The 1,153,433-nt window shown below is 45.2% G+C and overlaps 2 protein-coding genes, 2 long non-coding RNA genes and 9 pseudogenes across 4 annotated transcripts; 6 read left to right on the top strand and 7 right to left on the bottom strand.

Annotated features, from left to right (window-relative positions):
* Positions 1–2,880: 2,880 nt before the first annotated feature.
* LOC134948905 (5S ribosomal RNA) lies at positions 2,881–2,998 on the bottom strand (annotated as a pseudogene).
* Positions 2,999–121,500: 118,502 nt separating this feature from the next.
* LOC134943627 (5S ribosomal RNA) lies at positions 121,501–121,620 on the bottom strand (annotated as a pseudogene).
* Positions 121,621–131,440: 9,820 nt separating this feature from the next.
* Positions 131,441–131,560, top strand: LOC134938925 (5S ribosomal RNA; annotated as a pseudogene).
* Positions 131,561–378,376: 246,816 nt separating this feature from the next.
* On the bottom strand, positions 378,377–378,495 carry LOC134941979 (5S ribosomal RNA; annotated as a pseudogene).
* A 6,651-nt stretch (positions 378,496–385,146) lies between these two features.
* LOC134949296 (5S ribosomal RNA) lies at positions 385,147–385,265 on the top strand (annotated as a pseudogene).
* Positions 385,266–456,946: 71,681 nt separating this feature from the next.
* On the bottom strand, positions 456,947–1,023,067 carry HSD17B4 (hydroxysteroid 17-beta dehydrogenase 4). Its single transcript, XM_063964187.1, has 24 exons — positions 1,022,840–1,023,067; positions 1,017,395–1,017,448; positions 874,293–874,400; positions 850,956–851,015; positions 846,743–846,764; positions 831,765–831,811; positions 808,911–808,995; positions 786,259–786,446; positions 773,222–773,313; positions 771,660–771,684; positions 763,280–763,408; positions 712,302–712,405; positions 692,224–692,460; positions 682,536–682,587; positions 669,288–669,359; positions 665,982–666,085; positions 638,518–638,583; positions 561,361–561,430; positions 552,016–552,122; positions 537,937–538,023; positions 534,208–534,297; positions 525,333–525,471; positions 460,682–460,809; positions 456,947–458,097 (listed from the first exon to the last, which is right to left on the bottom strand). Exons 1-24 carry the CDS (start codon positions 1,022,898–1,022,900, stop codon positions 458,008–458,010), a joined length of 2,217 nt encoding a protein of 738 aa, XP_063820257.1. The 5' UTR covers positions 1,022,901–1,023,067; the 3' UTR covers positions 456,947–458,007.
* Positions 1,023,068–1,043,573: 20,506 nt separating this feature from the next.
* Positions 1,043,574–1,043,691, bottom strand: LOC134944199 (5S ribosomal RNA; annotated as a pseudogene).
* Positions 1,043,692–1,043,832: 141 nt separating this feature from the next.
* On the bottom strand, positions 1,043,833–1,043,950 carry LOC134932981 (5S ribosomal RNA; annotated as a pseudogene).
* Positions 1,043,951–1,056,156: 12,206 nt separating this feature from the next.
* On the top strand, positions 1,056,157–1,056,274 carry LOC134934882 (5S ribosomal RNA; annotated as a pseudogene).
* A 141-nt stretch (positions 1,056,275–1,056,415) lies between these two features.
* LOC134944795 (5S ribosomal RNA) lies at positions 1,056,416–1,056,533 on the top strand (annotated as a pseudogene).
* A 42,311-nt stretch (positions 1,056,534–1,098,844) lies between these two features.
* Positions 1,098,845–1,103,494, top strand: LOC135055435 (uncharacterized). Its single transcript, XR_010243754.1, has 3 exons — positions 1,098,845–1,099,030; positions 1,103,064–1,103,242; positions 1,103,410–1,103,494. It is a non-coding gene; the product is annotated as an uncharacterized LOC135055435 (long non-coding RNA).
* Positions 1,103,495–1,103,565: 71 nt separating this feature from the next.
* LOC135063199 (mucin-2-like) lies at positions 1,103,566–1,106,752 on the top strand. Its single transcript, XM_063964186.1, has 5 exons — positions 1,103,566–1,103,929; positions 1,104,008–1,104,514; positions 1,104,619–1,104,744; positions 1,104,820–1,105,896; positions 1,106,642–1,106,752. The coding sequence occupies exons 1-4, from the start codon at positions 1,103,704–1,103,706 to the stop codon at positions 1,105,503–1,105,505; spliced, it is 1,545 nt and encodes a 514-aa protein (XP_063820256.1). The 5' UTR covers positions 1,103,566–1,103,703; the 3' UTR covers positions 1,105,506–1,105,896; positions 1,106,642–1,106,752.
* An 836-nt stretch (positions 1,106,753–1,107,588) lies between these two features.
* On the bottom strand, positions 1,107,589–1,108,548 carry LOC135063188 (uncharacterized). Its single transcript, XR_010249530.1, has 3 exons — positions 1,108,278–1,108,548; positions 1,107,809–1,108,180; positions 1,107,589–1,107,727 (listed from the first exon to the last, which is right to left on the bottom strand). It is a non-coding gene; the product is annotated as an uncharacterized LOC135063188 (long non-coding RNA).
* Positions 1,108,549–1,153,433: the final 44,885 nt, after the last annotated feature.

The raw sequence follows: 1,153,433 nt of genomic DNA, 5'->3' as shown, positions 1-1,153,433 counted from the left end.
TAGTAACCCCCCCCCCCCACCACCACCACCACCACAAGTGGCACATTTGACTCAGGTACCACCACCATTTGTACATAACACAGCACCAACCCTGACTATACCTTTAGCACCCTTACACTTACCAGTACCTAATGTAGTACTGAAGAAAAGATGGCAGGTGGTATACAGTTTCCTCAGAACCATACAAACCAATACATCCAGATCTGTAAAATGAAATAAGGCAGAGAAAGTGTCCACAATGTCGCCAATGTGTACCTGAAGGATATGAACATTCCCCCTTTTGCAACAATTGGGTACGCCCTGATGAACCACCCTGTGACAATAGCCAGAACACAGCCATAATGTCTAAGTACAACCCGTTTCTGGCAAATAGTCCCCAGACTATTGGTACAAGTATAATACATAGAAGAGAATAGTGTAAGAAAATGCAATCAGGGGAACTTAGTACACCATTTTCATGTAATACCTGTGTACCACATGTCCAGATGTTTTATCAGACACAGCCACCACTCATATAAGAGACCACCATAGCATACCCAGTATCTGTACATATCACTAGAGACCTTAATGCCACGGGACTAGCAGGAAATTTTGTTAGACAACAGGAACAACACAGGCCATGGGCTGCATCAGACATGAATGACATAATTTCCAAAGCTCCAGACCCACGCAAGCATCCAATTGCATATTTGAATTATATGAAGAGAATAAATCTTGTTTGGACAGGATATTAGATAGATCTTCGAGAACAAAATTCAGTGTTATTGGGTTCATCAGCTGAAGCTGAAGTATGAGGAAATCCAGTAGGAGCTGCTGCAAACATAGTAGCTCCACCAGCAGAAGATGAACAAAGGACAAAGATAAGCGGGGAACAGTACATGCACAGATTAGAACACTGGTATAACCAGCAAAGAGATAGAGTACCTGCATTTCTAGATGTTAAACAGAAGACTGTCAGACAGTACCATGATATGGTGCATCAAAGACATATAGATGGCGGATTTGATGTCGCCAAAACCCAACATGCAAGTCTCTTGAAAACACATATCTTAAATGGTCTCAATGAAGCCCTGAGATGAGAATTGTTCCAGGTTAGACCAGAAGCTTCTACCTTAAACATGGAATCACTCCTGCAAGTCTTAGAGGCCATAGAAGAAAGACAAGAAGAAAAGAAAACAGAAATAGAAACACAGGAAAGAAGTCCCAAAGAAAAGTTTCTTTAGAAGAAGCAAAGACGAAGGGTTTGTGTTTCTTCAGCAATGAACAAGGACACATGAAGAAGGACTGTTCCAAATACAAGACATAGGCTCAGAATAGGGCAGCCTCTGAGGCCAGCTCATAGGAAACAGGTGCTCCAGAACTGTACCTCTCAGTCCAAGTAATTGACTCTCCTGGACCCAATGTAGCAACCACCCTTACCCTACCGGGAGGGGAACTATTGACCTGTATTATAGATACCAGAGCAAGGCAAACTATATTAAGACAACAGGAGGTACCAACAAAACTGCAATCACAAGAAACTATACTGGGAACAGGACTGGCAGGCACAATAGTACCTCTGAAGAAAAGCAAGCCTGTCAAAATGAGTGTGAGACAAGAAGTTATTCCAGTACCTGTGCAGTTCCTTTTCTTTGAAGACTGTTCAGTCAGTTTACCTGGAGCCAATGAGTTATCAGCAATTCAAGCCACAGTACAGTATACAGGTGAAGGAATAACCTTATCCACAAGAACTAGCGACAAGCTTCAACAAGCTGTACTAGCTGCTATAATGTTGATGGAAGAACAGTAGTCACAAGGTGACCAACTTCCAGAATGGCTAGACCAGGTACCATCCAAACTCTGGTTGGATTATTGACAGTACAACCTGTCCACCTGAAACTTAAAGACATGGCTATTCCAGTCTACATCAAACAGTACCCACTTACAGTACAGCAACAGGAAGCTATTAATGTGCAGGTACAAGAATACCTGAGCACAGGAGTTTAAAGGGAATGTAAATCTCCATGGAACACTCAATTGTTTCCCATGAGGAAGAAGACAGATGCACAAGGAAAACCAGAATTCAGAATGGCTCATGACCTGAGAGAAGTAAACAATAGAATTGTGATAAACACACCAATAGTGCCTAATCCTCACACACTTCTCAATCAGATTCCACAGAATGCTACCTGCTTTACAGTCATTGACTTAGCAAATGCCTTCTTTGCAATCATTGCATTCACTTGGCAATTTTTCCTATTTAAAGTCTAGTATAAGGCTGGTAGCTGTCGGCTGGTAGTGCTTCCATAGAAGTCTTGACATAAAAGTGTTATTGGGTCAATAAAGAGAGAAAAAGAAGGCTCTTCTGTGGGCGCACTCTTGTTGATTGAAATTTATTTCAATACATTTTAATTAATCATGAAATATACTGTTAAGACATACTTTATTGAGATGTTAATTTAAAAATAATGTGGTAACCCATTGTGAGATACATGATCCAAGATGAATATGGTGAAAAAATGTGATGTGTATATCGAAAAAAAATTGAAAATGTCCTGGTCCTCTCTCACTGAATGTGATAAGAAAGGCTGTAGACACTTTAAAGTCTTACACCCATTTCAGCCTGACCAGTACAGACAATCTGTGTTAATGAAACCACTATGTGGTAGATTAAATGTTATGTCTGTATTGAAAAGGTCAAAGTGTTTAAATAAAGAGACAGTGCCAGGTTCATGCCGGTCACCCTGAAACGCACAAATTTACAATTCTAATGGAATCAAAGGATCTTGCAAATCAATTACTGGTAGTCTGACAGTAACAGGAAATAGTATTTGAAAGATAAAGATAAGTGGTGATACTGCTGTTGGTGTCATGTGACGCACATCATGTAAAATGATTCCTGCTCTACAACACTAGGTATTCCCTGTAAGTCTCCTCCTCAGGTACTGACCCAGCCCAACACTGTTTGCTTCCAAGATCGGACGAGATCGGGCACTGGCAGTGTGGTTTGATAGTAGAGAAGGTAGGTGGGTTAGACACCAATGAGAGTGCACCTAAATAAGAGAGTGTGACAGTGGTCACATAGGAAAAGTGTGGATCTGCTTTCTATGTTAGGCTGGATGCACCGGTGCCCACTCACGCAGGACCGTGCACCCTGGATCATAGATGAGAGTCCACGGAAAAAAGGAATGAATAAAAGAGGAATCACTGAAATTATGTAGATACAATATAATGTATTATGTAGATACAATATAATGTATATTGCGGTGATTCCCAAGTAAAGCAAGTTACTGAAAAACAGCATAAAAATATATGCCCGTCATAATACTTATAGGATCCTTATATTAGTTGTTCTATAGTAATTACCCCACATGCGAGGAAACAGATAAACTGTACACTGAAATAAAGACCATATGCCTGCTATTAAAGTGTCTGGAATTGACCTATTAGTAACTGTTTCTATTATTAGCCCCTATGAGAATGCCAATTGGAATAATAGCCTGGCTATGTTGTATGTGCAATCTGTATAAATAACAAAAGAGATAGAGGGGACACACATATGTATGGACTTAAGATAGGCCTGTCAGGGTCCTCTTTAAATAAACACTGTTATCTGTAATCCAATAAATAGATCATTAAATGCAGGTCATCTCCAGGAAAACCCAGATTAAAACTGACAAAAACAATTATAGCAGGCACACAGGGTGTGCATAACCTGTGAATGTTTCAGCAAAAGGGGTGTCAATCCATGTGCTAGGACTGGCGTCGGTGAACCCGCTATGTCCGCTATGTCCGGAAAAACGCGTTTCACCCCGCAGGGCTTGTTCACTTCCTGGATGTTATTATAAAATTAGCATTATACCTGCATTAAACCAAAAGAAAACAGAAGGAAAACATCAACACACCAACACTACTACAAATGGACTGCCATAATGCCTCAAAAGTATGTAATTCATCTCATGCATATTATCTGTCTTTTTAACCTATAAAAAGGCATCCCCAATTTGCTCACTACAGTTCTCTCTTATACAAACTCATGTATGTTTTTTGATGTAATGATTTGCTTGTAATTGTCATTGCATGTGTGGGGAAGTTGCTCAATGAAACAGTTTATTATTGCATGCTGACTGGTGTTTACCTCCTTTGATCATTTGGCCATTTGTGGTCAGGTGTACTATATATTTATATTTAGTGAGGTGTAGTCGTGGTGTAAAGGACAGAGTGTGATTACTGATTAGTAAAAGAAAACAAAGACCAAACACTGAGCAACATCACCAAACAGGTAATTTAAACTTGTGATTTATTTTGTACTTTCTTGACATGGCTACTAGTAACAGATGCACAGGCAAAATTCTTAAAGCTGTGTGTGCAAATTCTAGGAGCTTAGGAGACAAAATTCCAGAGCTAATTGCAAAAATGACAAAGGGATAACCTGGATATTGTGGCAATTACAGAGTCTGAGTCTGAATACTGTGTACAATTCTGGGCACCGTACTACAAAAAGGATATCCTGGAGCTTAAAAGGTACAGAGGAGGGCGACCAAACTAATTAAGGGCATGGAGACGATGGAATACAAGGAAAGGCTTGAAAGACTAGGCATGCTTACATTGGAAAAGCGGAGACTAAGAGGGGATATGATCAACATCTACAAATATATAAGGGGACAATACACAGAGCTTGCGTGGGACCTGTTTTTGGTTAGATCAACACAGAGGACTCGTGGACACTCGCTCAGGTTAGAGGAGAGGAGATTCCGCACAATACGGCGTAAAGGCTTTTTCACGGTAAGGACAATACGTGTTTGGAATTCCCTGCCCGAGGGAGTTGTAATGGCGGAATCTGTCAACACCTTTAAGAATGGGTTAGATAAATTCCTAATGGATAAGGATATCCAGGGGTATGGTGCATAGTCATGCATTATAGTTACTATAAATAGGGATAAAATGCAACGGCTGACAGCAGCATCAGTCAGAAATTTTAGTCAAATCATCATGCATAGGAGACAACAAATAGGTTGAACTCGATGGACAATTGTCTTTTTTCAACCTCAGATACTATGTTACTATGGTGCAATGAGAATCATGACTGGGACATAGCTATAATAATAATAATAATAATAATAATAATTTTATTTATATAGCGCTCTTTCTCCAACAGGACTCAAGGCGCTTTACAGACATCAAAAACAATGCACATGATACAGAGGATTTGAGTAATACAACAATTGACAAGCAACAGACATAAAAGAAAACCTTAAGCCCACAGAAAGCATAACGCAGGATTGGTGCAGGCATTTTGGGTAATAACTTCCAAGGGTTGTGTATTCCACCCTCACAAGGTACCAGGTGCAGCAGCCATATTAGGCGCTCGGCGTAGGATTACCCAGGGTGGGATAGTCCACCCCTAGAAGTGATGACACAAAATGGGGGTGATTTCAGAGTCCTACAGTTCAGAGTAGGGTTCCATCAAAACCATCAGGCCTATGTATTTTTCATCCCATCCACAAGTGTACCATATGGGGCAGCCATGTTGGGCGCACTTTGGAGGTTACACTGTGGGAGGTGAGCCATACAAGGGCCAAGGTCAAATGTGGGAAAACTGATGCTTATGTTGTAGTATGATGTACCCTGCATGTAGGGCACAATGGAAAGGTGTGCAATCAGTGGAGGTAAACATTACAGGAAAAACACATGGTGGAGTGGAAGCGAGCAATGGAGGAAAAAAAAAAAAAACAGGTAACTAGTGGCAGAGTAGGATTGGGCTAACATTTTGATTAGATCTTAGTACGGGTGGGTAGGATATACCAGGATACAATTTATTTAGGAAGGATAGAATGGGAAGAATAGGAGGAGGGGTAGCAATGTATGTAAAAAAAGCATAAATGCTACTTTAATGCAAAACATTGAAGACAAAACTGAGGCCCTTTGCGTCACCACAGAAACTGGGGAGAAGGATATTATTCGCATTGGGGTGATCTATAGACCACCAGGCCAGGGGCAGGATTTGGACAGGAACTTATTGCTGGATATCACTAAAATGGCTTTAAAGGGAGTAGTCATAATCATGGGAGACTTTAATTAACCTGATGTAAATTGGGAGGGGTCTTTTGCAAGTACAGCTACAAGTGGCAAATTTCTAAATTCCTTACAGGGAGCATCTCTCAAGCAATTGGTGAGGGAGCCCACTCGCAAAGACTCAATATTAGAGTTGATTCTCACAAATGGTGACAGGATATCAGACATATATGTGGGTGAGCATCTGGTATCCAGTGATCATCAAGCAGTATGGTTTAGTATAAAGACAGGATCTAACTCCTGTCACACAAAAACAAGGGTGTTGAATTTAGGAATACTGACTTTGCAAAAATGGGGAGATGTTTAAGTGATTCATTGGCGGACTGGAGGGACTTGGAAGGTGTGTAAGAGGTGAGAAAAACTGAAAAGTGCAATACTAAGGGCAATAGACATTTGTATCAAAAGGGTTAGGAAAAGCACCAGGAAAAGGAAGCCCATGTGGTTCACAAAAGAAGTATCAACTAGTGTGAAAGCAAAAAAGATGGCTTTTAGGAAATACAAACAGACTCAAAATAATAACGACAAAGAGGTGTATCTTGACAGACGGAAGGTTGGTAAGAAAGTGATCAAACGTGCAAAGGCAGAAGCTGAGGAGAAAATGGCCCAGTCAGTAGATAAAGGGGGCAAAACTATTAATGAAAGGAGAAAATCAAATGGAGGAATAATAAGACTTTTTATTATGTATTTATTACCAGTTATTTATATAGCGCACACATATTCTGCAGCGCTGTACAGAGAATATATGCCCATTCACATCAGTCCCTGCCCCAGTGGAGCTTACATTCTATATTCCCTACCACATGCACACAGACACATTCATACTATTGTTTATTTTGTTGGGAGCCAATTAACCTACCAGTATATTTTTGGATTGTGGGAGGAAACCGGAGTACCCGGAGGAAACCCACGCAAGTACGGGGAGAATATACAAACTCTGCACAGTTAGGGTCATGGTGGGAATCGAACCCATGACCTCAGTGCTGTGAGGCAGTAATGCTAACCATTACACCATCTGTACTGCCCCAAGGCTTATGACAGAGAGTGAGAATTTGGTGGAGGGAGACAAGGCAATAGCAGATCACCTAAATCATTATTTTTGCTCAGTATTTACTACAGAAGGAGAAGGGAAGGGGCCACAGTTAAGCTGTAAGGACATTCTTAAAAATAAGGTAGATGAAACTACATTTACAGAGGAGTAGGTCCTAACATAACTTTCAAAACTAAAAGTGGATAAATCAATGGGACTAGATGGGAAATACCCAAGGATTCTAAAAGACCTAAAAGATGTTCTGGTGGCACCATTAACAGAATTATTTAACCAGTTGCTAAATACAGGTGCCATTCCAGAGGACTGGAAAAGAGTGAATGTAGTTCCACAGTATAAAAGTGGATGCAAGGAAGTAGCAAAAAGCTACAGACCAGTAAGCCTTACATCAGTAGTAGGGAAAGTAATGGAAAACTACTGTATTAAAGGAAAGAGGAATATCTTAAATCAAACAACTTACAGGATCCAAAACAGCATGGATTTACTGGTGGGAGATCATGACAGACAAATCTTACTGACTGTTTTGACTCTGTGATGAAAATAATAGATCGAGGGGGAGCTGTTGATGTAGCATATCATATCTAGACTTTAGTAAGGCATTTGACACTGTCCCACATCGTAGACTGCTAAAAAAAAACTTGAAACCGTGGGGGTGGATTGTAAAACATTTAAATGGATAAGAACCTGGTTGCAGGATAGGAAACAGACAGCTGTAGTAAATGGAGTGCAATCTATGGAGGGAAATGTTACCAGTGGAGTACCCCAGGGATCTGTACTTGGACCATTTCTCTTTAATATATTTGTTGGTGACATTGCAAATGGTATTAAAGGGAAAGTATGCCTTTTTGCAGATGATACAAAGATTTTCAACAGGGTAGACACACCGGGAGAGATAAAACAAATGATTGATGACCTTGAGAAATGGTCAAGAACGTGGCAACTACAGTTTAATGCTAAAAAATGCAAAATCATGCACTTGGGTCTCAAAAACCTAAAGGCTAAATATAGTATCAAGGGTACTATAATGGAAACTACTGAGGAGGAATGGGATTTAGGAGTCACTATTTCAAGTGACTTAAAGGCAGGGAAGCAATGCAACAAAGCAATGAGAAAGGCAAGTCAGATGCTTGGTTGCATAGCGAGAGGAATCCGTAGCAGGAAAAAATAAGTAATAATGCTACTGTATAGGTAATTGGTACGGCCTGATCTTGAATACTGTGTCCAGTTCTGGAGACCATGGGCCAAATGTAATAGAGTGAGAGTTTCAAAAAGTGAGAGATTTGGTAAGGTTTTTACAGGGTTTTTTTTAAAGTGGCAATCATTTACACTGCAAAACCAGGTTGATCTTGCTGTTTAAATGAATGCCACTTTAAATAAAACTGCAAAACCTTACCAAATCTCTCAATTTTTGAAACTCTCACTCTATTACATTTGGCCCCATATCTCCAGAAGGATATAAATACATTAGAGAGTGTAAAAAGAAGGGCAACAAAAATGGTGCATGGCCTACATCACAAAACGTACCCGGAAAGGCTAAAAGATCTTAACTTGTATAGTTTGGAGGAGAGAAGGGAAAGGGGGGACATGACAGAAACTTTCAAATATACCAAGGGTTTTAACAAAGTTCAGGAGGGAAACTTTCTTCAAAGGAAGAGGAGTATTAGAACTGGAGGACATACACTGAAACTGGAGGGAGGCAGGTTCATGGGCAATTTAAGGAAAAATTACGTCACAGAAAGGGTAGTGGACAAGTGGAACAGCTTAAGGTGGTAGAGGCTAAACTGTAGATCAATTTAAATATGCTTGGGATAGGCATATGAATATCCTTACAAATAATTAAGGTTCAAAAAGGGTTGAGATTACCTAAAGGATAAAAAAGCATCCTAGATGGGCCAAGTGGTTCTTATCTGCCGTCAAATTCAATGTTTCTATGTTACAGTTAGTACAATCAAAGGTGGTCTTCTTAGGACATTGTATCTCACATGGAAAGAAACATCTTACAACAGACAGAATTTCAGCAGTTGTCAAAGCTAAAGTACCACAAACATTCAAGCAAATAAGGGCCTTCCTGGGTCTTATAGGATACTGCAGAGAATGGATTCCAGGAGCATCAGCCCTAATACAACCACTTTATGAAGCCACAAAAAAAAAGCTACCAATGATAAATTAGAAATTACAGATGAATTGGAAGAAACAGTTCAAAAGCTGAAAGACCGAATAAAATCAGCACCAGCATTAGGACTGCCCAATTATGACACACCATTCAGTCTGTTTTGTTATGAAATGGATGGACATGCACAAAGAGTCCTAACACAGAAACATGGAAACAGGCAAAGACTGCTGGCTTATTATTCAATCCAGTTGGATCCCATCATTAAAGGACCTCCTTCCTGCATCAGAGCAGTAGCAGCAGCAACAGCAGCACTACTCAAAGATAAGGCTTCAGACATTGTGATTGACCACACCATAACAATACAGGTACCACATGCAGTTACAGAGATACTGAATCAAGCAAGAACTAAACATCTCTCAGCAGCTAGATTAACCAAATATGAAGTAGCACTGTTAAGTCCTATGAATGTCACCATTTCACGTTGTACAGTATTGAATCCTGCTACATTGTTACCAGTAGAGGATTCAAAAGAGGGGAGAAAGTTCACATTATCTGATGAACTACATGATGAAGACATAGAAGATACAGCAAACTCTGGAAATACACAACACTCAAAAAAAAAATTTTTCATCATGATTATTTTGATCTCATGAACTCAGAGATGTCTCCTCTTGATAATGTTACCGAACTGGCATTGGACAATACAGAACTTACCCTGTTTGTGGATGTATCCAGGTATTATCATGAAGGGTCATCACATACAGGTTATGCAGTAACAATGTATGAAGTCCTGGTCCAAGAACAACTCATCCACACTGTTCTGCGCAAGAAGCTGAACTAAAAGCACTCACAACAGCATGTATAATAGTGGAAAACCAAACAGCTAAGAAACTAATGGAAGATGTGGTCTGCAGATATGGGGTTCCAGAAACAATTGAATCAGACAGAGGAACTCATTTTACAGGAGAAATAATGCAACACATAATGCAGGATTTTGGTATCAGTTAGGCATTTCACACACACCCTCCACAGGTCAGAGGCAAGTGGTAGGGTAGAACACCTGAACGGCACCCTTAAATTAAAAGATACAGGAAATAATGGCAGAAACAAAGAAAACATGGTTAGAGTGTTTACCTATAGCCCTATACTCAGCCAATATGAAACACGAACTAACATCATATGAAGTGTCATTCATGACAGCACCTGAAACAGGATGTTATTTTCCCCAGCAGTTCTAACATAATCATGGAGATATGACTACTTATGTTACCTCGTTAAGCAAACAAATGATTAATGAACACAATACAGTGTTTACATCTCTTCCAGATCTTATCTCCATTGTAGGAGGACAATCATTACAAACAGGAGATTGAGTATATACTAAGCGGCAATGTCAAGAAAGTACTAGAACCACGCTTATATGGTCCATTCCTACAGCAGTCAAACTGAGGGAAAAGAGACATGAATACACGCCTCCTACTATAAGAAGCTGGCTGTGAAGATTGAGTCACCATGAATCCTTTTTACGTGTTAATAACAATACTTAGTTTAGAGGTATTACAGAAACCAAAGGTGACACCAGGGGGGGCAAATGATGTTTTCAAAAGAGGTTCAGGGTAATATCAATGCCTTTAACAATACAAAAAAACTTGCACTACAGAAAGTAAAATATTCAGCTCATCACGCTCCGATGTAAACAATTTTATAAGCAGAAAAATTTGTAGAAATAGCAGCCGAATTAAAGGGAACCTTACAGCATCATTGGTGGGATATATTTCCAGGTAAATCTCCATCATACACTAAAGCATATAACATTCTGATACATCCAGTGATAGGGATAATAGTAGTATTGATTCTGCTTGTCCTTTGGAACTGTTATCTATCCTGTAGTTTCAGGAAAATGATTAATAGAAGTATGACTCCAGTAAAAGCGCTTTTCGTGAGCACAAAGGAAGAAACATGTAGTAAATGCAAAGGACCTAACATGGTAAACAGAAGTACATGTACTGTATGTATTGCTCAAATCCCCTAATGGTTGAAGAAGAAATAGTATTGGCATAGTTTAATCGGAGTATAGGTACTGAATGATCGGTTGTCATCCATCCATATGTGGTCCTTATGATAACATATGAGGTGATATAAAGTATCAGAAGTGTTCTGGTTATTACTATTACAACATGTGCAAGGCAGGATCAGAGTAAGATTTTAATCAAAAGAGGGGTTTGTAGGAGCAATATTGATTAAAATGCTTTTGCTTTATTAATGTTTCAGTATATTCTAAATACTGTATATATAAACCTTTACATATATTGAGAGGTCATCATTGCTTGTTTATGTGCTCGAGACAACATGCGTTTTCCTTAAATAATTTACAAGAAAGAACGCAAAGCCAGGGTACCGAGAATGACAGAAATAGAATATCCTCAGCAATTGCCTCATACTTTAACAAGACAGACTCCCAGAATAGTTTGGGAATGTGTCTTATGTACTGTATACTTCCTTATATGTCACTGAAACTTGTACTTTGTATGATTAGCTAATTTTATACTTCACTGTGATTGGAGGGCATGTAATGAGCCCCCTTTTTCTTTGGTATAATTAAAGGCTCTCTCTGTCACAGTAAGGACTGAGCAGTGTTATACTGACAACTGTGTCAAGTGTCATTTCTTGCTCCCCAGCCGGCTGTATCCAGTACTTTGAATTTCCAAGGCAGAAGGGCTACTAAGGTGTTGGTAATTGAGGTGTAAGCCTTATTACCCCAACAAATGTTACTTTTAATTTTATGTGCACATGCTCAATTTATATTGTAGTTCATGTGAATAACAGACATGGGTGAGTATTAGATCTTCTGACTACAGTGTTAGTAAAACTGTTATGATGGTTTACTCCCATGAAAGTATACTCTATAAAATAGTTTTTCCAGATGATCTGTTGTTTAATACTTAAAAATATTTTTTCAATATCTTAAATCTACAATATTATATAGAGTAGGTAAAGTCCAGGGGCTTCTCTAGGCATATACTTTTCCCTAGTTTCGTGGTTAGTCCCACACACCAACTGAAAATGTGCACCATGACTTTTAGAGGTGGATAACCATTAAAAAGCTGTGATCATGAACATCGTGGCTTCTCATTAGTTCTTCTGCTCAAACGTCTGTTCTCCTGCCATGTTAAAGTGGTGGATACATTTTAAACTACTTTTATTGGTACAGATGTGTCCACATACACCCAATGTTTTTCTGCCACATAGCACAATATGCACGTCTTATACCAGCACCATGATGCACCATGGCATGTCCTGGGGTATAATGTACAAAGTTGCAAAAGTGTGTAGCACCACTTTTCAAAACAGCAGATGGTGCTTTTCCAAAAATGTACTGCGCATATATAAAATCTGTAGGCAACTTCAAACAACTGATGTCTACAGTAGGCCCACCCACAAGAAAAAAACATAATGTCATGGCACAGTTTTGTGACCAGTTGACATCACATGCGAATCGGCAGAAATTGCAACCAAACAGGGACAGAGTGTAGTAAAAGGATAAATACAGTATAGAGGAACTGCAGTAATGTGTGTGTCCACATCACTGATTATGATTCGCAAAGTTGCTCAAAACCACCAGCACTGTTTCAGGAATTAGTCTTGGTGGATAAATAAACACCACATCAGTTAACACAGCAGCGTCCAGGGTTGGGAGAGCTGTAGCACAGAAACTATGGAGGTCATTCCGAGTTGTTCGCTCGCAAAGCGATTTTAGCAGAGTTGCTCACGCTAAGCCGCCGCCTACTGGGAGTGAATCTTAGCATCTTAAAATTGCGAACAAAGTAATCGCAATATTGCGATTACACACCTCGCAGCAGTTTCTGAGTAGCTTCAGACTTACTCGGCATCTGCGATCAGTTCAGTGCTTGTCGTTCCTGGTTTGACGTCACAAACACACCCAGCGTTCGCACAGACACTCCTCCGTTTCTCCGGCCACTCCTGCGTTTTTTCCGGAAACGGTAGCGTTTTTTCCCACACGCCCATAAAACGGCCTGTTTCCGCCCAGTAACACCCATTTCCTGTCAATCACATTACGATCGCCAGAACGATGAAAAAGCCGTGAGTAAAATTACTAAGTGCATAGCAAATTTACTTGGCGCAGTCGCAGTGTGGACATTGCGCATGCGCATTAAGCGGAAAATCGCTGCGATGCGAAGATTTTTACCGAGCGAACAACTCGGAATGAGGGCCTATGTATTAAGCCTGGAGAAGTGATAAGTGGAAGGTGATAATGCACCAGCCAGCCAGCTCCTAACTGTCGTTTTTCAAAACCAGCCTGTAACTTGACAGTTAGGAGCCAATTGGCTGCTGCGTTATCACCTTTAACTTCACCAGGCTTAATACATCTGCCCCATTATACCCTACAAAAGTCACAGAACAGCTATCAGGAGTGTCATCATGAAATGAAAATACAGCATAAAGAAAATTAAATGTCTTATCCCAAGACATTTTACCAATCTCTTTCCTACATAACTGATTATATTTAGATAGAACTGTGTTAACACTGCCTCATTGGGTTAAATAGTCTTTTGTGTTTTACATCAGAAACACTAGCTTGTAATCATTGTGAATCATTCACTATTGTTTTATGATTACTTTGTGTTTCTTCATTCTGTGTTAATAAAAAATCTCCTAGCATTTACACACGCCAAACAGAAAAATAGGCCCCGGTCTGATAAACCAGTTGCCACACCAGTTCATAGAGAACTGCATGGTTTTGGTCCAAACTACTTTCAGGTCTGTGAATCAGGACTGTCCACAAAAATCAGGACAATTGGGAGGTATGGGTAAATATGTGTCATTTACTACAGTCAGCGGGGAGATGACTTTACTAAGGGCCTCTGAAAAGCGCTAGCTTCTGGTATCCTTGCTGATGGGGATAGGTTGTAGGGCAGAAGTCTGAGCAGGGTTCGCAGCTCCCCAGGGATGTGGACCTATTGCAGTGAGGCTATTAGAGGAGGTGGAGCAGAGTAGGGCAGGGGACTTGGTGGATGGCACATGCTGTGCTCCAGCAGCTGTGGAACAGGACCCCAGGGATCAGTGTTGGGCGCAGTCTGTGGGGATGATGTCCAGTGGGTTCTGCTAAGGCCCTTGATCTTGAGACTGCTCAGAGGATTGACTGCAGAGCATGCTGCCTAAAGCTCCTGCTATAGATTTTGCACTCTGCTGATTTCTGCAGTTTCTGTCCAAGCTATCAGGGAGCTGCATCCACAGGTTGACCTCCCTCACAGGATGGGGACCCTAGTCAGACTCCACAGCATGGCCTCCTCCACAGGATGAGGACCCTGATCAATGTTCTGGCCAATAACATATCCTACCAGTCAACAGGGAGGCCAGAAACCAGATATTTTCAGTTGCTTGGGCCCTAATTGAAGCCATCTCCCTTCTGCCTGTAGTGACTGACACAGGCTGGCTGGTAAAATCCCTGAAAGTTCACAGCAGCCTTGCATGATTGGCAGGGCTGCTCTCTGTCTCAGTTTAGCCTTTAAAAATAATCAGAGGTACTCTGGATTTAATAATCGGAGTAACTAAGTTAGAGATTCCTTAATTTTACCGAGGTTTATTCCACACAAGACTTGGAAGATAAGAGAATGATGCTAAGACCAACTATTACAAGAGCTAACAGAGGAGATTTCCATACATGTAACTCAGGGTTGGTGTTGCTCCCCAGGAAATTTGGTTAATACTATATAAATCAAAACAAAACACCATACCAAGAAGAGGTTGGGAGAGATACCAGAAGAAAATACTCCTTTTTGGAGGCACATTTTGTACAATGTGTAAAGAAAATGTTAAAATATTGTTACCAGCAGCAGGGAACGTGTGTCCTGGCCATTGCCTGCGAGTCGGGATGCCGCGTCTCCTGCTGGTCCCTGCCTGGCACCTAGCAACAGGTGGATGCCGGATGCAGTGCCTCCTGGTCCCAGCCCGGCGCCTAGAAACAGGCTGACGCTGGGCACTGGGAGCCGCTGGACTCCTAGCAATGGGGACGCTGCAGCCAAATGGCATTCCCCGTTGCATAGGGTATAGTTATGTGCAGCAGGGCAGCTGCACTGATTTTGTAATTAGGTCCCTGATTGGATCTTGGGCATTTATAGTCACTTCCAGTTCACTCCCTAATCGCTGGTTATAGTGCCTGCTACATGTGAGTACCTGTCGGCCCTGTGAACTCTAGAGATTCAGATACCCTGTCTAGATCATTTTGCTGGTCGGATCCAGCTTGCCTAGAATTCAGGTTTTGTGCGGAACTTCCACACAGCCTCTTGCCTTTCACATTTATTTCTTTATTGTTACCACCTTGTGCATTGTTGCATTTATTTATGGTTTGGTTGCTTATATCACCCTGTGCATTGTTGCATTTGCATACAGTCTGTGTTTTAACCACCTCGTGCATTGTTGCATTTACATACCATTTGTGTTAATTATTATTCCAACCTGTGCATTGTTGCACTCACATGCATTCGTTTATTATCTCTGTCTGTGCATAGAACAACGTTATTAAGATTGTGTTCATTCAACGTCTCACCGTACTGCATTTACTCTTTCCCAGCCCCCAATAGGCACCTTGTCCTTACATAAGACCTGGGGCTATCTGAGTACGGGGTGGACCTAATTCACCCTAGAAAGGCGGCTGCTAAAGGTGAAGCCTAGCATCACAGGAGGCTAAAAGACTGCTGGGCAAGGGTAATTGTGTGAGCATCATCAAGAATCACCTGGTAGCTCTTAGAACACCATAGTACGCATAACAAATATAACTTTTATTCAAACTTAGGTAAAATATATAAGACTTTACCCACAATACAACAACAAGGAGAAATATTTTTAGGAATAATATTTTTTGCTGAGTGGGAATGTAATAAACATAATCTGTCAAAAGAAAAATAGTAATCGGTAAGGGTGATTCACCTTACCGCAAGTGAAATCTTGTGAATATTTTTACTCTTAATATTAGTCAACTGTTTAATGTAACACAGTATTGTGTCAATTGTGTGGATGACATACACAGAGATCAAAATCTTGTCTCCTCATAAATTGTGGAGGAGAAACAACTATTTATTATGGTGTCTGTATAAGCCAGAGACACTAATGTCTAGTGGTACCTTTTTTTAAAGTAGTTAAAAAGCAGTTCCCTGTTCTCACAAATGGTGCATTTCATAATATAAACACCTTACTCACACATTTAGTATTTATGTTCAGAGAAAAAAGCCATATTAATATATCAGTATACTGTATTCATAACATGGATCAGAACAGTATATGGGGGCTATGCAGTAAGCTCCGTTATTTTCGCATAGGTGAAAAAACTGAGTTTTTGCTATTTTTAGGGTGTACACCCAATGCAATATCAGGACCTGATTTTCGCCAAGGCAAAAAATGCGGCAGGGGTGGAAAACACGTGGAGTGGCAAATCCAGAGGTTTCCTGTTGAAAACGTGGCCCATTTTTGCTGATTTTAAGGCATTTTTCACCAAAGCCTTTTCACTTAAAAAAACAAGGGGAAAAGGCATTGGCTAATTGAATACTCAGTGGAGTGAATTCATTAGCTCTGAAATTATTGGAGCTAATTGCATACCCCCTTAATCTCTATATTATCACATTTGTCCACTTTTGTAAACAGCATACATGTGCCTCTTTAAATCAGCCTTTACAACAGGGCAGTTGGATTTCCATAATACAGGGATAGCAGAATGTGCTGCATTGCCTAGGTGTCTAAGAAGAGAGATGGGCTTTTAGAAAAACTTTCTGCCATTCCAAATCTGACAGAGATACCTAATTATTTTACCCAGATTCTAGCCCAGGGGGGGGGGGGGGACAGTAGAGTCCTGTTTAGGTAACAAGAGTTTGTAAAGGGTTAAAACTGTATGGGACTGGGGTGACGGAGAGACACACATTTTTTCAAAGAGAGTAAGATCCCTTTTAGCTGGAATCAATCTTTTTTCTGAAGTCAAGAAATGACGAACTTACAAGAACTTCCAGAAGTCAGACCAAGGCGCATCCCATTTTTCTCTGAGTTCAACGAACTGTATGGGTTCTACATTAGTCACCAGCTGGCCTACCCTGAAAAGTCCTTCATTAGCCCATGCAGAGAAGTGATAAAGATGTAAGCCTGACTGAACATGGGGGTTAGCGAGAAAGGAGGTTATGGGATCAAAGCCCGATAAGATACTAAGTAAATTCCAAAGGAATTTAACATAGTCAGGGTTGGGGTAATAGTCGGGTGAGGAGAAGAAAGTTTAGGCATAGCTTGAAGCCATGGATTTATCTCGGTAGGCAATTTCATCAATCAGCTCTCTAGGGCCACTCTGATCCATTCAAGAATCCTGCTTAAATGTATCGCTTGATAATACAATTTAAAGTCTGGCAGCTGAAGTCCTTCCATCTGTCTGGGACAAGTCGAAGAAGAGCGTTGGACTCTTGGATGCTTCCTGGACCAGATAAATTGTCGGACCAGGGAATCGAGAGAGCGAAACCATGTCAGAGGAATTTGTATTCTGAGGGTCTGGAGGAGATAAAGTATTCTAGGAAGCTTAGTCATTTTAACTCCATTAATTCTCACCAGCCATGAGAGCTGCCTCAAGTTCCACCGGAGATAATCTGATCGGATAGTGGAAAGAAGTGGAGAAAAGTTTGCAGAAAATAGATGGGTTAAATTACTAGTGATCTTGGCACCTAAATCGGTTATACTGTATATGAGGGATGCCAAACAAAAGAAAAAGCCATTTGTAGTCCCTCTACCATAGAGGAGGGAGAAGAAGTGTTCAAAGTTGAAGATTTAAAGAAATTAATTTTTAAATGAGAAGCAATCCAAATTTCTTAAATTCCAACATTAGGTGGGGAAGCAAGGTCACTGGATGGTAAATGGTAGTAAGTAGAACATCCACGAATAATGCAAGTTTATTTTCTACTCCTCCCATCTGAATACCCGAGATTTGAGAATTAGCCATATTGAGAGTGCCAAGGCTTCAGTACATTGTATAAATATCAAGGGAAAAAGAGGACATTCCTGACAAGTGCCATTGCTAATGGTAAAAGCATCAGATAGGGTGCCACTCACTTTCATCTTAGCTGTAGGAGTTGAGTATAAGGTCAAAATTCAATATAAAGCAAGATGACCCAACCTTAAATGAACAAGTACAGACCTCATATACGTAAACTTACTCTGTCAAAGGCATTTTCAGTGCCAGTGGACAGAAGTATACTGAGTATGTTCATCTGAGACATAAAATATATAAGATTAAGGATTTTAGTTGTGTTATCACGAGCCTCTCGACCCCCGGATAAACCTCACTTGGTAATTGTGAATCAAGTGTGGTAAGAGGGCTTGTATTCAATTTGCTATTATTTTGGTGTATAATTTAAGGTCTACATTAAATAAGGATATAGGTCTGTTGCTTGGACACAAGGAGGGGTCCTTTCCTTGCCTATAAATAACTGACATATGAGATTCTAACGACTGGGTAGAGAAATATGAATCGGTAGACACTTCATTAAAAGCACGGAAAAACATTGGAGCCAGATTATCTTTAAATGTCTTATAAACAGGCTATAGTGAAGCCGTCCGGGCCTGAGCTTTTACCTGATGGAGGTGATGAGATAGCCAGTTCAACCTCACATAGAGGGCAGAGTTATTCCAGGGCATCCCTATCATTCGGAGAAATAGTCGCTAAAGAAATAGAAGAAAGATAACCCTGTTTTGATTTATCTAATATGAGTAACTTTCAGGTTACTCAGGATTACCAGTAAATGCATGCTGCTAAAGCCCGTGAAGGTGCGCCCAAGGAAGCAGCTACTGGTTTCAGCTTGCCTAGAATTTGCCCACATTTTTTGCAAAGCTGCCTGTCGCCACCCAAAACCCAGACGTCACATCAATCATGCTGCAGCATTTGGGGTACTGCGAGTGACATTGCAGCCCAAATCTGTCCATGAGAAGTGCGGCTTCTATGCATGCACAGATATAAAAACACTGAAGATGTACAGTATATAAACTTGGGGTATACGTATGTATGTAAGTGTAACAGTCCATTGCTATTGAAACATAAGCAGGCAGTAAGCTATACCCCTTTTACACTGCCAATGCCAGATCCCTCCCGGGAAGTGGAAACAGGTCCTTCCCGGGTGGGATCCGGCATTGGACCCTAACAGGCGGCTTCATGAACCGGCAGTTTGCCGGGTGGGTTGCCATAGTGGCGTGGTGTGGAGCTGGCAGTGGGAGATCATCTCCGCGCTGCCTCTCCCTATCCCGGGTCGCGGGTCGCATCGACCAGGAAACCGGTTCATGCTGCCACTGACCCGGTATTCAACCCAGGAATAACACTGCTTTATTCCCGGGTTGAATTACCAGGTCAAGCGACCCGGGATTTCGACCATGGCCCTTTCACACTGCACACGGACCCGTGTCGACCTGGCAATATGCCGGGTTGATACCAGGTTATTTGTGATGTGTGAAAGGGGTATTATATAGCTATTTGCCCTAGACATTTAGTTGCCATACAAATAATAATGATACACAATTGATGAATAAACACAATCCTTTATTTTCTTTACAGTGTTTAAATTGGAGGTGGGTTCAGTAACAGAGGCTTCATCACAGCAATTCTGTAAGTGTAAACAAATCGTGCATAGAAAATATTGCACAGCTCAGGACCATGAATAAACCTGGATTAGCTGTTCAAACAATGATATACTGCAGAACTTATTTTTTCACTGTATCAAAACCCCATTGAGATCATGAAATCCACAGAGATATGTGTGTGAGAAAATGAATTGCTGACACTTCAGATAACTCATTATTTATAGGTATGCTGGATCAACCTTTCTGAAGTATCTTATTACTTTTTCCATTAAATTAAAGATGTCATGTTTTATCAATATCTTCATATTTTTTCAATAGGACTTTAATGTGACTTGTACAGTAGCAAAGATAAACAGTTTCTCAGCAAAGTTTCCTAACATTTGTATCAAGCTTTTTACACATTCAGTGTTGATTGTGAGCGGGGCACTGCTGCGACTGCATTTGTGGCTTTTACCGCAGTCACACCTGTGACTTCATGCTAATGTTATCATCAGCTATTATCTGTAGACTGTAGTATAAAGGAGACCAGCTGCTCTGGACAGGAGAAGAGCCCTGCAGGGAGGTAGCATGCTGCCATAAGGAGATGAGGAGGACCCAGCAAGTCAGAGTCAAGGTGCAGGGCTCTAAAGAGGGCAAACAGTATACAGTAGCTGTGCACAAACAGTGCAGCTGGGACCACCCTCACAGCCCTCTACCAAGGTGAGTACAATTCTGCTATATTCTAGTCAGGGCACTCTTTCTATCTCTATTTCTCCTCTCTCCCATTCCCACTTATTTGTTCTCCCTCTATCTATCTTCTCTCTCTTTCTCTCTTTTTTCTTTCATATCCTCCTGCTCCTTCTCTCTCATATCTCCCTACTTCTTCTCTCTCCCCCCTCTCTCTCTCTCTCTCTCTCTCTATCTCATATCCTCCTACTACTTCTCTCTCTGCCTCTCTCTATCATCTCCTATCACTATTCTCTCTCTCTCTCTCTCTCTCTCTCTCTCTCTCATCTCCTCCTACTCCTTCTCACCCCCCTCTCTCTCATCTCCTCCCCTCCTACTCCTTCTCTCTCTGTCTCTCTCCCATCTCCTCCTATTCTCTCTTTCTTTCTTTCTTTTTCTTTCTTTCTTTTTCTTTCTTTCTTTCTTTTTTCTTTCTTTCTCTTTCTTTTTTTCTTTCTTTCTTTTTCTTTCTTTCTTCCTTTCTCATCTTCCTACTCCTGCTCTCTCTCCTGTCTCTCTCCCTTCCCTATTCCTTCTTTCTGTCTCTCGCTCCCTCTCTTTCCCTATTCTTTCTCTCTCTCATATCATCCTAATCCTTCTCTCTCCTCTATCTCTCTCTCCCTCTTACTTCTCTCTCTCTCTCTCTCTCTCATATCCTCCTGCTCCTTCTGTCTTTTGTTCCCTCTCTCTCCCTATTCCTTATCTCTCTCATCTCTCTCATATCTGTTCCTATTCTTTCTTACTCACTCTTTCTCATATCTCCTACTATTCCTTCTCTGTTTCTCTCCCAGATCCTCCTACTCATCTCTCTCCCCTTCTCCCTATTCCTTCTCTCTATTCCTTCTCTCTTTCTCATCTCCTACTACTTTTCCTCTCTCTTTCTCGCTCTCACCTTATTGCTTCTCTCTTTTTCTCATCTCTCTATCTCATATCTCCTACTTTTCCTTCACTCTCTCATCTCCTACTCATTATCGCTCTCTCTCTCTCTCTCTCTCTCTCTTCTGTCTGTATTCCCTCTCTCTTTCCCTATTCCTTCTCTCTCTATCTCTCCCTATTCCTATTCCTTCTCTCTCACTCTCTCTCTCTGTTCCTTCTCTATAACACACATTTTCATCTATTCCTTATCTCTATTCTTTTTTATTTTCTTTTTTTTCTCTCTCTCTCTCTCTCTCTCATCTCCTCCAATTCCTCCTCTTTCTCTCACCTGCCTCCCTATATTCCTCCTCTCTCTCTCCTCTATCTATCCCTTCTCCTTTTTTCCTGTCTCTTCCTTCTGCTACTCTTTACCTTTTCCCTTTCTTTCTTTCTTTCTTTCTTCCTTCCTTCCTTCCTTCCTTCCTTCCTTCCTTCCTTCCTTCCTTCCTTCCTTCCTTCCTTCCTTCCTTCCTTCCTTCCTTCCTTCCTTCCTTCCTTCCTTCCTTCCTTCCTTCCTTCCTTCCTTCCTTCCTTCCTTCCTTCCTTCCTTCCTTCCTTCCTTCCTTCCTTCCTTCCTTCCTTCCTTCCTTCCTTCCTTCCTTCCTTCCTTCCTTCCTTCCTTCCTTCCTTCCTTCCTTCCTTCCTTCCTTCCTTCCTTCCTTCCTTCCTTCCTTCCTTCCTTCCTTCCTTCCTTCCTTCCTTCCTTCCTTCCTTCCTTCCTTCCTTCCTTCCTTCCTTCCTTCCTTCCTTCCTTCCTTCCTTCCTTCCTTCCTTCCTTCCTTCCTTCCTTCCTTCCTTCCTTCCTTCCTTCCTTCCTTCCTTCCTTCCTTCCTTCCTTCCTTCCTTCCTTCCTTCCTTCCTTCCTTCCTTCCTTCCTTCCTTCCTTCCTTCCTTCCTTCCTTCCTTCCTTCCTTCCTTCCTTCCTTCCTTCCTTCCTTCCTTCCTTCCTTCCTTCCTTCCTTCCTTTCCTTCCTCCTTTCCTTCCTCCTTTCCTTTCCTTTCCTTTCCTTTCCTTCCTTTCCTTCTTTCTTTTTCTCACCCTTGCTCTCGTTGCCCCCCCATCCCCCATGGGAATCATGACAGGGTGCAAGTGGAGGTGCAATGCCTGTTTTTTTTCAGTCCCAGGATCCACAATTTCTGATGGCAGCCCTGCTTGGAGATAGAGGCTCATTTTAATCATTATACTAGCATTTTAATCATGCATACTAGCATCATTATACTTGGGGGTGGGCTTATTAATGATAGACAAGCTGAGCAGTGTGTGCCTGTCTTCCATGTGTGTGGCGGCTGCTGGTAAGAAGCCAGCACATATGTTACATACAACTTCACATAAATGTTCATATGTGCCGGCCAGCTACCCCGTACACACTTTGGTTGATGCTGCAGCCCAGGGGCAGCAGCTTTTGCTGGTTATTACCATATGTTTAGCAATGAAATTAGTATGATGAACCATGATCCTGAATGAATTTGTGATGGGAAGACAGTCCACTCACAGATTTCATCTGATCAGTTTATTGAGTTCATGTAGTGAATGGCTGAGGAGGTAGATTGACTAAGGTTTCTAAAATGAAAAGTTGAGGTGTTTCCTATAGCATTAGATTCTAGCTATTATTTACTGACTGGTTGCTATGAACAACACCACCACTCACCTGTTTTAGAAGCTTAAGTAAATCGAGCGCCGGAACTCTAAAATTTGGCAGCTCACATGTAGGGATGTGATTGTGTTGCTCGATTCCCAGGATTGGCCAGTGTGCCGCAAAGGTAACAATATTTTAAGAATCACAATGTTTTACACCTAAAGGTTACATTCAAAAAGTACCATGTACCCTTTGTGCTTCTAGTAATTGAAAGTGATTACAACTTTCTATACATGGCCGGATTAACAATGGGGCTGATGGAGCTGCAGCTCCAGGCCCACACTACAAATAAGACCACAGCATCTCCACTACTCTATGCTGCTGTAGATAGGGAAAAAAAATCCTTCTACTGCAGCATTCTAACATCCCTGTTGCCCGCCTCCTCCTACCCTCTGCTTTAGAGTTGGTTCAAATGCCGCCACAGGCATAAAGATTTTGACTACAATGGTGGCGCAGTGGAAGGCTTTCCTGGCCCACATTCTTACAGAGAGACTCGGCACCTCCTCTGCACCGCAGACATCATGATGTGTGAGGTCACAAACACTCCGCACAGCCACTGCACCCAGTTTCCAGCTACAGAACAGACACATCTCTGGAAGCCCAGTGAAGGAAGCCCTGGCTGCCTGCTGTCTGACGCTCCTAAGTAGAGAGAGATGTCAGACGCTTCAAGGGCTGCCTGGCTGTAGTAGCAGCTATACACTATACATTTAATAATTATATAAATATATTGAACTATGTGTACAATTCCATTTTGCATGTTTGCTACTCTTAATGTATCTACACAGTACAGTATACTGTATATATTTATATAAATATGTATATATCCTATACAGTATATATATGTATATATATATATCTACATATATAAATATCTATGTATACATATATAAATATGTATATATAAGAGAGATAAAAAGTTCCGTCTGCGCAATGTCCAAATGTCTCCAATTAATATAGCTTGAAAAAAACGTTCTGCACTTGATAATGCCCCAATAAAGTGCTGTGCCCCTTGTATGCCCTGTCCAATGGGCTGTGTCTATAAAGCAAAAAAAAATAAGGAGGCACACAATAGTGAAGTATGTCTTCTATAAAATGGTGTATTTGGCAGCATATATACTCACAATGAATCATAATAAAGCAGGCATCTCATGATTACGGCAAACAGCGGGCTCTCCGTTCCATGTGGATGCTCTATTCCACTCGGCATCCCGGAAGTCCCAGGCGCCATCCCGGAAGTCAGTTGCAGTTCAAGCTTTGAGGAAGTTCAAGTTCAAGCATGCAGAGGAAGTCGATAGACGAAACCAGTCTGGGTAGTTTGGTGACTAAGCGGAGGTGATGTCTGCATGCCACTGAGATCAAGGCTTGGACCACGACTCACTTCTGGGATGGCGCCGGGGACTTCTGGGACACCGAGTGGAATAGAGCATCCACACGGAGCTGAGAGTCCGGTGTTAGCCGTAATTATGAGATGCCTGTTTTTATTATGATTCATTGTGAGTGTATATGCTGCCAAATACACCATTTTATATTAGCCATGCTTCACTATTGTGTACCTCCTTATTTTCTTTGCTTTATGTATTTAATTGATATATATATATATATATATACAGGTTGAGTATCCCATTTCCAAATATTCCAAAATACAGAATATTCCGAAATACGGAATTTTATGAGATAGTGAAACCTTTGTTTTCTGATGGCTCAATGTACACAAACTTTGTGCTTAATACACAAAGTTATTAAAATATTCTATTAAATGACATTCAGGCTGTGGGTATAAGGTGTATATGAAATATAAATGAATGGTGTGAATGTACACACACTTTGTTTAATGCACAAAGTTATTAAAAATATTGTCTAAAATGACCTTTAGGCTGTGTGTATAAGGTGTATATAAAACATGCATGCATTCTGTGCTTAGACTTGGGTCCCATCACCATGATATCTCATTATTGTATGCAATTATTCCAAAATACGGAAAAATCCGATATCCAAAATACTTCTGGTCCCAAGCATTTTGGATAAGGGGGACTCAACCTGTGTATATATATATATATATATATATATATATATATATGGGTCTCATCTTTAAGTGAAGTTGATGATACCAATGGCAACTCTGGTGCTACACGCCCTTTAGGGGTGACTACAAGGGCAATAGAGGGAAAAGGCAGAGGAAATGCACGAGGAGGGGAGGTCAAACAAAAAGGAAGGGGACGTGGAAAAAAACCACCAGTGGCCAAACGAACTTAGTAGTTAATTTATCATCTTATACCCTCAGCAAAGTCGAGAATGATGTGCTTGCACGAGGATTATCTTTTGTGCCATCTGTCCCGTTTGACCAATTCCAATGGCTTGTAGAACAGCAAGCCCTCCATCGACAATTAAAACTAAAAGAATTCTTTGCCAAAAATACTAATGCTGCAGATAAGATCCCCTCAGACATTCCACCTCAATTACGTAAGATATTACCACGTTCAACGTTCGATCTGCAATCATTTAATGCAAGTATCAAGACGTTTATGCGGCTAATGGAAGCTGATGTACAGTCGACGGTTAATACCTTACCTCCTATGAGACACAACTTAAATAAACAGGAGCATCTAGCGCTTAAGAGCTTATCCCAAAATCAACAACTGATTTTTCGACCTGCAGATAAGGGTGGTGCCCTGGTAATACAGGATTTACAAGATTACAAAGCCGAAATTCAAGCACAACTCGAAGATCATGATACATATCAATTATTACCTGGTGATCCAACGATGAAAATTAAAAAGGATCTACAGATGATTGTGAAAGTAGCTGTAGATAATGGACAGATCACACAAGATATTGCTACAGCCCTTATTCCGGAATTTCCTGTGGTACCGCTCTTGTACACAATTCCAAAAATCCATAAATCTATGTCTAAACCCCCGGGGCGCCCGATAATATCCGCAAGAGGATCATTATTGCAGAATACATCTATATATTTGGACTCTTTGTTCCAGCCGGCGATCAGGGCACACCCCCGATATCTATTGGATACCCCATCCCTTCTGTTAAAACTGAAGGAAATCCCTAAATTACAAGGAGAAATATGGCTATGCAGTATTGATGTAAAAAGCCTATATACTGTAATTCCGCATGAGATGGGGCTACAATTTACTTACAGGTTTTTGAGGGACAATGCAAATTACACAGGACCAGATTTAGGCCTTGTGATGGATCTACTCCGACTCATACTTATTTCTAATTTCTTTATTTATGACAACAAGTTTTACTTGCAGCGTATTGGCTGTGCGATGGGGTCTAGTGTGGCCCCATCGTACGCCAATATGTTTATGTTTAATGTCGAGCAGGATGTATTTTTTTCATGCCCACAGGTTGCTAGTCAGATTGTATTCTATACGCGCTTCATAGACGATTTGCTGATAATCTGGTAGGGGCAGAAGCAAGAGCTGATTGACCTATTGGACAATCATAACTCTTGTGATGGCCCAGTGAAGTTAACATACAACATCTCTGATGAGTGTGTGAATTTCCTGGATGTATCTATCAGGATCTGTGAGGGTATTATTCATACTAGTCTATTTACCAAGGACACAGATAGGAATAACTTGTTGCATTACAATAGTGCCCATCCCAGAGCACTTGTGAGAGGTTTACCCTATTCACAAATGTTGCGGATCAAACGCATTACAACAGACACTAAGCTAGCAGAACAACAGATTAATGCTCTGATCGATAAATTCCTTGGAAGGGGGTATCATCTTAATATATTATTGGAAGCAAAGCAAAAAGTATTGCAAAGCCCGGAGCAGGTTACAGTAAAAGACCAGAAGCCAGACAATATACTACCTTGGGTAAATAGATATAATCAAGCCAGCCCTATTATTACTAAAAAAGTAAAAAAACTATGGCCCATTATACAGTCTGACCCTGAATTGCCACTTGCGAACACTAGAATTATGACTTGTCACACCAGGGGTAGAAACCTTCGGGACATATTAGTTAGAACTGATGTCTCAAGGATACAGGGATCCGATGTACCTAGAGGTGCACGACAGAAAGTGGGATGCATTCGTTGCACGTGTACTACCTGCCAATTTATGTTGGCAGGCGAGACATTTAACCATCCGTTATCTGGTAAAAAATACCATATTCGTTACCAACTTACGTGTAACACTAAATTTACGGTGTACCAAATTATCTGCCCGTGTGGGAAATCCTATATCGGGAAAACAGAACGCAGTTTTAAGGAAAGGATGACTGCGCATAGATCCGCCATTAGGAAAGCACTTGCCACAGGTAATAGTGAACAACCTGTGGCAAGACACTTCGTAGTAGCTCGACATAATTTGACATCTATTCGATATAGAATGATCGACCACGTACCCCCTAATATACGGGGTGGTAACAGAGGTTTAAAACTGCTGCAAATGGAATCCCGATGGATCCATCGAATGGGTACATTAACCCCTAGGGGCCTTAATGAGCATCTGGGCCTTAATAATTTCTTGTAATAGTGGCTACAGGGTGAGTTCATGTAGTATTTGAAATTTAGGCTAGGGAGGCTTTATCTATTTATGTATGTATGTATACTGGTGAAGGGCAGTGTTACCTCTTACAGACCTTGTTTGAAACTTGGGTACTAGTATGTAAGAGTTAAAGTTCTCATGCTATGACCTATGTTACACGTATCTATGTATTATATAAATTCATCCAGGAGTATCTGTATTAATGTATCCCAATGGTACATTCAATGCTTGCATAGATGCGATGAGCAGCCACCATATTATGGCATCATCCGTGTGCCGAGCTATATATGGTGGTAATCTCTGCTGCTTTGAGTAGGTAACGGATCTTTAATCCTTGTGTATATGTTAGACTTGAACGTCTCAATTGGTGTTTTAGCTTTTTATAGATCACGTAATCACACTATGCTATCTAATTGTGTATGTTTTACAGTTGCTATGGTAACAGAGTGGTGAGTCAACGGGTGCGCCGTGTTGCGCGCATGACGTGATGACATCATCATTTGAAGCCGCCGGGCCGGGTGCGTGGTCCCGTTACCGGAGTGGCGCCTTTTCACTGATGGGTGGGGATATAAAGGTAAGAGTATGTGTTTTATGTGTGTAATAAGCCTGATGAAAATGCCGTAATAAAGGCATTGAAACGTTGCTAATTTATTCGCTTGTATGAGAAATGTTTTCCCGACTGGAGTGCCGCACTATTCGACTGCATCTATCTTATTCCGTGAGGGCAACCAGCAAAGTAACTTGCCAGCTATAATGAGGAGTGCCGGTAATATAAACCTATATGTATATATATATTGATAGATAGACATACTGTGTGTGTGTATATATATATATATATATATATATGCACACAGTATATATGTGTATTTATAGGTGTATAAATAAAGATATATAGCAGCAATGGATGGAGGCGGCACTCCGAGACTTAGTGTGACAGCATAAAGTGGTTTAATGTGCTCAACAGGGCATGTACAGTAATCCCATCATCCTGATAAAGGGATTACGTGCCCCAAAACGTTGAGTACATTAAAGCACTTCATGCTGTTAAACTAAGTCTCGTAGTGCCGCCTTCATCCATTGCTGCTATTACACAGGTCTGCGAAATTTAAGATGTTGAAAGTTTTTTAAATAATACTTTTATATTCTTTATTATACTCCTGTGTACATCAAGAAATAGTATATAAATAAAATACCACATTACATTTACCTATAATGGGGTTACATACATTTTTAAGAAAAAACAAGAAGTTTAATTGCTCTAGACATATTTATTGTGAAATACGAAATGTTGATGATATCACTGTGTTTTTGTCTCAATGACATAATAAAATAACAATAAAATCAAACATTAATAGTAACAAAACCGTAATTATTGTAAAAATTGTTTTTTTTCTTCAAACTTCGTTTTATCGCTTTTCGCTTATAAGTTTTTTCTGTGTTGTCTCTGTGTATCATCCAGCAGTAGTCAGCCATCCTAACGGCCCTGGTATTTTCTTTCTACATCTTTAAAGTCTTGGTGGAACTGTTCACCCTGTTCTTCACTGTAGTCTCCGAGATTATTCTTGAAATGGTGTGTGTGTGCGTGTGTGTGTGTGTGTGTGTGTAGTGTGTGTGTGTGTGTGTGTGTAGTGTGTGTGTGTGTGTGTGTGTGTGTGTGTAGTGTGTGATGATGTGTGTATATGTGGCTGTCACGCGGCGGGCGCTTACCGGCGCGGGTCCCGGGATCTGTCCTCTGACGGTGCGGCTGCCTGCGGCACTCTGTGGCCGCACGGGGATGTGGCTAGGTCGGCAGCGGGATTGGCGGCTTCCGGAGTCTTGAGGGAGGACCTAGTGGCTTGCAGCTTCCTGGCGTGTCTGGCAGTGCTGGGAGCGGCCATGTTGGAGACCGAGGGCAGCACCAATGAGCGTGAAGGGTGAGTGTCAGCCAATCCTGTTTTCCTGCTGCCTATAAATAGGCTGGGATTATTGCATTCTGTGCCAGTGCTTTGTTGTGGTTACTCTGTGCCTTAGCTCTGTGCTTCCGCAGTTTGTTCTGTGAGTCTCTTGTTAATTGGTCCCGTCAGGCTCTCCGAGTTCTCAGCCGACTCTCGCTGCACAACGCTCTCCAGCTCTCCAGTGTGTGGTCACGGTCTACCGCTCTCCCACCGGTGCCTTCAGATACCGAAGGATTCTCGCGGTGGTTCGCTAGCTTCAGCCTGTGCTCTTCATTCTTGTCTTTGCATCATCCTGCAACCAGTCTTCACAGTTCTTCATTCACATCTTTGCATCATCCTGCAAACAGTCTTCACAGTTCATCATTCACGTATTCGCATCATCCTGCAACAAGTCTTCACAGTTCTTCATTCACGTCTTCGTATCATCTAGCAACCAGTCTTCACTCTTCTTCATTCACATCTTCCCATCATCCAGCAACCAGTCCTCACTGTTCTTTATTCACGTCCTCGCATCATCCAGCAACCAGTCTTCACAGTTCCACATTCATGTTTTCACATCATCCAGCTAACAGTCTTCACAGTTCTTCAGCCTTGCTTTCGCATCACTCAACAACTCAACTTCACAGTTCTTCAGTCTCGTCTTTATATCAACCTAAGTATATTCCTCATAGTTCTTCATTCTCGGCCTCGTATCATTCAGTGACTTCATTCCCTGCAGTTTCCCAATCCTGAACTAATTAGTCTCAGTCTTCCTTAAGCCTCATTCTGATCTGTTATCATTAATAAATATATGAAAAGGAATTATCTTCGTCCTCCTTGTTTCCAGCACTCAGGGGCATCTGCTCCTTTGGTTGGTTAGAGTCCAACGGATCCACAAACACAGCCTATTCTGACAGTGGTGAGTGGATGTGTGTGGTGTGTGTGGTGTGTACTGTGTGTGTGTATATACGTTGTGTTGTGTGTATATGTGGTAGTGTGTGTGTGTGTGTGTGTGTGTGTGTGTGTGTGTGTGTGTGTGTGTGTGTACAGTATGTACTGTGTTTGTGTATATGTGGCAGTGGTGGATGTGTGTGTACTGTATGTGTGTGTATTGTGTGGGTGTGTGTATGTGTTATCAAGTATGTACTGTGTGTATGTGTACTGCTATATGTGGTGGTGGGTGTGTGTACTGTGTGTGTATATGTGGTGTATGTGTAGTGTGTGTATGTATGTGGTGGTAGGAAGGGGTTAAAATGAGCCTGTACAGGGCAAAACTGTGTTGCATCTGTTTTATTTGGTTCCATGATCGCCAGCTCATCTTGTAGTTGTAGTTGTTGTGTGTGTGCAATGTTCCTTTAGACAGTATAGGGTTTAGGTCCTTTGTAAAATTCAGCTCCAAGCAATACTTGCCTACCCTCCCGCATTCAGCGGGAGGCTCCTGTTTTTTAATTTAGCCTTCCGCTGCCCCATTAAATCTTGGTGGTCCTCCCGGTTTTTCACACGAGCGGTATGTGTTAACGTGGATTGCGCATGCGCCAGTCCAACTACAAAAGCGCCAGGTGCAAGAGCCTGCACGGGTGATAGTGGGATGAAGGGGCACTGCTTAGTACGTGAGGGGGCATGGCTTGCTGTATCTGTCTCTATGTGTGGGTGCCGGAGTGACAGAGAGAGGCGGTAGAAGGAGACTGCGGGGCGGGGAAAGCAGAGTGTGAAATGGCAGAGCGGCTCCCGGCTGCTAGAGAGGGACAGGTGACAGCAGTTAGAGACAGCCCCTGGGACTCAGGCAGTGGTGGGCTGGGCTGGATGGGGATGGCAGAGTGCCAAATGTACCCCGGGCTGGTTGCATTTTCAGTGCCCTGTGCCGGCGTATTGGTCTGGCTTTTCCTTGGATCCTCAACCTGGAGCTGGAGGTCCCTCGGCTGCCTAACTTGCCTGCATTAGGCTCAACCCAGGGGCTTCTGCACTACTCACCCACCTGATAGGAGCTGGATGTAGATAACCTTTCCCGCCTGACATTGTCCAGCACATTAGGGGTTAGTGGCTGAGCAATAGAGGTCAGAGGAGCCCGTGCTGAGCTGATTGGAGGTGCTCCTCTGACCCCTGCTTGTGTTTGGCATCACATGACAGCTCCAATTTCCAGTCACAAGTGTGTGCATGTGATTTCCTGCAGCGGGGCATGCTGCTGCTACTGAGCACATCTCTCCAGAGCACCGAGCAGAGAGAGACAACGGGACAGATACAGACAGCAACCCGAGGAGCCAAGGGATGAAGAGCACTGAGCTTTAGAGTAGGTGAAGGAAATGCCCCAGAGCTCTCACTTCTGCAGTATGGCAGACTGCACACCCACCTTCCATGAGGCTATGTGTTTATCCCCATACTGTATAGGGCCCATATATGATGTTATGTATTTCTATATTGTATAGAGCCCTTCTGGTGCTGCACTGTTCTGTATTATATAAAACCCATAATGAATCATCCTATAACATTCAGGGCACATGTAAAGTCACACTGTGTTTCCCTGTATCCTATAAAACACCTATTTCCAACTTGGATTTAGACATAACCATTGATCTGGGTTGCGTATGATTTTCCAGCAGTCGGATGCTGGCAGTCAGAAAACCGACCATAGCATCCCGATGGAAAGAATCCTGACAGGGCCTCGGGGTGTATGCATACCTTCCCCCAATCCTCCTTTCTAACCATAACCCTCCCTTTCCACAGCATAAACCTAACCCCCTTCTCTGCAGCCTAACCCTCCCCGGTGGTGGCTAAATCTAACCACCTCTTCCCTAAACTTAATCCTAACCCTCCACCCTCACAGCCTATACCTCCCCGGGCGTGCCTAAACCTAACCCCCCGCCCCGCAGCTTAACCCTCCCCAGGGGTGCTTAAAGCTAAACCCCCCTTCCCGCAGACTAAACCTACCTCTCCCCACAGCCTAACCCTAACTTTCCCCAGGGGTGCCTAAACCTAACCCCTCCTTCCCACAGCCTAAACTTAACCCTCTCTCCCCCACAATCTAGCCCTAACCCTCCCAGGGGGTGCCTTAACCTAACCCCCCCTGCAAGAAACACTAAAGTGGAGGGCATTTTGGCTGATGATGGAGTTCTGGCGTCAACATTGTAGCCACGTGTTGGGATTCCGACTGCTGGCATCCAGACCGCATCCCATTAATCCATCCTTTGTCTCCTGTACTGTATACTACTTCCCATACACTTTATTTCATGTTAAACCTCCTGTTCTCCGCACAACAATTTATAGGTTCTCCATTATATATTTTATACTGTATCATATTCCTGCAAATAAAATTCAGCAAAAGTTTATCAAAAATGTGAAAACTATATAAAGTTAAAAGATTAACTTTGCTTACATACTGCCATCAGGCTACCTCCCGCTTGCTTGCACCTCATGTCATCTGTTTGTTGACCCTTCCCACTAGATTGTTAGCTCTTCAGAGCAGGGCCCTCTTTCCTCTTGTTATCTAAGCCCTCTTCTCAACACACTTCACTCGCAGCTCTCCCCTACTCAGCGACCATCTTTACCCGCTTTTTCTCATGCTGGTAAAGGCTCCTCTCTATCTATGGCCGCCAGCCTCTAGTAGTAGTACAATGATTACTCCCTCGCTACTTACATCTAAGCTGTATAATGTTTTGAGAATTGTGGTGCTCTTTGTTACCTGTACTGCAAAACACTTGTGGCGCCTTATTAATAAAATGTAATAATAATAATAATAATAATAACTTTTAAATTGTCTATCCTTGCAAGTAGCAGGAATGGCACGGGACTGCATGGTTCCCAAATAACAATCAGGTTGGCTGGAGGGGATAGGGAAATAGTTCTATTAAATGCGAGTGCTATCCATTTAATGTTGGGATTGGTTTCAGGTAGGGATTCCTAATTATTTAATTGGGCATTACGAATTTAACATTAGGACTGGCTGGTGGAAAGGAGGCTTAGAGGGTAAATACATTCAGGTGCTCGAAAGGGAGGGGTATTTCTAAGCAAGAAAAAAAGCCATTTGTTTCCCCCAGCACCCTGAATGATAACCGTAACCAGATTTAAATTCCACATAATAATAGAATTCAGAGATCTTCGTTACACATATTTGCGCAAATGTGTGAATAAGCCCCAAAGCCGCATCAAGGCGTCTCTGTATATTTGGGGTCCCTAGCGCTATATCTAGGTGCAGGGTGTGGCACCCCAAAACACCAGCATAAGCCAGAAAGCCCAGCGTAGCATACCAGTGAAAAAACTATAGTGTTAATAAATTAGTATTTAGGAAGCCGAAGCTATAGAGAAAGTGATACAAAAATGAAATGCAATTAAAATAGAGAAGTAGTGTTAAAAAATTAATGAGTGAAAAGTGTTAATAGAATGTAAGGGTATGCCACACTAAGGCCATCCAGCTCAGCCAGTCCAGAGGCACCACACCTCACACCTCCATTACCCCAATCTGGGTCTAAGATTAACCAGCAAGGAGCCACATGATAATGGCTCCTTACTACAATATGTCTAAGCTAAGAGCTACCTACCTTGGAGCAACCCCATAATGCTCCATGTGGCATGTCAGGGCCTGCACCTCCTCCTAATGCAGGAACCTCTCTGCCTCTCCCAACAAACATATATATTGGTAGATGCTCAATTAGCTTAGTGATATCATTCAGGTGTTTGAAAGGGAGGGGTATTTCTAAGCAAGAAAAAAAGCCATTTGTTTCCCCAGCACACTGAATGGATAACAGTAACCAGATATAAATCCCACATGATAATAGAATTCAGAGATCTTCGTTACACATATTTGCGCAAATGTGTGAATAAGCCCCAAAGCCGCATCAAGGCGTCTCTGTATATTTGGGGTCCCTAGCGCTATATCTAGGTGCAGGGTGTGGCACCCCAAAACACCAGCATAAGCCAGAAAGCCCAGCATAGCATACCAGTGAAAAAACTATAGTGTTAATAAATTAGTATTTAGGAAGCCGAAGCTATAGAGAAAGTGATACAAAAATGAAATGCAATTAAAATAGAGAAGTAGTGTTAAAAAATTAATGAGTGAAAAGTGTTAATAGAATGTAAGGGTATGCCACACTAAGGCCATCCAGCTCAGCCAGTCCAGAGGCACCACACCTCACACCTCCATTACCCCAATCTGGGTCTAAGATTAACCAGCAAGGAGCCACATGATAATGGCTCCTTACTACAATATGTCTAAGCTAAGAGCTACCTACCTTGGAGCAACCCCATAATGCTCCATGTGGCATGTCAGGGCCTGCACCTCCTCCTAATGCAGGAACCTCTCTGCCTCTCCCAACAAACATATATATTGGTAGATGCTCAATTAGCTTAGTGATATCATTCAGGTGTTTGAAAGGGAGGGGTATTTCTAAGCAAGAAAAAAAGCCATTTGTTTCCCCCAGCACCCTGAATGATAACCGTAACCAGATTTAAATTCCACATAATAATAGAATTCAGAGATCTTCGTTACACATATTTGCGCAAATGTGTGAATAAGCCCCAAAGCCGCATCAAGGCGTCTCTGTATATTTGGGGTCCCTAGCGCTATATCTAGGTGCAGGGTGTTACACTAACATATCACATCCCACTGCTGGTGGGAATTAGAGGCAGCAGTCGGGATTCTGACTGCCGGCATTTCAGCGGCTGTCGTGATTCTGGCATCGGCATCCTGACTGCCGAGATCCTGACCACCGGGATAATGAGTACATCCCATGTATCCTTATACATCTTGCGTGAGATGCTTGGCGTGAGTGAGCCAGCAGTACCTGTGCAACTCTGCTAATGTCAAGCATCTTGTCCCCAATGAAATGTGTCTAATTCACATCGCTCTGCGTATAAGTCGCACAAGCAGACTCTGCTGATTAAAATAACTGGGTGCCCAGTTTAGTCGGGTTTAGCTGCTTTATGCAGATCTCTTGTCACTTTGGATGGGAGATCAGGTGCAATATAACAATTGAATTGCGCCCAATATGATTAAAGTAATATAATTTCTCTAACGTCCTAGTGGATGCTGGGGACTCCGTAAGGACCATGGGGAATAGACGGGCTCCGCAGGAGACTGGGCACTCTAAGAAAGATTTAGTACTACTGGTGTGCACTGGCTCCTCCCTCTATGCCCCTCCTCCAGACCCCAGTTAGAATCTGTGCCCGGACAGAGCTGGGTGCATTTTAGTGAGCTCTCCTGAGCTTGCTAATAAGAAAGTATTTTAGTTAGGTTTTTTTTTTATTTTCAGAGAGCTTCTGCTGGCAACAGACTCTCTGCTACGTGGGACTAAGGGGAGAGAAGCAAACCTACTAACTGTGGCTAGGTTGCGCTTCTTAGGCTACTGGACACCATTAGCTCCAGAGGGTTCGAACACAGGATCTTAACCTTGGTCGTCCGTTCCCGGAGCCGCGCCGCCGTCCCCCTCGCAGAGCCAGAAGACAGAAGCCGGCGGGTGAAGCAAGAAGACATCAAAATCGGCGGCAGAAGACTCCTGTCTTCATATGAGGTAGCGCACAGCACTGCAGCTGTGCGCCATTGCTCCCACACTACCCACACACTCCGGTCACTGTAGGGTGCAGGGCGCAGGGGGGGAGGGGGGGCGCCCTGGGCAGCAATTATGATACCTCTTGGCAAAAGTAACATATATACAGCTGGGCACTGTATATATGTGTGAGCTCCCGCCATTATTTTTACCCAAAAAGCGGGACAGAAGCCTGCCGCTGAGAGGGCGGGGCTTCTTCCTCAGCACTCACCAGCGCCATTTTCTCTCCACAGCTCCGCTGAGAGGAAGCTCCCCAGGCTCTCCCCTGCAGTCTCAAGGTAGAAAGAGGGTAAAAAGAGAGGGGGGGCACATAAATTTAGGCGCATTAATCATATATACAGCAGCTACTGGGTAAACACTAAGTTACTGTGTAATTCCTGGGTTATATAGTGCTGGGGTGTGTGCTGGCATACTCTCTCTCTGTCTCTCCAAAAGGCCTGGTGGGGGTCCTGTCTTCATATAGAGCATCCCCTGTGTGTGTGGTGTGTCGGTACGCGTGTGTCGACATGTTTGACGAGGAGGGCTATGTGGAGGCAGAGCAGGTGCAGATGGATGAGGTGTCTCCGCCGACGGCGCCGACACCTGATTGGATGGATATGTGGAAGGTGTTAAATGATAATGTGAACTCCTTGCATAAAAGGTTGGATAAAGCTGAAGCCTTAGGACAGTCGGGGTCTCAGCCCATGCCTGATCCTACAGCGCAGAGGCCGTCAGGGTCTCAGAAGCGCCCACTATCCCAAATTGTTGACACAGATATCGACACGGATTCTGACTCCAGTGTTGATGGTGATGATGCAAAATTGCAGCCTAAAATGGCTAAAGCCATCCGCTACATGATTATAGCAATGAAGGATGTATTGCACATATCAGAGGTAAACCCTGTCCCTGACACGAGGGTTTATATGTTTGGGGAGAAAAAGCAAGAGGTGACTTTTCCCCCTTCACATGAGTTAAATGAGTTATGTGAAAAAGCGTGGGATTCTCCTGATAAGAAAGTGCTGATTTCCAAAAGGTTACTTATGGTGTACCCTTTCCCGCCAATGGACAGGTTGCGCTGGGAATCCTCCCCTAGGGTAGACAAGGCTCTGACGCGCTTATCTAAGAAGGTGGTCCTACCGTCACAGGATACGGCCTCCCTAAAGGATCCTGCGGATAGGAAGCAGGAAGGTATTCTGAAGTCTGTTTATACACATTCCGGTACCATACTGAGGCCGGCAATTGCGTCGGCCTGGATGTGTAGTGCTGTAGCAGCTTGGACAGATACTCTGTCTGAGGAACTGGATACCTTGGACAAGGATACTATTTTACTGACCCTGGGGCATATAAAAGACGCTGTCCTATATATGAGGGATGCCCAGAGGGACATTTGCCTACTGGGCTCAAGAATAAATGCAATGTCGATTTCTGCCAGAAGGGTCCTGTGGACTCGGCAGTGGACAGGTGATGTCGATTCAAAAAAGCACATGGAGGTTTTACCTTATAAGGGTGAGGAATTGTTTGGGGGCGATCTCTCGGACCCAGTTTCCACAGCTACGGCTGGAAAGTCAATTTTTTTGCCATATATTCCCTCACAACCAAAGAAAGCATCGTATTACCAAATGCAGTCCTTTCGATCACAAAAAAGCAAGAAAGTCAGAAGTGCATCCTTTCTTGCCAGAGGCAGGGGTAGAGGAAAGAAGCAGCACCATACAGCTAGTTCCCACGAACAGAAGTCCTCCCCGGCTTCCACTAAATCCACCGCATGACGCTGGGGCTCCACAGGTGGAGCCGGGAGCGGTGGGGGCGCGTCTCCGAAATTTCAGCCACCAGTGGGTTCGCTCACAGGTGGATCCCTGGGCCTTACAGATTGTGTCTCAGGGATACAAGCTGGAATTCGAAGTGATGCCCCCTCACCGTTACCTAAAATCGGCCCTGCCAGCTTCCCCCATGGAAAGGGAGGTAGTGTTAGCGGCAATTCACAAGTTATATCTCCAGCAGGTGGTGGTAAAGGTTCCCCTCCTTCAACAGGGAAGGGGTTACTATTCCACAATGTTTGTGGTACCGAAACCGGACGGTTCGGTCAGACCCATTTTGAATTTAAAATCCCTGAACATTTATCTGAAGACATTCAAGTTCAAAATGGAATCGCTCAGAGCGGTCATTGCAAGCCTGGAAGAGGGGGATTTTATGGTGTCTCTGGACATCAAGGACGCTTACTTGCATGTCCCCATTTATCCACCTCATCAGGAGTACCTCAGGTTTGTGGTACAGGACTGTCATTACCAATTCCAGACGTTGCCGTTGGACTATCCACGGCACCGAGAATATTTACCAAGGTAATGGCGGAAATGATGGTGCTCCTTCAAAAGCAAGGAGTCACAATTAACCCATACTTGGACGATCTCCTCATAAAGGCGAGGTCCAGAGAGCAGTTGCTGATCAGCGTAGCACACTCTCAGGTAGTGTTGCAACAGCACGGCTGGATTCTGAATATCCCAAAGTCGCAGCTGATTCCTACGACGCGTCTGCCATTTCTGGGCATGATTCTGGACACAGATCAGAAAAGGGTGTTTCTCCCGGCGGAGAAGGCTCAGGAGCTTGTGACTCTCGTCAGAAACCTCTTAAAACCAAAACAGGTGTCGGTGAATCACTGCACGCGAGTCCTGGGAAAGATGGTGGCGTCATACGAGGCCATTCCCTTCGGCAGGTTCCATGCAAGGATCTTTCAGTGGGATCTGTTGGACAAGTGGTCCGAATCGCATCTTCAGATGCATCGGCTGATCACCCTATCCCCCAGGACCAGGGTGTCTCTTCTGTGGTGGCTGCAGAGTGCTCACCTTCTCGAGGGCCGCAGGTTCGGCATACAGGACTGGGACCTGGTGACCACGGATGCAAGCCTCCGAGGATGGGGGGCAGTCACTCAGGGAAGAAACTTCCAAGGGTTGTGGTCAAGTCAGGAGGCTTGTCTGCACATCAATATCCTGGAACTAAGGGCCATATACAACGCCCTGAGTCAAGCGAAGCCTCTGCTTCGCAACCAACCGGTGCTGATTCAGTCAGACAACATCACCGCAGTGGCTCATGTAAACCGCCAGGGCGGCACAAGAAGCAGGGTGGCGATGGCGGAAGCCACCAGGATTCTTCGTTGGGCGGAGAATCACGTGCAAGCACTTTCAGCAGTGTTCATTCCGGGAGTGGACAACTGGGAAGCAGACTTCCTCAGCAGACACGACCTCCACCCGGGAGAGTGGGGACTTCATCAAGAAGTCTTCACGCAGATTACAGATCGATGGGAACTGCCACAGGTGGACATGATGGCATCCCGCCTCAACAAAAAGCTAAAAAGGTATTGCGCCAGGTCAAGGGACCCTCAGGCGATAGCTGTGGACGCACTAGTGACACCGTGGGTGTTCCAGACGGTCTATGTATTTGCTCCTCTTCCTCTCATACCCAAGGTACTGAGAATCGTAAGAAAAAGAGGAGTGAGAACAATACTCATTGTTCCGGATTGGCCAAGAAGGACTTGGTACCCGGAACTGCAAGAAATGCTCACAGAGGACCCATGGCCTCTGCCTCTCAGACAGGACCTGTTGCAACAGGGGCCCTGTCTGTTCCAAGACTTACCGCAGCTGCGTTTGACGGCATGGCGGTTGAACGCCGGATCTTAGCGGAAAAAGGCATTCCGGATTAAGTTATTCCTACGCTGATAAAGGCTAGGAAGGACGTGACAGCAAAACATTATCACCGTATATGGCGAAAATATGTTGCTTGGTGTGAGGCCAGGAAGGCCCCGACAGAGGAATTCCAGCTGGGCCGGATCCTGCACTTCCTACAGTCAGGAGTGACTATGGGCTTGAAATTGGGGTCCATAAAGGTCCAGATTTCAGCCCTATCCATTTTCTTTCAGAAAGAACTGGCTTCTCTTCCTGAGGTTCAGACATTTGTTAAGGGAGTGCTGCATATTCAGCCCCCTTTTGTGCCACCAGTGGCACCTTGGGATCTCAACGTGGTGTTGGTTTCCTTAAATCCCACTGGTTTGAGCCACTTAATACCGTGGAGCTAAAGTATCTCACGTGGAAAGTGGTAATGCTATTGGCTTTGGCTTCGGCTAGGCGTGTGTCAGAATTGGCGGCTTTGTCATGTAAAAGCCCCTATCTGGTTTTTCATATGGACAGGGCAGAATTACCGACTCGTCCACAATTTCTGCCGAAGGTGGTGTCATCTTTTCATTTGAACCAACCTATTGTGGTGCCTGCGGCTACTTGTGACTTGGAGGATTCCAAGTTGCTTGATGTAGTCAGGGCTTTGAAGATTTATGTGACCAGAACGGCTGGAGTCAGGAAAACTGACTCGCTGTTTATCCTGTATGCATCCAACAAGCTGGGTGCTCCTGCTTCAAAGCAAACCATTGCTCGCTGGATCTGTAACACGATTCAGCAGGCTTATTCTGCGGCAGGATTGCCACATCCAAAATCAGTAAAAGCCCATTCCACAAGGAAAGTGGGCTCTTCTTGGGCGGCTGCCCGAGGGGTCTCGGCATTACAGCTTTGCCGAGCAGCTACTTGGTCAGGTTCAAACACCTTTGCAAAATTCTACAAGTTTGATACCCTGGCTGAGGAGGACCTTGTGTTTGCCCATTCGGTGCTGCAGAGTCATCCGCACTCTCCCGCCCATTTGGGAGCTTTGGTATAATCCCCATGGTCCTTACGGAGTCCCCAGCATCCACTAGGACATTAGAGAAAATAAGATTTTACTCACCAGTAAATCTATTTCTCGTAGTCCGTAGTGGATGCTGGGCGCCCGTCCCAAGTGCGGACTTTCTGCAATACGTGTATATAGTTATTGCTTAATAAAGGGTTATGTTATGTGGCATCCGTTGAGTGATGCTCGATTGTTGTTCATACTGTTAACTGGGTATGTTATCACAAGTTGTACGGTGTGATTGGTGTGGCTGGTATGAGTCTTACCCTGGATTCCAAAATCCTTTCCTTGTAATGTCATCTCTTCCGGGCACAGTTTCCTTAACTGAGGTCTGGAGGAGGGGCATAGAGGGAGGAGCCAGTGCACACCAGTAGTACTAAATCTTTCTTAGAGTGCCCAGTCTCCTGCGGAGCCTGTCTATTCCCCATGGTCCTTACGGAGTCCCCAGCATCCACTACGGACTACGAGAAATAGATTTACCGGTGAGTAAAATCTTATTATAAATTTGTATGGCAACGTTTTACTGACATCTAGCTGATTAATAGATGCTATACTGTAGTTTCACAAATTGTTTCAATTTATTTAGAAACTGTTGCTAGATTAAGTGTTCTTAATTTGTTAGAAACTTTTGCCAGAGAATCTGTATTTCTTTTTCCTAACTATAATAATATTGAGAAATGTAATTCAATCTTGGTGCTAATAGTATGATAAGAAGCTCTGCAGTATTATGATAGAATATATACATGTTGTCTTTTGGATTTGTGAGTCAAGCTAATAATAAAAGTTGAGTTTTACAAATATCTTGAGTGCTCCTGCCAATAGATTTCTCTTTTCTCTGATATAAACTATCACTGTGTTATTACTTTTGGGAGCACTGCAAGAGCATGGTGGTGCAAACGCAGGCAAGGCAGGGGCGTTTTCAAGGTGACTGCGTGACGTCTCACGCAGCCACTACTACAAAAAAATGGCGGCGGTGCACCTGCCTTTGCAGTTATGCTGCGCAGGCAGGGGACAACCCTTAAATTGCATGAACAGTGACGTGGTCGCAATTAATTGTGATTGCATCGCTGGCAGACATTTGCATGCTCGGCTGCCTTGCCTTGTGCTGGCGGCCCCCAGCATGCAATCGTCAGCAGTTGTAATTTTGTTTTTTTAGGAAAACTGCAACTCATGCTGAAGAAGGTCCTATATCACCTCTGTACCCTACTCACTGTGTCACTGTTTGCATATTATATTACCCTCTGTGGTGTGCTGCTCTTCGTACTATACTTTCCACCTGCCACTGCAGGATACACTCAAGAGTGGAATTGGATACGCATATGGGTGGAGTTAGACATGCCCCTTTAGGCAGAACATGACCACCCCCCCCCCCCTCATGGCTCTCCTTCAATCTCCCTGAAACTACTTTTCAAAAGTAGGCAAGTACAGATGGGTCAACGGTTATCTTGGCTAGTTTGCTGCGCCTAGGAACAACATGGTTTATTAACATAAACCCTTCATCTATTATTCTCAGCTGCAATACAATACAGAGAACAATACAGCAGGGGATTAAGTCATTACAGCAGGGGATTAAGTCCGACTGCCCAGTCTCAATTAATCCTGTTAAAGGTCAAGATAAACATGGACCCATCTGTTTGCTCCAGGCCCATATGGACCTTAATCTGGCACTGATTCCATACCAAGAGTGATTATACATTTTGGCCCTAGTTTAGCACTGTTGCTACAGTACAGATGGGTCCACGTTTATCTTGACCTTTAATAGGATTAACTGAGACTGGCCAATCGGACTTAATCCTCTGCTGTAATTACTTAATCCCCTGCTTTATTGTTCTCTGTATTGTATTTGTAGCTGAGAACAATAGATGAAGGGTTTATGCTAATAAGCCATGTTGTGCTAGGTGCAGAAAACTAGTCAAGATAACCATGGACCCATCTGTAGTTTGTAAAAATAATGTATTTATCAAATGTGTTACTATAGCTTAAAGAGGGTGATAAAGGATAAAGAATGAGGTAAGGATATTATATATCTGAACAAGCAAAATGGCAATAGATTCCTATAAGTAAGCCCTCTTATATTACACCTAAAATGAAGTATCGCGTGACCAAACTACAGCTGACATGGGTGTCCAGGTTTTTCATTTCACAATGATGGGAAACCTAGTAATAACTAGAGCTGGCATACGAATTCCAGTTGCACTAATATAGATACAGCAGACAATTCTATCTCTGTTATGCAGTAATAACCTCTCCCAGCTGAGCCTGGACGCCAGCAGGATATAACAGGTCAATATTGGCTTCCAAAATATTTCAATATTCATTTATACTTTATGTATCAGATTCTAACATGTAATTATGATATCAAGAGACAGCATTAATATATTTGTTGCTTTTGTGGTGTTGTGTTAGATGTAGAAGGGTAAGATACTAACACAGTGAAATTGTGCAGCAAACCATAAAAATCAACCTGCAATTAACTCTGTTCAAGGCAAGCAAATTAATAAATAAGACAGCAGCTTCCAGGAGAAGAGAACTGGCTTGTGTAAGTCTGATACTGTGGTTCAGGATTCCCTAGAAGAAACTGATGAGAGGGATCTGAGCAGACTGTCTTGGGAATCTGTTGCTGGGAAAGTTAAAGTTTGATAAGTTTCTGTTACGGTTTTGTCTATAGAGGTGAAATCATAGGAATAACAACCTAACCTACATTATCAGCAATAGTAGCAGAGGTACATGGTAAGGAAAAAAGTACAAAAAGCTAACTAGTAAACATACTGTATAGGGTTTAATTTAGAACCTGACATACACTATGTGTCTTTGTTTTACATAAAATATGCATTTCCATACTGCTCATGCATTCAGAAATAACATACATGCATATTCGGTCACATCTTGTATTTCAACTCCTTGAGTGGAATAGGTAGGGAGGGGATGTGCCAGCGCCTGGAAAATACAGTAAGTGCGTCTTTTCATAAATACTACTTAACATGTCCAGCACCTAGACGCATGTGTGCCTGTTTGTGGAGGCCTCTATCTTACAGATGCTTGTGCAAAACACACAGTGATGATCAATGGCATCCATAGAGCTGGTCCTAACCAATTCGATGCCCTAGGCAAGATTTTGGCTGGTGTCCCCTAGCAGCGCCACTAGTTCCGCCTCTGTTGCAGCACAGATCCCAGCAGTAGCCAGCAACACCCATCACTCATAGCAATCCTCATTACGGTACCCTATGCCAGCAAGAGCATTTGTGCCACCACCCACCATATTTGTAATAGGGACAGTGCACACCGAAGGCCCAAAAAGGGGCATGTTCTTGCTGAGAAGGGGCATTGACATACAATAGTATCCCCAAATTCAAATTATGCAACACATTAGTGCAACGTTATTCACATTATATCACACTTTAGTGTCCCCTATTTACGTTACATCACATGATAGTGTCCCTTATTCACATTATGCTTCTCAGTAGTGCCCCTTATTCACGTTACACAATGCCATATCACTCCTTGTTGATGTTACACCACACTGTATAGCTCCTTTTTCACATTACACCACTCAGTAGTGTCCTTTATACTGTAAATATTACGCCACACAGTAATAGCACCACTTATACACACAATGCCACACATTAATGTTCCTTACACATATGCCCCAGATTAGTAATGCCCTTATACACATAGAGGTGTATTCAATAAGAGTCGGATCCATTCCGACATGCATTTGTCGGAATGGATCCGACAACCCCTATTCAAAGAGTGGCCAAATCCGACTGTCGGATTTTGAGCCTAATCCGACTGTTGGATTTGGCCTGGCGTCCGTGCAGCTGCTGTGTGTCAGGGCTGTTATTGATTTTAGAAAAAAACATTCTTAAATAAGCCCTAACATATACCTCATGCCAACCGGCTTCCTTTGCCCCTGCCGCCCTGTGTGATACATCCTGTGCAGCAGCCGCCTTACTGAGAGCCGCCCGGCGCCAGTGATACAGATAGTGGGGATATCCCGTCCGCCTTGCTCTCACCACAGTGTCAGTGGCACCTGCCGGCTCTCAGCGAGGCGGATGCTGCTGCACAGGATGTATCACAGAGGATGGCAGGGGCAAAGAAAGTCGGTTGGCGTGAGGTATATGTTAGGGCTTATTTAAGAATGTCTCTTTCTAAAATCAATAAAAGTCCTGACACACAGCAGCTGCACGGACGCCGGGCCAAATCCGACAGGTTTGGCCCGGTCCTGACAGTGTCAATCTGACTTTTTTTAAAGTCGGATTGACATTGTCGGAAATGGAGCTAAAACCTGCCGGATTTGGTCCCCTTTCCGACAATAGCACGTGGATCGGCAGCTATTCCGCTGATCCACGTGCTTTCCGACAGCTTTCCAACAAGTCAAATTTCCCGACTTGTTGGAAAAAATTAGGCTTGATTGAATAGGTCGGAACCCCTTCCGACCTATTCTAGTCGGAAACTGCCATCTTTCCTACAAGACGACAGTTTCCGGCTGTAATTGAATATACCCCATAATGACACACAGTAATGCCCCTTACACATATGTCCCACATTCAGGGCCGGTTCTTGGGCGCTGGGCGCCCCGGGCGACAATAGGGGCGTGGCTACGTACAGGGGGCGTGGTCATTTACGCCCCCTGTACAGACTGAAATGACGCGTAGCGTCTAGTTCCCTTCGTGGAGAGGACCTTTGGTGTGCGGTGCGTGATGACGTCATCGCACACCGCACAGTAAAGGACCTCTCCACGAAGGGAAACTAGACGCGTACGCATCTATTTTCTCTTCACAGCGGCAGCGGGGGGGCAACGGGCAGCGGAAGGCAGCGCCCCGGGCAAAAGTCCTGCTTGCCCGTGGCAAGATCCGCTACTGCCCACATTAGTAATGCCCTCATATACATAATTCCACATAATTATGCCCCTTACACATATGTCCCACATTTGTAATGCGAGGAAATTTTTTTTTATTAAACTCACTTTTGCTTGCCGGCAGTTAGTGTGCACTGTGTCCACCCCTGCAGCTCCGTTAATCCTTGACTGCATTATCTGGAGTGGGGGTGGAAGGTTGGGTGGTGCTGTGGCTGCATGGAGACAGTGTACCTGCAAAGGACCATGGGAGGAGGAGCTGATGCTTTTGCTGGTCATGTGGCTCTTTAGCTCCTGCTGCTGTCGGCTCCTGGCTGAGCTACCTGATCGGAGCTGAAAGCTCAGATCACAGTATCCAGCCCAAATCAGGACCTTTGTCAGCCCTAGGCAGGCTTCAATACTGTATCCCTAAGCTTGCCTATGCCTAGGGCAGGCTCTGGGCATCCACTTCTGATTGGCTGATTGGGCCTTGATCCATCCCAGTGATGGCTATAAATTATTTATGCGACTGCTGCAGTTACATTTTTTTATATCACGCTCCATCATATTGTCTGAAGAATTTATGTGGGTTACATATATGTGCTCATCCTCATCTTTTGGCTATTCGCAGCAATGCGATCGCGATAAGTGTGCCAGAGAATGGGCATGTCCCTGCGTACATGCACCATAAGGAATGCATAATGATTTTGCACCCAGACTATTCGCGGCTGGCTGCAAATAGTCACTGCCACGATAGGTGTATCCATGCGAACACACCGCGACAAGGATAAGCTAGGACCCATCTGTATATATTTTTATTTCCTGATGAATCACATTTAAGCACAACACAACACCACTGGACTGGACTTATACAGCAGCACTGGACATATGGCAGCAGAGGACACAACCACTGTGACTGGACAGATGCAGCACAAGACACGGACACTGAGAACACTGAGGACGGAGACACGTCCTCTCAATACACTCTCCAATGACGGAGTGAAAATGGCGGGGACGTGCGGCTCTTTATATGGAATCCAAACCCCGCGAGAATCCGACAGCGGGATGATGAAGTTTTGCCTCGTTTTTGTTTATGAGTCAGGCGGGAAAACCCGAGCCTGACTCGGATCCGGGCTCGTGACGTGAAGTCTAGGGGGTTCGGTTCTCTGAGAACCGAACCCGCTCATCTCTAATAATAATAATAATAATAATAATAATAAAGCACTTTTCTCCAAATAGTACTCAGAATGTTTTACATTTGCATTCAAGGGCACAAGATCCAATGTACGCTTAACAGAAAAGAGAACAGCATATGGCTGGTGGTTATTTTTTTTTTTTTTTGTTTTGTATCGTGTGTAGAGGCAGTGGTGAATTTCCCATTAGATACATGAGGTACTTAGTAAATATGTATACATTATTTAAAAAAAAAATCATAATTAGTGGATTTTATTTATTAGTCTATTAAATTTGCTTTCATCAATTGATGGCTTATAACTAGAGATGTGCAGCGGGCATTTTTCGGGTTTTGTTTTTTGGTTTTGGATTCGGTTCCACGGTCGTGTTTTGGATTCGGATGCATTTTGGCAAATCCTCCCTTTCGAATTTTTGTCGGATTCGGGTGCATTTTGGATTTGGGTGTTTATTTTTCAAAAAACCCTCAAAAACAGCTTAAATCATAGAATTTGGGGGTAATTTTGATCCTATAGTATTATTAACCTCAATAACCATAATTTCCACTCATTTCCAGTCTATTCTGAACACCTCACACCTCACAACATTATTTTTAGTCCTAAAATTTGCACCAAGGTCGCTGGATGACTAAGCTAAGCGACCCAAGTGGGCGGCACAAACACCTGGCCCATCTAGGAGTGGCAGTACAGTGTCAGACAGGATGGCACTTAAAAAAATAGTCCCCAAACAGCACATGATGCAAAGATAAATAAATAAAAAAGAGGTGCAAGATGGAATTGTCCTTGGGCCCTCCCACCCACCTTTATGTTGTATAAACAGGACATGCACACTTTAACAAACCCATCATTTCAGCGACAGGGTCTGCCACACGACTGTGGCTGAAATGATTGGTTGGTTTGGGCCCCCACCAAAAAAGAAGCAATCAATTTCTCCTTGCACAAACTGGCTCTACAGTGGCAAGATGTCCACCTCCTCCTCATCGTCCGATTCCTCACCCCTTTCAATGTGTATATCCCCCTCCTCACAGAGTATTAATTCGTCCCATCTGGAATCCACCATCACAGGTCCCTGTGTACTTTCTGGAGGCAATTGCTGGTAAATGTCTCCATGGAGGAATTGATTATAATTCATTTTGATGAACATCATCTTCTCCACATTTTCTGGAAGTAACCTCCTATGCCGATCGCTGACAAGGTTACCAGCTGCACTAAACACTCTTTCGGAGTACACACTGGAGGGGGGGCAACTTAGGTAAAACAAAGCCAGTTTGTGCAAGGGCCTCCAAATTGCATCTTTTTCCTGCCAGTATACGTACGGACTGTCTGACATGCCTACAGTGATGCTGTCACTCATAATCCTCCACCATTCTTTCAATGGTGACAGAATCATATGCAGTGACAGTAGACGACATGTTAGTAATTGTTGGCAGGTCCTTCAGTCCTTCTGCCCTGCATCACTGCCAGCGGGTGGCTTGGAAATTTTAGCCTTTTCCTGGCAGCTCCAGTGGCGGTAGAAAATGAAGGAGGAGCTGTTGGTGGGTCACGTTCCGCTTGACTTGACAAGTGTCTCACCAGCAGATCTTTGAACATCTGCAGACTTGTGTCTGCCGGAAAGAGAGATACAACGTAGGCTTTAAACCTAGGATCGAGCACGGTGGCCAAAATGTAGTGCTCTGATTTCAACAGATTGACCACCCGTGAATCCTGGTTAAGCAAATGAAGGGCTCCATCCACAAGTCCCACATGCCTAGCGGAATCACTCCATTTTAGCTCCTCCTTCAATCTCTCCACCTGCTTCTGCAAAAGCCTGATGAGGGGAATGACCTGACTTAGGCTGGCAGTGTCTGAACTGACTTCACGTGTGGCAAGTTCAAAGGGTTGGAGAACCTTGCACAACATGGAAGTCATTCTCCACTGCGCTTGAGTCAGGTGCATTCCCCCTCCTTTGCCTATATCGTAGGCAGATGTATAGGCTTGAATGGCCTTTTGCTGCTCCTCCATCCTCTGAAGCATATAGAGGGTTGAATTCCACCTTGTTACCAACTCTTGCTTCAGCTGATGGCAGGGCATGTTCAGGAGTGTTTGCTGGTTCTCCAGTCTTCGGCACGCGGTGGCTGAATGCCGAAAGTGGCCCACAAATTCTTCGGGCCACCGACAGCATCTCCTGCACGCCCCTGTCATTTTTAAAAAAAATTCTGCACCACCAAATTCATTGTATGTGCAAAACATGGGACGTGCTGGAATTTGCCCACATGTAATGCACACACAATATTGGTGGCATTGTCCTATGTCACAAATCCCCAGGAGAGTCCAATTGGGGTAAGCCAATATGCGATGATGCTTCTCAGGTTCCGTAAGAGGTTGTCAGCCTAGGAACGAGTTGGCGTTTGTGAGATGCTGCTACTGGTGCCGCTGCTGCTGTTGTTGCTGCGGGAGGCAATACATCTACCCAGTGGGCTGTCACAGTCATATAGTCCTTAGTCTGCCCTGCTCCACTTGTACACATGTCCGTGGTTAAGTGGACAGTGGGTACAACTGCATTTTTTTAGGACACTGGTGACTCTTTTTCTGACGTCTGTGTACATTCTCGGTATCGCCTGCCTAGAGAAGTGGAACCTAGATGGTATTTGGTACCGGGGACACACTATCTCAAGCAATTCTCTAAGTCCCTGTGAACTAACGGCGGATACCGGATGCACGTCTAACACCAACATAGTTGTCAAGGCCTGAGTTATCCGCTTTGCAACAGGATGACTGCTGTGATATTTCATCTTCCTTACAAAGGACTGTTGGCAGTCAATTGCTTACTGGAAGTAGTACAAGTGGTCTTCCGACTTCCCCTCTGGGATGACAATCGACTCCCAGCAGCAACAACAGCAGCACCAGCAGCAACAGCAGCAGTAGGCGTCCCACTCAATGATCCATTGGAGGAATCCCAGTTAGGAGAAGACTCATCAGACTTGCCAGTGACATGGCCTGCAGGACTATTGGTGTTCCTGTCTAAGGAGGAAATTGACATTGAGGGATATGGTGGGGTGGTTTGCAGGAGCTTGGATACAAGAGGAAGAAGGGATTTAGTTGTCAGTGGACTGCTTCCACTGTCACCCAAAGTTTTTGAACTTATCAATGACTTCTGATGAATGCGCTGCAGGTGACGTATAAGGGCGGATGTTCCTAGGTGGTTAACGTCCTTACCCCTACTTAATACAGCTTGACAAAGGCAACACACTGCTTGACACCAGTTGTCCGCATTTCTGTTAAAATAATTCCACACGAAGAGGTGATTTTTTTTTTGTATTTTTACCAGGCATGTCAATGGCCTTATTCATCCCATGGACAACAGGTGTCTCCCCGGGTGCCTGACTTAAACAAACCACCTCACCATCAGAATCCTCCTGGTCAATGTCCTCCTCAGCGCCAGCAACACCCATATCCTCATCCTGGTGTACTTCAACAGTGACATCTTCAATTTGACTATCAGGAACTGGACTGTGGGTGCTCCTTCCAGCACTTGCAGGGGGCGTGCAAATGGTGGAAGGAGCCACCTCTTCCCATCCAGTGTTGGGAAGGTCAGGCATCGCAACCGACACAATTGGACTCTCCTTGTGGATTTGTGATTTAGAAGAATGCACAGTTCTTTGCTGTGCTTTTGCCAGCTTAACTCTTTTCATTTTTAAGTGCTTTCATCCTCATGTGAAGCTGAACCACTAGCCATGAACATAGGCCAGGGCCTCAGCCGTTCCTTGCCACTCCGTGTCGTAAATGGCATATTGGCAAGTTTACGTTTCTCCTCAGGCGATTTTAATTTATCATTTTGGATCATTTTACTGAACTTTTGTTTTTTGGATTTTACATGCTCTCCACTATGACATTGGGCATCGGCCTTGGCAGACGACGTTGATGTAATTTCATCGTCTCTGCCATGACTAGTGGCAGCAGCTTCAGCACTAGGTGGAAGTGGATCTTGATCTTTCCCTATTTTACCCTCCAATCTTTTGTTCTCCATTTTTTAATGTGTGGAATTATATGCCAGTAATATATCTGGAATTAGGCGGCAGTAATGTCTGGAATTAGATACCACTAGATAGATACCAGATACCATTGTGACTGGAATGATGATGACCTATGCACAGTGACAGGACACTACAACAGCACCCAACAGCAGCAAGATGCAGCACAAGACACTGGACTTTTAGTAATGTACTGTAGTATACTGGTCACCACAATGCAGCTCAAGACAATGAGCACTGATACTGAGCACTGATGAGGGTACTAGAACTGACACTGAGCAGCAAGATGCAGCACTGGACTATTGTACTGTAGTATACTGGTCACCACAATGCAGCACAAGACAGCCGGGAAGAACCTATACTGAGCACTGATGAGGATACTAGAACTGACACTGAGCAGCAATATGCAGCACTGGACTATTGTACTGTAGTATACTGGTAATGTTTTTTATTTGAATATTGCAACCTTCATACATCTTATTTACATATTTGCAACATATAAATAAAGTAAAAAAATTGAACAATAACAGAAAATTTCCATTTATTATTAACATTTTCCCCCATTTTACATATTCCCTTCACACTTTCCCTTAACTCTAACAATTTCCTTTATAAACTTTCTTTTACCACAATTAGCCTCCTCTTCTTCCTCCATGCTCCCCCTTCACCTGTTCTTGAGCCCATACATTCCTCTCTCGCTCCTCCTTTCATTCCCCACCACCACCATTCACTCCAATCTCATTCCACCCATCCTCTCACCTTTTATACCATTTACTCTACTTTCATCCCGAACAAACCAACATTTAAACGAGAAGTCAATAATAATCTGGGCAGCACTTCCAGTGTATGCAACCATTTATAAAAGAAAACCAGTCTCAAAATTCTATTTCAACTAAAAATTGAGATAGTTATAGAAAAGTTTTTCCCAGTACCTGGAGGCTAGAAATTTTCCGTCACCCACTAAGGGGGCTTCAGCTGGCGCCACAAGTGGGACCAACTGATGACATCCAATCTCTCTTCCTCCATTTTCCATCATCCGCTTCACCTCATGTAGTATTAAGCCCTCCACCACTTCGCAGGGAAGGATTTTATTTCTCAATGAAACCTGACACCGTGCATTCCATAAGTGATACCTGACAGCTAGACTTATCATAAAAATTGTGCATAAATCAAAATCCTCATACCCTTTGAATGCCCCATATGCCCATCCCTGGTAATCCAAACCAGAAAGACAAGGTATTCCTAGAGCTCTTGACACTCTTTTGTAAATGTTTATATTAAAAGGACACTGAAGCAAGAAATGGTCCATACTCTCCTCCTGACCCTGACACTCCTCCCGTGGACAATCACGATCATTGGATCTTCTAAACTTCAGGTTCCCCTTAACATAGAGCTTCCCTTTGAATGAGAACCAGGCGATGTCCCTAAATTTCAACGGGATCCTCTGAGAATTTATCAGAGAAATCCTTTCTGAACATACAGTTTCTGGGCAATCCTTCAGGGCCAATGGGACATGGAAGTGAGTTTGCAAGACCCTCTTCCCCAACTCCTTCCTACTGAGATCTCTTAACTCCCCCACTCCCAAGCCCCATCGCCCAATCACTTTCAAGCACTGGATCACATAGATCGGGAGGCGGCCTCTTCTACGCCAAGAGTTTCTCAAGTGACCTCCTTCTATCCATACTGTGAGGAAGGGAGATATCCATTCTCTAAAACCGTCTGCCCACCGAGGGGGGTTCTCTGAAAACAGCCCCCCAAAATTCATTTTTAAAAAAGCTGTTATAAAAAACATCACCGGGTTGACCATATCCAGTCCCCCCTTGGTCCTCGGTTTGCATGCAATGCCTCTCTTGACCATATTAATTTTGTTTCCCCACAACAGCAAGAAAAACAAAGAGCCAATATTAGACCACAGTGGCTCTGGCAAAAAACATGCATAACTGACATATAAAAACAATGGAATCAGATAGGTTTTACACAAATCAACCCTTTCCCTCAGGGAGAATTTCCATCCTCTCCAACTTTTTACCTTCCGGGTCGCCTCTTCCAGTATCCTTTCCCAATTTGCTGTGGCATAATCGCCCTGGTCGAATCTTATTCCTAGAATCTTAATTGGATGGCTGGCCATGGGGAGGCTGTCTGGAAGGTCGAATTCTCTACCTTCCTCCCCCATCCAGAAAGCTTCACACTTGTCCTGATTTATCATGGAGCCCGAGGCTCCTGAGTATTTGCCTATCAGTTGGTCCACATCACAGGCCTCTGTATTTGAAGACAAAACCACTGTGACATCATCAGCATAGGCAATTACCCTCAGTGGCTCTCCCTGGCCCAGCTGCACCCCTCCCACCATGCTGTCCTCAATCCTCCGAATAAAAGGATCGATCGCAAACACGTAAAGAAGAGGGCTCAGGGGGCAACCCTGACGGACACCAGAGTTCACCACAAAGGCAGGCCCTACCCAACCATTAACAAGCGGGAAGCTCTCGGCCTTGCTGTACAATATACGTAGCCAATTGACTAGTTTAACTGGAATGCCATACCTTTCCAGCAAAGTCCAGAGGTACTCATGGTTGACTCGGTCAAAAGCTTTGGACTGATCCAATGCCAGTAAGTATTTCCCCCACTTCTCAACCCTGCACCGCTCTATGGCCTCCCGGACACCAAGGACAGCACTAAATGTGCTTCGACCTTTCACAGTACAATGCTGAGAAGTCGTGAGCAACTGCCCGGAAAATTCCATCAGCCTATTAAATATGATTTTTGCCAACACCTTCCTATCCGTATTGAGAAGTGCTATGGGGCACCAATTCTCAATGCGAGCCGGGTCCTTTCCCTTAGAGAGTAAAATAAGCGCAGAAAGCCTCATGGAGGGAGGGAGTTCTCCCTCTGCCAGGCCACTGTTAAAAACCTCCACGAGACGAGGTGCCAGGACGTCTGAGAATTCTTTATAAAATTCAGCTGTCAAACCATCTGGCCCAGGTGTCTTTTTTGATGTTAAACCACCAATTGCTTCCCTGACCTCCTCCACAGATATCTCACTCTCTAAGCAATCAATTGAGGCATCCGGTTCCACAAGCCCTGGTATCCTCCCCAGAAATTCCTCCATCCTCTCTCTGCTAAGTGCCTTCTCGGACAGCAGATCAGTGTAATAGGTTCTAATGACTTCCAGGATGCCCTCTCTTCCCTCCTGCACGACACCCTTTCCATCAATCAGACCTCTGATTTCCTTTAACTCGATCTTTCGCCTACAATTCTGGTAGGGATCCGGGGAGTGGTACTTGCCATAATCCCTCTCCTGAATCAAAGACGAAAGTCGACTATACTGCAACTGCTGCATCCGAGATTTCACCCGGGAGATTTCCCCATCATCTCCTTTTTCAGAGATCAGGAAATCTAATTTCCTCCTCAGAGCATAGTAGGCAATTTTTTTTACCAAGTTTTTCCTTGCTACCAGCCACTTGAAAAACCTTCGGGTCCTCTCTTTGACCTTCTCCCACCACTCCGATCTACTCCATCCTGCCTCCAACAGTGTTTCCTGTGCTTGGAAGAATTCCCTAAAAGATTGTCTTACCTTCTCTTCCTTTAAGAGCTCTGAGTTCAGCCTCCATAGGCCCCTTCCTTTCGAGATCGACTGTGAGGCATTCAAAGAAAAAGTCAAGAACCCGTGATCCGAAAATTCTACCAACCTTACCTGTGAAGGCAAAGTCTTGGAAGTTTCTTTATCAAAAAATCTATCTATTCTAGTCCTACTCTGACCACTAAAATAAGTGTAACCCGTGAGGTCTGGATGGTGCCGAATATGGACATCAACCAAACCAGCCTGTCTAACCATTGATACTAAATAATTTGAATCATAGCCCATGGCTTTTTTGGCTCCTCCCCTGTCTTTTGGCCTAACTACGGCGTTAAAATCGCCACCAAAAACAACCTGCTGGGCCGTAAAAAAAATGGCTTGATCCTCTTGAAAAGGCATTTCCTATCCCAGGCTATCTGGGGCCCATAAATATTGATCATCCTCAGGTCATGCCCTCTCAAGGTGACATCTAAGATCATACACCTTCCAATTTGTAACTCAATAACCTTGTGCACAGTTACTATGCCGGCAAAAAGTACCACCACCCCACCATAAGGCTCAGCCGCAAGAGACCAATAGGAGGGCCTACCTCTCCACTAGCTTTTGGCTTTGTGGAGAGCCGCCAACCTGTTAACCCGGGTCTCCTGCAAAAACAAAATATCACAAGACAATGAGCAGTGATACTGAGCACTGATGAGGATACTAGAACTGACACTGAGCAGCAAGATGCAGCACTGGACTATTGTACTGTAGTATACTGGTCACCACAATGCAGCACAAGACAATGAGCAGTGATACTGAGCACTGATAAGGTTACTAGAACTGACACTGATCAGCAAGATGCAGCACTAGACTATGGTAATGTAGTATACTGGTCACCACAATGCAGCCCAAGACAATGAGCAGTGATACTGAGCACTGATGAGGATACTAGAACTGACACTGAGCAGCAAGATGCAGCACTGGATTATTGTACTACAGTATACTGGTAACCACAATGCAGCACAAGACAATGAGCAGTGATACTGAGCACTGATGAGGATACTAGAACTGACACTGAGCAGCAACATGCAGCACTGGACTATTGTACTACAGTATACTGGTAACCACAATGCAGCACAAGACAATGAGCAGTGATACTGAGCACTGATGTGGATACTAGAACTGACACTGAGCAGCAAGATGCAGCACTGGACTGTTGTGCTGTAGTATACTGGTCACCACAATGCAGCACAAGACAGGCGGGAAGAACCTATACTGAGCACTGATTAGGATACTAGAACTGACACTGAGCAGCAATATGCAGCACTGGACTATTGTACTGTAGTATACTGGTCACCACAATGCAGCACAAGACAATGAGCAGTGATACAGAGCACTGATGAGGATACTAGAACTGACACTGATCAGCAAGATGCAGCACTAGACTATGGTACTGTAGTATACTGGTCACCACAATGCAGCCCAAGACAATGAGCAGTGATACTGAGCACTGATGAGGATACTAGAACTGACACTGAGCAGCAAGATGCAGCACTGGACTATTGTACTACAGTATACTGGTAATGTTTTTTATTTGAATATTGCAACCTTCTTACATTTTATTTACATATTTACAAATTTACAACAAATAAATAAAGTAAAATTGAATAACAAACAAAAATTTCCCATTTATTCTTAACATTTCCTCCTTTTTACATTCCCTTCAAAATGTTACCTGAATTCTAACAATTTCCGTTAGAAACTTTCTTTTTCTGAAACTTGCCTCCTCATCCTCCTCCCTACTCCCCTTTCACCTGTTCTTGAGCCCATACATACCTCTCTCACCCCTCCTTTCATTCCCCTCCACCTCCATTCACTCCACTCTCTATCCACCCATCCTCTCACCTTTTATACCATTTACTCTCCTTTCATCCTGGACAATCCAACATTTAAATGAGAAGTCAATAACAAATCTAGGTAGCTCTTCCAGTGTACGCAACCATTTATAAAAAAAAAATCTCAAAATTCTATTTCAACTAAAAAGTGAGATAGTTATAGAAAGTTTTTCCAGTACCTGGAGGCTAGAAATCTTCCATCACCCACTAAGGGGGCTTCAGCTGGCGCCACAAGTGGGACCAACTGACGACATCCAATCTCTCCTCCTCCATTTCCATCATCCGCTTCACCTCGTGTAGTATTAAGTAGAGATGAGCGGGTTCGGTTTTACTCGGTTTTACTCGGTTCTCAAAACGGCATCTAATTGGCTCACGGATGTCACGTGTTTTGGATAGCCAATAAGGGTCGGTTTTGAGAACCGAGTAAAACCGAGTAAAACCGAATCCGCTCATCTCTAGTATTAAGCCCTCCACCACTTCGCAGGGAAGGATTTTATTTCTCAGTGAAACCTGACACCGTGCATTCCATAAGTGATACCTGACAGCTAGACTTATCATAAAAATTGTGCATAAATCAAATTCTTCATACCCTTTGAATGCCCCATATGCCCATCCCGGGTAATCCAGACCAGAAAGACAAGGTATTCCTAGAGCGCTTGACACTCTTTTGCAAATGTTTATATTAAAAGGACACTGAAGCAAGAAATGGTCCATACTCTCCTCCTGACCTTGACACTCCTCCCGTGGACAATCACGATCATTGGATCTTCTAAACTTCAGGTTCCCCCTAACATAGAGCTTCCCTTGGAATGAGAACCAGGCGATGTCCCTAAATTTCAACGGGATCCTCTGAGAATTTATCAGAGAAATCCCTTCTGAACATACAGTTTCTGGGCAATCCTTCAGGGCCAATGGGACATGGAAGTGAGTTTGCAAGACCCTCTACCCCAACTCCTTCCTACTGAGATCTCTTAACTCCCCCACTCCCAAGCCCCATCGCCCAATCACTTTCAAGCACTGGTTCACATAGATCGGGAGGTAGCCTCTTCTACGCCGAGAGCTTCTCAAGTGACCTCCTTCTATCCATACTGTGAGGAAGGGAGATATCCATTCCCCAAAACCGTCTGCCCACCGAGAAGGGGTCTCTGAAAACAGACCCCCAAAATTCATTTTAAAAAAAGCTGTTATAAAAAACACCACCGGGTTGACCATATCCAGTCCCCCCTTGGTCCTCGGTTTGCACGCAATGCCTCTCTTGACTATATTCATTTTGTTCCCCCACAACAGCAGGAAAAACAAAGAGCCAATTTTAGACCACAGTGGTTGTGGCAAAAAACATACATAACTGACATATAAAAATAATGGGATCAGGTAGGTTTTACACAAATCAACCCTTTCCCTCAGTGAGAATTTCCATCCTCTCCAACTTCTTACTTTCCGGGTCGCCTCTTCCAGTATCCTTTCCCAATTTGCTGTGGCATAATCGCCCTGGTCGAATCTTATTCCTAGAATCTTAATTGGATGGCTGGCCACGGGGAGGCTGTCCGGAAGGTCAAATTCCCTACCTTCCTCCCCCATCCAGAAAACTTCCCACTTGTCCTGATTTATCATGGAGCCCGAGGCTCCTGAGTATTCGCCTATCAGTTGGTCCACATCACAGGCCTCTGTGTTTGACGACAGAACCACTGTAACATCATCAGCATAGGCAATTACCCTTAGTGGTATTCCCTGGCCCAGCTGCACCCCTCCCACCATGCTGTCCTCAATCCTCCGAATAAAAGGATCGATCGCAAACACGTAAAGAAAAGGGCTCAGGGGGCAACCCTGACGGACACCAGAGTTCACCACAAAGGCAGGCCCTACCCAACCATTAACAAGCGGGAAGCTCTCGGCCTTGCTGTACAATATGCGTAGCCAATTGACTAGTTTAACTGGAATGCCATACCTTTCCAGCAAAGTCCAGAGGTACTCATGGTTGACTCGGTCAAAAGCTTTGGACTGATCCAATGCCAGTAAATACTTCCCTCTACCTTGCACCGTTCTATGGCCTCCCGGACACCAAGGACAGCACTAAATGTGCTTCGACCTTTCACAGTACAATGCTGAGAAGTTGAGAGCAACTGCCCGGAAAATTCCATCAGCCTATTAAATATGATTTTTGCCAACACCTTTCTATCCGTAGTGAGGAGTGCTATGGGGCACCAATTCTCAATGCGGGCTGGGTCCTTTCCTTTAGAGAGTAAGATAAGCTCAGAAAGCCTCATGGAGGGAGGGAGTTCACCCTCTGTCAGGCCACTGTTAAAAACCTCCACGAGATGAGGTGCCAGGACATCTGAGAATTCTTTATAGAATTCAGCTGTCAAACCATCTGGCCCAGGTGTCTTTTTTAATGTTAAACCGCCAATTGCTTCCCTGACCTCCTCCACAGATATCTCACTCTCTAAGCAATCAATTGAGGCATCCGGTTCTACAAGCCCTGGTATCCTCCCCAGAAAATCCTCCATCTTTTCTCTGCTAAGTGCCTTCTCGGACAGCAGATCAGTGTAATAGGTTCTAATGACTTCCAGGATGCCCTCTCTCCCCTCCTGCACGACACCCTTTCCATCAATCAGACCTCTGATTTCCTTTAACTCAATCTTTCGCCTACAATTCTGGTAGGGATCTGGGGAGTGGTACTTGCCATAATCCCTCTCCCGAATCAAAGACGAAAGTCGACTATACTGCAACTGCTGCATCCGAGATTTCACCCGGGAGATTTCCCCATCATCTCCTCTTTCAGAGATCAGGAAGTCTAATTTCCTCCTCAGAGCATAGTAGGCATTTTTCTTTACCAAGTTTTTCTTTGCTACCAGCCACTTGAAAAACCCTCGGGTCCTCTCTTTGACTTCCTCCCACCACTCCGATCTACTCCATCCTGCCTCCAACAGTGTTTCCTGTGCTTGGAAGAATTCCCTAAAAGATTGTCTTACCTTCTCTTCCTTTAAGAGCTCTGAGTTCAGCCTCCATAGGCCCCTTCCTTTCGAAATGGACTGTGAGGCATTCAAAGAAAAAGTCAAGAACCCGTGATCCGAAAATTCTACCAACCTTACCTGTGAAGGCAAAGTCTTAGAAGTTTCTTTAACAAAAAATCTATCTATTCTAGTCCTACTCTGACCACTAAAATAAGTGTAACCCGTGAGGTCTGGATGGTGCCGAATATGAACATCAACCAAACCCGCCTGCCTAACCATTGATACTAAATAATTTGAATCATAGCCCATGGTTTTTTTGGCTCCTCCCCTGTCTTTTGGCCTAACTACGGCGTTGAAATCGCCACCAAAAACAACCTGCTGGGCCGTAAAAAGAAATGGCTTGATCCTCTTGAAAAGGCATTTCCTATCCCAGGCTGTCTGGGGCCCATAGATGTTGATCAGCCTTAGGTCATGCCCTCTCAAGGTGACATCTAAGATCATACACCTTCCAATTTGTAACTCAATAACCTTGTGCACAGTTACTATGCCGGCAAAAAGTACCGCCACCCCACCATAAGGCTCAGCTGCAAGAGACCAATAGGAGGGCCCACCTCTCCACTCACTTTTGGCTTTGTGAAGAGCTGCCAACCTGTTAACCTGGGTCTCCTGCAAAAACAAAATATCAAAATCCTGGTTGTTAAAAAATTCAAAAGCCATAAACCGAGCCTTATCGGAAAGAACGGAAGCCACATTAATCGTGGCGCATCGTATAGGGTGGAGATCCATGTTTCTTTGGTGATTGAGCTTCACTACCCATTTTCCTTATTCACTTCTCCCCACCACCTCCATCACCATCACCACCACCAACACCACATTCCATTCTTACGACAGCCTCACCTTCTTTCATCCCGGCTCCCTCCACGCCTGAACCAGGATCTGGGGGTTTCCGGGCCGGATCCATTGAAGGCGAATCCTTCTCTATTGTGGATTCCTGCACTCCCTCCCTAATTTCCTCCATGTTTGATTCTACATGATCACCTTCCTCCTTGTCCTTCCCCACTAATGTAGATCCTACCGGGTCCCACTCCAACTCACTTTCTGATTCTTTCCCTGAAACCTCCGTTAAACTTCCTTTTCTCTCCTTCTTTTTTTTTCCACCTTCCCCACTCCCTTTCTCTCTCTTCCTTCTCTTCCTTACTTTCCTTTGCTTTAGCACTAGCTCTCCTTTTTCTCTCATTATTTCCCCCTCTTCTTCATCCGTAGGTGCCCCTTCAAACCTATTGAAAAGTAGTACATTTTCTTTAATTATCCCTGCCTGCCTTTTTCCTCCCTTTACTACTAGTTGGAACCCCTCATATTTCTCTTCCTTTCCTTCCTTTCCCTTCCCTCTTCCTCCTGCTAACTTCCATTCCACCTTCCCTTCCTGTACCTTCACTGATCCTACTTGCACATTTTTCTCTCTTTCTTCCATCTCCTTTGCCCTCCTCTGTGTTACTAACTCCTCTACACTTTCTCTTCTCCTCCTCCATTCTTTTGTTTTCACCGCTTCCGGGCACCTACTATATGGGTGACCTTCACCCCCACATAAATTGCAACAAATTATATTACATGTCTTTGAAATATGGCCCAGTCCGCCGCATAGATTGCACTTGACCGCGTCACACTCATGGTTCAAGTGCCCAGGGTCACCACACCTGAAACAAGTCTTTGGCTGACCCTGGTAGAACACCTGAATGCGATCGCGGCCAATGTATGCGGCGGACGGCAGATGTTTTACACCTTCTCCACTTCTCAACAAGTGCACATTTGCTGACCAAGTTCCCCCCCAAACCCCAAGTGTATAATCAGTTTTTTCCAAACTTAATACCTTTTCGCATTGCCTGCTGAGCCAGAATTTGATGTCATTTTCTGGTATTGTCTCATTTCTTACCAGTATAGAAACCTTAATGCTTTCAATCCTCCCCCTCATGAAAAAGGAAAATTGATTGAAATATCCACCTTCCTCTACGTCGGTTAATTTCAAGAAGCATTCCTGCATCACCCTGTTTGCCATAAAGGCCACGTCAAACTCTTTCGAGTTCACAGGGTGAATGCAGGAGTACAATTGTCTGGCCGAGAACCCTAGGGCAAAGAATTCCCTCAAAAAATCTACCTTAGAAGGAGTTTCCCCTTTCCCATTCCATTTAAAATGGATTATTTTTCTCCTTCCAAAGCCTCCCGCCTCCCCTCCATCTCCCCAAACATCATCACTCCGTCCTATTGTCACTGGTTCACTCAGTACCTTTGCATAAGATATGTCACCGTCCTTAGATGTACCACCTTTACCTGCAACAGGGACAGGGACAAACACAGGGGCAGGGGTTGGAAGAGGGACGGATGCAGACTTCATTTGCATACATTTTATAACAGGCACAACATTTTTACTTTTATCTTTATGTTTTAATGTTTCTGTACTTATCAATTTTGCTGCCGCTCGCATCCTCTCTGGCACTTGCAGTTCTCCATAAACAGTGTTCACCACCTCCGTCTCCTGTTTCGACAGTGAGCTTGTATCCAGTCTTGGCTGTCCTTGCACCATAGCAGGCTTCTCCATATTCCCTCCTTCTTTATTTGTTTTATCATTTTTACCTGTATTTCCTTTATTACCGCCTTGGTCCCCCTCCCCCCTGAAAAGCCCAAGTGGGCCCCCTCCACCCAAACAAATTTCTGGAGCCCCCCTTGCCTCCTTCACTCCTCCACCACCAGGGACACTCATTTCCTGCCTGCAGTTTCCAGCCGCTTTGCAGATTTCCCCGCTGACCGGGACTCCCGCTGACATCACCTTCCTTTCAGTCAGGATCCCCGCACGGGTCTTTTCTGTCTCCTTGCTCTCAGAGTTTACCACTCTGGCCACCGCTTCTTGGTCTTCCTGCTGCCTCTGTATCGCCACTGGCTCACCTTTGTCCACGGACCCCGGCTTTTCCTCCGTCTCCATGGCAACCGGGGTTCCCTTCACGTCAGTTGCCGTGTCACCGGGGTTCCCTCGGCTGCCGCATTGGTCTTCTGCTCTCGGGACCACCTCCTCACTGATGTCACAGGGAAATCCTTCCTGAAGCTGCGCCTCCTGCACCGCTGACTCCTGCTGCACTACAGGGGAATCCTTGGCAGATGGCAATGCTATTAACCCCTGTTGCGCTGGCAGATTTTCAATACTGCTTTTCTTACAGCTTTCTTCCTTGGAAATAATCATTTTCTACTTAATACGAGCATGGTACTGCGTCAAATCCTCTATTTGATTTCTATACCTCTGCCTCTCCCACACTTGACCTTTATTCCGTCTTTTCTTTGCTGTTATAATACGGGTATTAATTCTCTTTGACTCCATTATTAGCTCCTGTAATGACATCTTGGATAATATTTCTTCAGTGTCGGATGTGTCTTCCGAAGAAGAATTTTCCCCCAATTCTGACACTTCTTCCATGCTGCTTTCCTCTTGATTAACCCCTAACCCCCCGGTATCCGCAGATTTCCCCCCAGGGGCTGGCATGCCCCCAAAGGTACTCTCCGCTAACTCGAGGGGCTCGGGGGATGCATCATACCATGAAATTGATTCTTCAATTTTAATTGTAGCTTTTCCAACTAGCGGCACCTGCTGCTCCCCTCCGTCCCGCAGCTTTCCCCCAATCCCCTCACGGGAACCCCCGGCCATTGCAGCATTCTCCCCGGGAGCTGCACTACCCCCAGGGATACCTGCTGCTAGCACGGGAAGGGGGGCTGCCCTGGACAGGGACCCTTCTCGGGATTTGTTTCTTTGCTGTGCTGTTCTCCGCTCCCCTTCTCTGGACGGACCTGCAGACACCACTTTCCCTTCTACGGGTGGACCTTTCTCAGCTCTGGGATTCTCTGCTCCCACTGCCTCTTGCTTTGAGGTACCCCCCCCTTTGCACGGAGGGGGTGCTTTGCCTACCTCTTGTTTTCTCAGGTCCCTGGCATTCAGCTTTAGTCTCCTGCATCTTCTCTTTTGCTTCCTTCACAGCAGCAGCCGCTGCTGCAACACGGACAGATGTTCTGATGTTCTCTTTCTTTTTCACTTTAGCTGTGGAGGCCAACGGGCCTCCCCCCTTGTTCATCATGATGATAGGGCACCACCAGGCACCCCCTGATGTCTAGGAATACAAGACCCAGCCTGGGCCCTCCAGGCAGGGGATTTTCCTGCTGCAGCTGCCCACTCCCCAGCTCCCACAGCAGGGAGAGGGGGCGGAATCCCACAGGTAACCAGATGGAGCCCAGGAGCTCCTGCAGACACGTCCAGACACGTCCAGAACTGAGTAGTATACTGGTAACCACAATGCAGCACAAGACAATGAGCACTGATACTGAGCACTGATGAGGATACTAGAACTGACACTGAGCAGCAAGATGCAGCACTGGACTATTGTACTGTAGTATACTGGTCACCACAATGCAGCACAAGACAATGAACAGTGATACTGAGCACTGATGGGGATACTAGAACTGACACTGAGCAGCAAGATGCAGCACTGGACTATTATACTATAGTATACTGGTAACCACAATACAGCACAAGACAATGAGCAGTGATACTGAGCACTGATGTGGATACTAGAACTGACACTGAGCAGCAAGATGCAGCACTAGACTATTGTACTGCAGTATACTGGTCACCACAATGCAGCCCTGATACTGAGCACTGATGAGGATACTAGAACTGACACTAAGCAGCAAGGTGCAGCACTAGACTATTGTACTGTAGTATACTGGTTACCACAATGCAGCACTGATACTGAGCACTGATATTGAGCAGTGATGAGGATACTAGAACTGACACTGAGCAGCAAGATGCAGCACTGGACTATTGTACTACAGTATACTGGTAAACACAATGCAGCACAAGACAATGAGCAGTGATACTGAGCACTGATGTGGATACTAGAACTGACACTGAGCAGCAAGATGCAGCACTGGACTGTTGTACTGTAGTATACTGGTCACCACAATGCAGCACAAGACAGGCGGGAAGAACCTATACTGAGCACTGATGAGGATACTAGAACTGACACTGAGCAGCAATATGCAGCACTGGACTATTGTACTGTAGTATACTGGTCACCACAATGCAGCACAAGACAATGAGCAGTGATACTGAGCACTGATGAGGATACTAGAACTGACACTGATCAGCAAGATGCAGCACTAGACTATGGTACTGTAGTATACTGGTCACCACAATGCAGCCCAAGACAATGAGCAGTGATACTGAGCACTGATGAGGATACTAGAACTGACACTGAGCAGCAAGATGCAGCACTGGACTATTGTACTACAGTATACTGGTAACCACAATGCAGCACAAGACAATGAGCACTGATACTGAGCACTGATGAGGATACTAGAACTGACACTGAGCAGCAAGATGCAGCACTGGACTATTGTACTGTAGTATACTGGTCACCACAATGCAGCACAAGACAATGAACAGTGATACAGAGCACTGATGAGGATACTAGAACTGACACTGAGCAGCAAGATGCAGCACTAGACTATGGTACTGTAGTATACTGGTCACCACAATGCAGCCCAAGACAATGAGCAGTGATACTGAGCACTGATGAGGATACTAGAACTGACACTGAGCAGCAAGATGCAGCACTGGACTATTATACTATAGTATACTGGTAACCACAATACAGCACAAGACAATGAGCAGTGATACTGAGCACCGATGTGGATACTAGAACTGACACTGAGCAGCAAGATGCAGCACTAGACTATTGTACTGTAGTATACTGGTCACCACAATGCAGCCCTGATACTGAGCACTGATGAGGATACTAGAACTGACACTGAGCAGCAAGATGCAGCACTAGACTATTGTACTGTAGTATACTGGTTACCACAATACAGCACTGATACTGAGCACTGATATTGAGCAGTGATGAGGATACTAGAACTGACACTGAGCAGAAAGATGCAGCACTGGGCTATTGTACTACAGTATACTGGTCACCACAATGCAGCAACAGACAAAGAGCAGTGATATTGAGCACTGATGAGGATACTAGAACTGACACTGATCAGCAAGATGCAGTACTAGACTATGGGACTACAGTATACTGGTCACCACAATGCAGCCCAAGACAATGAGCAGTGATACTGAGCACTGATGAGGATACTAGAACTGACACTGAGCAGCAAGATGCAGCACTGGACTATTGTACTACAGTACACTGGTAACCACAATGCAGCACAAGACAATGAACAGTGATACTGAGCACTGATGAGGATACTAGAACTGACACTGAGCAGCAAGATGCAGCACTGGACTATTGTACTGTAGTATACTGGTCACCACAATGCAGCCCAACACAATGAGCAGTGATACTGAACACTAATGAGGATACTAGAACTGAAACTGAACAGCAAGATGCAGCACTGGACTATGGTACTGTAGTATACTGGTCACCACAATGCAGCCCAAGACAATGAGCAGTGATACTGAGCACTGATGATGATACTAGAACTGACACTGAGCAGCAAGATGCAGCACTGGACTATTGTACTATAGTATACTGTTAACCACAATGCAGCACAAGACAATGAGCAGTGATACTGAGCACTGATGTGGATACTAGAACTGACACTGATCAGCAAGATGCAGCACTGGACTATTGTACTGTAGTATACTGGTTACCACAATGCAGCACAAGACAATGAGCAGTGATACTGAGCACTGATGAAGATACTAGAACTGACACTGAGCAGCAAGATGCAGCACTGGACTATTGTACTGTAGTATACTGGTCACCACAATGCAGCACAAGACAATGAGCAGTGATACTGAGCACTGATGAGGATACTAGAACTGACACTGAGCAGCAAGATGCAGCACTAGACTATTGTACTGTAGTATACTGGTCACCACAATGCAGCACAAGACAATGAGCAGTGAAACTGAACACTAATGAGGATACGGGAACTGACACTGAACAGCAAGATGCAGCACTGGACTATTGTACTACAGTATACTGGTAACCACAATGCAGCACAAGACAATGAGCAGTGATACTGAGCACTGATGAGGATACTAGAATTGACACTGAGCAGCAAGATGCAGCACTGGACTATTGTACTGTAGTATACTGATCACCACAATGCAGCACAAGACAATGAGCAGTGATACTGAGCACTGATGTGGATACTAGAACTGACACTGATCAGCAAGATGCAGCACTGGACTATTGTACTGTAGTATACTGGTTACCACAATGCAGCACAAGACAATGAGCAGTGATACTGAGCACTGATGAAGATACTAGAACTGACACTGAGCAGCAAGATGCAGCACTGGACTATTGTACTGTAGTATACTGATCACCACAATGCAGCACAAGACAATGAGCAGTGATACTGAGCACTAATGAGGATACTAGAACTGACACTGAGCAGCAAGATGCAGCACTGGACTATTGTACTGTAGTATACTGGTAACCACAATGCAGCACAAGACAATGAGCAGTGATACTGAGCACTGATGAGGATACTAGAACTGACACTGAGCAGCAAGATGCAGCACTGGACTATTGTACTGTAGTATACTGGTCACCACAATGCAGCACAAGACAATGAGCAGTTATACTAAGCACTGATGAGGATACTAGAACTGACACTGAGCAGCAAGATGCAGCACTAGACTATGGTACTGTAGTATACTGGTCACCACAATGCAGCCCAAGACAATGAGCAGTGATACAAAGCACTGATGATGATACTAGAACTGACACTGAGCAGCAAGATGCAGCACTGGACTATTGTACTATAGTATACTGGTAACCACAATGCAGCACAAGACAATGAGCAGTGATACTGAGCACTGATGTGGATACTAGAACTGACACTGAGCAGCAAGATGCAGCACTAGACTATTGTACTGTAGTATACTGGTCACCACAATGCAGCCCTGATACTGAGCACTGATGAGGATACTAGAATTGACACTGAGCAGCAGGATGCAGCACTAGACGATTTTACTGTACTATACTGGTTACCACAATGCAGCACTGATACTGAGCACTGATATTGAGCACTGATGAGGATACTAGAACTGACACTGTGCAGCAAGATGCAGCACTGGACTATTGTACTGTAGTATACTGGTCACCACAATGCAGCCCAAGACAATGAGCAGTGATACTGAGCACTGATGAGGATACTAGAACTGACACTGAGCAGCAAGATGCAGCACCGGACTATTGTACTGTAGTATACTGGTAACCACAATGCAGCCCAAGACAATGAGCAGTGATACTGAGCACTGATGAATATACTAGAACTGACACTGAGCAGCAAGACGCAGCACTGGACTATTGTACTGTAGTATACTGGTCACCACAATGCAGCACAAGACAATGAGCAGTGATACTGAGCACTGATGAGGATACTAGAACTGACACTGAGCAGCAAGATGCAGCACTGGACTATTGTACTGTAGTATACTGGTCACCACAATGCAGCCCAACACAATGAGCAGTGATACTGAACACTAATGAGGATACTAGAACTGAAACTGAACAGCAAGATGCAGCACTGGACTATGGTACTGTAGTATACTGGTCACCACAATGCAGCCCAAGACAATGAGCAGTGATACTGAGCACTGATGATGATACTAGAACTGACACTGAGCAGCAAGATGCAGCACTGGACTATTGTACTATAGTATACTGTTAACCACAATGCAGCACAAGACAATGAGCAGTGATACTGAGCACTGATGTGGATACTAGAACTGACACTGATCAGCAAGATGCAGCACTGGACTATTGTACTGTAGTATACTGGTTACCACAATGCAGCACAAGACAATGAGCAGTGATACTGAGCACTGATGAAGATACTAGAACTGACACTGAGCAGCAAGATGCAGCACTGGACTATTGTACTGTAGTATACTGGTCACCACAATGCAGCACAAGACAATGAGCAGTGATACTGAGCACTGATGAGGATACTAGAACTGACACTGAGCAGCAAGATGCAGCACTAGACTATTGTACTGTAGTATACTGGTCACCACAATGCAGCACAAGACAATGAGCAGTGAAACTGAACACTAATGAGGATACGGGAACTGACACTGAACAGCAAGATGCAGCACTGGACTATTGTACTACAGTATACTGGTAACCACAATGCAGCACAAGACAATGAGCAGTGATACTGAGCACTGATGAGGATACTAGAATTGACACTGAGCAGCAAGATGCAGCACTGGACTATTGTACTGTAGTATACTGATCACCACAATGCAGCACAAGACAATGAGCAGTGATACTGAGCACTGATGAGGATACTAGAACTGACACTGAGCAGCAAGATGCAGCACTGGACTATTGTACTGTAGTATACTGGTCACCACAATGCAGCACAAGACAATGAGCAGTTATACTAAGCACTGATGAGGATACTAGAACTGACACTGAGCAGCAAGATGCAGCACTAGACTATGGTACTGTAGTATACTGGTCACCACAATGCAGCCCAAGACAATGAGCAGTGATACTAAGCACTGATGATGATACTAGAACTGACACTGAGCAGCAAGATGCAGCACTGGACTATTGTACTATAGTATACTGGTAACCACAATGCAGCACAAGACAATGAGCAGTGATACTGAGCGCTGATGTGGATACTAGAACTGACACTGAGCAGCAAGATGCAGCACTAGACTATTGTACTGTAGTATACTGGTCACCACAATGCAGCCCTGATACTGAGCACTGATGAGGATACTAGAATTGACACTGAGCAGCAGGATGCAGCACTAGACGATTTTACTGTACTATACTGGTTACCACAATGCAGCACTGATACTGAGCACTGATATTGAGCACTGATGAGGATACTAGAACTGACACTGTGCAGCAAGATGCAGCACTGGACTATTGTACTGTAGTATACTGGTCACCACAATGCAGCCCAAGACAATGAGCAGTGATACTGAGCACTGATGAGGATACTAGAACTGACACTGAGCAGCAAGATGCAGCACCGGACTATTGTACTGTAGTATACTGGTAACCACAATGCAGCCCAAGACAATGAGCAGTGATACTGAGCACTGATGAATATACTAGAACTGACACTGAGCAGCAAGACGCAGCACTGGACTATTGTACTGTAGTATACTGGTCACCACAATGCAGCACAAGACAATGAGCAGTGATACTGAGCACTGATGAGGATACTAGAACTGACACTGAGCAGCAAGATGCAGCACTGGACTATTGTACTGTAGTATACTGGTCACCACAATGCAGCCCAACACAATGAGCAGTGATACTGAACACTAATGAGGATACTAGAACTGAAACTGAACAGCAAGATGCAGCACTGGACTATGGTACTGTAGTATACTGGTCACCACAATGCAGCCCAAGACAATGAGCAGTGATACTGAGCACTGATGATGATACTAGAACTGACACTGAGCAGCAAGATGCAGCACTGGACTATTGTACTGTAGTATACTGTTAACCACAATGCAGCACAAGACAATGAGCAGTGATACTGAGCACTGATGTGGATACTAGCACTGACACTGATCAGCAAGATGCAGCACTGGACTATTGTACTGTAGTATACTGGTTACCACAATGCAGCACAAGACAATGAGCAGTGATACTGAGCACTGATGAAGATACTAGAACTGACACTGAGCAGCAAGATGCAGCACTGGACTATTGTACTGTAGTATACTGGTCACCACAATGCAGCACAAGACAATGAGCAGTGATACTGAGCACTGATGAGGATACTAGAACTGACACTGAGCAGCAAGATGCAGCACTAGACTATTGTACTGTAGTATACTGGTCACCACAATGCAGCACAAGACAATGAGCAGTGAAACTGAACACTAATGAGGATACGGGAACTGACACTGAACAGCAAGATGCAGCACTGGACTATTGTACTACAGTATACTGGTAACCACAATGCAGCACAAGACAATGAGCAGTGATACTGAGCACTGATGAGGATACTAGAATTGACACTGAGCAGCAAGATGCAGCACTGGACTATTGTACTGTAGTATACTGATCACCACAATGCAGCACAAGACAATGAGCAGTGATACTGAGCACTAATGAGGATACTAGAACTGACACTGAGCAGCAAGATGCAGCACTGGACTATTGTACTGTAGTATACTGGTAACCACAATGCAGCACAAGACAATGAGCAGTGATACTGAGCACTGATGAGGATACTAGAACTGACACTGAGCAGCAAGATGCAGCACTGGACTATTGTACTGTAGTATACTGGTCACCACAATGCAGCACAAGACAATGAGCAGTTATACTAAGCACTGATGAGGATACTAGAACTGACACTGAGCAGCAAGATGCAGCACTGGACTATTGTACTATAGTATACTGGTAACCACAATGCAGCACAAGACAATGAGCAGTGATACTGAGCACTGATGTGGATACTAGAACTGACACTGAGCAGCAAGATGCAGCACTAGACTATTGTACTGTAGTATACTGGTCACCACAATGCAGCCCTGATACTGAGCACTGATGAGGATACTAGAATTGACACTAAGCAGCAGGATGCAGCACTAGACGATTTTACTGTACTATACTGGTTACCACAATGCAGCACTGATACTGAGCACTGATATTGAGCACTGATGAGGATACTAGAACTGACACTGTGCAGCAAGATGCAGCACTGGACTATTGTACTGTAGTATACTGGTCACCACAATGCAGCCCAAGACAATGAGCAGTGATACTGAGCACTGATGAGGATACTAGAACTGACACTGAGCAGCAAGATGCAGCACCGGACTATTGTACTGTAGTATACTGGTAACCACAATGCAGCCCAAGACAATGAGCAGTGATACTGAGCACTGATGAATATACTAGAACTGACACTGAGCAGCAAGACGCAGCACTGGACTATTGTACTGTAGTATACTGGTCACCACAATGCAGCACAAGACAATGAGCAGTGATACTGAGCACTGATGAGGATACTAGAACTGACACTGAGCAGCAAGATGCAGCACTGGACTATTGTACTGTAGTATACTGGTCACCACAATGCAGCACAAGACAATGAGCAGTGATACTGAACACTAATGAGGATACTAGAACTGACACTGAGCAGCAAGATGCAGCACTGGACTATTGTACTACAGTATACTGGTAACCACAATGCAGCACAAGACAATGAGCAGTGATACTGAGCACTGATGAGGATACTAGAACTGATACTGAGCAGCAGGATGCAGCACTGGACTATTGTACTGTAGTATACTGATCACCATAATGCAGCACAAGACAATGAGCAGTGATACTGAGCACTAATGAGGATACCAGAACTGACACTGAGCAGCAAGATGCAGCACTGGACTATTGTACTGTAGTATACTGGTCACCACATTGCAGCCCAAGACAATGAGCAGTGATACTGAGCACTGATGAGGATACTAGAACTGACACTGAGCAGCAAGATGCAGCACTGGACTATTGTACTGTAGTATACTGGTCACCACAATGCAGCCCAAGACAATGAGCAGTGATACTGAGCACTGATGAAGATACTAGAACTGACACTGAGCAGCAAGATGCAGCACTGGACTATTGTACTGTAGTATATTGGTCACCACAATGCAGCACAAGACAATGAGCAGTGATACTGAACACTAATGAGGATACTAGAACTGACACTGAGCAGCAAGATGCAGCACTGGACTATTGTACTACAGTATACTGGTAACCACAATGCAGCACAAGACAATGAGCAGTGATACTGAGCACTGATGAGGATACTAGAACTGACACTGAGCAGCAAGATGCAGCACTGGACTATTGTACTGTAGTATACTGGTCACCACAATGCAGCACAAGACAATGAGCAGTGATGCTGAGCACTGATGAGGATACTTGAACTGACACTGAGCAGCAAGGTGCAGCACTAGACTATGGTACTGTAGTATACTGGTCACCACAATGCAGCCCAAGACAATGAGCAGTGATACTGAGCACTGATGAGGATACTAGAACTGACACTGAGCAGCAGGATGCAGCACTGGACTATTGTACTGTAGTATACGGGTCACCACAATGCAGCACAAGACAGGCGGGAAGAACCTATACTGAGCACTGATGAGGATACTAGAACTGACACTGAGCAGCAATATGCAGCACTGGACTATTGTACTGTAGTATACTGATCACCATAATGCAGCACAAGACAATGAGCAGTGATACTGAGCACTAATGAGGATACCAGAACTGACACTGAGCAGCAAGATGCAGCACTGGACTATTGTACTATAGTATACTGGTCACCACATTGCAGCCCAAGACAATGAGCAGTGATACTGAGCACTGATGAGGATACTAGAACTGACACTGAGCAGCAAGATGCAGCACTGGACTATTGTACTGTAGTATACTGGTCACCACAATGCAGCCCAAGACAATGAGCAGTGATACTGAGCACTGATGAAGATACTAGAACTGACACTGAGCAGCAAGATGCAGCACTGGACTATTGTACTGTAGTATATTGGTCACCACAATGCAGCACAAGACAATGAGCAGTGATACTGAACACTAATGAGGATACTAGAACTGACACTGAGCAGCAAGATGCAGCACTGGACTATTGTACTACAGTATACTGGTAACCACAATGCAGCACAAGACAATGAGCAGTGATACTGAGCACTGATGAGGATACTAGAACTGACACTGAGCAGCAAGATGCAGCACTGGACTATTGTACTGTAGTATACTAGTCACCACAATGCAGCACAAGACAATGAGCAGTGATGCTGAGCACTGATGAGGATACTAGAACTGACACTGAGCAGCAAGGTGCAGCACTAGACTATGGTACTGTAGTATACTGGTCACCACAATGCAGCCCAAGACAATGAGCAGTGATACTGAGCACTGATGAGGATACTAGAACTGACACTGAGCAGCAGGATGCAGCACTGGACTATTGTACTGTAGTATACGGGTCACCACAATGCAGCACAAGACAGGCAGGAAGAACCTATACAGAGCACTGATGAGGATACTAGAACTGACACTGAGCAGCAATATGCAGCACTGGACTATTGTACTGTAGTATACTGGTCACCACAATGCAGCACAAGACAATGATCAGTGATACTGAGCACTGATGAGGATACTAGAACTGATACTGAGCAGCAAGATGCAGCACTGGACTATTGTACTGTGGTATACTGGTCACCACAATCCAGCCCAAGACAATTAGCACTGATACTGAGCACTGATGAGGATACTAGAACTGACACTGAGCAGCAAGATGCAGCACTGGACTATTGTACTGTAGTATACTGGTCACCACAATCCAGCCCAAGACAATTAGCACTGATACTGAGCACTGATGAAGATACTAGAACTGACACTGAGCAGCAAGATGCAGCACTGGACTATTGTACTTGTTATGCACACCAGTGCCAGCAGGAATGTACTGGTGTCTTAACGGTGAGGGATGCAAAACAAATGAACTCACAGACAGACTGGGGAATATGACATTACATACACAGAAGGTGATAGGGTAACAAAATAAACACAAAATGAACAGAGAAGCCCAAAGGCTAATAAACTGGGTGTCTCCCTAGTATTAGGAATGCTCAGATGGAAAGAAGCGAGATGTAGTGATTTAATACGTAGAGAACCCGAAATGCTGTTGCTAAGGGCAACAGCAAAATCCTAAAGGGTTACCAACGGGTGTGGCAGTAAACTCCTTGGTCAGAGATGGAATAATAGACACAAGGAGAGTCTCCACAATCCTAGTCCTCACTTGCAGTGCACTGGTTCAGCTTACTGCCACTAAACTGACACCTGAACACCTTGCACAGTGAGAAAGGATTTTGGCAGGCAAGTCTGAGAATACAGCCGCAAACTTGCTAGGTTCACAGAGTAGCAAAAGAACCCCAGAAGGTTAAACGACTGACTCCAGTCTTACTGCTAGGTCTGGATTGGCAGAGTGTAATACCAAATCCCAAGGCCTATTTGCAGTAAGCAACAAACAAATACAAAGTTTACACAGTACTAGCTAGCTTTCAGGAACTGACTAACCAACAAAGAATCAGCAGCATCTGCCTAACCTGAGAAGAGGGTTTATATAGCAGGTGCTGTCCACGCCCCACTCAGACCTCACAGACTGTGAGCACAAAAACCAGCACCGGATCCCCTGCCGTGCACAGAGCCTGTAACCACTGCACAGCAAAAGACCCGAACCGGAGTATCACCTACGCTCAGGTTACTCCGCTAGCACTTGTCTCCCGGTTGCCATGACGACGTGGCAGCACAGAGCAGGAGACCTTAACAGTACCCCCCCTCTGACGAGGGGTCAAATAACTCCTACCACCGGGTTTATCGGGGAACTGCGAGAAGAAAGAGCGTAACAGTCTAGGGGCATGAAGATCACAACTGCGCACCCACGACCGCTCCTCCGGGCCATACCCCTTCCAGTGCACCAAAAATGACAGCCGACCCCGAACCATCTTGGAGTCAAGAATCCTTTCAACAACAAACTCCCTCTGGCCATGTATCAGAAGAGGGGAAGGTCTTCCAATGGAAGAAGGATTACTAATCGCCCGTTTTAAAAGGGAACAATGAAATGTTTTATTGATACCCAAAGAACGGGGTAGATCTAACTGAAATGCCACCGGATTGATAACCCTAGTGATCTTATAAGGACCGATGAACCGGGGGCCTAACTTATGAGATGGCTGTCTCAACTTCAAATTCTTGGTAGACAACCAGACGAAGTCTCCTAATTTGAAGCTGCAGGGTCTTTTCCGCTTATCAAAAACCCTTTTGGTCACTAATGACAGACACAAGGGCTTTCTTCACTTTCCTCCAAATACCTCTAAGGACCGAAACCACAGAGGAACCACCAGGCGTGGAGTCCAGGGGGTCAAAATAATTGGCTTTAGGATGATGCCCATACACACAAAGGAAGGGAGAGATCCTTGTAGCAGAGTGAGCAGCGTTGTTATAGGCAAACTCCGCCATGGACAGATGAGCCACCCAGTCAGTCTGACACTTGGAGACATAACACCTGAGGAACTGCTCCAAGGACTGGTTTACCCTTTCAGTCTGCCCATTAGACTGCGGATGGTAGCCTGACGACAAGCTGACAGAAATCTGGAGATCGGAACAAAATGCCCTCCAGAATTTGGCCACAAACTGGGATCCGCGGTCAGAGACCACATCAAGTGGCAACCCGTGGAGGCGCACAACATGCAGCATAAATAATTCAGACAGGCGTCTGGCCGATGGCAGCCCAACCAATGGAACGAAGTGCGCCATCTTCGAAAACCTGTCAACGACAACCCAGATGGCTGTCATCCCCGAGGATTTGGGCAAGTCCACCACAAAATCCATTGAAATGTGGGTCCATGGCTTAGATGGAATAGAGAGTGGATGTAATGGGCCAACAGGAACCCCTCTAGGAGTCTTATTTCGGGCACAGATGTCACATGCCCGAACCCACTGATCCACATACCTAGCCACCGAGGGCCACCACACCACCCTAGATAGCAACTCCCGAGTTCTGGCAATACCCGGGTGATCTGCCGACTTCTTGGCATGGAATTCCAGGAACACTCGCTGTCTTAACCTAGGAGGCACAAACAAGAGACCTACCGGAAGGTCTGGAGGAGCCTGCTCCTGTGCTCTAAGGACTAATGACAAGAGGTCGTGGGTAATGCCCACATTAATACATGATGGGGACACAATGGGCAATGGCTCCTCAATGGTCACCTGGATTGGAGCAAAACTCCGCGAGAGCGCATCAGCCTTGATGTTTTTTGACCCAGGGCGATATGTTATCAAAAAATTAAAGCGAGCAAAAAACAAAGCCCATCGTGCCTGCCTGGCATTGAGGCGCTTCGCTGACTCTAAATATGCCAAATTCTTATGGTCGGTGAGAATTGAGACCACAAACTTAGCCCCCTCAAGCCAGTGTCTCCACTCCTCGAGTGCATCCTTAATAGCCAACAATTCCCGGTTACCCACGTCATAATTCATCTCGGCAGGCGAAAATTTACGGGAAAAGTAAGCACAGGGATGAAGGCGATTATTAGACACCCCCATCTGAGAGAGCACTGCCCCAATACCCATCTCAGAGGCATCCACCTCCACCACAAAAGGACGCTCTGGATCTGGGTGTCGCAGCACCTTGGCCGAGACAAATGCCCTTTTGAGACGGGCAAAAGCCGCTTTGGCCTCACAAGACCAGTGAGCAACATCCGCCCCTTTCTTAGTGAGTGCCACCAAGGGCGCCACTATAGACGAAAATCCAGCGATAAATCGTCTATAAAAATTCGCAAAGCCAAGAAAACGCTGAAGCGCCTTCAAACTAGTGGGCTGCACCCAATCCAGGACTGCCTGTACCTTGGAACCCTCCATTTGGAAACCTTCTGGGGAGATAATATATCCTAGAAATGCGATTTGCTGAACTTCAAATTCGCACTTCTCCAGCTTCACCCCAAGCCGGTGGTCTTTGAGTTTCTGGAGGACTAAGCGTACATGCTTCCGATGTTCCTCCAGGGAATGGGAGAAGATTAGGATGTCATCTAAGTATACAACTAAGAATCTATCCAAATATTCCCTGAGTTTATCGTTCATGAAGTCCTGGAAGACTGCCGGGGCATTACAGAGCCCAAAAGGCATCACCAAATATTCATAATGCCCTGAGTGGGTATTAAAGGCAGTCTTCCATTCATCCCCCTCTCTTATTCGGATTAGATTGTACGCACCGCGTAGGTCAATCTTAGAAAAAATGGTGGCAGTACGAATCTGGTCAATCAAGACCGAAATGAGAGGCAGTGGGTATGAGTTTTTAATCGTGATACGGTTCAATTCCCTGAAGTCGATGCAGGGTCGCAACGAACTGTCCATTTTACCCACGAAGAAGAACCCCGACCCAACTGGAGACTGTGAAGGTCTGATAAATCCCTTAGCCAAGTTCTCCTGAATGTACTCTGCCATAGCCTGAGTCTCAGGACGTGACAGGGAGTACAACCTGCTCTTGGGAAGCTTAGCATTCGGCAACAAATCAATGGCACAGTCATAGGGGCGATGGGGAGGTAGTACCTCTGCAACTCTTTTGGAGAACACGTCCGCAAAATCTGCATAACATCCTGGCAATCCTGGCAAACTTAGCTGCGAAAGCCTGACTGGAAGGCTCAAGCAACTCCTGAAACAATCAGTACCCCAACTAAGAATCTCCCCAGAGACCCAGTCAAATTGAGGATTGTGGGCCCTTAACCAGGGTAACCCCAACACCAATAGGGCAAAAGTACAGACAGTCACATAAAAGGACAATTTTTCAGAGTGTGTGGCTCCAATAAACAAAGAAATCTGGCTAGTGCAAGAGGTAATTTTACCCTGGGATAATGGTTCCCCGTTTAACCCACAAATCTCAATTTCCGATGCCAAGGGTACTAAGGGAACAGAGTGTTTCAGGGCGAATTGGCGGTCCATAAAAACCCCGTCGGCCCCACTGTCCACAAAGGCCTCAGTCTTGACAGTTTGACCGAGGATCTTCAAGGTCACCGGAATGATAAAACTCTTCTTGGGAAATTCCGACTTCTGACCTGACAGGATATTTCCCATCACCCTCAGGCCCTGAAGTTTTCCGGCTTTTCTGGGCATGATACTACCACATGACCTTTATTCCCACAGTACAAACATAACCCCTGCTGTCTCCTCCGCGTCTTCTCACGCGAGGAGAGGCGGGTAGCCCCAATCTGCATAGGCTCCTCGGAAAATTCCTCAGAGTCTGAGGTTCCCTTGGGAAAGAAGGAAATCTCAGTCTCCCTTTCAAGCCTGCGCTCTCTCAGCCGTCTATCCACCTGAATGGATAACTGCATGAGCTGATCCAAGCTATCAGGCAAGGGATATTGTACCAGTTGGTCTTTTAACTGGTTAGAAAGACCTCTTCGGTACTGGTGTCTCAGGGCTGGGTCATTCCACTGGGTATCATGGGCCAACCTCCGAAACTCCGTACAATAAACCTCAACTGGCCTTCGCCCTTGCTTAAGGATCGAAATCTGAGCCTCGGCTGAGGCCGTCTTGTCAGGGTCATCATACAACATGCCCAGTGCCGTAAAAAAAGCATCAACACTTTTAAGCGACGGACAGTCAGGCTGCAACCCATATGCCCAGACCTGTGGGTCTCCTTGTAGCAAGGAAATCACTATGCCCACCCGCTGAATCTCCGACCCAGAAGACTGAGGACTAAGCTGGAAATATAGCTTGCAGCTCTCCTTGAAACAAAAGAACTGCGAGCGATCTCCAGAAAAGCGATCCGGGAGATTTACTTTCGGCTCCTTAACCCCTGAAGGTACTGCTGCTGCGGGAGCTCCGCCAGCGGCCTGCGAGGTGTGTATTTTAATGGACAAATCATTAAATTGTCGAGTCAGGACCTGCACCTGATCGACCACCTGTTGCAAAGTATTTTGAGGGGTATGCTCCATATTCCCACAAAATTTCAACAGGAGTATTTGGCTGCTGAATATGTTATGCACACCAGTGCCAGCAGGAATGTACTGGTGTCTGAATGGTGAGGGATGCAATACAAATGAACTCACAGACAGACTGGGGAATATGACATTACATACACAGAAGGTGATAGGGTAACAAAATAAACACAAAGTGAACAGAGAAGCCCAAAGGCTAAGAAACTGGGTGTCTCCCTAGTATTAGGAATGCTCATATGGAAAGAAGCGAGATGTAGTGATTTAATACGTAGAGAACCCGAAATGCTGTTGCTAAGGGCAACAGCAAAACCCTAAAGGGTTACCAACGGGTGTGGCAGTAAACTTCTTGGTCAGAGATGGAATAATAGACACAAGGAGAGTCTCCACAATCCTAGTCCTCACTTGCAGTGCACTGGTTCAGCTTACTGCCACTAAACTGACACCTGAACACCTTGCACAGTGAGAAAGGATTTTGGCAGGCAAGTCTGAGAATACAGCCGCAAACTTGCTAGGTTCACAGAGTAGCAAAAGAACCCCAGCAGGTTAAACGACTGACTCCAGTCTTACTGCTAGGTCTGGATTGGCAGAGTGTAATACCAAATCCCAAGGCCTATTTGCAGTAAGCAACAAACAAATACAAAGTTTACACAGTACTAGCTAGCTTTTAGGAACTGACTAACCAACAAAGAATCAGCAGCACCTGCCTAACCTGAGAAGAGGGTTTATATAGCAGGTGCTGTCCACGCCCCACTCAGACCTCACAGACTGTGAGCACAAAAACCAGCACCGGATCCCCTGCCGTGCACAGAGCCTGTAACCACTGCACAGCAAAAGACCCGAACCGGAGTATCAGCAACGCTCAGGTTACTCCGCTAGCACTTGTCTCCCGGTTGCCATGACGACGTGGCAGCACAGAGCAGGAGACCCTAACAGTACTGTAGTATACTGGTCACCACAATGCAGCACAAGACAATGAGCAGTGATACTGAACACTAATGAGGATACTAGAACTGACACTGAGCAGCAAGATGCAGCACTGGACTATTGTACTACAGTATACTGGTAACCACAATGAAGCACAAGACAATGAGCAGTGATACTGAGCACTGATGAGGATACTAGAACTGACACTGAGCAGCAAGATGCAGCACTGGACTATTGTACTGTATTATACTGATCATCACAATGCAGCACAAGACAATGAGCAGTGATACTGAGCACTAATGAGGATACTAGAACTGACACTGAGCAGCAAGATGCAGCACTGGACTATTGTACTGTAGTATACTGGTCACCACAATGCAGCACAAGACAATGAGCAGTGATACTGAGCACTGATGAAGATACTAGAACTGACACTGAGCAGCAAGATGCAGCACTGGACTATTGTACTGTAGTATACTGGTCACCACAATGCAGCACAAGACAATGAGCAGTGATACTGAGCACTGATGAGGATACTAGAACTGACATTGAGCAGCAAGATGCAGCACTGGACTATTGTACTGTAGTATACTGGTCACCACAATGCAGCCCAAGACAATGAGCAGTGATACTGAGCACTGATGAAGATACTAGAACTGACACTGAGCAGCAAGATGCAGCACTGGACTATTGTACTGTAGTATACTGGTCACCACAATGCAGCACAAGACAATGAGCAGTGATACTGAGCACTGATGAAGATACTAGAACTGACATTGAGCAGCAAGATGCAGCACTGGACTATTGTACTTTGTATACTGGTCACCACAATGCAGCACAAGACAAGGAGCAGTGATACTGAACACTAATGAGGATACTAGAACTGACACTGAGCAGCAAGATGCAGCACTGGAATATTGTACTACAGTATACTGGTAACCACAATGCAGCACAAGACAATGAGCAGTGATACTGAGCACTGATGAGGATACTAGAACTGACACTGAGCAGCAAGATGCAGCACTGGACTATTGTACTGTAGTATACTGGTCACCACAATGCAGCACAAGACAATGAGCAGTGATACTGAGCACTGATGAGGATACTAGAACTGACACTGAGCAGCAAGATGCAGCACTGGACTATGGTACAGTAGTATACTGGTCACCACAATGCAGCCCAAGACAATGAGCAGTGATACTGAGCACTGATGAGGATACTAGAACTGACACTGAGCAGCAAGATGCAGCACTGGACTATTGTACTATAGTATACTGGTAACTACAATGCAGCACAAGACAATGAGCAGTGATACTGAGCACTGATGAGGATACTAGAACTGACACTGAGCAGCAAGATGCAGCACTAGACTATTGTACTGTAGTATACTGGTTACCACAATGCAGCACTGATACTGAGCACTGATATTGAGCACTGATGAGGATACTAGAACTGACACTGGGCAGCAAGATGCAGCACTGGACTATTGTACTGTAGTATACTGGTCACCACAATGCAGCCCAAGACAATGAGCAGTGATACTGAGCACTGATGAGGATACTAGAACTGACATTGAGCAGCAAGATGCAGCACTGGACTATTGTACTTTGTATACTGGTCACCACAATGCAGCACAAGACAAGGAGCAGTGATACTGAACACTAATGAGGATACTAGAACTGACACTGAGCAGCAAGATGCAGCACTGGACTATTGTACTACAGTATACTGGTAACCACAATGCAGCACAAGACAATGAGCAGTGATACTGAGCACTGATGAGGATACTAGAACTGACACTGAGCAGCAAGATGCAGCACTGGACTATTGTACTGTAGTATACTGGTCACCACAATGCAGCACAAGACAATGAGCAGTGATACTGAGCACTGATGAGGATACTAGAACTGACACTGAGCAGCAAGATGCAGCACTAGACTATTGTACTGTAGAATACTGGTTACCACAATGCAGCACTGATACTGAGCACTGATATTGAGCACTGATGAGGATACTAGAACTGACACTGGGCAGCAAGATGCAGCACTGGACTATTGTACTGTAGTATACTGGTCACCACAATGCAGCCCAAGACAATGAGCAGTGATACTGAGCACTGATGAGGATACTAGAACTGACACTGAGCAGCAAGATGCAGCACCGGACTATTGTACTGTAGTATACTGGGCACCACAATGCAGCCCAAGACAATGAGCAGTGATACTGAGCACTGATGAGGATACTAGAACTGACACTGAGCAGCAAGATGCAGCACTGGACTATTGTACTGTAGTATACTGGTCACCACAATGCAGCACAAGACAATGAGCAGTGATACTGAGCACTGATGAGGATACTAGAACTGACACTGAGCAGTGATACTGAGCACTGATGAGGATACTAGAACTGACACTGAGCAGCAAGATGCAGCACTGGACTATGGTACAGTAGTATACTGGTCACCACAATGCAGCCCAAGACAATGAGCAGTGATACTGAGCACTGATGAGGATACTAGAACTGACACTGAGCAGCAAGATGCAGCACTGGACTATTGTACTATAGTATACTGGTAACCACAATGCAGCACAAGACAATGAGCAGTGATACTGAGCACTGATGTGGATACTAGAACTGACACTGAGCAGCAAGATGCAGCACTAGACTATTGTACTGTAGTATACTGGTTACCACAATGCAGCCCTGATACTGAGCACTGATGAGGATAATAGAACTGACACTGAGCAGCAAGATGCAGCACTAGACTATTGTACTGTAGTATACTGGTTACCACAATGCAGCACTGATACTGAGCACTGATATTGAGCACTGATGAGGATACTAGAACTGACACTGGGCAGCAAGATGCAGCACTGGACTATTGTACTGTAGTATACTGGTCACCACAATGCAGCCCAAGACAATGAGCAGTGATACTGAGCACTGATGAGGATACTAGAACTGACACTGTGCAGCAAGATGCAGCACTGGACTATTGTACTGTAGTATACTGGGCACCACAATGCAGCCCAAGACAATGAGCAGTGATACTGAGCACTGATGAGGATACTAGAACTGACACTGAGCAGCAAGATGCAGCACCGGACTATTGTACTGTAGTCACCACAATGCAGCACTGATACTGAGCACTGATATTGAACTGATATTGAGCTTTCCACTCAGAGAACATAGCCACGTCCTCTATGCTCTCTCTACAATGCACGAGTGAAAATGGCAGCGACGCACGGCTCTTTATATGGAATCCGAATCTCGCGAGAATTCGACAGCGGGATGATGATATTTTGGCTCGTTCTGGTTTTCCGAATCAGGCGGGAAGAACCTAGTCTGCCTCGGACCCCTGTAAACCACGTGGAGTTCGGGGGTGTTCGGTTCTCGGAGAACCGAACCCGCTCATCTCTACTTATAACCAATCAAAATAATAAAATTGTGGTGGGGGGCATTCTGTTTAATTGTGTACACCCAACTCATCTACCAATGACTTACAGTACAGATATATCAAATAAGCTACGCCAGGGCTGTTGAGAGGGGGGGCATGGTTACACTGGGAAGCATGTCCATGCCCACTCCCTCAAAAAATGCTTGGCTACATTATGTCTGCGGCAGCGCACCGCACAAAGGATATGGGATGCTGTTGGATGCTTAGAGAGGGCCATATATGGCGGAGGGAACAATCAGTGCAACCGTTATCCCCCACACATCATGCAGAGAGGGCTGGCTGCAGCATCTTTCACCATTCCTGTTCACTCTATACTGTACCTTGAGTGGGTCCTCCAACAGCTTCTGCAAAGATGTTGGCTGCCATGCTGTCTGCTCAGTGGTGGGGCTCCCTTGAGACTGCTCCAGTTGACACACAGCCCAGTAACAAGATCAGCTACCACCACTGCTCACTGGCTGCAGATGCGAGGTCAAAATGTCAGGGTTGTGGAGAGAGTGACTGCTGCTGGGGGGAGGGGGGGTTTGGACTCGGCCCAAGTAAAGAGTACCCCCCCTCCTTCCCCAGTGACTGAGCTGTGCTGCACGAAAGATGCGATATACTTATCTGAAAGAAATGTCATTGATGGTATATAGTGTGGACAGATGATCTGACAGTGCATACAAAGACACAATTAGCAGCACATGATCCACTGAAAAGACATAATGCTGGGTACACACTGGCAGATATATTGGATCGGCCAATATATCTTTTGCTGATTTGCAGGTGTGTACAAGACATCTTTCACAGATATATTGCATCTGCTGTAGAGCACAGCAGATGGCCACTATGGGGCCAATTCAGTAAGGATTGTAAAAATTAAAAATTTGCAAAAATTGCGACAATTCGCAAAATTGCGAAAGCACGCCCAAATGGAAAAAATGCAACACTAATTTTATGTTACAGAAACAAGGTGGGCTTGTGAAATGTGGAAATATTGCGAAGACCTTAAAAAATACGCATTATTTACATATAAATTTACAATTTTAAGCATTTTTTGCTTACATGTTTCTGATGTTGCAATTTTTGCAAACAACTGTGTTTTAACCTCAAATATTGCACTACCTACTTTCCTTACCCAAAAAAATGTAAAAAATGGTGTTGCTGTTCTTGAACATGTTTGTGTGTGTAGCTATATAAAAAAAAAATGTAACCAAATGTATGTGGGTATATTTTGTTAACAAAAAACGTGTTGGCTGCTTAAAAAGCATAAAAAAACTGTTAGGAAGCTAAAAGACATTAAGCAGATCCTACAAAACAAAATGCTTGGAAATGTTAATTAACATTTGCTTTTAAAAAATAGTGTGGTTGTCAAACCTCGATTGTTAGTAAGTGTAAAAACAATTAGGCTACTAACATATATTTTATAAAGAAACATGTGTTACATTGTTCAAAGCTCCCTTACATGCAGTAGCGGATCTTGCCACGGGCAAGCAGGACTTTTGCCCGGGGCGCTGGCACCGTCCAGAGGACGCCGCACCATGGCAAGATCTGCTACTGCTGTGCCCCCCGCTGGCCGCTGTGTCCCCCGCTACGCATCTAGTTTCCCTTCGTGGAGAGGACCTTTGCTGTGCAGTGCGCGATGAAATCATCGATGACATCATCGCGCACCGCACAGCATTTCAGCGGCGCTACTCTACTGTACAGGGGGTGTAACTGACCACGCCCCCTGTATGAAGCCACGCCCCTATTTCCCGCCCGGGACGCAAAAAGGGCTAGAACCGGCCCTGCTTACTTGTTTAGAAGTTTCAATACAGCTGAATGAAGTGATTTGTGGTCTCAGTTGTGCGCTTCTTCAGCTGGGTGTAATGAAGCAATGATTGCAGTATACATCGAACATTCTACAACTGAGGTCAGCTTGTGCAGAATTAAAGGTAGACCTGTAGTCACTCAGAAACTGCACAACAAAATGTGCGATCAGTTGTAAAAATTACGTATGCACCGCCTACCAAGCATCAGTATACGCCCCACAACACGCCCCTGCTCGTAGTTTTTGCGAGTCCAGCAGTATACGCCCCCTACATGCCTACTTTTCATAGTGCATACGCAGTTTTTGCTTCGTCTCAGAAGTTGCATTTTTTTCTCAGCTTTTGTGGTATATGGTGCAGATTTAGCTATTTTCCGCATTTTCTGCGATTTTTGCTGCTTTGCGATCCTTGCTGAATTAGGCCCTATGGGGGTCATTCCGAGTTGACCGCTTGCTAACAGTTTTTAGCAGCCGTGCAAACGCTATGCCGCCGCCCACTAGGACTGTATTTTAGCTTAGCAGAAGTGCGAATGGTTGTATCGCAGAGTGGGTACAAAAAATATTTGTGTAGTTTCAGAGTAGCTCAAAACCTACTCAGCGCTTGCAATCACTTCAGACTATTCAGTTCCGGATTTGACGTCACAGACCCGCCCAGCGTTCGCCCAGCCATGCCTGCGTTTTTCCTGGCACGCCTGCATTTTTCCGCACACTACCTGATAACGGTCAGTTGCCACCCAGAAACGCCTACTTCATGTCAATCACTCTGCAGCATGCCGTGCGACTGAAATGCATTGCTAGACCCTGTGCAAAACTACATCGTTTATTGTGCCCGTACGTCACGCGTGCGCATTGCGCCGTATACGTATGCGCAGAACTGCTGTTTTTTAGCCTGATCGCTGCACTGCGAACAAATGCAGCTAGCGATCAACTCTGCATCTTTCTGTGTGTATGTACAATCACCATCTGCATATATAGCTGCAGATACATTGAACAGCAGATATATCTTCAAGATATATTGGCGCGTCTTTCTGTGTGTATGAACAACCACCATCGGCAGATGGATTGAACTGCAGATATATCTTCCAGTGTGTACCCACCTTAACATTCATATAGGAATGATGCTTGTTTACTGTGTATGAACGATATCAATTGTGCTTGATTGTTAAGAGAATTGTCAGGTCGGTCAGTCGGCAGTTACATCGTTATAATCATTAGCTTCAAATGAATTCCCTAAACACACAGAGCAGCAGCTTTGTTCAGTAAAGCAATTTGAAATCTATTGCTGTCATGACCAGAAGAAGTGGCATTATTGCAGTACTGTATCTTGAGAGTGCTACTAGATGGGGAGAAGTGAAATGGTAGTTACTGTAAATACGATGCATACAAATCACCAAAGACAGCTCTAGCGATAAAAGCTGTTCTTCGCGATGTGTGGACTTCCAGGTTTATAATCCGGCGTCCTAACTGCGTATGCATCGTGCTCGGAGGATTCTAGTTGGATCCCTCTCAGAGTGGCTGTGCAATAGAACCAATAGGCTTCTATTGGGCAACACCATCTTAAGATGACATTGTCCATTGCATCCAAGCCCCGGAATCTATCACATTCCGGGGCTTGGTGCATATGCGGTATGCAGCCACACCTCCGGTAACGGCTTTTTCAGAGGTTTGACCACATTTTTATGCTTGCTGCATTCCACCCAGTATGAACATAGCAAGAAAAAAGTGATTTGTGGTACAGAACATTGCAGGGTGTGGACAAAGGTTATACACATTGCTGCATCAGCAGTCATAATACCCATATACACAGCAGGGCCGCAGAACTCAATTGTTTGGTGAAGTTATTGGCAGTGGGGGGGAGATGATGGTATAAGTGAGGGAAGGAAAATCATGAGAGCTTACAATCTAAAGATACCATGTTCATGTAGCTAACCACTTGAATAGTGGTTCCGGAATAGAGAGAAACCGTAAGGACGGAGTATATTAATGTTTCCAATAATGACTTCTTATAATAAAATCTCTGGACCCTTAAAAACATATTGTTTCTGAAAACAGTTCCTGTATTATAAATGATGGAAATATGTGTGTACAGGCTTGAGGATGTAGCAGAGTTTCTGTACACACCAGTGGATACCTTACAACTAGGAAAAGCCCAGTAACTTAACCAGCTAACTTGTTTTATTGAAGATAAATCAGGTACAGCCTCACTGTTATGGCGTGTACACACGGTGAGATTTTTACTTACGATTTTGACTATATAGTTAAAATCGTAAGACAAGTTAGTGCAGTTTGCAAGGGGAAAGTCACCTTGCGATCCCGATTCGATGCTGATGCGCAATCGGCATCGCAAGAATAGATAGACTGTGCAGGCAAGTCAATTTTGACTGTCTCTATAGAAGAGATAGTCAAAATTGACACTTAGCCAAAATCGCACATAGTCAGTATCGCAAGCACATACTGAGCGTGCTTCCGGTACTGACTATGTGCCGACCTAGCCCATGTCGCATAGTGAGAATCGGGTATAGCCCGAATCTCACTGTGTGTATGGGCCATTACACAGATACACACTGGTAAATTTAGCGGGACATGAGAGGAGCAGGTGTGATACAACTTTCCAGCCAGTGAGTGTATGTAGGTACCTGGATTTGGTGCAGGATGCTTTAACAGCGTCTAAAACAGCAGGAAATCACTGGAGCTAAGTAGAAGACTACTGTCTCACACAATTTCAAGATAGCGCCACGCATACTCAGTAGTAGCCTTAGTGGCCATCTTAGTACAGGGTATGAGGCTTTCCTTGAAGAGTTGTAACATAGAGTCTGTGCATGAGCACCCCACACTTTCAACAATAAACACATTTGGTTCTTATTCTCACTCATTCTTTTACTATAATGAGCAGCTGTAACCTGAAACAAACGCTCTGTACTAGAACGCTCTGTACTGGAGTACGTTCTCATAATAAACATCTCGCTTAACTTAAAATTGTGATTGTTCTGCTTCCTAGTATTATCGTTGTACAGTAATATTCTTAGACGTCTCATTTTACAAATGATTACACTGTATAGGTAACAACCACTTAGCAATATGTGAGCATGGATTGTTTTGTGTCAGAATATATCGCGTTTAAATAGTGATGAATTAAATAAGCACTTAGAGGACCACTTCATATATCAAAGTGGCAGCTATGCTTACTGTATATCAATGTTCCATCTAATTCACAGTAATTGGTTCTCTAGACCCTTAAAAGTATAGCCGTAGTTAAAGCCAATATTTGTTTAAACTTTAGGTAATATTATTTACATATATTCCTCCAAACATTCTATTATTTGTTACTCATTTTATACAACCTGAGATTTTCAAATCAATGTTCAATAATTAAATATTTTATTAGACATTCATTCTAAACATATTATTTTCAGGTTTGTGCAATTGTCAGATATTGTAACATATAGAAATTCCATAATCCGAGTTGTTTGCAGCAAACTGTGGGGGAGAATTATCAAAGTTTGATAATTCTATTCTATTTGAAGAGAAATAAAGAGAAAGTACCAACCAATCAGCTTCTTGCTGTCATTTTTTAAACACAGCTTGTAAAATAACCAGGACTTATTGGTATCTTACTCCAAGCTTGATAATCTCTCCCTATGATTCATATGATCTCATATTTTATGTAATGTCCTATGACCAGATCTGCAATTGAAAATAACTGTTTCCATATCAATACTGTATTTCACAAAATAACTAGATAAGGCCAAACAGTGAAATATTTGTTGTATCTAGAAGCAAGAAAGTAGCAAAATGTGTATTGGGCATGGAACAACACACGCTTTAAAGGTGATGACTTTCACAGGAAAGGTTCTATTTCAGGTGGCTGAAAGTGGTATGGCTTGCCAAAAAGGTAAGTGATTCGCCAGGACCAACAGTATGCAAAATTTGTTTTGGATTTTTGACAAGTTAGTAATATAAATTATGAAAATATAAACGTTCACTTCCTTATAAAAGGAGTAATTCTGAAGTCTCTGGGCTTGAATCACAGTCGCATCCAAGTACAGTTTTTTTTTTTATTTGATTCAGGGTAATATGCATCTAAGCCGCATCCCCATTTGCAGCTGTACGATTTAAGCTGTTTTTGAGGGGTTTTTGAAAAAAAACACCCGAATCCAAAACACACCCGAATCCGACAAAAATTCTTAAGGGAGGTTTTGACAAAACTCGTCCGAATCCAAAACACGACTGCGGAACTGAATCCAAAACCAAAACACAAAACCCGAAAAATGCCCGCTGCACATCCCTACTCTAAATGGCGCCCTGGGGCTGGGGGAGGGGCTACAGGTCAAGCCTTATCCCCTTGCTGGACTTTACCATCGGGAACTGCGGGCATTATAGTAAACGGTTTTTAGTAAAACCGACCTGTGCCCTTGCCCTGGTGGTCTAGTGGGGTCCCTGTACTACCACCGTGAAGGAGGCGGCGCTATATATTCTGGTAACAGTCAAAGCTTTTAGCCTATTGGTGCCTCAGATCAAGATCCTACTCTACACCCCAATGTCATTCCCTGTGGAGCCCAGTGTACCCCGCAGCAGAAATAATGGAGGCTCCACCTGTATATACATTTTTGCCATTGAGTGGTACGTAGGGATCCTTTCAAACTTTTTCCTTGTGGCATGCAATATATCTAGGTAAGCCTTTGGACCTGCTTATTGTATTGTAGTATGGTATAAAATTAACTGGAGGGCATTTTAATGATACAGCTCTAAAATGCAACATAGGGTGAACTTAAGCACTACTGCGATTCATAAAAGAAACTAGGGCTCTACTATAGGGCATAACATTAAATAAGGCTCTACTATGGTTCAAAAAATTAACTAGGGCACTATTATAGGGCATAAAATTAAATACTGCTGCAGAGAAGTGTCTCTCTTGAAGCATTGGGATAGTGGTCCCTTCAAAATGTTGCTATGGGGCCCACAAAGTTCTGGCTATGCCCCTGAGGTACAGTACTTCATGTGTTGATCTAGCTAAGCGGCTATGTAAAATAACCATTTCTTTTCAGAAATACTGTATCTGCTGTGCCTGTGTCCTCTCTCGCAGTAGGGCGGTTATGCTAGAAAAGACTTTTCTGGCCGGACCTCAATACAAATGGTCAGAGGACCTAATTCATGTTTGACACTGCATATGTGTCAAGGTGCCTTTGCGATTCCGCTCACAGTGAGGTTTTAATTGCAGAGTAATTGACAGGAAGGGACGGTTTGGAGGTGGTAACGGGGAGTGGCAGAAAAATGCAGGCATGTCCTGTCTGTTTTAAGTGCGTGTATCTGACATCAACTGCTATCATGTACGTATAAAAACATGATGCCTGCGTTGCTACTGCCATGTCCATACTGCGTAGTCATAAGGCTACCCTAGCAGTTGATGTCCTACCCTAGCAGTTGATGTTCCTTGCCATTAAGTATAGGCTGTGTACCCAGGTGTGAATGAGTTTGCGATGGCTCTGGTGAGCGAATGTCTTCTTTTCTTGGCAGCAGCTACACTTGCGATGACTAGCAGTTCCATAGCCTAAAAAATCACAGTGCAAATGCTTTTCCATACAAACATAAATTAGGGGGTAATTCAGGTTTGTTAGCAAACCAAAAAAGCACAATATTGGTAAAAACCATGTTGCACTGCAGCTGGGGCAGATGTAACGTGCAGAGAGATTTAGATTTGGGTGGGTTATATTGTTTCTGTGCAGGGTAAATACTGGCTGCTTTATTTTTACACTGCAATTTAGATGTCAGTTTGAACACACACACCCCCCAAATGAAACTCTCTCTGCACATGTTACATCTACCCCACCTGCAGTGCTACATGATTTTGCTCATTAGTGTGCTTTTTTTGTTTGCTAACAAACCTGAATAAGGTCCATAGGGCCTAATTCAACATCAGTTGTAGTTTTTAGAGAAATCTCAAAACTACAACTCATTTCTCTAGCATGTGGGGGGCCGCCCAGCACAGGGCAAGGCCGACCGGTATGCCAGGTTTCCCCATCCCTGCTGAAATACGAGCACACTCGCTAAACAGCTAAACAGTGATGCACTCTCATCTTAAGGGCAGCCCCTGCCGGGCTGCAAAGCCAGTTGCTGGGCTGACATGTTTTGGGTCATAGCAGCTGCGTCCTGCCCCACAAACAGTCCATTAATGCCGTGGCAAGCCCCCCCCCCCCCCCCCCCTCCACCGGGACTTAGATTTCGATTGTGTATGCGCGCAGCAGTGTGAAAGTGCAGAATTCGCCAAATACCGATCTCCGCACTTCAGCGTCGGAACCTGAGTTGGCTCCGTTGCCCTTAATACTGTATGTTCAGTAAGGAGATGGATTCATCAATGGAAATAATTTTATCCTTCTTATCAATGTTTGTTTACTGCACCAAGGCATATATACTGTGTCATATATATAGTATACCAAGGCATATACTGTGTCATATATATATACCTCACCTCCCACAATTTCATTATCCATTGATGGCACGACTATCTCCTCTAGCCCCCAAGTACGCTGTCTTGGTGTAATCCTTGACTCCTCCCTCTCCTTCAAACCACACATTCAGCACCTCTCACAAATCTGTCATTTTCATCTCAAAAACATTTCCAGGATCAGACCTTTTCTCACCCAGGATGCCACTAAGATCATTATTCACTCACTGATTATTTCCAGACTGGACTACTGTAATCTCCTCCTAACTGGCCTCCCTGACAATTACCTCTCTCCACTCCAATCTATCCTCAATGCTGCTGCCCGGCTTATCTTCCTCACCAAATGCACTACGTCCACCTCCCCTCTCCTACAAGCCCTTCACTGGCTTCCCTTCCCTTTCAGAATCCAATTCAAACTTCTCACTCTCACTTACAAAGCACTCACCCACTCCTCTCCCATTTACATCTCTGACCTTACTCTCCCACCCGTCCTCTTCGCTCTGCTAATGCACGCCGGCTCTCCTGTCTTCTGATTACTTCCTCCCACTCCTATCTCCAATATTTTTCACGTGCTGCTCCCTTCCTCTGGAATTCTTTACCTCTCCCCCTCAGACTCTCCACCTCTCTACAAAACTTCAAATGGGCTCTTAAGACCCATTTCTTTACCAAACCCAGCCAAATCTCATTCTAACCCTCTGTTCCACGCTCTCTATGTACCCCATCTGTGTCACCCCTGTCTGTCTACCACTCCCCTTAGAATGTAAGCTCTCACGAGTAGGGCTCTCTTCCCTCATGTGCTTACCCTTTTCTTACTTTAATAATCCTCAACTGCCCAATTCACGCAGTTTTTTGGCCACCTGGAACTTATCTCTGTCATTTACTGGTGTAGTTATGCTTAGTTATCCTGTACTTGTCCTAAATTGTCATCAACTGTTAGTCACTGTTTTCCTGTTTTGATTATGTGCATATGTACTCTGTAATTGGGCGCTGCGGAACCCTTGTGGCGCCATATAAATAAAGGATAATAATAATAATAATATATATACCAAGGCATATATACTGTGTCATATATATACCAAGGCATATATATACTGTGTCAAACATGAAACTAGGAAAAAATCTTTAATAAATGTATATTTTATGGTAACATTTTATTTCTACTGGTAGGTGAGTTCATACTCGGGTGGTGACATGTATTACTATGATTCTGAAAAACAAGTCTGGGGGCGAGCAAAAAGTCAGCTGGCCAATGAAAGCTGGCTGACACCTGAGACTAGGGGGCGGGCTTATCTGCTGCTGCACTGCATGATCCCCATTGGGCATGCTGCTGTTCCCATTGTCTCCCATCCAGGGATGTTGTGCTGCATTTGGGGATGTGGTGAGTGTGGCTCCCCTCTTTCATTTTGGACTGCGCTGCAGCCCCAGGTTCCCAACCACCACTGGTTGGCATCTGTTTCAGGCTTTCTCCCAGCTGTGTCTGGGGCACTTCTGTTTATGTTTATTTTGGATGAGATTCCTCTGGTGGCAACAGGGTAAAACTGCAGTTTTCTTTAGAATTGTGGTCTGTTAAAACTGTAATCCATTGATCACCGATGTCATTCAGCCTGTTACATTTTCATTACCTTCTGTTTAACCAGATTTAAATCGGTTCATTGCTCACTATGCTACCAATGTAGTAGGTCTCCTTTGCTCCACCTTTCCTGTACTTCATTATCTGCCTCTGCACCTGACATTTGTTTTGCCTCTCATTCCTGAATCATTGCTTGTGACCCTGGGGGTGGCCGACAGTCAGTGTCGGACTGGGGCTTGAAGGGCCCACCGGGGGAATGCAGTTATAGGGGCCCATACTTAAGGGTGTGGCCAGACTACAAAGGGGGTGTGGCCAGCATCCACGGAGGTTTTAAATACACAATAGTCTAGTGCAGTGTAATACAACATATCTACCACGTATAATACAAGTGCACAGTCTGGAACCTGATCCCTAGAGGAAGGAGTGGGCACTCAGGCAGTGGGGCCTACCGGTGGTTTCCCTGGTACCCCTATGGGCCAGTCCGACCCTGCCGACAGCATGTGATTGCAAGCAGTTGCAGTTGCTAAAAAACTGACGCTGAATAAGGTCTATAGTCTTGTGAATACAAGATCAAGGCAGTGGCCCTCTTGATGAGTAGAGGAGACAGTCCACTGGAAGAGGCTGATAGAGGAGATTAGAGAGAGTATCTTGGAGACATGAGTAGTAGATTTCAGACTCTCAATATCGATATTTAAATCACCCATGATGATGATGGTGGAGATGTCAGAGAATAGGAATCATGTGATAACTGGAGTTTCTGCGTGATTTAGCTAACAGGGCAATTTAACAAACGTATACCACAGTAGATATCAGATATATCTCCAGTATTAGTCTGACTATTGGACTTATCACAGTCCCCATTTATTCTTAGTATCAACTGCAGTATAGTCCTATTTATCAACCTTTGTCTCTATGAAGGTATTAATGCAATAGAGGGATCAGCCTCCATCCACTGAACATTTATTTAGCAAAATGTTCATACGCTTACATGATCTTAGGGCCACAAGTGCACAGTCTCAGAAATGAAAGTGAAGTGATAGCAGTAGGGATCACTTCAATATTAATATGATATATGTTGATAAGTAATGATAAACAACTAGCTGTTGTTAGGGATATTGGGTCTGATTTAGAAGTGGACATGATGGTGATGTTTGTGCAGCTGAGCATTTTTAAAAAAAACTATGCATGCATCAAAGTTGAACTGCACATGAGTGTCGATTGATTAGTGACAGCAGACACAGAGAGGATTTATTTGTAAAGTGAGTGACAAGTAGTGACCATATGTGGGAGGTAACAGGAGTGGCTGCAAAAATGAATGCATATTGCGACCATTTCAGTTGTTAAGACTTCGGCAGCTTGCTTGTGACGGGTTGCTCAGAGGTCCGATTGTGCGACCGATGGTGAGTCCGCAAGTGGCGGATCAGCTACACAACCGATGGCGAATCTGCAAGCATTAGATCAGATATGCGTCAGATGATGAGTCCACAAGCGGTGGATCAGATGTGCGGCTGGCCAACTGGTGCAAAGCAAAACAATCTAGAGCTAAACACACTAAAAACAGTTGATATGATTGTTGATTTTAGGAAGCACCCCCCTGCACTCTTACCACTCATAATTGCAGACAATGTTGTAACTGTGGTGGAACTCTAATATAGATGGCATTGTGGGGAAAGCTCAGCAGAGACTGAACTTCTTACCCCAACTTAGGAAGTTTAAACTGCCACAGGAACTTCTGATCCTTTTCTACTCTGCAATTATACAATCTGTTCTCTGTACCTCAATAATAGTGTGGTTTGGCTCTGTCTCAACCCATGACAGAAACAGGCTATAACGAGTTGTAAGGGCAGCGGAAAAAATCATAGGGAAGAATCTCCCGGCACTTGTGGATATTTATTGGGCAAGGGTCAAGAAGCGAGCGGGGAGGATCATGGGTGACAACACCCACCCTGCCCATGACCTGTTCCGGATGCTGCCATCAGGTCTCCTTCCTCTATGTTTCTTGTCGTATGTCATATTCTGTCTGAGAGCTGTGATTATTGGAAACAAATTCCTTGTGTATTATGTACTGATATACTTTGCAATAAACTGATTCTGATTCTGATGGTGAGTGCGCAAGCAGTGGATCAAAAACACCATCAGCGAGCATCTCTGCACAAATCCCCACAGTATTAGCATATTTTCACAGATCTGATGCTTGGACTGCATCCACCTCTGAAGCAGGCCAGCAGGCCCATTACTTTGTAATATTTGCTCATTAAAAGGTCTCTTAAGAACCCCTACACTATCTTCTCCAAACTGGATCTTAACATTAGTGGTGCTGATTAACCAGTTATAGACCTCTATCCCTAGTATTTTGTACCTCAATTATTAATCCTAGTATACTATTTTAGAGAAAACTAGGTCCACAACAAAACTATTACATACAGTACTACTTCACCAATGTGTTACGATTCCTGTACCCCAGACTGGGGAAGATCTTATGGCAGGGATCTGAGCACAGGAACCATATACAGGTTGTGGGAGCTGGAAAGCCTAGTAGCCCCTGGCACCCTAACTCCGTTGTCTCGCCCGTGTTATCAGAAATCCCCTGCGAGACTATGGTTGCTTGAGCCCATGGCAGCCGCGTTCGAAGGGCGGATTATGTCTGCCCAACCCCGATGCCCCCGCAGGTCTTAATGGGAGACAAGGGGAAGTCCGAGACAGGGTGATAACAAGGGGCCCTCTGACTAAGCAACCAAGCCAGGGGTTACAAGCTAACTTAACTAAATCAAAAGGTATGTGCGGACTAGCCGCCAGGGAAAAGGACAACCAAAGATCCACTGATCCGACACTCCTATCCGGCACCGCTGGACACCAGAGTGGATCTTGTGGAAGCGGAATCCTCCGCAAAGCTCCAGAACACAATATAAACAAAATAATAATAATAGCGGACAAGCCGCAACACACGGCTGCGCCGCGACTCACGAACACCACCAGATGTTAAAGGTGCTTGATCAGACTCCAGGAACAGATGGTAACTTCCGAGTACAGGATCACTGAGAACAGGAACAAACGGGTAAACCGGGACTGGGAACTTTCTCTGCAGCAGACACAGGCAAACAGGAAGCTATCACCGGCGTCTGTGAGGAGTCCTGGGAGTGCTTTTAACAGAGAGTCTTCCAATCAGCTGTTTGGAGGCTGATTGGATTTAAATGCTATGCAGCTGACAAGCTGCATGGTCAGGGAAACAGATGAGTGATAATTACAACATGCCATGCAGCTGCATGCTACACAGCCAGGAAACCAGTGAAGATATAAACTTAGACCCAGCAACGGGGAACACGATCCGACAGTGGCGTCCCCGTTGCTAGGCGCCGGCCGCACTGACGAGCGGACCCTCGGCGCCTAACAGTACCCCCCCCTTGAGGAGGGGTCAAGGAACCCCTAAATCCGGGTTTCTGAGGAAATTCTTGAAAAAATGCCCTTTTGAGTCTTGGGGCATGAAGATCCTCATCTAGGACCCACGACCTTTCCTCAGGACCATAACCTCTCCAATGGACCAAAAAATAGAGCCGACCCCGGGACAACTTGGAATCGAGAACCTTCTCAACCACGAACTCCTGCTGACCCTGTACATTAACTGGTGATCTCCCCTGAGGTTTTTTACGAGGAAATCTGCTAGATGAAACATATGGTTTGAGCAAAGAGCAATGGAAGGTATTTCCGATCCGTAAAGTTTTTGGTAGCTGTAACCGGAAAGCAACTGGATTGACTTTTTTGATAATGAGAAATGGTCCAATAAATCTAGGACCCAATCTGGCTGAGGTTTGTCGAAGTTTGATATTGCGAGTCGACAGCCACACCCTGTCTCCTACTTTAAAAGTGCACGGCCGCCGGAGCTTGTCAGAAATTTTTTTTTTCCCTGAAAGCTGCTTTTCTGAGAGCAATGTGCACTCTTTTCCAAATAAGTTTAAGATGAGAGGTCAGGGCCAGAGAGGAGACAGAGGAATGTTGAAAAAATGAATTAGCTCTGGGATGGAAACCAAAAACTGCAAAAAATGGAGATACATTGGTGGAGGCATGACAGGCATTATTATAAGCAAACTCTGCTAATGGAAGAAACTCAGACCAGTCATTTTGGAGTTTGGCCGAGTACAAACGTAAATATTGTTTCAGGGATTGATTCACTCGCTCAGTCTGTCCATTTGATTGTGGATGATAACCGGAGGTTAATGATAATTTCATCTTTAATGAAGCACAAAAAGATTTCCAAAATTGTGCAATGAATTGTGGACCCCTGTCAGAAACAATATCAGTGGGTAACCCATGGAGTCTGAAAACATGACGGAGGAACAAGACTGCCAATCCCTGGGCAGATGGCAATCGGGGAAGACCAACAAAATGAGCCATCTTACTAAAACGGTCCACTACCACCCATATGACTGTGCATCCAGCTGACAGAGGGAGATCCACCACAAAATCCATGGAGATATGCGACCATGGTCTAAGAGGAACATTCAATGGCATGAGTTGACCAATAGGCAAAGAGCGAGGAACTTTATGCTGTGCACAGACCAGACATGAAAAAACAAATTCTTTAATGTCTTTAGAAAGACCAGGCCACCACACTGAGCGGGATACCAATTCCAAAGTTTTAGCGACTCCCAGATGCCCTGCAACTTTGCTATCATGAAATTCCTCCAAAACAGTTGCTCTCAAAAACTCAGGAACAAAAAGACGACCAGCAGGAGTATTTCCCGGAGCTTGATGTTGAAGCAGCTTCAATTGAGAAAAAACATCCTGTGTGAGACCTGCCTGAATGACTGAAGGCGGAAGTATGGGAGTAACAGGACTGTTGTCTTGAACGGGAAGAAAACTGCGTGAGAGGGCATCTGCCTTGGTATTCTTGGAACCAGGTCTGAAGGTGATAATGAATTTGAAACGAGTAAAAAATAAAGCCCAACGAGCCTGTCGGGCATTCAGTCGCTTAGCTGATTCAATGTATTGAAGATTTTTGTGATCCGTCAAAACAGAAATGGTATGGCTCGCTCCTTCAAGCCAATGTCTCCACTCCTCAAAAGCCCATTTAATAGCCAGCAACTCCCGATTACCAACATCGTAGTTGGATTCAGCAGACGAGAACTTCCTGGACATAAAGGCACAAGGATGTAACTCAAGGGAATCTGGATCCTTCTGAGAAAGGATAGCCCCTACACCAACCTCCGAGGCATCTACCTCAACGATGAAAGGCAATTCTGGGTTGGGATGTCTAAGGACAGGGGCTGAGACAAAGGCTTGTTTCAAGGCCTGAAAAGATGCTTTAGCTTCACATGACCAATTGGTAGGATCTGCTCCCTTCTTAGTGAGTGCCACAATGGGAGCAACTAGGTCAGAGAAAGAGTGAATAAACCTTCTATAGTAGTTTGCAAACCCTAAAAAGCGCTGAATAGCTTTTAAGTTAGTGGGTTGCGCCCAACTCAGGATGGCTTGGAGCTTCTTAGGTTCCATTCGGAATCCCCGAGGGGAAATAATGTACCCTAAAAAGGATACCTCCGTGACGTGAAATTCACACTTCTCCGGTTTGGCATACAAGTGATTTTCACGTAATTTCTTAAGCACCTGACGCACCTGGGTAACATGTTGTTCTACAGAGTCAGAATATATCAAAATGTCGTCTAAATAGACCACGACGAATCTTCCCAGAAACTCACGGAGCACATCATTAATGAGATCCTGAAAGACTGCCGGAGCGTTAGATAGGCCGAATGGCATGACCAGATACTCATAGTGGCCTGATTGAGTACTGAATGCCGTTTTCCACTCATCCCCTGACCTGATTCTAATGAGATTATATGCTCCTCTCAGGTCAATCTTAGAAAAAATAACAGCCGAACGTAGCTGATCAAAGAGGACAGAGATCAGTGGCAGGGGGTAAGTATTCTTTACTGAGATCTTATTCAAGGCTCGAAAGTCAATGCAGGGTCTGAGGGAACCATCCTTCTTCTCTACGAAGAAGAAACCTGCACTTAAAGGGGATTTAGATGGCCTGATAAACCCTTTCTCAAGACTTTCTTTCACATACTCATTCATGGCCACCGTTTCAGGACCAGACAAAGCATATAACCTTCCTTTAGGCAACGTGGCACCAGGAATTAACTCAATGGTACAATCATAAGGCCTATGGGGAGGCAAAATATCAGCATTGCCCTTGGAAAACACATCCAAAAAATCCTGGTATTCTCCAGGAATATGTGCGGACCTGGCAGAAGCTACTCGGATAGGAAGTGTAATACATTCTTTATCACAGATGGTACCCCATTGTAGGATCTCCCCAGACTGCCAATCTATGATGGGATTATGGAAGGCCAGCCAAGGGTGACCCAGAACCACAGGAACTGCTGGACAATGGGTAAGAAAAAACTCAATCTTTTCTGAATGTAGAGCTCCCACCGAGAGCAAAACTGGAGGTGTACATAGAGAAATAACCCCATTGGATAAGGGACTCCCATCTAAACCATGCATGGTGACACACCTACCTAAGGTTAGCTGAGGAATACCTAAGGCCTTGGCCCATGTTAAGTCCATAAAGTTTCCTGCAGCTCCACTGTCCACAAAAGCAGAGACCGAGGAACAGAGGCTGTCATAAGAAACTTTAGCAGGAACCAACAGTGAATTATTCGAGGAGATGAGCTGTAGACCAAAGTGAACCCCCTCACTATTCACTTGGTCAGGAAGTTTCCCGACTTGTTTGGGCAACTACGGGCAAAATGTCCCTTACCTCCGCAGTACAAACACAGACCCGAATTTTGCCTCCTGGTTCTTTCTTCCGGAGACAATTTGGAGAGACCAATCTGCATAGGCTCTCCCATGTCTACAGGAACGGAAGGAACACAGGGAAAAGAAACTACAGATGCCCCTTTTTCAGTCCTCCGCTCTCTGAGCCGACGATCTATTTTAATAGAGAGCTCCATGAGTTTATCAAGGGTCTCAGGAGCGGGATACTGAAGGAGGCTGTCTTTTATAGATTCAGATAAGCCGAGGCGAAACTGACTGCGCAGGGCAGGGTCATTCCAGCCACAGTCGTTCGACCAACGGCGAAACTCCGTACAATAATTCTCTGCAGGATTCCTACCCTGTCTCAGAGCACGCAACTGACTTTCTGCGGACGCCTCTCTATCAGGGTCGTCATACAATAGCCCCAAAGATTTAAAAAAGGCGTCTACAGACGATAAGGCCGGATCGTCTGTCTTCAAACCAAAAGCCCAGGTCTGAGGATCCCCCTGAAGCAGAGAAACTACAATCCCAACCCGCTGAGCCTCCGTACCTGAGGAGACTGGTCTCAAACGAAAATACAGTTTACAAGACTCTTTAAAATTAAAAAACTGTTTTCTATCCCCAGAAAAACGGTCAGGCAGATGCATTTTTGGTTCAGGGACGACCCTCGGGGAAGTCCGTAACAGATCTTCCTGTGAGCTCACCCGGAGGGACAGATCCTGAACCATCTGGGTAAGTTCCTGAATCTGACTAACTAGGAACTGGCCAGGGTTTGGCCCAACACCGGTGGGATTCATGAGGCCGACAAAAATTCTCCCAACTGGATCAGTGAAAAAATTAACTCCTGTTGAAATTTTTTCTTTTGTTGGCCGGTGATAATGTTACGATTCCTGTACCCCAGACTGGGGAAGATCTTATGGCAGGGATCTGAGCACAGGAACCATATACAGGTTGTGGGAGCTGGAAAGCCTAGTAGCCCCTGGCACCCTAACTCCGTTGTCTCGCCCGTGTTATCAGAAATCCCCTGCGAGACTATGGTTGCTTGAGCCCATGGCAGCCGCGTTCGAAGGGCGGATTATGTCTGCCCAACCCCGATGCCCCCGCAGGTCTTAATGGGAGACAAGGGGAAGTCCGAGACAGGGTGATAACAAGGGGCCCTCTGACTAAGCAACCAAGCCAGGGGTTACAAGCTAACTTAACTAAATCAAAAGGTATGTGCGGACTAGCCGCCAGGGAAAAGGACAACCAAAGATCCACTGATCCGACACTCCTATCCGGCACCGCTGGACACCAGAGTGGATCTTGTGGAAGCGGAATCCTCCGCAAAGCTCCAGAACACAATATAAACAAAATAATAATAATAGCGGACAAGCCGCAACACACGGCTGCGCCGCGACTCACGAACACCACCAGATGTTAAAGGTGCTTGATCAGACTCCAGGAACAGATGGTAACTTCCGAGTACAGGATCACTGAGAACAGGAACAAACGGGTAAACCGGGACTGGGAACTTTCTCTGCAGCAGACACAGGCAAACAGGAAGCTATCACCGGCGTCTGTGAGGAGTCCTGGGAGTGCTTTTAACAGAGAGTCTTCCAATCAGCTGTTTGGAGGCTGATTGGATTTAAATGCTATGCAGCTGACAAGCTGCATGGTCAGGGAAACAGATGAGTGATAATTACAACATGCCATGCAGCTGCATGCTACACAGCCAGGAAACCAGTGAAGATATAAACTTAGACCCAGCAACGGGGAACACGATCCGACAGTGGCGTCCCCGTTGCTAGGCGCCGGCCGCACTGACGAGCGGACCCTCGGCGCCTAACACAATGTTCACATGAAGTGTCAAAAACAGAACTTTGATAAATTTTCTCTTTTTAGTCTCTCACTTTGTCAGCAACTGTCATTAGCTATCTCTTCTTTGCATATCTGTTCACAAAAACACTGTGCTTTGCTGTTGCTAGGCTACACTGACATATACATTTTCCTTCTCTATTATCTTGAAAAACAAATCAATTCACCTCTAGTGACGATGACAGCCCATCATTATTTGACCAGTGCTTCCTATAAGAGATTTCAGAGTGTCCTATAATTGGATATGATGAATACACTAAGATAGCATTTCATTTAGTGATGCTAAATATTGTTTACTTTAGAAGTTGCTCATTTCACTGCAAAACTATTAAATTGGGGATTCTGAACCATTAAACAAGGAAAGTGTAAAATCAAAATATGTTATCTGACAAATTGAATCAACATGGTCACTGCTGACCATGTGACTGGATCATTTCTGAGATATATCATGCAGCTGTTCATAAGCTATATAGAATGTTGGATTTCAAATGATCACTCAGCAGAGTAGCTTTTGCTGCTATCCAAATCTCCTGTCTGTCTCTCTACCGCCATGTCACTTCAGTGCAGTGCCGCTTTTGTGCTACCTTTCCTGCTTCTGCCATTCCCTAGTACAGACTCTTGGGGCAGTAAGCAGAAAGACATTTGGTTTATTGTTAAATCAAAAGATCAAAATGTACTATTGTGATTGGGTGCATCGGTGTCTGTTACTAGAGGCTAGCTACTGAGATCACATGTAGCTACATTTGCAGTGTTTTCATTTCTTCTGGCTACTGCATGCGCTATTAGTGCTATTTTTACTTACTAGTCCATAACTTGTCGGTACTTACTCATTAGAGATGAGTGGATTGATCTGTTCAAAATTGAAATTCATACAAAATATTTAAATTTCATCAAACTGAATACTTTTGCAAATGGATATTTTTTTTTTTATAAAAATCCGGCAAATATACTGTATAACAACTACATGTAGAATCTAATCAATCACAGTAAAGTTAATGGAAACAAGCCAATGACACCACAATAGTTACAGTACATGATTAAAGCCAGTGCCCAAAGTGAGCTGGTAAACAATAATAATACTTTCTCTAAGTCTAACTCTGACTTGGTGGTCAGTTGTGACAGTGACAGTTGCAGAGGAAGAGGGACTTCACTTGCTGGCACAAGGTAAGAATACTCTGGGTCTTACTTTTTTTTTTTTAGTTCGTCAGCAGTGTGGCCTGGACCACACTTCTGGAAGTGTTGTTTATTTAAAAATCTCACAGCTGACTCTGAGTTTCCATTTTCACTTGTTCAAAGATATTAAAGATGAACTACAACCAATTGCATCTATGTGTTACTTTTCTATGCATATTGTTGCTTTTATTATTCACTGTGTTCAGTCAGACTGTACTTTGGAGCTTTCTTGTTCCTTTGGAGTTCTGACCATTCACCTGTGTTCCATCAGCAAGATTAACATCTTTTTTACTTCTTTCATCTGACGATAAAAAATGTAAAATCATATATACGCATACAGTATGTTCTTCCCCATTAGGTGTTTTTGCTATAATTGTACAATTGTATGTTTTATGTATATATTTTTTATGCACTGTTATTAAATCAGATTAACTACAAGATTTGTACTCCCAGTATCACTCCCTTTATTCTTCCTAGTGCATAACTAGTTGGGGTTCAGCTCCCCTCCTGCTAGGTGTGCAGCGTTTAGACTCCCACACACTTGTTTATAAGACGTGTCTGGCTTTACATATATATATATGTATATACGCGTGTGTGTGTGTGTGTGTGTGTGTGTGTGTGTGTGTGTGTGTGTGTGTGTGTGTGTGTGTGTGTGTGTGTGTGTGTGCATACGTATGTATATATGTACATTTTAAACTAAGACTTTAATCAAATGCCTATCCAGTGTTGTGATACATCTGTATTCTGCCAGCGTGCTTTTTACTGTATACTGAGTTCTGTTTTTGTGCTTCAGCCCCTAAGTATCTGTATAACCTTGCATCCCACATGTGCTATGGAAAATAAATCTTTTATGCACCTGCATCTGATTCTCTATTAGTATATGACCTTTTGCACATTGTGGTTTATAACAGTTTGTCTGCTCGCTCAATGGGCCTTGTTCAGTCCGGATTGCTGCAGTGGCAGCGATCATAGCTTGATGCACTTTGCACTGCTGTGATTGCCTCTGCCTGATTGGCAGAAAGGGGCGTGCCAGCATTAGAACGCTTTTAGTGGGGTGTGGTCTGGACAAAGTAGACGTTTCCGGACCATTGTGGAGGCGGGCCGCAGCGGCAGCTGACGTCACACGCAGCCACTGTGATCCAGAACGTGGTGGTTAGCCTGATAGGCTGCACAGGTAGGGAGCCATGCAATGCTTTTGCACCCATGCACGGGTGGGGTGGGGGGTAGGGCCTGACACGCGGGTTGGACTAGCCCTGTGCTGGGCGTCCGCCTACATGTCAGAGAAACTGACCATAGATGTTCTAAATTTAGCACATCAACAATCAGGTCTGAATCACCCCCAATGTGTGTGCTTGTCCATTGATGCACACAGGGGGGGTTTCCAAGTACCTGGAAACCCCCCCCCCCCTCCCCCTGATGAGCTGAATCTTTTTTTTTTTTTTGAGACGGAGACACAGCTGTCTCCGTCTCAGCTAAAAGCCTTGATCGCGATCGCGACCGCGGAGCTGCTGCACTGATGCAGCATCAGAGAGCTTGTATAATGTCCGGAGGGGTGGAGGGGGGAACTGCTGGCTGCGCATGCTCCCTTCCGTCCTCACATTGCTGCCCATCTACTCCCAGCACCTGATGGAACCCTATGTATGTACTTATTTTTAGTTATGTATGTATATGTGTTTGTGTCTATCTGCTAGTGTATGTATGTATTGTATGTGTGTATGTATGTATGTATGTATCTGTATAAATATGTGTGAGTGCGCGCACGTGCAGCGGTCTTTGTGAGTAGATTAGTGTATTAAAGTACAAAAGGCATAGTGTACCGACGTTTCAACATTTTTTTCAGGGTGCTATGCTGTATGCTTGAAAAAAAATGCCTTGCTCGGTGTTGACATGGTACAATATGCTTTTTGTACTTTTATACATTAATTTACTCACAAACACTGCTGAGTGCCTCCTGGTTTCTACTGCACGAAGGTGGTGTGTGTGTGTGTGTGTGTGTGTGTGTGTGTGTGTGTGTGTGTGTGTGTGTGTGTGTGTATCATACTTGCCTACCTGACCCTCTCCATGAGGGAGAAAATGCTCTGTTCCTGGACTTTCCTGGTAATGTATGATTGCCATCACCTGTGGTGAAACACCTTTCTTATCAATTAACTAGCTCACCACAGGTGATGGCAATCATACATTACCAGGAAAGTCCAGGAACAGAGCATTTTCTCCCTCATGGAGAGGGTCAGGTAGGCAAGTATGATATATATATATATATATATATATACATACATACACACACACACCCAAGCACCCACCCTCCCACAGAAACCAGAGTGAGAGCGTTGAACACAGAATATACAGGGCACCGTTCTTCATTGTTTATTATACCGCTTCAGCCTGATACCCTTTCTACACACTTTTTTCACATATTTGGGTGACATAGGAGGTGAATATGTCACGTGGTGGTGAGATTGCAGATACAAGCGGATTCCGGCAGATAGATGTGGCAGCATGTGAGACATGGTCGTTTTCAGATGCAGACGCTGACATCATCAGATTTAAGGAGGATCTAGCCACGGCTGGTGGCACAGACAGTAATGATCTCCTATTTACAAAACTACTACGACTGCATAAGAAACAAGTGGATTTTTACATGCATGGGGTCACTTTATCGGACTATCATAGGAACCGACAAATCCCTTGAGGGTTTAGAGTCCGGAACACTCCGACCATAGGCAGACACAACGTAGAGTTCTGCCGTAAATGGGTCGGCATTCTAAACAAGTGTAGTTTAGATTTAATCTTATTGGTTATAGAAGAGGCAACCCGTGAGTTGAACCTCCTGAAAGATATGAAAACAGCATTTGAAGCAAAATATGTGTCCATCCTCACTGCAGATGCAGAGAATAAGTGGATGGAGAAACTGGCTACTCAGGTGGAAACTTACAAACAAGATCTGGTGAAGTTCAAACGACAGAAACTAACTACGGTGCAAAAGGATTACCAAGAAGGAAGAGTATACAACTGGGTGAACAACCCCTCAGGGGGTGCACAACCGAGACGATATAATAGGTACAGGGTCCGCAGGGGACAATTTTCGGAGACATCCAGTGGTGAAGGTACGTCACAGAGTGACAATGAGACAGTGAAAGGAGCCCGTGGGAAGAAACCCCCATTAGGGGTGAATACCCGCGCCATGTTGGGCCCAAAAAAAGACAGTACACCAGACGTGGCAAGCAGCACCAAAGGATCAACAAAAAAAGCAGCCAAACCCAAGAAGGCAACAACCTAGTATTTAACCTGTCAAAACGTCCGTTAACATCAGATGAACTATCACTTTTGAATAAGGGACTTTCGTTCATTCCAGTTGCTGCCTTTGATGAATTTCAATGGAAAGTTGATACCTATCAGGTTAATAGAAGATTAAGACTACAGGAACATTTCTCTGGTCGGCAGAATACCACAGGAGAGACGAATGTACCTACTAAATTAAGGCCAAAATCCAACTTTGACCCTCCAAGCAATAATGCCTCCCTGAAATGTTTTGCTAGAGTGCTGGATTCTAAGACTCTAGAGTCTGTGAAACAACACAAGCATTATAGTGATAATTTAACGAAGGGAGAAAGAGAAGCCCTTCATTCACTTAGTAAGGACCAACGCATAGTGATCCGTCCAGCGGATAAGGGTGGGGGTATTATTGTACAGGATGTTCAACAATATAGGGAAGAAGCATATAGACAACTGAATGATCCTGTGGTCTACAGCCGACTGCATAGAGATCCCACTAAAAAGTACAATGAGGAATTAAAGGGAATGCTCAAGCAGGCTGTAGAAAACAGCACCATTACCACTGCAGTTTCCGAGGCTCTGATACAGGACCACCCGGTGGCACCAGTATTTTATACCATTCCTAAGATACATAAGGACGTACAGGTGCCACCGGGTCGCCCTATTATATCAGCTAGAGATTCAGTATATTACAAGGTATCCCAGTATTTGGATCACTTCTTTCAGCCTGTAATACAGTCTCAGCCAACTTATTTAAGAGACACTACAGCACTTATTAATAAATTAGCACAGTTAGCTAAACTGCCGGCTAATTGTTTATTGTGCACTTTGGACGTGGTCAGCCTCTACACCAATATCCCTCACGATAGAGGTGTGGAGGCAGCCAGACGTCTATTGTCCACAAGTGTGTTGTACAATGGACCAGATCTGTCGCTTTTTCTTGATTTGTTGAAACTTACTTTGGTAAGAAACTACTTTTTATTTGATGGTAAGTGGTTCGAACAGAGGCAGGGGTGCGCAATGGGTAGTTGTGTCTCCCCTGCCTTTGCGAACTGCTTCATGTTTGAGGTAGAAAAAGATTTATTTTTTTCTAATCCTGATATTGCCAGTAAGATTTTATTTTTTGTTAGATATATAGATGATTTGTTTCTAATTTGGCAGGGTACACAGGAGGAGTTTGACGTAGCACTGTTAAAAATTAACTCTGGAGATGTGAATATTAAATTCACAGCAACAAGTAGCACAAACCAGGTTAACTATTTGGATGTGACTATCTCAGTGAGAGAGGGGTATATTCACACCAATTTGTACAAAAAAATTACAGATAGAAATACACTTTTGCATGCGGCAAGTTTTCATCCCCCTTCGAATAAATACAGTTTACCGTATTCGCAATTCCTCAGGGTTCATAGAATATCGGACGATATAGTAAATACTGAGTCCGAAATCTATGATATGGCCCTGAGATTCAAATCAAGGGGATATGATTGGGACGAATTAATGTACACTAAAACATTGGTCTTAAGCATGAATAGAAAATAAATATTAGAGAAGAGTAATAACACTAATAAATCACTACAGGATCAAATTCCATTTGTACAGAGATGGTCTACAGCTAGTAAACGGGTTAAAAAACATGTGAAAGATGCTTGGCCGGTGGTGACAACAGATAAAGATTTAACAGCCCTGAAAGGAAAATCTCTTTTGTCCAGTTACACCAGGAATAAAAATCTTAGGGATTTACTGGTGCATAACGACATCTCGGGCTTTAAACTAGCCCCAACAGTAACTTTTTTAACAAAGAAACCAGGGTGTTATAGATGCATAGGCTGCACTACCTGTAGCTATATGGAAGTGGGCCAAGGATTTTCACACCCACACACAGGCAGGTATATTAAAATTGATAAAGTTTTAACCTGTACACACACCCACGTCATATATTTCATCCGCTGTCCCTGCGGATTATATTACGTGGGGAAAACTGTGAGACAATTTCGGGAACGCATGGCCATGCATAGGTCAGCCATTAGAGCGGCCCTTGGAGGTGAAAGTCAAGCACAACCTGTGGCAAGGCACTTTGCCAAAATGAAACATAATCTTTCATGCCTTAAATATAAAATAATAGATCAGCAACCGGAAGATATCCGAGGAGGGAATAGAGATAAATTGCTATTACAACGGGAGGCTAGGTGGATTCACCGCCTCAACACATTGGCCCCAGGTAACATAGTAACATAGTAACATAGTATCTGAGGTTGAAAAAAGACAATTGTCCATCGAGTTCAACCTATTTGTGGTGTCCTATGCATGATGATTTGACTAAAATTTCTGACTGATGCTGCTGTCAGCAGCCATTGCATTTTATCCCTATTTATAGTAACTATAATGCATGACTATGCACCATACCCCTGGATATCCTTTTCCAATAGGAATTTATCCAACCCATTCTTAAAGGTGTTGACAGATTCCGCCATTACAACTCCCTCGGGCAGGGAATTCCAAACACGTATTGTCCTTACCGTGAAAAAGCCTTTACGCCGTATTGTGCGGAATCTCCTCTCCTCTAACCTGAGCGAGTGTCCACGAGTCCTCTGTGTTGATCTAACCAAAAACAGGTCCCGCGCAAGCTCTGTGTATTGTCCCCTTATATATTTGTAGATGTTGATCATATCCCCTCTTAGTCTCCGCTTTTCCAATGTAAACATGCCTAGTCTTTCAAGCCTTCCCTTGTATTCCATCGCCTCAATGCCCTTAATTAGTTTGGTCGCCCTCCTCTGTACCTTTTCAAGCTCCAGGATATCCTTTTTGTAGTACGGTGCCCAGAACTGTACACAGTATTCAAGGTGTGGCCTCACTAGTGATTTATATAATGGGAGTATAATACTCTTGTCCCTAGCATCAATACCCCGTTTTATGCATGCTAATATCTTATTAGCCTTCTTTGCTGCAGTCCTACTTTGGATACTACTTCTTAGCTTGCTATCTATGAGGACACCTAAGTCCTTTTCCAGTACAGAATCCCCTAATTTTACCCCATTTAGTAGGTAGGTGTAATTTTTGTTCTTGTTACCACAGTGCATTACCTTACACTTGTCTGTGTTGAAGCGCATTCTCCATTTGGCTGCCCATGCTTCTAATTTAACTAAGTCGTTCTGAAGAGACTCGGCATCCTCCTCTGTATTTATAGCCTTACACAATTTGGTATCATCTGCAAAAATTGACACCATGCTCTCTAGACCTTCTGTTAGGTCGTTAATGAAAATATTGAACAATAGCGGTCCTAATACCGAGCCTTGCGGCACACCACTTAGCACTTCAGTCCAAGTTGAAAAAGATCCATTAACCACAACGCGCTGCTTCCTATTATCTAACCAGTTTTTGACCCAAGTGCATATTGTGCTTCCTAGCCCTGATTCTTGTAGCTTGTATATAAGTCTCATGTGTGGTACAGTATCGAACGCTTTGGCAAAGTCTAAAAAGATTACATCCACGTCTTTACCCTGATCTAGGTTTGCGCTTACTGTTTCATAAAAGCCAAGTAAGTTGGTTTGACAGGATCTGTCCTTCATAAACCCATGTTGATTCCTTTTAATGACCTTATTGGTTTCAAGGAACTTCTGAATACTATCTCTTAGAATACCTTCCAATACTTTCCCCACTATAGATGTAAGACTAACTGGTCTATAATTACCTGGTTCAGCTTTACTTCCCTTTTTGAATATAGGCACTACTTCCGCTATACGCCAGTCTTTGGGAACCATACCTGATATAACTGAATCCTCAAAGATCAAAGATAGTGGTTTTGCCAGTTCAGAGTGAAGCTCCATTAGAACCCTTGGATGAATACCATCGGGCCCTGGTGATTTATTAATCTTTAAATGTTTTAATCGGTCACAGACTACTTCCTCGCTTAAATAAGTACCTATCAGTGTGATATTGTCATTATTGAGATTGTGTGTCAGTCCCAGAATTGGGTCCTCTCTAGTGAATACTGTTGAAAAAAACTCATTTAGTGTGTCCGCTATGTCATTATCATTTTTGCTTAAGACTCCCAACTTGTCTTTCAAAGGGCCTATACTCTCCTTTTTTAATCTCTTGCTATTAATGTATTTAAAGAATTTTTTGGGATTCGCTTTGCTTTCCTTTGCTACTAGTTTTTCAGTTTCTACTTTAGCCGCTCTTATTTCCTTTTTGCAATTTTTGTTACATTCCTTATATTGCTGAAATGACTCTGCATCCCCGTCAGATTTGTATTTTTTAAATGCTCGCCTTTTCTTGCCCATAAGTTCCTTAATCTTTTTGTTAAGCCACATCGGTTTATGATTTTTATTCCCTTTTTTGCTACTCATAGGAATATATTTGAGTGTATTTTTAGCTAGCAGGAATTTTAGTACCTCCCATTTCTCCGTAGTATTTTTTCCTAAAAACAAACCTTCCCATTCAATATCCCTGAAAAATACCCTCATCATTTCAAAGTTGGCTTTGCTAAAGTTTAAAGTCCTAGTTGAGCCAGTATAGGGCTGTTTGTAGAAACTGATGTTGAATGTGACCATATTGTGGTCGCTGTTTCCTATGGGTTCCCCTACTATAATACCCGATACCAAATCCTGATTGTTTGTTAATACCAGGTCTAAGATTGCATTGTACCTAGTTGGTTCCTCAATTAGTTGGACTAGGTAGTTATCATTTAGTGTGTTTAAAAACATACTGCCCCTAGCAGTATCACATGAATCGTTTTTCCAGTTTATCTCTGGATAGTTAAAATCTCCCATCACTACTATGTCTCCTACTCCTGCTGCTTTTTCAATTTGCTTTAGTAACAATTCATCATCAGATGCGTTGATACCAGGCGGCCTATAGCATACACCCAATACTAACTTTTTTGTTCCTTTTTCCCCGCATGCAATTTCTACCCATAATGTCTCAACAGTGTCTACAGTCCCCTCCTGACGATCTTCCCATATATTAGGTTTTAAAAACGGCTTTACGTACAGACACACCCCTCCACCCTTTTTATTTAGTCTGTCTCTCCTAAACAGTGTATAGCCCTCTAGATTGACTGTCCAATCATGAGATTCATCCCACCAAGTTTCAGTAATGCCTATAATATCATACTGTTTGCTTGCTGCAAGTATTTCTAGTTCACCCTTTTTAGCAGTAATGCTTCTGGCGTTTACATACATACAACTAAGATAAGTATTTTCCCTTGCGTTAGGGACATCTTTCACCTTATGTGGCAAGGATGACCTGTAATCGTCATTGGTTAGTGCTTTGGTAAAATCCCTTTTAGTACCCATGTTAGTAACCTTACCGCCTGCTCTTACCCTCCCCCCAACTTCTCCCCCATTTCGTTTACTACTACCGTCCCCACTATTCTCACTGCATGACCCGTAGTTTCTAGCTAAACCCTCCCCCCAGGCTCCTAGTTTAAAATCTCCTCCAACCTTCTAACCATCCTTCCCCCCAGCACCGCTGCCCCCTCCTCAGTCAGGTGCAATCCGTCACGACAAAAGAGATGGCGCCTGACTGAGAAGTCCGCCCAGTGTTCCAGGAACACAAACCCCTCTTTCCTGCACCAATCCCTAAGCCACACATTTACCTCCCTAATCTCCCTCTGCCTCCCTGGACTAGCGCGTGGCACTGGTAATAATTCCGAGAATATTACCTTAGATGTCCTTGCCTTCAGTTTCTTTCCTAAGTCCCTATAGTCTTTCTTAAGGACATCCCACCTTCCGCTAACTTTGTCATTGGTGCCAACGTGCACCAAGACCGCCGGGTCTTTGCCAGCCCCTCCCAACAATCTATCTACCCGGTCCGCGATGTGCCGTACCCGAGCACCCGGGAGACAACAGACTGTACGGCGATCACGGTCCCGGTAGCAGATTGCCCTATCTGCCTTCCTGATGATAGAATCCCCTAACACCACCATTTGACTAGGTACCTCTCTATCTTTTATCCCAACCGCGCCAGAGGGACCGCACCTCTGGATGCTAGAGGGAGCAGTCTCCTCCGGCACCGTCATTTCTTCACTATCATCCTCCGATTCCTCGTCCAATCGGGCAAATTTGTTCGGGTTTGATAGTTCGGAGATGTCGTGCCTCCCCCTCTTTTTCTTCCTTCTAACTGTGACCCAACTGGCTACCTGATCATCATCCTCTTCTACCAGTGACCCCTCCCGCAACTCCTCCACCGTTCTGTCTAAACTACGCTCGAGATTGTGAATCTCCCTCAGTCGCGTAACGGTTTGCTCTAGATCAGTTACCTGGGCTTCCAGGGCAACCGTTCGCACACACCTCGTGCAGATGTATTCACACTGGGCCGGTAGCTCCAGGTGTGCATACATCTTGCACGACATGCACTGAGTGAGGTCCTCAATCACAGCCCCTCCCATATTGTTTGCAAGGTCTAACTCCCTGTTACACTCAAAGAAAAAGCAGCAAAATTAAAAAAATAGAAGACAAGCAATATCACTTATACAATAATTAAGCTGGCTTATACTTATCTATCTTTGTGCGGTTCTTGGTCCTTCACTTTTATGCAGCCGTAGTACTCTCTCCTGTGGCACCTATACTCCACTTAGCAGTTGCAGTTGTTCCAGCTCACTGCTCCTCCTTTTCACTCAGCTTCCAGCTCCTGCTAAGAAAAAAAAAAAAAATGCCCCTCACACCCGCACAATCACAGCCCCTCTGCTACTCCAAGTAAGAGACCCTCTCACTCACTCACAATGTCAGCCCCTTGCAGCCTTACCATAAGTTTACTGGCACTGCAAATGAGTGTTCCTGATTGTGTATTATAAAACTCACCTTTTTCTGTATTCTAACTCACCTTTTTACTGTTTCCAGCTCTCACTTAGAAATCCCAGCAGCACTTGGAAGAGACCAGCCCCACAGAGCCTAATAGAATAGAGATAAATTGCTATTACAACGGGAGGCTAGGTGGATTCACCGCCTCAACACATTGGCCCCAGGTGGTCTTAATGAACAATTATTGTTAAATTGTTTCATCTAGACCGGTAAATACGAATATGTGTTAACATGTGTGTAGTCATGTTTCTTTAAATATTTCTACAGTTAGGCTGTCAGTTTTAATGAATTCTGTGTCTATATGTTAACAACTTCCGCTATTTGTATATGTATATTAGATGATATAATCAATTGCACTGTTTTTTGTATAGGTGCGTCTCCTAGGTAACTGGGACGCTGACAGGGGTGGGAGCGCGCCGCGCAGTGAGTGCGTGATGACGTCATCTTTCCCCGCCGGCGCACCGGGCCGGAGAAGACGCTGCATGTGGTGGAGGGTAAGGTATAAATGTTTGTATTTTACATGTATTTGTTTGGGTCTGACGAAAGTTGTAATACAACTGAAACGTTACCGCAGAAGAGGAGCATTGTTTCTGTGTTTTATTTCCAAAGAAAAGTCCTCCTGGAGTGCCATCTGATTACACGGTATATATATATACATACATACACACACACACACCCAAGCACCCACCCTCCCACAGAAACCACCCCTTACTAAATCCTGCGTTTGCCCCTGTTGTCGGTGTGTGCCCTGTGTGTTTGTGACATGGTAAAAGTGGAGGACGCAGAGCAATACTTTTAGATACATTTTAACACTGTTTAGTAAAATGCAAAAATATATTTAGTGCTATCACCTAATATGTCTGGTATAGTAGAATATTGAATAATGACAAAAAGCTTCTAAATTTAGTTCTAAAACGTAATTATTTTCAAAATCACAAAAGGTTTGTGGTCTAAGAAGCCCCGCCCATTCAGTTACATTTAACATGTTACTGTACTTCTAATTTATACATTGACTATTATATTAAAACTCTATAAAAGTAAACATTGTTTGTATTTATGCGAGGATAGAAAGGTTTGTCAGTGTCAACATATTGACTATCCAACACAACTACCATTACAATGAATGGTACAATGGTGTCATAGGAATACAACTACTGCTTAACCTCTCCAGTGTAAGGATCCAACAAAATATCCAGTAAGCAGCATTCACCAATACTTATTGGGAAATATTTCTCCTCAAAAAAGGTGTAGTAATATATATATATATATTTATATATATATATATATATATATATATAGAGAGAGAGAGAGAGAGAGAGAGTAGTATTGTACACTTACCATATTAGTGTACCTTGTTACAGTTTTTCAGTTGTATTTGGAATCAGCAGTTGTTTTTCTATGGACATTTACTGCATAAGAGAGAGCAGAATAGTTCATCATAAATATTTTCATTGTGAACAAATTGTCAGTAGGCCTGTTTAAGGTGCACCTTTTAAGGTGCACCTTTCTCAATGAAATAACATGGCCAGTGTCAAATACGGAGACTGGAAACCTGATTGTCATTCTGACAGCAAAAACAGAATTTTAGAAATCCCCTTAATTTTTATCAGGTAATTGTCACAATGGGGAGATGTGTCATTTTCCATTGCATGTGGGAGCAAAGTGGGTATTTTAGAAATTGTTGGTGGCAGAGTCTTAAGCTGAATTTATATACTGAAATTGTTCGACACAAAGCATGTGTGTTTCAAGTGCTGATGTGGATAAAAGGATACTATAATTCACAATAACAAGCAGCAGGTATAGCGGAATACATGTTTTACGGGATCCCGGCCACCAGTATGCCAGCAGCGGAGCAAGCACTAGAAAGCTCCTTGTGGGCTCACTGCACTCACCACGCTGCAGGCACAGTGGCTGGCTGTGCTTGCCACAGGTTATATTCTCTGTCTATGAGTGTCGTGGACACTCACAGATGGAGAATAGCCTAGAGCACCAGGAGGTATATTTACTAAATTGACCAATCAGATTCTACTTATCATTTATCTAGCACTGTCTAGGGCAGTGATTTTCAACCTTTTTTTACTCGCGGCACACCGAACAATATTTTAGAATTTGCCAAGGCACACCATCAGTTCCCCACAGAAAAATACGAAAAACACACATTGGCCATTACAGTAAAAAAAAATCCACACATACATTCGCCTACACAGAAAAAACAATTACAGTGCTACCCACTAAAACATGTTGCTCAATACATAAATCAATCACATTTCTCCCCACATAAATCCTATTGCTCCCCACATGAATTATTCACATTGTCGTCCCCTACCCCCCCCCCCCCCCCCCCCATAAATCCTTATTCTCCCCATATAAATCCTATTGTTCCCCACAGGAGAAATAAAATAAATATTAGCCCCTACCGGTCAGCTGTCCTCCTTCCTGTCCCTCAGTGGCTAGTAAACGGGTTAAAAAACATGTGAAAGATGCTTGGCCGATGGTGACAACAGATAAAGATTTAACAGCCCTGAAAGGAAAATCTCTTTTGTCCAGTTACACCAGGAATAAAAATCTTAGGGATTTACTGGTGCATAACGACATCTCGGGCTTTAAACTAGCCCCAACAGTAACTTTTTTAACAAAGAAACCAGGGTGTTATAGATGCATAGGCTGCACTACCTGTAGCTATATGGAAGTAGGCCAAGGATTTTCACACCCACACACAGGCAGGTATATTAAAATTGATAAAGTTTTAACTAGAGATGAGCGGATTCGGTTTTACTCGGTTTTACTCGGTTCTCAAAACCGAATCTTATTGGCTCACGGATGTCACGTGTTTTGGATAGCCAATAAGATTCGGTTTTGAGAACCGAGTAAAACCGAGTAAAACCGAATCCGCTCATCTCTAGTTTTAACCTGTACACACACCCACGTCATATATTTCATCTGCTGTCCCTGCGGATTATATTACGTGGGGAAAACTGTGAGACAATTTCGGGAACGCATGGCCATGCATAGGTCAGCCATTAGAGCGGCCCTTGGAGGTGAAAGTCAAGCACAACCTGTGGCAAGGCACTTTGCCAAAATGAAACATAATCTTTCATGCCTTAAATATAAAATAATAGATCAGCAACCGGAAGATATCCGAGGAGGGAATAGAGATAAATTGCTATTACAACGGGAGGCTAGGTGGATTCACCGCCTCAACACATTGGCCCCAGGTGGTCTTAATGAACAATTATTGTTAAATTGTTTCATCTAGACCGGTAAATACAAATATGTGTTAACATGTGTGTAGTCATGTTTCTTTAAATATTTCTACAGTTAGGCTGTCAGTTTTAATGAATTCTGTGTCTATATGTTAACAACTTCCGCTATTTGTATATGTATATTAGATGGTATAATCAGTTGCACTGTTTTTTGTATAGGTGCGTCTCCTAGGTAACTGGGACGCTGACAGGGGTGGGAGCGCGCCGCGCAGTGAGTGCGTGATGACGTCATCTTTCCCCGCCAGCGCACCGGGCCGGAGAAGACGCTGCATGTGGTGGAGGGTAAGGTATAAATGTTTGTATTTTACATGTATTTGTTTGGGTCTGACGAAAGTTGTAATACAACTGAAACGTTACCGCAGAAGAGGAGCATTGTCTCTGTGTTTTATTTCCAAAGAAAAGTCCTCCTGGAGTGCCATCTGATTACACGGTATATATATATACATACATACACACACACACACCCAAGCACCCACCCTCCCACAGAAACCACCCCTTACTAAATCCTGCGTTTGCCCCTGTTGTCGGTGTGTGCCCTGTGTGTTTGTGACATGGTAAAAGTGGAGGACGCAGAGCAATACTTTTAGATACATTTTAACACTGTTTAGTAAAATGCAAAAATATATTTAGTGCTATCACCTAATATGTCTGGTATAGTAGAATATTGAATAATGACAAAAAGCTTCTAAATTTAGTTCTAAAACGTATTTATTTTCAAAATCACAAAAGGTTTGTGGTCTAAGAAGCCCCGCCCATTCAGTTACATTTAACATGTTACTGTACTTCTAATTTATACATTGACTATTATATTAAAACTCTATAAAAGTAAACATTGTTTGTATTTATGCGAGGATAGAAAGGTTTGTCAGTGTCAACATATTGACTATCTAACACAACTACCATTACAATGAATGGTACAATGGTGTCATAGGAATACAACTACTGCTTAACCTCTCCAGTGTAAGGATCCAACAAAATATCCAGTAAGCAGCATTCACCAATACTTATTGGGAAATATTTCTCCTCAAAAAAGGTGTAGTAATATATATATATATATATTTTTATATATATATATATATATATATATATAGAGAGAGAGAGAGAGTAGTATTGTACACTTACCATATTAGTGTACCTTGTTACAGTTTTTCAGTTGTATTTGGAATCAGCAGTTGTTTTTCTATAGACATTTACTGCATAAGAGAGAGCAGAATAGTTCATCATAAATATTTTCATTGTGAACAAATTGTCAGTAGGCCTGTTTAAGGTGCACCTTTCTCAATGAAATAACATGGCCAGTGTCAAATACGGAGACTGGAAACCTGATTGTCATTCTGACAGCAAAAACAGAATTTTAGAAATCCCCTTAATTTTTATCAGGTAATTGTCACAATGGGGAGATCCCCTACCCCCCCCCCCCCCTATAAATCCTTATTCTCCCCATATAAATCCTATTGTTCCCCACAGGAGAAATAAAATAAATATTAGCCCCTACCGGTCAGCTGTCCTCCTTCCTGTCCCTCAGTGGCGGGGGTTGTTCATAGTGGAGTGCTGTGAATACTGAGTCGCGGGCGGTTGGGCAGGTGTGGATGTGGGTGGGCAAGGAAAGCTGTGTATGCAGGCGGAAACTGGAAGATGTGTATGCAGGCGGGTGGACTGGCTGGGTGGTCAGACACGGCGGCCGTGAACTATGATTTCACACCGCCGCATCTTCAAGGCATAGGTCACAGCCGGAGCAAGACTGAGCCTGGGCCAACAGTTCACTCTGAAGGTGCAGGAAGTTGCTCTGGCTCCGTGGCACACCTTGCAACTGGTCGCGGCACACTAGTCTAGAGGATAATAGCTAGAATCTGATTGGTTGCTATGGGCAACATCTCCACTTCTTTAAACCCGCACCTTAGTAAATACATTCCCTGGACTTGTTATGGGGGGGGGGGGGACACCAGTAAGGTGGCAGACGGGGAATAAAATGATTACCTAATTTATTTTATGTTAGCATGATTCACACAGCTTCATTATAAAAGCTTGTTTGTTATCTAGCTGTATTTGTCTTTAAGTCATTACTGATTGCCCTCTTATGGTTGGTTTTGATCACTAGTAGATTTTCATAAGATCCAGTGCAGAATCATCCACTTGCTCTTTTTGTAGTTATCCAGCTGTCCCAAGGCAGTGTTGAGGGTAGTTCTTAAAATGGCTATCAGACAACTAGATGCCTAAGGCATCTAGAAACCCTTAATCAGGCACTGAATATTGGAGACAGCAACTTAAACTGGTATGGATGCCAAATCTTCTAAATGTAGAAACATAGAAACATAGAATTTGACGGCAGATAAGAACCACTTGGCCCATCTAGTCTGCCCCTTTTTTATTTTATCCTTTAGGCAATCTCAACCCTTTTTTAACCTTAATTCTTTGTAAGGATATTCATATGCCTGTCCCAAGCATGTTTAAATTGCCCTACAGTCTTAGCCTCTACCACCTCTGATGGGAGGCTATTCCACTTATCCACTACCCTTTCTGTGAAGTAATTTTTCCTTAAATTTCCCCTGAACCTCCCCCCCTCCAGTCTCAATGTATGCCCTCGAGTTCTAATACTTCTTTTCCTTTGAAGAATGTTTCCCTCCTGAACTTTGTTAAGACCCTTGATATATTTGAAAGTTTCTATCATGTCCCCCCTTTCCCTTCTCTCCTCCAAACTATACATGTTAAGATCTTTTAGCCTTTCCGGGTAAGTTTTGTGATGTAGGCCATGCACCATTTTAGTTGCCCTTCTTTGTACACTCTCTAATGTATTTATATCCTTCTGGAGATAGGGTCTCCAGAACTGGACACAGTATTCCAGATGGGGCCGTACCAATGACCTATACAGTGGCATTATCACTTCTTTTTTCCTGCTACTGATTCCTCTCTCTATGCAACCAAGCATCTGACTTGCCTTTCTCATTGCTTTGTTGCATTGCTTTCCTGCCTTCAAGTCACTTGAAATAGTGACTCCTAAATCTCTTTCCTCCTCAGTAGTTTCCATTATAGTACCCTTGATACTATACTTAGCCTTTGGGTTTTTGAGACCCAAGTGCATGATTTTGCATTTTTTAGCATTAAACTGTAGTTGCCACGTTCTTGACCATTTCTCAAGCCTACCTAGGTCATTAATCATTTGTTTGACCCCTCCCGGTGTGTCTACCCTGTTGCATATCTTTGTATCATCTGCAAAAAGGCATATCTTCCCTTCAATACCATCTGCAATGTCACCAACAAAGATATTAAAGAGAACTGGACCAAGTACAGATCCCTGGGGTACTCCACTGGTAACATTTCTCTCCATAGATTGCACTCCATTAACTACGACTGTCTGTTTCCTATCCTGCAACCAGGTTCTTATCCATTTAACTGATTTATAATCCACCCCCAGGCTTTCAAGTTTATTTAGCAATCTGCGATGTGGGACAGTGTCAAATGCCTTACTAAAGTCTAGATATGCTACATCTACAGCTCCCCCTTGATCTATTATTTTCATCACAGAGTCAAAAATGTCAATAAGATTTGTTTGGCATGATCTCCCACCAGTAAATCCATGCTGTTTTGGATCCTGTAAATTGTTTGATTTAAGATATTCCACTACTCTTTCTTTTAATAGTTTTTCTATTACTTTCCCTACTACTGATGTAAGGCTTACTGGTCTGTAGTTACTTGCTTCTTCCTTGCTTCCACTTTTGTGCAGTGTAACTACGTTTGCTCTTTTCCAGTCCTCTGGAATAGCACCTGTATTTAGTGACTGGTTAAATAATTATGTTAAAGGTGTAACCAGCACATCTTTTAGCTCTTTGAGTATCCTTGGGTGTATCCCATCTGATCCCATTGATTTATCCACTTTTAGTTTTGAAAGTTCTGTTAGGACCTTTTCCTCTGTAAATGTATTTTCATCTACCTTATTTTTATGAATGTCCTTGCAACTTAACTGTGGCCACATCCCTTCTTCTGTAGTAAATACTGAGCAAAAATAATTATTTAGGTGATCTGCTATTGCCTTGTCTCCCTCCACCAAATGCTCACTCTCTGTCATAAGTCTTATTATTCCTCCATTTGATTTTCTCCTTTCACTTATATACTTAAAAAAAGTTTTGCCCCCTTTATCTACTGACTGGGCCATTTTCTCCTCTGCTTCTGCCTTTGCACGTCTGATCACTTTCTTAGCATCCTTCCGTCTGTCCAGATACACCTCTATGTCGTTATTATTTTGAGTCTGTTTGTATTTCCTAAAAGCCATCTTTTTTGCTTTCACACTAGTTGATACTTCTTTTGTGAACCACACTGGCTTCCTTTTCCTGGTGCTTTTCCTAACCATTTTGATACAAAGGTCTGTTGCACTTAGTATTGCAATTTTCAGTTTTTTCCACCTCTCCTGCACTCCTTCCAAGTTCCTCCAGTCTGCCAATGAATCACTTAAACATCTCCCCATTTTTGCAAAGTCAGCATTTCTAAAGTCCAACACCTTTGTTTTTGTGTGACAGGAGTTGGATCCTGTCTTTATACTAAACCATACTGCTTGATGATCACTGGATCCCAGGTGCTCACCCACATATATATCAGATATCCTATCACCATTTGTAAGAATTAGATCTAATATTGAGTCTTTGCACATTCCTCTCTCAGAATTGGTAAGTGATTTAGTGACAATAGAAGCATTGTTATCTTACTGGGTATTTCTTCAACAGCTCCACCTAATCTATCCACGTGATATCATGGGTATGGGACATAATTACTTAATTCATCTCACAAAACATGCCCTAAATGTACATCCTTTCAAAGAAACACCACAACACTTCCAAAACAAGTAAAGTAATTGAAGAGGAGAGCAACTGCAAATGAGAAAATTATCAGTTTGGAAAGGTTATCAGAAATTGTGTGGTTAATACGGTATGTCAGTATAACAAAGTGTGTCATGTGGCATAATGGTTAACCAAAGCAGTTTGTGAAAGAATCATAGAAGTATCAGCAGTGTACTAAAAGAAAATATAGTCAGTACTGATCAATGCATGCTGTAGAAATTCTAGGTATCAAATACAAGGAACCAAGAAGAAAAATATTGGAAAATAGACTCTTTTGTGGGAGCACTCTAATTCAGAGGATAAGGTATAATATATATAATACTGATAAGAACATTTTATTTAGGTAAATATTAAAATTAAGTTCTAGGAGTGACTATATGTGAGCAAAGTAGCTTCGCGAAAATATAGATAAGTTATATATTATTAGTGATCTCAAATATCTCAATCTGCAAGTTGCCAGAAGTTGAAATCTGTGGTGCTTTTGTCACCATACTCTTGCACATTATCTCTTATGTGATGTATCACCATCATTTATTCTGCTAATATCCATTTCAGATCATTATAGACGCAGAGAATTAAATCATTGGTCACATAAATCCAAGTGCCGAATAGCATAAAAATGAGTAACACTGTATCCGGTAGCCAATTTATTGCAGTACCAGGGTGTTCAGAGGTGGTCTGCCATCCTAGTACTAACCCGGCCTTTCACTGCTTAGCTTCCAAGGTCAGAAGAGATTGGGCATCTCCAGTGAGGTATGACCACAATTATTAGGCTCACCTCTTTGGTCACTCCAAATATATGCCGTGTGGCCACTATATGTTGAGGATAAAGAGCATGTATAACATAAATGTTACAGACATAAGAGATTGCATGCAGTCATCTGGCTACTCAGCATGTGACTCGGTGGCCACAGAAAAAGATGTATAAATACATCAATGGGTTAAGGACAATTTATGTGGAAAAATTCATATGAGCCACATACCATCTACAGATGGGCTTGCCTTATACCGATAGCATGTATAACACAAATGTTGCAAACATAAGAAATTACGTGCAATCACCTGATTAATCAGCATGTGACACGGCAGTCACAGAAAAAATACATCAATAGGTTAAGGACAATATGTGTGGAAAAATTCATATGAGCCACGTACCATCTACAGATGGACTTGCCTTATACCTAAACATAGAACTTAGGAGCACCAGTACGGCCGTGCTGGAGTATACTATGCCTTAATGCCAAATATAATTATTCTGTAGACAACAGTGTATAGTTATAGCACAATAACAGGCAAAGACATATATCAAAAAGCCACAAGCTCAGACTGACTAACCTCTCTGAACCACAGAAAAAAGGGGATTGTATTTCAGCATATTATATATAAAGCCTGCAAATGCTCATGACATTATTATAATTGGAGGAGAACCACTGCATGGAGCTCATCAGCAATTCACTATGAAAAATTAGCTTAACCAATTGGTTTTAGGGCTAAAGATGCACATCCAGTGATTTGATGGTATATCTATAAGCCACAATGATCAGAGTCCCAGCATTGAGCACATTTTAAATAACGATCCTTATTGTATAGCTGACTAAAGGTTAATTGCTATAGAAGGCACTTAATAATTACTAGGTAGCGGCAAGATAACTAAACCTAGGTGCAGTGTCTCTAATACTCCGAGTTCTGTGTACAGATAATTGGAAAAATAATGTCAGATGACTGTTGACCAGTAAATAAGCAGTCTTTCAGTCACACGAAAGTAATGCTGGATAAGTGTGGTGTAGGTTAGTTTCAAAGTGGTGCGGGGTGTATACAATACCAGTAACCGGTATTGGTGGTGCCAGTCCCACTTTCAGCCATGCAGAGGCTCCAGGGATTCCAGCGGCGTGTGTCCGTAGTCTCGCTCCAAGTGAGCGGTGGCTTGGGGCCGGTGCCTTGTGACCGTCTATGAGTTCCGGCTAGCGCGGTCACGTGTGTGCATCACGTGATCGTAGTGTCCTGACGTACGTTTCGCAGGGTAAGCTTGATCACAGGACGTAATGTGATCACTAAAGGTTTCAGTTTATATAGAGCAGGGCTCATGGTTGACTGGATGGTCTGTATGATAGACACTTTAATCCACCAATCTTGTTGTTAACACATAGGTCCAATGGGTCAATTGAATTAATTTCCGAGATTGTTAATTTGAACACTCTAATGGCAATTGTTATTAAATAAATGATTATAATGAACATAAGTATATTATAGATGTGGATATTCCTATCTCCTATATAATAGCCCAGATCTGTGACTTTGTGCTTCATTTGCTAACGCTGGGCGGAGTCAAAATAGTGGGCGGAGTTAGTCAAATGAGTCACAGATCTGGGCAAATCTATAGGAGACTTGGAGCAGGAGCAGATGGTATGGGCATGGCACAGGCAGGGGTGAATACCTCCCAACTTTCTTCAGGCTGGAGGGACACACGCACAGCAAAAAGGGGGCATGGCTAACGGGAATGGGGGCGTGGCTTCGCGGGTGGACCTGCGACCGCGAGCCACGCCCCTGTTTTCGTCAGTGAGGGGTCATGCCCAGCTCTCTGTGAGCTGCTGGCATACCCCCAGCGGCGGATTATGAGTCCGGGGGGCCAGGGCACTTGAGACAGGGGAGCCCTATCTCATTGCTGTGCCTGCTGTGGGTTTGGGGGCGTGGCCTAATTGCGCCCCTCGTGGTCACGCCCCCTTATGCAAATTCCGGGGGGGGGTTTAATGGGATTTTGGCCCCTCAGCTAGGGGTAAATCCAGATGGGGTGGTTGCTCCCCCCTACACACCCGCACAGGCAGAAGACAGCAGGGAGACTGCTGCTGCCTCCCTGCAACACCACAGACCTGCCAACACGCAGCAGCGTGTACTGACTGTAGCACAATGCTGCCGCTGTTACTGACAGGACGGGGGAGCTTCTGAGCTGGGACAGAGCTACTCCAGCCGTGGGCCCCCTAAAACTGTGAGGCCCGGGGTACGTACCCCCTGGGCCCACCCTTAATCCGTACCCCCTGATGCCCCCTCTCCCTCTGTCTCCACTAAATAGATGCTGTGTGCATGCTAAGCAGAACAGCGAGTACAGGAGCTTCCCAACTGCCCCCCCACCGCGGGACACTGCGGCCCGCGGGTGGGATAGTGGGACAGACCCCAAAAAATGGGACTGTCCCGCTAAAATCGGGACAGTTGGGAGGTATGGGGGTGTGTAAGGGGGTATGCCATACAGACAGACGGGCACCGGCTCACTGTGTACTTGACCCCCCTACATCAGCATAATCAGCAGGGGCTCTCTGGCGCAGAGGAGCGTCACTTTCTGGCACACTCCAGCAATTTTGTGGGGCACCTGCCGCTGTGCAGGTTCCGTACCGCCTCTGTTATCTCCAGCCCCGGCAACCCCAACGCTAGCTGCAGCGCTGCCGTCCGCAGTGAGGTGCGCCCAGCTCCTTCACACACTTTAGCCGGCGGGCAGCGCTGCAGAAGTCCGTGCTGCTTGTAGGCTCCGACCCCCTCCTCCCTCCAGCCGCAGCATCTCCTGGGGGCTAACCAGTCACTCCCAGTCTCCCCTTACCACAGTGCCCGGCAGCCGCGTGAGGTCTGCGGTGTGTGACTGAGGAGTGGGGGGGAGGGATGCGGACGGGCAGAGGAAGCAGGACTCCAGCCTGAGAGCGTCAGCCATGCCAAGTCTCCACCAGCAGCAGATCCCAACAGGTTAGAGTGGAACAGCAGCAGCCAGCAGCAGTGACTCCGGTAAGACACATCTGTCTGTCACCACTGTTCTGTCCCTAATACCAATCTCTCCCGTGCCCAGTGTTCTGTCATGTCCCTGTCACCCCTGGCCTTGCCCTGTCACCCCTGGCCTTGCCCTGTCACCCTTATCCTGGCCCTGTCACCCTTATCCTGGCCCTGTCACCCTTATCCTGGCCCTGTCACCCCTATCCTGGCCCTGTCATCCAAATCCTGGTCCTGCCGCCCCTACCCTGGCCCTGTCACCCCTATCCTGTCCCTGTCATTTCTGTCCTGGCCCTGTCACCCCCGTCCTTGCCCTGTCACCCCTGTCCTGGCCCCGTCACTAGAGATGAGCGGATTCGGTTTTACTCGGTTTTACTCGGTTCTCAAAACCGAATCTTATTGGCTATCCAAAACACGTGACATCTGTGAGCCAATAAGATGTCGTTTTGAGAACCGAGTAAAACCGAGTAAAACCGAATCCGCTCATCTCTACCCGTCACCCCTGTCCTGGCCCCATCACCCCTGTTCTGACCCTGTCACCCCTGTCCTGGCCCTGTTACTGCATACCCTCCAACTACCTTTTTGGCAGGTACAGTACCCGCAGTGCCTCCAGACCCCTCCCCAATGCACCACACCTCCGCACCTTCCCCTCCACCACATGCGACACTCCACCCCTCCCCCACACGCTGTGCCTCCAGACCCCCTACACCACCAGCGCCTCCCACTCCCCCACCACCCACAGCACCTCCAGACCCCCTCCACCATCCAACCCCCATATATGTCTCCCCCCACACCTACCCCCCTCCACCCACAGCATCTGCAAACACCCTCCTCCATTCGCGGTCCCCCCCTCACCCACCCACGGCTCCTCCGCACCTGCCCCTCCACCACCTGCAGCGCCTCCGGACCCCCTTCCCCGTCCACCGCACCACCCGCACCTGCCTCTCCCCCACCGCGGTGCCTTTGGACCCCCTACCCCACCCACGGCACCCGCGCCCCTTCCCATCCCACAGCACCTCCAGAACTCTTTACCCATCCGCAATATCCCTGCACCTTCCCCTCCCCAGTGGCACCCCTGCCCCTCCCCCACCTGCAGTGCCTCCGGACCCCTCCCCCATCTACAGTCACCACTCTTCTGTCTCTTCCCCACCTGCAGCACGTCCCAACCCTTCCCCATCCGCCCCCCCCCCCCGCATCTGCCCCCCATCCACCTGCAGCATCTACAGACACCCTTCCCCATCCGCAATCCCCCCCCGCACCCGCTCATTCTGTACATCGTGCCCTGCAGGTGCTGTTCACGCCGTCGCAAGGGGCTGCGCCTCGTTCACCATCGCACGCCCTTTCATTGTCAAATATTTAACCACTAACAAAGGAATGCAGGTTATACTCCATATAATACAAATATTGAACCCCATATAGGCATGCAAGGGTTAAAGGGGCGTAGCCCCTTGCGACGGTGTGAAGAGCGCCCGTAGGGCGCGATGAAGCACCTAGTATAGAATAGTTGGATATGGTGACAAGAGTGAATTAATTATAAAGTGCTGAAAACAGTGCATAGGTATTTAATTAATTAATTACAAATTATTAATTGTTATATGGTAATGATTACAAATATTTTATCTTCAAAATAGGGTATGGTCTGTTTAAGACTAGATCTGTGATGAGTGTCTAATTACATGGTAGCTAATATATCGTGTTATGCCAGTTGGTAATAAATAATAGAAAATTGAGATAGTGAGAGGGAGGGGTTATGAGATGAGGGTAAAAGAGTGGAAAGAAATTACAGAGGCATTATACTTTACATGTGATAATACTTAACTGAAATAGGAGGGCAAAAAATAATAAATGCAAGAAGAGCCCATGGTGAATAAATATTAATATTTATGTGGGAGTGATTAGGATAGTAATAGAGTAGATGATGATATATATAAAATAAAATAGGATATAAAATAAACTATGGTTATTTAGGAGAGGTTTATAGAGGATAATTTGTTTACAGATTGGTGGAAACATAGAATGAGAACTATTATATTGAAAAAAGATTTTGCATGGTAAAATTAATTCAAGTATGCCCCAGAATTTATGTTTTCATTCATGCCTGCTGGGTATAGGGATCCAATCTTAAAGATCCATTTACTCTCTCTTTTCAATAGGTTCTCAGTTAGATTGCCTCCCCGTATTCCAAGTCTAATTTTCTCCAAGCCGAAAACTTTGAGCTCCTCCCATCTGCTTTCATGATAAGTGTAGAAATGGCGAGCAACTGACGTTAACTGTTTCATCTTAGCCTTGTCCGAGATGGCATTACGTATGGATCCTATGTGTTCTAGGATGCACTGTTTAAAAGGACGAGTTGTCATGCCAATGTATCTATGGTTGCAGCTACATTTAAGGCAATATATGACACCTTCAGTTTGACAGTTCATATAGTCTGTGATTTGTATCATCTTCCCGTACTTGTCTTCTATTATCTTCGTTGAATCAATATATTTGCAGGCTTTGCATTTACCACAGGGATATGTTCCGGTGGTTATTGGTCTTTTAGTAGCAATTTTTTGAAAGTGACTCCATACAAGCCTGTCTTTAAGATTTTTAGATCTGTGCCAGCTCATGGCGACCTTAGAACCCAAGTTTTTGGATAAGGTGGAGTCTGCATGTAGGATATGCCAATGTTTCTGTATTGCTGCATTGACCTTTTTCCATTCTTGGCAAAAATTACCGATGAAACGAATGGTGTTATCGGTACTTGAACCTATTTGATCTCTTTTAAAGATTATATCCTCTCTCTTGATGGTTTTAACAGTTTTCATGGCTTTTTTTATAGAGGTTTTACTGTATCCTCTATCGCACAGTCTTTTGGTCAATTCAGCACTTTGTGTTGTAAATTCCTTATTATCTGAATAGTTCCTGCGAAGACGGAGGAATTCCCCTTTCGGTATATTTTCTATGGTTGGGGGGAAGTGGGAACTGGTTTGGTGTAATAATGTGTTTGTTGCTGTGCTCTTCCGGTATAGTTTTGTGGCAATCATTCCTTCAGAGTTCTTATAGATCATCAAGTCCAGAAATGGTAGTTCTGATTGACTTATACTGTGTGTAAGACGAATATTAAGATCATTTTTATTAAGGTGTCCAATGAATTGATGCAGCATTTGTAGGTCGCCTTCCCAGATCATAAAAATATTGTCTATGTACCTATTCCACATAATGACATTAGTTGTAAAAATGTCATTGTAATCTTTGAAAATAATTTATTTTTCCAACCATCCGAGGAATATATTGGCATATGTGGGCACACAGGCTGCCCCCATAGCCGTGCCTCTTATCTGGAGGTAAAATTGGTCATTGAACGTGAAGAAATTATAGTGCAACACAAAGTGGAGTAGCTTAATTAGAAAGATGAAAGTCCTTCCTTCATTATGTAGAAAATATTCTACTGCTCTTATCCCATCTTTATGACCTATCGAGGTATACAGTGCCTCGACATCTAGTGAGACCAGATATTGATTTTCCTCTAATCTTAAATCATGCACTTTCCTTAGTATATCAGTTGTGTTCTGGACATATGAGGGAAGATCCAGAACATACTGTATGAGATGTAAGTCAAGGAAGATGCTTGCCTTTTCTGTTAATCCCCCTATACCAGACACAATAGGTCTTCCTGGTGGAGTCTGGATGTTTTTATGTATTTTAGGCAGCATGTAATAAGTAGGGATCCTAGGATTCTGTGTCAATAGATAGTCATACTCCTGTTTAGTGATTGTACCTTGTGCTTGTGCTTGATTGATGATATTTTCATAAATTGTTTTGTAGTTTTGGAGTGGATTTAGTAGTATTCATTTGTAACAGTTAGTGGTATCAAGTTGTCGCTGTGCTTCCTTAATGTATTCAGTTTTGGGCCAGATGACAACATTGCCTCCTTTGTCTGAGGGCTTAATGACAACATCTTGCCATGTCCAGAACACAACTAATATACTAAGGAAAGTGCATGATTTAAGGATACAGTAAAACCTCTATAAAAAAAAAGCCATGAAAACTGTTAAAACCATCAAGAGAGAGGATATAATCTTTAAAAGAGATCAAATAGGTTCAAGTACCGATAACACCATTCGTTTAATCGGTAATTTTTGCCAAGAATGGAAAAAGGTCAATGCAGCAATACAGAAACATTGGCATATCCTACATGCAGACTCCACCTTATCCAAAAACTTGGGTTCTAAGGTCGCCATGAGCTGACGCAGATCTAAAAATCTTAAAGACAGGAGTCACTTTCAAATATTTCCTACTAAAAGACCAATAACCACCGGAACATATCCCTGTGGTAAATGCAAAGCCTTCAAATATATTGATCCAACGAAGGAAATAGAAGACAAGTACGGGAAGATGATACAAATCACAGACTATATGAACTGTCAAACTGAAGGTGTCATATATTGCCTTAAATGTAGCTGCAACCAAAGATACATTGGCATGACAACTCGTCCTTTTAAACAGTGCATCCTAGAACACATAGGATCCATACGCAATGCCATCTCGGACAAGGCTAAGATGAAACAGTTAACGTCAGTTGCTCGCCATTTCTACACTTATCATGAAAGCAGATGGGAGGAGCTCAAAGTCTTTGGTTTGGAGAAAATTAGACTTGGAATACGGGGAGGCAATCTAACTGAGAACCTATTGAAAAGAGAGAGTGAATGTATATATAAAATTTGATCCCTATACCCAGCAGGCATGAATGAAAACATAAATTCTGGGGTAAACTTGAATTAATTTTACCATGCAAAATCTTTTTTCAATATAATAGTTCTCATTCTATGTTTCCACCAATCTGTAAACAAATTATCCGTCTATAAACCTCTCCTAAATTATATTCTATTTTATTTTATATATATCATCATCTACTCTATTACTATCCTAATCACTCCCACATAAATATTAATATTTATTCACCATGGGCTCTTCTTGCATTTATTATTTTTTGCCCTCCTATTTCAGTTAAGTATTATCACATGTAAAGTATAATGCCTCTGTAATTTCTTTCCACTCTTTTACCCTCATCTCTTAACCCCTCCCTCTCACTATCTTCCCTTCACTTTCCCTCTATGTCTCTCAGTTTCCATATATCTAATTTTTCTATTATTTATTACCAACTGGCATCACATGATATATTAGATACCACGTAATTAGACACTCATCACAGATCTAGTCTTAAACAGACCATACCCTATTTCGAAGATAAAATATTTGTAATCATTACCATATAACAATTAATAATTTGTAATTAATTAATTAAATACCTATGCACTGTTTTCAGCACTTTATAATTAATTCACTCTTGTCACCATATCCAACTATTCTATATAGGAATATCCACATCTATAATATACTTATGTTCATTATAATCATTTATTTAATAACAATTGCCATTAGAGTGTTCAAATTAACAATCTGGGAAATTAATTCAATTGACCCATTGGACCTATGTGTTAACAACAAGATTGGTGGATTAAAGTGTCTATCATACAGACCATCCAATCAACCATGAGCCCTGCTCTATATAAACTGAAACCTTTAGTGATCACATTACGTCCTGTGATCAAGCTTACCCTGCGAAACGTACGTCAGGACACTGCGATCACGTGATGCGCACACGTGACCGCGCTAGCCGGAACTCATAGACGGTCACCAGGCAATGGCCCCAAGCCACCGCTCACTTGGAGCGAGACTACGGACACACGCCGCTGGAATCCCCGGAGCCTCTGCATGGCTGAAAGCGGGACTGGCACCACCAATACCGGTTACTGGTATTGTATACACCCCGCACCACTTTGAAACTAACCTACACCACACTTATCCAGCATTACTTTCATGTGACTGAAAGACTGCTTATTTACTGGTCAACAGTCATCTGACATTATTTTTCCAATTATCTGTACACAGAACTCGGAGCATAAGAGACACTGCACATAGGTTTAGTCATCTTGCCGCTACCTAGTAATTATTAAGTGCCTTCTATAGCAATTAACCTTTAGTCAGCTATACAATAAGGATCGTTATTTAAAATGTGCTCAATGCTGGGACTCTGATCATTGTGGCTTATAGATATACCATCAAATCACTGGATGTGCATCTTTAGCCCTAAAACCAATTGGTTAAGCTAATTTTTCATAGTGATTTGCTGATGAGCTCCATGCAGTGGTTCTCCTCCAATTATAATAATGTCATGAGCATTTGCAGGCTTTATATATAATATGCTGAGATACAATCCCCTTTTTTCTGTGGTTCAGAGAGGTTAGTCAGTCTGAGCTTGTGGCTTTTTGATATATGTTTTTGCCTGTTATTGTGCTATAACTATACACTGTTGTCTACAGAATAATTATATTTGGCATTAAGGCATAGTATACTCCAGCACGGCCGTACTGGTGCTCCTAAGTTCTATGTTTAGGTATAAGGCAAGTCCATCTGTAGATGGTACGTGGCTCATATGAATTTTTCCACACATATTGTCCTTAACCTATTGATGTATTTTTTCTGTGACTGCCGTGTCACATGCTGATTAATCAGGTGATTGCACGTAATTTCTTATGTTTGCAACATTTGTGTTATACATGCTATCGGTATAAGGCAAGCCCATCTGTAGATGGTATGTGGCTCATATGAATTTTTCCACATAAATTGTCCTTAACCCATTGATGTATTTATACATCTTTTTTTGTGGCCGCCGAGTCACATGCTGAGTAGCCAGATGACTGCATGCAATCTCTTATGTCTGTAACATTTATGTTATACATGCTCTTTATCCTCAACATATAGTGGCCACACGGCATATATTTGGAGTGACCTAATAATTGCGGTCATATCTCACTGGAGATGCCCAATCTCTTCTGACCTTGGAAGCTAAGCAGTGAAAGGCCGGGTTAGTACTAGGATGGGAGACCACCTCTGAACACCCTGGTACTGCAATAAATTGGCTACCGGATACAGTGTTACTCATTTTTATGCTATTCAGTACTTGGATTTATGTGACCAATTATTTAATTCTCTGCGTCTATAATGATCTGAAATGGATATTAGCAGAATAAATGATGGTGATACATCACATAAGAGATATTGTGCAAGAGTATGGTGACAAAAGCACCACAGATTTCAACTTCCGGCAACTTGCAGATTGTGATATTTGAGATCACTAATAATATATAACTTATCTATATTTTCGCGAAGCTACTTTGCTCACATATAGTCACTCCTAGAACTTAATTTTAATATTTACCTAAATAAAATGTTCTAATCAGTATTATATATATTATACATTATCCTCTGAATTAGAGTGCTCCCACAAAAGAGTCTATTTTCCAATATTTTTCTTCGTGGTTCCTTGTATTTGATACTTTTTGACTCTAGGGAGCACCACTGAAAGCAACGCATATTGATATCAGGATAGGTTATCTTCATATCTATAGTTGCCATATACAGATGCAATTCAGTGTAAATTCAGTTTTTCAGAGGCTATTAATTGTTTCATGTTTGGACTGGTGCGGTTCCCTCCCAAACCCCTTTTTTCCTGAAATTCTAGGTATGTCAGGGCATATTGCAAGTTATGTTCTTTTGATGTTCTGTTATAATTCTGCTGACACAAATAGTTTTAATCACTCTGGGTGAATGAAGAAGTCTTTTATACTTTCATTAGTATGTACATCCCTGGTGGTACCTGGTGAGCAGGAAAAGTAATTACCTGGACATGAGATGAGTAAACAGTAGCCCTTTCACCCTTGTCTGCATATAGATGATGTGAAGCTGGTTAGACTGTACTTGAAAGACATATTTGGGCATCAAAACAGCAGGGGTAGTCAAACAGCAGTCTGAGCATCAAAACAGCAGGGGTAGTCAAACAGCAGTCTGACCAAAAGGTGTACTTCAAGCAGGAATAAATACTAAAAGCATATGTTATTTGTGTTTACATAAAATTTATATTTCTACAACAGTGGGTAATACCAGAGATGTGTGTGCTGGTTAGATGTGATTTGGGGGCTTCTTAGACATTTAGAGAAATTAGTTATCTGACCAGTCACACATCACAGAGCAGTCTGGTTTACAATCATTTTATAACTTAAATAAAAGAGGTCAATGTGAACATACCATATTTCATGTGGCTACTACACAGGGGAAATAATTTACAATTATTTTTATTTAGGTTACAAGTTACATGGGCTGTCCTGGCATGGACCCTGGGATATTAACTTGCCAGCCAGTAAACTTGGTCATGACATCATACAGTATGAGGGTTAAAAAGTTGATAAAAGGCATTTTGCATTGTTTCTGACTTTGGGTGATCAATACCAAGTTGGAGTCTGCAACTGCATTTTCTTCCATTTCCTCTTGCTTAGAATAAACCATGTTTAGTTCTGTATCAGTTTTTTTTCTGTTTATTTTGAAATAGCAACACACAGTTGTCTATGTTTTCTGTAACCCTTTTTATTTATATTATTTTTGTAACAAAGCACTGCACTCCTTTTTGTAAATAAAGTGTTCTTTATAAGTCTATTTTCATATATGCTCCAGAACCCTGTCACTGAAGTAGCTATAAGATCACTAAGGTTATGCTATAACTATTCATTATTGCTAGAAGCAGAGGAAAACCAAATAACCGAATGCTAGTTTGTGTCACAGAGACTGTGCAATTGGAATAGAGTGATTGGGGACCTGTGTCACCTTTTTATGTCCACAGATGGTGGCAAGTAAGGGTAACAACAGGCAGAGTGGTGGAATAATAATTGTGAGTATTATATTAGGCTCTGCTCTCACTAAATCAGGACTTGGGGATCCGCGAGATATCAGTCATGGCGGTAGTGTGGTGCAAGTCAGTGGGATAAGGTTAATGGCTCTGGAAGAGTTTTAGTTAAACAGGGATACCTACAGGAGTCCCTAATAATTGCTCAGGGAACCCTAACAGTGAATGTTTTCTATACTCATGGAGCAAAGATGTGATTATTATTGTCCAACACATTTAAACTAACTATTTCTACCAAGTTCCAGTCAGACAAGAGTGGGGTGGAAGTAACTGTTGAAAGTTAACTGAACCAACTATCAACATTGACAACCACTTATATATAAAATTAATTGGTCTGAATGTTTGTTTTTTTGCCAGGTTATACATTTGGACACCCTGCACTGATTGTAAGGAAACCATTGCAAGGTGGTCCAGTTGGATCCTGGCCAGGTTTAAGGGGGTTAGGCTTCCGGTCAGACTTCACATTGGTATGTGCTGGGCAGAATTTTGACCTGGGGAGCCTGTTCTGAGTCTTTCTCTGGATGTATTTGTATGAAAACATCACAGAGTGGTAACATTGGACCAACCGTTGGTATTTGCTGGGCTGAACTTTGACCCAGGGAGCCTGATCTGTGCCTGCCACTGGATCTATTTGGATGAAAACATCACAGAGTGGTAATATTAGATCCAAGAAGACAAACTAGGGGGTTGGGGTCCTGGTTGGACTTCTTGTTCGTGCTCACCAGGAAGAACTTTGACCTGGTAAGCCTGTTCTGGATCTTCCATTGGATGGATTTGGATGAAAACTTCACATAGTGATAATGTTGGGTCCAAGAAGACATAAAAAAGAGTTGAGGTCCTGGTTGGATCTCCTGTTGGTGTTTGCCAGACAGAACTTTGACACAGGGATCCAGTTCTGTGCCTTACACTGAATGGATTTGGATGATAGCTTTAATGAACCATAACAACTGACTGAAATAACCATAAATCAATTAACATAACCATCCAGTGAAAGGGCCCTGACAGCTTTTCTCTTGCCTGTTACAAGATATTTAAAGATAACCAGGCTCCCCTACTGAGTCATGCCTCTAACTCCATATCAGATAAGGCACGTTTTCCTAAACAATCTCTAGAAGTTCAAATCACTGTTCTCCCTAAGAAGGGTATAGATACCACCTTATGCCCAAGTTACAGGCCAATCTCTTTATTGAATATCGACTTACCAAAATTGATCAATGGAGATCAGGCGGGCTTTGTCCTAGGCAGTGAGGCCAGAGAAAACATTACTAAAGTTATTAATCTGATCCACTTTGCCTCTCTGTCCTTCTCACACTCAAATCTATTATCTACTGATGCAGAGAAGACTTTCGGTAAGGTCATTTGGGAATTCATGATGGGTCTCTTGTGTCACCTGGAATGGGGGTCTGCCTGTCTCCATAGAATCCTGGCTTATATGATATGCTTTCTGCAAAAAACAGTGTAAATATATCTCTTTTTGAATAATTTGACATAACAAATTGCACGAGACAGGGCTGTCCTCTTTCTCCCCTTCTGTTTGGGCTTTGCATGGAGGCTGTAGCGAGGGCCATCCACCTTAATCCTCACATTTCAGGTATTTGTTTAGGTGGGCAAGATCACAAATTGGCTATATTTACCAATGATTTGCTGGCCCTGATCACAGACCTGGTGGTCTCACTTCCTAATCTGGTAGCAGAGGAGATTCAGTACCCTGTTGTATTTTAAAATGAACTAATCTAAGTCTGTTGCTGTGAACCTGACTGTGTCACGTTCATTACTCGATTGCGTAAAACAGGCTTTTTAATTCACCTGGCATCCTACCTGCCTTAAATACCCAGGAGTATAAATAACAAGTGACTTGTCTCAATTGTGTTCATCTAATTTCACCCCTTTATTACAGGCAATCTGCTCTAATTACAATAGGTGCCACACCAAAGATTTATCCTGGATTGGTAGGATGAACGTAGTGAAAATGAACTCCTGGCCAGAAATGTTATACTTACTGCAAACCCTTCCAATCCATATTCCCCTAGAGTTTCAGGTGGTGCAGCATCTCATCTGCCAGTTTCTTTGGGGTCATTTTCCTCCACATTTTAGACATGATTTTCTATTCTGCCGCAAATGTATGGGGGTTTAGAACTTTCTCACATAACCAGTTACTACCATGCAATATTAGTAAATTGCATACTTGAGTGGACCCGGATGAAAGATACCAAACAAGGGGTAATGCTAGAGGAATGCTGTTTTGCTCATCACATAGTTCCATGGTTACCGACACTTCCTAGCATTGACCACCCTAATGTCACTCTCACTTTGCACTGCTGGAAGAAGTTTAGAATAATTTCTTCTCCAATATCCCCTCTCACATCCTTTTTATTCAATCCTTATTTTACCCCTGGCCTTAAACTCTAGGCAGCACCAGCAATCTTCTGGTTGGGCCATTACATAGTTGTTGAGGTTGAAAAAAGACAAATGTCCATCGAGTTCAACCTGTATTATAAAATGTTATATTAATTAAATGCTATTTCCCTGGATATTTCTTTCTGGCAGAGAATTCCAAATCCATATTGCTCTTACTGTGAAAAACTCTTTAACCTCAGGGGGTGTCCTCATGTCCTATGTTGCATTTTTTATATAAAAAGATTGTTTGATAAATCCTTGTATTGTCCCTTTATGTATTTATAAATATACTGTAATGTCCCCTCTCAAACACCTCTTATCCAGTGTAAACAAATCTAACCTTTTAAGTCATTCCTCATAATTCAGTGCCTTATACAGTGATTTATACAGTGGCAGGATTACACTCTCATCCTTTGTCTCCATTCCTCGTTTTATGCATGCTAACACCTTATTTGCTTTGTTGCTGCATTTTGACATTGCGTACTACTACTAAGTCTATTATCGATGAGCACCTCCAAATCTTTTTCAACTACCATTATCCCTACATTTTCCCCATTTAGTTTATAGTCTGCCCGATTGTTCTTACCCCCAAGTGCATAACTTTACATTTGTCTATATTGAACCTCATTCTCCATTTGTCTGCCCATACCTCAAGTCTAGATAAATCATTCTGTAGAGACTCAACATCCTTGTCTGAATTAACTACTCTACATAGTTTAGTATCATCTGCAAAATTTGACACTGTGCTTTCTAAGACCACTCCTAGGTCATTAATGAATATGTTAAACAGCAATGGCTTGAGTACTGAACCCTGAGGTATTCCACTGAGCACTGAGGCCTGTTCATAGAACATCCCTTTAATCCCCAGTCGCTGTTTCCTGTTGTACAGCCAATTACTCACCCAAGTACAAATAGTGTTTCCTCCCCCAAGCTCTCTTAATTTGAAAATTAGTCTCTTATGTGGGACTTTGTCAAAGGCCTTAGCAAAGTCCAAAAAGATCACATCCACTGCTTTACCCTGATCAATATTATCGCTCACTTTCTCGTAGAAGCATATTAAGTTAGTTTGACATGACCTGTCCTTCACAAAACCATGCTGATTCCTAGTAATAACCTCGGAGGTATCCAAGTACTCTAGTATGCTATCCCTTAATATACCTTTCAGTATTTTTCCCACTATAGATGTCAAACTTACCGGTCTATAGTTACCGGGATGAGTTTTAATATCCTTTTTAAATATTGGGAATACATTTGCTATACGCCAGTCCTTCGGTATCATTCCTGATGTAATTGACTCACTGAAAATCAAATATAGGGGTCTCGAAAGTTCTGCGTTAAGTTCCATAAGAACCCTGGGATGAAGTCCGCTGGGCCAGGAGATTTATTTATTATAATTTTACTTAGTCTCTCCTGGACTACTTCCTCATTCAGCCAAGTACTTAGCAACGGGTCGTTATTATAGCTTATGTTGTGTTCTACTCTTGTCAACCTGTCCTCTCTCGTGAATACTGATGAAAAGAATTTATTCAATTAATCTGATTTTTCCCTATCATATTCTCCTTTTTTAACCTTTTATATACTTAAAGATCTTTTTGGGGTTTGTTTTACTCTCCTTTGTGATTTGTTTTTCGTTTTCTATTTTAGCTGCTCTGATTTCTTTTTTTTTTACATTCCTTGTAGAACTGGAATGATTCCGCCTTCCTGTCAGACTTAAATGCTTTGAAAGCATGCCTCTTTTTATCCATTTCTTCCTTGACCTTCTTATTAAGCCACATCGGTTTGAATTTACTACTCCTGTTTTTGTTGACCTTGGGAATAAACAAACAAGTGTACTTATTGAGCACAGTTTTAAAAACATCCCACATTTCAGCATTATTCTTACCATGAAATACAATTTCCTACATTGCTTGTTTCAGCAAGTTAAAATTAGCTTTTCTAAAGTTAAAAGTCTTAGTTAGACCCTTAAAGTGTTGTTTAAGCTTATATCGAATGTGATCATATTATGATCGCTATTTCCTATGGTCTCCCCTACTTTAGTATTTGATATTATCTCCTCATTATTAGTTAGTACTAGGTCCAGTGTAGTCCTATGCCTAGTTGGTTCCTCGATTACCTGGGACAAGTAATGATCTTTTAGCATGTTTAAGAACCTGTTACCCCTAGCTGTAGTTACTGTTTCGGTGTTCCAATTTATGTCCAGTTAATTAAAGTCCCCAATGATAATGATGTCCCCCATTCCTGCAGCTTTTTTGATTTGCTGCAAGAGTTGTAATTCATCAGACACACTAATGTCTGACGGTTTGTAGCATGTCCCTATTGAAAGCTTTTTTGTATCTTTACCCCCACTCGAAATCTCAACCCATAATGACTCCACATTATCTCCAGTCTCCTCATAAATTACCTCCTTTAAATACGGTTTTAATAATGGCTTAATATAAAGACAAACACCCCTCCCTTTTTATTAGTCCTATCTCCCCTGAAGAGGATGTACACTTCCATGTTTGCTGCCCAGTTGTGAGAATCATCCCACCATGTCTCTGAAATGCCTATTATATCATATTGGTCATTATGTGCAATCCCCCATTTTACTTGTTAGGCTTCTTGCATTTGCAATCATACACTTAAGTTTAATAATTCCCTGATCTACAAGTTTTGTTGTAGATAACATTTCCTTAGGAACTGAGTTTTCCTTGAATTACCATCGCTGACTATTTTTCTCCTTCCCCCCTCTCCACCTCTATTATAATTTATACATCCCTCTTTTCTTTGCTCTCTAGTTGTCCCACTAATTCTTTCTAATCCCTCCCCCAGGCACCTAGTTTAAAATCTCCTCCAACCTTCTAACCATCCTTTCCTCCAGCACTGCTGTCCCCTCCTCATTTAGGTGCAATCCATTGTGACAAAAAAGATGGCGTCTGACTGAGAAGTCTGCCCAGTGTTCCAAGAACACAAACCCCTCTTTCCTACACCAGTCTCTATGCCACACATTTACCTTCCTAATCTCCCTCTGCCTCCCTGGACCAGCCATCTGATATGTCCACCTGGGGTGCACTCGTTCACAGATATACAATCATCCTGGAACTTCCCTCAGTCTGAGATTTGGAAATATCTTCAACTCCTACTGTACATTTCATCAATACCTCCCTTAAATCTATTGCTCTCTTAAGGGACCTTACAATTTTTGAGTCATTATGTGATCCCCCTCAGCCACCCTCTTATACTATCTCTACGCTATACACAGTTATTATTGTGGAACTCAGTGGAAGGAGCCAGAGATCAGGGCAAAAGGCACAGTGGGAGCAGCTGGGGACTGTGTCAGCAGGCACAGTGGGAGGATCTGGGGACCAGGGAATCAGGCACAGTGGGAGCAGCTGGGGACAAGGACAGCAGGCACAGTGGGAGGAGTTGGGGAGCATTGAAAAAGGACAGGGGATAAATGTCCTCTTTCTATGGCTTCCAGGATGTAGTTTTGTGGTCATTTGCTGTGCTGCTATGTGCTGTGAGCAGACGGCAGTCACCAGCATATTGGTTTCTCAAAAGTGTTAGTGACAGGCTGAATCTGACTCTCGGCGCTCCCTCAAATCTAGTGTCTGGTTAGCTACACCCTTTTCCCCCCTAGTTGCACCCCTGCCTGAATAGCCAGTTTCATAAATGTACAATGTCACTCAAAACCTATGATGCTGCAATTACACCATTTTGTGTCATCTCTTCTAGGGGTGGACTATTCAACCCAGGGTAATCCTCTCCAGTAAACCCAAGATGGCTGCCTCACCTTGTACTTTGTGAGGGTGGAATACACAACCCATGGAAGTTATTACCCAAAATACCTACACTAATCCTGCATTATGCTTACTGTGCGCTCTAGGTTTTCTTTTTATGTCTTTATGTCTGTGGCTTGTCTAATGCTGTATTACTAAAATCTTCATTGTTTTTAATGTTTGTAAAGCACCGATTCCTGTTGGTGAAAGATCACTATATAAATAAAACTATTATTATTATTATTATTATTATTATTATTATTAAATACTGCAGAATATGAGGTTAAAATTTGTAAATAAACTGTATTATTATAATTGGAACACTGTATAAAACTATTTTCGGTAAAATAAAGGGCATAATCACTGTGGGTCCAATAATTTCAAATTACTGTTTGTTCCAGATTATTGTCTATTATATATTCCAAATAAAGAATAGTGCATAGTGTCCTAAAATGGGGGAGAGGGAATAAGATTTTCCACTGCTCCCTGGATCAGCTCAGCATTATATGCATAGTGACCACAAAATTATAAAACCAAAAATCCGAGGACCTGTACAAAATGAAGATTGCTCATCTATCCTGGCAGTCGAAATACTGACACCGGAATCCCGACACTGCTTGGTTCACAATCCCGGCACCGGATTCCCGAATGCCGAGATCCAAAACAAGTGTTTGCCGACCACTGTAAAGGTAAGCAGCAGTGGGAGGAGGTTAGGTTTAGACTTCAAGGAGGGGGGGTTAGATTTAGGCTCCCCCGGGGAGGTTTAGGGTTAGGCTGTGGGGGAGAGTTAGGTTTAGGCTGCGGGAAGGGGGGGGGGGTTAGGTTTAGGTTTAGGCACCAATGGAGAGGGTTAGGTTTCTGGAAGGGAGGGATAGGGGGGCACAAGAGAAAGGTACTGTAAGAATACACACCTTGCCCTTGTCTGGATTTTCACCATTGGGATGCCACGGACGGTAGTCTGACCGCTGGCATGTCAGACCCAACCCATTAAAACCACCCTTTACTTTTTTAAGGCCCCAAATAATGTCAAAATAGATAAGCCTAGTTACACTGAAATTTATTTCTTATGACAATATGGAAATAAAGTGACAGACAATGTCGGCCCTAGCTCTGGGGGATCCTATATGGGTTCCCTTCCCCCTTGGAAATAGTGCCCCACTTTAATGTTGCTCCCCCAATCACTCATGGGAGTCTTGCGCTTGGCTGTGACATCATAGATATGGATCAACTGGCAGCTTCACTGATAAATAACTGACAACTACCTTTCCTCCATGCCAGTAGCTGGCACTGAGTGTGGGCCATTAAAATCACAGGATGAGTATCAATCTGTCCCTCGTGATGTTGTAGATATACTCTATCTATTAGCACCCTAGGCAACTACCAGCTTTCACATAATGGTAGCACATGCGCTGGCAATAGGTGGAAAGAAGAGTTGTACTGTATGAGGGCATTTAGCATTTCACTAATGGATATTTAATGTAAGATAAAGTACAGTAACTATTCTGCTAGAGCATGTATCTAAGAATCTAAAGAAGATAGGCTGGGGCTTAGTGTTAAAAAGACAAATATATGAACTATCAAAAGTACTCTACAGATGGACTATATACAGTAGATAATGTATTAGAAATAGAATATAACCTACCCTAAACACGTTTTGCAGTGCTTTTCTTGACAAAGACAGCAAAAATAATTGCATAAGTATCTGTTTTGTTCAAATGGTGAGATATTTACCATGATAATTTATTAACTTTTTTGAAAGAAGCTTATGTATGCTGACCATATTATCCCTTTAACCTGCGACACTCATGACTTACACAGGTTCTGTGGCTGGCTGACTACAAGTCTGTATTTCACCTGGTTTTAAGCAGCCACAGAACCTGAATAATTCATGAGTGTCCCAGGTTAAAGGGATAATGTGGTTAGCCTAGCTTATGGCTAATAAAGAAGCAACTTGATACTGTATATCCCTATATGTTTCTATAAATGCAAAGATACAGGAAATTAAAAAAAAAATTGCCAAATAAACCATTAATACATTTAATTCTATAAAAAGAAATGGCCGATGACTACCAATTAAATTCCTCACGTTATTTATTATAAAATGTTTCCTTCTTAAAATATTTTATTATCTGCTAATAAAATCTATAGCATAGAAAAACTGTGCACATCGTCCTACAAAAAACAGCTTACTGTGACTCAGGTAATGGATCTTTGCCCACAGCGGATTTTTTCTACTCTGTCTTCTCAAAGATTTACTGTACATGAAAAGATTTACTTAGTTTTATAAGGGAATATAATCCATTCCTGTGAGAGACCATTAAAATATGCATTCAATGTCTGATTCTGAGCACATGCAATGCACACACAATGCTTAGTTCACGCAATTGTGCTATTATGTGCAACTGCGCATGCGCAGATATTTCTAAAGACTTGTATGACCATTGCTGACCATATGCACAAGGATGCTACTGCAAATGAAGTATCTGAACTATTGTGTAAAAGTGATGGTGGGCCCTTGGCGATGATTGGGAGGTGGCTACAAATTGTCACTAAAATAGTCTGTTCAGTGGGGGTATTATTGGAATGTAATTCGTGTGTTAATGCCAGTGACTGCGCTCATGGGCACACAGCTGCAGGCATAGGAGGCCATGGTCAGATGGAGAACTTGCACAAATGGTGGCCTATGAGGACATACAAAATAGTACTAGAGTGTGTATGGATGCTGAAAGTTGGTGACTCAGTCCTTGCACATTCAGCAGTGTGAATGTACTCGATTGAATGTACCCTTTCAGATATAAACCCTTGCTTTAAACTTTGGACCCTGTGCACAGCACATGGGTTGAAGTCAGGGTTTCAGTACTTACCCCCATTCACACCTGGGTGATGAACCCGGGTTACTCCCATTCACACCAGACCTGGATCTTCCAGTGACCCGGTTCATCCATCTAGCAGTGGATACTTGGAAGTTATGTCATCTACAAGCCCTCTGTGGCCACCAATGAACTCATTTTAGGCCATCAACACCTGGGTCATACCTTTCACACATAAGTTGGGGCACTGACCTGGGTTGCACATCCCGGGAATAACCCTGGTCAATTGCTGGGTCGCGGAACCATGACTGTCAACCCAGGTCTGACCCTTTGAGAAGTAAGCAGGAGCCAAGTCAACTTATGTCTGAAAGGGGTATTATTAGTTTTGTTTTTTTTCCTTTACTTCAAAATCCGAATCATGCCAATGTCTTGCTACAAGGAAAGTCATTACACAATTTATCAGTTAACTGATATTTTCTCTTAGGAGGTGGAATTCTTAAATACAGTAACTATAAATTAGAACTATGATATTGAACATAAAATAAGATTTATTATAAATGATGGGAGACAGTCTTTTGAGTCTTGAGACCCAAGTCCAATTTAAATGACAACTTATAGATTTGTTTCCCCTTATTGCAGGATAAGAATAGTCTACTTTATCTTTACTAGTATATGGAATTTTTTGCACAGCAGTTAATGAAAATATTATTTGCCAAAGTAGGTAAGCCAAGTACATATTGAAACATAAAATATATATTTTCCACCTTAATGCAGGGTAAGAATAGTCTAGTTTATATTTACTACTGTATGGATTGCTTTACTTAGGGACTAATTCAGAGATTTATGAACCTTTGAAGATCTTGCAAATCTCTGATTATGTGCAGATCTGATTGACATGCTTCCGGCGTGTGGGGGTGGTGACGGCGAGCATTCCAGAACAGGGGAAGGGGGGTGTCAGTTCCATTTTCTGGGACTGTAGAAGCTAGTGGCTGCGTCCCCAGCTGTGTGGTTTTGGCAGAAATCTGATCTTCACGCAGAGTATCCAATCTTTGGATGTAGCCATCTGATCACAGAAGCCTGCAACTGGCATCCTTTACATCCTCAAGACACCCCTTGGGGCTTATGCCTATTTTTACATAGCCACTGTGCCTTGATGGTCTATGATCTATGAATCAGGATGTTAGCATCAAAATCATTTGCCAGACTCAGAGTAAAAGTACATAAAGCCAAGTATAACTTGAAAATGTAAATACAAAAATAAAAATCTACATTATTGCAGGGTAAGAATAGTCTACTTTAAGTATATCACTATGGAGGCTTTTACATGGCAATTAGTAGTGTGAACATTATATGCCAGATTTAGAGTAAAAGTATGAAGAGCTAAGTACAACTTCAAATACAAAGAAAAAAAATATTTGTTATTGCAGTGTAAGAATAGTTGATATTTATTCATTTCCAGACTTTTTGTTAAGTAAATTGTTAGAATCAGAAAGTAACTCCATATACTGCAGATAACCCAGAGATGTGGAAAGATCAATTAAATGAGAGCAGCAGTGCTATAATTACGGATGCCAAGACGTCACTCACCAGGGACAATGGTTGATTGGGGCACCACTTGGCTCAGCCACCATGATTCTCTGCACCTTTAAACATCTTGGCATTAATGATGTCAAGACCTGGGAGGTGCTGCTGCCGAAAGGAACTGAAGAAGTCAGGAGGATAAATTAAGTGCAAGCCAGCAGTGTATCTTCCCAGGAGTGGCCAGCCAACCACAATTCTTCCAAGAGAGCATCAACGACTGATGCAGGAAGTCACAAAAGAACTAAGACAAACATTTAAGGAACTGTAGGCCTAGCTCATATCACCTAATGTCCGCATTCATGATTCTACCATAGAATCATAGAATCCATATTAAGAGGAACATAAAGACTTAGCTCACATTTCCCAAAATTGCATTGACAAACCCCTAGTCTTTCCATTATCGTTCTGTTTACTGATGAGTCAAAAAAACTGAACTTTATGGGAGACAAAGGTCCTGTTACATTTGGCATAAAGTTAACACAGCATTCCACCATTCCTATTATTTAGTTATAAGTATACCATGTTGAGTCACATAATACAGCCAAGATATCACTCCTCTCCCCCTCCATCCTGAAAAGGTTAGAAAGGATTGATTATTGTATAACAAAGGGTTAAATTTATATGTAAGTTTAAGACCATTATCATAAATGTACACATACTTTAATTATTTTTATTATGTCCAAGTACACACCAAGATACAAAGCTCTTTTGAGAACCAATGAAGATATGTCTTTAAAGCCTTGGTTTTCCTAGCAGGGACACCCCTATCTTCCAGTTTTTCTTGTGCTGTTTCTGTAACTCTGGTCACGAAGGCTACATTCTAGAATGTGCTGATCTCAGGTAAACCACGCCCTCTCACCCTATGCCCATAAACCATTTCATCTCCCTACAATCAAACTTGACTCTGTCTCTCCACACTCCTGCTGAACACTTACCTCAAACACCTTCTAATCCTCCGTTTCTAGTCCTTCTTTCATCCTCCTATATGCCTAACTTCCACCTTCATGTTATTTCTTTTATCAGCCATTCAAGGCCATCTTAATCTATAGGCACACTGGACAGCTGCCTAGGGCTCCACAAAATGAGGAGCCTTTGAGCAGGATTGGGATGGTGTCTTTGGAGCTTCTTTTGGGAAACAGGTAGAGAATTCTGTCTAGCCACCCTGATTACGAATTACAAACAATCAGTGTGGCCAGGCAGCATTCTCTACCTACCTCCCAGCCTGTAGCCAGACAGTTAATGGCTGTCAGCATGATGAGTGGTGGATGGCTGGAGCTATCATAGTGCTGTCAGCCATTCCCTGTATGGAAAATTGCAGGGAGAAGGCGCGGAACCGCAGGAGTAGTGAGTTATGATTTATTTTGTATGAATTGGTGGGAAGGGGCCCTACCCCCATCTTCATTCTATTAACACACAAAGAAAGCATAAATAGTGTTTTATTCATTTCTAAAATGTAAAACAAATTATTGTATTTACCTATCTAAATGTTCACTAGTCTTCCCTGCAATTTTCAGACTCATTTTAAAATTTCAGTTTGCTCTGTAGCATATCTTCTCCTGTCTGGAGCCTGGCTGTCCTTATCCACAGTCAGAAAATCATAGAAAAAAACGATTGCATGGTAAACAAAAAGTGATCCATATGTAGTTGTGTTGGCATGTAGGGTACAATCAAGTGTATCAAGTCTAAAAAACAAAAAAAAATTAGGCAACCAACACCCATATTTTCTGTCTCCAATTTTTAATTGCATTGTACTGAAGTAAAGACACTTTGGTATGGGTAGTTGCTATATACACTTTCCTAAACAAATGACAAACAACATAAGCACATATATTGAGGAAAATATTTGTCACTAAAATTATTGATCTGTTAGTTATACATCTTCCTTGGAGATAGCCAGCTTAGCTAAAGCACTTCACCAATATAGTTTCTGAATTTTAGCATGCTATTATAATATATATAAATCCATAATGCACACAAGTTTTTACTTACTCTTGTCACATTAAAAAAAAAAGGTCTGCATTCTAAAGCAATAACAAACAGGATCCAAATTAGTTTGTGCATCCATATTCAGACTGCTGGCAGGTACTGTATTGGTGCCAAGGCGTGAAGTCTTGAAATAGCTAATTAACTTTCCAGCTGCAGCGGCTTTGGATCATGGTAATATGTGAGCTTGTTGATAAAAATGTAACACAAGGTTCTAAAAAAAAGAATAACTAAACTAGTTAAGCACCTCCATTATCACCATCAAGAATTAAGTCTTAAAAAAATTATAATTGTACATCTCTTATATTTAATATTCTGCTCACAGTTTTAAGGGATCAAATTTACTAACCATATAATTAAATTTTCTGAAAATATTTAACTTGATATGGTTTCTGCCAGAGTTGTTTATAGGCAGAAACATTCAGATTTTTTATTTATTAAATACATGGCTCTGCTTATAAAAAAATATTCTATTTATATCCAGTTAGTTTGTACTTACAGAAAAGTAAACATTTTACATTTGTAACATTGTTTAGTTATATTAATACTTAGATTTTAAAATGACCTGGACAATCTATATTTTTACAACTGTGTCTGTAAGACATTATGGAGTATATTTACTAAAAGTTGATTTTGGTCAATGTTGGTCGATTTCAGTTCTATCTTAATAGATGTTGGACTTCCAGGTTTAAAAAACACATTTACTAACATTTAAACATTAAAATAAAAAATTATTGCTAGTAAATGTGTGTTTTAACCCTGGAAGCCTAACATCGATTAAGATCGATCTGAAATCTGGCAAAATCAACCAAAATCAACACTTAGTAAATATACTCCTACAGTATGTCTTCTAATTACAATATACACAATAGAAAAAAGAAGTTTAAAATGATTGGACAAATAAAAATTAAAGAGCTGTGATAAGTATCACCCACTGATAGGAATCACGTGCATTGGACTCTGCCATTTGAAGAACAAACAAAAGGTTTACTAATAAAGTATTTGTTTGGGTAGAAGGCTTTGCTAGCCCAGTGCCAGCCACGCCAAACTGCATCCATGACTGTTTGTGATTCTGTAATAATCTATACTACATGATGGTGGTCATTCTGAGTTGATCGCTAGCTGCATTAGTTTACTGCGCAGCGATCAGGCAAAAAAAGTAACTTCTGCGCATGCATATGCGGCGCAATGCGCATGCGCCTCATACTATTGCAACGAATGATGTAGTTTCACACAAGGTCTAGCGAAGCTTTTCAGTCGCACTGCTGGCTGCAGAGTGAGTGACAGGAAGAAGGCATTTCTGGGTGTCAACTGACCGTTTTCAGGGAGTGTTCAAAAAAATGCAGGCATGCCAGGAAAAATGCATGCGTGGCTGGGCGAACGCAGGGCGTGTTCATGACGTCAAAACAGGAACTGAATAGTCTGAAGTGATCGCAAGCGCTGAGTAGGTATTGAGCTACTCTAAAACTGCACAAAAAAAGTTTGCCGCCGCTCTGCGATCTTTTCGTTCGCACTTCTGCTATGCTAAAATACACTCCCAGTGGGAGGCGGCATAGCGTTTGCACGGCTGCTAAAAACTGCTAGCGAGCGATAAATTCAGAATGAGGGCCAATGTTAGAAGTCAATGATGAGTTCTGTGACCATATAAAGTTATATGGTCACAGAATGCAATCCATAACCAACTATAGGAAAACATCGAAGTCCACCACCATGCACCAAGACCTAGCAGACGAACTGAACCACTTTTATTGCAGGTTCGCAAAAGAAGTCCCCTGCAACCTAAACAATCACCTCTACGATGTCCCAAACATCGACGGCCAACCCCAGGCACTGCAAGTCGCCCAAGAAGAGGTGGAGGCATTGTTCAAAAGGGCCAACCCAGGAAAGCTCCGGATCCTGACGGAGTGTCACCATCTGCCCTAAGAGCATGTGCGGGTCAGCTCACCCCCATATTCACCAAGATCTTCAACAAATCGCTGGAGCTACAGAAAGTCCCTTCCTGCCTCAAAAGGTCTACTATCGTCCCGGTCCCCAAGAAACCCTCTATCACGAACCTGAACGACTACAGGCCAATAGCACTGATGTCTGTGGTCATGAAAATGTTCGAGCGTCTGGTTTTGAATCACCTGAAAACTGTGACTGGCCCCCAACTGGACCCCCTGCAGTTCGCCTATCGATCCCCAGCATCCTCCACCCCAAATTACTTTGCCTAGGGGTCCCAGAAGCTACCTGTTCCTGGATAGTAGACTTCCTGACAGATAGGACACAGATGGTGAAAGCGGGGGAATTCACCTCTCAAGCGCAGTCCATTAGTATAGGGGCCCCTCAAGGCTGTGTCCTCTCACCCCTGCTCTTCTCCCTGTACACAAATGACTATACCTCAGAGTCGCAATCAGTAAAGATCATCAAATTCGCAGATGACACCACCGTCATCGGCCTCATCAAGGATGGGGGCGAATCGGCCTATAGACGGGAAGTAGACCGGTTGGCCCAGTGGTGCATCCACAACAACCTTGAGCTCAACCCCATCAATACTGTCGAGATGATAGTGGACTTCAGGCAGAAGTCATCTAGTGCACCTCCGCTAATGATTGCTGACAGTGTGGTATCGCTAGTGGACTCCTTCAAGTTTCTAGGGACCAATGGGGGTCCAACGCTGATGCCACTGTTGGGAAAGCACAGTAGAGGTTGTTCTTCCTCAGGCAACTAAGGAAGTTCAACATCCCACAGAAGCTTCTGCTCCTCTTCTACTCCGCGATTGTGGAGCCGGTACTGTGCTCCTCGATACTCGTATGGTACAGCTCCGCCAGCGTGAGGGACAGATGCAGGCTCCAAAAGGTGGTCAGAACCGCAGAGAAGATCATCGGGGCCGACCTTCCCTCAGTCCAGGACCTAAAAAGCGGGCAATGAAGATAGTAAAAGACCAGCTACACCCCGGCCACAGCATGTTTAACTTGCTTCCTTCAGGCAGGCGTTACAGGGCCGTCCCCGCCAGGTCCACCAGAAGCCTCAACAGTTTCTTTCCCCAAGCTATCCGCCTGCTGAAGTCCTGAACATTGACTGACTAGACGTACATGTAACTCACTTGTGTCCCTACGGTATACCTATCTGTGTTGCTTTTCTTGACCCACCCCCCACCTGCTTATCTGTTACCAACTTGGCTGTTGTATAGCAAACCGAAGACAAAATCCTAGTATACCTGGCCAATAAAGCTGATTCTGATTCTGATAAAGCTGTAGGCAGAGTGCTTCTAGAAATAATAGAAATTCAAGGTGATTTCCATAATAATTTTCGGTAAAAAAAACAGTACCAGTACATTATTCATAAGACAATTATCACCATTTCTTATATGTACTGTAAGCAGCACATAATAAACAGAGCATTCACAGGTAGCACATTTACTCTTGCCAATCTTAATAAAAGGTGTTCTGAAATGTATATTGTATTATAATTTATAGGGCTGCATTAGTGAAGAGGATCTTAAATCTGCCCGATGTCATTAGACAAAATACAATTTTCTTCTGTGACCTTTGAACCAGTTGCATGCCAAATTCTGAATCTGGTTCCAATAGACCCATCAATCGACTGCTATAGTGTTAGTACAGCTACTGTAATGCTAATTGATTGCTACAAGATTGGATGAAATAATTGCAATACATAATATACTACTAGGGTTTGTTACATTTTATATTAACAATGACAATAACCCCTTAATATGTACAGCTGAATTCAATATAGATCTTAATGAAGTCCAGGCTTTATGAATATCCATGCAGGCCTGTGGGAAGGGGGGGGGGAACGGAACACTTGTACCAGGCCCTGTGATTCTGAGGAGTCCGGACCCTCAGGTATCTTGGAAGACCAGTTCCTGTGTTACCCTTGCCTGTACTGTGCTGTGATCAGTTACCCTTGTCTGTACTGCGCTGTGATCAGCCTGGCCCAGACAGACAGAGAGTGAGCCCCGGTCGGCCACTGGCAGGTGGTGCAATAAAGTTGATTTTGGGGTGACACAGCATGCATGACCTTATAACATCACAACGGACAGTATGGGAGCCTCGCTGCCTGGGAAAACAGAGCAGCAGAATCAGTATGTAGCAAGTACACACAACAACCCAGGTTTTTGTTCAGTGAAAAAAAAAATGTGTCCAGTTACCTGGGAAGCAAACCCGGTTAGTGAGCAATGGTAGCCATTTACCAGGACCTGGGATAAGGGGGCAGTGTAAACGGGTGACCCAGGTGATCTGTCCCGGGACCTGTTTACAGCATGCGGAGTGCCTATACAGTACATTCTGAACTTCAATGTCCTTCGGGCTGTCGGAAGGTTGGGGGACATCACGCACACTCTCTGCACTGCTGTCTGCCCAGCTATGCAGACAACAGCAATGCCAAGTGAAGGGGAATGGATGTCGCACAAATGTGTGCAGCATCCATTCAGTGGCCAGCCACAGATGCTGGACTCTTCCCTATCTTGACATGGGGTGATATCTATGAGTGAGTATGGGCTAACAGGACTGAGGCTACAGCAGATTTCCTGGCCTAGGGCCGGGAATATCCCCGGTTGGCGCTGCTGTGATAAAGCGGTAAGTCCCGGGTGTGACCAGGCTTGGACCCGTGTTCCGTATCCCAGGTTAGACCTGGGGCTTTCACGTAAAAGCAGTGTAACAGAGTAGAACCTATTGTGTTCATATCTGATATATGTCGAGGTGAATTATAAAAAGAAAAAAAAATCATATAAATCACAAATTATTACCTACAGTATATACCGGTGATTCCCATCCAGTGTGTCTAGTATCTTTTATAAGTCACAGTCTCAGTCTGGATGCACAACAAGAATTTACGATTGAAAGGGGAAGACTCTTAAAATAAATTGATTATATGTAGATTATTTGTGAATTTAAATTAAGAATATTCATTGTAATTTACTTTGATTTTCAAAAAGACTCTTTATTCAGTGTTCTGCTTGTTTCTGCATTGTAATACTGGCATGTGTCACAAATTTGAATACTGTTTAATCTCTGTCAGCAGGTGTATGCCAACACTAAAAAGGTTGGAAATCACTTGCCATAACCAACATATCCTACTTTTAGTGTTGCAATAACATTGTCTCAAAATTTCATTTTGAGTTGTGCTGTGATATAATAAACTGAATGAGTTCATCATGTTCTGTCAAATAGTGTTTGTGTAGACAAGATGCCAAATTGACTGACTGTGTCATCTACTGCTGGGAATAAAAGACTGATAGTAAAATAATACAGCTGCTCAATATAAAATGTAAGTGTGGACGGAATTTACTTTTGCAGTATACTGTACTTTGAGCTTGAATACCTAGGCATGTGTTTACATTACCTTGCTGGATGGGATCAGAATTATTTACCTACAATCAAAACCCAGAGAGTCAAAATACTGACATTTAAAATGTCAAAATGGTAAAAATGGTAAAAATTCAACACAGTTTTACGTTGACATAGGTCAACATGGACACCGTACAGGTGTACTGCGTCCCCTCCTGCGCTCGCCATGCTTTGGGGCACGGTGCCTCGCTGCGCTCGGCACACTATTATATTCCCCCTCCACGTCCACTGGGATGGTAAAGTATGAACAAGTCGGTTTCTTTTTGACCTTTCGACATTTTAAATGTCGGAATTTTAACCGTGTCAACATTTTTAATGTTGCTGTTTTGACCATGTTGGTATTTTGACCTTATCGGTATTCTGACCATCGGTCAATGGTTGTTGGTATTTTGACCGTCGGGATTCTGATTGTAGGTAAATTGACCGCATCCCTCCTGGATATACAACTATGTTCTCATTTATGCTAATTACATGTTTATGTGATACACACTAGGGATCTAATTGAGATTGCATCGCAGTCGCGATGTGACCGCATTTTCCTATCCCCAAAGACAGTGCGCATATACAGGTCCTCTTCTGCGTGTGTGCGGCCAGGCCAATGCGATTGCATCGCGTTGATGATGTTAATGCCTCTGCCTGATTGACAGACAGAGGCGCTCACAGGGGTAAGGTGGTGCCAGTTTCAGAGGGCTGACCTTTCATGCTGGGCAGCCTTGCCCTGCATTGGTCTTCCCCCAGTTAAGGTTGCATGGATGGGTCAGAATTAGGAGGGATTGCTGACTCCAGAGTGCCATAGGGGAAGCCAGGGGTATCTCCAGGTAAGCTGGCTCTCAGATGCTGTAGGAGCCATTACCATGTGGCCTTACACTGGGAATTTAACCCAGACATATTTGTAATTATTTATGGGGTGGGTGTGGGGTGTGGTGGCCCCTGTGTCGGTATGGCTGGGCTGCTTCAGGTCGGCACACCCTAACACTTTATTAACACTTATGATTTTCCCTATCACTTTGTATATATTTTTGTATTATTTTAATCACACCACTTACATAGCACTTCTGTGCTTCTTATTAACCCTTATTAATTCTCACCTGTGTGCTGACCTGGGGTGGCCGACCTGTGCCGACATCATGGGGTCCTGCACCCCGGACCCATACCTAGTATTAGGGACCCCCAGTGGCGGAGAAGCCTAGTCGATCGGCCTGGGGGCTTAACCCTATATCTGCAGATATACGCAACTAAGATCTCCGTATTATCTGACTATTATGTAGTAATATTTTTCACTCGATGTGCATTAGGGAACACATTGTTTTTTCCTACCCAGTTAAGGTTGCAGAAACTGGTTCTAGATACATAATTAAAAATCATATTGACCTAATGTGCAAAAAGTTCAACAATAAAGAAAAAATACATTCATTAAATTAAATATATAGATGAGAAAACTGATGGGGGGTTTTAATTGGAAATTGTTTTAAAAAATATTCAGTGTTTCATAAGAATTGTGAAGACTGTGATACTGTATAAACAAGATGATTCTGGAATCTAAAAAAAATGTTTATGATCACAAGAATGCCAGCCAGTTAGGGGTATATAAGCTGGAGCCCAAGAAAACAATGATACATAAATAACAGAAGAATAACAATGACTAGTGTAAGTAGTATAAATATACTGTAACAGCACAAATGCACAGGGAACTGTGTCCCTGAATGCCAACTTGACCAGAAGACAGCTAGAATCTAGAGTAATGGTTAGATTTAATGAGGCAGAAATGTGCAATTAAGTACAGCTATTAAATATTCTTAGCTAGCGCAACACCCTATAAACAATAAAAAAAATGTTGTACAGTATATTCTACAGTATGACATCATTTTGCGACATTAGCATTTTAACGAGTATGTTTTTTAATGACCGATGTTATGGAGACAAAGAGCAGTTTTGTATTAGCTTTATTTAGTTATGGAAGTTTATAATAAAACACTTTGCTCCCTGTTTAAATGGAGTTTGTAGATATTAATGTGAACACTGCTGGTCCTGTGGTAGACTTGGTTGATGTATTCTGCTGTAATTTTGACACGCTCTCACAGTAGCTTTCATGGAACTATGGTATGGGTATTGCGTATGTGACCAGAAGGGCTCCCAAATACATGGATGTCACAGCCTACAACCAGTAGCATCACAATGGGGGTGTGAGGGGTTCAGCCAGCACCCAGGTGTTACACGCTGAGGGCTGACACTAAAGTGCTGATTCCCCTTCAGTGACAGGAGCAGGGTGCAGTACTGTGACAATACATGCAGCACCCTGCTCCTGTCACTGTGCAGGAGCCGGCACTGCACTTGCACTGTTTCCAGGGGGCAGCCCGCATCTCCGGCACCCTTGGAGTGACGAAACAGGGGTCCAAATGTGAGGTCACGCACCCTGTCTGTGAGGCCATGCGCAGTGACCTCAGACAGGGTGCACACTTAATGTGCCCTCCCGCACCGGGTGCCACTGCAATCAGTGACGCCTCTGCCTAAAACAAAACACCTGGTTAATGGGGCACACATAAACAGGTGCAGTACAATCAAATAAATGTTGGGTGCCAGACCATCTCATTGTGAAACAATAACAAAACTTTATGTAGACTTCTTCACATACTCCAGCATAGTTTCAAGCACTTTTTCACCAACTTCATTCAGCACAATACCTCAGTACAGTATATGGCAAATACTCAATATTAATCTTTATACTGTAGATGTAAAAGATGGAGACTCTCTCCACCTCCAGCATAATTATGCATAATTTCACAGCAGTAAAAGGCAGCGCATACCCAGTGTTGTTGGATACATTTTACAGCATATTGTATTAGTTCATTTAATACACAAAACAGCATACAAGGTATTTTAGATACGAAATTCCCCACACTTCTCCTCAACCCACATGGGTGACTCCTAACATGTGGTACATCCCATTATAAAGGCGGCCTACATCTTTTCATCACACTGCCCACAGTTTCTTCAGGCAGACATACTTATGTCCTATTATCTAGGAAACTCTGCCAATTAAACTATCCCACTATCCAGGGACCTTTCATCTGATATGCTGGCAACAGTATGCAGACCTTTAACCCTTTTAATGCTGGGATCTTCTACTTCATATGGTTTCTTAGGACACCCCTCTACTCATGCAGCTATTACTGTATGCAACAACTCCCCTCACTAAAGGAGCACATCTCGGGGTGCTATCAAACAGAGATATTTGCCTGCTTTACATTACAGTACATGAAGGCACTCGTCCTGCCTCATTCCATATGGCCTTCCACTGGACTCTTCCTTTTTCCTCTCAAGAAAATGTCTCTTTTGACCATCCGCTGTGGTTGGCAGCATTTTCCATCTTGCCCTCTGTATGGTTCTCTAACATGGTTGGGGGGACATCACACACACTCTGAAGATGTGGCAGTAAAATACACTGCTGCTTTATATGTCCTATACATATGGCTGCTTCCCTTCTCTGCAGACTGTGAGTGACACTGTGAATACCTTGCTTATTGGAACGTAAAGCCACATATTCCTTTTGTGCGCCTGGGTAATACAGGACCTTTTACCAAGAATTGGTAAAGAAACAGGCGCGTAAGTAACCATAACTGTAACTGTTGCTGTTGGATGGGGTAATAGTCAGTCACCCCAAGAGACAAACATATATACAAAAAAGTGGGGGCCAACTGCGCTGGTACAAATAATCACAATATAATATTCACTATAGAATCAATATCTGTATATTTAATAAAAAATCTTTATAAAATCAGTAAGCCATAATTTTCATATGGGTAAACATATACATTTAAAATAAAGCCATATAAGCCACTCTGTGACTGTAATTCATTTCACTTAGGGCAGTCTATGTGCAAAAAACAGCATAAGCAACCGGTGCTGATTGAAATAGAATTGAGTCCTGCAGGACAAGCAATGTGTGGATTTTGTACCATCCAATTTGGAGACGAATAGTTACCAAGTCCTTAGTGGTCTTTTTGCCGGATATTCCACCTAGCGGGTATCCAGAGTATCCTCCTTTCTCCAACGCAATAGTGTAGTGGTTCTCCATTTATTAATATCCACAAAAGGAATGCTGGAGTCTCCCAAGATGTAAATCCTGCAAAGTCCTGTAGATTTCTCAGCAATGCCCTGGTCAGAGATGAGGCTTCCTAACGCGTTTCGCTGTCAATTGGCAGCTTTATCAAAGGTAATAAGACAGTGGCTTAGATCCCCTTATATAGGGGCTACAATAAACACACCCAAATTAACACAGGAAACACCTGTGATGATTCAATACAGATAGGATAATCAAAACTATCTTATGATCTTAAGGTAGCAGCAGGAAGACAGACTTTTTCTATTACTAATAATAAATTACAAAAACGAGGTTTCTAAACCATAAAACAAATATAAAACATTTAATTCATTTTGTTTGGCCCGGTCACATGACCATAATCACATGGCCTGCCAGCCCTAAAGGCCAGCTCCCTATTGGTCTTCTCATAAACACAAGTAGTGTTACTAAGGATACCAGTGCTTAGCCTATCATTTGGCTCTACACTTGCGGTCATGTGATTAGAAACACTCCATATTTGGAGTTCCGCCCATCTGTAAACTTCTGGTCACGTGTCCGTGGTCATCCAGATACCTACTTTTGGATATGACACGCCGGACCACGTGAGTGGATAACGTACAGGCGCACCTGGAGATTTCCCCTTCTCCCAGCTGACCCACCATTGTGGCCAGCGTTATGCGGCATCCCCACATCTTCCTCTCAGTGCGTCACACCAGGTCACGTGATCGGCCACCCGGGGGAAGGCAGAACAGTAAATAAAACATAAACAATAATACTAATAAAGGAACCTCTCTTATCTTTTTAATATTATATCAAATCTTTTGGCTCATATTTCCTTATATTCTTATATTTATATTATTTTAATTTATATTCATTAGGATAGTGGAGAAGGGGCGGGGTGAGGGAGAGAAAAGGGGGAAAGAGTGGATAGGACTATTATACATATCTTATATATGTGGATATAAGATATATAGATGTAACCTATATAGGTGTCACCTATATAGGTATGACCTACTGTACATAAGTGTGACATAACATAATGACAGGTGTTAATCTTATTCATGATAGAGAACTTAGGTGGGAGACTTACATTCCAAGATCAGAAATATCTCTTAATGGGGATATGGGGTACACATTATCTTGATGTTCTCTTATCATACCAAGCAGGATGAGGAGCAAATGATCTATATAACTGAATTTAGCTCCAGCGCCTCATTCAGACCATGGGGATGGAGCGAATTAATTCTAAAAATCCAAACAATCTCCTGTTAACACAGGTTCCTATACCGATCCCCTCCTCTAACTGTTTGGGAAATCTTCTCTAGCCCTATGACTCATAATGAGCTAGGGTCTCCTTGATGAATCTCCACAAAATGTCTAGATACACTAGGGTTCATTTTTTTGTTAACAATATTGCATCTGTGCTCCATGAATCTGGTTTTAAGGCTATGGGTGGTTCTACCTACATATCGCATTTTGCAACCACATTCCAGCAGGTAAATCACCCAGTCTGTACTGCAGTTGAAGCTTTTTTTTAGATAGGAACCATTATTCCCCTCTATATTGATCGTCTTAGTCCGATTTGTTGCATGTGAACAGGTTGTACAGCGAGATTTTCCACATTTGAAAAAACCAACTGTGTTGATTGGCAGCCATCCACCCATACTCCCCTCTGCTTTTTTAACTTGTTATTCTTTTAGTAGGCTTGGGGCCAAAATCGTCTTGAGGGATCTGTTCTTTTTATAGATGACTTTAGGATTGGGGGGCAATTCATTTCTCAGAACGGGGTCTTGTTTTAAAATGTTATAATTTCTACTGAAGGATTTTTTTATTTCTCCTGATCTATTGTTGTATTTTGTAATGAACGCTAGCTCATATGGAAATGTATCTTTTTCTTCTATTCCTTTTCTTTTTTTCCTTTTATCATCTCCGGAAATTAGCTTTTCCCTATCTATGCTCATTACATCCTCAAAGGCCTTATTGAGGATTTTCTTTGGATAACCTCTAGAATCAAAAGTTTTGATCATAGTTTGAGCTTGTTGGACAAATACTTCTCTCCTGGAACAATTGTGCTTGACTCATAACAGTTCTCCCTTGGGGATATTCTCCTTCCATGGTGCGAGATGAGCACTCGAAAAATGGAGATAAGCGTTACTGCCTACTTCTTTAACATAGTTGGATGTCTGTATTTTATTATCGATGATCTCCAAAGTCAGATCCAAATAATTTATCTTTTGTCTATCAAATGTGTGAGTGAAAAACAAATTATAAGTGTTTGTGTTTAGTAACATGACAAAATCCAGAGCAGTGTCAGAATTCCCATCCTAAAAAAAAAGATTAAATCATCAATGTAATGGCCATAGAGGACCAGGTGCGTGCCGAGGTCACTCCCCCAAATGAGTTGGTCTTCGACCTGACCCATAAAGAAGTTGGCATAACTCGGCGCAAACCTGGTCCCCATGGCCGTCCCCATCACCTGTAAATGGTGAGTGCCTAAAAACAAAAAATAATTGTGACGCAAAATAAAGGAGATGGAATCTAACAGCAAAGACCTGTGTACCTCTGTGAGGTCCCCATCTCTATTTAATTTCTCACGTATTGCCTCTATTCCTGATATATTTGGGATGTTAGTATAAAGACTCTAGATATCCAGAGTCAGAAAGGCATAAGAAGATTTCCACTCCACTGTTTCAATTAACTTCATAAAGTAGGCGGTGTCTTGAATGTGGGACCTCAACAGAGGCACCTGTGGCTGAAGGTGATTGTCTTGTTAGGGTCTCCTGCTCTGTGCTGCCACGTCGTTATGGCAACCGGGAGACAAGTGCTAGCGGAGTAACCTGAGCGTAGCTGATACTCCGGTTCGGGTCTTTTGCTGTGCAGTGGTTACAGGCTCTGTGCACGGCAGGGGATCTGGTGCTGGTTTTTGTGCTCACAGTCTGTGTGGTTTGAGTGGGGCGTGGACAGCACCTGCTATATAAACCCTCTTCTCAGGTTAGGCAGATGCTGCTGAATCTTTGTTGGTTAGTCAGTTCCTGAAAGCTAGCTAGTACTGTGTAAGCTTTGTATTTGTTTGTTGCTTACTGCAAATAGGCCTTGGGATTTGGTATTACACTCTGCCAATCCAGACCTAGCAGTAAGACTGGAGTCAGTCGTTTAACCTGCTGGGGTTCTTTTGCTACTCTGTGAACCTAGCAGGTTTGCGGCTGTATTCTCAGACTTGCCTGCCAAAATCCTTTCTCACTGTGCAAGGTGTTCAGGTGTCAGTTTAGTGGCAGTAAGCTGAACCAGTGCACTGCAAGTGAGGACTAGGATTGTGGAGACTCTCCTTGTGTCTATTACTCCATCTCTGACCGAGGAGTTTACTGCCACACCCGTTGGTAACCCTTTAGGGTTTTGCTGTTGCCCTTAGCAACAGCATTTCGGGTTCTCTACGTATTAAATCACAACATCTCGCTTCTTTCCATCTGTGCATTCCTAATACTAGGGAGACACCCAGTTTCTTATCCTTTGGGCTTCTCTGTTCACTTTGTGTTTATTTTGTTACCCTATCACCTTCTATGTATGTAATGTCATATTCCCCAGTCTGTCTGTGAGTTCATTTGTTTTGCATCCCTCTCCGTTCAGACACCAGTACATTCCTGCTGGCACTGGTGTGCATAACATATTCAGCAGCCTAATACTGCTGTTGAAATTTTGTGGGAATATGGAGCATACCCCTCAAAATACTTTGCAACAGGTGGACGATCAGGTGCGGGTCCTGACTCGACAATTTAATGATTTGTCCATTAAAATGCACACCTTGCAGGGCGCTGGCGGAGCTCCCGCAGCAGCAGTGCCTTCAGGGGTTAAGGAGCCGAAAGTAAATCTCCCGGATCGTTTTTCTGGAGATCGCTTGCAGTTCTTTTGTTTCAAGGAGAGCTGCAAGCTATATTTCCAGCTTAGGCCTCAGTCTTCAGGGTCGGAGATTCAGCGGGTGGGCATAGTGATTTCCTTGCTACAAGGAGACCCACAGGTCTGGGCATATGGGTTGCAGCCTGACTGTCCGTCGCTTAAAAGAGTTGATGCTTTTTTTACGGCACTGGGCATGTTGTATGATGACCCTGACAAGACGGCCTCAGCCGAGGCTCAGATTTCGATCCTTAAGCAAGGGCGAAGGCCAGTTGAGGTTTATTGTACGGAGTTTCGGAGGTTGGCCCATGATACCCAGTGGAATGACCCAGCCCTGAGACACCAGTACCGAAGAGGTCTTTCTAACCAGTTAAAAGACCAACTGGTACAATATCCCTTGCCTGATAGCTTGGATCAGCTCATGCAGTTATCCATTCGGTGGATAGATGGCTGAGAGAGCGCAGGCTTGAAAGGGAGACCGAGGTTTCCTTCTTTCCCAAGGGAACCTCAGACTCTGAGGAATTTTCCGAGGAGCCTATGCAGATTGGGGCTACCCGCCTCTCCTCGCGTGAGAAGACGCGGAGGAGACAGCAGGGGTTATGTTTGTACTGTGGGAATAAAGGTCATGTGGTAGTATCATGCCCAGAAAAGCCAGAAAACTTCAGGGCCTGAGGGTGATGGGAAATATCCTGTCAGGCCAGAAGTCAGAATTTCCCAAGAAGACTTTTATCATTCCGGTGACCTTGAAGATCCTCGGTCAAACTGTCAAGACTGAGGCCTTTGTGGACAGTGGGGCCGACGGGGTTTTTATGGACCGCCAATTCGCCCTGAAACACTCTGTTCCCTTAGTACCCTTGGCATCGGAGATTGAGATTTGTGGGTTAAACGGGGAACCATTATCCCAGGGTAAAATTACCTCTTGCACTAGCCAGATTTCTTTGTTTATTGGAGCCACACACTCTGAAAAATTGTCCTTTTATGTGACTGTCTGTACTTTTGCCCCATTGGTGTTGGGGTTACCCTGGTTAAGGGCCCACAATCCTCAATTTGACTGGGTCTCTGGGGAGATTCTTAGTTGGGGTACTGATTGTTTCAGGAGTTGCTTGAGCCTTCCAGTCAGGCTTTCGCAGCTAAGTTTGCCAGGATTGCCAGGATGTTATGCAGATTTTGCGGACGTGTTCTCCAAAAGAGTTGCAGAGGTACTACCTCCCCATCGCCCCTATGACTGTGCCATTGATTTGTTGCCGAATGCTAAGCTTCCCAAGAGCAGGTTGTACTCCCTGTCACGTCCTGAGACTCAGGCTATGGCAGAGTACATTCAGGAGAACTTGGCTAAGGGATTTATCAGACCTTCACAGTCTCCAGTTGGGTCGGGGTTCTTCTTCGTGGGTAAAAAGGACGGTTCGTTGCGACCCTGCATCGACTTCAGGGAATTGAACCGTATCACGATTAAAAACTCATACCCACTGCCTCTCATTTCGGTCTTGTTTGACCAGCTTCGTACTGCCACCATTTTTTCTAAGATTGACCTACGCGGTGCGTACAATCTAATCCGAATAAGAGAGGGGGATGAATGGAAGACTGCCTTTAATACCCACTCAGGGCATTATGAATATTTGGTGATGCCTTTTGGGCTCTGTAATGCCCCGGCAGTCTTCCAGGACTTCATGAACGATGTGCTCAGGGAATATTTGGATAGATTCTTAGTTGTATACTTAGATGACATCCTAATCTTCTCCCATTCCCTGGAGGAACATCGGAAGCATGTACGCTTAGTCCTCCAGAAACTCAGAGACCACCGGCTTGGGGCGAAGCTGGAGAAGTGCGAATTTGAAGTTCAGCAAATCGCATTTCTAGGATATATTATCTCCCCAGAAGGTTTCCAAATGGAGGGTTCCAAGGTACAGGCAGTCCTGGATTGGGTGCAGCCCACTAGTTTGAAGGCGCTTCAGCGTTTTCTGGGCTTTGCAAATTTTTATAGACGATTTTTCGCTGGATTTTCGTCTATAGTGGCGCCCTTGGTGGCACTCACTAAGAAAGGGGCGGATGTTGCTCACTGGTCTTGTGAGGCCAAAGCGGCTTTTGCCCGTCTCAAAAGGGCATTTGTCTCGGCCAAGGTGCTGCGACACCCAGATCCAGAGCGTCCTTTTGTGGTGGAGGTGGATGCCTCTGAGATGGGTATTGGGGCAGTGCTCTCTCAGATGGGGGTGTCTGATAATCGCCTTCATCCCTGTGCTTACTTTTCCGGCAAATTTTCGCCTGCCGAGATGAATTATGACGTGGGTAACCGGGAATTGTTGGCTATTAAGGATGCATTCGAGGAGTGGAGACACTGGCTTGAGGGGGCTAAGTTTGTGGTCTCAATTCTCACCGACCATAAGAATTTGGCATATTTAGAGTCAGCGAAGCGCCTCAATGCCAGGCAGTGTTAGGGTCTTCTGCTCTGTGCTGCCACGTCGTCATGGCAACCGGGAGACAAGTGCTAGCGGAGTAACCTGAGCGTAGCTGATACTCCGGTTCGGGTCTTTTGCTGTGCAGTGGTTACAGGCTCTGTGCACGGCAGGGGATCCGGTGCTGGTTTTTGTGCTCACAGTCTGTGAGGTCTGAGTGGGGCGTGGACAGCACCTGCTATATAAACCCTCTTCTCAGGTTAGGCAGATGCTGCTGAATCTTTGTTGGTTAGTCAGTTCCTGAAAGCTAGCTAGTACTGTGTAAACTTTGTATTTGTTTGTTGCTTACTGCAAATAGGCCTTGGGATTTGGTATTACACTCTGCCAATCCAGACCTAGCAGTAAGACTGGAGTCAGTCGTTTAACCTGCTGGGGTTCTTTTGCTACTCTGTGAACCTAGCAAGTTTGCGGCTGTATTCTCAGACTTGCCTGCCAAAATCCTTTCTCACTGTGCAAGGTGTTCAGGTGTCAGTTTAGTGGCAGTAAGCTGAACCAGTGCACTGCGAGTGAAGACTAGGATTGTGGAGACTCTCCTTGTGTCTATTACTACCTCTGACCAAGGAGTTTACTGCCACACCCGTTGGTAACCCTTTAGGGTTTTGCTGTTGCCCTTAGCAACAGCATTTCGGGTTCTCTACGTATTTAATCACAACATCTCGCTTCTTTCCATCTGAGCATTCCTAATACTAGGGAGACACCCAGTTTCTTAGCCTTTGGGCTTCTCTGTTCACTTTGTGTTTATTTTGTTACCCTATCACCTTCTATGTTTGTAATGTCATATTCCCCAGTCTGTCTGTGAGTTCATTTGTTCTGCATCCCTCTCCGTTCAGACACCAGTACATTCCTGCTGGCACTGGTGTGCATAACATATTCAGCAGCCTAATACTCCTGTTGAAATTTTGTGGGAATATGGAGCATACCCCTCAAAATACTTTGCAACAGGTGGTCGATCAGGTGCAGGTCTTGACTCGACAATTTACTGATTTGTCCATTAAAATGCACACCTCGCAGGGCGCTGGCGGAGCTCCCGCAGCAGCAGTGCCTTCAGTGGTTAAGGAGCCGAAAGTAAATCTCCCGGATCATTTTTCTGGTGATCGCTCGCAGTTCTTTTGTTTCAAGGAGAGCTGCAAGCTATATTTCCAGCTTAGGCCTCAGTCTTCTGGGTCGGAGATTCAGCGGGTGGGCATAGTGATTTCCTTGCTACAAGGAGACCCACAGGTCTGGGCATATGGGTTGCAGCCTGACTGTCCGTCGCTAAAAGGAGTTGATGCTTTTTTTACGGCACTGGGCAAGTTGTATGATGACCCTGACAAGACGGCCTCAGCCGAGGCTCAGATTTCAATCCTTAAGCAAGGGCGAAGGCCAGTTAAGGGTTAATTGTACGGAGTTTCAGAGGTTGGCCCATGATACCCAGTGGAATGACCCAGCCCTGAGACACCAGTACTGAAGAGGTCTTTCTAACCAGTTAAAAGACCAACTGGTACAATATCCCTTGCCTGATAGCTTGGATCAGCTCATGCAGTTATCCATTCGGGTGGATAGATGGCTGAGAGAGCGCAGGCTTGAAAGGGAGACCGAGGTTTCCTTCTTTCCCAAGGGAACCTCAGACTCTGAGGAATTTTCCGTGGAGCCTATGCAGATTGGGGCTACCCGCCTCTCCTCGCGTGAGAAGACGCGGAGGAGACAGCAGGGGTTATGTTTGTACTGTGGGAATAAAGGTCATGTGGTAGTATCATGCCCAGAAAAGCCGGAAAACTTCAGGGCCTGAGGGTGATGGGAAATATCCTGTCAGGCCAGAAGTCAGAATTTCCCAAGAAGACTTTTATCATTCCGGTGACCTTGAAGATCCTCGGTCAAACTGTCAAGACTGAGGCCTTTGTGGACAGTGGAGCCGACGGGGTTTTTATGGACCGCCAATTCGCCCTGAAACACTCTGTTCCCTTAGTACCCTTGGCATCGGAAATTGAGATTTGTGGGTTAAACGGGGAACCATTATCCCAGGGTAAAATTACCTCTTGCACTAGCCAGATTTCTTTGTTTATTGGAGCCACACACTCTGAAAAATTGTCCTTTTGTGTGACTGTCTGTACTTTTGCCCTATTGGTGTTGGGGTTACCCTGGTTAAAGGCCCACAATCCTCAATTTGACTGGGTCTCTGGGGAGATTCTTAGTTGGGGTACTGATTGTTTCAGGAGTTGCTTGAGCCTTCCAGTCAGGCTTTCGCAGCTAAGTTTGCCAGGATTGCCAGGATGTTATGCAGATTTTGCGGACGTGTTCTCCAAAAGAGTTGCAGAGGTACTACCTCCCTATCGCCCCTATGACTGTGCCATTGATTTGTTGCCGAATGCTAAGCTTCCCAAGAGCAGGTTGCACTCCCTGTCACGTCCTGAGACTCAGGCTATGGCAGAGTACATTCAGGAGAACTTGGCTAAGGGATTTATCAGACCTTCACAGTCTCCAGTTGGGTCGGGGTTCTTCTTCGTCGGTAAAAAGGATGGTTCGTTGCGACCCTGCATCGACTTCAGGGAATTGAACCGTATCACGATTAAAAACTCATACCCACTGCCTCTCATTTCGGTCTTGTTTGACCAGCTTCGTACTGCCACCATTTTTTCTAAGATTGACCTACGCGGTGCGTACAATCTAATCCGAATAAGAGAGGGGGATGAATGGAAGACTGCCTTTAATACGCACTCAGGGCATTATGAATATATGGTGATGCCTTTTGGGCTCTGTAATGCCCCGGCAGTCTTCCAGGACTTCATGAACGATGTGCTCAGGGAATATTTGGATAGATTCTTAGTTGTATACTTAGATGACATCCTAATCTTCTCCCATTCCCTGGAGGAACATCGGAAGCATGTACGCTTAGTCCTCCAGAAACTCAGAGACCACCGGCTTGGGGCGAAGCTGGAGAAGTGCGAATTTGAAGTTCAGCAAATCGCATTTCTAGGATATATTATCTCCCCAGAAGGTTTCCAAATGGAGGGTTCCAGGGTACAGGCAGTCCTGGATTGGGTGCAGCCCACTAGTTTGAAGGCGCTTCAGCGTTTTCTGGCTTTGCAAATTTTTATAGACGATTTATCGCTGGATTTTCGTCTATAGTGGCACCCTTGGTGGCACTCACTAAGAAAGGGGCGGATGTTGCTCACTGGTCTTGTGAGGCCAAAGCGGCTTTTGCCCGTCTCAAAAGGGCATTTGTCTCGGCCAAGGTGCTGCGACACCCAGATCCAGAGCGTCCTTTTGTGGTGGAGGTGGATGCCTCTGAGATGGGTATTGGGGCAGTGCTCTCTCAGATGGGGGTGTCTGATAATCGTCTTCATCCCTGTGCTTACTTTTCCCGCAAAGTTTCGCCTGCCGAGATGAATTATGACGTGGGTAACCGGGAATTGTTGGCTATTAAGGATGCACTCGAGGAGTGGAGACACTGGCTTGAGGGGGCTAAGTTTGTGGTCTCAATTCTCACCGACCATAAGAATTTGGCATATTTAGAGTCAGCGAAGTGCCTCAATGCCAGGCAGGCACGATGGGCTTTGTTTTTTGCTCGCTTTAATTTTTTGATAACATATCGCCCTGGGTCAAAAACATCAAGGCTGATGCGCTCTCGCTGAGTTTTGCTCCAATCCAGGAGACCACCGAGGAGCCATTGCCCATTGTGTCCCCATCATGTATTAAAGTGGGCATTACCCAGGACCTCTTGTCATTAGTCCTTAGAGCACAGGAGCAGGCTCCTCCAGACCTTCCGGTAGGTCTTTTGTTTGTGCCTCCTAGGTTAAGACAGCGAGTGTTCCTGGAATTCCATGCCAAGAAGTCGGCAGGTCTCCCGGGTATTGCCAGAACTCGGGAGTTGCTATCTAGGGTGGTGTGGTGGCCCTCGGTGGCTAGGGATGTGGATCAGTGGGTTCGGGCATGTGACATCTGTGCCCGAAATAAGACTCCTAGAGGGGTTCCTGTTGGCCCATTACATCAACTCTCTATTCCATCTAAGCCATGGACCCACATTTCAATGGATTTTGTGGTGGACTTGCCCAAATCCTCGGGGATGACAGCCATCTGGGTTGTCGTTGACAGGTTTTCGAAGATGGCGCACTTCGTTCCATTGGTTGGGCTGCCATCGGCCAGACGCCTGTCTGAATTATTTATGCTGCATGTTGTGCGCCTCCACGGGTTGCCACTTGATGTGGTCTCTGATCGCAGATCCCAGTTTGTGGCCAAATTCTGGAGGGCATTTTGTTCCGATCTCCAGATTTCTGTCAGCTTGTCGTCAGGCTACCATCCGCAGTCTAATGGGCAGACTGAAAGGGTGAACCAGTCCTTGGAGCAGTTCCTCAGGTGTTATGTCTCCAAGTGTCAGACTGACTGGGTTGCTCATCTGTCCATGGCGGAGTTTGCCTATAACAACGCGGCTCACTCTGCTACAGGGATCTCTCCCTTCCTTTGTGTGTATGGGCATCATCCTAAGGCCAATTCTTTTGACCCCCAGGACTCCACGCCTGGTGGTTCCTCTGTGGTTTCGGTCCTTAGAGGTATTTGGAGGAAAGTGAAGAAGCCCTTGTGTCTGTGTCATTAGTGACCAAAAGGGTTTTTGATAAGCGGAAAAGACCATGCAGCTTCAAATTAGGAGACTTTGTCTGGTTGTCTACCAAGAATTTGAAGTTGAGACAGCCATCTCATAAGTTAGGCCCCCGGTTCATCGGTCCTTATAAGATCACTAGGGTTATCAATCCGGTGGCATTTCAGTTAGATCTACCCCGTTCTTTGGGTATCAATAAAACATTTCATTGTTCCCTTTTAAAACGGGCGATTAGTAATCCTTCTTCCAGTGGAAGACCTTCCCCTCTTCTGATACGTGGCCAGAGGGAGTTTGTTGTTGAAAGGATTCTTGACTCCAAGATGGTTCGGGGTCGGCTGTCATTTTTGGTGCACTGGAAGGGGTATGGCCCGGAGGAGCGGTCGTGGGTGCGCAGTTGTGATCTTCATGCCCCCAGACTGTTACGCTCTTTCTTCTCGCAGTTCCCCGATAAACCCGGTGGTAGGGGTTCTTTGACCCCTCGTCAGAGGGGGGGTACTGTTAGGGTCTCCTGCTCTGTGCTGCCATGTCGTCATGGCAACCGGGAGACAAGTGCTAGCGGAGTAACCTGAGCGTAGCTGATACTCCGGTTCGGGTCTTTTGCTGTGCAGTGGTTACAGGCTCTGTGCACGGCAGGGGATCCGGTGCTGGTTTTTGTGCTCACAGTCTGTGAGGTCTGAGTGGGGCATGGACCGCACCTGCTATATAAACCCTCTTCTCAGGTTAGGCAGATGCTGCTGAATCTTTGTTGGTTAGTCAGTTCCTGAAAGCTAGCTAGTACTGTGTAAACTTTGTATTTGTTTGTTGCTTACTGCAAATAGGCCTTGGGATTTGGTATTACACTCTGCCAATCCAGACCTAGCAGTAAGACTGGAGTCAGTCGTTTAACCTGCTGGGGTTCTTTTGCTACTCTGTGAACCTAGCAAGTTTGCGGCTGTATTCTCAGACTTGCCTGCCAAAATCCTTTCTCACTGTGCAAGGTGTTCAGGTGTCAGTTTAGTGGCAGTAAGCTGAACCAGTGCACTGCAAGTGAGGACTAGGATTGTGGAGACTCTCCTTGTGTCTATTATTCCATCTCTGACCAAGGAGTTTACTGCCACACCCGTTGGTAACCCTTTAGGGTTTTGCTGTTGCCCTTAGCAACAGCATTTCGGGTTCTCTACATATTAAATCACAACATCTCGCTTCTTTCCATCTGAGCATTCCTAATACTAGGGAGACACCCAGTTTCTTAGCCTTTGGGCTTCTCTGTTCACTTTGTGTTTATTTTGTTACCCTATCACCTTCTATGTATGTAATGTCATATTCCCCAGTCTGTCTGTGAGTTCATTTGTTTTGCATCCCTCTCCGTTCAGACACCAGTACATTCCTGCTGGCACTGGTGTGCATAACAGGCAGGCACGATGGGCTTTGTTTTTTGCTCGCTTTAATTTTTTGATAACATATCGCCCTGGGTCAAAAAACATCAAGGCTGATGCGCTCTCGCTGAGTTTTGCTGCAATCCAGGAGACCACCGAGGAGCCATTGCCCATTGTGTCCCCATCATGTATTAAAGTGGGCATTACCCAGGACCTCTTGTCATTAGTCCTTAGAGCACAGGAGCAGGCTCCTCCAGACCTTCCGGTAGGTCTTTTGTTTGTGCCTCCTAGGTTAAGACAGCGAGTGTTCCTGGAATTCCATGCCAAGAAGTTGGCAGGTCACCCGGGTATTGCCAGAATTCGGGAGTTGCTATCTAGGGCGGTGTGGTGGCCCTCGGTGGCTAGGGATGTGGATCAGTGGGTTCGGGCATGTGACATCTGTGCCCGAAATAATTCTCCTAGAGGGGTTCCTGTTGGCCCATTACATCAACTCTCTATTCCATCTAAGCCATGGACCCACATTTCAATGGATTTTGTGGTGGACTTGCCCAAATCCTTTGGGATGACAGCCATCTGGGTTGTCGTTGACAGGTTTTCGAAGATGGCGCACTTCGTTCCATTGGTTGGGCTGCCATCGGCCAGACGCCTGTCTGAATTATTTATGCTGCATGTTGTGCGCCTCCACGGGTTGCCACTTGATGTGGTCTCTGACCGCGGATCCCAGTTTGTGGCCAAATTCTGGAGGGCATTTTGTTCCGATCTCCAGATTTCTGTCAGCTTGTCGTCAGGCTACCATCCGCAGTCTAATGGGCAGACTGAAAGGGTGAACCAGTCCTTGGAGCAGTTCCTCAGGTGTTATGTCTCCAAGTGTCAGACTGACTGGGTTGCTCATCTGTCCATGGCGGAGTTTGCCTATAACAACGCGGCTCACTCTGCTACAGGGATCTCTCCCTTCCTTTGTGTGTATGGGCATCATCCTAAGGCCAATTCTTTTGACCCCCAGGACTCCACGCCTGGTGGTTCCTCTGTGGTTTCGGTCCTTAGAGGTATTTGGAGGAAAGTGAAGAAAGCCCTTGTGTCTGTGTCATTAGTGACCAAAAGGGTTTTTGATAAGCGGAAAAGACCCTGCAGCTTCAAATTAGGAGACTTCGTCTGGTTGTCTACCAAGAATTTGAAGTTGAGACAGCCATCTCATAAGTTAGGCCCCCGGTTCATCGGTCCTTATAAGATCACTAGGGTTATCAATCCGGTGGCATTTCAGTTAGATCTACCCCGTTCTTTGGGTATCAATAAAACATTTCATTGTTCCCTTTTAAAACGGGCGATTTGTAATCCTTCTTCCAGTGGAAGACCTTCCCCTCTTCTGATACGTGGCCAGAGGGAGTTTGTTGTTGAAAGGATTCTTGACTCCAAGATGGTTCTGGGTCGGCTGTCATTTTTGGTGCACTGGAAGGGGTATGGCCCGGAGGAGCGGTCGTGGGTGCACAGTTGTGATCTTCATGCCCCCAGACTGTTACGCTCTTTCTTCTCGCAGTTCCCCGATAAACCCGGTGGTAGGGGTTCTTTGACCCCTCGTCAGAGGGGGGGTACTGTTAGGGTCTCCTGCTCTGTGCTGCCACGTCGTCATGGCAACTGGGAGACAAGTGCTAGCGGAGTAACCTGAGCGTAGCTGATACTCCGGTTCGGGTCTTTTGCTGTGCAGTGGTTACAGGCTCTGTGCACGGCAGGGGATCCGGTGCTGGTTTTTGTGCTCACAGTCTGTGAGGTCTGAGTGGGGCGTGGACAGCACCTGCTATATAAACCCTCTTCTCAGGTTAGGCAGATGCTGCTGAATCTTTGTTGGTTAGTCAGTTCCTGAAAGCTAGCTAGTACTGTGTAAACTTTGTATTTGTTTGTTGCTTACTGCAAATAGGCCTTGGGATTTGGTATTACACTCTGCCAATCCAGACCTAGCAGTAAGACTGGAGTCAGTCGTTTAACCTGCTGGGGTTCTTTTGCTACTCTGTGAACCTAGCAGGTTTGCGGCTGTATTCTCAGACTTGCCTGCCAAAATCCTTTCTCACTGTGCAAGGTGTTCAGGTGTCAGTTTAGTGGCAGTAAGCTGAACCAGTGCACTGCAAGTGAGAACTAGGATTGTGGAGACTCTCCTTGTGTCTATTACTCCATCTCTGACCAAGGAGTTTACTGCCACACCCGTTGGTAACCCTTTAGGGTTTTGCTGTTGCCCTTAGCAACAGCATTTCGGGTTCTCTACGTATTAAATCACAACATCTCGCTTCTTTCCATCTGAGCATTCCTAATACTAGGGAGACACCCAGTTTCTTATCCTTTGGGCTTCTCTGTTCACTTTGTGTTTATTTTGTTACCCTATCACCTTCTATGTATGTAATGTCATATTCCCCAGTCTGTCTGTGAGTTCATTTGTTTTGCATCCCTCTCCGTTCAGACACCAGTACATTCCTGCTGGCACTGGTGTGCATAACATATTCAGCAGCCTAATACTCCTGTTGAAATTTTGTGGGAATATGGAGCATACCCCTCAAAATACTTTGCAACAGGTGGTCGATCAGGCGCAGGTCTTGACTCGACAATTTAATGATTTGTCCATTAAAATGCACACCTCGCAGGGCGCTGGCGGAGCTCCCGCAGCAGCAGTGCCTTCAGGGGTTAAGGAGCCGAAAGTAAATCTCCCGGATCGTTTTTCTGGAGATCGCTCGCAGTTCTTTTGTTTCAAGGAGAGCTGCAAGCTATATTTCCAGCTTAGGCCTCAGTCTTCTGGGTCGGAGATTCAGCGGGTGGGCATAGTGATTTCCTTGCTACAAGGAGACCCACTGGTCTGGGCATATGGGTTGCAGCCTGACTGTCCGTCGCTTAAAAGAGTTGATGCTTTTTTTACGGCACTGGGCATGTTGTATGATGACCCTGACAAGACGGCCTCAGCCGAGGCTCAGATTTCGATCCTTAAGCAAGGGCGAAGGCCAGTTGAGGTTTATTGTACGGAGTTTCGGAGGTTGGCCCATGATACCCAGTGGAATGACCCAGCCCTGAGACACCAGTACCGAAGAGGTCTTTCTAACCAGTTAAAAGACCAACTGGTACAATATCCCTTGCCTGATAGCTTGGATCAGCTCATGCAGTTATCCATTCGGTGGATAGATGGCTGAGAGAGCGCAGGCTTGAAAGGGAGACTGAGGTTTCCTTCTTTCCCAAGGGAACCTCAGACTCTGAGGAATTTTCCGAGGAGCCTATGCAGATTGGGGCTACCCGCCTCTCCTCGCGTGAGAAGACGCGGAGGAGACAGCAGGGGTTATGTTTGTACTGTGGGAATAAAGGTCATGTGGTAGTATCATGCCCAGAAAAGCCGGAAAACTTCAGGGCCTGAGAGTGATGGGAAATATCCTGTCAGGCCAGAAGTCAGAATTTCCCAAGAAGACTTTTATCATTCCGGTGACCTTGAAGATCCTCGGTCAAACTGTCAAGACTGAGGCCTTTGTGGACAGTGGGGCCGACGGGGTTTTTATGGACCGCCAATTCGCCCTGAAACACTCTGTTCCCTTAGTACCCTTGGCATCGGAAATTGAGATTTGTGGGTTAAACGGGGAACCATTATCCCAGGGTAAAATTACCTCTTGCACTAGCCAGATTTCTTTGTTTATTGGAGCCACACACTCTGAAAAATTGTCCTTTTGTGTGACTGTCTGTACTTTTGCCCTATTGGTGTTGGGGTTACCCTGGTTAAGGGCCCACAATCCACAATTTGACTGGGTCTCTGGGGAGATTCTTAGTTGGGGTACTGATTGTTTCAGGAGTTGCTTGAGCCTTCCAGTCAGGCTTTCGCAGCTAAGTTTGCCAGGATTGCCAGGATGTTATGCAGATTTTGCGGACGTGTTCTCCAAAAGAGTTGCAGAGGTACTACCTCCCCATCGCCCCTATGACTGTGCCATTGATTTGTTGCCGAATGCTAAGCTTCCCAAGAGCAGGTTGCACTCCCTGTCACGTCCTGAGACTCAGGCTATGGCAGAGTACATTCAGGAGAACTTGGCTAAGGGATTTATCAGACCTTCACAGTCTCCAGTTGGGTCGGGGTTCTTCTTCGTGGGTAAAAAGGACGGTTCGTTGCGACCCTGCTTCGACTTCAGGGAATTGAACCGTATCACGATTAAAAACTCATACCCACTGCCTCTCATTTCGGTCTTGTTTGACCAGCTTCGTACTGCCACCATTTTATCTAAGATTGACCTACGCGGTGCGTACAATCTAATCCGAATAAGAGAGGGGGATGAATGGAAGACTGCCTTTAATACGCACTCAGGGCATTATGAATATTTGGTGATGCCTTTTTGGGCTCTGTAATGCCCCGGCAGTCTTCCAGGACTTCATGAACGATGTGCTCAGGGAATATTTGGATAGATTCTTAGTTGTATACTTAGATGACATCCTAATCTTCTCCCATTCCCTGGAGGAACATCGGAAGCATGTACGCTTAGTCCTCCAGAAACTCAGAGACCACCGGCTTGGGGCGAAGCTGGAGAAGTGTGAATTTGAAGTTCAGCAAATCGCATTTCTAGGATATATTATCTCCCCAGAAGGTTTCCAAATGGAGGGTTCCAAGGTACAGGCAGTCCTGGATTGTCTGCAGCCCACTAGTTTGAAGGCGCTTCAGCATTTTCTGGGCTTTGCAAATTTTTATATACGATTTATCGCTGGATTTTCGTCTATAGTGGCGCCCTTGGTGGCACTCACTAAGAAAGGGGCGGATGTTGGTCACTGGTCTTGTGAGGCCAAAGCGGCTTTTGCCCGTCTCAAAAGGGCATTTGTCTCGGCCAAGGTGCTGCGACACCCAGATCCAGAGCGTCCTTTTGTGGTGGAGGTGGATGCCTCTGAGATGGGTATTGGGGCAGTGCTCTCTCACACGGGGGTGTCTGATAATCGCCTTCATCCCTGTGCTTACTTTTCCCGCAAAGTTTCGCCTGCCGAGATGAATTGTTGGCTATTAAGGATGCACTCGAGGAGTGGAGACACTGGCTTGAGGGGGCTAAGTTTGTGGTCTCAATTCTCACCGACCATAATAATTTGGCATATTTAGAGTCAGCGAAGTGCCTCAATGCCAGGCAGGCACGATGGGCTTTGTTTTTTGCTCGCTTTAATTTTTTGATAACATATCGCCCTGGGTCAAAAAACATCAAGGCTGATGCGCTCTCGCGGAGTTTTGCTCCAATCCAGGAGACCACCGAGGAGCCATTGCCCATTGTGTCCCCATCATGTATTAAAGTGGGCATTCCCCAGGACCTCTTGTCATTAGTCCTTAGAGCACAGGAGCAGGCTCCTCCAGACCTTCCGGTAGGTCTTTTGTTTGTGCCTCCTAGGTTAAGACAGCGAGTGTTCCTGGAATTCCATGCCAAGAAGTCGGCAGGTCTCCCAGGTATTGCCAGAACTCGGGAGTTGCTATCTAGGGCGGTGTGGTGACCCTCGGTGGCTAGGGATGTGGATCAGTGGGTTCGGGCATGTGACATCTGTGCCCGAAATAAGACTCCTAGAGGGGTTCCTGTTGGCCCATTACATCAACTCTCTATTCCATCTAAGCCATGGACCCACATTTCAATGGATTTTGTGGTGGACTTGCCCAAATCCTCGGGGAAGACAGCCATCTGGGTTGTCGTTGACAGGTTTTCGAAGATGGCGCACTTCGTTCCATTGGTTGGGCTGCCATCGGCCAGACGCCTGTCTGAACTATTTATGCTGCATGTTGTGCGCCTCCACGGGTTGCCACTTGATGTGGTCTCTGACCACGGATCCCAGTTTGTGGCCAAATTCTGGAGGGCATTTTGTTCCGATCTCCAGATTTCTGTCAGCTTGTCGTCAGGCTACCATCCGCAGTCTAATGGGCAGACTGAAAGGGTGAACCAGTCCTTGGAGCAGTTCCTCAGGTGTTATGTCTCCAAGTGTCAGACTGACTGGGTTGCTCATCTGTCCATGGCGGAGTTTGCCTATAACAACGCGGCTCACTCTGCTACAGGGATCTCTCCCTTCCTTTGTGTGTATGGGCATCATCCTAAGGCCAATTCTTTTGACCCCCAGGACTCCACGCCTGGTGGTTCCTCTGTGGTTTCGGTCCTTAGAGGTATTTGGAGGAAAGTGAAGAAGCCCTTGTGTCTGTGTCATTAGTGACCAAAAGGGTTTTTGATAAGCGGAAAAGACCCTGCAGCTTCAAATTAGGAGACTTTGTCTGGTTGTCTACCAAGAATTTGAAGTTGAGACAGCCATCTCATAAGTTAGGCCCCCGGTTCATCGGTCCTTATAAGATCACTAGGGTTATCAATCCGGTGGCATTTCAGTTAGATCTACCCCGTTCTTTGGGTATCAATAAAACATTTCATTGTTCCCTTTTAAAACGGGCGATTAGTAATCCTTCTTCCAGTGGAAGACTGACAATGCTAAATTCCTTTGTCGTATAACAACCCTTTATGAAGCTAAGAACACTGTACGCTGTTTGCTTAAGAAGTACCGTAATGGTACGCTATTAGCGTAGCGATCGCTCAGCCGTAGGCGAGACGCTCAAGCGTCACGTTCGCTCACGGCCCAGTGATCACAGGACACGTTATTGGTTCTGACTAGAGTAATGATTCGCTATGGCGTAGCGGACGCTCGAGACCACGAGGAGATCACCAGCGGCGCAGACGCTCACAACGCTATACCTTAATGTTTAAACCTTATACCAAAGAAATACAAAGAATACCTTAATGTGAGTACAGGGTGTAAGTGCAACCTTGTGTAACCTGACTAACTACAAAGCTGCTTGAGCGTCACCGACGCTCAAGTGAACACTTAACACTATAGAGAATACACAGATACTGGTTTAGGTTCCAAAGCCTATTAACTGTATTATATCTAATATACTTGTAAAAGGGGATAACAGTACAAATGATACACTACAATATAACAGAGACTTCCTAACCACAGAACTAAAATACAAAAAGACAATACTACTCTGACCTAAATGCAATACAATACAATGCTATAATACTATGAGAGATATAAGAGAAAAGAGGAGAGAGAGAGATGGAGAGAGAGAGAGAGAAATTGGCTCACAGAAAGACAATGATTACGGAGAGAAACTTACGCACAAAGGGTATGATCGCCTGCGCCTCGATATCCAGCTCCCGGCTATCAGCAGATAACCGTTGATGAGAGAGTGAGAGCTGGATGTGGTCGGCCTGCCTATTTATGCCCCACACACAATGCAATCTCCTGGTCCTACAATCCCATTGTCCATTGGCCGAAGGAATTCGGCCCTGCATCATAACAAAAGGTCATAGGGTGATTCATACAGGTGGGCTGTGACGATTTCCAACAGCTCAGGTGGGTGGGAAACTGGGTTTCCCGCCGCATACCTGAGTATGTGTAAATAATAGAAATGGACATAAACTTCTTATGTCCATAACTATTCGCACGAGCGATTAATACGCTCCAAACCAACACCGGAATATTGCTAATTAAATACTCTTCCGATGGGTACCAAACACTGCTGTATGATTCCTGTTAGACCCTTCGTACGATATAAAGAGGGATTCCTCAGCTCTGGGACATTGTATTTTAACCAAACTTTCAGAATCTATCAAAGGGACCATGATCTATAAACTACATTAATTGTGAACATTTGTAACGAATGAGTCGCACGCTACGACTACATAAACTCTACCGTAAATACGCATACCGCGCCTGCGAGTGCACACTATTGCGGGTATGCGCCTCCACGGGAGAGCGTACGCACGCGCAGCGCGGACCAGTGTGCGGTGCAAATATGGCAACGTGCATTGGGACATTTTTCTGACTTTGACAGTCCACCCTTTGGCAGTCAATAATAACTGCCACAAAACATTTAAGGAGAAAAATGTAAGTCAGGGGTTAATTGATTTCTATGGTTGGGTAGGGGAGAAGAGTGGAGTAGGTGTGAAGAGGGTATGACCTAGTGAGAAAGTAGAAGCATGTGTGTATGAGTCCATGTTTGGAGGGTCATGTATCATCGTGCCGTACGTGTGGTAAATCTAGCTTCGAGGTATTGCGAAGTATACATTTGAATTCCTTCTTATCCTGTGGTACAGGTCTGTGGATGGGCTGTCAAACTCTACCGAGCTCATTTCGGCTGTGGTTGTAACAAAATATGGATGCACATTTTAGTTGATGATACATGAATGGGGGAGGTATGTGGTTGCTGATATCTGTGCCTGTATTCCCTATCGTCTATGTGTGTCGTTACCTGAGGGTTGTAGAGATGAAGATAAAGAACACTTACGAAAAATGCAATGATATTCTATGTCAGGGAAATGTACATCTGTTGTTGAAGTTGTGTTCGGTATCTGTTGAGAGTCGTCTTCTTTGCGCTGTTTTGCTCCTTAGGCATGAGCAACAAGCTTTGTCAGTGCCATCAGATTTACAAAAATGTTGGGCTAGCGTGAGTTTAAAGATACTAGGGAAACTGGGGATCCATGGCAAAGTTCATCAAGTGTCCATATTTAAAGTTGTCAAATCTTCTTCTTTGGTCAATCCGTTGTCTGTATACATCTCGTCTCGTCAGCTTCCTCGTCCAAGGGGGTCTTTGTATCTTGGAGAAAAGCAGAAAAACAGGTGAAAGAAACGGACCGTATAATCGCATTTTCATCACATCCTGGTTTCTATCATTGGGTCATAAATCAAATCCAGGTTAATTACGGTTTCCTCACTCCTCAAGCTCATCACTTTTGTACTTTGTTTGCACCTCATTAAAGCCTGCCCGCATCTAAATATCAATCCAATCGATATAACGACACCCAAGATACATAGTAGAAACTTTCCAACATCCATTATGACTCCTTGAGCCCAGTCTCCCAAACCGGAGAACCAATTTCGCGGGTTCAACCATGACACCCAACCAGTCAGCTCATTACCTACAGCAGCAAGGGTGAGATTGTGTTTTCGACGAAATTCCCACTTCAATTGGAGAATATCGTCCATCTTTTGGTCTATGACCTCTACCGGATCCTCGGTGCTATTTGTGATATACGTGCAACACTTTATGCCGTACTGTGTTGCCAATGTAACACAATATCCGCCTGTTACTGCTGTAAGATAATTAAGAACCATCCTATGCTGAACTAGTTCTGTTTTATAAGCTTGAAGTTCTCTTCCAGTGTATCTAAACGTGTCATCATACATTTCAGTGATATTATCTAACAAATTGGCGAGTGCGGAAATGTATCTATAATTCATCACTCCTCGAGCGGTACGAGTGAAATCTAACGCTACCAGAACCTGAATCCCGGTGGATTCATGGATAAGATCAGAGGCCGGATGCTCTAACCTTTCTGACAGTTGTCTTTTAACTCGGTGCTCGTAATGAGTGTGAGTATAAGGAGCTTGGGCACCACGGTGTATGTCCTTCATTTTGTCATGTGTAACAGTCATCACTTCAGGCAATACTTTTCCAATATAACACAATCCTTCAGAGTTTGGGGCAAGCCACTTGTACGCCTTTCTCCCGCATATGAAATATGCATCATCGGGGAGAACATAAGGGACGGAGAAGGACATGATCATGTTACAAACCTTCCAGGTGAAATCTCCTGACCCTAATTCTTCCATCTGCCTAATGCACGTATCGGTTTGTACGATATGTGCACAGTATCCTGGTGATACCTCTCCAACTCTAGTAATCCTATTTCCTAAGGTATATCGATACCGGAAAGATTTTCCTCTACTGGCTATGTGGCGTATGAGCTCTGTATCTGTAGGCATTCTATCTGCTCTGTGTGAAAAGGTCATGGTGTGGTTACTCCATGACACTTCCCAATTTCCCGGTTTTCTGGGATTGGAGATGTTAAAACATAAGAGGGACCTATCCACATGGTATTGGTGGAGCTTCAAACTAGGAGGGCTGGAGATGTTAAACCTCCGGTCCACCGGTCTCCCACCACTTAGCTCAAGTACCTCCCCTAACGTTAAAGGAAATGGTACTAGCCCTGATTTGCTGTGACCCTGAGGTACTTGAGAGCATACCCAACAATCTGTTTGGTTTAACACGTTACCCACTAGAGAGTGATAGTCACTCAATGGATGCCGGTCCATATGGATATTAAAACTGGATTGGCATTTCTTTGTTACAGAGCCTACAGATACAACTTTCTTTTTGAACTAACATTCCTTCACAGTTGTTTACAAATAACATGGTTGTTAGATCGTGCCCGGTACTCGCCTTTGCTTGGTGATTGGGTTGCTATTGGAAATTTACACCTCCGTCTCAGTCATCAGGACCTTTCTGGATCCTTTCTCGACCTCACTGGTACTCTCACCGAAACAGACTGCTCTGGTCAACATCATGGTTAACGGGAAAAATCCATATCACAGTCTCTTGGGGCAAGTCCATCTTACAGGAGGAGAAAAGAAGAAATTTGTAAATGGGGTATAAGAAAATCAGTTTGAGGGGGAGAGAACTCGTTACGATAATAAGTTCTCTCGTCTTGTTGTTCTTCTTGTTCTGCTGTCCTCTCAAAGGTGTTGTCTCTCAGTCTTCAAAAACGATCATTCTGGTGATGCAATATTCCTTCCTAACCGACGATCTTTCTGTAAGGAGCAAAAATCTGGCATTACCATTGGTCCAACTGAGGGGTGACATAGCATCTTTAAACCATGGAAACATGAGTGAGAAGAGAGAGAAAATAAAAAAAAACAAAAGAGATAGAGAACAATTCATGTGCATATATACATTACATAACTCGACAATAACCATCAATAAGAAAAGAGAAACAAAGCATTTTTAAACATTGTAAGAAAACATTGTTAGCATTAGAAAAACATTGTCAGACTTATTAGGCTGTCATATCTATGTGTCTACTGGTCTCCTTGAGCAGTCCCTCCCCACCAGCACCTGCATTACTCCACTGTCTGTATCTGGCCAGAAATACATTGTGGCGGAGGTCATGCTGGGGTTTGGTAGACTTCTGCAAGGACCAAGTGGGTATGCAATGTGTGAATTCTTACCACTACTAGTCAGAGATGGGGATAGAGAGAGGGAGAGAAAAACATTTTTCACAAATACATTTACAACTTTTCACCTGGTCATTCCTGTGTCTTTAGTGAATGACCTCCCACTTCATTAACCGTTACTTCAGGCTTGCCTCCATTCCTAATAATCACCTTTCCTGCCTATGTGATCCTTGATTATAATGGTGTGTATTGTAATTTTGCTCATTTCTTGGTCTAGGGGGTCTAACTTTATGTGGGTTATTACAGTTGCTAGCACAATGCCCTTCTCTTTTGCACAGATCACAAATCCTTAAGTTCCTCCATGTGCCAATGGCCTGGGGTTTTGGTTGATTTGATGCCTCCTCAAACGCTTGGATGCTCATCACCATCAACCGCTTTCCCTGTACCTACCTGATTCCTTGGATACCATGATTATGTCGTTGTCTAGGGAGTTGATATACCTTCTGTGAATCTTTGATCATACAGTTAGATCTTTCCTAGGATCTGGGTAATCAGACATGATTGATCTCAATTCTGTCCGGGACCAGGGATGGCGCATTGCACTGTCCTTGACGGGAATGGTTCCCTGATCGTCAGTCTTCCCATTGGGGACTGTGATCACCCTGACAGGACTAAACTCAATTACATCACCTTGTTTTGGTCTTATAATATGGGGTACATTTGTTTGTGCGTGATATAAAACATTGTACGTACCTGTGGACACGACCTCACCTGACCCTCCGTTAGGGGGTTTGATTATTGCCTTTACCAATTTGGTCGTGTCCACCTGGATGTCTTGTAGGATGGCTTCTGGAAGAGGTGCCGACATCGTTCTGGGCTCACTTTCTTGTTTGTATTCCTGAGGGAGGTTTGACATGGGGTGCAGCTTGCACAGGTTAATAGTTGTACATTCAACAGTATTACAATAATCATTGTTACATTTATTACACTTATTCTTATAATCTATATTACAGTTGCTAAGAGCGTTTTTATTGTTCACCCTTGTGTCTTTCTCTCCGCAATCAACCCCTCTCCTGATGCCACTGTCTCTCCTCTCAAGATAAGAGTCAGAAAAGTCAATAGACTCTTTTTGTAATTCACTTTCCTGTTGCCATAACTGTAAATATTCATAATGTTTATTTTGTCTCTTCGTTGGTTCAATGAGACTTATCCTCCTCCTTAAATTTTGTAACACTACTGGACTGAAGCTACCTATTCTTGGGAATTTGTCCCTGTCTTGTACAGTCATTCTCTCCCATTCATCACATAAAACCTCTGTGTGACTACCGTATTTTTCACACATTACATATCGTGCCGACCCAACTGGTCGGTTCTCTGAATCAACCCGAACCGAGGTTGATCGCCCCCTACCTGAACAAATGGCCCCCATAATCTGCAGGCGTTGCTTATTCCTCCTTGGATCTTTATCTCAAGGTTTTCAGCGAACCCTTACAAACAAACCAAGATGTCCTTGGGCAGGCCGGCGGTGGTGGTTTATCAAGTACCCCACTTACTTCTCGCCCACGTTGGCCTGTGCTGCAATCACTGTAACCAGAGCTGCTGTACCCAACCCAGGGCCCCTGTGAACCTTTATTTACTGGGGCGCGTTCCCCAGCAAGTATCGGTTGTTGGATAGTTCCTGAGTGACCAGCGAACTTCCCTTCCAAAAATAAAAAATTACACAAATCACGTCAGAATGTACAAATAGCGTTTGTGACCACTTTACTCTAATGGTATTAGGTCAGATTACTAACTACTGCACACAATTACGTGCGGTCCAATCGTTCAGTACACGAGCACTACTTGTCATGTACTGAAAGATCAATGGAATCGATGTTTCCGGCCGCGATTCCTTCAGCAAGAGCTTGTATGGCCTATATGGGTTCTGCACCAACACCCCAGGCGTTGTGCCACTGGACTTTTATAGCGGACCTCTTTGTCTATTTTACCTGTTACCTTATGACCTCCTGGTCTTGTTACCTTATGACCTCCTGGTCTTGTTACCTTATGGTCCGCTATACTCTAATGCTCAAATATTATTTAACCAGGGATGCCTCCCTAGCCACCGTATATGTCACTTACACGTATGTCCCTTGACGAGTACCCGGCTTTCCTTTTGGTTCCACCTTAAAGTTATATAAACTTTTGTATACAAAACACACTCACTCAACACATGTACACTTTTGTTTCTATATCTATTTCTGCGCAGAAATTGTCTTTAGGCCAAAAGTGTTACCAATTAGGAGCAGGATCTGTTAAACTAAATTTCAGATTTTTCCAAAAATAGATTTGCGTTATTTACCGCGTCGCGTTATCTACCGCTGTGCGTTAATTATCGCCTTTGCGTTACTTCACTTTATCACAGCTTGAGCTACGTGGGCGTAACCGGACGCTACGTTGCGTAATGAACGCTGCGTGCGTCTGCCTTTTGGATTGCGTACGCTAGTCTTTGTTAGCGACACGTGTACGCAATATAAAGATCCACCGTAACACAATTTCTATTTTTATCAATGTAAATGATCCCTGATCATCTACCGCAATCCACACTGACTGCCTTGTATCTCAGACAAACCGTGTGTTTGTTCTATACTTTAACTATCACCTCTACTATGAAATAACAGCAAATCTCTTTTTAGCACTTTCTATCAACTATGAAATTTGGCAAACAGGAATAGTGATATACGAAAATGAAACAGAAAATGCAGATATATGTATGCGTGCGTGTATACGCAAGACAGAAGAGAAATAAAACAGTTTTAAAAGACACAAGCGTTTTGTTCTTACTTCCGGTTCCCGGATTCCTTCAGCACTCTTTATCTAAGCGAAGCAGACGCTTATCCCGTCAGCACTGTGAGACAACCTCCCACCCTTTGCTGGAGGGATAATGTCTGCTGATCTACCTAGTGCAGATATGAGAAGGATAGGACGAGTCCCCAATTGACAATGCTAAATTCCTTTGTCGTATAACAACCCTTTATGAAGCTAAGAACACTGTACGCTGTTTGCTTAAGAAGTACCGTAATGGTACGCTATTAGCGTAGCGATCGCTCAGCCGTAGGCGAGACGCTCAAGCGTCACGTTCGCTCACGGCCCAGTGATCACAGGACACGTTATTGGTTATGACTAGAGTAATGATTCGCTATGGCGTAGCGGACGCTCGAGACCACGAGGAGATCACCAGCGGCGCAGACGCTCACAACGCTATACCTTAATGTTTAAACCTTATACCAAAGAAATACAAAGAATACCTTAATGTGAGTACAGGGTGTAAGTGCAACCTTGTGTAACCTGACTAACTACAAAGCTGCTTGAGCGTCACCGACGCTCAAGTGAACACTTAACACTATAGAGAATACACAGATACTGGTTTAGGTTCCAAAGCCTATTAACTGTATTATATCTAATATACTTGTAAAAGGGGATAACAGTACAAATGATACACTACAATATAACAGAGACTTCCTAACCACAGAACTAAAATACAAAAAGACAATACTACTCTGACCTAAATGCAATACAATACAATGCTATAATACTATGAGAGATATAAGAGAAAAGAGGAGAGAGAGAGATGGAGAGAGAGAGAAATTGGCTCACAGAAAGACAATGATTACGGAGAGAAACTTACGCACAAAGGGTATGATCGCCTGCGCCTCGATATCCAGCTCCCGGCTATCAGCAGATAACCGTTGATGAGAGAGTGAGAGCTGGATGTGGTCGGCCTGCCTATTTATGCCCCACACACAATGCAATCTCCTGGTCCTACAATCCCATTGTCCATTGGCCGAAGGAATTCGGCCCTGCATCATAACAAAAGGTCATAGGGTGATTCATACAGGTGGGCTGTGACGATTTCCAACAGCTCAGGTGGGTGGGAAACTGGGTTTCCCGCCGCATACCTGAGTATGTGTAAATAATAGAAATGGACATAAACTTCTTATGTCCATAACTATTCGCACGAGCGATTAATACGCTCCAAACCAACACCGGAATATTGCTAATTAAATACTCTTCCGATGGGTACCAAACACTGCTGTATGATTCCTGTTAGACCCTTCGTACGATATAAAGAGGGATTCCTCAGCTCTGGGACATTGTATTTTAACCAAACTTTCAGAATCTATCAAAGGGACCATGATCTATAAACTACATTAATTGTGAACATTTGTAACGAATGAGTCGCACGCTACGACTACATAAACTCTACCGTAAATACGCATACCGCGCCTGCGAGTGCACACTATTGCGGGTATGCGCCTCCACGGGAGAGCGTACGCACGCGCAGCGCGGACCAGTGTGCGGTGCAAATATGGCAACGTGCATTGGGACATTTTTCTGACTTTGACAAGACCTTCCCCTCTTCTGATACGTGGCCAGAGGGAGTTTGTTGTTGAAAGGATTCTTGACTCCAAGATGGTTCGGGGTCGGCTGTCATTTTTAGTGCACTGGAAGGGGTATGGCCCGGAGGAGCGGTCGTGGGTGCGCAGTTGTGATCTTCATGCCCCCAGACTGTTACGCTCTTTCTTCTCGCAGTTCCCCGATAAACCCGGTGGTAGGGGTTCTTTGACCCCTCGTCAGAGGGGGGGTACTGTTAGGGTCTCCTGCTCTGTGCTGCCATGTCGTCATGGCAACCGGGAGACAAGTGCTAGCGGAGTAATCTGAGCGTAGCTGATACTCCGGTTCGGGGTCTTTTGCTGTGCAGTGGTTACAGGCTCTGTGCACGGCAGGGGATCCGGTGCTGGTTTTTGTCCTCACAGTCTGTGAGGTCTGAGTGGGGCATGGACCGCACCTGCTATATAAACCCTCTTCTCAGGTTAGGCAGATGCTGCTGAATCTTTGTTGGTTAGTCAGTTCCTGAAAGCTAGCTAGTACTGTGTAAACTTTGTATTTGTTTGTTGCTTACTGCAAATAGGCCTTGGGATTTGGTATTACACTCTGCCAATCCAGACCTAGCAGTAAGACTGGAGTCAGTCGTTTAACCTGCTGGGGTTCTTTTGCTACTCTGTGAACCTAGCAAGTTTGCGGCTGTATTCTCAGACTTGCCTGCCAAAATCCTTTCTCACTGTGCAAGGTGTTCAGGTGTCAGTTTAGTGGCAGTAAGCTGAACCAGTGCACTGCAAGTGAGGACTAGGATTGTGGAGACTCTCCTTGTGTCTATTATTCCATCTCTGACCAAGGAGTTTACTGCCACACCCGTTGGTAACCCTTTAGGGTTTTGCTGTTGCCCTTAGCAACAGCATTTCGGGTTCTCTACGTATTAAATCACAACATCTCGCTTCTTTCCATCTGAGCATTCCTAATACTAGGGAGACACCCAGTTTCTTAGCCTTTGGGCTTCTCTGTTCACTTTGTGTTTATTTTGTTACCCTATCACCTTCTATGTATGTAATGTCATATTCCCCAGTCTGTCTGTGAGTTCATTTGTTTTGCATCCCTCTCTGTTCAGACACCAGTACATTCCTGCTGGCACTGGTGTGCATAACAGGCAGGCACGATGGGCTTTGTTTTTTGCTCGCTTTAATTTTTTGATAACATATCGCCCTGGGTCAAAAAACATCAAGGCTGATGCGCTCTCGCAGAGTTTTGCTCCAATCCAGGAGACCACCGAGGAGCCATTGCCCATTCTGTCCCCATCATGTATTAAAGTGGGCATTACCCAGGACCTCTTGTCATTAGTCCTTAGAGCACAGGAGCAGGCTCCTCCAGACCTTCCGGTAGGTCTTTTGTTTGTGCCTCCTAGGTTAATACAGCGAGTGTTCCTGGAATTCCATGCCAAGAAGTCGGCAGGTCTCCCGGGTATTGCCAGAACTCGGGAGTTGCTATCTAGGGTGGTGTGGTGGCCCTCGGTGGCTAGGGATGTGGATCAGTGGGTTCGGGCATGTGACATCTGTGCCCGAAATAAGACTCCTAGAGGGGTTCCTGTTGGCCCATTACATCAACTCTCTATTCCATCTAAGCCATGGACCCACATTTCAATGGATTTTGTGGTGGACTTACCCAAATCCTCGGGGATGACAGCCATCTGGGTTGTCGTTGACAGGTTTTCGAAGATGGCGCACTTCGTTCCATTGGTTGGGCTGCCATCGGCCAGACGCCTGTCTGAATTATTTATGCTGCATGTTGTGCGCCTCCACGGGTTGCCACTTGATGTGGTCTCTGACCGCGGATCCCAGTTTGTGGCCAAATTCTGGAGGGCATTTTGTTCCGATCTCCAGATTTCTGTCAGCTTGTCGTCAGGCTACCATCCGCAGTCTAATGGGCAGACTGAAAGGGTGAACCAGTCCTTGGAGCAGTTCCTCAGGTGTTATGTCTCCAAGTGTCAGACTGACTGGGTTGCTCATCTGTCCATGGCGGAGTTTGCCTATAACAACGCGGCTCACTCTGCTACAGGGATCTCTCCCTTCCTTTGTGTGTATGGGCATCATCCTAAGGCCAATTCTTTTGACCCCCAGGACTCCACGCCTGGTGGTTCCTCTGTGGTTTCGGTCCTTAGAGGTATGTGGAGGAAAGTGAAGAAAGCCCTTGTGTCTGTGTCATTAGTGACCAAAAGGGTTTTTGATAAGCGGAAAAGACCCTGCAGCTTCAAATTAGGAGACTTCGTCTGGTTGTCTACCAAGAATTTGAAGTTGAGACAGCCATCTCATAAGTTAGGCCCCCGGTTCATCGGTCCTTATAAGATCACTAGGGTTATCAATCCGGTGGCATTTCAGTTAGATCTACCCCGTTCTTTGGGTATCAATAAAACATTTCATTGTTCCCTTTTAAAACGGGCGATTTGTAATCCTTCTTCCAGTGGAAGACCTTCCCCTCTTCTGATACGTGGCCAGAGGGAGTTTGTTGTTGAAAGGATTCTTGACTCCAAGATGGTTCTGGGTCGGCTGTCATTTTTGGTGCACTGGAAGGGGTATGGCCCGGAGGAGCGGTCGTGGGTGCGCAGTTGTGATCTTCATGCCCCCAGACTGTTACGCTCTTTCTTCTCGCAGTTCCCCGATAAACCCGGTGGTAGGGGTTCTTTGACCCCTCGTCAGAGGGGGGGTACTGTTAGGGTCTCCTGCTCTGTGCTGCCACGTCGTCATGGCAACCGGGAGACAAGTGCTAGCGGAGTAACCTGAGCGTAGCTGATACTCCGGTTCGGGTCTTTTGCTGTGCAGTGGTTACAGGCTCTGTGCACGGCAGGGGATCCGGTGCTGGTTTTTGTGCTCACAGTCTGTGAGGTCTGAGTGGGGCGTGGACAGCACCTGCTATATAAACCCTCTTCTCAGGTTAGGCAGATGCTGCTGAATCTTTTTTGGTTAGTCAGTTCCTGAAAGCTAGCTAGTACTGTGTAAACTTTGTATTTGTTTGTTGCTTACTGCAAATAGGCCTTGGGATTTGGTATTACACTCTGCCAATCCAGACCTAGCAGTAAGACTGGAGTCAGTCGTTTAACCTGCTGGGGTTCTTTTGCTACTCTGTGAACCTAGCAGGTTTGCGGCTGTATTCTCAGACTTGCCTGCCAAAATCCTTTCTCACTGTGCAAGGTGTTCAGGTGTCAGTTTAGTGGCAGTAAGCTGAACCAGTGCACTGCAAGTGAGAACTAGGATTGTGGAGACTCTCCTTGTGTCTATTACTCAATCTCTGACCAAGGAGTTTACTGCCACACCCGTTGGTAACCCTTTAGGGTTTTGCTGTTGCCCTTAGCAACAGCATTTTGGGTTCTCTACGTATTAAATCACAACATCTCGCTTCTTTCCATCTGAGCATTCCTAATACTAGGGAGACACCCAGTTTCTTATCCTTTGGGCTTCTCTGTTCACTTTGTGTTTATTTTGTTACCCTATCACCTTCTATGTATGTAATGTCATATTCCCCAGTCTGTCTGTGAGTTCATTTGTTTTGCATCCCTCTCCGTTCAGACACCAGTACATTCCTGCTGGCACTGGTGTGCATAACATATTCAGCAGCCTAATACTCCTGTTGAAATTTTGTGGGAATATGGAGCATACCCCTCAAAATACTTTGCAACAGGTGGTCGATCAGGTGCAGGTCTTGACTCGACAATTTAATGATTTGTCCATTAAAATGCACACCTTGCAGGGCGTTGGCGGAGCTCCCGCAGCAGCAGTGCCTTCAGGGGTTAAGGAGCCGAAAGTAAATCTCCCGGATCGTTTTTCTGGAGATCGCTCGCAGTTCTTTTGTTTCAAGGAGAGCTGCAAGCTATATTTCCAGCTTAGGCCTCAGTCTTCAGGGTCGGAGATTCAGCGGGTGGGCATAGTGATTTCCTTGCTACAAGGAGACCCACAGGTCTGGGCATATGGGTTGCAGCCTGACTGTCCGTCGCTTAAAAGAGTTGATGCTTTTTTTACGGCACTGGGCATGTTGTATGATGACCCTGACAAGACGGCCTCAGCCGAGGCTCAGATTTCGATCCTTAAGCAAGGGCGAAGGCCAGTTGAGGTTTATTGTATGGAGTTTCAGAGGTTGGCCCATGATACCCAGTGGAATGACCCAGCCCTTAGACACCAGTACCGAAGAGGTCTTTCTAACCAGTTAAAAGACCAACTGGTACAATATCCCTTGCCTGATAGCTTGGATCAGCTCATGCAGTTATCCATTCGGGTGGATAGATGGCTGAGAGAGCGCAGGCTTGAAAGGGAGACCGAGGTTTCCTTCTTTCCCAAGGGAACCTCAGACTCTGAGGAATTTTCCGAGGAGCCTATGCAGATTGGGGCTACCCGCCTCTCCTCGCGTGAGAAGACGCGGAGGAGACAGCAGGGGTTATGTTTGTACTGTGGGAATAAAGGTCATGTGGTAGTATCATGCCCAGAAAAGCCGGAAAACTTCAGGGCCTGAGGGTGATGGGAAATATCCTGTCAGGCCAGAAGTCAGAATTTCCCAAGAAGACTTTTATCATTCCGGTGACCTTGAAGATCCTCGGTCAAACTGTCAAGACTGAGGCCTTTGTGGACAGTGGGGCCGACGGGGTTTTTATGGACCGCCAATTCGCCCTGAAACACTCTGTTCCCTTAGTACCCTTGGCATCGGAAATTGAGATTTGTGGGTTAAACGGGGAACCATTATCCCAGGGTAAAATTACCTCTTGCACTAGCCAGATTTCTTTGTTTATTGGAGCCACACACTCTGAAAAATTGTCCTTTTGTGTGACTGTCTGTACTTTTGCCCTATTGGTGTTGGGGTTACCCTGGTTAAGGGCCCACAATCCTCAATTTGACTGGGTCTCTGGGGAGATTCTTAGTTGGGGTACTGATTGTTTCAGGAGTTGCTTGAGCCTTCCAGTCAGGCTTTCGCAGCTAAGTTTGCCAGGATTGCCAGGATGTTATGCAGATTTTGCGGACGTGTTCTCCAAAAGAGTTGCAGAGGTACTACCTCCCCATCGCCCCTATGACTGTGCCATTGATTTGTTGCCGAATGCTAAGCTTCCCAAGAGCAGGTTGCACTCCCTGTCACGTCCTGAGACTCAGGCTATGGCAGAGTACATTCAGGAGAACTTGGCTAAGGGATTTATCAGACCTTCACAGTCTCCAGTTGGGTCGGGGTTCTTCTTCGTGGGTAAAAAGGATGGTTCGTTGCGACCCTGCATCGACTTCAAGGAATTGAACCGTATCATGATTAAAAACTCATACCCACTGCCTCTCATTTCGGTCTTGTTTGACCAGCTTCGTACTGCCACCATTTTTTCTAAGATTGACCTACGCGGTGCGTACAATCTAATCCGAATAAGAGAGGGGGATGAATGGAAGGCTGCCTTTAATACCCACTCAGGGCATTATGAATATTTGGTGATGCCTTTTGGGCTCTGTAATGCCCCGGCAGTCTTCCAGGACTTCATGAACGATGTGCTCAGGGAATATTTGGATAGATTCTTAGTTGTATACTTAGATGACATCCTAATCTTCTCCCATTCCCTGGAGGAACATCGGAAGCATGTACGCTTAGTCCTCCAGAAACTCAGAGACCACCGGCTTGGGGCGAAGCTGGAGAAGTGCGAATTTGAAGTTCAGCAAATCGCATTTCTAGGATATATTATCTCCCCAGAAGGTTTCCAAATGGAGGGTTCCAAGGTACAGGCAGTCCTGGATTGGGTGCAGCCCACTAGTTTGAAGGCGCTTCAGCGTTTTCTGGGCTTTGCAAATTTTTATAGACGATTTTTCGCTGGATTTTCGTCTATAGTGGCGCCCTTGGTGGCACTCACTAAGAAAGGGGCGGATGTTGCTCACTGGTCTTGTGAGGCCAAAGCGGCTTTTGCCCGTCTCAAAAGGGCATTTGACTCGGCCAAGGTGCTGCGACACCCAGATCCAGAGCGTCCTTTTGTGGTGGAGGTGGATGCCTCTGAGATGGGTATTGGGGCAGTGCTCTCTCAGATGGGGGTGTCTGATAATCGCCTTCATCCCTGTGCTTACTTTTCCCGCAAAGTTTCGCCTGCCGAGATGAATTATGACGTGGGTAACCGGGAATTGTTGGCTATTAAGGATGCACTCGAGGAGTGGAGACACTGGCTTGAGGGGGCTAAGTTTGTGGTCTCAATTCTCACCGACCATAAGAATTTGGCATATTTAGAGTCAGCGAAGCGCCTCAATGCCAGGCAGGCACGATGGGCTTTGTTTTTTGCTCGCTTTAATTTTTTGATAACATATCGCCCTGGGTCAAAAAACATCAAGGCTGATGCGCTCTCGCGGAGTTTTGCTCCAATCCAGGAGACCACCGAGGAGCCATTGCCCATTGTGTCCCCATCATGTATTAAAGTGGGCATTACCCAGGACCTCTTGTCATTAGTCCTTAGAGCACAGGAGCAGGCTCCTCCAGACCTTCCGGTAGGTCTTTTGTTTGTGCCTCCTAGGTTAAGACAGCGAGTGTTCCTGGAATTCCATGCCAAGAAGTCGGCAGGTCTCCCGGGTATTGCCAGAACTCGGGAGTTGCTATCTAGGGCGGTGTGGTGGCCCTCGGTGGCTAGGGATGTGGATCAGTGGGTTCGGGCATGTGACATCTGTGCCCGAAATAAGACTCCTAGAGGGGTTCCTGTTGGCCCATTACATCAACTCTCTATTCCATCTAAGCCATGGACCCACATTTCAATGGATTTTGTGGTGGACTTGCCCAAATCCTTGGGGATGACAGCCATCTGGGTTGTCGTTGACAGGTTTTCGAAGATGGCGCACTTCGTTCCATTGGTTGGGCTGCCATCGGCCAGACGCCTGTCTGAATTATTTATGCTGCATGTTGTGCGCCTCCACGGGTTGCCACTTGATGTGGTCTCTGACCGCGGATCCCAGTTTGTGGCCAAATTCTGGAGGGCATTTTGTTCCGATCTCCAGATTTCTGTCAGCTTGTCGTCAGGCTACCATCCGCAGTCTAATGGGCAGACTGAAAGGGTGAACCAGTCCTTGGAGCAGTTCCTCAGGTGTTATGTCTCCAAGTGTCAGACTGACTGGGTTGCTCATCTGTCCATGGCGGAGTTTGCCTATAACAACGCGGCTCACTCTGCTACAGGGATCTCTCCCTTCCTTTGTGTGTATGGGCATCATCCTAAGGCCAATTCTTTTGACCCCCAGGACTCCACGCCTGGTGGTTCCTCTGTGGTTTCGGTCCTTAGAGGTATTTGGAGGAAAGTGAAGAAAGCCCTTGTGTCTGTGTCATTAGTGACCAAAAGGGTTTTTGATAAGCGGAAAAGACCCTGCAGCTTCAAATTAGGAGACTTTGTCTGGTTGTCTACCAAGAATTTGAAGTTGAGACAGCCATCTCATAAGTTAGGCCCCCGGTTCATCGGTCCTTATAAGATCACTAGGGTTATCAATCCGGTGGCATTTCAGTTAGATCTACCCCGTTCTTTGGGTATCAATAAAACATTTCATTGTTCCCTTTTAAAACGGGCGATTAGTAATCCTTCTTCCAGTGGAAGACCTTCCCCTCTTCTGATACGTGGCCAGAGGGAGTTTGTTGTTGAAAGGATTCTTGACTCCAAGATGGTTCGGGGTCGGCTGTCATTTTTGGTGCACTGGAAGGGGTATGGCCCGGAGGAGCGGTCGTGGGTGCGCAGTTGTGATCTTCATGCCCCCAGACTGTTACGCTCTTTCTTCTCGCAGTTCCCCGATAAACCCGGTGGTAGGGGTTCTTTGACCCCTCGTCAGGGGGGGGGTACTGTTAGGGTCTCCTGCTCTGTGCTGCCATGCCGTCATGGCAACCGGGAGACAAGTGCTAGCGGAGTAACCTGAGCGTAGCTGATACTCCGGTTCGGGTCTTTTGCTGTGCAGTGGTTACAGGCTCTGTGCACGGCAGGGGATCCGGTGCTGGTTTTTGTGCTCACAGTCTGTGAGGTCTGAGTGGGGCATGGACCGCACCTGCTATATAAACCCTCTTCTCAGGTTAGGCAGATGCTGCTGAATCTTTGTTGGTTAGTCAGTTCCTGAAAGCTAGCTAGTACTGTGTAAACTTTGTATTTGTTTGTTGCTTACTGCAAATAGGCCTTGGGATTTGGTATTACACTCTGCCAATCCAGACCTAGCAGTAAGACTGGAGTCAGTCGTTTAACCTGCTGGGGTTCTTTTGCTACTCTGTGAACCTAGCAAGTTTGCGGCTGTATTCTCAGACTTGCCTGCCAAAATCCTTTCTCACTGTGCAAGGTGTTCAGGTGTCAGTTTAGTGGCAGTAAGCTGAACCAGTGCACTGCAAGTGAGGACTAGGATTGTGGAGACTCTCCTTGTGTCTATTATTCCATCTCTGACCAAGGAGTTTACTGCCACACCCGTTGGTAACCCTTTAGGGTTTTGCTGTTGCCCTTAGCAACAGCATTTCGGGTTCTCTACGTATTAAATCACAACATCTCGCTTCTTTCCATCTGAGCATTCCTAATACTAGGGAGACACCCAGTTTCTTAGCCTTTGGGCTTCTCTGTTCACTTTGTGTTTATTTTGTTACCCTATCACCTTCTATGTATGTAATGTCATATTCCCCAGTCTGTCTGTGAGTTCATTTGTTTTGCATCCCTCTCCGTTCAGACACCAGTACATTCCTGCTGGCACTGGTGTGCATAACAGGCAGGCACGATGGGCTTTGTTTTTTGCTCGCTTTAATTTTTTGATAACATATCGCCCTGGGTCAAAAAACATCAAGGCTGATGCGCTCTCGCAGCGTTTTGCTCCAATCCAGGAGACCACCGAGGAGCCATTGCCCATTCTGTCCCCATCATGTATTAAAGTGGGCATTACCCAGGACCTCTTGTCATTAGTCCTTAGAGCACAGGAGCAGGCTCCTCCAGACCTTCCGGTAGGTCTTTTGTTTGTGCCTCCTAGGTTAAGACAGCGAGTGTTCCTGGAATTCCATGCCAAGAAGTCGGCAGGTCTCCCGGGTATTGCCAGAACTCGGGAGTTGCTATCTAGGGTGGTGTGGTGGCCCTCGGTGGCTAGGGATGTGGATCAGTGGGTTCGGGCATGTGACATCTGTGCCCGAAATAAGACTCCTAGAGGGGTTCCTGTTGGCCCATTACATCAACTCTCTATTCCATCTAAGCCATGGACCCACATTTCAATGGATTTTGTGGTGGATTTACCCAAATCCTCGGGGATGACAGCCATCTGGGTTGTCGTTGACAGGTTTTCGAAGATGGCGCACTTCGTTCCATTGGTTGGGCTGCCATCGGCCAGACGCCTGTCTGAATTATTTATGCTGCATGTTGTGCGCCTCCACGGGTTGCCACTTGATGTGGTCTCTGACCGCGGATCCCAGTTTGTGGCCAAATTCTGGAGGGCATTTTGTTCCGATCTCCAGATTTCTGTCAGCTTGTCGTCAGGCTACCATCCGCAGTCTAATGGGCAGACTGAAAGGGTGAACCAGTCCTTGGAGCAGTTCCTCAGGTGTTATGTCTCCAAGTGTCAGACTGACTGGGTTGCTAATCTGTCCATGGCGGAGTTTGCCTATAACAACGCGGCTCACTCTGCTACAGGGATCTCTCCCTTCCTTTGTGTGTATGGGCATCATCCTAAGGCCAATTCTTTTGACCCCCAGGACTCCACGCCTGGTGGTTCCTCTGTGGTTTCGGTCCTTAGAGGTATGTGGAGGAAAGTGAAGAAAGCCCTTGTGTCTGTGTCATTAGTGACCAAAAGGGTTTTTGATAAGCGGAAAAGACCCTGCAGCTTCAAATTAGGAGACTTCGTCTGGTTGTCTACCAAGAATTTGAAGTTGAGACAGCCATCTCATAAGTTAGGCCCCCGGTTCATCGGTCCTTATAAGATCACTAGGGTTATCAATCCGGTGGCATTTCAGTTAGATCTACCCCGTTCTTTGGGTATCAATAAAACATTTCATTGTTCCCTTTTAAAACGGGCGATTTGTAATCCTTCTTCCAGTGGAAGACCTTCCCCTCTTCTGATACGTGGCCAGAGGGAGTTTGTTGTTGAAAGGATTCTTGACTCCAAGATGGTTCTGGGTCGGCTGTCATTTTTGGTGCACTGGAAGGGGTATGGCCCGGAGGAGCGGTCGTGGGTGCGCAGTTGTGATCTTCATGCCCCCAGACTGTTACGCTCTTTCTTCTCGCAGTTCCCCGATAAACCCGGTGGTAGGGGTTCTTTGACCCCTCGTCAGAGGGGGGGTACTGTTAGGGTCTCCTGCTCTGTGCTGCCACGTCGTCATGGCAACCGGGAGACAAGTGCTAGCGGAGTAACCTGAGCGTAGCTGATACTCCGGTTCGGGTCTTTTGCTGTGCAGTGGTTACAGGCTCTGTGCACGGCAGGGGATCCGGTGCTGGTTTTTGTGCTCACAGTCTGTGAGGTCTGAGTGGGGCGTGGACAGCACCTGCTATATAAACCCTCTTCTCAGGTTAGGCAGATGCTGCTGAATCTTTTTTGGTTAGTCAGTTCCTGAAAGCTAGCTAGTACTGTGTAAACTTTGTATTTGTTTTTTGCTTACTGCAAATAGGCCTTGGGATTTGGTATTACACTCTGCCAATCCAGACCTAGCAGTAAGACTGGAGTCAGTCGTTTAACCTGCTGGGGTTCTTTTGCTACTCTGTGAACCTAGCAGGTTTGCGGCTGTATTCTCAGACTTGCCTGCCAAAATCCTTTCTCACTGTGCAAGGTGTTCAGGTGTCAGTTTAGTGGCAGTAAGCTGAACCAGTGCACTGCAAGTGAGAACTAGGATTGTGGAGACTCTCCTTGTGTCTATTACTCAATCTCTGACCAAGGAGTTTACTGCCACACCCGTTGGTAACCCTTTAGGGTTTTGCTGTTGCCCTTAGCAACAGCATTTTGGGTTCTCTACGTATTAAATCACAACATCTCGCTTCTTTCCATCTGAGCATTCCTAATACTAGGGAGACACCCAGTTTCTTATCCTTTGGGCTTCTCTGTTCACTTTGTGTTTATTTTGTTACCCTATCACCTTCTATGTATGTAATGTCATATTCCCCAGTCTGTCTGTGAGTTCATTTGTTTTGCATCCCTCTCCGTTCAGACACCAGTACATTCCTGCTGGCACTGGTGTGCATAACATATTCAGCAGCCTAATACTCCTGTTGAAATTTTGTGGGAATATGGAGCATACCCCTCAAAATACTTTGCAACAGGTGGTCGATCAGGTGCAGGTCTTGACTCGACAATTTAATGATTTGTCCATTAAAATGCACACCTTGCAGGGCGTTGGCGGAGCTCCCGCAGCAGCAGTGCCTTCAGGGGTTAAGGAGCCGAAAGTAAATCTCCCGGATCGTTTTTCTGGAGATCGCTCGCAGTTCTTTTGTTTCAAGGAGAGCTGCAAGCTATATTTCCAGCTTAGGCCTCAGTCTTCAGGGTCGGAGATTCAGCGGGTGGGCATAGTGATTTCCTTGCTACAAGGAGACCCACAGGTCTGGGCATATGGGTTGCAGCCTGACTGTCCGTCGCTTAAAAGAGTTGATGCTTTTTTTACGGCACTGGGCATGTTGTATGATGACCCTGACAAGACGGCCTCAGCCGAGGCTCAGATTTCGATCCTTAAGCAAGGGCGAAGGCCAGTTGAGGTTTATTGTACGGAGTTTCGGAGGTTGGCCCATGATACCCAGTGGAATGACCCAGCCCTTAGACACCAGTACCGAAGAGGTCTTTCTAACCAGTTAAAAGACCAACTGGTACAATATCCCTTGCCTGATAGCTTGGATCAGCTCATGCAGTTATCCATTCGGGTGGATAGATGGCTGAGAGAGCGCAGGCTTGAAAGGGAGACCGAGGTTTCCTTCTTTCCCAAGGGAACCTCAGACTCTGAGGAATTTTCAGAGGAGCCTATGCAGATTGGGGCTACCCGCCTCTCCTCGCGTGAGAAGACGCGGAGGAGACAGCAGGGGTTATGTTTGTACTGTGGGAATAAAGGTCATGTGGTAGTATCATACCCAGAAAAGCCGGAAAACTTCAGGGCCTGAGGGTGATGGGAAATATCCTGTCAGGCCAGAAGTCAGAATTTCCCAAGAAGACTTTTATCATTCCGGTGACCTTGAAGATCCTCGGTCAAACTGTCAAGACTGAGGCCTTTGTGGACAGTGGGGCCGACGGGGTTTTTATGGACCGCCAATTCGCCCTGAAACACTCTGTTCCCTTAGTACCCTTGGCATCGGAAATTGAGATTTGTGGGTTAAACGGGGAACCATTATCCCAGGGTAAAATTACCTCTTGCACTAGCCAGATTTCTTTGTTTATTGGAGCCACACACTCTGAAAAATTGTCCTTTTGTGTGACTGTCTGTACTTTTGCCCTATTGGTGTTGGGGTTACCCTGGTTAAGGGCCCACAATCCTCAATTTGACTGGGTCTCTGGGGAGATTCTTAGTTGGGGTACTGATTGTTTCAGGAGTTGCTTGAGCCTTCCAGTCAGGCTTTCGCAGCTAAGTTTGCCAGGATTGCCAGGATGTTATGCAGATTTTGCGGACGTGTTCTCCAAAAGAGTTGCAGAGGTACTACCTCCCCATCGCCCCTATGACTGTGCCATTGATTTGTTGCCGAATGCTAAGCTTCCCAAGAGCAGGTTGCACTCCCTGTCACGTCCTGAGACTCAGGCTATGGCAGAGTACATTCAGGAGAACTTGGCTAAGGGATTTATCAGACCTTCACAGTCTCCAGTTGGGTCGGGGTTCTTCTTCGTGGGTAAAAAGGATGGTTCGTTGCGACCCTGCATCGACTTCAAGGAATTGAACCGTATCATGATTAAAAACTCATACCCACTGCCTCTCATTTCGGTCTTGTTTGACCAGCTTCGTACTGCCACCATTTTTTCTAAGATTGACCTACGCGGTGCGTACAATCTAATCCGAATAAGAGAGGGGGATGAATGGAAGGCTGCCTTTAATACCCACTCAGGGCATTATGAATATTTGGTGATGCCTTTTGGGCTCTGTAATGCCCCGGCAGTCTTCCAGGACTTCATGAACGATGTGCTCAGGGAATATTTGGATAGATTCTTAGTTGTATACTTAGATGACATCCTAATCTTCTCCCATTCCCTGGAGGAACATCGGAAGCATGTACGCTTAGTCCTCCAGAAACTCAGAGACCACCGGCTTGGGGCGAAGCTGGAGAAGTGCGAATTTGAAGTTCAGCAAATCGCATTTCTAGGATATATTATCTCCCCAGAAGGTTTCCAAATGGAGGGTTCCAAGGTACAGGCAGTCCTGGATTGGGTGCAGCCCACTAGTTTGAAGGCGCTTCAGCGCTTTCTGGGCTTTGCGAATTTTTATAGACGATTTTTCGCTGGATTTTCGTCTATAGTGGCGCCCTTGGTGGCACTCACTAAGAAAGGGGCGGATGTTGCTCACTGGTCTTGTGAGGCCAAAGCGGCTTTTGCCCGTCTCAAAAGGGCATTTGACTCGGCCAAGGTGCTGCGACACCCAGATCCAGAGCGTCCTTTTGTGGTGGAGGTGGATGCCTCTGAGATGGGTATTGGGGCAGTGCTCTCTCAGATGGGGGTGTCTGATAATCGCCTTCATCCCTGTGCTTACTTTTCCCGCAAAGTTTCGCCTGCCGAGATGAATTATGACGTGGGTAACCGGGAATTGTTGGCTATTAAGGATGCACTCGAGGAGTGGAGACACTGGCTTGAGGGGGCTAAGTTTGTGGTCTCAATTCTCACCGACCATAAGAATTTGGCATATTTAGAGTCAGCGAAGCGCCTCAATGCCAGGCAGGCACGATGGGCTTTGTTTTTTGCTCGCTTTAATTTTTTGATAACATATCGCCCTGGGTCAAAAAACATCAAGGCTGATGCGCTCTCGCGGAGTTTTGCTCCAATCCAGGAGACCACCGAGGAGCCATTGCCCATTGTGTCCCCATCATGTATTAAAGTGGGCATTACCCAGGACCTCTTGTCATTAGTCCTTAGAGCACAGGAGCAGCTCCTCCAGACCTTCCGGTAGGTCTTTTGTTTGTGCCTCCTAGGTTAAGACAGCGAGTGTTCCTGGAATTCCATGCCAAGAAGTCGGCAGGTCTCCCGGGTATTGCCAGAACTCGGGAGTTGCTATCTAGGGCGGTGTGGTGGCCCTCGGTGGCTAGGGATGTGGATCAGTGGGTTCGGGCATGTGACATCTGTGCCCGAAATAAGACTCCTAGAGGGGTTCCTGTTGGCCCATTACATCAACTCTCTATTCCATCTAAGCCATGGACCCACATTTCAATGGATTTTGTGGTGGACTTGCCCAAATCCTTGGGGATGACAGCCATCTGGGTTGTCGTTGACAGGTTTTCGAAGATGGCGCACTTCGTTCCATTGGTTGGGCTGCCATCGGCCAGACGCCTGTCTGAATTATTTATGCTGCATGTTGTGCGCCTCCACGGGTTGCCACTTGATGTGGTCTCTGACCGCGGATCCCAGTTTGTGGCCAAATTCTGGAGGGCATTTTGTTCCGATCTCCAGATTTCTGTCAGCTTGTCGTCAGGCTACCATCCGCAGTCTAATGGGCAGACTGAAAGGGTGAACCAGTCCTTGGAGCAGTTCCTCAGGTGTTATGTCTCCAAGTGTCAGACTGACTGGGTTGCTCATCTGTCCATGGCGGAGTTTGCCTATAACAACGCGGCTCACTCTGCTACAGGGATCTCTCCCTTCCTTTGTGTGTATGGGCATCATCCTAAGGCCAATTCTTTTGACCCCCAGGACTCCACGCCTGGTGGTTCCTCTGTGGTTTCGGTCCTTAGAGGTATTTGGAGGAAAGTGAAGAAAGCCCTTGTGTCTGTGTCATTAGTGACCAAAAGGGTTTTTGATAAGCGGAAAAGACCCTGCAGCTTCAAATTAGGAGACTTTGTCTGGTTGTCTACCAAGAATTTGAAGTTGAGACAGCCATCTCATAAGTTAGGCCCCCGGTTCATCGGTCCTTATAAGATCACTAGGGTTATCAATCCGGTGGCATTTCAGTTAGATCTACCCCGTTCTTTGGGTATCAATAAAACATTTCATTGTTCCCTTTTAAAACGGGCGATTAGTAATCCTTCTTCCAGTGGAAGACCTTCCCCTCTTCTGATACGTGGCCAGAGGGAGTTTGTTGTTGAAAGGATTCTTGACTCCAAGATGGTTCGGGGTCGGCTGTCATTTTTGGTGCACTGGAAGGGGTATGGCCCGGAGGAGCGGTCGTGGGTGCGCAGTTGTGATCTTCATGCCCCCAGACTGTTACGCTCTTTCTTCTCGCAGTTCCCCGATAAACCCGGTGGTAGGGGTTCTTTGACCCTTCGTCAGGGGGGGGGTACTGTTAGGGTCTCCTGCTCTGTGCTGCCATGCCGTCATGGCAACCGGGAGACAAGTGCTAGCGGAGTAACCTAAGCGTAGCTGATACTCCGGTTCGGGTCTTTTGCTGTGCAGTGGTTACAGGCTCTGTGCACGGCAGGGGATCCGGTGCTGGTTTTTGTGCTCACAGTCTGTGAGGTCTGAGTGGGGCATGGACCGCACCTGCTATATAAACCCTCTTCTCAGGTTAGGCAGATGCTGCTGAATCTTTGTTGGTTAGTCAGTTCCTGAAAGCTAGCTAGTACTGTGTAAACTTTGTATTTGTTTGTTGCTTACTGCAAATAGGCCTTGGGATTTGGTATTACACTCTGCCAATCCAGACCTAGCAGTAAGACTGGAGTCAGTCGTTTAACCTGCTGGGGTTCTTTTGCTACTCTGTGAACCTAGCAAGTTTGCGGCTGTATTCTCAGACTTGCCTGCCAAAATCCTTTCTCACTGTGCAAGGTGTTCAGGTGTCAGTTTAGTGGCAGTAAGCTGAACCAGTGCACTGCAAGTGAGGACTAGGATTGTGGAGACTCTCCTTGTGTCTATTATTCCATCTCTGACCAAGGAGTTTACTGCCACACCCGTTGGTAACCCTTTAGGGTTTTGCTGTTGCCCTTAGCAACAGCATTTCGGGTTCTCTACGTATTAAATCACAACATCTCGCTTCTTTCCATCTGAGCATTCCTAATACTAGGGAGACACCCAGTTTCTTATCCTTTGGGCTTCTCTGTTCACTTTGTGTTTATTTTGTTACCCTATCACCTTCTATGTATGTAATGTCATATTCCCCAGTCTGTCTGTGAGTTCATTTGTTTTGCATCCCTCTCCGTTCAGACACCAGTACATTCCTGCTGGCACTGGTGTGCATAACATATTCAGCAGCCTAATACTCCTGTTGAAATTTTGTGGGAATATGGAGCATACCCCTCAAAATACTTTGCAACAGGTGGTCGATCAGGTGCAGGTCTTGACTCGACAATTTAATGATTTGTCCATTAAAATGCACACCTTGCAGGGCGTTGGCGGAGCTCCCGCAGCAGCAGTGCCTTCAGGGGTTAAGGAGCCGAAAGTAAATCTCCCGGATCGTTTTTCTGGAGATCGCTCGCAGTTCTTTTGTTTCAAGGAGAGCTGCAAGCTATATTTCCAGCTTAGGCCTCAGTCTTCAGGGTCGGAGATTCAGCGGGTGGGCATAGTGATTTCCTTGCTACAAGGAGACCCACAGGTCTGGGCATATGGGTTGCAGCCTGACTGTCCGTCGCTTAAAAGAGTTGATGCTTTTTTTACGGCACTGGGCATGTTGTATGATGACCCTGACAAGACGGCCTCAGCCGAGGCTCAGATTTCGATCCTTAAGCAAGGGCGAAGGCCAGTTGAGGTTTATTGTACGGAGTTTCGGAGGTTGGCCCATGATACCCAGTGGAATGACCCAGCCCTTAGACACCAGTACCGAAGAGGTCTTTCTAACCAGTTAAAAGACCAACTGGTACAATATCCCTTGCCTGATAGCTTGGATCAGCTCATGCAGTTATCCATTCGGGTGGATAGATGGCTGAGAGAGCGCAGGCTTGAAAGGGAGACCGAGGCTTCCTTCTTTCCCAAGGGAACCTCAGACTCTGAGGAATTTTCCGAGGAGCCTATGCAGATTGGGGCTACCCGCCTCTCCTCGCGTGAGAAGACGCGGAGGAGACAGCAGGGGTTATGTTTGTACTGTGGGAATAAAGGTCATGTGGTAGTATCATGCCCAGAAAAGCCGGAAAACTTCAGGGCCTGAGGGTGATGGGAAATATCCTGTCAGGCCAGAAGTCAGAATTTCCCAAGAAGACTTTTATCATTCCGGTGACCTTGAAGATCCTCGGTCAAACTGTCAAGACTGAGGCCTTTGTGGACAGTGGGGCCGACGGGGTTTTTATGGACCGCCAATTCGCCCTGAAACACTCTGTTCCCTTAGTACCCTTGGCATCGGAAATTGAGATTTGTGGGTTAAACGGGGAACCATTATCCCAGGGTAAAATTACCTCTTGCACTAGCCAGATTTCTTTGTTTATTGGAGCCACACACTCTGAAAAATTGTCCTTTTGTGTGACTGTCTGTACTTTTGCCCTATTGGTGTTGGGGTTACCCTGGTTAAGGGCCCACAATCCTCAATTTGACTGGGTCTCTGGGGAGATTCTTAGTTGGGGTACTGATTGTTTCAGGAGTTGCTTGAGCCTTCCAGTCAGGCTTTCGCAGCTAAGTTTGCCAGGATTGCCAGGATGTTATGCAGATTTTGCGGACGTGTTCTCCAAAAGAGTTGCAGAGGTACTACCTCCCCATCGCCCCTATGACTGTGCCATTGATTTGTTGCCGAATGCTAAGCTTCCCAAGAGCAGGTTGCACTCCCTGTCACGTCCTGAGACTCAGGCTATGGCAGAGTACATTCAGGAGATCTTGGCTAAGGGATTTATCAGACCTTCACAGTCTCCAGTTGGGTCGGGGTTCTTCTTCGTGGGTAAAAAGGATGGTTCGTTGCGACCCTGCATCGACTTCAAGGAATTGAACCGTATCATGATTAAAAACTCATACCCACTGCCTCTCATTTCGGTCTTGTTTGACCAGCTTCGTACTGCCACCATTTTTTCTAAGATTGACCTACGCGGTGCGTACAATCTAATCCGAATAAGAGAGGGGGATGAATGGAAGGCTGCCTTTAATACCCACTCAGGGCATTATGAATATTTGGTGATGCCTTTTGGGCTCTGTAATGCCCCGGCAGTCTTCCAGGACTTCATGAACGATGTGCTCAGGGAATATTTGGATAGATTCTTAGTTGTATACTTAGATGACATCCTAATCTTCTCCCATTCCCTGGAGGAACATCGGAAGCATGTACGCTTAGTCCTCCAGAAACTCAGAGACCACCGGCTTGGGGCGAAGCTGGAGAAGTGCGAATTTGAAGTTCAGCAAATCGCATTTCTAGGATATATTATCTCCCCAGAAGGTTTCCAAATGGAGGGTTCCAAGGTACAGGCAGTCCTGGATTGGGTGCAGCCCACTAGTTTGAAGGCGCTTCAGCGTTTTCTGGGCTTTGCGAATTTTTATAGACGATTTTTCGCTGGATTTTCGTCTATAGTGGCGCCCTTGGTGGCACTCACTAAGAAAGGGGCGGATGTTGCTCACTGGTCTTGTGAGGCCAAAGCGGCTTTTGCCCGTCTCAAAAGGGCATTTGACTCGGCCAAGGTGCTGCGACACCCAGATCCAGAGCGTCCTTTTGTGGTGGAGGTGGATGCCTCTGAGATGGGTATTGGGGCAGTGCTCTCTCAGATGGGGGTGTCTGATAATCGCCTTCATCCCTGTGCTTACTTTTCCCGCAAAGTTTCGCCTGCCGAGATGAATTATGACGTGGGTAACCGGGAATTGTTGGCTATTAAGGATGCACTCGAGGAGTGGAGACACTGGCTTGAGGGGGCTAAGTTTGTGGTCTCAATTCTCACCGACCATAAGAATTTGGCATATTTAGAGTCAGCGAAGCGCCTCAATGCCAGGCAGGCACGATGGGCTTTGTTTTTTGCTCGCTTTAATTTTTTGATAACATATCGCCCTGGGTCAAAAAACATCAAGGCTGATGCGCTCTCGCAGAGTTTTGCTCCAATCCAGGAGACCACCGAGGAGCCATTGCCCATTGTGTCCCCATCATGTATTAAAGTGGGCATTACCCAGGACCTCTTGTCATTAGTCCTTAGAGCACAGGAGCAGCTCCTCCAGACCTTCCGGTAGGTCTTTTGTTTGTGCCTCCTAGGTTAAGACAGCGAGTGTTCCTGGAATTCCATGCCAAGAAGTCGGCAGGTCTCCCGGGTATTGCCAGAACTCGGGAGTTGCTATCTAGGGCGGTGTGGTGGCCCTCGGTGGCTAGGGATGTGGATCAGTGGGTTCGGGCATGTGACATCTGTGCCCGAAATAAGACTCCTAGAGGGGTTCCTGTTGGCCCATTACATCAACTCTCTATTCCATCTAAGCCATGGACCCACATTTCAATGGATTTTGTGGTGGACTTGCCCAAATCCTTGGGGATGACAGCCATCTGGGTTGTCGTTGACAGGTTTTCGAAGATGGCGCACTTCGTTCCATTGGTTGGGCTGCCATCGGCCAGACGCCTGTCTGAATTATTTATGCTGCATGTTGTGCGCCTCCACGGGTTGCCACTTGATGTGGTCTCTGACCGCGGATCCCAGTTTGTGGCCAAATTCTGGAGGGCATTTTGTTCCGATCTCCAGATTTCTGTCAGCTTGTCGTCAGGCTACCATCCGCAGTCTAATGGGCAGACTGAAAGGGTGAACCAGTCCTTGGAGCAGTTCCTCAGGTGTTATGTCTCCAAGTGTCAGACTGACTGGGTTGCTCATCTGTCCATGGCGGAGTTTGCCTATAACAACGCGGCTCACTCTGCTACAGGGATCTCTCCCTTCCTTTGTGTGTATGGGCATCATCCTAAGGCCAATTCTTTTGACCCCCAGGACTCCACGCCTGGTGGTTCCTCTGTGGTTTCGGTCCTTAGAGGTATTTGGAGGAAAGTGAAGAAAGCCCTTGTGTCTGTGTCATTAGTGACCAAAAGGGTTTTTGATAAGCGGAAAAGACCCTGCAGCTTCAAATTAGGAGACTTTGTCTGGTTGTCTACCAAGAATTTGAAGTTGAGACAGCCATCTCATAAGTTAGGCCCCCGGTTCATCGGTCCTTATAAGATCACTAGGGTTATCAATCCGGTGGCATTTCAGTTAGATCTACCCCGTTCTTTGGGTATCAATAAAACATTTCATTGTTCCCTTTTAAAACGGGCGATTAGTAATCCTTCTTCCAGTGGAAGACCTTCCCCTCTTCTGATACGTGGCCAGAGGGAGTTTGTTGTTGAAAGGATTCTTGACTCCAAGATGGTTCGGGGTCGGCTGTCATTTTTGGTGCACTGGAAGGGGTATGGCCCGGAGGAGCGGTCGTGGGTGCGCAGTTGTGATCTTCATGCCCCCAGACTGTTACGCTCTTTCTTCTCGCAGTTCCCCGATAAACCCGGTGGTAGGGGTTCTTTGACCCCTCGTCAGGGGGGGGTACTGTTAGGGTCTCCTGCTCTGTGCTGCCATGCCGTCATGGCAACCGGGAGACAAGTGCTAGCGGAGTAACCTGAGCGTAGCTGATACTCCGGTTCGGGTCTTTTGCTGTGCAGTGGTTACAGGCTCTGTGCACGGCAGGGGATCCGGTGCTGGTTTTTGTGCTCACAGTCTGTGAGGTCTGAGTGGGGCATGGACCGCACCTGCTATATAAACCCTCTTCTCAGGTTAGGCAGATGCTGCTGAATCTTTGTTGGTTAGTCAGTTCCTGAAAGCTAGCTAGTACTGTGTAAACTTTGTATTTGTTTGTTGCTTACTGCAAATAGGCCTTGGGATTTGGTATTACACTCTGCCAATCCAGACCTAGCAGTAAGACTGGAGTCAGTCGTTTAACCTGCTGGGGTTCTTTTGCTACTCTGTGAACCTAGCAAGTTTGCGGCTGTATTCTCAGACTTGCCTGCCAAAATCCTTTCTCACTGTGCAAGGTGTTCAGGTGTCAGTTTAGTGGCAGTAAGCTGAACCAGTGCACTGCAAGTGAGGACTAGGATTGTGGAGACTCTCCTTGTGTCTATTATTCCATCTCTGACCAAGGAGTTTACTGCCACACCCGTTGGTAACCCTTTAGGGTTTTGCTGTTGCCCTTAGCAACAGCATTTCGGGTTCTCTACGTATTAAATCACAACATCTCGCTTCTTTCCATCTGAGCATTCCTAATACTAGGGAGACACCCAGTTTCTTATCCTTTGGGCTTCTCTGTTCACTTTGTGTTTATTTTGTTACCCTATCACCTTCTATGTATGTAATGTCATATTCCCCAGTCTGTCTGTGAGTTCATTTGTTTTGCATCCCTCTCCGTTCAGACACCAGTACATTCCTGCTGGCACTGGTGTGCATAACATATTCAGCAGCCTAATACTCCTGTTGAAATTTTGTGGGAATATGGAGCATACCCCTCAAAATACTTTGCAACAGGTGGTCGATCAGGTGCAGGTCTTGACTCGACAATTTAATGATTTGTCCATTAAAATGCACACCTTGCAGGGCGTTGGCGGAGCTCCCGCAGCAGCAGTGCCTTCAGGGGTTAAGGAGCCGAAAGTAAATCTCCCGGATCGTTTTTCTGGAGATCGCTCGCAGTTCTTTTGTTTCAAGGAGAGCTGCAAGCTATATTTCCAGCTTAGGCCTCAGTCTTCAGGGTCGGAGATTCAGCGGGTGGGCATAGTGATTTCCTTGCTACAAGGAGACCCACAGGTCTGGGCATATGGGTTGCAGCCTGACTGTCCGTCGCTTAAAAGAGTTGATGCTTTTTTTACGGCACTGGGCATGTTGTATGATGACCCTGACAAGACGGCCTCAGCCGAGGCTCAGATTTCGATCCTTAAGCAAGGGCGAAGGCCAGTTGAGGTTTATTGTACGGAGTTTCGGAGGTTGGCCCATGATACCCAGTGGAATGACCCAGCCCTTAGACACCAGTACCGAAGAGGTCTTTCTAACCAGTTAAAAGACCAACTGGTACAATATCCCTTGCCTGATAGCTTGGATCAGCTCATGCAGTTATCCATTCGGGTGGATAGATGGCTGAGAGAGCGCAGGCTTGAAAGGGAGACCGAGGTTTCCTTCTTTCCCAAGGGAACCTCAGACTCTGAGGAATTTTCCGAGGAGCCTATGCAGATTGGGGCTACCCGCCTCTCCTCGCGTGAGAAGACGCGGAGGAGACAGCAGGGGTTATGTTTGTACTGTGGGAATAAAGGTCATGTGGTAGTATCATGCCCAGAAAAGCCGGAAAACTTCAGGGCCTGAGGGTGATGGGAAATATCCTGTCAGGCCAGAAGTCAGAATTTCCCAAGAAGACTTTTATCATTCCGGTGACCTTGAAGATCCTCGGTCAAACTGTCAAGACTGAGGCCTTTGTGGACAGTGGGGCCGACGGGGTTTTTATGGACCGCCAATTCGCCCTGAAACACTCTGTTCCCTTAGTACCCTTGGCATCGGAAATTGAGATTTGTGGGTTAAACGGGGAACCATTATCCCAGGGTAAAATTACCTCTTGCACTAGCCAGATTTCTTTGTTTATTGGAGCCACACACTCTGAAAAATTGTCCTTTTGTGTGACTGTCTGTACTTTTGCCCTATTGGTGTTGGGGTTACCCTGGTTAAGGGCCCACAATCCTCAATTTGACTGGGTCTCTGGGGAGATTCTTAGTTGGGGTACTGATTGTTTCAGGAGTTGCTTGAGCCTTCCAGTCAGGCTTTCGCAGCTAAGTTTGCCAGGATTGCCAGGATGTTATGCAGATTTTGCGGACGTGTTCTCCAAAAGAGTTGCAGAGGTACTACCTCCCCATCGCCCCTATGACTGTGCCATTGATTTGTTGCCGAATGCTAAGCTTCCCAAGAGCAGGTTGCACTCCCTGTCACGTCCTGAGACTCAGGCTATGGCAGAGTACATTCAGGAGAACTTGGCTAAGGGATTTATCAGACCTTCACAGTCTCCAGTTGGGTCGGGGTTCTTCTTCGTGGGTAAAAAGGATGGTTCGTTGCGACCCTGCATCGACTTCAAGGAATTGAACCGTATCATGATTAAAAACTCATACCCACTGCCTCTCATTTCGGTCTTGTTTGACCAGCTTCGTACTGCCACCATTTTTTCTAAGATTGACCTACGCGGTGCGTACAATCTAATCCGAATAAGAGAGGGGGATGAATGGAAGGCTGCCTTTAATACCCACTCAGGGCATTATGAATATTTGGTGATGCCTTTTGGGCTCTGTAATGCCCCGGCAGTCTTCCAGGACTTCATGAACGATGTGCTCAGGGAATATTTGGATAGATTCTTAGTTGTATACTTAGATGACATCCTAATCTTCTCCCATTCCCTGGAGGAACATCGGAAGCATGTACGCTTAGTCCTCCAGAAACTCAGAGACCACCGGCTTGGGGCGAAGCTGGAGAAGTGCGAATTTGAAGTTCAGCAAATCGCATTTCTAGGATATATTATCTCCCCAGAAGGTTTCCAAATGGAGGGTTCCAAGGTACAGGCAGTCCTGGATTGGGTGCAGCCCACTAGTTTGAAGGCGCTTCAGCGTTTTCTGGGCTTTGCGAATTTTTATAGACGATTTTTCGCTGGATTTTCGTCTATAGTGGCGCCCTTGGTGGCACTCACTAAGAAAGGGGCGGATGTTGCTCACTGGTCTTGTGAGGCCAAAGCGGCTTTTGCCCGTCTCAAAAGGGCATTTGACTCGGCCAAGGTGCTGCGACACCCAGATCCAGAGCGTCCTTTTGTGGTGGAGGTGGATGCCTCTGAGATGGGTATTGGGGCAGTGCTCTCTCAGATGGGGGTGTCTGATAATCGCCTTCATCCCTGTGCTTACTTTTCCCGCAAAGTTTCGCCTGCCGAGATGAATTATGACGTGGGTAACCGGGAATTGTTGGCTATTAAGGATGCACTCGAGGAGTGGAGACACTGGCTTGAGGGGGCTAAGTTTGTGGTCTCAATTCTCACCGACCATAAGAATTTGGCATATTTAGAGTCAGCGAAGCGCCTCAATGCCAGGCAGGCACGATGGGCTTTGTTTTTTGCTCGCTTTAATTTTTTGATAACATATCGCCCTGGGTCAAAAAACATCAAGGCTGATGCGCTCTCGCGGAGTTTTGCTCCAATCCAGGAGACCACCGAGGAGCCATTGCCCATTGTGTCCCCATCATGTATTAAAGTGGGCATTACCCAGGACCTCTTGTCATTAGTCCTTAGAGCACAGGAGCAGGCTCCTCCAGACCTTCCGGTAGGTCTTTTGTTTGTGCCTCCTAGGTTAAGACAGCGAGTGTTCCTGGAATTCCATGCCAAGAAGTCGGCAGGTCTCCCGGGTATTGCCAGAACTCGGGAGTTGCTATCTAGGGCGGTGTGGTGGCCCTCGGTGGCTAGGGATGTGGATCAGTGGGTTCGGGCATGTGACATCTGTGCCCGAAATAAGACTCCTAGAGGGGTTCCTGTTGGCCCATTACATCAACTCTCTATTCCATCTAAGCCATGGACCCACATTTCAATGGATTTTGTGGTGGACTTGCCCAAATCCTTGGGGATGACAGCCATCTGGGTTGTCGTTGACAGGTTTTCGAAGATGGCGCACTTCGTTCCATTGGTTGGGCTGCCATCGGCCAGACGCCTGTCTGAATTATTTATGCTGCATGTTGTGCGCCTCCACGGGTTGCCACTTGATGTGGTCTCTGACCGCGGATCCCAGTTTGTGGCCAAATTCTGGAGGGCATTTTGTTCCGATCTCCAGATTTCTGTCAGCTTGTCGTCAGGCTACCATCCGCAGTCTAATGGGCAGACTGAAAGGGTGAACCAGTCCTTGGAGCAGTTCCTCAGGTGTTATGTCTCCAAGTGTCAGACTGACTGGGTTGCTCATCTGTCCATGGCGGAGTTTGCCTATAACAACGCGGCTCACTCTGCTACAGGGATCTCTCCCTTCCTTTGTGTGTATGGGCATCATCCTAAGGCCAATTCTTTTGACCCCCAGGACTCCACGCCTGGTGGTTCCTCTGTGGTTTCGGTCCTTAGAGGTATTTGGAGGAAAGTGAAGAAAGCCCTTGTGTCTGTGTCATTAGTGACCAAAAGGGTTTTTGATAAGCGGAAAAGACCCTGCAGCTTCAAATTAGGAGACTTTGTCTGGTTGTCTACCAAGAATTTGAAGTTGAGACAGCCATCTCATAAGTTAGGCCCCCGGTTCATCGGTCCTTATAAGATCACTAGGGTTATCAATCCGGTGGCATTTCAGTTAGATCTACCCCGTTCTTTGGGTATCAATAAAACATTTCATTGTTCCCTTTTAAAACGGGCGATTAGTAATCCTTCATCCAGTGGAAGACCTTCCCCTCTTCTGATACGTGGCCAGAGGGAGTTTGTTGTTGAAAGGATTCTTGACTCCAAGATGGTTCGGGGTCGGCTGTCATTTTTGGTGCACTGGAAGGGGTATGGCCCGGAGGAGCGGTCGTGGGTGCGCAGTTGTGATCTTCATGCCCCCAGACTGTTACGCTCTTTCTTCTCGCAGTTCCCCGATAAACCCGGTGGTAGGGGTTCTTTGACCCCTCGTCAGGGGGGGGGGTACTGTTAGGGTCTCCTGCTCTGTGCTGCCATGCCGTCATGGCAACCGGGAGACAAGTGCTAGCGGAGTAACCTGAGCGTAGCTGATACTCCGGTTCGGGTCTTTTGCTGTGCAGTGGTTACAGGCTCTGTGCACGGCAGGGGATCCGGTGCTGGTTTTTGTGCTCACAGTCTGTGAGGTCTGAGTGGGGCATGGACCGCACCTGCTATATAAACCCTCTTCTCAGGTTAGGCAGATGCTGCTGAATCTTTGTTGGTTAGTCAGTTCCTGAAAGCTAGCTAGTACTGTGTAAACTTTGTATTTGTTTGTTGCTTACTGCAAATAGGCCTTGGGATTTGGTATTACACTCTGCCAATCCAGACCTAGCAGTAAGACTGGAGTCAGTCGTTTAACCTGCTGGGGTTCTTTTGCTACTCTGTGAACCTAGCAAGTTTGCGGCTGTATTCTCAGACTTGCCTGCCAAAATCCTTTCTCACTGTGCAAGGTGTTCAGGTGTCAGTTTAGTGGCAGTAAGCTGAACCAGTGCACTGCAAGTGAGGACTAGGATTGTGGAGACTCTCCTTGTGTCTATTATTCCATCTCTGACCAAGGAGTTTACTGCCACACCCGTTGGTAACCCTTTAGGGTTTTGCTGTTGCCCTTAGCAACAGCATTTCGGGTTCTCTACGTATTAAATCACAACATCTCGCTTCTTTCCATCTGAGCATTCCTAATACTAGGGAGACACCCAGTTTCTTAGCCTTTGGGCTTCTCTGTTCACTTTGTGTTTATTTTGTTACCCTATCACCTTCTATGTATGTAATGTCATATTCCCCAGTCTGTCTGTGAGTTCATTTGTTTTGCATCCCTCTCCGTTCAGACACCAGTACATTCCTGCTGGCACTGGTGTGCATAACAGGCAGGCACGATGGGCTTTGTTTTTTGCTCGCTTTAATTTTTTGATAACATATCGCCCTGGGTCAAAAAACATCAAGGCTGATGCGCTCTCGCGGAGTTTTGCTCCAATCCAGGAGACCACCGAGGAGCCATTGCCCATTGTGTCCCCATCATGTATTAAAGTGGGCATTACCCAGGACCTCTTGTCATTAGTCCTTAGAGCACAGGAGCAGGCTCCTCCAGACCTTCCATTAGGTCTTTTGTTTGTGCCTCCTAGGTTAAGACAGCGAGTGTTCCTGGAATTCCATGCCAAGAAGTTGGCAGGTCACCCGGGTATTGCCAGAACTCGGGAGTTGCTATCTAGGGTGGTGTGGTGGCCCTCGGTGGCTAGGGATGTGGATCAGTGGGTTCGGGCATGTGACATCTGTGCCCGAAATAAGACTCCTAGAGGGGTTCCTGTTGGCCCATTACATCAACTCTCTATTCCATCTAAGCCATGGACCCACATTTCAATGGATTTTGTGGTGGACTTGCCCAAATCCTCGGGGATGACAGCCATCTGGGTTGTCGTTGACAGGTTTTCGAAGATGGCGCACTTCGTTCCATTGGTTGGGCTGCCATCGGCCAGACGCCTGTCTGAATTATTTATGCTGCATGTTGTGCGCCTCCACGGGTTGCCACTTGATGTGGTCTCTGACCGCGGATCCCAGTTTGTGGCCAAATTCTGGAGGGCATTTTGTTCCGATCTCCAGATTTCTGTCAGCTTGTCGTCAGGCTACCATCCGCAGTCTAATGGGCAGACTGAAAGGGTGAACCAGTCCTTGGAGCAGTTCCTCAGGTGTTATGTCTCCAAGTGTCAGACTGACTGGGTTGCTCATCTGTCCATGGCGGAGTTTGCCTATAACAACGCGGCTCACTCTGCTACAGGGATCTCTCCCTTCCTTTGTGTGTATGGGCATCATCCTAAGGCCAATTCTTTTGACCCCCAGGACTCCACGCCTGGTGGTTCCTCTGTGGTTTTGGTCCTTAGAGGTATTTGGAGGAAAGTGAAGAAAGCCCTTGTGTCTGTGTCATTAGTGACCAAAAGGGTTTTTGATAAGCGGAAAAGACCCTGCAGCTTCAAATTAGGAGACTTCGTCTGGTTGTCTACCAAGAATTTGAAGTTGAGACAGCGATCTCATAAGTTAGGCCCCCGGTTCATCGGTCCTTATAAGATCACTAGGGTTATCAATCCGGTGGCATTTCAGTTAGATCTACCCCGTTCTTTGGGTATCAATAAAACATTTCATTGTTCCCTTTTAAAACGGGCGATTTGTAATCCTTCTTCCAGTGGAAGACCTTCCCCTCTTCTGATACGTGGCCAGAGGGAGTTTGTTGTTGAAAGGATTCTTGACTCCAAGATGGTTCGGGGTCGGCTGTCATTTTTGGTGCACTGGAAGGGGAATGGCCCGGAGGAGCGGTCGTGGGTGCGCAGTTGTGATCTTCATGCCCCCAGACTGTTACGCTCTTTCTTCTCGCAGTTCCCCGATAAACCCGGTGGTAGGGGTTCTTTGACCCCTCGTCAGAGGGGGGGTACTGTTAGGGTCTCCTGCTCTGTGCTGCCATGTCGTCATGGCAACCGGGAGACAAGTGCTAGCGGAGTAACCTGAGCGTAGCTGATACTCCGGTTCGGGTCTTTTGCTGTGCAGTGGTTACAGGCTCTGTGCACGGCAGGGGATCCGGTGCTGGTTTTTGTGCTCACAGTCTGTGAGGTCTGAGTGGGGCGTGGACAGCACCTACTATATAAACCCTCTTCTCAGGTTAGGCAGATGCTGCTGAATCTTTGTTGGTTAGTCAGTTCCTGAAAGCTAGCTAGTACTGTGTAAACTTTGTATTTGTTTGTTGCTTACTGCAAATAGGCCTTGGGATTTGGTATTACACTCTGCCAATCCAGACCTAGCAGTAAGACTGGAGTCAGTCGTTTAACCTGCTGGGGTTCTTTTGCTACTCTGTGAACCTAGCAGGTTTGCGGCTGTATTCTCAGACTTGCCTGCCAAAATCCTTTCTCACTGTGCAAGGTGTTCAGGTGTCAGTTTAGTGGCAGTAAGCTGAACCAGTGCACTGCAAGTGAGAACTAGGATTGTGGAGACTCTCCTTGTGTCTATTACTCCATCTCTGACCAAGGAGTTTACTGCCACACCCGTTGGTAACCCTTTAGGGTTTTGCTGTTGCCCTTAGCAACAGCATTTCGGGTTCTCTACGTATTAAATCACAACATCTCGCTTCTTTCCATCTGAGCATTCCTAATACTAGGGAGACACCCAGTTTCTTATCCTTTGGGCTGCTCTGTTCACTTTGTGTTTATTTTGTTACCCTATCACCTTCTATGTATGTAATGTCATATTCCCCAGTCTGTCTGTGAGTTCATTTGTTTTGCATCCCTCTCCGTTCAGACACCAGTACATTCCTGCTGGCACTGGTGTGCATAACATGTCTACATAAAAAGATAAATTGGAAGAGAGGGAATCGATGCCTGAAATAATAGGTCACCCTGGGGGTGCAGTAAGAGACTTGTGGATTTTTGGGAGGTGTTAATAAATGGGTGTCACTGTGTGGTGCTGAAATAAAAATGAGAACTCCTCTCTGGAGATAATCCCTTTGGATCTTGCATCTTCAAGTAATGAATACAATTCAACTTTGAACGATTCTGTGGGATCTCCTAGTAGTTTTTTTTATAAAAAGTAGTGTCATCTAGTTGACATAAGGCCTCATTCACATAATGATCCCTACCCTGAATAACCAGGCTTCCTCCCTTATCAGCCTGTTTAATTATTAATGATGTATCTTTCAACAGTTTGTTTAGTGCCCTTTTTTCCCCTTTGTTTAAATTTTGGGTATTGGTCACTCTACCACATTTCTTAGAACATATGTTTCTGAAATCGTCCAAAGTGGACTTATAAAAGCTCTCAATGCAGCTGCTTTTATATTTAATTGGAAAAAAAAAATGACTTACTTTTGAAAAGGGATTTATTTACATCAAAGATTTTTTGAGGTATTTGCGTATCGTTTCCTTCTATTTGTAAATCCATTAACATTTGTATAGCTGGTTCGTCTGTTGAGTCTAACAGAATCGGTGTTGCAATCTCGTTATTTCTGTCAAGAGTTTTTTTTGCAAAGTATCTCTTTTGACATAATGAACGAACAAAACTATTCAGCTCTACAAATTAATCAAACATGTTTGGATCGGTGGTAGGGGAAAACTTCAGACCTTTGCTAAAAAGGGACAATTCACTATGTGTTAGATTCTTGGAAGACAGATTGACTACAATTTTAGCCATTCGTTTTCTCGCTAGAGCTCTGTATCCCTTCAATTTCTCCTTCTTCCCTCCTCTCTTTCCTCTGTATTTGATCCTCGACCTCTTTTTGGAGTGGGTGTTGCATCTTCCCTGCTGGGAGCCCGATATCTCTGTGAAAAGGATTTGAGTACACACTTTCAGTAGCGCTCCATATAACAGCAATACCGTAAATGATATAAATATAAAAATAAAAATAAATATAAATATATGTATAAGTTCTTGTGTGATTCTAGAGGGGTTTTTTCATGAAATCTTCTACTGATGAGGTATTTTCCAGCCGTCTCCGTCAGTTCAGATCGTGGGAGGGAAAAGGGAAATTGGGAAATCACGAGGAATTATCTGAAGGAACCAGGGAGGATCGATAAAAGATACCTTGATGTGTTTCTCCACACTCCAGCTGATGTAAGCATACATGTGAGCATTCACCCAGTCTTTGTACTAGTGACGGAAAAAGAAACCTTTATAAGAATTTTCTTCTATGTTCTGTGTAAGAACAGTGTGAGCACACAATTGACTGCTTATCACAAGGGTGACCCTTGTATTCTGGCTACAGCAGAATACAGTGAAGTTTCTGGAGTGGCCATCTCAGACTCCTGACCTCAATATGATTGAGCCACTCTGGGGAGATCTCAATCGTGCAGTTCATGCAAGACAGCCCAAGAATTTACAGAAACTGGAGGCTTTTTGCCAAGAAGAATGGGCAGCTTTACCATATGAAAAAATAAAGAGCCTCATCCACAACAAACTTTTGATCAGGGTCATTTGGGTAGTTTCTGTGTCATTATGAATTAAAAAGAGTAAACACAGTTGTTTGACAATAAATGGCTTCACCTAACCACTAACCATGAGTGAAAGAAAAGTTTGTGAGTTATCATTCATATTCTCTGACAAATGGCCAGAAAATCACAAATTCTGCTAGGGTATGTAAACTTATGAGCACTACTTGTATGTTTACCCATATGACTATTATGGCTTACTGATTTTATAAAGATTTTTTTATTAAATATACAGATATTGATTCTATAGTGAATATTATATTGTGATTATTTGTACCAGCGCAGTTGGCACCCACTTTTTTTGTAATACATGACCTTCTTTACCCCATCCCGCAATCCCAGATAATTTTGCCAACTTCATCTAGATGTGGGAAATCTATAATGATTCAGATCATCGCTTTATTGGAAACCGCTATATATGGTATAAGTTTGCAGCCGCCATGTGCACATGCACCATTGTTTTTCAGGCACTGTACTGCCATCTTATCCGGGGGCAGCAGTGATCTGCAGTAAGAAACTGTTGGGAGGGGTGGCACTTGATATACCGGCTGTCAGGATCCCGGCACTCAACAGACCGGGATCCCGACAGCTGGGATACCGACAACTATTCTCCTACTTGGGGTTCTACCTGGAGGGAGAATAAATAGAGCGGGGCCCCGCAAGGGGCTCTTCTGCGCTCACCCTGTTGCCAGCATTGGCCAACTGTCGGGATTCTGGCGCCAGTATGCTGGGCGGCAGGATCCCGACAGCTGGCCATTTGTAGTACACCCACTGGGAGGGCTGAGTGCCCCCTTTGCTCATGGCTGCTCTCTAAATAGTAGAGACCATCCTATTCTGCTTTTATTCAGCAATCCCTGTATTCTACTGTCTCACAGAGTTCACTGTGTCACATTTGAACTTACAAGAGACTTATTATACTGTTTGTGTATTTTTGTGGTCCAGTGTTACCTCTGCTCATTTGCAACTGCTCCCAGCCCCCAGGACTACGTTCCAAAACTATTAATGCATTTGTACTCTGAAATTATATTTTCTGTCACCAACCGTCTGTTAGGTCAACAATAACCAATCCTACCGGTGTGAAGCTACTATAATACAATAAACTGTAATGTATATTGCCATTCTGCATCTTAACATTTGGGGAGGAAAGGGTTCAAATGATGACCCAGATCTCACCAGCAGTAAACAGAGGCATGCCATCAACAACAACAAAAAAGTGAGATAACACTCCATGGGCTGGATGTTATGAAGTCCGAGTTGGCCGGAGGTGAAGGTTCCCGGCTTGTAATGCCATTCTGCATCTTAACAATTCTCTGCCTCGAAAAATCAATATTTAAAAAAAATAATCTAAAGTTCTTATTTCAAATAACCCAATGCAGCCAGCTATGACTGGATAACAAGGTATTTTGAAGTAAATTTTATTAAAGGAACTCAGGAAACTTGAGCCACTAGAATATGTTGCCAATTCAGGGACACATTTTGCATTATTCCAGTCATTCCGGAGAGGGTGCACAGCTGTGACTTAGCAGTTGCAAATCTGTTTAAAAAGAAAATGCTTGGAAGTTATGTTCTTTAGTCTAATATTAGCTTCTTTTTCTACAAAAGCCGTGAAAAATATGAGACCATATGGATAGCCAACATTACTGCCAATATGTATGAACATGAATACACTAGTTTTTCATGTTTACTTCAAATGTTTACCTTTAATATTAGTTTACTTACCCTAATTAGTTTACTTACTCTAATTACATGAAATAAATGTTAGGAATATCACTAGTTAAGATTGTACCAACTTTCCAACATTGCCAACACACACTGTGAATGGAGTAGCAATACTATACAACACTCTTTACTAATATCAAAATAAATGTCACCCATCTTGCCTTTCTGTCTTCTCCACACCTCCCTAGTGAAGTTTCTTTGGTTCTTTATTCATGCTTTGTACTAGTGCAACACACACACACACACACACACACACATATATTGCTCTCTCATCCACTGTCCAATGCCTTTTGGAAAACGATGGACTGAAAAAGTGATAATACATGTTCAGAAGAACCCTTGTTATCTGTTCTTACATCACTATTTTCCTTTCTATAGGCTGTTATACTGCATCAGGGGTTTTCACAACACCATCCACTGCTATCTATAATAGCACATGATGGGAGGCTGCTGTAGAGATGACTTTTTCCTATAAGGAATCACTTTGCCAAATATGACAGACTAATACCTATTCCTTAATACCTGGGGATGCGGTCAAGATACCGCCAGACGGGATCCCGGCGGTAGGGAATACCGACACCGGGATCATGACCAGCACAATCCCGACATATTCTCCCTCTGTTGGTGTCCAAGACACCCTTAGAGGGAGAATAAATTAGTGTGCTGCGTTGTGCTCGCCCCCTGTCGGGATTGTGTTGGTCAGGATCCCAGTGTCGGTATTCCGACCATCGGGATCCCGTCCGGCGGTATCTCGTACTGATCCCAATACCTGCTAAAATTGCTACAATAAGTTTGATGGTAGTACAGCACCATGACTAATGCAATTAACTGTGAAATTCATTAATTTCTCATTTGACTTGTGTATAAATAACACCAGGTAACAGGAAACTTAGCAGGTTAGAAGGCATCTCATGTGTTCTGGGTAACTCTAAGAATATGTCTCCATAGATAGCAATGGGGAGGTAAGGGTCCAAATGATGACCCAGATCTCACCAACAGTAAACAGAGGCATACCATCAGCAACAAAAAAAAAGTGAGATAACACTCCATTGGCTGGATGTAATAAAGTCCGAGTTGGCTGGAGGTGCAGGTTCCCGGCTGAACTCAGGCATTTTTTTTTTTAAAGCGGCAACCATGTACAAGGCAAAACCATGCCATGTAAACAATTGCTTCTTTAAAATAATGTCCGAGTTTGGCCGGGAACCTGCACCTCCGGCCAACTCGAACATCATTACATCCGGCCCCATATGTGTTTAATTGCTCAGCGGTTTCATCAGAGGGACTTATACCTTGTAATTAATTTTTTAACAAATATTGTTAAGATTTACCTCTGAAAATCACAATTACAACAACGATTATGATTGCCATCAATTTGACATGAATATGTTTACTAACCAGTATGAATGTTTTCCTCATTCCCCTTTCCACACTACTCTAAACATAACTGCTACAATTAAAAGCTGCATTCATCACCACCTGATTTCTCCCCAGTATGATTTCCTTTAATTTCATACACATTTGTGTGACTCCCACACTAAAACTGTAGCTTTCCCCACTCCACGCAACCAATACCTGATCATAACATAAACTCTTTATACTTCAGTATCTGCAGCATTCTATACCTCTCTATTCTAATCTATCATCAAGGGCGGTATTCAATTCTTTTCACCCCTTCCATACCCATTCTGTTTCTGCCCTCTGGGATGTGGTATCATCATTTCAGCTCCCTACCCCGGGGTAGAGAGGCACCCAACCCTTTACACAGCTAAACCTGATTTCTATGGGCGCAAGAAGCACGATTACAGGGATCATTTTAAAAAAAGGAGATTGGGTGTGATATATCATTTGAATACCACCCCAAGAATCATGCACATGTGGTCAAATAATAAATGCAATTTTAAATTTATTGTACTAGGTACATGAGGCTTACATTTAACTAGAGCTCTCCCTGTAAACACTTCACTTATTCTAAGCTTAAACTTCCATTTATGTGGTTTTGAGAACCATTGTATGCATGTTCTTTTTTCTGTAAGACTGCATACCTCTTCTGATGCTAGCTAAACGCACAATGTTCACCGAGCAACTTAAATCTCAGATACACATACTATTCCAAATGGTTCATTTGGCATTGAGCAAAAGTGAAGAATCTAATTTTCCATCAATGTCACAGGCAACAGAAAACAACCGCTAACCAAATCAATTATGTAGAATGCTCTTACACAGAGAAAAATCTTGACAGCCTTAGTAAATAATCTAAAAAGCAATCTCTGAGATGGATTGCACATGTACTATCCTGCAAAACTCTCTAATGTTTACTTGAAAGATGTAAAAAAAAATCCAGAATCAGCATTTTAGGAAATGAGAAAAATATGAAGATAAAATAAAAGCCAGGCATGAATTTAAAAGCCGTCTCTTCTTTTTCAATAATAATCAAGATTTCTAATCCTCTTTTCTGTTAATTTAAAAATTAAATTCTGTATGGTGATGATGAAGATGATAATAAAATGATAAGTCTCTATCGAGTTTAAAAAAATGAATAAATAATTGTTTAACCAGCAAGTCCTCCAAATTACAGCAAATGACAGTAAAGAGAGCTATAAGATGGTGTCCCTGCCGATTATGTTTAGGAGAAAATCAATGAACATTGGTATAGCCAAGATATTCACGCAGTACCTTATTTTTTGAACAGACAACCAAACATTAGATTTGAAATGTTAACACTATTAAGACCAAAAAACTTAACAATGAAATATGCTGTGTTATTTCTGGGGCAATCTTTGTAAGCTCACAGCAAATTTCAGTGTGCAGGATACAAAATATCAGCAGTTATTTATTATGTGCAGCATTCCACATGGCAGCTTATTTGCCCATTTTACAAAATCATTCCATCTACTTCTGCAGAGTTTTCCTTATTTTGTAAGACATGACACCAAATATACAGTATACGAAACATCTCAATATGAGGTTTTAATGCCATAAGATAAGTCTCATGAATGCCAATAGTTTTGGTTTGCTCTTATTATATATACAGATGGGTCCACGGTTATCTTGGCTAGTTTGCTGCGCCTAGGCACAACATGGTTTATTAACGTAAATCTATTGTTCTCAGCTGTAATACAATACAGAGAACAATACAGCAGGGGATTAAGTCATTATATCAAGGGATTAAGTCCGACTGCCCAGTCTCAGTTAATCCTATTAAAGGTCAAGATAAACATGGACCCATCTGTATGGCTTAAAGTGGTCCTAGAGAGGTGGTGGAACTCATTTACCCCGCCACCTACCCACCTTCGCATTAAGCAGGGATAGTGCTAGTGTTTTTGCCACCTCCCTGCAAATGATCAATTAGTGCCCTACTTCCCTTACTTTATAAAGGGACATAGATCTCACAAAGAAGCAGCGTGGTCACACAATAGTACCCCTAATTCAAATTACACCACACAGTAGCACAATCTTATTCATATTTCACTGCATGTAGTGCCCCACTTTATATCACACCACATAGTAATGCCCCTTCTTATGGTTACATCACTCAGTAGTGCCCTTTATTCATGTAGCCAGGGCCGATGCTAGGGTGTTCGGTGCCCCCTGCAAACTATACATTTATGCCCTCCCACACTTTACAAAGGGATGGTGCACATAATGCCTCCTGTAGCAGTGACGCTTATACACAATGCCCCCTGTGGTAGTGCCGCTTATACACAAAATAAACACTAGTAGTGCCGCTTATACACAAAATTAACCCTGTAGTAGTGCCACTTATACACAACACCCCCTCTGGTAGTGCCGCTCATACACACAATGCTTCCTCTAGTAGTGATGCTTACACACGTAACGCCCGCTCTAGTAGTAACACTTACACATGTAATGCCCCCTGTAGCAGTGACGTTTATACAAGATGCCACCTGTACCAGTGATGCTTACACACGTAACGCCCCATGTACCATTGATGCTTACACACGTAAACCACCATGTACCAGTGACGCTTACACACGTAACACCCCCTGTGGCAGTGATGCTTATACATATAATGCCCTCTGTACCAGTGATGCTTACACATGTGATGCCCCCTGTACTAGTAATGCTTACACACATTTGACGTGCCCTGTTCCAGTGATGCATACACATGTGACACACCCTTTACCAGTGATGCTTACACACGCGATGCCCCCTGTACCAGTGACGCTTACACACGCAACGCACCCTGTACCAGTGACGCTTACACATGTGACGCCCCCTGTACCAGTGACACTTACACATGTGACGCCCCCTGTACCAGTGAAGCTTACAATATATATATATATATATATATATATGGAAAACAAAAGGTGAGAATAGGCGCCTCCTAGTGTAATATTATATATATAGTGTGACCATCACCCTTGATATCACCCTGTAGAGTGGAACTGTACCGTGTGTGGTGGAATTCCAACCACCTTCAGAATAGCATGAAGTCACAATTTGAACGGCGTCATCAGTGATCTCAATGATCTCCTGTTAATCTTCCTTTATCTTGTTACTCATTTGGTCAGAAAAAAGAGTAAAAAAAGGACCAATAGTGTAATACCTTTTACACAAACAATATACATTTATTTGGAACTAGTCCGACAGTAAAAACATTGCCCGTACCATATAATAAATTAAAAACAGCTTATCTGTACTTTAAGTCGTCCATACCCGTATGGACGACTTAAAGTACAGATAAGCTGTTTTTAATTTATTATATGGTACGGGCAATGTTTTTACTGTCGGACTAGTTCCAAATAAATGTATATTGTTTGTGTAAAAGGTATTACACTATTGGTCCTTTTTTTACTCTTTTTTCTGACCAAATGAGTAACAAGATAAAGGAAGATTAACAGGAGATCATTGAGATCACTGATGACGCCGTTCAAATTGTGACTTCATGCTATTCTGAAGGTGGTTGGAATTCCACCACACACGGTACAGTTCCACTCTACAGGGTGATATCAAGGGTGATGGTCACACTATATATATAATATTACACTAGGAGGCGCCTATTCTCACCTTTTGTTTTCCAGATCTACCACTGGTGGGCTTGAACAGCTAACCACTGGAGAAAAGGGCTGCCACCCCACGAAATATAATAGTGGGGGAGTGTATTTTTAGACATAAGAAATTGACCATAGACAAAAGGATTAGTCATCCTAAGAAGGGTCTAGCGCCATTTACCACCACCAACTTTCCATATATATATATATATATATATATATATATAACACACGAGGGGTGGGGGATAAAGCGACCAATGGTGTCTTAGAATATTTCGAAATAAAAGTGGATCTACACAGATATAATAAATCTAATAAGTAATAACCAAATAAAAAATGAATCTAAAAAAATTAATTTATTGATACATTAAAATAGACAATTATTAATTAAGCTAAAATTTGAGCAGCAAAAGATTTCTTAAAAGATGGGATAAAAGCAACAGACACAATGCATAGTAATACCAGTTAAAAATATGTTAAAATATGTAAAACAATTTTAACTTCATTGAAATGACAGATGAATCACATGCACTGCACTGTCAAGTAATGTTAACACTGCGTCTTCATCTCCAAGGTAACCGGCACGCAGCGTGGGACGTGAGCGCACTTGATGAAGTCTGACTGACGAAACGCGTTGGGCTACCTGGCAGTGACCTCATACCAAGTTAAGTTAAAATTGTTTTACATATTTTAACATATTTTTAACTGGTATTACTATGCATTGTGTCTGTTGCTTTTATCCCATCTTTTAAGAAATCTTTTGCTGCTCAAATTTTAGCTTAATTAATAATTGTCTATTTTAATGTATCAATAAATTAATTTTTTTAGATTCATTTTTTATTTGGTTATTACTTATTAGATTTATTATATCTGTGTAGATCCACTTTTATTTCGAAATATTCTAAGACACCATTGGTCGCTTTATCCCCCACCCCTCGTGTGTTATTAATCCTTTGCTACAGGGAACCACCATCCATGCTTTATTTGGGGGACAGCTGACGCCCTATACCAAACCTATAGGGAGTGTTATTTAATCTGACTATACGTGATTATTTTATTATTTGGAGTTGTACACAAGTGGCGCAATAATCTCCCCCCCTTTGTTTTTCCATATATATATATATATATATATATATATATATATATGTTCATAGTATAACCGGCACTCACGTAGACCTTACATCTGCCCCGGTGCCCTCCCTTGCTGCATGCAAATGTATCCAATATAATTGGGTGGCACTCCAAGAGGACTTTTCAGATAAAGAAATCACAGAGACAGCGCTCTTACGGTAACGTTTCAGTTATATTAACTTTCGTCAGACCAACACATACAATACATTCACATACCTTTATACCTCACCAAACCCTCGTGTCCCGTGTCCCCTCGGCCCAGTCTTCTGGCGGGGATAGATGATGTCATAGCACAGAGCCTGTGCAATGCGCTCACGTCCCACGCTGCGTGCCGGTTACCTTGGAGATGAAGACGCAGTGTTAACATTACTTGACAGTGCAGTGCATGTGATTCATCTGTCATTTCAATCAAAGCGGTACAGTAGAAAACATCGATCTAACAAATACTCTTATATATATACTCTCCACAGGTATAAATACTATCAATAATATATAATAGCATATAGGTAGAAAAAACAGAAAAAACATTCATAGCATGTAGATCAAGAAAGCCAATTACAGAAACATCAGGAAAAACAGTCTAGTGATAATTGTTCATTGAGGCCACCTGGAGTTATTGTATTGAGGCGATGAATCCATCTTGCCTCACGCTGTAACAGCAATTTATTTCTGTTACCTCCACGAATATTATCAGGTTGCTGATCTATAATTTTATATTTCAAACTTGACAAGTTATGTTTAAATCTAGCAAAGTGGCGTGCCACTGGCTGCGTTTGACTCTCTCCCCCCAATGCCGCTCTAATTGAGGACCTGTGCATGGCCATTCTTTTACGGAACTGTCGCGTTGTCTTACCAACATAGAACAACCCACAGGGACAACGTATGTAATAAATGACACGAGTACTTGTACATGTCAATATTTTGTCTATTTTTACAAATTTACCCGAATGTGGATGAGAGAAGCCGGGTCCTACTTCCATATAGCTGCAAGTGGTGCAGCCTATGCACCTATAGCAACCCGGCTTCTTGGTTAGAAATGTCTGGATTGGACCGGGTTTAAACTTAGAAATATCGTTATGCACCCGATAATCTTTAAGGTTTCTATTTCTGGTATAACTTGGCAACAACCTTTTATCATTTAATATCCTGAAATCTTTATCCGTAGAGACCACCGGCCAAGTGTCCCTAGCATGTTTTTTAATTTCCTTGCTAACCACAGACCATCTCTGTACAAATGGAATTTTATTCTGCATCATGTTTGAATTTGTCTCTGAATGTTGTAATAATGTATCTCTATCAATGCTCAATACTTTGGTTTTAGTTCGCATTAATTCATCCCAGTCATACCCCCTCACATTGAGCCTCAGGGCCATTTCATTGATCTCAGATTCAGCCCGCACTGGATCATCCGAGATCCTATGGACCCTGAGGAACTGCGAGTAAGGAAGACTGTACTTAGTAGATGGTGGATGGAAGCTAGCCGCATGTAAAAGAGTATTTTTATCTGTGGGCTACGTATATAGGTCAGTATGAATTCGGCCCTCATTAATGGAGATACTCACATCCAAATAATTAACTCTTGTCTTACTGATATTAGCCGTAAATTTAATATTCTCATCAGACTCATTAATCACTTGTAATGTATCATGGAATTGCTCCTCAGTTCCCGACCAAATTAAAAACAAATCGTCTATATAACGAACAAAGAACTTTATCTTATCGGCAATTTCTGATTTAGTGAAGAACAACTTCCTTTCAACTTCGAACATGAAACAGTTTGCAAAGGCAGGGGAGACACAACTACCCATTGCGCACCCCTGTCTCTGCTCAAACCAACCATTATCGAACAAAAAGTAATTATGTACCAGGGTAAGTTTCAAAATATCTACTGTGAGACCTTATAATAAACAGAATCCCTAGCAGATATTATAGGGCGTCCCGGTGGCACTTTGGAATCCTTGTGGATTTTAGGAATGGTGCCCTCCCTTGCTGCTTGCTGAAAAGTCCTCTTGGAGTGCCATCCAATTATATTGGATACATTTGCATGCAGCAAGGGAGGGCACCGGGGCAGATGTAAGGTCTACGTGAGTGCTGGTTATACTATGAACATATATGTCTGTGAAACCTCAGCTGACACTATAAGTGAGAGCTTGGGACACGGAACTGACAAGGCACCACTACAAAGTTTTTTTGTCTATACCTCCAACTGAGCACTGTTTTTTATTGTTCATATATTTTTGTTGGGTGGTGGTTGACACATTGAAGGCATGTAACGGGCTGGTGACAATGTCGACACGAGTGGATATCGACATATTGATTTGGCAGCATGTGAGACGTGGTCTTTTTCGGATGCGGAAAGCATTAGATTCAAGGAGGATTTGGCCACTGCAGGAGGCACGGATAGTAATGATTTGTTATTTGCTAAATTATTACGTCTCTATAAGAAACAGATATACTTCTATATGCATGGAGTCACATTATCCGATTACCATCGCAACCGCCAGTTACCACGTGGATTTAGAGTCCGTAATATTCCGACCATAGGCAAATATAACAGTGAATTTTGCCGTAAGTGGGTTGGCATCCTAAACAAGTGTAGTTTAGATTTAATTTGTTTGGTGATAGAGGAGTCGACGAGGGAAATGAATCTACTAAAAGACATGACTTCCGCCTTTGAGGATCAATATGTCTCTATCCTAAAGGCCGATGTTGATAATAAGTGGATGGTGCAACTGGCGACCCAAGTAGAGACCTATAAACAGGAACTGGTCAAATTCAAACGACAAAAACTCATGACAGTCCAGAAGGATTATCAGGAGGGCCGAGTATACAGCTGGGTGAATAACCCGGAGGGGAGACCACAGCCAAAATGTTATAACAGATATAGAGCTCGTCGGGGTCAACTCACAGAGACCTCTAGTGGAGAGGGAACCTCACAGAGTGATGATGAGGTGTCGAAAAGAGCTCGGGGTGGTAAGCCCCCTTTAGGGGTGAACACACGGGCCATGTTGGGCCCAAAAAAAGGCAATACACTAGGCGGGGCAAGCAATGTCAAAGAATCCACAAAAAAAGCCCCCAAACCCAAGAAGAAAACAACATAGTGTTCAACCTATCAGGACGTCCATTAACTGCGGATGAACTTTCAGTATTGAATAAAGGCCTTTCATTTATCCCTACCACTCCATTTGATGAATTCCAGTGGAAAGTTGATTCATATAACGTCCATAGACGATTGAGATTACAAGAACATTTTGCTCATCAGGTTGGTCCTAGGATGGAGACGGACGTACCTCCTAAATTAAAGCCGAGATCCAACTTTGATCCTCAGAGCAACAATCCCTCTCTAAAATGTTTTGCTAGGGTACTGGACTCTAAGCCTATGCAATCGGTCAAAACATATAGACATCATAGTAATAATTTGACCAAGGGAGAGCGAGAAGCTCTGAATACACTTAGTAAGGACAGACAGATAGTAATACGCCCCGCCGATAAAGGTGGGGGGGTGATTGTACAGAATTTACAACAGTACAAAACAGAGGCCTACAGACAATTGAATGAGACTTCAGTATACAGTCGCTTACGCAAAGATCCCACGAATACATATAATGATGAGTTAAAGCAAATGTTATTACGGGCTGTAGAGGATAAAATTATTACTACTGCTGTATATGAGGCTTTGTTTCAGGACTACCCGGTGGCACCGGTATTTTACACCATTCCTAAAATCCACAAGGATTCCGAAGTGCCACCGGGTCGCCCTATAATATCTGCTAGGGATTCTGTTTATTATAAGGTCTCACAGTACCTTGATTATTATTTTCAGCCGGTTATACAGTCTCAATTAACTTATTTGAAGGATACTACCTCATTGATCAACAAATTGGCGGAATTACCTCAGTTCACAGAGGACTGTATGCTCTGCACGTTGGATGTGGTGAGCCTCTACACCAATATCCCACACGATAGAGGTGTAGAGGCAGTCAGGCGTCTTTTGTCCACGAGCACGCTATACAAAGGTCCTGATCTTGGTTTTTTCTTAGATCTTTTGAAACTTACCCTGGTACATAATTACTTTTTGTTCGATAATGGTTGGTTTGAGCAGAGACAGGGGTGCGCAATGGGTAGTTGTGTCTCCCCTGCCTTTGCAAACTGTTTCATGTTCGAAGTTGAAAGGAAGTTGTTCTTCACTAATTCAGAAATTGCCGATAAGATAAAGTTCTTTGTTCGTTATATAGACGATTTGTTTTTAATTTGGTCGGGAACTGAGGAGCAATTCCATGATACATTACAAGTGATTAATGAGTCTGATGAGAATATTAAATTTACGGCTAGTATCAGTAAGACAAGAGTTAATTATTTGGATGTGAGTATCTCCATTAATGAGGGCCGAATTCATACTGACCTATATTAAAAGCCCACAGATAAAAATACTCTTTTACATGCGGCTAGCTTCCATCCACCATCTACTAAGTACAGTCTTCCTTACTCGCAGTTCCTCAGGGTCCATAGGATCTCGGATGATCCAGTGCTGGCTGAATCTGAGATCAATGAAATGGCCCTGAGGTTCAATGTGAGGGGGTATGACTGGGATGAATTAATGCGAACTAAAACCAAAGTATTGAGCATTGATAGAGATACATTATTACAACATTCAGAGACAAATTCAAACATGATGCAGAATAAAATTCCATTTGTACAGAGATGGTCTGTGGTTAGCAAGGAAATTAAAAAACATGCTAGGGACACTTGGCCGGTGGTCTCTACGGATAAAGATTTGGGGATATTGAATGATAAAATGTTGTTGCCAAGTTATACCAGAAATAGAAACCTTAAAGATTATCTGGTGCATAACGATATTTCTAAGTTTAAACCCGATCCAATCCAGACATTTCTAACCAAGAAGCCGGGTTGCTATAGGTGCATAGGCTGCACCATTTGCAGCTATATGGAAGTAGGACCCGGCTTCTCTCATCCACATTTGGGTAAATTTGTAAAAATAGACAAAATATTGACATGTACAAGTACTCATGTCATTTATTACATACGTTGTCCCTGTGGGTTGTTCTATGTCGGTAAGAAAACGCGACAGTTCCGTGAAAGAATGGCCATGCACAGGTCCTCAATTAGAGCGGCATTGGGGGGAGAGAGTCAAACGCAGCCAGTGGCACGCCACTTTGCTAGATTTAAACATAACTTGTCAAGTTTGAAATATAAAATTATAGACCAGCAACCTGATAATATTCGTGGAGGTAACAGAAATAAATTGCTGTTACAGCGTGAGGCAAGATGGATTCATCGCCTCAATACAATAACTCCAGGTGGCCTCAATGAACAGTTATCATTACACTGTTTTTCCTGATGTTTCTGTAATTGGCTTTCTTGATCTACATGCTATGAATGTTTTTTCTGTTTTTTCTACCTATATGCTATTATATATTATTGATAGTATTTATACCTGTGGAGAGTATATATATAAGAGTATTTGTTAGATCGATGTTCTCTACTGTACCGCTTTGATTGAAATGACAGATGAATCACATGCACTGCACTGTCAAGTAATGTTAACACTGCGTCTTCATCTCCAAGGTAACCGGCACGCAGCGTGGGACGTGAGCGCGTTGCACAGGCTCTGTGCTATGACGTCATCTATCCCCGCCAGCAGACCGGGCCGAGGGGACGTGGGACACGAGGGTTTGGTGAGGTATAAAGGTATGTGAATGTATTGTATGTGTTGGTCTGACGAAAGTTAATATAACTGAAACGTTACCGTAAGAGCGCTGTCTCTGTGATTTCTTTATCTGAAAAGTCCTCTTGGAGTGCCACCCAATTATATTGGATATATATATATATATATATATATATATATAATACAAACACACATATATAGATATATACATAGATATATATATATATATATATATATATAGCGGTTGGTAGGCGGCACTCATAGGACTTTAAATCAATCATATACTGGAAACCAGATAGAGCTACATTTCGATTTAATAAGAATCGTCGTCAGGCATAAAATACATACATGTGAAACATACCTTTATAGATACAGATAACACCGTGCTAGCGTGTTGGCCGGACGGCCGCCGGGAACTGCCATCACGTCATCAATTCCATTCCTCCCAATGATGGACGTGTGACGTGTAGAGAGTGAGACAGGATAGAGCCCGTTACCAAGGTTACCCTAACAACAAGAAACAAAAGCATAATAGAACCGTAGTTATCTCGAATTTGGCAGCCGTGTGTTAGAAAATAGTTATGCATCATTAATGTTTAGGCTGCACAAAAGAAATAATCTATAATAGAGAATATATATTGCAAACAATAAAAGTACTTCGACTAATTAAATAAAGCAGTTGAGAGTCATTAATTAATTTAGTCCATGGGGAGCTACAGTGTTCAGACGATATATCCAGCGTGCTTCTAGCTGGAGCAGAGCTCTCGCTCTGTCACCCCCCCCCCCGTTTTGTCTCAGTAATTTGGTCAAGCATTTTATAGCGCAGGGCAGACAACGTGTGTCTGGCCGACTTAAAGTGCTTGGCCACTGGTTGATCTATTTGTTTTCCCTCTAATATGAGTTTAATGGCACTTCTATGCTGTGCCATTCTTTCTCGGAACTGACAGGTGGTTTTTCCGATGTATAGTAAGTCGCAGGGGCAGCGAATGCAGTATATTACATATTTGGATGTACAGGTTAGGACCTTATTGATTTTAATTCTTTCACCGGAATGCGGGTGTAGGATGGTATCACCAGTTTCTAAATAGAGGCATGTTGTACACCCAAGGCATTTGTAATTGCCTGTTTCTTGCTCAAAAAATGCGGGGCTGTGTTCGATTTGAAGTTGGAAATATCTGTGTGGACTATTTGGTCCTTGATATTACGTCCCCGTGTATAACAAGGTAATAACGGGGTCCCCTTGAGAGCAGGCAGATCTTGGTCGTTTTGTACCATCGGCCAGAATCTTTTCGTACGTGAGATCAGATGGTTGGTGGCTGTAGAAAAATTATTGATATATACAATGGACTGAGTGGTTTTAGTGTTTTTTTCTGTGATGGTGTTGCCAATTTTAGGCGCTTCCATTGCTCGCTGTCTTGCTCTGATTAAGAGGGAATTAGGGTATCCCCTTTGTAAGAATTTTTTTGTCATGATGTTCGTTTGCTGAAATTCATCCTCTTGGTTGCTGTAAATCCGTCGAACTCTTAAGAACTGTGAGTACGGGAGTCCCTTCTTGAGTGAGGTTGGATGGTGACTAGATGATGACAGTAAATTATTGCAGTCGGTTGGCTTACTATATAAAGAGGTATGCAATATTTCGTTGTCATGACTAACATTGACGTCCAGGAAATGTATATTATGTTCCTGGATCTCAAATGTAAATTTGATGTTTACGTCCCGTATATTTACTTCATCCATCATGGAAATAAATTCTTGTTTAGATCCCGTCCATATCATAAAGATATCATCGATGTAGCGAGTATAGAAGGCTATCTTGCTCCTATACTCATCTACATCAAAAAACAGGTGCTGTTCTACGGTGAACATGAATGCATTGGCGTACACCGGAGCTGCCGCAGAACCCATTATGCAGCCGAGTTCCTGCAAGTAGAACTCGTTGTTAAACAAAAAATAATTTTTTGTCAGAGTCAGTTCCAATAATGAGAGAAAAAAAGATATATCTGGACCTTCATAATGGGGATTATTAGAAATAAGCGTTTGAACAGCCCGCAGTCCCCTATCATGTGGAATATTTGTGTATAGGCTGCTGACATCGCATGTACAGAGCCAAAATGAGGGAGGGAGGTTACCTAGGTTCCTGAGTTTTTTCCAGCAACATGCTGGTGTCCTTGAGGTAATGGGCCTGATTCTGCACGACCGGCTGCATATAAAAATCAATGTATCGAGATACATTGTGCAGCAGGGAATTGCATGACGAAATGATCGGACGTCCGGGGGGATTAAGCCTATTTTTATGCAGTTTAGGAATAAGATTGAACAATGGGACAATGGGTGTAGTATTAAGTAGGGCCCTCTTGGTGTCTGAATCAATAATGCCGTTGTCATGTGCAGTTGTCAACAAATCCTGAAGCTGCTGGAGATATATTTCAGTGGGATCTTTGTTAAATTTAGTATAGACCAAAGGGTCGTCGAGGTGCCGATAAGCCTCTAGCTTGTAATCACTTAAATCTTGTATCACAATACCGCCCCCTTTATCGGCAGGGCGGATTGTGATATCTGTATATGTAGCCAGATCTTTAAGGGCATTAGATTCCTCTCTAGAGAGGTTATAACGAGCTTTGGGGGGATTATTTTCCAGTAGTTCAATATCTCCCAGTAAAGTCTTAGTAAAGACCTTAATGGTGGCATTGGTAGATATTGGGTCAAAATATGATTTTGGGCGTATAGGACACCTTCGGTCAGCCTCATTTGATGTAGGTGCTTTTCCGAAATGTTCCTTAAGGTGCAATTGCCTATTCAAACGTGTGAGGTCTATGCGGCTTTTAAGACCATCAAACTGATTGGTGGGGACAAAATTAAGGCCGCTTTGTAGGACTTTGATCTCAGATGTGGTCAAGGTCCTAGAGGATAGATTATGAATAATTTCTTGTTTTTGGTGTTCTTTTTTGCTTTGCTTTTGGCATTGACTTCCTCGTCTGGTTCTGTTTCTCCTCCTGTATCTCTCTGGGCCCGCATGCGGATCCCTAAAGGGATGTGTTTGGTAAGTTTCTTTCTGCTAATTGAAGCAGTATCCAAATCACTCTGTGATGTTCCACTGGATATATCTGTCTCCAATGGAAATCTTCTTTGTCCTCGTTGTTGACGGGGTCGGAAGCGTCGGTTTCCTGCTGAGGGGTTGGTGGCCCAGGTGTAAACCTTGTTTTCCTGATAATCACGTTTAACAGTAGAGAGCTTGTTAGACTTAAATTTAATGAGATCGGTATGGTATTTTTCGATCTGTAAGGAAAGCTTGATGAGCCATTCGCCATTATCCACAGTGGTTAATATCGGCATAGATGTAGATTCAAGAGTTTTAATTTTGTCCCTTACTATATTAAGTTCCCTAGTCGACTCCTCGATAACGAGGAGGATCAGGTCAAAAGACGCTTTATTGAGGACTGCTACCCATCTACGGCAAAAGTCAGAGTTGTGACGGCCTATTGTGGGCATGTTCCTAATCCTGAAACCACGTGGGATTTTTTTGTCTCTGAAGTAATCCGATAATGTCACTCCGTGTAAGTAGAAATCTACTTCACGTTTTTTTAGCCTAAGTAGCTGGATGAAGGCATTCTCGGGTGTATCCGTTCCCATGGCAGTAGCAAATTTGTCTTTTACCAGGATCCGTTCAGCGTCTAGGTCCGACAAAGATAGTATGTCCCCCATTGGTAAGGTGACGTTACGGAAACCAATTGAGTCCTCTTGTAAGGTATCCATGATAATACAGTGAACCCAAGAAAAGTGTGTGATCACAAACAGTGAAAACGACAAACAAATGTCCGACTTAGGATGCTGAAGCCAGCGTCCACTTAGCAGGTTGTCGGGTGCCTTAACAGCTCTGGCAAGAGCCTATATAAAATAGAACAGAAGGATGTTCGGCACTCCTTGTTACGGGATGTATATGGTGCCTGGTGCCCTTCAATGCAGAATGCAAATGTGATATATAGCGGTTGGTAGGCGGCACTCATAGGACTTTAAATCAATCATATACTGGAAACCTGATAGAGCTACGTTTCGATTTAATAAGAATCGCCGTCAGGCATAAAATACATACATGTGAAACATACCTTTATAGATACAGATAACACCGTGCTAGCGTGTTGGCCGGACGGCCGCCGGAAACTGCCATCACGTCATCAATTCCGTTCCTCCCAATGATGGACGTGTGACGTGTAGAGAGTGAGACAGGATAGAGCCCGTTACCAAAGTTACCCTAACAACAAGAAACAAAAGCATAATAGAACCGTAGTTATCTCGAATTTGGCAGCCGTGTGTGAGAAAATAGTTATGCATCATTAATGTTTAGGCTGCACAAAAGAAATAATCTATAATAGAGAATATATATTGCAAACAATAAAAGTACTTCGACTAATTAAATAAAGCAGTTGAGAGTCATTAATTCATTTAGTCCATGGGGAGCTACAGTGTTCAGACGATATATCCAGCGTGCTTCTAGCTGGAGCAGAGCTCTTGCTCTGTCACCCCCCCGTTTTGTCTCAGTAATTTGGTCAAGCATTTTATAGCGCAGGGCAGACAACGTATGTCTGGCCGACTTAAAGTGTTTGGCCACTGGTTGATCTATTTGTTTTCCCTCTAATATGAGTTTAATGGCACTTCTTTGCTGTGCCATTCTTTCTCGGAACTGACAGGTGGTTTTTCCGATGTTTAGTAAGTCGCAGGGGCAGCGGATGCAGTATATTACATATTTGGATGTACAGGTTAGGACCTTATTGATTTTAATTCTTTCACCGGAATGTGGGTGTAGGTTGGTATCACCAGTTTCTAAATAGAGGCATGTTGTACACCCAAGGCATTTGTAATTGCCTGGTTTCTTGCTCAAAAAATGCGGGGCTGTGTTCGATTTGAAGTTGGAAATATCTGTGTGGACTATTTGGTCCTTGATATTACGTCCCCGTGTATAACAAGGTAATAACGGGGTCCCCTTGAGAGCAGGCAGATCTTGGTCGTTTTGTACCATCGGCCAGAATCTTTTCGTACGTGAGATCAGATGGTTGGTGGCTGTAGAAAAATTATTGATATATACAATGGACTGAGTCCATTGTATATAATAATTTTTCTAAAGCCACCAACCATCTGATCTCACGTACGAAAAGATTCTGGCCGATGGTACAAAACGACCAAGATCTGCCTGCTCTCAAGGGGACCCCGTTATTACCTTGTTATACACGGGGACGTAATATCAAGGACCAAATAGTCCACACAGATATTTCCAACTTCAAATCGAACACAGCCCCGCATTTTTTGAGCAGGAAACCAGGCAATTACAAATGCCTTGGGTGTACAACATGCCTCTATTTAGAAACTGGTGATACCATCCTACACCCGCATTCCGGTGAAAGAATTAAAATCAATAAGGTCCTAACCTGTACATCCAAATATGTAATATACTGCATTCGCTGCCCCTGCGACTTACTATACATCGGGAAAAACCACCTGTCAGTTCCGAGAAAGAATGGCACAGCATAGAAGTGCCATTAAACTCATATTAGAGGGAAAACAAATAGATCAACCAGTGGCCAAGCACTTTAAATCGGCCAGACACACGTTGTCTGCCCTGCGCTATAAAATGCTTGACCAAATTACTGAGACAAAACGGGGGGGGGTGACAGAGCAAGAGCTCTGCTCCAGCTAGAAGCACGCTGGATATATCGTCTGAACACTGTAGCTCCCCATGGACTAAATGAATTAATGACTCTCAACTGCTTTATTTAATTAGTCGAAGTACTTTTATTGTTTGCAATATATATTCTCTATTATAGATTATTTCTTTTGTGCAGCCTAAACATTAATGATGCATAACTATTTTCTAACACACGGCTGCCAAATTCGAGATAACTACGGTTCTATTATGCTTTTGTTTCTTGTTGTTAGGGTAACTTTGGTAACGGGCTCTATCCTGTCTCACTCTCTACACGTCACACGTCCATCATTGGGAGGAACGGAATTGATGACGTGATGGCAGTTTCCGGCGGCCGTCCGGCCAACACGCTAGCACGGTGTTATCTGTATCTATAAAGGTATGTTTCACATGTATGTATTTTATGCCTGATGACGATTCTTATTAAATCGAAACGTAGCTCTATCTGGTTTCTAGTATATGATTGATTTAAAGTCCTATGAGTGCCGCCTACCAACCGCTATATATCACATTTGCATTCTGCATTGGAGGGCACCGGGCACCATATACATCCCGTAACAAGGAGTGCCGAACATCCTTCTATTCTATTTTATATATATATATATAGACTACTGCAAGAGAATGGATTTGGACATAAATCCTCTTTATACCACATTCACACACTTAACTTGAGAGCTCATTGCTATTCAGTTACATTGGGGGTCATTCCGAGTTGTTCGCTCGCAAGCTGCTTTTAGCAGCCTTCCACACGCTAAGCCGCCGCCTACTGGGAGTGAATCTTAGCTTATCAAAATTGCGAACGAAAGATTAGCAGAATTGCGAATAGACACTTCTTAGCTGTTTCTGAGTAGCTCCAGACTTACTCGGCATCTGCGATCAGTTCAGTGCTTGTCGTTCCTGGTTTGACTTCACAAACACACCCAGCATTCGCCCAGACACTCCTCCGTTTCTCCAGCCACTCCCGCGTTTTTCCCAGAAACGGTAACGTTTTTTCGTACACACCCATAAAACGGCCAGTTTCCGCCCAGACACACCCACTTCCTGTCAATCACACTCCAATCACCAGAACGAAGAAAAAACCTCGTAATGCCGTGAGTAAAATACCTAACTGCATAGCAAATTTACTTGGCGCAGTCGGACTGCGGACATTGCGCATGCGCATTAGCGACTAATCGCTCCGTTGCGAGAAAAAAATAGCGAGCGAACAACTCGGAATGACCCCCAATACCCTTTATTAAACAACACATTTCAATATACTGCCATACCCAGGATTGATACCTATAACGTGTTGAATTCTAATCAAACACCCTACTCATTAAGCTACTTGATCCTGCATAAAAACTATGAACGCGATGTGACGTTACTGGTACTTTGTAAAAAAATAATTATCATAGAAATTGAGCAGATCTATGTAGTGTGCAGCCACACATCCAATCTCTTGCAGCCGCACACTACATAGATCTGCTCAGCCGCAATGCTTAAAGTACAAGGTAGGCTTCAAATAGTTAGAATTCTCTATCTTGGAATTATCTAGCTTTCTACTGCATGCAAAGGCAGATAGCTCAATGAATAGATTGTCTGACTGCAATACCACAGGCGACGGGTTCAAATCCCAGGTTTGTCAGCATCTTGAAATGTAATAAAGGACAGTGTGACTGAATAACAAAAAAAATCTCAAGTTGAATTCATGAATGTTGTATACTGTAGGTATTAGCGACAGAAGCGGTCAGGGTAGGAGACAGGGGAGGTCAGGAGATGCTGGACTTCAAAAAGGGGGCAGCTGCAAGTGAAATTAATTAAAACAGATAATTGACAAGTGCTGCCAACAGCGCCCCCTACCATGCAGCATTATGTGCGGTGCCCCCTCCGCACACACCTACTTACGGCCCTACTGTATACATACACACACCCATTTACTCACTCTTTCCATCCACTTACCTACGTCAAGCCAGAGCTGTAGCAGCTCATCATCTTATGCTGAAGGAGGGCAGCCTGGTCCAAAGTAGCTCCACCCCTTATTCCCATGTAGCCCTGCCCCTTTTATGCCCCAAAACTGCGCTGTCATAGGGGAGGGGAGAGGTGGCTTCATGCTGCCGCCACCACTGCCTGTCAGAGCAGCAGCCAGCAGAGGCAGGGACATCAGCTCAGCACAGGGATGCAGAGCATGGAGAGCACCTCTCCTGCCTGGCACCTTGCTGTTTTGCATCCCTTTGCTGAGTGGCTAGCACCAGGTCTGCATGTTTCACTACAAAATGGTACCCTTTATACATGTTATGCCACACAGTAGTGCCTGCTTATACACATAATGTCCACAGAAGTCCGGCTTATAAACAAAAATGCCCACAGTAATAGTGCCCCTTACACATAATGACCACAATAGTAGTGCCTCTTACACATAATGACCACAGTAGTGCCGCTAATACACATAATGTCCATAGTAGTGCCCCTACACATCTCTGCCCCTGTCACTCCAGCATCTCACCGCCTGTGTGCCTCTAGCAACTCCATGCCCTGTATCCCCGCCTCTCTTGTCCCTCCAGGCCCCTCTCGTCTTGTCTTCAAGATGCACAGAGCCTGCTCCTCTTCATTGCTCTTCTTCAATTCAGCAGTGGTTACAGCATGATATCACATACACTGTGCCGAAACGGAAGCCACTTAAATCTGAGGAGAGGATGAATGCTGTCCAACAGACACAATGTCTGTGAGAACCAGGAGGGGTGGGCTGTAGATGGAGGACCATGGAGCCACCAGGACCTGAGGAAGGGGGCAGTGGCTGCAGCTCATAAATAACACTAGCACTGCCTGCATCATCAATTGACATAGGTTATTGAGCAGGCTTTTCTGTTGGAATTACTGTGCAGGGCAATGGAGGAGGTGGAATTACACGGAGCAAGAGTGGATGCAACATGTTGATACAAAGTTATCTGATGAACTGTGAATATGGGGTCTATTTTCTAAGCCTTGGATGGAGGTAAAGTGAATGGAGATAAAGTACCAGGGTTTAAAAATTGACAGGAGCTAACGGCTGGCACTTTATCTCCGTCCACTTTACCTCCATCCAAGGCTTAGAAAATAGACCACATATTCACAGTTCATCAGATAACTTTGGGGGTCATTCCAAGTTGATTGCTCGTTTGCAACTTTTTGCAGCGCTGCGATCAGATAGTCGCCGCCTATGTGCCGATGGCACAAAAAATGATATTGCAGTTTCTGAGTAGCTCTGGACTTACTTAGCCGCTGCGATCACTTCAGTCTTTTTGGTCCCGGAATTGATGTCAGACACCCTCCCTGCAAACGCTTGGATACGCCTGCATATTTACAAACACTCCCAGAAAATGGTCAGTTGTTCACCCACAAACGCCCTCTTTCTGTCAATCACCTTGCGATCAGCTGTGCGAATGGAATCTTCATTAAATCCATCGCCCAGCACCGATCCTCTTTGTACCCGTACAACGCGCCTGCGCATTGCGGTGCATATGCATGCGCAGTTTTGCCGAGATTTAACCTGATCGCAGTGCTGCAAAAAGTTGCTAGCGAGCATCAACTCGGAATGACCCCCCTTGTATCAACCTTTTGCATCCACTCTTGCTCAATGTAACCTGCAACATCCTATCACTGAGACAGAAAGCCAGTGTTGAGGTCTAACCACTGTCACAGCTACTCTCACGGTGGCAACGAGCGTGATGCACCATGAATGCTTGCACAAGCGCTGTCTCTTCACATGCTTAAGGCCCCTATACATCAGCAATCATGAGAAAGCAATTAATAGATTCTGGGATATTTTTTCCAGATTTAAAGATTCCCCAGTCCTCCAATCTGCGCCCATACGTTACGGGTATTTATCAGTGATTTGCAGATCATTTTCAGCAAATACAGATCTGCCAATCTTGAACGGCTCATCAGTTTACAAATCTGCTGATTTTTACCGTACACTAGCAAGCTACAGCACCAGTTGAGCTGTGAAATCCAGAATGTTGGACAACCTGATTTAACAATCCCAATTGATTTTTGGTCTGAATCCACAATCTGTGATACAGGTTGAGTATCCCTTATCCAAAATGCTTGGGACCAGAAGTATTTTGGATATCAGATTTTTCCGTATTTTGAAATAAGAAACCAAGTCTAAGCACAGAATGCATTTATGTCTCATATACACCTTATACACACAGCCTGAAGGTCATTTTAGCCAACATTTTTAATAACTTTGTGCATTAAACAAAGTGTGTGAACATTCACACAATTCATTTATGTTTCATATACACCTTATACACACAGCCTTAAGGTCATTTAATACAATATATTTAATAACTCTGTGCATGAAACAAAGTTTGTGTACATTGAGCCATCAGAAAACAAAGGTTTCACTATCTCACTCTCACTCAAAAAAGTCTGTATTTCGGAATATGTGGATATGGGATACTCAACCTGTACTCATACATTGCAGATTTATACAATCATCTGAAAATTGGCAAATTGCCCCAATCACTTGCTAAAATATGGGAGCCTTTGGCCTTATGCCTGGTCGAGGCTGCAGAGCTGACGCTCATCTGAGTGGATGGCGACAGACCAGAAGACGCGCCTGTGTCACGCCCAGCATCCGCAGCAACTGACACCCACTGCACCCACTGCTTCAGCACTTGCAGACAATGCAAAAGAAGAGGGAGACACAGTGGTCACCTGTGGCTGCAAAAGAGGAGCATGCAGCTGGGCGGCAGGTATAGCACGGAAGCAGACTGCAAACAAAAACTACTGAGCTGAGCCATGTGTCCTACTCCTTACATTTGTGTTTTTTGGAAAATAACGAACTTGTTTTTAGCACACTCACAATTAGTTTTTCTTCTTTATTTCAACAGTGCAGTGCTGCAATTGCCCTTTATGGGCCTGACAACTAAGCTATTTATCCTTCTTCAATGTTATCTTAAACATTTGATCAAACTCACTGGAGCAGAAACAATTCATCTATTTACCAACTGCTAAAAAGCAAATAATGGGGGTAATTCTGAGTTGATCGCAGCAGGAATTTTTTCAGATTGAACACACCCCACCCAAATCTAAAGGCCAGTACTCACAGCCCAATGCTGGAGAGATGTGTGCTGAGCGAACCGCTCAGCACACATCTCTCCCGGCGCTCAGCACAGCGCGATCTGTGCTGAGCGTGCGGGGGGAGACGGGGGGGCGCTCACTTCACCCAGCGGATGAAGTGAGCGACCCGCTAGATTGGCCTGCATGTAGGCCAATCTAGCAGCAGCGATAGCGATGCGCGGGGCTGCGCATCGCTATCGCTGTTAGGGCTACACACGGAGCGATCTTGCTGAAAATCTAAGCAATCTAGTCAGATTGCTTAGATTATCGCTCTGTGTGTACCCCCCTTAACTCTCTCTGCACATGTTATATCTGCCTCCCCTGCCGTGCACATGGTTTTGCCCAACTGCTAACAAAGTTCCTGCTGCGATCAACTCAGAATTACCCCCAATGTCAATTAAAGACAGCTTAATAATGTCTCCTTCACAATGAACATGGTAACATTCAAACTGGCTCGTCTGATCAGTCGCAAACCAATATTTCTAATGGGTTTGTTATACCCCATTTACATCGCTAAGGTGGGTCACACCAGGGAATTGTGCATGGGTCCTTCTCAGGTGCGACCCACCATGAGACCCCTTTCAGACTGGCAACCCGACCCAGCAATATGCTGAGTTAAGTTGCTCATCCCAGGATACTTCAACCTGGCCCTTTCACATCGCACCTCCACCTGGGCCGTCTCGGCAATATTACGGGTTATTTGTGCGATGTGAAAGGGGTATTGCTTTCCTATTGGTTAATCAGTGTACAGGTTTATTATTGGATGGTTTAACTTTTTTTTTCTTCACGCTTTATTACTTTTTAGCTGTGCATCCGACAGGCATAATATACTGTATATTTTCAATAGATACCTAAAACATCCATTTACCATGAAGTTTGCTCAAACCACACACAGAGCCAGCTACCCATAGAACTATTTATAAAGCACACAGCAAGATAAGACCTAATAATGTACCTTCTCCACACCATACTTTTAATTCATTAATTTTACTCTTGAAATGTGATGCACACTGACAGGGGCGGATTGGGATCGAACACCAGCTCGGGAAATTTATGGAAGCAGCCATAATGGGAGCGGAGTCTTTTAAGGGGGAGGGACCTGTCAAGAGGACGGGGTCACTCCTCAGAGGTCCTGATTCTGAGATAGACACAGTTGGGGCCTCCTTTGCTCTACGTTATGCTAATGTTTACCTGCGACTTTATGCATATGCTGCTACAATGCCCTTCCCTGATGTACATCTGTACGTCTGAATATACAAGGACTGATATGCCTACTTTCAGTGTCTACACTGCAGTGATACCTTTAATCAAAGCCACTGCATTACATACGTAGCCACCGCATTTACATATATAGCCACCGCATTACGGGGGTCATTCCGAGTTGTTCGCTCGCTAGCTGATTTTAGCAGCATTGCACACGCTAGGCCGCCGCCCTCTGGGAGTGTATCTTAGCATAGCAGAATTGCAAACGAAAGATTAGCAGAATTGCGAATAGAAAATTCTTAGCAGTTTCTGAGTAGCTCGAGACTTACTCCTACACTGCGATCAGCTCAGGCCGTTTCGTTCCTGGTTTGACGTCACAAACACGCCCTGCGTTCGCCCAGCCACTCCCCCGTTTCTCCAGACACTCCCGGGTTTTTCCCTGACACGCCTGTGTTTTTTAGCCAATGCCGGGAAAACGCTGAGTTACTACCCAGAAACGCTCCTTTCCTGTCAATCATTTACCGAACACCAGTGCGACTGAAAAGCGCCGCAGAAGCCACAGCAAAACAGCTAAGTTTTTAGTAAATAGTAACATGCATATTGTGTGAACGTCCGATGTATAGGGAAATTAAACACAAGATTAAATAAATTATGGTATTGCCTCTTGATGAATATCCTAAAAAAAAAAGTCTTGTGAGAAAAGGAGTATCTTTATTCCAGATATATAGGAGTCAGTCTTTATCTGAAGGGATTTCCTTTCCCCTCAGTGTGAGTCTAAACAGTGTGCCCAGAGGCGGTTCTTTTGTCAATAATTGATCGTAGGTGGAGGTCGTGTTCTGGGAGGCCGGCGTCCCGGCCTGCCAGGTGCAACTTACCCTCACAATGTGATGTTTAGTTCTCTTTGATCACTCTGTGGTGAGTGATGATGTGGCCACTTGCGCTGTTTCCGCTGTATCCGTCCCCGGTGGTGCTCCTCAGCAGACAGGGCTGGAAGCCTTCCTGGCTCTGCTGCTAGGCTGCCGGGTCCCGCCGGAAGCCGCACTGAACAACCGGAAGTTGCGTTGCCGCAACGCTCCGCTTCTTCCTATGTCTTGTGCGGTCTCAACGGCCGCTCCACTCGCCGGCCGGCGAGGAGTCTTGTGGAGTCTTGAAGAAGGCCAGTTGCGGCCGAAACGCGTTGGAAACAGATCCATGCAGACACCTCAAGCTTGCCAGCACATCACCGCAAACTACATCCACAAGACTCCTCGCCGGCCGGCTGGCGAGTGGAGCGGTCGTTGAGACCGCACAGGACATAGGAAGAAGCGGAGCGTTGCGGCAACGCAACTTCCGGTTGTTCAGTGCGGCTTCTGGCGGGACCCGGCAGCCTAGCAGCAGAGCCAGGAAGGCTTCCAGCCCTGTCTGCTGAGGAGCACCACCGGGGACGGATACAGCGGAAACAGCGCAAGTGGCCACATCATCACTCACCACAGAGTGAACAAAGAGAACTAAACATCACATTGTGAGGGTAAGTTGCACCTGGCAGGCCGGGACGCCAGCCTCCCAGAACACGACCTCCACCTACGATCAATTATTGACAAAAGAACCGCCTCTGGGCACACTGTTTAGACTCACACTGAGGGGAAAGGAAATCCCTTCAGATAAAGACTGACTCCTATATATCTGGAACAAAGATACTCCTTTTCTCACAAGACTCTTTTTTTTTTAGGATATTCATCAAGCGGCAATACCATAATTTATTTCATCTTGTGTTTAATTTCCCTATACATCGGACGTTCACACAATATGCATGTTACTATTTGCAAATAAGAGCATTTATGTGTAATCACAATATCATCAATTATATATGAATTATTGTACCATCTGTTATACTAAGCATTGTGACTTATAAAGGTATTTACAGATCATAGAGATACATCATTTCTCACATACAAACACCAAATAGAGGGTGAGCGCAGGTATCCAAAACCTGTACGATAACACTAGCCCTAGAGTCTGGACAACTCTCCAGATACCAGCAGCCCCCTTGAACAAGATACACATACTGTGCGCTCCACGCAAACCCCTTGATTCCAAGTTTTTAGTAAAATAACTAAGTGCATGCGCTCTGCGTACCTTGCGCATGCGCAGTAAGCGACTAATCGCAGTATAGCGAAAATCGGCAATGAGCGAACAACTCAGAATGACCCCCTACATACGTAGCCACTGCATTTACATATGTAGCCACCGCATTACTTACGTAGCCACCGCGTTACATAAATAGGCCCATCATCATGGACAGACATTGGGCAGCTATAGGGCTGAAGGACTTGGTATTAGAGATTGTCCCAGGGCTGGCTGTGAGTGCTGCCTGATCAGCTGGCAACCTGAGAACAAAGGGGGTCATTCCGAGTTGATTGTAGCTGTGCAAAATTTTGCACAGCTATGATCAACTTTCCTGACATGCGGGGGGACGCCCAGCACGGGGCTAGTCCACCCTGCATGTCAGTCCGGCCCCCCTCGCAGAAGTGCAAAGGCATCGCACAGCGGCAATGCCTTTGCACTTCAGGAGTAACTCCAGGCCAGCGTAGCTTTTGCGAGCTGGCCGGGAGCTACTCCTCGCTCCCCGGCCCACAGCGGCTGCGTGTGACGTCACGCAGCTGCTGCGGCCCGCCCCCCGTTTGGTCCAGCCACGCCTGCATTGGCCTGACCGCGCCTACGAAACGGCGGCTAAACGCAGCCATTTCGCCCCCTCCTGCCCATCGATCGCCTCTGCCTGTCAATCAGGCAGAGGCGATCACTGTCCTGCCACAGCCGTTGGCTGCACCGCATGCGCAGGCGCACAAAGGTGCCGGCGTATGTGCAGCAGGGACCCGTTCACTCTGCTGCGTGAAAATGCAGCGAGCGAATGGGTCGGAATGACCCCCAAAGTACATCCTGCTCCTGTCCAGTCCCCAAACCATACACTGTGACCGGGGACGCCCTAACCCTTACACCATCATGATAATGCAAATAATGTAATTAAAAATACCCTCTCTGCCGGGTCCCCATCAGTTCTCAGTTGCCTCTCTGTCCAGTTCATTGAGAGTGCGGGAGCTAGGGTGGCAGCGTGTATAGTGAACCTGGCTCCGATCATCGCTATGCTGCTGCTCCCGGGCCGGGCTCATTGAAGAGACCTTTGGACGGGGCCAGAGAGAGGATGCTGCTGGGATAGTTAACTTTCTCCAGGTCCCCGTTGGTAGAACAGCTTCACCACTTTTCACGGCTAGTGGCACATGGAAGTGCCCGGTAGCCTAACTTCTGGATTGCAATCCAATGAACCACAAGTACTGGCAGCAGTGTGAGCCAGCCCAGCCTGAGTGTGAATCGGCCTGGCTGAGTGGGATATGGGACCTGCCCATCGGAATCTGTCATGGTGTCCTGGTGGACCAATCCGCTCCTGCCCACTGACTATATTTGAATGGCAAATACAGTAAAGTAGGAAGTGTCTTCTGCACTTGTCTAATCTACATGAATTTGGAGACAGGTTTCTAAATTCCAAGTAAAATTGTCATTGTTAAACACTGTGGATATTCCAGGACTGTGACATCATATGCAGTATAGGCAAATTATTTTCTGTTTTGCAAAGAAATGTGTCTGTGCCTCAGAGGAACAATGTAAAATTACATAGTTGTCTCACCTCTCAAAAATTCTTGTTGATGTTCCACTTATCTCTAATTGCGGGTAAGTAGAATAAGTGTGTCTATTACTTTATTATAGGGCTCCCTACAGATCTACAATCACAAGATCTAGGTTGTTAAATGTTCTGCACGCTGAAAAATAATTAAGGTTTAATAACAATATAAAGATTTTTATTTTACTACCAACACAATAACCAAAAAGCTCATAACAATGAATGTTTCAGAGGACAATAGTAAACTGATAAATAATGCACATGTTTAAAATAGTTCTGAAGATTATATAACACATAGTGAAAACAAGAACACCAATCTAGAGTTTTAATTTTACTTTAGAAACTAAATGTATCTATTAGTTACATAGCCAGGACAGAAAAACAGTTCTAACATACAAAACATACAGTACCAGCTCACATTAGTGTCTATCTATTGACAATGCTGTGTATCCAGTACTGTAATAGTCATTATGAAGGCATTTTAATTGAGGAACTGAAGTATACTGACAACCTGAATAAAGAATAGAACTGAGATTGGAACATTGTGTAGTTTGAAACAAGAGAGACACTTATTTTCTGTTAGCAAAGTGTGAATAGCGAGACACTTATTTTCTGTTAGCAAAGTGTGAATAGCATAGAGCATACAGTATGTAGGTCTGCCGTTATAGTGTGGCTTTTCACAAGGTACTGTAACTCTGTCTGATTGTTGAACTGTAATCTTTTTTACAGCTTAACAAATAATGTTGGACCTGTTCCTGAGCTATACTCTATGTTTTCACAATTGGGCGATTATCGTAAATTTGTGCATGTGTATACTGTAAGTCATGCCTCAAATTACATTACCATAGTCACACATTGCGAGTCTTTATGCGCAATGTGATTAACAGGTAGGGAGCATTTTGGAGTGGTAAAGGGGCGTGGCGGCAAAAATGAAGGCATGTCATGACCGTTTTGGGGGCATTTCAGTCTACAATTGCAGTCACGAGTGCACAAAACATGGTGCCAGTGTCTCAGTTCCCACGTCCATTCTGCGGAACCAATAGGCTTACTGGAGAGACTATTTTTAAAGGATCTGTGACCTCCGCTGCATAATTGTATACAGTTGCTTGGATCTGCTAAGCCACAGGCAAACGTCTCCATAGAAATCCAGGCATCTGTGTCATTTGCATATTTTTGCACATCCACTGTGTACGAGATCGCTGCTACAAATGTATGAGAGTAGATCTCTGAATAAGGCTCATTGATAGCAAATACATATAAGAGTTTTTGTTATTTCATGTCAGTTTCTAAAAAAAAATTGTATTAAGACATTAAACAATATCACAGTCCCCACATACGTATCTAGTTTTGAAGGTTCCCACACATTAGAAACATTTGAAAATTAGTGCTGAAATATACTGGCTAAAAAATTGTGGATTGTGTATGTGTGTTAAGTAAAACATATTGGGGGTAACTCAGACCTGATCGCTAGGCTGCGTTTTCTCACAGCCTGCGCTCAGGTCTAAACTGCACATGGAGAATGCACCGCAATGCGCAGGCGCGACGGACCACAGCAACGGGGATTAATGCATAGTGACAGGATGGCGCAAAAAAAGTGTTCGCATGGGCGATCGCAAGGTGACTGACAGAAAGAGGGTGTTTGTGGGTGGCAACTGGACGTTTTCAGGGAGTGTCTGGAAAAACGCAGGTGTGTCCAAGCAGTGGAAGGGAGGGTGTCTGACGTCAATTCCGGTCCTGGACAGGCTGAAGTGATTGCAGCGGCTGAGTAAGTCCTGGGCTGCACAGAGACTGCACAAAATCAGTTTGTGCAGTTCTGCTACACATGCGTTCACACACTTGCACAACTAAAATACACTCCCCCAGTGGGCGGCGACAATCTGATCAGGTCTGAATTACCCCCCTTGATAGTTACAGCTGACTCAATACACAGCAGTATGGGTATGTCAGGAATACAAAGATGTATCCTTCTGCCCAACAATAGCATAGAGATGTAGCCGGATAGTATAAGTAGTAAATGTTTTAGCTGCATTAACTTATTCAAACTCAATACACTGTAACAAAGGGTCATATACAGAAGGGAGAATATTGTCTTGACAGCAATAACAATAAATACAAAAACTGAATTTTCCTTATAAAAGATAATAAAATACAAACAATAGCTTTTGTTTACTAGTTTATAGCTCAAATGGGAATTTTTCTAAGTAACGCTCATAAATAAAGTACTAACAGCTTGAGGAGTTAATATGCCCAATCAGCAGTGGGCAAATAATGCAGCTGGTGTTATTATCATGCCGTGTCATAGAAGAGAAAGAGCAATCATATAGGCGTATTTTGTATCTAATGTCATTGCTCCGTTAAATCCAGTGGCTGAAACCTTTGAGGGTGCAGCAGCTTTGAAAAGTACCATATAGTAAATTTTACTTGTGTCTTTAAAAAAAATCCATTCTGAAGCTACACATTTAAATTGGCTGTAAAGCAGGCCGGCTACAGAATACAAGGTGAATCACGCATAATACTCAGAGTAAGTGAAACACGATTACTGGTCACAAATCAGGGTGTGGAGTACTGTTATTATGGCTAGATGAGTCGCATTTACCTAGTTTTATCCAGATAGAGTATTTACATGAGAGCTCCCATAAGTGTTGTTCTGTTCATATGAAAAGTGGCACCACACTTAAATGATAAATTGCAATGGAAGTGAATGTGAACAATGGTTCTCATATATAAGAAAATCACTAAAATAGAGAAATGTAATTCCATACTATTTCTGGGTAATACACCCATTCTTTTCTCTATTCCTTTTTTTTTTTTTTTTTTTTAGCTCCATAAATAGATACAGTGTATTAAAGATCTGGGGCCTTATTTAGACCCTTACGCAGCAGCATGTTTGTATGCAGTGGCCACGTCCAGAGGGTCTACGCACACGCACCGGCTGCAGGCTGTCATGATGCCATTGTGTTCTGGAAAATATGCGATTGCGTCATGATTGACAGCTCTGGGAGTTTTCGGGATGGCTGTATGACATTGCATGCAGCTGCTCCGGGAAAAAACAATGGTGACAGACCACCTACCAGCGCAGCCAGGCTGCACAGGCAAAGGTTGTCTTCTAATCAATACATTTGTAATTAAATTGGAAACGCATTGCGGGGTGGCACAACACACATGCTGGGCCTGTGAGAAGATGGACGCAGATATTGCTGCGGAAGAAAGATCTTTGTCTATATCTGAACAGCTATCCTATCCTTTGTTCAATGTTTAATCTTGATGATAACTCTAATGCTTTTATTTGATAAGCGCTATAATAAGTCACACAATAGTGAGTACACACATAGACAGTTATTCAGTATGTATTGCAGTAATATGACTTTTACTAATCCGACTTTTACTTATTATTTGATTTTCATGCCCTGATTTAAGCCGTCTATGCCTCTCCTATAAATTGTTTGTACTTCATACCTATCAGCAAATATGAACCAAGTGGGGTACTGCACACACTACAATTTGTACAAAAAATTTATCACCTACAGTGTCGATAATAATCTAATGCTACATTTAATTTCACCAACAGTGTCGCACAAGATGTGTATCAGTAGGCAATTAAATATATTACTGTGGTACCACCTTCACCCACAGCATCACACAATACGTGTATGAGTCAGAGAGAATAATTTAATGCTACGATTTAATTTCACCAACAGTGTTGCACAATACGTGTATCAGTAGGAAAAAAAATATTACTGTAGTACCACCTTCACCCACAGCGTCACACGATATGTGTGTGCATCAGAAATAGTAATAGAACACTGCGGTTTAAATTCACCAACAGTGTCACACAATATGTGTATGAGTACGAAATAATAATATACTGGCTAAGAAAGGAGAGCAATTTAAACATGCATGAGATAGACATAAGGATATCCTTACAAAGAAAAAAGGATCAAATAAGGTTTGAGGTAAAAATATGGTAAAAAAGGAGCAGACTAGATGGGCCAAGTGGCTCTTATCTGCAGTCACATTCTATTCTATTATTTATGACAGAGCACCCCTTTCAGATACAGCAGACAGAGCACCCCTTTCAGATACAGCAGACAGAGCACCCGCCCCACGCCAGACAACACTGTACTAAGATAGACGTCCATCCAGTACACTCTCCACAGTTGGAGTGAAGATGGCGCCAATCACTGGGGACCTTTATAGAATCCAAAACCTATGAGAATCCAACAGCGGGATGATGATGTTCGACCTCGATTTGGGATCTGAGGAAGGCAGGAAGTCCCAAGCCGGACTCGGATCTGGACTCAGATCGTGAAGTTTAGGTGGGTCTGGTTCTCGGAGAACCGGACCCGCTCATCTCTACTCCACCCACATTTGAATCAGCCCCATGGGTCCTAGAGTTGCACGCAATGTCAATGTTAATGTAGTTGAGCGACTTTGTGGTACTGCACATGCACGAAAATCCCTAAAAACATCTGCAGTGCATGCATTACACAGTGTGTGTGCACAAAGGTGTTGTTTTTGTACCAGAGAAGTCTTGGAAAAGTGCTGGGGCATTCTTGGTAGGTGCTAGTCAAATGCATGGACCTAGTCCGCCTTCTGGTCATGCCACTGAAATGTTTGCACATACAGACGCTCAATAGTTCACATACTGTAGGACGCCATACTCAGACTGAAAATCTGTACCTGCCATAGGGCTTTTTAATGGTGCAACAGATGGTGACATCTAAAGACTCTGTATATGGTATTACAGCATCTATAGAAGCTCAAATTGGCGGCTCTGTCCTTAATACGCACATTAATACGCATGGATATACACCAGGGAAGGCCTTTGTAGTGGCATTTGCATAGGGGCTAATTCAGACCTGATCGCTCGCTAGCATTTTTAGCAGCGGTGCGATCGGGTCTGAATCACCCCCCCAGATGGGCGACCACCAACAGACGCAGACGCAGCCACCTATGAATCAGGCCCATAATGGGGAGGCACTGGGTGAGAGGACACTCAGAGTTTGAGGCACTGGATTTACATTTGGATATTATTTGGACTACAATATCATGAACAATCAATAACAGTTCCTATATTGAATCTCTATTTTTTGTTTATGGAATCTATTTGTGTAGATTAAGGCTTTGCTTAGCATTGCTAAGTAGATCACACATAGACTACTGTATTCCTTATATTTTTGTTGGTAATGACATTGTTCTGCCTAACTCTTAAAATAAATGTATAGGAATTGTATTATGCGTAACGCTATTGTTTGGGTTTATCAGTTTTTTGCTTAAGTAATACTGTAGCAGTGGCATCTAATGTTATTACTCACAATTATATTAGTATATGAGTGTACATTTAGTGTCATAGTCACTCAGTACTTCCAGCAACAAAATTTGTGTAGATTAGCAAAAGCAATTATGGAGATACAAGAAACCCATTAGTGCTGATTACTATAGTATATCTAAAAAAATTATTTATCTTGATTGTTTAATGTAAAGTATGAATAGTTTATCTTCAGTTAGTTAATAGCACTGTCAACAAAATTATTTTGCTAAACTTTTAATATTTCAGATCACAGATATTCCTTTTAATGAAATATTCTATTTTGTGTGTTTAGATGTATGTTTGTTTGTTATCAAAAAAAGTTTTTATTGAAACACCAATATTCCACATTGTACATAATGATACTGTAGTCATTAAAGTTAACATTTACAATCATTATTGCAGAACATTACATCTTCTTTCAGCCAATTACATGTCAGAATATATATAGAATATTATATACTATTGCATATAATATATTGTCACATTTATTTTATTCACAAGTTGAAATAAACGTCTATATCTTTCCCGTGAGACCTCGTGTCCTGAGTATCATTGTCCGAATGCCTCCACACATCAATCCTGTGTATTTAGATGTTTAAAGATGAGCCAAATTACTGCAAAATTTAATATGAATCAAATTTGGTCAAGCAGACCATTTTGCAGAATGAGAATGGGCAGCGCGGCACCACAGTGGTTAGCATTACCAATGGGATTATGACTTCCATTTCATTCTAGGGCCCACCAGCCTGTCCCCTCCCCACACACACACAACCACAAACCATAAAGTCCAATCTGGAAGTTAATTGGCCTCTGAGCATACGGTAAAAGATGCATGTAAAAAAAACAGTAACATTTGTGCTGATGTAGTTAGTATTCCAGCACTTAGGATCCCGATGGTCATGATTACCGTCAGTAAGTAAGGGGGTTAGACACTTGGGGGAGGGTTAGGGTTTGGCTTGGGGAGAGGGGACATTTAGGGTTAGGCTGCAGTAGTGGATGGTTAGGGTTAATTTGCGAGTGGGCGGCCATTTTCTCTGCATATGCACAAATCTCTGGTAAAAAAGGCCACAACACTGATTTTCCCAGTGATTTGGGCAGCACTAAAAGCAATAGCAGGACAGAAGCAGCATACACAAATCTCTAACACATGCATATTTGAAGGAAATAGATAGATAGATAGATAGATAGATAGATAGATAGATAGATAGATAGATAGATAGATAGATAGATAGTGTGATGCTATAATTCAGATTACCAGCCCAGTACTCCATTTCCATTTTTCCATTTGTCATTATATATCTGAATGAGAAAGAATGAGAACAACACTAAATTGTGGATACTGTACCTACTGTTTGTAACTTTAAAATGCAGATTTATACCTAGCTCAGACCTAAAAGAATTCACAAACTATTCCTAATTTACTACAAATATACTGATAAACATTTCAATGTTGATAAACAAAAAAACAGAGGAAATTCTGCCAATCTAAATCTATCTGTGCTCCAACGCAAGTAAGGTAATTTCTCTAAAGACATTTAATAGACTACAGTTTATTTATTATTTAAGTAAATCTATTAGTAAATACAAGGAGTGTGGGCCTGAATCAGAGGTGTATGCATAGTGTTCGCAATGCCGGTGTTTGCGCAGTTCAGCGATTTTTGTTGTACTATACATGCATCTAAATCACACTGCGCAGTGGTCCTAATGCCAATTTGTATGAAGATTCATTGATGGTTTTTTGAGCATTTATGGGAGGTAACAAGTCAAATGCAGGCATTTCTCGGGGGGCTTAACCAGGGTCTGCGTCTTTATACACAGCTGTAAAGTCTCTGGCGGCTTTCTTGCACCAGACATTCCGAGCAACCACAGGGTTGCCCAGAGGTCCGATGGTGCGACCAATGTGTGTCCGATCGTCATTGCCAGTGGGCTGTGACATTTGAATATTTTTGTACAGTTGCTGTGTACTAAACTACAGTCACCATGGCATTTGTGTACTGTACATCTCTGACTCAGGCCTTCTGTAGGAAAGTAGCAAATAGACACACCATTGATAGGCTCCCTGTAAAATCCCCACAACAGTGTCATTAATATGTTTTCACAGATCGCTGTGTCCAAATTAGAGATGTGCACCGGACATTTTTCGGGTTTTGTGTTTTGGTTTTGGATTCAGTTCCGCGACCGTGTTTTGGATTCGGACACGTTTTGGCAAAACCTCCCTGAAAATTTTTTGTTGGATTCGGGTGTGTTTTGTATTTGGGTGGGTTTTTTTTCAAAAACCAATCATAGAATTTGGGGGTGATTTTGATCCTATAGTATTATTAACCTCAATAACCACAATTTCCACTCATTTCCAGTCTATTCTGAACACCTCACACCTCACAATACTATTTTTAGTCCTAAAATTTGCACCGAGGTCACTGGATGACTAAGCAAAGCGACTCAAGAGGGCGGCACAAACACCTGGCCCATCTAGGAGTGGCACTGCAGTGTCAGACATGATGGCACTTAAAAAAATTGGCCCCAAACAGCACATGATGCAAAGAAAAGAGAAAAAGAGGTGCACTGTGGACACTGGACGGCTAAGCTAAGTGACACAAACACCTCAATATCACAGGAATTATTCGTTCTAATCAATGGTATTATTGGTCCAAATCACTGGAAGAAAATGACAAAATCACTGGAATTATTCGTTCTAATCAATGGTATTATTGGTCCAAATCACTGGAAGAAAATGACAAAATCACTGGAATTATTCGTTCTAATCAATGGTATTATTGGTCCAAATCACTGGAAGAAAATTACAAAATCACTGGAATTATTCGTTCTAATCAATGGTATTATTGGTCCAAATCACTGGAAGAAAATGACAAAATCACTGGAATTATTCGTTCTAATCAATTGTATTATTGGTCCAAATCACTGGAAGAAAATGACAAAATCACTGGAATTATTCGTTCTAATCAATTGTATTATTGGTCCAAATCACTGGAAGAAAATGACAAAATCATCGGAATTATTCGTAAACATTTGTAGAAAATAGCTGCTTTCTGATTACAGAAATGCTCAGATATTCCTGCGAATCCACAATCCCTTCCCAGAGGAAAAAGAAATTGAGAAACCGTTGTTTGAGAATGTTTGTTCTCTTTCCCTTACAAAGGAACAAACCACTTTCCAAGAAGACTGACGTTTTTGGGATTATGGAGACATAACGTTTTTGAATATAAATCCTAAAGCAGATGGTGTATTAGAGCAAAAGAGTGCAAGGGACCAGCCATGCAGTTTCTGAAATATTATGACAAAATGTTACTGTATTTCATAAGCACTCATTCCTAACTCTGCTAAGTACTGTTTGGTATACTGTATCTGGCTTCCATGAGGTAGTTGTCCATTATTTCAGCTTCCATTGACCTTTTTGAAAGCGGTAGAAGTTATCGATTCTTTTTTTTTTCCCCTATTTTTAATTTTCTCCTGCATAGCCCAGTAAAATGTTGCAATGTTAAGTATTGACTTGTGCCTTCTGGGGGTCCACTTCTTCACCAAACCCAGCCAAATCTCATCCTGATTCCTAACCCTCTGTTCTACGTTCTCTATGTACCCCATCTGTGTCACCCATGTCTGTCTACCCCTCCCCTTTAGATTGTAAGCTCTCACGAGCAGGGCCCTCTTCCCTCATGTGCTTATATACTGTTGGTAACCAAAATGCTGCACTGTAATACTATATATACTGCTCACAAAAATGCCGCACAGATATGGAATGGATACTTGCAGTGACACAGAGCTGCAAGATACAGCAATGGCCTACTGTACAACTATATACTGTTAGTCACCAAAATGCTGCACTGTAATACTATATATACTGCTCACAAAAATGCCGCACAGATATGGAATGGATACTTGCAGTGACACAGAGCTGCAAGATACAGCAATGGCCTACTGTACAACTATATACTGTTAGTCACCAAAATGCTGCACTGTAATACTATATATACTGCTCACAAAAATGACACACAGATATGGAATGGATACTTGCAGTGACACAGAGCTGCAAGATACAGCAATGGCCTACTGTACTGTACTACTATAATTATTATATACTGGTGGTCCCCAGTCCCCACAATGCAGCACACTGATCAGATATTTGCAGCACACTGAGCACAGATATGGAGCGTTTTCAGGCAGAGAATGTAGATATTTTCAGCACACTGACCACAGATTATTTGCAGTACACTGAGCACAGATATTTGCAGCACACTGAGCATAAATTACAGAGCTTTTCAGGGAGAGAACGCTGCCACATCTCTCCGTTCAATCTCCAATGCACAAGTGAAAATGGCGGCGACACGCGGCTCCTTATATAGAATACGAATCTTGCGAGAATCCAACAGTGGGATGATGACGTTCGGGCTCGTTCTGGTTAACCGAGCGAGGCGGGAAGATCCGAGGCTGCCTCGGACCCGTGTAAAATAGGTGAAGTTCGGGAGGGTTAGGATCCCGAGGAACCGAACCCGCTCATCTCTAGTCCAAATATAGAAAAATCTCCAAAAGTTACCTTTTTTAGTTTTCTGGGAATGTACTAGGGGACTAATTTTATTTGCTCACTTGTCCTTTTAAAGTAACAGTGTTCTGTAGTGCTATATTTGATCGATAGCATGATTTTAGAGTTATATATTATGTAGAGAATAATTGAAGCTTCCTTCTCTGAATTGTGCTGATCCCTAGTTACACTTTATCCCTAATTGTAATCTATACTTAATTACAATCTATCCCTAATTACAATCTATCCCTAGTTACACTCTCTCACTACAATCTATCCCTAATTACACTCTATCCCTAGTTACAGTGTATCCCTAATTACAGTCTACCCCTAATTACAATCTATACCTAGTTATGCTTTATCGCTCATTACCACCTATCCCTAGTTGCACTCTATCCCTAATTAAAATCTATCCGTAATTACAATCTATCCCTAGTTACACTCTATCCCTAATTACAATCTATCCCTAGTTACACTCTATCCCTAATTACACTTTATCCCTAATTAAAATCTGTCCCTAGTTACACTATATCCTTAATAAGTCTTTCCCTAATTACACTCTATCCCTAGTTATACTCTATCCTTACTTATAGTCTATCCCTAGTTACACTCAACCCTAATTGCAATCTATCCCTAGTTAGACTCAACCCTAATTGCAATCTATCCATAGTTAGACTCAACCCTAATTGCAATCTATCCCTAGTTAGACTCTACCCTTATTTACAGTCTCTCCCTAGTTACTATATATCCCTAATTACATTCTATCCCTAGTTACACTCTATGCTTAATTACAATCTATCCCTAGTTACAGTGTATCCCGTGTTACAATCTATCCCTATTTATAATCTATCTCTTGTTATACTGTATAGCTAATTACAACCTATCCCTAGTTACACTCTATCCCTAGTTATAATACATCCCTAATTAAAATCTATCCGTAGTTACACTCTATCCTTAATTACAGTTTATCCCTAGTTACAATTTATCCCTAATTACACTCTATCCCTAATTACACTCTATCCCTAGTTACACTCTATCCCTAATTACAATCTATCCCTAATTGCACTCTATCCCTAGTTACATTCTGACCTTGGTTACACTCTATCCTTAATTACAGTCTATCCCTATTTACAATCTATCCCTAATTGCAATCTATCCCTAATTACACTCTATCACTAGTTACAATCTATCCCTAATTAAAATCTATCCCTAGCTACACTCTATCCCTAGTTACACTCTATCCTTAATTACAGTTTAGCCCTAGTTACTATCTATTCCTAATTACAATCTATCCCTAGTTACACTCTAGCTCTAATTACAATCTATCCGTAGTTACACTCTATCCTTAGTTACACTCTATCCTTAATTACAATCTATCCCTAGTTACACTCTATCCCTAATTACAATCTATCCCTAGTTGCACTCTATCCCTATTTACACTCTACACCTAGTTACACTCTTTCCCTAATTACACTCTATCCCTAGTTATACTCTATCCCTAGTTACACTCTATCCTTAATTACAATCTATCACTAGTTACACTCTATACCTAGTTACACTCTATCCCTAATTACACTCAATCACTAATTACACTCTATCCCTAGTTACACGCTATCCCTAGTTACAATCTTTCCTTCATTACAATCTATCCCTAGTTACACTCTTTCCCTAATTACACTCTATCCCTAGTTACACTCTATCCCTAGTTACAATCTATCCCTAGTTACACTCTATCCCTAGTTACACTCTGTCCCTAATTACACTCTATCACTAATTACACTCTATCCCTAGTTACACGCTATCCCTAGTTAAATCTTTCCTTCATTACAATCTATCCCTAGTTACACTCTATCCCTATTTACACTCTATCCCTAGTTACACTCTATCCCTAGTTACACTCTATCCCTACTTACAATATATCCCTAGTTACACTCTATCCCTAGTTACACTCTACCCCTAGTTACAATATATCCCTAGTTACACTCTATCCCTAGTTACACTCTATCCCTAATTACACTCTATCCCTAGTTACACTCTATCCCTAGTTACAATCTATCCCTAGTTACACTCTATCCCTAGTTACACTCTATCCCTAATTACACTCTATCCCTAGTTACACTCTATCCCTAGTTACAATCTATCCTTAGTAACACTCTATCCCTAGTTACAATCTATCCCTAGTAACACTCTATCCCTAGTTACAATCTATCCCTAGTAACACTCTACCCCTAATTACACTCTATCTCTAGTTATACTCTATCCCTAGTTACACTCTATCACTAATTACACTCTATCCCTAGTTACACTCTATCCCTAGTTACAATCTATCCCTAGTAACACTCTATCCCTAGTTACACTCTACCCCTAATTACACTCTATCCCTAGTTACACTCTATCACTAATTACACTCTATCACTAATTACACTCTATCCCTAATTACACTCAATCACTAATTACACTCTATCCCTAGTTACACGCTATCCCTAGTTACAATCTTTTCTTCATTACAATCTATCCCTAGTTACACTCTTTCCCTAATTACACTCTATCCCTAGTTATACTCTATCCCTAGTTACACTCTATCCTCAATTACAATCTATCCCTAGTTACACTCTATCCCTAGTTACACTCTGTCCCTAATTACACTCTATCACTAATTACACTCTATCCCTAGTTACACGCTATCCCTAGTTAAATCTTTCCTTCATTACAATCTATCCCTAGTTACACTCTATCCCTATTTACACTCTATCCCTAGTTACACTCTATCCCTAGTTACACTCTATCCCTAGTTACACTCTATCCCTACTTACAATATATCCCTAGTTACACTCTATCCCTAGTTATACTCTACCCCTAGTTACAATATATCCCTAGTTACACTCTATCCCTAGTTACACTCTATACCTAATTACACTCTATCCCTAGTTACACTCTATCCCTAGTTACAATCTATCCCTAGTTACACTCTATCCCTAGTTACACTCTATCCCTAATTACACTCTATCCCTAGTTACACTCTATCCCTAGTTACACTCTATCCCTAGTTACACTATACCCCTAGTTACAATATATCCCTAGTTACACTCTATCCCTAGTTACACTCTATCCCTAATTACACTCTATCCCTAGTTACACTCTATCCCCAGTTACAATCTATCCCTAGTTACACTCTCTAACTAGCTACACTCTATCCCTAATTACAATCTATCCCTAGTTACACTCTATCCCTAGTTACACTCTATCCCTAATTACACTCTATCCCTAGTTACACTCTATCCCTAGTTACAATATATCCCTAGTTACACTCTGTCCCTAGTTACACTCTATACCTAGTTACACTCTTTAACTAGCTACACTCTATCCCTAATTACAATCTATCCCTAGTTACACTCTATCCCTAATTACACTCTATCCCTAGTTACACTCTATCCCTAGTTACACTCTAGTTACAATATATCCCTAGTTACACTCTGTCCCTAGTTACTATCAATTCCTATTTACAATCTATCCCTAGTTATACTCGACCCCTAATTACAATCTATTCCTAGATACACTCTGTTTCTAATTACAGTATATCCCTACTTACAATCTGTTCTGCAATAACCTGGGTCGCAGATGCGGTCTGAAAGTGACATAGGTGTGAACCCTTTATACAGTAGGAAGATAATTTCTAGGTTATATTACTTAAGGTATAACAAGCATATACCTGTATACTTATTATGGGACACAGTATCATATCGAATTAGCTTGACCGTGTTGCAGTGAATGTTAAAGTCAGAGCATCATATTTGTGTATAATAATCTAATAATACATAATAATAATTACATAACTAGAGCCAGTTTAGGATCTATTATACAATTAAAAAATGAGCTAAATATAAATAAGTAGTAATAAATGTATTACAGGTTGAGTATCCCATATCCAAATATTCCGAAATACGGAATATTCTGAAATACGGACTTTTTTGAGCGAGAGTGAGATAGTGAAACCTTTGTTTTTTGATGGCTCAATGTACACAAACTTTGTTTAATACACAAAGTTATTAAAAATATTGTATTAAATGACCTTCAGGCTGTGTGTATAAGGTGTATATGAAACATAAATGAATTGTGTGCTTAGATTTAGGTCCCATTGCCATGATATCTCATTATGGTATGCAATTATTCCAAAATACGGAAAAATCCGATATCCAAAATACCTCTGGTCCCAAGCATTTTGGATAAGGGATACTCAACCTGTATAATGATATAATACTACTCCACAACTTTCCCACTTTGGGAGTCAGGGACTTGAAGGACCTCCCCTGCAGCACAGGTAATGCTGCTGCAACTGTGTTGATGTCAAATAAACCTAACCCTATAGGTGCAGACATGGTGGCAGCAGAACACCTCCCATTCCCCCTGGAACCATGGGTCCATTTATGCAAAAAGGCTCCAGCAATGGCTAATGAACAGTCTTGCCCTAAATGTAATAAAATGATTCTCAGGTGGACAGAAGTAAAAGTGGACAGAAGTGCGCAAAAGCCCATTGTTATAGTTCTCCGCATGTGTTTGAAAAGCACTGCACATTTGTCCCAATGGTTACCGCCAGAGGATGCATATTGGATTTGTTTGGAGATCCATGCAATTTTGGCTCGGTGGGTGGCTAATGTTGGTGAACGTGTCAGGGTCTTGCCAGTGTTGGAAAAACCTTGTGAACAACCATAGGGATGTCCGATGGTGCAGCCGATGTCTGATCGATAATGTATCTCTGTGTTCAAATCAGCAGATTTGCGCTACAGCCGGTGGGTGTCTCAGTAGGATCCATCAGTTCTGACATTAGCATAAATGGACAGAAGCAGCTGAATCACCCCCAAAGTATAGTAAGCACAAGCGAGAATAATGTCTAGACAGCTATTAATAAATGGTGAAGTTGTATTTTCAATATAAAATATAAATAAATCCAAACACAATAGAAAACGCGTTGCTGACATAATTGGGGACCACTGCTGCTGTGCTGAACTGTCCATCACACACTGCCACCAATGGACTGCAGTAAGAATGCTTTTACTCCCTCCCCTCCAGTCCAAGACTCCACTCCTTTTTCTCAGTGAAGCCCCAACCCTTTCTCTCCTCTACCCTATGTCAGTGCCTCTCCTCCTGTAGTCTCCACCCCTTACTCTCTTCTCCTTACCCTGTCTGTCTCTCCTTTTCCTCTGAAGCTCTGCAGCCTGCTGAGATGAGGCAGCCTACTTCCTGCTGAGGTAAGTATATGGTTATATATGCCTACACTTCCGGAAGTTGCAAGGACGCCTGATATTTTGTGGAGTCCCCTGCATCCCCGGAAGAGTAAGTGACTAGTAAAGTGGCCAGTATATGGAGAAAAGCACTGTAGTTGCAGCGCTGGGTGGAGGGGCCGGGTTTTAGTATACAAATTGTGTCATTAAGCCCCACCACTGTCTGCGGACCCATGCGAGGCCTAATGATATGATAGCCTAGCCCCATCCCCGAAAGTGGTGAGCAGTGTCTTCCCTGCAGGCTTTTCTGTATTAATGTGATAGGGGAATATTACTTCTATCTGGGTGGTGGGGTGGGGGTGTATTGATACTGGTCTTGATTCAGCATCTTTATGCTATTTCCGCAGTCGGTCAGCTTCCTATTGAGACTGCTATATAATGCTACTTATAGTAAACACCAGTCCTCTTACGCCCATCCTCCCCAAAGGTGTATCTTCTGATGTGTTTATGCCTAGGTGTCACATTTATGTGAGCACTCCCTGACTATACTTGGTTTAAGCTTTTCATGTTCATGAGACCAGCTTAGCACCAGGCTCTGGGCGTGTCTGATTATCAGGGTAATTTACCATATTATTGCAGATTACCACACAATACCCGGATTTCCCATACAGTTTTAGACATCCTTAGACATCATTAGGCCATTAGAATAATTGCCAACAAAATACACATGCTACCAATACACTAGGGGAATACAAGTCATACTCTGCTAAAGCAGAGATCTCCACTTCCATGCATGGCCCTATGGATGAGGTTTGGCTTCTCCTGGGTTTTGAGTACAAGAGGTTCCCAATATATTTTGTTTGGGGGTTGAGGAACCTCTTTCATTAACAGTGTTACATAAAGAATTCATTATTGTCTCTGCTTATTCTTATTAGGGCATTCATTTTGAATACCAACCCAGCTTTGAATACAGCATGCCAAGGTTTCTTTACTAAATAAATAGTAATAAGGACATGGCCTGGTGACTTATAAACTGCTTTCCCTGGAGTGGCTTCTGAAAACATTTTGCTTTAGAAAATGATCTGTTAATACAAACAGTGCTTCTCGGGAACTCTCAGGGGAAAGACTTAGTATTTGGGAAGTAAAAATATTTTTATTTGTTGCATCCAATAAATGAGCTCCTTCTCTGAAAATGTGCTATAAGTTTGCATGCTGTGTGCTGAACTAAACTCTTATTTGCACAAGAGGCATTCATACACTGTAATGTCTAGAACATACTGAAATGGTAGTGGTAAAGATATATGAAAGACTACTTACCAACCAGTATAATTAATTTGCATTTAACTTGTGTTTATTGCTAACACAAGTACAGGGCATGTAAATGAATGTGAAAATAAATATAATTGTACTTAATAATGCCTAATATTAATGTGTCATGACTCCAGAAAGGATATTTACTAACAAGCATTATTTCTGTCATTGCTATCGTCACACATCTCCAGGGTTTTCACCTCCAAACCGCAGGATTTATTTTCCAGTATGTGTTGTTTACCCGTAACAAGCAGTTTACTCGAAAATTGATGAGTAGTTTAGACAGAATGTCTTTTTATGGTTTGCAAATGACCTCAGAAGCATTAGAATTGATTATCTTTTAATGTGTTCTGAAGAGATACGTGATATGGGAGGAACATTTGGGCGGTCTTGTACTGTTTTGTAGTCTTGTTTCTTGTAGCACCCTTTTTCTACCACCAGATTGAAACAATGCATCTGACACAATTAACTGCAATTTACTTTATTGAGTTGCAGAGCATCTAACTTACTGGGGAAGTGGCGAACACATTAATATGCACTGGCTAATTACAGTTAAAAAAGCAGCTTCAGTATTTTAGAACACAGTGGGTTTCTATTCAGTAAGAAACTTATATCTGAGCTCAAGATAATGAGTCCCAGAGATGTAATTATCTATTATACTATTCTAGGAAGTATCATCTTTGTTCATCATTTCTCTCCAAGGCATGTGCACAATAACATCCTAATTCAACGTGCATTATAGACTATAACATGACTCATTCGATTTCAACCTACTTTGTCCTATACATATGTAAATGCAGGGGGAGGGGTGGTTTCAGATGCCCACTTACCAAATTACTAGAGCTGCCGCCACATCATGGCCCCCAGCATGCTAGAGAAAGGAGAGAAAGGAGCTTTACCATGAGGTGGGAGAATGTGTGCTTGGAAAGTGCAGTACTGCTTCTATTATGTTTGTGTGTTGATTGATTGATTGATTGATTGATTGATTGATTATGGTATTATTATGGCAAGTTTAACCTTTTCCTGACCATTTATTTATATTAATTAAATGTTTGATACAGCCATACTAGAGGACATCCATATTTAGAGACCATCTATACTGCTAAATATTAATACTGTGTTCCATACAGTATCCAGTGTATAAAAAGACCAAAGTTTACATTAATGTCCAGGGTGGTTACTAGGTTCTTCTACCGCTCCCCCAGACTTCCGCGCTTGCTCTAATGTTCCACAGAGTAGAAGATTTTGGACATCATTTGGAAACCCCCCTCTAGAAATCCTGCTATATGGACATATAAAGATATGTTGGAAATAGGTATATAAAAAAGATTAAGATACAGGTACTAGAAACATGTTTGGTTACCAAAAATTTGGAAACATCAAATTACTCTGCCTTCCTTACCATTTTGTTTACATCATTTAGTATGCAAGTTTTCAGGCATAGAACTCCATATAGGCAGAATGTAGCAAGCCTTGGAGAGAAATAAAGTGAAGTAGTTGCCCAAGTCTACCAATCAGCTTATGTCATTTCAAAGACAGCTAGATAAATGACAGAAGTTGATTGGTTGCTTTGGGCAAATTATCCACTTTATTACTCTGCAAGGCTTGATACATTTCCCCCTATAAGTGGTCATGTACAGCACTCTTAGCGTCTACTGCTCATGCACCACAAATCATATCTACAGTATATATTGTGAACCAAAGGATGTGTCCCCTTACATTGTGACTGACCACTTTCTTCTCACAAGCTACCAATGACCAGCATTCCTTTCTAGGCCTTTGCCTCTGCTCCCTGTCTCTTGTCCTCCCCCGACCTGGTTATATCAACTCCTCCCACTTCCTTCTACTTTCCCTTCTCATCATCTTTTTCTTTACCTTGTATCATAACATAAAGCTGTTACATAAGGAAGTGAGGATGCATGAGGTGGATAATGGTTTCTGCTGGCTGCTCCTCTTTTCCAGATGCAACAGATAACAACAGTTGAAAGCACACAATCTATTTGATCTGTTGATAAGTCATTTTAATTCCAGCACCCGATCAGAGCAACAATTGAATGCTCTGTTTTGTGTCCCCAATTGACAACTACAGTGGAAAACATTTCAATCACCCCCTTAGTGAAGTACAGCATCATGGCTCCACCACCTTTTAATTACTTTGGGTGCCCTATAAAACAATTGAATCGCTACCTAAGAATCGCATCATAATAGCCCCGTCTCACCCACTTCTTATTTAAATCAATGGGATGCAGGAGAGTGACCTACTCTATCTGGAGTCCATGGGAACATCTCAAAATTTGAGTGTCTCCAGCGACGGGATGCACTAATGCTAAAAATGTGGGCAAACCTCTGAAAATGCAGTTTTTCAGAGGTTTGGCCACTTACTGCATATGCACCAAGCTCCGGAATAATACATTTTGGGAATTGGTTGCGGTGGGCAACTCATTCAATCTATAGATAGCATTGCCTATGGGCATCTTTCCGTGATTTCCCCTGAGAGGGATCCAATCGGTCTGACCGGCTAAAACTATGTAGTCAGTAAACCCTCAAGAAGAGAAACAGCTACTGTGCCTTCAGGACAGAAGGCTACTACTGAACCCTTAAGACAGGTGGCAGTCATTGAAACCTCAGCACAGGAGGCAGCCACTGAATGCTCAGGACAGGAGGCGGAACCTTCTTGACAGGAGGCAGCCACTAGATCCTCATGACAAATGGCAGCCTCTGTACCCTCAAAAAAGGAGACAGCCACTGAATTCTTTTGACAGGAGGCAATCAGTGACTCTTCAGGACAGGATTCGGTCACTGGACCCTCAAAACAGGAAGTGACCACTCCAGTGCTACCCGCTGGGTCGGAGAGGCGCTGTCCCGGCTCTGCGACCTTGCTGATGTGCTCTTTTGCTGCCGGCTGCCAGCGCCTGTCACTCAAACAGGCAGCAGCGACGCCAGCTGCATGAAGAGCGGCTCCCCCCTCCCTGCATCTTTATTAACAGTGCCAAACTGTAAGGCCTGTTACTACCGGCTGCCGTTGCTGCCAGAGCCTTTCACACTTACCACAGGCAGCAGCGGCGCAAGCAGCATGAAGAGCCGGTGCCTGCAGCACAGATATGTAAATAACATGTGCTGCAGCTCCGAGTTCTCTCCCGAGCTCCACCTTCCCAGTGTGGTGCTTTCAATCAAATGGATAGGCGCATCAGCGATAGAGACCCACTTGTGACAGGCTGCTGCCTCTTACTGAAGTAGAGAGGAGGCACTGCAGTGCTTATACTGCAAATATCTGGTAAGTGACAGTCATGGGGGGTGGGAGCTCTCCATAGTTTATAGTCTGCATATAAAGGTTTAACCCACACTTGTTCTTATCTATTTTTTTAGGCCCCTGTCCTCATTATAACTCTTTCTTCAGTGCCCCTACCCTCACGATCCCTGTAGCTCCCCCTTCAGGGTTCCCTCACCCTCCCTGTAAACTCCCCCCTCAGTGTCCCTACCCTCACCCTCCCTGTAACTCTCCCCTCAGCGTCCCTACCCTCACCCTCACTGTAACTCCCCCCTGAGCGTCCCTACCCTCACCGTCCCTGTAGCTCCCCCTCAAGGTGCCCACAACCTTCCTCTAACTCCACCATCAGTGCCCCTACCCTCCCCATCCCTGTAACTCCCCCCTCAGCATCCCTACCCTCACCATGCCTGTAATTCCCCTCTCAGTGCACCTGCCCTCACCCTCCTTGTAACTTCCCCTTCAATACCCATACCCTCACCCTCCCTGTAACTCCCCCTCAGTATCCCTGCCCTCACCCTCCCTGTAACTCCCCCAGTGCCTCTTATGCTACCTATAACTCCCTGTCACCATCCCTACCCTCATTCTCCCTCTAACACCCATCAGCGCCAATGCCCTACCCCATCAGTGTCCATGCCCACACACTCCCTCTAACACCCCATCAGCATCCCTGACCTCTTCTTCCCTCTAACAACCTGTTAGCAACCCTGACCTCACCCTCCCTGTAACGCCACCCTCAGTGCCCCTGTCCTCACCCTCCCTGTAACTCACTCGTCAGTGCCCCTTCCCTCACCCTCCCTGTATCTCCCCCCTCAGTGACCCTTCCCTCTTCCTCCCTGTAACTCCCCCCAGTGCCCCTTCCCTCACCCTCCCTGTAACTTCCCCCTCAATACCACTGCCCTCACCTTCCCTGTAACTCTCCCCTCATTGCCCCTGCCTTCACCCTCCATTTAACACTCCATCTATGCCCATGCCCTCACTCTCCCTCTAACACCCTGTCAGAGTCCATGCCCGCACCCTTCCTGTAACCCTCACCTGGGCAGCCAGCTAGTAATGCAGCCCTGACCAGCCATCGCAGAGATGGACAGTAATCGGCAGGATCAGCAAGACGACCACTGCAGGAGGCGTGTGTGAGGAAGTTGCTGGACATTAGGTTTTGCATGTGCACACGAGGCACCCCCTGTGCGCACACCTATGTGCAATGGTTAGATTGGGAGGCCAGGATCTGGTATTCTGCACACGCTATCTCATTCCCAATCTCCAAAACCCATTAGGGAGATCTGAAGAAAATGCACAGTAAACAAGAATTTTTTACCATGATCTAAATGTTCTCTTCTCTTAAAAATCCTAACGCATTTGTTGCACTATTAATTGGTCACTGAAACTACTAATATGATTGGGTTCTTCCTCAGTGACAGCGAGCCCAGGAAGAACATGAGGATTTGTCTGACAAGAAAAGGAAATGGCTTCCTGTTGTTTTGAATTGTACCAATTATTCCCAGGGATTTATTCATTAGCTCATCCTTGATCTCATCCTTGAGACACAAATGGCTGTAGTTACTGTAAAGCAGTGGATTTCACCCATTCATCTACAGCCATAGGGGGAATCATCAAGGGCTAATGCAACAGCTTGCAGAAAAATGAGATAGTGAATTGAGAATAGAGGGCTTGATTCAGAGATACAACTGCTATTTTGGATGCAGTAGAAATATGCTAATCACTCAGCCAGAAGTCTGAAAACCATCTCTTACTGTATGTATAAAAGATGCAATATCGCGAACATAGGTAGCACATCAAACTTCTGAGCACCCCTACTGTCGCTAATCAATCTCGCATGTGTACCCTGCAGCTGTGATACATGCCCAATGGCAAAAAAATCACTATACTGCATCCTTCACTGAATCAGTCCTAGAATACATATCGAGGGTTCCTCAAGCAACTTCTTTTAGGAGTGTAAGCAACATCTCCACCTAGATAATTAGCATGTAGTTATAAAAAGTAGCAAAAGGCACCACTCAACTCTGACACAGCCAGTAGTGGGTCAGGTTTCAGGGAATATTGAACAGGAGGTTCTGAACTGGCAGGTGCACTAGTATGAGGGTGGCTCAATAATTATGGTAACAAGACCTCTCATTGAGTAAATGTATTCAACTCATACATTTATGAATAATCAGTAGTATGGCCTTGGTACAGATTATTTATCCACATACTTGTCTAAGCATTCGTTCCAATGGTAAACCAAGGCATTTATTCCAGCATAGAAGAAATCAATGTCAAGTGCCTGAGGCCAGGCCATGACGGCTTGGTGAAGTTTACAGTCTGTTTGAATCTCCTCTACCCAGGTGCTTCTTCAATGTTCCAAATGGTGCTCAGCATGCCGATGGTCAGAATCCTGGCAGCGGAATACAGTTGCTTAAAATTCTGACAGATCCCAATGGTAGGGTTAGGGTTAGGCACTAGTGGTAGGGTAAAGCTGGGTATTCACTATGCAATGTGTGTACCCAGACATAACGATGGGCGATGAGGCCAGGCATGCAGTAAGTGCATATACACTTGCATTCTTAAGCAAGTCATCGCTAGCTACATCCCCCATTACCCCTGCTGCAGGGGATGCAGCATGCATATTATGGGTACACACTAGGCAATTTAGCCAATATGTCCCTCCAATCCGTGGGATTGGCCATTAAATTGTCTAGTGTGTACCCAGCTTTAGAGTTAGGCTGCGGGAGGGGATGTTTAGGGTAAGGCTGCCGAAGGGGATGGTTAGGGTTAGTCTGCGGAAGGGGTGTGTTAGGGTTAGGCTGTGGGAGGGGTGTGTTAGGGTCAGGACTCAGGCTAGAGTTAGAATACTCACTGGGATCTGTCGGCATTCTGCTGTTGGGATTCTGACTGTCAGCATAATGAGCTTCGGGGTATCACACCTAACCCAAATACCTAAAGAAGCAAGAAAACAAACACGTGAAAACCTAGTACAAGATGAGACATGAGAAAATGGCAATTGCATCAGAAGTCACAAAGTAGAATATAAAGTAACCATTCCATGAGGACAAGGATTGATTGACAATAGTTTATAGTACAATTCCATCCATATCTCAACCAAATAGGTATACAGTCTCAGTGCTTTGCTGGCTGTAATTGGCAGATAGGGACCACTCTGTTTTGTTTGTACTCAAAGCAAGAAGTCCATCTAATTGTAGCCCAAGAACTAGTCCTTGCATTTATGTTATTCCTGGTGGAAGATGCTTGCAACCCTGGCACCAAATGGTTATGTAAATCTTTTCAATACTAGGGGCAGTTGTAATTAACCCCAATGGAGTTCTCATGACGTAATTCATAAAATCACATGACAAATTTCAAACATTAATACTTCACTGATAAATGTTAGAAATATAATGGATATTGAATTAAAATTTACAGAGAAGTTATGAAAGTACAGAATTCTAATTTTCTCAGATAATTAAACTGCAATATTAATAATAAATAGGTAAATGAATTCGTTGTGCACACCATAAAGGGCTAAATGAAAATGGACTGCAGTAATATTGCTTTAATTAAGAAAAACATTTCCAGTATTTACAACCTACTAAACATTTCATAGTTTGTTTCAGGTATTATAAATTATCATGCTCATTATGTATAGAAGAATTGATCTGTAATAAGAATGTATTAAGACAACTGCAATAAATGTATTTTGCACAACATTAACAGACTGAAATACTGATAACTTTGTTTGTGCAGTAAATACTACCCCCTTCATTTACTCACTGAACAAGAATGAATTCTATCTGTAATGATAGTAGCTAGAAATCAACAAACAAACCCTCTCCCTGGGGGAAAGATTTCCTAAATAAACAGAAAGAGTCACTCATTTAGAGTAGCAGGTAAGTTTATTTGCAGCAGGGACGTGCGGTGAGGTAAGTGGCTCAGGAGGCACTAGCTAGTTCCAGAGACAGATTTACAGACAATATATGAGACTACTATGGAGGGTATCTAATTGGGTGTGGTTCGTTTTATCGACAGTGTCTAGGTCGACAATGTTTAGGTCGACCACTATAGGTCGACAGTCACTAGGTCGACATGGATGGAAGGTCGACAGGGTTTCTAGGTCGACATGTGCTAGGTCGACAGGTCTAAAGGTCGACATGAGGATTTTTATTTTATTTTTCGTTTTCTTCGTAAAGTGACCGGGATCCCAAATTAGTGCACCGCGTCCCCTCGCATGGTGCCTTCGCTCCGCTACCGCTTCGCTCGGCACACTTTACCGTTCCAATAGTAGTCCACGTGGATCGTTAAGCACGAAAAAATAAAAAAAATAAAATGTGAAAAACTCATGTCGACCTTTAGACCTGTCGACCTAGCACATGTCGACCTAGAAACCCTGTCGACCTTCCATCCATGTCGACCTAGTGACTGTCGACCTATAGTGGTCGACCTAAACATTGTCGACCTAGACACTGTCGATCTTCAGACCGGATCCCATCTAATTAGCCAAGGTTAATTTCAGCGGCTAATTGTCTCGCCGGGGGTTACCCAATTATCCCCTATAAGCCCGCGCAAGCCACGACTTATTGGAAGTTTGTTTCGCCTGCCCGAGGCAGACTAAACCAAGACTCCGGAAACAGCCCCGTTTTACGAAAAACATACAGGTTTCACTGAACCTGTGTGGTTTCAGAATACAATGTATTTTTTTACAAGCGACCAAATTGGATAGCCTGTAAAAAAAATACGGGTGAAAGAGCGGTAAAAATTGTGTTTTTCATGCCCGGGGTGTCTTCACCTGTAATTGGATACCCCTAAACGATTCATGTGGGCATTATACACAGGTGCAGCAGTATATACTGCTGGAAATTTGGTGAGTTTTGATCAGAGATGTGCGGAACTAGTAGGTAGGGGAGGCGGGAGGCATTTGATATGCCGGCTTTCGGGATACTGGTGCTTAGTATACAGGCGCCAGAATCCTGACAACTGCCATACCGACAACTATTCTCCCTCTTGGGGTGTCCACGACACCCCTAGGGGGAGAATAAATAGTGTGGAGTGCGTAGCATGCCACCATGCCCGCAAGGGGCTCTTTTGCGCTCACCCCGCTGCCTGCATGTCAGCAGTGGGGAACCTGGTGCCAGTATGCTTGGCGCTGGGATCCCAAGTGCCGGCATAACATACTACACCCAGGGGAGGCAACGCTTCACCTGCCATAGACTTTTTACTCCAGTGTATTGACTATAAAAATTATTAAAATTATGCTAAGAAGATATTTCTAACATATTCTTTGTATTTTTCATATACTTTATACAGTCAAAACTCTGCCTTATACATTAGTATGGCAGCAAATGCTCTGCCTCACCCGCCTCACCCAACCGTCACTGATTTGCGAGTATAAACTTTGTGCTTTTAATAAAATATTACATTGTGCATACTGCACTCAAAACTTGCACCCATGCCTTGAGTTACATTAACGTCCATTTATGATAATGTGTGTCAGTGGCGATCATAAATTCCATAGTGAAGGCAATTGCAAATGAATAATGCCCCTTGAGATGTATTTTATTATGGGAAACACTTACCTTTAGGTTTGGCTTTTAGTAATAGTTTGAGTATAAACCAAGTGTGAGTTTTAGTGTTTACAGTGCTGACTGTTGTATCCTCCTATGGACACATCTATGCACTCTGGTTAAATATGCAAATGCACTTCTTTACTCGTATGTTTAAAACTCATCTTAACTTGCAAGTCTAAGTGGTCCATTTACTAAGCCTTAGAGAGAGATAAAGTACCAACCAATCAACTCCTAACTGTCATGTTACAGACTGGCTCAAGTGGTGCCCTAGGTTGTCTCCTCAACCCTTTTAGGTAGAACAAATCCCCACTTTCTGATTCTTACTTTAACAACTGGAAGGTGGATGGGAAACACCTCTTGGTCCCTATAATCTGGAGGTGTGGCTGTGCCAACTTTCTCAGCATACCATTGGGTACAATGGGAACTTTTCTTGATATTCAGGTTCAGGGCCGATGCTAGGGTGTTTACCACCCTCCTGCAAACTATAAATTTGCACTCTCCCTTGCAAAAAGGGATGTGGTCTCACAAGAAAGAGCTGTGGCCATACTATAGTACCCCCAATTCAAATTACGCCACATAGTAGCACAAAATTATTTACATAACACTACACGCAGTGGCCCTGATTCACATAATGTCCACAGTAGTAGTGCCATTACAGATAATGGCCTCAGTAATACCTCTTACACATAATGCCAACAGTAATGACGCTTACACATAATGCCCACATTAACGGCACATACACATAATGCACATAGTAGTGGCCCTTATACATAATGAGCCTCACACTTCCATCACTTGGTGAGGAAGTAAATTAGGGATGGGATAATGAGTCAGCACAGATAGGGCTGGCCTGGTGACCAATAGTAATGATGGAAAGGTAACAGGCTCGATGGAGGACATGAAACACCAGAGGGGGGGTGGATGGGGGAGAGGAAAATACTGACGCTGGCCCATTACACACAAATATTCGCTGTCACCTCAGCCCTGGCTGCAGCAGCTTCTGCTCTCTGTCTACAAGATGTCCACCATGCCAAGGGAAGGGGTGTATCTGAGGACATCAGCACTGTCAGTGCCAAGATCAGGTCAGTCTGGGCATATATATTGTTTTTAATTTATTTGAATTAAACAAGTAAATAGTGCAATACAACTACTTCCATAGCTGCTCTGCCATGGTGTAATGTGTAGAAGGGGCTCATCCATAGTGTAATGTGTATAAGGGGTTCTACTGTGTGGCATAACATGTATAAGGGGTGCTACTGTGTAATGTGAATTGGTACAATTCTATGGCCACGCATCTTCCCAATGAAGCAATTATTTATTTACTACCAGTTTTCTTTTTTTTATAGCGCACAAATATTACGCAGTACTTCACAGTGAATATTTCACCATTCACATCAGTACCTGCCACATGGGAGCTTACAATCTATGGCCCTCGTTCAGTTTCAGTTGCAGTTTTATGAGTTTAGCAAAACTGTAACTAGCTGTGATCGCATGCTGGGGTGTGCTGATGCGAACCATACTGAATAAGGCCCCATGTTCCTTACCACACAAACACAACAGGGTTAATTTTTGTTGAAAGCCAATTAACCTACCAGTAAATTTTAGTATTGTGGGAGGAAACCGGATAATCCAAGGAAACCCACGCGAGCACTGAGAAAATATACTCCACACAGTTAGGGCCAGGTTGGGAATTGAACCCATGACCTCAGTGCTCTGAGGCAGTAATGCTAACCATTACACTGTCCGTACTGCCATGCCCCAATATTGTTGTTGCAAGCCTTCTGCATGCACTGGCCCTATTTTAAACATGGGGGGCACCCAAAGGAAACTTTCATCCTCCGCAAGGTCTATAATCAGCACTGTCACCAATTTCCGATTTTTAAATATTGTTTCTTTTCAAATGTAACATGCCACCACATGTTGGCTTGGCCCCCAGTTCAGTACAGGGGAGGGCTGCACCAAAATATAATCTTGCTCTGGGTACCATGGCGCCTAGCTACACCTCTGCACCTAGACACCACTCCCCCTGATACACTACAACACCCAGACAACCCCTACCCTCTCATACACTACAACACCCAGACTCCCCCATTCTCATATGCTATTGCACCCAGAAACCCCCCCCCCTCAAACACTACAACACTCAGAGACCCCACCGCATACACTACATCACCTCCTCATACACTACAGCACCCAGAAACCCCACCCCTTTCACCTCCACTTACCAACCTGGGGACTTGTAGCTGCATCTTGATGCTCCATGCACCAACTGTTGTTGAACAGGGCCACCCGAGGCCTTGTAGCTGCAGCTTGATGCTCCATGCACACAGGCACACACTGGTCCCATCTCCAGATCAGAAGATCCTGCAGTGCATGCAAGAGGATTGGGGTTAGGAGGAGCTGATAGTGGAGGTAAATGCAGAGCTTCAAGTGCACTTCATTACCCACTCATACACTACAGCACCCAGATATCCCACACATTTCACCTCCACTCATCAGCTGTTGCTGAACAGGGACATTTGGGGCCTTGTACAGTAGCTGCAGCTTGATGCTCCATGCACACAGGCACACATTGAACCCAGACATCATTTATCATGTAGACAGTAATGAAATGTTGACATGTTAGAAAGTCAACATATCATCCCTGGTGGCCCAGCCGTGACTTACCTGCTACTGATGGCAACAACCAATGGAGAGGTGAGAACGAGGGAGACCTAAGTACTGGTGTGTATAGTGTACAGTATATGATAGTGTTAGATAGGGAAATCCATCCCCGGGCAAAATATCCTGCCACTAAGGGCCAATTGCTAATAGGCCGCTGTAGGTGCACCCATAAGAGTAAAATACAGGTACAAGCAAGGAGAAAGAAAAGTACTCTCTTTGTTTGGGGTGTTCACCCTAATAAAGGTAATTTAAAGTACAGGTTGAGTATCCCATATCCAAATATTCCGAAATACGGAATATTCCGAAATACGGAATTTTTTGAGTGAGACTGAGATAGTGAAACCTTTGTTTTCTGATGGCTCTATGTACACAAACTTTGTTTAATACACAAAGTTATAACAAATATTTTATTAGATGACCTTCAGGCTGTGTGTATAAGGTGTATATGAAACATAAATGAATTGTGTGACTGTACACACACTTTGTTTAATGCACAAAGTTATTAAAACTATTTGCTAAAATGACCTTCAGGCTGTGTGTATAAGGTGTATATGAAACATAAATGCATTCTGTGCTTAGACTTGGGTCCCATTGCCATGGTATCTCATTATGGGATGCAATTATTCCAAAATATGGAAAAATCCGATATCCAAATTACTTCTGGTCCCAAGCATTTTGGATATGGGATACTCAATCTGTATAACATTTATTAATACAGTATAAAATGCATCACATCTAGTGAGGAAAAAAGAAACAAAAGTCAAACATATAAATATAACCAAAATGGTATTCACAGACTTGGAACATCAATAACTCTATTGGTGGGATGTAATGGCGTCTGAGATGACTGGAGGTGCGAGATGCCAGCAGATTGCGGACGTTTTTTTACAGGGGCAATCACTTACAAGGATATGGTTTTGCCTTGGCTGTATGTTTGGGGTCGTTGTCCTGCTGCAGAATACATTTTGAGCCAATCAGACGCCCCCCTGATGGTATTGCATGATGGATAAGTACCTGCCTGTATGGTGTCTCCCCCAGTCCCAAGAGACACTGCGGAAGACAGGAGGGGATGGAACACATAGGTGGGCAGCATCAGTGCTGCCCGCATTTATATATGTAGCAGTGCACCTGGCAGAGAAGGAGCCAGGCGCACCACTAAATACATTACAGCTGGTATCACTGCAGCTGGTGGTGCCTAGTACATAGGCAATCGTGGGTGGATGAGGCCATTTCTCCGCCCACAGGGCATATGTACTGTGTGCAGAGCACTGTCTGCACCACCCTAATTAGAGCCCTGGTGACTGCACACACATTCCCCAGCACCAGCTACAATTATTATTCCTCTACCTTCTGTTTCCCAGACCTCTTAGATGGTAAGCTGATATTGGCAGCGACACCTTTACTTTTTCTTTCATGTAATTATATATAATTTATTTGTATCATGATCCCTCAATGTACAGCACTAAGTTTGCACTTTATAAAAAGAGGATAATAGGAATAGATTAAACTTAACTATCTGCAGAATATAGAATAGTCAAACTGTGTACGATAAATTAAGGCATTGTTGCTGAACAACCTAGATTCCTCCTGTATCTGTCTTTACAGCTGCACCTCTCAGTTCTGCTTTTGACTAAGTTCAATATGTTCTGTATAATCAAGGTCATTTAATATATAATTTTCTATTGCTACAATTGTAAGTGCACTTATGCAATGTAAATATGACTTAATCAGTTTCAAATGTAAGAAGCTCCTTTCTACAGAGGCAACACTTACAGCCACAGTGAAATTGACGAGCAGAATAACATAGCAATTGGGGTGTACTTCACACAAATCATTTTCAATCAAGTAATTCAGAACATATGTCTCCTTTCTATTGCCTGGAACTGATTAATTTTGCATCTCAAACTCCTCGACCGTTTCAATGCCAAGTCATGGGAATCATTATCACTTTAAGAATAGACAAGTTTCTGCAGCTCTTTAGACGCTATTGCTTCATTCATCTTCACCAATTGGGATGTTGTACATAAACCTCACATTTTCAATACAGTCTTTAAATGTTTGAAACCTTCAGTTTACAGAGCTGCTGATTATAAGCCTAATTACAAGAGCGTAATCTTTATTAAATGTTTCCTTGAAGTCAGCAACTGACTGTCATCGTGATCATAATTAAACCTTTGTTTCCTTTTTCTATAACAAGGTTTATTAAGCTTGAGTTAGTTGCAGCTATTCTTCTGCTCCATTTACTGAAACGAGAGCAGATTCAAATCCTCTAGCAAGATAATGCCCTGCATATAATATAAAGGTGTGCAAGTGCCTGGTGCTTGGAGCATATCCACCATTGGCGTATCTACTTGATATTAGCTTTTTCTAAAGTTAAAAGTCTTAGTTGGACCCTTATAATGATGTTTTTGAAAACAGGATACGGTCATTAGGTTGACAAGACTTCGGTCGACAGTCATTAGGGCGACCACTATTGGTCGACATGCATTAGGTTGACGTTGTCATTAGGTCGTCATGGAAAAAGGTCGACTTGACTTTTTCCAAAAAAAATTTTTTACCTTTTTCATACTTTACAAACCACGTAGACTACGATTGGGAATGGTAACCTGTGCCGAGCGCAGTGGTAGTGGAGCAAGGCACCTTTCCCGAAGCATGGCAAGCGAAGCAAGCCATGCGCGGGGACACAGTGCAGTAAATGGGGTTCCCGGTCACTTTACGAAGAAAATGACACCAAAAAAAGTTAAAAAAAACTCATGTCGACCTAGTACATGTTGACCTAATGACCATGTTGACCTAGTGACCATGTCGACCTAATGCATGTCGACTAATAGTGGTCGATCTAGTGACTGTCGACCTAAGTCTTGTCGGCCTAATGACCCATACCCTTGAAAACTTATATCGAATGTGACCATATTATGATAACTATTTCCCCAATCCGAAAAAAACACAGAGTTCCAAAGTTGGCATCTACTGGAGGGAAAAATAAAGCTCTATGTATTTTTTCATTTAAAGATTTTTTTTTACACTTTTCTTTCCTCTTTGCATTATGAATACAGTATTACTATAACACTGACCATGTCAGTTAGACAACTCCAGCTCAGAGCATTCTAGTTCATGTAAGAAAGCTTATAAGATCCAAGCCTAAAATGTAAAATGTACTACTGTATGTATTATTTCTCTATAATTATTATTACCAGTTATTTATACAGTGCACACTTATTCTGCAGCACTTTACAGAGAATATTTGGCCATTCACATCAGTCCTGCCCCAGTGGAGCTTACAATCTATATTCCCTATCACATGTACATGCACACACATTCATGCAAGGTTCATTTTTGTTGGGAGCGAATTAACATACCAGTACATTTTTGGATTCTGGAAGGAAACCGGAGTACCCAGAGAAAACCCATGCAAGTAGGGGGAGAATATACAAACTCCACACAGTTAGGGCCATGGTGGGAAAGAACCCATGACCTTAGTGCTGTGAGGCAGTAATGCTAACCATTACAGTATCCGTCCTTGTAAAACACTCATAGACATTTGTTCAATTACATTAATTTCATGTGTGCAATCAAGAATAATGGAATGGGGTCCCTGCACTACCTGCTGCCCAGGATCTGAAGACTGGAGGGAGCACATCGCCTCCACATCATCAATCTGGCAGCGCTCATAACTGTGATTGTGTTTGAACTCTATAACACCCTGAAGTCCACATTTAAACTGAAGATCAAACACCAGTTCAACATAAGTGTGCGGTCCTTTGGTTGTTCCGGAGACACAGCACTTTATTTGAATTGTCTTTTGGAGCTCCATTTACTATATTAAAGATTCTATTTTCATTCTTCAGAGAAATGGCAGACACTGCTGAATGCTGTAACTTACCCAGTTCTTAGCACTGTCACAGGATACACTGACAATGTGATTACCTATCTTATCTTACTTCTGTCACCTGCTGCCTGAATGCGTCATTAATTTAGTAATCCTATAGTTACTTACAGAATCAAGAATTTGTAATAAAATTATACAAGTATGCCTCAGAAGAAAGTTAAAGGGACCAAATCCGCCCCACAGGTGCACTTTTTCGGTTCCTCAACATCTTCTCCTGCATCTGAACCCACTTCTGCCTATCAAACTTCTTCTCCAACTTCTCATAACCCAGTCATACACACACAAGAACCTATGGACTTGTTAGATGGTCCCGTTACACTACACTCCATGCATTCCATGCTGTCTACATTTAAAGCAGACATTACTACGGAAATTAAATCAATTTAATCACTACACTCTGATATATCTGAGATCGGCTCTAGAACAGATCATATAGAAAACAAAATGGCTGAATTAGTTGCATTACATAATGACTTAATCCCGGCCCATGACTCCCTACAAGGAGTAAACTCTGTCCGTGAGAAAACCACAGATCTAGAAGATCATTCTAGAAGAAATAATATTAAAATAAGGATCTATGGATAGCCAAGCCACTTCTTCACCCACGAAAATGTTCAATCAGTGGTCTTGAGTTGCAAGTTGAAGTCTACAGCTAGAAGAGTATATGGTGACTATGTTTCAATTTCTTTTCCCTCGCTTTTTCTTTTTTCTGCTTGAGGCACTACTGGGATATGTTAATTGAATCCCTATATTGATAATACTCATTCAAATATATATCTGGACAATATAGATACTTTTCTCTTACTGTTTATTTTTTATTAGGGATGCAATATGCCCAATAATGCGGCTTCCCTATGTATGAGGCATCACTTTGGTAAACCTTACTGGGTTCTAATTCATGGTAATTTTTATATGTTAGGTTAGATGTCGATTTCTCTGTTTTTTGATAGTTTATTCCTAGGATTACATGTAGATGCTACTGTAACACGGCAGGAGGTAGCAGTGGCTATTTAAGGCTGACCCGCCTCCCCCTTATAGCCAATAGTCCGTCATGCAGTCCTTATGTCGGACCCCGAGCTCCTGTATGGATGCTCTTTCTGTTTGTCTTCCTTCTTTATTCTTCCTTATTTTTTTACTCTACGTTTTTGCTATTACATGTTTCATGTTTTGATATCTTGATATTTACATTGTATGCGCATGCCCAAAATAACGTATCTTATTATCTGTTCATATCTCAACACCTTTTCCATCCTCCATGGTGAAGTTTTTAAGCCTTAATGTGAAAGGTCTTAACTCACCCCGCAAAAGGAGATTAGCCCTAAAATATCTTGCCTATCAGAAGGCAGAGATTGTTGCGATACAAGAATCACATTTCCCATTGCACTCTCCCCCACAGTTTTCTAACCATAATTATACAACGTCATATATATCTTGTGGTTCTTTCAAGAGAAATGGAGTAGTTATACTCTTTCACAAATCATGCCCCTTTCAGTTGAAGAGTAAGTGGGTGGACTGCAATGGCCGATATCTGATTCTGGTAGGGAAATACGCTCTAGATATGTTGCTCTTATTTCTGTATATGCCCCCAATACCAGACAACACCGTTTTCTTAAATCCCTGTTTCAAAAAATACAAGAAGTTAGAAAAGGTGCACTCTTTATTATTGGAGATTTTAACCTTTTCCCTGATCCCCAAATAGATAAATCTTCCTCACTCGATAAGCAGTCTAGCCATGCAGCATGATCCCTATCCTTATCTTTTTCACAATTAATGGTCGAATTTGATGTTTATGATAAATGGAGGATTATAAATTCTGGAGTAAGAGATTATACATATTACTCTGCGGTACACAAGTAATACTCCAGAATAGACCTACTCCTTACAGATAAATGGTCGGTGCAGCTTATCCCTGATGTTAAAATGTTGCCAATAACTTGGTCTGACCACGCCCCTTTAATGTGGACTTGGTCCTATGATTCAACCAATCTGCTTTTAAGACCTTGGAGATTACAGGACTATATTTTGAAAGATGAGGATGGTATCACCATTCTTACTAACTCATTGACCTCATACAGTGTCTGGAAGTTAATGATCTTACAGACACCTCCATTACCAATCATTAGTGCACGCTCAAGGCAGTCATGAGAGGTGCTGCAATTCATGCAACAGCATGAATAAAACAACGTAACCACGTAGTACAAATGGTTTATGAGTAAAAGGTTATGGCTTTAGAAGCTCAACATAAAAAATCTCCTAAAGTGTCAAAGTCAGAAAAATGTCTCAATGCACGTTGCCATATTTGCACCGCACACTGGTCCGCGCTGCGCGTGCGTACGCTCTCCCGTGGAGGCGCATACCCGCAATAGCGTGCACTCGCAGGCGCGGTATGCGTATTTACGGTAGAGTTTATGTAGTCGTAGCGTGCGACTCATTCGTTACAAATGTTCACAATTAATGTAGTTTATAGATCATGGTCCCTTTGATAGATTCTGAAAGTTTGGTTAAAATACAATGTCCCAGAGCTGAGGAATCCCTCTTTATATCGTACGAAGGGTCTAACAGGAATCATACAGCAGTGTTTGGTACCCATCGGAAGAGTATTTAATTAGCAATATTCCGGTGTTGGTTTGGAGCGTATTAATCGCTCGTGCGAATAGTTATGGACATAAGAAGTTTATGTCCATTTCTATTATTTACACATACTCAGGTATGCGGCGGGAAACCCAGTTTCCCACCCACCTGAGCTGTTGGAAATCGTCACAGCCCACCTGTATGAATCACCCTCCGACCTTTTGTTATGATGCAGGGCCGAATTCCTTCGGCCAATGGACAATGGGATTGTAGGACCATGAGATTGCATTGTGTGTGGGGCATAAATAGGCAGGCCGACCACATCCAGCGCTCACTCTCTCATCAACGGTTATCTGCTGATAGCCGGGAGCTGGATATCGAGGCGCAGGCGATCATACCCTTTGTGCGTAAGTTTCTCTCCGTAATCATTGTCTTTCTGTGAGCCAATTTCTCTCATCTCATCTCTCTCTCTCTCTCTCTCTCTCTCTCTCTCTGTTCTGTTCTCTCATATCTCCCATAGTATTATAGTATTGTATTGTATTTCATTTAGGTCAGAGTAGTATTGTCTTTTTGTATTTTAGTTCTGTGGTTAGGAAGTCTCTGTTATATTGTAGTGTATCATTTGTACTGTTATCCCCTTTTACAAGTATATTAGATATAATACAGTTAATAGGCTTTGGAACCTAAACCAGTATCTGTGTGTTTTCTATAGCGTTAAGTGTTCACTTGAGCGTCGGTGACGCTCAAGCAGCTTTGTAGTTAGTCAGGTTACACAAGGTTGCACTTACACCCTGTACTCACATTAAGGTATTCAGTGTATTTCATTGGTATAAGGTTTTATCATAAAGGTATAGTGTTGTGAGCGTCTGCATCGCTGGTGACCTCCTCGTGGTCTCGAGCGTAAGCTACGCCATAGCGAATCATTACCCTAGACATAACCAATAACGTGTCCTGTGATCCCTGGGCCGTGAGCGAACGTGACGCTTGAGCGTCTCGCCTACGGCTGAGCGATCGTTACGCAACTAGCGTACCATTACGGTACTTCTTAAGTAAACAGCGTACAGTGTTCTTAGCTTCATAAAGGGTTGTTTATACGACAAAGGAATTTAGCATTGTCAATTGGGGACTCGTCCTATCCTTCTCATATCTGCACTAGGTAGATCAGCAGACATTATCCCCCAGCAAAGGGTGGGAGGTTGTCTCCCAGTGCTGACGGGATAAGCGTCTGCTTCGCTTAGATAAAGAGTGCTGAAGGAATCCGGGAACCGGAAGTAAGAACAAAACGCTTGTGTCTTTTAAAACTGTTTATTTCTCTTCTGTCTTGCGTATACACGCACGCATACATATATCTGCATTTTCTGTTTCATTTTCGTATATCACTATTCCTGTTTGCCAAATTTTATAGTTGATAGAAAGTGCTAAAAAGAGATTTGCTGTTATTTCATAGTAGAGGTGATAGTTAAAGTATAGAACAACACACGGTTTGTCTGAGATACAAGGCAGTCAGTGTGGATTGCGGTAGATGATCAGGGATCATTTACATTGATAAAAGTATATATTGTGTTACGGTGGATCCTTTGCATTGCGTACACGTGTCGCTAACAAAGACTAGCGTACGCAATCCAAAAGGCAGACGCACGCAGCGTACATTACGCAACGTAGCGTCCGGTTACGCCCACGTAGCTCAAGTCACGAAAAAAGTGAAGTAACGCAAAGGCGATAATTAACGCACAGCGGTAGATAACGCGACGCGGTAAATAACGCAAATCTATTTTTGGAAAAATCTGAAATTTAGTTTAACAGATCCTGCTCCTAATTGGTAACACTTTTGGCCTAAAGACAATTTCTGCGCAGAAATAGATATAGAAACAAAAGTGTACATGTGTTGAGTGAGTGTGTTTTGTATACAAAAGTTTATATAACTTTAAGGTGGAACCAAAAGGAAAGCCGGGTACTCGTCAAGGGACACACGTGTAAGTGACATATACGGTGGCTAGGGAGGCATCCCTGGTTAAATAATATTTGAGCATTAGAGTATAGCGGACCATAAGGTAACAAGACCAGGAGGTCATAAGGTAACAAGACCAGGAGGTCATAAGGTAACAAGACCAGGAGGTCGTAAGGTAAAAGGTCCGCTATAAAAGTCCAGTGGCACAACGCCTGGGGTGTTGGTGCAGAACCCATATAGGCCATAAGCTCTTGCTGAAGGAATCGCGGCCGGAAACATCGATTCCATTGATCTTTCAGTACATGACAAGTAGTGCTCGTGTACTGAACGATTGGACCGCACGTAATTGTGTGCAGTAGTTAGTAATCTGACCTAATACCATTAGAGTAAAGTGGTCACAAACGCTATTTGTACATTCTGACGTGATTTGTGTAATTTTTTTATTTTTGGAAGGGAAGTTCGCTGGTCACTCAGGAACTATCCAACAACCGATACTTGCTGGGGAACGCGCCCCAGCAAATAAAGGTTCACAGGGGCCCTAGGTTGGGTACAGCAGCTCTGGTTACAGTGATTGCAGTACTGGCCAACGTGGGCGAGAAGTAAGTGGGGTACTTGATAAACCACCACCGCCGGCCTGCCCAAGGACATCTTGGTTTGTTTGTAAGGGTTCGCTGAAAACCTTGAGATAAAGATCCAAGGAGGAATAAGCAACGCCTGCAGATTATGGGGGCCATTTGTTCAGGTAGGGGGCGATCAACCTCGGTTCGGGTTGATTCAGAGAACCGACCAGTTGGGTCGGCACGATATGTAATGTGTGAAAAATACGGTAGTCACACAGAGGTTTTATGTGATGAATGGGAGAGAATGACTGTACAAGACAGGGACAAATTCCCAAGAATAGGTAGCTTCAGTCCAGAAGTGTTACAAAATTTAAGGAGGAGGATATGTCTCGTAAAATCAACAAAGAGACGAATTCAACATCATGATTGTTTACAGTTATGGCACCAGGAAGGTGAGATACAGAGAGGTTTGGCTCTGGCGGCGGGATCTGGGGCAGTCAGGAAGTTGATTGCCACAGCTCCTCCTCCACCATACATTGCAGGAGAGAAGTTGATTGCGGAGAGAAACGCACTGGGTTGTAAAACACAAACTCTTAGTAACCCTGTAAATGTTAATGACGTTAACCAAATAACTCATGCAAGTATTAACCCGTGCAAGATGTACCCTGTTTTGAACCTTCCTCAGGAGTGTGATCAAGAAGACGATTCAGCAACAATTTCAGCTCTCTCTCTTGCAGCCACCATAGCAGAGACCACAGTAGGCACAGCGACACCCACGAGATTAGTGAAAGCCCCTAGCGGAGGGATAGGTGAGGTCGTGTCAACGGGTAAGTACGGCACCATGCACTACACTGAAACAATTGTACCACAACAAGCAGTAGAATCTACACAGGAAGAGGCTGTTAGAATTGCTCCTGTAAGGGTAATAGCAGTTCCCAATGGAAAAACAGATGTGTCTGGAGCCACTCCCATAAGGAACATTGCCATGTACACTCCATTTTCCCGAATGGAATTAAGAACAATAGTGTCCGAATTTCCTGACCCCAGGAAGGATTTAGTTGCTAGCCAAAAATACATCAGGGATCTAGGTAACACTGTAGAACCCAACAACAAGGATTGGCAGATACTGCTAAGAGCTTGTTTACCTTCCAATGTTGACGCAACTCAATTTTTAGCTGATTGTGCATTGGATAAAGATGTACCGCTTACAGACGTGTACAACAAGGATAATGTAAAAAGGATAAATTTACAGCTAAAAGAGTATTTCCCAGCCGTTGTTAAATGGAATAAAATATTTTCCATTAAGCAAAAGGAGTCCGAAACGGCAATAGAATATTTTCACCGGGCACTATTAGAAATGGCAAAGTACACGGGTATAGAAGACATAAAGACCAACCCAAACCATCGGGAAGTAGCAGTATCTGTACTGATGGATGGTTTAAAGGAAACATTAAAGACTAGGGTTCAGACCACGCAACCATGCTGGCGAGGTCTGTCAGTGTCCGGCTTGAGAGAGGCTGCTATTGATCACGACAGAAACATCACTAGGCACAGGGAATCGCAAAGTGATAAGTTGATGTCCGTAAGTATACAGGCGCTGACCACAAGGCAGCCTGCGTATGTACCACCGAATCCTGTGGGTAAGGCAAGTGTAATAACATGTTTTTCTTGTAACAGACCGGGACACTATGCACGAGAATGTAGAACAAAGAATGTACAAAGATCTTTTCAACCCCCTAGACAACAACACAACACACGACATTGGGAGCAGGGTCCACAGAGGCGGAGTTTTGAGCCACATACAGGGGAAACAAAAAGATATCCCCCGAACAGAGATTGGCATGCCTCTGGTAGTTCCCAGCTAACTCCCCCACAAGTAGTTGCTGCCAATGGGATTCAGGGAGGTCAGCATACCCAATAGGGGTATGGCCATACCTGTAATCTGCAGCCAGTTAAGTTGATTGCCAGTCTTGGAAGCGAACCAGAGATTGCAATCAATGTGGCTGGTAAAACTTTAAACTTTCTTGTAGACACAGGGGCGGCCAAGTCAGTGATAAATTCGACAGTGGGCATGAGAACCACTGGTAGGACAATTCCAGCCATGGGAGTAACAGGAGTAGTCCAGCACTACCGTGTTAGCAAACCAGCCGAGATTACAATAGGGCCTTTGCATACCAAGCATTCCTTTTTGCTGGCTGCATCTGCACCAACTAATCTCCTGGGAAGAGACTTACTATGTAAAATGGGTTGCGTCATTTATTGTACTCCTGAAGGTGTATTCTTGGACATTCCTGAGAATCACGCTCAGGAAGTACGAGACATGCTAGACTCCCCATCAAAATTAATGTCACATTCCATTATGACAAATAGGAATCCATCCCAAGTAGAAGAGATGACATCTCAGATACCAGAGTCGCTTTGGACAAAAGATGGACAGGACACTGGATTAATGGCAAACGTAGCTCCAGTAGTTGTGCAAGTAAAAGATGGTAGGATAGCTCCAAAAATCCCACAGTATCCTCTGAAGCCAGAGGTGGAGCTAGGAGTTTTTCCCGTAATAGAGCGCTTGCTACAACAGGGCATTCTAGTAAGAACGTCCAGCACCGCAAATAGTCCCATCTTCCCTGTTAAAAAGAGTGGGGGGAGGGGTTACAGGCTAGTGCAGGATCTAAGGGGGATTAACAAAATAGTTGAGAGTCAGTTCCCCGTAGTGCCTAATCCAGCTGTCATCCTAATGCAAATTCCTCCCACTGCCAAATTTTTCACTGTTATTGACCTCTGCTCCGCTTTCTTTTCGGTACCTCTGCACCCTGACAGCCAATATTTGTTTGCATTCACATACAGAGGAGTCCAATACACGTGGACTCGGTTACCCCAAGGTTTCATAGACAGTCCAAGTATATTTTCTCAGGCTTTGCATGATTGTTTACAGTCTTTCCAACCGGAGAGTGGATCAGTGTTGATACAGTACGTGGATGATCTACTACTGTGTTCTGATTCATTGGAGGCATCCCTGAAGGATACGAAACAGCTCCTGTTTCATCTTTCAGACACAGGTCACAAGGTTTCCAAAGACAAGTTGCAATTATGCCAAGCTAAGGTAAAATATTTGGGACACTGTCTAACACAAGGACTGAGACACCTGACCGCTGATAGAATCCAAGCCATTAGAGACATGACACTGCCACAAACCCAACAACAGATCAGGACGTTTCTAGGAATGTGTGGGTATTGCCGTAATTGGATCCCAGGGTTTTCCATATTGGCGCTACCTCTGCAGGAAATGGTCTCTTCAAACAAACCTGATCGGATTTCGCATACAGACGAATCCGAAACAGCATTTGAGAGACTCAAACAGTGTCTAACGCAGGCACCAGCACTAGGTATGCCAGACTATGGGAAACCCTTTGAACTATACGGAACAGAAAGTGCTGGGTGCGCAGCAGGTGTACTAACACAAAAACACGGTGACGCCAGCAGGCCAATTGCATACTACAGCGCCCAGCTAGACACGGTAGCACGATCCCTCCCCACATGCTTGCGTAGCGTTGCGGCGATAGCATTGCTAGTGACAAAAAGCGAAGATGTTGTGCTAGGCCACAACCTCACAATCCATACACCGCATGCGGTATCTGCCTTATTGAATTCTGCCCAAACCAGACACGTCTCATCAGCAAGGTTTACAAGATGGGAATTGGCATTAATGGCCCCAGTAAACATCACCATAAGGAGATGCAGTGCATTAAACCCTGCAACATTTCTCCCAGGTGTGCCTGGTCAGACACAAAGGGTGGAAGGTGAGAGTGATGGGGAAGGAGGATTTAATGCAAAGGAAGATACACATGATTGTATGGAATATTTGACCCAAAATTTTACCGCAAGGCCTGACATCAGTGACAATCCACTGGAAGATGCAGAACTCACGTTCTACACGGACGGTAGTTGTCACAGACAGTCAGACTCGGGAGACTTGTGTACTGGATACGCAGTCGTAGATGACCAAGACACCATAGAAGCGGAACCGCTAGGCCCACCTCACTCAGCCCAGGTTGCTGAACTGGTCGCCCTAACCAGAGCATGTGAATTGGCTAAGGGTAAGTCTGCCAATATCTACACCGATTCTAGATACGCGTTCGGGGTAGTACATGATTTCGGAGCGCTATGGCGTCTCAGAAATTTCATGACGGCAGCTGGTACACCGATAGCGCATGCAGCTCACATAAAAAGGCTTCTAACAGCGATACAGGAACCCGATAGAGTGGCTGTTATCAAATGTAAAGCACATACATATAGCCAAGACCCAGTATCCCTTGGTAACAGCCGAGCAGACGAAGCCGCAAAGCTTGCAGCTGCTACCCCCATACAGACAGACACCACACAACTGATGGTATTTAATACCATCAACACACAGAAGTTGTGTGAGATGCAGAATTTGTGTTCCACACAGGAAAGAGCAGTCTGGAAGGCAAAGGGATATGGCCAGGAGTCCTCAGGGCTCTGGACGGATGGACATGGTAAACCGGTGGCCCCCAGGGCATACCTTCCATGTCTGGCTGAAGCAGCTCACGGGCTGACTCATCTAGGCAAGGAGGGGATGTGCAAATTGGTAAGAGCATACTGGTGCGCCCCAGGATTCTCCTCTCATGCGAGTAAAAGAGCAATGTCATGCCTTACCTGTCTGAGAAAGAATATTGGAAAAGCAATACCTACAGAACCATCCCATATCCCACCTGCCGGCGGCCCTTTCCAGGTAATACAAATTGACTTCATTCAATTACCCCCATGTCGAAATTTGAAATATGTACTTGTTTGTATAGATGTTTTCTCGAATTGGGTCGAAGCTTTTCCCGCAGCTACAAATACCGCTATGTTTACAGCTAAGAAAATTGTGCAGGAATTTGTATGTAGATATGGTATCCCTAGAATCATTGAAAGTGATAGGGGTACCCATTTTACAGGTGATGTCTTTCAAGGAATGTGTAAGTTGATGGGAATTGATAGTAAGCTGCACACTCCGTACCGTCCACAGGCGAGTGCGAAGGTCGAAAGAGTGAACAGCACTATTAAAAATAAATTGAGTAAAGTAATGGCAGAGACAGGATTGACGTGGCCAGAAGCTTTACCCATTGTTTTGTATAGCATCAGAACCACTCCCAGGTCCCCTCTTAACCTGTCCCCTTTTGAAATTCTGTTTGGTCGACAACCGCATGTCATGATTAACCCTCAGGATGATTTGAAATGTAACAATGAAGTAACTGTAAAATACTTGATTAACATGAGTAAACAGTTGAGGAATCAAAATGATAATCTGAAGTTGGTGATTCCTGATTTACCAGATAGTAATTGTCATGACATTGAACCTGGGGATTATGTAATGATACGAAATTTTCTACGCTCAGGTTGTCTTATTGATAGATGGGAAGGACCATACCAGGTCTTATTGACTAGCACCACAGCATTGAAGGTTGCTGAGAGAGAGACTTGGGTCCATTCATCCCACTGCAAAAAGGTTGCCGATCCAGAGAAGTCCCGTGATAAGGAACAGACGGTAGAGGTTGTATCACTGGAGTGTCTGTTCCAGGAGGACTGAGGCGGCACCTGAGCCTTGAAGACCGAAAGCAGTTGTCGACTCCCTTCTCCCTTTTATTGTTTTTCTCCACTTCCCAGCCCCTCTCCCTTAAGATTTCTTTTTCCCCCTTCTCATTCTTCTCTATTTTTTCCTCAAAGATGGACTTGCCCCAAGAGACTGTGATCCGGATTTTGATGTTAACCATGATGTTGGCCAGAGCAGTCTGTTCCGGCGAGAGTACCATAGAGGTCGAGAGAGGTTCTGGAATGGGTTCCGATTATGATGATGGAGGCGTAGTTTTCCAAGATCAACCAAACCAACAAGCAAAGGCGAGTATCAGAAAACGATCCGATAGAAGAAATTGTGATGGATTGTTAGCTGAAGAAAATTGTATCTGTAGGCTCTGTGATAATCTGGTTGAAGATGGATGCATAAAGAAATGCCAATCTAGTTTTAATATCCATATGGACCGGCATCCATTGAGTGACTATCACTCTCTAGTGGGTAACGTGTTAAACCAAACAGATTGTTGGGTATGCTCTCAAGTACCTCAGGGTCACAGTAAATCAGGGCTAGTACCATTTCCTTTAACGTTAGGGGAGGTACTTGAGCTAAGTGGTGGGAGACCGGTGGACCGGAGGTTTAACATCTCCAGCCCTCCTAGTTTGAAGCTCCACCAATACCATGTGGATAGGTCCCTCTTATGTTTTAACATCTCCAATCCCAGAAAACCGGGAAATTGGGAAGTGTCATGGAGCAACCTTACCATGACCTTTTCACACAGAGCAGATAGAATGCCTACAGATACAGAGCTCGTACGCCACATAACCAGTAGAGGAAAATCTTTCCGGTATCGATATACCTTAGGAAGTAGGATTACTAGAGTTGGAGAGGTATCACCAGGATACTGTGCACATATCGTACAAACCGATACGTGCATTAGGCAGATGGAAGAATTAGGGTCAGGAGATTTCACCTGGAAGGTTTGTAACATGGTCATGTCCTTCTCCGTCCCTTATGTTCTCCCCGATGATGCATATTTCATATGCGGGAGAAAGGCGTACAAGTGGCTTGCCCCAAACTCTGAAGGATTGTGTTATATTGGAAAAGTATTGCCTGAAGTGATGACTGTTACACATGACAAAATGCAGGACATACACCGTGGTGCCCAAGCTCCTTATACTCACACTCATTACGAGCACCGAGTTAAAAGACAACTGTCAGAAAGGTTAGAGCATCCGGCCTCTGATCTTATCCATGAATCCACCGGGATTCAGGTTCTAGTAGCGTTAGATTTCACTCGTACCGCTCGAGGAGTGATGAATTATAGATACATTTCCGCACTCGCCAATTTGTTAGATAATATCACTGAAATGTATGATGACACGTTTAGATACACTGGAAGAGAACTTCAAGCTTACAAAACAGAACTAGTTCAGCATAGGATGGTTCTTAATTATCTTACAGCAGTAACAGGCGGATATTGTGTTACATTGGCAACACAGTACGGCATAAAGTGTTGCACGTATATCACAAATAGCACCGAGGATCCGGTAGAGGTCATAGACCAAAAGATGGACGATATTCTCCAATTGAAGTGGGAATTTCGTCGAAAACACAATCTCACCCTTGCTGCTGTAGGTAATGAGCTGACTGGTTGGGTGTCATGGTTGAACCCGCGAAATTGGTTCTCCGGTTTGGGAGACTGGGCTCAAGGAGTCATAATGGATGTTGGAAAGTTTCTACTATGTATCTTGGGTGTCATTATATCGATTGGATTGATATTTAGATGCGGGCAGGCTTTAATGAGGTGCAAACAAAGTACAAAAGTGATGAGCTTGAGGAGTGAGGGAAACCGTAATTAACCTGGATTTGATTTATGACCCAATGATAGAAACCAGGATGTGATGAAAATGCGATTATACGGTCCGTTTCTTTCACCTGTTTTTCTGCTTTTTCTCCAAGATACAAAGACCCCCTTGGACGAGGAAGCTGACGAGACGAGATGTATACAGACAACGGATTGACCAAAGAAGAAGATTTGACAACTTTAAATATGGACACTTGATGAACTTTGCCATGGATCCCCAGTTTCCCTAGTACTTTTAAACTCACGCTAGCCCAACATTTTTTGTAAATCTGATGGCTCAGACAAAGCTATTTGCTCATGCCCAAGGAGCAATACAGCGCAAAGAAGACGACTCTCAACAGATACCGAACACAACTTCGACGACAGATGTACATTTCCCTGACATAGAATATCATTGCATTTTCCATAAGTGTTCTTTATCTTCATCTCTACAACCCTCAGGTAATGACACACATAGACGATAGGGAATACAGGCACAGATATCAGCAACCACATACCTCCCCCATTCATGTATCATCAACTAAAATGTGCTCCCCATTTTGTTCAAAATCCGAAAAGAGCTCGGTAAAGTTTGACAGCCCATCCGCAGACCTGTACCACAGGATAAGAAGGAATTCAAATGTATACTTCGCAATACCTCGAAGCTTGATTTACAACACGTATGGCACGATGATACATGACCCCCCAAACATGGATTCATACACACATGCTTCTGCTATCTCACTAGGTCATACCCTCTTCACACCTTCTCCTCTCTCCTCCCTTACCCAACCATGGAAATCAATTAACCCCTGACTTGCATTTTTCTCCTTAAATGTTTTGTGGCAGTTATTATTGACTGCCAAAGGGTGGACTGTCAAAGTCAGAAAAATGTCTCAATGCACGTTGCCATATTTGCACCGCACACTGGTCCGCGCTGCGCGTGCGTACGCTCTCCCGTGGAGGCGCATACCCGCAATAGCGTGCACTCGCAGGCGCGGTATGCGTATTTACGGTAGAGTTTATGTAGTCGTAGCGTGCGACTCATTCGTTACAAATGTTCACAATTAATGTAGTTTATAGATCATGGTCCCTTTGATAGATTCTGAAAGTTTGGTTAAAATACAATGTCCCAGAGCTGAGGAATCCCTCTTTATATCGTACGAAGGGTCTAACAGGAATCATACAGCAGTGTTTGGTACCCATCGGAAGAGTATTTAATTAGCAATATTCCGGTGTTGGTTTGGAGCGTATTAATCGCTCGTGCGAATAGTTATGGACATAAGAAGTTTATGTCCATTTCTATTATTTACACATACTCAGGTATGCGGCGGGAAACCCAGTTTCCCACCCACCTGAGCTGTTGGAAATCGTCACAGCCCACCTGTATGAATCACCCTATGACCTTTTGTTATGATGCAGGGCCGAATTCCTTCGGCCAATGGACAATGGGATTGTAGGACCATGAGATTGCATTGTGTGTGGGGCATAAATAGGCAGGCCGACCACATCCAGCGCTCACTCTCTCATCAACGGTTATCTGCTGATAGCCGGGAGCTGGATATCGAGGCGCAGGCGATCATACCCTTTGTGCGTAAGTTTCTCTCCGTAATCATTGTCTTTCTGTGAGCCAATTTCTCTCATCTCATCTCTCTCTCTCTCTCTCTCTCTCTCTCTCTCTCTCTCTGTTCTGTTCTCTCATATCTCCCATAGTATTATAGTATTGTATTGTATTTCATTTAGGTCAGAGTAGTATTGTCTTTTTGTATTTTAGTTCTGTGGTTAGGAAGTCTCTGTTATATTGTAGTGTATCATTTGTACTGTTATCCCCTTTTACAAGTATATTAGATATAATACAGTTAATAGGCTTTGGAACCTAAACCAGTATCTGTGTGTTTTCTATAGCGTTAAGTGTTCACTTGAGCGTCGGTGACGCTCAAGCAGCTTTGTAGTTAGTCAGGTTACACAAGGTTGCACTTACACCCTGTACTCACATTAAGGTATTCAGTGTATTTCATTGGTATAAGGTTTTATCATAAAGGTATAGTGTTGTGAGCGTCTGCATCGCTGGTGACCTCCTCGTGGTCTCGAGCGTAAGCTACGCCATAGCGAATCATTACCCTAGACATAACCAATAACGTGTCCTGTGATCCCTGGGCCGTGAGCGAACGTGACGCTTGAGCGTCTCGCCTACGGCTGAGCGATCGTTACGCAACTAGCGTACCATTACGGTACTTCTTAAGTAAACAGCGTACAGTGTTCTTAGCTTCATAAAGGGTTGTTTATACGACAAAGGAATTTAGCATTGTCAAAAGACTCTAATGTTCTCGCAGCTTTAACTGAAGCTAGGAGAAAACTTAATACCGTCAACCTTTCCCATACTTAACGTGCAATTTCTAAATTAAACCAAAAATTATTGACTCTAGGAAATAGAGCTAGTAAACTATTAGCAAGAAAACTAAGGAGCAAAAATATAATTAATAGAATTAAAGCACTATCCAAATCAGATGGTTCTTTATCCTTGAATCTGAAATATATTGCTAATCAATTCGCTTCCTACTAAGAAAAGCTTTATAACCTGAATAGCGATATCTCCACCCTACAACCCTCACCGTCTCTTATAGAATCCTTTTTAGACTCGATTAACCTACCATCGATTTGACCTGTAGACGTTTCTGCATTATGCTCTCCTTGGACTAATGATGAACTGCATTCTGATTTAAAATCTCTTAAAAGAGATAAAGCCCCAGAGACGGATGATTTAGTAATAACTTCTATACTTCTTTTCAGGACTCCCTTTCTACTACCCTATTAAATCTGTATAATAATGCCTTTCATACTCCCTTCCCGGCATAAATGTTAGAGGCTCAGATAGTTACAATACCCAAACCTGGCAAAAATCCGACTCTATGCCAGACTATAGACCTATAGCATTATTAAGTACAGACATAAAGATTTATGCTAAGTTAATAGCAAATAGGCTTAATCCACTGATCCCCACCCTGGTAACCCAGATAACAATTTTCTCTATTTTGGAAACATACTCCGCTTAGCAGATTATTATTACTTTCTCTTGATGCAGAGAAGGCTTTTGACAGGATGTATAGGCTGTACATGACTAGGGTTCTTGTCAGGTTTGGATTTTCAGGTCAGTTTCTGCAAGCTATTCTACATTTATACTCCTGCCCCACCACTCATGTTTTTAGCAACAGATTTCTCTCAAACTCTTTCCCTATATCAAATGGAACCCGCCAAGGGTGCCCTCTCTCACCGCTAATTCTCGATTTAGTGATTGAACCCCTTGGTGGAAAAGAATAAAACTTCTACACAGATAAGTGGGCTTATAATAGGTGCTATACATCATAAAATCTGTCTTTTTGTGGATGATGTGCTCTTATTTATAACAAAACCAGAAATTTCTCTTCCAGCTATTCATGATATCCTCCAGGATTATACTAATGTATCATATTATAAGCTAAACACATCCAAAACTGAAGTGATCCCCTTCGGTATAGATAAACCTCTTCTTGACACATTAAAATACCAATACAGTTATTCTTTACGAACCTCTTTCTTACAGTATCTAGGAATTAAAATCCCTTTTTACTTACAAGAAGTAATACCATTTAATTACCTTCCTCTCCCTGCCCAATTTACAGACCTCACAAAGAAATGGATAAACTATGATATATCCTGGAAGGGACGTCTCTCTTCGATTAAAATGATGTTACTACACAAAATCCTTTACCTGTTTAGAACCATTCCGTATTTGGTTCCAATTACATTACTAAATAAATTTTATTCTATTATATCCAACTTCCTCTGGAAAGGTAAGAAACCTAGGATAGCTAGAACTCGTCTACAAAGATCTAAAAGGAGTGGTGGCCTAGCCTTTCGCAGTTTGGAGTTATACCAACAAGCCTGTCTGCTTGATCAAATGAAAGACTGGATTTTTCCTGGACCCTCGAAACCTTGGGTAGATATAGAAAAAGTATGTGCCAGGGTGACCTGATATGGACCAGGACCATGTGCCTTAAGTAACCTGATATGGACCAGGGCTAATCATAGACCACCCTCAGCCATTTCCTTAAAAAGTGTTTCAAACACACTGATAGTCTGGGATAAATTAGTCTCTTCCTTGGCCAACTTTTCTCTTCCTTCCTCCAGTTTGTCCCTTCTAGTTGTAGGGAAACTAATCCCTGACCTTTATCTACAGAACTGATAAGATTTAGGTATTCTCTCGATTAAGGATCTATATGACAACTTGGCTCTAAAATCTTTCCAACAACTACAAACTCAATACTATATCCCGACTAAGGATTTTTATAAATAGATGGGAATTACAGTTGAAAATAACCTTAACAGATGAGAGTTGGAAAAAAGAATATTTTCAAATGTTTTTCGAATGTCCAGGTGTATAAATCATTCAGAAATTATGTTTAAAACTATCTATGGTCTATACCACACTCCAGTTAAATTGCACAAAATGTGGCCCACCTCTTCTAAATTTTGCTGGAAACTATGCGGCTTTGAAGGAACTTAACACACATATTTTGGCTCTGCTCCCAAATCAAACCATTATGGATTGAAGTATCCGAATTGATTAAGCAGGTCACATATGTCTCTCTCCCATTTCTTCCTGAAATTGCATTTTTACATCATTGTCCCCCTTCCTTAAAAAGTGTTAATACATACGTTATAGGTCATATATTGATAGCTACTAGAGCGGTTATAGCCCATTATTGGAAGAGGATGGATCCCCCAACACTGACAAAGATTATATCCTATGTCAAGAGGAGCTGTGACATGGAAACTATAGGGTTTAAATACTCTATGGCCATATCCTCCCCCCTGAGGAAATGGTTGGCTTGGTCAGACTTCGGTGCTTCTCATACCGCCTGACCACTAATTTACAATAGGGAAGTTATATTAGTAACCTCTTACACAATTAGTGGGTTTGTTGTTTTCATTTTTTCTTTTCTTGTCTTTTCTTCTTCGTGAAATATTTCTTATGAAGTGTTTACCTGATTTATATGACTAACCCTCATTAACTTTTAAAATATACTTACTTGCGAGGTAGACGTTTCCATTGCCATGGATTCATGGATGGATGCTATTGGTTCATGCGCTATACTCGTTTTTATTTATTGATTGATAATGATTTTCGCAGTTTGTAATTCCTGTTTTCCATTTTTCCTCCCCCCCCCTCTTTCTTGTGCTTTAATGTTATTGCAGATTGATTATTATGTTGAGATGTATTTTTTGTATGTTACCAATAACTTGGATAATCTGTAATGTAATAATAATATTTCTTAAATAAAAATATTTCAGTTAAAAAAGAGAATAATAAAATAATAATGTTAACTTTAGAAATGCTGGATAATTTCAGTTAGAATTGTTTGGGCACATGAGCTCTAAATTTATTCTTAATAGTATTTCTAAGACAATGGGTTCAATTTCATTAGAAACAATGTAAAATCGCTCATTCCAGTGCAATATACAGGCAATGTGCTGTGTGTTCAATACCCATTCATACAGTCACCTCAGTTCATGCATTTTAATACACACCTCTATGGGGCATCAAACTTAAATGTACAATGCAGGTGTGAATTAGGGGCATTTAGGTACAATGTAGGGCGCCATTATCAGAGTTCATATTTAGTTGATAGTTTAGTTTAGTCATTAGTGGGACATTGATAATGTTCTTCCATCACTACAATAAACATACAAAGCAATTTCACTAAGTCAAGAACTTTGTTACTGGTACAGTAGGTGAATCAAAGTCATATCACCTTGACCCCACAAATAAAAATTGTTTGCTGCTGAGTGCTGTACTGTTGCCATTAGCAAGTTGAGCTTATACTATTTCTGTTGATAATTTTATTTCTGAGCATTACTCTGAATTGTATTTCTACTTTCTACTTTTAAATTGAATCTCTTCTTCCAGTAATTTAATTGAACATTCTTCATGATCTGTAGTCTTTTCACATCCCACTTGTGCTCTGTAGAAATCAGTGAAAAATAAATAAAAAGAAAATCATACCTTTAAACCCACCCATACTGATAGCTGGTGAGATTATTGTACAGCCAGCAGTGCACATTGGGAAGTATCATCATTGGGTCTGATACTGAGTTGGGAGTAAAGAAAAAAGGAGTAACATTGCACCTTGGTAAAACCATGTTGCACGGCAGGTGAATCAGATTTAAGTGTGCAGAGAGAGTTATAACTGGCCATGCACCTGAAGATTATCTGTCCAACCAACCAAACAACTCACAGGTTGGAATGCAAATCTGGTAATGTATGGGAGTAAATTACAATCGACCATTTCCTCTCAAACACTGAAAAATGTATAAAAATGGCCATTCAGTCAAATTGTTGTTTTTTTAACCAATTTGACTGAACAACAATTTTTGTCCATTTTCCGGAATTTGTGAGTAAATGGCTGATTATCTTTCACTTCCATACATTACCAGAAATTGGTTGGTTAGTTGGTTGGACAGATAATCTTAAATTGTATGACCATCTTAAGATATGACAGAGGCATATCCAAATTCAAATCTAAAGTGCAGTTAAAAAATTCAGCTGTCCTGCATTTGCTGACTACATGTAAAATCAAATTAAAAAAACAGTGGCCAGGATGTAATGAAGTCCGAGTTCAGTGGCTGTGCGGGATGCCGGCTGAACTTTTTTTAAAGGGACAATAACTTACAAGGCATGGTTTAGCCTTGTAAATGATTGCCCCTTTAAAAAAAGTCTGACTTCATTACATCCCAGCCATTGTCTGTAATCACCAGTTGCGCTGGAAGGAATTCGCCTGGACAATAGTAAATAATATCACCAAACAGATTTATCAATAATAAAGCATCTCATAACAGAATATTTAAATCATTGATGCCAAGGACTTCATCGTTCTGTTATATGATTTACATGCAAAAGCAACCAGTATTTATCTTGCATGCAAAAATAAATTAATGTACTGTATTTGACCTCCCCCCTACCTCTTGCATTGCAACCTAGTTTCTTCTAGAGAGAAAGTTGTTATTGCTGTTACAGCACACCTGAACTCATAGCTCACTTACCGGGTCTGGCGGTATTGGTTTCCTGGGGTGTGACAGGTGGAAATGGCTCCCATAGGGGCGCATGCTTATCTGTTTGAAATTTAAAGAGGAATGTGTGCCAAAATGTGATATCACATTCGACATCAAATTAGAATCTCCTCCCTATAAAAGGGAGTCTCTGAGCACTGACAAGCACTTGTTGCCAAACCATACTCCAGCATAACAGACTCAGTGCTTTCTTGTGAATTTCCTATGCAAAATTATTTGTCTTGCTTCCTGTCTGTTCCTTGTACCCATGTTGTCCCATCAGGTTTGGCAGTTTAAAAAAAATGATAGGAGTCGCTGGGCTTCTTTATTTTTCCTAGACATTGTAGGTGCTTAAATAAGACATTGAAAATTAACACACATATAAAAAAAAATGTGTGTGTGTGTGTGTGTGTGTGTGTGTGTGTGTGTGTATATATATATATATATATATATATATATATATATAGAGTCCAATCGAGCACGGCACTCAGAGACAAAAAATAGAGTTAATTTATTATGTCAGTGGTATATATACTGATTTTGATTTATTGATTGATAAAGATTATGGGGTATATTCAATAAGAGTGGGCTCCATTCCGACACGCAGTTGTCGGAACGGACCCGACAACCCCTATTCAAAAGAGCGGGCAAATCCGACTGTCGGATTTGTCCACTCCCGGTGTCTTGTCCTGCCTGCTGCTGGGTGCGCTGACAGCAGTGGCAGGGGGAGCTGTCAGCGCACCGGGGTGGGGAGGGAAGGGGAGCTGTCAGCAGCTGCCGTGGGAGGGATGTCTGCGGCAGTGGGGGCAGCAGCAGGAGAGCAGCGGAGGAGGATGAGATGGAGAGGAGATGGGGGAGCAGCGGCTGCAGCAGCGGAGGCTCACGGCGGCATCCACCCGGCTCCATCAAGCAGGACCTCGCTTGCTGAAGCCGGGTGGAGGCTGCTGCTGGGTTCCTGCTCTACCCGCGGCCCCCCCCTTCCATCTCCTGCTCTCAGTTTACCTCACCTCAATCCAACTTTTTTGAAAGTCTGATTGAGATTGTCGGAAACGGGGCTAAAACCTGTTAGGCCGCCCATCAGCGTACAAACCGACAAGTTGGGTTTCCCGACTTGTCGGAATAAACGGGGCCCTAATGAATAGGTTGGAACCCCTTCTGATCTAAAACTGTCAAAAGCTGCCATCTTTCCGACAAGCCGGCAGCTTCCGACAGTTATTGAATATACCCCTCTATATATATATATATATATATATATATATATATACCGCAGCATCATACCACTAAAGAAGAGTGCCGGGACATTTGTTGTTATTTGTAATATATATATATATATATATATATATATATATTACAAATAACAACAAATGTCCCGGCACTCTTCTTTAGTGGTATGATGCTGCGGTGCCCTCCTGGAGGTATGGTGAATCCACAGTATAGTGTAAAAATGAAAAGGCAGCACTCAGACAGACTTGATAAGATGGGCAGTTTTTTATTGAACCGACATGTTTCGGGGATAAATCCCTTCCTCGGGGCTTTATATATATATATATATATATATATATATATATATATATATACCGTATAGTTTATTTGAAGTCAATGTTTCAGCCTACTGCAAAGCTTTTATCTAGACCACAAAAGTGCAAAATAGCAACCAACAAAGAGAACAGAAGAATTGATACTGTTTTGAAGGGAAAGGGTTGTCACACCAAATATTGATTTGATTTAGATTTATCTTCTGTTCATTCACTTTGCATTTTGTTAATTGATAAAAAATAAACTATTAACAGTTCTATTTTTTAAAGCATTCTTACTTTGCAGAAATTTTCCCATACCAGCCTAAAACTTTTGCAAAGTATTGTATACTGTATGTATATTGTAAATATATCAGTATAGAATTGTATTTTCGAAAAGGGGATTAATGCTGACGCAAGTACAGTACGACAAGTGTTTTTCAAGAAAAAATAAACTACTTTTTGGGAGGGACAGTAAATTTGGTTAAATATTTATAAGATGAGTTAGAAGTATAAGAAATACTAATGGTATTTTCGGATAATAAAATATCTTCTGAAAAAAAGAAAGTATAAGTTTTGTTCTATTGATGCTGGAATGTGATGAGAACAAACATCAAAAAAATTGTCTTAGTACAAGACTGAGAAAATGCTCAGTTTGCAAGTTTCAGTTATTAGAAATATAATACAAACAATGTTAAAGAAAAGTTTCAAAGAATGATGAAATAAATGATCACAAAACTCTTAATTTCCAGCAATTCGGTTTATACTCAGCATGTAGGTATACAAACTGCACAATGTATAACAGATTTGTGCTTATTAGTAAGTGCTGAAGGGCATAATAGAATCAACACTGGACAATTACATGACTGATGTCAATAAAAATTATTAGTGTCTGCAAAGCCCAGCATCAGCTGCATTATGTGAATTACATTTTCTCCTGCAGGGTAATGTGCTCATTAAAGGTCTGTACACTATATAGTTGCAAAATGATTTTGTTCTACTGTTTACAGAGGCTGGGCTCTGATGGAGCTGTTTAAGCCCACAACAGAGAATTTCATTCTAGGTGTGAGTATAAACATTTTTTTTTAAACTCTTTATTTATAATAGGAGAAACAATCAAGTGCTCAAAATACAATTAGACGTACAACAAAGTACAAAAAGTTCTCCTAAAGATTTTTCAAGAATAAATTCAACACAGAAGAAGCGGGGGGGTCCCACAAGGGGGGGGGGGGGGGGGGGACAACAGACAGACAAGGAAGAAAACGAAGGGGAGCAACAGAAGAGGGAAAGGAGGAAACGGGAAGGGGAGAAGAAGGGTAGACACAATCGAGCCAAACCAAGCCGAACGAAGCCATATATTGAAAGTTAAACCAAACATATCAATATGCCGTGTATAAATAAAACAGTATACAGATATACATGTAAGAAAGTTACTACCTAATTCCCGAGAGACTGCTAGAAGCGGTAGGTAAACGTCCGGAGGGAGAAGACAGGCGCAGCGTGGCAAACAGTTCAAGAACGTCTGAACATCTGAACAGGGGGGCATTTTGGGTATCAAGTAGAGGGAGACATCTTAAGCAACCAGGGACTCCATACGAGTTCAAATTTGTGTGGACAGTCATGCAGATAATAAGTGACCCTTTCCATGTTAGCAACAAACCAAATGTAATTATTTAGCGCAGAAACAGTAGGGGCATCGGGAGACTTCCAGTTCTTGGCTGTCAAGGATTTAGCTGCCACCACTATATGGGAAAACAGCTTATTCAGAAGCGGGTCAAGATCCGGGTACGGCCGCGACAACAAAAATACTCAAGGGCCCAACGCGAGGGGAAGGCCAGAGAGGGACTTCAATAAGTTAAGCACCCTATTCCAGAAGTAAGCTATACGGGGGCAGGTCCACCAAATATGGAGGAGGGTTCCCCGATGTCCACATCCTCGCCAGCAAACCGGGGTGGCAGAAGGGAACATCGTAGACAATTTATCCGGGGTGTAATACCACCGGTAATACAGTTTATAGGATGTTTCCTTAAGTTGAGTTGAGATAGAGCTTTTAGCTATGCCCTCTCGTACCTCCTCCCAACAGGCATCATCCGGCGGGGGGCGCAAGTCCCTCTCCCACTCCCGTTCATGGCAAGTCTGCGGGCCCAAGGAAGCCCCAACTAACATTGAGTATATCAGCAAAATTAGACCTCTACATATAGGTTTTTTGGTGCAAAGAGATTCAAAGGGGGTAAGATCCTGCTGAACTTTGGGTTGAGGTAGCTAGAATAGGGTGTGTCGGATCTGGAAATATTCAAAGAAGGGAGGGGAGAGAGTGGAAAACTTACATTTGATATCGGCTATCGTCATCCAACGGTTCTGGAGGTAGAGATCATGTACCACATGAACTCCCGCACTAGACCAAGGGGTGAAACGAAGGGTTGAAACCCCAGCGGGAAAAGCAGGGTTATCCCAGAAGGGGGTGAGAGGGGAGCAGGGGGAGGACAGTTTATATTTCTTGAGGGAGTTATGCCAGATAGAGAGATGGAATTTGAGGGAAGGAGAAGAGTCCGTCAGAGTGAGCTGGTACGGTTTGCCAAGACCCCAAAGCGAAGCCAATATACGAATCCCCAAGGAGAGAGCCGCCATGTCCACCCAGGCAATAGAGCCACGGGGTACAAAGGAAGCCACTATTTGGCTCAGGTGGCTAGCCAGGTAATAAAACCTGACATCCGGGAATCCCCGGCCACCTGCGGAACGAGGGAAGAACTGCAAAAGCTATTCTTGGAGGTTTATCGTTCCATACAAACTTGACAAATGAGGTCTGGGCATCCCTAAGAACCTTCTCCGGGACCTTGACAGGTAAAGTTTAAAAGAGGTAGAGGAGTTGCGGCATGACTGTCCTTTTAAGGGCAATTATCCTACCCAGCCAGGATATGATATGGGACCTCCATCTCGCCAGGTCAGATTTAATCTTAGCAAACATGCGTGGGAAGTTTTCAGAATATAGGGAGCTATAGTGAGATGTGATATAGACTCCTAAGTACTTGATCTTATTGGTTTGCCAGCAAAGGTCATAGGAGGCCTGTGGATCACGTTTTTTGGTCTCCTGAAACATATAATAATAATAACATGGCTTCAGATTTAACAAAGTTAATTTTATATCCTGATAGGGAACCGTAGTCCTCTATAACCTGATACAAGGCAGGGAGCGAAGACCGTGGCTGAGTGAGGGATAACAGTACATCATCTGCAAAAAGTGAGATCTTAAACTCCTGTGAGCCCACCCTCACCCCTCGGATTCTACCAGAGTTCCTTATCACAGCAGCCAGGGGTTCTATGACCATGGCAAATACCAGGGGGGAGAGAGGGCAACCCTGCCTCGTACCATTGGATAATGGGAAGGGAGCGGACAGCACTCCGTTAGTAAGGACCTTAGCTATAGGGGAGGAGTAGAGAGCAGAGACCCCCGTCAAAAATTCAGCCGATATCCCAAACACCTGTAGGGTCTGAAACAAGAAGGGCCACGATATGCGGTCGAACACCTTTTCAGCTCTTCTAGTGTTATCCCTGGCTTGACGGCCAGGAAAAAAACCGACCTGGTCATAATGAATCAGACCAGGGAGCACACCATTGAGACGGGTAGCTAAAATTTTGGCATAGAGCTTAATGTCCAGATTCAATAGGGATATCGGCCGATAGCTAGCGCAGTCTCGAGGGTCTCTACCCTCTTTGTGGATAACTATTATTCTGGCCTCCAGCATGGTGCTTGGGAATGGGGTGCCATGCAGTACAGCATTCAACAATACTCTAAGGTGTGGGATTAAAATGGGGGCAAATTTCTTATAATATGATGCCGAGAAGCCATCGGGCCCCGGAGCTTTGGAAGATTTAAAGGACTTCAGGACGGCAGCAATTTCCTCATCTGTTATATCTTTATTCAATTCCGAAGAAGCACAGTCAGACAGTTTGGGGAGTTTAGCCTTCCTAAGAATTCCAAGATTAAGACATCTGGGGGGCCAGAACCTGGGTTGACAGGATTTAAATTATAGAGCTGAGCATAAAACTCCTGAAATGCCTTGTTTATGGCATCCGGGGCATACGTGATCTCGCCTGACGTAGTATGTACCGCCAAGATATTATTCCGAGTGCGTTGTGCTCGTAGACGGGATGCCAGCATCCTATCCGCTTTATCTCCTTTCTCATAGAAGGACTGGTTAAGCCTCTGGAGGGTCCTAGCCGTGCGCTCTGACAAGAAAAGAGACAACTCAGACCGTGCCCTCAGCAAAATCTCTAAATTAGCAGGGGTAGGGGATAGCTTATGTTGTCTTTCAAGCGCCTGCGGTCTAGTGGACAGGGAGAGGAAATTCAATTCCTGTGACTTTTTGTTCCTAGCAGATTGACTTATCAAATGACCACGGAGAACAGCTTTATGTGCTTCCCACAATATGATAGGTGAGGTCTCTGGAAGGTCGTTAAGTAAGAAATAATCAGTAATGTGACCTTTAATCAAATTAGTTAATTCCGGATTAATAATAGGGAGTCATTCAATCGCCAAGAGGCAGGGGGAAGGGGGGGCAGGGAGCAATAGACTGGATCTCAGCAGTGATCGGACAATGGTCAGACCATACCATACGAAATATACCTGTAGACTTCAGTTTAGATGAAAGGTCCCGGCTGAGTAGGATCATATCGATCCTAGAGTAGGATTTATGTACAGGGGAGTAGAATGTGTAGTCCCTAGTAAGTAGGTCAGTGAGTCTAAGGGAATCAAATAATAATTGAAGCTTCAAAAGATCTAACAGTGCGAGAGATCCCGGGGATGGGCGTTTGGGGGTAGAAGAAAGAGAGGAGAGAGGGGAGGATCTGTCTAGCGAGGCATCCAGAACCTCATTAAAATCACCGGCCACTATGATCTCCCCTTGGCGGAGCCTAGTTATGCGTGGATTCAAACCCCTAAAAAAGGCAGACTGATTTTGGTTCGGAGCATAGACATTAACAAGGGTACACAGGGTGTTGTTAAGTTTCCCAACAAGGATTAGCCATCTACCAGATTTATCTGCATGACTGTCTAATAACTCAAACGTGAGGTGAGCAGCGAGCAGGATGGAAACCCCCCTTTTTTTTGTGAGTCGCATCACAAGCATGGAATGTATGTGGAAAGAATTTAGATTTTTAGTCAGGGTGGAGGGGCTTTTTAAAGTGGGTTTCCTGCAAGAAGACCAAATCACCTCTGGCCTGTTTAAGAGAAAGAAAGAGCTTGGTGCGTTTGGTGGGGCTGTTCAAACCTTTAACATTGTGGGAAAATATCCTAAGGGCCATGACAATCAACTCTCTGGAATGCTGCGTCTCCTCCCTCCGGACACTGCATCACTGCAGTAGACCAAACAGAAAACATTAGAAACAGGCATGGCAATCGGCAAACATCAATGAACGGCTTAGTGAAAGAAAAGAGAAAAGAGAACAAGACAGATAGAGTTCAGGGAAGGTAGGGAAGAGGGGAACGTTGGGGACCAGAAGAAACGACATCTGGTCTAACATGCCGGTCAGGAAATGACAGAGAAGAGTCACTAAGTGACAACAACCGGACTCGGGTATAAGACCCAGTAGGGGGGACGCAGCCCAGCCAGGCCAGGCGCATCAGGCACAGCAGACACTCAACAACATGTGTCCCGAGTCTAGGGACCAGTGGTAAAAGGGGAAAAAAACGGGACTTAGCGTCCCAGAACCTACTACCGAGTAGGGCAACTAATAACGAAAATGAGACTATCCAGAGCTAAAAAAAAAGTCAAGTCTGGGGTAGGTAACAGAGCTAATCTACATCCAAGAAAGGGGTGTCAGTTCCCATACAGGGGGGGGACGAGACATGATAAATACCTAAAATGATCTAATACAAGGGGAAAGGGCTTTTGCTCTTGCACGCACACCGAATGTGTGGAGCAGGGCGGATCTAAAAGTTAAGGCTGGAAAATAAAGAAACAAAGTAAAAAATTAAAGAAATTAGCCCCTCACAACATATGCATAAACAAAAATACAAAACCACAGAATGAAATGGCATTAGGACATGTACGACATCAGGTGGCAGGGCCAGCGGAAGCAGATTTCCTCGCCGAGGGCACTTTCGTCCAGTCCCGGCTCAAGGATCGTCGAGGGGTGGCAGTCGACTCCATAGGTGAGGCCACATGTGCCCGCTGCGGGGAAACAAATGAGGCCGGTGGAGGGGAGAGGCCCAAGGAGTGCAAAAGTCCTTGCGCTTCGGCCAGGTCCCTAGCCGAGTGGAGGCGGGTGTGATGCCACACCAAAATGCGAAAGGGGAAACCCCATCTGTAGCGAATGCCATTGTCCCGAAGCACCGAGGTGATAGGCCTGAAATCCTTTCTCTTAGTCAGAGTAGCGGGAGCAATGTCTTGGAAGATTTGGAGCGAGTGGCCCAGGAATAGTACGTTGGAAATCTTCCTAGTTTCTCTAAGGATGGCCTCCTTAGTCATGTAGTAGTGGCATCTCAGGGTGACATCCCTAGGCAGAGCAGAGTCTTGTGATCTAGGGCGTAGAGACCTATGGGCCCTATCCAACAAGAGCTGGTCCTCTGGAGTCGATGGCGATAAATGCACAAACAGTTTTTTTAGATAATCTTGCAGGGGCGTCACATCAACGTCCTCGGGGACGCCTCTAATGCGCAGATTATAACGTCGCGCCCTGTTATCTTGGTCTTCTTGATGTACCAGGATGTGCTGGATCTCCTGCTTTAGACCATGAATGTCATCGCTCATGCCCTGTTGGGTAGTGATCACTTCATCCACTCTAGTCTCCAGGTGGTCCGTTCTGTCCCCAAGTTCGGCAACATCTGTTTTGAGAGAGGCTATTGCCGTGTGCACCTCCACCTGTACCGCTTGGATGGATTTCCTCGTCTCCCGTATCTCACGGAAGAGCAGCTGTAGATCTTTCCGGGTCAGCGGGGAGTGGTCTGAGTCCTCAGAGTCAGAGACATCAGGGTGCGAGGGGTTTTCTGGTCCTGTAGAGGTAGCATGGGAGTAGGCAAATTTTTTAATGCTTTGGGTCAGGTCCGCTCCACGTTGTTTTTTGCTATTTCTAGGCATGGTGGAACCCAGGGACAGAACACCCGAGAGAAGAAAAGTCACTGTAACACGTAGCTAGGTAAATCTCGGTAGTAGGGGGACAGTCCCGAAATTATTTAAACATAGATATCGGTAAAAGGAGGCCCCAAGACTCAGGGCATGTACCAAAGGATAACAAGTTAAGGGAAGCGAGCTTCATTCAGGCAAAGTAATCCCATCGAGAAAAGCCACCAGCAGGTGGAGCTCCAGTGTCAGTTATCATAGACGGTGTGACACATCCGGGGTTCTGAAGGCGTATAATAGAGGCAGAAATACTCCCAGCATGTGGGGCACAGGGGGATCCCCCTCTAAAATCCCACACTGTGGTGCAGTGAGTACAGGACCCCAGCAATGGGGAAGGTATAGGAGGAATCCAGCTAGGATGGGGATAGGGATATATGCTATGGGGGGTGGAAATTACCTTTTTTTGTCCCCACATCACTGTTTTCCCCCAAAGATCCTAGGTGACAGGGTGCAGTGCCCAGCATGTGGAGGGCCCCAGCCACGGACCAGCCAGTAGCCAAGGAACCCCCCAATTACCCCCAGCTGCCTGGGGAAGCAGGAGCTCTGGTTTTCCCTCAATCAAAATGGCCGCCGGAGTTAAGGGAGGGCGAAGAATCCAGAGCCCAGCACCCTGTGAGTGCCTCTGACCAGGCTTCCCAGGCGCCCGGAGCCAATAGATAGGAGGCGCCGGTCTAATGTTGCAGGGGGGCTCACTCCGCTCGGCCGCGGGGACTTCCGGTCCGGACCCAGGGCGCACTGCAGCTGCCGCCGTCATAGCTCCCGGCTCAGCAGGCCCCGAGGCGGACACCAGGTACGGAGCTCGCTCGTCCGCTCCACAAGGCACAGACAGGAGGGAGAGACGGGTCAGCCCAGGGGTGGAGGGAGCCGTGGACAATAGGAGGTCGGGTGCCGGGTTAGACAGGCGCCGCTTCTGTCTCCACGGCAGGGATCGCCAGATACGGGGCGCAATGGGAATTGAGCCCCCGGCTTCTGGAGGGTGTGTAGGCCCCAACCCGCAAGGAGGCAGGAGGCCCCCTCCGGCTCCGGAACTCTGCACACCAGGAACAGGGGAGGTAAAGGCGGGATACAGGGAGCAGGGACAAGCAAATATAGGCTGGGACAGGGCCAGATAAATTATATTTATAGGGTGATATGCAGGAGCTCTCCTCAGGCACGACTTCCCTGCTTGCCTGCCAGGCCACGCCCGGTGTGAGTATAATTTTAAGATTTAATCCCTTAGGTGATTCAAGGCAATGATCTGAATGAATGAAGGACTGCTATTTGATTCTTTATTTACTTGAAGGGCTATTGATAGATATCATAAGAGTATTAACTCCTTGAGGATTGTTTGAAGGGTACCTATGTTGTGTCAGTATTATGTGCACAGTACTCTGCAGTCTCTGTACTTAACTTGTATATGAACCTAACCCTGCATCTGTAGCATCAGAACAGACAGCCATAATGAAGTTCATAGACCCCTTATTAAACCTGGCATAATCATGCAGACAGAACACATGACTTCTACTACATCACCAACTCCAACACCATTACTGGTATCATAGCACTGCACAGGGTCTTCATGAGAAGTGTGTGAGACACAGCCACACACCGCACATTGCCAAGCCCACAGTACAGTCCTCTCACCTCTTCCTGGCAGAGACCAGCCTATGATGTGGTGGTGCTGAACTGGAGCCACTGACATGCTGAGCCATCCTGACCCCCAGATACATGACTAGGAATGGTGGCTCCTGATCCTGATAATTACACTCAGAGGAAAGCCACCCAAGGGCACGCACCCTGCACACCTCTTGTGCAAGTCTATGACCACAATGTGTACCCACTAAAGACTGGACCACAGTCACCAGGGGCAGATGGGGAACTGAAAGTGTTCCTGAAAAAATCCTGAGACTGGAATCATGTAGGTAGGACCATATGGCATTGAGTTTGAAATAACAGGGTACATGACAATCCTCATCTGGGCATATGCAGAAAAACATAGCAACATGGCACAATATCCTGGGTACAGTGCAGTAGAAAAAACGGGTGTAGTTAATATCCAGTCAGATATTCTGGCAGGTGGGATCCTGGTGTCGGTATTCTGGCTGCCTGGATCCTGGCCGCCAGCATTCCATACCCAACCCGAAGAAACATCTACCTCAAATTGGTACAGTGGTATAATGCTCTATCCTTAGAAAGCAGCCTAGTTTCCTAGGACTGTGTAAAATACTAAATATAGTTGATCTCTCCTTAGAGCAAATGCATACTCTAATCTAGCATAAATGTTGGGAGTTGTTAAACTTAAAGATCCATAATTATGGAAAGCTTGCCTAGATGACCTATCCAAGGATAGAGAGGACCAAATAAAATGCAGGCAGATGCCATCCTGTTGACTATCATGCAGTACATATAGCATCAACATGACTACACTACAGTAAATACAGCATTCCAGTAACCACAATGCAGTACAGACAGCATCCCTGAAACTGTAATACAGTACAGACAGCATACCAGTGACTGCCATACAGTAAGGCAACAACCCAATGTTTACCATACATTAAATAGCATCACAATGACCATCATTACAGTACAGAGGGCATCCCAGTGACTGCTATCCACTATTTATGTTAGGAAACTTCTGTACAATTTACATCAGACCCCTAGAGCACCAGTGAGGGTCTCCTGCCTACAATGACTGTCGTTCCAGCAATATGCTATTCTAATGTAAAACAGGAATGTACAGACATGTACAGACATTAAAACTGATAGTTGCATGGATTCCTCAATGAGGCACTATGCAGGCAGTAAGTGCGGGCTTTAACCATTAGAGTAGTACAAATCCATAACAACAGTACAATACTAAGGCACTGGTGATATTCAGAGGAGCAATAAATATATAGATCTGCACCACAACTTTGATTGCAGTAGCATTGGTTAACACAATGACTTCTTGCTGTTCACAAAAGATATCCAAAGCAAGAGAGATATACAGAGCCTCTAATAATTAGAGCAACAGTAGAAATAAAGTAAAACATAGAAATAGAAATAAAGTAAAACAGTAGAAATAAATTAAAATCACAGTAGAACTCCATGACTGAGAGATATATTTAAAATGGAAAGAAATCCAATATAGAAGTAGCAGTGGTAATTGACCATGGTTTCCAGCAAGTCACAGGTGGAGTTCACAACAGTGATAAATGCATAGATATCACAGCTTGTACTATGAACAACAGAGGCAATACGAAGTAATCAAGTACTTACCTGAGTAAGTCACTTCAGGAAACATAGTTAGGGAATTAGGAACTGTTACTGGAACAGGGACAGAATTACAAAGCTCCGACAATAAACTAGAAACTATCACCAGCCGTGTGGAGTAGCGCTGGCTGCCTTTTAACAAGAACAGGGACCAATCAAGTAAGAGCAACACAGTCCAGCCCCTAATAACATTAACAGACGCAGCTGAAAAGCTGCATGTACTAGAAACATCCCGGCCGCTAGGCAACAGCGCAGAGTCCCGCCTGCTAGCAACCATCGGGACCATCAATCAGTGTGGCCAGCATGATGCGGCATCCAGTGGCGTAACTAGAAATTTTTCTCCCCCAAACCAAAAAATTCTTCGGCGCCCCCCATACCCCCCATAATTGGCACTAGTAAAGGGAGAAATATGCGCGTGCTGTAGGTGCGCGCTGCCAAAAAGGGGTGTGGCTTCGTTGAAATGGGCGTGGCTTCGCGCAAAGGGGCGTGGCCTTGCAGGAAAAGACTACCTTATACCCCAGTTTTGCAACCTGCATGCCCAGACGTTAGCCACCTCAGGAAAGAAAAATAATCCTGATTCATGCCCCTTACATTATTTGTCATTTTTCCTCCTTATAGTAATGCCCAGTATACATTATTCCACATACTGCAATGGCTTTAGCCATTATGCCACACACAACAATGCACATGACACAATATGCACACACTGTAATGCCCCCGACACATTATGCCACACACCGTAATGCCCCCGACACATTATGACAGGAATCGCAATGCCCGTTATACATTATGCTACACACCGTATCTGTGACACAGTATGACACATACCGCAATGCCCGTTATACATTATGCCACACCGCAATGACCCCGAGACATTATACCACAATGCCCGTGATATAGTATACAACACACCGTAATGCCTGACACATTATGACACACACCGCAATGTCCGTGATACATTATGCCACACACCGTAATGCCCATTACACATTAAGTTCTACAGTAAGGCTTCTAATTACTTTTAAATTACCTCCTCGTTGCCAGGGGTTTCATGCTCTTTGTTCCATGCACGGTGCCAGGGGTTTTCATGCTCAGGGTGTCAAGCTCGTTGCCAGGAGTTTCATGCACTGGGTGTCATGCTCGTTGCCAGGGGTTTCATGCACTGGGTGTCATGCTCGTTGCCAGGGGTTTCATGCACTGGGTGTCATGCTCGTTGCTAGGGGGTAGTGCTTGTTGCTAGGGCTGTGCTCCCAGTGCCACATATGCCCCCAGTGCCAGATATTCCCCCACAGTGCCAGGTATATGCCCCCAGTGCCAGATATTCCCCCACAGTGCCACATATGCCCCCTCAGTGCCTGCTCCCCCCAGTGCCAGATATTCCCCCACAGTGCCAGGTATATGCCCCCAGTGCCAGATATTCCCCCACAGTGCCAGGTATATGCCCCCAGTGCCAGATAGTCCCCCACAGTGCCAGGTATATGCCCCCAGTGCCAGATAGTCCCCCACAGTGCCAGGTATATGCCCCCAGTGCCAGATCTGCCCCCACAGTGCCAGGTATACGCCCCCAGTGCCAGATAGTCCCCCACAGTGCCAGGTATATGCCCCCAGTGCCAGATAGTCCCCCACAGTGCCAGGTATATGTCCCCAGTGCCAGATAGTCCCCCACAGTGCCAGGTCTATGCCCCCAGTGCCAGATAGTCCCCCACAGTGCCTGCTCCCCTCCCCCTCCTTTGTGTTGGAGGGACACGGAGCGCACAGCGCGCGCCCCCCTGTGTCCCTCCTCGGCTGTCTAATAAAGGAAGTGCTGGTTCGTGAGCCAATCAGAGCTCACGAACGGCACTTCCTGTATTAGACAGCCGGAGAGCCAGGGAGGGACACAGGGGGGCGCGCGCTGTGCGCTCCGTGTCCTTCCTTACAGCGGCGGAGGGAAGGAGACCTGCAGATTGACATGCGGACGCTCGTCCGCATGTCAATCTGTTCTAAGTCAGTGGCGCCCCAGCAGCCCCTCGCCCCCAAGCCACCGCGAGGGCTGCGGGGGCAGTAGTTACGCCACTGGGCGGAGGGAAGGAGACCTGCAGATTGACATGCGGACGCTCGTCCACATGTCAATCTGTTCTAAGTCAGTGGCGCCCCCCGCAGCCCCTCGCCCCAAGCCACCGCGAGGGCTGCGGGGGCAGTAGTTACGCCACTGGCGGCATCCCAGTCACCTGGCAAGGACTGGGAGCTGCTGCAGAAATGAGCCACGGCATCAGCTCTTGACAATATCATACAGGCAGCATCCCATTAATTGCTATTACAGTATATAGAGCAACCCAGTGGTCTCTATAAAGTACAGCGAGCATCCCAGTGACATCACACAGTAAAGACATTCTAGTGACTGCTATACAGCACATTGTGTATCCCAGTACATCACAGTGACCACCCACTACTATTATACATTACACACTACATCCCAGTGATCAATGTACAGTACAGATTTCAGATTAGTACACAGGTACCAAAGATATTGATCCTTCTTTTCTCTAACTACACCTGATAGACATCTTCGATCTTTCGCTACCCATTCTCATTACATTAAGGGGTACATTTACTAAGCAGTGATAAGAGCAGAGAAGTGAGTCAGTGGAGAAATTGCCCATGGCAGCTAATCAGCACTGAAGTAACATCTATCATTTGCATACTATAAAATGATACAGAGCTGCTGATTGGTTGATGGGGAAATTTCTCCACTGGCTCACTTCTCCGTTCTTATCACTGCTTAGTAAATGTACCCCTAAATTTTAGTAGCGTTCTGAATCCAGATGTAAATAGAAATCCCATGTGGTTTATCCCCTAGATAGCTCCTAGCATTCATAAGTTCAAAGCTCTCACATGTTTCTTTAAAATGCACCACCCATGTCTGACTCCTGGAGGGATAGGGAGTCACTGACAAGTGAAGACATATTTTACTCCCATGTCAGTTCCTTATACTCCAGAATTGACATAGTACTTAGGCCCAGATTTATCAAGCCTTGGACAGTGATAAATAGCACGGTGATAAAGTACCAGCCAACCAGCTCCTAACTGTAATTTTTCAAACACAGCCTGTAACATGGAAGTTAGGAGCTGATTGGCTGGTACTTTATCTCCGTGCTATTTATCACTCTCCAAGGCTTGATAAATGGGGGCCTTACTCATGACTTGACATTCACGGTTCTAAAACTCACTCATTCAAAGAGATTAATTAAGATTCCCATTCAAATGACTCCATAGAGAATGTATTGCATGTTCTCTACACATATTAATAGTTATAGAGTTTAGTGGGGGGGTTTTATTAAAGCCGAAAGATATTTTATCTAGGAATAAAATATCTGTGTAAGATTTTCTGTATGAAAGGTTCATGCCTGTGTTCTTGCAACTGACATTCAAGCTGTTCATTATAACATAACCTCTTTTCTTGCGTACTGTACCACGGCACTATGTTCTGGGGCAACTGCAGGCGTTGCAAAGAGCGATTTCCTAATACAGTATGTATGTATATATTAATCACCTGCAGCAATACACTGCATAGGTCTACATATGTATGTGATTCACAAAAAAATGGAATTGCTAATTACAGATATTTATTAAAAAATAAATACAATGATAAGAATACATACACCGGCTGGTAATATAGCAAATATGATCAAAGTATTAAGTAATAAAATTTACACAGAATATACTGGTTTTAAAGAATGAGTATATTATTGTCCATGCACAGGAAAGTGTTAGAGTCACTTGGTTAGTATAATTGTTAATAAAGTAAGTCTCCTCCTGTAATAACCTCTGTGTTTTTGAAATTACTTCCCAATTCGCTTAATTAAAAGTCCTCTCCTGGCCAGGCAAATGGTTAAAATAAATTAGTTAACCAGTAATCAAACCTCTTTCCTTAATGCCCTTTCATATGAATCACATTTGCAGAAAAAGTAGAATCAGCCTCACAGCTGCTGATGCAATCCATAAATTGTAGCCTTCTCCTGAAGGATGAAATCAAAATTGTTGTGTATTTCTACAGGACCAAGTAAAGAATTACTGGCTGGTATACTGTAAGGAACCTTGACGCTTTTCCCCATCTACACGTCAGTATCGGTGACTACCTCAGATGGTAATACTTATCTATATAGTAATGGTTTTAAAATGATCATTTACAACACCAGAATAACCGTGCTTCCTATGCTGGAGCAAATAGCCCCATGTGTTAGGTGTCTGACTGGAATGTATGAGGATGTGAGTTCAGGTACCGGTTATAACTATGCTTAGAAATGTGTGCTTTCAATACAGGGGATGTAACTGGAGGTGTCTGCTTGCCCCGCCCAGCAACATCAGTAAAACATTGGCCTCTCTTAGCTAGAGGAGTCAAAGACTTCTCTAAGTAAAATAATCAGGCTCATGGGGGTTTTCTGAGTTGCTCAGAAACCCCCACTGCATCCACCATTGATGTTATTATTATGGCACTAGACTTGACTCCAGAGATGTGAGGGGAAAAAAACATTTATTTCTCACTATGCAATAAATGACATTGGTTTAGATGGTTGGTGCAACAATTAACATAACTTATGCATAAGTATTTGATATATAATGTGATTGGTATCTCATTAGAACTGTCTCAGAATTGGTTTTGATCTGACGGTGTTACTCTTGTACATAGTAAAGTCTTTTAACTGAGTTTTTTTCCATAACATTTTTGTGCCATCAAGATGTTTCACTGTGAAACACACAATTAAAGATGTCTCGAGGTGCTATGGGGTGCTTATTAAGTGCCCATGGAAAGATCTTATTTCTATATTTCTCTTACGTCCTAGAGGATGCTGGGATCCATATTAGTACCATGGGGTATAGACATGTCCACCAGGAGCCATTGGCACTTTAAGAGTTTAACAGTGTGTGCTGGCTCCTCCCACTATGCCCCTCCTACCAGACTCAGTTTAGAAAATGTGCCTGGAGGAGCCGCTCACAGCTAGGGGAGCTCTACAGTGCTTTCTTAGTAAAAGTTTATTTTAGAGTTTTTATTTTACAGGGAGGCTGCTGGCAACAGCCTCCCTTCATCAAGGAACTGAGGGGGGGAGCAGTGTCCGCCCTGCGGGGTCTGAGCCACTGTCTCCGCTGACAGGACACTGAGCTCCAGAGGGGATAGATCGCTCCCCACCGCAGGGGAACGCTCACCCCAGCAGCATGCCGTCACCCCCTTGCAAAGCTGAAGTTTGTGGCGAGTGAGTCACCGACCCCCCTAGCAAGCGGGGGGGCAGGTGTGAAGATGGCGGCTACCAGTGCCGCAACTAGGCATTTTAGCGCTGTGTGCAAGAAACGGCATTGGCGTCCCCCATGCAAGACAGGGGCAGTGCGCGCTGTAGGCGCGTGAAAAACTTATAGGGGCGTAGCTTCATGGGGAAGGGGCGTGGCCACAAAATAATACCAATTCATACTACGGTGCACAGTAGTCTCCATTATTCAAATTACACTGCACAGTAGTGCCACTACACCAGGTAGAGCCCCTTTTACACATTACAGCAGACAGTTCCCCTTTTTACACATTGCGGCAGACAGCGTCCCCTATTTACACATTACGGCAGACAGCGTTCCCTTTTTACACATTACAGCAGACAGCGTCCCCTTTTTTACACATTACGGCAGACAGAGTCCCCTTTTCTCTAACGTCCTAGTGGTTGCTGGGGACTCCGTAAGGACCATGGGGAATAGACGGGCTCTGCAGGAGACAGGGCACTCTAAGAAAGAATTAGGACTACTGGTGTGCACTGGCTCCTCCCTCTATGTCCCTCCTCCAGACCTCAGTTAGAATCTGTGCCCGGACGGAGCTGGGTGCATTTTAGTGAGCTCTCCTGAGCTTGCTAATAAGAAAGTATTTTGTTAGGTTTTTTATTTTCAGAGAGATCTGCTGGCAACAAACTCTCTGCTACGTGGGACTGAGGGGAGAGAAGCAAACCTACTAACTGCGGATAGGGAGCGCTTCTTAGGCTACTGGACACCATTAGCTCCAGAGGGATCGAACACAGGAACTCACCCTTGGTCGTCCGTTCCCGGAGCCGCGCCGCCGTCCCCCTCGCAGAGCCAGAAGTGAAGCAAGAAGACATCAAAATCGGCGGCAGAAGACTCCTGTCTTCATATGAGGTAGAGCACAGCACTGCAGCTGTGCGCCATTGCTCCACACTAACCCACACACTCCGGTCACTGTAGGGGGGGGGCGCTCTGGGCAGCAATTGAGTACCTCCTGGCAAAATAGAGCATATATACAGCTGGGCACTGTATATATGCACGAGCCCCCGCCATTATTTTTCACAAAATCGCGGGACAGAAGCCCGCCGCTGAGGGGGCGGGGCTTCTTCCTCAGCACTCACCAGCGCCATTTTCTCTCCACAGCTCCGCTGAGAGGAAGCTCCCCAGGCTCTCCCCTGCAGACGATAGAAGAGGGTGAAAAGAGAAGGGGGGCACATAAATTTGGCGTAAAAACAATATATACAGCAGCTACTGGGTTAACACTACGTTACTGTGTGATTCCTGGGTCATATAGCGCTGGGGTGTGTGCTGGCATACTCTCTCTCTGTCTCTCCAAAGGGCCTTGTGGGGGAACTGTCTTCAAATAGAGCATCCCCTGTATGTGTGGTGTGTCGGTATGTGTGTGTCGACATGTCTGAGGTAAAAGGCTCCCCTAAGGAGGATATAGAGCAAATATGTGTGTGTGAGGGTGTCTCCGTCGACAACGCCGACACCTGTTGGATATGTGTAATTAAGTGCTGAGGTGAATTTATTGCACAAAAGATTAGAGAACAGACAGGAAATCTACCCATGTCTGTCCCTCTGTCGCAGAGACCTTCAGTGTCTTCTCAATGCTCACTATCCAAAATAATAAACACTGATGTCGACACGGAGATTGACTCCAGTGTCGACTACGATAATGCAAAGTTACAGCTAAAATGGCAGAAAAGTATTCAATATATGATTATTGTAATAAAAGATGATTTGCATATCACTGATGACTCATCCATCCCTGACACAAGGGTACACATGTTAAGGGGAAGGAAGCTGAGGTAAATTTCCCTCCTCTCGTGGGGAAAAAGAGCGGGAATCTCCAGACAAGAGACTGCAGTTTCCCACAAATAATTCTCAGGCAGTATCCTTTCCCCACTAGGGCCAGGATACGATAGGAATCTTCCCCTAGGGTGTCACGTTTGCCCAAAAGGTAACCTGTTGTAACAGCTATTCTCAGGGATCCTGCAGATAGCGTGCACATTCTGGTACACTACTCAGACCGGCGATTGTGTCGGCATGGGTTTATAGCACTGGGGCAGCGTGGACGGGTACCTTATCAGCAGAGATTGAGACCCTAGTATGTAGATATATATAGATATATGTATATATAGAGATATATATTAAAGATGCTGTCTTCAGAGATTTATGTATATATATATATATAAAACATGCCCAAAGAGACATGAGTATACTGGGTCCTAGAGACAAAGCTATGTCGATTTCTGCTTGACGTGTCCTGTAGAATATGCAATGGACAGATGATGCCGACTTAAGAGGCATATGGAAGGCTGAGGATTGTGTGGAGAAGGGCTCGCGGACCTGGTCTCCACAGCTATAGCTGGTAATTCTGTTGTTTTGCCTTATATTCCTGCACAGCCTAGGAAAGCACGACATTATCAAATGCAGCCTCTAGAACAAAGAAACAAGAAAGTCCGAGGTGCGTCCTTTCTTGCCAGAGGCGGGGGCAGAGGAAAGAAGCTGCACAACACAGCTAGGTCCCAGGAACAGAAGTCCTCCCCGGCCTCTACAAAAATCCACCGCATGTCGCTGGGGCTCCACAGGCGGAGCTAGGCCCGGTGGGGGCACGCCTGCGTAAGTTCAGCCACAAGTGGGTTCACTCCCTGTTAGGTCCCTGGGCAATAGATATTGTGTCTAAGGGATGCAAGCTGGACTTTGAGAAGATGCCCCCTCACCGACGGCCCTGCCGGCTTCCCCCCACGAGAGGGAAACAGTGTTAAATGCAATTCACAAATTGTATCTTCAGCAGGTGGTGGTCAAGGTTCCCCTCCTTCAACAAGGAAAGAGTTATTATTCGACCATGTTTGTAGTACCGAAACCGGACGGTTCGGTTAGACCCATATTGAATTTAAAATCCCTGAACATATACCTGAAAAGGTCCAAGTTCAAGATGGAATCGCTCAGGGAGGTCATCGCAAGCCTGGAAGGGGGGGATTATATGGTGTCTCTGGACATCAAGGATGCATACCTTCATGTCCCCATTTATCCACCTCATCAGGCGTACCTCAGATTTGTGGTACAGGATTGTCATTACCCATTCCAGACGTTGCCGTTTGGTCTGTCCACGGCACCGAGAATATTTACCAAGGTAATGGCAGAAAGGATGGTGCTTCTGCGAAAGCAAGTTGTTACAATTATCCCATACTTGGACGATCTCCTCATAAAGGCGAGGTCCAGAGAGCAGTTGCTGATCAGCGTAGCACACTCTCGGGAGGTGTTGCAACAGCACGGCTGGATTCTGAATATTCCAAAGTCGCAGCTGATTTGTACGACGCGTCTGCCCTTCTTGGGCATGATTCTGGACACAGACCAGAAGAAGGTTTATCTCCCGGCGGAGAAGGCTCAGGAGCTTGTGACTCTGATCAGAGGCCTCTTAAAACCAAAACAGGTGTCGGTGCATCAATGCACGCGAGTCCTGGGAAAGATGGTGGCGTCATACGAAGCCATTCCCTTCGGCAGGTTCCATGCGAGGACCTTTCAGTGGGATCTGTTGAACAGGGGGTCCGGATCGCATCTTCAGATGCAGCGGCTGATCACCCTATCCCCCAGGGCCAGGGTGTCTCTTCTGTGGTCGCAGGTTCGGCATTCAGGACTGGGTCCTGGTGACCACGGATGCAAGCCTCCGAGGGTGGGGGGCAGTCACACAGGGAAGAAATTTCCAGGGTCTGTGGTCAAGTCAGGAGACTTGTCTGCACATCAATATCCTGGAACTAAGGGCCATATACAACGCCCTAAGTCAAGCGGAGACTCTGCTTCGCTACCAACCGGTGCTGATTCAGGCAGACAACATCACCGCAGTGGCTCATGTAAACCGCCAAGGCGGCACAAGGAGCAGGGTGGCGATGGCGGAAGCCACCAGAATTCTTCGCGGGGCGGAGAATCACGTAAGCGCACTGTTAGCAGTGTTCATTCCGGGAGTTGACAACAGGGAAGCAGGCACAACCTCCACCCGGGAGACTGGGGACTTCATCAAGAAGTCTTCACACAGATTACAAGTCGTTGGGAACTGCCACAGGTGGACATGATGGCATCCCGCCTTTAACAAAAAGCTACAGAAATATTGCGCCAGGTCAAGAGACCCTCAGGCGATAGCTGTGGACGCACTAGTAACACCGTGGGTGTTCCAGTCGGTCTATGTGTTTCCTCCTCTTCCTCTCATACCCAAGGTGCTGAGAATCGTAAGAAAAAGAGGAGTGAGAACAATACTCATTGTTCCGGATTGGCCAAGAAGGACTTGGTACCCGGAACTACAAGAAATGCTCACAGAGGACCCATGGCCTCTGCCTCTCAGACAGGATCTGTTGCAACAGGGGCCCTGTCTGTTCCAAGACTTACCGCGGCTGCGTTTGACGGCATGGCGGTTGAACGCCAGATCCTAGCGGAAAAGGGCATTCCGGATGAAGTTATTCCTATACTGATAAAGGCTAGGAAGGACGTGACAGCAAAACATTATCACCGTATATGGCGAAAATATGTTGCTTGGTGTGAGGCCAGGAAGGCCCCTACAGAGGAATTCCAGCTGGGCCGGTTCCTTCACTTCCTACAGTCGGGAGTGACTTTGGGCTTAAAATTGGGGTCCATTAAGGTCCAGATTTCAGCCCTATCCATTTTCTTTCAAAAGGAACTGGCTTCTCTTCCTGAAGTTCAGACGTTTTGTAAAGGAAGTGCTGTATATTCAGCCCCTTTTGTACCAACAGTGGCACCTTGGGATCTTGACGTGGTGTTGAGTTTCCTGAAATCACACTGGTTTGAGCCACTTAAAACCGTGGAGTTAAAATATCTCACGTGGAAGGTGGTCATGCTGTTGGCCTTAGCTTTGGCTAGGCGTGTGTCAGAATTGGCGGCTTTGTCACATAAAAGCCCCTATCTGGTTTCCATATGAACAGGGCAGAATTACGGACTCGTCCGCAATTTCTGCCAAAAGTGGTGTCATCTTTTCATTTGAACCAACCTATTGTGGTGCCTGCGGCTACTTGTGACTTGGAGGATGCCAAGTTACTAGAGGTAGTCAGGGCTTTGAAGGTTTATGTAGCCAGAACGGCTGGAGTCAGGAAAACTGAGTCGTTGTTTATCCTGTATGCATCCAACAAGCTGGGTGCTCCTGCTTCAAAGCAAACTATTGCTCGCTGGATCTGTAACACGATTCAGCAGGCTCATTTTGCGGCTGGATTGCCGCCTCCAAAATCAGTAAAAGCCCATTCCACAAGGAAGGTGGGCTCTTCTTGGGCGGCTGCCCGAGGGGTCTCGGCATTACAGTTGTGCCAAGCAGCTACTTGGTCGGAGTCAAACACCTTTGCAAAGTTCTATAAGTTTGATACCCTGGCTGAGGAGGACCTTGTGTTTGCTCATTCGGTGCTGCAGAGTCATCCGCACTCTCCCACCCGTTTGGGAGCTTTGGTATAATCACCATGGTACTTACGGAGTCCCCAGCATCCACTAGGACGTTAGAGAAAATAAGATTTTACTTACCGGTAAATCTATTTCTCATAGTCCGTAGTGGATGCTGGGCGCCCGTCCCAAGTGCGGACTTCTTCTGCAATGCTTGTATATAGTTATTGCTTAATTAAGGGTTATGTTATGTGGGCATCAGTTTGTTTGATGCTCTGTTGTTGTTCATACTGTTAACTAGGTATGTATTACAAGTTATACGGTGTGATTGGTGTGGCTGGTATGAGTCTTACCCTGGATTCCAAAATCCTTTCCTTGTAATGTCAGCTCTTCCGGGCACAGTTTCCTTAACTGAGGTCTGGAGGAGGGACATAGAGGGAGGAGCCAGTGCACACCAGTAGTCCTAATTCTTTCTTAGAGTGCCCTGTCTCCTGCGGAGCCCGTCTATTCCCCATGGTCCTTACGGAGTCCCCAGCATCCACTACGGACTACGAGAAATAGATTTACCGGTAAGTAAAATCTTATTTTTACACATTACGGCAGACAGTGTCCCCTTTTTACACATGACGGCAGACAGCTTCCCCCTTTTTACACAATATGGCAGACAGCGTCCCCTTTTTTACACATTACGGCAGAGTCCCCTTTTTACACATTACGGCAGACAGAGTCCCCTTTTTACACATAACGGCAGACAGCGTCCCCTTTTTTACACATTACGGCAGACAGTGTCCCCCTTTTTACACATTACGGCAGACAGCATCCCCTTTTTTACACATTACGGCAGAGTCCCCTTTTTACACATTACGGCAGACAGAGTCCCCTTTTTACACATAACGGCAGACAGCGTCCCCTTTTTTACACATTACGGCAGACAGCGTCCCCCTTTTTACACATTACGGCAGACAGCGTCCCCTTTTTTACACATTACGGCAGAGTCCCCTTTTTACACATTACAGCAGACTGAGTCCCCTTTTTACACAAAACGGCAGACAGCGTCACCTTTTTTACACGTTACGGCAGACAGCGTCCCCCTTTTTACACATTATGGCAGACAGCGTCCCCTGTTTACACATTACAGCAGACAGAGTCGCCTTTTTTACACATTACGGCAGAGTCCCCTTTTTTACACATTACGGCAGACCGCGTCCCCTTTTTACACATTACGGCAGACAGCTTCCCCCTTTTTACACATTATGGCAGACAGCGTCCCCCTTTTTTACACATTATGGCAGACAGCGTCCCCCTCTTTACACATTACGGCAGCCAGTCCCCCTTTTTACACATTGTTGCTGACAGAATAGATAGAGAAAGAGAGAGAGGGGGAGAGAGAGAGAGACACTTACCATCTCTCCCCGCTGGCAGTCAGGCTCCTTGTGCTGGCAGATGATCAGATCCCTCGGTGCAGGCAGCGGAGAAGGAGGAGAAGGGAGGGCGACTGGAGCCGCAGCAGTGCTGTCATTGGTAGTAGCGCTGCTGCAGCTGTCCCCTCTCCTTCTGTATTGACTGCCCCCCACCGCTGTGAATGCTGGGATGAAGGAACCGCATCCCAGCATTCACAGCAGCGCCGGGCAGCCAATACGGAAGGAGAGGGGATGGCTGCAGCGGCCCTACTACCTATGACATAGCGCTGCTGCGGCTCCAGTCGCCCTCCCTCCTCCTTCTTCTCCGCTTCCTCCGGCGCTGCTCTCTCCTCCCCAGTGCGGCGCACACAGCAGAGGCAGCATGTAATAAGTCAATTTGACTCATTACATGTCGCTGGCCGTTGCGCCCTCAGGGCAACTGCGCTGTAGTTACGGCCCTGGGTAACAGCCGCGCAGTACACACTCTCCTCTACTGTACCACTCACAGCGTGAGCTCAGAACCAACAGATGAGGAAGAGCTCTGCATGAGCATTCTACTCACGCGACCATGGCTTGCCCAGCGCGTGCGCTCAGCTGCCCGCTGAGTGCCCCAGTGTTATACTGGGAAAGAGCGCACCTTGTTCTGGTCTCCGGATAGGAGGGAAGCACCGATCATGGTTCTCTCTCTTTGCAGCCGATACCTGGGGAGCGCTGCTTGCCTGGGCTGTGTGTGTGCCATGCAGGGATTCCTGTGGCTGCCGCTGGAGGACGTACGTGTTGCACTGCGCATGCGGCACCCCGGCTGAAGACAAGTGTGCGCTCCTGGAAGGGGCAGGTTGGTCTCCCTCCCGGTGCTCATGCAGGTGCTCCCTCTCTGCTGTGTCGCTCTTCCCGGCCGGCCTGAGCCCTGCGGACGAGGACAGCCAATATGGAAGGAGAGGGGACAGCTGCAGCGGCGCTACTACCAATGACATAGTGCTGCTGCGGCTCTAGTCCCCCTCCCTCCTCCTCCTTCTCCGCTTCCTCCGGCGCTGTTCTCTCCTCCTAAGCGCGGTGCACACAGCAGAGGCGGCATGTAATGAGTCAATTTGACTCATTACATGCCGCTGGTCGTTGCGCCCTCAGGGCAACTGCGCTGTGTGCCAGGCACACCTGGCACACACGTAGTTATGGCCCTGGTGGCTACAGGGTAGGAGCGCAGTACTAACTGCGCTCCGGGGTAGGCTCAGCGGTACTTAGGTGTGGCGCTGTGAGGGGTGCCCTGAGCCGGCGCCTTAACCCTACACTGACCAGAAAGCCTGTCATGGTCTGCGGATCTCAGCCAGCAAAAAATCTTCAGGCCAGTATAATCTTGGAAGAGCGGGAAGACAGCGCCATTAAGGGGGCGGAACTTTTCCTCAGTGCAGACCCAGCAGCATTCAGTGCCATTTTCCTGCCTGAAGACACATTGCCAGTGGAAGAGCAGTCCCCCCAGAGCAACTCCAGCTATCTGTACGGTACCAGGGGGTTGTAGAAGGGAGGGGAGGCTGTGTAAGACTGTGTCACCTAATAAGGGACATAGTCAGTGCTGGTTAAGGGTCTCCCTATACCTATATAGTGCTGTGTGTGGGTTGGCTCCAATATATGTGTCTCTCTGCCATTCTTGGAGGGGGGGGAACTCTGTCTGCCCTGTACCCTGTGTGTATGTGGGGTATACAAGAAAACATGTTTAGAGACTCTGTCTCATATGCTGCAGAGGATTTATCTTCTCAGGAAGATCCCATCCCATGTAATCAGGATTGCACCGTTGTAGCGCAGATCCCAGCTAGAGGACCGGAGTAGTTAACCTCTCTTAGGGGGGCTATTTCTCAGATTTCTGAAAGGGTTGCAAGGACTGAGCATGCAACTCAGGTGTTGCAGTCCTCTATGGCAGTATGGTCTGATACTGCTCCCTCGGGGCCCCCTACGGTACATTCTCACAAACGTGCTCTTGCCCAAATTATGCAGGATGACATGGATACCGATTCTGACACAGCAAACGGTTATGGGGATGTGTTGAGGGGGACAGCATCACTTGCTAAGGGGGTGCAGTTGATGACTGAGGCCATGCGGGATGTGTTATATATTTCTGACACACCTCCTGAGCAGATTGAGGAGGCCTTTTTCACGGACAGTAAGAAAGCCCCTCTCACCTTCCCGGCATCTAAGGAATTAAATGCTCTATTTGATAAAGCCTGGGAAAAACCGGAGAAAAAAATCCAGATCCCTAAAAGGGTCTTGGTTGCTTTTCCCTTCCCGGAAGACTATAGAAAAAAATGGGAGTCCCCACCTATAGTTGACGCCTCTGTCTCCAGGCTGTCAAAACAGGTGGTATTGCCAGTCCCGGGATCTACCGAGTTGATGGACCCAGCTGATCACTAGGTGGATGCTCAAATCCATATACACGGCTTCAGGGGCTATACTGCAGCCTACTATTGCCTGTGCATGGATTTCTAAAGCTATAGCTAAGTAGTCAATCACTCTGCAGGAGGACTTGACTACGATGGATAAAGGTGACGTTGATTTGTTTTTTACGTAACATACAGGATTCTGCAGGGTTCCTGGTAGAATCCATGAAGGACCTGGGTTCCATGGCTGCGGGGATCTCCTCCATGTCCGTATCTGCTCGCAGGGGTCTCTGGCAGCGCCAATGGCCTGTGGACGCGGAATCCAGGAAAAGTTTGGAGAGCCTACCCTATACAGGTCAGGCTCTGTTTGGGGAGGCACTGGATGCGTGGATTGCCACGGCTACCGCGGGTAAGTCTCCTTTTCTCCCCTCAGCTGCTCCAGCTACAAAGAAGCCTTTTACTCCCAACACGTCACAGTCTAGAAAGAACAAGCCTTCTCACACCTTCTTTAGAGGTGGTCGTGCCAAATCCAAAAAGCCTGCTCCCAGGACCAGAAGCCGGCTTCTGGTACCTCAAAGTCCTCAGCACACAGCCTGGAGGTAGGTCAGGTGGGAGCAAGACTCCGGTATTTCAGCCATGTCTGGGTGTCGTCGGGCCTGGACCCCTGGATACAGGATATTGTGTCCAGGGGGTGCAGGCTGGAGCTTAAAACTCTCCCGCCACACCATTTCTTCAAATCAGGCTTGCCAGCTTTGCCAGCAGACAGAGCTATTCTTCTGCAAAAAAAACAGACTTAACTCTAGTTCATATGTGCGCCCCAATACAACAAAATGTTAATTGATAGAAAGATGTACTCCCCTGGTTTAGCACTCCTCTTCACAATTTCTTTTCCCTCCAAATGCGGCGTATGTGACATAAAAGAAGGGAGAAAAAATGCAAAAAAAAACCTTTGTGTAGTATTGTTTGAGTATAAATACTAGAGATGAGCGGGTTCGGTTCCTCGGAAACCGAACCCGCCCGAACTTCAGGTTTTTTTACACGGGTCCGAGCGACTCGGATCTTCCCGCCTTGCTCGGTTAACCCGAGCGCGCCCGAACGTCATCATCCCGCTGTCGGATTCTCGCGAGGCTCGGATTCTATCGCGAGACTCGGATTCTATATAAGGAGCCGCGCGTCGCCGCCATTTTCACACGTGCATTGAGATTGATAGGGAGAGGACGTGGCTGGCGTCCTCTCCGTTTATAGAGAGTGAGACTAGAGTAGAGAGAGACACAGTATTATTTACTTTAGTAATTTTGGGGAGCATTAGGAGGAGTACTACTACTTGCTGAAGTGATACTGTGACTGTATATCTGACTTGTGGGGGAGACAGTGGGGAGCAGTTAGAGTCTGAGAGCAGGAGTACATATTTTAACGTACAGTGCACACTTTTGCTGGCACTCTGCTGCCAGAGTGCCACACTGCCATTGTGACCACACTGACCACCAGTATATATTGTGATTGTCTGCTTAGGAGTACTACTTGCAAGTTGCTGATAGTGTGACCAGTGACCTGACCACCAGTTTAATTAATCACCACCAGTTTAATATATATATATATATATATATATATATATATATATATATATAATTGTATATAATATATATATAATTGTATATGTATACCACCTACCCGTGTTTTTTTTTTTTTCTTTCTTCTTGATACATACTACTATAGTAGCTTACTGTAGCAGTCTGCGGTGCTGCTGAGCTGACAGTGTCCAGCAGGTCCGTCATCAGTCATTACATAATAAATATATATACCTGTCCGGCTGCAGTACTAGTGATATTATATATATATATATATTAATTTCATCTCATTATCATCCAGTCTATATTAGCAGCAGACACAGTACGGTAGTCCATGGCTGTAGCTACCTCTGTGTCGGCAGTCGCTGGTCCATCCATAATTGTATACCACCTACCCGTGGTTTTTTTTTTTCTCTTTCTTCTTGATACATACTACTATAGTAGCTTACTGTAGCAGTCTGCGGTGCTGCTGAGCTGACAGTGTCCAGCAGGTCCGTCATCAGTCATTACATAATAAATATATATACCTGTCCGGCTGCAGTACTAGTGATATTATATATATATATATATATTAATTTCATCTCATTATCATCCAGTCTATATTAGCAGCAGACACAGGCCCTCATTCCGAGTTGTTCGCTCGCAAGGCGAATGTAGCAGAGTTACACACGCTAAGCCGCCGCCTACTGGGAGTGAATCTTAGCTTCTTAAAATTGCGACCGACGTACGCGCAATATTGCGATTACAAACGAGTTAGCAGTTTCTGAGTAGCTTCAGACTTACTCTGCCTGTGCGATCAGTTCAGTGCTTTTCGTTCCTGGCTGACGTCATAAACACACCCAGCGTTCGCCCAGGCACTCCCACCGTTTCTCCGGCCACTCCTGCGTTTTTTCCGGAAACGGTAGCGTTTCCAGCCACACGCCCCTAAAACGCCGTGCATCCGCCCAGTAACACCCATTTCCTGTCAATCACAATGCGAACGTCGGAGCGATGAAAATGCCGTGAGTAAACTTACTTTCTTCATAGTAAAGTTACTTGGCGCAGTCGCAGTGCGAACATTGCGCATGCGTACTAAGCGGATTTTCACTGCGATGCGATGAAAAAGAACGAGCGAACAACTCGGAATGAGGGCCACAGTACGGTAGTCCACGGCTGTAGCTACCTCTGTGACGGCAGTCGCTGGTCCATCCATAATTGTATACCACCTACCCGTGGGTTTTTTTTTTCTCTTTCTTCTTGATACATACTACTATAGTAGCTTACTGTAGCAGTCTGCGGTGCTGCTGAGCTGACAGTGTCCAGCAGGTCCGTCATCAGTCATTACATAATAAATATATATACCTGTCCGGCTGCAGTACTAGTGATATTATATATATATATATATATATATTAATTTCATCTCATTATCATCCAGTCTATATTAGCAGCAGACACAGTACGGTAGTCCACGGCTGTAGCTACCTCTTTGTCGGCAGTCGCTCTTCCATCCATAATTGTATACCACCTACCCGTGGTTTTTTTTTTTCTTTCTTCTTGATACATACTACTATAGTAGCTTACTGTAGCAGTCTGCGGTGCTGCTGAGCTGACAGTGTCCAGCAGGTCCGTCATCAGCCATTACATAATAAATATATATACCTGTCCGGCTGCAGTACTAGTGATACTATATATATATATATATATTAATTTCATCTCATTATCATCCAGTCTATATTAGCAGCAGACACAGTACGGTAGTCCACGGCTGTAGCTACCTCTGTGTCGGCAGTCGCTGGTCCATCCATAATTGTATACCACCTACCCGTGTTTTTTTTCTTTTCTCTTTCTTCTTGATACATACTACTATAGTAGCTTACTGTAGCAGTCTGCGGTGCTGCTGAGCTGACAGTGTCCAGCAGGTCCGTCATCAGTCATTACATAATAAATATATATACCTGTCCGGCTGCAGTTCTAGTGATATTATATATATATATATATATATATTAATTTCATCTCATTATCATCCAGTCTATATTAGCAGCAGACACAGTACGGTAGTCCACGGCTGTAGCTACCTCTGTGACGGCAGTCGCTGGTCCATCCATAATTGTATACCACCTACCCGTGGTTTTTTTTTTTTTCCTCTTTCTTCTTGATACATACTACTATAGTAGCTTACTGTAGCAGTCTGCGGTGCTGCTGAGCTGACAGTGTCCAGCAGGTCCGTCATCAGTCATTACATAATAAATATATATACCTGTCCGGCTGCAGTACTAGTGATATTATATATATATATATATATATATATTAATTTCATCTCATTATCATCCAGTCTATATTAGCAGCAGACACAGTACGGTAGTCCACGGCTGTAGCTACCTCTGTGTCGGCAGTCGCTGGTCCATCCATAATTGTATACCACCTACCCGTGGTTTTTTTTTCTCTTTCTTCTTGATACATACTACTATAGTAGCTTACTGTAGCAGTCTGCGGTGCTGCTGAGCTGACAGTGTCCAGCAGGTCCGTCATCAGTCATTACATAATAAATATATATACCTGTCCGGCTGCAGTACTAGTGATATTATATATATATATATATATATATATATTAATTTCATCTCATTATCATCCAGTCTATATTAGCAGCAGACACAGTACGGTAGTCCACGGCTGTAGCTACCTCTGTGTCGGCAGTCGCTGGTCCATCCATAATTGTATACCACCTACCCGTGTTTTTTTTTTTTCTTTCTTCTTGATACATACTACTATAGTAGCTTACTGTAGCAGTCTGCGGTGCTGCTGAGCTGACAGTGTCCAGCAGGTCCGTCATCAGTCATTACATAATAAATATATATACCTGTCCGGCTGCAGTACTAGTGATATTATATATATATTAATTTCATCTCATTATCATCCAGTCTATATTAGCAGCAGACACAGTACGGTAGTCCATGGCTGTAGCTACCTCTGTGTCGGCAGTCGCTGGTCCATCCATAATTGTATACCACCTACCCGTGTTTTTTTTTTTTCTTTCTTCTTGATACATACTACTATAGTAGCTTACTGTAGCAGCCTGCGGTGCTGCTGAGCTGACAGTGTCCAGCAGGTCCGTCATCAGTCATTACATAATAAATATATATACCTGTCCGGCTGCAGTACTAGTGATATTATATATATATATATATATTAATTTCATCTCATTATCATCCAGTCTATATTAGCAGCAGACACAGTACGGTAGTCCACGGCTGTAGCTACCTCTGTGTCGGCAGTCGCTGGTCCATCCATAATTGTATACCACCTACCCATGGTTTTTTTTTTTCTCTTTCTTCTTGATACATACTACTATAGTAGCTTACTGTAGCAGTCTGCGGTGCTGCTGAGCTGACAGTGTCCAGCAGGTCCGTCATCAGTCATTACATAATAAATATATATACCTGTCCGGCTGCAGTACTAGTGATATTATATATATATATATATTAATTTCATCTCATTATCATCCAGTCTATATTAGCAGCAGACACAGTACGGTAGTCCACGGCTGTAGCTACCTCTGTGTCGGCAGTCGCTGGTCCATCCATAATTGTATACCACCTACCCGTGGTTTTTTTTTTCTCTTTCTTCTTGATACATACTACTATAGTAGCTTACTGTAGCAGTCTGCGGTGCTGCTGAGCTGACAGTGTCCAGCAGGTCCGTCATCAGTCATTACATAATAAATATATATACCTGTCCGGCTGCAGTACTAGTGATATTATATATATATATATATATATATATATATATATATTAATTTCATCTCATTATCATCCAGTCTATATTAGCAGCAGACACAGTACGGTAGTCCACGGCTGTAGCTACCTCTGTGTCGGCAGTCGCTGGTCCATCCATAATTGTATACCACCTACCCGTGTTTTTTTTTTTTCTCTTTCTTCTTGATACATACTACTATAGTAGCTTACTGTAGCAGTCTGCGGTGCTGCTGAGCTGACCGTGTCCAGCAGGTCCGTCATCAGTCATTACATAATAAATATATATACCTGTCCGGCTGCAGTACTAGTGATATTTTATATATATATATATATATATATATATATTAATTTCATCTCATTATCATCCAGTCTATATTAGCAGCAGACACAGTACGGTAGTCCACGGCTGTAGCTACCTCTGTGTCGGCAGTCGCTGGTCCATCCATAATTGTATACCACCTACCCATGGTTTTTTTTTTTCTCTTTCTTCTTGATACATACTACTATAGTAGCTTACTGTAGCAGTCTGCGGTGCTGCTGAGCTGACAGTGTCCAGCAGGTCCGTCATCAGTCATTACATAATAAATATATATACCTGTCCGGCTGCAGTACTAGTGATATTATATATATATATATATATTAATTTCATCTCATTATCATCCAGTCTATATTAGCAGCAGACACAGTACGGTAGTCCACGGCTGTAGCTACCTCTGTGTCGGCAGTCGCTGGTCCATCCATAATTGTATACCACCTACCCGTGGTTTTTTTTTTCTCTTTCTTCTTGATACATACTACTATAGTAGCTTACTGTAGCAGTCTGCGGTGCTGCTGAGCTGACAGTGTCCAGCAGGTCCGTCATCAGTCATTACATAATAAATATATATACCTGTCCGGCTGCAGTACTAGTGATATTATATATATATATATATATATATATATATATATATTAATTTCATCTCATTATCATCCAGTCTATATTAGCAGCAGACACAGTACGGTAGTCCACGGCTGTAGCTACCTCTGTGTCGGCAGTCGCTGGTCCATCCATAATTGTATACCACCTACCCGTGTTTTTTTTTTTTCTCTTTCTTCTTGATACATACTACTATAGTAGCTTACTGTAGCAGTCTGCGGTGCTGCTGAGCTGACCGTGTCCAGCAGGTCCGTCATCAGTCATTACATAATAAATATATATACCTGTCCGGCTGCAGTACTAGTGATATTATATATATATATATATATATTAATTTCATCTCATTATCATCCAGTCTATATTAGCAGCAGACACAGTACGGTAGTCCACGGCTGTAGCTACCTCTGTGTCGGCAGTCGCTGGTCCATCCATAATTGTATACCACCTACCCGTGGTTTTTTTTTTCTCTTTCTTCTTGATACATACTACTATAGTAGCTTACTGTAGCAGTCTGCGGTGCTGCTGAGCTGACAGTGTCCAGCAGGTCCGTCATCAGTCATTACATAATAAATATATATACCGATCCGGCTGCAGTACTAGTGATATTATATATATATATATATATATATTAATTTCATCTCATTATCATCCAGTCTATATTAGCAGCAGACACAGTACTGTAGTCCACGGCTGTAGCTACCTCTGTGTCGGCAGTCGCTCGTCCATCCATAAGTATACTATTATCCATCCATCTCCATTGTTTACCTGAGGTGCCTTTTAGTTGTGCCTATTAAAATATGGAGAACAAAAATGTTGAGGTTCCAAAATTAGGGAAAGATCAAGATCCACTTCCACCTCGTGCTGAAGCTGCTGCCACTAGTCATGGCCGAGACGATGAAATGCCAGCAACGTCGTCTGCCAAGGCCGATGCCCAATGTCATAGTACAGAGCATGTAAAATCCAAAACACCAAATATCAGTAAAAAAAGGACTCCAAAATCTAAAATAAAATTGTCGGAGGAGAAGCGTAAACTTGCCAATATGCCATTTACCACACGGAGTGGCAAGGAACGGCTGAGGCCCTGGCCTATGTTCATGGCTAGTGGTTCAGCTTCACATGAGGATGGAAGCACTCAGCCTCTCGCTAGAAAAATGAAAAGACTCAAGCTGGCAAAAGCACCGCAAAGAACTGTGCGTTCTTCGAAATCCCAAAGAGAGTCCAATTGTGTCGGTTGCGATGCCTGACCTTCCCAACACTGGACGTGAAGAGCATGCGCCTTCCACCATTTGCACGCCCCCTGCAAGTGCTGGAAGGAGCACCCGCAGTCCAGTTCCTGATAGTCAGATTGAAGATGTCAGTGTTGAAGTACACCAGGATGAGGAGGATATGGGTGTTGCTGGCGCTGGGGAGGAAATTGACCAGGAGGATTCTGATGGTGAGGTGGTTTGTTTAAGTCAGGCACCCGGGGAGACACCTGTTGTCCGTGGGAGGAATAGGGCCGTTGACATGCCTGGTGAAAATACCAAAAAAATCAGCTCTTCGGTGTGGAAGTATTTCAACAGAAATGCGGACAACATTTGTCAAGCCGTGTGTTGCCTTTGTCAAGCTGTAATAAGTAGGGGTAAGGACGTTAACCACCTCGGAACATCCTCCCTTATACGTCACCTGCAGCGCATTCATAATAAGTCAGTGACAAGTTCAAAAACTTTGGGCGACAGCGGAAGCAGTCCACTGACCAGTAAATCCCTTCCTCTTGTAACCAAGCTCACGCAAACCACCCCACCAACTCCCTCAGTGTCAATTTCCTCCTTCCCCAGGAATGCCAATAGTCCTGCAGGCCATGTCACTGGCAATTCTGACGAGTCCTCTCCTGCCTGGGATTCCTCCGATGCATCCTTGCGTGTAACGCCTACTGCTGCTGGCGCTGCTGTTGTTGCTGCTGGGAGTCGATGGTCATCCCAGAGGGGAAGTCGTAAGCCCACTTTTACTACTTCCACCAAGCAATTGACTGTCCAACAGTCCTTTGCGAGGAAGATGAAATATCACAGCAGTCATCCTGTTGCAAAGCGGATAACTGAGGCCTTGACAACTATGTTGGTGTTAGACGTGCGTCCGGTATCCGCCGTTAGTTCACAGGGAACTAGACAATTTCTTGAGGTAGTGTGCCCCCGTTACCAAATACCATCTAGGTTCCACTTCTCTAGGCAGGCGATACCGAGAATGTACACGGACGTCAGAAAAAGACTCACCAGTGTCCTAAAAAATGCAGTTGTACCCAATGTCCACTTAACCACGGACATGTGGACAAGTGGAGCAGGGCAGGGTCAGGACTATATGACTGTGACAGCCCACTGGGTAGATGTATGGACTCCCGCCGCAAGAACAGCAGCGGCGGCACCAGTAGCAGCATCTCGCAAACGCCAACTCTTTCCTAGGCAGGCTACGCTTTGTATCACCGGTTTCCAGAATACGCACACAGCTGAAAACCTCTTACGGCAACTGAGGAAGATCATCGCGGAATGGCTTACCCCAATTGGACTCTCCTGTGGATTTGTGGCATCGGACAACGCCAGCAATATTGTGTGTGCATTAAATATGGGCAAATTCCAGCACGTCCCATGTTTTGCACATACCTTGAATTTGGTGGTGCAAAATTTTTTAAAAAACGACAGGGGCGTGCAAGAGATGCTGTCGGTGGCCAGAAGAATTGCGGGACACTTTCGGCGTACAGGCACCACGTACAGAAGACTGGAGCACCACCAAAAATGCCTGAACCTGCCCTGCCATCATCTGAAGCAAGAAGTGGTAACGAGGTGGAATTCAACCCTCTATATGCTTCAGAGGTTGGAGGAGCAGCAAAAGGCCATTCAAGCCTATACAATTGAGCACGATATAGGAGGTGGAATGTACCTGTCTCAAGCGCAGTGGAGAATGATTTCAACGTTGTGCAAGGTTCTGCAACCTTTTGAACTTGCCACACGTGAAGTCAGTTCAGACACTGCCAGCCTGAGTCAGGTCATTCCCCTCATCAGGCTTTTGCAGAAGAAGCTGGAGGCATTGAAGGAGGAGCTAAAAGGGAGCGATTCCGCTAGGCATGTGGGACTTGTGGATGGAGCCCTTAATTCGCTTAACAAGGATTCACGGGTGGTCAATCTGTTGAAATCAGAGCACTACATTTTGGCCACCGTGCTCGATCCTAGATTTAAAACCTACCTTGGATCTCTCTTTACGGCAGACACAAGTCTGCTGGGGTTCAAAGACCTGCTGGTGATAAAATTGTCAAGTCAAGCGGAACGCGACCTGTCAACATCTCCTCCTTCACATTCTCCCGCAACTGGGGGTGCGAGGAAAAGGCTCAGAATTCCGAGCCCACCCGCTGGCGGTGATGCAGGGCAGTCTGGAGCGACTGCTGATGCTGACATCTGGTCCGGACTGAAGGACCTGACAACGATTACGGACATGTCGTCTACTGTCACTGCATATGATTCTGTCACCATTGAAAGAATGGTGGAGGATTATATGAGTGACCGCATCCAAGTAGGCACGTCAGACAGTCCGTACTTATACTGGCAGGAAAAAGAGGCAATTTGGAGGCCCTTGCACAAACTGGCTTTATTCTACCTAAGTTGCCCTCCCACAAGTGTGTACTCCGAAAGAGTGTTTAGTGCCGCCGCTCACCTTGTCAGCAATCGGCGTACGAGGTTACTTCCAGAAAATGTGGAGAAGATGATGTTCATTAAAATGAATTATAATCAATTCCTCCGTGGAGACATTGACCAGCAGCAATTGCCTCCACAAAGTACACAGGGAGCTGAGATGGTGGATTCCAGTGGGGACGAATTGATAATCTGTGAGGAGCGGGATGTACACGGTGATATATCGGAGGATGATGATGAGGTGGACATCTTGCCTCTGTAGAGCCAGTTTGTGCAAGGAGAGATTAATTGCTTCTTTTTCGGTGGGGGTCCAAACCAACCCGTCATTTCAGTCACAGTCGTGTGGCAGACCCTGTCACTGAAATGATGGGTTGGTTAAAGTGTGCATGTCCTGTTTATACAACATAAGGGTGGGTGGGAGGGCCCAAGGACAATTCCATCTTGCACCTCTTTTTTCTTTCATTTTTATTTGCGTCATGTGCTGTTTGGGGAGTGTTTTTTGGAAGTGACACTGCAGTGCCACTCCTAGATGGGCCAGGTGTTTGTGTCGGCCACTAGGGTCGCTTAGCTTACTCACACAGCTACCTCATTGCGCCTCTTTTTTTCTTCTTTGCGTCATGTGCTGTTTGGGGAGTGTTTTTTGGAAGGGCCATCCTGCGTGACACTGCAGTGCCACTCCTAGATGGGCCAGGTGTTTGTGTCGGCCACTAGGGTCGCTTATCTTACTCACACAGCTACCTCATTGCGCCTCTTTTTTTCTTCTTTGCGTCATGTGCTGTTTGGGGAGTGTTTTTTGGAAGGGCCATCCTGCGTGACACTGCAGTGCCACTCCTAGATGGGCCAGGTGTTTGTGTCGGCCACTAGGGTCGCTTAGCTTACTCACACAGCTACCTCGTTGCGCCTCTTTTTTTCTTCTTTGCGTCATGTGCTGTTTGGGGAGTGTTTTTTGGAAGGGCCATCCTGCGTGACACTGCAGTGCCACTCCTAGATGGGCCAGGTGTTTGTGTCGGCCACTAGGGTCGCTTAGCTTAGTCATCCAGCGACCTCGGTGCAAATTTTAGGACTAAAAATAATATTGTGAGGTGTGAGATGTTCAGAATAGACTGAAAATGAGTGGAAATTATGGTTTTTGAGGTTAATAATACTTTGGGATCAAAATGACCCCCACATTCTATGATTTAAGCTGTTTTTTAGTGTTTTTTGAAAAAAACACCCGAATCCAAAACACACCCGAATCCGACAAAAAAAATTCGGTGAGGTTTTGCCAAAACGCGGTCGAACCCAAAACACGGCCGCGGAACCGAACCCAAAACCAAAACACAAAACCCGAAAAATTTCAAGTGCACATCTCTAATAAATACACATTCAAGGTAATAAACAATTGCCACACCAGTGAAGATGTGTAAATTTGAGTCGGGGTATTAAACCCCTAAACCAAACCACTCACAATCGTGAGGAGAAGAAGAGGCATAAATGATTATACATTAGTGGAACTAGAGATGAGCGGATTCGGTTTTACTCGGTTCTCAAAACCGAATCTTATTGGCTCACGGATGTCACGTGTTTTGGATAGCCAATAAGATTCGGTTTTGAGAACCGAGTAAAACCGAGTATAACCGAATCCGCTCATCACTAAGTGGAACACCGTCACCATGAATCGCAGGGGATGCCCCCTTCAGCAAAGAACTCACAATAGAATATATTATTTAAGGCGTGGTATATATTTCATCCTCATAACTTCATCATATAGAGAAAATGAGAGACAGGGGATGTCCCCTTCACCAAAAAACTCACAATCTGAGCCTTGTGTAAAAGCAAAGCAGGTGGGTCTTTATTTTCTTTAAAATTCACAGCCAACTTCCACGGTAAGTCCTCAATGTAAAGCGAGAGAATATACCAGTGTTGGATATTAAAAAACACTTTATTAAATTTCCATTAAAAAACTTAAGAGGGCATACCCGGTTTAAAGAGATTTCCAGGAATATGGTAATGTGTGCATGAAAAACGGGGCCCCGTTTCAGCAGTCCTAGAGTTCCCTCCTTGCCAGGTAATGTCCCTCTTGTTGTCACAGGTGCCCCCACCAACGCGTTTCAATCCTCTACGGATCTTTGTCAAGGTGTGTCTATTCTTCTGGATGCTATCCAAAAATTGGTAGTGTCCGAGGTCATTGTTCCAGTTCCACCTCACCAGTTGAACAAAGGTTACTATTCAAACCTTTTTGTGGTACCAAAGCCGGATGGTTCGGTAAGGCCAATTCTAAACTTGAAATCTTTGAACCCATATCTCAGGGACTTCAAATTCAAGATAGAGTCTCTGAAATCAGTTATCTCAAGACTGATGGAGGGGGAGTTCCTGGTGTTCCTGGACATCAAGGATGTGTACCTCCACATTCCCATTTGGTCACTGCACCAGGCCTATCTCAGGTTTGCACTGTTAGACAATCACTATCAGGCACTGCCGTTCGGTCTCTCCATGGCACCGAGGTTCTTCACCAAGGTGATGGCAGAGATGATGGTTCTCCTCCGCAAGCAGGGGGTGAACATAATTCCGTATCTGGATGATCTGCCGATCAAGGCATTGTCCAGAGAGAAGTTGTTAAGATCCATTGCTCTCTCAACACATCTGCTCAAGGAGTGCAGTTGGATTCTGAACTTTCCAAAATCTCATCTGGAGCCGACAAGGAGGCTGTCTTTCCTGGGGATGATCCTCAACATGGAAGCAGAGGGTGTTTCTACCGGTGGAGAATGCGTTGGTGATTAAAACAATGGTCCGGAATGTCTTGAAGCATGCCCGGGTATCGGTTCATCAGTGCATCCTCCTTCTGGGGAAGATGGTGGCCTCAGAGGCTCTGCCGTACAGAAGGTTTCATGCTTGATCCTTTCATCTGGATCTCTTGGACCAGTGGTCGGGATCTCACCTACATATGCACCAGGGGATACGTCTGTCACCAAAATCAAGGATTTTGCTCCTCTGGTGGCTTCAACTACCACACCTTCTGGAGGGCCAAAGGTTCGGAGTTCAGGACTGGATCCTTCTAACCATGGATGCAAGTCTAAGAGGTTGGGGAGCAGTCGCTCAGGGGGAAACTTTCCAAGGAAGGTGGTCAAGAACCCCTTCTCCCGATAAACATCCTGGAGCTAAGAGCCGTATACAACAGCCTTCTTCAAGCAGCACACCTTCTGCAGGGTCGGGTTGTTCAGGTGCAGTCAGCCAACGTTACCACAGTGTCCTACATAAACCGACAAGGCGGAATGAAGAGCAGGGCTGCAATGTCAGAGATGACAAGGATCCTCCTCTGGGCAGAAACGCACGCGGTAGCGATGTTAGCAATCTTCATTCTGGGAGTAGGCAACTGGGACTTCCTCAGCAATCACGATCTCCATCTCCTTCCTAGAGAGTGGGGCCTCCACCCGGTGGTGTTTGAGGCGGTAACCGGTTGGTGGGGGGGTTCCTCACATAGACATGATGGCCTTCCACCTCAACAAGAAGCTGCGGAGGTACTGTTCCAGGTCGAGAGACCCACAGGCAGTGGCGGTGAACGCACTAGTAACACTGTGGGTGTTCATGTCAGTGTATGTGTTCCCTCCACTTCTTCTAATTCCAAAAGTTCTACAACTTATAAAAAGAACAAAGGTTCTGGCAATCCTCATTGCTCCGGACTGGCCAAGGAAAGCTTGGTACGTGGATCTGCTGGATCTACTGCTGGAAGATCCAAGGCCCCTACCTCTTCGAGAGGATCTTTTACTGCAGGGGCCGTTCGCTTATCAAGACTTACCACGGCTACGTTTGATGGCATGGCGGTTGAGCACCAAATCTTAGCTCGGAAGGGTATTCTGAGCAAGGTTATTCCTACCCTGATACAGGCTAGGAAAGGGGTAACATCTACACATTACCATCGAATTTGGAAATAATATGTGTCTTGGTGTGAATCCAAGAAATTTCCTGCGGTGGAGTTTCAACTTGGACGTTTTCTCCTTTTCCTGCAAGTAGGTGTGGATATGGGCCTGAGATTGGGCTCCATCAAGGTCCAGATCTCAGCTTTATCCATTTTCTTCCAAAAACAATTGGCTGTCCTCCTTGAGGTTCAGACCTTTTTGAAAGGGGTTCTGCACATCCAGCCTCCCTTTGTGGCACCAACGGCACCCTGGGATATTGAGGTGGTGTTGCAGTTCCTGCAATCGGATGGGTTTGAGCCTCTGCAGGAGCCTGAAATAAAATATGTGGAAGGCGGTCACTTTGTTGGCCTTAGCTTCTGCTCGACGTGTGTCGGAATTGGGGGCTTTGCCCTGTAAAAGTCCCTATCTGGTCTTCCATGAAGATAGGGCGGAACACAGTTCCTTCCTAAGGTTGTGTCAGCTTTTCATACCAACCAACCTATTGTGGTGCCAGTGGCTACTGACTCCTCAATTGCTTCAAAGGCCTTGGATGTTGTGAGGGCTTTGAAGATTAATGTAAAGTGGTCGGCTCGTCATAGAAAATCTGACTCTCTGTTTGTCCTCTATGATCCCAAGAAAATTGGGTGTCCTGCTTCTAAACAGTCGATTTCACGCTGTATCTGGTTAACCATCCAGCATGCGTATTCTACGGCGGGATTACCGTGTCCAAAATCTGTTAAGGCCCACTCTACTCATAAGGTGGGTTCTTCCTGGGAGGCTGCCCAGGGTGTGTCGGCTATACAGATTTGCCGAGCAGCTACTTGGTCTGGGTCGAACACATTTGCTAAGTTTTACAAGTTCGCCTCTGATGACCTCAAGTTTGGTCAAGCAGTTTTGCAGGAGCCTCTGCGCTCTCCCTCCCATTCTGGAAGCTTTGGTACATCCCCATGGTACTAATATGGACCCCAGCATCCTCTAAGACGTAAGAGAAAATAGGATTTTGGTTACCTACCGGTAAATCCTTTCTCGTAGTCCGTAGAGGATGCTGGGTGCCCGCCCAGTGCTTCATTTTCCTGCAGTGGTTATTTAGTTCAGTGCTGCCTGGTTTCTAGGTAAGTTCTGCATTTTTTACTGTTTCAGGTGTTGCTGAGTTTATCTGGCATGTTGGCCGGATTTGCCTTGTTGTGTGAGCTGGTATGAATCTCGCCACTATCTCTGTATAGTCCTTCTCTCGAAGTATGTCGTCTCCTCGGGCACAGTTTCTAAACTGAGTCTGGTAGGAGGGGCATAGAGGGAGGAGCCAGCCCACACTGTTAAACTCTTAAAGTGCCAATGGCTTCTGGTGGACCCGTCTATACCCCATGGTACTAATATGGACCCCAGTATCCTCTACGGACTACGAGAAAAGGATTTACCGGTAGGTAATCAAAATCCTGTTTTTTACTTCATTGTATATTCAGCATTTTTCTAACCTCTAAAGTGATTTGGATTTTTTTTTTATTGTTTAATATATTTATTTTATGCGCCATAAATTTGATGTGTAGATAAAAATACAATGGGTGAAATATAAACAAATAGTTAAAATACATTAAATATACAGTAGTATCATCACATCTGGGGATGATCAAATAGGCATCTCACCAAGCACGAACTGCATGCTACTGGTGGGGACTTGCATTCGACATTTCATTTGGACATCAAAGCCTTCTTGCAGTAGAGCTGAAACACTAAGCTTGGGCCCTTTTGCTTTGATTGCACTAAACCCAACACAGCACCACTGCATGGTGAGATGCCCATTTGATCACCCCAGATGTTTTACTATATTTTATGTATTTTTTTAACTATTTGTTTTATATGCCTTATTGTAAATAAATTATTTGTATTGTTCCAAACCCATGCTATCGGGCATTATTGGGGCACTTTCACATGCTCTAAGGCAGGGGTAGCCAACCCTGGTCCTCGAGAGCTACCAACAGTGCACATTTTCCAGGTCTCCTCTTTTAAAATGTGACAGTTAGTAATAACTGCACATGTGCGCCTGCCAGGTGAGCTGGAAAACGTGAACTGTTGGTAGCTCTCGAGGACCAAGGTTGGCTACCACTGCTCTAAGGTAATAGGCGCCAACCCACCTTTTCACCCATTGTATTTTCTATTTGCACTGCAGGTTGGTGTTTTCCTTCAAAAACTGAAAAAGTGGGGGCTGCTTTTTTCCTTAATTGCTCAATATTTTAGTACCTTTGACCTCCTTTTTATAAATTCAATGTGTGCTTGTGCTTGATTCTGGAGAGATCTATTGTTGAAAAGAAATTTAATCCCAACTTTGTAACATACAGATAAAATACATTTGTCATAGTAAATTATATATATATAAACAATAAGAAGTGTGACTTAATAATATGGTGGTTCTTAGTTTTAGTTATCAAGGTCATATTCTCTTGCCCGCTTTATTATTATGTGTGAGCATAAATATGTGTTTTTGAAATCTGTTGAACTGTTGCTTGGGTGTGGTTCTGTACTATGCTTTGTGTACCCTGAACTTGCTGTACATGGTTTTCTTTCACATTTTTCTTTTTATGTTGTTATGTTGCAATGCAGAATTGTATTTTGCATGCTAACTTTTCAATAAAATGTTTTTGAAAAAGAAAAAGAAAAGTGTGAATTAGATGAGTCTCAATAGCAAATGTGTTTTTTGACAATTCCTATATGAAGCAAAGATGTTTCACTCAAGAAAGTGAGAGAACTTTATGTCATATTAGTTTTTGGAACTATTAAAAAATATGTGCCTAATCACGAGGCAAGGAAATACATTGTTGAAGAATTCTAATTCATCATTGGTTAGCTGGCATGCAAAATGTCATGAAATACCACTACTAGGGGAACGTTTGGTTCTCAGAGGCAAACCAGGTAAAGGTTTATTAGAATTAAAAGCATATTCTATGCGGATACATAACAGTATTTATGCTGCACCATGCCTATGTCAAATACACAAAAAACTGATGAGACAACAAATGAATCTTTAAACAGAACAGTTTATTGTCAAAGTTAATGGATAATCAGATAGACGTAGCGCAGGAACCCTGCCAAAATACTGTGGTGTACAGAGACAACATGGAAATAAATCTTCATCACTTATCACAATTACTGAGGGAGAGGACATTTTACCAGAGAGTATATAAAAAAAAGTTGTAGCAGTCAAGCAGTCAATTCATTTAGACGGAAGGGAAGCAAGTTACCATTGTAATGGCATGGAAAGCCCTCACATGGAAACAGCCCTTCAACTCAACCCCCTTGCAGCCTGATATTGCCATATGGTGTGTCCAGAGAAACCATAATGTGGCATATAGCCATGTTTATTCATGCCACAGGGATAACTCGCGGCTAATTGTATTTACTCGTTTATATTAATTCCGTTTTCTTCTCCAGCAGAGCAGCAACAAGAGGTTAAGATAAAAAAAAACTACCAGTTACAGTAGATTTATGTATTGAGCTAATCTCTGCCAAGTCTTTGCTATAAAAAAATACAAGGTTGGGGGGGCGTGGCCTGGCGGAAGAGCAGGGAGGACGTGCAGCCGCTGAGCTCCCGGATTGTGAGCCCTATAAACAGCTCTGGAGCTTGACCTGCTACCCCCCTGTCCCCGCCGCAAGACCCCTAGAGCTGGGTGGTGGTTCCGCAGAGCCAGGGAACATGAGACTTGGTTCCCGTGGGTTGCGGCCTACCTCCCTGTCTGGAGCCGCAGCCTGGAGTTCAGGGCCTGCCAGCGACGGCCGCCCGCTGACCGTAGATCAGTCGCACACTGAGCCTCACCACATCCCGGTTCTTCTGGCTGCCGCTGGGTACCTGCATGGTGTTTTACCTCCTGGGGCCAGATTGAGTGCAAGCCTGCTGCCTCTTGTGGAGAGGACTCTCCTGGTCCTCCAGCTCTCCAGGTACTCTCTCTCTCCCAGGGGGCGACACTCATTGCTGGGCTCTGCTGAGCTGTAAAATAGCACAACCCCCCTTCTCCTCTCACCTCTGAGTGCTGATTCTGGGGAAGTCTTGTATATTGTTGTGGCACAGACGGCCTGCTGCTGGTCATAGTGCTGTGCTGTGCTGTGCTGCACTTCCTTTTCCATCTGATAGTCACAGGATTATAATTTTTTGTTATTTTATTTTATTTTATATCTTATTTTTTCCATATCATTCTGTACTGCACTTTTGAGAACTACCACACAGCATACTTTTTCGATACACACAGCTAATGCCCGTGATGGATAAATATGTGGCGAGGTCTTAAAGGGAACCAACAGGGTAAAGGTCGCAGTAAAGATGTTTCTCCTGCTTCCTCCCCTCCCTCTCCTAAGTCTGGACCCGGGGCAGTTTGTGACGCTGGGGATTCGGTCCCCGCCGGATCTCCAGCTTCTGACCATGTCTCCCCAAGAGAGATCACTGCCATACTGGCGCCTTTACTGGATCAGAAACTGATGCCTATAAAAGATTCCATAAACTCTGCCTTAACTCAACTCACTCAACATGATCAGCGGCTTTTGGAGGCGGAGCAGAGGATCTCCGATTTTGAGGATGAACTTTCCTTTGCCAAAGCGATGGTATTGGCCCAGGAAAAGTTGGTAGTCTCTGCTCATGACAAGCTAGAAGAGTTGGAGAACAGAAATAGAAGAAATAATGGGGGTCATTCCGAGTTGTTCGCTCGGTAAATTTCTTCGCATCGCAGAGATTTTCCGCTTAGTGCGCATGCGCAATGTCCGCACTGCGACTGCGCCAAGTAAATTTGCTATGCAGTTAGGAATTTTACTCACGGTTTTTTCTTCGTTCTGGTGATCATAATGTGATTGACAGGAAGTGGGTGTTTCTGGGGGGAAACTGGACGTTTTATGGGTGTGTGTGAAAAAACGCTACCGTTTCTGGGAAAAACGCGGGAGTGGCTGGAGAAACGGAGGAGTGGTTGGGCGAACGCTGGGTGTGTTTGTGACGTCAAACCAGGAACGACAAGCACTGAACTGATCGCACTGGCAGAGTAAGTCTCGAGTTACTCAGAAACTGCACAGAGATGTCTTATCGCAATATTGCGAATCTTTCGTTCGCAATTTTAAGTAGCTAAGATTCACTCCCAGTAGGCGGCGGCTTAGCGTGTGCAATGCTGCTAAAAGCAGCATGCGAGCGAACAACTCGGAATGACCCCCAATATACGCATTATCGGTCTCCCTGAATCTGTGAAATTTGCCGATCTTATGCCCCTTGTGTCCGAATGGTTGCCCCGTGAACTGGGTTGTGTATCTGCTACCAATTCATTGCTGGTGGAGAGAGTTCACCGAGTAGGCCTGGATCGCCAACAGTCTAGAGACAGACCTCGCACAGTTATTTTACAAAGTCTCAACTATGCGGACAAAGTGCGTATATTAGATGCATACAGGAAATGCTCTGATCTTCACTATGACGGTGTTAAACTTCTTTTTCAAGACTTTTCCTATTTGGTTGCCTCCATGGAGATAATTTGCACCCATATGCAGGAAATTGTTTGAAATGGGACACCGATTTGCTCTATTGTATCTGGCTAAACTTTGGGTCTTTCATAATGGGAAGCCTTTTTGGATTCCCCACAAGATGCCAAGAACTTTGTTGATTCATTATCTGCCCACTCTTCTTCCCGCTGGACGATGCAGACGATGCTGGACTATGAATACAGCTAATTTCCATATCCTTTTACCTCCGTTGCATTCATTTTTCTCTTCATGCTATATAATGTTGTTTATTTTCTTTTATTCATTATATATTTTTCTTGGTGTTTCTATGTTCTTGCCTCCTGCTGGTGAGACTCGTTAACTACTGTGATACGCTTTATGCTATATATTATGACCCCTCAGACTACTTCAGTTTTATTGGATCCACTGGGTTATGGGGGTAATTCTGAGTTGATCGCAGCAGGATTTTTGTTAGCAGTTGGGAAAAACCATGTGCACTGCAGGGGAGGCCGATATAACATGTGCAGAGAGAGTTAGATTTGGGTGGGTTATTTTGTTTCTGTGCAGGGTAAATACTGGCTGCTTTATTTTTACACTGCAATTTAGATTGCAGATTGAACACACCACACCCAAATCTAATAGGCCCTACACACTGGCCGATTTTCTGAAAGATATGAACGATCTCGTTCATAAATGAAAGAGAACTCGTTCATATCTTTCAGTGTGGAGACTCCAGCGATGAACGATGCGCGGCCCCGCGCTCGTTCATCGCTGGTCTCCCGTTGGCTGTTCATGCAGGCCAATATGGACGATCTCGTCCATATTTGCCTGCACTTCAATGCAGCCGCGTGACTGGGGGAGTGAAGAAACTTCACTCCCCCCGTCACTGCCCCCCCGCCGACGGGTCGCTTGTCGGCCGTTTCGGCCGTCGGGCACCTCGGCGGCGCATCATCAAATGAGTAGGGCCCCTTACTCTCTGCACATGTTATATCTGCCTCCCCTGCAGTGCACATGGTTTTGCCCAACTGCTAACAAAAATCCTGCTGCGATCAACTCAGACTTACCCCCTATATTACTGCTGTTGAGTTATCGGTACCAGCCAATGCATTTTTTATGTATTATTTCTATGTGACATATCTTTTTACCATATTCCCCCACGTTCTGCACTCATTTGATGATGTTTGTATTTGGCGGTCCTTGAGATTGCCCTCCTGGGTTCTTGAAATTGTAAAGCTAATTTTGAACAGTTTACTTGTTTGGTATGTTGTTTGAAATAAGTTATGGTACGCAGGTTTGATATGGCACCTTAGGCTTTTGCTGCTTCTCCGAAACCCGCTCGCTGGTATGGGTTGGAGATTATTTTGTTTATTGTTTGTCTACTTATGGCCTAGGGTGGGTATTGGATAATGAAGTCTACTCCTTCTGGAAGCTCCACCAGGGTTCAATCCTTATTAAAATTTGTATCATGGAATGTTGAGGGCCTCAACTCTCCGATTAAGAGACGTAAAGTTTTGAGTCATTTGAAACGCCTTAAGCCTGATGTGGCATTTCTCCAAGAGACACACTGGGATGTCAAAGATCCCAATGTGCTTCGGGACTCCTGGGTAGGTGAATTTAAGGCCGCCTCTTTTACAGCCAAACGTAGAGGTGTTATGATACTGTTCCGCAAACATTTGCCTTACACTATAAGAGACACGTGGCTTGATCCAGAGGGTCATTTTTTATTAATTCAACTTATGCTTCATGGTTCTCTTTATACCTTGGCAGCTATTTATGCCCCTACAAGGCCGAATAAGTTATTTTTTACCTCTTTATATGCTAATTTACTAGCCTGGGTGGAGGGTGAGTTGATATTGGGGGGGATTTTAATTGTGTTTTCTCTGAGGGGTTGGACAGGTCGGAGAGCTGGGGTGTCGCTGGAAAAGGGTGTAGCCCCTCCCGTTTGACGTTATTCATGGATTCATTGCAACTGTGCGATCCCTGGAGGTGCCAATATCCCTTATCTCGTGAATATACCTCTTACTTCCATCCCCATATCATTTCTTCCCGTATTGATTTTTGGCTGGTTTCAGTTTCTCTTTATCATCGGATTCTTGATTCATGGGTAGGTCTTATTGACTTGTCTGATCATGCCCCGGTCTGGTTTACGTTGTCGCTTCGGAATCCTTTTGTTACTGCATATAATTGGAGTTTCCCCTCTTATTTGGTTCATTCCACTGACTTTTGGCGCCACTTAGAAAATGCTTTTCATACTTATGCCGAAAGACAAAGGGCGATCTGGCACAGGGTTTATCTAAATATGATAGTTTATAAATTCGAAAGAAAAAGACCAAAATTAGACAGTGTATTGCCCTTATTAATAGGGAGAAAACAACGTGTGTTACCATTTTTTCTATGGTATGCTGTCCTGGTTGGTGGTGCACCCAGAGCCAGAAAGTACATAGACTTACAAAGGGAGAGAACAGAAGGCTCTTGTGTGGGCGCACTTATGCCGCTGATAACAGGCAGCATCTGGATGATGTTCATTTATTTTGGGCGGCGTCCAAACCGGTTGTCAGAGGTCAGGTTATGGAATATGTGGCAAGGAAACGTAAAAGGCTAAATGCTGTTATAGCTGATCATAGTAAGCTCTTAGCATCAGCTTATGAGGAATTACTTTTGACCAGTTCGGATGCGACTCGGAAATCTTATGTAGAAGCTAAACATACTTATGATGCTTTGTGCACGGAGAGGGCCCAATTTACACATAATATCCAGCGCAACAAATATTTTCGTGGATGTAATAAATCAGGGAGGCTACTGGCTAATTTGGTGCGTTCTCAGGCCGCTCCTGCACATATTTTACAAATTGTTTCCCCCTCTGGGTCTCTGGCTTCGGACACACTGGAAATCTCAATGGCATTCCAATCTTATTATAAACACCTGTATGACGCCCCTCCCGATTGACCCCTGGAGGGTTTAGAGTTTTTACGGAAGGCTAATTTGCCGACACTTACTGATGAGAAATGGGACTCTTTAACTGCCCCCATTAACTGAACAAGAATTACTATTACTTAGAAAATCCTTAGTAAAAGGTAAATCCCCTGGCCCAGATGGCTTTGGGGATGAATACTACCAATTGTTAAAAGATCATTTACTCTCCCACCTTCTGTCCCTCTACAACTCTCTGCTATCTGGAACTCTGCCTCCCCATACTTTTACTGCAGCTCGTATTGTAGTGTTTCCGAAGCCGGGAAAAGATCCTACTCAAGTACAATCCTATCGGCCCATTTCTTTGTTGAACCAAGATTTAAAAATTTTTACTAAATTACTCGCCTAGCGCTTGCAGTCAGTTTTACCCAGAATATTGCATCCTGCCCAAAATGGGTTTGTGAAGGGTCGCACCTCCGTGCATAATGTACGCATGCTGATAGCGGCTATGCATCGTATCCAACAACTTGGTAACAAGGAAGCCTTTATTGTCAGCTGTGATGCAGATAAAGCTTTTGACCACGTTTCCTGGTCCCATCTTCTGAGAATTTTACAAATACAACAGTTTGGCCCTGACTTTATAGGAATTTTTAACATGTTATATGCTTCCCCGGAGGCCTGTATTACAGTTAATGGTCTGAACTCCCCTCCTTTTACTCTATCTAGAGGAACTCATCAAGGCTGACCCTTATCCCCGTTGTTGTTTAGCCTGGCCCTTGACCCTTTAATCCGTACATTTTTTCATGAGGTTTCCTGGCAGGGAGTGGTTTTGAGTGAAGTGGAAGTGAAGGTGTCGGCTTTTGCCGATGACCTCTTGTTATATTTTAGTAATCCAAAATGTGCCTTGCCCGGTTTACAAACCATATTAAACGCTTTTCATGATATTTCGGGTTTTCTGGTTAATTTTCAGAAAACAGAGGCGTTGGCACTCCATCCTGATGCACTATTAGGCTGTGGATCTTCTTTCCCTTTTCGCTGGGCCTCATAGTTCTTGGTATACTTAGGTTTGCGATTCCCTAGAAATGTTACCGACCTCTATTCTGTAAATTATTCTCACTTAAGCTCTCAGTTGTTGTCTGATTTTGATAAATTTAAACATTTACCAGTGTCTTATATTGGCTGCTGTCATTTATTTAAGATGGTTTCCTTTCCAAGACTCCTCTACCCGGTCCAGTTGCTGCCTTTCCTTTTGACTAAAAGTGTTGTTGTTATCATTAATAGGGCACTCACAAAATGTATATGGGCCGGAAAACGTCTGAGGATATCTTTGCTGAAATGACAACAGTCATTATTACAGGGAGGTATTAAGTTAACCTACCATGAAGTTTATTTACTAATATTCGTGTTTGAGTCGATTTGTGTTGATTTTGAACTCTAATTTTATCGGACGTGTTTTCATGCAACTTTTTGAAACCATCTATGCTAAGTTACTATGATGTCGAGTTTGTTGTTTTCATATTTTCCGATGGCTATGTTATTCGTGTTTTTTGCGGCCGCAAATCGCTTGTTCGGTCGGGAGTTTGTGTATTTTTCCACGGATTGGGACTATTTTAAATGCGGCAGTGTTTTTTTTGCAACTACGGCCGCATATCCACTTTTACTTTCGATTTTAACCTTCATTCATGATTAGTGGGGTGTCAGAAGTAGGAGTGTCTGTGTGCAACCATATAAATACGCCTCAAACCGTCCGCACCTCGTGGGTTTAGTTAATGGTGAGGAGAGAGGTTGTGCTGTGGAGTTTGGTGAGTAGGTGTGATTTGGATTACTATTTTTGGCGAGTTCTGAGTGTTGTATTGTGTTTGAAAGTACTCTTGTCATTCTTGTAGTGTTGCTTCTTTTTGGTTTGTCTTAATTTTTGTCTTTGTGTGTTTTTTTAAGTCTCTTGTCAGTGTTTGTGTGTGTGGTGTGTTGTGTTGTGTTGTGTTGTGTAGTGGTAGTGGAGAAGTGTGTTGGTTGTCCTTTTTTAGTGTTAATTGTTATTTTTCCTAATTATGTCTGACTCAGAGGTGGGGGAGGTGGGGGAGGTTGGGGAGGTGAGACAGAGGGAGGAGGTTAGTGAGGTTAAGTAGGTGCGTGAGGTTGGTGCTGCAGCCTCTAGTGATAGTGACAGTGAAGCAGCTCCGCAGCCACGCACCACTACTAAGACTGGCTGCAATGTAAAGTTTAGTTATGCTGAGAATGTGACTTTGGTGCGTGAGCTGATGAAATATCAGCGGTACCTATTTGGGCCGGAGGCCGGAAAGGTGAAATCACGGAAGAAGACGGTATTGTGGGCTAAAGTTGTTGCTGCTGTAAATAGTGAGGGGGTGGTCAAGTGGACGGAGGACACGTGCCGCAAATGGTACTATGATATAAAGTGCCAGGTGAAGTCCAAAATGGCCAAGGAGGCGAAGTCAGCTCGCCAGACCGGTGGGGGTCAGCCCTTCATTGCCAGATATCTGGACTATGAGGAGCCCACGCGGAGCTTAATACCTCCTGAAGTTGTGTCAGCAACCCATGTCAGTGATTCCGATCGGCCCAGGAAGGATGGTGAGCATGTTTTTTCTTAATAACATACATTTTTGGATTTAATTTGGTTTTGGATAATGTGTGTCAAATGACCTAGCACATTACTCGCATCTTCAACTACATGGCAGCAAAACCCTTGACACTGTTAATGGCTAATCCAAAAACCAATGTAGCACATAACAGTACTGTATGTGAAATGTGTTTTAAAATGTAGTATTGTTTTTGTATTGTGAAGTTGTTATTTTGTCCGGCATTTAATTTGCAAACACCAAGCTTGCCCTTCATCACATTTCCCTCGAAAAGCATTGTACTCTGTATTTTGAGGCAGTTAGCCATGTGCAAGGTTTCACAAACAGTGGTTCAGATGTTATAGGCTGGAGTAGGCCTAAGTAAATTTTAAACCAGTGACATGTGCAAGCTAATTGAAGCACCATTTAATCTGGTTAAAAAATAAGCCACCGTATTTTTACTCGCTTGCCGCCTGTATTTGTCACCTTCACCAACACTGCTTTATCAGTGGCTTATGTCTTTGGATGGTTAATAAATCTGTGTAATGTTTTCCTTAGTTTTGTAGTGATGTTGGGCTAGTGTGTGTTTGTTGTGGCACATCACACAGGTTGACACAAATGTAATTTCTTATTATTGATATTTGCTTTTCTAATCAATTTGTGTGTGCTTTGTAGTGATCTTTTATGTATTTGGAATGTAGGGCCATGTTTGTGGCCTCTCAATGATCTCATGCGTAGCACTTTCCTGAGTGCACATGCCTATTGGCCAGTATTGTTGTGCTAATGGCTGTGTGTGTGGGGTCAACATCAGATTTTTTTATATGTTCCAATGAATAGAAAATTACAAGCACACAAAATAAGAAGTTGGTATTATCTTTATAATCATAGAGATTCAAATGCTTAACAAGTGCATTATACAATTTCATCATTTGGGTTATTTTTTTCCCCGGTTGTACAGTGTCTAAAAAAAACACAACTGAGCATCCTACAGTCAGTCCCACGACATCTTATGATGATGACGCTGCGGCAGCAGGTAAAGTGTCCATTGTAGTACATGTTATGTTTGTAAAGGAATGGACATACAATATTTTTCACTTTAATACTAGGTCCCTCAATACAAGGCTTGACCAGCAGAAGACGCCCTCCTGAACCCCTCAAAAAGCAGACACATGTGGCACCCAAGCAACCAAGGTCGGATGTCCTGTCCAAACCACAGCAGTCTACACCACCACAAAGAATTTCAGTAGTTTCTTCCGCACCACCACGCAAAATTTTGGACACTCCACCAAGACGCCAACCACACTCCCCTCATCTGGATGGTGAGTAGGAATACAAAATTTTAGAAGAGATTAGTCATCTATAAACGATCCGTTAATTTACATTCATAAACTGGACACACAGCACAACCAATAATACGTACAGAAGACCAGCAACCACAAAATGGCCACAAAGTGGAATGTATATTTCCTCCTCCATTAAAGATATGTATGTCCACTTCAGCCATACAGTAGCAGATTGTCTGGAAGATGCTGCAATAGAAACAGATGGATAAGCTTGACAAAGAGTAAGGCTGTAAACATTGTTGTGTGTTTATTCATTTGAATACATTGGCTTCAACATGCAAAAAAATACAGATGTTTTCGCTCACAGTAAAAGGCAACACTTTTTTAAACAACTCACGCATTTCTCGTGGAGTATGTAGGATATACCAGACAAATAATGTGGTTGCTTTTACATTGATGTACACAGCAAAGCAACAATGATAGAGGCATGTGCAGCCTTTAAAGGTAGTAGTGATGTTGTTGCAATGCAGAATATGAACAAAATGCGTTCACATACATGTGTAGAGTGGCCTTTGGGGGGTCATTCCGAGTTGGTAGCTAGCTGCATTTGTTCGCTGTGCAGCAATGAGGCAAAAAAACGGCTCTTCTGCGCATGCGTATGCAGTGCAATGCGCACGCATGGCGTACTATTACAACGAACTATGTAGTTTTACACAGGGTCTAGCTATGCTTTTCAGTTACACAGGCAGCCGCAGAGTGATTGACAGGAAGAGGGCGTTTCTGGGTGTCAACTGACCGTTTTCAGGGAGCGTTCGGAAAAATGCAGGCGTGCCAGGAAAAACGCAGGCGTGGCTGGGCGAATGCAGGGCGTGTTTGTGACATCAAATCAGGAACTGAATGGTCTGAAGTGATCGCAAGCGCTGAGTAAGTTTGAAGCTACTCAGATACTGCACAAAATTATTTTGCAGCCGCTCTGCGATCCCTTCATTCGCATTTCTGCTAAGCTAAAATACACTCCCAGTGGTCGGTGGCATAGCGTTTGCACGGCTGCTAAAAACTGCTAGCGAGCGATCAACTCGGAATGACCACCTTTGTTAAACATTTGTCAAATATATATGGCTAGCTAACCAAAAATGCTTTGTCCTTCCACAAACAACTAACACTACCAGCAGCCCTCCGACACAGCAGCAAGACAGTGATATGGATGAGACAATCATTTTACAACTTCAGCCAATAATTGAAGCAAACACATCCCCAGCACTTGTGAGTACACCACCCCCGCTAAACACACCACCACCACCACAACACAGCCCAACACCAATAGTACAAGGGCCTGATCAAGTGTTTTGGGACAATTGGGCTACACAGCAGTCCACTAATCAGGATTGCCTGCGTAGACAGACACACATTTTCTCAAGCCTGCCTAATCACCTCAAAAGAATAAGCCGCAATATCAGCCGAGAAAATGAACCAACCACATGAATGGCAAACACCATGGAAATAATGCGGGCAGACATGACACATGTAATGGGCAACTTACAACGCCTAATGGATGAACATCACAGACAACAGCAAAGCTACCTAAACATTTTAGAAACAAATCAAATGCTCATTGAAAATCACACTGCAGCAACAAGTGAACTCAATGCCACCCTCACTAACCTTAATGAAACACTCAGTTCCCAGCAGCAACAGCAACAAAGTTCCAGTTCTGGTATGACAACTACACTTGTATCGCCTGTGGGCTCACCACCAAGGCGCTCCACCAGAACACGCCCACACGACAGTGGTAAAGGCAAAGCAGCATCCAAGCAGCCGGCCCCAAAAAAATAACATACAGATGTAGTGGTTTCTGTTTGGAGACAAAAAAACAATGAGTTAGTAACTGTCTGTTTGACATTATAGATTGTCCTGTTAGCACCTTAATAATTTAAACAACATCATTAATTATCCGTAAACTAAGTTTACAAGTGTATTTGTTATTCACACTGCTATTTACCAGTCTTTGTAAAAAAAAAATGTTGACAGTGAAATGTTATCTGTGCTACACATTGTGAGTTGCATGCATTAATGAGCCAACAGTCTTTTATAATCTAATTACTATTACCAGATTCTAATAACTCTCATATATAGCAGCCAGTCTACTGCACAGGCATGCACATTGTGAGGTGTATGCATTAATGAGCCAACAGTCTTTGATTATCTAATTATTATTACCAGATTCTAATAACTCTCATATATAGCAGCCAGTCTACTGCACAGGCATGCACATTCTGAGGTACATGCATTAATGAGCCAACCGTTCTTGATTATCTAATTATTTTTACCAGATTCTAATCAGTTTCATATATAGCAGCCTGACTACTGCACAGCCATGCAGATTAGCACATGACCCATATAAGCTTATTTTTGGGTTTGTGTGGTTAATTGTTTAATACTTTACGCCATTAGGACAATAACAGTATTGTTAAACAAGCAAGTGTCCGAATATGTGCAAACAATAATGGGAGTTTTTAGATTATATTATTTTTTTTGCGGTTTGTCATTAATGTCCTGCCATGTTTGTGTGTGCTAAAAAGCCGTTATGGGAGCATTTGTTTGGATGCTTCAAACAAATCACACTTTTCATTACAACAGCAAAAGTAAGTGTGTAATAATAATGTATACAACACTGCCGAGATTTGTACTTAGTAAATTCCAGTGTTGACACTTTGAAAAAGAAAACTAATTCGGACAAATCGGGACTTTAGTAAATAAACCCCTATGTATTCAAGATTATGCCCTAGCCTCAAATTTAAGATATGCATTGGACTGGATAGGGGGAGTCGATAATTATGTCTATAAGTCCCTGGATCAGGCGTTTCTTTCCGATATCACTGTGGATGCTTTATTACACAAGCCCATGACATTTTATCCAGAGGTGTTGAAGAGTAACCCTTTGCTCTACACCCCTTACTGTGGCGATGCCTTTGCACTTCAAGAGTAGCTCCCGGCCAGCGCAGCTTTAGCGTGCTGGCCAGGAGCTACTCATCGCTCCCCGGCCCACAGCAGCTGCATGTGACATCACACAGCCGCTGCGGCTCGCCCCTCGTTCGGTCCGGCCATGCCTGCGTTGGCGGACCGCACCCACGAAACGGTGACCAAACGCCGCCGTTCCGCCCCCTCCCGCCCAGCGATCACCTCTGCCTGTCAATCAGGCAGACGTGATCGCATCCCTGCTATGGCCTTCGGCGGTCTGGCATGCGCTGGCGCATGCACAGTAGGGACCCGTTCGCTCTGCTGCGTTAAAATGCAGCGAGCGGGTCAGAATGACCCTCCATTGTTTCTTGTGTTGTGTCTATAAAACAAGCAGAATTGAACAAGCAATCAGAAACAAATAAAACATTTTGGATGGTACGAAGTTTGTGTCCATAAGCACCATGGAACATCACACATAGGGCCAGATGTATTCAGCATGGAGAAGATAAAAAAACATGGCGAAGTGTAAAGTGAATACGTAGCAGACATTCAGATAGTAACTAGCATTTTCAAAAGCAATCAGGATTACCTAGTGCTTTATCACCTTCCACTTATCACTGCTTAATGACTTCTCCAGCCTTAATACATGTGCACCATAATATGATGTGTACTCAAAACAAGAACACACAATACACATGCTGCATTTGTATGCCACTAAGCCAGTGTATGTTTGTATGTCTTTGGAATAATACACATTCTGACAAACTAACATGTTTGAGTTGGTTACAAAAATATTATGTTCCAAAGTAAAATTACAAAAAATACAGAAACACATATACTTACCTTAAAAATGTAGATTTATAAGCTCTTGCCTTACCTGCCTCCCTACATCTGTACTCCAAGTGTCGCCAGATGTATCTAACTCCTCTGCTTGCTTGCTTGCTTGCTGACTGCTTTCTTCATCCTCCTCCTCAATATGTGGCAGTTGTTGTTGCAAACACATGTTATGAAGAAAACAGCAGCAGAACACAATTCTGGTCACCTTTAAGGGACTATACAACAAAAGCCCACCAGACACCGAAACCTAGATTTCAGCACCCCAAAACATCTTTCTATCACATTCCGCATGGACTTATGTGCATTATTGTAATTGTGTTCAGCAGGGGAGTCAGGGCAGGACAATGGATTCAGAAGCCAAGAGAAACAGCCATCACCTGAAAGTCATATATACTGTAGTGACATGTGTAAAGTACATGTACAGCAACACATAACTAACACAGTGGATGTGTGCATAGTATACAAAGTACTACACATATCAAATCACATACCCAGCAGCCATCCATCTGGCATTTATATGTCCTCAAATTTATCAAAGAGGGATGACTGACTGGGGATGAAGGAGTCATGGCAGCCACCAGGGTAACCAGCATCAACACTCATGATTTTGAGTTTTGCATAACAAACTACCTGGCCATTTGTAGAGTGGCAAGATGTCTATTGGTATGTATATGCTGCCTGCCCCTAGGTGGTCTCAGCTGAGTGTGTGTGCAATCTATGGCTCCCAGCACATTGGGCATGCCAGCAAGGCCATAGAAAGCTACCCTGACGGCATGCCACTGAGACTTCTGGGTAGGGAAGCAGATTGAGGCATTGATGTGGGGCTGCAAAACATTCAACATCTCTGTGTATATTTGGGAAAAAAGGGTACTGAGATTACATTACATAACATAATCACTGTGGACTGACATTACTACAACAACTAAATAACAGATGAGGATGTTAGGTATACATCACCTGTGTTAGGATTCTGGAACAGAAGGGCTGTGAAATCCCAGTGACATTGCCAGCCACATCCTGAAAGCTACCAGTATCCATAAAGTGCAACACAGCCAGGAGTTTGTGCAGGCCTGAGACAGGGCGAGAGTGTGCTGTCTCAGGGTCTATTTCCAATTTGACAAGGTCATACAGACGGAAAATGTTTGATTTAGACGGAACATCTGTATGACCTTGTCATCGGCCAATGCATTTAAGTTTGAACAACCCCTAAAAAAAATTAGGCCTGCGCAGCCTCTGCGGAACCTGTGCAACCTGCTGACCATGTTCAGTTTCCTGGCCCTGGTTTCTTCCAGGCTGATGTCTGAGTCTCAGGAATCCCACAGCACACAAAACATCACTGCACAATAGTCCAGCAGCCATTTCTGAGTGTGGGTTGATTGAAATGGGCCTAGGGTCCTTTTATAGGCATCCTAATTCAGGTGTGATTGATGCTGAAGTTGGCACACATGTAAACACGCCAGGAAAAAGCAGGTCTATTTTTTTGCTGCTTTTTTTTATGAATCGCAAAAAATACAACCGCAATTGAGCATTCTCGGACAAACAGCCAAATACGAATTATTAGTATATTATGAACAAACAGCCGCATTTGACCAATGGTCTATTCATTCATATTTCTGATCTCTGCTGTGAAAACCATTACGAATATCCCCAACACTGCCAAGATTTGTACTTAGTAAATTCCCGTGTTGACACTTTGAAAAAAAAAACTAATTCGGACAAAATCGGGACTTTAGTAAATAAACCCCCATGTATTCAAGATTATGCCCTAGCCTCAAATTTAAGATATGCATTGGACTGGATAGGGGGAGTGGATAATTATGTCTATAAGTCCCTGGATTAGGCATTTCTTTCCGATATCGCTGTGGATGCATTATTACACAAGCCCATGACATTTTATCCAGAGGTGTTGAAGAGTAACCCTTTGCTCTACACACCTTACTTGGCTTGGCGTGCCTCTCGTAAATGATTGCATTTATCGTGTACTAGATCCATATTTTTACCTTTGATTCATAATATTGATTTTCGGTGCGGGGTGGCGGGAGATGTATTCACTGATTGGCACCTCCGGTGACTCCGCCTGGTTTATCATTTTCTGGCTGAGGACCGCTCTACGGTTCTCGACATGTCTAGTCTTCGAGAACTACACCCCCGGCTTTCCATACCCTTGTTTGCATATTTCCAATCCCGTAGCTATATTCTGAAATTGCTGTCCAAACTCCCAACACATGAGCTGAATAATTCGTTTGACGTTTTAGTTATTGGCCATAGGGGGGGACCTATACCTACTTCTTTACTTTATGACCATATTCGTGTAACACTTGACCTTTCTTGGATCTCCACTGGCTTGACTAAGTGGTGTGATGTTTTTCCTGGTCTCTCAATACAATTCCTAATTAAATCTTCGGATCTACTAAATAAGCAATTGATTTCTGCCTCCTTCATGGAAATGCAATTTAAGATACTGCACAGGGCTTATTATATGCCCAAACTTCATTATATAATGGGTGTGTCGGAGAACTTAAATTGTTTTAAATGCTCACTTCCAGATGCTGATATCTTTCACTGTTTGTGGTCTTGTAGTGTAGTCTGTTCATTTTGGAATGAAGTACAGTGTTATGTCAATACTACCCTGCACATATCATTTATGGTGAACGCTTCTTGGGCATTCTGGAACATTTGTCCCCCTTTGGGTCCCATGACACCGACTTTTGCTACTCACTGCTTACTGGCCAAAATTGCTGCAGTAGCAAAAAAAAAAACCATTCTTTCAAAATGGATACATGCAGATAAAATATCATTGCAATGTATGTTTCCCAGGCTGAGGTATATATATCAAATGGATTGGGTTGAGTGCTCATTAGATATCGAGTCATGTACTGCTAAATTCTTTGATATCTGGTTACCTTATATTATTTCATTCCCGGATACTGAAAAAGACCATGGTGGTCATTCCGAGTTGTTCGCTCGCAAGCTGTTTTTAGCAGCTTTGCACACGCTAAGCCGCCGCCTACTGGGAGTGAATCTTAGCATCTTAAAATTGCGAACGAAAGATTCGCAATATTGCGATTACACAAGTCTTAGCAGTTTCAGAGTAGCTCCAGACTTACTCGGCATCTGCGATCAGTTCAGTGCTTGTCGTTCCTGGTTTGACGTCACAAACACACCCAGCGTTCGCCCAGACACTCCTCCGTTTCTCCAGCCACTCCCGCGTTTTTCCCAGAAACGGTAGCGTTTTTTCACACACACCCATAAAACGGCCAGTTTCCGCCCAGAAAACACTCACTTCCTGTCAATCACATTACGATCGCCTGAACGATGAAAAAGCCGTGAGTAAAATTCCTAACTTCATAGCAAATTTACTTGGCGTAGTCGCAGTGCGGACATTGCGCATGCGCACTAAGCGGAAAATCGCTGCGATGCGAAGAAATTTACTGAGCGAACAACTCAGAATGACCCCCCATATCCGACACTCTGTTCGCCTGTCCATCTGGTGCAATATAGCCGTTTTAGAGAGGGGTAAACCTCTCTTTTGAACTAATCGCCTGACTAGGGTTCCATCCTCCTTACTGTGACTGTATAGCGGAATTTGTTGAGGCAGTTTCCCTAACATTCCATATCTTTTATTTTTTTCTGCCATTGACTGTTGTACTGCGATTGTTCTGTGCTCTTCCTTTGTCTTTTGTTTTTTGTTTTTTGTTTTGTCTTTGATGCATTGTTTACACTTATACCATATGTGTTTCAATAAAAATATTTTTTTTTAAAATACAAGGTTAATTTAAAGGGAAAAAAGGGAGAATCTTGGGTTTTTTAAGCATACTGCAGAAAGTTACAAGCAATTATACTGTAACAGCTAAGTATTTTTTTTAAAAAGTGTTTACATTATTTATGTTCATGTTCTTTAAACTTTTGTTTTTGTTTATGCAGGTAAATATTTCAAAGTGAAAATATAAAACTTTGATTTAATCCAGCAGTTCTCAAACTTTTTTGAGTCACAGTGCCCTAGACTTTAAATTCACAGCACCCCTAGGCCTAAAGTTTACTATTGAGAAATTCTGAAAAAAATATTAAATGAAGTTACTGTAATTGTGTTTATATGTCATCCTTAGGTTCAGTTATGTGGTAAGGGGCAGGAGTCACTTCTGCTTGTCCACATATTTTATGATTGGCAGCCACAAGCACTGGTTTTGCTTATTACATTGACCATAACTACTTTCAATTAATCGTGGACCACCAACCCATGGCATTCCTCTTAGTTTTCTGAGGCACCCAAGGGTGTCATAGCACCCAGTTTGGGAACCAGTGATTTCATCTGTCTGATTAGAATATGTGTATGTCTTGTCTAACACTAGCACTCTGGTCCAATAGTGTAATTGCAAGGTTGGTACAATTTATACTTTGAAAGCATTCGCAAAATTTGTTTTTTTGTTAGAACTGTTCTTCTTTGTGTGTAGAACTATTGTGTTTAAAACTGTTTAAGAAGAATGGTGTCTATCTAACGCACCCAGCTCACTGTTTTGAGAAGGTGTTATTGTAGAGTAAATGTCATATGCATACACATATGTGTGCATTAGGTTTTACATTATGTTTGTCTACTTATTTTTCAGCTAGTCATTGCTGAGATTCTTTGTGATTAACCTTTCTTCTGCTTAGTCTTTTTATTTATTGTCATTAATCTTTTTTTAATACAGGGAGTATTGTTAAACTTGTACTTAATATTACTGAGACCCCTTAAGGTACTGGCTAGGTATTTCTTCCAATTTCTACCAATCATGTACTTGCTATTGTTTTGTTAGTAATAAATGTGATTTGATGTCAGGAGTCATGGGGGGTCATTCCGAGTTGTTCGCTCTGTATTTTTCTTCGCATCGCAACGATTTTCCGATAACTGCGCATGCGCAATTTTCGCACTGCGACTGCGCCAAGTAAATTTTCTATGCAGTTAGGTATTTTACTCACGGCATTACAAGGTTTTTTCTTCGTTCTGGTGATCGTAGTGTGATTGACAGGAAGTGGGTGTTTCTGGGCGGTAACAGGCCGTTTTATGGGAGTGTGTGAAAAAACGCTACCGTTTCTTGGAAAAACGCGGGAGTGGCTGGAGAAACGGAGGAGTGTCTGGGCGAACGCTGGGTGTGTTTATGACGTCAAACCAGGAACGACAAGCACTGAACTGATCGCAGATGCCGAGTAAGTTTGAAGCTACTCAGAAACTGCTAAGAAGTGTCTTTTCACAATTTTGCTAATCTTTCGTTCGCAATTTTGATAAGCTAAGATTCACTCCCAGTAGGCGGCGGCTTAGCGTGTGCAAAGCTGCTAAAAGCAGCTTGCGAGCGAACAACTCGGAATGACCACCATGGTGCAATAACATGTTGACCATCAAAATACTATACTGTATATCTGCTTTGCTTGCTTATTTTATTGATGGTAAATTATGGGTTTTCTAAGAATGTCCTACGGTTACATCATTACATAGTAGTGAGAAGGAAGTTCGTGTATTAAAACAAGTTTTTGGTGTTATTTTCATTGAAGTACAATGTATTGCAATATCACATAAAAAGGAACACTATCATGATACCGATACATAAACAGATATTAATGCAATGAATTAAAAAATCACTGCAATAATACACAGGGATAATATGTCAGAATGACAAGGAACTGTAGATGATTTACAATAAAAAAAATAAAACTACAACTAATATGCTCTAAGAACAGTGATACAAAATCCCAACATTTAAAGGGGGAATTCAATTGTTTGAAAAGTCGGTTGGGTGTTTGTTTTTTCCTGTCTATTAAATAGGAAAAAACAGACATCCAACTGACTTTTCAAACAATTGAATACCCCCCAAGGAGTGTAAGTGTTCCCAGGGGAATCCATGGTAGCAGTGGGAGTAGAGGAACAACAGTAGGAATTTAGGTACCAGATACAATTAGCTGAGAAAAATCAGAAGATTATTATTGTTCATCCTAAGCTCATACCATGCTGCATGTTGTAAACCCTTGTTAACTTGATGGCTGGTGGCAAGGGAAGTGTATCAATGTAACTTTCCTAGACTTTTAAAGAAGCCTGTACATTGTTTTCTCTCCCATACTGTCTCAATAAACTACTTATGAAAAAAATTGCCTCAATTTTTCCTTGAAAAGAGGAAAAGAATGGGGTTCCCTTTGAATCCAATTTTGAAAGATGTTTTTTCTACATGCTGCACTACTGTAATTGTCAATAGTAACTTCTTTTTTTATATATTAAAATTTTATTGAAATTTTGCATTAAAAATGAAAAAAAGGAAGGGGGTACAGAGGGAAAAAAGGGAAGGGGGAGTGAAAGGGGGTACACGTAATATGAAATAGAGCTATACAGAGTACAATAATCCACAAAACAGTGAAGCAAAGATCAGCTGTACATATCAACATGTCAAACAATCACAGTACATAAATGTAAATGATAGGATCGGCTCTGGAAGGTTGAAAGTAGTTTGAACCACAGGTTAAGAAGGCACTGAGGCTAGGGAGGATGATATGTCACCTAAATCGGGAACTCTAAACCTCCTATAATTGCTCCAGGGAAGCCAACGAAGTAGCGGGCTTGAGGTTGGGAAGCAATATACAGCCCCAGCTGTTTCAAATTCATAATGTGCATGTACTGCATTTTCAACAGCTACCATGGTCGGGACAGTCGGTGTGCGCCAATGGTGAGCAATCAATAATTTTGTCAATATGAGTATCTGGCCCATCATGTATTGATCACTAGGTGAGAAATTACCATGGTACATATGGAGAATGGCCAATAAGAGGTTAGTGGGTAAAATAAAAGCCCAGGACTTTAGCAATAAGAGCAAACACAGAATTCCAGAGACTAACTAGTGCAGAACAGTTCCAGAAGATATGAAATAGTGTACCCACCCTTCCACAATTGCGCCAACACAAATTAGAGGTAGAGTGCTTCATTGCATGTAAACGTGCAGGAGTGAAATAGAGACAGTGCAGGAGTTTATAGAACAATTGTACATGGGACATACATCTAGATACATGAAAGTATGTTTGAAAGACAAATTTCCATTCTGCTTCCAGGACTGTGCTCCCAAAATCTACCTCCCATTTCATCTGAAAGGGAAACTTCTGTAAGGTGCGAGAAGTAACAATAAGGTTATACCATCTGGATATCCCCCCCCCCCCTACTATTCCGCTTAGGTAATAATCCTTGAATTAGTTTAGGTAGAGGGGAAAGGCAATGAGGGGGTTACGTAACTTCCATCACCCAATGTCTCAGCTGTAAATGTTTGTGAAATTCTCTATGGGGTAAGGAGTATTGAGATTGAATTTGGGCAAATGAAAGTAAAGATCCATTTGAAGTAACCTCGTGAAGGGATATAATTCCGTGAGACACCCATGTGTCAAACCTTATGTCCGGAATTAGACAAGCTACGCCCTTTAAAGTAAAATCAGAGGGAGGCAGGGAAACAGTATCCAATTTAAGAGTTAGTTCCAACCATGCTTTCCAGGCAGAATGTACCACGAGAGATTTAGCAGTCACCGGGAGCGACAAAATGTCTGTTAAGGGAAATGGAGACAATAATCCCTGTTTCAACTGGACCCAAATTTTGGGATCATTTTGAGAGAACCATGCTCTGTGTGAGAATACAAGCAAATTGGTATTCTCTATTTTATGGAGAGACATCATCTTTTGGGCCAATCTCGGCAACTTACCCCGTCATACATATTTCATGCAGAGAGAAGAAAATTTGGACAGTAAGTAATGTGGAAGGAGGATCGGGATAGTTCTAAACAAGTACATAAGTTTGGGTAGAACCACCATTTTTAGTGCTGCTATGCACCCCATCCATGATACATGTTGCATCATACAATTGTTGGATCTTGCATAACAAAGGAGGATAGTTAGCTAAAATTAAGTTTGACACTTTTTGGGTGATCTGGACTCTGAGATATTTAAAACTTCTATCCCGACAGGCATATGAGTAAATAGCCTTCAGCGATTGTAGGAAGGAAGAGGCAAAGTTTAAGGGGAGCATTTCCATATTAGTGTTATTTAGCTTATAATAGGGCACATTGGAGTAACCTTCTAATACATCATGCAGATTTTGTAAGGATGTGACGAGAGCCGTTAACGGGAGGAGAACATCGTCTGCAAATAAGCAGACCTTATAAAGTTTCCCAAAAACTTCCGGACCTTTTATCGAATCATCCGTTCGTACCTTCTCAGCAAGAGGTTCAATGGTGAGGGCAAAAACTAATAGAGATATGGGACAGCATTGGTGCATACCATTTGAAATCAAGAAGCTTGAAGAGAGCATTCCATTAACATAGACTCATGCGGATGGATTAGAATAGAGCACCAGAATGGAAGTGAGAACTTTACCAGTAGACTTAAATTTACGCAAAACTTCCTGGAGGTACCCCCAATGTAAACGGTCGAATACCTTCTCCGCAATCTAACAAAAGCAACAAAAGAGGTTCAGTGGAAGCGGAGAAGGCATCCAAGACATTGATAATCCTTCTGGTGTTATCGGGGGATTGCCGGCCAGGTACGAACCCCACCAGGGCCAGTATTTACTAAAAATCCGAGTTTGGCCGATTTGTGTTTTTTTTTCTAAGTCCCAAACCGGGAATTCACTAAGCACCAATCTCGGCAGTGTCTGGTCTATTCGTAGTGGTTTGAATGACAACGTTCCAAAATACGAATGAATAGACCATCGGTCAAACGCGGCTGTTATTTCATAGAATACGGGAATTCACTATTCATTCGTATTTGGGTGTTAGTCTCTGAGTGCTCAAATGCGGTCGTATTTTTTTGCGATTCGTTAAAAAAAGCGGTAAAAAAATAGACCTACTTTTTTCAGTCGTGTTTACATGTGTTGCAAATAAAAAATCACTCACACCTGAATTAGGATGCCTATAAAAGGATGTTAGGCCCATTTCAATACACCTACACTCAGAAATGGCAGCAGGATTGTGGGCCAGTGATCTTTTGTGTGCTGTGGGATTCCTCAGACTCAGACATCAGCCTGTAAGTAACCAGGGCCAAGAAACTGAACATGGTCAGCAGGTTGTACAGGTTCCGCGGAGACTGCGCAGGCCTCGTTTTTTTAGGGGGCGTTTAAACTTGAACGCATTGTCCGATGATAAGGTCATACAGATGTTCCGTCTAAATCGTAACAACATTTTCCGTCTGTATGACCTTGTCAAACTGGGCCTAGACCCTGAGACCGCACGCTCTCGCCCTGTCTCAGGCCTGCACAAACTCCTGGCTGTGTTGCACTTTATGGCTACTGGCAGCTTTCAGGCTGTGTCTGGGGATGTCATAGGGATCTCACAGCCCTCATTTTCAAGAATCTTAACACAGGTGATGTATACCTAACGACCTCTTCTGTTTTGTGTTTGTTTTAATTTCTCGGTGGCCAGTTCTGTCCTAAAATCTCATGTTTATTGTTCTTTAAAATGTTTACACAGGTGTTGGCTGTTTTGCAGCCCCACATCGAGGCCTCAATCTGCTTCCCTACCCAGGAGTCTCAGTGGCATGCCATCAGGGTAGATTTCTATGAGCTGGCTGGCATGCCCAATGTGCTTGGAGCCATAGATTGCACACACATTCAGCTGAGACCACCTAGGGGCAGGCAGCACATATATACAAACCGCCATTTCGAACACTCCACAAATGCGCAGGTGGTTTGTGATGCAAATCTCAAAATAATGAGTGTTCCCTGGGGGCTGCCATGACTCCTTCATCCTCAGTCAGTCATCCCTCTTTGATAAGTTTGAGGACGGGCAAATGCCAGATGGATGGCTGCTGGGTATGTAATTTGATATGTGTAGGCCTGCGTATACTTTGTCCAAATACAGGTGCAGATGTATTAACCTGTAGAAGGCATAAGGAAGTGAGAAACCAGTGATCTGTGCAAGGTGATAAAGGCACTAGCCAATCTGCTCCAATATGTAAATTAACATTTAGGAACAGATTGTCTGCTGCCTTTATTACCTTGCACATATCACTGGTTTTTCACTTCCTTATGCCTTCTACAGGTTAATACATCTGCCCCACAGTGTGTTACTTATGTGTTGCTGTATCTTAACATGAATCACGTTACTATATCTGTATTTTAGGTGATGAAGGATATGGCTGTTTCTCTTGGCTTCTAACTCCATTGTCCCGACCTGATACCCCTGCTGAACACAATTACAATAATGCACATAAGTCCACGCGGAATGTGATAGAAAGATGTTTTGGTGTGCTGAAATCTAGGTTTCGGTGTCTGGATAAGTCTGGTGGCCTTTTGTTGTATAGTCCCTCCAAGGTGACTCAAATTGTGTTCTGCTGCTGCTTTCTTCATAACATGTGTTTGCAACAACATCGGCCACATGTTGAGGAGGAGGAGGAGGAAGAAAGCAGCCAGCAAGCAGAGGAATTAGAGACATCTGGTGATACTTGGAGTACTGATGCAGGGAGGCAGGTTAGGCAACAGATCATCAATCGCTATTTGTAAGGTAAGCTTGGTTTGCTTATTTCATTTGTTGTGTATTCATAAATAGATGTTTTGCCTTTTTGACCAAAAAACCATTACTCAGAATGTGTCTGTCTCCTTGACACATACAAACATACCCTCGCTATATGAAAAACAAATGTCGCATGTGTATTGTGTGTATTTTTAATCTCAAAACAACAGATTATGAGTGGCATGCATTAAGTCTGGATTAGTGATCGAAAACTTGTAGTGCTAATTTCTTACAAGCCCACATCATCAATTTAGTATTTCACTTTATCATTGTGTGTAACGTCCTAATGCACAGGTTCATAAACTCGGCCCTCAGGACCACACACAGTGCATGTTTTTCTCGTAACCCAGTAGAAGCACAGGTGTATGAATTACTCACAGACATATGTTAAAAGGTTCACAGGTGGAGCTAATGATGTCACTTGTGATTCTGTGAGGAGACCTGCAAAACATGCACTGTGTGGGTTCCTGAGGGCCGAGTTTGAGAACCTGTGTTCCCAAAAAACACTCCTCAACATATAATATGTTAGCCTTGAGGAATACATGTGTCCCTATGTGTGATGCACCATCATATTTAAGACTCACAAACTTACTGTAATCAGGAATAATTTATTTCCTAATGTTTGATGCTGTAAACTTGATGATGTGTAAGTAAATACACAGTTTGCCACACATATACATTATTATATCCATTTTTGGTTTTTTGTTGTAATAGTACATATTTGTTTGTTTCAGCATCATGTGTAAAAGCATGCTTAATAATTTTTCACACACACAAACATGTCCCAACAATACTGACATTCATTTGGACAATGTTTTTCAAACAAAACAAAGGCAACATATTACAAGCTTTTTACGCAACTCAATTGTGTTCTTCTTGTAATGTTGTATAGATAAGATAGCTAAGATATGTATCACTAACATTGTAATTTGGATTGTCTGCAGGCAAAGAGAATGATTGGAATCTAGAAAGAGTAATGATTAGAAAAAAATCAAGTTTACTTCCTGCTAACATGTATGTGTGGCTCCATCAACATTTCCCTCCTCCAATACCAAAAAAAAATGTTAATGAATAAATGTGCGTACTAAATGTATGGTTTTTTTTTTGGCCCACTTATAATTAATGATGTTGAAAAAAGGGTCAAGGAGCTAAGTGTTGTATTTTTTTAGCAACAAAAACACTTGCTAACTATTTTGAGTTACTTATCACAAATGTCTAACTTGTTTTTTTTTTCATGTTTTTTTTGGGTGGGTGCTTGTCCTGCCCTTTGCCTTTAGCACTGTCATGTTGTCGTGCTCTGGTGGACCGTCTTGGCGGTGATGAGACTGGCATGATATTTGGAGTAGTCGTACCAGAACTGCTGCTTGTTTGCTGTTGGTGCATGCATCTGAGTGTTTCATTCAGGTTAGTGAGGGTGGCATTGAGTTCACGTGTAGCAGCATTTTGATTGTCTACTATTCTGAATAAACTTTCATTAATCTTTTGATTGTTTTGAAAAATGCTCATATAACTTTGCTGTTGTCTGTGCTGTTCTTCCATTATGCGCTGTAAGTTGCCCATGACCTGTGTAATGTCTGTACGCATGAGTTCCATGGTATTGCCTATTCTGGTTGTTTGTTCATTTTGTCTACTCAGATTTCTTGATATTCTTCTGAGGTGAGATGGTAGGCTTGCAAACATTTGTGTCTGCTTACCCAGGCAATCTTCATTAGCGGCCTGCTGTCTAGCCCAAATAGTCCAAAACACCTGATCAGGGCCTTGTGTTCCTGGTGTTGTTGGGCTGTGTTGTGGTGGATGTGTGCTTTGCTGTGGTGGTGTACTCACAGGTGCTGGGGGGCTCATTCCTTGCATTAATGGCTGCATTTCTAAGATGTTTGTCTCCTCCATGTCACTGTGTTGGTGTTGTTGCGGAGGGATGCTGTTCCCAGGACTCGAAGCTGAAATGTTAAACAAATCTCCGTTAGCTATCCATATGTTTGTGAAATGTTAAAAAATCACTACACATGGAACACATGTCATTCACTGTTGCTTTCAACTATTCTGGCTAGCAACATCATCACTCATAGCTTAAATACATACATATGCCTGTTTGAGGCAAATGTGTCTGGTTACTTAATTGTGAAAGCAAACACTTTAGTTTTATTGTAGCTCACACATACTCCACCATAAAAACACATTGGAATACATAATGTGTTACCTTATAGCTTTGTTCAAACAAACATAGTAATGTTTTTATATGTATTTTGCAATGTTACCTCAAGCACACATGTGAATTTTGGAAAAACAACCTTACTTTTTACAAACAAACCAACATGCTTTTTTGTTGCAGCATCTTATACCCAATGTCATACTGTATGGCTCAAGTGGACATACATATCTTTACTGGATGTGGACAAGGCCATTTAGTTTGGATTCCATTTCAGCTTTTACTTACTGCGGTAAGTATTTTAGTTTTGGATGTGTTTTGACTTAATGCGGTTATGACTGATTTTGATTATGTTCTGACATTTTACACATTTTTTTCAGTTTGATACTCACAATCAAGATGAGGGGAGTGTGGATGACGTCTTGGAGGTGTGTCCAAAATTTGGAGTGGGGGTACAGAACATACGGACGATAATCTTCGTGGCGGGGTAGCCTGCTGTGTTTGTGTCGGGACATACGACCTTGCTTTCTTTTCGGCCACAGGTTTTTTTGTGGTGATGTCTTACAGAAGTGCCACTTCTGCTGCTCCATACTTCTTTTGATGGACCTTTTAATGAAAGTGCAATTTTGTTATGCCCATTCCTTTACAAGCATACCCTATACTACAATGGACACTTTACCTGCTTCCGCAGCGTCATCATCATCAGATGTGATAGGAGTTACTGGCCGACGAGTAGTACTGCTTTTTTCAGACACTGTATAAAATGAATTATATTAAAAAATCATGCTATTGTGTATACATCCACCCATTATGCTTATAAACATTTATTCTTTTAGAAATGCTTGGTTTTTATTTAAAACAAACATAAGGACCAGAAATAAAAAAAAAATTTTTTTAAAACAATGACCAAAACACATATGCACTATGGCAACATCAACACAGGAAAACATGTACAGGACACTGACATAGGCCACAAGTTCAAGAAAAGGTTTAAAAAAAAAACACACAACTTAATTTTGTATTGGAAGGAAAAATATTACAGATGCAATATATAATTTGCTCTGTGAGGTGGCACTCCAAAGACACATTACCACTATATGAGCAAAAACAAAATGCAGCAATTTAAAAAAAAATTACACTGCAGTGTGGTGTCACGGTACAAATACAAGCAAAAAAAAAATATTGTTTTTTAAATTAAATAATTAACATTATCTAATGATGACATTACACATGTAAGTGGTTTCCAAACCACTTTCCAGTACTCCATCCTCTAACATGACAACCACTTTTTTTTTTTAAATTCCACATGGATCACTTAAATATAAAACATAGTCGCACTTTTTTTTTTTTTAAACGCCCAAAAGGAAAACATTATTGCAGGACAATTCAGAGACACACCAAGTCCAAACTACACATGCAAAATATCTGTCTGAAAAACACATGACATACAATAAAGTAAGATGTTACATTGGCTTTTATAAAAAAAACATTAACCAAAACAATGTATTTGCTGACACAGACTTGAAGATGGGAGTAATATGCAACGTCGCATGACACACATAACAAAAAAAAAAAAAAAAAGAATGTAAATGCAAATACACAAGCTCACCATTCTTCCTGGGCCTATCTGAATCCCGGACATGGGTTGCAGAGACAACTTCTGGAGGTATTACACTCCGCATGGGCTCCTCATACTCCAGATAACTTGCAATATAGGGCTGCCCACCACCGGTTTTCCAAGCCGACTTGGCCTCCTTGGCCATTTTGGACTTGACACGTCGCTTTATGTCATAGTACCGTTTCCGGCACGTGTCCTCCGTCCGCTTGACCAGTCCCTTACTATTGACAGCAGCAACTACTTTCGCCCACAACACCGTCTTCCTCCGTGTTGGCACCTTGGCGGACTCAGGGCCAAATAGCTGCCTCTGATACTTCATCAGCTCACGCACCAATGCCACATTTTCTGCAAAACTAAACTTAACATTACGCCCAGTCTTAGTAGTGGTGCGTGGCTGCGGAGCACTCTGACTGTCACTATCACTTGAGGCTGCTGCAGCAACCTCACCCACCTCCTCCACCTCACTAACCCTCACCTCCTCCACCTGACCAACCTCCTCCCCCTCACTCACACCCTCCACCTCTGAGTCACACATAATTGTGTGTCTAAACAGTTAACACAGGGGAAAAAAAGACAAACAACACACTCCTCCACTACCACTACACAACTCACACCCACAAACACTGACAAGGGACTATAAAGAAAAATAACTTGGACTAAAAATGAGACAAAACCACAAAATACAATACAACAAGAATGACAAGATGACTTTCAAACACAATACCACACTCAGAAATTGCTACCACCACTCCTCTTCAAACCACAAATTCACCTACCTCCACAGCACAACCTCCCTCCTCCTCACCACTAACTAAACCCACGAGGTGCGGACGGTTTGGGGTGTATTTATATGGTTGCACACAGACACTCCTACCATCTGAAACACAACCAATCACGAACAGGGATGAAAATCGAAACTGAAAGTGAAAATGCCGCAGGAAAAAAAAATCCCTGCCGCGTTTAACTTAGGAAAAAAAACAGCAAATACAACAAAAACACGTACGCAAACGACAATGACGGCTGTAAATGTGCCAAAAAAAAACGACTGGCATCGGCATTGGAAAACACGAAAACCATACATTTTGACATCCGAATTCAGTAGGGCTATAGGGGCGATAGTTGGACATAATAGCAGGATTCGTCCCAGGTTTTTGGAAATGCAACTATGCGGGCTTCCAACATTTCTGCTGGAAAAGTCCCGGTGGAGGAAGCACAATTATAGACCAATGCTAAGATGGGAATCAGTGAATCTTTCAAAAATGTATAACATTTATTAATTAACCCATTCGGGCCAGGTGCTTTGTCCAATGGGAGGGAATCTATAACCTGACCTATTTCTTCGTGAGTCCAAGGTTGCTCAAGAGCTCAGAGAGTTTCTGAAATTATAGAAGGGACATCAATGTCATTTAAAAAGGCTACAATGGATTCGAGGTCAGGTTGTGGAGTTGCCAAATCATCCTTCAAATTATAAAGGGTAGAGTAGTAAGCAGCAAAAGCATCAGCAATTGCGGACGGGTCTGTTAAGGTATTATTTGTCACAACTGAGGGCTGGAGCTGACGAGAGGAAGCCTCAGTTGTAGTGGCTGAGATGTATTTAAACTTAGAGGGTTGGATCAGACCCTTAGACATGCAGATGGAATGCAGTACAAAAGCCCAAAGGCGTGACCACGACAACTGAAGTAAAACTCTATGGTTTTTATTAAGCACAGTTCTTATACAATAACAGCAGTACTTTTCAGGAATGAATTGAGCAAGAGAAACAGTAACAGTTCCTTGGAAAGCTGCAGAATAGCGGATGCCTCAGGGTACTGGTAATATCAGGTACAGTTCTAATTGACCTGGAGTTGGAATGTCCTTTACCAGAAACCCGTATGCAGAGTATTGAAATAAAGATGAGGAACTGGCCAGCAGGTTTTCACTGGAAGCTGGCAATACTGTGCAATATGGTAGACTGCTGAGTATGTCGGATGGAACCGGCAGATGATGAACTGTAGAATACTGTGCTTGAATGATGCTAGAGTTCGATGAATATGGAGATCGATGGTTAGAAGATAATCGATGGCAGAGCACCGATAATGCTTAGAAGCAGAACACCACTGGAAGCTAGGCGCTGGAAGCTGATGTAATAATAGCCAGGAGTGAGATGTAATCACAAAGCACTGTGGAGTCAGGCTGCACCGCAAGGTGGTAGGCTGGTGCGGGTCTCTAGTGGAGTTTGGAAGCAGGAGCTGGAAACCTGAAGCAGAAATGACCACAGGAAGGAGAGACTGGTAACACAAGGTTTGACAACCAAAGCACTGACAATTTCCTGGTTCAGGCACAGGATATTTATACCTGCAGGGAGGCAGGCATTGGCCAAGCAATTAATCAGATTCCAGAGGAGCAGCGGATTGGTGTAAACTAAGACATGTGACTGAAACCAACATGGATGCGCCCATGCAGTACTTGGAGGGAAAGTTATTTTGGGAAAACCATGTGGGAACCCAGCAGCAATGGCGGTGGATGCCACAGAGGGCAGGAGACGCCACACAGACAACCCGTAGACATGAATGACATCAGAAGCTGCAGCAGGCAGGAGATGTTACTCTGAAGAATCTGTGAACTGGAAACATAGGAGCGGCTGCGAAGGCCATGGCGGGCCGGAGACGCCAATCTGAGGTTAACATGAGGCCGCTGTGACAGCGCTGCCGGATGACAGGAGGGAGATGTAGTGTGTGGATCTCAGCAACACCGCTGAGATCCGGCCCTGGAATGCTGAGCCAGCCTCAGGAGACATCTGGGTGGTAAGTAATGGCGTCCAGTTACCCGGATTGTGACATTATTGAGGTAATTATTGAGATCGGTAATTGCCCTCACCAATTCTTTTGCCAATTTCCCCCTTAATTTCCTGCCCAGCATTCTGCCTGCCCTGTCCTCTTGTATATAATAATAATATAATAATAATTTGATTTATATAGCGCTCTTTCTCCAACAGGACTCAAGGCGCTTTACAGATATCAAAAACAATGCACATAATACAGAAGATTTGAGTAATACAGCAGTAGATCAGCCACAAAAGAGTACCTCAAGCACACAGAAAGCATAATGCATGATTGGTGTAGGCATTTTGGGTAATAACTTCCAAGGGTATTCCACCCTCACAAAGTACCAGGTGCGTTAGAGATGACACAAAATGGGGATGATTTCAGAATCCTAAAGTTCAGAGTAAGGTTCAAACAAAACCACCAGGTCTATGTATTTTTCATCCCATCCACAAGCATACCAGATGAGGCAGCCATGTTGGGCGCACTATGAAGGTCACACTGTGGGAGGTGAGCCATACAATGGCCCAGTGCATATATGGGAAAACTGGCACTTGTGTAGTAGTATGATGCACCCCGTATGTAGGGCGCAATGGCAGGGTGTGCAATCAGTGGAGGTACACATTACAGGAAAAGCACACAGTGAGGTGGAAGGGAAATAAAACAGGGAAGGGGGGGAATAAACAATTGCAGATAACTAGTGGCAGAAGGAAAATTGGGATAACATTATTTTGATTCAATCATAGTACGGGTGGGTTTGAGAATGTGGGGGGCACACTCATGACCAATGGAGATGTCCCTGCTGAGCCTGGTCCTGGTGCTCTCACTCCACGGTTCCCTGCTCATCTTGAGGGTTAGGCCCAGGGGCAGACTTGATGTTCTCAGCCAGAGAGGTGGTAAGCCTGTTCCTGGTGTTCTCATGGTAGAGGTGAGGGGAGGCTACATAATGATCCTGAGTTTTGCAGTTGTAATGCAGTACTTCTGTTATCTTGTTGGTTTGTTTGCCTTTTGTTTTCCTTCGGTTTAACACAGGTATAACACTTCTATTGACTTTAGCTGCCACTTTATAACTAGCCACTTCATATACTAGGTACTGAAGCGTCCTAAAGGACTGGCATCCTGACCTATACTGATTAAATACGTCTACAGACACATGTTCATCTTGATTACAACTCCCTCCCCCACACAGCAAACCTCCACCTTCAGCAAAAGGTGTTAAACAAATCTAGCAAATGTAAGGTCAGTAAACCCCACTCAATCACTATAAGTTTTTTGCATAGGACAGATACAAAACAACTTACAACAGCTTTCTAAACTTTTAACCATGCAATGTAATGTGAAATAGTCTGCAATAATTATTTACCGAATAACACTTTAGTAAGGTAGTTGAGATAGTCTGCAATAATTATTTACCGAATAATACTTTAGTAAGGTAGTTGAGATAGTCTGCAATAATTATTTACCGAATGACACTTTAGTTAGGTAATTGAGCTAGTCTGCAACAATTATTTACAGAAAAACACTTTAGTAAGGTAGTTGAGATAGTCTGCAATAATTATTTACTGAATAACACTTTAGTAAGGTAGTTGAGATAGTCTGCAATAATTATTTGCCTGTTGACGAGGAGAGACAAGGGGGTAAATTTACTAAGATGGGAGTTCTATTTAAGATGGGATGTTGTCCATAGCAACCAATCAGAGTCCAGGTATTATATTCTAGAAGGTGCTAGATAAATGAGAAGTGGAATCTGATTGGTTGCTATGGGCAACTTTCCATCTTAAATAGAACTCCCATCTTAGTAAATTTACCCCAATGAGTCAATTTTGCAATCGATATCAGTTGAGGATGTACAGGTATAACACTGCTGTTGATTTTAGCTGCCACTTTATAACTATCCAATTCATATACTAGGCACTGCAGCGTCCTGACCTATACTCCTATATAAAATATATATGGACCTCTTGGAGGGTCAATGTATTCCAGGGGTGGCCAACCAGTCAGTGACAAAGAGCCAAAAAACCTTGTTAGGTACGTCAAAGAGCCGACATCAAGCGGACGGCGCGCATGCACAAATGGAATGTGGTCTTCTATTTGCTAGACCACGCCCCTGGTATAAAAGACATTGAAAAAGCCAGAACGACATAAAATGCATATTTTAAAGCCATATCCATTAAAAAATGCCACTTTCCCATAAAATAACTGAAAAAGCCATATTCACATAATAAACTTCAGCTCCCCCATGTGCCACACCAGCCAACACCCTGCTGTCACTCCAGCCAGCTCCCCCATATATCAATCCAGCCAGCTCTCCCATGTGTCACTCCTTCTACCACCCTCCTATGTCACTCCAGCCAGCTCCCCCATGTGTCACTCCTGCTACTACCATCCTATGTCACTCCAGCCAGCTCCCCCATGTGTCACTCCTGCTACCACCCTCATATGTCACTCCAGCCAGCTCTCCTATGTGTCACTCCTGCTACCACCCTCCTATGGCACTCCAGCCAGCTCCCCATGTGTCACTCCTGCTACCACCCTCATATGTCACTCCAGCCAGCTCTCCTATGTGTCACTCCTGCTACCACCCTCCTATGGCACTCCAGCCAGCTCTCCCATGTGTCACTCCTGCTACCACCCTCCTATGGAACTCCTGCCAGCTCTCCCATGTGTCACTCCTGCTACCACCCTCCTGTGGCACTCCAGCCAGCTCTCCCATGTGTCACTCCTGCTACCACCCTCCTATGGCACTCCAGCCAGCTCTCCCATGTGTCACTCCTGCTACCACCCTATGTCACTACAGCCAGCTCCCCCATGTGTCACTCCTGCTACCACCCTCATATGTCACTCCAGCCAGCTCCCCCATGTGTCACTCCTGCTACCACCCTCATATGTCACTCCAGCCAGCTCTCCCATGTGTCACTCCTGCTACCACCCTCCTATGGCACTCCAGCCAGCTCTCCCATGTGTCACTCCTGCTACCACCCTCCTATGGCACTCCAGCCAGCTCTCCCATGTGTCATTCCTGCTACCACCCTCCTATGGCACTCCAGCCAGCTCTCCCATGTGTCACTCCTGCTACCACCCTCCTATGGCACTCCAGCCAGCTCCCCCATGTGTCACTCCTGCTACCACCCTCCTGTGTCACTCCAGCCAGCTCCCTCATGTGTCACTCCTGCTACCACCCTCCTGTGTCACTCCTGCTACCACCCTCCTGTGTCACTCCTGCTACCACCCTCCTGTGTCACTCCTGCTACCACCCTCCTGTGTCACTTAAGCCCCACCACCAACTCGTGCTATTGCAGCAGCCCTAATGTGTCCTCTGTTTGCTGGTGGGTGTCTCACCTCTCATATCTGGCTCCTTCAATTTTCAATCCCTGAATTGCTGCTGCGTGTCTGGCTGGAGTGCAGCAGTTTCTGTATGTGTTGTGGTCACATGATTTAGAGTGTTGGGAGCCACATTTGAATAAAGAAAGAGCCACATGTGGCTCAAGAGCCACTGGTTGGCCACCGCTGATGTATTCAATTCATCCCTAACAGTAAGTAGTTCCTGATAGATTTTTTTATTAGGCGGAGAGGCTTTAAGCTGATGCTCCAAGTCTGTAAGACGCATTTCAACTTCTGCCTGATGCTTACAAGAAGTCTTACGTATGCGTGCTGCTGCCTGGATAGCTGTGCCTCGGACAACTGCCTTGAGGGCGAACCAGTGGGTAAACTGAGAGGTATCTGCTGGGTGATAAGTATAAACAAATAGGGAAAGTGTTTGGGAAATGGACTGCCTTGCCTCCAAATTGGAGAGGAGATGTTCTCCAAGGCGCCAGGGGCTGGAGGAACTTTGAACTCAATCAATATCCCAACGTACGGAGAGGGACGAATGGTCAGACCATGACACTGGGAGGATAGAAACCTTTCTAATCTGTTGGAGTGCCCACTTATCTAAAAAACAAACAAATCAACTCTCGAATAGGAACCATGAACTGGGTAAAAAAAGGTATAATCCCTACAGGTGGGTTTTTTTGGCCCTCCAGACATCGTAAAGTTCATACTCGTATAGGATATTCCTGAATACAGGAGAGAGGTCATGAGTCGGAAGTGCCCGAGAAGCACGGTGGGCTGAGAACCTATCCATACATGGATCTAGAACTACATTAACATCACCCATTAACAATAATGCCCCCGATCTACAGGAATGTAGGACTTTAATAAACCATCTGAAAAAAATAATTTGTTTGGAATTGGGTGTGTATATCATTGCCAAAGTTACTGGTTTGTCCCCCAGCCTACCAACAAGGATCAGGTACCCACCATCCTTATACGCAATCTGTTTGTCCAGGGAAAGATTACAAGTGTTAGACAGCAGGATAGCTACCCCTGCTTTTTTTTGCTAGGGCCATTATACATATAGCAGAGTGGGAGTCTATTATTCATGAAAGCTGGTTGGTTTGTACTTATAGAATGGGTTTCTTGCAGAGCAACCACATGGACTTTACATTTAGCAAAGTGATTCAAGGCTAATCACCATTTGTTAGGTGAATTCAAGCCCTTAACATTCAGTGACAAGACATTAACCATTAGGGATCATAGTAAGATAGACATTAACTGGACTGCATCAATATGCTATACAATTACATACATGTTGAAAAGTGTGTACCAGGGCTAGGGGGGAGGAAACAAGAGAAAGGGATAAGGAGAGAAGAAAATGGGCACCACAAGGGTGCCATTTAAAGTTGCTTAAAGAGGCAAAGGGAGGCACCCACTGCCACTCCTAAAAAAATAACCATAAAATACGGAAAACTTACTATTACAACAATTTGGGAAATATAAGGCTGGATAGATGTGAAAAGGGCCACAGCTAGCCGCCATAGGACCTAATTCATACCTGATTGCTCGCTAGGGTTTTTTTGCACTGCTGCAAACAGATAGTCGCCGCCTACAGGGGAGTGTATTTTCGCTTTGCAAGTGTGCGAAAGCATGTGTAGCAGAGCTGTACAAAAAGATCTTGTGCAGTCTCTGAGTATGCAAGGACTTACTCAGCCGCCGCGATCACTTCAGCCTCTCTGGGACCGGAACAAACGTCAGGAACCCTCCCTGCAAATGCATGGACACGCCTGCATTTTTCCAACCACTCCCAGAAAATGGTCAGTTGCCACCCACAAACGGCTCCTTCCTGTCAATCTCCTTGCGATTGCCCAGGCGAATGGATTCTTCGCACAAACCTATCGCTGAGCGGTGATCCGCTTTGTACCTGTGCGATGCGCCTGCACATTGTGGTGCATATGCATGCGCAGTTCTGACCTGATCGCAGCACTGCAAAAAACACTACCGAGTGATCAGGTCTGAATTACCCCCATAGTGTCAAAGGAATGTGTGATGTATACAGTAGCGTTTACAGTGATGTTTACAGGACAGTAAGCATAGTACAATGAGCATAACAAATAAACAGGAGGGCCTAAATGATGTAGTAGGAGTAAACATAGTATACAGGGCCACACAATCAAACAAGGAATGACCCCCTTCAAAAAAGAAAAATGAAAAACCTAAGGAGCGGCCTGTCTGTACTATTAAAGCCATTATACATAGAACATTAGAACATCGGAGATAACCTGGTAGAAAAGGTAAATCAATAATAATGTACATAGCAGTTAAACATAATGTACATGGGGCACATAGCAGTTAAAACAACATGGAGTAACACATCAGTAAAAGAACATTCAAATAAGCTATGTAATTCAGGTGGGCTCATACGAACCATCAGCAACAGCCCAGTCCTGAACCAGTGTGACGCTTTGAGGAATTTTGGTTGAAATGTCCTCTATATTCCATTATACTAGCAACTGAGCACCAGCCGCGGGTGAAGTGACCACGTTAGTAGAGCCATTCCATCTGATAAGAAGATTGGTCGGGAAGCCCCATCGATAAGCAATATCAGCTTTGCGTAATGCTTTGGCAACCAGAAAGAGGAACCTACAGAGGGCCAGCATAGCAGCAGACTGGTTGCTGAACTCTTGAAGATCACCCAGGATAGAGGCCGAAGCATACGATTGCATAGCCGCCTGAAGGATTTGCTCCTAAATGTGAAAGTAATGCAATCGCATTAGGATATCTCTTGCCACATCTTTTGGGGGAATATTTTGTTTTCGGGAAATGGTGGATTCGGTCAAGGAGAAAGTCATTAATGGAGACGGTGGGGAGGAGCTTCATAAACAAATCTGTCACAAATTGTTGAAGATCGGCATTCGGTATGGACTCCGGAATACCGCGTAACTTGATATTATTACGAAGTGAACTGTCCTCTAGGTAATTGGCTTTCCGATGAAGGTCCATAACTTCAGTCTGCAATTCCTCGTACCTAGTGATCAGCTCATTATGGGATTTAACCACTTCTTCAACTTATTTTCAACATGGTCTGTTCGCTGTTCAACAGCGTCAACAGATTGCTGACAACATTGTAATGCAGCTTTAAAATCAGCGGATATATCAGTCTTAAAGGAAGCCAAGAGTTGCTTCATGGCACCCAGAGTTAGAGGAGCATCATCGCCCAGATCAGAAGCTGTCATAGGGTCCGAGGATGTCCTACTAGAGGACGTAGTTAATTCCTGTGAATGTTTAGTTTGGGCATCCGGCAACGCTGAACCCTTAGAGGTCTGAGTCGGGGGAGAGTGCTTGAAAAAGTTCTCAGGGTGAACAGACAGCTGCTCTTTGTGGCGCTTAGGTGGCATAATTGAACATGTGGCCAGTTGGCAGTCTTCGATGTACAGAGTGGGGACCGGAGAACACAGTGCAGTGGCCGTTGCAGCTGGAAATTGAGTCCGCGGCTACACAGGTGAACTAGGCCCCACGTATGGAGGTTACCAACCAGGACATTTGGTTGACTCCTCTCCTGTCCAAGAGAGCGGGGATGGTATAGGGAGGCAGAGGGGTGAGTAGGGCTCCCGGAAACTCTGCGGGTGTGCCCCTATTAACATACAGTAGAAGGAGCTGGTGAAAGATGCTGCTGCCCTGAATGGTGCCCAAGCCACGCCCCCACCAATAGTAACTTATTAATCCCCATAGTAATTCTTTGATTATCAGAGAAAAGACCCAATAGAGTCTATTCAGGGTTAAAGAGAACAGAGTTCACAAACTGGTTCTCAGCACCTTCAACCAAAAATGTTTGACCAGGGGACATTCCAACAAAAAACAACTTTGAAAAAAAAAGTAGTTTCTAAAATGTCAATAAAGATAAATTTGGTCAAAGTGAATGAAAACATCCCTCCAGGATGCAAAAGTATAAGGTGGGTAAAAAATAAGATTGTTGTAGCACAGAAATGATAGTTTGGAATATGCAGCTATGCTTAGTAACTTCAATGAGCACCTCATCTGCTTTTACATTTAAGAGATTTGTTACTGTTAGCTCAATACCAAGGGCCTAATTCAGATCTGATCGCAGCAGCAAATTTGTTAGCAAATGGGCAAAACTATGGGGGTAATTCAGAGTTGATCGCAGCAACAAATTTGTTAGTAGTTGGGTAAAACCATCTGCACTGCAGGTGTGGCAGATATGACATTTGCAGAGAGTTAGATTTGTGTGGCTGCTTTATTTTTAAACTGCAATTTAGATTTCATCTTGAACACACCCCACCCAAATCTAACTTTCTCTGCACATGTTATATCTGCCTCCCCTGCAGTGCACATTGGGCCTATTCAGACCTGATCGCTAGCAGGCTATTTTCGCACAGATAGTCGCCGCCTACAGGGGGAGTGTATTTTAGCTGTGCAAGAATGTGTAGCAGAGCTGTACAAACAGATCTTGTGCAGTCTCTGCACAGCCCAGGTCTTACTCAGCCGCTGCGATCACTTCAGTCTGTCTGGGACTGGAATTGACGTCAGCAACCCTCTATGCAAACGCATGCACATGCCTGCCGTTTGTCAACCACTCCCAGAAAACGGTCAGTTGCCACCCACAAATGGCTTCTTCCTGTCAATCTCCTTGTGAACACCTGAGCTAATGGATTCTTTGCACAAACCCATCGCTGAGCGGCGATCTGCATTGTACCCATGCGACGCACCTGCACATTGTGGTGCATACGCATGAGCAGTTTAGACCTGATTGCCCGCTGTACGAAAACGCAGCCTAGCGATCAGGTCTGAATTACCCCCATGGTAAACGAATAAGAATATACAGTAAAAGTAGTATAATAATTTATTTACAGAACGTAGCACTAAAATAAAGTATCACTGGGTAAAATTGACTGTAAACAAGCACATGTGCCTAAAAAACTGGAAACTTCAAGAATACAAAAAGTGAAAAATACATAAAAGCACACATAAAAAATAATACAAAATAGATTAAAAAATATATAAGATAGGAGATATAGATCTTAACTTGTGAGGATGAGTTTAGATCAAGTGGCACCAAACGCGTTTCGTCCTATCTGGACTTCATCAAGGGGTAGTTTATACAGTGAGACAGACTATGTACAGTGGGGCAAAAAAAAATATGGACAGCCACCGATTGTGCAAGTTGACCCACTTAAAAACTGAAGTACACTTCAACTGTGAGAGACAGTATCTGAAGAAAATAACTAGGAAATCACATTGTATGATTTTTAAACAATTTATTTGTATATTCTTGCGGAAAATAAATATTTGGACAATCAAAAAGTTTAACTCAATACTTTGTAATATAACCTTGGTTGGCAATTAAAGAGGTCAAATGTTTCCTGTAGTTCTTGACCAGGTTTGCATAAACTGTAGCAGGTATTTTGGCCCACTCTTCCTTGCAAATCTTCTCTAGATCTGTCATGTTTTGGGGCTGTCACCAGGCAACACAGACTTTCAACTCCCTCCACAGATTTTATATTGGGTTGAGGTCTGGAGACTGGCTAGGCCACTTCAGGACCTTGAAATGCTTCTTACGGAGCCACTCCTTAGTTGCCCGGGCGGTGTGTTTGGGGTCATTGTCATGCTGGAAGACCCAGATGGAATATCTTCAATGCTCTTACTGAGGGAAAGAGGTTTTTGACCAAAATCTCACAATACATGGCCCCATTCATCCTCTCCTTAATACGGATCAGTGGTCCTGCCCCCTTTGCAGAAAAGCAGCCCCAAAGCATGATGTTTCCACCCCCATGCTTCACAGTGGGTATGGTGTTCTTGGGATGCCATTCATCATTCTTCTCCGTCCAAACACGGTGAGTGGAGTTTATAGAAAAAGTTCAATTTTGCTCTCATCTGACCACATTACATTCTCCCAATCCTCCTCTGGATCATCCAGATGGTCACTGGCAAACTTTAGGTGGGCCTAGACATGTGCTGGCTTAAGCAGGGGGAACTTTTGGGCACTGCAGGATTTCAATCCATGATGACATAGTGTGTTACTAATGATAACCTTTGTGACTGTGGTCCCAGCTCTCTTGAGGTCTTTGACCAGGTCCCCCCGTGTAGTTCTGGGCTGATTCCTTTCTGTTCTCAAGATCATTGATACCCCACAAGGTGAAATCTTGCATGGAGCCCCAGGTCGAGGGAGATTGTCAGTGATCTTGTATTTCTACCATATTTTAATAATTGCGCCAACAGTTGATCTCTTCTCACCAAGCTGCTTGCCTATTGTCGAGTAGCTCATCCCAGCCTTGTGCAGCTCTACAATTTTGTCCCTGGTGTCCTTACTCTCTGGTCTTGGCCATGGTGGAGAGGTAGCAGTATGATTGTTTGAGGGTGTGGACAGGTGTCTTTTATACAGATAACCAGTTCAAATAGGTGCCATTAATACAGGTAACGAGTGGAGGATAGAAGAGCTTCTTAAAGAAGAAGTAACAGGTCTGTGAGAGCCAGAAATCTTGCTGCTTGGTAGGTGTCCAAATATTTATTTTCCACAAGAATATACAAGTAAATTGTTTAAAAATCATACAATGTGATTTCCTGTTTTTTTTTTCAGATTCTGTCTCTCACAGTTGAAGTCTACCTACAGTATGATGGAAATTACAGACCTCTCATATTTTTAAGTGGGTAAACTTGCACAATCGGTAGCTGTCCAAATACTTTTTTGCCCCACTATATATATATCTATTCTAAAAGGGAAGTGGTCACTACATCACTTCCTGTTGCTGATTGGTTAGAGGGCATAATATTAACAAAATACAAATATACAATGAGTTGCAGACTAATGTAATGCTAGGGATGGGGAACGCTAGCCAAAAACTACAAAATTAGCAATAAAAATGGGTTAAAACACATTAGGATCATGAAAGCCATGGACTTATCCAGGAAGTGTGTGACGTCATATCCGCCACACATCCAGTGTCTGCGGTCGCACTGTGCGCATGCGCCCGCTCCATATAGCGGGATGAGATGGATCTTAGTGTGTCCTGGTATCATATATGCGGCGGACATGTTTCAGGAGTCTTTCTACAGCAGACATTATTTGGTAGAAGCGGGGTATCCCGGCAGCCACTTAATAAGTGGTATTTGTCCTTCATCATATCAGCTCACAGGTGCGGTAGTTTGTTTATATAAAATAAAAAAGTATAAGAGGTAATCAGAGGCTGTGCTCGCATTACTAACTAATAATACAAAATATTAGGGATAAGGGACAGTTTAGACTTTAATAAAAATAAATTTTATGGTATATTCAAACTTTTAAAACAGGAGTGCCGGTAAGTATTTGGGCAGTTCAGGAGGGTGACATATTTTAATAATTTTAGGTATTACTGAAAACCAGAGTCCATCATATTAATAGGTACAAAACTAAGTGATAGAAAAAAGAAAATTTCACGGCCACATAGATATCCTAGCTCCTCCCAAGAGCCGGAGAGCAGATATATTATAAAAATAATAAAATAAGGGAGAGAATCTTAAAGAGAATATATATAGATATATATATATATATATATATATATACACACACACACAAACACTGGAAGGAGTCATAAAAAGAAAAGCACAATAAACAGGAATGAAGACTAAAGAGTCGACTTGAAACGATGTATCAGGGTTTGATCCCCATAAACTCCTATGGTTACAGTACCCGGTCTTCCATGGTGGTCCCCCATCCCTGTACTGATGGGGACCAAACCTGCTTAGCTTCCAAGATCAAATGGTATTGTGCATTTCCAGAGTGGTATGACTGTAATAATGGTGTGGGATAGCATATGAGAGCAAATAAAGTATATACGTATATGAAATACATCAGCGTGCCAAGAAAGACATAGCTCCTCTGTGAAGGTAGACCAGCAGATGTAGTAATATAGAAAGGAGTAAAAAATGGGAATACAAGAAAAGCAAATAGCTCGGAGGAGTGCAGTATATATCAGGGTAATCCCCTTAATCCTTTCAGGGTTACAGCACCCAGTCTTCCATGGTGGTCTCCCATCCAAGTACTGGCCGGGCCCAACACTGCTTAGCTTCCAAGATCGGGCGGAATTGGGCATGACCAATGTGGTATGTCTGTAATAATAGTGCGGAATAGGAGGTATAATTTGAATGAAGAGAGGTCATAAAATGAATACGCAAAATGCTGCTTATGTCACAGGAAAGGGGCTATCTCACAGCCTTCGTTAAAGCCATCTGGATGGAGGGTGTTTAATTCATAAATCCAGTACATCTCCCTTCTAGAAAGAAGGTTGGAGAGATCTCCTCCTCTGTCTCCTAGTGACACCAGTTCTATATCTTTGTAAGTCAATTAGTCTGGATCTAAATGGTGGCACAGGTGGAAGTATTTCAAAACCGCATGTGTCAGAACCTTGTTTTTGATATTACTAATATGTTCTTGAATACAGAGTTTCAGAGGTCTCTTAGTTTTACCAATGTACTTCATCTTACACGGACATTCCAAAAGGTATATTACTGACGGTGTGTTGCAGTTGATGAACTGTTTAATTCTATATTCCTTCTTGTTACTTGTGTTCTGGAATGACTTTCTATTGGGATGAAGGTGTCTACAGATATTGCACCGACCGCACTTAAAACTTCCCACACATTTCGGCATGGTGCTCAGTGCCTTGGGATTCCTTAGCATGCTTGGTGCCACTAAATCTTTCAGGCTCTGTGACTTCCTGAACACTAATTGTGATTCCTTTGGAAGATAATCCTTTAAAATGGGATCCATTAGCAGTATGTTCCAGTGGTTCTTTAATGTTTGTTAAATTAATTTCTCATGCCTACTGTAAGTGGTAATGAATTTGACCGTATCTTCTTTGCTTTCCTTAGGATTGTATCTTAGAAGTTGTCTCCTCTCCAAGTTTTTAGTTTTTGACGAGGCTTCTTCTAATAGATGATGTGGGTGTACACTCTTAATTGCTGATCTCGATCCTCGTTGGTCTTGCAATTTTGTGCTATTCTATTAAATTGGGAGAAGGGGATGTTGTCTTTCCATTGCTGATGATGGTTACTTTTATAGTGCACGTAGCTATTCATACCAACCTTTTTAATGAAATTCCTTGTTATATCTTCTTTCCCTAAGTGTGTCAATACTAGATCCAAAAAAATAAATCTGTTCTGTGTTCTCATTGGCAGTGAAACTGAGATTCATGGTGTTATCTGAAATATAGGTAACAATTCTTTAAAACTGGAATCATCACCATCCCATATGATTAAAATGTCACCTATATACAGTATCATTTGTAAAAGATGATGTTTTGTTGGTAGGGATGGTTGGTAAAAACATATTCATTCTCCCATTGTCCCATGAAAAGGTTAGCAAAGCTACATGCAAAAATAGTGCCCATAGCAGTTCCACAGATTTGAAGATAAAAACAATCTATAAACGTAAAATAGTTATGCTTCAGGATAAAATTCATAAGTTCACATATGAAAGGTCTGTGGTCCCCTGAGATTTGATGGTCCTTGATGAGAAATTCATTGCAGGCCTGAATTCCCTTGTCATGCTCTATGCATGTGTAGAGGGACTGCACATCTATAGTGACCCATCTATATGTGTCTTTCCATTCGAATAGTTCCATCAAGTTTAAGACTGATGTAGTGTCTTTCAGGTATGCCGGCAGGTCCATCACGTATTTTCTTAGAAATATGTCCACATATTCCGATAAGTGTGAGGTCAGGGAATCTATCCCTGCCACTATGGGCCTTCCTGGGGGATTTATTAAAGACTTATGTACTTTCGGAAGAAAGTAAAAGATGGGGGTAGTGGGGTTGGCATTTAAAAGGTATTGATGAAGTCCATGTCACAATCCGGGTACTGAGACACCATTTTCTACCCGTTAGGTGTCTCCTGAGGTTGGCTCAGTGGGCCAGGGCCGGGCTTTAGCTATGGTTATTGCTCGCAGCGCTGGTTTCAGCGGCCTTCTCGTTATATGTACTCACGGAGGTGCGGCGCTCTCAGCCTCGTTGCGGCTGTCACCGCCGCACCTGTGGTCCTCTCCTGGATGTGCGTCCTCCATGTGTCTTTGCTACCGCTTCTGTCCCTGTGGCCGCTGTGCGCGTCTGGGCGCGTGAAGTTCTGCTGTTGCGGCCTCCACTGCCATTGTTACACATGCTTCACAATACTTAATTCCCCTTCAGTCCCTGTCTATGGGCGCAGCCAATATGGACTCCAGTCACATGTCATTATTCCACCTATCCTCAGTGCTGCTGGAGCCCAGGTATTATGGTCAGCCAATCCCTGCTGTTACTCTGGTATAAATATCCTGTCTCCACACCCAGAAGGTTGTCAGTGCTTCCATTGTCTACCCTGTGAGTACAGTGTGCAGTTCAATGTGGACTTCTCCTGCGTTTCAGCCTGACTCCCTGGTGGTTTCCTCCTGCGGTGTTGTTCCAGCTTTCCAGTGTTTAAGCCCTGTGGTGCAGCCTGTCATCTTTGCTCCCGCACCCAGTGCTAACTAAAGGGTTAAGCTCCAGCTTTCCAGTAGCCACTCTCCAGTTACCCTCTGTGTTCCTGCGAACCCCAGCTTCTTCTACAGCTCTCTTGCGAACCCCAGCTTCTCCTACAGCTCTCCTGCGAACCCCAGCTTCGCCTATAGATTTCCTGCGAACCCCAGCTTTGCCTACACTTTTTCCACGAACCCCAGCTTAATTTATTATTTAACTGAGCACTCCAGTATTATTTATAGTTCACCTGCTACTCCCAACTTCACGTTATACCTCACCTGGGCTCCCAAGTGTTATACTGAACTTTCACACTCATTCCGGATTACTGGTCCTAACCAGCTGTATTATACTCACCTGTGACTTTTTTTATTTTATTGCACCTTATACAACTTTTTATTTAATACAGATATTCCAGTTGTCGTGGTCACGCCTTCGGGCACTTACTGCTACTGTCTGACGTATGTCTAGGAGTCCACTCACTCCTCCTAAATTCCGTTACCCGTCAGCCCCTATAACTGAGGCTTCCAGCTACCTTCACCAGCCCTCAGTTGTGACAGTCCAGATATGACGAAATGCATTGGGTGCCACTTGATCTAAACTCATTCTCACAAGTTAAGATATTTATGTTCTATCTTATATATTTTTTTATCTATTTTTTATTATTTTGTATATGTGTTCTTTTATGTATTTTTCACTTTGTATTATTGAAGATTCTAGATTTTTATGCATATGTGCTTGTTTACAGTCAATTTTACCCAGTGATACTTTAATTTAGTGCTATGTTCTGTAAATAAATCATTATACTACTTTTATATTCTTATTCGTTTAGTCTCCTACCTTTTATTATGACACCATTGGTCGCTTAATATCACCTTATCCCCCCTTTCTAACATTCATTTTAAGCACTTATACCTGTGTTTAGTCAACTTAAGGTGATAGCAGATGTCCTTTCCTACAGAGGGAGTGTCAACCAGGAGGAAATAGTCACTATATTTTGTGGTTCAACTACTAGTGTTTTTAGTGAATACTGCATCTTGGCACTGTTAGCTTTCTTTATACACATTTTTGTTTGGTATTACTTGTTCACAGCTGCCTTGAGGAAGTCAGTACTATACACAGTATGTTTGAAACCAGTGAACGCACTAACAAAAGGAGTAACCTCTGTCATAAGATTTTTAATGAAACCAATATCCCTGAGATTATACCCACACCTGACAATCTTGATGAAATGTTCTGGAATATAGAAAGACTATTGATCAAAGAAGATAAAGCATGGTGGGACATCAGGGGCTTAGAGCACTATGTCAGTGTAAATAGAGTACCTAGGGGACTCAGGATTATGAAACAGCCCACATTTGGTTTGGACAATCATGGCTTTATGTAGGCGTGGGACAACATACTCCACAATTGCTCTATCAATTTAATGAGGTTACTCGTCACAGAGAAAAAATGCAGTATCTCTAACCTAGAAGTAGAGATTAAAGAGGCTGAAACTAAACTAGAAACATTTAAGGACAAAGAGGAATTTAAGATTAATGAGAAGGTTTTGAATAAGAAACTTGAACACATTGAGGAGAAGGTGATCAAGAATAAAGAAAAGGAATTTGTTAGAGACAGACATGATTATGAGAACAATTTGGTAAAGAATTGGAGCCAGTTTACCAGAGGAGGACAACAAGACTATAAAGGTAGAAGAGAAAACTGGCCGTCTGTACTCAAAATAAATAGAGGGATTAGAAATAATGTAAAGGAAACCAGAGATAATCAGAGTATAAAGACAATGAACAGGTTTTCAGCACTACAGAGACTGAATTCCAACAATGAGGGGGATTTTTTAGCACCAGGCACAAGTACACGCATTCGAGATATGGCGAGGAACGTCCTCAAAGATTCGTAGACGAAGAGGATGCTGTGGGGGCAGGAGGGAAAAGTCTATACAAAAGAAGAAATCTACAGTAGAACCCTCAACATAAAGGGCATATTAAATTTATCAAGCCACACCCTGACTGACCACGAGACCTCTTGACTAAACAAAGGTTTATCTTTTGCACTTACTAGGGGAATAAACAAATTTAAAATCTTTGTGGATTTGAATAAACTAACCCTCAAATAACATTTTCATAAGAAAGAAGATGCGATGATACAAAACTACGAACAATCCAAATCAGGCCTGAAACCCACATCTAAGTTTTATCCCTTAGAATCGAAGGCACATAACATGGGCATCTTCTACGAACTGGTAAAGAAGGATGTGACGCCGAAATCGAACCTATTAAGGAAAAGAACATGACCAATAGAGAGATGAAGGCGATCAAGGATTTACAGGACAACAAGAACATCGTTGTAAAGCCTGCTGACAAAGGGGGGGTTGGTCATCATGGATAGGGTAGCTTATATCACAGAAGCTACCAGACTGTTAGGGGACAGAGCCTCATATACTCCATTGCCGAATGACCCAAAAGAAATCTTTGTTGAAGAACTCAGGGAAATGCTCCTGAGGGGCTTTAGATGCGAGATAATCACCAAAGAGGAGTATCAATACCTTTTAAATGCCAACCCCACTTCCCCCATCTTTTACTTTCTTCCGAAAGTACATAAGTCTTTAATAAATCCCCCAGGAAGGCCCATAGTGGCAGGGATAGATTCCCTGACCTCACACTTATCGGAATATGTGGATATATTTCTAAGAAAATACATGATGGACCTGCCGGCATACCTGAAAGACACTACATCAGTCTTAAACTTGATGGAACTATTCGAATGGAAAGACACATATAGATGGGTCACTATAGATGTGCAGTCCCTCTACACATGCATAGAGCATGACAAGGGAATTCAGGCCTGCAATGAATTTCTCATTAAGGACCATCAAATCTCAGGGGACCACAGACCTTTCATATGTGAACTTATGAATTTTATCCTGAAGCATAACTATTTTAAGTTTTTAGATTGTTTTTATCTTCAAATCTGTGGAACTGCTATGGGCACTATTTTTGAATGCAGCTAAGCTAACCTTTTCATGGACAATGGGAGAATTAATATGTTTTTACCAACCACCCCTACCAGTAAAACATAATCTTTTACAAATGATACTGTATATAGATGACATTTTAATCATATGGGATGGTGATGATTCAAGTTTTAAAGAATTTTTTACCTATATTTCAGATAACACCATGAATCTCAGTTTCATTGCCAATGAGAACACAGAACAGATTGAATTTTTGGATCTAGTATTGACACACTCAGGGAAAGAGATATAACAAGGAATTTTATTAAAAAGGTTGATATGAATAGCTACGTGCACTATAAAAGTAACCATCATCAGCAATGGAAAGACAACATCCCCTTCTCCCAATTTAATTTAATAGAATAGTACGAAATTGCAAGACCAACGAGGATCGAGATCAGCAAATAAGAGTGTACACAGAGAGATTTAAGAAGAAAGGTTACCCACATCATCTATTAGAAGAAGCCTCATCAAAAACTAAAAACTTGGAGAGGAGACAACTTCTAAGATACAGTCCTAAGGAAAGCAAAGAAGAGACGGTCAAATTCATTACCACTTACAGTAGGCACGAGAAATTCATTAAACAAACATTAAAGAACCACTGGATCATACTGCTAATGGATCCCATTTTAAAGTATTATCATCCAAAGGAATCACAATTGGTGTTCAGGAAGTCACAGAGCCTGAAACATTTAGTGGCACCAAGCATGCTAAGGAATCCCAAGGCACTGAGCACCATGCCGAAATGTGTGGGAAGTTTTAAGTGCGGTCGGTGCAATATCTGTAGACACCTTCATCCCAATAGAAAGTCATTCCAGAACACAAGTAACAAGAAGGAATATAGAATTAAACAGTTCATCAACTGCAATACACCGTCAGTAATATACCTTTTGGAATGTCCGTGTAAGATGAAGCACATCGGTAAAACTAAGAGACCTCTGAAACTCTGTATTCAAGAACATATTAGAAATATCAAAAACAAGGTTCTGACACATGCGGTATCAAAAAATTTCCACCTGTGCCACCATTTGGATCCAGACGAACTGAGCTACAAAGATATAGAACTGGTGTCACTAGGAGACAGAGGAGGAGATCTCTCCAACCTTCTTTCTAGAAAGGAGATGTACTGGATTTATGAATTAAACACCCTCCATCCAGACGGCTTTAACGAAGGCTATGAGATAGCCCCTTTCCTGTGACATAAGCAGCACTTTGCGTATTAATTTTATGACCCCTCTCTATCCAAATTATACCTCCTATTCTGCACCATTATTACAGCCATACCACACTGGACATGCCCAATTTTGCACGATTTTGGAAGCTAAGCGGTGTTGGGCCCGGTCAGTACTTGAATGGGAGACCACCATGGAAGACTGGGTGCTGTAACCCTAAGAGGATTAAGGGGATTATCCTGATATATAGTGCACTCCTCTGAGCTATTTGCTTTTCTTGTATTCCTATTTTTTACTCCTTTCTAAATAATACTACATATGCTGGTCTACCTTCACAGAGGAGCTATTATAATACTACATCTGCTGGTCTACCTTCACAGAGGAGCTATGTCTTTCATGGCACACTGATATATTTCGTATACGTATATACTTTATACACTTTATTTGCTCTCATGTGATATCCCACACCACTATTACAGTCATACCACCCTTGAAATGCACAATACCATTCGATCTTGGAAGCTAAGCAGGTTTGGTCCCAGTCAGTACAGGGATGGGGGACCACCATGGAAGACCGGGTACTGTAACCATAGGAGTTTATGGGGATCAAACCCTGAGAAATTGTTTCAAGTTGACTCCTTTGTCTTCATTCTTGTTTATGCTTCTTTTTGTGCTTTTCTTTTTATGACTCCTTCCAGTGTTTGTGTGTATGTATATATATATATATATATATTCTTTTTAAGATTCTCTCCCTTATTTTATTATTTTTTTTAATATATCTGCTCTCCGGCTCTTGGGAGGAGCTAGGATATCTATGTGGCCGTGAAATTTTCTTTTCTTTTTTCTATCACCTAGTTTTGTACCTATTACTATGATGGATTCTGGTTTTCAGTAATACCTAAAATTATTAAAATATGTCACCCTCCTGAACTGCCCAAATACTTACCGGTACTCCTGTTTTAAAAGTTTGAATATACCATAAAATGTATTTTTATTAAAGTCTAAACTGTCCCTTATCCCTAATATTTTGTATTATTAGTTAGTAATGCGAGCACAGCCTATGATTACCTCTTATACTTTCTTATTTTATATAAACAAACTACCGCACCTGTGAGCTGATATGATGGACAAATACCACTTATAAAATGGCCGCCGGGATACCCCGCTTCTACCAAATAATGTCTGCTGTTGGGACCGCGGACACCGGATGTGGGGCAGATATTATGTCACGCGCTGCCCGGACAGGAAGTCCATGGCTTTCATGGTCCTAATGTGTTTTAACCCATTTTTATTGCTAATTTGTAGTTTTTGGCTAGCGTTCTCCATCCCTAGCATTACATTAGTCTGCAACTCATTGTATATTTATATTTTGTTAACATTATGCACAATTACCAATTAGCAACAGGAAGTCATGTAGTGACCACTTGCCTTTTAGAATAGGTATATATACATGGTCTGTCTCACTGTATAAACTACCCCTTAATGAAGTCCAGATAGGACAAAACGCATTTGGTGCCACTTGATCTAAACTCATCCTCACAAGTTAAGATATATATCGTCTATCTTATATATTTTTTAATCTATTTTGTATTATTTTTTTATATGTGTTCTTTTATGTATTTTTCACTTTTTGTATACTTGAAGTTTCTAGTTTTTTATGCCCATGCGCTTGTTTACAGTTAATTTTACCCAGTGATACTTTATTTCAGTGCTACATTCTGTAAATAAATCATTATACTACTTTTATATTCTTAATAGTTTAGTCTCCTACCATTTATGACACCATTGGTTGCAAAATATCACCTTATTCCCCCTTTCTAATATATATATATGGCTGTAGTAGGGTATTCCGGCGGTCGGGTTCCCGGCGGCCAGCATATCGGCGCCGGAATCCAGTCCGCCAGCATACCGACAGCTGGGCAAGTGCAAATGAGTCCCTTGCTGGCTCACTGCGGGCACGGTTGTGTGCGCTACGCACGCTACATGCGCCACGCTATCTATTCTCCCTCCAGGGGGGTTGTGGACCCCCAAGAGGGAGAAAAGTTTTCGGTATGCTGGTTGTCGGGATTCCGGTGCCGGTATGCTGTGCACCGGGATCCCGACAGCTGGCAAACTGAAGACCACCCCATCTATATATATATATATATATATATATATATATTCCTTAGTCTAGGAAGCTTTCCAACAAAAATAGCCTACATTTACCCCAAGAACAGGTATTCTGCCCTCTTACACCATTTTCCATACAGACAATATATCTGAAAACTCTTGAGAACAAGCATGATCTCCTTAATTTATAGTATGATATTGGATTTAACAACTGAATCACTAAGGAGACACAAGTGCAAATGGTATTCTGTCTGTAAAAAAAACAAAACTATTGCTTAATCCTATACATCAATTTCGCAACTGGTTAAGGATACAACTTGCTAATTATACTACAGCTGGTACTAGACCCCAATAAACCTAATAAAACATACATCTGATTTAGCCTTTTGTAGAAATTGTGGCCACAGGAGAACTTTTTGCCATATATGGTAGTCTTGAACCAAACATTTATTTTTTGCCATAAAGACCATTAGCTTTTAAATTATTTATTAAAATATTCAATATCCAAAGGTTCATGACATTTCCTTCTCAAAAAAATCTATACAAACACCTTGCATATATTTACTTTGTAAGCTATAGCAATTTACCTCTGGCATGTTAAATACAAGGAACAAATTATATATGAGGATCAAATGTGTGTGGTGCACACGGCCCCTGCATCCAGGGGAACCCACACTGCACCCATGTTGTTTTAATACTAACCTTTCCAGAGACCTGTGATGGGCGCTGCATCCACAGCAAAAATCACACCAAAAATGGACACCGCGCAGTATGAAATTTCTCTCCGGACCATGGCAGGCGCCATGTTTCCAGAGACCTGCACATGCGCAGTAGACTCCAGCACACTGCCAGAGCCTATGTCTCCATGGAGAGGGGGCCCACCTCGAGTATGCACATGGGCCCCCTCCTCTCTTAAAACACCCCTGATGAGGGTGGTTCAATTAATTAGGTAACAAGACCTCTCATTGCGTAAATGTATTCAATTCATGCATGTATGTATAATCTTGGTACAGATTCTTTTTCCACATAGTTCCCTTACTTCTCTAAGCATTTGTTCAAGTAATACACCATGGCATCTATCTCGTCATTGAAGAAATCAGTGTCAAGCACCTGAAGCCAGGACATGACGGCTTGCTGAACTTCACCATTGGTTGAGAATAATCTTCCACCCAGGTGCTTTTTCAATGGTCCAAAGAGATAGAACTCACTCTTTGCCAGGTCAGGGCTGTAGGGATGATGACCAGTACCTCTTAATGGTCTTAAAACAGGTTGAACATGATGGGCAATTTGCCTCTATTCAACCTCAAATACTATGTTACTATGTAGTGCCAGCCAGCGCGCTGTTCATCTTGAATGTTTGTCCTGCAGTTATCAAAGGCAGTGCACCAACCCAAACCTGTTTAGCAGCATAACATTGTCACCGTACACTCCTACAAGCTGGCATTGAATCTCAGCTGCTGATGTGCACTTTAGATGCAGAAATCTGATCATAATACGCACCTCAATATTTTGCCATGTTTCTGCCAGTCTTACAACTGATGGGACAGTATAACTGATATGAGGCTCCGTCTAATGGCCATGAGGGGAAGCAGTGGTCTACCTGCTCTGGCATGAATGAAATAGAGAACATTACACATGTGAGACCTTTTGTTATGTTACTTATTGAATCACCCTCTTACTTTCTTCATGACAGGTCTTTACCCATGTAAAGAGCCTAAGGTTTTCATGGAAGTACAGAACCAACCCACACACGCACGCACATACACACACACACACACACACCTACCTTCATTAAAAAAGAAATGTTGACTTTGATGCTTTCTTTTGCAATGTTTTATCTGAAGTCCATGCAATTGGCAATAATGTACCTGGGGTACTCTATGTAACATGCATAAAGCAATATTTGCTGTCCATTTTACTTAAAATAACCATACTGTTATATAGGTTGATCAGTAATCAGTTAAATCTGCCAAATCTATTTATATATACAAACACATTTATGCTATTTGAAATACCTGGACCATGTAAATTAATAGATTACTATCATGTTCTATATTTTGTATTATGTGTCAATTAAAAAAAATTTTTTTATCATTTATAAAAAAAAGAAGGAAAATTTTAATACCCTTCTCAGCAATATTTCTCCATCATTAGAGTGGAGTGTACCGTAAGTTTAAAGAAACATGGCTTGCCAATATTTGTCACTTTATATGAAATGTAAAGCATAAGGCAACTCATAAATAAGCAAAAGCCACAATGCACAAATGTAATTATATCATGTTTTTGCTTGAAAGATTGTAAAGTATAAATAATACTGTGGTTCTTCTGTTCACCTAAGAAAATATAAATCCACTGCACATTTCACACACTTAATCACTTATATAAGCGGGTATGCTGTTGAGCATGTAAAGTCACGATCAATGTGGCAGATGAAAGATGGAATTGCCAATACTCATATGATTGTTCCAATGTCCATCCATTAAGTCAGCTGGACTTAGCTGGGTGATTCAAGTCATGATGGAAGTAAAATGTCAGCAATAGCAGTTTCTGCACATCAGGGATTGTATAACATTATCTTCATAATGAAGAAAGCCAATGACAGCCCACCCTGTTTATTAGATATAGAAATCTTTCAAAGCCCCCTATATATAATAAATGAGTCATGCCATCCAAAGCTGTCTTCATTCTGAAGAGAGAATTCTGCAATGATATAATTGCATATTGTTGAAAATGTCTGATGCGGTTGTATTAAAAGGGATACAGTTAATATCCCGAAGGACAGGATCCTGGCGGTCGATATACCAATACCAGAATCCTGACAGACACCAGAAGCCCAACATCTAAATACAGAGGGTGCTTGGGATGCCAGCGTCAAAATACTGACAGCCGGAATCCCGATAGTTCTTCCAGCAGGAAGCACTGGCGTCCCGCCGCAGGGGGAAGTTAGGTTTACAGTAGGCATGAGAGTGGGGGTTAGGGTGCAGGAATGGGAAGGTTATGGTTAGGTACCAGGAAGGGAGGGGTAGGTTTAGGCACTTAGAAGGGGAGGTTAGGGTTAGGCACCAAGTGGAGAGGTTTAGGCAGCAGAGAAGGGAGGGTTAGAGTTAGGCACCACCAGGGAGAGTTATGTTTAGGCACCCAAGATGGAGGGTTAGGGTAGGGGGCAGGGGAGAATTAGGGTACTTTACAGGGGGCTGTCAGGATTCTGATAGTCATCATGCCACTGGTGGTATTCTGACCGCCGGTATCCCATCCATCGGGATATCATACTGATTCCTATTAAAGATGTGCATAAGAAGTATAGACTATAACCAGTGTCAGACTGGGGCATTTAGGGCCCACCGGGGGAATGCAGTGGTAGGGGCCCATGTTTAGAGGTGTGGCCAGTCTGCAGAGGGGGTGGAGTCTGCCACCTCATTGGTTTGACTAACCATTAGTGAGTGCAATGTCTGGGCCCCTTCATAAATATACACAATGCACTCTAGAAATTAAAGCATAGACCATTATATGGTAACATATGTATAATGTATACTTCAAGTGCACAATCTGAAATCTGATTCTTAAAGCAGGAGGTGGGCCCCCAGGCAGTGGGGCCCACTGGTGGTTTCCTCTCTACCCCTATGGGCCAGTCCAAGCCTGCCTATAACATAACAGCGAAGGCAAGTAAACTTTGCCATTTTGGACTTACAGTACTGTATAGTGATGTCATTATCAGCTGAGTGGTAATTGGTAAGTAAAGCCTATACAGAATTGGGGGTGGTTTGGAAAAGAGTTTAGATATGGTTTACATGCAGTTTGTTCTTCCTCTTGGATTAGGCTTCAATTATGGTTAGGGATACTTTTAAGATAGAAAGTCAACAGAACTTTTGTGACTGTCAACATTTTCCGTATCAACATTGCAGATTTTGACAAGTCATTTGTCAACATTTTGATGTGCAGACATACTGAATGTCAACATTCTAAACACGTTGACATAATGGTATCGACATGCTAAATGTAGACACATGATACCCAGAACCATAGGCACTTCCACCTCCTCATGCAGAATAAATAATGTATTATATAAAGCTCCACAGATAAATTATTTTTTTCTACATGAATTTCAGGTATTCTTTGCATATAAAATATATAATTTCATTTAAACTTTACTGCATTTCTTCCATCTATTTTAAGACAGTTTCCTTTGTACAGTGGGGCTCTCTAAAATTCAGGTGACTGAAGCTCCACCTACCATAGACATAGTCTGGCTCATGAGTTAGGTGTACCAAGTCAGCCTACTGTAAAGCATCCAAACTGTATACTGTGTATGCCTACAAAAGTGTCTGTCTCCTTCCATATGCAGATTTGGTACTTGCAGCTTCTTAGACTTGGAGAGGAAGAACAGGGGAGTGATGGCCATGTATCAGAAGCATACCAATTTGGAGTCTCACATATACCTCTTTGTCACACAGTTACCCCCATGCATCAGAGATGTATATAACTCTGAATCACCCATGGTTGCTGAAAAAACATTTGCACTGGTGTATGTGAGGTATGAAAATGGCAAGAGCCTATAAATAATAAATGGACTTGCAAGCAACTCTTAATCAGGACCTTAGTTTGTACAATAGGAATAATTATCAGAAAACTCTTGAAATCACGTAGGCATTGGGACCATTGACCTGATAACTACAGTCTTTTGCTATTTAAAAGAACAGAAGCTAAAACCACAGGATAGATCCAAATACTGGAAGACCAAGCAATTATGCTGACGTTAGAAAAATGCTATCTAAGAATGTATTATTTTAACCCCCCCAGTATGTATTACATTGTACTAAACTGTGTCCCTTTCATTTCCTTATTGGCTTCATCAATCTTCTTTTTCACAATGGACTGATTTCAAAAAGGCAGAAACTGTTGACTCTTTGCTACTGTACATTTGTTAATAGTTGGTCTTATGGAGTCTCTATTTGTCCTATCTCACACAGCAACACCTAAATAAATGCAGAGGTGCTCATGTGCTCAGATCCAAAACAGAGTTAATTATATTTTCTCTGGCCAATAGCAGTTACAGTACCAACCTGATATTTCTATCACTGTTGAGAACTTGACAATCAACTCTACACCACAAGCTTGCTGCGTATGTGTCATCCTTGACTCTGAACTATCCTTTGTTTCCCACATTCAATCTGTCTCAAAATCATATTACATGCATCTAAAAACATATCCAAAATATGACTATACCTTACATGGGGGGTAAGTCTGAGTTGATCGCAGCAGGAACTTTGTTAGCAGTTGGGCAAAACCATGTGCACTGCAGGGGAGGCAGATATAACATGTGCAGAGAGAGTTAGATTTGGGTGTGGTGTGTTCAATCTGCAATCTAAATTGCAGTGTAAAAATAAAGCAGCCAGTATTTACCCTGCACAGAAACAAAATAACCCACCCAAATCTAACTCTCTCTGCACATGTTATATTTGCCCCCCCTGCAGTGCACATGGTTTTGCCCAATTGCTAACAAACTTGCTGCTGCGATCAACTCAGAATTACCCCCATAAGACACTGCTAAAACTCTAATCCATGCTCTCATTATCTCCCGCATTGAGTATTGCAATAGTTTTCCTACCAAGAAGAGACTCTCACCACCATTACAATCCATTCTGAATGCAGTTGTGAGGCTAATTTTCCTCGCTAGACATTCATCTGCAGACCCACTATGTCAGTCCCTCCACTGGTTACCTGTATTCTACCGTATTCAATATAAAATACTGTTACTCACACATAAGGCTATTAACCATACTACACCAACATACATCTCTTCAATAATCTCAAAATATCTCCCAACCTAGCCCCTTCGCTCTTCACAAGATCTACGTCTCTCATCCACACATTACCTGCTCCCATGCACGATTGCAGGACTTTCTTTGTGCTGCACCCACTCTGTGGAATGCCCTACCATGCACAATAAGTCACTCCTCTAGTCTCCAAACCTGCAAGCGTTCCCTGAAAACTCACCTATCCATACAAACTTATCAAATACCAGAACCGTTCACATTACCTTCATCAGCTTTTCTATGCAATTATTTCCCCACTGTACAGTCCACACATATCTTCTCTTTCTTCACTTTCCCTTCCCCTGACCCTGGTTCATCATTGCTGTGATGTGATTTTATGCAGTCCACCAAGAACCTTTGCAATCTGGTGGACAACTATGCAATAGATAGCACTTATCCTTGTGTATCAATGCCTATTTACCCATAGATTGTAAGATTGCGAGCAAAGGGCTTCCTGCCTCTATGACTGTTTGTTATTACCCAATTTTGGCTTATCATAGGGGGGTCATTGCGAGTTGATCGTTAGCTGCCGTTGTTCACTGCGCAGCGATCACTTAAAAAAATGACAAAACTGCGCATGCATATGCACCGCAATGCGCATGCGTGTTGTACGGGTACAAAGATCATTGTTGCTGTGCAATGGTTTTAGTGAAGAATCCATTTGCATGGCTGATTGCAAGGAGATTGACAGGAAGAGGGCATTTATGGGTGTCAACTAACCATTTTCTGGGAGTGTTTGGAAAAATGCAGGCGTGTCCAGGCGTTTGCAGGGAGGGTGTCTGACGTCAATTCCAGGACCTTCGTCGCTGGATTCATCGCACAGGATAAGTAACTGCAGGGTTAGTCTTGTTTTGCACAAAATGTTTTTGCATAGCAGGGCTGCAAAGGTGTTTGCACACTTGCAAAGTGAAGATATACACTACCCCGTGGGCGGCGACTATGCGTTTGCACGGCTGCTAAAAGTAGCTAGCGAGCGATCAACTCGGAATGAGGGCCTTTGTGTCCAGTTGTAAAGTGCCACGGAATTTGCTGCACTATATAAGAAACTGTTAATGAATAATAATTAATAATGTACTGCTGAGTGCTACTGGAAGAGCTTCTCCATCTGATGCAAAATTTCTATAAATACAGCCTTTACAACAGAACTGCCCTTTGAGTCTTTAATCCCCTGCCACCTCTTTGCCTTCAAACCATTAGCATAAGTGACACAGACAGTTCTTACCTAGCTCACTTTCTACCTATCAAAATGCTCCTTTAGGCTTTCTATATCTGGCAAATAGACACTCTCTCTCTCTGAAGTCCCACAAGGCTGTTTAGGCCCCCTGCTTTTTGTCTTCTCTTGGTGAACTCATTTGCTCATTCGGTCTCAAATATTGTATTTTGATCAATGGCCAAATCTTCCTATTCTGTCTCAACCTCTGATCTTCTGTAAACTCTTATATCCCTCTTGTGTATTCAACTGTTTCTTTGTGATATCCCTATGGAGGTCCCACTGATATAGCACCTAAACAATCTCAATTTCCTCAATCTCCCGAGTCTGCTGCCTGTCTGACCTCTGCCTTATTATTCTCAATCAATCTCTCCCTCTTCAGACCTGCAACCTCCATCTTCAAAAGATGGTTGTACATACTTTTCTTACCCAATGTGTTACAAAAACGTATTCTGACATGTTTTTTCAGCCTTACTGCAAGATCAACCCATCTGGTATTCACTTTACCCATCTATCCCTGCTTCAATACATGCTAAATGTTGCAGCACTGCTCTACATCTGATGGATCATTCTACACATCCCTACACTGCCTCCCCATGTTCTCTTGAATCCATTTCAAATAACACCCCTCATCAACAAAGCACACAACACAATCCCTTCATGCATCTCAAATCTCATCTCCAAATACACTCTTAGGGGGACATGTACTAAGCAGTGATAAAAGTGGAGAAGTGAGCCAGTGGAGAAGTTGCCTATGGCACCCAATCGGTTCCGGTATGAATGGTCGACCATGTTATGGTCGACAGTCATTAGGTCGACCACTATTGGTCGACATTGACATGGTCAACACATGAAAATGGTCGACACATGAAAAGGTCGACATGAGGTTTTTTTTACTTTTTTGGTGTCGTTTTTTGCGTAAAGTGACTGGGAACCCCAATTAGTGCACCGCTTCGCTCGCCATGCTCCGGGCATGGTGCCTTCGCTCCGCTACCGCTTCGCTCGGCACAGATTACCGTTCCAATCGTAGTCCACGTGGATCGTAAAGTATGGAAAAGTTCCCTAAAAGAAAAAAAAGTTAAAAAACTCATGTCGACCTTTTCATGCGTCGACCATTTTCATGTGTCGACCATGTGTCCATGTCGACCATGTCAATGTCGACCATAACATGGTCGACCATGTGAACGGATACCCACCCAATCAGCATTGATGTAACATGTAGAATTTGCATACTATAAATGTATACAGAGCAGCCGATTGGTTGCTATGGGCAACATCTCCACTGGCTCACTTCTCCAGTTTTATCACTGCTTAGTACATGTCCCCCAAAATCTGCTTTGGACCTACGCCTCATCTCTCACTTCCCACTGTAAGACTTCTCCAGTGCTGCTAGCCACTTATGGGATTCCTTACCATGTCTGATCAAACTCTTCCACACGTTGGCATTTCTATAATGGGTGCAGTGTGTGCGGTGCACGTGGACCCCTGAGTCCAGGGGGGGCCCACCCCGCACACACTGCACCCATTTCTCCTATATTTACCTTTCTGGAGTCCATCGCTGACCGTGTGTGGGCCCCCTCCTCTCCCGTAGCCGTCGTGCCGCTGCTAGCGCACTGACCACTAGAGACTTCGGCACAGTGCCAGAGTCTACAGCGCATGCGCAGGACTCAAAAAAAATGGCGCGGCGGCCATTTTTCAGAGTCCTGCACATGCGCTGTAGACTCTGGCCATGTGTCAGAGTCTACAGCGCTCAGAGCGCTAGCAGCAGCGTGACGGCTACGGGAGGAGGGGGCCCATACACAGAGTCTGCACATGGGTCCCCTCCTCTCTAGAGACGACCCTGCTTCCACAACCTTTATACGCTCTCTGAAAACCCATTAGAGCTTACATTACTTCCACCATATAACCCACACTACAGTACACTCAAAACTGTGCCAATCTCCGAGACACATTTGCTTCTCTCGCTTTAGCTGTGCCCTCTTCCAATACAACTGCAAGATCTCTAATGTGCAGTGCAGAAACTTCAGGCTGTGTAACAATGCATGATGGAACATGTAGTTTTTTGAGTACAAATAGCCTAAAGAACCCAGAAATTAAAGTGGTGAAGACATAGAAACACCACATCGGAAAAAAATACATTAATTTTTAAAATATATTGATCTGAGTAATATACATTTACGAATTGTTCCTGATTAGCAGTCAAGTAACTGTTTACAAGGTTCATTAATCCCTCTCAGGCCAGAGATGGTTCATACTTTTGTAATCACAGCTGTGTTGGTTTTACTGGGAAACATTTTCTTTTTACTAATTTTATTTAGGGGCTTATTATAGGGATAACTAATATATATAAATTATTTTTAGAATAAATTTAACAATGTGAGACCTTTAGTAGTAAGTTGAGAATCAAATAGGTATCCACTGTTTTTAGCATTAATAAATCTAGGGTCTGATTCAGGTCCTGTTGTTGCTGCTGTTGTTGTTGCCTATGTTGCAAAGTACTGCTGTTCAGCATGTGCAGGACCCATAATGCCCTTGTGCAGCACAGGTGTTCATCATCGGAAGCAGACGTCAGTGGATTGACAGTCTGCATTTGTTTGAAGGCGGGGAGGGAGCAGCAATGGCTTTCTCCTCCGTTTTGGGGGAGTGCCGAGGCCAGGACTCTGTCTTCCGATGGAGTTTCCGTGGCTTCTATGTAGGAGCTGCGGTGGCCCCATGGGTCACACAGCTGGCCAACAGAATCACAAGTGGTCCTGGGATGTAGCAGTGGATAACAAATGTATACAGGAGGCACCTACATATACCAGACTCCTCCTCCTGCTGCATTATCGTATCTGTGCATGACTGCAGTGCTACAGCAATGCACACTCCAAACATATCTGAATTAGGCTCCCTAGTGCAAAAAGGATCTTACAGCAACCAAAATAGCAATTACTATTAGATCTGTATTATTATGGCACTACAGATAATGCATTTCCTTGGATAGATGGTCCACTTATACATTAAAATTACATTTAAAAAGAAATTACGTAGAACATTTCACAATTTGGTTATTCAATGATTAGAATTTGAGATGTTAAGTTCGCTTAACCTTCAGGAAAAACCAATACCTTATTGCTCAGTGGTTTAGGCCGCTGCGGCCGCTAAGTGTATGCGCTAAACCTTTATGAATATGTATGCACGTTTTGCGTAAGCACGCTGACACGCAGTGAGCACAATGTAGCTACACGTGTGGCTGAACACACCTTAAACCCTTAACAGAAATGGAATGCGACACCAGTAGTTATATGTTATGTTGTGGTCCAAAGAATCAACAAATATTTACTTAAAAGGGGTAAACACAGAGCATACAACACTATCACCGAGATGAAGCTACAACCAATGGATACATACGTTTGTTCGCCTGCGCCACCCGGATCCGTTCCTCAGTCAATCTGGCAAGATGACCTTGAGAAAATAAACTGAGGCCGGCCAGGAGGCTTGGCTTTTATACAATAGTCCAAAGCATGAAACAAAGGAAACTGTAAGCTCTTCATCCATAGGTCAAGGGGCATGTCATTTACAGTATGTGAGGGGTCATAGGTTGGTTTGAACAGGTCGGTGGTCCAGGTGTACATGCAGGTGTCGCCACTGGGTTCCCGCCAAATATCAGGAGTACAGTACATACAGTGAGATATGAATATTGTATTCCTGCGCATAACTATGCGCAGGAGCATGCGATTATCGGCAAAGTGCGATCGGAATATTGCCCTTGAATTACTGTACATGTGGATACCAAACACTATGTTCTGACCTATTTCTGTCCCCTCACATCCTATAAAGCTGAATACCTCCATTGCTGTAAGTTGTAAGTTGTAAGTTGCTGGTGTGGTGCGTGTGGACTATGCGTAAATAATGCACTATGTGTATAAAATATAGACTATGTATTTGTGGCATTTCTATGCGTATGCATATGCTACCGTATTTACTCATACCACGCGCTAATATGCAAGGCCCGCGAGCCCATGTACGCTGCGTGAGAGTATGCGCACGCACGGCAGAACACGTGCACGCACAGAGACCGCTCTGTGTGGTGTTTGCACGTGATGCATGTGGGTATAATATTTTTGACTTCGACAGAGAACAGAAATTTTTCATAACAGATATGCTAAAATGTACTGTATTATAAATCTTATCAAATGATATCTGACAAAGAGAAAAACATCAGACAAGAGGCCATGACTCACCACAGCAGGATGGTATTATGTAGATATTAAGAACTTTTTAATTAAAAAAAAAGTTATTTAAGTTGGAAAAAGACAAACTAGTAAAATGATCCTAAAATAGGTCACCTTTGTTGGAGGGAGTAAACATTATTTTACAGCTTTACGATATTCATTTTCTATAGTCAGCGCTGAGTAGTACATGTGGGTTCATAAGGTATGCATGAATGAGGAACAATGGAAAAGATGTAACCAAGGTGTAAAGCCAGCAGAAGACAAGAAGACGGAAAGAAATAAAATGAAAAATCACTTGTTGTGTCTTGCTCAAAATCAGAGGAGAGTAAAGTTAATCAATTCAGACCATGAAGGGCACATAAAAAAATGAATAATAAGCAACGGGAGATATATTGTAATGTGAACAATCTGTGTTCTTTTTCCTTGAAGATTTAAGGACATCAAATATATCAAATGGAGAACTTATCAAGCTGTATGAAAATGTGTGCCAAAGGATTCAGGGGTAAAAGTGATGGGGCCAAGACCCTGCGCAATCTCAGAATACTGTAATTGGCATTATAATGTAGTTTGTTTATTACTGTAGTGTCAGAGGAAGGTACATTTTACTGACCTTTTCTTTGTAAGGGGGAACATTTTGGTTGAGGATTGGTTAATGCAGAAAGTAGCCCTGGACATTTTTGAGAACCAATTCTAATACTGTAAGCTGGACATTTCAAGATATGAAGTTCCAGATAAAGCATGCCAAGCTATAAGTGTGATGGCATAAAGTCTAAGCTATAAGAATGATGGCGTAAAGTCTTATTAGGCACTTAATATTGTGGCCTATTTATCCAGCAATTCTGCCCTTGAAATATATGAAAACAGCTATTTCTGCTGGTTTAAGGGCAGAAATACGTGTTTTTAGACTGTAATAAGAGAGAAGGGCAAAACTAGCAAATGTATCTTCAGTTATGGCTGGAGAGGTATTCTCACATCGGAAACGTTAAGTACAGTAATGGCGGATTTACAGAAATGCAGACCAGCTTGCAAGGATATATACAACTGTTAGGAGGCATATATTTTGTATATAGTATGTAGTGCAGGTTCAAGTACACCGAGAAGATGCTGATTTTGAGTAAAGCAGACACAGACACATCTTGAGATGCATACAGTTCTGCATACAGTATGTATAAAATAAATGTTTCCGTATATTTACTTTTTACAAGTTAGACTTCTGACTCTGCATCTTTATATCTTAAACCAATGGTTCCCAAACTGTGTGCCGTGACACCCTGGGGTGCCTCGGAACACTTGCAGGGGTGCCTTGGGTTGGAGGTCCAGGACCAATTCATATTATTTATGGTCAATTTAAGAGGCAAAACCAGTGCTTGTGGCTGCCAATCATAAAGTATGTGGACAAACAGAAGTGAATACTGTCCCTCACCACATAACTTAACCTAAGGATGACCTATAAATACGATTAACTTAATTTAATATTTCCTTCTAAACTTCTCAATAAGAAACTTTGGCCTAGGGGTGCCGTGGAAAAAATTCAGATACTCTAGGGTGCCATGATTCAAAAAAGTTTGTGAACCACTGCCTTAAACAGGTCATTTTAATTGCTCATCTGACAATCAGCTTTTAGACTGCCTGTGTAAATAATAAGAAAAAAAAAGTGATAAGTCTTCTCAGATCAGTTCTTCCTCACTCAGTGCCCAACTGTAGTTACTGTATGTCGAAGTGCACAGTAACCTTTATTGCCATGTATTTCCAGCCTAGTTCTGCAGCTGCAAGGAAGCATACTAATAAACATTTTTTTTTAAATCCAAATTGACCTAAGCATAGATACTATATGGCTATATGGCAGGGGTAGCCAATCCTGGTCCTCGAGAGCTACCAACAGTTCACGTTTTCCAGGTCTCCTCTCATAATCACAAGGTTAAGTAATTAGCTCCATCTGTGAATCTTTTAAAATGTGTCAGTGAGTAATGACTGCACCTGCGTACCTGCTAGGTGAGCTGGAAATCGTGAACTTTTGGTAGCTCTCGAGGACCAGGGTTGGCTTCTGCTGCTATATACAGTAGCAATCAAAACAAAGACATGTATGAAACAGATTCAAAGATTTAGAAAAATGGGAGTATAAAAAAAACTCTCCTATTATCCTTTAATTGTGCCAAATACATACCTCCCAACATGACCCTCTCCAGGAGGGACAGAATGCTCTGCTTCTGGACTTCCCTTTTAATTTATGATTGCCATCACCTGTGGTGAAACGCCTTTCTTATCCATTAACCTGTTCAACACAGGTGCCGGCAATCACAAATTAAGAGAAAAGTCCAGAAGCAGAGCATTGTGTCCCTCCTGGAGGGGGTCATGTTGGGAGGTATGCAAATACAAAAACTTTCTGCTGCCTGACATATCATTCAGATATAGGACCTCAAAGCCAATTAATAATTTATAACTAACAACTCAGTCCTAAAGATTAATTTAATCCCCTAGTTACAGTACTAAGGTATCTAGGGAGAAAATACACTTAGATTCTGGATGGAGTAGTCTTTTAGACTTACTCCACCTTGCATTGCCAAAGGCACTTGATCAATAACTCTAAAGCTGGGTACACACTGGAGCGATGTCAGGCTGATTTGCCATTTCATAACAACAAATCGCCTGCATGGCTCAGTGTGTACAGGTGATTGCATGCTCCCACGGTCGCTAGCGATGAACGCTAGGATTGATATACTGCGCATAAAACCGAACGACAGCACTCGCGACCTTGTTTATGCTTATAAAGGACGGAACATGATAATTTTGTACTTCATGAAACTCATTCCAGTATGCACACAGAATCTGGGCTCAAGGGCCTTTATTTGAGCATTGAAACGAATGCCAGTCACTCCAGTGTGTATCCAGGTTTAGAGTGGCAGTACTATCCTGAGGTGAGGTGAAATGCCCGGCCACGGGTTGATTGTTGGTTCCTGTGCTAATTATGTTTAAAAAAGGAGAGTTATGGTAGACTTACCATTGTTAACTCTTTTTCTGCGTGGTACACTGGGTTCCACAGGAAAACATTGGGGTGTAGAGTGGATCTTGTTCCAGAGGCATCAACCGGCTAAAGCTTTAGGCTGTCCCAGGATGCATTTGGGCCTCTTCTGTAACCCAGCTTCCAGGCACTGTGAGCTCAGTTTTGTTAACCAGTCCAATGTAGGAGCAGGTAAGAGAGAAGGCTGATGTTAGTCACATAGAACCACATTCGCACATGCCCAGTTTTGTTCTATAACTGTTGTTCTAATTGTAAAGCACAACGGAATATGCTGCGCTATATAAGAAACTGCTCATAAATAATAAATAAATAAATTCTCACGACAGGAGAAGGTACCAGCGACTAATGCCATACAAACCCATGAAAGCTAGGTGCGTCAGGGTGGGCGCCCTGTGGAACCCAGTGTACCTCGCAGAGAGTTAACAATGGTAAGTCTACCATAACTCTCCTTTTCTGCAGCAGGGTACACTGTGTTCCACAGGAAAACATCGGTGATGTCCTTAAGCAGTTCCTCACGGGAGGGGACGCGCCTTAGTGGGTATGAGAACCCGGTGTCCAAAGAAAGCATCCTGGGAGGCGGAAGTATCAAAGGCTTAGTACCTAATGAATGTGTTCACTGTGGACCACGTAGCCGCCTTGCCGTTCTGTGTATGCGCCATGGAAGGCCGCCCAAGAAAGTCCAACAGACCGAGTAGAATGGGCTTTAATAGCAGCAGTAGTTGGGAGTCCAGCCTGCATATAAGCTTGTGCAATCACCATTCTAATTCATCTGGCCAAGGTTTGCTTATTCACAGGCCAGCCATGTTTGTGGAAACCAAACAGTACAAAAAGGGTATCTGACCTCCTGATAGAGGCGGTCTTCTCCACATATATATGGAGAGCCCTTACCACATTCAAAGACCGCTCTTTGGAGGACAAAACTGAAGAGATAAAGGCCGAGACCACAATCTCTTAGTTAAGATGAAAAGATGACACCACCTTAGGTAAATAACCCGAGCGAGTTCTAAGAACTGCAGAGTCATGATGTAATATTAGAAAGGGTGGACAGGACAAAGTGCCTAGGTCCGACACCCTGCTATCAGAGGCAACAGAACCAGGACCTTGGCTGTGAGCCATTGAAGGTCACTGACTCAAGAAGTTCAAATGGAGACTCTTGCAGAGCATTCAGGACAACAGACAGATCCCATGGTGCCACCGGAGGGACATAGGGAGACTGAATCCTTAACACACACTGAGTGAATGTATGAACGTCAGTTAGAGACGCAATTTTTCTCTGAAACCACACCGACAAGGCAAATATATAAACCTCGAGGTAGGCCAGAGGAAGACCTAAGTCCAGGCCTTGTTGCAGTAAAGCCAGGATTCTGGATGTTTTGAATCTGTACACCAGGTGAAGTAAGAATTACAGACACTGTAATAGATCTGGGCAGATGCCGGTTTGCGGGGTTTCAACATAGTTTGGATGTGTCGAGACGCCATCAGGTCTACATCTGGTAGGCCCCACGTGTCCACTAGGAATTGAAAGACTTACGGATGTAGACTCCACTCTCCGGCGTGTACGTCCTGACGACTGAGGAAGTCCGCATCCCAGTTTAGGACACCCGGAATGAACACTGCCGATATTGCTGGCAGATGGCATTCCACCCATCGAAGGATTTTTGACACTTCCAACACTGCGATCAGGTCTGAACTGCGCATGCGTATGCAACGCAATGTGCAGGCGCGTCGGTCCACAGTGACGTGATCGGCGAGCAGGAAGAGGCCGTTTGTGGGTGGCAACTGACCGTTTTTAAGGACTGTCCAGAGAAATGCAGGAGGGACCAGGCATTTGAAAGGAGGGTTTCTGACGTCAGCTCCGACCCCAATCATCGCACAGGAAGAGTAAGTCCTGGGCTGTGCAGAGACTGCACAAACTTCTGTTTGTGCAGCTCTCCTGCACATGCGATTGCACCCCTGTGCAGCAATTTTTTCCTCCCCCTGTAGGCGGCAACTACCTGATCGTAGGGATGCAAAAAAATGCACCCTAGTGATCAGGTCTGTTTTAGGCCCCCCATCCCCGCAGACTGGCATCCGTCCTCAGTAGGACCCCGTCAGGGTTCCAGAAGGGACGGCCCTTGCTCAATTGCTGGTCCTGTAGCCACCAGGTCAGTGATTGACGAACCTACGGAGTCAAAGTAATCATGTGAGATTTGATCTGATGAGGCAGGCCATTCCACTTGAAAAGAATTAACCTCTGCAGAGGACGGGAATGAAATTAAGCTAATCTACCAAGTTGAATGTCGACACCATCAGGCCAAGTACTTGCATCGCCGAGTGTATCGACACTGGGGCGACAAAGGAAGCAACTTATCCTGTCCTGAAGCTTTAGGACTTTCTCCGGAGACAGGAACAGATGTTGACTGTGTGTGTCCAGGAGTGTACCCAGGTGCACCATGCTCTGAGCTGGGACCAGGGAGGATTTCTTCCAATTGATGAGCCATCCGTGGGCTTGTAGGAAGCTTACCCTCAGTTGTAGATGACTGAGGAGGACATCGTGAGAGTTTTCCAGGATCAACAAGTTGTCCAGATACGGCAGGATACTGACTCCCTGGTGACGGAGATGTGCCGTCATTACGGCCATGACCTTGGTGAAGATCTGAGGAGCCATAGCCAGCCCAACCAGCAGAGCCTGGAACTGATAGTGTAGGTTGCCAATAACAAACCACAGATACTGCTGATGTGACTTGGCCATAGGTATATGCAGGTACGCATCCTGAATATCCAGGGATACCATATAGTCTCCGGGTTCCATCATCGGTACAATTGAGCGCACTGTCTCTATACGGAACTTGGACACTCTCACAAACTTGTTTAGTGATTTGAGGTTGAGTATAGGCCGGAAGTTATCGGGACTAGAAACAGGGTCAAGTAGTAACCACTGCCCCTTTGGGACAGAGGTACCGGCACTACCACTCCTGTATCCAGGAGAGAACTCACAACCTGCTGCAGAGCTTGCACCTATAGTGATCCAAAGGGATGACTGTGGTGCAAAACTGGTGAGGGGGACGTCTCTTAAAAGAGCCTGCGTACCTGTGAGAGACAACTTCTTACACCCATGCATCTGAAGTGGTCTTCAACCAGACCTGGGTGAACTGCAGAAGATGGCCTCCCATCCTGGGGACCCCAGGGGGAGGCCCGCCCCGTCATGTGGCAGGCTTGTCTTGTTTAGAAGCATGCTGATGGGCCGCCCAGAACTGCTTTGTCTTGGGCTTAGTGGTTTTGGAAGCACAAGATTGTCTTGGATAAGCCTGACTTTTTGCTTTACCTTGAGGTTGAAAGGAACGAAAAGTGGTACCTTTTGCCTTCTATGCAGAAGGATTAGTATTTGTGAGAAAGGCAGTCTTGGCAGCCACCAGTTCAGACACAATTTTATTTAGGTCTTCCCCAAACAATATGTCTCCCTTAAAAGGGAGTACCTCCAAGTTCTTTTTTGAGTCCAGGTCCACCTTCCATGACCTCAACCACAGAATACGGCGAGCCAGGACAGACGTAGTCGACACCTTGGCCACCAACACACCCGCCTCAGAGGACGCCTCTTGAATATAATAAGAAACGGTGGTGATGTGAGACAGGTATTGTCTGGCATTGTCAGATATATCCCGTGGCAGCTCTTCTTCTAATGCCTGAACCCATGCTTCAATACCTTTTGCAGCCCAGGAGGCAGCAATAGTGGGTTTATGTACAGCACCTGTCAGGGAGTAAACAGACTTCAGGCATCCCTACAGACACTTATCTGTCGGTTCTTTCGATGAAGTGACAGTGGTGATAGGCAGAGTTGATGATACCACTAGGCGGGTGACATGAGAATCCATTGGCGTTGAATTTTCCCACTTGTTACATAATTAGGGTAGCAAGCTAAGGCCTGTTTAGAGAGAGGGAATTTCTTCCCTGGATTAGACCAGGGATCCTGCCTGATGTCCACCAAATGGTCAGAATGGGGTAACAGATTTTTAGTCACCTTCTGCCATTTAAACATGTCAGTTTTCTTGGTGACCATAGTGGGTTCCTCATCATCAGTGATTTGTAGAAATTGCTTAATAGCAACCACTAGAGCAGGGACGTCAATTTGCATTGTAAAATCCTCGCCTGATTCAGTGTCTAACAGGACAGTATGCTCCCCTTCTACTTCAGATGAAATGTCTGAGAGATTTGTGGATTGTGAGGAGGAAGCAGTCTGCTTAGATGACCCAGTGACATGGGAGTGACCGGAGGTAGATTTTTGTCTGACCAAGGAATTAGTCAACTGCTGCAACTGGTTAGACAAGTTTTCCGCCCAAGGTAGATTAACCATAGGGACTTTTTGAGGCTGTAATGGTACAGGTGGTCCCACAGGGGGCATTAGGCATTCCACTAGAGTACACAGTAGGCTTGAGATCACGGCCCAGAGTGGCTCCTGATTGGATACAGGAGTTGCGGACTGACTGGAGGGTGTATGACACATGGTACACAGACCATCATACACAGTTTCCCCCTCTGGTAAATCTTTGGCGCATGTTCTGCACGATGCAGGAGCATCCACAGATTTACTGACCTTCCTGTTAAACATTGTACACAAATGCTACAGAGAGCGGTTTAGTATGATGAAGCCAGACAGAGTATAATACCTGCGAATAAATCCGATAGTATGTGACTATGGGCCTAATTCAGACCTGATCGTAGCAGCAAATTTGTTAGCAGTTGGGTAAAACCATGGGGGTAATTCCAAGTTGATCGCAGCAGAATTTTTTTTAGCAATTGGGCAAAACCAGGTGCACTGCAGGGGGGGGGGAGATATAACATTTGCAGAGAGAGTTAGATTTGGGTGGGTTATTTTGTTTCTGTGCAGGGTAAATACTGGCTGCTTTATTTTTACACTGCAATTTAGATTGCAGATTGAACTCACCACACCCAAATCTATCTCTCTCTGCACATGTTATATCTGCCCCCCCTGCAGTGCACATGGTTTTGCCCAACTGCTAAAAAAGTTCCTGCTGCGATTAACTTGGAATTACCCCCCATGTGCACTGCAGAGGAGGCAGATATAAAATGTGCAGAGTTAGGTTTGGGTGGGTTATTTTGTTTCTGTGCAGGGTAAATACTGGCTGCTTTATTTTTACACTGCAATTTAGATTTTAATTTGAACACACCACATCCAAATCTAACTCTCTCTGCACGTTATAGCTGCATCCCCTGCACTGCACATGGGGTTTTGCCCATCTGCTAACAATATTGCTGCTACGATCAGGTCTGAATTACCCCCTGAGTCCCTAGTACACAACACCTGTGAATAAATCCAGTATTATGTGACTGAGTACACAGTAGAATACACTGAATAGATAAATACTGTGACGCACTATATAAACGACCCTGATGCACCTAGTCCAGTGGTTTCCAAACTTTTTTGAATCACGGCGCCCTAGAATATCACAATTTTTTTCACGCCACCCCTAGGCCAAAATTTCTTATTGAGAAATTTAGAAAGAAATATTACATTAAGTAGATTGCGTTTATATGTCATCCTTAGGGTCAGTTGTGTGATGAGGGACAAGATTTGCTTCTGTTTGACCACATATTTTATGGCTGGCAGACAACAGCACTGGTTTTGCCTATTATATTGACCATGAATAATTTGAATTGGTCCTGGACCACCAACCCAGGGCACCCCTGCAAGTGTCCCGAGGCACCCCAAGGAGCCACGGCACACAGTTTGGGAACCTCTGACCTAGTCTCTTAGGGTACAGAATATAGTGATACTGTAGATCTCTGGGAAACACTGAAAGTGAAACCTCACAGCAGATACAGGCACACACAGTCACATTAGCAATACAGATAATTATTAGTATGACAATAAAACTGCACTGAACTAATATATGTGTATTTCTTAACTAACGCTGTCTGTATAGAGACATGCACAATACTTAAGTGTTTGTAAAGTCACTGCGCTATATACAGGCGGCTTTACAAGGGAGACCTTACCCTGCAGTCCCAGAGACCAGTTGCAGCTATACTCCTAAGATGGCACCCAGCGTCTTAGTCAGGGAGTGCGGGAGAGTGTGAGGAAGCTCCAGGGCGGGAAAATCTGCAGTAGATGTCGCCCTGGGCCCGGAGAGAGGCAACAGGTCAAGCGCTGAGTATCCCTATGCTGGTCTTCCACCCCAGGTACTAGTGAGCCTTATTAAATGGGGCGTTAGTACGCCCGACCTGTGCTGTTGCCCTGGTGGTCTAGTGGGGTCCCTGCTTGGTGACAGTGTCCACGCCAGTATCGCAGTCTGTCTCCCTAGACTACAACAGGAACGCAATTTAATGGCGGGTCCTGCCTGGGGGACCCTCTTACCTCCTCCCTGTAGCAGCCATGTGAACCAGGAGAGCGTCTGCGACCATGTGCAGAAAGCCGTAGGGTCTCCACCGCAAGTACCCGGGAACAGGCCGTGAGAGTATGCGACGCTGCTTGGGAGGCTGCAACAGCACTGCGGCCTTTTAAGTCTAAAGCTTTAGCCTGTTGGTGCCTCTGGATCAAGATCCACTCTACACCACAATGTTTTCCTGTGGAACACAGTGTACCCCGCTGGAGAAATAGGATGTGTAGTCCAATACCCTTTTTTCCTCTATATTTGTGTATACATTGTACACTTAAAGCGAGGCTCCTTCATTTAGGTAATGGCTCCCCTCCCATCTACCCTCAGGTGCTATAATTAGCACAGGTTCCTACATTGCTGACTACATATTATAATGGGCTCTATTTAAAGTTAAGACCTGGATACATTTATATAATGTGTTAGGGTGTTAGTATTAGAGATATTAGGTACCCATTCAATGAAGTTCACCTGAACGCAAGGGCATAGCTACCATAGGTGCAGGGAGTGCAGCTACTATAGGGCTCAAAGCTAGAGGGGCCTACCTTCCCTGACAAAGATACCTATGTACAACAGACAGAAAGAGGGGGGTGCAAATACCCACCCCTAAATTTACCTTCAGCACACTAAAAATGGCCTGTAACCATACCTGAACCTATCTGGTAATAGAAATTCAGAGAATTAGCCACACGTTTGCAAACATATGTTTAGCTGCTGAGCCACTTCACGTCTTCTCCGATATCAGCAGTCCTAACACTACATAATAGCAGTGGCCACATAGGGCAATGCAATTTGTCACAGTATGCCTCATGATAAAGGCTATTACTAAAACACATCCAGACAGAGAGCCAGCTTACCCGAGAGCCACCCCCAGGATCTACCATTGGCACTACAAGGAACAGCATGCCTTCCAAATACTGCTGCCATTCAATGCCTCTCTCACACAAGCAGACAAACAATGGTAGTTGCTTGGTCATTCCTGGAGATAATTATGTATCAGGTGCTGAAAAGGGGAGGGGTCACAGACAAACAGATGGGGGTGTGTGCAAATCCCCTCCCCTAAATTTTCCTTCAGCACACTAAAAATTACCTGTAACCATACCTGAACCTATCTGGTAATAGAAATTCAGAGAATTAGTCACACATGTTTGCAAACACAACTTTAGCTGCTGAGCCACTTCACGGCTTCTCCGATATCAGCAGTCCTAACACTACAGTAGTGTGGCTCAGCAGCTAAACATGTGTTTGCAAGCATGTTCCTTGTAATGCCAATGGGAGATCCTGGGGGTTAGCTCTCTGTCTGGATGTGCTTTAGTAATAGCCTTTATCATGATCATTATTTTCTGCATTCAATTCCCTATACCTGTGTCCTCTTTCTCATCCCTATAATAAATTTGGTAGATTATTCTATTAATCTAGACTGTCCTGTTAAGTAATTTTATAGTTTGTTGGAACTAGCCTCTCTGCTACAGCCTGAGGACAAGTTCATGATGTTGTTTCCAGAGAGAAATCCACCGGAGCTGCCATCTCTACAGTAAGGTACCATCTAGAGTTACCTTATGTGCCCACACCAACATCAGGGTCCGGCAGTTCGGTCCTGATGACTTCTGGCTCATATTGTAACACTTCTGGTGATGAGTATATCTCTAATACCGAACCTTAACTATGCCTTTAGTCCCTAACCTTATTCTCACCTCCCATAGCCTAAACCTAACACTCTGGTCCCACGGAATAACCCTAACCATCCCTAACCCTTGATATTTCACATGTTGACATTCTGTAGATGCTGACATGTTAAATGTTGATATTTCAACAATGTCAACATCATAACTTGCTTAAAACATCTCAAAACCACAAGTGTGCTCTACTGGTCGGTTTCTCTGCTATAAACCTAGCATTCTATTATGTTGCCTGTGTAATTAAATAAAACAAAAAGCTGTATTCACATTTCAGAGCAACCCATTTGGTAGATGAAATGCATGTTATAATTACCAGGTCTACTTTCATAATAAAATATAGTGTAAGCATTTGTGAAAAATATATTTACTGGTGATCATATATGCAGTTCTTTTCCTGCACTTCATTCAGAACTTATTAGTATGCTCAAATGTTTAATTCCGCATTTCATGAATGCTATTTAATATGCCTGAAATGCAATACTTTCCACTGAAGTGAAACCTGGATTTAATTACTATACAGTCATGTGCACATGAGCTACGTTTTGTCCCTCTGGAAATGATTTTGACAAACAAATTTGGGTCACAAATCTAATTAAAAAGTATTTTTCACAAACAAGGATTTAATCGCTATAAAAGGTGTCCACAAACGAAAAATTATTTTTGCATTCATTACCTGTTTTAGAACCAAAAATAGGTCACATATATCGATCAGTGGTACATAATACTTGCCAAAAGTAAAACTGGCATTAATAGAGAAATAAAACTTTTAAAGTTAAGAACTTAAATTTTATCTTTCTGCAAAATATAAAGCTAAGCAGGAGAAGTGAGTACAGATAAAAAATAAAAAAAAACTGGCAACCTATTACAGTTTTAGAATATACTATATACCGTAGATCAGTGTTTCCCAATTCCAGCCCTCTGGGACTAATATCAATGCATGTTTTACAGATCTCCTAGTTGGTGCACCGGTGAATTCATTACTGGCTGACTCATTTTTTAAGATCCACAAGTGGAGCTATTTATTTCAATTTTATACTGAGATCTGTAAAACATGCAATGGTTAGGGGTCTGTAGTTGGGAATGCAGTATTTTGACAACAAAATCAATGGTGTTATAGATCAGTGGTACTCAACTGCAACCCTCAAGTACCTCCCAACAGGTCATGTTTTCAGGATTTATCTCTGTGAGCATGAGATAATTACTGACCAAGCAAAACTCACCTGTGTATGATTAAAGAAAACATGATCATGCTGGGAGTACTCGAGGACTGGAGTTGAGAACCAATAAGGTGACATGTTCCCTATTATAATGCTACTGTACTGTACCGTGAGGAAACAGATAATCACTTTGGAACAATACTGCCCTAAAGCATTATAGAAAGGGAAATATTACCAGCTAAATGTTTTATTATAGAATTTATAATTCAATTTCTAATGAACCACTGTGTGTGTGTATATATATATTCATAAAAACACATGCCCATTGCATAAAATAAATGCATAAAACATCATATATACATATATATATATATATATATATAGATAGCGCAGGTCCGGCACTCCTTGCCTCTAAATAAACTGCGTCAGTGCCTTCATGGAAATTGAATGTATGGCATGCAGAGGTGCGGCACTCAGACTGAAATAAAGGACGCTAGGTCGGTGGAATGTTCATCAACGTTTCAATATATTAAATATTGTCGTCAGGATAATGATATTGTCCTGAAGACAATATTTAATATATTGAAACGTTGATGAACATTCCACCGACCTAGCGTCCTTTATTTCAGTCTGAGTGCCGCACCTCTGCATGCCATACATATATATATATATATATATATATATATAATTTTTAGTAGAATAAGTAAATGATACTGCTTATGCAGCTATAATCCTTACAAAACATTGTGGGATTCTGACGTGGATATATGCTGTTGAACATTTTTGTGATACTTAGATGCTTCTAACACACTCTTAGTGACCTATTACTAACTTATATTTTATGGACTCTCATTGGTGATTCAATAAAATCTCCTCCCTGCGGCAATTCCCCAACTGGTAGGATGCATTTATTGTCTAAAGCCAAAAGCAGAATCATCTTGGTTCTTTTTCCACACTTTCCTTAATCGCTAATTCTCTCTTAAAACTTTCTCTATATGTTCGTGAACTCTCATCAATGATTCAGGAAGTTTATCAGTTAAACCTACTATCATACCACACTATATATGCCCAATCTTATCCAATCTTGGAAGCTATAAAGTGTAGGGCCAGGTCGGTACCTGGAGGGAGACCCCCGGGGAATAAAGAATATCAAAAGTTACATCAGGGATACAGATGACTTCTTGTCTGGTATCTTGAGCTTGCTTGACTTACTGGCTGATTGCCTGTTAGCAAGTATGGATGTATTGTCACTGTATACTGTCATACCATACGAAGAGGGTGTGGAGGAAGAGCGTGATTGTTTGTTCAGTGGTCTGTACTCAGGACCACCAACTGAATTTGTATTATTATTACTTAGAAAGGTTCTTGAACTTAACTATTTCTTAAACCGAGGAGACTACTATGTGCAAGTAGTGGGTACAGCCATTGGTTCGAACCTAGTGCCTGCCTATGCGAATATCTACATGTTTAAATATAAAATTACCCATATTCTTTTCCAATTATGCCCAGGATATAATGGACTACAAATGTTTTATAGATTACAATTTTATTGTCTGGTGCAATACTGAGGCAGCTTTTCTGGATATGGTACAGATTATTAATAGTGTGGAAAACCCAATATGCCTGATGGTTGAGACCAGTGCCACCTTGATCAACTTTCTGGATGTGATGGTGTTTAGAAAAAGGAACAAGACATGTGTATACATTATACCGTAAACCTATGAACCGCAAAACATTGCTCTACTCAACTAGCCATCATCCTGATACACTCAAAAGTAGCTTGCCAGTATCTCAATCCTTGAGAGTAGTACTGAACAACTCTGAGACAAGTCTGGCAGATGAGCAATTGACTGAAGTGAAAATTTGCTTCTCAGAACGGGGATACAGAACTGATACTATAAATAAATGCCTCACCAGGGCAAGAAGATTACAGTCAATCACATATAGTGAAGCGGACACAGGGTGACAGAATGATTCTGGGCATCAAATGTGGCACAAAAATGAGGACCACCCAGAGGACAATTAAGAAAAACTGGCCACTGCTAAGTACGGACCAGAACCTGAGTATGTGAAAGCACCCCCCACTCCTGAATGTGCCACAAGGTCCAAATCTCAAGGACCTACAGTACAGAACTAACAGACAACCCACTGAGTAGCATCATACTACTTGGCTCACGATTCAAAAAGGGTGCTACAGATGTCTGGGTTGCACTACTTGCAGCGCATTGATTCCGGGCAAATAGTTTACACATCCACACACTGGATGCAAGATTTAGGCATCACCTTACTTGCCAGATGGACTACGTGGTGTACTTCATTAAATGCCCCTGTGGACTAATGTATGTGGGGAAGACATCACAAACCATCAGTGAATGGATGACACAGCACAGATAGTCCATCAGACTGGCATATGTTGATGGCAAAACTGACAAGCCAGTGGCTATCCATTTCCTTGAAGCTGGACCCCAGTTATCAACCATTCGCCATATGATGATTGATTGGAGCTCCTCATCTAAGAGAGGGGTTAATCGTGATCTAGCCTCACTAAAGCTGGAAGTGCGATGGATCCATCGTTTGGATGGCTAAGCCCCCTGATGGCTGAATTAGTACAACTCTCTAAACATCTTTTTACAATGAAGATTTATCCCTTGTAATAAGGACGTTATATAGAAAAGAAGAACTTTTGTTATCCCTGGCTGCTCGTATGGACTTATTTTATATATATATATATATACAGTGGTTAAAGTGGGCCTGAACGGGGCGGAACTGCGTTCCGTCACCTCTAATTGCAGGCGGAACTAGTTCCGCCTCAGTCCGGCCACAGCATCAGGTCCCGGCTGCATTGTAAAGTTTGCAGCGTCCGCCAGCCAATCCCGGTTTGCAGACCAGCTGCAGAACCAATTAAAAGAAGGGGCGGCTATTTCAAAAGCTGGCGTGAGCCAATCACGGCTCGCGGACCGCCAGCTAATGAGAAGCTGCCTAGTGGCAGTTTCTCATTGGCTAACAGTCCGCAATACGTGATTGGTGCGCAATCGGCGCTAGATTCAAACGCGCAGCCCCTTCCCCTATACGGATACTGGGACCGGCAAATCTGTCTCCCCGCAGCACAGCGTAATGGGACCGCCGGAGCCCGTGATTCCACTGTCCCCCCGCACACATGCATAGGATCATAGGTGTGCGCACCCCCCACACTCCACGCGTGCCCTACATTTATTGCTGCACATTCCTGTGCCCCTCTCCTGCTGCGCCCGCCGTCAGGTCATGTGAGTGAGTGAGCTTTCTTTCCTCGTCGGCGGCCGCACACTTGAATCACCCTCCTGGACTCATCCCACGATGTTACATGATGAGGTCACGCCGCGTGTCCTCCCTCTCCACCTGCCTGCTTTCTCTCCTCGTGTGCCGCCAAGCGCCATGCTACAGCCTCCCGTACCGCAGGCCTGCAGTTGAGGTCAGTTTCTGCAGGGGAAAGAGAGGGGGCCTTCCAGTGTGTGTTCCCCAAGGCAGCACTCCTCATAAAATCAATATGATCATTATTTAGGCATACATGTTTCTCCAGCGGCACACAATAAGGACAAGAGTCGGCTTTAGTCACTAAAGCCGACTCTTGTCCTTATTGAGTTCTGCTGGAGAAACAGGATATATATTTATATATATATATATATATATATATATATATATATGTTTACTTATTTAATGGTGAGCACTACTGGGGGCATTCTGTAAGCATGTGGGGTGGGCAATGTGAATAAGATTGTGCTACAGTGAGGCATTATTTTGAATTTGGGGTACTTTTGTGTGACCACGCCCCTTCCTTATGATACCACACCCTTTTTTGCGGCCTTCGGCGCGCGCTAAGGGGGAGGGGTTGTGGGGGAGATGAGTTCCCCCACCTCTCCAGGACCACTTTAAGCCCTGTATATATATATATATATATATATATATATATATACACACTGCTCAAAAAAATAAAGGGAACACTAAAACAACACATCCTAGATCTGAATGAATGAAATATTCTTATTAAATACTTTGTTTTTTACATAGTTGAATGTGCTGACAGCAAAATCACACAAAAATTATCAATGGAAATCAAATTTATTAACCCATGGAAGTCTGGATTTGGAGTCACCCTCAAAATTAAAGTGGAAAAACACACTACAGGCTGATCCAACTTTGATGTAATGTCCTTAAAACAAGTCAAAATGAGGCTCAGTAGTGTGTGTGGCCTCCACGTGCCTGTATGGCCTCCCTACAACCCACACAAGTGGCTCAGGTAGTGCAGCTCATCTAGGATGGCACATCAATGCGAGCTGTGGCAAGAAGGTTTGCTGTGTCTGTCAGCGTAGTGTCCAGAGCATGGAGGCACCACCAGGAGACAGGCCAGTACATCAGGAGACGTGGAGGAGGCCGTAGGAGGGCAACAACCCAGCAGCAGGACCGCTACCTCTGCCTTTGTGCAAGGAGGAACAGGAGGAGCACTGCCAGAGCCCTGCAAAATGACCTCCAGCAAGCCACAAATGTGCATGTGTCTACTCATATGATCAGAAACAGACTCCATGAGGGTGGTATGAGGGCCCGACACCCACAGGTGAGGGTAGTGCTTACAGCCCAACACCGTGCAGGACGTTTGGCATTTGCCAGAGAACACCAAGATTGGCAAATTCGCCACTGGCTCCCTGTGCTCTTCACAGATGAAAACAGGTTCTCACTGAGCACATGTGACAGACGTGACAGAGTCTGGAGACGCCAAGGAGAACGTTCTGCTGCCTGCAACATCCTCCAGCATGACCGGTTTGGCAGTGGGTCAGTAATGGTGTGGGGTGGCATTTCTTTGGGGGGCCGCACAGCCCTCCATGTGCTCACCAGAAGTAGCCTCACTGCCATTAGGTACCGAGATGAGATCCTCAGACCCCTTGTGAGACCATATGCTGGTGCGGTTAGCCCTGGGTTCCTCCTAATGCAAGACAATGCTAGACCTCATGTGGCTGGAGTGTGTCAGCAGTTCCTGCAAGACGAAGGCATTGATGCTATGGACTGGCCCGCCCGTTCCCCAGACCTGAATCCAATTGAGCACATCTGGGACATCATGTCTCGCTCCATCCCCCAACGCCACGTTGCACCACAGACTGTCCAGGAGTTGGCGGATGCTTTAGTCCTGGTCTGGGAGGAGATCCCTCAGGAGACCATCCGCCACCTCATCAGGAGCATGCCCAGGCATTGTAGGGAGGTCATACAGGCACGTGGAGGCCACACACACTACTGAGCCTCATTTTGACTTGTTTTAAGGACATTACATCAAAGTTGGATCAGCCTGCAGTGTGTTTTTCCACTTTAATTTTGAGGGTGACTCCAAATCCAGACCTCCATGGGTTAATAAATTTGATTTCCATTTATAATTTTTGTGTGATTTTGTTGTCAGCACATTCAACTATGTAAAGAACAAAGTATTTAATAAGAATATTTCATTCATTCAGATCTAGGATGTGATATTTTAGTGTTCCCTTTATTTTTTTGAGCTGTGTGTGTGTGTGTGTGTGTGTGTGTGTGTGTGTGTGTGTGTGTGTGTGTGTGTGTGTGTGTGTGTGTGTGAATCTTATATGTTACCACATGATAATGCATACAGTTTATACCAGCCCTAGAAAGTAGGTCATCACCATCCATATAATAGATTTTTTGTATAGTTGCCTACAGCAACATCTTTTTGCTTGGATTATAATGGTTAGTCGCAGTGTGTGACCACTCGATTATGATTGAGGGCCTCATTGTGTGATCACTTTTCTGCTCTATATATGCATTATGTATTGTTGCCAAGGCACACCCAGTTGCTGTGGGCAGGTAGTGCAGTGTGTGACCACCTACTAGTGGATACAATTATTTGTGTTATTGATATATAGTTTTGTTTCCAAAAGCAACAAATATGTCCCACCCGCCATAATGACAGCCACTTCCAGTTCCGGTTGCCACAGACATGAAGTGTTTCTTTTTTAACTGATTTAACATGTCCCCAGCATTGGTGCAGTATTGGGTTGCTGTTATATTGGAGTTAAGAATCATTATTGTGTCCTAATGAATTACTAGTCACCGGAGGCAGTTTTTGTAAACAGGAAGTGGGTGATGACATCACATACAGTCAAATGGTCTGTGGTCAGCTTATATAAGACTGGTATTTAAGTAGGAGCAGGGCACTTGGTGAGGTTTGTCTGTACAATACTGTAGTGGTTACCCTGTCCTGAGGAAGGCCAGTGTTTGGCCGAACCATTGACCTGTAATTTCACTTTGATGTCGTGAGTAATACAAACTTTCAATTAACAAGTCCCTGTTGAATGCGCTCTTATTTACAGATTTTGAAAATGATAGCCCAGTGGCATTGGGGTTGCACCCCAGGCTGAAACACAATAGGTGCTAGGCGAGTGTATACCACAAACAATATAAAAGTCCACAAACAGTGTTTTAGGCATAGGAAAATCCACTAAGGGACGGACAGACTATTCATCCAGATGCACCCCAACTTCTCCAACCTACTGTACAATATAGAAAAAGAGACAGGAGCGCCTTCTTGTGCAATATTGTGTAAACACCACCACAGTGTATTGATTCCAAATCTAGGTGGACCCGTACCAAATTAAATTTAAAAAAAAGCTTATCTCTGGTTCTTGTAATGATTCACACAAGGTCATCAACATTTTAACACACTTGCCACATTTATAACATCCTTGGTAGCCAAATTTCTTCATCGTCTCCCTATTTCCGGTTCCGATAATCGTGGGAGGACTTTCCATTTCCCGAAGCTGCATTTTTCTTTATTTTGAGACTGTATAAGAGCAATTTGGAGCCATTTATGTCTGACCTATTAATTCCATGTTGTGGGATATTAGTGATTCTTACCTTAAGCAGTTTTAGACTAAATTATTTAGTTTTGTATGCTTGATATATACCACTTGCACATTACAGGATATCTGGTTTTGGCAATTTTGGAACCCCAAGTTACTAATCAGTTATGCTAATGGGCTGCCTTATAACCTTTGCCAGCACAAGAGATTTGTAATTACCTCTGAGATAGTTAGAAGGATGAGACACAGTTCCTCCTAGATGAAACGCGTTGTTGATAACTGCTGTTTGCTGCTATTCAGAGAAGCTGTAAGTTTTTTTAAATACACGTATGTCACAACTGAGGGCTGGTGTTGGTAGCAGGAAGCCTCAGTTGTAGGGGCTGATGGGTATTTGAACTTAGGAGGTGAGATGGGACTCCTAGACATGCGCAGGAACTGCAACACCAATGCCCGAAGGAATGACCATGACAACTGGAAGTGATTTTACGGGTTTTTCATTAAATTATAAAAGTCATAGAAGGTGCAGCAAAACAATAACCATCAAAGAGAGTCTCTGAATTCCTACTGGTTGGAGACCAGTAACTTTGGAATTGGTTCAAGGTGTATTATGATGCTTGAGATCGTAGGTGAAGGGTTAAAGTGATGCTAGGGATCGCAGGGACAGCACTTAGCTGTCAAGGTGAATTATGAAGCTTGAGATCGTAGGTGAAGGGTTAAAGTGATGCTAGGGATCGCAGGGACAGCACTTAGCTGTAATAGTAGATATTTGAGAATAATGAGAACAGAATACCGCTGGAGTAAAGCTACTGGAAGCCAAGGCATATATAATCTGCCAACGCTGGGTGCGATGGCAAGAAAGTCAGACTGCACCACAGGGGTAATCACAGGAGAAGCAGGCTGCACTGCAGAGTATAGTCACAGGGGAGTCAGGCTGTACCGCAGAGTGTAACCACAGGAGAGTCTCTAGTGAAGCTGCAGACTGGAATCACTGAAAAGACAATTGAAGCACTGACAATTTCCTGGGTGATGGGACAGGATATTTATACCTGCTGGTGAGCAGGCATTGGCTGACAATTAGACACAGGCACCAGCAGCGCTGCAGATTGGTGAGAAGAATGACATGTGACTTTATCCAACATGGCTGCGCCTATGACAGAGATTGAAGGGGAAAGAACCATGTGCCAAACAACAATGGCGGCGGTGGCCGCAGCAGCAGAAGACTCCACGCTCTCCCACATACGCACAGCGGCCACAGGGATGACAGCGGCGGCCGTGGCACACAGAGGACGCCACACTCAGCTTCCATGTGGCAAGATCGCGGGTGCAGCGGTGACGGCTGCGACGGGGCTGAGAGCACCATACTAAGCTAAGTGAAAACACTAAGAAGGCTGCTGAGCCAGTGCTGCGGGTAACATAAAAATGAAATGTAAAACAAAACATAGTTATGACCCGGCCCTAGCATGCTGAGCCAATCTCAGGAGACACCTAACTGGTAGGAAATGGCATCCAGTTACCCGGATCGTCATAGCACCCCCCCTCCCTTTAGGCGTGGCCCCAGGACACTTCTTAGGTTTTCGAGGAAATCTGGCATGGAAATCCCGGACCAATTTAGGAGCATGGACATCTGATGCATTCATCCAGGAACGTTCCTCAGGACCATAGCCCATCCAATCAATCAAATATTGAAGATGACCATATCTGAGGTGTGAATCTAGGATCTTGGCGACCTCATACTCAACACCACGTTGGGTCTGGACTTTGGGAGCAGAGGGAAGCGCTGAATGAAAGCGATTCAGAATTACTGGCTTGAAAAGTGAAACATGGAATGTTTTGGGAACTTTCAGAAATGGAGGTAGCTGAAGCTTGTAGGCCACTGGGTTAATGACTTGTTCAATCAAGAAAGGTCCAATGAAGCGGGGAGAGAACTTCATGCTTGAGACCCTCAATCTTAGATTCTTTGTAGACAACCAGACACGATCACCAACTTTAAGAGCAGGAATTGCCCTACGCTTCCTATCCGCAAATCTCTTGTACCTGGAGGACGCTTTCAGAAGAGCTGCTCGAAAATTCTTCCAGTTATCTGAAAACTGCCAAAGCGTGATATCAGCTGCAGGCACCGATGTTGGAAGCGGTTGGAACTCTGGAACTTTTGGGTGATACCCATAGTTGGTGAAGAATCGTGTGGAGGAAGATGAAGAATGGTACTGATTGTTGTGGCAAAATTCAGCCCATGGGAGGAGTTGAACCCAATCATCTTGGGAAGATGATACATAGATACGGAGGAAGGCCTCCAAGTCCTGATTGACCCTCTCAGTTTGCCCATTGGTTTGAGGGTGATAGGCTGTAGAGAATTTCAACTAGACTTGGAGAGCCTGGCAAAGATTTCACCAGAACTTGGCCACAAACTGAACACCTCTGTCGGAAATTATCTCTTTCGGAAGACCGTGTAATCTGAAGATCTCTTGAATGAAGACTTGTGCCAACTTGGAAGCTGATGGAAGACCGGTGAGAGGAATGAAATGAGCCATCTTGGTGAACCGATCAACTACCACCCAGATAGTGTTGAATTTATTACACATAGGGAGATCTGTGATGAAATCCATAGATAAATGAGTCCACGGATGATGAGGAACAGATAATGGTACCAGTCGCCCAACGGGTGACTGGTGAGGCCCTTCGTGTTGAGCACATTTTGGGCATGACGCAACAAACTCAGTAATGTCCTTCTTCAGGGTCGGCCACCAGTATGATCTGGAAACAAACTCTAAGGTCTTCTGAATGCCTGCGTGTCCGGCAAAGCGAGAGGAATGTGCCCAATGCCAGAGCTTCCTTCTGAGAGCCGGCTTTACGAAACTTTTCCCTGATGGGGGCATAGAGTCCATCCTCACTGCGGAGAACACCACTGGATCAATAATATAATGCTTGTCCGTAAACTCAGACTCATTTTTTTGCTCGCTCCCAAGAGCGGGTAAGGGCATCAACCTTACGATTCTGTGACCCAGGACAAAACTGAAGTTTGAAGTCAAATCTGGAGAAAAAGAGTGCCCACCTGGCTTGACGAGGATTGAGACATTGAGCATTTTTTAAATACAAAAAGTTCTTGTCATTCGTCAGAATGGTGATGGTATGAGAAGCGCCTCCCAACAAATATCTCCACTCTTCCAGAGCAAGTTTGATAGCGAAAAGCTTTTGGTCACCAATGGCATAGTTACGCTCGGCCGGAGAAAACTTCTGAGAGAAAAAACCACAAGGATGTAGATGACCATCATTGGCTCTTTGGGATAGGACTGCACCCACTCTGACAGAAGAGGCATCCACCTCCAGGGTAAAGGGTGAGCTGGTATCTGGCCGTTTTAATACTGGAGCAGTGGTGAACCTCTGTTTCAACTGATGGAAGGCTTGAACGGCTTCTTCTGACTACTTGGAAGGATTAGCACATTTCTTCGTAAGCGCAGTAATAGGTGCTGTGATAGTGGAGAAGTCTCTAATAAATTTCCTGTAATAGTTGGCGAAACCTAGAAATCTCTGGATGCTTTTGAGGGTTACAGGAATCGGCCAATTTTGAATAGCTTGAAGTTTCTCGGGGTCCATTTCCAGGCCAGAACCGGACACAATATACCCCAGGAATGGGATGGATTTAACTTCAAAGATGCATTTTTCCAGTTTGCAATACAAATGATTGGTACGGAGACGGGACAAAACTTCTTTCACCCAGAACCGATGTTCCTCCAGGTCATTCGCAAAGATAACAATATCATCGAGATAGACCACAACATGTCGATAGAGAATGTCCTGAAATTTCATTCACAAAGTGTTGAAATACCGCTGAAGCATTGCTGAGTCCGAAAGGCATGACGAGGTAATCGTAATGTCCATCACGGGTGTTAAAAGCGGTCTTCCACTCGTAACCCTTCCGGATTCGGATGAGATTATAAGCTCCCCTCAAATCTAACTTTGTAAAAACGGTGGCTCCACTAACGCGGTAAAACAGCTCGGTGATGAGCGGCAGGGGGTACCGATGTTTCACTGTGATGTCACTCAGACCCCTGTAGTCTATAAAAGGCCGCAGGCCACCATCTTTCTTCTTTACGAATAAGCCTGCGCCAGCTGGAGAAGACGAAGGCTGGATAAACCCTTTAGCCAGAGTTTCCTTAATATACTCTACCATTGAGTGGGTCTCATGCAACGACAATGGATACGTGCGTCCACGAGGAGGAGTTTTCCCTGGGATGAGATCGATAGGGCAATCCCATTCTCTATGGGGAGGAAGAATATCGGCTGAGGACTTGCTGAATACATCGGTGAAATCCTGATATGGAGAAGGTGGAACATCTGGAGACTTAGAAGAAGATTTGCAAACTGGAAGCACTTTACGTAGACATGTCTCAGAACAAGAAGGACCCCATGCCAGGATATGGGTAGTCCTCCAATCAACTTGAGGGTTGAGCAAATGAAGCCATGGGAGGCCTAGGACCACAGGATGCATGGCCCTTGGGATTACCAGGAAGAAAATCAGTTTGGTGTGCAGAACCCCTACCTTCAGATGGATAGGTAGGGTCTTGGATGTAATCACTGCATCAGAAATCTTACTACCGTCCACAGCAGTTAGAGATATAGGAGATAAGTGTCTCTCAGTGGGTAGAGACCAATGCTTAAACTTCTCAGTTATAAAGTTTCCAGCTGCGCCTGAATCCAACAAGGCAACAAGATTCTTAGTACGTTGAGCCACCTGAAGAGAAACGGAGCGGTTACAGTCACTTGAAGACGGAGAGGAATTCATTGCTCCTAGCCGACCCTCCCCTCGGCGGACTAGGACTTGGAGTTTCCCAGACGCTCCGGACAGGCGTTAATGAGGTGGGATGGTGCAGCACAACACAGGCAAAGATGATGAGATAGACGTCTTCTACGCTCAGCTGGAAACAATCGTGAGTGATCTATCTGCATATGTTCGTCTTTGGGCGGAGACGGCTGGCGAGGAGGAGGAGCAGAAGGAGTCTTATGAACTGTGGACCTGCCTCGCTCTTTAGCCCTTTCATGGAACCTTAGGTCAACCTTGGTGCCGAACAATACGAGCTCATTCAATTTTGAGGGCAAGTCTCTAGTAGCGAACTTATCTTTAATACGTTCAGACAGGCCTTGCCAGAAAGCTGCATAGAGGGCTTCCTCATTCCAGGAGACTTCAGATGCCAAAGTCTGGAATTGAACGAAATACTGGCTGACAGTTCGTGTCCCCTGATGTAGCCGGAGGATTTCAGAAGAGGCTGACCTGGCTCATCAAAGATGTGTCTAAATGTTGCCACGAAGTCAGAATAGGATGACAACAGCGTATCTGATCTCCCCATAAGGGTGATGCCCAGTCGAGGGCGGAGCCACTGAGAGAGATGATATAAGCAACTTTAGTGCGGTCTGTAGGAAAACTGTCAGGTTGCAACTCAAAATGGATCTCACACTGGTTTAAGAAACCCCTGCAGGCTTTGGGGAATCCGTCATATTTAGCAGGTGTCGGCAAGTGGAGACGTGAAGCAGAAATGGGTATGGCGGGTGGGGATACCACCGTAGGTACTGCAGTCGGCACATGGAGGGTTGCTTGGATTTCATCCAGCCGGGAGGAGAGGTCCTGAAGACATCGGATGACATGGCCTTGTGCAGCCTCCTGATGTTCTTGCATTGGCCTAGTCCCTTGGACTTGATCTCCGACCGGCTCCATTAGGTAAGTGCTTACTGTCATAACTGAGGGCTGGGGTTGGTAGCGGGAAGCCTTAGTTGTAGGGGATGACGGGTACTTGAACTTAGGAGATGAGATGGGACTCATAGACATGCACAGGAACTGCAACATCAATGCCCGAAGGCGTGACCATGACAACTGGCCGTGATTTTACGGGTTTTTATTAAATGATAGCCATAGAAGGTGCAACAAAACAATAACCATCAAAGAGAGTCTCTGAATTCCTACTGGTTGGAGACCAGTAACTTGGGAATTGGTTCAAGGTGAATTATGAAGCTTGAGATTGTAAGTGAAAGGTTAAAGTGATGCTAGGGATCGCAGGGACAGCACTTAGCTGTCAAGGTGAATTATGAAGCTTGAGATCGTAGGTGAAGGGTTAAAGTGATGCTAGGGATCGCAGGGACAGTACTTAGCTGTAATAGTAGATATTTGAGAATAATGAGAACAGAATACCGCTGGAGGAAAGCTACTGGAAGTAGAGATGAGCGCCTGAAATTTTTCGGGTTTTGTGTTTTGGTTTTGGGTTCGGTTCCGCGGCCGTGTTTTGGGTTCGAACGCGTTTTGGCAAAACCTCACCGAATTTTTTTTGTCGGATTCGGGTGTGTTTTGGATTCGGGTGTTTTTTTCAAAAAACACTAAAAAACAGCTTAAATCATAGAATTTGGGGGTCATTTTGATCCCAAAGTATTATTAACCTCAAAAACCATAATTTACACTCATTTTCAGTCTATTCTGAATACCTCACACCTCACAATATTATTTTTAGTCCTAAAATTTGCACCGAGGTCGCTGTGTGAGTAAGATAAGCGACCCTAGTGGCCGACACAAACACCGGGCCCATCTAGGAGTGGCACTGCAGTGTCACGCAGGATGTCCCTTCCAAAAAACCCTCCCCAAACAGCACATGACGCAAAGAAAAAAAGAGGCGCAATGAGGTAGCTGTGTGAGTAAGATTAGCGACCCTAGTGGCCGACACAAACACCGGGCCCATCTAGGAGTGGCACTGCAGTGTCACGCAGGATGGCCCTTCCAAAAAACCCTCCCCAAACAGCACATGACGCAAAGAAAAAAAGAGGCGCAATGAGGTAGCTGTGTGAGTAAGATTAGCGACCCTAGTGGCCGACACAAACACCGGGCCCATCTAGGAGTGGCACTGCAGTGTCACGCAGGATGTCCCTTCCAAAAAACCCTCCCCAAACAGCACATGACGCAAAGAAAAAAAGAGGCGCAATGAGGTAGCTGTGTGAGTAAGATTAGCGACCCTAGTGGCCGACACAAACACCGGGCCCATCTAGGAGTGGCACTGCAGTGTCACGCAGGATGGCCCTTCCAAAAAACCCTCCCCAAACAGCACATGACGCAAAGAAAAAAAGAGGCGCAATGAGGTAGCTGTGTGAGTAAGATTAGCGACCCTAGTGGCCGACACAAACACCGGGCCCATCTAGGAGTGGCACTGCAGTGTCACGCAGGATGTCCCTTCCAAAAAACCCTCCCCAAACAGCACATGACGCAAAGAAAAAAAGAGGCGCAATGAGGTAGCTGTGTGAGTAAGATTAGCGACCCTAGTGGCCGACACAAACACCGGGCCCATCTAGGAGTGGCACTGCAGTGTCACGCAGGATGTCCCTTCCAAAAAACCCTCCCCAAACAGCACATGACGCAAAGAAAAAAAGAGGCGCAATGAGGTAGCTGACTGTGTGAGTAAGATTAGCGACCCTAGTGGCCGACACAAACACCGGGCCCATCTAGGAGTGGCACTGCAGTGTCACGCAGGATGTCCCTTCCAAAAAACCCTCCCCAATCAGCACATGATGCAAAGAAAAAGAAAAGAAAAAAGAGGTGCAAGATGGAATTGTCCTTGGGCCCTCCCACCCACCCTTATGTTGTATAAACAAAACAGGACATGCACACTTTAACCAACCCATCATTTCAGTGACAGGGTCTGCCACACGACTGTGACTGATATGACGGGTTGGTTTGGACCCCCCCCAAAAAAGAAGCAATTAATCTCTCCTTGCACAAACTGGCTCTACAGAGGCAAGATGTCCACCTCATCTTCACCCTCCGATATATCACCGTGTACATCCCCCTCCTCACAGATTATCAATTCGTCCCCACTGGAATCCACCATCTCAGCTCCCTGTGTACTTTGTGGAGGCAATTGCTGCTGGTCAATGTCTCCGCGGAGGAATTGATTATAATTCATTTTAATGAACATCATCTTCTCCACATTTTCTGGATGTAACCTCGTACGCCGATTGCTGACAAGGTGAGCGGCGGCACTAAACACTCTTTCGGAGTACACACTTGTGGGAGGGCAACTTAGGTAGAATAAAGCCAGTTTGTGCAAGGGCCTCCAAATTGCCTCTTTTTCCTGCCAGTATAAGTACGGACTGTGTGACGTGCCTACTTGGATGCGGTCACTCATATAATCCTCCACCATTCTATCAATGTTGAGAGAATCATATGCAGTGACAGTAGACGACATGTCCGTAATCGTTGTCAGGTCCTTCAGTCCGGACCAGATGTCAGCATCAGCAGTCGCTCCAGACTGCCCTGCATCACCGCCAGCGGGTGGGCTCGGAATTCTGAGCCTTTTCCTCGCACCCCCAGTTGCGGGAGAATGTGAAGGAGGAGATGTTGACAGGTCGCGTTCCGCTTGACTTGACAATTTTGTCACCAGCAGGTCTTTCAACCCCAGCAGACCTGTGTCTGCCGGAAAGAGAGATCCAAGGTAGGCTTTAAATCTAGGATCGAGCACGGTGGCCAAAATGTAGTGCTCTGATTTCAACAGATTGACCACCCGTGAATCCTTGTTAAGCGAATTAAGGGCTGCATCCACAAGTCCCACATGCCTAGCGGAATCGCTCCCTTTTAGCTCCTTCTTCAATGCCTCCAGCTTCTTCTGCAAAAGCCTGATGAGGGGAATGACCTGACTCAGGCTGGCAGTGTCTGAACTGACTTCACGTGTGGCAAGTTCAAAGGGCATCAGAACCTTGCACAACGTTGAAATCATTCTCCACTGCACTTGAGACAGGTGCATTCCACCTCCTATATCGTGCTCAATTGTATAGGCTTGAATGGCCTTTTGCTGCTCCTCCAACCTCTGAAGCATATAGAGGGTTGAATTCCACCTCGTTACCACTTCTTGCTTCAGATGATGGCAGGGCAGGTTCAGTAGTTTTTGGTGGTGCTCCAGTCTTCTGTACGTGGTGCCTGTACGCCGAAAGTGTCCCGCAATTTTTCTGGCCACCGACAGCATCTCTTGCACGCCCCTGTCGTTTTTTAAAAAATTCTGCACCACCAAATTCAAGGTATGTGCAAAACATGGGACGTGCTGGAATTTGCCCATATTTAATGCACACACAATATTGCTGGCGTTGTCCGATGCCACAAATCCACAGGAGAGTCCAATTGGGGTAAGCCATTCCGCGATGATCTTCCTCAGTTGCCGTAAGAGGTTTTCAGCTGTGTGCGTATTCTGGAAAGCGGTGATACAAAGCGTAGCCTGCCTAGGAAAGAGTTGGCGTTTGCGAGATGCTGCTACTGGTGCCGCCGCTGCTGTTCTTGCGGCGGGAGTCCATACATCTACCCAGTGGGCTGTCACAGTCATATAGTCCTGACCCTGCCCTGCTCCACTTGTCCACATGTCCGTGGTTAAGTGGACATTGGGTACAACTGCATTTTTTAGGACACTGGTGAGTCTTTTTCTGACGTCCGTGTACATTCTCGGTATCGCCTGCCTAGAGAAGTGGAACCTAGATGGTATTTGGTAACGGGGGCACACTGCCTCAATAAATTGTCTAGTTCCCTGTGAACTAACGGCGGATACCGGACGCACGTCTAACACCAACATAGTTGTCAAGGCCTCAGTTATCCGCTTTGCAGTAGGATGACTGCTGTGATATTTCATCTTCCTCGCAAAGGACTGTTGAACAGTCAATTGCTTACTGGAAGTAGTACAAGTGGGCTTACGACTTCCCCTCTGGGATGACCATCGACTCCCAGCGGCAACAACAGCAGCGCCAGCAGCAGTAGGCGTTACACGCAAGGATGCATCGGAGGAATCCCAGGCAGGAGAGGACTCGTCAGAATTGCCAGTGACATGGCCTGCAGGACTATTGGCATTCCTGGGGAAGGAGGAAATTGACACTGAGGGAGTTGGTGGGGTGGTTTGCGTGAGCTTGGTTACAAGAGGAAGGGATTTACTGGTCAGTGGACTGCTTCCGCTGTCACCCAAAGTTTTTGAACTTGTCACTGACTTATTATGAATGCGCTGCAGGTGACGTATAAGGGAGGATGTTCCGAGGTGGTTAACGTCCTTACCCCTACTTATTACAGCTTGACAAAGGGAACACACGGCTTGACACCTGTTGTCCGCATTTCTGGTGAAATACCTCCACACCGAAGAGCTGATTTTTTTGGTATTTTCACCTGGCATGTCAACGGCCATATTCCTCCCACGGACAACAGGTGTCTCCCCGGGTGCCTGACTTAAACAAACCACCTCACCATCAGAATCCTCCTGGTCAATTTCCTCCCCAGCGCCAGCAACACCCATATCCTCCTCATCCTGGTGTACTTCAACACTGACATCTTCAATCTGACTATCAGGAACTGGACTGCGGGTGCTCCTTCCAGCACTTGCAGGGGGCGTGCAAATGGTGGAAGGCGCATGCTCTTCACGTCCAGTGTTGGGAAGGTCAGGCATCGCAACCGACACAATTGGACTCTCCTTGTGGATTTGGGATTTCGAAGAATGCACAGTTCTTTGCTGTGCTGCTTTTGCCAGCTTGAGTCTTTTCATTTTTCTAGCGAGAGGCTGAGTGCTTCCATCCTCATGTGAAGCTGAACCACTAGCCATGAACATAGGCCAGGGCCTCAGCCGTTCCTTGCCACTCCGTGTGGTAAATGGCATATTGGCAAGTTTACGCTTCTCCTCCGACAATTTTATTTTAGGTTTTGGAGTCCTTTTTTTTCTGATATTTGGTGTTTTGGATTTGACATGCTCTGTACTATGACATTGGGCATCGGCCTTGGCAGACGACGTTGCTGGCATTTCATCGTCTCGGCCATGACTAGTGGCAGCAGCTTCAGCACGAGGTGGAAGTGGATCTTGATCTTTCCCTAATTTTGGAACCTCAACATTTTTGTTCTCCATATTTTAATAGGCACAACTAAAAGGCACCTCAGGTAAACAATGGAGATGGATACTAGTATACAATTATGGACTGCCTGCCGACTGCAGACACAGAGGTAGCCACAGCCGTGAACTACCGTACTGTACTGTGTCTGCAGCTAATATAGACTGGTTGATAAAGAGAAGATGTCTATGTAACTATGTATGTATAAAGAAGACTGAAAAAAATCCACGGTTAGGTGGTATACAATTATGGACGGACTGCCTGCCGAGTGCAGACACAGAGGTAGCCACAGCCGTGAACTACCGTACTGTACTGTGTCTGCAGCTAATATAGACTGGTTGATAAAGAGAAGATGTCTATGTAACTATGTATGTATAAAGAAGAATGAAAAAAATCCACGGTTAGGTGGTATTACAATTATGGACGGACTGCCTGCCGAGTGCAGAGACACAGAGGTAGCCACAGCCGTGAACTACCGTACTGTGTCTGCTGCGACTGGATGATAAATGATATAAAAAATATATATATATCACTACTGCAGCCGGACAGGTATATATTATATATTATATAATGACGGACCTGCTGGACACTGTCTGTCAGCAGAATGAGTTTTATTTTTATAGAATAAAAAAAAAAAAAACACACAAGTGAAGTCACACGACGAGTGTTTAACTTTTTCAGGCAATCACAATATAAGTATACTACTAACTATACTGGTGGTCAGTGTGGTCAGGTCACTGGTCAGTCACACTGGCAGTGGCACTCCTGCAGCAAAAGTGTGCACTGTTTAATTTTAATATAATATGTACTCCTGGCTCCTGCTATAACCTATAACTGGCACTGCAGTAGTGCTCCCCAGTCTCCCCCACAATTATAAGCTGTGTGAGCTGAGCAGTCAGACAGATATATAATATATATAGATGATGCAGCACACTGGCCTGAGCCTGAGCAGTGCACACAGATATGGTATGTGACTGACTGAGTCACTGTGTGTATCGCTTTTTTCAGGCAGAGAACGGATATATTAAATAAACTGCACTGTGTGTCTGGTGGTCACTCACTATATAATATATTATGTACTCCTGGCTCCTGCTATAACCTATAACTGGCACTGCAGTAGTGCTCCCCAGTCTCCCCCACAATTATAAGCTGTGTGAGCTGAGCAGTCAGACAGATATATATATAATATTATATATAGATAATAGATGATGCAGCACACTGGCCTGAGCCTGAGCAGTGCACACAGATATGGTATGTGACTGACTGAGTCACTGTGTGTATCGCTTTTTTCAGGCAGAGAACGGATATATTAAATAAACTGCACTGTGTGTCTGGTGGTCACTCACTATATAATATATTATGTACTCCTGGCTCCTGCTATAACCTATAACTGGCACTGCAGTAGTGCTCCCCAGTCTCCCCCACAATTATAAGCTGTGTGAGCTGAGCAGTCAGACAGATATATATAATATTATATATAGATAATAGATGATGCAGCACACTGGCCTGAGCCTGAGCAGTGCACACAGATATGGTATGTGACTGAGTCACTGTGTGCTGTGTATCGCTTTTTTCAGGCAGAGAACGGATTATAAAGTAAACTGCACTGTCCTCACTAGTAAACTCTCTCCACTCAGTCTCTACACTTCTACAGTAACAGTACTCCTCCTAGTCAGCTCCAGTAAATCTCTCTCAGTCTCTTATAATCTAAATGGAGAGGACGCCAGCCACGTCCTCTCCCTATCAATCTCAATGCACGTGTGAAAATGGCGGCGACGCGCGGCTCCTTATATAGAATCCGAGTCTCGCGATAGAATCCGAGCCTCGCGAGAATCCGACAGCGTCATGATGACGTTCGGGCGCGCTCGGGTTAACCGAGCAAGGCGGGAAGATCCGAGTCGCTCGGACCCGTGAAAAAAAACATGAAGTTCTGGCGGGTTCGGATTCAGAGAAACCGAACCCGCTCATCTCTAACTGGAAGCCAAGGTATATACTCTGCCAACGCTGGGTGCGATGGCAAGAAAGTCAGACTGCACCACAGGGGTAATCACAGGAGAAGCAGGCTGCACCGCAGAGTATAGTCACAGGGGAGTCAGGCTGTACCGCAGAGTGTAACTACAGGAGAGTCTCTAGTGAAGCTGCAGACTGCAATTGAAGCACTGACAATTTCCTGGGTGCTGGGACAGGATATTTATACCTGCTGGTGTGCAGGCATTGGCTGACAATTAGACACAGGCACCAGCAGCGCTGCAGATTGGTGAGAAGAATGACATGTGACTTTATCCAACATGGCTGCGCCCATGACAGAGTTTGAAGGGGAAAGAACCATGTGCCAAACAACAATGGCGTCGGAGGCCGCAGCAGCAGAAGACTCCACGCTCTCCCTTGTACGCACAGCGGCCACAGGGATGACGGCGACGGCCGTGGCACACAGAGGACGTCACACTCAGCTTCCATGCGGCAAGATCACGGGTGCAGCGGTGACGGGCGCGACGGGGCTGAGAGCGCCATACTAAGCTAAGTGAAAACACTAAGAAGGCCGCTGAGCCAGCGCTGCGGGTAACATAAAAATGAAATGTAAAACAAAACATAGTTATGACCCGGCCCTGGCACGCTGAGCCAATCTCAGGAGACACCTAACTGGTAGGAAATGGGGTCCAGTTACCCGGATCGTGACAATATACAGTCAATTGCTTTTGTTCCTGTGCCTTTTGGATTACACTGTTTTTGTATTTTATTTTTTATGCACTCTGGATCTGTATTCAATTCTGAAAATTCACAAGGCTGATGACCTCATGTGGATCATTACAAAAACCTGAGATAAGCATAATTTGGTACTGGTCCACCCAGATTTGAATTTATATACACTGTGGAGGTGTTTACACAATATTGCACAAGAAGGTGCTTATATATATATATATATATATATATACACATACATACATACATACATACATACACACACACACATACATACATATATATATATGCGTCACTTCTGGGGTTGTCAGCCAAGCACTGCTGGTGTTGCCGTGGCAATACATCCTGCGCTGTCAGGTACCCATTCTGGTGCCGCTGATCCATCTCCCCGGCCCCCTCACGGAGTTCTGTGGAGAGTAAAGACAGACACTGTTGGTTAAATTTCAATATTAATATGAATAAACAATTATGCACTTAAAATAAGATTTGAATTACCTATTGGTAAATCCTTTTCTCGTAGTCTGTAGGGGATACTAGGAATCCATTTAGTACCATGGTGTATAGACGGGTCCACTACGAGCCATGGGCACTTTAAGAAATTGATAGTGTGCGCTGGCTCCTCCATCTATGACACTCCTACCAGACTCAGTCAAGGAAACTGTGCCCGAGGAGACGGACATACTTTGAGAGAAGGATATAAAAGGATAGTGGTGAGATTCCGAACCAGCATACACAAAACAAGAGGAAAGCCATGCTAACCAAACTTTAAAACAGGAACAACAACAGCTGAACTAAACAACATTACTTAACCAAGTAACAGCGCAGGAAGAACGAAGCACCGGGCAGGCGCCCAGTATCCCCTATGGACTACGAGAAAATTATTTACCGGTAGGTAATTAAACTTCTATTTTCTTTTACATCCTAGGGGATACTGGAAATCCATTTAGTACCATGGGGAAGTACCAAAGCTCCCAAATCGGGTGGGAGTGCGCTGAGGTCCCTGCAGAACTGACTGACCAAACTGAAGGTCCTCAGAAGCCAAAGTATCGAACCTGACCAAGTAGCTGCTCGGCAGAGCTGTAAAGCCAAGATACCCCAGGAAGCCGGCCAAGAAGAACCCACTGACCTAGTAGAATGGGCCTGAACAGATTTTGGAAGCGGCAATCCTGCCATGGAATAAGCATGCTTGATAGTGAGCCTGATCCAGCGCGCAATTGGCTGCTTCGAAGCAGGACACCCAATCTTATTCGGATAATAAAGAACAAACCGCGGGTCCGATTTTCTGTGACAAGCTGTTAGTTTTACATACACCTTCAAAGCCCTCACAAAATCCAAAGACTTTGAAGTAGCAGAGGTGTCGGTAACAACCAGAAACACAATAGGTTGGTTGATGTGAAACGCAGACACCACTTTAGGAAGAAATTGCTGACGAGTTCTGAGTTCAGCTCTGTCCTCATAGAAAATTAAGTAGGGGCTCTTGTGAGACAATGCCCTCAGCTCTGACACATGTCTTGCTGAAGCCAAAGCTAACAGTGTGACGGTCTTCCACGTAAGATACTTTACGTCTACCTCCTGTAACGGTTCTAACCAGTCCGACTGGAGGAACTGCAACACCAAATTGAGATCCCTAGGTACCGTGGGAGGCACAAATGGAGGTTGGATGTGCTGAATGTCTGGACCTCAGTGAGAGAAGACAATTGTTTCTGGAAGAAAATAGACAAGGCCGAAATCCAGACTTTTATGGAGCCTAGACGTAGGCCCACATCCACACCCGACTGCAGGAAAAGCAGGAAAAATTCCAGATGAAATTCCACTGCAGAATATTTCCTGCTCTCACACCAAGAGACATATTTCTTGGTAATGTTTAGACGTTACTCCCTTCCTGGCTTGTCAGGGATTCCTCTCCTGGTTAGAATCAGCCATTCAACTTCCATGCCGTTAAATGTAGCCGCGGTAAGTCTTGATAGATGAACGGGCCCTGTTACAGAAGATCCTCGCAAAGAGGTAGAGGCCACAGATCTTCGAGGAGCATCTCCAGAAGATCCGCGTACCAGGACATTCTTGGCCAGTCCAGAGCAATGAATATTGCTTGAACCTTTTCCCTTTTTATTCTTTTTAGAAATCTTGGGATCAGAGGATGTAGAGGAAACACGTACATTATCTGATAGACCCATGGAGTCGTCAGAGCATCTACCGCCACTGCCTGTGGGTCTCTCAACCTGGAACAATACAGCTTGAGCTTCTTGTTGAGACAAGAGGCTATCATGTCGATTTGTGGATATCCCCACTGACGTGTCAAACACCTAATCACCTCCGGACGAAAGCCCCACTCACCCGCGTGCAGGTCGTGCCTGCTGAGAAAGTTTGCTTCCCAGTTGTCTACTCCCAGAATGAAGACCGCCGGCAACATCATGGCGTGTTTTCCGCCCAGATGAGAATTCTTGACACCTCTGACATTGCTGCTCTGCTTTTCGTTCCGCCCTGTTGGTTTATGTACATCACTACCGTCACATTGTCCGACTGGACCTGAATGGCCCGATCTTGAAGAAGAGATGAGGCCTGCAGAAGGGCGTTGTATACAGCCCTGAGTTCCAGGATGTTGATTGGAAGGACGACTTCCTGACTTGACCATCTTCCCTGAAACTGCACCCCCTGGGTGACTGCTGCCCAACCTCTGAGGCCTGTGTCGGTGGTTAGCAGAAGCCAATTTTTAATCCCGAACCGTCGACCCTCGATTAGGTGAGAAGACTGAAGCCACCATAGAAGAGAGATCCCTGGCTTTTGGCGACAGACGGATCCTCTGGTACATGTGAAGATGCGATCCAGACCATTTGTCCAACAGATCGAGCTGGAAGGGTCCTGCATGAAACCTTCCGTACTGAAGTGCCTCGTAAGAGGCCACCATCTTCCCCAGAAGGCGAATGCACAGATGCACCAATATCCGGGTTGGTTTCAGGACAGCCCGAACCATCTACTGGATTACCAATGCTTTTTCCAAAGGAAGGAACACCTTCTGAGATTCTGTGTCCAGAATCATTCCCAGGAAAGGAAGCCTCCGTGTTGGCTCTTGGTGAGATTTCAGAAGGTTCAGAATCCACCCGTGATCGTGGAGTAGTCTGGTTGAGAGGGCAATGCTGTCCAACAACCTCTTCCTGGACAGCGCCTGTATCAGAATATCGTCCAGGTATGGAATTATGTTCATTCCCTGTTTGCGGAGTAGAAACATCATCTCTGCCATCACCTTGGTAAACACTCTCGGTGACATGGAGAGACCAAATGGCAGGGCCTGGAACTGGTAGTGACAGTTCTGCAGTGCAAACCGTAGATAAGCCTGATGAGGCGGCCAAATTGGAATGTGAAGGTATGCATCCTTGTCCAGACACACTAGGAATTCCCCCTCCTCCAGACCTGAGATCACCGCTCTCAGAGATTCCATCTTGAATTTGAACTCTCTTAAGAACAAGTTCAATGACTTGAAGTTTAGACTCGGTCTTACCGAACAGTCTGGTTTCGGTACTACAAACAAGTTGGAATAATACCCCTTGTTTCGCAGTTGAGGTGGAACTGGAACAATGACCCGAGTCTGTAACAGTCTGAGAATGCCATCCTGTAAGATTATAATTGACTTTTGTGAAACTGGTAAGCCTGATTTGAAGAATCTGTGAGGTGGAAGCTCCAGGAACTCCAGTCTGTAGCCCTGGGATATAAGAGCTATGACCCAGATATCCTGGCACGATCCCGTCCAGACGTGACTGAAGAATTTTAACCGGGCTCCCACCTGCTGATCTTCCAGGCGTCTCTGTCCACCATCATGCAGAAGGCTTTGAGAAAGCAGTTCCGGAGCTCTGTTCCTGTGAACTGGTAAATGCTGGTTTGCATGGTTTACCTCTAGCGGCGACAGAAGAACCTCTGGCCTTGCCCCTAAATTTTGCAGTCCGAAAATTGGGTCCTGAGAAGGCCTTCCTAGTTGGGGGACCCACAGAAGGAAGATATGTAGACTTACCCGCCGTAGCTTTGGAGATCAATTTGTCAAGTTCATCTCCAAATAAGGCCTCCCCTGTAAAATGTAGGCCCTCCACGGCTTCCCTGGAGTCTGCATCCGCAGTCCACTGGCATAGCCATAGACCCCTGCATGCAGACACTACCATAGCCATAATACATGCATTAAGCAAGCCTATTTCTTTTATAGCTTCCACCAGGAGAGGAGTTTCCGCACATTGAGACGGAAAGGTTTTTTCACAGTAAGGACAATACGTGTTTGGAATTCCCTGCCTGAGAGAGTGTGATGGCGAACTCAATCAACACCTTTTAGAATGGGTTAGATAAATTCCTATTGGATAAAGATATTCAGGGTTATGGTGCGTAGGCATGCATTATAGTTAATATAACTTGTCCTAACATAAAAATAACTAGTCCTATAATAAGACTGCATAGGAGACCACAAATAGGTTGAACTCAATGGACAATTGTCTTTTTTCAACCTTAGTTACTATAAAGTTCATAGAGTCCTGAGAACAAGACAACCTCCTCTTGAGGGAAGGTGTTCAACCCCTCAATCTGATTACCCGACCATTTAGCAATGGCTTTTATAATCCACCCACATGCTATAGTGAGCCACCCCAGCAGCTGTATACAAAGATTTGAGTGTAGTCTCAATCTTGCGGCCAGCTGCATCTTTTAGAGAGGCTGCACCCGGGACAGGCAATACAATTTTCCGTGAGAGCCTGGAAACCGATGCATCCACTATTGGTGGATTTTCCCATTTCTTCCTATCGTCAGGAGGGAAAGGGAAAGATAACCGTTTAGGGATTTGATTTTTTTTTTATATCAGGATTAACCCACGGTTCTTCAAACAGGGTATTTAGTTACTTTGACGTTGGAAAAGTGGCTGAGGATTTCTTCTTTATATTAATATAAGATTCCTCACTTTCCTCTGTCACTTTATCAGGGAGATGCCGAACCTCTCTGATAGCCTCTATTCCCTGTGACAGAGTACCATCCCCCACCTCTGAATCCACCTCACCCTCCTCCATGTCTGACCCCTCATCATCTGAGTCAGACTGCAGGATATGGGGCAAAGTACGTTTTTGCGGACAGATGGCGAGTGACTGAGACGCTGGCTTGGGTACGGAGTCCTTTTTCATAAACTCATCAACAGACTGCCTTAAGTATTGTATCTCTTTCTCCTTTCGAGATAACTTAGTAGAAATGGAGGAAATTATTCCCTAATGGAGTCCAGCCATGCTGGTTCTGCCCCAATAGCTTGGGAAGGGACACTATACTGAGTACACACTAGTGAACCTCCTGGGGAAGAGGAACACTGTGCCTTACATGAAACACACTCTGTGTCTGACATACTGTATAGTAACAACACACACAGGAAAAGGTTAAATGCACAATTAACCCACAAAGAGCCCTTCCAGGGAGACAGAGAGAGTTTGGATCCAGCACACGGCGCCCTTATTGCTAATGCCAAGCTTAGTCGGGATGCAGACTAAGTACCAAGATTAGGGACTTAGTACACTAATAACCGCTCCCCCCTTGCTATGACCCCCTGGTACCGCTGAGGTAATCGGGAGTTTCTCCGGAGGAGCTGCGCGTTCCTGTCAGTCAGTGTCTGTGTCAGCTGCAGAGGGAAAATGGTGCTGGTGAGCTGCTGGATCCACTCATAGTGAAGGCCCGGCCCCTTCAATGTGTGCACGGTCTATCCGCTCTTTTTTTTATATTGGCTGTATATGTCTGAGTGCATAAAATGGAGACAGACTCCTTTTATGGCTTTGTTGCAATTCTGGGTACTGTGTCCACTGTTCAGCATCTGTGTCTGTGCACAGGCGGGAGAAACAGTCCGCCCCAGTTAGAAGCCGTGCATCTCCATACCCTCATGCCGCCATAATAGCAGGTGACCCGCTAGCCGGCTTAATACTCACCACTCTTCTGTCTTCTGGCTCTGTTAGGGGAGGCGGCGTGCTGCGGGAAGGTACGCTCGCCGTGGTGGGGCTTGCGAATAGTTCCCTCAGGAGCTAGTGTCGTGTCAGCGGGGAACGGGACTATTAACCCTTTGGTCCCACGAAGCAGGTAGGCTGGTGCCATCCAGCTCTGCCTAAAAACAACAAACTTAGAAATTAAATGCAGAAAACTCTTCAGGAGCTTCCATAGATGTGACCGGCTCCTCCGGGCACATTTTCTAAAAAGAATCTGGTAAGAGAGGCATAGAGGAAGGAGCCAGCACACACTATCAATTTCTTAAAGTGCCCATGGCTCCTAGTGGACCAGCCTATACCCCATGGTACTAAATGGATTTCCAGTATCCCATAGGACGCAAGAGAAATATACATATATATTAGTACTATGTAACAGTACCTGCCTGGTACGTACATTACATGAAATTAAGTGGAACCTGAGCAAAAACTACATAGAGTAAATGGGGACATTTCAACAATAAATAAATGTCAACATAAATCAGATATTAAGCCATCGATTATACACACTAAAGAAATCAAAGAAAAGCATTCCAGTTGTCTCGCAGGATGTACTGTGTTCAGAGTGTGTATTCATTTAATCTAGAGCAGTTCCATCGCAGATTTGCACTTCTGGCAGGACTAGGTAATCCGGCGCCTAGGCCCGCCACAGGAGTGCACAGACGCTCCCATTCTAGTGAACGACGGACGTGCATGCCCCAGACGCACAGACAGAGCCACGATTAGCGTGGCTCCATATTATATATATATATATATATATATATATATAGTGGAAGGAGTAGGATAGGCGGCACTCAACAGGCTGCAGTCAGATTACTTAAACTGACATGATTTTTATTGACTTGTTGCCAACATGTTTCGGAGCCGCAGCTCCGTCCTCAGGGCCAAACAGTCACATTTATAAAAATACAGACATTTATACACACCAAGATCAACACATAACTAACATTAACCTTACTCACCTGCTCCACGGCACGCTGTCGAGTCCGTACACCTGGTCCGCTATCGCGTCTCTCTGTGACGTCATCGCCACGCGCCGTGTCGCAGGTCGTTACCATGGCAACGAGGTGCACCTCCGTGCACTTGTGTTGCCTGGCTTTACTGTTGAAACAATAATAAACTTTATTAACAAAGAGATAAACAAACAATGTTGTACATTTAAAAACAGGTTTAAAAAGTGCCATATATCAGTGATTATAGATTCACAGTAATGACTGTGAACTTCCCTCATTTAGATATATGATTTTTTAGTGATCTATATTTATTATGTCATATACTTAAATTATGTGGGGAATAGATATTTAGAGAAAGCATTGCAGCCCTAAATTTTCATTAAGCCCCCTGGGGGAAATGGTTCCCAGAGTATATATCCATCTGGATTCTTTTTGCAATAGTTTCCTATCCCTATTTCCGCCCCTCAGAGATTTTGGTACATGATCTATTAGTATAGCCCTAATTGAAGCTACTCCATGTTTGGCCTGTAAGCAGTGTCTGGCAAATGGTTGATCGCTCTGGTTCTTTTCATGGGCCTTTTTGATGGCACTGCGGTGAAGGGCCATTCTCTCTCTAAATTGACGAATGGTTTTACCTACATAGGCCAGTCCACAGGGACATGTTAGGAGGTAAACTACGTGTGTGGTGGTGCAAGTGAGCCTATGTAGGATTTTAATTTTTTGGCCACTATGTGGGTGGTTAAATGTTGCTCCTGTGATCAGAGTGTTGCATGTGGCACATCCTAGGCATTTATAGCATCCCTGTTTTTGTCGTAAGAAATGAGACTGGCTGATTTTCGTCAGATTAGATACGTCCAGTTTCATAACATAATCTCCTACATTTTTGCCGCGTGTGTCGCAGGGCATGAGGCGAGTTTCTGCTAGTGTAGATAATGCCTGATCGCTCTGTATTATAGGCCACATTTGTTTTGCTTTCCTAACCACCCGTTTACTGGCTGTGGTGTATTTATTGACCCAGGCAAGTTTTTAACCCCCGAGTCCCTATTTTTGGTTATAGGTGCCAGTGTTTGTTCCCGTGGTATATTAAGAACCTTTTCATTAGATTCCTGTAGTGCTTTCATTGGATATCCACGCTGGGCAAATTTACTCAACATGTTATCCAATGCCACTACGGTTTCTGCCGGGTCTGAGGTGATTCTCCTAACTCGCAAAAATTGCGAGTAGGGGAGTCCTCTTTTAAGAGCCATGGGGTGGAAGCTTTGATGACTGAGTAGTGTGTTTTGATCAGTAGGTTTGATGTAGATAAAAGTGGATATTCCTTTACCTCTACGGGTAATGGACACGTCTAAAAAATGTATTGTAGACTCGTCTATGGTTGTAGTAAACTTAACTACATGTTCTGTCTGGTTATGTCTTTCCCATAACTGGATCAAATCTTCCCTAGAGCCTTGCCAGAACGACAGAAGGTCGTCAATATAGCGTTTGTAGTAAACTACTTGTGACATGACTGTTTCGTTAAGGTAAAACATTTGTTTTTCAACATAATGCATAAAGGCGCAGGCGTACGATGGGGCCACCGCCGACCCCATCGCACAACCCGCTATTTGCAAAAAGAAAATTCCATTAAATACAAAATAATTACGACTCAAGACCAAATGTAATAGCTTCAAAAAAACTCCTAAGTCGGGACCCGTATATAAATGATTCTCATTTAGTAGTAGACGTACCGCCTCCACACCTGCATCGTGTGGTATGCAGGTGTAGAGGCTGGTGACGTCAGCACTGCACATTAACATATCTTCAGGTAAGTCACCTAATTCTTGCATTTGCATCAAGAGAGTAGTTGTGTCTTTTAAATAAGACCGTGTAGCTTGGATGCATGGATTTAAAAATGCATCCAAGAATGTCGATACTGGATGATATAATGAGCCTCTGGCCGACACTATTGGCCGGCCTGGTGGGTCTACAAGTGACTTATGTACCTTGGGTACAGTCTAAAAGAGGGGCGCTATGGGATATTCTACATGTAGTGCTGCCTTAACCTCTGAGGAAATAAAACCCTGTTCACATGCATCCTGTAAATACTGATCCAGTTCTATTTTATACTCTCGGGTTAAAATAGAACTGGATCAGTATTTACAGGATGCATGTGAACAGGGTTTTATTTCCTCAGAGGTTGAGGCAGCACTACATGTAGAATATCCCATAGCGCCCCTCTTTTACACTGTACCCAAGGTACATAAGTCACTTGTAGACCCACCAGGCCGGCCAATAGTGTCGGCCAGAGGCTCATTATATCATCCAGTATCGACATTCTTGGATGCATTTTTAAATCCATGCATCCAAGCTACACTGTCTTATTTAAAAGACACAACTACTCTCTTGATGCAAATGCAAGAATTAGGTGACTTACCTGAAGATATGTTAATGTGCAGTGCTGACGTCACCAGCCTCTACACCTGCATCCCACACGATGCAGGTGTGGAGGAGGTATGTCTACTACTAAATGAGAATCATTTATATACGGGTTCCGACTTAGGAGTTTTTTTGAAGCTATTACATTTGGTCTTGAGTCGTAATTATTTTGTATTTAATGGAATTTTCTTTTTGCAAATAGCGGGTTGTGCGATGGGGTCGGCGGTGGCCCCATCGTACGCCTGCGGCTTTATGCATTATGTTGAAAAACAAATGTTTTAACTTAACGAAACAATCATGTCACAAGTAGTTTACTACAAACGCTATATTGACGACCTTCTGGTGTTCTGGCAAGGCTCTAGGGAAGATTTGATCCAGTTATGGGAAAGACATAACCAGACAGAACATGTAGTTAAGTTTACTACAACCATAGACGAGTCTACAATACATTTATTAGACGTGTCCATTACCCGTAGAGGTAAAGGAATATCCACTTCTATCTACATCAAACCTACTGATCGAAACACACTACTCAGTCATCAAAGCTTCCACCTCATGGCTCTTAAAAGAGGACTCCCCTACTCGCAATTTTTGCGAGTTAGGAGAATCACCTCAGACCCGGCAGAAACCGTAGTGGCATTGGATAACATGTTGAGTAAATTTGCCCAGCGTGGATATCCAATGAAAGCACTACAGGAATCTAAAGAAAAGGTTCTTAATATACCACGGGAACAAACACTGGCACCTATAACCAAAAATAGGGACTCGGGGGTTAAAAAACTTGCCTGGGTCAATAAATACACCACAGCCAGTAAACGGGTGGTTAGGAAAGCAAAACAAATGTGGCCTATAATACAGAGCGATCAGGCATTATCTACACTAGCAGAAACTCGCCTCATGCCCTGCGACACACGCGGCAAAAATGTAGGAGATTATGTTATGAAACTGGACGTATCTAATCTGACGAAAATCAGCCAGTCTCATTTCTTACGACAAAAACAGGGATGCTATAAATGCCTAGGATGTGCCACATGCAACACTCTGATCACAGGAGCAACATTTAACCACCCACATAGTGGCCAAAAAATTAAAATCCTACATAGGCTCACTTGCACCACCACACACGTAGTTTACCTCCTAACATGTCCCTGTGGACTGGCCTATGTAGGTAAAACCATTCGTCAATTTAGAGAGAGAATGGCCCTTCACCGCAGTGCCATCAAAAAGGCCCATGAAAAGAACCAGAGCGATCAACCATTTGCCAGACACTGCTTACAGGCCAAACATGGAGTAGCTTCAATTAGGGCTATACTAATAGATCATGTACCAAAATCTCTGAAGGGCGGAAATAGGGATAAGAAACTATTGCAAAAAGAATCCAGATGGATATATACTCTGGGAACCATTTCCCCCAGGGGGCTTAATGAAAATTTAGGGCTGCAATGCTTTCTCTAAATATCTATTCCCCACATAATTTAAGTATATGACATAATAAATATAGATCACTAAAAAATCATATATCTAAATGAGGGAAGTTCACAGTCATTACTGTGAATCTATAATCACTGATATATGGCACTTTTTAAACCTGTTTTTAAATGTACAACATTGTTTGTTTATCTCTTTGTTAATAAAGTTGATTATTGTTTCAACAGTAAAGCCAGGCAACACAAGTGCACGGAGGTGCGCCTCGTTGCCATGGTAACGACCTGCGACACGGCGCGCGGCGATGACGTCACAGAGAGACGCGATAGCGGACCAGGTGTACGGACTCGACAGCGCGCCGTGGAGCAGGTGAGTAAGGTTAATGTTAGTTATGTGTTGATCTTGATGTGTATAAATGTCTGTATTGTTATAAATGTGACTGTTTGGCCCTGAGGACGGAGCTGCGGCTCCGAAACATGTTGGCAACAAGTCAATAAAAATCATGTCAGTTTAAGCAATCTGACTGCAGCTTGTTGAGTGCCGCCTATCCTACTCCTTCCACTGCACATTGGGACGATCATCCCTCAAGGAAGGCACCACAGCAAGTATACATCATAGAGCCGGAGTGCCGGGCATCTTTGTTATTCTATATATATATATATATATATATATATATATATATACACACACACACATACACACACACATCAAGAGAAAGTGTAAGAATGCAGGAGTTGAGACATAGGAACAAAGAAGAGAAAAGAAGGTAAATGAACTACTGGGGAGCAGAGAGCAAAACATACAAAAAGGGGGTGTAAACGTTGATTTACATACAGGACTAAAAGCAACACTTTAAAAAGACATTCAATACACTTTAAATGGAGCCACTGCGGCCGCTGTAATCAATCCTTAGCCTACGTACTTTTTACACCATTAGCGTACAAAGCCCCGTACCGTGTACGTACTTTGCGTACAAACGCAGCGCTGGCCGTACAAAGTACACGCAGTGCGTACACACCCAAAGATACTCAGTGAGCACTTAGCAGCTACATGTGTGACTGAAATACACTTACAACCCTAGCAGGGAAAGAAGACACGACACCAGATTGTATTTAAAATGCCGGGTTCCGACACACCAACATATAATTACTGAAAGGGGGTTACAATAACAATACAATACAATAGAAAAATGGCTACAGTCAATGGTACATACGTCTTAGTTTCGCCTGCGCTTCCCGGCCCAGTCCTCAGTCATCAGGGTAGATGACATTCAGAGTCTGTGTATGACCGGGCATGCAGCTGGCTTTTTATACAATAGTCCAAAACCTAACACAATGGAACCTGTAATCTCTATGTCCATTGGACACAGGGATGGTCATTTACAGTACAGGAGAGGTCATAGGTCGGTTTGAATAGGTGGGCGATGTCTGTTCCAGGTGCACTTGCAGGTGGTCTCCTCTGGGTTCCAGCCGCATACCAAATGTACAGTAAATACAGTTAATATTTATATTCTGCTCCTGCACATAACTATTCGCAGGAACGTGTGATCTTCTGCAAACCAACACTGGAATATTGCCCTTAATATACCCTACAGCTGGATACCAAACACCACCTTATGACCTAGTTCTGTCCCCTCCCATCCTGTAAAGGTGAATCCCTTTGTTCTGATACCATTTAAACTAGTGTAATTTGCTGGTGTGGTGCAGGGAGACTGTGTACATTGTGCACTATTTGGATTAAATATGTAATGTGTTTTTATGGCTTTTCCATGCGATCACAAACTCTACCGTAATTACCCATACCACGCATTACTGCGGGAGCGACCATACGCAAATTGCGAATATGGGCACGCATGGCAGAACAAGTACGCGCACGGAGGCCATCTGTGTGTAGTTTGTACGTGTGTACTGCAATATTTTTCGACTTCGACAGTCCACCCTTTGGCAGTCACAAATAACTGCCACTAACTAATCAATAAACAGAAAAATATCTATACATTATATACAGGAGTTTGTATGATCGGGGAAGAGTTGTAGGTGGGAAATGTATGACCTAGTGGGATAGTAAAAAGCATGTATGTATGAATCAATGTCTGAGGGGCATGTTTCATCGTGCCGTATGTGTTCTAAATAAGCTTCGAGGTATTGCGAAGTATACATTAAATCCTTCCGTATTAAGGGTCTGTAAATGGGCCAACAAACACAACCGAGCTCTTTTCGGCTTCTTGTTCCAACAAATGGGGTGCACATTTAGTTGATGATACATGGAGGGGGAACATATGTGAGTGCTAGTATACGTGGATATCACCTGTAGACTATGTGTGCTATTAACTGGAGGTTGTAGAGATGAATATAACTGTTTACAAAATAGATTGGTGTATAGATTGCGCAGATTCTGTCATAAATGGTTACATGAAATAAAAGAGTGTTACTTCCCTTTTGTTTCTTTATGGGAAGAACAATAACTTCTCGGGTATCACCATATATTGAATGGTCTGAACTGTAAGAAAATAATAATACAATAGTGCAGACATCCAATTCAAAAACACCAAAGGGTTTTTAATATATACACCACACTCACAATGTGTCAATGGGTTGAAGGCATATAATGAGTCTTTAACTTGAAGGAAAATATTTCTACTGAATTCTTCTGATATCCACCTGGGCTTTAGGAAACAAAATAAAATTAAAAGCATGTAGTAACACTGGTGATAGAGATGGCTGTATACTCATCGATCCAAAAGGCCCACAGAGTTCCGGATACTCCTAGGAACAAGTTCAGGATCAGTCCTATACCGCAGTCCACCAGGTAAGAAGAAGCCACACCGCTTAAATACGCTTTACTCTATTTTGTAAACAGTTGTATATGGAAAATTGGTGGATTTTTCCGAGGTGTATATGCTGCATTTTTCCACTGTCTGTCTAGCGCAAAACACAAAAATTTTTTTGCTACAGAGATGAATATAAGACACATATATATATATATCTCCGGCAGCGATACCACACGATGTGACCGCCAGTGCGGCCGTGTGGTGCGCCGGATGGTGCTACCTCTCCGGCAGCGACACCACACATACATAGCCAAAGAGATCCAGGGTGGTATTAAGCAATATCCCTGACAACGGCTTGTAGCGTTGCTTAGCTACCAGACGTAGCACCATCACATGACCACAGTGGGTCATGTGACCAAAATAGGGATAAGTTTAAATGCTCTTCCTGTTCCCTATTTACAAAAATGTTCGGGGGTTTTAAATAAAGATTTATAATAAAGATCTCCAATGTTGCTTAGCAACGAGTTGGTATACGAGGTCACGCGACCGGACATTGATCACGAAACTAGTCCCGATTGGCCATTCGAACCACTCTCTCTTGCCTCAGATTGAAAGGTTTGACACTCACGCCCAATGTATTATCAAGTCTCTTCCTACTTCCGGGAATAGCGATCATGTGACCATAATGAGTAGAATAAAACAATGTTTTTTAAGCACTTTCTACACTTCGTTTTTTGCTAACGTTTAATAGGACTGTTTTCTGGCATCTGACACAATATTATAACTAGGTTTGTATTTGAATTTGATGATTTTATCAATTGATTGGTTATTGCACACCTGTGGGGCATTATGATCAACACTGCTACTTAAGGGATGCTGTACACTGCATTTACACCTTGACAAAGCTGCGCTAGCAGCGAAACGCGTTGGTGCTAGACTGGGACTTTCAAACTGCGAGATCTGCCTGCAATCCACCTATTGGGAACGGTGACCCCTTTGGGACAATTTCTGGGAAGGTAATAACATCTGGACCCTGCTACGGTTCATCTCCTTCACCAGCACCAGTACGGGACAAGCAAACCAGTAAAAGGATCTCCATTTCCAAGGAGTGCTACCTATTGGAGGACTCAATACAGTGAACTGGTAACACCGTACAAAATTTCCCTAGGATAAGACTTCTTGCAATATACCCAGCATTTCAAGATATTTACTAAATTCAGCAGTGTTGATTTTTGCCCTATTTTTTTAAAATCTTGGTATTTTTTATTAATTTTTATCTGTTGCAACAGTAATCATATGCTAATGTGCACGAAATTTCTATGTTCTAAATAAATTTCTTATTTTACATATCTAAACAGTTATTAGCGCTGAATTGTTTTTGTTCTTTTCTGTTTCCAATAAGGGTCTAACTAGCCCTCTATTCAGCAGCTTGAGGATCCACAACTATTGTCAGCGCCATCCTACCTTGGTAGTTTTCCTCACACATATAAAAAAATACATTCACATAAACACTTTTGGGTAGGGCTGACGTCTTTTCCGGTTGGATGTATCTGGGCAGAGGGGGAGACAAAGAAAAATGGGTGAAAGAAACAGGCCATGAAATTAATTTGCAATCCTTATCATAACACTGTCTCTATGGATGGATCATAAATTAAATCTGCTGCTGTAACAGCGCCCCCACTCCTTAGACTCATGAAATTGGTGCTGCGCTTGTTAGAATTTGAACGCACCTAAATATCAAACCAATAATTATGATGACTCCCAGGATACAAAGGAGAAACTTCCCCACACTCATAATGACATTTTGAGCCCACTCTCCTAAACCTGAAAACCATTTGCGTGGGTTCAACCATGAGACCCAGCCGGTGAGTTCATTACCCACAGTCGCTAAGGTAAGGTTGTGCTTCCTCCTGAACTCCCACTTCAACTGCAAAATCTCATCCATCTTCTGATCATAATCTCCGTGGGGTCGTCAGTGCCGTTCGTAATATACGTACAGCATTTCACACCATATTGAGTTGCCAGAGTAACACAGTACCCATCTGTCACGGCTGTAACATAATTAAGGACCATCCTGTGCTGGATCAGTTCCTTCTTGTAGGCTTGTAACTCCCTTCCCGTATACCTGAAGGTGTCATCATACATCTCAGTGACATTATCTATCAAGTTCGCTAGTGCATGGATATACTTATAATTTACAGTTCCTCTGGCAGTACGGGTAATGTCTAATGAGAGAAGGAACTGAATCCCGGAGGATTCGTGGATCAAATCAGAGGCTGCATGCTCTGCCCTATCTATGAGGTGTCTCTTGATGATGTGTTCATAGCGAGTGTGAGTATAAGGAGTCTGAGCACTGCGGTGAACGTCTTTCATTTTATCGTGGGTTATGGTCATGACCTCCGGTAGTACTCTCCCAATATAACACAATCCCTCAGAGCTCGGGGCAAGCCACTTGTACGCTTTCCTCCCACATATAAAATAGTCATCATCTGGGAGAACATAAGGGACAAAATGTAACATAACCATATTGCAAATTTTCCAAGTAAAGAAACCAATCCCCAGTTCTCCCATTTGCTCAGTACAAGTATCGGGCTGGGTGATATGGGCACAATACCCTGACGATACTTTTCCAACCCACATGGTCTTGCTTCCACGGGTATACCGGAAAATACCTCCAACTGTTGGCTGTCTGGCGTACAAGTTCAGAGTCTATGGGTATCCTATCAGCTCTGTGTGAAAAGGTCATTGTCTGGTTATTCCATGTCACTTACCAATTTCCTGGTTTTCGGTAATTGGAAATATTAAAAGACAATAAGGACCTGTCTACATGATACTGGTGGAGATTCAAGCTAGGGGGCCTGGAGATATTGAATTTCTTGTCCACCGGTCTCCCACCCCTTAATTCGAGTACCTCATCTATTGCTAAAGGGTATGGTACTAATCCTGACTTACTCTGACCTTGAGGTACCTGTGAGCACACCCAGCATTCGGTCTGGTTTAAGACCTTACCCACTAGTGAGTGGTAATCACTCAACGGATGGTGGTCCATGTCGATATTAAGGTTGGACTGACATCTCTGGATGCACCCATCCTCTACTATATTCTCACAATTCCAGCAAATACAATATTCATCAGACAAAAACCCTTCACAGTGCCTCCGAGCTCCATGACTACCAGAGCGCTTACTGATACCAGCCTTTACTCGAGTGATATGCTGCTCCTGAAATCCTACAAATTCGTACTCGCCATCAGAACCCATTCCAGATCTCTGCTCGACCTCTCTGGGACCTTCACCAAAACAAATTGTCCTGATCAAAAACAGAATTATTAGTAGAACCCGAAACGCAGTCTCTTGTGATAGATCCATTTCGTTAGGGGAAAGAAGGAAAATAAGAAGGAGAAAAAGAAAGGAAAATGCAGGGGGGGTGAAAAAAGAAAATGGTGCGACAACCTTGTTGCTCTCAGTGCTCAGGTGCCTTTCAACAGTCCTGCCTCTCAACTTTCCCGAAACACTCTAGTGATACGAGGTCCTCTACACCCTGCTCTTTGTCACGAGTTCTCTCCGGGTCAGCGACCTTCTTGCAGTGGGATGAGTGGACCCAAGTCTCTCTTTCGGCGACCTTCAATGCTATCATGCTGGTTAACAAGACTTGGTATGGTCCTTCCCACCTGTCTATAAGGCAACCTGAGCGTAAGAAATTTCGAATCATCACATAATCCCCAGGCTCAATGTCATGACAATTACTGTTCGGTAGGTCAGGAATCATCAAGCTTTAGATTTCTTTGTTGATTTCTCAGCTGCTGGCTCATCCCAACCAAATATTTCACAGTCACTTCATTATTGCATTTCAAATCATCCTGGGGGTCTATCATAACATGAGGTTGTCGACCAAAAAGAATTTCAAAGGGTGATAAGTTAAGTGGAGACCTGAGAGTGGTTCTGATGCTGTACAACACTAGTGGTAAAGCTTCTGGCCACAACAATCCAGTTTCAGCCATCACTTTGCTCAGCTTGTTCTTAATAGTGCTGTTCACTCTCTCTACCTTTGCACTCGCCTGTGGCCGGTACGGAGTATGCAGCTTGCTATTAATTCCAATCAGTTTGCACATGACCTGAAAGACTTCACCTATAAAATGGGTACCCCTATCACTTTCAATTATTCTAGGGATACCATATCTACACACAAATTCCTGCACAATTTTCTTTGCAGTGAACGTAGCAGTATTTGTGGCAGCAGGGAACGCTTCTACCCAGTTGGAAAATACATCAATACATACTAACACATATTTCAAATTCCTACAGGGTGGTAACTGTATGAAGTCGATTTGTATTACCTGAAAAGGTCCGTCTGTCGGAGGGATATGGGATGGCTCTGTTGGTATTGTCTTACCAATATTCTTCCTCAAGCAAGTAAAACATGTCATTGCTCTCTTATCTGCATGAGAAGAGAATCCTGGCGCACACCAGTAGGCTCTTACCAGCTTGCACATACCCTCTTTGCCCAGATGAGTCAGACCGTGTGCCGCCTCAGGTAGACTTGGAAGATATGCTCTGGGGGCCACCGGCTTACCGTGTCCACCTGTCCAAAGTCCTGAGGATTCCTGGCCATACCCCTTTGACCTACAGATTGCCTTTTCCTGTAGGGAACACAAATTTTGCATTTCAATTAACTGTTGTGTGTTGACCGTGTTAAATGTCATCAGTGATGTTCGTTTGTATGGGGGTGTTTGCTGCTGTTTTAGCAGCTTCGTCTGCCTGGCTTTTACCAAGTGAAATTGGGTCTTGGTTGTAAGTGTGATTTGCACTTGATAACAGCCACTCTGTCTGGTTCTTGTATTGCTGTCAAAAGCCTTTTGATGTGGGACGCATGTGCTACAGGTGTGCCAGCTGCCGTCATGAAATTTCTGAGGCGCCATAGTGCCCAAAAATCATGCACCACTACAAAGGCGTACCTAAAGTCTGTGTATATATTAGCGGACTTAACCTTGGCCAATTCACACGCTCTGGTTAGGGCGACCAACTCAGCAACTTGTGCTGAGTGCGGTGGGCCAAGGGGTTCAGCTTCTATGATACCTTCGTCATCTACAACTGCATATTCAGTGCACAAGTCTTCCGATTCCGTCTGTCTGTGGCAACTACCGTCAGTGTAGAAGGTAAAAGTCTACTCCTTCCAGTGGGTTGTCACTGATGTCAGGTCTCGCAGTGAAAGTCTGATTCAGGTATTCCATACAATCATGCGTATCAGTATGTGCACTAAATCCTCCTTCACCATCATTCTCATACTCTACCCTTTGTGCCTGTCCAGGCACACTTGGCAAGTAGGTTGCAGGATTTAGTGAGCTGCATCTCTTAATGGTGATGTTTACCGGGGCCATCAGTGATAATTCCCACTTTGTAAACCGAGCAGATGAGACATGTCTGGTCCCGAATTCCCGGGGTTCAATACGTTCACTCCTCCTACTTTCACTCACTCAAATACACTTTGTTTTTCTGTTCAGAAAATGTCCACTTGTTCTGATCGGCAGATTTACCCCCAGAGGCAATACAGTTTAAACAAGTCTTCTACTAATCTGCTTTTGAAACCGGATAGTTATGTGCTATTGTAGCATGACTACTATCCCACCTTTTAATTGAACAAAACTATCATGTAATTTGTACTTAGCGTCGGCACTCTAACGCACTTTGCGTAAACACGTGACCGTGCGGGTCTTTTACGCTGCATGCACGGTCCTGTACGTTGTCCGAGCACCGTGTACAAAACCGTGCGTCCACAATAAAACAAATCCCACAACCTCTATAAATGTGAGCAATGCTAACTATAACCACTCACAAACACAATACCCGCTTGCTCTGTGTAACCCTTTACGACTGGGCCAGACCTGCGTGTTGTGCTTTATATTTACTTCCTTAAATACTTTTATTTCAAATGTAACTATATAGCAACAAACGTATCCGATTTCACACAGATCTAAACAAATCTAGCAATCTAAATCTTGCAGCAACAATGTGAGAGGGTATGCAAAGTATCGGTGCCCTTTGTGTACGCTTTTGGCGCCAAAAAAAATTCACAGATTTTTAAATAGCTTTTTTCCTGTTTACGGGTTCTATTAGCACCTCTGCAGACCAGACAGAGCAGATGCAATCTAACTGCACACAAATAGGGTTTTTAGAACATCCACTAACCAGGAAAAGGTTACATAAGATAACTTTCCACCCTTTGCTGATAGATTAAGTCTGCTATGACCTGCTAGGCTGTGAGCATGTGAAAACTGGATTGAGTCCCCAATTGTAAACGTTGATTTACATACAAGACTAAAAGCAACACTTTAAAAATACATTCAATACACTTTAAATGTAGCCGCTGCGGCCTCTGTAATCAATCCTTAGCCTACGTACTTTTTACACCATTAGCATACAAAGCCCCGTACCGTGTATGTACTTTGCGTACAAACGCCGTGCTGGCCGTACAAAGTGCACGCAGTGCGTACACACCCAAAGATACTCCGTGAGCACTTAGCAGCTACACGTGTGACTGAAATACACTTAGAACCCTAGCAGGGAAAGGAGACACGACACCAGATTGTATTTAAAATGCCGGGTTCCGACACACCAACATATAACTACTGAAAGAGTGTTACAATAACAATACAATAGAAAAATGGCTACAGTCAATGGTACATACGTTTTAGTTTAGCCTGCGCTTCCCGGCCCAGTCCTCAGTCATCAGGGTAGATGACCTTCAGAGTCTGTGTATGACCGGGCATGCAGCTGGCTTTTTATACAATAGTCCAAAACCTAACATAATGGAACCTGTAATCTCTATGTCCATTGGACACAGGGATGGTCATTTACAGTACAGGAGAGGTCATAGGTCGATTTGAATAGGTGGGCGATGTCTGTTCCAGGTGCACTTGCAGGTGGTCTACTCTGGGTTCCCGCCGCATACCAAATGTACAGTAAATACAGTTAATATTTATATTCTGCTCCTGCACATAACTATTCGCAGGAACGTGCGATCTGCTGCAAACCAACACCGGAATATTGCCCTTAATATACCATACAGCTGGATACCAAACACCACCTTATAACCTAGTTCTGTCCCCTCCTATCCTGTAAAGGTGAATCCCTTTTTTCTGATACCATTTAAACTAGTGTAACTTGCTGGTGTGGTGCAGGGAGACTATGTGTACATTGTGCACTATTTGGATTAAATATGTAATGTGTTTTTATGGCTTTTTCATGTGATCACAAACTCTACCGTAATTACCCATACCACGTGCTACCGCGCAGGACCGCAGGAGCGACCATACGCAAATTGCGAATATGTGCACGCACGGCAGAACAAGTACGCGCACGGAGGCCATCTATGTGTAGTTTGTACGTGATGTGTGTACTGCAATATTTTTCGACTTCGACAGGGGACACACAGTAATGGTGTAATGGTCACAGAGGAGGAGAAGGGGACAGGGTAATGGACAAAGATGAGGAGGTTGCAAGAGAACACCATGATGGATACGAGAAGAGTTGGGCGAGAACATAATACAAATAGGGGGAGGGGGGACATAATAATGGACAAAGAGGTGTAGGAGGAGTAGGGGGGCTGGTAGGAAGAAAACAATAATGAATAGAGGCGCGGTGGGGTGGACATAATAATGGACACAAATGTGGAGGAAAGGGGAGTGAACATAAATATTAACACGCAGAAGCAGCAAAAGGGGGGCTGGGGGAGAAAGTAAAAATTAGAATACAGAGGACCAGGGAACATAATAATGGACACATGAGGTGAAGGATGGGGGAGGGAACATAATGGACACAGAGGAGGAGGAGACGGGGGCTGGAGGAGAATACAATAATGAATACAGAGGAGGATCTGACATAATAATGAACACAGATGAGGAGGTGGTAAGAGAATACACTAAAGGATACAGAGTTAAAGAACAGCATAATATAGAACATATACCCAGGAGAGGGAAGCTTTTTGCATACATAATGGTACTGGGGGCGAGAACAACACAGAAAATATCGACATAAGGTAGAGGGTCACAATCAGATATATGAAAGGACAGATGACAAAACAAAGAATAAAATGTAAGGCTGAGAGAATGTTCTTAATAGAATTTATAGTATGACTGTTATAGTAATATTAGTATTAAGACTATCTATCCAACTGTATAAACCTTGAAACATCTTACAGAGGGGATCAGTACTAAATCAGTACTGGACGGGATCCCGGCGGTCGAAATACAGACGCCGGAATCCCGACCACACAATCCCAACAGGGGTGGCGAGCGGAACGCAGCCCCTTGCAGGCTCGCTTCGCTCGCCACGGTCACACTTATTCTCCCTCTATGGGTGTCGTGGACACCCACGGAGGGAGAATATGTCGGGATTGTGCCGGTCGGGATTCTGGCGTCGGTATTTAGACCGCCGGGATTCCGTCCGGCGGGATCTTGACCGCATCCCTTACAGAGAAGGCAAATTAGGGCTATAGTCTGAATAAATGACAATAACTACTATAATTATAATTACTTAAACCAGTAGTTCTGAAACGGTGTGCCGTGGCACCCTGGGGTGCAGAAGGACACTTGGATTGGTGGTCCAGGACCAATTCAAATTATTTATGGTCAATGTAATATTCAAAACCAGTGCTGGTGGCTGCCAATCATAAAATATGTGGGCAAACAGAAGCAAATCTTGTCCAACACCACATAACTGAATCTAAGGTTGACATATAAACACAATTTACTGAATTTAATATTTCTTTTTAAATTTCTCAATAAGAAACTTATGGCCTAGGGGTGCCGTAAAAACATTTCTGATACTCTAGGGTGCTGTGATTCAAAAAAGTTTGAGTACCACTTTACCTCCTCTATGAGATGTTTTGAGGTTAATAAATTTTGGTAGATAGCCCTTATACAGGTTGAGTATCCCTTATCCAAAATGCTTGGGACCAGTATTTTGGATATCGGATTTTTCCGTATTTTGGAATAATTGCATACCATAATGAGCTATCATGGCAATTTGACCCAAGTCTAAGCACAGAATGCATTTATGTTTCATATACACCTTATACACACAGCCTGAAGGTCATTTAATACAATATTTTTAATAACTTTGTGTATTAAACAAAGTTTGTGTACATTGAGCCATCAGAAAACAAAGGTTTCACTATCTCACTCTCACTCAAAAAATTCCGTATTTCGGAATATTTGGATATGGGATAATCAACCTGTACTAACATTACGATTGCAATCATAATGTATGTCATTGTTTGTGTATTTATATATTGTATCTGTGATTTTTTTTTTTTTGCCTTTTGTCAACCGCCTCTAAAACAGACTACCCCTGTGCCCCAGGACAGTCTTTGAATACAGCAACAGCTTAGACTAAAAAAAAGCTTCTGCGTAAACAGCAAGCAGGTATGAATAGCAATGGGTCCCATTAAGTAGTAAAACAATTCAGGGCATGATGCGAGTGAGGGGTATTTGTGTGGCTGTTATATGGCCAGGGCATGATGCGATTGGGGGGTATTTGTGTGTCTATTATATGGCCAGGACATGATGCGATTGGGGGGTATTTGTGTGTCTATTATATGGCCAGGGCATAATGCGATAGGGGGTTATTTGTGTGGTTCAGGGAGTGGCATTGAGTGGCTGTGGTATGGAATCTGGGAGTGATGGTGGGTGAGGACTATTTCAGTATTTGAGAGATTGTATCTGTGAGTAGTAATGTGTATGATGTTCTGTAAACACAGCATAGATTGAGGGGCAAGAGATATTTTGGTGGTTGGTGGGTGAGGTAGTGTATTACAGGCAGCAATACTTCCACATGTGCCTGCACAATGGTAGTGTAATATGCGCCCCACCACCATAGGTAACTACTACCAAAATGTGGGTGTGAGGGCAGGGGCATATATACTGAATGCGAAAGAGTTGGGGGAGGTTGAGGTGGTTGAAGGTAGGTGATACCTAAGCCTGACATGGTGCTAGTTACACCTCTGTACATGTACAAACCACACCCCCATAGCACAGCTCATTCCCCTACATTCTTGGTCACACCCTCTGTGGCAGACAATAGGCCCTTCAAAAATTTCAGCTCCAGGCCCATGTGGACCTTAACAGCAGCATGCGAGCCCCTACTACACCATGTTTCCTATAACCTGGTACCACTGGTGGTGACACTTAAATTGGCTGTAGCAGTATTACACTCGGGACAAAAAGCCTGAGTTAGGGTTTTAGTTACCTTGGCTATGCACTTGTTGCTCCACGCAACCATCTTTACAATCTGATTCACAAAAACGTTAGGCTAAGGAAACATTATAAAATACAGAAAGAATCCCATAGGCCTTCATACAGTACAGGGAATGTTTCAGACGATATACAGTACATAGAACAATCCAGAGATGAATATTCAGCACAGAGAGTTTCTAGAGACCACTCTACAATAGAGAGAACAACTTAGTGACCACCATACAATAAACATCTCTGGATATATTGAGCTTCAAACTAATTTATCTAAGTAATGAACATAATTCCTTGCCTCAGGTAAAATATTAAGAACTAGCAATTAATATAAAACGCATTGTTGCTTTCATCCAAACGTCTGCCAGCTACTTTTTTTTAGCAAACACTGGCATAGTATTTTGGTAGGTCAGATACACACACACATATATATATATATATATATATATATATATATACACATACACAGAGTTGTATTGCTGGCACTCCGTCTCTGGTATGTAAAAGTGCCTCGGTGCCTCCAGTGCGATGCTATACAGCAGGGCTATGTAAGATGCAGAAAGAGTGGCACTCACAAGGACTTCTATTTCATTAAATGAATGGGCGCCACACGCCTCCGCTGGTTAACGTTTTAAAAATAAAACTGAAACGTTAACCAGCGGAGGCGTGTGGCGCCCATTCATTTAATGAAATAGAAGTCCTTGTGAGTGCCACTCTTTCTGCATCTTATATATATATATATATATATATATATATATTGACATTATACAGTTAAAAGCAACAGACTAAAAAGACCTACAGTATATACAAACAGGGCTTTCAAGAGCTGAAACTGGCATATTCAAACAGTACAGTTGAACAGTCTTCCAGGCAAGTACAGTACATGTTTTCTAGTTTAGCATTATATGATCATTATAGTTATCAGACTGACTGACCTATTGCCTATGACTAATTTTGGCTTAAAGACACATATAAAACATGCTGAATATACAATATTAGCCATGGATGTAGGAACAATGTATGCAAAGTCAGTTACATTCCAGGTGACTGATAATAGTGCATATTGTTTCATAGGTATAGGATTTAATTATTTTACTTAATAAAATAAGATTAAATAATAAATTAAATAATGACTACCATAGGTAGTATTTTAGTATGTTTATATATAGCATGCGTTACTTGTTATAGGCTAAAAATTATTTATGTAGTGTTTCTGTAGTGTTGCTGGTATTAAAAGAGAAATAAAATGACACTGTTGATGCAAAATAATAAATGGTACTTTGTACTACTATAAATAATTTAGATTTGCTCACATGCATAAACAATTATATTATTTTGGCACTCCAAAATGAAATGACAACACCCTGCTCTGGTGCCCTCATCGAAATAGGTAGTAGAGATCAGAAGCATAGGCGGCACCCTGAGTCCTATGCAGGAAATACTGTATTTGCTTTTCATGCATAAGACCCTGAGTGTCGCCTGTGCTTCCGATCTCACTCATATATATATATATATATATATATAGTCTAGCCACTAACTTCTGTTAAGAACATAAAATGGCACTATTAGAATAGATGGCTCTGAATTTAAATATCGTTCTATAGGTCTTAAAAAGATTAACAATTCCATGTTGTCACAAAACCTAGGTATTGTTTTATCTGAAGATAGTCTGCAATTCCCTGAGTAAAAACAGATTTATAAATGCAATCTGGAATGTTAATAATCCACACGGACGTCATTCTAACATCTGCATCTGTGATTTCATCCTCACTTCCAATCCTGGGCATTGGAGAGGATTTAATGCATTTCTGTAACCTTGAATGACAAGACAAATCCCAATACATTATTCCAAATCCATATTAAATAAGGCATGCAAATGATTTAAGGGCAATTATAGATCTGTTTCGGCTTTATACATGGCACAAAGCAAAGCAATAATTGAAACATTAGAGCAATTGTGCGCGTGTGAACAGCTTGCATGCCACAGTGGAACATATTTGTGATGTAGTCTGAACAGCAAAATGAAAATAAAAAAACAAAACCATGACATTATCTAATAAACCGATTTACTGGAGCATGAAAATATATTTATTTTTTCCTAGTGAGGGCCATGTGACCATTAAATACACATTTCAGGCACAGGCTTAAATCAATTGTTTTTTTTATTAGAACAGGTAATTACATACAAGTACTGTATAGATCAGTACTTTATTAAGGTAGCGACAGGTATCATTAATATAGTCAGACAGTCTATGAAAAGAAATAAAACAATAAAAAATATTTTGTTTTATCTTTGCCTTTACTCAATCCATTGACTGGTAGAAAACATGTCATGATCCCATGCAATGAAACCTACTGCTTTCAATATTAACATATTAAAATTTTCCATTTTTAACGATGGTGTTTATTCATGGAGCAGTGAAAAGAGAGGGGAAGTTGCCCATGCCAACCAATTAGTTGCTATGTACAATGTAATAGGATGCACTTGATAGTTGTTACCTCAAAATTGATTAGTTGCCATGGGCAACTTCTCCACTGGCACACTTCACTCTTTGCACTGCTCCGTTTATAGACCCCTATGACTGAATCATACGCTAAGATGAAAAGAAGAGTAATAGAGATATTTATAGCTAATGCAGAATACGTAGATTAACGGAACATATAAAGCAATGCAAATCTGTTGTTACTTTCATTTTCTTAACTGCATTGATTGACTCTTAAGGGAACCGTTACTAAATATTCTAAAACATTTTTTGGAATTGTTGCCTATAGCAACCAATCATATTTCAGCTATAATTTCTCTATTGCATTCTAAAAATTGACAGATCGAAACTGGTTGCTATGGGCAACACCTCCACTGGTTTTAGAAGCTTTAGGAAATCTACCCCTTAGTCTGACTATGCTACAAATTTCATAAATGCATCACATGTTATACACCAAATGTCATAAATGTCCCCAGTACTATTGCGTGCCTCTATATAAAGATGTAAAAGTAGGAACAATGACTAAAGAGTTCAGAATGTATGGCATTAACTCTAGCATAAGAGTCCTGCCTTTTCCTGTATCACCCTCTCCTCAAATTATTAGACAATTGTTAGAGGAATTATTTTTTATTATTACAGCATTATTATTGTTACTCCAGCTCCTGTTTATAGCACAAACTCAATGTATGGGGACGGCATCGCCTGATCCTGTGGTTGCATTCTCACAGCTTGGCATAGTCTTTCAATATGACTTCCAGTTTTTGGCTCAGCATGATGTTGCCTTTCACTTTCAGCTTGCCAGCAAAAAATGCCTAGAATAAAAATGAGAAAGGAAACATCAAACGCACATACTGTTGTTATCTCTCTTTTTCCGCAGCACTCCTTTCTGTAAGAATGCCACTTTGAAAGCACAACCTGTCCCAAAAGAGTTGAGATGAGTTTTTATAAAACACTGTGCATAGCATCAAAGACGAACAACTTCAGATGAATTATAATCAGCAACACATTGAAATCACCATCTTTTCTTCCCAGTAGACATAAAGGCATACTTAATTTTGCAGTAAGATCTGGCAATAGAAAAGGAAGAGAGTGCTAAATGCCTTGCAGAAAACATGATGTGCTGCTGATAAAGGCACACAATGCAACTGTGGAGAATGGGCATCTGAGTGCTATCTGTACTGCTCCAGTATTCTGTTCTTTTTCCATGATGCTTACAAGAATGCTGAGTATTGCAGTCTGCAATGATACCTACGCCTTAAAGGGCTTAGCTTCCCTGCTGACTCAGTGGTAAAAGAGATAATGCTCCTGCATTTTATATCTTTATGCCCTGATTCTATTATATTTTACTTTTATGTCTTGTACATTTTAATTGCTATAGATCTGTTACCAGATTGCAAATTTACGCAGTGGTGAATACTATACTTGGTTGAGATTATTTGGGCTGCTGGCATCTAGCAGTATATGGTGTTGTTTTCTAGAAGCAAACACAAACTTACAAATGAAGACCATATAACAGTATGCAGAACAATACACCTGAGACATTGAGACACTAATATATTTTTGGTGTGGAATGCAGTGGTAAGTACCTGCCAAAATTGGGTCAAGGAAGGACAGCCGGTGAACCGGCACTAAGGTCATGGGCGCCCAAGACTCGCTGATGTGCCTGGGGAGAGAAGGCTAATCTGTATGTTCCTATCCCACAGGAGAGCTACTACAGCAAAATTGCTGAGAAAGTTCATGCTGGCTATGATAGAAAGCTGTCTATCAACTTGCTGCATATGGGACTGCTTAGCTGCAGACCAGTCAGTCAGAGTGCCCATGCTGGACCCTATAAACTGCCAAAAGCATGTGACTTTTAGAACTGGACGATGGAGCAATCAAAGACGTTTGCCTAGTTTTAAGAATTATGTTTTCTTTTACATCATGTAGATGGCCGTGTCTATGTGTGTTGTTTACCTGGGGAAGATATAGCACCAGTAGCACTATGGGAGGAAAGCAACCCAGTGGAGGCAGAGTGATGCTCTGGGCAATCTTTTGCTGGTAAAGCTTGGGACCTGGCATTCATGTGGAAGTACGACCTACCTAAACATTGTTACAGAACGAGTACACCCCTTCATGCCAATGGTATTCCCTGATAGCAGTGGTGTCTTTCAGCAGGATAATGCACTCTGCCACATTGCAAATATTGTTCAGGAATTGTTTGAGGAATAGGACAAAGAGTCCAAGTTGTTAGCTTAGCCTTCAAATTTCCCAGATCTCAATCCGATTGAGCAAGTGAGATGTGCTGGAAAAACAAGTCCAGAGCACCCACCTTGCAACTTAATTTGCTGCAAACGTCTTGGTGCCAAAAACCACAGGACACCTTCAAAAGTCTTGTGGAGTCCATGCTTTGGTGAGTCAGAGATATTTTGGCAGCAAGAGAGGGACCATATGCAGTGGTTAGTACCTATCAAAAGTGGTCCAAAAAAGGACAACTGGAGAACCGGTGACAGTCATGGGCGCTTAAGGCTCATTGATGTGTCTGAGGTGAAAAAGGCTAGTCTGTCTGATCCTATCCCACAGAAGAGCTACTAAAGCAAAATTGCCAAAAAAGTTAATACTGGCTATGATAGAAAGCTGTCAGAACACACAGTGCATCAAAACTTGGCTGCCTGGCTGGGTGTGAACCGTGAACAGTTAGGTTGTATACTATACCAATTTAATTAACCACTTGATCAAAAAGACCTCTGACCTCCAAAATTAGAGCGTGATCTCAGCAGATAAATATTTCAAACCAAACACAGCAAAAAATAAAATGCTTTAAGAATTTTCATTTTTATTCAGGTTTGTTAGCAAATCAAAAAAGTAAGCAATTGGGCAAAACCATGTTGCACAGCAGGTGGGGCAGATGTAACATGTGCAGAGAGATTTAGGTTTGGGTTGGAAAAAATAGTTTCTGTGCATGGTAAATACTAGCTGCTTAATTTCTACACTGCAATTTAGATGTCATTATGAACACACCGCACCCAAATATAAACCCATCTGCACGTTACATCTGCCCCAACATGGTTTTGCCCAGTTGCTTGCTGTTTTGGTTTGCTACAAGCCTGAATAAGGCCTAAAGACTGAGCTCACTCCCATGGTAAATGGCGGTGAGCACACTCCCACCATAGTAAATTCCCAGCACTGAGAGTAGCAGCTCAAGTTTTTAAATCCGAGATTTGTAAACATTAAGCTTCAGTCCTTGTTTCATGGTCCATGACCAATTAAAAGAGCCATCTGGACAAGACCTTGTTTTCATTTTTTCTGACAATTAATAGTTTATAGATACAACAATTCAATAGAGGATCTCATTATGCATGCAGCTACTGCAGCAATACTCTTCATTTTCTGAAGGAAAAATATTATGCACTTTACCTGTTGCGGATTCAGTTTTCCCAAAACAATCTCCATAAAGTCTTTGTCTGCAAGAGTAAACGTGGTATCAGCACGGCCCCGCACTTTACCACGGTAAACTTCTCCACTTCCATTTTTTAGGTCAATTGCTGTAAAAACAATTAAAAAGAGGAACAAAATACAATTATTAACTCAATTGTTTAACAATATGAAAAGTAATCCTTGGAGTTAGAAGAGCAAACAAATGTTTAAAAGCTGCAGAGGAATTCTTTTTGTAATCTTATTTCCGTAATGCCGGCATCACATTTAGGTTTATACAGTTATTGTAGTTTGCATATAAAATGATCAGGTCATCTTGAGTGATTTTAATCCCATTAATCCCTCTGGAACTTCAGTTTAGCAACTCATCCTAATGCTGGGTATACGGTCAATAAAAGCCTGTCAGAGAGACATATTATCCTACAGCCTGATCATCAGATATTGCGACCATACACTGTGAGAAACTTCCTAGGAATGGCAAGCGCAATGGATTTTTGTATGTGTAGATTCGGTTTCATAGCTTTCTCATTCACCCCTGTCTAAGCTCATTTACTTTAAACCTGTGTCAGCTGCTTCCTTATTGGTAATTCAAGAGTTGTGTTGGTGACTGTCTCACCTTTAACCACATGCCAGGCAAGGATACATCAGATGTGAACATGCCAGCAAGCAGTGCCGTAATTAGACATTTTTGCGCTGTGTGCAAGAACCACCATTGGTGCCTCCTCCCTACATTTAAAATAGGGCCAGTGCGCACCGTAAGAGTCATGGGGAAGGGGCGTGGCCATGAAATAATACCAATTCATATTACACTACACAGTAGTCTCCATTATTTATATTACACTGCTCAGTAGTCTCCATTATTCATATTACGCTGCATAGTAGCGCCATTTACACACACTACACAGGTAGAGCCCAGTCACACATTACGCGAGGTAGAGCTCCCTTTTACACACTACTCTACGTAGAGCCCCCTTTTCCACATTACGACAGGCAGAGTCCCTTTTTACACATTACGGCAGGTAGAGTCCCTTTTTACACATTATGGCAGGTAGAGTCCCTTTTTACACATTATGGCAGGTAGAGTCCCTTTTACATATTACGCCAGGTAGTCACAAGATAGGGTTGGGAGGGAGAGAGAAAGAAAGGTGGCAGATAGAGAGACACAAAATACAGAGAGCATCACAGTAACTGCTGTTAATACAGAGGGCTTAAAAGTAATCATACAATACAGTGTACAGTATTTCTGATACCATGCAATATCATTTCCTCATTAGCAATTAAACCCTAATCAAAAAATGATTAACTATTACAGCAGGGGTGGCCAACCAGTCAGAGACAAAGAGCCCAAAAAATCTTGTTAGGTACATTTAAGAGCAGACATCGAACCAAAGTTGTATGTGTAAAAATGGGGTGTTGCCATGTTCCTGCTAGGCCACGCCCCTTGTACAAAAAAAAGACATCGAAAAAGATAGATCCACATAAAATACATTTTAAAGTCAGATACAACATAAAATATATTTAAAAAGCTACTTCCACATACAATAATTGAAAAGCCGATCCACATAAAATATATTGAAAAAGACAGATTCACATAATACACTTCAGCTCCCCCATGTGTCACTCCAGCCAGCACCCTTCTATGTCACTCAAGTCAGCTCCCCCATGTGTCACTCCTGCCAGCACCCTCCTGCCACTCCAGCCAGCTCCCATATGTGTCACTCCTGCAAGCACCCTCCTGTGTCACTCCAGTTAGCTCCCCCATGCGTCACTCCAGCCCACTCTCATGTGTCACTACAGTCCCTCAACTCTTGCCTTATTTGTCCTCTGTTTGCCAGTGGGTGTCTCAACTCTAGTATCTGGCTCCCTTAGTTGTCAGTCCCCATAGTGCTGCTGCGTGTCTGGCTGGAGTGCAGCGGTTTCCGGATCTGTTGTGGACCTCAAGTGTCGGGAGCCACATTTGAATAAAGAAAGAGCCACAGGTTGGCCACCGCTGTACTACAGTATTATACACACACACACACACACACACACACACACACACACACACACACACACACACACACACACACACATATATATGAAAACATAATTCAGTTTAATTACTTTCTTCCCTTTTTTGGATGTTGTTCCTCCCCTTTAACGTTAACCAGCAACCATTTTGTTTTTTATGTGTGTCGCTATTACAGTAGTCAGGCACGAAATAAATGTGCATATATTTGTTAACATATAGTTGGTGATTGTTGTAAACTGTTGTTAACCGATCTCCTCCTCCTGGCCTGTCGCTTCTTCTATATCTTCTCCTCTCCACTTGTTGCTACCCCATCACCTCCAACTCCCCCCCCCCCCCCCCCCCCCGTCGTCAGGCCAAGAAAACAGCAGTGCAATAGTCCTGACGACGGGGCTTTGAGCCCCGAAACGTTGACTGTTTGGAATACAAGTTTTTTCTCTATTGCGGTCTCTGAGTGCCGGTCATGGTTAGACATTTATCTATTACAGTTTCTGGCACCTGAGCATCTTGATTCTTTTACTGGAGTGCCGGCTGCTGCTGTATGTGTATATATATACATATATATATATATATACATACATACACACACACACACACACACACATACATGCTAGTGGCCAAAATTGTGGAAACCTTTTGGAAAATTTGCATTTTTAAAGTTTAACAGCTTACAGCACTAATATATTTTAGTATTATGTAAAAAAAACATACATTATTACAATGGTAATTTGATTTAGAACATAATACAACACAATACAATGAACTGTATAACAAAATTCTACATTTTGAAAACAGTTGTACGTAGTGAACTGTGGGAAAGTACATTTCTTAGTTTTGCACAATATTCATTAGTACCTCATTTGGAAGCCTTTGCTGCAATTACATACCTTCCAAAATTGGTGAGCCTGTGGGTCAGGACCTTTGTTGTGCCGAAAGCTGACCCACATCAGAAAATGGGTGAGGCATAGTGAAAAGGGGCGGATCCTCACATCACCCCCGTTTCAGTCACTGTGGGGGCATGGCCAGCATTCTTTGTGATGCTGGGCTGACCCCACGCTCTCTCTACATATTTATATACCAGGGACGTGCAGTTAGGGGAGGCAGTTCCTCCCCTGTCATTAATGATTCAAATAATACAAAGAAGATACTTATGACACATATTCTGTGTCATAAGTATCTCCTTTATATTAATCTAATCATTATTACTCTGTAAATGGGGTTGGGAGGCAGCAATCGTGGTGCCTCCCGTTCAATGGGAAAGGTGTGGGAGTGGGGGGCGGGCGCAGGCGAGGCCAAGCCATGGGCAGTAAAACCCCATTGAAAATACATTGGAAAGCGGCGCCATTAGAAGTGCCACTTTCATACAGGGACGTGCTTTCAACCCATGAAAGCACGGCCCTGTCAGTGAGGCCACAGTTATTGGCCAGCGGATCCGTAACTGGATCCGCTGTCATCACTGTGTGGGCGCGGTGGAGGTGCGGGCGGCAGGACGCGGCGGAGGTGCGGGAGGTGGGACGCGATAGTATTAGCGGCAGGCAGGGATCCGATATCCATGCTTACCATTTTGCAGAGTTTGGCAGCAGAGCGGTACCAGTTTAAAAAATGGTACCTCAGCATCATTTCTGAAATTCAAGATGACCTCCGCGAGCCAATCACGGCTCGCTGTGTCATCATTCCGCCCCCTCCTGCTGACTTATATAAGTCAGTGTGAGGCAGCGCGGTGGAGGAGCAGTGAAGAGCCGTGGAAGTCCTGGATGGGCGGTGGCTATGCAAAAGAGCTTAACAGCCGTCGCCCACCAGGTGAAGACGCCGGAAGCCCTGGGGAGGTGGCGGCCATGCAAAACAGCTTAAAGGCAGCCGCCTCCCAGGTGAAGACGCCGGAAGCCCCGGGGAGGCGGTGGCCCCCCAGGTGAAGACGCCGGACACCCTGGGAAGGCGGCGGCGGCCATGCAAAAGAGCTTAAAGGCTGCTGCCCCCAGGTTTAGACCCTGACTAATAAAACTTTTTTTTAAGACAGTGTGGTGTTTTATTTTAATATTTTCTTTACAGGTGGACTACAGGTGCCAGCGGGCCCTTTATGTCCGGGCATGCTGGCACTTGTGGTTCTCCAAGTGCCAGCATGCTGAAGCAGGCTTGCTGGGACCTGTAGGCCACCTGTAAAGAACAATATTAACATGGAATGAACCCCATACCCACCAAAACCAGGGGTGTGGGACATAGCACGGGGCTATCAGCTATCAGCCCAGTGCTGGTTTTTGCTCGGTAAGGGGGACCCATTTTTATTTTTTGTGGTCCCCACTTTCTGAGGAATTCCAGCTCTGGGCTGATTGGCTTGGGGGGCTGATTAATGTTATGGCAGGGGGATCCCAAGCTGAGTTTCTCCCCTGCTATGGCACTATCCCCCCTGGCTGGTTCTGCCTGGTGCTGGTTTAAGTGATGTGTGGTGGACTACTTATTTTTTTTTTATCCCTATAAGGGGAAGGATGGGGGGGGGGGGGGGGAGGGGGGGGGGTTGAGGTTAATTAGCTGCTAGTGCCTCCTCAGCCACTGACCTCACCACACGTCACTGATGTATGCACCTATAAATATACATATGTGTGTGTGTGCATGTATATATACATACACACACACACACACACACACACACATAAATATATATTATATATATATATATACACAAATAGAAAATTCAGCACTCACCACTGCAAGCTCACTTGTCCTAGCAAGGTACCTTGGCTAGCGGTTTGCAGGCTTCCATGCATTGGCCAATTCACTAACTAAACCCCCATCATTTATTTATTGATGTTGTGAGGTCAAGTGAGCTTGCTATGGTGAGTGCTGAATTTTCTATTTGTATGTATTTGGGTAGATGGCCATGGGCTGCTGGCACCCCACCCTATGAGTGGTGAGTGCAGACATTGCACCCCGCTTCTGGGGTGGCAGTGCTGTGGTTTTCTATATTTGTTTGTATATATATACATACATACATACATACATACATACACACTGCTCAAAAAAATAAAGGGAACCTTAAACAACACAATGTAACTTCAAGTCAATCACACTTCTGTGAAATCAAACTGTCCACTTAGGAAGCAACACTGATTGACAATCAATTTCACATTGTGCAAATGGAATAGACAAAAGGTGGAAATTATAGACAATTAGCAAGACACCCCCAATAAAGGAGTTGTTCTGCAGGTGGTGACCACAGACCACTTCTCAGCTCCTATGCTTTCTGGCTGATGTTTTGGTCACTTTTGAAAGCTGGCGGTGCTTTCACTCTAGTAGTAGCAAGAGACGGAGTCTACAACCCACACAAGTGGCTCAGGTAGTGCAGCTCATCCAGGATGGCACATCAATGCGAGCTGTGGCAAGAAGGTTTGCTGTGTCTGTCAGTGTAGTGTCCAGAGCATGGAGGCGCTACCAGGAGACAGGCCAGTACATCAGGAGACGGGGAGGAGGCCAACAACCCAGCAGCAGGACTGCTACCTCCGCCTTTGTGCAAGGAGGAACAGGAGGAGCACTGCCAGAGCCCTGCAAAATGACCTCCAGCAAACCACAAATGTGCATGTGTCTACTCAAACGATCAGAAACAGACTCGATGAGGGTGGTATGAGGGCCCGACGTCCACAGGTGGGGGTTGTGCTTACAGCCCAACACCGTGCAAGACGTTTGGCATTTGCCAGAGAACACCAAGATTGGCAAATTCGCCACTGGCGCCCTGTGCTCTTCACAGATGAAAGCAGGTTCTCGCTGAGCACATGTGACAGACGTGACAGAGTCTGGAGACGCCAAGGAGAACGTTCTGCTGCCTGCAACATCCTCCAGCATGACCGGTTTGGCAGTGGGTCAGTAATGATGTGGGGTGGCATTTCTTTGGGGGGCCGCACAGCCCTCCATGTGCTTGCCAGAGGTAGCCTGACTGCCATTCGGTACCGAGATGAGATCCTCAGACCATTGTGAGACAATATGCTGGTGCGGTTGGCCCTGGGTTCCTCCTAATGCAAGACAATGCTAGACCTCATGTGGCTGTAGTGTGTCAGCAGTTCCTGCAAGACGAAGGCATTGATGCTATGGACTGGCCCGCCCGTTCCCCAGACCTGAATCCAATTGAGCACATCTGGGACATCATGTCTCGCTCCATCCACCAATGCCACGTTGCACCACAGACTGTCCAGGAGTTGGCGGATGCTGTAGTCCAGGTCTGGGAGGAGATCCCGCAGGAGACTATCCGCCACCTCATCAGGAGCATGCCCAGGCGTTGTAGGGAGGTCATACAGGCACGTGGAGGCCACACACACTACTGACCCTCATTTTGACTTGTTTTAAGGACATTACATCAAAGTTGGATCAGCCTGTAGTGTGTTTTTCCACTTTAATTTTGAGTGTGACTCCAAATCCAGACCACCATGGGTTAATAAATTTGATTTCCATTGATAATTTTTGCGTGAGCTTGTTGTCAGCACATTCAACTATGTAAAGAACAAAGTATTTAAGAAGAATAATTCATTCATTCAGATCTAGGACGTGTTATTTTAGTGTTCCCTTTATTTTTTTGAGCAGTGTGTATATATATATATATATTTATATATATATATATATATATATATATATATACATACACACACACACACACACACACACACACACACACACACACACACACACACACTGCATTTATACACATACAAACACACACACACACATATATAATAGTAATGGTAGACTTACCGTTGATAACTATATTCCTCCTAAGTCCACAGTATACACAGGATAAACATTGGGACGTTGGGATATGAGGTAGCGACAGTGGATTGGCACCAGCGATCAAAGCTTCGGCCTCCCAGAATGCAATGGGCCAGTCCCCTATATCCCCACCTCCTGGCATAGGCAATTCAGTTGTTTTCCAAAGCTCAAGGCAGGAGCATCATAGAGAGCCCTAATCAGGCCAGAACAACACACATGCACACCCTTCTGTACAAGAGGGAAGAGGTTAGTAGGTGAAAGAATACTAAAATCAGGTGCGTCCAGGTAGTATCCCTATGGATACTGTGGACTTAGGAGAAATAGAGTTATCAACGGTAAGTCTACAATAACTATTATTTCTCCTGCAGTGTCCACAGGTTATCCACAGGATAAACATTGGGATGTCCCAAAGCAAATTAAGTGGTGGGGACGCTCCTGATTGAACAGGAGAATCCTTCACCCAAATTCAGCGTCCTGAGAGGCAAAGGCATCAAAGGCATAATGTCTAATGAATGTGTTAATGGAAGACCATGTGGCTGCCTTACATATCTGTTGTGCCGCCCATGACGGACCTACCTTACGAGTAGAGTGAGCAGAGACATTAGCCGGAATAGGTAGATCAGCTTGAGAAAATGCTTCTGAAATCATCATCCGAAGCCACCTTGCCAGTGTCTGCTTGTCAGCAGGCCATACTCTCTTGCGAAACCTGTAGAGAACAAAGAGTGTCTGTCTTTCTGATGGCACTCGTACGAACCACGTAGATCCTTAAGGAACGGACTACGTCCAATGATTCATCTCCCGCAGAAAGATCCGGCCCTTGAAAAGCCGGGACAACAATTTCTTCGTTAAAGGTGGAATTTAGACACCACCTTAGGAAGATAACCAGATTTGGTTCTAAGAACCTCTCTATCTGGATGAAAAATTAGAAAAGGAGGCCAACATAATAATGCCACTAAATATGAAACTCTTCTAGCTGAAACAATAGCCAGTAGAAAGCGGGCTTTAGCTGTTAACCATTTAAGATCCCCTTGCTTTAGTGGTTCAAATAGAGCAACATGCAGCGCCTTTAGGACTAAACTTAAATCCCAAGGCACTGCATGCGGAATAAAGGGAGGTTGGATGTGAAGCATTCTCTGGAAGACAGTGCGAACATCCTGTAGGTTAGCAATTTTCTTTTGAAACCATACACTTAATGCTGACATATACACTCTCAAGGAAGCCACCCGTTGACCTGTCCTGAAGGAATGCTAGGACTCTGGAAACTCTGCAAGACCTAGGGTCAAATTTCCGGTCACTGCACCACTGAATATAGGCTTGCTATATTCGGTGATAAATGCGAGCTGAGGAGGGGTTTCCTTGCTCTGAGCATTGTTTGAATTACCTGTTGTGAGAATCTTCTTGCTTTCAAAATGGAAGTCTCAAAAGCTACACCGTCAAAGACAGTCGATCCAGGTGCTTGTAATAGAAAGGACCCTGTGACAGTAGATCTGGACATTGAGGGAGTAGAACTGCAGAGGCTGTCGATGGCTGCTGCATATCTGCGTACCAATGTCTTCTGGACCAAGCCGAAGCTATTAGTATCACGACAACCTTTCCTTGTTTTCCAAAAGGGTCTCTCTTTGTCCAGATGGGATGTCTGCAGCCACCAGGCTAAGAACCTCCTTACTTCCAGAGGAAGGACCATAGTCTGCTTTTTTACTGTCTGATGAAAACCATTCCATTTGGAAAGCATCAGACGTTGCAGAGGCCTTGAGTGGAACAGAGCATACTCCATTATTTTGAATGTCGACACCATCAATCCCATCACACGCATTGCTGCGTGAATGGATACCCTTTGACTGTGTAGCAGCTCCTGAATCCTTGACTGAATCTTGGATATTTTTTCAGAGGTAAAATTACTCTCTGAAGACCTCGAATCCAACACAGTCCCCAAGTGAGTCATCCGTTGTGACGGAACCAAGGACGACTTTGCCCAATTTATGAGCCAACCGTGTATCTGCAAACAAGTTATTGTCTGTTGCAGATGACACTGAAGCAATTCCTGAGATTGTGCCAGGATTAATAAATCGTCGAGGTATGCAAAAATCCTTACCCCCTGCTGACGGAGATAAGCTGCCATTACCACCATAATTTTGGTGAATACTCTGGGAGCTGTGGCCAGTCCAAATGGTAGAGCCTGAAACTGAAAATGTTGCTGGAGGATAGCAAACCTGAGACAGCGCTGATGGGACAGTGCTATAGGAACATGAAGGTAAGCATCCTGGATATCCAGGGATACCAAAAAATCCTCCGGCTCCATGGCCAAAATAATAGAACGTAAAGTCTCCATATGAAAACGAGGCACCAAAATGTACTTGTTAAGCACTTTGAGATTGAGTATGGGCCAGAACGACCCATTTGGCTTCTAGACTAGAAACAGGTTGCAATAAAAACCTTGTCCTTGTTGTGCAGGAGGAACTGGAATTATCACTCCTGACTGAAGCAACTTCTGAACTGCCTCTTGCAAAGCCCTGGCATTTGGTTACATTGAAGACGGGCTGGTACAAAACATCCTTTGAGGAGGGTGTTTCTTGAAAGCAAACGCATATCCGTGAGATACCGCTTCTTGCACCCAGGCATCTGTGGTAGACTGCTGACAGATCTGTGCAAACTGAAGAAGTCAGCCTCCCACCCTGGGGTCCCCCAGGTGGAGGCCCGCATCATCAGGCTGATGGCTTATCTTCTGACTTGGAAACCAGCCCTCTGGTAGCCCAATGCTTTTAGTCTTACCAGACATCAAATTGAGACTGTTTGCCATAACCCTTTCCTTTTCTTTGAGTCCGAAAAGCTGGAAATCTAGGCTTGGATTTGTGTGTGGAAGGAAACTTCACTTTCTTGGAGTCTGCTTCTAACTCCAAAAATACTATTTAATTCTTTACCAAAAAGAATAGCTCCAGTAAAAGGCAAAGACTCCAGAACCTTCAGCTATCCATGTACGTAGCCAAACCGCTCTGCGAGCTACTACTGCTGAGGCGGGTGCCTGAGAGGCAATTGTACCCATATCCAAGGCTGCTTCTTCCATAAAAATAGCCATCTGTTTGATATGTGCAATATGGGATTTTGCTCTCTAGATGCCAATGATCATCCTCCAATGCAACAGCCAGGCTGTCACTGCTTTTGCCATCCAGGCTAAAGCCAAAGCTGGTCTTATGATTTCCCCAGACAAGGAGAAAATGTATTTTAGAAAATCATCTATTTTTCTATCCGTGACACCATTTAATGACGTTGAAGGAAGAGGTAATGTAGATTTTTGCACTAATCGAATGACATGTGTATCTACTTTGGGAGCCACCTCTTTTTTTAAACAGTCTCTAGCCGGAAGAGGATAACGGGAATTCCATTTCTTTGGAATTCTAAACTTCTTACTGGGTATTACCCAAGCCTCTTGCATAATTTCCGTCAGCTGATCTAACACAAGAAATTCAGTCCCAACTGTTTTGGAATATTTAAACATAGGTGCCTTAGATTTTAACAAAGGCTCTGCTGCTTCCTCTAAGGATAGAATGGCTTTCATAGCATTAATTAGCTCAGGTATGTCCACTGAGCTGAGACCTTCATCCTCATCTCTGTATGCAGACCTGGAGTGCGATGAGTCCTCATCCTCCGACGAGTCCCCCTCTGAAACATGTGTAGACTGTGAAGATGTTGTTTCATGTCTATATAATTTACTTTCCATTGGCCTTTCAGCCTGTTTTTGTTGAAAGGCTACAGATTCCTGAACTGGAGGTGATAAACCCCAGGTGGAATGTTGCATGTAATTGTTTATAGGGTAACCTATCGGTGGTATAGGAGCTGGCATGGGAGTCATTCCGAGTTGATCGCTCGCTAGCTACTTTTAGCAGCAGTGCAAACGCATAGTCGCCGCCCACGAGGGAGTGTATTTTCGCTTTGCAAGTGTGCGAACGCCTTTGCAGCAGAGCGCAGTAAAAACATTTTGTGCAATTTCAGTGTAGCTCTGGACTTACTCAGCCCTTGCGATCACTTCAGTCTTTTTGGTGCCGGAATAATTGTCAGACACCTGCCCTGCAAACGCCTGGGTTTTCCCAAACACTGACAGAACAAGGCTTATCCTGCACCAGACTAAATATAATTAATTGAATAAATAATAATAACCAACTAAACAGAAAAGGATTTCAGCCCCCATGGGCAACTATTCTATCGTTGGAGGTGCTCCTAGGAATAATGTACCAAATATACATAAATTTAGTGGATGTAGAAGAACCCACATCTCACCAAAAGAAAAGAAATTCCTTTGTTTGGAGCACTCTTTTAAGTAGTATATAAATTTATGAGAGATTTGATTTATTAAAACTTAGCTTTTATTATTTCTTACTCGACTAAAAAATATAAGGGATATGCTATGATTAATGAATCCCTTTGTAAACAGTGGTAAAAATCTATAAATAAGAGCAATTACAATCATTTATTATATAATAATGTAATTGTTCAAAAATTAGGAAATGTAATGATAGTAATCTATCAGTCTATTCAAATAAACAGCAGTAGTGATATTTTTTACTCTATTATACTCAGAAAATTCATTGACATTTGGGTATTAATATCACAAATAAATTCAGACCAATTAAATGCGTCTGAATTAGATCAAGCGGTGTAAATAATGCTAGAAAACTTCTTTGGATCAGCTTCTCCCCATATTTCAATCAAGCTTGTACACAAAAAGACTAATACTTTCTCATAGAGAATAGGTGGCTATTTATGCACCAACATTTGCTCCATACAATTGTGATACAATATATGTCAGTTTCTTGTTTAAAGAAATTAAATCGCAACCTTGTACTCTTTATTTACCGACACAGTTAAGGACAGCATCTCTGTTTATCTCTATGAGAAAGTATTAGTCTTTTTGTGTACAAGCTTGATTGAAATATGGGGAGAAGCTGATCCAAAGAAGTTTTCTAGCATTATTTACACCGCTTGATCTAATTCAGACGCATTTAATTGGTCTGAATTTATTTGTGATATTAATACCCAAATGTCAATTAATTTTCTGAGTATAATAGAGTAAAAAATATCACTACTGCTGTTTATTTGAATAGACTGATAGATTACTATCATTACATTTCCTAATTTTTGAACAATTACATTATTATATAATAAATGATTGTAATTGCTCTTATTTATAGATTTTTACCACTGTTTACAAAGGGATTCATTAATCATAGCATATCCCTTATATTTTTTAGTCGAGTAAGAAATAATAAAAGCTAAGTTTTAATAAATCAAATCTCTCATAAATTTATATACTACTTAAAAGAGTGCTCCAAACAAAGGAATTTCTTTTCTTTTGGTGAGATGTGGGTTCTTCTACATCCACTAAATTTATGTATATTTTCCCAAACACTCCCAGAAACGGTCAGTTGACAGCCATAAACGCCCTCTTTCTGTCAATCACCTTGCGTTCGGCTGTGCGAATGGAATCTTCGCTAAATCCATCACCCAGCACCGATCCTCTTTGTACCCATACGACGCGCCTGTGCATTGCGGTGCATACGCATGCACTGTTTTGCATTTTACCTGATCGCTGCGCTGCAAAAATCGGCAGCGAGCGATCAACTCGGAATGACCCCCATTATCCTCTCAGCTATACTGGATAATGTCTGCGCAAACGTAGTAGATGGGGGTTCCATTTGAATCTGTGCCTGCTTGGATTATTTAGGAAGCTTTTGTGAAAACTAAAACAGTTTGCACATATGTGGTCATTCAGAGTTGATCGCTAGATGTTTTCGGTCGCTGTGCAGCAAAGATGCCAAAAAATGGCACTTCTGCGTATGCGGCGCAATGCACACGTACTATTACAACGAACGATGTCGTTTCACAAAGGGTCTAGCGAAGCTTTTCAGTCGCACTGCTGGCCGCAGAGTGATTGACGTTTCTGGGTGTCAACTGACCGTTTTCAGGGAGTGTTCGAAAAAACGCAGGCATGACAAAAAACGCAGGCGTGGCTGGGCGAACGCAGGGTATGTTTGTGACATTAAAACAGGAACTGAACAGTCTGAAGTGATCGCAAGCGCTGAGTAGGTTTTGAGCTACTTTAAAACTGCACAAAAAAACTTTGTAGCCGCTCTGCGATCCTTTCGTTCGCACTTCTGCTAAGCTAACATATGTACACTCCCAGTGGGAGGCGGCATATCATTTGCACGGCTAATAAAAACGGCTAGCGAGCGAACAACTCGGAATGACCACCCTAATCCATTTTGAACCAAATCCTGGGAGGTTAACCCAGCTTTACAAGACAAACATGAAATGAGTGTTGGTGCTGTTGTGGAGAGTGTATCCTCCTCACCCTTGTCTATCCTAGACATGATAAACAAATCACACACCTGTACAGTGTTAACTACACAATTTGTGACTGAAATCACTTTCAAACTTGTTAAAGTGACATACAATCCGATCCCTCCTTGCTTTGCCCCAACATTGAGGATTGGAATACACAGAAACTGACAGAAATAGTAAAGTCAGCAATCACACTAGCCATCAGTCACAGGTTATACATTAGTATAATAAGCATTATGAGCACATATTCAACTACAGATACATTTCAAGTATGTAGGAGAAATATATTACTGCATTACCTTATATAGGAGTTTAACCGTATTCAGTCGCACAGCGAAAGAAACAGCAGCAATAGTTTACAGACTCATATGCATCAGACACTTACCCGACGATTCGTACTCAATGGCAGATAGAGACTTAGTGCTGTATCACCCAGCTCAGGAGAGTGGGATACAGGGAGACTTCACCAAGCTTCCAGGATCAATCAAAGCGCTAGTGAACGCTAAGTGGATCTAGACGCTATTAGTGTACACAACCGCCCCGTGAACCTACAGTGAACACAGACGCACCAGTCACACAGTCGCCTATGCTACTGGGTCCTTTTAGATACACAGCGTCTCAGATGGAAGCGGGAAATCAGTTCATGGTGGGAAACTGGTTATGAACCGGGGGAAGGGGCGACCAGGGGAGTGTCTTACTCCCCACTGCTGACATCAACCCCAGGGATCGCCGCCTCATACTACCCCTGGAGCCTATGATCCCGGAGGCCTAGAGCGGGTGCACCTGAGGTGGCAGCCGTGTCAGCGACTGGTCAGTAGTCTCCATCCCAAAACAGTGCGGCTGTGTTTTGCGTTTCCCCTGCTAAGCAGAACCAATGCCTTACCTTCTCCCTGTGCTCCGGCCACAGCTTGGTAATGTCTGCTGGACTTGATAGTACATCCTACACAGACGCCCGCCGAAACAGCACTGTACACATGGGTAAGCGTTGTCGCGACTCGGTGGGGAGTTGTTGGAGCGACTCTTTCTAAGGTACGTATAAGATGCTTTTTAGAAAGATCGCTCAAAAAAGAGTAAGACTATAAAAATAAAATAATAAAAAGCTTATGGCTGCTAAAAAACAGCAGCCCACTGACCATAGTCCGGCACATGCCGCACCAAATAAAAATCTGAATTGCCTGAGCCATGAGGTGGGAATATAGGGGACTGGCCCGTTGCATTCTGGGAGGCCAAAAGCTTTGATCGCTGGTGCCAATCCGCTGTTGCTACCTCATATCCCAATGTTTTTCCTGTGGCTAACTTGTGGACCCTGCAGGAGAAATATATACATAATTACTGACCCAGTAAAACAGATTAACTCACCTGTGCATTAAAGACATCCTCAAAACAGGACATGCTGCCATAACTTAAGGATCAGGGTTGAGAACCCTGTTATAAACAGTATGTTTTATAATATTTTGTGTGCTTGTCTCAACTGCAATGTTAAAGGTTTTTTTTTTGTTTTTTTTTAAAGGAAAGGTCTATTTTAGAGCTAACGTATAAATTATTTCTGAATCATTTACTCAGTAATTAAGAAAGATGCACTCAGGATAAAAGCTCTTATTACGTAGCAGCAAGCTTCAGTAGTTTATCAGAACTAAAGGAATCACAGAAGAAAAGAAAAAAAAAGTTCATGGTGGGAATTTTTTACCCTGCATTCAGGGACACTCCCTGTGGTCTATTCCACATCCCTTCATTTCTACAAAAGTAAGTGAACACTTTTGCAGAAATTAAGGATTAAGGTGCTATTCATTTTAAAGGTAATGCAGGAGATATCATGGATATTCTCCTGCTTACCTTTCACTCCAGATCTGGCCTTTTACTCCTGATATTGGGGACAAAATTCATGAAGTTATGAAGATACTAAATCTATGGAGCTTGGCAGTGAGCAGGGGCTGGCTGGCAACTTTCGGCTTGGGGGGCAGACTCAAGCAAGATGGCACCCTGCTCCCCTGCCCAGCCAGCACCGACAGTGAGAACCTTCACCATTTTCAGATGGTGCTGATTCCCAGTCCCCACTGCTTACCTATGGAAAGGAGTCCCGGGTTACAAAGAGGGATTATTGGGATCCCTCCACCAGACATTAGGGCTTCCTGCGCATGCGTGAACCCAAAATACACACATGTGCACTAGCCCAGCAGTGCTAGGTTTCACCGCTACTAAATAAGCAGATGAGCAGGTTCTGCAACAGACAATGTTGAATTGCTCCAGTATTTTAGTATTTGCTGCTGTTTCTTGCAGCAAGTTAGATACTAAAGTGTCACTGGTCATATTTTTAGCATAATGAATAAATCCCTCTGCCTGAATAGACTGCTAATAGGTGAAGTTGCAAAGCAAAAGTCTTACATTTATTTCTGACTTTTACAAAATATCTTTTTATATTGAACTGACATTTTCAGCTAAGTGGTCTTTTAAAAATACCAACTATAACAGAATTTTGAGACATTTATCCTTTCACATTTTTGGCTTAAGCGCAAACTCAATACTGATGATTAGGTTCTCTCACTGCGTTTTAATCATGATGTAGCAATAGATAACAACCAGTGAATACAAATAGGCTAAATGTCTGTGCTGTACTGTTCACATGTCTTCTACACACTGTCGGGAATGCAAGAAAATGGTTCCTGCACAACCTCCTTATGTTCTGTGGTCCATTTGAAAGGCAATGATAGAAAGCATTTGTTTGGATGAGACTGCACAAGATTATAAGAAATATGGGTAATCAGCATTAAAGGGATTCAACTTTCACACTACTCAGCTACATACTGCCCTATCTAATGAGATGACAATAATAGATATGAAATCCATGACGCAGTCAGAAAAATGCAAAAAGGATGCTATTAGAAACAGTCTGAAGAAATGCAGAAGTGCTTGTCCAAGTTGTCAGTGAACAAATGCACTGTAAAGGAACGGTAAGATTGCTGCGCAGCTCAAAGCATGTTTCTGTTTGTTAGCACATTGACAATATAATGTCAACATCAACACAACAATCAGGATTTTACCATTTGTTCAACTCTAAGGACCTTGCATTATTGCAAGTATTTTTTTTCCCTTGGGAAAACGTAAGCTGCCACTTCTGTCTCTGCTGCCATAAACCTGGCAATGTCTTATTATGCCACATTTCCCTTGTCACATGTCCTGCCAGAATGATTTAACTAGAAACCACAAAACCAGCGCGTTAGAGAAAAGCTGTGACAAGCCAGGGTTTTCTATAAATTTCTGCTCATAACGTACTGCTTTCACCACTCTCAGTAAGGGAAAACATGTACAACAGCACTAGAACCTGTCAGCTCTGCACTACACACTCCAAAACCTACATCATTTACTGAAACAAATGGAAAAAAAAAGTCTTGTTCTTAAGATGTTCACCCGAAGGCTACAGAATAAAAACATTTTTACTTTTGTATTTGTTTTTGAAACCATTAATTATGTGTATGGATTGTATATTTTATCTGTAGGCAGAAGACTGAATAAATTAAAGTTGCAAAGAAAATAGAACCAGACCACTGAGTAAATGTCCATGTGCTGCAAACGTTTTAAACTGCCATAATAGTTATGACCCTTACAATTACAGTGACCTCCTTTCGCTTACCAATAGCAATATAATAAATGTGCATCAATTCAGTTCTGTGATCTAAGCTGACAATAAAAACAGCATTGTGACTCCACATAATCACAGAAAAAATAAGATTTTACTCACCGGTAAATCTATTTCTCGTAGTCCGTAGTGGATGCTGGGAACTCCGTAAGGACCATGGGGAATAGCAGCTCCGCAGGAGACTGGGCACAACTAAAGAAAGCTTTAGGACTACCTGGTGTGCACTGGCTCCTCCCTCTATGACTCTCCTCCAGACCTCAGTTAGGATACTGTGCCCGGAAGAGCTGACACAATAAGGAAAGGATTTTGAATCCCGGGTAAGACTCATACCAGCCACACCAATCACACCGTATAACTCGTGATACTATACCCAGTTAACAGTATGAAATATAACTGAGCCTCTCAACAGATAGCTCAACAATAACCCTTTAGTTAAACAATAACTATATACAAGAATAGCAGACAATCCGCACTTGGGACGGGCGCCCAGCATCCACTACGGACTACGAGAAATAGATTTACCGGTGAGTAAAATCTTATTTTCTCTGACGTCCTAGTGGATGCTGGGAACTCCGTAAGGACCATGGGGATTATACCAAAGCTCCCAAACGGGCGGGAGAGTGCGGATGACTCTGCAGCACCGAATGAGCGAACTCTAGGTCCTCCTCAGCCAGGGTATCAAACTTGTAGAATTTAGCAAATGTGTTTGACCCCGACCAAGTAGCTGCTCGGCAAAGTTGTAAAGCCGAGACCCCTCGGGCAGCCGCCCAAGAAGAGCCCACCTTCCTCGTGGAATGGGCTTTCACTGATTTAGGATGCGGCAGTCCAGCCGCAGAATGTGCAAGTTGAATCGTGCTACAGATCCAGCGAGCAATAGTCTGCTTTGAAGCAGGCGCACCCAACTTGTTGGGCGCATGCAGGATAAATAGCGAGTCAGTCTTTCTGACTCCAGCTGTCCTGGAAACATAGATTTTTAGGGCCCGGACTACGTCCAGCAACTTGGAGTCCTCCAAGTCACGAGTAGCCGCAGGCACCACAATAGGCTGGTTCAAATGAAACGCTGAAACCACCTTTGGGAGAAATTGGGGACGAGTCCTCAATTCCGCCCTATCCATATGGAAAATCAGATAAGGGCTTTTACAAGACAAAGCCGCCAATTCTGACACACGCCTGGCCGAAGCCAAGGCCAACAGCATGACCACTTTCCACGTGAGATATTTTAGTTCCACGGTTTTAAGTGGTTCAAACCAATGCGACTTTAGGAAATCCAACACCACGTTGAGATCCCAAGGTGCCACTGGGGGCACAAAAGGGGGCTGAATATGCAGCACTCCCTTAACAATTGTCTGAACTTCAGGTAGTGAAGCCAGTTCTTTTTGGAAGAAAATCGATAGAGCCGAAATCTGGACCTTAATGGAACCCAATTTTAGACCCATAGTCACCCCTGACTGTAGGAAGTGCAGAAATCGACCTAGCTGAAATTCCTCCGTTGGGGCCTTCCTGGCCTCACACCACGCAACATATTTCCGCCATATGCGGTGATAATGGTTTACGGTCACTTCTTTCCTAGCTTTAATAAGCGTAGGGATAACTTCCTCCGGAATGCCCTTTTCCTTCAGGATCCGGCGTTCAACCGCCATGCCGTCAAACGCAGCCGCGGTAAGTCTTGGAACAGACAGGGCCCCTGCTGCAGCAGGTCCTGTCTGAGCGGCAGAGGCCATGGGTCCTCTGAGATCATTTCTTGAAGCTCTTCTTGGCCAATCCGGAACAATGAGTATAGTTCTTACTCCTCTCCTTCTTATTAGTCTCAGTACCTTGGATATGAGAGGCAGAGGAGGGAACACATACACCGACCGGTACACCCACGGTGTTACCAGAGCGTCCACAGCTATCGCCTGAGGGTCCCTCGACCTGGCGCAATATCTTTTTAGCTTTTTGTTGAGGCGGGACGCCATCATGTCCACCTGTGGCCTTTCCCACCGGTGTACAATCATTTGGAAGACTTCTGGATGAAGTCCCCACTCTCCCGGGTGGAGGTTTCAGAATCCAGCCGTGCTGTTGTAGCACTTCCCGAGCTAGTGCTACACCGATCAACAACTGTTCCCTGGACCTCGCCTTTATAAGGAGATCGTCCAAGTACGGGATAATTAAAACTCCCTTTCTCCGAAGGAGTATCATCATTTCGGCCATTACCTTGGTAAATACCGTCGGTGCCGTGGACAGACCAAACGGCAACGTCTGGAATTGGTAATGACAGTCCTGTACCACAAATCTGAGGTACTCCTGGTGAGGAGGGTAAATGGGGACATGCAGGTAAGCATCCTTGATGTCCAGTGATACCATGGAATCCCCCTCGTCCAGGCTTGCAATCACCGCCCTGAGCGATTCCATCTTGAACTTGAACCTTCTTATATAAGTGTTCAAGGATTTTAATTTTAAAATGGGTCTCACCGAACCGTCCGGTTTCGGTACCACAAACATTGTGGAATACTAACCCCGTCCTTGTTGAAGGAGGGGTACCTTGATTATCACCTGCTGAGAATACAGCTTGTGAATCGCCTCCAGCACTGCCTCCCTGTCCGGGGGAGCTGTCGGCAAGGCAGATTTGAGGAAACGGCGAGGGGGAGACGTCTCGAATTCCAGCTTGTACCCCTGAGATACTACTTGTAGAATCCAGGGATCCACCCGTGAGCGAGCCCACTAGTCGCTGAAGTTCTTGAGACAGGCCCCCACCGTACCTGGCTCCGCCTGTGGAGCCCCAGCGTCATGCGGTGGACTTAGAGGAAGCGGGGGAGGACTTTTGTTCCTGGGAACTGGCTGTATGTTGCAGCTTTTTCCCTCTACCTCTGCCTCTGGGCAGAAAGGACGCGCCTCTAACCCGCTTGCCTTTCTGGGGCCGAAAGGACTGTACCTGATAATACGGTGCTTTCTTTGGCTGTGAGGGAACATGGGGTAAAAATGCTGACTTCCCAGCTGTCGCTGTGGAAACGAGGTCCGAGAGACCATCCCCAAACAACTCCTCACCCTTGTAAGGCAATACTTCCATGTGCCTTTTAGAATCTGCATCTCCTGTCCACTGCCGAGTCCACAATCCTCTCCTGGCAGAAATGGACATTGCGTTTATTTTAGATGCCAGCCGGCAAATATCCCTCTGTGCATCTCTCATGTACAAGACAGCGTCTTTAATATGCTCTACGGTTAGCAATATAGTGTCCCTGTCTAGGGTATCAATGTTTTCCGACAGGGAATCTGACCACGCAGCTGCAGCACTGCACATCCATGCTGAAGCAATAGCCGGTCTCAGTATAATACCCGAGTGTGTATATACAGACTTCAGGATAGCCTCCTGCTTTCTATCAGCAGGCTCCTTTAGGGCGGCCGTGTCCGGAGACGGTAGTGCCACCTTTTTTGACAGACGTGTGAGCGCTTTATCCACCCTAGGGGATGTCTCCCAATGTGACCTGTCCTCTGGCGGGAAAGGGTACGCCATTAGTAACTTTTTAGAAATTACCAGTTTCTTATCGGGGGAAGCCCACGCTTCTTCACACACTTCATTTAATTCATCAGATGGGGGAAAAACCACTGGTAGTTTTTTCTCCCCAAACATAATACCCTTTTTTGTGGTACCTGGGGTAATATCAGAAATATGCAACACATTTTTCATTGCCGTAATCATGTAACGGGTGGCTCTATTGGAATGTACACTAGTCTCATCATCGTCGACACTGGAGTCAGTATCCGTGTCGACATCTGTGTCTGCCATCTGAGGTAGCGGGCGTTTTAGAGCCCCTGATGGCTTTAGAGACGTCTGGGCAGGCACAGGCTGAGAAGCCGGCTGTCCCACATCTGCTATGTCGTCAAACCTTTTATGTAAGGAGTCGACACTGTCGCGTAATTCCTTCCACATAACCATCCACTCAGGTGTCGACCCCGCAGGGGGTGACATCACATTTATCGGCACCTGCTCCGCCTCCACATAAGCCTCATCAAACATGTCGACACAGCCGTACCGACACACCACACACACACAGGGAATGCTCTGACTGAGGACAGGACCCCACAAAGCCCTTTGGGGAGACAGAGAGAGAGTATGCCAGCACACACCAACAGCGCTATATAACACAGGGATCAACACTATAACTGAGTGATTTTTCCCAATAGCGGCTTGTATACACAATATTGCGCCTAAATTTAGTGCCCCCCCTCTCTTTTTTACCCTATGTAGTCTGGAAACTGCAGGGGAGAGCCTGGGAGCGATCCTTCCAGCGGAGCTGTGAGGGAAAATGGCGCCAGTGTGCTGAGGGAGATAGCCCCGCCCCTTTTTCGGCGGACTTCTCCCGCTTTTTTCTATGTATATCTGGCAGGGGTATTTTACACATATATAGTCTCTATGACTATATTATGTGTTATTTGCCAGCCAAGGTACTCAATATTGCAGCCCAGGGCGCCCCCCCCCCCCCCAGCGCCCTGCACCCATCAGTGACCGGAGTGTGAGGTGTGCATGGGAAGCAATGGCGCACAGCTGTAGTGCTGTGCGCTACCTTGATGAAGACCGAAGTCTTCTGCCGACGATTTCCAGGACCCTCTTCTTGCTTCTGGCTCTGTAAGGGGGATGGCGGCGCGGCTCCGGGACCGGACGACCGAGGCTGGGCCTGTGTTCGATCCCTCTGGAGCTAATGGAGTCCAGTAGCCTAGAAGCCCAAGCTAGCTGCAAGCAGGTAGGTTCGCTTCTCTCCCCTTAGTCCCTCGTAGCAGTGAGTCTGTTGCCAGCAGATCTCACTGAAAATAAAAAACCTAAAATAAACTTTCTTTTTCTAAGAGCTCAGGAGAGCCCCTAGTGTGCATCCAGCTCAGCCGGGCACAAAATTCTAACTGAGGTCTGGAGGAGGGTCATAGAGGGAGGAGCCAGTGCACACCAGGTAGTCCTAAAGCTTTCTTTAGTTGTGCCCAGTCTCCTGCGGAGCCGCTATTCCCCATGGTCCTTACGGAGTTCCCAGCATCCACTAGGACGTCAGAGAAATTCTACTGCAAAAACACAGTGGAGGCAGCCATTTTGTAGTCTGTTCCAAGTTCATTAGTTCAGCTCACAGAACAGCTGCTTCTCCATAGGTGTAGGCTTCTGAAAGCGAGATATTAGTAAAAGACAGACAAACAGAGAATGCAACACAATACAGTGGTTGTGTCTTGTGCAAATCAAACCTAAACATCCTCATATATACATACAGTTGGTACAGTAAGCAGCATTTAGTGAAGAAGGAAATCCCAATCACCCAATCAATTTCCTGAGAAATTCAACTGTCCAATTATTGTTTTTGAATGGTTAATTAGATGGATTCACTTGTTCTTCACATCTTGTTAACTATGTTTCATTGGAATGTAGGAGAAAAACACCCAAAATACAATGTACAGTAATTGTTGTCTGTCATGCTATTGCTGTTTCCAGATGCTATTAGTGGGCAGTATGGATGGTGTAATGGTTGGCATTACTGCCTCACAGCACTGAGGTCATAGGTTCAATTCCCACCATGGCCCTAACTGTGTGGAGTATGTATATTCTCCCCGTGCTTGCATGGGTTTCCTCCGGGTACTCCGGTTTCCTCCCACAATCCAAAAATATACTGGTAGGTTAATTGGCTCCCAACAATATTAACCCTAGTGTGAATGTGTGTGCGTGTGTATATGTGATAAGGAATATAGATTGCAAGCTCCACTGGGGCAGGGACTGATGTGAGTGGGCAAATATTCTCTTTAAAGTGCCGCGGAATATGTGCGCGCTATATAAATAACTTGTATAAAAAATAAATAAATAAATTAGAATCATTGACTTCTAGGGCCACTGTTTTGATTTGGATTGTTATTGTATACAGTATTTCCACAACTACACCCTGCCAGTACTGGCATAATTATAACAACATCAGTCATCCGATCCCAGCACCTGATTGGGGAACCGGGAACAATGGGACATGCAGGGGAAGGTCAGAAGATGGGGGTGCACATGTGCAAGACAGACATTAAGGTAGATTATATAATCCTATTGTATACTCCGTAATTGACCAATGTTTTAAAATATATCTCCACATAAATGGTCTATGGCAGTGGTTTCCAAACTTTTTTGAATCACGGCACCCTAGAGTATCAGAATTTTTTTCACGGCACCCCTAGACCAAGAATTTCTTATTGAGAAATTTAGAAAGAAATATTAAAATTAAGTAGATTGTGTTTATATGTCATCCTTAGGGTCAGTTGTGTGGTGAGGGACAAGATTTGCTGCTGTTTGTCCCCATATTTTATGACTGACAGCTACTAGCACTGGTTTTGCCCATTATATTGACCATAAATAATATGAATTGGTCCTGGACACCCAATCCAAGGCACCCCTGCAAGTGTCCCGAGGCACCCCAGGGAGCCACGGCACACATTTTGGGAACCACTGGTCTATGTGATTAATTCATGTTTGTACGCTATGGCCGATGTTCACGCAAAGAAAGTGATTATTGGCAGACTGTGCATGTGCTGCATTCTTATGGACCCTACACATTGCACATTGCGCGATCCGCCGCTGAGCTGGCGGATATGGCCGACGGGTGACCCGGCGGGCAGTGACAGGGGCAGTGAAATTTCTTCACTCCTCCCGTCACCTGGTTTCATAGCAGTGCAGGCAAATATGGACGAGATTGTCCATATTGGCCTGCATGCACAAGCGATGAACGAGCGCGGGGTTGCGCATTATTCATTGCTGGTGCCTCCACACTGAAAGATATTAACGGTATCTTGTTCATTAATGAACGAGATCGTTCATATCTTTCAGTATTATTGCCTAGTGTGTAGGGCCTATTACTGCGCTTGCGTCAAGGTGCCGCTGCAATCCCGCTTGCAATGAGGAAAGTGATTGACAGAAAGTGACTGATTGGAGGTGTTAATATGGAATGGTTGCAAAAATGCAGGTGTGTCATTGCTGTTTTCGGGGGTGGGGGTATCTGCCGTCAGCTGCGGGCTTGTAGGTACAAAAACATAGCTCCTGTGTCACTACAGCCGTGTCCAGTCTGCATAGACATAGGCCTACCCAAGCAGTCGACATTCCTAGTTTTTGCTTATTGGATGCAAATGTGTATGTAATTGTGAATGAGTTTGTGGCGGCACCAGTGGGCGTCTCTTTTCATTCCTGGCCAGCAGCTTCCCATGCTAATATCAGCAGTTGCGATTCCGCTAGAAAAAGTGTAAGTATTGAACTTCCCCCTACCATCATGCAATGCATTTGAACACTTCTGCAAGATAGAATGACCAAAAAGGAGTCTGAGGTCTTGGAAAAATACATAAGTAGTTTGCTGGCTCCTTGACAGACAAGAAAATAGTTCAGCCTAGCAATAATAAAAGAAAAAAAAAAGGGTTAATGGGTTCTGTAGTTACAGTATACCTGGCCCCCATCCCACAGCCTCCTAATTGGCCAGTGTTACAGCCTCTTCTGTTTCACGTGAGGTCCAGCTATATATGTGGATATGGAACAGTGACCGTTTACATAAGCAAGATCTTTCTTTTTGCTTTGTGTTCAGTTAAAAGTATTCATTAGTCACAATTCTAATTCTAAAAAGATGATTAATGATGATATCGATTTTAAATAAATCAATAAAAAGCAAAACAGACTGTGACAGGTCACTGCTAAGTGTAATGTTACACTGCTCCCTTTTCTATTCTAAAGTTCCCGCATGTTCACTTCATAAATAGTCTAACTTTTAAAATGATTTCCTTGTCTAAACCTCTAAGGTCTCAAGCAGTTTTACTTCCATCCTTCAATCCTTCCGCATTATTATTTAATATACATCAAAGACTGCAATATAGACAAATAAACTGCTTAAATTTAAACCTTCACTGCAATCATTTCCGTGAAACTAAAAAGCAGTGATTTGAGAGGGCATAGGAAATGTGTTATGCCAAGCAGTTTATGGTAAGCAAATTCAGCTCCATATCAGATTTATGGTCTCTGAATAATAACAGACATTATATGTGAACTGTATATAAAATAGTCTTCTACAACGATTTCCAAAGCTGTCAAGCGCAATGTTGTTCCCTCTAAGAAAATAAAGTGTGATAAGAGGATTCGTATGATAAATCCACACTGCAGGGCTGCATTGTTAATACAATTTCGTGAATACCTGGAAAACTGAATTATAAGTCTTGCATTTAACCATTCAGGTTACAGATCATTACAGCATGACCACTCAAAGGTTATATACCTGTGCTGTACATCTCTGTTAATAAACTTAGGGCCTAATTCAGGTTCAGTCGCAATCGTCCAAAAATCTCACACAGGCGTTTATCGGACTATTGCGGCTGCACAGTGCGTGCGTGGACTTTCACAGTGCGATCGACTGTGACAGCAGAGGGTGTCGGGGGGAGGTGGGAGGGGTTTGAGCGGCCGCATGATGTCACACACACTGCTGTGGGGGAAAACATGCCGGTGGTGCGCTTGCCTTAGCAGCCAGGCTGCACAGGCCGTGGTCAACCTCAACTGCTGCGATTCCTACAATACGATCGCAATTCGATTGCATCGCTGGGTGGCACTTCTCATGCTGGGCGGCCCCAGCATGAGATTTTTTTTCAGTAGCAGATCTTGCAATTTAGGGTGATTCTCCAGAAAGTGAACAGCATCACACGCTTTTATTTTTTTTTCCCTTTTAAACTGTTCTGTTAAGAAATTGTTCTTATATGAAAACATAATTGCTTAGAAGCAATGCCTTACCTTATAACTTAAAATTACAACAATACCACTAGAGAATCGCCCTTTAGCAGAATCTGCTACTGATGCTAAATTAGGCCCCTAATCACTCAAATGTCCCATTAATTACAATGTAATAATTAGAACACCTATACCAGGCCTGGCCAACCTGTGGCTCTCCAGATGTTGTGAAACTACACATCCCAGCATGCCCTGCCACAGTTTTAGCAATCCCTAATAGCAAAACTGTGGCAAGGCATGATGGGACTTGTAGTTTTACAACAGCTGGAGAGCCACAGGTTGGCCAGGCCTGACCTATACAATGTACTTAACATGTAAACAATAAACTAACATTACAGTTGGCAGTCAGATGGATCATATCAGTTGATGTTAATGGACCTCATCCAGTGACAATGTCTCATTATAGATGCATTGAGACAAATTAAGGTTCCAGTTATCAGATTGTATGAAATCATAGAACCACCAAAAGGTTATACTTGAGACAGCACTTACTTGTTGTCGGCTGACAAAATGTTTTAAAGGCAGATCCAGGTGGATTTAACAGTAAACAAACCAATATGTGTGTTGCCTGTGATGCGTTTCTGTGCAAGCAGCATTTTTTCTCAAACAATTTAGTGATCCCCGGAGATAGATTTCTGCCATAGCATCTTACAGGTTTACCTTTTTGTTCCATTGCACCCTGATTACCAACAATGGCAAGTCTCTCCGGGAGAGAGTTACAGGTGGGCTGCTTGGGGGTATGATCACATCATTATGGCCCCTTTCCTGTAACGTTTTACCAAGATTTTCATCACAAACTGCAATATTATGCCCCTTGCCATAACAATTATTCCAGGAAAGCGTTGGAATGCGAGAGACTTGTCCACTTTGCCCCAGGTCGGGAGACTCCCTGAAATGCTGTGAGAGTGGGCAAGTATGCATTGCACCCAATATCTAACTTCTTGTAATGCACACTAACTTCTACTGCTAACCCCGCTTAGACCTGCACTAAGATATTATGTTGTTATAATTAAGTGTCTCAGCTGAACAGAATAGGTACTTTCTCAAGTATAACCTTTTGCTGGATCTGTGATTTCATACAATCAGATAACAGGAAACTTAATTAGTCTCAATGCATCTATAATAAGACTATGTCAGTGGATGACATCCATTAACATCAACTGCTATTCACCAACTGACTGCCATCTGTAATGTTTAATTGTGTACATGTTAAGTACATTGTATAAGTGTTTTACTAAATTAATCATTATGAACGGTAGGAGCATTTAATTTATTAGGTTTTTTTCTATTAATAGAAACCTACAGCGCAGATTCCTATATATAAACTCATTCTGTTCAAAGAGAATATTTTCCTGTTTTCTTAAAAACTGTCGCCCTGCAAATACTCAAATTTATTTTGAGGTCATTTGTGCCAGTGGCTTTTGTATATAATGTTTAGCTGGACACAGAGATGGAGCAGGGCTTACTACCACTCTGTGTCCTGGCCCCTCCCCACATACCTGTGACATCTCGTAAGAGGGCGGGGCTGCCAGCAGTAGAAAGTGAAGAGATGCCTGGATGCGCTGGACAGCTCTACATACTGCAGGGTGCAGTGATGAAGGGCTACTGGCCTCTGGGTGCCTTTCCATGCACACTGCTAGCCAGATGCTGGGGATGTGGGACAGGGCACTGGAGTAAATTGTAATCATTGTTCTATATATTGATTACAGCATAAATTATCTTTTGGTAACAAAAACTACAATGCAGAGTCCATACTCTGGTGACCACAGTATGGCAACTACCGTATAATGTGTCGCCAATATCGTGCAAAAACAAAAAAACTAAAAGAGACAAGAAAATCAGGGCCAAGATTCTGGTGACTACCTTTCAAATTGTGAGCCCATATTCTGGAGAACAATTCTTGGTGCCCAAGAACAAGTAAGATATTATATTGTGATAAGCACAAAACATAGTGATTAATCCATATTCTGGTGACCATAGTACAATGCAGAGCCCGCATTCTGGTGACTATAGTACAATGCAGAGCCCGCATTCTGGTGACGATAGTACAATGCAGAGACCGCATTCTGGTGACTATAGTACAATGCAGAGACCGCACTCTGGTGACTATAGTACAATGCAGAGACCGCACTCTGGTGACTATAGTACAATGCAGAGACTGCACTCTGGTGACTATAGTACAATGCAGAGACCGCACTCTGGTGACTATAGTACAATGCAGAGACCGCACTCTGGTGACTATAGTACAATGCAGAGACCGCACTCTGGTGACTATAGTACAATGCAAAGACCGCACTCTGGTGACTATAGTACAATGCAGAGACCGCACTCTGGTGACTATAGTACAATGCAGAGACCGCACTCTGGTGACTATAGTACAATGCAGAGACCGCACTCTGGTGACTATAGTACAATGCAGAGACCGCACTCTGGTGACTATAGTACAATGCAGAGACCGCACTCTGGTGACTATGGTACAATGCAGAGACCGCACTCTGGTGACTATAGTACAATACAGAGACCGCACTCTAAATGATCTTTTGGTAACAAAAACTACAATGCAGAGTCCATACTCTGGTGACCACAGTATGGCAACTACCGTATAATGTGTCGCCAATATCGTGCAAAAACAAAAAAACTAAAAGAGACAAGAAAATCAGGGCCAAGATTCTGGTGACTACCTTTCAAATTGTGAGCCCATATTCTGGAGAACAATTCTTGGTGCCCAAGAACAATTAAGATATTATATTGTGATAAGCACAAAACATAGTGATTAATCCATATTCTGGTGACCATAGTACAATGCAGAGCCCGCATTCTGGTGACTATAGTACAATGCAGAGCCCGCATTCTGGTGACTATAGTACAATGCAGAGACCGCACTCTGGTGACTATAGTACAATGCAGAGACCGCACTCTGGTGACTATAGTACAATGCAGAGACCGCACTCTGGTGACTATAGTACAATGCAGAGACCGCACTCTGGTGACTATAGTACAATGCAGAGACCGCACTCTGGTGACTATAGTACAATGCAGAGACCGCACTCTGGTGACTATAGTACAATGCAGAGACCGCACTCTGGTGACTATAGTACAATGCAGAGACCGCACTCTGGTGACTATAGTACAATGCAGAGACCGCACTCTGGTGACTATAGTACAATGCAGAGACCGCACTCTGGTGACTATAGTACAATGCAGAGACCGCACTCTGGTGACTATAGTACAATGCAGAGACCGCACTCTGGTGACTATAGTACAATGCAGAGACCGCACTCTGGTGACTATAGTACAATGCAGAGACCGCACTCTGGTGACTATAGCACAATGCAGAGCCCGCACTCTGGTGACTATAGCACAATGCAGAGCCCGCACTCTGGTGACTATAGTACAATGCAGAGCCCGCACTCTGGTGACTATAGTACAATGCAGAGCCCGCACTCTGGTGACTATAGTACAATGCAGAGCCCGCACTCTGGTGACGATAGTACAATGCAGAGACCGCACTCTGGTGACGATAGTACAATGCAGAGACCGCACTCTGGTGACGATAGTACAATGCAGAGACCGCACTCTGGTGACTATAGTACAATGCAGAGACCGCACTCTGGTGACTATAGTACAATGCAGAGACCGCACTCTGGTGACTATAGTACAATGCAGAGACCGCACTCTGGTGACTATAGTACAATGCAGAGACCGCACTCTGGTGACTATAGTACAATGCAGAGACCGCACTCTGGTGACTATAGTACAATGCAGAGACCGCACTCTGGTGACTATAGTACAATGCAGAGACCGCACTCTGGTGACTATAGTACAATGCAGAGACCGCACTCTGGTGACTATAGTACAATGCAGAGCCCGCATTCTGGTGACTATAGTACAATGCAGAGCCCGCATTCTGGTGACTATAGTACAATGCAGAGACCGCACTCTGGTGACTATAGTACAATGCAGAGACCGCACTCTGGTGACTATAGTACAATGCAGAGACCGCACTCTGGTGACTATAGTACAATGCAGAGACCGCACTCTGGTGACTATAGTACAATGCAGAGACCGCACTCTGGTGACTATAGTACAATGCAGAGACCGCACTCTGGTGACTATAGTACAATGCAGAGACCGCATTCTGGTGACTATAGTACAATGCAGAGACCGCACTCTGGTGACTATAGTACAATGCAGAGACCGCACTCTGGTGACTATAGTACAATGCAGAGACCGCACTCTGGTGACTATAGTACAATGCAGAGACCGCACTCTGGTGACTATAGTACAATGCAGAGACCGCACTCTGGTGACTATAGTACAATGCAGAGACCGCACTCTGGTGACTATAGTACAATGCAGAGACCGCATTCTGGTGACTATAGTACAATGCAGAGACCGCACTCTGGTGACTATAGTACAATGCAGAGACCGCACTCTGGTGACTATAGTACAATGCAGAGCCCGCACTCTGGTGACTATAGTACAATGCAGAGCCCGCATTCTGGTGACTATAGTACAATGCAGAGACCGCACTCTGGTGACTATAGTACAATGCAGAGCCCGCACTCTGGTGACTATAGTACAATGCAGAACCCGCATTCTGGTGACTATAGTACAATGCAGAGCCCGCATTCTGGTGACCATAGTACAATGCAGAGCCCGCATTCTGGTGACAATAGTACAATGCAGAGCCCGCATTCTGGTGACTATAGTACAATGCAGAGCCTGCATTCTGGTGACCATAGTAGATTGCAGAGTCCGCATTTTGGTGACCATAGTACAATGCAAAGTCTATATTCTGGTTAGAATAGTACAATGCAGAGACCATATTCTGGTTAGCATAGTACAATTCAGAGCCCATGGTAACCAGAGTATAACCAGAGTATAAATTCAGGGTAACCAGAGTATAAATTCAAATTTCAACTTCTGATAGCCACAGTATAAAAAGAACACATTTATTTGCATAGTGATTTTCTCCAATAGGACTCAAGTACATTACATTGGAGGATAACCGTACATAATACAATGAAGGTTAGGCAGACAACTTTGGAGAACTGCAATAGTTACAGTAAGGATAATGGGACCCAGTACGGCCACTGGGAATAATAAACAATACTTGGAGGTGTAGCAGAAAATTATGAAATACAGAATATGGAGGAGGATGAAATACCAAATAAAAGATAACTGCAGAGACATCAGATCCACGAATGGTTCATGCTAACCATGAGAGTACAAGCTGAAGAAGCCATCATGCGTGTACTACATATAGTGGGATACAGTGGATGGGATAAGCATTTCATAAGAGTGAATTCACAAACTGGTATATAGTGCAGACCAAGGCTTTTTGAGGCATAAATTAAGTGCTAGGCTGGATAACAGTTATTGGCCTTACTGGGAAGTGGATACAAATGTGTCCTCATACTGTACACCTATGCTTGTTGCACCATAAATCGCAAGACACCTGTCATGACTTCTGTACATTTTTCCTCAATCTTACATAGAATTTGACAGCAGATAAGAACCACTTGGCCCATCTAATCTGCCCCTTTTTTTACCATATTGTTACCTCAAACTTTATTTGACCTTTATTTCTTTGTAAGGATAACCTCATGTCTATCCCATGCATGTTTAAATTCCTCTACTTTTTTAGACTCTACCTTCTCTGACGGGAGGCTACCCTTTCTGTGAAGTCATTTTTCCTCAAATTTCCCCTGAACCTCCCCTCCTCCAGTCCCAGTGCATATCCTCGTGTTCTAAAACTTATTTTTATTTGAAGAATGTTTCCCTCCTAGACTTTGTTAAACTCATGACATATTTGAAAGTTTCTATCATGTCCCCCCTTTCCCTTCTCTGCTCCAAACTATACATATTGAGAGTTTTTAGTCTTTCCAGGTAACTTTTGTGATGTACAGTAGGCCATGTACCATTTTTAGTTGCCCTTCTTTGCACAGTCTCTAATATATTATTATCCTTCTGAAGATATTGCCTCCAGAATTGAACACAGTATTCTAGATGAGGCTGTACCAATGAACTATATTGTGGCATTAGTACTTCTTTCATTGACTGCAGGTTATTGGATACCCTCCTAAGTATCCAATCTCACGCATTCAAGTTTATTTAGCAGTCTGTGATGTGGGACAGTGTCAAAATCCTTACTAAAGTCTAAACCTGTCGGATTTGAACGCAAATTTAATTTCTGTCGGAAATTGAATAGACCCCTATATCTATGCCCTAGGGAGGCCAATCCCGGGATCGGCGGGATCCCAGGATTTGGGCCCAAAAATGCCGGGATTTGAATCCTGGGATTGGAGCATCCAATCCCGGGATTCACGGGATTACACTGCGCATGTGCGGGAAGGAGTGTGTGTAAGTAATACTACTTACAATTAGGCGGGCGGCAGCCATAGACTAACCCTGAACGCGGCGGCACTTCAAATGTGGCGCCGGCCGCCAGCCAATCAGAGCTGGCGGACCGGCAGCCAATCAAGGAAGCTGCCGCAGCAGTGGCAGCCAATCAGGAGCGACTGCTACGGCCACTTCCCTGATTGGCTGCTGGTCCGCCAGCTCTGGATGGCTGGCGGCCGGCGCTTCATTTGAAATGCCGCCACGTTTAGTGTGTCCATGGCTGGCGCCCACCTAATAGTAAGTGGTATTACTTACACCCAGCCTCCCTCCCGCGCCGCTACCAACCCTCCCCGCTACCTACTGTACATCCTCCCGCCCAGCTACCTACACCCTCCCGCACCGCTACCTACACGCTCCCGCCCAGCTACCTACACCCTCCCGCACCGCTACCTACACCCTCCCGCCCAGCTAACTACACCCTCCCGCCCAGCTACCTACACCCTCCCGCCCAGCTAGCTACACCCTCCTGCACTGATACCTACACCCTCCCTCCCTTCCCCGCCGCTACCTACCCTCCAGCGCTGCTCCCTACACCCTTCTTTACCGATCCTTACTGCAATCCCGGGATCCCGGGATTGAGCGTTTTTCAATCCCGAATCCCGGGATTGAAAAAACCGCCCGGGATTGGCTTCCCTACTATGCCCCCACCTTTATCAATTACTTTAGTCACCCAGTCAAAAAAGTCAATAAGGTTTGTTTGACATGATCTCCCCCCCAGTGAATCCATGCTGTTTTGTATTATGTAATACCCCTTTCACACCGCAAACCCAGGTCCAACCCGGTATTTTGAACCTGGGTCCGACCTGGGTTGGACACGGGTCAGACCCTTTCACACTACACTTTCAACCCGGGTTATTGCAGGGTTGGCTCCTTTTAACTCAACCCGGGTCAGCAATTAAAACACCACGAATGTCATTTTAAATGGACTTTTTTTGGCTCAGAAAGATGAGGTGTCAGAAGGGGACAAAAGGAGAAGGTGGGGACAGCTCACCGCATTGCAGGAATCATGGTTGACAGAGCTATGTTTTTATACACAAGTGCAACTTTAACCCCTTCAGTGGCGAGTTCTCAATTTAAAAACACACCCTGGGGGTGTGTTTTTAAATTGGCATGGGAGTGGTGGGGAAGCTGTAGGGTGGGCAAGTGACAGGGAGAGGTTATCGCCTGGTGATTCCCCGAGAACCCTACCCGCGGGGATTGCCAGCCCCAACGCTGATTTGCAGCCTTGTGGTGCCTGGGAATCAGCATAAGCAATTATACAGCTAAGCCCACCCCCCGGCCAATAGCAGTCCTGAGGACGGGCTTAACTCCAAAATGGAGTATGCTGATTCCTGGATGCCGTGCATGCTGCACTGATGTCACCAAGGAATCAGCAGGTAGTATGCATGGAAATCTTCCGGGGTTGCCAGCACTGTCAGTGCTGGCTATCCCGGAAAATTTCCGGGCATACCACCGAAGGGGTTAACTGTTCCAGTAACATACCTCCCAACTGTCCCGATTTTTGTGGGACAGACCTGTTTTTTTTGGGACTGTCCCGCTGTCCCACAGTGGGGGGGGGGGGGGGGGGGTAGCAGCTGGGAGGCTCCTGTCACTGCTGCTCTGCTTAGCATTGCAGCGGAGAATAGACGCTGTGCGCACGGTGTTTATTCACAGGTGACAGAGGTGGCATGCCAGCAGCTCAGACAGTGCTGGACATGCCCACTCAGTGGTGGAACAAGGGTGTGTGACTCGTGATCGCGGTTCTGCCCCCTTTCATATAGGCCATGCCCCCTTCCCAGGCACCCGCGCATTTAGCACGCGCCAAGGTCCCGCTTTGTACTTTTAATAAGTTGGGGGTATACAGAAAGTTGCCTAGCAATCTCTGCCTCACCTCTAATTTTTAATAGCTCTAATTCTTAATGCTCTCTGTTCTCTCCTGTGTAGCAGGGCTCAGATTGCGGACATCATCAAGGCACACAAAGAACAGCCAATCAGCACGTTTACATGAATGCAGGGTTGAATATCCCGGGTTGGCACTTAGTGCACATTGACCTGGATCCAACCCGTGTTTAACACTGCTTTTATACCGGGCTGAAATGCAGGGTTACTTGACCCGGGATATTCAAAAGTGGTGCTTTTAGACTGCACCTCCACCCGGGTCGAGCTAGCTTGACTCGGCAATATCCCGGGTTATATTTGCGGTGTGAAAGGGGTATAAATTGCTGTATTTGAGATACTCTACAATTCTCTTAATTTAAGAGTGGTTCCATCAATTTTCCTACTACTGATGTAAGGTTCACTGGCCTGTAGTTGCTTGCCTCTTTCTTGCTTCCACTTTTGTGAAGTGGGATGTTTGCTCTTTTCCAGTCCTCTGAAATTACTCCTGTATCTAGTGACTGGTTAAATAATTCTGTTAATGGTGCTACCAGCACCCTTTAAGTTATTTTAGTATCCTTGGATATATCCCTTCGGGGCCCCATTGATTTATCCACTTTCAGTTTTAAGAGTTCTTTTAGGACATTCTCTGTAAATGTACCGGTTTAAATTTTTTTTTAATACACCTAAAAGTTAACTGTGGTCCCTTCGTCTCTCTTTCAGTAGTGAATACTTTGCAAAAATAATTAGTAAGAAGATCTGCTATTACATAGTCTCCCTCAACAGGACTCCCAGTCTCTGTCTTTAGTCTTATTATTACAACTTTTGTTCTTCTCCTTTCCCTTAAATACCTAAAAAAAAAGGTTCTCCTCGCTGACTTGGCCATTTTATCTTCAGCTTGTGCCTTTACACATTCTAGGTCTCCTTCTGTCTAACAAGATATATCCGCCTTCATTATTTTGTGTCTGCTTATTACGTTCTTCTCAATTGTGCTTATAGTGCACTAGATACTTAGGATTAGTATTGCTATAGCAAAGCCACTGGTATAAAGTCTCAGTTTAAGCATAATGATGCATGGCATGGGTCACTCCGTTCGGAATAGTCTATTGCTATTTTAGCTTAGATTATGTAGCCGTATTTTGCTAGTAAAGGAATTACCCTTTTAAATTTCGGGTATAAACTCAATCGGAAGCTCTTGTTTGTAAAACCTAGTGCTTAGTAAATAAACCACTTGGTGTCTGGCTTCTAAGACTCATGAATCCTAGACAAGCCTTTGTAAGCCAAATAAAGAATCCAAAAACGGTCTGATTAAAAACGGGACAGGTAGCAAACCTAGTAGCAAGTATCAGAGATCATATAACTATTATTACCAGTTATTTATATACCGCACACATAATCTGCAGAGCTTTACACAGTATATTTGGCCATTCACATCAGCCCCTGCCCCAGTGGAGCTATACATATTACATATTCCCTATCACATGTACATGCACACACATTCACGCTTGGGTTAATTTTCTTGGGTGCCAATTAACCTACCAGTATATTTTTGGATTGTGGGAGAAAACTGTAGTACCCTGAGGAAACCTACGCAAGAATGGGGAGAAAATACAAACTCCACACAGTTAGGGCCATGGTAGGAATCGAACCCATGACCATAGTACTGTGAGGCAGTAATCCTAACCATTACACCATCCGTGCTGCCCATAAATTTTTTATATGGGTAGTCTGTTAGTGTCACATATTGTGGATAAAAATCTTTAAGTGAGAAAAAGACAATAACTGCTAAATGAAGACTAGGGCACTTTGTTAATTTTATAAGCTTCCATGAAAATCAATGTGTGCAGATAACATTGCTAGGCTGATTTTGAGAGTTAGCAATTTCACAACACAGCTGCTGCATGGTAAAAGTCCTGCAGGCAGTAGCAGAGGGGTTGATAGGTGTTGATCAGAGGCTGCAGAGACTAGAAATACATTAATTACAGAAGGCATAAATTAATGGAGCAATCTGCAAGTAAACTCCAGAATTTTAAATAGGATCCTGGACTAATCTGGCAGCTGGTGTTAAGAAAATCAACAAACAGTTAAGGAAAAAATCAATTTGCAGCACCATTGGAAACCAGTTAACGGAAGACCAATTACTACACATTTACAATAATCAAGAGAAATTATGATGAAGCATATATTAGTGACTTCTTGATGGAGTCAGTGATTCGAGGTTGGATAAGTTATGTTAGAACTAGTGGCAACACATTTTTTGGTAGGAATTACATATGAAAGTGAAGAACAGGGTAAAAACTGAAAATGACCCAAAAGGTTTATGATGTGACCCTCATTCAGATGTGTTTGGAGGTGGAACATCAGGTTCAGCAAAGTACCGATGTTCAGTACTGTGTCACAGGCAGGCTCGCCTACCCTCCCGCATTCAGCAGGAGACTCACGATTTTTAAGAGAGCCTCCCACTGCCCCGCAAACCTGGTCAGCTCTCCCGAATATTAAGGTCCATCACTGAAACTCTAGACTGCCCATGCGCAAGTCCGGAGAGGCCGAGGGCGGGGCCTGCACGGGAGACTTCAGGGCAGCCACCGTAGTGGTGTGTGCAGCAGCAGCTGTGCTGCTGTGCATACTGAGATCCCATCTGAAGCAGGGCTTTGCTTCCGTGGATGGCCCCTCCCACCACACTCAGACGCGTGTATCAGCCCAGCAACAGCAGCAGCTTTCCTCTCTGCTCCTCGGCTCTCACTGGGTGTTCCCTGCCACACTGTCCTGAGGTCAGCTCCAAGTCCATACAGGTAGGAGCAACATAGCCAGGTTGATACAGAGTGCGATGGTGGGGGATGTACTGTGACAATGGGTGTAATATAGTAGGGGGCTGTGTATGATAATATGTAATGTGTTACAGAGTGGGGGGTATGTATGCTGTGTATAATGTCATGTGCTGGGTGTAATATGGGGGGGGTTGGGATCAGATGACCGGCGGTTTGGATCCCATCGGTCAGCATACCATCGCCGGTATCCTGGCTGCCAGATTGCCAGCAGGGGGTGTGGGGGACGAGTGCAACAAAGCCCCTTGCAGGCTCGGTGGCTTGCTGCGCTCACCACAGGATCTATTCCCACTCTATGGGTGTCGTGGACACCCACGAGTGGGAACAGTCCCTGTTAGTCGGAATGCCGACTGTTGGGATTTCTAGCGGTCGGGATCCTGACCGCTGGTAACATGATTACATCTCATATGGAGGGGCTGTGTATGCTGTGTGTAATGTGGTACTGGGTGTAATATGGGTGGGGGGACTGTGTATAATCCAATATAATCTGTTACTGGGTGTAATATGGGGGGCTGCGTATGCTGAGCGTAATCTGGTACTGGGTGTAATATGGGCAAGGAGCGCTGTGTATGTTATTTTTGTCATACCTCCCAGCTGTCCTGATTTTGGCAGGACAGTCCCGTTTTTTCACTGACTGTACCGTTGTCCCACCCGCGGGCATCAGTGTCCCGCAGTTGGGGGAGGGGCAGATGGCAGACCTCAGCAGAGCAGCAGTGTATAGTCAACGTGCACATGCGCACAGCATCTATTTGCCGGCAGAGAGGACACAGGGCATGGCCAGCAGCTCACAGCACTGTTCATGCCCCCATAGTAACAAAAACAGGGGCATGGCTCGTAATCGCGGCACTTCCTGTGAGGCCACGCCCCTAATTTCGGACGCGTGCCTACAGCGTGCACAAATGTCCCTCCTGGAGGATTCAACAAGTTGGGCAGAATGTTATAATGTAAAGTGCTGGGTATAATGCTGCCTTTTGCTGCTTTTAGTACTATAGTTTTCACCTGCCATTGCAGTACACACCCCTGATTGCAATGAATACACCCATGGGTGGAGCTAGACATGCCCCCTGGGCGGAGCTAGAGACGCCCCTCAACGGTGCATTCTGCTGCCACCTGGAATCTCCCCGAAACTAGTTTTCAGAAGTGGGCAAGTATGGTCACATGACCGGGCATGTGAACAGGTCCTGTGACACAAGACACAGAGACAACATCAGACTGATAGTATTGCTATCACAAATGCAGGAAGGAGGTGCTATGCAAGTAGCTTTGCAATTGCAATCCAAGCTGAATCGGGCCCAGAGTAAAGGTGTGTACACACGGTAAGATATTTTCTTCCGATTCTGACTATATAGTCAGAATCGGAAGAAAAGATAGTGCAGATCGCAAGGTGACAGTCACCTTGCGATCCCGATCCGATGCCGATGCGCGGCCCCGCGTGGTCGGCATCGGCAGAAAAAATAGGCTGTGCAGGCAAGTCAATCCTGGCTATCTCTATAGAAGAGATAGTCAGGATTGACATCGCACATAGCCAGCATCGCAAGCACACTCATTATGTGCTTGCGATACTGGCTAAGTGCCGACCCGGCCCCCTGTCGCACGGTGAGAATCGGATAAGTCCGAATCTCACCGTGTGTATGCACCCTAAGGCTTGCGCCAAATATGGTAGCCAATTTAATTCCAGGCAATGTGAGGTCGATCACCACCAGGATGTTTGGCTGCGCAGATTTCTTCCTATTAAGGTAGTTTAACATCGCCAGTACGAATATTCCAGTGCACCCTATAGGGTCTGAGGGAAAACTAGCATTGGTGGTGGTTGTGAATCGCCCACTCACATGAATGCGGTTTCGGAAGACAAATTTACACAGTTTACTTTTTGTTATGATCAACTTCTCAGTTTTCTGGGGATACTAAAAGCATTCTTCTTCTTCTTCAGAAAGCTTTCTCCTGATTTGGGCTTTTCAACATCTTTTCTCAGAATTAAATGGAGAATTTCAAATTAATATTTTATCCCTTTAATCTTTATAATGAATTTTGTTTGGAAATGCACTAGACCAGATAGGTTTATATGTTTTTTTAAACGCTCATAGCCCCAAAAAATCATCAAAAGTTAAAAATTCTTTTAAGTCACAGGTGTTTCATTTATAGTATGAACTAAAATTAACCAGCAAGCCTTGACTTGGCAAATTGCTTAAATAAACATACAAAATATGACAGCAGACACAGATGTTAAGATAATTTCAGCATTTAAGAAAGCATAATACCATACTGTCAGCATTTAGTATCTCTATTTAGATTGTAAAAAAAGAGTACCAACTAGAAAAAAAGAACATAAAATAACTAGTAAGATAGATATGGCATATCCTGGGTCACGTCAGCCTGCCCTTACTCTGACCCTATCCTGTCACCTGCTCTAATGACCAGTCCTCTTGTTCTCTGTTGGCTGCCCATCTACATTGCCGGCTCTAACTGTGCATGACGGGGATAGGAGAGATAACCCTTATATAGAGAACTATTCAACAAGTCAGTATTGGCATGAAGTAACTTGTAGACGGTTCCAAGGAAAAAGTGTTTCCAGATTACACAACTTTGCTAAATAAGTCATTTGCCCGTTAAATATATATTATTAAAATACTAATCTATATGTATACAGAAAATGACTTCAGAACATAAGGATAAATAAACTAAAAATTATAGGGGTATACGCAATTGCGGTCGAATTCCCGAAAAGGTCGAAAAACGGGACATTTTCGCCCAAAAAAAAAATTCGACAATGCAATTCAGTACTTTTCGTCAAAAAAACGGACTTTCCAAATTCGACTTTTTTTAAATTCGACATTTGTCAAATTCGATATTTCTGCAATGGTACAAATGCGGCAATTCGACAAAAGTATATTCAATTGAAGATTGTAAATTCGACAACAGTGTTTTTAGACAGATAAATTCGTCATTTTCAATCCGCCACACTTTGCTGGCGGAATGTAATACATTTTTTTAAAAACATGTTTTTTTGTGTGTTTTTTTTATTGGTAATAGCATATCTATTTATATTAGAAGGGATTAGGAACAAGGTTTGTCTATTTAGGAGGCACAAGTATTATTTATATATTTTAAAAAAATATATATATTTTTTTTAAATGGAATGGGGTAAAAATCAGAAAAAAAAATGCGTGGGGTCCCCCCTCCAAAGCATAACCAGCCTCTGGCTCTTCGAGCCGGTCCTGGTTCTAAAAATCCGGGGAAAAAACTGACAGGGGATCCCCCGTATTTTTAAAACTAGCACCGGGCTCTGCGCCTGGTGCAAAAAATACGGGGGGCTGATAGCCTTTTGAAAATTGAAAGAATATTGTTTTTTTCCAGTAGTACTACAAGTCCCAGCAAGCCTCCCCCGCAAGCTGGTACTTGGAGAACCACAAGTACCAGCATGCGGGAGAAAAACGGGCCGGCTGGTACCTGTAGTTCTACTGAAAAAAAAATACCCAAATAAAAACAGGACACGCACACCGTGAGAGTAAAACTTTATTTCACACCTGCCGACACACACATACTTACCTATGTTGACACTCCGACACTGGCCACGACCCCCTCGTCAGTGAAGAATCCGGGGTACCTGCAAAAAAAATTATACTCACCAAAAACCAGAGTCCGGATCTTTTTTTATAATCCACGTACTTGTCAAAATAAAAAAACGAACACCCGGACCAGGCGGACTGAAAGGGGTCCCATGTTTACACATGGGACCCCTTTCCCCGAATGCAGAGACCCCCGTGACTCCTGTCACAAAAAGGTCCCTTCAGCCAATCAGGAAGCACCACTTCGTGGCACTCTCCTGATTGGCTGTATGCGCGTCTCAGCTGGCAGACAGCGCATCGCACAGCTCCCTCCATTAGTTTCAATGGTGGGAACTTTGCGGTCAGCGGTGGGGTTACCCGCGGTCAGCCGCTGACCGCGGGTGACCTCACCACTGACCGCAAAGTTCCCACCATTGAAAGTAATGGAGGGGGCTGTGCAATGCGCGTCTGAGCTTAGACGCGCAGAGCCAATCAGGTGAGTGCCACGAAGTGGCGCTTCCTGATAGGCTGAAGGGACCTTTCTGTGACAGGAGTCACGGGGGGTCTCTGCATTCGGGGAAAGGGGTCCCATGTGTAAACATGGGACCCCTTTCAGTCCGCCTGGTCCGGGTGTTCGTTTTTTTTTTTTTGCCAAGTACGTGGATTATAATAAAAGACCAGGACACTGGATTAGGTGAGTATAATTTTATTCACAGGTACCCTGGATCGTCGGCGACATTGGAGATGTGGCAGTCGGCGGGTCAACATAGGTAAGTATGTATGTGCCGGCATGTATGAAATAAACTTTTACTTTCACGGTGTCCTGTTTTTATTTGGGTATTTTTTCCCCAGTAGAACTACAGGTACCAGCGGGCCCGTTTTTCTCCCGCATGCTGGTACTCGTGGTTCTAAAAGTACCAGCTTGCGGGGGAGGCTTGCTGGGACTTGTAGTACTACTGGAAAAAACAATATTCTTTCATTTTTCAAAAGGCTATCAGCCCCCCATCCGCAGCCCTTGGATGGGGGGGGGGGGGGGGACAGCCTCGGGCTTCACCCCTGGCCCTTGGGTGGCTGGAGGGGGGGGCCCCCTTGATTGAAGGTGTCCCCACTCCTCCAGGGTACCCCGGCCAGGGGTGACTAGTTGCGTATTTAATGCCACGGCCGCAGGGCGCTGTATAAAAGTGACCCCCGGCTGTGGCATTATCTACCCAGCTAGTGGAGCCCGATGCTGGTGTAAAAAATACGGGGGACCCCTGCTCTCTTCGTCCCCCGTATTTATTTGCACCAGCACCAGGCGCAGAGCCCGGTGCTGGTTTTAAAAATACGGGGGATCCCCTGTCAGTATTTCCCCCCCGGATCTTTAGAACCAGGACCGGCTCGAAGAGCCCGAGGCTGGTTATGCTTAGGAGGGGGGACCCCACGCAATTTTTTTTCCGGGTTTTTCCCCATTTTTTTTTACGTTTTTTAAAATCTAATCAAAATCCGTCAAATCGGCCGTTTTTCGACAGCGGGACTGTCGAATCCGTTTTTTATTGAATATGTAGAATTCCGGCACCCACCTGCCGGAATTCGACGGTCGAATTAAAAAACGGGCGAAAAATTGCCGCGATTCGCCGGCAATTGCATATACCCCATAGGCTCTGAAAACTGAAATATTATACATAAATAGGATAGTGAAATAAACATCTGAATTATCACTTGCTACTTACTAATCATTTTACCTTGACTTTGCAGAATTGGTGCAGCCAGCAATGAATACTTAGGTCACGTTGCTCGGCAACAACAGATGATGTATTGTGTGTGCTAGTTATAAACTTACCACACTATCAGCAACCAAAACAAATGAAGTTAAAAACTGAAGCGTCATATTTAGGTACAGCAAGAAACAGGCTATTACACAGATTTAAGGAAATGCTTGAAGGAGGATCTTGTATCACTTTCTAGCTAAAAGCACTAGGATAGCATGAACTGCCTCCCACTGACAGATCAGTAAGTGGCTATAGAAAAGGCTCAAAAGGGAGCATAGAGAAAAAAATTTTTCCTTGCATAACAATGCACTGACTGCACTTTACCTGTTCATGGTTCCCTGCTCATTCTGAACAATATTTTAATCACAGGTTATAAAAGATGACACACAGAAGAGAAAGTCATAGGCAAAAATACATAAAAGAATTGTAAACAGTATCCAAAGTATGGAGAATACGGATCATCTAAATCAGGGGTGGCCAACCAGTCAGAGGCAAAGAGCCAGAAAAGATCTGTAGTCAAGGACAAGAGCCAGTACCATGCGCGCGCCGAAGGCGAGCGTGCAAAAATGGGGATGTGGCCTAGTTTTCACAAAGCCACACCCCATTTTGTGCGCACACCTTTCGTTATGACGATTGTAGGAGTATGACCTTGTGTCATAACTCCGTTTTTAGTAGTGATGAGCGGGTTCGGTTCCTCGGAATCCAAACCCCCCCGAACTTCACCCATTTTACACGGGTCCAAGGCATACTCGGATACTCCAGTATTGCTCGGTTAACCCGAGCGTGCCCGAATGTCATCATCCCGCTGTCGGATTCTCGCGAGATTCGGATTCTATATAAGGAGCCGCGCGTCGCCGCCATTTTTCACTCGTGCATTGGAAATGATAGTGAGAGGACGTGGCTGGCGTCCTCTCACTTTGTTTCAGAACTTTCAGGGGGCTGCAAATATCTTTATTCTGGGGACCAGCAGTATTATAGGAGGAGTACAGTGCAGAGTTTTGCTGACCAGTGACCACCAGTATTATACGTTCTCTGCCTGAAAAACGCTCCATATCTGTGCTCAGTGTGCTGCATATATCTGTGCTCACACTGCTTTATTGTGGGGAATGGGGACCAGCAGTATTATATAGGAGGAGTACAGTGCAGAGTTTTGCTGACCAGTGACCACCAGTATTATACGTTCTCTGCCTGAAAAACGCTCCATATCTGTGTTGCATTGTAGTATATAGTAGGAGTACAGTGCATAATTTTGCTGACCACCAGTATATAATATATAGCAGTACGATATAGTAGGCCACTGCTCTACCTACCTCTGTGTCGTCAAGTATACTATCCATCCATACCTGTGGTGCATTTCAGTTGTGCGCAGTATATATAGTAGTAGGCCATTGCTATTGATACTGGCATATAATTCCACACATTAAAAAATGGAGAACAAATATGTGGAGGGTAAAATAGGGAAATATCAAGATCCACTTCCACCTCGTGCTGAAGCTGCTGCCACTAGTCATGGCCGAGACAATGAAATGCCATCAACGTCGTCTGCCAAGGCCGATGCCCAATGTCATAGTAGAGAGCATGTAAAATCCAAAACACAAAAGTTCAGTAAAATGACCCAAAAATCAAAATTAAAAGCGTCTGAGGAGAAGCGTAAACTTGCCAATATGCCATTTACGACACGGAGTGGCAAGGAACGGCTGAGGCCCTGGCCTATGTTCATGGCTAGTGGTTCAGCTTCACATGAGGATGGAAGCACTCATCCTCTCGCTAGAAAAATGAAAAGACTTAAGCTGGCAAAAGCACAGCAAACAACTGTGCGTTCTTCTAAATCACAAATCCCCAAGGAGAGTCCAATTGTGTCGGCTGCGATGCCTGACCTTCCCAATACTGGGCGGGAAGAGGTGGCACCTTCCACCATTTGCACGCCCCCTGCAAGTGCTGGAAGGAGCACCCGCAGTCCAGTTCCTGATAGTCAAATTGAAGATGTCACTGTTGAAGTACACCAGGATGAGGATATGGGTGTTGCTGGCGCTGAGGAGGAAATTGACAAGGAGGATTCTGATGGTGAGGTGGTTTGTTTAAGTCAGGCACCAGGGGAGACACCTGTTGTCCGTGGGACGAATATGGCCATTGACATGCCTGGTCAAATTACAAAAAAAAAAATCACCTCTTCGGTGTGGAATTATTTTAAAACAAATGCGGACAACAGGTGTCAAGCCGTGTGTTGCCTTTGTCAAGCTGTAATAAGTAGGGGTAAGTACGTTAACCACCTCGGAACAACCTCCCTTATACGTCACCTGCAGCGCATTAATCATAAGTCAGTGACAAGTTCAAAAACTTTGGATGACAGCGGAAGCAGTCCACTGACCACTAAATCCCTTCCTCTTGTAACCAAGCTCCTGCAAACCACACCACCAACTCCCTCAGTGTCAATTTCCTCCTTACACAGGAAATCCAATAGTCCTGCAGGCCATGTCACTGGCAAGTCTGATGAGTCCTCTCCTGCCTGGGATTCCTCCAATGCATCCTTGAGTGTAACGCCTACTGCTGCTGGCGCTGCTGTTGTTGCTGCTGGGAGTCGATAGTCATCCCAGAGGGGAAGTCGGAAGACCACTTGTACTACTTCCAGTAAGCAATTGACTGTCCAACAGTCCTTTGCGAGGAAGATGAAATATCACAGCAGTCATCCTGCTGCAAAGCGGATAACTCAGGCCTTGGCAGCCTGGGCGGTGAGAAACGTGTTTCCGTTATCCACCGTTAATTCACAGGCAACTACAGACCTGATTGAGGTACTGTGTCCCCGGTACCAAATACCATCTAGGTTCCATTTCTCTAGGCAGGCGATACCGAAAATGTACACAGACCTCAGAAAAAGAGTCACCAGTGTCCTAAAAAATGCAGTTGTACCCAATGTCCACTTAACCACGGACATGTGGACAAGTGGAGCAGGGCAGATTCAGGACTATATGACTGTGACAGCCCACTGGGTAGATGTATTGCCTCCCGCAGCAAGAACAGCAGTGACGGCACCAGTAGCAGCATCTTGCAAACGCCAACTCGTTCCTAGGCAGGCTACGCTTTGTATCACCACTTTCCAGAAGAGGCACACAGCTGACAACCTCTTACGGAAACTGAGGAACATCATCGCAGAATGGCTTACCCCAAATGGACTCTCCTGGGGATTTGTGACATCGGACAAGGCCACCAATATTGTGCGTGCATTACATCTGGGCAAATTCCAGCACATCCCATGCTTTGCACATACATTGAATTTGGTGATGCAGAATTATTTAAAAAACGACAGGGGCGTGCAAGAGATGCTGTCGGTGGCCCGAAGAATTGCGGGCCACTTTCAGCATTCAGACACCTCGTGCCAAAGACTGGAGCACCAGCAAACAGTCCTGAACCTGCCCTGCCATCATCTGAAGCAAGAGGTGGTAACGAGGTGGAATTCAACCCTCTATATGCTTCAGAAGATGGAGGAGCAGCAAAAGGCCATTCAAGCCTATACATCTGCCTACGATATAGGCAAAGGAGGGGGAATGCACCTGACTCAAGCGCAGTGGAGAATGATTTCAACGTTGTGCAAGGTTCTGCAACCCTTTGAACTTGCCACACGTGAAGTCAGTTCAGACACTGCCAGCCTGAGTCAGGTCATTCCCCTCATCAGGCTTTTGCAGAAGAAGCTGGAGACATTGAAGGAGGAGCTAAAACTGAGCGATTCCGCTAGGCATGTGGGACTTGTGGATGGAGCCCTTAATTCGCTTAACCAGGATTCACGGGTGGTCAATCTGTTGAAATCAGAGCACTACATTTTGGCCACCGTGCGCGATCCTAGATTTAAAACCTACGTTGGTTCTCTCTTTCCGGCAGACACAAGTCTGCAGAGGTTCAAAGACCTGCTGGTGAGAAAATTGTCAAGTCAAGCGGAAAGTGACCCGTCAACAGCTCCTTCTTCACATTCTCCCGCAACTGGGGGTGCAAGGAAAAGGCTAAGAATTCCAAGCCCACCCGCTGGCGGTGATGCAGGGCAGTCTGGAGCGAGTGCTGACATCTGGTCCGGACTGAAGGACCTGCCAACGATTACTGACATGTCGTCTACTGTCACTGCATATGAATCTCTCACCATTGAAAGAATGGTGGAGGATTATATGAGTGACCGCATCCAAGTAGGCACGTCAGACAGTCCGTACGTATACTGGCAGGAAAAAGAGGCAATTTGGAGGCCCGTGCAGAAACTGGCTTTATTTTACCTAAGTTGCCCACCCTCCAGTGTGTACTCCGAAAGAGTGTTTAGTGCAGCCGCTCACCTTGTCAGCAATCGGCGTACGAGGTTACTTCCAGAAAATGTGGAGAAGATGATGTTCATCAAAATGAATTATAATCAATTCCTCCGTGGAGACATTCACCAGCAATTGCCTCCAGAAAGTACACAGGGACCTGAGATGGTGGATTCCAGTGGGGACGAATTAATAATCTGTGAGGAGGGGGATGTACACAGTGAAAGGGGTGAGGAATCGGACGATGAGGAGGAGGTGGACATCTTGCCTCTGTAGAGCCAGTTTGTGCAAGGAGAAATTGATTGCTTCTTTTTTGGTGGGGGCCCAAACCAACCAGTCATTTCAGTCACAGTTGTGTGGCAGACCCTGTCGCTGAAATGATGGGTTTGTTAAAGTGTGCATGTCCTGTTTATACAACATAAGGGTGGGTGGGAGGGCCCAAGGACAATTCCATCTTGCACCTCTTTTTACTTTCATTTTTCTTTGCATCATGTGCTGTTTGGGGACTATTTTTTTGAATGTGCCATCCTGCCTGACACTGCAGTGCCACTACTAGATGGGCCAGGTGTTTGTGTCGGCCACTTGTGTCGCTTAGCTTAGCCATCCAGCGACCTTGGTGCACCTCTTTTTCTCTTTGCATCATGTGCTGTTTGGGGACTATATTTTTGAAGTGCCATCCTGTCTGACACTGCAGTGCCACTCCTAGATGGGCCAGGTGTTTGTGTCGGCCACTTGGGTCGCTTAGCTTAGTCACACAGCTACCTCATTGCGTCTCTTTTTTTCTTTGCATCATGTGCTGTTTGGGGACTATTTTTTTGAAGTGCCATCCTGTCTGACACTGCAGTGCCACTCCTGGATGGGCTAGGTGTTTGTGTTGGCCACTTGGGTCGCTTAGCTTAGTCATCCAGCGACCTCGGTGCAAATTTTAGGACTAAAAATAATATTGTGAGGTGTGAGGTGTTCAGAATAGACTGAAAATGAGTGGAAATTATGGTTATTGAGGTTAATAATACTATGGGATCAAAATGACCCCCAAATTCTATGATTTAAGCTGTTTTTGAGGGTTTTTTGTAAAAAAAACACCCGAATCCAAAACACACCCGAATCCGACCAAAAATTTTCAGGGAGGTTTTGCCAAAACGCGTCCGAATCCAAAACACGGCCGCGGAACCGAATCCAAAACCAAAACACAAAAAATGTCCGGTGCACATCACTAGTTTTTAGTCATGTTGTACAGTGCCAAATACATGTAATGCCCCAGTACAGTGCCACATACACATAAAAATGTCAAAAAATGGGTGCCTCCACACTGCCAGAAACATGTCCCCACAGTGCCACATACACATATGTCCCCACAGTGCCAGATACATATATGCCCCACAGTGCCAGATACATATATGCCTCACAGTGCCAGATACATATGACCCCCCAGTGCCAGATATACATTCCCCCCCCCCAGTGCCAGCTATGCCCCCAGTGCCAGATATATATGTCCCCACAGTGCTAGCTATGCCCCTAGTGCCAGATATATATGTCCCCAAAGTGCCAGCTATGACCAAAATGTAGTGTCCCCACAGTGCCAGATATGCCCCCACACAGTGCCAGCTCTGCCCCCAGTGCCAGCTATGCCCCCGTGCCAGATATGCCCCCAGTGCCAGATATATATGCCCCCACAGTGCCAGCTATGCCCCTAGTGCCAGATATGTCCCCCAGTGCCAGATATACATGTCCCCCAATTGCCAGATATACATGTCCCCACAGTGCCAGATATACATGTCCCCCCAAGTGCCAGATATACATGTCCCCCAAGTGCCAGATATACATGTTCCCACGGTGCCAGATATATATGTCCCCACAGTGCCAGATATATATGTCCCCACAGTGCCAGATATATATGTCCCCACAGTGCGAGCTATGCCCCCAATGCCAGTGTGTCCACAGTGCCAGATATGCCCCCCAGTGCCAGATATACGTCTGCCCAGTGCCAGCTATGACTCCAGTGCCAGGTATACATGTCCCCACAGTGCCAGCAATGCCCCCAGTGCCAGGTATACATAGCCTACTGCCGGTCCGCGAGCTCTGATTGGCTCACGGACCGGCGCTGAATTGAAGAGAGACACAGTCGCAGGAGAGTGAGGGGCAGGAGAGGCGCACGCTGCGCTCTCCTTCCCTCACAGACAGCAGCAGCGCGGTGAGCAGCACGGGGGAAGGGAGGGCCAGGGCAGCGGTGGCCAGGAGCCGGCTGAGCCGCATGCGGCGGATGAAAGAGCTGCGGGTTGGCCACCCCTGATCTAAATGTACTTACAATAAATGCAAATTCTGTGGTATACTGACTTAAAGGATTGAAGTTGCGGATTGTTTGGTTTTTGCATTACTATGAATGTACATCACATGGACATAATATAGATTATCGCTAGAGACTATAAACACCAGTGTTATACTTATCAGAAACCTGTGTGCAGAGTGTCCAAAGTCCTGTGTACAAGACCTGAACTTCCAAACTTGGATGCGCATTTCACCAGTGGTTGGCTTGTTCACCAAGTATTGCAAATCACCTACAACATTGGCTGAGACATACTTTTTATACTTTACACTTTGCGCATCTCATTGCATTTTGTAAGGGTGCCCCACCCTATCACGGTGAAAGCTGCAACATAGTTTTCTTGTACTCAAATATGTGGTGTGATTTCTGTATTTTTGTATTTATTATTCACCACAAAATATATACTGTATAAAATGTATTTTACAACCTATACTCAGTACCTATGCTCTGTTGTATGGAACCTATAACTATTTTTAATGCACACCAATATAACAATATAGCCCACCCAAATCTAACTCTCTGCAAAGGTCATATCTGCCACACCTGCAGTGCACATGGTTTTGCCCAACTGCTAACAAATTTGCTGCTGCGATCAACTCTGAATTACCCCCTCTGTTTTTACTTTGCACTGTGTGGAATGGCATGTAATATTCACGCCATACATTTTACCGAGCTGCAAAGGATGAGTGAAGCTGCTGTGAACTTTATTTTTTGTCCAAATTCAACTGTACAGCAGAAGGCCGTTTCCACAAGTGTGGAGTGATAAAATCGTTGCATTTTTTCTTTTCTTCGAACAACATATCGCTCAAATATGGTATTGAAATGGCAGTACGAATGGTTAGCATTACTGCTTCACAGCACTGAGTTCATGGGTTCAATTACCATCATGGCCCTAACTGTGTGGAGTTTGTATATTCTTCCCGTACTTGCATTCGTTTCCTCCGGGTACTCTGGTTTCCTCCCACCGTCCAATAATGTACTGGTAGCTAAACTGACTGCCAACAAAAATTAATCATACTGTGTGTGTATGTGTGTGTCTACCGTCAAATTCTACATTTAAATAAATAAAAAAAACACACTGTTTTTACACCATGGTGGTACATTCATTTTTCTCTTACACCCTAGATGATGCTGGGGTCCACATTAGTACCATGGGGTATAGACGGATCCATCAGGAGCCATTGGCACCTTAACAGTTTGAGAGTGTGGGCTGGCTCCTCCCTCTATGCCCCTCTTACCAGACTCAGTTTAGAAAATGTGCCCGGAGGAGCCGGTCACAGCTAGGGGAGCTCTACAGAGCTTCTTCAGTTAAGTTTTTTTTTTTTAGAGTTTATTATTTTACAGGAAGGCTGCTGGTAACAGCCTTTCTGCTTCGTGGGACTAAGGGGGGGAAGTAGTGTCCGCCCTGTGGGGTCTGAGCCACTATCTCCGCTGACAGGACACTGAGCTCCTGAGGGGATAGATCGTTCCCAGCCACAGGGGATCGCTCACCCCAGCAGCATGACGCTACCCCCTTACAGAGCTGAAGACCAGTGGCGAGTGAGTCACCGACCCCCCTAGAAAGCGGAGGGCTCGTGTGAAGATGGCAGCAACAGGGTAGGAGCGCAGTACTAACTGCGCTCCGGAGGCTCAGCGGTACTTAGTGCGGCGCTGTGAGGGGCACCCTGAGCCAGCGCCTGAACCCTGCACTGGTCAGCAAGCCTGTCTGGGTTCTCAGCCAGCATTTTACCTCAGGCCATTATAATCCTTGTGAAGAACGGGAAGACAGCGCCATTTTGGGGGCGGAGCTGCTCCTCAGAGAGGACCGAGAAGCATTCAGCGCCATTTTCCTGCCTGCACAGCGCTGTCCAGGAAGAGTAAGTCCCTCCACAGCAACTCCAGCTATCTCTCACGGTAACAGGGGGTTGTAGAAGGAGGGGGGGGGGGGGGCTGCATTAAGACTGTATAACCTATTAAGGTGCACAGTCAGCGCTAGTAGGGGTCTCCCTTTACATTAAAAGTGCTGTGTGTGGGTTGGCTCCAATCTCTGTGTCTCTCTTGCCATTCTTGGGGGTGAAACTCTGTCTGTCCTCGTGTGTGTGTATGTGTGTGTGTGTGTGTGTGTGGAGTGTCTGTGGTCTCCATTAAACAATGTCCAGGGACTCTGTGTCATGTGCTGCAGAGGATATGTCCTCTCAGGATGATCCCATTCCATGTAATCAGGATTGCACTGGTTTAGCACGGATACCAGCAAGGCATGCCTGAGTGGTTATCCTCTACCAAATCTATGATTTCTCAGATTTCAAATAGGGTTGCACAAAATGAATCTGCAACTCAGGCTTTACAGAACTCTATGGCAGTCTGGCCTAGTTCTGGTACTTCAGGGCTCCCCGCTGTATATTCACATAAACGTGCTCTTGCACAGATCATGCAGGATGATACGGATATCGATTCTGACACTGCAGACGGTGATGGGGATGTGTTGCGTGGGGCAGCATCTCTTGCTAAAGGGGTGCAGTTGATGATAGAGGCTATTAGAGATGTGATGAATATTGCCGATACAACACCGGAGCAGGCTGAGGAGGCTTACTTCACTGAAAATAAGAAAGCCTTGCCATCCTTCCCTGCGTCAAAGGAATTAAATGCTATTTCTGAAAAGGCTTGGGAAAACCCGGATAAAAAATTCCAGATACCTAAAAGGGTTCTGGTGGCATTTCCTTTCTCGGTAGAGGATAGGAAAAAATGGGAAAACCCACCTATTGTTGACGCGTCCGTACCCAGACTCTCAAAAAAAGTGGTTTTACCTGTTCCAGGATCTTGAAAGAGCCGGCTGATCGTAAAATTGATAATACGCTCAAATCCATGTACACGGCTTCTGTGCGAATACTATGTCCCACTATTTCCAATGCTTGGGTTGCCAAAGCTATAGTAAAGTGGTCAGGCACGTTACTTGAAGACTTGGATGCTATGGAGAAATGTGATGTTGAATTGTTTTTACATAACATTCAGGATTCGGCAGGATATCTAGTAGAATCCATGAAAGACCTGGGTTCCATGGCTGCGGGAAATTCTTCCAGGTCTATATCAGCTCGTCGAGGAATGTGGTTGCGCCAGTGGTCTGCCGACGCGGAATCCAGAAGTGTGGAGAACCTACCCTACACAGGTCAGGTTCTCTTTGGTGAAGCGTTAGATTCGTGGATCTCCAAGGCTACGACTGGTAAGTCACCTTTTCTTCCCTCAGCTACACCTGCTCCAAAGAAACCCTTTTCTTCAGCTACATCACAACCCTTTCGGTCTACCAAGCCCCGAAAGGCCAAGCCGTCCAACACCTTCTTTCGGGGAGGTCGGCCCAAGTCCAAGAACAGAGACCTGCGTCAGGGACACCAAAGTCCTCCACATGACGGTGGACTGCACGCCCTGGAGGTGGGGCCGGTGGGAGCGAAACTCAGGTATTTCAGTCACGTCTGGGTGTCATCTGGCATGGACCCCTGGGTGCAAGATATTGTGTCTCAGGGGTACAGGCTGGAATTTAAAAATATGCCTCCTCAACGATTTTTCAAATCAGGCTTGCTGGCAGACAGGACTGTCCTGCAAGAAGCCGTCCAATAGTTGGTGGAGGCACAGGTCATTGTAACAGTAACACCTCCTATGCAAAACAGAGGTTACTATTTTCGTGGTACCGAAACCGGATGGTTCGGTCAGGCCTATTCTGAACTTGAACTCCCTCAGAAAGGGGTTTAGTGATTTTAAGTTCAAAATGGAGTCTCTAAGGGCAGTGATATCAGGTCTGGAGGAGGGGGAATTCCTGGTATCCCAGGATATCAAGGATGCGTACCTCCACATTCCGATTTGGCTGCCGCATCAAGCTTATCTTTGATTGGCACTGTTGGACTGTCATTTTCAGTTCCAGGCCCTACCATTCGGCCTCTCGACAGCACCGAGGGTATTCACCAAGGTGATGGCGGAAATGATGGTTCTCCTCCGCAGACAGGGGGTGAACGTAATTCCATATCTGGACGATCTGCTGATAAAGGCATCGTCCAAGGAGAAGCTGTTACGGTCCATAGCTCTCACGACACAGCTTCTCAGGGAACACGGTTGGATCATGAATCTTCCAAAATCACATTTGGAACCAACCAGGAGGTTGTCCTTTCTGGGAATGATCCTCGACACAGAAGTGTAGAGGGTGTTTCTTCCAGAGGAAAAAGCGTTGGTGATACAAACAATGGTCTGGGATGTCCTGAAGCCAACCCGGGTGTCGGTTCATCAGTGCATCCGCCTTCTGGGAAAGATGATGGCCTCTTACGAGGCTCTGGAGTACGGGAGGTTTCACGCTCAGTCCTTCCAACTGGATCTCCTGGACAAGTGGTCGGGATCCCATCTACACATGCACCAGAGAATACGTCTGTCGCCAAAGGCCCGGGTTTCACTCCTATGGTGGCTGCAATTACCTCACCTACTGGAGGGCCGCAGGTTCAGGATTCAGGACTGGATACTTCTAACCACAGATGCAAGTCTCCGGGGCTTGGGTGCAGTCACTCAAGGGGAAACCTTCCAAGGAAGGTGGTCAAGTTTGGAAGACGGCCTGGCGATAATCATTCTGGAACTAAGCCGTCTACAACGGTCTTCTCCAAGCGGCCTATCTTCTGAGAAATCGGGCTGATCAAGTACAGTCGGACAATGTGACAACAGTGGCTTACATAAATCGACAGGGCGGAACGAAGAGCAGAGCTGCAATGTCAGAGGTAACAAGAATCATCCTCTGGGCAGAAAAACACGCGTTGGCGCTGTCAGCAATCTTCATTCCGAGAGTAGACAACTGGGAAGCGGACTTCCTCAGCAGACACGCTCTCCATCCAGGGGAGTGGGGTCTTCATCCGGAGGTGTTCAAGGAGCAAACAGATCTTTGGGGTGTACCCCAGATCGACATGATGGCCTCTCATCTCAACAAGAAGCTTCGGCTGTATTGTTCCAGGTCGAGGGACCCGCAAGCAGTGGTGGTGGACGCCCTAGTGACTCCGTGGGTGTTCCAGTCGGTGTACATGTTTCCTCCACTTCCACTCTGTTAGGAATCTGCATTTTCCATCACGTCACTTACCAGTGCTCTGATGTACTGGCCTCCGGAGGTCACATCCACAGCCTGGCAGCATATTCTATGATTGCCTGCAATGCACAGAGACTCTCTCCAGTGTGTACCCCGCTTGTCATATAGCACGTACCCCGATGTATTCCCACCATCTCCAGAGTATGGGCGCCACCATGACACTTGCAGTCAGCTGACTAGGTGCTATATACTCCTGAGCATTGGGCACTCACATGACTTGATTCTCCAATCCCTGCTGACCAGGGGGTATATACTCAGAGTTTCTGCTCAGTATCATTGCCTTGGACAACGCGTCACATCCTGTGAACAAGTGTCTCCGGGCTTCAATCTTCTGTCTTCAGAGATTCCCCTGTGTATTAGTCCTGTGGAACTACAGGTCCCAGCAGTTTCCAATCTCCAGTTTCCAGTTCCGCTCTCTAGTTCCTCTTGGTACCTGCTCTGCTTTCCAATCTGGTCCTGCACTGCCGTGGAACCACAAGCACCAGCAACCTGAGTACCTGTGATCAGCTTCACACCTTATCCAGCTACAGTGTGCTCCAGCCCTCTGCAGTAGAGACTCTCCTCAAGGTGCATCTCGTTACCTACACCTGTTAGTCAGCCTGCAAGCTGCCAGTGTTATTCCAACCTGCACTGAGGATTTAAACCACTTGTTCCTGTCTCCTGCAACAGTTACCTGGCTCGCTATTCCCACCATCATCCCTGTTGTGTTACACGATCCAGGAACCAGGAACCATTGGTTCCCATACCGATACATCGGTCCCCTGATCGATTGTTAACCACGTCCCAGACTTTGCCATAGACTTTCAGCTTCCATGCTGTTCCACCCACAATTGCATATCTTTTGTTGTCATCAGTATTCCTGCTTCCATATTGTTTGTATCAATTGCTAAATAAACAACACAGCGCACATGTGCAGGAATTGTATCCAGCCTCCTCATTTTCTCCACTGCACCACCACTGACCCACTAGTGCCCCCTCCGGGAACAGACAGAGTTACAGACCTGACACACTCATCCCAAGAGTTCTAAAGCTCATAAGGAGAACAAGGGTTCAAGCGATCCTCATTGCTCCAGACTGGCCAAGAAGGGCTTGGTACGCGGATCTTCTGGATCTACTGCAAGAAGAGCCAAGGCCTCTTCCTCCTCGGGAGGACCTGCTGCAGCAGGGGCTGTTCGTCTATCAAGACTTACCGCAGCTACGTTTGATGGCATGGAGATTGAACGCCTGAGACTAGCTCGAAAGGGCATTCCGAACAAGGTTATTACTACCCTGATACAGGCTAGGAAAGGAGTAACGTCTAAACATTACCATCGAATTTGGAAAAAATATGTATCTTGGTGTGAGTCCAAGAAATTTCCTGCGGTGGAGTTTCAACTGGGACAGTTTCTCCTCTTCCTACAAACCGGTGTGGATATGGGCCTGAGGTTGGGATCTGTGAAGGTCCAGATTTTGGCCCTATCCATTTTCTTCCAGAAACAATTGGCTGCCCTCCCTGAGGTTCTGACCTTTTTGAAGGGAGTTCTGCATCCAACTCCCTTTGTACCGCCTACAGCGCCTTAGGACCTTAACGTGGTGTTGAAGTTCCTCCAATCGGACTGGCTCGAGCCTCTACAGGAGGTTGAGGTCAAATTTCTTACATGGAAGGCTGTCACGTTGTTGGCCTTAGCTTCTGCTAGACGTGTGTCAGAGTTGGGGGCTTTGTCCCGTAAAAGCCCATACTTGATCTTCCACGAAGATAGAGCTGAGCTCCGGACACGTTAGCAGTTTCTTCCGAAAGTTGTGTCGGCATTTCATATCAACCAACCTATTGTGGTGCCAGTGGCTACTGACTCCTTAATTTCATCAAAGTCCTTGGATGTTGTAAACGCTCTGAAAATCTATGTGAAGAGGACTGCTCGTCACAGAAAAATCAGAATCCGTTTGTCCTGTATAATCCCAAGAGTATTGGGTATCCTGCTTCTAAGCAGATGATCTCTCGCTGGATCACGTTCACTATCCAGCATGCGTATTCTACGGCAGGATTGTCCTACGACTGTCAAGGCCCACTCTACTCGTAAGGTGGGATCTTCCTAGGCGGCTGCCCGGGGTGTCTCGGCGTTACAACTTTGCCGAGCTGCAACTTGGTCTGGGTCAAACACATTTGCAAAGTTCTACAAGTTCGATACTTTGGCCTCTGATGATCTTAAGTTCAGTCAATCAGTTCTGCAGGAGACTCTGCGCTCTCCCTCCCGTTCTGGGAGCTTTTGTACATCCCCATGGTACTAATGTGGACCCCAGCATCCTCTAGGTTGTAGGAGAAAAATAAGAATTTACTCACCGGTAATTCTATTTCTCGTAGTCCGTAGGGGATGCTGGGACTCCGTAAGGACCATGGGGAATAGCGGCTCCGCAGGAGACTGGGCACAACTAAAAGAAAGCTTTAGACTAACTGGTGTGCACTGGCTCCTCCCACTATGACCCTCCTCCAGACTTCAGTTAGGATACTGTGCCCGGAAGAGCTGACACAATAAGGAAGGATTTTGAATCCCGGGTAAGACTCATACCAGCCACACCAATCACACCGTATAACTCGTGATACAATACCCAGTTAACAGTATGATAACAACCGAGCCTCTCAACAGATGGCTCAACAATAACCCTTTAGTTAAACAATAACTATATACAAGTATTGCAGACAATCCGCACTTGGGATGGGCGCCCAGCATCCACTACGGACTACGAGAAATAGAATTACCGGTGAGTAAATTCTTATTTTCTCTGACGTCCTAAGTGGATGCTGGGACTCCGTAAGGACCATGGGGATTATACCAAAGCTCCCAAACGGGCGGGAGAGTGCGGATGACTCTGCAGCACCGAATGGGCAAACTCTAGGTCCTCCTCAGCCAGGGTGTCAAACTTGTAGAATTTAGCAAATGTGTTTGACCCCGACCAAGTAGCTGCTCGGCAAAGTTGTAGAGCCGAGACCCCTCGGGCAGCCGCCCAAGAAGAGCCCACCTTCCTCGTGGAATGGGCTTTCACTGATTTAGGATGCGGCAGTCCAGCCGCAGAATGTTCAAGCTGAATCGTACTACAGATCCAGCGAGCAATAGCTTGCTTTGAAGCAGGTGCACCCAACTTGTTGGGCGCATACAGGATAAATAGCGAGTCAGTCTTTCTGACTCCAGCTGTCCTGGAAACATAAATTTTCAGGGCCCTGACTACGTCCAACAACTTGGAAGCCTCCAAGTCTTTAGTAGCCGCAGGCACCACGATAGGTTGGTTCAGATGAAAGGCTGATACCACCTTAGGGAGAAATTGGGGACGAGTCCTCAATTCTGCCCTATCCATATGGAAAATCAGATAAGGGCTTTTACACGACAAAGCCGCCAATTCTGATAAACGCCTGGCCGAAGCCAAGGCCAACAACATGACCACTTTCCACGTGAGATATTTCAATTCCACGGTTTTAAGTGGCTCAAACCAATGTGACTTTAGGAAATCCAACACCACGTTGAGATCCCAAGGTGCCACTGGAGGCACAAACGGGGGCTGACTATGCAGCACTCCCTTAACAAAAGTCTGAACTTCAGGCAGTGAAGCCAGTTCTATTTCGGAAGAAAATCGATAGAGCCGAAATCTGGACCTTAATGGAACCCAATTTTAGGCCCATAGTCACCCCCGACTGTAGGAAGTGCAGGAAACGGCCCAGCTGAAATTCATCCGTTGGGGCATTCCTGGCCTCACACCACGCAACATATTTTCGCCATATGCGGTGATAATGGTTTGCGGTTACTTCTTTCCTAGCTTTAATCAGCGTAGGAATGACTTCCTCCGGAATGCCCTTTTCCTTCAGGATCCGGTGTTCAACCACCATGCCGTCAAACGCAGCCGCGGTAAGTCTTGGAACAGACAGGGCCCCTGCTGCAGCAGGTCCTGTCTGAGCGGCAGAGGCCATGGGTCCTCTGAGATCATTTCTTGAAGTTCCAGGTACCAAGCTCTTCTTGGCCAATCCGGAACAATGAGTATAGTTCTTACTCCTCTTCTCCATATTATCCGCAGTACCTTTGGTATGAGAGGAAGAGGAGGAAACACATAAACCGACCGGTACACCCACAGTGTCACTAGAGCGTCCACAGCTATCGCCTGCGGGTCCCTTGACCTGGCGCTATATCTTTCTAGCTTTTTGTTTAGGCGGGACGCCATCATGTCCACCTGTGGCCTTTCCCAACGGTTTACAATCAGTTGGAAGACTTCTGGATGAAGTCCCCACTCTCCCGGATGGAGGTCGTGCCTGCTGAGGAAGTCTGCTTCCCAGTTGTCCACTCCCGGAATGAACACTGCTGACAGTGCTAACACGTGATTTTCCGCCCATTGGAGAATCCTTGTGGCTTCTGCCATCGCCGTCCTGCTTCTCGTGCCGCCCTGTCGGTTTACATGGGCGACCGCCGTGATGTTGTCTGACTGGATCAGTACCGGCTGGTTTTGAAGCAGGGGTTTTGCCTGACTTAGGGCATTGTAAATGGCCCTCAGTTCCAGAATTTTTATGTGTAGGGAAGTCTCCTGACTTGACCATAGTCCTTGGAAGTTTCTTCCCTGTGTGACTGCCCCCCAGCCTCGAAGGCTGGCATCCGTGGTCACCAGGACCCAGTCCTGTATGCCGAATCTGCGGCCCTCTTGAAGATGAGCACTTTGCAGCCACCAGAGCAGAGACACCCTGGTCCTTGGAGACAGGGTTATCAGCCGATGCATCTGAAGATGCGATCCGGACCACTTGTCCAACAGGTCCCACTGAAAGGTTCTTGCATGGAACCTGCCGAATGGAATTGCTTCGTAGGAAGCTACCATCTTTCCCAGGATCCGCGTGCAGTGATGCACCGACACCTGTTTTGGTTTTAGGAGGCCTCTGACTAGAGAAGGCTCCTTGGCCTTCTCCTCCGGGAGAAACACTTTTTTCTGTTCTGTGTCCAGAACCATCCCCAGGAACAGTAGACGTGTCGTAGGGACCAGCTGTGACTTTGGAATATTTAGAATCCAGCCGTGCTGTTGTAGCACCTCCCGAGATAGTGCTACCCCGACTAACAACTGCTCCCTGGACCTCGCCTTTATCAGGAGATCGTCCAAGTACGGGATAATTAAAACTCCCTTCTTTCGAAGGAGTATCATCATTTCGGCCATCACCTTGGTAAAGACCCTCGGAGCCGTGGAGAGACCGAACAGCAACGTTTGGAATTGGTAATGACAATCCTGTACCACAAATCTGAGGTACTCCTGGTGAGGATGGTAAATGGGGACATGCAGGTAAGCATCCTTGATGTCCAGTGATACCATGTAATCCCCCTCGTCCAGGCTTGCAATAACCGCCCTGAGCGATTCCATCTTGAACTTGAATTTTTTTATATATGTGTTCAAGGATTTCAAATTTAAAATGGGTCTCACCGAACCGTCCGGTTTCGGTACCACAAACATTGTGGAATAGTAACCCCGTCCTTGTTGAAGTAGGGGCACCTTTACTATCACCTGCTGGGAATACAGCTTGTGAATTGCCTCTATCACTGCCTCCCTGCCTGAGGGAGTTGTTGGCAAGGCAGATTTGAGGAAACGGCGGGGGGGGGAGACGTCTCGAATTCCAGCTTGTACCCCTGAGATACTACTTGAAAGATCCAGGGATCCACCCGTGAGCGAGCCCACTGATCGCTGAAATTTTTGAGACGGGCCCCCACCGTACCTGTCTCCGCCTGTGGAGCCCCAGCGTCATGCGGTGGACTTAGAGGAAGCGGGGGAGGACTTTTGCTCCTGGGAACTGGCTGTATGCTGCAGCTTTTTCCCTCTACCTCTGTCTCTGGGCAGAAAGGACGCGCCTCTAACCCGCTTGCCCTTATGGGGCCGAAAGGACTGTACCTGATAATACGGTGCTTTCTTTGGCTGTGAGGGAACATGGGGTAAAAATGCCGACTTCCCAGCTGTTGCTGTGGAAACTAGGTCCGAGAGACCATCCCCGAACAACTCCTCACCTTTATAAGGCAAAACTTCCATGTGCCTTTTAGAGTCTGCATCACCTGTCCACTGCCGAGTCCATAACCCTCTCTTGGCAGAAATGGACATTGCACTTATTTTAGATGCCAGCCGGCAAATATCCCTCTGTGCATCTCTCATGTATAAGACTGCGTCTTTAATATGCTCTACGGTTAGCAATATAGTGTCCCTGTCTAGGGTATCAATATTTTCCGACAGGGAATCTGACCACGCAGCTGCAGCACTGCACATCCATGCTGAAGCAATAGCTGGTCTCAGTATAATACCTGTGTGTGTATATACAGACTTCAGGATAGCCTCCTGCTTTCTATCAGCAGGTTCCTTTAGGGCGGCCGTATCCGGAGACGGTAGTGCCACCTTCTTTGACAAGCGTGTGAGCGCTTTATCCACCCAAGGGGATGTTTCCCAACGTGACCTATCCTCTGGCGGGAAAGGGTACGTCATTAGTAACCTTTTAGAAATTACTAGTTTCTTATCGGGGGAAGCCCACGCTTCTTCACACTCTTCATTTAACTCCTCAGATGGAGGAAAAACTACTGGTAGTTTTTTCTCTCCAAACATAATACCCTTTTTTGTGGTACCTGGGGTAACATCAGAAATGTGCAACACATTTTTCATAGCCTCAATCATGTAACGTGTGGCCCTATTGGAAGTTACATTAGTCTCATCGTCGTCGACACTGGAGTCAGTATCCGTGTCGACATCTGTGTCTGCCATCTGAGGTAGCGGGCCTTTTAGAGCCCCTGATGGCTTTTGAGACGCCTGGGCAGGCACAGGCTGAGAAGCCGGCTGTCCCATATTCGGTATGTCGTCAAACCTTTTATGTAAGGAGTCGACACTGTCACGTAACTCCTTCCACATAACCATCCACTCAGGTGTCTGCCCCGCAGGGGGTGACATCACATTTATAGGCATCTGCTCGGCCTCCACATAAGCCTCCTCATCAAACATGTCGACACAGCCGTACCGACACACCGCACACACACCGGGAATGCTCTGACAGAGGACAGGACCCCACAAAGCCCTTTGGGGAGACAGAGAGAGAGTATGCCAGCACACACCAGAGCGCTATAATAATACAGGGATTAACTGAATTATTTCCCCTTATAGCTGCTATATAAGTTATACTGCGCCTAAATTTAGTGCCCCCCCTCTCTTTTTTACCCTTTGTAGCTTGATACTGCAGGGGAGAGCCAGGGAGCGATCCTTCCAGCAGAGCTGTGAGGGAAAAATGGCGCCAGTGTGCTGAGGGAGTTAGCCCCGCCCCTTTTTCTGCAGACTTTTCTCCCGCTTTTTTCAGGAATTCTGGCAGGGGTAATTTATCACATATATAGCCCTGGGACTATATATTGTAATGATTTGCCAGCCAAGGTGTTTATATTGCAGCTCAGGGCGCCCCCCCCCAGCGCCCTGCACCCATTAGTGACCGGAGTGTGAGGTGTGCATGAGGAGCAATGGCGCACAGCTGCAGTGCTGTGCGCTACCTTGTTGAAGACCGAGGTCTTCTGCCGCCGATTTTCCGGACCACTTCTTGCTTCTGGCTCTGTAAGGGGGACGGCGGCGCGGCTCCGGGACCGAACGATCGAGGTCGGGTCCTGTGTTCGATCCCTCTGGAGCTAATGGTGTCCAGTAGCCTAAGAAGCCCAAACTATCTCCAGTCAGGTAGGTTCGCTTCTTCTCCCCTTAGTCCCTCGCTGCAGTGAGTCTGTTGCCAGCAGATCTCACTGTAAAATAAAAAACCTAAAATATACTTTCTTTCTAGGAGCTCAGGAGAGCCCCTAGTGTGCATCCAGCTCAGCCGGGCACAAGATTCTAACTGAAGTCTGGAGGAGGATCATAGTGGGAGGAGCCAGTGCACACCAGTTAGTCTAAAGCTTTCTTTTAGTTGTGCCCAGTCTCCCGCGGAGCCGCTATTCCCCATGGTCCTTACGGAGTCCCAGCATCCACTTAGGACGTCAGAGAAATAGGATTTTGGTTACCTACCGGTAAATCCTTTTCTCGTAGTCCGTAGAGGATGCTGGGCGCCCGCCCAGCGCTTCGTTTTCCTGCTATCGTTATTTGGTTCAGTACAACTTCGTATTAGTTGAGTACTGCATTGTTACTTGGTAAGTAATGTTTCAGCGGTTGCTGAGTTTTCAAGCTAAGTTAGCTTGATGTGCCTTGTATGTGTGAGCTGGTGTGAATCTCGCCACTATCTGTGTTAAATCCTTCTCTCGAAGATGTCCGTCTCCTTGGGCACAGTTCCTAGACTGAGTCTGGTAGGAGGGGCATAGAGGGAGGAGCCAGCCAACACTCTAAAATTCTTAAAGTGCCAATGGCTTCTGGTGGATCCGTCTATACCCCATGGTACTAGTGTGGACCCCAGCATCCTCTACGGACTATGAGAAAAGGATTTACCGGTAGGTAACCAAAATCCTATTTAAATCATATTTGAGCGCAGTGTTGTTCTTGTGTCATTTTTGGTGGGTTGCCTACTTTTTCACAGCTGCTGAATATTGGCAATATCTTTCTTCTCAGCTCCTAGGATATAATACTATTATGCTTTTTCGCACTGCCATACATTGTAATGTCTTTCGGCATTGGATCTGCTAGTTTTCATTCATTGAATGATCCCACTGGATGTGCTGCACGTCCAATGGGATGATTACACTGCCAATGCGGTGAAGTTACATACAGTAAGTAACAATACATTGCGCGGATCGTCTAGTGTGTACACCAATGCAATGTATTGTTAAATTCTTTTGCACTGTCGAAAGGTGTATACAAGCTTAAGACTAAGTGTTGGGCAGAACAAAAATGACCAGAAGAATTGTTTGTGGAACACTTAAAGCCAAATTCCATCGGAGCTTTATTCCTAAATTGCACATGCAATGCACAATCAAAATTAACTGGAAATACTGCTCCCCTCTCCATAAGTGTATTGCAAAGTGGACATTTTAATAGTAACGTGTTGATTTTTTTTTATTTTTGCTGTCTTCTCTACATCCCAAGGACACTCATACTTTTAATGAATTTAAACATTAAGGATATGGAACAAAAATCAATGTCAGCATGGACCCATGCACCACTTCTAAAGCCTAGTTCCTTTCCTTACTTCCCTCACCAACGCCATGCTCAAGGACATTTGCGGAGCGTGCCGGAGCTGGAGTCAACAGCCATGACAGCAGGGAGCTGAAGGGCCCATATTTTTCCTAGTGCTGTCAGTAGCTGTGTCTCGAACATCCACACAGAGCAAGAGGGAGATGACAAGTCATAGATTAAAACACTAGGAAACACAGCTGAGCAACAAATTTAATAATGGAACAGGCCCAGCAGCTAGACCCAAAGGATAATGATAAACACTTTCAGAGAAAGCCTGAGAGACTTCATATTTTACTTGTATTTTTCTAATCCAAAAGTAAGCCTGGAGTAAAGCTGCAGAATAGCAGCCTAAACCCATCAACATTAGCAGATTTAAGAAAAACACAGAAAAACATTTCTGTTGTCATAAAGAAAAAATGTCAAGTGGCAGAAGAACAGGATAGAAAAAGGTACAGCGAAGAACTGACATATATGAAAGGTACAGAATGTTCCCTTCATTCTGCTCTGCTATTATCGCTGATATTGAGTAACAATGAATAGTCTAGAGAAAGTGAGATTACACTATTTTGACTAGTTGTAGTGAAATGTAATCTAAAATATGTGATGTATACATTGTAACAATGAAGAATATTATGCAATGTACTTGAAATCTAATACTAGTGTCTAAAAACATGCAAGGTTGTCCTAAGTAATGTCACGGGTATCCCATTGGCTTTCAGGCGACTACCACTAGTTAATCATAGCAGAAACAAAGGTGAAATCCTCATCTCAAGCCCCATGTGCCGTTAAACAGACCTGCAAAGGAAGCTTTCACAAACTATAATGCAATGCCAGAAATCCATAAAAGGAAAACTGGCATGCAGCACAAGAGGCAAAGGCTCATAAGGTGCTGGTTACTCTAGAAAGAGCTTCAATTGTAGCATCTGCTCACAGCTCCATCTCCAGTGTCAGACTAGGGAATGAGGGGCCCACTGGGAGAATGCAGTGGTAGGGGCCCATGCTTAGAAGCTTGGCTAACCATAAGCGAGTGCATGGTCTGGGCTCTTGATAAAGATAGATAGATCGATCGATAGAAAATACTGCTAGAACATGCATGGTAACGTACCAGATTAATAACCAAAATTCACTGTAGAAAAAAATATAGTCATGTGTATAATGTAACATATGTATATTGCAGAACTCAAGTGCTCAGTCTGGAACCTGATCCCTAGGGGAAGGGGTGGGGCACTAGGCAGTAGGGTCCACCAGGGGTTTCCCCTGGACCCTTGTATTAAACTAACCATGTACATTAGGCTGCAACCCTGTCCCGCTGTCCCACCCGCGGGCAGCAGTGTCCCGCGGGTGGGGGGGCAGTTGGGGGAGGCTTTGATCACCCGCTGCTCTGCTCTGCAAAGCAGCCGGTGATCACTGAATGCATGCTGTGCGCACGCGCACGGCATGTATTCAGAGCTAGGAGGGGAGCGGGGGCTGCCCAGCTGCTGGGGGAGCGCTGGGCACGCCCCCAAAAGGAAAAAAACGGGCCGTTTGGTGAGGCCATACCCACTCGAGCGAGGCCACACCCATCAAAGGTCGAGGCCATGCCCCCTTTTACCCCACTCACATAAAAATGACAGATTTCAACAGCACATAAAATGAGTGATCTATTACACACAGATATCAATCGCACAGCACATTATAAAATTGTTCCCTAGCCCAGGACTAGTTTTTTTTATGGCAAGTACAATTGTGATAATGCATGCACTGCCTTACTTTGTATTCTAAGTGCTTCAGCTGAATGAGTAGGTGGCTAATACTAGCCTACAACACTAATTCACACACTCCTAAATATAGAATAAATTGTTATAAGAAGAAGCAGAAGATATTAATCATGTGGTTCTTGTACAGCATATTGCGGCATGGGAGGGGTGGGGGCAGTAAGGAATGAGAGTTATGTGAATAAGAGGTGCAGCCAAATAAACTAAATGTACAGTACGTTTACATTTAAATGTAAATAGTTCTAAAAATAAAAATGAAACTCACTCCATTGTGCAGCAGTATTCCCATCCTTGGTGATCTCCCACTGGAAGACGGCATTCACTTTTTTAACCAGTTCATTACCCACATCTTTCACGCGGCGGCTGATTTCTTCAAAGACCAAGTCACTCTGTAGCCCAACGTCCTAAAAGCAACCATCACCAACAGGTCATATTGCTTGTACATAAACAGAAATCATTTCTATCTGCTATACACTAAAGAAGACAGACAGCAGGAGTATAGCTTGGGGTGCTTTTGTTACTGCATCGCTTATTAAGCTGATAATGATTAAAATGCAGAGGATGAAATGTTGTAATGCAGTACATGCTTCCCAGCGCCTACCGGTGAGTAGTCTGTTGCCCCTGATAATTCTATTATACATCATACTTTTACTCTGAATGGAATAGATGATACAGGGAATTCAGATGCTATCTATACATATGCATCAAGCATGATGTCCCAGAGTAACAGACTACGGTGATCCAAATGCACACAGCAATAAGAATATTAAATCAGGGGGCAAAGACCACATTGGTCATGAGATACTGTAATATAACGAAAGGTACACACTACCTGACAGATGCTGCCAATGTGATAAACACTCTAACGTGACAGAGCGATTGCTGAATTTGTGCGCACCTGTACACACTGAGCAATTTCTTGATCAGTGTGCACTTTCCCTTTCATCTCTTGAACGAGATTGCGTGTACAGAACATGCAATATACATCCCCCGATCTGACCGTTGCATGTACATTTGAAGCCATTTATCCAATGCTCCTGCATACACATTATCCAATTATCAGGCCAATCAAGCAATATATGGCTGCTTGGCCCAATAACTGGATACAGTGTACCTAGCATTAGAGCATACAAATATGAAGATATTGCTGTACATCAAATTGCAGTAATATTTATCAGCCATCATTTCAGATCCAGGGGATATCAAGGCCTAATGCTGGTGGACAATGGCGCTGAAATAACAATGAATACATAAACACTGAAGGTCAATCTTCCCATGTACAACACTGCTGGAGACTACATTGTACTTTACGGGATAACCTCTTTTTTTTTATTCGTATTTTTATACTATTTTTGTTAGAATTATATTTATATATCTTTACTTATATGGCTGTACCCGTTATACTAGCTAATCTGAAGATGAACTTCACCAAATTAGAGGGAGGATGTAATGACAAGTATCTAGATAAGTGTGAATATTCATGTATACTGGTACAAGGCTATTTACTACTGCTGAAAAACACAAGTAAAATACTTGCCATATGGATTATATGGGGAGGACGTAAAGATGAGGACATTTAGATCTACTTCTGACACAAGGTAAGTTTGCATAACATCTATAGGTGAAGCAATTCGGAAAATGCTAAACCAGACGTCAAAGTCTCCATACTGTACAAACACGATATTTATCTACTGTACATGTATAGAACAGGTGGCACTTGATATATCGGCTATCGGAATCCCGACCGCCGAGATACCGGCAACTATTCTCCCTCTTAGGGTGTCCACGACATCCCTGGAGGGAGAATAAATAGCGTGGCGCCATGGCGATCACAGCGAGCCTGCATGGGGCTCTTTTGCGCTTGCACCGCTGCCGGCATTGGCCACTCGTAGTACACCCGTATAGAACGTCCCTATTACCCAAGCAGCACTCACACAGGACTTCTGCAAACGTTTCTTATTAATCAAACATCAAGGCATAATGAGGGTCATTCCGAGCTGATCGCTAGCTGTATTTGTTCACAGCACAGCGATCAGGCTGAAAAAAGGCAGTTCTGCGCATGCGTATGCGCTGCAATGCGCACGCGTGTCGTACGGGCACAATGAACAATGTAGTATTGCACAGGGTCTAGCGAAGCATTTCAGTCGCACTGGTGGCCGCAGTGTGATTAACATGAAGTGGGCGTTTCTGGGTGTCAACTGACCGTTTTCAGGGAGTGTTCGGAAAAATAAGATTTTACTTACCGGTAAATCTATTTCTCGTAGTCCGTAGTGGATGCTGGGGACTCCGTAAGGACCATGGGGAATAGACGGGCTCCGCAGGAGACATGGGCACTTTAAGAAAGAATTTAGATTCTGGTGTGCTCTGGCTCCTCCCTCTATGTCCCTCCTCCAGATCTCAGTTAGAGAAACTGTGCCCGGAAGAGCTGACAGTAGAAGGAAAGGATTTTGGTAATCCAGGGCAAGATACATACCAGCCACACCAATCACACCGTATAACTTGTGATAAACTTACCCAGTCAACAGTATGAACAACAACAGAGCATCAGTTCAACCCTGATGCAACTATAACATAACCCTTATTGCAGCAATAACTATATACAAGTATTGCAGAAGAAGTCCGCACTTGGGACGGGCTCCCAGCATCCACTACGGACTACGAGAAAAAGATTTACCGGTAAGTAAAATCTTATTTTCTCTAACGTCCTAGTGGATGCTGGGGACTCCGTAAGGACCATGGGGATTATACCAAAGCTCCCAAACGGGCGGGAGAGTGCGGATGACTCTGCAGCACCGATTGAGCAAACACAAGGTACTCCTCAGCCAGGGTATCAAACTTATAGAACTTTGCAAAAGTGTTTGAACCTGACCAAGTAGCCGCTCGGCACAGCTGTAATGCCGAGACCCCTCGGGCAGCCGCCCAAGAAGAGCCCACCTTCCTAGTGGAATGGGCCTTAACTGATTTTGGCAGCGGCAATCCAGCCGCAGAATAAGCCTGCTGAATCGTGTTACAGATCCAGCGAGCAATAGTTTGCTTTGAAGCAGGAGCACCAAGCTTGTTGGAAGCATACAGGATAAACAAAGACTCTGTTTTCCTGACCCTAGCCGTTCTGGCTACATAAACCTTCAAAGCCCTGACCACATCAAGCAACTCGGAATCCTCCAAGTCAGTAGTAGCCACAGGCACCACAATAGGTTGGTTTATATGAAAAGATTAAACCACTTTCGGCAGGAATTGTGGACGGGTCCTCAATTCTGCTCTATCCGCATGGAAAACCAGATAGGGGCTTTTATGTGAAAAAGCCGCCAATTCTGACACACGCCTAGCCGAAGCCAAGGCTAGTAGCATAACCACCTTCCACGTGAGATATTTCAATTCCACCATTTTGAGTGGTTCAAACCAGTGGGATTTCAGGAAACTCAACACCACGTTAAGATCCCAAGGTGCCACTGGAGGCACAAAAGGGGGCTGAATATGCAGCACTCCCTTTACAAACGTCTGAACTTCAGGTAGAGAAGCCAGCTCTTTTTGAAAGAAAATGGATAGGGCCGAAATCTGGACCTTAATGGAACCCAATTTTTGGCCCAAAGTCACTCCTGACTGTGGGAAGTGAAGGAAACGGCCCAGCTGGAATTCCTCCGTAGGGGCATTCCTGGCCTCACACCAAGCAACATATTTTCGCCATATACGGTGATAATGTTGAGCTGTCACGTCCTTCCTAGCCATTATCAGCGTAGGAATAACCTCATCCGGAATGCCTTTCTCTGCTAGGATCCGGCGTTCAACCGCCAAGCCGTCAAATGCAGCCGCGGTAAGTCTTGAAACAGACAGGGCCCCTGTTGCAACAAGTCCTGTCTTAGAGGAAGAGGCCACGGGTCCTCTGTGAGCATTTCTTGCAGATCTGGATACCAAGTCCTTCTTGGCCAATCCGGAACAATGAGTATTGTTCTCACTCCTCTTTTTCTTATGATTCTCAGCACCTTGGGTATGAGAGGAAGAGGAGGAAATACATAGATCGACTGGAACACCCACGGTGTCACCAGTGCGTCCACAGCTGTCGCCTGAGGGTCTCTTGACCTGGCGCAATACCTCTGTAGCTTTTTGTTGAGGCGGGATGCCATCATGTCCACCTGTGGCAGTTCCCACCGACTTGCAATCTGCGTGAAGACTTCTTGATGAAGTCCCCACTCTCCCGGGTGGAGGTCGTGCCTGCTGAGGAAGTCTGCTTCCCAGTTGTCCACTCCCGGGATGAACACTGCTGACAGTGCGCTTACGTGATTCTCCGCCCAGCGAAGAATTCTGGTGGCTTCCGCCATCGCCACCCTGCTCCTTGTGCCGCCTTGTCGGTTTACATGAGCCACAGCTGTGATTTTGTCAGACTGAATCAGAACCGGTTGGTCGCGAAGCAGGGTCTCCGCTTGACGTAGGGCGTTGTATATGGCCCTTAGTTCCAGGATGTTGATGTGAAGGCAAGTCTCCTGACTTGACCACAGACCTTGGAAATTTCTTCCCTGTGTGACTGCTCCCCACCCTCGGAGGCTTGCACCCGTGGTCACCAGGACCCAGTCCTGAATGCCGAATCTGCGGCCCTCGAGAAGGTGAGCACTCTGCAGTCACCACAGGAGAGACACCCTGGCCCTGGGGGATAGGGTGCTTAACCGATGCATCTGAAGATGTGATTCGGACCATTTGTCCAGTAAGTCCCATTGAAAGGTCCTCGCATGGAACCTGCCGAAGGGAATGGCCTCGTATGACGCCACCATCTTTCCCAGGACTCGAGTGCAGTGATGCTCTGACACCTGTTTGGTTTTAATAGGTTTCTGACCAGTGTCATGAGTTCCTGAGCTCTCTCTATCGGGAGATAAACCCTTTTCTGGTCTGTGTCCAGAACCATGCCCAGGAAAGGCAGACGAGTCGTAGGAATCAACTGCGACTTTGGAATATTTAGAATCCAGCAGTGTTGCCGTAAGACTTCCAGAGAATGTGCTACGCTGATCAGCAACTGCTCTCTTGACCTCGCTTTTATGAGGAGATCGTCCAAGTATGGGATAATTGTGACCCCTTGCTTCCGCAGGAGTACCATCATTTCCGCCATTACCTTGGTAAATATTCTCGGAGCCGTGGAGAGACCAAACGGCAACGTCTGAAATTGGTAATGACAATCCTGTACCACAAATCTGAGGTACGCCTGATGAGGTGGATAAATGGGGACATGAAGGTATGCATCCTTTATGTCCAGAGACACCATAAAATCCCCCCCTTCCAGGCTTGCGATGACCGCTCTCAGCGATTCCATCTTGAACCGGAACCTTTTCAGGTACATGTTCAGGGATTTTAAATTCAATATGGGTCTGACCGAATCGTCCGGTTTCGGTACTACAAACATGGTCGAATAATAACCCCTTCCTTGTTGAAGGAGGGGAACCTTGACCACCACCTGTTGAAGATACAATTTGTGAATTGCAGTTACCAGTATTTCCCTCTCGAGGGGGGAAGCTGGCAGGGCCGATTTGAGGTATCGGTGAGGGGGCATCTCTTCGAATTCCAGCTTGTATCCCTGAGACACAATATCTATTGCCCAGGGATCCAAGTGGGAGTGAACCCACTTGTGGCTGAAATTTCGGAGACGCGCCCCCACCGGGCCTAGCTCTGCCTGTGGAGCCCCAGCGTCATGCGGTGGATTTTGTGGAAGCTGGGGAGGACTTCTGTTCCTGGGAACTAGCTGTGTTGTGCAGCTTCTTTCCTTTGCCCCTGCTCCTGGCAAGAAAGGACGCACCTCGGATTTTCTTGCTTTTCTGTGATCGAAAGGACTGCATTTGGTAATACGGTGCTTTCTTAGGCTGTGAGGAAACATATGGCAAAAAAATTGACTTTCCAGCAGTAGCTGTGGACACCCTTGTAAGGTAAAACCTCCATGTGCCTTTTGGAGTCGGCATCACCTGTCCATTGCCGAGTCCACAGGACCCTTCTGGCAGAAATCGACATAGCATTTATTCTAGAACCCAGTAGACTAATGTCTCTTTGAGCATCTCTCATATATAGGACAGCGTCTTTTATATGCCCCAGGGTCAATAATATAGTATCCTTGTCTAAGGTATCAAGTTCCTCAGACAGGGTGTCCGTCCATGCTGCTACAGCACTACAACTGACAGGATACGGCTACCCTCAAAGATGCTGGAAAGGATACGCCATAAGAATCCGTTTGGAAATCTGCAGTTTTTTATCTGGAGATTCTCAAGCCTTTTCACATAACTCATTTAGCTCGTGTGAAGGGGGAAAGGTCACCACCTGCCTTTTTCCCCATACATATGAACCCTCTTGTCAGGGACTGGAGTTTCCTCTGTGATGTGCAACACATCCTTAATTGCTATAATCATATAACGGATGGATTTAGCCAATTTTGGCTGTAACTTTGCATCATCGTAATCAACACTGGAATCAGAATCCATATCGGTATCTGTGTCAACAATTTGGGATAGTGGGCGCTTCTGAGACCCTGACGGCCACTGCGACATAGGATCATGCACGGGCTGAGACCCTGACTGTCCTGAGGCTTCAGCTTTTTCCAACCTTTTATGCAAGGAATTAACATTATCATTTAAAACCTTCCACATATCCATCCAATCAGGTGTCGGCGCCGTCGGCGGAGACACCACATTCATTTGCTCCCGCTCTGCTTCCACATAGCCTTCCTCGTCAAACATGTCGACACAAGCGTACCGACACACCACACACACAGGGAATGCCCTTTTTGATGACAGTTCCCCCACAAGGCCCTTTGGAGAGACAGAGAGAGAGTATGCCAGCACACACCCCAGCGCTATATGACCCAGGAATAACACAGTAACTTAATGTTGACCCAGTAGCTGCTGTTATATTGATTTTTGCGCCTAATTATGTGCCCCCCCTCTCTTTTTACCCTCTTCTACCGTGTATCTGAAGGGGAGAGCCTGGGGAGCTTCCTCTCAGCGGAGCTGTGGAGAAAAAATGGCGCTGGTGAGTGCTGAGGAAGAAGCCCCGCCCCCCTCGACGGCGGGCTTCTGTCCCACTTAAATATGTATTTTCTTGGCGGGGGCTCATACATATATACAGTGCCCAACTGTATATATGTTCACTTTTGCCAAAAAGAGGTCCCAATGTTGCCCAGGGCGCCCCCCCCCTGCACTCTGCCCCCTTACAGTGACCGGAGTATGTAAGGTGTGTGGGAGCAATGGCGCACAGCTGCAGTGCTGTGCGTTACCTCAGTGAAGACCGGAGTCTTCTGCCGCCAATTTCGAAGTCTTCTTGCTTCTCATACTCACCCGGCTTCTGTCTTCCGGCTCTGCGAGGGGGACGGCGGCGCGGCTGTGGGATTGGACGACGAGGGTGAGATCCTGTGTACTATCCCTCTGGAGCTAATGGTGTCCAGTAGCCTAAGAAGCAGGACCTAGCTTCAGAGAGTAGGGCTGCTTCTCTCACCTCTGTCCCACGATGCAGGGAGTCTGTTGCCAGCAGAGCTCCCTGAAAATAAAAAACCTAACAAAATACTTTCTCACAGCAAGCTCAGGAGAGCTCACTGAAAAGCACCCAGCTCGTCCGGGCACAGATTCAAACTGAGGTCTGGAGGAGGGACATAGAGGGAGGAGCCAGAGCACACCAGAATCTAAATTCTTTCTTAAAAGTTCCCATGTCTCCTGCGGAGCCCGTCTATTCCCCATGGTCCTTACGGAGTCCCCAGCATCCACTAGGACGTTAGAGAAAACGCAGGTGTGCCAGGAAAAATGCAGGCGTGCCGGGAAAAACGCAGGCGTGGTTGGGTGAACGCTGGGCGGGTTTGTGACGTCAAAACAGGAACTGAACAGTCTGAAGTGATTGCAAGCGCTGAGTAGGTTTTGAGCTACTCTAAAACTGCACAAAAAACAACAACTTTGTAGCCGCTCTGCGATACATTCGTTCGCACTTCTGCTAAGCTAAAATACACTCCCACTGGGCGGCGGCATAGCGTTTGCACGGCTGTTAAAAACTGCTAGCGAGCGATCAACTCGGAATCACCCCCCAATATACAATGTAATAAGATAGACTTGTAATATTGTATACTATGGGCAGTATTCAAATGATGTCTGATCCTTTCTGACGGAAAGGATCAGACAGTTCAGTATTCAATTTGAGGCCAAATCCGACAGGTTTTGGCCATTTTCAACAATGTCAATCTGACTATTTTTTAAAGTCGAATTGACATTGTCATAAATAGGACTAAAACCTGTCGGATTTGGCCGCAAATCTGACAAAACACGTGGATCCGCGGCTAATCTACCGATCCACATGTTTTCTGTCAAGTCAGAAAAACGGCAGCCCCACTGAATAGGTCGAATCATGATTCGACCTAAAAAAGGCGGAAACTGACGTCTTTCGGACTAGACGGCAGTTTCGACTTTAATTGAATACTGCCCTATGCCTTGATACAGTATATGACAGATAAGAAACGTAATAAGTAAATTCTGTCAAGTACACAGCACAAGAATGACATGGAAAACAGGTTTATTGTATGTCACTGAAATGGTGGATGCGTGAAATTACAAGTGTGTTAACTAATTATATAAAATACATCAGCATTTATTCATCCCTTAAGTAACCATGAGTACAGTATGTGTTCCCATGTGCTAATGGTGGAAAAATGACAACAGGGCTTTATTGAACTGTTCATTATGTATCTTGCAACATTGTGCTGAAGAGGCAAATCAGAAGCAGGGATACCAGGAACAGAGGGCAGGGATCGATGGGGACTTCCAACAGACGTGTCTATTTTTATTATTATACAAATTGTGTTAAAGAGTAATGTAACACCACTGACAACAGTATTGCTGTGTTGTTTGTTTTCTGTGTGTAAACATAGCAAATCAATATGGCATGGTAAGATTAAACTGCAGCTTTACGCTTCCATGTCTACATGGGTGTTTTGGAAAAAATTATGATGTGACCCATCCGAGAATTAAACATTGCGATGGGAACACACCAGACCTTCTAGAGAATACTTATTATTAAAAAATGCACTTGAGACTCTCAAAACAAAAGCTTTTAATCGCCTTTTCTTCCTTTAACGTCACATATTTATTACAGTTCTTAATCTTATATCAAGAATTATGTGAAAGAATTGTGCCCACCTGAATTGTGTCTTTAGACTTCAGACTATCAGTAGTTGATGTAAGGTCAACATAGGCACCGGCTATGGCAACTTCTCCAGTCTCTTTGACCTGGAAAGAAAGAGAGACACAGTAACCTTTTTCAGCGAGCGTTCCTCCAGGAATCTCAAGTAAGGAAAAACATTTAAAGTCACTTTATTTTAGTTATAGCCATCTCCTTTGACATTTCATGACATGTCTCATCCAATTCACATGGAGATCAATACGTCTTAATCCTTGCAAGAGAACATTGACATCACTCAATGGTATAAAAAAGGTCAGATGCCTTTCAGACACCTGTAATGATTTGTTCTCTAAATGTGGATGTGTCTATATACATTTAACGATTTAGTGCAACATTGTTTTGTTGGGATGTGTGCTTAAAAGGAATGAAGACTTGGATCAAAGGGACACTGAAAGTGCACAAGTAAAATACTAAATAAGCAGACATTCATGTTACTTGCTGGTACTTTGCCCAGTATTGGCAAATACTGCTAACAAATTTCCAAGTGCAATGTAAGTGTTCCTGGTAACATACCCCATCACTGAAACATTATTAATGTTATTCACTATAGATGGATTCTGTTTCAGGCTAGGAGGTCAAGCAATTCACAGAAACAGAATTTTTTTTTGATAAGTGGTCTTTGCCCCTAGCAACATTTCTAGATATGTCACACAGCTTCCCAGAATTCTGTCCCATTTTTGTGTATGGAAGCACCCACGTCTGCCAAATCACCAAGGGGTAACATTATTTGAAAGTGGATACTTCCCTCTTTCAAACGTTTGTGCTTGTGAGTCAACTGAACCAGGATGGGGAAGATCCTCTCACATCCTTGAACTTCTTCAAGCATTCTGCAGTGTAGGCTATTATCTGATGATCATACAAAATATATTAGGGAGCACATAGTAAGAGGGGACATCCCACTCTTTCAAACAAATATGCTCTCTGCTCCGTAGGGCCTAGAATGGGGGAGAAATGTAACTTTTAACCCAACTGCCACTTCCCTAGAACTTGCACTAGAGATTCTTTTCATTCTCGTTTATTTTTTGTTGTTGTAGCAAAAACCGACACAATCAATGATGTTGTCTTTTAGTGCTGCTTCCTTTCCTACGCCCCACTGGTAGTAATTATTATTTTTACTTACCAAGAGCACTTGAGTGTTGAGGACGAGCAGAACTCAACAACCTTTTTGATGTACATGATGAGAACAAGTCCAACTAAATCTTAGCACTAAAGTGGTAATAAATAATCCCAATAATTTTAAATAATAAAATAAAAAACCTCTCTAAAACATCAACTAGAACTCTCCATTTTGTAAACAAAGAAAAGAATGGTAAAACATGCACAAAAAATAAAAAGCACTGGCAACAAAGATAGCCCATTATCAGCATCAGAGGTGAATTCAAAATCAACCCAATCAGAGCTGCCAAAGTAAAGTTGGTAATCGTCGTTATTATCATCATCGGCATAATACAGCTTTGATAGGAATGCTGTGAAAATACAGAAAGTCGGCTCCCAACAGTCTGAAGATTGACAGTGGGATCCCGACGGTCAAAATCCAGATGGATCCCAGAGGTATCCTGGGGTAGGGATAAGAGTTAGGCCCTAGAGAGATGTTTAGGGTTAGGCTGCAGTGGGTGGAGGTGGTTAGGACGAGTCTGCACTCCACACATTGCTATGTTCTTCCATTACAGTATATTAATAAATGTAAACTTTTATTTGAATAATGCTTTAGAATTTTACTGGTTTTATTTCTGTTGTAACGTGCACTAAGACTATGGGGGGAATTCAAATGTTTGAAAAGTCGGTTGGGTGTCTGTTTTTTCCTGTCTATTAGACAGGAAAAAATAGACACCCAACTGACTTTTCAAACAATTGAATATCCCCCCTATTTATCTACTGTGTTCAAAGAAAAGTGTGATGTCACAAGTGAATAAGCACTTTTAAATGTTGGAAGCAACAGCTAAAACAATGTGGAACACTTTTACAGAGAACAAGCAACACTTTCAGTAATTTGTCTATCGATGACTGACTAATGTGTCATGGAGAAAGGCATACAGTACATGTGTTACAGATGAGAAATGAACTCCTTCACAAAAAAGCCAGTAATGTAGTCTGCTAATAGTCAATGACTAATACAGTAAGGTTCTGATTACGTAAAAAACAAAAAAAAGTACAGAAAAGAACTGAACAAGGATGATGCATCACTGTTCTAAATGGCAAGGGCTGTGGGAGGATTTTTTTTCCCTGTAGAGGAGCACCTTTCCATTATAAACACATTTAATAGAGGATATAACTAAACATAATTTCCATTTACTACATGTTACAGTCAATACAGTTCATTCCAAATAACTGACTCATTTCATGCAGAGATAACAATTTCTGGGCATAAATTGCTCTTTATTTCTGAGAATGTGAACATGTGCTGGAGACAGCTAGCTGAAAATAAACTTTTGTGTGACATCAAGAGTGCCAGGTTTGAGGAAATAAGATAGTGTCGATGTTCAGCTCACGTGGCAGCCCACTGTAACAGCTAATTTAAATACAATGATGCACAAGCGTTTTAACAGGAAGGTAGTAATACAGTTATCGGACAGATTTGTTTTCACTGAACTTAGGCTTTTATTAAGCCTGTACCGTAAGTGGCCGATTTAACAAAAAAATCTGTTCATGAAAAGGCTGCATAAAATTATCACCCAGAAAATGTCTGCCTCCACTGTATATCGATGACAGACAACATTAAATTGGTTTGACTGAGTTTCACCTTTTAATCACAAAGGTCCCTAGTCATCAATATGCAGCTATAAAATAAATTCTCTGTTGGTGCTTCCCGTTCCACTTGTCAAAGAAGAAATAATTATTAAAACACAAAATAGTTTTTTCCCCCCATAAATTCCAAATAGAAAACATGCTATATTAAAAATGAGTAAACCATTTTATCATTCGGTACCTCCTGTTATTGCTATCTTTGTACACTGGATATTTGTTAAAGAGGCAGCTTTTCCCAATGATAGCCTTTGATAGATAGGGAGAAGCCCTATATAAGTAAAAACACCTGTTCCCACTGTTAATATGGTTTTTTTCTGCTTAAAAAAATAAATAAATACCAAAGTGTATTATGTTTTAGTACTTTTAAATAAAGCACAATAATAAACTAAAGACATTCAGTGGTGATATGTTCAAGATCCTTGTCTCTAAAGCAGTAAAAAAAATTTAGATCCTGAGTTGATCCAAATCTAAACTGTGGCTAAATGTGTCAGCATTAAATTGCATGACATTGTGCTTTCCTTGTTTCATCACTGGCAATGGCTTATAAATACTCCACTGTAAAGGATGTGTATTCATTATACTAAGCGGTTAGTCCTTAAGCTATGTTCATCCCTCACATTACACAAAGCAAATAAAAGCTTTACTCTAAAACCAATGCAAAAGCTACACAAGAGAATAAAGAGGGATATTTATGTGTTTGTGCTGTGCAAGATCACATTAAAGGCTGCAGTTCTATTTTATGCTAGCAGAGAATTGTTTAATGCCATTGCCTTGAATAAAGGGGCTTCTTTTGTTAGTGTGGGCAGGAATATTCACAAAAAACAAACAAATATATATTCATGCATGCCATTAGCAAGACTCAAAACAAAGCCTAACTATTAAAAGAGAAGGTAAGCACACATTGCACAGGACATGGAATATGAAACATTTTGTGCTCTGACCTTAGTCTGAAGGTAAATTCTGTTGTTTTCTTTCCACATTTCAGTCTGTAGAGTTTGCCCGGGTAAGACTGGCTTTGCAAAGCGCACCTAGAAAAGCAAGACTCAGGTTAAAAGGTGTACTAGACCCAAAACAGAGACTGGAAGATTTGAACACAAATGTAAAATACATTGCTCAGTTTCATCCCGAGCATCCAGTGCTTATTGTTAAAATGTAATTTATTATCTGCCCACTCCATTCCTGATAGATGATGAAGCTCCTCCCACATTAGTTTCCTAATAAGATCTGGTGGAGGTATAAAAACAAAACAGTCCAGTTTGCAAGCATTTCATTGGTTATTACATAACAGAACCTACTAACCTATCCTCAAATCGCGCCAAAGAGCCCAATCAGGCATGTGATGAAAAATGTGACTAAGCCGCATGACAGGTTTTCCTGTTAATTTGATAAACCTACACATATCCTGAACACCACTGGTGTATTTGCATGCTATAGCAGTGCAACAAGGACCTTATGCCCTCATTTATCAATAAATGATACATTTCACTGTAAGTGATAAATTGCTTTAGTGCTTGATAATTATGACTCCTAAAATTATCAAATCAGGCGCTCTGATATAAGGCACAAAATAAAGCTGTTGGTCACCCAATTTATATAATAGAATTGATATACTGATATCTATATACTTATAGCTGCTCCCACATGAGTATTCTGCGATACTCAAATAGATACAAAGCAATTGTGAAACATGCAATATCACAAGAGAGCGCTAGATACCGATCATTACTATGTAAACATTTTATTCAATCACATAAAATAAAAGCATAAAAAATGCAATGCATATTTTCATAAAAGAATTATTCTCACTGCTGATATTATTTACACGCTGCCATATACTGTATCCCAATTGTATATTGCACAGATGTCCACATCCAAAAGACCAGTGTGGCTGGTTCGCTCCAAAGCAAATGATAAAGTCCCAATTTGTTTTAGGGAATGTGAATGGTGTTCACTAGATGGTGAATGTTCAGCTGTATAAACGATGGGCGCTATGCTACTACCTCCCCCGACCGCCAAACAATTTTGTGCTCACCACTTATTCCTTAGAGTCTCATGTGAGGCTGGCTGTCAGCATGCGGAATCCGTTGTGGTTGGTGGGAGCGGCGGTGTTCTATTCAGTTCACCGGGGAGGGAGGGCGCCGTTCGTAGCTGCAGAATTCAGGCAGTTTGCCGTGTGCTGGAGTCCGGACTGTGGTGCTGTGTTTGTGTAGATCTCAGGGAAAAACAGCAGCGTGAGATGTCCTTTCATCTCACGCTGCTGTTTTTCCCTGGGATCTACACAAACACAGCACCACAGTCCGGACTCCAGCACACGGCAAACTGCCTGAATTCTGCAGCTACGAACGGCGCCCTCCCTCGACGCTGAACTGAATAGAACACCGCCGCTCCCACCAACCACAACGGATTCCGCATGCTGACAGCCAGACTCACATGAGACTCTAAGGAATAAGTGGTGAGCACAAAATTGTTTGGCGGTCGGGGGAGGTAGTAGCATAGCGCCCATCGTTTATACAGCTGAACATTCACCATCTAGTGAACACCATTCACATTCCCTAAAACAAATTGGGACTTTATAATTTGCTTTGGAGCGAACCAACCAGCCACACTGGTCTTTTGGATGTGGACATCTGTGCAATATACAATTGGGATACAGTATATGGCAGCGTGTAAATAATATCAGCAGTGAGAATTCTTTTATGAAAATATGCATTGCATTTTTTGTGCTTTTATTTTATGTGATTGAATAAAATGTTTATATAGTAATGATCGGTATCTAGCGCTCTCTTGTGATATTGCATGTTTCACAATTACTTAGTGATAAATTGCACCAGCCAATCAGCTCCTAACTGCCATGTTACAGACTGTGGGGCAGATGTATTAACCTAGAGAAGGCATAAGGAAGTGATAAACCAGTGACATGTGCAAGGTGATAAAGGCACCAACTAATCAGATCCTAACTGTTAATTGACATATTGGAGCTGATTGGCTAGATTGGCTATCACCTTGCTCATATCACTGGTTTATCACTTCCTTAAGCCTTCTCCAGGTTAATACATCTGCCCCACAGTCTGTAACATGGCAGTTAGGAGCTGATTGGCTGGTGAAATTAATCACTCACAGTGAAATTTATCACTCATTGATAAATAAGGGCATTAATCGGAGACAAAAGTGAGGAGACCCGGGAACGATATGTATGAGCTGTGCCATGTGTCGCGCCATGTAACAAAACACGAGTTTACATGGTCACGATTGCGAGAAAAGTACAAATTCTAAGCCCTTCATACACTACAATCGGGTTCACTATGGTATGCCGGCGGTCGGGCTCCCGGCGACCAGCATACCGGCGCCGGAAGCCCGACCGCCGGCTTACCGACAGTGTGGGGAGCGCAAATGAGCCCCTTGCGGGCTCGCTGCGCTCGACACGCTACGGGCACGGTGGCGCGCTAAGCGCGCCACGCTATTTTATTCTCCCTCCAGGGGGGTCGTGGACCCCCACGAGGGAGAATAAGTGTCGGTATGCCGGCTGTCGGGATTCCGGCGCCGGTATACTGTGCGGCGGGATCCCGTCAGTCGGCATACTGAAGACCACCTCCACAATCATGTAAGTGCGCATATGTGGTGTAAAAAAGATGCTAAAGTGTGAAAATCTAAACCTAGCTATCCGTAGCGCAATTACTTAGTTGCGCCATGTGCCTCATGCCATGTAGCAAAAAAGATCAACGAATAAGGACACGTCTTTATGTATGAATACTCTAATATACACTGTGAATTTTGAAAAGCAAGCCTACAAAGTTGTTGGTAATTCTCTGTAACAGAATCATCTCCCTCCTAATTTGGCAATCTGCTGCAGAGGGGAAAAGCGTATAATGGCCCTATTTAATTAGGTAGAGAATACTTCACTTATTTCATGTATATCATTCAGATCAGTAATATACAGACAAATACACAGATGACTATCTCCAAAACATCTGTATACAAGTATATTACAGCATCATAAAACTTTACTATACACCTTTCTTGTTACCAGACAATCATCTCTCTCAATGCTGATGTCACATTATAGTATTTATTTCCATTTGCTGCAACACTCTACCAGTCATAACACTGCTATGTAGAGAACATTGTAAGGACTTACTGTAAACCAGACACATGCTGCAAATACGCACTTTGCATTGTGCACGTCTCTGTAATTTAGGAGGTCATTCAGAGTTGATCGTAGTTGTGCTAAATTTAGCACAGCTACGATCATGTTCCCAGACATGCGGGGGGACGCCCAGCACAGGGCTAGCCCGCCCCGCATGTCTGTCCCCCCCCCCATGCCCCGCACAAGTACAAAAGCATTGCACAGCGGCTGACCGGGAGTTGCTCGTCACTGCCCCTGGTCGCAGCGGCTGCATGTGACGTCACACAGCCGCTGTGGCCCGCCCCCGCACGGCCTGGCCACGCCTGCGTTGGCTGGACCGCGACCCCAAAACGGCGGGCAGTTCCGACCTGATCGATGCGATTAACTGCAGCGAGCGATCGGGACGGAATGACCCCCATAGGCTCATTCTGCCAAAAATTCTGCATCAGTCCCTTTTTCTTCAATCATCTTGAATGTTCTCACCTCCCTTTGTCTGCCTAACTGCTGAGGATACCAAGATCTCATCAGTTCCACCCTTGTCTCCTCTCTCTCATTCAATACCCATATCCAGTCACCTACCTAATCCTGCCATTTCCATCTCTTCAACATCACCAGGATTACTGTATATACTTTCTCTCCTTCAATGCTACCTAAACACTTGTCCACTCTCTGATCATCTCTTGAGTATTTACTTTACATTAATACTGAGCTTCCTTTCCTGCTGCACTGCTTTGTGTTTCCCACCTTGGAAAAAAAGATTAATTGTGTGCAAACAGAGCGCCCCTCAGATACCACATAACAAGAGGAACCACAAACTTAAATGAAAAAAATGTGAATAATAACAATCACCATAATTGATGCAATTGTCCTAAATGAATGTAGGAGGTGATTGGATGAACAAACTTTCTTAAAACGTCTGTCCCAAGATGATTTAGGATCTCTTTTGTGAACCTGAAAGATATGTGTCTCTTTTTCCCAAAATAAATGAGGAACAAAAGAGACACTAAAAAGTACAGACCATAGTGCAGCACAATTAAAAGTAAAAAAGTCGCGTTTCAGACGTATCGTCCTTCATCAGAGGTGCTTCTGATGAAGGACAATACATCTGAAACGTGTTAAGCGTGGCTGCCGTTTTACTCTGTGTGGTGAACTCCTGGACCGGAATTCTCTGTGGGGCAGTGTTATCCTGAATGGGATCCGAGGGGTGAAACCATCCACTTTAAGGACATCTGTGGAATCGGGACTCCCCCTGAGAGATACAAGCTGTGTGGTCCTATGGAGGATAATAGGATTTTAATACCTACCGGTAAATCCTTTTCTCTTAGTCCGTAGAGGATGCTGGGGATGCTTCAAGAACCATGGGGTATAGACGGGATCCGCAGGAGACATGGGCACTTTAAGACTTTAAAAGGGGTGTGAACTGGCTCCTCCCTCTATGCCCCTCCTCCAGACTCCAGTTATAGGAACTGTGCCAAGGGAGATGGACATTTAGAGGAAAATGATTTATTTAATATTTTTTTAAAACTAAGGTGAGATACATACCAGCTCACACCTCAAACACGCCGTACAACATGGCATTCAACAACAACGCATGCAACGGCATGACCAACATCAGCCACAGACTGACGGAACTTAACTCAACATGAGAGTAACCATAACCAAACTGCAGATACAGCCCGCACTGGGACGGGCGCCCAGCATCCTTTACGGACTAAGAGAAAAGGATTTACCGGTAGGTATTAAAATCCTATTTTCTCATACGTCCTAAAGGATGCTGGGGATGCTTCAAGAACCAGAACGGGCGGGGGAGTGCGGATGACTCTGCAGCACCGATTGGCCACACAAGAGGTCCTCCTCAGCAAGGGTATCAAACTTGTAAAATTTCGCAAAGGTGTTTGAACCAGACCAAATAGCAGCTCGGCAAAGCTGTAATGCCAAGACCACTCTGGCAGCCGCCCAGGATGAGCCCACCTTTCTGGTAGAATGGGCTTTTACTGATTTCGGTAATGGCAATCCTGCCGTAGAATGAGCCTGCTGAATCGTATTACAGATCCAGCGTGCAATAGTCTGCTTGGAAGCAGGAGCCCACAGGACAAACAGAGGCTCTGTTTTCCTAATCTGCGCCGTTCTGGCGACATAGATCTTCAAAGCTCTGACCACATCGAGAGACTTCGAATCCGCCAAGGCATCAGTAGCCACTGGCACCACAATAGGCTGGTTTACGTGAAATGTTTCACGTAGGTCTGAACTTCTGGAAGGGAGGCCAATTCTTTCTGAAAGAAGATTGACAAGGCCGAAATTTGTACTTTAATAGAGCCTAACTTTAGGCCCTCATCCACACCTGCTTGCAAAAAATGGAGCAAACGCCCCAGCTGAAATTCTTCCGTAGGAGCCTTTTTGGATTCACACCAAGACACATATTTCCTCCAAATACAGTGGTAATGCTTTGCTGTTACTTCTTTTCTAGCCTGAAGTAGTGTGGGAATGACTTCACTGGGAATACCCTTCCGGGCTAGGATTTGGCGTTCAACCGCCATGCCGTCAAACGCAGCCGCGGTAAGTCTTGATACACGCACGGTCCTTGTTGTAACAGGTCCTCCCGTAGAGGAAGAGGCCAGGGATCTTCTATGAGAAATTCCTGAAGATCTGGATAACAGGTCCTCTTTGGCCAATCTGGAACAATGATTATCGCCTGAACCCTTGTTCTTCTTATCATCTTTATCACCTTTGGAATGAGTGGAAGTGGAGGGAACACATAGACCGACGGAAACACCCACGGTGTCACTAGGGCGTCCACCGCTATCGCTTGAGGGTCCCTCGACCTGGAACAATATCTCTTAAGTTTCTTGTTGAGGCGGGACGCCATCATGTCTATTTGAGGAATTCCCCAACGACTTGTCACTTCTGCAAAGACCTCTTGATGAAGATCCCACTCTCCTGGATGGAGATCGTGTCTGCTGAGGAAGTCTGCTTCCCAGTTGTCCACTCCTGGAATGAAGACCGCTGACAGAGCGTTTGCATGTCTCTCCGCCCAGCGAAGAACTTTCGTGGCCTCGGCCATTGCCGCTCTGCTCTTTGTTCTGCCCTGGCAGTTTATGTACGCCACTGCTGTTATGTTGTCTGACTGAATCAAGACAGGCAGACCGTGAAGAAGATGTTCCGCTTGCAGAATGCTGTTGTAAATGGCCCTTAATTCCAGAATGTTTATGTGCAGACAAGCTTCCTGGCTTGACCATTTTCCCTGAAATTTTCTCCCCTGTGTGACTACTCCCCAGCCTCGGAGACTTGCATCTGTGGTCACCAGGATCCAATCCTGAATCCCGACCCTGCGTCCCTCCAGAAGGTGAGAACTGTGCAGCCACCACAGGAGGGAGATCCTGGTCCTGGAAGATAGGAGTATTTTCCGGTGCATGTCCAGGTGAGACCCGGACCACTTGTCCAATAGGTCCCACTGAAACACCCTGGCATGGAACCTGCCATACTGAATGGCCTCGTAAGCCGCCACCATCTTACCCAGCAACCGAGTGCATTGAAGAATCGACACTCTTGCCGGTTCCAGAATCTGTTTTACCATGTTCTGTATTTCCAGAGCCTTTTGCACTTGAAGAAAAACTCTTTGTAATTCTGTATCCAGAATCATACCCAGGAACGACAGCCATGTCGTCGGAACCAACTGTGATTTTGGCAAGTTTAGGAGCCAACCATGTTGTTGCAGAATCGTCAGTGAGAGCACAACGTTTTCCAGCAATTGCTCCTTGGATCTCGCCTTTATAAGGAGATCGTCCAAGTACGGGATAAATGTGATTCCCTGCTTGCGCAGGAGAACCATAATTTCCGCCATAACCTTGGTGAAAATCCTCGGAGCCGTGGACAGACCAAACGGCAACGTCTGAAATTGGTAATGACAATCCTGAACAGCAAATCTCAGGTAAGTCTGATGTGGAGGACATATGGGGACGTCTAAGTAGGCATCCTGTATGTCGACCGACACCATAAAATCCCCCTCCTCCAGACTGGAGATCACTGCTCGGAAAGATTCCATCTTGAATTTGAATTTTTTTAGAAAGAAATTAAGGGATTTTACGCTCAGAATCGGTCTGACTGAGCCATCCGGCTTCGGTACCACGAACAGACTCGAATAAAAGCCCTCCCCCTGTTGTGACGGGGGTACCGTGACAATTACTTGATTTTGACATAGCTTTAGTATCGCAGCGCATACTACCTCCCTTTCTGGAAGAGAAGCTGGCAAGGCCAATTTGAAACACTAATTTGTACCCTTGGGTTACTATTTCTAATATCCAAGGATCCAGGGCCGAGCGAACCCAGACCTGACTTAAGAGTTTGAGACGTGCCCCCACTGGTGTGGACTCCCGCAGAGGAGCCCCAGCATCATGCGGTGGATTTGGTAGAAGCCGGAGAGGACTTCTGTTCTTGGGAACTTGCCACAGCCTGTGTCCTTTTTCCCTTTCCTCTTCCTCTCGCAGCAAGGAAGGAGGATCCTTGTCCTTTTTTGTATTTATTGGGCCGAAAGGACTGCATCTGATAGTGGGGCGTTTTCTTTGTTGTGCAGGAACATAAGGTAAAAATGACGACTTACCCGCGGTAGCCGTAGATACCAGGTCAGTGAGGCCGTCACCAAACAAGACACTACCGTTAAACGGTAGAGACTCCATAGTCTTCTTCGAGCCAGCATCAGCATTCCATTGATGAATCCACAATGCCCTCCTAGCCGAGATTGCCATGGCATTGGCCCTTGATCCCAAAAGGCCAATATCCCTTGCAGCTTCTTTTAAATATGCTGCAGCGTCCCTGATATGACCCAGAGTCAAAAGCACGCTATCCCTGTCCAGGGTATCTATCTCAGATAACAAGTTATCTGCCCACTTTTCAATAGCGCTACTCACCCATGCCAAAGCAACGGCAGGCCTGAGAAGCGAACCTGTAGTGACATAAATGGACTTTAGTGTATTTTCCTGCTTACGATCCGCAGGATCCTTCAGGGCTGCCGTGTCAGGAGACGGAAGCGCCACCTTTTTGAACAGACGCGATAGAGCTGTCCACTGTGGGGGTTGACTCCCACTTTTCCCTGTCCCCAGAAGGGAACGGATATGCCACTGGAATTCTTTTGGGAACCTGTACCTTCTTGTCAGGATTTTCCCGAGCCTTTTCAAAAAGAGCGTTCAGTTCATGAGAGGGAGGAAACGTTACCTCAGGTTTCTTTCCTTTAAACATACAGACCCTTGTATCAGGAACAGCAGGGTCCTCCGTGATATGTAATACGTCTTTTATCGCCACAATCATGTACTGAATGCTCTTAGCCAGTTTAGGATTCAATCTGGCATCACTATAGTCCACACTGGAATCAGAGTCCGTGTCAATATCTGTATCTGCTATCTGGGTTAATGCACGTTTCTGTGACCCCTAAGGGGTCTGAGCTTGTGACAATGCATCCTCCATGGATTTCCTCCATGTCTGGTTCTTAGACTCAGATTTATATAATCTCTTAGTCAACTGAGCCACATTTGCATTCAAAACACTCAACATATTTACCCACTCAGCAGTCAGTGGTGCCGACAGGGTCACTCCCACCGCCTTTTCTGTCCCCACTCCAGCTTCCTCCTGGGAAGAGCACTTAGCCTCAGACATGTCGACACACACGTACTGACACCTATAATCATACTGGGCTATAGGGGACATACCCACAGAAAAGCCTGTTAGAGAGACACAGAGGGAGTTTGCCAGCTCACAACCCAGCGCCTATCCCGGTACTGAAACTTTATATACAATGCCTCAGACCTGTTAGCGCTTTTATAATAAAGATAATAGCACCAAATTTACTGTGCCCCCCCCCCCCCGCCTCCGTTTTGCACCGTTACTTGTACAGCAGTGTGGAGGTCACGGCCAGCGTCTCTGCAGCTTCTGTGAAGAGAAAATGGCGCTGGTCAGAGCTGTGAGGGCTAAGCCACGCCCCCTCACCGGCGTGCTCCAGTCCCGCTCATTTTAGCATATTTATAGTGGCGGGGTTCTAGATTAAGTGCCCAGGCACTTTTCATATAACTTTTACCAGTTTACTTCAGGTCTACATGCTGCCCAGGGCGCCCCCCCTGCGCCCTGCACCTTGTTAGTGCCGTTGTGTGTGTATGGGAGCATGGCGTGCTGCGCGGTACCTCAAGACCTGAAGTCTTCTGCCGTCACTGAAGTCTTCGGTTCTTCTTTTACTCACCCGGCTTCTTTTTTCTGGCTCTGCAAGGGGGGGTGACGGCGCGGCTTCGGGAACGAGCAGCTAGGCGTACCAAGTGATCGGACCCTCTGGAGCTAAATGGTGTCCAGTAGCCTAAGAAGCAGAGCCTTTGAACTCACAGAAGTAGGTCTGCTTCTCTCCCCTCAGTACCACGAAGCAGGGAGCCTGTTGCCAGCAGAGCTCCCTGAACATAAAAAACCTAACATAAGTCTTTTTTCAGAGAAACTCAGTAGAGCTCCCCTGTGTGTGACCAGTCTCCCTGGGCACAGAATCTAACTGGAGTCTGGAGGAGGGGCATAGAGGGGGGAGCCAGTTCACACCCCTTTTAAAGTCTTAAAGTGCCCATGTCTCCTGCGGATCCCGTCTATACCCCATGGTTCTTGAAGCATCCCCAGCATCCTCTAGGACGTATGAGAAAATGTGTTATGCGGTTTTTATTTATGAAGTTTGTGAGTGCAATTTGTAGCATTAAATATCTTTTTTACTTTTAATTGTGCTGCACTATGGTCTGTGCTTTTTAGTGTCTCTTTTCGCTCTGTTTGCACACAATCTTTTTTTTTCCAAATTAGCTCTTGTGGTGTGTGGGATACACACTTTATTGTGTGCTCTGTGGCTGCCTATCAGATTGTATTGCGCATTACTGCTATATTGTTTTCAATCCACTTGTGTTTCCCACCTGCCAGTCCCACCACCTGTTCCCGATCCTTTACAGAATCCAATTCAGCCTCCTGAGAACTTCTTGCTGTTGCTTCCAATACTGATCCCGTTTAGCTCCCAACATGGGGATCACTCTCCCTCACTATATCAGACTCTCCCAATGTAATCAATGGTATCCCTCAGCCCACAATGCTTCAAGCGCGCCCTCAAAACTCACTTATTCACTAAAGTCTGCCAGAGACCTCACTACTGCCCCCACCCTGTTCCTCTTAACCTTATGTCACGCCTAGAACCCCACTAGGCTGTACATAAGCTGCCACAAGCAGGGTCCCCCTCCCTCCTCTGTTCATATACACCTGGTCTCCCATCTTTCTTTGATTCCCTTGTATCATTTCAATTGCCTTATGTAAATTTTTACTAGCATTTTATTACCCTTCCTGTATTACTACTAGCTATATTTCTAAATGACTTTCTGCAATTCCCCTTGTGTCACGCTACAGTCTAGGTAATTATGTATACCTTGTTTATATTACCCTGCAGTATGTCTCTGCTGATCTTTGTGGCGCCGTATAATTAAATGTTAATATTGCAAAAGGTGCACAAAGTAATAATTTGCCATCAGATAACAATAGGTTACTTTTAACTAATAGTCTGCAAATTATAAAGTGGAGAAAAGTAGGGAGACTTGCATTCAAATAGTTCCTGGAAGAAAAGGAATCTGCATACAGCTCTGATAAAGCAGACAAAGGGGTAAATTTACTAAGGTCCCGATTTTGACCGAGATGCCGTTTTTTCTTCAAAGTGTCATCTCGGTAATTTACTAAACTCAAATCACGGCAGAGATGAGGGCATTCGTATTTTTTTGGAAGTAGTTGTAAAAAAATACGAATGAATACACCATCGGTCAAAATACACCAGCAAATTAGTAGAACTCTGTCATTTACTAAAAAGTGCAAATCTCCAAAGAGGAAAACACTGCCGTGAAAAATTACAAATCGCAAAAAAGTGCTAAAAAAAAGCAGACCTGCTTTTTTGAGCCGTGATTGCATAGGCATGCAGGGATCCATGAGATCCGTGCATGTCTATCAGTGGGAAGGGGTGGGAAAGTGGTTATTTTCACACAAAAAAATGCGTGGGGTCCCCCCTCCTAAGCATAACCAGCCTCGGGCTCTTTGAGCCGATCCTGGTTGCAGAAATATGGGGAAAAAAATGACAGGGGTTCCCCCATATTTAAGCAACCAGCATCGGGCTCTGCGCCTGGTCCTGGTTCCAAAAATACGGGGGACAAAAAGAGTAGGGGTCCCCCGTATTTTTAAAACCAGCACCGGGCTCCACTAGCTGGACAGATAATGCCACAGCCGGGGGTCACTTTTATATAGTGCCCTGCGGCCGTGGCATCAAAAATCCAACTAGTCACCCCTGGCCGGGGTACCCTGGGGGAGTGGGGACCCCTTCAATCAAGGGGTCCCCCCCCCAGCTACCCAAGGGCCAGGGGTGAAGCCCGAGGCTGTCCCCCCCCCATCCAATGGGCTGCGGATGGGGGGGCTGATAGCCTTTGTTGTAAATGAAAAGATATTGTTTTTAGTAGCAGTACTACAAGTCCCAGCAAGCCTCCCCCGCATGCTGGTACTTGGAGAACCACAAGTACCAGCATGCGGCGGAAAAACGGGCCCTCTGGTACCTGTAGTACTATTACTAAAAAAATACCCAAATAAACACAAGACACACACACCTTGAAAGTAAAGATTTATTACATACATGCACACAAACATACATACATACTTACCTTATGTTCACACGCAGGTCGGTCCTCTTGTCCAGTAGAATCCATGGGGTACCTGTAGAAAAAATTATACTCACAAAATCCAGTGTAGATCGGTCCTCTTCAAATCCATTTGTAATCCAGGTACTTGATTAAAATAAAAAAACGGACACACGAGCCACGAACTGAAAGGGGCCCCATGTTTTCACATGGGACTCCTTTCCCCGAATGCCAGAAACCCACTCTGACTTCTGTCTAAGTGGGTTTCCTCAGCCAATCAGGGAGCGCCACGTTGTAGCACTCTCCTGATCGGCTGTGTGCTCCTGTACTGAGTGACAGGCGGCACACGGCAGTGTTACAATGTAGCGCCTATGCGCTCCATTGTAACCAATGGTGGGAACTTTCTGCCCTGCGGTTGACCTAAAGTGACGTCACCGCTGAGCAGAAAGTTCCCAGCATTGGTTACAATGGAGCGCATAGGCGCTACATTGTAACACTGCCGTGTGCCGCCTGTCATTCAGGACAGGAGCACACAGCCGATCAGGAGAGTGCTACAACGTGGCGCTCCCTGATTGGCTGAAGAAACCCACTTAGACAGAAGTCAGAGTGGGTTTCTGGCATTCGGGGAAAGGAGTCCTATGTGAAAACATGGGGCCCCTTTCAGTTCGTGGCTCGTGTGTCCGTTTTTTTATTTTCACAAGTACGTGGATTACAAATGGATTTGAAGAGGACCGATCTACACTGGATTTTGTGAGTATAATTTTTTCTACAGGTACCCCATGGATTTTACTGGACAAGAGGACCGACCTGCGTGTGAACATAAGGTAAGTATGTATGTATGTTTGTGTGCATGTATGTAATAAATCTTTACTTTCAAGGTGTGTGTGTCTTGTGTTTATTTGGGTATTTTTTTAGTAATAGTACTACAGGTACCAGCGGGCCCGTTTTTCCGCCGCATGCTGGTACTTGTGGTTCTCCAAGTACCAGCATGCGGGGGAGGCTTGCTGGGACTTGTAGTACTGCTACTAAAAACAATATATTTTCATTTACAACAAAGGCTATCAGCCCCCCCATCCGCAGCCCATTGGATGGGGGGGGACAGCCTCTGGCTTCACCCCTGGCCCTTGGGTGGCTGGGGGGGGGGGGACCCCTTGATTGAAGGGGTCCCCACTCCCCCAGGGTACCCCGGCCAGGGGTGACTAGTTGGATTTTTGATGCCACGGCCGCAGGGCACTATATAAAAGTGACCCCCGGCTGTGGCATTATCTGTCCAGCTAGTGGAGCCCGGTGCTGGTTTTAAAAATACGGGGGACCCCTACTCTTTTTGTCCCCAGTATTTTTGGAACCAGGACCAGGCGCAGAGCCCGATGCTGGTTGCTTAAATATGGGGGAACCCCTGTCATTTTTCCCCCCATATTTCTGCAACCAGGATCGGCTCAAAGAGCCCGAGGCTGGTTATGCTTAGGAGGGGGGACCCCACGCAATTTTTTTTTTTTAATTTTACACTGTTTAATTTAAAAAAAAAAAAAAAAATGAACCCCAGCACGGATCACACAGATCCGGCCGAGATTCATTTTTAAAAAGTCGGCAGTGTTTTGCTAATCACTGCCGTAAAAATAGAAAAAAAAACACGAATGACATCGACATCGGAACAAAAGAAAAACCCGAATACGACAGCTTAGTAAATTAGTCGTAATCAATTAAAAAAGTTGCAGTTTTACACTTTCGATGTCATTCGTGATTGAACTTTGACCTTTTTCCGAAAATTACGAATGTTAGTAAATTTACCCCAAAGACTACTGTACATTATTTCAACTTCCCATTTTTCAGCAGTTCCTGGAAAGTATTTTTGATTACACCAACTTTTTTCCAATCTTCAAAGTTTCTATTGCTCCATGAACACACAAGAAATATTAGCGCTACCTATATAAAGTCAGTTTCCCATGTGCAGTAGACACCACCATTAAATCCACATAAACATTTTTATTAAATTACTTAACCCTTTACTACCATTCTGATCATATCCATCTACAACCAAAAGTACTACTTTCCTGAATTGCTAAAGAGATTAGCTGAGTGGCCATATCATAACACTCCCACAGAGCATTTCTCCAGGCTGCATCTTCATTTTTCAGCATCTCTGTTGTTTTTAACAGCCATTGTCATGCTCTACCTGTTACCAATGATTTCAAACTACGTTTATCCCCCCCAAAAAAAAGAAAGGAAATGGCCAGTACCTTTATTGCTTTGAACTTCGTTACATCATTATTTGCAAAGTGCTTCAAAACTTGCCGGGCAGAAAATCCAAAAGTGCATAGACCATGCAATATGGGTCTTTCAAACCCTGCGGAGAGGAAGCATTGCAGAAATACAACTTTAATGAAACGTATTCTGTACAATATTTACAAGAACATACAAAGAAATCAATGTGCCATAACTTTTGAAACATTTTGTTCTATATTAAAACTAGTTTATTGACTACACATTTACAATTATTACAATGATACAAAATCTTGAACTAATGTAACAATGACACTTTCTGAAGTCTGTCAGAAAGTTTGGTGAGTGGTAACTAAAATACAAATAGGAAACAGGAATTGGTTATAATATATCCAGTAAGTGGCAATGAATGTACAAGAGCTCCTCACAATACAGTGCCTCTCGTTCTGTATGTAAAGATAAAATTAAAGCGATTTATAGTTTATTGCGATCAGAGTGGCAGCTGATATTCTGTACAAATCAAAGATGTTTGATAATAAAATCAGTCAAAGTCAATGAATTACATCAAATATAGGAGATTTGAGTTGTCTGATTTGTTGCCGTTACAAAAGTTGCAGCGGCTTAGATATTCACAATTCTGACAATGGTGGTCATTCCGAGTTGTTCGCTCGCTGCTATTTTTAGCAGAATTGCTAATAGGCTAAAATCCATCAGTTCTGCGCATGCGTATGCACAGCAGGGCGCACGCGCTAAGCAATTTTACACAAAACGATACTATTTTACTCAAGGGCGAACAAAGCTTTTCAATCCCTCTGCTGATCGTAGTGTGATTGACAGGAAGTGGATATTTGTGGGCGGAAACTGGCCGTTTTCAGGGAGTGTGCTAAAAAACGCAGGCGTGCCAGATAAAAACGCAAGAGTGGCTGGAGAAACGGGGGAGTGGCTGGCCGGACGCTGGGCGTGTTTGTGACGTCAAACCAGGAACTAAACGGACTGAGGTGATCGCAATCTAGGAGTAGGTCTGGAGCTACTCAGAAACTGCAAGGAAATACTTAATAGCAGAATTGCTAATCTTTCGTTATCAATTCTGCTATGCCAAGATACACTCCCAGAGGGCGGCGGCTTTGCGTTTGCATTTCTGCTAAAAGTAGCTAGCGAGCGACCAACTCGGAATGAGGGCCAATGTGTTTCTCCAGCTGTCATACTAAAATCCTAACACGCCAAGATCTAAGGCAGGCCTGGACAACTCATTGCTGCAGCTTGCATCTCCACAACACCAAGAGAGCCACAGGCCTGAATTGTAACATTGGTTCAACTACAAGTCACTTAGGAAGAAATTTACCAAATCTTGAAGAGAGATAAAGTGGAGAAGTTGAACCAATGTCACAGGTGTTCTATACTATAAGTTAATACTCCTGTTTTTACCGTGGAGCAGTGCAGGAGAACTTGTCTGTCTGTCACATGGTTTCACAAGCATTCTCATATGTAAAGGTGCATATACACATGGTGAGATATTGACTAAGTGCCAGTTTTGACTTTGCGATTTCCCTTGAAGTCCCCGGAGCCCAGAACCACCAATTTTGACTATATTTACTTGCGATTTTGACTATATACAATGTTGACTATACTAGAAACTAGATTGTACACAATATAATAAAAATTGCTTGCCTGCAGAGTCTATTATTTCTTGCGTTACTGACCCCACGGGAGCGCGCATCGGTATTGCAAGCTGTATACTCAAATGGTGCGATATGTGCTAACTTTCTTATGATTTGACTATATAGTCAAAATCTTAAGCACACATCGCACCATGTGTATGCACCTTAAGAGAAGCAGAAACTCCTCTTAACTGCACTGTGCTAATATGAGCATTTCAAATCAAAAATCTATTATCAATTTCAAAACAATGACACTTTAGAATAGAATGTCACAAATCTCAATCTGTAAGAAAAATGTATCCATCTATATGGCATTTGTTGTAATACCCTTCTTAGTATGTATGTATTTATGTACCGTAGTGAACTCTTTTCTCAAATCAACGAGAAATTTTATATACTGAACACAATAGTGTGGGATCTGTGCATGTTGCAGTGTTTGGGGGGCAGAGCAGGGGCGATGATGATCAGAACCATTCTGCAAAATGGGGATGTCAGTTACAATGGCTACCATCATCGTGACAGACACCTCCTGTGGCATTAGCATTTCAGTTGACAGTATTGCACAGCCACGTCCCTGCGGCTGTGCAATACCGAACATCCTATATAATAAAAGCCAAGTCTGCTTCTCACCTCTGCTATGTGCGCTGGTGGCCACTAAAGGCCACCACACGGAACAAATGATTCCTTTGTGTGTTGGAAGCTGACACAGCTGAAAGTGAAACTGATACTGCAGGGAGTTGTTACAACCTTTTACACTGCTGCTGCTAATATTAATAATACTGATCTGTTTCACACTTGCTGCATATTGAGAGAGGGGGCTGGGGAGAGAGAGTAGGAGTAGGGGCAAACAGGGGCTGGGGGAGAAAGAAAGAGGGCAGGAGGGTTGGGGCTGATAGGGACTGGGGAGAGGGGGGTAGGGGCAGATATGGCATGGGGGGAGGTTTAGATAGGGATTGGGGAGAGATGCAGATTTTTTCAATATAGTCACCTCTGTGACACACACACTCCCTATGAACACTGCACCCCCCACCATATACTGCCCCTATATACAGTGCACCCCCATCATCTTCCATATTCTGCCCCTATATATACACTGCACACTCTAACCCCTCCATATAGTGCCCCCAATATACAGGGCACCCCCATCCTCTATTACTGCTCCCGCCATATACCGCATACTCTGCACCCGCTCCTTTATATATGTCCTGCAACCCCAGGTTACTTGTCATCATGGGACTCGGCAACAAGTAGAAGCAGTAACCAGGAAACGGGAACAAGAACCACTAGACAGTACTGCAGCGCTCAGAGTGGAGGCGCTGGGGACAAGTGTGGCCACTTACCGGCAGGGGGAGAAGGTGAATGCGTCCAGTAGGAGGGGTGAGACCCTGTGTCAGGTGAGCAGTGCAATGACATGGAGGAGTTGGAGTCAGGGATGGGGCTGCAGATGATGCAGGTGAGGAATAGGCAGATAACCGGCTCAGCTGCTTTATATATACCGCTCACCGGCAGAGGGGTGGGATCCTGTGCTCGCCCCTCCCACACACCCCGCACAGGCAAAAACAAATTCCACCATATTAAGCCCCATACAGTAATGCCCCCTGCACCATATTATGACACACACCACAATGCCTGTGATACATTATGCCCTAAAATAAAGTTTCTAATTACTTTTAAATTACCTGCTCGTTGCCATGGGTTTCACGCACTGGGTGTCATGCTCGTTGCCAGGGGTTTCATGCGCTGGGTGTCATGCTCATTGCCAGGGGTTTCATTCCCTGGGATCCATGCTCGTTTTCAGGGGTTTCATGCTTTGGGATGGGTGTCATGCTCATTGCCAGGGGTGTGTAATGCTAGTTGCCAGGGGTGTGTAATACTTGATGCCACGGGTGTGTAATGCTAGTTGCCAGGGGTAATGCCCATTGCCAGGGGTATGTAATGCCCGTTACCAGGGGTAATGTCGTTGCCAGGTGTGTGTAATGCTTGTTGCCAGGGGTAATGTCATTGCCAGGAGTGTGTAATGTAATGCTATGCTCGTTATCAGGAGTGTGCGCCGGCGCCAGACCCACCAGTTCTCCTGATGCCCCTTCTCCCCGCCATAGTACTCTGCTCTGGGGGTGGACTTTTGCGAAGTGATGCATTGCGTCATGACGCAAACCAGTCATGCTGTGTAACGCCACCTTCCAAGCGGATTACAATGACAGGGAGGAAGGGGAGCAGTCAGGGACAGGCGCACGGTTCGTCCACCGCTAGAAACGCCACCGATACCCAGACTCCCCTGGTTCGCTGCTGGTGTCCTCTACCCTCAGACTGCCCGGGAGCTGTGCGGAGGCTGGAAAGCTTAGACATGCCGGTACTGGTGTATATAGTGCGGCATCATTATAGCCTGCCCATTACAGATATACAGCATCTATATGTAGTGTTCACGCTAGGCTGTTTTAGCAGGGCGCCGCGCCCTGCCAGATTTTTTAAAGGTATTATCTGCCCTGGCCCTTTTGCGGCTCCCTGCTAGAACAGCCACCTGCTTGCTGCCCTCCCAGCATGTAAAGATGCCGTGCGCATGCACGCTATGGGAGAGAGCTAGGGGAAGTCCAGCACATCCGTCGGTGCTGGCACACCCCCAACAGTGACGTCGCCGGCCACAGCAGCAACGTCTGTGGGCCGCACCGCCCACTAAAAATTATGTTTCCATGGCCATGCCCCCTAATTTACATGGCCGCGCCCCCGTTTCGGGAGTCCGGCGCCCTGCCCTATTTCATTTCTAGAAGGAACACTATATATGTTTGAAAGGTTAATGCTACACACACACACACACACACACACACACACACACACACCAGCATATCAGAGACCTGTTTTCCAGTAGTAGGACTTCCAGAAACCCAGCAACTCCTGTGTGAGTACCGACCACACTCCTAACATAATCCAGCCCTGGTGTCCATCATTTTGACAGCTTTTTAACTAGTATCACAATAATTTACAAATTTAGTGCGAGCTTGAATTTCTCATCCAGTTCTCATTTCCAACTCAACCCCTTCCCAGATGTCAACCCTGCAATACCTTTCTCATAGCTGTAATCCAATAAATTGTCTTGGTTGTGTCCTTACTGTAAGGGCATATGGGATAGCTATGCCTAATGTAAGCTACAGTAGTTAGGCAAAAGCTACATCACTTTTCAATGTTGTTTATTGCCGTTTTAAGTTTTTATTTATCTATATATACACAAACAATTCCTAAGTGTAGTGCACTATTGAGACTATGCGGCAATTCCTTACATTTTTATATATTATAAAATAATACATTTTTAGATCTCTTAATTTAAAAAAATGGATACTTGAAAAAATAAATAATCACAAATAAAAGGTGACATTTCTTAAAATTATAGATAAAGAATAATAAGATATGTTTGGAAATTGCGTGAAAAAAAGATTGTTTTGTACTGTAACCACCAGCTATTAATTTACAGCACAGATTCCCAAACTTGGTCCTCAGGATCCCACACAGTTCATGTCTTCCAGGTCACCTGTGGATTTGTAAAATGTGACAGTTGGTGATACACAGTGCAACTGCCAGGTGACCTGGAAAACGTGAACTGTTTGGAGTCCTCAGGAGTTTGAAAACCACTGATTTACAGGTTAAGTAATGGCATTTGGTAGGTGTGAGATTACACTTCTCTTATGTGTTAAAATGTTTTTATTTATGCCAGCTATGCTCTTTAATTTAAGAAAACATATAAAGTGGGCACTGTTTGGCAGCCATGGGGGCAGGCAGATCATTTGTATAGCTATTGTTATAATTTTATTATCTGCTCTAATCATAGTCAATGGTACAGCCACGCAGCCCATACTGGAGTGGGATATTACACCCCTTAGCTCAGTGGTTGCTAAACACAGTCCTCAAGGCACCCCAACAGTCCAGGTCTTAGGGATATCCCTGCATGTGCACAGATGGTATAATCAAACTGACTGAAGTACTAAGTCAGTCACCTGCGCCTAAGCATGTGTATCCTTACAACCTGGAGTGTTGGGGTGCCTTGTGGACCTCAGTTGGGAACCACCGTCTCATCTGGCACACTATAATCCTAAAACAAATTTTATTTTATTAATTTCTCAAATACAGTATTTTAATAATCTCTATCATACTGCCCAGCACTCTACTTTGGTCCCCACACTGGTGTACAGAATGTTACACACAAATTCTCTGAGCAAAGCAAGTTGCTACGTGCTTGTCAATGAATGCTAGAAGACCTGATTGCATCAACAAAGAATGAACTGGTAGCCCTATAAAGAAAGAAAGGGTAGCCCAAACTATTATAAGACTGAAAAAAGTTAAAGGAATTACCAGATGGCTTCAACAACTGCATGACGCAAGTCATTTAGTAATATTATGGTTTTTGATAAGGTCCCTATGCTCAAGTGAAATACAAGGTAATTATTTCAAATAGCAAACCTTTTGAGGCACAATATATTATTCTAAACGAATGACGCTTACTGTATATGAAAAAAAGATTTGTTTTTCACAAAACTATCACAGGTACTGTATATGTATCCAAATCAGGAGAGGGTAGCACTGCGCCAGCATAGGCCAAAAATTTTGTGGACCTTGCAACTAATTTTGAATTACCATAGGTATGTATACTCCCCAACACCCGAGGTATTCAATTTAAAAAAACAATTGGTTGCAATCTCTCTTTGCAGATAACCTACTAGCAACTGGTCCTCTGACATCGATTCCTAACCTCCTTGCTGAATTCCGACGTTTTGGGCCCTGTCTAATTTTAAGGTAAGCCTGTCTAAATCAGTGGCTCTAAATCTCACGTTGGATCAGATGAGTCTCAGGATACTCCAGTCTATCACCCCATTTTCTTGGCATCTCATGCAGCTTAAGGGGTATATTCAATTAAAGTCGGATCCATTCCGACATGTATTTGTCGGAATGGATCCGACAACCCCTATTCAATCCCATCTAAAATTCGACTTTTTCAAGTCGAATTTAGATGGGACCCAGAGGAGGAGAGGGGGGCGAGCCGCCTGTCTCCCTGCGGCTCCCCCCCTCGCCTCCACTGGGTCCGCATCTCAGTCCGACATCATTTTGATGTCGGACTGAGATGGTCGAAAAGGGGGCCAAAACCTGTCGGATTTGGCCCCGTTTTCGACATCAACACGTGGATCGGCAGCTAATCCGCCGATCCACGTGCTTTTCGACAAGTCGAATTTATCGACTTGTCGAAAAACTTTGCAATATATTGAATAGGTCGAATCTGGATTCGACCTTAAAAAGTCGAAAACTGCTGTCTTTTTTTCGACAGACGGCAGTTTTCGACTTCAATTGAATATACCCCTAAATATCTTAGGGTAATATTACACAGGGGACTTTCCTAGACTTTCTCCTCCAATTGTTGTCGAGGCTCCATTCAGATCTTATCACCTGAGGTTCTAAGAGAATTTTGTGGGTGGGGCAGGTGGGGGTAATCAAAATGAACATCCTACCTAGAATTTGTGCAAGAGAAAGGGAGAAAAAATTGGCTGCGCTTGCAGTGTTGTTAGTATACCATAATTGTGGAGAGCTGACAACCGAAATAAATAGAATATATTTATTTAGAATGATGACACACCAATAAAAACTGGTACACAATATATAAAAAAAATTATAAAATTTGTATATACTCTGAAAGAACCGTGTTTATATTTGATAGACAGTGTCCACAGATTAAAATAGTTACAGCAATATATAGAGTATTGACTCAATGCAAATATAAATTTGAAACACTGTTTAAAAGTTGTATCATTACTATTGCATGCTTAATAAAATTGTATCGCTTCAAAAGTTTAACTTGGTAACAAATATTACTACAGGTGCAGAGGCAACATACACACTGTAGCTAGTATATCATAGAAGTCCCAGCAATAAAATATCAGTTATTAGTAGTGTGTAATTACCTCTCCTGGGGCTATGAACACCGAGCGTCCTCGGTGGAGTCCACTATAGACCTAATTGATTGACTACCTAGAATTTGGTATATTTTGCAAACCCTTCCCACTGCAATCGCCCGTGCCTGGTTTGTCACCCTTCACCGCAAAGTTAGAGATTTAATTTGGAATGCCCTCTCCTTCAACCTTTTTAGAGTAAGGTGATAGAAACTGGCAGTTTCATTCTCCAGGAAGACTTGCCTTCATACCCTAGTTTCTGGTTGATGAATCTCCTGAATCACAATTTAACTTCGACATATCCTTAGTGTCTCTAATGCAGTAAAACCAGTACATTGGAGGTCAGTTACTATCCCCACCATGACTGAATTGTGTGCTCGCATAGAGCACTACATGACTATGGACAATCTTTCCTCTTTGGCCTCGAAAAGCCAGGCTTTAACAGCGACCTGGTACCCCTGGCTGATGTACAAGGAATCTGAGCATTATAAGTCGCTTACATAGCTGCCCAGGTGACAGGTAGATGGCAGTGCGATACTGGCCGGGCTCTTAGTGTTTAGTTTCCCTATTATGGGGTGACAAAGTTCCTTTCCTCAAATCCTATTGATACAGCTTGGTTGAGTTAATCCTTTTCATATAGCCTGGGCGGTGAGGCTTCTTTCTTTTTTACTTCTCCCTTTTCCTTGTTTCTTCTCCTTGTATTTTCTTCATTTTGTTCATCTTTTTTTCTATGTTCTTCGTTTCTTCTCTCTCGAACTTGTTTTTGACACTAATGTACATGCTGAGTTTTGAAACTATATTTTATGCTTTAGAAGAGCACACAGTCTATGCAAATCAAAACGTTACAGTAACAACTTTTTTGGGGCATAGCATTTGTACTTGTACTGATGTTTTGTTGTTTTACTTCATGTGCTGTTTTAGCTGTGTTCTTTTCTATGATAGGCTCACTGTATTGTGCACTATTGATAGATAATCAACAAAAAATGGTTGCAAATGTTTTAGCAGTCAAAATCCCACAGTGGAGTAATAAAAACAAAATTAAACAATGCACCCACAGAAACCGGCCACTCAGCCTGTGTTCTGGGCTGTACTTCATAGTAAAGTTGCATGGAGAATGAAGTGAGTAACTAAATAACAAAAGCCATTACTGCATCTAGATATGGGGAATGTTTAACAGGAGTTTCTTTCAAATCCATCTCATTCTGTGCGCATTCTATATCTATGTATATCCTATCTATATCTACTGTATAAGCTGGAATAGGCACACTGTATTTATCCATGTACACCCATCAGGGGCTGGCTGGCAACTTTCAGCCTGTGGAGTAGGCTCAAGCATGTGGCGCAGCTTTTCTCAGGGAATGCAATGCAAAAATGGCCCTGGAACACTTAAATTGCACTTGCCCGGGGGGACAGATGGCACCCTGCTGACCTGCCCAGCCAGCCCCTGACACCCATAAGCCCCCAATCCCATTCCGTATCTTCCATTATTCACTCATCCCGATTTTCAGACATATCCTTACTAACTCAAAATGGCTGCCTTTGATTTTACGATAATATATGGATGTTCAATTATAAAAGTGTTCGAACTTAGCTGAGATTCTGGACAAGACTGTCTACATTATTTGTCGGTGTTTATAACTTATTTAGCTCATCTAAATAAGAAAATCAGTTATAAAAAGAGAAAAATATCTTTTAATTCTCCATTATGCATAAAATATGCATGCCATGGCAAGTTCAAATAACTACAATAAAAGTGCTAACAAACACAGATAAACCTTACCTCCCAATGCAGCAAAGTTAGGGTCAATGTGCAGGGGGTTCCAATCTCCAGAAAGCCGGTACAGAGCAGCCTGCAGGATAGGAGAGAACTAATGTAAATATTCATATGCCAGGTTTAGCCACAAAAGTGTAATGCTCTCTGTATCTGACCAGTGTACAATAATAGAAGACAATTATAATGGCTCAAAATAACTATTCAGCACGAAGGAACAATTCATTAGATTGATTCCCCCAATGTTTAATTCATTATACTGTACCTGCACACATAACCATTTTTTAGATGACCGCATCAGGATACAACTTACAATGGGAAAAGTAGGTACTCAACTGGGCTGATGTCTTGGATAGTGCTATGTAGGATAGGATAGCTTCAGGGCCTGATTAAGGGAGGGGTGAGAGGGACAGCTGTCCCGAGGCCCCCACATATTAGGGGGCTCAACACATTGTGTTTTTAATTGTAGGAGTGAGTCTCTCTCTGGCGGCTCAGCTGTTTAGTAACCACCGAGGAGCTTCTGCAAAGTCAGTATCGGACGGATAGGGAAGGGAAATCCTCCAAGACAGTGACTTGAAGACGTTGGCATGTGATGCTCCAGCACTGCTGTGAGTCACCTCCCTGCTCCGTATGTTTGTGTGGCAGGGGTGAGCTTTGCCAGCGACATTAGTAGTGGGGGGCTCCCACAACCTCCATTGCCCTGAGCCTCCGCCAGCCTTAATCCGTCACTGGATAGCTTTATATTTTAAGAATATCAAATTACTGTACTTTGAACACAACTGTCACAGAAACACATAGAAATTGTTGCTTGTATACAAGGTGACATAATACTCATTGTAATAATTTTTGCTTCTTTTTTTTAATTGTAACAATGTTACAGAACAAACAACCCAGCAAATTATTTTAGATAAGCAGAATGAAGATGATGGATAAGATCTGAAGGGGATCCCGGCAATGACAGCCCCAGAATGTGGAGTGATTCATGTAACAGGACATGAGTGTGGCACCAGGGGTGTATGTAGGGGAGAGAGTGCCCCTGGCAAAGTAAGGGACTGCCCCCCCTCACCCTTCCAAATTCTCCCTATCCTATGTTTTTTCACCCTACCATACACTGCAGTTTGTAGGTGAGCACTTTACAGTACAGTCTTCAGGTGGGCACCTTCAATCAGTGTGAATGGGCACCATATGACTGCAGCTGGCACCTAAGCCCAGATTGGTACCAAACATTCGCCCTCACTCCTCCCCCGGGTAACGTCCTCCTCCTTTCTCTCCCCATATAAGGCTGCAGTGCACCCAGGGCTTTGTGCTATACAGAAACAGGGGGATGTGAGCATCTGCCAGCATCCGCACCATGAAGACCACCATCACTGCCTACTCCTACTGTCGGGTGAGCCCTGGATGTTGGGGTCAGAGATGGGCTGGCAGATGGGGGGATGGAGTATAAGCAGGGTGGCAGATAGTGGAGGTGACAGGATAGAAGGAGGATGGCAGATAATGGGCCAACAGAAGGAAGGTGGCAAATCAAGCCGGTGACTGGCAAGGGTTGGCAGATAGTGGCAGGACTGGCAGGTGGTGGCAGATAGTGAATGGGATAGAAGGAGGGTGGAAGAAAATTGGGAGGCAGAAAGAGGGTGGCAAATCATGGTGGTGACAAGTACAGGGTGGCAGATAGTGGGGGGAATGGCAGATGGTGGCAGATAGTGGAAGTGATGGGATAGAAGGAGGGTGGCAGATAAAGGAGGGCAGGCTGGTGACGGAAGAGGGAGAATGGTAGATCATGTATCTGTGACTGACTGACCAATTGTATCTGTGACTAGACAGAGAGACAGTTATACTAACTGCAGAATTATGAAGCCGCCCTGCTGTTTCAAGTAACTGCTACATGCTCTGTAGAGTAGGCACTGTGCCTGGCAGAGGGAGGGGTATCAGGGATACCCCAATCCTTACTGTCTACCACTCCGCCTACCCACCCCCCTCACACGGAGTTGCGACACCCCCCCCCCCCCCAAGCCATGCAGTGGTGACAGCTGGTTACCTGTGCTACTGAGGGCCATCAGTGGTATGGCCACTGGTGTACCTGATATAGCCACTAGTGAATATGAATCCCCCCAGTCCCCCACTACTCAACCACTGCCCCCGCCCTCCTTCAGATAGTCCTGGCAGAAGTACGCTCTGCGGCAGCAGTAGGTATCAAATAACATGTGCTCCATGTCTGACTGATGCTGGTAAACGTGTTACTCCTTCCTGGACAGCACCTGGGATGTCTGCACTAGGCACAGACACACAAACCACCCTGGACCTGAATAGCCCATATAAGGAGAGGGGTGGACACAGCCCAGAGCTCTGGAGCTGCACCCTGGGACATGCAGCAGTGTCAGAAGGTGATGGTGGGTAACATAGGGAGGATGGAGGGGGAATAATAAGTGCTGTAGAGAGCAGTGCCAGCCCAAGCACTATTTTGGGGGCGCGGCATATCCACAAGAATGAAACAATGAAACCAAGAAGTATTTATTGGGGGAGGGGAAGGGAGACAAGTCAGTGTGATCACTCCCCCTCCCGAACTGAAAGAGAAGACAGCAGACTTCCTGGCCTCACTGCAGTCCAGCACACATCAGCAAGTGCTGGGCTGCTAAGGTAAGAGGGTGGGCGGAGGGGCAGGAAATTAGTGCCCGCAAACACCCAACCTCCCCACCGGCAGCCCTGGGAATAATGTCCAGGGTAACAGTATATATTACAGGAGCCTCTGCCAACCAAGGCTTAGCATGTGCCGCCGGGAGTGATGGAAGGCAGACTGGGAATGGTGTACAAGGTGTAGTGCAGATAGCAGATACCATGAGGCAACTTAGACCTGACTGACAGCAGCCACCTTTGTACTGCTGTTCCCAAATGCTCACCGCTGCCAAACTGCATCTCTATTGTACTCGAATATATAAGACTCCAATATAGCAGAGGGGCTCGGTGCTACCCCTGTTTGGAGCCCAGGACTCTGATTGGTCCTCAGTGACCAGCCCTCTGAACTACAGTTGTAGCCATGCTCATCTATCCTCCATGTGGCACGTAGTGTGAAAAACTAGTCGCATTACGTTTGCCTGCACCTTATCACAGCGTGGTGTATTCAGTCACAGTGTAATGAATTGAGTCTCCGTCGTGTACAATACTGGTGTTCGCCCACTAGGTGTCACTTTTGAAAACCACCACTGTACTGTGCATGTGTGAAGTCTCCATTGTAAGGTCAAACAATGCTTATAGTTTAAGAACTACTTTTTTTTAGATGATACCTACATTTATTAGAAATGTGAATACAGAAAAGATTGGCGCAGCACCTCCGACGCACAGAAAGAAAAGCACAGTTCAGAGTTCTACATACAGTAGCTCTCTAAAAGAAAAAAAATTATTACAATCAGCGATAGAGTTACAGCTTCCAGGCATGTTATCACTGGGTGCCTGCTCTACTCTACAGTATTATTACATTAAAAAAGAACTACTGTATTTACTGTGCACTGGCCTGGTTATCAGGGCTAACTACATAGTTCAGTATTCTGTAGTGCCATATCCATCCGCTGCTATTCAGTACTGTACTGTAGTTTTCATTAGTGGATCAATCGCCACCGAGTGGTGAAGCTGTGCATTGCAAGCTGTGGATCTTCTTGTGCCTTATCATGCCTTACTTCGCCTACCTGCGGTATTTGTATGACGGGACTAGAATGCCTGTATTGCGCAGTAGAAGCAACAATGAGCATGGCTCCATCTGTACTATGTAATTCATAATTCTATCCCCGCGAGTTACACTGTCATGCGGCATCCCCCATCCTGGCCAAGGGGTAGATATGGCACAGTGGTATCATACTTTACTGTGACTGTACTTCCTGTTGGTGCCCCTCAAGGTTCTGTCCTCGACCCCTTTCTGTTTTCCCTGTATACCTCTTCCCTGGGTGCGCTCATTAACTCCTCTGCCCATCAATACCACCTCTATGCTGGTGACACACAACTCTACCTCTCCTCTCCTGATCTGTCCCACTCTGTCCTCTCTCAAGTTTCCAGCTGCCTCTCCGCCATCTCCTCCTGGATGGCTGAGCGTTCTCTGAAGCTCAACATGGACAAAACTGAACTCATATTTCCACCAGCCAGAGTAACACCTCCTACCAATATCCCTATCACTGTGGACAACACCATCATCTCCCCAGTTCCCCAACTCCACTGCTTGGGCGTCACTCTCGATTCCTCCCTCTCCTTTGCACCCCACATCCAAGCTCTGGCGCAATCCTGTTGGTTCTGCTACACAACATTGCTCCCATCAGGCCATTTTTCTCCCAGAGTGCAACTAAACTTATCATCCACTCACTGGTCATCTCATGGCTCGATTACTGCAACGTTCTCCTCACTGGCCTCACTTGCTCCCCTCCAATCTGTCCTCAACTCCACAGCTAGGCTTATCATCCTCTCCCGCCGCTGCTACTCCCCTTCAACAAAATCTGCACTGGTTCCCATTCCCCTACAGAATCTGCTTCAAACTCCTCACTCTCATATACAAGGCCATCTCTAATTCCATTGTTCCCTACATCTCCAACCTCCTCTCCCTTCATACTCCCTCCCGCCCCTTACGGTTTGCCAAAGACCGTCGCCTCTCCTCTACCCTGGTCACTGCTTCCCATGCTCGAGTTCAATATTTTGCCCATTGCTGCACCCCTTCAGTGGAATGCGCTCTCCTGGGCTCAACCCGACCTTGCAAAGCTTCAAACTGGCACTAAAAACCCTGTTATTCGTACCCTTCCAATGCATAACCTAGTCCTGAAGCTGCTCCTCCGACCCCCTGCATCATGTCTTGACAATCTCTGCTTTGCTTACATCCTACTACCAGGCTACCTCCCGCTTGCTTGCACCTCATGTCATCTGTCTGTCGCCCCTTCCTACTAGATTGTAAGCTCCTCAGAGCAGGGCCCTCTTTCCTCTTCTCTACACATTCCAGTCACATCCCTCTCCTACTCAGCGACCATCTTTACCCGCTTTTTCTTCTGCTGGAAAGGCTCATCTCTATCTATGGCCACCAGCTCCTAGTAGTAAGCTGATCACTCACTCGCTACTTACATCTAAGCAGTATTATGTTTTGAGAATTGTGGTGATCTTTGTTACCTGTACTCTATTTTTGTTATTTATTTACTGTAATTTTAAGTTTTGCCTCCCTGTGCAGTCCTTTGTACAGCTCTGCGAAACACTTGTGGTGCCTTATAGATAAAATGTAATAATAATAATACTGGAAACATTGCTATAGATGCTTTCCAGTCCCATCTCTCAAGACATAACCTGCAGCAAATCTGGTATGAAGTACTGAAGTAAAATTAACATACAGTATCTGTTTCCCCTATGACATTATCTGCAGTCACTGCCTACTACAGAGGTTCCCAAACTGTGTGCCGTGGCTCCCTGGGGTGCCTCGGGACACTTGCAGGGGTGCCCTGGGTTGGTGGTCCAGGTCCAATTCAAATTATCCATGGTCAATATAATATGCAAAACCAGTGCTGGGTGGCTGCCAGTCATAAAATATGTGGCCAAACAGAAGCAAATCTTGTCCCTCACCACACAACTGACCCTAAGGATGACATATAAACGCGATATACTTAATGTAATATTTCTTTCTAAATTTCTCAATAAGAAATTTTTGGCCTAGGGGTGCCGTGAAAAAAATTCTGATATTCTAGGGTGCCGTGATTCAAAAAAGTTTGGAAACCACTGGCCTACTACATACATGTTCTCATCAAACAGTACCTTCTAAAAACTAAGTAAGCAAGCAGGGGTGTGGAGTTAGAGGTGGTAAATGCATAATATTATTTATAAAAATAAATGGTAAAATACAATTTTATACTTCTATTTTAATTTATTAACATTTTTTTTTTTTTTTTCAGGAAAAACATTTGCAATTTTGAGTGACAAATTTTCTTTTTATGTCAGAGCGCAGCTCCATTTTCCCAATGTTTTGCGCATGCACAGTAGAAAAATCACTGGGAAAATGGCCACCGTGCCATTTTCCTGGAGATCTGCACATGCGCTGTAGATTCAGGGACAAAGTAAGGGTCCCCTAGTGCCCAGAGCCAAGTGCTGATGGCTAGAGATGAGGGGGCCCAGACGGAGCTTGTACACAGGCCTTCTCCTCTCTAGAAACGCTAGTGTGTAGGTTCCAAGAATCTCATGTAACTATATGAAATTCTATGAACAGCATCATGGAGGAACCAGATTTTTCAGGTCCTCTACTGAAAGTGTGAGACAGCTGCAACAAATCGGGTATGGTATACGTCCAATCCCACAACAGCCAAACAGACACTTATTCATACACAGCACAGAGGTAAAATGTACAGTTCTGTCTGCTAGTATTTTTTCCATCACAATCACCACAAAACTCATCCCACTGCCTGCAACATAATAAAAAGCTATATACTATAGTTGATTAAAAAAAAAAAAAGTATCTTGCTTAAGGAAATTATAGACTGTGTTCTCTATACCATGTTCTTTTACATGTATTTATGAACAAAATGCAATATCTGCTGCCAACATTTCACTTAATTATAAAAAATACATACATACACTAATAATGTAATTACACAGAACTTTGCAGCCTTTAATGATCTCTGAGAAGATTAAGCCAAGAGATTTGTTGAGGGCTCTTTGATGATGGAAATGGAAGAAACAGCATGCATCACAGCTACACACAATGGCAGATTGTGCAGCCTTTTTTAAAGAAAGGAGTAAAACAACTAACTAACCAAAGATTAAACGGATATTTAAAATAAAATCTGTTTTTTAAATTTTGCACATATATTTTAAAGTACGTTATATTGGGACTCGGGAGCCACAGTATTTTACAATCTTTTATATTTCTTTTAAAATCTTGGTAAACAACAATCACAGCTAAAATACTTGGTATAAAAAGTGAAGCAATAAGGCTTATTTAGCTGCACAAAATTAATACTCTGCAGCATAAAGATATGAAAAACATTTACTATATACACTGCTCAAAAAAATAAAGGGAATACTTAAACAACACATCCTAGATCTGAATGAATGAAATATTCTTATTAAATACTTTGTTCTTTACATAGTTGAATGTGCTGACAACAAAATCACACAAAAATTATCAATGGAAATCAAATTTATTAACCCATGGAGGTCTGGATTTGGAGTCACACTCAAAATTAAAGTGGAAAAACACACTACAGGCTGATCCAACTTTGATGTAATGTCCTTAAAACAAGTCAAAATGAGGCTCAGTAGTGTGTGTGGCCTCCACATGCCTGTATGACCTCCCTACAACGCCTGGGCATGCTCCTGATGAGGTGGCGGATGGTCTCCTGAGGGATCTCCTCCCAGACCTGGACTAAAGCATCCGCCAACTCCTGGACAGTCTGCGTTGCAACGTGGCGTTGGTGGATGGAGCGAGACATGATGTCCCAGATGTGCTCAATTGGATTCAGGTCTGGGGAATGGGCGGTCCAGTCCATAGCATCAATGCCTTCGTCTTGCAGGAACTGCTGACACACTCCAGCCACATGAGGTCTAGCATTGTCTTGCATTAGGAGGAACCCAGGGCCAACCGCACCAGCATATGGTCTCACAAGGGGTCTGAGGATCTCATCTCGGTACCTAATGGCAGTCAGGCTACCTCTGGCGAGCACATGGAGGGCTGTGCGGTCCCCCAAAGAAATGCCACCCCACACCATTACTGACCCACTGCCAAACCGGTCATGCTGGAAGATGTTGCAGGCAGCAGAACGTTCTCCTTGGCGTCTCCAGACTCTGTCACGTCTGTCACATGTGCTCAGTGAGAACCTGCTTTCATCTGTGAAGAGCACAGGGCACCAGTGGCGAATTTGCCACTCTTGGTGTTCTCTGGCAAATGCCAAACGTCCTGCACGGTGTTGGGCTGTAAGCCCAACCCCCACCTGTGGACGTCGGGCCCTCATGCCACCCTCATGGAGTCTGTTTCTGATCGTTTGAGTAGACACATGCACATTTGTGGCTTGCTGGAGGTCATTTTGCAGGGCTCTGGCAGTGCTCCTCCTGTTCCTCCTTGCACAAAGGCGGAGGTAGCGGTCCTGCTGCTGGGTTGTTGCCCTCCTACGGCCTCCTCCACGTCTCCTGATGTACTGGCCTGTCTCCTGGTAGCGCCTCCATGCTCTGGACACTACGCTGACAGACACAGCAAACCTTCTTGCCACAGCTCGCATTGATGTGCCTTCCTGGATGAGCTGCACTACCTGAGCCACTTGTGTGGGTTGTAGACTCCGTCTCATGCTACCACTAGAGTGAAAGCACCGCCAGCTTTCAAAAGTGACCAAAACATCAGCCAGAAAGCATAGGAGCTGAGAAGTGGTCTGTGGTCACCACCTGCAGAACAACTCCTTTATTGGGGGTGTCTTGCTAATTGCCTATAATTCCCACCTGTTGTCTATTCCATTTGCACAACAGCATGTGAAATTGATTGTCAATCAGTGTTGCTTCCTAAGTGGACAGTTTGATTTCACAGAAGTGTGATTGACTTGGAGTTACATTGTGTTGTTTAAGTGTTCCCTTTATTTTTTTGAGCAGTGTATATATATATATATATATACACACATACACAGAAAATCTGTGGAGTTAAATAATGTTATGCTTACAAGTGAGCATTGTACTTATGTGGCAAATAGTGTTCTCATACACCAATCTTCAATAGTACATGCGGAGCGAGACACCCAGAATTATTGAGCTGCACTGAGTGGTGCAGTGTAGCAACTTATTTTCAATTTGCTACATATTCACACCGCAGGCACAGCGAAACACCACTCAATCTGTACCAGAGACGTCAGGCTGCATCTTTAACCGCACAGGAATTAGTTTTAAATATATACAAAAATGCAGATGAAGCACAGGACTTGGTGTGAAAAAAAAAAAAAAAGCCATGGCAGCTGCATCGTAGCACTTTGTATGTAGTGTAACAGGGTTAGGGGGAACATATACAAGTCCAAGGTTTCTGGTGCAAGTGATCTCAACCAGTTCTATTAAGCAGAATAATAAAATAAAACATAAAAATCAACATGTTGCCGTCTAAGTCACTTCTGTCTAACACTACAAAACCATAAGTAAAATATCACCAAGTATAGCTCACTTGTACCCAGCAGAGATTCTGTAGTCTCCTTTTCCCCAAGCAATGTGAGAGATCTAGTGATCATGCTGACAGCCTTGTAATGCAGCTGGAATCACTAATTAGCCTTCTGTGAGGCCAAAGGCCCTAAGATCCAAACTGGGCCTTAATGGATGGAGCCAAAACCCCAGGACCCCTTAACTGGCATTACCAAAAGCCAAAAAACTCTCAGCAGAACAAAACAACTTATTCCTGGGGTTTTAAAATACATAGGTAGAAACCTTGGGAAAAATATACTTGCCTTCAAACACTATTCCAATGTTCTTATCACAATAGATTCAGACTCATTCGCCCACAAGTGAATGAAAGGGTCACATATCAAATGAAACACTTTTTTGTGTGAAAAAGATGCTCCAAGCAAGCAGAGTCGCAAGGGACCAGGCGCGCTGTTTGGCACGACTGCTGCAATAGTGTATGAGGACACATCTGTATGTGCCTAGATTTTAGCTTCATATTTTAGGGCTTGCACACACTGGAATTACTTTTAATACCACACACATACTTAAAGCAATTGCACCTAAATGCTGAAATTCAAAGATATATTATAACATACTTGCCTACCTGACCCTCTCCATGACGGAGAAAATGCTCTGTTCCTGGACTTTCCTGGTAATGAATGATTACCATCACCTGTGGTGAAACACCTTTCTTATCAATTAACTAGCTCACCACAGGTGATGGCAATCATACATTACCAGGAAAGTCCAGGAACAGAGCATTTTCTCCCTCATGGAGAGGGTCAATTGGGGAAGTATGTATTATAAGCAACTGCACATTCACGTAAAGAACTTTAAAGCCGGTAACAATGTAATGTTCTTTGGGAATGTTCACTAAGTACATAGTAAACGCTGACGTAGGGAGGCATTGAGTAGGCATTCTTAAGGCCCGTGAGATGTGAGGAACAAAGAATTATTGCCCTTTAAAGCATATTCTCTCTCTCGTTTTATATATATACATATATATATATATATATATATATATATATATATAAAAATAAATTAATTATTACAGAGATTGTTAACTCGTTCACATTAATCTTTTCCACATTGGAGCCTGGGGCTTACAGTCTAAACCACTGGAAGATATATTAACATACAGGTTTATTTTGTTAGATGCTAGTACCAATTAGCTTTTTGTACCTTGGGAGGAAACTAATACAAGGAGATAATAAAAAAGTAAAAATGGTGTTTTTTTTTTACCATATACAGTACATGTGTACAAGTCCTTCGTGCCATGTGGTTACTTAAATTTCTCAGAGGTATTATTTTATTTACAAAGGTAACAGGTATACAAGAGAACAGTGGGCCTGATTCAGGTTTGTTAGTAAAGAAAAAACACACTACTGTGTAAACCATGTTGCATTGCAGGTGGGGCAGATGTAACATCATTCCTGCCTACTTTTTGGCATCTCCCTCTGCGAGGGAGCAGGCAGATCACACAGGAGGGGGCATGGAAGGGGTGCGAAGAAAGTGGTAAGGGGGCGTGGTGATGCAATTTAGTCATAGTAGCTCCGCCCCCACTTGACAATGCCCACATTACCGATTTCCTGTGTGTGATGGGCTGCTGCAGAGAGTGGGGAGACTTGCCCGCTTCTCCCGGGGGGCTGGGAGTGCCACATGATTTTCAGGAGCCTCCCAGCCTTTCCATGTGCAGAGAGATTTAGATTTGGGTGGGGTGTGTTCAAACTTAAATCTAAATTACAGTGTAAAAATAAAGCAGCCAGTATTTACCCTGCACAGAAAAAATATAATCCACCCAAATCTAAATCTGTTTGTGTTGTCTTTGTGTTACTTTCTGCCATATCTATAACCCTTCAATACAGTATACAAGGTATATTGTGCAGATCCACTATAAAATTGGTTCTGATAGGCATGTATAGTAGTTTGAGATTTATGTGATACTTTATTCAAATTAGATTCTGGAAGTTCTATATAGGTTAATTTAATATGATGTGGGACTGTCAGACCAAGGGAGGCAAATGTATACATTTGTAAAAACGTTGTGGAAAGTTATTAAGTGTAGAGAAATTAGCATTCAGTGGGTATGAGGATTAATTAAGTTTCAGTACTACAAGGTTAAAGTACTAGGGAAGAGATTGCAAGAAATAAGGTGAAAGAGACTGATGGGAGCATTAAAAGAAATCAGTAGAACAACACAGGGGCATCACTGCCCCTAACGACATACGGTGTGGGTGGCTGTGAAACGGGGGTGTGGCCTCGCTGCCCAAACCCTTGTTTTTTCGGCATTCTGGTGGTGCAAGTGATATTGGCTACCCCATGGGAGTGCTATGGTCGCAGTGCCGGCTCCTCCACAGGAGCCAGGTGCTATACGTAATGTTAATCTGCAGACCTGGCTCCAGTCATTGAGCAGGAGCCGGCATACTGGTGTCACCCGCCGGGTGCGACACGCACCCCCCTAATAATGCCACTAGAACAACACAGTGGCCAACAGAATTGAAACAGGTAAGGAAAGGAGGTTAGAGAATTAGTTTGGAGGTGAAGGAGAATATGGATCATCAACAGGGATGCTGAAGTCATACACTATGATATTGGGGAGTAAGAGGATAGAAAATGAGTTGGTCAGGCAAAACAGAAATGTTGAAGGAGTGTTTTGAACCATCTCATGGTGATTCAGGCGCCATTTCACAGTGGACGCCGGACGGAGAGCACGCTAATAGACTGCCACGGCAGCTTTATATTCTTCTTAATGGTGCACACAGCCCCCAGAGCTCCTACTTCCACACAGGGCAGCATTATACTCTTTTTAATGGTGTACACATCCCCAGAACCCTTCCTAATATAAATGGCAGGGCAGTATTATATTCTTTTTACTGGTGCACACAGCCCCCAGAGCGCCTACCAATATACAGGTCAGCATTATATTATTTTTACTGGTGCACACAGTCCCCAGAGCTCCTCCCAACACACAAGGCAGCATTATATTCTTTTTAATGGTGCGCACAGCCCCAGAACTCCTCATAATACACAGGGCAGCATTATATTCTTTTTACTGATGCACACAGCTCCCAGAGCTCCTCCTTATATACAGGGTAGCATTCTATGCCACCTTTTATTGGTGCAGTGCACAGTCACACTGGTGCTGTAACTTAACTGCCCACAGTGCAGCCCAGAGCTCCTACAACAGGTGCAGCATTAACCCTTGGTGCACAGTGGGATTTCTTTTGTCATTGCTCACAGGTGCAGCCCAGAACTTCTTATACAGAGCAGAATTAAACCCTTTGTTGGTGCACACTGGTATCCGCAAAAGTTTTGGTGTGTGCCAACATTAATATTAGCAGAGTGATTTGCAGCAGTGGGTAATAAAAAAACCTTGTGCGTGTTCAGCGCAATGCTGTGCTCCTGTTTTACTAATATAAGTGCTGTGTGAGTCGCAGTGTGAAGTTATCAGTTGTTAAAAACAGAAAAAAGTTTTGTTTTTCTCCTACGTCCTACAGGATACTGGGAATCCATTTAGTACCATGGGGTATAGACGGGTCCACTAGGAACCTTGGGCACTTTAAGAATTTAATAGTGTGTGCTGGCTCCTCCCTCTATGCCCCTCCTACCAGACGCAGTTTAGAAAATGTGCCCGGAGGAGCCGGTCACGTCGCTGGAAGCTCCTGAAGAGTTTCTGCTTTTATTTTATATGTTTGTTATTTTCAGGCAGAACTGGATGGCACGGGATACGGTCGTTAGGTCGACCCATCTTAGGTCAACACTCATTAGGTCGACAACTGAAGGTCGACATTGCCATTAGGTCAACATGCATTATGTCGACAGGTCAAAATGAGTTTTTCCCCTTTTTTTGGATTTTTTCCTACTTCACGATCCACGTGGACTACGATTGGAAAGGTAACCTGTGCGGAGCGAGGCACCTTGCCCGAAGCAAGGCAAGCGAAGCAAGCCATGCGAGGGGACACGGTGCACTAATTTGGGTTCCCTGTCACTTTACGGAGAAAACGACACCAAAAACCGTCAAAAACCTCATGCTGACCTTTTGACCTGGTACATGTCGACCTAACACCCATGTCGATCTAATGCAAGTCGACCTAATGGCAATGTCGACCTAATTAGTGTTGACCTAAGTTGGGTTGACCCTACGACCCATACCCGGATGGCACCAGCCCGCCTGCTTCGTGGGACTTGGGGGGGGAGTGGGGGGGAGGGGGGGGTTGGGCCAACCTCTTGAAGGGTTATTGGTCCAGAGGGAACTATTCGCAAGCCCCACCACAGCGAGCGTACATTCCCGCAGTACACCGCCACCCCTAAAAGAGCCAGAAGATAGAAGAGTGGTGAGTACTAGGCTGGCGTCCCGGTTAGCGGGTCGCCGGCCTTTATGGCAGCATGAGTGTATGGAGACGCACGGCTTCTATGGAGGGGCGGGGTCTCTAGCTCAGTACACAGTGCGGACGCACCACTTCTGAGGGAGCAAACCGAGTCTAAGTAACCTACGGGTGTACACAGTACCCAGACTGGCATTACAGACTTAAAAGGCGACTGACTCCATTTTAAAGTACTAAAATTACCTCAGCCAGTATAAAAAAACCAGTATGACCGTGCGCCATTGAAGGCTGCAAGTGAAAGTAATTAAAACAGATAAATGACAATTGCCTCTAACATCGCCCCCTACCCTGCAGTGCTATGTACGGTGCTACTCTCCGCACACACCTAGTTACGGCCCTGCCTTCACATCTTCCAAAGACAACTGCTCCTTTCCACGTTATACAAATTGATATCATTCAGCTTTCAAAGTTAGGATGTTATAGTATTTATTGGTTCGGGGAGCTATGTTCAGTGGCTGGGTAGAGCATTTATTACAGAAAAGAAATTGGTAAAGGAATTTGTCTGTAGGTATAGTATACCATATGTGATATCATCTAACCAAGGCACACGTTTTACGGGACAAATATTTAAAAAGATGTGCCAATTAGCAGCAAAATTGAACATTACAAAGGGACTCTTAAAAACAAACTGGCCAAACTACTGTATGTAAAAGATACAGTTTGGAGTGGCCAGAAGCTTTGCCATTTATACTACACTCAATCAGGACCACACCTAGCGGATAATTGAATATTTCCCCTTATGAAGTACTGTTTGGAAAATTGGCCAATATTGCTATTGCAACCGCATATGAACTCACTGTAAAACAAATTACTTAATTGTGAATTTCTTATTTCACTAAGCAACCAGCTGAAGAAAATACACGTTGCTGAGACCAGCACACAACCAACTCTTATAGAAGGTGCTACAACCTGGTGCTAATGTAATGGCAGAAATTTCCTGAGATCAGGCTCACTGACACATCGGTGGGAAGGACCTTATCAAGTCTTGCTGACAACTCCAACTGCCATTAAGTTAAAGGAGTAGACATCGTGGATTCATGCCACACAATGCAGAAAAGTTAGATGATCTGAGACAGCTCAAGCGGAAAATATTCTTCAAGACACGGCCTCTTCACTTCACCGGTAAAACCACCATGTGAGTGGTTCGGGCATAATAATCCCTGGATCCACTCCTAACGCAGTATCTCTGTGGAGGTCACATTAACTCCTAGACAAGTACTGTGAAGATCAAAGACTATGTTGAACAGAATGATGCTGACCACGGACTATGGGGGTGCATTCTCTCATGGGCAATTCTGATTACAATAATATTTGTTTTGATTAAGTTTGGTATATACTGTACACTCAAATTGAAAAACATGATGGAAAATCCAGGTAATAAATCTCTATTATACAAAAATAGTATGCTAGAAAGAAAGCGTGTATGGTAGGACCCTGCAGACGGAAGAACATAAAAATGAATTTACAGGTAACCTTATGCTAGAAATAGATAGTAGAATTGCAACAACTGTTCTATATAGTCCCTTTTGTGAGAGCCATTGACTATTTGAATCAATACCAAAGAATATAACAGTAGAACATGATCTGGTGCCAAGTACTTGAAACATTACAATAAGAGTGAAGTCAAGAAAGGAGATATATCCTTTAGGTTTTCTGATGGTAAGCAAACTGCAGGAACTCTATTCCCATTATCCACTATTTACCTTGTAAAAAAGTCTGTGTCCCAGATATTAATGGTATTAGATCAGATGGTAGGGGAATTGGTGGTTTCTAGTAAGCAGTCAGTGGATGAACTTGCTCAGGTAAGAAAAATGGCTTTGCAAAACAATGGCATTGGATCAGCTGAAGGTGACACGTGCAATTGTAGAACAGGAATGTTGTACTTACATGGAGTATCATAGGGCAGAAATTGGTGCCCACCTGAGAAAGGTGGGAGAATTCCAGAAGGAGCTAGGGCAGATAGATGGAGGTATAGGTTGGGATCCCCTTGGATAGTTAGGTAGGTGTATTACAAAGCTTTTCTCTGAAATAATACAGTGTATTAGGGTATGGGTCATTGGGTCACACCTTAAGTCGACAGTCATTAGGTCGACCACTGTAGGTCGACCTGCACTAGGTCGACGTGGGCATTAGGTCAGCATGTACTAGGTCGACGGGTGAAAAGGTCGTCATGAGTTTTTGGACTTTTTTGGTGTTTTTTTACTTCGTAAAGTGACTGGGAACCCCAATTAGTGCACCGTGTCCCCTTGCATGGCTCGCTTCACTTGCCATGCTTCTGTTACCATTCCCAATTGTAGTCCACGTGGATCGTAAAGTATGAAAGAGTCTAAAAATTGAAGAAAAAAAATGTGAAAACCTCATGTCGACCTTTTGACCTGTCAACCTAATGCTCATGTCGATCTAATGCCCATGTCGACCTTCAGTGGTTGACCTAATGACTGTCGACCTAAGTTGTGTCGACCTAACGACCGTATTCCGTGTTCGGTGTCATTGCATATCTCCCAACATGACCCATTCCAGGAGGGACACAATGCTCTGCTTATGGACTTTCCTCTTAATGTATGATTGCTGGCGCCTGTTTTGAACAGGTTAATGTATAAGAAAGGTGTTTCAGCACAGGTGCCGGCAAACATATATTAAGAAGGAAGTCCAGTAACAGAGCATTGTGTCCCTCCTGGAGAGGGTCATGTTGGGAGGTATGGTCATTGTTGTGGGAATCATATACCTGACCATCTAGTGTGGACCTTTTTGTCAACAGTGTTGCAAGGGATTCAGGAAGTTGAAAATACATCAAGAGATGACCATTGTAGTGATAGATCAGGAGGGTCCAATGGACCACGTAACCCAGGAAGACAGGGACAGCAGGTGGGGTATGCTGATGTGGAAGAGTCATATGAAAGCTTATAGCTAATGGAAGTGGACCCCATATATCAGGCCAGGTAGGTAGGGAGGGTGTCCAACATTTAAATTTCATTTATGAATTGGAGAATGATGAGGGGAAAAATAGGATTTTAATACCTACCGGTAAATCCTTTTCTCTTAGTCCGTAGAGGATGCTGGGGACACCAAAAGGACCATGGGGTATAGACGGTATCCGCAGGAGACATGGGCACTTTAAGACTTTGAAAAAGGGGTGTGAATTGGCTCCTCCCTCTATGCCCCTCCTCCAGACTCCAGTTATAGGAACTGTGCCCAGGGAGACGGACATTCCGAGGAAAAGGATTTAATGATAACTAAGGTGGGACACATACCAGCTCACACCTCAAACACGCCGTACAACATGGCAATTAACAAAACTCCAGTCAACGGCATGAACAACGTCAGCAACAGGCTGACTATAATCATAACACAACCCGTGTGTTAACAGAACGAATTACTAAAAATTGCAGATAGAGTCCGCACTGGGACGGGCGCCCAGCATCCTCTACAGACTAAGAGAAAAGGATTTACCAGTAGGTATTAAAATCCTATTTTCTCCTACGTCCTAGAGGATGCTGGGGACACCAAAAGGACCATGGGGTTTATACGAAAGCTCCAGAACGGGCGGGAGAGTGTGGATGACTCTGCAGCACTGATTGACCAAACATGAGGTCCTCATCAGCCAGGGTATCAAACTTGTAAAACTTTGCAAAAGTGTTTGAACCTGACCAAGTAGCTGCTCGGCAGAGTTGCAATACTGCCCAGGATGAGCCCACCTTTCTGGTAGAGTGGGCATTCACTGATTTCGGAAACGGCAATCCAGCCGTAGAATGAGCATGCCGAATCGTAGTACAGATCCAGCGTGCAATAGTCTGCTTGGACGCAGGAGCCCCAATCATAGAGGACAAACAGAGCGTCTGTTTTTCTCAGATGAGCCGTCCTGGCGACATAAATCTTTAACGCCCTAACCACATCTAAAGATTTTGACTCAGCGAAGGCGTCAGTAGCCACTGGCACCACAATAGATTGGTTCATGTGGAATGATGAAACCACCTTTGGCAGAAATTGTTGACGAGTCCTCAACTCTGCTCTATCTTCATGGAAAATTAAATACGGGCTCCTGTGAGACAAGGCCGCTAACTCGGATACCCGCCTTGCGGATGCTAAGGCTAATAGCATGACCACTTTCCAAGTGAGAAATTTCAACTCTATCTTCTGCAAAGGTTAAAACCAAGTTGATTTAAGGAACTGCAACACCACATTAAGATCCCATGGTGCCACTGGGGGCACAAATGGGAGGTTGGATGTGCAGCGCGCCTTTCACGAAAGTCTGAACTTCTGGAAGGGAGGCCAATTCTTTTTGAAAGAAAATTGACAAGGCCGAAATTTGTACTTTAATTGAGCCTAACTTTAGGCCCGCATCCATAACTGCTTGTAGAAAATGGAGAAAACGCCCTAGCTGAAAATCTTCCGCAGGAGCTTTCTTGGACTCGCATCAAGACACATATTTTCTCCAAATATGGTGGTAATGTTTCGCCGTTACTTTTTTTCTAGCCCGGAGAAGTGTGGGAATGACTTCACTGGGAATACCCTTTCGGGCTAGGATCCGATGCTCAACCACCAAGCTGTCAAACGTAGCCGTGGTAAGTCTTGATACACGCACGGCCCCTGCTGTAACAGGTCCTCTCGTAGAGGAAGGGGCCAGGGATCTCCTATGAGCAATTCCTAAAGATCTGGATACCAAGCCCTTCTTGGCCAGTCCGGAACAATGAGGATCGCCTGAACCTTTGTTCTTCTTATGATCTTTAGCACCTTTGGAATGAGTAGAATCGGAGGGAACACGTAGACCAACTGAAACACCCATGGTGTCACTAGGGCGTCCACTGCTATTGCCTGAGGGTCTCTCGACCTGGAACAATATCTCTGAAGTTTCTTGTTGAGGCAAGACGCCATCATATCGATTTGAGGAATCCCCCAAAGACTTGTCACTTCTGCTAAGACCTCTTGATGAAGACCCCACTCTCCCGGATGGAGATCGTGTCTGCGGAGGAAGTCTGCTTCCCAGTTGTCCACTCCTGGAATGAAGACCGCTGACAGCGCGCTTGTATGCTTTTCCGCCCAGCGGAGAACTTTTGTGGCCTCTGCCATTGCCGCTCTGCTCTTTGTTCCACCCTGGCGGTTTATGTGTGCTACCGCTGTTATATTGTCCGACTGGATCAGGATGGGTAGGTTGCGAAGAAGACGTTCCGCCTGAAGAAGGCCGTTGTAAATGGCCATTAACTCCAACACATTTATGTGTAGAGAAGCTTCCTGGCTTGACCATTTTCCCTGGAAGGTTTCCCCTGTGTGATTGCACCCCAGCCTCGGAGACTCGCATCCGTGGTCACTAGGATCCAGTCCTGGATCCCGAACCTGCGACCCTCTAGGAGGTGAGATACTGTGCAGCCACCACAGGAGTGAGATCCTGGTGCTGGAGGACAGTATTATTTTCCGGTGCATGTGCAGATGAGATCCGGACCACTTGTCAACAGATCCCAGTGAAACACTCTGGCATGGAACCTGCCAAACTGAATGGCCTTGTAGGCCGCCACCATCTTCCCCAGCAATCGAGTGTATTGATGGATAGACACTCTTGCTGGTTTCAAAATTTGTTTGACCAGACTCTGAATTTCTAGAGCCTTCTCTTCTGGAAGAAAAACCCTCTAATTCCGTGTCCAGAATCATTCCCAAAAACGACAGTCTTTTCGTCGGATTCAACTGTGACTTTGGCAAGTTTAGGAGCCAACCATGTTGTTGCAGAACTGTCAGGGAGAGCGTAATGATCTGCAGCAATTGGTCCTTGGATCTCGCCTTCATTAGGAGATCGTCCAAGTACGGAATAATTGTGACTCTTTGCTTGCGCAGGGGAACTATCATTTCCGCCATAACTTTGGTGAAAACCCTCGGAGCCGTGGACAGACCAAACGGCAATGTCTGAAATTGGTAATGACAATCCTGAACTGCAAACCTCAGGTAAGCCTGATGCGGAGGATATATGGGAATGTGTAAGTAGGCATCCTTTATGTCGACCGACACCATAAAATCCCCTTCCTCCAGACTGGAGATTACTGCTTGGAGAGATTCCATCTTGAATTTGAATTTTCCTAGGTAGCAATTGAGGGATTTTAGGTTCAGAATAGGTCTGACCGAGCCATCCGGCTTCGGGACCACAAACAGGCTCGAATAAAAGCCTTCTCCCTGTTCTGACGGGGGAACCCTGATAATAACCTGATTGAGACACAACTTTTGTATTGCATCGCATACTACCTCCTTGTCCGGAAGAGAAGCTGGCAAGGCCGTTTTGAAAAATCGTCGAGGGGGAACGTCTTGAAACTCTAGTTTGTACCCCTGGGACACTATTCCTAACACCCAGGGGTCCAGGTCCGAACAAATCCAGACCTGACTGAAGAGTCGTAGACGTGCCCCCACTGGTGCGGACTGCCGCAGAGGAGCCCCAGCGTCATGCGGTGGATTTGGCAGAAGCCGGGGAGGACTTCTGCTCCTGGGAGCCTGCCACGGCTGGAGATCTTTTACCTCTTCCCCTTCCTCTATTTGCCAGGAAGGAATAACCTCTGCCTTTTCTGTACTTGTGTGTCCGAAAGGACTGCTTCTGCAAGGGATGAGCTTTCTTTTGCTGCGGAGGAACATAAGGCAAAAATGAGGATTTACCCGCGGTAACCATAGATACCAAATCAGCGAGACCTTCCCCAAACAATACACCCTCTTTATATGGTAATGACTCCATAGCTTTCTTAGAGTCAGCATCAGCATTCCATTAATGAATCCACATTGCCCTCATAGCTGAGACTGCCATGGCATTGGCCCTTGATCCCAAGAGGCCAATATCTCTCGCCGCTTCCTATTCCTGATATAACCCAGCGTTAAAAGGATGGTATCCCTATCTAGGGTATCAATATCAGATGACAAGTTATCTGCCCACTTTTCGATAGCACTACTCACCCACGCAGATGCAATAGCTGGTCTGAGTAGTGTACCTGTGGTGACGTAAATGGATTTTAGCGTATTTTCCTGTCTACGATCCGCAGGATCTTTAAGGGCTGCCGTGTCGGGAGACGGCAGAGCCACCTTTTTAGACAACCGTGACAGCACCTTGTCCACAATGGGAGGTGATTCCCACTTTTCTCTATCCCCGGAGGGGAACGGATTCGCCATTTGAATCCTTTTGGGAATCAGAAACTTTTTATCCGGATTTTCCCACATTTCATGAGGAGTAAAGGTTACCTCCGGTTTCTTTCCCTTATACATACACACCCTAGTATCAGGAACAGCAGGGTCCTCGGTGATATGCAACACGTCTTTTATTGCCACAATCATGTACTGAATGCTCTTTGCCAATTTTGGGTCTAATCTGGTATCACCATAGTCGACACTGGAGTCAGTCAGTGTCCGTGACGGTATCTGTGTCTGCTAACTGAGCAAAAGAACGTTTATGTGACCCCGAGGGGGTCTGGACTCGTGACAACACATCCTCCACAGATTTTTTCCAAACCTGGTTCTGAGACTCAGATTTATCTAATCTCTTATTAATTAAAGCCACATTAGCATTCAAAGCATTCAACACATTAACCCAATCAGGAGTCGGCGTTGCCAACAGGGTCATTCCCACAGCCGTTTCTACCCCTAACCCAGTCTCCTCGTGGGAAGAGCACTCCGCTTCAGACATGCCGACACACCTGTACCGACACCCACAGACACACTGGCCAAAAGGGGGACAGACCCACAGTAAAGCCCGTCAGAGAAACACAGAGGGAGTTTGCCAGCTCACAACCCAGCTCCTGACCTGGTTCTGAAACTCTAATATATAATGTCTCAGACCCTGCAGCGCTTTATACACACTCAAATTTGCATCAATTCTACTGTTACTTGGATAGCAGTGGTGAGGAAGGACCAGCGTCTCTGCAGCTCCGTAGAGAAAATGGCGCTGAGTAGAGCTGTGAGGGCTAAGCCCCGCCCCCTCCTGGCGCGCTTCAGACCGCTCTTTTTAAAATGCTGGCGGGGTATGAAATTTAGTGTCCCTGCACCCTAATTTTACTTTGCCAGCTAGAAAACAAGGCTTTTATGCTGCCCAGTGCATAGAGGGAGGAGCCAGTTCACACCCCTTTTTCAAAGTCTTAAAGTGACCATGTCTCCTGCGGATCCCGTCTATACCCCATGGTCCTTTTGGTGTCCTCTAGGACGTAGGAGATAAAATAGGATTTTAATACCTACCGGTAAATCCTTTTCTCCTAGTCTGTAGAGGATGCTGTGGACTCCAAAAGGACCATAGGGTATAGACGGGATCCGCAGGAGCTTGGGCACACTAAAAAGACTTTGACTGGGTGTGAACTGGCTCCTCCCTCTATGCCCCTCCCACAGACCTCAGTTATAGGAATTGTGCCCAGGAGAGACGGACATTTCGAGGAAAGGATTTTTGCTAACTAAGGGCAAGAAACATACCAGCCCACACCACAAACATACCGTACAACTGGAGTAGCATGAAACCAGATAACAGTATGAACTAACAACAGCAACAAGCTGAACATAACTGATACACAAACCACGTGTAACCAGAAGTAACCAGTATCAATACAACTGCAAGGAACAGTCCGCACTGGGATGGGCGCCCAGCATCCTCTACGGACTAGGAGAAAGGGATTTACCAGTAGGTATTAAAATCCTATTTTCTCTTACATCCTAGAGGATGCTGGGGACTCCAAAAGGACCATGGGGTCTATACCAAAGCTCCAGAGCGGGCGGGAGAGTGCTGACGACTCTGCAGCACCGATTGATCAAACATGAGGTCCTCATCAGCCAGGGTATCAAACTTGTAGAACTTAGCAAAAGTGTTTGAACCCGACCACGTAGCTGCTCGGCAAAGTTGAAGTGCCGAGACCCCTCGGGCAGCCGCCCAAGACGAGCCCACCTTACTGGTAGAATGGGCCTTCACTGACTTCGGCAACGGTAGCCCAGCCGAAGAATGAGCTTGCTGAATCGTATTACAAATCCAGCGTGCAATAGTTTGCTTAGAAGCAGGATTTCCAATCTTGTTGGAAGCATACAGGACAAACAGAGCCTCTGTTTTCCTAGTAAGAGCCGTTCTGGCGACATAAATTTTCAAAGCTCTTACAACATCAAGAGATTTTGGGACTGCCACAGCATCCGTAGCCACAGGCACCACAATAGGTTGGTTTATGTGAAACGAAGAAACCACCTTCGGCAGAAATTGTTGACGAGTCCTCAATTCCGCTCTATCCGAATGAAAGATCAAATATGGGCTCTTGTGAGACAAGGCCGCCAACTCGGACACTCGTCTGGCAGACGCCAGAGCCAAAAGCATGACCACTTTCCAAGTGAGAAACTTCAACTCAACCTTACGCAAAGGCTCAAACCAGTGAGACATAAGAAACTGCAACACCACTTCAAGATCCCATGGCGCCACGGGTGGCACAAATGGAGGATGGATATGCAGCACTCCCTTCACGAAAGTCTGAACCTCAGGAAGGACGGCCAATTCCTTTTGAAAGAAAATAGATAAAGCCGAAATCTGCACTTTGATGGAACCCAATTTCAGGCCTGCATCCACGCCTGCCTGCAAAAAATGGAGGAAACGACCCACGTGAAACTCCTCCGCAGGAGCTGCTTTGGTTTCACACCACGACACATATTTTCTCCAAATACGGTGATAATGTTTCGCCGTAACCTCCTTCTTAGCCTTAAGGAGAGTGGGGATGACTTCCCCGGGAATACCCTTCCGAGCTAAAATCTGGCGTTCAACTTCCACGCCGTCAAACGCAGCCGCGGTAAATCCGGAAACAGGCAGGGCCCCTGCAGTAACAGGTCCTCTCTTAGAGGAAGCAGCCAGGGATCTTCCACTAGTAATTCCTGAAGATCCGGATACCAGGCCCTCCGTGGCCAATCTGGAACGACGAGTATTGCCTGAACCCTTGTTCGTCTTATGATCCTCAACACCTTTGGAATGAGAGGAAGCGGAGGGAACACATACACCGACTGAAACACCCACGGAGTTACCAGGGCGTCCACTGCACAGGCTTGGGGGTCCCTTGACCTCGGAAGCTTCTTGTTGAGGCGAGACGCCATCATGTCTATCTGAGGAATTCCCCAATGCCTTGTCACTTCTGCAAATACCTCTTGATGAAGAGCCCACTCTCCTGAATGGAGATCGTGTCTGCTGAGGAAGTCTGCTTCCCAGTTGTCCACGCCCGGGAGGAAGACTGCTGACAGAGCGCTCACGTGCTTTTCCGCCCAGCGGAGAATACTTGTGGCTTCCGCCATTGCCGCCATGCTCCTTGTTCCGCCTCGGCGGTTTACGTACGCCACCGCTGTGATGTTGTCCGACTGGATCAGGACAGAGACCCTGAAGAAGGTTCTTCGCTTGCAGGAGGCCGTTGTAAATGGCTCTTAACTCGAGAACATTTATGTGGAGACAAGATTCCTGGCTTGACCATTTTCCCTGAAAACTTCTTCCCTGCGCGACCGCACCCCATCCTCGGAGACTTGCATCTGTGGTCAGCGGGACCCAGTCCTGGATTCCGAAACGGCGTCCCTCTAGAAGGTGAGAGAGCCTTGCAGCCACCATAGGAGAGAGATCCTGGCCCTGGAAGATAGAATTATTTTCCGGTGCATTTGTAGGTGAGACCCGGACCCTTTGTCCAGCAGGTCCCACTGAAACACCCTTGCATGAAACCTGACAAACGGAATGGCCTCGTAAGCCGCCACCATCTTCCCTAGTACTCGAGTGCATTGATGAATCGACACACTTGTAGGTCTCAAAAGCTCCTTGACCATGGTCTGTATTTCTAGAGCTTTGTCCTCCGGAAGAAACACTCTCTGAAGCTTCGTGTCTAAGATCATGCCCAGGAAGGGCAGCCGAGTCGTCGGAATCAACTGAGACTTTGGCAAATTTAAAATCCAACCGTGATTTTGGAGAACCGTCAGGGAGAGTTCCACATTCTTTGAAAATTGCTCCTCTGACCTCGTCTTTATCAGGAGATTGTCCAAGTACGGGATAATTGTGACCCCTCACTTGCGAAGGAGTACCATCATTTCTGCCATAACCTTGGTGAAAACCCTCGGGGCCGTGGAAAGCCCAAACGGCAACGTCTGAAATTGGTAATGACAATCCTGCACAGCAAATCTCAGGAAGGCCTGACGCGGAAGATATATTGGGACGTGTAAGTAGGCATCCTTTATGTCGACTGACGCCATAAAATCCCCCCCTTCTAGGCTGGAGATCACAGCTTGAAGAGATTCCATCTTGAACTTGAAAGTTTTCAAGTATGGATTGAGGGATTTTAGGTTCAGAATCGGTCTGACCAAACCGTCCGGCTTCAGTACAACAAAGAGGCTCGAATAGAACCCTTCCCCCCATTGGGACGGGGGAACGGGTACAATGACCCTCTGTTGACACAACTTTTGTATCGCAGCATTTACTGCTGCTCTTTCCGGAAGAGAAACTGGCAATGCAGATTTGAAAAAGCGGCGAAGGGGATCTCCTGAAACTCCAGCTTGTACCCTTGGGACACTATGTCTAAGACCCAAGGATCCAGGGCTGATTGAAACCAGACCTGACTGAAGATTCGGAGATGGCCCCCCACCGGCACGGACTTCAGGAGGGGAGCCCCAGCGTCATGCGGTGGACTTGATAGAGGCGGGGGAAGACTTTTGGTCCTGGGTGCCTAACCCTGCAGGCGACTTCTTTCCCCTTCCTCTACCCTTTGAAGCGAGGAAGGACGAGCCCTTACCTCGCTTGTATTTATTAGGTCGAAAGGACTGCATCTGCTGATGAGGCCCCTTCTTCTGTTGAGCGGGAACATAAGGAAGAAAAGATGACTTACCCACAGTAGCGGTAGACACCAGGTCAGCCAGGCCGTCACCAAACAAGACACTACCTTTGAAGGGGAGAGCTTCCATATTTTTCTTGGAGTCGGCATCAGCATTCCATTGATGGATCCACAGCGCCCTCCTGGCCGAGACCGCCATGGCATTGGCTCTTGATCCCAAGAGGCCAACATCTCTCGCAGCATCCTTTAGGTAATCTGCAGCGTCCTTGATATAACCAAGAGTCAAAAGAATATTATCTTTATCAAGGGTATCCATATCAGAAGCTAAATTATCAGCCCATTTAGCTATAGCACTACTCACCCATACCGACGCCACAGCAGGTCTGAGCAATGCACCAGTATTAACGAAAATGGCCTTCAAAGATGTCTCCAGCTTGCGATCCGCTGGATCCTTGAGAGCAGCTGTGTCAGGGGACGGAAGCACCACCTTCTTGGACAAACGGAAGCCTTGTCGACATTCGGAGACGACTCCCATTTTTCCCTGTCATCAGAGGGGAAAGGATACGCCATAAAAATTCTCTTGGGAATCTGCCACCTCTTGTCCGGCGACTCCCAAGCTTTTTCACAAAGAGTATTCATTTCATGAGAGGGAGGAAACTTCACCTCAGGGTTTTTCCCTTTAAATAGGCAAATCCTTGTTTCCTGAACAGCAGGTTCGTCAGAGATATGTAAAACATCTTTAATAGCCACAATTATGTACTGAATACTCTTAACTACCCTTAGGTGTAAAGTAGCCTCATTAGAATCGACATCAGAATCAGAGTCCGTGTCGGCATCTGTGTCTACCATCTGGGTAAATTAACGTTTTTGTGACCTTGAGGGGGTCTGCACCTGAGCCAAAGCATCCTCCATGGACTTTCTCCATGTTTGTGTCTGAGAATCAGATTTATCAAGCCTCTTAGACAACAAAGCCACATTAGCATTAAGTGTACTTAACATAGCAACCCAATCAGCAGTCGGCTATGCCGACAGAGCCATTTCCAGCTCCTTTTCTGCGCCCCCAGTAACTTCCTCCGGGGAGGAACACTCAGCCTCAGACATGCCGACACGAAGTACCGACACCCCCACACTCACACTGGCCAACTAAAGGGGACAGCCTACAGGGAAGCCTGGAGAGAGAAACACAGAGGGAGTATGCCAGCTCACACCCCAGCGCACATATAATATATGTCGGCAGCGCTGTAAACAATAAGAAAAGCACCAAATTATCTGTGCCCCCCCCCCCCGGTTTTGCTCCCTTTTACATGTGAGGAGCTTGGTGGTCCGGGCCAGCGTTCTCTGCAGCGGCTGTGGAGAGAAGAAAATGGCGCTGGTGATCTGTGCGGCTAAGCTCCGCCCCTTCCCAGCGCGCTTCAGTCCCGCTCAAATTTGAATGATTTATACTGGCGGGGGTATTATATACGGTGCCTAGGCACCGAATATGCCTTTAGCCAGTCCCAAAGACCTCAGTAACTGCTGCCCAGGGCGCTCCCCCCCAGCGCCCTGCAGGTGCCGTTGGTGATGTGTGTGGGAGCATGGAGCACAGCGCTACCGCTGCGCTGTACCTCCGTTACTGAAGTCTTCTGCCGTCTGAAGTCTTCGGTTCTTCTAATACTCACCTGGCTTCTGTGAGGGGGGTGACGGCGCGGCTCCGGGAACAAGCAGTTAGGCGAACCAAGTGATCTAAACCCTCTGGAGATAATGGTGTCCAGTAGCCTAAGAAGCAGAGCCTTTAACTAAGAAGAAGTAGGTCTGACTTCTCTCCCCTCAGTCCCACGATGCAGGGAGCCTGTAGCCAGCAGGTCTCCCTGAAAATAAAAAACCTAACAAAAGTCTTTCTAGAGAAACTCAGTAGAGCTCCCCTAGTGTGTGTCCAGTCACTCCTGGGCACAAAGTCTAACTGAGGTCTGGGAGAGGGGCATAGAGGGAGGAGCCAGTTCACACCCAGTCAAAGTCTTTTTAGTGTGCCCAAGCTCCTGCGGATCCCGTCTATACCCTATGGTCCTTTTGGAGTCCCCAGCATCCTCTAGGACGTAAGAGAAAAGTAATGATGATTATGTTAAGCATGACTTAACAGCCAGGTTCAATTAACTTTATTGACACCCTCTTAGCCAACACCAAAACGTTTAAGTAAAAAGTCAGGGATCTGCCGTCTGATGCAGTGAGTATCAGCATTTAGCCCAATCCCAGTGAATATACCTTTTTCCCTGTGTGGTATGTCTATCTAACTCTCACTAGAAATTGAAATAGAAATTAAGACATATAGATCATAGGCAATGTGCATATATTAGACCAGGCATTCCCAACCACGGTCATCAAGGCACACTAAAGGGCCCTACACATTGGCCGATCCGCCGCCGAGCTGCCCGACGGCGGATACGGCTGACGGGCGACCCGGCGGCGGGGGAGTTAAGTTTCTTCTCTCCCCCCGTCACCCGGCTCCATACAAGTGCAGGCAAATATGGACGTTATCGTCCATACTGGCCTGCATGCACAGCCGACGGGGCACCAGCGATGAACAAGCGCGGGGCCGAGCATCGTTCATCGCTGGTGCCTCCACACTAAAAGATATGAACGCTATCTCGTTCAATAATGAACGAGATCGTTCATATCTTTGAGTGATGTCGGCCAGTGTGTAGGGCCTATAACAGTGCAGGTTTTAGTGCTATCCAGGCTTGAGCACAGGTGACTTAATTAGCACCTCAGTTATTTTGATTTAACCATCTGTGCTGCAGTCTGGATATCACTAAAACCTGCACTGTTAGTGTGCCTTGAGGACCGTGGTTGGGAATGCCTGCCTTAGACAAATATAAATTAGTCTCAGAGACACAAAATAGCAACTTAATAAATATCAATAGGTGAACATAGTAACTGTTGCCACTAGTAGAATATATTTAGTGAGTAATAAGAAACAATTGTTCCTTATTACTAACTGGATTCTCTGATATTTATTAAGTTGCTATTTTGTGTCTATGAGACTACTTTATAGGTGTCTAATGTCTGCACTTTTCCTATGATCTATATATCTTCGTTTCCACTTCTGGAAGTGTTATTGCCATTTATTATTATTGTGACTGTATTTATTTTTTCTATATTTTCTAATTCTATTAAACCTGAATTATTTTTTTTATATAGATTGTGTACTCGTCGTGCTTTAAGTAGCGCCCCCTGATTTTCTTTGCTCTGATTCTTCTGTTTAAGAGGATTGGCACTCCTCTTTTCAGGTTACGCTTCTGCAATCTGCACCACTTTACACATCATCATATACTTTTGGGCATGTTCTGGCGCCAGGATTATACTTTGTATAGTATGGGAACATGAATGAAAGAACATATTGGCAGAAATTACAATATGAAGAAAGGGAGAAACTCAATCCCACCTCCTTGTCTAATTCAACATCTGAATGTTAGAGTGCAGTGGGAACCATATGGGTAAAGTATGTACAGTAAGTGAGACAGTATCAGAATATGTTTCTGTGAAGGTTGAAGCAGTTTGGGTGGATAATGACCGTCTGAGTATTGTTGGATTCTGGTTATTTTGACCTTGCTGATCTTATAAATCAGTATTGTTTAAAGCTCCATGTGTACCAGAATACAGTAAAAGAAGTTATGTCTAAACAAATTAATCAATTAGAATCGTGCTCTTTGCCATAAGTTAAAACACCCTGAAGGCTTGCAGAAGAAACTTCAGAATGTGGCTACAACATTTTTACACAGACTCACGCTGAAGAGTCCTGTTATAGAGAGAACATGACTGTTCAGTACAATACGATTTCACTAGTACAATAGGACAGTCATTCATTCCTTCAAAAGGGTTAAACAAAATGATTTAATTTCAGGTGCAGCAGCAGAAGTGTTATATACAACAATATTGATCAGGTAGCAACTATACCATGTTTTTCACTTTACTGCACAATAGCCAATGAGCATACTCCATTACAGTCCTCAATCAATTACTCTGCAAGATTGACTTCTTGTCCAGGAGTTAAACTCATCTTACAGCAACTATTCCCCTACCAGCATTTGTGAGTTTAGTTAATTTAGTGATAGAACATTGCCCTGTGAGCATTTTATTTCTTTATGTGTGAAAATATTATGAGCTTGTTTATTATCTAGTGTCTAGAGCTAACACGAAAGCCCTGTAAGCCTGTGTCGAGTTTCAGAAAATCCTCATTTTTAATCAGACTTTTTTTTGCCACAAGCAATTGCAGGAAAATGGAATTTACATTTTTATATAAGATAATATAGTCATTTTTCAGCTACAGTAAATTCAGCTGGCAAAAATTCTGTTGGTGTAATTTGTCATAGTGCATAGATGTTCAAGAGAGTAGTACAGTGAATGTGAATATATGTGCAAATGCTGATATCTATGTAATAGCTATGAAACGACCAAATGATACACAGTATCGTATCATTTCCTCGTGTACGATTTATTGTTGCTCCTGTACACACTAGAATGATCACTGGCAAGGAAGCGACGTCTTCACAAGCCAGATCAGACCGACATATCGTCAAGAAATCCGGTTGGCTGTACAACACTAGACGATGTGCTCCATGCAGTATCACTAGTGATATCTTTGGTTGCAGGTATGACCAAAGTCAATCGCTAATGACCCATGGGAGCACACAATCATGCGTACAAACTACACAATGTAGAGGATTTGTCATTACAAAGCGGCAAATCATCCGGATATCGCTCCAGTGTGTACCCGGCTTAACTGGTACTTGTTTATCAGAGATCCATGTTAATCCCAAGTTTGATTAAACTCCATTACTGTTTCTGGTTCAACCACATAGGCAGTGTACTTTTGGCAATCATCTACAACTTTATTAAGTAAACAATACCTTCTAATAGCACTGTGACTTTGAGACAACAAAGGTTGTTTGCAAAACTGCAAAAAGGTGGTCCTGCTTTAAATCCACAGCATCACCCACTAATGGTTTTGGAAAATGCACCATTTTTGTGGGATTGCGGATCTGCACTGAAACGACCCCTACCATCATTACATTTTCTAATATTGCTATTTTCAGGACCTTACATGTGGTATTAAGCTTCATTATTTCTTTCTCATTTAAGAATCATGGAATTTTTCCTATACATTTTTTCTTATATTCATTTGCATACACTGTACAGTATATGATCCATTGTCAATACTTATCTGAATTACATGTGGGAGCTATTACAGCAATTATTCTAGTTAAATAAGTCTATTTACTTTGAACGACAAGAGGAAACCATATTTGCTCATTTCCGATACATTGCTGTGGCACAGTCAGGCTAGCAGGCAACATGTTTGAATTCTTGCCACAGATCAAGGTCAAGACATTAACAGAGGAATTTAATTAGACCCATTAATTTATCAGATGTGAAAAAGAAGGCAACCTCTGGCTTTAACACCTGGGGCTATTCAGTTACAGCTCCTTTTTCTCGCCCGGTAAATTTACTGTATTCGGGCGTTAACACATAGAATCCAGGCTATGGTCCCAGACCTATGTGTTAACAGGTTCACGTCACCAGAAAAATCCCCTCTGCAGCCTGCATTCAGGGCTAATTGATTAGTCCCAGGGGATCATTTAGCCCATAGTAAATTACCACGGCTAATTCAATTCCCCCTTTAACGGCACACTCTTGCAGTGTGGCCAGTTAGAAAGACAAACATCCTACTCAGTTTCAGCTTTTGACAAATGATAGCAGATTTATATATAAACACAAGACTTCCAGAACCTGCAAATGGAAAACATCTCAATAATGCGATGCTACCACCACCTTACTTCACACATTATATTACAGGAATGGTGTGCAATATTAATTTGTGCCATACATACAGTACCTTTTAGTGGAAAATTCAAGGTCAATTAGCGAAATGCATCAACTTGCAGCCTCAATCCAAACTCCAGCAAACACCACATAAATTTGCAAACATTACATTAAATACCATATAAGGGTCCGGATGTAATAGCGCCCGAGTTCAGTGGTCGTGTGGGATGCCCGACGAACTCGGCATGGTTTAGCCTTGCTCATGATTGTCCCCTTAAAAAAAATGTCCGAGTTCGCCCGTCATCCCGCATGGCCGCCGAACTCTGGCGCTATTTCTTCCGGGCCATAGATTCAGTCTAAGAAGGAATTCAAATGCAGGCAAAAGTTTTCACGGGTACAGATGGCATACACTCCAGGCGATACATCAGCCTAGCCACGCTGGGAGTGCAAAGAGACGGTCTCCCATTCTAGTGAATGTGGAGCGTCTCCGTCACGGACACGCGCGCGCCCCGGACGGAGACGCTCTCCCATTCTAGTGAATGGGGCACGTCTCCGTCACGGGTGGACACGCCCAGACACAGAAGGAGCTATGAGCTGCATGGAATGTTAAAGCCTAGAAATGGTCTTGTAGCCTTCACTAGATTATGTGGACTTTTTTGGCAGTAACTTTCATCTACCTTTAAATTTTTTCCAACTGGAGTCTTCAGGAACCTCTAATAGTGCATGTATTACAGACCGCCACAGTATCGCAAGTGAAATAATTAGCTCCACCTGTGGATCATTTAAAATGTGTCAGCCAGTAATGAATACACCTGCGCATTATGTAGAAGATTTATAAATCTGTTAGGGGTTCCTGAGGAGTGGAGTTGGGAAACACTGGTGTAGGTCACAGAATGGGCAGTATGTGGATTAAAAATTATAATAGGTAATACCCACAAATAAATAAATAAAAAGTTATTTAATAATTTTACATACCACTTCAATTTTTACTATAACTTTTATTTTTTATTTACTTAGCAGAAACAAATAAAGCTTGTGGCAACTGGTACGAAGTATATAAAATGTGACAAGATTCACTGGCCCCAGAGCCTGACCAACCTCAAGAAACCTCTTGAACAGGAAGGTGCTGACAGGAAAAAATGTACACAAATTAACATTCTATAACGAGAGAAAGAATCATATTTGTCACATGGGCCCAGGGTTTATGAATATTTTACTTAGTAAAGTGACTGTGATGGTAACACTGAATACATAAATGTTTTATATGCATCAAGCTATTTATTTTGTATACAAAAATATATGAACTATAATAAAACAATCTTCAAAAACAGAAATCTGGCACGTCACATGTTGTTAAAATTATGGCTCCAGACAGAAGACATCAAAGGATTTCTAGATCAGCTGGGAATGCAACGACTGAAACCGCAAAGATGCAGCTGGTACAGTAAGTGTATGTTCCACAGCTTTGTCAAATGGTCATTTATAAATTATATGTTTCTATGCAATAGTACAACCACATTTTTCTTACAATAAGTGGAAAAAATAGTGGTTCTCATTTTTGGTTAAATAATCACAACTTCCTCTCATAGTGGAAGGGTCAGCATTTCTGGGGGTAACATTACCTGACTGCATATAGGGGGTCATTCTGAGTTGATCGCTAGCTGCATTTGTTCGCAGCGCAGCGATCAGGCTAAAAAATGGCAGTTCTGCGCATGTGGCGCAATGCCTATGCGCGACGTACGGACACAACGAACGATGTAGTTTTGCACAGGGTCTAGCGATGCATTTCAGTCGCACTGCTTGCCGCAGAGTGATTGACATGAAGTGGGCGTTTCTGGGTGGTAACTGACCGTTTTCAGGGAGTGTGCGGAAAAAAGCAGGCGTGGCTGGGCAAACGCTGGGCGGGTTTGTGACATCAAATCCGGAACTGAGGGGGCGTGGTCTGGGGTCTGAAGGAGGCAGACGTGTCTGAGGAGAGCTCCTGAGACCCATAGCCCAAAATACCCATCCCTATAATATTTACACCTTTTAGGCCACCTTACAGCATCTGCTACCCTTCTGGTGCCCCCCGGCTGAGACCCCTGAAGCGCCGCGGAATCGGGGAGCAGTTTTAACTGCTCCCGCGGATTGCGGCCTGCAGGACTAGAAGAAGCCGGAGCCTCGATTTTGAACAATAGGCCGGGGACGGCTCCGGGACCCGCTACGCGGGCCGCGAACACCAGACAGAGTCCTAAAGACTCACCTGTCGCCGGCCGCTTGCCGAGGCCAGCTGTTTCCTCCCTGCTCTAAGCTCCCACCGTGACGGGGACCCGGCAGCTCGTCGGACGGAGAGGAGAGAGAGGACGCCCGGCGGCCATCTTGGGCTCAGTGAGAGGTGCTGGCTGTACTTTCACTGCAGCAACATATGTAAGGGAGAGAGGGGGGAACTGCAGGGCTGGATTACATAAGCTTGGTCACAATATAAAAAACCACAAGTGCAGTCACAGTACCCCCCACACCCATCCACCCACTCATCCATCTACTTAATAAGTTCTCTATACTTGCTGGCTGACTCTCTACCCGGTGGCTTGGAGTCCGGTGGCTACACCCCGCTCGGGCTATATCAGAGGCACCATCACTATAAGTGAAAGAATGGGCCCCTAGCCTAATGCATACCTGCCTGATGCTACCCTAAGACCACGAGGGGGGTTCTTGCACGATGACGGCCCTCATGCTATATAATACCGAGGAAATGTGAAAGTGTAATTTTAAACAGCTATATCTAAAGACCGATCTCATGGTGAAAGGGATAAAGAAAAAAAAGAAGGCCAAGACTAAGCCGGACGAGATCCCACCCCCCGCGAATCGACGTTCATCAGATCTACGTCGGTTCCTAACTTCCCCAGCCTCAACCCCTTCTGCTCCTTCTAACGCCCCGACCTTTTCGAGTGCACACGACCCGTTAGACGACATGGCCTCCCCTGGGACTCCAGAGCCCTCACAGGCCCTCTCCATATCAGTGGAGATAAGTGAAATATTGTCTCATGTGCGAACACTTCCGACGAAACAAGACTTCTTGGCCTTGGAGACCCATCTGCTATCCACCATCACTCAAGAAGTGACAGCGCTCCGACAAGATATGTCGCAAATCGCGACTCGAGTTGATGTCCTAGAACGCCATGAATCGTCTACTGTGGACTCTTTAACTAAATTTCGGGAAGTGCTATGCCACCAACGAGACGATATCTCTTTCTTAAAGTCGCGCATTGAAGATATGGATAATCGCGGCCGGCGAAATAATATTAGAATCAGGGGCCTGCCGGAGAGCGTCCAGCAAACAGATCTGGTAGACGCCTTATCTAAGATATTTGGGGAACTTATCGACCTGGATCCGAATAAGGACATTATATTCGATAGAGCTCATAGAGCCCTTCGTCCTCGAGGCTTGCCCTCCGACAGACCACGGGACGTGATTTGTAGGCTCCACTATTACGCCCAAAAAGAGGAAATAATGAGGTCGGCCCGTCAACTAGACAACATTGCATTTCAAGGCGACAAGATCCAGATATTCCCTGACCTGGCCTGGTCAACCCTGCAACAACGTCGCGCCTTGAAACCTCTTACAGACTCTCTCAGGAAGCTCGAGCTGAAATACAGATGGGGCTTTCCATTCTCCCTCCAGATTTCTCATGGCGGCAAAACTGCGAGCCTTTCCAGACCATCGGACTTACAGGCCTTCTTCACGACTCTAGGTATCCCCCCGGTTCCGGTTCCTGACTGGGACGCCTTTCACCACCTTCCGGACTTACCTGTTGTACTCCCTCCAGATGACGCATGGCAACAAGTTCGCACCCCGCGGAGGCGGGGATCCACTCCGGGCCCACGACTTTCGAAGCCTCCTTGAATGAGATGCCTCGCCCCGAGTGGATATAATTTTGCTTGTTGAATACGTTATACATTGAATTTTTCTCTTTCTTTAAAGTGCAATGTATTGCTCACCAAAGTGATCGGTTTTTGCTTTTGTTTCTGTTTATATTTTCTTTCTTCCCCCTTTTTTTTTGGAGGGGGAGGGAAGAGAAATTATATATTAATATATATATGTTATATTTTTGTTTGTGTAGAGGGATAATAGGGTACAGACACTACAGTCTACTGAAACCCGGCTCGATAATCTGAGGCTTGTCTGTGCGCTCTTGTGCCAATATGTATACTTAAATATTTGTATGCTTTATTTTTCATGTTTCACATATGCCTAGTGCATACATCGGTAATACCGTATATTTAACGAGTTTCTATTTGGGGAGTGGTCACTGTCCTGAGCCCCCCGCAGGACCCCAATATGCTGCATCCTCTGTTTCTTTGGACCGGGAGTCGGCAGGATTCCGCTCCTGTCCTTTTTGCAGCAATTTTGGTTGTAATACCACTTTGGCTTAACGTTAAAGTACTTTTTGGCGGAGATTTCCCCGCCACAGCTTTTTCTTTCTATTTCTTTGCTCTCCCTTTTTTCCTATCTCCCCCCCCTGTTGTTGTTATTTTTCCCCCACCTTTCCCAAGGTCTGCCGTTAAGAAGACTATCGTGAAACGAACGGATCTGACTGATAATGGGGGTGAGTGATCTACACGTAACTACCCTTAACGTCAAAGGGCTTAATGTCCCTGAAAAAAGGTCTAAACTCCTTAAATGGCTTAGAGACGAGAAAATAGATGTCGCTTTTATTCAGGAAACACACTTCAAGATGGGACACGCACCGTCCCTAAAATGTCACTACTACCCGCATGTTTTCCTGTCCAATAATTCGGCTGGTAAGACACTAGGTGTAGCCATCCTACTTGCCCGCCATCTGCCTGTCCTCAATGTAGCCTCCCACAGAATAGCTGAAGGAAGGGGGTTGCTGGTGAAATGCGACATACATGGCCAACGTTTCTCCTTTTTAAATATATATGCCCCTAATGCTAAACAACCCTCCTTTTTATCCTCCGTTCTAGAAGACGCGGAACCTCTATTGGAGGGGGTGGTAGTGATGGGAGGTGATCTGAATTGGACCCTGGATCCTCGCCAGGACAATTCTAAAAAGATCTCCTGCAAGCCAGAGAGGGAGCATAGGGGAATGAGGCGTGCTCTGCTCGACCATCAGCTGATCGACACTTGGAGATTGACACACCCCACAGATATAGATTACACCTATTTCTCACACCCACACCAGACATATTCCAGGATTGATTATTTATTTTTGAGTCACCGACACCTACACCTTCTGTCTGATGCCTCTATAGGACAGATTGTATGGTCCGATCATGCCCCAGTCAACCTCACCATACGCTTACCACCCAACACACATCGCCAATGGTCTTGGCGTTTCAACGACACTTTCTTACAAGATGCAGATTGTAAGTCCCGAATTGATAACGCTTTAGACTCTTATATCTGCACCAATGACTTGGATGACATCTCCAAAGTCTCAGTATGGGAAGCACATAAATGTGTCATCAGGGGGGTCTGTGTCCAAATAGGATCCTTTCGCAAAAAGCAGAGGGAGAAACTCAGAGAGGATCTATTGACTAAAATACAATCTCTTGAGCTCCTACATAAAAAATCCCAAACCCCACAACACTACGCTGATCTCGAAACTGCTAGGGCAGCTCTGAATAAGTTACTTTCAGATAGAGTCAAATTTTCTTATCGGAAGTGCCGTAGCAGATACTATCAATGGGGCAACAAGCATGGAAAATTACTGGCCAAAGCACTTAGAGAACAACGTGCTCTTACTTTCATTCATACAATTAAAGATAATCATGGCCAACCCCAACACCAGACATCTCACATAGCCAGAGCCTTCAAGACATATTACTCTACTCTGTATAATCTCTCCGGCCCAACCGGCAGAATTGACAGGTCGTCCCATCAAAAAGCCATAGCTGACTATTTAAAGACCTTACATTTCCCCACACTGACCGCAACAGAAGTAGAAGATCTAGATGCCCCTTTTTCTACTGAAGAGGTTCAAAGAGTTATCGAATCCTCTCCTAATGGCAAGAGTCCCGGCCCCGACGGATATACTATTGCCTACTACAAAGCTTTTAAAGATAAATTAATCCCCATACTCACAAGAGCCTTTAACACTATATCTGATCAATCGCCCTTCTCCCCACAATCTCTCGAAGCCCATATTGCAGTTTTACCCAAAGAGGGTAAAGACCCCAGTCTCTGCTCTAGCTACCGCCCAATCTCCCTATTAAATATTGATATAAAGCTTTTCGCTAAATTGATTGCAAACCGCCTTAAACTACTGCTGCCTGGCTTGATACATGGAGACCAAGCTGGGTTTGTTTTAGGTCGAGAAGCCAGGGACAATACCTCCAAAGTGCTTAGCATGATTCACTATGCAGGCCAGCTTTCATCCCCATCTATCCTACTGTCAACAGATGCAGAAAAAGCTTTTGACAGAGTGGACTGGGATTTTATGACTGGAATATTGAGGCATCTGGGACTAGGTAGCACCTGCCTTCACAGAATCCTATCCCTCTATACCTCCCCATCCGCCAAAATTAAGATTAATGGCTCCCTTTCTGACCCCTTTCCAATTTTTAACGGTACGCGACAGGGATGCCCGCTATCCCCATTGCTCTTTGTCCTATGCATGGAAACACTAGCCCGAAGCATTAGGGCTAACCCAAACATTTCAGGCTTGCTAGTAAGGGGGACCGAATATAAACTGGCATTATATGCCGATGATCTACTCGCAATAATCACGAACCCGGTCACCTCTCTGCCAAATTTAATGGTGGAATTTGAGAAGTTTGGAGTCCTCTCCAACTTCAAAATAAATTATTCCAAATCTATTGCCATGAACCTAACTACATCTCCTGCTATAGTAGAAGGCCTGAAACACGCCTTCCCCTTCACCTGGCATGATCATAAATTAAAATATCTAGGGGTGTTACTGACCAATGACTTATCCAAAATGTTCTCCCTAAATTTTAAACCCTTATTATCTAGGCTTCGTTTAGACTTCCTGTTATGGAGAAAGCTGAGACTGTCCTGGTTCGGAAGGATCAACGTAGTTAAAATGAATGCCCTCCCCAGGATTTTATTCTTTCTCCAGACCCTTCCGATACACATCCCCCTGCTATGGCTTCGAGATGTCCAGAGGCTTATCCGTACATTTGTATGGGGTGGGAATACACCTAGATTTAAACACGATATTTTGTTCAGGAGAAAACACCAAGGGGGGCAACAACTCCCACATATCCCTAACTATTACCACGCAGTACACCTGAATAGGATTCTGGAGTGGACACGTGCCAAGGATCGCAAACAATGGGTCCTCCTAGAGGAGGGCTGTCTCCCATACTATATAGAAATTGCACCTTGGCTTCCTATCCTCCCGAAGGTGTCACACCCCACGGTCTCTCCCACACTCAGATTATGGGCCAAGCTGAGATCCCAGAGTTATATATCCTCCAAACGGTCCCCCTTAACCTCTTTTCTCTATAACTCCGAATTTGCCCCTGGCCTTCAGGGGACTGCTTTCGCCCCATGGGCGGAAGCCGGGATCTTCAGGGTCGGTCAGCTGGTGAGCTCGGGTAGGGTGCGCTCCTTTTCAGATGTTCAATCCTCTTGGAACCTACACAATGCGGAGTTTTGGAGGTTCCTGCAGGTCCACCATTTCATATCATCTCCCAAGAACTTCTCTGACGTAACTAGGGACCTCACTGGATTTGAGAGACTATGTATCTCCCCCAGCTCACCCACACATACTATTTCACAAATTTATACGTTGATTATGGAAAATTTCTTCCCACAACCTCCTACCTTCTTGGCTTCCTGGGAAAGGGAATTGTCGGGGCTACCTACTCAAATTAACTGGGAATCCGTGTTTAAAAACGCTCAGGCAAGTTCTTTATGCATCTCGACACTAGAGACCCTTTATAAACTTATATATAGGTGGTATAGGACCCCCCGTGTTCTCAACAGAATGTTTCCCTCTCTTTCGAATATGTGTTGGAGATGCAAAAATGCCCCAGGGAGTTTTATACATATTTGGTGGGATTGCCCTCTTATAACCTCATTCTGGGCAGAAGTATTTAAATGCACCGAAATGATAATAGGTGACGAAATCCCGAGAGACCCAGATTTCTGGCTCCTTAATCACACCCCCGTAGGATCACACTCCTACAAACATTCCCTGTTAAGACACCTTAGCAACGCCGCTAAAGCGGTGATCCCAGTTCTTTGGAGATCTACCTCCCCACCCTCAATTAAAATGTGGTTCACAAAGATTGATCACTTCTTGAACATGGAAGACCTGGTTTCCTTCTCATCCGGGAAAACAGTTAACTTCATAGCTATTTGGTTTCCCTGGTACGACTTTAAAGACACATCGCAGTATAGGTCCTATATTGCGACATAACCCCCCTCATATTGGTAAACAGGCCCATAATCATAATCATATCATTATCTATACCTATACCCATATTTCGATAATGTTGTCTCAGCATAGTGGCCCAGACTCAGGATCGGTGGAGATCGCCCATACGCCCCCCAAATAGTCTGCCCGCACCACGCAGATTACCACACCTGACCCTGCCCACCCTAACCTTCCCTTGCTTACCCTCTTTTCCTCTCTCTTTCCTTTTTTTTTTTTCTCTCTCTCTCTTTCCCACTCACTGATGCTGTTTTGATATTATGTTCATCCCCTATAAGCTTTAATGATGACAGAAATTCAGACAGATATTTTTCGGCTAAGGGCGCTCTATGTGTGGTGTACTGATGGATATATGCTATGTGATATTTTTGTATGCCCTTCTTTTGTTTGTTTTTTTGAAAATGTTTCTGTAATGTTTTTTGAATACTGCTTTGACTAATAAAAACAGTTTACACAAAAAAACAAATCCGGAACTGAATAGTCTGAAGTGATTGCCAGCGCTGAGAAGGTTTTGAGCTACTCAAACTACACAAAAAAAATTTGTAGCCGCTCTGCGATACAACCGTTCGCACTTCTGCTAAGCTAAAATACAGTCCCAATGGGCGGCCGCATAGCGTTTGCACGGCTGCTAAAAACTGCTAGCGAGCGATCAACTCGGAATGACCCGCACAGTGCAGTTGACTGCATATTGTGAAGCGGATTACGGCCCTCATTCCGAGTTGTTCGCTCGCTAGCTGCTTTTAGCAGCATTGCACACGCTAAGCCACCGCCTACTGGGAGTGTATCTTAGCATAGCAGAATTGCGAACGAAAGATTAGCAGAATTGCGAATAAAAAATTCTTAGCAGTTTCTGAGTAGCTCGAGACTTACTCCTACACTGCGATCAGTTCAGTCAGTTTCGTTCCTGGTTTGACGTCACACACACGCCCAGCGTTCGCCCAGACACTCCCCCGTTTCTTCAGACACTCCCGCGTTTTTCCCAGAAACGCCAGCGTTTTTTCGCACACTCCCAGAAAACGGCCAGTTTCCGCCCATTAACACCCACTTCCTGTCAATCACACTACGATCACCAGAACGATGAAAAATCCTCGTTAGGCCGTGAGTAAAATACCTAACATTTGTGTAAAGTAACTAAGCGCATGCGCTCTGCGAACCTTGCGCATGCGCAGTAAGCGACTAATCGCAGTATAGCGAAAATCGGCAATGAGCGAACAACTCGGAATGACCCCCTACATACGTAATCCCGCCGTGTGGGATGCTGACTGCATATTGTTTAGCAGATTCATACGTAATCCCGCCATGTGGGATACTGCGCTCGCCACGCTGCGGGCTTGTTGTGCTCCCCACAGGTTCTATTCCCACTCTATGGGTATCATGGACACCCACGAGTGGAAATAGCCCCTGTTTGCCGGTATTCCGGCTTTGGCATCCTGACCGCCGGGATCCCGTCAGCCGGCAAACTGAACGGATCCCTGTGAAGTGACACACGCTACTTTGTAGGTAGAGCAACTTTATAAATTCTTTTAGATTAGTTTATTAATAATGTTGACGGAAACGTTAAAGTTGACTTGCTTCTGATTATATATTTGGGGGTATATGCATGTTATGCAATAACTATTAAGTATTTTCTTGCTGCCAACTTTGCTTTTCATACTGTTCTTTAAATGAGCTAGCCATATAAAGCTAACACTGGGATATGACAAAGCTTTGTATTGGCTACAGAAAGCAGTAGTGTTTCTTACACAATAATATGCGGAAAACCACAGAATAACCATAGAAAAAGTCCCCATAAGGATGAACATTTTCCATGGCCTCAGATCAAATTGTATAAGTATATTGGAGAGTGGTAGAACTCTACTAGGTACCTTAGAAAATAGCTACTTTGCTGGTGGTATCTGCTGGACCACTTACAGCTGCCACCAGCGCAGTTCCAGTAGTTAGGTTGGGTATTAAATACAGGAGGTTGTGATCCCGCCAGCAGAATCCTGATGCTCAGAATGCAGACATATCTAGATCAGTATTTTAACCCCATACCGCCCTCCCACAGCCTAATCCAAACCATCCCCTCCCGCAGCCTAACTTGTGCCTAAACCTAATCTTAACCATTACTCACCTTGGGCATCCGTCTGCATTGTGATCGTCGGGATTCTATTGTTGGGATACCAACTTTCAAGATCCTCACTACATCCCCAGAAGTTTGCTCTCCAATTTGGTGTCTATCGTAAGCCAACACCTCAATCACATCAAACTCCTAAAATGTTATGCCCATGAGCTGACAGTCTAGTGTTTCAAAATTAAAATGTGCTCATAGTAAAGGAGGTGAAGTGCAAAGTTGAGAAGAGATCAGTGGAAGTAAAGATTGTCCCTCCCAAGAATCCTTGGGACCCCATTAATATTTACCCCCCCCCCCCCCCCCCCCCAAAGAAAAGGTCTAGCTATGACCCTGATGTAAAAAATGTTTTTATTACTTAACTCATGCAATATAAGAAGCACCGATCTAAGTTGGAGTGGCCCATAATAAATTGATGATGTTATTCCAGGGAGCTCCAGAGAAGCAAAAGAAAAACTCTGTTTTGGGCAGAGGCTTTTACAGTATCATTGGCCTAATTCAGGTTGGATTGCAGTGTGTGATCCAACTGAAATTTTGAGAAAAAGATGCGGGCGCAGGCGCCTGCATTCTCTGCGGGGGGGGGGGGGGCTCTGACTGTCAATGAGGCAGAGGTGGTCAAGGGGCGGGTTATATGGGGGGGGGGCACAGCCTCCAGGCAAACTGGAGGCTGTGCAGTACGAACGAGGGTGTGATCGTGGCGGCTGCGTGACGTCACACACAGCTGCCACATTCGGGAATATGGTGGTGGGTCTCCTGCGGGCGCAGTTAAGCAGTAGGCTTCCTCTATTTTTGAAAACAAGCAGAAATTGCTTGTCGGGGGAGAGGCTCCAGGCAGCATGCTGGGCAGCCTTGCCCAGCGGTGAGCGGCCCCCAGCATGCACTGCAAAGGATAGCAAATTAGCAGAATTTGCTATCCTTACTGAATTAGGCCCTATATACACAATTGCAAATGACAGCACATAACCTTTATTACACTGTAAAATGATGAGTATGGATTTCTGACTGCAAAGGTAGACTGTAATCCAAAATAACAGAAGAAATAAATAAAATTCACTAGTGATTCAGTGACGGTATATGGTAGGAAGTGGCACCTGTGCAGTCCCACCTCTCTCTCACCAGCACATGCACCGAGCACACTCTTGGGACTGCACCAAAGTCTGCAGCACCAAAGTCTGCAGCACATGCGCAGAGCTTTCAGGAAAAAAAGTGCCCAAGACATTTCTCTACTGCCCATGCACAGTTCTCTAGACAAATGGTGATGGTGTGATACCCACCGTGGGTGGTTCGGTACTAAGGTGATATGCTAGAACACTTATTATATTTAATTTCCCACCCCTGACCGCGACAATCAGATTCGGAAAAGGAGGAAATAAACGTTTTTATTACACTGGAATGAAGAGTCTCAGGAGTTGTTACCCCTGTAACTGCTTAAATGCGAATAGTTAGACTGGATAACCCTTACTCTACGGTAATAGCGATGACTGTACTTTGACATTAAATTATAACACTTCACTTTACAGAACCACGGGCTTAAACAATCACACTAGCCTTACATTATCAAGTTAGTATATGACTTATTTGAACAGATCAATAACCATTACGTAACTTTGCAGGTTCATAAATATTTCGTACACTTTTAGGAACTTTTACTCCACACGGTACCGTGAACAACCCCAATCAGTTTACCCCTAAAGTTCAGCTGATTAGCATAACGTTGGTGCACGTTGGATACCTTATTCGGTCTAGCTCCAATGGGACTTTAGGGAATGGAACACTGGCTACTAAATGAAGGGGAGCACTTGCCTTCTGCTGCTCCTACGTCTATTCCCTTGTTAAGGAGAAGTATTTCACTGAGTTTATCAGTAAGCACAAGAATTCTGGCTAAACCGCGCTGCTTCCGGTCGTATTTCCCTGAGTAGGAAAGGATTTACACTACTCCAGTGTCCGTCAAGCAGTGGTGGAAACTGGTGACCATTAAGTGTGTAGGAGCTCTACTTTCTACTAAGCAGCGTTTACGGTCATCACTTTAACTTTAGCTGGGTGTCTGTAAATTCCTGCTTGTAATCCTGGCTGACAAGTCAAATCAGTACTAATTCACCTAGCACAGTCTGCTGCAAACTTACACCTGGGCGGCTTAGACTCAGTAGCAATACTTGAGCTGGTCTATCTCATGCCGAATGCTACAGGTTTTATATATGTCCCTGTATAGGCAGTGTATTTTACCCTGTGCCCTCTTACGAAGGATTGCTAGGTGTATGGCAACAGTACCTCTCCTGCTTGGGTGTAAGGACTCTGGGCTGACAGTACCTGATCGTAGCTGTCAGAGTAGCTGGCCACACCCCGGGCTCTGACTGGGGGTTTTATCCCATCTGGAGGCGTTGCTGACAGGCCGGGGCTGAACAAAAGTTTACCCCTGCTGTTGCATTGGCAGCTCTATCCGCTGTCACTTTAGTGGTAGCTGCGCCTCTCACTAGCCTTATTTGGAGAGATGGGACGTCTCTGCCCAATGTAGCCGCATCCCAATCTCCGCCTCCTCTCAGGATAGAGAATAGGAGGGGGTACGCTCACCACTCGCTAGGTCCCGCCTCCTCTCCGCCCAGCTCCACCTCCTCTCTTCGGCTACTGGATGCTACGGAGTGGCTGCCTCGTTCTATCAACCGGGATCGCGGACCCCACCTCTGCCACTCCCGGTAGATGCTGCGCTGCCTCCTTTCTCCGTCTCCAGCTAAGATGGCGCACTGTTTCCAATGGCCGGACCACGAGCCCTTCAAATCCCTGCAGCCGTGTGTGGTACACTGGGGTCAGCGCGTGGGTGAGTCCCGATCACCACGCCCTGGCTCTACAGCTGCTGCTCTAAACGCAATTTTTTTACACACAGGCAGCATGGTCTATGACTGTAAACTGTTCCATGCATGCTTTCTCTGCCTGTAGCCTCCCTCCAGACAGCACGGGGGTCCATATTTGTGGCCACATGGCACAATTGCCTTTGCATGGTTATCACAATGGTGCCATTTTACAATGATTTATGCAGAGAGCTGAGGGGGACATTTACTAAGCAGTGATAAGAGTGGATAAGTGAGCCAGTGGAGGAGCACCCATGGCAACCAATCAACACTGAAGTAACATCTATAATTTGCATACTATAAAATTATACAGAGCTGCTGTTTGGTTGATGGAGAAACTTCTCCACTGGCTCACTTCTCCGCTCTTATCACTGCTTAGTATATTTCCCCCTAAGTATTGTCTACTGGTGCAGGGTGTGCAGAATGGGGCAGATGTATTAAGCCTGGAGCAGTGATAAACCATTGATACTGTAAGTGCAAGGTGATAACGCACCAGTCAGCTCCTGTCAATTTACATATTGGAGCTGCTTAGCTGGTGTGTTATCAACTTGCACTTATCACTGCTTTATCACTTCTCCAGGCTTAATACATCTGCCCCAATGTGCCCACTTGGACCCAGAAGACCATCTGTATCATGTAACTTATATACATTATAGATAGCTTGTGTAACAATATTAAGTACAAACACAAAGTTAAAAAAAAGTAAATAGTATTGTCAGACAAGGCGAAAATCTGATCTCAGCTATTTGCAGTGGCAGATTGGCCATAGGACTCATAGGGAAGATCCCCAGTGGGCTGATGTGGGGCCTGTTTTTTGTTTGTTGACATGTGAGGGGTGGTGCTGCCGCCATGGCTACAACACGGTATACCTCTGGTGCTGGTCAAGTGAGGCCACTTCTACAAATTATATAAAAATGTTAATAAATAAATGTATAGCTGTTACAGTCAAGAATGATAAAATCTTTTGGTGTCACCGGGCCTTTCAAACAGCAGTGGAAATTTTAAACAAATTGTAATACCAAAACCTATTTTATACATTTTTTTTCCCCCCCTGTGGGGGCCAATTTGTTTTATTGATTTCTGTGGGGGCCATTAGGGCTGCTTCCACAAATTTCCAGGGCTGGGTTTTCCATCCCAATCCACCTCTGTTTATTTGTCAAAGATTTTATGCTCATAGGTGAGTCCACACCTGACACCATGACTACGGACAACATAGGAACACAGGAATATTAAATCAATTACAGTACTTACACAATTATTAGGAAGCCTCTGCTTTTAAATAGGAAACTGAACCAGATTACCAATGTGTCAAACCAGGTTAGCGAAGGAGGTACTGAAATTCTTGTACATACTGTAGGTCCAGGAAGAATAGGTCACATAATAAATCTAATCAAATTCCCATAACAGTATTGGCGTTAACTAAAGTGTACGACTCCAGTAGGTGAACGTCCTCGTTTTAAAGCATATCAGTTGCATCATAAATTTACATGCTATAACAGAACTGTTTAGAAAACTGGAAAATTACTAAACAGATACAGTTTTTCTTTCTTTTTTTTTTGGCATCAAAGTGCTCCTAAACTTCTTTACAATCATTTGAATAGGAGTCAGGAGGAAAACATTATTGCATACCTATCAACTGATCAGGATGCGTTTGGGATAACAGCAGTCAGAATACGCGTTTTTTACCCGTTTTTGAAGACACGGGACTCCAGTATACAAAGTGGGAGGGTCCCCGGGGACGCGCTCCTCATTCCGCGAATCCGTAAGGGGGATTTGTTTGATTGACATGCTGGCCTCGTGGTGAATGCTAGAAACAGGAGGTGGAGCCAGTTCCCCCTCCTCTTTGGCGCCTGGCTGATTGCGGATGCCGGCTGACTCGCGGTGTCTGTAAGTGTATCGGGGGGGCGGGGGTTGTCACAGGGATGAGAGGTGCTGGCAATGTTCAGGGATCGGCGTCCGTGATCTAGTGGCTAAAGCTGGGCAAAGTGACTGGGGCTTCCCGCGGTGCCGTCTGAGGCAGTGGCCGCGCTGCCGCTCTTGCCTTTGATGTGTTCTCTCAAAGCAAGAGCGGCAGCGCGGACACTGCCTCAGACGGCACCGCGGGAAGCCCCAGTCACTTTGCCCAGCTTTAGCCACTAGATCACGGACGCCGATTCCTGCTGACGTGGTGCGCTCGAATCCCGTGAGTCTGTCCGCTATGGAGACCCGGTGAACTTGGTGGCGGTAATGTATAGCTGCGGCCGTGACGCGTGTTAGTCACGGCCGTGTCAGTCACTATGCCTGGGTTTGCTGACTGGTGTCCGGGGTTCCCGCAGGGAGACTAAGTGGTCAGTAATTGCAGGCGCTGTAAAGGTTCCTTGGCTGGCTGGCGTCTTCGGAGGGAGGGGGGCTGGAGCTGTGGTCGGCTGTGTTTTTCCCCATCACCACAGGTTATGTGGTGAATCACCACCTACCCCCTACCACTACTGCACCCATCCTGCCCCCTGCTACCACCACTACTGCACCCATCCTGCCCCCTGCTACCACCACTACTGCACCCATCCTGCCCCCTGCTACCACCACTACTGCACCCATCCTGCCCCCTGCTACCACCACTACTGCACCCATCCTGCCCCCTGCTACCACCACTACTGCACCTATCTTACCCCCTGCTACCACTACTGCACCTATCCTACCCCCTACTGCACCCATCCTGCCCCCTGCTACCACCACTACTTCACCAATCCTGCCCCCTACCACTACTGCACCTATCTTACCCCCTGCTACCACTACTGCACCTATCCTACCCCCTGCTACCACTACTGCACCTATCCTACCCCCTACTGCACCCATCCTGCCCCCTGCTACCACCACTACTGCACCCATCCTGCCCCCTACCACTACTGCACCTATTTTACCCCCTGCTACCACTACTGCACCTATCCTACCCCCTACTGCACCCATCCTGCCCCCTGCTACCACCACTACTGCACCCATCCTGCCCCCTACCACTACCGCACCTATCTTACCCACTGCTACCACTACTGCACCCATCCTGCCCCCTGCTACCACTACTGCACCTATCCTACCCCCTACTACTACTGCACCCATCCTGCCCCTGCTACCACCATTATTGCTCCCATCCTGCTACCAGTACTGCACCTATCCTACCCCCTACCACTGCTGCACCTATCTTACCCCCTGCTACCACTACTGCACCTATCATACCCCCTACGACTACTGCACTCATCCTGCCCCCTACCACTGCTGCACCTATCTTACCCCTTGCTACCACTACTGCACCTATCATACCCCCTACCACTACTGCACCGATCCTGCCCCCTACCACTGCTGCACCTATCTTACCCCCTGCTATCACTACTGCACCCATCCTGCCCCCTGCTACCACTACTGCACCGATCCTACCCCTACTACTACTGCACCCATCCTGCCCCCTGCTACCACTACTGCTCAAATCCTGCTACCAGTACTGCACCTATCCTACCCCCTTCCACCTCTACTGCACCCATTCTGTCCCACATACCCACACAGTGCCCATTATAGACACCCCCATACCCACACAGTGCTCATTATTCACAATGCCCAGTATACACACCCCATCATACGCACACCCATACCACACAGCGCCCATCATACGCACACCCATACCACACAGCGCCCATCATGCGCACACCCATACCACACAGCGCCCATCATGCGCACACCCATACCACACAGCGCCCATCATGCGCACACCCATGCCACACAGCGCCCATCATGCGCACACCCATGCCACACAGCGCCCATCATACGCACACCCATGCCACATAGCGCCTATCATACGCACACCCGTGCCACACAGTGCCCATTATACACACTTACAATGCTCATAGCACCCTCTATACCCACACACTGGCCATCATACGCACCACCCATACCCACATAGTGCTCATTATACACCCCCCCCCCCAGCGCCTAGCATATGGGTACTTCATACCCACAGTGCCTATGATACATCCCCCCATACACAGTGACCAGCAAACAAACTCCCATATCCACACACAGTGCTCAGCATAGACACAAACAATCCCCAAACCAAAGCAGTGCCCAGCATACGCACACACCTCGTGTTATAGCGGTAGGGCTTCAACAAGGACACAGAGAAGCTGATCTTAAAAGTTGACGGGGAGCAGGACTCACCGAATCCTGGGTACTGATGCCTCCCTACCCCTAACACTGCCTACAGCACTTCCTGCACCTAACCCCCCATTTGCCCCGCAATACTGCCATAACTGCTGTCTACCATGTGGGGTGGTCTAATGCTATGTGGGGAGGCATTAGGGGAGCTCAAAAGCATACATTGCTATGGGACCCAGAAACTGTGAAGTAGGACCCCAATTTTTTAAAGTGAGGGGTCCCCGGGACCCACAATTTTTTCTGCTCAGCGCGATCACTGCAGACGCCGGAAACCTGACACTGGTCCGAATACCGATGCTGGAACTCCAACACCACTCACAATGCTGATACCGAATCCCAACTGTCGGCAGCCCGAACGTAAATATGCCGGGCTAGTTAGGGTCAGACTGCAAGTGGGGGTTTAGATTTAGGCACTATAGGGGAGGTTAGTGCTAGGCACTAAAAAGGGAGGTTTAGGCACTAAGGGGCTTTGATTACGGATAGGCTGTAGGGGTGGGGGGTATAGGGTTAATAGGTTTAGGCTGCGGGGGGAGGGTTAGGGCTAGGCTGCAGATAGTGAGAGTTAGGGGGGTTAGAATACTTACCTAGCAAGTGTCAGGATTCTGCGCATCGGGATGCTGCTGTCAGTTCTGATCGCTGGTTTCTGTACCCAACCATGTAGCATTAAACAAGAACTACATCATCACAGCTTCACTAGCAATATCATATTTATTCTTAATTGGGTAATCTAAAAAAAGGCAAATAACTATATCTATGTTTCATAATGTAGACACACAGCCCTCATTTGCGGTTTTGGAGACACCCATCTACTTTGTGATGTATCACGTATAATGTTATGCAGCCCTAAGGAAAGCTTTGTCTGGGTACATTACACCTGTTACATTCTGGTTTTTGATGCCTGGGACATAAGAAGTAAACATTGCTTACAATGCTTCATGTACATTTTCATTATACCAAAAAATACTGCCACAAAAGGAATCCGAGATCCCGGTATCAGATGCACCCGAGAGCTTTCTTAGTCAGCATGATGTTCTTGAAATCACCAGGTATAATCCATACCAGCTTTCAAGGAACAGCACGTTACCAAGATTTGTTGTATAACACATACACTAAAGCCCCATTTTATAAACTTTAAAGAAAATATAAGTACCGTACTCTAACCTGCAGCTGGAAAAGGGTTTAAGAAGGCAAATCATTTACAGCGTCTATTGTTATTCACATAAACAGATGTAATCCTTGTCTGGGGAAAACTGGAAAAAAAAATTGCTGCTTTTTACGATCAGGATTCCGTATGCTTTTTAGGAGTCTCAGCTAACTTTAGCTGCAACTATCAGCCATGGCAAAATATGTAAAGCTGTAGTCTCTATACCCTATACTATAATCCTAAAACATCTATAGGAGACACCTAATCCTATGGTCAGTTAATGTATCACGGGTGGATTTTTTTTAATGCAACCTTCAGGTTAAGTACTAGGGTTTAAGGTACTACAATATCAAGGAAAATAAATTGTCATACAGTATATTGTGTTGCATGTAGAAGCTCATCTGCACTGTACTGTACAGTCAGAGGTGCCATAAATCACATGAGCGCCAACTAGTGGTCAGTTTATTACTAAAATACTGTAGAAGCTGATTTACAGTGTTGTCATTTTACAAGACAATCTGATATGCATGGTTACATATATGAATTTTACAATGCTAGTAAAACTAATTCTGTTCTTTTGACATTTTAATGTCAGTGATGCTTTAGCCCAAGCATCATCTCTGGTTTAAGACTTTGTTCAGTTGATAGGTATGCATTAATGTTTTTCTGTTGACTACTATTCAAATGACTATACAGAAATATTAAGAGCCCGTAGATGCAAAAAATACAATATCAAAAAAATAAAGTAAGCAATTTGTCTTAGTCATTCTTCATTTACAAAATGACAAAAAAAAAGCATTTATTAACCTTTCATCCTTCCAATAAGTACATCTATATTAGAGCAATGTAAACACATTAGTGACAGAAGCACTGTATATTTTCTTCCGGATATATTACTTTTAGAACTAGCCTGTCTGTATACAGTTTTCTATTAAAGAAGCCAACCCCGCCTCCTTTTTGTACTCCCGGGAATCAGGATCGAAACAATCTCAATTCTAGGATTCCCAAAACTGAATTGGACAAAGAAACTATTATTATTCTGCCCATTTTCTATGGTCATACTGAGTGACTACATACTGTTTATAGTATAGTCTCTGACGTCCATCCTCCCCCCTCCTGTTCTCTCTGCCATCCATCCTCCCCTCTCTGACATCCATACTCCCCTCCTGTCCTCTCTGACATCCAGCTTCCCCTCTTGTCCTCTCTGCCATCCAGCTTCCCCTCCTGTCCTTTCTGCCATCCATTTACCCACCACCTGTCCTTTCTGCCATCCATCTTCCCCCTGTTGTCCATTCTGCCATCCATCTTCCCCACCTGTCCTTTCTATCATCCACCTTCCCCCACTTGTCCTTTTTACCATCCATCTTCCCCCTGCTGTCCTTTCTGCCATCCATCTTCCCCACCTGTCCTTTCTACCATGCACCTTCCCATCCTGTCCTCACTGCCCTCTCTGCCATCCATCTCCCCCCTCCTGTCCTCCATGCAATTTTTCCCCCTTTGTGCCACCTGATATCCTGCCCCCCCCCCCCCAGATTTCCTTCACCCTCCCCCCCTCCCCTTTCACTTATCTTAGTCATACATTGTTGTAAAGAAAGGGTTACTCTGTTCAGTGCGCACTTTCCCCGGTCCTCTCCAAAGAATCAGCTGCAGTAGAAGAGCTGGATTCCTGTGGTCTAGCTGCTTTCAGTGACTGATTGGCTGGGAGCACTCAGCATAGTAGTGGTGTCACTGCGCTGTGTGCTCTCAGCCTATCAATGATTGAAAGCAACTGCATCATGGAACTCCATATATACTTTAAGCAGCCGGGAGAGCCTGAAACGCCTGGATAATGCAACTGGAATAGAGAAGGTAAGTATTATTCTATTGCCTCCGGCCCAATCCATAGTGTGGTTTGAATCTCGGTATACACAGGAAACAATGATTATAATTCTGAGTGTTTTTGAGACTCAAAAATGGGTGGGATACCGGGATTGGCTTCTCTATTTTCTACCCTTGTACATACTTATTTCCCATAGATCTAATGTTTCAGATTAGTTGGAACAGTACAGCAAAAATCAACAAAGTCCAAATATGTCACATCATTGTACTTCTAAAATTACCTCCTCATAAAAAAATTATTATATTTGTTAGGCATGAAAGCATGCTACCACTCTTATCATAATGTTCTCTGTAATATATTTCACTAAAAATCTCTTCAAGTAATGCTAAAGTCTACGATTGAATGTTTTATTAAGTACTTCAGAAAGTTCTGATCTACAGTTTAAATAATAAGAAAAAAAAAATCCAATAATAAAGCAAAAAACAGTAATAGAATCATTTATTCTGGCTATACAGCAACATCGATAGTAAGGGGTTTATTTACTAAAGTGCAGGTTTATAGAAGTGAAGATGTTGCATAGCAACCAGATTCTAGCTTTTATCTTCCAGAAGGTGCTAGATAAATTCTAAGTAGTATCTGACTGATTGACTGCTATGGACAACATATCCACCGGCACTTTAGTAAATACAGTATACCCCAAAGAGTCACATTTCCTCATCTAGAAAAGCACTGAGCCTTAATTCTGGAACAGGACATTAAAGTGATTTGAATAGTACTTTACATAAATTACACCCAACATTTCATGCAATTTCTACTTTATTCTACTACAACTTTAGAGCAAAGTGATTTTTATTATATTTCACATTGCAGCTTAAAATGTACGTTAGAAATTCTACTCTGCCCTACTGCATAATGTGCTTAGACATTTGCATTCATGTTCTGTTTCATTCATTATTTGCAAAAGTACAAAATAATGTGGATTATATATCCTACTGCAATACTGGCTGGAGGTACTGTAAACCCATGCATGAGTTAGAATATGCTGGAAAGGCCGCATAGACAGCACTATAGCAGAGTTTCACAGTAAGCAGCCTCAATTCATGAGTAATGATGCAGTAATTTTATTAACGTACAACAAAAAAACAAAAAAATACAGTACAAGCTGCCATATATTTAAGAGCCACTACTAATAGTCCTAAAAATACATGAAAAGTTTTAGAAGCTTATCAGCACAAATTATTTTATTTTTTTAAAGTTTGTAAAAGGAAAAAGTAAAGTTTGTAAAAGGAAAGATATTTCCTACGCATAAGAAAACAGTTATGGCAGCTTTAAATATAAATACAAAGTCAAACTTATGCAGTTCCATCTAGCAGTGGAAAATGTTAAATATACTTATGTAGACATTTATAATGGCAGGTTTAAAAGAACATATGTATTTAGGTTTAGGAAACCTACTGTATAAAGAGCTTTAGATGCTTATGGATGGTGGAGTCCAACATTTTCGGGGGTTGGATCAATAATCAGCAGAATGCACACTATTAATACCCCTTTGCCACTAGCTCAAAAAACACGGGTAAATGCACGTAGGCGCGCATTTACCCGTGTTTTTTGCAAGTGGAAAAGGGTCTACCCGCAAAAGCCCGGATCAAGTAACCCGTGAATCTTACCCGGGTAAATACCTGGGTAGGACACGGGAATGACGGGAATGATCCGGGTAGGGTGTTTACACTGTAGGGAAGGGTGGCGCTGGGAGATCATGTGATCTCCCAACGCCGCCCCTGCAGCGTCACCAACCCAACAATATGCACTTTGTGTACTGACCTTGGTTACTTCTGACTACACATTTTGTGGTCATTCCTATTACTCGTGAAAAGAGCATTGCATCGGCATACAAATTCCGGCTTCGGAACCGCAACTCGCAGTCATAGGGTGTGCGAACAAAAATCTGTCAGTACGGTGGTACAGCAAGCGTGGTAGACAGCCACAATTACTCACATCCGCGACTTCATAGTCGGTAACATGGTTACGGATGGTGTAATGGTTAGCATTACTGCCTCACAGCACTGAGGTCATGGGTTCGATTCCCACCATGGCTCTACCTGTGTGGAGTTTGTATATTCTCCCCGTACTTGTGTGGGTTTCCTCCGGGTACACCGATTTCCTCCCACAATCCAAAAATATACTGGTAGGTTAATTGGCTCCCAACAAAATTAACCCTAGCGTGAATGTGTCTGTGTGTATATGTGATAGGGAATACAGAGTAAGCTCCTCTGGGGCAGGGACTGATGTGAATGGGCAAAATGTTCTCTGTAAAGCGCTGCGGAATATGTGCGCGCTATATAAATAACTGGTAATAAATAATAATAAATAATTACCCCCCAAGTTAAGTCTACCTGCATTGAGTGCTAACCTGACTAATGTTTGTGTACTGTATTTACCAAGAAGACTTACGTCTTAAAACACAACAAACCAGACAAAACCGTATAAGCGCCTGCTACTCTACATAATTAGTTTATATTTGCATATTTTAAAGTTACTTTCAATATACTGACAGTGGCCCTTCTGAGGAAGCCGCTGAACTTATTGAGAGGTAGGAAACGGGTCAAGGACATTTTCTAATACAACATCCAGCATCTTACTGTGGGCCTGTTTGCGACTAGCAAACCTTGACGTGGATATTTCAGAGAAGACTGCAATACAGGTTAAAGTGCCAGCAGTCAGGGAATACCAGTCTAAAGTAATGTACTGTTTGCTTGCCTATTAGTAACAGGACATAATACTATTACCAATGCATACATACAGCATCAATAATGCATAATCTGTCCAGGAATCCGGAAGGACGTGAATATAAGCCTTGTTTTAACTGTTTTTTGGAATCGAATAAGGAGCACTGTGGAGCTTTAGGAGTTAAATGCTGCAAGTGCTTGAGTACTGTGCATGTGCAAAACTGAAACTAAGCCTCATTATTACTATTATTAAATTAATAATTATTATACTAGTAATTATTACTAATTACTGCTTTACTAACTTAAGCAAAATACTTACCAACAAATTGCTACAGAATTGCTTTAGTGACTGTCTTTTGCAAATGCCTAAATTAAGTATTAAGCTGTTGGGATGTATAATTAGATGGTACAGGTTGAGTATCCCTTATCCAAAATGCTTGGGACCAGAGGTATTTTGGATATCGGATTTTTCCGTATTTTGGAATAATTGCATACCATAAGGAGATATCATGGTGATGGGACCTAAATCTAAGCACAGAATGCTATTATGTTTCATATACACCATATGCACACAGCCTGAAGGTCATTTTAGCCAATATTTTTTAGAACTTTGTGCATTAAACAAAGCGTGTGTACATTCACACAATTCATTTATGTTTCATATATACCTTATACACACAGCCTGAAGGTCATTTAATACAATATGTTTAATAACTTTGTGTATTAAACAAAGTTTGTGTACATTGAGTCATCAAAAAACAAAGGTTTCACTATCTCACCCTCACTCAAACAAGTCCGTATTTCGGAATATTCCGTATTTCGGAATATTTGGATATGGGATGCTCAACCTGTATTTGAATTTTTGTCCGGCCAGTACTAGTGTATTGTATCTATTATTACATTTATTAAAACTGATTCTCTAGTGCCCTGATCATCCTTCGGATTCAGAGGAATACACTATTGCACAGCGCAGAGCATTTATACGCAGCGGCTTTGCGATATGCTAATGCCGCAGGAGGGTGTCTTGTGTAAACAGATACCTCCTGTCGGCTTCTCTGATATACTGCTGCATCCAATGATAAAGTATTGGATCATTTAACATAGTAACATAGTTGATAAGGTTGAAAAAAGACAAATTGCCCATCGAGTTCAACTTGTATTATAATTCTTGCACTTTACTGTATTTAGGTACGTTTATTACAATGACCAAGCTGAAATAATGATTTTAAGTCTAATTAACAACTATAATTCACACTATCACTAAAATACTTATTTTAAAAGCTATATCCCTGGATATATTTTTGAGCTAGAAATTTATGTAATCCATTTTTAAACATATTTACGATTCTACCATTATTACCTTCTCTGGCAGAGAGTTCCAAATCTTTACGGTCCTTACTGTGAAGAACCCTTTCCTTTGCTTGGTATGAAATTTTCTCTCCTCTAAACACAGAGGGTGACCACGTGTCCTGTGTAAAGATCTCTCAATAAATAAATCACTAGAAAGCTCCATGTGTTGTCCCTTTATATATTTGAAAATATTAATGTCTCCTCTTAGGCGACTCTTTTCAAGTGTAAACATATTCAATCTAGTAAGCGCCTTTCTCCATATTCCAGTTCCTATAACCTCTTCACCAATTTTGTAGCTTGCCTTTGTACTCTCTCTTTCCAGTTCCAAGATATATTTTTAATAATGTGGTGCCCAGAACTGTGCACAATATTCTGGGATCCGGTCTGAAGATCGACACTGTCTAGATCGACAATGTTTAGGTCGACCACTATAGGTCGACAGGGTTTCTATGTCGACATGTACTAGATCGACAGTTCAAAAGGTCGACATGAGTTTTTCACATTTTTTCTTTTTTTGAACTTTTTCATACTTAACGATCCACGTGGACTACGTTTGGAATGTTGCGAGGCACCTTGCCCGAAGCATGGCGAGCGGACACGGTGCACTAATTGGGGTTACCGGTCACTCTACGAAGAAAACGACACCAAAAAAACAAAAAAAACTAATGTCGACCTTTTGACCTGTCGAGCTAGCACATGTCAACCTAGAAACCCTGTCGACCTAGTGACTGTCGACCTATAGTCGTCGACCTAGACACTATCGATGTATTGATCCACACCCCAATATTCCACGTGCGGCAGTACCAATTATTTATATAGTGGCAGGATTACGCTCTCATCTAGTGTCTCAATACCACTTTTCATGCATCCTAACACCTTATTTTTGCTGCACTTTGACACTGTATATTGCTACTTAGTCTATTATCAATGAACACCCCAAATCTTTTTCAACTACTGTTTCTTTTTCAACTACTGTTTCCTCATTTAATTTATAGGTTGCATTTTATTTTTAGTTCCAAAGTGCATGACTTTACATTTTTCTATATTGAACCTCATGTTCCATTTAGATGCCCAAAATTTCAGTTTAAATATGTTGTTCTGTAGAGACTCAACATCCGCTTCAGACTTAATTACTTTACACAGTGTAGTATCATCAGCAAAAATTGACACTGTGCTTTCCAGACCTATACCTAGGTAATTTATAAAATATGTTGAACAATAGTGGCCCAAGTACGGACCCTTGAGGTATTCCACTGAAAATTGATGCCCAGTTGGAGAACATCCCATTAACTACCACTCGCTGTTCCCTGTTTTCCAGCCAATTACTTACCCACGTACAAAAAGTTTTTCCTAGACCAAGTTTCTTTCATTTGAAAATCAGCCTCCTGTAAGGTACTGCGTTTCCCTGGTCAAGATTGTCGCTTACTTCCTCATAGAATCTAAGTTAGTCTGACATGACCTATCCTTCACAAAACCATGGTATCTAATAATAACCTTGGAGGACTGCTATTCCTTAATATACCTTCCAATATTTTACAAACTATAGATGTCAAACTTACCGGTCCATAGTTGCCCGGATGAGTTTTAGTTCCCTTTTTAAATAATGGCCCTACTTCTGCTATGCGCCAGTCCTTTGGTACCATGCCTAACGTAACTGAAGCATAGAATATTACAAAAAGGTCTTGCTAGTTCTGAATTTAGCTCCATAAGAACCCTTGAGGGAAGTCCATCTGGACCAGGAGATTTATAACATGTGCAGAGACCGTTCGATTTGGGTGGGTTATTTTGTTTCTGTGCAGGGTAAATATTGGCTGCTTTATTTTTACACTGCAATTTAGATAACAGTTTGAACACACCCCACCCAAATCTAACTCTCTCTGCACATGTTATATCAGCTCCACCTGCACTGCACATGGTTTTGCCCATTAGAGAAAAATTTTGTTGCTGCAATCAGGTCCAAGTTTTAAGGATAGTCTAAACTAAATTAGTGCCTCAGCCAATTTGATTTAACCAACTGTGCTCAGCCATGGAAATCCTTAAAACTTGGTCTGTTAGGTTCCTTGAGGACTTAGCTCGGGAACCACTGGTGTAGGTTATATTTACTCTTTGAAGGTGGGAAACATTAATTGCATGATCTCTATATACCCAAAACAACACAGATAACATCACTCATTATGAACAGGTTTTCCATAATTAAATGTGTAATGGAATCATGGAAGAAATAACATATCTACATGCAAAGAAAACTAAAAGATAATGTGCACTATTTCACACGTGATAAACACACAATAAAGGAAGATCTTCTCATTTACATGGCAGTTTCTGGGACAGATGGACTGCATCCAATCTTAATTTGCCTATAATTATTTGATGTTCATAGACGTGTTCTATGTTCATATCTTATGTTGGACAGAGGCCCGAAAGAGTTATCTCTGAATTTCACTAAATAATTAAGGTCTTAACTACTATACTGACATACAAGATGATAGAAGTAAAGTGACGCGAAGAGTAGGAACTGAAATGAGAGCAAATGATCTTCATGTGGAAGACAAACAAAAAAAAAAAAGAGTCAATTGATTATGGATATGAGTGAAGTCAATTCTAATGCGGTTTGATTGTTCTCCAATTAATAATGCAAACTGTCAAGTCATATTTCTTAACAATTTAGGAAGTCAGCCAGATAGGAAAGGAGGGTGAAAGATTTCTTGTCAGAGCCAATTTTCAATTTTGCCTGCAGACCTAAAAGGCCACTTGCAAAGCTACCAGAGAATCTCAAGCTGGCTAGCCACTCTTGATGTCCTAAAGTGATAAAGAAACGTCTCGTCTGAAGACTGTGACATTTTCTGGACAAAAACAAACATTGTCACACTTTACTTGACTTCTTGCAGAATACAAAAGGGATGCAAAGGCTTTTCATAATGAAACCAGTGCTGAGAGAAATTATATGCAGACTCTGATGACAGACACTTCTTTTTATATAAACAATGATTATCCGCTACATACAGTACTTATTGTCTAGACGGCCACATCCTCTCAGGCAACAGCGAGCAGCTATTTAAACAGGTACCTTGTTTTCTTCACATAAACAATATCACAGTGAGAACATGTACAAAGGTTTCAAGTTTTTCCCCCATTTTTTTAAACTAGTATTTTAACATTTTTAAATGAAACACAATGGTAAGGGACTGAAAATGAGAGTATACAGGCAAAAGCGGAGTTTGGGGAGAAGCATATGAACAATTCAGTGTTAGTACAATTATCATACAATGCCAGTATTCCAGAGAAAAACATCTGAAATAAAGCAAACTATACAGATATAACGGAACACTTGCAGACAATATGCAGTATGGTGCCCACTGAGCTAGAGTGGTGCCAACTAACCTTTGAATGGGATTTAGTTAATATCCTGGCGGTCAGAATGACAACAGCTGTGCCAGAGCTATTCCCAACTCCTTTGAACATATGGGCCACATTCTGTGAAGTTCAGTTGGGGTTAGAGAGTTGACTAGGTAATTGAACGTGCATTTAAGCATGGCTTGGGCAGCATGAAACAGTGAAGGAAGAAAGATGGATTCCCATTGCTTTAGAGTAAACAATTGTAAAAGATCCTTTTCTTATTGGAGGTGAATAGGGGCTTTATCCATCAGGTCTGGGGTTGAAAGAAGACGAGGAGACAGAACCTTGGGAAGAGAAGGCGGTTAGCCTGGCCATAATCTGGGTAGAAGATGCTCATAGTCTACACCCAATATCAGCTCTATAGATACCAAAATCAGGTGGAGAGTTCCCGGGCTAACTATGGACAAAAAGTGATTGTTTCTAAGCGGATAGGGTTTGTTCAGAGAGGGGGCAGGATTGGTTTAGTCCCCATTTCTTGTGTCTAAAGGGTAAATGAACTAAGCAGCATGATTTGCCCCTCACATCATTGGCATCTTAAATTTTGGAGTAAAACCTGCCAAGAAGCTTAGAAAATTTACACCCAAATGTTGGGAGGTAATCTGGCAGGGATCAATAAGAAATCCCAGCTGACGGGATCCCGGTGGTCGAAATAACAAATCCGGAATCCCAACCTAACACGCAGCGTGTCCCCTCGCTGCGCTAGCCACGTTTCGGGACTGGTGTCGACCTTCAGTTGCTACAAGGTTCTATTTCCCCTCAGGTGGTGGCGTGAACCACGACTCAAGAGGGGTTTCTGTACGGCGGTGGGGATTTCTAAGGCCGTCGGGATTTGGATGGCTGGGATCACGACAGTCGGGAATATAACTGCATACCATCTCATAATATCTGTGCAGCAAACAATGGCAATGTGGCAATGTGCATATAACTATATACTTATGGACAATTTAAACAAACTATTCACAGTATGAAGTAATAATTTAATAACCTTATTACGTTCAATGGAAAGCTAGGAAATACAAGTATAAAGATCTCTCTTCTGTAGGAAATACAAATTAAACTACTTGGAAGAGACTTAGCTACAATACCCCCAGTTGTGAAAGAGGAGGCCACATACCATACAGTAAAAAACAACAACAGATATTTAGATGTATACTACTAGCATCCCAATATAATTTAAACAGAATATAGCACACAATAGTACCAGTTCAGGATCAATAAAAAAATAACAAGTAAACACACTTGTTACACATAATTATATTAATACCCTGCAAAAGAGTTTATCTGCCATTACAGTCCAGTTTTTAAAGGATATTCATGTTTGAGTCCAGATGATTACGTTCAATTAAACTGAGGCACTAATTAAGTCACCTGTGCTCAAGCATATATATCCTTAAAAACTGGACTATAATGGCAGAGTTTGGGAAATTCTGCCCTGCGAGAGAAAGGTCTATATAACCTGTATAACGTGGCTCCAGAATAATGGTTATGGTAAAACTTACCTTTGTTAACTCAGTCTTCGAGGTCCATGGCACCCACAGAGTTAATTCTTAAAATTGGATATGATGCTGGTGGAGACCAGGACTGGCACCGAACAATAAGCTTGGGAGCCTCCCAGGATGCACTGGGCTCCTCCCCTTCAAACCCCAGCCCATGCTAAGGCACTTTGTGCTTGTTACTAAAACTAAAGTAGGAGCTGGAAAGAAGAGAGAGAAGAAAGGATGGTACACATAGGAAACACATTTTCACATAGAGGAGAAGGGAACTGGTAACTGTAAAAGTAACCAATTGAAGCTAGGTGCGTCAGGGTGGGCGCACCTGTGGATCTCATGGACCTTGAAGAAAGTGAGTTAACACAAGGTAAGTTTTACTATAACTCCTCTTTTTCCTACTTCATGGCAGCCATACCATTGGTTAATGTCCCGTTCTCTCAATATAGACAGGTTTTTCTTCTTTCTCACTCCGGCTACTTTGTCTACATAACTGCGCCCCTCCCTTCCGTCCCTGTCTTTTTTTCCTGTCTCTCTGATTAGACAGTTGTAGGTTTATTATTTTAGGATTACCTCTGTGACGGAGCCATAAACGCTGGAGTCAGATCTCTCTATTCAGAAGTGGAGCTGGTGGTTCTGCCTGAAGCTCTAGCCGGTTGTTGAGAGCTGGCAGTGCCTGTAGCTCACATTATTTTCACAGCTTTTCAGTCTATGGAGGAAGGAGCGGCGGGTACTGCTATAGCTCCCCTGGCCAAGCGCGGACGGAGGCGGTGAGCGGCAGTGGTTGCCGGAGCAGCAGCGTTACAGCACTTCTGGGTAGGGCTGGCGGCTGAGTCCTGGAGGTGTATGGGCATCTTCACTGCGCATGCGCCCAGCTGACATCACTTCCGGGTAGGGCTGGCAGCTGAGTGTCTGGAAGTGTATGCGACGCACTCACTGCACATGCGCCCGGCCAGGAGGTCAAAGAGTGCTTAAAATAGCGCTGCACATCGGGGGAGGCAATCAGTTTGCTGTGCAGTTTCTTTGCAGAAAGTGCTATGGAAGAGCCTTCTCCCCAGAAGCCGGTCAGAGTCCAGCTGAGGTAAGTCCTCATAGAGGACTGTTTTTTTTTTTTTTGTGCAGTCTTGTCAGTTAGTTAGGGTAGTAATTAGGTTCCCTAATGTATTTCAGTGTGTCTGATGCTCCAAAAAAGAAAGTCTGCAAGAAAAAGAATTTGCTCAGGAAATGTCCTGCTTGTGATAAGCCATTTGCAGGGAGCAAGGATGCCAGTCTAAGCAATGATTGTGTTAAGGAAGCTTCTCCTCCAGTTAAGTCGTCTGATCAGATTATGTAGTTTATGGATTGGATGAATAAGTCTTTTGTGTCTAAGGAGGAATTTATGCATGGATCTAAAAGATCTAGATCGCAGTCCAGCCTTGATTATGAATATGATATGTTATCTCCAGGATTTATTTCACTAGAATGATGAGGATTCCAGTAAAGAGTCTTCTTTAACACTGAACTGGTGGATATGATGCTAAAGAATATTTATACAACCATGAAATACAAGGAGACGGTTCAAGAAAATGAGCAGGATTTGCTATTTGAAGATAGGTCTAGCAAAGCAAGATCCTTCCCAGTACATCAAGTGGTGAAAGATATTGTACATAAGGAATAGCAGCAGCTAGATAAGAGGATCGGCAGTGTTGAAAGGATCAATCAGATGTATCCCATTACTGATGAAGAATTTGTTGCCTGGTGTGATATCCGAAAAGTTGACGCAGCAATTGCGGAAGTAACAACAAGAACTACGATTCCGTTGGAAGAGGCTATTTTAAGAGATCCTACGGATAAAAAGATGGAGAATGCTTTAAAGAAGTTGCACATTGCTATGTCTATTTCTTTGAAGTCTGGAGTGGCTATAGCATCTGTATCCAGGGCGCTGAGGTTATGGTGTGCCACTATGCAAACCAAAGTACAAGAAAAGAGTTACTACCTGGGCTAAGAATATATTTGATGTGTCGAAAGCCGAAACAGCTCAAGTATTACAGTTTCTTCATGACGGCTTTGTTAAAGGTCTGGCGGTGTCAATGCTGAAAGTGCAAATATCTGCCTTGAGTGTTTTGTTGGACAGAAAATTGTTCAATAATGATCTCATAAAGAAATTCTGTCAAGCTTTAAAGAGAGTGAGGCCTCCAGTTAGGCCAATAGTGCTGTCTCTCGATCTGAATCTAATCCTGAATGCATTAACAAATCGTCCGTTTGAACCATTATGCGAGATAGATGTCAAATTTTTGACTTGGAAGGTGGTCTTCCTTACAGCTATTACGTCAGCAAGGAGAGTTGGAGAAATGCAAGCACTTTGGGCGGAAGAGCCATACTTGAAGATTTTATCCGATAGGGTTGTTTTGAGGATGAACCAGTCTTTCTTACCAAAGGTGGTGTAGACGTTTCATGATAACCAAGAGATCGTTCTACCATAATTTTTTCCTCACCCACGTAATGAAGAAGAGGAAAGATTGCATACTAAGATCAATCGCTGTATATTTGGAAAGAGTCAAAGTGTTCAGGAAGACAAAGAGTTTGTTTGTAGTGCTTGTGGGAGCCCGGAGAGGTTGTACTCCAACGAAACAGACCATTGCAAGGTGGATTAAAGAAGTAATTACATTTGTCTATCAGGAAGAAGGCCAAGATGTTCCAGATAATATTAAGGTACACTCGACTAGGGCAGTAACCACCTTGTGGGCCAGAAAGGCACAAGTGGCAATCGAGGACATCTGTGCAGCAGCTACATGGTCTTCTATACATACATTATGCTTTGGATGTTGTTAAAGCTCACTTTGGAAAACAGGTCCTGCAACAATATTTAAGCATCTACGTGACTGTCTGTGTTTTCCCTCCTGTAATTCAGCTTTGTTATATCCCATGGTATGGCTGCCATGACGTAGGAAAAAGAAAACAGCAAATTATACTTACGATAATTTCTTTGAAGTACTTCATGGCAGCCCATGAATTACCCACACTGTGGAGTGTTTTTTCTTTTAAACCTATCATGGAGACACTCAAAAAAAAAAAAACGGGAGGGAAGGGAGGGTTGCAGTTATGTAGGCAAAGTAGGCGGAGTGAGAAAGAAAAAAACTCCTGTCTATATTGAGAGGGTATCCGGACTCCAGGTCGACAACAAAAAGGTCGACACACCTTAGGTTGACGCCAATTGGTCGACATGGACAAAAGGTCGACAGGAACAAGGTCGACATGGAAAAAGGTCGACATGAGTTTTTCACAATTTTTTTCTTTTTTGGAACCTTTTCATACTTAACGATCCACGTGGACTACGATTGGAACGGTAATCTGTGCCGAGCGAAGGCGCCATGCGAGGGGACGCGGTGCACTAATTGGGGTTCCCGGTCACTTTACGAAGAAAATGACACCCAAAAAACATAAAAAACTCATGTCGACCTTTTTCCATGTCGACCTTGTTCCTGTCGACCTTTTGTCCATGTCGACCTTTTGCCCATGTCGACCTAAGGTGTGTCGACCAATTGGTGTCGACCTAAGGTGTGTCGACCTTTTTGTTGTCGACCTGGAGTCCCAGACCCATTGAGAGAACGGGACATTAATCCATGGTATGGCTGCCATGAAGTACTTCAAAGAAATGGAATTATCGGAAGCATAATTCGCCGTTTTTCTTCTTCAGGGTCCATGGTCTCCACAGGGTTAATTCTTAACCTTGGTAAGTCCCAAAGCAGTTGTAATAGGGAGGGAACGCTTCTAAGGTGAAAGGAGGTAATTGCGACCAAAGGTTGCATTCTGAGAGGGAAACGTATCAAAGGCATAGAACCAAAGAAAAGTATGGGCAGTAGACCATGTAGCTGCCTTGCAGAGTTGTTCAGCAGATGCGCCACGACAGGCTGCCCATGAAGGACCCACAGGGCGAGTAGAGTGAGCAGAGACTATACTTGGAACAGGCAGATCCGAATGTGTACACGACTGTGAAATGGTCATGTGGAGCCAACGTGCAAACGTTTGTTTAGTGGCTGGCCAGCCCTGCTTGGGGTATCCACATAGGATGAATAACGCATCAGTCTTCCTAAGGTACCCAGTACGGACCAAGCAGAGGTGTATTTATACATCATGGGGCCCTAGGCAAGATACCTGTTTAGGACCCTCCTCCCTCAAACAATCCATAGCACTATATTTTTGCTGCTGATTGCAGGTGGCTTCGGTAAAAGTACCTTGGTGCATGCACAGTCTATCGATAAATACTTAGATGCATGAACATCAGCATTGCGTACAAATCTGAATCAGGCTCTAATTTTTGTTGGAAGTAGGCTTAATACCTGTGGCACATATAGAGTAAACGGACTGCCCACATACAGTGGATGAAACCATTTTGTGTGTCCAAACATTTTTTAGCCTATCAAAAAACATCAAAGGGACTGAGTGTGGGCAGGTCCATGTGATGTCATGACATCACGCAGTAGACGCGCAATGCTCCTCTGGGAACGTTTTGGGCAGCCAGGATATCTTTATGGGGCCCCTTGGGATCTGCTGTTTTTTTCCCTTAGGAGGGAAGTCTCAAGAGCCACATCGTCAAAGACAGGCATGGCAGTTTCCAGATGAAGACAGGGCACCTGAGGGGGTAGGTCTGGCCGAAGAGGTAGAGGGAAGGGCTCATCTATGAAGAGATCCCTCAGATCCAAGAACCAATGGCGTCTGGGCCACGTTGGAGCTACCAGGATGAGCTTGCCGCCTTCCTCCTTGAATTTGTGCAGTACTCTGGGAAGGAGAGATACTGTAGGCAAGCCATGCGCCAAAGCGAAGTTCCAAGGAACTGTGCGTGCATCCATGAAGCTTGCTTCTGGATGTCTTGTCCTAGCCCCGTACACGGGAACCTTGCTGTTGTGTCTGGAGGCCATTAGATCCACATCTGGCAAACCCCATTTGCGTACAAGGATATGAAATATGTCCGGTTGGAGAGACCCCTCTCCGGCATGGACATCTTGAGAAAGTCCGCCTCCCAGTTAAGGACTCCTGGAATGAATATTGCAGAGTTGGCTGGAAGATGGATTTCTACCCAGGATGGATTTCTGCATGACTGCTGCACTTCGAGTGCCTTCCCGATTTATGTAGGCCACTGCCGTAGCATTATCTGACTGGACTTGTACTGGCGAACCGAGAAGTAGGTCTTGAGCCATTTGAAGAGCCCTGTAAACCTCTCGGAGCTCGAGTACATTAATTGGGAGAGTCCTTTCTGTTTGAGACCAATGGCCCTGAAAGGAGTGACTGCCTGTGACTGTTCCCCACCCTCAGACTGGCATCCGTGGTGAGTGGTGTTCAGTGTGGAATCCAGACGGGCCGGCCCTTGTCCAGGTTGGGTGTGTGAAGCCACCATGTAAGGTATTTACGGACCACCTGCATCAGAATCAGTCGTGTCAGCAGGCCATTCCACCTGGCCACTATCAGGCGCTGTAGGGACCTGGGGTGAAATTCAACGTATTCCACCATGACGAATACCGATACCATGTAGCCCAGGGTCTGCATGGCCACATGTATAGAGACCCGCAGGCTGTGAAGCAGGTTGTGTATGAGCAACTGCAATGTTACAATCTTTTCCTGAGGAAGCAAGATGCGCTGCCAGCTGGCATCTAGTAAAGCCTGAGGTGAAGCATACTCTGAGAAGGGTTTGGCCCAGTTGATTATCCAAATGTGGGCCTGGAGAAAAGAGACCATCAGCTGGAGATGACGGTTCAATATCTCTGGAGATTGTGCCAGTAGAAGGATATCGTCCAGGTACTGTAAGGGAGGATTCAAATCCCCTGCCCTCGGAGATGGGCCGCCATCACAGCTATGATTTTGGTGAACACCGTGGGAGCTGTGGACAGTCCAAAGGGGAGGACCTGGAATTGGAAATGCTGTTGGAGAACAGTAAACTGAAGAAACCATTGATGACAGGGTGCTACAGGCACATGCCGATACTTATCCTGTATGTCCAGGGAAACAATATAATCCACAGGTGGCATTGTCAGGACAATGGAGCGGAGAGTTTCCATACAGAACTTGGGTACTCTGAGGTACTTGTTCAACATTTTGAGATTCAGAATGGGGACGGTATGACCAATTTGGTTTCTTAACCAAAAAGAGAGTAGAATAGAATCCCTGACCTTGTTGTTGTCATGGAACAGGAATGAGCACTCCAGACTGAAGTAATGAGTGAATGGCTCACTGCAGCGCCTGTGCTTTGCTAGGGTCCGGTGAGGGAGTGGCAGGGAAGTACTGTCTGGGAGGATGCTTCAGGAAGGAGAGTGTGTAACCGTGAGAGACCAGTTCTTGGACCCAGGTGTCGGTTGTGATAAGACTCTCTGACAAACTGAAGAAGTCAGCCTCCCACCCTGGGGTACCCCGGGGGAAGGCCCGTCCCATCAAGCTGAGGGAAAGGACTGACCCTTGGTTTTGCCTTGTGAAAGAAAGGTCTGAAAGGATGAAGGTCAAGGCCTCCCTGAAGAAGACAAAGGTAAATTAGCCGTCTTAGCTGTCGCTAGTTAGACAATATTGTCCAGTGATGGCCCAAAGAGGAACTAGCCCGTGTATGGAAGGGCTTCCAGGACTTTCTTGGTGTCCGAATCCGCATTCCATGAGCGGAGCCACACAATGTGGTGAGCTGCAATGGATACAGCTAAGGCCTTAGAGCATGGTTAGGAACCTCCGGCCCGCAGGCCTTATACAGTCTAGAGAAGCATTTTGTCCAGCTCGGGGCCCTGCCAAGGCAGTTGCAGAGTGTAGAGCCGTCCACCATGCACAGCTTCATGGAAGATGTCGTTTTCTCACACTGTGCATTGTATACAGTGTAAGAAAACTACATATCCCATGATGCAGTGCATGGGAGACTGCTCCGGGGGGTGATGTGAGGCAGCTTTGGAGAGAGATCTCAACAGAGGTCTGATCTGCTGGATGCGGGGAGGAGGAATGGCTGTGCTGCCATGCAGAGCGAACCCAGGACCTGTGGTGTGCAGGAGTCTGGATGGGACCTGTCCTACAGTGGTGGCGAGTGCCCTCCTGACAGTATACTCGGGCATGTGTAACTGGCACTATAATGGGGCATTATGTGTAACTGTCACTATACTGGGGCATTGTGTGTAACTGGCAGTAGTGGGGCAGTATGTGTGAGCAGCTATTACTATAGCCATTATGTGAAAGGAGGCATAATGTGGGAATTATGTGTAAGGCCACGCCTACATTCCTAGGAACGCATTGGGGGGGCACTTCAAAAATGGCCTGCGAACGATGTTGAAAAATCCAAATGTCCCTTCGCAGATAAAAGGTTCCCCACCCATGCCTTAGAGGATAACAGTGCAACATCAACATCAAGAACAGCTTTGCCAATGTAATAGGTTGCATCTCTGATGTTGGCAATAACGGATAGCTGTGCACAGATCAGATGTGAAACTGCGTTCCAGGTCATCGGTCCATGTTTAAATGGCCTTAGCGATCCACGCTGTGGCCGTCACTGGCCTGGCAGTAGACCTGTAATAGAGTATACTGATTTAAAACATGCATCCAATTGTTTATCCGGCAGATTCTTAAGTAAGGACGCAGTTGGGACAGGCAGGATGGAACTCTTGAGTAAGTGTTTCACATGAGTATCCACAATAGGTGGAGTCTCCCACTGTGCACAATCCTCTGTGGGGAATGGGTAAAAGGAATTGAGTCTTTTAGTCACTGTGAACTTCTTAGTAGGTGTTTTCCACACCTCAGTTCCAACTTTTGTGAAGTGGCCAGAGTGTGGAAACTCAGCAAGGACTACTTTCTGCAACTTGCGCAGTGGATCTTTGGAAGTAGTGCCAGTTCAGCATCTTCAAGTTTAAGAGAATTTGACTGCTCTGATTAATGCTGCCACATTAAATTGAGATGGGGCATCCTCATCCACTGAGGGAGATTTTGAAAAAGAAACCTCAGCCATGTAGGGAAGTAATGATGAGTCTTCGGAATACAAGTGTGTTGTGGATTGTGAGGAAGGCATAGTACGTTTAGCAACAGCAGATGCAGGCAGTGTACCTTGCCCATGTATCATGCTTTGAAAAGCAGTAGATGAAGCAGCTAGACTCTAAACAGATGTAGAGAAAGAATCCAACCACTGGGGGTGGATGGGTGGGGCTGCTATGGCCTGATAAATAGGTTGGAATGGCAGGAGAAAACCCAAAGAGGGAGCCATTGGAGGCTGCAGTTGCTGTGGGACAGCTAAAAGGGGGAGCCATTGTGGGCTGCACTGTTTGTGGACCAGTCCCTGGGGGAGCCAGTGTTGGCTGTACTGGGTGGGGTATACCAGTAGGGTGCCCCTGACTGTTTTGCCTTGCTTTTGTTAGACATGGTAACAGCAAGTAGTGAACACACACAATGTGGTATTGTACAGCATGTAACAGGCACAATATGCGACAATGAGCTCACACAAATACAATAATTAGTAAAGTGTGGCAGATGTAACTCAATACACACTAGTATTTAAGGGTTACAGAGTAGAAACAAGTACAGGGAAAGCAATATCAATGTACAGTTTGAAATAAAGAGAAATCATGCAGCAGCACTAGCATAAGTCACATATAATGCAGAAAACACATTTAACTGTAATGAACACGGTTATCAACTACACAGCGCTTAACTGAAGATGGTAGGAGTCAGCATTTTATATAACCTGCTATGTAGGAGAGGTATACAGGGAGACACAGCCCACCGCCTTTGGAGACCTGTAGAGCTTGTGAGGAAGGAGGAGGGAGGAACAGCCCAGGGCGGGAAACCCGCAGTGGAATGACGCCCAGGGCTGGGGAAGGGGCCGCTGGGGAAGCGCTGACCTCCCCTGGGCTGGCAATCACCACCGGTTTTCCTAGCCTATTAAAGTGTCCCCTGTGCCAGTGTACATGTGTGCCCTGGTGGTTAAGTGTGGCTGCGAGTAAACTTAATGGACAGGGAGCATGCCAGCAGCCACGGTCCGTTTCCCTAGACTGCAGCACAAGGACTGCGCAGATTGCGGAACCTGCCTTTTCTGTGCCCTATGTGTCCAGATGCAGTCCAGGGGAGCCCCTGCATTTTGTTAGTGAGAAGGTTGCAGTGGGAGTCCCACCGAGGTCACCTACCCACTTGTGGTGTCGTGACCCAGTGTGGGTGTTGGAGATACAGCACTGGCGTCCCACAGACTGCCAGGAGCTGTCATCCCTTGTTACAAGTCATTAAAATGTAAATAAATCTAAAAGCTTAGGCTGCAAGCTGCAGTCCCTGTTGAGTGTCCAGCTCCTTGCTGGCACTAAAAAAAAAACTGAAGTGCCTGAGCATGGAGGTGGGGTTTGAAGGGTGAGGCGCCCAGTGCATCCCGGGAGGCTCACAAGCTTATTGTTCGGTACCAGTCCTGGCCTTCACCAGTAGCATACCCAAGGTTAAGAATTAACCCTGTGGAGACCATGGACCCCGAAGAAGAAATACCATATTAAAGGTGAATATGTTGCGTCAATAAGGAGCATATTAAACTTTAGTAAGCAGCTTTATTACAACAAAAAATTGTTATTCTCCAACTAGTAAATCTGCTGCAAGTACAGGAACTGTCTGCTGGTGGTGAGATATTGATTTTGCCAGAAAATACTGGACTAAAGTGCTTTCAAACCTTTTATAAACATGTTTATGCTGTATAAGTTTTTATAAAGTTAATGAAATCCTCGGTTTTTCATTACTTACATTCAAAGTTACATCTGCAGTACAAGAATACATTGATAATGTCACATGGCAATTCAATTATAATTGATTTAGTAAACTTTAATACAGTTTAGAAAGCATTTTAATATGCCATACATGTCCAATGATGAAACACTTGACAGCATGAAAAGAAAATCCAAACTGGGTGGAATAAGAGCTTCCACCTGTGGTGTGGTGTCTCAAAACAGTTACTTTAAAATACAGAGGAAAGAAGAATCAATAAGAGTGCTGTATAATATTGAAGCCACTTGCACACTGCTTCTTAAAAAGATTAAACAACCATGTGATTACACTGCTTAAAGTAATAGTTTGCAGATAATACACATCTATTTATGCTCTACCGCTAATGCAGGTTTGACGCATTCTACTCAAAAGGTGCAAATGATGGTTGTTAGGGAAGTAATGGGTCTAAGATCACAGGCAGTAAAGTAATGTAATTGATGCACATATGCCTCATGCTTTTTTCACTTATTGATTCCCATCACTGGATCAATATCTGGCTTTCAACCAAATACGCAGACAATGCTTTCAGTACTTTATTTGTGTAACCTGCTCTTTGGGAGCTTGGGATGGATAATATCATACATACTGTATATTCATATACAGTACTGTGCAAAAGGTTTATGCAGGTGTGAAAAAAATGCTGCAAAGTAAGAATGCTTTAAAAAATAAAAAAGTGTTAGTTTTTATCAGTTAACGAAATGCAAAGTGAATAGACAAAATAGAAATCTAAATCAAATCAATATTTGTTGTGACAACCCTTTGCCTTCAAAACAGCATTACATCCTCTAGGTACACTTGCACACATTTTTTTTTTAACAAACTTGTCAGGAAAGTTGTTTTAACATCTTGGAGAACTAACCACATATCTTCTGTGGGTGCAAGGTTCCTCAAATCCTTCCGTCTCTTCATGTAATCCCAGACAGAATCTATGCTGTTGAGATCAGGGCTCTGTGGAGGGCTATATCAATCACTTCCAGGACTTCTTGTTCTTCTTTATGCTGAAGATAGTTTTTACTGACATTGGCTGTGTGTTTGGGGTTGTTGTCCAGCTGCAGAATAAATTTGGAGCCAATCAGACACTATTAAGAACTATCTTTAGCATGATGGATTAGTACTTGCCTGCATTTCTCAGTACTGAAGCACAAAAAAATGGGCAACATTGAAGAACGTAGACGCAGTGGTCGCCCAAAGAAACTACATCTAGTACATTGGGTGAAAGACACAATGCTTACTTCCCTTTGAAAATGGAAGATGTCCAGCAGTACCATCAGTTCAGAACTGGCAGAAACCAGTGGGACCCAGGTACTCCCACCTACTATTCAGAGAAGTCTGGCCAGAAGTGGTCTTCATGGAAGAAGTGCGACCAAAAATCCATACCTCTGACATGGAAACAAGGCCAAGCGACTCAACTATGCATGAAAACATAGGAACTGGGGTGCAGAAAAATGGCAGCAGGTGCTCTGGACTGAAGATTTAAAATTTTAAATATTTGGATGTAACAGAAGGCAGTTTGTTCCCCCAAGATCTGGAGAGCAGTACAATAATGAGTGTCTGCAGGCAACAGTGAAGCATGGTGGAGGTCCCTTGCAAGTTTGGGGCTGCATTTCAGCAAATGGAGTTGGAGATTTGGTCAGGATTAATGTTGTCCATAATGCTGAGAAATACATGCAGGTACTTATCCATCATGCAATACCATCAGGGAGGCATCTGATTGGCTCTAAATGTATTCTGCAGCAGGACAACGACCGGAAACATACTGTCAATGTCATGAAAAACTATCTTCAGCATAAAGTAGAACAATGAGTACTGAAAGTGATGATATAACTCCCTCAGAGCCCTGATCTCAACATCGAGTAGACCTGTCTGGGATTACATGATGAGACAGAAGGATTTGTGCAAGCCTACATCCACATACAATCTGTGGTTAGTTCTCCAAGATGTTTGGAACAACCTCCCTGCCAAGTTCCTTCAAAAACTACGTGTAAGTGTGCCTTGAATAATTGATGCTGTTTTGAATGCACAGGGTGGTCACACCAAACATTGGATTGATTTAGATTTATCTTCTGTTCATTACCTTTGTATTTTATTTGATAAAAATAAACTATTAACACTTCTATTTGTGAAAGCATTTTCTACACCTGCTTAAAACTTTAGCATTTTACTATATAAACTGAGTGACCTCTACCAAAACACCTTCACTTTTTCACAATGTAGAGTACCACAAATGTGACAAAAGTGTCAAAACATATGGATCTCTAATTAATACATATACATAAATATATGCTTATCTAGCAAAACACAGAGCAAACAGTATATTGGACTGTACGGTTAGACCAGGGGTAGCCAACTCCAGTCCTCGGGAGATATCAACCGTAAACGTTCTAGTCTTCTCACAGAATCACAAGTAATTAGCTCCACCTGTGGATCTTCTAAAATGTGCCAGTGAGTAATGAGTATACCTGTGAATCTGATAAGTGGTCTGGAAAACATGAACTGTTGGTAGCTCTTGAGGACTGGAGTTGGCTACCCCTGGGTTAGACTGTGGGGAAAATGTAACAGCCTACAACTTACACACATCAGCTAGTTCCAGGAGAGTCTGCCCAATTTTTCAAAGGGGGCAATCATTTAGAAGAGAACTTCTAATGTCTGGTGATTTACATCCTTAATTGGACTTATCCTAAGGGCATACTTGCTTACCTGACCCTCTCCATGAGGGAGAAAATGCTCTGTTCCTGGACTTTCCTGGTAATGTATGATTGGCATCACCTGTGGTGAAACACCTTTCTTATCAATTACCTAGCTCACCACAGGTGATGGCAATCATACATTACCAGGAAAGTCCAGGAACAGAGCATTTTCTCCCTCATGGAGAGGGTCAGGTAGGCAAGTATGCCTAAGGGGTTGCCACTGAAAGAAAGTCTACTACAAGTCATACAGTACCTACATTATAGAATACTGGCACTGCTGACATCTGGAGACCAACACATACTCCGAAGAGGGTGCACAATTGTACCCTACATAAACAGTAAAAATCCCAGCAAGAAGCACTGGAGCTGGATATGTTTTAAGAGGGGCAAACACTTCATTTTTATTATCTACCCTCCCTAACTACAGTACCTAGATGAGGCCTCAAATTTAACATATGGGATTGATTGACCCTAACAGCAAATTCTAAGGATATTTAGCAGCCAAGTAAGAGGTTTCCTTACTACAGTACTAAATAACTGACACAAAGACCAGGATGATCACTTTTATACAGTTCCTAAACCCCCAGATGATTTTTAAGGGAAGATGTATCAAATCTTGGAGAGAGATAAAGTACCAACCAATCAGCTAGTAACTATAAGGCGGAGAAGTACTGACAAGATGTGTTAACATATTGGCTGCTGGAGGTGGGGAGTGAAGACAACCCCCCCCCCCCCCCCCCTGGCAATCCCTGCCAGACCCCACAGCTCATCAACCTAGTGCGCTGTCTCACCTCCCAACAGACTCCACTGGGCAGGTGCGAGATCTCATGTGAGCAGCCTGGAGCCCATCAGCTGCCACAGGTTAGTAGACTTCGACAGGTAATACCTACCGATATGTGAAAAAAAACAATAAGCAGCAAATGAGTGCTTATACATTTTTGAATACATGTGGATGACTTTCGGAACGCCGTAACAAAATTATTAGAAGTTAGCAGTAACGTAGAGAAAAGTTATAGTTCTCTAAGGGATCGGTATGGGATCCTGGTGGTCGGGATCCCTGAGGTCAGGAGACCGACACCCCGAGAACCAGACAGCCAGAATCCCGGCAGCGAGCGCACAGTGTCCCCTCGCGGCCTCGCTGCGCTCTCCATGCTTCCGGCCTGGTGGCGACCTTCGGTTGCCAAACTATTTTATTCCCCCTCGGGTGGTGGCGTGGACCACCACCCGAGTGGAAATACTGGGCTAGAGTCGGCATTTCCCCGGCTGTCGGGATTCCGGCTTCGGTATCCTGACTGCCTGGATCCCGACAGCCAGTAATTTAACCGCATACCTTCTCTTCAGTATCTGTTTTCATACATACAGAAGCTCATTGTAAGTATAAATAGCGCTGGTTATACTCTGTAAAATGACAGAAGCTGATTGATTGGTCCTTTATCTCTGTCCAAGGTTTGATACATCTGCACCATAACAGCCATAACAATTTGCGAAATAGGTACATTATTCCTCGTAACGCATCCATTTTAATACAAAAAGGATAGAAAGAAACAGAAATAAGGAAGCAGCACACTGACATACATTTACACCCACACACAGTAGATCTACCCAAGTGTAGCCTTTTCCATTTGCTGTGAGCTCCTGATGGTCATGCATGTCCCAGAGCTGACAGCTGGGAGGTACATGAAATGCTCATACGCTTCTGAGGCTATTAAGCAGCTTACAGTAAGTGACAGAGCCCCAATACAGCAGCTCACAGTGAGGAATGTCACATTATCTGTTTGCAAGTGTTATTGTGGGAGGTAAATAAAAAAAATAAAGAAAAGGCAACACACTGCAAACAGATAAATGATGATGCTTAGGGATTATTACAAGTCCTTCAGTCAATATGTTAACTTTCTGCAAGAATAAAAAAAAAAGTAACTTGCTGTATACCCCTGGGTTTTAGTGACATAGTTGTAAATATGGTTTCATTTCTGCTGATATCTTCCACAGATGCTGAGCTAGAGACAAGCATCTGCTTGGCAATTGGGAGTAATAAAATGAATAAGCTACAGTTATGTCTAAACATAGATTGCTATTTTTGTGGCATTCTAGCTCAGACTCCACTGTTTGTCATTTTCCTGCAGATACATTATCACTTATTAGCGGATAGCAATGCATTGCGTTATGTTTGGTCTGCGGTAGTGATATTACCAGAGAAGACTTTTCTGCTGTGTGGGACTCTTGTAGAGAGAGATACAGCGGGGGTCTGTGCCCACCACCATTTTATTCAAAACACAGGAAGCTCTTCACCTGGTATTATTTATTTCTTTGTAACATTCTTGCGGTGCATACATCTAAGCAGTGACTCCCCTCTCTGCTGATCTGATCTGGCCAGCAATCTGTGGACTCGGCTGATCGTCGATTTGCTGGGGGATCTGCAAAATATAGCATGTTGAAAATCCCTGCATTGCCAATTCCGATAATTTTTGGTGAATCGAGGATTTCCAACATGTTTGAGTTTGCCAATGACATGATCCCAGCAAAACGGTGAATTTCTGCAATTGATCGAAGTGTATGAGCCCCTTAAATTACTATTTTTAAAAAGAATAATTTTAACATTCAGGTAAGAAACAAGTAATATCGGTTACTGAGTATTACAATAAAGCTAGCAAGTATAGCAGATATTACAAATAAGACATACTGTATTATTTATCCGGTTAAATTGGTTTGCTCAAGTTTTAAAAGTTAATTTGTAATCTGTCTATTTTATGTGACAGCCCAAATCAGTCAATTGAAACTGGGCACATATGAAATACAATTGCTGTGATACAGTCAGTGCTGACGCATTCTATACACCCTGATTTTCTCACATGCAGGCATTCAGAACGTGTCTGCTGTAACTGCAGGGTAGTCGTGTGCTTGTTTCATATGTACCTGGTGTTAAATTGCTGGTCTGGCAATTCTAGTTGCAGCATAGCCGGTCAGATTTATATTTAGCTTTACATCTCCTGGGTATGAAGTTTAAGCAGTGCGGAACAGCTGTCAATTAACAACTCTTCCATCTTTCAGTGACAGAAAGTCTAACACAAGCTGAGCGATCCCAATTAGTGACTAGGTGAACACACGGACTGGCACAGTGAAACGTCCATCTCAACAAACTACAAAATGAATTCTTGGCTTTTTCTGTCTTGATCCTGAAACACGTCCTTACAGTATTTCATACAGTGAATGTAACCAGTTGTTCTGATGGGATCATTTGAAAGGTTTTACACAATAATTTGATTTGGGAGTGATTTGTGAGTGTGGGAGCAAACTGGATCACCCAGGGGAATCCCATGCAAACACAGGGAGAACATACAAACTCCAGGCCAATTTCAAACTTAGCAATTAATTTAAAAAAATATCTTAGTCAACCTTAAACTCATCCTTTAATCTTTTGCATCATCATTAAATATTAAATCGATTAAATGGTTTTACAAGATAAAACAGGACCATTTCCACCTATAAGTCTAATTAGTGCTTCGAAACTTTCACCTAATTCTTATACATTCTGAAAGCCCGAAAATCACAGAAAAATAAAATAGGGTTATTTCTGCTTATTGACAACATAACATACTGTACATTATACTGGAGCTGTATTTTCCATGTTATTACAATTTTTTCATTTATTTAACTGAATGGCATCCTGCCAGGAGTTTACGTGAAAATATGAAATGCACAGATGTGAGTGATCTAGATAATTTTAATGGGGTATGCATTTAAAATGTGGTGAATAAAGTGAAGCACAAAATTGAGGCACCATTTGTCAGATACCAGAGTTACCTTGCCCTTTAAATGTAAATGGTCTATTATTTTCTACTATAAATGTAGGCCTATTACAGATGTTTATTTAATGTAAAATATTATAAACTGATTACATAGTATATAAGCTTGATATACAGGAGAGGGCATTGTGCAGAAGTGTTCAGGAAAGACAAGGCAACTCAGGCCAAGGACCTAGGAAACCCTTTCAGTCTTCAAAAACAAACCATTTAATTTCTGGCAATAACAGATCCAGTAATCCCGTTTACTTATATAGCTAGGCCATGTAACAGCAGACGTGACTAATACAGTATATGGCCCTGAAGCTGAATATTAACCACATTATGAAAGTGTTAGGAAGGCAAAAATAAAGGATACAAAATTGTTAAATCATTTACTCATGTCATACTTCTCATTTAAAAAGAAGCTACTGTAACTGCACAGTATAAAAACGTACCTGGTCTACTGAGGTGACGTCACTCACTACGGCATCTGGGGGACGACTGGGAGGATTTGCCGTTGCCTGAAATAAATGAAAAATAATGTTCAGAAAATAGATCTACGCTGAACAACAAAGTAAGAAGGCATATGCAAAAGCCATAGCAATAGTCTCCCCATTTCAGTAAAGATACATTTCAGTTATAGAAAATTAATTTTAAAGGTATTGTCCGGCTTTCATTAGCTATGTTCCATGAGAAAGTAAAACAACGTCATGTCAATTACTTGTTATTTCTCTGTTTGCCACTGCTGAAACGCCTGCTGCCATGGATGACTTTGTGATGCAGCTAAGACCACGCATTTCACACCTACAATATATGCATTTTTTGGCTGAGACTTGGTAGCACGTACATAAGCAAGGAATAGTGATCTAAATTTTGGGAGATGTAGTCCAGGAGCAAGACATAGGCTGGAACTTAATAAGCTGCGGTAGATTACTGCGGGCTAATTGATCCTCTGGGGCTATTCAATTAGCACTGAAGCCAGGAATTCTTTTCACCTGCCTCAGTTAATGGATGATGTGCCCCTGTTAATGCACAAATCCATGATCTTTTCACGGTTTCTGTGCGTTAATGCCCATTAAAACGCTACTTTAAAAATGAGCATTAACAAAGCTATTGGGTGAAACCAGGAGTCCAATTGAACAGCCCTGGGCGTTAAAGCTAGAGTCTACTTCCTGTTATCACCTGTAGTATTTTATTGGGGAGAATTGAATTCCGGCCATAGTCTACAGACAACTGTGATATCAGCTACTAGGGTTGGTTCACCTAAACTGATTATTAATAAACAATACATAATCGCTAATAGAGTTGCTGTGGCTCATTACGTCTGCATCATGTTTATTGCGTTTCATAAAAAAATAAAAACACAAGGTGCCAATCTTTAAAGACCCATATGTAGAGAGGTTTGAGGTTTATTTTACTTTAAAAAAAAAAACCACAAAAAAACAACCAAACAAACTGGAACACTCCTCAAAGTAATGTGTTAAACCTGATCTACAGTAAAATAAACGCTTTTATTTCCTTATTTTTCCAATATTCACAGAAAAACACAAATAACATTTCCATCATCATGTGACCTTCCCCAGAGAGTTTTTTACCTTTTACTATATTGACTATAGAAAAAAGATTGCAATGCACATAATGACATGAAAAATTGAAAAACAAATAAATAGCTTTTAAAAAAAACCTCAGAGGGCAGCTGCAAAAATATGATATAGTATAGTGAATTTTACTGAAATAAATAAATGATTATGACCTTGATACTTAGCCAGAGAATGGATGTGCACTAAAATGTAGAAAGAAAAATGGTTTGTGTGTGCCTAGTATATGTTTAAAAGGGGACAATATTTATAACATGTATTTTAGGATTTAAAAATGTTTAAAAAAGCAACATCATTTCTCTATGTATGTTTGAACAGAAAATGTTTAACATCAAACAAAATTTGCAAGATTAACTACAGTCTATCCAGTTTTTGTTACTGCTCTCATGACAAATCTTGCCTATTCCCAATTTGTGAAACATGCAGTTTACATTTTTAAGAAAAAAAAGTGTAATGGGAAGTGCAACTTGGAACAACCTACTTTTAAACACTGTACTGTCAATCTGGGCACACACTATGATGTCACGTCAACAGACAATGTCTTACCGACAGAGCAACCAATCCACGTAAGTATACACACTTGCCTATCGGCCACTAAATATGTCGTCCTGACATCACAGCTGGGTGGGCATTTGAAATTCTAATGCCTGCCCAGATGGGTCGGCGGTCCCTGCAGCAAGTTAACGGGTGGTCAGCGGACTGCCGTACACATAGCAAGATGAGTCGATATATCGCCCATTGGCTGAGCTGCAGAGCAGATGCAATTTGTCTGTGAATGTCGTTCACATAAATATTGTTTGTACCAACCTGTCTACATGCTCTCGCAAAATCGTCTGTTCGATCGAATGGCCGATATATCGCTCAATGTGTACCCAGCTTCACTGGATGGCAACTGAACGGTCATCTATGAGAGCAGGCCTGGACTCTTTCCACCTCTCATACAACAGAGAACAATATGAACACAGAACAATATGTCCTTAGGCTGTACTGCTGTACAAATTGCTCTGCTGTTGGTCCCGATGAAAGTCCTTGTTAGACCGAAACGTCGCTCTTTGCACTTAAGAAATATCTTGTGAGTAATAAAAATTCATGTTCTCCTATTAACCTTGTTTTTTGGTGAAGTGCCCATATACAAATATAAAATATTATATATATATATATATTTTTTTTTTTTTTTTTTTTTTTTTTTTTTATTACTACATTTAATTTATAAGGCGCCACAAGTGTTTCGCAGCGCCGTACAAAAGACGGTACAGGGAGACAAAATTTAGCATAACAGTAAACAAATTACAAAAATAGAGTACAGGTAAATAAAAGCACCACAATTCTCAAAACATAATACAGCTTAGATGTAAGTAGCGAGGGAGTAATCATTGTACTACTTGGGGCTGGTGGCCATAGATAGAGAGGAGCCTTTACCAGTAGGAGAAAAAGCGGGTAAAGATGGTCGCTGAGTGAAATGTGTCGAGAAGAGGGCTAAGACAACAAGAGGAAAGAGGGCCCTGCTCTGAAGAGCTAACAATCTAGTGGGGAGGGGTGACAGAGAGATGACATGAGGCGCAAGCAAGCAGGAGGAAGCCTGATGGCGGTATGCAAGAAAAGCAGAGATGTTCAAGGCATGGGGCAGGGGGATGGAGGAGCAGCCTAAGGACTAGGTTATGCATTGGAGGGGTACGCTTTGATAAATATATATATACATACATACATACACATACATACATACATATACACACACACAAAAGTTTTGATAAATAAAACTGAAACAATGATTTGTAGGTACTAGTTGCCTTATATTACCGTTATTATACCAAGTCCTGCGAGTGCCACCGAAATTCATATATATATATATATATATATATATATATATATATTTATATTTATATACACACACACATATATATATGTATATATATATATATATAGGTATCGGTTAGGTTCGGCACTCAGTAGGGTGTAAGATTACTTGCTGCGGTGCCTTCTGCGATCAAAAGCAAGATCCAATGTACAGAAGCAGGAATCAGCGGCACTCAGCAGGCTAGGTATTGGTTTAAATAACCTTTAATTCGGTCCGAATTAAAGGTTATTTAAACCAATACCTAGCCTGCTGAGTGCCGCTGATTCCTGCTTCTGTATATATATATATATATATATATATATATATATATATATATATATATATATATATATGTGTATATACATATGTATAATAAGATTTTACTTACCGATAAATCTATTTCTCGTAGTCCGTAGTGGATGCTGGGGACTCCGTCAGGACCATGGGGAATAGCGGCTCCGCAGGAGACAGGGCACAAAAGTAAAAGCTTTAGGATCAGGTGGTGTGCACTGGCTCCTCCCCCTATGACCCTCCTCCAAGCCTCAGTTAGGATACTGTGCCCGGACGAGCGTACACAATAAGGAAGGATTTTGAATCCCGGGTAAGACTCATACCAGCCACACCAATCACACTGTACAACCTGTGATCTGAACCCAGTTAACAGCATGATAACAGCGGAGCCTCTGAAAAGATGGCTCACAACAATAATAACCCGATTTTTGTAACAATAACTATGTACAAGTATTGCAGACAATCCGCACTTGGGATGGGCGCCCAGCATCCACTACGGACTACGAGAAATAGATTTATCGGTAAGTAAAATCTTATTTTCTCTGACGTCCTAGTGGATGCTGGGGACTCCGTCAGGACCATGGGGATTATACCAAAGCTCCCAAACGGGCGGGAGAGTGCGGATGACTCTGCAGCACCGAATGAGAGAACTCCAGGTCCTCTTTAGCCAGGGTATCAATTTTGTAGAATTTTACAAACGTGTTCTCCCCCGGCCACGTAGCTGCTCGGCAGAGTTGTAATGCCGAGACCCCTCGGGCAGCCGCCCAGGATGAGCCCACCTTCCTTGTGGAATGGGCCTTGACAGATTTAGGCTGTGGCAGGCCTGCCACAGAATGTGCAAGTTGAAATGTGCTACAAATCCAACGAGCAATCGTCTGCTTAGAAGCAAGAGCACCCAGTTTGTTGGGTGCATACAGGATAACAGCGAGTCAGTTTTCCTGACTCCAGCCGTCCTGGAAACCTATATTTTCAGGGCCCTGACAACATCTAGCAACTTGGAGTCCTCCAAGTCCCTAGTAGCCGCAGGTACTACAATAAGCTGGTTCAGGTGAAACACTGACACCACCTTAGGAAGAAACTGGGGGCGAGTCCGCAGCTCTGCCCTGTCCGAATGGACAATCAGATATGGCTTTTGTGAGACAAAGCCGCCAATTCTGACACTCGCCTGGCCGAGGCCAGGGCCAACAGCATGGTCACTTTTCATGTGAGATATTTCAAATCCACAGATTTGAGCGGTTTAAAATGTGATTTGAGGAATCCCAGAACTACGTTGAGATCCCACAGTGCCACTGGAGGCACAAAAAGGGGGTTGTATATGCAATACTCCCTTGACAAACTTCTGGACTTCAGGAACTGAAGCCAATTCTTTCTGGAAGAAAATTGACAGGGCCGAAATTTGAACCTTAATGGACCCCAATTTTAGGCCCATAGACACTCCTGTTTGTAGGAAATGCAGGAATCGACCGAGTTGAAATTTCTTCGTGGGGCCTTCCTGGCCTCACACCATGCAACATATTTTCGCCACATGTGGTGATAATGTTTTGCGGTCACCTCCTTCCTGGCTTTGACCAGGGTAGGAATGACCTCTTCCGGAATGCCTTTTTCCCTTAGGATCTGGCGTTCCACCGCCATGCCGTCAAACGCAGCCGCGGTAAGTCTTGGAACAGACCTGGTACTTGCTGAAGCAAGTCCCTTCTTAGCGGCAGAGGCCATGAGTCCTCTGTGAGCATTTCTTGAAGTTCCGGGTGCCACGTCCTTCTTGGCCAATCCGGAGCCACGAGTATAGTTCTTACTCCTCTACGTCTTATAATTCTCAGTACCTTGGTTATGAGAAGCAGAGGAGGGAACACATACACCGACTGGTACACCCACGGTGTTACCAGAACGTCCACAGATATTGCTTGAGGGTCTCTTGACCTGGCGCAATACCTGTCCAGTTTTTTGTTCAGGCGGGACGCCATCATGTCCACCTTTGGTCTTTCCCAACGGTTCACAATCATGTGGAATACTTCCCGATGAAGTCCCCACTCTCCCGGGTGGAGGTCGTGCCTGCTGAGGAAGTCTGCTTCCCAGTTGTCCACTCCCGGAATGAACACTGCTGACAGTGCTATCACATGATTTTTCGCCCAGCGAAGAATCCTTGCAGTTTCTGCCATTGCCCTCCTGCTTTTTGTGCCGCCCTGTCTGTTTACGTGGGCGACTGCCGTGATGTTGTCCCACTGGATCAATACCGGCTGACCTTGAAGCAGAGGTCTTGCTAAGTTTAGAACATTGTAAATTGCCCTTAGCTCCAGTATATTTATGTGGAGAGAAGTCTCCAGACTTGATCACACTCCCTGGAAATTTTTTCCCTGTGTGACTGCTCCCCAGCCTCTCAGGCTGGCATCCGTGGTCACCAGGACCCAGTCCTGAATGCCGAATCTGCGGCCCTTTAGTAGATGAGCACTCTGCAGCCACCGCAGAAGAAACACCCTTGTCCTTGGAGACAGGGTTATCCGCTGATGCATCTGAAGATGCGATCCGGACCATTTTTCCAGCAGATCCCACTGAAAAGTTCTTGCGTGAAATCTACCGAATGGAATCGCTTCGTAAGAAGCCACCATTTTTCCCAGGACCCTTGTGCAATGATGCACTGACACTTTTCCTGGTTTTAGGAGGTTCCTGACTAGCTCGGATAACTCCCTGGCTTTCTTCTCCGGGAGAAACACCTTTTTCTGGACTGTGTCCAGAATCATCCCTAGGAACAGCAGACGTGTCGTCGGAAACAGCTGCGGTTTTGGAATATTTAGAATCCACCCGTGCTGTCGTAGAACTACTTGAGATAGTGCTACTCCGACCTCCAACTGTTCTCTGGACCTTGCCCCTATCAGGAGATCGTCCATTTTCTTTGAAGAAGAATCATCATTTCGGCCATTACCTTGGTAAGGACCCGGGGTGCCGTGGACAATCCAACCGGCAGCGTCTGAAACTGATAGTGACAGTTCTGTACCACGAACCTGAGGTACCCTTGGTGAGAAGGGCAAATTGGGACATGGAGGTAAGCATCCCTGATGTCCCGGGACACCATATAGTCCCCTTCTTCCTGGTTCGCTATCACTGCTCTGAGTGACTCCATCTTGATTTGAACCTTTGTATGTAAGTGTTCAACTATTTCAGATTTAGAATAGGTCTCACCGAGCCGTCTGGCTTCAGTACCACAATATAGTGTGGAATAATACCCCTTTCCTTGTTGTAGGAGGGGTACTTTGATTATCACCTGCTGGGAATACAGCTTGTGAATTGTTTCCACTACTGCCTCCCTGTCGGAGGGAGACGTTGGTAAAGCAGACTTCAGGAACCTGCGAGGGGGAGACGTCTCGAATTTCCAATCTGTACCCCTGGGATACTACTTGTAGGATCCAGGGGTCCACTTGCGAGTGAGCCCACTGCGTGCTGAAACTCTTGAGACGACCCCCCCCACCGCACCTGAGTCCGCTTGTACGGCCCCAGCGTCATGCTGAGGACTTGGCAGAAGCGGTGGAGGGCTTCTGTTTCTGGGAATGGGCTGCCTGCTGCAGTCTTCTTCCCTTTCCTCTATCCCATGGCAGATATGACTGGCCTTTTGCCCGCTTGCCCTTATGGGGACGAAAGGACTGAGGCTGAAAAGACGTTGTCTTTTTCTCCTTTATACGGCAATACTTCCATGTGCCGTTTGGAATCTGCATCACCTGACCACTGTCGTGTCCATAAACAACTTCTGGCAGATATGGACATCGCACTTACTCTTGATGCCAGAGTGCAAATATCCCTCTGTGCATCTCGCATATATAGAAATGCATCCTTTAAATGCTCTATAGTCAATAAAATACTGTCCCTGTCAAGGGTATCAATATTTTCAGTCAGGGAATCCGACCAAGCCACCCCAGCGCTGCACATCCAGGCTGAGGCGATCGCTGGTCGCAGTATAACACCAGTATGTGTGTATATACTTTTTAGGATATTTTTCAGCCTCCTATCAGCTGGCTCCTTGAGGGCGGCCCTATCTGGAGACGGTACCGCCACTTGTTTTGATAAGCGTGTGAGCGCCTTATCCACCCTAAGGGGTGTTTCCCAACGCGCCCTAACTTCTGGCGGGAAAGGGTATACCGCCAATAATTTTCTATCGGGGGAAACCCACGCATCATCACACACTTCATTTAATTTATCTGATTCAGGAAAAACTACAGGTAGTTTTTTCACACTCCACATAATACCCTTTTTTGTGGTACTTGTAGTATCAGAAATATGTAACACCTCCTTCATTGCCCTTAACAAGTAACGTGTGGCCCTAAAGGAAAATACGTTTGTTTCTTCACCGTCGACACTGGAGTCAGTGTCCGTGTCTGTGTCTGTGTCGACCGACTGAGGTAAAAGGACGTTTTAACGCCCCTGACGGTGTTTGAGACGCCTGGACAGGTACTAATTGGTTTGCCGGCAGTCTCATGTCGTCAACCGACCTTGCAGCGTGTTGACATTATCACGTAATTCCTTAAATAAGCCATCCATTCCGGTGTCGACTCCCTAGAGAGTGACATCACCATTACAGGCAATTGCTCCGCCTCCTCACCAACATCGTCCTCATACATGTCGACACACACGTACCGACACACAGCACACACACAGGGAATGCTCTGATAGAGGACAGGACCCCACTAGCCCTTTGGGGAGACAGAGGGAGAGTTTGCCAGCACACACCAAAAACGCTATAATTATACAGGGACAACCTTTATATAAGTGTTTTTCCCTTATAGCATTTTAATATATATAGTCATATCGCCAAATAAGTGCCCCCCCTCTCTGTTTTAACCCTGTTTCTGTAGTGCAGTGCAGGGGAGAGCCTGGGAGCCTTCCCACCAGCATTTCTGTGAGGGAAAATGGCGCTGTGTGCTGAGGAGAATAGGCCCCGCCCCCTTTTCGGCGGGCTTCTTCTCCCGTTTTTCTGAGACCTGGCAGGGGTTAAATACATCCATATAGCCCCCAGGGGCTATATGTGATGTATTTTTAGCCAGAATAAAGTACTATCATTGCTGCCCAGGGCGCCCCCCCCAGCGCCCTGCACCCTCAGTGACCGCTGCTATGAAGTGTGCTGACAACAATGGCGCACAGCTGCAGTGCTGTGCGCTACCTTATGAAGACTGAAAAGTCTTCTGCCGCCGGTTTCTGGACCTCTTCACTTTTCGGCATCTGCAAGGGGGTCGGCGGCGCGGCTCCGGGACGAACCCCAGGGTGAGACCTGTGTTCCGACTCCCTCTGGAGCTAATGGTGTCCAGTAGCCTAAGAAGCCAATCCATCCTGCACGCAGGTGAGTTCACTTCTCTCCCCTAAGTCCCTCGATGCAGTGAGCCTGTTGCCAGCAGGACTCACTGAAAATAAAAAACCTAACAAAACTTTTACTCTAAGCAGCTCTTTAGGAGAGCCACCTAGATTGCACCCTTCTCGGCCGGGCACAAAAATCTAACTGAGGCTTGGAGGAGGGTCATAGGGGGAGGAGCCAGTGCACACCACCTGATCCTAAAGCTTTTACTTTTGTGCCCTGTCTCATGCGGAGCCGCTATTCCCCATGGTCCTGACGGAGTCCCCAGCATCCACTAGGACGTCAGAGAAATATATATATATATATATATATATATATATATATATATATATATATATATATATATATATAAAAGACATAGGTAAGTCCACACCACATTCCAAACATATAAAGCCAACAGGGCGGAGCTCCATAGGGGTCCCAAGGATCCAGTATATAGTAAATTCAGGATGTAGTCACTCACTAATATAGATGAACAGAAGGACCATTGTCCAATGGAGTGGTGGTGCATTGGACAGTGGTCCTTCTGTTGTTGCTCTTTGATGTCATGTGATGACCGAAACGTCAACACACAGTCTTCTTATACTTGTGAGTTATCATTAAAAATGCCTGTTGATCTATATCGGTGAGTGCCTACATCCTGAATTTACTGTATATACTGTATATAGTCCGAATGATCAGCACTCCTCCTCTGCTAATACCATAGCTGCGTCCCAGTGCCATCTAGTCCTCAAATGGGTATGTAATATACAGTTTGCAGTAGCTGCACTCAGTGATGGCTTCTCCAAGAATTAACACACACATATATATTTATTTATTTTTGTTAATTACAATGCTGTTTTGGATGCTATGTGGCTGTGAGAAGCTTTTTGTGTACAGCTATCCACTGTGAATGATATTTACATGGTTTTTGACATTGACGTGAACTATTGGTATTGACATGTCCATACTGTATTTGTTGTGAACTACTGTCACATGATCTGTAGAAGTTCTCGTATTGACCTTCTATTTTTGAACTCCAATGTCTATTTAACGACTATAGAAGGACCGTATAATTGTGCATTGCTACAAGACCCCTGAAGAAGCCCTATGGACGAAATGCGTTGGGTTTTTAAGCTTGATCTGAATTGCTAAGAGAATCTTCGTTTTACAGCCATTATCTACATTGTCTATTGTCTAATGCCAAAATTGGATGTCATTGTTCATTGCAAACTGTAAATCACACTTTCCTAACAGAAACTATTGAGTCTGTAGCGCCAAGCATCTTTTTTGCGTTTTTCCAAGAAAATGCGTCTTAGAATGTAATACGACGTACAAGCAGCTTCTGCTGATTGAAATGATATGCAGCATGCCTACAGATGTGTCCACATACATCTTTGCTATATCCCGCCATGTATGGCACAGTTTTGCATGCCATAGACTCAGAGATTTAGCCATGCCTTGTGATTTTTCTCAATTTGCTTCTTTAATATGTTACTTTATACATATTCTATTATGGCAAACAAAAATTTTAAAATTCATCCACTTGATACTCGTGAAAAACAGCTTAGCCGTGTTTCGCATGTTGTGCCAAATTTGTAAAAAAGCAAAGATGTAAGTGGACACATCTGTATATCCTGTGTGTAACTGCACCTGTATCTGCATCTGAAATGCGACGTTACAGTGTTTTCCATGAACACACTGTAGCATAGCATTTTGTATGCAAATACAGTAGCAGTCACACACAGAATATAGTCATGCTGCATATCATTTTAATCAGCAGAAGCTGCTCGTGCGTCCTATTACATTACTTTGCGCACATCATCTCTGCTGCCACTTGTCACGCGACCTGAAATTCCTCTTTTCCCCCTCATACCAAGCAGTAGTAAACTGAATTTGTCAAAAATACTGCATTGAGTACATTACATGTTTTTCAAGAATTCTTCACATTCATTCTATAATACCTGGAAACCATCTGCTACCTCATAAATATGTTGTAATTATTCAGTCTTATACTGTATAAATGTACAAGCAAACATGTGGAAAAACAGAATGTGATCAATCAAAATAATTTGTTCATAGCCTAATGCTGAGATCCCTATCCAAGCCAAGTTGCAGGATATCTGGGTGCCTCCATTGGTGATATAGGAAGTGGAACACCACAAGAGCCATACCCTAATCCTGGTGAAATGTAGCGTAGAGATGTTATTTTTATTTATTTTTTTACATTCTTATTGTTAACGGAAAATCCAGTACTAGCTTGTTTAAAAGAAATAATAAACAACTACTAAGCAAAAAAAATTGCAAAGTGTAATTAAAAAAAAAAATGTTCTCATATCGTTATACAGTGCACCTTCGCTTTTATCTATGCTTGCATGGCTAATTATAAATAGAGCCAAGTAAAACAGCCAATGACCTATGTCTATCCATAAACTCCTTAGTGCAGAGGTTCTCAAATGTGGTCCTCAAGGCACCCTAACGGTCCAGGTTTTAGGTATACCCATGGCTCAGCACAGATGGTTAAAAGTACTAATTAAGTCATCTGTGGCCAAGCATGGGTATACTTAAAACCTGGACGGTTGGGGTGCCTTGGGGAATGTGTTTGAGAACCTTAGGGTACCCTTTATATAATATATCTTTTTTTCGGAGTTGAATTACCAGATTTTGTACCATGTAGAACAGAGAACTACAGTAATGACATCAGAATCCTACAGATTCAACACATTAATCATTAATCTTTTACACCAATTCCTTTCTTTACTTCTCCATAGGATGACATACTGTAAAACATATAAATCTTGGGAGATTCTATTGTGTCCAACAACATATATACATCTTTGAATGTGTATAGTTTGGCTCGAATGTGTTGATTTGAGTAGCAAACAAACCATAAAACAAACGGAGGAAATAAACTCATGTTTGAACAGAATGACATCCCGTGAAACCCTCAGTGTTCTACAACGTATAGCTGTTGGGGATAAAAGCATCATGACATCGCTGAAGTGCATTTAATTAGTAGGCAGTTACCACGTGTCTTCCTCTCAGCACACTTATGTCGGTGTAAGAGAGATGACTTCTGGCTTCATCAACCTTGCTGTAAACCACAATGCTATTTCTATTATCCAATTTACTGAAATAAATTATTTGGTGAGCAGAGAACGCAGCCAGGATGTAAAGTAGCCACAAAACTATGTACATGATAATGTAAGGCTCTCTACAAATGTTTTCTGCTTATTTACGTCCTAGAAACAGCAAGTATAGCTGCTGTATTAATAGCAGATGGCAACACAATTATCTGAAATAACTTTGGCACACGGTTTTATGAGGCAAAGATAACATTCTTGAGTAGATTAACTATTTAAATAAAGACTACATATTGAAGTTTAATTAGGAAATCTCTGCTCATTTGCCCCATAAAGTGAGGATGTGTTGATAAAATGAATTTCACTATTCTCTGTGACAGAATAATAAAACCTGCTGGAGTGTAATTCTCTTACACGGCTCAATTTTGGGCCCATGAACAGCTGAATCTATATCCAGAGGGGACACATAATATGAAATGGAAAATGCCCTACTGCAATTCAAGTGTAAAACTAATGGCAGGTACAGACTTTATTGCATCCAGCAAATTATTAGCACAGAAAATAATAACTTTTTTTTCTTTTTTTAATGTGGACCATCCAATTAATAGAGCAGTTGGCTTTTCACCATGCTAATGTTTGGTGTTGGAGTATTACCTCTATAGCTATACGTCTTAGTATGATCATAGAACACCTCAGTGACTTCATATTTTTATCAAAATGTATTCCAGAGGATAATTATTCCATGTACAGATGTTGTCATTCTCATTGTGAGTGTGACTATTCGCACCCGCGATTAACTTGCTGCAGCTCGTAGGCAGGGCATTAGCCAATCACGGGTGTGAAATGAACAGTTGCACTCGGCCACGGCAACTCATGTGTACGCATCACAGGATAGAGGTAAAATGACTACATCTGTATTGCTATAATTTATTGGATAAGATAACTGCTTTTCACAGATTCATAAAGTGAAAGCACAAGTCACTGAAAATGTGGGTGATTCATCAGTGGATCTGGTTTCAGCATCACTAATTTGTGCCTCAAGAGTGTGACAGAATTCTGCTGCATTTATGTATACGGTAAAATGTAAGAGGATGTGAAGACAGAAAACAGTCACTAATTCTAATGCTACTGCAGGCCATGTTTTCTAAAGTTAAATATTGCAGTACCTCACAATTCTGATAATGTTTTTTCAATCTATTTTTAATAAACCTATTGTATTCAGCCCAGTCAGTACACACATTGGCTCATGGAACAAAAATAATAAGCGAGTCCAGGCCTGACCAATCAGTGGCTCATGAGATTATATGAGACTACAAGACCCAACATGTCCTGCTAGCTAATCGTTACAATAGAGAAGTGCTATATAATGTCCTAATCATGACAGTGTGTCACTACACTGGGCACGTTTGTTATGTCACAGGGGTGACTGGTAGCCCTCTCATCTTCCTCTAAAAACAACTTTTCAATGCTGCAAACACTTAAGGGGGGTATACACGGAGCACGGTATACACGGAGCGATGTTCACCTAATTTCTAAGCAATCTGACTAGATTGTTTAGAAATTAGAAACAAATCGCTCCGTAAGTGTGCAGGCGACAGCGATGCCTGTTCCCGCGCATCGCTATAACCGGTGCTAGATTGACCTACATGCAGGCACAATCTAGCAGGTCACTCGTTTCCCTGCTGGGTCCGTCCGTCCCCCCTCACTCAGCACACATCGCGCTATGCTGAGTGTGAGGAGAGAGGTGTGCTGAGCGGTCTGTGCTAGACCGCTCAGCACACATCTCCCAGTTTGTACGGCCCTTAACTGCAGGTCCACACGACAATTAGGGACAAACATTAGCGCCTTATCTCCCAGCCATGCTGTCATCAGGATAAAAGTCCTAGTCGCAAGACAGACGGACAGTTCCGGTTAAACTGGGACAGTGTAGGACTTCTGGTGTCGGCATTCCGGCTACTGGCATCCCAAACACCGGTATGCTGACTGGAATCCTTCTGCAAAAGCCACTTTACACTAAAGATTACTTGCAGCCAGTTCATATCATAGGCAATCTGTGTTTGTGGTGGGTGTGATGGTCTATTGTCCACACTTGTCTTAAAAATAGCATTTTGGTACTTACCAGGTAAATCCTTTTCTTTGAATCCATAGGGAGCACTGGAGTACTCTTGGGATATGGACGGCTTCCGCAGGAACAAGGCACTGAATAATTAAATTTAGAACTCTCCTCCCCTCCATATCCCAGAGTACCTCAGTGTTTTTTACTGAGCCGAACAGGAGCTATAGAGAGGTTGACAATGGAGAAGTACATATAACATAACGGACAACAATAAAGTTGACACATAACGCGACTGACACCTAAACAGTTGGCACTATAACCGATAGAACTTGAAACTTTGAACCAGTCGGTGAGAATGTGTTACCATAAGATCCCCTGAACTTACCACAAACCAGGTAAAACTGCTCTGGGTGGACGTCCAGTGCCCCCTATGGATTCAAAGAAAAGGATTTACCTGGTAAGTACCAAAATCCTATTTTCTTTTTCATCCACTAGGGGTCACTGGAGTACTCTTGGGACGTACCAAAGCTTCCCTCGTGGGCGGGAGAGCAGTTTGGCACCTGTAACACTAGGCGGCCAACGCTAGATGCTGATGCCGCAAACGTATCAAACTTGCAAAAGCGCACAAACGTGTGCACTGATGACCACGTAGCCGCACGGCAAAGCTGCGTCGTAGAAGCCCCACGACCAGCTGCCCACGAAGATCCCACAGAACGTGTGGAATGAGCGGTTACTGATGTAGGCAGCTGTAACCTAGCATGAAGGTAAGCCTGACGAATGGTCAGTTTAATCCATCTGGATAAGGTCTGCTTAGAAGCTGGCCAACCCATCTTGGCAGCATCATAGAGAACAAATAACGTATCCGTCTTACGAACTGTAGACGTTCGGGATACATAAACGCGTAATGCGCGTACCACATCCAAGGTTCCAGAATTTTCTGTCAACACAGGAACTACTATTGGTTGATTGATGTGAAAAGATGACATTACCTTTGGTAAGAAAGCGGGATTCGTCCGAAGTTCCGCTCTGTCATCATGAAACACCAAATACGGTGGCTTGCATGACAAGGCCCCCAAATCTGAAACACGCCTTGCCGAAGCTAAGGCTAGTAGAAAAATTGTTTTCCAAGTGAGAAACTTAATATCCACTTGTTGTAAGGGTTCAAAATATGAAGACTGTAAGAAATCTAAAACCAGATTCAAGTCCCATGGCGCTGTAGGTGGAATGAATGGAGGCTGTACTCTGAGGACACCTTGCAGAAAAGTGTGTACCGACGGCAATAGAGCCAATCGTCTTTGAAAGTAAATTGACAACGCAGATACCTGCACCTTTAGTGTAGATAAACGCAGTCCTCCATCTAACCCCGTCTGTAGAAATAACAAAAGACGGGATAACTTGAAAGATGATGTCGGAAACTTCCGATCTTCACACCAAGCTATATAGGCACGCCAAATTCTGTAATAATGAGCTGCCATAATCGGCTTCCTAGCTCGTAACATGGTTGGTATAACCGATTCTGGAATGCCCTCTCTTCTTAAGAGGGCGGTCTCAACAGCCACCCGTCAAACGCAGCCGCGCTAAATCACGGTAAAGGAACGGACCCTGTTGTAACAGGTCCGGACGTAGTGGGAGCGGCCAAGGATCGTCTGCCAGTAGTCCGCGGAGATCCGAGAACCAAGCTCTCCGAGGCCAATGAGGCGCCACTAGTATGACTGTGACGGACTCTTTTTTGATCCGTTTTAGCAACAGAGGGAGCAGCGGAAACGGTGGAAACAGATACACGAGGCTGTACGGCCACGCGATGGTGAGAGCATCCACCGCCACTGCCTTTGGATCTCGCATTCTGGACACATACAGGGGCGTTTGGCGATTGTGGAGAGATGCCATCAGGTCCACGGATAACCTCACCTCTGGACCAACATGTGAAACACTTCTGGATTTAATGCCCATTCTCCTGGATGAAAATCCCGACGGCTGAGATAATCCGCCTCCCAGTTGTCCACTCCCGGAATGAATACTGCCGACAATATCACTTGGTGATGCTCGGCCCAATTGAGGATTCGAGCTACTTCCCGCATTGCCATGCGGCTTCTCGTTCCTCCTTGTTTGTTGATGTATGCGACCGCCGTCGCATTGTCTGACTGCACCTGAACAGTCTGAGACCTAAGCATGTGCACTGCTTGTCGTAGCGCATTGTAAATTGCCCGGAGTTCCAGGACATTTATAGACAGCAATCTTTCGTGATCCGCCCAGAGACCCTGGAGCTGACAATTTTGAACTAGAGCTCCTCAACCTCTGAGACTCGCGTTCGTCGTTAGAATTATCCAATTCCAGGCGCCGAATCGTTTCCCTGCGGTTAGATTGTGTACTTTGAGCCACCAGAGTAAAGACACTCTGGCCCGTGGCGACAACCTCACCCTGTGGTGAATCTACAGATGCGAGCCCGACCACTGTGCGAGCACATCCAGTTGAAAAGGACGTGAGTGAAATCTCCCGAACTGAAGCGCTTCGAAAAGCCGCCACCATTGTGCCTAAGAGGCGAATGCACAAATGTACCGAGACTATGTGTGGCTTGAGCACTAATTGCACCAGATGACGAATGACCTGTACTTTCTGTTCTGGTAGGTAAATTCTTTGATTTACAGTATCGAGAATCATACCTAGGAATTGAAGTCGTTGAGATGGAATCAGATGTGATTTCTTGAAGTTGACAATCCAACCGTGCTGAACCAGTACATTGTACGTTAGCAACGCATGTTGGAGAAGCATCTGTTGAGACGGAGCTTTGATGAGCAAATTATCCAAGTACGGAACTATTATCACTCCCAGGGATCTGAGATGAGCTATCATCACAGACATCACCTTGGTGAATACCCGAGGCGCTGACGAGAGGCCAAACGGTAGAGCCTGAAACTGGTAATGGTTCTGCCGTATTGCAAACCGCAAAAACCTCTGATGAGGTGGCCAAATCGGAATGTGTAAGTACGCATCCTTGAGATCCAGAGCAATCATGAATTCCTGTGGCTCTAAACCTGCAATTATTGACCGCAGAGATTCCATCTTGAATCTGTAGTAAGTGACGTACTGATTGAGACCCTTTAAGTTCAATATTGGCCTGACCGAGCCATCCGGCTTTGGTACCACAAACAGACTGGAATAATAACCCTGACCTTGTTGGTGTACAGGGACCGGAATCAAAACTGCTGCATCCAGCAGAGACTGAATGGCAATTTGCAGAACCGCCCTCTTGTCGTCCGACACAGGCAGTCCTGTCTTGAAAAACCGCAGTGGCGGGAGACAGTCGAACTCTATTTTGTAACCTTTTAACACTAAATTGTGGATCCACCCATCTGTGGACGTCTGGAGCCACGCCAACTGGAACGTCTGAAGGCGTGCTCCAACAATTGGAGATCCGAGATGGGCTGGGAGCCAGTCATGCCACTGGCTTGTCGGTGACCTTAGCGTCCTGACGACTGGTGTTGGTTTGTTGGAAACCACGTCCTCGACCTCGTCTACCAGGCGTGGCTGTTCCTCTGCCACGCTCGCGAAAGGACTGAGGTCTAAAGGATTTGAACGCAGGTCCAGAGTATCTCCGTCTAGGTACCGTTGGAGGCAATGGTAAGAAAACAGACTTTCCTCCCGTGGCCTCAGAAATCCATTTGTCCAATTCAGGACCAAACAACTTCTCGCCACCGTAAGGTAATGCCTCTATACCTCTCTTTTGACCTCCGCTTGCCAAGAACGCAGCCAGAGTGCTCGTCGTGCTGTAACTAGCGACGATGAAAGGCGAGAAGTGAGCTGACAGACGTCAGTAGAAGCTGTACATAGATAATCAGCAGCTTCCCAGATTTGATCAGCGAGAAGTATAAGGTGATCGTCACGTAGGGCAGACTTGAGTTCTGTTATCCATACCATTAGCGCCTTAGTTACCCAAATGCCAACCAACCCAGGTCTAAGCAACACTCCTGCTGCTATATACATGGACTTTAGCATAGCTTCTATTTTACGGTCCGAAGGGTCTTTAAGCGTAGTAGCAGTTGGTACTGGTATGGTTAATATCTTTGTAAGTTTAGACACAGACGAATCCACCAATGGCGGATTCTCCCATGTAGCTGTCACAGACTCTGGAAACGGGTAACTAGACTTAAATCTGCGAGGTATAGAAAACCGTTTATCCGGATTCTTTCATGTTTCTAGTAACATCTTATTAAGAGATTCCGAAACAGGAACACACATTGGAGTTCTCTGTCGTTTAGTAAAGACGACTTCATCATTTGTCAGAGGCTCCTCAGTTTCTGTAAACTTCAGAGACTGACGCACCGCTCTGATGAGATTATCAATGCCCGGGCTGTCAAAATCGTCACTATCTGACTGCTGGTCTACTTCGCCCTCCTCACCGTCATCTTGCGCAAAGAGGTCTGGCATAGAATCGTCAGAATGCATCATAGCAGAAACTGGTAAGTCATAAGACAAATGAAATTTATCCCTTCTACCCAAAGTGGACTTGGACTTTTGGTAAGGCTGAGACCCCTCCGGTAGTTCTAGCGGTCTCACCCTAGACTCAGATCTTGCCGCTTCCCGCTCTTGTCGAGCGGCGGACAATTCTGATTGCAATCCAGCCAGGACATCTGCTAGCATAGCCCACGGAGGGTCCGGGGATGAAACCGGCTTTGAAACCGGAGCCGAACTTGTATTGGTAGCTGAATCCACAAAACATACTGTACATGTGGTAGATCCATCCGGTAACACACTCTTACAGACATGGCAGTGAAACTGCTTTTTTGTTTTTGCTGGTGCCTTACTCATTATGCAGACAGACAACACAAAATACAAAGACAAACAACTTGCACGACTCAGTAAAATAGTACTAAGGTGTCTCTATATATATATATATATATATCTGGCCAAGTGCAGTGCACGCCAGTCTATATGAAATCTGATCCCAAATTTATATCCAAATAATACCCCTGCACCTCCGGTGGAGTATAGATGTAGTACAGGAACGTTCTGGAATCACAACAGGAAGAAACAGGAAGCATGGTTAAAATGGCCCCCCCATGCTTACAGTATAAAACATGCTGCTGCTATGGGCACACGTCTCCCCCCTTGTGTGTGTGCTCCCCCCCCCCCCCCCGTGCTCCGTGTACCGCTGTCTATTACACGGAGCCGGGGCTTACATGCGGGGAGCTGAGGTAGAGGGAGCCGGAGAGCGGGAGCCGGGGAGCGCGCTGCATAGAGCCGTGGAGCGGCGGCTATGTGTGGTGAATGCGGCCGGCGCGGCTCTGTGAGCGGCGGGAGGTAGCACATAGCGGCGGTGACCAGGTAGCGGCGGCGGGCGCTCACATAGCGGCGGTGACCTGCGGCGGTGTCCTAGAAGCGGCGGCGGGCGGCTCGGCGCTTCACAACAGTGTCCCCACACAGCGGGGCGGCAGCGTGAGCTGACCGCCCCGTCCCCAACATACCTGGACGCCTGTGGTGAGGGGCTATGATGGGGCTTCTTCTGTAAGCTCAGTCCAGCCTTTCCTGCAGGTAGTCCTGCACTTGGCTGTGAGGGAGCTCTTTTAGAGAGGCCTGACACGCCACAGCTGCTTGTAGCAGCTTCCACTATCCCGGACCCACGCCTATTGGAAGGGATGTGGAAAATGTTGTAAAAAAGAAAAATCAAAAATAAAAATATTCAAAAGTAGTGTGGATAAGCTCCACACAAGCCTTGTTGCTACTATGAGCACAGAAAAAACACTGAGGTACTCTGGGATATGGAGGGGAGGAGAGTTCTAAATTTAATTATTCAGTGCCTTGTTCCTGCGGAAGCCGTCCATATCCCAAGAGTACTCCAGTGACCCCTAGTGGATGAAAAAGAAATACCATTGGTGAGATTGCACTCCCACCATACTGATCGCTATACATATGTATTTCTATAAATCTCTGATGGCTACTAAGTATATTACATGTACTGTAGACCTGCCTATTTTCATAGTAAAGAAAATGTGTGGGTACCACCTCTTAAAACCACACTGGTTTTTGCATCATGTGATTAAAAAAAAAAAAAAACTAATAAAAAAAAAAATACCATGTGGCTAAACTATATCCATTCAAAAATATAAAAATATCCAGCAGCATCAGAGTTAAAACTTCTTAATTATCCTCTTTAATAGACTTCAAAGCTAATCTACAGATGTAAAACCACAAGGAGGCTACTGAGTTTTAGATCATAACCTCTTAGAGATCTCAGGCCAATTGTTTAATGTTCTTTCTCAGTAACCTAGTCCAGCATATTGGAGGAGAGAAGATTTTATGGTTGAATTGCTGGAAAAATGTGAAACAATCAAATAAGAAAAGTCCACACTAAGATGATCATAACAGTACCAAATTATAGAAGCAAATCTGGCAGCAGGATATATCCAATTTTTACTAAAATATGTTTACATTGCAAAAGCAAAAAAAATAATAAAAACAAAATGTAAAAACAACTCAAACCAATAAACCGCTGTACTGCATTAAGGTGCAATATTTAATGTTTTGTACTGTCTTTATGAAAAAAAAAAAATAAGGCTTGTACTGTCTGTGCAGTTACTCTAAAGCTCTGTGGTACAAATAGCATGAATAACGCTGATAAGAGGGGAAAAAAAGACCCAATCTATTAACAGGATGCTGGCACCACAATGCTACTGTTAGCTGCCAAGTTATTCATTCATGTAAAGAAATCCAGTTGTGCACAGATTTCTATTGCATATACTTTTTTTCTACAAATAGAGTGCTGTATTAATACAACAGCATTATAAGATCAGTAGAAAGTTAGAGAATTAAAAATAAAATGCATTATTCTGATTCATTATAGATCTTGTTAGATCAATAATAATAAGATTTTAAACCTACCGGTAAATCTTTTTCTCCTAGTCCGTAGAGGATGCTGGGGACTCCGTAAGGACCATGGGGATAGACTGGCTCCGCAGGAGACATGGGCACCAAAAAGAACTTTAGATATGGGTGTGCACTGGCTCCTCCCTCTATGCCCCTCCTCCAGACCCCAGCCAGAGAAACTGTGCCCAGAGGAGACGGACAGTACGATGAAAGGATTTTTGTTAATCTAAGGGCAAGATTCATACCAGCCCACACCATATAACATGGAATATACGAACCAGTTAACAGCATGAAACCAAACAGCATCAGCCCTAGACTGATCCAAACTGTAACATAACCCTTAAGTACGCAAAAACTATATACAAGCCTTGCAGATGTAGTCCACACTGGGATGGGCGCCCAGCATCCTCTACGGACTAGGAGAAAAAGATTTACCGGTAGGTTTAAAATCTTATATTCTCTTACGTCCTAGAGGATGCTGGGGACACCGTAAGGACCATGGGGATTATACCAAAGCTCCAAAACGGGCGGGAGAGTGCGGATGACTCTGCAGCACCGATTGAGCAAACATGAGGTCCTCATCAGCCAGGGTATCAAACTTGTAAAACTTCGCAAAGGTGTTTGCACCCGACCAAGCAGCAGCTCAGCACAGCTGTAAAGCTGAGACACCTCGGGCAGCCGCCCAAGTAGAGCCCACCTTCCTAGTGGAATGAGCCTTTACTGAATTTGGTAACGGCAATCCAGCCGTAGAATGAGCCTGTTGAATCGTGTTACAGATCCATCGAGCAATAGTCTGCTTCGAAGCAGGAGCGCCAACCTTGTCGGCTGCATACAGGACGAACAGTGCCTCTGTTTTCCTAACCCGGAACGTTCTGGCCACATAAATTTTCAATGCCCTGAACACATCAAGGGACTGGGAATCCTCCAAGTCCCGTGTAGCCACAAGTACTACAATAGGTTGGTTCATATGAAAAGAAGAAACCACCTTGGGCAAAAATTGAGGACGAGTCCGCAACTCTGCTCTATCCACATGGAAAATCAGATAGGGGCTTTTGTGAGATAAAGCCGCCAACTCCAACACTCGCCTAGCCGATGCCAAGGCTAACAACATGACCACTTTCCAAGTGAGATACTTCAATTCCACCGTTTTAAGTTGTTCAAACCAGTGAGATTTAAGGAACCGCAACACCACGTTAAGGTCCCAGGGTGCCACTGGAGGTACAAAAGGAGGCTGGAAATGCAGCACTCCCTTCACAAAAGTCTGGACTTCTGGGAGAGAAGCCAATTCCTTCTGAAAGAAAATGGATAGGGCCGAAATCTGAACCTTAATGGAGCCTAATTTTAGGCCCAAATTCACTCCCGTTTGTAGGAAGTGAAGGAAGCGGCCCAAATGGAATTCTTCCGGAGGAGCATTCCTGGACTCACACCAAGATACATACTTTCTCCATATACGGTGATAATGTTTCGCTGTCACGTCTTTCCTAGCCTTAATCAAAGTAGGAATTACCTCATCCGGAATGCCCTTTTCCGCTAATATCCGGCGTTCAACCGCCATGCCGTCCAACGCAGCCGTGGTAAGTCTTGGAACAGACAGGGCCCCTGTTGTAACAGGTCCTCTCTGAGAGGAAGAGGCCACGGATCTCCTGTGAGCATTTCCTGCAGATCCGGATACCAGGCCCTTCGCGGCCAATCTGGAACAATGAGAATTGTCTGTACTCCTCTTCGTCTTATGATTCTCAATATCTTTGAGATGAGCGGAAGAGGAGGGAACACATAGACCGACTGAAACACCCATGGTGTCACCAGGGCGTCCACCGCCACTGCCTGAGGGTCCCTCGACCTGGCGCAATACTTCGTTAGTTTCTTGTTGAAGTGTGACGCCATCATGTCTATCTGAGGCAGTCCCCACCGACTTGCAACCTCTGCGAAGACTTCCTGATGAAGTCCCCATTCTCCTGGATGTAGATCGTGTCTGCTGAGGAAGTCCGCTTCCCAGTTGTCCACTCCCGGAATGAAGACTGCTGTCAGGGCGCTTACATGATTTTCCGCCCAGCGAAGAATCCTGGTGGCTTCCGCCATTGCCACTCTGCTCTTTGTTCCGCCTTGGCGGTTTACATGCACCACTGCGGTGATGTTGTCTGACTGGATCAGAACCGGTAGGTCGCGAAGCAAATTTTCCGCTTGTCGAAGGGCGTTGTATATGGCCCTCAACTCCAGTACGTTGATGTGAAGGCAAGCCTCCTGGCTTGACCAGAGACCCTGGAAGTTTCTTCCCTGTGTGACTGCACCCCAACCTCGGAGGCTTGCGTCCGTGGTCACCAGAACCCAGTCCTGAATGCCGAACCTGCGACCCTCCAGAAGGTGAGCACTCTGCAAAAACCACAGGAGAGATGCCCTGGCCCTGGGAGACAGGGTGATCATCTGATGAATCTGTAGATGTGACCCGGACCACTTGTCCAGAAGGTCCCATTGAAAAGTTCTCGCATGGAACCTGCCAAATGGAATGGCCTCGTAAGTCGCCACCATCTTTCCCAGAACTCGAGTGAGGTGATGCACCGATACCCGTGTCGGCTTCAATAGGTCCCTGACCAAAGACATGAGTTCCTGGGCCTTTTCCATCGGAAGATAAACTCTTTTTCTGGTTCGTATCCAGAATCATGCCTAAGAAGGGCAAACGAGTCGTTGGAATCAACTGTGACTTCGGGATATTGAGAATCCAGCCGTGCTGTTGCAACACTCTCAGGGAGAGTGACACGCTGTTCACCAACTGTTCTCTCGATCTCGCTTTTATCAGGAGATCGTCCAAGTACGGGATAATTGTGACACCCTGCTTGCGCAGGAGCACCATCATTTCCGCCATTACCTTGGTGAAAATCCTCGGGGCCGTGGAAAGCCCAAACGGCAACGTCTGAAATTGGTAATGACAATCCTGTACAGCAAACCTCAGGAACGCCTAATGAGGCGGATATATGGGGACATGAAGGTATGTATCCTTAATGTCCAGGGACACCATATAATCCCCCTCTTCCTGGCTGGCGATGACCGCTCTGAGCGACTCCATCTTGAACTTGAACCTTTTTAAGTATAGGTTTAAGGATTTTAAATTCAAAATGGGCCTGACCGAACCGTCCGGTTTCGGGACTACAAACAGGGTTGAGTAATACCCTGTCCCCTGACTTTGACCACCACTTGTTGAAGACACAATTTTTGAATAGCTTTTAACACTATCTCCCTCTCTGGGGGAGAAGCCGGTAGGGCCGATTTGAAAAATCGGCGAGGAGGCACCTCTTCGAATTCCAGCTTGTAACCCCGGGAAACAATTTCTATTGCCCAGGGATCCACCTGTGATTGAACCCAGATGTGGCTGAAAAGTCGAAGACTTGCGGATTCCCTCAGCGGAGCCCCAGCGTCATGCAGTGGATTTTGTAGAGGCCGGGGAGGACTTCTGTTCCTGGGAACTAGCAGTGGCTGGCAGCTTTTTCCCCTTGCCCTTACCTCTGGCAAGAAAAGAAGATCCCAGCACTCTCTTGGTTTTGTGCGACCGAAAGGACTGTATCTGATAATGTGGCGTTTTCTTAGGCTGTGAGGAAACATAAGGCAAAAAGGTTGATTTACCTGCCGTAGCCGTGGAAACTAGGTCCGTGAGACCTTCCCCAAACAATTCCTCACCCTTGTACGGTAAAACCTCCATATGCCTCTTCGAGTCGGCATCGCCCGTCCATTGTCGGGTCCATAGGGCTCGCCTAGCCGAAATTGCCATAGCGTTGGCCCTGGAACCCAGAAGGCCAATGTCTCTCTGAGCATCTCTCATATATAGGACAGCATCTTTAATATGCCCCAGGGTCAATAAAATGGTTTCCTTATCCAGCGAATCTATATCAGCCGATAAGGTATCCGTCCACGCTGCTACAGCGCTACAAACCCAAGCCGACGCTATCGCCGGTCTGAGTAAAGTACCAGTATGTGTGTAAATAGACTTCAAGGTAGTCTCCTGCCTGCAATCAGCAGGATCCCTGAGGGTTGCGGTATCCTGAGACGGCAGCGCCACCTTTTTGGATAAGCGTGTCAACGCTTTGTCCACCCTTGGGGAGGATTCCCACCGTATCCTGTCCTTAGCCGGGAAAGGTTACGCCATAAGAATCCTTTTGGGAATCTGCAGTTTTTTTATCTGGAGATTCCCAAGCCTTGTCAAATAATTCGTTCAGCTCATGAGATGGAGGAAAGGTTACTTCAGGTTTCTTTTCTTTAAACATGTGGACCCTCGTGTCAGGGACAGCGGGTTCATCCGTGATATGCAACACCTCTTTTATAGCAATAATCATATAATGAATACTTTTAGCCAATTTTGGCTGCAACTTTGCATCATCGTAGTCGACACTGGAGTCAGAATCCGTGTCGGTATCGGTGTCTACTATTTGGGATAATGGGCGCTTTTGAGACCCAGAAGGTCCCTGTGACATAGTGAAATGCAGGGCTAAATTCCCTGTACATTCCCTGGACTCAGCTTTGTCCAACCTTTTGTGCAATAAATTCACATTTGCATTTAAAACATTCCACATATCCAACCAGTCAGGTGTCGGCGTTGCCAACGGAGACACCAAACTCATTTGCTCCACCTCCTCCCTTGAAGAGCCTTCCGCTTCAGACATGCCGGCACACGCGTACCGACACACCACACACTCAGGGAATCCTCTATCTGGAGACAGTTCCCCCACAAGGCCCTTTGGAGAGACAGAGAGAGAGTATGCCAGCACACCCAGCGCCAATGACCCAGGGAAAAAATTACCCAGAGAGCACTTTTATTTCTTATGTAAATAACACTGCGCCAAATGATGTGCCCCCCCCCCCCCCTTCTTTCAAACCCTCTGTCACCGTGTTCAGCAGGGGAGAGTCCGGGGAGCCAGCTTCTCAGCGGTGTGCTGTGGAGAAAATGGCGCTGGTGAATGCTGGGGATCAAGCTCCGCCCCCTCAGCTTGCTCGATTTCTTTCAAAACTGGCGGGGGCTGTCAGAATATACAGTGCCGAGCCCATATATGTCCCTTATTGCCAGAACAGAGGTTTAAAATGTTGCCCAGTGCGCCCCCCCCTGCGCCCTGCACCCTTACAGTGCCTGCTGCGTGTGAAGTGTAGGAGCAATGGCGCGCAGCGTTACCTCTATGAAGATCTGAAGTCTTCTGCCGCCTCTGAAGTCTTCTTTCTTCTTATACTCACCTGGCTTCTATCTTCCGGCTCTGTGAGGAGGACGGCGGCGCGGCTCCGGGACGAATAGCTAGGAGAGACCTGCGTTCCAACTCCCTCTGGAGCTAATGGTGTCCAGTAGCCTAAGAAGCAGAGCCTAGCAGTTAAGTAGGTCTGCTTCTCTCCCCTCAGTCCCTCGCTGCAGGGAGCCTGTTGCCAGCAGGCTCCCTGAAAATAAAAAACCTAACAAAAATTATTTATTTTCAGGAAACTCAGGAGAGCTCCCTGTAATGCACCCAGTCTCCTCTGGGCACAGTATCAAACTGGCTGGGGTCTGGAGGAGGGGCATAGAGGGAGGAGCCAGTGCACACCCATATCTAAAGTTCTTTTTGGTGCCCATGTCTCCTGCGGAGCCCGTCTATCCCCATGGTCCTTACGGAGTCCCCAGCATCCTCTAGGACGTAAGAGAAATAGTAATTAACATTTCTAGCTCTTCAGTTTGAAACGCAGATGCTACACTGCTGTGAAATTAGGGAATACATCGGAAAAATACCAAACATGGACCCACAGCCTACACCTACTATACTGTTATGTGCACTGCAAAACCTTGGTTGCGTTTAAAACACAATTAGAATAGCCAGACCGCAATTCTTTGACTGTGTTTTAGTGGCCATGCACATCCATGCAGTGTGTCAAACAGTTACTGGTTATGACCGTGTCATAGCCAGTGTCACACTGATTGGTGGATGGCACTGGCCATTTGCCTCTCACAGTAGTGGGAGGTATCTTCAAATTGAAGAATTGCTGGATGTACAGTATCCACCAATGAGACTGACGAAAACAGGACCAGGGGTTCTACCGATTCATCCCCATATAGGGGATATCCATGCTTAAGCACAGGTGATTTAATTAGTAGCTCAATTTGATTGAACCATTTGGAGGTATACTAAAAGGTCGAATTCCATCGTTTTTATATCAATAAAAATTGATATTAATTGATGTTGTATTTCAGGGTCTTTACACACATTAACAGATGATTTTTTTATATTTACTTTTAAATGATGGTAAATCCAAGTTATCAAGCAATTTTAAAGCGGAATCAGTTACACGGCAAAAAAGGGTTGGTTTAGCTATGTAGCTGATTGCCGCTTTAAAAATAGATAAGGACTCGGACGAAGTCCCACACTTCCTGGATCTCGCACTCTATTACATTCCCCTCTAGATCTTGGATTTTCAATGTCACCAAATGCCCCGGGAGATGAAAAATCTGTTACCAGCATGACATACTGTAGCCCAAAATATTATATTAAGTTTTATGTTGCTCCCTGCCACTTTAATGTCCCTCTGAAATTCTGTATTCACTTCCCTGATGTGTATTGTTGATTTGTATTCAATAAAAGGCGAAAGACAATGAGGCAAACTCTACATTTTGTTTTCTACCTTTTAAAATAAATGAATTGCTCTTACCAGCAAAGGAGGCCACGTAAATTACATTGTAAGATGTAATATTTCACGCCTAACAATAAGTGGCTTTTGGTTACAATTACACAGCTCAGTACACATTTTAATAAGAGAACATCTACCCTTTCCTCAGCTTGAGTAGCATTAATTCATATTGAACTTGTCACAAGTGCAGAAAGGAAATGTTCATTTTCTTTATTTACAGTGAGTACAAGCAATTAAGGTGCATCTGTATAGTATACATACCTTGATCTTTGGGGATGATCTCTTCCCACCAAATCCACCAGATCCAACCACAAACACAGAAAACTGGCTGTAGCAGATAAGTTCATTCCCACAGTAAGTGTTTACTATTAAAAGAAACAAACAGCTCACTCTTTGCATTTTATGTGGGCAAAATCAGCATTCTTGATAAGGCACTAAGGGGGAATTCTGACTTTTTTCCCGATGTTTCACCAATTATTTTCTTTTTTTTAAAGGCTATCCAATATGGATTGAACGTAAAAAAAAAAAAGCTGACCTCCCAAAAACACACAGGTTCAGTGAAACCTGTGTGTTTTAGGTAGAAACAGACCCATTTCCGCTTGAAAATGGGGCTGTTTCCGGGGATTTGGTTTCCCACTGCACCGGGAGCTGACAGGAGATGGCGGTACCCTACAATAAGCTGCCAATCGGGGCAAATTAGATAGCCCCTGGTGGGACAATTAGCACCAGGAGGCTGATATGCGACACTTGTATATTTGTGTGCGGCTGACTCTCTGAATCTGTATACAAAGTGCTACACTGTAGCAACCACAGATTTTTTCCAATACAAATTCCATTGTGTTCTGTATACAGACTTCGTTGCACATAGATATACAATAAATTAATCAGCAGAGTCTCCTGGTGCGTCCTAATCACATCATATTGCGACTAAGACGCATTTTCGGGGGGAAAAAAAAGAAAAAAGATGTCTGACGCTAGCAGGGTTTCACGGAACCTGGCGGCTCACTCACGCCAGGCGTCTCACGCTGCATGGCGTATTGAGGGTAGATGTATGAGGACACATCAGTAGTCTGTATTTTGTTCTCTCTCTACCAAATAAATATATATTGTGGTGAGGCACAGCTTGCATCATGATATGGGACATCATCATGTTGCCAGCAGCCTTTCTGACCTCTTATTAATATTATCCTTATATTCGTATTAGCACCAACATATTCAGCAGTACTGTATATCCAGGGACATAATTTCAAAATAACAATGAAGAAACGACTTGCTTGTTAGATGGTTTCAGTGACATATACCTTATATCTACCAGGACATACTTTATCAATTGCTGATACAACCAGAAAGATTCTGTGCTAGAAATAAAGTGCAGCAATGAACCACCCATTTCTTTTGTGGCCATGTTTTCAGCATAGTTTCCTTCCAACATCTACTGGCAATAAACGCAGTATACGTTGCAGGGGAGTGGATTATGGAGCAAGTGGGGTCTAGCAAAGATAAAGACTTATTTAACTAAACATAAAACAATGGCAGTGCTTTAAAACTATTCTTGAGAACAATACAGGTCCCCAAAATGTCTTATCTTAAGGGCCCCATACACTAGGACGATAATGCCCGATTTCATCCGATTTCGGGCATTCGGCCCGATATATCAGATGAAATCGGGCATTTTGAAGGCGTTTCCGATCCAATGCGCATTCCCGTGAGCATCGGATCCTCCAGATTTAATGTGCTGCATATTCAATCTGTTCCGACCCCGCAGGCATGGCTGGGATCGGCCAGGATCACCCAAGGTACATTGTATGCAAAAGGACAGCATACGATGTATCTTGGGCGATCCTGCACCCCGGGAGACTGCTGAGGGTGATCGCCCGCGACATGTCAGACGGACATGTCACGGTAATGTATGGGGCCCTTAACACATGGGGGCCACACTGAACTGTTTCGACCCAGAACAAGTAGAACAGTAATCCCAGTAACAGAGCAGGTACAGCACAATAGATCTTACAGCACTCATACCTCTGCTTCCTGCTAGGACAAACATCTAGCATTTACCAAGAGATTTAATACTGGATTATAGGTTACGAAAGCCAGTATAAAGGCTCACTCTAACCTAAACTTTACATATATGGCTTTGTTTATCTAGTTTGCTATACAGTTATCTTAATATCCCATCTGGCTCTATAAAAAGTGTATACACACAATGTGATGTTTTCTTACGATTTTGACTATATAGTCAAAATTGTAAGCAAAGTTAGCACATATCGCACCGTGTGTATACAGCTTGCGATACAGATGCGCGCTCCTGTGGGGTAGGTATCGTAAGAAAAAATAGACTGTGCAGGCAAGGCAATTTTGACTATATTGTGTATAATCTAGTACATAGTATAGTCAAAACTGTAAATAGTCAGAATCGCAAGTAGTCAAAATTTGTGGTTTCGGGCTCCGGGGAGTTCAAGGAAAATCGCAGTCAAAACTGGCACACAGTCAAAATCTCACTGTGTATATGCACCTTAAAATAGAGTTGTTGTACTAGGATACAAACAATATACAACTAAAATAAACAACTTTGCACTGTCCTATAAACACATACCTTAAAGAAAAAAAGCACACACTGAAGACATGGTAATTTATTTAGGAAATGTGGCGTAACGTAAAAGCAAATAAACTATTGGGAAGCAATTTTTTTTTTTTTTTTTTTAAATCTTGACATTTATAGGCCCTACACACTTATAGATCTAACTGAACGTTCTCGTTCATTAATGAACGAGAACTCGTTCATATCGTTCAGTGTGTAGACACCAACGATGAACAATGCACGGCCCCGCGCTCGTTCATCATTGGTGCCGGGTCGCGTATACTTGCATGCCAATATGAACAATCTCGTCCATATTAGCATGCAGGGCTATGGGGCCGGATGACGGGGGAGTGAAGAAACAACACTCCCCCGCCGCCGTATCAGCAGTCGGGCACCTCGGCGGCCAATCGCTAAAGTGTAGGGCCAATTACACTATAACGAAAAATTAAAGACAAGTGCTGTGATTCATAGCAAAAACAAAACCACACATGCACAGTACTCAAACACCACTCAAAGCCTCTGAAAATAAATGATTAAAGCTGTAACTATGAATTAGGATGAATCTGAGTTCAATGTTGTACGCTGTCAGATTTAAGAATGTATCAGACATGATGTTATAAAGATGTCTGAAGTACACATTACATCCAGATAGCCTGGGTGTAAGACTCCACTTGCTCTGTCTCACTCCCACTACGCCTAATTAGAAATTCTCAGCACTGTTCCCTTTTCCGCCTGAAACGACCTTCACTTCGATCAGAAAAGTGAATCGTTTCTACTCCTCTAGTTATTCTAGCTGAAAATTGCTTTGGTGTGAAATGCTTTTGACAGAGTTTGCATTAAGGAGGCAAAGTGAAAGCAAACTGTATGGGGATGTGTACTCTAATAAAACTAACAAGTTTCCAATAAGTGAGAAGCAGCAATTTGCTTTCCTAGTTCAGTGAAGGTGATATTAACTATTTCTCCTACAACCTCCAAACTATACTTACCATCTAGCAAAATAAGGGCGCCGGAGCCTTTGTCAAATATGTCTGCCACTGTGCCCTCTGAGCGCGTCTCTCCTGTTACAAATACACAAATAATTCCTAAAGTTAGAAAATATGCAAAAAAGTGAATAAAACATGAAAATAATGCTATAAAATCATACTTGCCTACCTGACCCTCTCCATGAGGGAGAAAATACTCTGTTCCTGGATTTTCCTGGTAATGTATGATTGCCATCACCTGTAGTGAGCTAATTAATTGATAAGAAAGGGGTTTCACCACAGGTGATGGCAATCATACATTAACAGGAAAGTCCAGGAACAGAGCATTTTCTCCCTCATGGAGAGGGTCAGGTAGGCAAGTATGTATAAAATCCTAAAGCTATTGGGTATATTTTTCAGGCCTGCTGAACCTACAAATACATGATAAACTTTGAAAACAAATGCATAGGAAGTGGAAGATAACTTTCCAAAATTGATGCATCATGCGTGACCCGGTTAGTCTATGGCAGTGGTTCTCAAACTCGGTCCTCAGGACCACACACAGTGCATGTTTTGCAGGTAACCCAGCAAGTGCACAGGTGTATTAATTACTCACTGACACATTTTAAACAGGTGGAGCTAATTATTTCACTTGTGATTTTGTGAGGAGACCTGCAAAACATGCACCGTGTGGGGTCTGAGGACCGAGTTTGAGAACCTGTGGTCTATGGAACTGAAAGCCCAGGCTCCAACTTTCACCTAAAAATAAGCTAAATAAAAAAGATAATGTTTAAAAATAGATACATTTAAAAAAGATAATGTTTTAGAATTTCCAAAAGAAAAAGGAAATTGTATTAAATAATAAAAGCTATTTGTTCATTGATTTTCTTCTGCTTTCGACATCCTTGTTAAATAGGTTAGTAAGGGCAGTTATTGCTGGCAAGCACAGAGATGCTTATTGCCTCTGGCGGTCTCAGAAACCTGTCATTATAGAGCCCTTGGTCTCCCATTCTATGGACAAGTACTGTGATAGGATGATTATCCATGATTTTTACACGTCAGCCTCCTCAAAACTTATAAGATAAATAATAATTTTGGACTAAATTCACCAAAGCACAGAATTTATGTTAGCGTATTTGCAACCTGAAATGGTGAGGCTGTAAATGAGAACACACTTTTTTCTGTTTTAGACTATCTTGGATAATTGTGTTTTAAATGAGAACATGGTGTCAGAGGTGTTCCACCTAGGATGAAGACATAGGGGGCTATTCAATTGTTTGAAAAGTCAGTTGGGTGTCTGTTTTCTCCTATCTAATAGACAAGAAAAAACAGACACCCAACCTATTTTTTAAACTTTTGAATTCCCCCCCTTAATGTCAACATTGTTGAAATATCAACATCCTCAGAATGTCAACATTAGAGTTAGGCTGCTGGACAGAAGGTTACGTTTAGGCACAGAGGGGAGGGGGGGGGGGATATTACGGATTAGGGACAAGGGTATAACAACAGGATTTTAATACCTACCGGTAAATCCTTTTCTCCTAGTCTGTAGAGGATGCTGGGGTCCACTTCAGTACCATGGGGTATAGACTGTTCCAAAGGAGCCATGGGCACTTTAAGACTTTTTCAGAGTGTGAACTGGCTCCTCCCTCTATGCCCCTCCTCCAGAGCTCAGCATAGGAACTGTGTCCAGGGAGACGGACATTTCGAGAAAAGGATTTACTTTTAAGTTAAAGGTGATATTCATACCAGCTCACACTTCAACCATGCCGCAAACATGGCATTCAACAAAACACATGCCAACGGGCATGAACATCACAGCAACCATGCTGAAAACATTTTTAACAAATTAACAACTGCAGGTAAAGTACGCACTGGGCTGGGTGCCCAGCATCCTCTACGGACTAGGAGAAAAGGATTTACCAGTAGGTATTAAAATCCTGTTTTCTCATACGTCCTAGAGGATGCTGGGGTACCATGGGGTTATACCAAAGCTCCAGTACGGGCGAGAGAGAGCAGATGACCCTGCAGCACCGATTGACCAAACTGTAGGTCCTCATCGGCCAAGGTGTCAAACTTGTAAAACTTAGCAAACGTGTTTGCCCCTGACCAAGTAGCTGCTCGGCAAAGCTGCAATGCAGAGACCCCCCGGGTAGCCGCCCAGGATGAGCCCATCTTCCTAGTAGAATGGGCAGTCACCGAAATCGGAATCGGCAATCCTGCCGTAGAATGAGCATGCTGAATCGTACCTCTGATCCAGCGCGCAATAGTCTGCTTAGAAGCAGGACACCCAATCTTGTTGGGAGTGTACTGGACAAACAGAGCCTCTGTTTTCCGTATCCAAGCTGTTCTTGCAACATAGATCCTCAAAGCCCTGACCACATCCAGAGACTTTGAAGCAGCGAAGGTGTCAGTAGCCACTGGCACCACAATAGGTTGGTTTATATGGAAAGAAGAAACCACCTTTAGAAGAAATTGCTGCCGTGTTCTTGACTCGGCCCTATCTTCATGGAAAACCAAGTAAGGACTCTTGTGAGACAAGGCCCCTAACTCAGAAACCCTTCTTGTGGATGCCAAGGCCAACAGCATGACCACTTTCCAAGTGAGAAACTTCAACTCTATCTCCTGTAGAGGTTCAAACCAATCTGATTGAAGGAACTGCAACACCACGTTAAGATCCCATGGTGCCACAGGAGGCACAAATGGAGGTTGGATGTGCAGAACCCCTTTCACGAATGTCTGAACTTCTGGAAGTGAGGCCAATTGTTTCTGAAAGAAAACGGACAAGGCCGAAATCTGGACCTTGATCGAACCCAAACGTAGGCCCGCATCCACACCCGCCGGGAGAAAATGGAGAAAACGTCCTAACTGAAACTCTTCCGTTGGAGCCTTCTTGGTTTCACACCAAGACACGTATTTTCTCCAAATACGGTGGTAATGTTTAGACGTTACTCCTTTCCTGGCCTGAATAAGAGTGGGAATGACTTCTTTGGGAATACCCTTTCGGGCTAGGATCCGGCGTTCAACAGCCATGCCATCAAACGTACCCGTGGTAAGTCTTGATACACGCACGGCCCCTGCTGCAGCAGGTCCTCGCGAAGAGGAAGAGGCCCGGGATCTTCTATGAGCAACTCCTGAAGATCTGGATACCAAGCCCTCCTTGGCCAGTCTGGGACAATGAGGATCGCTCGAACGCTTGTTCTTCTTATGAGCTTGAGAACTTTTGGAATGAGTGGAAGCGGAGGGAAGACATATACCGACCGAAACACCCACTGGGTCACTAGTGCATCCACCGCTATTGCTTGAGGGTCTCTCGACCTGGAACAATATTTCTGAAGCTTCTTGTTGAGACGAGATGCCATCATGTCTACTTGAGGAACTCCCCAAAGACCTGTCACCTCTGCGAAGACTTCTTGGTGGAGGCCCCATTCTCCTGGATGGAGATCGTGTCTGCTGAGGAAGTCTGCTTCCCAGTTCTCCACTCCTGGAATGAACATTGCCGACAGAGCTCTTGCATGTCTTTCTTCCCAGAGGAGGATCTTTGACACCTCTGCCATTGCCGCTTTGCTTTTCGTTCCGCCCTGGCGGTTTTTGTACGCGACTGCCGTTACATTGTCCGACTGGATCTGTACGGGTTGATCTTGAAGATGCACCGCTTGTAGAAGGCCGTTGTAAATGGCTCTCAACTCAGGAACATTTATGTGAAGACAAGTTTCTTGACTTGACCATCTTCCTTGGAAGCTCTCCCCTTGCGTGACTGCTCCCCAGCCTCGGAGACTTGCATCTGTGGTCACCAGGATCCAGTCTTGAATCCCGAACCTGCGTCCCTTTAGGAGGTGAGAACTGTGTATCCACCACAGGAGCGAAATTCTGGCTTTGGATGACAGGATTATCCTCTGATGCAAGTGTAGATGGGATCCAGACCACTTGTCCAATAGGTCCCACTGGAATACTCTGGCATGGAATCGGTCAAACTGTATCGCCTCGTAGGCCACTTCCATCTTTCCCAACTACCGAATGCATTGATGAATCAACACTCTTGTTGGGTGCAGAATTGTTTGACCATTCTCTGGATTTCCAGAGCCTTTTCTACTGGAAGAAATACCCACAGTAGTTCTGTGTTCAGTATCATTCCCAGAAAGGACAATCTTTTTGTTGGTTCCAATTGTGACTTTGGAAAATTTATGATCCAACCGTGATGTTGAAGTACTGTCAGGTAGAGTGCAATGTTCTGCACCAACCTTTCCCTGGACCTCACTTTTATCAGGAGATCGTCCAGGTAAGGAATTATATTGACTCCTTGCTGTCGAAGGAGAACCATCATCTCCGCCATCACCTTGGTGAACACCCTCAGTGCCGTGGAGAGTCCGAACGGCAACGTCTGAAATTGGTAATGACAATCCTGCACTGCGAATCTCAGATAAGCTTGATGCGGAGGATAAATGGGAAAATGTAAGTAGGCGTCTTATGTCCACAGACACCTCCTCCAGACTGGAAATCACTGCCCTCGGAAAATCCATCTTGAACTTGAACCTTTGCAAGTAGAGATTCAGATTTTTCAGGTTTAGAATCGGTCTGACCGAGCCGTCCGGCTTCGGAACTACAAATAAGCTTGAATAAAACCCTTCTCCCTGTTGTAACAAGGGAACCAGGACAATGACTTGATCCTGACACAATTTTTGTATTGCTGCTGCTACCACTTCCCTGTCCGGGACAGAAGCTGGCAAGGTCGATTTGAAAAATCGGTATGGGGGAATGTCTTGAAACTCCAGTTTGTACCCTTGGGACACTATTTGTACGACCCACGGGTCCAGGTCAGAATGAACCCAGAAGTGACTGAAGAGTTTCAGACATGCCCCCACCTGAGCGGACTCCCGCAAGGGAGCCCCAGCGTCATGCTGAAGATTTGGCAGAAGCAGAGGTTGATTTCTGCTCCTGTGATCCCGGAGACACTGTGGGCTTTTTTCCTTTCCCCCTTCCTCTACCCGCAAAGAAAGGGGAACCTTTACCCTTTTTGTAACTATTGGGCCGAAAGGACTGCATCTGAGAGTGATGTGTCTTTTTCACCGGTGCAGGAGCATAAGGCAAGAATGTCGACTTACCCACGGTAGCCGCAGAAACTAAAGCATCCAGCCCATCTCCAAACAAGGCCTCATTTTTGTACGGGAGAGCCTCCATATTTCTTTTGGAATCTGCATCAGCATTCCTTTTGGCGAATCCACAACGCCCTCCGTGCTGAGATTGCCATGGTAGCGGCTCTTGATCCCAAGAGACCAATATCTTTCATGGCTTCTAGCATATACGCCGCAGCGTCTTTGATATGACCTAACGTTAGGAGTATCTCGTCTCTATCTGTTGTGTCAATGTCTGATGACAAGTTTTCTGACCACTTTTCAATAGCATTACTCACCCACGCACAGGCAATGGTAGGCCTGAGTAATGTCCCATTGGCCACATAAATAGATTTCAACGTAGTCTCCAACTTGCGGTCTGCCGGCTCCTTAAGTGAAGCCGTCCCAGGCGCAGGGAGAATCACCTTTTTTGTTATCCTCGACAGGGCACTGTCTAAAACAGGGGGTGACTCCCACCTTTTCCTGTCCTCTGCAGGGAAAGGATAAGCTACCTGAATTCTTTTGGGAACATGAAATTTCTTTTCAGGATTTGTCCAGACTCCCTCAAAGAGACTGTTCAGCTCATGAGATGGAGAAAAAGTTACATTAATTTTCTTTTCCTTACAAAAATAAGCCTTCTCCTGTGGTAAAGGAGGGGCCTCCGTAACTTCTAACACCTCCTTTATAGCAACAATCATGTATTGAATGTTCTTTGCTAACTTTGGATCTATTCCCCTGGAATCACTAGTGTCGACACAGGAATCAGAGTCCGTGTCGGTATCAGTTTGTACTATTTGTGCAAATGACCTTTTATGTGTATCAGAGGGATCCCCTGTGGATGAAAAAGCAGAACTATTAAAAATCACATCTTCCACAGATTTTCTCCAGCTTTCTGCATGAGACTCAGACTTATCCAATCTCTTACTGATATGATTCACACTATCACGTAATTCTTTCACCCATTCAGGCTCGTGGTGTGCCGGCAGCGCCACCACATTACAACTCTGTGTCCCTAAAATGGCTCTCTCAGGGGAAGAGCTCCCTGCCTCAGACATGTCCTACACGTGCACAAACACACCACAGACACTCCGGGGCTTATAGGGGACAGACCCACAGTAAAATCTGTCAGAAGGACAAAGAAAGGGACTTGCCAGTTCACAACTCAGCACCAATGACTGAAATCCCTGTGTCAATAAAATGTTCAGAGACCTTTAGCGCTTTTATAATGCCAAATAGTCTAATTGAGCACCAGTTTACACTCTGCCCCCCCCCCCCCCCCCTTAATTGCACCCTGATACTTGATTCAGAAGTGGAGGAGGACCAGCGTTTCTTCCCCTGCAGCTTGCTTGGAGAAAATGGCGTTGAGCAGTGTGCTGGCTGACTGAGGAGGAAGCCCCGCCCCCTGTAATGGCGCGTTTCCCCTCAGAATTCATCACCAAATTTTTTTATACTGGCGGGGGTGTAGGACTGTGCCACGGCATCATATGCTACCTTTTGCCAGTTTAAGAGTAGGTTTCATGCTGTCTAGGGCCCCACCCCCACCCCCCCCACGCCCTGCTGTGCGCTGTGTTATGGATAGCATGCTCGCGCAGCGTTCCCGCCCGCTGCGCAGTACCTTGAGCCGTCACGATGACAAGAGGTCCCTCTTGCAGATCTCCGGTAATAATACTCACCAGTCTTCTGACTTCTGGCTCTGTTATGGGGGTGACGGCGTGCTGTGGGAGTGAGCACATAGCCGCAGCTAGTGTTCAGTACCCTTCAGGAGCTAATGGTGTCCTGTCAGCAGAAGCAGAGCCATGAAATTATTCAGGAAGTTGGTTCCTACTTCTTCCCCCTAAGTCCCACGAAGCAGGGAAACTGTTGCCAGCAGTCTCCCTGAAAATAAAAAACCTAACAAAGTCTTTTAGTAGAACTCAGTAGAGCTCCACTAGAGTGCGACCAGTCTGCCTGGGCACATTTTATAAACTGAGGGCTGGAGGAGGGGCATAGAGGGAGGAGCCAGTTCACACTCTGAAAAAGTCTTAAAGTGCCCATGGCTCCTGCAGAACCGTCTATACCCCATGGTACTGAAGTGGACCCCAGCATCCTCTAGGACGTATGAGAAAACAGAACGATGGTCATCACGTCTCCACCACAACTGCTTCTCACATAACCGCTGGGTCCCAGAAGCCACTTAAGCCACAGCTAAAGTCAGTACAATGTAGTTCACAGGTAGACCACTTGGGATGGTATGTTGACATTTTATCATGTTTGTCTACACAATGTATGTGGACTCAGAGTTGTTAAGAAACCAAATAGGTTAGCAATTGGGCAAAACTATGTTGCACTGCAGGGGGGGCAGATGTAACATGTGCAGAGAAAGTTAGATTGGGTGGGGTGTGTTCAAACGGAAATCTAAACTGCAGTGTAAAAATAAAACAGCCTGTATTTAACATACACAGATACAATATAACCCACCCAAATGTAAATCTCTCTGCACGTTATATCTGCCCACATGCAGTGCAACATGGTATTGCCCATTTGCTTACTTGCTTGGTTTGCTAACAGCTCTGTATAACCAGACCCATTTCTCCTGCGTCTACATATTTGTCAAAGGTGAAAGCTCAATTAAACCAGTGATTGGTCAGGTTTAGACTGTATGGCAAGGTTCAGTTGTATTTGTATAAAAGTTGTAGAATTGGTCTTGCTGGTCAATATAAAGGCATTGTAGTTGTACTAAGCTGCTCTTTTTAAAGTAGACATTTATATTCAAAGAAGTCTTGCAGTGATTCTGTGATTAGATAGAAAAGGGGATTGGTTCCATGTAATAATGTTAGAGCAGAGGTGTTTCTTACATGCTGGTGCGGGGACGCATGAGCTTTCTCTTTTACTGAAGGGTTAAATAAATTGTTGGTAGGCCATTTATCAGTTTAGAATTGCTTTGTGTGCTGGTTTACACTACAAGAGGACTGGCATAGTAGCCAGTCACCCGATGCTACCACTGCTCTTTTCAGTCAAGGTTTCTGCTGCAGATTATGCAATCTAATAATTATTGACGATACAGTTTCAAAAATACGCTGTAGGACAGAAACAAAAATTTGGCCAGTTGCATAATGTAAGGTAACTGCTGTCCATACACGTAGGAATGCTTTGTCCAACATAAAACAGAAACACTGTAAATAGACATACATGATGTAAGGTGCATTTTTTGCAACATATTACCTTGTAGAGCTAAATTGGAGTATTGTCTATTAAGTGGACAAAAAAGGTTAGTCACATTGCGCTTTTAAAATCTGGTGAAATTGCAGCAACAATGAGGAATAATGGAGAAAATGGTGATCTTCCAGTATTTCACATGGTGCTTGGGTGTAACCTCTAGAATACTTAACTCTAGGCAATTCTCACATATCCTCCAAAAGTCTAATTTTTACTGAGCCCTGCTACAGCCACAGAAATCTGCTTTCATTTACTGCACATGATCCATGTAACTTGTGAAAAGCAGATTGGGAAATGCAAAAGCAACCTGCATACAGTAGGGACGTGTACTGTACATGTAAGTGTAGCAGGCTCATTTGAGATGTAGCCGATGTAATGTAAGCGATATCTCCGTACACATCCTCAAGTACAATGATAATCCTCAACACAGACCTTTACTGAGTAAAAAAAGGATTCATAATGTAAATTAGCACCTTCCCACGTACCTCAAGTAACCTGCACTAGTGCCATAGTATGTGGGTAGGTTTAATGCAAAAACAGCGGGACATATATAGCAGGTGACACAAAGCTGGGCTGGACACACTATAAGGCAAACTCGACCTCCTGAAGACCACCTGTCATAATGTGAAACCAGCTCCAGCCTAATCACTACAGGGTCGCATTCCCAAGGAGAATTTGGGTCTGCAAGAAAATATGCACAACTTTCATCCCTAGGGAATAGCAGCTGGGTTGGGTACGAAATCCCAGCTGTCGGGATCCCAACACATCCCAGTAAGTATTTTTACCCTACCCCTAATCCCTACCGCAGCCTTATCCAAATTTCCTTCTCCTCCCGCAACCTAGTCCTCCCCCCCAGCCTAATATTACCCCCCTCCCCCTTCAGTGGCTAACCCTAAACCCAACCTTCCCTGTACTTAACTCCAGGATGTGTTGGGATCCCGACTGTTGTGATCCTTCTGTTAGTGTGCTGACTGTCGGGATCCCGACTGTCAGTATATTAACATCATCCCTTGCAGCAATATGTTGAATAGCACTGGCCATCATTCCAGCACACAAGCTGGGCAGGCTGCATGCTCTTCCTGTAACATATTGTATTGAACACTGAACCCAGAGTATAGTGTTGGCAATAGCTGCCCCTATTCTGTAGACGTTTAGGCAGCATATCCTTTTATCGGAGGTGCTGTACCGACATGAGTTCATTACTAAATTGATTTGTTACTTACCCCCGCTTATCACTGTGAATAGCGTAACTAAGACAAGATACTAATGGGTATATTCAATTGAAGTCGAAAACTGCCGTCTGTCGAAAAGACGGCAGTTTTCGACTTTTTAAGGTCGAATCGTGATTCGACCTATTCAATATTTTTGACAAGTCAATGAATTCGACTTGTCGAAAAGCACGTGGATCGGCGGAATAGCTGCCGATTCACGTGCTTTTCGACAATCTCAGTCAGACATCAAAATTTGTCGGACTGAGATGCGGACCCAGAGGAGGAGAGGGGGGGAGCCGCAGGGAGACGGGGGACTGCCGCGGGCAGCCAGAGGAGATCAGCGCTACAGCACAGAGCTGCAGCAGGGTGTCACACAGCCGCGCCGGTCACGGCAGCGTCCACCCGGCTCCAGCAAGCCAGGTGGACACTGCCGTAAGGTCGGGCGGCTGTGTGACACCCTGCTGCAGCGCTACTGTAGCGCTGATCTCCTCTGGCTGCTGGCGGCTCTCCCCCGCTGGTCTCCCCGCGGCTCACCCCCCCTCTCCTCCTCTGGGTCACTCATATCAATTCGACTTGAAAAAGTCGAATTGAGATGAGATTTGAATAGGGGTTATCGGATCCATTCCGACAAATACATGTCGGAATGGATCAGACTTTAATTGAATATACCCCTAAGACAAGATATTCAAATTGTCATTTGTACAATTTTTCAGAATTACAGATGTGTCCTCATACACTATTGCTGCAGCTGTGCCAAACGTTCCTTCTTGTTGCTCCAGATCCTATGACACACAGCTTGCGCCAATAGTCTTTTTCATGTGAATGTACATCTTAATTACAATGTGATGCAACAAAACTGCTTCACAAGACTGAGCTGATTAATTTGATATGCGGCACTTGTATATCTATGTGTACCTGAGTCTCTGAACCTGTATACGAAGCGCTAAGATGCAACGGCTGCTGCTTGTTTTCAGGCCAAGTCCTATTATGCTCCATATACAGACTCATGCAGTGGCACACAAATATACAAGTGTGGCATATCAAATGAATCATGAAGAGGGTTAGACACATTGCGCTGCAACTAAAATGAGCATTCGTGTGAGAAAGCCACTCAACGCAAGTGGTGGCTCATTAATGGCAGGTGTTTCGCACTGTGCGGCATATTGAGGCTAGGTGTATGAGGACACCTATAAGTCTGTTATTCTGACCACATTGCTGAGTCTATATTTAATTGTGTAACAAAAATAATATTTATATAATAGTTATGGCCTTTTTGCCATAGGAAAAAAAAAACACTGCAGTTTGCACTGTTTAGGTCTCTGATCACATTAATTACACAATGTACCTAAAAAAGAAGATAAATAATTGAACTTCCTGATGAAAACATAATACACTGGAAAAAAAAAAACCATACATAAATTCATTTAATGGACCAGACATTTCACCTGCGTAAAACAGCTGGAAAACCCATATAATATGATTTGGGGGAGGGAGCCAAGTGACATTTAGAAGGAGTGATCTCAGCATTAGGACTGCTATGCGTAAGAGACCGAGCATTTCATAATGACTGTTACCCTTTCCACCACTTCAAGGTCATGAATATAACATTTTAAAGTGCAACCTTGAGATTGTGCTGATCACATAAACGAGTCTCTGATGTGTTCTCAAGTTGAATATTTAACACTTACACATCACTTGGGAACCATATGAAAACTGCTGCAGAACTGCAATAAAATATCAACATCTTCCAAAGTAGGGCTCTTCACAGGAGAGATACATGCATTTTCCGTGTAAAGGCTTCTTAAAAAAATATGAATTCAGCCTGTGTCTTATTGAAAGTCCTCATGATACTTGTGGAGAAAATCAATTTACCCACAGCCAGAGCGCCACAGTGCCCAAAAGAGAATCAGCTTGAAACAATTAAAGCATTTCTCTGCTTGACTGTTTCAGGACCAGAGAGACTGGCTGTGTGCAATGTGTCAGTGCACAGTTTCCCCTTAGCCTAAAACCCTTCTACCTGCAAACAGGTGCAGGAACATTGGTACCGGGACACAGGGGGTCATTCCGAGTTGTTCGCTCGGTAAAAATCTTCGCATCGCAGCGATTTTCCGCTTAATGCGCAATGTCCGCACTGCGACTGCGCCAAGTAAATTTGCTATGCACTTAGGAATTTTACTCACGGCATTTTCATCGTTCTGGCGATCGTAATGTGATTGACAGGAAATGGGTGTTACTGGGCGGAAACAGGCCGTTTTATGGGCGTGTGGGAAAAAACGCTACCGTTTCCGGAAAAAACGCAGGAGTGGCCGGAGAAACGGGGGAGTGTCTGGGCGAACGCTGGGTGTGTTTGTGACGTCAAACCAGGAACGACAAGCAGTGAAATGATCGCAGATGCCGAGTAAGTCTGGAGCTACTCAGAAATTGCTACGAGGTGTGTAATCGCAATATTGCGAATACATCGTTCGCAAATTTAAGATGCTAAGATTCACTCCCAGTAGGCGGCGGCTTAGCATGAGCAAATCTGCTAAAATCCGCTTGCGAGCGAACAACTCGGAATGACCCCCACAGTGCAGATAACACCCAAAACCATTATACTGTACCTGCTTTAAGAAAGTAAAGACCATCTGATTCCATTCCTATTTTGAAGAGATAATCCCTATATTCAACCTTTTAATTAATGTTATTCAGTATTAACTATATATTTTATCTTAGGCTGGGTACACACTAAGCTGACAGGAAGGCAGGAACCCTCAAAGGATGCTTGATAGACACACCATTAAGGGTTACTCTATGCAAAAATGTAATATTAACTATGTGCTGCCCATGGCTGGTACATGTTATTCCTGCTACAATGAAAAATGTATTTAATGTGTGTCTCATTGTACTAACTGCATCACAGCGAGGTACACACAGAAGCAGGGTGCAGGGACACCGGGTGCAGGGGTGCAACGGGATTATTTTTCTGTGTACTGCCGATGTGCAGAACATAATTGCTGTTCAACTCCTGTGTGGAGAAATCCTTTACTTGGGAAAAAAAAACACAGCATCTACTGTACAAGGAAAGCTTTATACCCCTAAACTGCTGAAAGCATGTACATTTCTCAGCATGTCTGCATTGTATAAATTGGTAAGGAATAGCAGGTGTTTTTTCATAAACAGATGCACTTTCAATAAAGAAATGTAATCATATGATTATAATCAACAATAATCACATGAAATACATTAGATGAAGGGCATGATTCAGAGTTGTACGGAACCCGATTTCTCGCAGTTGATTGATAATCAATGATCTGCTCAAGCATCTAAGCAGCACTGCGCAGAGTATTTATCTACAAACGGATTGTCAGGGACCGTTTGGGGGAGGTAACGGAGGAGTGGCAGTAAAAACGCAGGCGCGTATCAACCATTTTGGGGGCATGTAATACCATATGCAGTAGAAATATTTGCGGCGCCTTACTTCCTTCGGCCATGCTGCGCAGCCATAAACTGATGTTTGCCTGATGTGCACCTGCTATATAAAGAATGAGGGGGACTTTTTATGTTGCAGTTTAAAGATGTCAGTTTTCAGAAGAAGGCATCTTATGTTCAGTTTATATACACCTATATATTGTATATGGATGCAAGTAAAACTAAGGAAAGTGAACCAAAAGGCGGGAAAAATCAAACATAAAGTAGTGGGAAATATGAAGAAAGGGGATGTTTGGATACAGTCAGTTCTAATCAATCCACCTAGTACAAAAAAAATAAACTCTTACCTGATGTTGGAATGGGTTTGTACACCTCAAGGTACTGTTCTCCATGAAGCACCTGGAAACAAAAGGAAACATAGTAGTTATGTAAAGAGAAAGGCTATTACAGGTTGAGTCTCCCTTATCCAAAATGCTTGGGACCAGAGGTATTTTGGATATCTGATTTTTCCGTATTTTGGAATAATCGCATACCATAATCATGGTGATGGGACCTAAGTCTAAGCACAGAATGCATTTATGTTTCATATACACCTTATACACACAGCCTGAAGGTAATTTTAGACAATATTTTTTATAACTTTGTGCATTAAACAAAGTGTGTGTACATTCACACATATAATTTATGTTTCATATACACCTTATACACACAGCCTGAAGGTCATTTAATACAATATTATTAATAACTTTGTGTATTAAACAAAGTTTGTGTACATTGAGCCATCAAAAAACAAAGGTTTCACTATTTCACTCTCACTCAAAAAAGTCCGTATTTCGGAAGATTCCGTATATCGGAATATTTGGATATGAGATACTCAACCTGTATTTCATAATTTAAATCCCCTTTACCCTGGAAATGTGCTGTCAGCAATCGTCTATGCTTCAGCTATACCCCAAAGTCAGGGTGCGGCAGGGGAGGCAGCAAAACAGTAATGCACAGTGACTGTCCCTTCATGTACTTGGTTATAAATGAACAGAAACAGAAATTAAAAGTCAATAAATAAGCCTATGCATCACAGGCTGATAAATGCTAATAAATACATCAACAGTGAATGAAATAAAAAACATATAAAGGTCTATTCCCAATAATGTGGTCTAAAAGCTCAGACACTACATTTAGTATTGTAGACTACAGCATGTCTATCTCCTCATTACAATACATTATATTGGGAAGAACGCAATACTTAAAAAATATAAGGCAAACAAGTTAAAAATAAGATTTTAAACCTACCGGTAAATCTTTTTCTCGTAGTCCGTAGAAGATGCTGGGACTCCGTAAGGACCATGGGGATAGACTGGCTCCGCAGGAGACATGGGCACTTTAAGAAAGACTTTGGATCTGGGTGTGCACTGGCTCCTCCCAATATGCCCCTCCTCCAGACCTCAGTTAGAGAAACTGTGCCCAGAGGAGACGGACAGTACGAGGAAAGGATTTTTGTTAATCTAAGGGCAAGATTCATACCAGCCACACCAATCACACCTTATAACCTGTGATATACTATCTAGTTAACAGTATGAAACAACAACATATCATTGGTCCAAAACCGACGAAACTATAACATAACCCTTATGAAAGCAATAACTATATACAAGTCTTGCAGAAGTAGTCCGCACTTGGGACGGGCGCCCAGCATCCTCTACGGACTACGAGAAAAAGATTTACCGGTAGGTTTAAAATCTTATTTTCTCTAACGTCCTAGAGGATGCTGGGACTCCGTAAGGACCATGGGGATTATACCAAAGCTCCCAAACGGGCGGGAGAGTGCGGATGACTCTGCAGCACCGATTGAGCAAACAGGAGGTCCTCCTCAGCCAGGATATCAAACTTATAGAACTTTGCAAAGGTGTTTGACACCGACCAAGTAGCAGCTCGGCACAGCTGTAGTGCCGAGACCCCTCGGGCAGCCGCCCAAGACGAGCCCACCTTCCTAGTGGAATGGGCCTTAACCGATTTTGGTAACGGCAATCCTGCCGTAGAATGCGCCTGCTGAATCGTTTTACAGATCCAGCGAGCAATAGTCTGCTTTGAAGCATGGCCGCCAACCTTTTTGGCTGCATACAGGACAAACAGTGCTTCTGTTTTTCTGATCCTAGCCGTTCTAGCCACGTAAATCTTCAAAGCCCTGACCACAGCAAGGGACTCGGAATCCTCCAAGTCACGTGTAGCCACAGGCACGACAATAGGTTGGTTCATATGAAAGGATGAGACCACCTTAGGTAGGAATTGAGGACGGGTCCGCAATTCCGCTCTATCCATATGGAAAACCAGATAGGGGCTTTTATGTGATAAAGCCGCTAATTCCGAAACTCGCCTAGCCGAAGCAAAGGCTAACAACATGACCACCTTCCAAGTGAGATATTTCAACTCCACTGTTTTTAGTGGTTCAAACCAATGTGACTTAAGAAAACTTAACACAACGTTAAGGTCCCAAGGCGCCACCGGAAGTACAAAAGGAGGCTGAATATGCAGTACTCCCTTCACAAAAGTCTGTACTTCAGGCAGAGAGGCCAATTCCTTTTGAAAGAAAATGGATAAGGCCGAAATCTGAACTTTAATGGAGCCTAATTTTAGGCCCAAATTCACTCCAGTTTGTAGGAAGTGAAGAAAACGGCCTAGATGGAATTCTTCCATAGGAGCATTCCTGGCCTCACACCAAGAAACATATTTTCTACATATTCGGTGATAATGTTTAGAGGTCACGTCCTTCCTAGCCTTAATTAGCGTAGGAATGACCTCATCCGGAATACCTTTTTCCGCTAGGATCCGGCGTTCAACCGCCATGCCGTCAAACGCAGACGCGGTAAGTCTTGGAACAGACAGGGACCCTGTTGCAACAGGTCCTGTCTTAGAGGAAGAGGCCATGGATCTTCTGTGAGCATTTCCTGCAGATCCGGATACCAGGTCCTTCGTGGCCAATCTGGAACAATGAGTATTGTTCTCACTCCTCTTTTTCTTATTATTCTCAACACCTTGGGTATGAGAGGAAGAGGAGGAAATACATAGACCGACTGGAATACCAACGGTGTCACTAGGGCGTCCACAGCTACCGCCTGAGGGTCTCTTGACCTGGCGCAATACCTTTGTAGCTTTTTGTTGAGACGGGACGCCATCATGTCTATTTGGGGCAGTCCCCACTGACTTGCAATCTGTGCGAAGACAGTCCCCACTGTCCCGGATGCAGGTCGTGTCTGCTGAGGAAGACTGCTTCCCAGTTGTCCACTCCCGGAATGAACACTGCTGACAGTGCGCTTACATGATTCTCCGCCCAGCGAAGAATTCTGGTGGCTTCCGCCATCGCCACTCTGCTCCTTGTGTCGCCTTGGCGGTTTACATGAGCTACTGCGGTGACGTCTGACTGGATCAGAACTGGTCGGTCACGAAGTAAGGTCTCCGCTTGACGCAGGGCGTTGTATATGGCCCTTAGTTCCAGGATGTTGATGTGAAGACAAGTCTCTTGACTTGACCAAAGGCCTTGGAAATTTCTTCCCTGTGTGACTGCTCCCCAACCTCGGAGGCTCGCGTCCGTGGTCACCAGGATCCAATCCTGAATGCCGAACCTGTGGCCCTCTAGAAGGTGAGCACTCTGCAGCCACCACAGGAGAGATACCCTGGCCCTGGGGGACAGGGTGATCCGCTGAGGAATGTGCAGATGTGACCCGGACCATTTGTCCAATAGGTCCCATTGGAAAGCCCTTGCATGGAACCTGCCGAAGGGAATGGCTTCGTATGTCGCCACCATTTTTCCCAGGACTTGAGTGCAATGATGTGCTGACACTTGTTTCGGCTTCAACAGGTTCTTGACTAGAGTCATGAGTTCCTGCACTTTTTCTATCGGAAGAAAAACCCTTTTCTAGTCTGTGTCCAGAATCATGCCCAAGAAGGGCAGGCGAGTCGTAGGATTCAGCTGCGACTTTGGAATATTGAGAATCCAGCCGTGTCGCTGTAACACCTTCAGTGAAAGGGATACGTTGCTCTGCAACTTCTCCCGTGATCTCGCTTTTATGAGGAGATCGTCCAAGTACGGGATAATTGTGACACCCTGCTTGCGCAGGAGCACCATCATTTCCGCCATTACATTGGTGAAAATTCTCGGGGCCGTGGAAAGCCCAAACGGCAACGTCTGAAATTGGTAATGACAATCCTGTACCGCAAATCTCAGGTACGCCTGATGAGGAGGATATATGGGAACATGCAGGTATGCATCCTTTATGTCCAGAGATACCATAAAATCCCCCCCTTCCAGGCTGGCGATGACCGCTCTGAGCGATTCCATCTTGAACTTGAACCGTTTTAAGTAAAGGTTCAGGGATTTTAATTCAAACTGGGTCTGACCGAACCGTTCTGTTTCGGGACCACAAACAGAGTTGAGTAGTACCCCTTCCCTCTCTGAAGCAGGGGAACCTCGGCCACCACTTGTTGAAGACACAATTTGTGAATCGCATGTAACACTATCTCCCTTTCCAGGGGAGAAGTTGGTAGCGCCGATTTGAAAAAAAACGGCGAGGAGGCACCTCTTCGAATTCCAGCTTGTATTCCTGGGAAACAATTTCTATTGCCCAGGGATCCACCTGTGAGTGAACCCAGATGTGGCTGAAAAGTCGAAAACGTGCACCCACTGGAGCGGACTCCCTCAGGGGAGCCCCAGCGTCATGCGGTGGATTTTGCAGAGGCCGGGGAGGACTTCTATTCCTGGGAACTAGCTGTGTTGTGCAGCTTTTTTCCTCTGCCCTTACCCCTGGCATGAAAGGACGATACATGTACTCTTTTGCTTTTATTTGAACGAAAGGACTGCATTTGATAATGAGGCGCTTTCTTAGATTGTGAGGGAATATAAGGCAAAAAATTCGATTTACCTGCCGTAGCTGTGGAGAAGAGGTCCGAGAGGTGCTCTCCAAACAATTCCTCACCCTTGTAAGGCAAAAACTCCATATGCCTCTTTGAGTCGGCATCACCCCTCCACTGTCGGGTCCATAAGACTCGCCTAGCAGAAATAGACATAGCGTTTATTCTGGAACCCAGTAAACTAATGTCTCTTTGAGCATCCCTCATATATAAGACAGCATCTTTTATATGCCCTAGGGTCATTAAAATGGTATCCTTATCAAGGGTCTCAATATCCGCTGATAAGGAATCTGTCCATGCTGCTACAGCACTACAAACCCAGGCCGACGCAATTGCCGGTCTGAGTAACGTACCAGAATGTGTGTAAATGGACTTCAAGGTAACCTCCTGCTTGCGGTCAGCAGGATCCTTGAGGGTAGCCGTATCTTGGGATGGGAGCGCTATCTTTTTTGATAAGCGTGTCAAAGCTTTGTCTACCCTAGGGGAGGATTCCCTCCGTATTCTGTCCTGTGACGGGAAAGGATACGCTATTAGAATCCTTTTGGGAATCTGCAGTTTTTTGTCTGGAGTTTACCACGCTTTTTCGCATAATTCGTTCAGCTCATGTGAAGAGGGAAAAGTGACCTCAGGTTTCTTTCCCTTATACATGTGTACCCTCGTGTCAGGGACAGGGGGTTCCTCAGTGATATGCAAAACTTCTTTAATTGCGATAATCATATATCGAATACATTTTGCCACCCTTGGCTGCAATTTTGCATCATCGTAGTTGACACTGGAGTCTGAATCCGTGTCGGTATCTGTGTCAACTATTTGGGATAGTGGGCGCTTCTGAGACCCCGAAGGTCCCGGCGACATTGGGACAGACATGGGTTGACTCCCTGACTGTGCCCTAGCTTCAGCTTTGTCTAATCTTTTGTGCAATAAATTAACATTAGCACTTAAAACATTCCACATATATCCATCCAGTCAGGTGTCGTCGCTGCCGACGGAGACCTAACATTTATACACTCCCCCTCCTCCTTAGGTGAGCCTTCAACCTCAGACATGTCGACACACGCGTACCGACACACTATACACAGGGAAGCTCTTTTCTGAAGACAGGTTCCCCACCAGGCCCTTTGGAGAGACAGAGAGAGAGTATGCCAGCACACACCCCAGCGCTATATGACCCAGGAAAAAACAGAATGTTTACCCAGTAGCGCTTTTGTAGCATGTAAATGCGCCAACTATGTGCCCCCCTCTACTTTAAAACCCTCTTTCACCGTGTGTCAAGCAGGGGAGAGTCCGGGGAGCTTCCTCTCAGCGGTGCTGTGGAGAAAAAATGGCGCTGGTCAGTGCTGAGGGAGAAGCCCCGCCCCCTCGGCGGCGGGCTTCTGTCCCGCTCAAATTTCTTAATAACATGGCGGGGGCTCTTTTTATACATGTACAGTGCCCAGGTGTACATGTATATATGTGTATTTGCCACAGGAGGTTTTTATTGCTGCCCAGGGCGCCCCCCCCTGCGCCCTGCACCCTTACAGTGATCGATGTGTGCGAGGTGAATGGGAGCAATGGCGCACAGCTTCACTGCTGTGCGTTACCTCTATGAAGATCAAGGTGTCTTCTGCCGCCTCTGAAGTCTTTTCCTCACATAATCACCCGGCTTCTATCTTCAGGCTCTGCGAGGAGGACGGCGGCGCGGCTCTGGGACGGACGGCGAGGGTGAGACCTGCGTACCGATCCCTCTGGAGCTAATGGTGTCCAGTAGCCTAAAACAGAGCCCTGAAACTCAGAGAAGTGGGTCTGTTTCTCTCTCCTCAGTCCCTCGATGCAGGGTGCCTGTTGTCAGCAGGCTAACTGAAAATAAAAAACCTAACTAAAATAGTTTCTTTTACAGGAAACTCAGGAGAGCTCCCTGAAAGCACCCAGTCTCCACTGGGCACAGTATCAAACTGGGCACAGTTTCTCTAACTGAGGTCTGGAGGAGGGGCATAGAGGGAGGAGCCAGTGCACACCCAGATCCAAAGTCTTTCTTAAAGTGCCCATGTCTCCTGCGGAGCCCGTCTATCCCCATGGTCCTTACGGAGTCCCAGCATCCTCTAGGACGTTAGAGAAAACACATTGATAAAATGTGTCTGAAGCACATATTAATCCCGAATTTCTATCCTTTTTTCCCCCGTTACATATATATTTCTTTAAAGCCAGGGCTGCCGAGACATCAGACGAGTCCCGATTCTAGAGGGGGCATGACTAAATGTGGAGGTGTGGCAATACAACTGGCAATGCATACAGTATCCAGTGAAACACCGAATGGGGCTGTTATTCCACCTTTCAAGTTGACCTGGGCCCCCACCAGGCCCAGGTAATCTGTACCTGACACAACCCCCTCTTGGCACCCCTGTTTATAGCGCACTCAAATTCCATAGTACAAAGAATATTTCATTCACATTAGTACCTGCCCTAATGCAGCATACAATCTGTATTATGTATCACATGGATACACATACACTGGCTATTTTTTGTCAGAAAGTAATTAACCTACCAGTACTATATGTAGAAGGAAGGCTTTTGCCGAGTCCGCATAAACAGCGGTACAGTCTCAAACAGCGAAAAGTTAAGCTTATCTCTGCTAAATACAGAACAGAGCTCATGCCCCATTTAGCAAGTGCTAAAGAGTTAGGACTCGGTCTTAAATAGAGCTCTCTGTGTCGTGTTACTCTGGGAACCGAAAGTTAAGATTCATTGAAAGGTAATAGTAGAGATCTATACTGTTACGTATAGTTCCCCATGCTTTAAGGTGCTGTACATGAACACTGAATTCAAATGTTACGCACGCGCGCTGTAAATAAAAATGTGTTATCAGTAATAAGATTTGTGTTCATTAAATCAGTGAAAAGTTCAAACGGTAAACAAATTATTATTCAATTTTGCAATAACACAGTGATCAGCTTCTTAATGGATTTGAAATTTGGTGGATAATTTCCAACCAATTAAGCAACATATTCTCTTTTCTCATAAAAGCACATATTCTACAAAGGGATTTTATGGATAATTGCTTCAGCCAAGTAGATACAGTAAAACAATCTATATTTTGGACTGTGAAGAACATTCTGAAAGCTACGGTATTTAAACCTTCCATCTTGTAGATTAGGGGGGTATTCAATGCATGTCGGATCCTCTCCGTCAGTGCAGTATTCAATTCTCAGGCAATTCCCACAGGTTTTGCCCGTTTTTCGACAAGGTTGATCCGACTTTTTTTGAAGTCGGATCAGCATTATCGAAAACGGGCTAAAATCCTGTCGGAATTGGCCGCAAATTCTACAAAACCCCTGGATCAACGGCTAATCCGCCAATCCACGTGGTTTTCAACAAGTGGCGGTTTTGCCGACAGTCAGGATACGGCACTTGCATTGAATAGGTCGAATGCAAATTCGACCTGTTCCTGTCTAAAAGTGCCGGTATTTCCAACTGTCGGAAATACCGGCACTAACTGAATAGACCTCTATGAAAGGACAGGTAACTCCAGGTTGTTTTACAACATTTACCTTAACGCAGCTTGGGTAATGTACAGCAGAGAGACGTGCCTGGCCAAACAGGTTGTCACCGAGTAGGATGCTAAACTAATAGGTCTTGCATACTTTCCTGTGATACCTCTTCATCTAGGTACGTCTACCAGTCTTTAGCCTCAAATACTGTGAATTGTGCAAAAGTTTCTGACCCACTAAAAATGTAAATGAATGATGTAGGTGTCCCTACATTTTTCACTTTGAGAATTAAATTTAATAGTCATTACAAGACTGCTCACATACTAAGCTATGTAATAAATCTGGTCTCAAGTTGTCAGCATACACTGTGCTCTTCTACTGAGGAATTCAGCAAGGTAGAGAGCATACTGTAGCTTATAGAGTGGGCACTGCCAATAAATGCTCACTGCTGGGTGAAATGGGTGACATTAGAGCCAATTTTTGTGGATTCCTTTTGATTACTTAATGCACAAGGCTCTATATCATAAGCAGTGTACTAAGCAAATATTGAACCGAGTAACATTCTCTTTACAGTTAATACTTTTACTCTCCCTCTGTTTTCTCGTGTCAGAGATCCCACCAATGGTAACCCTGATAACTTCAATGGTCACAGTTCAATAATCTTACTCCAAATATATAGAAGCTACTGACTGGCCAACTCTAGCATTCTTACCTAAAGTCCAGTGAGCCATCACTGGACTCTAAGAGAATTCCAGCATCCAATGTGGAACAACTGTTGTATCTAAACTTCTCATCAGCTGTTTTAAAAAATAGCCAGCTGCAATCCATAATGCGTGCAATGTACTGTATATGTTCCCCAATGTGTGCACTATTAAGATATAGTAATAGATATAGATTTAAGATAAAAGTTAATTAAATTCAAAAAATGGGATTCTAAATAAAAATGTGGAAAATGAAACCTAAATAAGTAGGTTAATACATATTCAGAAAAAAGTATGATGGAAATTAAATACAATGGGATGTAGGAGATATAAAGACTAGAAAGGTGGCTACTTTCTTAAGGTGCATACACACTGGGCGTTTTTGCCCAGCGTGTATGCACAGTGATGATCGTGAACATCGCATGCAGGAAAATAGCTCAGTGCATACACACTGAGCTATTTTCCCTGTGCCCAGTGATGTTCATGGGGAGTGAACCACTTTCCACAGTAGGAGACTGTGGAAAGTGCTTCACTCGGCTGTACAAACAGCCCGACAGACGGCGGCAGCCAGCGATGATGCGGGAGCGCGCATCAGCGCTCATCGCCCGGCCATACACACTGGCCGAGTTTGAGCTCAAAGTAGCTCAAAACCCCAAAAGTGAACTACTTTGAGCTCAAAATCGGCTAGTGTGTATGGGTCTTTAGAGTTCTTATTTGCCCTTTTCAAGTTGAGCTAGTTTTGATTTTATATTTTATATAAATAGTTTTAAACCTTTAGTTTAGTAAAATGTCTTACTGTGCTTTATGATATTTTCACTCTTTTTGCTATGTATCTTCACTATTTTATATCAATACTGTAAAGTGAACTATCAATATTGTAAAGCAATCTGATGGAAGCTACAAGACGGAGACTTATATGATCAACATAGGAGGGAGCAAGGATAAGAGTTATTCATAAACAAACATACTCGTGTAAAATCAATATTAAGACCAGGAACTGAGGATAGTCCACCACCCATGAAAGCAGCCTGGGATAGAATGACTCCGAATGTTGGCAAACAACTGAAATCTTCACTTCCTTCAAACAAAAACTTCTGATGATCTGGGTCCTTGGTAGACATGCCTACTCCGAGAGCATAAAGAATGGCTTGAATGTGGTTGTAGTTGTACACCGTTGTTGGAAGCTTCTGTCCTATTGCCTGGGTCTGTGGATGAGAAGAATTTTACTTTAACATGCAAGCTTATCCTATATGAAAAAGCCTAACGCTGCTCCTCACCTCTATGGGGGGAATTCAAGTGTTTTGCACGCCGGCGGCCACTAGCTGGCGCTCGATGGAGCAATTCAAGTGCTCTGTTTGGGGCACAAAGCCACCAGCGCTGACATTACGGTTATGTTGTTCCGTCATTTTGACGGACTGGTAACTAGTCATCGATAACACACAATCACATAATATCTGGATTCCCCATAGCAACATGTTTGTAATATCTATGTTATTTGTGTATGGTCCAGAAAGAGCAAATAAGCAAAGTGGTTGGTTACTCTTCAGTATACTTATGTTAGCATTACAGCTACAGCAATCTATCAATGGTCATTTTAGGATACATATGCTAGCTGCCTACAGTACTGTATACTCCTTTATCTGTGTCAATACACTGCTTCACTGCCGAGTAAGATGAATAACAGAATTAATCTGCTAGAAATGATCCACCACTAATCCCTGCTGCAAATCTCCCTCATACAGCCTTCTGAATAATTACAAGCGGCACAAACTGCAATTAGTAGTTCCACAGCAGGACATGTTGCCTACCCCTGATACTGCGAATGGCATAGATGGGGAATTGTTGGAAGTGCTGTACAATAAGAAAAGTAGTATTTATGATTAGATTTTTGTATACCAGTGCAGATATTAGATATTTTCAAACATATTTTTATTTATAGCACCAGATCGAAAAAGTATTCTTCTCCAGTAATGAACTCTGAATCAGTCTCTTCATTCCAATAATGCATACAGTATGTCACAGGTACAGTAATACAACAATTTTACAGACACCGTATTATCCAGTAGCCCTGTCACTGCAAATCTAGATGTACTTGCACACATTTCAAAAAGACAATATTTTAAACATACTGTACTTACTGATCGACAAACCATCACTTGAGATGTAAAAATGAAGCATTTTACACAGTTTATGTACCAATCATAGTCTGATAAAGGCCATTCAACTGAAGGCTAGAACAGCAGTGTGTGCTGGTAGCCGTGAGCACAATAATTACGTAAATATTCTTTCCGGATACACATACTGGGATAGGAAATTGCTTGGAGGTTATGAGTCACCTTTATTTAGAATAAAGGATGTCTGTATGAGTTCCTTGCATATTCTGCTTCAAACCCCTTCAGGGGCAGAATGGACCTTTATAAAGAGGCCATTCTATCACTGAGCAGGAAAAGAAAACATGAAAAATAATTAACATTTGGTTTCTGAAGCTGAACCTGTGGAGTCATCTGCAACCTTTATGATGAGGAACATTTTAACAGAAGTTCTATCCTGTGTTGTGATAAGCATTTCTCCATCTCTAGCTGTGCTGTACAGGAAAAAGATTGGAGCATGCATAGTTTGTTAGGTAGAAAAAGGATAGGTCAAATGCAACCGTATATAAGTTCTATATGTATTTTTCCTGAGGAAAGCAAAAACAAAACCAATCATCAATTTATCCTTATAAGGGAGAAAAAATCTGACCCTATACAGGTTTACATTAATTCCGCAGAACCATCATTACAACTGCTTCAACTCTGCCCTTACTAGTTACCTGCAATCTAACCACCCTCACAGTGATCAGTCCTTCCTATGTTAGCAGTGAAAAGGTTGTTCATCCAGTTGCAGTGTTTTCCCCTTTCTCAGCTGGAAGCGTTGAAACCTGGTTAGACAAATATCTATTTTCTATTGGAATATTTTAATAGGCATTAGGAAGATCACATCTAAGGTGTGTTTAATTCTAATTTATCCTGAGCTCCTTTTACTAATAACTAGAGATCAGAGGGTTCGGTTCTCAGAGAACCGAACGTCATGCTCCAAACCCGACTCGGGACTTCCTGCCAGACTCGGAAACCATAACGAGGCAAAACGTCATCATCCCGCTCTCAGACTCTCACGGGTTTTGGATTCCATATAAACAGCCGCGCGTCACCACCATTTTCCCATCCGGACTTGGAAAGTGGGGGAGACAGACCTCTGTCTCTCTGTGGGTGGTGGCATCGGATGGGGTCAGTGTGTGCTCTGTAGGGGTGTTGCTCCTGTCACTGTGGTGTACCTATGCTGTTAGGGGTGCTGTCCTGGCTGTAACTGGTGTGTCATGTGCTGTTAGGGGTGCTGTAGCTATACATGGGTGTTGATGCTGTCCTAGCTTTCACAGGGGACAGGGGCACGGTCCTCCTGTATGCTGTAAAAAATTCAGGGGTGCTGTTAAAATAAAAGCACACTGGTCCTGTATGCTGTTAAAATAAAGGGGTGCTGGCCCAGTCTTGTGTGCTATAAAAATTTAGGGGTGCTGCTTTTAAAATATTACACTGGTCCTGTATGCTGTAAAAATACAGGGGTGCAGTTGTTAAAATAAAAGCACATTGGTCTTGTATGCTGTAAACATACTGGGGTGCTGCTATTTAAATATTACACTGGCCCTGTAAAATAAAAGCACACTGGTCCTGCATGCGGTAAAAATACAGGGGTGCTGAACCAGTCTTGTATTCTGTAAAAATTCAGGGTGCTGCTGTTTAAATAAAAGCACAGTGGTCCTGTATGCTGTGAAAATACAGGGGTGCTGGCCCAGTCTTGTATGCTGTAAAAATTCAGGGATGTTGCTGATGTTTAATTAAAAGGCCACTGGTCCTGTATGCTGTAAAAATTCAGGGGTGCTGCTGTTAAAATATTACACTAGCCCTGTATGCTGTAAAAATTCAAGGGTGCTGTTAAAGATAAAAGTACAATGGTACGGTATGCTGTAAAAATACAGGGTTGCTGTTGTTAAAATAAAAGTACACTGGCCCTGTCTTGTATGCTGTAAAAATTCAGGGGTGCAGTAAAATAAATGTACACTGGCCCTGTTTTGTATGCTGTAAAAATTCTGTTGTGCAGTGAAAATCAATGTACACTGGCCCTGTCTTGTATGCTGTAAAAATTCTGGGGTGAAGTAAAAATCAATGTACACTGGCCCTGTATGCTGTAAAAATACAGGGGTGCAGTGAAAATAAATGTACAGTGGCCTTGACTTGTATGCTGTAAAATTAAAGGGGTGTTGTGAAAATACAGGGGTGCTGGCACTGTCCGCAGTTGCGATGTCTAGGCCGGACCTTCACAACACTGTATGGGAAGAGGAGGCTCCTACCAACATTTGCACGCCCTCTGCAAGTGCTGGGAGGAGCACCGCCAGTCCAGTTGCTGATTTTGAGATTGAGGATGTCACTGTTGAAGTACACCAGGATGGGGAGGATATGGGTGTAGCTGGCACTGCAGATGGAAGCCGACGTTGAGGATTCTGATGGTGATGTGGTTTGTTTGAATAAGGCACCAGTGGAGACAGTTGTTGGCCATGGGATGAAAAAGCCCACTGTCATACCTGGACAATATACCAAAAAAGCCGCCTCTTCGGTGTGGAATTATTTCTCCACAAATCCGTAAAACAGGAGTCAAGCCATCTGTTGCCTTTGTCAATCCATAATAAGTAGGGGTAAGGACGTTAACCACCTAGGAACATCCTCCCTTTTATATATATATATATATATATATATATATATATATACATACACGATAGGAAGTCTGGCACTCCAAATTACAATGCAGCTTCGGTCGGTGCCTTCACAGTAGGAGCATGCAGATAGAGGAAGGTGCGGCACTCGGCTCTTAACAAATGTAACAAAGTCGAATGATATTTCAACAACGTTTCAGTGCGGAGGCACTGAAACGTTGTTGAAATATCATTCGACTTTGTTACATTTGTTAAGAGCCGAGTGCCGCACCTTCCTCTATCTATATATATATGTGTATATATATATATATATATATATATATATAAAATCTGAGGATGAGAATGACATCTTGCCACTATAGATCCAGTTTGTGCAAGGAGAGATTAATTGCTTTTTTGTGGTGGGGGCCCAAACAAACCAATCATTTCAGCCACAGTCGTGTGGCAGACCCCGTCGCTGAAACGATTGGTTTGTTAAAGTGTGCATGTCCTGTTTATACAACATAAGGGTGGGTGGGAGGGCCCAAAGACAATTCCATCTTGTACGTCTTTTCTTTGCCACATTATTCCAGGGGTGCTGCACCTCTTCCCTATCAGTTCAGGGATGCTGTTGCATGTCTGCTGTGCTGTGTAATTCTCCAAGGGTGCTATCTATACTGTATAAATCCAGGGGTGCTGCTGTAGAATTCCAGGGGTGCTGCTGTATTTGATTCTAGGTTTGAATGAAAGCCTAGAGCAGATATGACACAAGCTTCAACATCACAAACACATTTGTGAAAACAAATCCGCAAAGGTGGAAATGGAAATTGCTATTTTGACGAAGTGTTTTTAAATAAAGTTCAGAAAGACCACATTTGTGGCCAAAGTCAGTGTGACTCAGAAGAGACTGAATCATAATCCAGCGCAACTCCTGAAGAGGTAAAAGGGATATTTTCTGCCGCAGCATTATAGAGAGGTTCTTCTCAAATATTTCATGTTAGGTACTCACTCAAATGAATAGCTCCAATTAGTCAACCTTAATTTTGATTTATTATTGATGTTCTACATTTTGAGGTTATTTATTTAGAAGATGCACATTTGTTGTACAGGGATCTTCTATTCCTAAGTGCTGCGTAGGGTTATTGCAAGACCTTGCGGTGTTAGAAGAACAGAGTTTTAGTGATCTTGCATTGCATCAGCTTTCCATTGCACTGAAATGAGTTTCGACTGTAGAGTGGTAAGCTCCACTAGGGCAGGGGCTCAACAACAAAAATATTCACTGCACAGTCGTGCTTAGTACTTTACAGAACTCACCCGAACTCAACTTGCCCCATCCAAGGCTGCTGTGGGGGCTCAGGAGAGACTGCTAAAACATCTAAGGGGCTGCTTTATTTAAAAATAAAATATGAATAAAATAAACAAGAAACACTGGTATTCTCACATGCGTGTAACTGGGACACACAGGTATGCTCACATATGTATAACTGGGAGAAGTGTAAAACAAAACTAAGGCATCTGCCACAAAAAAAGTAAAAAAATAAATAAATGGAAAAAAAGAAACTCACAAGATTTTCACAAAGTAAGTCTCAAGACTCCATGAAGGGGAAAATATCCAATCTTGATCCTGTGGTACAGTATTTGCATCCCAGCATTAAATCTGAGATTATCTTAAACCCTGAACATGGAGAAGGGGGTACAAATTTGGAGGCTTTGGCTCCAAGTTTTTCAGTTTGTCCAGTAATGTGGTAATTAATAATTATATATTTAATTGGTTTAAGTCCTTTCTGTTCCACACCAATACAGGAGTGGAGGTGAAAGCCTGTCTGTTGTTCCTGATTGCGTGTGCCTCTCTAATTTTTAATCACCTTCTTGACACTGTCCTCTTCCTCTTGCCTCTTCTCATAATGTGAAAAGTCATCAAATATGGAGGTGGTATGTTTGTGGTTAGCTATGATTCAGAGAACTTGGCGAGCTTTTCCAGGGGGACCACCTGTCGCTGAAATGATGGCTTTATTAAACTGTGCATGTCCTGTTTAAACATCATACGGGTGGGTGGGAGGGCCCGTGAAGGTGAGAAAGCCCAAGACAATTCCATCTTGCACCTCTTTTTTTCCTTAGCATTATGTGCTATTTGGGGCCTATTATTTTAAAACTGCCATCCTGTCTGCCACTGCAGTACCACTCCTAGATGGGCCAGGTGTTTGTGCCGCCCACTTTAGTCGCTCAGCTTAGACATCCAGCAACCTCAGTGCAACCTTTTGGCCTAAAAACAATATTGTGAGGTGTTCAGATAGACTGGAAATGAGTGAAAATGAATGTTATTGAGGTTAATAATACCGTATGATCAAAATTACCCCCAAAGTCAGTGATTTTAGCTGTTTTTAGGTTTTATTCAAAAATCATCCAGATCCAAAACCTGAAAGGGGGGTTTTGGCAAAACCAATCCATAGCCAAAACACGAGCGGGGATCCAGATCCAAAACCCGAAAAGTGTCTGCCGCACATCTCTACTAATAACATAGGCCATCTCTGCACCCCCTGAAGTTCTAATATGTTTTTCTTACACAGGTGCCGAAATTGTATCCAAACTCAGTTGACACATCACAAGTACTTTATAGCATGTTTAGCAAAGTGGTTAGCATTACCGACTCACAGCACTGAGGTCAATTTCGATTCCCACCATAACTGTATAAAGTTTGTATATTCTCTCTGTGCTTGCGTGGGCTTCCTCCCACAATCCAAAATGACACAGGTAAGTTACTTGGCTCCCGCCAAAACAAACAAAAAAAAACCAATGTGTGAGGGAATACTGATTGCAAGCTCCACTGGGGCAGGGACTGATGCGATTCTCTGTTAAGCGCTCCGGAATACATATGCGCTGTATAAATAACTGGTAATTAACAATTTAAAAATACAATGGCAAAAGAAAAGTAATGGTAAGAACTTACCTTTGTTAACTCTTTTCTTCGAAGTCCATAGGGATACCATGGGGGCTGTTGGTTGGAGTAGTCCGGGAACCAGTAAAAAGCATCAGCTCCCAGGATAAACTGGTCCTACTTCCTTATGACCCCGCCTCCAGCCAAGGCCCAGTCAGTATAGTACACAGGCCCTAAGGCAGGAGCTGGCAGAGGGGAAGGAATAATGGTACACACAAGAAACACAATCATAATAGAACTTAGTGACAGAAAAGGAATACCAATAAAAGCCAGGCGCGTCAGTGTGGGTGCCCTGCGGCCCCTATGGACTTTGAAGAAAGAGAATTAACAAAGGTAAGTTCTTACCAATTTTCTTCTTCAGGATCCATAGGGAGTCCACAGGGATACCATGAGGATGTCCCAAAGCAGTACCCCTAAGGGTGGGGACGTGCCTGAGATTGGAAAACACGTCTTCCAAAGGCAGCATCGTGAGAAGCAAATGCATGAAAGGAATAGAACCTAAGAAAGGTGTGGTCAGTAGACCATGTGGCCGCTTTGCACAGCTGTAATGCAGACACCCCACGATTACCTGCACACGAAGGCCCCACGGACCTAGTAGAATGAGCTTTAATCACACTTGAAACCGGAAGATCTGCTTCCATGTATGCCTGAGAAATAGTCATACGGATCTATCTGGCCAAGGTCTGCCTATTATCCGGCCAGCCTTTTTTGTGAAAATGGTACAAAAAAAATAAAATAAAAATAAGAGAGCATTAGATTTACGGATAGGGGTAAATTTACTAAAATGGGAGTTCTATTTAAAATGAGATGTTGCCCATAGCAACCAGATTCCAGGTATTATCCGCTAGATATATCTCCAATAAGCAGATCAAATGTTAAGAAGATTATCCAACATCTTCTTAACATTTGATCTACTTATTGGAGATTTGTTATAATGAATACTCAATGCAGGATTTTGGTATGTATAAATATCTCCAAAAAGTGGTGTAATGATACCATTAGTGTGTGAGTTTGAAACTTATTAATGTTCTTTCATATTGCTTAGATTATTAACCCCTGATGAAGTCCTGTGGACGAAACGCATTGGATAATTAGACAGCGATCCTGTCATTACTTCAAAGAAGAATATATGTCAGAAAATATTTATGACTAAAGTGGAATAATGTCAATAAGAACTGCTGTATGAATTAAGATCAAACAGTTTACATTTACTGTTTATTTTATGAATAAAAATTGGTTTTATACAATGGCGACTGATTAATGTCAAATGTAGTCCTAAACATAATAAGATCATATCAGCTCCCTTGGGGAAAAAAAATAAATAAAAAATATATATACACCTCCAACTGTCTTTTTGCTATACCTTCCTGGATGTCCCAGCACTTTCTTAAACTCAACATGTCTACCTTCCCACCTTCCTGCACAACCTCACCTCCCACAATCTCATGATCCATTGATGGCACGACTATCTCTTCTAGCCCTCAAGCATGCCGTATTTGCGTAATCCTCGACTCCTCCTTCTCCTTCAAGCCACACATCGCCCACCTCTCACAAACCTGTCATTTTCATCTCAAAAACATTTCCAGGATCAGACCCTTTTCTCACCCAGGATGCCACTAAGATCATTATTCACTCACTGATTATTTCCAGACTGGACTACTGTAATCTCCTCCTAACTGGCCTCTCTGACAATTACCTCTCTCCACTCCAATCTATCCTCAATGCTGCAGCCCGGCTCATCTTCCTCACCAAACATACTACATCTACCTCCCCTCTCCTACAAGCCCTTCACCGACTTCCCTTCCCTTTCAGAATCCAATACAAACTTCTCACACTCACAAAGCACTCACCCACTCCTCTCCCATTTACATCTCTGACCTTATCTCCCTTTACTCTCCCAACCGTCCTCTTCACTCTGCTAATGCACGCCGACTATCCTGTTTTCTGATAACTTCCTCCGACTCCTATCTCCAAGATTTTTCACGTGCTGCTCCCTTTCTATGGAATTCTTTACCTCTCCCCTCAGACTCTCCACAGAACTTCAAAACTTCAAACAGGCTCTTAAGATCCACTTCTTCAACAAACCCAGCCAAATCTAATCCTAACCCTCTGTTCCACGCTCTCTTAGTACCCCATCTGTGTCACCCCTGTCTGTCTACCCTTCCCCTTAGAATGTAAGCTCTCATGAGTAGGGACCTCTTCCCTCATGCGCGTATCCTTTTCTTACTTTAATAATCCTCAACTGCCCAAATCCCACAGGTTTTTGGCCACCTTGGAACTTATCTCTATGTCGTTTACTTGTGTAGTTATGCTTAGTTACCCTGTACTTGTCCTATATTGTCTTCAACTGTAAGTCACTGTTTTCCTGTTTTGATTATGTGCATATGTACCCTGTAATTGGGCGCTGTGGAACCCTTGTGGCGCCATATAAATAAAGGATAATACTACTACTACTAATAATAATAATAATAATATTACACATACATAATACATACACACTTGGGCGAGTAGTATGGTCAATGCTTAACATAGCCTTTAACTGGGAATCTATTCCCGTTAAGGACAGGTGAACAGTATTAAAAAACAATTTATAATTGTATTCTGTTATAAATATTATATTATGCCAGATATTTTTTTTACTCTGCCTTTACATTCACTGGCTTAGTAATTGATTAAGATGTTCTGTAATGGGCTAGCAGAGATTTCTGAAGCGATTACATCTCTTAGATATGAACTGTGTGGGGTTGGTAGGCTACTATTAAAAGTTGGTGTTGGGGGGATGGCTGAAAATCACCGGAGCAGCAGTGAACTGGGTGAGGTCTGTTAGATAGACTAGACTTAGGTCAACAGTGTCTAGGTCAACCACTATTGGTCAACAGTAAGTAGGTCGACATGGGTTCTAGATTGACAGGGACTCTAGGTCGACATGTAGTAGGTCGAAATGAGTCTTTTAAATTTTTTGGGTGTCGTTTTCTTTGTAGAGTGACCGGGAACACCAATTTGTGCACTGTGTCCCCTCGCCATGCTTCAGGTTACCATTCCCAACTGTAGTCCACGTGGGTCATAAAGTATGAAAACGTTAAAAAAAAATAAGAATTGACTTACCGATAATTCTATTTCTCATAGTCCGTAGTGGATGCTGGGACTCCGTAAGGACCATGGGGAATAGCGGCTCCGCAGGAGACTGGGCACAAAAGTAAAAGCTTGAACTAGCTGGTGTGCACTGGCTCCTCCCCCTATGACCCTCCTCCAAGCCTCAGTTAGGATACTGTGCCCGGACGAGCGTACATAATAAGGAAGGATATTGAATCCCGGGTAAGACTCATACCAGCCACACCAATCACACCGTACAACCTGTGATCTGAACCCAGTTAACAGTATGATAAACGAAGGAGCCTCTGAAAAGATGGCTCACAACAATAATAACCCGAATTTTGTAACAATAACTATATACAAGTATTGCAGACAATCCGCACTTGGGATGGGCGCCCAGCATCCACTACGGACTATGAGAAATAGAATTATCGGTAAGTAAATTCTTATTTTCTCTAACGTCCTAAGTGGATGCTGGGACTCCGTAAGGACCATGGGGATTATACCAAAGCTCCCAAACAGGCGGGAGAGTGCGGATGACTCTGCAGCACCGAATGAGAGAACTCCAGGTCCTCCTCAGCCAGGGTATCAAATTTGTAGAATTTAGCAAACGTGTTTGCCCCTGACCAAGTAGCTGCTCGGCAAAGTTGTAAAGCCGAGACCCCTCGGGCAGCCGCCCAAGATGAGCCCACCTTCCTTGTGGAATGGGCTTTTACAGATTTTGGCTGTGGCAGGCCTGCCACAGAATGCGCAAGCTGAATTGTACTACAAATCCAACGAGCAATCGTCTGCTTAGAAGCAGGAGCACCCAGCCTGTTGGGTGCATACAGGATAAACAGCGAGTCAGATTTCCTGACTCCAGCCGTTCTGGAAATATATATTTTGAGGGCCCTGACTACGTCCAGTAACTTGGAGTCCTCCAAGTCCCTAGTAGCCGCAGGCACCACAATAGGCTGGTTCACGTGAAACGCTGAAACCACCTTTGGGAGAAATTGAGGACGAGTCCTCAATTCTGCCCTATCCGTGTGAAAAATCAGGCAAGGGCTTTTATAAGATAAAGCTGCCAATTCTGAGACGCAGCCGCGGTAAGTCTTGGAACAGACAAGGTCCCTGCTGGAGCCGGTCCTTTCTTAGAGGTAGAGGCCACGGGTCCTCCGTGAGCATCTCTTGAAGTTCCGGGTACCAAGTCCTTCTTGGCCAATCCGGAACCACGAGTATAGTTCTTACTCCTCTCCTTTTTATGATTCTCAGTACTTTTGGTATGAGAGGCAGAGGAGGGAACACATACACTGACTGGTACACCCATGGTGTTACCAGAGCGTCCACCGCTATTGCCTGAGGGTCCCTTGACCTGGCGCAATCGCTGTCTAGTTTTTTGTTGAGACGGGACGCCATCATGTCCACCTTTGGTTTTTCCCAACGGTTTACCATCTCTTGGAAGACTTCTGGATGAAGTCCCCACTCCCCCGGGTGAAGGTCGTGTCTGCTGAGGAAGTCCGCTTCCCAGTTGTCCACTCCCGGAATGAACACTGCTGACAGTGCTATCACATGATTCTCCGCCCAGCGAAGAATCCTTGCAGCTTCTGCCATCGCCCTCCTGCTTCTCGTGCCGCCCTGTCTGTTTACGTGGGCGACTGACGTGATGTTGTCCGATTGGATCAATACCGCCTGACCCTGAAGCAGGGGTTTTGCTTGACTTAGGGCATTGTAAATGGCCCTTAGTTCCAGAATGTTTATATGAAGAGATGTTTCCATGCTTGACCACAAGCCCTGGAAATTTTGTCCCTGTGTGACTGCTCCCCAGCCTCTCAGGCTGGCATCTGTGGTCACCAGGATCCAATCCTGAATGCCGAATCTGCGGCCCTCTAGTAGATGAGCACTCTGCAGCCACCACAGAAGAGACACCCTTGTCCTTGGCGACAGGGTTATCCGCTGATGCATCTGAAGATGCGATCCGGACCATTTGTCCAGAAGATCCCACTGAAACGTTCTTGCATGGAATCTTCCAAATGGAATCGCTTCGTAAGAAGCCACCATTTTTCCCAGGACCCTCGTGCACTGATGCACTGACACCTGGCCTGGTTTTAGGAGATTCCTGACTAGCTCGGATAACTCCCTGGCCTTCTCCTCTGGGAGAAACACCTTTTTCTGGACTGTGTCCAGAATCATTCCTAGGAACAGGAGACGTGTCGTTGGAATCAGCTGCGATTTTGGAATATTTAGGATCCACCCGTGCTGACGTAACACTAACTGAGATAGTGCTACTCCGACTTCTAACTGTTCCCTGGACCTTGCCCTTATCAGGAGATCGTCCAAGTAAGGGATAATTAAAACGCCTTTTCTTCGAAGAAGAATCATCATTTCGGCCATTACCTTGGTAAAGACCCGAGGTGCCGTGGACAACCCAAACGGCAGCGTCTGAAACGGATAATGACAGTTTTGTACTACAAACCTGAGGTACCCTTGGTGAGAAGGGTAGATTGGGACGTGGAGATAAGCATCTTTGATGTCCAGAGACACCATATAGTCCCCTTCTTCCAGGTTTGCTATCACTGCTCTGAGTGACTCCATCTTGAATTTGAACCTCTTTATGTAAGTGTTCAAGGATTTTAGATTTAAAATTGGTCTCACCGAGCCGTCCGGCTTCGGTACCACAAACAGCGTGGAATAATACCCCTTTCCCTGTTGTAGGAGAGGTACCTTGATTATCACCTGCTGGGAATACAGCTTGTGAATGGCTTCCAAAACTGCCTCCCTGTCGGAGGGAGACTTTGGTAGAGCAGACTTCAGGAACCGGCGAGGGGGAGACGTCTCGAATTCCAGTTTGTACCCCTGTGATACTACCTGCAGAATCCAGGGGTCCACTTGCGAGTGAGCCCACTGCGCGTTGAAATTTTTGAGACGGGACCCCACCGTGTCCGAGTCCGCTTGTAAAGCCCCAGCGTCATGCTGAAGACTTGGCAGAAGCAGAGGAGGGCTTCTGCTCCTGGGAAGAGGCTGCATGGTGCAGTCTTTTTCCTCTTCCTTTGCCCCGGGGCAGAAATGAGTGGCCTTTTGCCCGCCTGTACTTATGGGAACGAAAGGACCGAGTTTGAAAAGACGGTGTCTTTTTCTGCTGAGAGGTGACCTGGGGTAAAAAGGTGGACTTTCCGGCCGTTGCCGTGGCCACCAGGTCCGATAGACCGGCCCCAAATAACTCCTCCCCTTTAAACGGCAATACTTCCATATGTCGTTTGGAATCCGCATCCCCTGACCACTGTCGCGTCCATAACGCTCTTCTGGCAGAAATGGACATAGCACTCACTCTTGATGCCAGGGTGCAAATATCCCTCTGTGCATCACGCATATATAGTAATGCATCCTTCAAATGCTCTATAGTTAGTAATATACTGTCCCTATCCAGGGTATCAATATTTTCAGTCAGGGAATCCGACCACGCCACTCCAGCACTGCACATCCAGGCTGATGCGATTGCTGGTCGCAGTATAACACCAGTATGTGTCTATATACCCTTCAGGATATTTTCCAGCCTTCTATCCGCTGGTTCTTTGAGGGCGGCCGTATCAGGAGACGGTAACGCTACTTGTTTAGATAAACGTGTGAGCGCTTTATCTACTTTAGGGGGTGTTTCCCAACGCGCCCTAACCTCTGGCGGGAAAGGGTATAGTGCCAATAATTTATTAGAAATTAGCACTTTTTTATCGGGGGAAACCCACGCTTTATCACACACCTCATTTAATTCATCTGCCTCAGGAAAAGCTACTGGTAGTTTTTTCACTCCCCACATAATACCCTTCTTTGTGGTACTTGTAGTGTCAGAAATGTTCAATGCCTCCTTCATTGCCGTGATCATGTAACGTGTGGCCCTACTGGACATTACGTTTGTCTCCTCACCGTCGACACTGGACTCAGTATCCGTGTCTGGGTCTGTGTCGACCCACTGAGGTAACGGGCGTTTTATCGCCCCTGACGGTGTCTGAGACGCCTGGACAGGCACTAATTGATTTGTCGGCTGTCTCATGTCGTCAATAGTTTTTTGTAAAGTGCTGACATTGTCACGTAGTTCTTTAAATACAACCATCCAGTCAGGTGTCGACTCCCTAGGGGGTGACATCACTAATACAGGCAATTGCTCTACTTCCACATCATTTTCCTCCTCATACAAGTCGACACAATCGTACCGACACCCAGCACACACACAGGGAATGCTCTGATAGAGGACAGGACCCCACTAGCCCTTTGGGGAGACAGAGGGAGAGTTTGCCAGCACACACCAGAGCGCTATATATATATATAGGGATAACCTTATATAAGTGTTACTCCCTTTTATAGCTGCTGTTTATAATTTAGCTGCCAATAGTGCCCCCCCTCTCTCGTTTTTACCCTGATTCTGTAGGGACTGCAGGGGAGAGTCAGGGAGACGTCCTTCCAGCGGAACTGTGAGGGAAAATGGCGCTTGTGTGCTGAGGAGATAGGCTCCGCCCCTTCACGACGGCCTTATCTCCCGCTTTTTTCTGGAAAACTGGCAGGGGTTAAATACATCCATATAGCCCAGGAGCTATATGTGATGTATTTCTTTTGCCATCCTAAGGTATTTCTGTTTTTATTGCGTCTCAGGGCGCTCCCCCCCAGCGCCCTGCACCCTCAGTGACCGGAGTGTGAAGTGTGCTGAGAGCAATGGCGCACAGCTGCAGTGGGAGGAGCAGTTGAAGACAGGAAGCAGTTGAAGAGCAGAAGAAGACAGGAACGTCTTCTGCCGCCGATTTCACCGGACCTCTTCGTTCTTCTGGCTCTGTAAGGGGGCCGGCGGCGCGGCTCCGGGACCCATCCAGGCTGAACCTGTGATCGTCCCTCTGGAGCTAATGTCCAGTAGCCTAAGAAACCCAATCCACTCTGCACGCAGGTGAGTTCGTTTCTTCTCCCCTTAGTCCCACGATGCAGTGAGCCTGTTGCCAGCAGGACTCACTGAAAATAAAAAACCTAAAATAAACTTTTACTCTAAGCAGCTCAGGAGAGCCACCTAGCATGCACCCTTCTCGTTCGGGCACAAAAATCTAACTTAACTGAGGCTTGGAGGAGGGTCATAGGGGGAGGAGCCAGTGCACACCAGCTAGTTCAAGCTTTTACATTTGTGCCCAGTCTCCTGCGGAGCCGCTATTCCCCATGGTCCTTACGGAGTCCCAGCATCCACTTAGGACGTTCGAGAAATGAAAAAGAAAAAAGAAAACCTAATGTCGACCTTTTGTCAAGTCGACCTAGAGTCCCTGTCGACCTAGAAACCATGTCGACCTACTTAATGTTGACCTAGACATTGCTGACCTAAGTCTTGTCGACCTAGAGACCGGATCCCCAGTGAACCACAAGACTCAGCATGAAAACATTTAATTATATTAAACACTGCCCGTGCGACTTTATAGCAACTTGTGCCGTGTACACTGTTCTGTAAGTGGCAAGCACCAATTTCAGCAATGATGTGCAGCTCTCACAGTGATAACATTCCTCACAAATGAATGGTGGGGTTGAGGGCGAGCTCTTTGAAATCACCTCTCAACTACAAGTCTCAGCACAGAAAAAGGTTGGCTTAGATAAAACAATGGCTGTGCAAGTTTTGGAGCAAACTAGCGGCAATACCTTTGGCTAACTGCAAACATTGAAAGTTGTACACACACAGTAATTGATGCTGAAAAGCAGGGTTGGGAATCAAAAAACCAAAATATTCACCCGCTTATAGTTTACTCCTGCTCCGGTGATTTCATAGCCAGCCTCTCCACCCCACCACCACGGTTCATTTCTAAAGAATGTCATCTCTGAATACATTGCTGCTAGCTAGCTACTTGGACAAAGTAGTCATCTGTGTGACTTTGTAAGACGGTAAATACTTTAAAAAACGCCATGTTCTCTGAGCGCTTAGCGGCAATGTCTGCAATGTCTGTTCATTTTTAAGGGATGTCATCATTGCAGGAATTGGCGCTAGCCCCTTAGAGAACTTCTCAATCCATTTCTAAGCCTGGGACTGTAATGGCGGAGTTTGGGCACCCCTGCAGTAAGAGATGTACACACTGTACACATAAGTGTCTTGATTGTCAATATTTCACTTACAGATGTAAAAAAAATATATCCAACATAATATAATACCGCTTATATAACACAACTATAAATTGTTTTCCAATACTGTACACTTATGTCCTTAATGGGAATCGAACCAAAGTTGAAGGTTATGTTAAGCCTTGACCATACCACTCGCCCAAGGTAGCCACCTAGTCAGGTTCCGCACACCTGCCGTGACAAAGTGATGTCACTGATTGTAGTAAATTTCTTGTTTGTTTCCCAGCCCTGCATTTATTTTTCAGCGTCAATTACTGTGTGTGCGACTTTCAGTGTTTGCAGTAAGCCAAAGGTATTGCTGCTACTTTGCTCCAAAAGTCGCACATCCAGTGTTTAAGCTAAACAGACCTTTTTTTGTGCTGAGACTTGTAGGTGAGTAGTGAGTTCATAGAGTGCCCCTAACCCCACCGCGTATTTATAAGGAATGTCATCACTCTGAGTGTCGCATATCACTGCCAAAATTGCCACTAGCCACTTACAGAACAATGTACACGGCACAGGTCGCTATAAAATCACAGGCCAGTGTTTCCATTTTCTTTGGAAAACTAAACCACTGCCATACAATATATATTTTTTGCCAGCATTATTTCATTATTATTCTAGATTATTTACATTATTACAAGGTATTACACAGTGGCTTTTTGTAAAAATAATAGCAGCATAAAATATTTGCATTCAGTTTACTCCTGTGTTTTTATGAAGGGAAACAAATAGGAAAAGCCATGGAATCAGCGTGTCCCAATGCTATTTCTGAGCATCTCCTTAATAAACCCAACGCCAAATCCTCCCACATTGCTCTTCATTTTACTAAAAGCAAGACAATGTGGCCAGTGAACAGATTTCATAATGTTATTACAATTTATTATGCCTCTTTACCATTTAGAAGAGTGCCATTGTCTTTGTCGCATAATGTCTGCAACTCCTCCCCAGTGGTGCAAGTAGAAAAAATGTCTTACGGGTACCCAAAAATATGGGTGTGGCCAAATGCCACATGGGGCATGGCCAATGAAAATGGGGGCGTGATACACATATGGGGGGAGGGGCAGATACACGTATGACCCCAATAGTGCCAGATACACGTTGCCCCACAGTGCCAGATATACATTGCCCCACAGTGACAGATATACATTGCCCCACAGTGACAGATACACATTGCCCCACAGTGCCAGATACACAAATGCACCCAGAGTGCCAGATACACAAATGCCCCCAGAGTGCCAGTTACACATTGCCTCACAGTGCCAGATACAGAAATGCCCCCAGAGTGCCAGATATACATTGCCTCACAGTGTCAGATACACATTGCCCCACAGTGCCAGATACACAAATGCCCCCACTGTGTCAGATATACATTGCCCCCCCAGTGCCAGATACAGAAATGCCCCTACAGTGCCAGATATGCCCCCAGTGCCAGATACAGAAATTCCCCCAGTGCCAGATACACACGTATGCCCCCAGTGCCAGATATGCCCACAGTGCCAGATATGCCCCCAGTGCCAGATACACAAGTATGCCCCCATTGCCAGATATGCCCTCAGTGTCAGATATGCCCCAGTGCCAGATACACATGTCTCCGCAGTGCCAGATATGGCCAAAGTGCCAGATACACATGTCCCCCCAGTGCCAGATACACATGTCCTTCCAGTGCCAGATATGCCCCCAGTGCCAGATATCCCCCAGTGCCAGGTACACAAGCCCCCCCCAGTGCCAGATATGCTCCCAGTGCCAGGTATACATGCCCCCCCCAGTGCCAGATATGCTCCCAGTGCCAGGTATACATGCCCCCCCAGTGCCAGATATCCCCCAGTGCCAGGTATAAATGCCCCCCCCCCCCCCCCCAGTGCCAGATATCCCCCAGTGCCAGGTATACATGCCCCCCCCCAGTGCCAGGTATATATGCCCCCCTGTGCCAGTTATGCCCCCAGTGCCAGGTATACATGCCCCCCCAGTGCCAGGTATATATGCCCCCCCAGTGCCAGATATGCCCCCAGTGCCAGATATGCCCCCAGTGCCAGATATCACCCAGTGCCAGGTATACATGCCCCCCCAGTGGCAGATATCCCCCAGTGCCAGGTATACATGCCCCCCCCCCCAGTGCCAGATATCCCCCAGTGCCAGGTATACATACCCCCCCGCCCCCCAGTGCCAGATATCCCCCAGTGCCAGGTATACATGCCCCCCCGCCCCCCAGTGCCAGATAGCCCCCAGTGCCAGGTATACATGCCCCCCCCCCCCCAGTGCCAGATATCCCCCAGTGCCAGGTATACATGCCCCCCCAGTGCCAGGTATAACATGCCCCCCCCCCCCCCAGTGCCAAATATCCCCCAGTGCCAGGTATAACATGCCCCCCCAGTGCCAGATATCCCCCAGTGCCAGGTATAACATGCCCCCCCAGTGCCAGATATCCCCCAGTGTCAGGTATACATGTGTCCCCCCCTCCTCCCCTGCTCACCGCTGCCGTCTGTCTGTGTGAGGGAAGGAGAGCGCACCCTGCGCCTCTCCTTCCCCTCAGTCTCCGGCGGGTGTCTCAGTTTAATTCAGCGCCGATCCGTGAGACAATCAGAGCTCGCACCGCGAGCTCTGATTGGCTCACGGATCGGCGCTGAATTAAACTGAAACACCCGCCGGAGACTGAGGGGAAGGAGAGGCGCAGGCTGCGCTCTTCTCCCCTCACATCAGCGGCGGTACGGCGGGGACGGCGGGCGCAGCAGAGGAAGGGAGGGAGGGAAGAGGAGCGGCGGCCCGTCGGTGTGGGTACGGCGTACCCACGGCTAAATTCTTACGGGTACGCCGTACCCACCCGTACCCACACACTTGCACCACTGCTCCTCCCAAAACACACTGATCACCTTTGTTCCATACTTGTCAACAATGAGCTACAACAGCTGGGTGTGTGGGTTAGGACTACATTATTTGCATCAGAATAGTTTACCCACTGATGCATGGTGGCAAGAGAACACAATGCATGATGGCATAAACCTTGTCATCACACATCAGTGGGATTTATTTCATCTCTGAAATTCGTCCTCCAGGTTTTACAATCCTATGCTTCATAAAGTAAACCCCTAAGTGTCATTGGCTAACCGGGTCTCCCACTTCTTGGCCTCAGTTGGCTTGTTCAGGCAGGTCTGCTTGCACTGCAGCTCTCCTCAGCGGCGAATGGGCAGCTACTCATGCTTACCTGTCCCCGCTGAAGAAGCCAAGCTCCTGTCCCTGCCAGGCTATTTATTTTCTCTTTTATGCTGCTGGGTAGAGCAAAGTTTCCCAGGAACCTCCTGTTCTTCCTACTGGGAACTGCAAACACATTGCAGGATGTAGTTACTCTACTAGTATGTAATGTATGGCTACATTAGGACTTTTGGCGAGTGACAAGGAACTGCCAGGTCAGTAAAACCCCCTATTCCTGTATTGCGGGAAAGATAGCAAGTGTTACAATAAGGAATATTTAATAGGATTTTAAATACATTGAGGTCATCATGTGTGTTTAGACACCATACAGACACACATTGCTGGATATTACAGGAACATAGTGACACCAAGGGGGTCATTCCGTCCCGATCTCACGCTGCGCTTCCTCGCAGCCGTGCGATCGGGTTGGAACTGCGCATGCGTGATGGCCGCATTGAACAGGTGCGTCATTGCCACAGTGACGCCACTAGCGAAGAAAGCGGTCGCAGCGGCGACCGCAAGATGTTTGACATGAGGAAGGCGGAACTGGGTGGCAACTCACCGTTTTCGGGGAGTGGTGAGCCCAACTTAGGCGTATCCAGGCATTAAGAGGGTGGATGTCTGACGTCAATTTCGGGACCTGCAACGCTGGACCGATCGCACAGGGTAAGTAACTCTTACCCTGGTCTTCTTTTACAGGAAACTTTTTTTGCATAGCAGGGCTGCACAAGCGTTCGCAGCCCTGCTATGCAGAACTACACTCCACCATAGGTGGCGTCTAGTTGATCGCACGGGCAGCAAAAAGTTGCTACGTGTGATCAACTCGGAATGACCCCCCCAAGTCAGTTGCTGGTGAAGGATACAGAGACACCCAACAGCTATGGAATCAGTGTCTTAAAATATTATAAAAAAAATAAAAATAAAATAAAAGATACTAATTTCAGAGACCCAATTGCACTTTACATAATAATTGGAATTTTATTACCTTAAAGAATGTGGAAGATGTTCTATATGAACCTACTCACCGGGTCAATGCTGGAAGATGAGGCTAGCTGGCTTGTGGGATTCATAGAAATTCCCTTCCCAGTGTCAACGGCTGACAGGACTTCATACAGTGTCCCAGTGGACTCTAAAGAAACATGACAAACAAAAATTTATATAAAAGAGAGATTATGTAAATTACTGCTTACAGAACTAAAAAGAAATAGAAGATCAACAGCTTTCAATTTTCTTTTTAAAATAAGTTATATGTTAGCTCCCTGTGGACCATTAATTAGCCTGTTGCCGAGGAGATCACCTGCTGTATAATATTATTTAATCAGGTTACCACGGGAGGATGTTTGTAATGGAATAAAGAGAGCTCTTTTCAATCAAGTTCTTTTTATTTTGTGATGTTTGCCACCGTCTTAAAACCAAAGAAATAACAAACTAACAATGATTATGAAAGGCAGTGAACAAGTTATTGGTATTCATATTTTCACCTAAAGGTCTATAGTTAATTCTCTGCAAAGTAAAGGTAAGACTATGGGGGTTATTCAGCAAGAATTGCAGATTCTGCTTTCTATTGCATTCTGGGGGCCGCCCATCGCAGGGCAAGGCTGCCCAACATGCTAAATGACCTGGCCAGTGGCTGCGATCGCAATTTAATTGTGGTCAGAGCAACTATGTACGACCCCCTGCAGCTGACCGCCCCACGAACGTCAATCAAACAGACAGACAGTTGCAACCAATGCGATCAGATCAGGACGAGACCTGCGAGTGCGCACTAGCACCGCCAATGGTGTTATTGTGATGATGGGACCTGAATAACCCCCTATATCCTGAAAGGTGGTAACATGGAAGGCATTGCAACATAGAATTTATAGAAGAACTCTACCAGTACGCTACTAGGATTCTTCCAAACATGCACACTGTAAACAAAAATCTCTCCAGGATGAAAAGGCCATCTCATCAGTACGCCATGAGAGGTTAATTTTTATTTATTTTTACCTTATCCTGAACTACATCTCCAAAATATGCACAATTTGATGTTACTGTATTACTCTGTTCTTACAATTCTACAATTACATTAATTTACCTTCGTTTTACTAGTCTTCCTGACTTATGCTTGAAGCTTTTGTGTCTTCAGCAGTCTTCTTTTATCTGTTTTGCTTATTATATTCAAATACTCATTATTCAGTTCACCCATCTGCAGTAGTAATTATCTTTACAGTCAAGGTGTTTACACATGGTGCGATGTGTGCTTACGATTTTGACTATATAGTCAAAATCATAAGAAAAGTTAGCACATATCGCACAGTGTGTATACAGCCTGCCATACCAATGTGCGTTCCCACAGAGTCTGTATCGCAAAAAAAAAAATAGACTGAGCAGGCAAGGAAATTTTGACTATATTGTGCACAATCTAGTTTCTAGTACAGGTTGAGTATCCCTTATCCAAAATGCTTGGGACCAGACGTATTTTGGATATCGGATTTTTCCGTATTTTGGAATAATTGCATACCATAATGAGATATCATGGTGATGGGACCTAAATCTAAGCACAGAATGTATTTATGTTACATATACACCTTATACACACAGCCTGAAGGCAATTTTAGCCAATATTTTTTATAACTTTGTGCATTAAACAAAGTGTGTCACACAATTCATTTATGTTTCATATACAACTTATACACACAGCCTGAAAGTCATTTAATACAATATTTTTAACAACTTTGTGTATTAAACAAAGTTTGTGTACATTGAGTCATCAAAAAACAAAGGTTTCACTATCTCACTCTCGTTCAAAAAAGTCCATATTTCGGAATATTCCGTGTGTAATGTCAATATCGGCGGTTCTGGGCTCCGGGGAGTTCAAAGGAAATCGTAAAGTCAAAATCGGCATTTAGCCAGAATCGCACCGTGTGTATGCACCTTTAGTGGTGTCTTTTAATATAGAGATCCAGTAAGAGGTTATCGACAAATGCAGGTTTGTTAAACATCTCTCACACTGAGCGCACGGATCTCTCTGCTGACCAAGAAGTGTGGGCAGGTACATATCACACAATGCTGGGGATAAGGAAGAACACTGCATTTTACAGATACTACAAATTGAAACCTGTGGATACGGGCACCAGCTACCATGAATCTATCAATATAATGATACTAGTAAAATCATACACATGTAGGCAGGGGGAAACATACTGTAGGATTTCTAGTGGAGGGGTCCCAAAGTACAGAATTTGTAACAAAACAAGAAAGAATAAATGCTGCAGCAGGCAAATGCCAGATTCTTGATCTGGGTACACTTTGGATGACGGCAGCGACGGAGTGATGGGGAGGATGGGGGGGGGGTGCGTGAGTGGGGCCATACTGCACTTGGCCGCATGGCCCTCGCCGTCAATTTCGCCAGATTGAGCTACATACGGGACAAGTGGGCAATTTCCCTGATGACCCGTGGGAGTGCGCATCTTCATCAACATAGTGGGTACATACTGGACGATTTTAACAATGTATTTTTCCAATCAGTTGGAATCGGGCAAATCATTTACAAAACCGTCTAATGTGTACCTAGTTTTACATTACCAATGATGAAAACTAATATAAAAAAAAAAAATTACAAAGGCAAAATTGATTGTTCCAATTATAATGAATTGTGGCTTAAAAATAAAAAAATAAACATGACTAATTTTACTCTGTACATGACTTCACAAAGGTAGTGCTGACAGGACAAAAGCCCACTCAGGAACAAATTCCTGGGGAATATGGTACAGAGATATTCTGGAGGGGTAGGTGGTGTCTTCTAGATACCACATAAGTGCACCCCTAGTAGGGTACTGTACATGCAACATCAAATTCCAGACCTCAGGAGATGTTAGTCATTGCTAAAGTTGGCAGCCATACTCCAGGCTCAAGTCAGAATATCAAATATATTCCAAGTTATCAATGCCATCTATGGAGACAGAGCATTAAGTCTACCAAAATAGCCATGTTCTTAATATATGTTACAAGACCTTTGGTAATGCATTGGAATCAATATGAGTATAGTTACTGTCACTAAAAACTCAAAACAAAATTTTTTGGAAAAAGTCATCTCATTTTTTTTTTTTTTTTAAATGATGGCCTATAAAGCTGTTCATTGAGTCAATACATGTACCCCAAACAAATTATTGACTACTATTGAAATAATTTGAATATATAACCTTTTTATACAATGGCTTCCCTTGTGTGCATAATATAATGGAGGGGTTTATCATATCACTTTGGTAATAATCCACTTATTCCCATATTGTACTGTAGCATATCAGATGATGCTGACATGAATGTGCTAGTGCAGTAGTTCTCAAACTTTGTGCATTTGGCACCCTGGTGTGCCGCGGAACACTTGCAGGGGTGCCTCAGATTGGTGGTCCAGGACCAATTCAAACTATTTATTGTCAATGTAACAGGCAAAACTAGTGCTTGTGGCTGCCAATGCCAATCATAAAATATGTGGACAAATAGAAGCAAATCTTGTGCCTCGCCACATAATTGAACCCATGGATGACATATGAACATAATTAACTTAAATATTTTTTTCTAAATTTCTCAATAAGAATAGTTTGGCACCGTAATTGTAAAAAGTTTGAGAACCACTGTGTTAGCGTATGATTAGGTAAATTCTGTCACAATCTTTTTCAAAATAACCTATTAGAATAACAGCTGTATAAGGAAATCCATACCCATCTAGGGTGTTATGAAAGTTTTTGGAAGATGAACATAAACAACCAGGAAGTATTGGCAACTGGGTACCAAGAGAAATAAATGGACGTACTCTAATTATCAGTTTTATATAACAAGTAGAATCACCATTTTAATTGAAATGAGCTGTTATGCAAAAAAAAAGTTGAATTTCACAGTCCTCCTGATCAACTGGATATATATATATATATATATATATATATATATATATAAATTTGTATAATTATTATTTATTTATTTTTTAAAGGTGAACAAAAATATAGTTAAACAAAAATGCCAAATATTTGGTCAGCATGATATATGCTTCAAGATAGGAAATGTGAGCGCTTAATTAATTTTTTCTTTATTTCTTTTTTTTACCCAAAAATCTGTAAAAGGATGCCTTCTGTAGACAACATTTCATAGAACAGGGGTGGGGAACCTTCTTTCTACCAAGGGCCATTTAGACATTTATAAAATCCTTCGGGGGCCATACAAAAATTATCAACTTAAAATTAGCCTGCCCCTAGTAGTTATGCCCCAGTAGATATGCCCCCATTAGTGCACTGCCAGATACACATATGCCGCCACAGTGCCAGGTACACATATGCCGCCAGTAGTGCACCGCCAGATACACATATGCCCCCACAGTGCCAGATACAGATATGCCACCACAGTGCCAGATACAGATATGCCCCCACAGTGCCAGATACAGATATGCCCCCACAGTGCCAGATACAGATATGCCACCACAGTGCCAGATACAGATATGCCACCACAGTGCCAGATACAGATATGCCACCACAGTGCCAGATACAGATATGCCCCCACAGTGCCAGATACAGATATGCCCCCACAGTGCCAGATACAGATATGCCACCACAGTGCCAGATACAGATATGCCCCCACAGTGCCAGATACAGATATGCCCCCACAGTGCCAGATACAGATATGCCACCACAGTGCCAGATACAGATATGTCCCCACAGTGCCAGATACAGATATGCCACCACAGTGCCAGATACAGATATGCCACCACAGTGCCAGATACATATATGTCCCCACAGTGCCAGATACAGATATGCCCCCACAGTGCCAGATACAGATATGCCACCACAGTGCCAGATACAGATATGTCCCCACAGTGCCAGATACACATATGCTGTCACAGTGCCAGATACAGATATGCCCCCACAGTGCCAGATACAGATATGCCACCACAGTGCCAGATACACATATGCCGCCACAGTGCCAGATACAGATATGCCCCCACAGTGCCAGATACAGATATGCCCCCACAGTGTCAGATACAGATATGCCCCCACAGTGCCAGATACAGATATGCCCCCACAGTGCCAGATACAGATATACCCCCGCCCTGCTCACCGCTGCTGCTGGCCTTCTCCTGCCCCTTTGTGCTGCTGTGTGTGACAGGGGAGGAGAGTGCAGCGTGCACCTCTCCTGCCCCTTTGAGCTCAGTCCGGCCGCGGCGGCGTGCGTCATCTGTAGGGAGGAGAGAGCAGCTATGTCCACTGTCCAGCGGCAGCGTGTAGGATCTCAAACCAGCCGCCAGTTCATAAGCCAATAAGAACTCACAGACCGGCAGCGCGGCTCCTGATTGGCTGCCGGTCCGCGAGCTCTGATTGGCTCACGAACCGGCGGCTGGTTTGAGATCCTACACGCCGCCGCTGGACAGTGGACATACTGTAGCTGCGCTCTCCTCCCTGCAGATGACACACACCGCCACGGCCGGACTGAGCTCAAAGGGGCAGGAGAGGCGCACGCTGCGCTCTCCTCCCCTGTCACACACAGCAGCGGGTGGCCGGATCAGTTGGCTTTGCAGGCCTTATACTGCCCGCGGGCCGGAGGTTCCCCACCCCTGTCATAGGAGAACAATCTGCAGCATGAAACATTCACATCAGGGCTGCGGAGCCAATCAATGGCTGGAATACAGCAATTAAACGCTGTACAATTTACTGCAACTTTTACCCTGCGAAAGAAACATAATAATGTATAATTAGATATCAAATTATGCTAAACATGTCAGTGATAGTTATTTGCTTTTAAAATAAAAAAAGAGGAATAATTTGAGTCTTCTTAAGAATTTAGGCGTGTCTATACTTGTACAATTTCTAATTAGAATACAGTAGGTGCTTTTTAAATGTACTTCCATTTCTATACATATAACAATATAAGGATTTTGTTAACATCAACTGGTGGATTGTACTGTAGTCGCACACACACTGACATGAGAAATATACGTTATGGTAAGAACTTACCGTTGATAACGTGATTTCTCTTATCTCCACAGGTATCCACAGGATAACATTGGGATATTGTCGAGCGACAGCAAAAATGGCACCAACACGGTTACGAGCTTTCTGGCCTCCCAGGATGCATTGGGACCTTCACCATATAGTCCCACCCACTGACTCAGTCAGATCAGTTCTTTCCACAACGATTTTAGGCAGGAACATCAGGTAGAGACCTGTTTAGTAGAGATGTGCACTTGAAATTTTTCGGGTTTTGTGTTTTGGTTTTGGGTTCGGTTCCGCGGCCGTGTTTTGGGTTCGACCGCGTTTTGGCAAATCCTCACCGAATTTTTTTTGTCGGATTCGGGTGTGTTTTGGATTCGGGTGTTTTTTTCAAAAAACACTAAAAAACAGCTTAAATCATAGAATTTGGGGGTCATTTTGATCCCAAAGTATTATTAACCTCAAAAACCATAATTTCCACTCATTTTCAGTCTATTCTGAATACCTCACACCTCACAATATTATTTTTAGTCATAAAATTTGCACCGAGGTCGCTGGATGACTAAGCTAAGCGACCCTAGTGGCCGACACAAACACCTGGCCCATCTAGGAGTGGCACTGCAGTGTCACGTAGGATGGCCCTTCCAAAAAACACTCCCCAAACAGCACATGACGCAAAGAAGAAAAAAAGAGGCGCAATGAGGTAGCTGTGTGAGTAAGATAAGCGACCCTAGTGGCCGACACAAACACCTGGCCCATCTAGGAGTGGCACTGCAGTGTCACGCAGGATGGCCCTTCCAAAAAACACTCCCCAAACAGCACATGACGCAAAGAAGAAAAAAAGAGGCGCAATGAGGTAGCTGTGTAAGTAAGCTAAGCGACCCTAGTGGCCGACACAAACACCTGGCCCATCTAGGAGTGGCACTGCAGTGTCACGCAGGATGGCCCTTCCAAAAAACACTCCCCAAACAGCACATGACGCAAAGAAGAAAAAAAGAGGCGCAATGAGGTAGCTGTGTGAGTAAGATAAGCGACCCTAGTGGCCGACACAAACACCTGGCCCATCTAGGAGTGGCACTGCAGTGTCACGCAGGATGGCCCTTCCAAAAAACACTCCCCAAACAGCACATGACGCAAAGAAGAAAAAAAGAGGCGCAATGAGGTAGCTGTGTGAGTAAGCTAAGCGACCCTAGTGGCCGACACAAACACCTGGCCCATCTAGGAGTGGCACTGCAGTGTCACGCAGGATGGCCCTTCCAAAAAACACTCCCCAAACAGCACATGACGCAAAGAAGAAAAAAAGAGGCGCAATGAGGTAGCTGTGTGAGTAAGCTAAGCGACCCTAGTGGCCGACACAAACACCTGGCCCATCTAGGAGTGGCACTGCAGTGTCACGCAGGATGGCCCTTCCAAAAAACACTCCCCAAACAGCACATGACGCAAAGAAGAAAAAAAGAGGCGCAATGAGGTAGCTGTGTGAGTAAGATAAGCGACCCTAGTGGCCGACACAAACACCTGGCCCATCTAGGAGTGGCACTGCAGTGTCACGCAGGATGGCCCTTCCAAAAAACACTCCCCAAACAGCACATGACGCAAAGAAGAAAAAAAGAGGCGCAATGAGGTAGCTGTGTGAGTAAGCTAAGCGACCCTAGTGGCCGACACAAACACCTGGCCCATCTAGGAGTGGCACTGCAGTGTCACGCAGGATGGCCCTTCCAAAAAACACTCCCCAAACAGCACATGACGCAAAGAAGAAAAAAAGAGGCGCAATGAGGTAGCTGTGTGAGTAAGATAAGCGACCCTAGTGGCCGACACAAACACCTGGCCCATCTAGGAGTGGCACTGCAGTGTCACGCAGGATGGCCCTTCCAAAAAATACTCCCCAAACAGCACATGACGCAAAGAAGAAAAAAAGAGGCGCAATGAGGTAGCTGTGTGAGTAAGCTAAGCGACCCTAGTGGCCGACACAAACACCTGGCCCATCTAGGAGTGGCACTGCAGTGTCACGCAGGATGGCCCTTCCAAAAAACACTCCCCAAACAGCACATGACGCAAAGAAGAAAAAAAGAGGCGCAATGAGGTAGCTGTGTGAGTAAGATAAGCGACCCTAGTGGCCGACACAAACACCTGGCCCATCTAGGAGTGGCACTGCAGTGTCACGCAGGATGGCCCTTCCAAAAAACACTCCCCAAACAGCACATGACGCAAAGAAGAAAAAAAGAGGCGCAATGAGGTAGCTGTGTGAGTAAGCTAAGCGACCCTAGTGGCCGACACAAACACCTGGCCCATCTAGGAGTGGCACTGCAGTGTCACGCAGGATGGCCCTTCCAAAAAACACTCCCCAAACAGCACATGACGCAAAGAAGAAAAAAAGAGGCGCAATGAGGTAGCTGTGTGAGTAAGCTAAGCGACCCTAGTGGCCGACACAAACACCTGGCCCATCTAGGAGTGGCACTGCAGTGTCACGCAGGATGGCCCTTCCAAAAAACACTCCCCAAACAGCACATGACGCAAAGAAGAAAAAAAGAGGCGCAATGAGGTAGCTGTGTGAGTAAGCTAAGCGACCCTAGTGGCCGACACAAACACCTGGCCCATCTAGGAGTGGCACTGCAGTGTCACGCAGGATGGCCCTTCCAAAAAACACTCCCCAAACAGCACATGACGCAAAGAAGAAAAAAAGAGGCGCAATGAGGTAGCTGTGTGAGTAAGATAAGCGACCCTAGTGGCCGACACAAACACCTGGCCCATCTAGGAGTGGCACTGCAGTGTCACGCAGGATGGCCCTTCCAAAAAACACTCCCCAAACAGCACATGACGCAAAGAAGAAAAAAAGAGGCGCAATGAGGTAGCTGTGTGAGTAAGATAAGCGACCCTAGTGGCCGACACAAACACCTGGCCCATCTAGGAGTGGCACTGCAGTGTCACGCAGGATGGCCCTTCCAAAAAACACTCCCCAAACAGCACATGACGCAAATAAAAATGAAAGAAAAAAGAGGTGCAAGATGGAATTGTCCTTGGGCCCTCCCACCCACCCTTATGTTGTATAAACAGGACATGCACACTTTAACCAACCCATCATTTCAGTGACAGGGTCTGCCACACGACTGTGACTGAAATGACAGGTTGGTTTGGACCCCCACCGAAAAAGAAGCAATTAATCTCTCCTTGCACAAACTGGCTCTACAGAGGCAAGATGTCCACCTCATCATCATCCTCCGATATATCACCGTGTACATCCCGCTCCTCACAGATTATCAATTCGTCCCCACTGGAATCCACCATCTCAGCTCCCTGTGTACTTTGTGGAGGCAATTGCTGCTGGTCAATGTCTCCACGGAGGAATTGATTATAATTCATTTTAATGAACATCATCTTCTCCACATTTTCTGGAAGTAACCTCGTACGCCGATTGCTGACAAGGTGAGCGGCGGCACTAAACACTCTTTCGGAGTACACACTTGTGGGAGGGCAACTTAGGTAGAATAAAGCCAGTTTGTGCAAGGGCCTCCAAATTGCCTCTTTTTCCTGCCAGTATAAGTACGGACTGTCTGACGTGCCTACTTGGATGCGGTCACTCATATAATCCTCCACCATTCTTTCAATGGGGAGAGAATCATATGCAGTGACAGTAGACGACATGTCCGTAATCGTTGACAGGTCCTTCAGTCCGGACCAGATGTCAGCATCAGCAGTCGCTCCAGACTGCCCTGCATCACCGCCAGCGGGTGGGCTCGGAATTCTGAGCCTTTTACTCGCACCCCCAGTTGCGGGAGAATGTGAAGGAGGAGATGTTGACAGGTCGCGTTCCGCTTGACTTGACAATTTTGTCACCAGCAGGTCTTTGAACCCCAGCAGACTTGTGTCTGCCGGAAAGAGAGATCCAAGGTAGGTTTTAAATCTAGGATCGAGCACGGTGGCCAAAATGTAGTGCTCTGATTTCAACAGATTGACCACCCGTGAATCCTTGTTAAGCGAATTAAGGGCTCCATCCACAAGTCCCACATGCCTAGCGGAATCGCTCCCTTTTAGCTCCTCCTTCAATGCCTCCAGCTTCTTCTGCAAAAGCCTGATGAGGGGAATGACCTGACTCAGGCTGGCAGTGTCTGAACTGACTTCACGTGTGGCAAGTTCAAAAGGTTGCAGAACCTTGCACAACGTTGAAATCATTCTCCACTGCGCTTGAGACAGGTACATTCCACCTCCTATATCGTGCTCAATTGTATAGGCTTGAATGGCCTTTTGCTGCTCCTTCAACCTCTGAAGCATATATAGGGTTGAATTCCACCTCGTTACCACTTCTTGCTTCAGATGATGGCAGGGCAGGTTCAGGCGTTTTTGGTGGTGCTCCAGTCTTCTGTACGTGGTGCCTGTACGCCGAAAGTGTCCCGCAATTCTTCTGGCCACCGACAGCATCTCTTGCACGCCCCTGTCGTTTTTTAAAAAATTCTGCACCACCAAATTCAAGGTATGTGCAAAACATGGGACGTGCTGGAATTTGCCCATATTTAATGCACACACAATATTGCTGGCGTTGTCCGATGCCACAAATCCACAGGAGAGTCCAATTGGGGTAAGCCATTCCGCGATGATCTTCCTCAGTTGCCGTAAGAGGTTTTCAGCTGTGTGCGTATTCTGGAAACCGGTGATACAAAGCGTAGCCTGCCTAGGAAAGAGTTGGCGTTTGCGAGATGCTGCTACTGGTGCCGCCGCTGCTGTTCTTGCGGCGGGAGTCCATACATCTACCCAGTGGGCTGTCACAGTCATATAGTCCTGACCCTGCCCTGCTCCACTTGTCCACATGTCCGTGGTTAAGTGGACATTGGGTACAACTGCATTTTTTAGGACACTGGTGAGTCTTTTTCTGACGTCCGTGTACATTCTCGGTATCGCCTGCCTAGAGAAGTGGAACCTAGATGGTATTTGGTAACGGGGGCACACTACCTCAAGAAATTGTCTAGTTCCCTGTGAACTAACGGCGGATACCGGACGCACGTCTAACACCAACATAGTTGTCAAGGCCTCAGTTATCCGCTTTGCAACAGGATGACTGCTGTGATATTTCATCTTCCTCGCAAAGGACTGTTGGACAGTCAATTGCTTGGTGGAAGTAGTAAAAGTGGGCTTACGACTTCCCCTCTGGGATGACCATCGACTCCCAGCAGCAACAACAGCAGCGCCAGCAGCAGTAGGCGTTACACGCAAGGATGCATCGGAGGAATCCCAGGCAGGAGAGGACTCGTCAGAATTGCCAGTGACATGGCCTGCAGGACTATTGGCATTCCTGGGGAAGGAGGAAATTGACACTGAGGGAGTTGGTGGGGTGGTTTGCGTGAGCTTGGTTACAAGAGGAAGGGATTTACTGGTCAGTGGACTGCTTCCGCTGTCGCCCAAAGTTTTTGAACTTGTCACTGACTTATTATGAATGCGCTGCAGGTGACGTATAAGGGAGGATGTTCCGAGGTGGTTAACGTCCTTACCCCTTACTTATTACAGCTTGACAAAGGCAACACACGGCTTGACAAATGTTGTCCGCATTTCTGTTGAAATACTTCCACACCGAAGAGCTGATTTTTTTGGTATTTTCACCAGGCATGTCAACGGCCCTATTCCTCCCACGGACAACAGGTGTCTCCCCGGGTGCCTGACTTAAACAAACCACCTCACCATCAGGATCCTCCTTGTCAATTTCCTCCCCAGCGCCAGCAACACCCATATCCTCCTCATCCTGGTGTACTTCAACACTGACATCTTCAATCTGACTATCAGGAACTGGACTGCGGGTGCTCCTTCCAGCACTTGCAGGGGGCGTGCAAATGGTGGAAGGCGCATGCTCTTCACGTCCAGTGTTGGGAAGGTCAGGCATCGCAACCGACACAATTGGACTCTCCTTGTGGATTTGGAAGAACGCACAGTTCTTTGCGGTGCTTTTGCCAGCTTGAGTCTTTTCATTTTTCTAGCGAGAGGCTGAGTGCTTCCATCCTCATGTGAAGCTGAACCACTAGCCATTAACATAGGCCAGGGCCTCAGCCGTTCCTTGCCACTCCGTGTGGTAAATGGCATATTGGCAAGTTTACGCTTCTCCTCCGACAATTTTATTTTAGATTTTGGAGTCCTTTTTTTACTGATATTTGGTGTTTTGGATTTTACATGCTCTGTACTATGACATTGGGCATCGGCCTTGGCAGACGACGTTGCTGGCATTTCATCGTCTCGGCCATGACTAGTGGCAGCAGCTTCAGCACGAGGTGGAAGTGGATCTTGATCTTTCCCTAATTTTGGAACCTCAACATTTTTGTTCTCCATATTTTAATAGGCACAACTAAAAGGCACCTCAGGTAAACAATGGAGATGGATGGATACTAGTATACTTATGGATGGACCAGCGACTGCCGACACAGAGGTAGCTACAGCCGTGGACTACCGTACTGTGTCTGCTGCTAATATAGACTGGATGATAATGAGATGAAATTAATATATATATATATAATATCACTAGTACTGCAGCCGGACAGGTATATATATTTATTATGTAATGACTGATGACGGACCTGCTGGACACTGTCAGCTCAGCAGCACCGCAGACTGCTACAGTAAGCTACTATAGTAGTATGTATCAAGAAGAGAAAAAAAAAACCACGGGTAGGTGGTATACAATTATGGATGGACCAGCGACTGCCGACACAGAGGTAGCTACAGCCGTGGACTACCGTACTGTGTCTGCTGCTAATATAGACTGGATGATAATGAGATGAAATTAATATATATATAATATCACTAGTACTGCAGCCGGACAGGTATATATATTTATTATGTAATGACTGATGACGGACCTGCTGGACACTGTCAGCTCAGCAGCACCGCAGACTGCTACAGTAAGCTACTATAGTAGTATGTATCAAGAAGAAAAAAAAAAAAAACACGGGGTATATCCCCGAAACGACGTTGGAAAATAAACTTGCTATGTTTATAAAAGATTGAACAAGTCTGCTTGAGTGCCGCCGTAACTGCTTGATGAATATTGGGGGTTGTGCCGTCAACCCACGGAGGGCACCGCAGCAAGAATTATCCTTCATCCCATATAGGAGTGCCGGGTAACCATTGATTTCTATATATATATATATATATATATATATATATATATATATATATATATATATATTAAACTGGTGGTGATTAATTAAACTGGTGGTCAGGTCACTGGTCACACTATCAGCAACTTGCAAGTAGTACTCCTAAGCAGACAATCACAATATATACTGGTGGTCAGTGTGGTCACAATGGCAGTGTGGCACTCTGGCAGCAGAGTGCCAGCAAAAGTGTGCACTGTACGTTAAAATATGTACTCCTGCTCTCAGACTCTAACTGCTCCCCACTGTCTCCCCCACAAGTCAGATATACAGTCACACTATCACTTCAGCAAGTAGTAGTACTCCTCCTAATGCTCCCCAAAATTACTAAAGTAAATAATACTGTGTCTCTCTCTACTCTAGTAGTCTCACTCTCTATAAACGGAGAGGACGCCAGCCACGTCCTCTCCCTATCAATCTCAATGCACGTGTGAAAATGGCGGCGACGCGCGGCTCCTTATATAGAATCCGAGTCTTGCGATAGAATCCGAGCCTCGCGAGAATCTGACAGCGGGATGATGACGTTCGGGGAAGATCCGAGTCGCTCGGACCCGTGTAAAAAAAAACTGCAGTTCGGGCGGGTTTCGGTTTCCGAGGAACCGAACCCGCTCATCTCTACTGTTTAGGCGATAAGAACACACATGCACACCCTTCCATACAAGAAGGAAGAGGTTTTAGTGATTGTCTAGATCCTCAAATCAGATGCGTCAGGGTGGGATCCCTGTGGATACCTGTGGACATAAGAGAAATCACGTTATCAACGGTAAGTTCTTACCATAACGTCTATTTCTCTGGCTGGGTCCACGGGATTATCCACAGGATAACATTGGGATTCCCAAAGCCATTTAAGTGGTGGGGACGCTCACGATTGCACAGGAGGACCTTTTGCCCGAAGTCTGCGTCATGAGAGGCAAAAGTATCCAAGGCATAATGTCTAATGAATGTGTTTATGGAAGACCATGTGGCTGCCTTACATATCTGTTCTGCTGAAGCAACCTGTAGTGCTGCCCAAGAAGGACCTACCTTACGTGTAGAGTGTGCAGAGACATTAGCCGGAATAGGGAGATCTGCATGAGAATAAGCTTCAGATATAACCATTCGGAGCCATCTCGCCAGCGTCTGTTTACTAGCAGGCCATCCTCTTCTATGAAATCCGTAGAGGATGAAGAGAGAATCTGTTTTTCTGATGGCACTAGTACGATCTATGCAGATTCTTAAAGCCCGGACCACATCCAGCGACGCTTCTCCCGCAGATAGTCCCGGTACCTAAAAAGCTGGGACTACAATCTCTTCATTCAGGTGAAACTTTGATACCACCTTTGGAAGATAACTAGATCTCGTTCTGAGAACTGCTCTGTCTGGGAAAAAACTTAGGAAAGGAGACTTACACGATAATGCTCCTAAATCTGACACTCTTCTGGCTGACGCCATTGCCAGTAAAAAAATAAGATTTTACTCACCGGTAAATCTATTTCTCGTAGTCCGTAGTGGATGCTGGGAACTCCGTAAGGACCATGGGGAATAGCGGCTCCGCAGGAGACTGGGCACAACTAAAGAAAGCTTTAGGACTACCTGGTGTGCACTGGCTCCTCCCTCTATGACCCTCCTCCAGACCTCAGTTAGGATACTGTGCCCGGAAGAGCTGACACAATAAGGAAAGGATTTTGAATCCCGGGTAAGACTCATACCAGCCACACCAATTACACCGTATAACTCGTGATACTATACCCAGTTAACAGTATGAAATATAACTGAGCCTCTCAACAGATGGCTCAACAATAACCCTTTAGTTAAACAATAACTATATACAAGTATTGCAGACAATCCGCACTTGGGACGGGCGCCCAGCATCCACTACGGACTACGAGAAATAGATTTACCGGTGAGTAAAATCTTATTTTCTCTGACGTCCTAAGTGGATGCTGGGAACTCCGTAAGGACCATGGGGATTATACCAAAGCTCCCAAACGGGCGGGAGAGTGCGGATGACTCTGCAGCACCGAATGAGCGAACTCTAGGTCCTCCTCAGCCAGGGTATCAAACTTGTAGAATTTAGCAAATGTGTTTGACCCCGACCAAGTAGCTGCTCGGCAAAGTTGTAAAGCCGAGACCCCTCGGGCAGCCGCCCAAGAAGAGCCCACCTTCCTCGTGGAATGGGCTTTTACAGATTTAGGATGCGGCAGTCCAGCCGTAGAATGTGCAAGTTGAATCGTGTTACAGATCCAGCGAGCAATAGTCTGCTTTGAAGCAGGCGCACCCAACTTGTTGGGTGCATGCAGGATAAATAGCGAGTCAGTCTTTCTGACTCCAGCCATCCTGGAAACATAGATTTTTAGGGCCCGGACTACGTCCAGCAACTTGGAATCCTCCAAGTCACGAGTAGCCGCAGGCACCACAATAGGCTGGTTCAAATGAAAAGCTGAAACCACCTTTGGGAGAAATTGGGGACGAGTCCTCAATTCCGCCCTATCCATATGGAAAATCAGATAAGGGCTTTTACATGACAAAGCCGCCAATTCTGACACACGCCTGGCCGAAGCCAAGGCCAACAGCATGACCACTTTCCACGTGAGATATTGTAAATCCACGGTTTTAAGTGGTTCACACCAATGTGACTTTAGGAAATTCAACACCACGTTGAGATCCCAAGGTGCCACTGGGGGCACAAAAGGGGGCTGAATATGCAGTACTCCCTTAACAAATGTCTGAACTTCAGGTAGTGAAGCCAGTTCTTTCTGGAAGAAAATCGATAGAGCCGAAGTCTGGACCTTAATGGAACCCAATTTTAGGCCCATAGTCACCACTGACTGAAGGAAGTGCAGAAAACGGCCCAGCTGAAATTCCTCCGTTGGGGCCTTCCTGGCCTCACACCACGCAACATATTTTCGCCATATGCGGTGATAATGGTTTGCGGTCACTTCTTTCCTAGCTTTAATCAGCTTAGGGATGACTTCCTCCGGAATGCCCTTTCCCTTCAGGATCCGGCGTTCAACCGCCATGCCGTCAAACGCAGCCGCGGTAAGTCTTGGAACAGACAGGGCCCCTGCTGCAGCAGGTCCTGTCTGAGCGGCAGAAGCCATGGGTCCTCTGAGATCATTTCTTGAAGTTCTGGGTACCAAGCTCTTCTTGGCCAATCCGGAACAATGAGTATAGTTCTTACTCCTCTTCGTCTTATTATCCTCAGTCCCTTTGGTATAAGAGGAAGAGGAGGGAACACATAAACCGACTGGTACACCCACGGTGTCACTAGAGCATCCACAGCTATTGCCTGAGGGTCTCTCGACCTGGCGCAATATCTTTCTAGCTTTCTGTTGAGGCGGGACGCCATCATGTCCACCTGTGGCCGTTCCCAGCGATTTACAATCAGCTGAAAGACTTCTGGATGAAGTCCCCACTCTCCCGGTGGAGGTCGTGCCTGCTGAGGAAGTCTGCTTCCCAGTTGTCCACTCCCGGAATGAACACTGCTGACAGTGCTAACACGTGATTTTCCGCCCATCGGAGAATCCTTGTGGCTTCTGCCATCGCCGTCCTGCTTCTCGTGCCGCCCTGTCGGTTTACATGGGCGACCGCCGTGATGTTGTCTGACTGGATCAGTACCGGCTGGTTTTGAAGCAGGGGCCTTGCCTGACTTAGGGCATTGTAGATGGCCCTTAGTTCCAGAATATTTATGTGTAGGGAAATCTACTGGCTTGACCATAGCCCTTGGAAGTTTCTTCCCTGTGTGACTGCCCCCCAGCCTCGAAGGCTGGCATCCGTGGTCACCAGGACCCAGTCCTGTATGCCGAATCTGCGGCCCTCTAGAAGATGAGCACTCTGCAGCCACCACAGCAGAGACACCCTGGTCCTTGGAGACAGGGTTATCAGCCGATGCATCTGAAGATGGGATCCGGACCACTTGTCCAACAGATCCCACTGAAAGATTCTTGCATGGAACCTGCCGAATGGAATTGCTTCATAGGAAGCTACCATTTTTCCCAGGACTCGCGTGCAGTGATGCACCGAGACCTGTTTTGGTTTCAGGAGATCTCTGACTAGAGACGACAACTCCTTGGCTTTCTCCTCCGGGAGAAACACCCTTTTCTGGTCTGTGTCCAGAACCATCCCCAGAAACAGTAGACGTGTCGTAGGAACCAGCTGTGACTTTGGAATATTCAGAATCCAACCGTGCTGTTGTAGCACCTCCCGATATAGTGCTACCCCGACCAACAACTGCTCCCTGGACCTCACCTTTATAAGGAGATCGTCTAAGTATGGGATAATTAAAACTCCCTTTTTTCGAAGGAGTATCATCATTTCGGCCATTACCTTGGTAAATACCCCGCTGCCGTGGACAGACCAAACGGCAACGTCTGGAATTGGTAATGACAGTCCTGTACCACAAATCTGAGGTACTCCTGGTGAGGAAGGTAAATGGGGACATGCAGGTAAGCATCCTTGATGTCCAGTGATACCATGCAATCCCCTCCTCCAGGCTTGAAATAACCGCCCTGAGCGATTCCATCTTGAACTTGAACCTTTTTATATAGGTGTTCAAGGATTTCAAATTTAAAATGGGTCTCACCGAACCGTCCGGTTTCGGTACCACAAACATTGTGGAATAGTAACCCCTTCCTTGTTGAAGGAGGGGTATCTTGACTATTACCTGCTGCGAATACAGCTTGTGAATTGCCTCCAGCACTGCCTCCCTGTCCGGGGGAGCTGTCGGCAAGGCAGATTTGAGGAAACGGCGAGGGGGAGACGTCTCGAATTCCAGCTTGTAACCCTGAGATACTACTTGTAGAATCCAGGGATCCACCCGTGAGCGAGCCCACTGGTCGCTGAAGTTCTTGAGACGGGCCCCCACCGTACCTGGCTCCGCCTGTGGAGCCCCAGCGTCATGCGGTGGACTTAGAGGAAGCGGGGGAGGGCTTTTGTTCCTGGGAACTGGCTGTATGCTGCAGCTTTTTTCCTCTACCTCTGCCTCTGGGCAGAAAGGACGCGCCTTTAACCCGCTTGCCTTTCTGGGGCCGAAAGGACTGTATCTGATAATACGGTGCTTTCTTTGGCTGTGAGGGAACATGGGGTAAAAATGCTGACTTCCCAGCTGTCGCTGTGGAAACGAGGTCCGAGAGACCATCCCCAAACAACTCCTCACCCTTGTAAGGCAAAACTTCCATGTGCCTTTTAGAATCTGCATCCCCTGTCCACTGCCGAGTCCATAAACCCCTCCTTGCAGAAATGGACATTGCACTTATTTTAGATGCCAGCCGGCAAATATCCCTCTGTGCATCTCTCATGTATAAGACTGCGTCTTTAATATGCTCTATGGTTAGCAATATAGTGTCCCTGTCTAAGGTATCAATATTTTCTGACAGGGAATCGGACCACGCAGCTGCAGCACTGCACATCCATGCTGAAGCAGTATAATACCTGAGTGTGTATAAACAGACTTCAGGATAGCCTCCTGCTTCCTATCAGCAGGCTCCTTTAGGGCGGCCGTGTCCGGAGACGGTAGTGCCACCTTCTTTGACAGGCGTGTGAGCGCTTTATCTACCCTAGGGGATGTCTCCCAACGTGACCTATCCTCTGGCGGGAAAGGGTACGCCATTAGTAACTTTTTAGAAATTACTAGTTTCTTATCCGGGGAAGCCCACGCTTCTTCACACACTTCATTTAATTCATCAGAAGGGGGAAAAACCACTGGTAGTTTTTTCTCCCCAAACATAATACCCTTTTTTGTGGTACCTGGGGTAATATCAGAAATGTGCAACACATTTTTCATTGCCGTAATCATGTAACGGGTGGCTCTATTGGAATGTACACTAGTCTCATCATCGTCGACACTGGAGTCAGTATCTGTGTCGACATCTGTGTCTGCCATCTGAGGTAGCGGGCGTTTTAGAGCCCCTGATGGCTTTTGAGACGTCTGGGCAGGCACGGGCTGAGAAGCCGGCTGTCCCACATCTGATATGTCGTCAAACCTTTTATGTAAGGAGTTGATACTGTCGCGTAATTCCTTCCACATATCCATCCACTCAGGTGTCGACCCCGCAGGGGGTGACATCACATTTATCGGCACCTGCTCCGCCTCCACATAAGCCTCATCAAACATGTCGACACAGCCGTACCGACACACCGCACACACACAGGGAATGTTCTGACTGAGGACAGGACCCCACAAAGCCCTTTGGGGAGACAGAGAGTATGCCAGCACACACCAGAGCGCTATATAAAACAGGGATACACACTACACAGTGATTTTACCCCTTATAGCTGCTTATATATCAAAGATTGCGCCTAAATTTAGTGCCCCCCCCCCCCCTCTCTTTTTTACCCTATGTAGTCTGGAACTGCAGGGGAGAGCCTGGGGAGCGATCCTTCCAGCGAAGCTGTGAGGGAAAATGGCACCAGTGTGCTGAGGGAGATAGCCGCGCCCCTTTTTCGGCGGGCTTCTCCCGCTTTTTTTATACAGTTATGGCAGGGGATTTTACACATATATAGTCTTAAAGGCTATATTGTTTTAATTTGCCAAGTAAGGTACTTATATTGCAGCCCAGGGTGCCCCCCAGCGCCCTGCACCCATCAGTGACCGGAGTATGTGGAGTGCCTGGGGAGCAATGGCGCACAGCTGCAGTGCTGTGCGCTACCTTAATGAAGACCGTGCCGCCGATTTCCAGGAAAGTCTTCTTGCTTCTGGCTCTGCTAGGGGGACGGCGGCGCGGCTCCGGGACCGGACGACCGAGGCTGGGCCTGTGTTCGATCCCTCTGGAGCTAATGGTGTCCAGTAGCCTAGAAGCCCAAGCTAGCTGCAAGCAGGTAGGTTCGCTTCTCTCCCCTAGGTCCCTCGTAGCAGTGAGTCTGTTGCCAGCAGATCTCACTGAAAATAAAAAACCTAAATATTACTTTCTTTCTAAGAGCTCAGGAGAGCCCCTAGTGTGCATCCAGCTCGGCCGGGCACAAAATTCTAACTGAGGTCTGGAGGAGGGTCATAGAGGGAGGAGCCAGTGCACACCAGGTAGTCCTAAAGCTTTCTTTAGTTGTGCCCAGTCTCCTGCGGAGCCGCTATTCCCCATGGTCCTTACGGAGTTCCCAGCATCCACTTAGGACGTTAGAGAAAAGAACTTTAGCCGTTAACCACTTAAGATCTGCTCTCTTAAGTGGTTCAAACAGAGGACCCTGGAGAAATTTAAGAACTAAATTCAAATCCCAGGGAGCTGCAGGAGGAACAAATGGAGGTTGAATATGTACTACTCCTTGGAAAAACGTACGTACATCCTGTAAATCAGCAATCTTTTGCTGAAACCATATGGTTAATGCTGATACTTGAACCCTCAATGAAGCAACTTTCAACCCTTTATCCAAACCTGCCTGAAGGAAATCTAAAATCCTGGACACTTTAAAGGATCTCGGATTGAAATTTTTTCCAGTACACCAATAAATATAGGCTTGCCATATTCTATGATACACACGGGCCGAAGAAGGCTTCTTGCTCTAAGCATAGTTTGGATTACTTGTTTCGAAAATCCTTTAGCCTCTAAGATAGAGGTTTCAACAGCCACGCCGTCAAAGACAGGCGATCCAGATGACTGTGGCAACAAGGACCCTGCGTTAGTAGATCTGGACGTTGAGGGAGCAGTATCGGTGCTTCCACAGACATTCTCAACAGATCTGTGTACCAATGCCTTCTTGGCCAAGCTGGAGCTATTAGAATCATTGCTCCCTTTGCTTGTTTTATTTTTCTCACTACTCTGGGTAACAGAGATATTGGCGGGAACAAATACGCCAGCTGAAACCTCCATTCTACTGACAGTGCGCCTACAAGGACCGCTCCTGGGTCCCTTGTTCTCGATCCGTACTTTGGAACTTTGTTGTTTAGACGAGACGCCGCAAGGTCTATCTCTGGTAGACCCCATCTGTTCACCAGTGTCTGAAATACTTCTGGGTGTAGTGCCCATTCTGTTTCCTGAATGGTGTGCCGACTGAGAAAATCCGCTTCCCAGTTTAGAACACCCGGGACAAATACTGCTGACAATGCTGGGAGATGGAGTTCTGCCCACCTTAGAATGGGAGTTACTTCCTCTATCAGTCTCCTGCTGTGAGTACCTCCTTGATGATTGAGGTATGCTACTGCTGTCGCATTGTCTGAGCGAATCTGGACTGGTCTTCCCTGCAGACTGTCCTTTGCCTGAACTAGAGCCAAGTAAACAGCCCTTATTTCTAACAGATTTATTGGCAGGCGACTTTCCCTTGCGGTCCATTTTTCCTGTAACCATAGGCGTCCGAGTACCGCCCCCCAGCCCTGCAGGCTGGCATCTGTTGTCAGGACTTGCCACTCTTTTATCCAAAAGGGTCTCCCCTTGTCTAAATGGTCTGTCTGTAGCCACCACGCTAGAGACCTTTTTACACTTACGTGAAACTTTATCATCTGCTTTTTTATCGACTGATGATTTCCGTTCCATTTGGTCAGAATAAGGTGCTGCAACGGTCTGGAGTGGAACTGCGCATATTCCACCATGTCGAAGGTTGATACCATCAGACCCAACAGTCGCATTGCTGCATGGACTGACATTGTCTGGGCGTGCAACGCTTCCTGAGTCATGACCTGCACTTTGACTATCTTTTTTTTCTGGTAGGAAAACTTTCTGTAGGTCTGAATCCAATATGGCCCCCAAATGAACCATCCGCTGTGACGGATTCAGGGACGACTTTTTATGAGCCATCCGTGTCTCTGTAAACAAACTATCGTCTGTTGAAGATGGCTCAACAGTAAATCTTGCGACTGTGCTAAGATTACCAGGTCGTCTAGGTATGGGAATATTCTTATCCCCTGTTTGCGCAGACAAGCTGCCATAACCACCATGATCTTGGTAGACACCCTGGGTGCTGTAGCTAGCCTGAAAGGCAGAGCTTGGAACTGAAAATGTTCCTGGAGGATAGCAAACCTGAGGTAACACTGATGCGACAGTGCTATAGGCACATGTAGGTAAGCATCCCGTACATCCAGAGATACCATGTAATCTCCCGGTTCCATAGCCAACATTATGGAGCGTAACGTCTCCATGTGGAACTTCGGGATCCATATGTATTTGTTCAACATTTTCAGATTGAGAATTGGTCGATATGACCCATTTGGTTTCTGGATTAGAAATAGATTGGAGTAAAACCCCTGTCCCCTTTGTGATGGAGGTACTGGGACAATCACACCTGACTGCAGTAATTTTTGGACTGCTTCTTGCAGGGCATTGGCCTTCGACTCTATACGAGACGGGCTGGTGCAAAAAAAATTTGAGGAGGCTGCCTCCTGAATGGGAATCCATACCCCTGAGATACTACCTTCTGCACCCAAGCATCTGCTGTTGACTGTTGCCATGTGTGTGCAAAAAGAACTGTCGGCCCCCAACTCTGGAATCCTCCAGGCAGAGGCCCGTCTCTTCAGGCTGACTGTTTCTGTTCAGGCTTGGAAGCTGGCTTTTTGCTAGCCCACTGCTTCCTACCCATGGATTTAAACTGGGGTTGCTTAGGCTCCTCTTTAGCTTTCGCTTTGCCAACGAAATGAGCGAAATTTTAAACCCTTGGATTTAGGGTTATAAGCAGCCGGAAATCTGACCTTTTTCGATTCAGCCTCTGATTCTAGGATATCCGATAAAGGTTTTCCAAATAATAGATTACCGACAAACGGCAATGCTTCCAATTCTTTCTTGGACTCCGCATCTGCCTTCCAGGTCCGTAGTCAAACTGCTCTGCGAGCGATTACTGTCAAGGCTGAAGCTTTAGAAGCAATTGTACCTATATCAATTGCTGCTTCTTCCAAATACTGGGCAGATTGTCATAAACGGCAAAAATGATCCTCTTGCTCCCTAGTAGGAGAAGGGATGTCATTCTCTAGTTCCTCTATCCATTCGCCCATTGCCTTTGCTACCCAGGCCGAAGCCATAGCAGGTCTTACCACTGCTCCTACTAGAGAAAAAATATTTTTCAAAATCCTCTCTACCCTTCTGTCTGTGACATCATTCAATGAGGTAGATGACAGTGGTAAAGCAGATTTATGCACGAGTCGCAGAACATGTGCATCTACTTTTCGAGGAACTTCTCTTTTCGGACAATCCACAGCAGGAAATGGATAATAAGAATCCCATCTCTTAGGAATCTTATACTTTTTACTGGGCGCTGCCCAAGACTCATCCATCATTTCCGTCAGCTCATCTGACACTGGGAATTCAGCTTTCACTGATTTTGTTCGTTTAAATACAGGTGCTTTAACTTTTAACACTGTCTTGGCTGGCTATTCCAATGAGAGAACAGCCTTCACAGCATTAATAAGTTCAGCTACATCTTCTGAACTAAAGCTCTGCGACTGATCATCATACGGAGTTGAATCTATTGTATCATCATCATCCGATGTATCATCTTCTGTAATCTGCCACATAGACGTATCTGCCTTAGTCTTACCCGCCCCTTGATTGCTTGTAGAGGCTACTGGAACCAAACCATAGGAAGGGAGCTGCATGTATGGGTTCATAGTGTAACCTAACCCTTGAGGTGGTGCTACCGGAGTTAACCTGTCCGCTACTGAAGATAGAGTCTTTGCGAACATATTCCATGGTGGCTCTGTTGGTGGTTGAACCAACTCCTGTTTTTTCTTCGCTGAAAAGCGAAACAATTTGCACACAAACCCTCATAAGTGACCAACTGATTCATATCAATTACCCCTGACTTACAAGATAAGCATGTTAGGGCTGTAGGAGTGCTTGATAAATTCTCCTCATCACTTTTGCCGCTCACCGACATGGTATTACTCTGTTATTGACTACACAATTTGTGACTGAAAATCACCCTATATTTCAGTATATAGAGGTGAGATCAATCTGACCACAGTGCACCTGATTTGAGGGTCAGAACAGGACTGACATTACACAGAAAAGTCAGCATACATACTAGCAGTCAGTCACATGTTAAGCATTAGACATTGTCATATGAGAATACAACCTCCATAACAACTTATACATAAGTAGGAAAATTGTACTTCTGTTTTTTAACTGGTTCTTTTTTCAACATAACATGCAGAAAACACAGTACTATACAGGTCTCATATGCAATAGGTACTAAAAATTAACAATACATACTAAGAAGTAGAGAGAATTTTTAGTACTGTATACCCTGCCTCCGGAGAGCGGGATACAGGGAGACTCACCACATTTCCATATCCAAACAAATACGCTCGTAAGACGCTGAGTGGATTCAGACGCTACTGATGTACACTACCGCACTTGAAAACTGATAACGGACACAGTCGCTCACTGGCGGACACAGACGCTGAACGGCTTCCACGTGCATGCAGACGCTAAGGCCTGCGACTCGGTCTGGGCGGGATTTATAGTGTACACAACCGCAGCGTCTAAGCTGCGACCGAGTACCCTCGTGGTAGCGTCTGAGCCGGAAGTGAGGTCATTCAGTTCATGAAACAAGAGACGCACGGAAACTGGCCATGAACTCGGAGGAGGGGCGGCTAGGAGAGCGTCTGAATCCCCCTGTTGACTTAAACTCCCAGGATCGCGGCCTCTACCTAGTCCTGGCACCTATGATCCCCGGAGCGTAGCGCTGTCACACTCGAGATGTTCGGAGCATCAACACACTGTTTGTAGTCTCCACCAAATCAGTGTAGCTGTGTTCTGACCCCTCTAGTAAGAGGAAGTCCATAGACTCACCGTCTCCCCATGCTCCGGCCACAGCCTGGTTACGTCTGCTGGACCTGCTAGAACATCCGACACAGACGCCCGTCGAGACAGTACTGATACCCGAAGGTAAGCGTTGTTGCGACCCGGTGGGGAGTTGTTGGAGCGACTCTTTCTAGTATGCATTTAAGACGCTGTTAAGAGCAGTCGCTCAAAAAAACAATATAGTAAGTCTATAAAAATAAAACAAAAAAAAGCTTGAGGCTGCATCCACAGCAGCCCTGCGACCATGCGGCTTCCTGCCGCACCAAGCAAAAAACTGATCTGACTGAGTCAGTGGGTGGGACTATATGGTGAAGGCCCCAATGCATCCTGGGAGGCCAGAAAGCTCGTGACCGTGTTGGTGCCATTTTCGCTGTCGCTCGACAATATCCCAATGCTATCCTGTGGATAATCCTGTAGACCCAGCCAGAGATAAAAAAAATATCTTTACAGTATGTACGTATATACCCTGTGGGATCTATCCGCTAAAAGAGGCATGATACTGTACTGTAGCTCCAAGTACAATAATTGCCAACCCTAAGCCTTGTGTAACTAATAGATATTGAACATGTATAGTTTATTGCCAGTGTTTTCAGAAAGCACTTCGTATACAAAACAGTTTATACAAGGTGCTGACATTGTGATTCAACACACATATTTCTATTTCAAATACTGTAATTCCTCCCCAATCTTATTTCTGACCAGATAACGGCATGTAAAAAAAAAAACCTCACTGCTGAAATTGTTGCAATTCATGATCATCATCAGCCACAGAATAACTGAAAGAGCAGCATAGACCGCTGTGACGGGGAGGTAATGAAAGCATGCAATAAGCAAAAATCAAATCATTTCCATTGTGCTTCAAAGTAGCAAGGCAAGGGCGGGAGGACATCAAGCAGTCTTCTAGAAGAGAGGTCGCAACACAGAATACTGTTTCGTAATGCACAGCAATACAAGAGAAATATAAATACACTATCAGATTACACATTTTTTTCTTTTATTATAAACTGCACCTAGCAGACCGATAACACAAAACAGTGTCATGTTGTGTATATATATATATATATATATATATATATATATATATATATATTTTATTTTTTATTTTTATTATTAGAACAGAAGCAACAAGCTACTCTTGAGCTTGCATGTTTTTAGGGGGTTCCGGATTGAAAGTCGACAGTAACTAGGTCGACAATGTCTAGGTCGACCACTATTGGTCGACAGTAACTAGGTCGACAGGGTCTTTAGGTCGACATGTTCTAGGTCGACAGGTCAAAAGGTCAACATGAGTTTTTCACAAATTTTTTCTTTTTTTGAACCTTTTCATACTTAACGATCCAAGTGGACTACGATTGGAACGGTAATCTGTGCCGAGCGAAGCGAAGGCACCATGCCCGAAGCATGGCGAGAGAAGCGAGCCATGCGAGGGGACGCGGTGCACTAATTGGGGTTCCCGGTCACTCTACGAAGAAAACAACACCAAAATAACATTAAAAACTCATGTCGACCTTTGACCTGTCGACCTAGAACATGTCGACATAAAGACCCTGTCGACCTAGTTACTGTCGACCAATAGTGGTCAACCTAGACATTGTCGACCTAGTTACTGTCGACTTTCAATACCACACCCGTTTTTAGGATATAGGAGTTCATTCAGCACTATACAGTAAGTAATCCTCTTATTGATTGCACGGCAAATCATAGGTTACGTTTCTACTACGATGTTGACCATATAGAAGTTTTATGAGCTATTCAAGATGAAAGCAGTACATCCCATTCACAATTAATAATCACCCCTGATGTCGTGACTGACGAAATGCGGTGTGTGATAGTTGCGAGTATCAAGTGGGACAAATTGGCTGCTTTTGTGTCTTCCCATAACAAGGTACAACAGCCAGGCGCATATAAAGACCAGACATGTGTGTGATGGTATCATTGTACAGAATCCATCAGTGGAACACCTTGAGAAGTGAATACTAATTATTATAAATTGGACAAAACAAACAGGTCATTGAGCCACTAAAATTCCTCATACGGTAAGCTCTCTTCAGGACTAACCACTATAAAAGCTTTTCCTGGTCCTAACTGGCAAAAGGACTTTACCTGCCTGAGGACAGCTGCTGTACCTTCTAAAATGATTTATTTGAAATGTACTGATTGTGTGGTGAAACCAGGCTTTCTCAAGTGCATTTTGGTAATGTAAAAGTCCTTTATTGAGAGCCTACGTGTCGGGGCACAACCCCCATCGTCATCTCAATAAAGGACTTAATTTCATTGAACTGCAGTCTGGTGAGTGCCCGTTAAATCCTACACCTATTAATAGCTTATATAAGCCTAAGAGGGCACCAGAGCAAGTATCCTGTGTAACCATTGGAATGCCGGGCAATTGGACTGTGTGTGCGTGTATCTCTCTCTCTCTCTAAATAGAGCAGCAGCTAGGAGTGTCACTTTCTGTGGAGAGGCACAATTGCAGTGGTTTGCCTTGTTCAAATTTGATACCTGGACAATATCCAGTGATTGGCTGCTTCAATTGGCTTTATTTAATTGAATCGGCACTGTTGCGGTGATTTGCCCTGTTCAAATAAACACTGGGACGACACTCAGTGATCAGTCACTTTATGTAATCTAATTGGTACTATTACAGTGGTCCACTTTGTCTAAATTGACATCTGGAAGATATCCAGTGATTTGCCATCTTATGGGCTTAATTGAATTAAATTGATTCAGAATTACTCTAAAATTTCAAAAAGGTTATACCCAGTGGATAATCAGTGAAAAGGGTTACTTCCAATTCAATTTAAATTGATACCCCATATGGTGAAATTTGGTCCGATACTATTTTAAGCATTGTTAAATTGCCTTTTTGAAGACACGATAAGATGTATGTCCATATTGTGATTCTTTGATTAATACACCCCTGATGAAGTCTGTAGGACGAAACGCATTGGGTTAGCACATTGTTCTCTGACATCTCTACAAAGAAGATCATTTTGATGTTGTTTGAATTACGAACACAACTATCGTCTGTACAAACATTGTTTATTGTTATTCTGGGCAAATTGTAAACAGTTTTAGGTTTTGCTTTTTAAAAAAAATAAACAATCTCTCTTTTTTAAGATTATTTTATTATACAAAACTTGTACATACCAAAGTAAGACATCAGCTCCCTGGGGAAATCTCTTCTTTCACTATCTGTTGTTCATACCCCATCTAACAGGGGGTATCTTCCCTAAGTTGAAGCTTTCACATCTTTAGCGCGATAAAGGTCTTATATCTTTTCAAATAAATATATATATATATATTTATATATATATATGAAGAAAATGGAGAATAGCGCCTAGGACGATCCTGATATAAACAACGGCGTATATTAGATATATAACTCTAATTACAAAACACCCCCCAGCTGTTAGTGGGTGGCAGCTCCTGCCCAGAAGTGGGTAAAAGATATACAAAAATGAAGTGCAAATGTGATAATTCACCCTGTGAGACGTGAGAGAGTGTAAAATTTCAGAGTATGACTTATCTCTTTACACGTCTTCAATTCTGATGACACGGCGAGGATGATTGGCATCAAACAAAGTATCATCATCTATATCCTCCTGGTCCAAGGGAGTTAGCTCCATATTTCCAATATTTGTGTCCAGTACGCCATATTTTCTGGTCTTCTTATTTTTTCGTCTTGTTCTGATGGTCCTGATCACGAAGTAGATGATGACCAATGCGCTGACCAGCACCAGGACGATCAGGGCACGCTGCGTCTGCGGTTTAGGTATGAGGGGTGCTGCTGCTGTGGAGGACAAGTCTCCGTTGAAGGACCTGTCTCCCCAGTGCGCAGTCCTTCACGGGCCACACCTCCGCCGCCACAGCGCCCCCCTTTGGTATCAGCGGACCGCAGCCCCCAGTCGGAGTCAGCAGGAACGGCTCCGGTGTCCCCAACGGAGACTTGTCCTCCACAGCAGCAGCACCCCTCATACCCAAACCGCAGACGCAGCGTGCCCTGATCGTCCTGGTGCTGGTCAGCGCATTGGTCATCATCTACTTCGTGATCAGGACCATCAGAACAAGACGAAAAAATAAGAAGACCAGAAAATATGCCGTACTGGACACAAATATTGGAAATATGGAGCTAACTCCCTTGGACCAGGAGGATATAGATGATGATACTTTGTTTGATGCCAATCATCCTCGCCGTGTCATCAGAATTGAAGACGTGTAAAGAGATACATTTTACACTCTCTCACGTCTCACAGGGTGAATTATCACATTCTTTAGTTTAAATTTAAACACCAGTAGGCGCTCTTTTGCACTTCATTTTTGTATATATATATATATATATATATATATATATATATATATATATATGTATATGTATATGTATATATATATATATATATATATATATATATATATATATACACACACACACACATACATATATATACACATATACATACACACCCACACACACGTTAACCAGTCCAATGCAATAGCTGGTAAAAGAGACAGTAGATGTTAGTCACATACAACCACATTCTCACGACAGGAGAAGGGACTAGCGTCTAATGCCAAACAAACCCAAAGAAACTAAGTGGGTCAGGGTGGGCACCCTTTGGAATTCAGTGTACCTCGCATAAAGATTTAACCATGGTAAGTCTACCATAAGTCTCCTTTTCTGCTGAGGGGTACCCTGGGATTCCACAGTGAATACATCGGGACTGTCTTAAAGCAGTTTCTCATGGGAGAGGATGAACCGTAGCGGGTACAGGAACCCGGCGTCCAAAGGAAGCATCCTGGGAGGCGGAAGTATCAAAGGCATACAACATGATGAACGTGTTCACAGAGGACCACTTAGCCGCCTTGCACAATTGTTCAGTGGACGCGCCTCGTCAGGCCGCCCAATAAGGTCTAACAGACCGAGTAGAATGGGCTTTGATAGCAGCAGGAGCTGGAAGACCAGACTGTGCATAACCTTGTGCAATCACCATTCTAATCCATCAGGCCAAGGTTTGCTTATTCGCCGGCCAGCCACGTTTGTGAAAACCAAAAAGTACAAAAAGGGTATCTGACCTCCTGAGGGAGGCAGTCCTCTCTACGTAATTAAGGAGAGACCAAACCACATCCAAAGACCGCTCTTTGGAGGACAAACCAGAAGAGATAAAGGCTGGAAACACAATATCTTGGGTAAGATGAAAAGATGATACCACCTTAGGTAGATAACCAGGGCGAATTCGAAGAACTGCCCAGTCATGTTGAAAAATCAGAAAGGGTGGACGAAAGGACAAGGTGCCTAAGTCAGACACCCTCCTAGCAGAGGGAATAGCCAGTAAAAACACGACATTAAGTGTAAGACATTTAAGGTCCACAGACTCAAGAGGTTCAAATGGAGACTCTTTTAGGGCATTTAAGACAACAGACAGATACCATGGAGCCACAGGAGGGACATAGGGAGGCTGAATCTGTATAACGCCCTGAGTGAAAGTATGAACATCAGGAACAGATGCAATTTTCCTCTGAAACCACACCGATAAGGCAGATATATGAACCTTGAGGGAGGTCAGACGAAGGCCCAAATCTAGGCCTTGTTGCAGAAAAGCTAAAAGCCTAGAAGTTCTGAGCGAAGAGGCATCCTAATTCTTAGCAGCACACCAGGTGAAGTAAGAGTTCCACACCCTATAATAAATCCATGCAGAAGCCGGTTTGTGGGCCTTCAGCATAGTTTGAATAACCGCCTCGTAGAATCCCTTGGCACTCGGGAGTGAAGCTTCAAGAGCCACGCTGTCAAAGCCAGTCTGGCCAGGCCGGATAGACACCAGGGCCCTTAACGAGGAGTTCCGGGCGTTGAGGAAGAAGAAGAGGATGCTCTATCGACAGACCCTGCAGGTCTGGGAACCAATGCCATCTGGGCCACGCTGGTGCAACTAGAAGTAGTATTCCTCTTTCTTTGTTTGAACTTCCGTAGTACCCTGGGCAGGAGTGACACCGGAGGGAACACGTATGTCAGCCAAAAGTTCCATGGAATAGCCAGTGCGTCCACGAACGCTGCTTGAGGATCCCTGGTCCTTGATACGAAGACCGGAACATTGTGATTGTGTCGAGACGCCATCAGGTCTACATCTGGCAGGCCCCACTTGTCCACTAGGAGTTGAAAGACTTCCGGATGAAGACTCCACTCTCCGGCGTTAGTGTCCTGACAAGTGAGGAAATCCGCTTCCCAGTTGAGGACTCCGGGGTTGAACACTGCCGATATTGCTGGCAGATGGCGTTCCGCCCAACGGAGGATTTTTGATACTTCCAGCATTGCCATGCGGCTTTGAGTGCCGACTTGATGATTTATGTACGCCACCGTGGTGGCGTTATCTGATTGTACTTGAACAGGCCTGTTCTGTACCAGAGGCAGGGCCAGCGTCAACGCATTGAACACCGCCCACAATTCCAGTATGTTTATTGGGAGGAGAGATTCCTCCCTGGTCCACCGATCCTGGAAAGAGTGTTGCTCCAACACCGCACCCCAATCCCGCAGACTGGCATCAGTCGTCAGGAGGACCCAGTTGGAGTTCCAGAAGGCACAGTCCCTGATCAACTGTTGGTCCTGAAGCCACCAGCTCAGTGATAGACAAACCTCCGGAGTCAAGGAGATCATTTGAGACCAGATCCGACGAGGCAGGCCGTCCCACTTGGAAAGGATCAACCTCTATAGGACGGAGGAAATTAAATTGAGCGCACTCTACCATGTCGAAAGCCGACAAATGAGGCCTAGTACTTGCATCGCCGAGTGCATCGACAATCTCTGGTGAGAGAAGAAGCATCTGATCTTTTCCTGAAGTTTCAAGGCTTTCTCTGGAGACAAAAACAATCGTTGGTTGTGTGTGTCCATTATTGCCCCCAGCTGTACCATGCTCCGAGCAGGGACAAGCGAGGACTTTTCCAGTTGATGAGCCACCCGTGGGCTTGTAGGAATTGGACCATCAGTTCCAGATGACTGAGGAGAACCTCTTGGGAGTTCACCAGGATCAGCAAGTTGTCCAGAAACGGCAGGATCCTGATTCCCTGACGGCGGAGAAGAGCCGTCATCACGGCCATGACCTTGGTGAAGATCCGAGGGGCTGTGGCCAATTCAAAAGGCAGTGTCTGGAATGGATAATGTAGGTTGCCAATAGCAAACCGCAGATATTGCTGATGCGACATGGCAATAGGTATGTGCAGGTACGCATCCTGTATGTCCAGGTATACCATATAGTCTTCGGGTTCCATGGCCAGCACTATAGAGAGTTTCCACACGTAATTTGGATACTCTCACAAACTGGTTCAATGATTTGAGGTTAAGGATAGGCCGGAAGGACCCATTAGGCTTCGGAACGAGAAACAGGGTAGAACAGTATCCCCTGCCTCTCTGAGACAGAGGTACCGGCACTACCACTCCTATATCCAGGAGGGATTGTATAACCAAGTGTAGAGCTTGCGCTTCTAACGGATCCGCAGGGATAACCATTGCGCAAAACTGGCGAGGGGTACGTCTCTTGAAAGAGATTGCATACCCGTGAGAGACATCTTCCCGTACCCAGGCGTCCAAAGTGGTCTTTAAACAGGCCTGGGCGAACTGCAGAAGTCGGCCTCCCACCCTGGGGACCCCCAGGGGGAGGTACATCCCATCATGCAGCAGGCTTGTCTTGTTTGGAAGCAGGCTGACGGGCGGCTCAGGATTGTTTATATTTAGGCTTAGTGGTTTTGTAAGCACGAGCCTGTCATGTATACGCCTGACCATTTGCTTTCCCTGGAGGTCGAAAGGAACGAAAGGTGGTACTCTTATCCTTCGGAGCGAAGGATAAGTACTTGGGAGACATGCAGTCTTCGCAGCAGCCAAGTCAGTTACAATCTTGTTCAGATCCTCCCCAGATAGGATGTCTCCCTTAAAAGGGAGCACCTCCAAGGTCTTTTTGGAGTCCAGGTCCACCTTCCACGACCTAAACCACATAATTCGACGAGCCAGGATAGACGTAGTAGATGCCTTGGCCGCCATTACACCTGCATCAGAGGCCACCTCCTGAATATAGTAGTAGGCTGTGGTAATATGAGACAGATATTGTTTGGCAGTGTCAGAAAAATCCGGAGTCAGCTCATCCTCAATTGCCTGAACCCATGCTTCAATGCCTTTCGCAGCCCAGGAGGCTGCCATAGTGGGTCTATGTACAGCACCAGTAAGAGAGTAAATAGACTTCAGGCATCCATCCACACGCTTATCCGTCGGTTCCTTCAGTGAGGTGACAGTGGGGACACTCTTACCTCCTTCCCTGATGTGCAGCCACGCGATCCTGGAGAGCGTCAGCAGTGGTGTGCCTGATGACCGATGCGCCTCCGCTGCAAGTACCCAGGAACCCGGCCGGGGGAGTATTCAGCGCTGCTGAGGGAGGTGATGGAGCCGCAGTACAGAATGTCAGACTGACATAAATAGTGCTGCGCCCATTGAAGTCTTCTTAAAAGCTCTTTTCAGGGCTGCCTAGCGCAGCCTCATCTGTTAGTGTCCTGCACTGCAGGTACCAACTTACAAACTGAGCTCCAGTGCCTGGAGGCGAGGTTATAGAGGAGGCGGTGCAATGCATCCTGGGAACAGTCAAAGCTTTAGCCTGTTGGTGCCTTGGATCAAGATCTAACTCTACACCCCAATGTATTTACTGTGGAATCCCAGTGTACCCCACTGCAGAAAATAAGAATTTACTCACCGGTAATTCTATTTCTCGTAGTCCGTAGTGGATGCTGGGAACTCCGTAAGGACCATGGGGAATAGCGGGCTCCGAAGGAGGCTGGGCACTCTAGAAAGATCTTAGACTACCTGGTGTGCACTGGCTCCTCCCACTATGACCCTCCTCCAAGCCTCAGTTAGGACACCGTGCCCGGACGAGTGTACACAATAAGGAAGGATTTTGAATCCCGGGTAAGACTCATACCAGCTACACCAATCACACCGTATAACTCGTGATATGAAACCCAGTTAACAGTATGAAACAACTGAGCCTCTCAACAGATGGCTCAACAATAACCCGATTTAGTTAACAATAACTATGTACAAGTATTGCAGATAAACCGCACTTGGGATGGGCGCCCAGCATCCACTACGGACTACGAGAAATAGAATTACCGGTGAGTAAATTCTTATTTTCTCTGACGTCCTAGTGGATGCTGGGAACTCCGTAAGGACCATGGGGATTATACCAAAGCTCCCAAACGGGCGGGAGAGTGCGGATGACTCTGCAACACCGAATGAGAGAACTCCAGGTCCTCCTCAGCCAGGTTTTCAAATTTATATAATTTTGCAAACGTGTTTGCCCCTGACCAAGTAGCAGCTCGGCAAAGTTGTAAAGCCGAGACCCCTCGGGCAGCCGCCCAAGATGAGCCCACCTTCCTTGTGGAATGGGCATTGACAGATTTTTGGCTGTGGCAGGCCTGCCACAGAATGTGCAAGCTGAATTGTACTACAAATCCAACGAGCAATAGTCTGCGTAGAAGCAGGAGCACCCAGCTTGTTGGGTGCATATAGGATAAACAGCGAGTCAGATTTTCTGACTCCAGCCGTTCTGGAAACATATATTTTCAGGGCCCTGACCACGTCTAACAACTTGGAGTCCTCCAAGTCCCTAGTAGCCGTAGGCACCACCATAGGCTGGTTCAGGTGAAACGCTGACACCACCTTAGGGAGAACTGGGGACGAGTCCTCAATTCTGCCCTATCCATATGGAAAATCAGATAAGGGCTTTTACATGATAAAGCCGCCAATTCTGATACTTGCCTGGCCGAAGCCAAGGCCAATAACATGACCACCTTCCACGTGAGATATTTCAGATCCATGGTTTTTAGTGGCTCAAGCCAATGTGACTTTAAGAAACTCAACACGACGTTGAGATCCCAAGGTGCCACAGGAGGCACAAACGGGGGCTGACTATGCAGCACTCCTTTTATAAATGTCTGAACTTCAGGTACTGAAGCTAGTTCTTTTTGAAAGAAAATCGACAGAGCCGAGATCTGTACCTTAATGGTACCCAATTTAAGGCCCATAGTCACTCCTGCTTGCAGGAAATGCAGAAATCGACCTAGTTGAAATTCCTCTGTTGGGGCCCTTTCGGCCTCACACCATGCAACATATTTTCGCCATATGCGGTGATAATAAGTTGCTGTAACCTCTTTCCTGGCTTTAGTAAGTGTAGGAATGACTTCCTCCGGAATGCCCTTTTCCTTCAGGATCCGGCGTTCAACCGCCATGCCGTCAAACGCAGCCGCGGTAAGTCTTGGAACAGACAGGGCCCCTGCTGCTGCAGGTCCTGTCTGAGTGGCAGAGGCCATGGGTCCTCTGATATAAATTCTTGAAGTTCTGGGTACCAAGCTCTTCTTGGCCATCCACGAGTATCGTTCTTACTCCTCGCCTTCTTATTATTCTCAGTACCTTTGGTATGAGAGGCAGAGGGGAGAACACATAAACCGACTGGTACACCCACGGTGTTACCAGAGCGTCCATAGCTATCGCCTGAGGGTCCCTTGACCTGGTGCAATATCTTTTATAGCTTTTTGTTGAGGCGGGACGCCATCATGTCCACCTGTGGCCTTTCCCAATGGTGTACAATCCTATTGGAAGACTTCTGGAGGAAGTCCCCATTCTCCCGGGTGGAGATCGTGTCTGTTGAGAAGATCTGCTTCCCAGTTGTCCACTCCGGGAATGAACACTGCTGACAGTGCTAACACATGATTTTCCGCCTATCGGAGAATCCTTGTGGCTTCTGCCATCGCCATCCTGCTTCTTGTGCCGCCCTGTTGGTTTACATGGGCGACTGCCGTGATGTTGTCTGATTGGATCAGTACCGGCTGGTTTTGAAGCAGAGGCCTTGCCGGCCTCAGGGCATTGTAAATGGGCCTCAGGGCATTGTAAATGGCCCTCAGGTCCAGAATATTTATGTGTAGGGAAATAACCTGACTTGACCAAAGTCCCTGGAAGTTTCTTCCCTGTGTGACTGCCCCCCCAGCCTCAAAGGCTGGAATCCATGGTCACTAGGACCTAGTCCTGTATGCCGAACCTGCGGCCCTCTTGAAGATGGGCACTCTGCAGCCACCACAGTAGAGATACCCTGGTCCTTGGAGACAGGGTTATCAGCCTATGCATCGGAAGATGCGATCCGGACCACTTGTCCAACAGGTCCCTCTGAAAAGTTCTTGTATGGAACCTGCCTAATGGGATTGCTTCGTAGGAAGCTACCATTTTTCCCAGGACTCGCGTGCAATGATGCACCGCTACCTATTTTGGCTTCAGGAGGTCTCTGACTAGAGATGACAACTCCTTGGCTTTCTCCTCCGGGAGAAACACTATTTCTGGTTTATGTCCAGAACCATCCCCAGGAACAGTAGACGTGTCATAGGAACCAGCTGTGACTTTGGACTGTTTAGAATCCAACCATGCTGTTGTAGCACTTTCCAAAATAGTGCTACCCCGACTACCAACTGCTCCTTGGACCTCGCCCTTATAACGAGATTGTCCAAGTACGGGATAATTACAACTCCCTTTTTTCGAAGGAGTATCATCATTTCGGCCATTACCTTGATAAAACACCCTCGGTGCCATGTACAGTCCAAACGGCAGTGTCTGGACTTGGTAATGGTAATCCTGTACCACAAATCTGAGGTACTCCTGGCGAGGATGGTAAATGGGGACATGCAGGTAAGCATCCTTGATGTCCCGGGATACCATGTAATCCCCCTCGTCCAGGCTTGCAATAACCGCCCTGAGCGATTCCATCTTGAACTTGAATTTTTTTATGTATGTGTTCAAGGATTTTAAATATAAAATGGGTCACACCGAACCATGCGGTTTCGGTACCCCAACCCGTGTGGAATAGTAACCCCGTCCTTGTTGAAGTAGGGGCACCTTGAGTATTACCTGCTGGGAATACCGCTTATTAATTGCCTCTAGCACAGCCTCCCTGCCTGAGGGAGTTGTCAGCAAGGCATATTTTAGGAAACGGCTGGGGGGAGACTTCTCGAATTCCAGCTTGTACCCCTGAAATACTACTTGAAAGAAACCGGGATCCACCTGTGAGCGAGCCCACTAATTGCTGAAATTTTTGAGACGGCCCGCAACCGTACCTGGCTACACCTGTGGAGCACCCGCGTCATGGTGTGGAATCACAGGAGGCGGGGGAAGAATCTTGATTCTGGGAACAGGCTGACTGGTGCAGCTTTTTCCCTCTACCCTTGTCTCTGTACAGAAAGGAAGCGCCATTTGACCCGCTTGCTTTTCTGAAGCCGAAAGGACTGTACCTTTGTCTGTGAGGAAACCTGAGGTAAAATTATTTCTTCCCAGCAGTTGCTGTGGATACGAGGTCCCAGAGACCATCCCCAAATAATTCCTCACCCTTATAAGGCTCTCTATGCGCTTTTTAAGTCAGCATCACCTGTCCAGTGACAGGTCTCTAATACCCTCCTGACAGAATGGACATTACATTTATTTTGGATGCCAGCCGGCAAAATATCCCTCTGTGCATCCCCCATATATAAGACGACGTCTTTAATATGTTTTTATGTTTGCCAACTAGTATCCCTGTTTGACAGGGTCACCGACCACGCTGCAGCAGCACTATCTGCAGGTCTCAGTCTAGTACCTGAGTGTGTAAATACAGACTTCAGGATAGCCTCCTGTTTTTTATCAACAGGTACCTATTAAAGTGGCCGTATCCTAAGACGGCAGTGCCACCTTTTTTGACAAACGTGTGAGCGCCTTATCCACCCTAGGGGATATCTCCCAGCGTAACTTATCCTCCTGGCGGGAAAGGGTACGCCATCAGTAACTTTTTATAAATTACCAGTTTCTTAACGGGGAAACCCACGCTTTTCACACAGTTCATTTATTCATCTGATGGGGGAACAAAACACTGCCTGTTTTTTCTCCCCAAACATAAAACCCATTTTTAGAGGTGCTTGGGTTAAAGTCAGAAATGTATAACACATTTTTTATTGCCGGGATCAAGTCACGGATGTTCCTAGTGGATTGTGTGTATGTCTCCACCTTGTCGACACTGGAGTCAGACTCCGTGTCGACATCTGTGTCTGCCATCTGAGAGAGCGGGCGTTTTTGAGCCCCTGATGGCCTTTGAGACGCCTGGGCAGGCGCGGGCTGCGAAGCCGGCTGTCCCACAGCTGTTACGTCATCCACCCTTTTATGTAAGGAGTTGACACTGTCGGTTAATACCTTTCACCTATCCATCCACTCTGGTGTCGGCCCCACAGGGGGCGACATCACATATATCGGCCTCTGTTCCGTCACCATATAAGCCTCCTCATTCAACATGTCGACACAGCCGTACCGACACACCGCAGACACATAGGGAATGCTCTAAACGAGGACAGGACCCACAAAAGCCCTTTGGGGGGACAGAGTGAGAGTATGCCAGCACACACCAGAGCGCTATATAATGCAGGGACTAACTGAGTTATGTCCCCTATAGCTGCTGTTTTTATATATAATGTATACTGCGCCTAAATTTAGTGCCCCCCCTCTCTTTATTAACCCTTTTCTGTAGTGTAGACTGCAGGGGAGAGCTAGGGAGCTTCCTTCCAGCGGAGCTGTGAGGGAAAATGGCGCCAGTGTGCTGAGGAGATAGGCTCCGCCCCTTTTTCGCGGCCTATTCTCCCGTTTTTTATGGAATTCTGGCAGGTGTATTTACCTCATATATAGCCCCTGGGGCTATATATTGAGGTATTTTAGCCAGCCAAGGTGTTTTTATTGCTGCCTCAGGGCGCCCCCCCCAGCGCCCTGCACCCTCAGTGACCGGAGTGTGAAGTGTGTGAGAGGAGCAATGGCGCACAGCTGCAGTGCTGTGCGCTACCTTGGTGAAGACAGAGTCTTCATGCCGCCGATTTTCCGGACCATCTTCTTGCTTCTGGCTCTGTAAGGGGGACGGCGGCGCGGCTCCGGGACCGAACATCAAGGCTGGGCCTGCGGTCGATCCCTCTGGAGCTAATGGTGTCCAGTAGCCTAAGAAGCCCAATCCGGCTGCAAGCAGGCGAGTTCGCTTCTTCTCCCCTTAGTCCCTCGCTGCAGTGAGCCTGTTGCCAGCAGGTCTCACTGAAAATAAAAAAATCTAAGACTATTACTTTCTAAGAGCTCAGGAGAGCCCCTAGTGTGCATCCAACCTCGGCCGGGCACGAAATCTAACTGAGGCTTGGAGGAGGGTCATAGTGGGAGGAGCCAGTGCACACCAGGTAGTCTAAGATCTTTCTAGAGTGCCCAGCCTCCTTCGGAGCCCGCTATTCCCCATGGTCCTTACGGAGTTCCCAGCATCCACTAGGACGTCAGAGAAATATATATTTTATATCAGACAGTCACTTTCTATATTTATTTAAGGACCACGAGGTGTTTTTCCAACAACAACTCTGACGGTATGGACTCTTTTGCATCCACCGGATAAAATCCCAGCACAAGTCACTTACAGACCCGGATATATCCCTGTTTGCCAATTTGGATCTTCATGTAAGAGATTCCTAGGGGGACCTTTTTCCGGAAGCAAGTCTGGTAACAACATATTTCACCAATTGAACTTGTGAGCTTAAGTGGAATAGAGTCCTAGTCAGAAATTTGGGACATCTCACCTTAAAGGACATAACCAGTGGTACCTTATAAATCTTAATCTTTTATTTACTATTCTTAGCAATTGCTACAACATTTTAATAAATAACATCTGTCAAGATTGTTCAAATAAAATAGTGGTTATATATTTTATATTTCTATTTGTATTATGTATATCATTATTTGACTTACAGCCGGCGCCAGTATACATACCTCTTTCTACTTTCTATATACATGCCTCATATAGTTTGATGGAGCAGTTCTGCACTATTATGATGCTGCTATAGTGAAGCCCACATTGCCAGTTGCATACACTGAGCAGACATCTCATTTATTCAAAGGGGACAATTTCATTCAGAACGATGAGTGTGATGTTTGTATCAGAACATGCGAGCAGCACCACTGCAAATTTTTCATGTAGGGACGCTTATTGTGCACATCTGCCCTATAGGAGCACAGGAACACCTGTTAAGTTGAGGGAACTGTATATAGAAGATACTGTATGCGCACAAATGAACCTCAAGGTGATGAAGCAACTCATTGTGCTGTTATTCTGTATGATCCACTTTATAGCAACACTTCTATTGTTCTGTATGCTAGATATCATACTAAGTAAGGTGCACATTTTCTAAAACTTCTAAAAAGTAAAGGTGGAAGTGTTGTCCACAGCAACCAGAGTCTAGCTATCGTAGCATAAAATGTACTTAACTTAGAAAAACAAGTGTTATTAAAATAGTTTCAACTCATTCAAATATACTTAAATGATGCCCAGTTCTAATGTTTTACCAGTAACCGGTATCTAACTGCAAATGGATTGTGAATTTTTTGACGGACAGGAAACAAATCTGTGAAAAGTACATAAGGTTACCTTGAATGTTTATAGGATCAGCACCCCTCAAGGGTGTGTGCTCTCGCCTATGCTCTTCTCTTTGTATAGCAATGATTGTGTGGCTGGGGAGCAATCCGTGACATTTTTTAAATTTGCAGATGACACCACTGTCATTGGTCTGATTAAAGATGGGGATGAGTCCGCATATAGAAGAGAGGTGGACCAGTTGGCCCGGTGGTGCTGCAGGAACAATTTGGAGCTAAACCCTCTTAAAACGGTTGAGTTGGTTGTGGATTTTAGAAGGGGCTCCGTTTCTGTGCCCCCACTTGTGAGCAACGGCAATGTTGTGTCTATGGTTGACTGAAGTTTCTGGGGTCCACAATTGCACAAGATCTTAAGTGGGGTCCTAATACGGATGCCATAGTTAAAAAGTCTCAGCAGAGATTGTACTTTTTGTGTCAGCTGAAAAAGTTAAATCTTCCCCTAGAGTTGTTAACTCTTTTATTCTGCTATAATTGAGTCTGTATTGTGTTCTTCAGATATAGTTTGGTTTTGTTCAGCTACAGAACATGACAGGCTTAGGCTTCAAAGGGCTGTGAGAACAGCAGAAAGGATTATTGGGGCTGATCTGTTCAGGAGTTGTATTTGTCTAGGGTGAAGAAGCAGACAACTAATATTATAAGGGATAAGTCACATCCTGGCTGTTCCCTGTTACAAATGCTTCCATCAGGCAGGCGCTATAGAGGGGTGTAGTATGAATGGCCAGCGCTTGAGATCCCGGCGCCCAGCAGTCCGGCACCGGGATCCCAACCGTCGGAATGCCGGCAGCGGTGCGAACGCAAAAGAGCCCCTTGCGGGCTTGCTGCGGGCACAGTGGCGCGCTATTTATTCTCTCTACAGGGTTGTCATGGACACCCCAAGAGGGAGATTAGTTGTCGGTATAGCGGCGGTCAGGATTCCGGCACCGGTACGCTTAACACCAGGATCCCGACCACCGGTATATCAAGTACTATCCCTATAGAGCACTGCCTGTAAAAACCACTAGAAATTGGAATAGTATTTTTCCGCAAGCGATTCGCTTCGAGAACATTTGAAAAATAAGATTTTACTCACCGGTAAATCTATTTCTCGTAGTCCGTAGTGGATGCTGGGAACTCCGTAAGGACCATGGGGAATAGCGGCTCCGCAGGAGACTGGGCACAACTAAAGAAAGCTTTAGGACTACCTGGTGTGCACTGGCTCCTCCCTCTATGACCCTCCTCCAGACCTCAGTTAGGATACTGTGCCCGGAAGAGCTGACACAATAAGGAAGGATTTTGAATCCCGGGTAAGACTCATACCAGCCCCACCAATCACACCGTATAACTCGTGATACTATACCCAGTTAACAGTATGAAATAGAACTGAGCCTCTCAACAGATGGCTCAACAATAACCCTTTAGTTAAACAATAACTATATACAAGTATTGCAGGCAATCAACACTTTGGACGGGAGCCCAGCATCCACTACGGACTACGAGAAATAGATTTACCGGTGAGTAAAATCTTATTTTCTCTGACGTCCTAGTGGATGCTGGGAACTCCGTAAGGACCATGGGGATTATACCAAAGCTCCCAAACGGGCGGGAGAGTGCGGATGACTCTGCAGCACCGAATGAGAGAACTCAAGGTCCTCCTCAGCCAGGGTATCAAACTTGTAGAATTTAGCAAATGTGTTTGACCCCGACCAAGTAGCTGCTCGGCAAAGTTGTAAAGCCGAGACCCCTCGGGCAGCCGCCCAAGAAGAGCCCACCTTCCTCGTGGAATGGGCTTTCACAGATTTAGGATGCGGCAATCCAGCCGCAGAATGTGCAAGTTGAATCGTGCTACAGATCCAGCGAGCAATAGTCTGCTTTGAAGCAGGTGCACCCAACTTGTTGGGCGCATGCAGGATAAATAGCGAGTCAGTCTTTCTGACTCCAGCTGTCCTGGAAACATAGATTTTTAGGGCCCGGACTACGTCCAGCAACTTGGAGTCCTCCAAGTCACGAGTAGCCGCAGGCACCACAATAGGCTGGTTCAAATGAAACGCTGAAACCACCTTTGGGAGAAATTGGGGACGAGTCCTCAATTCCGCCCTATCCATATGGAAAATCAGATAAGGGCTTTTACAAGACAAAGCCGCCAATTCTGACACACGCCTGGCCGAAGCCAAGGCCAACAGCATGACCACTTTCCACGTGAGATATTTTAGTTCCACGGTTTTAAGTGGTTCAAACCAATGCGACTTTAGGAAATCCAACACCACGTTGAGATCCCAAGGTGCCACTGGGGGCACAAAAGGGGGCTGAATATGCAGCACTCCCTTAACAAATGTCTGAACTTCAGGTAGTGAAGCAAGTTCTTTTTGGAAGAAAATCGATAGAGCCGAAATCTGGACCTTAATGGAACCCAATTTTAGGCCCATAGTCACCCCTGACTGTAGGAAGTGCAGAAATCGACCTAGCTGAAATTCCTCCGTTGGGGCCTTCCTGGCCTTACACCACGCAACATATTTCCGCCATATGCGGTGATAATGGTTTGCGGTCACTTCTTTCCTAGCTTTAATTAGCGTAGGGATAACTTCCTCCAGAATGCCCTTTTCCTTCAGGATCCGGCGTTCAACCGCCATGCCGTCAAACGCAGCCGCGGTAAGTCTTGGAACAGACAGGGCCCCTGCTGCAGCAGGTCCTGTCTGAGCGGCAGAGGCCATGGGTCCTCTGAGATCATTTCTTGAAGTTCTGGGTACCAAGCTCTTCTTGGCCAATCCGGAACAATGAGTATAGTTCTTACTCCTCTCCTTCTTATTATTCTCAGTACCTTGGGTATGAGAGGAAGAGGAGGGAACACATACACCGACTGGTACACCCACGGTGTTACCAGAGCGTCCACAGCTATCGCCTGAGGGTCCCTTGACCTGGCGCAATATCTTTTTAGCTTTTTGTTGAGGCAGGACGCCATCATGTCCACCTGTGGCCTTTCCCACCGGCGTACAACCATTTGGAAGACTTCTGGATGAAGTCCCCACTCTCCCGGGTGGAGGTCGTGTCTGCTGAGAAAGTCTGCTTCCCAGTTGTCCACTCCAGGAATGAACACTGCTGACAGTGCTAACACATGATTTTCCGCCCATCGGAGAATCCTTGTGGCTTCTGCCATCGCCATCCTGCTTCTTGTGCCGCCCTGACGGTTTACATGGGCGACCGCCGTGATGTTGTCTGACTGGATCAGCACTGGCTGGTGTTGAAGCAGGGGTCTTGCCTGACTTAGGGCATTGTAAATGGCCCTTAGTTCCAGAATATTTATGTGTAGGGAAGTCTCCTGACTTGTCCATAGTCCTTGGAAGTTTCTTCCCTGTGTGACTGCCCCCCAACCTCGAAGGCTGGCATCCGTGGTCACCAGGACCCAGTCCTGTATGCCGAATCTGTGGCTCTCTAGAAGATGAGCACTCTGCAGCCACCACAACAGCGACACCCTGGTCCTTGGAGACAGGGTTATCAGCCGATGCATCTGAAGATGCGATCCGGACCACTTGTCCAACAGATCCCACTGAAAGATCCTTGCATGGAACCTTCCGAATGGAATTGCTTCGTAAGAAGCCACCATCTTTCCCAGGACTAGCGTGCAGTGATGCACCGACACCTGTTTTGGCTTTAGGAGGTCTCTGACTAGAGATGACAACTCCTTGGCCTTCTCCTCCGGGAGAAATACTTTTTTCTGTTGTGTGTCCAGAACCATCCCCAGGAAAAGTAGACACGTTGTAGGAACCAGCTGCGACTTTGGAATATTCAGGATCCAGCCGTGCTGTTGTAGCACTTCCCGAGCTAGTGCTACACCGATCAACAACTGTTCCCTGGACCTCGCCTTTATAAGGAGATCGTCCAAGTACGGGATAACTATAACTCCCTTTTTTCGAAGGAGTATCATCATCTCTGCCATTACCTTGGTAAACACCCTCAGTGCCGTGGACAGACCAAACGGCAACGTCTGGAATTGGTAATGACAGTCCTGTACCACAAATCTGAGGTACTCCTGGTGAGGGGGGTAAATGGGGACATGCAGGTAAGCATCCTTGATGTCCAGTGATACCATGAAATCCCCTTCGTCCAGGCTTGCAATAACCGCCCTGAGCGATTCCATTTTGAACTTGAACCTTCGTATATAAGTGTTCAAGGATTTCAAATTTAAGATGGGTCTCACCGAACCGTCCGGTTTCGGTACCACAAACATTGTGGAATAGTAACCCCGTCCCTGTTGAAGGAGGGTTACCTTGACTATCACCTGCTGCGAATACAGGTTGTGAATTGCCTCCAGCACTGCCTCCGTGTCCGAGGGAGCCGTCGGCAAGGCAGATTTGAGGTTACGGCGAGGGGGAGACGTATCGAATTCCAGATTGTACCCCTGAGATACTACCTGTAGAATCCAGGGATCCACCCGTGAGCGAGCCCACTGGTCGCTGAAGTTCTTGAGACGGGCCCCCACCGTACCTGGCTCCGCCTGTGGAGCCCCAGCGTCATGCGGTGGACTTAGAGGAAGCGGGGGAGGACTTTTGTTCCTGGGAACTGGCTGTATGCTGCAGCTTTTTCCCCCTACCTCTGCCTCTGGGCAGAAAGGACGCGCCTTTAACCCGCTTACCTTTCTGGGGCCGAAAGGACTGTACCTGATAATACGGTGCTTTCTTTGGCTGTGAGGGAACATGGGGTAAAAATGCTGATTTTCCAGCTGTAGCTGTGGAAACGAGGTCCGAGAGACCATCCCCAAACAACTCCTCACCCTTGTAAGGCAAAACTTCCATGTGCCTTTTAGAATCAGCATCACCTGTCCACTGCCGAGTCCACAATCCTCTCCTGGCAGAAATGGACATTGCGTTTATTTTAGATGCCAGCCGGCAAATATCCCTCTGTGCATATCTCATGTATAAGACTGCGTCTTTAATGTGCTCTACGATTAGCAATATAGAGTCCCTGTCTAAGGTATCAATGTTTTCTGACAGGGAATCTGATCACGCAGCTGCAGCACTGCACATCCATGCAGAAGCAATAGCTGGTCTCAGTATAATGCCTGAGTGTGTATATACAGACGTCAGGATAGCCTCCTACTTTCTATCTGCAGGTTCCTTTAAGGCGGCCGTGTCCGGAGACGGTAGTGCCACCTTCTTTGACAAGCGTGTGAGCGCTTTATCCACCCTCGGGGATGTCTCCCAATGTGACCTATCCTCTGGCGGGAAAGGGTACGCCATTAGTAACTTTTTAGAAATTACCAGTTTCTTATCGGGGGAAGCCCACGCTTCTTCACACACTTCATTTAATTCATCAGAAGGGGGAAAAACCACTGGTAGTTTTTTCTCCCCAAACATAATACCCTTTTTTGTGGTACCTGGGGTAATATCAGAAATATGCAACACATTTTTCATTGCCGTAATCATGTAACGGTTGGCTCTATTGGAATGTACACTAGTCTCATCATCGTCGACACTGGAGTCGGTATCCGTGTCGACATCTGTGTCTGCCATCTGAGGTAGCGGGCGTTTTAGAGCCCCTGATGGCTTTTGAGACGTCTGGGCAGGCGCGGGCTGAGAAGCCGGCTGTCCCATATCTGATATGTCGTCAAACCTTTTATGTAAGGAGTTGACACTGTCGCGTAATTCCTTCCACATAACCATCCACTCAGGTGTCGGCCCCGCAGAGGGTGACATCACATTTATCGGCACCTGCTCCGCCTCCACATAAGCCTCCTCATCAAACATGTCGACACAGCCGTACCGACACACCGCACACACACAGGGAATGCTCTGACTGAGGACAGGACCCCACAAAGTCCTTTGGGGAGACAGAGAGAGAGTATGCCAGCACACACCAGAGCGCTATATATATAGGGATTCACACTACCCACAGTGATTTTTCCCCTACAGCTGCTGATATTACACAGATTGCGCCTAAATTTAGTGCCCCCCCTCTCTTTTTTACCCTATGTAGTCTGGAAACTGCAGGGGAGAGCCTGGGGAGCGTCCTTCCAGCGGAGCTGTGAGGGAAAATGGCGCCAGTGTGCTGAGGGAGATAGCCACGCCCCTTTTCCGGCGGACTTCTCCCGCTTTTTTATGGAATAGATGGCAGGGGATTTTACACATATATAGTCTTAATGACTACATTATGTGTTATTTTGCCAGTAAGGTACTCTTATTGCAGCCCAGCCCCCCCCCCAGCGCCCTGCACCCATCAGTGACCGGAGTGTGTGGTGTGCATGGGGAGCAATGGCGCACAGCTGCAGTGCTGTGCGCTACCTTAATGAAGACCGAAGTCTTCTGCCGCCGATTTTCAGTAACCTCTTCTTGCTTCTGGCTTTGCAAGGGGGACGGCGGCGCGGCTCCGGGACCGGACGACCGAGGCTGGGCCTGTGTTCGATCCCTCTGGAACTAATGGTGTCCAGTAGCCTAAGAAGCCCAAGCTAGCTGCAAGCAGGTAGGTCCGCTTCTCTCCCCTAAGTCCCTCGTAGCAGTGAGCTTGTTGCCAGCAGATCTCACTGAAAATAAAAAACCTAAATATAACTTTCTTTTCTAAGAGCTCAGGAGAGCCCCTAGTGTGCATCCAGCTCGGCCGGGCACAAAATTCTAACTGAGGTCTGGAGGAGGGTCATAGAGGGAGGAGCCAGTGCACACCAGGTAGTCCTAAAGCTTTCTTTAGTTGTGCCCAGTCTACTGCGGAGCCGCTATTCCCCATGGTCCTTACGGAGTTCCCAGCATCCACTAGGACGTCAGAGAAAAAGAGTTTATCTAGCTCTGCATTAGTTTCTAGCTATAAGAGGGTCTGGTTTTAAGTTTTTGGTGTCAGTTTTATGTATTATTTTATGCATTGCGAATGTTAATGTATGATGTTGTTGTATGTATGTTTTCTGGCGTGCAGTTGACCAGAGACAAATTACGGGTACACGCAGGTGTACCTGGCCACTAAAATTCTGATTCCGATTAATGCTATATCTACCAGATCATTTGCATACGGAGTCCCTGACTACAGCAATGCCGCATGTAATATACAATGGTCGGTATACAATTCTTTTCACCCCCCTCCACACCCATTCTGTTTCTGCTGATGGGCGTTTTATAATTATTTCAGCTCGCTACCCCCAAGAGGGCACCCAAACCGTTACGCAGCTAAACCCGATTACTATGGGTGCAATATGCACAATAACAGGAATCACTTTAGAAAGGAGATTGGGCGTGATATATTATTTCAACACAGCCCAATAATTTTGTTAAGTATTTCGTATATTCTGGCCTCTTACAGTATGTGATGGCTTGCTATATATTTTTCCTTGAAATGCTACACCTTTGTATACCAGCATAGGGGGTGGTCATAAGCCACCTGACTGTACACATCTAGAAGGGCAGCTGACACATTGTAAGGGCTGTCACAGAAACAAAAGGAAGCATATGATAACAAAAATAAACTTGCCTACATGTCAGTGGGATTTATGTTCGCATTTAAATTTTAAAATAATATTATACAGTACCATTATCAAAAATATTTTCATACTAGAAGAATGAATAAAAGCCACGGTGTCCGAGAACTCCTTAACCATTCACTGCACTGTTTATGCCTTAAATGTCAGGATGTGAAATCTCTCCCTGGGGATACATGAGGAACTATTTGAAAGAGATTTAAATCTTATTTTTCACCAAAGGAAGAGCAGATAATACATTTTCAACTAAGCCACTGGGATGAGAAAGATCTTACAATGCATTTTTTATAGCTCGTTTGTACTCTCATGGACTTCCACGCATTTTGTGGTGCCAAGATGTGGCAGTGAATCTTCCTTTTCTACACCATGTTCTCTTTTAATAACATTACTATCAGATTGTTCTACAGCAACATGTGTCAAGGACGCAGCGGACACGTTACTACCTTGGGCCCAGCTGAAGGAAACATTAAAATGTGCAAACACTTGCTTGCCTTTAGTATTACTTTTTCCTTTTTTTTCATAACGCAGTCATTGACCTGTTTTATCTATTTGACCTTCATTCTTTTTATACATTTTTTTTAGCAGTCTTATTTTAAGAGAACTACAGTAGTCTGACAAATTGCCTACGGTTGATGTGCTGCTATACACAGCAACTAATGCACTTCTGGCTATCATTGGTTTACTACACAGTGTAGGAGCCAAAAGCATCCAATTGTGTGACTTGATGGGGTTACAGCATATCAGTACATACCATAGCTCCATCGTATGAAATAAGCACGTCTGTACGTTATGTGCGCTATACCGCTTCCCCCTCCACGCATGATGGCAGCGGTGCCGGCTCAGTGACAGGGGCGCTATGCGACCCTGTCTATATCGGCGCTGCTAAGCAGGAAGATATGCGCGGGCAATGTGTGAACGATCAGCATCGCTGACAGTTCTGACACCTGCAGCTGTCGATTTCGACAGCTGCATGGTGGCGATGCCCATTCATCACAGCAGGGACAAAGTTGTTCCTGGCTGTGGCGGGTGCCTATTCCGGGCTGCGCTGGGGATCTCGCATGAGTAGAGAGATCCCTCGTGTGCGCAGAGGAGCCGGCCAGGCATCAGCACTAAGCTGATGTGCTGTGTGCTCGGAGGACAAAACTGGAGGGGGAAGCGCACTGCGGCAGACAAGATGTTAATACATCTTGCTGATGTCCCTTTCTGCTTTGCCTTGGTAATGAAGCAAAGCAGGAAGTGTTATAGCGGCATGATGCATGACGCTATAATACATTCACCCCTTTGTCTGAGTTCGCACATATTTGTAGAGCACCAATCTGATTACACGCCAAACAAGGTTGTTTTGCTGCACTTCCTGGTTCTCGCACTCTATTCCATTCCCTCCATGGTTTTCTGTTTACAGTAACCTGTGCAAATGTGTTTTGTAGGAAATTAGCTCTACTCGCACCACATTTTCTTCTGGTTCACCTACTGCCTCATTCATTACTATTACATGGCAACAGCTGTATTTGTTGGGATAATTACCCATTTTACAAAGATATGATCAGGCCAGAGAAAAGAAATAAGTATGTGTTATTTTTCATCTGTCATAAACACTTCACACAAAGAAGTTTAAACAATACCATTATACCAGTATTACTCCAATAGAGAGGACACATTGCACTGAAGATGGCTGGGTTTCAAAACAGGTAATTGCTATACACAAGTGGTTCTCAAACTGTGTGCCATGGCACCCTGGGGTGTCTCAGGACACTTGCAGGGGTGCCTTGGATTGGTGGTCCAGGACCAATACAAATTATTTATGGTCAGTGTAATAGGCAAAACCAGTGTTGGTGGCTGCCAATCATAAAATATATGGACAAGAAAATCTTGCCCCTCATTACACAACTGAATATAAGGATGACATATAAACACAATTTACTTTATTTAACATTTCTTTCTAAATTTAACCTTTAAAATTTTTGGCCTAGGGGTGCCGTGATTCAAAAAAGTTTGGGAACCACTGCCATACACACTACTATGGGGGAGGATTCCAAAAGAGTCAAAGTGCAAATTTAATAATTTATTAAATTATTTTTAATCTGGGGACTTCATGGGGTTATATTGCTTTGTTTTTTTAAGCCCATTATTTTTTTGAGGTCTACATACAGTATTGAAAGGTAATAGTGCTGATTTGTCTTTTGTTTTGTGGTCTAACTGTAAGTTTCTGCCTGGCTGTCGTACTGATAATCTTTGGCAGAGGTACTTGTACCTCTCCTTCCGACCCCTTTGTCCCTGTTATCCCGGTCCTGTCTGCCTTTGTTCCCCTGTCTATGGACCTAGTTCATATTAGTACGTAAACCCAATGATCTATGTACTAATCACATAGTGCTGCGCGTGTACGGATCAATTCCTGCGCTCACGCTCGCAGTGCCAGGACAGCTGCAGCCTGATTAGCAGGCTGTGGCTGTTTGTAGGCAGGCGTCTTCAGATGCGGCAGTGGCTCACACATGCACACAGGAGGCATCTTTTTACACCAGACGCCTATGGCTGCATTAGCATAGCTGCTGTGTGCAAAGGTGCAGTGTGTTATTTGATCTATGCTTATTTTTTGAGTCTGCCTTTTTAATTAAACTGTATGTTTACAATTTAATTTGGTTCTAAAACATATACTGCAAAAACAAAAAATGACAACACCTATTTATGATCTGAAGTAAGTGCCTTCAATGTTTTCTTATTTTGTACTTCATATAAGCTTTGCACAATCAAATGTTCATTGATAAAACTCCGACATACCAAAAACAGAAAGTTGAAAAAATAAATAAATTGCAAATTGTAGATTAAAAGTTTTTGTTATTCTCATAACTACACAAAAAAAAAAAAAAAAAAATTGTGAACAATGGAAAGCTACAGATTAGCCAGAAGGCTTAAGATCCATACACGCGGCGAGATTCGGGCTATGCCCGATTCTCACTATGCGACATGGACTGTGGTCGGTATCGCAAGCAAAGATGACTGTGCTTGCGATACAGATTTTGGCTAAGTGACAATTTTGACTATCTTTTACACGAGATAGTCAAAACGGACTTGCCTGCACAGTCTATTTTTGCTTGCGATGCCGATCCTGCAAGCTGTGTACACGCGGTGCAATATGCACTAACTGTCCTTACAATTTTGACTATATAGTCAAAATCGTAAGAAAAGTTCAGTGCATATACGCACCGTGTGTACACACCATTCGAGTAATTAGAACTCTTTTATATATTCACTTACAAAACATGGACAGCAAAAATAAAGTTAGCATTGGCCTACACAATATATTAGGGCCTGATTTATACAGTTACCTTGAATTGTTTGTGGCTTAGTGGCATTATCAAAATCACAGATCTTTGCCCACTCATCACGCACAGCCTCTGGTGTCATTGGGCGATTTTTCTGCCTGATAATGGCGCCGAGAGTTCTTTCCCAACGTACTAATTAGAGGAAAGTAATAGAAAATATTGATCAGGAGCCTCAAGGTGATAGCAACTAGTATTAAGATATACGAAATGAACTTACTTTTTAAGGACACTTTTAAAAGGATTTTCAAAAACCATCTAAAATGGACTGCACCTTGTTTGCAGAGAGCTTTATAAAGGTCTCACCATGTCCCTCCACCACAAAGGATGGAGGAAGAAGACCTTTCAGTACAAAACTTAAACTCACAGAAGGTTTTCATTCTGTTTTGTCAAAGTAGAAAACCTGTCTCCAAAAAGATAAAATTACATTTAATGCTGGCCCTCAAAGACTATCAAAATGGAAGGGTACTGAGGCGGATGAAAACAAGGCTAGGGTTCAGTCTGTGTTATCGGAAGTCTGAATGTTCACAGAAGACAAAACTGTCATACTATCTCAGGTTAGTTCCAAAGCATCCTGCTTTATAAGAAACACAGATCTGAAGATGCGTATTAATATACAGTATAAAGTTAATTAAAATTGAAAACATATAATGTCAAAAATAATTTAAAATATATCTGTTATTGCTGTATATAGAGGTTTATCTTGTGACTAAGGGGTCTATTTACTAAGCCTTGGATGGAGATAAAGTAGGTCATTCAGAGTTGATCGCTCGCTAGCAACTTTTTGCAGCGCTGCGATCAGGTTAAATCTCTGCAAAACTGCGCATGCGTATGCACCGCATTGCGCAGGCACGTCGTACAGGTACAAAGAGGATCGGTGCTGGGCGATGGATTTAAGGAAGAATCCATTCGCACAGCTGATCACAAGATGATTGACAGAAAGAGGGCGTTTGTGGGTGTCAACTGACCGTTTTCTGGGAGTGTTTGGAAAAACACAGGTGTGTCCAAGCGTTTGCCGGGACCAAAAAGACTGAAGTGATCGCAGCGGCTGAGTAAGTCCAGAGCTACTCAAAAACTGCAAAAAACTTTTTGTGCCGTCGGGTGCAAAAGCGTTCGCACACTTACAAAGCTAAAATACATTCCCCCATAGGCGGCGACTATCTGATCGCAGCGCTGCAAAAAGTTGCTAGTGAGCGATCAACTCGGAATAATCCCCCAAAGTTCCAGCCAATCGGCTCCTAAATGTAATTTTTCAAACCTAGCCAGTGACACGGCAGTTAGAAGCCGATTGGCTGATATCTCCATCCAAGGCTTAGTAAATAGACCCCTTTAAGCAAGAAAATCCACATTCATTGATCCTTTGGTTACTACGTGCATTTTATGTCTGGTCAGTGCATCATGGCTAATATAGTGTAAATTGCCCTTTTTAGGGATCATTCGCTTTTAAAACACTGTCAAACAGTGCAGTTGGTGACATCAAAAGGGGATATCATTCTATATTGCTGCAAAGGGGAACTGCTGAGGCATCAGTGACGCAATCTGTCCGGGCAGAAGCAGCAGTACTGTATGACTCTTATATAAAAGAGACCTACAGTAAACTTCATTTGTACCCACCATTTCAGAGGGCCCTCCATGTAAAGTAGCCTGATCATGAGCATTCAGTGCAGTTATTAAATGAGGCAACCAGGGGCAGGGTCTTATAAAAGCAAAATATATAGGGGATGATGATGCACAAAGATTACCAATAAGTAGAAGCAGAAAGCAAGGCGGTCCATGGATACAATGGATCAGTGGAAGAAAATAAATTACTCACTAATAAATAACAGGCTGAGGCTGACATTATATGTACAGCGTGCTATGGCACATTTGCATGACAAGGGCATTGGAACAGAACACTGGCATATCTCCCAATAATTCCAGTTTCAGACAAAGGCTCAAGTGACTGTCAATAATTGTGATTTCTGTACTATTTCCATGGCTCAGAGAAAGATATGTGAGTAACTGTGATTAACACAGAAGAAGGGGACTATAAAAGATCTGTAGCAGAGGTTTGATTTATTTCATTATTATAAAGAAATTTGTCATCCTCACATTACAAAGGTTGCTGAATTTGATAGGGCTGCAGAAGATATGGCGTGTGGTTGGAGGATGAAAACCCAACATCTCTAGGCTCTCTGGTATAAAGAGCATTGATTGGATGATACAGTAGCCGTTGTCAATTTAAAACTCTTGATAATAGGAGTGCTGCAATTCTAAACTCTCCATCCACCACTAGCAGAAAAAAATAGGATTTTAATACCTACCGGTAAATCCTTTTCTCTTAGTCCGTAGAGGATGCTGGGGACACCAAAAGAACCAAGGGGTATAGACGGGATCCGCAGGAGACATGGGCACTTTAAAGACTTTTAAGGGGCGTGGCCTGGCTCCTCCCTATATATCCCTCCCCAGACTCAATTTGGAACTGTGCCCAGGGAGACGGACATTTCGAGGAAAGGAATTAACAATTAAACCAAGGTGAGCATCATACAAGCTCACGCCATAAGTATGCCGTCCAACATGGCATTCAACTGAATACATGTCAACAGACCTGAACAAAATTCAGCAACACGCTGAAAATACTGAAAAACACAACCTGTGTGCAACCTCAGCTAAACCGCAGATACAGTACGCACTGGGACGGGCGCCCAGCATCCTCTACGGACTAAGAGAAAAGGATTTACCGGTAGGTATTAAAATCCTATTTTCTCATACGTCCTAGAGGATGCTAGGGACACCAAAAGAACCAAGGGGTTATACCAAAGCTCTAGAACGGGCGGGAGAGTGCGGATGACTCTGCAGCACCGATTGACCAAACTTTAGGTCATCGGCCAAGGTATTAAGCTTGTAAAACTTAGCAAACGTGTTTGACCCCAACCAAGTAGCAGCTCGGCAAAGCTGTAATGCCAAGACACCCTGGGCAGCAGCCCAGGACGAGCCCACTTTCCTAGTGGAGTGGGCCTTTACTGATTTCGGTAACGGCAATCCTTTCGTAGAATGAGCCTGCTGAATCGTGTTACAGATCCAGTGGGCAATAGTCTGCTTAGAAGCAGGACACCCAATCTTATTGGGAGCATACAGGACAAACAGAGCCTCTGTTTTCCTAATCTGAGCCGTTCTGGCGACATAAATTTTCAAAGCTCTGACCACATCCAGAGACTTTCACTCAGCCAAAGAGCCAGTAGCCACTGGCAAAACAATAGGTTGGTTGATATGAAAAGAGGAAACCACCTTCGGCAGAAATTGTTGCCGAGTCCTCAATTCTGCTCTATCTTCATGGAAGACCAAATAAGGGCTCTTGTGAGACAAGGCCACCAACTCTGACACCCGCCTTGCGGATGCCAATGCCAACAAAATGACAACTTTCCAAGTGAGGAATTTCAACTCCACCTTACGTAAAGGTTCAAACCAATGTGAATGCAGGAACGTTAACACCACGTTAAGGTCCCAAGGTGCCACAGGGGGCACAAAAGGAGGGTGTATGTGCAACACCCCTTTTACAAACGTCTGCACCTCAGGAAGTGAGGCCAATTGTTCCTGAAAGAAAATTGACAAAGCAGAAATCTGCACTTTTATGGAGCCTAATTTAAGGCCTGCATCCACTCCATTTTGTAGAAAATGGAGGAAACGTCCAAGGTCAAATTTCTCCACCGGAGCCTTCTTGGACTCGCACCAGGAAATATATTTCCTCCAAATACGGTGATAGTGCTTCGACGTCACACCCTTCCTAGCCAAGATAAGGGTAGGTATGACTTCACTGGGAATACCCTTCCAGGCTAAAACCTGGCGTTCAACCGCCATGCCATCAAACGTAGCCGCTATAAGTCGTGATAGACGAACGGCCCCTGCTGCAGCAGGTCCTTGCGAAGAGGAAGAGGCCAAGGATCGTCGACTAGTAATGCCCGAAGATCCGGGTACCAAATTCTCCTTAGCCAGTCTGGCCCCACAAGGAGCGCAGGAACCTTTGTTCTTCTCAAAATCTTCTGAACTTTTGGAATAAGAGGAAGCGGAGGGAATATGTACATCGATGGAAACACCCATGGCATCGCCAGTGCATCCACTGCCGCAGCCTGAGGGTCCCTAGACCTGGAACAATATCTCAGAAGAATCTTGTTGAGGCGAGATGCCATCATGTCTATATGGGGAACCCCCCAAAGACTTGTCACCTGAGTGAAGACCTCCTGAAGGAGGCCCCACTCTCCTGGGTGGAGATTGTGTCTGCTGAGGAAGTCTGCTTCCCAGTTGTCCACTCCTGGAATGAATATTGCTGACAGAGCGCTTGCATGTTTCTCCGCCCAGCGGAGGATCTTCGTGGTTTCTGCCATTGCCACTCTGCTCTTTGTACCACCTTGGCGGTTTATGTACACCACTGCTGTTACATTGTCCGATTGGATCAGGACTGGCAGGTTTCGAAGAAGCCCGTTGTAAATGGCCCTCAACTCCAGAACGTTTATGTGAAGATGAGTTTCTTGACTTGACCATCTTCCTTGGAAATTTTCCCCCTGTGTGACTGCCCCCCAGCCTCGGAGACTTGCATCCGTTGTCACTGGGATCCAGTCCTGGATCCCGAACCTGCGTCCCTCTAAGAGGTGAGAGCTGTGGAACCACCACAGGAGTGAGATTCTGGTTTTTGGAGATAGAACTATTCTCCGGTGCATATGAAGGTGGGATCCGGACCACTTGTCCAACAGGTCCCACTGAAACACTCTGGCATGGAACCTCCCGAAGGGGAGGGCCTCGTATGCCACCACCATTTTCCCCAGCAACCGAATGCATTAATGGATAGAAACTGTTGCTGGCTTCAGAAGGAGTTTGACCAGACTCTGAATTTCCAGAGCCTTTTCCACAGGAAGGAACACTCGCTGCTGGACTGTGTCCAGTATCATACCCAAAAACGCCAATCGCGTTGTCGGGACTAACTGATTTTGGCAAGTTTAGGAGCCAACCCGGTTGTTGAAGAATCGACCAGGACAGTGTAATGTCCTGTACCAACCGGTCCCTGGATCTCGCTTTTATCAGGAGATCGTCCAAATACGGGATCATTGTGACTCCTTGTTTGCGAGGAGAACCATCATCTCCACCATCACCTTGGTGAAAATCCTCGGAGCCGTGGACAGGCCAAATGGCAACGTCTGAAATTGGTAATGAGAATCCTGAATTGCAAACCTCAGGAAAATTTGATGAGGGGGGTAGATGGGGACATGTAGGTATGCATCCTTTATGTCCAACGACACCATAAACTCTCCCTCCTCCAGACTGGAGATCACCGCTCTGAGAGACTCCATCTTGAATTTGAATTTTTTTAGGTAGAAATTGAGAGATTTTAGGTTTAGGTACGGTCTGACCGAGCCATCTGGCTTCGGTACCACAAACAGGCTTGAATAAAAGCCCTCTCCCTGTTGTGCCAGGGGAACCGGGACCACAACCTGATTTTGATACAATTTTTGTATCGCTCCACAGACTAGATCCCTGTCTGGAAGCGAAGCTGGTAAGGCCGATTTGAAAAAACGGCGAGGGGGAACGTCTTGGAACTCTAGTCTGTACCCGTGGGACACAATTTGTACAACCCAAGGGTCCAGGCACGAGCGAACCCAGACCTGACTAAAGAGCTTTAGACGTGCCCCCACCGGCGCGGTCTCCTGGAAGGGAGACCCAGTGTCATGCGGTGGACTTTGCAGAAGCCGGGGAGGACTTCTGCTCCTGGGAACCCGAGGAGGCGGGTGCCCTTTTACCTCTTCCCCTACCTCTGGTAGCAAGAAAGGAATTACCTCGGCCTCTCCTATATCTATTGGGCCGAAAGGACTGCATTTGATAGTGGTGTGTTTTCTTATGTTGCACAGGAACATAGGGCAAAAAGGACGACTTACCCGCGGGTAGCCATAGACACCAAATCAGTGAGGCCGTCACCAAACAACTCACCACCCTTACATGGAAGAAACTCCAGATTTCTCTTGGAGTCAGCATCAGCATTCCACTGGTGAATCCAAAGTGCTCGCCTAGCTGCAACCGACATAACATTGGCTTTAGCACACAGCAGGCCAGCATCTCTTGCAGCCTCCTTCAAGTACGCAGCCGCGTCTCGGATATATCTGAGCGTCACTAAGATGCTATCCCTATCAAGAGTATCCATTTAAGACAAATTTTCTGCCCACTTCTCAATAGCGCTACTTACCCACGCCGACGCAATGATAGGCCTGAGCTGCGTATCCGTGGTCGTATAAATAGCTTTTAAGGTAGCCTCCTGCTTACGATCAGCAGGCTCCTTAAGGGCCGTCGTGGTAGACGCCGGGAGAGCTACCTGCTTAGACAAGCGCGCAAGGGCTTAGTCTACCGTGGGGGCCATCTCCCACTTTTCCCTATCAGCAGTGGGAAAGGGGTACGCCACTGTTATCCGTTTAGGAATCTGAAATTTTTATCAGAGCTGTCCCAGACTTTATCAAAGAGAGCGTTCAGTTCAAAGGAAGGAGGAAACGTAACCGACCGCTTCTTCTCCTTATATATAAGGACCCTCGTTTCAGGAGTAATAGGCTCCTCTGTGATATGCAATACGTCCTTAACTACTACAATCATGTACTGAATACGCTTTGCTAATTTTGGATCTAACCTGGAATCAGCATAGTCGACATTGGCATCAGAGTCCGTGCCGGTACCTGTGTCAAGTGACTGGTCAAAACTACGTTTGTGTGACCCTGAGGGGTCCTGGACCTGTAATAACATGTCCTCCATTGATCTCTTCCACACCTGGGTTTGAGATTCTGACTGATCAAACTTCTGACTAAGAAGAGTGATATTAGCATTCAAAGCATTTAAAGTAGTCGGTGCAGACATGGCCGCCCCCATAATACTTGGTGTCCCTAACATATTTTCCCAGAGAGAAATAATCTGCCTCAGACATGTCGCCTATAGGGGACAGAACACAAAATAAAGCCTGCCAGGGAACACAGAGGGGAAAAAGCCAGCTCACACACCAGCGACAAAACACAGGTCTGAAAACACCCCTAAGTGCCTCAGAGCTGCAGCGCTTGTTATATTGAACAATTGTGCCCCCCCACACTTGTTTTTAGCCCCCTGGTACTTGCTATTGATGAGGAAGGACCAGCTGGATCTGTGGCTTGTGAGGAGGAAAATGGCGCAGAGTACAGTGAGGATGAAGCCCCACCCCCTTAATGGTGCGCTCTGTCCCGCTTTAATCAATTATATATATTTATACTGGCGGGGGTTAGGACAGAGCCTAGGCATTTATGTCCCCTCTGGCCAGTGATTTGAGAGGTAAATGCTGCCCCAGGGCGCCCCCCCCCCCCAGCGGTGGTGATGTGTGTGGGAGCATGGCGCGCACTGTGCTTTCCTCGCTACGCGGTACCTCAGAATGCCGTCAAACTGAAGAGAAGTCTTCTTTTCTTCTTCTACTCACCTGTCTTCTGACTTCTGGCTCTGAAAGGGGGTGACGGCAGGCTGTGGGAGCGAGCATCCGAGCGTACCCGGCGATCATCTCCCTTCAGGTGCAGGAGGCATCCTGTCAGCAGAAGCAGAGCCCTGGAACTCATCAAAAGTGGATCATACTTCTCTCCCCTCAGTCCCACGAAGCAGGGAGGCTGTTGCCAGCAGCCTCCCTGAAAACAAAAAACCTAACTTAAGTCTTTTCAGAGAAACTCAGTAGAGCTCCCCCGAGTGCCTCCAGTCTCGCTGGGCACATTTCTAAAACTGAGTCTGGGGAGGGATATAGAGGGAGGAGCCAGGTCACGCCCCTTAAAAGTCTTAAAGTGCCCATGTCTCCTGTGGATCCAGTCTATACACCTTGGTTCTTTTGGTGTCCCCAGCATCCTCTAGGACGTTTGAGAAAATGGCCATTTCAGAGATGACTACTGTACCTGGTGAATGCCTGGGATCATGTAACCATGCCATATACAGTACTGTATAACAGATACATTGTTACTCAGAATCATTTAGTTCTCATAAACACATCAAAGGATAATGCACAGATTAGTCACCACATATATTTCATGAAACTGCAGCTACAGATTTTCAGGATTTAGGATGCCAATATTTTTCAATTAAAAAAAAATGAAATCAGTGTTAAGGAAAAAGGTGTTTTTGACCATATAAGCAAAATATGTACTTAATTTAATTTTTCTGCTTATTAAAATAAGAATATTATACCGCTCAGGTGATCCAACCTAGACAAGTTCTACTTCACAGAAGCTTCACACATTTCACTAATATGACATATTTCACAGCTACAAGCTACTGTACACTTTAGAAAATAGCCAATTAAATTAATCATTTCCATTGTGTTAATCTTTTTTGTTTTGCTGCATATACAGGACAGGATCACTAATTATGTGATACTCACATTTTCCAATCCAGCCAGCTCCAACCTGTGGGAAGATAAAGCACACAATCCCTTTTGTTCAGAATCTAATTCATACAACAGGGCATTGCAATTTTAAATCTACAGAAACCAAAAGATTAACTATTGGATTTCAGTTTCAGCATGTGGAATAAGAATGTAATACCAGCGCAGGAAATCCATTTTAGCCATCACATTTTACTGTTCATTCACAAAGCAAAGTATAACTAAGAATTTTGCAATGGTTTTGTTACCTAGGTAGGGGCCATGTGGCCTCCAAATCTAACAAGTGATTAACATGACAGAGAGGAAAAGCATTCAGCACATTATCATGAGCCGCGGTACACCTTATTTCATTAAATCACAGTAAATGCAACTCAAAATACAGACAGTTCAGGAATCAAAGGTGATGGACACTGCAGCCAGTAGTGACTGTTATAAAAAGCAATGGGCCTGTTCTAACAATATAATAAACAAAAAAACAGTACAAACTGAAATTACAAAACATTGAATGAAATAATACAGTAGGTCACATATACAAACCTGTATTTCTCTCAGATCTATTTATATAATATAAACATTGCAAAAAACACGATAAGATTTGCAGAACTTCTTCAGAGAAGCATTGCACCAGAATTGCGCTCTAGAATGAGCTTTAAACTGCCCTAAAAAACTGCCCAGTTTTTGCAATCAAGGATCTTGGCGACTTCAGTTGGTTTATATGACTATCTGGCGGTCCAAATGTGATTCATCATGTACGCCGATGGTGACGGAGATATGATTTTTAACTCAGAGGATGTCAAAAAATATGCTAATGTAGCAGCCGCTGGGATTTCTATAGAGATGCCCACCGGAGTCTTTGCAGCAGCCCGCAACTGCTTACATATTTGCAGCATCAATACAGATCCGGGAAAGATCAACTGCCTGAGTGAGTCTGCGGTCACTCAGAATGGCCGCTGCAACTGAGACACTGGAGACATGTTTCCTGCGTACAGGATCTCAGTTGAAGGCTGATACACAGCCCGAGAATAGTTCTGACATGCCGTTTTTGCTGCCACTCCCGTTACCTCCCACAAAACAGCAGCTCTGTCAATCACTTGCAAATGAATACTCACTGCGACCACAATCACAATTGCCCGTGAGTGCAGATTGCAGCAGTGACCCAATAATTACTCAACTTCTTGAACATCGGAACAGCATAAAACAATAACTCAGGGCCACAGTTCCACAAAATATTGTACTTAATTTGCGGGCGTTTCTGACTGACCTGACGTTTATACTGCTGCTGGCCCGAGCGCTTCAGGGTACAAACTGTTTTTCCTTGATACCCTTTAAATGTTATTACACTGCATTTATGCATTGTACATGTCTGTAATCTTTACTCTGTGCATTAGTGGACTAAGACAATTAAAAATAATATACAGATTATAAATTCCCATAGAATTTTGAATTATTGTTGCTAGTAATTTACAGCAAAACAGATGTTAATATTTTTTTTTTTCCTTAAACTCCCTAAACTCATAAATTAATTGGCTTCTGGACAGTGGAGTAAAACAAAATCTCACCTCGAACAAACTGCCAGTTTCCTGGCAGCTGTCATGACAGAGCCACAGCACAAGGGGAACCACATACTCCGGCTTTAAAGCATCCAGCAGTTCTAAAATGAAATCAGACAGGCAAGCTGAGTGCAGGAAGGAGAAAATATGTCCTGATTCATGTCATACTAGGCTGTAATTGTCTACCAAGTGAACGCTCTGTATCTGTTTTACAAACAAGCCTAAGGCTTAACTAGTGGAGATTTTATAAGAAATGGGAATCAATGCAGCCTCTTAGAGTGAGCCCATGACACATACCAGGGAGGACTCATTCCTAGTCATGTCACTAGTGATCACATAGGCAGCAGCTTCAAGAATGTTGGTTTTGCAAACAAAATAACTGCATTCTGCACTGTGTAGAAGATGAGCATGTTTAATACACATTACCAAAAAGGTACAAAATACCTCATTCTGATTAATAGATCATGTAGGCCACTCAGGCTCTGTGCAATCTGCAAATAACCAATGCAGAACAAAATCCCTCAAGAAGGAAATATGGATTCCAGAGACTAAGGGCCTTAAGTTTGAAATCTGCAATAACATCTGCCAGATGTCGCATAGTGGAATTGAATGAAGATAAAAATGCAATTTTGGTAAGCATTTCTGGGTGGTGCCTGGGAGGTGGGTGGTCTTTCATCTGTGGGTGTGACGGTGTCAAGGATTGCAATGAAAGACTTCGTTTCACTGGCATCGGTGAACACGTACCATCAGACACTCTAGGGTTGTTCTAACATCCAATAGTGAAGCCGATGTCCGCTCAATGGTCAGACTTTCAATGCATCCCGGTAGATTAGAGCAGCATAAATTTACAGTAGTGGTCATTTGAATTAGACAATAAGTCCCTGAGTATGTGCAATATGTTTCCAGCATTCCACCCTTATTCCAGCTGTCCCTGATTCTCCAGAGGTATTGCACTATTTAAAGGAGCATTTTGCTCACTTTCAAGCGCTCATCATTAACTGGTTCTTGTTTTATAATAACTGCTCAACTGCCTCCTGTTGCTGAATTCTGACTTTCCTTTACTGCATTGATCTCTGGCTATTCAGCCCCTGAAGCCCATGGGTCTACACCTACACCTTCACAGCCACCCTGTAACCAGCTCTCATAGGACTGAGGTTCTCTGTCTGCACTACAGCCTCTACAGTACTCTGCTCCACCATCTGCCTGTGACTAATTCCAACAGTCTCCTGGGATGACCAACCATTTCGCTGCACCTCAAGTCTGTCCAACTACTGCTGTCTCTTGCATTACAAATACAGTAGCACTCGCTATATCTCCTTCCAGTGATTAACAGATCATCCAAGCCCACACTACAATTGCCACAGTATCCTGATGCTCCTTAAGTCTAAGGGGCTGATTCAGACCTGATCGGTGCTGTGCGTGTTCGCACAGCAGCGATCAGATCTGAACTGCACTGGCGCCGCAGTGCACCGGTGCATGCCAGACAGCCAGCGGCTGTTGTAGCCCAGCGATCGCCTCTGCCTGACAGGCAGAGGTGGTCGCTGGGCGGGAGAGGGTGGACAGGCGGCGCTTAGCCGCCATTTAGGGGGCGCGGTCCGGGCAACACAGGCGTGCCCGGATCGTTGGGGGGGGGGGGGGGGGAACGGGCCGCGGTGGCTGCGTGACGTCACACGCAGCCACTGCGACCCGGGCTGTGACGAGTATCTCCCTGCCAGCGCACAGGAGCTGCGCTGGCTGGGACCTACTTTTCCAGTACAAAGGCATCGCCGATGTGCGATGCTTCTGTACTCGTGCAGGGAGGAGGGGGGGCTGACATGCGGGGCGGACTAGCCCTGTGCTGGGCGTCTCCCCGCATGTCAGGGTAGCTGATCGTAGAGGTGCTAAATTTAGCACATCTACGATAAGGTCTGAATCACCAACTAAGACCAGTGTCCACTATTCCCTGCATCTCAGCCTCTTGGTAGCAAACTGGAGGATGAACCACTATGCAGCAGGATCTTCAACAGCACACATTTATAGTTAGGAGGAATTACAACTAAAAAGGTGCAAATTTACTAACTACGAGTCAGATTCAGAAATGCAATGCTGATGTTGTACGCAGTGGGGCGATTTTTTGAGCATGCGGCAATGCCACATTGCAGATACGCAGCAAATGATACAGATTGCAGATGCACGGAGTATTGCAAAGTGAGTGACAGGTAGTCAACATTCGGCATGTTGGGGGGGGCTATATAAATGAAAGTTTTCTGGGGATGCCACAGTCAGCCACTGCAAATCTGCTTGCAGCTGGAGAGGTCTTGGCATCTTAGGACAGCCACATTGTTTGAGACAGCACACACTTACTGTACACGGAAGTTTATTGTTTGTCTGATGTTTCCGCTTTTGTACTTTAGCGGCGAATGTACAATGCTGGCAGCCGGCATCTCTATATACAAGACTGTGTCTGAGTCATTAGCATATTATTGCAATTGCACAGCGAGTAAAATCGCATCTGGGTCAAGGTTTACCTTTCCACTCTCATATTCAATTCCTGCTCGTATATATAGTAAAGCCCGGGCTCTCTTTCTACCATGTTTCCTCTGTCCGATGGCACCAGACAAAAGGCTGTCCGTTGTCACCAATGATTTTTATCTTACAAGTACTGTATGTGTGGAGGCCCTGGCTGGAACAATTAACGCAAACTCCAACATTAAGGGAATTAGGCTGGATTCTGTGAAGCAAAAATTGGCGGTTATTCACACTCTACTTCTTGACCCCAATTTCTGACCCTACTCTTTCTCTGCTAAACCTCTCAGAAGAATTTACTAAATTCGGACAGCCTTCGAAATTAATCTGTGGCTCTAAATCTCCTGGTCCAACGTGGCTGTTCCTTATAGCCAGCACCCTTCGAAAATCAAATACTGTAGTTGGAGGACACTACAACTAAGGAGCCTAAAGATCTCTATTAAGTCCAACTTTGGACCGTCGCTCGGAAAGACACAATGTAATGTGATGGTGAGTGTCAGGAACTTGAACCAACCGGTCTCTATATTACGTTTAGTACCTGCAAATCTCTTCTATAGCTTCACCACTCGTCTCCCTAGTACTGCATACAATTGAAAATTCCCAGCATGTCAGTCACTGTCCATACTTGACAGTGACTGGCTTAGTGAGAATTTCCAAAATTCTTAATAGTTTTATGGAATTCAGTAGAAAAATCTATGATGAATACTGGCTGGAAGAGTTTGTAATAAGCAAAACAGTTTAGGTAAAGTATTTATTTTTATAATGTTAACACCAGGAAGAGGCTGTGCATTACCATACAACTGAAATGCTAACGCAGCAGGAGGCGCCTGTAGGAAATAGACGCATCCTGCATGTGGCCATTGGAACTGGTCAGCTGGGTCCATGAAGTCTGCTCAGCAATATCGTACAAATCGGAAGCAGGCCCTTAGTTTAAAACTTTATGTTTTTTTCATGGAGGCCCTCTTCCACACAATCGGATTGTCTGATTATTATACCACCTTATCCTCAGGATATCGGAAAATCTGCATCAAATAGTTCTTGGTGACCCAAATAGTTGTTGGAGGTGTGATCTTTCTCTAGGGACTCCCTCCCATATTTTACCTTGTCCAGAAATATTGTTGGTCATCAGGTTCCTACTGGTATGAGCCTCTGGCTCTTTAATCCGAGGATCACATTTCAAAACACAAGAAATCCCTTTAAAATATTAAAGTAATGCTGCAAAGGCTATTATGCCAGTGTTCTGGAAGCAAGCACTTTCTACTCCCATTAGTGCATTGTTTATTAGAATTGATCATTACATGGAATTGGAGGACATCATGCTCTCAGCGTTGGACAGATGCTCCAAGCTTATCTCAACCCGATTTTACCGAGTCATATTCAAGGAGTCAGTGGAGCACTAACTATGCCGCCATTCTTTAAGTTCTACTTATCCTGATTTTTTATGTGTTGGTTTTATATCTGTCATATTTAGATTTACTCTTGCTCTGAGGGCAACTGCCATTGGGGGACTGTATTACCTCTCCACTCCCCTATTTATTGTACAAAATGTTCAGTTTGTAATTTCAGACTTTCAGACGTTTGTTCTTAAATATCTGCTGTATGCAATTTATGCTACTTAATAAAAATGAGATTCCAAAACAAACAAAAAAACTAAGCTCACTCGCATCCATAAAAATGTTTGCTTCTTATAAGTAGCATTTAATACAAATAAAACTACTTTCCCATACAGGAAGTTAACTATTCGTTCTTCAACAAGCTGTGCTTTCTTTACAAACCTATTTTGTCCTTAAAACAAAGTTTTTCAAGAGAATTTTAATATTCACGGTCTAGGACTCTAGAAGGCTTAGATAAATGAAGGTTGGCACAGTGTATTGTTTTACATCCACAAGTAAAACTATAAATTTGGAGACTTTAATCTTTTCACATATTAGTAACAGTGGATAGTTTCCTGTCTTGCAGAATAAAAATCCCAGCGAAAAAACTATACCAAACTAAAGTGAGAGCTCCAAATCTGCTTTCATTCTTCCAGCACTGCTTAAAGATTTAACTTGCCTTCACTGTAGCTATCCTGCAGAGGTATTTGTTTAAATATTTAGAGTCAAGCTGGTGCTTTCTGCTCTTGTTATCTAGGTCACAATTCCTATCTTCAGAGAATATTCAATATCTTATATATGGGGAACCAGACTCTTGTTTAAAGCTGGAACATGTTCATGTAATGAAGGGGAGCTCGCATTCATTTGAAAAACTTTCCGTATGCCACAGTGAGGTCGGTCACATATTTCGCTTTACACACAGAGGGGGAAATGAAAGAACAAGCGAAAAACGTGGAGAAGTGGGCCAGTGGAGAAGATGCCCATGGCAACCAATCAGCTGTAGCTCAAAACTGATTGGATACTATGGGCAACTTCTCCTCTCTTATCACTGCTTCATACATCTCCCCCAGAACATCTGCTTCCACTGTAATGGTGCCCATACACTTGCCCATACACGATATCGCAGGGCATCGCAGAGCTCCGATTACACAGAATGTGCATATTCTGCCTTGAGGCCAACAAGCTTCCAGCTAGGGCCCGGAGAAACTTGTTAAAATGTTACTTAATAGTGTAGGTTATTTATTTATTTATTTTTAACAATAATTTTTATTGAATTGTATCATTATATTCTCGGTAGCATACAACAAATCAAATACAATCAAACATGAATTTAAAGATGGTAAAAAAGTTAAAGAAAAGAGGGGGAAGAGGGGAGAGGGGGGAGGAAATTACCAGACCTAGTCACTAACAGTAATGGGCCCTACACACTGGGCGACATCACTGCACGATATGAACGATCTCGTTCATTAATGAACGAGATAATGTTCATATCGTGCAGTGTGGAGGCACCAGCGATGAACGATGCGCGGCCCCGCGCTCATTCATTGCTGGTGCCATGTCGGCTGTGCATGCAGGCCAATATGGACGAGATCGTCCATATTTGCCTGCAAGTCTACGGAGCCGGGTGACGGGGGGAGTGAAGAAACTTCACTCCCCCCGTCACTGCCCCCCCGCCGCCGGGTCGCCCGTCGGCCGTATCGGCCGTCGGGCACCTCGGTGGCCAATCGTCAAATGTGTAGGGCCTATAAGAGAAAAGACGGACAAGGCCGCCTCACAATCACAGAGTCAGGGAATACATAAACAAGTTGTCATATACCTATTCAGTAACATTAACATTATCTCAGGGGTGTTCTACAGGTGAATCCAGAACAGTAAAGCCTCTGGGCGCACTGTAGATAACGGAATGTCCCATACGCTCACGGAACTCAATCCACTTAAACCACTTCATATGACTGGAAGAGGCAGAGGAGGAATATGCCGTCTCTGCCGTTTCAAATAAATAGTGTCTGTGGACTTTATCTAAAATAGCAGTAGGCATAGGGATTAAAGGAGATTTCCACAATTGGGCTATGGAGGCCTTGGTGGCAATTAAAATATGTCCCATGAGGTACCTATCTCCCTGGGATAGTGGCCCTGGATAAAAGTGAAACAGAGCTGTTAAGGGGTCTGCAGGGACATTGGATCCCAATACTGTACTTCACTGATCATCCAAAATATTTCCTTCCAGAGCGGCTGTACGACAGGGCAAGCCCAAAAAACATTATAGATATCTCCGATCGAGGCACAATTCCTCCAGCAAAACTGGGAAATTGTAGGCCAGATTTTATGCAGCCGCTCTGGAGTGAAATAGGCTCTGTGGAGTAGTTTAAAAAACATTTTTGAATGGTGAACACATTTGGAAACCTTAAAGCAAGTACGGAAAATGATATCCCAGTCCTCGTCGGCCAATACCCGGGAGAGGTCCCTCTCCCATTTAACCAAAGAGGGTAGTTTCCCATAGGTCCGTCCCGACAGTAAAAACTGATACCACCAAGAGATATTACCTCTCTGAGCTGATATTTAACTTTAGATAGCAATAGGGGAGGGCAAGCTAAATTAGCCAAGAGAAGTGAGATATGACTCTGAATCCAGTGTCTCAACTGGAGATACTTATAAAAATCTGAGGTGAAATATTGGCCGTACTCTGGAGGTGAGAAAAAGGAACTAGACCCTCTACTCTGAGCACATCCTTCAAAGAGGTCACCCCTATTTCAGCCCACGTGTCTAGGTTTAAAGAAGGTGTCAGGGCAGCTATGGCAGATAGGGACAATTCTGAAAAAGGTAGAGTAATCTCTGTTTGAGAGGATATAAATTTACACCAAATCTGAATTGTTGCGGCTATCGTCTTACAGGTGTGAGTCTGGTGAGGAGTTACCGTAACAGGTAATCATAGATGATCGGGGAGACCAAAGGGGGACACCATGGAACACTCAATAATAGCCCACTGTTTAGGGGACCCTGATAGGAATCATCTTTAACTTGGCTCAGTATACAGACTGATTGATAAGCCTCGAGATCTGGGAAGGCAGCACCACCCCTAAGTTTCGGAAGGGAAAGGGTATGTCTAGCAATTTTAGGCTTAGAGACTTTCCATATATAGTTGATTAGAGTTTGATTAAACTTGTGGAGCAATGGCTTGGGGATAAGTCTTGGGATAGCTCTGTACAGATACATTAACTTTGGTAGCAGCACCATTTTAGCAGCTGCTATACGGCACAACCAGGATACTTCATGTAGCATCCAATCTTTGGTCAGAGTCTCAAAGGCCTGCAATAACAGTTTATAGTTGCAGTCAATCAAATCACGTTCTCTAGCTAGGTTAATACCTAAATATTTGAGAGATTTAGACTGCCACGCATACCTGAAGTCACCCTGTAATTCTTGTAATAAGTCTGTAGAAATATGCAGAGGAAGGGCCTAAGTTTTAGAGGTATTCAATTTATAATATGACACCTCGGAAAACTGCTTCAAAACTCGGTGTAATGTATGGAGAGAAATCTCAGGTCTCGTTAAATATAAGAGGATATCATCCGCAAAGAGACTGATTTTGTGAGAAACATCACCAATAATAGGACCATGAATGCCCGCTGCCAGCCCTATTTTCTCCGCCAAGGGCTCAATTGCTAAGGCAAATATGAGAGGAGACAACGGACAGCCCTGTCTCGTACCATTGGCGATATTAAAGCTAGTAGAAAGGCATCCATTGACCGAAACAGTCGCCGAAGGGGAAGAATACAAGGCAATGAGAGAGTCCAGTATACCTCCCCTAAATCCAAAGCAACGCAACGCTGCCTGCACAAACCGCCAGTGAAGCCTATCGAATGCTTTTTCGGCATCCAAAGAAAGAATTAGAAGAGGGGACCCAAGAGAGTCACCGCAATCCATTACATCTAGAACCTGGAGAATGTTGTCCGGAGCCTGCCTGCCTTGATTGAACCCCACTTGATCTAGTTTAATAAGCTGCGAGATAAAGGGGCAAACACGATTAGCGATCATCTTTGCATATATCTTGACCATCAGTGTTTAACAAAGCTATAGGTCTGTAGTTTTGCACTGAGGAAGGGGACTTCCCAGGTTTAGGAATGGTCACAATTTGTGCATTGAGCATTTCCTTCGGGAAACGCCCAACCGACGTGGCTTCGCCAATCACGGACGCCAGAAATGGGGCTAGCTCTGCTTTAAAAGATTTATGAAAGTTAGCAGGGAACCCATCTGGGCCAGGGGCTTTATAAGATGGAAGCGAGCCAATGGTCGCTACAATTTCATCTGTAGTCCAAGGGGAACTTAGGGACAAGCAGGCTGCAGAGTCTAAAGAAGGAAGGGATAAGGATTGCAGGAAAGCATCAATATCTACCTGAGAAGGTTGGGGAGTGTCTAAATCATCCCGGAAATTATAGAGGTTAGAATAATATTCCGCAAACGCGTTGGAAATTTCGTGCGGGTCAGATATCTTAGCGCCTTGAGAATTAAAGACATGGTGCACACGCTCCCTCGCTTTTCGTCCCCTCAGTTTACTAGCCAATAATCGACCGGTCTTATTGCCAAAGGCGTATCATTTCTGATTAAGTCGCGCTATATTACGCTGCACTTCCTGCAGTGAAAAGGAATTAACTTTTTACCGAGCGAGAAGGAGTCGCCTATACAGAGTTTTGTCAGTCGGAGTCACTTTGTGGGCCCTCTCCAAATCAAGAGCCTCCAGTTCAGCTTGTTCATAAGTCCTTTTATAGTCCCTCTTCAATTTCGAAGCAATTTTTATAGCCGACCATCTAACGACAGCCTTAAGAGAACACCAATGAATAAATAACGAAGTGTCGTTGGGGTAATTTTCTCGAAGATAATGGGACACAGACTGCTGAATAGCTTGTTGAGCCTCCGGAAGGGAGATGGCACCATATCCTAGTCTCCATGGCCCAGGAACGACCCTCCTACCACCTATATCCCACACTAACAACAAGGGAGAGTGGTCCAACCACGTCATAGGCAAGATATCAATTTTGCTGACAGAAGTTAACGTCCATCTGTCGGAAAAGGACAGATCTATCCGAGAATATGATCGATGGACATGTGAGTAGAATGAATAGTCTCTCATCGTAGGGTGTCGAGATCTCCAAATGTCATAAAGATCATATTCCGCTATCAATCTACTAAAACCTTTAGCAAAATCTTGAGGTTTGAAACTACGTAACACGGTCGTCCTGGACCTATCCATATTTGGATCAAGAACCATATTAAAGTCCCCCAGGACCAAGAGTGCACCAATAGCGTGCGTCTGCAATACTGAGATAAACTTTTTACAAAAGTCCAACTGTCTAGTGTTGGGGCATAGCAGGACACCAGGGTGACATCTACATTGTCCAGCTTCCTGACCAAAATCAGGTACCTCCCCTCGGGAACAGGATATTGAGCTAAGACACTGAATGAGTACTGTTGGGAGATCAAGATAGCTACACCCGCTTTCTTCTCCGGAACATCAACCGTGTAGCAATGGGGGAATTTAGAGTTCCGAAACAGGGGAGGTGCTGCCCCCTTGAAGTGGGTGTCTTGGACCGCGACAATATGTGCTTTGAGCCTATGAAAGTAGTTAAGGACAAGCTTCCTCTTCTGAGGAGAGTTCAAGCCTTTAACATTAAGTGAAACTACATTGAGCATTATTAAGAGGAGAGAGGATGCGATACATGACAAACATACTAGGTGACATAAGAGAATACAAGGGCTGGCAATAGGACAACAAAATAAAGAACAGAAAATACGGCCTAGCATACAGGGAAAAAGAATACAACTGAACTGACCCCACCAGGTGCCAAAACAGGCACCATACCATGGTCGCCTGGAGAATAAACATGGGGGTTAGCGGCTAGAGCCCTGTCACCCCAAAATGAAAACGAAAAAGGCATCCATTGGTGTCCCTCTGCACCATCCGAAGCAGCGATAAGATTCATCGTCCACTGTGGAAAAGCAACAACAAGCCCACAGGCGGCATATGGAAGCACGGAGGGTCCCCAATCCAGAATACCTGAACATGATAAACAACAGTCATAACAATGTATAAAGTGGTAGGAGAAGGAACGTCACTAAAAAAAAAAAAAAAAATTCTCTCTCTCCGCTCATGTAAAAAAAAAAAAAAAGAAGAACTAAGCAAACATTAAATGCAGGTCTACAGCAGAGGAGCTAAGAGAAACTAAGAGAAACCGCGGCACAGAGATCAGCCCGATCCAGCCTTGGACCAGTGCTGTTAAAGACCGCGAGCAAGGAAGCCACGGTCTGAAGCGCCAACTAAGTTCCATCTCTCCAACATTTTCATGCCGTCAGGCACATTAGTGAGAACAATCGTGGAGCTGTCCTTTGAGATCAGCAATATAGCGGGGAATCCCCACTGGTAGGGAATGTTGACCCTCCTGAGAGCGCTAGTAACAGGTGGAAAGGAACGTCGTTTCAGTAAGGTGTCTCTAGAAAAATCACAAAATAGTTGAAGGGAGCCCAGTGCCTCTGCTGTATCCGAGGAAGGCTGAGCTGCCTTTTATAGCGCCTCCTTCACATGGAAGAAATCGATCCGCATCAGGACATCCCTGGGGACATCAGCAGGTGCGTTTCTGGCCTTGGGTAGGCGATGTATACGGCCTATCAGGAGATCACTAGAAGTAAACGACAGGACCAATTTCCAGAATAACGTAATAGTGTAATCATGTAAAGAACTATTAGAGATAGTCTCCGGGACACCGCTCAATTTCAAGTTATTCCTTCTGGATCTATCCTCCATTTCAGTCACCTTATACTGCAGAAGAGAGACCTCCATTTCCAATTGATCGTGGGAAGAAAAAAAGAGCATTGTGAGAACCAACTACCTCCTCCATCTTTGTCTCAAGGTGATCGGTCCGGCCACGTTGTTAGTCTATAATCTGCTGGCACATGTGGAAGGAAGCTCTAAATTCTGCAGCTACTTCATCTTTGAAGGACGATAACAGAGCCTTCATAGTACCAACTGTAAGCGCATCATTGTCATCCATATCTCTAGGCTTGACAGGGACTAGACCCATTGAGGACACACTACTACCAGAAGCCAAAGCAGGAGGAAGTCCTCTGGAGGAGGGAGCTCTAGGTGATTGCGGTTTAGAGGGTTTAGGTATGATAAGAGTCTCCGGTAGTATAAATATAAATGAAAGGACAGCTCCACTATGAGTATACTTGTTATAACATTACACGAAACAGAAGAAGTAGCAACATGGGGTTAGAAAAGCTTCATTCGCACAGACTGTAGCTCCCAGCAGAGGGGAACAGCATCATCGTGGGTGCAAGATATCAGGAGGCAGGTAATAGATGGCAGCAGAGCTAGTGTAAGAGATGAGGCCTCACCTTACTTGAAAAGTGGCCGCAGTACACTCTGAGCAAAAGCTGGGTAGGTGCAAATGGATAAGGGCAGCTGCAGACCACTCTAGGTTATGTCCTCCCCCTAACAGAGACTGGTATGGGTATCCAGAAGATATTTAAAAAAAAATAGTGGGGAGAGGATTCCCAACAACTGCCACAGCCAGTGACAGAAGTGGGTGCAGGGCAGTGCCACTCCACAGGTCAACTTCTCCCAGTATGGGCGCTTCTTCCAGTAAACAAAATGGCGCTGTCAGGACCCAGCTAGTGAGGGCAGATGCATTGGTGGAAGCGGCGAGTATCCCGGCAGCCGCAGGGTCAACCCCAGGCGGGTGGAGAGCGGAGAGCGGGTGACGAAGACGTATGGTCCCGGGCGCACTATTGCGGGATCAGCGCCGCTCAACGGAGCTCCTCTCTGGGCGCCGCGGCTAGTGGGGAACCTCGCCGCTCGGGAGGCAGAAACAGTATGAGGAAGGGAGAGAGGTTGCTGCAGCCCGCAATCACAGGGCGCTCCAGTTCCGGTCCGGGCCAGCACTAAAATTGAGTCCCCGGGTCCGACCAGGCAGACAGGCCGCAACCCGCACAGTCCAACCGGTGCAGGGGAGCCTTAACAGGCTAAGATGGGTCCCTTCGTGCAGCAAACAGGGCCAGTAAGGTAGAGAAATAGATCTCGGGTATGAGCTCCAGCACTGCACAACTACCTAGATCCATTGCCAAGCCACGCCTCCCAGTAGTGTAGCTTTTAAAATAAACTTGCAGCAGCAAATTTGTTAGCAGTTGGGCAAAACCATGGGGGTCATTCCGAGTTGATCATAGCTGTGCTAAATTTAGCACAGCTATGATCATCTTTCCTAACATGCGGGGGGACGCCCAGCACAGGGCTAGCTCGCCCCGCATGTCAGTCCTGCCCCCCCGCAGTAGTGCAAAGGCATCACACAGCGGCGATGCCTTTGCACTTCATGTGTAACTCCCGGCCAGCGCAGCTTTAGCGTGCTGGCCGGGAGCTACTCCTCGCTCCCTAGCCCGCAGCGGCTGCGTATGACATCATGCAGCCGCTGCGGCCCACCCCCTGTTCAGTCCGGCCACGTCTGCGTTGGCCGGACCGCGCCTACGAAACGGCGGACAAACGCCGCCATTTCGCCCCCTCTCGCCCATCGATCGCCTCTGCCTGTCAATCAGGAAGAGGCGATCACTGTCCTGCTACGGCCGTCCCGCATGCGCACTACGGCGGCGGCGCATGCGCAACAGGGACCCGTTCGCTCTGCTGCGTTAAAATGCAGCGAGCGAACGGGTCGGAATGACCCCCCATGTGCACTGCAGGGGGGGGGGGGGGGAGAGAATATATTATGTGTAGAAAGAGTTAGATTTGGGTGGTTTATATTGTTTCTGTGCAAAGTAAATACTGGCTGCTTTTGAACACTGGGGGTAATTCTGAGTTGATCGCAGCAGGGTTTTTGTTAGCAGTTGGGCAAAACCATGTGCACTGCAGGGGAGGCAGATATAACATGTGCAGAGAGAGTTAGATTTGGGTGGGTTATTTTGTTTCTGTGCAGGGTAAATACTGGTTGCTTTATTTTTACACTGCAATTTAGATTGCAGATTGAACCCACCACACTCAAATCTAACTCTCTCTGCACATGTTATATCTGCCTCCCCTGGAGAGCACATGGTTTTGCCCAACTGCTAACAAATTTGCTGCTGCGATCACCTCTGAATTAGGCCCAAAGTCAGCAGGAAGTAGCAGCTTACAAAAAAAATTCAAGTTACCTTGTGGCATAACGGTCTGCGTGAGCCTGGAACCAGCAGTTGGTGCGATTGAATTGCAACGGATGTTGTACTTCACCCCCTCAAGAGCGAGTGTGTTGGAAAGGCCTACTAGTCCAAGTTTAGCAGCACTGTAGTTTGCTTGCCCAAAATTCCCATATATTCCGGCTGCAGATGAGGTCATTATTATCCTATAAAAATAAAATAAAAGATACAGCTAAAGACGCCATTAACGGAAAACACATTATTACACTCTTGCACATGAAAAGAAACTCCATCACTCAAATTCATTAACATCTTATACGGTATACAATAAATACTACTATTACTATAAACATTTTAATTATACGTCCCCACCAAGGATCCATAGCGCTGTACAGAGAGAAATGCAACAGTAAAAACAAGCAACACAAACTAAAAAGGTTCAGACAGACCGAGCAGGGGAGGAATAACAATAAAAATTTAAAAAAAGTTCAAATTTAGAGCATGTTGTGTGTACGGCATATCATTTACAGTTGTACTGTACATTAACTGACACATATAATATTCTAGATTCTGAAAAAAAAGAACTACTGCTACTGTAATATTAATTGATTTATGTTAATGTCTATGGTGCTTCTGAAAAAGTCTTACATACAAGTCCATTATATTTCAACTAAAGTTGGTTTGAATGTCTAGGACCACTGCTAACTGGGATATTGTACCTCATACAGAGATGGACGTAGATCACTGCAGACGCACCAAGATCTGAGTCCATTTCCTCACATGCTGGGCGCTGCCCAGCACAGGGCAAGGCCGTCCAGCATGTGTAGCGCTGCCTCACGATGTGTCCACAATTAAATTGCGGATGTATCGAACTAAGGTTGACCCCTGGCAGCGCTGTCAGGCATTGACATTTTTTAAATTGGAGAGGCTGCATGTGACGTCACGCAGCTGCCCCGAAAACGCTCCCAGAACTCCCCCATTCGGCCCATCATGCCCACCCTCCAACGCCCGCCATTGTCAATCACCTTCCGGGATGCGGCTGCAATGTAAAAGGTTGCGCACGTGCACTGCAGCCAGTGCGACTACGCAAACCACCTGAATGCAGCCGCTGCATAGACGTGCAGCTGCGTTCTGATCTGAATATTCCCCATAATCTGTAACAGATGCACACTACACATCTAACATTCTCCATTTACTCCAGCCATAAGACTCAAGTATCAACTATACCAGGGCCGAAACTAGGATTTTTGGCGCCCGGGGCATCGAGGTAGAGGCAACTACAGCTTCCCACTCCACCAACAGAGAAGACAGAAACAGAAATGGACGCGCGACGAGGAGAGACAGGAGGGTGGGGATTCCCGCCACCACCACCTCCAGTGGCTGCTGCCGGGGAAAAGGAGAAGGGGGCGAGGAAGAGTGAGGGTGGATATCACTGTGCGACACCTCCTGCCCAATGGAGTTCTCCGGTAACACCAGCCCATCCCCCTGTGTGACAGGCACTGCTGCAGTCTCTGCAGTACCTCCTTTTTCGGTGAGCTTGGGGGCATGGTTCTGAAACACGCTGTGCACACAGCGAGCACTGCAATTCAGTCTCGGTAATTACAGACTGTGCAGGACAGCGCCCCATTAAGTGCAGCGCCTAGGTCACATGCCCCCTCCCCCCAGTTACGGCCATGACTGTGCAACTGCCTAAATCTTGATATAGGTATAAAATCTACTGGTTGGTGACAGTATGTACTGTATATGCAACTCGCACACAAGCACAGTACAGTACCTGTTTTATCCAAGTATAAACAAAAGAAACACTATCTTCTCCACATTGTGCACATATTAAACTGTCCAACACATTCATAAATACCAGTAAAACAAAAGATAAAATCTAAACTATATTTTATGTAACATCCAAATCCCATATTAACCTGATGCAAAGATAATTTATAGGATAAGTCACAATAATTGCTGGCAAGCACCCAAAACTAAAGGCAACATATTATTTGATATTAAACTCTAATCAAGAATGTGCAACAAAGCAAAGAAAACCAACATATTTAGAAAACACTTAAATTGATGTGAAATCCATCCACTGCTTTAGGGAAAACAGTACAGCAGGTCAAGAATAGTTCACATTGGCTGGATCCAATCCAGTTTCAGCAGCGAGCAGCTGCTGTAAGACGTGTATATAGTCTTTGCAAGCTCAGTTGGCAAAGCAGCTGTTGGCGTGCCATCAGTGTTTTATTATCAGTTATTATTAAAGTCCTGTGTGGCAAAGGCTAGATAAAACAGTGTTCTAGAACAGATAAAATGTACACATTTAACAATACTGACAGATTTCTTAAGCGGTAGTGGGCTGGCGAACATGGACTTTTTCTATGCACACGTCCTGTATTCTGACTTGTGTAACCGAGTGACCTTATGAAACCTGTGATAAATGTTATATAGAAGGCAGTTCACTGCAATGCTCTTTCTGCAACATAACAGGGCACTGGTAAGTAAGTAGAAAGCACTGTGTGTATAAAACAAGACAGGATCTGAAGAATTCTACTGACAATATACTGTACATTCATCATTCATTGTGTGTCCCCACTAGATTTTTTTATTATAATGGCAACATTACAATGGCAGCATGGGCGGTGTAATGGTTACCATTACGCCTCACAGCACTGAGGTCATGGGGTTGATTCCAACCATGGCCCTAACTGTGTGGAGTTATATTCTCCCCATGCTTGCGTTAGTTTGCTCCGGGGGGTCCGGTTTCCTCAAACAACCTAAAAAATAGGATTTTAAATTACCTACCGGTAAATCCTTTTCTCGTAGTCCATAGAGGATACTGAGGTTCCATTTAGTACCATGGGGTATAGATGGGTCCACTAGGAGCCATGGGCACTTTAACAATTTGATAGTGTGGGCTGGCTCCTCCCTCTATGCCTCTCCTACCAGACTCAGTCTAGGAAACTGTGCCCGAGGAGATGGACATACTTTGAGAGTATATAAAGGATAGTGGTGAGATTCCGAACCAGCACACACAAACCAGAGGAAAGCTATGCTAACCCAACTTGAAACAGGAACAGCAACAGCTGAACCAACAGTACTTAACCAAGTAACAGTGCAGGAAGAACGAAGCACCGGGTGTGTGCCCAGTATCCTCTACGGACTACGAGAAAATAAGAATTTACTTACCGGTAATTCTATTTCTCGGAGTCCGTAGTGGATGCTGGGGTTCCTGAAAGGACCATGGGGAATAGCGGCTCCGCAGGAGACAGGGCACAAAAAGTAAAGCTTTTCCAGATCAGGTGGTGTGCACTGGCTCCTCCCCCTATGACCCTCCTCCAGACTCCAGTTAGGTACTGTGCCCGGACGAGCGTACACAATAAGGGAGGATTTTGAATCCCGGGTAAGACTCATACCAGCCACACCAATCACACCGTACAACTTGTGATCTAAACCCAGTTAACAGTATGATAACAGAAGAGCCTCTGAAAGATGGCTCCCTAAACAATAACCCGAATTAGTTAACAATAACTATGTACAAGTATTGCAGATAATCCGCACTTGGGATGGGCGCCCAGCATCCACTACGGACTCCGAGAAATAGAATTATCGGTAAGTAAATTCTTATTTTCTCTATCGTCCTAGTGGATGCTGGGGTTCCTGAAAGGACCATGGGGATTATACCAAAGCTCCCAAACGGGCGGGAGAGTGCGGATGACTCTGCAGCACCGAATGAGAGAACTCCAGGTCCTCCTTTGCCAGGGTATCAAATTTGTAGAATTTTACAAACGTGTTCTCCCCTGACCACGTAGCTGCTCGGCAGAGTTGTAATGCCGAGACCCCTCGGGCAGCCGCCCAAGATGAGCCCACCTTCCTTGTGGAATGGGCCTTAACAGATTTAGGCTGTGGCAGGCCTGCCACAGAATGTGCAAGTTGAATTGTGTTACAAATCCAACGAGCAATCGACTGCTTAGAAGCAGGCGCACCCAACTTGTTGGGTGCATACAGTATAAACAGCGAGTCAGATTTTCTGACTCCAGCCGTCCTTGAAATGTATATTTTTAAAGCTCTGACAACGTCCAACAACTTGGAGTCCTCCAAGTCGCTTGTAGCCGCAGGCACTACAATAGGCTGGTTCAGGTGAAACGCTGATACCACCTTAGGGAGAAAATGCGGACGCGTCCGCAGCTCTGCCCTATCCGAATGGAAAATTAAATAAGGGCTTTTATAAGATAAAGCCGCCAGTTCAGATACTCTCCTGGCGGACGCCAGGGCCAGTAACATAGTCATTTTCCATGTGAGATATTTCAAATCCACATTTTTTTAGTGGTTCAAACCAATGGGATTTGAGGAAATCTAAAACTACATTTAGATCCCACGGTGCCACCGGAGGCACCACAGGAGGCTGTATATGCAGTACTCCTTTGACAAAAGTCTGGACCTCAGGAACTGAGGCCAATTCTTTTTGGAAGAATATTGACAGGGCCGAAATTTGAACCTTAATAGATCCCAATTTGAGACCCATAGACAATCCTGATTGCAGGAAATGTAGGAAACGACCCAGTTGAAATTCCTCCGTCGGAGCACTCCGATCCTCGCACCACGCAACATATTTCCGCCAAATGCGGTGATAATGCTTCGCGGTGACTTCCTTTCTTGCCTTAATCAAGGTAGGAATGACTTCTTCTGGAATGCCTTTTCCTTTTAGGATCTGGCGTTCAACCGCCATGCCGTCAAACGCAGCCGCGGTAAGTCTTGGAATAGACACGGTCCCTGCTGAAGCAGGTCCTGTCTTAGAGGTAGAGGCCACGGATCGTCCGTGACCATCTCTTGAAGTTCCGGGTACCAAGACCTTCTTGGCCAATCCGGAGCCACTAGTATCGTTCTTACTCCGCTTTGCCGTATGATTCTCAATACCTTTGGTATGAGAGGCAGAGGAGGAAACACATACACCGACTGGTACACCCAAGGTGTTACCAGCGCGTCCACAGCTATTGCCTGCGGATCTCTTGACCTGGCGCAATACCTGTCCAGTTTTTTGTTGAGGCGAGACGCCATCATGTCCACCATTGGTCTTTCCCAACGGTTTATTAGCATGTGGAAAACTTCTGGATGAAGTCCCCACTCTCCCGGGTGAAGATCGTGTCTGCTGAGGAAGTCTGCTTCCCAGTTGTCCACTCCCGGGATGAACACTGCTGACAGTGCTATCACGTGATTCTCCGCCCAGCGAAGGATCCTGGCAGCTTCTGCCATTTCACTCCTGCTTCTTGTGCCGCCCTGTCTGTTTACATGGGCGACTGCCGTGATGTTGTCCGACTGGATCAACACCGGTCTTCCTTGAAGCAGAGGTTCCGCCTGGCTTAGAGCATTGTAGATTGCTCTTAGTTCCAGAATGTTTATGTGAAGAGACTTTTCCAGGCTCGACCACACTCCCTGGAAGTTTCTTCCTTGTGTGACTGCTCCCCAGCCTCTCAGGCTGGCGTCCGTGGTCACCAGGATCCAATCCTGTATGCCGAATCTGCGGCCCTCCAATAGATGAGCCCTCTGCAACCACCACAGAAGAGATACCCTTGTCCTTGGAGACAGGGTTATCCGCAGGTGCATCTGAAGATGCGTGCATTGATGTACAGACACCTTTCCTGGTTCTAGGAGATTCCTGACCAGGTCGGATAACTCCTTGGCTTTTTCCTCGGGAAGAAAAACCTTTTTCTGAACCGTGTCCAGAATCATCCCTAGGAACAGCAGACGAGTTGTCGGCATTAATTTGGATTTTGGAATATTCAGAATCCATCCGTGCTGCTTTAGCACCTCTTGAGATATTGCTAATCCCATCTCTAGCTGTTCTCTGGACCTTGCCCTTATTAGGAGATCGTCCAAGTATGGGATAATTAATACGCCTTTTCTTCGAAGAAGAATCATCATCTCGGCCATTACCTTTGTAAAGACCCGAGGTGCCGTGGACAAACCAAACGGCAGCGTCTGAAACTGATAGTGACAGTTTTGTACAACGAACCTGAGGTACCCCTGGTGTGAGGGGTAAATTGGAACGTGGAGATACGCATCCTTGATGTCCAAGGATACCATAAAGTCCCCTTCTTCCAGGTTCGCTATCACTGCTCTGAGTGACTCCATCTTGAACTTGAACTTCTTTATGTACAGGTTCAAGGACTTCAGATTTAGAATAGGCCTTACCGAGCCATCCGGCTTCGGTACCACAAATAGAGTGGAATAATACCCCTTCCCTTGTTGTAGAAGAGGTACCTTGACTATCACCTGCTGAGAGTACAGCTTGTGAATGGCTTCCAAAACCGTCTCCCTTTCGGAAGGGGACGTTGGTAAAGCAGACTTCAGGAAACGGCGAGGTGGATCCGTCTCTAATTCCAACCTGTACCCCTGAGATATTATCTGCAGGATCCAGGGATCTACCTGCGAGTGAGCCCACTGCGCGCTGTAATTTTTGAGACGACCTCCCACCGTCCCCGAGTCCGCTTGAGAAGCCCCAGCGTCATGCTGAGGCTTTTGTAGAAGCCGGGGAGGGCTTCTGTTCCTGGGAAGGAGCTGCCTGTTGCTGTTTCTTCCCTCGACCTCTGCCTCGTGGCAGATATGAATAGCCCTTTGCTCTCTTATTTTTAAAGGAACGAAAGGGCTGCGGTTGAAAAGTCGGTGCCTTTTTCTGTTGGGGAGTGACTTGAGGTAGAAAGGTGGATTTCCCGGCTGTAGCCGTGGCCACCAAATCTGATAGACCGACTCCAAATAACTCCTCCCCTTTATACGGCAAAACTTCCATATGCCGTTTTGAATCCGCATCGCCTGTCCACTGTCGCGTCCATAAAGCTCTTCTGGCCGAAATGGACATAGCACTTACCCGTGATGCCAGTGTGCAGATATCCCTCTGTGCATCACGCATATAAAGAAATGCATCCTTTATTTGTTCTAACGACAGTAAAATATTGTCCCTGTCCAGGGTATCAATATTTTTAATCAGGGACTCTGACCAAACTACCCCAGCACTGCACATCCAGGCAGTCGCTATAGCTGGTCGTAGTATAACACCTGCATGTGTGTATATACTTTTTTGGATATTTTCCATCCTCCTATCTGATAGATCTTTAAGTGCGGCCGTCTCAGGAGAAGGTAACGCCACTTGTTTTGATAAGCGTGTTAGCGCCTTGTCCACCCTAGGAGGTGTTTCCCAGCGCTCCCTAACCTCTGGCGGGAAAGGGTATAATGCCAATAATTTCTTTGAAATTATCAGCTTTTTATCAGGGGCAACCCACGCTTCATCACACACGTCATTTAATTCTTCTGATTCAGGAAAAACTATAGGTAGTTTTTTCACACCCCACATAATACCCTGTTTAGTGGTACCTGTAGTATCAGCTAAATGTAACGCCTCCTTCATTGCCAAAATCATATAACGTGTGGCCCTACTGGAAAATACGGTTGATTCGTCACCACTGGAATCAGTGCCTGTGTCTGGGTCTGTGTCGACCGACTGAGGCAAAGGGCGTTTTACAGCCCCTGACGGTGTTTGAGGCGCCTGGACAGGCACTAATTGATTGTCCGGCCGCCTCATGTCGTCAAACGACTGCTTTAGCGTGTTGACACTATCCCGTAATTCCATAAATAAAGGCATCCATTCTGGTGTCGACCCCCTAGGAGGTGACATCCCCATATTTGGCAATTGCTCCGCCTCCACACCAATATCGTCCTCATACATGTCGACACACACGTACCGACACACAGCAGACACACAGGGAATGCTCTAAACGAAGACAGGACCCACTAGCCCTTTGGGGAGACAGAGGGAGAGTCTGCCAGCACACACCAAAAAGCGCTATATATGACAGGGATAGCCTTATAATAAGTGCTCCCTTATAGCTGCTTTATATATATCAAGATATTGCCATTAAATTTGCCCCCCCTCTCTGTTTTACCCTGTTTCTGTAGTGCAGTGCAGGGGAGAGACCTGGGAGCCGTCCTGACCAGCGGAGCTGTGAGAGGAAATGGCGCCGTGTGCTGAGGAGATAGGCCCCGCCCCTTTTTCGGCGGGCTCGTCTCCCGCTATTTTGTGAATACAGGCAGGGGTTAAATATCTCCATATAGCCTCTGGGGGCTATATGTGAGGTATTTTTAGCCTTTATATAGGTTTACATTTGCCTCCCAGGGCGCCCCCCCCCAGCGCCCTGCACCCTCAGTGACTGCGTGTGAAGTGTGCTGAGAGGAAAATGGCGCACAGCTGCAGTGCTGTGCGCTACCTTTAGAAGACTGCAGGAGTCTTCAGCCGCCGATTCTGGACCTCTTCTTACTTCAGCATCTGCAAGGGGGCCGGCGGCGCGGCTCCGGTGACCATCCAGGCTGTACCTGTGATCGTCCCTCTGGAGCTGATGTCCAGTAGCCAAGAAGCCAATCCATCCTGCACGCAGGTGAGTTCACTTCTTCTCCCCTCTGTCCCTCGTTGCAGTGATCCTGTTGCCAGCAGGAATCACTGTAAAATAAAAAACCTAAGCTAAACTTTCTCTAAGCAGCTCTTTATGAGAGCCACCTAGAATTGCACCCTTCTCGGCCGGGCACAAAAATCTAACTGGAGTCTGGAGGAGGGTCATAGGGGGAGGAGCCAGTGCACACCACCTGATCTGGAAAAGCTTTACTTTTTGTGCCCTGTCTCCTGCGGAGCCGCTATTCCCCATGGTCCTTTCAGGAACCCCAGCATCCACTAGGACGATAGAGAAAAGGGATTTACCGTTAGGTAATTAAAATCCTATTTTCTCATACGTCCTAGAGGATACTGGGGTTCCATTTAGTACCATGGGGATGTACCAAAGTTCCCAAACCGGGTGGGAGAGTGCGGAAGTTCCTGCAGAACTGTTTGACCAAACTGAAGGTTCTTAGAGGCCAAAGTATCGAACTTGTAGAACTTAGCAAACATGTTCGAACCAGACCAAGTAGTCACTCGGCAGAGCTGTAAAGCCGAGACACCCCGGGCAGCCGCACAGGAAGAACCCACCGACCTAGTAGTTTGGGCCTGTACTGATTTTGGAACCGGCCTACCTGCCGTGGAATTAGCATGCTGGATAGTGAGCCTCATCCAGCGTGCAATTGTCTGCTTTGAAGCAGGACACACAATTTTATTGGGATCATAGAGAATGAACAGCGAGTTGGATTTCCTGTGACGAGCTGTCCTCTTTACGTATACCTTCAAAGCCCTCACAACATCCAAAGACTTTGAAGTAGCAGAAGTGTCGGTGATAACCGGAACCACAATACGTTGGTTGATGTGAAACACAGACACCACTTTAGGAATAAATTGCTGACGAGTTCCGAGTTCAGCTCTGTCCTCATGGAAAATTAAGTAGGGGCTCTTGTGAGAAACTGCCCCCAGCTCCGACACACGTCTTGCTGAAGCCAAGGCCAACAGTGTGACGGTCTTCAACGTAAGATATTTTACGTCCACCTCCAGTAACGGTTCAAACCAGTCCGATTGGAGGAACTGCAGCACCAAATTGAGATCCCAAGGTGCCACGGGAGGCACAAAGGGAGGTTGGATGTGCAGAACACCTTTCAAGAACGTCTGGACCTCAGGGAGAGAAGCCAATTGTTTTTGAAAGAAAATTGTCAAGGCCGAAATCTGGACTTTTATGAAGCCCAGACGTAGGCCCACATCCACACCTGCCTGCAAAAGAAGAAGGAAACATCCCAGATGAAATTCCACCACAGAAAAATTTCTTCCAAATACGATGGTAATGTTTAAACGTTACCCCCTTCCTGGCTGGGATCATAGTTGGGATAACTTTGTTAGGGATCCCTCTTCTGGCTAGAATCACCCGTTCAACTTCCATGCCGTCAAATGTATCCACGGTAAGTCCTGATAGACGAACGGGCCCTGTTGCAGAAGAGCCTTGCGAAGAGGTAGAGGCCACGGATCTTCGAGGAGCATCTCCAGATGATCCGCGTACCAGGCCCTTCTTGGCCAGTCCAGAGCAATGAGTATTGCTTGAACCTTTTCCCTTTTTATTCTTTTTAGTATTCTTGGGATCAGAGGAAGTGGAGGAAACACGTACACCATCTGATAGACCCATGGAGTCGTCAGAGCGTCTACCGCCACTGCCTGTGGTTCTCTCGACCTGGAACAATACCGCATGAGGTTCTTGTTGAGACGAGAGGCCATCATGTCGATTTGTGGATATCCCCACCGACGTGTCAAGCACCTGAACACTTCCGAGTGAAGGCCCCACTCCCCCGGGTGCAGGTCGTGTCTGCTGAGGAAGTCTGCTTCCCAGTTGTCTATTCCCGGAATGAAGACCGCTGACAACGCCACAGCGTTTTTTTCTGCCCAGAGGAGAATTCTTGACACCTCTGACATTGCTGCTCTGCTTTTCGTTCCGCCCTGTCGGTTGATGCACGTCACTGCCGTCACATTGTCCGACTGGACCTGAATGGCCCGATCTTGAAGAAAATATGAGGCCTGCAGAAGTGCATTGTATATGGCCCTGAGATCCAGAAAGTTGATTGGAAGGATGACTGCCTGACTTGACCATCTTCCTTGAAACTGCACCCCTTGGGAGACTGCTCCCCAACATGAGGCTTGCGTCCGTGGTTAACAAGATCCAGTCCTGAATTCCGAACCTTCGACCCTCGACGAGGTGAGAAATCTGTAACTACTACAGAAGGGAGATCCTGTCTTTTGGCGACAGACAGATTCTCTGGTGCATGTGAAGATGTGATCCAGACCATTTGTCCAACAGATCGAACTGGAAGGGTCTTGCGTGAAACCTTCCGTATTGAAGCGCCTCGTAAGAGGCCACCATTTTCCCCAGAAGGCGAATGCATAGATGCACAGATATCCGGGTTGGCTTCAGGAAATCCCAAACCATCGACTGGATTACCAATGCCTTTTCCAATGGAAGGAACACTTTCTGCGACTCCGTGTCCAGTATCATTCCCAGGAATAGGAGCCTCCGTGTTGGCTCTAGGTGAGATTTCAGAAGGTTCAGAATCCACCCGTGATCCTGGAGACATTTGGTTGAGAGACCAATTCTATCCAGCAACCGCTCCCTGGATGGCGCCTTTATCAGAAGATCGTCCAGGTACGGAATTATATTCACTCCCTGTTTGCGGAGTAAAAACATCTCTGCCATCACTTTGGTGAATACCCTCGGTGCAGTGGAGAGACCAAATGGCAGGGCCTGGAACTGGTAGTGACAGCCCTGCAGTGCAAACCGTAGATCAGCCTAATGAGGCGGTCCGATCGAAATGTAAAGGTACGCATCCTTGGTATCCAGAGACACTAAGAATTCCCCTTCCTCCAGACCTGAGATCACCGCTCTCAGAGACTTCATCTTGAACTAGAACACTCTTAAGAATAGGCTCAAGGACTTGAGGTTCAGAATCGACCGTCCGGTTTCGGTACTACAAACAGATTGGAATAGTACCCCTTGTTGTACAGATGAGTCTGTACCAGTTTTTGGATGGCATGCTGTCAAGTTATACTTGCCTCTTGTGAAGATGGTAAGCCTGATTTGAAGAATCTGTGAGGTGGGAGCTCTTGGAACTCCAGTCTGTAGCCCTGGGAAATAAGATCTATGACCCAGGGATCCCAGCACGAACTTGACCAGATGTGACTAAAAAAATTTAGTTGGGCTCCCACCTGACAGTCCTCCAGGCATCGCGGTCCAACGTCATGCTGAAGGCTTTGAGGAAGCAGAGCCTAAGCTCTGTTCCTGAGCACCTGCAGTTGCTGGTTTGCGTGGTTTACGTCTTGCGCCCCTTAAGGCCGTAAAGGCAACTCTGGATTTGCCCTTAAACTTGGCCGTCCGAAAGGACTGTAAATTTGAAGCTGAACAAGCTTTCAAGGCTGGGTGAGCTGCGGAAGGAAGATCTGTAGACTTACCCGCAGTAGCTATGAAGATCCATTTGTCTAGTTTGTCTCCAAACAATGCCTCTCCTGTGTAGGGTAGGCCTTCCACGCCTTTCCTGGAGTCCGCGTCAGCAGTCCACTGGCGTGGCCACAAGCCCGTGTACTGACACTGCCATAGCGGTGGTGTGTGCATTAAGCAAACCTATCTCTTTTATGGCTTCCACTATAAAGTTTGCAGAGTCCTGTAAATGCTGCAGGAGTAAAACAACATCCCCCCTCAATTAGGTTACATGGCCATTTAGCAATGGCTTTTGTGATCCACGCACATGCAATAGTGGGTCTCTGGGACACCCCAGCTGCTGTATACAATGATTTCAGTGCAGTCTCAATTTTACGATCAGCCGTATCTTTTAGGGAGGCTGCACCAGGGACAGGCAATACAATTTCTCGTGACAGCCTAGAGACTGATGCGTCCACTATCGGTGGATTTTCCCATTTTTTCCTATCCTCCAGAGAAAAAAAGAATTTACTCACCGGTAATTCTATTTCTCATAGTCCGTAGTGGATGCTGGGGACTCCGTAAGGACCATGGGGATTAGCGGCTCCGCAGGAGACTGGGCACAACTATAAAGAAAGCTTTTAGACTACTGGTGTGCACTGGCTCCTCCCACTAAGACCCTCCTCCAGACCTCAGTTAGGATACTGTGCCCGGAAGAGCTGACACAATTAGGAAGGATTTTGAATCCCGGGTAAGACTCATACCAGCCACACCAATCACACCGTATAACTCGTGATACAATACCCAGTTAACAGCATGATAACAACGGAGCCTCTCAACAGATAGCTCAACAATAACCCTTTAGTTAAGCAATAACTATATACAAGTATTGCAGACAATCCGCACTTGGGATGGGCGCCCAGCATCCACTACGGACTATGAGAAATAGAATTACCGGTGAGTAAATTCTTATTTTCTCTAACGTCCTAAGTGGATGCTGGGGACTCCGTAAGGACCATGGGGATTATACCAAAGCTCCCAAACGGGTGGGAGAGTGCGGATGACTCTGCAGCACCGAATGAGAGAACTCAAGGTCCTCCTCAGCCAGGGTATCAAATTTGTAGAATTTTGCAAACGTGTTTGCCCCTGACCAAGTTGCAGCTCGGCAAAGTTGAAGAGCCGAGACCCCTCGGGCAGCCGCCCAAGAAGAGCCCACTTTCCTCGTGGAATGGGCTTTCACTGATTTAGGATGCGGCAGTCCAGCCGCAGAATGTGCAAGCTGAATTGTACTACAGATCCAGCGAGCAATAGTCTGCTTAGAATCAGGTGCACCCAACTTGTTGGGCGCATACAGGATAAAGAGCGAGTCAGTCTTCCTGACTCCAGCTGTCCTGGAAACATACATTTTTAGGGCCCCGACTACATCCAACAACTTGGAAGCCTCCAAGTCATTTGTAGCCGCAGGCACCACGATAGGTTGGTTCAGATGAAAAGCTGATACCACTTTGGGGAGAAACTGGGGACGAGTCCTCAATTCTGCCCTATCCATATGGAAAATCAGATAAGGGCTTTTACATGACAAAGCCGCCAATTCTGAAACACGCCTGGCCGAAGCCAAGGCCAACAACATGACCACTTTCCACGTGAGATATTTCAAATCCACGGTTTTCAGTGGCTCAAACCAATGTGACTTTAGGAAATCCAACACCACGTTGAGATCCCAAGGTGCCACTGGAGGCACAAAAGGGGGCTGAATATGCAGCACTCCCTTAACAAAAGTCTGAACTTCAGGTAGTGAAGCCAATTCTCTCTGGAAGAAAATCGATAGAGCCGAAATCTGGACCTTAATGGAACCCAATTTAAGGCCCATAGTCACCCCTGACTGTAGGAAGTGCAGGAACCGGCCCAGCAGAAATTCTTCCGTTGGAGCCTTCCTGGCCTCACACAACGCAACATATTTTCGCCAAATGCGGTGATAATGGTTTGCGGTTACTTCTTTCCTAGCTTTTATCAGCGTAGGAATGACTTCCTCCGGAATGCCCTTTTCCTTCAGGATCCGGTGTTCAACCGCCATGCCGTCAAACGCAGCCGCGGTAAGTCTTGGAACAGACAGGGCCCCTGCTGCAGCAGGTCTTGTCTGAGCGGTAGAGGCCATGGGTCCTCTGACATCATTTCTTGACGTTCCGGATACCACGCTCTTCTTGGCCAATCCGGAACAATGAATATAGTTCTTACTCCTCTTCTCCTTATTATCCTCAGTACCTTTGGTATGAGAGGAAGAGGAGGGAACACATAAACCGATCGGTACACCCACGGTGTTACCAGAGCGTCCACAGCTATCGCCTGCGGGTCTCTCGACCTGGCGCAATATTTTTCTAGCTTTTTGTTTAGGCGGGACGCCATCATGTCCACCTGTGGTTTTTCCCACTGATTTACAATCATTTGAAAGACTTCTGGATGAAGTCCCCACTCTCCCGGGTGGAGGTCGTGCCTGCTGAGGAAGTCTGCTTCCCAGTTGTCCACTCCCGGAATGAACACTGCTGACAGTGCTAACACGTGATTCTCCGCCCAACGGAGAATCCTTGTGGCTTCTGCCATCGCCGTCCTGCTTCTCGTGCCGCCCTGTCGATTTACATGGGCGACCGCCGTGATGTTGTCTGACTGGATCAGTACCGGCTGGTTTTGAAGCAGGGGTTTTGCCTGACTTAGGGCATTGTAAATGGCCCTTAGTTCCAGAATATTTATGTGCAGGGAAGTCTCCTGACTTGACCATAGTCCTTGGAAGTTTCTTCCCTGTGTGACTGCTCCCCAGCCTCGAAGGCTGGCATCCGTGGTCACCAGGACCCAGTCCTGTATGCCGAATCTGCGGCCCTCTTGAAGATGAGCACTCTGCAGCCACCACAGCAGAGACACCCTTGTCCTCGGAGACAGGGTTATCAGACGATGCATCTGAAGATGCGATCCGGACCACTTGTCCAACAGGTCCCACTGAAAGGTTCTTGCATGAAACCTGCCGAATGGAATAGCTACATAGGAAGCTACCATTTTTCCCAGGATCCGCGTGCAATGATGCACCGACACCTGTTTTGGTTTTAGGAGGCCTCTGACTAGAGAGGACAGCTCCTTGGCCTTCTCCTCCGGGAGAAACACTTTTCTCTGTTCTGTGTCCAGAACCATCCCTAGGAACAGCAGGCGTGTCGTAGGGACCAGCTGTGACTTTGGAATGTTTAGAATCCAGCCGTGCTGTTGTAGCACTTCCCGAGATAGTGCTACCCCTACCAACAACTGCTCTCTGGACCTCGCCTTTATCAGGAGATCGTCCAAGTACGGGATAATTAAAACTCCCTTCCTTCGAAGGAGTATCATCATTTCCGCCATTACCTTGGTAAAGACCCTCGGAGCCATGGAGAGACCGAACGGCAACGTCTGGAGTTGGTAATGACAATCTTGTACCACAAACCTGAGGTACTCCTGGTGAGGATGGTAAATGGGGACATGTAGGTAAGCATCCTTGATGTCCAGCGATACCATGTAATCTCCCTCGTCCAGGCTTGCAATAACCGCCCTGAGCGATTCCATCTTGAACTTGAATTTTTTTATATATGTGTTCAAGGATTTCAAATTTAAAATGGGTCTCACCGAACCGTCCGGTTTCGGTACCACAAACATTGTGGAATAGTAACCCCTTCCTTGTTGAAGTAGGGGCACCTTTACTATCACTTGTTGTGAATACAGCTTTTGAATTGCCTGTAACACTGCCTCCCTGCCTGAGGGAGTGGTTGGCAAGGCAGATTTGAGGAAACGGCGGGGGGGAGACGTCTCGAATTCCAGTTTGTACCCCTGAGATACTACTTGAAGGATCCAGGGATCCACCGTGAGCGAGCCCACCGATTGCTGAAATTTTTGAGACGGGCCCCCACCGTACCTGGCTCCGCCTGTGGAGCCCCAGCGTCATGCTGTGGACTTAGAGGAAGTGGGGGAGGACTTTTGCTCCTGGGAACAGGCTGTATGCTGCAGCTTTTTCCCTCTACCTCTGCCTCTGGGCAGAAAGGACGCGCCTTTAACCCGCTTGCCCCTATTGGGCCGAAAGGACTGTACCTGATAATACGGTGCTTTCTTTGGTTGTGAGGGAACATGGGGTAAAAATGTAGACTTCCCAGCTGTTGCTGTGGAAACGAGGTCCGAGAGAACATCCCCGAACAATTCCTCACCCTTATAAGGCAGAACTTCCATGTGTCGTTTGGAATCTGCATCACCTGTCCACTGCCGGGTCCATAACCCTCTCCTGGCAAAAATGGACATTGCACTAATTTTGGATGCCAGCCGGCAAATATCCCTCTGTGCATCCCTCATGTATAAAAGTGCGTCTTTTATATGCTCTACGTTTAGCAAAATAGTGTCCCTGTCTAGGGTATCTATATTTTCTGACAGGGAATCTGACCACGCAGCAGCAGCACTGCACATCCAGGCTGAAGCTATAGCCGGTCTCAGTATAACACCTGTGTGTGTATATATAGATTTCAGGATAGCCTCCTGCTTTCTATCAGCAGATTCCTTCAGGGCGGCCGTATCCGGAGACGGTAGTGCCACCTTCTTTGACAAGCGTGTGAGCGCTTTATCCACCCTAGGGGATGTTTCCCAGCGTGACCTATCCTCTGGCGGGAAAGGGTACGCCATTAGTAACCTCTTAGAAATTACCAGCTTTTTATCAGGGGAAGCCCACGCTTCTTTCACACACTTCATTTAACTCTTCAGAAGGAGGAAAAGCTACTGGTAGTTTTTTCTCTCCAAACATTATACCCTTTTTTGTGGTACCGGGGGTAACATCAGAAATGTGCAACACATTTTTCATTGCCTCAATCATGTAACGTGTGGCCCTACTGGAAGTTACATTAGTCTCTTCTTCGTCGACACTGGAGTCAGTATCCGTGTCGACATCTGTGTCAACCATCTGAGGTAGCGGGCGTTTTAGAGCCCCTGATGGTTTTTGAGACGCCTGGGCAGGCACAGACTGAGAAGCCGGCTGTCCCACATTTGGTATGTCGTCAAACCTTTTATGTAAGGAGTCGACACTATCACGTAATTCCTTCCACAGCACCATCCACTCAGGTGTCGACCCTGCAGGGGGTGACATCACATTTACAGGCATCTGCTCCGCCTACACATAAGCCTCCTCATCAAACATGTCGACACAGCCGTACCGACACACCACAAACACACAGGGAATGCTCTGACAGAGGACAGGACCCCACAAAGCCCTTTGGGGAGACAGAGAGAGAGTATGCCAGCACACACCAGAGCGCTATATAACACTGGGATCCCACTATCAATGAGTGTTTTCCCTATAGCTGCTTTTTTATATATATTATATATATATAATATCTATACTGCGCCTAAATTTAGTGCCCCCCCTCTCTTTTTTACCCTTCTGTAGTATTCAGACTGCAGGGGAGAGCCAGGGAGCTTCCTTCCAGCGGAACTGTGAGGGAAAAATGGCGCCAGTGTGCTGAGGGAGAAGCCCCGCCCCCTTTTCGGATGACTTTCTCCCGCTTTTTCTGGAATACTGGCAGGGGTAATTTTACATCTATATAGCCTCTAGGACTATATATGATGTATATTTTGCCAGCCAAGGTGTTATTTATTGCCCTCAGGGCGCCCCACCCCAGCGCCCTGCACCCATCAGTGACCGAAGTGTGAGGTGTACATGAGGAGCAATGGCGCACAGCTGCAGTGCTGTGCGCTATCTTGGTGAAGACCGAAGTCTTCTGCCGCCGATTTTCCGGACCTTCTTCATGCTTCTGGATCTGTAAGGGGGACGGCGGCGCGGCTCCGGGAACGAACACCAAGGTCGGGTCCTGCGGTCGATCCCTCTGGAGCTAATGGTGTCCAGTAGCCTAAGAAGCCCAAACTACCACCTGTTAGGTAGGTTCGCTTCTTCTCCCCTTAGTCCCTCGCTGCAGTGAGTCTGTTGCCAGCAGATCTCACTGAAAATAAAAAACCTAAATATACTTTCTTTCTAGGTGCTCAGGAGAGCCCCTAGTGTGCATCCAGCTCAGCCGGGCACAAGAATCTAACTGAGGTCTGGAGGAGGGTCTTAGTGGGAGGAGCCAGTGCACACCAGTAGTCTAAAAGCTTTCTTTATAGTTGTGCCCAGTCTCCTGCGGAGCCGCTAATCCCCATGGTCCTTACGGAGTCCCCAGCATCCACTTAGGACGTTAGAGAAAAAGGAAAAGATGAGAGCAACCTTTTAGGGATTTAAATTTCTTATCAGGATTAACCCACAGTTCTTCAAACAGGGTATTCAATTCCTTTAACGCAGGAAAAGTGACTGAGGACTTCTTTTTTACATTAAAATAAGATTCCTCACACTCCTCTGACACCTTATCAGGAATTTGCAGAACATTTCTGATATACTCTATAAGAGCCTCTATTCCCTGTCACACAGTAGTATCCCCCCCGCCCTCCTCCATGTCTGACCCGTCAGAGTCAGACTGCAGGATATGGGCCAGGGATCGTTTTTGTGAACAACAATTGGTAGGGGATTGAGACACTGGTTTGGGGACTGAGTCTCTATTCATAAACTCGTCCACAGTCTGTCTTATATATTGCGTCTCTCTCATTGCGGGATCATTTTGTAGAAATATTGGAGATCATTCCCTTAATGGAATTAACCCACTCCGGTTTAGCCCTGCTACTCTGGGAAGATGCACTGCCCTGAGTACCCAGTAGTGAGCCCCTGGTGAAGAGGACAAGAAACACACTCTTTGCCTGACATAATATAAATGTGACAGTACACACACACACACACACACACAGAAAAAGGTTAAGCACAATTAACTCACAAAGAATCCTTCAGGGAGACACAGAGTTGTTTGGAGCCAGCCCCCACCGCGCCCTTATCGCTAATGCCAAGCTTAGCCGGGTCGCAGACTAAGTACCCTGATAGGGGACTTAGTACACCATTAATCGCTTCCCTCCTGATATGACCCCTGGTACCGCTGAGGTAATCTGGAGTCTCTCCGGAGGAGCTGCGCGTCCCTGTCAGTCAGCGTCTGTGCCCAATGCAGAGGGAAAATGGCGGTGATGAGCTGCTGGATCTGCTCATAGTGAAGGCCCCGCACCTTCAATGGCGCGTGGTCTTCAAGCTTTTTTTATACTGGCTGAGGTAATATGGTGCTTAAAATGGAGAGAAAACCGTTTTACGGCTGTTTTTGCCAGTGTGGGTACTGTGTACAGTGTACTGAGACGTAGCTGTGTACTGTGTTTGGAGACGCATTCCGCCCTGGTTAGAAGCCGTGCGTCTCCGTACCCTCATGCCGCCATAATAGCCGGCGCCCCGCTAACCGGGACGCTGGCTTAGTACTCACCACTCTTCATTCTTCTGGCTCTATTAGGGGTGGCGGCATGCTGCGGGAATGTACGCTCGCCGTGGTGGGGCTTGCGAATAGTTCCCTCAGGAGCTCAGTGTCCTGTCAGTGGGGAACGGGACCATTAACCCTTCAAGAGGTTGGGCTGTTCCCCCCCCCCTAAGTCCCACGTAGCAGGCAGGCTGGTGCCAACCAGCCCTGCCTAAAAAATAACATATACAGTAAAATAAATGCAGAAAACTCTTCAGGAGCTTCCATAAGCGTGACCAGCTCCTCCGGGCACATTTTCTAAACTGAGTCTAGTTGGAGGGGCATAGAGGAAGGAGCCAGCCCACACTATCAAATTCTTAAAGTGCCCATGGCTCCTAGTGGACCCATCTATGCCCCATGGTACTAAATGGAACGCCAGTATCCTCTAGGACGTAAGAGAAATATACTGGTAGGGTAATTGGCTCCCAGCAAAATGTAACCCTAGTGTGAATGTGTCTGTGTGTACATGTGGTAGGGAATATAGACTGTAAGCTCCACTGGGGCAGGGAATGATGTGAATGCCCAAATATTTTCTGTAAAGTGCTGCGGACTATGTATGCGCTACATAAATGACTGGTAATAAATAAATAATATATTAGTAGCATACAATGGGCATACTGTAATTTATGGAGATAAATACACCTAGGTTAAAATCCATAAGTTTCCAATAGACTCCTGTTTCATATGAAGAATATATATTTTACGTATTATACTGTATATACCAGTGATGGCAAACCTTGACACTCCAGCTGTTGTTGAACTACGTATCTCAGCATGCCCTGCTACAGTTTTGTTATTTGGCCATGCTAAAACTGATGCAGGGCATGCTGGGATGTGTAGTTCAACAACAGCTGGAGTGTCAAGGTTAGCCATCACTGGTATATACTAAAGTAAAGAGAGTTTTAGGACACGAGGGCATGATGATCACATACAAACAATCTTCAGAATAAATAGACAACAAAAACATATCCTATATAATAAAAACAAAAACACCTACTGTAATGTAGCGTTCAAAACTGTTTTACATATAATTCTGCCTTCAGATATTAGTAAGAAGATCATTTATCAGGTGGAAGAGGACAGAACTAACAGAACTAGCATAAAACACAACTGCACGCCAATACATGTGTATATTTGGATGATGGTTTTAAGGGGGGGACTTTAATTTCCTTAGGAACCTTTTATTTAAACTGTCAAATGTAATATTAGGCCAAGACACTGTACTTGTGCTCATTATACCTCCTTTTAAGAAAAATTGTATTTATTAGATGCATTTAAAAAAAAGTTTTGATTGTTTAGATTGGACAAAGTAAGAAAAACACCCAGCTCACAGAGATTACAAATATATGACTTGTGTACGGGCAGTCAGCCGACTGCCCGTACACAAGCTGCAGGAGCCGGCGGTGACTGACAGCTGAACTGGAGGGGCGTGTGTAAATGCCCGCCCAGTTCATGACGTCAGTCCCCGACTGATCGGGCAGTGTGTATGCACAGCACACTGCCCGTACCGGCTTTAGATATACCTGCAAATCAATTGATCTGCAGATATATCTTTAAGTGTGTACCCAGCATTAGGCTAGATGTATCAACGCTTTGAGAGTGATAAAATGGAGAGAGAAAAAGTACCAGCCAATCGGCTCCTAACTGACATGTCACAGGCAGTGTTTGAAAAATGACAGTTAAGAGATGGTTGGCTGGTACTTTATCACTCTCCATTTTATCACTCTCCAAGCAATGATGCATCTCGCCCTTTGTCTTTGTAAAATGCACTAAGCTGGCTGAGGCAGATACAAGAGTTAACACACGTCTATGGATACCTTTCACCAACCAAAGATGAATGAACGTTGCTTAGAAAGACTATGGAAATGTATATAGGAATAACAGGTTATGTTCATTTATAGATATCAACATCACAGTTTCAATGATTTAATCAGTGGCAACAATTTTGTTGAATTTGATTTCACACACATGGTTTGCAAGGAAGGATGCTAACTTTATGTACTACAGAAAAGCAGAGCTCATGGTCACTGAAAAGAAATAGAACTATGAAGGTGTGTAATTACAGAAGGGCCTTTTCCCTTCAGATACAGAACATATGTGACTCCTAACTCTCTACAATAACAAATTATGTAGATGCAATCTTGAGGAGGACACCTCCATCTATTTTTTGTGTTTGCAAAATGGTAAAGTCCCTTAACATCTGGTACAACTGCCTCTTGACAGTTACTATTGATGTACCACTCAGAAGTCCATGAATAATCCTCAAACTGAATTCATTTCTACCCTCGATTCCCAACCTTTTGCAATGCCACTTGTGAGCTCAATGTAAAATAACAAGGGTTAGGAACATCACTAAATTACTCACTAATAAGTCACTCATACAGATTAGTCTTCATTCACCTAGCCACAATACACTACGCAGAACGAGCCACCTGGTGTACGTGAGCCGCACAGAGCAGTGTAGTGTAGCTGCTTTTACTTTCAGTTTGCATCTTATATGCACAACAGTTGCAGCAAACTACCACTCAGTCTGTACCACACACACCAGGCTGCCACTTTAGCCGCACAGGAATTCAATTTAAAAAATATAGATGGATGAAGGGTAAACGTTTAATTTTCCAGCTGTCGGGATCCTGGCGGTCAGGATATAGACGCCGGAATCCCGACAGCTGGCAATGCTAGCAGTCGGAATCACGACGCAACAGGACTATTCCCACTCGTGGGTGTCCATGACACCCACAGAGTGGGAAAAGAACCTGTAGCGAGCGCGCAAGGGGACTCTCTGCACTCGCACCCCTGACGGCCGCCGGTAAATCATACTGCACCCGGATGAAGACCAGAGGAACTTGCCATGAAAAAAAAAGCAAAGGCTGCTGCACCATAGCATTTTGTATACAGATGTAGACTCATTTGCACATAAATGTACAAGGGTCGCACATCAAATTAATCAGTGCAGTCTCATGAAGTGTTTTTGTCGAATCGCACTGTGACAGACACACATATTTGGGCAAAAAAAGATGCTTGCGCAAGCTGAGTCGCATGTGACATGGCACACCGCGAAGGGCCATTTAGTGCCACTGCAGCAATAGTGTATGAGGACACATCTGTATTTAGGAGAACAGGCTTCTGCAGTGTCTTCCATGCTGACCACAATTCTACTTCTCATTTAATTCTAACAAGTACATAGTTGGAATTTTTTTCAGACAGTTGCATGCGGTGTAAAGCCAAGTGGTTAAAGGGCTATGTAACTATAAGCGCAGGATAAAGGAATTGTGTCTGAACATACGAATATAGATTAATCATTACATTACAAATATAGTACGGCGCATATAAAAAATAATAACACAAATATGTATCTACTAAGAAAAAAAAAACTTGCTGTAATAATTGACAAATGAGAAAAACTAAAAAAAAAAAAAAAAATGTGTACCTTCCAAATTTTTGATTCTTCATGTGATTCCATGCTGCTCGTGTAACCAGGAAAGATCCTCTTAAGTGAACTCTATGAATAATATCTGCAGAAAAAGAAAATGATTCCATGAAAAGTAAATTTTAATTTATACTTTATATAGGACGGTGGAGGGAGTATCACAATGAGAAAAAAAGGGGGCGAGGGTGAAGAATCGCACATTATAATAAGAAAGTAACAGTAATGTACAATACAGTATAACTGCAAATGATAGGAACATACAGATGTGTTCTCATATATCTTGCCTCAAGACGCCACATCCACATAGCGGGAGATGCCTGGCGTGAGTGAGCTGACAAGTCCTGTGCAACTCCGTTAGCGTCGGGTGTCTTTTTTTGCCAAAAAATCATCTTATTCACAAAATTATGTGACTATGACACACATGCAGCTTCTGCTGATTAAAGTTATAAGCGGCATGCCTATATTCTGTGTGCGTCTGCGACTGAAACAGCATATTAAAATGGTACGTTAGTGTTTTCTACAATCCTGTGGAGTCATTCAGATTCTTGGGTACTATAATCTCTTAGCTGGGAGGAGAACATTACCGCCATCATGAAGAAGGAGCAGCAGAAAATGTTCTTCCTGAGGCAACTGAGGAAATGTAATCTGCCTCAGAAAATGATGATCCAGTTTTATACGCCCATTATGGAGTCCATCCTTAGCTCGTTAATCGCCATCTGCTATGCGGATTCTACTGCCAATGACAAAGGCAGACTGCAGCGGATCATGCGGTCAGCTGAGAAAGTTACCAGCTGCGGCCCGCAGTCTCTCCTGAACCTATACCATTCTAAGACCAGGAGGTGGGCTGGAAGGATGGCTGACTTTTACCACCACCTTTTCCAGAGATTGCAGTCTGGAAAATGGTTTTGGTCTCTCAAGATCAAAACCTCACGTTACAAGAACAGTTTCTTTCCTAACACAGTGGGATTTCTCAATAAGCCCCCTGCCTCTTATTGATTGTGGAATTTACCCCTACCCTACCCCCACCCTTGTTTATACAAGTGCAATTATTAGATTTATTTTTATAGTCATTTTGTTTTATTTTTTAGTTATATTTTGTTTATGCACCATCTTCACCAAGTAAATATTCTTGTATGTGCAAATATACAGTACTTGGCAATAAAGAGAATTCTGATTCTGAGAAGGAAGAACTCTAATGCATCCATGTTGCTAAGCAACCACCGACAGGTAATGGTGGGAAAATGACCAACGCCTATCGTTAACCTACAAAATGAGAGTAGAAATCACTCGACTACAACGTACCTGTTACATATCAAAAAAAAAAAAAACAGTACACACCATGTTTGTTTTTATCTTTTGATTTATACACATCAGAAGACCAAAAGACACAACAACAAAAAAATTATTGCCGCAAGCAACTCCATCACATGAATCATTGCTAAACAAGTGAAGGAGGGGGGAGAGGGATGTTTCCCTTAGAGCCAACCTGCAGGACAGACCAGCAGTTTGTGAAACTGAGGACCTGTTGAACCTAATGCACATTGAAACTGCTCCCTAAAACATGTGAAATCTAATTGCATTACTTTTATATTGACCTCACCACTGTTTTAATACAGCCGTTTACACCACTGTGTTTTGCTTTTCTCTTATATTTTCTTCCTGTAACCCCAATTGTATGTTATACCTTTACTATCTGCACACTTTGCCAGCAGCAACCTACACAATGCGTCTCAGATGGCTGTCTCGGATGGTTCCTCCTTGGGCAGGATGTGCTACATGTTGATCTATTCATATAGAGTATATAATATTACGAAAGTGTCAGTTTTCCCATATATGACTTGGGTCCTTGTATGGCTTATCTCCTCACACAGTGGCTACCTCACCTTTAACACTCATGGATGGGATGAAAAATACTTGGACCTGCCTGTTATGTTAGGATCCTACTACCACCACATTTTGTGTAATCTACTCTAGGTGTGACCTATTCCACCCAGTGTAATTCTATGTAGTGCGCCCATGATAGCTGCCTCGTCTGGTACCTTTTGTAGGTGGGACTTGGTAGCGCCCAGTGCTTTTGCGTTTTTTTCCACAAAAATGCGTATAAGATCCAGTGCAATTCACGAGCAGCTTCTGCTGATTGAAATAATATGGGTAATTACGGCTGTATCTGCATCCGAAAACACTGAACTATAGCATTTTGTATGCAAATACAGTCGCAGTCACACACAGAATATAGGCATGCCTCATGTAATTTTAATCAGCAGAAACTGCTTGTGCGTCCTATTGCATAAAAAAAAAAAACATAAAAAGACGCTTGGCGCTGCAGAGTCACACGGCACTCACGCGTTGTGTAACGCGACTTACAGCGTACAGAGCAAAGATGCAAGAGGACACATCTGTATTATGGAGAATGCTTGTGATAGATTATAGTTTGTATATTATTCATACTGTATTGATGATCAAGATGAATGAGGATAAATATCCAATTCACTGCTATTGGACAAATGTACTATTCTTTTACACTACTCTATTATTTACGGTAGTTTTAAAAAACACATAAATGGTGTGGCATATTGTCCAAAAATTACAAATAACAGTTAAGAATCTGCTGAAAACTACATTTAAAAAATGCTTCATATGTCTAATACAGTGTGTAACACAAGTAAATGATGCAACAAAACATTTTTATACATACAGGGACCATTGGCTGCTTGAAACGCTCGCCGTATACAGTATTTCAAATTATTTCATATGCTGTAATAGGCACTTTGATGTTTGAATCACAACTTGGAGTGTCTTTTTCCATAGCTTACACTGTATTTACAATATCCTGGCATCCTTGATAAATATTGGACACTGGAAAACCCATTTCCGCTACACATTTCGTGCACTCAACTTTTTAAGCCATTCATTGTGTGCAGCTGGTCTCAGGATGATACTGTATATTATATACATGCAAATCCGCCACTTAATATTGACAGAACTTCGGCACCCTCATGTGTTTAAAGAAGCAAAAAACAAACAGCAGCTATCGAAGATTTACATTGATTGCTAGAGTACATGCAGTTGTCACAACTGAATATAGTAATCATGTACATCTCCAAGAGCCAGTGTGTGTGTGTGTGTGTGTGTGTGTGTGTGTGTGTGTGTGTATGTGTGTATATATATATATATATATATATATATATATATATATATATATATGTATAGAGAGAGAGAAATAAAAGCATTGACCTGTTGCACACGGTGAATGGCTTATACAGTGAAGTGCACAACACAAAGTGAGAGGCAGGACATCCAGTATAATGAATAAAATCTTATTTATAGTGTCAATAGTACTTTCCAAAAATGACAAAACATTATAAAAAGTCAGTTCAAGATCAGCATTTGCAGTCTTGACAATTTAAGTACAAAAACCCAGCATAAATGGAAAACCTGTTACTAGTTACAGGGTGAAAATAAGCTAGTCAACCTTCTGTCATGACAGTCCGATGGCCGTGCTCACAACGGGGGTCATTCCGACCCGATCGTTCGCTGCAGTTTCTCGCAGCGCAGCGATCGGATCTGCGCATGCGCCGGTGCCGCAGTGCGCCGGCGCATGGCAGCCGTCGTTGCCTAGCGATCGCCTCTGAGACAGAGGCGGTCACTGGGCGTGAGGGGGCTGGATGGCGGCGTCAAGCCGCCGTTTAGGGGGCGCGGTCCGGCCAATGCAGGCGTGGCCAGACCATTGGCGGGGCGGTCCGCGGCGGCTGCGTGACGTCACAAGCAGCCGCTGCGGGCCGGGGAGCAACGAGTAGCTCCCTGCCAGCACGCTAAAGCTGCGGTGGTCGGGAGCCACTCTTGAAGTGCAAAGGCATCGCCGCTGTGCGATGCCTTTGCACTTCTGCGGGGGGGGGGGGGGGGCGGCGTCACTGATATGCGGGACGGAGTAGCCCTGTGCTGGGCGTCCCCCCGCATGCCAGTGTGAATGATCGTAGTTGTGCTAAATTTAGCACAGCTACGATCAACTCGGAATGACCCCCAACATACCTTACTCATAGCAAGTAACATAGGGGGTCATTCCGAGTTGATCGTAGCTGTGCTATATTCAGCACAGCTACGATCATTCACACAGACATGCGGGGGGACGCCCAGCCCAGGGCTAGTCCGCCCCGCATGTCAGTCCCGGCACCCTCCGCAGAAGTGCAAAGGCATCGGACCGCGCCCCCTAAACGGCGGCTTAACGCCGTTGCCAGCCCCCTCCCGCCGAGTGACCGCCTCTGCCTCAGAGGCGATCGCTAGGCAACAACGGCTGGCATGTGCCGGCGCACAGCGGCGCCAGCGCATGCGCAGTTCCGACCGGAACGCTGCTCTGCGAGAAACTGCAGTGAGCGATCGGGTCGGAATGACCCCATAGTGTACCTGAAATCCACATATGTCTGCACAAATCAACAAAAGGATACCGTACGCTGCTGTTTTGTACTTGTATTGTCAAGCCTACAAATGCTCCTCTTGTATGAATATGTACTTTAATATGTGTTGTTAATTTTGGAAAATAGGATTTTAATACCTACCGGTAAATCCTTTTCTCTTAGTCCGTAGAGGATGCTGGGGTCACTTCAAGAACCATGGGGTATAGACGGGATCCACAGGAGACATGGGCACTTTAAGACTTTCAAAGGGGTGTGAACTGGCTCCTCCCTCTACGCCCCTCCTCCAGACTTCAGTTATAGGAACTGTGCCCAGGGAGACGGACATTTTGAGGAAAAGGATTTATTTTTAAACTAAGGTGAGATACACACCAGCTCACACCTCAAGCACGCCGTACAACATGGCATTTAACACAATGCAAGTCAACGGCATGAACAACATCAGCAACAGGCTGATTATAAACGTAACACAACATGTGTGCAACCACAACTAATAACTGCAGATACAGTACGCACTGGGACAGGCGCCCAGCATCCTCGACGGACTAAGAGAAAAGGATTTAACGGTAGGTATTAAAATCCTATTTTCTCATACGTCCTAGAGGATGCTGGGGTCACTTCAAGAACCATGGGGTTTATACCAAAGCTCTAGAATGGGCGGGAGAGTGCGGATGACTCTGCAGCACCGATTGACCAAATATGAGGTCCTCATCAGCCAGGGTATCAAACTTGTAGAACCCGACCAAGTAGCCGCTCGGCAAAGCTGTAATGCAGAGACCCCCCCGGGCAGCCGCCCAGGACGAGCCCACCTTTCTGGTAGAATGGGCCTTCACCGATTTCGGTAACGGCAATCCAGACGAAGAATGAGCCTGCTGAATCGTATGACAGATCCAGCGCGCAATAGTCTGCTTGGAAGCAGGAGCCCCAATTTTATTGTGAGCATACAGGACAAACAAAGCCTCTGTTTTCCTAAACTTTCAAAGCTCTTACTACATCGAGAAACTTCGATTCCAGCAAGGCGTCAGTAGCCACTGGCACCACAATGAGTTGGTTCAAGTGGAACGACTAAACCACTTTCGGCAGAAACTGCTGACGAGTCCTCAACTCTGCTCTATCTTCATGGAAGATCAAATAAGGGCTCTTGTGAGACAAGGCCGCCAATTCAGAAACCCGCCTTGCGGATGCCAAGGCCAACAGCATGACCGCTTTCCAAGTAAGGAATTTCAACTCTACCTTCTGTAAAGGTTCAAACCAATGAGATTGAAGGAATTGCAACACCATGTTAAGATCCCACGGTGCCACAGGGGGCACAAAGGGAGGTTGGATGTGTAACACGCCTTTCACAAAGGTCTGAACTACTGGAAGGGAGGCCAATTGTTTCTGGAAGAAAACAGATAAATCTGAAATTTGTACTTTAATGGAGCCCAACTTTAGGCCCGCATCCACACCAGCTTGTAGAAAATGGAGAAATCGTCCTAACTGAAATTCTTCCGTCGGAGCCTTCTTGGATTCACACCAAGACACGTATTTTCTCCAAATACGGTGGTAATGTTTAGACGTTACTCCTTTCCTGGCCTGAATAAGAGTGGGATTCGGCGTTCAACCTCCAAGCCGTCAAACAAAGTCACGGTAAGTCTTGGAACACACACGGCCCCTGCTGTAACAGATCCTCTCATAGAGGAAAGGGCCAGGGATCTCCTCTGAGTAATTCCTGAAGATCTGGATACCAAGCCCTCCTGGGCCAGTCTGGAACAATGAGGATTGCTTTAACCTTTGTTCTTCTTATGATCTTTATCACTTTTGGAACGAGTGGAAGCGAAGGAAACCCGTACACCGACTGAAACACCCACGGTGTCACCAGGGCGTCCACTGCTATTGCTTGAGGGTCTCTCGACCTGGAACAATATCTCTGAAGTTTCTTGTTGAGGCGGGACGCCATCATGGCTATTTGAGGAATTCCCCAAAGACTTGTAACTTCTGCAAAGACCTCTGGATGAAGACCCCAGTCACCTGGATGGAGATCGTGTCTGCTGAGGAAGTCTGCTTCCCAGTTGTCCACTCCTGGAATGAAGATCGCTGACAGAGCGCTTGTATGCCATTCCGCCCGGCGGAGAACCTTTGTGGCCTCTGCCATTGCCGCTCTGCTCTTTGTTCCGCCCTGGCGGTGTATGTACGCTACTGCTGTTATGTTGTCCGACTGAATCAAGACGAGCAGATTGCGAAGAAGATGATTCGCTTGCAGAAGGCCGTTGTGAATGGCCCTTAATTCCAGAACGTTTATGTGTAGACACATTTCCTGGCTTGACCATCTTCCCTGGAAGCTTTCCCCCTGTGTGACATCTCCCCAGCCTCGGAGACTCACATCCATGGTCAACAAGATCCAGTCCTGGATCCCGAACCTGCGTCCCTCTAAGAGGTGAGAGCTGTGCAGCCACCACAGGAGTGAGATTCTGGTCTTGGAAGACAGGGTTATCCTTCGGTGCATGTGTAGATGGGACCCGGACCACCTGTACAGCAGGTCCCACTGAAACACTCTGGCATTGAATCTGCCAAATTGAATGGCCTCGTAGCCTGCCACAATCTTCCCCAGCAACCAAGTGCATTGATGGATCGATACTTTTGCTGGTTTCAGAATTTGTTTGACCAGGTTCTGAATTTCCAGAGCCTTTTCCACTGGAAGAAAAACTCTCTGTAATTCTGTGTCCAGAATCATTCCCAAAAATGACAGCCGTCTCGTCGGAACCAACTGTGATTTTGGCAAGTTTAGGAGCCAACCATGTTGCTGCAGAATTGTCAGGGAGAGCGTAATGTTCTGCAGTAATTGGTCCCTGGATTTCGCCTTTATCAGGAGATAGTCCAAGTACGGGATAATTGTGACTCCTTGCTTGCGCAGGAGAACCATCATTTCGGCCATTACTTTGGTGAAAATCCTTGGAGTCGTGGACAGACCGAACGGCAACGTCTGAAATTGGTAATGACAATCCTGAACTGCAAACCTCAGATACGCCTGATGTGGAGGATAAATGGGAACATGTAAGTAGGCATCCTTTATGTCTACCGACACCATAAAATCCCCCTCCTCCAGACTGGAGATCCCTGCCCGGAGAGATTCCATCTTGAATTTGAATTTTCTTAGGTAGAAATTTAGGGATTTGAGGTTCAGGATTGGTCTGACTGAGCCGTCTGGCTTCGGGACCACAAACAAGCTCGAATAAAAGCCTTCTCCCTGTTGTGACGGGGGAACCCTGACAATGACTTGATTGTGACACAATTTTTGTATTGCGGCGCATACCATCTCCCTGTCCGGAAGAGAAGCTGGTAAGGAAAAATCGGTGAGGGGGAACGTCTTGAAACTCCAGTTTTTACCCTTGGGAACGAGCCCAGTACTGACTGAAGAGCCTGAGAAGTGCCCCCACCGGTGCGGACTCCCGCAGAGGAGCCCCAGGGTCATGCGGTGGACTTGGCAGAACCCGGGGAGGACTTCTGCTCCTGAAAACCGTCCACGGCCGGTGATCGTTTACCTATTCCCTTTCGTCTAGTAGCAAGGAAGGAAGACCCTCTGCCCTTTCTGTATTTATTGGGCCGAAAGGACTGCATCTGATAGTGGTGTGCTTTCTTTTGTGGTGCAAGCACATAAGGTAAAAACTAAGACTTATCCGCGGTAGCCGTAGATACCAAATCAGCGAGGCAGTCACCAAACAACACACCACCTTTATACGGTAGAGACTCCATAGCTTTCTTAGAGTCAGCATCAGCATTCCACCGATGAATCCACAATGCTCTCCTAGCTGAGACTGCCATGGCATTGGCCCGTGATCCCAAGAGGTCAATATCTCTCGCAGCTTCCTTTAGGTAGACTGCAGCGTCCCTGATACGACCTAGTGTCAAAAGAATGCTATCCCTATCCAGGGTATCCATTTCAGATGACAAGTTATCTGCCCATTTTTCGATAGCACTACTCACCCACGCAGATGCAATGGCTGGTCTGAGTAGCGTACCCATGGTGACATAAATGGCTTTCAATGTATTTTCCTGTCTACGATCCGCAGGATCCCTTAGGGCAGCCGTGTCAGGGGACGGAAGAGCCACCTTTTTGGACAGCCGTGACAGAGCTTTGTTCACAATGGGGGGTGATTCCCATTTTTCCCTATCCCCAGAGGGAAACGGATACGCTACTACAATCCTTTTGGGAATCTGAAACTTTTTGTCAGGATTTTCCCAAACCTTTTCACAAAGCGTATTCAGTTCATGAGAGGGAGGAAATGTTACCTCAGGTTTCTTCCCTTTATACATACAGACCCTAGTATCAGGAACAGTAGGGTCCTCAGTGATATGTAATACATCTTTTATAGCCACAATCATGTACTGAATGCTCTTTGCCAGTTTTGGATCTAATCTGGCATCACTATAGTCAACACTTGAGTCAGTGTTCGTGTCGGTATCCGTGTCTGCCAGCTGGGCAAATGAACGTTTTTGTGACCCCGAGGGGGTCTGGACTTGAAACAACACATCCTCTATGGATTTCTTCCAAGCCTGGTTCTGAGACTCAGATTTATCCAATCTTTTATTTATCAGAGCCACATTTGCATTCAAAGCACTCAAAACATTCACCCAATCAGGTGTCGGCGGTGCCGACAGGGTCACTCCCACAGCCGTTTGTGTCCCTAACATAGTCTCCTCCTGGGAAGAAGACATGCGAATCAAGGATAACTCCAAGACAGTGTGCTTGAGGGCCAGATGAGATAATTGTGCCATCAATAGATAGTGAAAAAATTATTATTTATAAGGATTAACCCCTGATGAAGTCCTGCTAAAGGACAAACGTATAGGTTGAATGTCCTCGTATTTTGGCCAACTTGTACCAAAGTAATTATCAGTGTGGGCTGGTTACCACATGGCATAACATACTGCACCGGGCAATCTCCAACCAGGAACGGAGCACACGCCACAAGAGAGCGAGAGAATGCAGGAACACAATATATATAGATTTATGATTTAAAGACTTATGGAGATTTATGGTAGACTTACCAGTGTTAAATCTCTTTCTGCGAGGTACACTGGATTCCACAGTGAATAACATCGGGGTGTAGAGTTGGATCTTGATCCGAGGCACCAACAGGCTAAAGCTTTGACTGTTCCCAGGATGAACTTCGCCGTCGCCTTTATAGCCCCGCCTCTAGGCACTGGAGCTCAGTTTTGTTAACCAGTCCAATGTAGTAGCAGGTAAGAGAGACGGTAGATGTTAGTCACATAGAACCACATTCTCACGACAAGAGAAGGGACCAGCGGCTAATGCCATACAGACCAAAAGAAGCTATGTGCGTCAGGGTGGGCGACCTGTGGAATCCAGTGTACCTCGTAGAAAGATTTAACTAGGGTAAGTCTACCCTAATTCTCCTTTTCTGTAGCGGGGTACACTGGTATTCCACAAGGAATAACATCGGGGATGTCCTAAAGCAGTTCCTCAAGGGAAGGGATACACTGTAGCGGGCATAAGAACTCGGCGTCCAAAAGGAAGCATCCTGGGAGGCGGAAGTATCAAAGGCATAGAACCAGAAGAATGTGTTCACAGAGGACACGTAGCCGCCTTGCACAATTGTTCGGCGGCAGAAGAGTTGAAGACCGGAACCACAATCTCCTGGTTAAGTTAAAAAGATGATACCACCTTAGGCAAATAACCTGGGCGAGTTAGAAGAACAGTCCGGTCACGGTGAAAAATCAGAAAGGGTAGACGACAGGACAAAGTGCCCAAGTCCGACACCCTCCTAGCAGAGGCAATAGCCAACAGAAATACGACCTTAAGCATAAGGCATTTAAGGTCCACAGACTCAAGAAGTTCAAATGGAGACTCTTGCAGGGCATTCAACACTACAGGCAGATCCCATGGAGTCACAGGAGGGACATAGGGAGGCTGAATCCGTAGAACACCCTGAGTGAAAGTGTGAACGTCAGGAAGAAATGTTATTTTCCTCTGAAACCACACCGACAAAGCAGATATATGAACCTTGAGGAAGGCCAGACGAAGACCCAAGTCTATGCCCTGCTGTAGAAAAGCCAACAGTCTGGAGGTTTTGAAAGTAAATGCATCATAATTCTTAGCAGCACACCAAGTGAAGTAAGAATTCCAGACCCTGTAATAAATCCGAGCCAAAGCTGGTTTACGGGCTTTCAACATAGTGTGAATGACCGCCTCAGAGAATCCTTTTGCTCTCAGGAGTGATGCTTCAAGAGCCACGCCGTCAAAGCCAGTCTGGTCAGGTCCGGGTAGACACATGGGCCCTGAACGAGGAGGTCTAGGCATTGAGGAAGAAGAAGAGGACGCTCTATCAATAGACCCTGCAAGTCTGAGAACCAACGCCGTCTGGGCCATGCTGGAGCGACTAGAAGTAGTATTCCTCTTTCTTGCTTGAACTTCCGTAGTACCCTGGGCAGGAGTGACACTGGAGGGAACACGTATGACAGCCGAAAGTTCCATGGAATAGTCAGTGCGTCCAGGAATGCTGCTTGAGGATCCCTTGTCCTTGCTCCGAAGACCGGAACCTTGTGATTGTGTCGCGACGCCATCAGGTCTACATCCCTTAGGCCTCACTTGTTCACTAGGAGTTGAAAGACTTCGGGATGAAGACTCCACTCTCCAGCGTGCACGTACTGACGACTGAGGAAGTCCGCTTACCAGTTGAGGACTCCTAGAATGAACACTGCCGATATGGCTGGCAGATGGCATTCCGCCCATTGGTGGATTTTTGACACTTCCATCACTGCAATGCGGCTTCGAGTGATTTATGTATGCCACCGTGGTGGCGTTGTCTGACTGTACTTGAACAGGCCTGTTCTGTACCAGAGGCAGGGCCAGTGTCAACGCACTGAACACTACCCACAATTCCAGAATGTTTATCGGGAGGAGAGATTCCTCCCTGGTCCACCGACCTTGGAGAGAGTGTTGCTCCAACACCGTGCCCCAACCTCGCAGACTGGCGTCCGTTGTCAGGAGGACCCAGTTGGAGATCCAGAAGGGACGGCCCCTGCTCAACTGTTGGTCCTGTAGCCACCAGCTCAGTCACAGACGAACCTCCGGAGTCAAGGAGATCATTTGAGACCTGATCTGATGAGGCAGGCCGTCCCATTTGGAAAGGATTAACCTCTGCAGAGGGCGGAAATGAAATTGGGCAAACTCAACCATGTCGAAAGCTGACACCATGAGTCCTAGTACTTGCATTACTGAGTGTATCGACACTCTCTGGTGAGAAAGGAAGCATCTGATCTCTTCCTGAAGATTCAGGAACTTCTCCGGAGACAGAAACAGTCTTTGGCTGTGTGTGTCCAGCAGCACCCCCAGGTGCACCATGCTCCGAGCAGGGACAAGCGAGAACTTCTTCCAACTGATGAGCCACCCATGGGCTTGTAGGAATTGGACCGACATCTCCAGTTGACTGAGAAGGACATCTGGGGAGTTCACCAGAATCAGCAAGTCGTCCAGATACGGCAGGATCCTGATTCCCTGATGATGGAGGAAAGCAATCATCACGGCCATGACCTTGGTGAAAATCTGAGGTGCCATAGCCAGTCCTAATGTCAGAGCCTGGAACTGAAAATGAAAGTTGACAATAGCAAACCACAGATACTGCTGAAGAAAAATGGCAATAGGTATGTGCAAGTAAGCATCTTGTATGTCCAGGGATACCATATAGTCCTTGGGATCCATGGCCAGCACAATAGAGCACAGAGTTTCCATACGGAATTTGGACACTCTCACAAACTTGTTCAATTATTTCAGATTAAGGATAAGCCGGAAAGACCTATTCGGTTTCGGAACTAGAAACAGGGTCGAATAGTATCCCCTGCCTCTCTGTGACATAGGTACCGGCACTACCACTCCTGTTTCCAGAAGGGATTGTACAACCAGGTGCAGAGCTTGCACTTTCAACTGATCCGAAGGGATAACCGTTGAACAGAACTGGCGAGGGGGACGTCTCTTGAAAGAGATTGCTTACCTGTGAGAGACAACTTCCCGTACCCAGTCGTCAGAAGTGGTCTTTAACCTGGCCTGGGTGAACTGCAGAAGTCAGCCTCCCACCCTGGGGTCCCCCAGAAGGAGGCCCGCCCCATCATACAGCAGACTTTTCTTGTTTGGAAGCAGGCTGCCAAGCGGCCCAGGATTGTTTAGATTTGGGCTTAGTGGTTTTGGAAGTAAAAGCCTGTCTCGGGTACGCCTGACCTTTTGCTGTACTTGGAGGTCGAAAGGAACGAAAAGTGGCACTTTTAGCCTTCGGAGCAGAAGGAATAGTACTTGGGAGAAACGCAGTCTTGGCCGTCGCCAAGTCAGTCACAATCTTATTCAGATCTTCCCCAAACAGGATGTCTCCCTTGAAAGGGAGTACCTCCAAGGTCTTATTAGAGTATAGGTCCACTTTCCAGGACCTTAACCACAGAATCCGGCAAGCCAGGACAGACGTAGAAGCCTTGGCCGTCATGACCCCTGCATCAGAGGCCACCTCCTGAATATAGTGAGAAGCTGTGGTAATACATGACAGATAAAGTACGGCAGTGTCAGAAAAATTCTGAGGTAGCTCCTCCTCAATTGCCTGAACCCATGCTTCAATTCCTTTTGCCGACCAAGAGGCAGCCATAGTGGGTCTATGTACAGCACCGGTAGGAGTGTAAATAGACTTCAGGCATCCCTCCACACACTTATCTGTCAGTTCCTTCAGTGAGGTGAAAGTGTTGACAGGCAGAGTAGATGACACCACAAGACAAGCGACATGAGAGTCCACCGGCGGTGGAGTTTCCCACTTCTTACTCAACTCTGCAAAGATAGGATAACGAGCTAGCATATTTTTAGACAGGGAAAATTTATTTCCCGGAAATGACCTGGATTCCTGATGTATGTCAATTAAGAGGTCAGAATGTGGTAAAACTACTTTAGCAACCTTCTGACGTTTAAACTTATCAGGTTTCTTAGATGTAACAGGAGGCTCAATGTCATCATCAATTTAGAGAATCATTTGATAGCCTCCACAAGGTCAGGAACATCAACCTGGGTTGCAGATTCCTCATAAGAAGCAACTGTAACAGAGTCTGATGGATCAGTATATTCCCCATCCTCATCAGAAGAATTATCCGAAATATTAGTGGATTGTGAGGAAGAAATGGCCCGCGTAGATGACCCCTTGGCCCCAAAGGGACATGGGGTGGACTTTTGTCTAACCAAAGTCTGATATAATTGCAGTAACTGGGTAGACAAAGTATCCGCCCATGGTGGATTAACTACAGGGACAATATGTGGTTGTAATGGCACAGGACGCGGCACAGGGGGCGTGAGACGCGTTACAAGCGAAGTCAGCATATTTGAAAAAGCTGCCAAGGTGGGTCTTGATTGATCACAGGTGCTACAGATGGACTGGGAGATGTATGACCCCCAGCGCCTGAACCAGCAGCTAACAATTCCCCCACTGGTGAATCCGTGACGACAGCACTGCAGGATGCAGGAGCGTCTGCGGATGTCCCACCCTGTGTAGCAGACATCATGTGGGATGTAGCCTTGGGATGTAATAGTACAATATAGCCAGACAAACACACACAAAAAACAGCAAATAATCCCCTGTGTTTTGTGACAGTAACTACAGAGCACAAACAGAGGATATAAGTGGTGTGAGGTGACTGAAAAACACAGTGAGAAATACTAACAGTATACCCTGAGCAGCACTATATATTATATGAGATCCTGATGCACCTAGTTCCCCAGGGTAACGAATATAGTGATAGCAAACGTTTGATACACAAGAATGGAATCCACACAGCAGCTATAGGCACACTCAGTCACAGGTACAATGCAGGAATTATCACATATAACAATAAAACTGCAATGGACTAGTAATTACATATAGGTATGTATGCCGAGGCGTAACTCTGGGATTCAACAGAGTCATCTACCGCCGGGCTCCTGCTATGAAGGTGGGCACTTCTCCTCCCATTCTGTGACACCACTGAATTAAGTTAATTGATAGCTGCTGCTATCTCTTCAGTAGCCGACTTCCTCACTGGTCCTGCACCTTACAAGTCACACCATTTTTATTATACTATAGACACACATTTTACAAGTGTCATAACCAGGATTAGAAACCAAGACCTATTACACTGGAAGCAGACACCTTACTGATAAAGATATTTGCTCCTGTATAGGAAATATGAGAATTCTAACTATATGAAGTCATTGCTCTGACAATTACACGTAACTTCATATAGTTATAATTCTCATGCTTCCTGTACAGGAGCAAATAGCTCCACCAGAAAAGTGTCTCCTGTCAGTGTAAAAGGTCATGGGTTCTAATCCTGGGTATGACTGCTAAGAAATGTGTGATTTAAAATAAAAGACAATGAAATATATAATACAATATATACATTTTTTTTTTTCAGAACACTCCATACACACACAAACACACACATACATACATACATATATTTATCTACTGTAAATATAGGGGGTACCAATATTTATCTAGCCTCCGGGCAACTAGGATTAAGTTACGCCACTGTATGTATGTATGTATGTATGTATACAGATAACAATGCACACTAAACACTGGATGTATATCACAGAATACTTGTACTAAATATTCAGACAGCAGTACACTTGTTCTTAACTAACACTGTCTAAAATGACATGTAGAATACTTAAGTGTCTGTAAATGCACAGCGCTGATGAGACAGGCGGCTTTACAGAGGAGACAGTGCCCAGCAGTCCTGGAGATCAGCACAACTATGTAATGGCACCCAAATCTCTTCAGGGAGTGAGGGAGAGAGAGAGAGATGCAGCTCCAGGGCGGGAACACCAGCAGTAGATGGCGCCCGGAGCTGGGGGAAGGGCTACAGGTCAGCGCCTTATCCCCTCTGCTAAACTTCACCACCGGGTACTGTGGAGCCTTTTGCAAATGAATTTTATAAAATTCGACCTGTGCTCCTTGCCCTGGTGGATATAGTAGGGTCCCTGTGCAACACAGTGTCCACGCCAGCGGCGCGGTCCGTCTCCTGGGACGGCGACTGTATCGCGATTTACCTTACCTCCACCCTTTAAGTGCAGCCACGCGATCCTGGAGAATGACAGTGGTGGTGTGCCTGAAGAAAACCGGTGTGTCTCCGCTGCAAGTACCCGGGAACCAGGCCGCGGGAGTATGCAGCGCCGCTGAGGGAGGTGATGGAGCCGCAGCACAGCATGTCATAAAGACATAGAAAGTGCTGCGGCCCTTGAAGTCTTCTAAAAAAGCTCTTTTCAGGACTGCCCAGCGCAGCCCCACCTGTTAGTGACCTGCACTGCAGGCACCAACTTACAAACTGAGTTCCAGTGCCTGGAGGCGGGGCTATAGAGGAGGCGGTGCAGTGCATCCTAGGAACAGCTTTAGCCGGTTGGTGCCTCGGATCAAGATCCAACTCTACACCCCGATGTTATTCCCTGTGGAATACCAGTGTACCCTGCTACAGAATATATATATATACACATACACATACATACATACACAGTATATAAAAAGAGGGAGAGAAAGATGTTTCTATACACATACTCCGTACTCGCAGTATACATAGATAACGAGTTTTAGGGTAAGAACTTACCTTTGTTAAAACTCTTTCTGCGAGGTACACTGGGCTCCACAAGGAATGGACAATGGGGTGTAGAGTAGGATCTTGATCCGAGGCACCAACAGGCTCAAAGCTTTGACTGTTCCCAGAATGCATAGCGCCGCCTCCTATATCACCCCGCCTCCCTGCACAGGATCTCAGTTTTTAGTTAACCAGTCCAATGCAGCAGCAGGAAAAGAGACGACAATGGTTAGTAGCCACAACACCGCATTCTCACGACAGGAGACATGTCAGCGGCTAATGCCATACCAACCCAAAGAAGCTAAGTGCGTCAGGGTGGGCGCCTTGTGGAGCCCAGTGTACCTCGCAGAAAGAGTTTTAACAAAGGTAAGTTCTTACCATAAAACTCGTTTTCTGCTGCGGGGTACACTGGGCTCCACAAGGAATGGACAATGGGGATGTCCTAAAGCAGTTCCTTTTGGGAGGGGACGCACTGTCGCGGGCACAAGAACCCGGCGTCCAAAGGAAGCATCCTGGGAAGCGGCAGTATCGAAGGCATAGAACCTTATGAACGTGTTTACAGAGGACCACGTAGCCGCCTTGCAAAATTGTTCTAGGGTCGCACCACGTTGGGCCGCCCAAGAAGGTCCAACAGACCGAGTAGAATGGGCCTTAATGTGATCAGGAGCAGAGAGACCAGCCCTCACATAAGCATGTGCAATCACCATTCTAATCCACCTGGCCAGAGTTTGCTTGTGAGCAGGCCAGCCCCGTTTGTGAAACCCAAACACAACAAAAAGAGAAATCAGATTTCCTAATAGAAGCAGTTCTCTTCACATCTTTGGGAGACAGATCAGGAGAAACAAGTGCCGGAACAACAATCTCCTGATTAAGGTGGAACGAAGAAACCACCTTAGGTAGATAGCCGGGACGAGTCCTAAGAACCTCCCGGTCACGGTGAAATATCAGATATGGGGAACTACAAGACAAGGCACCCAAATCCGACACTCTTCTAGCTGAAGCAATAGCCAGCAGAAACACCACCTTAAGGGAAAGTCACTTAACGTCAGCTGAACCAAGAGGTTCAAATGGAGACTCTTGTAACACCCCCAAAACCACCGACAAGTCCCAAGGAGCCACAGGCGGGACATAGGGAGGTTGGATACGCAACATGCCCTGAGTAAAGGTATGCACATCAGGTAAGGTGGCAATTTTTCTCTGAAACCGCACCGACAAGGCAGATATTTGAACCTTGAGGGAGGCCAGACGCAGGCCTAAGTCCAGGCCCTGCTGAAGAAAAGCCAACAACTTGGCTATACTAAACTTGGAAGCGTCATAATCGTTAGATGCGCACCTAGCAAAGTAAGAATGCCAGACCCTATAGTAAATCCGAGCCAAAGCCGGTTTCCGGGCCCGCAACATAGTTTGAATGACCGCCTCAGAAAACCCTTTAGCCCTTAAGACGGAAGCTTCAAGAGCCACGCCGTCAAAGACAGCCGGGCTAGGTCCTGGTAGACACAGGGGCCCTGAACGAGGAGGTCTGGGCGTTGTGGAAGTAGAATTGGACGCTCTGACGATAGGCCTTGCAGGTCTGAGAACCAGTGCCGTCTGGGCCATGCTGGAGCTATGAGAAGCAGAATTCCTTTTTCTTGCTTGAACTTCCGACTTACCCTGGGCAGGAGTTACACCAGAGGGAACATGTACGGCAGCCGAAACCTCCACGGTACCGCCAGCGCATCCACGAATGCTGCTTGAGGATCCCTTGTCCTTGCTCAAAACACCGGAACCTTGTGATTGTGTCGAGACGCCATCAGATCTACGTCTGGAAGGCCCCACATTTCCACTAGGAGTTGAAACACTTCTGGATGGAGGCCCTACTCGCCGGCATGCACGTCCTGACGACTGAGAAAGTTGGCTTCCCAATTCAGGACTCCCGGAATGAATATTGCCGATATGGCTGGTAGATGGCGTTCTGCCCACTGTACAATCCGTGAGACTTCCTTCATTGCTAGGCGGCTTCGAGTTCCGCCTTGATGATTTATGTAAGCCACTGTGGTGGCGTTGTCCGATTGTACTTGAACAGGACAGTTCTGAATTAAATGCTGGGCTAGGTTCAAGGCATTGAAGACCGCTCGCAACTCCAGAATATTGATCGAGAGGAGGGATTCCTCCTTGGTCCATCGCCCCTGAAGGGAGTGTTGCTCCAGCACCGCGCCCCAACCACTTAGACTGGCATCTGTCGTCAACAGGACCCAGTCAGATATCCAGAACAGACGGCCCCTGCACAGTTGTTGGTCCCGGAGCCACCAGAGCAGCGACAGACGGACCTCCGGAATCAATGAGATCATTTGAGACCTGATCCGGTGAGGCAGGCCGTCCCATTTGGCTAGAATCAGCCTCTGGAGAGGGCAAGAGTGAAATTGAGCGTACTCCACCATGTCGAATGCTGACACCATGAGGCCCAGCACCTACATCGCCGAATGTATCGACACTTGCGGACAAGATAGGAAGCAACGAATTCTGTCCTGAAGTTTTAGGACTTTCACAACCAGCGGTTGTTCCTGTCTCAGTAGAGTGTCCAATAGTGCTCCCAGATGCACCATGCTCTGAGCAGGGATCAGGGATGACTTCTTCCAGTTGATGAGCCACCCGTGGGCTTGCAGAAACCGGACCGTCATATCTAGATGACGCAGGAGAAGTTCTGGGGAATTTGCCAGGATTAACAAGTCGTCCAAATACGGCAGTATCCTGACCCCTTGACGGCGGAGTACCATTGTCATCACCGCCATGACTTTTGTAAAGACTCGCGGAGCCGTTGTTAAACCAAAAGGTAACGCCCGAAACTGGTAATGGCAGTTGCCAATCGCAAATCTCAGGTATTGCTGATGAGACACTGCTATAGGAATATGCAGGTAAGCATCCTGTATATCCAGGGAGACCATGAAGTCCCCAGTTTCCAAGGCCAGAACTATAGAGCGAAGGGTTTCCATACGGAACCTGGAAACCTTCACAAACCTGTTCAATGCCTTGAGGTTGAGAATGGGCCGGGAGGACCCATTCGGTTTCGGGACTAGAAACAGCAGAGAATAGTACCCCCGGCCCCTCTGCGCAACAGGCACCTGTACTACGACTCCTGTATCCAGGAGGGTCTGTACCACCGAATGTAGAGTGTTTGCCTTTGTCTTGTCCAACGGGACATCTGTCTGGCAAAATCGATGAGGGGGTCGGTTTTTGAAGGCTATGGCGTAACCTCGCGTGACGACTTCCCGTACTCAGGCATCTGAAGTTGTCTTCAACCATTCCAGGGTATACCCTAGAAGCCGGCCCCCCACTCTGGGATCCCCCAGAGGGAGGCCCGCCCCGTCATGCGGGAGGCTTATCGGTCTTGGAAGCTGGCTGACGGGCCGCCCAGGCTCTTTTGGGCTTAGGCTTACCAGGTTTGGAAGTGCGGGCCTGCTTGTTGTACGCCTGACCTTTTGCTTTACCTGAAGGATGAAAGGGGTGAAAGGAAGTACCTTTAGCCTTCGACACAAAAGGAGTAGTACTTGGTAGACAGGCAGTTTTGGCAGTAGCCAAGTCAGCCACAATCTTATTTAAATCCTCCCCAAACCGAATATCTCCCTTAAAAGGGAGTACCTCCAGGGTTTTTCTAACCGGCATTGGGGGTCCCATAGGGGGTGTTAGTTTATGAACTAGCGTATGCAGAAGCGTGGAAAAAGCGGCCCGCGGCGGGTCATTATTTGCCCCCGTTCCACTGGAAGGCAAGGAGCCCCCAGAACCAGAGCCCAAAGCTGCTATATTCTCCTCATAGGTATCTGCGGCTTCAGCAACACCGGCAGTATGTTCAGCCCCAGAACCATTACCCTCAGAAGCAGACATGATATAAATTGCAGTATCAGGTAACACAGTACAATTTGTCAGCAGCACAATACCTCTAGCCCAAACCCCTGCACAGTGTAGTCCGCACCAGCAGAGATAAAGGAGAGATATGGTGACTAAATCACAGAGAAAAATACGTAATACAGTACATCTTTGTGAAAATCCTATATTAGATAAAACCTGACGCACTAAGCCCCCTCAGGTTATAGAATATAGGGATAGTAGGTTGAGTGAAAGACACGAAATGTACAGCACTCAGCTCTCAAATGCACACACAAATAGTCACAGTCTGTACAATGCAGAGGTTATTACTAACAATAATACTGCACTGGACTAGCTTACACAGCTATATAACAATAGATATAACAGTACACAGTAAGAACTTGATGTATATCACAGGGTAATTGTACTAGGAAAACCTGACTAAGTGCACTCTTTCTTAACTAACACTGACTAAAAAAGGCAGGTAGAATACTTAAGTGTCTTGTAAAGTCACAGCACTGACAACCAGGCGGCTTTACATAGGAGGATTTGCCCAAGCAGTCCCAGGAACAGTGAGCTGAGGGATAATGGCGCCGCAGACACTGCCAGGGAGTGAGGGAGAGACAGATATGCAGCTCCAGGGCGGGAACATTTGCAGAAAATGGCGCCCTGGGGCTGGGAGAGGGGCTTCAGGTCCAAGCTCTATCCCCCTGCTGGCAAAACCACCGGGTACTGCAGGCTCTAATAAAACGGTTTATAGAGAAAACCTAACCTGTCCCATGCCTGGGTGATCTAGTGGGATCGCCTGAACTGCCACAGTGTCCACTGCCAGCATGCGCGGCCCGCCTCCCACTGACCGCGCCGGATCGCGATAAAGACCGGGTCCCGCAAGCGGGACCCACTTACCACCTCCCGAAGCACGGCCACGCAATCCCGGAGAGCCCCCGTCGTGTGTGCCTGACCAGAAGAAAACCGGAGCCTCCTGCTGTAGTTACCCGGCAACCAGGGCTCGGGAGTGTACAGCGCCGCTGGGGAGAGCTGGAGCTGCAGCCGTGAATGTCCACTGACATGTAACAGTGCTGCTGCCCTTGAAGTCTTCACTTTTTTCCTTAGAAAAAAAGCTCTTTTTAGGGCTGCCTGGAGCAGCCCCTCTGTTAAGTGCCTGCTACTGCAGCACCAACTACAAAACTGAGATCCTGTGCAGGGAGGCGGGGTGATATAGGAGGCGGCGCTATGCATTCTGGGAACAGTCAAAGCTTTGAGCCTGTTGGTGCCTCGGATCAAGATCCTACTCTACACCCCATTGTCCATTCCTTGTTGAGCCCAGTGTACCCCGCAGCAGAAACATACATATCCGCAGTCCTGTTCACAGGAGCATGGGTCAAGGGTGCATGTGCAGTGCACGTTCAAGGAAACACTAGCCGTTGGCAAATGACCCGTGATTGCCACTGCTAGTGGGAGAAAGATGACGTACATATATATGTATTGTGGAAGACACAGCAATTGAATGTCCACACATGTCTTGCTAACCAGCTTGATGTGTTTATTCAGGACTAGGTGTGGTTCCAGCAATACACCAGCAAAAAGTACTCTGTGACCCTGTCACAAACTAGACACTTTTACCGACCAATTAACTGGCAAAAGTCGCCCCGCCACTAACACAAAACAATCTACTTATACCTCTTCCAGGCACTCAGTAGCTAATCAATCACACCCACGTGATCTACAGCTACCTGTGTAGCTGTGCTGTGTTTGAAGGGATATGAAAGGAATTAACCCAATCTTTAACATGAGTCTGCAGACACACACAGAAAGCATTATTCTCTCTCATAAGAGACTGGTGCAAACTACCCTGTTTGTTAAATACTGTCACGGCTGGCAGGGTTTGAGGATCCGGCAGCTGAGATTTGCCCGAGGAGGTAGCAGGCTGTGAATGAACCAGATGAGGGGGCTGGATATAGTTCCTTCGCATGGGACACGGAGCAATGAAGAACGTAGGTGGGGTTTGAGAGTCAATGGAAAGTATTTATTATGTACAGGGCTGAGGTAGGGAACTGAGGCTGAAGCACAATGGTTAAAGACGTGGCTGGAGGTGAAGAACTGCGGACTGTGATTTGAAAGACGAGACTGTAGATGATGAACTGTGGAACTGTGGATGGTAGTTGAAAACGTGGCTGGAGACAAGGACTGTGGACTGTGGTTTGGAAAACGAGGCTTGAAGATAATAATCTGCAGGCTGTGGTCAGTGGTACAAAGGCATGGCTGGTGAAGGAGATCTGTGGAGTGTGGCTTGAAAGACAAGGCAGAAGACCCCGGGGCCGACTGTGCCCAAAGAGTCTTACTGGACCGGGTTTTCCAGGAGCGCTTTCACAGGCAGTAGCAGGCAAGAAACGGCAGGGCTGCAGCAGCAACAGAGAACCGACCAAGCAGGATCAGGAGGAACCAAGATACAGCAGGAATCCTGGGAGCACAGGCTAAAGCACCTACAACAGGGTTGTAACTTGAAGCACTGGCGTCCCTGTCCTAAACCAGCCCCCTTTTATAGGGAGAGCTTCCCCTGGATTGGCTGGAAGAAACAGGAACTATGCTTAAAACTTGGTCTCCAACATGGCGGCGCCCAGTAATGCAGACCTTTTTGCAAAGCCACATTGCTCACTGCCCCTGGTCTCCAAGCAACGGTTCAGCAAGAGCGCCCCGCTGTAGCGGCGTCCCGCCGCCACGAGCGGACCCCCTCACCTCCGCTACTGCTGCCCACGGATCCGGCACAGCAGCCCACCTCCGCCGCTGCCCGCACAATGCCAAGGAAGCCAGCCCCGCGGCCCCAGCGTACCGGTAAGACTCCGGACACTGACAAATACACACACACTCATATATATATTATTAATGTGAATTGTATAATCATTAATATATGGTACTGTTCAGATAACATTGACATCATCAGATCTTGAACTTTTATTATTAAAAGTGTAATACCTTTCAATCAACCGGGAAAAAGATAATCAAAGACACTTACCCCAGTCTATGTCACTTATTCTTGCAAATGAGCGGTCTCTTAAAATTCTATAAAGAAATAAAAACCAATATGAGTGTTAAGAAGGACTAATGCAAAATTACACAGGACCAGGCTGATACCACAGTAGATGAGATTATGATATGTGTGTGTGTGGTCATTATGTGCAAGCGGTGCTACTACTGGAGACATGTATAAGCGGCACTGCTACTGGGGGCCGTTTGTGTATAAGCAGCACTGATACTGGAAGCATTATGTGTATACGCAGCACAGCTACTTGGGGCATTAATATGGTGCAAGGGGCATAATATGGTGCTGCTCTGTAAGTGCACAGGGTTTTTTATTTTATTTTTCACACACACATTAATATATCTCCTATATATTTGCCTTAATCTGTGACTGTGCTCGTAACGCTGGGCGGAGTCACAGAGCTGGGCGGAGTCAACTGCATCTGCTGCAGGGAGCTACTCCATACCCAGCACCAGCAGCAGTCAGCTGCAAGACCCTACCTTACAGTATAGGAGGTGAGGATGGGCACTAGCTGCCGGCTGCTGTGCCTGTCCTCCCCCCCCCCCCAATCACCTGTGACAGCGGGCTGTGTGGGTCACGAAAAGGGGGGGGGGGGCTACACGGAATAGAGAGGCGGAGCCACACAGGACCAGACAGCTGAACAGTGGTGGAATCAGCATTGCAGTGACGGCCAGCCAGACTTGGTAAGTGTAGGGTGAGAGAGAAATGTGTGTGTGTGTGTGTGTGTGTGTGTGTGTGTGTGTGTGTGTGTGTGTGTGTGTGTGTGTATATAGTGGGGGTGTGTGTAGTGTGTGTGTGTGTGTATATATGGTGGTGTGTGTGTGTTTGTATATATGTGTGAATTGCGTGTGTGAGGTATGTCTGTGTGTGCGCACTTTATGGACGCCACTGCTGGGGGGGCCATTACATGCAAGGACGCTACTAATATAGGGGGGGCATTACGTATAAGGACGCTACTACTATAGGGGGGGCATTACGTATAAGGACGCTACTACTATAGGGGGGCATTACGTATAAGGACGCTACTACTATGGGGGGGCATTACGTATAAGGACGCTACTACAATAGGGGGGGCATTACGTATAAGGACGCTACTACTATGGGGGGGCATTACGTATAAGGACGCTACTACTATGGGGGGACATTACGTATAAGGACGCTACTACTATAGGGGGACATTACGTATAAGGAGGCTACTACTATAGGGGGACATTACGTATAAGGAGGCTACTACTATGGGGGGGCATTACGTATAAGGACGCTACTACTATAGGGGGACATTACGTATAAGGACGCTACTACTATGGGGGGGCATTACGTATAAGGACGCTACTACTATGGGGGGGCATTACGTATAAGGACGCTACTACTATAGGGGGGCATTACGTATAAGGACGCTACTACTATGGGGGGGCATTACGTATAAGGACGCTACTACTATAGGGGGACATTACGTATAAGGAGGCTACTAATACTGGGGGGCATTACATATAAGGACGCTACTACTGGGGGGGCATTATGTATAAGGACTCTATTACTTCTGGGGGGCATTATGTATAAGGACGGTGCTACTACTACTGGGAGGGCATTACATGTAAGGATGCTACTACTACTGGGGGGGCATTATGTATAAGGACGGTACTACTACTGGGGGCACATTATGTATAAGGATGCTACTACTACAGGGGTGGCATTACGTATAAGGACGCTACTATTACTGTTGGGGGGCATTACATATAACTGCTACTACTACTGGGGGGCATTACGTATAAGGACGCTACTACTACGGGTGGGGCATTACGTATAAGGATGCTACTATTACTGTTGTGGGGCATTACATATAACTGCTACTACTACTGGGGGGGCATTATGTATAAGAACACTACTACTATTGGGGGGGCATTATGTATAAGGATGCTACTACTACTGGGGGGGCATTATGTATAAGGATGCTACTACTACTGGGGGGGCATTATGTATAAGGATGCTACTACTACTACTGGGGGGGCATTATGTATAAGGATGCTACTACTACTGGGGGGGCATTATGTATAAGGATGCTACTATTACTGTTGGGGAGCATTACATATAACTGCTACTACTACTGGGGGGGCATTATGTATAAGGACACTACTACTATTGGGGGGGGCATTACGTATATGGACGCTACTACTATGGGTGGGGCATTACGTATAAGGACGCTACTACTACGGGTGGGGCATTACGTATAAGATGAATAAGATTGTGCTACATTGTGGCGTAATTTTAAATGGGGGTACTATTGTGTGGCCATGCCCCTTAGTTGTGAGACCACACCACTTTTCCCGATGCACAACAAAGGAATATGGGAGGGCGCAAAATTCATAGTTTGCAGGGGGGCGCCGAACACCCTAGCACCGGCCCTGGCCACCAGTAGCAAAAGTACACCACGGCCACTGACACTATCTGCAGGGAGGGGAACAGCGCTAATATGGAGGGTACTTGCAGGCAGCGAGTCGCCGCCCGCAGCTCCTCTCCCACCTACACACCATACCTGCCACCTGACACCCACACCCCAGGGAGAGGGCGCTAGCTCAGGCACCGCTAGATCAGCATCTGCAGCATACAGACAAGGGCTGCCATGCTCAGCGGCAAGCGGTGCGGAGCATGTGCAGCGGGACAGCGCCAGGACGGGACACGCACTAATCAACATTGCTGCTGGGCCGGAGCTCCCTCCGTCTGCAGCCTAAGGACGCGCGCCGCACCTCTCCAGGGAAACACCATGCCTGCCCGCCCACAGGGCTCCGGACGCTTACCTATGCTCCGCGATCACAGCAGCTGACGCTGCCATGCAGGATGGAGGAATGACGCCCGTCAGACGGGGCGGACAGTGTGCGGCGGAACGGGGCCAGGAAGGAATGCTGACCACGACCCATTGCTGCTGGGTCTGAGCTCCCTCCCTCTGCAGTCACCATCTCACAGCAGCAGCCTGGAGGTTAGTGGCCACCACGACCCGCACATCCTTACCTCAAACATACCTCACACATACCTCACACATACCTCACATATACCTCACACATGAGAGCAAAGGTACACACACTGTGACATCACACCTGTAGCCCACCCCTATATCTGCTAAGTACTCCCCGTCACTATGCCCTGTCACCCTCATCCTGCTCTCTAACTGCCTGTCTGTGTACTGGCCTTCACCCCTCTCACACCATCACCAACCCTCACTAACTACCACAGAGACTATGTGCACTGATATCTGCCCCTCCACCACCTGCAGCGCCCCTGGACCCCTCCCCATCCCCCGCAAACCCCCGCACCTGCCCCTCCACCACCCGTGGCACCCCCACCCACTGCGCCTTCGGACCCCCTACCCCACCCGCAGTGTCTTCCAAACCCCTCCCCCATCTGCAGCAGCCCCTCCCCCATCCGCCACACCCCGCATCTGGCTCCCCCCCGCCCGCTGCACCTTTGGATCCCCTACCCCACCCACGCAGCAGGCCCTTCCCAATCCGCATCGCCTACACCATTCGCAACAGCACCGCACCCGCCACTCCCCCACCCATGTTACCCCCGCATCCACCCCTCCCCCTGGACACCTCCCCCATCCACTGCACACCCGCACCCACCCCTTCCCCATCTGCAGCGCCTTCGGAACCCCTCCTCCATCCGCAACAGCCCTGCAGCTGCCATCCCCCACCTGCGACACCCCTGCTCCTACCCCACCCACAGCGCCTTCATACCCCCTCCCCCATCCGCGGTCCCCACTCACCAAACCCCTTCCTGTTGCAAGGGACTACGCCCCCTTCACCATCGGACGCCCTATCATTGTGCAATATTCAAACACTAACAAAATTAGGAATGCAGGTAATACTCCATATATTGAACCCCAGAAAGGCGTGCAGGGGTTAAGGGGGCGTAGCCCCTTCCGACGGTGTGAAGAGCGCCCGTAGGGCGCGATGAAGCACCTAGTATATAAATATATATATATATATATATATATATATATATATATATATATATACACATAAACATACATACACACACAGGTTGAGTATCCCTTATCCAAAATGCTTGGGACCAGACGTATTTTGGATATCGGATTTTTCCGTATTTTGGAATAATTGCATACCATAATGAGATATCATGGTGATGGGACCTAAATATAAGCACAGAATGTATTTATGTTACATATACACCTTATACACATAGCCTGAAGGCAATTTTAGCCAATATTTTTTATAACTTTGTGCATTAAACAAAGTGTGTCTACATTCACACAATTCATTTATGTTTCATATACAACTTATACACACAGCCTGAAGGTCATTTAATACAATATTTTTAATAACTTTGTGTATTAAACAAAGTTTGTGTACATTGGGGGTCATTCCGAGTTGTTCGCTCGTTATTTTTTTCTCGCAACGGAGCGATTAGTCGCTAATGCGCATGCGCAATGTCCGCAGTGCGACTGCGCCAAGTAAATTTGCTATGCAGTTAGGTATTTTACTCACGGCATTACGAGGTTTTTTCTTCGTTCTGGTGATCGGAGTGTGATTGACAGGAAGTGGGTGTTTCTGGGCGGAAACTGGCCGTTTTATGGGAGTGTGTGAAAAAACGCTACCGTTTCTGGGAAAAACGCGGGAGTGGTTGGAGAAACGGAGGAGTGTCTGGGCGAACGCAGGGTGTGTTTGTGACGTCAAACCAGGAACGACAAGCACTGAACTGATCGCACTGGCAGAGTAAGTCTCGAGCTACTCAGAAACTGCACAGAGAAGTCTTTTCGCAATATTGCGAATCTTTCGTTCGCAATTTTGATAAGCTAAGATTCACTCCCAGTAGGCGGCGGCTTAGCGTGTGCAAAGCAGCTTGCGAGCGAACAACTCGGAATGACCACCTGAGTCATCAAAAAACAAAGGTTTCACTATCTCACTCTCGTTCAAAAAAGTCCGTATTTCGGAATATTTGGATATGGGATACTCAACCTGTATATGTATGTATATATATATATATATATATATATATATATATATATATATATATATATATATATACACACACACACACACACACACACACACACACACACACACACACATACATACACACACTTTTATTATTACTACTTTTTGGGGGGGTAGGGGGGGCTTCCTATTTTGTCAGTCCCGGGCACCACAATTTCTGATGGCAGCCCTGACTGTATATATGGGTATACAGTTCCTGAAGAAGGATAACAGTAAGAGGGAAGTCCAGGAGCACAGCATTCTGTCCCTCCTGGAGAGGGTCATGTTGGAGGTATGAAGATGATGGTTAGGAGTAAAGAAGTAGAGCTTTGTGCACACACTCATTATTGAGTATTTGTGTTCTCTGTAGCGTATGATAGTGAAAAATCATACAAATCAGTATAAAAATAAAACACATACGGAAGAGTATGCCAAAGGATTTACAAAAGTGAGAAAAAGGGTAGAAAGGTTCCCGATTGTGAAAGCTTAAAGCAGGGGTAGCCAACCCTGGTCCTCAAGAGCTACCCAACAGTTCACGTTGTCCAGGTCTCCTCACAGTCGCTATCATCGGCTCCTAACTGTCATTTTTCAAACACAGCCTGTGACATGACAGTTAGGAGCCGATTGGCTGGTGCTTTATCACAGTGATAATTATCACTTTTCAGGCTTAGTACATCTCCCCCAGAATCACAAGTGAAGTAATTAGCTCCAACTGTGGATCTTTTAAAATGTGTCAGTTAGTAATGACTACACCTGTGCAACTGCTAGGTGAGCTGGAAAACGTGAACTGTTGGTAGCTCTCGAGGACCTGTGTTGGATACCACTGGCTTAAAGTCTAGAAGGAAATGCTGAGAATAAAAGCTAGTGGGAATTGAAGTGGATGTAGGAAAGGAGCTTATAGGAGGAAGGTTGGCCATAGTGAAGAGGTGAGCTTTGAGAGAGTGTTTGCAAGACTGATGTTTAGGGGAGCATCTCATAAGGCAGGGTAGGAAGCTCCATAAGAGGTGAGCAGCACAGGAGAAGTCTTGGAGGTGGTTATCAGATAGAAGTGTAGGTCAGAGGCAGCACAAAGAGAGTGACTGTGTACGTATCTCATAACAAGATCAGACATGTGAATAGGAAGAGTTTGTGAGGGTGAGAATGTTAAATTAAGGAGGACATGGGGAGCAAGAGTAATTAACGGCAGCGGACATGGAACAGCAACAGGTAATTTATAGTGGATAATTCATCTCCCGGACACTAATGTAAAATTACATCCAAAGATAAGTAAGGCATTCACCTAAAGATCACTCACAGATATACAGGTGTTGAAAATTAAGTGTAAGTTCCACTGGGAACGCCAAATCTCACATATACAAAATGTTTAATTGTTTTGAGTGCGACTGAGAGGACACCTTTACTTTGTGATGGTTCAACACATACAAATTCTGTTGTTTCACTCACAACATTACTACAAAGGTGTATAAGAAAAGTACATGTATTTCATGTTTAGACTTGGGTCACATCCCCAGATATCTCATTGTGGTATGCAAATATTCCATAACACAGAAAAACCCAAATACTTCTGGTCCCAAGAATTTATGAATATGGGAGACTCAACCTGTAATAAACATGTCCAAAATGTAATACCGTTAAAGGCCCTAAAACCAATGTAACCAGTACAGACACTTTGCTCCTCATGCTTCAGTGTTGTCACTTGTTCCTAGTAAGTTGATTAGACTACATTCTTATAAATACTGGTTCAGTTTACAATAAGGCTGCCACCCATTATGTGCAGGAAACTGGCACACTTACATTGGGTACACACTAGAACAGGCCTGGCCAACCAGGGGCACTCCAGCTGTTGTGAAACTACAAGTCCCAGCATGGCCTGCCACAGATTTGCCATTAGGGAATGCAAAACCTGTAGCAGGGCATGCAGGGATGTGTAGTTTTACAACAGCTGGAGAGCCACAGGTTGACCAGGCCTGCACTACACAATATGCTCCATGAGCGATATCATCAGTGTTTGACCTTGAACTCCTGGGCAAGAGAGATCGTGCATACAAACTGAACAACATTACTAACTATATCGTTCAATGAGGTCATTCTGCCACCACCCTGAACATGCAGTTTCAGATGATATAGTCAAATCTGATCTGCATGTACAGACGATAGAAGACCTCATCAATGACCCACGGGAGCGTGTATCGTTGACAAAATAGTGAAACACACTGGAGGATATCCTTCAGAAATGTCGTTATCGTCCATATCATTAATAAAAATCGTCTAGTGTGTATGGGGCTTTAGAAACATTAAGCTTAAGTATACTCCAATTCTTTGTTTGCCTGACAAAAAGATGGGCATCTCATGCCTGTTTGCCACCAAAGCTTTTTCTGTTTTGTTAATACTGAAAGTTGCAGCTGAAGGCTTGTGCATCGAACAGCAGTTGAATTAAGCAGCATCTGGGAAGTTAAAATTAAAATGGATGTCTCCACAGAGTAATTTAACTTTGCCATGGTAACAATTAAAAACATCAAAGCAAGAACAGAAGAGTGCTCAGTGGAGAAGAATTACTGTCAAATATTTTAGTTCGGCAAGGTGGTGAATAAAACTTCAGAAACATTTCTTTACACAAGAGGGTTGCTTTACTTTATAATAAGCTTGATTCTTATACAGGAAATTGGGGTCATAATGCTCTTTGTGATGTAACAATCAAAGAGCTGGACTACATTAAATACAGGTAAAAAGTAAATGTTAATGTCTTGATATTATTAAAACATGCCATTTATCTGCACTATAGCACTCTGCTTTATAGAAACAATGTATATCCTACACAGCAAATCTTAAGGCCCCCATCCACTTATCCGATTTGGGCACTTTTCTTCAGATTTCGACGCATCTGACCAAAAAATCTGAAGAATAGTGTCACATCGGATGGCTCTTCCGATCCGATGCGCAGTCCCATGTCAGATACGTCTGAACTACAGATCTTTGAGGCTGCCCCAACTATTTATCTGAATCTGAAGAAATCAGGTGCACATCGGGTGTTTTTTTTACTTCAGATGTATCTGATCAGATTCATTTGAAGCGTCATTTGACTGGCATCTCCCTGGCAACTCCCACCCACCACGAGGACTCGGCAGCAGCATCAGACTGCAGCACAGACAAGTTGGACCGGATTCCTTTGATTTTTGGTATGTGAAGGACACACTGCCCACCAATGCTTTGTTTACAGTGTATATTCCTACTGCCCACCAATGTTTACTGTATAATCACACTGCCCACCAATGGATATTGTTTACAGTGTATAATCACGCTGCCCACCAATGTTTACTGTATAATCACACTGCCCACCAATGGTTATTGTTATATAGCCCCCTGGTAGCCCAGCCTAGCCTACTATATTTAAATATCACATCAGATCAATCACATGTAGCATGTGTGCATCAGATAAATCTGATGCGATCTGTTGGCACATGATAGATCGCATCAGATATATCTGAAGTGAACATAGTGAAAATTAAAGCCAGGGTCCGATCCGATTCGATACCCGGGACACTCCCGGGAGAGTTCAAGAGAAATCTGATGCGAACTGCAGTTTTAGAGAAGTCTGAGTAGTGGATGGCCACCTTTACACCACAAGGAAGGTACTAACAAATCTCTTCTACATCTGTGCCTCTAAATTGATGTGATGACAGACAACCACTCAACAGCATGGCAAGAGCTGCGATATCATGCACTAACAATATAAAGCGGATATCTTAGTGCTCACACATACCACAGGTATTCACCACACCCGTGTCTGTTGCCCTCCTCTGCAGCGTTAATGCACACAATCCGGAAGTTGTGACAGCCCTCAGAACAAAACATGACACTTCCATCCCTGATGATATACATACATACATACATACATACATACATACATACATACATACTGAAATGTTGGAAAAAGGATTCTGGTTTCTTGTTGCCATAACTTCTGTATTTTATACTGTATACAAGCCCGCCATCAGGGGGGTTCTGCGGGCACAGCTGTCCCAGGTCAGGCCTCTTTAACAGAGAGGGGAGGGTCCGGGACACTCATCATGCCGCCATCTGGCCGCCGCTCTGCTCTGCCCCCTTTTCATGCCCCGAGTTCTGACATTGTCACAGGAGGGGAGGAGACACTGCAAGCTCCAATTGTAAACGTCCCTCCCAAAACAGCCGCCGCCTCAGAGGAGAGACAGTTATTAAAGATACTAGAGGAGGCTCTTGGGAGGGATGTTTTCAACTAAAGCTTGCAGTGTCCTTTCCTTATCCCGTGACAGTGTCAGAACTCGAGCCTGTAAAGGGACCGGAGCTACACGGTAACAGGCTGCTACCACAGGAGATGAGATTATGATGAGAGTGATTGTGTGTGTGTGTGTGTGTGTGTGTGTGTGTGTGTGTGTGTGTGTGTGTGTGTGTGTGTGTGGTTATTATGTGTAAGCGACGCTACTACTGGAGACATGTATAAGCGGCACCGCTACTAGGGGGAATTATGTATATAAGAAGCACAGCTACTGGGGTCATTAATATGGTACAAGGGGCATAATATGGTGATCTGTATGTGCACAGGGTTTTTTTTTTTTTAAATATATATTTATTTTTTACTATATACTGTATATATAATTATTATTATTTCTTTTCTGTGGGGTAGGGGTGGCTGCTTATTTTGTCAGTTCCGGGCCCCACAATTTCTGATGGCAGCCCTGACTGTATACATGGGTATACAGTTCCTGAAGAAGGATAACAGTAAGGTAGAAGCCCAGGAGCAGAGAATTCTGTCCCTCCTGGAGAGGGTCATGTTGGGAGGTATGAAGATGATGATTAGGAGTAAAGAGAGTTCCAGCAGTGAAGTAGAGCTTTGTGCACACACTCATTCTGTATTTGTATACTCTGCAACATAGGATAGTAAGAAATCATACAAATCAGTATAAAAATAAACACAAACGGAGAGTATTTCAAAGGATTTGCAAAAGTGAGAAAAAGGGTAGAAAGGTTCCAATTGTGAAAGCTTAAAGTATAGAGGGAAATGCTGAGAGAATAAAAGCTAGTGGGAACTGAAGTGGATGTAGGAAAAGAGTTTAAAGGAGGAAGGCTGTCCAAGAGGAGAGCTTTGAGAGAGTGTGTTTGAAAGACTGAAGGTTGGAGGAGCATCTCATCAGGCAGGGGTGAAGGTCATATAATGGGTTGTTTCAGTACTCAAAGAGGGAGAAAATGTGAGAAAGGAAAGGGATTTGGGAAATGTTTTGAGTGCAGAAAGGTGCCTTTTCTAGAAAATGTGGAGATTATGAGCATTATTTTGAATATGTTGAGATTTAGGCAGTATTTAGACATCCAGAAGTAGATGGCAGAGGCAATTGGACGCACGGGATAAAAAAGGAGACAGATCACAATTAAGGTGTGTACACACAGAGATAAATCTGTAAGATTTTGACTATATAGTCAAAATCTTATGAAAAGTTAGTGCATATCTCAAGGTGTTAGGCAGCTTGCGATACAGTTTCGATCCGGATGCGCACTCCCCGTGGGGTCGGTATCGTAAGTCTAGATAGACTGTGCAGACAAGTCAATCTTGACTATCTAGTACACAGTATAGTCAAAATCGTACATAGACAAAATCTCAAGCACAGATAGTCAAAATCTGTACTATCTGTGCTATCTGGGCTCTGGCGGAGTTCAATGGAAATCGCATAGTCAAAATCGGACATACTGTAGCAAGGATCTCACTGTGTGTACACACATTGAGAGGTAGTTTTGTATGATGTCCACATAAAAGTGGTTGTGAAAGCCAAAAGAGCAGTTTAGTTCACCAAGAGAAGATCATTAAGACAGAAAGCACCTGGAAAAAACAAAGCACTGATGAATGATAAGGAAATGGAGAGGAGGATGTGTAGGTAGAAGAAATACTGAAGGAGTGTTTACAAAGACAAAACAATCCTGCAAGGCCAAGGGAGTGACTGTAAGCAAACAGGTCAAGGAGGACGATAAACATTAAGGGGAACAAGGCCTTGAAACTCTTCCTCCTTTTAAGTAGTTTTCAAAACTGACTGTAGGGCTAATACTGGAACCACTAAACTAACTAAGGTGGTAAGTAGTTAGCATTGTTGATCACAGGGCTGAGCCCATGTACTGTATTTGACTCAGTTCAGCAGAATGTCTGTGTGGAATGTATAACTTCTCTTTGTATGATTGTGGGTATGGTACAGATGTGTGCATCTGCCATTATATAGATCTGTTGTGAGAGGCAGAGAGGTTCCTGCATTAGGAGGAGGCGCAGGCCCTTACATGCCACAGGGAGCATTATGGGATTGCTCCAAGGTAGGTAGCTCTTAGCTTAGATATATTTAAGTAAGGAGCCATTATCATGTGGCTCCTTGCTGGTTAATCATAGACCCAGATTGGGGTAATGGTGGTGTGGGGTGTGGTGCCACTGGACTGGCTGAGCTGGATGGCTTTAGTGTGGCATACTTTCACATTCTATTAACACTTTTCACATACTAATTTCTTTAACACTATTTCTCCATTTTAATTACATCTAATTTTTGTATCACCATCTTTATAGCTTCGGATTCTTAACACTATAGTTTTTTCACTGGTATGCTGCCCTGGGCTTTCTGGCTTATGCTGGTGTTTGGGGTGCCACACCTAGATATAGTGCTAGGGACCCCAAATATACATAGACGACTTGATGAGGCTTTGGGGCTTATTCATACATTTGCGCAAATATATGTAACAGATCTCTGAAATCTAATATTGTGTGGGATTTATATCTGGTTACTGTTATCATTCAGAGTGCTGGGGGAAGCAAAATGCCTTTTTTTTCTTGCTTAATGTGAAGGATTCAATATTCTCTGGAAATTGTTACATATTGTATTATTACTATACAAATAAAATATAAGAAGACTTAGCAAATTTATTTTGATTTGCAATTAATTTCTGAGATACTAGAAAATGGGGTTACTTTCACTTAACACAAGTGAATAGGTTTAATTGCCTTGCTGGTGTTACGCAAACTACTTGTGAATATCTAAATTCTGTGGGGTCAAAAGACCTAAGATCAGGCTTTACTTCAGACCATATAAGTTTCATGGTTTATCTCATACAGTGTAATGCTCCATACATCTGCTTAAACTAGATTTGCCTAAAGCAAGTCTGTCATGAAGTATTATACTTGGCTTTTTGAAAAGATCATAGTCTTCCGTATCGGTTTTTTTTTTTGTTTTCCCTACATGTGCCAGTAGCAAAATTGCAAGCACAGGCACTTATTTATGTTATTTTGCATACCATATTCCTTTTTAAATACCCCACCCCCATGATTATTTTTGCAATTTTACAATTCTGTAGGAAAAATTATGTGTAATTGGAAATTTCTCAAGACCGCTTATTGTCAGGCTAGGTTTGGAGTATATATCTATGTAAGCACAAGCAGAATAATTACCTCATTGCTTAGCAACAGTCTCCTGTTCTCAGTTCGGACAGGGATAGAACATTAATGAGGTCTACACACTGGGAGATATCTTGTAAAATATGAACGATATTGTTCATAAATGAACGATAAATTGTTCATATCTTTCAGTGTGGATGCATCAACGATGAACGATGCGCATGCCCGCAATCGTTCATCGTTGAACGATCATCGTTCAAACATGCCAGTCAATTTGGACAATATAGTTGTATTTGCTCTCATATCGTCCAAACTGACCATCGATATCGTCCAGTGCGTAGTAAAAATCAGCCATTGATAATATCGTTGGTCGATAATATCGATGGTCAAAAACATCGCCCAGTGTATAGGCCCCTTTAGAGGTATATTTCTTATTGGAAGCGTTTTACAACTAACTCTTCAGTGATTCCAGACGCTGGATTCATGCCTAGCTTTGTATTTAATATTATTGACCCTTTAAATCCAGCAGCTGAAATCGCGGAAGACAAAGTGGCTTTCCAAAGCGCTGCATAATATATTGAGCCCCAATGGTCAATGTGTAGGCACCAATGAGAACACAGACACCCAAAAAACTAAAAGCAACTGCTGTATGGAGTCAATTACAACGAGTACTAGCTTTACAAAATCACGTCTGTGCCCAAAAACATTTTACCTTTCTGCTTATCCCTTCACACACATACCTTTACATAAATCACTTGACTTTTAGCGTAGTAGGTATATGTTAAAACACATATACAATTCATATGCCATGTAAATTCATATTAGAAATCATTCGCATATGGTACTTTTACCATATGGAATATACAGTATGACAACTATCATTATTAATAATAAGTATTAAGACTTGGGAACCATGGGCAGTTTACTGTACCACAATTTTTCCATGTCTCTCATCTTAACCTTCATTTTGGTTCACTACATCCTCTCTGATAGTCTGTCCCCACTGGACTGCCCCTTTTCCCTCCTCCTGTCCTTCGACCCACTTTTTGTATAAAACCAAGAAAATTATAGGTTACCGTTATAGACTGTCCAAATTGCTTATTGTTATTTGGTACACAAAAAGAAATGTTGTTTTTCTTTTTTGTTATGCTCTTTCTTTAAGAATCTAGGGGGAAGGGGGGAATTCAACTAGCCGCTGTAATTTATAGTGGTTAATTCATCTACCAGGGGCTATCCAATTATCCGCAAAAGCCAGCACTATCTGGGATTTTTTTTCACCTACCCGGAGGCAGGCAAATCAAAATCCCAGATAAGTGCTATTTTTTCCCCGAGGCCACGACAACTAAAAACGCACAACTAATCCCAGATTCCACGTGCTTAATTGAATTGCCCGAAAAAACATCATGCAAAAAATTGCAGTAAAGCCTGTATTTTTTACATGAAAATTTAGTAAGATTACTTGAATTTCCCCCTATATGTCTCACTATGTATGACTGTTTAACCTAGGAAATAAATAAAAGTTGGAAAGAAAAATCATATTATACAGTATATGAAAAGGAAGTTCTAATTTTTTAATATAAAACTCTTATAAAGTTCATAGTCCATGGGCCACCAGTTGCCAGTCCTGGATCTATTAACATAGCGTTGGCTGCAGACATCACAAGGAACCCCTGTCTCAGACACAATACAAATGTATTTATTTTTTTAATCAAGTTTGATTTCCATTTTAGGTAAATGAACAGTAGCTTATGTCATAGGACAGTCTAATCAATATTAGTCGGATATTAATATACTAAATAAATTAAATTTCAGCACTTAACTTGTGAATCATTTGTAATATATTACAGAGTACACTCAGTAGTCTAATACAACAGGGTATCGTAATGCTACCTTTCAAACTGTCGCCTCTACATTTATTACAGGCCATAATATAATTATACATCACACATAACTTTCACGTTCCACTGAACTGCAAACGTAATGGTTTTCCTCAGATGTATAGGTTTTGCATCTCTGAACTTGAAATTCATACCTGATGGCATACTAGAAGGGTGGTTAGGGAATTCAATGCAAGCAGCATACTGTTACATCCTTCATGGACACAACGCTGTATTTCAGTACAGATAGCTGCTCATGTGTATGCCAAAAATCACAGTAATATACTGGTAATTATTAAAATTTAAAAACACGACTTCTCTTCCCAGCCATTCAACGAATGCATCTTAAAATAATTATCTGTATTCTCGGCGTGAAAATACTCTTGTTTGAGAAATGCGGTACAGAGTTTTACACAGCTGTTGCCCTGTATCATTAGCCTGTACTCTGCCACGCAGAAGACAAGATAACCGCAAGATGAGAGGTAAATCTGCAGTATATGATGCTAATCTGTACACACTAGACAGCACCACACAGCAAAAGAAACCTAGGTAAGGGTAGAAACTCCATACCAAAACTATGGTATGGGTATGCAGAGTGCAAAATGCTGCAAAAGAACAATTAATGGTGAACAACGCTCATTTCTACACCCACAGTCATTTAAATAGATGCACATCCCAATGAAGGTTACTTACCCAGCATTGTTTATAACAATATCTGTAAAAGAAAATGGACCAAATATTAAAATAACAGACAAAAAAAATAATCAAACTATAAATGAAGAGAACCACAGTGGTGAAAAGATCAAGCTGCACGTTGGTTATATCTCTGTTTGTTTATTTATTATTATTACCAGTTATTTATATAGTGCACACATATTCCTCAGAATTTTACAGAGAATATTTGGCCATTCGTATCAGTCCCTGCCCCAGTGGAGCTTACAATCTATATTCACTACCACATGTACACACATTCAAGCTACGGTTAATTTGGTTTGGAGCCAATTATCCTACCAGTATATTTTCGGAGTGTGGGAGGAAATCGGTGGAAACAGACCCATGCACAGGGAGAATATACAAACTCCCCACAGGGCCATGGTGGGAATTGAACCCCTGACCTAATAGTGTTGTGAGGCAGTAACGCTACCCATTACACCGTCCGTGCTGTAATAACATAGAAACATAGAATTTGACGGCAGATAAGAACCACTTGGCCCATCTAGGCTGCCCCTTTTTTTTTTATCCTTTAGGCAATCTCAACCCTTTTTGAACCTTAATTCTTTGCAAGGATACTCATATGCCTGTCCCAAGCATGTTTAAATTGCTCTACAGTCTTGGCCTCAACCACCTCTGATGGGATGCTATTCCACTTATCCACTACCCTTTCTGTGAAGTAATTTTTCCTTAAATTTCCCCTGAACCTCCCCCCCTCCAGTATCAGTGTATGTCCTCGAGTTCTAATATTTCTCTTCCTTTGACGAATGTTTCCCTCCTAAACTTTAAGACCCTTTCCCTTCTCTCCTCCAAACTATACATGTTAAGATCTTTTAGCCTTTCCGGGGAAGTTTTGTGATGTAGGCAATGCACCATTTTAGCTGCCCTTCTTTGTACATTCTCTAATGTATTTATATCCTTCTGGTGATATGGTCTTCAGAACTGGACACAGTATTCCAGATGGGGCCGCACCAATGACCTATACAGTGGCATTATCACTTCTTTTTTCCTGCTACTGATTCCTCTCCCTATGCAACCAAGCATCTGACTTGCCTTTCTCATTGCTTTGTTGCATTGCTTTCCTGCCTTCAAGTCACTTGAAATAGTGACTCCTCAGTAGTTTCCATTATAGTACCCTTGATACTATATTTAGCCTTTGGGTTTTTGAGACCCAAGTGCATGATTTTGCATTTTTTTGCATTAAACTGTAGTTGCCACGTTCTTGACAATTTCTCAAGCCTACCTAGGTCATCAGTCATTAGTTTTACCCCTCCCGGTGTGTCTACCCTGTTGCATATCTTTGTATCATCCGCTGGTTCACAAATGATTTTATATATATTTATATATATATATATATATATATATATATATATATATATATATATATATATATATATATATACACACACACACACTACTTTCTGCGAATATCAAGATTTGTATAAACAGTGAGTTCTGATGTAATGTCACATAATTGGGAAGTTCTAATCTCACCGGTTTCATATTCATTGGGAAAATGGGTGTATTACTATAGAATATTGCACTCCCAATTGTAAATTATTATGCATAGAAGTCAAATTGGATTTCTGTGACCTATGTAAAAAGTACTTGGCTTTTTAAAGCTTTTCTATAACCACAGAACACCTGTGACATCTAATGTTCAAAGTAATTTGCAGCATGGGGTTCATTATCCGATATATAAGCACTTCTCAGTGAAGCCTAACAGCATTAATCTCAATGACAATTACGTATGTACTCTAAGGCATAACAGTAATGTCCAGCATCAGATTTTAAGACACAGATTTGATGCTGGCCACTGAGACCTTACTTAAGTACAGTTAAGTTTGTTTCCTAAATTATTTAGTTTTATTATTTATTTTATTAAGAGTAACGGCTTGATATACTTTAATAGAATTCCATTTAAAACTAAATATTAAATTCCACCCAGTTAAAATTATAAGCCACACATATGCCCAAAAGTTTACATAGATTCGTTCAAACAGTCATCCTCACTTTGAACCAAAAGGAACATACCTCCTACTGACAAAAGAACGAAAAGGAAGAAGCTATGCAGGAGTTAAGAGAATGCGGCAGTGTGTTATCCACCGGCCGCACGTGCCCAGAGGTAGCAAGCAGAAGCTAACTAAACAGCAGAAGGAGCAAAGTTTTGGAAGTAAAAGTATATACACAACTATGAACAACAATGACAAAAAAAAGGTAATAAAATAAATAAATAAAATGACTTCTACTAAGGAGTTAATTCAATTGTTTTTTGGCACACCAGTAAGTAATGGGTGCCCAATGGAACAGTTGTTTTTGGGGGCCCAAATATGTATTGTGCTTGTCACACCCACAACTAAACCTGTTTGAAGTACTGAACACAAAAAGGAAATTGCCATTTGGAAGCCCTAAAGCCTGACTTTTCGACCATTTCTGCTCACCACCTCAGGAGGATGCGGGCGAAATTATGGAAATTGAATTGCTCCATCAGGAGGCCATTTCTTAGTAGTGCACAAAAAACTATTGAATCCCCTCTAAGTGTCCTCTCACATGAAAACAGTAATCCTGAAATAACATGCTGAAAAACTGACTTTTCCTTCATAAGGCGTGTAGATGAACTGCCATCAAAACGTGACATAGTTGCACATAATGGAGCATGTTGTACAGTATCCAGAATACATGGGTATTCAGCAGGAAACCATGGGGTTCATTCAGATCTGATCGCAGCAGCAAATTTGTTAGCTAATGGGCAAAACCATGTGCACTGCAGGTGTGGCAGATATAACATGTGCAGAGAGAGTTAGATTTGGGTGGGTTATTTGGTTTCTGTGCAGGGTAAATACTGGCTGCTTCATTTATACACTGCAATTTGGATTTCAGTCTGAACACACCCCACATGTTATACTGTATCTGCCCCCCCCCCCCCTGCAGTGCATTAGGTTTTGCCCATTAGCTAACAAATTAGCTGCTGCTGCGATCAGATCTGAATTAGGGGGGTCATTCCGAGTTGATCACTTGCTGCAGTTTTTCGCTGCGCAGCGATCAGCTCAAAACTCTGCAAAACTGCGCATGCACCACAATGCGCAGGTGCGTCGTATGGGTACAAAGCGAATCGTTGCTGAGCGATGGATTTAACGAAAAATCCATTCGCACAGCCGATCGCAAGGAGATTGACAGAAAGAGGGCGTATATGGATGTCAACTGATCGTTTTGTGGGAGTGTTTGGAAAAACGCAGGCGTGTCCAAGCGTTTGCAGGGCGAGTGTATGACGTCACTTCCAGGACCAAAAAGACTGAAGTGATCGCAAGTGTGCTTGCGATACTATGAGCGATTTTGGCTAAGTGTCAATTTTGACTCTCTCTTCTATTGAGAGAGTCAAAATTGACTTGCCTGCAAAGTCAATCTATTCTTGCGCGGGACCGCGCATCGGCATCGAATCGGGATCGCAAGGTGACTTTCACCTTGCAATCTGCACTAACTTTTCTTACGATTTTGACTATAGTCAAAATCGGATGAAAATATCTCACCGTGTGTACACACCATTAGAGAGACTAACTCTTGCAATACTTTTTATGGCTCTTCAAAATGTTCATCTTCTAGAGATGATAAAGTATTGACAAATAGAGATAAGCACAACAATTGAAGACATCAATAAAGAAGTTAATGAAATGGTCTGTAAATCAATTACACAAAAGGTTTGTGTTCTGACTTAACATTTATTCGAAACTCATGGATGACATTGCATAATGTTTGGCAGGGTAGGAAAATAAAACCGTAAAAAAAACCTTTTTGGTTTAAACCAGTTTTTTTGTTGTGTTGCATTATTGATTTAATGAAAAAATATTGAATCCTACATGTTTACACTGTGAAACATTGCTATCTATTAGAAACCTTGAACAACCATATTTTAATGCTTGCTAACATTAACCCAAAGTAGGATTGTTAATGTTAGAAAGCACTGATCGAGGCGTCTAATAGACAGCAATGTCTCACAGCATTAATATATCAAACAAGACTCATTTTTAACGCTGGCTGCATTAATGTTCTAATGAAAATGTTCTAATGAAAATGTTCTATAAAAAAAAAAAAAGACAACTGTTTTTTTTGGGGGGTTTTTTCCAACGCTGGTTTATAGCAGTTTCCTTGCACTCATCACCAAGTTACCTATTGGATGGTATAAAATAGAAGTGGTTACCTATTCTCCCAAATGCATCCAGGGCTGTTTGGATAAGTTTCTCTCCTGCTTCCACAGAATCTAAAAGAAAAACAAAAAATGACCTGATTTACAGCAGTCTGTGTGCATGGGTGATATTGCACGTGGTAGCAGTAATAACCTATCCATAGCACATTTTCTGCAACTGGATTAAAATCACTCCACATTTACAAACAATGACATACCTGTAAAGAGATGAAAACTGTATCAAAGACCAGGCTTAAGAGTGGGGTAAAAGTCCTTTCAATTGCAAGCTGTGAGAGTGGCTTTGAAATGGATATTTGCAGAAACACAAACGGAAACATCTTTAATCCATATTTAACACTATTTATTCTTCATTGTTCTTCAATGCTCGGGAAAGGTTTTAAAATTAACGCTGTAGGGTGGAATCCCAATAAATCAATCTCTGTGAATTTGTAGAGATGAGCGGATTCGGTTTTACTCGGTTTTACTCGGTTCTCAAAACCGAATCTTATTGGCTATCCAAAACACGTGACATCCGTGAGCCAATAAGATTCGGTTTTGAGAACCGAGTAAAACCGAGTAAAACCGAATCCGCTCATCTCTAGTGAATTGTAGACTTGCAATTGTTTTATGAGTGTTCCACATTTATATATTTTTATGTCTGAATTTGGTTATTCTAAGTGCCTTTTTTCTCTGTACATTCAGGAGCAACTAAAAGGAGGGCATACCTGTTGACACCCAGGTATAAAGCAGACAAGGAACCATCCAGTGACTAACCATTTTTTCCATTATATCCTACTTCACATATAAAGTCACTCAGTAAACTGGCCCACATCTCACACATATGCAGTTTTAGACATCATGACCAAAAATTTTCTGGAATGCCGACTAACAGGGACTATTGCCACTCGTGGGTGTCCACGACACCCATAGAGTGTGAATAGAACCTGTGGCGAGCAAAGCGAGCAGTAAGGGGCCTCTTGCGCTCGCCCCCCGCCAATCAGGAGACTGAGATCCCGGGGTCGGTAAGCCACTTAACCTAATACATTGTTTCAGTTACGAATAATGTATATCTTGATAGCCAAAAAATAAAACCAGCATACAGGTTCCATCTTCAGATATTTAAGTGAAATGTAGAGCCATTCTTTCTGCTATTATCTGTACTCCACACACAGGGGAAGCAGACATTCTGTGAGACAATATTTAATGTGTAAGTTTACTAGTAAATAATGGAAATGAATATGCTTAAGCCACAGAAAAGTATGCTACAGGTACAACTTAACAGTCAGTCAGTGACTACCACCTTAGAGATTAATGCCAAAGGGTCTATTACAGCAGTGCAAAAATGACATCTTCAGGGTGATGGATTTGTAAAGGAGCAACTTTTAGTTATGACGGATTTTAGACAGAATGACAATGATGATGATGATGATGATGATGTATGAGTGGTTCTTCATTCTCACTTTATACCTGTGTGTGTGTAATACACATTATGGAGAGAGAGCATTATATAGATAGCGGGTGATATTACCTGGAAAACTATTAATCAAAAGAATTCAACAGATTACTGGCAAAAACAGCAGAATTCTTTAGTGCCACCGACTCAACGAGATAATAACCGCATCAGTCAGCTAATGTTGACAGAAGGGTTGCAAAGATATTAGTAGGGAGTACTAATCTTTGGGAATAAATTGCACACAGAGTGAAATATGTATGGAAATGAAGATTTATAAGGAAAAGCCAAATGGAAAATAACACAGCCAGAAAATATGATAATGCTACTGTGCATAAATAAAGATCTTTAAGCAAGGTGTAATGCTTGTCAGCCGCAAACAATGTGAAAGTTTAATATTTAAACTCCGCAGGAATCTGAGTGGGCAATTTCAGACTTGGAGTACTGCATTCAGACAGCCGTGATGCAGCGCTTATTCAGAACCTGACCCTTGAGAGTGAGGCCATTCTACTGCAGTGTCTTTTTAATGGAAAATAAATCCACTTCTGTGAAATACATGCTTTTACTAATCCAGAAGAAAAGCCAACATCATGTACAAGTTGTAGACAAGCTCTGCAAAGAACAAAAAAATAGATGTCTGTTTGTACATAAAACCAAGGAACAACCACACTTGGACTCTCCATCAGCAGAGTAACTGTACCACATATTGCAAAGGTGCTAAGTAATTGTGAATACAGGTTGAGTATCCCATATCCAAATATTCCGAAATACGGAATATTCCGAAATACGGACTTTTTTGAGTGAGAGTGAGATAGTGAAACCTTTGTTTTTTGATGGCTCAATGTACACAAATTTTGTTTAATACACACAGTTATTAAAAATATTGTATTTAATGACCTTCAGGCTGTGTGTATAAGGTGTATATGAAACATAAATGAATTGTGTGAATGTAGATACACTTTGTTCAATGCACGAAGTTACAAAAAATATTGGCTAAAATTACCTTCCGGCTGAGTGTATAAGGTGTATATGTAACATAAATGCATTCTGTGCTTAGATTTAGGTCCCATCACTATGATATCTCATTATGGTATGCAATTACAGGTTGAGTATCCCATATCCAAATATTCCGAAATATGGAATATTCCGAAATACGGACTTTTTTGAGTGAGAGTGAGATAGTGAAACTTTTGTTTTTTGATGGCTCAATGTACACAAACTTTGTTTACTACACAAAGTTATTAAAAATATTGTATTAAATGACCTTCAGGCTATGTGTATAAGGTGTGTATGAAACATAAATGAATTGTGTGAATGTAGACACACTTTGTTTACTGCACAAAGTTACAAAAAATATTGGCTAAAATGACCTTCAGGCTGGGTGTATAAGGTGTATATGTAACATAAATGCATTCTGTGCTTAGATTTAGGTCCCATCACCATGATATCTCATTATGGTATGCAATTATTCCAAAATACGGAAAAATCCGATATCCAAAATACCTCTGGTCCCAAGCATTTTGGATAAGGGATACTCAACCTGTATTCCAAAATACGGAAAAATCCCATATCCAAAATACCTCTGGTCCCAAGCATTTTGGATAAGGGATACTCAACCTGTATATGCATCTCACTAGTCAGTGCACAGAGTGATCTAGGGGCTGACGATAGTGATGAATGGAAGCACAGGTGGTAGAGAACAAATGTTTTCCCTTTATAATAGTGTAATATAAATGTAATGATGAATGTATAATTGATCATATTGCAGGAACTTTCCAAGCACTGTAAAATGTGTAACGACGGATAATTTCATACAAGCTGTACTTCATAGAAGTGATGCTGGCTGTGACATCACTGCCAGTCCTTGTATAAACGCTCAAGTTCGGTTATAGACTGTACAAAGAGAAAGCATAAAACAGTGTCTTGCATTTGTTTTCCCCTATACTGGGGGTAACTGGGAAAACATTTTCTGAACACTGCAAATGCAAAAAATAAGATTTTACTCACCGGTAAATCTTTTTCTCGTAGTCCGTAGTGGATGCTGGGGACTCTGTAAGGACCATGGGGAATAGACGGGCTCCGCAGGAGACTGGGCACTCTAAAGAGAGATTTAGTACTACCTGGTGTGCACTGGCTCCTCCCTCTATGCCCCTCCTCCAGACCTCAGTTAAGGAAACTGTGCCCGGAAGAGCTGACATTACAAGGAAAGGATTTTGGAATCCAGGGTAAGACTCATACCAGCCACACCAATCACACCGTATAACTTGTGATAACCTTACCCAGTTAACAGTATGAACAAACAACATAGCATCAACCAAAGGATGCCAATATAACATAACCCTTTATTAAGCAATAACTATATACACGTATTGCAGAAAGTCCGCACTGGGGAAGGGCGCCCAGCATCCACTACGGACTACGAGAAAAAGATTTACCGGTGAGTAAAATCTTATTTTCTCTAACGTCCTAGTGGATGCTGGGGACTCCGTAAGGACCATGGGGATTATACAAAAAGCCTCCAAACGGGCGGGAGAGTGCGGATGACTCTGCAGCACCGAATGGGCAAACACAAGGTCCTCCTCAGCCAGGGTATCAAACTTGTAGAATTTTGCAAAAGTGTTTGAACCCGACCAAGTAGCAGCTCGGCAAAGCTGTAATGCCGAGACCCCTCGGGCAGCCAAGAAGAGCCCACCTTCCTTGTGGAGTGGGCTTTCACTGATTTTGGATGCGGCAATCCTGCCGCAGAATGAGCCTGCTGAATCGTGTTACAGATCCAGCGCGCAATAGTTTGCTTTGAAGCAGGAGCACCCAGCTTGTTGGATGCATACAGGATAAACAGCGAGTCAGTCTTCCTGACTCCAGACGTTCTGTTAACATAAGTCTTCAAAGCCCGGACCATGTCCAGCAACTTGGAATCCTCCAAGTCACGAGTAGCCGCAGGCACCACAATAGGTTGGTTCAAATGAAATGAAGACACAACCTTTGGTAGAAATTGCGGACGAGTCCGCAATGCTGCCCTGTCCATATGAAAAACCAGATAGGGGCTTTTACATGACAAAGCCGCCAATTCTGACACACGCCTAGCCGACGCTAAGGCAAACAGCATGACCACTTTCCATGTGAGATACTTTAGCTCCACGGTCTTAAGTGGCTCAAACCAGTGGGATTTCAGGAACCCCAAGAACACGTTAAGATCCCAAGGTGCCACTGGTGGCATAAAAGGGGGCTGAATATGCAGCACTCCCTTAACAAACGTCTGAACCTCAGGCAGTGAAGCCAGTTCCTTTTGAAAGAAAATGGATAGGGCCGAAATCTGGACCTTTATGGACCCTAATTTTAGGCCCATAGTCACTCCTGACTGCAGGAAGTGCAGGAATCGACCCAGCTGGAATTCCTCTGTAGGGGCCTTCCTGGCCTCACACCAAGCAACATATTTTCGCCATATACGGTGATAATGTTTTGCAGTCACGTCTTTCCTAGCGTTTATCAGCGTAGGAATAACTTCATCCGGAATGCCCTTTTCCGCTAGGATCCGGCGTTCAACCACCATGCCGTCAAACGCAGCCGCGGTAAGTCTTGGAACAGACAGGGCCCTTGTTGTAACAGGTCCTGTCTGAGAGGCAGAGGCCATAGGTCCTCTGTGAGCATGTCTTGAAGTTCCGGGTACCAAGTCCTTCTTGGCCAATCCGGAGCAATGAATATTGTTCTCACTCCTCTTTTTCTTACAATTCTCAGCACCTAGGGTATGAGAGGAAGAGGAGGAAACACATAGACCGACTGGAACACCCATGGTGTTACTAGTGCGTCCACAGCTATCGCCTGAGGGTCCCTTGACCTGGCGCAATACCTGTTTAGCTTTTTGTTGAGGCGTGACGCCATCATGTCCACCTGTGGGAGTTCCCATCGATTTGCAATCAGCGTGAAGACTTCTTGATGAAGTCCCCACTCTCCCGGGTGGAGGTCGTGTCTGCGAGGAAGTCTGCTTCCCAGTTGTCGACCCCCGGAATGAACACTGCTGACAGTGCCTGCACGTGATTCTCCGCCCAACGAAAAATCCTGGTGGCTTCTGCCATCGCCACCCTGCTTCTTGTGCCGCCCTGTCGGTTGACATGGGCCACTGCAGTGATGTTGTCTGACTGAATCAGCACTGGTTGGTCTCGAAGCAAAGGCTCCGCTTGGCTTAAGGCGTTGTATATGGCCCTTAGTTCTAGGATATTTATGTGCAGACAAGTCTCCTGACTTGACCACAGCCCTTGGAAGTTTCTTCCCTGAGTGACTGCCCCCCAACCTCGGAGGCTTGCATCCGTGGTCCCCAGGACCCAGTCCTGTATGCCGAACCTGCGGCCCTCGAGGAGGTGAGCCCTCTGCAGCCACCACAGAAGAGACACCCTGGCCCTGGGGGCCAGGGTGATCAGCCGATGCATCTGAAGATGCGATCCGGACCACTTGTCCAACAGATCCCACTGAAAAATCCTGGCATGGAACCTGCCGAAGGGAATGGCTTCGTATGACGCCACCATCTTTCCCAGGACTCGCGTGCAGTGATGCACCGACACCTGTTTTGGCTTCAGGAGGTCCCTGACCAGAGTCACGAGCTCCTAAAGCCTTCTCCTCCGGGAGAAATACCTTCTTCTGGCCTGTATCCAGAATCATGCCCAGGAAGGGCAGACGCTTCATAGGGATCAGCTGCGACTTTGGAATATTCAGAATCCAGCCGTGCTGCCGCAACACTTCCTGAGAGTGTGCTACGCTGATCAGTAATTGCTCCCTGGACCTCGCCTTTATGAGGAGATCGTCCAAGTATGGGATAATTGTAACTCCTTGCTTCCGAAGGAGCACCATCATCTCTGCCATCACCTTGGTAAATATTCTCGGTGCCGTGGACAGGCCAAACGGCAGCGTCTGGAATTGGTAATGACAGTCCTGTACCACAAACCTGAGGTACTCTTGATGAGGCGGATAAATGGGGACATGCAAGTAAGCATCCTTGATGTCCAGAGACACCATGAAATCCCCCTCTTCCAGACTTGCAATGACCGCTCTGAGCGATTCCATTTTGAACTTGAATTTCCTCAGATAAATATTCAGGGATTTTAAATTCAAGATGGGCCTGACCGAACCGTCCGGTTTCGGTACCACAAACATAGTGGAATAGTAACCCCTTCCCTGTTGAAGGAGGGGAACCTTTACTACCACCTGCTGGAGGTATAGCTTGTGAATTGCCGCCAGCACTACCTCCCTTTCCATGGGGGAAGCTGGCAAGGCCGATTTTAGGTAACGGTGAGGGGGCGTCACCTCGAACTCCAGCTTGTATCCCTGAGACACAATTTGTATAGCCCAAGGATCCACCTGTGAGCGAACCCACTGGTGGCTGAAATTTCGGAGACGCGCCCCCACCGCTCCTGGCTCCGCCTGTGGAGCCCCAGCGTCATGCGGTGGATTTAGTGGAAACCGGGGAGGACTTTTGTTCCTGGGAACTAGCTGCATGGTGCAGCTTTTTTCCTCTACCCCTGCCTCTGGCAAGAAAAGATGCCCCTCTGACTTTCTTGCTCTTTTGCGAACGAAAGGACTGCATTTGGTAATACGGTGCTTTCTTCGGCTGTGAGGGAACATAAGGCAAGAAATTTGACTTCCCTGCCGTAGCAGTGGAAACTAGGTCCGAGAGACCGTCCCCAAATAATTCTTTACCCTTATAAGGCAAAACCTCCATGTGTTTTTTAGAGTCGGCATCCCCTGTCCATTGCCGAGTCCATTAGACCCTTCTGGCAGAAATGGACATTGCGTTTATTCTAGAGCCCAGCAGGCAAATGTCCCTCTGGGCATGGCGCATATATAGGACAGCGTCCTTGATATGTCCCAGGGTCAGTAGAACAGTGTCCCTGTCCAGGGTATCTATCTCCTCCGAGAGATTATCAGTCCAAGCTGCTACCGCACTACACATCCAGGCCGAAGCAATTGCTGGCCTCAGTAGAGTACCAGAATGTGTATAAATAAACAGACTTAAGGATAGCTTCCTGCTTTCTATCCGCAGGATCCTTTAGGGCGGCCGTATCCTGAGACGGCAGGGCCACCCTCTTAGATAAGCGTGTCAACGCCTTGTCTACCCCTCGGGGAGGATTCCCAGCGTAACCTGTCCGTTGGCGGGAAAGGATACGCCATCAGTAATCTCTTGGAAATTACTACTTTCCTATCAGGGGAATCCCACGCTTTTACACATAATTCATTTAATTCATGTGAAGGGGGAAAAGTCACTTCTTGCTTTTTCTCCCCATACATATAAACCCTCTTGTCAGGGACAGGATTTTCCTCTGATATGTGCAATATATCCTTCATTGCTATAATCATGTAGCGGATGGCTTTAGTCATTTTAGGCTGCAACTTTGCATCATCGTCATCGACACTGGAGTCAGACTCCGTGTCGGCATCTGTGTCAACCATCTGGGATAGTGGGCGCTTGTGAGACCCTGACGGCCTCTGCATTGTAGGATCAGGCTTGGGTTGAGACCCTGACTGTCCCAAGGCTACAGCTTTATCCAACCTGTTATGCAAGGAGCTTACATTATCATTTAACACCTTCCACATATCCATCCAATCAGGTGTCGGCACAGTCGGCGGCGACACCTCATTCACCTGCACTTGTTCTGCCTCCACATATCCTTCCTCATCAAACATGTCGACACTGACGTACCGACACACCGCACACACACAGGGAATGCTCTGACTGAGGACAGGACCCCACAGAGGCTTTTGGGGAGACAGAGAGAGAGTATGCCAGCACACACCCCAGCGCTATATAACCCAGGGATTACACTGTACTTTAGTGATTACCCAGTAGCTGCTGTTTGTGATCATTTTGCGCCTAAATTTATGTGCCCCTCCTCTCTTTTTACCCTTTTTGCACCTGGATATTGCAGGGGAGAGCCTGGGGAGCGTCTTTCCAGCGGAGTTGTGAAGAGAAAATGGCGCTGGTGTGCTGAGGAAGAAGGCCCCGCCCCCTCAGCGGCGGGCTTCTGTCCCGCTTCTATGTGTTAAAAATGGTGGGGGCTCAAACATATATCCAGTGCCTGACTGGATATATGTCTTATTTTGCCAAAAGGTACCTTAATTGCTGCGCAGGGCGCCCCCCCCCCTGCACCCTACAGTGACCGGAGTGTGCGGGTGTGCTGCGGGAGCAATGGCGCACAATGGTGCCAGCCAGTGCCTCCTGAGCTATTTAGCTCACCGCACGTCCTTGCTGTGCGCTACCTTAAGTGAAGACAGGAGTCTTCTGCCGCCGATTTCGATGTCTTCATGCTTCTGCTGCTTCTGTACTTCTGGCTCTGCGAGGGGGACGGCGGCGCAGCTCCGGGAACGGACGATCAATGTTAGGTACCTGTGTTCGATCCCTCTGGAGCTAATGGTGTCCAGTAGCCTAAGAAGCGCAACCTAGCCGCAGTTAGAAGGTTTGCTTCTCTCCCCTCAGCCCCACGTACCAGTGAGTCTGTTGCCAGCAGAAGCTCTCTGAAAATAAATAAAAACCTAAACTAAAATACTTTCTTCTTAGCAAGCACAGGAGAGCCCACTAAAAGCACCCAGCTCTGGCCGGGCACAGATTCTAACTGAGGTCTGGAGGAGGGGCATAGAGGGAGGAGCCAGTGCACACCAGGTAGTACTAAATCTTTCTTTAGAGTGCCCAGTCTCCTGCGGAGCCCGTCTATTCCCCATGGTCCTTACGAAGTCCCCAGCATCCACTAGGACGTTAGAGAAATAAGATTTTAAACCTACCGGTAAATCTTTTTCTCGTAGTCCGTAGAGGATGCTGGGGACTCCGTAAGGACCATGGGGATAGACGGGCTCCGCAGGAGACATGGGCACTTTAAGAAAGACTTTAGGAATGGGTGTGCACTGGCTCCTCCCTCTATGCCCCTCCTCCAGACCTCCGTTAGATAAACTGTGCCCAGAGGAGACGGACAGTACGAGGAAAGGATTTTTGTTAATCCAAGGGCAAGATTCATACCAGCCACACCAATCACACCGTATAACTTGTGATATACTAACCAGTTAACAGTATGAAACCAACATAGCATCAGTCGAAGACCGATGAAAACTATAACATAACCCTTATGTAAGCAAAACTATATACAAGTCTTGCAGAATTAGTCCGCACTTGTCCGTAGAGGATGCTGGGCGCCCGTCCCAAGTGCGGACTAATTCTGCAAGACTTGTATATAGTTTTGCTTACATAAGGGTTATGTTATAGTTTTCATCGGTCTTCGACTGATGCTATGTTGGTTTCATACTGTTAACTGGTTAGTATATCACAAGTTATACGGTGTGATTGGTGTGGCTGGTATGAATCTTGCCTTTGGATTAACAAAAATCCTTTCCTCGTGCTGTCCGTCTCCTCTGGGCACAGTTTATCTAACGGAGGTCTGGAGGAGGGGCATAGAGGGAGGAGCCAGTGCACACGCATTCCTAAAGTCTTTCTTAAAGTGGCCATGTCTCCTGCGGAGCCCGTCTATCCCCATGGTCCTTACGGAGTCCCCAGCATCCTCTACGGACTACGAAAAAAAGATTTACCGGTAGGTTTAAAATCTTATTTTCTTTTACGTCCTAGAGGATGCTGGGAACTCCGTAAGGACCATGGGGATTATACCAAATCTCCCAAACGAGCGGGAGAGTGCGGATGACTCTGCAGCACCGATTGAGCAAACAGGAGGTCCTCCTCAGCCAGGGTATCAAACTTACAGAACTTTGCAAAGGTGTTTGAACCCGACCAAGTAGCAGCTCGGCATAGCTGCAGTGCCGAGACCCCTCGGGCAGCCGCCCAAAACGAGCCCACCTTCCTAGTGAAATGGGCCTTAACAGATTTTAGTAACGGCAATCCAGCCGTAGAATGTGCCTGCTGAATCGTGTTACAGATCCAGCAAGCAATAGTCTGCTTTGAAGCAGGGGCGCCAACCTTGTAGGCCGCATATAGGACAAACAGTGCTTCTGTTTTTCTGACTCTAGCCGTTCTGGCCACGTAAATTTTAAAAGCCCTGACTACATCCAGGGACTCAGAATCCTCCAAGTTTTGCGTAGCAACAGGCACCACAATAGGTTGGTTCATATGAAAAGATGACACCACCTTAGGCAAGAATTGGGGACGGGTCCGCAATTCTGCTCTATCCATATGGAAAACCAGATAGGGGCTTTTAGGAGACAAAGCCGTCAATTCCGACACTCGCCTAGCCGAAGCTAATAACATGACCACCTTCCAAGTGAGATATTTTAACTCCACCGTTTGAAGCGGTTCAAACCAGTGCGACTTAAGGAAACTCAAACACCACGTTAAGGTCCCAAGGCGCCACCGGAGGTATAAAAGGAGGCTGAATATGCAGCACTCCCTTCACAAAAGTCTGTACTTCTGGGAGAGAAGCCAATTCTTTTTGAAAGAAAATGGAAAAGGTCGAAATCTGAACCTTAATGGAGCCTAATTTTAGGCCCAAATTCACTCCAGTCTGTAGTAAGTGAAGGAAACGGCCCAGATGGAATTTTTCCGTAGGAGCATTCCTGGCCTCACACCAAGAAACATATTTTCGCCATATACAGTGATAATGTTTGAGGCTAGGAAGGACGTTACAGCTAATCAGCGTAGGAATGACCTCATCCGGACTGCCTTTTTCCGCTAGAATCCGGCGTTCAACCGCCATGCCATCAAACGCAGCCGCGGTAAGTCTTGGAACAGACAGGGCCCCTGTTGCAACAGGTCCTGTTGTAAAGGAAGAGGCCACGGATCTTCTGTGAGCATTTCCAGCAGATCTGGATACCAGGTCCTTCGTGGCCAATCTGGAACAATGAGAATTGTTCTCACTCCTCTTTTTCTTATTATTCTCAACACCTTGGGTATGAGAGGAAGAGGAGGAAACACATAGACCGACTGGAACACCCACGGTGTCACTAGGGCGTCTACAGCTACCGCCTGAGGGTCTTTTGATCTGGCACAATACATCTGTAGCTTTTTGTTGAGGCGGGATGCCATCATGTCTATCTGGGGCAGTCCCCACGGACTTGCAATCTGTGCGAAGACTTCCTGATGAAGTCCCCACTCTCCTGGATGCAGGTCGTGTCTGCTGAGGAAGTCTGCTTCCCAGTTGTCCACTCCCGGAATGAACACTGCTGACAGTGCGCTTACATGATTTTCCGCCCAGCAAAGAATCCTGGCGGCTTCCGCCATTGCCACTCTGCTCCTTGTGCCGCCTTGGCGGTTTACATGTGCCACTGCGGTGATGTTGTCTGACTGGATCAGAACTGGTTGGTCGCAAAGTAAGGTCTCCGCTTGACGTAGGGCGTTGTATATGGCCCTCAGTTCCAGTATGTTGATGTGAAGACAAGTCTCTTGACTGGACCAAAGACCTTGGAAGTTTCTTCCCTGTGTGACTGCTCCCCAACCTCGGAGGCTCGCGTCCGTGGTCACCAGGATCCAGCCCTGAATGCCGAACCTGCAGCCTTCTAGAAGGTGAGCACTCTGCAGCCACCACAGGAGAGATACCCTGGCTCTGGGGGACAGGGTGATCAACTGATGAATTTGTAGATGTGACATGGACCACTTGTCCAGTAGGTCCCATTGGAAAGTACTCGCATGGAACCTGCCGAAGGGAATGGCTTCGTATGATGCCACCATCTTTCCCAGGACTCGAGTGCAGTGATGCACTGACACCTGTTTTGGCTTCAATAGGTTCCTGACCAGAGTCATGAGTTCCTGAGCTTTTTCTATCGGAAGATAAACGCTTTTCTGGTCTGTATCCAGAATCATGCCCAAGAAGGTCAGACGAGTCGTAGGAACCAACTGCGACTTCGGGATATTGAGAATCCAGCCGTGTTGCTGTAACACCTTCAGTGAAAGTGAGACGCTGTTCAGCAATTGCTCTCTTGATCTCGCTTTTATGAGGAGATCATCCAAGTATGGGATAATTGTGACACCTTGCTTGCGCAGGAGCACCATCATTTCCGCCATCACCTTGGTGAAAATCCTCGGGCCGTGGAAAGCCCAAACGGCAACGTCTGAAATTGGTAATGACAATCCTGTACCGCAAATCTCAGGTACGCCTGATGAGGTGGATAAATGGGAACATGAAGGTATGCATCCTTTATGTCCAGAGATACCATAAAATCCCCCCCTTCCAGGCTGGCGATGACCGCTCTTAGCGATTCCATCTTGAACTTGAACCTTTTCAAGTATAGGTTCAGGGATTTTAAATTTAAAATGGGTCTGACCGAACCGTCCGGTTTCGGGACTACAAACAGGGTTGAGTAATATCCCATCCCTTGTTGAAGCAGGGGAACCTTGACCACCACCTGTTGAAGATACAATTTGTGAATTGCATTTAACACTATCTCACTTTCCGGGGAGAAGCTGGTAGGGCCGATTTGAAAAACCGGCGAAGAGGCACCTCTTCGAATTCCAGCTTGTAACCCTGGGAAACAATTTCTATTGCCCAGGGATCCACCTGTGAGTGAACCCAGATGTGGCTGAAAACTCGAAGACGTGCCCCCACTGGGGCGGACTCCTGAAGCGGAGCCCCAGCGTCATGCGGTGGATTTTGTAGAGGCCGTGGAGGACTTCTGTTCCTGGGAACTAGCTGTGTTGTGCAACTTTTTTCCTCTGCCCTTACCTCTGGCAAGAAAGGATGCACCTCGTGCTTTCTTGTTTCTTTGTGATCAAAAGGACTGCATTTGATAATGTGGCGCTTTCTTAGGCTGTGAGGGAATATAAGGCAAAAAATTTTATTTACCAGCTGTAGCTGTGGAGACCAGGTCCGAGACACCTTCCCCAAACAATTCCTCGCCCTTGTAAGGTAAAACCTCCATATGCCTCTTTGAGTCGGCATCACCTGTCCATTGCCGGGTCCATAGGACTCGTCTAGCAGAAATCGACATAGCGTTGATTCTAGAACCCAGTAGACTAAGGTCTCTTTGAGCATCTCTCATATATAAGACAGCATTTTTATATGCCCTAGGGTCAATAAAATGGTATCCTTATCTAGGGTCTCAATTTCCGCTGATAAGGTATCTGTCCATGCTGCTACAGCGCTACAAACCCAGGCCGACGCAATCGCCGGTCTGAGTAAGGTACCAGAATGTGTGTAAATGGACTTCAAGGTAACCTCCTGCTTGCGGTCAACAGGATCCCTGAGGGTAGCCGTATCTTGGGATGGCAGCGCTACCTTTTTGGATAAGAGTGTCAATGGGGAGGATTCCCACCGTATCCTGTCCGTTGGCGGGAAAGGATATGCCATAAGAATCCTTTTGGGAATCTGCAGTTTTTTGTCTGGAGATTCCCACGCTCTTTCACATAATTCGTTTAACTCATGTGAGGGGGGAAAGGTTACCTCAGGTTTCTTTCCCTTATACATGTGTACCCTCGTGTCAGGGACAGGGGGTTCCTCTGTGATATGCAAAACATATTTTATTGCTATAATCATATATCGAATACATTTAGCCAATTTTGGCTGTAACTTTGCATCATCGTAGTCGACACTGGAGTCAGAATCCGTGTCGGTATCTGTGTCTACTATTTGGGATAGTGGGCGCTTTTGAGACCCCGAAGGTCCTTGCGACATAGGGACAAACATGGGTTGACTCCCTGGCTGTTCCCTAGCTTCAGCTTTGTCTAATCTTTTGTGCAATAAATTTACATTAGCACTTAAAACATTCTACATATCCATCCAGTCAGGTATCGGCGTTGTCGACGGAGACACCACATACATTTTCTCCTCCTCCTCCCCCTGAAAGCCTTCTACCTCAGACATGTCGACACACGCGTACCGACACACCACACACTCAGGGAATCCTCTTATCTGAAGACCGTTCCCCCACAAGGCCCTTTGGAGAGACAGAGAGAGAGTATGCCAGCACACACCCAGCGCTATATGACCCAGGAAAAAACACTATATAAATATATGTTTACCCAGTAGCGCTGTTTGTACATATATATATATATATATATATATATATATGCGCCAAATTATGTGCCCCCCCTTCTTCAAAACCCTCTTTCACCGTGGAATAAGCAGGGGAGAGTCCGGGGAGCTTCCTCTCAGCGCTGTGCTGTGGAGAAAATGACGCTGGTGAGTGCTGAGGGAGAAGCCCCGCCCCCTAGGCGGCGGGCATCTGTCCCACTCAAGTATACTAAGAACTGGCGGGGGCTCTTTATATATACAGTGCCCAGCTGTATATATATATATTTTTGCCAGAAAGAGGTTTATATGCTGCCCAGGGAGCCCGCCCCCCCCCCCCCCCCCCCCCCCTGCGTTACCTCAGTGAAGATCATGAAGTCTTCTGCCGCCTCTGAAGTCTTCTTTTCTTCTCATACTCACCCGGCTTCTACCTTCCGGCTCTGTGAGGAAGACGGCGGCGCGGCTCTGGGACGGACGGCGAGGGTGAGGCCTGCGTACCGATCCCTATGGAGCTAATGGTGTCCAGTAGCCTAAGAAGCAGAGCCTTGAAACTCACAGAAGTAGGTCTGCTTCTCTCTCCTCAGTCCCTCGATGCAGGGAGTCTGTTGCCAGCAGGCTCCCTGAACATAAAAAACCGAACAAATATACTTTCTGACAGGAAACTCAGGAGAGCTCCCAGTAATGCACCCAGTCTCCTCTGGGCACAGTAGTAAACTGAGGTCTGGAGGAGGGGCATAGAGGAAGGAGCCAGTGCACACCCATTCCTAAAGTCTTTCTTAAAGTGCCCATGTCTCCTGCGGAGCCCGTCTATCCCCATGGTCCTTACGGAGTCCCCAGCATCCTCTAGGACGTAAGAGAACATGTATTTAGCACCAATGCAATCATTTGACATACAGTACAAAACAGACTTCCATGTATTCACAGAAAGTGTTTTGGGACAAGGACAACACTAACTACACCATCCCAAACCTCCCCAAATGAATATCCAATAGCAAAATTATAGAAAGATAAAAGTTGCAAACATGAGACCTATTCAGGTTTGTTAGCAAACCAAAAAAGCACACTAATGGGCAAAACCATGTGCACTGCAGGTGGGGCAGATGTAACAACAGAGAGAGGTAGATTTGGGTGTGGTGTGTTCAAACTCAAATCTAAACTGCAGTGTTAAAAATAAGAATTTACTCACCGGTAATTCTATTTCTCGTAGTCCGTAGTGGATGCTGGGAACTCCGTAAGGACCATGGGGAATAGACGGGCTCCGCAGGAGACTGGGCACTCTAAAGAAAAGATTAGGTACTATCTGGTGTGTACTGGCTCCTCCCTCTATGCTCCTCCTCCAGACCTCAGTTAGGGAAACTGTGCCTGGAAGAGCTGACATTACAAGGAAAGGAAATTTTGAATCCAGGGTAAGACTCATACCAGCCACACCAATCACACCGTACAACTTGTGATACCTTACCCAGTTAACAGTATGAACAACAACTGAGCCTCACTCAACGGATGGCTCAGAACAATAACCTTTAGTTAAGCAATAACTATATACACGTATTACAGAAAGTCCGCACTTGGGACGGGCGCCCAGCATCCACTACGGACTACGAGAAATATAATTACCGGTGAGTAAAATCTTATTTTCTCTGACGTCCTAGTGGATGCTGGGAACTCCGTAAGGACCATGGGGATTATACCAAAGCTCCCAAACGGGCGAGTGCGGATGACTCTGCAGCACCGAATGAGCAAACACAAGGTCCTCCTCAGCCAGGGTATCAAACTTGTAGAACTTTGCAAAGGTGTTTGAACCCGACCAAGTAGCCGCTCGGCAAAGCTGTAAAGCCGAGACCCCTCGGGCAGCCGCCCAAGAAGAGCCCACCTTCCTTGTGGAATGGGCTTTTACTGATTTTGGATGCGGCAATCCAGCCGCAGAATGAGCCAGCTGAATCGTGCTACAGATCCAGCGAGCAATAGTTTGCTTTGAAGCAGGAGCACCCAGCTTGTTGGGTGTATGCAGGATAAACAGCGAGTCAGTCTTCCTGACTCCAGCCGTTCTGGAAACACATTTTAAAAGCCCTGACTACGTCCAGCAACTTGGAGTCCTCCAAGTCCCGAGTAGCTGCAGGCACCACAATAGGTTGGTTCAAGTGAAACGAGGACACCACCTTTGGGAGAAATTGGGGACGAGTCCTCAATTCTGCCCTGTCCGTATGGAAGATCAGATATGGGCTTTTACATGACAAAGCCGCCAATTCCGACACACGCCTAGCCGATGCTAAGGCCAACAGCATGACCACTTTCCACGTGAGATACTTCAGTTCCACGGTCTTAAGTGGCTCAAACCAGTGGGATTTCAGGAAATCCAACACAACGTTAAGATCCCAGGGTGCCACTGGTGGCACAAAAGGGGGCTGAATATGCAGCACTCCCTTAACAAATGTCTGAACCTCAAGCAGTGAAGCCAGTTCTTTTTGAAAGAAAATGGATAGGGCCGAAATCTGGACCTTTATGGACCCCAATTTTAGGCCCATAGTCACCCCTGACTGTAGGAAGTGCAGGAAACGACCCAGTTGGAATTCCTCTGTAGGGGCCTTCCTGGCCTCACACCAAGCAACATATTTTCGCCATATACGGTGATAATGCTTTGCTGTCACGTCTTTCCTAGCCTTTATCAGCGTAGGAATAACTTCATCCGGAATGCCTTTTTCCGCTAGGATTCAGCGTTCAACCGCCATGCCGTCAAACGCAGCCGCGGTAAGTCTTGGAACAGACAGGGCCCTTGTTGCAGCAGGTCCTGTCTGAGAGGCAGAGGCCATGGGTCCTCTGTGCGCATTTCTTGCAGTCCGGGTACCAAGTCCTTCTTGGCCAGTCCGGAAAACAATGAGTATTGTTCTTATTCCTCTCTTTCTTACTATTCTCAGTACTTTTGGTATGAGAGGAAGAGGAGGAAACACATATACCGACTGGTACACCCACGGTGTCACACCCACGGTGTCACTAGGGCGTCCACAGCTATCGCCTGAGGGTCCCTTGACCTGGCGCAATATCTTTTTAGCTTTTTGTTGAGGCGGGACGCCATCATGTCCACCTGTGGCAGTTCCCATCGGTTTACAATCAGTTGGAAGACTTCTTGATGAAGTCCCCACTCTCCCGGGTGGAGGTCGTGTCTGCCGAGGAAGTCTGCTTCCCAGTTGTCCACTCCCGGAATGAACACTGCTGACAGTGCTTGCACGTGATTCTCCGCCCATCGAAGAATCTTTGTGGCTTCCGCCATTGCCATCCTGCTTCTTGTGCCGCCCTGGCGGTTTACACGGGTGACCGCCGTGATGTTGTCTGACTGAATCAGCACTGGCCGGTTTCGAAGCAGGGGCTCTGCTTGACTCAGGGCGTTGTAAATGGCCCTTAATTCCAGTATATTTATGTGTAGAGAAGTCTCCAGACTTGACCACAGCCCTTGGAAGTTTCTTCCCTGAGTGACTGCCCCCCATCCTCGGAGGCTTGCATCCGTGGTCACCAGGACCCAGTCCTGTATGCCGAACCTGCGGCCCTCGAGAAGGTGAGCACTCTGCAGCCACCACAGAAGAGACACCCTGGCCCTTGGGGACAGGGTGATCAGCCGATGCATCTGAAGATGCGATCCGCACCACTTGTCCAACAGATCCCACTGAAAGATCCTCGCATGGAACCTGCCGAAGGGAATGGCTTCGTAGGAAGTCACCATCTTTCCCAGGACTCGCGTGCAGTGATGCACCGATACCTGTTTTGTTTTCAGGAAGTCCCTGACCAGAGATGCTAATTCCTGGGCCTTCTCCACCGGGAGAAACACCTTCTTCTGTTCTGTGTCCAGAATCATGCCCAGGAAAAGCAGACGCATCGTAGGAATCAGCTGCGACTTTGGAACATTCAGAATCCAGCAGTGCTGTTGCAACACTTCCTGAGAGAGTGCTACGCTGATCAACAACTGCTCCCTGGACCTCGCCTTTATGAGGAGATCGTCCAAGTACAGAATAATTATAACTCCCTTCTGCCAAAGGAGTATCATCATTTCGGCCATTATCTTGGTAAATATTCTCGGTGCCGTGGACAGGCCAAACGGCAACGTCTGGAACTGGTAATGACAGTCCTGTACCACAAATCTGAGGTACTCCTGGTGAGGTGGGTAAATGGGGACATGCAAGTAAGCATCTTTGATGTCCAGCGACACCATAAAATCCCCCTCTTCCAGGCTTGCAATAACCGCTCTGAGCGATTCCATTTTGAACTTGAATTTCTTTATATAAGTGTTCAAGGACTTTAAATTCAGAATGGGTCTCACCGAACCGTCCGGTTTCGGTACCACAAACATTGTGGAACAGTAACCCCTTCCCTGTTGAAGGAGGGGGACTCTGACAATCATATGCTGGAGGTACAGCTTGTGAATTGCCGCCAGTACTACCTCCCTTGTGGGAGTAAGCTGGCAAGGCTGATTTGAGGTAACGGCGGGGGGGAGTCGCTTCGAACTCCAGCTTGTATCCCTGAGATACAATTTGTATAGCCCAGAGATCCACCTGTGAGCGAACCCACTGGCTGCTGAAGTTTCGGAGACGCGCCCCCACCGCACCTGGCTCCGCCTGTGGAGCCCCAACGTCATGCGGTGGACTTAGTGGAAGCAGGGGAGGACTTTTGTTCCTGGGAACTGGCTGCATGGTGCAGCTTCTTACCTCTACCCCTGCCTCTGGCAAGAAAGGATACACCTCTGACCCTCTTGCCTTTTTGGGAACGAAAGGACTGCATTTGATAATACGGTGCTTTCTTAGGCTGTGAGGAAACCTGAGGCAAGAAAGTGGACTTTCCAGCTGTCACTGTAGACACGAGGTCAGACAGACCGTCCCCAAACAATTCCTCACCCTTATAAGGCAAAACCTCCATGTGTTTTTTAGAATCAGCATCTCCTGTCCATTGCCGAGTCCATAAGACCCTCCTGGCAGAAATGGACATAGCATTAATTCTAGAGCCCAGCAGGCAAATGTCCCTCTGAGCATCTCGCATATATAAGACGACGTCTTTGATATGGCCCAGGGTTAGCAAAACAGTATCTCTGTCGAGGGAATCTATGTCGTCTAACAGAGTATCTGTCCACGCTGCTACAGCACTACACATCCAGGCTGAAGCAATAGCAGGTCTCAGTAGAGTACCAGAGTGTGTATACACTGACTTCAGGATAGCTTCCTGCTTTCTATCCGCAGGCTCCTTTAGGGCGGCCGTATCATGAGACGGCAGGGCCACCTTTTAAGATAAGCGTGTCAGCGCCTTGTCCACCCTAGGGGATGTTTCCCAACGTAACCTGTCCGTTGGCGGGAAAGGGTACGCCATCAGTAACCTCTTAGAAATCACTAATTTCTTATCAGGGGAACTCCACGCTTCTTCACACAATTCATTTAATTCATCAGATGGGGAAAAAGTCACTGGCTGCTTTTTCTCCCCAAACATATAAACCCTCTTGGTATTAACCGGGTTACTCTCAGAAATGTGTAATACATCTTTCATTGCAATAATCATGTATCGGATGGCCTTGGTCATTTTAGACTGTAAATGTGCCTCATCATCGTCGACACTTGAGTCGGACTCCGTGTCGGCATCTGTGTCAACCATCTGAGATAGAGGGCGTTTATAAGCCCCTGACGGTTTCTGAGTCGCCTGGGCAGGCGCGGGCTGAGACCCCGGCTGTCCCAAGGCCGCAGCGTCATCAAACCTTTTATGTAAGGAGTTTACATTGTCATTTAAGACCTTCCACATATCCATCCAATCAGGTGTCGGCCCCGACGGGGGCGATACCAAACTTATCTGCCCTTGCTCCGCCTCCACGTAACCTTCCTCATCAAACATGTCGACACAGCCGTACCGACACACCGCACACACACAGGGAATGCTCAGACTGAGGACAGAACCCCACAAAGTCCTTTGGGGAGACAGAGAGAGAGTATGCCAGCACACACCACAGCGCTATATAACACAGGGATTTTCACTGCTAATAAGTCATATACCCAATAGCTGCTTTTTTTGTATTCTTTGCGCCTAAATTTATGTGCCCCCCCTCTCTTTTTAACCCGTCTTGTACCTGGATACTGCAGGGGAGAGCCTGGGGAGCTGCTTCCAGCGGAGCTGTGAAGAAAAAATGGCGCTGGTGTGCTGAGGAAGAAGGCCCCGCCCCCTCAGTGGCGGGCTTCTGTCCCGCTTTCAGTGTAAAATAATGGCGGGGGGTTTTACATATATACAGTGCTAGACTGTATATATGTATTTTTATGCCAAAGGTACTTCAATTGCTGCCCAGGGCGCCCCCCCCCCCCCCAGCGCCCTGCACCCTACAGTGACCGGAGTGTGTAAGTGTGCTGGGAGCAATGGCGCACAGCTGCGGTGCTGTGCGCTACCTTAATGAAGACAGGAGTCCTCAGCCGCCGATTTCGTCGTCTTCTAGCTTCTGTTCTTCTGGCTCTGCAAGGGGGACGGCGGCGCGGCTCCGGGAACGGACGATCGAGGACAGGTGCCTGTGTTTGAACCCTCTGGAGCTAATGGTGTCCAGTAGCCTAAGAAGCACAAGCTAGCTGCAAGCAGGTAGGTTTGCTTCTCTCCCCTTAGTCCCACGTAGCAGTGAGTCTGTTGCCAGCAGAAGCTCACTGAAAATAAAAAACCTAATAAATACTTTCTTTACTAGTAAGCTCAGGAGAGCCCACTAGGAGCACCCAGCTCTGGCCGGGCAAAGATTCTAACTGGGGTCTGGAGGAGGGGCATAGAGGGAGGAGCCAGTGCACACCAGATAGTACCTAATCTTTTCTTTAGAGTGCCCAGTCTCCTGCGGAGCCCGTCTATTCCCCATGGTCCTTACGAAGTTCCCAGCATCCACTAGGACGTCAGAGAAATAAAGCAGCCAGTATTTACCCTGCACAGAAACAATATAACCCACCCAAATCTAACTCTCTCTGCACATACTATATCTGCCCCACCTGCAGTGCACATGGTTTTGCCCATTAGTGTGCTTTTTTGGTTTGCTAGCAGACCTAAATAACCCCCATTATGCGAAATTGCAAAGCGTAATCAAAATGTCTCACTAATTGTTTTGCAGTAAATACAGTATATACACAATTAGAAAATTAAGGGTCTTTTCTACCTTGATAAAAAAAATCCATTGTACTTGTTAAATGACTAATATAAGCAATAATAAGGCAAGTCTTGTCCCCTTAAAACTGTGCACTCATAAGACCTTTGAACCCTAACCAGAGCCCTGGGTGTTGCTCCATGCAGACAGACATTTTACTGGAAAGACCAACCACAAGAAAACTGATCACAAGCTAAAAAGTGGTGACCAGAATATATGCCTTCTTACTGGTGTTCATGCTCATCCAGCCATTGCAATTCGATTCTGTATGTTTGTACATCAGATAAAGGTTTCAGGAGGTGATAATGCAGCTTTAACCGGACAGTGAAAAGAGCAGAAATTCACAATCGCCAGACTCGCTTCACAGAAAATAAAAAGTAGCAAGAAATGGACAAAGTTTATTTTATAACTGTCAAAAAAAATAAAAACATACATTTACATCGTCATAGCAAGAACTATGAAAAGCGAATACAAAAGGATCCTTAATAATGTGTGGCTAAAAAACTCTGATAAGCCAGTACCCCAGGTAGATAAATAATTGCAATATGAAAAACATACTGGTGACTAAAGTATAAAACGAGTCATAGAACAGGCAAAGAAATAAGTAATGGTTATACATTTCATAGTCTGTGCTAGGAGATTATAAACGTGTTCTTCACATAAAAGTTTGATTGATACAAAATAGACTATGCATTTCTTGCTCATATAACTTTGTAGCTGAGCATTCATGAACAGATGTGTCCTTACTCAGCTTTGCTTTATGCACAACAGATATTTACTACTGGTGCCAGATCTTGCACTAAAGGTGCATAAACACTTAGTGATATAATAAACAATATTGCTCATTTTCCCCCTACTGAGCAATAGCGTTTACTATATCGAGCAGTGTGTATGCAGCAATTGCTGTCTATATAGAAGATTGACAACGTCGCTAAAAGAAAAAATCATGTCATACTGTCAAGGGCAAAGCAACAATCGGTGCAAAGACTGCAGGTGCTATAGGGCCCACCTTCCCTGTCAAAGTTACAGTACCATGTGTTATATGCATTTTTCACCATTGCATGGTACATACTGTAGGGGCCTTACAAACTTTTGGCTTGCGGCCTACAATATGTCTAGTTATGCTTCTGGACCTGTCATTGTAATGTAGTATAAAATTAACTGGGGGGCATTATAATGTTACATAATATAAACTGCGGAACTGTAACATGGCATAATATGAAATGTGCAGTATGTCATAATGTGAATTGGGGGTACTGTGCTGCAAAAAGTGGACTGGCAAACCTACAATTTGACATAACGTGAACTCGGGCACTAGTATGGTTCAGAAAATACACTAGGGCACTACTATGTGGCATAACATTAACAAAGGCACTACTATGGTTCAGAAAATGTACTAGGGCACTATTATGAGGAAGAAAATTAACCATTGCTGCAGAGAGGTGACTCTCTAGAAGCATTTGGACAGGGGCCCCTTCAAAATGTTGCTATGGGGCCCACAAAGTTCTGACCACAGCCCTGTTAGGACATTGTTGTTTGTCATGTATATCATAGATCACTGTATTGTATGTAGAACATGATTATTCCTTGCTTAGTCACATTGTTAGTCTTATGGATAGAGGCGCCGAATCAGCACTGTACACTAATTGAGGAAATTGGTAATTGTCGATTTCCGTACCTCTGCACATGCGCGTGGACTTAGATTGCAATCGCGTAAGTCCCGGTGGGAGGGGGGGGGGGGGGGGGGGCGGCAAAGTAGCATTATGGGGGTGGCATTGCGGCATTACCTTTCTGCAAGCTCCAATACACATGAAGCGAATGACAGAGCATTAGACAGATGGATAGACTGGCTTTCTTACCATAATTGGCAACTGCTTTCCCTCCTTTGGCTCGGATTTCTTCAACAACCTTATCTGCAGCTGATGAACTTTTTCCATCTCCTTTGATGTCACCTCCCAGATCATTTACTGTGTAACCATTAAAAAACAGAACATTATTTTAAAGCATAAATAGAGAAGATATAAGCAAAAGTAAAACAAATATGTAAAATTCAGTAAAAATTGAGCCAAAGTTATGAGCACATAATGTCGGACAGTTCTGGCAACACTAAAAAGAGCATTTTACAGGGACGACAGATGCAGATGTGTCCTCTTACATCCTTGCTCCGTGCGCTGCAAGTCCCATTACACATAACGCGCGAGTGCTGTGTGACTCAGTAGTGCCAAGCGTTTTGTTTTGCAGTTTTCCCATGTGTCTTAGACACAAAGTAATGTGATAGGATGCACAAGCAGCTTCTGCCAATTAAAATGATACGCAGCATGCCTATATTCTGTGTGAGACTGCGACTGTATTTGCATACATAATGCTTTGCTACAGAGTTTTCATGGAAAACATTGTAACAAACATTTCGTATGCAGCAAACGCATTTCACCGGAAAAAAAACGCCAAAAAAAGACGCTCGTCACTACAGTATCCCGCCACGGCATGGCACAACTTCAAGGGCTGTTTAGTGACTGCAGTAAGGATGTAAGAGGACACATCTGTATCCCATAGACAAAGTGGGAAAGCCACTTGACAGCCTACAGAAATACACTACTTGTTTCATTATGAACCAGGGCTATCACTAACCTAAGGAAAACTAGTGCGGCACACAAACCTCTCACATACAACATTCTACCATTTCCCATTGTGCATTTTCTCCTCTTATAAGTATTTTTTTACTTTTATGCATTAAACCATATACTGATATAAAAACAAACAAAGTAAATAGTGTCAAGATTTTTTTGTTGCGGTTTGTTTTGTGTTTCTTAGGCTGGGTACACACTGGAGTGACGGGAATTCATTCCAACATCGGAAGGGAAGCCCTTGAGTTGGGATTTCCTGTACACATTAGAACATGTTTAACCCCTTCAGTGGCAGGTGTTCAATTTAAAAACATGCCCTGGGGAGGGGTTTAAATTGAAGTGGGAGCTAAGGGGAGGGGGGGAAATGCAGGGGGGCCAGGGCAGGGTGAGGTATTCACCTGGCGACACCCGTGGCGACCGGGAATGAGCATAAATACGATTTTAAACCTACTGGTAAATCTTTTTCTCCTAGTCCGTAGAGGATGCTGGGGACTCCGTAAGGACCATGGGGTATAGACGGGCTCCGCAAGAGACATCGGCCCTCTAAAGACTTTAGATGGGTGTGCACTGGCTCCTCCCTCTATGCCCCTCCTCCAGACCTCAGTTAAAGAACTGTGCCCAGAGGAGACGGACAGTACGAGGAAAGGATTTTTGTTAATCTAAGGGCAAGATTCATACCAGCCCACATCATCCACACCGTATAACATGGAACATACGCAACCAGTTAACAGTATGAAACAAAACAGCATCAGCCAAAGACTGATATTAACTGTAACATAACCCTTATGTAAGCAATAACTATATACAAGCCTTGCAGAAAAATGTCCGAACTGAGACGGGCGCCCAGCATCCTCTACGGACTAGGAGAAAAAGATTTATCGGTAGGTTTAAAATCTTATTTTCTCTTACGTCCCTAGAGGATGCTGGGGACTCCGTGAGGACCATGGGGATTATACCAAAGCTCCAGACCGGGCGGGAGAGTGCGGATGACTCTGCAGCACCGATTGAGCAAACATGAGGTCCTCATCAGCCTGGGTATCAAACTTGTAGAATTTTGCAAAAGTGTTTGAACCCGACCAAGTAGCTGCTCGGCACAGCTGTAATGCCGAGGCGCCTCGGGCAGCCGCCCAAGAAGAGCCCACCTTCCTAGTGGAATGGGCCTTTACCGAATTTGGTAACGGCAATCCAGCCGCAGAATGAGCCTGCTGAATTGTGTTACAGATCCAGCGAGCAATAGTCTGCTTAGAAGCAGGAGCGCCAACCTTGTTGGCAGCATACAGGACAAACAGTGCCTCTGTTTTCCTAATCCGAGCCGTCCTGGCTACATAAATTTTTAAGGCCCAGACTACATCAAGGGACTTGGAATCCTCCAAGTCACCCGTAGCCACAGGTACCCCAACAGGTTGGTTCATATGAAACCACCTTAGGCAAAAATTGAAGACGAGTCCTCAACTCTGCTCTATCCACATGGAAAATCAGATAGGGGCTTTTGTGAGATAAAGCCGCCAATTCGGACACCCGCCTTGCAGACGCCAAGGCCAACAACATGACCACTTTCCAAGTGAGAAATTTTAAGTCAACCGTTTGAAGAGGTTCAAACCAGTGGGATTTTAGGAACCGTAAAACCATGTTAAGGTCCCATGGTGCCAATGGGGACACAAAAGGAGGCTGGATGTGCAGCACTCCATTTACAAAAGTCTGGACTTCTGGGAGAGAAGCCAAGTCCTTCTGAAAGAAAATTGATAGGGCCGAAATCCGTACTTTAATGGAGCCTAACTTTAGGCCCATATCCACTCCCGTCTGTAGAAAGTGGAAAAAACGGCCCAGCGGAAATCTTCCATAGGAGCATTCCTGGCTTCACACCAAGATACATACTTCCTCCAGATACGGTGATAATGTTTCGCCGTCACCTCCTTCCTAGCCTTTATCAGAGATGGGATGACTTCCTCCGGAATACCTTTCCCAGCTAGGATTTGGTGTTCAACCGCCATGCCATTAAACGTAACCGCGGTAAGTCTTGGAACATGCAGGGCCCCTGCTGCAACAGGTCCTCCCTGAGAGGAAGAGGCCACGGATCTTCTGTGAGCATTTCCTGAAGATCTGAATACCAGGCCCTTCGAGGCCAATCTGGAACAATGAGTATTGTCTGCACACTTTTTCGTCTTATGATTCTCAATATTTTTGAGATGTGCGGAAGAGGAGGGAACACATAGACCGACTGAAACACCCATGGTGTCACCAGGGTGTCCACCGCTACTGCCTGAGGGTCCCTTGACCTGGCACAATACCTCTGAAGCTTCTTGTTGAGGCGTGACGCCATCATGTCTATTTGAGGATGTCCCCACTCTCCTGGATGGAGATCGTGTCTGCTGAGGAAGTCTGCTTCCCAGTTGTCCACTCCCGGAATGAAGACAGCTGACAGCGCGCTTACGTGATTTTCCGCCCAGCGAAGAATCCTGGTGGCTTCCGCCATTGCCACTCTGCTCCTTGACCCGCCTTGGTGGTTTACATGAGCCACGGCTGTGACGTTGTCCGATTGAATCAGAACCGGTAGGTCGCGAAGAAGATACTCCGCTTGTCGTAGGCCGTTGTATATGGCCCTCAATTCCAGTATGTTGATGTGTAGACACGCCTCCTGGCTTGACCATAGTCCCTGAAAATTTCTTCCTTGTTGTGACTGCTCCCCATCCTCGGAGGCTCGCATACGTGGTCACCAGAATCCAGTCTTGAATACCGAATCTGCGACCCTCGAGAAGGTGAGCACTCTGCAGCCACCACAGGAGAGACACCCTGGCCCTTGGGGATAGGCTAATCTTCTGATGTATTTGTAGATGGAACCCCGACAACTTGTCCAGAAGGTCCCACTGAAATGTCCTCGCATGGAACCTGCCGAAGGGGATGACCTCGTAGGCCGCCACCATTTTTCCCAGTACTCAAGTGCATTGATGGACTGACACTCTTTTTGGTTATAGCAGGACTCTGACCATGTTCTGGAGTTCCTGGGCTTTTTCCACTGGAAGAAAAACCCTCTTCTGTTCCGTGTCCAGAATCATGCCTAAGAAAGATAGCAGAGTCGTTGGAATCAACTGCGACTTTGACAGATTTAGAATCCAGCCGTGCTGCTGCAGCACCGTCAAGGAGAGCGAGACGCTTTTCATCAATTGATTTCTCGATCTCGCTTTTACCAGGAGATCGTCCAAGTACGGGATAATTGTGACACCATCATTTCCACCATTACCTTTGTGAAAATCCTCGGGGCCGTGGAAATCCCAAACGGCAACGTCTGAAACTGGCAATGACAGTCCTGTACAGCGAATCTCAGGTACGCCTGATGAGGGGGATATATGGGGACATGAAGGTATGCATCCTTTATGTCTAGTGACACCATAAAATCCCCCCCTTCCAGGCTGGAGATCACTGCCTGGAGCGATTCCATCTTGAATTTGAACTTTTTTAAGTACAGGTTTAGGGATTTTAGATTCAGAATGAGTCTGACCGAGCCATCCGGTTTCGGGACCACAAACAGGGTTGAATAGTACCCTTTTCCCTGTTGGATTAGGGGAACCCTGATAAACACTTGCTGTTGATACAGCTTTTGAATTGCAGCTAAAACTATTTCCCTCTCTGAGGGAGAAGCTGGCAAGGCCGACTTGAAAAATCGGCGAGGGGGCACCTCTTCGAATTCCAGTTTGTAGCCTTGGGATATAATTTCCATCGCCCAAGGATCCACGTCTGACAGAACCCAGACCTGGCTGAAGAGTCGAAGACGTGCCCCCACCGGCGCGGACTCCCTCAGCGGAGCCCCAGCGTCATGTGGTGGATTTAGTAGAAGCCGGGGAGGACTTCTGCTCCTGGGAACTAGCCTTCGCAGGCGTTCTTTTCCCTCTACCCTTACCTCTGGCGAGGAAGGAAGAGCCCCGACCTCTTCTGGACTTATGCAACCGAAAGGACTACATCTGATATTGTGGTGTTTTCTTTTGCTGTGGGGGAACATAAGGCAAAAATGAGGATTTACCCGCGGTAGCCGTGGAAACCAGGTCCTCTAGACCCTCCCCAAATAAGACTTCACCCTTGTAAGGTAAAACTTCCATATGTCTCTTTGAATCAGCATCCCCCATCCATTGGCGGGACCACAGGGCTCGTCTAGCAGAAACAGCCATGGCGTTGGCTCTTGAACCTAACAGCCCAACGTCTCTCGCAGCGTCTCTCATATAAAAGGCTGCGTCTTTAATGTGACCCAAGGTCAATAAAATGGTATCCCTATCTAGGGTGTCAATGTCAGATGACAAGATATCTGCCCACGCTGCTACTGCGCTACATACCCATGCCGACGCTACCGCCGGTCTGAGCAAGGCCCCCGTATGTGTATAAATTGATTTTAAGGTAGTCTGTCTGCGATCAGCAGGATCCTTGAGGGCTGCCGTGTCTGGAGATGGTAGCTCCACCTTTTTGGACAAGCGCGTTAAAGCCTTGTCCACCCTATTCCCACCGTACCCTGTCCTACGCGGGGAAAGGGTACGCCATAAGAATTCTCTTGGGAATCTGCAGTTTCTTGTCTGGAGTCTCCCAAGCCTTTTCAAATAAGGCATTCAGCACATGAGACGGTTACCTCAGGTTTCTTTTCCTTAAACATGCATACCCTCGTGTCAGGGACAGAGGGGTCATCTGTGATATGCAAAACATCTTTTATAGCAATAATCATATAATGAATACTTTTGGCTACCCTTGGGTGTAACCTCGCATCATCGTAATGGACACTGGAGTCAGAATCCGTGTCGGTATCAGTGTCTTCTACGTGGGACAGTGGACGTTTCCGAGACCCTGAAGGGCCCTGTGACACAGCCAAAGCCATGGATTGACTCCCTGTTACTTCCCTGGACTCTGCTTTGTCCAATCTCTTATGTAATAAAGACACATTTGCATTTAATACATTCCACATATCCAACCAATCAGGTGTCGGCGTCGCCGACGGAGACACCACAATCATCTGCTCAACCTCCTCCTTAGATGAGCCTTCCGCTTCAGACATGCCGACACACACGTACCGACACCCCCACACACTCAGGTATATATATATATATATATATATATATATATATATATATATATATATATATATATATATAAACAGTCCCCCAATAAGGCCCTTAGGAGAGACAGAGAGAGAGTATGCCAACACACACCAAGCGCCACCGGACACTGGAATAAAATCCCAGTCGGTACAGCGCTTTCATCAAAATATACTCACTGTGCCAAATAAATGTGCCCCCCCCCCCCTCTTTTTTGCCCTCTGTACTGTGTTCAGCAGGGGAGAGTCCAGGGAGCCAGCTTCTCTGCAGCGTGCTGTGGAGAAAGAGGCGCTGGTTAGTGCTGAGGAATCAAGCTCCGCCCCCTCACCGGCGGGCTTCGATCCCACTCAAATCTTTATACTGGCGGGGGTTTTATGTAATATACTGTCACCGCAGTATATAACTATGCCAGTGTCCCTAGAGGTTTAATAATTGCTGCCCAGGGCACCCCCCCTGCGCCCTGCACCCATACAGTGCCGCCAGTGTGTGTGTTAATGTGGGAGCAATGGCGCGCAGCGTTACCGCTGCGCGTTACCTCATAGAAGATCTGAAGTCTTCTGCCGCCTTTGAAGTCTTCTGTCTTCTCATACTCACTCGGCTTCTATCTTCCGGCTCTGTGAGGAGGACGGCGGCGCAGCTCCAGGACGAACGGCGAGGGTGAGACCTGCGTTCCGACCCTCTGGAGCTAATGGTGTCCAGTAGCCTAAGAAGCAGAGCCTATCATTTAAGTAGGTCTGCTTCTCTCCCCTCAGTCCCACGATGCAGGCAGCCTGTTGCCAGCAATGCTCCCTGAAAATAAAAAACCTAACAAAAGTCTTTTCAGAGAAACTCAGTAGAGCTCCCCTGCAGTGCATCCAGTCTCCTCTGGGCACAGGATCTAACTAAGGTCTGGAGGAGGGGCATAGAGGGAGGAGCCAGTGCACACCCATCTAAAGTCTTTAGAGTGCCCATGTCTCCTGAGGAGCCAGTCTATACCCCACGGTCCTTACGGAGTCCCCAGCATCCTCTAGGACGTAAGAGAAAACCATTTTACAGCTAAGCCCACCATGCGGCCAATAGGAGTCCGGGAGGGTGGGCTAAACTCCATAATGGAGTATGCCGATACCCGGGGCGCCATGCACACTGCACGGCTGTCCCCAGGGACTCAACAGGTAGTATGCACGGAAATCTTCTGGGCTAGCCAGTCCTGTCAGCGCTGGCTAGCCCGGAAGATTTCCGTGCGTACCACCAAAGGGGTTAATGAAGGACGGAATGAACATGTTCCGTTCTTCATTAGCATAAACAAGGCTGCTAGCTTTAGCAAGATTTTGTTTATTATTGTTACTATGAGCTGTCCCTTACAAATGTCCACATACAGCTATCTTCAAATTGCACGAAATAGCCCCATGTGGCATGTCACAGACTTTGCAACTTAACTGCATCATGCAACTTTTTTTTACAATATGGATCTTAATAGGCTAATCTACAGTACTTAGGGGAAAATTGAATTCCAAGTGGTGGATTGCAAATTCTGCTAACTAGTAGAAATTGCAATGCATGAGATCGCATGCTGGGGGCCGCCCATCGCAGGGCAATGCCGTCCAGCATGCTGACCGCCGCTTCCTCCCCCCTTGATGAAGCACAAATTGCGATCGCATTGCAATTTGTGCTTCACTGTAGAAATCAGGGTAGCCTCCTGCCGGCGCAACTTGGCTGCACCCGCAGGAGGCCCGCCACCATCTTTCTGATCACAGCGGTTGCATGTGACTTCATGCCCCCCGTCTGTATAATGCTGCCCCCATTTCGTCGGCTCCGACCCAGCAACGCTCCGTCTAGGAAACGGAGCATTGCCACCCCCACCCCACCAACGTCTCTGCCGGATTAACAGGCAGAGGTGCTCGCATTTTCTGCGTACTTTTAGCAATTTCTGGATCGCGATTAGTGATCCAACCTGAATCAACCCTATGGTTGCCTACCGTGCTGCATTCTGCAGGAAACTCCCTGAAATAGCAGCAATCTCCCTGGCTCCCTGAATAATCCAGCAATCTCCCTGATAACACTTTATTCCAATTATGCAGTTGTTAAATTCTTGGGGGAAAAAGAGAAATCGGAGAAACATACATTCATATTGAATCATCAGTGCCATTTCCCTGCATATAATTATAAGGCACAATGGTCCCTATGGCTACATGCATTTTAAATAACGTTTCTTGTGGCCACTTACAGTATATTGAACCTCTTGTAAAACACAATACACAAACAAATCTTGAAAAATATCAGTGTCTTTTCTTCAACAATTAGGTCTTACTAACTTTGGGGCTCATTTACATTTGGATGTAATTTTTATGACGTGCCTCTCAGATGTAGCAGTACATGCCCTTGCTTCTAGGTGCTACTTTCACATCTCCCTGAAATGCTTTTTCAAAAGCAGGCAAGCATGGTTAAGGTGTTCACAGCGAGGTACAGAGCAGGTGAAGGAGAAACAGAATTCCAGTTTAATGCGGCAAGATTACTATATGAAGATACAGTGGAAGAGAGATACTTCTGCAAAAGGACTCGCATGTTGATGTAATATAGAACCAGCAAATTAATTTAATTTGCCAACATAAAATGGCAGCAGAGAGCGCGAGTAGGAGAACCAATCATGAGTCATCATCTCTTGACTGAGGCTTATTTTTGGTCTGACAATTACACATACAGTACTCCTCACTCCAAGAGGGAGTGAGGGGGAAATTGCATTCTACAGTCACAGTTTTAGAGAAATGCTTTGCTGTGTGGTAGAGGTGATTACATTACCATTCTGTAAAACACTACTTTTGCAAACTGGGTGCTAAAAAGTCACTTATACCCCTTTTATACAGAAAGTCAAATTACCGGGTTAAGAAGTTATACGCAGTAATTTTCCGATAAACACGTGTCCTTTTTCTGTGTGAAAGGGTCAACCCGGGTTGAAATTCCCAGGAATTCGACCCAGGAATTTACCAGAGTCAGGAATTTCAATCTGGGTTTACCCTTTCACACAGAAGAAATACCCGTATTGATCTGTAAATTACCAGGCAGAACTGCTTCACCCGGTAATTTGCTTCTCTGTGTGAAAGGGGGGTCACACAGGGATTGGCAAAAATGGCGTACAAGTAAAATTAATTGTGTAATCATATAGTAAGTTCCAGCAAATACAAAAACTTCTTGCATTGAGATTGGGACAGTACATTAGTGGAAATTATTAGTAGAAATGTGTACATCCCTGCAGCAAGGCTTACACAATTTCAGATTTGAGAAAACCTCACTCATGCCAGGCGTCTCGCTCTGCATAGCGAATTGAGGCTAGATGTATAGTGACACATTTGTATATGGGAACAAACAGTATTCAGAAGCAGAAGTACGTGAGTTCAAGTAGATTTGACATAGCAATAAAAAAACTAAATCAAAATAGTGACAACCCAAAAACAACTAACAGGAAAGGAAGGTTAGAGAATTCGGTATAAAAGTTAAATGACTGACACATGTGGTTCAAACGTTTAGATATTAGTCCTGGGGTACACGTTTTTTGCAAAGTGGTGGTCAGGGGTATTATGCATTATAGCCATAATACTCTACATACATCTGTAAGCCAAATCCCAGTAACTGTGGCTGTGCATAAGGGCAGAAGGCTTTTCAGCGTCAAGAGCAACCACAAGGGCTGGGAGGTATCTATGGTTGGCTACATGCAAGGGCGTAGCTACCACAGGTGTAGGGTGTGCAGCTGCTATGGGACCCAGAGCTAAGAGCGGCCCATCTGCCCTGTTAAAATTGCATGTGTTATATAAATTTTTCAACATTAGTAGATACATAGGGGCCCTTACAAACTTTTGCCTTGAAGCCTACAATGTATCTAGTTATGCCCCTCAACCTGCTCTTTCTAACGTGGTATGAAGTGAATTGGAGGGCATTATAATGTTACATAATTTGACTTGGGGGGACTGTAATGTGGCACAATATGAAGTGAAGGCACTGTAAAATGGTCACACAGTTTGTACTGGGGGCAGCAATGTAATATGACCAGGGTCAGACTGGCCCACAGGGGTACAGGGGAAACCTCCGGTGGGCCTCACTGCCCTAGGGCCCACTCCTTCCTTTAGGGATCAGGTTCCAGAGGGTGGTATTCAGTATGCCGGCTGTTGGTGTACCGGCGCTCAATATACCGGTGACGGAATCCCGACACACGGCATACTGACAACTATTCTCCCTCTTGGGGGTCCACGACCACCCTGGAGGGAGAATAAGTAGCGTGGCGAGTGCAAGAAGGTATGCTGGCTGCCGGGATCCCGCCCGCTGGCATAACAACATACTACACCCGGCTCCAGACTGTGCACTTGTATTATACATGGTAGATATGTTGCGTTACACTGTACAAGACAATTGTGTATTTCAAGCCTATGTGGAGGCTGGCCACACCCCCTTTGTAGGTTGGCCATACCCCTAAATATGGGCCCCTATCACTGCATTCCCCTGGTGGGCCCTTCATGCCCCAATCCGACACTGAATGTGACATAATATGAACTGGTGACACTATGTCATAATGTGACTTGGGGTAATGTGTTGCATAATGTGCACTGACATGCCTATAATGTGATATAACGTAATCTAGGGCACTACTATGGTTCATAAAATGTAGGGCACTACTATGGGGCATAGTATTAAATAACGCACTAACTACTATGGTTCAGAAAATGAACTAGGGCACTATTATGGGGCATAAAACTATCAACTGCTGCGGAGAGGTGTCTCTCTAGAAGCATTGGGACAGGGGCCCTTTTAAAATGTTGCTGTGGAGCCCACAAAGTTCTGGCTACATGGATTAGATCTATTATTCTCCTTAAATTATCTGGAACTTATCTACTAGGTATTAAACCAACCTGGTGGGATGTACAGGAGAGCCTATGACCGAGCCTAGTTTGTTCGCATTTGTTATTACAAATATTTTTATATCAATGTTAGGACATGAGATCGGTCTTTAGCTGCCAGCACAAGTGAGGTCGCTACCTGGTTTGGTGATAACTAAATATAAAACCTCAGGATCTAAAGCTGTATAACCCAGGTCAACCCAATTCACACCTATACATGACCTGGGTTTTTCCTGGCTCCTTGCCTTAGTGTGAAAGGGGTATCAACACGGGTTGAAACAATGTTCATTATCCCACATCGAACCCAGCCTGTGTGTATAAAAGGCTTATTAGTTTGTTGCCCATTTTAGATCTGGGACATTGGTTATATAATCCTTATAAGCAAAAAAACTCAACCACTGCATCACTGATTAGAAGTTACGTTAATTAAATTCCCCCCATAGATGCGATCACAACAGAATGAACTTTTGAAGTAATTATGAAACCTGGTACACATGAAAATAAAAAAAAGCTTAAAACCATAGCGTCCAATCACAATCTACCTTTAATTGTTCTAATGCAGTTTATAAAATAAACTAAATATAGTATTGCCCATTGTGGTTTAAAGCAGCTTTTCCCCACATACCAGTGTTCCAAAATTTCTAAGCTTTCAGCTAAAAAAATTTATTTTTATATATAAAGATACAAACTTGCTTCCCAAAAAACAACAACAACAAATTCAGTATCTTTTTTGCAGTTTGTAAAGGTTTTACTTTATGAAGCTGTGAGACAGAAAGGACATCTGACCTCCATGCTCTCCATTCACACACATGCCTTCTACCATACTATAAACACAATTTTATCTACAGATATAGGACATTCTTATTGCGCCTCTGAAACAGGGCACTAGACTGTTCTCGCTGCTTCCAAACTCATTTAAATGATAGACAGCACTGGACAAAAATCAATAACTAGAAGGCTGTTCCTTCCTACTGCACATTTTCCTCCTGACAATCTTCACAAAAATGACTAAGTAGAATTGTAACACTTCCAAAGTGACAAAAAGCTTATCTATGAGATTCTAATACTTCAAAGTAATATTTTGACACTTTGTGAAATTAAGCTGTATAGTACCTGAAAGACATAGAAGCAGATTTAAAAAAAAATAGGGCACAAAGGTGATGTTGCTAACAGCAACTAACCTGATACTAGCTTTAATCAATTAAGTAGCAAGTTAGACTGCAAAAGACAAAGGCCTAATAGGCTAGCAGTACTGGACACTGTCCATGATGCATACAAACGGTGCTAGTTTTATGGATTTCCATACACCACAGATGATGGTTTATGCTGGATGAACCAGTGATTAATTTGCCTTTCTTGCCAGAAGAAAATCGACAAGGCATGCTTTCATTGGCTGAGAATGACTGGGATTCATTTAACACCTTGGTACAAACTCTAGTGTGAGTATACCAGCTCCCTGGAACTACCTCACTTCCCTAGTTAAGTGGGCAGTCATGGAGCTTGATTAAGCAATTTGTGATAAACTGCTTTGTCATGGCCCCGCCCTGGCCTTAAGCAGCATTGATGCAATTGGTAGCACCCCCACACACCAACCCTAACCTTCACACCTGAAAGAATAAAAAATAGTCATTACTACTTAATCCCTCATAAACCATACCTCCAAACACGACCCTCTCCAGGAGGGACAGAATGCTCTGCCTCTGGATTTCCCTCTTAATTTATGATTGCCATCACCTGCGCTGAAACAACTTTCTTATCCATTAACCTGTTCAAAACAGGTGATGGCAATCACAAATTAAGAGAAAAGTCCAGAAGCAGAGCATTGTGTCCCTCCTGGAGAGGGGCATGTTGGGAGGTATGCATAAACAATGGGATTTTTATTTATTTATTTATTTTTTTCCACACAGCAAGTTTTGTACCTTTGCAAAATGAGCAGTATGTGGCTATCACTACTGGGTAATACCAATCAACTGCAAGATTTTCATTTTTCAACTCAAGTTTGTTCATGTGGTGAGTAACATTATCTCTAAGAGCCAGTCACTCAGAAATCTTCTCAGTGGTCACATGATGGCAGAAAAGTGATTGGGATATTAGACAGAGCTATACTCTTGCATGCTGAGAAGAGTCTCTATAATCACTACTATATACTGTATGTCATTGCCTGCCGCGGTTATTGTATGACAGCAAACTGTAAACCATCAATAGTAGCTTGGAGGGAAAAAAGGAAAAGAACAAAACTCAGTGCTCTCTTATAGGATGCAAGAGGGATTTAAGTCTACTTTTTTTCATGGAATTACGAAGGAGATGAAGCCTTGGAAAGTGATAAAGTGGAAAGACAAAATACCAGCCAATCAGCTCCTAACTGACATGTTACAGGCTGTGTTTCAAGAATGAGTCACTCCATGGCTTAGTACATCTCCCCATACAACTTTTAGTACCAACTGTAATCAAGGCAATATATGCATAAGAAATATGTCTGTGTTTTGTGTTTTTGGTTTTATTATTGTGGCTCTAGAAATATTTCTGCTAGACCTCAAGTTCCCAAATAAATATGTACAGTTGGCTATGCAAATAAGATGCACAAGCAGACTGTTAATTATGATATGCTGCATGTTCTATTCTGTGTGCAACTTCAGCTGTATCTTCTATGCAAATGCTACTTTACAGTGGTTTCAACACAAAACATAAGCATGCCACCCGAAAGACACTCGATGTTAGCAGAGCTGCCGGCTCACTCATGCCAGGCATCTTGCGGTGCATGGCGTATTGAGACCAGATGTATGAGGACACATCTGTAGTTCTATCCATGTTCTAGTTAAACTAGCATGCAATGGAGTGAGTGCATACAGTATAATAAGAATATGCATTGGGAACCCAGATGGCTTGTAGGATCATGTGCGCACAACACTGACAAAAAATGTCTGACATGCAAAGACAACAAATAATGTCTCACCAAGCTGTCATGGTGACATGCACTATAATACGTAAACTACAAACGTTATTTCTTTGCTCACGTAAAACTCCAGCAATATTGCATTGTGTCGTCTATGACAATTCACATCTGTGCATCAGGAAGATTCATATTATGTTGCACACTAATGGTAGTCTTGCTTTTTAATGTGGACCTATCATTATTACATTATTCATATACTGTATGTCTTAAGAGAATGTACAGCGTTACTACATTCTACACAGCCTGAAGATGATCTTATTAGAACAATGAGATGCTCAGTCAGCCCTACCATGTAAAGAGTTTGATTTGAATCAAGTGGAATTCATTCTCCATGGGGGAAATAAAAAATAGCAATTACCAGACTCTGTGATCCAAAAACAACATATGCAGCCAACATTATTATTCTTAGTCGAGATGACATCTACACAAAATTCTTACATATATTTTGTTATTCACTTAGTTTGAGTTTTAGCCACAATGCCCCCCACAAAACGTAAAGGGTACAGATCACAGTCAGCTTACTGTTTTACTATGAGCTAACACTACGAGACTCCTATGCAATCTTGCTTGGCCACAATGTTCTCTTCAAGGCCAGCTTCTTCCAGGCCACCCATCAGAATAGTCGTGAGGTACAAAAAAAAAAAAAAAAAAAACCTGCTACCAAAGGAATAAATGCTGTAATTTGGGCCCACCTTCCCTTGCACCCAGCGTTCACCTCACATTTCAGAACAGTGGGGGTCATTTCGAGTTGATCGTAGCTGTGCTAAATTTAGCACAGCTACGATCATTCGCACTGACATGCGGGGGACGCCCAGCACAGGGCTAATCCGCCCCGCATTTCAGTGCCGTCGCCCCCCCCCCCTATCCCCCGCAGAAGTGCAAAGTCATCGCACAGCGGCGATGCCTTTGCACTTCAAGAGTAGCTCCCGACCAGCGCAGCTTTAGCGTGCTGGCCGGGAGCTACTCGTCACTCCCTGACCAGCAGCAGCTGCGTGTGACGTCACGCAGCCGCCGCGGCCCGCCCCCCCCAACAGTTCGGCCACGCCTGCGTTGGCCGGACCGTGCCGCCGTCCAGCCCAGCGACCACCTCTGCCTCAGAGGCGATCGCTAGGCAACGACGGCTGGCAGTGCGCCGGCGCATGCGCAGTTCCGACCCGATCGCTGCTCTGCGAGATACTGCAGCGAGCGATCGGGTCGGAATGACCCCCAGTGTTCCATATTAGAGGAACACTTTGTGCTCCTCTGTTTACCACCATGTTTGTCGGGCACTAGGCATAGTTGTCTACTTTTGGTATCTCCTCTCTGGGAGAAGCCCGGAGAGGAGTAGCTGCTTGCCACTTTGGTGGGCGGGCCAGGTCTGCAAATTTGTGTATTTAGACCCGCCCCCTTCATTCTGCACCAGGTTTCACTGTATAAAACTGTATCCTCATCCTGTCCACTTCATTAGGAAGTGAGTGGCATGCAAGAGATCTGGCCACTCTTCCATGGGTGCAGGTGACTACCCAAAAAATCATTAGTCTACTGGCAAGTATGGTATTATGACCTAGAGTGTCTGTTGCCGGAGGTGTGACCACTAACTGCGCATGCATGGCTTCCTGACGTGTTTTCCTCTACTCTCTGTCCACAGCATTGGACCCGAGTGTCCTGTGCAACAGGAAGCCCCATGAGACTCCATGTCCCTGTGCTACCACTGCCCAACATACTGTATTAATATACTCTGTTGCCACCACTACCACTAGTCAGGATCCTGGAGGTCACATGCAGACACCAGGATCCCGATTAGCGGTGAAATGCCACCGCAGGAATACTGGCGACACAGGTTATTCTCCCTCTGTGGGTGTCCACGACACCCATAGAGGGAGAAAAGAACCTGTGGTGAGCGCAGCGAGCCACCGTGCCTGCAGCGTGGCGAGCCCACAAGGGGCTTTCTAGCGCTCGCCCCGCTGCCGGCATTAAGGCGGAAAGGATCCCGCTGTCAGGCTCATGACAGCCGGGATCCCGTCCGCCGGCATTTCATACTTATCCTCACCACTACATCTATTATGTTGGGCGGTATTATTACCAGTTATTTATATAGCGCACACATATTCCGCAGCGCTGTACAGAGAATATTTGGCCATTTACATCAGTCCCTGCCCCAGTGGAGCTTACACTCAATATTCCCTACCACATGTACTCGCACACACATTCACGTTAGGGTTAATTTTGTTGGGAGCCAATTAACCTACCAGTATATTTTTGGATCTAAGCAGTACAGTGAGTGTTTATACCCAATGCACAACACCCAGCAAACCCTACAAATGCTCCTGGCTGCCACTGGAAAATTCAGATAACTTATACCTGCTATTAACCATGTTTACCTGTTTCTACCTGCTTAATAAACCTTCACCTTGTTATGTAATCTGCCATGTGGACTAACCTTCATTGCACACGGCTACCACCTACCACTGTAGTGTCCGTCAATACACTACCTGCTGGAAGGGTCACATCACACCTCCCAGCAGTTCGCGCGCAACCGTTTGTCTCATCAACAAGCCCTGCAGAACAATGGGGCAGATGTGTAAACCTGAAGAAGGGACAAAGAAGTGATAAAGCAGTGATAAGTGCAAGGTGATTACGCACCAGCCTATTAGCTACTGTCATTTTTCAAATCCGTAATGATTGGCTGGTGCGTTATCACCTTGTGCTTATCACTGCTTTATCCTTTCTCCAGGTTAATACATCTGCCCCAGTGTTCCCTGTCCCCCTGCGCCAGTGAGGAACTGTGGATGGAGGATCTAGACTAGTGATTCAGCAAAACATGAATAGAGAATAGACCGACAACAACAGAATGTGAGCGGTGCTTTCAATCATTGTCTAGTGAGAACTGAAGGACGACGCTTGTGTGAAAATCCTAATTTTAAGAAAAAAAATGAAGAGCGGTTACCGTAAACATGCCCCCAGACAGTAAACACTAGACAAGCCCACTCTGGTGGAGGGCTGCCATGAGAATTCTCTCTACAAACAAGGGTCCGACTCAGGGGTGGGGCAAACAGTGTCAACGCTCCCCTCACCCATACCACTTCTTTTCTTTTCACTACCGCTTGTCGCAGTATAGCAGTGCAGCAGCACATCATGTAGGGAGAGCGAAAAGACTGCTGCTACTCAGTGTCAGTAACCTCCCTCCCCAGCACACAGCTGTGGAGAGTCCAGTGAGGCCTCTGAGCTGTAGCAATCTCCACTCTCTCTGCATGGTGTCGATGCGGCTGCGCTGCTACACAGCGGCCAGCGGGAGTGGACAGGTAAGAAGAGATACGGAGGGTGGGTGATCACACACCCCACCTGGATCCGCCTATGCTAGAAGCTATGGTGTGCCCCTTCAAAATTTTGCTAGATTCGCCCTTTGGCTGTCACACAAGTGAGTTCTCTTCATTGACAGGTCTGGTTATGCCCAGATAATGCAATGCACAGACACATCATGCAGGGAAAGCGTGGAGACTGCTGCTGCTCAGAGGCCTCACTGGATCCTCCACAGCTGTGTGCTGGGGAGGGAGGCTGCAGCCACTGAGTAGCAGCAGTCTTTTCGCTCTCCCTATAGTCACAGCCAGCAGCTCCGACCTATCTCTGTTTTCTTACAATGTGTCATGTGACCTACTCCACATACTGTAGGGAGGTCATACAGCACATCCTGTAGGAGGAAGGGGGTGCAGTATATTTTGACAGGGCTGTAACTACAGCTGCCCAAGAAGGGCAACCATTCAAGGGAACGAGATAGTGAATATTTTAGGTTATTTTGGTTATGTTTGAGGGCTAGGGGGTGTCAGATGCCAAAGATGTTAGAATTACTTGTTATTGTTCCATATTCTGTATCCATATTTCGTATCCGTATTCTTCAAAATGTGTTCTCCCTCCTTCCCCTGTCGGTTATGGACTAAAGGGAAGTATTCTTAGTAAAGGTTACTAGATTAGCCAGTGGAGTGTACTGTATGTATGTGCAGTGTTCTAAATGACATGTGGAGGGCTTATGTAGATTTATAAGTGGCAACTGCAGGGAGTCCATAGTACATTTAAGATGTGAGGGCATGTGGGAGGGTCTTAAGGCGTGTACACACAGTTTGATTCTTCTTACGATTTATATATATATACGATATATAGTCAAAATCTTAAGAAAATATAGTGCATATCGCACCGTGTGTATAGTCCTTGCGATGCCGATGCGCGGTTCCGGCATCGCAAGGAAAAACAGACTGTGCAGGCAGCCCAACATTGACTATGAGTGGGGCCGGGCTCTGGCCACATCGAATAGTCAATGTTGGGCTGTTCAGCACATTGCACCGTGTGTACACACCATTAGGCTAGGAACACACAAGCAAGACCAGCAATCGTGCCGATGTGTAGTGTGATTACCCTTTGCCCTGCGCATCCGGAAATTGTCTGTACACATAAGGCAGATATTAATGAGCAACGGAACAATAACTGTTCCATCCCTTACTAATATTCACTGCATCACATGTGAAGTTGTGTAATTGGCTGTGCAGAATGACCAATTACACAACCGTACATGTGACCCGCGGGAGTGAACAATGGGGTATACATACTGCACAATATGGCCAATCTGTTGTCTCGATTCACCTGGACCGGACAAATCGGCACAATATCATTGCAAGTGTGTACCCAGCCTTATTGGCATGTGGTGGAATTCTGGTCAAAGTGAGGGGCATGGAGAACAGTTTTGGGATGAGTGTGTTAATAATTATTATTTTTCAATATTCCCTTGTTATAAGTCAGATATAAATATTAATGTCTAATAATAAAATTATTGCTGCAACAGGGATAGGTAACAGGGTCTTTCAAAAAATTGTTCGGAATTGGACATGCCCCTTAGGATTAATATTTATTAAGAGTTAAATTTTAATTATTGTACAAAAAGAGTGCCTTGCCCAAGGAGTCTTCCTTTTCCTAATATTCTAAACTTCAGGAAAAGCAAATACTTGAAAATGTTCACAGCTGCCACTTTCCTTAGTTGTATTTGTGTGTGACAATCATCTGACAATACAGAACCTACTAGTGTGTGGTCGGCCAGAGGTATTTTAGGTTAGGACGTCATTGGGGTGTTGCTAGCGCTAGACCAAAAATAAAAAATTGTAGGCAATGTGGAGACAGAAACTGTTTTATAGATCAATTCTCTTTTATAAAACAATTAAAGTAAAGAAAACTTGGAAGTTCAAAACCCTTCAAGACAACCAAAAGGACAGTAATATAATAATGCTGTTGGTAGTAATAAATCTCAATTGTTCTAGTTATTAAAAAAAAAAGTTATCCACACTTTAATTAGCTTTTCAAAAATGAAATTGACACTGAATCTGTAGATGACAGGCTCTTAGCCAAGTCTACGTTCTAGAGGACTCTAATAACGTAACCTCTATATTACATTTGCATGTTCTTATATATGATGGACCTGTTTTTTAACCTAAAGCTGGGTATACACCGGAGCAACGGGCATTCAGTCAGACATCGGAACGAATGCCTTTGAGCACAGCTAGAATGTACACACAGGAAGGAGTTTAATGAAGGACGGAACAATTATGTTCCATCCTTCATTAGCATAAACAAGGTCACTAGCGTTATCGCTAGCTTTGATGTGCAGCCCATCAAGACTAATGCATGTCGCTTGCAACCACAAAGTGCGCAAACACGTTCACCCTGAGCAATGTAGGCGATTTGTCGCTGCAAAACGTCAGATTGGCCGAATATCACTCCAGTGTGTACCCAGCTTAATACAATTGCACATTCACAGAGAAAGGGTGAAAAATCATATTCAGCAATTATTTACAGATACAACACCCTAATACAGATACCAAAAAAAAAATCCAAGATTTGCTAAGAGCTGTCTCAATCATTCATTCCTCTCTTTTATTGGTCATTTTTATTACAGGGTGCAGTTTTTCATGGTTAAGACCACATAAATCTACCAGAGTTTTTATTGATCTCTATTGACAGTTTTCAGGATTGCTGCTGAAAAGGCAGTATGGGAGAGTCCATGTAATAAAACAATAATATTGCATTGGAATTGGATTAATATGTGTTGAATACATGACTCTGTTCTGTTTTCCAATATAGGATAAAATATGCATACATATAGCCATAGTTAGAATATAGCCATAGTTAGATACCCCTCATGTATTAACAGCTCCTACTAACAGTGGGAAAAAATAACACTAGCTAAAGCATGGACAAAATCTTACACGTCCTCCTCACTTTTAACTGAGGGTTTCATTGAAGTGACATGATTTGACATGTCTCAAAACTTATTTGCAGCCACCAAAACAGGCATGAAGGATTATCTGAAACTATGCGTAATAATATATTTGCTTACATCATTTTTAGGCTGTTAATGGCGTATTATTGTCAAAAAGGAGATTTATAGTAAGACTTACCATGGTTAAAACTTTCGGCAAGGTACACTGGATTCCACAGGAATAACATTAGGGTGAAGAGTTGGATCTTGATCCGAGGCACCAATAGGCTAAAGCTTTGACTGTTCCCAAGATGCACTGCACCGCCTCCTCTATATCCCCGCCTCCAGGCACTGGAGCTTAGTTTTGTTAACCAGTCCAATGTAGTAGCAGGTAAAAGACAGTAGATGTTAGCCACATAGAACCACATTCTCACGACAGGAGAAGGTACCAGCGGCTAATGCCATACAAACCCAAAGAAGCTAAGTGCATCAAGGTGGGCACCCTGTGGAATCCAGTGTACCTCGCAGAAAGAGATCTATCCATGGTAAGTCTTACCATAAATCTCCTTTTCTGCAGCGGGGTACACTGGGATTCCACAGGGAATAACATTGGGGATGTCCTAAAGCAGTTCCTCATAAGAGGGGGCACACTGTAGCGGGTACAAGAACCCGGCGTCCAAAAGAGGCATCCTGGGAGGCGGAGGTATCAAAAGGCATAAAACTTTATGAACGTGTTCACTGAGGACCACGTAGCCGCCTTGCACAATTGTTCTAGGGACACACCATGGAGGACCGCCAAGAAGGTCCAATAGACCGAGTAGAATGAGCCTTGATAGCAGCAGGAGCTGGAAGTCCAGCCTGCGCATAAGCTTGTGCAATCACCATTCTAATCCATCTGGCCAAAGTTTGCTTATTCGTAGGCCAGCCACGTTTGTGAAAAATAAAAAGGACAAAGAGAGAATCAGATTTCCTAAGGGAGGCGGTTCTCTTCACATAGATACGGAGAGCCTGTACCACATCCATAGACCGCTCTTTGGAGGACAAACCAGGAGAGAAAGGCCGGAACCACAATCTCTTGGTTAAGGTGGAAAGATGACACCACCTTAGGTAGATAAGCAGGGTGAGTTCTAAGAACCGCACGGTCAAAAATCAGAAAGGGTGACCTACATGATAAGGCACCGAAGTCTGAAACCCGTCGAGCAAAGGCAATAGCCAGCAAAAATAAGACCTTAAGTGTAAGCCATTTAAGGACCACAGACTCAAGAGGCTCAAATGGAGACTTTTGCAGGGCATTCAGAACAACAGACATCCCATGGAGCCACGGGAGGGACATAGGAAGGTTTAATACGGAAAACACCCTGAGTGAAAGTGTGAATGTCAGGAAGAGATGCAATCTTTCTCTGAAACCATACCGACAAGGCAGATACATGAACCTTGAGGGAGGACAGACGAAGGCCTAAGTCCAGGCCCTGTTGCAGAAAAGCCAAAAGGTTGGCAGTACTGAACTTGTATACATCGTAATTCTTAGCCGCACACCAGGTGAAGTAAGAATTCCAGACCCTATGATAAATCTGAGCCGAAGCGGGTTTACGAGCTTTCAAGATATTTTGAATGACTGCCTCAGAAAATCCTTTGGCCCTCAGGAGTGAAGCTTCAAGAGCCATGCCGTCAAAGCCAGTCGAGCAAGATCCTGGTAGACACAAGGACCCTGAATGAGGAGGTCTGGGCGCTGAGGAAGTAGAAGAGGACGCTCTATTGAGAGACCCTGTAAGTCTGAGAACCAATGTTGGTCCGACTGGGCATTCATGCTCCAAAGGCAGAATAATTGAAGTGCTGCTGGTGGGCGTCCTCTAGAGGCGGGCACCCAAATAACAATTTACTCACCCTCTAAGAAATCGTGAAAAACACTGTCATAAAATAGGATTTTGGTACTTACCAGGTAAATCCTTTTCTTTGAATCCATAGGGGGCACTGGAGTACTCTTGGGATATGGATGGCTTAGCAGAAACAAAGGCACTGAATATTTAAATTTAGAACTCTCCACCCCTCCATATCCCCGAGTACCTCAGTGTATTACCTCAGTGTTTTTTACGGAGCCGAACAGGAACTATAGAGAGGTTGACAATGGAGAATTCCTATAACCTAACGGACAACAACAAAGTTGACACATAACGTTACTGACAACGAAACAGTTGACACCATAACCGATAGAACCTTATAATTTGAACCAGTCGGTGAAAATGTGTTACCATAAGATCCCCTGAGCTTAATACAATCAAGGTAAAACTGCTCTGGGTGGGCGTCCAGTGCCCCCTATGGATTCAAAGAAAAGGATTTACCTGGTAAGTACCAAAATCCTATTTTCTTTTTCATCCACTAGGGGTCACTGGAGTACTCTTGGGACGTACCAAAGCTTCCCCCGTGGGTGGGAGAGCTGTTTGACACCTGTAACACTAGGCGGCCAAAGCTAGATGCTGATGCCGCAAACGTATCAAACCTGTAAAAGCGCACAAACGTGTGCACAGAAGACCATGTAGCCGCACGGTCAAGCTGCGTCGTAGAAGCTCCACGACCAGCTGGCCATGACGTTCCCACAGAACCTGTGGGATGAGCTATTACTGATGTAGGCGACTGTAACCTAGCCTTAAGGTAAGCCTGAAGTATAGTCAGTTTTTCTATCTGGATAAGGTCTGCTGAGAAGCTGGCCAACCCCACTTGGCAGCATCATAGAGAACAAACAACGTATCCGTATTACGAACTGTAGACGTTCGGGACATATAAACGCGTAATGCGCGTACCACATTCAGAATTCTAGAATGTGTTGTCAACACAGGAACCACTATTGGTTGATGTGAAAAGATGACACTAGCTTTGGTAAGAAATCGGGATTCGTCCGAAGTTCCGCTCGGTCATCAGGAAGCACCAAATACAGTGGCTTGCATGACAAGGCACCCAAATTTGAAAAACGCCTTGCCGAAGCTAAGGCTAGAAGAAAAACCGTTTTCCAAGTCAGAAACTTAATATCCACTTGCTGTAAGGGTTCAAAATATGAAGACTGTAAGAAATCTGAACCCAAATTCAAGTCCCATGGCGCTGTAGGTGGAATAAATGGAGGCTGTACTCTGAGGACACCCTGCAGAAAAGTGTGTACCGACGGCAATAGAGCCAATCGTCTTTGAAAATAAATTGACAACACAGATACCTGCACCTTCAGTGTAGATAAACGCAGTCCTCCATCCAACCCAGTCTGTAAAAATAACAGAATACGGGTAACTTGAAAGATGATGTCGGAAACTTCCGAGCTTCACACCAACCTATATAGGCACGCCAAATTCTGTAATAATGAGCTGCCGTAACCGGCTTCCTAGCTCGTAACATGGTTGGTATAACCGATACTGTAATGCCCTCTCTTCTTAAGAGGGCGGTCTCAACAACCACCCTGTCAACCGCAGCCGCGCTAAATAGGGGTAAAAGAACGGCCCCTGTTGTAACGGGTTGGACGTAGTATGAGCGGCCAAGGATCGTCTGCGAGTAGTCCTCGAAAATTCGAGAACCAAACTCTCCGAGACCCATGAGATATCACTAGTATGACTGTGACGGACTCTCTTATGATCCGTTTTAGCAACGGAGAGAGCAGCGGAAAACGGTGGAAACAGATACACGAGGCTGTACGGCCACGCGATTGTGAGAGCATCCACCGCCACTGCCCTTGGGATCTGTCGTTCTGGACACATACTGGGCGTTTGTAATTGTGGCGAGATGGCATCATGTCCACCTGAGGGTAACCCCACCTGTGGACCAACATGTGAAACACCTCTGGATTTAATGCCCAGTCTCCTGGATGAAAATCCCGACGGCTGAGATCATCTGTCTAGCAGATGTCCACTCCCGGAATGAACCCAGTCGACAATATCACCTTGTGGTATTCTGGGCAATTGAGGATTCGAGCTACTTCCCGCATTGCCATGCGGCTTCTCGTTCCTCCCTGGTTGTTGTGTATGCGACTGCCGTCGCGTTGTCTGACTGCACTTGGACAGTCTGAGAGCGAAGTATGTAGTGCATTGTAAATTGCACGGAGTTCCAGGACATTTATAGACAGCAATCTGTCGTGATCCGTTTAGAAACCCTGTTGCTGACCATTTTAAACTACAACTCCCCAACCTCTGAGACTCTCGCCCAGAGTAGAGACACCCTCGCTTCCCTGTGGGAAATCTGCCTATGTGAGGGCGACTACTGCTGTTGAAATGGACGCGAGTGAAAACCTCCGAACTGAAGCGCTTCGAAAGCCCATCATTGTTCCTAATAGGCGAATACACAAATGTACCGATAGTGTGCGTGGCTTGAGCACTAATTGTACCAGATGGCGTATAATCTGTGTAGTAGGTAAATTCTTTGATTTACCGTATCTGGAATCATACCTAGGAATTGAAGTTGTTGAGACGGAATTAGATGCGATTGTTTTTGAAGTTGACACTGCAACCGTGGTGTACGTTAGCAGCGCAAGTCGGAGGAGCATCTGTTGAAACGGAGCTCTTATGAGCAGATCGTTAAGTATGGAACGATTGTCACTGCCAGGAATCTGTGATGAGCTATCATCACAAACATCACTTTGGTGAATACCCGAGGCGCTGACAAGAGGCCAAACGGTAGAGCCTGAAACGGTTAATGGCTGTGGCGTATTGCCAAACGCAAGAACCTGTGATGAGGTGACCAAACCGGAATGTGTAAGTACGCATCCTGGAGATCAAGCGCAACCATGCAATCGTGTGGCTCCAAATATGCAAACACTGACCGCAGAAAATCCATCTTCAATCTGTAGTAAGTGACTTACTGATTGAGACTGCGACGGAGCCCTCCGGCTTTGGTACCACAAACAGACGGGAATAATAACCCTGACCTTGTTGGTGTACCAGGCCTGGAATTAAAAACTGCTGAATCCAGCAGAGACTGAATGGCAACCTGCCAAAACGCCTTATTTCGTCCGACAGAGGCAGTCCTGTCTTTTAACCCTAAATAGCGGATCCATCCATGAGTGGATGGCTGGAAACCCGGCAAATGTAACGTGTAAAGGCGCGCTCCCACAATTGGAAATTCGAGATGGGCTGGGAGCTCGTCAAGCCACTGGCTTGTTGTGACTTTAGCGCCCTGGCGTTACAAGGCCTGAAATATCAAATTTAGGACCAAACAACTTCTGGCCTTGAACAAAAAAGAAAAAAAGAAAAAAAGTGGGTGGGCGCTAGTTTAATGGCTATAAGACACCTAAAATATAAATGCTGTTGTACTGGTTGCAGCTTCCCCAGGTTGAGGTGCTGATCCTCAGCCAAAAAAGGTTGTGAAACAAAGAATACTCGGTGAAGCGCTACCATTCAACAGCATAAATAAATTTATTAATGAAAAGCATATATAAAAAAACTGTCACAATTCAATAAAATATACACCAATATCTTTGTATTATAATGAGCTCATGTATTATGTAACAAACAATCGTAACACAAATGGTACCAATATATATAATGGAAACTCCCTGGGAGAAAGAAAACCACCTATGTTCTGGTGGAAACTGCAGCATTTATATTAAATGGCCCTCATTGTGTTAAGCTCCATGCATGGGCTATTTAATCGTGTAGATTTTCTTTGAAAGTCCATCCGTTTTTAAATGATGTTAATGTGGTGTAATTATGATCTAACCACCATTTAATGAAGAGCTGATTTGCTCGCAGTAGGTAATTTCCAACGGAATTAGGGTTTATCGGGTAGCTCTAATGGATGAGCTTCCATATGTAAATGACTTTAAGCTATGCTAGCTATTTGAAAAAGTCCCGTATATACGGCTTACCCCAGCCTTTCCGTGATGAGAAGGTAGATTGTTCTCTCCTGTATAACGGTGGGTGCCGGCTGCCCACACTAAGGTCCTGCTGTGCGTCGATGTCCGGACGCTGATAGGAAAAACGGATGGAGATCAGCCTTTCAAGTGCTGGTGTCGGAGCGTGGATTTATGCCTATATTACATAGGCTTGTAGCTCCATCTGCGGGAGCCGCCGAACACCCTTGTGCACTGGTGTAGGAGCGCGGCTTGATGTCTCCGGGTCGTGCGCTTATGTTCTATTAGCGGGAGCCGTTGTACACACTCCTTGTGTGTGGATGCTTTAATGAGCTCAGGATATCGGGTCGACGTCGGGCAGATGCTTGACGCGTTTCTCAGCCACAAAACAGGGGCTGTTTCATCAGAAGTCGTGGCCTTGTCGTGCTGAAACTAGCGACGATGAAAAGCGAGAAGCGAGGTAACAGGCGGCAGCAGAAGCTTTACAGAGATACTCAGCAGCTTCTCATTAACGATAAGTCTAACGTGATCGTCATTGTTTCCATACATAGAGCGCCTAGTGACCCAAATGTATCTTGGGTCTTTATAAGGTTTGACACAGACGAATTCACCAATGGCGGATTCTCCCATTTAGATGTGGAAACGGGTAAATAGACTTAAATCTTAGTAAGATATTCTAAATAAGAAACTCATTGAAGATCTGTCGTTTAGTAAATACGACGGATTAGATGTTAGAGGCTCCTTAGTCTCTGTAAATTTGAGACACTGACTCACTGGTCATTAGCAATGTATGGTTGTCAAAACCCGCACTATCTGACTGCTGGTCTAATGTGCCCTTCTCACTCGTAGTTAGCGCTGTGAGGTTTGACATAGAATTGTCAGACTGCAACATAGCCGAAATGTTTAAATTATAAGACCAGTTAAATTAACACCCTGGTACCCAAAGGGAAGTTGGACCTTTGGAAAAGCTGAGACTTCTCCGTTAGAGCTGGCGGAGTAACTTCCGAGACTCCGATCTTACCGCTCCTGTCGAGCGGAGTCAATTTGAATTGCCAATGCTTAACATAGGATCTGGGAATGAACCGGCTTCCGGAGTGGAAACCTACAAAACAAACTGAACCTGTGGTAGATTTATGTACAGACATTGTAGTAAACCTTATTTTTAGTCTGTGCTGGAGCCTTACTCCTTATACAGACAGACAACACAATAGCCAAAGGACAGACACTTGCACGACTCAGTAAAATCTTTACTTAAGGTGTGTAATATATATATATATATATATATATATATATATATATTTATGGCCGAAATACAGTTCACATGGCCAGCCTATGTGAAACCTGAACCAAAATTCCCACTAACACCCCTGCGCCTCCGTGTGGAGTAGAGATGTAGGGCAGGAATGTTCTGGAATTACAAACTGGAAGAAACAGGAAGCATGGTTAAAATCGCCCCCATGCCATGCTTACACTGATAATCACAGGACAGGTTACAATACCTGCTGCAGTGTTAATATAGGCTCAATAGACTATTATACAGTGATAATCACAATCTAGTATACAGTGATAATCACAGGCAGGTTACAATACATGCCTTCAGTGTTAATATAGGCTCAATAGCCTATTATACAGTGATAATCACAGGCAGGTCACAATCCAGTGTTAATATAAGCTCTGCCTGCAGTTTAAATCTGTATTAATACCTTCTATAGATATGGCAGCCTGTCATCACTATTCTTTCCCTTACATTTTCCCCCTTGCAGCCGCGCTGTAATCAGCCAGGTCCCCCCCCCCCCCCCCCCCTTCCCTGTGCTCCCTGTAGCGCTGTGTCTCAGCGGGGAGCCGGGAAGCTCATTGCAGAGAGGCGAGGGACACTTATTTCAGAGCAGCGGAGGTCGGCTGGCCGGAGCGGCACGTAGCAGCTTCCGGCATCGCTAGCCGAGCTGCGGCGGGTCTCCCCCTCTGAGCGCTGCACTTTCAATACAGCGCTGACGGAGCGCCTGGCGGGAGGACGGAGCGCCTGGGGCGGGCGGTCGGAGCGGGCGGACGGAGCGGCTGGGGCGGCTATTATGAGCGGCAGTGAGCGGGCGGCATTACCAACGGACCCCACACAGCGGGGCGGCAGCCTGCGCTGACCGCCCCGTTTCCCCAGCATACCTTGTTGTAGGGAGGCCTGCGACGGGCTTCATCTGTAAGCTCCGAGCTCTTCAGTTTATGGCTGCGACGGTGCTTCTATCTGTAAGCTCCGTCCAGCTGTTGCAGGAGGCAGTGGGCTGCCTGTGGCTGTGAGGGTGCTCTTTGTGAGGACCGACACGCCATGCGCTGTCCGTGCAGCGGCACTATCCCGGACCCATGTTTTTACAGAAACTGGGAAGGGATGTGCTAAGTGAAAAAGTAAAAATGTAAAAATAAGAATTTACTTACCGATAATTCTATTTCTCGGAGTCCGTAGTGGATGCTGGGGTTCCTGAAAGGACCATGGGGAATAGCGGCTCCGCAGGAGACAGGGCACAAAAAGTAAAGCTTTAGGATCAGGTGGTGTGCACTGGCTCCTCCCCCTATGACCCTCCTCCAAGCCTCAGTTAGGATACTGTGCCCGGACGAGCGTACACAATAAGGAAGGATTTTGAATCCCGGGTAAGACTCATACCAGCCACACCAATCACACTGTACAACCTGTGATCTGAACCCAGTTAACAGTATGATAACAGCGGAGCCTCTGAAAAGATGGCTCACAACAATAATAACCCGATTTTTGTAACTATGTACAAGTATTGCAGATAATCCGCACTTGGGATGGGCGCCCAGCATCCACTACGGACTCCGAGAAATAGAATTATCGGTAAGTAAATTCTTATTTTCTCTATCGTCCTAGTGGATGCTGGGGTTCCTGAAAGGACCATGGGGATTATACCAAAGCTCCCAAACGGGCGGGAGAGTGCGGATGACTCTGCAGCACCGAATGAGAGAACTCCAGGTCCTCCTCAGCCAGGGTATCAAATTTGTAGAATTTAGCAAACGTGTTTGCCCCTGACCAAGTAGCTGCTCGGCAAAGTTGTAAAGCCGAGACCCCTCGGGCAGCCGCCCAAGATGAGCCCACTTTCCTTGTGGAATGGGCTTTTACTGATTTTGGCTGTGGCAATCCTGCCACAGAATGTGCAAGCTGAATTGTACTACAAATCCAACGAGCAATCGTCTGCTTAGAAGCAGGAGCACCCAGCTTGTTGGGTGCATACAGGATAAACAGCGAGTCAGATTTTCTGACTCCAGCCGTCCTGGAAACATATATTTTCAAGGCCCTGACAACGTCAAGCAACTTAGAGTCCTCTAAGTCCCTGGTAGCCGCAGGTACCACAATAGGTTGGTTCATGTGAAATGCAGAAACCACCTTAGGTAGAAATTGAGGACGAGTCCTCAATTCCGCCCTGTCAGAATGAAAAATTAAGTAAGGGCTTTTATATGATAAAGCCGCCAATTCTGACACACGCCTGGCTGAAGCCAAGGCTAACAGCATCGACACCTTCCATGTGAGATATTTTAAGTCCACAGTGGAAAGTGGTTCAAACCAATGTGACTTTAGAAAACTCAACACCACATTGAGATCCCAAGGTGCCACTGGAGGCACAAAAGGAGGCTGTATGTGCAGGACCCCTTTTACAAATGTCTGAACTTCAGGTACTGAAGCCAGTTCTTTCTGGAAGAAAATCGACAGGGCCGAAATTTGAACCTTAATGGACCCTAATTTTAGGCCCATAGACAGTCTGTTTGCAGGAAATGAAGGAAACGACCCAGTTGAAATTCCTCTGTAGGGGCCTTCTTGGCCTCACACCACGCAACATATTTACGCCAAATGCGGTGATAATGTTTTGCGGTTACGTCCTTCCTGGCTTTGACAAGAGTAGGGATGACTTCTTCTGGAATGCCTTTTTCCCTCAGGATCCGGCGTTCAACCGCCATGCCGTCAAACGCAGCCGCGGTAAGTCTTGGAACAGACAAGGCTCCTGCAGTAGCAGGTCCTTTCTTAGAGGTAGAGGCCACGGTTCGTCCGTGAGCATCTCTTGAAGTTCCGGGTACCAAGTCCGTCTTGGCCAATCCGGAACCACGAGTATAGTTCTTACTCCTCTCCTTCTTATGATTCTCAGTACTTTTGGTATGAGAGGCAGAGGAGGGAACACATACACTGACTGGTACACCCACGGCGTTACCAGAGCGTCCACTGCTATTGCCTGAGGGTCCCTTGACCTGGTGCAATATCTGTCCAGTTTTTTGTTGAGGCGGGACGCCATCATGTCCACCTTTGGTTTTTCCCAACGGTTTACAATCAGGTGGAAGACTTCTGGGTGAAGTCCCCACTCTCCCGGGTGAAGGTCGTGTCTGCTGAGGAAGTCTGCTTCCCAGTTGTCCACTCCCGGAATGAATACTGCTGACAGTGCTATCACATGATTTTCCGCCCAGCGAAGAATCCTTGCAGCTTCTGCCATTGCCCTCCTGCTTCTCGTGCCGCCCTGTCTGTTTACGTGGGCGACTGACGTGATGTTGTCCGATTGGATCAACACCGCCTGACCCTGAAGCAGAGGTTTTGCTTGACTTAGGGCATTGTAAATGGCCCTTAGTTCCAGAATGTTTATATGAAGAGACGTTTCCAGGCTTGACCACAGGCCCTGGAAATTCCTTCCCTGTGTGACTGCTCCCCAGCCTCTCAGGCTGGCATCCGTGGTTACCAGGATCCAATCCTGAATGCCAAATCTGCGGCCCTCTAGTAGATGAGCACTCTGCAGCCACCACAGGAGAGACACCCTTGTCCTTGGCGACAGGGTTATCCGCTGATGCATCTGCAGATGCGATCCGGACCATTTGTCCAGTAGATCCCACTGAAATGTTCTTGCATGGAATCTTCCGAATGGAATCGCTTCGTAAGAAGCCACCATTTTCCCCAGGACCCTCGTGCACTGATGCACTGAGACCTGTCCTGGTTTTAGGAGGTTCCTGACTAGCTCGGATAACTCCCTGGCCTTCTCCTCCGGGAGAAACACCTTCTTCTGGACTGTGTCCAGAATCCTTCCTAGGAACAGTAGACGTGTCGTTGGAATCAGCTGCGATTTTGGAATATTTAGAATCCACCCGTGCTGACGTAACACTACCTGAGATAGTGCTACTCCGACTTCTAACTGTTCCCTGGATCTTGCCCTTATCAGGAGATCGTCCAAGTAAGGGATAATTAAAATGTCTTTTCTTCTTAGAAGAATCATCATTTCGGCCATTACCTTGGTAAAGACCCGAGGTGCCGTGGACAATCCAAACGGCAGCGTCTGAAACTGATAATGACAGTTTTGTACTACAAACCTGAGGTACCCTTGGTGAGAAGGGTATATCGGGACGTGGAGATAAGCATCCTTGATGTCCAGAGACACCATATAGTCCCCTTCTTCCAGGTTTGCTATCACTGCTCTGAGTGACTCCATCTTGAATTTGAACCTTTTTATGTAAGTGTTCAAGGATTTCAGATTTAAAATTGGTCTCACCGAGCCGTCCGGCTTCGGTACCACAAACAGCGTGGAATAATACCCCTTTCCTTGTTGCAGGAGGGGTACCTTGATTATCACCTGCTGGGAATACAGCTTGTGAATGGCTGCCAAAACTGCCTCCCTGTCGGAGGGAGACTTTGGTAAAGCAGACTTCAGGAAACGACGAGGGGGAAACGCCTTGAATTCCAGTTTGTACCCCTGCGATACTACCTGTAGAATCCAGGGATCCACTTGCGAGTGAGCCCACTGCGCGTTGAAATTCTTGAGACGGGCCCCCACCATATCTGAGTCTGCTTGTAAAGCCCCAGCGTCATGCTGAAGACTTGGCAGAAGCAGGGGAGGGCTTCTGCTCCTGTGAAGCGGCTGCATGGTGCAGTCTTTTTCCTTTTCCTCTGCCCCGGGGCAGAAAAGAGTGGCCTTTTGCTCGCTTGTACTTATGGGAACGAAAGGACTGAGTTTGAAAAGACGGTGTCTTTTTCTGCTGATGTGGAGTGACCTGGGGTAAAAAGGTGGATTTTCCAGCCGTTGCCGTGGCCACCAGGTCCGATAGACCAGCCCCAAATAACTCCTCCCCTTTATACGGCAATACTTCCATGTGCCGTTTGGAATCCGCATCCCCTGACCACTGTCGCGTCCATAACGCTCTTCTGGCAGAGATGGACATAGCACTTATTCTTGATGCCAGGGTGCAAATATCCCTCTGTGCATCACGCATATATAGTAGTGCATCCTTTAAATGTTCTATAGTTAACAAAATATTGTCCCTATCCAGGGTATCAATATTCTCGGTCAGGGAATCCGACCATGCGACTCCAGCACTGCACATCCAGGCTGAGGCGATTGCTGGTCGCAGTATAACACCAGTATGTGTGTATATACTTTTTAGGATATTTTCCAGCCTTCTATCAGCTGGTTCTTTGAGGGTAGCCGTATCAGGAGACGGTAACGCTACTTGTTTTGATAAACGTGTGAGCGCCTTATCTACCCTAGGGGGTGTTTCCCAACGCGCCCTAACCTCTGGCGGGAAAGGATATAATGCTAATAATTTTTTAGAAATTAGCTGTTTTTTATCGGGGGAAACCCACGCTTTTTCACACACCTCATTTATTTCCTCTGACTCAGGAAAAAATATTGGTAGTTTTTTCTCTCCCCACATAATACCCTTCTTTGTGGTACTTGTAGTGTCAGAAAGGTTCAATGCCTCTTTCATTGCCGTGATCATGTAACGTGTGGCCCTACTGGACATTACGTTTGTCTCGTCACCGTCGACACTAGACTCAGTATCTGTGTCAGGGTCTGTGTCGACCCACTGAGGTAACGGGCGTTTTAGCGCCCCTGACGGTGTCTGAGACGCCTGGACAGGCACTAATTGATTTGCCGGCTGTCTCATGTCGTCAACAGTTTTCTGCAAATTGCTGACATTATCACTTAATTGTTTAAATACAATCATCCAGTCAGGTGTCGACTCCCTAGGGGGTGACATCACCAACACAGGCAACTGCTCCGCCTCCACATAATTTTCCTCCTCATACATGTCGACACACGCGTACCGACACACAGCACACACACCGGGAATGCTCTGATAGAGGACAGGACCCCACTTAGCCCTTTGGAGAGACAGAGGGAGAGTCTGCCAGCACACACCCAGCGCTATATATATATATATATACAGGGATAACCTTATATAAGTGTTATTCCCTTATAGCTGCTGTTATTATCGTTATTTGCTGCCAAAAATGCCCCCCCTTCTCTTTTTTACCCTGATTCTGAAGCAGGACTGCAGGGGAGAGTCAGGGAGCCGTCCTTCCAGCGGAGCTGTGAGGGAAAATGGCGCTTGTGTGCTGAGGAGATAGGCTCCGCCCCTTCACGACGTCCTTATCTCCCGCTTTTCTGTGTAAAATGGCAGGGGATTAAAATACATCCATATAGCCCAGGAGCTATATGTGATGTATTCTGTTTTGCCACCTAAGGTATTCCGTTATATTGCGTCTCAGGGCGCTCCCCCCCCAGCGCCCTGCACCCTCAGTGACCGGAGTGTGAAGTGTGCTGAGAGCAATGGCGCACAGCTGCGGTGCTGTGCGCTACCTTAGTCTGAAGACAGGATGTCTTCTGCCGCCGATTTCACCGGACCTCTTCGTCTCTTCTGGCTCTGTAAGGGGGACGGCGGCGCGGCTCCGGTGACCCATCCAGGCTGAACCTGTGATCGGGCCTCTGGAGCTAGTGTCCAGTAGCCTAAGAAACCCGATCCACTCTGCACTCAGGTGAGTCCGTTTCTTCTCCCCTTAGTCCCACGATGCAGTGAGCCTGTTGCCAGCAGGACTCACTGAAAATAAAAAAAACCTAACTAAACTTTTATTCTAAGCAGCTCAGGAGAGCCACCTAGATTGCACCCTTCTCGGCCGGGCACAAAAATCTAACTGAGGCTTGGAGGAGGGTCATAGGGGGAGGAGCCAGTGCACACCACCTGATCCTAAAGCTTTACTTTTTGTGCCCTGTCTCCTGCGGAGCCGCTATTCCCCATGGTCCTTTCAGGAACCCCAGCATCCACTAGGACGATAGAGAAAGTAAAAATTAGAAATTAATAAAATCTTCAACAAAGTGTGGGAACTCCACACAAACCTTGTTAGTGCTGTGAGCACAGAAAAAACACTGAGGTAATACACTGAGGTACTCGGGGATATGGAGGGGTGGAGAGTTCTAAATTTAAATATTCAGTGCCTTTGTTTCTGCTAAGCCGTCCATATCCCGAGAGTACTCCAGTGACCCCTAGTGGATGAAAAAGAAAACACCATTGGTAGGAGGTCTAATAAAAACATTCAAACCCACTATATCAAAATTATGAAACCTTTAGGCAAGGACTGCTACTGTAAACAGTAGCCTCCCCCAATAGATCATGTTAGTATGAGTAAATCTATTTGGATGGGTCAGTAATTATCCCATAATTGGAAATCCTTTAATCAAGACCGGTGGGGAACTTCAGAACGGGAGCTAAGAAACACTGGTGCCGGCAGCTGTTCAATTACAAGAGATATAGGGGGTAATTCCAAGTTGATCGCAGCAGGGTTTTTTTTAGCAGTTGGGCAAAACCATGTGCACTGCAGGGGAGGCAGATATAACATGTGCATATAGAGTTAGATTTGGGTGGGTTATTTTATTTCTGTGCAGGGTAAATACTGGCTGCTTTATTTTTACACTGCAAATTAGATTGCAGATTGAACACACCCCACCCAAATCTAACTCACTCTGCACATGTTACATCTACCTCCCCTGCAGTGCACATGGTTTTGCCCAACTGCTAAAAAAATCCTGCTGCGATCAACTTGGAATTACCCCCCTAAGCAAGTACATTGGCGGTAACTGGGAAAGTTCACGGTCACTTGCCTTCATAGCACATTTTATAGACATTTCAAAAATACATATTTCACAGAAATTAACATTTAGATTAGATTATACTGCAGCTTGCATAAGAGTGACATACGATTCTGCACCTCACTAGAAAAATGCATTTATACATGTAAAAAGGATCACAAGGTTAATGAGGTTATTTGCTAAATAAATGAAAGGGGGGGAAGGGGGGCTGTGAAAGCGGAGGCACAGAATCAAAGCTATGATACCAAGTCACGGTGCCAGGATTAGAGAGAAAAAAATGCGACTGCTATTATCATGGAACAATATGCTAACCTTTCACCGATGCTACGTCTATGAACTATGGGGGTAATTCCAAGTTGATCGCAGCAGGAATTCTGTTAGCAATTGGGCAAAACCAGGGCCGGCTCGAGGCATGTTCGACTCGAGCGGACGCGCAGGGTGCCACCCTTAATGGGCGCCGTGCGCTGGCGCCGCCATGTCGGAGCCTGGAGCCGGCCCTGATCTCCTCTGCTGTCCCGGCTGACACTGCTGTGTGCGCCGCTGCTGTGTGCGCTATGCGGCGCCGGCGTCTGATGTCAGACACCGGCGCCGCTCAGCGCGCGCAGACAGCGGGCGCGCACAGCAGCACTCCCCCTCCCTCGGCACAGCAGGTACTGGGGGCATATGTGGCACTGTGGGGGACATTTATCTGTGCACTGTGAGGGGGCATTAATGTATCTGGCACTGTGGGGGCATTTCTGGCACTGTGGGGGCATATCTGCGCTGTGGGGGCATTTATGTATCTGCACTGTGGGGGCATGTATGTATCTGGCACTGTGGGGGCATTTCTGTATCTGGCACTGGGGGGGCATATCGGCACTGTGGGGGTATTTATGTATCTGGCACTGTGGGGGTATATCTGCACTGTGGGGGCACTTATTTATCTGGCACTGGGGGCATTTATTTATCTGGCACTGTGGGGGCATTTATTTATCTGGCACTGTGGGGGGCATTTATTTATCTGGCACTGTGGGGGGCATTTATTTATCTGGCACTGTGGGGGGGCATTTATTTATCTGGCACTGTGGGGGGCATTTATTTACGTCACGCTATGTCACGTGTAGCTGGCACTGCTGGGGGGCATGTCACGTGTAGCTGGCACTGCTTGGGGGCATGTCACGTGTAGCTGGCACTGCTGGGGAGCATGTTATGTAGTGTTCCCGCTAGGCGTCTGTGGCTAGGCAATGTGTCTCAGTTATCTCCCTGGTGCAATGTGTCTCAGTGCTGTGCCTGGCGCAAAGTGTATAGGAGGTTCTACCTGGTGCAGTGTGTATTAGTTGCACTACTGTGTGGTGTAATGCAAATTGCCACTATTATGTGGCCACGTACCTTCCCCACGAAGTAACTCCCCTTAATTTTTGCTGCGCGCCTTCGGCGCGCACTGTCCATGCTTTGACATATAGGTATGGGAACAACAAGCATTATGTACATCATTTTGCCCTCCTAACTTAAAAATGTGCCCTCCCTGTGATCAGCACCATGCCCTAAAAAGTGAACACTATCATGTGTAGCTGGCACTGCTGGGGGGCATGTCATGTGTAGCTGGCACTGCTGCGGGGCATGTCATGTGTAGCTGGCACTGCTGCGGGGCATGTCATGTGTAGCTGGCACTGCTGCGGGGCATGTCATGTGTAGATGGCACTGCTGCGGGGCATGTCATGTGTAGCTGGCACTGCACATTATGTGTATCTGGCACTATACTGGAGACATTGTGTGTAAGGAACACTACTGTGGCTATGTGTAAGGCTGCTAATTGTGTGAAAATATGTTTATAGTTTGATGATATGAAGTTACGAGGTCACGCCCACTTTTCCAGAGGCCACACCCACTTTTCCGGGAAAGGGGGGGCTTTTACATTTTCTCGCTCAGGGTGCTAGTAGGCCTGGAGCCGGCCCTGGGCAAAACCATGTGCACTGCAGGGGAGGCAGATATAACATGTGCAGAGAGAGTTAGATTTGGGTGTGGTGTGTTCAATCTGCAATCTAATTTGCAGTGTAAAAATAAAGCAGCCAGTATTTACCCTGCACAGAAATAAAATAACCCACCCAAATCTAACTCTCTTACAGTATATATGCCACACCTGCAGTGCACATGGTTTTGCCCAACTGCTAAAAAATTTCCTGCTGCGATCAACTTGGAATTACCCCCTATGAACAGTAAAATGGAAGTAATCCGAGTAGACAGAAGCCTTACAGACATAATGTACAGTTCTGAAAGCTCATGACACTGCATTGAAGAACTTCAATTAATTCTGCAGAAACATAACATACACATTTGTTGCAGTAGTCATAAAACTAGATAAAATAAAATAAATCTTAGTAATAATTTCACATACTGGTAAAACAAGGTCACCGTAACCTGACAGGTCGTTGATTAAAATAAACACTACTAGATAAAGTATATGCTGCAATGACTTTCCAGGGCATAACGGACAATGTGGCTCTAGTAAGCAAGCCTGCAGGACGCTCTAGCTTTTTAATGCTTGTGCTCACTGGAGCAAAGACAGAGCCATACTGTAGTAAAGTTCAGTAATGTCCTAATTTAATTGTTATTACATCCCTGATCTATTGGACTGAGCTGTGAAATGTGTCAACGGTCTATAAATAAACCATAATACAAGATGAGGCGATTCATGAATTAGTAAAACTCTATTTTATTCTTTCCATCTGTCGCTCCTCCCTTTGCCAGTATTCCCACCTCCTACAACTGTGCTGTTCTTGCTGTATAAGCTGCTGGTCATTGTGTACTTCCCTCTGACCAGTGACACTGCCCAGTATGAATGTGTTCTACTTGGATCCAGTATCTGATCATTCTGTAAGTTAAGTTTGACTTGTCATTGTGCTACAGATTTGTTACATGAATGATTACATTTTTAATTACATTTTACATTTCTATATGGCCTTTCTTGTTATTCCACTTTTTACTGTAAATAGCATTTAATGCAAGTTAGAAGAGAAAAAAGAAAAGGAGATTTATGGTAGACTTACTATGGTTAAATCTCTTTCTGCGAGGTACATTGGTTCCACAGGGACACATCGGGGTGTAGAGATGGATCTTGATCCAGGCACCAACAGGCTAATGCTTTAGACCAGTGTTTTTCAACCACTGCACAGTGGCACACTAGTGTGCCCTGAGCAGTCCCCAGGTGTGCCGCCATAGAAGCAGAGCCAGGCCCATCAGTGTTTTGCTGCTACCGAGGCCCTGGAAGGAGCAATACTGGTGGGTTTAGTGGTTAGTGTTGGGCTCTTCTGGCTTTTTCAGATGTGGCTCAGGCGTTACCTATAGAGAAGCTGAGACATGACATCCAAAGACACGCAACTGCTCCATGCATCACCATTATATTTGAGTGTTCCCTGGCAATATTTAAACCTTCTTCAGTGTGCCGAGAGTTGCAAAAGGTTGAAAATCTGTGCTTTAGACTGTTCCAGGATGCATTGGGGCCTCCTTTATAACCCCTCCTCCAGTCACTGTGAGCTCAGTTTCGTTAACCAGTCCAATGTAGGAGCAGGTAAAAGAGAAGGCAGATGTTAGTCACATAGAACCACGTTCTCACAACAGGAGAAGGGACCAGCGGCTAATGCCATACAAACCCATAGAAGCAAGGTGCATCAGGGTGGGCGCCCTGTGGAACCAAAGTACCTCGCAGAAAGATTTAACCATGGAAAGTCTACCATAAATGTCCTTTTCTGCAGAGGGGTACACTGGTATTCCACAGGGAAACAATCGGGGATGTCCTAAAGCAGGTCATCATGGGAGGGGACGCGCCGTAGCGGGTATGAGAACCCGGCATCCAAGGGAAGCATCCTGGGAGGCGGAAGTATCGAAGGCATAGAACCTAAGGAACATGTTCACTGAGGACCACGTAGCCGCCTTGCACAATTGTTCAGCGGACGCGCCTTGGCGGGCCGCCCAAGAAGGTCAAGACCGAGTAGAATGGGCTTTAATAGCAGCAGGAGCTGGGAATAGAGCCTGCGCATAGGCTTGTGCAATCACCATTCTAATCCATCTGGCCAAGATTTGCTTACTCACAGGCCAGCCACGTTTGTGAAAACCAAAAAGTACAAAAAGGGAATCTGACCTCCTGAGAGGCAGTCCTCTCCACGCATATACGGAGAGCCCGTACCATATCCAAAGACCGGTCTTTGGAGGACAAACCAGAAGAGATGAAGGTCGGAACCACAATCGCTTGGTTTAGGTGAAAAGAGGACACCACCTTAGGTAAATGACCAGGGTGAGTTCTAAGAACTGCCCGGTCACGGTGAAATATCAGGAAGAGTGGACAACAGGACAAAGCGCCTAGGTCTGACACCCTCCTAGCAGAGGCAATAGCCAGTAGGAACAGGACCTTCACCGTGAGCAATTTAAAGTCCACTGACTTAAGAGGTTCAAATTTAGACTCTTGCAGGACATTCAGGACAACAGAAAGATCCCATGGAGCCACAGGAGGGACATAGGGAGGCTGAATCCGTAAAACACCCTGAGTGAAAGTATGAAAAGTCAGGAATAGATGGAATTTTTCTCTGAAACCACACCGACAAAGCAGATATATGAACCTTGAGGGAGACCAGACTAAAGCCTAAGTCCAGGCCTTGTGCAGAAAAGCCAGAAGTCTGGAAGTTCCGAATTTGTATGCATCGTAATTCTTAGCAGCACACCAGGTAAAGTAAGAATTCCAGACCTTGTAATATATCCATGCAAATGCCGGTTTTCGGGCCTTTAGCATAGTTTGGATAACCGCCTCAGATAATCCTTTGGCCCTCAGGAGTGATGCTTCAAGAGCCACGCCGTCAAAGAGAGTTTGGCCAGGGCCGGTGGACACATGGGCCCTGAACGAGGAGGTCTGGGCATTGAGGAAGAAGAAGAGGACGCTCTATCGATAGACCCTGCAGGTCTGAGAACCAATGCAGTCTGGGCCACGCTGGAGCGACTAGAAGCAGTATTCCTCCTTCTTGTTTGAACTTCCGTAGTACCCTGGGCAGGAGGGACACTGGAGGGAACACATAGGGCAGACAAAAGTTCCATGGAATTGCCAGTGCATACACGAATGCTGCTTGAGGATCCCTGGTTCTTGATCCGAAGACCGGAACTTTGTGATTGTGTTGAGGCACCATCAGTCCTACATCTGGTAGGCCCCATTTGTCCACTAGGAGTTGAAAGACTTCCTGATGAAGCCTCTCCGGCATGCACGTACCGACGACGGAGGAAATCCGCTTCCCAGTTGAGGACTCCGGAATGAACACTGCCGATATTGCTAGCAGATGGTGTTCCGCCCAACGAAGGATTTTTGACACTTCCATCATTGCCATGCAGCTTCAAGTGCCTCCTTTATGGTTTATGTATGCCACCGTGGTACTTGAACAGGCCTATTCATTAACAGAGGCAAGGCGAGAGACAAAGCATTGAACACTGCCCGCAATTACAGAATGTTTATTGGGAGGAGTCCCCCTGGTCCACCGACCCTGGAAAGAGTGTTGCTCCAACACCGCACCCCAGCCCATCAGACTGGCATCTGAAGTCAGTAAGACCCAGATGGGGATCCAGTGATCGCGCTGAGCCAAAAAAAAAGTGGGTCCCAGGGACCCTTCACTTTTAAAAATTGGGGTCCTACCGGTCTTTTTCTGGGTCCATTCGGAATGAAGGTTCTTATTAATTTTAATCTTGTTTGGACACTACAAAAGTGTTGCAAGATGGGGGGATGGGGTTACAGTGCTGCTGGGCTGAGTAGCGTGCAGGACACCCTGCACCAGAGCTGTAACTAGCCATTTTGGTGCCCTTAGGCAGAAAGTGAATTGGTGTTAGACCACTCAGACCACAAAGAATAGGTAGTGCGCGCCGTAGGCGCGTTGCAAAATTTTAGGGGCGTGGCTTCATAGGGAAGGGGCGTGACCACATAATAGTGTCAATTCACATTACACCACACAGTAGTGGCGATTATACACATTGCACCAGGTAGAACCTCCTATGCACACTGATCCAGGTAGATCACGTCATACACTTTGCTCCAGGTACAGCACGTCATACACTTTGCACCAGGTACAGCACGTCATACACTTTGCACCAGGTAGAGGACTTATACAAATTGCACCAGGTAGAGAACGTTATGCACATTATGCCAGGTAGAGCACGTTATCATACACATTGCGCCTGGTAGAGCACGTTATCATACACATTGCGCCAGGTAGAACACGTTATCATACACATTGCGCCAGATAGAGCACGTTATCATACACACTGCGCCAGATAGAGCACGTTATCATACACACTGCGCCAGATAGAGCACATTATCATACACACTGCGCCAGGTAGAGCACGTTATCATACACATTGCCGCTAGGTAGAGCATGTTATCATACACAGTGCGCCAGGTAGAACGCGTTATACACACTGCGCCAGGTAGAGCACGTTATCATACACATTGCTCCAGGTAGAGCATGTTATCATACACATTGCCGCTAGGTAGAGCAGGTTACCATGCACATTGTGTCAGGTAGAACACGTTATTATACACAATGCGCCTGGTAGAGCACGTTATTATACACATTGCACCAGGTAGAACACGTTATTATACACAATGCGCCTGGTAGAACACGTTATTATATACAATGCGCCTGGTAGAGCACGTTAATATACACATTGCACCAGGTAGAGCACGTTATCATACACATTGCGCCAGGTAGAACACGTTATTATACACAATGCGCCTGGTAGAGCACGTTATTATACACATTGCGCCAGGTAGAACACGTTATTATACACAATGCGCCTGGTAGAACACGTTATTATACACAATGCGCCTGGTAGAGCACTGAGGCACATTGCAGTAACCACTTATCACCTCCAGTTGCACGAAGGAGCCGTTTAACACAAGTGGCTCCGCCCCCAGCAGCAACTCACTGACACTCACCATTTTTTCTGACAGCACAGTGCAGTGAGTGCACTGGCACAAGTAGCCAGCCTGCGCCTGTAGTAGCCGCAGCCTGGAGGAGCTCTATGTGAAATCGCAAGAAGAGGCTGTTCTCTGGCAAGAAGGAGCTCCTCCAATCGCTTCCCCTGACGGGCTGGCCACTGCTAAATATACCGATAATCAGTTACAACTGTGTCAAAGTAGTGGAGCCCCAGGTGCAATGGGAAAGTCAGTGTTACTGCACAATTGTACTGATTACTGGTATATTTAGCAGTGGCCAGCCCGTCCGGGGAAGCGATCGGAGGAGCTCCTTCTTGCCAGCCTCTGCTTGCGATTTCACAGATAGCTCCTTCATGCTGCGGCGCCGGCTGGCTACTTGTGCCAGTGCACTCACTGCACTGTGCTGTCATAAAAATGGTGTCAGTGAGGCCCTGACACTCTGAGCGGCCTCACATTGCACACACGGAGCTTGCAGCCCCCGGACATCCCGCATCTGCACCAGCTACTCCAGGTGAAGCGGGGCGATGCAGCACTGTCTACTGCTTACCTACAGCGGGAGCTGCGCAGCCCGGGCGGCTCCTGCTGGAAGGTGGTTGTCGGGTCTCGGTGGGGCGTTGAGCGGGTCCCGGGTAGGGGGGGTGGCGGCGGGTAGATCCGGAGCTGTACTCCCAGTCGCAGAGGAGGGTGCTGGCGGCAGAGCGGAGGTGGAGCCGGCTGAGCGGGGCCAGTCTGTCAGCCCTGCAGCACAGATTCATGTGCTGGCGGGGAGCAGGATTCAAAGCGGGAGATGCTGCAGGCTGAGATTGGATGGAGCCTACAGGAGGTGATTGGCTGAGGAAACAGCCAGTCACCTCCTGCATTCCGCTGACAGGCTTAACACATGCAAACACATATTCAGATGAGCGCGTCCTGTGGGACCCGCTCATCTTCTAAATGCGAGTCCCGGCCGGCTGTTTCTTGGTAAAATACGCGCCATAGCGCGTTTTTGCGATCACTGGGGATCTAGAAGGGACGGCCCATGTTGAACTGCTGGTCCTGCAGCTACCAGATCAACGATAGACGAACCTCCGGTGTCAAGGATATCATGTGAGACCTGATCCGATGAGGTAGGCCATCCCACTTGGAAAGGAATAACCTCTGCAGAGGGCGGGAATGAAATGGAGCGTACGCTACCATGTCAAAAGCAGACACCATCAGACCTAGTACTTGCATCGCCGAGTGTATTGACACTCTTCAGCGAGAGAGGAAGTATCTTAGCCTGTCCTGAAGCTTCAGGACCTTCTCTGGAAACACAAACAGCCATTGACTCAATGTCCCCAGCAGTGCCCCAGGTGCACCATGCTCTGAACAGGGACCAGTGAGGACTTCTTCCAGTTGATGAGCCATCTGTGGGCTTGAAGGAAGTTTACCGTCAGATGCAGATGACTGAGGAGGACATCATGGGAATTTGTCAGGATCAGCAAGTCGTCCAGATACGGCAGGATCGTTACTCACTGGCAACGGAGATGAGCCGTCATCACGGCCATAACCTTGGTGAAGATCCGAGGGTCCGTGGCCAGTCCAAACGGCAGAGCCTGGAAATTATAGTGAAGGTTGCCAATAGCAAACCGCAGATATTGCTGATGCGATATGGCAATAGGTATATGCAGGTAAGCATCTTGTATATCCAGGGATACCATATAATCTCCGGGTTCCATGGACAGTACAATTGAGCGCAGTGTTTCGATACAGAACTTGGATACTCTCACAAACTTCAGCGATTTGAGGTTGAGAATCGGCCGGAAAGACCCATTGGGTTTCGGTACTAGAAACAGAGTCGAGTAGTATCCTCTGCCACTCTGGGATAGAGGTACCGGCACCACCACTCCTGTATCCAGGAGGGATCTCACAACCGTGTGTAGAGCATGTGCCTTTAACGGATCCGAAGGGATAACTGTTGTGCAGAACTGGGGAGGGGGGATACCTCTTGAAAGAGACTGCATACCCATGAGAGACAACTTCTCGCACCCATGCATCTGAAGTGGTCTTTAACCAGACCTGGGTGAATCGCAGAAGTCGGCCTCCCACCCTGGGATCCAGGATGGTTTAGTCTTGGGCTTTGTGGTTTTGGAAGCACGAGATTGTCTCGGATATGCCCGACCTTTTGCTTTCCCTTATGGCCGAAAGTAGCGAAAAGTGGTACCTTTTGCCTTCTGTGCAGGAGTAGTGTTAGAAAGAAAGGCAGTCTTAGCAGCCGCCAAGTCAGCCACAATTTTATTGAGGTCTTCCCAAAACAGGATGTCTCCCTTAAAAAGGAGTACCTCCAAGGTCTTTTTGGAGTCCAGGTCCACACTCCATGACCTCAATCACAGAATACGGCGAGCCAGGATGGACGTAGTCGATGCCTTGGCCGCCAACACACCTGCCTCAGAGGACGACTCCTGAATGTAATAGGCAGTGGTGGTCATGTGAGACAGGTATTGTCTGGCAATGTCAGATATATCCTGAGGCAGCTCTTCCTCTAATGCCTGAAACCATGCTTTAATTCCTTTTTGCAGCCCAAGAGGCTGCTATAGTGGGTCTATGTACAGCACCTGTAAGGGAGTAAATAGACTTCAGGCATCCTTCCACACGCTTATCTGTCGATTCCTTCAGTGAGTTGACAGTGGTGACAGGCAGAGTAGATTACACCACCAAACGGGTGACATGGGAATCCACCAGTGGTGAATTTTCCCACTTTTTAAACAGGTCGGTAGGGAGAGGATAGCGACCTACCATCCTTTTAGACTGGGAGAATTTCATTCCTGGAAAAGACCAGGGTTCTTGTCATATGTCCAGTAGATGGTCAGAATGCAGTAATAACGTTTTAGTTACCTTCTGACGTTTAAAAGTATCAGGTTTCTTAGACATTGAAGTGGAATCCTCATCATCATCAGTGATTTGTAGGATCTACTTAATAGCAACCACTAAGTCAGGGACATCAACCTGGAGTAGTGGATTCCTCGCCAGAAGCAGCTGTGTCAGTGTATGACAGTATACTCCCCATCCTCATCAGAAGAATCTTCTGAGAGATTAGTGGATTGTGAGGAGGAAGTAGCCTGCTTAGATCACCCCGTGAGCGTGAGAGTGACTTGGGGCAGTTTTATGTCTAACCAAGGATTGACTCCATTGCTGCAACTGGGTAGACAAATTATCCACCCAAGGCAGATTTACCATAGGGACAATATGTGGCTGTAATTGCACAGGAGGTCCCATAGGGGGGCGTAAGGCGTGTCACAAGCGTATTGAGCATATTTGAGAACGCCACCCAAGGTGGCTCCTGATTGGTTACAGGAGCCGCAGACTGACTGGGAGATGTATGGCACATAGTACACAGACCGTCATACAAAACTTCCCCCTCAGCAAATCCTTGGCGCATGCGCTGCAGGAGCGTCCTCAGATTTCCCGCCCTTTGTGTTAGACATTATTAGTGAATGCAACCGCAGAGCATATTAGTTCGATACAGCCAGATAGAGTACAATACCTGCAAATAAATTCCCTAGTATGTGACTGCGTCCCCAGTACACAACACCAGCGAAAAATCCAGTATTAGGTGAATGAGTACACAGTCGAGTACAATTTAATCGGTAAATACTGTGAAGCACTATATATGGACCCTGACCCACCTAGTCCCTTAGGGTACAGAATACAGTGATAGACCTAGCTGGGATACACTGAAAGTGAAATCCACACAGCAAATACAGGCACACACAGTCACAGTGCAATGAAGATAATTATTTTAGTAATACAATAAAACTGCACTGGACTAGTATATGTATATTATATATAATAATGCACGGTCTGAGACCGGATGTATATATCAGAATACTCGTACAATATATTCTGGCACAGGTACACTTGTTCTTAACACTGTCTTAATATCGACATGTAGAATACTTAAGTGCTTGTAAAACCACGGCGCTGATGTACAGGCAGGTTTACAAAGGAAACCTTGCCCTGCAGTCCCGGAGACCAGTTGCATCTATTTTAGAAAATGGCGCCCAGCGCCAGTCAGGGAGTGAGGGAGAGTGTGAGGCAGCTCCAGGGTGGGAACACCAGCAGTAGATGGTGCCCTGGGCAGGGGGAGAGGATACAGGTCAAGCGCCGGTTCCCCTATGCTGGACTTCACCACCTGGTACTGTGGAGTCTTATTAAAATGGATATTAGTATATCCGACCTGTACTCCTAAGCTCTGGTGGGTATAGTGGGGTCCCTGCTCTGTTACAGTGTCCACGCCAGCGTCGCAGTCCATCTCCCTAGACTGCGATCGTAACGCAATTTAATGGCAGGTCCCACCTGGGGAACCCTCTTACCTCCTCCCTTCTGTAGCAGCCACGCGAACCAGGAGAGCGCTGCGACCGTGTGCTCAATGCCAGAGCGTCCCCGCCACAAGTACCCGGGAACAGAGCCAACAGGAGTATGCAACGCCATTGGGGAGGTGACTGAGCTGCAGCACAGAATGTCACCCTGACATGTAAGTGCTGCAGCCCTTAAAGTCTTCTAAAAGCTTTTTCAGGGCTGCCTAGTGCAGCCCCCCTGTTAAGTGACCTGTTCTGCAGGGCACCAACTCGAAACTGGGCTCACAGTGCCTGGAGGCAGGGTTATAGAGGAGGCCCCAATGCATCCTGGGACAGTCTAAAGCTTTAGCCTGTTGGTGCTTGGATCAAGATCCATCTCTACACCCCAATGTTTCCCTGTGGGAACCAACGTACCCCGCTGCAGAAATAATATTCTTATGGAAAGTGGCAATAATATAGCTAATAAACAATCCTTTAACAACTACAAAACAGCCAGGTAATAAATCACATAATTACAAACTGGAAGAACAAAAAACTAGCAGACTACTTACAATTAATGCTCAATAAGGCTGGGTACACACCTGGCCGACTTGCCTGCCAACCCATTGACAGAGCAGACGATTAGGTAAGCTATACACACTTACCAATCAGCCCCTTGATATGTCGGGCCATTTAAAATTGCCTGCCCAGCTGTGATGTCAGTGTCTGCACTACCTGCAGCCAGTTTACAGGTCTTCGGCGGATCACCCGTACACACATGCTGATGCGCCAATATATCTCTTACATAGAGCAGCATCAGCTGTGCTGCAGCGCTGATCTCACATGTATGTGAACAACATAGTCCACAGCCATACAAGGTGTAAACATCCGCTGATCTGTTCGCGATATATCAACCTGTGTGTACCTAGCATAAGAATTGTTGCCCAACGGCAGATAAATCACCTCCTAACTTAAACACAGTTTCAGATTTGTCGGCAGGCAACCTGAAGAGATTTGAAACTTCTACAACATCTATTGTACATATTTATTATTATTATTATTATTATTATTATTATTACTGTTAATATATTAGATGCTGCTGAGCACTACAACTGCGGGCAGTGGGAAATCTGAGCACACATAATAAATCAGGCACAAAATCATTTGTGCACCAATTGTTCCACTGGGCAGTAAGGATACATTAAGTAAAACCCAGAACTGAAGACAAGCATGTGCTTTCACCCATAGAATAATCACAACTAGAACCACCAGTTAACAGTCTTGTAGACCTGAATGCTCTGACATGAACACAAGTAACACTAGGACTGCACAGGCTGAATATATAAATAGGTAATTTATTTGCTTTCATGGTGGTTTTGGATGCATTAAAATGTAACAAATTCACTTTATTAACTCACCTTCCGCCTCAGAAAAAAAAAAATGTATTGCATTATTTACACTCCGATGAGGATGCATGAAACGGGTCCTATTTCCACACTATGGGGGTAATTCCAAGTTGATCGCAGCAGGATTTTTGTTAGCAATTGGGCAAAACCATGTGCAATGCAGGGGAGGCAGATATAACATGTGCAGAGAGAGTTAGATTTGGGTGGGGTGTGTTCAATCTGCAATCTAATTTGCAGTGTAAAAATAAAGCAGCCAGTATTTACCCTGCACAGAAATAAAATAACCCACCCAAATCTAACTCTTTCTGGACATGTTATATCTGCCTCCCCTGCAGTGCACATGGTTTTGCCCAATTGCTAAAAAAAATCCTGCTGCGATCAACTTGGAATTACCCCCTATATAAAGAACAACTACTATACTTACAGTAAACATGGCCATAGAGACAGAATTGCTCCCATGTTTTCAGTGCATAATTTTCCGCTCTCATGGCACGGGTGTAGTATGTTATGCCGGCAGCTGGGCGATGCGCAAATTATCCCCTTGCGGGCACGGTGGCACGCTGCGCGCACCATACTATTTATTCTCCCTCCAGGGGGGTCGTGGACCCCCAAGAGGGAGAATAGTTGTTGGTATGCCGGGTGTCGGGATTCCGGCGCCAGTATACTGAGCGCCGGGATACCAACAGCGGGCATACTGAATACCACCCCATGGCACAGTATACACCAGTGGTTCCCAAACTTTTTTGAATCACGGCACCCTAAAGTAGAAGAAAAACATTTTCAGGGCACCCTAGGCAAAAAGTTTTAGTTATTGAGAAATCTTGAGAGAAATATTAAAATTAAGTAAATTGCGTGAATAGGTTCAGGTATGTGGTGAGGGCATACCTCCCAAATGTCCCAATTTCGCAGGACAGTCCCATTTTATTGGGACCTGTACCGCTGTCCCATCCGCGGGCCGCAGTGTCCCCCGGTGGGGGGGCAGTTGGGAGACTCCTGTTAGCAGAGTAGCGGTGAATGGACACTGTGCGCATGCGCGCAGCATCTATTCACAGGTGACAGAGGGAGAGAAGGCATGCCAGCAGCTCACAGAGCGCTGGGCATGCCCCCTCAGTGACGGTAAGAGGGGGCGTGACTCGAGATCGGTGCTCTGCCACTGGCCATGCCCCCTTTCATATATGCCACAACCCCTTTTCAGGGTGCCTCAGGACACTTGCAGGGGTGCCCTGGGTTGGTGGTCCAGGACCAATTTAAACAATTTATGGTCTATATGATAGGCAAAACCAGTGCTGGTGGCTGTCAACCATAAAATACATGGACAAACAGAAGCAAATGCTGTCCCTCACCAATACCTCCCAACTTTGTAAAAGTGAAAAGCAGGACATGGCACACAGTTTGAGAACAACTGATATGCACACTTTAGCTCACACACTACAGTATGGACACACAGCCGATGAGCACACAAAATACAGTACTGCAGTGTTTCAATTCTCTCTTTAACATTTGCATACTGTATATGTACTGGTGCAGGCTTCAGTGCTGTGTGTATGTGTGACTGCACAGAAGGCACCAAGACCAAGTGGTTGATTTCTTATCACTGCTAAAGCCAAGTTCGCTTGTAAACGCAAGTTAATTTTTTACTTTTAAATAGTGTGACTACAGTCCCATTACTAAGCACTCTGTGACTACAGTCCCATTACTAAGCACTCTGTGACTACAGTCCCATTACTAAGCACTCTGTGACTACAGTCCCGTTACTAAGCATTCTGTGACTACAGTCCCATTACTAAGCACTCTGTGACTACAGTCCCATTACTAAGCACTCTGTGACTACAGTCCCGTTACTAAGCACTCTGTGACTACAGTCCCATTACTAAGCACTCTGACTATAGCCCCATTACTAAGCACTCTGTGACTACAGTCCCATTACCAAGCACTCTGTGACTATAGCCCCATTACTAAGCACTCTGTGACTATAGCCCCATTACTAAGCACTCTGACTATAGCCCCATTACTAAGCACTCTGTGACTACAGTCCCATTACTAAGCACTCTGTGACTATAGCCCCATTACTAAGCACTCTGTGACTATAGCCCCATTACTAAGCACTCTGTGACTATAGCCCCATTACTAAGCACTCCGACTATAGCCCCATTACTAAGCACTCTGACTATAGCCCCATTACTAAGCACTCTGTGACTACAGTCCCGTTACTAAGCACTCTGTGACTATAGCCTCGTTACTAAGCACTCTGTGACTACAGTCCCGTTACTAAGCACTCTGTGACTACAGTCCCGTTACTAAGCACTCTGTGACTACAGTCCCGTTACTAAGCACTCTGTGACTACAGTCCCGTTACTAAGCACTCTGTGACTACAGTCCCGTTACTAAGCACTCTGTGACTACAGTCCCGTTACTAAGCACTCTGTGACTATAGCCCCATTACTAAGCACTCTGTGACTACAGTCCCATTACTAAGCACTCTTTGACTACAGCCCCATTACTAAGCACTCTATGAATACAGTCCCATTACTAAGCACTCTATGAATACAGCCCCATTCCTAAGCACTCTATGAATACAGCCCCATTACTAAGAACTCTATGAATACAGTCCCATTACTAAGCACTCTATGAATAGAGTCCCATTACTAAGCACTCTATAAATACAGTCCCATTACTAAGCACTCTATGAATACAGTCCCATTACTAAGCACTCTATGAATACAGTCCCATTACTAAGCACTCTATGAATAGTCCCATTACTAAGCACTCTATGAATACAGTCCCATTACTAAGCACTCTATGAATACAGTCCCATTACTAAGCACTCTGTGACTATAGCCCATCTGCAATAAGCAGCAATATAATTTTTTTTGTATTGACACATATTGCTAAAAAGACCACTTCAGTATAGCCACTTTAGAGGTGGTATATGACAAAAATCAGACAGGTACTTTCTCAGTGACCTAAACATAAAAGGGGTCTATAACATAAAGCCTTCATGTGATACACTAATTAACTACTTGAAATATGTAAACCAATGCTGTGAAGAAACAAAGTGGTGCTTTTGTTTTGTGGGACTATTCATTTATTATATTTTTATATGAATCATGCTGGTTTATTGGTTTATTACAAGACCACACATGGGATGTTACCATTTTATTCAAGCTATTACTTATACTGACAGTATCATGTGACAAATCACATCGCCAGCCCATCTGAATCTTTCACTTCGCAGCGCTACACCTGAAGATCCCTGGTGCTCAATGGTTTACTTGCCGCAACTACACCAGTCACCGCTGGGGAATCTTATGACTTCATGCCATTAACATGGACAGTGCAAGCTCATCCATCACAGAATACTTTGAGGGACTTGTTTTTCTTTTTTAAAGAAAATAATGTGTCAAATGAATTTTCTTTTTAATGGGTTTATTTTCCCTCAAGCCAATTTAGAAACAAACTTTAACACTGTTAAATGTATTAATAATACATAAAGGCCCTCTTTTTCAGTGCTCCACAGAGGCTCTTAATCTGACTTTCAAGCAAACACAGCATTCCCATAAAACAATCAACACTAACAAATTAAATCCAAGAATTAACGGCTCAGGCCTCAGAGACAGGCTGTATAACAAGCCGTGCACAGGGGTTTGCAGAAGCATATTCTAAAATAGCAATCGTCAATCCATGTGAATGTTGTCTATGGTTCCCATGATATGGTGTAGAGAATTCTGACATGATCTACAATTAAATAAATGCCCTTCATATCACTAACTCTTCTTAAAAGCAACATTTATCAACCAGTCTTGTCATACAAACAATATATAACGGCAATAAAAAGGCCAAAAAATAAGATTTTACTCACCGGTAAATCTATTTCTCGTAGTCCGTAGTGGATGCTGGGGACTCCGTAAGGACCGTGGGGAATAGACGGGCTCCGCAGGAGACTGGGCACTCTAAGAAAGATTTAGTACTACTGGTGTGCACTGGCTCCTCCCTCTATGCCCCTCCTCCAGACCTCAGTTAAGGAAACTGTGCCCGGAAGAGCTGACATTACAAGGAAAGGATTTTGGAATCCAGGCTAAGACTCATACCAGCCACACCAATCACACCGTATAACTTGTGATAACATACCCAGTCAACAGTATGAACAACAACAGAGCATCAGACAAACCTGATGCAACCATAACATAACCCTTATTTAAGCAATAACTATATACAAGTATTGCAGAAGAAGTCCGCACTTGGGACAGGCGCCCAGCATCCACTACGGACTACGAGAAATAGATTTACCGGTGAGTAAAATCTTATTTTCTCTAACGTCCTAGTGGATGCTGGGGACTCCGTAAGTACCATGGGGATTATACCAAAGCTCCCAAACGAGCGGGAGAGTGCGGATGACTCTGTAGCACCGAATGAGCAAACACAAGGTCCTCCTCAGCCAGGGTATCAAACTTGTAGAACTTTGCAAAAGTGTTTGAACCCGACCAAGTAGCTGCTCGGCAAAGCTGTAATGCCGAGACCCCTCGGGCAGCCGCCCAAGAAGAGCCCCACCTTCCTTGTGGAATGGGCTTTTACGGATATTGGAGGCGGCAAGCCAGCCGCAGAATGAGCCTGCTGAATCGTGTTACAGATCCAGCGAGCAATAGTTTGCTTTGAAGCAGGAGCACCCAGCTTGTTGCATACAGGATAAACAGCGAGTCAGGTTTCCTGACTCCAGCCGATCTGGCTACATAAATCTTCAAAGCCCTGACTACATCTAGTAACTTGGAATCCTCCAAGTCACGAGTAGCCGCAGGCACCACAATAGGTTGGTTCACATGAAAAGATGACACCACCTTTGGCAGAAATTGCGGACGAGTCCGTAATTCTGCCCTGTCCATATGGAAAACCAGATAGGGGCTTTTACATGACAAAACCGCCAATTTTTGACCACTTTCCACGTGAGATATTTTAACTCCACGGTCTTAAGCGGCTCAAACCAGTGAGATTTCAGGAAACTCAACACCACGTTAAGATCCCAAGGTGCCACTGGTGGCACAAAAAAGGGGCTGAATATGCAGCACTCCCTTTACAAACGTCTGAACTTCAGGTAGAGAAGCTAGTTTTTGTATGAAAGAAAATGGATCGGGACGAAATCTGGACCTTAATGGACCCCAATTCTAGGCCCAAAGTCACTCCCGACTGTAGGAAGTGAAGGAAACGGCCCAGCTGGACTTCCTTTGTAGAGGCATTCCTGGCCTCACACCCAGCAACATATTTTCGCCGTATACGGTGATAATGTTTAGCCGTCACGTCCTTCCTAGCCCTTATCAGCGTAGGAATAACCTCATCCGGAATCCCTCTTTTCTACTAGGATCCGGCGTCCAACCGCCATGCCGTCAAACGCAGCTGCGGTAAGTCTTGGAACATACAAGGTCCCTGCTGCAACAGATCCTGCCCTAGAGGCAGAGGCCATGGGTCCTCTGTGAGCATTTCTTGCAGCTCTGGATACCAAGTCCTTCTTGGCCAATCCGGAACAATGAGTATTGTTCTCACTCCTCTTTTCCTTATGATTCTCAGCACCTTGGGTAAGAGAGGAAAAGGAGGAAACACATAAACCGACTGGAACATCCACGGTGTCACCAGTGCGTCTACAGCTATCGCCTGAGAGTCTCTTGACCTGGCGCAATACCTCTGTAGCTTTTTGTTGAGGCGGTATGCCATCATTTCCACCTGTGGCAGTTCCCACCGACCTACAAGCTGCGCGAAGACTTCTTGATGAAGTCCCCACTCTCCCGGGTGGAGGTCGTGCCTGCTGAGGAAGTCTGCTTCCCAGTTGTCCACTCCCGGAATGAACACTGCTGACAGTGCGCTTACGTGATTCTCCGCCCAGCGAAGAATTCTGGTGGCTTCTACCATCGCCACCCTGCTCCTTGTGCCGCCTAGGCGGTTTACATGAGCCACTGCGGTGATATTGTCTGACTGAATCAGAACCGTTTGGTCGCGAAGCAGGGTCTCCGCTTGACTTAGGGCATTGTATATGGCCCTTAGTTCCAGGATATTGATGTGAAGGCAAGTTTCCTGCCTTGACCACAGCCCTTGGAAATTTCTTCCCTGTGTGACTGCCCCCCACCCTCGGAGGCTTGCATCCGTGGTCACCAGGACCCAGTCCTGAATGCCGAATCTGCGACCTTCGAGAAGGTGAGCACTCTGCAGCCACCACAGGAGAGACACCCTGGCTCTGGGGGATAGGGTGATTAACCGATGCATCTGAAGATGTGATCCGGACCACTTGTCCAGTAAGTCCCATTGGAAGGTCCTCGTATGAAACCTGCCGAAGGGAATGGCCTCGTATGATGCCACCCTCCTTCCCAGGACTCGAGTGCAGTGATGCACTGACACCTGTTTTGGTTTTAATAGATTCCTGACCAGTGTCACGAGCTCCTGACCTCTCTCTATCGGGAGATAAACCCTTTTCTGGTCTGTGTCTAGGATCATGCCTAGGAGAGGCAGATGAGCTGTAAGAACCAACTGCGACTTTGGAATATATAGAATCCAGCCGTGTTGCCGTTACACTTCCAGAGAAAGTGATACGCTGTTCAGCAACTGCTCTCTTGATCTCGCTTTTATGAGGAGATCGTCCAAGTACGTGATAATAGCGACACCTTGCTTCCGCAGGAGCACCATCATTTCCGCCATTACCTTGGTGAATATTCTCAAGGCCGTGGAGAGACCAAACGGCAACGTCTGAAATTGGTAATGACAATCCCGTACCGCAATTCTGAGGTACGCCTGATGAGGTGGGTAAATGGGGACATGAAGGTATGCATCCTTTATGTCCCGACTCACCATAAAATCTCCCCCTTTCAGGCTTGCAATGACCGCTCTTAGCAATTCCATCTTGAACTTGAACCTTTTCAGGTATATGTTCAGGGATTTTAAATTCAATATGGGTCCGACCGAACCGTCTGGTTTCGGGACTACAACATGGTCGAATAATAACCTCCTCCTTGTTGAAGGAACCTTGACCACCACCTGTTGAAGATACAATTTGTGAATTGCAGTTAACACTGTTTCCCTCTCGTGGGGGGAAGCCGGCAGGGCCGTCGGTGAGGGGGCATCTTATCAAAGTCCAGCTTGTATCCCTGAGACACAATATCTATTGCCCAGGGATCTAACAGGGAGTGAACCCACTTGTGGCTGAACTTACGAAGGCGTGCCCCCGACCGGGCCTATCTCCGCCTGTGGAGCCCCAGCGACATGCGGTGGATCTTTGTAGAGGCCGGGGAGGACTTCTGTTCCTGGGAACTAGCTGTGTTGTGCAGCTTCTTCCCTCTGCCCCCGCCTCTGGCAAGAAAGGACGCACCTCGGACTTTCTTGTTTCTTTATTCGAAAGGCTGCATTTGATAATGTCGTGCTTTCCTAGGCTGTGCAGGAATATAAGGCAAAATATCAGAATTACCAGCAATAGCTGTGGAGACCAGGTCCGAGAACCCTTCTCCACACAATCCTCAGCCTTCCATATGCCTCTTAAGTCGGCATCATCTGTCCATTGCACATTCTACAGGACACGTCAAGCGGAGATCGACATAGCTTTGACTCTAGGACCCAGTATACTCATGTCTCTTTGGGCATGTTATATATATATATATATATATATATATATATATATATATATATATATATATATATATACATACACATACACACACACACACATATATATATATATATACACACCTATCTCTTAAGACAGCATCTTTAATATATATATATATATATATATATATCTATATATCTATCTATATACATATACATATATATATATATATATATATATACATACTAGGGTCTCAATCTCTGCTGATAAGGTACCTGTCCACGCTGCCACAGCGCTATAAACCCATGCCGACACAATCGCCGGTCTGAGTAGTGTACTAGAATGTGCACGCTATCTGCAGGATCCCTGAGAATAGCTAGTGCTACCTTCTGTGCAAACATGACACCCTAGGGGAAGATTCCCATCACATTCTGGCCCTAGTGGGGAAAGGATACTGCCTGAGAATTTTTTGGGGGAAGCTGCAGTCTCTTGTCTGGAGATTCCCGCTCTTTTTCCTCATGAGAGGAGGGAAATTTACCTCAGCTTTCTTCCCCTTAACATGTGTACCCTTGTGTCAGGGACAAATGAGTCATCAGTGATATGCAAATCATCTCTTATTACAATAATTATATATTGAATACCTTTCAGCCATTTTGGCTGTAACTTTGCATTATCGTAGTCGACACTGGAGTCAAACTCCGTGTCGATATCAGTGTTTATTATTTTGGATAGTGAGCATTGTGAGACTCTGAAGGTCTCTGTGACATAGGGACAGACATGGGTAGATTTCCTGTCTGTTCTCTAATCTGTTGTGCAATAAATTCACCTCAGCACTTACACATATCCAAACAGGTGTCGGCGTTGTCGACGGAGACACCCTCTCACACACATATTTTCTCTATCTCCTCCTTAGGGGAGCCTTTTACCTCAGACATGTCGACACACACGTACCGACACACCACACACACAGGGGATGCTCTATTTGAAGACAGTTCCCCCACAAGGCACTTTGGAGAGACAGAGAGAGAGTATGCCAGCACACACCCCAGCGCTATATGACCCAGGAATCACACAGTAACTTAGTGTAAACCCAGTAGCTGCTGTATATATTGTTTTTACGCCAAATTTATGTGCCCCCCCTCTCTTTTTCACCCTCTTCTACCGTGCTTCTGCAGGGGAGAGCCTGGGGAGCTTCCTCTCAGCGAAGCTGTGGAGAGAAAATGGCGCTGGTGAGTGCTGAGGAAGAAGGCCCCCTCAGCGGCGGGCTTCTCCCGCGATTTTGTGTAAAATTAATGGCGGGGGCTCATGCATATAACAGTGTCCAACTGTATATATGCTGCTTTTTGCCATTAGGTAATCAATTGCTGCCCAGGGCACCCCCCCCCCCCTGCGCCCTGCACCCAACAGTGACCATAGTGTGTGGGTTCGTGTGGGGGCGCAATGGCGCACAGCTGCAGTGCTGTGCGCTACCTCATATGAAGACAGGAGTCTTCTGCCGCCGATTTTGACGTCTTCTTGCTTCAACCCGCCGGCTTCTGACTTCTGGCTCTGCGAGGGGGACGGCGGCGCGGCTCCGGTAACGGACGACAAGGTCAGGTCCTGTGTTCGATCCCTCTGGAGCTAATGGTGTCCAGTAGCCTAAGAAGCGCAACCTAGCCGCAGTTAGTAGGTTTGCTTCTCTCCTCTCAGTCCCACGTAGCAGAGAGTCTGTTGCCAGCAGAAGCTCTCTGAAAATAAAAAACCTAACTAAAATACTTTCTTATTAGCAAGCTCAGGAGAGCTCACTAAAATGCATCGAGCTCTGTCCGGGCACAGATTCTAACTGAGGTCTGGAGGAGGGGCATAGAGGGAGGAGCCAGTGCACACCAGTAGTACTAAATAGAGTGCCCAGTCTCCTGCGGAGCCCGTCTATTCCCCATGGTCCTTACGGAGTCCCCAGCATCCACTAGGACGTTAGAGAAATTTAAGATTCTAATATCGGTTTCACGCTTTCATCTACAGGGTATATCACAGCACGCATATTCCCTCAGCCAGCAAGATTTACATCCTAATTGTGATCCTTCAGTTTAATGAAAGTGAACATGTTATCACTATAGTATTCCCTATTCATATAGCCGATAACAAATGTTTTATTGCCAGTTTCAGTAACATAAGCAGTACAGAGTAAACTCTAATAAACCCAAAAGAATATATACCTTTTCTAGGTAAGGAATAAACTCACAGATTTGCTCCTAGCATTTTTATTGCGCTTTTCTCTTCAGACATGTAGCGCGGGATGTAATGGAGGTCAAGTTCGCCGAATGTGCGCGTTGCCAGATGAATTCACACTTTTTTTTTTTTTTAAAGGGGCAGTCATTTGCAAGGTTTCACAAAGACAACTTTTTGAAAACAAATTCGGTAATTAATTAAACTAGGCTCGGCTCCATTGATTCACATGGTAGGAACCGCTTAATTGGGAATGCATTTATTGAAACCAGCTCATCTGGAAAAAAAGAAAACAGCTGTACAATACTTTCATGCAGGTCCATACTATCCATAAGGCTGGCTAGGCTGGAGCCTAAGGGCGCTGTTATCTGAGCCTAGAGAACCAATGGTTAAAGGCACTTTCCCAGCATTGCCCTAACAGTTTGAATAAGCTCCCCGTGCTGGCGTGGGTTTCCTCCGAGTACTCCAGTTTCCTCCCACAACCTAGAAATATACTCGTAGGTTAAATAACACTAGTGTGAATGAGCATTCATGTACATGTGGTAGGGAATGTGCACTGTAAACTCCACTGGGGCAAGGACTGATGTGAACAGCCAAATATTTTCTGAAAAGTGCTGCGAAATATGTGTGCGCTACATAAAATAACTGGAAATAAATAGTAATAAATAATAGGATTTTAATACCTACCGGTAAATCCTTTTCTCCTAGTCCGTAGAGGATGCTGGGGACTCCAAAAGGACCATGGGGTATAGACGGGATCCGCAGGAGCTTGGACACACTAAAAAGACTTTGACTGGGTGTGAACTGGCTCCTCCCTCTATGCCTCTCCCCCAGACCTCAGTTATAGGAACTGTGCCCTGGAGAGACGGACATTTCGAGGAAAGGATTTTTGTTAAACTAAGGGCGAGAAACATACCAGTCCACACCACAAACATACCGTACAACTGGAGTAGCATGAAACCAGATAACAGTATGAACTAACAACAGCAACAAGCTGAATATAACTGATACACAAGCCACGTGTAACCGAAAATAACCAGTATCAACACAACTGCAAGGAACAGTCCGCACTGGGATGGGCGCCCAGCATCCTCTACGGACTAGGAGAAAAGGATTTACCGGTAGGTATTAAAATCTTAATTTTCTCTTACGTCTTAGAGGATGCTGGGGACTCCAAAAGGACCAAGGGGTCTATACCAAAGCTCCAGAGCGGGCGGGAGAGTGCGGACGACTCTGCAGCACCGATTGAGCAAACATGAGGTCCTCATCAGCCAGGGTATCAAACTTGTAGAACTTAGCAAAAGTGTTTGAACCCGACCACGTAGCTGCTCGGCAAAGTTGAAGTGCCGAGACCCCTCGGGCAGCCGCCCAAGATGAGCCCACCTTCCTGGTAGAATGGGCTTTCACTGACTTCGGCAACGGTAGCCCAGCCGAAGAATGAGCTTGCTGAATCGTATTACAAATCCAGCATGCAATAGTTTGCTTAGAAGCAGGATTTCCAATCTTGTTGGAAACATACAGGACAAACAGAGCCTCTGTTTTCCTAGTAAGAGCCGTTTTGGCGTCATAAATTTTCAAAGCTCTTACAACATCAAGAGATTTTGGGACTGCCACAGCATCCGTAGCCACAGGTACCACAATAGGTTGGTTTATGTGAAACAAAGAAACCAACTTCGGCAGAAATTTTTGACGAGTCCTCAATTCCACTCTAACCGAATGAAAGATCAAATATGGGCTCTTCTGAGACAAAGCCACCAACTCAGACACTCGTCTGGCCGACGCCAGAGCCAAAAGCATAACCACTTTCCAAGTGAGAAACTTTAACTCAACCTTACGCAAAGGCTCAAACCAGTGAGACATAAGAAACTGAAACACCACTTCAAGATCCCACGGCGCCACGGGTGGCACAAATGGAGGATGGATATGCAGCACTCCCTTCACGAAAGTCTGAACCTCAGGAAGGACGGCCAATTCCTTTTGAAAGGAAATAGATAAAGCCGAAATCTGCACTTTGATGGAACCCAATTTCAGGCCTGCATCCACGCTTGCCTGCAAAAAATGGAGGAAACGACCCAAGTGAAACTCCTCCGCAGGAGCTGCTTTGGTTTCACACCACGACACATACTTTCTCCAAATACGGTGATAATGTTTCGCCGTGACCTCCTTCCTAGCCTTAAGGAGAGTGGGGATGACCTCCCCAGGTATACCCTTCCGAGATAAAATCTGGCGTTCAACTTCCACGCCGTCAAACGCAGCCGCGGTAAGTCCAGAAACAGGCAGGGCCCCTGCAGTAACAGGTCCTCTCTTAGAGGAAGCGGCCAGGGATCTTCCACTAGTAATTCCTGAAGATCCGGATACCAGGCCCTCCGTGGCCAATCTGGAGCGACGAGCATTGCCCGAACCCTTGTTCGCCTTATGATCCTCAACACCTTTGGAATGAGAGGAAGCGGAGGGAAAACATACACCGACTGAAACACCCACGGAGTCACCAGGGCATCCACCGCACAGGCTTGGGGGTCCCTTGACCTGGAACAATACTTCGGAAGTTTCTTGTTGAGGCGAGACGCCATCATGTCGATCAGAGGAGTTCCCCAACGCCTTGTCACTTCTGCAAATACCTCTTGATGAAGAGCCCACTCTCCTGGATGGAGGTCGTGTCTGCTGAGAAAGTCTGCTTCCCAGTTGTCCAAGCACGGGAGGAAGACTGCTGACAGAGCGCTCACGTGCTGTTCCGCCCAGCGGAGAATTCTTGTGGCTTCCGCCATTGCCGCCCTGCTCCTTGTTCCGCCTTGGTGGTTTACGTACGCCACCGCTGTTATGTAGTCCGACTGGATCAGGACAGGGAGACCCTGAAGAAAGCTCTTCGCTTACAGGAGGCCGTTGTAAATGGCTCTTAACTCAAGAACATTTATGTGGAGAGAAGATTCTAGCTGGACCATTTTCCCTGGAAACCTCTTCCCTGTGCGACTGAGCCCCAGCCTCGGAGACTTGCATCTGTGGTCAGCAGGACCCAGTCCTGGATTCCGAAACAGCATCCCTCTAGAAGGTGAAAGCCTTGCAGCCACCACAGAAGAGAGATCCTGGCCCTGGAAGATACTTATTTTCCGGTGCATGTGTAGGTGAGACCCGGACCATTTGTCCAGCAGGTCCCACTGAAACACCCTGGCATGGAACCTGCCAAACGGAATGGCTTCGTAAGCCGCCACCATCTTCCCTAGCACTCGAGTGCACTGATGAATCGACACTCTTGTCGGTCTCAAAAGCTCCTTGACCATAGTCTGTATTTCTAGAGCTTTGTCCTCCGGAAGAAACACTCTCTGAAGCTCCGTGTCTAGGATCATGCCCAGGAAGGGCAGCCGAGTCGTCGGAATCAACTGAGACTTTGGCAAATTTAAAATCCAACCGTGATGTTGCAGAACCGTCAGGGAGAGTTCCACATTCTTTAACAATTGTTCCTTTGACCTAGCCTTTATCAGGAGATCGTCCTAATACGAGATAATTGTGACCCCTCGCTTGCGAAGGAGTACCATCATTTCTGCCATAACCATGGTGAAAACCCTCGGGGCCGTGGAAAGACCAAACGGCAACGTCTGAAATTGGTAATGACAATCCTGCACCGCAAATCTCAGGAAGGCCTGATGCGGAGGATATATCGGGACGTGTAAGTAGGCATCCTTTATGTCGACTGACGCCATAAAATCCCCCCCTTCTAGGCTGGAGATCACAGCTCGAAGAGATTCCATCTTGAACTTGAAAGTTTTCAAGTATGGATTGAGGGATTTTAGGTTCAGAATCGGTCTGACCGAACTGTCCGGCTTCGGTACGACAATGAGGCTCGAATAGAACCCTTCCCCCCGTTGGGACGGGGGAACGGGGACAATAACCCTCTGATAACACAACTTTTGTATCGCAGCATTTACCACTTCTCTTTCTGGAAGAGAAACTGGCAAGGCCGATTTGAAAAAGCGGCGGGGGGGCATCTCCTGAAACTCTAGTTGTACCCTTGGGACACTATGTCTAAGACCCAAGGATCCAGGGCTGATTGAAACCAGACCTGACTGAAGATTCAGAGACGGCCCCCCCACCGGCACGGACTCCCGCAGGGGAGCCCCAGCGTCATGCGGTGGACTTTTTAGAGGCGGGGGAGGACTTTTGGTCCTGGGTGCCTGACACTACAGGCGACTTCTTTCCCCTTCCTCTACCCTTTGAAGCGAGGAAGGACGAGCCCTTACCTCGTTTGTATTTATTAGGCGGAAAGGACTGCATCTGCTGATGGGGCACCTTTTTCTGTTGAGTGGGAACATAAGGAAGAAAAGATGACTTACCCGCAGAAGCGGTAGACACCAGGTCAGCAAGGCCGTCACCAAACAAGACACTACCTTTGAAGGGGAGAGCTTCCATATTTTTCTTGGAGTCGGCATCAGCATTCCATTGATGGATCCACAGCGCCCTCCTGGCCGAGACCGCCATGGCATTGGCTCTTGATCCCAAGAGGCCAACATCTCTCGCCGCATCCTTTAGGTAATCTGCAGCGTCCTTGATATAACCAAGAGTCAAAAGAATATTATCCTTATCAAGGGTATCCATATCAGAAGCTAAATTATCAGCCCATTTAGCAATAGCACTACTCCCCCATACCGACGCCACAGCAGGTCTGAGCGATGTACCAGTATTAACGAAAATGGCCTTCAAAGACGTCTCCAGCTTGCGATCCGCCGGATCCTTGAGAGCAGCCGCGTCAGGGGACGGAAGCGCCACCTTCTTGGACAAACGGGATAGAGCCTTGTCGACATTTGGAGACGACTCCCATTTTTCCCTGCCATCAGAGGGGAAAGGATACGCCATAAAAATTCTCTTGGGAATCTGCCACCTCTTGTCCGGCGACTCCCAAGCTTTTTCACAAAGAGCATTCATTTCATGAGAGGGGGGAAACTTCACCTCAGGTTTTTTCCCTTTAAATAGGCAAATCCTTGTGTCCTGAATAGCAGGTTTGTCAGAGATATGTAAAACATCTTTGATAGCCACAATCATGTACTGAATACTCTTAACTACCCTTGGGTGTAAAGTAGCCTCATTAAAATAGACATCGGAATCAGAGTTCGTGTCGGCATCTGTATCTACCATCTGGGTAAATGAACGTTTTTGTGACCCTGAGGGGGTCTGTACCTGAGCCAAAGCATCTTCCATGGATTTTCTCCATGCTTGTGTCTGAGAATCAGATTTATCAAGCCTCTTAGACAACAAAGCCACATTAGCATTAAATGTACCTAACGTAGTAACCCAATCAGCAGTCGGCTGTGCCAATAGAGCCATTTCCAGACTCTTTTCTGCGCCCCCGGTAACTTCCTCCGGGGAGGAACACTCAGCCTCAGACATGCCGACACGTAGTACCGACACCCCCACACTCACACTGGCCAAATAAAGGGGACAGCCTACAGGAAAGCCTGGAGAGAGAAACACAGAGGGAGTATGCCAGCTCACACCCCAGCGCCCATATACCACACAACTATAATATATGTTAGTAGCGCTGTAAATAATAAGAAAGCACCAATTTGTCTGTGCCCCCCACCGTTTTGCTCCCTTTTACTTGTGAGGAGCTTGGAGGTCCAGGCCAGCGTCTCTGCAGCGGTTGTGGAGAGAAGAAAATGGAGCTGGTGAGCTGTGCGGCTAAGCCCCGCCCCTTCCCGGCGCGCTTCAGTCCCGCTCAAATTTGAAATATTTATACTGGCGGGGGTATTATATACGGTGCCCGGGCACCGAATATTGCTTTAGCCAGTCCTATTGACTCCAGTAACTGCTGCCCAGGGCGCTCCCCCCCAACGCCCTGCACCCTGTAAGTGCCGTTGGTGATGTGTGTGGGAGCATGGAGCGCAGCGCTACCGCTGCGCTGTACCTCCGTTACTGAAGTCTTCTGCCGTCTGAAGTCTTCGGTTCTTCTAATACTCACCCGGCTTCTGTCTTCTGTGAGGGGGTGACGGCGCGGCTCCGGGAACAAGCAGCTAGGCGAACCAAGTGATCGAACCCTCAGGCTACTGGACACCATTAGCTCCAAATAAGCAGAGCCTTTAACTAAGAAGAAGTAGGTCGGACTACTCTCCCCTCAGTCCCTCGATGCAGGGAGCCTGTAGTCAGCAGGTCTCCATGAAAATAAAAAACCTAACAAAAGTCTTTTCCAGAGAAACTCAGTAGAGCTCCCCTAGTGTGTGTCCAGTCACTCCTGGGCACAAAGTCTAACTGAGGGAGGGGCATAGAGGGAGGAGCCAGTTCACAACCAGTCAAAGTCTTTTTAGTGTGCCCAAGCTCCTGCGGATCCCGTCTATACCCCATGGTCCTTTTGGAGTCCCCAGCATCCTCTAGGACGTAAGAGAAAATACATTTTAACAACACAGAATTGCACAGACACTTCCTTGCAGCTATGCAATTCCTTAAAAACATAAATTGGGCCGTTTATTTCAATTAGTGTCTGTGGGAATACTAAAAACGTATATAATGGCATAAGCTCTGCTTTCCAAACTTCAGCTGTGGTGGAGCGAAGCTTGTCGGAAGGGGCCTAAAATACCTGAAAGCCTAGGTGCCCGGGCCAGGGGTTAATATGGCCCTGCTTGCGTGTGAAGTCCTAGAAAACACTGTAATGTACCATTTTGTATGCAATTACAGGAGCAGTCGCACACAGAATAAAGGCATGCCGTATATCATTTTAAACAGCAGAGTCTGCCTTTGCGTCCTATTCACATAGTGATGCGTTTTCAGGAAGAAAAAAAAAAGATGCCTAGCGCTAATGGAGTTGCACGGGACCTGTCATCTCACTCACACCAGGCATCTTCCGTGGCGTGGCATATTGAGGCTAGATATACGAGACACATCTGTATCACGCGTATATCAATTAAGAGATTTTAGGGGACCATACATAGAGACAAATAATTGGAAATAACATCTGGATTATTTATTATCATCATCATCCTTTATTTATATGGAGTACATAAACAAATCATCAAAACAGGAAAGCAGCAACTTACAGTTGACGACAATATCGGACAAGTACAGGGTAAATAAACATAGTTACATCAGCAGATGACACTGGAATAAGTATCAGGTGGCAGAAGACTGATGGAATTGGTGCAGTTGAAGATTATTAAAAGTAAGAAAAGGATAAGCACATGAGGGAAGAGGGCACTACTCGTGAGAGCTAACATTCTAAAGGGGTGGGGTAGACAGACAGGGGTGACACAGACGGGGTACATAGAGAGCGTGGAACAGAGGGTTAGGATGAGATTTGGCTGGGTTTGGCGAAGAAGTGGGTCTCGAGAGCCCGTTTGAGGTCTTGTAGAGAGGTGGCTAGTCTGAGGGGGAGAGGTAGGAAATTCCAGAGAAGTGGTGCAGCACGTGAAAAATCTTGGGAGGTAGGAGTGGGAGGAAGTAATCCGTAGGCAGGAGAGTCGGCGTGCATTAGCAGAGCGAAGAAGACAGGTGGGAGTGTAAGTGGAGATAAGGTCAGAGATGCAAATGGGACAAGAGTGGATGAGGGCTTTGTAAGCGAGTGTGAGAAGCTTGAAATGGATTCTGAAAGAGAAGGGGAGCCAGCGAAGGTCTACAAATAGGACCACAAATAGGACATCTACATTATATGCCTAGTAGCTATAAAGGGCTGTAATAGATTGCCTAGACTAAAATTCCAGTGATCTACTCTGGAAATGCAAACGAACACTCCCAATTCTGTTCCATGGGTTTCTAATGCACACAAACACATACTGTAGTGTGGACTGTTGAAGCAGCGGTTCCTACAGAAACCTATCCCAAAAATAAAATTTGGGTGGTGTTTACTCACATCAGTGAGCCTCCACAGTAAAAATTAAAATATCTTGTTATTTAGGCTGGACTAGGAAGAGGTTAACCTACATAGCTGGAAGATGGTGAGGGCTGGTTCGGATTCAATTGAAAGTTGTCCTTGGAGCAGGACAACTTTCAATTGGATCCGAACCAGCCCTCACCATCTTCCAGCTATCCAGAGGAGTCCTAGAAAGGCACCATCCAATTACCGCACTGCATGAGGTACTCACCATTTATGGGACACTGTATTCAATCCTCTAGCGGCATATGGAATTTGAATTGGACTCTCTAAATACCATCTAAAAGGGACTCTCCACAGTGGGTTATAACTGGACATTTACATTATTTAAGGGCAAAACTTGGAACGGATCCCACAGAATTTACATAATCTATGTCCTGAACCATCACTTTGGGTAAACTTTATCCTTTTATGTATGCACATGGCATAATATCACTGCACAGAATATTGTTGCTTTTTAATGAGTTATTGTTTTTTAATAAATTATCTTAAAATTTTACACATTTAGTGAACTATATTGGTCTTTCCTCTGGTAGCGCAGCCTTCTTTTCTTCTTCTTTCAGTGCAATATATTGGGAGTGACTTCCCTCTAAACATTGGCTGCTGCTTAGCTGAGCACTTTGCCTCATAGCGCCCGAACACCTTTGGGTATTATTTATTACCTTTTTTTGTACTCACCCTGCTAAAACAGCCTGCCCGGTGCCAGCCGTCGCCATGTGACGAACATTCAAAGGAGAGTTGGGGGAAACCCAGCACCTCCGTAGGTGCCGAGCATGCCCCCATTAGTGACGCAAGGGGCTGGGCACGTCCCTACTAGTGACAACAAGGGGGCCCCCAATAGTGACGCCAGTGTGCCGTGCCCCCTTCCTGGCCGGGAACAGTGGCCTGGGGAACACTAGAACTAGATTGTGTAGCTTGTGATATCCTACACAACTTGTGATAATGTATCACACAAAAGCAATGTGAATATCTGGAAAGAAGGCTAGTAAAGTGAGGACATATTTGCATGACCATAATAAAGAATTGTTTTAGCAGCATCACATATCAAGCTGTAACATAGGTTCTATAACTTAATTTAACCCCTGAGCTATATTATAATTCATTTTGAATCAATTACACTGATTCTTCCTTCTTCATGAGTCAGGTAACAGAGAGGGTTCTTGACCCAGGGATATGGGAGATCACTTGTTTCCTACAAGTGGGGATAGATTTTATTAAGACGCGGCCAAGCAAAGTGGAAACCACCTTTAAAACATAGGGGATAAGCACAGTTTAACATACACTATATGCCATGCGTGTGTTTCCAAACAGCGCATGCTCTGAAACGGTGTGCACTGTGGCAGAGCTACAGTCAGGAGCGGATCTATGCACGGGCAAGCCAGGCTGGTGCCCGGGGCGCTGCGGCCTGCGGGCGCGGTCACCTGCCACCCACCCTCACCCTGGCTGCAGCAGGCGCCGTAGGCTGCGTGGGCGCCCGCTACAGCGGGCGCCATTGTCAGATGCTAGAGGTCCTAATTGACATATAGTGTCTGTGCAGCGCTATTGGAGAGACGTCTATGTCATGACGTCTCTCCCATAGATCTGAGGAGTGGGCGGCCAGAGACAGAGGGCACCAGCAGTCGGGAAGCAGGAGCGGTGCTGGTGAGGAATGTTTTTTTGGGGGGGGTTTTGTGTTTGTAAGCAGCACTATTAGAGGGCACAACTACAGGGCCACCACTACAGGGGGCACAACTACAACTACAGGGGGCATAACTGTGGCCACGCCTCTTCCCTGTGAAGCCACTCACCTATTTTTTGACACGGGTCTTCGGCGCGCACTAACCCTGTTTTACCTGTCGGGGGGGGGGACTTTCGCCCTGGGCGTCACAAGGTCTAGAAGTGGCCCTGGCTACAGTATGTGCATTTCAATAGCAGCTACACTTTTGTATGAAGAGGGGAAACTGAGCAGTAATAGGGCATTCTCACAAATGCAAAAGTTTAGCAAGGGCGTATCGACTGCAGGTTACGTAGAGATGGCCGTAGCTTTTGCACTTAGTACATGGCTGATGCAAGTGCCGATGATGCATACAGATAGGGACAGGTGCATGGCAACATTCTTACAACTCTGCATATGGCTGAATATGGAAATGTTATATGCAATGCAGCAGCACACACGTACAGATAGGCTGTCCCATTGCTACTGCATAACCATGTCTAATGTGCCTTGGTGATTCAGTACAGTATTTCTCGGTTAGTTTCTTCCATAGCTCACTTGCCCTAAGAGGCCTTCATGACAAAAGGTAATATATTATTACTAGTACAATCTAGTTCAACCACTTAAAGTGTCCTGCATAAAGTCACCTGCAGATAAGGAAAAAAAGAATTCCTACTAACGTCATTTCAAATATCTATAGGTCGTACTTGTCTACTTTTTAAGAGGACATTACCAAGGTCGTAGGGCCAAAAGTGGTGGTCATGGTGACTTGGATCATACACTGCACAATGTTGTACATGACCTTTGTGCAATTCACAGCAGATTGCTTCATAAAGATACAATCCAGCCCACTTTGCAAAAAGATCAGACAGGAACCAGGATGGTGGCTTGCTGTTCCATGAGAGTGCTAAGAAATTTGTGAGCTTCTCTGGACGTTCTTGGAGACAAGTATGCTCCAGGTCAAATATATTTTCTGCAAGCAAAACCTGTACTTTACATTTAAAGATCTTTCAACCAGATCATAAAAAAGGGGATACATTTTTCAGTAGCATGCTGGAAATTAGTTGTCAAATGTATCTGAATAGTCATTGCATTAGGTTTTCAAAAATTAAGGTGTGTGTGTGTGTGTGTGTGTGTGTGTGTGTGTGTGTGTGTGTGTGTGTGTGTGTGTGTGTGTGTGTGTGTGTGTGTGTGTGTGTGTGGGGGGGGGGTGAAGGTTGAGAAGGGGAACAATACGTACTTAGGACCTCATTCCGAGTTGTTTGCTCGCTAGCTGCTTTTAGCAGCATTGCACACGCTAAGCCGCCGCCCTCTGAGAGTGTATCTTAGCTTAGCAGATTTGCGAACGAAAGATTAGCACAATTGCGAATAGAAATTTCTTAGCAATTTCCGAGTAGCTCCAGACTTACTCCTACACTGCGATCAGTTCAGTCAGTTTCGTTCCTGGTTTGACGTCACAAACACACCCAGCGTTCGCCCAGACACTCCCCCGTTTCTACAGACACTCCCGCGTTTTTCCCAGAAACGCAAGCGTTTTTTCGCACACGCCCAGAAAACGGCCAGTTTCCGCACAGAAACACCCACTTCCTGTCAATCACAGTACGATCACCAGAACGATGAAAAAATAAGATTTTACTCACCGGTAAATCTATTTCTCGTAGTCCGTAGTGGATGCTGGGAACTCCGTAAGGACCATGGGGAATAGACGGCTCTGCAGGAGACTGGGCACTCTAAAAGAAAGATTAGGTACTATCTGGTGTGCACTGGCTCCTCCCACTATGACCCTCCTCCAGACCTCAGTTAGGGAAACTGTGCCCGGAAGAGCTGACACAATAAGGAAGGATTTTGAATCCCGGGTAAGACTCATACCAGCCACACCAATCACACCGTATAACTCGTGATAGTACACCCAGTTAACAGTATGAAATATAACTGAGCCTCTCAACAGATGGCTCAACAATAACCCTTAGTTAGGCAATAACTACATACAAGAATTGCAGACAATCCGCACTTGGGATGGGCGCCCAGCATCCACTACGGACTACGAGAAATAGATTTACCGGTGAGTAAAATCTTATTTTCTCTGACGTCCTAGTGGATGCTGGGAACTCCGTAAGGACCATGGGGATTATACCAAAGCTCCCAAACGGGCGGGAGAGTGCGGATGACTCTGCAGCACCGAATGAGAGAACTCAAAGGTCCTCCTCAGCCAGGGTATCAAATTTGTAGAATTTAGCAAACGTGTTTGCCGCTGACCAAGTTGCAGCTCGGCAAAGTTGTAAAGCCGAGACCCCTCGGGCAGCCGCCCAAGATGAGCCCACTTTCCTTGTGGAATGGGCTTTTACTGATTTAGGATGCGGCAATCCAGCCGCAGAATGCTCCAGCTGAATTGTGCTACAAATTCAGCGAGCAATAGTCTGCTTAGAAGCAGGAGCACCTTTTTTGTTGGGTGCCTACAGGATAAAAATCGAGTCAGTTTTCCTGACTCCAGCCGTCCTGGAAATATAAATTTTTAAAGGCCCTGACTACGTCCAGTAACTTGGAATCTTCCAAGTCCCTAGTAGCCGCAGGCACTACAATAGGTTGGTTCAAGTGAAAAGTTGATACCACCTTAGGGAGAAACTGGGGACGAGTCCTCAATTCTGCCCTATCCATATGGAAAATCAGATAAGGGCTTTTACATGACAAAGCCGCCAATTCTGACACACGCCTGGCCGAAGCCAAGGCCAATAACATGACCACTTTCCACAGTTTTAAGTGGCTCAAACCAATGTGATTTTAAGAAACTCAACACCACGTTGAGATCCCAAGGTGCCACATAAGGCACAAAAAAGGGGGCTGAATATGTAGCACTCCCTTTACAAATGTCTGAACTCCAGGCAGTGAAGCCAGTTCTTTCTGGAAGAAAATCGACAGAGCCGAAATCTGGACCTTAATGGAACCCAAGTTTAGGCCCATAGTCACTCCTGACTGTAGGAAGTGCAGAAAACGACCCAGCTGAAATTCCTCTGTTGGGGCCTTCCTGGCCTCACACCACGCAACATATTTTCGCCAAATACGGTGATAATGGTTTGCGGTTACTTCTTTCCTGGCTTTTATCAGCGTAGGAATGACTTCCTCCGGAATGCCCTTTTCCTTTAGGATCCGGAATTCAACCGCCATGTCGTCAAACACAGCCGCGGTAAGTCTTGGAACAGACAGGGCCCCTGCTGTAGCAGATCCTGTCTGAGCGGTAGAGGCCATGGGTCCTCTGATATTATTTCTTGAAGTTCTGGGTACCAAGCTCTTCTTGGCCCATCCGGAACCACGAGCATCGTTCTTACTCCTCGTTTTCTTATTATTCTCAGTACCTTTGGTATGAGAGGCAGAGGAGGGAATACATAAACCGACTGGTACACCCACGGTGTCACTAGAGCGTCCACAGCTATTGCCTGAGGGTCCCTTGACCTGGCGCAATATCTAGTTTTTTGTTTAGGCGGGACGCCATCATGTCCACCTGTGGCCTTTCCCAACGGTTTACCAACAGTTGGAAGACTTCTGGACGAAGTCCCCACTCTCCCGGGTGTAGGTCGTGTCTGCTGAGGAAGTCTGCTTCCCAGTTGTCCACTCCCGGAATGAACACTGCTGACAGTGCTAAGACATGATTTTCCGCCCATCGGAGAATCCTTGTGGCTTCTGCCATCGCCATCCTGCTTCTTGTGCCGCCCTGTCGGTTTACATGGGCGACTGCCGTGATGTTGTCTGATTGGATCAGTATCGGCTGGTTTTGAAGCAGAGGCCTTGCCAGACTTAGGGCATTGAAAATGGCCCTCAGTTCCAGAATATTTATGTGTAGGGACGACTCCTGACTTGACCAAAGTCCTTGGAAATTTCTTCCCTGTGTGACTGCCCCCCAGCCTTGAAGGCTGGCATCCGTGGTTACCAGGACTCAGTCCTGTATGCCGAATCTGCGGCCCTCTTGAAGATGAGCACTCTGCAGCCACCACAGTAGAGATACCCTGGTCCTTGGAGACAGGGTTATCAGCCGATGCATCTGAAGATGCGATTCCGACCACTTGTCCAAGAGGTCCCACTGAAAGGTTCTTGCATGGAACCTGCCGAATGGAATTTTGCTTCGTAAGAAGCTACCATTTTTCCCAGGACTCGTGTGCAGTGATGCACCGATACCCGTTTTGGTTTCAGGAGGTCTCGGACTAGAGATGACAGCTCCTTGGCTTTCTCCTGCGGGAGAAACACGTTTTTGTGTCCAGAACCATCCCCAGGAACAGTAGGCGTGTGGTAGGAACCAGCTGTGACTTTGGAATGTATAGAATCCATCCGTGCTGTTGTAGCACTTCCCGAGATAGTGCTACTCCGACCAACAACTGCTCCTTGGACCTCGCCTTTATAAGGAGATCGTCCAAGTACGGGATAATTAAAAACTCCCTTTTTTCGAAGGAGTATCATCATTTCGGCCATTATCTTGGTAAAGACCCTCTGTGCCGTGGACAGTCCAAACGGCAGTGTTTGGAATTGGTAATGGCAATCCTGTACCACAAATCTGAGGTACTCCTGGTGAGGATGGTAAATGGGGACATGTAGGTAAGCATCCTTGATGTCCAGGGATACAATGTAATCCCCCTCCTCCAGGCTTGCAATAACCGCCCTGAGCGATTCCATCTTGAACTTGAATTTTTTTTATGTATGTGTTCAAGGACATCAAATTTAAAATGGGTCTCACCGAACCGTCCGGTTTTGGTACCACAAACAGTGTGGAATAGTAACCCCGTCCTTGTTGAAGTAGGGGCACCTTGACTATCACCTGCTGGGAATACAGCTTGTGAATTGCCTCTAGCACAGCCTCCCTGCCTGAGGGAGTTGTCGGCAAGGCAGCTTTGAGGAAACGGCAGGGGGGAGACGCCTCGAATTCCAGCTTGTACCCCTGAGATACTACTTGAAGGATCCAGGGATCCACCTGTGAGCGAGCCCACTGATCGCTGAAATTTTTGAGGCGGCCCCCCACCGTACCTGATACGCCTGTGGAGCCCCCGCGTCATGCGGTGGACTCAGAGGAAGCGGGGGAAGAATTTTGATTCTGGGAACTGGCTGACTGGTGCAGCTTTTTCCCTCTTCCCTCGTCTCTGTGCAGAAAGGAAGCGCCTTTGACCCGCTTGTTTTTCTGAAGCCGAAAGGACTGTACCTGATAATACAGTGCTTTCTTAGGCTGCGAGGAAACCTGAGGTAAAAAAATTTCTTCCCAGCTGTTGCTGTGGATACGAGGTCCCAGAGACCATCCCCAAACAATTCCTCACCCTTATAAGGCTCTATGTGCCTTTTAAAGTCAGCATCACCTGTCCAGTGTCGGGTCTCTAATACCCTCCTGACAGAATGGACATTGCATTAATTCTGGATGCCAGCCGGCAAAATATCCCTCTGTGCATCCCTCATATATAAGACGACGTCTTATGTTCGCAAAATAGTATCCCTGTTTGACAGGGTTACAGACCACGCTGCAGCAGCACTATCTGCAGGTCTCAGTCTAGTACCTGAGTGTGTAAATACAGACTTCAGGATAGCCTCCTGCTTTTTATCAGCAGGTACCTTCAAAGTGGCCGTATCCTAAGACGGCAGTGCCACCTTTTTTGACAAACGTATGAGCGCCTTATCCACCCTAGGGGATATCTCCCAGCGTAACTTATCCTCTGGCGGGAAAGGGTACGCCATCAGTAACTTTTTAGAAATTACCAGTTTCTTATCGGGGGAACCCACGCTTTTTCACACTTCATTCACTCATATGATGGGGGAACAAAACACTGCCTGCTTTTTCTCCCCAAACATAAAACCCTTTTTTAGTGGTTAATGTCAGAAATGTGTAACACATTTTTTATTGCCGGGATCATGTAACGGATGTTCCTAGTGGATTGTGTATATGTCTCAACCTCGTCGACACTGGAGTCAGACTCCGTGTCGACATCTGTGTCTGCCATCTGAGGGAGCGGGCATTTTTGAGCCCCTGATGGCCTTTGAGACGCCTGGGCAGGCGCGGGCTGAGAAGCCGGCTGTCCCATAGCTGTTACGTCATCCAGCCTTTTATGTAAGGAGTTGACACTGTCGGTTTATACCTTCCACCTATCCATCCACTCTGGTGTCGGCCCCACAGGGGGCGACATCACATTTAATCGGCATCTGCTCTGCCATCACATAAGCCTCCTCAAACGTGTCGACACAGCCGTACCGACACACCGCACACACACAGGGAATGCTCTGACTGAGGACAGCCCTTTGGGGAGACAGAGAGAGAGTATGCCAGCACACACCAGAGCGCTATATAATTTAGGGATTAACACTATATTGAGTGAATTTTTCCCAATAGCTGCTTGTATATACAATATTACGCCTACATTTTGTGCCCCCCCCCTCTCTTTTTAACCCTTTGAGCCTAGTGCAAACTACAGGGGAGAGCCTGGGGAGCTGTCTTCCAGCTGCACTGTGAAGAGAAAATGGTGCCAGTGTGCTGAGGGAGATAGCTCCGCCCCTTTTTCACTGACTTTTCTCCCGTATTTTTTATTTTATTCTGGCAGGGGTATTTATCACATATATAGCCTCTGGGGCTATATATTGTGATATATTTGCCAGCCAAGGTGTTTTTATTGCTGCTCAGGGCGCCCTGCACCCTCAGTGACCGGAGTGTGAAGTGTGCATGAGGAGCAATGGTGCACAGCTGCAGTGCTGTGCGCTACCTTGGTGAAGACTGATGTCTTCTGCCGCCGATTTTCCGGACCTCTTCTTGCTTCTGGCTCTGTAAGGGGGACGGCGGCGCGGCTCCGGGAACGAACACCAAGGCCAGTTCCATGCGGTCGATCCCTCTGGAGCTAATGGTGTCCAGTAGCCTAAGAAGCCCAAGCTAGCTGCAAGCAGGTAGGTTCGCTTCTTCTCCCCTTAGTCCCTCGATGCAGTGAGCCTGTTGCCAGCAGGTCTCATTATAAAATAAAAAACCTAAAATTAACTTTCTTTCTAGGAGCTCAGGAGAGCCCCTAGTGTGCATCCAGCTCGGCCGGGCACAGAAATCTAACTGAGGTCTGGAGGAGGGTCATAGTGGGAGGAGCCAGTACACACCAGATAGTACCTAATCTTTCTTTTAGAGTGCCCAGTCTCCTGCGGAGCCCGTCTATTCCCCATGGTCCTTACGGAGTTCCCAGCATCCACTAGGACGTCAGAGAAATTCTCATTATGCCGTGAGTAAAATACCTAACTTTTGAGTAAAATAACTAAGCGCATGCGCTCTGCGAACCTTGCGCATGCACAGTAAGCGACAAATCGCAATATAGCGAAAATCGACAACGAGCCAACAACTCGGAATGACCACCTTAGTGCGATCATACAGACAATGCATTCTGCACATTGTATATCTCTGGAATAAGTGTTCTATTCATTAGGTGTTTATACAGAAGGTGAATGGTGTTGGGTAAGGTGTAGGATGGGATGAGAAAGTCAGAGCATTCGGATGAGTAAATCCAAGATAACTTGATTACTGTAGGCAGATAATGAGGTGGGCTCATAATAAGAGCTCCATTCACTCAAAAGTACTGCTAAATTGATTAGGGTGCTCATTAATTATAATGGTTATGAGATCTAGTTGTATATTTCCCAGATATTATTGATTACTGCTGTCATTATGTGTGATTTGGATTTTTTCCAGCCAAGAGCTAGAAAGCCTCTGGATGCATTAATGATCTACCTATAAATCCTGGGTTTTGGAACATCTGGCACTGGGCATGAGAGGAACAAGTAACAAGAGATTAGAAGTAGCTTGACCTGCCCAGACAGAAGAGATGGATGGGAAGGGACTGTAATTTGATCATGTCATTATATAGGTGGCAAATTTTTAAGCACTGGCAAAAACAGGCGGCAGAAAGGCCAATGCCATTGCCGGTTTTATTCAATTCTTGGGGGGGGGGGGGGGGGGGGGGGGGGGAACATGAATTTAATATTATTCGTAATCTATTTGCTGAATAACCAGTAGGAAATTCCAGGTTATTTCACAGCAGTCAGTCATTCTATATTGTCACATTACATGTTCAGTTGCTTTTCCATGAAATAGAATTAGAATATTACTCTTCTACAATTACATTACAGCCAACTGTCCCAATTTATACAGGATAGTCCCTATTGGAGTGGTCCCATAATCCGGACTGCAGGGACTGTTGGGAGGTTTCCCGGCTTGGAGTGTCTATGAGCTTGTCTTCACCTGCACAAACCTCCAAATACAAAGTGTGGGGTGATACAACAGCAGTCTAAACTTTTGGATCAAGTAAGAATATAGTGAACTTCATAACCAACAAATCTGTTTTTATATGTACCCATTGTATGGTTTGGGCATTGCTTGTGTCATATGTGCAGCCAAGTAATGTAGTTATGTAACCAGGGGACCCAAGCCACCCCCTTCCTTAGGAAGCCTATAATAGGATTCATAACCAAACCCAAGACTCCTAAACTATAAAGCAAATCTAGATACGCATTGCTGCAAGATGCTTAAAAATACTGGAAAAACAGGAGTTACAAATAGAGATGAGCGCCTGAAATTTTTCGGGTTTTGTGTTTTGGTTTTGGGTTCGGTTCCGCGGCCGTGTTTTGGGTTCGACCGCGTTTTGGCAAAACCTCACCGAATTTTTTTTGTCGGATTCGGGTGTGTTTTGGATTCGGGTGTTTTTTAAAAAAACACTAAAAAACAGCTTAAATCATAGAATTTGGGGGTCATTTTGATCCCATATTATTATTAACCTCAAAAACCATAATTTCCACTCATTTTCAGTCTATTCTGAATACCTCACAATATTATTTTTAGTCCTAAAATTTGCACCAAGGTCGCTGGATGACTAAGCTAAGCGACACTAGTGGCCGACACAAACACCTGGCCCATCTAGGAGTGGCACTGCAGTGTCACGCAGGATGTCCCTTCCAAAAAACCCTCCCCAATCAGCACATGACGCAAAGAAAAAAAGAGGCGCAATGAGGTAGCTGACTGTGTGAGTAAGATTAGCGACCCTAGTGGCCGACACAAACACCGGGCCCATTTAGGAGTGGCACTGCAGTGTCACGCAGGATGTCCCTTCCAAAAAACCCTCCCCAATCAGCACATGACGCAAAGAAAAAAAGAGGCGCAATGAGGTAGCTGACTGTGTGAGTAAGATTAGCGACCCTAGTGGCCGACACAAACACCGGGCCCATTTAGGAGTGGCACTGCAGTGTCACGCAGGATGTCCCTTCCAAAAAACCCTCCCCAATCAGCACATGACGCAAAGAAAAAAAGAGGCGCAATGAGGTAGCTGACTGTGTGAGTAAGATTAGCGACCCTAGTGGCCGACACAAACACCGGGCCCATTTAGGAGTGGCACTGCAGTGTCACGCAGGATGTCCCTTCCAAAAAACCCTCCCCAAACAGCACATGACGCAAAGAAAAATAAAAGAAAAAAGAGGTGCAAGATGGAATTGTCCTTGGGCCCTCCCACCCACCCTTATGTTGTATAAACAAAACAGGACATGCACACTTTAACCAACCCATCATTTCAGTGACAGGGTCTGCCACACGACTGTGACTGATATGACGGGTTGGTTTGGACCCCCCCAAAAAAGAAGCAATTAATCTCTCCTTGCACAAACTGGCTCTACAGAGGCAAGATGTCCACCTCATCATCACCCTCCGATATATCACCGTGTACATCCCCCTCCTCACAGATTATCAATTCGTCCCCACTGGAATCCACCATCTCAGCTCCCTGTGTACTTTGTGGAGGCAATTGCTGCTGGTCAATGTCTCCGCGGAGGAATTGATTATAATTCATTTTAATGAACATCATCTTCTCCACATTTTCTGGATGTAACCTCGTACGCCGATTGCTGACAAGGTGAGCGGCGGCACTAAACACTCTTTCGGAGTACACACTTGTGGGAGGGCAACTTAGGTAGAATAAAGCCAGTTTGTGCAATGGCCTCCAAATTGCCTCTTTTTCCTGCCAGTATAAGTATGGACTGTGTGACGTGCCTACTTGGATGCGGTCACTCATATAATCCTCCACCATTCTTTCAATGGTGAGAGAATCATATGCAGTGACAGTAGACGACATGTCAGTAATCGTTGTCAGGTCCTTCAGTCCGGACCAGATGTCAGCATCAGCAGTCGCTCCAGACTGCCCTGCATCACCGCCAGCGTGTGGGCTCGGAATTCTGAGCCTTTTCCTCGCACCCCCAGTTGCGGGAGAATGTGAAGGAGGAGATGTTGACAGGTCGCGTTCCGCTTGACTTGACAATTTTCTCACCAGCAGGTCTTTCAACCCCAGCAGACCTGTGTCTGCCGGAAAGAGAGATCCAAGGTAGGCTTTAAATCTAGGATCGAGCACGGTGGCCAAAATGTAGTGCTCTGATTTCAACAGATTGACCACCCGTGAATCCTTGTTAAGCGAATTAAGGGCTCCATCCACAAGTCCCACATGCCTAGCGGAATCGCTCCGTGTTAGCTCCTCCTTCAATGTCTCCAGCTTCTTCTGCAAAAGCCTGATGAGGGGAATGACCTGACTCAGGCTGGCAGTGTCTGAACTGACTTCACGTGTGGCAAGTTCAAAGGGCATCAGAACCTTGCACAACGTTGAAATCATTCTCCACTGCGCTTGAGACAGGTGCATTCCACCTCCTATATCGTGCTCAATTGTATAGGCTTGAATGGCCTTTTGCTGCTCCTCCAACCTCTGAAGCATATAGAGGGTTGAATTCCACCTCGTTACCACTTCTTGCTTCAGATGATGGCAGGGCAGGTTCAGTAGTTTTTGGTGGTGCTCCAGTCTTCTGTACGTGGTGCCTGTACGCCGAAAGTGTCCCGCAATTTTTCTGGCCACCGACAGCATCTCTTGCACGCCCCTGTCGTTTTTTAAATAATTCTGCACCACCAAATTCAAGGTATGTGCAAAACATGGGACGTGCTGGAATTTGCCCATATTTAATGCACACACAATATTGCTGGCGTTGTCCGATGCCACAAATCCACAGGAGAGTCCAATTGGGGTAAGCCATTCCGCGATGATCTTCCTCAGTTGCCGTAAGAGGTTTTCAGCTGTGTGCGTATTCTGGAAACCGGTGATACAAAGCGTAGCCTGCCTAGGAAAGAGTTGGCGTTTGCGAGATGCTGCTACTGGTGCCGCCGCTGCTGTTCTTGCGGCGGGAGTCCATACATCTACCCAGTGGGCTGTCACAGTCATATAGTCCTGACCCTGCCCTGCTCCACATGTCCGTGGTTAAGTGGACATTGGGTACAACTGCATTTTTTAGGACACTGGTGAGTCTTTTTCTGACGTCCGTGTACATTCTCGGTATCGCCTGCCTAGAGAAGTGGAACCTAGATGGTATTTGGTAACGGGGGCACACTGCCTCAATAAATTGTCTAGTTCCCTGTGAACTAACGGCGGATACCGGACGCACGTCTAACACCAACATAGTTGTCAAGGCCTCAGTTATCCGCTTTGCAGCAGGATGACTGCTGTGATATTTCATCTTCCTCGCAAAGGACTGTTGAACAGTCAATTGCTTACTGGAAGTAGTACAAGTGGGCTTACGACTTCCCCTCTGGGATGACCATCGACTCCCAGCAGCAACAACAGCAGCGCCAGCAGCAGTAGGCGTTACACGCAAGGATGCATCGGAGGAATCCCAGGCAGGAGAGGACTCGTCAGAATTGCCAGTGACATTGCCTGCAGGACTATTGGCATTCCTGGGGAAGGAGGAAATTGACACTGAGGGAGTTGGTGGGGTGGTTTGCGTGAGCTTGGTTACAAGAGGAAGGGATTTACTGGTCAGTGGACTGCTTCCGCTGTCACCCAAAGTTTTTGAACTTGTCACTGACTTATTATGAATGCGCTGCAGGTGACGTATAAGGGAGGATGTTCCGAGGTGGTTAACGTCCTTACCCCTACTTATTACAGCTTGACAAAGGGAACACACGGCTTGACACCTGTTGTCCGCATTTCTGTTGAAATAGTTCCACACCGAAGAGCTGATTTTTTTGGTATTTTCACCAGGCATGTCAACGGCCATATTCCTCCCACGGACAACAGGTGTCTCCCCGGGTGCCTGACTTAAACAAACCACCTCACCATCAGAATCCTCCTGGTCAATTTCCTCCCCAGCGCCAGCAACACCCATATCCTCCTCATCCTGGTGTACTTCAACACTGACATCTTCAATCTGACTATCAGGAACTGGACTGCGGGTGCTCCTTCCAGCACTTGCAGGGGGCGTGCAAATGGTGGAAGGCGCATGCTCTTCACGTCCAGTGTTGGGAAGGTCAGGCATCGCAACCGACACAATTGGACTCTCCTTGTGGATTTGGGATTTCGAAGAACGCACAGTTCTTTGCGGTGCTACTGCTTTTGCCAGCTTGAGTCTTTTCATTTTTCTAGCGAGAGGCTGAGTGCCTCCATCCTCATGTGAAGCTGAACCACTAGCCATGAACATAGGCCAGGGCCTCAGCCGTTCCTTGCCACTCCGTGTGGTAAATGGCATATTGGCAAGTTTACGCTTCTCCTCCGACAATTTTATTTTAGGTTTTGGAGTCCTTTTTTTACTGATATTTGGTGTTTTGGATTTGACATGCTCTGTACTATGACATTGGGCATCGGCCTTGGCAGACGACGTTGCTGGCATTTCATCGTCTCGGCCATGACTAGTGGCAGCAGCTTCAGCACGAGGTGGAAGTGGATCTTGATCTTTCCCTAATTTTGGAACCTCAACATTTTTGTTCTCCATATTTTAATAGGCACAACTAAAAGGCACCTCAGGTAAACAATGGAGATGGATGGATACTAGTATACAATTATGGACGGACTGCCGAGTGCCGACACAGAGGTAGCCACAGCCGTGAACTACCGTACTGTGTCTGCTGCTAATATAGACTGGTTGATAAAGAGATGTCGTAGTATGTATGTATGAAGAAGAAAGAAAAAAAAACCACGGGTAGGTGGTATACAATTATGGACGGACTGCCGAGTGCCGACACAGAGGTAGCCACAGCCGTGAACTACCGTACTGTACTGTGTCTGCTGCTAATATAGACTGGTTGATAAAGAGATGTAGTAGTATGTATGTATAAAGAAGAAAGAAAAAAAAACCACGGGTAGGTGGTATACAATTATGGACGGACTGCCGAGTGCCGACACAGAGGTAGCCACAGCCGTGAACTACCGTACTGTACTGTGTCTGCTGCTAATATAGACTGGTTGATAAAGAGATGTCGTAGTATGTATGTATGAAGAAGAAAGAAAAAAAAACCACGGTTAGGTGGTATACAATTATGGACGGACTGCCGAGTGCCGACACAGAGGTAGCCACAGCCGTGAACTACCGTACTGTACTGTGTCTGCTGCTAATATAGACTGGTTGATAAAGAGATGTCGTAGTATGTATGTATAAAGAAGAAAGAAAAAAAAACCACGGTTAGGTGGTATACAATTATGGACGGACTGCCGAGTGCCGACACAGAGGTAGCCACAGCCGTGAACTACCGTACTGTACTGTGTCTGCTGCTAATATAGACTGGTTGATAAAGAGATGTCGTAGTATGTATGTATGAAGAAGAAAGAAAAAAAAACCACGGTTAGGTGGTATACAATTATGGACGGACTGCCGAGTGCCGACACAGAGGTAGCCACAGCCGTGAACTACCGTACTGTACTGTGTCTGCTGCTAATATAGACTGGTTGATAAAGAGATGTCGTAGTATGTATGTATAAAGAAGAAAGAAAAAAAAACCACGGTTAGGTGGTATACAATTATGGACGGACTGCCGAGTGCCGACACAGAGGTAGCCACAGCCGTGAACTACCGTACTGTACTGTGTCTGCTGCTAATATAGACTGGTTGATAAAGAGATGTAGTAGTATGTATGTATAAAGAAGAAAGAAAAAAAAACCACGGGTAGGTGGTATACAATTATGGATGTACTGCCGAGTGCCGACACAGAGGTAGCTACAGCCGTGAACTACCGTACTGTGTCTGCTGCGACTGGATGATAAATAATGATATAAAAAATATATATATATCACTACTGCAGCCGGACAGGTATATATATTATATAATGACGGACCTGCTGGACACTGTCTGTCAGCAGAATGAGTTTTTTATAGAATAAAAAAAAAAAAACACCACACAAGTGAAGTCACACGACGAGTGTTTAACTTTTTCAGGCAATCACAATATAGTATACTACTAACTATACTGGTGGTCAGTGTGGTCAGGTCACTGGTCAGTCACACTGGCAGTGGCACTCCTGCAGCAAAAGTGTGCACTGTTTAATTTTAATATAATATGTGCTCTTGGCTCCTGCTATAACCTATAACTGGCACTGCAGTGCTCCCCAGTCTCCCCCACAATTATAAGCTGTGTGAGCTGAGCACAGTCAGATATATAATATATACATAGATGATGCAGCACACTGGGCTGAGCAGTGCACACAGATATGGTATGTGACTGTCTTGTACTCCTGGCTCCTGCTATAACCTATAACTGGCACTGCAGTGCTCCCCAGTCTCCCCCACAATTATAAGCTGTGTGAGCTGAGCACAGTCAGATATATAATATATACATAGATGATGCAGGCATGCAGCACACTGGGCTGAGCAGTGCACACAGATATGGTATGTGACTGAGTCACTGTGTGTACCGTTTTTTTCAGGCAGAGAACGGATATATTAAATAAAACAACTGCACTGCTGGTGGTCACTGTGGTCAGTCACTAAACTCTGCACTCTCTTCTACAGTATCAGCCTCAGGTCAATCTCTCTCTCTCTCTCTCTCCTAATCTAAATGAATGGAGAGGACGCCAGCCACGTCCTCTCCCTATCAATCTCAATGCACGTGTGAAAATGGCGGCGACGCGCGGCTCCTTATATAGAATCCGAGTCTCGCGAGAATCCGACAGCGTCATGATGACGTTCGGGCGCGCTCGGGTTAACCGAGCAAGGCGGGAAGATCCGAGTCGCTCGGACCCGTGAAAAAAAACATGAAGTTCGTGCGGGTTCGGATTCAGAGAAACCGAACCCGCTCATCTCTAGTTACAAATAGGTGTAGTACGGTAGGTGAAACATTCACTTTACTGCAACAACTGTTCCCATTCCTGAAATTCTAGTCTCACATTCTGTTTTATTGTATCAATTAGCAGAGGGAAATTAGCAACATTTATTTTATCTTTTGAAGTGGCCAGTACAAGATGAAGTTGCATTTAAGGAGCTGCTGCAGTTCTGATATCTTATGAAGGGAGCATCCCTCTTCTTCACATAGATTTTGATTTAGATAGATAGCCATAGTCATGAGCTTCTTTTCGTAGGCAAAGCAAAACTGTACGCGACTCTGATCACAAGATAATTTAAGTTTTTGCGATCTTACTACACAAAACCGCACTGAGTAAATCCAGCAGCAGCGAAGTGAGAACGCACGTAAACATTGCTGTAAGGCAGCAAAGCCAGAACCAGGGGCTGCAGTATTGTTGAGCCACTTTATTTGTACAAGGGAGTAATTTCACTGCAATTTCTGACCCAGAATGCCAAACACCAGCAAGGTATCTTTATGTTCAGTGGTGGGTACAATAGAAAGCCTTTACCAAAAATGAAGCCATTGTATTTATTGTAAGCTTTCCATTATATTTGCTATGTCCAAGCAGCATGTCTCAACTCCTTTAATACAAAGTCTAATGGATTTGTGAGTTGAACTTCACAAAATATTGGTAAATAAGTTTACTTTTAAGAAAAGGGTGAGGAATAAATAAAGTATATATACACACACACACAAAAACTTGAAACATGAAAACAATAAAACAGAAAACAATAAATTTCAAAACGATCAACTATTGCGAAGAATGACACCAGGGCTCCCCCATGTGTCTGTTAAATTAACTGCACTGTCATAATATGTTCAGCAATCCACAAAGATTAATGAATATAAAATATATTCAGGCACTAATACGAATATAAAATAAATTTAAAAAATCAGCACAATCCTTTTAATAAATGAACACAATAACTTTGTTGAATTACTATTGAAGCAGTGAACAAAACAATGTGGGTCAAGCTTTTCAATCACTTTGAAGTAACGTTTCTTGCTGAATATCTACCAGCATTTAATATGATGCAGCGAAGCAGAGTCTCTACAGCTGCACCTGCATTTCATACAGAAATGATTTCTTGGTGGTTTCAAGTCCATCAGACAATTTATGGGTGCTGGGCACAGCCCATTACAGGCTGACAATAGTGTAAGTTTAAGATTATTTATAGTGTGGCAGTTTCAGCAAAGGTGCATTTTCCTCAAATGAATGATAACGAACTCTTCCCAGTAAATTTCCTAAGGCATCTGCAGCTGTTTCTGTGGATGAATATATGGCCAGCAAGCGCTGGCAGAAGTAATATGTAATCATGCAGTCCCCTTACATTAAATGTAATCAGTTTTGCATTATATATACTACACATACATCCAGTAACACAGGGCCAGGTGTTTTTCCCTAGAGCACCTTATTAATCTATTCTTGCCAGATATACCTTCACTACTGCTTTTTAAGTGCCCTTCCATTATCACAGTCTCTATGCCAGCTGCCCATTATGCAACTCTAGTCTTGCTATACAAAGCCCTCACCAGCAATATTAGAACCCCTTCACATCTCCTTTTCTCCAAGAACCTTCCCAAAACTAACCCAACATACTATGGGGCTGATGCAGAGTAAAAGTAAGTAAACTTATACATATTAAGAACTGTACCCAAGCAAGATGCGCCCGCCCCAGGGTATGAGTCAAGCTTACTACAAGACATCATCCATCATTATCAGTGAGTACTTACACCTTCGATTACTGGGTGCATTGCCATTAATTCATATAATGCAGCAACTCTGCAAACAAATTACATAAACTATTTGATTAAAAATCCCTTTGAACATAAAGAGCAGAGATGGACCTCTTTTATTTAAGTGAGCGGTAGTACAAAAATACTAATTTCTGTAATGCACCTGCACACCAGACTTAATCACAATGTGCATTGGGGCGTAGGCAGAGTACAGGGAGTGTGCATGTACTGTATACAAGACAAGACACACAAAAGATACAAAGACATACTATATACACCAAGAGGAATATCTCTTGCAGGTACTGGAGGCAGTAGTGCCGAGGGGGGGGGGGGGGCTGGTATCAACTACCCGGAACCCACCCATACACATACCTACCTTACCTGTAGGCCGGCAGCCTCTCTCCCCAGGCCAGCACACACTGCTGTGTGCTAGACTACGGTGGGTCCAGGGAGCTGCTGCAGCAGCTGAGCGCTGCAGTGCCCTCTACCTGCAGGGAGGAAGTGACGGGCGATCAGGTCTGAACTGCGCATGCACCGCAGTGCGCATGCTAGAGATGCTATCGGCATTTCAGCCCAGCAATCGCCTCTGCCTGATTGACAGGCAGAGGCGTTCGCTGGGCAGGAGGGGGTGGGCCGGCGGTGTTTGGCCGCCGTTTTGGGAGCGCAGTCCGGGCAACACAGGCGTGCCTGGACCATGCGGGTGGCGGGCCGCGGCTGCTGCGTGGCTTCACACGCATCCACTGCGACCCGTGATGTGACAAGTAGCTCCCTGCCAGCACGCAGGAGCTGCGCAGGTAGGTAGCTACTTGTCAAGTACAAAAGCACTGCCGCTGTGCGATGCTTTTGTACTTGTGAGGGGAGGGGAGGACCTGACATGCGGGGCGGACTAGCCCCGTGCTGGGCGTCCACCCGCATTTCGAAGTAAATGATCGTAGATGTGCTAAATTAACTATGAATTACACCCCACGTTCATTGCATTACCCAGGCTCTATGGCCCTGGCTGGAGGACTAGTGCAGCAAGACACAATGATGACGATGATGAGGATAGGCAGCATTAGCTAATCGCTTCTAATTTTTTTATAAATTGCTGAATTATATGAATTTAGAGCGTTAATTTAAGTTCCATTTGGACTACGGCTGGCAAGAAGATTTCAATTTGATTTTTAAAGTGGAAACCAACACATGTATTTACTGACATTTCCATTATTTATATGGAAAATGCCACATGTGCATTCAGACACAATTCTCTCTTCTATATGTTACATCACTACAATATATATTGCGTACAAATAAAGTAACAGGAATTGCTGCATCTCTACACAATTCGTACACTATTTTACTGCATAGATATACTCACTGGTGCTTAGGCTAGTGTATAAACAATAGCATATGCACTTAAATTATAACATTATATATATATATATATATATATATATATATATATATATATATATATATATATATACACACACACACACACACACACATATATATATACATACATACTTCAGCTTGCCGGCGGTCGGGCTCCCGACGACCACTATAGGGGCTCATTTGCGCTCACCCAGCTGTCAGTATGCCGGTGGTCGGGATTCCAGTGCCAGCATGCTGGCCGCCGGGAGCCCTACCGCTGGCATTACATACACACACACATATGTATATATATATATATATATATATATATATATATATATACACACATATACATATATACACACACATACATATACTGGATGAGTCTCCCAATGTTCCAAAATATGGAATATTCCAAAATACGGAATTTTTGGCGTGCGACTCAGATTGTGACACCTTTGCCTGCTGATAGTTTCAACGTACACAAACTTTGTTTAACTCTTTCATGCATAGAGGCCACTACAATGGACAGCTGTTTTTAAGTCGTTATCTTCTACAGAAAATGTCTTTTGACCTCAGTAGTGTATTGTGGGCCTTATTCAGGTCACATCATGACTGCAATTTGCACTAATAACCACCAATGCGCATGCGCAGGTCCTGTCTTGCATGTGTGCGGCCTGCCAATGCGATTGGATCGCATTGGCTGCGAACACCTCTGCCTGATTGACAGGCAGAGGCGTTCATAGGGCGGCAGCACAGTGTTGCGGCGGCAGGACGCTACGAAAAGGGGCAGGTCTGCAACATTTTCGCGGTGGCTGCATGACATCACATGCAGCCGCTTCAATGGAAAATAGGCAGGGGGTTGTCCACAGTTGCTGTGACTGCAATTAAATTATGGTTGCAGTCGCTGGGCAGGACGGGCAGCATACTGGATGGCCTGTCCTGTGCCGGGCAGCCCACAGCATGCGATAGAAAGTATTGCAGATTCTGCTTTTTAGCAGAATCTGCAATCCAACCTGAATAGGATCCTGTGTCCCCTTCTTAGCAGCTCTACCAAAATTAGAAGGTAAGCTACCTTGTAGCCGTTTTAAATTTCCTACAAAAAAACAATAAGGTAAAAATAAAATTACTAAGAAAAGTTCACCAACACTGAGTACGTCAGGGATTTCTGTACAATGGGGGTAATTCTGAGTTGTTCGCAGCAGCAAGTTTGTTAGCAATTGGGCAAAACCATGTGCACTGCAGGGGGGGGCAGATATAACATTTGCAGAGAGAGTTAGATTTGGGTGGGTTATATTGTTTCTGTGCAGGGTAAATACTGGCTGCTTTATTTTTACACTGCAAATTAGATTGCAGATTAAACACACCACACCCAAATCTAACTCTCTCTGCACATGTTATATCTGCCCCCCCACCCCCCTGCAGTGCACATGGGCCCTCATTCCGAGTTGTTCGCTCGGTAATTTTCTTCGCATCGCAGCGTTTTTCTGCTTAGTACGCATGCGCAATGTTCGCACTGCGACTGCACCAAGTAATTTTGCTATGAAGATAGTATTTTTACTCACGGCTTTTTCTTCGCTCCGGCGATCGTAGTGTGATTGACAGGAAATGGGTGTTACTGGGCGGAAACACTGCGTTTTATGGGCGTGTGGATAAAAACGCTACCGTTTCCGGAAAAAACGCGGGAGTGGCTGGAGAAACGGAGGAGTGTCTGGGCGAGCGCTGGGTGTGTTTGTGACGTCAAACCAGGAACGACAAGCACTGAACTGATCGCAGATGCCGAGTAAGTCTGAAGCTACTCTGAAACTGCTAAGTAGTTTGTAATCGCAATATTGCGAATACATCGTTCGCAATTTTATGAAGCTAAAATTCACTCCCAGTAGGCGGCGGCTTAGCGTGTGTAACTCTGCTAAAATCGCCTTGCGAGCGAACAACTCGGAATGAGGGCCATGGTTTTGCCCAACTGCTAAAAACTTTCCTGCTGCGATCAACTTGGAATTACCCCCCATGTGCACTGCAGGGGAGGCAGATTTAACATGTGCAGAGAGAGTTAGATTTGGGTGTGGTGTGTTCAATCTGCAATCTAATTTGCAGTGTAAAAATAAAGCTGCCAGTAATTTACCCTGCACAGAAATAAAATAACCCACCCAAATCTAACTCTTTCTGCACATGTTATATCTGCCTCCCCTGCAGCGCACATGGTTTTGCCCAACTGCTAACAAAATTCCTGCTGCGATCAACTTGGAATTACCCCCAATATTTTTACTCAAAGATAGCAAAGCAGGTACAAAAACTAAAGTCAAGGAAAACACTGTTTAGGTAAATGTTTTGATCAAATACTCAATTTGATTTTTCACACTTGATGTAAAAATCACATGTCCACTGAAGTGGACATCAATACAGAGATCCATACTGTGTGCATTGCTTATCCGGACATACAGGCCTAAGCTAAATATTTTCCTTATATCACAGACATATATGTCTGTTTTGTCAGCTGATAGTCTTAGACAGATGTGTCTTCACACATCCAACCTCAATAAGTCATACAGCATGCGAGATGCCTGGCGTGAGTGAGCCAATAGGTCTTGTGCAACTCTGCTAACATTTGGCATCTTTTTTGGCAGAAACTGCATCCTATTCGCAACACAATGCGACTAGTATGCACATGGGAGGTGGAGACTGCACTACTTAATAAAGTCTGTATACGGAGCAGAACAGAACTTATATTGGAAAAAAGCTGAAGTTGCTACATTGTAGCACTTCGTATACAGATTCAGAGACTCACAATGATATAAAAATGTTGCATATAAAATTAAATCAGCAGCCTCTTTGTGTGTCCTAGTCGCATTGCAGTGTGAATAAGAAGCATTTTTGGCAACAAAAAAAAAAAAAAAAAAGACACCCAACTCTAGAAGATTATCACGCAACCTGGCATGCCAAGAGGGGCTGTTTGGCGTGATTGCAGCGAAGATGTATAAAGGACATACAGTATTTATATGTTATCTTAACTTATTCAATTGTAAATTATTCCATACTGTATTATTAATTATTATTATTATTATTATTATTATTAGTAACAGCTGTGGTAGGTTTTTTTTTGTTCCCCAGACATCAAGACCATCAACAAGGTTATGTACAGACAGAGCTGGATTAAGAGGGGGGGAGGGGGGCGAGTACCCCTGGGCCCTCCTCTCTCAGCCCCCTTCCCCCTCCCAGCTGTAGCTGCTTCCATGTCAAGAGTGACAGATAGCTTCTACCTCTGTGCACTGCGAGAGTGCTCTCCTCAGTCATGTTGCACTTAGCGCCTACTGAGCATCTATCACTGTCTGAACTTGGAATAGGCGTTCCTCACACAATTACCTAAAAAGAGAGTGGCCCACTCTGCACCTACCTGTTGGAGACTAAAGACTGCTTGGACTGCCACTGATTGCTGCTACTGGTTTGCTCAGGGCTGTGTTCCGACTATGGAGCTCATGGATCACCTAACTGCTGGTGATATGTTGGTTTGCCCTGCCAGGATTGGAAGGCTCCATGGCTCGAATGCTGGGTAGCACATTCACTGCTGAACTCACCCTGTAAACTTTCTTACTCCTTGCTGTCCCATCTGCTATGGCCCCTGTGGGCTTAGCTGCCAAGCCAGTCCCCAACTGTGGCTTTCCTCTGCCCCTATGCTAGACCTGTCTCCAAGACCACCATAAGGGCTCCTCGATTCTCTCCATGAGAGGTGCGATCTGGACTCTGCTGCCGCTTTCTCTGTGTGCCTTTTTTGTCGGGATGCTGCTGTGGTAGGTCTAACTGTTACTCCCTCTGCTTGGTCCTCTGTTTCTCCAGTCCAGTATCTGTTCATTTGCTGCTATTGTTTATCTCCTGAGCCTATTACTCTCACCTGGTACTCCAGTCCTTTTCATCATGCTGCCCCTTCATCCCCCTACTAGTGGCCCTACACCCTTCACAAACTGATTTGCTAATTTAATTTAACAATGAGATTTAATTTAACAATGAGAATCATACCAGCTCACACCTCAACCATGCCGCACAACATGGCATTCAACATAACACATGCCAACGGAACAATTGAACAATTTGCAGAAACATGCTGAAAAATAACCGTAACACAACACTTGTGTAACTATAAACTAACAACTGCAGGTAAAGTATGCACTGGGTCGGGCGCCCAGCATCCTCTACGGACTAGGAGAAAAGGATTTACCGGTAGGTATTAAAATCCTGTTTTCTCATACGTCCTAGAGGATGCTGGGGTCCACTTCAGTACCATGGGGTTATACCAAAGCTCCAGTAGGGGCGGGATAGTGCTGATGACCCTTCAGCACCGATTGACCAAACTTGAGGTCCTCATCGGCCAAGGTGTCAAACTTTGCAAACGTGTTTGCCCCTGACCAAGTAGCTGCTTGGCAAAGTTGTAATGCCGAGACCCCCCGGGCAGCCGCCCAGGATGAGCCCACGTTTCTAGTAGAATGGGCATTTACCGACTTCAGTATTGGCAATCCTGCCATGGAATGAGCGTGCTGAATCATTCCTCTGATCCAGCGCGCAATGGTCTGCTTAGAAGTAGGACACCCAATCTTGTTGGGAGCATACAGGACAAACAGAGCCTCTGTTTTCCGTATCAGAGCTGTTCTTGCGACATAAATTTTCAAAGCTCTAACCACATCAAGAAACTGATGCAGTGAAGGTGTTAGTAGCCACTGGCACCACAATATGTTGGTTTATATGGAAAGACGAAACCACTTTTGGAAGAAATTGTTGGCGAGTTCTCAACTCTGCCCTATCTTCATGGAAGACCAGGTAAGGGCTCTTGTGAGACAAGGCCCCCAATTCAGACACCCGCCTTGCGGATGCCAAGGCAAAGAGCATCACCACTTTCCAAGTGAGAAACTTCAATTTTATCTCCTGCAGAGGTTCAAACCAATCTGACTGAAGGAACTGCAACACCACAGTAAGGCCCCAAGATGCCACCGGAGGCACAAATGGAGGTTGGATGTGCAGCACCCCTTTCACGATCGTCTGAACTTCTGGAAGGGAGGCCAATTGTTTTTGAAAGAAAACTGACTAGGCCGAAATCTGGACCTTGAGTGAACCCAATCTTAGGCCCGCATCCACACTTGCCTGCAGAAAAATGGAGAAAACATCCTAACTGAAACTCTTCCATAGCAGCCTTCTTGGATTCACACCAAGACACATATTTTCTCCAAATACGGTGGTAATGTTTAGACATTACTCCTTTCCTGGCCTGAATAAGAGTGGGAATGACTTCCTTGGGAATACCTTTTCGGGTTAGGATCCGGCGCTCAACAGCCATGCCGTCAAACGTAGCCGCGTTAAGTCTTGATACACGCACGGCCCCTGCTGCAGCAGGTCCTCGCGAGGAGGAAGAGGCCGAAGATCTTCTATGAGCAACTCCTGAAGATCTGGATACCAAGCCCTCCTTGGCCAGTCTGGTGCAATGAGGATTGCTCGAACCCTTGTTCTTATTATTTTGAGAACTTTTGTTATTAGTGGAAGTGGAGGGAAGACATATACGGACCGAAACACCCACTGGGTCACCAGTGCATCCACTGCTATTGCTTGAGGGTCCCTCGACCTGGAACAATATCTCTGAAGCTTCTTTTTGAGACGAGATACCATCATGTCTACTTGAGGAACTCCCCAAAGACTTGTCACCTCTGCGAAGACTTCTTGGTGGAGGCCCCACTCTCCTGGATGGAGATAGTGTCTGCTGAGGACGTCTGCTTCCCAGTTGTCCACTCCCAGAATGAAAATTGCTGACAGAGCTCTAACATGTCTTTCTGCCCAGAGGAGGATCTTTGTCACCTCTGCCATTGCCGCACTGCTTTTTGTTCCGCCTTGACTGTTTATGTACGCGACTGCTGTTACATTATCCGACTGGATCTGCACGGGTTGATCTTGAAGAAGATGCACCACTTGCAGAAGGCCGTTTTAAATAGCTCTCAATTCCAGAACGTTTATGTGAAGACAGGTTTCCTGACTTGACCATTTTCCTTGGAAGCTTTTTCCCTGTGTGAATGCTCCCCAGCCTCGGAGACTTGCATCCATGGTTACTAGGACCCAGTCCTGAATCCCGAACCTGCGTCCCTCTAACAGGTGAGAACTGTGCAGCCACCACAGGAGCGAAATCCTGGTTTTGAAGGACAGGATTATCTTCTGGTGCATGTGTAGGTGGGATCCGAACCACTTGTCCAACAGGTCCCACTGGAATACTCTGGCATGGAATTGGCCAAACTATATGGCCTCGTAGTCCGCTACCATCTTTCCCAACAACCGAATGCATTGATGGATCGACACTCTTGTTGGTTTAAAAATTTGCTTGACCATTCTCTGGATTTCCAGAGCCTTTTCCACTGGAAGAAATACCCTCTGTACTTCCATTTCCAGTATCATCCCCAGAAAGGACAATCTTGTTGTCGGTTCCAACTGTGACTTTGGATAATTCATGATCCAACCGTGTTGTTGGAGTACCGACAGGGAGAGTGCAATGTTCTGCACCAACCGTTCCCTGGATCCCGCTTTTATCAGGAGATTGTCCAGGTAAGGAATTATATTGACTCCTTGTTGTCGAAGGAGGACCATCATCTCTGTCATCACCTTGGTGAATACCCTCGGTGCCGTGGAGATTCCGAACGGCAATGTCTGGAACTGGTAATGGCAATCCTGTACTGCGAATCTCAGATACGTTTGATGAGGAGGATAAACGGGAACATGTAAGTAAGCATCTTTTATGTCTACTGATACCATGAAGTCCCCTTCCTCCAGACTGGAAATCACTGCTCTCAGAGATTCCATCTTGAACCTTTTTAGGTAAAGATTCAGAGATTTCAGGTTTAAAAATAAGAATTTACTCACCGGTAATTCTATTTCTCGTAGTCCGTAGTGGATGCTGGGTACTCCGTAAGGACCATGGGGAATAGACGGGCTCCGCAGGAGACTGGGCACTCTTAAAAGAAAGATTAGGTACTATGGCCCTCATTCCGAGTTGATCGGTCGCAAGGCGAATTTAGCAGAGTTACACACGCTAAGCCGCCGCCTACTGGGAGTGAATCTTAGCTTCTTAAAATTGCGACCGATGTATTCGCAATAATGCGATTACTAACTACTTAGCAGTTTCAGAGTAGCTCCAGACTTACTCTGCCTGTGCGATCATTTCAGTGCTTGTCGTTCCTGGTTGACGTCACAAACACACCCAGCGTTCGCCCAGGCACTCCCACCGTTTCTCTGGCCACTCCTGCGTTTTTTCCGGAAACGGTAGCGTTTTCAGCCACACGCCCCTGAAACGCCGTGTTTCCGCCCAGTAACACCCATTTCCTGTCAATCACATTACGATCGCCGGAGCGAAGAAAAAGCCGTGAGTAAAAATACTTTCTTCATAGTAAAGTTACTTGGCGCAGTCGCAGTGCGAACATTGCGCATGCGTACTAAGCGGATTTTCACTGCGATGCGATGAAAAATACCGAGCGAACAACTCGGAATGAGGGCCTATATCTGGTGTGCACTGGCTCCTCCCTCTATGCTCCTCCTCCAGACCTCAGTTAGGGAAACTGTGCCCGGAAGAGCTGACATTACTAGGAAAGGATTTGGAATCCAGGGTAAGACTCATACCAGCCACACCAATCACACCGTACAACTTGTGATAACTATACCCAGTTAACAGTATGAACGACAACTGAGCCTCATTCAACAGATGGCTCAGAACAATAACCCTATAGTTAAGCAATAACTATATACAAGTATTGCAGAAAGTCCGCACTTGGGACGGGCTCCCAGCATCCACTACGGACTACGAGAAATAGAATAACCGGTGAGTAAATTCTTATTTTCTCTAACGTCCTAGTGGATGCTGGGTACTCCGTAAGGACCATGGGGATTATACCAAAGCTCCCAAACGGGCGGGAGAGTGCGGATGACTCTGCAGCACCGAATGAGCAAACTCAAGGTCTTCCTCAGCCAGGTTATCAAACTTGTAGAATTTTGCAAAAGTGTTTGATCCCGACCAAGTAGCAGCTCGGCAAAGTTGTAAAGCAGAGACCCCTCGGGCAGCCGCCAAAGAAGAGCCCACCTTCCTCGTGGAATGGGCTTTTACTGATTTAGGATGCGGCAGTCCAGCCGCAGAATGTGCAAGTTGAATCGTGCTACAGATCCAGCGAGCAATAGTCTGCTTTGAAGCAGGAGCACCCAGCTTGTTGGGTGCATGCAGGATAAACAGCGAGTCAGTTTTTCTGACTCTAGCCGTCCTGGAAACATAGATTTTCAGGGCCCGGACTACGTCCAGCAACTTGGAATCCTCCAAGTCCTGAGTAGCCGCAGGCACCACAATAGGTTGGTTCAAATGAAACGCTGATACCACCTTTGGGAGAAATTGGGGATGAGTCCTCAATTCTGCCCTGTCCATATGGAAAATCAGATATGGGCTTTTACAGGACAAAGCCGCCAATTCTGACACACGCCTAGCTGAGGCCAAGGCCAACAGCATGACTACCTTCCAAGTGAGATACTTTAACTCCACGGTCTGAAGTGGCTCAAACCAATGTGATTTTAGGAAATCCAACACTACGTTGAGATCCCAAGGTGCCACTGGAGGCACAAAAGGGGGCTGAATATGCAGCACTCCCTTAACAAACGTCTGAACTTCAGGCAGTGAAGCCAGTTCTTTTTGAAAGAAAATAGACAGGGCCGAAATCTGGACTTTAATGGATCCCAATTTTAGGCCCATAGCCACTCCTGACTGTAGGAAGTGCAGAAATCGACCCAGCTGAAATTCCTCTGTTGGGGCCTTCATGGCCTCACACCAAGCAACATATTTTCGCCATATGCGGTGATAATGTTTTGCCGTCACATCCTTCCTAGCTTTTATCAGCGTAGGAATTACTTCAACTGGAATGCCCTTTTCCATTAGGATCCGGCGTTCAACCGCCATGCCGTCAAACGCAGCCGCGGTAAGTCTTGGAACAGACAGGGCCCCTGCTGTAGCAGGTCCTGTCGGAGCGGCAGAGGCCAAGGGTCCTCTGAGATCATTTCTTGTAGTTCCGGGTACCAAGTTCTTCTTGGCCAATCCGGAACGATGAGTATAGTTCTTACTCCTCTCTTTCTTATTATCCTCAGTACCTTTGGTATGAGAGGAAGAGGAGGGAACACATAAACCGACTGGTACACCCACGGTGTCACTAGAGCGTCCACAGCTATCGCCTGAGGGTCCCTTGACCTGGCGCAATATCTTTTTAGCTTTTTGTTGAGGCGGGACGCCATCATGTCCACCTGTGGCCTTTCCCAACGATTTACAATCAGCTGGAAGACTTCTGGATGAAGTCCCCACTCTCCCGGGTGGAGGTCGTGCCTGCTGAGGAAGTCTGCTTCCCAGTTGTCCACTCCCGGAATGAACACCGCTGACAGTGCTATCACGTGATTCTCCGCCCATCGGAGAATCCTTGTGGCTTCTGCCATCGCCATCCTGCTTCTTGTGCCGCCCTGTCGGCTTACATGGGCGACCGCCGTGATGTTGTCTGACTGAATCAGCACCGGCTGGTTTTAAAGCAGGGGTTCTGCTTGACTTAGAGCATTGTAAATGGCCCTTCGTTCCAGAATATTTATGTGTAGGGAAGTCTCCTGACTCGACCATTGTCCTTGGAAGTTTCTTCCCTGAGTGACTGCCCCCCAACCTCAGAGGCTTGCATCCGTGGTCACCAGGACCCAGTCCTGAATGCCGAATCTGCGGCTCTCGAGAAGATGAGCACTCTGCAGCCACCACAGCAGAGACACCCTGGCCCTCGGGGACAGGGTGATCAGCCGATGCATCTGAAGATGCGATCCGGACCACTTGTCTAACAGATCCCACTGAAAGATCCTTGCATGGAACCTGCAGAAAGGAATTGCTTCGTAAGAAGCTACCATCTTTCCCAGGACTCGCGTGCAGTGATGCACCGACACCTGTTTTGGTTTCAGGAGGTCTCTGACCAGAGATGACAACTCCTTGGCCTTCTCCTCCGGGAGAAACACCTTCTTCTGTTCTGTGTCCAGAATCATGCCCAATATCAGCAGACGCGTCGTAGGAACCAGCTGCGACTTTGGGATATTCAGAATCCAGCCGTGCTGTTGTAGCACTTCCCGAGATAGTGCTACTCCGACTAACAACTGCTCCTTGGACCTTGCCTTTATAAGGAGATCGTCCAAGTACGGGATAATTATAACTCCCTTCTTTCGAAGGAGTATCATCATTTCGGCCATTACCTTGGTAAAGACCCTCGGTGCCGTGGACAGAGCAAACGGCAACGTCTGGAATTGGTAATGGCAGTCCTGTACCACAAACCTGAGGTACTCCTGGTGAGGTGGGTAAATGGGGACATGTAGGTAAGCATCCTTGATGTCCAGTGACACCATAAAATCCCCCTCTTCCAGGCTTGCAATAACCGCCCTGAGCGATTCCATTTTGAACTTGAACTTCCTTATATAAGTGTTCAAGGATTTCAAATTTAGAATGGGTCTCACCGAACCGTCTGGTTTCGGTACCACAAACATTGTGGAATAGTAACCCCGTCCCTGTTGAAGGAGGGGAACTTTGATTATCACCTGCTGAAGGTACAGCTTGTGACTTGCCGCCAGTACTACCTCCCTTTCCTTGGGAGTAGCTGGCAAGGCTGATTTGAGGTAACGGCGAGGGGGAGACGCCTCGAACTCCAGCTTGTATCCCTGAGATACCACTTGTAGAACCCAGAGATCCACCTGTGAGCGAACCCACTGGTCGCTGAAGTTCAGGAGACGGGCCCCCACCGCACCTGGCTCCACCTGTGGAGACCCAGCGTCATGCGGTGGACTTAGTGGAAGCAGGGGAGGATTTTTGTTCCTGGGAACTGGCTGTCTGGTGCAGCTTTTTCCCCTCTACCCCTGCCTCTGGGCAGAAAGGACGCGCCTCTGACCCGCTTGCCTTTCTGAGGCCGAAAGGACTGTACTTGATAATACGGTGCTTTCTTAGGCTGTGAGGGAACCTGAGGTAAAAAAGTCGACTTCCCAGCTGTTGCTGTGGATACGAGGTCCGAGAGACCGTCCCCAAACAATTCCTCACCTTTAAAAGGCAAAACTTCCATGTGCCTTTTAGAATCAGCATCACCTGTCCACTGCCGAGTCCATAATACTCTCCTGGCAGAAATGGACATTGCATTAATTCTAGATGCCAGCCGGCAAATGTCCCTCTGTGCATCCCTCATATATAAGACTACGTCTTTAATATGCTCTATGGTTAGCAAAATAGTATCCCTGTCAAGGGAATCAATGTTATCTGACAGGGTATCAGACCATGCTGCTGCAGCACTACCCATCCATGCTGAAGCAATAGCAGGTCTCAGTTTAGTACCTGAGTGTGTATACACAGGCTTCAGGATAGCCTCCTGCTTTCTATCTGCAGGCTCCTTTAAGGCGGCCGTATCCTGAGACGGCAGTGCCACCTTTTTTGATAAGCGTGTGAGCGCCTTGTCCACCCGTCCGTTGGCGGGAAAGGGTACGCCATTAGTAACCTCTTAGAAATCACTAATTTCTTATCTGGGGAACACCACGCTTCATCACACAATTCATTTAACTCATCAGATGGGGGAAAAGTCACTGGCTGCTTTTTCTCCCCAAACATAATACCCTTTTTAGTGGTAACCGGATTAATGTCAGAAATGTGCAATACATTTTTCATTGCCGTAATCATGCATCGGATGGCCCTTGTGGATTGTACATTTGTCTCATCCTCGTCTACACTGGAGTCAGACTCCGTGTCGACATCTGTGTCTGCCATCTGAGGTAGCGGGCGTTTTTGAGCCCCTGGTGGCCTCTGAGGCGCCTGGGCAGGCGTGGGCTGAGATGCCGGCTGTCCCAAAGCTGTTACGTCATCAAACCTTTTATGCAAGGAGTTGACACTGTCGGTTAATACCTTCACATATCCATCCACTCTGGTGTCGGCCCCTCAGGGGGCGACATCACACTTATCGGCTCCTGCTCCGCCTCCACGTAAGCGTCCTCATCAAACATGTCGACACAGCCGTACCGACACACCGCACACACACACAGGGAATGCTCTGACTGAGGACAGGACCCCACAAAGTCCTTTGGGGAGACAGAGAGAGAGTATGCCAGCACACACCAGAGCGCTATATATATTAGAGGGATTTACACTAATACAAAGTGAATTTTCACCCAATAGCTGCTTATATCACCTTTTGCGCCTAAATTTATGTGCCCCCCCTCTCTTTTTTACCCTTCTCGTAGTGTATACTGCAGGGGAGAGCCTGGGGAGCGTCCTTCCAGCGGAGCTGTGAAGAGAAAATGGCGCTGGCTGTGCTGAGGAAGATAGCCCCGCCCCTTCAGCGGCGGGCTTCTCCCGCTTTTTTAATAATATTTATGGCGGGGGATTAGGCACATATACAGTTTAGAACTGTATTATGTGCATTTTGCCAAAAAGGTATACATATTGCAGCCCAGGGCGCCCCCCCCCCCCCCAGCGCCCTGCACCCACCAGTGACCGGAGCGTGTGGTGTGCTGTGAGAGCAATGGCGCACAGCTGCAGTGCTGTGCGCTACCTTATTGAAGACCGGAGTCTTCAGCCGCCGATTTTCTCCTGGTTCTTCAGTCTTCTGGCTCTGCAAGGGGGACGGCGGCGCGGCTCCGGGAACGGACGATCGAGGTCGGGCCCTGTGTTCGATCCCTCTGGAGCTAATGGTGTCCAGTAGCCTTAGAAGCACAAGCTAGCTGCAAGCAGGTAGGTTTGCTTCTCTCCCCTCAGTCCCTCGTAGCAGTGAGTCTGTTGCCAGCAGATCTCACTGAAAATAAAAAAACCTAACAAATACTTTCTTTTCTAGTAAGCTCAGGAGAGTAATTATTACCCCTTTGATAACACACGTGTTATTTATACACTTTTTAGATTAATTTTAATAAATGTATGATATAATTGTTTAACTGATAAACTTGTATCCGTTCTTTATTTTGAGATCCAGCCGGCGCCAGTATCCGTTTTTGTCTTGTTTCTAACTTTTTGGGACTAACCATCCCTATACAGGCTGCCGTTGACAGCGCACTCACCAATTCTCAAGAAGGTCGACTTACCTGCGGTAGCCGCAGAGGCTAAAGCATCCAGCCCATCTCCAAACAAGGCCTCACCTCTATACGGGAGAGCCTCCATATTTCTTTTGGAATCTGCGACAGCATTCCATTGGCGAATCAACAACGCCCTTCGAGCTGAGACTGCCATGGTAGCAGCTTTTGAACCCAAGAGCCCAATATCCTTCATGGCTTCTAGCATGTATGCAGCAGCGTCTTTGATATGACCTAACGTCAGGAGTGTCTCGTCTCTATCTATTGTGTCAATTTCAGATGACAAATTGTCATTTCTCAATTTCACAAGCAATGGTGGGCCTGGGTAGCGTACCATTGGCCACATAAAATAAGAATTTACTTACCGATAATTCTATTTCTCGTAGTCCGTAGTGGATGCTGGGAACTCCGTAAGGACCATGGGGAATAGCGGCTCCGCAGGAGACTGGGCACAAAAGTAAAGCTTTAGGACTACCTGGTGTGCACTGGCTCCTCCCCCTATGACCCTCCTCCAAGCCTCAGTTAGGATACTGTGCCCGGACGAGCGTACACAATAAGGAAGGATTTTGAATCCCGGGTAAGACTCATACCAGCCACACCAATCACACTGTACAACCTGTGATCTGAACCCAGTTAACAGCATGATAACAGCGGAGCCTCTAGAAAAGATGGCTCACTACAACAATAACCCGATTTAGTTAACAATAACTATGTACAAGTATTGCAGACAATCCGCACTTGGGATGGGCGCCCAGCATCCACTACGGACTACGAGAAATAGAATTATCGGTAAGTAAATTCTTATTTTCTCTGACGTCCTAGTGGATGCTGGGAACTCCGTAAGGACCATGGGGATTATACCAAAGCTCCCAAACGGGCGGGAGAGTGCGGATGACTCTGCAGCACCGAATGAGAGAACTCCAGGTCCTCCTCAGCCAGGGTATCAAATTTGTAGAATTTAGCAAAACGTGTTTGCCCCTGACCAAGTAGCTGCTCGGCAAAGTTGTAAAGCCGAGACCCCTCGGGCAGCCGCCCAAGATGAGCCCACTTTCCGTGTGGAATGGGCTTTTACAGATTTTGGCTGTGGCAGGCCTGCCACAGAATGTGCAAGCTGAATTGTACTACAAATCCAACGAGCAATAGTCTGCTTAGAAGCAGGAGCACCCAGCTTGTTGGGTGCATACAGGATAAACAGCGAGTCAGATTTTCTGACTCCAGCCGTCCTGGAAACATATATTTTCAGGGCCCTGACAACGTCTAGCAACTTGGAGTCCTCCAAGTCCCTAGTAGCCGCAGGCACCACAATAGGTTGGTTCAGGTGAAACGCTGAAACCACCTTAGGGAGAAACCGAGGACGAGTCCTCAATTCCGCCCTGTCCGTATGGAAAATCAGATAAGGGCTTTTACAGAATAAAGCCGCCAATTCTGACACGCGCCTGGCCCAGGCCAGGGCCAACATCTTTAAGTGGTTCAAACCAATGTGACTTTTGGAACCCAAAAACTACATTGAGATCCCAAGGTGCCACTGGAGGCACAAAAGGAGGCTGTATATGCAGTACCCTTTTTACAAACGTCTGCACTTCAGGGACTGAAGCTAGTTCTTTCTGGAAGAAAATTGACAGGGCCGAAATTTTAACCTTAATGGACCCCAATTTCAGGCCCATAGACACTCCTGTTGCAGGAAATGTAGGAATCGACCCAGTTGAAATTCCTCCGTCGGGGCTTACTGGCCTCGCACCACGCAACATATTTTCGCCAAATGCGGTGATAATGTTTTGCGGTTACATCCTTCCTGGCTTTGATCAGGATAGGGATGACTTCATCCGGAATGCCTTTTTTCTTCAGGATCCGGCGTTCAACCGCCATGCCGTCAAACGCAGCCGCGGTAAGTCTTGGAACAGACAGGGTCCTTGCTGGAGCAGGTCCCTTCTTAGAGGTAGAGGCCACGGATCCTCCGTGAGCCTCTCTTGAAGTTCCGGGTACCAAGTCCTTCTTGGCCAATCCGGAGCCACGAATATAGTGCTTACTCCTCTCCATCTTATAATTCTCAGTACCTTGGGTATGAGAGGCAGAGGAGGGAACACATACACTGACTGGTACACCCACGGTGTTACCAGAGCGTCTACAGCTATTGCCTGAGGGTCCCTTGACCTGGCGCAATACCTGTCGAGTTTTTTGTTGAGGCGGGACGCCATCATGTCCACCTTTGGTTTTACCCAACGGTTTATAATCATGTGGAAGACTTCTGGGTGAAGTCCCCATTCTCCCGGGTGGAGGTCGTGTCTGCTGAGGAAGTCTGCTTCCCAGTTGTCCACTCCCGGAATGAATACTGCTGACAGTGCTATCACATGATTTTCCGCCCAGCGAAGAATCCTTGCAGCTTCTGCCATTGACTGCTTCTTGTGCCACCCTGTCTGTTTACGTGGGTGACTGCCGTGATGTTGTCCGACTGGATCAATCCGGCTGACCTTGAAGCAGAGGTCTTACTAAGCTTAGAGCATTGTAAATGGCTCTTAGCACCAGGATATTTATGTGAAGTGATGTCTCCAGGCTTGACCATAAGCCCTGGAAATTTCTTCCCTGTGTGACTGCTCCCCAGCCTCGCAGGCTGGCATCCGTGGTCACCAGGACCCAGTCCTGAATGCCGAATCTGCGGCCCTCTAGAAGATGAGCACTCTGCAACCACCACAGGAGGGACACCCTTGTCCTTGGTGACCGGGTTATCCGCTGATGCATCTGAAGATGCAACCGCGACCATTTGTCCAGCAGGTCCCACTGGAAAGTTCTTGCGTGGAATCTGCCGAATGGGCTTGCTTCGTAGGAAGCCACCATTTTCCCCAGAACCCTTGTGCATTGATGCACTGAGACTTGGCTCGGTTTTAGGAGGTTCCTGACTAGCTCGGATAACTCCCTGGCTTTCTCCTCCGGGAGACACACCTTTTTCTGGACTGTGTCCAGAATCATCCCTAGGAACAGAAAACGAGTCGTCGGAACCAGCTGCGATTTTGGAATATTGAGAATCCAACCGTGCTGTCGCAACACTACCTGAGATAGTGCTACACCGACCTCCAACTGTTCCCTGGATCTTACCCTTATCAGGAGATCGTCCAAGTAAGGGATAACTAAAACTCCCTTCCTTCGAAGGAGTATCATCATTTCGGCCATTACCTTGGTAAAGACCCGGGGTGCCGTGGACCATCCAACGGCAGCGTCTGAAACTGATAGTGACAGTTCTGTACCACAAACCTGAGGTACCCTTGGTGAGAAGGGCAAATTGGGACATGGAGGTAAGCATCCTTGATGTCCAGAGACACCATGTAGTCCCCTTCTCTTGAATTTGAACCTCTGTATGTAAGTGTTCAAAGATTTTAGATTTAAAATCGGTCTCACCGAGCCGTCCGGCTTCGGTACCACAACAGTGTGGAATAATACCCCTTTCCCTGTTGCAGGAGGGGTACCTTGATTATCACCTGCTGGGAATACAGCTTGTGAATGGCTTCCAAAACTGCCTCCCTGTCTGCTTGTAAAGCCCCAGCGTCATGCTGAGGGCTTGGCAGAGGCAGGAGAGGGCTTCTGTTCCTGGGAACTGGCTGATTTCTGCAGCCTTTTTCCTCTCCCTCTGTCACGGGGCAGAAATGAGGAACCTTTTGCCCACTTGCCCTTATGGGAACGAAAGGACTGCGCCTGATAATACGGCATCTTCTTATGTTGAGAGGCGACCTGGGGTAAAAACGTGGATTTCCCAGCTGTTGCCGTGGCCACCAGGTCTGAAAGACCGACCCCAAATAACTCCTCCCCTTTATAAGGCAATACTTCCATATGCCATTTGGAATCCGCATCACCTGACCACTGTCGTGTCCATAGCCCTCTTCTGGCAGAAATGGACAGCGCACTTACTCTTGATGCCAGTCGACAAATATCCCGCTGTGCATCACACATATATAGAAATGCATCTTTTAAATGCTCTATAGGCAATAATATACTGTCCCTATCTAGGGTATCAATATTTTCAGTCAGGGAATCCGACCACGCCAACCCAGCACTGCACATCCAGGCTGAGGCGATTGCTGGTCGCAGTATAACACCAGTATGTTGTGTAAATACATTTTAGGATACCCTCCTGCTTTCTATCAGCAGGATCCTTAAGGGCGGCCATCTCAGGAGAGGGTAGAGCCCCTGTTTTGACAAGCGTGTGAGCGCTTTATCCACCCTAGGGGGTGTTTCCCAACGCACCCTAACCTCTGGCGGGAAAGGATATAATGCCAATAACTGTTTAGAAATTATCAGTTTTTTTATCGGGGGAAACCCACGCTTCATCACACACTTCATTTAATTTCTCAGATTCAGGAAAACTACAGGTAGTTTTTCCTCACCGAACATAATACCCCTATTGGTGGTACTCGTATTATCAGAAATGTGTAAAACATTTTTCATTGCCTCAATCATGTAACGTGTGGCCCTACTGGAAGTCATATTTGTCTCTTCACCGTCGACACTGGAGTCAGTATCCGTGTCGGCGTCTGTATTTGCCATCTGAGGTAACGGGCGCTTTAGAGCCCCTGACGGCCTATGAGACGTCTGGACAGGCACAAGCTGAGTAGCCGGCTGTCTCATGTCAATCACTGTCTTTTGTAAAGAGCTGACACTGTCATGTAATTCCTTCCAACAGTTCATCCACTCAGGTGTCGACCCCCTAGGGGGTGACATCCCTATTACAGGCAATTTGCTCCGCCTCCACATCATTTTCCTCCTCATACATGTCGACACAAACGTACCGACACACAGCACACACACAGGGAATGCTCTGATAGAGGACAGGACCCCACTAGCCCTTTGGGGAGACAGAGGGAGAGTTTGCCAGCACACACCAGAGCGCTATATATATATATATATATATATACACACAGGGATAACCTTATATAAGTGTTTTTCCCCTTATAGCTGCTGTATTGTTTATACTGCGCCTAATTAGTGCCCCCCTCTCTTTTTTAACCCTTTCTGTAGTGTAGTGACTGCAGGGGAGAGCCAGGGAGCTTCCCTCCAACGGAGCTGTGAGGGAAAATGGCGCCAGTGTGCTGAGGAGATAGGCTCCGCCCCTTTCTCGGCGGCCTTTTCTCCCGTTTTTCAGTGTAATCTGGCAGGGGTTAAAATTCCTCCATATAGCCCTGGGGGCTATATGTGATGTATTTTCGCCAGCCAAGGTATTTTTATTGCTGCTCAGGGCGCCCCCCCCTAGCGCCCTGCACCCTCAGTGACCGAAGTGTGAAGTGTGCTGAGGAGCAATGGCGCACAGCTGCAGTGCTGTGCGCTACCTTGGTGAAGACTGATGTCTTCTGCCGCCGATTTTCCGGACCTCTTCTTGCTTCTGGCTCTGTAAGGGGGCCGGCGGCGCGGCTCTGGGACCGGACTCCATGGCTGGGCCTGTGTTCGATCCCTCTGGAGCTAATGGTGTCCAGTAGCCTAAGAAGCCCAATCCACTCTGCACGCAGGTGAGTTCGCTTCTTCTCCCCTTAGTCCCTCGATGCAGTGAGCCTGTTGCCAGCAGGTCTCACTGAAAATAAAAAACCTAAAACTAAACTTTTCACTAAGCAGCTCAGGAAAGCCCCTAGTGTGCACCCTTCTCGTTCGGGCACAAAAATCTAACTGAGGCTTGGAGGAGGGTCATAGGGGGAGGAGCCAGTGCACACCAGGTAGTCCTAAAGCTTTACTTTTGTGCCCAGTCTCCTGCGGAGCCGCTATTCCCCATGGTCCTTACGGAGTTCCCAGCATCCACTAGGACGTCAGAGAAATAGATTTTAACGTAGTCTCTAACTTGCGGTCATCCGGCTCCTTTAGTGAAGCCGTCCCAGGTGCAGGAAGAATCACCTTTTTAGTTAATCATGACAGAGCACTGTCTAAAACTGGGGATGACTCCCATCTTTTCCTGTCCTCTGCCGGGAAAGGATAAGCAACCTGAATTCTTTTGGGAATCTGAAACTTCTTTTCAGGGTTTGCCCAAACTCCCTCAAAGAGAGTATTTAGTTCGTGAGAAGGAGGGAAAGTTACATTTAAATTTATTTTCCTTATAAAAATACTATAGTGCTTGATAATTATGACTCCTAAAATTATCTAATCAGGCGCTCTGATATAAGGCACAAAATAAAGCTGTTGGTCACCCAATTTATATAATAGAATTGATATACTGATATCTATATACTTATAGCTGCTCCCACATGAGTATTCTGCGATACTCAAATAGATACAAAGTAATTGTGAAACATGCAATATCACAAGAGAGCGCTAGATACCGATCATTACTATATAAACATTTTATTCAATCACATAAAATAAAAGCATAAAAAATGCAATGCATATTTTCATAAAAGAATTATTCTCACTGCTGATATTATTTACACGCTGCCATATACTGTATCCCAATTGTATATTGCACAGATGTCCACATCCAAAAGACCAGTGTGGCTGGTTCGCTCCAAAGCAAATTATAAAGTCCCAATTTGTTTTAGGGAATGTAAATGGTGTTCACTAGATAGTGTTCAGTGCACCCAACTTAATAACCTTCTTCTAGTTCTCTTTTTTGTGTTGTTCCAAAGTCTGGTTACATTAGGGTCGCACCCCCAGAGAGGAAAAAGGTCTAATTTAGACACACAATTATTGGGGATATCATAAGTTTTCCTTTATACAAGATTTTGATACACCTTTACAAGTGTGCAGATGTACTTCTCCCAACTTGTTTGACTAGTCATTTGCTGGTATCCAGTTTTTCTCTACGTCTAGCACCTTGTTTTCAATAGAATTGATCATATATTTAGTCAATTCTCAATTAAAATTGACTCAATTGAATTTGAACCCAACCGCTTTCCCGTCAATAATGTCTAATTTAGTCTTACAAAAGATTTGGAAAATAGAAGAGACAAACTCAAGAGTGATATGGAAACTGCGTTTAGAGATACATCCGATCAATCCGGGAGCATTCATTCTGACTGGACAGATGACCTGTTTGGATTAAAGCTAGCCCTGATGAAACAAAGCAGAATTTGTTGGAACAGGACGACAACTGAAAAATATTTAAAAAATGAATTGGTACCCAGGGGTCTGAGGCCTAAACTTTTTCCGGCCTACGAGCTGGCCAATGAAGATCTGAAGAAAGAATGGGAAAAAACTCTTCTACATTGCTCGAGACAGCTAATGAAAAATAAGAATTTACTCACCGGTAATTCTATTTCTCATAGTCCGTAGTAGATGCTGGGGACTCCGTAAGGACCATGGGGATTAGCGGCTCCACAGGAGACTGGGCACAACTATAAAGAAAGCTTTTAGACTACTGGTGTGCACTGGCTCCTCCCACTAAGACCCTCCTCCAGACTTCAGTTAGGATACTGTGCCCGGAAGAGCTGACACAATAAGGAAGGATTTTGAATCCCGGGTAAGACTCATACCAGCCACACCAATCACACCGTATAACACGTGATACAATACCCAGTTAACAGTATGATAACAACTGAGCCTCTCAACAGATGGCTCAACAATAACCCTTAAGTTAAGCAATAACTATATACAAGTATTGCAGACAATCCGCACTTGGGATGGGCGCCCAGCATCCACTACGGACTATGAGAAATAGAATTACCGGTGAGTAAATTCTTATTTTCTCTAACGTCCTAAGTGGATGCTGGGGACTCCGTAAGGACCATGGGGATTATACCAAAGCTCCCAAACGGGCGGGAGAGTGCGGATGACTCTGCAGCACCGAATGAGAGAACTCAAGGTCCTCCTCAGCCAGGGTGTCAAATTTGTAGAATTTAGCAAACGTGTTTGACCCCGACCAAGTAGCTGCTCGGCAAAGTTGAAGAGCCGAGACCACTCGGGCAGCCGCCCAAGAAGAGCCCACCTTCCTCGTGGAATGGGCTTTTACTGATTTAGGATGCGGCAGTCCAGCCGCAGAATGTGCAAGCTGAATCGTACTACAGATCCAGCGAGCAATAGTCTGCTTTGAAGCAGGTGCACCCAACTTGTTGGGCGCATACAGGATAAAGATCGAGTCAGTCTGTCTCCAGCTGTCCTGGAAACATAAATTTTTAGGGCCCTGACTACATCCAACAACTTGGAAGCCTCCAAGTCATTTGTAGCCGCAGGCACCACGATAGGTTGGTTCAGATGAAAAGCTGATACCACTTTGGGGAGAAACTGGGGATGAGTCCTCAATTCTGCCCTATCCATATGGAAAATCAGATAAGGGCTTTTACATGACAAAGCCGCCAATTCTGAAACACGCCTGGCCGAAGCCAAGGCCAACAACATGACCACTTTCCACGTGAGATATTTCAAATCCACGGTTTTAAGTGGCTCAAACCAATGTGACTTTAGGAAATCCAACACCACGTTGAGATCCCAAGGTGCCACTGGAGGCACAAAAAGGGGGCTGAATATGCAGCACTCCCTTAACAAAAGTCTGAACTTCAGGTAGTGAAGCCAATTATCTCTGGAAGAAAATCGATAGAGCCGAAATCTGGACCTTAATGGAACCCAATTTAAGGCCCATAGTCACCCCTGACTGTAGGAAGTGCAGGAAATGGCCCAGCTGAAATTCTTCCGTTGGGGCCTTCCTGGCCTCACACCACTCAACATATTTTCGCCATATGCGGTGATAATGGTTTGCGGTTACTTCTTTCCTAGCTTTAATCATCGTAGGAATGACTTCCCCCGGAATGCCCTTTTCCTTCAGGATCCGGTGTTCAACCGCCATGCCGTCAAACGCAGCCGCGGTAAGTCTTGGAACAGACAGGGCCCCTGCTGCAGCGAGTCTTGTCTGAGCGGTAGAGGCCATGGGTCCTCGGACATCATTTCTTGAAGTTCCGGATACCACGCTCTTCTTGGCCAATCCGGAACAATGAGTATAGTTCTTACTCCTCTTCTCCTTATTATCCTCAGTACCTTTGGTATGAGAGGAAGAGGAGGGAACACATAAACCGATCGGTACACCCACGGTGTTACCAGAGCGTCCACAGCTATCGCCTGCGGGTCTCTCGACCTGGCGCAATATTTTTCTAGCTTTTTGTTTAGGCGGGACGCCATCATGTCCACCTGTGGCTTTTCCCACTGGTTTACAATCATTTGAAAGACTTCTGGATGAAGTCCCCACTCTCCCGGGTGGAGGTCGTGCCTGCTGAGGAAGTCTGCTTCCCAGTTGTCCACTCCCGGAATGAACACTGCTGACAGTGCTAACACCTGATTTTCCGCCCAACGGAGAATCCTTGTGGCTTCTGCCATCGCCGTCCTGCTTCTCGTGCCGCCCTGTCGATTTACATGGGCGACCGCCGTGATGTTGTCTGACTGGATCAGTACCGGCTGGTTTTGAAGCAGGGGTTTTGCCTGACTTAGGGCATTGTAAATGGCCCTTAGTTCCAGAATATTTATGTGTAGGGAAGTCTTCTGACTTGACCATAGTCCTTGGAAGTTTCTTCCCTGTGTGACTGCTCCCCAGCCTCGAAGGCTGGCATCCGTGGTCACCAGGACCCAGTCCTGTATGCCGAATCTGCGGCCCTCTTGAAGATGAGCACTCTGCAGCCACCACAGCAGAGACACCCTTGTCCTCGGAGACAGGGTTATCAGACGATGCATCTGAAGATGCGATCCAGACCACTTGTCCAACAGGTCCCACTGAAAGGTTCTTGCATGAAACCTGCCGAATTGAATCGCTTCGTAGGAAGCTACCATTTTTCCCAGGATCCGCGTGCAGTGATGCACCGACACCTGTTTTGGTTTTAGGAGGCCTCTGACTAGAGATGACAGCTCCTTGGCCTTTTCCTCCGGGAGAAACACTTCTCTGTTCTGTGTCCAGAACCATCCCTAGGAACAGCAGGCGTGTCGTAGGGACCAGCTGTGACTTTGGAATGTTTAGAATCCAGCCGTGCTGTTGTAGCACTTCCCGAGATAGTGCTACCCCTACCAACAACTGCTCTCTGGACCTCGCCTTTATCAGGAGATCGTCCAAGTACGGGATAATTAAAACTCCATTCTTTCGAAGGAGTATCATCATTTCCGCCATTACCTTGGTAAAGACCCTCGGAGCCGTGGAGAGACCGAACGGCAACGTCTGGAATTGGTAATGACAATCTTGTACCACAAACCTGAGGTACTCCTGGTGAGGATGGTAAATGGGGACATGTAGGTAAGCATCCTTGATGTCCAGCGATACCATGTAATCCCCCTCGTCCAGGCTTGCAATAACCGCCCTGAGCGATTCCATCTTGAACTTGAATTTTTTTATATATGTGTTCAAGGATTTCAAATTTAAAATGGGTCTCACCGAACCGTCCGGTTTCGGTACCACAAACATTGTGGAATAGTAACCCCTTCCTTGTTGAAGTAGGGGCACCTTTACTATCACTTGTTGTGAATACAGCTTGTGAATTGCCTGTAACACTGCCTCCCTGCCTGAGGGAGTGGTTGGCAAGGCAGATTTGAGGAAATGGCGGGGGGGGAGACGTCTCGAATTCCAGCTTGTACCCCTGAGATACTACTTGAAGGATCCAGGGATCCACCCGTGAGCGAGCCCACTGATTGCTGAAATTTTTGAGACCCACCGTACCTGGCTCCGCCTGTGAAGCCCCAGCGTCATGCTGTGGACTTAGAGGAAGCGGGGGAGGACTTTTGCTCCTGGGAACTGGCTGTATGCTGCAGCTTCTTTCCCCTACCTCTGCCTCTGGGCAGAAAGGACGCGCCTTTAACCCGCTTGCCCCTATTGGGCCGAAAGGACTGTACCTGATAATACGGTGCTTTCTTTGGTTGTGAGGGAACATGGGGTAAAAATGTAGACTTCCCAGCTGTTGCTGTGGAAACGAGGTCCGAGAGACCATCCCTGAACAATTCCTCCCCCTTATAAGGCAGAACTTACATGTGTCGTTTGGAATCTGCATCACCTGTCCACTGCCGAGTCCATAACCCTCTCATGGCAGAAATGGACATTGCACTAATTTTGGATGCCAGCCGGCAAATATCCCTCTGTGCATCCCTCATGTATAAAAGTGCGTCTTTTATATGCTCTACGTTTAGCAAAATAGTGTCCCTGTCTAGGGTATCTATATTTTCTGACAGGGAATCTGACCACGCAGCAGCAGCACTGCACATCCAGGCTGAAGCTATAGCCGGTCTCAGTATAACACCTGTGTGTGTATATATAGATTTCAGGATAGCCTCCTGCTTTCTATCAGCAGATTCCTTCAGGGCGGCCGTATCCGGAGACGGTAGTGCCACCTTCTTTGACAAGCGTGTGAGCGCTTTATCCACCCTAGGGGATGTTTCCCAGCGTGACCTATCCTCTGGCGGGAAAGGGTACGCCATTAGTAACCTCTTAGAAATTACCAGCTTTTTATCAGGGGAAGCCCACGCTTCTTCACACACTTCATTTAACTCTTCAGATGGAGGAAAAGCTACTGGTAGTTTTTTCTCTCCAAACATTATACCCTTTTTTGTGGTACCGGGGGTAACATCAGAAATGTGCAACACATTTTTCATTGCCTCAATCATGTAACGTGTGGCCCTACTGGAAGTTACATTAGTCTCCTCGTCGTCGACACTGGAGTCAGTATCCGTGTCGACATCTGTGTCAACCATCTGAGGTAGCGGGCGTTTTAGAGCCCCTGATGGCTTTTGAGACGCCTGGGCAGACACAGGCTGAGAAACCGGCTGTCCCACATTTGGTACAGTATGTCGTCAAACCTTTTATGTAAGGAGTCGACACTATCACGTAATTCCTTCCACAGCACCATCCACTCAGGTGTCGACCCCGCAGGGGGTGACATCACATTTACAGGCATGTGCTCCGCCTCCACACAAGCCTCCTCATCAAACATGTCGACACAGCCGTACCGACACACCGCAAACACACAGGGAATGCTCTGACAGAGGACAGGACCCCACAAAGCCCTTTGGGGAGACAGAGAGAGAGTATGCCAGCACACACCAGAGCGCTATATAACACTGGGATCCCACTATCAATGAGTGTTTTCCCTTATAGCTGCTTTTTTATATATCTTATATATATATATATATATATATATATATATATATATATATATATATTATCTATACTGCGCCTAAATTTAGTGCCCCCCTCTCTTTTTTACCCTTCTGTAGCGTTCAGACTGCAGGGGAGAGCCAGGGAGCTTCCTTCCAGCGGAGCTGTGAGGGAAAAATGGCGCCAGTGTGCTGAGGGAGAAGCCCCGCCCCCTTTTCGGCTGACTTTCTCCCGCTTTTTCTGGAATACTGGCAGGGGTAAGTTTACATCTATATAGCCTCTAGGACTATATATGATGTATATTTGCCAGCCAAGGTGTCATATATTGCCCTCAGGGCGCCCCCCCCAGCGCCCTGCGTGTGAGGTGTACATGAGGAGCAATGGCGCACAGCTGCAGTGCTGTGCACTACCTTGGTGAAGACCGAAGTCTTCTGCCGCCGATTTTCCGGACCTCTTCGTTGCTTCTGGCTCTGTAAGGGGGACGGCGGCGCGGCTCCGGGAACGAACACCAAGGTCGGGTCCTGCGGTCGATCCCTCTGGAGCTAATGGTGTCCAGTAGCCTAAGAAGCCCAAACTACCACCTGTTAGGTAGGTTCGCTTCTTCTCCCCTTAGTCCCTCGCTGCAGTGAGTCTGTTGCCAGCAGATCTCACTGTAAAATAAAAAACCTAAATATACTTTCTTTCTAGGTGCTCAGGAGAGCCCCTAGTGTGCATCCAGCTCAGCCGGGCACAAGAATCTAACTGAAGTCTGAAGGAGGGTCTTAGTGGGAGGAGCCAGTGCACACCAGTAGTCTAAAAGCTTTCTTTATAGTTGTGCCCAGTCTCCTGCGGAGCCGCTAATCCCCATGGTCCTTACGGAGTCCCCAGCATCCACTTAGGACGTTAGAGAAATACTCATGAAGCATGATGACATCATATTAACCCAATTAACGCAAGAAATCTCCCAACTGAGTGATAGACTGAAAAGTTTTGAAAGTCTAGACAAATTTCAACAGAAATATGAAAAGTATAGGAAAGAGATGGAGGATTATGACAACGAAATTATCGAGAGAAAAAGGAGGAAATTCCAGAGGGATAAAACGGACTTTTCACTCAATAGAATATTCAAATGGAACATTTCCACACAGCGAAATAGAAATACTCAATCCTCAAACTATTCTACATCTGAAGCTGAATCTTCAGACGGGGAATTCTCCAATAATACACCTGCAAATAGGAATTATAGGTGGGATTTTTTAGGCAAAACCACGAGAGATATGAGGGAAGGTCCAGGCACAGATGGAGGAAGATCAGGAGGGGGAAGAAGAGGCAGAAGGAAGAGAGATACTCTAGATTGGAAGGAGGAACCAAGAGAGAGGAGGGACAGGAAATATTACTAATGGATCCCGATTTAAAACCCTCCAATGGTGACAATCTGATAAAATCCTTACCCCTGATCAAATTAAGATTCTCAGTAAAGGCCTTTCATCCTCACCAGTCCAAGAATTGGACCGATTTGAGTGTGAAAAAGACCTTAATATGTTTACTAGAAAAATTCTCCTTATGAAATTCTTTGCCAATGTAGAATTTCAGAAATCCCTCCCCCAAAATGCAGATATTGGAACCCCCGACCTTAAATTCAGAAGATTTAGAGGCGATACAACTATTAGAAGATTTAGAACATGAGCAAGATGCTAGCTCGGATGCACCCTCTCCATTTGATGGTAGTAAGATCAAAAAAAGATCCACCTTCTTTCCTGATTACAAAATTTGTCCACCGGTAAAGGTGTACCAAGATCTGGTCTCTAGAGATCTAGATGAATTATTGCTTCATAAGAGACGACATCATGATAACATCAGTATAGGAGAAAGAACGGCCTTACGAGAGATAGCTGAATGGGAAGAAATTCTGATCAAACCTTCGGATAAAGGGGGGAATATAGTGCTATGGCCGAGAAATTTATACTTGGAGGAAATTTCCAAACAACTTGAGGATGGGGCCTGCTACGAGAAATTAATTTTTAATCCTACTCAGAAATTTCTCAAACAATACAACATCATAATACAGACGGCTTTCAATAATGGTGTCATAAAAAAAACAAGATTTTGAATTTCTCCAAATGGCAAAACCTAAAACTCCGACACTATATCTCCTCCCTAAGATCCACAAAAATGAGACAAAGCACCCAGGAAGACCTATACTGTCTGGAAAAGGGAGTTTGACTGAAAAAGCCAGCATCTACGTTGACCAGTATCTCCGTAAACACGTCACTTCACTTGCATCCTACACACGCGACACAATGGATGTCCTGTTGAAACTTCGAAATCTTAATGTGAATCCTGGAGTCTGGTTGGTATCGTGTGATGTGGAGAGCCTGTACACGAGTGTCAACCATGACAAAGGGATAAGAGCCACTAAATACTTTTTGGACATGGAAAGACCCAATGAACATAATGATTTCCTTATCCAACTGTTGGAATTCATTCTAACCAAAAATTATTTTACATGTAACGAATCCCACTACCTCCAGGTAAGGGGTACAGCTATGGGGACAGCCTGTGCCCCCACTTACGCTAACCTCTACCTGGGGTGGTGGGAGAAGGAAGTGGTCTTCCAGGAGTCACTTGAAATGTACACAGATAATATTTTACATTTATCTCCGGTACATAGACGACATACTGATGCTGTGGGAAGGACAGTTAAGTGAACTGACCCAATTCATCTCCATCCTTAATGCAAACGATCTGAATTTGAGGCTCACATATGAAGCGAGTCAATCTGAGATCAACTTCCTGGATCTTACAATACATATCAATGATGAAGGGAACATCACGACGGATATCTTTAGAAAACACACCGCCACAAACAGTATCCTCCATTCTACCAGTTCTCACCTTCCCTCTACAATTAGAGCAGTGCCAAAAGGTGAATTGCTACGTACCAAGAGAAACATCTCAGATCCGGATGTTTTTGACTGTAGACAAAAGGAACTAAGTACTAGATTCCAAAATAGGGGATACAGTAAAACAATCAAAAACACGATACGAGAAGTGGAGAAATACCCAAGAGAATCTCTTCTTACAGTCAAACACAAAGAGGATAGGGAGGAACCTGTAAGATTTATCAGCACCTTCAACACTCATTGGAAAGAAATTGAGAATATTCTTCAGAAACATTGGTCAGTCCTTCAAACAGACCATAATCGCAAGACAATTTTACCTAAGAGAGTTCAAAGCAGTTGGCGTAGATCGCGCAACATCAGGGATCATCTGGTTCATAGCCATCTCTCAAAACCACAAGAAACTAGAGTCACCAGAAAAAGATCAAAATGTTGTGGACATTGTAAAGCATGCCAATTCATGGTCCCAAAGAAATGGTTCTTTGACAGATATAACAAAAAATGGATGATCTCTACACCCATAACTTGCACCTCCATAGGAACCGTGTATCACATGGAATGTCCATGCCATAAGATCTATATTGGTAAGACGGCAAGATCATTGAAAGTGCGTATTCTAGAACATGTAGGCAACATACGCAATGCAGACAGGGATCAGTCGAGATTCAAAACATTGACATGAGTGGCACAACATTTTCACAAATTTCACAAGGGTGATCCGACAGGTCTGCAAGTCTTTGGCATGAGACATATCCAATTAGGGATTCGAGGTGGAGACTTGGACCAGGAACTTCTAAAATTTGAGACGAAAATGATATTCTTACTGAATAGTCAATATCCGGACGGTTTGAATGAAGCCAACAGTTATAGTCCATTCTTAAAGATCCTGGAATAACTTGTGCCTCCGATCAATTGAATCATCCTCTGAAGATACTGATTCCTCACAACACTTTGGTCACACAGCTTGAGTTTAAGTTGTATGAGGTAGAAACTCTAACACTAGCAGACTGTACTATCACTCTACCAAGAAGATCAGAGGTGGATAAGTCAATGAACCTCAAGATACAACCTCATATAAGTGGGTTGGAATATCATTTAGAGTTCACATCGTCAAATAAGATTTTACAGAATCACCCATCTAGTTCACATCATTCACACTGCTCCCTATACTTATCTCTGTCATGTAATCAGTCCAGATAGCTCCCAGAATAAACGGTCATACTTACCAGATTCTTAATATGGGAACATGATATCCAATTAGTACACCCCCAGATATTTAATAATACCTCTTATCCTTAATTACTTTTTAGGAAACAATAGCACATCCATCTATTTAATTCTACTTAATTTTAAGTACCTGGGTCATTCCTTGACACTTCAATTATGTACACCCTCTCACTTTTTTGTTACACCAGTATATACATTCAGTATATCATACTAATATTTCTTCACCACAATTTTCTTACAGAATATATTAATTATTTTCTTCTTTTCTCCCTACACACCTTGATTGGTATAATTTTTACACTTTTCCTCTTCTGCTAGGATTTTGTACATGGAAGACTTTCACTTGGCCACGTTACTGCACTCCCGCATTTTTCTTATGTTGTTTCACTTGACACTTTCACTTCCGTTTCCTCAATTTAATTAGATTACTCCTTTATATCTTTGGCACATAATTTACTGATCCTCATACTTACCTTCATATGAGAGAACTCATCCACAACAGTCACACTGGATTGGGAAATACATATAACCTATTCTATGAATGCCATGGATAATGAGAGCGACAATAGGTTTGAATTTATGATATCAACCAAAGAGGATGTAAAGCCCCTTCATTGTGGGATTTCTCCATCACAATTTATTAAAACAGGGGATCACTTATTTCCACATGATTACAGGGGTTATAACAGCTTATCATATACTCTCTAAAACAATCCACATTATTTCAAATCATGATTGGTATATTATATATAGGAGATTCCAATTGTTAGTTTAGTTTATAGACTAATTCAAGGCAATTAATCTTAGGAGCATCCATTCACCGATGGGCAACACATTGAGGATACACATCTCGAGTGTTTATAACATCAATTTAGTGGCAAATTGGTCATCTAACCTTTAATTATGCCCTTTATAGTACAGGATGCAGTTATGAATATCCACCACTCTTAACCTATATCTATCAGGTATGGTTACTATGCAGTATTTAATGGATTGCTGTGTCTAGTCACATATTTTAGGAGGTTGAGTTAATCTCTCATTGAATATCCACCACTTTTTATTTATTTTTCATTTTTTATTATTATTAATTTTTTATTTTTTATTTTGAGTTTACATACATGGTTATCATGCCGTATATAATAGATGGTTGCGTCAAGTCTTACATATTCCAGCAAGAATTTTTGTTCTCGCAGGCACTTTAATTATATTGCCATCTCTATGATTATTATTTTCATATTGCTTACTTAGCTCATGAGATTGATTTGTATCTATGCATTCATTTAAGATTCATTCACTAGTGCGCAGGGTATTGTAGATTTATGTGTTTATTACAGACAATACTTACCCAGCAGCATTTTGAGTTTTTTACTGCTTATGCCGCGATTTACAGTATAAGCAGGTACGGAGCTCAAGTCACGTGATCGGACTTCAATAACACATGATCACGTGATCGGAGCCTCACTCTACACCTACGTCACATTGTGAAGTTAGCAGAGGGTCCTCAGTTCACGCCCTGCTATGACGGGCCAGCACCAGGACTGGCTGCTTTTAACACATGACCCTCTCCGCTGTGGGGATTGGTGATACTTATCTTTTAAATATCGGCGGCGGGAGACAATCGGGTTCAGCCTCGTTAAAGCTGCCCGTACAGCGAAACGTGAACGTCGGCGTTTCGGGGGCACACCTCACTCCGTATACAATAATGCAAATGTTGTAAAATGTGCCAATATGCCTATGTCTAGTCACTGAGTACCGATACTGTCACAACTAGAATTAGCTAAGCTAGCAGTTTGTTTAGCAGTCACAGAAATCAGTATGGAGTATAAAAAGAGGAATTATCCAGGTTATAACCCATATAGGAAATAATCATTTCATTGTAACCTATCTGCTGCTGACCCAGGGTGTCGTGGTATGCTGTGCAAACATACTTACACTCTGCTATTTAGCACTTGCATTGCTACGATTAGAACCACGGCGGTCAGAAATAGCAGACTATCTATAAGTAGCGCATAACCCAGCAAAGGGGATTATAGCCTATTGTAAGGGGAACATCTAGGTTCAAACCCATATTAGACAAAATCTCTGTGACCACATCCATCCGCTGCTGAACAGGATAATTCCTATTACAGTCATAACATATGTATAAGATCACTTGTGTTTGATTTTCCTACACAGTCTGGCGCTACTAATAATAAGAGACACTGTCATGAACTATACCTTTATTGCTACACTACAGATCAAGTAGCCTTTTATATTAGTTATTATTGCAACAATTGTTGCCCTCTTTCCTTAAATAGCATAAGGTGATAGAGAAACATTCCCTTGGTCAAAGTTAACAGCTGATGCTGTATGTAGCGTTCATGTGGACAATGTTTGACACTAATATTATTTCAGTATAGCTGTATTTAATTAATTCACTTTGGAATAAAGGCAAGAGTGTCACGCAATAACAGTCTCTAGATAAATTGATTTTTACATCCTCTTGGATTCTAATAATTCAAAGAGAGCACAGTATATGGTACCTATACAAGTGCTATTATTCTAACAGTGACCTATCTCTGTGTTAATCAACCATCATTAAGATATCTATGAGACTGATTGAGACACGGTACAAGAATAACAAATGCTACCATGAAGCACATTAATTAATCTAGGCATTCTTCAATCTATTGATTCTCCAAGAAAGTGCAGCAGATAATAAACAACGTAATCGCAATACACCCTTTTATTCTCTATTTTCTGTGTGGTATTAGATACAAGTGAAGTCATCATTTGGATCAACCATGCCTATTGCAATTAGCGTGCAGTATGACAAATATTGAACACAAAAGATGTACAGACATTCATACCCTTATGTGGATGGAGATATAGCATAGGCATATTTAGGCATATACCAAGAACAATCATACAAGGAATTATCCGGTACAGATGGTACCTAATAAAATATACAACTGCAGGAGTTATTTTGGTGTTGCCTCCTTTTAAATTCTCTCTCACATAAGTTTTTCTTTCTTTATCACTTATTTGTTTGTATGTGTCATATTTTAACCTCTATATTTTGCTGTATGTGTCCCACTTAAAGGGACCTTCTCTATATTAAAGGAAGCATTAAAAGCTAAGTTTTAATACATTAACCCATCAAATTTATTCAGTGCACCCAACTTAATAACCTTCTTCTAGTTCTCTTTTTTGTGTAAGTAACTGTACATGTCTGTTAATAGCTTATAGAGTTATCAATGTTACTCATGCGGAGACACAGTAATACAAAAAAGTCCCCCACACTATCATTTAGCCTTAGATTCAGCATACCCATGTAGGTGAACAAATATGTTGTTAGTCATTTACTGTTGCCATATTCAACAAAATAGTTGATACTTCAGTTTGGATATACTGCATTAGGAAACTAAGTTTATGAGAGGAAAAGTGGACACTCTAACTCGCTACTCCCAACTGCTGTCTTAACCTCTTCTCCGAGCAGAGGCCAGATGAGAGTGGGAACGCGAGCTGTGCCATGGAGGGAGGAAGGACAGGCGGTGGTTCGTGTTCCCGTACGCGGTGTTAAATGCACCCTGACGCCAAGACAGGCCTTGCAGGATCCAAATACACCACCGGGACCAAAGCCAACGCCTGTATGGAATATAGAAAAGAGGAGGGGAAAAAAGGGCCGGAGAAACACCCTCACCCTCTGCAAACACCTGCTGGATTAGGTCTTCAATCAAAAGGCAAATGTAAATACAGTGGAGTAAATTATAGCTGCTGAGGAATGTGAGCCCGATACCTCAATTATTGACAAATTATCCAATTAAGCTAATAATAAAACATTCAGAGCAAGCTCTCTCACCGTGTGATGGCTGGGTAATTAAACAAGTAAAATAATGATTTAAAGGTATACCCACAGATGAGTACCATACAAAGACATGGTAATAATAAGCAAGGTGTTTAATACTTCAGTATATACTGCAATAGAGGACACGATGGGGGAAAAAAAGTAAAGCAGACACTCTAGTTTGCTGCTCCCATCTGCTGTCTGACCTCTTCTCCGAGCTCTTGGTTGGCCACGGGGGCCACAGGTGGAGTGGGAGATGTAAGGAACCCAGTACCCACATCCCCAGCAGCAGGTCCCCTTCTCTGTAAATCTGTGGAAGAGGCACTGCCTGATGCAAAAGAGTCCATGGAATTCCCGCCCTGCGTGGCAGACATTATGAGGAATGTAGCCGTGGGGCACACAGTACAATATAGCCAAACAATAGTAATACCACAACCCCCTGATTTATGTGCTAATAAAAGCAGGACACAAACAGAGAAATGAATTGGTATGGGGTGACTGAAAATACACAGAAAAATACACTGAGATGTATAGACTGTGTAGCACTATATATGTATATTTATATTGAAATAAATGTGGACCCTGATGCACTTATCCTCACAGGGTTCTGAATATAGCGATAGCAAGGGTGTGATACACTTGAAAAGGAGAGCACACACAGTAGCTATATGGCACTCTCAGTCACAAACACAATGCAGGAATAATGTACACAACAATAATACTGCACTGGACAGGCAAATTACGTACAATAGCAGATATGTATATGCAGAGAGATAACAATGCAGAGCAGTACTAGATGTATATCACAGAATAATTGTACCACCTATTCTGTCAGCAACACACTTATTTCTTAACTAACACAGTCAAATGACAGGTAGAATACTCAAGTGTCTTGTATAAGCACGGCACTGGAACAGGCGGCTATACAGAGGAGACAGCACCCAGCAATCCCATAGAGAGCGGCCCTTAGCGAAAAACGGTGCCAGGTCTCAGCAGAGAGTGAGGGGAAAGTGCAAGCAGCTCCAGGGTGGGAACATCTGCAGTAGATGGCGCCAGGAGCTGGGGGGAGGGGCTACAGGCAGCGCTCTATCCCCACAGTGCTGGACTTCACCACCGGTACTTCGTGGAGCCTAAAATATATGCCTGTGCTCCGTTTACTGCCCTGGTGGATATAGTGGGGTCCCTGAGCAGTACAATTTCCACGCCAGCCGCGCGGCCCGTCTCCCATGGGCCGCGCGTGAATCGTGATTTGTACCTGGCGGGTCCCCTTTGGGGACCCTCTCACCTCCTCCCCAAGTCCTGCAGCCACGCAATCCTGGAGATGATGCAGCGGCGGTGTGCCAAAATACCCGTGCGTCTCCCTATGTAAGTACCCGGGAACCAGGCCGTGGGAGTATACAGCGCCGCAGAGGGGAGGTGATGGAGCCGCAGCACGGCATGTCTCCCTGACTTACAAGTGCTGCGACTTAGTCAGCATAGTAAAAGCTTTCTTCATTTTTCAAAATCTTCAGGGCTGCCTCAGACAGCCCCCTCTGTTAGTGACCTGCACTGCAGGCACCAACTTTAAAACTGAGCTCCTGTGCACGGAGGAGGGGTTATATAGAGGAGGCGGTGCAAAGCATCCTGGAATTAAAAGAATAATGCCAAAATTGCTTGTATTTAGGCAATAAAAAAATAAGAATTTACTCACCGGTAATTCTATTTCTCGTAGTCCGTAGTGGATGCTGGGACTCCGTAAGGACCATGGGGAATAGCGGCTCCGCAGGAGACTGGGCGCAACTAAAAGAAAGCTTTTGGTCTAACTGGTGTGCACTGGCTCCTCCCTCTATGACCCTTCTCCAGACTTCAGTTAGGATACTGTGCCCGGAAGAGCTGACACAATAAGGAAGGATTTTGAATCCCGGGTAAGACTCATACCAGCCACACCAATCACACCGTATAACTCGTGATACAATACCCAGTTAACAGTATGACAACAACTGAGCCTCTCAACAGATGGCTTAACAATAACCCTTTAGTTAAGCAATAACTATATACAAGTATTGCAGACAATCCGCACTTGGGATGGGCGCCCAGCATCCACTACGGACTACGAGAAATAGAATAACCGGTGAGTAAATTCTTATTTTCTCTGACGTCCTAAGTGGATGCTGGGACTCCGTAAGGACCATGGGGATTATACCAAAGCTCCCAAACGGGCGGGAGAGTGCGGATGACTCTGCAGCACCGAATGGGCAAACTCTAGGTCCTCCTCAGCCAGGGTGTCAAACCTGTAGAATTTAGCAAATGTGTTTGACCCCGACCAAGTAGCTGCTCGGCAAAGTTTTAGAGCCGAGACCCCTCGGGCAGCCGCCCAAGAAGAGCCCACCTTCCTCGTGGAATGGGCTTTCACCGATTTAGGATGCGGCAGTCCAGCCGCAGAATGTGCAAGCTGAATCGTACTACAGATCCAGCGAGCAATAGTCTGCTTTGAAGCAGGTGCACCCAACTTGTGGGGCGCAAACAGGATAAATAGCGAGTCAGTCTTTCTGACTCCAGCTGTCCTGGAAACATAAATTTTCAGGGCCCTGACTACGTCCAACAACTTGGAAGCCTCCAAGTCTTTAGTAGCCGCAGGCACCACGATAGGTTGGTTCAGATGAAAAGCTGATACTACCTTAGGGAGAAACTGGGGACGAGTCCTCAATTCTGCCCTATCCGTATGGAAAATCAGATAAGGGCTTTTACATGACAAAGCCGCCAATTCTGATACACGCCTGGCCGAAGCCAAGGCCAACAACATGACCACTTTCCACGTGAGATATTTCAATTCCACGGTTTTAAGTGGCTCAAACCAATGTGACTTTAGGAAATCCAACACCACGTTGAGATCCCAAGGTGCCACTGGAGGCACAAAAAGGGGGCTGAATATGCAGCACTCCCTTAACAAAAGTCTGAACTTCAGGCAGTGAAGCCAGTTCTCTCTGGAAGAAAATCGATAGAGCCGAAATCTGGACCTTAATGGAACCCAGTTTTAAGCCCATAGTCACCCCTGACTGTAGGAAGTGCAGAAAACGGCCCAGCTGAAATTCTTCCGTTGGGGCCTTCCTGGCCTCACACCACGCAACATATTTTCGCCAAATGCGGTGATAATGGTTTGCGGTCACTTCTTTCCTAGCTTTAATCAGCGTAGGAATGACTTCCTCCGGAATGCCCTTTTCCTTCAGGATCCGGTGTTCAACCGCCATGCCGTCAAACGCAGCCGCGGTAAGTCTTGGAACAGACAGGGCCCCTGCTGCAGCAGGTCCTGTCTGAGCGGCAGAGGCCAAGGGTCCTCTGAGATCATTTCTTGTAGTTCCGGGTACCAAGTTCTTCTTGGCCAATCCGGAACGATGAGTATAGGTCTTACTCCTCTCTTTCTTATTATCCTCAGTACCTTTGGTATGAGAGGAAGAGGAGGGAACACATAAACCGACCGGTACACCCACGGTGTCACTAGAGCGTCCACAGCTATCGCCTGAGGGTCTCTTGACCTGGCGCAATATCTTTCTAGCTTTTTGTTGAGGCGGGACGCCATCATGTCCACCTGTGGCCTTTCCCAACGGTTTACAATCAGTAGGAAGACTTCTGGATGAAGTCCCCACTCTCCTGGGTGGAGGTCGTGCCTGCTGAGGAAGTCTGCTTCCCAGTTGTCCACTCCCGGAATGAACACTGCTGACAGTGCCAATACGTGATTTTCCGCCCATCGGAGAATCCTTGTGGCTTCTGCCATCGCCGTCCTGCTTCTTGTGCAACCCTGTCGGTTTACATGGGCGACTGCCGTGATGTTGTCTGACTGGATCAGTACCGGCTGGTTTTGAAGCAGGGGTTTTGCCTGACTTAGGGCATTGAAAATGGCCCTCAGTTCTAGAATATTTATATATAGGGAAGTCTCCTGACTCGACCATAGTCCTTGGAAGTTTCTTCCCTGTGTGACTGCCCCCCAGCCTCGAAGGCTGGCATCCGTGGTCACCAGGACCCAGTCCTGTATGCCGAATCTGCGGCCCTCTTGAAGATGAGCACTTTGCAGCCACCACAGCAGAGACACCCTGGTCCTTGGAGACAGGGTTATCAGCCGATGCATCTGAAGATGCAATCCGGACCACTTGTCCAACAGGCCCCACTGAAAGGTTCTTGCATGGAACCTGCCGAATGGAATTGCTTTGTAGGAAGCTACCATCTTTCCCAGGATCCGCGTGCAGTGATTCACCGACACCTGTTTTGGTTTTAGGAGGCCTCTGACTAGAGATGACAACTCCTTGGCCTTCTCCTCCGGGAGAAACACCTTTTTCTGTTCTGTGTCCAGAACCATTCCCAGGAACAGTAGACGTGTCGTAGGGACCAGCTGTGACTTCGGAATATTTAGAATACAGCCGTGCTTTTGTAGCACCTCCCGAGATAGTGCTACCACGACCAACAACTGCTCCCTGGACCTCGCCTTTATCAGGAGATCGTCCAAGTACGGGATAATTAAAACTCCCTTTTTTCGAAGGAGTATCATCATTTCGGCCATTACCTTGGTAAATACCCTCGGAGCCATGGATAGACCAAACGGCAACGTCTGGAATTGGTAATGACAATTCTGTACCACAAATCTGAGGTACTCCTGGTGAGGATGGTAAATGGGGACATGCAGGTAAGCATCCTTGATGTCCAGTGATACCATGTAATCCCCCTCGTCCAGGCTTGCAATAACCGCCCTGAGCGATTCCATCTTGAACTTGAATTTTTTTTTTATATATGTGTTCAAGGATTTCAAATTTAAAATGGGTCTCACCGAACCGTCCGGTTTCGGTACCACAAACATTGTGGAATAGTAGCCCCGTCCTTGTTGAAGTAGGGGCACCTTGACTATCACCTGCTGGGAATACAGCTTGTGAATTGCCTCTAGCACTGCCTCCCTGCCTGAGGGAGTTGTTGGCAAGGCAGATTTTAGGAAACGGCGGGGGAAGAGACGTCTCGAAATCCAGCTTGTACCCCTGAGATACTACTTGAAGGATCCAGGGATCCACCCGTGAGCGAGCCCACTGATTGCTGAAGTTTTTGAGACGGGCCCCCACCGTACCTGGCTCCGCCTGTGGAGCCCCAGCGTCATGCGGTGGACTTGGAGGAAGCGAGGGAGGACTTTTGCTCCTGGGAACTGGCTGTATGCTGCAGCTTTTTCCCTCTACCTCTGCCTCTGGGCAGAAAGGATACGCCTTTAACCCGCTTGCCCTTATGGGGCCGAAAGGACTGTACCTGATAATACGGTGCTTTCTTTGGCTGTGAGGGAACATGGGATAAAAATGCAGACTTCCCAGCTGTTGCTGTGGAAACGAGGTCCGAGAGACCATCCCCGAACAACTCCTCACCCTTATAAGGTAAAACTTCCATGTGCCTTTTAGAATCTGCATCACCTGTCCACTGCCGAGTCCATAACCCTCTCCTGGCAGTAATGGACATTGCACTTATTTTAGATGCCAGCCGGCAAATATCCCTCTGTGCATCTCTCATGTATAAGACTGCGTCTTTAATATGCTCTACGGTTAGCAATATAGTGTCCCTGTCTAGGGTATCAATATTTTCCGACAGGGAATCTGACCACGCAGCTGCAGCACTGCACATCCATGCTGAAGCAATAGCTGGTCTCAGTATAATACCTGTGTGTGTATACACAGACTTCAGGATAGCCTCCTGCTTTCTATCAGCAGGTTCCTTTAGGGCGGCCGTATCCAGAGACGGTAGTGCCACCTTCTTTGACAAGCGTGTGAGCGCTTTATCCACCCTAGGGGATGTTTCCCAACGTGACCTATCCTCTGGCGGGAAAGGGTACGTCATTAGTAACCTTTTAGAAATTACCAGTTTCTTATCGGGGGAAGCCCACGCTTCTTCACACACTTCATTTAATTCCTCAGATGGAGGAAAAACTACTGGCAGTTTTTTCTCTCCAAACATAATACCCTTTTTTGTGGTACCTGGGGTAACATCAGAAATATGCAACACATTTTTCATTGCCTCAATCATGTAACGTGTGGCCCTATTGGAAGTTACATTAGTCTCATCGTCGTCGACACTGGAGTCAGTATCCGTGTCGACATCTGTGTCTGCCATCTGAGGTAGCGGGCGTTTTAGAGCCCCTGATGATTTTGAGACGCCTGGGCAGGCACAGGCTGAGAAGCCGGCTGTCCCATATTTGGTATGTCGTCAAACCTTTTATGTAAGGAGTCGACACTGTCACGTAATTCCTTCCACATAACCATCCACTCAGGTGTCGGCCCCGCAGGGGGTGACATCACATTTATAGGCATCTGCTCCGCCTCCACATTAGCCTCCTCATCAAACATGTCGACACAGCCGTACCGACACACCGCACACACACCGGGAATGCTCTGACAGAGGACAGGACCCCACAAAGCCCTTTGGGGAGACAGAGAGAGAGTATGCCAGCACACACCAGAGCGCTATATAACACAGGGATTAACACTATAACTGAATGTTTTCCCTTATAGCTGCTTATATATGTATATTGCTGCGCCTAAATTTAGTGCCCCCCCTCTCTTTTTTACCCTTCTGAAGCTTGAAACTGCAGGGGAGAGCCAGGGAGCGATCCTTCCAGCGGAGCTGTGAGGGAAAAATGGCGCCAGTGTGCTGAGGGAGAAGCCCCGCCCCTTTTTCGGCTGACTTTTCTCCCGCTTTTTTTATGGATTCTGGCAGGGGTATTTATCACATATATAGCCTCTGGGACTATATATTGTGATTTTTTGCCAGCCAAGGTATGAATATTGCTGCTCAGGGCGCCCCCCCCCCCCCCAGCGCCCTGCACCCATCAGTGACCGGAGTGTGAGGTGTGCATGAGGAGCAATGGCGCACAGCTGCAGTGCTGTGCGCTACCTTGTTGAAGACCGAAGTCTTCTGCCGCCGATTTCCAGGACCATCTTCATGCTTCTGGCTCTGTAAGGGGGACGGCGGCGCGGCTCCGGGACCGAACGATCGAGGTCGGGTCCTGTGTTCGATCCCTCTGGAGCTAATGGTGTCCAGTAGCCTAAGAAGCCCAAACTATCTCCAGTCAGGTAGGTTCGCTTCTTCTCCCCTTAGTCCCTCGTAGCAGTGAGTCTGTTGCCAGCAGATCTCACTGAAAATAAAAAAACTAAAATATACTTTCTTTTCTAGGAGCTCAGGAGAGCCCCTAGTGTGCATCCAGCTCAGCCGGGCACAAGATTCTAACTGAAGTCTGGAGGAGGGTCATAGAGGGAGGAGCCAGTGCACACCAGTTAGACCAAAAGCTTTCTTTTAGTTGTGCCCAGTCTCCTGCGGAGCCGCTATTCCCCATGGTCCTTATGGAGTCCCAGCATCCACTTAGGACGTCAGAGAAATAGGATTTTAATTACCTACCGGTAAATCCTTTTCTCGTAGTCCGTAGAGGAGCCACTGGCACTTTAAGAGTTTGAGAGTGTGGGCTGGCTCCTCCCTCTATGCCCCTCCTACCAGACTCAGTCTAGAAACTGTGCCCAAGGAGACTGACAACTTCGAGAGAAGGATTTTACACAGATAGTGGCGAGACTCACACCAGTTAACACATACAAGTCAAAACAAGCTAACTAGCTTGAAACATCATAAACGGCTGAATAATGAGGGAAATTCCAAGTTGATCGTAGCAGGAAATTTTTTAGCAGTTGGGCAAAACCATGTGCACTGCAGGGGGGGCAGATATAACATGTGCAGAGAGAGTTAGATTTGGGTGGGTTATTTTGTTTCTGTGCAGGGTAAATACTGGCTGCTTTATTTTTACAATGCAATTTAGATTGCAGATTGAACTCACCACACCCAAATCTATCTCTCTCTGCACATGTTATATCTGCCCCCCTGGAGTGCACATGGTTTTGCCCAACTGCTAAAAAATTTCCTGCTGCGATCAACTTGGAATTACCCCCAATATTACTTAACCAAGTAACAAAACAGTACTAAACAGCTCTTACAAGACAAAGCCCCCAACTCCGACACACATCTAGCAGAAGCTAAGGCCAACAAAGTGACAGCCTTCCACGTGAGAAATTTGACCTCAACCTCCGGTAGAGGTTCGAACCAGTCCGATTGGAGTAACTGGAACACCATGTTAAGATCCCAGGGTGCCGTAGGCGGCACAAAGGGAGGCTGGATGGTCAGAACCCCTTTCAGAAAAGTCTGAACCTCCGGGAGGAAAGCCAACTGTTTCTGAAAGAAAATGAATAGGGCCGAAATCTGGACCTTTACGGATCCCAACCTCAGGCCCATATCCACACCTGCTTGCAGGAAGAGGAGAAACCGTCCCAGTTGAAACTCCACCATAGGAAACTTCTTGGACTCACACCAAAATACATATTTTTTTCCCAAATACGATGGTAATGTTTAGACGTTACTCCTTTCCTAGCCTGTATCAGGGTAGGAATAACCTTGTTCAGAATGCCCTTCCGAGCGAATATCTGGCGTTCAACCTCCATGCCATCAAACGTAGCTGAGTAAGTCTTGATAGGCGAACGGCCCCTGCTGCAGCAGGTCCTCCCGAAGAGGAAGAGGCCCCGGCTCCTCTAGCAGTAGATTCGCGTACCAAGCCTTTCTTGGCCAGTCCAGAGCAATGAGGATCGCTTGAACTCTTGTTTTCCTTATGAGTTTTAGAACTCTTGGATTGAGTGGAAGTGGAGGAAACACGTACACCGAGTGGAACACCCACGGAGTCACTAGGGCGTCCACCGCCACGGCTTGTGGGTCCCTCGACCTGGAACAATACCGCCGAAGCTTCCTGTTGAGACGAGAAGCCGTCATGTGTATTTGAGGTACACCCCAAAGATCTGTTACCTCCCTGAACACTTCCAACTATCTCCATCCAACTCCCCTGGATGGAGATAGTGTCTGCTGAGAAAGTCCGCTTCCCAGTTGTCTACTCCCGGAATGAAGATTACTGACAGCGCCAACGCGTGTTTTTCTGCCCAGAGGAAGATTCTTGTTACCTCTGACATTGCAGCTCTGCTCCTCGTTCCGCCCTGTCGGCCGATGTAAGCTACTGTCGTTACATTGTCCGACTGCACTTGAATGGCTCGATCTCACAGAAGATGGGCCGCCTGGAGAAGACCGTTGTAAACGGCTCTTAGTTCCAGAATGTTTATTGGTAGGCAGGCTTCCAGACTTGACCACCTTCCTTGGAAGGTTTCCCCCTGAGTGACTGCACCCTAGCCCCAGAGACTTACATCCGTGGTTAGAAGGATCCAGTCCTGAATCCCGAACCTGCGGCCCTCCAGAAGGTGAGGAAATTGTAGCCATCAGAGGAGTGAAATTCTGGCCTTTGGCGACAGACATATTCTCTGGTGCATGTGTAGATGAGATACCGACCACTTGTCCAGGAGATCCAGTTAGAAGGACCTAGCATGAAACCTTCCGTACTGTAGAGCCTCGTAAGAGGTCACCATCTTCCTGAGAAGGCGAATGCACTGATGAACCGAAACCCAGGCTGGCTTCAGGACATCTCAGACCATTGTTTGTATCACCAACGCTTTCTCCTCCGGAAGAAACACCCTCTGCACTTCTGTGTCGAGGATCATTCCCAGAAAAGACAACCTCGTGGTCGGCTCCAAATGTGATTTCAGAAGATTCAGGATCCAACCGTGTTCCCTGAGCAGATGAGTCGTGAGAACAATGGATTGTAACAGCTTCTTCCTGGATGATGCCTTTACTAGCAGATCGTCCATATACGGGATTATATTCACCCCTTGTCTGCGGAGAACCATCATCTCCGCCATAACCTTGGTTAACACCCTCGGTGCCGTGGAGAGGCTGAATGGCAGAGCCTGAAACTGACCGTCTAACAGTGCGAATCGGAGAAAAGCCTGATGCGGCGACCAAAGCGGAATGTGGAGGTACGCATCCTTGATATCCAGGGATACCAAGAGTTCCTCCTCCTCCAGACCTGATATCACTGCCCTCAGAGACTCCATTTTGAACTTGAAATCGCTAAACCCCTATCTGAGGGAGTTCAAGTTCAAAATGGGCCTGACCGAACCATCCGGTTTCGGTACCACGAAAAGGTTCGAATAGTAACCTTTGTTTTGCAGATGAGGTGGAACTGGTACAATGACCTGTGACTCCACCAACTTTTGGATGGCTTCCTGTAGGATAGCCCTATCTGCCAGCATAACTGGCAAGCCTGATTTGAAGAATCGGTGAGGTAGGAGAAACTCCAACCTGTACCCCTGGGACACAATATCCTGCACCCAGTGGTCCAGGCCGGACGACACCCAGACGTGGCTGAAACTTGTGAGCCTCGCCCCCACCGGACCTACCTCCAGCCCACGCGGCCCACCGCCATGCTAAGGAATTTGATGTACCTGAAGCAGGCTTCTGTTCCTGGGAACCCGCAGCAGCAGGTTTCTTGGATTTTGCCCGACCTCCTCTAAAGAAGGTGTTAGACAGCTTGGCCTTTCTTGTTTTAGCAGCCCGAATGGACTGTGATGCAGCTGAAGAAAATGGTTTCTTCGTAGCAGGCGCAGCTGAGGGAAGAAAAGGTGACTTACCCGCGGTCCCGTGAAAATCCACGCATCCAACGCTTCCCCAAAGAGAGCCTGACCTGTGTAGGGTAGGTTCTCCACACCCCTCCTGGATTCCGCGTCGAGCTAAGACAGACATGGAAGATATCCCTGCAGCCATCGAACCCAGGTCTTTCATGGATTCCACCATAAATCCTGCAGAATCCTGTATGTTATGTAAAAACAAATCAACGTCACTTTTATCCGTTGTATCCGAATCTTCAAGTAACGTGCCTGACCACTTTACTATAGCTTTAGAAATCCATGCACAAGCAATAGTAGGACGTAGTATTGCCCCTGAAGCTGTGTATATGGATTTGAGCGTAGTGTTAATTTGGCAATCAGCTGGTTCTTTTAACGCGGTAGATCCTGGAACCACCAAAAAAAACACCTTTTTTGAGTCTGGAAACAGATGCGTCCACTATGGGTGGGTTTTCCCATTTTTTCCCATCCTCCTCAGGAAAAGGAAAAGCAACCAGAACCTTTCTAGGGGTCTGAAGTTTTTTCTCCAGGTTTTCTCAGGATTTCTCAAATATAGCGTTTAATTCCTTAAACGCAGGGAAGGTTAGCGAGGCTTTCTTATGGTGAGTGAAGTAAGCCTCCTCAATCTGTTCAGTTGTTGTATCAGCAATATTCCTCACATCTCTAATGGCCTCAATCATCAACTGCACCCCTTTTGCAAGAGATGCCGCCCCCCGCAAAACATCCCCATCACAGTCTGCCATGTCAGAATCGGTATCCGTGTAATTTTGCATAATCTGGGTAAGAGCACGTTTTTGAGAGCGTATGTTAGGGGGCCCTGAGGTAACAGAACCGGACCAAACTGCCATAGAGTTCTGTAAAACCTGAGTTGCAGTCTCATTTTGTGCAACCCTATTAGAAATCTGAGAAATCGTACTATTAAGAGAGAGGCTAACCACTCAGGCTCCCTTGCAGGGACCTGTGCTAACACAGTGCAATCCTGATTACATGGAATGGGGACATCCTGAGAGGAATTATCCTCTGCAGCTTATGACACAGAGTCCCTGGACATAGTTTTATAGAGACAACAAACACACCACACACACAGGGAAGGGGCAGACAGAGTATCCCCCCTAAGAATGCCAAGAGAGAGACAGAGATTAGAGCCAACCCACACACAGCGCTTCAAAAATATAGGGAAACCCCCTACCCAGCACTTACTGTGCACCTTAATAGGTTGCACAGTACAAATATACAACTTCCCCCCACCTTCTACAACCCCCTGGTACCGTACAAGATAGCTGGAGTTGATTTGGAGGGACAGCTCTCCCTGTCAGCGCTTCTGCAGGCAGGAAAATGGCGCTGAACGCTGCTGGGTCCGCTCTGAGAAGCTCCGCCCCCTTTCGAGGTGCTGCTTCCCGCTCTTCTGTAGTTTACACTGGCCTGAGGAAATGTGCTGGCAGCAATCCTGGGACCCCGACAGGCTTGCTGGACAGTGTAGGGTGTAGGCGCTGGCTCAGGGCACCCCTCACAGCGCCGCACCATGTACCGCTGAGCCCCAGAGTGCAGTTAGTACTGCGCTCCCTACCCTATTGCCGCCATCTTCACACCGGCTCCCGCTTGCCAGGGGAGCCGGTGACTAACTCGCCACTGATCTTCTGGCTCTGTAAGGGGGTGGTGGCATGCTGCTGGGGTGAGCGATTCCCTGTGGCGGCGTACGTTTGATCTCCTCAGGAGCTCAGTGTCCGGTCAGCGGAGATAGTGGTTCAGACCCCGCAGGGTGGACACTACTCCCACCCCCCCACCCCCCTCCCTTAGTCCCTCAAAGCGGAGAGGCTGTTGCCAGCAGTCTCCCTGTGCCTAAACTCTAAATAAAATAATAAAACTAAAGAACTCCTATGAAGCTCCCCTAGCTGTGATCGGCTCCTCCAGGCACATTTTCTAAACTGAGTCTGATAGGAGGGGCATAGAGGGAGGAGCCAGCCCACACTCTCAAACTCTTAAAGTGCCAGTGGATTCTAGTGGACCCGTCTATACCCCATGGTACTAATGTGGACCCCAGCATCCTCTAGGACGTTAGAGAAACATAATAACCAGAGTCAACCTAAACATAAATAGTTAACAGAGTTTACTATGTAAATGTAGTGTCCTCTATTCTCCATAATTAGGAATAATAAGAATTTACTCACCGGTAATTCTATTTCTCGTAGTCCGTAGTGGATGCTGGGTACTCCGTAAGGACCATGGGGAATAGACGGGCTCCACAGGAGACTGGGCACTCTTAAAAGAAAGATTAGGTACTACATCTGGTGTCCACTGGCTCCTCCCTCTATGCCCCTCCTCCAGACCTCAGTTAGGGAAACTGTGCCCGGAAGAGCTGACATTACTAGGAAAGGATTTGGAATCCAGGGTAAGACTCATACCAGCCACACCAATCACACCGTACAACTTGTGATAACTATACCCAGTTAACAGTATGAACAACAACTGAGCCTCATTCAACAGATGGCTCAGAACAATAACCCTATAGTTAAGCAATAACTATACACAAGTATTGCAGAAAGTCCGCACTTGGGACGGGCTCCCAGCATCCACTACGGACTACGAGAAATAGAATTACCGGTGAGTAAATTCTTATTTTCTCTGACGTCCTAGTGGATGCTGGGTACTCCGTAAGGACCATGGGGATAATACCAAAGCTCCCAAACGGGCGGAAGAGTGCGGATGACTCTGCAGCACCGAATGAGCAGCCGCCCAAGAAGAGCCCCCTTCCTCGTGGAATGGGCTTTTACTGATTTAGGATGCGGCAGTCCAGCCGCAGAATGTGCAAGTTGAATCGTGCTACAGATCCAGCGAGCAATAGTCTGCTTAGAAGCAGGAGCACCCAGCTTGTTGGGTGCATGCAGGATAAACAGCGAGTCAGTTTTTCTGACTCTAGCCGTCCTGGAAACATAGATTTTCAGGGCCCGGACTACGTCCAGCAACTTGGAATCCTCCAAGTCCCGAGTAGCCGCAGGCACCACAATAGGTTGGTTCAAATGAAACGCTGATACCACCTTTGGGAGAAATTGGGGACGAGTCCTCAATTCTGCCCTGTCCAAATGGAAAATCAGATATGGGCTTTTACAGGACAAAGCCGCCAATTCTGACACACGCCTAGCTGAGGCCAAGGCCAACAGCATGACTACCTTCCACGTGAGATACGTCAACTCCACGGTCTGAAGTGGCTCAAACCAATGTAATTTTAGGAAATCCAACACTACGTTGAGATCCCAAGGTGCCACTGGAGGCACAAAAGGGGCTGAATATGCAGCATTCCCTTAACAACGTCTGAACTTCAGGCAGCGTCTTTCGTAGCCTTTAACAGCGAAGGAATCACTTCATCTGGAACGCCCTTTTCCGTTAGGATCCGGCGTTCAACCGCCAAGCCTTCAAACGCAGCCGCGGTAAGTCTTGGAACAGACAGGGCCCCTCACAGTAACAGGTCCTGTCTGAGAGACAGAGGCCATGGGTCCCCCGAGATCATTTCTTGTAGTTCTGGGTACCAAGTTCTTCTTGGCCAATCCGGAACTACGAGTATAGTTCTTACTCCTCTCTTACTTACTATCCTCAGTACCTTGGGTATGAGAGGAAGAGGAGGGAACACATAAACCGACTGGTACACCCACGGTGTCACTAGTGCGTCCACAGCTATCGCCTAAGGGTCTCTTGACCTGGCGCAATACTTTTTTAGCTTTTTGTTGAGGCGGGACGCCATCATGTCCACCTGTGGCCGTTCCCAACGGTTTGCAATCTGCGTGAAGACTTCTGGATGAAGTCCCCACTCTCCCGGGTGGAGGTCGTGCCTGCTGAGGAAGTCTGCTCCCCAGTTTTCCACACCCGGAATGAACACTGCTGACAGTGTTAGCACGTGATTCTCCGCCCATCGGAGAATCCTTGTGGCTTCTGCCAACGCCATCCTGCTTCTTGTGCCGCCTTGTCGGTTTACATGGGCGATAGCCGTGATGTTGGATGACTGAATCAGCACCGGCTGGTTTTGAAGCAGGGGTTCTGCTTGACTTAGGGCATTGTAAATGGCCCTTAGGTCCAGAATATTTATGTGTAGGGAAGTCTCCTGACTCGACCCTTGTCCTTGGAAGTTTCTTCCCTGAGTGACTGCTCCCCAACCTCGGAGGCTTGCATCCGTGGTCACCAGGACCCAGTCCTGAATGCTGAATCTGCGGCCATCGAGAAGATGAGCACTCTGCAGCCACCACAGCAGAGACACCCTGGCCCTCGGGGACAGGGTGATCAGCCGATGCATCTGAAGATGCGATCCTCACTTGTCTAACAGATCCCACTGAAAGTTCCTTGCATGGAACCTGCCGAAGGGAATTGCTTCGTAAGAAGCTACCATCTTTCCCAGGACTCGCGTGCAGTGATGCACCGACACCTGTTTTGGTTTCAGGAGGTCTCTGACCAGAGATGACAACTCCTTGGCCTTCTCCTCCGGGAGAAACACCTTCTTCTGTTCTGTGTCAAGAAACATGCCCAATATCAGCAGACGCGTCGTAGGAACCAGCTGCGACTTTGGGATATTCAGAATCCAGCCGTGCTGTTGTAGCACTTCCTGAGATAGTGCTACTCCGACCAACAACTGCTCCTTGGACCTCGCCTTTATAAGGAGATCGTCCAAGTACGGGATAATTATAACTCCCTTCTTTCGAAGGAGTATCATCATTTCGGCCATTACCTTGGTACATACCCTCGGTGTCGTGGACAGACCAAACGGCAACGTCTGGAATTGGTAATGGCAGTTCTGTACCACAAACCTGAGGTACTCCTGGTGAGGTGGGTAAATGGGGACATGTAGGTAAGCATCCTTGATGTCCAGTGACACCATAAAATCCCCCTCTTCCAGGCTTGCAATAACCGCCCTGAGCGATTCCATTTTGTACTCGAACTTCCTTATAAAAGTGTTCAAGGATTTCAAATTTAGAATGGGTCTCACCGAACAGTGTGGTTTCGGTACCACAAACATTGTGGAATAGTAACCTCGTCCCTGTTGAAGGAGAGGAACTTTGATTATCACCTGCTGGAGGTACAGCTTGTGAATTGCCGCCAGTACTACCTCCCTTTCCTTGGGAGTAGCTGGCAAGGCTGATTTGAGGTAACGGCGAGGGGGAGACGTCTCGAACTCCAGCTTGTATCCCTGAGATACCACTTGTAGAACCCAGAGATCCACCTGTGAGCGAACCCACTGGTCGCTGAAGTTCCGGAGACGGGCCCCCACCGCACCTGGCTCCACCTGTGGAGCCCCAGCGTCATGCGGTGGACTTAGTGGAAGCAGGGGAGGATATTTGTTCCTGGGAATTGGCTGTCTGGTGCAGCTTTTTCCCTCTACCCCTGCCTCTGGGCAGAAAGGACGCGCCTCTGACCCGCTTGCCTTTCTGGGGTCGAAAGGACTGTACTTGATAATACGGTGCTTTCTTAGGCTGTGAGGGAACCTGAGGTAAAAAGGTCGACTTCCCAGCTGTTGCTGTGGACACGAGGTCTGAGAGACCGTCCCCAAACAATTCCTCACCCTTATAAGGCAAAACTTCCATGTGCCTTTTAGAATCAGCATCACCTGTCCACTGCCGAGTCCATAATACTCTCCTGGCAAAAATGGACATTGCATTAATTCTAGATGCCAGCCGGCAAATGTCCCTCTGTGCATCCCTCATATATAAGCCTACGTCTTTAATATGCTCTATGGTTAGCAAAATAGTATCCCTGTCAAGGGAATCAATGTTATCTGACAGGGAATCAGACCATGCTGCTGCAGCACTACACATCCATGCTGAAGCAATAGCAGGTCGCAGTATAGTACCTGAGTGTGTATACACAGACTTCAGGATAGCCTCCTGCTTTCTATCTGCAGGCTCCTTTAAGGCGGCCGTATCCTGAGACGGCAGTGCCACCTTTTTTGATAAGCGTGTGAGCGCCTTGTCCACCCTAGGGGATGTCTCCCAGCGTAACCTATCCGTTGGCGGGAAAGGGTACGCCATTAGTAACCGCTTAGAAATCACTAGTTTCTTATCTGGGGAACACCACGCTTCTTCACACAATTCATTTAACTCATCAGATGGGGGAAAAGTTACTGGCTGCTTTTTCTCCCCAAACATAATACCCTTTTTTGTGGTAACCGGGTTAATGTCAGAAATGTGCAACACATTTTTCATTGCCGTAATCATGCATCGGATGGCCCTTGTGGATTGTACATTTGTCTCATCCTCGTCTACACTGGAGTCAGACTCCGTGTCGACATCTGTGTCTGCCATCTGAGGTAGCGGGCGTTTTTGAGCCCCTGATGGCCTCTGAGACGCTTGGGCAGGCGCAGGCTGAGATGCCGGCTGTCCCAAAGCTGTTACGTCATCGAACCTTTTATGCAAGGAGTTGACACTGTCGGTTAATACCTTCCACATATCCATCCACTCTGGTGTCGGCCCCGCAGGGGGCGACATCACACTTATCGGCTCCTGCTCCGTCTCCACGTAAGCGCCCTCATCAAACATGTCAACACAGCCGTACCGACACACCGCACACACACACACAGGGAATGCTCTGACTGAGGACAGGACCCCACAAAGTCCTTTGGGGAGACAGAGAGAGAGTATGCCAGCACACACCAGAGCGCTATATAACTGAGGGATTTACACTAATACAAAGTGAATTTTTCCCCAATGGCTGCTTATAATCACAATTTGCGCCTAAATTTATATGTTCCCCCCCCTCTCTTTTTTACCCTTTCCGTAGTGTATACTGCAGGGGAGAGCCTGGGGAGCGTCCTTCCAGCGGAGCTGTGAAGAGAAAATGGCGCTGGCTGTGCTGAGGAAGATAGCCCCGCCCCTTCAGCAGCGGGCTTCTCTCGCTTTTTTAATAATATTTATGGCGGGGGATTAGGCACATATACAGTTTAGAACTGTATTATGTGCATTTTGCCAAGTAAGGTATACTAATTGCAGCCCAGGGCGCCCCCCCCCAGCACCCACCAGTGACCGGAGCGTGTGGTGTGCTGTGGGAGCAATGGCGCACAGCTGCAGTGCTGTGCGCTACCTTATTGAAGACCGGAGTCTTCAGCCGCCGATTTTCTCCGGAATCTTCCGTCTTCTGGCTCTGCAAGGGGGACGGCGGCGCGGCTCCGGGAACGGACGATCGAGGTCGGGCCCTGTGTTCGATCCCTCTGGAGCTAATGGAGTCCAGTAGCCTTAGAAGCACAAGCTAGCTGCAAGCAGGTAGGTTTGCTTCTCTCCCCTAAGTCCCACGTAGCAGTGAGTCTGTTGCCAGCAGATCTCACTGAAAATAAAAAAACCTAACAAATACTTTCTTTTTTAGTGAACTCAGGAGAGCCCACTAAGTGCATCCAGCTCTGGCCGGGCATAGATTCTAACTGAGGTCTGGAGGAGGGGCATAGAGGGAGGAGCCAGTGCACACCAGATGTAGTACCTAATCTTTCTTTTAAGAGTGCCCAGTCTCCTGCGGATCCCGTCTATTCCCATGGTCCTTACGGAGTACCCAGCATCCACTAGGACGACAGAGAAATGTATTTACAACTTTTGCCAAATCAGCAGAACACCAGATCAGACTGATGTCCCTGTTAGACATGGTAACAGATGTATGTATCTGGAGGGAACCAGTATTATATGCCGGCGCATGGAGTACCAATGGTGGTAATACCGACACCAGGATCCCGCTGATGAGAAGACCGACAGGGGTGAGTAAGGGTTGTTCTCCCCTCTCTCTATCCCCCTAACCTCCACCGTTAGTGCCTAATCCCCCCCTCGGAGGTGCCTAATCCTAACCCCCGTCCCTGCTGCCTAACCCTAACCCTCCCTCCCCCGCAGCCTAACCCTAACCCCTCCGCCTGAAGCCTACACCTAAATTCCCCCACCAACCCCTAAACCTCAGTTCGCGGGGATACTTACAGTCGGGATGGCGGCTGTTGGAATTCCGGTGCTGGGATCATGACCCATTTATTTCGACTGCAAGGATGTCGACAGCTGGCATCTTGACAAAATCCCATCTGGAGAGGCCAGCCCGTATAAGGCAAACCGATAGTTTGGACACTAAGGAAAGAAACTGGCCAGCTTCCAGGCAGATTACACCCAGACGGATTAGGGCCACACTTCAGCAGACATGAGGGTGTGGAACGATCTATCCTAGTTAGTATATTATCTTATTTTACTCACTCAGTTGGTATTTCGTGAGCACCACGGCATAGAGTCCCACAGCACAGTATGAGCATGAGTCTCACAGCACAGTAATACAGCGCAGTTACAGTGACCTCCGTTCATCTATTCACTGGAATTATACAGTATAGTCATCATTGTGCAATCAGGGATATTCCTTTGACTGGAAATATTGGTTCAGTTAAGGATGAACATGTCCTCCCCTAGGGCCAGCTTTTATACATCTCCATGGTCAAGAGGGGTCCCCCAGATGGATGATGGAGAAAAGAAGATTTTTGGTGCTTAACGTTAAATCTCTTTCTCCAAGTCCATCTGGAGGACACTTCTAACCCTCCCTTATTGGTATGTGTGTGTGCGAGAAAGAGTTTATCCTATCCTTATCTTTCAACATATCATTAAAGCTTTTTAAGTTTAAACTGAGGAAGGGTTTGAAGGGGAGGAGCTTATATACACCCTAGAAACTCACAGGTGCATGTACTAAAACTCCACCTAACGTGGAGAAAAAACGCTCCTGCTGCGAGGCAGGAGCAGGCTACTTCGAGTCTAAAGGGGGCTGTTCATGAAGCAGTAAAAACAGTGGAGAAACAGACCAGTGCAGAAGTTGCCCATGGCATCCAATCATCATCTCCCTTACATTTTAAAGAATGTACTTGATAAAGGATTCTTTTGAAGCTGATTAGTAGCCATGGGCAACTTCTCCACTATTTTCACTGCTTCATGAATAGACCCCTAATGCTGGGCATACACTATAGAATTATCCGTCACATAATCTGCCTGGTTGTAATGAAAAACTGGTAATGGATGAGAGCAAATGACAACAGGTTTTGTCCATTTTACTGTGTTTGGTAGCAAATGGTCAATTGTCATTTGCGCTCATTCATTACCAGATTTTCATTCCAACCAGCCAGATCTGGCAGATTATCTGACAGATAATTGTATAGTGTAAGCCCAGTTTTACTAATAATAGACCCGCTGAGGAGAGTGAACATTAGGCCACCTCCTAGGCTGTATCAGACAGCAGGGCAGAGACAGTAGAGTGACTCTCCTCTCTCCGTCCATTTTAATCAGTGTTTTCCTAACGTAACATTCCGTATGCAGATACAGGTGCAGTCGCACACAGAATATAGGCATGTCGTTTATAATTTTAATCAGCAGAGTCTGCTTGTGCATCTTATTGACATAGTGATGCGAATAAGACATATTTTCTGCAACAACAACAACAACAACAAAAAAAGACGCCCAGCTCTAACCGAGTTGCACGGGACCTGTCAGCTCACTCACGCCAGGCATCTCCCGCTGCATAGCATATTGAGGCTAGATATTTGAGGACACATCTGTATAAGGGTAGCAGAATAACAATTGCATCTATATATAAAAATATGCTAAATTATATTATCATGATATGATGACAGTACAGTGTTGATGAATATAAGCACTGTGCTTGTTACTGGCTCTGTGCTACTGATGAATATACAACAGGCGCTGTGCTAGATATTAGCTCTGGGTTATTGGTGAAAGGGCCATAAATCATGCCCTCTCACAATCCCGATGGTCGGCATGCCGACAAACAGGGACTATTCCGACTCATGGGTGTCCACGACACCCATAGAGTGGGAATAGAACCCATGGCGACCACAGGTCACCACCGAGCCAGCAGTGTGGCGAGCGTAGCGAGCCGGCAAAGGGCTTGTTATACTCACCCAACGGCATTCCGCTGCCGTAATGCCGGTGTCGGTATGCTGACCGGCGGTCTCCTGATCGCCGGTAACACTATACACACCCATTGGTGAATACATGCACTGTACTAGTTATTGGCCTTGGGCTACTGATGCTTATAGGCACTGTGCCAGTTACTAGCTCTGGCCTACTGATGATTATAGGCACTGTGCTAGTTACTAGCTCTGGGCTACTGATGATTATAGGCACTGTACTAGTTACTAGCTCTGGCCTACTGATGATTATAGGCACTGTGCTAGTTACTAGCTCTGGGCTACTGATGATTATAGGCACTGTACTAGTTACTAGCTCTGGCCTACTGATGATTATAGGCACTGTACTAGTTATTAGCTCTGGGCTACTGATGCTTATAGGCACTGTGCTAGTTATTAGCTCTGGGCTACTGATGCTTATAGGCACTGTACTAGTTATTAGCTCTGGGCTATTGATGCTTATAGGCACTGTGCTAGTTATTGGCTCTGGGCTACTCATGTATATAGGCACTGTGCTAGTTACTAGCTCTGGGCTACTGATGATTATAGGCACTGTTCTAGTTACTAGCTCTGGGCTACTGATGATTATAGGCACTGTTCTAGTTACTAGCTCTGGGCTACTGATGATTATAGGCACTGTGCTAGTTACTAGCTCTGGGCTACTGATGATTATAGGCACTGTACTAGTTACTAGCTCTGGCCTACTGATGATTATAGGCACTGTACTAGTTATTAGCTCTGGGCTACTGATGCTTATAGGCACTGTGCTAGTTATTAGCTCTGGGCTACTGATGCTTATAGGCACTGTGCTAGTTATTGGCTCTGGGCTACTCATGCATATAGGCACTGTGCTAGTTACTAGCTCTGGGCTACTGATGATTATAGGCACTGTTCTAGTTACTAGCTCTGGGCTACTGATGATTATAGGCACAGTGCTAGCTATTGGCTCTGAGCTACTGATGACTATAGCCACTGTGCTAGTTATTGGCTCTGAGCTACTGATGCTTATAGGCACTGTGCTATTTACTAGCTGTGGGCCACTGATGATTATAGGCACTGTGCTAGTTATTGGCTCTGGGCTACTGATGATTCTAGGCACTGTGCTAGTTATTGGCTCTGGGCTACTGATGCTTATAGGCACTGAGCTAGTTACTAGCTCTGGGCTACTGATGCTTATAGGCACTGTGCTAGTTATTGGCTCTGGGCTACTGATGATTATAGGCACTGTGCTAGTTATTGGCTCTGGGCTACTGATGCTTATAGGCACTGTGCTAGTTACTAGCTCTGGGCTACTGATGATTATAGGCACTGTTCTAGTTACTAGCTCTGGGCTACTGATGCTTATAGGCACAGTGCTAGTTATTGGCTCTGAGCTACTGATGACTATAGGCACAGTGCTAGTTATTGGCTCTGGGCTACTGATGCTTATAGGCACTGTGCTAGTTACTAGCTGTGGGCCACTGATGATTATAGGCACTGTGCTAGTTATTGGCTCTGGGCTACTGATGATTATAGGCACTGTGCTACTGATGCTTATAGGCACTGTGCTAGTTACTAGCTCTGGGCTTCTGATGATTATAGGCACTGTTCTAGTTACTAGCTCTGGGATACTGATGATTATAGGCACAGTGCTAGTTATTGGCTCTGAGCTACTGATGACTGTAGGCACAGTGCTAATTATTGGCTCTGGGCTACTGATGCTTATAGGCACTGTGCTAGTTACTAGCTGTGGGCCACTGATGATTATAGGCACTGTGCTAGTTATTGGCTCTGGGCTACTGATGATTAGAGGCACTGTGCTAGTTATTGGCTCTGGGCTACTGATGCTTATAGGCACTGGGCTAGTTATTGGCTCTGGGCTGCTGATGATTATAGGCACTGTGCTAGTTATTGGCGAATACATGCACTGTGCTAGTTATTTGCTCTGAGCCACTAATGCTTATAGGCACTGTGCTAGTTATTGGCTCTGGGCTACTGCTGAATATAGGCACTGTGCTAGTTATTGGCGAATACATGCACTGTGCTAGTTATTGTCTCTGGGCTACTAATGCTTATAGGCACTGTGCTAGTTATTGGCGAATACATGCACTGTGCTAGTTATTGTCTCTGGGCTACTAATGCTTATAGGCACTGTGACAGTTATTGCCTCTGGGCTGCTGATGATTAGAGGCACTGTGCTAGTTATTGGCGAATACATGCACTGTGCTAGTTATTTGCTCTGAGCCACTAATGCTTATAGGCACTGTGCTAGTTATTGGCTCTGGGCTACTGCTGAATATAGGCACTGTGCTAGTTATTGGCGAATACATGCACTGTGCTAGTTATTGTCTCTGGGCTACTAATGCTTATAGGCACTGTGCTAGTTATTGTCTCTGGGCTGCTGATGATTAGAGGCACTGTGCTAGTTATTGGCGAATACATGCACTGTCCTAGTTATTTGCTCTGAGCCACTAATGCTTATAGGCACTGTGCTAGTTATTGGCTCTGGGCTACTGCTGAATATAGGCACTGTGCTAATTATTGGCGAATACATGCACTGTGCTAGTTATTGTCTCTGGGCTACTAATGCTTATAGGCACTGCGCTAGTTATTGTCTCTGGGCTGATGATGATTAGAGGCACTGTGCTAGTTATTGGCTCTGGGCTGCTGATGATTAGAGGCACTGTGCTAGTTATTGGCGAATACATGCACTGTGCTAGTTATTTGCTCTGAGCCACTAATGCTTATAGGCACTGCGCTAGTTATTGGCTTTGTTCTACTGCTGAATATAGGCACTGTGCTAGTTATTGGCGAATACATGCACTGTGCTAGTTATGGTCTCTGGGCAACTAATGCTTATAGGCACTGTGACAGTTATTGTCTCTGGGCTGCTGATGATTAGAGGCACTGTGCTAGTTATTGGCGAATACATGCACTGTGCTAGTTATTTGCTCTGAGCCACTAATGCTTATAGGCACTGTGCTAGTTATTGGCTCTGGGCTACTGCTGAATATAGGCACTGTGCTAGTTATTGGCGAATACATGCACTGTGCTAGTTATTGTCTCTGGGCTACTAATGCTTATAGGCACTGTGCTAGTTATTGTCTCTGGGCTGCTGATGATTAGAGGCCTTGTGCTAGTTATTGGCTCTGGGCTACTGATGCTTATAGGCACTGGGCTAGTTATTGGCTCTGGGCTGCTGATGATTATAGGCACTGTGCTAGTTATTGGCGAATACCTGCACTGTGCTAGTTATTTGCTCTGAGCCACTAATGCTTATAGGCACTGTGCTAGTTATTGGCTCTGGGCTACTGCTGAATATAGGCACTGTGCTAGTTATTGGCGAATACATGCACTGTGCTAGTTATTGTCTCTGGGCTACTAATGCTTATAGGCACTGTGACAGTTATTGCCTCTGGGCTGCTGATGATTAGAGGCACTGTGCTAGTTATTGGCGAATACATGCACTGTGCTAGTTATTTGCTCTGAGCCACTAATGCTTATAGGCACTGTGCTAGTTATTGGCTCTGGGCTACTGCTGAATATAGGCACTGTGCTAGTTATTGGCGAATACATGCACTGTGCTAGTTATTGTCTCTGGGCTACTAATGCTTATAGGCACTGTGCTAGTTATTGTCTCTGGGCTGCTGATGATTAGAGGCACTGTGCTAGTTATTGGCTCTGGGCTACTGCTGAATATAGGCACTGTGCTAATTATTGGCGAATACATGCACTGTGCTAGTTATTGTCTCTGGGCTACTAATGCTTATAGGCACTGTGCTAGTTATTGTCTCTGGGCTGCTGATGATTAGAGGCACTGTGCTAGTTATTGGCGAATACATGCACTGTCCTAGTTATTTGCTCTGAGCCACTAATGCTTATAGGCACTGTGCTAGTTATTGGCTCTGGGCTACTGCTGAATATAGGCACTGTGCTAATTATTGGCGAATACATGCACTGTGCTAGTTATTGTCTCTGGGCTACTAATGCTTATAGGCACTGCGCTAGTTATTGTCTCTGGGCTGCTGATGATTAGAGGCACTGTGCTAGTTATTGTCTCTGGGCTGCTGATGATTAGAGGCACTGTGCTAGTTATTGGCGAATACATGCACTGTGCTAGTTATTTGCTCTGAGCCACTAATGCTTATAGGCACTGCGCTAGTTATTGGCTTTGTTCTACTGCTGAATATAGGCACTGTGCTAGTTACTGGAACTGAGCTACTGATAAATATAGGAGCTGTTCTAGATATTGGCTCTAGGCTATTGACTGATACATGCATTGTGCTAGTTATTGGCTCTGGAGTACTCATGCTTATAGGCGCTGTGCCAGTTACTGGCTCTGAGCTATTGGTGAATATACAGTAGGCAATGTGAAAGTTTCTGGCTCTAGGCAATTGACGAAACTATCACACTTGTCTATGTGATCTACATATGCAGCACAAACAATCCGCCTACCCACAAATGTAAGGAAACACTGATTTTCTGGGGATGTTTTCAGAGATTATAAAGTGAGAGTGTAGTAGGTACACTAGTGGCAACACTTATACACACATACATAAGCATTGCAGAGCCGCACTTTTTGCAAATAGCAAATTACCTTTAGGACTGTGCATAGATTTGCAGGGCTGATGCCACAAGTTCATAGTAAATTGGCTACCTCTACTGTACGTAGTTTATTATATAGGTGAAAGTTGCTTCTATTATGTGCCCTTTCTCCGTTAATAAAGCACATTTTAGCAAGTTTTGCACTATGCTCCCAGACTGCAATCAAAGTCTGATCAAAAATTAGATTAGTTGTGAACTCTGAGTTGAAAAACTTATGTCCGTATCTATAATTCAAAGGTCACATTCACAACAAGCAGTGGAGGGGGGGGGGGGGGGAGTGTAGCATTTGTCATTCTTACCTACAACAGAAGCTCCTCTTTCAGCGAAGGCCAGTGCATACGTTTTCCCCAAACCTGAAACAAGGCATTCCAATTAATATTGCTTGCAGAAGTTTTAATTACAGTAATTCCCATTCGGCAGGTAAATAGGATTTAACAACAATTCTGAGGCGGTATGGGTTATTATGAAACTGAAAAACAACTTGTTTGAAAGGATGATTGAAAAATTATACAGGTATATAAAAGAATTACAAAAAAAAAAAAAAAACCTCAATAGTCAGACGTAAAGTCGTAAACAGTTACTAACAGACTAATTATAAATGGCAAATATGACAAGGTACAGACAATTCAAAGCAATTTATAATTTAAATACAGTAATCATTTAATTTCAGATATAGGCAAAACTGATACGTTATTTTCAAAACTCACAATTTAACACACTCTGGGGCTAACTAAGTTGGAATCAAAGCAAAAAAGAAAAAAGAACTTTGTACCTGCCACAAACCATGTTGCAATGCAAGAGCCGCAGATACATGTTTCTTTGTTGCATGCAGAGTAAATACGGTCTGCTTTTACGGGTGTGATATGCTTGACCTGTGTTCAGGATGCCGGCGGTCAGAATACCGACTGCAGCTTCGCGATGGAGAGAATCCCAACAGGGGGTAGGTAAGTATACTTACCCTCCTCCAATACCTCTCTAACCCTAACCCTCCCCTGCACCCTCAGCCTAATCCTACCCTCCTGGTGGTGCCTAAACCTAACACACCCCCCCCCCCCCCTCCTCCATGCAGCCTAAACCTAACTCTCCTTCTCCCACAGTTAAACCCTAACCCCCAACGGTGGTGCCTAAACCGAACACTCCCTTCCCCGTAGCCTAAATCTAACCCTCCCTTCCCCGCAGCCTAACCGTCCCCGAGTGTGTCTAAACCTAACCTCCCCCCTTCCCGAGGGCTAACACTACAGTGGGGAGTATACTTACGAACGGGACGCCAGGTGTCGGTATTCTAGCGTCAGCATTTTGCCCGTGTGTCGGGATTCCAACTGTCGGCATCCTGACCACATCCCGCTTTTGCATGTAGCCACAAATGCGGTAAGGCTTTATTTTTACACTGCAATTTAGATCTGAGTTAGGGCAAATCCTCTCAAATATAAATTTCTCTATATATTGTAAATCTGCCCCACCTGAAGTGCAATATAGCTTTACCAAGGTGCAAAGTAACTTGTTTTTTTTTTTTTCCTTTAACATTAAAATCATCAACATATTCATCCAGCTGTTCACGTACAATATATCTCTAAATGAAAACTATTTCAACAGACCTGTCGGGAACCTTCCAATCCGTAAAAACATGGTTTTCAGACAGACAATTTTCAAAAAAAAAGTCATAAAGAAAACTCACAGAAAAGATTGCAAAATAAACTTTGCTCTTTCTGCACTGCTGCAACTCACGTCAGATGGGAATTTCGGTTTAAATATTATTTTGTTTCTTAAAGCTAAATGGAAATGTGTACAGATTATGGAACCTTGCCTAAAGTAAAGGATGTCCACTCACTGTGGATACTGGGTATAAGACAAAATGCAAAGTATTTTTTCTGTGTACATTTGGTGTGGATCTGACTTTTTATGGATGTTTAGTACAGTAAGATCCAGGTGCATATGTGTGAAGTCAGAGTGGATCTGGCTTCTGGGTGCGTGGCTAGTGTGATTTTCTGCCTTTTGTGAATTTAGTGTTTATCCAGCCATATCTGTCTGAGCGGGTGTGAATTTAGGGCCTAATACAGTCCTGGCCAACCCATGACTCTCCAACTGTTGTGAAACTACATATCCCAGCATGCCCTGCCACAGTTTTGCTACTAGGGAATGCTAAAACTGTGGCAGGGCATGCTGGCATGTGTAGTTTCACAACAGCTGGAGAGCCACAGGTTGGCTATGCCTGGCCTAATAAATGAGTTGTAGTTTTGCAAGACAATTTCTCTAGCATGAGGGGAGCCGCCCAGTACAGGGCAAGGCCACCCCGCATGCCAGGTCCTCCCCCCACCCCCTCCTCGCTGAAATTCGAGCGCATCGCTGCTTGCATCTTAAGGGTATTATTTATATATATTATACACACACACACATACCAAACAGAAAACCCAGCACTCTCTTGTACAATGCATGTAAGCTTGCGGCCCACTCCACGGGACCCCATTTCACCGCAAGTCCTACTCTATCACAAACTTTCACATAGATTTTATAGAAACCTGGCAACTGCTGTCTCATAGAGGAAAATGTGCTTTTCTGGTTTAGAGCTTACCTGCCACACTTATGGCTTTTAAAAGGTAAGACAGTCACCAACACAAATAACACAACTACACACATATATACACGCATACACACACACAATATATATATATATATATATATATATATATATATATATATATATATATATATATATATATATATATATATATATATATATAGATAGATAGATAGATAGATAGATAGACAGACCATACTTGCCTACTTTTGGAAAAGCATATCAGGGAGATTGTGAAAGCAGCACCTACTGTATAAGCAGGGCATTAAAGTAGTGTTCACTCTAGGCTGTTTTAGCAGGGCGCCGCGCCCTGCCCGTTTTTTAGCAGGCAAAACCCGCCCTGCCCGTTTTGCGGCGCCCTGCTAGAACAGCCGCCCGCTTCCTGCCCTCTTGGCGTGTATAGATGCCGTGCGCATGCGCGTGGCATCCATTCACGCATTGGGAGAGGACTGGTGGAAGCCCAGCACCGACAGAGGTGCTGGGCACGCCCCCAACAGTGACGTCGCCGGCCACAGACGCTCTCTATAGTAGCATCTGTGGGCCGCACCGCCCCATAAAATGACGTAGGGGTGGCCACTCCCCCTAATTTGCGTGGCCGCGCGCGTACATGTGCCCCCGGAGTCCGGCGCCCTGCCCCTTTTCACTCCTAGAGTGAACACTATAAAGTGGACGTGTAGTGCTGTATCTGTGAGGAGTGTCATTAAACTGACTAAGGGTGCATACATACTATGCTATATTACAAGCAATATCACTCATTTTCACCCTTCTGAGCGATATCATTTGTAATATTGACCAATGTGTGTGCTATGAACGAAGCACGCTCCCGCGCATCATTATCAGCCCCCTCCATCGCCAGTGCATGCAGCTCAATTTGCACTTATCGTCCAAAACTTCATGTTCGGGACAGATGCAGCATGACGTCATTGAACGATATCGTTAGTGATATCGTTCCGTGTGTAAGCACAATATCGGCCACTCAGGAGTCAAGGAGAAACACTAAGCAATGTCCCTCATGGGGGCGTATCGTCTGGTGTGTACTCACCATTAGCTGTAAATATATATGTTGCAGTTGTTTCTCATAACCTTTTCAGACAGAAAGGTCTATAAATCCCGGCTTCACCTGGCATTTCAGTTCCGGGTAGGTTTGCCGGTCCCTGCCTGATCCCCCTTTCACACAGATGAGCAAATTAACGTTTGCGGATCAACAGAGGTATTTCATCTGTGTGAAAGGGGTCATCCGGGTTGAAATTCCCGGGTCTCCAACCTTGGTAAATTCCTGGGTCGAAGTCCCGGAAATTTCATCCCGGGTTGACCTCTTCACACAGAAAAAGGACCTGTGTTTATCAGCAAATCACCAGGTAGAACTTCTTCATGCGGGAATTTGCCTTTCTGTGTGAAAGGGGTATCAGTAAGATCCGCATGCAGATGAAAATATACTGATACATTTCAGAGCTTGGTCAAATCAAAAATGCATGTAGCCATAGGGATCATTGTGCAGGGGAATGGCACTGATGCTCCCATTTAAATGCATATATCTCAGATTTTGTTTTGTTTTTACCAAGCATACAACATATGGGGGTACGGTGCAATCAGGTAGATTGCTTCCCAGCGGTCCCCAAACTGGGTGACGCATCACAGTGGAATCACTTGCAGGGGTGCCTCGCTTTTGAGGTCCAAGACCAATTCAAATTTATGGTCAGTGTAATAGGCAAAACCAGTTCTTGTGGTTACCAATCATAAAATATGTGAACAAACAGAAGTGATATTGGCCCTCACCACATAACTCAGGCATGTCCAAACTGCGACCCCCCAGATGTTGAGAAACTACACATCCCAGCATGCCCTGACACAGCTTTAGCATTCTCTGACAGCAAAACTGTGTCAGGGTATGCTGGGATATGTAGTTTCACAGCAGCTGGAGGACCGCAGTTTGGACATGCCTGACATTTAAACACAATTTACTTAATTTAATTTTTTTTGTCTTAATTTTTTAATAAGAAACTGTTGGCCTAGGGGTGCCGTGAAAATAATTGTGATACTCTAGGGAGCCGTGACTGAAAAAAGTTTGTGAACCAGTGTCCTAGGCCATATGTTATGAAATGACCAAAACTGACTGGCACAGTAACAGAATCAACTCCCCACCATAACACTTTCATTAGATGTATCAAATGGGGTGTAGTATGGCTGACCGGCAGTCAGGAGCCCGCGGTCAGCATACCGACGCTGGGATCTCGGCAGCATACCGACGCCGGGATCCCAGCGGGGAGGGGCGAGTACAGCAAGCCCCTTGCGGGCTCGGTATGGGTGTCGTGGACACCCACGAGTGGAAATAGTCCCTGTTGGTCGGCATGCCGACCATCAGGATAGTGAGGGGTCGGGATGCTGGAGGAGGTCATGTGACTGTCGGTCTCCCGACCGCCGGTCACATGAATACCACCCATCAAATGTGCATAGCATCACACAGTGTGGTTACTGTTAAGCTGGCCACACACGAGACAACTCGCAAATGATGCAATGTCACTAACTCCCCCGGCAGCTCTCCACCGCCAGTACTGGACAAACGATATTGTGCAAAAGTGTTCATTTTTTACAAGCAACCTAACCATATAGTGTGTCAAGATACTATATATATATTGTACTCCTATCACTAACGAGATTGACAGATCTTCCCTGTAGTAGGGAAGATCTGAAGCTACAGGACCACGCATCAGATCGTTATCGTTCGTGGAAACTGCACAATTTATCATTCTGATGCGTTAAAATCGTGCAGAAAATCGTCTCGTGTGTGGCCAGCTCTACAAAAGTAAGCAGTCCGAGGTGAGCTAATAAAACCAGTTCATACCTCCCAACATGACCCTCTCTAGGAGGGACACAATACTTCTGGTCTCTTCTCTTAATTTATGATTGCCGACACCTGTTTTGAACAGGTTAAGGTATAAGAAAGGTGTTTCAGTACAAGTAATGGCAATCAAAAAGGGAAGTCCAGGAGCAGAGCATTCTGTTTCTCCTGGAGAGAGTCATGTTGGAAGGTATGCCAGTGTGTACTATATAACTTAATTATCTAGGATAATGCAACATCTCAGCACTGTAATAACAGCAAGTTACACTGTTCCCACCCCCTTGTACTGCATTCTGTACACACAGCACTCCCATAGCAGCGTCTGCTCACCTGCACCCGCCCCGGTGACCAGCACCACTCGCCCGTCAAAGCGCAGAGTATGAGAGCCCATGTCGCCCGCAGTGTGTTCAGCAGCAGCAGTGACAGCGCCGGTACACGGGTGTCTGATAGACCCACTACACTACAGCAGCAGCAGCTGGCGTTGCGTACCAAGCCTCGCTCTGATAGTGGGCTGGCTGTCACTGTGAGTGGCCCCTTCCTCCTCCTCCTCCTCCTCCTCCTCCTCCTCCTCAACAGCAGCAGCAGCAGTAGTCTCCTCCTGTCCTCGTCTGCCCCGTTTTCTGCAGACGCTGTTTATTGCCCGGGCAGAGTGCAGTTGTGTGACCTTTCATACTAAGCTGGGACTTCAAACCCGGAGGATTAACCTTTTAGTGTCAGGGAATTATTACCACCATAAGGAGTGACAGCACAGCAGGGGCGGATCCAGAACAAAATGACAGGGGGGGCACCACAATAGGGGAAGGAAGGGTGGGGGGTTCGGCACATGTGCTCCTGTGAAAGGGGTGTGGCTTTGTAACAAGGGGTTTGGCCTCACAGAGAATGCCATACCCATGAGTCACGCCCTCGTTTTCTTCACGCTGGGGGCATGGAGTACAAGGACAGTGGGTAACAGGATGAGAGTGCGGGGACAGGCCTGGTAGGGGACAGGGTGTGTGTACAGGGACAGGCCTGGTAGGGGACAGGGCGAGTGTGCAGGGACAGGCCTGGTAGGGGACAGGGCGAGTGTGAGCGGGGACAGGCCTGGTAGGGGACAGGGTGTGTGTACAGGGACAGGCCTGGTAGGGGACAGGGTGAGTGTGCGGGGACAGACCTGGTAGGGGACAGGGTGAGTGTGCGGGGACAGGGCGAGTGTGCGGGGGGACAGGCCTGGTAGGGGACCTGCCACACACACACAGCCACAATTACATACATAGCCACACACATAAATAGCCACACACACACAGTCACATATGCACATGCAATCTCATATACGCAGCCACATATGCACAGATACAGACACACATACAATACACAGTCACATATGCACGGACTGTCACATACAGTATACACACACAGTCACATACAGTTTACGTGTACACAGACAGCCGCATATGCACACACAGTCACATACTGTATACAGACAGCCAGATACAGTATACACAGACACCCACATATGCACAGACAGCCATATACAGTACACACACACACACACATATACAGACAGCCATATACAGTACACACACACACACACAGTCACATATACAGACAGCCATATACAGTATACAGTCACATAAGCACAACCAACCACATATACACACAGCACATATATACAAACAACCACATATGCACCCACACACATATACACACAAACACAGCCAAGAATGTTAAAACATTAATACACTATCCCCCCTTCCCACTGTATTTTGGGCCACATAGTTACACGCTCTCCCGCCCACCTGCACAATGACAGCCACATCCTCCCTGCACTCCCGAGTCCTGCACGCACTGCACAGCGCAGACGGCTCCCCAGTCAGGCTCTGTGTCGCGGCCGGAAACCACGTGACATCCGCGGGACCGCGACCAGAGCACGGAGATCACCACCGGCACCAGGTCACACAGCAGGAGGAGCCAGCGCGCTGATGCTGAGGGGCACAGCGCTCGGTGGCTCCCGAATCCTCGGCTCTCAAAGTAGCTGAGTGGAATCTTCTAAATGACAGGGGGGGCACGTGCCTGGGTGCCCCCCCCCCTGGATCCGCCACTGCAGCACAGGATGCTGGGCATGTCACAATATGCATTGTCTGTCGCGACATGCCTTGCCCCTTCCTGCAGTAACTTTATTCCCACCTAGGTAGTATGGCATTGCTTTGTGTTAGGGGCCTGATACGGGATGCGGTCAAGATCCCGCCAGACGGAATCCCGGCGGTCGAAATACCGACATTGGGATCCCGACTGGCACAATCCCGACATATTCTCCCTCTGCAGAGGGAGAATAAATTAGTGTGCCGAGCCCCGCAGCGTGACGAGCGCAGCGAGCCCGCAAGTGTGCATGCCCCCCTGTCGGGATTGTGCCTGTCGGGATCCCGGTGTCGATATTCTGACCGCCGGGATCCCATCCGGCGGGATTTTGTACTGATCCCCCTGATTCAGATAATGGAGCAGATGTATAATGCCAAAATATGCTAACCTGGAAATGTATTGAGATGCCCACCGGCTGCCTTGCAAATCTCAGCAGCTGTGTACAAAGATGCAGAGTTCAAAGTAGCCTTAAGGGGGGTACACACGTACCGATGTGTGCTGAGTAGTCTATCACAGAACACTCAGCACACATCTCCCCCCCGCTCAGCGCGATGTATGCTGAGCGAGGTGGAGGTGCTCACTTCACACAGCGGTGAGGTGAGCAATGTACTAGATTGTGCCTGCATGCAGGCCAATCTAGTACCGGCGCTATCGCTATGGGGCATACAAATGGAGAGATCTGTGCTTATGCTCTTATTTATCAATGAGTGATAAGTTGCACCAGCCAATCCGCTCCTGCCATTTTTCAAACCCAGCCTGTGACATGGACGTTAGGAGCTGATTGGCTGGTGCAATTTATCACTCACAGTGAAATGTATCACTCATTAATAAATAAGGGCATTCATTTCTAAGCAAGCTAGTCAAATTGCTTAGAAATTAAGCACGTATCCTCTCCGTGTGTACCCCCCTTTATGGTCACCGCAGCATGGCCGTAGTAAGTACAGTAAGACGGCGGAGTGCCTTCTGCTGCGTACCAGATCTCAGACACACACAAAAAACAGTTGCGACAGACCTGCATTTTTACCACGACACCGCGTTACCTCCCCCAAGTGGTCCTTGGCTGTCAATCACTTAGCAAATAAATGCTATCTATCACTGGTGTTGCAAGTCCATCGCAGAAAATGCGCAGTTCGACTAAGACGCATGCACAGTAGGTGGCAAAACAAATCAGGTTTGCCTACAACTCTGAGCAGGCCCTAGGTCTTGCTCACACTGGAGTTACTATAAACCGGTCTAAAATGGGAACCAATTAAAGGGATCTCTGGTGTGAAATACAGTTATGCAAATAACATAATACCACAGTAGTTTAATAAGGGTGTAGTATTGTATGCCGGCGACCAGCATAACGGCGCTGGCATACCGACAGCGTGGTGAGCGCAAATGAGCCCCTTGTGGGCTCGCTGCGCTCACCACGCTGCGGGCACGGTGGCGCGCTACGCGCGCCATGCTAGTTATTCTTCCTCCAGGGGGGTCGTGGACCCCCATGACGGAGATAAAGAAGCAGGAGACGTATGTTACATGCAGGCGCCTCCTGCTGCAGTAGTGATCAGAGCTGCATGCTAGGATGCAGCATTGAATCACTAGACTAACCATTGGGCGGCTTACAGTCCTCATGGTGCTGTGCAAGCTGCACTTCGCAGAAGTCAGGAAATCTCAGTCCTGCAATAGAGATCCCTGGCCTCTTCCCTCTCCCTAAATGGTGACACGCCTACATTTTCACAAATGGATGCCGTCACTGCCCCCTCCCCGCCACCGAATGGCATCAGACTGTCAATCACTGACAGTCTGATGCTGGGTCAGGGGTGTATCTACCCATTGGCCAGGATGGCACTCGCCAGGGGCGCCAGGCAAGGAGGGGGCGCCGCCTGGCAGTGCCACCCACGGCCAAAGGGTAGAAAAGTAGTACTATCAGAGTGTACCTAGTGAGAGTCTGTTACTGCTGGAGCGGCGCCGGTGTCCAGCAGCAAAGCACTTGTAATCATACTCAAAATAATCTACAGCTCCCAGCAGCCCTTGTTGCTGGGAGCTCCCGGCAACAAGGGCTACTGGGAACTGTAGTTTATTTTGAGTCTGATTACAAGTGCGGCACTGCCAGACACTAGTCTGATCACTAGTGCAGTGCGGTGCTGATGGACACGCCGGCAGTAACAGACTCTCACCAGGTACACAGCAATTGTTATATAGCACAGTGTTATAGATCTATTTGTTGTTGAAGATAATAATAAAGTGGCAGTGTTTGGGAGAAGGGACTGTAGTACCTGGAAAACTACACAATTTTCATGCATGTTAGATGTAAGTAAGTAGTAAGTAAGCGAAAACTTTAACTTGATGAGTGCATTAAAGAAAATACATATCTTAACTATTTCAAGCCCAGGTTCAAGGAAATGTATATCAGTTAATTGTCATTTTATCTTGGAAGTGATGGCACCCTGATGTTTCTTCTAACAGGAAGCACTTCTACCATCCAACTAATGGTGTTTGGTTAATGGCTGGGTTCATTTGAGGCTCATTTCACAGCATCTCATTAGCATTTCATTCGGGATGCAGTCAAGATGCTGGCGTTTGGCATCCCGGCGGTCGGAAAGCTGACACCAGCATCCCGAAACTGCTTGGTATGCTGATGCTGGCATCTCAACATAGATAGCGATGCAGAATGCCAAAATCCGGATTGAGTTGGTGCCAAAGTCTCCACTGGTAAGCTGCGTGGGAGTGTTAGGGTAAGGCTGCGAGGGTGGGAGGGTTAGTCTGCAGGGAGATTAAGAAGGGTGGGTTACGGTTAGGCACCACTGAAAATGCTGGGGAGGGGGGGGGGGGGGGGGGTGGCGGGTTATGGTCAGGCTGTGGGAAAGGTGGGTTAGGGTTAGTGGGGAGGGATGGTGTAACATGAATATGAGACACTACAGTGCGGTGTAATGTGAAAAAGGGACACTACTGTGTGGCATAATTTGATTTTGAAGTACTTTTGTGTCCACACCCTTCCCCCACCCCCACAAGACCATGCCCCATTTCCAACACTCACACCTTATTTCAAATGTGTGTAGGGGGGGCGGGATGCCAGCCCCTTACTTTGCCAGGGGCGCTTGGACCCCTAGATACACCCCTGTGCTGGGTTACTTGCTACTTCGCAGGCCCAGTTCACACGCCTAGGCAGTACCAATAATTGGTACTTTGCGCCTCCTGTAGCAATAGCTATGGGATCAGAATCACTCCCATTGTGTTTAAGCAAGTGTTAGTTCATAAAAATGTATAATGTAAGCAGGGCCGGCTCTTCTATTAGGCAGCTGCCTAGCGGGATCGGGACCTGAGGGGGCGGCCCACTGAGGCTGCCTTTGAGAAAAATGAAGGATGTCTCTGATATCATTATTCTTACTGCTGGCAACAGCCACGCCCACAATGGCATCAGCTATTATTATTTATACATGCTGCAGCCTGCTCCTCTGGCCATCAGTGTTAACAGCTGGGTGCAGCCTGCAGGCAGCAATGTGGGTGCCATGCCCACTTACCTCTCCTCCACTTCTTTCACACAGCCAATTATGCAAGCTTCTCCTCCCAGGCTGTATAAGAAGAACAAGGAGCTGAATGATCAGCAGGAATAAGGAAGGTAATGGAACTTTTATGGCTTCTTGGTGTGTGATTGAGGTTAATTGGTGCTGTGAGAGGTGTATTTAGAATTAATGTATTTATAGCTGCTAGGTGGAGGGAGGTTATTGGGTGCTGACAGGGGGAGTTAATAAGTGCTGGTATGAATAGATTAATAGGTGCTATGCTGTGGAGGGTTAGTGGGTGCAGAGAGTGAAAGGATTAATAGGTGCAGTATTGGGGTATTTTGTGCTTTGGGGTGTTAATAAATGTTTGGGGTGAATGGATTAATAGGTGCTGGGTGGAGGGATGTTAAGGGGTGCTTACAAGGTGAACAAATGTATTAATGGGTGCTGTGATAGTGAAGTGATTAATGGGTTTGAGAGAAACAAGTTAATGAGTGCTGAGTTGGGGGAGGTTAATGGGTGCTGACGGTGTACAGGTGTGTTAATGGGTGCTGTGAGGGTAAATTGATGGATTCTTAGAGAGGAAGGGATTAATGAGTTCTAAGTGTATGAACTAACTCACAGGTTCTCAAACTCGGTCCTCAGGACCCCACACAGTGCATGTTTTGCAGGTAACCCAGCAGGAGCACAGGTGTATTAATTACTTACAGACACATTTTAAAAGGTTCACAGGTGGCGCTAATTATTTCACTTGGGATTCTATGAGGAGACCTGCAAAACATGCACCATGTGGGTCCGGGACCGGGTTTGAGAACCTGTGAACTAACTCATGTATTCTTCAGGATAATGGGTTAACAGGTGCTAGTGGTGAATAAATGGGTTCCTGGTGGAGGGACATTAATGGGTGAGGGGTGACTTGGATAATGGTGTTGATGGGGGCGTAGGTAAACGGGTAGAATGGGTGATCTGGTTCTGCACAAAAGTGTATATATTTACGGACAGGTGGTGCATATTAAAAGTAATATCCTGTTGTCATAAACTTTGGCAAACACATAAGTGTGGTTTTATGTAAATGGTCTGGAGTGTATTGGGGAATTAGGGGTGGTAATTAAAACTAAAATTAACAACTCACCATAATACCTGGGAGGGCGGGTGGGTCACTTCCTTCGGTGAGGTCCGTGCGGCGGGTGATGTGCAGATGGCTGCACAGAGTGACCTCTGACTTCACATAACGCTGTGCAGGGGGAGCCTGGAGAAGGGAGCCAGGCAGCGTCTGAGCCTCCTGATGATGCTCAATGCTGCCCGGCATTAAAAAAAACGATTGACTGCCTGATCCTGAAATCCCCGGGATTGAATCCGAATGAATTTTGGCCTAAATCCCTGGATCCTCCCGATCCCGGGATTGGCCACCCTAGTATCATTCCTGGAAGGTGATGCTTCTCCTTGCCCTGGCTTTGGCCAGAAGGTTGTTGGAGCTTGGAGCCTCTGTGGCTGCCTCTTGGAAAACTCCGGATTCCATTTCGGTGCATTCCACACACTCCGTGGGTCCCTCGTGGGTGGCTGCCCTCTGGGTTTTCCATTACCTTATTTGTAGGGCGACCACTTGGTCTGACTAGCATACTTTTGTCTGGTTTTACAGGTTTGACTCGCAGTATGACAGGGTACTCAGCACTCGCCCACCCATGATGGAAGCTCTGGGACATCCCCACTGTCAAGAGTAACTCAAGTGTCCCATAGTGGATGAAGGAGAAAACAGTATTTTGGTACTTACCAATAAATCCCTTTATTCGAGTCCACAGGGGACACTGGACGCCTACCCTGTGCTGTTCCTTCCTGCCATGGTCGGTTGTCATTACCTGTTATGACTGTATTTGTTTCTTGTTTTTCATTGCTGTTTTCTTACAGTTTCACACTTTTCATGTGATGTCTCCTGTTGTGTGTACTTGTTTCACCTCCTCCTCTGAAGTATGGCCCTCATTCCGAGTTGTTCGCTCGCATGCTGCTTTTAGCAGCTTTGCACACGCTAAGCCGCCGCCTACTGGGAGTGAATCTTAGCTTATCAAAATTGCGACCGAAAGATTCGCAATATTGCGAAAAGACTTCTCTGTGCAGTTTCTGAGTAGCTCGAGACTTACTCTTCCAGTGCGATCAGTTCAGTGCTTGTCGTTCCTGGTTTGACGTCACAAACACACCCAGCGTTCGCCCAGACACTCCTCCGTTTCTCCAGACACTCCCGCGTTTTTCCCAGAAACGGTAGCGTTTTTTCACACACTCCCATAAAACGTCCAGTTTCCGCCCAGAAACACCCACTTCCTGTCAATCACATTACGATCATCAGAACGAAGAAAAAACCTTGTAATGCCGTGAGTAAAATTCCTAACTGCATAGCAAATTTACTTGGCGCAGTCGCACTGCGAACATTGCGCATGTGCATTAGCGACTAATCGCTCCGTTGCGAGAAAAAAATAACGAGCGAACAACTCGGAATGACCCCCTATGTTCTTCTAGCTCTCCTCGGGCACAGTTGTCTTAAACTAGCTTGTAGGAGGGGTATAGAGGGGGAGCAGCTAGTCACACTTCTAAATTTAAAATGCCAGCTCCCGGTTAGCATCCATCTATATCCCACTGTCAAGAATAACTCCAGTGTCCCCTGTGGAATCGGAGAAAGGGATTTATCGGTAAGTACCTAAATCCTGTTTTTGAGCACACCATCTGGAGTCCTTATAGGTCAGTTTCCACTAGACTCAATGGGATATCATTTAAAAACTCAATGAACAATAAACTTTTTTATAACAGTCACCATCCTATATTGTAGCCAGGACACTAATTTGGTTTTGACCATGTTATTTGCACTATTGTCGGTCACGCCAGCGTTCTTTCTTTTATGAAGTAGATTTTGCCAATCTCTATTAGTAGCTGTTGTGTGCCTACCTATAAAATTATTCTGTGTTGTACGCCCACATGTTCTGTTGTTTCCAGTGACCACACTAATCATGTTATGTTACTCCCTTGCTGAACCACTATGGCACAGTACAGCTGTTTCCCAAGGCATAATGTCAAAATAATAGTTAACAACCAGACATTTAATTATGTGCTTCTCAATTGGTTTGCACTTGCGTTCATAAACGCAAAACAAACATAAGTAGTTTCCTAACCTTACACTTGCAGATTTGAACAATTATCAACACTGTAATAGGGGTTATGTCAGGTATGGAGCAGTTTGTTATACATACCTTCCAAAATTCTCGGCAAGTTAGACTACTTCCTCCAAACCAACTAGGGTGGTCATTCCGAGTTGATCGCTCGCTAGCAGTTTTTAGCAGCCGTGCAAATGCTATGCTGCCGCCCACTGGGAGTGTATTTTAGCTTAACAAAAGTGCGAACGAAGGGATCGCAAAGCGGCTACAAAATAATTTTGTGCAGTTTCAGAGTAGCTTCAAACCTACATAGCGCTTGCGATCACTACAGACCATTCAGTTCCTGATTTGACGTCACAAACACGCCCTGCGTTCGCCCAGTCACGCTTGCGTTTTTCCAGGCACGCCTGCGTTTTTCCGAACACTCCCTGAAAACGGTAAGTTGACACCCAGAAATGCCCTCTTCCTGTCAATCACTCTGCGGCTGCCTGTGCGACTGAAAACCATCGCTAGACCCTGTGTAAAACTACATCGTTTGTTGTAATAGTACGCTGTTCGTGAGCATTGCGCCGCATGCGCAGAAGTGCCTTTTTTTGCCTCATCGCGGCACAGCGAACGAATGCAGCTAGCGAACAATGACCACCTAGATCTACTTAATCTCACCAATCATAAAATATGCCCATTACTAGAGAGACCACATTCCATTCCTTGTAAGCCACTCTGCTTTAGGTTGTCTGTGTAATATGCAGACAAATTATCTCGGTGAGTTGATGGTCACCTCTGCCTGCGAGTGGGTTGATTAATTCACTCCTGACTTATTAAAAGGTTGTTAATTGCTCCAAGCCCTACCTGTAGAGATTATTACAAGCCCCTACTACAGCATTATATGGCTATCTGAATAGGCATATTAAACCTACAGGAATAAGTGCCCCAAACTTTGGGTATTACCTAGCCTGCCACTTAACTCAAATGATGGGAATACCAATGATGTGTTTTCAAATCTTACTAAGGGCCTGTATCAAATGACCACAATGTCATTCAATATACTGTATCTACCATGCCTATTTCGGATGCAACTTTTACACCATCCCAGTTTACCATACTTCTGAGTATTACAGTTTGCAGCTGTTCTCTTTTTCGCGGATCTACAGGCAATTCGAAGTCTGCTGCTTAACAACTTGCAACTGAATGGGAGGAACTTGGCAGAATTTAGGCATTTGCACATAGACTAAGTAACCAGAGGGAGTGTTATGAGTGTGTCGCTGGAGTTGCATCTCATCCAGTCTTGTGCGCACACAGAGATCCAGCTATTTTCAGACTTGCTTCTGCAGCAGGTATAGGGTAAGTGCAAGTGCACGCTGATGATTACCACTTTCCTGAATGGACGGGTGGGGGAAGAAGGTGTATCTGCAAAGATGTGTCCGACTCTAAATTGACGCAGAGAGATGCGTTTATTAGCATGGACATAATATGACTGCCAATGATACGTGCAACTAAGAATCAGGCCCAGTGTGTTCACTTTGCTATTATGTGGCAAAATATACAGTGCATCTGGAAAGTATTCACAGCGCTTCACTTTTTACACTTTTTTTTTATGTTACAGCCTTATTCCAAAATGAAATAAATTAATTTTTCCCTCAAAATTCTACACACAATACCCCATAATGACAATGTGAAAAAAGTTTTTTTGTGATTTTTGCAAATTTATTAAAAAATAAAAAACTAAGAAATCACATATACATAAGTTTTCACAGCCTTTGCCATGAAGCTCAAAATTGAGCTCAGGTGCATCCTGTTTCCACTGTTCATCCTTGAGATGTTCCTACAGCTTAATCTGAGTCCACCTATGGTAAAGTCAGTTGATTGGACATAATTTGGCATGGCACACACCTGTCTATATAAGGTCCCACACTTGATAGTGCATGTCTGAGCACAAACCAAGCATGAAGTCAAAGGAATTGTCTGTAGACCTCCAAGACAGAATTGTCACAAATTAATAACAGAAGTCATAGAGGTAGGAAGGCCCTTCTCACAAGCTTACATTCTGTAGGGAAATAGGCATTGATTCACAAGGATAGGTGCTATATTTTGCATGATACACCAGATTGCAAAGGTTCTTTGTGGGCTGTACGATATGGTCACACAGCAATAATGGCCAGGGGTCAGGAGGATGGGAAAGTGAAGAAAAAGAAAATATGTGAGGATATGTGTGAACTATACAGTGCAGGGGCGGATTGGCCTTAGGGCACACCTGGTAGGCCGACATGTCTGTGGGTAGATTCCTGGTAGGCTGACATGTCTGTGAACAGGGCCGGTGCTAGGGTGTTCAGCGCCCTCCTGCAAACTATAAATTTGCGCCCTCCCTACCATACAGTACTTCACAAAGGGACAGCATCACAAAAAGTAGTGTGGTCTCACAAGAAAGGGGCATGGCCACACAATAGTACTACCAATTTAAATTATGCCACAGTAGTGCCCATTATACGCATTATGCCACACAGTAATGCCCCTTTGAACACATTATACCACACAGTAAAACCCCTTACACCTTATGTCACACACAGTAATGCCCCTTACATATTATGTCTCACTCAGTAATGCCCCTTACACAATATGCGACACACAGGAATGCCCCTTACACATTATGGATGCCCTTTACACATTATGCCACACACAGTAATGCCCCTTTCACATAATGGAATGCCCTTTACACATTACGCCACATCTGGTGTAGGTTGTGAGCCACTGCGGCCGCCCTTGACTAGCTGCCGGTGCGCAAGCTCCAATTGGCCTGCAGCCTGCGTCAGATGCAAAATGAGGGTGGTGCTGTCTCTCACATGGCTGCCTGCCAATGTGCCATCTGTAATCAGTAAATGGAAAAGAAGATAGAGGGGGGTTACACAGTGACTGGGACAGAACACAGAAGGGGGGGGGGGTGACACAGTGACTGGGACAGAACATAAATGGGGAGTGTGTGACACAGTTAGTGGGACAGAACACAGAAGGGGGGGGGTGACACAGTGACTGGGACAGAACATAAATGGGGAGTGTGACACAGTGGGACAGAACACAGATGGGTGGGAGGTAACAGTGTCTGGGACAACACAGACACGGGGGGGTGACACAGTGACTGGGACAGAACACGGAGAGGGGAGGGGTGATAGCGATAAAACACAGAAGAGGAATGACAATGACTGAGGCAGAACACAGTGGGTGACAAAGGCTGGGACAGAACACGGGGAGTCACACAGTGACTGGGACAGAACACGGGGTGGTGACACAGTGACGAGGACAGAACACGGGGGGGGTGACAGTGGCTTGGACAGAACACTGGGTAGAGACAATGGCTTGGACAGAACACAGAGGGAGGTGTAACACATAGATGGTGGTGACAATGACTGGGACAGAACACAGGAGGGTGACATTGTGACTGGGACAGAACACAGATGGGGTGACAGTGACTGGGACAGAACACAGAGGGGGGTGACATAGTGACTGATCAAACACTCGGGTTGTGACAATGGCTGTGATAGAACACAGAGGGGGGTGACATAGTGACTGGGACAGAACACTGGGGTGGTGACAATGGCTGGGACAGAACAGAGAGGGGGGGGTGACATAGTGACTGGGCAGCAGCAGCAGGGGACCTCAGCACAGGGATGCAGGGCGGGGAGAGCGCCTCTCCAGCCTGGCGCCTACCTGCTTTGCATCACTTTTCTGAGTGGGTAGCGCTGGGCCTGTCTGTGGGGCCTGTTTTGTGAGATGTCATGTGGACCCACCTTCCACATGACAGGTAGCCCACCGCACTCAGTATACTGCATTGTCCACATGCATTTTGTCATTCCATCTCTGCAGTACAGCAGCTCTACCATCCAGTGATGCTGCCATGGCTACATGTTACGTTATACCTCTTGTGCTGCCAGGCCACTACTACAAAATTTGACAGGGCCACCTTTAGTCCCCAATCTGCCTCTGGTCTCAGACACAACTGCAGCAAAAGACAGAAGGAAGGCCGCGATTGCGTACAATCAGGCCCATTGAGGAGGGATCCCGTCCCCCTCAACAGACCCCACCCATTCATCAGGTTGCATCCAAATTAAACCTGCTTCCATAAATTTCCCGAGCTGGTTTTCCATCCCATTCCGCTCCTGGTATGTAATTGGATAGTAATGTTTATGAAGGTTATGTGGGTGGTTACGGAAATTGATAAACTTGCCTGAAGAGGAGTTTTCAGGGAATGCTTGAAGCTATGGAATCTAGAGAGTCTTATTGTGCATGGGAGGGCATTCCACGGAGTGGGTGCAGCCCAAAGAAAGTCCTGCAATCCAGGGACGTGCAGGCAGGGGAGGCAGTGCCTCCCCTGTTATTCCTGATTAAAATAATACAAAGAAGATACTTATGACACATATTCTGTGTCATAAGTATATTTTTTATATTATGTAATTTTTTTTAGATTGTAAATGGCTGTTTAAATACATTTGTGCGGCACCGAGAACGGTGCCTCCCGCTGTGCATTGCAATCGGCAGGGGGCGGGGCCAAGCAAAGAGCTGTAAAAGCTCATTGAAAAAAGTAATGGAAGGGGCACCTGCCCAAGTGCCGCAGAACAGCAGGGATGTGCTTTCAGCCTATCTGAAAGCACTCCCCTGTCACTGTGATTGGTCACTGGGCAGCAGCTGCAGCACTGACCGTGACTGCATCCGGTTGTCACTGGCAGTGCTGTACGGGGCAAAGGACGTGCATAGCAGTGGCAGCGTCTGAGTGCGGCTCTCCCCTCTCCTTCATCTTCCGCCAGCTCCGTCCTCTCAAGCAGCAGCATAACTAGGTCGGCCCTGTAAGCAGGGCCGGTGCTAGGGTGTTCGGCGCCCCTCTGCAAACTATAAATTTGCGCCCTCCCATATTCCTTTGGCGCGCGCCGGGAAAAGGGGTGTGGTCTCACAAGTAAGGGGCATGGCCACACAATAGTACCCCCATTTAAAATTATGCCACAATGTAGAACAAACTTATTCATCTTATACGTAATGCCCCACCCATAGTAGTAGCATCCTTATATGTAATGCACCCCAGTAGTAGTAGCATCCTTATACATAATGACCCCCCAGCAGTAGTAGTAGCATCCTTATACATAATGCCCCCCCCAGTAGTGGTAGCATCCTTATACATAATGCCCCCCCAGTAGTAGCGTCCTTATACGTAGGGCACCCCCAATAGTAGATGCGTCCTTATACATAATGCCCCTCCAGTAGTAGTAGCATTCTTATACGTAATGCCCCCCAGTAGTAGAAGCGTCCTTATACGTAATTCCCTCCTAGTAGTAGTAGTGTCCTTATACGTAATGCGCCCCCAGTAGTAGTACCATCCTTATACAGAATGCCCCCCCAGTAGTAGTAGCTTCCATATACGTAATGTGCCCCAGTAGTAGTACCGTCCTTATACATAATGCCCCCCCCCAGTAGAAGTGGCATCCTTACACCTAATGGCCCCCGCAGTAGTAGCGTCCTTATATGTAATGCCCCCCAGTAGTAGTAGCATCCTGACACGTAATGGCCCCCCCAGAAGTAGTAGCATCCTTATACGTAATGCCCCCCCCCCCCCCCCCCCCCAGTAGTAGTAGCGTGTTAATATTGATCAACATACAGGACAGAAAAAGCAATACCTTTTACACTGAAATTCGAGCAGCTGTGGCTGCTGGATGTAATCTTTAACATACGTACTTTTTACTAACTTAGCGTACACACACACCGACACGCTATGAGCACAATGCAGCTACATGTGTGGCTGAAATACACTTTAAACCTTAGCAGAAAAGAGACATGACACCAATTGTATTTAAAATGCTGGGATCCGACCCACCAACATAATTTCAAAAAAAGGGGGTTACAATAACAATACAATCACAATAAGAGAAAAGGGGCTACAATAAATGGTACATACGTTTGTTTCGCCAGCGCCACACGGTCCCGGTGCTCAGTCAATCAAGCAAGATGACATTCAGAGAGAGAGACCGGCCAGGCAACTTGGCTTTTTATACATTTGGCTAAAACATAATACAATAGAAACTGTAATCTCTTCACCTATAGGTCAAAGGGCTGGTCATTTACAGTACAGGAGGGGTCATAGGTTGGTTTGAATAGGTGGGCAATGCCTGGTCCAGGTGCACTTGCAGATGGTCTCCACTGCGTTCCCTCCGAATATCAGAGTACAGTAAATACAGTATAATAGTAATATTCTGTTCCTGCGCATAATTAAGCGCAGGAGCGTGCTATCTTCTGCAAACTGCTACCGGAATGTTGCCCTTAAAATACCCTACAGCTAGATACCAAACACCACCTCCTAACCTAATGCTGTCCCCTCATATCCTGTAAAGGTGAATCCCTTTGTTATTGTACCTTTTAAACAAGTATAACTTGCTGGTGTGGTGCATGTGGGCTATGTGTACATTTTGCACTATGGATTAAATATGAGATATGTCTTTGTGGCTTTTCCGTGCGAATACAAATGCTACCGTAATTACTCATACCACGCGCTAATACGCACTACCGCGTGAGCGGTCATACGCAACTTGCGAATATGCGCACGCACGGCAGAACAAGTACGTGCACGGAGGCCATCTGTGTGGTGTTTGTACGTGATGTGTGTACCATAATATTTTCCGACTTCGATAGTCCACCCTTTGGCAGTCATCAATAACTGCCACTCTTAACTAATAAACTGAAAATATTTATACAATATATACAAAGTTTGGATGATCAGAGGAGAGTTGTAGGTGGGAAATGTAGAGCCTAGTGGGATAGTAAAAAGCATGTATGTATAAATCAATGTGTGAGGGGCATGTATCATCGTGCCGTATATGTTCTAAGTAAGCTTCGAGGTATTGCGAAGTCTACATTAAATCCTTCTCATCCCGTATTAAAGGTCTGTAAATGGGCACACAAACACTACCGAGCTCCTTTCGGGTAAGGGCTTTTGACCCTCACCTTTTCGGCTTCTAGTACCAACAAATGGGGAGCACATTTAGTTGATGATACAAGGAGGGGGAATATATATGTGAGTGCTACTATATGTGGATAACACCTGTCGACTATGTGTGCCATTAACTGGAGGTTGTAGAGATGAAGATAAGACACATATATAAAAATACATTCACATAAACATTTGGGTAGGTTTGACGTCTTTTCCGGTTGGATGTTTCTGGGTAAAGGGGGAGACAGAAAAGAATGGTGAAAGAAAACAGGCCATGAAATTCATTTGCAATCCTTATCATAACACTGTTTTTACAGATGGGTCATAAATCAAATCTGCTGCTGTAACAACGCCCTCGCTCCTTAGACTCATCAAATTTGTGCTATGCTTGCGCCGCGTTAAAATTCGAACACACCTGAATATCAGACCAATAATTATGATGACTCCCAGGATACAAAGGATAAACTTTCCCACACTTATAATAACATTCTGTGCCCACTCTCCTAACCCTGAGAACCATTTGCGTGGGTTCAACCAAGAGACCCAGCCAGTCAGTTCATTACCCACAGCCGTCAAGGTAAGGTTGTGCTTCCTCCTGAACTCCCACTTCAACTGCAAGATCTCGTCCATCTTTTGATTGATGATCTCCTTGGGGTCGTCAGTGCTATTCGTAATATACGTACACCACTTCACACCACATTGACTTGCCAGGGTAACACAGTACCCACCTGTCACAGCTGTAACATTATTAAGGACCATCCTGTGCTGGATCAGCTCCTTCTTGTAGGCTTGTAACTCTCTTCCCGTATACCTGAAGGTGTCATCATACATCTCAGTGATATTATCTATCAAGTTCACTAGCGCATGAATGTACCTATAATTTATAGTTCCTCTGGCAGAACAGGTGATATCTAATGTGAGAAGGAACTGAATCCCGGTGGATTCATGGATCAAATCAGAGGCTGCATGCTCTGCCCTATCTATGAGGTGTCTCTTGATGATGTGTTCATAATGGGTATGAGTATAAGGAGCCTGAGCGTTGCGGTGAACGTCTTTCATTTTGTCGTGGGTTATGGTCATGACCTCTGGTAGTACTCTCCAAATATAACACAATCCCTCAGAGCTCGGAGTAAGCCACTTGTACGCTTTCCTCCCACATATAAAATAGGCATCATCTGGGAGAACATAGTGGACAAAATGTAACACCACCATATTGCAATTCTTCCATGTAAAGAATCCAATCCCTAGTTCTCTCATTTGTTCAGTACAAGTATCGGGCTGGATGACATGGGCACAATACCCCTGCGATACCTTTCCAACCCACATGGTTTTGCTTCCACGTATATACCAGTACCGAAAATACTTCCCACTGTTGGCTATCTTGCGTACAAGTTCAGAGTCGATAGGTATCCTTTCAGCTCTGTGCGAAAAGGTCATTGTCTGGTTATTCCATGTCACTTCCCAATTTCCTGGTTTTCGGAAATTGGAAATATTAAAACACACTAATGATCTATCTACATCAGAGGTTCTCAAACTCGGTCCTCAGGACCCCACACAGTGCATGTTTTGCAGGTAACCCAGCAGGTGCACAGGTGTATTAATTACTCACTGACACATTTTTAAAGGTCCACATGTGGAGCTCATTATTTCAATTGTGATTCTGTGAGGAGACCTGCAAAACATGCACTGTGTGGGGTCCTGAGGACCGAGTTTGAGGACCTGTGATCTACATGATACTGGTGGAGCTTCAAGCTAGGGGGCCTAGATATATTGAATTTCTTGTCCACCGGTCTCCCACCCCGTAATTCGAGTACATCATCTATCGTTAAAGGGTATGGCACTAATCCTGACTTACTCTGTCTTTGAAGTGCCTGTGAGCACACCCAACATTCTGTCTGGTTTAAGACCTTACCCACTAATGAGTGGTAATCACTCAACGGATGTCGGTCCATGTCGATATTAATATTGGACTGACATCTCTGGATGCACCCATCTTTGACTATGTTCTCGCAATTTCTACAAATACAATATTCATCAGACAATAACCCCTCACGTTGCCTCAGAGCTCCATGACTACCAGCGCGCTTACTGATACCAGCCTTTACTCGAGTGATGTGCTGCTCCTGAGATCCTACAAATCCGTACTCGCCATCAGAACCCATTCCAGATCCTTGCTCGACGTCTCTGGAACCCTCATCAAAACAAATTGTCCTGATCAAAAACAGAATTACCAGAAAAACCAGAAACACAGTCTCTTGAGGTAGATCCATTTCGTTAAGGAGCAAAGAGGAAATAAAATAAGAAGGGAAACAAAATACAGGTAGAGTATCCCTTATCCAAAATGCTTGGGACCAGAGGTATTTTGGATATGGGATTTTTCCGTATTTTGGAATAATTGCATACCATAATGAGATATCATGGTGATGGGACCTAAATCTAAGCACAGAATGCATTTATGTTACATATACACCTTATACACACAGCCAGAAGGTAATTTTAGCCAATATTTTTTGTGACTTTGTGCATTGAACAAAGTGTGTGTACATTCACACAATTCATTTATATTTCATATACACCTTATACACACACCCTGAAGGTCATTTAATACAATATTTTTAATAACTTTGTGTATTAAACAAAGCTTGTGTACATTGAGCCATCAAAAAACAAAGGTTTCACTATCTCACTCAAAAAAGTCTGTATTTCGGAATATTCCGTATTTCGGAATATTTGGATATGGGATACTCAACCTGTATAAAGAAAAATGCAGTGGGGGTGAGGTGAAAAAAGAAAACTGGTACGACAACCATCTTTGATTTTGTTGTTCTCCGCGCTCAGGTGCCGTTTCAACAGTCCTGCCTCTCAGCTTTCCCGGAATAAACACTAGTGATACGAGGTTCTCTTCACCTTGCTCTTTGTCACGATTTTTCACCGGGTCAGCAACCTTCTTGCAGTGGGACAAGTGGACCCAAGTCTCTCTTTCGGCGACCTTTAGTGCTGTCGTGCTGGTTAACAAAACTTGATACGGTCCTTCCCACCTGTCTATGAGGCAACATGAGCGTAAAAAAATTCGAATTATCACATAATCCCCAGGCTCAATGTCATGACAATTACTGTTCGGTAGGTCAGGAATCACCAGCTTTAGATTTCTTTGTTGATTTCTCAGCTGCTGGCTCATCCTAACCAAATATTTCACAGTTATTTTGTTATTGCATTTCAAATCATCCTGGGAGTCTATCATTACATTGGGTTGTCAACCAAAAAGAACTTCGAAGGGTGATAAGTTAAGCGGTGACCTGGGAGTTCACACTGGTTCTCACTGAGCGGAGGTTGAGACAAGAGGGGTGTCATTCGGCTTCCCAGCTGATGAATGTGTGCAACAGGTTAACTGGAAGTGTTGTGGATCTCTGATAATCTCAGGTCTCTGAGGAGTTTAGTGAAAAACTACTGTATCCCACAGTGATGCTCTAAGACATTGACAAGATGGTGCCGCACTTATGTGCAGTATTTTGGGTCAGCAGCCATCTTGGTACAGGGAGTGAAGCCTCCCTGAAGGAACAGTATGAAATCTGAACAGTAGCGCTCTCCCCTTTCAGCACTTTTTACATACAAATAGGATAATAATGATAAAACTACCACATAGTCATCAAAACGGGATGTAGTCACCATCCCGGCGGTCAGCATATTTCTGCCGGGATCCCGGCCACCAGAATGCTGGCAAGGGGCCGAGGACTATTCCCACTCGTGGGTGTCCATGACACCCATTGACTGGGAATAGAACCTGTGGCGAGCACAGCAAGCCACCAAGCCCGCAATGTGGAGAACGCTGCGAGCCCGCAAGGAGCTTCGTTTCGCTTGCCTTCCTGCTGGCATTCTGGCAGCCAGGGATCCCGACGTTGGTATGCTGACCACCAGGATCCCGGCTGCCGGTCAACCATACCCAATGCACCTGAATGACTACTTGTGCCTGGTGTAGGATTTTCAAATATGTGTAGTTTACTGTATGCAAGGATTTAAAATATTATAGGAACTGAGATTTAAGGTGTATTACATGTAGTAAAAAAAAAATAAAAAAAAACATTTATTTTTTGGAAGTAGTTTTTTGGAAGTAGTTTCCAAACTGGGGGCCCTGACACTCTGGGGTACCTCGGGAAAGGGAGGGGGGGGGGTTAGGGGGACCTTGCAGTAGTGCCATAGTTTGGTGGTCCAGGACCAATTCGAATTATTTAGACTTAAATTGGCAAAACCAGTCCCTCACCACATAACTGAACCTAAGGATGACATATTATAAACTCAATTGACTTCATTTTATATTTTTTCCTGAATTTCTCAATAAGAAACTTTGGCCCAGGGGTGCCGTGAAACTAATTCTGATACTCTAGTGCAGGGGTGTCACACCCGGGGGCCGTGGTCCGCATGCCTCCCCTACCGCATCCTTTTGCGGCCCACTGACATGGGTCCTTTAGCGGCCCAACCACCTTGATATCAGTGAGGGTAGGAGAGTGCAGCACGTGCTATTCCTGCTCCTCAGTCCGGTCTCCGGTGGAAGCACGGGTATCTTAAATCAGGCGCCAGTTCGTGAGCCAATCAGAGATCATGGACCGGCAGCCAATCAGGAGCTGTGCCAGAGTCTTTGCTTTGTATGTGCGGCGCCATCTTCCCGAAGAGATCACTGGGAAGATGGCGCCCCTTCCACTGGCTACAGCAAGGGCATACTGGGGAGGGGTAGGAAACTGGGGCCCCTACCGGGCCCCTCCACCAAAGCACGTCTTTCGGAGTTTTTGAGGCATTTTTATAACAACATGGTGATGACACTGTAGCACAGAGATTTTCAACCTTTTACAACTCGCTGCTGACTTAACAAGATTTAAGTATTGCCAAGGCACGCTCAAATATAATGGTGATGCATGGTGCAGTTGCGTGTCCTAGGATGTCATGTCGCAGCTTCTCCATAGGTAACAATTGAAAAGAGAAAGAAAAAAAAAACCTTGTTTGGGAGCACTCATTAGTTATCATAAATATGTGTGTGATTAGAGATGTGAAAATAAAGTAAAACTTAACCTTTATTGTTTCTTGAATAAAAAATAATGATAATTTAAAAGTCGTGTCTAATGACTGTTGTTCTTTATGTGTAATTCTTGTTTACCCTTTTTAACAAATAAGGTACAAGAAGTTTAAAAAGGGGAAAATATCAGGAGGTTGATCGAGGATACCAGCTGATCGCTTAAATTTGAGGGTAGCCTAAAATTCACTGTGTATGCCTGTCAATGTAAAGTGATGGAGGATTCAAAATGTTATTCAAATTGAGCTCAAGGTAAATGCAGAGAAAATTGTGGAAGTGGTTAAGGTCTCCTTAGAGAAAAAGGGGCCCACTGTACCTGGTATTCTCAGGAGGTTTCCCTTCCTAGTACTGACCAGGCCAATTCTGCTTAGCTTCCGAGATCGGACAAGATTGGGCGTATTCAGGGTGGTATGACCGTGGGCCGTTTGATGGAGAAGAGGAAAGAGAGTGGCCACTTCTATTATCTGTACTTTACATAAATCGGGACCACGAATAGCCTGAAACAGTAATTCCAGAAGAGGGAGTGTATGGTAAATTTAAGAGGGAATATTTCTTAGAAAAAGGGCCCACTGCACCTGGTATTCTCAGGAGGTTTCCCTTCCTAGTACTGACCAGGCCATACCTGCTTAGCTTCCGAGATCGGACAAGATCGGGCGTATTCAGGATAGTATGGCCGTGGGCCGTTGATGTAAAAGGAAAGGAAAAAAGAGGCCACTTCTACTTTCCGTACTTTACATAAATCAGGACTGCAAATGGTCCGAAATGGTATTTCCAGATGAGAAGAGTGTATGGAAAATAAAAATTGAAAAAATGTAATGTGTAAAAAATAAAACAAATATGAATGAAGATATGTATATGCGTACCAATGACAATTCTGATATTAATTAGTAGTCATAGGTTAAATGCCAAGAATAGTTTGGAATTTGCTAAGTGGCACTGTGACGTAATATATTCACAGGAATAAAGTGGGGTACAGTTGACACTTTGCAAGCAAGTTCAAGGATTATAACTGTGCACAAGAAATCCCAAATTCATACACCAACAATGGCAAAGCAAAAATAAACTGCAAAGCAAAAATAAATGGAAATACTCTCACAGAAATCCAGTAGTAGCATATCAGACAAATATGGATAAATGGTGTATCAAGAAGTACTTAATTGATAACAAGAAAAAGAATATATAAATAAAAAAAATGTGGGTTTAGAGCTCAAGGCTGGCTCATACCTACTGCATAAACCTTATCAAAAAATCTTAAGGAGCTGTCATTGGTAATTAAATATGCCATAGAATCATTAGCTATTGTTAGCATAAGCATAATCATATGGTAAATATCATTAATCAATAACATGAATTCGACTGATAACCTTTAGGCATAAATATCATTAGTAAATAGCATGAATCAATTGATATCCATTAGGCATAAGCGGGGAAATAGGATGGTATAGAGTGCTACACTCCTGTGTGAAAAATGCTGTGAACAGGACTCCTGAATGCACTGTAATGCTGAGGAGTGAGCAGTTCTGGGGGAGGTAAAGAAGGACAGTCAAACCCTGGTAATCCAGTGTGTGTTACCGCAGCCGCGGTATGAACGAGCAGTTACCGTCCTGAAGTCCCCCCGGAGTTCACCCGCTGGCAGTGATGATCGCGGCCGCCCGCTTCCGGACTGGGCGTTGCCGCGATGATGTCACGTGTGACATTGTATTGCAGACAAAAAATATCTCCAAGAGGTTTACGACTCAAACTATTTCCTTCATTTGAACTCTCTACAGAAAATCTGCGCAAGGACTGGGAGTTATGTCTCCTAAAATGCTCTCAGGATCTGATGGGTATTCTAATAAAACACAATCACCTAGTTATGGAAGAATGCACTAAAGAAGTTGACAAATTAGGTTAAAAATTGGAACAATGGGAAGGCAATTCTGCCTTTCAGGATCTTTTTGGTAAGATGAAGAAGGATCTGGAGTCATATGAAGACAATATCATTGAACGGAAGAAAACCAAGTTCGCAAGAGATAAGCGAGATTTCACGTCGGGGCATATTTTCAAATGGACACAACAAACCCGTAGAAGAGACGTGATTAGACGTGAATACACACCATCATCCTCCGAAGTTGAACCTTCAGATAGGGAGGACCATCAGGACTCTAACTTAGACCCCAGAGAACCTTTTAACCGTAGGAGGGACTCTAGTCTTCATTCAACCGCCTCATCTGCCTCTTTTTTAGAGGGAAGCAGGGGCAAAACCCGTGGGCACCCTGCAAAACAAAAACAAGGCTGGGCGAAAGGAAGAACATTAAGACAAAGATGGCGATCACCCCAACAGAGACGGTATCCCTCACGGAAACAGAAGTAACCAACGTTGCCCTCACCAAAATAAGAATCATCAATTTATCCTCACACATTCTTACACAGGATCAAATCAGTGTCCTTGAAAAAGGTCTTTCGTTCTCACCAACAAACCACTTTGATAGTTTCAAGTGGGAAATAAACCTTCGCCTGTTTGGACGTAAACTTCTACTTATGATACACTTCACCAAAAAAGATACAGATATTTTGCTACCCAACCCTGATACGAGTAACCTATCACAGCAGGAGTAGGATGCCCTAGCCATTTTAGAAGAGTTATCAGAGGAACAACCCTCCACATCCAATCGGCCCATCTGCAAAAACTGATCGACTTTCTACCCGCAAGACAATTTATGCCCGGAAATCAAGGTATTTCTCAATTTGGTATCACGAGATTTCGACAAACTTTATCGACGTCAGAAATCAAATAGAATCATTGGTAATCTTTCTAGACAACAGAAGGAAGCACTCAAAGAGATACAGAAATGGGATGATGTTCAAATAAAAATGTCGGATAAAGGAGGGAACTTTGTTATTTGGCCTACGACTCTATATCTCAAGGAAGCCAACAAACAATTAAAGGATACCTCCTGCTATAAGACCACTCTATTTGATCCAACACAGAATTTTTCAACCCTATATTCCCGGATCATTGACAGATACCTGCAGCAAGGCACCATTACAAAATCAGAATGGGACTATTTGAACACCCCCCATCCAAGAACCCCAACGTTATATTTATTACCAAAGGTCCACAAAAATGTGGACAACCCGCCAGGACGACCCATCATATCGGGTAACGGGGGTCTTCTGGAAAAAGTCAGCTGCTTTCTTGATGTCCACTTGCGACAACATGTCCTGAGCCTTCCATCTTATGTTAAAGACACGACTGATGTTCTGAAAAAAATTCAGGGCATACGCCTGGAGGACTCCCACATAATGGTGGGTTTGGATGTGGAATCCCTATACACATCCATAAAACATGATCTGGGCATAAAAGCAGTGAAGTACTTCCTCTCCATGGAAGGCATTGGTGACTTTCAAGAATTCCTCTTGGAATTACTCCAGTTTGTGCTGAATCACAATTACTTTTTTTTCAATAATCATTTCCATATTCAGACCAGAGGCACAGTTATGGGGGCGGCATGTGCCCCCACTTACGCGAACTTATTTCTAGGCTGGTGGGAACGGGAAATGGTTTTCAGTGATAACCAAGAGGAGTACACCTCTTTATGATCTGGGACGACACCCAAGACAAATTGGATCAGTACATCCTTTCCCTTAATGACAACCAGATAAACATGAAATTCACATACACCAGCAGTAAATCCAGTATCCCGTTCCTCGACCTCAGGATATACTGAGATGATACCAACATCCTAGCTACAGAAATTTTCAGAAAAGAAACTTCAACCAACAGCCTGCTTCACTCATCCAGCAGTCATTTTCCACCAACAATCAGGAACATCCCCAAGGGTGAATTCCTTAGACTAAAAAGGAACTATACAGATGACTCCATATTTCAGACCAAAAGTATTGATTTGGCAGCAAGACTTAAGGAGAGAGGATACAGCAATGGTTTGATCAAGAGAGACAAATCTGAAGTGCAAAAGGTAGAAAGGGATTCTCTGATCTTCCTGGCAGAAAAAAACAAAGAAGATAAAAACACTCTATGGTTCATTGGGGATTTCTGCAAAAATTGGAAGGATGCAAGAAAGATTTTGCAAACTCATTGGCATATCTTGAAAATGGATGAGGACCTCTCGGACCAAATTGGCCAGAACATTAACATGAGCTGGAGAAGGGCACCGAACTCAAAAGATAAACTTGTAAAAAGTTACTTCTCATATCCTCCAAAGCCAAGACCACTTAAAGGCAGCTACCCGTGTGGCAGCTGTAAGCTGTGCCCTCACATCACTAATCTAATGCATATCACGGACAGATTCGGTCAAAAGATTACAGTGAATGACTTCAACTGCAGGACGGTGAATGTGATCTATTGTATCACATGCCCTTGTAATCTGAGGTATGTGGGCATGACATCTCGCATGCTCAAAGTACAGTAAGGGCACTTGAGCACATCAGCACAGTGAGGAATGCCAAATCCGACTCCACTAAATTTAAGAAGCTTACCACAGTTGCCAGACATTTCTTACAATTCCATAACAGTCGAACAGAGGATCTGAGTTTCTCTGGCCTGGAACACATCAAGATGGGTCTGCGAGGAGGAGATTACAGTACGGCACTCCAAAAGAAGGAATCCAAATGGATTTTCAAATTGGACACTCTCATGCCCAAGGGCATGAATGAATACATCAATGACAGCATTTTTCTACAAACATAATCATCTGACAACCAATACACATACTTCCCTTCTCATTGTATATTTCATTTTTGTCTTCCACCAACTTTACTAAGTCAATTAATATTCCTCATTTCCCATCATTTATTTTCCTCTAGTATCACCCACACATTCCTTAACCAGGTATTCCCATCATTCGGTTTCCCACTTCCTAACCCACCCAACCCAAACCCCCCCCCCTTCTCCTCCATCCTCCCCCCTCCATTCCCCAACCCACCCACCCCTCTTTCACCCCCCCTTTCTTTCTTCCCCCCCTTTTTTCCCCCTCCCTCTCCCCCCCCCAGATTTTCTCTTCTTTCTTTTTGTCACTTCCTTCACCTTACCTCATTGCCATTTTTTTCATATTATTGCAGTGCAGCACTTATTCCATTCACCCTCTGCTAATACATTCCCTGCCCATTCACCCCTTTAACACCTGCACCAGTCTGTCACCCGCATCCCGTTCTCTCCCCCGCCCTCCCTCTCATTGACTAAATAATATCTATTCCCAATCACAGCATTCATCCATCCACCATCACCTAGGACTCCCCATATCATCATCATTTTTTCCATCATGCATCACACTATACGCTTTACCACATAAATATCATCGCTCCCAATTATACTTGCATCATTCACCCAACCACGTTAACATCCATTTCCTATTCATCCTAATTTTCATATCCCATCGCATCCACTTTCCCACTCATCTTTCATATCCCAAAACCGTTTCCCCCCCCTTTCTTCTCTACTCACAGCATTCAAACCCAGCTATCCCCTGTTGTCACACTTCAATCCCATCCCTCTAGTGTATTTCAGCCTCTTTTTCCTCCTTTCCCATCATTTCACTCGGACTCATTCACATATTCCATCTCTTTCCTCCGTATCACCAGCATAACCATTTATTTCTACATCCAGTTCTACCCCCTTCCCTCTTCCAATATGTCCGCACCAGTCATCCAAAGCTACGATCTGATACGTCCAGGCATCTGCCCATCATTTGATTTCCGTCATGATAGGCTAATGTAGTACTCTTATACTGGCCACAGGAGAGCAGCAGAGAGAGGCTCTCGTGACCAAGCCCACCAGGTGAAACGTTCGTCGAGAGACGTCACACGGTGACGTCATCGCGGCAACGCCCAGTCCGGAAGCGTGCGGCCGCGATCATCACTGCCAGCAGGTGAACTCCGGGGGACTTCAGGACGGTAACTGCTCGTTCATACCGCGGCTGCGGTAACACACACTGGGTGTTACCAGGGTTTGACTGTCCTTCTTTACCTCCCCCAAAACTGCTCACTCCTCAGCATTACTGTTATGCACACCAGTGCCTGCAGGAAAGCACTGGTGTCAGAACTGTTATGCACTCCAGTGTCTGCAGGAATGTACTGGTGTTTGAACTGTTATGCAAAACAAATGGACTCACAGACAAACTGGGGAATATGACATAATGTACACAGAAGGTAATAGGGTAACAAAATACACACAAAGTGAACAGAGAAGCCCAGAGGCTAAGGAACTGGGTATCTCCCTTGTATTAGAACTGCACAGATGGAAAAAGCAAGATGTTGTGTTTTAATACGTAGAGAACCCAAAATGCTGTTGCTAAGGGCAACAGCAAAACCCTAAAGGGTTACCAACGGGTGTGGCAGTAAACTCCTTGGTCAGAGATGGAATGATAGACACAAGGAGAGTCTCCACAATCCTATTTCTCACTTGCAGTGCACAGGTTTTAGCTTACTGCCACTAAACTGACCCCTGACACCTAGCACAGTGAGACAGGATTAGACAGGCAAGTCTTAGAATACAGCCGCAAACTTGCTAAGTTCACAGAGTAGTAACAGAACCCCAGCAAGCTAAACGACTGACTCCAGTCTTACTGCTAGGTCTGGATTGGCAGAGTGTAATACCAAATCCCCAGGCCTATTTGCAGTAAGCAACAAACAAATACAAAGCTACACAGTACTGGCTAACTTTCATGAACTGACTAACCAACAAAGATTCAGCAGCATCTGCTTACCCTGAAAAGAGGCCTTATAAAGCAGGTGCTGTCCACGCCCCACTCAGACCTCACAGACTGTGAGCACAAAAACCAGCACCGGATCCCCTGCCGTGCACAGAGCCTATAACCACTGCACAGCAAAAGACCCGAACCGGAGTATCAGCTGCGCTCAGGTTACTCCCCTAGCACTTGTCTCCCGGTTGCCATGACGACGTGGCAGCACAGGGCAGGAGACCCTAACAGTACCCCCCCTCTGACGAGGGGTCAAAGAACCCCTACCACCGGGTTTATCGGGGAACTGCGAGAAGAAAGAGCGTATCAGTCTGGGGGCATGAAGATCACAACTGCGCACCCACGACCGCTCCTCCGGGCCATACCCCTTCCAGTGCACCAAAAATGACAGCCGACCCCGAACCACCTTGGAGTCAAGAATCCTTTCAACAACAAACTCCCTCTGGCCACGTATCAGAAGAGGGGAAGGTCTTCCACTGGAAGAAGGATTACTAATCGCCCGTTTTAAAAGGGAACAATGAAATGTTTTATTGATACCCAAAGAACGGGGCAGATCTAACTGAAATGCCACCGGATTGATAACCCTGGTGATCTTATAAGGGCCGATGAACCGGGGCCCTAACTTATGAGATGGCTGTCTCAACTTCAAATTCTTGGTAGACAACCAGACGAAGTCTCCTAATTTGAAGCTGCAGGGTCTTTTCCGCTTATCAAAAACCCTTTTGGTCACTAATGACACAGACACAAGGGCTTTCTTCACTTTCCGCCAAATACCTCTAAGGACCGAAACCACAGAGGAACCACCAGGCGTGGAGTCCAGGGGGTCAAAAGAATTGGCCTTAGGATGATGCCCATACACACAAAGGAAGGGAGAGATCCCTGTGGCAGAGTGAGCCGCGTTGTTATAGGCAAACTCCGCCATGGACAGATGAGCAACCCAGTCAGTCTGACACTTGGAGACATAACACCTGAGGAACTGCTCCAAGGACTGGTTCACCCTTTCAGTCTGCCCATTAGACTGCGGATGGTAGCCTGACGACAAGCTGACAGAAATCTGGAGATCGGAACAAAATGCCCTCCAGAATTTGGCCACAAACTGGGATCCGCGGTCAGAGACCACATCAAGTGGCAACCCGTGGAGACGCACAACATGCAGCATAAATAATTCAGACAGGCGTCTGGCTGATGGCAGCCCAACCAGTGGAACGAAGTGCGCCATCTTCGAAAACCTGTCAACGACAACCCAGATGGCTGTCATCCCCGAGGATTTGGGCAAGTCCACCACAAAATCCATTGAAATGTGGGTCCATGGCTTAGATGGGATAGAGAGTGGATGTAATGGGCCAACAGGAACCCCTCTAGGAGTCTTATTTCGGGCACAGATGTCACATGCCCGAACCCACTGATCCACATCCTTAGCCACCGAGGGCCACCACACCGCCCTAGATAGCAACTCCCGAGTTCTGGCAATACCCGGGTGACCTGCCGACTTCTTGGCATGGAATTCCAGGAACACTCGCTGTCTTAACCTAGGAGGCACAAACAAAAGACCTACCGGAAGGTCTGGAGGAGCCTGCTCCTGTGCTCTAAGGACTAATGATAAGAGGTCCTGGGTAATGCCCACTTTAATACATGATGGGGAAACAATGGGCAACGGCTCCTCGGTGGTCTCCTGGATTGGAGCAAAACTCAGCGAGAGCGCATCAGCCTTGATGTTTTTTGACCCAGGGCGATATGTTATCAAAAAATTAAAGCGAGCAAAAAACAAAGCCCATCGTGCCTGTCTGGCATTGAGACGCTTCGCTGACTCTAAATATGCCAGATTCTTATGGTCAGTGAGAATTGAGACCACAAACTTAGCCCCCTCAAGCCAGTGTCTCCACTCCTCGAGTGCATCCTTAATAGCCAACAATTCCCGGTTACCCACGTCATAATTCATCTCGGCAGGCGAAAATTTACGGGAAAAGTAAGCACAGGGATGAAGGCGATTATCAGACACTCCCATCTGAGAAAGCACTGCCCCAATACCCATCTCAGAGGCATCCACCTCCACCACAAAAGGACGCTCTGGATCTGGGTGTCGCAGCACCTTGGCCGAAACAAATGCCCTTTTGAGACGGGCAAAAGCCGCTTTAGCCTCACAAGACCAGTGAGCAACATCCGCCCCTTTCTTAGTGAGTGCCACCAAGGGCGCCACTATAGACGAAAATCCAGCGATAAATCGTCTATAAAAATTCGCAAAGCCCAGGAAACGCTGAAGCGTCTTCAAACTAGTGGGCTGCACCCAATCCAGGACTGCCTGTACCTTGGAACCCTCCATTTGGAAACCTTCTGGGGAGATAATATATCCTAGAAATGCGATTTGCTGAACTTCAAATTCGCACTTCTCCAGCTTCGCCCCAAGCCGGTGGTCTCTGAGTTTCTGGAGGACTAAGCGTACATGCTTCCGATGTTCCTCCAGGGAATGGGAGAAGATTAGGATGTCATCTAAGTATACAACTAAGAATCTATCCAAATATTCCCTGAGCACATCATTCATGAAATCCTGGAAGACTGCCGGGGTATTACAGAGCCCAAAAGGCATCACCAAATATTCATAATGCCCTGAGTGGGTATTAAAGGCAGTCTTCCATTCATCCCCCTCTCTTATTCGGATTAGATTGTACGCACCGCGTAGGTCAATCTTAGAAAAAATGGTGGCAGTACGAAGCTGGTCAAACAAGACCGAAATGAGAGGCAGTGGGTATGAGTTTTTAATCGTGATACGGTTCAATTCCCTGAAGTCGATGCAGGGTCGCAACGAACCGTCCTTTTTACCCACGAAGAAGAACCCCGACCCAACTGGAGACTGTGAAGGTCTGATAAATCCCTTAGCCAAGTTCTCCTGAATGTACTCTGCCATAGCCTGAGTCTCAGGACGTGACAGGGAGTACAACCTGCTCTTGGGAAGCTTAGCATTTGGCAACAAATCAATGGCACAGTCATAGGGGCGATGGGGAGGTAGTACCTCTGCAACTTTTTTGGAGAACACGTCCGCAAAATCTGCATAACACCCTGGCAATCCTGGCAAACTTAGCTGCGAGAGCCTGACTGGAAGGCTCAAGCAACTCCTGAAACAATCAGTACCCCAACTAAGAATCTCCCCAGAGACCCAGTCAAATTGAGGATTGTGGGCCCTTAACCAGGGTAACCCCAACACCAATGGGGCAAAAGTACAGACAGTCACATAAAAGGACAATTTTTCAGAGTGTGTGGCTCCAATAAACAAAGAAATCTGGCTAGTGCAAGAGGTAATTTTACCTTGGGATAATGGTTCCCCGTTTAACCCACAAATCTCAATTTCCGATGCCAAGGGTACTAAGGGAACAGAGTGTTTCAGGGCGAATTGGCGGTCCATAAAAACCCCGTCGGCCCCACTGTCCACAAAGGCCTCAGTTTTGACAGTTTGACCGAGGATCTTCAAGGTCACCGGAATGATAAAAGTCTTCTTGGGAAATTCTGACTTCTGGCCTGACAGGATATTTCCCATCACCCTCAGGCCCTGAAGTTTTCCGGCTTTTCTGGGCATGATACTACCACATGACCTTTATTCCCACAGTACAAACACAACCCCTGCTGTCTCCTCCGCGTCTTCTCACGCGAGGAGAGGCGGGTAGCCCCAATCTGCATAGGCTCCTCAGAAAATTCCTCAGAGTCTGAGGTTCCCTTGGGAAGGAAGGAAATCTCAGTCTCCCTTTCAAGCCTACGCTCTCTCAGCCATCTATCCACCCGGATGGATAACTGCATGAGCTGATCCAAGCTATCAGGCAAGGGATATTGTACCAGTTGGTCCTTTATCTGGTTAGAAAGACCTCTTCGGTACTGGTGTCTCAGGGCTGGGTCATTCCACTGGGTATCATGGGCCAACCTCCGAAACTCCGTACAGTAAACCTCAACTGGCCTTCGCCCTTGCTTAAGGATCGAAATCTGAGCCTCGGCTGAGGCCGTCTTGTCAGGGTCATCATACAACATGCCCAGTGCCGTAAAAAAAGCATCAACACTTTTAAGCGACGGACAGTCAGGCTGCAACCCATATGCCCAGACCTGTGGGTCTCCTTGTAGCAAGGAAATCACTATGCCCACCCGCTGAATCTCCGACCCAGAAGACTGAGGCCTAAGCCGGAAGTATAGCTTGCAGCTCTCCTTGAAACAAAAGAACTGCGAGCGATCTCCAGAAAAACGATCCGGGAGATTTACTTTCGGCTCCTTAACCCCTGCAGGTGCTGCTGCTGCGGGAGCTCCGCCAGCAGCCTGGGAGGTGTGCATTTTAATGGACAAATCATTAAATTGTCGAGTCAGGACCTGCACCTGATCGACCACCTGTTGCAACGTATTTTGAGGGGTATGCTCCATATTCCCACAAAATTTCAACAGGAGTATTTGGCTGCTGAATATGTTATGCACACCAGTGCCTGCAGGAAAGTACTGGTGTCAGAACTGTTATGCACTCCAGTGTCTGCAGGAATGTACTGGTGTTTGAACTGTTATGCAAAACAAATGGACTCACAGACAAACTGGGGAATATGACATAATGTACACAGAAGGTAATAGGGTAACAAAATACACACAAAGTGAACAGAGAAGCCCAGAGGCTAAGGAACTGGGTATCTCCCTTGTATTAGAACTGCACAGATGGAAAAAGCAAGATGTTGTGTTTTAATACGTAGAGAACCCGAAATGCTGTTGCTAAGGGCAACAGCAAAACCCTAAAGGGTTACCAACGGGTGTGGCAGTAAACTCCTTGGTCAGAGATGGAATGATAGACACAAGGAGAGTCTCCACAATCCTATTTCTCACTTGCAGTGCACAGGTTTTAGCTTACTGCCACTAAACTGACCCCTGACACCTAGCACAGTGAGACAGGATTAGACAGGCAAGTCTTAGAATACAGCCGCAAACTTGCTAAGTTCACAGAGTAGTAACAGAACCCCAGCAAGCTAAACGACTGACTCCAGTCTTACTGCTAGGTCTGGATTGGCAGAGTGTAATACCAAATCCCCAGGCCTATTTGCAGTAAGCAACAAACAAATACAAAGCTACACAGTATTGGCTAACTTTCATGAACTGACTAACCAACAAAGATTCAGCAGCATCTGCTTACCCTGAAAAGAGGCCTTATAAAGCAGGTGCTGTCCACGCCCCACTCAGACCTCACAGACTGTGAGCACAAAAACCAGCACCGGATCCCCTGCCGTGCACAGAGCCTATAACCACTGCACAGCAAAAGACCCGAACCGGAGTATCAGCTGCGCTCAGGTTACTCCACTAGCACTTGTCTCCCGGTTGCCATGACGACGTGGCAGCACAGGGCAGGAGACCCTAACAATTACAGTGCATTCAGGAGTCCTGTTCACAGCATTTTTCACACAGGAGTGTAGTAATCTATACCATCCTATTTCCCCGCTTATGCCTAATGGATATCAATTGATTCATGCTATTTACTAATGATATTTATGCCTAAAGGTTATCAGTCGAATTCATGTTATTCATTAATGATATTTACCATATGATTATGCTTATGCTAACAATAGCTAATAATTCTATGGCATATTTAATTACCAATGACAGCTCCTTAAGATTTTTTGATAAGGTTTATGCAGTAGGTATGAGCCAGCCTTGAGCTCTAAACCCACATTATTTTATTTATATATTCTTTTTCTTGTTATCAATTAAGTACTTCTTGATACACCATTTATCCATATTTGTCCGATATGCTACTACTGGATTTCTGTGAGAGTATTTCCATTTATTTTTGCTTTGCAGTTTATTTTTGCTTTGCCATTGTTGGTGTATGAATTTGGGATTTCTTGTGCACAGTTATAATCCTTGAACTTGCTTGCAAAGTGTCAACTGTACCCCACTTTATTCCTGTGAATATATTACGTCACAGTGCCACTTAGCAAATTCCAAACTATTCTTGGCATTTAACCTATACCTACTAATTAATAGCAGAATTGTCATTGGTACGCATATACATATCTTCATTCATATTTGTTTTATTTTTTACACTTTACATTTTTTCAATTTTTATTTTCCATACACTCTTCTCATCTGGAAATACCATTTCGGACCATTTGCAGTCCTGATTTATGTAAAGTACGGAAAGTAGAAGTGGCCTCTTTTTTCCTTTCCTTTTCTTTTACATCAACGGCCCACGGCCATACTATCCTGAATACGCCCGATCTTGTCCGATCTCGGAAGCTAAGCAGGTATGGCCTGGTCAGTACTAGGAAGGAAAACCTCCTGAGAATACCAGGTGCAGTGGGCCCTTTTTCTAAGAAATATTCCCTCTTAAATTTACCATACACTCTCTCTTCTGGAATTACTGTTTCAGGCTATTCGTGGTCCCGATTTATGTAAAGTACAGATAATAGAAGTGGCCACTCCCTTTCCTCTTCTCCATCAAACGGCCCACGGTCATACCACCCTGAATACGCCCGATCTTGTCCGAATTTGGAAGCTAAGCAGAATTGGCCTGGTCAGTACTAGGAAGGGAAACCTCCTGAGAATACCAGGTACAGTGGGCCCCTTTTTCTCTAAGGAGACCTTCACCACTTCCACAATTTTGTCTGCATTTACCTTGAGCTCAATTTGAATAACATTTTGAATCCTCCATCACTTTACATTGCCAGGCATACACAGTGAATTTTAGGCTACCCTCAAATTTAAGCGATCAGCCAGTATCCTCGATCAACCTCCTGATATTTTCACCTTTTTAAACTTCTTGTACCTTATTTGATAAAAAGGTTAAACAAGAATAACACATAAAGGACAACAGTCATTAGACACGACTTTTAAATTATCATTATTTTTTATTCAAGAAACAATAAAGGTTAAGTTTTACTTTATTTTCACATCTCTAATCACACACATATTTATGATAACTAATGAGTGCTCCCAAACAAGGGTTTTTTGTCTTTCTCTTTCTTTTTTCAATTTTAGTCTAACCTACAAAATTCCTGGGAGCACCGCCAATTATTCACAGTCCAGGAATCATTTGATAACTGCTTGTATATTGGTAAAAATTGCAACAATGTAATTTGTGTGACAAACTGCAGAGATTAACCCTTTCTGTGACTTCTGCACAGGGATCACACAACTCCTATTCATAGGGCTGAATTCACTTAGGGGAGAAGTTCTTGACCGCAAAGAAGTGCAAGTATATACCGCACTTACAGTACCATTGGATTCGCAGATAATTTCTTACAATACACTATATACATAGAAACATAGATTTTTACTGCAGCCACCAGGGTTAGTTTAGGGGTATGGGTTAGGGTCAGGGCCAGCAACGGAAATCTTGGGGCCCACTACACTGATATTTCTGGGGCCCCCTCAACCTCCCTTAACTTGGCAGAGGGGATCTTTTATAAAAAAAAAATAGAGCCTTTGACTCAGCCTGTCAGTGAGCCCGGCAGGTGGTTTTCATACTGGGCTACCCGGCTCTTTGGTGGTGGTGGCAGGGACAAACAGAAAAGCCTGAGCGCAGCGACATGCATAATGATGGCAATACAGTATGGACCACAGGGACTGGACAAAGGGATGGGGTAAAAGGAGTGGGGAGGGTTTAGGTGGCTTTTTAATTATTTTCCTGCTTAAATTGAGCAGCTGGAGCATACACTTTATAAAACAATATTGGCACTGTTATTATTTCTGTCCTTAATACTTGGGGCCCGCCTGAACCTCGGGGCCCTGCACAAGTGTCCCCTTTGTCCCCCCCTGTCGCCATGCCTGTTCAGGCATTACCTATGGAGAAGCTTCGACATGACATACTAGGACACGCAACTGCACCATGCATCACCATTATATTTGAGTGTGCCTTGGCAATATTTAAATCTTGTTCAGTGTGCTGCGAGTTGTAAAAGATTGAAAATCTCTGTGCTACAGTGTCATCACCATGTTGTTATAAAACCACCTCAGTTTGCTATCCCTCCCCGGTATGCCCTTGCTGTAGACAGTGGAAGTGGTGCCATCTTCCCAGTGATCTCTTCGGAAAGATGGCGCCACACATACCAAGCAAAGACTCTGGCACAGCTCCTGATTGGCTGCCGGTCCACAATCTCTGATTGGCTCACGAACTGGCATCTGATTTAAGATACCCGCACCTCCGCTAGAGACCGGACTGAGGAGCAGGATAAGCATGCGCTGCACTCTCCTGCCCTAGCTGCAAGCAAGGTGGTCAGGCCACTAAAGGACCCCTGCCCGTGGCCCGCAAAAGGATGCGGGTGTGACGCCCCTGCACTAGAGTATCAGAATTCGTTTTTTACAGCACACCTCTTATTTAGAAATTCAGAAAAAATATAAAATGAAGTCAATTGTGTTTATAATATGTCATCCTTAGGTTTAGTTATGTAGTGAGGGACTGGTTTTACCAATTTAATTAAGTATAAATAATTTGAATTGGTCCTGCACCACCAAACTATGGCACTACTGCAAGGTCCACCTAACCCCTCTCCCCCTTTACCGAGGCACCCCAGGGTGTCACGGCCCCCAGTTTGGAAACTACTTCCATAAATAAACTTTTTTTTTTTAACTACATGTAATACACCTAAATCTCAGTTCCTATAAGGTTTTAAATCCTTGCATACAGTAAACTACACATACTTAAAAATCCTACACCAGGCACAAGTAGTCATTCAGGTGCGTTGGGAATGGTTGACCGGCAGCCGGGATCCTGGTGGTCAGCATACCAACATCGGGATCCCGGGCTGCCGGGAGGGGGGCAAGCGAAACGAAGCTCCTTGCGGGCTCACAGCATTCTCCACATTGTGGGCTTGGTGGCTTGCTGCGCTCGCCACAGGTTCTATTCCCACTCAATGGGTGTCATGGACACCCACGAGTGGGAATAGCCCTCGGTCCCTTGCCGGCATTCTGGTGGGCGGGATCCCGGCGGCAGTATGCTGACCGCCAGGATGGTGACTACATCCCATTTTGATGACTATGGGGTATATTCAATTAAAGTCGGATCCATTCCGACATGTATTTGCCGGAATGAGATCCGACAACCCCTATTCAATCTCATCTTAATACGACTTTTTCAAGTCGAATTGAAATGAGGAACGCACAGGAGGAGAAGGGGGTCGGGCCGTGGGGGGACCAGCTGGGGACAGCCGGCAGGCATACAGGGGAGATCAGCGCTACAGTAGCGCTGCAGCAGGATGTCACTCAGCCGCCCGACCTCACGGCAGTGTCCACCTGGCTCCAGAAAGCGTGCTGGAGCCGGGTGGAAGCTGCCGTGAGGTTGGGCGGCTGAGTGACATCTTGCTGCAGCGCTACTGTAGCGCGGATCTCCCCTATATGCCCGCCGCCTGTCTCCCTGCGGCTCTCCCCCATCTCCTACTCTGGGTCCGCATCTCAGTCCGACATACTGAGATGGTCGAAAAGGGGGCCAAAACCGATTCGACACAAGCACGTGGATCGGCAGCTATTCCACCGATCCACGTGCTTTTTGACAAGTCGAATGCCTCGACTTGTCGAAAAGCATTGAATAGGTCGAATCACATTTCGACCTTAAAAAATCGATAACTGCCTTCTTTTCGACACCAATTGAATATACCCATAGTGGGAGTTTTATCATTATTATCCTATTTGTATGTAAAAAGTGTTAAAAGGGGAGAGCGCTACTGTGCAGATTTCATACTGTTCCTTCAGGGAGGCTTCACTGCCTGTACCAAGATGGCTGCTGACCCAAAATACTGCACATAAGTGCAGCGCCATCTTGTCAATGTCTTAGAGCATCACTGTGGGAGACAGTAGTTTTTCACTTAACTCTTTAGAGACCTGAGATTATCAGAGATCCACAACACTTCCAGTGATCCTACACTGCTACCTGTTGCATACATTCATCAGCTGGGGAGCCGAATGACACCCCTCTTATCTCAACCTCCACTCAGTGAGAACCAGTGTGTAACAGTGATTATGTGCAGATTCCATACTGTTCCTTTAGGGAGGCTTCACTCCCTGTACCAAAATGGCTGCTGACCCAAAATACTGCACATAAGGGCAGCGCCATCTTGTCAATGTCTTAGAGCATCACAGTGGGAGACAGTAGTTTTTCACTTAACTCCTCAGAGACCAGAGATTATCAGAGATCCACAACGTTTCCAGTGATCCTACACTGCTACCTGTTGCATGCATTCATCAGCTGGGGAGCCGAATGACACCCCTCTTGTCTCAACCTCCGCTCAGTGAGAACCAGTGTGTAACAGTGATTATGTGGGATTCATATAAATATTTTATGCAATTCACAATATGAGCTTACCGTCTTCGGTTGTTGGAGAATTATTATACTTTTTTTTTTTTTTTTGGTCAGATATAGTTTTTTATTTATTATTATTTCAAAATGTGACTGGACCCTCTTTTGTCATTTTCACCTCAGCTCACTTTAAAAATTTTATAAAAGAGAAAATTATGTAAAAGCAATTATAGAGTAAGACCATTTTCCTTACTGTGTAAGCTGCAGAACTAGGTGTCCTGTTAGTTGCTTTTTATTTTACCCTTGTATGCCTTACTGCCATGTTTTGCTTATCGCACAGTGTAACCTATGTAGAGCACCCATCATGGCTGCCTCACCTGATACTCTCTTGTGTAGAATAAACAATGCATGGTTCTGAACTCTCCTAATATATTTGTCTCCACAAATATGTGTCATTTTTTCAGCCTTTGAGAGAATTTATTAATAAAGACAACTTCAAGCAAAATATATTTAAAAAGTAAATGTCTATTTTTATTTTAAGTAAAATGTAGCCACTTTTTCTTCTTCTATTTCTTCTTCGTCTGATGATTATTATTATTATTTTGTAATTATTCATATTATTATTTACTCTGCATTCTAAAATAGGTAATTTCGGACTAAGATTGGTCCAGTAATCTTACAAACTTTTTCTATAAGAGGAACAAGATGGCGGGAGCCTCATAACTCATGAAGAGTCATCCTTCAGCACTCAGGAGAGGAAAAACCCCCTTGTGGAGGAAACCTCTGGGGACCCATGGCTGAAGGACTGCCCGTCCCTCTAGGCATTAAGACACTATGCAGAGTTTGCCCAGTCCACCCGCCCACCCACTAACCTTGCCTAACCCAGTCATCCCTTCTGTCGCCTCAAATCTGCTATTTCGACCTATTTACCCGGCAGGAGAAAAACGCACCTTAACGTCAATGGTGAGAGAGTGAAGAAAGAGAGCAAGAGATGAATGGGAGTGAGGGGAGAGACAGTCATAACCACCATAGCATTAATTTCTGATGCTAACAGGGATTACAACTGTACAAATGTAGCCATTCTCGTCGTGGCTACATCTTACCGCAATTGCGCCTTGTTAAGCGCGACCGCACCACGTATGTCTGGACGTCTAAGACGTGTGTGTCCCATTCACATGGATGGGAGTGGCAAATGCCACAGCTTGGCATGGCTAGGTACAAACGCACATAGCTGTACCGAGGGTGCACGTTTACCTCAGATGTAGCCATGATCAGCCTGGCTACACCTCAGTGGTGTGCAGTGAAGTCAGTGGCTGGTGAGGCACTACAGCCATAATGTCCGCCGAATCCTGCCGATGAGCCCTACCGCTGCGGAGCCAATGCCCGCTACTGCCCCTGAGCCGATGCCCACTGCCACTGCCAATGGCTTACATACTCTCCCACCATCAACTGACCCAGCCCCCCACCACTAATTTGCATCTCAGTCCAGTGCCGCCAATGCCAGCTGCCTGCCTGCTCATCATACTTCTGATATATTGCACATTTTTATAGAAATAAAAATTAGTGATTGGGAAGGGAGTGGGAGGGTCTGAATGGGTTAAAAAAAAGTGGGGGAAAAATATGTGAGGTCCCCCCTCCTAAATATAACCTCTTTGAGCCGATCCTGGTTGTTTAAATATTGGGAAAAAATTGGACAGGGGTTCCCTGTATTTAGACAACTAGCACCGGGCTCTTAGTCCGGTCCTGGTTCCAAAAATACAGGGGATAAAAGATGTAGGGGTCCCCCGTAACCAGCACCGGGCTCCACTAGCCAGGGAGATAATGGCACAGCCGGTGGAAACATTTATGTAGGTCCCTGCAGCTGTGGCATTACCCCCCCAACTAGTCACCCCTGGCTGGGGTTCCCTGGAGGAGTGGGGACCCCTTAAATTAAGGGGTTCCCCTCTCCAGGCACCTATGGGCCAGGGTTAAAGACCGAGGATGTCCCCAGCACCCCTGGGCGGTGGGTGTCGGGCTGATAGCCATAAGTGTGTCAAACAAATGAATATTGTTTTATATTGTGGAACTACAAGGCCCAGCAAGCCTGCCCCGCTTGCTGGTACTAGGAGAACCTCAAGTACCAGCATGCGGGGAAATAACGGGCTCGCTGGTACCTGTAGTTCTACAACAACAAAAATACCCAAATAAAAACAACACACCGTGAAAGTAAAAATTTATTAAAACACACTTTCACACTCACACATACCTACCTACATCCCACGCCAATCACGTCCACTTGTCCATGTAGAATCCAATAGGGTTACCTATAAAAATGAGAGAGAGATTACTTACCTACATCCCACGCCGATCACGTCCACTGGTCCATGTAGAATCCAATAGGGGTGCCTGTATAAATGAGAATTATATTTACAAACTTCGTTCTAATCCACAGGAGGGGAAAGGGAGAGAGAGAGACCTGGTTATGTTGCTGCCTGGGAGGAAGGAGCCGGCGGAAGTCCCCGACTTGGTTATGCTGCTGACTGGGAGGAAGGAGCCGACGAACACGAAGGAGAGGGGAGAGCCACAGAGAGTTATGCTGCTGCCTGGGAGGAAGAAGCCGGCGGAACACGAAGGTGAGGGGAGAGCTGCAGAGAGAGAGAGTCCCCACGACCTGGTTATGCTGCTGCCTGGGAGGACGGAGCTGGCGGAAGATGAAGGAGAGGGGAGAGCCGCACTCAGTCGCTGCCACTGCTATGCACGTCCTTTGCTCTGTACAGTACTGCCAGTGACAGCCGGATACAGTCACTGTCAGTACTGAAGCTGCTGCTCAGTGACCAATAACAGTGACAGTGCTTTCAGATAGGCTGAAAGCACATCCCTGCTGTTCTGCGGCACTTGGGCAGGTGCCGCTACTATTACTTTTTTCAATGTGCTTTTACAGCCCTTTGCTTGGCACCGCCCCCTGTCCGCCCCCTGCTTCCGGTCGATTACAATGCACAGCGGGAGGCACCTTTCTTGGTGCCACACAAATGTATTTAAACAGCCATTTACAATCTAAAATATTTTACATAATATAGAAAATATACTTATGACACAGAATATGTGTCATGAGTTTCTTCTTTGTATTATTTTAATCAGGAATGACAGGGGAAGCACTGCCTCCCCTGACTGCACGTCCCTGCTAAACCTGTATATAGTATTGGATAAAAACAAAAGTAATGATTAAAGCACAATATAATTCTTTTACATCTCTTTACATTAATAGAAATGAATCAGCCTGCAATACTGGCACACTGGGATTTAAGCAAGCAGAGAGAGAATAAAGGATTTAATTTGCAACATTATAGGCTCACCAAACAACTCCAAGGAGATGTCATGGGTGCAGCTGCAAATAAAGGATTTAATCACAAACATTATAGGCCCATCTAGACAGCACTCTTCAAATATCTCCAATGGCCCATTTGCAGCCGCTTGTGGTTGTTAGGTAACAGTACTGTCCCAGTAGGTGTAAGATTTTGTTTATATCCAATACTATGCTATCCTATCCCCAAGGTCATAAGTTATATATTATAATAGTCATGCTAAAAGTCTGCCAACGATTCCAATTAAGCTGCTCTTATCTTTGTCCAGTCACTAACCTTCTACCAGTGTGCTATGCCGTGCCAGGCCTCTGAGGCATAAGCAAGAGACAGCAACAGCAGAGCCCTGTATAGGCAGTTGCCATTATGACATCACAGCATGACCTCACACACCCCACCAGACCGGCTAAGACTGGTTATTTCTGTTTTGAGGCCCTTGTTGTCTATTATGGAAAAAAGTTTACAGGAAATAGCGCATAATTCTGTTCCAATCAAAATGAGGGAATACTTAGCCCTTTAGTCCATTAAATACAAGGATGTAACCCAATTTTCTTTTTATTGGTTTCTCATTCATATATGGAATCCATCGTCCGTCAAAACGAAGATCCTCAAAAGTAAAACCAGAAAACAGAAAATATAGTGTCGTATATTTGATATTTCTGGAGACACCCTCCACCAAAGAGTATAGTGATGATTATGCTGAATCCATATAACAGGTACAGCGTACCTAAACTCACATAGTGATGAGGTCACTTAGGCTCATAAAGGTATCTTTAGCTTTAACACCCAGTGTGAACCCACAAAATCAGATACTTCAGCTTCGTCTTTCCCAAAACGAAAGACGTACCGTACTCACACAGGATGAAGTGGTTCAAAACACGTAGAAGTTTCTTTAGTCTTTGATACTTGTATACGTTCCCACTTTATGATGCGGTTAAACTCAGAAAAAAAAGATAAAAGATATATGGTGTAGTACGTTTACAACACAGCAAGATTACACTAAAAAGGTACACATGATATCAATATGCATAGGTACAGCGTACCGAAACTCACACTGCAGTGGGGTACTTTAGACTTATCAAGGTATCTTTAAAACAAAGCCACCATATGTAAAAACCAGCAGTGGTGAATGGACATACATAAAAAATAGAAAAACTCTCTGCCTCTATTTTTTATGTATGTCCATTCACCACTGCTGGTTTTTACATATGGTGGCTTTGTTTTGTATGTAATCGGCCATTATTCCATCACACAGGCCATTAATGCATTCATTCCGGCATTTTGGTGGATTTTTTATGTTTTAATAAAACATTTGTTTTAGAGTAAGCAAGTCCATTCCCTTACAATATACAGAAATTGGGATCTGTAAGGAACAAAGAAACTGCTATGGGATTACAGCTACATATTGTTATGTAAGTAAGGTACGTCTGTGCATCATGATGTTTTAAATGAAGGCCATCAGTGTATTTATGCGGTGACTTATTTTAAAGATACATATTGGCATGCATGTATAAACGAGCCAGCACTAACGATGAACGAGGTGGGGGTCGTGCATCGTTCATCATTGGTGCCTACACACTGAAAGATATCAACGATATCTTCTTCATTAATGAACGAGATTGTTCATATCTTTCAGTGTTATCGCGCAGTGTTTAGGGCCTATTACCATTTCGTTATACGTATAGATTTTTATTGTAGCGTTTCCCTATTTATCTTTGGCTATGTAAGGCTTTGTATGAACCCAATTTCCACTGTTGTTATGTTGTTTTTTACTGTTACAGTGTTTCAGTGATAACCTCATTTAAGGACAAAATGATGAAAAAAATCGGAGTAAATCTGTGAAAAGCACAAACATAATCCGATTAGTCTGATTCTGCATATGCTACAGCAGTGTTTTTTAACCACTGTGCCGTCATAGAAACAGAGCCAGGCTTGTCAGTGTTTTGCCACTACGGAGGCCTTGGAATGATCAATACTGGTGGGTTTAGTGGTTGCAGAGCCAGTTCTAATATTGGGCCTGGGCAGTGGCAGATCCAGGGAGGGGGGGGGGGGGGGGGGGATTTCGGGCCCGTGCCCCTCCTGTCATTTGTGGCCCCATCCGTTTCCCCCCCGCTTGTGTCACTGAGACACGCTGCCACTCAGTCCGGCGGCAGCGTATGTCAGCTGTCAGGAGGAGAGCGCGGCTATATGGCGGCATGTTGCGACCTTCAAACCAGCCGCCGGTTCGTGAGCCAATCAGAGCTCGCGGACCGGCAGCCAATCAGGAGCCGCCGGTTCGCGAGCTCTGATTGGCTCACGAACTGGCGGCTAGTTTGAAGTCCTACACGCCGCCAGACATAGCCGCGCTCTCCTCCTGACACCCTCAGAGCCAGCCGGGCAGAGAAGCAGCAGCAGCGTTAAGCAGCTGCAGAACTGCTGTGGGGGCATTTGTATACCTGGCACTGTGAGGGCAATTGTATACCTGGCACTGTGGGGGCAATTGTTTACCTGGCACTGTGGGGGCATTTGTATACCTGACACTGTGGGGGCATTTTTGGATCTGGCACTGTAGGGGCATTTTTGGATCTGGCACTGTAGGGGCATTTTTGGATCTGGCACTGTGGGGGCATTTGTGGTTTTGGCACTGTGGTGGCATTTGTGGATCTGGCACTGTGGGGGCAATTGTGGATTTGGCACTGCACTATTGGGGGCATATGTCTGTGTATCACGTCGCATTTTAATTGGCCACACTCACTATATGACTGCGGGCATTACTACAGGCAACATTACTACTGGGGGCAATACGGGCATTGCATAAGGGGCACCACTACTATGGGGTCTATATAAGGGGCACTACCAGTACAGTGGACATTGCATAATGAGCGCTACAACTGTGGGCATTGTATAAGAAGCGCCACCTCACATGCACCGAAGCCGCACGCAAATGTACTTCCCCTTCCATGGTGCCCCCCCTATCATTTTCTTCTGGATCCGCCCCTGGGCCTGGGCATTGTTGGGCTCTTCTGGCTTTCTCAGATGTGGCTCAGGCGCAGGGCCAGAAACAAATCTTGGGGCCAGTACACTGATATCTCTGGGGCCCCCTCAACCCTCCTTAACTTGGCAGAGGGGAGCTTTAAAAAAATAGTATATTTCTCTCTCTCTCACTCTCTGTCATCCTTAGTTTCAGTTATATTGTAGGGCAAAGCCGACGCTACCCGCTCAGCAGAGTCTGCAAAGCAGGGAGGCGCTGGGCTAGAGAGGTGCTCTCCGTGATCTGCGACCCTGCTGCTGTGTGCTGCTGCTGGCTCCGCTGCACCTGTCAGTTTCTGACAGGCAGCGCTTCAGCGGACCACCCACTGATCTCCTCTCCGTTCCCATACCTCCCAACATTGAAGTACAGGAAGGAGGGACATCTTGGCGTGCGTAGCGCGCCCGCGCCCAAAAAAGGGGTGTGGCTCGTGGGTGGGTCCGTGGTCACGAGCCACGCCCAGTTTTCATCACTGAGGGGGCATGGCCAGCCCTCTGTGAGCTGCTGGCATGCCCCCTCTCCCTCTAACTCACGGAAAAGTTGCGCACAGTGTCTATTCACCGCTGCTCTGCTCTTAACTGAGCAGAGCAGTGACTGATCAGGAGCCTCCCTACTGCCCCCCCCCCCCCCCACTGTGGGACACTGCGGCCCGCGGGAGGGACAGCGGGACAGACCCCAAAAAAGGGATTGTCCCGCTAAAATCGGGACAGTTGGGAGGTATGCATTCCCCCCTCCCAGTAGAGTAGTGGCACTGATACTGTGGGCATGTATATAAGCAGCACAGATACCGTGGGTATGAGTATAAGTGGCATTGCTACCGTGGGCATGTGTATAAGTGGCACTGCTACCGTGGGAATGTACATAAGTGGCAATATTACCGTGGGTATGTTTATAAGTGGCACTGCTACCGTGGGAATGTATATAAGCGGCACAGATACCGTAGGCATGTGTATAAGTGGCACTGATACTGTGGGCATGTACATAAGTGGCACAGATACCGTGCATATGAGTATAAGTGGCATTGCAACCGTGGGCATATATATATGTGGCACTGCTACTGTGGGCATGTATGTGAGCAGCACTGCTATTGTCGGCATGTATATAAGTAGCCCTGCTATCATGGGCATGTATGTAAGCAGCACAGATAAAGCGACACTGCTTCCGTGGGCATGTGTATAAGTGGCATTGCTACCATGGGCATGTGTATAAGTGGCACTGCTACCGTGAGCATGTGTGTAAGCAGCACTGCTACTGTGGGCATGTATATAAGTGACACTGCTACCGTGGCATGTGTATAAGTGGCACTGCTACCATGGGCATGTGTATATGTGCAACTGCTACCATGGGCATGTGTATAAGCTGCACTGCTACCGTGGGCATGTATATAAGCGGCACTGCTACTGTTGGCATTATTATGTGTATAAGCGGCACTGATATGGTGGGCAAGTGTATAAAGGGCACTTTTACTGTGGGCATTATTATTATTACTACTACATGCAGTGAAATGACATTAAGATTGTGCTACTGTGTGGCGTACTTTGAATTGGGATGCTATTTTGTGGCCATGCCTGTTCCTTGTGATACCAAACTTACTTTTTGAAGGCGCGCGCTTTCCTTTTATTAAGTATTGTAGAGAGGGCGCAAATTTATAGTTTGCAGTGAGGCGCCAAACCCCCTAGCACTGGCCCTGTGGTAGGGGACAGGATTTGTTTCAGTTTGTGTACATATGTTATGATTGCCAGCCACCAGCACTGGTTTTACCTATAACACTAACTATAAATATTTTGAATTGGTCCTGGACCACCAATCCAAGGCACCCCTGCAAGTGTCCTGAGGCACCCCAGGGTTCAGTTTGAGAACCACTGGACTAGTGTGTACCCAGCATAATTATTGCAGCTGGTCTGTGGGTTACAGCTCCCAGCTCTACTTCTGGAAAAAATGCAACAATGTAATTTGTGTGACAAACTGCAAAGATTAACCCTTTCTATGACTTATGCACAGGGTTCACACAACTTCTATTCATAGAGCTGAATTAACTTAGGGAAGAAGTTCTCGCCCCGCAAAGAAGTGCAAGTATATACCGGACTTACGGTACCATTGGATTCGCAGATAATTTCTTGCAATACACTATATACATAGAAACATTGACTTTTACTGCAGCCATTACGGATAGTTTAGGGGTATGGGTTAGGGTCAGGGCCAGCAACAGAAATCTTGGGGCCCACTACACTGATATTTCTGGGGTCCCCTCAACCTCCCTTAACTTGGCAGAGGGGATCTTTTAAAAAAAATAGAGCCTTTGACTCAGCCTGTCAGTGAGCCCGGCAGGTGGTTTTCATACTGGGCTACCCGGCTCTTCGGTGGTGGTGGCAGGGACAAACAGAAAAGCCAGAGCGCAGCGACATGCATAATGATGGCAATACCGTATGGACCACAGGGACTGGACAAAGGGATGGGGTAAAAGGAGTGGGGAGGGTTTAGGTGGCCTGTTAATTGTTTTCCTGCTTAAATTGAGCAGCTGGAGCATACACTTTATAAAACAATATTGGCACTGTGGCCCCATTATTTCTGTCCTTAATACTTGGGGCCCGCCTGAACCTCGGGCCCTGCACAAGTGCGCTGGAGACCGGACTGAGGAGCAGGATAAGCACGCGCTGCACTCTCCTGCCCTCTCTACAAGCAAGGTGGTCAGGCCACTAAAGGACCCCTGCCGGTGGGCCACAAAAGGATGCGGTAGGGGAGGCATGCGGGCCGCGGGTGTGACGCCCCTGCACTAGAGTATCAGAATTCATTTCACGGCACCCCTAGGCCAAAGTTTCTTTTTTAAAATTCAGAAAAACAAATAAAATGAAGTCAATTGTGTTTATAATATGTCATCCATAGGTTCAGTTATGTGGTGAGGGACTGGTTTTACCAATTTAATTAAGTAGAAATACTCTGAATTGGTCCTGGACCACCAAACTATGGCACTACTGCAAAGTCCCCCTAACCCCCCCCCCCCCCTTTCCCGAGGCACCCCAGGGTGTCACGGCCCCCAGTTTGGAAACTACTGCCATAAAATAAACTTTTTTTTTAAACTACTTGTAATACACCTTAAATCTCAGTTCCTATAAGGTTTTAAATCCTTGCATACAGTAAACTACACATACTTAAAAATCCTACACCGGGCACAAGTAGTCATTCAGGTGCATTGGGTATGGTTGACTGTCAGCCGGGATCCTGGTGGTCAGCATACCAACGTCAGGATCCCTGGCTGCCAGAATGCAGGCAGGGGGGCAAGTGAAACGAAGCTCCTTGCGGGCTCGCAGCGTTCTCCACATCGCGGGCTTGGTGGCTTGCTGCGCTCGCCACAGGTTCTATTCCCACTCAATGGGTGTCATGGACACCCAGGAGTGGGAATAGCCCTCGGCCCCTTGCCGGCATTCTGGTGGCCGGGATCCCGGCGGCAGTATGCTGACCGCCAGGATGGTGACTACATCCCATTTTGATGGACTATGTGGGAGTTTTATCATTATTATCCTATTTGTATATAAAAAGTGTTGAAAGGGGAGAGCGCTATTGTGCAGATTTCATACTGTTCCTTCAGGGAGGCTGCACTGCCTGTACCAAGATGGCTGCCGACCCACAATACTGCACATAAGTGTGGCGCCATCTTGTCAATGTCTTAGAGCATCACAGTGGGAGACAGTAGTTTTTCACTTAACTCCTCAGAAACCTAAGATTATCAGAGATCCAGAACACTTCCAGTGATCCTACACTGCTACCTGTTGCATACATTCATCAGCTGGGGAGCCGAATGACACCCCTCTTGTCTCAACCTCCACTCAGTGAGAACCAGTGTGTAACAGTGATTATGTGGGATTCATATAAATATTTTATGCAATTGACAATTTGAGCTTACCATCTTCGGAGTGTTAGAGAATTATTATATATTTTTTTTGGTCAGAAATAGTTTATTATTATTATTATTATTATTATTATTATTTCAAAATGTGACTGGACCCTCTTTTGTCATTTTCACCTCAGCTCACTACAAAATTTTTATAAAAGAAAAAATAATCTAAAAGCAATTATAGAGTAAGACCATTTTCCTTACTGTGTAAGCTGCAGAACTAGGAATCCAGTTAGTTGCTTTTTATTTTACCCTTGTATGCCTTACTGCCATGTTTTGCTTATCGCACAGTGTAACCTATGTAGAGTACCCAACATGGCTGCCTCACCTGGTACTCTCTTGTGTAGAATAAACAATGCATGGTTCTGAACTCTCCTAATATATTTGTCTCCCCAAATATGTGTCATTTCTTTAGCCTTTGAGAGAATGTATTAATAAAGACAACTTCAAGCAAAATATATTTAAAAAGTAAATGTCTATTTTTATTTTAAGTAAAATGTAGCCACTTTTTCTTCTTCTATTTCTTTTTCTTCTATTTCTTCTTCTTCGTCTGATGATTATTATTATTATTATTATTATTTTGTAATTATTCATATTATTATTTACTCTGCATTCTAAAATAGGTAATTTCGGACTAAGATTGGTCCAGTAATCTTACAAACTTGTTCTATAAGAGGAACAAGATGGCGGGAGCCTCATGACTCATGAAGAGTCATCCTTCAGCACTCAGGAGAGGAAAAACCCCCTTGTATAGGAAACCTCTGGGGACCCATGGCTGAAGGACTGCCCGTCCCTCTAGGCAATAAGAGACTATGCAGAGTTTGCCCAGACCACCCGCCCACCCACTAACCTTGCCTAACCCAGTCATCCCTTCTGTCACCTCAAATCTGCTATTTTGACCTATTTACCCGGCCGTAGAAAAACGCACCTTAACGTCAATGGTGAGAGAGTGTAGAAAGAGAGCAAGAGATGAATGGGAGTGAGGGGAGAGACAGTCATAACCACCATAGCATTCATTTCTGATGCTAACAGGGATTACAACTGTACAAATGTAGCCATTCACGTCGTGGCTACATCTTACCGCAATTGCGCCTTGTTAAGCGCGACCGCACCACGTATGTCTGGACATCTAAGACGTGTGTGTCCCATTCACATGGATGGAAGTGGCAAATGCCACAGCTCGGCATGGCTAGGTACAGACGCACATAGCTGTACCGAGGGTGCACGTTTACCTCAGATGTAGCCATGATCAGCCTGGCTACACCTCAGTGGTGTGCAGTGAAGTCAGTGGTTGGTGAGGCACTACAGCCATAATGTCCGCCGAATCCTGCCAATGACCCCTACCGCTGCCGAGCCAATGCCCGCTACTGCCCCTGAGCCGATGCCCACTGCCAATGGCTTACAAACTCTCCCACCATCAACTGACCCAGCCCTCTGCCACTAATTTGCATCTCAGTCCGATGCCGCCAATGCCAGCTGCCTGCCTGCTCATCATACTTGTGATATATTGTACATTTTTATAGAAATAAAAATTAGTGTTTGGGATTGGGAAGGGAGTGGGAGGAGGACATGAATGCAATTTTGCTGTCCAGGGCTTCCATTAACTTAATGGAAAAGGGTGTGAATGGGTTAAAAAATGTAAAAAAAAATGCGTGAGGTCCCCCCTCCTAAGTTTAACCAGTCTCGGGCTCTTTGAGCCGGTCCTGGTTGTTTAAATACTGGGAAAAAATTGGACAGGGGTTCCCCGTATTTAGACAACCAGCACCGGGCTCTTAGTCCAGTCCTGGTTCCAAAAATACAGGGGACAAAAGATGTATGGGTCCCCCGTAACCAGCACCGGGTTCCACTAGCCAGGTAGATAATGGCACAGCCGGGGGAAACCTTTATGTAGGTCCCTGCGGCCGTGGCATTACCCCCAACTAGTCACCCCTGGCCAGGGTTCCCTGGAGGAGTGGGGACCCCTTAAATCAAGGGGTCCCCCTCTCCAGGCACCCAAGGGCCAGGGTTAAAGCCCGAGGCTGTCCCCAGCACCCCTGAGCGGTGGGTGTCGGGCTGATAGCCATAAGTGTGTCAAACAAATGAATATTGTTTTCTGTTGTGGAACTACAAGGCCCAGCAAGCCTCCCCCACTTGCTGGTACTTGGAGAACCTCAAGTACCAGCATGTGGGAAATAACGGGCTCGCTGGTACCTGTAGTTCTACAACAACAAAAATACCCAAATAAAATCACAACACACACCGTGAAAGTTAAAATTTATTAAAACACACTTACACACTCACACATACTTACCTACATCCCACGCCGATCACGTCCACTTGTCCATGTAGAATCCAATAGGGTTACCTATAAAAATGAGAGAGAGATTACTTACCGACATCCCACGCTGATCACGTCCATTTGTCCATGTAGAATCCAATAGGGGTACCTGTAAAAATGAAAATTATATTTACAAACTTCGTTCTAATCCACAGGAGGGGAAAAGGAGAGAGAGAGACCTGGTTATGCTGCTGCCTGGGAGGAAGGAACCGGCGGAACACGAAGGAGAGGGGAGAGCCGCAGAGAGTTATGCTGCTGCCTGGGAAGAAAGAGCCAGCAGAACACGGAGAGAGGAGAGCTGCAGAGAGCGAGAGAGAGAGAGAGAGTGTGTCCCCAACCTGGTTACGCTGCTGCCTGGGAGGACGGAGCTGGCAGAAGATGAAGGAGAGGGGAGAGCCGCACTCAGTCGCTGCCACTGGTATGCACATCCTTTGCTCTGTACAGCACTGCCAGTGACAGCCGGATGCAGTCACTGTCAGTGCTGAAGCTGCTGCCCAGTGACCAATCACAGTGACACGGGCGTTCTTTCAGATATGCTGAAAGCACATCCCTGCTGTTCTGCGGCACTTGGGCAGGTGCCGCTTCTATTACTTTTTTCAATGGGCTTTTATAGCCCTTTGCTTGGCCCCGCCCCCTGCTTCTGGCCGATTACAATGCACAGCAGGAGGCACCATTCTTGGTACCCCACAAATGTATTTAAACAGCCATTTACAATCTAAAAATGTTTACATAATATAGAAAATATACTTATGACACAGAATATGTGTCATAAGTTTCTTCTTTGTATTATTTTAATCAGGAATGACAGGGGAAGCACTGCCTCCCCTGACTGCATGTCCCTGCTACACCTGTATATAGTATTGGATAAAAACATAAGTAATGATTAAAGCACAATATAATTCTTTTACATCTCTTTACATTAATAGAAATGGATTAGCCTGCAATACTGGCACACTGGGATATAAGCAGGCAGAGAGTAAAGGATTTAATTTGCAACATTATAGGCTCACCAAACAACTCCAAGGAGATGTCATGGGTGCAGCTGCACATAAAGGATTTAATTAGGAACATTATAGGCCCATCTAGACAGCGCTCTTCAAATATCTCCAATGGCCCATTTGCAGCCGCTTGTGGTTGTTAGGTAACGGTCCGGTCCCAGTAGATGTGAGATTTTGTTTATATCCAATACTATGCTATCCCCAAGGTCATAAGTCATATATTAGAATATTCATGCTAAAAGTCTGCTGGCGATTCGAATTAAGCTGCTCTTATCTTTGTCCAGTCACTAACCTTCTACCAGTGTGCTATGCCGTGCCCGGCCTCTGAGGCATATGCAAGAGACAGCAACAGCAGAGCCCTGTATAGGCAGTTGCCATTATGACATCACAGCATGACCTCACACACCCCACCAGACCGGCTAAGACTAGTTATTTCTGTTTTGAGGCCCTTGTTGTCTATTATGGAAAAAAGTTTACAGGAAATAGCGCATAATTCTGTTCCAATCAAACTGAGGGAATACTTAGCCCTTTGGGGGTCATTCCGAGTTGTTCGCACTGTATTTTTCTTCGCATCGCAGCGATTTTCCGCTAACTGCGCATGCGCAATGTTCGCACTGCGACTGCGCCAAGTAAATTTGCTATGCAGTTAGGTATTTTACTCACGGCATTACGAGGTTTTTTCTTCGTTCTGGTGATCGTAATGTGATTGACAGGAAGTGGGTGTTTCTGGGCGGAAACAGGCCGTTTTATGGGAATGTGTGAAAAAACGCTACCGTTTCTGGGAAAAACGCGGGAGTGGCTGGAGAAACGGAGGAGTGTCTGGGCGAACGCTGGGTGTGTTTATGACGTCAATCCAGGAACGACAAGCACTGAACTGATCGCAGATGCCGAGTAAGTTTGAAGCTACTCAGAAACTGCTAAGAAGTGTCTATTCGCAATTTTGCTAATCTTTCGTTCGCAATTTTGATAAGCTAAGATTCACTCCCAGTAGGCGGCAGCTTAGCGTGTGCAAAGCTGCTAAAAGCAGCTTGCGAGCGAACAACTCGGAATGACCCCCTTTAGTCCATTAAATACAAGGATGTAACCCAATTTTCTTTTTATCGGTTTCTCATTCATATATGGAATCCATCATCCGTTAAAACGAAGATCCTCAAAAGTAAAACCAGAAAACAGAAAATATAGTGTCGTATATTTGATATTTCTGGAGACACCCTCCACCAAAGAGTATAGTGATGATTATGCTGAATCCATATAACAGGTACAGCGTACCTAAACTCACATAGTGATGAGGTCACTTAGGCTCATAAAGGTATCTTTAGCTTTAACACCCAGTGTGAACCCACAAAATCAGATACTTCAGCTTCGTCTTTCCCAAAACGAAAGACGTACCGTACTCACACAGGATGAAGTGGTTCAAAACACGTAGAAGTTTCTTTAGTCTTTGATACTTGTATAAGTTCCCACTTTATGATGCGGTTAAACTCAGAAAAAAAAGATAAAAGATATATGGTGTAGTACGTTTACAACACAGCAAGATTACACTCAAAAGGTGCACAGGATGTCAATATGCATAGGTACAGCGTACCGAAACTCACACTGCAGTGGGGTACTTTAAACTTATCAAGGTATCTTTAAAACAAAGCCACCATATGTAAAAACCAGCAGTGGTGAATGGACATACATAATAAATAGAAAAAGCTCTCTGCCTCCATTTTTTATGTATGTCCATTCACCACTGCTGGTTTTTACATATGGTGGCTTTGTTTTGTATGTAATCGGCCATTATTCCATCACACAGGCCATTAATGCATTCATTCCGGCATTTTGGTGGATTTTTTATGTTTTAATAAAACATCCGTTTTAGAGAAGGCAAGTCCATTCCCTTCCTTACAATATACGGAAATTGGGATCTGTAAGGAACAAAGAAACTGCTATGGGATTACAGCTACATATTGTTATGTAAGTAAGGTACGTCTGTGCATCATGATGTTTTAAATGAAGGCCATCAGTGTATTTATGCGGTGACTTATTTTAAAGATACATATTGGCATCCATGTATAAATGAGCCAGCACCAACGATGAACGAGCGTGGGGGTCGCGCATCGTTCATCATTGGTGCCTACACTCTGAAAGATATGAACGATATCTTGTTCATTAATGAACGAGATTGTTCATATCTTTCAGTGTTATCGCGTAGTGTGTAGGGCCTATTACCGTTTTGTTATACATATAGATTTTTATTGTAGCGTTTCCCTATTTATCTTTGGCTATGTAAGGCTTTGTATGAACCCAATTTCCACTGTTGTTATGTTGTTTTTTACTGTTACAGTGTTTCAGTGATAACCTCATTTAAGGACAAAACGATGTAAAAATCGGAGCAAATCTGTGAAAAGCACAAACATAATCCGATTGGTCTGATTCTGCATATGCTACAGCAGTGTTTTTTAACCACTGTGCCGTCATAGAAACAGAGCCAGGCTTGTCAGTGTTTTGCCGCTTTTGAGGCCTTGGAATGATCAATACTGGTGGGTTTAGTGGTTGCAGAGCCAGTTCTAATATTGGGCCTGGGCATTGTTGGGCTCTTCTGGCTTTCTCAGATGTGGCTAAGGCGCAGGGCCAGAAACAAATCTTGGGGCCCAGTACACTGATATCTCTGGGGCCCCCTCAACCCCCCTTAACTTGGCAGAGGGGAGCTTTAAAAAAAATAGTATATTTCTCTCTCTCACACTCTCTGTCAACCTTAGTTTAAGTTATATGGTAGGGCAAAGCCGACGCTACCCGCTCAGCAAAGCAGGGAGGTGCTGTGCTAGAGAGGTGCTCTCCCTGATCTGTGACCCTGCTGCTGGCTCCGCTGCACCTGTCAGACTCTGACAGGCAGCGCTTCAGCAGAACACCCACTGATCTCTTCTCCGTTCCCCCCTCCCAGTAGAGTAGAGCACGCAGTGCAGTAGGGGTTTTAAATAACAGTCTGAAACTCCTATCTGCAGGGGCTGTCTAGTTTCAGTTTCTGTTCCTGCTGCTGGTGATTTAAGCAAGGAACAGTTCTCCCTGCACTTGGGGTTTTGAGCCCTTCCCCCTCTAAATGCTGATGCACTTGTCTGTCAGGGCAGCCCAACACAACAGTGAGTTTAACTCCTTGAAAACCTTGTTCTCTACAAAAAAAATTATGAATCCTTCTGTTGCAAGTATGTGCTTCCAATTTGGTCTGAATATTTTTTAAGCGGCACTGCAACTGTGGGCCTGTATATGAAGGGTTACCTCTTCTGTCTTGGTACATATTACTTTTTATATGATCAATTTCCTTATGGTGGTTACAGTGTAAAAGTGAATATTTCTATTTCCCTAGTGAAGGGTTAAAACATGCTATATGAACTCTTATGTGTTTGCATGGATGCGTGCTGCCCTGTGCTAGGTGCCTTTGTCTCTCATACAGATACCAGGCCTGTGTGGGTCTGGCATCCAAGGTCAGTTCCATTCCAGATGAAACTTGTTCTTTCTACCCAAATATACTGTGTTACAAAAACTTTGTTAAATGTTTGAGAAACTTGTAGAAAACCCATATATGGACATCCGCCTTTTCTGTTCTGCCTGGTAACTATTAACGAGCCAATGGGAGTGTAACAAAATGTCAGTTACACCCATATGCATTGCCTTATATACTTTTGTTAACCTCATAATAAAACAGTGTGAATTTTTACTGCTTGTGTTGTGCATGTACCTTGTGGTTAAAAGTTTACACTCCAGACGTCTAAGAGGCCATCACATCGAGGGTTAAAGAATATAAGGGCAAATCCTTTCAGCTGGGGGCTATGTCCGCGATTCAGTGATCGTCCTCGGATGGCAAGATAGAGAATTTATTGTCTGTCTTTGCCATACGGGATTGCGGTCATACACTGAAGCTGAATCCGTGTCAGTGTTCTGGGAACACGTGACCAAACATCTTTAATGTCTGGGACTTAAAGATACACTGAAGCTGAATCCGTGTCAGTGTTCCGGGAACACGTGACAAGGTAATATTTAAGTCCGGGACTTAATATTACGAAGTTTTATGTAAAAGCATAAAACAGGTATCAGGGATACCATAGAATCTTTAATGTCTGGGACTTAAAGATACGTCTGAGAAAGGACCCGGGGTCCAAGCGCAATTCTCCAAAGACGTCAGTATCTGGGATACTTAAAAAACATAGACCTGGGGTCTATACGTAACGTAGATTATACCCCGATTTGATCGTCTATATATATTTTTGTATGTTTGTAGTGAGATAAGTTCTTATATTTGGTCCAGACGGCTGGTAAGTTTTCGTCTGCCAGATATCTTTACTCAAACACTTTTCCTGCTTCCTGTCTAAAACGCTGTATTTTTCTGACATCTTGTACGAATGGTAAGTATCGTACCCGTCAAAAGATTTCATGTTCTCACTGTACAGATAATATTGTGATATTGTCAATGACTAATTAACTGGTTAGCTGATGCATGTATAGTAGAGTTGTAAATTTTAGATATTTTCCTTTAAAGTTGTACTGTTGATTTATATTACTGTCTGACAATGGGCTCTAGTCAGAGTAAAAAACTGCATATCCCCCGCCCCTCCCTGGTGAGACATGCAAGATGTATGTTGCCCGTAACTCTACCTCAGAGTATTACTTAGTTAACCCATGGGTGGATAATTTAGCGGGATGGACAGAGAAAGCAGGACAGGACCCATTCCTACGGGAAGGCAGTAATTACCCTTTCTATATGGAGATTTAAGAAAAAATGTCAGTTTAGCACAGAAGCGAAACTGCAGAGAACTGTAAATCTTTTAAAACCCTCTCCCTCCCCCTTGCATTCCAATGTATCCTGCGCTCAGAGACACAAATCTCTTGGCAGCAGTAACCCTTTCACACTAGATGGGATCGCCTCCAACTTCACTGCTGGAGGGTGCGTCCACTAGCTCTGTCCCTAACGCACCAATAACCCAGAGTTTAGATAATAGTAAAACACTGCCCCAAGCCCACCATTACCCTCGATGGCTGTATATCTTATTTGCGCAAAGCTTGCAAAGGACGCAGCTATACACATATGAAGGAACTCTTTAAAACCCGTGCTCCTTTGCCTGTGCTTTTTTTTGCCTGTCGCTGTAGCTTGTAAACAGAAACCTTCATAGTCTGTTACTGCGTTTTGGAAAAGGTTTAAGGACTGCTGGACAGATGACGCTGGCTTACCTTTGCTTAACTCAGAAAGCTTACTCATTTCCCCACCAGACAGAGCCGGCCCCGCAGTCAGGGAAGATTCCAAAGACCCCGCGCACTGACGGGGCCCGGAGGAGGGTATCCCAGCCTTTATTCAACTCTCCCGTCATAGTAAAGATTCACCTCTGCTGCCACTTATTATAAATGGAAGTAAAATTCCCTTTTTAGTGGACAGCGGTGCAACAACCAGTGTTTTGTGTTCTGACCTATGCAGTATCCCCTCTCACCAGAAAAGATAGAAGGTCTCCGCCCCATGATACAGCAATTCTTACAACAGGGTATTCTCAGACATATTATATCACCATACTGTACTCCTGTGAACCCTGTTGCCAAAGCTGATGGCAGTATAAGATTTGTACAGAATCTCAGAGCGATCAATCAGCTAATTGTCCCAATTGCACCAATTGTTCCAGATGTAAACTCACTCATTTCTGCAATCCCTGCAGATGCTGCGTTCTTCTCTGTATTTGATTTGAAGAATGCCTTTTTTCAGCATACCTGTAGATTCACAGACACAATTACTTTTGCCTTTTCTTTTGAGGGTAAACAACTTACCTGGTGCAGATTATTGACGCACCTGTTGTCTCCAGGCCACATTGAGGCCCTGGCAACCTCACCATGGTTCAGTCCTGCTACAGTATGCAGATGATCTGCTGCTCTGTAGTAAAACTGAGGAGGCCTGCCGAGAGAATGGTGTTTCATTACTAAACTGGCTTTGTGAATGTGGACACAAGGTGTCCAAAATAAAAATGCAATGGTGTAAAAAGCATGTTGATTACTTAGGTTTTGTGCTCACTCAGGGAGAGAGGAAAGTCAGTCCACAACGCATACAGTCTGTATTGGGCCTGGTCACCCCAACTACCCAGAAGGAACTACTGTCCTTCCTGGGTATGGTAAATTACTGCAGACAGTGGATTTCTGATTGCTCCTATTATGATAACATTTTGAGACAAGCCACACTGAAGGACAAACCTAAAACTGTACAATGGTCACAAGAAATGTTAACTGCATATGAAAGTTTAAAATGTATGTTGATAAAAAGTCCGGCACTTGGCCTCCCCAATTATGTACTACCTTTCCATCTATATGCAAGGGACAATTGTAAAACCATGGCGGGGGTGCTCACACAGTTTCATGGAGGGAAGTTGCGCCCCGTGGCATTTTTTTTTTCCAAAGTCATGCCAGTGTCTGTGCAAGGTATGCCTGCCTGCCTCAGGGCTTTGGCAGCCTGTGCAATGGTTGCAGAAATGGCCACTACCCTCACTTTAGGCCACATCACAGTACTCCACACCACACATGATGTCCTGGCAATACTTAAAAGCTTGCACTCACAGCACATGTCAGCACAACGCCTTAGTGGATATGAAGTACTCCTTTTGAGTAACCCTACCCTTACCATTAAGTACACTGCTAGTTCTTCTGGCCCTGCACCCATTCTCAATGCCCTTTTAGGCTTGAAAGGTCCCGAGGATGAACCACCCGACCTACATGACTGTGCTGCTTCCATTGACGCTGAAACTTCTCCCAGACTTGACATGTCTCCCGTTCCCATACCAGGCGCAGACATTGTTTTTGTTGACGGCTCCTGTAGTAGGCCCAATGACAATACATACCAGGCTGGCTATGCCATTGTCACCCTCCCTGATACTGTGTTGGAAACCCTACCAATACCTTATCAGTCCGCGCAAGCTGCAGAACTCATTGCACTCACTAGAGCATGTCCCTCCCTTGACAACGTCCATCTGCTCACTCAACTTCAAGCTGCTGCGACTAATACTGATCTCTCCGACTGGACTTACCCAATTCTGCAGAAAAATCCTAAATCAGGATTAATCTGCAAAGAGGGGAAACCCTGTATACCCCAGTCCAGTGCCCCTTTGCTCGTTGCCCAGTGCCGTGGTGTTGGTCACCGTGGTGAAGCCACAACACTCCTCCTACTAACCAATGATTTTTATGTTACTAATGCCAAATCACTTGTGGACCAGTATGTTAGCAGATGCATCACTTGCCTCAGGAACAACCCTAATAAAGCTAAACACCAGCATCTTGAATACCCCACAGAAAACTCTAGGATACTCACCCTTTGAAATACTAATGGGTAGACCCTTTTCCTACACCCTGGGCTAAGAAACCACTAGTAATACAGGAAGGAGATCTAGAACTCATCAGAGAAGAGTATGTCAGGTCCCTGATAACAAAACTGAATGAAATTGAACATGAGGTTGTTTGTAAAAACCCTTTTGAATCCACAGGAACCTACACACCCCTTTAAAGTCGGAGACAGAGTCGTGGTGAAGGTGCTCCCCAGGAACAAGAGCCCAGGAGACTTCACCTATGGTCCAGAGACAGAGGTCGTAGCAGTTACCCGAACAGCAGTCCTGACAGAGGAAAGTCCTACCTGGATCCATGCATCCCGAGTAAAAAAGGTTCCTAGACCAGACCTAGAGAGGGAAGCAAGTGATTCCAGTGAGGTACGAACCGGGGCAGACAGCCCTGACCTCCCACCTAGCGAAGAAAGAAGAACAGAAGAAGATGAGGAACCTGTCCCCTATCTTTATCCTGGGGACTATCTCGATAGCCCTACTGGCCCTCATTCACCTCACAATATGTGAAGTCGACATCACACAAACAAATGGATCCCCACCTTGTGGTATAATTCCTCTAACACACACGTAGCCACATATATCCTTGACTATTTTATGTTCCCCAAAATTGCTGATGACAAATATTATATACAACAAAGGAGGAAATCAGGAATGTCTGAGACAGTATATATTTGTGTTACTGACGAATGGTACTATGACATTAGATATTATGGATCTAATTGTAATTCCTGGGAAGCTGTGGGGTGGAATACAGGAGTAGATTGGAAATATGGCCCATCATTTGCAAAAAATAGATATAGCAAATATCCCCAAAACAAACCTTTAAAGCCCCATATTGCCACTTCTAAAGATATGGTGGCTATTACTAACCCTACCTTTGAAGACACCCTAGCTATTGAAACTGGTTTCTCTGACATTAATTTTGGTTGGAATGGATGAAGTATAGTGCTAACAAACACAATAAAAGCAACTGTTATGTCTGTGGCAAATCTAGGCCCCACCTAGGTACAGTGCCCCTTAATATACCCCTAGAACAGGAAAATTGTTTTTTTCAGCCTTTTTAATGATCACCGATGACCCCACTCCTCCCTCTAATACTCCTGCTAATCGAAAGAAAAGAGCACTCCCAGGAGGTAGCTTTGACCCCCACGTATACATTGATGCTATAGGGGTCCCAAGAGGTGTTCCAAATGAGTTCAAAGCTAGAGATGAGGTGGCTGCGGGTTTTGAGTCATTGTTTCCTATAGTAACTGTAAATAAAAACGTAGCCTGGATTAATTATATATATATTATAATCAACAAAGATTTGTTAATGATACCAAAGATGCTCTTAAAGGTACAGCTGAACAGCTAGAAGCCACTTCCCAAATGACATTCCAAAATAGAATGGCCCTTGACATGATCCTAGCAGAAAAAGGCGGTACATGTGTTTACATTAGTAAGGTGGAAGGCTGTTGTACATATATTCCTGACAACACTGGTCCCAATGGTAAGGTTACTTTAGCCATAAACAAGTTAGAAACCTTATCCATAGAACTTAAGAAAAATTCAGGTATTGATAACCCATGGAGCCAATATTTTGGGTGGTTTGAAAATTGGAAACAGGCTCTTGTGCAAATAAGCATATTCATACTTGTAACTTTAATTCTTGTAGGCATTATAGTTTATTGTGTAATTCCCTGTGGAAAGAAACTTACCTCCAAAGGCATTGATAAGGCCCTGATGTATTATGATATAACCACCAGTCCTGTCACCTCCTCTGATAGTAAGGGACCCGACGATTATGTCCAATATCTCAAGAACTGGAGGAACAAGAAAGGAGCCTCACTCAAGAATCATGTCATATAATAATCATGATTCTAAGAGGGGATTGAAGGGTTACCTCTTCTGTCTTGGTACATATTACTTTTTATATGATCAATTTCCTTATGGTGGTTACAGTGTAAAAGTGAATATTTCTATTTCCCTAGTGAAGGGTTAAAACATGCTATATGAACTCTTATGTGTTTGCATGGATGCGTGCTGCCCTGTGCTAGGTGCCTTTGTCTCTCATACAGATACCAGGCCTGTGTGGGTCTGGCATCCAAGGTCAGTTCCATTCCAGATGAAACTTGTTCTTTCTACCCAAATATACTGTGTTACAAAAACTTTGTTAAATGTTTGAGAAACTTGTAGAAAACCCATATATGGACATCCGCCTTTTCTGTTCTGCCTGGTAACTATTAACGAGCCAATGGGAGTGTAACAAAATGTCAGTTACACCCATATGCATTGCCTTATATACTTTTGTTAACCTCATAATAAAACAGTGTGAATTTTTACTGCTTGTGTTGTGCATGTACCTTGTGGTTAAAAGTTTACACTCCAGACGTCTAAGAGGCCATCACATCGAGGGTTAAAGAATATAAGGTCAAATCCTTTCAGTATATAAGTGGCACTCCTACCGTGGGTATGTGTATAAGTGGCACTGCTACCGTAGGCATGTATATAAGCGGCACAGATACCGTGGGTATGTGCATAAGTGGCACTGCTACCGTGGTCATGTGTATAAGTGGCACTGCTACCATGGGTATGCATATAAGTGGCACAGATACCGTGGGCATGTGTATAAGTGGCACTGCTACCGCGGGCATGTGTATAAGTGACACTGCTAATGTGGGCGTGTACATAAGCGGCACAGATATCGTGGGTATGTCTGTAAGTGGCACTGCTAATGGGGGCTTGTGTATAAGTGGCACTGCTACTGTGGCCATGTATATAAGCAGAACTGGTACAGTGGGCATGTGTATAAGTGGCACTGCTACCGTGGGCATGTGTAAAAGTTGCAATGCAACTGTGGGCATGTATATAAGCAGAACAGATACCGTGGGTATGTGTATAAGTGGCACTGCTACCGTAGGCATGTGTATAAGTGGCACTGATACTGTGGGCATGTACATAAATGGCACAGATACCGTGGGTATGAGTATACGTGGCATGGCTACCGTGGGCATGTATATATGTGGCACTGCTACCGTGGGCATGTATGTGAGCAGCACTGCTATTGTGGGCATGTATATAAGTGGCACTGCTATCATGGGCATGTATGTAAGCAGCACAGGTAAAGTGACACTGCTTCCGTGGGCATGTGTATAAGCGGCACTGCTACCGTGGGCATGTGTATAAGTGGCACTGCTACCGTGAGCATGTGTGTAAGCAGCACTGCTACTGTGGGCATGTATATAAGTGACACTGCTACCGTGGCATGTGTATAAGTAGCACTGCTACCATGGGCATGTGTATATGTGCAACTGCTACCATGGGCATGTGTATAAGCTGCACTGCTACCGTGGGCATGTATATAAGTGGCACTGCTGCTGTTGGCATTATTATGTGTATAATATGGTGATATGGTGGGCAAGTGTATAAAGGGCACTTCTACTGTGGGCATTATTATTATTACTACATGCGGTGTAATGACATTAAGATTGTGCTACTGTGTGGCGTACTTTGAATTGGGTTGCTATTGTGTGGCCATGCCCATTCCTTGTGATACCACACCTTCTTTTTGAAGGCGCACGCTTTCCCTTTATTAAGTATTGGAGAGAGGGCGCAAATTTATAGTTTGCAGTGAGGCGCCAAACCCCCTAGCACTGGCCCTGTGGTAGGGGACAGGATTTGTTTCAGTTTGTGCACATATGTTATGATTGCCAGCCACAAGCACTGGTTTTACCTATAACACTAACTATAAATATTTTGAATTGGTCCTGGACCACCAATCCAAGGCACCCCTGCAAGTGTCCTGAGGCACCCCAGGGTTCAGTTTGAGAACCACTGGACTAGTGTGTACCCAGCATAATTATTGCAGCTGGTCTGTGGGTTACAGCTCCCAGCTCTACTTCTGGAAAAAATGCAACAATGTAATTTGTGTGACAAACTGCAAAGATTAACCCTTTCTGTGACTTATGCACAGGGTTCACACAACTTCTATTCATAAACCTGAATTAACTTAGGGGAGAAGTTCTCGCCCCGCAAAGAAGTGCAAGTATATACCGCACTTATGGTACTATTGGATTCGCAGATAATTTCTTGCACTAGACTATATACATATAAACATTGATTTTTACTGCAGCCATTATGGTTAGTTTAGGGGTATGGGTTAGGGTCAGGGCCAGCAACAGAAATCTTGGGGCCCACTACACTGATATTTCTGGGGCCCCCTCAACCTCCCTTAACTTGGCAGAGGGTATCTTTTAAAAAAAATAGAGCCTTTGACTCAGCCTGTCAGTGAGCCCAGCAGGTGGTTTTCATACTGGGCTACCCGGCTCTTCTGTGGTGGTGGCAGGGACAAACAGAAAAGCCCGAGCGCAGCGACATGCATAATGATGGCAATACAGTATGGACCACAGGGACTGGACAAAGGGATGGGGTAAAAGGAGTGGGCAGGGTTTAGGTGGCCTGTTAATTGTTTTCCTGCTTAAATTGAGCAGCTGGAGCATACACTTTATAAAACAATATTGGCACTGTGGCCCCATTATTTCTATCCTTAATACTTGGGGCCCGCCTGAACCTTGGGGCCCTGCACAAGTGTCCCCTTTGTCCCGCCCCTGTCGCCGTACCTGTTCAGGCATTACCTATGGACAGTGGTGCAAGTAGAAATATTTTCTTAGTGGTACTGAGTGCCGAAAAATTAGTATGGTCGCGTATTGTGAGGGGGCGTGGTCACATGCGGCTAGTGGGAGTGGCTACATGGCACTAGCCGCGTGGCCACACGACAGCCCCTTTTTGGGGGGAATCTGGAGGCAAGGCTAAAAATATATAGTAATGCCTCCACTATAATAAAAATATATAGTGATACCTCCAGTATGATAGAAATATATAGTAATGCCCCCAATTTAATAACAATATATAGTAATGCGTCCATTATAAGAGGAAAATACAGCCACTGTCGCACTCCCAGTAACCCTGACAAAGTGGGAGGACATGTCTTGTTGCTTTGTGGCACATTATAATTGTGGTAATGGCAAAGTGTGTGCGTATCCGCTGTCAAATTCTTAAGGGTACTCCGTACCCGAGCATACCCGCATACTTGCACCACTGCCTATGGAGAAGCTGCGACATGACATACTAGGACATGCAACTGCACCATGCATCACCATTATATTTGAGTGTGCCTTGGCAATATTTAAATCTTGTTCAGTGTGCTGCGAGTTGTAAAAGGTTGAAAATCTCTGTGCTACAGTGTCATCACCATGTTGTTATAAAATCGCCTCAGTTTGCTACCCCTCCCCAGTATGCCCTTGCTGTAGCCAGTGGAAGGGGCGCCATCTTTCCAGTGATTTCTTCGGAAAGATGGCACCGCACATACAAAGCAAAGACTCTGGCACAGCTCCTGATTGGCTGCCGGTCCACGATCTCTGATTGGCTCATGAACTGGCGCCTGATTTAAGATATCCGTACCTCCGCTGGAGAAATTCAGAAAAAAATATAAAATGAAGTCAATTGTGTTTATAATATGTCATCCTTAGGTTCAGTTATGTGGTGAGAAACATGTTTTACCAATTTAATTAAGTATAAATAATTTTAATTGGTCCTGGACCACCAAACTATGGCACCACTGCAAGGTCCCCCTATCCCCTCCCCCCCCTTTCCCGAGGCACCCCAGGGTGTCTTGGCCACCAGTTTGGAAACTACTGCCATAAAATAAACTTTTTTTTTTCTGCTGCGGGGTACACTGGGCTCCACAAGTCTGGACAATGGGGTGTAGAGTAGGATCTTGATCCGAGGCACCAACAGGCTCAAAGCTTTGACTGTTCCCAGAATGCACAGCGCCGCCTCCTCTATAACCCCGCCTCCCAGCACAGGAGCTCAGTTTGTCTGCAGGCACTTAACAGAGGGTCTGCTCCAGGCAGCTCTAAGAAAAGCTTTTTATGAGGTAAAAAGTGAAGACTTCAAGGGCGGCAGCAGGGGTAAATGTCTTCTGACATTCTCTGCTGCAGCTCCAGCTCTCCCCAGCGGCGCTGTACACTCCCGAGCCCTGGTTGCCGGGTACCTACAGCGGAGGCTCCGGTTTACTTCACGTTAGGCACACACGGCTGGGGCTCTCCAGGATCGCGTGGCCATGCTTCGGGAGGTGGTAAGTGGGTCCCGCTCGCGGGACCCGGTCTTTATCGCAATCCGGCACGGTCAGTGGGAGGCGGGCCGCGCGCGCTGGCAGTGGACACTGTGGATACAGGCGATCCCACTAGATCACCAGGGCATGCGCGCAGGTCAGGTTTTCTCTTAAAACCGATTTTAATATCGCCACAGTACCCGGTGGTTTTGCCAGCAAGGGGGATAAGGCTTAGACCTGATGCCCCTCCCCCAGCCCCAGGGCACCATTTCCAGCAAGTGTTCCCACCCTGGAGCTGCATCTCTGTCTTTCCTCACTCCCTGTCAGTGTCTGCGGCGCCATTACTCCTCAGCTCACTGTTCCTGGGACTGCTTGGGCAAATCCTCCTATGTAAAGCCGCCTGGTTGTCAGTGCTGTGACTTTACATGACACTTAAGTATTCTGCCTGCCTTTTTAGTCAGTGTTAGTAAGAAATAGTGCATTTAGTCAGGGGTTTATAGTACAATTACCCTGTGATATACATCCAGTTTCTTACTGTGTAGTGTTATATCTATTGACTATATAGCTGTGTAAGCTAGTCCAGTGCAGTATTATTGTCTGTAATAACCTCTGCATTGTACAAACTGTGACTATTTGTGTGTGCATTGATAGCTGAGTGGTGTCCATCTCGTGTCTTTCACTCAACTTGCTATCCCTATATTCTATAATCTGAGGGGGCTTGGTGCGTCAGGTGTTATTTAATATAGGATTTTCACAAAGATATACTGTATTACGTATTTTTCTCTGTGATTTAGTCACCATATCTCTCCTTTATCTCTGCTGGTGCTGACTACACTGCGCAGGGGTTTGGGTTTAGGGATATAGTGCTGATAATAATTGTACTGTGTTACCTCATACTTCAAGTTATATCATGTCTGCTTCTGAGGGTAACGGTTCTGGGGCGGAACACACTGCTGGTGTTGCTGAAGCCACAGGCATATATGGGGAGAATATAGCAGCTGTGGGCTCTGGTTCTGGGGGCTCCTTGCCCCCCAGTGGGACTGTGGCAACGGAGGCACATACTGACCCTCCGTGGGTCGCTTTTTCCACGCTTCTGCATACGCTAGTTCATAAACTAACACCCCCTATGGGACCCCCTATGCCGGTACAACCGTATGTGGTCCCTGCAGCTAACCCGCCGTGGGCGGACGATTTATCTGCTCAATTAAAGAAGTTGAACTGACTACTAAAAAGTCTGACCAACGCTCGCCTAAGTCCAAGAGGTCCTCTAAGCGAGCGCTCGTCTCCTCACAATCCACTGCTGTCACTGACACCTCGTCTGATAAAGACACTGACCCCACAGGTTCTGACTCAGATACGGCTGATGGGGAGGGTAGTTCATATGTGGATGTTCCTGATCTTTTGGAGGCTATTAAATTAATTCTGCAGATTACGGATGATCCCGAGCCATCCATTCCTCCTAAGAAACCAGATAGGTTCAAGCGTCAGAAGGTGATTAAACAAGTTTTACCTCACTCTGACCACCTAGCGGATATACGTCAGGAACCCTGGCAAAGCCCGGGTACGAAGTTTGTGCCTCAAAAGAAGATGCTGGCTCGCTATCCCCTCGCGCCAGAGCTGTCTAAGAATTGGGAAACGCCTCCTCCAGTAGACTCACATGTTGCTAGGATGGTGGTTTCCTCAGCTCTACCTGTCACTACCGTCACGGCTCTAAAAGAGCCTACGGATAAACGTGTCGAGGGTTGTCTGAAAGCGATTTACACCCTCACGGGTGCTGCAGAAAGGCCCACTATTGCAGCTACATGGGCGGCAGAGGCTATTGAAGCACGGGCCTTGGAGTTAGAGGCTGAAATCTCCTCTGACCATGCTAAACAATGCTAGACAATATTGTCGCAGCTTCTCGCTATATTAAAGAGGCGGCTTCTGATGCTGGTATCCTAGCAGCCAAGGCCTCTACTACGTCAGTCCTGGCTCGCAGGATATTGTGGCTGAGATCCTGGTCTGTGGATCTAGACCCTAGAAAAACCCTGGAGGTACTCCCTTTCAAGGGGGATATTCTGTTTGGGGAGGACTTAAATAAGATAGTGGCTGACTTGGCTACTGCCAAAACTGCCTGTCTGCCTAATACAGCTCCTTCTGTGTCGAAGGCCAAAGGCACGTCCTTTCGCCCCTTTCGTCCTTCAGGTAAAGCAAAAGTTCAGGCGTACCATAAGCAGACACGCACTTCCAAACCTGGTAAGCCGAAGCCCAAAAGAGCCTGGGCTGCCCGTCAGCCAGCAGCCAAGACCGATAAGCCTGCCGCATGACGGGGCGGGCCTCCCCCTGGGGGATCCCAGGGTGAGGGCCGCCTTCTAGGGTATACCCAGGAATGGTTGAAGACCACTTCAGATACCTGGGTACGGGAAGTCGTCACTCGAGGTTACGCCATAGCCTTCAAAAACCTACCCCCTCATTGATTTTGCCAGACAGACGTCCCGTCGGACCAGACATAGGCAAACACTCTGCATTCGGTGGTACAGACCCTCCTGGGTACAGGAGACGTAGTACAGGTGCCTCTTGCTCAGAGGGGCCGGGGGTACTATTCTCCGCTGTTTCTAGTCCCGAAACCGAATGGGTCCTCCCAGCCCATTCTCAACCTCAAGGCACTGAACAAATTTGTGAAGGTTTCCAAGTTCCGTATGGAAACCCTTCGCTCTATAGTTCTGGCCTTGGAACCTGGGGACTACATGGTCTCCCTGGACATACAGGATGCTTACCTGCATATTCCTATAGCATTGTCACATCAACAATACCTGAGGTTCGCTATTGGCAACCTCCATTACCAGTTTCGGGCGTTACCTTTTGGTTTAACAATGGCTCCGCGAGTCTTCACCAAAGTTATGGCGGTGATGACGGTAGTACTCCGCCGTCAAGGGGTCAGGATACTGCCGTATCTGGACGACTTGTTAATCCTGGCAAATTCCCCAGATCTTCTCCTGCGTCATCTGGATATGACGGTCCGGTTTCTACAAGCCCACGGGTGGCTCATCAACTGGAAGAAATGAGCATGGTGCATTTGGGAGCGCTGTTGGACACTCACAACCAGAGGTTGTTCTTGTCTCAGGAGAAAGTCGTGAAACTTCAGGACATGATTTGTTGCTTCCTTTCTCGTCCGCAAGTGTCGATACATTCGGCAATGCAGGTGCTGGGCCTCATGGTGTCAGCATTCGACATGGTGGAGTATGCTCAATTCCATTCTCGCCCCCTCCAGAAGCTGATTCTAGCCAAGTGGGACTGCCTGCCTCACCGGATCAGGTCTCACATGATCTCTTTGACTCTGGAGGTCCGTATGTCGCTGCTCTGGTGGCTCTTGGACCTACAATTGTGCAGAGGCCGTCCCTTCTGGATATCCACCTGGGTCCTGTTGACAACAGATGCCAGTCTAAGAGGTTGGTGCGCGGTGCTGGAGCAGCACTCCTTGCAGGGTCGGTGGACCAAGGAGGAATCTCTCCTCTCGATCAACATTCTGGAATTGTGGGCGGTCTTCAATGCGTTGAACCTAGCCCAGCATTTGATTCAGAACCATCCTGTTCAGGTACAGTCGGACAACGCCACCACAGTGGCTTACATAAATCATCAAGGCGGCACTCAAAGCCGTTTGGCAATGAAGGAAGCCTCACGTATTCTACGTTGGGCAGAACGCCATCTGCCGGCAATATCGGCAATATTCATTCCGGGAGTCCTGAATTGGGAAGCGGACTTTCACAGTCATCATGACGTGCATGCCGGCGAGTGGGGCCTCCATCCAGAAGTGTTTCAACTATTCGTGGAAAGGTGGGGTCTTCCAGATGTGGATCTGATGGCGTCTTGACACAATCACAAGGTTCCGGTGTTTTGAGCAAGGACAAGGGATCCTCAAGCAGCATTCGTGGATGCGCTGGCATTGCCGTGGAGGTTACGGCTGCCGTACGTGTTCCCTCCGGTGTCACTCCTACCCAGGGTAATTCAGAAGTTCAAGCAAGAAAAAGGAAATCTGCTTCTCATAGCTCTGGCGTGGCCCAGATGGCACTGGTTCTCAGACCTGCAAGGCCTATCGTCAGAGTGTCCACTTCTACTTCCACAATGCCCAGACCTCCTCGTTCAGGGCCCCTGTGTCTACCAGGACCTAGCCCGGCTTTCTTTGACGGCGTGGCTCTTGAAGCTTCCGTCTTAAGAGCTAAGGGTTTTTCTGAAGAGGTCATTAAAACTATGTTGCGGGCCCGGAAACCGGCCTCTGCTCGGATTTACCATCGGGTCTGGCATTCCTACTTTGTTTGGTGCGCATCTAACCATTATGACGCTTCCAAGTTTAGTACAGCCAAACTTTTGGCTTTTCTACAGCAGGGCCTAGATTTAGGCCTGCGTCTGGCCTCCCTCAAGGTTCCTATTTCTGCCTTGTCAGTGTGGTTTCAGAGAAAAATTGCGACTTTACCTGATGTTCATACTTTCACTCAGGGTGTGTTGCGTATACAACCTCCCTATGTCCCGCCTGTGGCTCCTTGGTACTTGTCGGTGGTTTTGGAGGCGTTGCAGGAGCCTCCATTTGAACCTCTTGGTTCAAACTGACCTTAAGTGGCTTTCCCTTAAGGTCGTGTTCTTGCTGGCTATTGCCTCTGCTAGAAGAGTGTCGGATTTGGGTGCCTTGTCTTGTAGTTCCCCATATCTGATTTTTCACCGTGACCGGGCGGTTCTTAGGACTCGTCCCGGATATTTACCTAAGGTGGTTTCTTCGTTCCACCTTAATCGGGAGATTGTGGTTCCAGCTTTTGTTTCTCTTGATTTGTCTCCCAAAGAGCGGTCTTTGGATGTGGTACGGGCTCTCCGTATCTATGTGAAGAGAACTGCTTCTATTCGAAAGTCTGATTCTCTCTTTGTTTTGTTTGGATTTCACAAACGTGGCTGGCCTGCTCACAAGCAGACCCTGGCCAGGTGGATTAGAATGGTGATTGCGCAAGCTTATGTGAAGGCTGGTCTGTCAGCTACTGTTCACATTACGGCCCATTCTACTCGGTCTGTTGGACCTTCTTGGGCGGCCCAACGTGGTGCGACCCTTGACCAATTGTGCAAGGCGGCTACGTGGTCCTTCGGGAACACGTTCATAAGGTTCTCTGCCTTCGATACTGCCGCTTCCCAGATGCTTCCTTTGGACGCCGGGTTCTTGTGCCCGCTACAGTGCGTCCCCTCCCATATGGAACTGCTTTAGGACATCCCCATTGTCCAGACTTGTGGAGCCCAGTGTACCCCGCAGCAGAAAACGAGTTTTATGGTAAGAACTTACCCTTGTTAAAACTCTTTCTGCGAGGTACACTGGACTCCACAAGGCACCCACCCTGACGCACTTAGCTTCTTTGGGTTGATATGGCATTAGCCGCTGAAACTTCTCTTGTCGTGAGAGTTTGGTGTATGTGGCTACTAACCGTTGTCGTCTCTTTTCCTGCTACTGCATTGGGCTGGTTAACTAAACTGAGCTTCTGTGCTGGGAGGTGGGGTTATAGAGGAGGCGGCGCTGTGTATTCTGGGAACAGTCAAAGCTTTGAGCCTGTTGGTGCTTCGGATCAAGATCCTACTCTACACCCCATTGTCCAGACTTGTGGAGCCCAGTGTACCTCGCAGAAAGAGTTTTAACAAAGGTAATTTCTTACCATAAAACTCGTTTTTTAACTACATATAATGCACCTTAAATCACAGTTCCTATAAGGTTTTAAATCCTTGCATACAGTAAACTACACATACTTAAAAATCCTACACCAGGCACAAGTAGTCATTCAGGTGCGTTGGGTATGGTTGACCGGCAGCCGGAACCTGGTGGTCAGCATACCAACGTCAGGATCCCTGGCTGCCAGAATGCCGGCAGGGGGGGCAAGCGAAACGAAGCTCCTTGCGGGCCCGCAGCGTTCTCCACATTGCGGGCTTGGTGGCTTGCTGCGCTCACCACAGGCTTTATTCCCACTCAATGGGTGTCATGGACACCCATGAGTGGGAATAGCCCTCTGCCCCTTGCCGGCATTCTGGTGGCCGGGATCCCGGCGGCAGTATGCTGACCGCCAGGATGGTGACTACATCCCATTCTGATGACTATGTGGGAGCTTCATCATTATTATCCTATTTGTATGTAAAAAGTGTTGAAATGGGAGAGCGCTACTGTGCAGATTTCATACTGTTCCTTCAGGGAGGCTTCACTGCCTGTACCAAGATGGCTGCTGACCCAAAATACTGCACATAAGTGCAGCGCCATCTTTTCAATGTCTTAGAGCATCACAGTGGGATACAGTAGTTTTTCACTTAACTCTTCAGAGACCTGAGATTATCAGAGATCCACAACACTTCCAGTGATCCTACACTGCTACCTGTTGCATACATTCATCAGCTGGGGAGCCGAATGACACCCCTCTTGTCTCAACCTCCGCTCAGTGAGAACCAGTGTGTAACAGTGATTATGTGAGTCATATAAATATTTTATGCAGTTCACAATTTGAGCTTACCATCTTCGGAATGTTATACTTGGTCAGATATAGTTTTTTTTATTATTATTATTATTTCAAAATGTGACTGGACCCTGTTTTGTCATTTTCACCTCAGCTCACTTTAAAATTTTTATAAAAGAAAAAATTATCTAAAAGCAATTATAGAGTAAGACCATTTTCCTTACTGTGTAAGCTGCAGAACTAGGTGTCCTGTTAGTTGCTTTTTATTTTGCTCTTGTATGCCTTACTGCCATGTTTTACTTATTGCACAGTGTAACCTATGTAGTGCACCCAACATGGCTGCCTCACCTGGTACTCTCTTGTGTAGAATAAACAATGCATGGTTCTGAACTCTCCTAATATATGTCTCCCCAAATATGTGTCATTTCTTCAGCCTTTGAGGGAATTTATTAATAAAGACAACTTCAAGCAAAATATATTTAAAAAGTTAATTTCTATTTTTATTTTAAGTAAAATGTAGCCACTTTTTCTTCTTCTATTTCTTCTTCTTCTTCTTCTTCTTCTTCTTCTTCTTCTTCGTCTTATGATGATGATTATTATTATTATGGTGTCATTATTCATATTATTATTGACTCTACATTCTAAAATAGGTAATTTCGGACTAAGATAGGTCCAGTAATCTTACAAACTTGTCCTATAAGAGGAACAAGATGGTGGGAGCCTCATGTCTCATGAAGAGTCATCCTTCAGCACTCAGGAGAGGAAAAACCCCCTTGTGGAGGAAACCTCTGGGGACCCATGGCTGAAGGACTGCCCGTCCCTCTAGGCATTAAGACACTATGCAGAGTTTGTCCAGACCACCCGCCCACCCACTAACCTTGCCTAACCCAGTCATCCCTTCTGTCGCCTCAAATCTGCTATTTTGACCTATTTACCCAGCCGGAGAAAAACGCACCTTAACGTCAATGGTGAGAGAGTGAAGAAAGAGAGTAAGAGATGAATGGGAGTGAGGGGAGGGACAGTCATAACCACCATAGCATTCATTCTTGATGCTAACAGGGATTACAACTGTAAAAATGTAGCCATTCTCATCGTGGCTACATCTTACCGCAATTGCGCCTTGTTAGGCGCGACCACACCACGTATGTCTGGACGTCTAAGACATGTGTGTTTCATTCACATGAATGGGAGTGGCAAATGCCGCAGCTCGGTATGGCTAGGCACAGGCGCTCATAGCTGTGGCGAGGGTGCACGTTTGCCTCAGATGTAGCCATGATCAGCATGGCTACACCTCAGTGGTGTGCAGTGAGGTCAGTGGCTGGTGAGGCACTACAGCCATAATGTCCGCCAAATCCTGCCGATGACCCCTACTGCCGCCGAGCCAATGCCTGCTGCTGCCCCTGAGCCGATGCCCACTGCCAATGGCTTACAAACTCGCCCACCATCAACTGACCCAGCCCTCTGCCACTAATTTGCATCTCAGTCCGATGCCGCCAATGCCAGCTGCCTGCCTGCTCATCATACTTGTGATATATTGTACATTTTTATAGAAATAAAAATAAAAATTATTGTTTGGGGTTGGGAAGGGAGTGGGAGGAGGACATGAATGCAATTTTGCTGTCCAGGGCTTCCATTAACTTAATGGAAATGAGTCTGAAGCCGGTCCTGGTTGTTTAAATACTGGGAAAAAATTGGACAGGAGTTCCCCGTATTTAGACAACCAGCACCGGGCTCTTAGTCCAGTCCTGGTTCTAAAAATACAGGGGACAAAAGATGTAGGCGTCCCCCGCAACCAGCACCGGGCTCCACTAGCCAGGGAGATAATGCCACAGCCGTGGGAAACATTTATGTAGGTCCCTGTGGCCGTGGCATTATCCCCCGAACTAGTCACCCCTGGCCAGGGGGTTCCCTGGAGGAATGGGGACCAATTAAATCATGGGGTCCCCCTCTTTAGGTACCCAAGGGCCATGGTTAAAGCCTGGGGCTGTCCCCAGCACCCCTGAGCGGTGGGTGTCGGGCTGATAGCCATAAGTGTGTCAAACAAATGAATATTGTTTTTTGTTGTGGAACTACAAGGCCCTGCAAGCCTCCTCCACTTGCTGGTACTTGGAGAACCTCAAGTACCAGCATGTGGGAAATAACGGGCTCGCTGGTACCTGTAGTTCTACAACAAAAATACCCAAATAAAAACACAAAACACACCGTGAAAGTAAAAATTTATTAAAACACACTTACACACTCACACATACTTACCTACATCCCACGCCGATCACGTCCACTTGTCCATGTAGAATCCAATAGGGGTACCTGTAAAAATTAAAATTATATTTATAAACTTCGTTCTAAACCACAGGAGGGGAAAAGGAGAGAGAGAGAGAGAGACCTGGTTATGCTGCTGTCTGGGAGGAAGGAGCCGGCGGAAGTCCCCGACTTGGTTATGCTGCTGCCTGGGAGGGAGGAGCCGGCAGAACGCGAAGTAGTGGGGAGAGCCGCAGAGAGTTATGCTGCTGCCTGGGAGGAAAGAGCCGGCAGAACACGGAGAGGGGAGAGCTGCAGAGAGAGAGAGTGTCCCCAACCTGGTTACGCTGCTGCCTTGGAGGACGGAGCTGGCAGAAAATGAAGGAGAGGGGAGAGCCGCACTCAGACGCTGCCACTGCTATGCACGTCCTTTGCACCGTACAGCACTGCCAGTGACAGCCGAGCACAGTCACTGTCAGTGCTGAAGCTACTGCCCAGTGACCAATCACAGTGACAGGGGCGTGCGTTAAGATAGGCTGAAACCACATCCCTGCTTTTCTGTGGCACTTGGGCAGGTGCCGCTTCTATTACTTTTTTCAATGGGCTTTTACAGCCCTTTGCTTGGCCCCACCCCTTGCTTCTGGCCGATTGCAATGCACAGCAGGAGGCACCGTTCTTGGTGCCACAGAAATGTATTTAAACAGCCATTTACAATCTAATTTTTTTACATAATATAGAAAATATACTTATGACACAGAATATATGTCATAAGTTTCTTCTTTGTGTTATTTTAATCAGGAATGACAGGGGAGGCACTGCCTCCCCTGACTGCACTTCCCTGCTACACCTGTATATAGTATTGGATAAAAACATAAGTAATGATTAAAGCACAATATATTTCTTTTACATCTCTTTACATTAATAGAAATGGATCAGCCTGCAATACTGGCACATTGGGATTTAAGCAGGCAGAGAGTAAAGGATTTAATTTGCAAAATTATAGGCTCACCAAACAACTCCAAGGAGATGTCATGGGTGCAGCTGCACATAAAGGATTTAATTAGGAACATTATAGGCCCATCTAGACAGCGCTCTTCAAATATCTTCAATGCCCCTTTTGCAGCTGCTTGTGGTTGTTAGGTAACGGTACTGTCCCAGTAGGTGTGAGACTTTGTTTATATCCAATACTATGCTATCCCCAAGGTCATAAGTCATGTATTATAATAGTCATGCTAAAAGTCAGCCGACGATTCGAATTAAGCTGCTCTTATCTTTGCCCAGTCACTAATCTTCTACCAGTGTGCTATGCCGTGCCAGGCCTCTGAGGCATATGCAAGAGACAGCAACAGCAGAGCCCTGTATAGGCAGGCAGTTGCCATTATGACATCACAGCATGACCTCACACACCCCACCAGACCGGCTAAGACTTGTTATTTCTGTTTTGAGGCCCTTGTTGTCTATTATGGAAAAAAGTTTACAGGAAATAGCGCATAATTCTGTTCCAATCAAAATTAGGGAATACTTAGTCCTTTAGTCCATTAAATACAAGGATGTAACCCAATTTTCTTTTTATCGGTTTCTCATTCATATATGGAATCCATCGTCAGTCAAAACGAAGATCCTCAAAAGCAAAACCAGAAAACAGAAAATATAGTGTCGTATATTTGATATTTCTGGAGACACCCTCCACCAAAGAGTATAGTGATGATTTTGCTGAATCCATATAACAGGTACAGCATACCTAAACTCACATAGTGATGAGGTCACTTAGGCTCATAAAGGTATCTTTAGCTTTAACACCCAGTGTGTACCGTCAAAATCAGATACTTCAGCTTCGTCTTTTCCAAAACGAAAGACGTACCGTACTCACACAGGATGAAGTGGTTCAAAACACGTAGAAGTTTCTTTAGTCTTTGATACTTGTATAAGTTCCCACTTTATGATGCGGTTAAACTCAGAAAAAAAAGATATATGGTGCAATACGTTTACAACACAGCAAGATTACACTTAAAAGGTGCACAGGATATCAATATGCATAGGTACAGCGTACCGAAACTCACACTGCAGTGGGGTACTTTTGACTTATCAAGGTATCTTTAAAACAAAGCCACCATATGTAAAAACCAGCAGTGGTGAATGGACATACATAAAAAATAGAAAAAGCTCTCTGCCTCTATTTTTTATGTATGTCCATTCACCACTGCTGGTTTTTACATATGGTGGCTTTGTTTTGTATGTAATCGGACGTTATTCCATCACACAGGCCACTAATGCATTCATTCCGGCATTTTGGTGGATTTTTATGTTTTAATAAAACATCCGTTTTAGAGTAAGCAATGGCCCTCATTCTGAGTTGATCGCTAGCTGCTGTTGTTCGCTGCGCAGCGATCAGGTTAAAAATCGGCACTTCTGCGCATGCGTATGTGGCTCAATGCGCACGCGCGATGTACTTTCACAAAAGCCGATGCAGTTTTACACAAGGTCTAGTGACGCTTTTCATTCTCACTGCTAGCCGCAGAGTGATTGACAGAAAGTGGGTGTTTCTGGGAGGTAACTGACCGTTTTCGGGGAGTATGTGTAAAAATGCAGGCGTGTCAGATAAAAACGCAGGAGTGGCTGGGGAAACGTAGGGTGTGTTGCGGCGGCTTAGCATTTGCACGGCTGCTAAAAGCAGCTAGCGAACGAACAACTCGGAATGATGGCCAATATACGGAAATTGGGATCTGTAAGGAACAAAGAAACTGCTATGGGATTACAGCTACATATACAGGTATATGCAATAGCGGGCGAATCGCGTCATTTAATCCGCCCCTGTATAATTCGCCCGCTATCGCCAGCCGCAGCCCTGTCGCCGGGACCCTGAATTCACCATATTCAATGTATAACTGATTCGACCCACCCCCAGGCGGATTACGGCCAATCGGCGAGTAGTGGGAGTACTGAATTCGCCTTCCCGCCGAAAGCAGCCCTTTATTAGGGCTTGTTTGCTGCGTGCTCTGCAGCCATTTTGTGAACCTGCAGAGAGGTGTGAGGAGGTGCAGAGCTAGCAATTTGGTTGTTTGCTGTGGATATCGTTTGGACACCCCAGCAGGCTTTATTCCAGGACAGTCAGGAGGATTCCTGTTACCCGGAGGAGAGCCATTTTAGGAGCTTTTACTACATTTGTAGGTAAGTACCACATGTGTGTCTGGTGTTGCATGTATGTGTTTGTGTAGTGGGGGTTGCCATGAGGTGTACATGGGGTGTTTGTGTATGTGTGCATGTGTGCAGGTATGTGTATAGCCCCTTGCTTGTGTTGCTGCATTTTTTGGGGGAGACTTGTGTTTTGGGGTAGTTTTTCACGTTTTTTTTTTTATTCTTTAATTGACTTTTTTGGGTCTTCTATTAGCATTGGTGTACCTCCTGAGTGTGTTGGGATGCTTTCTGGCCATTTTGGGGTGATTTGGAGCAAGTTTAGTCGACAGCCTGGTCGACCTGTGCTGTAGACTGTTTGGCAAACATGTGTTTTCCCGCCTAATTTTGCTGTGGTGTACCTCCTGAGTGTGTTGGGATGCTTTCTGGCCATTTTGGGGTGATTTGGAGCAAGTTTAGTCGACAGCCTGGTCGACCTGTGCTGTCGGCAGTTTGGCAAACATGTGTTTTCCCGCCTAATTTTGCTGTGGTGTACCTCCTGAGTGTGCTGGGATGCTTTCTGGCCATTTTGGGGTGATTTGGAGCAAGTTTAGTCGACAGCCTGGTCGACCTGTGCTGTAGACTGTTTGGCAAACATGTGTTTTCCCGCCTAATTTTGCTGTGGTGTACCTCCTGAGTGTGTTGGGATGCTTTCTGGCCATTTTGGGGTGATTTGGAGCAAGTTTAGTCGACAGCCTGGTCGACCTGTGCTGTAGACTGTTTGGCAAACATGTGTTTTCCCGCCTAATTTTGCTGTGGTGTACCTCCTGAGTGTGTTGGGATGCTTTCTGGCCATTTTGGGGTGATTTGGAGCAAGTTTAGTCGACAGCCTGGTCGACCTGTGCTGTCGGCAGTTTGGCAAACATGTGTTTTCCCGCCTAATTTTGCTGTGGTGTACCTCCTGAGTGTGTTGGGATGCTTTCTGGCCATTTTGGGGTGATTTGGAGCAAGTTTAGTCGACAGCCTGGTCGACCTGTGCTGTAGACTGTTTGGCAAACATGTGTTTTCCCGCCTAATTTTGCTGTGGTGTACCTCCTGAGTGTGTTGGGATGCTTTCTGGCCATTTTGGGGTGATTTGGAGCAAGTTTAGTCGACAGCCTGGTCGACCTGTGCTGTAGACTGTTTGGCAAACATGTGTTTTCCCGCCTAATTTTGCTGTGGTGTACCTCCTGAGTGTGTTGGGATGCTTTCTGGCCATTTTGGGGTGATTTGGAGCAAGTTTAGTCGACAGCCTGGTCGACCTGTGCTGTCGGCAGTTTGGCAAACATGTGTTTTCCCGCCTAATTTTGCTGTGGTGTACCTCCTGAGTGTGCTGGGATGCTTTCTGGCCATTTTGGGGTGATTTGGAGCAAGTTTAGTCGACAGCCTGGTCGACCTGTGCTGTCGGCAGTTTGGCAAACATGTGTTTTCCCGCCTAATTTTGCTGTGGTGTACCTCCTGAGTGTGTTGGGATGCTTTCTGGCCATTTTGGGGTGATTTGGAGCAAGTTAGTCGACAGCCTGGTCGACCTGTGCTGTAGACTGTTTGGCAAACATGTGTTTTCCCGCCTAATTTTGCTGTGGTGTACCTCCTGAGTGTGTTGGGATGCTTTCTGGCCATTTTGGGGTGATTTGGAGCAAGTTTAGTCGACAGCCTGGTCGACCTGTGCTGTCGGCAGTTTGGCAAACATGTGTTTTCCCGCCTAATTTTGCTGTGGTGTACCTCCTGAGTGTGTTGGGATGCTTTCTGGCCATTTTGGGGTGATTTGGAGCAAGTTTAGTCGACAGCCTGGTCGACCTGTGCTGTCGGCAGTTTGGCAAACATGTGTTTTCCCGCCTAATTTTGCTGTGGTGTTCCTCCTGAGTGTGCTGGGATGCTTTCTGGCCATTTTGGGGTGATTTGGAGCAAGTTTAGTCGACAGCCTGGTCGACCTGTGCTGTCGGCAGTTTGGCAAACATGTGTTTTCCCGCCTAATTTTGCTGTGGTGTACCTCCTGAGTGTGTTGGGATGCTTTCTGGCCATTTTGGGGTGATTTGGAGCAAGTTTAGTCGACAGCCTGGTCGACCTGTGCTGTAGACTGTTTGGCAAACATGTGTTTTCCCGCCTAATTTTGCTGTGGTGTACCTCCTGAGTGTGTTGGGATGCTTTCTGGCCATTTTGGGGTGATTTGGAGCAAGTTTAGTCGACAGCCTGGTCGACCTGTGCTGTAGACTGTTTGGCAAACATGTGTTTTCCCGCCTAATTTTGCTGTGGTGTACCTCCTGAGTGTGTTGGGATGCTTTCTGGCCATTTTGGGGTGATTTGGAGCAAGTTTAGTCGACAGCCTGGTCGACCTGTGCTGTAGACTGTTTGGCAAACATGTGTTTTCCCGCCTAATTTTGCTGTGGTGTACCTCCTGAGTGTGTTGGGATGCTTTCTGGCCATTTTGGGGTGATTTGGAGCAAGTTTAGTCGACAGCCTGGTCGACCTGTGCTGTCGGCAGTTTGGCAAACATGTGTTTTCCCGCCTAATTTTGCTGTGGTGTACCTCCTGAGTGTGCTGGGATGCTTTCTGCCCATTTTGGGGTGATTTGGAGCAAGTTTAGTCGACAGCCTGGTCGACCTGTGCTGTCGGCAGTTTGGCAAACATGTGTTTTCCCGCCTAATTTTGCTGTGGTGTACCTCCTGAGTGTATTGGGATGCTTTCTGGCCATTTTGGGGTGATTTGGAGCAAGTTTAGTCGACAGCCTGGTCGACCTGTGCTGTAGACTGTTTGGCAAACATGTGTTTTCCCGCCTAATTTTGCTGTGGTGTACCTCCTGAGTGTGTTGGGATGCTTTCTGGCCATTTTGGGGTGATTTGGAGCAAGTTTAGTCGACAGCCTGGTCGACCTGTGCTGTCGGCAGTTTGGCAAACATGTGTTTTCCCGCCTAATTTTGCTGTGGTGTACCTCCTGAGTGTGTTGGGATGCTTTCTGGCCATTTTGGGGTGATTTGGAGCAAGTTTAGTCGACAGCCTGGTCGACCTGTGCTGTCGGCAGTTTGGAAAACATGTGTTTTCCCACCTAATTTTGCTGTGGTGTACCTCCTGAGTGTGCTGGGATGCTTTCTGGCCATTTTGGGGTGATTTGGAGCAAGTTTAGTCGACATCCTGGTCGACCTGTGCTGTCGGCAGTTTGGCAAACATGTGTTTTCCCGCCTAATTTTGCTGTGGTGTTCCTCCTGAGTGTGCTGGGATGCTTTCTGGCCATTTTGGGGTGATTTGGAGCAAGTTTAGTCGACAGCCTGGTCGACCTGTGCTGTAGACTGTTTGGCAAACATGTGTTTTCCCGCCTAATTTTGCTGTGGTGTACCTCCTGAGTGTGTTGGGATGCTTTCTGGCCATTTTGGGGTGATTTGGAGCAAGTTTAGTCGACAGCCTGGTCGACCTGTGCTGTCGGCAGTTTGGCAAACATGTGTTTCCCCGCCTAATTTTGCTGTGGTGTACCTCCTGAGTGTGCTGGGATGCTTTCTGGCCATTTTGGGGTGATTTGGAGCAAGTTTAGTCGACAGCCTGGTCGACCTGTGCTGTCGGCAGTTTGGCAAACATGTGTTTTCCCGCCTAATTTTGCTGTGGTGTTCCTCCTGAGTGTGCTGGGATGCTTTCTGGCCATTTTGGGGTGATTTGGAGCAAGTTTAGTCGACAGCCTGGTCGACCTGTGCTGTCGGCAGTTTGGCAAACATGTGTTTTCCCGCCTAATTTTGCTGTGGTGTTCCTCCTGAGTGTGCTGGGATGCTTTCTGGCCATTTTGGGGTGATTTGGAGCAAGTTTAGTCGACAGCCTGGTCGACCTGTGCTGTCGGCAGTTTGGCAAACATGTGTTTTCCCGCCTAATTTTGCTGTGGTGTACCTCCTGAGTGTGCTGGGATGCTTTCTGGCAATTTTGGGCTGATTTGGAGCAAGTTTGGTCGACAGTGTGGGTCAGCTATTTTGTGTGGGTCAGCCATTTTGTGTGGGTCAGCCATTTTGTGTGGGTCAGCCATTTATACATGTATGTATGTATGTTTATTTTATTTTTATTTTATTTTATAACAGAGATGTCAAAGGACAAGCAGACCCGATCCGCCCCTTCCCCCACCCCCTCGGATCTATCCCTTCATAGCAACGAGGAGTGGGAGCCAACCCAGGAGGCGGATACGACCGACCAGGCATGTAGTGACCAGCCGCGGTCGTCAAGGGCCCATGAGAAGTCCAAGAAAAAGCCTAGTAGAAAGGTACTAACCACACCTGCAGACACAAATAGCATCAAACTTTCTTTACTGTAGTTTGCGCAATGCCATGCACACCTACTGGAATATGTGCGCAATGCCAGGGATACTGACACTCACAGGTACATACCGATCTTATTATTATTTATTTTTATTTTTTTTAATCCCTAAAGGCAAGAAGCCAGCCAGAGGAGCAGTCGGAGGAGGAAGCCTCTGGTGAAGATGCAGGACAGAAAAAGGTGCGTGGACCCAGATATACTGAGGCGGAAAACTGTACCTTAGTGCATTGCGTCGACAGGTCCTACGACGCTTTGTATGGATCAAAGGCACAGACAACATCAGCTAGGGCTAAGCGAATCATCTGGGAATCCATTGCCAATCAAGTCACTGCAATATCTGGAAACCGCCGGAGCACCAGAAATTGCTTGAAGCGGTACAGTGATTGCCGCAGACAGACCAAGAAGAAGATGGGGATTCAGCGCCGACATGAGACAGCTACGGGAGGTGGCCCGGCTCTCAATCTGAAGTGGCTACCCTGGGAGAACGTTATTAGAAGGCGCATGAACCCTGCCATGGTCGAAGGAGTTCGCGGAGGTGTGGACTCCAGCCGTCCTGCTGGCTTTCCCGAGGAGGAAGAACCGCCCAGAAGACGGAAGAAGGCGGGAGACCAGCCGTCCAAAAGGAGGTCTGATGGTAAGAATACATTCACATGAACTGTACTTCCCTTTAAAATGTTTGTATGTGCTAAATGTGTTTTTTTTTTTTTTTCAGACAGGCCTGCCCAGAGGACATCACCTGCGCACAGGACATCGCCAGCGCACGGACCGTCACCTGTGCAGCAGGCATCGGCAGCAGCGCGCGGACCATCAACTGCGCCGCAAGCATCGCGAGCACACAGATCGTCACCTGTGCGCCACAGTTCGTCATCGCGCAGTTTGTCACCTGTGCACCAGACGACGTCAGCGCACAGACTCTCACCTGTGCGCCAGACACCGTCGGCGACCACACCACAAGATGGGCGCCAAACTACAGCTCCTGCGCGCAGGCCATCACCAGATCGTCGTCTCTCCAGGAGCTCTGGGACTGTGACTGAAGAGCCTCAAGACACAACCCTTGTGGACCCATCACCCGATCTGTTTGAGTCTACAGGGTTAACAGACGAAACTTTTCTTGGGTTTGAGGACAGCCGTGCAGACGTATCCAGCCAGACCCTTGAAAAGTCTTCCGAAACGAGGACAAGTGGAGCTCCTGGAGCAGCGGCATCACAGGATGGAGAAGGTTTGTATTTATTTTGTGTGTGTGGGAGGGTGGAGGGGGGGGGGGGGGGGTCAGCAGTTGTGTAAAGTTTATCAACTTTCCCAAAAAAATTATTTTGCAAACAGTGGTGCCACGAACCAGCAGCGGACTAGCTTCGGGGATTGGTTCCTACTTCAGGCCGGATCTCCTACAGGAGTCGTCAGAGGATGACGAGGTGGAAGTGCAGGAGGCTCCAGTTACTACATCCCTGCGTGAGTAAATTGAATTGTGAGCCTTCAAAAAAATGTATGATGAATGTGTATAATATTGTCTAATTTTCTTTTCAGCTGCCCAAATCCAAGTTGTGGCAGACATCCAGGAAGGGCAGAATCCCTCAACTGTTCAGAGGGTTCACACCCTGGCATCAGAGATTGGGACACGCCAGGATACATACACAAATGTCGTGGGAAGCAGACTGGACAACATTGAGAGGACAATGGAGAAAATGGCAAACAGTCTGCTTGAACTGCAAAAGACTCTTTCCGACAGCACGGCCACAATACTACAGGTCAGAATGCAAGATCATAGGGAGAGTATGACCGTACTTAACATTCTGGCCGAATCCATGACCCGGCTCGTGGACAACACTGCATGTCTGGCAGCAAGCAATAAAAACATGTCGGAGAGTCATCGACACTCCTCATCCAGCCAACAGGTCATCGCAACCACACTGCAGATGATCTATGATAAGCTCCCAGGAACAGCTAATCAACACGCTGGTGATCCACCATATCCGCCGTCGCAAGCCACAAGGACGCCTCGTACCCTTCCTCAAGTCCCATCCCAGTACAGACAGTCACAGATGTACCAGGGATATACAGGGATGTACCCCACCCCCCAGATGCCTCCACCACCGGCCACACAATCTTCAGCAGCATGGGCACAGAGGACCAGTCAACATACTCCCCAGCCTCCCAGGACATCCACGCCCTATCAGGGGGAAGAAGAGGATCCGGACAGACTTCCACCATAAACCCGGTCGTATTGTTTTATTTATTTACAAATGTTTTTCATGTATCCCTTTCTTCCCCTCCCATTAGTTTGTTTTTTTTCTTACTATTTTCTGTGTTGGGCTTCCCCACCCGTGACCGGGTACTACCAAGGAGCTTTGTGTAGGCATACATGCGCGGGCATGTATGCGGGCGCGTGTGGTAACGGATGAAAGCTCCTTGTGGCTACATGTATGATGGGCCAAAGAGCTATTCTGATACCACTTTTTTCTTCCAAAAATCCTTTTTGTAATGGTGTACAGTAGGCTTTAATTGTGTGAATTTACTATTCACTAGTCTGTGTTTTTGTCTTCTTCATAGGATTGGTGGGGAAAAATGAAGTGGACGGCATAAGTTTGTGTTGTGCGTACCAAGGTGAGTAGAACCATGTTTCATTCAAGAAACTTTGAACCGCATGCCTCTGTAGAACCACACAGTCCAGCAATGGGTCATGCTGGGCTGTGTTGTTCCACAAATGTTAGCGTGTCAAAGTGCTGACCACTGACGCCACTCTTTCACTTTGAACCGCATGCCTCTGTAGAACCACACAGTCCAGCAATGGGTCATGCTGGGCTGTGTTGTTCCACAAATGTTAGCGTGTCAAAGTGCTGACCACTGACGCCACTCTTTCACTTTGAACCGCATGCCTCTGTAGAACCACACAGTCCAGCAATGGGTCATGCTGGGCTGTGTTGTTCCACAAATGTTAGCGTGTCAAAGTGCTGACCACTGACGCCACTCTTTCACTTTGAACCGCATGCCTCTGTAGAACCACACAGTCCAGCAATGGGTCATGCTGGGCTGTGTTGTTCCACAAATGTTAGCGTATCAAAGTGCTGACCACTGACGCCACTCTTTCACTTTGAACCGCATGCCTCTGTAGAACCACACAGTCCAGCAATGGGTCATGCTGGGCTGTGTTGTTCCACAAATGTTAGCGTGTCAAAGTGCTGACCACTGACGCCACTCTTTCACTTTGAACCGCATGCCTCTGTAGAACCACACAGTCCTGCAATGGGTCATGCTGGGCTGTGTTGTTCCACAAATTTTTAGTGAAAAGAAATGAACATGAGTTTAGTGTGTCTTTACTTTAATATACTTTTTTTTCTTTTCCCCACAGATATCTATATACACAAGAAAAGAATGTAAAGAAGAACAAACTACTTTTTGGTTTTAATTAACTTTCAAACTTTATTAAAAAATTTTCTTCAATAAACTTTTAAAAATAGAAGTTTCCTGTGGTTTTTATTAAAATTTGTAATGCATTTGAATTGTACGTAAGTAGATTGCCCAGGGAACATCAAGGGAACTGTCTCTTCACATCCACACCACTTAGGAAGGATACACCGGAAGACCTGTGGAAGAGAACAGTATGAGCTTCCAGATATGGGTGATAGTGTCACCCTGGGGCTGGAAAAAGAGGTACATACAACAGTCCACACAACACAAGCGGGTTGCAGCGGCCCAAATGCAACCCTCCTGCACTTGCATCACTACACATCCAAACATTCCCTAGCATTGCTGTTTCAGGGAATGTTTGGATGTGCAGTCTTGCAAATGCCGGAGGGCTGCACTTTGGACATGCCGGGGTGATTTTGGACAAGGGAGTTTTGGGCAATACATCTCACCTGAGGGGGGTTGTCTGCTACATGGCGGAGGGTCAGGTCCACATCACCAGTAGGGTCACCCATGGAACATCAGGTGAAATGTCGTGTCTCCTCACATCCACGCCACTTGGGAAGATACATCGCAGGACCTGTGGAAGAGAAAAGTTTGAGCATCCAGATATGGGTGATAGTGTCACCCTGGGGCTGAAAAAAGAGGTACATACAACAGTCCACACAACACAAGCGGGTTGCAGCGGCCCAAATGCAACCCTCCTGCACTTGCATCACTACACATCCAAACATTCCCTAGCATTGCTGTTTCAGGGAATGTTTGGATGTGCAGTCTTGCAAATGCCGGAGGGCTGCACTTTGGACATGCCGGGGTGATTTTGGACAAGGGAGTTTTGGGCAATACATCTCACCTGAGGGGGGGTTGTCTGCTACATGGCAGAGGGTCAGGTCCACATCACCAGTAGGTTCACCCATGGTAGAGTTGGATAAAAGGATCAAATATTTGCGGGAACCCAACAACAGGATAAAACGGGGTAACGAACTGTACAAACATGGCCTGGGGATATACATCAACAGGATGTAAAACTCTGAAATACATAAATGAAGAGGTTTTTTTAAAAATATTCCAATGTCAGTTTACACGATAATACAAATGTCAGTATACTCACAGGCAACTGCAAAATAATTTTGGATCAATGTCCGCCGGGAATCCTCTCCTTCGTCCATACCCACCGGTAGAGCAGAAGACCGGTTCCCGCGTCGGAAAGCACTGCGACGAAGAGTCACCGGCAAACGGTTTGCGACACATATGTTGTGTAAAATACAACATGCATTTACCATGCCGCAAACCTTCGACGGTGAGTACAAAAGAGCACCGCCGGAAGTGTCTAAACATCGAAACCGGCTTTTAAGTACACCGAAGGCACGCTCAATTACTCCCCTCGATGCAATGTGTGTCTCTTGGTAACGTTTTTCTGCTCTACCAACAGGATTAGACAATGGGGTCAACAGCCACGGTTTGTTTGGATAACCCGCATCGCCTATAGAAAATATAAAAAAAATGTTAGGTACTTGTAAAAAATAATAAAAAATAATAATAATAAAATAATTAAAAAAAAAAAAAATGAAAATACATACCTAACAGCCAGCCACCAGGCATGTTTCCTGTTTCAAACTTGTCAAACAGCGATGACTGGCTTAGGATGAAGGAGTCGTGAGATGATCCAGGAAATCCCACAAAAATGTTCAAAAATCTCATGTTTACATCACAGACCGCCTGCACGTTCAGGGAATGGAACTGTTTTCGGTTCCGAAAACATTCCTCTGAATTCCGTGGCGGTCTGATCTGCACGTGGGTACAGTCAATCGCGCCCAGCACATTGGGAAATTTGTATTTGTTGAAAAAGCCTAATTTGATCTCACGACATTCGCTGTCCGTCTCTGGAAATGTGATGTACTGGATCGTCAATTTGCGGAAAGCCCTAATGACCTGGGTTATACAGCGCGACAGTGTCGACTGTGAAAAACCGCATGTTTGAGACAGTGTAGGCTGGAATGTGCCTGACGCCAAAAAATGTAACGTCCCCAGCAGTTTCTGAAAACCGCTGATTGCACGATTTGTCCGTGCCCGAGGTTCCAAGTCGGCCTCCAACAGAGCGTACAGCGAATATATGTCGCGAGTCGATAAGCGATAATTTTGTATCACCTCGAACTCGCTGAGATCCTCCAGTTCACGCCTAGTGCGATACTGGCGTGGACGTGGAAATGAAACCCGCAATACTGGCTCACCCAATGCAGACATTTGCTGACCTGGATCCTGATGTTCATCAGCACTTTCTTCCTCCATCATGCTTGCAGCCAGCATGAACATCACAATCTGGTCAGAAAAAGGCTCCATCATTGTAGTCAGTACAAAAATAGGAATGTGTTTTAAAACGCAGGAATTTTCCTAAAAAAACGATTCCACAGAGCTGACTGTAAAATGGCTCCTTCTCCCTGTAGTCTCAAACCTGGGAGTGAGGAGATAGGAGGGGCTTTGCAGAAGTGTATCCTGGGAAAAACTGTGGAATCATGGGTAAATTTCCCTCAGGAGATTGAAGAAAAAAATATTCCTTTAAAAAATCAATTAAATAATACTTGTGAAGCAAAAAAAGACAAACCAAGTAGATAATCCTTTCAAATATAAATAGATATGCTACTAGCAATCCTCAAATATCCCAAAAAAACATGTACTAAAAATTTTTTTTTAGATCCCGCCAGTCAACTGAGGCGGACTGAAATAGGCGAATTTGCGGTCGAAAAGCACTGCAGGCGAATTTCCAAACTTGAATTGAATATGCTTTGGGCGAATTGCAGCATCTGTACCATTGCAGAAAAGTCGAATGCGAAAAAAGTCGAATTGCCAAAAGTCGAATTTTGAATGTCCGTTTTTTTGCGATAAAGTACTGTACTGCATAGGCGAATTGTTTTTTTGAGGCGAAAAAGTTCCGGAATTCGACTTTTTCTGGAATTCGCCTGCAATTGCATATACCCCATAGGCCCTCATTCCGAGTTGTTCGCTCGCTAGCTGCTTTTAGCAGCAGTGCAAACGCTAGGCCGCCACCCTCTGGGAGTGTATCTTCGCTTAGCAGAAGTGCGAATGAAAGGATCATAGAACTTCTCCAAAAAAAGATTGTGCAGTTTCTGAACAGCTCGAAACTTACTCCTAGCTTGCGATCACTTCAGACTGTTTAGTTCCTAATTTGATGTCACAAACACGCCCTGCGTTTGGTCAGCCACTCCCCCATTTCCCCAGCCACTCCTGCGTTTTTATCGGGCACTCCCGCGTTTTTACACACACTCCCTGAAAACGGTCAGTTTCCGCCCAGAAACACCCACTTCCTGTCAATCACTCACCGATCAGCAGTGCAATTGAAAAGCGTCGCTAGACCTTGTGTGAAACTGCATAGTTTTGTGTGAAAGTACGTCGCGCATGCGCACTGCACACTATACGCATGTGCAGAAATGCCACTTTTTCACCTAATCGCCGCGGTGCGACCGAAAGCAGCTAGCGATCGACTCGGAATAAGGGCCATTGTTATGTAAGTAAGGTGCATCATGATGTTTTAAATGAAGGCCAACAGTGTATTTATGCGGTGACTTATTTTAAAGATACATATTGGCATGCATGTATAAACGAGCCAGCACCAACGATGAACAAGCGCAGGAGTCGCTCATCGTTTATCATTGGTGCCTACACACTGAAAGATATAAACGATATCTCGTTCATTAATGAATGAGATTGTTCATATCTTTCAGTGTTATCGCCTAGTGTGTGGGGCCTATTACCATTTTGTTATACGTATAGATTTTTATTGTAGCGTTTCCCTATTTATCTTTGGCTATGTAAGGCTTTGTATGAACCCAATTTCCGCTGTTGTTATGTTGTTTTTTACTGTTACAGTGTTTCAGTGATAACCTCATTTAAGGACAAAACGATGAAAAAATCGGAGTAAATCTGTGAAAAGCACAAACATAATCCGATTGGTCTGATTCTGCATATGCTACAGCCATGTTTTTTAACCACTGTGCCGTCATAGAAGCAGAGCCAGGCCCGTCAGTGTTTTGCCGCTACTGAGGCCTTGGAATGATCAAAACTGGTGGGTTTAGTGGTTGCAGAGCCAGTTTTCATTTTGGGCCCGGGCATTGTTGGGCTCTTCTGGCTTTCTCAGATGTGTCTCAGCCGCAGGGCCAGAAACAGAAATCTTGGGGCCCAGTACACGGATATCTCTGGGGCCCCCTCAACCCCCCTTAACTTGGCAGAGGGGAGCTTTAAAAAAAATAGTATATTTCTCTCTCTCTCACTCTCTGTCATCCTTATTTTCAGTTTATGGTAGGGCAAAGCCGACGCTACCCGCTCAGCAGAGTCTGCAAAGCAGGGAGGTGCTGGGCTAGAGAGGTGCTCTCCCTGATCTGCGACCCTGCTGTCAGTGTCGGACTGGGGCATGTAGGGCCCACCGGGGAAATGCAGTGATAGGGGCCCATGTTAGGCGTGTGGCCAGTCTGCAGAGGGGGTGTGGCCACCTCATTGGTTTGACTAACCATTAGGGAGTGCAACGTCTGGGCCCCTTCATAAATATACTGAATACAGTAAATTCAGCTGCTGCATGCATGATAATGTACCAGATTAATAACAGATTAATAACAGCAATGCACTGTAGAAAATACACTATAGTCCAGTATAGGGCAGTGGCCCCCATGATTGGGAGCAAGAAAGGGCTAAATATGCGTGCGCCTCAAAAAAATGGGCGTGGTTTCGTTGGACTGGGCGTGGTTTCTCATAAAGGGGCGTGGCATTGCAGGAAAAGACTACCTTATACCCCAGTTTTGCAACCTGCACGCCCAGACGTTAGCCACCACAGGAAAGAAAAATAATCCTGATTCATGCCCCTTACATTATTTGTCATTTTTCCTCCTTATAGTAATGCCCAGTATACATTATTCCACATACTGCAATGGCCCTTAGACATTATGCCACACACAATAATGCACATGACACAATATGCACACACCGTAATGCCCCAGACATATTATGCCACACACTGTAATGCCTGTGACACATTATGACAGGAATCGCAATGCCCGTTATACATTATGCTACACACTGCAATGCCCCTGATACATTATAGCACATACAATGCCTGTGACACATTATGACACACACCGCAATGTCCGTGATACATTATGCCACACACTGCAATGCCCGATACATTATAGCACATACAATGCCTGTGACACATTATGCCACACACTGCAATGACCTTGAGACATTATACCACAATGCCCGTGATATAGTATACCATACACCGTAATGCCTGTGACACATACCGCAATGCCCTGCCCGTTATACCCTATGCCACACACCGCAATGCCCGTTATGTATTATGCCACACTGCAATGATCCTGAGACATTATACCACATATCACAATGCCCGCGATATAGTATACCATACACCGTAATGCCTGTGACACATTATGACACACACCGCAATGTCCGTGATACATTATGCCACACACCGTAATGCCCATTACACATTAAGTCCTACAGTAAGGCTTCTAATTACTTTTCAATTACCTGCTCGTTGTCAGGGGTTTCATGCACTGGGTGTCATGCTCGTTGCCAGGGGTTTCATGCTCTTGGTTCCATGCACGGTGCCAGGGGTTTTCATGCTCAGGGTGTCATGCTCGTTGCCAGGGGTTTCATGCACTGGGTGTCATGCTCGTTGCCAGGTGTTTCATGCACTGGGTGTCATGCTCGTCAGGTGTTTCATGCACTGGGTGTCATGCTCGTTGCTAGGAGGTAGTCCTTGTTGCTAGGGCTGTGCTCCCAGTGCCACATATGTCCCCAGTGCCAGATATTCCCCCCCAGTGCCACATATGCCCCCAGTGCCAGATATGCCCCCAGTGCCATATATTCCCCCCCCAGTGCCACATATGCCCCCAGTGCCGGATATTCCCCCCCAGTGCCACATATGCCCCCAGTGCCAGATATTCCCCCCCAGTGCCAGATATTCCCCCCCCGTGCCATATATGCCCCCACTGCCATATATTCCCCCCCAGTGCCAGATATGCCCCCAGTGCCAGATATCCCCCCCCCAGTGCCAGATATTCCCCCAGTGCCAGATATTCCCCCCCAGTGCCATATATGCCCCCAGTGCCAGTTATCCCCCCCAGTGCCAGATATTCCCCCAGTGCCAGATATTCCCCCCCAGTGCCATATATGCCCTCAGTGCCAGATATCCCCCCCCAGTGCCAGATATTCCCCCCAGTGCCAGATATCCCCCCCCTGCCATATATGCCCCAGTGCCAGATATTCCCCCCCCCAGTGCCAGATATTCCCCCAGTGCCAGATATTCCCCCCCAGTGCCATATATGCCCCCAGTGCCAGATATCCCCCCCCCAGTGCCAGCTATTCCCCCAGTGCCAGATATTCCCCCCCAGTGCCATATATGCCCCCAGTGCCAGATATCCCCCCCCCTGTGCCAGATATTCCCCCCCAGTGCCAGATATACCCCAGTGCCAGATAATCCCCCCCCAGTGCCATATATGCCCCCAGTGCCAGATATCCCCCCCCCAGTGCCAGATATTCCCCCAGTGCCAGATATTCCCCCCCCCCGTGCCATATATGCCCCCAGTGCCAGATTCCCCCCCCCCCCAGTGCCAGATATCCCCCCCTGCCATATATGCCCCAGTGCCAGATATTCCCCCCCCCCCAGTGCCAGATATCCCCCCAGTGCCAGATATTCCCCCCCAGTGCCATATATGCCCCCCAGTGCCAGATATTCCCCCCCCCTGTGCCAGATATTCCCCCCCAGTGCCAGATATACCCCAGTGCCAGATAATCCCCCCCAGTGCCATATATGCCCCCAGTGCCAGATATCCCCCCAGTGCCAGATATCCCCCCCCCGTGCCATATATGCCCCCAGTGCCAGATTCCCCCCCCAGTGCCAGATATCCCCCCCTGCCATATATGCCCCAGTGCCAGATACCCCCCCCCGTGCCAGATATTCCCCCAGTGCCAGATATTCCCCCCCAGTGCCATATATGCCCCCAGTGCCAGATATTCCCCCAGTGCCAGATATTCCCCCCCAGTGCCAGATATTCCCCCCCCAGTGCCAGATATACCCCAGTGCCAGATAATCCCCCCCCCAGTGCCAGATATGCCCCCAGTGCCAGATATTCCCCCCCCCCAGTGCCATATATGCCCCCAGTGCCAGATTCCCCCCCCCAGTGCCAGATATTCCCCCCCAGTGCCAGATAATGCCCGCCGCCGCTGCTGCCGCTTGTTGGAGGGACACGGAGGGCACAGCGTCTCCTGTGTCCCTCCTGCATCATCTCCGGCGGCCGCGGGTCTAATAGGGGGAAGTGCCGGTTCGTGAGCCAATTAGAGCTCACGGACGGCACTTCCCCCTATTAGACCCGCGGCCGCCGGAGATGATGCAGGAGGGACACAGGAGACGCACACGCTGTGCCCTCCGTGTCCCTCCAACAAGTGGCGGAGGGAAGGAGAAAGCAGACTGACATGCGGACGCTCGTCCGCATGTCAGTCTGCTGTAAATCAGTGGCGCCCCCGCAGCCCCTCGCCCCCAAGCCACCGCGAGGACTGCGGGGGCAGTAGTTACGCCACTGGTATAGGGTAACATATATATAACGTATAAGTCAATTGCACAGTCTGGAACCTGATCCTTAGAGCAGAAGGTGGGCACCCAGGCAGTAGGGGGGCCCTGTACCCCTGTGTGCCAGTCCAAGCCTTCCTGCTGCTGTGCACTGCTGCTGGCTCCGCTGCACCTGTCAGACTCTGTGACAGGCAGCACTTCAGCGGCGCCCGAAGAATGAAGCTCCAGTCCAGAGCACCCACTGATCTCCTCTCCAATCCTCCCTCCCAGTAGAGTAGAGCACGCAGTGGCAGTAGGGGTTTTAAATAACAGTCTGAAACTCCTGTCCGCAGGGGCTGTCAAGTTTCAGTTTCTGTTCCTGCTGCTGGTGATTTAAGCAAGGAACAGTTCGCCATGCACTCAGGTTTTTGAGCCCTTCCCCCTCTACATGCTGATGCACTTGTCTGTGTTCAGGGCAGCCCAACACAACAGTGAGTTTAACTCCTTGAAATCCTTGTTCTATACAGAAATGTTATGAATCCTTCTGTTGCAAGCAGGGGCGTCACTGCCCCTGGTGACACCCAGTGCGGGAGGTCGCGAAACGGGGGCGTGGCCTAGCATAATGGGGCAAGGCCTCGCGGGTGGACCCCCGTTTTCGGCACTCCAGGGGGTTAAGAAGATGTTGGCTGCCGCCCCAGGAAAGGGCCTCTATCCCTCATACATGCCCACTCTGTCCCTTCCTCCCCCATCCCACCCCTTCCCCCCTCCTAAGCCTGCAGCCTGGGGCTCCTGAGTCTCTCACCTGTGTCCGGTCTGCATGTGAATGTGCGGCGCTGCCGGCATGTGAAGCTGTGGCAATTCTCTCGTGCACAGGCGGAATGCAGTGCCGGCTCCTACACAGGGACAGTAGCCAGGTGCTGCATGTATTGTTGCAGTGCAGCACCCGGCTCCTGTCACTGAGCAGGAGCCGGCATTTTGGTGTCACCCCTCGGCGGGTGATGTCCAGGCCGCACCCCCCGCACCCACGTTGTGACGCCACTGGTTGCAAGTATGTGCTTCCAATTTGTTCTGAATATTTTTTTAAGCAGCACGGCTACTGTGGGCATGTATATAAGCGGCACAGATACCGTGGGTATGAGTATAAGTGGCACTGCTACCGTGTGCATGTATATAAATGGCACTGCTACCGTGGGCATGTATATAAGTGTCTCTGCTACCGTGGGCATGTATATAAGTGGCACTGCTACCGTGGGCATGTGTATAAGTGGCACTGCTACCATGGGCATGTATATAAGTGGCACTGCTACCGTGGGCATGTATATATGTGGCACTGCTACCGTGAGCATGTATGTGAGCAGCACTGCTATCGTAGGCATGTATATAAGTGGCACTGCTATCATGGGCATGTATATAAGCAGCACAGATAAAGTGACACTGCTACCGTGGGCATGTGTATAAGTGGCACTGCTACCGTGGGCATGTGTATAAGTGGCACAGCTAATGTGGGCATGTACATAAGCGGCACAGATACCGTGGGTATGTGTATAAGTGGCACTGCTACCATGGGCATGTATATAAGTGGCACAGATACCGTGGGTATGTGTATAAGTGGCACTTCTACTGTGGGCATGTGCATAATTAGCACTGCTACCATGGGCATGTATATACGCAGAACAGATACCGTGGGTATGTCTGTAAGTGCCACTGCTACCGTGGGCATGTATATAAGTAGAGCAGATACTGTGGGTAAGTGTATAAGTGGCACTGCTACCGTGGGCATTTGTATAAGTTGCACTGCTACTGTGGGCATGTACATAAGTGGCACAGATACCGTGGGTATGAGTATAAGTGGCACTGCTACCGTGGTCATGTACATAAGTGGCACTATTACCGTGGGTATGTGTATAAGTGGCACTGCTACTGTGGGCATGTATATAAGCAGCACAGATAAAGTGACACTGCTACCGTGGGCATGTGTATAAGTGGCACTGCTACCGTGGGCATGTGTATAAGTGGCACAGCTAATGTGGGCATGTACATAAGCGGCACAGATACCGTGGGTATGTGTATAAGTGGCACTGCTACCATGGGCATGTATATAAGTGGCACAGATACCGTGGGTATGTGTATAAGTGGCACTTCTACTGTGGGCATGTGCATAATTAGCACTGCTACCATGGGCATGTATATACGCAGAACAGATACCGTGGGTATGTCTGTAAGTGCCACTGCTACCGTGGGCATGTATATAAGTAGAGCAGATACTGTGGGTATGTGTATAAGTGGCACTGCTACCGTGGGCATTTGTATAAGTTGCACTGCTACTGTGGGCATGTACATAAGTGGCACAGATACCGTGGGTATGAGTATAAGTGGCACTGCTACCGTGGTCATGTACATAAGTGGCACTATTACCGTGGGTATGTGTATAAGTGGCACTGCTACTGTGGGCATGTATATAAGCGGCACAGATACCGTAGGTATGAGTATAAGTGGCAGTGCTGTCGTGGGCATGTATAAAGCAGCACTGCTACTGTGGGCATGTATATAAGTGGCACTGCTACCGTGGGCATGTGTGTGAGCAGCACTGCTATCGTGGGCATGTATATAAGTGGCACTGCTATTGTGGGCATGTATATAAGCAGCACAGATACAGCGACACTGCTACAGTGAGCATGTGTATAAGCGGCACTGCTACCGTGGGCATATGTATAAGTGGCACTGCTACCGTGAGCATGTGTGTAAGGAGCACTGCTACCGTGGGCATGTGTATAAGCAGCACTGCTACCGTGGGCATGTATATAAGTGACACTGCTACCGTGGCATGTGTATAAGTGGCACTGCTACTGTGGGCATGTGTATAAGTGTCACTGCTACCGTGGGCATGTATATATGCTACTGCTACTGTTCGCATTATTATGTGTATAAGCAGCACTGATATGGTAGGCATGTGTATAAAGGGCACTTGTACTGTTGGCATTATTATTATTATTACTAACTGTGGGCATTATTATTATTATTATTACTACATACAGTGTAATGACAATAAGATTGTGCTACTGTGTGGCGTACTTTGAATTGGGTTGCCATTGTGTGGCCAAGGCCGTTCCTTGTGATACCACACCTTCTTTTTGAAGGTGCGCGCTGTCCCTTTATTAAGTATTGGAGAGAGGGCGCAAATTTATAGTTTGCAGGGAGGCGCCAAACACCCTAGCACTGGCCCTGTGGTAGGGGAAAGGATTTGCTTCTGTTTGTGCACATATGTTATGATTGCCAGCCACCAGCACTGGTTTTGCCTATAACACTAACTATAAATAACTTGAATTGGTCCTGGACCACCAATCCAAGGCAACCCTGCAAGTGTCCTGAGGCACCCCATGGTACAGTTTGAGAACCACTGGTCTAGTGTGTACCCAGCATGATTATTGCAGCTGGTCTGTGGGTTACAGCTCCCAGCTCCACTTCTGGAAAAATGCAACAATGTAATTTGTGTGACAAACTGCAGAGATTAACCCTTTCTGTGACTTCTGCACAGGATCACACAACCTCTATTCATACGGCTGAATTCACTTAGGGGAGAAGTTCTCACCCCCCAAAGAAGTGCAAGTATATACCGCACTTACGGTACCATTGGATTCACAGATAATTTCTTGCAATACACTATGGGGGTCATTCCGAGTTGTTCGCTCGTTATTTTTTTTTCGCAACGGAGCGATTAGTCGCGAATGCGCATGCGCAATGTCCGCAGTGCGACTGCGCCAAGTAAATTTGCTATGCAGTTAGGAATTTTACTCACGTTTTTTCTTCGTTCTGGTGATCGTAATGTGATTGACAGGAAGTGGGTGTTTCTGGGCGGAAACAGGCCGTTTTATGGGTGTGTGCGAAAAAACGCTACAGTTTCTGGGAAAAACGCGGGAGTGGCTGAAGAAACGGAGGAGTGTCTGGGCGAACGCTGGGTGTGTTTGTGACGTCAAACCAGGAACGACAAGCACTGAACTGATCGCAGATGCCGAGTAAGTTTGAAGCTACTCAGAAACTGCTAAGAGGTGTGTAATCGCAATTTTGAGAATCTTTCGTTCGCAATTTTACTATGCTAAGATTCACTCCCAGTAGGCGGCGGCTTAGCGTGTGCAAAGCTGCTAAAAGCAGCTTGCGAGCGAACAACTCGGAATGAGGGCCTATATACATAGAAACATTGATTTTTACTGCAGCCATTAGGGTTAGTTTAGGGGTATGGGTTAGTGTCAGGGCTAGCAACAGAAATCTTGGGGCCCACTACACTGATATTTCTGCGGCCCCCTCAACCTCCCTTAACTTGGCAGGGGGCATCTTTTAAAAAAAATAGAGCCTTTGACTTAGCCTGTCAGTGAGCCCCACAGGTGGTTTTCATGCTGGGCTACCCGGCTCTTCGGTGGTGGTGGCAGGGACATACAGAAAAGCCAGAGCGCAGCGACATGCATAATGATGGCAATATAGTATGGACCACAGGGACTGGACAAAGGGATGGGGTAAAAGGAGTGGGCAGGGTTTAGGTGGCCTGTTAATTGTTTTCCTGTTTAAATTGAGCAGATGGAGCATACACTTTATAAAACAATATTGGCACTGTGGCCCCATTATTTCTGTCCTTAATACTTGGGGCCCAGCTGAACCTCAACCTCGGTGCACTGCACAAGTGTCCCCTTTGTCCCCACCTGTCGCCGTGCCTGTTCAGGAGTTACCTATGGAGAAGCTGCAACTTGACATCCTAGGACCCGCAACTGCACCATGCATTACCATTATATTTGAGTGTGCCTTGGCAATATTTAAATCTTGTTCAGTGTGCTGCTAGTTGTAAAAGGTTGAAAATCTGTGTGCTACAGTGTCATCACCATATTGTTATAAAAACGCCCCAAAAACTCAGAAAGACGTGCATTGGTGGAGGGGCTGCTGGAGGAGCCCGGTAGGGGCCCCAGTTTGCTAGCCCTCCCCAGTATGCCCTTGCTGTAGCCAGTGGAAGGGGCGCCATCTTCCCAGTGATCTCTTTGGGAAGATGGCGCCGCACATACAAAGCAAAGACTCTGGCACAGCTCATGATTGGCTGCACTCTCCTGCCCTCGCTGCATGCAAGGTGGTCGGGCCACTAAAGGACCCCTGCCCGTGGACTGCAAAATTATGCGGTAGGGGAGGCATGCGGCCCGCGGTGTGACACCCCTGCACTAGAGTATCAGAATTCGTTTCACGGCACCCCTAGGCCAAAGTTTCTTATTGAGAAATGTAAAAAAAAAAATTAAGTCAATTGTGTTTATAATATGTCATCCTTAGGTTCACTTATGTGGTGAGGGACTGGTTTTGCCAATTTAATAAAGCATAAATACCGTATATACTCGAGTATAAGCCGACTTTTTCAGCACATTTTTCTATGCTGAAAAAGCCCCCCTCGGCTTATACTCGAGTCAACGGCTGCAGCAGACGCAGTGGGCTGTGTGGTCGTCCGCTGCATCCGGCTCCAGGGACAGACACTAGAGGTCATTATTGATCTCTAGTGTCTGTGCGGCGTTGCTATGGGAGAGACGTCATGACGTCTCTCCCATAGAGATGATCGGGTGCCGGGAAGCGGGCGCCGGAGCGGGCGGCCAGACGGAGCGGCTTCCAGACGGAGCGGGCGGACAGACGGAGCGGAGCAGCGCAGCAGCAGAAGAAGCGGTCGGGAAGCAGGAGCGGGGCAGTGGTAAGTATTGTTTTTGTGTGTGTTTGTGTGTTTGTAAGCGGCAACGGGGGCACAGCAACAGGGGGCAAAGAAAGAGGGGGCACAACTACTGGGGGCAAAGAAAGTGGGCACAACTACTGGGGGCAAAGAAAGGGGGCACAACTACTGGGGCAAAGAAAGAGGGTTCATAACTACTGGGGGCAATGAAAGAGGGGGCACAACTTCTGGGGGCAAAGAAAGAGAGGGCACAACTACTGGGGGCAAAGAAGGGGCATAACTACTCTATCCTCCCCAGATTTATCACCATCTGTATTGGCTCGTGTCACTGGATGCCTGTCTGCCATTTCATCTTGGATGTCATCTCGCCATCTCAAACTCAACATTTCCAAAACAGAATTAATTATTTTCCCAACAGCTAAGGGTAGTTACCAACCTGATATTGCCATAACTGTTGACAATGCAACTATCCACCCTACCCCACAAGCTCGCTGCCTAGGTGTCATCCTTGACTAAACTGTCGTTTGTTCCACACATTCAATCTGTCTCTAAATCATGTTACATGCACCTTAAAAACATATCTGAAATACGCCCTTATCTTACACAAGACACTGCAAAAACTCTGATCCATGCACTCATCATCTCCCGCATTGATTATTGTAATAGTCTCCTTACTGGTCTTCCCAAACATAGGTTCTCACCACTTCAATCCATTTTAAATGCAGCTGCGAGGCTAATCTTCCTCGCCAGATGTTCTTTGTCTGCTGATCCGCTCTGTCAGTCCCTCCATTGGTTACCGGTATTCTACCATGTCAAATATAAAATACTTTTACTTACATACAAGGCTATTACCCAAACTGCACCATCATACATCTCCTCACTCATCTCAAAATATCTCCCTACCAGACCCCTCCGCTCTGCTCAAGATCTGCGTCTCTCATCCAGATGTATTACCTGTTCCCACTCAAAATTACAGGACTTTACCCGGGCTTCACCCACTCTGTGGAATGCCCTCCCACGCACAATAAGACTCTCCACTAGTCTCCAAACCTTTAAACGTTCCCTGAAAACTCATCTCTTCAGACAAGCCTACCAAATTCCTGACCCACACACATAACCTTCAATGCTTCCCTATCCAGTTACATTCCCTCTGCACAGTCCCCATAACCTCACATTTTGTCTTCCAACATTGCTGGGTGATCATATTATACAACCCACTAAGAACCTAGCAATCTGGGGAAACATTATGGCCCTCATTCCGAGTCGTTCGCTCGGTAATTTTCATCGCATCGCAGTGAAATTCCGCTTAGTACGCATGCGCAATATTCGCACTGCGACTGCGCCAAGTAATTTAACAATGAAGATAGTATTTTTACTCACGGCTTTTTCTTCGCTCCGGCGATCGTAGTGTGATTGACAGGAAATGGGTGTTACTGGGCGGAAACACGGCGTTTTATGGGCGTGTGGATAAAAACGCTACCGTTTCCGGAAAAAACGCAGGAGTGGCCGGAGAAACGGGGGAGTGTCTGGGCGAACGCTGGGTGTGTTTGTGACGTCAAACCAGGAACGACAAGCACTGAACTGATCGCAGATGCCGAGTAAGTCTGAAGCTACTCTGAAACTGCTAAGTAGTTTGTAATCGCAATATTGCGAATACATCGTTCGCAATTTTAAGAAGCTAAGATTCACTCCCAGTAGGCGGCGGCTTAGCGTGTGTAACTCTGCTAAAATCGCCTTGCGAGCGATCAACTCGGAATGAGGGCCTATGTAACAGGTTGCATCTATCCTTGTGTATCAATACCTATTTCCCTATAGATAGATTGTAAGCTTGCGAGCAGGGCCTTCCTACCGCTATGTCTGTCTTTGCCCTGTTTTGTTCTATAACTGTTGTTCTAATTGTAAAGCGCAACGGAATATGCTGCGCTATATAAGAAACTGCTAATTAATAAATAATAAATAAATTACTGAGGGCAAAGCAACGGGGACATGTTTTTATCTGGCACTGTGGGGGGATATCTGTCACTGGGGGTATATGTGGCACTGGGGGCACAACCCTAGCAACAAGCATTACCCCCTGGCAACAAGCATAACACCTACCGCATGAAACCCCTGGCAACGAGCATGACACCCTAATCACGAAAACCCCTGGCACCGTGCATTTCCCACCCTAGGCTTATACTCGAGTCAGTAATTTTTCCCAGTTTTTTGTGGTAAAATTAGGTGCCTCGGCTTATATTCGGGTCGACTTATACTCGAGTATATACGGTAATTTTAATTGGTCCTGGACCACCAAACTATGGCACTACTGCAAGGTCCCCCTAATTCCCCCCCCCCCTTTCCCGAGGCTCCCCAAAAAATAAACTTTCTTTTATTTTAACTACATGTAATGCACCTTAAATTTCAGTTCCTATAAGGTTTTAAATCCTTGCATACAGTAAACTACACATATTTGAAAATCCTACACCAGGCACAAGCAGTCATTCATGTGCATTGGGTATGGTTGACCGGCAGCCGGGATCCTGGTGGTCAGCATACCAACGTCGGGATAGCTGGCTGCCAGAATGCCGGCAGGGGGGCGAGCAAAATTAAGCTCCTTGCGGGCTCGCAGCGCTCTCCACATTGTGGGCTTGGTGGCTTGCTGCGCTCACCACAGGTTCTATTCCCACTTAATGGGTGTCAGGGACACCCACGAGTGGGAATAGCCCTCGGCCCCTTGCCGGCATTCTGGTGGCCGGGATCCCGGCGGCAGTATGCTGACCGCCAGGATGGTGACTACATCCCATTTTGATGACTATGTGGGAGTTTTATCATTATTATCCTATTTGTATATAAAAAGTGTTGAAAGGGGAGAGCGCTACTGTGCAGATTCCATACTGTTCCTTCAGGGAGGCTTCACTCCCTGTACCAAGATGGCTGCTGACCCAAAATACTGCACATAAGTGCGGCGCCATCTTGTCAATGTCTTAGAGCATCACAGTGGGACATAGTAGTTTTTCACTTAACTCCTCAGAAACCTAAGATTATCAGAGATCCAGAACACTCCCAGTGATCCTACACTGCTACTTGTTGCATACATTCATCAGCTGGGGAGCCGAATGACACCCCTCTTGTTTCAACCTCCGCTCAGTGAGAACCAGTGTGTAACAGTGATTATGTGGGATTCATATAAATATTTTATGCAATTCACAATATGAGCTTACCATCTTCGGAGTGTTGGAGAATTATTATACATTTTTATTTTTTGGTCAGATATAGTTTTTTTATTATTATTATTTCAAAATGTGACTGGACCCTCTTTTGTCATTTTCACCTCAGCTGACTTTAAAATTTTTATAAAAGAGAAAATTATCTAAAAGCAATTATAGAGTAAGAGCATTTTCCTTACTGTGTAAGCTGCAAAACTAGGTGTCCTGTTAGTTGCTTTTTATTTTACCCTTGTATGCCTTACTGCCATGTTTTGCTTATCGCACAGTGTAACCTATGTAGTGCACCCAACATGGCTGCCTCGCCTGGTACTCTCTTGTGTAGAATAAACAATGCATGGTTCTGAACTCTCCTAATAAATTTGTCTCCCCAAATATGTATCATTTCTTCACCCTTTAAGAGAATTTATTAATAGACAACTTCATGCAAAATATATTTAAAAAATACATTTCTATTTTTATTTTAAGTAATATTTAGCCACTTCTTCTTCTTCTTCGTCTTATGATGATTTTTATTTATTATTTTGTAATTATTCATATTGTTATTTACTCTGCATTCTAAAATAGGTAATTTCGGACTATGATTGGTCCAGTAATCTTACAAACTTGTCCTATAAGAGGAACAAGATGGCGGAAGCCTCATGACTCATGAAGAGTCATCCTTCAGCACTCAGGAGAGGAAAAAACCCCTTGTGGAGGAAACCTCTGGGAACCCATGGCTGAAGGACTGCCTATCTCTCTAGGCATTAAGAGATTATGCAGAGTTTGACCAGACCACGTGCCCACCCATTAACCTTGCCTAACTCAGTCATCCCTTCTGTCGCCTCAAATCTGCTATTTTGAACTATTTAACCAGCTGGAGAAAAACGCACCTACATGTCAATGGTGAGAGAGTGAAGAAAGAGAGCAAGAGATGAATGGGAGTGAGGTGGGGGGGACCGTCATAACCACCATAGCATTAATTTCTGACACTTAAGGCCCGTACACACTGGTCGATATATCGGCCGTTCTCTTGAACGGCCGATATATCGCGGGAGCGTTGGCCAGTGTGTACGGCCGATACGTCTGTGAACTCCGTCGTTCACAGACGTATCACGTCGGCCGCGCAGCACAGCCGACGGCCAATATATCTACCGATATATTGGCACGTCGCTGTGTGTGTACGTGGCGGTCGGCCGACCGCCCGTACACATGCTGCGGCGGCCGTCGGTGATTGACAGCTGAACTGGGCGGGCGTGTGTACACGCCCACCCAGTTAATGACGTCAGTCCCCGACGGATCGGGCAGTGTGTATGCGGAACACACTGCCCGATCCGTCCATAGATATATCTGCAGATTAATTGATCTGCAGATATATCTACTAGTGTGTACCCACCTTAACAGAGATTACAACTGTACAAATGTAGCCATTCTCGTCGTGGCTACATCTTACCGCAATTGCGCCTTGTTAGGCGCAACCGCACCGGGTATGTCTGGACGTCTAAGATGTGTGTGCCCCATTCACATGGATGGGAGCAGCAAATGCCGCAGCTCGGAATGGCTAGGCACAGGCGCGCATAGCTGTGCCGAGGGTGCACGTTTACCTCAGATGTAGCCATGATCAGCATGGCTACACCTCAGTGGCGTGCGGTGAGGTCAGTGGCTGCTGCAGCACTACAGCCATAATGTCCGCCGAATCCTGCCGATAACCCCTACCGCCGCCGAGCCAATGCCCGCTACTGCCCCTGAGCCTCTGCCCGCTGCCACTGCCAATGGCTTACAAACTCTCCCACCATCAACTGACCCAGCCCTCCGCCACTAATTTGCATCTCAATCCGATGCCGCCAATGCCCGCTGCCTGCCTGCTCATCACAATTGTGATATATATATAGAAAAAATAAATAAAAATTAGTGTTTGGGACTGGGAAGGGAGTGGGAGGAGGACATGAATGCAATTTTGCTGTCCAGGGCTTCCATTAACTTAATGGAAAAAGGTCTGAATGGGTTAAAAAAAAAATGCGTGAGGTTCCCCCCTCCTAAGTATAACCAGCCTCGGGCTCTTTGAGCCAGTCCTGGTTGTTTAAATACTGGGAAAAAAATTGGACAGGGGTTCCCTGTATTTAGACAACCAACACTGGGCTCTTAGTCCGGTCCTTGTTCCAAAAATACAGGGGACAAAAGATGTAGAGGTATCCCGTAACCAGCACTGGGCCCCACTAGCCAGGGAGATAATGCCACAGCCGGGGGACACATTTATGTAGGTCCCTGCAGCCGTGGCATTAACCACCACCCCCAACTAGTCACCCCTGGCAGGGGGTTCCCTGGAGGTGTGGGGACCCATTAAATCAAGAGGTCCCCCTCACCAGGCACCCAAGGGCCAGGGTTGAAGCCCAAGGTTGTCCCAAGCACCCCTGGGTGGTGGGTGCCAGGCTGATAGCCATAAGTGTGTCAAACAAATGAATATTGTTTTTCGTTGTGGAACTACAAGGCCCAGCAAGCCTCCCCCGCTTGCTGGTACTTGGAGAACCTCAAGTACCAGCATGCAGGGAAATAACGGGCTTGCTGGTACCTGTAGTTCTACAACAACAAAAATAACCAAATAAAAACACAACACACACACTTACACATACTTACCTACATCCCACGCCGATCACGTCCACTTGTCCATGTAGAATCCAATAGGGGTACCTGTAAAAATGAAAACTATATTTACAAATTTCGTAGAGAGAGAGAGAGAGAGAGAGAGAGAGAGTTATGCTGCTGCCTGGGAGGAAGGAGCCGGCAGAAGTCCCCGACTTGGTTATGCTGCTGCCTGGGAGGAAGGAGCCGGCGGAACACGAAGGAGGGGGAGAGCCACACTCAGACGCTGCCACTGCTATGCACGTCCTTTGCCCCGTACAGCCTGTCAGTGCTGCAGCTGCTGCCCAGTGACCAATCACAGTGACTGGGGCGTGCTTTCAGATAGGCTGAAAGCACATCCCTGCTGTTCTGCGCCACTTGGGCAGGTGCCGCTTCCATCACTTTTTTCAGTGGGCTTTTACAGCCCTTTGCATGGCCCCTCCCCCTGCCCACCCCCTGCATCCGACCGATTACAATGCACAGCTGGAGGCACCAATCTCGGTGCCACACAAATGTATTTAAACAGCCATTTACAATCTAAAAAAATTAACATAATATAAAAAATATACGTATGACACAGAATATGTGTCATAAGTATCTTCTTTGTATTATTGTAATCAGGAATGACAGGGGAGGCACTGCCTCCCCTGACTGCATGTCATTGTTCAACACTCACCCATTCATACCCCCTCCACCATCATTCATCCTCATTCTCTCACCCATTCATTAGTGATCAGCGGATTCGGTTTTACTCGGTTTTACTCGGTTCTCAAAACCGAATCTTATTGGCTCACTGATGTCACGTGTTTTGGATAGCCAATAAGATTCGGTTTTGAGAACCGAGTAAAACCGAGTAAAACCGAATCCGCTCATCACTACCATTCATCCTCCCTCCTTTTATACCAGTAAAAAACAAAATTAACAGATAAATGTAAGAGAATACTTATAGCCCATAAGATATATGCAAAGCCATTAAAAAAAACCCATAAGAGTCCAAAACCTAATCATCTGAAAGAAAAGTGAAAAGACAGTCTTTAAAGTATGGAGAAGGGGAAGTAACCCGCCACCCACTGGGGGGCTTCAACTGGCGCCACAAATGTGACCAGTTGACAGCGTCTAACCTCCCCCTCTCCAATTACATCATCCATTTCACCTCGTACAGAATTAAGCCCACAAGCTCTCTGCAGGGAAGGACTTTGCCTCTCAGGGAAACCTGGCACCGTGCATTACATACATGATATCTAACTGTTAAGCTAACTAAGAAAATGGTGCTTAAATCAAAACCCTGATGTCGTTTGAATGCCCCATAGGCCCATTTCAGGGAACTCAGCTCTGAATGGCAAGGGATACCCAAGGCTCTTGACACAGATTTGTAAATGCCTTCATTAAAGGGACACTGCAGAAAGACGTGGTCCATGGTCTCCTCTCCTAGACACTCCTCATGTGTACAATCATGATCATTGTGACTTCTGAACTTCAGGTTCCCTCTAACATGGAGTTTCGCTTGAAAGGAGAGCCAGGCAATGTCCCTAAACTTCAAAGGGATCCTCTAAGAGTTGATCAGAGATATTCCCTCTGAACACACATCGCCCGGGTAATCCCTCAGGGCCAATGGGACATAGAAGTGAGTTTGCAAGACCCTCTTACCCAACTCCTTTCTACCGAGATCTTTTATGTCCCCCACATCCAAACCCCATCACCCTATTACTTTCAGGCACCGAGTCACGTAGATCAGGAGGTAGCCTCTCCTATCTCAGATACTTCTTACTCGGCCACCATCTAGCCATGCTCCAAAGGAAGGGGACACCCATTCCCTGAAGCCATCTACCCACCAAGGGGGGTCTTTAAAAGCAGTCCATCAATATTCTTCTTTAAAAACATTGTTACAAAGAACACTACAGGGTTCACTATGTTCAGTCCCCCCTCTGCCCTCAGTTTTTAGGCTATGACCTTCTTGACCATGTTCATTCTATTCCCCCACAACAGTAGGAAGAACAAGGAACCAATCCTAGATCACATAGATTGGAGGCAAGAAATACACATAACGGATGTACAAAAACATTGGGATCATGTCTTACACAGGTCAACCCTTTCCTTTAGAGAGAATTTCCATCCTATCTAGCTCTTTACCTTCCTGGTAGCATCCCCCAGCTTTTTATCCTAGTTTGCACTGGCATAATAGCCCTGATCAAATCGGATGGCTAAAATTTTTATCTGATGACTGGCCCAGGGGAAGCTGTCCGGGAGGCAAAATTCTTTACCTCCCCATCCAGACAGCTTCACTTTTGTCCTGATTTACATTGGAGTCCAAAGCTCCCAAATATTCTCTGATCAGTTGGTCCACATCATGTTAAAATTCCTTTAGCCTGTTGTAAAGTACAGTATCTTTGCCAAAATCTTTCTGTACATATTGAGGCTATGGGGCACCAGTTCTCCACCCGGGCTGGGTCTTTCACTTTGGATAGCAAGTTAAGGGTGGATAATCTCATGGAGGGAGTAAAGTTCCCCCTCTACCAGGCTAACACTAAAAACCTCCACAAGACGCGGGGCCTAAACATCAGAAAATTCCTTATAAAATGCAGCTGTTGAGCAGTCTTGGCCTAGTGTTTTTTATGTTGTTAAGCCACTAATTGCCTCTCCAACGTCTTCCACCAATATCTAACTCTCCAAACATTCAAGAGAGGTATCTGGTTTCACAAGACCAGGCGTCCCCACAAGAAATTCCTCAATCTTTTCTCTAATGAGTGATCTCCCAGACAAAAGGACAGAGTAGTAAGATATGATGACCTCCAGGATGCCCTCTCTCCCCTCCTTTAGGACACCCCTTTCATCATACTGACCCCTTATCTCTCTTACCTCAATCATCCTCTTACAGTACTTGTAAGGATCTGGTGAGTGGTACTTCCCATAATCTCTCTCAAGAACCAAAGAGGAGAGTCGCCTATACTGTAACTCCTTCATCTGGGACTTCACTCATGAGATTTCCCCATCATCTCCATGCTCAGAGATCAGGAAATCCAATTTCTTCCTTAGAGCATGGTAGGCTAAAGATTTAGCTGCTACCAGCTGCCTTAAAAGACTCCTGGTTGTTCTCTTGACTTCCTCCCACCACTCAGATCTACTCCACCCAGACTTCAACAGTGACTCTTGTGCCTGAAAGAATTCCCTGAATAATTATTTTGTTCTCTCCTCCATTAGGAGCTCAGAGTTCAAGCACCACATACCATTCCCTTTTGGAATGGTCTGTGAAACATTCAAAGAAAACTTTAAGAAACAGTGATTGAAGAATTCTACTAACCTAACCTCCAAACGCAAGGTCTTGGAAGTCTCCTTAACAAAATTCTTCCCACTAAAGTAGGTGAAACCTATGAGGTCTGGTTGTTGCCGAATGTGCACATCAACTATGTTAACTAGAAACTTTGAATCATAGCTCAGGGTCTTCTATTTGGAGCCTTCCTTGTCTTTCGGCCTAACAATGGCGTTGAAATTGCTTCCAAAAATGACCTGCTGAGCTGTAAAAATAAATGGCTTTTTCCTCCTGAAGAGGCATTTCCTTTCCCAGGCAGTCTGGGGACTGTAGATGTTAATCAGTCTCAGGTCATGCCACCTCAGAGTGACATCTAAAATCATACATCTTCCGACTTGCAACTCAATAATCTTGTGCACAGTTACTATATCAGTAAAAAGCACTGCCACCCCACCAAACGGCTCAGCTGCCAGAGACCACAAGGATGGACCACACCTCCGCTTGCTTTATGGAGGGCTGCAAACCTGCTGACCCGGGTCTCCTATAGTATCAAAATGTCAAATTCTTGGGGGTTAAAAAAATCAAAAGCCATAAATCTAGCATGTTCGGAAAGAACAGAAGCCACATTAATTGTGACACATAGAATGAGCTGGAGAGCCATGTTTCTTAAGATTATTAAGTTGCACTATAACCATCTATCATTTCTCCCCATCACCCACACCACATTACATGTGTCTATCACCACTCACTCCCACAATCACTTCTTCTTTCATTCCGATACCAGCTCCTCCTCTCCTGGGACATGGTCCAGGGGTTTCCTGGTAAACTTGGCTAGCAGACCATCTTCCCCCTTTGGGGCTTCCTGCCCCACCAAGAAGCTACCATCCAGTACTTGGAGTCCCACCTGTAGTTCCATCTCATGACCACCCTCCCCTTGGCATCCACCCACTCCAGTTATATTTCACAGTTCCACATTCACTGCTAAGGTGCCTGCTATCACTGCAGCAGAAAAATGTCCTGGGCTGTCCAGAATAGAAAACCTGCACCCTCTCCCTTCCTATAGATGTGCTTAACTCCATCAGCATTTTGCAATTTGACATTGGCTGCGTAGGTACCATCCCAGGCTCCTAGTGTGAAGTCTACCTTTGCGATGTTCCTCACTACCTCACAATGCCTGGACAGACAAAACCTTATATTGATCTCTAGTATTGCCTCGTTCCTAACAAGAACTGTAACTTTCACACTGTTGTGCCTAGACACCATTATTACTTTGAAGTCCTTATTCATTTCATCCATTATCTCTCATGCAACCTCATAAAACAGGACTGCATACACTTGTTATTCATGAAACTTAGGTCAAACTACATTGATCTTAATGGTTGTATGCATGCATACAGATCGAAAGCACTATAGCACAAATCAAAAATTACCTTTAAAAAATGTTTACTTATCTCCACCTCCCGTCCATCTAAACTGGAAGACATTACTCCCGCTGTACATCTTTACGTATTGTCTCATTACAGTAATTTTTGCAACCACCCCTGCATATGAGAGATTTCCTGGTTTACCACTCACAGGAGCACTAGAACAAGATTTTTTATTTTTTATGTAACATCACATTAACAGCATTCTCTGCCACATTTTTTTAACTTGTCTTTGTGTTTGACAGGCCCTTATCAATTAGCCTAACAGCGACTAATACCCTTACAGGCACAGGCACATGTCACCAGAAATTGTGTTTACAATACTGCTTTCTGCACCAGTAGGTTTTGTGTGTCCATTTCGTGCAATCCTTGGGTCAGCCAAGTATTGTTTTTATTTTTAATGTCAATATCTTCACAGGTCTGGGACCCAGTGGCCACCGCAGAACTTGTCCAGAGAGTCAGTCATTTATTTAATTACCTTCTAAATCGGGTGTCTTTCCCACATTCTGCAGGTGTTCCTTTTCTTTGCAGCAATTTTCGAGTGTAGTTTCTTGGACTCATAGATCAAGTCCTGCAGGGACATTTGAAATAACACTTCCTCGCTATCTGAGGATGCCATTCCCTCAGACTCAGAATTAATGTCCTCTGATTCCCCTCCGTCCTCAAACTCCACCCTGTCTCTATACAGGAACCCCCAGCATCTGAAGATTTCCCCCCCAAGAGTTACTTCACTCTCAGGGCTACTTTCTACTAGCATGGAGGGGGGGGGGGTGCTTCTGTGGACAGAGACCCTACCACAGTCATTTATTTAATTACCATCTAAATCGGGTGTCTTTCCCACATTCTGCAGGTGTTCCTTGTCTTTGCAGCAATTTTCGAGTGTAGTTTCTTGGACTCATAGATCAAGTCCTGCAGGGACATTTGCAATAACACTTCCTCGCTATCTGAGGATGCCATTCCCTCAGACTCAGAATTAATGTCCTCTGATTCCCCTCCGTCCTCAAACTCCACCCTGTCTCTATACAGGGACCCCCAGCATCTGCAGATTTCCCCCCCAAGAGTTACTTCACTCTCAGGGCTACTTTCTACTAGCATGGAGGGGGGGGGGGGGTGCTTCTGTGGACCCTACCACAGGGATTTTTCTTCCTTCTTCCTATACAACAGCAGCCACTGCTGCCCGTCCAGATGAAAACACAGTTTTTTGTTTTTTTTATTTTGGCTTGCACATGGATCCCCACTACTTTCTCATCATAGATTAAGATCCAAAATGGGCCCAATAGAGCTGTCCCAAGCCTGGGCCCTTCTCCTGGGGCTCCCTTACTCTGTTCTCCCCCCCAGTAAGGGTCCCACAGCTGGGAGAGGGGACGGGACCACACCTGCAGCAGCTGGAAGTCAGGAGCTCTCTCAGACATGTCTTGATTCAAGGCAGTACCTGAAGTTTTGAATTCCAAAATGGCATCAGCACAGCATGCAGTCAATAGGTACAAACTCCCTTATAAGAAATAGCTAATTGAATAATTGACAAATGAATAATAGACAGGAAGGAAATGCCATATAAGGGCAATGCTTACACACCCATATAAGTAGTCACTAATAACTCATAATAATAGTGCATGGATATCTGCATGTCACATTCAAACACTGTTCTGAAGTGTATACCGACATAAGTAAGAAAGAAAAAGATCTACCAATATACTGCACATATTGATGCTATTTTATATTGGTAGATCTTTTTCTTTCTTTCTTATGTTGGTATACACAATATACTGAGCAGTGGCAGATACATATTGTGCTCACTGTTTCTCACACACAAACAGTGCTTACACAAACATTGTACCTAAGACTTAGGGCCTATTCAGTAAGCAATTTTCCCAAGGTCCTGTACTGCGATTGTGCAGCCCGGGAGATGTGAATGCATTACATTGATACAAACACATTCGCGGGGCAACAACACGGCATTGCAGGGCCGTGGCAGCAAATTCAGGGGCAGGTCCCGGCCATTTTAAGAGTGGCCATGTGACGTCACACGAGGCCGGTGCGACAGGTAAGATGGCAGCGTTCCGACTGCATACGCAGCCTAGCAGGGGGCTACCCTTATTTGACGAGTCCACGATGCGATCACAATTGAATTGCGATCGCATCCCTGGTTGGCACTTGGCATGCTGGGCCACCTGCATGCGAGTGCTAGCAGCTGCAGTTTTGCTAAATTAGCAAAACTGCAACCGAAGCTGAATAAGGTCCTTAGTTAAAAGCATAATGTAGTGGTTTTACACAACCTTTAAAATATATGATAAAAAATAATATTTAAAAGAGCTGTAATACAAACATGACCAGTTTCCAAAGCAGAGGCTACACAATGTCACATTCTACTGACCTCTATACAACACATCATTATACACAAAACAATCCACTCTGACTCTGTCATACTAGGTACATTTATACAGTCTTAATATGTGAGTGCCAGAGCCACAGAGAACCTACCCTGCCACCCATATCAATAGATGATGCAGTTGGTGTCTGTCGGGCACCTCCCCCTTTCTCAGGTCCTAGTGGCTCCTTGGATTTTTTTTTTGTGGTGCGGCATGGATGACATCATAACGTCACCATGCACTGTGGTGAAGACAAGAAGGTAAGAGGAGGCTGGAAAGACACTGGTGGGGGAACTGGACAGAAACATGAGAGATAGTGGATAGACACAGTGTGGGTGAACACAAGTGACAAAGGGGTCTGAGCTTAAGAAATGCAGAATATGAGCTGGAGAGACAGGAGGGTGTGCTGAAGAGACACATGGGTTGATCTGCAGAAACAGATGGGGGGCTGGAGCTGGAGAACCCACTGATAGCCTGGAGAGATGCAGGGGGCTGAGCTGCGGATACAAAGGAGGATGGTGCTGGAGAGTCGCATCAAGATTGTGATGGAGAGACACGGGAGGATGGCGTTGGATAGAAGCATGAGGATGATGCTAGAGAAATGCAGTGGGCATGACACTTCGATCTAAGTTGGAGAGATGGAGGGGGCTGAGCTGAGATAAACTTGAGGGTGGTACTGAAGACATGCAGGGGGATGGTGCTGTAGAGACGCAAGGGGGTGACCATGTAGAAACATGGGATGGTGAAAAGGGTGAACTAGGGGTGAGGGCGACCTTAGGCACAACAGTAACGGCCTAGCTAGCTAATTTAATAGAATAATTTTTATCATCACCTGTGTGTGTTTTTTTATCTATGTATTTTTTCACATTCTCTATATCTCTATATCTAGTTTATAACACTATGTACACTCAGTAACCATTTTTGCTTATCCTATACTTTATAACACCTCACTATTATTTTCTACCAGAGTGATGCCTTGTTTTTTTGGCTGGGCTAGTTTGGGGGTGCCCTGTACCCTTGATGTGAACCCCAAAGTGTTAGGGACTTGCTAACGCAGTGGTCAATCCCATATTATTGGCCAATTATATGCTAACATCTTCTAATTATAATATATATTCTAATTTATAGTAACGATTGCATAGTGCATGTGCACCCATTCCTTTTAGCCTAACAGATACTGGTTATGTTACAGGGTCTCAATGCCCAGCACCTTACTAGTTGTATTTCAGGTTGTGTATGCACAAATGTGTATTAGTACGGGCAAAGCCATAACCAGGGCCAGATTAACAATGGGGCGGATGGAGCTGCAGCTCCATGCCCACAGTGAAAATAGCTCCACAGCATCCCGGACCCACTGGAAACAGAAAAAAAAATTATTGTTAAAGGCTGCCAACGGCTATCTGAAGTCTGATACCATACATCTCCCTGCGTGCATGTCTGGTGGCATAGTGTCATCTCAGCTATAATAAAAAAGTCAGCGCAATAGAAGGCTTCACACAGTGGCATAACTACAGCCCCCGCAGCCACTGCGGAGGCGCTAGGCTCGGGGGCACCACCGCTGTTTAAGCAGCAACTTTTTTGGCTTGGGGGGAGCAAAATTTTGAATTATGCCACTGGTCCTCCCTGTGACGCTTAGCATCTCAGCACCTCCTCTGCCATGTGACTGTGCTGCGGCCAGCTGACTGGGCAGTGGAAGGAGGGCAGAGATGGCGGAGAAGGAGTGCAATTTTCCTGGGTAGGTAGAGGTCTCCCAGCATCATGTTTGCTTAGCCCAAGTAAGAGCTCTGCTGGACCAGCTAATGGGCACGGCCCAAGACAGTGAGTGCTTGGGGCCCACTCTCCAGTGTGTGGGGGGTGGGGAGGTGCTGTACAATCTGCTGGTTAGAATACTGAGGAATAGGATACCCTGTAACTGCAGCTACTGTATTACAGTGGAGCCCCGCAGCCCAAAGCAGCATTTGGTAAGTCTTCATACACATGTAGTGTCGGCTCTGGTTCCAGCTGTTCTACTGTGATGCAGCATTAGCATTGAGCCCCTGGGAGTGTGCCTCATAGTGGTAGTGATACAGCTGGGGTATGCTGCTGCTATATTAGCTTGGGATGTCACACCGCCCACTACCATGCTGGGCATGCCCAAATGGTCAGACAACAGAGCAGCTGAGCACTGTGGAGGCTACTGGAGCTCTCTAAATGGAATGTAGCCAGAGCAGATTTATTGAATCATTGCCTAGTAAAAGAGCATTTGGCTACCCCCCTGGTGTCAGTAAGCACCAGCAGCAACACTATAAGAGTATCCTGGTGTCTCTGGGGTCTATTTACTAAGACTTAGATGGAGATAAAGCGCCAGCCAATCAGCTCCTAACTGCCATTTTTCAAACGCAGCCTGTGACATGGCAATTAGGAGCTGATTGGCTGGTACTTTATCGCCATCCACTTTGTCTCCATCCAAGGTTTAGTAAATAGACCCCTCTATCACTGGATAAGGTCACACCCCCATCCTCTTCTCCCCTTCCTTATCTCCAACATCCCCACTGTCTTAACCCCACAAAGCACCTCAGCCCAATTCCTACGCATCAGGCATCTAAAAAACAGCTGATTTTCCCATCATGACTTGCTTTCCCAGCATAGTAGGGTCATTTCTTGACCTTCAGTCTTGTTTTACACCATTGTCATGTCTAACACTGTTGCGTGTCACTTTTTCATACCTTTTTTCATATCTGCTCTTTTGTCTGATGTCTGTCCTCTCAGCATCTGCCCCATATCTATCTTTATCTTGATTTGCCTCATATATTCCCTTACAGTTTCCCCATGTATTGTCTAATAAATTATCTGCTCCATTTATTGTCCCATCTGTCTTCTGCTGTTTTACATAATTTATGACTGTGTGTCTCTGCACCGCCTTCCCGGAACAGTTCACTTACCCTTAGATAACTTCTCCCTGTTCTTGATAACCACCACTCCACCGCCATCTCCTGTACCCACAAGTTCTCCAGCACAAGACTCTAGTGGAGGCAGGGCAAATAGACACCACACCTGGACACTCTGACTCTGCCTTCCCTGCATTGCCTGCTGTAATATATACAGCGGACAGCGCTGCAACTCCCAGCCAGCGACAATCGGGGTGGATGCAGATAGTGCGCCCGCAGGGAAACTGCCCTAGTTACAGCCCTGAGTAGGTGAGTAACTACATACTATTTGAGTATGTCCGCTGTTGAACTATATTTTAGTGGTAGTACATCTAAGTTCCTCAATGAACACTAACAGTTCACATTTCCAGGTCAGTAAGGTATAGTCTTGTGGGACTTTAGACAGATCTGGTGTTTTTTTGTTATTCTTTTTACACCCATAAGTCAGACATGCCCAGATGCATATGGTTGTGACAAAAAATGTATGCATATAGTGCCAACACTCTGAAGTATCCTCACTCCAAGAATCTGCCATTCTTCAACTTCCAGAGCTCATGAAAGCTCCTGAGACTTGGGAGCTGTGACATGAAAATGCAGCTCCTGGGAGTGAGAACAATGTAGGTGGTCTCTCCACTACAGTCTGTAAATTTTTATACAAGAAACAATCTACTGTCTTTAACAGCAGATCAAGAACATTTGTATAAACATACAGAGTGCACAAGGCACTTTCTAAAACATGATTGGCTCTCTTTATACTGTAGTACTAATCACATTCAATACTTAAAAGTATTCATATACACTAATACTCTTTTTCCACCAAAGTCCCAGGTCTGACCTAAGATTTGGAAAACAATTCCAAGCCAGGTCAGACCCCAGACTTACCTCGTTGCCACTGCGGCGCTGACCTGGGATATTCTCGGGTTCATTACTGTTCAAACAACTCAAGACTGCAGTCTCTTTTGGCCAACACTTGGTGATGACATCCTCTTTTAGTGCCAAGCGATCAGGACCCCAAGGCAGGGACTCGGTCCAGTTAAGCCATACTCCCTTGTTGAAGTCACCCCACGTCACTCTGGGGGCAAGCCTAGCACACTGGCAGCTAATGGGCTGCCCTCAGTCTCCATCTATGTGCAATGAATAGAACCATTCATCTTCACCCTGCACAAAGACAGCAGTGCAGACAGAGTGCGCTGTGTCCCCCTACTTCCAAACAATCTGCGGGACACGGCGTTTGGGAGGTATGGGCTCTCCCCATGCTGTAAACCGGTCCCAGGTTAGAGGACCCGGATTATACACTGACCCTTTTTTTTAAATCAATTTTCACTGAGTAAAAACCCGGCTTGATGCACATTCACGTGCAAAAAAAGCCGAGTGGAAAAGGGTTGTTAAACATATTTCATTCAATTCATCAAACATCTTTCTCTGCGAAAATCCATTTTTATAATATTATGAATCTAAATGCAGATAAACTGAATGGCATTTAACTTATGCGTATGGTACCCTCTGAATGGTGGGCCTGATTCAGAGATTGATGCTTTTGCATGGCACATCTTTCAATGTAGCTATTGTGCGAAATTATGGTAATGCCTGCAGGAGGCGTCTGAAGGGGGAAAAAAGATGCCCACTACCAGCAGCTTAGATCTGAGTGCTGCATCTGAAAATGCAGCACTGGATCACCATCGCGACCATCGGCCTAATTTTACTCTGAATAGCCGCCTCCTGCCTGCTTGGGAGTCCAGGAAATTTGCATACAAAGATGCAGACACTGGCCTCATCACTTCCAGAAAATGGGTCTGACACACCACCATTTTCTGGGAACGCAGGCACTGCTACCCCCCACACCAAACGGCCACATCATGTCACTCACGCTGGGGCTTGGTGGCACTGTGGCACTGCGGGCGATCTTACAGAAGGAGACCTACACAATCACAGATCCCTAAACATCAGAGATGTACAAACCATTGGGTTTATGGACAGCTCTGAATTAGGACCTGTGTTGTATTCAATGGGGCTGGTTCAGAATCTTGCATAGGTAGGTCACAGATGCAGGCACGTGGTATACAATAAATGCAGAATTTCACCTGTATTCTGAATTGGCCACGTCTATGAAATTGCAGCACTTGCATCCATTTGTTTGGAAAAGTAGCTGTCTTCATGATACTGTAAGTGCGTCTTTGCACCAGACCTACCTGAGCTCAGACAGATCTCTGCATAAACTCGCCAATGAACAGTCTGCATTTCTATATAAATGTCCATGTTGCTCTTTTCCTGTATAGGAACTACAAGGTCGTAATTTGGCTTGTGTAAGTGCTGCCACTTCCCAGGGCACAAGGCCAAAGGGGCAACACGGTTTAACCCCAACAGCATTCCACCACCATGTTCTCTGCAGGGAAAGCCGCAGGACACATCCCTAAGATACATCCAGCAGACCCCTTCTTGTTGCCTCCCCTTTCTAAGTGATGTCATGAAGTAACGTGCACTGGGGGGTGGGGGGTGTCTGACCAGGGCACCAATGAGTCCTGCTATGGCAATGACAATTTCACCATTGCAAACTCAAATGGAATTGCCTGTATTTATTCAAAATTGCATACGCTCAGGCTACGGGTCACATAGTGAGTAAATATCAAGATCTGTCTGCAAAATTGTCTCACGTGCTGCTCTGACTCTGCTCCTAAGTGGCCTAATATCATTAACAATTGGCATAATTAGTCATCTTTTAACATTCCTAAGCAGCTGAATCGTTTGGCTTATTCATATGAAATTATTTTAGAAATTGTATTGAGTTTTTAGTACCAAGATTAACATTAACATTACCATCACATATAGATTGCAACATATTACTTAACATTACCATCACATATAGGCCCTCATTCCGAGTTGTTCGCTCACTAGCTGCTTTTAGCAGCATTGCACACGCAAGGCCGCCACCCCTCTGGGAGTGTATCTTAGCTTAGCAGAATAGCGAACGAAAGATTAGCAGAATTGCAAATAAATAATTCTTAGCAGTTTCTGAGTAGCTCGAGACTTACTCCTACACTGCGATCAGCTCAGCCCGTTTCGTTCCTGGTTTGACGTTACAAACACGCCCTGCGTTCGGCCAGCCACTCCCCTGTTTCTCCAGACACTCCCGCGTTTTATCCTGGCACGCCTGCGTTTTTCCGCACACTCCAAGAAAACGGTCAGTTTCCGCCCAGAAACACCCGCTTCCTGTCAATCACACTACGATCACTTCAACGATGAAAATTCTACGTTCGGACGTGAGTAATCTACTAAGTTTTGTGCTAAAATACTTAGCGCATGCGCGCTGCGTACCATGCGCATGCACATTTTTGCCTTAATCGCAAACAACTCGGATTGACCCCCATAGATTGCAACATATTACTTAACATTACCGTCGCATATAGATTGCGACATATCACATTAACATAATTGTCACATACAGATTACAACATATCTCAGTGCATGTAAAGCTGTTTTATGTTCTACGCCTTTAAACTTTGATAAACTACCAAGGTCAGAGTGGTTCATCTCCTACAGTTTATATTTCAGTTCCACTCTGTCTGATGCCTTTCCACCCACATTACTGTAATCCTCCAGACTTTATGTTACACAGGGTCAGGATGTGGATCAGCAAGTGACATTTTCAAGAGGATGAAGGTAATATTAAAACTGACAAATGGACTTGGAATCCTGCCTCTGCCGAATCCCTTGATAAATAAATGCAATATGATACAGTGAAAATCTTTTGCTAAGGGACAAGATCATAAATCCATAATGCTGTTGTACGTGACAGGTTAGAATGGTTAATTAATGAAGATGTTGCAACCATGTCTAGCACATCATTCTGACTATAACTGTGATTTCTAAAACCGATACAGGAATGAAAACAATGGGCCTGAGTCAGAGGCACCCCCAGCTGCATATACAACTGTGATTGCGGATGCAGCAGACTTGCAAAAATATAAGTCAGCGGCTGCCTTGTGTATAGACACACCCACCGCCAGCATCTCAGATCCGTCACTTACATACAAAAGACGCTACATCAGGAACATTGCTGGTAACATCGAACTTCTACGCCACCCTACGGTGTCTCAGAATGTCCATGTCAACTAAACCACTGTGGCTTGACCAACTGCGAATGAAAGGCATTACCCTTTTTTTGTAGCCACCCCTTTTACATACCCCAAACGTTCACTATCTGTCACACACTTTGTAAATAAATCTTAACTGTATCTGCCATCACTAATCAGTTGGCGCACCTGCGCAGTAGGGCTCAAATGCGTGCGCCATGGCCAAAAATTGCTAAACTACGTCTGACATCGACTTTGCTTCACCCTCTGAATCTGGCCCAATGTGTATATCCACGATGTTGTTTAAATCCCCTTTTAGTTGTTCACTGCTGTTGCTACAAAGGCCTGAGTCAGAGATGTAAGTAAACCTGATGGTGAAATGCACATCTCCAATGTTTGTTGGCCTGTGCATGTGCAAGGCCCGTTCTGCACAAGTGATCCGATGCTGTGTCCTCAGGCACAGAACTCGGATCTGAGATGCTGACAGGAGACATATTTTTCCTTCAGACATTAGCATATTTTGGCACAGACGCAGCTGCTGTGCAAAACATCCATCTCCGAATCAGGCCGACAGTCTGGTGTTCTAAAACACACAAAACCCCCCAAAAATCTGAACATAAATAGGATTATACTAAAAGATACAGAGCCTGATTCAGAAGTGGACGCTGCTACATCTGCAATAGCAGCCATAGTTGGTACCGCCGGAGCAATTATATTCAAAAGTCATCCTTCCCCTTATGCACCCCTGTACGACAGCAAGTGCAAATTTTTAGTGTCTGTGGACATAGCAACTGCATTGGTGGTTCTGAGCATTTCACCATCGGTGCACCCTCGACACTTGTGAAACCCGATGGGCTGCTCAATATTTCCATCTCAAAAAAATCTGAGCATGGCCTCCATGGCTGTGGATCTGCATTTTGGGAACACAGCCGCATTCACTGGCATGCCCTTGAGATTCCCATAGTATGCCCATGAGTTGGGCTTTTTTGCTAACACTTCATGCCACTTCCCAGGAAGGCACACGGTTGTCCGCTGCAAACTCTATTGAGCGACTCCGTACACAACAGCAATGTCTGTGTACACTCAGGGGAACGCATGCCCCGTGGGGGTGTTCTAGACTTTTTGCACATGGGCAGTATAAAAAAAAAAATCACTCAACTGCACAAACATCAGCATAGCATCTACCTCTGAATAAGTCCCACAGTACATATTTGGAATTGTATGTGCATTTAGTGTGGTTTTATTTTATTTTTTAAACACTATAGATTTTTTTTCTAGAACTAAAGAGCATTCACGTGGTTATAAAACAGATTGCCATACTGACACAGTTCTTTCAGTGACCTCGCAGAGAAAAGAGAGGGGGTTATTAAATAAAAAAAAAAAGAAGTAAATCAAGTTTCTCCTTGGGTCTTCTACTGATGAATGATCCAGGCCTTCTAGCAATCCCCAGGCGGCAGAAATGTGATCAGTGTGTGCTATGATTGCTGTTTTATTCTTGTCTTAGTTGAAGGGAACTGTTTTTGCAATTATATTACTCTGTATGTCATTTTATTTTAATTTGATTTCATAATTTAGAAAGGCTAATTGTAATTTCGGAAGTTTTCTGGAAAAACAAGATATAATTTATGTGATTACTGCATAAAACAAATTAGTGATTTTGATACTGGAATGTGACAGGCAGAAATTTCAAAAATAGGCTCAGCACAGGACTGAGAAAACCTTCAGCAACTAAAGGGGTAGTTATGCCAACAATCACCGCCTAAAAGTTGGCTTTCAATGATTACATCTATCTCAAGTTTAACTACCGCTCCATTTTACCGTTGACTTCTGCTGCTCTGCAGTGCCAGCCAACGTGGGTCTCTGGAGACGGCAGAGAGGTAAGTATAATTATATGGGCGCAGGGTGCACCCTGTAGAGATACACTAACACGCCAAACCCATATGTATTCTGAAATTACAGACAAGTGTGTTGAAGTAATATGGCATTCATATAATGGTGTTTGTGGCTCTGCTGCGGAGGTGGTGTTAGTTGATTTACTACTGGAATTCATAATCAAAATTTGTCTCTTCACTTCACAAATATATACAGTATGACATAACCTACAGAAAGCGAAACAAAGCAAAACAATGAGCCTGAGCCCATGCCACTTGCTGATATCCTTCACTCCTGTCATTCACCGTTGGCGATAATTGGACACTTGCTCCGCTACTTGGACTTTGTAGCAAAAAGCACTCTTCATCCGGATTTCCCTTCAAGCCACTATTAAGTCCTAAAGCTGCTACACTAACAAGGGACAATTGTCTATCTACTGAACATCCGGTAAACTACATTTCCTGTATGCTGGCTGCTTTATATTGGAGGATGTTCTAGCCAAGTGAGAGAATTTGCATAAAGGAGTGTTTTGAGTGGCTGGCCTTATGATTGAATACTTTATTGGATGGCATTAGCTTTATTTATTTTTTTGTTTTATTCGTTTTTATACAAATGAGATGTGTATTTTTAACAAATCTTGTTAAGATTATAATGATGAATAAATTGTGATTACAGGTTGAGTATCCCATATTCAAATATTCCGAAATACGGAATATTCCGAAATATGGACTTTTTTGAGTGAGACTGAGATAGTGAAACCTGTGTTTTTTGATGGCTCAATGTACACAAACTTTGTTTAATACTCAAAGTTATTAAAAATATTGTATTAAATGACCTTCAGGCTGTGTGCATAAGGTGTATATGAAACATAAATGAATTGTGTGACTGTACACACACTTTGTTTAATGCAAAAAGTTATGAAAAATATTGGCTAAAATTACCTTCAGGCTGTGTGTATGAGGTGTATATGTAACATAAATGCATTCTGTGCTTAGATTTAGGTCCCATCACGATAATATCTCATTATGGTATGCAATTATTGCAAAATACGGAAAAATCCGATATCCAAAATTCCTCTGGTCCCAAGCATTCTGGATAAGGGATACTCAACCTGTATTACTTTTTCTATAACAAACCATCCATTTTTTTTTGTCAATTTATTACAGCCAGCGCTAGTTTATATATCTTTCTTTGATTTGTATATTTACGGGACTTTGACCATCCCTTTACCAGAGGCAGTTGACAGCGCACTTGTATTATCTTCTAAATTTTGGCATTGGTGTTTGTGGCTCTGCTGCAGAGGTGGTGTTAGTTGATTTATTTTAGAATTATTACTGGATTTCATAATAAAAATTTGTCTCTTCACAAATACAAAAAGTAAGATTTAACCTACAGAAAGCGAAACAAAGCAAAACAAATAAATGTGATCTACTATGTTTCTATCTAAGGGCCCGATACAGACCTGATCGCTGCTGTGCATTTTCGCACAGCGGGCGATTAACGTTTGACTGCGCATGCATATGCAATGCACACGCGCATCGCCAAACAACAGGCATCGCCACACAGCGACAAGCTGGTGCAAACATTTAAATCGCACAGCCATTTGCAAGCTGATTGACATGGGTGGTCATTCCGAGTTGTTAGCTCGCTAACAGTTTTTAGCAGCCGTGCAAACGCTATGCCGCCTCCCACTGGAAGTGTATTTTAGCTTAGCAGAAGTGTGAACGAAAGGATCGCAGGGCGGCGGCAACGTTTTTTTGTGCAGTTTTAGAGTAGCTCAATACCTACTCAGCGCTTGCGATGATTTCAGACTGTTCAGTTCCTGTTTTGACGTCACAAACACGCCTTGCATTCTCCCAGCCACTCCTGCATTTTTCCTGGCACACCTGAGTTTTTCCGAACACTCCCTGAAAACGGTCAGTTGACACCCAGAAACGCCCTCTTCCTGTCAATCACTGTGCGGCTAGCAGTGCGACTGAAAAGCCTTGCTAGACCTTGTGTGAAACTACATCATTCATTGTAAAAGTACTTCGCGCATGCGCATTGCGCCGCATACGCATGCGCAGAAGTGAATTTTTTTTGCCTCATCGCTGCACAGCGAACTAATGCAGCTAGCGATCAACTCGGAATGACCACCATGAAGAGGCCATTTGTGGGTGGTAACTGGCCGTTTTCAGGGAGTGTCAGGTAAAACGCAGGCGTTTCCAAGCGTTTTCAGGGAGAGTGTGTGAAGTCAGCTCCAGACCCGATCAGCCTGTTCTCTTCGCACTGTAGGAGTAAGTCCTGGGCTGTGCACAGACTGCACACAGTGAGAAAAACATTTGATGGTGAGGTGCGAACGGATTTGTAGCTGTCCGCTGACTGAAGGACATTTGTTGCACGACGTACACATGCAATCGCACACTTGCACGGGCGAATTTACATTCCGCTTGGGCAGCGACTATCTGATCGCAGGACAGCAAAATTAGCAGCCCAGTGATCAGGTCTGAATTAGGCCCGAAGTCATGGTATCAGGCCATTTTGAGGGCAAGTGACTTTTTTTGTGCATTTTAACTCTTTTTGCTCCACTAGTCCATTATGTAAAAAACTAAATTAGCATTTTTAAAGAAAAATTCATACACAACTGTAGTTGCTGACCAGCAACCCCCTGACCATTTCCCTTTTTTGCTGGCCCTTCCCTATGTGTAATGGACAGGATGTGCTTTACCTGACCTAGGATTTCATAATGGCAGTGGGCAGTGTCTAAAGTGGTCCTAGAGAGGTGGTGTAGCTCAGTGACATGTGGTGAGGTCAGTGACTGGTGAAGCACTGGCTGATCGCGCCCCCCCCCAAAAAAAAAAAAAATACAACAACAAACCCATAGGGTTCCCCTTATTTAAGCAAAACCAGCACCAGGCTGACACAGCCAGGGTGATGCTACAGCAGGGGAGACACTCAGTATGGAGTCCCCCTGCCATAACATTGAACACCACCCAAACTAGTCAGCCCAGGGCTGGAAATCCTCATAAAGTGGGGACCCCAAAAATTAAAATGGAGTCCTCCCCCTCCTGAGCAACAACCTGAGCTATGCCCCACAGCCCTGGTGGCGGTGGGTGTGGGGTTCATAGTAGGACAATATTGTTCTTTACAGGCAGCCTACAGGTCCCAGAAAGCCTTCCCGTGCATGCCGGCACTTGGAGAACCACAAGTGCCAGCATGCCCGGATACTAAGGACTAAAGGCCCGCTGGCACCCGTAGTCCGCCTGTAAAGAAAATATTAAAATAAAAACATAACACCTGATGGTTTAATAGTTTATTATACTGTATCTTCACCTGGGGCGGTGGCCTTTAAGCTTTATTTCAAGGACGCCGCCTCACCAGGGCTTCCAGGGTCTTCTATCTTCGCTAGCTCTTGCCTGCTTCCTCCCCGCCGTGGGACTGACAGCCGCTGGCTTATATAAGCCAGTTGAGGGGGTGGGGTGATGACGCGGCGGGCTGCGATTGGCTCCTGGCAGTCATCTTGAATTTAAAAAATTATGCTGAGGTGCCATTTTTGAAATGGATATCTGTCTATCCGCTCACGCTGCCAAATTCTGCAGAATCTGCTGGCAGGGACTGGATCTTCTCGGATCCAGGTTCGTTGCCAGCCACACTTTCTCCGCCGGATCCCACCACCACAAATGCCTGTAACCCCAACTGTGTCACTCCATGGCATGTGCCCACTGGCAAGCAGATCCAGTGGATCTGCTGGTACAATCACATCTACGGGACTGACAGGGGCGTGCATTCATGTGGGCTGAATGCATGCCCCTGTCATTGAGGCACATATATAGGTGCCGTTTTTCTGTGCCTTTTCATGGGCTTTTACAGCCCATGGCTTGGCCCCGCCCCCTGCCTGCCCCCCGCTTCCCGAACTTTATATTGTCAGCAGGAGGCACCTCTCCCGCTGCCTCCCATCCCCAAATGCACGCATTTTCAAGGGGAGAAATGTTTAGAATAATTCAAAGAAGATAGCTATGACAAGAATCTGTGTTATAAATACAGTAACTTATTTGTATCATTTTAATCATTATGACAGGGGATTGCCTCCCCTGACTGCACATCCCTGGTGGAACTCACCCCACTCCCCGATGCCTACTAAATAAAGGGACTACACGTGCCCCAGATGTGCGCCACAAAAAGGGGCTTAGTCTAAAAAGGAAAGGGGTGTGGACATGCAGTAGTATCCCCAATTCACATTATGCCGCACAGTAGCACAATCTTATTCACATTATACCACATAGTAGTGTCCCTTATTCATGTTATGACACACAGTCGTGCCCCTTTTCCTCAGTGCCCATATTAGTGCCCCTTATACACAATGCCCTCAGTAGTATTGCCACTAATACACATAATGCCTAATACACATAATGCCCACAGCAGTAGTGCCCCTTATGCAATGCCCACTGTAGTGGTAGCACCCCTTATGCAATGCCCACAGTGGTAGTGCCTCTTATGCATAGTTGTGGTGCCCATTGTGCCCCCAGGTGTGATGCCCCCATTAGTAGTGCCCTCAGTAGTAATGCCTCCTGTAGTAATGCCCCCAGTGGTAATGCCATTAATGCCCCCTGTTGTAGTTCCCCTAGTAATGTCCCCATCAGTAGTACCCTCAGTGGTAATGCCCCCAGTAGTATTACCCCCATTACTCATGCCCCTGTAGTAGTGCCCCTAGTAATGCCCCTTCGGAAATGCCGCCTGTTGTGGTGCCCCAAGTAATGCCCCCTGTAGTATTGCCCCAGTATTAATGCCCCTTTGGTAGTGCCCCCTGTAGTAGTGCTCCTTACATACACACAAAAAACAAACACAATATTACCTTAAGCCAAACTCTTGCGTCCGATCGATGTTGTCCAGCTGTTCTGGCCGCCTGCTCCTCAGAACTATCGGAGAGACATCATGACATAACAAAATCTCAGTGGGCGCCAAGCATCTACCTGGATGCTGGGCAGATATTCTGGGTTAGGTGGGCCGGAGGAGTTGGAACCGGTTTCGTCTCCATATGTAACTGATGGAACGCATTTCTGCCCTGTGACGGCTCACCTTAACCCCTGGCAGTGGGATTAGACTTTGCCTGGGTGGCATTCTGGTAAGCAGAAGTACTTACGGGTATACCCATACTCAGAGGTCACTGCCATTAGAGGTAATCATCGGAAAACAGGACAAAGGGGGTCATTCCGAGTTCATCGCTTGCAAACGCTATGCCGCCGCCCACTGGGGAGTGTATTTTAGCTTAGCAGAAGTGCGAACGCATGTGCAGCCGAGCTCTGCAAAAACAGTTTGTGCAGTTTCAGAGTAGCTCTGAACCTACTCAGCGCTTGCGATCACTTCAGCCTATTCGTGTCCGGATTTGACGTCATACATCCACCCAGCGAACGCCCAGCCATGCCTGCTTTTTTTCAGACACGCCTGCGTTTTTGCAAACACTCCCTGAAAACGGTCAGTTGACACCCAGAAACGCCTCCTTCCTGTCAATCTTCTTGTGGCCGCCAGTGCGAAGGAAAACTTCGCTAGAACCTGAGCACAACCACAAAGAGCTTTGTACCCGTACGTCACGCATGCGCATTGCGAGGCATACGCATGCGCAGAAATGCTGTTTTTTAACCTGATCGCAGCGCTGCGAAAATCGGCAGCGAGCGATCAACTCGGAATGACCCCCAAGATCTCAGATGTAGCACATTTCCTACATTATAGGAAGGAAAGGGCCATTAGCAGATGATCCCCTCCTCCTGTCCTTTAGTGTAATAGAGATAATAGACACCAGAGTGCAATGAATGTGGTCTTCTGCTCATGAGTATCCCAATTTTTTAGTGGAAGTGGTATTTCTAATATTTTTAAACTAACAATTCAAACCTCTTCTATCAGAATAGATGGGAGCACTGTTAATAATAATAATAATAATAATAATATCAACATGTATACATTTAAAAATGGGAACTGGTGTAATGTAAGAAAAACAGCTTCCAGATTTCCATGAAAACTGATGGAAAAGGACGTGGCAGCTGTAAAATGCCATGACGTAAGAATGACATCTTTGGCTATCTGGAAGTTGTGCTGCAAGGACATAACCCGTATGGCCTTGGTAGGAAGTTGCATTCTCTGCAGTAAGGTTAATGGTGTTAAAGCAGCTGCATATAAACTGTTTGCAAGTAGCACAGTAATATTGGATTGCATTATAATCAGGTTATGACAGAGGGGTCACCTCTATGACTGACAAGACACTTTATTTATGGTGTTACATGAAGGGCTATCAAACCTAAAATATAAATAGATAAAAAATAAAATACTATCTTGTATTATCAGCCAACCACAGAACCTAAGAGGTACACGGCGGTCACCCTCCCATAATTAGGAGAGAGCGATAAACCAATCATCACTCCCCACTAGGCTATAATCATGTGTAATTCACAGAGCCACTACACTTAAATCTATGCTTCCCACATACACTTTACATTTACAGTCGCCCCAATACCAACCTCCCAGATCTAAAAATGTTTATATGGTCATTGCTGCATCAGCTCAACTACCCAGCACCTGTACAGTACTGTGCAGGTCATCACTCCACCAAGGGATACATAGGTCTGCACCTGCTGCTGCCGATCACCTCTCTGCATGCATCGATATGTATTTCTGTGAGACACTTTCTAGGAATCCAAATGGAAAAAAAGACAAAGTGATCTTATTTAGCTTAGTGCACTGGCAGGACCTTCATTAAGGGAATTAGTCTAGTTTTGCTGATTAATAGTCCAAAAGTTGTTTTCATGGTTTCAAACTCAACACTGGTCAGGTGTCCTGTATGCATGTATAAATGCCTGCATCTAGTGAACTATAGAAGCTACACCGGCCCCTCAGCTATTCTCAGGGTATATTTGGTGTAGGTATGGTTCAAATAAATCCTCAAAAGTGAACATTTATCTTAACCCTTCCACTGCTAAGGCATGTATTTCTCCCCCATTGTTGAGCTTATTTTGGGTTTATTAAATTACAACTTCATTATCAGCAGTGCTGCAAGTATGGCGGTACGGGGCAGTACTGTGCCAGCCAATGCACAATACAGCTGGCCCGGCCGCCTCGATGCTCAGTGAAGTTCGGTTTCCGGTGGTGGCTTGAATTTCAAATGAGGCACCGGTTAACTTAGCCAATCAGAGTAAGTGGACCAGCAGCTGCAGCTCCTGATTAGCCAATCAGAGCTCGCGGACAGACAGCCAATGAACTGGCGCCTCATTTGAGATTCAAGCCGCCGACGCCAGAGACCGGACTATAGTACACGGAGCACTGAGAAGCAGGAGAGGCACTGCCCTCTCCTTCCCACACACAGCAGCCGTGAGCAGCAGTGACGAGGGGGGAGGGGGGCAAATATGTACTGTAGAAGCTGGATCTGGCTGTGAGCAGGGCCGTTTCTAGACAATTTGGCTCCCAGTGCGAGATTTCAAAATGCGCCCCCCCCCATTGCTATAAAAAAAATTGCGTGCCCCCCCCATATAGCCAGAAAAAAAAGCATGCGTGCGCACTCCCAACAAGGCTGTGTGGCCTGATTAAAATGGGTGTGGTCTAATTAAAGTGGGCATGGCCTCGTCTGATATCACACCCACCACAGGGGAAAAAAATAAAAATAAAAAAGTCCCCTTTTTACACATTACACCAGGCAAGTGTCCCCATATTACACAGCGCGGCAGGCAGGTGTCCCCATTTACAAAGTGCGGCAGGCAGGTGTCCCCATTTAACAAAGTGCGGCAGGCAGGTATCCCCATTTTACACAGTACGGTAGGCAGATATCCCCATTTTACACAGTACGCAGGCAGGTGTCCCCATTTTACACAGTACGCAGGCACGTGCCCCCATTTTACACAGTACGCAGGCACGTGCCCCCATTTTACACAGTACGCAGGCAGGTGTCCCCATTTTACACAGTGCGACAGGTATCCCCATTTTACACAGTACGCAGGCATGTGTCCCCATTTTACACAGTGCGGCAGGTATCCCCATTTTACACAGTACGCAGGCATGTGTCCCCATTTTACACAGTGCGGTAGATATCCCCATTTTACACAGTACGCAGGCATGTGTCCCCATTTTACACAGTGCGGTAGATATCCCCATTTTACACAGTGCGGCAGGTATCCCCATTTTACACAGTGCGGCAGGTATCCCCATTTTACACAGTGCGGCAGGTATCCCCATTTTACACAGTGCGGCAGGCAGGTGTCAAGTGGGGGGGGAGGGGGAGGGAGAGGGGGAGAGAGAGAGAATACTTACATCTTGCCGCTCTTCGGGTCCCGCCGACTCACGTCCCTCGCGCCGGCCGCCTCCTCCTTCGATGGTTATCTCCAGTCCTCTCCTCCCTCTCTCTCCCCCCGAGCGCTCCTGCTCGGGGGGCTGGGCTTCGCCTAATGACGCATTTGCGTCGTGACGTCACGACGCAAACGCGTCATTCCGCGAAGCCCCGCCCCCCGAGCAGGAGCGCTCGGGGGGAGAGAGAGGGAGGAGAGGAGTAGTCACAAAGTGCCGCGGCGGGCGCCCCGTGCGGTTGCACGGCTCGCCCGCCGCTAGAAACGGCACTGGCTGTGAGCTTCCGTCAATCGATGATATCTATGTTGATAACTGCCTCCGCAAAGGAAAAAGCATTGTATAGAATTGTTATCATCCTAACCATTGCATCTTCTCCCTTCTTCCTTCCGGTAGACGCTTCAGGTGTATTAGAACGAGAACATCTCGTTTTAAGTACAGTTTCTTTCCATCTGTTATTGTTCATCTTAATTTGACCGGTGATTTGTAATGGTTATGTGAATGTCTTCATTTCGTTGTTCTTTTTAACAATGACAATAAAAATATCTATCTATCTATCTATCTATCTATCTATCTATCTATCTATCTATCTATCTATCATCATATCTGGTACTGCTGGGGGCATACGTGTATCTGGCACTGTGGGGGCATATGTGTATCTGGCACTGTGGAGGCATATGTGTATCTGGCACTGCTGGGGGCATATCTGGCACTGTAGAAGCATATCTGGCACAGCTGGGGGCATATGTTTTTCTGGTATGGTGGAGGAGTATCTGGTACTGTGGGGGCCTATGTGTATCTGGCACTGTGGAGGCTTATGTGTATCTGGCACTGTGGGGACATACATGTATCTGGCACTATTGGAGTCATATGTGTATCTGGCCCTCCATATTTGTATCACACCCCCATTTACATTGGCCACGCCCCTTGTGGTCACACCCATTTTTTGGCGTGTGCACAGCAAAACTAAGAATTTTTTGCTACTTGCACCACTGATTATCAGCAATGTTTTAATACATTACTCACAAGGCTCAAGTTTTTTTTTTTTTACAAAAGACTTAGCATTATCAGAAAAGGCATTTGTTGTTGTTCTTTTTATAGCAGAAGACTAAATAGCACAGTGGTTTCTGTAACATGCTGCAATAGTGGAAAATATAACCTTTTCAAAGTTAATTACAGTTGAGGGAACAGTTGAATATGGGAGTCATGCATGTCTAACTAGCTGCAAGTATCCTGATAAGAATGGTACCCTTGTGTAGGATGACAGCATATTTGTACATGTACTCCTGGCATCTGCACAATATTACCATATTTTGGGGCAGATGTATTACCCTGGAGAAGTCATAAGGAAGTGATAAACCAGTGATATGTGCAAGATGATAAACGCACCAGCCAATCAGCTCCTAACTGTTAATTTACATATTGGAGCCGATTGGCTGGTGCGTTTATCACCTTGCACTTATCACTGGTTTATCACTTCCTTATGCCTTCTCCAGGTTAATACATCTGACCCTTTATTTCTTATCAACTGAGATATGTGTATTGTAAAGGAATCAGAAGCACAAAATCCAAATATTATACAAAAAAGAAGCCAATTACCAATGGAGAAAACGGTTTATTTTTTTATCTATTAATTAAAATTAAGCAAACAATTAAAAGGCAAGAGATTGTCTGTGAATAGCTTCTGGTTTACTTATAAGAATGTTTCCGCATTTGTATGTGTTTTGTGTAACACGGCGTCAGGTGTCTCAATTTGCAAAAAATATTTTTATTTGTATAAACGTTTTTATTTGGTAATCAGGACTGACAATCAGACAATAAAGAGTGGACTAACCCCATGAAGGGGCAGTCAGGAGACCGCCGGTCAGCATACCGACGCCGGGATCCCGGCGGGGAGGGGCGAGTGCAGCAAGCCCCTTGCGGGCTGGCTGCGCTCGCCACGCTGCGGGCTCGTTGGCGACCTGCAGTCGCCACAGGTTCTATTCCCGCTGTATGGGTGTCGTGGACACCCACGAGTGGAAATAGTCCCTGTGGGCGGCATGTCGACCATCGGGATAGTGAGGGGTCGGGATGCTGGAGGAGGTCATGTGACTGTCGGTCTCCCGACCGCTGGTCACATGAATACCACCCCCATGAAGGTGTCATCACTTATTTCAAATGAAGGGGCAGAAATTTGATTTATCAGAGTTCCTTTTCCTTGTATTGACATAAATATTGCATGTCTGTTTTAGGTGATTACCAAACATGAAGCAAGAAGGGCAACACTGTTTTAAAGAGGAAAGTCTTCTTTCAAATTAAAGGGGGGTTGGGAATCCTACACAGCAGGCTCATATGTAGGTGGTGATTACCTATAGTGCCAGGAAGTTAAGAATTAAAATTCACTCTGCACATATTATCATATAGTTAGGTCCATATATATTTGGACCATGACACAATCTTCCTAATTTTGGCTCTGTGAGCCACCACGATGGAATTGAAATTAAACAATGGAGAAGCAAATGACTTTTCACTTTAATTCAAGGGGTGGAACAAAAATATTGTATGAAACGTTAAGGAATTGCAACCATTTATATACACCGTTCCCTATTTTCAGGGGCTCATATGTAATTGTACAAATTAACATAACTAGAATTAAAATCTTCATATTTAATACTTTATCGAGAACTCTATGCAGGAATTGACTGACTGAAGTCTGGAACCCATGGACATCATCATGGACAGGCCTTTACTGCAGATGTCTTCAGTTGTTGATTGTTTGTGGGTCCTGCTGTCTTTGTCTTCAGCAAGTGAAATGCATGCTCATTCAGGGCTGAGATCAGGTGACTGACTCGGCGATTGCAGAATATTTCCCTTCTTTGCCTTAAAAAACTCCTGGGGTGCTATTGTGTAATTGTCCATCTGTACTGTTAAGTGCTGTCTAATCAACTTTGCTAAATTTGTCTGAATCTATACATACAGTATATTTCTATAGACTTCAAAATTAATCTGGCTGCTTCTGTCACATCGTCAATAAACACTAGTGACCCAGTGCCATTGGAAGCCACGCCGGAACATGCCATCATACTGATCCATCATGTTTTACAGAAGATGTTTGAATGGTGTAATGGTTAGCATTACTATCTCAGAGCACTGAGGTCATGGGTTTTATTCCCACCATGGCTCTGTGTGGAGTTTATATATTCTCTCCATGCTTGTGTGGGCTTCCTCCAGGTACTCTGGTTTCCTCCTACAATCCAAAAATATACTGGTAAGCAAATTGTCTCCCAACAAAAAAATTAAACCTACTATGTACGTCTGTTTAGGGAGCCAAGTGTTCTTATCTGCCATTAAATTCTATGTTTCTATATGGTTTGCTTTGGATCACGAGCCATTCCAAGCATTCTCCTGTCCAAAGAATGCTGTTCTAGAACTGGGCTGGCAAATTCTAAAAAAAATTTTGGGCAAAGTCTAATTTGGCCTTTTTGTTTTTGAAACCTTGTGATAAACCCTC

The sequence above is a fragment of the Pseudophryne corroboree genome, chromosome 1 (genome assembly GCF_028390025.1).
Source record: "Pseudophryne corroboree isolate aPseCor3 chromosome 1, aPseCor3.hap2, whole genome shotgun sequence".
NCBI classification, from domain to species: domain Eukaryota; kingdom Metazoa; phylum Chordata; class Amphibia; order Anura; family Myobatrachidae; genus Pseudophryne; species Pseudophryne corroboree.
Note: the sequence above shows the minus strand (reverse complement) of the source record. Positions and strands in the feature narration are given on the sequence as shown.

Excerpts from the sequence above, each read along its gene's own strand:
- HSD17B4 (XM_063964187.1), bottom strand. The coding sequence starts at position 1,022,900 with ATGGGCTCTCATACTCTGCGCTTTGACGGGCGAGTGGTGCTGGTCACC. Across the intron at positions 763,409-771,659 it reads AGCTGGCTGGATTGGAAAAT|TACGTTGGGAAAGAACTCTC; the intron begins GTGAGTATCACA and ends TCCTCTAATTAG. Across the intron at positions 458,098-460,681 it reads GAAAACTGAATCCGCAACAG|GCATTTTTTGCTGGCAAGCT; the intron begins GTAAAGTGCATA and ends TTTTTATTCTAG.
- LOC135063199 (XM_063964186.1), top strand. The coding sequence starts at position 1,103,704 with ATGGGGATTCAGCGCCGACATGAGACAGCTACGGGAGGTGGCCCGGCT. Across the intron at positions 1,104,515-1,104,618 it reads GGCATCACAGGATGGAGAAG|TGGTGCCACGAACCAGCAGC; the intron begins GTTTGTATTTAT and ends TTTTGCAAACAG. Across the intron at positions 1,104,745-1,104,819 it reads TCCAGTTACTACATCCCTGC|CTGCCCAAATCCAAGTTGTG; the intron begins GTGAGTAAATTG and ends TTTTCTTTTCAG.